A 930,810-nucleotide genomic window follows, 5' to 3' on the forward strand; every position below is an offset into this window, starting at 1 on the left:
GCATAATTTAGATATTTAGATATTTTGCATATTTTTGCAGATTACACTATGTACATTTTTTAATTTCGCATGAATCCATAAAAATTTGCTATCTACATATTACTGTCGATGTTCTCTTGACAAATTATTGAAAAATTTTTAAAAGAAATCATTCGACGCGTTTCTGCAGTGAAGAAATATTTTTTGAGATGAACGACAGGTGCGTATAAATCGAGAAACGATAAGTGCTGAAATGATCGATCGATTTATACTTAGGAAAAGATATTTTATTATATGAAATGAAAAGTCGTGAACGATGTTGGCAATGCAAACGGGAAGAAAGCAATAAGAAAAAGAAGCAAGAAATTAAGTACGCGTTAAGTACTTTGATAATATTTCTCGATGTTGTGAATTTAAGAAAAAAAGAACAAATCGAATTTGAGTGATATTTGGCGTCAACTAGACACGATGCACACATCGTTCTGCTGTTTCTTCGCTAACTTCACGATATTTCGTACTCGCGAAGTCGATATTTGTACGAAACGATTTGTTCTATTGAATTTTATTCTTCTTATTCTCTTTTCTTGTCTTTTTTTTTATGATATATTCGAGGACTCCACCGACATTGCAACACGATTAAATGGAAATACCGAAATTAAAAAAAAGAAGAGCAAAAGAAATGCGAAAGTATATCATTTGCTCGCTTCAAATCGTTTCGAACGTTTTCACGATTGCGAATCGAAATAAATCCTCGTTGATGATACAATCGACGACTACGGTTAACTACGAAAACGTGTTCACATTTTTTTTACACGATTTTATATCTGCGTCAAATAATCGCGCCTTTCTCAAATCGAGTGAATTCGTGTTGTCGCGATTGAAACGCACAAATCATAACCCGGCGGAAAATGCCGAACACGGATGCGAGTCTTAAACGATATAGAAATTTTTTCACTTTTCATACTTAAACTTACCGCCAATCGTAAAAGAGCGGTAAATATATCTACCGATTCGCAAACCGTGAAACCACACAATCACAATTCGTTTATTTCATGAAAATGCATTGCTATTTATTTGGAAGAAAAATAAGAAAACAGATAAAAAATACTACTTATGTAGTAGTTACTTATTTTCTAAATTCCAATTTATCGTTTTAAATATAAAAAGAAGAACTTTTGTCCTTCTTAGACTTATCTTAGAAAGAATAATCAGGATAAGCCGATCGAATTTCCGGTCGATTTTTACATGTATTTCCGATCCGATTTCTTTTTGTTTTTCTTTTCTTTCTTTTTTTCGCAGCAATTTTCGACACTATATTCGATCTTCGATTTCGAACTTTCCTTTTTATCGAGGATCGAATGTATCGAAACCGATGTCGATGTGACGCGAAAGCAATCCTACACGTATACATATAATATATATATACATATATGTATGTATATATTATATATTATATATATATTATATATATTATATATATATAAAGAACAAAATACGAATAAATAAACGACGATGTGACACTTTGTGGCGTATGCAATGACATCTTTTGAAAATTCGATACACACATCATTACGAACATTATGTTATTTAAACGAATATTAACACACGTTAATACTATCATGATAACCTTTGTTTATTTGATTCTAATGTAATAGTTATTATTAGTTCGCCATCCTTTGTATATATTCGCAACTCTCAATAAAAAAAGTATCAAAAAAAAAAAAAAATAAAATGCATTATATATAGAATTATTCCTTTCGCCATAATTGATTTCCTTATACCAAATTTCAAATATCAGGATATATTTTTATTTGATTTGTTTTGGTTATGTTGCCGCTAATTTTTGAATTTAGATTAAATGGTAGCGTTGTTTGATGTTTAATGCGATTGGCAATTAAACTGCACGTTTCGGCTAACCTGCTACGCGCAGGAGTACTGGCACGGGAGAGGATCAAAGTTGATGAAAATAAATGTTCGCTTAATTCTATTATATTATTAGACAAATATCTTCACAACAAATGTTTATTCTAATTCTAATTGGGTATTGACAGGATTGTCGTTGAGATTTCGAATGCTCGAAGTTACGCTCTTATTAATTACAAGATTTTAATTTAATTGATTTTCAATAATTGTTCGATCACTCGCGGAGAGACGCGATCGCGAGGAAGCACGCCAACGGGAGTCGTAGATTCCCGTTACGATTAGATAATCGACGCCACGAAATGATCGATCCCCTATTTCGATTAGGATAATTGTTTCGACCACTCGCGGAGAGACGCGATCGCGAAGAAGCACGTCAACGGGAGTCGTAAATTCCCGTTACGATTAGATAATCGACGCCACGAAATGATCGATTCCCTATTTCGATTAGGATAATAGAGGTGGTTTAATTGAATATGACACTGATATAATAAGTTAGAAATCACAGTTTATTCCAACAACCTTGTAAAGAAGATAGTTACACTGATGCGTATGTATAAGATACGTGAATGACTGATCTACGGTGTGAACCCGGTTAACAAGATGTTGACTGTTTGAAGTAGAGAAAATCAGTGCCGTTCGGTGACGATGCTGCGGCGGAGGAAAGCTAAGGATAGGTGTGTCCAACACACGGGACCATCGGATTTGTTGGTGACGATTTTGGCTAATAGAGTAAGGGAAATAGGCTTTGTTGTTAATTGGTTATTTGCTATGGTGGTGGGTGAGGAAGGATGCTCACCACCCTCGAGATAAAGTCGTTAGTGGGAGGCCTCATACGTGAGAAACGGAAACTTTCCCGTGTCAACCCGTGGTGGGCAATAAACTTCGGGAAACAATGCAGCGGAAGAATATTTGTTAGTTTCCAAGGACCTCGACTAGGAAATTGCTGAGATTTATGGAGGGTACTTGAGAATATTGAGGGTACGCAGTGAGGACGAGCGGACATCTGGTTGCCATCTTGCCCGCGATGTGTGGCCAGGTCTAGGCAGAGTGTCGCCCGGCGTAACAATAATAGAGGTGGTTTAATTGAATATGACACTGATATAATAAGTTAGAAATCACAGTTTATTCCAACAATTTTGTGAAGAAGATAGTTACGCTGGTGCGTATGTATAAGATAAGTAAGTGACTGATCTACGGGTGTAAACCCGGTCAAAGGATGTTGACTGCTTGAAAGCTGGAAGATCAGCGAAGTTCGGTGACGATGCTGTGGCGGAGGAAAGTTAAGGATGGGTGTGTCTAGCGCACGGGACCATCGGATTTGTTGGTGACGATTTTGGCTAAGAGCGTGAAGGAAATAGACTTCGTTGATAATTGGTTATTTGCTATGGTGGTGGGTGAGGAAGGATACTAACCGGCCTCGAGATAAAGTCGCTAGTGGGAGGCCTCATACGTGAGAAAAGGCCACTTTCTCGTGTCAACCCGTGGTGGACAATAAACTTTAGGAAACAATTCAACGAAAGGACCTCGACTAGGAAATTCCCGAGATTTATGGAGGGTACTTGAGGCTATTGAGGGTACGCAATAAGGATCCGACGACATCTGGCTACCATCTTGCCCGCGGTGTGTGGCCTGGTTTAGGTAGAGTGTTGCCCCACGCAACAATAATTTACAAATTGACAAATACAAACACGTCGATTAACAAACTGACAAGAACTGGGAACTAATGAAACAAAGAACTAAAAGCTAAAAACTAAAGGACTAAAGACCTTAAGAACTAAGAGCTAAAGGAACTAAGAGTTGAAAACTAAGGAACTAGAGAATTGAAAGGCAAAGGAACTGAGAAATTAAGAGCTAAAGGAACTAAGAACTAATCGCTATGAACAAAGAAATTACTTGCCAAGAATTATGGAACTGATCGCCAAGAACCAAGGAATTAATCACCAAGAACTGAGGAACTAATCACAACAGAAGCGAGGAATTAACTACTCTGAACTAAGGAATTATCTCTCCGTCTATCTCAGTGTCTTCTATGTCGCTACGCTTATTTATAATTAGGTCTACCATGGAGGGGTCGTCATGTAGCGGGTTATTCCGTGGGGGTTGTGAGGCTCGAATTTGGTTTCTATGCAAATTGTTAAATTTTATTTGAATCTCAAATTGAAACGCTCACTCATGCTATTGGTAGTTTTAGTCTACGTTACGGCGCGTGCGCAGCGCGGAACGTGACATATTAATATACTAGGGATTATAACTGATATAACCAAAATTTAAAATGTTGCAACGTAAGAATTACTTAGTAGCTTAGTTTAAATATTTTTGGTTATTGATAATACCTGAGACCTCCCTACTCTCCACTGATCTCCATCAAACTTCTTAAAATATTTATAATCTTATTTTCTTCGTACCTTTCGTATCCTATACAAATCATGCATTTATTTTAATAAAGTCTTTTTTAAAGAACCCTTTACAGAAGTAATTTAATGTCTTTAACTATTATTTAGAACTAAACGCTATGTAGAATATAGGATTAGACTAAAATGTGAAATTCAATTTAGCCTTACTAAAGTCTATTAATATTAGTAAATAAATATTAATAAATAAAGATTGATATGTGTAGAAAAAGGAACCATTTGAATGAATTTTTTCAAAATCGTGAGCCCTTCATGTTGACTTGCGTAGACAGATAATGGAGCAATCAGAATCATCCAATCGCTACCGAATATTAACGACGTCGTACGAAGTTGGTCGAAAGCCGGCGCTTAATGGCAATTTAAAAACGAGCGGCAAAACGTGGTGTGTAAAGCCTTTGATTTTGAAATTAAAGGGAGAGGAGTAAAGGAAAGCTGACAAGATATTATATTTCTGCAGTTTATTTGCAATTTGTTCATATAATTGGTAACTGATCTTGAATAACTAGTACTAAAAACCTAAACAACGTATGAAATTTTATACATAGTTATTTTAAGGGTGCTAATGTGACTATTTACAGTGTGAACGCGTCAAACCACGAATCGAGATGGTCCTTCTTCGACGCGATAATACGACTCACGTCGAGAAATTTCCCTCGAAAGGCGGTTTAGACGTTCGAAAGGAAGATTGGATTTCTCTTTGCATCGCTTTTCACGCTTTCGTCATTGTTTCTATTTCCTCTTACCGGGTTTACAGAACGGTACAAATGTTTATATGTACAATGATTCAATCATCGATTACGTAATATGTAGTTTCGCGGCTACCCTCACAGATTACGGCACGAATCGTAAAGCAACACCGCGACGCTCAGAGGATTCAAATGCATCTGTTATCATCCTGTACAAAAAGATCAGGGGGTATTCCTGTGAATGATTCGTTAAATTTATAATATGTGCAAAACGTATAAAAGTGGTCAGTTTAAACAAAATGTAGAAAAAATGATTGCACGCGTGACATTGATCGTCCAATTCCTTTTTAGCACTTTTGTGAATGGGGACAGAAACAGATTAAGACGGTATATTTCCAAATCAGCTTAAAAATGGCATAGTCAAGGAATTCACCTAGACTGCACTGATTATGAGTTTATAGAAGAATCATGGCGACACTGTTACGAATTAATCAACGCAGAGATGGTCAAGTGTCGCAGATCGATTTCGAGTATTCACGTATCTGTGTAGTAATAATATATTCGATGTTCGAAAACGACTTGCGACATGTTCCGGTATTCTTCTGTGAGAAGAAAGAAGGGACAAACTATTGCACTGCACAGTGTCCGCAGAATCCATGCTAACGTACATCTTACAAATCCGAACTTATTACATACCTTTTTTAAAAACAATGATTATAAACAGTATGCATACAACGTGTATATAAATCGTACGATTGCGTATTTCGACGTAACAAAATTCGTCGTTATACAAATTGATACTAACTAATGAGTTTCATCATTAGGAATAAGAAGGAAAAAAAGTGTTAACAAAAGAAAATGCCACGCGAGAAACACAAACGTTCAACGATTATCACTCCGAACAAGAATATCGCAAAAAAGAAAAAAAAAAACGCAAAAAAGGAATAAAATAGTTTAGCAAAGAAATATATTTTTTACAACCAACGATTTTTCGCCATCCGACGACACATTATCTGTTTGTGATTTACGAAAAAAAATCACACATTGGATAATGGTAATCTGTCGATGTTCTAAAATTCACTTTTTATTATCTGTAGAATCACAAGGGAAACCATGAAAAAAAATTAAGGAAAGAGAAAGGAACGATAAAATATCGTTAACAAAAATCGAAGGCCCATTGTGGCATAATCGCGCGATAGTGAAATTTATTCGATATCGGGCGCACTTCACGTTTACATCGATTTACAACTACCCTAAAGGCATTTATACACAACAGACGCACGCGTCTCATTTTTCTCTTGTGTGTCGGCGCTTATTCACTTTCTCCGGAAATATTTCCACTATAAATTCGTCTATAATATAATCGTTAACGTGCTCTTAGAAACGTACTCGAATATATACAAATTATATATGTAATGCGTGTTTCAGAATATTTTGGTACCGATGCACGTACAACCAACAACGTTTATATCAACTATTGGTGACGTACACATCGACAACACTCAATTGAAACCAGACTTTCATCGAACCCAGAACTGTTGAAAACGCATTTCATCCACGAAAAGTACTTTACTTATCCCCCACGCAGTCTTAAATCGTTGACGGCTGCTGAACGACCGAAAAAAAACTCAAGGACGATGAAAATAAGCCTTACGCAAGCCTACATATATCTTTCTCTTACTGGTACTGCTCGGTATCAAAAGTTCGTCCTTTGTGCTTTCCCAAATATCAAAGAGAGACCCTCTGATAGGTCGTCCAGCCGTGTCGACGATGCTCGTGTCATCAAGTTAAAGCCCCATAGAGGGCGCCATATTCTAGACAAAAAGTTCACCCCCCAGATCTCAGGTTCATCCACGCCGTGGTTCCTCGTATGTGCCGCGAAGCCGTCTACCCGCATCATCGTCGTTATCGTGTTCGTGGTCATCTTTTTCTGTCGAGCCAGACACGACGAGAGGAGGGTGCTCGAGGCACGAGGCTCCCTTCTAGGTTTCCAGTCCAGGTACTAAACTGTGGAAGGTCTGGATATCGTGGAACGCTCTGCCACAACTCTGATTGTTGTTCCTCTCGAATTTCGCCAGGTCAAAATGTTCGTCCAGCGATTGTAACTCGACTAAACGTTCTTCTAGACTCTTGGCAGAGTCTGCGAACCTTGCAAAATCGCAGATCCTGTCAGGGTCGACCACGTCCGAAGCCTCCATTATGCTGCCTACATCGGTAGATCTAGCAACACTGGTTAGTTGACTGCTAGTGTCATCTAGTTCTGTAGGGAACATGACGGAGTTACAGCAACTACTCGCGGACGTGCTAGTGCTGCTGGTGGTGGTTGTGTTTGCGGTGCTACTGCTGATGATCGTTGTTGTCGACCGAACATCTACGGAGCCCAGACGGTCCTCAGAGTACACCAGATGGTGATGATGCGGAGATTCGGGTTCCTGGACTTCGTCTATATGAGACAGTAATCGCGGAGTCGGAGGCAGAATGTAAAAGTCGCTGAACACATCGTCCTGAAGGTCAAGATCATCGTGCCTCTGTCGCTTGGGGCTGATTCCATCGTTCCGCGTGTCATCGCTTAATCTGAAAAAACGAAAATGATATGGGTTGTTTTGGAAATTATTAAGAGACGGCAGCGAGAGTAGACACCATGCCCGAAGGTATTGCGCAACCGACACGCGAGCTGTCGCTACTTGCGCAATCTATATTATGTAAAACAAATCTTTAACAACGGCGAGCAAGATCTGCCACTCTTCTTCCTCTAGAACGGGAAAGTTCAACTACGAATTAGTTATTCTGAGCATCCTCTGACCTCTTTCGAAGCTATTTCCAAGAAAACGCAACCGTTCACATAGGTTATGTATAAAATACAAAAAATATATCTATAATTAATTATAATCGAATGTTCAGCTAAAACTTCGTTTTGGGACGTACTATATTTGTGACATTTTTTGCAACATATGATATCTTCTGTCAAGTAGAATCCAAAAATGCTAATTTTAAGTAGAGTTTTATGCATATTGCGCTGCTATAGTTTTATAACTGATATCAGCAAGGATCCTTGATATTTGAAAACTTTGATTAAATAGTTTCTCTTACCTCTTCCTGGAGGACGTTTCATCGTCTGTTACTCCGACGATAAGGTTGCTGGAAACGTTATTCTCTTTCGTGGAATCATTTAGATACGTGACCACCGGAAGCCCGTAATTCCTCGTCTTTTCGTCTCGGTTTTCACGTTGCAGTCGCCTGACGGCGTTGTTTATGAGAACCGATCTGCACAGGCTAGCCTCTGGATCCTCGATCCTCCTTAGCTTACCGGCTGAAATTTTAAGCAAGCGACGACGTTCCTCCCTCGCACGGTACTTGGCCGAAATCATCGTTGGTCTGCTCCTACGAATCACAAGGTCTTCCTCCAATCTCATCTTAGCGTCTGAAAAATAAGGAACAAAAAATTATTCATTTTCGAAATTACAGCTCATATTTTAACCCTGTTTCTTAGATTTATCTGATCCAAATATGTATTTCTAATTTTATTATCATTTCTGTATTCTATTGCTTTCTGTGAATAAAGTAGTTCGAGAAAAAGAAGATACTAGGAAACATACAAACGAGAAGACAAGAAGAACAATAAAGTTAATAAAAAAATCTACTGATAAAATACAATATATTTCATTTCGAAGGAATAGGTAAGCAAATGAAAAAGTAAAATAGTAACAAGTTTATATATTTGAAATACGCGTTTTTCTGGTATTGTATTGTTATCAGTTCATTGTCTTTAAATCTAGAAATCTGAACATGTAATAGACAAGAGAAAAAATGTAGACATAACGGTATTACCGAGAGGCGGTAAAAACGACGACCATAGAGGGCAGTCTAGCGGTACGTAAGTATTTACGTGTTTACGTAGTGCGCGCTCTATACCAATAATTGACCAAATTTTCTCATTTTTTCCGCTATACAACGATCTGCATCTACTGAGTATGTATTCCTGTTGAGCCATAATACAGTAAACACGAGAAGAAATTTCATTAATATGTGTTTTGTGATTAATTCCATAATATATGGCGAGTTTAATAATAACTATAAACAATAAAAATATTAAAAAGTTAAAAATCAGTTTTATTTCTATATCAAACATATAACGATATACTTGCTGGGAATTTAGTTGCTTATATAAATTATAACCAGTGTTTTATGTGGTTTGACTAATTAGCAAGAATGATATCCTTGTAACTCTATCGCATGAAATTAGAGCACTCTCGACAGAAAGAAACAGAGATAGCAATTGGTTAGTGATATCGATAGTCAACACTGTTCGTTATGAATAATTCGCTTGCAAATTTCTCGTCGATGACGTTCTAACACACTTCACTCCGGTTGCACGGTTGCCATGAAAATGGGACGTAATAAGTAGCTGCAACTTGAGCAAATAAGCGTTCGTGATCGATGTTGCACTTTTCGTAATTCATTTCGCAAAACGAGAACAAATTCCTCGCTTCGTAACGTACGGATCTGCCCGACCAACTGATGATACACAGTTGCATTTACACACATTTCGTTTACTGCCTAATAAACCAATAAAACGTACTCTGTTGATAAAAAGTTGTTAAAATAATTATTTAAGTTTAAGTGGAGATTGTATACGAATTGATACGGTGTCAATGATCCTATAAGCACCGAGCATGCGTGAACGATTAAGAGATGCGTAATATACTATTTATAGGGCATATACTTTTTATATGTATCATGGCAACGGGATTCTCCACTGCAATAAGTTTCACAGAAAAAAATATCTTAAAATAGCTTCTAACACTTCAATAAGGTCCTGGAAAATTTTCATTTGCAACAGGCACTTGCAATATTTAAATATTCGACTTTTTAAACGTACCGCGCTTTCCTTTCGAAAGAGGAAGTAACTTCTAAGTTGATTGAAACTTTCGTTGCATGCTATACGCATGACAGAGCTCTTAAATTTTGCAAAGTGACTTTGACTTTAGTTTTCTTTCTCCAATAATTGTACAGTTCCGTATGACAGACGTGTAGGTTAGGTTATACAAAGTTGACTATAGGAATTACACAGAATCAGATCGTTCGTTACAGTAATGGATCAAAGAAACTACGTAGAAAGCAAATAACTAAATCCGTGGTCTACGAAATGCATCGTTAACCTCCATCGATATATTCGCGTGATTAATTGGCAGTTATACATTCTTCCTACAAAGTGAGTCACATTCGCGTTTCCCAATCTAATAATCAACATTTAGTAGGAAGATGAATCTCTATTTCTATGATTTCCGCGAATGACCGTCTGAGTCACACGTAAACGGAAATAATTCCGAAAATAAATTGTTCAATTAGCCGACAGATGGCACCTCCAATACCTTTACAAGCCAACAAGATGGCGGTCATGTACATTAAACAAGTTGAAAAAATATATAATTCGCGCTGACACTTGTTAAATAACTTTATCTCGTTATGAAACGCTAATTAATGGAAAATCTTATTATGATGTGATCGATTGATTGATTGTGGTGCCTCAAAAAATTGAATACTGATTTTGAAAATGCGTGATCCTAACAAATAGACTCTTTGACAAGTGTCAATAGTGTCTAGTACGGTTACGGGAATTAGATGCGGAACTGTCATCAAAAGGTTATTTAATTAAGTCGGGACGGAAAATAAAGAAGACTGATGCTACACGAAGAGACGATTTTACGCTCGAAATGCATCTAAGCTAACTTTCTCCGCAGGGAAAAAACCACCATGGATACACGTTACCTAACCTGTAAAGTCTGCTATGGAGTCGCTGACTCGTGCGCGTCGTCCTCTCCCTTCTCCCACCGGTAAGTTTACTTGCACGTATACATATATACATACATACATACATACATACATACATATATAATGCCCCCCGTTTTCTCGTACATTGTACCTTCTCTCTCTGCTCCTTCGTCATTTTTATACGGTACAGTTATTTGAAACAACATAACTGTCAATACGATCGACATTATTTATGCGAGCGAGCAAATTCAAGTGGAAAAAGGAAGTTCATTGATCATGTGCGGATTATTAAATTAAATTAATATCGAATCTGTTAAAATATAATATGAATCCGATTTAGACGAAAATTAAAACCGTCGAATTTTTATATCTGAATCTTACTCTCAATGTAGCAATAAAAAAGAATTTATGTTTCAAGAAGATTTAATATAAAATTGAAACGGGAGATCATGCATACCAATAAGATTTTCTTCATACTTTGTCTAAAATGAAGATATTTAGAAAAATTTAATTAGATTAAAAATCAGAAATGGCCGGAGAAACGTAAAAAGATTAACGAAGTAAAAGGAAAAATGTAAATGTCTACAATTAGGCTGCTGCAAATTTTTATGCAAGTTCATATTTCTGGGAATGTAATTAAAAGAATGGAAGTTCGGTAGAAAATTGTTTTATCTACCAAATATTATAAAGAGCATTATATATTGGATGTTTTATATATTTTTTCATATTATGTGCATATGCTATAAGTGCATAAAATCCACAGTCTATCTAATAATTCTAACCTATATCGTTTGGATTTTAATTATCATGGATTTCGTCCGGAATAAATCTAGATCGATCATAATGATCGAACAATAATTTCTAGGCCCCAATTTCACTGGATACCATCCAATCCTTACGAGAATTATTTTAAAAACTACGTCACTTCGATGCCGTTACATCTAATCTTACATCACAGTAACATAGTGTTTGGCAATTAAACGAAGCTTTGACCTCGGTCGGAATTAGATCCATTTAAACGCGTCATTCTAAAAAGTTTCTATAAGTGTTGAAATACTTTCGTGAGCCACTGTATGAAGCGTGAATAAGGAAAGGGGCATCGAGGAGCTCCATATTGAACCGTTCAAAGTAGAAAGCGGTCGGTGCACGGGGACGGCCGGGTCAGACACCATTGCTGTCCGCGACTGTTCCCTGCAGGGGCCTTGAAAGGAATGCGCAACTAAAAAGAAATCACCGAGGCACTTTTGCATGCTTATAAATAAATGCGGACGCTGAACCTAAGTATGTACACTACCGTACATAAGTATTTGTATACTTACAAATCATTGCAAATGTATAAAATATATTTTAAATAAAACTATTTAGTCGAATTTTTGCCTCTGATCTTATCTCAAGCATATCACCATATACAATATTAGTAGATATGTATCGATAAACACAATAGTTGATACTAATTAATATAAATAGATAGGTAATAATTGAACGTGTATCAAAATTACTTTTACTGGAACACCTAAATTAAATACTTTAAGTACATATGTCTACTCAATGTCGAAATCTAAGGATGATTGGAATGTGTTTCCAACCATATTCTAAAAGTTTATATAAATTTGTTGCAGTGTCAGCTATTTAATCAAGATAAATATGAAATTTGATTGATACAGATATATACTTCCTTTCGGCTTCAATTTAGCAGGACATTTGATCCCAGTTGTAAGAATGTAATAGTAGAAAAATATTCTTCTATCATAACGTAGAAAATATAACAACAAACATTAATGTTTTAATTGGATTGTATCAAGTATCCAAATACGCATATGCAGAGTAGTGTACATTTCTGGTAGAAAGGCAAAAGAGTATAAGTAAAATTTTTGTCAATCGAATAAGTACACTAATATTTTCTACATTGCTATCTTTTGCTTGTTTTAGTAGTACAAGTAAATTTTCCATGTTTCCTGCTCTTTCAGTTGAAATTTTGATAATGTTTCAAAAACCTAATATCTGATCTCATATTGCACTTTATTATAACGAATAATTATCATACTAATTTATACTGGTATTAAATATTATAATTATTATATTAATAATTCTGATTTATACTCTTGTGCTCGCTAATCAGAGATATATCAGTGATACTTTCTGTCATTTCACCCGTGATACTTATCACTCGCTCCGGCTCGTTTGCGCGTATTGTTCATATTATCACCGCTCACTTTATTTTTTTCACAATGGATCGCGTCTCTGTTCTCTCCGTCGAGACAAAAAATTACGAAATATCGTCCTCGGTACTTTTCCACTTCCTTCGAGATAACGTGATGCAATGTTTGATGAATTGCAGAGATAATAATTAGTCAATAACCATCTTTAATGAATAATCTAAAAATTTTGGTCACTCTGTTTTATCGACAGAGAATATGTTTTATCGGGCCTATTTTTCGCGTTTATGGAGAGCGCGTGATGCATTCATTAAACGTTGATAAATATATTTATAATCGAAATAGGACTTCATTACAGATTACGCTTTCCTCTTAACATTTTGATGCACAAAGTTTCACTTTATTGCTATATAACTGGAAATATTACATTCGTTGCGAATATCTATAACAAGATTTACAAGGAAGTATGTATGTAACTAGTAATTCGACGTAACAGAATTTGATTCGATAGATTTTGTTGAATCACCATATCGTCACATTTAACTCGTTTAATAATAACAAACGACTAACTAAAACGATTGTAGAATGATAAAAAAGAAAGCGATACACCATTTAACAATGTTATAAGTGGACGATGTTGAAACTCACTTTCGAGCTATGTAAAACTGTAACGTCGGCCATGCACTCACTACACTTTCCTACATTCACTACATTCCTTCGAATGACACGGCCAAAGAAAATGGAAAGAAATCCGATAGATTAACGACGTGATTGGTAACAATATGTTCTTAAAACATTTGATAAGTTTAAACAACAAGTTACGATTATCACTAAGAAAATTTGTTTTATGTAAAAATCTACGTGATGTAAAATTGCGAAATTAATCGAACAAAATCCGCAGTTCACATGAGACTTAGTCGATGTCTGGGACTGAACTGTGCATCACGCGTAATCGCGGCATACGTACGACGACAGACCGACGACAACAAAAGTGTTTATCGGGCGTCGCGTGACGTCACGATTGGCCGTGTGTACTACGCGCGGCTCGCGCATGCGCGCACCAACGAACACAGCTTACACACATCTACATACAACGCGCCGTTTGTTCTTGCAGTCGAAGCGTGCACATTTAGCGACGAGAAAGATGCTATCACTTTCTCTTTTTGCGCAAAGGAATCGTATGGAATACATATTTACAAAAGACAAACAAATCGATGATTCCACGAACAAATTCGTTTAACATTTACTTTTTCTTATGCTCTAATATCCGTGTATTTGAAACTCTGTCCTCACTGAAGCAACAACGAGGACCATTTTGACGCCTCTTGTTGCTGCATATCCAACAAAGAGCAAGTTATAAAAATACTTTGTCCACATTGGAGCAACATAATCTGAGGAATAGTTAGGTTTTGTTTCGGCCTCAAGGCTATTTGTTGCCAGCAACATGAATGCATTTGTTACTGACAACAGAAATACCCAGAAACTTGAAAAACATTCGATAACAAGTTGCAACTTTTTCGAGAAACATGGAACAGTAAGAAAAAAGTTTTATTGTTGTTGTTTCAGTGGAGACAGGACTTAAGGTTATGAAATTACGGACGTTGAATTTCAGGCGTTTAAACGGTCATTCGTTCGATGTAATTTTGCACATTTACCGGTAGAGGGTTATTAGCAACGTTGTTCCGGAATACTAGTCGTTTTGTTTTTGTTCGAACACATCGGCAAGCACTTAACTGAAGATACCCTGTACGATAGTGAACAGGTAGCGGTGCGAGTGCATACATAAACACGTATGCGCGCGAATCACGAGTAAAAGATTCCTGGCGGAGCTCGTTAATTGCGCCAACGCAAGTACTTTTACTCGGCTCGAATAATGAAACAAGCGAGTTTCTTTTTTCGAGGCATCCACACCGTCGTGCACGTCACCCGTCAGCGCCCCTTTGAATTTCATTCGAATTAATGCGTTTCTTTTAAATCGGACCTTGTGCTTTATCTCACCGCGTGCGCGTATCTTTGATAATACCACGGAAAAAGAGAGATAACCACCACTCGGGAGCCATAGATTTTACATTCGACATTCTCATGACTTAATAATACATCATAAAAATATCGAATGATGAAATTTAATATGACCGTCACAGTGGTCATCGGTGGTCTACGTTTTACTAAATTTTCTTAGAATGAGTAAAATAAAATAAATTATATGGACTATGACTAAAATGAGTTAAGTAACATTGTCAGAAAAAATGCACAATTGCAACAGAATATTTTATATTTTATAATACTCTTGAAAAAATTAAAGCGATAAAATTAAAAAATATATAAAATTTGCATGATAGACAATGTGCTAATTATTCGAACAGGTTGAAATATTGTCCGATTGGATCTAAACAGTGTTTGAGGAAAATAAAGATTATTTTAGTTTTGTGTAAACGTAGTTAGCGATTCCGAGAGGAGTTGAACATCAAGGAAGTGGATGTCACGATACTCTTTGTGAGGAAAGATATGTTCTCGAGATAACGTTGCTCGAGAAACAAAGATTCTTTAAGATTCAAGCTGATAGAGCCACGACTCGTAGAAGGCTCGTTTCCATGAAGGACGCGGTACCGTTTCCTCAAGCCCGTTAGACCTTTTTCAACCATTTCTCTGCACTCTTTTCCTGTAGTTACTGTCTTTCCTTTTTTCTTTTTTTTTTTTTTTTCTTAAGCAAAAAACATCTTTTATACGACAAAATCATGCAAAACGTAATTTTTGTGGTTAACAAATTCATGTAAAAATATCATCGTTAAGGTTATGTGAATTTTTCGTAATTTAACAAATTTCTTCGAAAGTTCTACGGATTTAAATTATATAAAAAGATGGCGTTGAAATTGCACCAGCCAATTGTTAAATAGGCCGTGACCATTCGGACGACTTTCTCTCGTAGCCACAATGAGCGAAGACATCGGAGAAAAAAAACTGCTAGTATTTAGAATAGTCCCTGTTAGTAACCGTAAACGAAAGTGTTGCGACCTATCGTAATGATGTCCCGACTAGAGCGACATCACCGAGAAACCTAACACAAAACCGAGATTTCTGAAAAAAAGTAATGTCACTTAAGATAACCTCATAATAGTCCATTTATTCGTTTAGGATTCTATGCTACTCAGCCATGATCGATTAGTTTCGATCGTTTCGAATTTATTCGAACATATATTTACAATTGAACCGGAGACGTTTTAATATATCGATAGCGTAACGACGATTTTCATATTTATGGGGAGTTCATAAAGGTAAACGGAAGTAGAGAACGTGATTTCATATTTAATGCGATTGGATCAACTGGTTATAAAGAATTATTTTAAGTAGACTAGTATAAATTCATGTAATTCCTATAAATCGTAAAAGAAAGTCTAACAGCGACCAATTAGGTTGCTAGTTTGCTAGAGGAGGACCCACTTTCTCGTGAACTAGATATACATACCAAGGACTCGGCGATGACACAAATTTAAAAAATGCGCATATTGATGCTTTTCGATGATTACGAAACTAAATTAAAGTAACGGATGCAGAAAATGAAATATGGAGAGCTTGAAACGTATTATTACAATTATTACATATTGTAGAATATATGAGATAGAGCAAGCTAGTCTTACGTAAAATCAAATCGACCCAGTGACGTGTTTGTTAAGTTTAAGAGCCATGAGCGGCGATTAAACGACCTTGGTTTCTTCCAAGTCTTCGTTGTGTATCGTTCCACGAATGTCGCTTGAAACAAATATTTCTATATTTCTCTTCCTTTTTTCTTTTTTTTTTTTTTTTTGTGGTAGAGAAATATGCACACACTTTTGTTAATCGTTCGCACGAGTGAAATAAAGCGATATAAAAATCTCGATAATTCACTTGCAAGTAAATTGTTTCCATATTTACGCTGTTTTTCTGTTTTTCGTGTATTTTTTTCACGCACAGTTTCGTCGGAACAGCCACAACAAAAACCGCATTCACTTTCGATATTACAAGAACACGTTCCGGCATATTATCCCAATAGTATTTAAAAAATAAAACGAGAAAAAAGAGCACGACGCAACAGGTTGAAAAATTCAACGGATGGAAAAAAGCTCCGACGCGAAATTTTGGCGAATTTTCTATCCGACGTGCACGAACACGCAAGCATCTGGAAACGAATCGGTAACACGGAAGCGAGGAATGCACGAAAAGAATGTCACCCTTCACTTTCTCCGAATCACTGATTTCACACAACACACCCTGGATTCGGCGAATACGAGAGCGAGGACAAATCGACAGGCAAAATACGCTGTCTGGAGCTCCCTCTAATCGATCACCTCCCTTTCGTTATTACTTCAACAAGTCATACATAGATATCGCATTATCAATGACAGACCGATCGCTACGGAGGTTTGCGTCACTGTTTTAAATTTAACTCTTTGCGGTCGGCATATCTTTTTGGTGGCATTATCAATTGGTTAAAGCAGTAAATATTTATAATTTGCAGGCAAATTTTAAATGCCACCATTGTAGTGACATCTGATCGCAAAAAGGCTGATTTTTATATCGTCGTTATTTACTTTTGTTAAAATGACGGCAGAATTATCGCCGTTTATATATTGTTATGTTATGTATGAATAAAACCTCGCGTAATAATAAATTCATTTATATCGAGGGGAAAAATAATTGCACAACTATTATGTAATGTACAAAAGAGTATTATGATGGCTATTACACGCGCTTATTGCGACATCACGCGGAATGTCGTTTCTGCGAGCGATTCGTCCCTATACTAATCTTAACCCTATCTACTTGTCTATGTACACTGTATACACTACATATATATTGATGCTACGCAGATACGCTAACCCTTTAACCTAACATCTTTAGGTCCGATCAAACTATCAAACCGATCCTCCGAACGGTCTTAGCATTTCTTGCCCGCCGAAGCCGGCCTGTGCCGTAACTTTGCGAATCTCGCTTGGAACGCGGTGAAGCACGTCGACTTGTACGCGGCGCAATATTCAGGCGGCCTCGAATTTCACGTAGTAGGGAACATTAACGACCGTAAGCTTACTTTGTTGCCCGCAGCCTGCCGCGCGCCATAAAGCCACATCAATACACGGCAATCACGCTAAGAGCAGATGTTATCCCCACCACCGCCACCCTACCACTTTTCTAGACTCGAGCCAGAGATCGGTCGGTAAAGTGGTGGGGACGGATCGGCTCGTGTCGCCGATACTCGGCTATCACACAAGCCTCCTTGTGTATCCACTACGATTCAGGATCGTGTCAGTAAACGCGTGCTTCCTATACGATTGTTGTTTATTTTATCCTTCTCTATCGATGACGATCGATTTTATCGATCGTGTCATTTTATATAGCGAAAATGATACACTTAAATAAAGAATGAATTCTATTATGTGTTCTAATATTACCATCGTATTGATCAAGATCGATATCTAATTCCAATTGAAGGATATAACTATTAAATGATTAAATCAAATCAACTGATATTAAATACATTCGCATTCGACGTATAACAATAGTTGTATTAGTCAAATTTTGCTGAAAATCTCATCTTAGTATAAAATACTGTTCACCTTACTCATGTCAGGAAAGTGCAAATCCAAAAATAGGCACGTCTGAATGTATCACAATCAATCAATTTACGTTAGCAATAAATATAACCACAAATAGGTTTAACTACCCTTCCACGTCACGATTATCAATAAGTATAGCAGGACGATTTAATGAGTCTCTCATGGGAGGTGCACCAACGAGAGCTACGGCCCTGACACGTGCCTCGTGCCACATACGACAATATGCACGTATACGCCGACTGTGTGTTAGTTTCTGACAGCCTCTCGTTGGTGGGAGAGATGTGATATCGGTAGTGGGGAGAGAATCGAGTGTGTATTGATAGAGGGTGAGGACAGCCGTAGCTTCGGTGTAGGTAGACGCGTGACGTCACGCGTTCCACCAGCTGGTTAGGAGACGCGCCACTCTCCTTGTTGCCATGCCCGTGTTTTTGCTGTGATAACACAAGAAGAGGGGAAGGGGCCCGTGTGTACTTGCGGGACCTATGAACTTTTGAAGCACGAAGCGGCGTCATTCGAAGGTGCAAGTGTATACTGAAACTTTGCGTTTATCCCAAGAATCTTTACTCATTATTTTAAATTACCGATGGATTATTAACTGAATAAGAGTCTTTATAATTAAGAATTATCGATAATAAAAATTGGAGAATATATCTGATATTCTTCTAAATTGATTTGTCAGACTTCAATTTGATCGATTATCCATTGGTAGCTTCTTGTAAACGAGACGTATCTATAATTAAGTGCACTCAAGCCGATTAAAGCGCTTCTGTTGCGTTTAATTAATACGTGACTCGCTGTTCGATCTTTATGTATCCCAGTAGATTATCATATTATTCGACACGACGATATCGAAGACCAGAATTTGTCTTAATTTTAACTATGGACGGAGAAAATGTTTGTCACTATTGAGATTACTCCGGGCATAATCATTCTCTATTTCTAGCTGAGCGTCCTCGCGGATGCGTCAGAGAAACCCATCTGGTTCGCTTATTCTCGATCACGATTATTCCAATCTCGAGAGTCGCACTTTTCGGATATTATTCATCATCCTTGACAATTTTCTTCCCATCACTCCTTGTAGTGATACCATATATACTGTATCTTATGACGATATTCGAATTATTCGTTCATTAAATACATACGTAAAATCACTATTAAAGATATAGACATTGAGATCTAACTTAACAAATAACGCTTGAAATTGTCGTACAACTTGCAGGCCTTTACGCGAGCCCCTCGTAACCTGAGGAAATAGAAAACACCTGGTAGATATCCGATCCCGACGCTCTTCGTTGCAGATGAGGGCCGTTTTCGATCAGCGTAAATCGATTTAGTCGTCTCCATGAAAACAATGCTTCCTAATCTTTCGTTGATTCTTGGCTCGACAAAATAAGTTGACGCGATTACCATGTAAAAATTTTAGGTTATGTGTTTCGAGCTAGTATATATTTTTATGTTATGTGTATGATAACAATTTCAACACGGTTAATATAAATATATATAATACGAAATTGTAGTAGAAATTTTTATAATACTTATATTACATATATTAAATCATATAACATATATTAAATCCTAGAACATAGAGACAGATATCTATGAAAATTATTTGCTCGTATGTAGGAATCCAGTAAATGTGTTAATAAATAAATTTACGTTCCCATTTCGAATTGTGAAATTTTGTGATACGTCAGTGTAAGATACAAATAAAATTCTTGATAAAACGATTTTCAGAAAAAGAATTGACCTGTTTTAATGTGAAACGCTTGGAAGACACACACGACATTAATGACGTTAACGCGCGTAGGATTTCCCTGAAGGCGCGTATCGCGTATATAAGCGTGACGTAATGCAGACATTAATAATTATTGTGGCATAATGATTGTGACGCGCGTGACCGCCACCAACGGCAGTGGTATTTATGCCCACGCCGATGGAAAGTAACGCGTGCCTAAGGGAATTCATAAAATCGAGCGAAGCGACACAGCGGCCGATCTTTGAATGCCTACACTTTTGGATTCCTTTGAATTTCTACCATTGTGAGCGATGCTTAGCATTCTAAAGATGTCACATGGTTCGGTGATCCCCGAGACTCGGAATCATCAATAGCTCAAGTATGTTACTTGTTTCTTCGCTCGTATGCATCTGCGGCTTTAAGCCGAATATATACACCACAAATATAGCTTTGCAAACTATTGGCATGTTTGAGATGTTATCGTATAAAAGAAAACCATACAGCGCCCTCTAGTTATTATAATGAAGTATTTTTAAAGAAATTGTACAAAGAAATATTTGTAGTAAATTAGTCTTCTTCGTAACCTAACCTAAATTAAATTCTAATTCATCGTTTTAATCGAGCTCCTGACGATGCATATATGTTGAAAATCTTAGTGGTGTAAGTATAAGAATATCTATTATTCCTGGTTTACAATTCCTTAAAAGGTACTACTCTTTTAGTTGATAAACAATCAAGATGTTATCTCATTGTGTGCACAACATGTTTTTCTCATACACAAAGGATATATATTAAGCTTTTTGCAGTAATGAAATATGAAAAATATCAGGCGACTGATTTATATAATGATTGTACAATATTCATAGTTTCAAAATAACGATCACCACGTCTTAGTAACTAGCATCTTTTTATTCTTGTCAAAAACTATGATACATTATAAAAAAGGGTGACAAATTGATAACGAAGTTCAGGTAGTGTATTATATGATTGGTTAATTGACAGAAATTACGCGCGACAATGATTGTGTGTGGACCAGCGGCTCGCGGAAGGTCAGTGACAGAAAAACGAGATCACAGTTTCTGGGGGCGAAGCCCAGTCATCGCCCTCCCGAAATTTCGATTGGCGTCGCGCCCGCAGCGCCACCTGGGCGCTAGTCCGCTACTCGTCTCGGCTCGAAACTCATTCCAGAAGTGAACGAACGGATGCGCGTACGCACGGTTCCTCTATTATACATTTCCATCGTAAAGGTGCGTTTAGGTACCGGCTATTAACCCCTTTTTACAGGCCAATGCGATTACAAGCGGTTCGAATAAAAGGAAAAATCTCACATACGTTTTCGCTAATTCGTTAAAACACCGTTACCATAATATAAATAATCTCCTTTTTTTTCGAGTAGTATAACATATAGAGGCTACAAAAAGCATTGACACGCTATAGTATATTTATTATATCATTCGCATACTAATTAATTAAATTCAAATATATTAAACTTTATATCATTTAATAATATATACTTTCATATGACTACGAAAAAATATTATGAAAACGAAATGTAGAATCTGATATGTAGCAATACTTATTCTAGTCATTATACGATAGAGAGAACGATAATTACTTCAAGTTCATAAAAATCCACGTTACAAGCGGAGAGAAATCGAGAAGTAAACGTTAATTATACCTAAAGTTCACGGAAAGATTAAGTTGCCATTACACCCTTTAATAAGCTTTGTCACGCACCAAGCTGCGAAAGCCACAACCTACGGCGATATCTGACCAGTATACACTTGAAAACGAAACATTCTTGCTATGAATACTTTGTACAGGGCGCTATTAAAAAACGAATTGATGGTATAATACTTACCGAGAGAACAGTGAAAGATATTTAATTAATGGTAAATATGTTGATTCTTCCAATATTATATCAAGTTTTGTATTTCCCATATTTTTCACTTAAGACAATATTTAGATCAAACTTTCGATACGAAATAGATAAAGGTTAAGTCCTCAACTACCTGACTTGAATCCTCTAGATTTCTTTTTATAGCGTCACTTAAAGACTGTAATCGATTCATTGCTGATAAATTTACTATAAAAATCTAAACAAAACTTGACATAACTAGCATTTACATTGATTAGACATCTTTCTTTTTACTTCTCTCAGTGAGTACTGTCAGTTCACAAAGTCTGGCTCCATTTTTTATAACACTTTGTATATTGACGACTATTCAATATGAAATTCGTACTTTCTTCTGAAACATATATTTTTATCTTTTTTGTTTCCCAATTAAAATTAACCTATACATATAATAAGTCTCCATATTTATATGATACGTGTATTGTTGAACGAAGATGCGGTTCAATTTACACACAAGACCGATAAGTGAGGCGGCACGCGTTCAACGTCTTATTGAATCGAATTCAAGCTGCGCGGTGCGTGACTGTCGGCCACCGATTACGCGCACATGTCGGTCCGACCTAAACGCACCTTAATAACACATTCACCGCTCCGCTATTTTCGTCCACGGATTCACCATAGAATGAGATCAGTGCGCTAAATTTACTACGGATCCCTCTCTTTGCGCGCTGGAATGTTATCCTCCCCCCCCTCTCTCTCTCTCTCTCTCTCCCTCTCTCTCTCTCTCTCTCTCTCTCTCTCTCTCTCTCTCTCTCTCTCTCTGTGCTATGCTCGCTGGATGTTGCGCGGCTTTCATAGACTCGTTTTAAATCGCTGTAACCGTCCTCACTGCCGTGGAAACCAACCCATCAGGGCTGTATCCAGTATAGCATATGTATAGTATATGTAGTATACGATCACCCTTCAGTTCGTAAAAGGAACTTTATGAGAAGGATCCTTTTTCATCGTGTATCGTTTCCGACGTGTTTGAAGATAAATTGTAATTTTAACTCATATTTGCAAGCATATATGTATACACGAAACGACTGGTTCATCGCGTATTATGTATATCGCGTGCAACGAGTTATGGGAAACGCGTTTGCTTGCCAACAACGTATTTATTAGCGGGTCGCGCTGTCTAGTGACATTTCGATGATACAATTGATCGAACTGATTTCACAATTCGCGATGGTCTTCGCGAAAACTCGTATGTTATATAAAACAGTTTTAAATTCCAGTAACATTATAATGTGACACGACATGACTGTCACCATTATGTTGGTCAAATTTGGGACCAGTTTGAAAATGTATATAGAAGTTACGAAACACTTGTTACATCACGTATGTAGTTAAAAATCACTATACAATACGAAGAGCCATTTTAAACATATATGTAACAGTTATTAAAGATGATTCCACTGAATATTAAAGTTTATTAATATAATGAGCAATTTTGATTGTTTAAATATATACACCAAATATCTTGTGGTTTCTGTATACATTTTTCGACTTATCTTAATTTTTAGCGACATAACTATAATTGTGTCTCATTATAACGCTACCAAAATGTTTAAATATTCATAACTTTCCGCCATATTAAATTTTAAGTTCATTACCGACTTTATCGACTATGCACTGGTAAATGTCTAAACGCCGAAAAGCATGGATGATTTTAAACGAAGGCGTCTAAAAATGAGAGGCAACTTCCTCGGGGGAAAAGAGTCTGTATATACACGCGTATGTGTTTACTAGTTGCCTGAAAAAGATGCTCGTCCGCGGTGCGTTAAATACGCGCACGTGCGGGTCTAACGAATTCAGTGTGCGTGCGGTTAAGTGTGTATCGCCAGTGCGTTTGCATGGATAAGGCTCGGTAACTGCGCTTACAAAAACAAGACAGGATCTACGACACGTTCCATCCAAGACACGAGACCTAAGAAGAAAGACACGTATAGGGTTATTTTTACTCTTTTCCACTAAGAACAGACGAGAGCTACCGGTTGGTTATTTTTCAAGAGGAGAATTTATATTATCGACTGACTGCTTAGACGAGCATGACTGAATCGCTAACTATTTACATGGAATTCACGTTGAAAAGTGCTACATGATATGACGAAACGCAACGTAGAGAGTATAGGGACTTTTTCAAAGATCATAAAGGGGGTTATATGTACTATATGTATGTACATGTGAGAAGCGTGCCTTGAGTAATCGAATTGGCCGGTAAAAAGAAATAAAGCTTCCTCTTTTTCTCGTGCACGTCTGTTTTGTAGCAGGCTGTGTACGTGCGCCTCGTTCTATTATACGTTTCGCTTGTGTACGTGAGTTCGAAATAACTGGACGGATTGTATGTTGCAACCGCATCGTGTTCAAATAACAAAGGAAGAAACGCGCGAGAAAGTGCGTACCTTTTTTTACAACGATAGAAAGAAAAATAACCATCGAAGTATAAAACGTTCAATCGCCGCCATGTTTCTTTTTCGCGCTTTTTCTTTTCGTAAAGAGTATACACCTAAAGATGGTGTATCTACTTGAAAAATATTTCGACGGGATTCAATGAATCGAAAAATCGCGTGAAATATTCTGTTAAAAAAGGGGGAAAGAAAAGTTAGGAATAATATTCCGAGAAAATTGTTTGAACCTTGATAAAATGGTTAGCTGCAAACGATCGTTTCGGTTGATCTGTTGCATTTCGAAGGCCTCTCGCGAATATACCTTCGTCGAATGTAATTTCCTGCGAATTCGATTGCGAATTAACCGATATTGCTTTTCGACTGTAACTTACGGTCGCGGATGCACATTCGAAGAATCGATTAATCTTCACGAATGTTTCATAGCAGTGAATTCTACCGTGTTTTAACGACGACCACTCTTTTGTTTAATTAAAATCATTAAAAATATACGATAAAAAATCAATAAGAATAAAAATATAAAATCAAATAAAAAAAAATTAACTTGGCGTAGTGAAGAAAACATTTGATTGCAATCGGCCCAAGATGATCAGTTCAAATCTTCGTTAAATCAAACATTGCTTTTTTAGAATTATTTTAATAAATTTTGTGATGTTAAGATATTAAATTACCTGCTTGTAATTTACAGAATAATGTTAGAATAGGGGTGTATATTATTTCTTCGTAGAATGGGTTCAGGGAATAAAATGTTCTTTGCAACAATCGTGCGGAGTACCGGGAAGCCAGTCGATGGTGGAATCGTGCCAACTAATCCACTCCTTGACGATTTTATTCAAAGGGGTTAGAAACAATGACGGCAAAACGTTTCACGCAATCGCGATACCTTTACCAACCAGTTGTTTTTTCGTCATTCCACCTGATTACAACCATTATTCACGTTGATGATTGAATTCCTAAACAGAAAATTGTTGCTTCTCATTATTCCCTAATTTAAATTTTCATTTTTAGTTACTACTAATTTAAGAATTTCTACCTCTTATTACTACTAATTTAGATTTCCCAAAGAATTCATGATTTAAAAAAGTCAAATAATTTAGAAATATTAATTTTAAATTTAAATTAAGATCAATTAGAGGATAATTATTCGTGTCATACCTATTGTAGGCAATGTTTCTTTTTCACGTCATTAACTGAAATTTGCCAAACATTTACCAAAAATATACAATAAAAGCAAGATTAAAAAGTCAAACTAACCATGCCTTTAAATCAATATGGCGTATAGAATATCGACTCAACAACAATTACTCGTGTCATCTGCATTTTATGTAATTTTATGTAAACACTACATAATATGTTTTGTCTTAAGTTAGAATCACAGTAGCGACATATGAAAATGGGGGGGGGGGGGGGGCGACAAAGATCCGCGGAGGGAATTTCGGCGTTGTTATCTTTGACAAGAGTCGCGGAAGTGCACGTTTCGCCTCGCGTTACGACAATTATGGTTAATTGGATTATTTTTCACGCGACCCTGGGAAGCTTTGCCCGATGTTCGAACTTGGTTGCCACTCAAAGAGATTCAGTACCGAGAAAACCCGATACTGACATAAAAAAGGGAAAACGTCACCTCAATTTTATATACTATTAGTAAGAAGTTTACCTAACCTCACCAACGTCCGTTGACAAAGCAACGAACTTCGAACATCGTAGAAAACATTCGTTTCAATTTTCAACGTTACAAGAGGAGATTCGTAAAAATGGAATTAACTTTAAGGAGACAGCTTGTACACACATAAATACAAGTCGTATTATGTTTTAAACGCACATTATTACTTGCAAGTATGTAATAAGGCTGGAAGCAAAGTTTCTAATAATAAGCCTTGTATAAATAAGTATACGTAATGTACTTTTCATCTTCTTTACTATAGAATACTCTTATATTTATATTAAGTAGCTATCAATGATAATAGGTGCAGTTGCTTATTTCCTACTAGGAAAGTTATGGCGTTATGTTATATTGGTTTAATAAGTAAAAAGCGGATATATATATATATACATATTATTATGTCACATATGTAGGCCTCGAGTGCTAACTTAAGAAAAGACTCAAAAAAATTCCTCCACTTATAGACCTATCTTAATCTTATTTTTATGTTCTAATTTTATACATTTGTTAACATTTCTAGGTTTGCACGTTGTCATACACATTCTTTATTTTTATACCGTACTTTGTATAGCATATCTTATAAATATTTGCTTATGAACCGATTATGTTTCATGCGTTCAATAAAAAAAGGTACTTATATGCAACTAGGTACTATGGTTATGTATACGTCTAATAGATAACAAATCACGCGATAATCTCGCGTCGAGTGATTTTCAGCGTGACAGTAGTGAAGCTACGTTGATACTGGCTAGCGTCCAGCTTCGTAACAATCGCCTTGACGACAACTTTCTAGAATCTCTGACGGGACACAATTAATTTGTATTTCAGAGCGTTACGAATGGTAATAGAGATGCTATTTGGTAAAAGTAACCGAACGGTACGGGCGGAATCGTGCGCGCGGGCTCCACAGCCTCGCCGCGTCGAGACCCGATCGGTAATCGATAATCTCTTAAGAAATTAGCACGGATTTGTTTTGTTCGTGTTGCGTTGTAAACCGGAGATGGAATACGAGTTAGAATTAAAAGAAACTCTTACTAACTTGTGCCCGTCGAATTCCTGATTAGAACAATCTCCTTCTTCAACCACCCGCCAAATGAGTTTACCTTATCGACAAAATCGTTGAAACTTTTTTCGAAAATAATATGTTTAAAACGTTTCATTCAAACATACAAACTCTAACTTTAATTAAAATCAAAGTATGTACATAATTTTGAACAAAACACCTTAAATTTTTAACAAATAATCATAAATTTGATATGATTAGACGATCCTGGAAGAATCAAAAGGAAGAATCGTGGCCTGCGAAAAGAGGAGGGTAGGTATGTAAGTATGTACTAGGTTGAACGATACTTGAAGCGGCCCACTTTCTTTACTTTCACGCTGCCGATGTTCTTCTTTCGACGCGCTCGCTACTCGGCCTTCGTAACTTGACGATGAGAAAGGGCCTATGGCGGACGCGCATACTTGCTGCTGTTGCACACGCACCATGAGTAACCACTACCGCTACACGAAGCCTCTGTGGCAAGCGTGTACGCCCGCCGTTCGCGACATGCAAGAGTAGCATCGAACAATTTCTAACGGGTTTTTCTCCGCATCCGAGAGTCGAAAGAATACGATGAGTTTCTACGCACCGTGACAATTTCAACCATTCCTTCGATATCCTATCGATATTCGATATAATAGAGAGTTCTAGGATTTAACATCCAAACTTCGTCGATATGTTTTATGGATATAATCAAGTAAGAAATGTTATTACAGATATGAGTTATTTAAAGCTTTATAAAACCGTTATAATAATATATAATACAAAGAGAACAATAATGAACTTGCGGTTATGCGCTACAAGACATTGATCATTAGCTGTCGGTACTTTCAAAATGTTTACCGTTCCTGTCGATACGAAAGTGACAGCGATAAAAAAGCTTGTTACCTTATGAACCACATTTTGATTTCATTTCATCTTAATATATCAATTTAATACTTGTTCGATATATCTACTTTTTTTTTAAATTATCCACACATAAAAGTCTAATGGCGCAAAATTGAAGGCGACATTCGAGGATAAACTACTGCTTTCTTTGTATTTTGTATAATATACAATAAAGCTTTAAACGATCCATGTTTATAAATTTTATGTTTACACATTTTGTTTGAATTTTAGATTTCAAATCTTTATGCTGCTGGAATATCATAATATTGGTTTTTCAGGAACAGTCACGTAGCTATTGTATTTGCACTTTGAGTCTTACAAGTGCAAAGTGCAAAGTTTAAATGCTACAACTATACAATTGCTTTCGAAAAGCATATGTCATGACATTTTATGTTTGATCATGACACATCACACATTTACAATGTTTGGCTGTTAAATCCTGAGACACCCTACATGCAGAAAAGGGGATATTTAATTAGTTGATAATTTTTCCGATATACCTACAGAGTACAAGATGGCCGCGGCAAGAAACGGAAATTGTATCGAAACTGATCAAAGTGCACACTCTGTTTTTACGCATATGAGAAAGACAATCGTCACTTTTTTATCGACCGGGCGATTATTTCGTAACGCGATAGCATTAACGGTCAAAGTGTCACGAGTTCCCAGCTTATGAACGCTTTCGCGCGGTTATAAATATTTTCATCGTTACAATAGTGTCCACGACAATATATAGTTTATGGCATAACTGGTACGACCACCAGTTCAAGCGTCCTATGTCGATGTCTAAGTTACAACCACAGAAAGAAATCGATAACTATCCGGGAAACGTCGCGGGAAAAAGAAGAAATCACCGGTATGCAAACAAAAGAAGCTGTACTCGGTTAAAAAACAATCGCGGCGCCGCTCATTAATCATACACCTACCTAATAAATGTAGGGAGTCGCTAATCGTTATTCAGCGTCCTTGTCGGATGCAAAATAAGCTCGGTCGGATGATCAAAAGACGCGATCTGTCTGGCATTACTCTTATCGTGAACGATATAATAATATCACGTAAGAAATTTATCTCTGCATATTCGCGAATATACGAATATTTAAGTACATCGTAATAAAAGGAGATTTATGAAATGTCCAGTAGCAAACAAAAATATTATATGGCAAATCAGTATATCTCTTGTAAAATCCTGCGTAGATTTGTAACACGATCTTTTATTTAATTCTTTTACAAAGATATCACTTTTTAACTAATACTATATTAATTCTAGAAATATTATTTCTTTTGGTTCTATATTGGTTCGAAATCGAGTCCAATATCTTGTATCGATTTTACATATAATCAAATAAATGATATGCTTCACCAATCGATTGTGTATCTTTTACTATCTATTTTTATTGTAAGGCTGATTAACAGTACTAAATTGCGGTATATTTAAACTTCAGATCCAGAAGCTTTTATTATCTATGAGATATCCTGACGTTGAAACAGGATTTTTGATATCATTAATTGAGCGACCTGGCCATTGTTCTTTGGGTTCTTTTGCAAGTGGTTACAAGAGATACCAAGTGGATGCCCTTTCGCAAGTTACTTTGTAATTCAACGCAGATCTGGTATGCGCGATAATACCTTTGTTTAAAGTCTAGATCGTCGTCTCGATGCGCGCACAGAAAGAGAAACGGGGCCTTGCATGTGTGTTCGCTAGTCAAACAGATGCGTCGCGTAGCCCTATGAAAGTGGCTATATGCTCTCGGCCAGGACGTAAATAGTTACGAGCCTCGTGCCGTAGAATTTTAAAACGGAGTTAACGTCTGCCTCTGATACGTTTCACCCGATATTCGACGCGTGCACCGAATTTCCGCGCCGATTTTTTTCTCTGTTTAGTCGCCCTTTATTATCCGTGATTCGAGTTTCATCCGCTAGTCAAACATATAAATCGCCGTTAAGTGAGCAGCGATTCCTTGGATCGATGATTAACTTGTGATCGCAACCTGCGCGCCCTCTACTAACTGAGAAAATTCAAAATGGTGAAAGCATCACGTCGACGTTCTTAACATTGAAAATATTTTCAGTATGCTTTGATCTAAGATATAATTCGTAACTAGAATTACACTTTTCGCCATGTGTAATTTCACGAAGATAGTTTTTCTCGAAAAATTGCACTTTTCTGATAACGAATGTCATTCGAATAGCTCCTACAGGCTTTTGCAATATTTCATTTCTTGTCTACGTCTTTCGAATAAAATTTGCAAAGACCACGATGAATAATAAGAAGGTTATACCATATTCGGTGAATAAGATGCATGAAGTTGAATGCATATTCCACTTACGGTTTAAAATTGCTTGGGATAGAAGGCTCGACATTGTTTTATTGAAAAAAAAACAGAAACCTGTTTTATGAACGAATTTTCGTGTGTTTCTTCTTAATTGTTTGTAATATCTAAATAAAAATAGTATTCGTTCGAATATTTTATTATTTGAAAGAAATTTATAATAAAAATGCTAAGAACTTTTCCAACAACTCGATAATTCGATTTTGGTTGGAGAAGGTATAATATGCGGTATTAAATCTTGGTGGAATTGCGATTACGATAGTTGGACTATATACCGAACGCTCGATGACCGATACATTATCTAAACGGTAGGTTATGTATGTGAGGCTCTATCTATTGTTGACCGAGTGTGGGATGTCGCGAGGGACCGTCTCGACAAAGTCGTAGATAGTTACGTCGATGCCGTTGTTGAATTTTAAGTCAAGAGAACACGCACGTTCGACCAGATGATACATAACACGTAGAATAATGCAGATTAGCCGCGGCAGAAGGAGGCCACTAACGTAACTTTAATCCGTCTGTTACGCAGTTAAAACGAACGTCTACTCTTTACGTAAACTTTTTCTGTCTACTTAATGCAGCTACAAAAAGCATTTACCACTTATCTTTATTTTCCAATGAAGCGCTTTTTAATAGTTTCTACATTGAGGTTTTAGTATTCATAATATTTGGCATTCATTCTAGTCAGAAATTCTTGTAGTTGTATGAAAGTATTGCTAAATGATACGAAATTTAGTATACTCGAATCAATTAATTAGTATGTAAATGCTATTGGATAAATACAATGGCGTGTCAATATTTCTTACAAATATATTTGAATAATATTTGTATAATATATCTCTCTTCGCATTCGTCAACTACAAAGATTTCTTATTCGAGATATCAAATACAACATATATGATTTCAAGAAACATTGCCAAACAATTATCAATTCTACATTATATGAGAAGTCCCCATCTTACGTTATAAGAATGTCATTCTATATTTCTCTGTTCACGGACTTTTCCTTTCTGTCATTTCAAAGTTAAAACCGTGTAAAGAATATATACGGTGCGCGCGCGCGAGAGAGAGCAGTTACGTCTGAATCGTCCTTGAATGTAAGTGGAGACAAGGCGCGAACCAGTAAGAAGAATGCGGCGCACGCGGTATAAAGGGACCTTAAAGGCTTCGATACGCGAATGGTCGCGCTCTGGTGAGCGAATCGCGCAACAATTATCGGACAATGACATTTTATCCACATATTACGGTAAATCTATAAAATTCATTACTAAATTCATTAATTCACCAATTGAATGGACTGCACCAATAAGAAGGCAGTTTCACTTTCTAATAATTTCAATATACTAACAAAAATCAATTAAATATCAAGTACTTTATTAAACGTGTAAAATTATAAAAGAATTCTATAACCTACAATTCGCCATTTGCCGATTCACCAATTTTAAAACAGTCCAGTTATCATATCTTAGATATTTGGTTAGGCATCAATTTTCCATAGAACTTTATGGCTCTGTTAATTATTTCTATACTAAAAGGCTTTGAACCAAGTAGGTTGTTCCTCATTTTATTACGTTGTATTAAAATACACTTTCTTAACCATTAAATGATATGAAAATTTTAAAAAGGTCAACTAAGTTATACTTATTTTCCTTTGTAATCTTCAGACATATAAATTTATTAGTAAGTGTACTTAAAGTAGTAATTTTATGGCTTTATCCGAAATAGATTCGGACAGGCGGTGGTATCGGTGGCCCTTGTTACCGGTCGAGTAGTCGGGGGTTAATGCGGTTGCCGTGATAATAACTCGATACGTGCTCTGTTCGTAAATCTGCGCGCATATGTTACATCGTTTAGGAGAGCAATGGGGATTGAGGGAGGGAGGAGCGCGAGAAAACCGCAGCAGCGCGACGAAAATCGTATCGAAACGACTTTGGTCTATGAAATTCTATTAGCGATTCCCGATTTAATTGTCTATATGGTACTGTGGCCGATACACGAAAAGATTTCGTGTGGAGACTAGTTACAACTATGTACAGTTACAATTGCAGGGGACGAAACTCTCCCGATTCATCGACCTCTAAAAACGCTTGGGAAAATATTATCGCATCGCTATTCATCCCTTGACCTAGCCCAGCTCACGTTGAATGAGTTTGCGTTGAGAAATTCTCTGTCGCCCTTTCTACTCTGCCATATTTATATTTTTCGCTCGTTTTCTTAGTTTTTTTTTTAGTTCGTGCGTAATTGTTTATTTTAAGTTGTACCTATTATTAAATGTTATTAAGGATTCGAGATAATAGCTTGCCTTTTTATGATCGTTAATTTTGAATCAAATTAGTAACCGTTTTTAATTATAGTTGGAAACGAGCGTATATCGAAAAATGGAGTGAGATATACAGATTGGCTAACATCACACGTTACGACTCTAAAGTATACAAAATCGATAGCGACTAAGCAATCCACTTAATGGCATTCCCTAAGCAGCCGCTGAACGTGATAAATCGAAGGCTGTGGACTATTTAGATACGCCGTAACGATATATCGAACCGTTGCTACAACACTAGATAGAAGGCAGATTAAACAGTAACGAATAGCGTCTCGTTCTTACCTGCAAAAAACTAGACGCTCTCTGTATAATCTACTTAAATCTTCAAAAAATATATGTACTTTAAATAAAATGTTGAACCCTCGTAAAACATAAAGCTCGTAAGGTGTTGAATCAACAAAATACTTCATCTCCATAAGGAAATCAATTGTACACATATATTCCGCTTTGATATACGATGAGGAAAAAATAGATTCTCGTTGCGCAGTCCTAGTCTTAAGTTCGCATCGTTCTCGTCGTTTCATTCGGACAATACCGCAACAGCGCGAACAAAAAGTACAGCCCCGTGTTTTCGAGCGATTATCTGGACGAGCTACTCGAAGAAAAGGAAGTCAGTTCATCTGTCGTTGAGAGTAACGCCCACATAAAAAACCCAGGGTACTAAGAGGTTTTCCCCCGAATTACGTTATCCATTGATAACAGATGCTGTGTCATACGCATAAGCGCATAATATCGGTACTTGTTCGTCGCAAGATCATCACGCGCGGTACTTAACGCGACGCGGGGGGAAAAGAAATCAACAGAGTCCGGGTTGCAAGAGGTGAGGGGTGGAGTGAGTAGCGGAGTGAGTAGAAGATGGAGGGGGTAGAGAGTCATAAGAGTACGGGAACAAATAGGTGACGTACGTTGGATGGAGGTTGCTCAACTTGACATCGCTTTCGCGACGTCATACAAAATCACTTTACCTCAAGACGAAACCAACTTCTCGTTGCTGTGTGCACACGATGTCGATGGCGAAGAAATGAAGAAAGCGAAGAGACAGAGACAGAGCCCAGAGAAGGAGAACACCCGATGAGATGAAGATCCACAGAGAAAGGGGTGAAGATCCAGAGAGAAGAGAGACTTCAGAAGGGGACAGTCTTCGCAAGCCCCGCTCTGCTTCCACCGACTGGCAGAGGACGTCGCTTCTTTGTTCTTCCTTCCTGCTCTCGCAGGCACTCTCAGCTTTACCACACACTCGGCTGACTAACGGAACGAAGTTAATCGGAGCACGTTAGACTCGACGTCCCTTCGTCACTGCTGTCGCTGCACTATCAGTATATGTATAGATATAATATATCAATATCAGTCACAAGATAACGTTTCGATACAGCACTGTCGTATTGTTACTCCCGGTGTACTCGCACGCGACACCTTAAGTCCCTTCTAAGTACGTGTGACTTTTACGCGAAAAGACGAGATAGAGATGATCAAAGAACAAAGTGGGAAAGAGAAATGAGCGTATTAGATATACGTATATATACGAACGTGTATTATATTTGCCACAGGTCTGTGTATATGTAAGCACTCTCGCGGGCACACGTATGTACGACGACAGAAGAAGAAAACACTGTGTACGTATGCTGTTATCCTATCAAATGGCTCCCGCCTGACATTTGTACGCAAGCGAGGCCGGAGCACGACTGAGCGCGTATGCGAGCCGACACCGGCCGAGCGTGTGGCCCACGATGCGGAGATACCCGACCGAACGTCGTACCGCTACGACACGAGTTCCGAGTCCCTTTTCTCCCCACCGAGCACCATCGCTCTCATCCTCACCCCTCCGTCCTCTCGTCTACCGGTCCATCTACCCCGTAGTCCTCTACGATTCCTCGTTTCCCCTCCGTCACTGGTCCCCTCTATATCTCCTGCTTAAACCCGTACACGTCCTTCGGTATACGAGATACATATACTGCGATTTTTCCCCGACGATGAGCTCTCGTACAAACTTCACCACCGAAAAAGCAATCCACACATACGCGTTCGTATAATCGCTACCTTTTTCTCACGGGATCGAATAGGTCTAGGTTTTGATCGACACGGAACAGGTGTGGACTCGTGGGACAGGGACTGCTGCTACTGGTAGGATTAAACAAATCGGGTGAATGTTAAGTGACTCGCGTCCGATTTATGATTCTTGATATAGATATATATCTCCTAATCAATTTGTTTTCACACCGTATCCATACCTGTCGTAATTAGCACGGAATGGTTCTCCTGTATAACAATACCGATCTATATTTAATTGCAACGTCGTTGCCAAGTTCACGAGGGATTGCCCGTGATTATCCACGGTCGAAAAATGATTACCATTGTTTTCGTCGGAGGTCGCGGAACGAAAGCTACGATTTCCGTAGTGAATACGGTGGCGGCGCGCGCGCGCGCGCGCTGCCTCGACTGGCGAAACCAAATGAACTGTCCGACCGGCTAGGTGGTTTGCGTTTGATTTAATGGTAGATAGGAAGGGTACATTATACCCGATGGCATACGTGGAATTTAGTAGATGTACGCGCGTGTAAGTACCGTAATGCGATATGATAATGCGCCGTGCGCTTTTGTGCGAACGTCCACGTGAAATATTGTAGTGCGCGCGCACGCGCACGCGCTCATACATACGCCCGTATACCACGGTAGCGCTACACGCGAATACAGAGGAAAAAAAAACACCACTCGCGTATCAAAACGTTAAACTTGTCCCTTAACCCTTTGTTTGGTAATGTCGCCTGGCCGAAGCTTAACATGTTTCTTTACACCGGCTTTTCACGCGGATCCTTGTTTCCGTTTCTGCGATTACGTTGTTAATTCGGTCTATGCATATTCATTCGTTCCTCGGTTCTAATTCGATGACCTGTTTTCAGACTCGTTCAACCGTTCCGACTTTCTTGAACGCCATCAACCTTACTTGTAGTATGTATCACTTCGTTCAAACAACATTTTACTTAACACAATAGGATTGGTAGAATAACGTTTTAAATCTCGATCGATTTGCAATTGATCCGGAACGAAGGCGTCAGCAACATCTGTGACGGCCGGTTAGACGAAAACGAAAGCGATCCGGCAGCACTTAATCCTACGATTAAGATAGATATTAGTCCAACCCTGGTGTCTTTTCATCTCTTCTTTTCACCGTATAAGAAAAAAACAATCTTAACCGAACGGAGATCCGCGTTCTGCTTTTTAGTTATATACGTGCGCACGCGTTCGAATATAATGGAACACAGATCTTTCCGCTTTCCTCCGTTTTGATGTAATCTAATGAGAGTATCCAGCAGGAACTTGGCGACCGCCACCAACCGGCACCGGAGCCTACAGAACAGCGGAGGAGGGAGGAACGATGGCGAAGGGGAGAGGGGGGAGGGCAAAGCACGAGAGGGTTAAGAGCACTTTTGCGGCGAGCGGAGATGCCCCGTGTGTTTTCTTGCTAGGTCTTAAAGGGGCCGTTGCGTGAAAGCAGCGAGGAAAAGGTTGACTCCTGTAGGACCGTTTTTTCTTCTCTTTTCACTTTTTTTTTCATCGAGAAAATAAGCCGCCTCTTACTTCCACTGAAAAATTGATAGTTTCAAGTTACTTTCGGTCCTCCATTTGCCCCGAGTGCTCTCTCGTGAAACATTTATTGAGAAATTAGTAGATGGAGACAAATTAACGAAAGATATGTAATACGTACTGCGGAACCGCCATTTTGTAAAATCACGTTTGATTCGAAGATGTTGCGTAGAGGAGAGGTTAGGTGAAAAGTAGGCGCGTGCAGAAATAGCCGATATGCAACTAAGGAGCTTATCGATCGTTAATTACGTAACGAACTGACGACGAAGGAAAGACGCTTCATAGGCGACCTCGTAATTCACCGGTTCGGGGTTACGGTTTTCTGCTTCTGGTCGCGCGCGCCCGCCCACTCCTATGTAAATTGCACGCGATTATGCACAATATGCGATACACGCCGCTGTATGGAAACAATTACGGGACAGCGAACGGGACACATCGAATCACGAAACTCCGCAGCCGCTAATCGATATTTGGCTTAAAATCTGAGACCGAATTTTATAGTTCCGTGATGCAAAACACACACGGCGACTGTAAATCATTCTAAGCTTTATCACGAATCATCTAACTTGTCAGATTACCGAAAATTCCAAATATGATATTTTTTAAAAAACAAAGAGATTAGGAATTTCCCCTAATAATAATTGCCGTTAAGTATTAGTCAGGTCAAGGATACTAACAATGGTACAAGTAAGGGTTCCTTTAGCGATGTGAATTATTCTAAACTCGCAAAGGATACCTGTACCGAACCGGTGTAACCACCACCTCCTCGAGGATGCATTATTAAGGAACTCTATTTCGAATGAAACGGTTACGGGACCAAGTTTCAGTACGCCCTTTGTCTCAAGTTATGCCGTAACGTTTTAGCCTGTTCGAATGAAAGTTATCCTGTGTAGGACGAGCAAGGGTCGATCGGGGTAGAGAGGTAGCTGTCGAAGGGGATAGGAGGTGGAGGTTAAGGGAGGGGGAGCAAGGAGGTGGAACGATGCGCAGTACGGCGCAAACTAGACGCACCGAGTCCGTACTTGTTTGTACCTAGCGGTATTCGTTTGCTTCGGTCCGACATACTTTGCGATATCGACTTTGCCCGCTTTTCTTTCGTTCATCCATTTTCACTTTATTCCTAGTCTTGAAAATCCTAGACTGAAACTTTCTTTTTATACATCAATTGTGTTTTGTTTGTGGAATAATTGTTTTTTAAATAAACTATATAATAAGGTTATTTGTTATTGTATTTGTTACGTTACATTGATCGAAATAGATATCGTAAGTCTAACTGGATGGTTTGTATGCACATATTTGGTTTTCGTGAAAAGATACTTATAACAGCTCTACAGCTCTTCGTAAACCTGCGCGCCTGGTACACACTCGACCAAGTCGTCCCTTGTAATTTGTTGGCGCCTATAGAACATGGAGTCTCGGCTCCGGCGATGCTAAGACCGTAGAACCAGAATGCACGAAGCGCGACTACAGTCGTTAACCGTGCCTTCACCTGCTAAATCTAGCCCCTCATGAATATATTTATATTCTTATAGATAGAAATATTAAATATGTATTTAGATAGATCACACGCATTCTAATATCAATAATATCATAGAAGTCATACATGGATGATATAAGATTATGCATTATCGTTACTCGTTGTGTTCGAGCACCAGATTATATGTCATACTGACGTAAGCGTCTATAAATCAGAACACTGACGAACGATCGATACAATGGATCGAATCTAACCTTGATAATGCGTTTATAGTACTGCGCAGTTATAATCTATTGTGCAATTCTTCTGTATAATTCTATGATGTCTTATTACATTGTAGAATATAGTAGATCACGTTGTAAATAATGACAATATCAAAGCAGAAGCAATATATATCGGTATGATAGATTCAACCCGCTACATTGAACGGTCAACGACGTTCTGACTGGTGCGCACTCGCATCGCGCAACACGTGACCAAGCACCTAACCAGCCAGCCGGTCGAGTGGGGAAAGCCTTTTCCCTTGAGTTTCGTGTACTGTACAAGTAATGACAGGCGAGGGTGTGGGAGAAGGTGTATGATCGTAACGTGATGCGAATCGGGACTGAAAATGAACTGCGTTAAATATTTGTGTATTCTTAAATTGTTTATTTGTCGCTTCCCAAAGATTCTTCATTTGGAAAAAGAAGAAAAACAATATCTAGGATCTAATTGACAACATTAATCAATACGCTTTCCAAAATTGTCGAAATTTTATTAACGAACACGAACTATAATATAAAAAGAAAGAAAACAATTTTAAGACGTACGTATATAAAATATTAATAAGACAAAAACATTCATTAAATTCTCACAAAGTGAAATCGCTACTTTAGGCATAGATGAAGCTGAAGGGACTCTTTAGATCTGCTCTCGGTTTTTCAAAAACAAGACGTTCCTTTGCAATCACGTTGAATTCGAGGTCGAGAAATTCGAGCTTGAACAAGTGTAACTTTGTGCGCTGGCCACGGTATATCGCGGTTATTCAATTTCGTGGCAACGAGATACGCGGTGCCGAGGAGAAAACGAGTACCGCTACGACACGAGTTCCGAGTTGAGTCGTTTTCCCCTTCGCGCGGTTTCCTCCCTTCCTCCTTGGCCCCTGTCCCCCTCTTCCTATCCGTGAACGCATGCCATCCTCTTCTATCGTGTATGCTCGTTCGTTCGTTCTCTCTTTTCACCGTTAGCGTTGCTCTGCCATTACTATATACCTTCTCCACTTCCTCGACCGTCCTTCGTGAGTACGCTGCAATTTTTGTCGGTTAGCAGCCAGGTCGGTGAGGCCAAACATGAAAATCAAACTTCAAGGAAATTCCTGATTCCAGCTGTGTATCTCTTTCGAATCCCGAAACAGAGGCAAAAACCGTATTTTGTTGTTACAAGATTATCACGTGTTTTATCTTACTTTGGAAATTCCTCAAACGAACACAGCCATTTGAAATTTCAAACGTGGGCCACTTTTAACTGAATGGTGGCCATTTTATCACGTAGACAAAAATGTTCGCTAGCAATCGCGAAATACCGCAAAAGTAAAAATACCTAGGATTTCATAGAACCAGCAATATCAGTTATGGGTTAACCTACAGTATCAATTTAAAATGTCTAAAATTATCAATTTAAAAAACTTAAAAATATCCCATTATTATAATTAATTATATAATCTTCAGTTTCTTTAAATATTCAATAAAATATAGATTTGGATTTGAGAATGAAGATTATTGAGTGCGAAAGACAAGGAATCTGAAATAGTTTGATATATACACGACAGGATGCGCTCAGTTACAAGACGAATGGCGTGTTCAGCTACTTTCGAGACGTTTTCTACGATAAACTTCCTTTCTCTGCTACTGGCCACGTCCTCCTCCAGATATTAAATCTCAGCGTTTCCCACCAAGTCTTCGGAGTTCAGTTGCAAAGAAAGGGAGAGATCTATCCATGGCTGGGTACTATCGGGCCCCTCGAATTCGAAAGGTCTTGGCTGCTTAACCCCTTTAACCCTTCGGTAATCCCGCCACGATCCCACGGAGACACAGTCAAAGCTTGTACTTACTTTCAGTCCACTATCTCTATCTCTCTCCTTCTCACGCTTTAGAATCGATCCAATAGGAGAGACTTTTCGACATTTTGAATAGACGATTTCCCAACTTTTCGATTTCTTATCAATAACAATTTATGAATCCCCTGATATGAGCGACTGTTATTATATTTCTTTTCAAGATTTATAAAATTTAACAAAGCATTTAAATACTTATATATTATAGCGATAAAACATTTTGTACAGCGAGAAGAAATATTGCAATTAGCCCGTTCAACTGGTCACGAAAGCTAAGCATCATCACATGAATATCTCTGAATAAATTAGTACGAGCAGTCCCTAACCTTGAAAGCAACCGATGTCACACATATGAACGTTTATTACATTTGACTTTCGTCAGAAAAATTCCTCGATTCTATATTTAGTCCACTCTGTCTCCAAACATCAATATTTTCTTAAAAGTATTCCTATAAGTAGAATAACGTCTTAGAAATAAAAATCAGATCTTGAAGAAATTTCTTGAAGCGAGCAAATTTCAAAGTTTCAAAATTCAACGGAAATTTCTACGTAGACACGAAGCGTAGATCCGTTGTGTAGGGGCTCAGTAGTCGAAAATGACAGGCGTGACATTGAATAAAAATAGGGATACCTAAGGAAATGGTTAGCCAAAACCCGAGGATGCACAGCGAGGACAAACAAGCATCTAATCCTGGGCCGGTGTGGCGAGCTTGTAGAATCGGGCCTGAAACTGAGACCAGAAATAGGGATCCTTCTCTCCCTCAGGCTGAAACGGACTCAGGAAGTTCGGTGGCTCGTGTCTGTTCAATTACAAGACAGCCAGAGTACAACGCTCCCACCAGCGCGGCAACGTTTCACTACGAACGAATCCTAACTCGCGTTTTTCCACACATATATAGTAGCTCGCCAAAGTATTTTGACCATTTACAATAGAAAACTTTTATATGTATATCGTGTGTACTATATGAACGTTTTAAAATTTCATTATAACTGTGTATAAAGAAACACGACTGTTATGAATATACTGATAAAATTTGAAACTAATCTGAAAATGTTTATGTTGTACGTATTATATGAAACTGTATTTACCTCTGCCTTTTTTTTGTTTCGTTTCTTCTCGCCTTTATCCTATTTTTTGTTTCGTGATTTCGCTCCCTTATGTATTTCATAGGATTTTGAAAATTTAATATATCAGATGAATTAGGTCAGCTGATAAAATTCATGAATAAAGAGTCTTGGTTCAACATGGAGGACGAGAATATCTCTAGTACGACCTCCAACTGGTACCGGACGTGCAAAATTGTTCCGAAGAGATCCGGGCTTCCCAACGAAGGATTGCAGGTTGCTTTCGCGTTATTCTTTTGCTCGTAATCCGTGGTACAAGATAATATTTAAATCAAATTTTTAATGCATATTTCAGTGTTAGAGTAATTTTTAATATCTTTAGGTAACTAATTCCAGTAATTTTAGACATATGAAATGAGCCCAAATTTTATAATAGTAACTACTAATCTGGAGTAACATCTGTCAAATCAGAAGCGACGAAGGTTATAGGAAAGGATCATCTGTCGATTGGCATTCGATAATATTACCTGAAGACATCGACTAAAATCGTTTGGACAAGGATTATTCAGTTCCAGGACAAAAAGGAGTTCTATCTTTCTTTCGGTGGCCGGTGAGTAGAGAAGGAAAGCGAGGGACGAAGAGAGGATTCGACGTAGTCTAAAGAGTGAGAAGGACAGAGTAAGCCAGGACTACTCGACTCTTCTATCCTTGTTGTTGGTTTATCCGTCTCTGTCTCTCTGCTCTCGTCTCGCTCGATGCCCGAACGCGCTCCTCTATTCGAGACGCTCGATATTTTAATTCCTGCCGATCGACCAGCTCTCCTGCAAGCCACCTTCTCCAGTGAATATCGTTCCCGCTCGAAAGATGCGTCGGAAATACGGAATATCGATGACACTTCGAGGCAAATAATTTGCAAAAATCAGAGGAATGTCGAGGAACCGCGACAATCGTTTTTTCCTCGGTATTGTTAGCCCAATGAATAAACAATTAGATCTTTCTTCCTTTAAAAATGAAAAGGAAGACGCGGCTGAAGCTACGTTATCCACCAGCGAAGATCGTTAACGATCATACCGTCAATGTTATAGTTAACCTCTGCTATTTTAAAGTATGAAAATCGAAATCTAACAAAGAATCAAAGTACATAGATGACACGTAAGATAGGAATTTGAAACTCGTCACGGTATCGTGCCATCAGGGTTAGCCATTACGCTGGAGGCGAACCGTAGTCGAGTCGAATGTTTGTAATAATTGTAACGAACGCGATGTACCGTTAACGGTGTGCCGTTTGCAACGAATACGCGAAGCTCGAATACACGGGCGGACGTAGAGCGCGAATACAGTAGATTCTCTCGCTTCGTAGAGGTGGAGGTTCGTCGCGAGAACGGAGAGGGGAGAGCGTGCGAGGAACGGAGAAGGGAAAGACGAATACGTGTGGTTGAATGTTACTCTACTTCGTTCCTCGAACTTCACCATCGCTTTTCTCACTCCTCTTTTCTCTGGCCCTCTCTTCTAAAGGGAAAAACAGAGAAAGAAAGTTTTTTGTTCTGGTTCGTTTACCGTTCTTCCTTGTACGATTGTCACGTGGTTCCTTTTTCCCCTCTTTTTCTCTCTTGCTCGCGTTACTTTTTCTAGAAGTGTCCTTTTGTCTCACTCGTTAACTCATATGATTTTGTTCCTCTTTAACGCGCACACTTTTGTTCCTCTCATTAAGTCTCATTTTCTGTTACTCTCCTCTGCTCCTTTTCATCGCACGCGTCCACTCTTTTTCTTTCACTTGATTCGCCGTCTCGCTTTCTCTTCGGGTAATGCATCCCTTTTCCACCCTTTTCATTTCGCTCGCTCGATCGGCAACTCACTCCTTTTTCTTCCGCTGAGTGATGAGCTTACACACTCCTCTCGTTCACTTTGTTTCCTTCTCTTTCCTTCCCCCGGTTATATTATATTTACTCCGTTCTCTCGCTCGCTCCATCGTCAGACATTCCTCTCCTTCTGTTTCTCTGTCTCGTTCGTTCTAGCTTATTCATCGATTCAGTTTGTCCCTCCGCCACACTGACTCTGCCATCTCTCTCGTCACCTTTCTCGCTCCCACTCGGGCTCATATCCTCTCTTCGCTTATAGATTCTCTTCCTCCTTCTTTGTTCGGCCTTTATTCGTCTGTTTTTTTCTTCACTGCCGCCAGAGTACGAGCACACGGGCAACGCAGTTGCTGCGTTCTCGGCGTGTCAGTGTGGACCGGCAATCTGTGAACAGCCGGTTTAACCGAGGAGGAGGTGGCCCGATCGATTTTTATGATGTTTCAAAATTCTCTATGCGCATTCTGCACAGAAACTAACCACTTACACCGGCACCCATCATTTTTATCCGATTGACACGCCCGAATTTACCCTTTATTTGGCCCTGTGTCTTTGGTTAACCTCTATCGATTTGGCACTCGACTTTATTCGATTAACATGTTGCATTAGGTCATTCGAAAAATTCGTAGAAACGGTTAAGAAAGACTGAACTAGAATTAGACTTTGCGTCATCTATAACGAATAAGTTTTCAAATAAGTTTTGTTTAGACTAGATCACGATGTATGTACGATGGCGAGACCACATTATACGCGGTATTTATTCGAACGTTTCGTGATTTGATAAACATCCACAATAAAAACGCTATGAACTTTACTTTTTTTGTTTTACGATGTAGTCCTTGCTTCTATATTAATCGAAGTTTTCAGACGATAACAGAGAGAAGATTAACGCAAAAAATAGTAAGAGTTAAATGCTTTGGCTTCTGGAAATTAATTAATGACGCGCGATCATCTTATTCCCTGAATAACAAGTCGTACGGTCGATTTCCATCGGACCTCAGGGGGATCGTTAAGCTCTCGACTAATCTGCGAGCCGACTAACGCCGGGTAATTCCAGTAACACGCTCTATAGAGTGTTTATTGAACTAAGATTTAGTAGAAGGCTTCTCGAGCTCCCAACGAGGAGTTCGCATCTTTTACCGAGCCACTAAACGTTATAGGTTAAGTCGCTGTGATTCTTTCGCCGATTATCTCGCCAGCTTATCGATCCTTCCTTTCAGCCACCACTTCTATCTAATCAGATTACCGTGCACCAAATCTTCATGATTTTTCTGTCTCTGTTTACTGACTTTGTGAAATGTGTTTAAAAACATGGGGGAAAATATGATAGGTCCACTATTGTTAATTTTCTGAATATTATGTCACTTGGTGACTAAATATAAGTTTAGATAATATCAGTTGAATTTTACTTGATTAATTCTAGACTGCATAACTCATATTATTAATCTATTTTAGACGCTTAGGATGATAAGATATATATACATATATATGTCGAGTTAAGGTTGGAATTTTGGGCGTTCGATGAACCTTCACTCAAATTTTCTATCGCGGTTATAGCTGATATTTATTGGTACAAATATGGTCACTACAAGAGGCTACAAGTAATAGCGGCGATCGGATGGTCGAGATGTCGATGACAACGAATTCAGGTTCGATAACGAATCCACGGTCAACGGGATGACGAATGCGATGTGATACACGTATGACTCCACGTGCAAGTGAAACTTATCCGAATGAACTGACTTGCAGTCCAAGTGGAACTACCATTATATATGTCTCTCTCCACCTCTCTTTGTTTTTAAGGAGAGCTATATAATTATTCCATACCTCTGTCAGGTACACGTCCCTCCCGTGTCCGTGGCTACGTTCAGTGACCCGCTATGTCACTTCGAGCCCAAAGCCCATCGTCATAAAATCAGATTAGAACATTAAAACTATTTCTTAGTTTTATTACTTAAGTGTAGTTATAGTAAAGGTCTGGCTAGGGTATTGGGGTTTTTCATAACATTCCAAAAGGGAAGCCTCGATGTCCTTTCATCTCCGACATATATATATATATATATATTTCTTTGACATAAATGTGTAGAAATAAAAAGGTACATGGTTAATTTAGACGCGGTTTATTTAATATAATACGTTAAACGAAAGGTTAGCAATTACATTTTATTCTTGACTATGATTGCTGGGCCACTTTGTAATTCACTGGCCTCCGTTACATTAAGCGTGTATAGCGGTTCGGGGGTCAATTCGCCCCCTCCAGGCAGTGGTTCAAACACTCGTTCGCTTTCGGCTTTCCAGTTAATCGGGTGCGGTTATTCGTAAATATTGGAAAGCGTGTTTAGTTCCTTCCTGCTACCATTTCTCTATTTCTCCCGTCCTTTTTGCATTTCCCTTGCGTTATTAAACTTTCAGAGACCGACGACGAATCATTGATTTTTATGAGTGACAATTTTCTATATAGTTCGTTACACAGCGACTTAGTAATGGAATTTCAAAATGTTTTCTACGACACACATAATGCATTCGCAAAAAAACATATATTTTTATGTAAATGCCTTACATAAGATAAACGATATAATAAGTAACCGCACTTCAGTGGTAAAGAAGGAAAGAAGACCGCAATTTTATCGCGTTGAACGGCAATGGACGTAAACAGTTGAAATTAAATCAACACGAGGTATCGAAGATTTTGTTTGCTGGCGAGCGAAGCGTACAATGGATTAATAACACGTGGGAAATTATTATTTCGAATAGCGTATATACGGGGTTAACCGAGGTGCACCCTCGACCTGCCTCCACCAGTGATTGTAGGGGCTGCTTTGACGGTTCTCAATGGAACCTCGGCTCCATTGCTCTCTATGTGCCAACCCCTATTTTCTACCACGGCTACTAACCTCTTTTACTGATAGAGGGCCTGGGACTTTCGAGAACTGTAAACTCTCCAAGGCCTGCAATCTGTTTTATTGCTAATTGATCACTAAATCCTCTCTCGCCATCTTCTTCTTTGTTTTTTTTCCCTTAATATATTTTTCAAGTATTAATATTACATCATTTATCAACTTGGACAATCCTTGGCCGCCTTGGACAATCGAGTTAATATGATTGGGGAAATTTTACAAGTCACAAGTTACAAGGACTTGTAGCTTTTCCGAGAAATCGTTTCATTATATCATATTTTGTTATGTACTTTTACAAAAAAAACTGCTTAACACCTTCAATGCGGTAGACATGAACTTACGCGTCATCGGGATTTCCTATTTTCTTACGTATGACGCGTGGATAAATGAATACATGTTATAGAAAAATCGATTTCTGCCACCAGGAACCCCTCTTCGATTTTATGTGCCGTATGTTCAATGTGCTAACAAATACTGCTTGCAGTCGAACGTAGAAGTGTAGCGATTAAGGAATAAAATCTGGCATTGGCTAATAGAAAGTGTTCGAGAAGAAAGGAGAACCTTCCTACGAAAATATAATACTTTTAAACTTTTCCTAAATTTCATCGTCAATTTTCCGGGCAGTCCTTGCATAGCATTAACAAATTTGATAATAAAAAAAAATAAGATTTTAAAAATAATAAATCATCTGATTCCTATTTGATAAAAAATCGCAAAATCGTAAGGAAGAAATCTATAACCTAAATCTTGTAGAAGAGCTCAGATATCCCTAATATGAATCTTACAGTTTTTATAATCTCCTGTCACAAGTGTCACATAATCTCTACAGCGACCACTAAATAATATTCGTCTTTGGCGTGGTTAAAATTTGTTTATATTCGATTGAAAATTCAACACTTTAATTTAATAACATTAAACAGATGCGTGAAAGATGTAATTAAAAGGAGACAGAAAATGACAGTTAGTCAATGCTTATTTTTAAGTAGCGTCCGAGTAAACAAGTCACGATCTTTCGAAATCTGATCACAGTGCGAAACACAGGTTGTGTAGTAAGAGGTATTGTACACGGTCGTCTGGCAAATCGATAAACAGGCGTTCCGAAGATATCGGTCGTGGTCGTTTTTTCGCGCGCACCTGCCACTTGCCACTTCCTCTATTCTCCTGATCGTTCAGGCGCGCGCTTCATTTAAAAATGATGTCCGACCAACGTCAAATCACCGTCCATTTCATTAACCGTTGCTTATAATTCTCTATAAGAATCTTAAAGAAGATAAAACAATATTTCATCATCTCTAAATTTCTTAATTAACTTAGACATCAATAACTTAAGTATTAATAAGCGTTTTTTTTTTAATAAAACATAATTACAATATTTGTATTTATAATTTAATTAAAAACAAAAACAAGTATAATTCTGTTGATCTTTTTTATTTCAATATCACCTTACAGTTGTTTCGACATAAAATAGATAAAAGAGGAAATTAAAAGGATGTTAAATTAAAAGCTATCATCGACGAAGTTTTGAAGAAGACAAAGATATCAAAATATTGAGACACGCAATGTCTTCCAGCCATATTAATATTCTGGCAAGAGCAGTATTTTTAAAGTCATGACAGAGTGGAGAAATATATATATGGTTAGCCTAAAAATGAAATAAAAGGATACGTAAGTACTGAGTTTCTAAATTGTTTTGCTGCAGACGACGGGAAACGTGATTTATCGTGTCTTTCCCTCTGTAGTTTTCTATTTGCAATATTAGAAAGTATTAGTAGACATAAAAGTACATTTAAAATCGTGAACTTTCTGGAGAAATATGGTAACGTAAAGAAATTGGAAATTGAAGATCTCGTTCATCGCTAAGCTCACTGAACAATGAATGTATTAAAAAGAGAAAAAAAAGAAGGAACGTCACATTCCAGAGGAGAAGCTTCGATCTCGCTACAGATCGCGTTAAAAGTGATCCTTACCTTACCAGTTCGACATTTACCTAGCGTTATGTAAATTAACTGAAAATTCGTGCAGCGGAAGACACTATAAATCCAGAGGCTTTTTAGAGGACACAATGGCAATTATTTCGAATATCCGATATCGAATAGCGACTCGTTAATTTCAGCGAGCAGGGTCGATAAATAATTGAAACGTTTTATTAACTCGACCGCGTCGTTGTGAATTCCGCGGGGGCCATCGATTAAAACACAAATTCCTGACTCTTATCGTGTGAACAAACCGGAAACGGTGTTCAGGTAGACCAAGAAATTCTACGGTGGTGGAGAATTCCCGGAATGCATCGGAATCTGTTGAAATTCTTTCAATACCGGACAAAAGATGAATTTTGAAAGAAAAATAAAAAAGTAAAAATAATACACTATTACATTGAAATATCATTATTTACGCAAAATAAAATATCTTTTTCTCGGATACAATCTCTTTATTTAGAGATCTAGCTTCTAATGCAATGTCTATCAAAATCTCCACGAAAATTAAATTATATTTTTATTTGATAATTTCTATAATTGTAGAAATTTGTGATTTAAGAAATAAGTAATCGGTTATTGGATTAAGGGAATCCAGTTCGCGCTTCTGATTTCACAGATTGACGAATCGGGAGAGGAGATGAATTTAAAAAAATAAGTAATAATAAATTAATACACTAGAACGTCATGGGAATTTAGTTCAATTTGGCGATTTTTCAAATTGAGGAATCTGATTAGGCGAAGCTGGCTAGGACGAGTTCATTAAAACTTGACGGGGAATCGGAGGTAAAACAGGCAAAGCGAGTCAAAGAGGTTAAAGACCTCCCTTTTTCCCGCCCTTTTCCCGTTTTGAAGGCGCCTTTTAAAGGCCAGCTTGGCCCGGTAATCGGATTATTTTGGTGTGGTGCGTAAAACACGTTCGTTATCGGAGGAGGTCGCGAGAAGGAGGGATACGATACGACTACACACCGCACACTGTGTTTACACGAACGAAACGACACCAACTACACCGAAAACCGATGAAGACAGAACGAGGACGACGACGGCGGCGCTGTCGGCGCCACCAGCTTTTCACAGTTAGTCGCGCCATGCCGGAAGATCGATCAGCATGGATGGTCTCATGCTCGATATGCTATTGCGCTCGTATTACCTGAATCACGCTATCAAAAACGCCTGATTCTTTTCTTTTTCTTTTTTCTTTTTCTTCATTTTTTTAAAGTCGCGTTCGACTGAAACATTCGCGTGCCTTCATGACTGACGAAACTTAAAAGTACTTGAGATACGTTGAGAATGAATTTATTAAATATTTTTAGAGATTCGGATCAAACGTAGAATTTGTAACACCTTTCACTTTTATCGATATAGAGTGACTCATGAAGGTGTTGAAACATCTAACATAGGAAAATTTTACGAATGTATCGTATGCGTTATTTAAAACATTTTAAAATTTCATTAACGTTGTAGTGCGACTTGATTATTATTATTATTATATTGATAAAGTTTGAAACCGAGTTGAAAATGTATATGGAAATTAGAAGACACTTCGTAAAAAATTAGTATATGTGTATTATGTACACCTATCTTAAATACATAATGAGTCTTAAAAATGGTTCCACTAAATATCGAGAGCTTTCGCTATATAGGTAATACGGATAATTGACCTTAAAATGTTTAGATACATTTGGGTATCTCTAGATTTATTTTAAACTTCAATAATATAATGATGATAAATATGATAATGATAACAACGTAATTTCAAAATAGTTCGTATAATACTTTCGGGAGCTACTGCATATTGAAAAAGAAAATACATATACTGGATGGAAATACAATTCTTTTGGATGATCAACTAAAGCCTGATATTAATTACGATCTGTGTAAGTGATGAATGCGTTTCCAACGAAGAAGTTAATCTTGACAGAGTACACATAAATGGTAGTGGTTGACTGACAATAAATCATGATCGCTGGCACACGTTCTTCGACATGTATTAATAACGAGGGAGCAGTGGTAGCGTTACGCATTAATACACATACGGGCTTATCCGCAAGAAAGATGCAAACCACTCCGACGCTCGACGCGAGTCAATTACGTAACCGCAACTTTAATGATAGTTTGATGGCATCTATCATTCCGTTCAAAACAATGATCGCCCGATTGGCTAACTGTGCAATTATGCTTTTGTAACGGCCGGTTAAAAATTAACTTTCACTTCTTTCCGTCTGCGCTGGACGAAACTGGATCCTAACCTCTCCGCTTTGTAAAATCGACCATTTTAATTTGTACTCTTAATCGATTCCCTGATTTATCGACGGTTATCGAGTGAAATTTTGTTGATATTCTTACAACCGTTTCTCTTTTCGTAGCATCTTCTTCTCATAAAACCATTTTTTGTACAGCAGCTCGGTAAAGTATTTAAAAAATTGTATATTTTTTATCAATATATTACGTATGTTATATAAAACGTCTTAGAAGTTTATTATTGTAAGGAGATTCGATCATGATTGTCTTGGTAAAATTCGAAACGAATCTAAAAATGTATATAGAAGTTATAAGATATTTATTGCAAGCATACACTTCACAGAAATAATCAAAATATTTAAACAGTGAATTATTCATTACATTAATAAACCACTACATTGTGTCACTATCTTTAGCGGTAGTTGTATGTTTAAGATCACTGTTCACGCTGTATACTAATTTTTTAGTATAAGCGTATGTTTGCAATAATTATCTTTTTAACTTCTATATATGTAAGTATATTTGCCGAATTGATGCAAAATTTTAATCACAATAATCGAGTCTAATTACTAGACTGCAGATTTTTATGTATATAGGGAAAATTTAAAAATGCAAAAAAAGCACAGAACGAGTATAATATGCAAAAATATATAAAAACAAATTTCTCTTTAGTTGCTACTCTCTTTATGTAACATTATAAAAAATAAACTTCTGTATATTTCTCTATAGATATTCGCAGTCTATTTATTACAGTACTACTAAGATTTCAAAATATTTCATACAACATACACCATATGTTCATGGAAATGTTCCACTATAAGTGTTCCAATACTTTCGCACGTCATTGTATTTTCAAACAACTTTTGCATGTTTTGTCGTAATTTTAAACTCGCATAATATCTCCTCGGTTTCATTTACAAATTCAGAAGGAAAGAAAGAAATGACGGGGAGGAAGAAAAATGCAAATGTTCCACGCAACTACTGCAAACCAAAGTTATTGTTTATTAGAACTTACGAGTCGGCGGGAACATGGGTTGTATGGTTTAGGAATGAAAGCTATACATTATCCGTGAGATCCCTAGAAAAGTCGATGGAGCCAGAAGGAGAATGAGGGAGAATGTCGAGTGAGGGTGGGTGGGGAAACGAGCGAGGGGAAAAAAGAGAAGAAAAGCCGGAGAGGCGACACGGAGGACGGCTTTCCACTTGCGTTCGACCGTTTTCATTAGAGACTCAGCGTCATGTTTATATCGTGTTATAACGATCGACGAATATCTTACAAAATACTTTGCTATTTTACGCTCCTTTTTTAAAATATCACAGCCCCCCCCTGCGCAATAATTTAACAACAATAATAGTGAATTCAGACAAGTTGCGATATTGAGTTTTCAATCGAATAAAAACGAATATTAATCGCGCTACAGAGCAACAGTATTAATCGTCAATGTAGAGGTTATGTAACCATCATGATAAGAGATAATGAATCCAATTAGCGATATGATCATTGCACAGTAATTTACCAACTAGCAATATTACTGAGAATTGACAAGTTACAAATTTTAGGTTATAAACTGATCTTTTATCATTTTTCAGACTTTACGTCAGATAGTAAAGATTGCTTTTAAAACATCATCTGCTTCTTCTTACTAAATTCGTTCATGTTACCCAAAGATATTTAGTAATACTGGTTGTAGCTTGTGATATACAAAATGTAAAGTATTGCTGAAAGTGTAAGATAACCCCGGTGCAAGAATATTTTATGTTTAATGTTTAAAATGTTATCGAATAATTAAATGTGAATGTAATAAATCATAAAATAATCGATAAAATTTGTTGTCTATAAAAGCACGTTTCAGGAAGCGTGTACAGTATTTTGATATTTTATAAACAAAATATCTGTCGAAGAAAACAAAAGTATCCTCATCCCGTGGCAATGAACACTAAATGAAAACAGAAAAAAGATCGTATAGATAGATACATATCGAGATTCGAAAGGTTGTCTCTAGTCTCTACTCTGGTCCCTGACCTAACCTATCGGAAAACGTGGAGTTATCAGAGCGTATATTGGTTGTTTTGCGAGCGCTTATTCGCGTTTCAATTTTGTAGCAACGACCAGTGCATGCGTCGAATCGAATTTTTCCTTCACGAGATTACCTTTGATCATATCTGGACTGTTCAAATTTCAAACCTCCCTTCAACTGCCGGTATATAACCTTAAAAGTAAAACGCTAAAGGGTAATTAAACTTCATAAATCATATCGCGATCAAATTTTATGCCATGCGTAAAAACTTTAGGCATTTATTCGATCAACGAATTATTCAAGCAATTCTGAAATTCTTTATTATAACATCATCTTTGTGCAAGGATAATAGTTTTGACTTACGCACAATGGGTCACGAAAGAATTTGAGGATTTGTAAAAACCTTTTACGAATATGTATATCGTGCGTTTTGAAACTACTACTGTAACTAGACTCGACTATCCACCATCGACTATCGATTGTATCGATAAAGTTTAAAACAGATTTAGAAATGAACATAAAAGCTACAAGTTGTTTTGTACATGTTTAAGAGATAAATGGTACGAAAAGGCACCATAATTTTGCAAAATGGCATTATATTTGACAACAGCGATGAATAAACGCAACTATACCCCAAATATATTATTATCGCGAAAACAGTAGAAATTATTTAATGCAAAAGCTATTAACATTCACAGAGTTAAACTTTCCAGTTTGTAACTTTCTTTTGACCACCACCGTATATAGGATATTCACAGAAACACGACAAATAACCATCGAGTAACTTCAAAAAATCTACGCGTACGTGGTAATGGTGCGGATGTCGTTACTCGTCGTAAAGGTTAAAATAGAGGTTAGCCAAGGAAAATCTCGCTAATCTGTGTCAAGCAACGTAAATGGAAGGTTAACAAATTCCGCGTGAGTTTATGAAAGAAGCACGGACGTTGCGGAAGCTGGCGAAGATAACGCCAGGCCAGATTCTGTAAACACTGTTATCAGTACCGCCGATCGTACGTCCCTGCATTGTAATCACGGGAAAAGGATACGAGAGAGCCGCGCGAGACTCTGTGCTATGTCTATACCACCTTATAGTTACGTTTGCCAGCGCAACCGCACGCTAATGAAAGAATGAATTCATTTCTTTGACGTACACGCAAGATTTACTAAGTCTGTTCCACTGATTTCCTCTAAATTGAATATACACGTAGGTGACGCATAGATGCAATCACAGAGGACATACTTTGATGAGTATAAATCATGTGTAATTATTACATGTATTTATCATGTGTATTTATTAAATATAGGGTTACCTAAGGCTATCCGATGGGTCAATACAAAAATAGATGCTTATGGTGGTTCACGAAAACATTTGTATATACTTACTATAGAAAATTTTGATGAGTATATTATATTAGTTATACGAAACTTTTTGAAATTTCATTAGCACTTTAACAAGACAGGGCTTGTCATGGTTATTTATATTGATCAAATTTCAAATCAATTCGAAAACGTATATAGAAGCTACAATATATTTATTGCAAACATATATGTATTTATTTAATAAGGAATTAATATACAACATGAATAATAGTCACAAACATAGAATTAGTTCTAAAATTGGTCTCGCTAAAGATACTACGGCTGATTAATGTGTAATGAGTAATAGATTGTTCAAATACTATAGGTGATCTTCGTGAAATGTATGCTCGTAATAATATCTTCTAACTTCTATATCATGATAATCCTGCTTAATTATCATGCAAATGAAATTTCATAAGGTTTTGTGTAACGCACATAATCTATTAACACAAGATTTCTATCAGTGTTCAAATATTTTCGTAAGCCAGTATATGTTCGTTTGCGTTTTGTTATGGAATGGAAGTCGTAAACATTCTTTTATTTGAGTGAAAAATACAAGTTAATAACATTGCACGGTCTATAGTAAGAGGTTAGAGTATCGATACATCGAATTCAATGTTCGATGAGGAGGCGCTTTCGAAGGTGGCCAAAGCCAGTTAAAAATAGACACCGGTGTCACTGAAAATAAAGACTGCAGTATACCACTCTATGACACCGATTGCTTTGCTTTGATGCGTTCAACCATCTTGGAACGTTACTTTTCGAACCGCCATCGAACCTAACCCAAACTACTAATGGGAAACTTCTACCTTAGAAATTGACTGCGGAATTTTTTGCGTTCACATGAAACTGGAAAGTGCAGAATGGCATAGAACGTACATAATATGAAAAAATATATAAAATATTGAAAATATAGTAGTTTCCATAATACTTGATGGATAAAACGACTTTCTATCGAATCTGTACTTTTTTAATTATATCCTCAAAAATATGAATTTGTATAAACATCTGCAGTATATTTATAAGTTTACATATTGGATCGCACAGTTGCAATGAAATATTTCTAATTCGTACATCAATGCTTTCAACTGATCGATAACTACTATGGAATTGTGAAAATTCAGTTCATAACATTTACAAACGTGCACGTTTAGCTAGTATATTGGGCATATTTGACTAGCATTTTAGATAGTACTGCAACAACTCATTCAACATTTACAATAAAAAAAACTTTTTTGTACGTATTGTGTTTTTAATAAAATATTTTGAAATTTCATTAGTACTGTAATGAGACTCGATTAACATTGTTATATTGGTAAAATCTGAAATCAGTCTGAAAATATATACAGCAATAACAAGATACTTAGGTACTGGAACAGGTTCAATTAAAAATTCGTATGTATATAGAACGAACAGCCATCTTCAACGTATAATAAGCATTAAAGATGGATCCAGCAAATATTGTAGCTTATTAATATAATCAATAATTGACTGTGTAATTCATTTGCTGATTTCTATATACTGACACTAAATATTTTCTAACTTCGAGGTTGTATTCGTACTTTTGGAAGTACTGAGCACAACATTATTATGCGGCCTAATTAAGGTTTAAAGTTAAGTTTCAAAATGTAACGCGATGAAGGGTGAGGTTCCCTACTTGAGGCTAATGCGCCTTATGGTAATTGCGGCCCTGTGTAACTTCTATATATTTTAGACTTTCAAACTTTACCAATACGTATAATCATAATAGTCATATTTTGCTACAGTACTAATATAATTTCTAAGTCTATTGTATAACACATATAGTATATATATCAAATATAATAATATATATCATATATATAAAAAATGTCTGTAAGCGTTCAAATACTTTCAGCTATGTGATAATAACGTAATACTTTCTCAGTAAGTCATTGGGGATAAAATAAACAATACTACAGCCTGCACGGAATTGCAGTATTAAAGTTGACAGGGTTATTACTGTTTTGTTCGGTTCATTAAGAATCAAAGAGTTAGTCAGCTAGCGGTTAGAGCGAATTGACGCTGGCGAATAGTTAATCATGTTATGATAGACACTGCCAAGCCGGACGAAAATAAATCGTCCCCCTCGCTCGTTAAGCGTATCTTAACGATGCGAAATATTTGATTAGAAAGAGCGCGAGGGTTCTGCGGTCTCGCACGCGCGTACAATACGATCCGTTTTCCTCCATCTCCATCGAATTCCTCTATCTAGAGATGAATCCTTGGAAACGATAAGAAAGTTACTACAAATCCAAGGGCTCGCAACAGAAGCGGTCTCTGTACATGTTTGTCTGTCTCCAGGAGAGCTAAAGAATAATCTAACCTCTTAAATTTCTGTTCGATATATTTTATATTTTTTAAACAAAATATTCATTGCATTATATAATTTTTATAGACGAAGAACATGATAAGTTACATTTTCCATCTTGCATAGAGAAGCGATTTTTAAGTTTGATACATTGTTAACCAATCTTACATTAAAACTATCTTTTTATTTGATTTTCGAATGAAAAATGTGTTTTTGATATCGAAGATTTAAAAAATATTTAAAAAATATTGCTAATGTTAGTTATGTTCAGATTAATATTATGTTAATAATATGTGTTAATGAACAATGTTAATGACATTTGTGAATGTTTTATAGAACATATATAAGACAAATTAATAAAATGAATCACTGAATATACACAGACACCGAAGCGCGGTATTTTCACAGTGTTGTAAATTCTAAGAGTACTGCCCGGCCAGCAAACATCAGGCCCAATTTCGTCAAGTCCCTCCGCCATTTCCAATTTACGAGGAACGTTCGTTTATTCCCGGAAGTAGAGTTTTTTGATGAAACTGGACCGAGTCTAGTAAACGCGTATTTCACGAGAAGAGAAAAATTTCGAGGAAAAATTCGATCACTCCTCGGTTCCATCTGTGACCTTCCGAGTGCGCAATTTTCGAAGAAACTCTCGAGAACACACGAAGAGTGAAATCGGCGTGCGGCGAAAAATAGCGCATTTAATTATAGGTCAAATGCGAGATTCCGCGGGGCAGCTGTTTAAATAGCTACGCATTCGATGGCCGACAACACTTTTGCAAAAGACTTGGTGTTTGATGAAAACACGCCTCAACCCTTCGTGGTTCTACATATGTCTAAATACATTCCATTACATTCTACGTCATTCTGTTTTATTCCATTTTATTCTATTCCGTTCGATTCTTCTCAACTTTAATACAACAAATGTATTCTTTATGTTCCAAATGAATCTAATAGAGACGATACCGAATGAATGAATATATGAAAATATAAAAATTCATTTAAATTATGAATAGATTTTCAAAATAGATAATCGAGTATGAACTGATTGAGATAAAACGTCAAATGGTGCTTGGACTGCGAAGGGTTAAAAGATTATGCACACCAATTTCGTCAATATGTACAGCAAATTCACAAATTCAACGTGCCGTTAAAAATCAAAAGTATCGGTGATATTTAAGGATATCCTATAGATCATCTCAAAGTCACTCCGAATTATTGAAATTTTAATAGCTTCAATTCGTTGAAATATACCTAATAAAGATATCGATCGCATCAAATTAAACAAAGAATCTTTTAGTACAAGATGTAACTAATCACATTTTCAAAGAGAAGTTATAGATGCCCATAAACTTAAACGTCCTTTCCTCGTTTTTGTTTTCGATCCTATAGATTCCGAGATCACGGGACAATGAAAACAATGTGCTTGGGTGAGTAATCCTTCCTATACTTCCGACAGCTAATTGTAAGGGAGAGCGTGAGTGTGAGAGAGATAGAGTTATAGGCGACGACAGGCATTAAACAAGGACAGAGAGAGCCGCACGCCTGCTCGCTGAGACACTGTTAGTTAGTCATACGCATACCTGCCTACTTAGGGAATTCGAAGCCAAGTATGGCAAGACCTTGCGTTATCCAAATTGATGGTTTTGTAGTTACGCGGCGCTTTCATCGCTCCTGAATCCTTTGTTGCGACAACTGTTTGCTAACCGCAATTTAGATATTAAGTATGTTTTATAAATGTCCATTGCGTTAATGGTAATTTTTAAGATTTACTATTGGAAAAAAGCACATCAAATTTTAGTTTGGAACGAATTTGTAGCGGCCTGTTATGGTTACGTTATCACTGAATCGTAATGTTATCGTGTTGTGATAACTCTACATTTTGTTGTTGGCAAACGACGAACATTTTATAAATGAATAATTGAATTGAGTTTAGTAGTAATCAATATGTATTTGAATTTAGTATAGAAAAGACAAATAGTTCTATGAGATAATAAGTCTCTTATTAAGTCTTGTTAATTCGCCAACTGAGAAACGAATAGATCCATCGAATAAAATACAACTGACAAGAACAAGGAAATGGGTATGGAGAATATTAAAAATACTTTTTCAATTTGAACAATTTTAAATATAAGAAACTTAATTATAAGCCTAAAACGCGAATGTTTAAATTACTTGATGAAATAAACGGGCCTAATGCAAAGTGGAACAACGCTTTTCTGCATTATTGGTGGATCGAGCCTGATGTTCCGTACGATGTTGCACAATCTTGCAATAGCGGAGGATTGCTTGCGACGCATCGTTGATAGGAGCATTCAACTCGCGATAAGATAATGTTCGTGATTAATCGCTTCAGGCCCAATCTGCGGAGTCGTTCGCGGAGACGAACATGTCAATCTGCGAACTACGCGATATAGTCGTCTCTTGACTATTAAAATACGAGCGTGGCCTAACGTCTTCGAACGGAGACGTTTTTGGAAATATTACTGTCGGACGTCAACAGTCACAAACAACCATATTTATGAACCGAAACAAGGGTCATACACGGTCGATAAATCTGTACACAAAGGCTACTCTTGGACAAACCTTCCAACAATTACGAGATGAAAGTTAAAAATATATCTTAAACAATTATTTTTGGGAAGTTGTTTTTAAATTCTGTAACATTTAATATAAAAGAGATCATCTGTAAAATTCGAATGCTACGAACTTTTAAGAATGGATATAGACTTGCAGAAGAAAGAAAAATGGATCGTCACCAAGTAAATTCGGAAGAAAGAATTCCTAACCAGCAATCTTAAAGAATTATGTATGTATCTTTTAAAGAAGTTTATCCTTCCAACTAAACTCTACAACGCTTACTTGAACGTGGATGATCTTATTTATGTCGGTTTATCGGAAGATCTCGTGAGACATCAGCCGCGGTATTAGTTCGCTGGTAGTTCGGTCGATTCTTCGACGAAATATGTAGGTTGTATTTCCCCTCTAGGGGCGCGTGTCAGTGTGCACGACGGCACGTGCGTGAATGCGTGTGTGCATAGCCACAAAGAACACGCATGCGTGCAGACACAGTGGGATGGATGCCATTGGACGATGGCTGCATCGGATCTCCCAACGGCTTCTCCCTTCAGGACTTGGAGTCACGGTTTTACGCGTTTCCTCGACTAATCAAAGAAACGACCTTTTCCCAGGATTAATAGTTCGTCTCGAGTTCCTTTTGCCACGCTACATCGTCCTGCTTCTTCGTAAGCAGTATTTAACCATGAAACGATGCTACGCTCATTTCCATGACAGAGTGTGCATTGTAATATATTGTTAAGCGAAACGAAAGCAACAGTTCCATAAAGTCGTTAGTATATATTTTGTTGAAACACAGACAATGTGACATTTCCAAAGCACACGAGGTTGAAACGTCAAATACCAAACGAATTTTAGTTTGATTCGTTCGAACGAACCCTTATCAACGCTTCCATAATGTTGGACTAAACGCGTAAAAGTTGAAGTTAAGTTAACGACATAGACATAAGAGACATAGATCGTGGATGCTTTGTGAAGAGTGTGGCCTTCGTTGATAGGGGGACCCCGTTATTTATCTCTATCTCTTTTTTAATTAATCTTTTTAATTAATCATTTTCTTAATGTGGCATCCGCAGTTTATACTTCGTATATCTATGATTAACGTTTCTTTCTAATGTCGCAATAATCGGAAGATCAAAAGACCAAAAGAGAATACGATTAAAAAAATGGCTAAATACGAAACGACGGTGGAAAACAGGATACAGATACCAGTAGAGGGTTAGGAGCATTGTCCACCTGTCCACCTTCATTCCCCCAACCGGCCGTGAGGCACCTGCGTGACGTCACACAAGGAAACAGCTGGTCGCTCCCTTCTTACCTGCTTCTCGCCGATTCGCTTCTCGGCAACCTTCCTCTGTCTCTCTTTCTCCTCGTGTACACGTTCTCCTCCTCCCTGATCTTTGTTCCTTCTTCCGTTTATACCGTTTCTTGCTTGCGCGTTGTTTACTTTTTCCTCCTCTCTCTTGCCACGCCATTTCGATCGAGCGTCCTCTTCCATCTCGGCCGCCATCTTGCTCTCGCTCAAGCACCGTAGCTCTCTTTCGCTCACTTTCTTACACACACCCGTTTCATCTCCAGGATCTTTCACTTGCTCATTCGTCTGCTCGCTCACTCGCTCTTTAGTTTCAAGGACCTCTCACTTAGATTTCTCACTTGCTCGTCTGGTTCATCCTTCCGTCTACGTAGTCTGTCCCATTCTGACATATGGCAGAGGCGTCTCTATACTGTTTTGAGTCGCGACTCTTCTCACCGTGACTAGATCTACTACAAGCCCTTTTAACCTCGACGTCTGTGATACATAGAGGAGCACGTGAACAGTTTTTAAGTACTCATGTGTAAAAGAGTGCTATTCTTTGTACCGCTATCGTGATTCGAGTATAACATAGATTTATTAAACGTTTAAATGAAAACAGAACTTCTATTATTATTATTATTATTATTATTATTATTATTATTATTATTATTGTACTTAGAAACCGTTTTCTTTTCTATGCGGAGTTCTTTCGTTACATAAAAATTTACTGCGATATCTCAGCTGATATTTATGCACCGAGCATACTTTCTAAAGAAAGTGGTCGCTTTAACCTCTAACTAGGTAACAAAGCATATTTCTTTCGAAATCGAACGAAATGAAAATTTCATTCCTCCATAAGTTTATTTATAACAAAAAAATAATATACAGAAATACTAATAAATTTCAAAGTAAATAACAAAAAATAATGCTTATAATGTTATCACATTTCCTTACTTTCCAATTTTGTAATTTATTGATGCAATTTCTGTGTAACTCAATTATCGTTATCTCGTACAGTCATAATATTTAGAAGATCAAGTCCTTTGTCGAATTTAGTAATCGTTTAGCCCTTACAAGATCACGAATCTTTCTGAAACGTATTTTTCGAAAGCAGTGGCGATGTCTACCTGGCTACTCGAAGGTCGATGTCTCGAGCCTGATACGCGTCTATTGTGTGTCTGGCTTGTCCCGCCACTTAATGCACACAGAAATATCCGTGTCCCGGTGGCGATGCGCGCGCGTTTCCATCGTAACGTTGCCGCCACGCTGCTGCGAACGACATCGAGAGAGTGTGCGTTCGGGAACGTGTCGAGCAGGATTTCAGAACACGAAAGTGGTGTGCTCTCTCGATAGATTCCGCGTCGCCGCCTTGCTCTTCTATTTTGTCCTTCTTACGTGCGTTATAACTCCGAGTAATCCTCTGCGATCCATGGATTTCGCAAACACGCTGGGGAAAGTGCCGATCCATTCCATCACATATTTTGCTATTTCATTTCTCTTTTCCGAAACTTAAACGATGTTGTATTATCCTTTTTATATGATCGTTTAAAAATAAATAGTTCTAACGGTAATTACGAATGAGATTTAGAATCGTTAGATTCGAGGTTAGAATCGACAGAAAGGAATTATTTAACCCTGATGAAGTCTCCAGACTTGTGTAATTTAATACTATTCTTTCCTTAACATATGAAGATCACAGTTAATCAATTTCAATAATGATAATCAATTTTGATGATATATCAAAACCAATAAAATACCAAAAATTTCCTTCTATATGTTATGAGAGTAAATACTATTATTTTTACAGCCCAACCCTATTGGACATTCCAAATATAATCCTTCACTTGGTTGTTAATAAAATTTTATAGACTTATTAGAAAAGTGAAATGAAAAATCACACATACATATCAACGACAACACACAACGAAAATAATCTATTCGTTACCCTCTATGGTTAAGAGCATTCTTTGTCGAAAACATAGGTTTGGGCTTTTATGAGAGCCTTCAAAATGTTCTATCTCGACCGGCCTTGAGACTACCAAAAAACCAATCGATAGTCTCGACGGAAGAAGCTCGTAAATTTACGTGGTTATCGGGTAGGTCGAAACGGGACGAATTTTAAGCCGTGTCAAGAACTCGCCGAAGTTGTGCTTCTTTGAAGCGTTGCGATGCGGAAAGAACAGTAAAGATTTCCAAGAAACGGCGTATTTAATATCGTTTTCTATCGGCGATCATTGATTCACGTCCAAGTTCGAACATCTGTCTCGTAAACGATTTAAACTACAATATATGTATAGCTACTATTCTTATCGTATGAAGTTACTATCGTCACAATTGATACGGCTGTAAAAAATCTTATTAATATTTCGCCATGTTTGGATCGGTGGAATAACTCAGTTGCTAGAGTGCGCTTCGTAGAAACGATAAGCAAATTCGTTATCCACACGTATCGCGTTAAAAAAACAATTTTTAACTCCGTAACAATTCTTTTAATTCTAACATCTCTTCGTGTTCTTCGAAAATCACTTCTTCGATATGATAAAATACATATATATATCAGTCTTTCAGAAGCTAAGCTGACTAACTTCACGTTTTATTAATTTCTTAATTTCTTAACACTTATTTACTTCTTGATAAATAAGTAATATTAGTGTGCTGTAGGCCACAGACACAAAATATCACAAAATAGTAAAATTTTACATTAAGCAAATAAGCGAACAACTTCTAATTTGTAAAATTTACTTGTAAAAGTTCATTTGTTTCATTATTAAAGTACTTCTAATCATGGAAAAGAATCTACTGATATATATAATTTGTTATTTACAACACGTAAAACTTCGTTAATAATATTGCATTGTACAAGAGAAACCTATAAATTATTTCTAAATAGAAAACAATTGGTCAGAAGTCAGAGTATAAAAACTAGGGAGCAGCTCGTTTAACTCGAAAATGTGGCACATGTTATTCGAGTCGTGCATCTTCGTTCAACTTTTATGTCACTGTCCTGGTCGATGTTCCTCTTCTCCTGCAGGGTTCTCGCGTTAGATAAACAAAGAGAAGTCGTGCTGACGGTAGTAGAGAGAGACAGAGGCAATAGAGGAGAGGGCAAAGAATCGTAGCTTCATTTTCGTTCCGCTCGTGCGGCACTCGTTCCTCCTTCCCGTACCTTTCGACCCGCAGCGCCTCCTTTTCCATTCGTTCGTCCGTCTCTGTTTTCTGTGTGCATGCCCGAGGTTTCTCCCCTCGAACGAATAGTGCGACTGCACACAGGGTGTCTCGAAAATGTATCCCGCCCTTCGAATCTTCCTGTCGTCGAACCAAGAGAACGACGTTCCAATGTTTCTGGTTCGTTGATGGAAAAATTTCGTGCAAGGGTTCATCGAGTTTCTTTCTGTTTTAACAGATTTTCCTTGTGTCACGTTCGTAAGGGATTCCTCGAACACAAAGAATTTTCGCTACGGCAGGTTGTAATTGAATATTTTGAGGAAATGAATTTCTTAAGCTACATGTACTATAAATAGCTTAACCTCCACGTGCATGTTAAGTTTAAGAATCCTATTTAATCGTTTAGTAGTTTCACTAATACTTAGTAATTGTCATGCAATTAATACTTCAATTTAGAACTTTGTATATTTTCAAAGAGAAAGAAAAGAAGATGTAACTGTAACTCAGTCGCTATATTCATAAAATATTCTCATTGACTGGTAACCTAATTTCGTACGCGTACGAAGAAGGAACGAATTTTACGAGCGGCCTGTCAGAAATAAACGTGGAAAGGGTATTCGAAAGGGTTCGAAAGCAATTGCAACGCTATCTTTGGAGCTCCCTACTTCCCGAACGCCTCTTGTGCATCCGAGTAGAAGAGAGCCGCGTGTATGCGTGTAAACGTCACGTGTACACGCATACACGCTTGTATCCTTTTGCATCGCGTCGTCGTCGTCGACGTCGTCATCGAGGGACGTGGACCGCCTCGTTTCTGAGTCGGAGCCACGTTAAAACTACAGTTAATTCTCCCGATAGGCGCGTGGCGCTGCTGAACACCGTCTCTATGTAGCGTAAACGCGACATACATGACGAGTCTGCTTTGATAAAAGCATCGCTGCTCCCTAAGTGATTTTCAATGCGCGATACAGTGACTCTCAATCTTGTTATTTTTTTCTTCGAAACGATATTACGACTTTTTCTTAAAATTAATGTAGAAGTACGTGTCTCTATTCGATCATTGCCAACGATAAGAAGTTTCTTAAGAATCGTAATTATAACCTTTCGAAGAATCTTATTTACATTATGATAAATTTATCGGTACTCGATAAAAAGTATTTTCCAGAAAAAACGTCTTGATTTACCTCGGTCTTTCCCGTAAACATTCCTCGAATAACCTACCATATTAATCTCCCTATGTAATCTGTTAATCGGATTATTCTGCCTAGAAACTTCTATAATCGTAAAATTAAGAATCCATACAGACAAATTGGTTAGTTCGCTTTTATTTCTTGAAAATTTGAACATAATATACATACTTTACTTTTAATACAGATAAAATGACATGTAAAGAATTAAAGGACTTCTAAATAATGAAATTGCTGTAAGCTCGACTTCTGCAGTTAATAGGTTAACTGAAAAGTACAAAGAATATTGAAGATAGTTAGAACGTTGATTACAGCTTGTCATTCGCTTGGTAAGCGGTATTGGCCAAACAATTCCCGGGAAATAGTTAAACAATACCGTTTAACTGCGTGTTTGGGTTGCAACACACGGTGGATCGCGATAAGAAGCACGTCCTTCGTATACTCGAAGCGACGAAACAGAATGGATCTCCGGTCCTCGGAACGGATCACGATACACGCTCGATTCACATCTGTGTTCGTACGAATCCCACTTTGAGGCCGAAGTGTAATCGCGATCGCTTCAATTCCCCACTACATATTTGTTTTAACTAAATAACGTCTGGAGAATCGCTTCGGCCAACTCCGTCGCGCCACACGCGCGTGCACGCTGACTTATGGAATAATTCGTTCGAATAAAAAAGCTCCATCGGTCAAGTACCGAACGGAAAAATTAAGAAGGATATTCGGAAGCTATTTATCTTGTATTAAAAATCGATCGAACATCGTAAATAGAAATATCGTATCCTTAACGCTAAACCTAACCTAGTGTGTGTTTGAATACACTATATATAAACAATTGTAACTATAGCGGTATATAATCATATTCATTCTTATACATATATTTTTAGTAATCATCCAATTGAAATACATCATTTTGGTAGATTCGATAGTCCAAAATCGACCCTAGGACGACAAGCTGTTAGAAGATTCGACGTCAATCCATCGTCAACCTATTGACGTCAACAATTAAATACAATTATTTCCTGATACAAGACCAGAACACTGGCCTTCCTCAAAAGTATTTTCTTGAAAAGAACAACTTTAAGAACGTTTAAAACTTCCTGACTATTTCTTGGCTCTTTCTTGAAACCCCTAAGAGGCCGATATTTATAAATAAAAAATAAGATAATCGGTAGATGGTAGGTCACCATAATTAGAATACAGATTATTCTATGCACGATGTCCTTATTAGATACAGACGTAAGAAAGGGAGTCGCGGTCGAGATTGATGATGCGACTAAACACTGTTACAACGGCTAAAGTCAACTAAAGCGAAGTTCGAGCAGGAGTGGGGAGGTTAGTTTGCTGGTTCGCGTGCCACAGAGACATACGTAAAGCACGGTTGTGACGCAGTCAGGTGGGCCTCACCCGTGTGTCGCAAAACACAGCCGGGACACGATACACTCTTGTAATCTACATCTGTCAAGCTGCCAGGTTAATTGAATGAAACTGTTAAGCGGCTCTAAACCTATGAATGTTCCTCGGAATAATCGTGACCACGAACAACAATTCTTATAAGAAAATTATAAGTAACCATAAACCATAGACAATTTATACGTAAGTAGATAGGAATCTCTAAGTGAAAAATCGATCCACACATTTCTTTGTTCGTTTCGAAAAGTCTATCTAAACTTTCCATTTTTTTATTCCTTTATCTTTTTCTATTTTTACAAGTTACGCCATTTATAAGGAAAATTAATTAGGCAAATGAAATGGCCGTTAAATGGCAGGATATCGATAGACATGATTATTCCAGAATTAAGCAAAGTCGTCCGAGCAGTTTTTAACTACTGCACGACTGATAAGCGTAATTGAAATTGAAACTCGAACGGAAATCTGTTTGCCGAGAGTTTCTGCCAGTGTAGACCGACGCCGGCGACTCGAAATCGCGCGTATAAAGCCTCCCGGCCCTTTTTGATCTTACGCAATCGAGACACAAAGACAACCCCTTTTAAGCGGAGCAAGCCGGATTTTTCTCTGGTCGGGGTGTGCCAATCTCAATGCCGTCCTATAATAGAAGGGTGCAGAATTACTTACGTTCGATAATGGTTCTTTCTATGGCCGTCTACCACCGTCATACGCGATCGATATTGTTTTATTTCGTGAAACTTCTTATTTTCCCTATTTTCCATCTATCTCGTTTATTACGTAAAATTTTCTTTCCTCATTTTTTTTTCTATCGCTTTTCGATTCAAATTAACCCAACGAAACGAATCGCGAAGGATCAATCCTTGAACAATTAATTAACGCATGGACGTAACGATCGAATGTGAAAGGGAGGGGCGAAAAGTGATTTCCCGGAAAGATCGAGCGTCCTAGCACAAACAAACCGTAGAACCATTGCCGGGATCCTTCACAAATTTACTGGCCCTTTTGTAGCCACAGATGTCGGAGGGGAGAACTGTACATCAATCTGTCCACGACCGGTATAACCGAGTTTATTCACGTGCTACGACCATTCTGACGACTGTGATCCTATACTAGAGAATAACACAATCCCTATGCACATAACCTAGAAAAGCTAGGGAAAAAATAAATGAACAAGCAAGGCAAAGTTTAGAGAAATTTTTCAAAAAACAAGAAATCCAACGAGCAGGATTGGGACTTTTCGAAATGAAAAATGTACGAGCGATCGGTCGTTAGGTTAGGTTGGGTAAATACCGATTAGATTAACCCGGAACTACTTCCAAGGTCTATGTATACACAATCGCAAACAAGACAAAGTTCAGGGAAATTTTTCGGCAAGAGGCAGAGAAGGAGTCATTTGAAATAAATAAACAATAAGTTTGCAGGACGTTATTCATCCTCGGGTCTATCAGTAACGCAAGGATAAGAAAGATAAAAGGTATAAAAATAGCTAGATAAAAATAAATACGTGATAAAAATTTGTCGATAAAGCAAAGAAGAAAGAGGTAACCTTTCGCCGAAACAAATAAATAATAGAGCAAGTTAGGTTAATTCGGTTCGCCTTTTGGGGTGTACAAGTGACGCAACCCCTTTTAGTCGACCCTCAAAATTCACCAGCCTCGCTATAACAAAGCGATCATGCTCGATTTAATACGGACGCTAGAGTTCGCCTCGTTCCGCGTTCAAAATTGTCCAAACAACCACGCAGATTCGTTAAAAACGGAACCAGATAGACGTAATCCCGAGTAATATCGTATCTAGAAGCGATTTTAAATGTGTGCAACGTTACGCGTATGTGTACGATCGAACAAGATATTTCCTGGTCTCTACAAATTTCCCGTCGCTTTCCCAAACACCGAAAATAGTCGGCCACTTATTTCTGGAAGGATTACCGCGACCAAGGACTGGCGCAAGTAACTGGAAACCAAAGAGACCTCCGTTACTGAGGGACCAGTTTATCAATGAGCCCAATTTAGACCACAAATCAAAACGTCTATAGCATACCCAAACTATATAGATATACCTGTACGTTGGGATCCCAACCTTTTTGGGAAGGTTAGCTGCTTCCAGCTGGGCGGATGTTTCTTTCTGTGTAATCTCGAAATTCTGAATGACAACGACGGAAAGATGAATGTTAGAAATTTTTGTGAACTTTCACAGTTAGTTAGATGGTAATTCGTCACAACGTACTGTTGGATTTGTTGAAGTGGTCACCACTTATAAGAAAACTCTACATCTGGTCTTTTTAGTTTCTCAAGCACTGAAGCCATCGACAGCGCGTAGACAAAAGACTGCAACGAAGTCAGACCATAAACAGAAGACAAGCGATGTTGGCTTCGGGGTTTTTTCAGTTATTGGGTAACACAGCTAGCGTGTGGATCTGGACCAGCTCAAATTGTATTCTTACTTATAATTACACTTATATTTAAATATATTTTCTGCCTTACAATTTATCCACTAGTTTTCTCTGATTATACATCGAATAACCTCAACAGGATTTTTGTACTGTATCGAGCTCATTTTACTTTGTTACGATGTTAATATTGCCTCTATCGCGCAGAATATAAACTAATGTGTTCTAAAATTAAGTAACTAGACTAGGACTAACGATATAGACATTTCCCCTATACCTGCACTCTCTTGCATAATTAATAATAATTTATCAATTAATCAGCAAATTGACAAACTACTTCTCCCAACTTCTCTTTTACAACATAATACCTTTTTACCAGATGAAATAGCAATTTCTAAAAAATTACTTGTTTACTATTGTACATTTTTACCGACGGATTACCAACATGGCCGACCCCTCATTTTCAGTTCGTTAATGAAATCCTACGTAGGGTGGCCCCAAATCCTTACCGGCCCACTGGGAATTTGCCTCGATCGTGCCTGAAATTACTGTTACGCAACTTGTGACTTGTGATTTGTGACTTGTAACTTGTGACTTATAAAATTCCACTAATATTACTACAACTATACAACAAGCAATTTCCCAATTCTCAACTCTAGTAAGGCTTCCTAACCATTTCATTGTTATAACGGTGAAGGGTCTGAAGACAAAATACTTTCTACAGACTATAGACACAGATACTGGATGAATAGAATACAACTACCAGGTCAAAATATTCCTGAACGTGCTCAAAGCGAGAAGAGCCAGGTGTTGCGAGGGTGAACAGTGACGTTTCCTTCGGTTGATTTATGGTCCTGTTTAATCTGCGTCTCTTTCCAGACGAAAAAGCCCCTCGAACCTCGTTCAAATGAACAACGGTCGCCGGTGGATCGCATCTAACATGGCTACTTTGTCAACTATGATACAATCCACGATTACTAGGCAGTTTCTGGCTCGTTCTTCGTATATCAATTAATATATAGAGCCTTTAACGGAGCTAAACAGCAAAGAGAATATCATTATCGCGAAAGAAAAACCGCACATCTGGGACGTTCGCGCTCTAAACTTTCACGTTCCCCGCATTTTCAAGCTTTCCGTGCTTGCTCTATGATTTCAGGACATCGCCCCTTTTGCAAATTCCTTGCCACGTTCACCGTAGTCTTTGAGGTTTTAAGAATCGAGGATTTCGAAATTTGGGGATTTCAACGTTGAAAGGTTCGGAATTTTGGATATTTGAATTGATTTGAAAGAGAGACTTTCTGAACATTTGAAAATTTGAAAGCCAGGAGCTTATTATCCAAAAGCTTGAAATATCGAACATTTGGAAATTCAGGAGTTTGGGATTTGGAAAGCTTGAAAAGCCTTGGAAATTCGAGTTGAAAGTTTGGAAAATTCGGAACATGGAAAGTTCGAAGCTTCGAGAATTTGGAACGTAAAAGTTGGACATTTTAAAAATTCGGTCGTTCGGAACTTTGAAAGTTTGACGCTTTGGAAATTCGAAATTTCAGCGACGCAAAAATTTGAAGATTCCGGGATATGAAGAATACATTTAGAAATTACAAAAACAGGTGACGTAAAAGCGGGTCGAAATTACGTGACAGAGATACTCCGGGTGCCGTGACCGGCGGAAATAAGAGCAGGTAAATCCCCGAGGGAGGCGAGGGCGGCCGCGCGACCCACTTACGTTGTTGATAGACAATAAAACACGGCACTAACGTGGCAGCTTGCTCCCTGGAAGGTTAATCGGTAATTAAAACTCTATTACCATTCGCGTTTCCGCGGAATATCGATAAACCGCTTTCCATCATTTCTTAGATCCTTCGCTTCCACTCTTTCCATTTACTTTTTCACTAACCTTTTGACACAGGTGCAACAACCTTCGCATATCTGTTGAAAATTCCCTATTCTCGATCGTGTTACGTAAACTATCTTCAATGAACGTTTTATTAAAAATATTTTAGACAACTAATCATCGATAAACCAGGTTTCGTACCAAGTGTATGCATCATTTGTTTATTTATTTAACCCTATTTAACTTAACCTACTTTTACCATTACCACAGATGTGCAATCTTCAACATAAATTATTTGTTGATTGAATTTATTAATTCTCTATGTTAAAAAAATTCATTTAATAGAACTACCTATTAATATAATTACTTGATGATGTACATCGGTTTTTTAATAATCGAAGCCAGTCAAATACTGGAGTTTCCAAAATTCTCTAATCCAGTTCGAAGCTTCGTCCGCAAACCGAATACGGAACGGAAGCGTTCGAGGAGTGTCATCGCGTTTCCAACGAGCTTGGTTAAGTTTGAGAAATCAGGTCGCACGAGAAATTAGACAAGGCGATCGTGGACGAGCTCGGTTGTCCGTGCATACACGCGTGTCTCTTTCAATGCCAGGCCACGTCACAATTCATTTCCCAACCGGTGTGTTGCCCGACATTCTTATCCTACCTGGCTATCCCCTCTTTGTTCTCGCTCTACGACCGCGGCTTGTGTACAGTTAGACCTTGCTGTTGCTTCTTTAACCGTGCCTGTTCGTTTCCGATTGCTTCATATTTTTCAACCAATTATATTTACCACGTTTCACATCTTACGTTTTATATTTTCAATGCCTTATACTTTCAATTGACAGATTTTATTTATATTATTATTCATATTATTATTCATATATTATTTTTATTTATCGGTAGATCGTTGGATTTTTAATAAGATTTTATTCATATTATTATTCATATTATTATTCATATATTATTTTTATTTATCGGTAGATCGTGGATTTTTAGTAAGATATAAGAAATTTGGAAACGCAAAACGTACAAAATATCCAGAGTACAGTAATCCCTGTAAGATTTAATAGGCAAAACGGTTTTCTATCGACGTTTCATCTCTCTAATTATATTGAAAGAAAAGGGGGAATTTGTATAAAAATACGCAGTCGAATTATCAATATTAGCGTATATTCGACACGTTCCGACACGTTCTACGAACCGAGAGTCAGTCGATGGAATTGGCCTGCTCGGTTTATTCCGGTGGTCGTTTAAATGTTTAAAACGATCCTGATCAACACAGTCGCCAGAATTAATTTAGTCGTGTGTGACGTAATTTACGGATATTCGAACGCTAATCGGTTGGGAGTAGCAAGTTTGAACGCGCAAGGTCTCGTGACACGGCGTTTCTCGTGACACAGCGTTTTATAAGCAAGAGGCGTTCAACGAAACGGCGCGCGTGCTCGATCTAAAACATATCACGTCGAACGTTCGTGTTATTACTAAAAACCAACTCATTGGAAATTGATAATCGATATATGGAAAATTGACGATCAAAAATATCCAAAATGCATAATCGCAATTTAAAATTAACATGGCGAAGATCGTGTGTATATATGTGAAAAATTGAGATTACAAACAAATGAAGAATAGATATATCGAAAAATGAACAATCGAGAGTTCATGACCGATATATCGAAAATTATTGTGTCAGAAGATCGAAGTCAACGATAAAAATCGCTATATAAACGAATCGCTATATTATCGAAAAATAAACAATCGATAACCAAAGATTGATATATCGGACATTGAAGATCGAAAATATGTGAGAAATTCAAAATCGAGGGGAAAATCAAGATCCAACAGTCAATAACTCACGTATGGATAAAAAATCGATATACTGAAAATCTAGAATCGAAGTATCGAAAGCTGTCGGTGACACTTGCGAGAGAAAGGATCGCGACATGCGCATCCCCTATCGGATCATTCATCGGTTGCTGTATTTGGCGCGTGTTGCAGTTAATGTACTTTAACCCAGACGCGAGACAGGAGTCCTACATAATAACATTGCGTCGAATTTACGTAAGGCTAAACCGGGCGCCGAGAGTGCCTTAGAACGGCCGATCGACGTGTACATTCCACGACAGAGAACGTAAAAGTTAACGTTGCCCCATCGAGACCTACGGACTTTCACTCTCGACAAAAATGTCCCTGCCGCTCCGTGTGTTTCTCCGAAACGGCTGGAACGTAACGTAATACGGTCCCGCCGATCTCCTGTCATCTTCGTTCTTCTACAGTTCTCGCTTTCGTTATGCAGTCGAAATACGTAAACAACTCATCACATATCCTTTTGAATTTTTATGTGTGAATTAGATTTGGAAATTCGAGCCGTCATTTTTTTGTCGATGATGTTACATAGTTCGCGAACGTCATTCGTTTATCACGTGTACAAGCGACCAGTTTCCTACATTGTTACATAGTTATTAGGCTGAGAATATTTATGAACATTCATATTTCTATGAATATCACTAAACTATTGAATGTTATAACGAATGAAGTACGCTTTAGATATTTCTATACGCTTTGTGTTCTACGCTTTGTTGTACCTTTAAATTTCTCATAAATACCTAAAATCCCTAGACTAATGGTTATCGTTCGATATAAAGAGAAATAGTTTGAATCGTACCCAAATATAATTAAGCATAAAAACATTCTATTTGGAATTAATTTCAAAGATCTGGATGATATTAACAATTATGATCTTAGATTATAATTTAATTACTTAACACATCTGTTCTACTACGTGAATAGCTAGCTAACATTTCTAATTAAAAAATTCAAGGATAAGTGCATAATATATATCTGTTTTATACGGTCACAGTAACGTCTCAGATTAACGATTCTCCTCGTGTAAGGGTGAGTCATTCGAATATGACGAATGTTTACAATCTCAATACCAAATATATAAATAATTGATATGCGTAGTGTGAAAAAGTAAGATGTAAGCGTAAAATATGGAGAGTGGGCGCGAATGTATAGATGCAAGGTTGTCGCGAAAGATACGGCACTGGTCCGAAGAAAGTCGTTTCCCCGAGAGTCATGTGAAGCCGTTTGCCAGTGGTGCTCGTCGGCTGCTCCGTGTATCACGGCTCTCTGACCCAGAAACCCAGTTTCTTACCGAATTAAAAGCGACATCGCCGAGCGTACCATGGCTTCGGTTAGATACCAACGGCCAAATAGATAGCTGCCGTGTTACCAACGGCCAACTGGAAAATAAACTTCTTCGTGACCGATCCCCCCGTTCCTCTGTACGAGCAGCCTCCATTCTCATCGCCATTTTTCTACCTCGTCCATTTTTTTGTCCTTTATCCGACATTTAACCCTTATACATTTTATATTGCTTGAATTTCAGTAAGTAATTAATTAGTTAAACGATAAACGTGTGTATTTTTGATAAAACTGGACGTAACATCATTTTCCTAAACTTAAAAAATATTTCAAGCTTAAACACAATATGAAAACGTTCTTACTGGTATATATGATTTTTGTTCTTTAATTCTTCAAATATTACAAACTCTCTTTGTTTGTCAAAATGAGAACAAGATTGAAGTATATGTTATAGAAATTCTAGGGGAATTTCTAGGGGAAGTTTTGGTCGAAGAGAATGACAAGAGAAGAGAAAATTAGCAAACAACCGGTAAGGAGATAATTATGCACTATGCACATAATGCTGGCGCGGCTTTCTCACGCAGTGTTTCTAACGACGCGACGCGACGCGCCAACAAGATTGAAAGTTTACTTTTTACGCGTTCCCCGTGACTTGTTATCCGATATCCCAGCGCACGTTCGGGATATAGACGATCGAACGAAGAAAGAGAAGCCGAAAGAGCATGACAGCAGTAACAACGCGGCAGAAGATATAGAAGAAACGAGGTTAAATAGTAGACGCGCGCAAGTTGAGCGGAAATACGCGGCCCCGATCTACTAATTGTAAGCGAGATCATTTCCGAGCTTACATTCGCGCGCGCCACCGCTCGACTAATCTACGCTTTAATCCTCCATTTATCGCTTTCGATATGTATCATTTAAAACTTTCTAACCCATAAATAAATGTAACGTAATTCTAACACGAATGAAGTATTAAATTTTAGCATTTAAATATTAAAAAAGTTTAACCTCTAAATAAACTAAACTTTAGTTTACGTCTTACGTCATTCTATATATCCACGCTTCAATGTTTGTCTATTTAAACTTTCCAACCTATAAATAAGAATTATATAAAAACATATTTCTAATTTAAATCAAATACTAATTTTTAGTGCGTAGGATATGCGATTTATGTTTTAAGATGTTACTTGCTATTTATAAAAATTTGGAAAGCAACGAATTGTATAAACATCTAGAGTCTAATAAACAAACGGTCCATAACGGTAGCGTGAAATGTTAGAGAAATATGTTTCCTAACACTTGGATCGATTAGGACGGAGGCGGGGTCTGAAAGGTTAGAAGAGGAAAACACAGTAGTGGCGACGACCTTGACTCCTTTCGGTTGTTGTTCTTAAGAGGAGCGTGAGCGGCGATGGTGTCGGCGGGGTTGCGGAGGATACGTGGAGGGTGACGGTGACACGGCGTATCGGTGTCTCCATTGAAATGTCTTTCAGCTCGGATTTAAATAATCTTCGCTCCGGAAAATCCTCTTTATGCCCGATTCTTCCTCTGTGTAATAGCGAGCGGATCTTTTTAACACCGATAACCGATACATCTATGCCGCCATTGTCTCGAAATCGCGCCGACATTTTCGATTAATCGATTTTCACCGGATTCCCTACTCGCGTGCTCATAGATAAAAGTGGCGGGATTTTTTGAATGTTTAAATTTCTTTTTTAAATTTAGGGTTCATATCAATAACTTTTTTTTCAATTTGTTGAAATATTTATATATTACGATAGTATTGCAAGAGGTTTCTTCTCGCCTAGATGGCAGTTAGTTTGTAGCCAACGCGATTCTACGGCCGGCTATCTTAAGTTAATTGTCAATGACGCACGGACATGACGAAACGTCGGTCCATCTAATTATGACGGGACTATAGCTTGGTGAAAGGCGCGCAGTTACGACTAAAAGTTTACGGTGTGTAATGTTGTGTCGCTAAATAAGTCCTGATCAGAAGGACTTCTCGCGTTGCACCACCAGTCAACGTTTTTGCGACGCGTTATTCTATGGCGTCTTCATTGTTTCAAAAATTAATAATAATCTTTATTGGTATAAACACTAATAACTCTTTACAAAAGTAAACTTAATAAAACAGGTTGTTACGACGTGAAACAATTCTCTATAAGAATTTCGAATCTTAACTTAGCTCTTCATACATACATTATTCTTATATATTTTATACGATGAAGAGAAAAAGCAGGAATAATTTTTATTTCGCAAAAATAATTTAGATAAAAGACTATTGTAATGTCGAACGACATGTTATAGAAATTTCGAATCTTTGAACTTAGTTCTTTACGTGTTATGCCTATGTACTTTGCGTAATGAAGAGAGGATAATAATAACCTTCTCTTTATCTCTCAATGTCTGAAGATACCTTCGGATGTAATTACACAAGGCGTAACATGTAGTATAGATAAGATAGGTGTAATTAACGAAGACGATATAGTTTGGAAGGTAACCGTGACACCATTTCACGGACCTTGTCCGTGAATCGCAGTTAGACCGGGCCCCTGACCCCATCCTACGCACCTGCTAGTGGCCCGTGAGCGACGGAGGCTGCGATCATCTCCGAAGTTTTACGACGACACACGAGGGCGCAATCGATACCGCGGAAGGGAGAGGGGGGCTGTCTCCCCGTGCAGTTACGGTATCTGTCGTACTCCGGCTCGAAAATTAAAGATCCGCCTGTGTTACGTGCGCAAAAAGATGTTGCCCGTAACAGGAAAACGAGTTTCTTCATGAATATTGCATCTAATTTTAGAACCTTTTTTTTCAGATTTCTATACTTTCTATTCGAAGCTGTTTGAAAAGAGCGCGCCACTTTTAATACTTCACAGATAACGAGGAGAATAGAAGAAATAGGAATATCTTTAATAGATATACTAATGGTTCAAGCATCAAGGAAGAAGGAATACTTTTTCAAAGCGTTAATAAGAGTTTGGATTAGTTATTCTTTTATTTTACCGAATATCCTCTATTCTTTTTATTTTTATTTTGAAATTCAACATTGTGGACGAATATGCTATAATCCTTACATTTTATTCTGAAAGCATTGAATTTCAAACGTAAAGAACGAAGCCAATAAATTCGCAATAGGTGTTTTATCCTTTAATTGAACGAATGACCCGGCAGAGGAAACCCGGGAGATTTGAATTCAATTATCGTAAACCTCTGTTTAATTTTAATATTCCTAGAGTTTCCCATTTTCTGTAAATGCTTGTTAATCGAATTATTACTATCGCAGGTAAAATAATGAAAAACAATTTGCGGGCTACGTTGCAGAGCTGTGGTTACACTCTTTTCTTTAATTTCCCAACAAGGTAGTTTTCTTTTGGTTAAAAAGACCCTGGTACTGCCACGATGATCAAAAGGGGAGAGAAGGTGAGTACAAAAAGGAGAACGAAGGCGTCATAGGGGAGAGTCAAAGAATTTTACTGGCGGCGCGCTCGCGCGCGCGCCTGCCCGCTCGCACATGCACAGCAACGGTGTTGGTTTGTTTTCCAGCTCGCATTGTGCGCGTCGTTCGTTACGTCTGGCAATTATCTGGCCGCAAGCTCGCGCTGCTTTTAACATTTTTAATCCGCGAAACTTGAGGCTGAACCGCGCAAAGTAACTTTGCCACCATTTCATCTTTCTTTTTTTGTTCTACGCTCGAGGAAATATTCTACAAAAAAAAAAAAAAAAAAAAATACAAAACCAAAATGATCCACCGATACGAAGCACTCAATTGATCCATATGAAATATGGCTGTTCGAAAGTTGGATTCTAACGAAGCAGTATACACGCAGTTTCGTTCTATTCATAACAATCAATCACATTAAAGAAGAAGATATTTCGTGTAAAATAGGTATTGAAAGTTATTACAAAGATTTTTTATTTACAAACAGTAAAAATATGAAAATATTATTGGTCATTATAAATAGTGAGAATATTCGAACAATTTTCTCGGATGAAGAAGTTTGAAAAAATTGACACAGCAATTACTGGAAACTTATCTTTGGTATAGAAAAATTTTTAAAGCATGGATTACTTTAAGAGAGACTGTAAATAAAGAAACTCTAACAGTCTCATTCCGAAAATTGTTGAATTCAAATTAATTTATCTACCATACCATTTTTGGAAACTTCATTGAACCATATGAAAATTCATTTGAATATATAATCTAACATCCTGTTTGAAAAATTGACATTTCACGTGCGCCAAACTAATATTGACTATCGGCGAAGCAAACTGAATAATCGATTTACTTTTATTTATATTTGTATTTGTATAATAAGTTTTATTTAGGGTTTGGTTAGGTTAGTAGGTTTGGTATTGTCGAGAGTTGTAGAATAATGGTCGAAACGATTCGAGATGTTGCATGACACCATTGGAAGCAATTCGAGGCATTCGCAGAGGCCATCGGCAACCACTGTCGAAAGGACGGAATTTCGAGGCGCCTCCTGCCGGTGAATCCGATCGATCAGCCGGCCCTGTTTGGCCTCCGACAACGCTGAAATCTCCTCGACACTGTTCCCTGATGGATTCGACTGATCACGGCTCGCGATAAACGACCTCCCTGGCTTGTCGTCTTTTTACCCTCGAACGACTCCAAAAGTAAACATTATGCTCAACGAATACGTGAAAAGCCAACATTTCTTGTTACAATTATAACCTAATTATACATATACTTAGTATTATATCATAGCTAGAGCCATGGACCAAATTGAAATACTAGAATCACTAATGAATAAAGATATAAAACTTGTACATTCTAGTTTGATACTTTAAAAACTTATTTTTTTTCGTTACTATCCAAAAAAGATCAATTAAACATTTACATTACATAATAATTTCAAGAAAGAAATCAAAATGAATGGCACGTGAAATGGGCACTTCTATATAGGTACCTTACTAAAAATTACTCAAATCATTCAAAAATTATGTATCGTTGTGTATCCATAAGGTCCCTATAAAAAAATGGGTTGATCCCTTTGACTACTCCGATAGTTGAAATATTAAGTTTCTGAAATTTTACTTTTCCAACTTTAAAGTTTGTCAAAATTTGTCTTAAATCATTTAGATAGAAGGATACTTAGTACATTGAGCCGTCTTGCATGGAAGAAAGATGTCGCGGGAAACTCAAGAAGATGGCGAAGAAACAGTTCCGATCGAGATGCGTGCCTCTTTCTTTCAACTATGAAACGTGTAATAACGAGGCATTAAAAACGGGCCCGTTTCAAGTGAAACTTTCCAGAGACACGGATGGAGAAGGATGAGCGAGTATACAGCAAGAAAACGGACCGCGGGACCAAGCGGAGGAAAGAGTAAAAGCAGGTTAGAACGGTAATATAATATGCGAGCGTGTATTTACGCTCGTAGACGCGTGTAGAAAGCGCTGGTGCTCGATTTCGTTCAATTCTGCTTCGTTGCGTTGCCATGCCGCTGCAGCTTTTAACCGTAACTCCCAATAATACCATATTTCTTTGGATTCGTTTCGAGATCTAACGATGAAAATAGCACTCGAAAGGTTAATAAAATCTTTACTTTACAAACAATCATTTTTCTAAGATCAATCATAAAATGTATTATAAATTTACATATTTTGAAATAGAAGATAACCCTGTCTTTCTTGGTTAATATTAAAAAGTCCTATTTTGGGATATCGCGCCGACTTTCTCTTCCTCCGTCAATTAAAAATATTTCGTGAAAGATATTCACTTTTTTTATAACTCAAATTTAAATATATATATGTGTGTCTCATGTGTATTTTAACTTTTTTTAGTACTTTTCTGCGAATTTCTGAATTCTTTACAATTTTTGGTATATAATACTTAAGACCACATTACTACAATCTAGTATAACCTGTTGTTATCTAATAATATTTCTTAATTCTCTTGTAATTTGATTTTCAACTACATATCTAGGTTAAAATCATGGGGAACTTGAAATATCATAATACGTCATCAAAAAGCAGCACTGGGTAAGATATTTCAGCCAAAGAGAGCGGAAACAATGAAAGATGCAATTCGGTGATCGAATTATCGAATGAATAGGCGATGACGTTCTATGACAAACGTTTGCTGAGAGAACCCTCTGGCGGACAGGGATGACAAGATGTTTTACGCAATCGACTTTATCGGTAGATCGCGGCGTAACGATGTTACGACACTCTGATTAACCTTCTCTGTGTTTTATGCATCGAAAACACGCGTAATCACGCGCTAATCCCTTGCATTCCTATATGCCAGTTCTCTAACTTGTTGGACTTTCTAGTTCACCTGTCCATGCGAAAAGCATACCTGCGTCTATGCCTTGAAGAAGACCTACATTAGCTCCATTATTTCTTGAGTATGGGGTGAACCGATCTACGCTATACCGATCCCTAAAGACTTCAAACATAAATTAACTACATACAAGATTTCCTGCTACATGCACAATTTTGAGCTATTCGAGGATTGAAATTTTTATGACTATTTCCAGTTACTTTACTAAGTCAGTTACAGAAAGTACACATTTTTAGAATATTATCAATTATAGGAAGTATTTAAAAAGATACGAATTAGAGATACTACTTCTACATAAGATGCTCATAATTGTAAATTAAACGTACTATTTGTACATAAGGTATCGTCAAGCGTTCTGAATTAAGCTTTGAATTAAAACTTCAGAACAATCAACTGCATTTGGGAAGAAATATATCTCTGTAAAGAGGAATTTGTACATGTTATATAGCATATATATATATATATATATGGCCCATAAATAGGACTTCTTTCTAATTCATGAATATATTCCATATAATTCATGAAATTTGATACTTGAAAAGTATGTTTCTCATATCTATAGAAAACCAATTATATGAAATATCTGTATTACACAATAATTTCAGGGAAAAGATTGAAAGTTAATGAATTAATGTACGCATATCCATAACCTTTCTGTTCGAGATCTGTATATACAATTCAATATACTTATAGTTGGAACCTAAGAAGATAATAAGTACATTGTAAAATTATGTAACCTGATGCAAGATTCAAAAATAAAGATTATATCCTATGAATTAAATAACCTGCATGATGATTGATTGTAAGTAAATGAAAGTAGATCTTTTGGAAATTGTGTACAATGTGGAAAAGTGAAGTTAATTACAATAATTACTTAAAGATCATAGATATACGAATAAAGGGGAGAGAAATATTAATAGGCATAAGAAGATGATTATCCGGTGTAATAAAATCGAATGAAAGTTGCGGTTTGGCCGAGGGAATATGGTATCGTCGTCGCGGTAGAACTACGTCGAGCGATCGATATTACACGCGCTTCTCTCTCTTTCGAGGACCGATAATAATTCGGTGTTTTACGATGTTGATCGACCGTCGACATAATTACGCGGCAGAGCTGGCAGCGTTACGTATGCCTGACGCCCAATTAATGCCGCGACACCGGCAAATTATCGGCCATCGCGTATTTTTCTCTCGACTTATTCCCTTCCTTCCAGTTCGTCGACTCGCTCTACTCCCAAGACAAACTGAAAACATCGTTCCCTTCGCCAGTCCAACCAATTCCACCATATTCCTCCTAGAGCATACCTTACCCGTAAATTGCCAAATTTATCAGAAATATCAGAAATTCTAGGATAAAATTCTGAAGAAAAAGTTTACCAAAAATAGTCATATTTTGAGTCTTTTTTTTTTTTTAGTTTCTTTTACATCCAAGTAATTCCACTATATTCATGCTCGAATATATTCTAATCATAAATTCAAATAAAATTTATTTTTTTTTTTTATTTTATTTAATTCTCATTGAGAATTATAAGTAAATTATTCTGGCGTGGTACTATAACTTGAATAATAAGTGTTTATCGTATATTTGATTCTAGTTTAAATCTAAAATCAAATTAATCAAACATATAAGAAATTTGAGGGGAAAATTCGTTCGCTAAAAATTATCATATTTTGTAAATTTTCTCTTCGAGTGCATTCTTATGGATTCTAGCTCCAGCTCAATTAGATGAATATTAAATAGCAACATTTTATAAATTATTAATTATCAAGCTAATATATTCTCTTGGATAAGAAGTACAAGTTTGGTAATAAGTAAAGTTCTGCAACAGTATTTTACTAATTACAAGCCAATTGATCGTTGTACCCGAATTTTGTCGTAAAGTAAAATTGTAGACGACAAGCTTACAATAAGTCTATAACCTGTATCTTGCTATTTTTCAATTTACTGATGTTATTAGGTAATAGACGATTCTGACTTGTACTTGTAGTGGCAACGCGTCTTCGTGATGGCAGATAGCCTATTTGACCTTACCATAATTTATGACTGTGCCGAGGACCGAAGAAAGACATCGGTAGGGTGCTTGAGTGAATGTTTGGAAAGTCGATAGCCGGCGACTCGACTCGGCATCGAGCTATGAGGTGTCGATGATATATATGACCGTTTACAAAATGCGTGAGATAGTTTTACCGTTGGCAAGCAATTCGACATTGCATTGTCAAGGAACAGAGGATAGAGACGTAGTCAGGAGACAGTATCATCTTTTTGGTAAGCAGACTCTGAGAGACTTGGGAATGTTCGATTCTCGAATCGGTTCTGAATCGAATCATGGTAATCGATCCTTTCAAAAAATCGATATCAAAGAATGGACTCTCTCTCTCTCTCTCTTTCATAGATATAGGTAATCCTCTTATGCCAGCCATAGATGTGCAACTTCATAGAATTTGAAAACTCTATAAATCGAATACAAATACCAGAAAAAACTCACAGTTTAGCTATTGTCTATTGCAATTAAAAAACTAGCCGAATGAAGCTGTTTGATTGGTCTTTCAGTTGGTGACAATTTAACCTCCCATCGGAAAGACCAATCGAACGGAATCATTTCTTCGACTGTTAAGCTCGACAAGCCTAGAATCGATGAATTTATTTTTAGGTTAAAGAATAAATGAATCGATCCTTGGAAAAATCGAACGCCAGAGAATTGATTCGAGAGATCGTTTTTTTAACAAAAAAGAAATCGAACAGTTCTCGAAGGGACTGCGCGACGCTTAAAAATTCTTAATATACACAGATTCTAACATACGTTTCTACCCGTTCACCAGAGATATAACGCGCACAATCTCTCAAGCTATCGTTGCGATATACTTTCGATGCTCGTTACGATAAACGAAAGAATCGGAGGAAGTTAGAATGGCTGCTTCGTTTGGTGGCTTTCTCCTCGGTGCTATGATCGATATAGGCAAGCATTTGAGTGCGGTGTAAACTCGTATATTAACTGGCTACAGAGGTAATAAGACACGTAGCTATGACGGCGGTGAGCGTTTTACGGCGTCAAAGCGAATCTATAATTACATCTGCATCGACAGGGCGTTCACGTGCGTTCACGTGCGTACCGCGGGGGGCCGTGTGCGCCACGTTTCTGCTCGCTAATCAATCGTGACGACAGACTGCTGCGCGAATCGCTTTCCTACGTATCGCCCACCTCCATATTCCAATTTCCCAACTCTTCCCCCCCCCCATTTTTCCTTTCAAAAAACCAATTTCCAAAATACATGAGGGAAATTAGGATTTGTTAAGCGATATACTATTAACTTTGCTAATTCTCGAGCCTTTAAACTTTCATATCTTGCAACCTTGTTAGGACACGCTCAGAGTATACATCCGCTACCTGCAACATTGTTTTTCCTCGGTTCGAGACATGTACATTGGATCACAGTACGGATATCTGTTGCTGGCCATGATTACAGCTCGATATATTATTATTACATATATATAATAGTAATAAATGAAATAAATATATATATAAGGACATCGGGGCTTCCCTTTTGGGATGTTGTGAAAAGCCCCGATACCCTAGCCAGACTTTTACTATAGCTACACATAAGTAATAAAACTAAGAAATAGTTTTAATGTTCTAATCCGAATTTATGACGATGGGCTTGGGCTCGAAGTGACATAGCAGGTCAGTGAACGTAGCCATTATATAGCTCTCCTTAAAAACAAAGAGTGGTGGGGAGAAGAATATATAATGGCGTTCCACTTTGACTGCAGGACAGTTCACGCAGATAAGTTTTACTTGTATGTGGAGTCATACGTGTATCACATCGCATTCGTCATCCCGTTGACCGTGGATTCGTTATCGAACCTGAATTCGTTGTCATCGACATCTCGACCATCCGATCGCCGCTATTACTTGTAGCCTCTTGTAGTGACCACATTTGTACCAATAAATATCAGCTATAACCGCGATGGTAAATTTTGAGTGAAGATTCATCGAACGCCCAAAATTCCAACCTTAACCCGACATATATATATGAATTACATAAACGAAGAAAATTATTCTCGTTTCCTTGCTTAAAACGCACCTTTGGTCGATGAAAAATTTTCTTAGATTTTTGTGCACCATATGATGATAATATGATTATGATTGATTTGCGTAAATAAAGACAGCGAAAAGCGAAACGGTTCTATAGATGTATATACGTAGGTGAATTGGAAGCAAGTTACACGCCCTCGGGTTACGCCATTGACCCAACTTCGGAACCCTCGTTTTCATTAATCCTTTCAACAGAGCCTCTCTCTGCCGCCACGGTTGCTCGTCAACCTTTGTAGACGACTCATTTATCCATCGATTCGGCACGCCGCGGTATATAAATAAATCATCATCCATCCCTCGCAATTTTCATTTGACTCAACTGTTTCGCTTCTTTTTTTCTTTTTTTTTTTTTTTCGATAACCACTTTCCTCGTCTATATCTTAATATAATGTTTAAAAAATTTCAAAATCGAAAGTTTCGAAATTTGCAAAGCTCCAAATAGATTCGAAGAGAAATTTCCAAATGTAGAAAATTCGAAACATGACGAAGTTCCAACGGTTGGAAATTTGGGGAATTTCTGAATTTTTGAAATTCAACGTTATAAAATCAGAATTTGGAAATGGCCGTAGAGAAAGTTCCAAGGTTAAACCACATGTATCGGCCGCATTGTCCGACGGCAGGACGTCGTAAAAGAACAAACCCTGGGACTTTCTCTTTTTTTTTTTTATTTATCAATATTGACAATCAATTCTCCAACTGAGAATTTTCAGTGAAAACCCTGGGACTTACTAAAATACCCATGGGCCTTCAAAAAAAAAATTATTGTCTTATTGTCTACGGATTTTTCCATCCCCATCTGGAAAGGAAACTTTCTCTTCCGAGTACCTCGGTACCCTACAAAAAAGGAAACAGAGAAAAACTCGAAATGGTAGTTGATGGTAATCAATGATAATCGCTGGTAGTCGCACGGTTAGTTGTATCGAGTTTGTATGAATTCTGTATCATGTCGGTATCAAGCCTGTATCAAGGCAGTTTAGTTCAGTAAGCTTCAGAACTGTATCGTCATCGCTTGAGCTCGACGTGCGTCACGTTACGATCTAAAAACGACGCGCACTCGACATCGAAATAAACACTGTTGAAGTTAAACACCGTAGTATTTCAATAACACCCAACAAGTCCTCCGCCCCTGGTTCTATATCTAAAGAATTCCAAATAACTCGGAAAAGTAGAACCTTAAATTAAATAGAACCTCAGCGAAGGAAATTCGATAAGCATTTAAAAATTTTCTCCACAATGTCGATTTCGACGATTTTTTAATATGTTTAAAACATCATATTCGGAACAACTTTTTCTCCCTACGAAAATGTTAGACTATTGACACTAACCTTAGCTATTTTACTTGCCAATTTTTGTTAATATAAGAATTCACATAAAGTTCGATGAACAAAAGAAATAACGACGAATGTGCAATTTTTAATTAAATTTTGAAACCGGTCATTTGACCGGGTAACATTATCGTCAATTTCCGAGATATTCGCGAAAAACTGCCGGTACTGCAGTCTTCTACATATCGGTTACCTTTTAACGCTATTAGTAGTTATTTACAAATTTACACTTCTCTTAGATTCTATACTATTGCATTTCCATTAGCGTGTAGGACATTATTAAAAAAAGCACTTTTTAACTTTTTGCACTTACAGTATCGCATACAAAAAATCTTCAATTAAAGATTTCCAAGTACGTATATCATTGTCAGAATCCCCATATTGAAACTGAATTTTTACGAACAGATATATCGAAACCAAATTCAACTTTGGACACGTATTTTAATTAGTTGGGAACTATGGGATTCGTTCCGAATCACAGTGTGCCAAAGACGCGTGTAATGAAGACACATCAACATATACTGTACCATAAAAGATAAATCTAAGATATGTTTACCTTTATGTATATGTTTACGTTGAATATGTTTAAGCTGAAGTTAAGTTGAAGTTAAGGTTAGCTTTGTTATCTGTTACCCCGAACTTATGTTAGGTTTAGTTTTAGTTTTGATTCCAATTTAGTAAGATCCCACAGGCAGAAAAAGAAGGTCCTCTGTGGTAAGAATAGCGTATAAGATGTACCCGTAAGACATCCAAATAAATCATCAAAATATTAAAACCAAATTGAGATATGTGTGTTTGCAATGAGATTACGGGTGGGTGTATCACTTTAGATGTGATGGGTGGTCTAAATAAAGTATAGGATTGAGTGGAAGTTAGAAGCAGAATAGAGAGTTAAAGTAAAGCTGAAAAATAAACCAGATGTATATATGTATATACCTGATTTATCTTTCAGCTTTATATATTTAATAATATATATATAGTAAATTAAAAGCAATGCAAGCATACATCAAATTAGAAGCATCATTCGACAAACGCCTGCATAGTAATATGTAATTCTAGTCACTTATCAAATTATAAATATATAAAGCTTAACATCGTTCGCTGGTTGTATTCTTTACGAATAATCTCACGATCGACCAAACTCGAACGTTCATCCTAATTTACCAGCAAAATCAAGTTCTGGCTTACGCGTGGCCATCGTCTTTGGACAGCTCTCGTGTGACGACCACGCTACATAATCGATATTCTCGGTATGCCCAAATGCCTTATAACACGGGTTATTGATTTGCAACTCCGCCTCTCTGTCGGTGTATACGCGCGCATAGCACCGGCATAATAAACGCTGACCGTCCTCTCGACACCTTCTCAAACCATTCGCCACGCGTTCCCCGCATCGCGTCGCGTCCCGTCGATCTAAGAAAGATAACCCATAGTATACATACGGTATACGCGGACAGTTATCGCCTCGTTGACCTTGGAATCACCGATGCATCGTCGTCCCGGAACTACAATACGTCTACGCTTCTCCGCTTATTTCGCCTAGTCGCGTGCTCGTTTACTTATGTCAAGCTAGATACGAAAAAATGCACTGGTCTAAGTTCGGTTGAAATAGAATTTTGGAGATATTGGTAGATACGTATATATATATATGGACATATGGTTTGCGATATGGATAATTGTAGATCATAATTATTGTAATACTAGATATTCATGCAAATTCGTATTTTCATAAAGACAAACAGAATGTTTTATCTATTAAATATTATAATTATTAATATTATAATAATTGTGATATTAGAATACGTATTATAATAGGAGTTAAACTTCGTATATTTCATACAGCTTTGAATATTATGCGCGTTCTGTGGGTTTCTGTACTTTTAGATCTCACGTAAACCTACAGAAACCCGTGATTTATTTATCAAATATTTTTTCCTGTTTATGTATTCGCCAATATATATACGTATAGAGTACAGTATATATATGTAATTATATTATCAATTAGACACTAGATGGCAGTAAACGTAGTCTATTTTCTTTACATACTTTTTCTGTTTACATATTCGCCACTGTATACATATATGTAATCGTACTATTAAAAAGACCCTACAATGTAGTAAATTAGATCTGTGTGATCAGATAGCACATAGAACAGATATCCAGACGAAGTGAACATTGGAACTACCATACAAGCTTACATACATGTACCATACTACCATACATGTTTAGCCGAAACAGGCAATAAAATATTTAACGAATGGCAAAGTGCTAATCGAGATTCCAATATTTGCACGCGTTCGGAATAAAGAATGTGTTAACAGACTGGCACCTCCTATAGGATAGCATTAAACGGGTCATTGACTAAATAAAATAGAAAAAAGGTTAGGGAATGGTTCTGCGCTGTACCGTGTTAACCTAGGGGAATAAGGACAATTTACTGGTGAATTGAGAATGAAAGATACCAGTGGAACGAGATTAGCAGATACTAGTCAAATACAAAGAAATAATACTAAATTGGTATTTTGCTAAATAAGGGGACTAATAATGGTTTCTGGTAAATTGAGAGCAAAATCTAGCAGAATAAAATGGATGGATATATATTAACTAAATACAGAGAAACATTAGTATCATGTTGGTACTTGTGGCGAATCAAACGAATAAGAATAGCTTTTGATAGATTAATTGTAATACTGTGAATACTTACTAACGTGAAACTGCCGCTAGTATATTAAATACAAAAAATATTAAATACAGGACGAACAAAGCAGATGGAAAATAAAAACGATAAATAAGATACAGGAAAATAATAATTGATAAAAATAATCGAGAATAGCTATTACAAGTAACAAGTAACTGTCGATGATGGCCCGTTTGAAGACTGTTTCCAAGACTGTTACAAACTTGTGAAAAATATCAATTTTGTTATCACGCTTGTTGACCGACATACGCATTCGGTTAATAGGGTTAAATTTACCGTTAGAGGTACCGTGTTGTTGTACGAAAAGCGTAAATGAGAATGTGGAAGCTCTACAAGGAGCATAGATTTTAAACAATTGGAGAATACTATTGGATAATTTATGCCACTAATTAAGATATTACGAAGAAACAAGATGTCGCATATGGTACGTCTCTGCTCAAGCGTTAACATATTTAAACTAGGAAGGATAGGTGTATAATTTTTACAATAAAAAACGAATTCTATTAGGGCAGCATTAATAGATATTAGTCAAATACGTTACATATGAAAACGATCACTATCGATTTAGGAATGTATACCAATAGAGCAATTTCATGATTCTTGCGAAATGAGATAAATGTTAATTGAACAAATATAAGTATTATCGAAATAATGTGTATGAAAATAAAAATAGTGCTTGACTGAAACGTGTATTTAGTAAAACGGGACCTGTGAATACCAGTTGAACAAGAGTCGATACTAGTTAAGATATCAAATGCAGATTAAAAAAGAAGTTTGACAAGAGTCTTACATAATAGAGTTAATCCTATCGTGACTTTTTAATTTTTATTTTGCAATCTTGTTTTTATTCCTACAAATAAGGAGGCTCTTAATGTCTTAACACTTCGAGGACCGTGTATTGCGTATAATTTAACCTTTAATTCCCGCGTATTTTTCCAGTGACTGAAAAGACGGTTCACACGGTCGCTCAGAAACTTTGTTCCCGTCTCCAATCCACAAAATGTTAAGATATTCAACATAAAATCGAAGCAAGAAATCAATATGAAATTCTTTCATATTTCGCTCAAACTTGAAACATTTTTCGATGTGAAAAAGATACAATGAGCGGAAGTGGACCAAAAGCAGCAAGGTTAGAGATTAAAGCTTATTCCTCGTACGGATGGAATATATTATATGATATTATAACGAAATAGTTTGAGAAGGTAGCGTTTCACGGGGAAGAAGAAGTGGGTGATAAAGCTGAAACGAGGTAAAAAAAAGTGGTAGAGTTGAGACTAGCGACCTACGGTAGCATGTCATTCCGGAAGTCCGGTTAAAGTAGCGGTTGCGTACACGAGCGCCTGCTTGATAGGTGGCACGAGCAGGGAAGCACTTTCGCCCGTGCGTAAACCTTCCTTAAAGGCCGCCACCTTCTCGCAACTCCCCCCTCCCCCTCATTGCTTAATTACACGTTGCTCGTTAATCGGTCTATCGAACGTTCTCGTAACTCCACGTTTATCGCGAGAAAACTTGTCGTACGTTGAAATTTTCGGAAAAGAAAATATCGATCAAATATCAATTTAATTATTAATTAATTTGGAGATAAAAAATTTGTAATTCAAGATTTCGTACATTTAAACGATTGTTAGCCTCTTGTTTCATAATATTGAAAGTCGAGTTACATACATGGTGTTGAGGTTATTCGATGTGTAATCAGAGAAAACTCGTGGATAAATTGTATAGCAGAAAATATATTTAAATATAAGTGTAATTATAAATACGAATACAATTTGAGTTGGTCCAGATCCGCACGCTAGCTGTGTTACCCAATAACTGAACACCCCAAAGCCAACATCGCCTGTCTACTGTTTATGGTCTGATTTCGTCGCAGTCTTTTGTCTATGCGCTGTCGATGGCTTCAGTGCTTGAGAAAACTAAAAAGACCAGATGTAGAGTTTTCTTATAAGTGGTGACCACTTCAACACATGGCAAAGACTACAGCTTCGATCTAATAAACATAGGTTATATCCATGACAAAGCGTAGTTCGAATTCTAACCTCAATTTCAAAGGTTATTTAAATATACGTTATATAGAATATTTCAATATTACGTTTGCCGCGGTGTTACGCCAGTAAATAACTAGCATCGCCCTAGTATAGTAGCTACTAAAAAAATCACGAGTCAAGAGGTTAAACCTTTCACGAAACTCTTTAACCTATGAGTTACTACTCAAGCAAGCGATAAACATGTATGTTTTCGTTGAAACTGATGTGTTTCTATTATTCACGATGACTGAAAAACAACCTTTTTTTACAAAATAAAGAAAAAAGGAGATTTTGAAAGACTTAATGATTCCAGTGTTTCGACAAAGAATATTTCGAATGGCGGCTGTTTGCTAATTTGCAGTGTGATTTCGAACAACGGCCACGAAGGCGATAGGATAATAATAAAGCTGCAAGGAGTATTGCGCGTGTTATTCGCGCAGTGGAAACAGCCTTGCGGCTCCCACTTTCCATTGCGTCACCGCAGGATGAGACCTTCGCAAGCCTCGTTACATTTCGGCCTCCGTTCTTTTTCTTTCTCGTCAACAATCTTCTCGTCCAATTCGATGATTAGTCTCTCGTAAAGACATTTCGATAAAAATGACAACGTATTGGAAAACTTAAAAAGGATTGTCTTACGTATATCTTGTGCATTCTCGTTTATCTTTCATAGTACATTTGAATAGCATGGATTTTATAGTAGTTGCATAGTACATTTAAAAACAAGGAATACGTAATTGTTCGTTATAATAATTATAGGTTTCAATCTGTATTTTTCTGCCGTTTGACATATGAAGAGCAAAATGGCCTCAATATTCGGCGGAATTATATTTAACGCTTACTAGATTCTTTATATAACTAATTCGTGCTGTATACTAATTTTTTATGAAATACATACAACGACGTTTAACCTAACCCCCAAAAAAATTGAAGTCTAAAGAGTAAAACGGGAAGAGACGCTGTAGTTTTACAAAACTGAATTACATTATTATTGTTTATTTTATGTAAGGTCGCGTCAAACATCTTTTATAAAATACCATAAGACATGTTACAAACCTAAGTAATAGTATTTGTATATTCTGAACACGTATGTATCATATACAGTACAATTACAGTAGAATACAGAACTGAATTATAATTCACAAGAGAATCGAATGTATAATATAATTGTATGTCTCAGAATGGACGAGTGTTTAACACAGAAAGAATGTTTAATACATATTTTGCTTCTACTTGTATATGCATGTATCAATTTTTAATTTTCTTTTGTCTGCCACTATATCTGTTCACGGTAAATATCTCGTAGCTCCTATACATATGCATACACAGGCATAAAGAGATAAAGGCGTTGTACGTTAGATAAGTGCTCAAATATCTTCGTGAAGCAGTGTGAGTCGTGAATCGAATCGTAAGTTATTAGTAGTGGCCGATACGAACACATTGGTTCGAAATCGACGAGTGTTTACGCGTTGGACGCGTTGGACGCGCAGGAGACGCGTATCGATCGCGCCGCGACGATAAGTCGATCGTGAACGGCCTCGTAATTTATTATTCGTAATTAATGGTAATCATGGCCGATCGCGTTCGATTACGAGCCAAGTCGAATTACTTGCAACACGTTCCTATCCTGACGCCATATTTTATTCACTGTTTCCCTCGGTTAATGTGCAAAACTATGATTCTAATCATTTCGACATAATAAAATTATCGTGTACAACCGTAAAACGATATAATACTAGAGAACGATCCTTCTAGCTGTTATTTCAGTTATTATAATTTTCGTAATAGTTAATAACAATCTCGCAATAATTTAATCAACAATACTTGGTTTAAAATTCAGATTCCTTAACATTTCCAGGAAAGATATGCTAATATCTGATTATACCACTGATATATACCAATTTCAAAAAAAGATGTTTATCAAAGAAGGAACTTATGATGCAATAAAGTTGTAATAATGACCTTCTAATTATTTTCAGTAGTGTACGATATAGGTGATTTCGTTTCCTGAAATTGTAATAATAACATTCATCTTCATATATTATACGTCTAATTGTAATTGGTATATACGTTATTTTATATCCTTTGATTTATATAATCATCAGGATTTTTCTGGAATTATTTGGAATTTTTCTATAGTGGAATTTCGAAGATCTTCTTTCTAGAGAAAGAGAAACGTAGATAATCGAAGGTCGTTGGTACACGAGCCGCCAGCTCGCTCTTACGCGGTCCGATTTCAATGTCATCGACATTCTTAATATGGACTTGCCCATATTTCGTTTCGTATCCTCATAGGAGAAAGACTCGGACGCGCCGAATTCGGAACCTTGGGAAAGGTCAGCGCTCGAGGGACCTCGCTGGAAACACCGAACAAACCTCCGAACGACAATTATCCGTGTTTCAGCTAAACAAGTCTAATTTCTTGCCATTCGAATCGCATACACGATGAACACCTTTCGAAGGCTCTTCGCGATTCAACTATATCTCACCATTCTTGTACTATATTTTCTACTATATTTTTTCCACTTTTTACTTCCTTAACATAATTCGTACCTTTGTGGAAAAGATACGTGATAATAGAAATATGTACATAATGGAAAGGATCATAGCAAATATATACGTTACTAGCGCCACATGCAGATGTGTAACAATTTAAGGTTAAGAAAGAGGAAAACAAATTTCGTACACTTATTGTTTCTAATGATATACAAAAGTACATTATATTACTAAATACGTCGCACTATGGTAGATACGTTGCTTCAATCCACCATGCAGGCTCTCATTTAAGATTCCAAATTCTTTTACGGAAAATATGAAAAATGAGATTGCCTGTAACATACATATTACACTGATATATTGTTTTTTTACATATATCACAGAGCAATGCATTATTATATTTATAATCAAATTATCAGAAATAACAAGTAAAGTTCGAAACTGTGAATATAGACACTGAAAGAGGCGAAACGAAATAAGGAGTACAAAATATTCCTCGAAAAATCCCTAGAAGATTCCTAAAGAACTTCAAAGAAACAATAACGAATTTATAAAAAAACGTCGAAAGATCTATCAACGAGATTGAACGATCGAATAGTAACTGGCATCTAAAACGTGGAAACATGAAATTTAAGGGAATAGAAGGTGAAAGACGAGGGGAAAGGCGACGAAACGCGAAAAGTACCGTTGCGTGGGGAGCAGAATGACGCGGTTTTGCAGCGGGATAAGGAATTCTACACCGGCGAATATTCAACGCGAATCACGCTCTCTGGGAGTATCGAGCTTGCACCTGGACCAGTTTTCTGCCGCAATGCTGCCGTGTCGAAGCTGTCTCTCCCTCTCTCCCTCTCGCTTCTCCTATACACGCCACTACTCTCCTCCGCTACGCTCTTCCCTCCATACTTCCCAGCTTCCCTTGCTCTCACTTTCTCTCTCTCTCTCTCTCTCTCTCTCTCTCTCTCTTTCACTTTCTGTGTCTCTCACCCTACGCGTTTGCATTTTTTTCATCAAAACGTTTCGGTCGTCGGACGAGTATAGTTCCGTCGGTGAAACGGATGCATTTTAAATCTTGCCGCACGATGAAAATTCAACGCCGTCAATGGTATAAACAGTTTCTATCATCGAAATTGAGAAAAGCTAATCTTTCTTTTGTCCGTCGTTAGGTTCTGTGACTCCAGAGATGAAAAACTTCTTAATAAATTGATAGGTTACGTGAGAGATTATGGAAACACATGGAATTAACTTTTAAGCGTATGGTGTTGGTATATGACAACATAACCTATACTATCTGATACGAACCTCTCTGATCAACTCCACTTTTTATAAATTTAGTAAATAAAAACTACGTAGAAAAATGCACAAATATGAAATAAGTTTTTTAATTTTGCTATCTTATGAATCATAAACCGACGATTTCAAACTATTTTGTCGTATTTGAAGAAACCACGCATTTAACGATTCGAATGTTTTCGGCGCGATGTCGGAATAAAACGCGCTATATGTATACTTACATAGAAGATACAGTGTAGGAAAGGAGTGAACGAACTCCCGGTGGAGGTCCTTCAGACGGGCGAGCACTGCGATCGAAACGCGTATACACCTGTAAATGTTGGCGTGTCCCTGACTCGGCAATTAGGCCAATGCCTTTGCGAATCGATGACCCGACGAAAAATTGTTCTTATTCGCCACTATCTCTACGCTACTGCTGACCGCGGAGACACGCAGATATATTTCGATTTACTAGTTACTTTTAAATCAATCGATAATCTTAACTAATATATATATACATAGAACTCGATCATTCGTTAACGTACACTAAGTTAACCTAAATTTAATTTTGAAAAACTAATCGGTCTCCTAATGTACAAATTTCGTGAAAATGATAAAAGTGAGAAAAATTATAGATGGTAAAAAAAATCTAGTGATCAGGTAACTAGCAATTGAGAATGTAAATACGCGCGATATTGTTCCAATCTAGGAAGAAAAGCCGAAACTCGACATGCGAGTTCACGAAGGTTATATAGGGAAGAAGTTTCGCATAGTTAGAGAGATGTGCGCGGAGAAGGGACGAATTTCTCGATCCCTTCGCGGCAAAACCTTCGCCTGATGAGAAGCTTTAGCTGTAGGGGACCTTAGATATTCATGAAAATGGAGTTCCCTAGCGCACCGACGAGATACAACCGTGAAAATTCAGACGACAGGTTGCTGGCTCCTCCATTCTCACCAGAATTACCACCATTACCTATTCACATTATTTAAAATCGGCAAGTTCAAATTATTCCATTCGATCATTCCGAATTGGATATCGAAAAATTAAATTAAAAAATGTATGATACAATCTTAAAAGGTCGTCCATAGAATTACCACCATTACCTAACCTATTCGCAATATTACTTAACATTAATAAATTCATCATTTTCTATTTCTATTATATTGATTGAATATCAAAAGATAAGATTGAAAAATATAATTCGAAAAAGTTGAAAAAGGCAAGCAATTATGTTCAGGTTGGTAAGAATGAAGGAATAATTTACTTACACCTTTTTTAACGCAAACTGCCTGTTTAAACAGATATAGCGAGCGACAGATGTTACAAATTGACGCCCACTACTTCAACAGGTGTAAATCTGACGTAAACGTGAAATTTTCTAGTCGCTCTAGAATCGTTCTCTTACCAGTCGTTCCCCCTACTCTCTATCGGTATATTTTACGCTTGTAGGAAATGAGCATCGCAGGTCGATGTTTGTTTGTGATAACGATAATCGTAATTCATACTCAACGTGTTCGTATATTAAACGATAATAAATACGAAATAAACGACGAGGATAATCACAATAGAAGTTGAATGGTATATTAAAAGTTTAAGTTGACGATTTGTCAACAACGATTTACGCGTCTGTTGCAAAAATACGCGTCTGATAGAAACGGCCAGGTGAGGTTGGCATTGCCAAACACGATATTGCTCCCGCAAACATTTATGTGCTGTGAAACAGGTGCGAGTCGTGCTTCCCGTGGCACGATACGTGCCAGTCGATGTGCCGTGTCCGTACGCTACGGATAACGGACAAGTGCTTTGAAAATATTACTAGCGAAACATGCCCGTAAAGATCCCCACGATAAACCACCGGTTTCTTTCGAATTTACTGCTATATTTTACTTACTTCTTTCGTTAATCATCTAGTTATGTTAATTACAATCAAAATTGATATAGAGAATTTTATATTCTATACGTATGTATGTATATTGAAAAAAATTTCAAATATTCAAATGTTTGAAAATTCATTTCCAGCTTCAATGATGTGAAAGAAAAAAGAACGAAATTTCATCAGTTTCAGATTCTTGAAACAACACGATTAAAATTTTTGAAAATATTGCTATCAAAATATGACCATAAAGAATCCTGCAATAATATTTAAAATTATCTAACTACATTAATTGCATGTGGAATTAAATAGAGAATTTCACACATTCTATACATTTAAGAATTTTTCAGATATTAATATGTTTGAAAATTCATTCGAATTAGTACCAGATGATTAACGATGTAAAATAAAAAGACCAAAATTTCACTAATTTGAAATTCTTGGAGTGATACGATTAAAAATGTTGAAAATAGCAAACAGAAATACGAGCTGTATATTAAATAAAGTTCCTACTGTGTTTTTCCGAGCCGACGTAACTGCGAATCTCAATTTTCCGAAACAAATTTAAAAGTCAATTAACCAGACTATCCCACACGACGCGTTCAAAGCGCGCAAGGAATATTTGTAACTGTAACTACAGTTTCCTGGTGCAAAATGCGAACGCGATTAATTTCTTGTCGATAAACGTAACGAGTCAGTAATATCAATTGATGCCGATCGATTTTCCCCTTATTAAACCAATCATTCTTCTTTTCGATTTTCTTCGCCAAAGTGTTTCTTCCGTACCAACCATGTATACACGTTATTAATCTTAGTGCTTCACGAAATATAATTTTCGAATAAATTACATTAGATCACGTCGTATATGCTCACGCTCCCACCTTTCACTTTTCTTTCCTTTCAACTTTCTGACTTTCTTCGACTGTATTAATTACACTATGTCTACGCCTCTAAAGTTATATACGCATGCACATGCAGAAAACAATGTTACAAGCAGAACGGAATATAATACGTTAGTATTACTTATCGTTAAAATTTAAACTGGACAGTGGCGTCGATCTGCTTATCTGGTGTATTTTTGTATATAACACAAAATTCACGTTACTTCTCTTGCGGTGGGTATTAAGAAATCACAATAAAAGCCGTGAATGCGGCGCCAGACGTTCGTGCGGCCAGTAAAAGGGACAAGAAAGTGGAGAGGCCGGTCCGGAAAGCAGCTGTTCAATAAAAGGATGTTCAAACCCTATACGGCCAAATGTCACATGGTTCGCATCTCACTATATTTACGTACTAACACATTCAGTCTCCATTTTTACAATCTTCGTTGTAAAGGAATTTTATCACTTCGAAAAACATTGCTTATTCGTCACGATGACGTTGTCCAAAGATAATAAAAATTACGGTAGGAATATGTCGCATTTGTCGAACGGTTGATAAGTACAAGATATTTATTATTGAAGATCGCACTGATAAAATTTGCGCACGTTATTAATGATCGAACGTCACCGTGACATTGTTTTACGAATTACGTGTAAACGTTATGTAAAGAGACAACGACAATGAAAGTCGTATACCTAATGAAACTAGCCACAAATCAAACGGTCCTCCATAATCTCGACTCGGATGGTAAAGCGGTGACGCGTTTCAAACGATCGTAAAAACGCGTGAAACCGCGCGCAAGAAAACGAATGTCGGTAACGCGCGGTTCATGGGGTGTTACGGGTCAGGCTTTATCCTTCGTAAAACACTCGGTCGATGTCGATGCGTCCTCGAACAATATGTTCCTTCGCAGTTTATTTTGTTCGAAGCTCGATTCGATAAGATACGCGACCCTTTAAGAAACACCGTAGCCTCGATATATAGAACGGATATAGAACGTTTTCTTTCTCATCGAAACGTTATCGATATCGTCGTTTTGAAGCTTAATTATTTCTCCATTACCTTCTATACGATCGTCGACGAATACGAACAGTCAACGGTGCTTTGTGTACCGTGTGTTACGTGACACATCGATGCGAACGCGCACACGTATGCCGATGAACGTCTTAGAAATCAAACCTGACCTAGAAACAGCTGTTGGCGACAAAAGCGAATTAAGAAAAAGCGAACGCCATCGAGAAATCGATCTCTCCAGCAAAAATCTAATACCTCATTGGACCGATGTTATTCGACATTTTTCAGGTTCGATTAACCCCTAACAATATCCGGTCGAGCGACGCATTCAAGGATTATCGTTCGTGACACTGTCCAATGTACTCGAGCAACGAGCATGGAAGCAACATGCCCCAAAGGGTCAACCAGGCATCCACCTCGATACAGGTTTTCACCAGGTGCACATCGATTTAGCATCGACGCCACTGTTCATGTACCTACATATATAGGTGTACATCTGTACATATGTATATATATATGCGTATATGTATATGTGTGTACGCGCGCGTGTCGAAAACGCAAAGGACAGAGGTTCGAGAAGAAAAATTGCGAAGGTCGTGCGCTCACCCTCGAGCAGGTGCCAGTCCTCGTCGAGCGAAGCCAGAGCCTGTGCCTGATTCGCCTGTTGTTCGAAGTCGAGCATCTTGGCTCTTCGTTCCAGTCTGGCCTGCCTTTTTATGGCCCTTCGGCTTCTGTAGTCTCTCCGTTAGCACCGACTAAATATCTTGTATCACTCCACCTCCCACAGTAACCGACCACGTTGCCAATACGTAAGTCGAATCGTACCGGACGGCCACAGAAGCGAGAATAATGATATCGTTCGTATTTAAAGAGAACGTGGAGACCGCGCGGAATCTTCTGTCGAACGGCAATTGAAAACTGGTATGTATATCAAAGTCAGACTTTCCCCTCGAAGAAACGTCCGCTCGGATTATCTCGAACGTCCTTTCGTCACGAGACTAAGAGCGAAGAAGACGGTTAGAGAAAGAGGAGACCGGGAGTGGGAGGGAAAAAGTTAGAAAGAGAGTGAATGAGCGAAGAGCGAGAGAAAAATAGAGAGCTGTGGTGGAAAGGACGAGATAGCGCTTCTGGAACGCGAGCGTCTCGAGAGCCACGAAACTCTTTTTCCGTTTAAAACTCTACTCTCTGTTTACATCGATGTTTCTGATTGGCCTGGTGTCGGTGATTCCCCGTCTTCGACTGGGGAAGAACGGCGCGCAAGCGTCCCTCAATTCTTTCGAAAGATCTAATGTAAAATTCTTTCGAACAACCAGTTGGGAGAAATTTCCTTTTCAGAAGAGAAAAAATTCCAAAGAACGCGGCTATTGTATTTATTTGACGGAATCCTCTGTGTAGGACGGAAAGAAAAGAGAAGGAAGGACGACTACGGTGCGTCGTAAAGGGACAGTGAGAGAGAGAAGCTCACCGAGGAGACGAGCACACCCGCTCACGTGCATACGTGGCGGTACTCGAACCGCGACTGATTTCCCCTATCACTCCGTCCTCAGCTGCCACCCACTAACCGCCCCCCACCACCCATCGGTTGAACCCCATCCCCCCACTCTCTCACTCTCTCTCGCCCCGCGTTCACGAACCAAGCTTGCTCGTTCCAAGCAACGGTAGAACGTCTGTCGTTCCCACTTCACCCCACGCCGTCCCTTACCAACTTTTCGCACCCCTTTCTCTCTATCGCTGCTTTCTCCGTCTCTATCTCCCTTTGCCGCACTTTGCACGCTCACTCTTTCCCTTCTCCTCTCCCTTCGAATATATAGGGTGCGGTAAAAATCGTAATATAACTTCTGGAACGAAGTGATTGTAGTAGAAAAGATGAGTCGGAAAACCGTAATCGAGTTTCTCCGCGCAACTGTTCGATTTTCAGAGAAATTACTAAAAAAATGGGTCGAGTGTAGACGCACCTTGTTAAAGTTAGGGTAAAGGAGTTACTTAACTACTTTTGGAGTTACATACTTAACCTATAACGTCATCGATTTATTGGGCTTGAAAGCATATATAAAATGTTAGATAGAATATTGTAAATATTAATTGACAAAGGAATTTTACCAGAAACTGTAACGACACGTTTGCATTGAACAAGCAATGGCTAGTGCGACGCATCGAGCACTCTGCTCGAGTCCACAAACTGTATAGTGTATAGGTCTCATCGTTGAGCGTGTACGCGTTTCTTCGTCTCTCATTTCTCTCTCGTACTTTGTAGTCTGAGACCGTTAATGCAGAGGAGAAGTCCGCGAGGCACTCATGAATTCTCTTCTACTCTCTATTTCAGTTCCTCCCTTGGCCCCTAACTTCTTTGCCGTTCTATTTCAACGGCCGTCTCGCTCTCTGTCCATATCCTCTCCCACTCTATCGACAAGCCCGATTCTCCATCTCGCTTCGACGTTACGATTCTTGAGCTCTGTCTTTCACGGAGGTTCCATCACCGCTCTCCAGGTTATAGCTAGTCCGGGTTACCGGTAACCGGCCGGTAAACGCAAAGTTATGCGTCTCCAGGTTTTAACCCGCTACTTTTTAGCGATGGTTCCCGGGAAACGAGACAGATGTAGCCGATTCTGTCGTCTACCCATATTATGGACGCGGCAGGTAGTTGACAAAGTCGAGTTATCGATTTTATCGTCAATTAAATAATCTTCAAAGCGAATATTTCGAATTTTGATTCGCGAAAATGCGTCCAATATCTCACAAAAAATCACGATGGAAAGTATGGTTATAAAAAATTGAGGTAAGAAACGTAGACCGCGGTATCTCGGGTAAACATGTTTCGGCTGAATTACGATGTTTCGTGGCGAATCATCGCGAACAGCTTGCAGAGACTTATGAATCGAGTAGGCGGTATGAAATCTCGTCACAAGTGCCTCGTGAACTGCTTTACGCAATCTCACCGCGGTAAGATATAAAAGCGATTTCAGTATAGATACAATGGGCAACTTATCAAATATTAAATTATTTCATACAAATTATCATTCATAACTTAAATTGTGATCATGATCCTTCATAAAAATTTTCATAAAATAATGTTACTCCAGCTCTTCATATATCATTACAATATTACAATACAAAACTTATTAGGCCTATTCCTTAATATATATCCTTATTCGTACCTACTCCAAATCAGACATTGTGTTTTCTCATATGCTTCTTGACTTTTATTAACCACACTATTTAAGGGTTAAGGTCGCGCGCGACTCATGGCTCCCGGAACGCGTGTCGCGTGTTCTCTAGCATACGGCCCTGATGGCTCGCGCGCCTCGTCATTTGTCCTCTCCCCCTTTACCGCACTTTCCTCTTTCGCAGGATACCATCCGCCGCTCGCCAAGCCACTCGATTTACTAACCCCACTCCTTTCGCGCCAACCGCCTCTCTCTCTTACGCTGCCTAACGCGTCGCGTGGCACTCTCTCCCTTCCACTCTCACTTCCTCCCTTCCACTCTTCCTCGTACCCTATCTCCATCTCTTTCTAACCACCAACCAGTTCGTTCGTCCTTCTCTCACGCGTTATTCGATTACGTTTCTTTCTCTTTCGGACGAAGTCGAATCGTTGCTCTGTCTCTCCGATTGTTTTCTCCGATTCCATCTGCCAGTCGTTTTTACTTTTTTCTAATGGCTTTATCATCGATTTTTGATCGTTCTACACGAGCATGAAATTGATTTTGTTGTAATCGCAGTAACGTTTGATTCACAATAAAGGGTAGCAATTTAAACGTTTGTATACCTCTAATAACCGTTGATACCGCGAATCGATAAAAAGCAGGAAAGGAATATGGTAAAATGTTAATCGTTTAACATCGAGGAACGACATAAACACGTTTATATTCGAGCACGTCTTAAATCGCGTATAACGTCAACTGTGTCCGGTTGTTGTTTTAAGTAACGTTCTCCAGTCGCGTATAAAAAGCGCTCGTCATGGCTCGCAAACGTCTTTATCATTCTTATCACGAATTCGATATACGGGCCACAATATACGTGCGCATGATAATCTTTTCTCATTTCTGGCTGACGTGCATCGTGTTCGTTGCGTATGCGCCAGAACGACCGGCGGACCGGTCTCTGTCTTTTTCTGTTTCGTTCCCGTGTTCGACCTCGAGAGGAATCGGCGTAAGGTTTCTCCCTCCTCGTCGCACGTGCCACGATACGTTCGCGTTCCTCGTTCACGAATCGTTTTCTCCTCGTTGTTCTGGCTAGCATGTTCCTTTTCGCTCTGGCGTTTTGTTCTCCGTCGCAGATGCTCGCCACTCGCCAGTGCCGACAACCTCCCCCACCCGAGTCGCTGCGCGAGAATGATCGAGACAAGCTGACGAACACCGAAGTCTTGTGTGCTTACCAAAACCATTTTCCTATTACTGACGCCGATTACTCATTTCTATTCCATTTTACTAACGTCTTGTAAACATTCTCGTGATATTTTTCATCTTTTTTTCATGTTATAAGCAGAAGTGCTTCCTCAAGCTGTTCCTTTAACGATTTGGGGGCTTGTGAGTTAGAAAATTGGTAAAATAGTCATTCTGTACAGCGATTGAGCGGTTGATTTGATACGATTGTATTACTACACGTAACAAAATACGCTACAAGCTTCGGTTGCAAATAGTACAGAGGGGATTCGTAATTTTTGCGCGAAGGTTATATTTTCGCTTATCAAATAAAGCTGCACATAGAGTTTTGGTATACTACCTTGTATCGTGGGTAGTTTCGAGTTTCTCGTGAACAGGAAACCGTATCATTTAGCGTCACCGTCCCACCAGTGAAAATGCATTAACTGGCAGTAGCTGCCAACATTGCGGCAAAGTGAAACCCCTCGTCACGGTGTAGTCACGTTAAAGCGAGCCGCGTTAAAATAGTGCAACAATCGCCTGGCTCCGAATAAGGTATGGTATAATCCCACCACTGTTTCTCTTCGTTTTGTCCCTTATTTCTTACTTCTTCTCCCTAACCTACGTAAACAATTCTTTCCGCTTATTAGGTGAAACGTTGCTTTCTCGACTCTCTCTATAGAACATTTACGTAAGTTACACAGAGAAAAGTAACCAAATGTAAGCATGCGTTACAAGATCCTATATACGCAATTGTTGCGTGTATCCGTAAAGTACTTCGCGTAACTCTACTTTACCCAAAGAGTTGTAAGCGTATGTAAATTCGTGTATTAAGCTCGGTCTTCTATCCGTGTTTCTACAGTTTATACGTATACTCTACTCTTAATACATATTCATCTGCGCCTTGAATTCCACTGCTACGTCACATTTAGCCCGGTTTCGTCGGGCATCGTTAGGAATGTCGCGAGAAGAAGAAACTGTTTCTAAAAAAGGAAAGAAAGAAGAATTATTCGAACTTCATTGGCTGTACGATTGTAACAGAGACACGTAGAAGGTGGACAATAAGTAGGCCTGTCGCGTCTTACGCAATGGCAAAAAAAAAAGTGTCTATTACATCCGCTAGAAGGACGCGCTTCTGTTAGGTTAGGTTAGATGGACACGTGTGAGAATTCTACGAGGCATGTATAGTATATATAATAAATTCCGATATTTTGAAACAATTTGTAACCACACTGCGAATAAATTAAAATATAATGTCAATATTCATGTCGATTGTGAAAAATCGTTTTTTTTTTTTTATTGAATTGTTTCATTTTTGTCGAATTAAAAAAAATTAGCCGTTATTTGTTCGGACGCGTTCGGATTCCAATGAATTTCAGTCTGACGGCTGACGATGAAAACGTTTTCATACGATTTCATGCGATCCGCTCGCAGTCGAAAGATTTTTTAACATTTTTACCTGTTGCTATTTTCGTGCTTTCATCCCCGACCTATCGCAAGGATCTCATCCGTGAAGCTGTATACACAGGACGCTCTCCCGTCAGGCTAACTCGAACTTTAAAATCCTCGTGGGCGTTCTCACGTCGGTATACTAGCTCCGAGCACAGTTTCCATGGTGATCGGTCACGGTGACCATGATTTCAATCTGACGTCATTGCTTCGGAAAGGACAACCACGTGCTGCGGACGTGTTATCGGTTAACGAGTTTTCCCTGTAACGATTTTTCACTGTTACGTCACGAGGAAAATACAGTTGCGTGGGTTATGTGTATAACGCTACTTCAATGGAAAAAAGGATATACGTATGAAGATACGAAAGATATTTGTCTTATGACACGTTTAAACAACTTGTACGACAACAAGTAACAAACAGAAAATAGGAAAACACTAATTGTGTCTTGTAAACAATACTTAATAATAGTATGTACATTGACCAAGATCAACGAAAACAAACGTCGTTAAGTTCTGGTAATAACTTTAATGGAAAAATACATATATGCAAATATTGTAATTTTACTGTGATATATTTTTAGACATAGCTGTTCAAACGAAATTTTAAAGACTATGAATGGAAAAGAAAATATATATATAACATATTTTTTCAATAAATAATAATTACATAGAACGAGCACGCAATCAACTTAAAAAAATATGTATAGTGCCTTATTTAAATATATTAAATTACACGAAATGTTAGTAATTTATACTTTCTAAAATCATGGACGAAGTCATTCGTATATTTTTCTAATTCGTTCATGCTAGGTAGCTCATGCACTCTGTTACAGATTATTTTTGAAAAAAATCGATATTTTTCGCATCAATGAGTCCTTTTGAAAGAAAGATAGTGATATTCTGGCTAACGAATTGCGCTGTTGTATTGTTACGTCGAAATTGATGACGATACAGATTGATCATCTGGAAAATAAACAATTCTAAGAAATTCTCTCGGGACAAATGTTTCGTCACAAAATTGTTGACGACAGACTAAAAATTTATTCACGATTAAAATTTAATTTAACCTTTATTTTTAATTCGACAATCCTGGGACCTTGAGGTTGCTATGAGGAATCTTTTTTCATTGTTCTGGGTTCGAATAAATCAGCCGTACGTGATTCATTGAGATGACGTTTAATATTTACCGAGAGAAGAATATTTAATGATCTGAAAAGTATCGTAGACAGGATTCCTTGCGTTACGAGCGTAGACCTCGGAAGTAGGCCATGAACGTAGATCGAATTTGAAGTGGCTACGGTAAAACGGGGTTACACGACGCTATCCTTTACGAATCCACCGAAACATCACCGTATTTCTCAAAAAATTGTCATATCTCTTAAAAATGTTCATAAGATTTTATTTTGGTCGTTAGTAAATATTACGAGGTTAAAATTAATCTCGATACACGATATCGGTGTGATAAAGTAGAATTTGAAACAGATACATTGAATTGATATTGTAAAGTGGCAATATCATTTTGTCAATGAACATGAAATAATTTTAGTGTAATATTTAGATGAAAGTGGCTCGATATAATCTAGTGCAACGTCAGATCATGTAATATAAGCGTAATGTAATAGTTACATAAATGCACGCATACGAATTTTGTATTAGAATTTAATGCATGTAATATTAGAAATGTAATAAAAAATCTAAAGAATGGTGGAGACATCTAACGTAAGTGGTATTAATAAAGAAAACATGGTTGCTTGCTGTGCTGATTATGTAGAGATCTAATTTATTTCATGTTTGAGGATCACCTGATAACAGATCACTCACAAACGAGATATCTGTCACTACACTACAAATGCCTATAAATGAGACGAATTATGTATGTATGTATGTACATATAATTTCTGCGTTTGCTTTAACAAATCGCAGAGGGCGTAAGAAGCATGCTGATCTTTCTTGCAGGTCGATACTTCAGAACCTAACATATAAAGTTCCATTTAATGTTACATCTATCTCGTTCCTAGTAATGTTACTATATTATAAATAATTTTATGAAATTTATAATTATACACTTGAAAACAGATACTATAAAAAATCATGTCGATTAAAATTAGTCTATGTGTTTCTTGTGCCTGCCTGCAGAGAGCGACACTAGTTGCTTTAAGTAAAAAAAGAAAATTAACATGGCGCAATCCATTCTTGATTAATGTGTTGACCGGGTAATCTATTGTGCTGTTTTTCTATTAAAAAATTCGAGTTTTGATTATCTGATTTTCAGCAATAGTATCTAAACATGATTCCATTTAGGTTGTATAATTCTATCAGAAGTTTTTCAACGACCGCTGATAAGATTGCTAACCTCGTCAAGGTGCGTCTACATCTGTCAACTATTTTGCTATTAAATGAATGGAATTTACCATGATTTGTATTATTTATGGTGCATCTTCCATCATACGTTGTCGACTATGTCAATATTTAATATATGTCAAACTTGTAAACCAAAGCTGTAGCCAATTGGAAGTATACATAGTGTTGACGTTGTTTAAATTACTAGATAATTATAAGTGAGTGTCAACTACATTTTACAGAAAAACAAAGTTGTGGTGTTCATGAAAGGTGTCCCAGACAGTCCCAAATGTGGCTTTAGCAACGCTGTTGTACAAATATTGAAGATGCATGATGTCAAGTACGATGCTCATGATGTTCTTGAAGATGAATTGCTTAGACAAGGTTAATATTCTTTGGAAAATCAATAGCGCATTTCATAGAAATAAACTGAACCTGACAAGTATGACTAAACCCCGAACCATTACAGAAATTCTTTGAGACAATAAAAACAACCAAAAGAAAATTATACAAAGAGTAATAGAGGATTAGTCCAAGAACAATTAAAATAAATAAATATATGTAACGATAAAATAATATATAATTTTCATAACTATGTTTAGGTATCAAGGATTTCTCAAACTGGCCAACCATACCCCAAGTCTTCATAAATGGAGAATTTGTAGGAGGATGTGACATTCTTTTAGAAATGCACAGAAATGGCGAACTGGTGGCTGAATTAAAAAAAGTAGGTATTACAAGCGCACTTTTAGAGAAGCAAGAATCTCAAGAAAAGGAAGGCAAAGATTAAGGATGTTTAACTATTTAGCGTGTTTGTAATTTGTAAATAAAACGATTGTTTGATTGATTATTGATTTTTGTTACAATAAAATTGTTTTCATTTACATGACATGACGTAGAAGAATGACAGTTTTTTTAATATATCATCATCGGAAATCTGATGTCAGGAATCTCGAAAAGTCACGATGTTTTGCAGCGTATTACAAAATATAATGCCGGTTCTCGCGTGCTTTCTTTGAACCAAAAGAAATGGTAGTACACAGGGGAGAAAAAGTGGATCAAGGTCGGTCGCATGTCGCGATACGAGTGTTTATGTTCTGCGTGTGCGTGCACGCGTGACAACATATTCTTCCGCATTGCGTTTGCCACGATTTAAATACCTCATGTAAAATCCTTATATTCTTAGACTTATTTATATTCATAGGAGATCGTTTCATGATTTTACTAGGTGGAAAAGTTTTATTCTTTCTTTTCCTCTCACATCACTTTTCCATAGTATAACGTCAGTGTATTCAAAATCATCCATATGGAAATCGAAGCTTTAATAGTAACAGAAGTTACTAGTACAAATCAAATAAAACTTTACAAATAAATTTACAAGTTAAAAATCATTTGATTATCTGTTCCAAGATATTCGATGTAAAATTATAAAATTATAAAAGAGAAATCCACAACCTATAACTTGACAATTCAATAATATTAATTGGTAAAGATCGTAAAAGAGTTCAGTTAACACCTAAGACCATCATCAAAAGGAAATCCATAAGTAGAGTGCGGATATTTATGTAAATTCATACCATGGATATAAATAAAATGATAGAATCTAATTAAAAAATTGTTTCACTTAGTAAATATTATAGAGTGCCACATTTTGTATATAATATCTATTTTTGCATATTATGTTACATTTTCAACTTTCCCATAAATGTGTAACAATCGTGTCTATATTTTCAAATGCCCTACAAATGCATAACAAAAGAAATCAATGTTTTCGACAGATCTATGCTAAACGATGAATCAATCGTGAACTCTTTCCCCGATTTTGAGTAGTACTGCGTAAGCGGAGCGTATGTAAAAGTCCATTTGGCCAGTGGCCAATTGACTCTTTGAGTGTATCTTCCTCTCTGAAGTGCTTGAAGATGGCGCGTAATTAATTTCGTTGGAGCGTTCTTTTTGATTTCGCTCGGATACACTCGATTCTGCGAATTCATGATCGAACCACGAATGAAATACTCAAAAGTGGGGGAATAATACTCTTTTTTCGACTATCTCATAATCCGAGCGACGTTGTTTCATAAAAGTTTTACGAGCTGCAGAATGTGAAATTAAGCAAGATCTTTATTGTTAAACACTTTTACGACGCAGAGGAATTGCGGCGGAAGCTTTCTTCGAATTGAGTCGAAGGTTTAGTACAGAGGTTAGATGGTAGATGTATTAAATTAATTCACTTGATTATCTGATAATATGATATATTAATATGCAATGGTAACTCAGTTTATATTAATATAAATTAATAGGGTAATCCATATTTATCTGGTATTATAATTTGTTTATAACTGAATGGTACTAACTCATTAAAATTATTCAATTAACGTATTCGCTACTGACAAAATACGGCTACTTCTTTTCTGTCAGAAAGATCTGGTAATTTATTTTTATCTTTTTAAATATCATTCTTTTCGGTGTATAGATTCAAAAACATAATTAGATTCAAATAATAAGTAACATATGCGTAGCAATATTTCAACTCATAACAATAATGAAAGAGCTCTCATGATTCGTACAGAAAATTGATGACTGTACTGAAAGGATAACGAATGCAAAAATGGATCGTCTATACTCACACTACTAAAATATCGGATATCAATTGTCGGTTGCCATTTTCGTCGTAACGAAGCGAAATGGATTAGTATGTCGCGGTTTGCAAAAAAGTGGCTCGGGTTTGAAGCGTGGATTAAAGCGATTATTTCGACGGTTAAATACACACCGGCTGTGAAATTGCAACGAACGCACACACACACACATACACACTCAAACGGTTTGTCCTGCATCTCGACTGTGAAAAAAAGACAAAAAGAGAAGAAGAAAAACGAATAAACAGGAGGAAGATAGAAAGTGAAAAAAGAAGAGGAGCTACAGAACGATCCTATAATATAGGATGGTACATCATTAACGAGCACGAGTCTCCGCTTCTTGATGACAACGAAGGAAGCATTGATATTCGCGGCACGATCGTACGCCGTATTATTTCGCTTTTCCCAGCGCAACGAGAGCTCAGCGAGCGAATCTCCGAGCGACTCGTCATTTGCTATGCCATTAATTAATTTGAGACCGAGAAGAGCTAGCCAGACGCGGTTCGCAATTAGTGTCAGCGAATCAAAGCGTGCACCTGTGTGTCGCAGCTACTCGTGTAAATATTCCGTCGGCAAACGCGAGATCCGTAGCCGACAGGCAGCTTTTTCCTTTTCGGTGTCACCAAAAGATTTTCCTTCTCGTCCTTTCGTAAGATATCTGCTTTATGGAGAATGGAAATTGTCTGGTCACGTTAGGGATTTAGTTCGTTGAATTTCTACATTGTCTTTTTGTTGACATAGATGCACTTTATGAATATACATATTATTCAGTTGAGGACAAAAATAAATGGACAGGTAGTAGATATCAATGAAGTTTAATCGAACTATTTAGTATTAGTATTATATACCTAAATTCTGTTTATTGCATGTTTTTACGGTATGCAAAATTATTTAGTAAGTAATAGAAATTAAGATTTATAATTTTGTGTAATTTCCACTATTATTTGTATTTCCACTATTACTACTTATTAGTTCACTTACTTTTTCCCCCACTGCATCTGTCACACGAAACATTTTGAAATTTCATTAGCACTGTAATAAAGTATGGTATGAGCATCATGTCACGTTATGATTATATCGATAAAATTTGAAACAAATATGGAAATATTATAGAAGCTACAAAATAAGTATCTAATGCAAATATACAGTAGTTTGTGCAAGTTCATGGGACTTATTGTTTCTATTTCTGGCTTCTGGTGTTTTTATAGGACTTTTTTATTGCTAGATCTTTTTTCCCCTTTTTTTATCGACATAACGTTCATCTCGTCGGTATTATCTTTATGGTATATTTTTAGTACTTTAGTCCGTAGTGTTTTGTTTAAAGACATTTTATTTCCTTTTCATGGTAGTATTTGCCATTTCTACAACTGATTTCTGGTGTTCTTGTAGGGATTTTTTACCTCAGGTTTCTTGTTTCTTTAAGTGGTTTCACAATCCTTTCGTTCCAATTCTTTTTTAAATAATTTTTTACTACTTTTCTGTTGCCGTAACTCTTTCGCATCATCCTTGCGTTCTCTTGTTTATTACTGGATGTTTCTTTAGTCCTTGTATTCGTATTTATATTTGTTTCCTTATTTGGTACTTATTATTTTAAAAAATATGACACCTCTCTTGTTAAAATTTCTTATAAAATTTCTCTTTCCTTTAAAAAATTTGTCACCTTTCTTGGATTTTGTGGAGGCATGTTATGTCAAATGTTATGAAGACTATTGTAAAGATAATCTGATAAGTGTATGATCCGTAGGAGCTAATGAAAATGGGGTGGCCGGCAAAGTGGCGCCCTCCCTTCGACAACTTCGATCGAACCAACATTCTCTTCTCCCTCTTTCCCTCTCTATTCTTCCTCCTTCGTCTTTCTTCTATCGTCATGTTTTCCTTCTTCTTCCAAGAACGTACCAATTACGTTTATTACTCCATTTAATGTCTCACATCGAATTATTTTTTAAATTCGATCGCTAATAGCACTTAAATTTTTAATTCTAAAAAAGAAAACAAAGAAAAAGAAAGAATTTCCAAGATTTTACAGAGGATTTGTTCTTCGTGTTTTTTCTCGTGAATTTTCTCGACAGAAGTACAGTTCCTCATACAGATCCTACTGGAAACTCAAGCGACATTGCCAGCCAGGATTGAATCTTCCAAACATCACTTCCAAGTCTCCATTCGTCGGATTAGGTATCTTTGAAACTTTCAAGCCACCTACACAGACGTCCAAAAATATGTGGACATTCACTTATTTTTGATGGAATATAAATTAGTTACGAAACTTAAGAATAGAAGGCCTTAAAACGATTTTCTCCATTATCAGAATTATCGCAGAATGTCGCACGATAAAATCTGTTTTTGTAAGTTAGTATACAATAAAAAGATTGACATCTATAAGCGTCAAGCAGTTGCATTCTGTAGCAGCTTTTTGGTTAACGCGTTCATTATACTCTGCTCATCATGATGATTGTCAAGCTATAAATAGAAAAGCATATCTCAAATTGCACGAGGAACTATTGTACTTGATTGCAACGACAATATTTAAAACCTTTTGATACTTTGACAAGTCATGTACTTAATTTTAATATACTATTGATAGGATCTTAAACAATTTAAATTTTATATGATGCGCAACACCTGATTCCACAAGAAGATACTGAGTATTGTTGATTGTTAATAAAAATGCACCAGTGTCCACATACTTGTGAGCGACAGTGTATGTACACACTTACGTTCTCCTTAAACTTTAGCATCTTTTTGTATCTTCTTTATCGATTATCCGTTTCTCGATCGGTAGGGAAGTCTTGGTGACTCCGCAAACGAATGTGACAAACTTCATTAACATGACACGCTCGACAGGAGTAGCTCTTAGAGTCGGTCAAGTTCGTGGCTGTAGGTTGTTGAAGTAATTAAAGGGTCGTTGGTTAAAGCGGTAAACAACTCGGCCGGAAATTCGCGGATAACAAGATGCCTCTGGCGCTGGCTCGTCTCGCTTCTACGAGCGGACTCCAGCGTTTTATCGCGTGTATAGTAGAGAAGTTGAAAAGGTGATTAGGCAAAAGAATGACAGGTCTGATCAATTCTTTCTGATAGACCCAACGCAATCATAAAGATAAGTGTACGTATATTGGCCGAAAGTGTCGCGTACGCAGCCGGTAATAACTACTAGGATACCCTATGATATTTAAGAAAATATGAGTGGTTTTCGTTGCTTTCATTTACTAATTGTTTTATCACGAGTCTGTTATTTTATTCGCATCATATATACCGCATAATGCAAAATACTCATTAAAATAAAATTTATTGCAGGTTTTCAGTAAATGCAAGAGATAAGTGACCTAATAGTAGTTGTGGCCTGCAGTGTATGAGCACTCTAGATGGTCCGGGAACGGCTCTTGGTCGTGGTCCATATTTTTCACGGATCTTACATACATACATAGCGACGCGTGATTGATAGAGAACAGTACTACTATTGTCCACTGTACATGTACCGCTAATCATCTTCCCAGCTCTTCACACACACGCACATACGGTCCCTCATAGTGAAATAGCAGGTCGTAAAGATTTGTAGCCGTAAGAAAGAATCGTATATCAGAATTCATACTTTTATGGACGCGGGTAAAGGAATGGAAGCTAAATAGAGATTTGTTCCATCTATTAATTATTACAACGAGTGAATTATTTTAGATATTGTAGATATCAAGTCATCCTATAAGTAATGTTTTCTGAACTGAATTTAAAACAACGAAAGTTACTATCGGAATGTATATGATCGAGATAAAAAACTTAGTATTTTTTTCTATTTTACAATTTCATCACTGTAACCATGTACTGTTGGCGTTTTAAAGTCTTATGATTCATTACCACAACTTTAGTAATAAGCACACGAAAAGCATTCTTCCAACTTTTTCTATCCTTCTTTTTCTTTTTCGCTTTAATTACGGTCTTATACGTGCGCCGCGTTTCCATTAATTCAATAAGCTCGATAAATCCGTTCGCATTCAGTTAGAAACGTCGAAAATTCCAGCTCAAGATTTTCTTCCACTCTGCGATGGAATAGCAGATGTTTCGACGCGTTTCAACTGCGGAAATTTAAAATTCAAACAAAAGTAATCGTGGTCTTGCAGTACGTATTCGTTTGTAGGGTTTCGTCCCGATTTTACTATTGTTTGTTTCACGGAAGTAAGTTTCCTCGCGACTCAGGAAAATGTGGGTCACTGGTGATCCACGTGGCACGGAACGTGATACGGGTTAACTAAAGAACTTTTTCTTTGTCACGTATTTTTACCTCCTAATCGCTTTGGTATGATAATTTTTTATATCACATATCAACATAGATATACGTGTATCGATCATAAGCAGAAAACAGTTCTAAAATTCAGTATATTGTCAATTAATCTCACGTTACTAAAATTGTCCTTTTATTTGATTTTCAGATTGAACATTTTTCCGTGCTCAGTTAATAATTTATAACGATATTTATTGCCCGAATACGTTCTTCAATAACGCAAAAAACAATTTTTTCTCCAAGAAAACGACCACAATTGACCAAACAAGCCCTATATACATACATTCCCGCTCATAAGTATTATTACTGCGTTTCTTGCCATTTGGCACAATGTATTCTATACCATATAGATTGAGTAGGATTCTTGAAGCGTCCTATCCAATTTACCTTAAATTTTGCTCGATAGAATACAGATTACAAAGCTGCATGGATGAACAAATAATTATACAAATATGCTACTATATGATTCATTCAAATATTTATAACAAATTTCTGCTTTCTACGTATATCGCAACGCAACTTTGCATGAATATAAAATTCTGCCCGATCAATCGTCTCCTTGATACTTTAGATTAATTTCCATATTTCCAATGAAACTGATAGATATTCTAATACTTATAAACGGGGCTATACGTATTCATAAACCAATACAACACGTACGTTCTACTGAACGCATACAGTGATGCATAAATTTAAAGTCAACTGAAATTTCAAGCTCGAAATCATCATTCACTGGATGGAAGCTTGCTAACCACGTTATCGAGTTAAACACCTTCGAACCGGTTCCCTTTAAGCCAACGATTAATTATAACGATATGTATCCGAATGAAAAAAAGGCGAGGAAAAAAAAAGAGCAAGCTCTTTTTCGCAGGAAAGAGAGGGAAACCCGAAGGAATCGCGAGACGAAATCACGCGCGAGCGCGAACGACACGGGGATTAGAAGGATATATGATGGTGGGGGAAAGGTTGAGTGGTGGGGGGCCGCTATTGGTGGCGCGCTGTCGATGAGTGGGGGTGAGTTAGGGGTAGTCAGCGCCTCCACAGAGGGTGAGTCTCAGTCGCCAATCGGTCAGCCTGTCGCACGGCTGGGTCTCGGAATCCCTGTGTGCGAGTAACGCTGATCAGCGCGCGCGCGCGCGCCTCGCCACACACGTACGCGCGATCAGACAAGGACGACGGGGCAGCAGCGGTGCGTGGAGATCGGAATTTGCATTTTCTCAGGACGAGAACCGTGTGATAAAAAAAAAAAAAAAAGAAACAGAACAAGAATATAATCGAAATCGGTGGAAGAGTTACGAAAAAGAAGAAACATAGGAGGAATCGTGGATGGAAGTTGTATATAGCCGATTAACAGCGATCGTCCTCTGTCTAGTCGAACTATAGGCGAAACGTGTCCGGGACGCGTTTCCCGAACGCGTACCGCAACCGGTCAGCGCGTGTGCACCCGACTACGATCGATCCTTAGGGCGATACGATCCAGAAACGCGATGGACGGAACCACCCTGCTTAACCAGCGAAGATAACGCCTTCCGAGAAGATCAACCTGCTTGGAATACGTATTCACATCGGTACGATCGACACACCAGATTCGATTCGTCCATTTTTAGCCATATACACGATGTCCACAATGTCTGCTCTTGGAATGATCGTTGCGGTCGCGTGGTGCGCCACCAAACTCTCCCTTTCTCTTTTTCCCTCCCTTTAGGTCCTCTTCTCGCTGCTCGTCTACTCCTTACAGTTCTCTTCCTTTCCTCTCTTCCACGTTTTTCCAATATACGAATACCTTCTTTTGGTATTGGCTGTTGGTTCCGCGCGATGATATTCGTGGAAGGGTTCGAAGGTATTTCGTTGGAATTGTTTGATTGGTAGATGGAAGAGTTCGAGTCGTATTTACGTCGGTTGTTTGGTAAGAGGGATTCCTGCGAGTGGACCGCTCCAGTACGTTCGACCGATTGATGAACGGAGACGCGTAGATTGAGTTATACCAAGGGATGAAACAAGCGGTGTGGGAGGTTGCGGAGCAAGGTCAGGAGAGACGCGGTGACGGTGGTAGAGTCGTGGCGGTTTCTATCGCAATCGTAGGGTCCCTTTCGAATCGTGGATACGACGGAGTTGCGTTGAGTAGAGGAGTAGAGAAGTGGAGCGCGTGGATCAATCGGTGGGCTAACCTCTAGAGACGCTGTTGGAAAACGTTCGTTGGATAGGTCAGGATGCAGCTACCTGTCAGAAATCAGAAATCGTGACTCCTCTGCATAGTGATCTTTTATGCTCTATATGATATAATCTGGTATAATTAAATAGAGTTTGCCTCTCTCCCTTTCCATCGTTTGGCCTCTTCCATTAATTTGAATTCTTCGCTCCTTTAATCATACTATTCGTTTGAGAACGATTTCATCAAAGATAGAACAGAGAATATCCTCTGTGGTCTATCGGATGTAAGAAACTTTTGACGAATTAAAGACACGTCGGCGACGATTTGTCATTCTATCGCGAGATAGAATGATCCTTTTGAAGGTGATGCGGACAAAAGGGAACGACCGAACGTTTCCACGGGTCTGCCGCAATTCTGCATCAGCCTCTGTCAGGAGCGAAAATATTTGGGTCAGCGAGGGTCAAGGAGGTTGGAAATTCCCGTCGGTTTCACGAATTCCTCTTTCATTCCGGATCTTCGAATTCATCTCAAAAATCCCCAGAGAAGAAAGGGTTGCTATTACACAATTTCAAGCATAGAATCTAGAAAATTAGGATTTTCCAATGATCAGAGTCGATCGAATTTCAGTTGCTCTATAAGTATCTTAATATCGAAATACCTTCAGTTGAGTTTCACTGTGGCTCGTCGTTTTCAGTTTCAAGCATGCAATCTATAAAATTCGAAATTCTCCAAAGATCAGCTTACACCAAATTTCGACTCCGTGTTATCGTCAATTTGTTCATCTTAATAGCAAAATCCCATTAGCACGTTGACTGTCGCGATGGTCACCGGTGCTTACTCACACAACGTCTACAACATGATAAATTTCATGGACAAAAAGATCTTCAACAATGCTAATGACTTAGCAACATTCGGCAAAGTGTGCGCAAATACGATATAATATTTTACAAAAACTGAACGTTACGATGTAGCATATTTCAAAATGTCGTGGTCCTCAGGACAAAATATATAAAATTCGCGTGCTAGTCAACGTGTTAAACACATTGCTCTCTACGAAGCCTCGTCGTTCGTGTACCAAAGACTGGATCGATCTACGAGCAGGACGTGCTACGGGACAATGCGTACTCGTCAGGGTGCACAGCCTGCGTACGGAATCAACGTGATCAACCTCACAACCTCTAATACGTGTCTACCCAGACGAATCGTTGTTCTGTCATTAGAAAATTCGTACATGCGTGTAAATTGGCTGAACGACTCGTTAATTAACGAATTACTCGTTCTTCGAAAATTATTCCTCGTATGACACGTTACGTATTCGAACGTTGAAAACCACTGTAGTTCCTTGACGTCAGAGAAGCGTCGAGCTTTGCTTCTCGATTCATTCGAGGTTTCGTCGACAAAAGAGGACAATTTCGACAACGTTTACGATGATTATCGCCCTTGTCGCGGGCTTTCTTTCACCGCACCGGTGCAGTGACGCGGGTTCTGGATTTCTGCCAGGTTCACAGGTCGCCAGATTCGCCAACCCGATACCGATGTTCTCGTGCGTTTCCGATACGGGACGGGTATCTCCTTTTATCTTCTAGTCCAGTATAGTCGTCTATACTATTCTTTGATGTATCGTCTGTCACAGCTTTTTCAACGAAGACGCTCGTTTCGTCTGAAATTTATATTTTACTTATATTTCCACCCATAACTATCTTCGAATATTTAGTGCAAATTTCTGCATAAATATCTTTACTTGAGTTTCTTCTATAGATTTATTGTGTCGCCTTGCAATGTTGATGTTATTTGTTATGCTGTTTATTAGATGATAAAAAAGAGGTTTCAGATGATCTTGCCTGCCATCTGTTTCTTTTTCACCGTGCAGTCTGTTTAATACGTTTATTTCTTGTAGAGTCCGGTGTTTCTATATCTTTGGGTGGGAATTAACCACTTAAGATTGATAAACAGGAGAGCAAAGCTGCGTACGTTTTCGTTTACCAATATTTGTAATAAATTTATCAATATGTTTCTTAATCGATATTTCCCACATCTTCCAAGAACTGCATCAAGACAGCATAGCTTTATCGATATTAGTTGTTAATAAATATTGCTCACATTGTCCAAGAGCAACATCAGGACTGTAGGGCAACATAATAAACTCATAGAAGAAACTAAATTCGTAAGACGTTTATGTGAAATCCGGAAATTCTTTAGTATCCAGATACTTACGGACGGATGTAGTTCTCTGTACTATTATTATTTATTCCTGATCCAGTGCCTTTCAGCTTTGGATGATTTCCGGTTACATCTTCATTTACATTTTACATCGCTTTGCATATCCTTTGTTTAAATAATTCTATCTGACAGTTTTACCTAATTATCTGAGAATTAACTTGCTCTGTTAACATTGCACGCCTCTTTGACGTTAGACATCTCTATACTATTCTTCGATACATTCTCTGTGGAACCTTTTTTAACGAAGAAACACATTTTCCCGTTTGGAATTCGTTTCTTGTTTATTCGTAACACCGCATCGTGAATAACGTTAAGCGAGGCAGAGAGTTTATCTTCTTACGGTGGCACAGAGATCGTTCATCCAATTATGTAAAGTGGCGACAGGGGACGAGTGACGAGATTATTACTGGAACCAGCTAGCAGCCACTGGATTCTTCTTGAGATACAATAACGTTATAAGAATAATACAAACTCTGGATTCTCCAAATTACATTGTAAGCAGGGTTGGGTCTGAGTCAAAGGATTTTTGGAGAATTTCTTTTTTGAAATAATGTAATATGATTTACGTAGCTTTCTTCTCATATGGATTGCATTATGTCAGAATATTGGCAAAGTATTGTGATATATCGTGTGATTGTCCTTTCTAATATTAGGTTAGTACTGGATCAGGGTCTTCTCCTTAAAATTGTTTGGTTTAAAGGATTCTTCTTTTATTTTGAGAATCTTTCTCTTCGCATCTTTCCATTTAGATCAGTACTTTCATTTTACAGTACTATAACATAATTCGTGTATTCTTTTTCTCATACAAGATTAAATCTAAGATTAGCAGATTCTTCTTAAAATATTGAATATATCTTCTTTGCATTCTTCTTCCTACGTTCAATGCTCAGTCTTAGATCAGAACTCTCATTTTGAGATCTCTCAAACTCTCATTTGATCGGAACTCTCAATTCCAATTATAATTTGCAGATATTCTTCCTCTTTGTTTTCAAACAAGCCTCGCAGTAGATGATTCTGTTTATAAGATATAATTCAGTATATCTTCTTTTCTATGCTTTCCTGGATGGTGTATTTGGGTGGATCGTTAGTAATCGCAATCAGAGTGAAAAAGTATCGATTAAAAATAATAAACACAAGACGGAGATCGCGTTGCATCACCGAATTCATCGGCGTCCCGCTGTTCCTCTCGGTTTGCGGATAGATTGGGTTATGAATTTGCTTGACCTCTCGTGGGAAATTGAAAACCGTATACGTTCCCTGTTACCTCATGGCCCGAATACTATTTCGCACGTTCCACATCACCGATCTATGCGCTGGCTTCTTCACCCTGCTCTTTATGCTATTCTTCATCCTTCTTCCGAGAGTTTAGCCTTTCCTTTCAACCGTTCAAAGCCTCTACGATCTTCCACGCTACGAGTTCATCCGCCTTTCTCTCAATTCTTCTTCTATTTCTCTCTTTTTGTCCCCAGCATCAGTTTCTTGATCCTGCTTACCCCTAGAGCGTGGATCGTTTAACTTTGCGTCTTTCCATCCTTATCATCGTGGACAATTTCTTTCATTTTTTGTTCTGAAATTATAAGAAATAGGAATTAGCGATATCTATTAGCGATATTTGATATTCATGCTACTAAATAATTTTATGAATGTAATTAAAAAAATGGAACCTAGATTGAAAATTGTTTTTTCTATTAAATATTGCAAGGAGAATTGTACTTTGAATATTTTATATATAGTTGCTTATTACGTACATTTTTTACATTTTTACAGCTTCAAATTTCACGTAAATCCATAAAAATCCGCAGTCTAGTGGTATCTAACTTATTTGCTACACTACTGTCTCTCTCCTCTCATTCCCAGCATTAATTACTTGATCCTGCTTGCTTTTAGAGGGTGAATCCTTTAACTTTATTTCATTCTACTCTTGTTATCCTGGACAATTTCTTTCATTTTTTGTTCTGAAATTATAAGAAATAGGAATTAGCGATATCTATTAGCGATATTTGATATTCATGCTACTAAATAATTTTATGAATGTAATTAAAAAAATGGGACCTAGATTGAAAATGGTTTTTTGTATTAAATATTGCAAGGAGAATTGTACTTTGAATATTTTATATATAGTTGCTTATTACGTACAGTTTTTACATTTTTACAGCTTCAAATTTCACGTAAATCCATAAAAATCCGCAGTCTAGTGGTATCTAACTTATTTGCTACACTACTGTCTCTCTCCTCTCATTCCCAGCATTAATTACTTGATCCTGCTTGCTTTTAGAGGGTGAATCCTTTAACTTTATTTCATTCCATTCTTGTTATCGTGGATAATTTCTCCCATTTTTTGCTCTGACATTACGGGAAATTGGAATTAGTGATATGAAACTTATCTGGGAAATCATAATTTGCCCTTGCGAGCGAATAAAAAAGTAAATGAAATTTGCTTTGTTTGAAGTTATATTGAAGAAAAAGATCGAAAAGGACCATCACTTCTTCTGATAAAGAGAAATCTACTTCAATTACGACCAAGTATAATCTGAAGTTCTTTTGAATATATTACACCGTGTCTCCAATATTTAGATGATCTTTCTATTCGTTTCTTCAAACTCTGTAATTGCAAATTACCGTTATAACATCTAGAACTACAGCAAAGTCGCAGAAGTACTATAACGTACAAGTGGAAAACTTGTAGTCAAAGAATTCCAAACGAATATAAATATGAAATATATGTAAGACAGTGCATAATACAAGGGAAGAAGTCTTCATCCATATATCTACCAGAAATCGGAAAAATCTCCAGAGATGCACCCTTGTGAATTTATAAAATTTCTCTGAAAAGTCGTGAATTATTCGTTCTAACTACTCAAATAATTCTGCTATTAAAAGAAGCAGAGAAAGTGCTGCACTCCATACCAAGCAAAAACCGCTTTATCTTTCAACAATATCAGACTCCAATCTACCACATCCTCCGCTTAATCTCCAAAGATTATCTACAATTCTCAGTGTTCCATTCTATTTAACGTACTTTCATCGACGATTATCTCGATCAACCGGAGGGTCCCCACTAAGAAGGAAAATGTAGTAAATTATTTTCGCCAGTTCTCGACCGAGGAACGTTCCAGAGTCCATTATCAATCGAGTCGAAATAAATCCCAGTCCGATGGACCTAGAATGTAACGCGGTGGTAGGGCAAGTGGTAGGGGAAATGAAGGCAGTATCCGATGTCTCGATTCTCGAACGGATTTCTCCGCGTCGTCCTACATGCCGGCCATTGCACAGACGATCTGGCGTCGGTCGATTTTATAATTTATGTCGCGAGATCGCCGAAATGGCTTTACGAGCGGTGCCCCCGTGGCACGAATCGCGGAAAACGACGTTTGCGGATTGCGAAACAGGGGCATTTGCGCGCGCTCACCACTGACGTCATTCCGCGTTACGAATTTACCAAGGGGCTGCGAACTTTTCAATCCTATATACGATATACGTACGTGTATACGACGTACATGTATCATGCCAACCTCCTGTTTCTCTTTTTCCTCTGTGTTTCGCCTCTTCCCCTTTCCCCTTTTTTTCTCTCGCTTTTTATAGACGCTTTCATGTAAAACACCTGTCGGTGATCATTCGATTGGATGAAAGACCGATTGACAATAGAAACACGATCCTCCCTCGATGCGTTTTAGATATTGATATTGGGTTTGACTGGTTTTTTCCTGTTTGGAAGTATTCGTTTCCTCAGATATCGGAATCTGTTTTTTGTTGCGGCGATATTTTCTTTTTAATTATTCCTTTACAATTTATCTCCTGTATTTTTACCTTTACGTGGTTTCTTCTCTTCTGTTTAGTTGGGTCGTAAATGCGTCTTTTTGTCTGTGTACTTTTGATCCGTTAAATGAGGGAAATAAGTTAAGTCGCTGACCAAAGTGCCTTCAATTACTCGGTTGCTCTTCAGGAACTCTGTCGGTAACTTGTTTAAGCCGAGTGTCTCAGTTCCTCCAGTGTATCGTTTATATTTCTGTTAAAAATACATAATTCGTTTTGTTAAGTCTTGATTTTATTTCTGGAAAAGGTTTGTGATTAAATAACGATTCAGTTAATACTTACGCTACTAGCGAGATTACATCCTTCTCGAGGAAAGATACGTTTCTTTTTATCAGAAGCGTTTTTGCATTGAGTTTTACTTATCGACTCTAATTTATTGGATTCGATCGATAAGTAATGAAACTAGGATCCTGTTGCATAGAAATTTACCAATTAATGATATTAGAGAATTGACAAGTTACAGGTTGTAACTCGCATTTCGTAAAATTTACTTCTGAATACATCATTTGTTTTAGTAACAAACTTGCTACCGTAATGCAGGAGAATTTATAGCTTACTCTATATATAGCGAGCAAGAGAAAGTTTAAATAGGCACAAGTGCGGGTACAAAACATATGATAATTTTAAAACACAGTATTGCACTTGTCAAGAGTAGTGAATAAATATATATATATATACCCTATACATATAACCTATGTGACTGCCAGCAACATAGTGGAAAATATTTAATATAAAAGTTATTAATAAGTGCGTATACACAAATAAATTATTTAACAGCTTTAAACTTTCTTTTATCTGCTACTATATCTGTACGCTGCACCACAGTTTCTTCTCTTTTTTTCTTAATAGAAATCTAATGAATATTTAACATGCAACAGCAAACATGCACCACTAGCATCGCTAACATCGTTGAAATAATTACTATAATTAGCAAAACGCAACTGACGCGTTCATATCAATAGTCTTCACCTTATATTTCTGTTCAGAAATATTCTGAAATATTTCCATTCATTACCACCGCTTCTATCCCAATTCTCCACCCTATCCTCACCCATCTATCGATCTATCAATCTCCCTTGCCCTTTGCCTTCTCGCAGGTGCAAGGTGAGCCCGAAAACGCGTTCCTGTTTCAAGGAAGGTAGGAAGGTCGATCGATCGGCGTGCGACGCCTTTGAAACGAAACGCCTGCTTTCTTCGAACGCGTCGAACATCTCCTATTTCGGCGAGAACTTTCACGGTCCTTCTCGAACGTTGTACTGGAAATGGCTAGTCCATGACTAACGTGATCGAAGTCAAAGCAATTCCTTTGCTCGAGCTTTTACAACGTTGAGCCAGCCATCTGGCTCTCTTCCGTTTGTCTTTTGGCCTTTCTGTGCTTTCAGTGCGATTTCTTTGAGGAAGGTGAACATTTTCAGAGAGCCTCCCTGTCCACTTTGTCGTCCCTTTAATTGCTCTTCACATTGTACTCATAGGGTGCGAATTCAATTAGGTTGGATGGTTTTTTTTATATCATTGTAACCTGCTGAAACGAAGAATCGATAGAGTAGCAATTTGAAGTTAGGTTGATGAGGAGATCGTGTATGATTAAGAAATTGGAAGATTAGTAAGAGTTCTTGGGGTGTACGAGAACAAAGTTTCTCATGGAAGATTGTTTGATGAGAATAGTTAATTTTATAGGAGAATGGCAGCAGGTATAATTTTCTATAGGACAGAGTATTCTTTACACTCATTGTCAAAAGAGATTAAAAGCGGTCGATGAACTCGAAGATAAGACTGGCGTAATGCTTTCTAGCTCTTCAAATTACTAACGAGGAAGGTTCTCGAGTTAAAGTCTGGGAAACCTATTTGGGAAGTAATTTCAGTGGTTAACCTCAAATATTCGCGTCACAACTACTTACATATATACAATGGTTACAAATGCGCTTGTATCGCATTGTATTTACTATAGTATTTATATATTGATTGATTAAGTCCAAGTATATTTAATTCTATTTAATAATGCTTTCATATGACTACAAAAATTTAATACTATGAAAATGAAATACGGAGTCTGAGTCTAAAAAAAGACACTTTGTTAGAAAATAAGAATACATACAAGTACTTTTTGTAGCCACTGTATTATAGATACGTTTTGTGGTATCTCATACGGCGAACAGGAGAAAGCTTAACAGTGGTACTTGTGCGTAAGAGTGTAAGAAAGTTTCTATTGAACATTTCTTTGTACTAAAAACTCGTCTTATTTAGAACGAACAATTATATTATACGTTCAATTTTCTCGCCAATCATAATTCAATTTCGTAAAATCACAGTGTTTCTTCTATTCCACACTTTAAACTTTCTTTTGATCGTCACTGTAGACTACATATGTAGTCGCTTTAAAATTGTACGTGAATAAGAAATTCACATACTGTATTCCACTATCAAATGCAAATTCATATTATCATTTCTGGCTTCAACCAATCTGGAATACAGTTTTGGTAGTGGAATAATATCGTTGAAAGCTACGCAGAGATCAGCGAGCTGGAAGGTTTTTAGAGAAGCGAAAAGCGATCGGAGTAATCGCGCGTTTTTCTTGATGGCGTCTATCGAGAAGGTGGTAAAAGCATAGTCTTGGCGGATCGATCGATTACTCGGTGGAACTCGGGAGGGAAAAGGGGTGGCAGCCGTGCCAAAAACTCCTCCCACGAAAAATGATGGGCTACCTTGAGATACGGTTCGCTTTCTGGTGAGTAGAGAGAAGACCGCTCGAAATCCGGGTGACCTCTTTCTCGACACGGTCTTTGCCCTCCTTCTTCGTCTTTTCTCTCATCCCTTCAAGCTCGTACTGGCACTCCTCCCAGTGACAAGCTGATCTCCCGGAAGTGTCGCCTCCGGTTCGGTCCCCGTGTCGGTGACGACTCAGGGAAATACAGATCGGAAAATGGAAAATCGTTGTCTCGACTCTTGATAGTTTGTTTCGAGACTTCCGGGAATACTTCGGTTTTTCCTACGGTATACTGTGTTTATTATCTTAAGATATTCAGGATGTTGGACAGACTTCTGTCGCTCTGTTTGCTCGAGAATGTCGGTGTTACATATAAATAACGAGTACTTACGAATAATTTAGTTTGAAAGGTTCTTTGGTCAACGATGTTTGAGATTTATTTTCGAAATTTAGGATTTTCCTGATACTCTCCTGGAGATTAGATTCTTTGAGTTAAGAATTGAATAATTTAGATCTCCCTTAGAACATATTAGAAGCCTAGAAAATATTCGATTATTCATTAAGCATGATTTACTAAACAGGATTTTAGAATTATATTCTGTATATGCCGATTAAGATTTGCTGAATGAAAGTCGTAATCTTCGAGGCATTAAAGATTCAAAAATACCTTGGTATTCTTGATGATCGTTAAAAAATAAACAATTGATGATCTATGAAAGACAATAGCAACCATCTTGTGTGAGTAAACGACGGATCGTCCGTTCGTTGTCTTTTTATCGGGAAAGCTCGGCATCGATCGTTAGGCGAACTACTTTTCCGCTTTCGGTCGACCTTCGAACGCTATTAGAATTCTTGCGAATCGGACTCGTTGCCCGATTTCGTTGCTTCCAATATTACTACTCGCTTTCTTCACGTGCCACTCTAAAATAGCATAGACCTAGGGATATAAGTTGAAAATAAAGAAACAGCCAGGTCAATAGATTCTTTCACATCCTCATTTGAATCGTTAAATCGTTTTGAAATGTAATTAATCCACAAAATATACGTTTACAGAAAAATCTGAAAATCCAAGGATCACTTGAGCCTTTCAGAAACAAAATTGGCTAGCTTCACTTCTTATAAACTTATCAATTTCACATAAATCAGATGTGCGTAATTGGTATTCAATATCTCAAAAAAGGAATCTTATGTTCATACAGTTCCATATGAAATTATATGATATGGCTCCAAGAAGTATTTGTACATACCTTTTATTTTCTAATAAAGCGTTTTTTTGTCAGGTTTTATATTTTTCATTTTCATAGTGTCTTCTTTAATTATGTGTAGTCACTGCAAAATGATAGGAAACTCTATATACTTGGGCTTAATTAATTAGTACATAAGTATTATAATAATTACTATGATGTACAAATATTATACTTTTTGTAGCCACTCTAAATTTATTTGTCATAAGCAGAACTATCTGCTTATACTAATAAATGATCGTAAATTCCAATGAGAATTTTATAAAATAATGTTTGTAATTGTTTAGTAAAAAAATGTTTCTGAGCGATGCGTTTGTCATAAAGGAAAAGTTTTCTTGGGGAATCGTAGTTTCGTCAATTCTCTAGGCGATTCTTGCTCTCACCTCCGGTTACTTCCAGACAAATCGGATAAGTCGCTCCTGCAGGGTAGGGTATCATCGATTCTCCTTACCCCGATGCTTCCTTTGCCAGTTGTTCGCGAACAAAACCCACGAGAATGACGGAGTATTCATGAAAATTGTATGGAATAGATGGTTTTAGGCCGTTCGACTCACATTTGAGATTCCCTGTCTTCTCATTTGTCGCTTCCTCACTATCCGTCGTATAATAGACGCACTTTGTCGCGTTCTCGATTTACTCGCTTAATGGTGGATTAACAAAACTTCTACTCGTTCAGCCAGCGTTGAGATATTGAGTTTGAGTAACTTTTCGCCTGGAGAATATGCTGAAATGAAGATAAATTACTCTTTTGTAAGATACTGAATATTAATTTATAAGAAATTATTAGTAAAGATTTTGTATATATTATACATACATATACATTTGTAGGAAAATTGATGGGGCAAAAATACACATAATATGAAGGAATATATAAAATATCGAAAGTATAATACGTGTCATAATTGTTAGTAGATAAATAATCCTCTAATTAGATTCCATTTTTGGAAATATATTTACAAATATATGAATTTTCATAAATATCCATGGTCTGATTTATCATTAATTATTGATTGGCGTTGGTAATATTGATTTCTTAATTGACTAACTAGATAGCTGATATTTTACACTCGATTGTATTTGTACGGGGATTCTCAATCTTTTTACCACCTTATCTTGTTGTAAAATTACATTTGCTAGATTGCTGATATTTTGGACTCGATTATTTAATTTATGCAGGAATTCACAATCTTCTTATGACATCATTCTGGAAGTTCCTTTCGCATTAAAGATACATCTTGATATCTGCATTAACGAAAGTTAAAAAGGCGAGACGACCCAGTTTATGCGTTAAGAAATTTGATACGCTACCAAGTTTCGTTAATCTTCTCTTATGAGTAATAACTTTCGTATTCATGTTAACTATAGCGCGAAATTCTCGAAAATTTCTTCGATTTTACATTCTACAGGAAGTCGAGCTTGTGATACATTCAAAGAGCCTGTAATTCCAGAATCACAATTTCAATCCCAAAACGAATCGAGTCCATGAAAATTCTCGGTGGTTTTCGTGGACGTTGGCGATCCAATTTTCTGCTAGTGCGGATGCCCTTGCGACTTCCGGTCCGCATGAACTGTTCCGTCCTGATTTTATTCAGTGTCCTTCATTTCACTTGCAGATTTTGTGGTTCTCTTTCGACCCGTCTTATCTATACGCTTTAATTCAATTGTCATGCCTCGAAACTTTCTGTGTTGGTCCATCTTTGAACCATCGGAAGCCCTCATAGCAAACAATATGCCTGAAAGGAAGAAAAATTGGCTTGTAATATAAATTCGTCCTGTTTTTATATTTGTTACGACACTTGTATGTATTATATGTACAAAAATAATATTTTATAATTATATAAATTCATTTTGTTTTTATATTTGTTACAATATATGTATCCAATACATTACATACACAGAAACAGAATGAATTTATGTTACAATCCAATATAATGACATATGAAAGTGTTTGAACACTACCATAGAAATCTTTCATGGATATATTGTACGTATTATACAAAAGATTTTGAAATTTCATTGGTGCTGTAATGAAGCACAAGCGTCATAATTACAATGGTAACATTTGAAGTAAATTTGAAGATGTATATAAAAGTTAGGAAATATTTATTTCAAACATATATTTAATTAAAAATAACATTTTAAACATATGGTTAATGTTAAAGACGGCTCAACTGTATATTGTTGTTTACTAATATAATTAATGATTGACTGTTCACATATTTTGGCCATTTCTATGAAGTGTATGTCTATAATAAATATCTTGAAATTTCTATATACATCTTCAAATTTTACCAATATAATTTCGATATTCATATCTCATTACAGTGCTTCTTTGTCAATGGCTTGTTTATTGAATTTTTTCTCAGTCACTGAATTCTATTGTAACTAAAAATAAATCTATTTTCTTAACTACAAATAATTCCATTTTTTTTTCTAAATTTACATGTAACTTTTTTTTAGGAAAATATCATCGATTTTTTTTCTCGAATTTAAATTCGAAAATTGAATTATAAAAAAGCAGGATTTTTGAAGTTTTGCAAAATTAAAGCTCGTTCATGCGTAAAATTGTATGGTGTCTATAGATATTTTAACCAGTAATTGGTGCATCCTGTTAACGAGTTCGTTTTTTGTACAATATTCCAGTGGCACTGCTCACGAAAAATTAAATTCCATGTGGTTAATTAGCCCTTTGATGCGGCGTATTTTCAACAAGCACGCAAACATCGATGCTCCTTGACAGTGTAAGTTTGGTTTGTTCTAATTGCATCTGAATTTTATCCGTGTGAAAGAATCCAAAAGCGCTCGAACGTTGTTGGTACTTTGCTCAGGGCCAGCTTTTATATTCATTTTAAACTGTAACTAAAAACAAATGAATTACGACACATTTCCAAGTGAGCAGTTTCTCATAAAATTCATAGCATTCATATACATAATTCGTATAATTTATATCTCATATAATTTTTGTATATCATATGAAAAGAACATGACGAATAATTTAAAAATTTTATTCTATTTGGTTGTGAAATTATATCTCTGTTTTTGTACCACAGTAAACTCTTCAAAAATGCCCATTATCACAATATTAGATATACTTTCGGTTGATCATGCTTTACCTATTCTTGAACTTAAAAAGTTTTATCTTTCTAACCACTTTAGTCATTAATTGTAAATAAGTGACATGAAAATCAAAAAGTCAAAATTTCTTTAGTCGGTCTGTGGAATCTATCTAACCTTTTAACAAAAATAGTTATAGAAAGAACATCTTCAAGATACTGATATAAAAACATTATTTATTTCTAAGATATCATTAAAGAATTTTCCTTGTTTTGAAAAAATATATCGTGAATTGCTTTTGACATATGGTATAAAAAAAACATGGTAGAAATGAAAGTGTACGAAAAGTTACCATAGGAGTAATTTTAAGACGACACTAGACAACGAGTTCTATCGATATCAAGAGCAATCCCCAGTGACAGCTAGGCTAGAGAAACAAAGGACGGTGAGAGAACGAGCCAGGATCTGGCACTGGTGCAACGCTAAGAGAAGAAAAATAATCTTCCCCTTGAGTGAACTGAACGCTTTTCTGCTCGAATTCTTATCCCCAGATACTAAGCTTCATTCGATACGTCTTTTAGTTGTTCATAAAATATTTAAAGGAAACGTTCGAGCACAGATTCGTTTTTGAGAAAAATCGCCTCCATCAAATGTCGTAATATCGATAGTATCGACAAGCATCCCGGCTTTTGCAGACGTGTGAGATGCGATTAAACGATATCTATAGCGCGGAGGGAGAAATGTTTCAGGAAACTTTGTAGTTGTTCCTCTTTTGTTTGAAATTCAGTGACAATGCACAGAAATAGAGTTTTTTTCAAAACACAAGTCCAACTGGTCGTGGTCGTTTATTCTCGTTCTGGGTGAATGTTCTTTTTAACCTCAAACTTTAGTGCAGACTGAATGATCGAAATCGACTTTCTTAAAAATTTCTTTCTATTCTTTCAACTGTTCGTTTAACTTGATTATCTGGATCTTCTCCTACAATTAATTATTAATTAATAGTATCAGTGAATTGACAAGTGACAATTATAGGTTATAGGCTTCTATATATTTCACAAAAAATCACAAATTTATGTCGAACAAGACATGTCAAATTAAAATTTATGTATTATATAATTAGTAAAATTCATTTGTGAGTTTTTGATTCATTATCAAACTTACAACTTTTATGGAAACAAAATTTATTAATGCCAGTAACTTTTAACTCGCGACTTATTTTTGTGAACAGTATTTTACTGTTTGTAGAATTCTTTCGACTGCACCCTGTAATTTAAATCAGTCATAATAATAGGTTGTTTAAGATGGTCGATATAATGGTCGATAGGTAATCGATAAACGGTTGTGACGTCACAGTATATCAAGCTCGACTATATAATTATGGCAGACAGGATACGTGGATAAGCTGACGCCGCAGATATCATATAAACCCATTTCCGTGTGAAAACAAAGGAAATTAGCTGCTACCAAGCGACTCGATTCCACGTAATTGAAGAGTTTAAATGGCAAATGATGTAAGTCTTGAAGAAGAAAGCTATTGTAAATACCATACTCGATACTAGACTTAATTATGTTGGAACTATTGACGAGTAAAATACAAATGCTGTAAGTGATATATGGAATAATTCATTTTAATTTCTAAATTATTGCAAGACACAGTTAAAATCGTAAGTGTCAGTTTATTTATCTAGTTATTTATTTATTGAATTTCGAAAGTTCATAACTTCTTTCATTACATACATCAATATTAGAATTAATATTTGCACTCTTAAACATAATTTGTAGAATGATTTATAATTTCATGCGTTTCTCTTGCAATTAATATGAGGGACCTAAAATTTTACATAATGTGATCAATATGAGGGATCTATAATTTATAATAAATCGAACAAACGTCAATTTTATATCAACACAGTTTTCATTTACCGAAAATCACCACTCGTGGCGTTTATATCGTTTATCGATTACAAAGAGTAAATCGAGTTCAATTGAATTCACCAATTGGCATTTAGGAAGAGAAGAACAACACTTCTAAGATTGGATATAATTCGAAGATATCGCCGCAATTTTCAGCGATTCGACTGATTTAACTTTATCTAACCTGGAAACAGTGGCATTTCGGAAGTTGGATCGATTTGAAAGAGGTTGTATTCGAAAGACGCTTTAGCCTTGGGAATCAATGGCAAACAAACGTTGCGTTATTGGAACCTACGGATCGGAAGACCGATGAAGCTTGCAACGTGATTGGCGTTGTTTTGAATCCGTTGTTGAGTTTTCGAGTGCAATCGACGGCCGATCTTCCCGAGATCCAGAGTATCGAACCGTACGGTACGTATCGTAGCTTTTTTCCGATTGGAAACACTGTATTTTCCCTATATTTTGTTACCACGTGATGTGGAATGGTAGGATTCGTCGTCTGATATGGTAAAATTGGAATTTGTGAGGTTAGGAATTAGAATTTTTTCATCGAAAGAATCATACTGTTTGATAAAGTTTAATTTCGACTTTAGTTTCTGTTTTTTAAACTGAACATACAAATAAAATTTGTATTTTTTTAATTATATTTAGGCAATACAATTTTTATTATGTTGAATACAATTTTATCACTTATATACAAATTATATATGTATGTGTATATATGTTTCAATAGTTACTGAAATAATTGTAAGATAAGGAATTGAAACTTAATAAAAACTTTGTTTTCTCTTTTTCTCCTAGTAACATCTATGAAGTCTAGGACTCTACATACAGATTCTATACATTGCAATAGTTACTAGAAAAAGCATAAATCAAGACTGCAAATACTTTTTCTTCTTTTGTTATTCTAGTAATATTTTCTTTCAAGTCTACAGATTTTGGTTACTTTTACATCACTCTGTGTTACTATCATTTTCAAATTATTCGCATGATCTACCCATATTCCCAGGGTCTGATCGATGGAGAATAAAGGACAGGAGCCGGGAATCTTCGTTTTTCGTTTGTCCCACGCATGACAAGCGTTAAAACACGACACAACATCGTAGCATGTGCGCAGGATTTCATTGTCAATCAAATGCTTCCAACCCAATTATTCTCATCTTTCGAAAAGCTCAAGGATCCCGAGGACATCCGCGGGCACTGTTACGCGACCAATCGCGTCATGGCAACGATCTCCTCTCGTGGGCCGCTGTTTCGAGTAAATACGACTCCATGGATCCATAAAGATAACTCGCAGCGATTTATTGCCAGCGACATGAAAACGCAATTTTATCTTTCACTGTTGGCAGCTCCACGTCCGCGTCCCCGTTCGACCAGAAAAATAGCTTGTGCTTTAATATTAATACGCTCAGGCATCAAGATATTTTTCACGATTTATCGTTTTATACTTGTTTATTCATGTACCTCGACTCGTATTTTTCGACAAAATTATAACATTTCAACTCTTTCACGCGTATACGCAATACTATCTTTTCATAAGTTATTAATAGACTGCGGATATTTATGCAAATTTGTATCATAAACTACTAGGGCTAAAGAAATGTAACCTACGCAATGATTTCTTTAAATATTGTACTTTGAATATTCTATCTATTTTTGCGTGTCACGTGTATTTCATGAACCTTTAAAGTTTCTACAAACTTATATCTGTCCAATTTGGTTGTCAATTAATTATGAACGCGTTTGTTTTCGATGTTAAAATCTTACTGCATTATGTCCCCCTTGCATAAGCATCTCAATCCAAAAAGCAATTTTCTTCTAATTAGAAAATAATTCGATTCTGAAAGAGTTAGATGTTGGAAGAAAATCAACTTTACAAAAATACTATTTTCAATTTTCTTTCATTGCAGCACTTAAGGAGTATACCCTCGACCTTCACCAAGACTGCACGCGTCTCCTCTCAAATCACATCCAGCACAGAATCTAACCAATCATCGAGCTTCACCTGCCATCGAGAACCAACAACCGCGATAAAAGAAAGAACGCGAGGACGCCAGAATCGGCCGACGAAGATGTGATCGTGAATTCCTCTTGTACTACGTCCCCCTGTCTAAGGGATGTCCTCCTCCGCGGGCACCAGCTGCACCGACGCCGAGGAGGACGCCGAGGATGTGGAGAACGAGGTGGCAGGTAGCGCGCAGTCGTCTAATTACTTGCCGTCGGGTTTCCGTGATAGCGCGCGCGATCACCTGGAAGGACTGCGGTTAGATGGGTCATCGATCGCGCGTCCACCAGCCGGGGACAGTTCCGCGAGCCCATCGACGTTGTCGTGGTCGGTGCCTCGATAAATCCGGATCATCGTCCTCCACCACCATCTTCTCCCCCATCTTCCTGTCTTCTTTACGGTCGTCGATCGACGTTCGTTCATCGACGACGAAGAGTCAAAGGTCTCCAGTTCCTCCGTCGCGAGTCGTATCCACGGTGGATGCGGAGCTGGAGCACGTACCAAGCTGGAGGAGGTATAGGAACGCTGATCGTTGGAGCAACGGAGGACCGTTCGCGTTCAGGTGACGACAGAGACGTCTAGGTTACTGCCAGGTGGATCCTGAAATCGTCCAAGATCTGTCCTGGATAATTCGCGTTATTATTTTTAGTTTCTTACATATTTTTCTTTTAGTTTCTCGTAGTCCGGTTTGGCCCGAGTGTTCTGTATTATATACACGTAGAGAGAAACTGTTGGGTGTTGTGTTGAAGAATCGGGAAGCTTCTATCGGTCTGGCCGGTCCCAGCTGTGGAAGGTCAGAGAACTGCGAGATCGGAAGTTCAGACGAACGTTTCCGGCCACTGTCACGCTATAGAACGTGCGAACTATCTCGCTCGAGGATTTACACGGACGTGTACGGGACAATTGGTCGAGCGTGTTGCTACAGCGTGTTTGGAAAGGCGTATACCAGGTCGCGGCGGTTGTGCTCGTTTGGACCGGTTCCAGGCGGACGTGAAACCGTCGACAGGTGATTCGGGCGATACCACAATGGTGAACTACCCTCGAGTCATGACATTCAGTTAGTGAACGTACAGCTTGTTGTCGCGCGTGTGCATCTGTGCAGCTGTAAGAAAGTATTAAGAGAGAATAGAAGAGAAGAGGAAGGATCGAGAGAAGAAGGCTGGACATGCGGCGAGGAAGACAGCACGTAATCGTCGTAGCTAGAGGCTGGACGAGGTCCTGATAGCCGCAGCGACCAGGATCCGGGATTATCCAAGGAAGAAAGGATGCCAGGGGGGCGTAGGGGCCTGGTCGCCCCGCAAAACACATTCCTCGAGAACATCATTAGACGGAGTAGCAGTCAACGTGAGTACGACACACGACTTTAATTGGTTTCCTTTTCCTATTAATCGTTTTGTAGAATATACGTATGTATACGTAACTAGAATGTGTATAATATGCGAATGAATATAAAATACACAGGGTGAAGAATTCGTTCTATTACATTGGTTGGAAAAATTAAAGAATACCTACTATGAATGGTTCTATTGCATCGATTAGAAGAAAGAGAACAAAGAAGCGCTATATTTGATCGATTATTCTTACAAGTAGCGGATCAAATCGAATGAAACTGATATAAAAAACGATGCTCCAATTGTTTCGAGAAAACTCCACATTTTCACGCTTCTAGCGAATAGATAATAGCTGCAAGAAAGTGTAAAATGAGTTTCTTTGTACCATTATCGTAGCTGTAAACATTCGAGTCTCTTTTTAGTAGCACTGCAGTAAAGTGCGATATTTCGCTTAAGAAAACATAGCAAACAAGAAACGCAGTAACTGTATCATAAAGTATTCTCTTAAGCTGTAAAAGCCTTTGTTTCGTGGCATTTATTTGCCACGAATTGTTCCTTTGAGACATACTTTTCTCCTCATAATTGGCCAGCAATATACATTTAAATTAAATTTTTTGATAATGTCTGGAAAGATATGAAGCCGTATGGATATCATCGCCGGTTTGCATATGACCTTTCATTCTTTTCATAAATTTCTCATATTGGTCAAGTGCAGAAATACGAAAGAGGAACAGAAAAAAAAGGGATAAATTGATTCTTAAGACCAATTTCCCGACTATTCGCGGGATTTTAGTGCGTGCTCTTTCGCATCCCCTTCGCCCTCTTCCCTCTGTTTCACCGTCGTGGAAATATAGGTCAAGCTAATAACTTTACGTAACCGCGGCAAGTGTGCAGAGATAAAAGTTGCCCCCTCGTATAACGAGATTACTCGCGATGACCATGATAGATTCTACTTCGTTACACGATTTAACCCTTTCGCTATACCTATAGCAGTCGAAGAGCGGACACGCTAGAGGCTAACGTTACTTGAATCGCACCTTGTTGTTTACAGATACAACGTACACGAGTTACACGCAGAAAAGGATTTTAAGCTTGCACGGCTCGGGTTTATATCGTTGATGCAATTTGAGGCTTCCTGATCTAAGCCTCTGTGTTCAATAGAAATTACGTTCTGACGTTTTGCTACTGCAGGAGAATTGGTCTGTCGCTGCAGTAAATAGTAGGTCTGTTACTACGGTAGTGTAAGTCTGCCTGCACGGTAGAATACTGGCCGTGCTTTACTCGTAATATATGTTATTCGTTCGTTTAAATGGACTTCACCAATTTTCCTCCCAACGTATTACTTTTCGCTCACACAATAGTTCACGCCCAAATAAACGAATTCAATCGGTAGAAGTTCAATTAAACGGGTATCAATTAAAATTTCGTTCCAATAAATGGATTTTACTATATTCTACTATATAGTACAGTCTTATACTATATAGATATATATATCGAGTAATGGAATTTTATCTCTGTTAGATACCAGTGTACCATTCTGTTAGCGAAGATGCGCTAGTCGCAGCGACGATGAAATGTTCCAGTATTCTAATTTCTCTTGGACACGTCTGGCGGTTTCAAATTGTAAGAACGATGGTTCCTTGGATTCGAAGATATCGGAAATTCCACTGCCTTGCGCCATAAGTACTACTGCTTGTGAAAAGAAACTCGATGAATGATAGACCGAGGATATTTATGGATGTATAAGAAGGTCGAGTAACAAGCATGTTACCAGAAATTAGAATATAGCGACAGTATTAAATATTAACGCGAACGCGAAGAAGCATAAAAGTAGAATAGCAGTTTTTTGATGAATGATAATAGTTATTGCTATAGGGAAAGGGTTGAATTCAAGTAACGTGTTCGATTCAAGGGTTGAATTATAGTAACGTATACCTGTAGGAAAAAAATTCCTCCTTCACGCGATGAAAAAATGTCATTCTCGTGCGATTCATTTACAAATGGTCGGCGTTATCGGCCGTGTTGCCCTCTTTACCATCTCGCCGACAGATATTTAATTAATATAATTGGATGAGCGAGCGTGTATTTCACGATATCGTCCCCCCGCGTCTTTTATCGCGTTTGTCTGGATTCGCGGCGCACGTGCGAAGTAACGCGGCCGAGCAGCTTGGTAACGAGCTGAGCTTTAATTGGCCTTCCCCGTTTCTGGCTTAAGTGCGCTAAAACGAACGTTGTTTGACGCACTGAGATACACGGTCGCGCAAAAGTAACGTCTGTAAACCTGCGCGTCCTTCGGAGTTTCTTCGAAGCTTGGAAAATTGCTTGTTAGGTAAAATAGCAAAGAGCGTAAGGAGCGTAAGCGGGCTAATTATTTTCGTTAACGAATATTTTATTAAAGATCCTACGACAGCGTCGAATCTCACATCGTTGTATAATACTTTTGTGCGCTCCTGTATTTTCGAACTCAAAGCGATTAAATTCGATTACACGGTAAACCGAGCCGGGCGGAAGTTACCGAAAATAGGGTGAGATTAAAAGCCATCAGAGACGAGTTGAGAAAATAGGAAATTATCAGAGAAGAGGAATCGATAGAGAAATTATTTCGGAAAGAGAAATCAATCCGTAGGTTACATTTATACTGTTGACGTTTTTAATGTGTACATGGATTCGGTTGTATCATAGTTATCGAAAGCCGAAATAGAGGCAAAAGTGGAATGGAAAAAATAGGAAAATTATAGAGAAAGAGAGATATGTACATGTGTATCTTGTACTTGTACAAGAATCGAACATTTTAGGTAGCTTCTCATTATAGGTTCTCTGCCGTACAGAGAAACAGTGCCGCACAAAATTCAACTGTACCTAAGAGGTTAAAACCAGACACCCTGTATATCGTACGAACATCGTGAAAACGTAAAATTGAAGATTCTATTATACCGGCAAAATTAGTATCATTTCAAACAGCGAAACGATATCAGGTAATATTGGTCCAACACGCGAGACCAGTACAGCACAATTTCTGTGTGTGTGTGTAATATTTGAATACGAATTCATGCACGTTATACGGTCGAATAAATTATACCATCCGGTCGTGAACAATTATTCCATCTCAGAACGTGTTCTCTAGTTATACATACTGTATCTTGTTATACATAATTTGATTGAGGTTGCAGGATAGGCGCGCCTCTATCCCCCCGTGAATCTTGGGAATCCGACGTACTCTAGTTAATGGGTCAATGCCGCCCACACTTGGTTTCACCCTTTTGCAACAGCCTATTCATCGTCAGTGACCTTTGACCAACGCCAACAGTCCGTGGCCGACCGTTTTTCGTTGTTATCGCGGCTCGAGCACACTCTCGATCAGAGATTCTCTCGAGACGATGCCTTTTCCACTAATATTCGATGAATACGAGGAAACGGTTGCCCGTAGTCGATCATTCGAATGTATTCGAAGGATCGATCCGTCAACACGTTGACTACGCTACGCGAAATTTATATACAGTGACTGCTATTAATAGACGGTGGATTTTTATAGAAACTCATATTTTTTGAGGATATGATTGGAAGAGTAGAGTCACGATAGAAAATTATTTTATCTGTCAAGCGTTAGAGCAAACGCTATACTTTGGATATTTTGTATATTCTTTCGTATTAGAGACGTTATGTATTTTGTAAAATATTGCATGTATAATAAATGCATAAAAATTCACCATCTACTTATTATAGCTGTTGAGAATTGTGGATCTTTGAAGCCGAAATAATGTTATAGGAACACTAAATTTACACTAACGATTCATATTAAAATAGTAATATATTTGTTTCATGGAGGATTCCTTATTTATTCATCGATACATACTTGCACGCGTCTCAGCACTTTCTTCCATACCCGACTCTTAACCGTCTCTTAACCGATTGACTAGTTTACAGTCATCTGTTTTTAGGGACGCCGTGCACACACATACCTCCACACACCGACACTCGCATACAAGTATCTCTACTACGCATTTAACTGAGTGCAGCACAGAAAATTACACATATCTCAACAATAGCAATATGGGGACAGCCAGATGTTCCATATACTTGTTTATGATAACGTTATTGAATTAATCGAATCATCATCAAAATGTGACCGAACAAAAATGGCTGTAACACATAAAATAATTGAAATTTTGAAAAATCCTTTCAAGGGCATATTCTTGAATGTCTAAACTTTGGAAATATGAAAAAAAAAATTTTTCGATTTTTTCAAATTTCTAGACCAGAATACCCCCTTAATAAAAGCAATCTTCTTACACGGCGTACAATAACTTTCGCCACTATCTACCATTCGAACAAATTTACATTTCTTTCATAAAACTTCGTCTTACTAAAAGCAATCTTCTTACACGGCGTACAAACACTTTCGTCGCTATCTACCCATTCGCCATATCTACATTTCATTGCTAGAACATTGTCTTAATAAAAATAATCTTCCAACATATCCACGGGCTCTACCGAACAGTTGTAGCAATCTTCTCTGTAAACGACTATTATAAGTTGCCTTTAGGGTCTACCTTTGCAACTCTTCCTCGTTTAAGGAACAACGAGAGCAAACATAACGCGACTTCGCCTGATCAGGAACCTCAACGGCAACTGTAACCCTCTGAAATCGCGCCACCAGGCGTCAGAGAACTTGAAACGCTCGAAATTCAACGCAGATTGCAAGTACTCTCCGAGTCCGCTGACAAATTGTCTGATTACTTTCGGCAGCGTAGAGAAGATAGGGAACACGAGCATTTATAACGAAGGAGCCCCAGAGGCTCGTTTCAGAGACCGTGCTGTTCTAAACGACTTTCGGTTACCGGAATTACAGTGGAACCGGTGTCCTGCTTTGGGAATTTTTGCCAGCTGGCTGCTGCAGTAGATTCCATATAGCATTCCGAACTTTCGATCTGGTATCGCGTTTCCTTTATTAGGTCGGTGCATACGACACGTCGTTTCTTCTGATGAAATTTTAACCGTGGCTTGCTCCTACGAATTACCGCGCCCTCCATCGAAATTGCTTCTGCACGATCCAATGCATTTTTCATCATTTCGTCTCGTTAGCTTCGTCGTCTGATGTGTCGACTCCTTGCACAAGTTGCGATACGTAGCTTTATTCCGCGTAAAATTCTGTTCGCAGTTATTTATTACGAGTACGAAGCACACCGATGCAAAAGGATAAAAAAGGAAAGAGAAAGAAACGGTTTTTCCTTGGAGAGCGAACGGAGGATTTATGAAGTTGCTGGCCAATGATGTTGGCAGCTACGGAGACGAACGTTGGAACTACTCGATTAGCAGAAATCACGGATTTTGGATTCCTACTTGTGGGATTATTCAAGACACGATGGTAGTTTTAGTAAAATCAATGGGACGTAATTATATTTTCGTCGTACAGCTTTGTACCAAATCCTGCGACTATTGCGATTCCTCGTAGACGTTCGCTGATTCTTGCGCGTGTTACGCAGTATGTGGAGCAACTGTTTACCTTGTTATTAATTTTGTTACGATTAATATAAGTATACACTAAGGCTGTGAACCTACAAAAAGGAAAGAAACGAAATTAGAAGAAATTCTCGTTTCTTCGCGTTTTAATTGCAGTCGTAATTTTAGTTATAGTCATTATCTAATGGGTCTGTCTGTGCGGTAGAATAGGTTCGTCAGTGGAACAAGTCTGTTCCTACAGTAGAATAGGTCTATTGCTATTCAATTCTTATCTTGCTGCGATACATGTAACTCGTTCTTGCAATAGCAGTTCGTTAATTGTCCTCGTTATTCCACGAAGAAGACATTGTTAACAATAATTATTATCGTTTTATAAGTTACTAAATGGTTCTAATATTCCAGAACGTAAAAGGTATCTCTGAAAGAATTTTCTTCTCTCGAAGGGATCAATTTTTCTTAAAATACAATTGTCTAGAATACTATAATCTTCGAAAGATCGGATGGCCAGCAATTTATATAAAATCCCCGAGTTCAACGCTAAAAATATTTATTTCACTTCGGTGATCTCTGGCGAGAACTGCGAAAGTCGAAGTCTGTCCAACTTGAAGATTCGATATCCGATTCAGCTTCTCGCAAGCCATCGTGCAGCGTTTCGAGTCTTCCGGAAAACTTCCGAATATTCCCTAGAGCTGCAAAGGCATCATCCTGACTTCCAACCTAACCTATCGGTCGCTCGTGGCCCCGACGACTATCCTGAAATTAGAGACCGTGACCCGTCAACGCGTTCGTCCTGAGCAGATGGGAAATCCGTCTCGAGAAACTGCTGACAAATCTGATCAGGAAACCGAATGACGACACGTAACGGGATCTTTCTGCTGTTTTATATATCACAGAGGTCGAGAAACTTTAGGAACACGGTAGACAGTCTCTTGATTGGACTTTCTGATATTTCGGAACTAGAGAATCAGATTTACGGTAATCAGTCGGACTTTTATTAGGAAGCGTAAAAATGCACGAAGTACGAATGTGCAAAATATACAGCGTGTTCTGATTAAGGGGGTATTCTGGTCTAGAGGCATGAATTTCGGGCGATTTTTGAAGCTCTGTACAAGCGAAACAAAAAATATTTTTGCTATCCTTCTTTTTAGCATTTGTTTATTGATATTTCGAGATTGCGTAAAAAATTCACTGAAAACAAGAACTCAATATTTAAAGAGTTATGAGCTGGCAAAGTGAGTGCTGCAGAAAAAATGGGGTGTCGTGGCGTGCATGATATCAACCCTTCTGGTCATCCGAGACAAAAAATGCAAACGGATTCTTAATTAGTATGGATGCCGCTATCGTTTGAACCTGGGAAAAGTCAATACAACATTTTTTCACAAAATGACGGCCGTTTAAAAAAAATTTCTTATTTCGTACGTTTTTTTGACAATTCCGAACGTTTAAAAAATAGTAATATTAAAGATTTTGAGCTGAACGTGGTCCGGACGATAGAGGAGTATACAAGGAATATTCAGACCAAATTTAAAATAAATCGGTTCGTTAGAACTTGAGATATCGTGCACGCCAACTCGAAAAAAGTAGTTTCGAGAAAAACGCGTTTAAAGTTTTGAGACGTAGGTACTCGGGCAGCGTCTACCGTTTATTGCACATTGGTCCCGGTCGGACCGGAGCAAATGCTGCGTCACAAAAATGGCTGTAACGCATAAAATAATTGAAATTTTGAAAAATCCTTTTAAGGGCATATTCTTGAATGTCTAAACTTTGGAAATATGAAAAAAAAAAAATTTTCGATTTTTTCAAATTTCTAGACCGGAATACGAGGCTGAAATATCTGGAAAGATTCGGACGCGAAGAAATGTTTCAGAGAAAAGTTATATGATATCCTGTGGGACGTTCTGTACGTTTTTACGTCTGTAAAGGAAAACTTACGAAAGTCGGTGGGAGAGAATATGCGATCGAAAATGAAGCTATCTATCGAAAGATTCTAACCTCTTCTTTGTAGACTGTTTCAAAGTTATCGCAGGATAAAATGAATCAAATAGATAGAAGTACAACGTATCTCCCTCCCATACCACACGACTTTTGTCTGAAACATTTTTTCACATCGTTCGTATTTGTTCAGACATTTGGGCGTTTCCAGTTAACACTAACCTTACCAGACCTGGTCGAATTACCTGGTTCAAAATTTTTGTTAAAGTTGTATATTCATCGTTATTTCCTTTGTTCGTTTAATTTTATGTAGATTCTTATATTATTCGATTAACAATTTTTGGTAATGTAAGGATTTACATAAAGTTAGACAAACAAAAGAAATAACGATGAATGTACAGTTTTTAATTAAATTTTCAAACCGGTCATTTGACTGGGCTTGGTAAGGTTACCGTTAAACAGGATATATCGTATATTTTTGGTAATTATGTACAAAAGAGAACTTGAAAGCTCGAATGATCTTTATCTTGAAATATGTTGTAGAGGGGAAGTTACTTATTTGAGTAACACGCACTTTGTTCAAGGCGTGGGACGATCGTGTTGAAAAGTTAGGTTAGGTTAGATCTTTCGGGGGATCTGGAGGGCTCGGTCCGCAATAACCTGACTCGGCCTAACCATACCGCTATTAGGATCGCAATCCTATGCAAATACATATGGAATTTCATTTCTACCCACTTGTATTGGAGTAAATGTAATCTAACAAAGCATGTACCAATTTCTTTTCGCCATAACCTTCGAACCTTCGAAATCGTTCCACGTCCTTGGACAAAGTGCATATTACTCAGGATCCTCCTCTCCACGACATATCTGAAATTCAATAAAATTGGAGTTGAGCTCCTCCGTGCATAATCAGCGTATCTTTATTTATTATTCGTATCCTTTTGCCTTGCGGCTTAACCAGTTAGCCGTTTCCGACGAGTATACTCGTCACGAAGAAATGGCAGTATTTCGTGTTACGACGAGTCATAATAAAATTCAGCAATAAAATTAAAAAATAAAACAGCCATTTCGTTACAACTTCATTCTATATCATAGCAGCCACAAATACTCCGTGTTTGACGAGTATACTCGTCATCGCTTACTTTTTGCCACGCATATCAGGTACACGCTTTTCAAAGAGCTACCTGGTTAAAAATGATTTCCTCCTACCTCTTACAGTCAGTGGTTAATCCAATTGTCGTATACGGTAAAAGACCTTTCTTTCAGGCTTTTCTTTTCATTTTCTTTTTATTTTCTTACCATCAGAACCCCGTCCCCACTCTTCTTCGCTTTCCCTCTTCTTTTTAGTCCGTCTCCTCCATGACCTTCCCCATTGCCTTAAGACTGGTTCCCTTCGACACTCAGAAATTCTTCAATCGCCAATACCCCACTGCTATCCTGACGTTCCCTCAAAACGTTGGAGACGAGGGTCGTGCAGAAAGTAATACGCGTATAAAGCGACGAACGCGCTCATAGAAGGTCACCAAGCCTCGTTCGTACGTTGACATAAAGCGTATGAAACTTCGTGTTTATATAACCCGCACCGTGGCAGTTTCATTCGTTTAACACGTTCACAACGAGCTGAACCACCGGTGGTACATTCGTATCTTCCCCAAGGGACGTCATGCGCCACCGGTGGTACACGAACTATCGCGGCGGCATAGCGATTCAAAGACCGATTACTGTAATTAACAAATTTATTCGCGTCCTTATTCATTGGGTAATTTTTAAGTAATTTGGGCGACACGAAAGATCATATCGGGAAGTTTTTCGCAGAAAAACCTGAGAGGTTATGAAAGGATAGGACATTCGAGTTGCGTGAAAGATATAGAAAGGTTATGAAACAAAATGGCGCCCATATAATTCGAGAAATGTATATCGAATCGAAATGTAAATCGGAACTTACTTTCCGAACGACTCAATAGTTATTGCAACATTTAGTATGTTCTGTTCTTTTATTTGATTTCATAGGAATATAAATATCCTTATAGGACTTTCATTGTAGCGTCAAATGCAGAGAACGCGCATAATATGCAAAATTACACAAAATATACAATGTTCAGTATTTATTATCGTATCTGGTAGCTAAAACAAATGCTTAGACTCAACTTGCCTATTTTCCTTTATAAAAAAAATATAAAATAGTCCTGGATAAATGAGATAAGACTATCGTAATTCGTATCTTTAGCGAGACTAACTCCTTGTAAGGGGGTTGTTTAGCGTTTAATAAGCTATGAGGCGGTGAAAAAATATTTATGTCAAAGTGGCGTTAGATCGATCTCGTAACATTAGCTCGGTGCATTATCCCAATGGATTTTTGATGAACCACTGCAATAGCGTGACATGATTCGATTCAGGAATACGCGTCGTGATTCGTCGAATCATTGGCTGTAGCGTTTCAAGAACTTCGAATAGGCTGATAAAGTGGTCGAATCTATTACATTCGTTCGATCGGTTATCTGTTAGGAGACTTTCAACAACTTTTGTTATCTTTTATTAATTAGCGTCGAAGCTATTAATATCGATATTGCTAATTGTTTATTGATATCGTTAATTGTAATATCAGTGTCAGAAACACTGGAACAAAGCCCGATACGTTAATAATTTAATTCGTAACTAGGTCTCGATCGAACATAGAAATAATATATAAATAAATACATAATACATGAATGATAATATAATTAAAGCGATAGAAATGATATAATTGAAATAAAAAATTGTAAGAATAATAACTTGTTAATCCACAAGTGTAAGTAGTTAGTTTCGTAATTTATGCGAAGCGAATGAAAAAAGTTTGGATCATATTTGCGTAGATACACCGAAGAACGTTTAGGTTAGGTTGATCTATGTAGAAAGTGCAACTTCAATATCCAGTTTGTTTAGAGTTTGTTCAATATAGCGAAAGTTATGTTACAGTTCGACTATATACATAGGTCATTATTATCTTATCATCAAAAAATCTTCTCTGCCACTCAGCATACCTACACAATAGAGGAATTCAATTTAATAGCGAAAGATGAAGATTCAGTAGATAAAATCTTCACAGTATCGACGCTTGTGGCTCTTGAGTTTCGTCGTTGTTCCAACAAATCAGCGAGATATCCAACTCTAAAGACCTCATCTGCTGAATCTTCCTCTTTTGCTCTTACAAATTCCTAGTGTTACGACTGTTCGCGAAGAGACGCGGTCGCTAGGAAAACGCGTCAGCGAGAGGCGTAAATTCTTGCTACGATTCTGTTAATCGACGCCGCGAAATAGTCGTACCCCTGTTTCGATTAAGATAACAGAGGTGGTTCAATGAATTTAACACTGTATTAACAGGTTAACATAAAATAATATATTTGATAATAATATGATGAACACGCCACAAATTGTTTAACAATGAATAAAGTAATATACTATAGAAAGTTGACTCGACTTTACAATATCTTTCAATGAATTCGTTAGACTTTGTGATTTTGATTTTGCTCGTCAGACGTCTCGATGTATAACGTTTGGCTCGTCAGAAGGGACTGATCGCCTCTCGATCGTTTCTTTGTCTTGTTTGGAAGACGACCCCCACTATGTTCGGGTCGCGTCACCGTTCGCGCCTATGATCACGTATGCCGCCTTCTCGTGTGGAAAACGTAACGGACAAAAATCGACGTTTCTAGAGCTCGCTGCTTGACGACAACTATGCGCTCGTCGATACATTGTATATGATCCGCCGGGCAGATAAGACGATCTGCCTGCGACACTGTAGGACCGCGAGCGACGGTTAGAAAATACAGCCTGTGGTAAACCTCGTGGCGTAACACCTAGTTTCTGAGTCATCATCGGTACAGAATAAACAATTGTTCCTTGTATTTTCTATCGATACAGTTCTCATGTACGGTTCAGATGAATCACAAAAATTCACTGCACGAAAGCACCTTTGTAACAGTTGAGATCGTTGAAGCTAGTTTTCTCTGAAATCCTGATATTTTGAATTATGTTGTTGTTGTAGAAAATTAACGTTTCGCGACGTACTCGCTATTACTTCATCGTAACAAATAAAAAGTTTGTCCACAATTCGGCATCTCCGAATGGTAAATTCAAGTTAATGGGAAGACACGAAGATTGATTGTGGTTGGGCTAACACCGCGTCAGCGTTTCAATATTTTCTGCCGTAGCAAAGGAGCGAAGCGTAAACTCCTCTCTTCCGCTCCTTATGCACAGGTTGTTACGTTCTCAATTCAAACGCGCCGAGAATGAATTAACCAGCGGCGAGGGTTCGTGAAGAGGACCGGCAGTCACGTACGCTCGCTCGCCTGTTTTTCGTCCTCCTGAAAAATGCCTGACGAACCAAATTCGCCGACACGCCAGCACGTGTTACCTGGTGCTGACTTCTTCAGGCAATTGCCTGTTAACCCTTTAACAATGTCGTTAAACAACGGCCAACCATCGAGAAGAGAGCTCTTTCAGGAAAAGAAAAATCAAGTTATACAATAGCGGTGGCTAAACTGCGGCTCTTTTTCAATTTTACTCAGACTTTTTGTAATTTTCCTAGTACTCGCAGAATTATTTTCTCCTGTAAAGATCCACAGTTAGTCAACTTATTCAGAAGATAAGTTATAAGGTGTAAGGTATAAGGAAAACCTAGTTTAGGGTAAACCCAATTGAAGATGTTTTGCAGGAGGCATTGCAAATGCAAGAATGAAAGAGTTTTGTGTTATTATCTAAATAAAGATCCACAGTTAGTTAACTTATTTATAAGATAAGCTATAAGGTGTAAGGTATAAGGAAAACCTAGTTTATGGTAAACCCAAGTGAAGATGTTTTGCAGGAGGCATTGCAAATGCAAGAATGAAAGAGTTTTGTGTTATTATCTAAATAAAGATCCACAGTTAGTGAACTTATTTATAAAACAAGCTATAAGGTGTAAAGTATAAGGAAAACCTAGTTTATGGTAAACCCAAGTGAAGATGTTTTGCAGGTGACATTGCAAATGCAAGAATGAAATAGTTTTGTGTTTTTATCTAAATAAAGATTCACAGTTAGTTAACTTATTTATAAGATAAGGTATAAGGTAAACCTAGTTTAGGGTAAACCCAGTTTAGGGTAAACCCAATTGAAGATGTTTTGCAGGCAACATTGCAAATGCAAAAATGAAATAGTTTTGTGTTTTGTCTAAATAAAGATCTACAGTTAGTTAACTTATTTATAAGATAAGCTATAAGGTGTGAGGTATAAGGATAACCTAGTTTAGGGTAAACCCAATTGAAGATGTTTTGCAGGAGGCATTGCAAATGCAAGAATGAAATAGTTTTGTGTTTTTATCTAAATAAAGATTCACAGTTAGTTAACTTATTTATAAGATAAGCTATAAGGTATAAGGTATAAGGTAAACCTAATTCATGGTAAAAACACATTTGAGGATGTTTTGCAGGAGGCATTGCAAGTGCAAAAATGAAAGAGTTTTGTGTTTTTATCTAAATGAAGATCCACAGTTAGTCAACTTATTTATAAAATAAGCTATAAGGTGTAAAGTATAAGGATAACCTAGTTTAGGGTAAACCCAATTGAAGATGTTTTGCAGGAGGCATAGCAAGTGCAAAAATGAAAGGGTGTTGTATTTTTATCTAATGATATTCTATGTGTCAATGGGAATACCGCAGTGTAGAATTGAAGAGCAATTTCCATTTGTGAATAATTATGAATATTGTTAGAAGATGACATCAAAAGATGGTATTTTGAGCGTCGCCTCCGTATGAAGCAATGTGAGTAGCGTTAAGCGATAGCTATTTTTCACTCTTTTATCACTAATTTTGCGGCAATTTTTGCCTGGAACATTGTAAAATATACTTTTGTAATGAAAGTAAAAAGAACATCTGGGAAGAATATATTTTGTACTTTTTCTACAAGTTGTTTTAGGGGACAAACGGTATTGGTACTTGCAGTGCTTCCAAATTTAGATGACTGGCGCATTCAGTTTTCTCTGCGACTGAGAGAGGGCACGTACATTTCCTACAATACGAATCCAATCCCTTTTCAGATGACTTTCCACTACATTGGCGAGAGAAATAGAAAATTCCGCGTTGCATTAGGATTTTATATACGTTTCAGATCTTGCGAAAACGAAAACAACTGGAATTTAGAAAATAATTTGAAATCGAGGATTTTTTCTCTCTTCTAAAAAGTTCGACGTATGACACCTACAGTGTCGTCTACGGAGATGACTATAAATATTAGGTTGTTCGAAAAGTTTCTTTCGTTTTATAAGATGATAATAAATAAACAACAATTTCTGTTTTATCTTATTTCATTCAATTAGGTATGATCCATTTCGTTCTATTTCTATTATTACGTTCGTGCATAATTCAATAAACTAATATAAAAGAAAAAACATTGCGCGTCTATTATTTCCATATAAAACGAAAGAAACTTCTCGGACAAGCTAATAGCTAGCAGATAACTATAATCTATTTCGATTATAGTTATCTATTTATAGTAAACTTAATTTCTCAGAAGATAAAGATATTCTCTGAATTATCTTTTTATTTGCAGCTATTCCAATTGGTAAACTTATTTATGGCGAACCTAATTTCTTATATTCTAAATTTTTCTTTTTCTTTTATTTAATTTGTATTTTACAATTTGTCCACCTGGACATTCGGTAAATTTTTCTAGTTTCTTTGCTAATTAACATATGGATGACTATCCCCAGCGGGATACCATCTTCCAGTTTGTCTATTTTATTTCTTTGATGTTATTTTCTAAATATTTCTTTCAGAAATATTTTTACGTTCTTCACCCAATGGAACGATGATATTTTCTGTCCCATATTTTCATGAAAGCGCACACTAAGCTTACTTATGACAAACCTAATTTCTAGTTATCTATTTATAGCGAACTTAGCTCCTCAGGAAGATTTGTATAGCACCTATCATACAGTAATTTTACCATATACGATATAAATAACTATACATGGCAATAAACTATACATACGTATACGTATGATGTATAAATAAGAAACAAAAAATAAGAACTCTCACACAGTCTCTGACACGCAATATATTTGCTGCCATTGTATAACAAAGTTTGCCCATCACTGTACTATATCACTGTACTATATGTGCGCGTTGTTTCACTCTTTTGCTTCTTTTCTCTACTTTCTTCTATTTCCCTTGCTTTTTCTTTTTTATTCGCCGTTCCTTTTTTTTCTCGCTTTTCGTTTTCCTTCGTTGGCAAAGTCAAAAGTCAAGGTGGAGACACCGAATGGAACGCGTTAATCCAGCACTGAAGGAAAATCAGGCTTACGGAACGAGTGGAGAACAATTAATTGGCCGGATATTTCATCGAAGAACGATCCGGTTCGATCGTTGAAAGGAAATTTCCTGTCAACCTGAACGACGTTAATTTTCAACGAGAATTAAACACGTTTGAGGTTCTTCGGCTGTTGAGCATCTTTCTCTTTCCCGTAGCTGCAATTCTATCGTTTAATCGTTCAGATTCTGTCAGAAGATTCTCGAGGTCAGAGAAGATTCTCAAAATTGGAATTAACATAATTAAAATTAGAATAGTAATCTGTCGTTACTAATTTTTCGTTTAAAAAATATATGTTGTTATTTAAAAATCAGGAATAATTAAGATATGCGAAAAAATAATTAAAAGATAAAATAATTGCAAGATTTTGATAATCTGAATTTACATATTTAACAAATATTTGAAAAATATTTAATAAACGTAAATTCCAAATATCAAAAAATATTCATATTCTAAAAATGGAAAGTTGATGAAAACGTATCAATTTTATAGATACAATTGATTTCTAATTGATTCTTCGAAGTATCAACATCCTTTTGTATTTATTTTCACCGAATTTTTTTTTTTTTTTTTTTAGAAATAGCTTCAGCACGTCTGAAAAATAAAAAAAGTTTCATATAAATTATCTATACATATAAAGCAGCTAGAAAAATTTACCGAATATCCAGACAAATTGTAAAGTACAAATTAAATAATAAAAAAAAAATAAACATATAAAGTATATATTGTCTTACGGATTTGGTTTCGCAGTTCGATAGACGTATGTTGTGTTTCTCGATTCTTCTTGCCGAACTGTTTACAAACAAAACTTGATATCCTTCGCCCAATATTGTAGTCGAATTTTACAAACGCTATCTCTTACCGTCAGTATCTATGTACGTACGAGTCACGAGAATAGTGCGGATTGAAATTATTGAAATACGTCGCGTTGTGTATGAATAGCGTGAATTATTCCAATATGCGTTATTCCAATGAAGAAATAGCAGACATGCGCCTGATGTATGAGCTTGGCCAGCCTGTATTGAAATCCAAGGGAACCATTTCGAACATCTGTCATGAAAGGTAGCGCATAAAGTTAATTAAAAATCCGCTATAACTTGAAAATAAAGTCAAACAGGACGTATGTTTATATCAGAGCTGGGTATTATTCTAATCATTTGAATAAATATTCATCTAAGATAATTTATTGCAATAAATTCATACTGGTCGAATATTTTTGTTATTATTATTATTATTATTATTATTACTATTATTATGTGGAATAATTGTTTGTTATAACGTAACCATTTTCTATATTTATCCGAATAACAATGATCGTAGATTTTTCGATTAATAATACGAATAATCGTTTGTTTCCACTCAATTTCTTCCGAGTATTGTGTGTACAGATATCGATACAGTTTATGCTGTTAATTTACCAGGTGAATAATTCACCAACGAACAACAAATATTCTAATGTACCATTTGGCAGAATAAATATCTGCGTATAATATTTATATATAATTTTATCCAAATAAGTTACGCGATTCAATTTTTAGTCGGACAAATTCTTATTCGGATAAATATTTGTCCGATTGGATATTTCTTCATCGGTTGGCGAATAAAGTTTCATTCTTTACCTTCGTTTGTTATTCGAGTGAAACTTTGTCCAACGCTGGTTTATACGAGCTTGGAATATTTCCTACTTATCCTGTGAGTCATCTACGATATACAGAGTGTCCCAGCATTCTGTTCTTCATTATTATTATTTAATTTGTCCAGCTGGACATTCGGTAAATTTTTCTAGCTTAATTGCTAAATGACATGTGGATGTTTACCCCCAGCGAGATACCATCTTCGAGTTTGCCTATCTTATTTCTTTAGTGCGGTCAGTGGGGTATTTTCTCTTTAGTTTTCTTTTTATGAGAGTTTTGCTCGCTTCAGCAGCCAACTGCTTTGGATGTGTTGCCGTTCTTTCCTTATATTTTTTTGCGTCCCTACTGATTTCTTCTCTGACAGTTGGCATTTTTAAGTCTTTGCGTATATCCTCGTTTCTGACATGGGACGTTGACTATTGTTCTGAGTATGTTCGATTGTGGCGCCTCTAGTTTATTTATGTGACTCATTGCTGCTGTGCCTCATAGTGGTATTTCGTACGTGCAAATTAGTTCTATTATCGTTTTGTAGATTTTTAGTTTATTTTCCATGCTGAGTTTAGAGTTGCGACTAGTTAGCCAGTACATCTGTTTTCTTTTTATCCGTATTTTGTCTATAACAGATTTAGTATATTGCTTCCATGTAAGTTGTGTGTCTAAGTGAGACCTAGCATTGATGGCGCAACTTGGACGAGATGATCGTACGCGAGAAGACAAGTCGAAAATATGGAAAAAATGTTGTTCGTTGCCGTAGGTTTACGAGCAATAACAAAGCACGTAATTCTTAAAATTTGTTTTATTAATGCAAAAATTGTTAAAGATGCTGGTCCCCGTACCACATACACACAGATGTGCTCACCGAATTAAATTTTCGAACGGCAAAATGATCCTCGCTTTTAATTGCGGAAGACTTGCGTTGTCTTCGGAATAAACTTTTCATTTTATAAGTAGATTTCTAAATACATAAATGAATAAAGTAAATAGGTACAGGTTTGTGTCGAGATCCGCTGAACCACGACATAGTGAAGTGCACGCGTGCAAGAGAAAATGAAATGAAAGAAAGAAATTCAATGTCGATTTTCTCAAAAACAAAGCCTCGAACGAACAAAATTTATTCCATAGAAATTTCCGATTTATTTTCTCATGTACAGTCACCATCTCCAGCTTGACCGTCAATACTGGGACACCCTATATGTGAAACGTCGAAGAAATAAAAAGTCGTCGCGTTAAAGTTATCAAGTTAATATTTAATCGGTTGGCGATTTTTGTCATCTTTATCGTCTCTACTTCCCTTCAAATTCTCTACAGTTCTTCGCTTGTGCCACTTTCACACGTCATTTCACCGCTCGATGACCCGATGGTTTAACGAAACCGCGAACTTTAAACGTAACAGCAGAGGAAACGTTTTTGCAGTGGAAAGATTTGTAGATACAATGGCTGGTACGAATCTTCCTGGCAATTTTGGGCTTCGAAGCACGATCAACCGATAAAAGCATTTGCTCTGACGTTATCTTTCTTTTTTGTTTAATATCAGGTCGACGAAATAAAATATTAGCACGCGGAAACCTCGCTTGAAATTCTAGCCGATATCCGATATTTATCAAATTGTTAGAACTTTGTTGTTTGACGTCACGACCTAATAATATATTCCGCTAACTTTTTCTATCAGTTCAGAAACGTAATCCTGGTAAAAATGCACGAAACCTAAAAAAAAAAAATACCTGCCGAAACTACATTAGCGTTTCGAAGGGGCTTACGTAAACGTTAGGACAGTTGTTCTCTGGAAATGAACGCTGATTTTAGCAGATTTTTCTGCCGTTGAAAGGTTCCTCCAGCTACATTCAGACCGATAATTCTTTAACGCAGCAACTTCGCACAATTTCCACGTATTTTAAACGTCTAGGTATTTTTGTTCTCGATAGGGGAAAGTTTTTTGGGGAAAAAGTTGGAACGAAATTCCCTTAGTCCTGCGACATTAATCACGTTATTTGTACTGCAAAGTTTACGGCTATTAATCTTTTCTCCAGACCTCGTCCGAACGTTTCTTAGTATATCTAATGACTTTAAACTTCCGATTCGCAACCGTCGTTCATTTTATTCTTTGACAAACACTATGACTAATTTTCTTTTTATTATTTAATTTGTACTTTGCAATTTGTCCAGTTGGACATTCGGTAAATAATGTGACTAATTGACACGAATAACACATCGATATATAACCTAAAAAACTTAGAAGCTAGCAAGTCGAGTCTCGTTAATGTAATGAATAATAATGTAATGTAATGTAATATCTCAGCCACAGTATTTTTTGTACGTCGTTTGTAATAGAATATTTCCAAAAGTAATAATTTAAATACTTTGAAAATTGCGTTTATCTGTAATTTAGTATTTAGTTATAATTTGTAGTTGTAATTTGTGGAAAATTAAGTTTATCGTTCGAAACACTAACACATTCCTTATTACTAATATTATTATATGTACATGTACGATATTATTATTTTTCAATACTCCACATTTGCAGTTACAGTTTCTTCTCTCAGAAATGTTTCTATTTTTTTTTTATTATTTAATTTGTACTTTACAATTTGTCCAACTGGACATTTGGTAAATGTGTTTCTATTTTGACAATATTTGTCGCAACGCAGTTACTTGCATGGAAGATTATTACATATTATCGCTATTATTATTATTATTATTAGACGAGTAAAAAGTAGCTCGTTTTACACATTAAATTACATCGTACACGGAGAAGACACAAAGAACACAAAGACGCAAAGACGTAAAGCCGAATATATTTAATTATCTGTTATATTAGGATAGTGTGCATTAACTAATTAAAAATAAAAAAAGAGAAACCTAAAAAGAACCATCGTGGTTCTTTATTAACGAAGCGGAAAAATAACGAGTCGCCAACTAGCGGAGAATGTAAAACTTCTAAAAAGCCTAGAAGCTAAAAATATTTCCTGAAACCAACCAGAGTGGCAGATCTACTCGTGGAAAGGTCAGACAGCAGAGATAAAATATTGCAGATGGAATCCGATTGCAGCGGCGATCTCGATCGAAAGATCATCTTTCACGATGGACAAACGCGTTTTGCGAGTGCCATTAGACGAATTATACGATGACGACGCTCTATAGATAAAGAAGGTTCAAAAACCGAAAGAAGGAAACCGGGTGCGCGTTGCGCATACAACGGCTCATCGGAATATTCAAACATTTACCACCATTCTACGACTACCACGTACGCCGTACGAAACTTATTGAAGGTTTCTGACCATCGTAACGAGACAGGATTATCGAGATTGTGGTAGTCAAATTGGTATAAAACTGTGTGAGCTTACAAAGCAACGCAACTGACGCAACTGAGTAAGGTACCTTAGTAATAAATAACAAATTACTGCTCAAATAATGAGGAAGATTGTTGGCGACAAAAAACTGATTAATAGACTATCGGTCGGTAAGGGTCGGTGACAAGAAGCCGATTAATTGGATATCGGTCGGTAAAGTGTTAATACAGCTGACAGTCGTCTTATATTTTATCGTTAGAGCTTCACATTTTATGTCTATTTACCAAATGTCCAGGTAGACTAATTGTAAAGTACAGATTAAAAAATAAAAAAAAAATTTTGTTTTTCTCTCGATTTATTCTGGTTCGTTTTTGAAGTTTCCGCGCTGCGAGATTATGTAAGTGGAAAAGCATAGAGTGTAAGGATACAAGTGGCACGTTCTAAGGTCAAGTTTAAGTTGTAGATTTTGAATGCAAATGTTAAGTACGAGAGACGCTGAGCTCGATGGTCGGAAAAGTAGATCGTAAGCGTAAACTAAGGAGAAATGTAACTGGAAGACACAAGCCTTAACACAGATTGCCCAATAATCGTTCAAATATTTTGATAATCTTTCGCCAAGTGCACGCTTCTAATAAATATATTGTGTCTTCTATATATGTATTTTCAGATACGTTCCAAATTTGACTTTATTTATTTTTTTTTCGTTACTTAGCCGTGTTACTTTACCAACCCAATAATAACAGGCACGTTTGTCAGCGACAAAGACGTATTTTCGTTTAGGTTGCAACTTGGCCGAACATTCGACCCCACTTACGTCACGAAGCAAACACTTACAAGTAGAGAAACCTTGCTCCATCGAAATGTAAAAGGCGTAATAAAAATATGGGCAAGAAATGACGAAAGGGCTAAGGGAATGGGCCAATGAAAATCGAGAGACAAATCCGATATGACGAGATAGAAAGTGCAAAGTAGAATGTAGAATGCAGATAGAGACAAAAGAGACTACGGGCAGTGCAGAATTTGAAAGGAACTACGAATGGAAATGGTGAAAAGCTAATAGCGAGGGAGAGATGTGATGATACAAAAAGACGGAACAAGTACTGGGAGGAGGAGGAGGAAAGGAAGTGTGAGGTTTGGGATCGGAAAGAACAGGAGAACCACGTTGCAGCTTATGCTTTCAGAATGCAAAAAACTGAAAAGATGAAAGTTGGGCGTGAAGGATATAGCCGATGGTAGAGATAGAGAAGATGTAGCAAAATGGTAATTAGATTAACCTGTGGACATCCTCGTCGCTTCTTAATCGCCATAAAGATATAACAAACGTTTCGGTCGAATTGCACCGGCTACATTAAGGCTCGTGCACAGTAGCGTACTCGCTGCTAGGAACAAAGTTCGCTTTAAAATCGAAACGGAAGCCAAATATTCCTGGCATTGCGTTACTCCGGTAAGAAGCAAATGTTTCAACAAGTTGATATCTGTTGGACGCTATTTGGAACAGTCACAACAGATAAGAAGTGTTGGTCGTCGTGGCTTCGGTGAAAAAGACGTTCGCCTACAGAACGAAGCAAATTAGCGAGCGATTTATTAAACGCAGCTGGTTTATCGAGAAAAGAACACGCATGGAACAAAGGGATGCCTGGAAGATTGATCGCTCGACGCTCACGTTAATTATCATCGGGGCGTGATTAACGTTGCAGAGTAGCTCGGCGAGAGCACGTTAATGGGAAAATGAATTAATAAGCTGCCTGGGAGGACAAGAATCTCTCGGCGAACTCGCACAGCCGCGTTAAGCGACTGCAAAGATACCCTCGTGGTCTCGTATAATCATAGTAATAATAATAATTTCCCACTTCTTGTCACTTTATTATCTCCTTACACATCGTCCAATTTTTTAACTTCGTACAGTTGTTCGCCAATGTTGAAGTGGATGCCACTTTCAAGGAAAACTCCACATTTTTTCTAAAATTTAATTTTCTTAGTCGTCGAAGCCACTGAATATTGTTTAGCGCTAAATCAATTTAGTTAGTTTTCTAGGAACATGGCTTGCACAGATAATGCAGTGAGCTACGGACAGGCCAGTTTTCGTAATTGTATAAATACCCATAGACCCATAGACATATTTATACTTAACCCTTGGCACTCGAGGATTTTTTAGGTCGAACGTAGCAGCTACTCCGGATGATTTAGCATATACGTGACTCGTGTCTTACAGCTAGCGTAAAATGGTTTTATATAAAAATTAACTTGCAAAAACATTATATTCTAATAATTTATCTATATTTACATCTTTGAAAATATGATTTTGTAATATTAATTTCTGTATTTTTTTTTTTTGAATGATAATTTATAAAGCATTCAACGAGATTCAACATTCTTCAATATAATTAATCTTATTTTTCAACAGTTCAAAATCAAGTTCATCTTCGTTTCATCTAATTTCACAATTTTCACGAAAACCATTTTTTAGGGTTTTTAAATTATAATACTTTTGCCATAATCATCGAACCCGAACTAACGTTGAAGACGTTGTCAGAACCATAGTTTCGCAGAGATATGGTATTAAATATTTTATCTCCATTTTAAAGTCTAACACTTTATGCTTCCTAACAAATAACACAAAGAGCTAAGGAACCAATTTACGAACCAATATTGCACTCTCATTAATTGGAGATCAATTGGATCAATAGAAGATGTTGAAATGTAGCATAAACAGGAACTGTCGCCTTTCGCTCGCCACTGGAGTTGCAGCACGGAATGCCGTGGTGACGGAGAGCGCCTCTCGTGTGCAAAGAGTTAATCATTTTTTGACGTTTCGTGTCAACAAATTCTTCGTTGTGGAAAGAGAACAACATACACACTGCCAACTTGTCACACCATTTTATTGTTAATAAAAGGCTTGAGGATGTACAATACTCGTCGTATGTACAATACGCGGCATCTTACGCACAGCGACTATAGTCGCCCGTAGTACATCAGTGGCATCTTACGCAGAGCGACTGTAGTCGCCCGTGGTATGTCAGTGGCATTTTACGGAGAACGACTGTAGTCGCCCGTAGTAGCGAAAGGATCAAAGGAGAGAGACGAATTAATCGACAGTCGTTAACTAAGAGTCGAGTTGTGAGGAGTGGAAAGTTGAGTTGGCCAGTTGTTATGAGTTATAAACTATTATTTGGTTGGCAATTAAATGATTGCGGATTTTGTCATTAGGTGGTATTGGCAAAATCCGCAATCACTTAGTTGCCAACCCAATAATAGTTTACAACAATATTTAATCACTTTCGTAATCGATCATGAAAATGGTGTAAGCGAAGAATCTAAGAAATACGATCGCTTATCCTCGGTCGCTCGGTCTATTTACGTTACAGTAATCCGAAACCATGTTCACAAGGTGGCAGAAATGTAGATTTCCTGTCGTTTAAACAGGATTCAGTGCACGCGTCAAACGCAGAGCTTCAAGTGTTTCGAAACGAAAAATATCAAAAATATTAGTCAAAAATATTAATAATAAAATATTAGACTAGAAGTTTCTTTCGTTTTATCAGAAAGCTACTGTCTACATTAGAAGTTAGTTAAAGGTTGCTTTTACACTTATTAAGGACCCAATTTTTGGTTTCTTGTTTGTCTCTACGTTGTTACTGTTTTTCTCAATTTTCAACTACCTGTATATGTTTCAACTATTGTTATCCTTGTCTAAGATTAAACACGAAAATCAGATTAAACTGTTTCGTTTCAAGCGTATTTTATACACTCGCAGTAATTTCTAAACGTCGAAATACTTATGCACATATACACAGAAGAAACGTTTGTTTCTGTCGCTATGCGTTGCTTGCTACGTGTTTCTTGTTTCTCTTCGACGTTTACCGCTGCAAACGGAAACAGTAACAACAAGCAGCAAGTTTCGTTAGCGACAACAGAAACTTGGAAGGAACACTGGCGGAATATCGGACAACAGAAAGCAGCAGCTTCGAACGTGAAACATCGGTAGAAAGTTGCTCGCCGTTGCTTCAGTGAGGATGCGCCTTAACTCTGACTGCCACGGTTTCTCCTGCGACGCCACGGTAGTCATTGGTGACAGGAGCGCTTCAACTTCTTACAATTGTAAAAATTGTATAAAAATTGACAGTTAGGGCATTTTGAATATAACTGATAAATAGAAGATACTTTGAAATAAAAAGTGCCACATTGAACAATTAAACATTTTTATTAGAATATCAATAAAAAAGAAAAATGAAAACAAATCTTGCATCTAACGATGCACAGTGTTTGCATCCATATCTTTGAGGGGTAATCTACAAATATTATCATAAACACAGCTTAGAAAATAATCGTAAATGCTGCTTTATAATCATATACAGGGTGGTTGGTAACTGGTGGTACAAGCGGAAAGGGGGTGATTCTACGCGAAAAAAGAAGTCAAAAATATAGAATAAAATTTCTTTTTTAATTTTCTTTTTTTCTTTTTTTAAATTTTTTCATCGAGACAACGATCTACAGTGAGATCCGTTATAACGAGACGCGATAAAGTGCACGCGTACCGAGCGAAAATTCAAAGTCGATTTTCTCGAAAACAAAGCCTCGAACGAAAAATTTTTATTCTATATTTTCGACTTCTTTTTTCGCGTAGAATCACCCCCTTTCCGCTTGTACCACCAGTTACCAACCACCCTGTATATAAAATCACATTTATACTCGAAAACCATGTTTATTTACACGCGAAAGGAAAGTCTAGTCTCATACGACCAATAGTTAGCCCGAAACAAAATTCGTTAATATCACTTGTTCTTTTTCTTGTTACGCGTCCCTCTCATTTTTCCTTTCTTTCTAACTTTTTTCTAGCTGATATGGTAATATTGCTGAGACATTGAGAAAGAGGTAGAATGTTCGACACGGCGCGTATGATAATACGATAATGGGCTTTTAGGAGCTGCACGTGGATCAATATTATTAATGGTAAAGTAAATACGCGAATTAGCAATTAATTGTACTCGTAGGATTACGGGGAAACCGCGCCTTAAAGTACATAGATTGGGGAAATAATTTGATGCAGCGACAGTGTTGTCGTCATTGATTGCACGGGAAATACAGGAAATAGGTGTGTGATCGTTGTCGAAGGTTGTTGTACAGTTTGCGCAGACGATGGCTCGATTGATCGATGGCTGCGACGGTTTTCAGGTATCCGATCGAAACGCAACATCGGTGACCTTTCCGCGGCACCGGATGCCGCGCGTATTCACCCTTTTCATCTCTTTGTGAGGCTCGCAGGAAATTTTCAATAGAGCCACATAATGCTTTATCGGCTCGATAGACTCGCAGGTATTTCTGGAATCCGTGGACAATTCTTTCCCCGTGGTTTAGACTCGTTTAACTCTTTCGTGATTAACCAATCGACTGCGGGATCTAGTTTTAGAAATCTGTCGTGCGATTAGGTCGTGGAGTGCGTGATATATATATTGAGATGTGTGTAATTTTGTGTGCTAGACTAGATTAATTTACCAAATGGCCAGCTGGACAAATTGTAAAGTACAAATTAAATAATAAAAAAAAAAAGACTTGATTAGCCGCGCAGTAGTAACACACATATATGAGTATGAGTGTGCGCGAGTATGTGCGTGCGCAGCGTCTGGTAAAACAGATGAATGCAACTGTTCCGTTAGTAGTGTGGTAAAGAAGATGGTGAGACAAGAAGAGAGCTGAGACGCGTGCAATGTGTATCTATGAATATCTTGTCAATCGCATATTAAATAAATATGAAACTATTTTGATATCAATTCTAAGTATAATCTAAGTATTCCTTTACATTTATTTCGGCGATTAAGATCCACAATTCTCAACAATATGTATACAAGTGACGACGAGTGTACTCGTCAGGCATACCAAAACAAAGTTTTCGTTTGACGTGTATATTCGTCAAATGCGGTTAACGAATCTGATTAATGAAACGATACGTAAGCGAAGGTAACTGTTAGACAGGTTACTGGATTGTATAATCTTTTGCTACATCGCTGGCTTGCTGCACAAACGCCGCGTAAAGAAACACTTACGCTGCATAGAAGCGGAATTTTGTTTATGACGAAACTGTTGTTTCTTCGCTATATAAACACCTTCTTCATAATTCCAATACTACATCGCATTTTTCTAAATACGAAAAGATTCAACACGCGAGATAAGAAGCGAAGGAAAACGAGCAAATGTTTTCGTAATGATCAGGATCTGTTGTTTTTTTTTTTATTATTATTTGATTTCTACTTTACGATTTGCCCAACTGGACATAAGGTCTGTTGTATTCGAGCACTTTCGAATTAATTTTTCACGCACTGTGCCGACATTGCGTCCCTCGTAAATTATTACGAGGTTTCTCGCTGGGAAATGTGCAAACACTGACTCGCTTGTTGACAGTAGACAGCAGTTATCGGCGAGAAGGGAGAAGAAACGGAGGGATGAAAGGGATGGAAAGGAGTACCATGAGATTTCGCGATACGCACGCGGTTGGTTCTCTCGTCGTAGTAATTCTCCGCGATTTTTCTACGAGTTTCAGCTCTTTCACCTCCTTCTTCCACTTTTCACTCGTTTCAAGTCGCTTTATACGCCGATACGAGACACACGTACGTACACACGTGTCCCGTGTACAGACTCGTACATAAGTCACCAGACACTTGCTAATTTTAGACATAACCTTTAATCATAGATTCCTTGTGTTACGAAGGCATGATTATGAGAATAACCGAACAATGGTTGCAGAAAACGCTGTAGGTTGAAGCCAAACACCATGAAAATTTTTTTTTTATTATTTAACTTGTACTTTACAATTTGTCCAGCTGGACATTTGGTAATTTTTTCTAGCTTAACACTTTACCGACCGATAGCTTATTAATCGGTTTTTGTCGCCGACGCTTACCGACCGACAGCCTATTAATCGGCTTTTTGTCGCCAACGATTTTTCTCATTATTTGAGCAGTAATTTGTTATTTAGTACTAAAGTACCTTGCTCAGTTGCGTCAGTTGCGTTGCTTTGTAAGCTCCCACAGTTTTATACCAATTTGAAAAACTTACCGTTCGCGATGAACGAAAAGAATGGTATTGGAGAGTCTAAACCGAAACAGAGCCAGCGCCAGGGAGAATCTGCGCCTGAACTGCCGGTCGGACGTGCGTATGCTGTTGAATCGCTAGCGGTCGATAAAGTGTTAATTGCTAAATAACATGTGCATGGCTACCCCCAGTGGGATACCATCTTCGAGTTTGACTATTTTATTTCTTTAGTGAAATCAGTGGGTGTTTTCTTTTTAGTCTTCTTTGTATGAAAGTTTTGCTCGCTTCAACAGCCAGCTGGTTTCGATTTGTTGCCGTTCTTTCCTTGTATTTTTCTGCGTACCTGCCGATTCCGCGAAAATTGACCAATTTTGTTCTTCTATTGGAAAACGCTCTGTGTACCAATGAGAATACCGTAGAATTTTATAGCGTGGAATTTAAGCGTGAGCTCCCTTTCTATCGGTGGTAATAAACGATATTATCGATAATAATGCCAGAAGACGCAGATAAAGATGCAAGTGCCGATAAACGTCAGTTGATTGCTTCTTCTTTATCGATGCCATTTGTCTAAACGAATGGAGCGTTGGATGTTCTTTGCAATTAAAGAAATGACATGTACAGGATTTTTGAATGGACATACTTTTCTTCTCCGTGCAATTGGACTACATTAACCAGTTAGCAGTTTTCGACGAGTATACTCGTCACGAAGAAATGGCGATATTTCGCGTTATAACGAGCCCTGTCGGTAATAACACTCAAAGATAAAACAGTCATTTCGCTACAACTTAATGTTATATTGTAACAGCCACGCATAGTTCGTGTTTGACGAGTATACTCGTCATCGCTTGCCTTTGCCCAGTTCTCAAAGTTTCCAAAGAGGTCGCAACAGCTAACCGGTTAATGCGTAAGTTTCCTGACTTCTTTACAACGTTTTCTACGACCACTTTTCTATTATGATTAGAGATGTAATTACGATACTTGCAGATATAACTAAAATATCGAAACTTGATACAGGCAAAAGTTCGCCATAACGGATCACTTCAAAAAGGTATCGCCATAAATTGCAAACGTGATCATAATTTCGAGCAGAAAAATTTCAGAAAAATTTTACTATCGTTATCGATACGTAAATCTAAACAAAACTGGAAGATTTCCAAAAATCTAGTCAAAGTACCCAGCAATATCCAGTGACAATTTTGTTAAACAATATTTGAATAATTTATTACTTATCCGATATTGGTATGTGTATAGAACGCGTGATATATAGCAGTTGGGAAAATGAAATTTTCGCACGTGGAAGTGTCGTGAAAGGGGAACGTGGTAGGCCGGTGCACAGGAATTTACATTTTCGAGCTGAACGGAGAAACTGAATTCGCTCTCATGTTAAAGGGTAGCGAGCCTCGTTTTTCGTAACGGTTGTTTGTTAGAGCGGAGAATGTCGATTTTCGATAAAACCGAACGACCGGCTATCTGTTTTCCCTGTCGAATGTTTGCTACGCTTTCCACGTCGATAAGAAGAACATGCAGCTTTTCTCCGCTCCTTTTTACCTCTCTGACTCATCTCACTTCTCTAGCGATAGCGTTTCGTTTCTTTCTGTAAATGAGCTTGACACGTGGCGCTAAGTATTTTCTGGCATTCTTCTTCCATCGTACTTGGTCCAGTTGATTTCGTTTTTAAAGGACCAGTCGAAAGTTGCGTGAGAAATGCAGCGCTAGTAACAATGTTAGTAGACTGGATCGACAATGCTAGTAGGCTGGTATTAATGTCAATGGTATTGACATCATTCGTAGTATCATAGCTATGTCATTGGTAGGGCTGTTGACTAGAAAATTAAGAGCACCGATTGTATATACAGGGTGCGACCGAACAACGTGTACAAACGGGCATCAGGTGATTCCTTATGAAAAAATAAGAACGAAATACAGGGTGGTTGGTAACTGGTGGTGCAAGCGGAAAGGGAAGTCGAAAATATAGAATAAAAATTTTTTTTTTAATTTTTCCATCGAGACAACGATGTACAGTGAGATCCGTTATAACGTACCGCACGCGTACCGAGCGAAAATTCAAAGTCGATTTTCTCGAAAACAAAGCCCCAAACGAAAAATTTTTATTCTACATTTTCGATTTCTTTTTTCGCGTAGAATCACCCCCTTTCCGCTTGTACCCCCAGTTACCAACCACCCTGTATAATATTGACAAGTAAGTGATTGCGGCTTTTGTCAATACTACCTAATGACAAAATCCGCAATCACTTAGTTTCCCAATAGATAAGAAAAGAATTAAATGGAATAAAATTTGTTCATTTGAGGCTTAGTTTACGAGAAAATCGAGTTTGATAATTTATCAAGTATAGTGGAACATGACTGTATTCCGAATAATAGTGGACTATACATTGAAAAACCAAGGTAACTATAACACCGATAATCTACAAACGTCACTGACCACAAAATAGATTCAACACGTTTTTTCGCGGTCGCGTAACAATCGTCAACGGGTTAATCGATGACATCTATGGGCAAGGACGGACTAGTCGATTCGCGTGTGTTTAGAAGGACGTGCACGCAGCGTACAGGTCGGTGTACAATGCGGTAACAATAGTAACACTGACAGCAACAGTAAAAGACAATAACTACCTCGTTACCTACGAAGGCGACTAACTATGAATACGAGTGAACTATGAATACGATGAAGGCGAGTAACTATGAACAACTTGAAAGAATTTTACCCCCTAACCTGCTGATAACTATATTCAAGGCTTCGTAAATGCTCGAGCAAAATCCACGTTGCACATGCAAATCGGTTTGAGTTAGGTTAGGTTAAGTTAGACTGAGATTCAACGCGACGTTTTCGCTATTGACTACACTGTTTCTAAAGTTAGCGTAATTTGGATACTAGAGTGGTATTTGAATCGTATTAAACAAGACGTCATGGATACGCGAATAGCTTTTCGAACGATGTTGAATGCCAGTCGTGGTGTTCCTGTAAGCTTGCAAAGTTGTAACAGGTATTCGAATGTTCTGTCGAATTCGTCCGGATTATTTTTGGATTACTCGTTTGGATTATAGGAATTGTATTATTAACAGAAGGATGCCACGGGTGAATGGCTTCTGGAACGACGTTAGATACGAGTCATGGTGTTTCTGCAAGCTCGCAGATTCGTAACAGGTATTCGAATGTTCGGCAGAATTCGTCTGGATTATTTTTGGATTATTCGGCTGGATTATTTTTGGATTACTCGTTTGGATTATAGAAGTTGTATTATTAACCAGAGGAAGCTATGGGTGAATAGCATCTGGGATGACGTTAGATGCGAGTCATAGTGTTTCTGCAGGCTCGCAAAATCGTAACAGGTATTCGAATATTGTTCAAAATTCGTCTGGATTATTTTTGGATTATTCGGCTGGATTATTTTTGGATTACTCGTTTGGATTATAGGAATTGTATTATTAACAGAAGGAAGCTACGGGTGAATGGCTTCTGGGACAACGTTAGATGCGAGTCATAGTGTTTCTGCAAGCTTGCAAAATTGTAACAGGTATTCGAATGTTCTGCAGAATTCGTCTGGATTATTTTTGGATTACTCGTTTGGATTATAGGAATTGTATTATTAACAGAAGGATGCCACGGGTGAATGGCTTCTGGAACGACGTTAGATACGAGTCATGGTGTTTCTGCAGGCTTGCAAAGTTGCAACAGGTATTCGAATATTCTGTCGAATTCGTCTGGATTATTTTTGGATTACTCGTTTGGATTATAGGAATTGTATTATTAACCAGAGGAAGCTATGGGTGAATAGCTTCTGGGATGACGTTAGATGCGAGTCATAGTGTTTCTGCAGGCTCGCAAAATCGTAACAGGTATTCGAATATTCTTCAAAATTCGTCTGGATTATTTTTGGATTATTCGTCTGGATTATTTTTGGATTACTCGTTTGGATTATAGGAATTGTATTATTAACAGGAGGAAGCCACGGGTGAATGGCTTCTGGAACGACGTTAGATACGATTCATAGTGTTTCTGCAAGCTCGCAGATTCGTAACAGGTATTCGAATGTTCTGCAGAATTCGTCAGGATTATTTTTGGATTACTCGTTTGGATTATAGGAATTGTATTATTAACAGAAGGATGCCACGGGTGAATGGCTTCTGGAACGACATTAGAACGAGTCGTGGTGTTTCTGCAGGCTTGCAAGCTCGTAACAGGTGTGCCAAGATCTTTTAGGATTTGTCGCGAGAAATAATGCACCGATAGGAGAGAGGTTGAAGAGAAGCGCGAAGAAAGGTGTTAAATCGTGGTCGCGACTAATTGCTACGCTGCTGCTCCAGTTAATGTAACGTTCGGATTAGAAGTTGTATCATCAACAAGCGGAAACCGCGACCAATTAGCTTCTGGAACGACGTTCAACGCAATTTGTAGCGCTTGTACAGAATTCTCCAAGTATCCTAGAATTTGTCCAAGGAATTAATACACAGAGAAGGAGCGATGGCACGAAATAAGTCGCAAAGTCTCGAAAGACCAGGTGCGTGACTATCGACTACACTGTTTCTAGAATTGGCGTAACTACGTTTGGATTACAGAGTTTTACAACACCGTTTTCATTGGTATCCTACAACTTTTTACAATTTACCCTGAAAATTAACGCACCGAAAGAAGATGACTCCGTGGAAAGACGCAGGGACCAACGTGAAACTATTTTTTCTTTTTATTATTTAATTTGTATCTTACAATTCGTCCAGCTGGACATTCGGTAAATTTTTCTAGTTTCAACGTGAAACTATGAAATACCAATGAAAAAAATAAAAGAAGCGGGAAAAAAGAGAGGAAAAGGATGAACGCGAGCGGCTGATGAAAAGACAGAGAGACGATGGGAGTCGGTGAATGAGGATCGGGTGTTTCCGGCCGGTTTCGACTCCGTCCGTTGGGTCATTGGGTCAAATCTTCGGTTACATGGGGGTAGAGCCATATACAGAGCAGACTGTACGCGTTCACAATGCAAACTTCAACCCTTAGCGGCGCGCGGCCGGCTCGTTATTCGATGCGCGACTATTTTTAGAATATACCGACCGCCCGGAGTTAGAGAAGCCGGAGTGGCCCGTGCCGCGACCAGGTCGAGCCCAAATAAAAGATGAATAACACAGGGTGCCCCGTGACCATCCTAACCTCTCTTTTCCTCACCTCAGCGCCCTTTTTTCCTTCTATCTTCTCTTTTCTTCGCTTTTGTTTCTTCTTTCTTTTTTTCTCTCTCTCTCTCTCTTTTTTTTTTTTTGATAACACCACTACGTGACATTTGACGGTCTACCGGTATACTTTTATCGGTTTTAAGGGCTGGTGCAGACCTTTACCGTGATTTTTGCCGATGTGTCATTGCGGTGGATGCGTGGCATCGTCTCTTTTTTAACACCACTTTCACTTTAGTCTCTAAGAAGCTAGAAAAATTTATCGAAAGTCCAGTTGGGCAAATTGTAAAGTAGAATTTAAATAAAAAAAAAGAAAAGAAGAAGTTTATTCGCTAAGAAGCTTCGATCTCGTCGATCTTTCCGGAGATTTTCATTTAACGTATTTGAAAATGTGTCTCCTTGAGGAGGTATTTTTAATTAAGAAACAAACGATTGATGCGCGGATATATTAGTTATTATCTGGTTTTTAACCGTAGCTTTATTCAATAATTAAAAAGAGGAGGTTTCAATCTCACGGATTTATCCAGAGAAGATTCTCATTGCGTTTAAAATACGTTTTACGAAGGGTGGTATTTTTAATTAAGAAACAAGCTATTGATATACAGATACTAAGCGTCATCCCCTTTTTTAACAGTATTTTTATTTAACAGTTAAAACAGCGAAGCTTCGATATCGTTCATTCTTCAGAAAACTTTCATTTAACGTGTTTAAAATACGTTTTATGAAAGAAGCTATTTCTAATTAAAAAGTAAGCGATTAATACACAGATATTAGACGAGTATCGTGTTGTACGAATATCTTATTATATTTTCATTTCGAATATTCGTCCCATACGCATATCACTTTTGAAAGAGATTTAATGGAACAGACAGCATTTCACGAAACAACGATCATCGCCACATACGTAACAATCGCGCATACAAATATACAAATACCAGCTGGTTGCTGAAGCGAGCAAAACTCTCATAGAAAGAAGACTAAAAAGGGAACACCCCACTGACCTCACTGAAGAAATAAAATAGTCAAACTGGAAGATGGTATCCCGCTGGGGTTAGCCATCCACATATTACTCAGCAATTATGTTAGAAAAATTTACCAAATGTCCAGCTGGACAAATTGTAAAATACAAATTAAATAAGAAAAAAAAAATGAAAAGAAAATAAAGAGAAAACACCCCACTGACCTCACTGAAGAAATAAAATAGTCGAACTGGAAGATGGTATCCCGCTGGGGTTAGCCATCCACATATTACTCAGCAATTATGTTAGAAAAATTTACCAAATATCCAGCTGGACAAATTGTAAAATACAAATTAAATAAGAAAACAAAATAAAAAGAAGATAAAGAGAAAACACCCCACTGACCTCACTGAAGAAATAAAATAGTAACACATGGAAGATGGTATCCCGCTGGGGTTAGCCATCCGCATATTACTCAGCAATTATGTTAGAAAAATTTACCAAATGTCCAGCTGGACAAATTGTAAAGTACAAATTAAATAATAAAAAAAAAATGAAAAGAAAATAAAGAGAAAACACCCACTGACCTCACTGAAGAAATAAAATAGTCAAACTGGAAGATGGTATCCCGCTGGGGTTAGCCATCCACATATTACTCAGCAATTATGTTAGAAAAATTTACCAAATATCCAGCTGGACAAATTGTAAAATACAAATTAAATAAGAAAACAAAATAAAAAGAAGATAAAGAGAAAACACCCACTGACCTCACTAAAGAAATAAAATAGTCAAACTGGAAGATGGTATCCCGCTGGGGTTAGCCATCCACATATTACTCAGCAATTATGTTAGAAAAATTTACCAAATGTCCAGCTGGACAAATTGTAAAATACAAATTAAATAATAATAAAAAATAAAAAGAAGATAAAGAGAAAACACCCACTGACCTCACTGAAGAAATAAAATAGTCAAACTGGAAGATGGTATCCCGCTGGGGTTAGCCATCCACATATTACTCAGCAATTATGTTAGAAAAATTTACCAAATGTCCAGCTGGACAAATTATAAAATACAAATTAAATAATAATAAAAAATAAAAAGAAGATAAAGAGAAAACACCCCACTGACCTCACTGAAGAAATAAAATAGTCAAACTGGAAGATGGTATCCCGCTGGGGTTAGCCATCCACATATTACTCAGCAATTATGTTAGAAAAATTTACCAAATGTCCAGCTGGACAAATTATAAAATACAAATTAAATAATAATAAAAAATAAAAAGAAGATAAAGAGAAAACACCCACTGACCTCACTGAAGAAATAAAATAGTCAAACTGGAAGATGGTATCCCGCTGGGGTTAGCCATCCACATATTACTCAGCAATTATGTTAGAAAAATTTACCAAATATCCAGCTGGACAAATTGTAAAATACAAATTAAATAAGAAAACAAAATAAAAAGAAGATAAAGAGAAAACACCCCACTGACCTCACTGAAGAAATAAAATAGTCAAACTGGAAGATGGTATCTCGCTGGGGTTAGCCATTCACATATTACTCAGCAATTATGTTAGAAAAATTTACCAAATGTCCAGCTGGACAAATTGTAAAATACAAGTTAAATAATAATAATAAAAAAAATATACAAATACTTATATACCAGAGAAATAACAAAAATTCGTTCCAAGTATATGGAAAAGTGACATAATTTGCCTGCAAAGTGTACCCAAGTTGAAACGCGACTAACGAAGAGGAGAATGCAAAATTCATTTTTTCCCCATTAATTTCACATACATATGTCTGCCTATCTATTCATCACAGGTTTTCAATTTATCGTTCTATCGCGCAGATTTTCGATCGTCTCGTTACAAAAGCAAACCTCGTGCCTGCAAATTTCTGTAAATTCGTTGATTCGTCATCCAGCGTCAATTCTCATTGAGAATTTTCTATTATCATGCGTATTCGCCCGTACAACGAATCATCGACAGAGTTATAAAATTCGAGCAATAAATAAAACTCTGTCATCTGTGTCGAACATAAGAAAAAGAAAGAAGAAGAAAATAACAAAAAAAAGGGAGAAGGAGAAGTAGCGTAATTTCGTGGCAGCTACGAGACTCCGCATCGTTACTGGAGGGTTGTTAACCCTTGGGATGTCGATGGCAGCCGCTCGATTGGCTGTCGCCTCGATACGAAACCCGATCGAGGTCACACGCGAATGTTTATCGGTTGGTTCGATGGGGATGTTAACCTGCACCCTGCCACGAAATTATGTCCATTATTTATAGGGATTTATAGGGATATTTTCGGAACGTTTCACGTGTCTGTTCCCCGTTTACGTACACGTGATATTTAAAGGCGAATTTATCGCTTACAAGAGGAACGTTTCTAGTCGACCGAGAGAAAGGATGTTCGTCGAGGATTCCCAAGTTCCAACGAAACGAGCGTGCTTCCATGCAAACTAAGAAGGCGAAGTCCAATAAAGAGGAAATTTACTGGACCGAGAAAGGTGGAGGGAACGGAGAAGAAAAAAAGGAAACGTAGAAAGAGAAACAGGAGAAACGGGGAGGAAAAAAAGGGCGGAGAAGTTTAGGTAGACGGAGAGAGATGGAGAAATAAATCGTCAACCTATATCAGGATGAGATCTCGTTATTCGTCGACGACAGTAAAAGCATGCTAAGTAAGCCGATGAGCTGGATTTTTTAGCAAATTGAATAACTTAATTCCGCCTCTTGCAGCTCGTCTATCGTTTAACGATACTAACTTAACGGTAATACGAAATTCGTTTTATCGACAGAGATGATAAACCAAATTTCTTTTATTTAGAGTCTCCGACGAGTCGATAAATTTCTCGCTCACGTTACGTAAACGGGGGGTCATTTACTTTCGACACGTTTTTCTTTGGTCGAACGTCTTGGAAAAAATTTCGAGAAAATACGAGCATAGAAATGGTACGAAGTTAACTTTATGGAACAGGATGATACACTTCTCTACCAGCGTTTTTATTCGATTCTTCGACAACTCGATAAATTTTCCACTCCTATTCCGTAAACGTTTTTACGGTTACCGCGAGCCGCAAACGTGGGTCATTTATGCCCCACACGTTTTTCATCGGACAAAAGTCCTCGGAAAAATTGAAGAAAATTCATACACCATCTTTCAACCTTACAAATTCAGATGCTCAAAGTTGTTCGTCCTGTAACATCTTTCTTACAGATAGGTTCAAAGGTTTGTTACTTGTTTCTGCTTGCGAGAAAGTCAGGAAATTTTCAAATTTACTCGAACGCGAGAGTAAAGTTTAATTCAGTTTCAAAATATTTATGAATATTCATAAGAAGATGATCGCACGTCTTTGACAACATCAATCTGAAACATACGTTTTCGTTCGTCGTTGATGAAAGCGTCTGTTCCTTACGACCACTCGCTGGCCATTCTTTCAGCTGCATCGTTAAAACCAAATTACACCTCGAATTTGCATTCTCACGGAGAGGTAAAGCCACGTGTAACACAGTACGGTTGAGAAAGCGTAGCCGTGAGCCAGGCTTATTGCGAGGAAATCCGGAAAACGACCGGAAATACGCGAAGCGTATTGCTTTTCAGCTCGTTAATTCGCTGGACGTTTATTAGTCTCTCCTTTGGATCGGCTGTGAACGAGAAGGTCGCTTCGCGTCGCCAATCACCGTTAAAATTCTTCAGTGACTTTTATCGGTGTTTTTGGATTTTCATTCGACGATAACTTCCCTTCTCGAGGCCTACGTAAACGAGGATTCTACGTGGACAAACCTGGCCAATCGCGTCTCAATTTAGAATCAACTCTCATAGAAAGAAGACTAAAATGAAAACACCTCACTGACCTCACTAAAGAAATAAAATAGTCAAATTGGAAGATGGTATCCCGCTGGGGGTAGCCATTCACATGTTATTTAGCAATTAAGCTAGAAAAATTTACCAAATGTCCAGCTGGACAAATTGTAAAGTACAAATTAAATAATAAAAAAAAAAAATGTAGAATCAACGACAAAGTTTACGGAACGCTGATGTCGATCCTTTTTTTAATTTTCATCTGATGGTAACTTTTTATTTCTGACCTCGGTAGATAAACGAAAATTTTGTTTTCGCTAAATGTTGATAATTCGAGTGGGCAAAGGAATGTTGTTTATTCGTTGTTTCTGTGAAAGATCGCATTTCGAAACGTCAACTTCGATTAGCTAACTTTCGTTTGATCAAGAAATCACACACAGTAATAATAGTTTTACAGAGCAGCTAATTCGGCATAGTTGCAATTTACCTTCGCTTTATAAAATATGTAAATATATTATACAGGGTGGTTGATAACTGGTGGTACAAGCGGAAAGGAGGTGATTCTACGCGAAAAAAGAAATCGAAAATATAGAATAAAAATTTTTCGTTCGAGGCTTTGTTTTCGAAAAAATCGACTTTGAATTTTAGCTCGGTACGCGTGCACTTTATCGCGTCTCGTTATAACGGATCTCACTGTAGATCGTTGTCTCGATGGAAAAATTAAAAAAAAAAAAATTAAAACAAAAAATTTTTATTCTATGTTTTCGACTTCTTTTTTCGCGTATCACCCTCTATATTAATATTATTATTAATGTTAGAATATTATGTATATACATAGAGATGTAATAAAGTAAATCCTTGGGGTAAATAAGACGATCGATTCTGGAAAATCGAGTTTATTTTAGAAAAAGATTAAATTATACACAGTAACAGTTAATAACAAATCAACTACAAATTTTAGCTGTAAAGTCGATTCTCGATTTTCTAAGTCCGAATTTCTTCTCCCGTGATCTAATCTATTCAGTGAAATGGCTGCCGGTAAAACAAAGCATTCCTCGCGTCAAAATTGCCACTTCTGAATTTTTTAAACCACTCAAAGCACTGTGATTTACCAAGAGCAGCCGATTCTGCAGCAGTTTTCTTCAAATGGTAACAGAAAATCAATGCTGTCCGCAAATCGTAGTTTCCAGGCACAAAATTTGACACGTTCAACGCTATTACAAACTATGCTGTTGTATGAAACTTGTATTGTTCTGAGTCGAAAATGTTTGTGAGATGTCAACAAAGACTTTTGGCATCAATGACGTAGTTTAATGATAACTACATTATCAGCTAGGGCCACCTATAGGCAAATTCCGGTTTCATACTTACAGACCTGATATATCGCGGACCGTCAATGCTATCAATTTCACGAGATGCTCGAGAGTAAAATGTTGAAGTAATTACTTTTAGGAAAACTCTACATCTTGTTCTTTTGTATACTCGTGGCCTGGATACTGCCGTTACGAAAAGAATAGAATTTACTGAAGCAAAAAAAAATGAAAAAAGACAGAGGTCTTATCATATTATTGTGTCATCGAATATGAATCGAGTATGTTGTTTTTTGTGTTATAAGCTCTAGAAACTAAAAAGAGCTATAGGTAGATTTTTATTGCTGTTTCTTGTAACTTCCAACTAATTCAATTACACGCTAAGGTTAATTTTTTGATAATGTCCTTTGCTATAAATGTATCAACGTGCTCCCTGTCATTTCTTATTGTAATGTAACACTGCTAGAGTGAGGTTAGGATCTGGATCAGCATACACTGGATCAGCGTACCTGTACCTGTACTTATACTTACTTCAATATATATTTCAAGAGACAATATATATTACAATTTCATCCACGCATTTCTCTATCAGATAACCAGAGCAAAAGATCATTTGCATAGTTGTGTAACGTTATGGAATGATAGAACCGGGAGTTAAGTAGGGACGATCGTTTATTAGGTTTATTTACGAGCATGCTCGAATTTCCAATTAACGCTGGTCCCGGCCGGATTTCCCCTCTGCGCCGGCAATTTCTCCAATTAACCGCGTTGCGAAATACCGTTACATAATAGATCAATTAGCAAACGACGTCTGATTCGTGTAATAACCCTGTCCACGTGTCTCTGGAGAACGTGCTGCTTTCGTTCTCGCACTTCTCCGCGGTACGTTCGAGATTTGGTCGATTTCACCACCGACAAAATGTACAAAATTTTGTCTCCTCCGGTAGCAGAGACGTTCGAAGTACAATTTTCATAAACTTGCATATTGAGATATATATAATTTTGTGTGCTACACCGAATTAGCCGCGCGGTAATAATACACATATATGAGTATGATTGTGTGTGGGGGTACGTGCGTGCGCAGCGTCTCGTAGAACAGAAGAATGTTTTTTTTCTGTTTTATTGTTTAATTTGTACTTTACAATTTGTCCAACTGGACATTCGATACATTCTTCTAGCTAGAAGAATGTAACTGTTCCGTACGCATTGTGGTGGAAAGATGGCGAGACAAAGGGAGTGCTGAGACACGTGCAATGGGTATCTACGAATATCTTGTCAATCACATATTAAATAAATATGAAACTATTTTAATATCATTTCTACGTGTAACGTAAGTGTTCCTACATATATATTTCGGCGACTAAGATCCACAATTCTCAGCATTGCAAACTTGATTTTCGCGATAACGAGGCGGAAATAATTTATTCGGATCTGTGCCAGTCAGCGGTTCGTTCTTTTCGCTCGTAGATTCCGCCGTCTCGTTGATTGCACTACGTTTGCCGTGACACGTAGGAGACACAAGAAATCACGAAATTAACACATCACTGGTGATCTCGCGTTGTTCGAACGTTTTGTAAGTAAGTTAAAGAATTCGCACTTTAAATATGATAGTAAAATTTATTGTACGAATCCAACAGAGTAAGTGTTATAACAGAGTGTTAACGATTCGGAATCTTGCAATAGAGTGTCGAGTGTGGATTCTGGGTAGGCTTGTATGCTATATAGGCTTTGGGCCCTCTGGAGGGATTGTCGCCAGTCACATGTGGCTATCTTGTTACTGTCATCTGAGCCTGGGACACTAGCTGATAATCGTCTCGATGGTGTCACGTCGAAAACACTGGTCGTTTCCTCGCGTCGTTCGAATAATTTCGCGCAGGTTTAAACGTTTCACGAGCAAAGCAAGAAAAATTTAGACTTTGGATATGCTGGCAAAGTTTATTAAGTGAATCCAACAGAGTGACGGTTAAAAATGTTAGAACAGAGTGCGTCGAGAGCTGATTTTGACAAGGTTATGTACCATGGGTTTGGCTCCTATAGAGAGGGGATAAGGCCCAGGTCAGAGGTGGCCATGCTGTTACTGTCTTCTGACCCTGGGACACTGTTTATTGCTAATTTATGGCTCTGTGACAATGGCTGTGGTCTGCAGGATGTTTGTCAGGCGTAATTATCCTATTATTGTTTTATGAGCCTGTAACAACCTCGACACCTTGTATTTAGTAACAGACAGAGCATGTTTATGGGAATTCGTTGTTTCGCAAATTTTTATGCGACTTATTCGTCGTATGTACGGAACTTAAGGTAAATGGTTCTTAAGTAAACGTGGAAATTCAAGACACTGAAGTTTCGAGGGAAACTAGTTCGTGGTGGATGAAACCCTCGTGCAACATTCGGAATCGATTTGTCATAATTATCGTAATTATGGAGAAATTGTTATTACAGGTTGATGCACTTTAACGCGGCTGCCATATGGCAGATCTGAAAAAAGAAGCTTTCGGTTTCACTTTTTTCCCGGAAACAGTAAAAAGCCGTATCGAAGTATATATCGTGTCAAAATTGGAGAAAAATTATGTCGGAATATCGCGAAGCGAATTCGTTAATTTTTGTAAAACCGTTTCTTAAAATGCTCAGAAAAAAGTAGGTCTACGTGCAGAAGCTACGCAGAGCAGCGAACGCGACAGCGTATAGAGATACGTGTGTAAACGTTTGAATAGCGAGCGACGATTCATTGCAATATACGTCGCTTTCTATAGCTGGAACTAATTTGAATAGCGTTTGTGGACGACGCTGCAAATGCCAAAATTAAAGACTTTTGTTCTTGCGTAGGAAAATATTTTCTACGTAACAACGAGAGTACCGTAGCTTAGAATTTAAGTGCAATTACACCTTCCTAAATATTACAGTTACTAATAACGCTAAAATACGTAGAAAGAAATATAAGTTAATTATTTCTTTGCTTTTGTCTATTGCAATCTATCTAAATTCTAGTTGAACATTCAGCTTTCTTCACGTTCAACCAGTTAGCTGTTGCGTTGTTGTTGTTGATAAAAATTATTTAATTTGTACTTTACAATTTGTCCAGCTGGATATTCGGTAAATTTTTCTAGTTTTTTTGAAAAGTGCCTGCCTAAAACGTGTGGTGTAAGAAGCAAGCGATGACGAATATACTCGTCAAACACAAAGCACGCTTGGCTGTTATACAGGGTGGTTGGTAACTGGTGGTACAAGCGGAAAGGGGACGATTCTACGCAAAAAAAGAAGTCGAAAATATAGAATAAAAGTTTTTCGTTTGAGGCTTCGTTTTCGAGAAAATCGACTTTGAATTTTCGCTCGGTACGCGTGCAATTTATCACGCCTCGTTATAACGGATCTCACTGTAGATCGTTGTCTCGATGGAAAAATTAAAAAAAAAAAATTGTTATTCTATATTTTCGACATCTTTTTTCGCGTAGAATCACCCCCTTTCCGCTTGTACCACCAGTTACCAACCACCCTGTATATTACAATATAGAATCAAGTTGTAACGAAATAACTGTTTTATTCTTTCGTTTCATCACTGCAATTTATTGCAACCGGCAAATTGCAATTTAAACGGCACATTGTGACCACCTTTTACGCACGACGAGTAAACTCGTCAATCACGGAATATGTACTATGTACAAACAAGAGCAATCAGATCGTTTATACTTCGAAGTCTACCTTCACTTTTGGCCGCGATACCTTCGACGTAACGATATTCGTCGCCGCGACGACGATATTCATTTTGGGAGACACTTTTTCGTCACGTTTCTTCGGAAGGGAGAATAGCAGAGGCGAGAACTTGAAAATATCGGATCGGGACGACTGGAGAATCTCTGTCGCAATCGGCTCCGGTTTTCCATCAAAATATCTCGTAATTTGAGATTCTCAGGACACCGGAGACTTTCGAGATTCTGATGAATTTTCATGTTATATGTACGAATGCACGAAGATGGTACCCCGCTGGGGGTAGCCACCCACAGGTTATATTATTACACTACTAAGATATAACATTTTACCAAATGTCCTACTGGACAAATTGTAAAATTTAAATAAATAAATAAAAAGAAAATATGTAGGAATGAAAGAAAGATAACAACGAAAGATGTGTAATAGATTATAAATTATACGTCGTAAATTAGATTCTAATGTTTCGTTATAAGACGTTATCGTTTATTATGTAATTTTATAATTCTCGAGAATCCCGCGGAAGTCTGGAGAATCCCGACAACATCGGATTACCAGATACTTTCGAAACTCGAGCCGAGCCGGCCCGAGTATCCGGTTCCCGATATTTCCAGGTTCTCGCAAACTCACAGAAAATAAGCTCGCGTTCTAAAATTTCAAGCGAGACGTCCATCGAAACTTAATTATACTGGACGAAGAAAATTCGTATTGGCAAGAAACACATCGAAAGAGTAAAGCTCGAGAATAAAGTTTAGAACGGTCTGTATAAAAATCCAGCCGTCCATACGCCAGAACAGATTATATTGGCACAAAATTCAATCGAAGCTGTTCGCGAGTATCTGGGGGAAATTAGGGTGGATCGGCGGTAACACGTACAGGGGAAAGTTATCGAGAACGATGACTTTGACAAGGTCAGAGATATTTCAGGGTAGTTATTTATAGATAGATATTTCAGGATATCTCAAGGTCATGGAAATTGACGACATTTGCTCCTCTCCGGACGATTGCTGAAAATCCTACCGAAAGGTGTATCAATGAATAGAAATCTTATTTAAAACACTAACCTTATCAGACAAGTCAAGTGACCGGTTTCAAAATTTAATTTAATATTGTACATTCGTCTTATTTATTTCTTTATAGTTACTTAATCTATTATACTTACATTATACTTGTTTTATATTATACATTTATATATATTATATTATATATACATTATATGTTACATTATATATTTACATTGTACTTATGTATATTATCTTTGTTAAAGTAATAATATAATGTTTTATTAAATACAAAATTTATATATAACAGAATAACTATTTTAAATTAATAAATAGTTTATATGTAACATAAACTATTCTCTTATACATCTCAAACAGGAATGAATTTATATTGAACAGTCGATGCGCTTGTCTCATGGCGTTTTCTTTTTGTTTTCCTCTCTTTCATTCCTCGCTCATACAATACAGATTTTCTTTTTTATTATTTAATTTTACTTTACAATTTGTCCAGCTGGACATTAAGTAAATAATACACATGTACGCACATGTATTTTCTAACAATATTATACATTATATTACACATATATTGTACGTTATAAGTTAGTATACTTGAATTATTTCCTTCGTTCGTCTAACATTACGTAAATTCTTATATTAACCGATTGGTCGATTTCTCAATTTTTGTTGCTAAAAGGATTTACATAAAGTTCGACGAACAAGGGAAATCACGATGAATGTACGACTGTAAATTAGATTTTCAAACCGGTCGTTTGGCGCTGCTAGAGCTTAGTGCCAACGCGATATCTCTCGCTAGAATCGCGACTGCTCCCTCTTAAAGCGATATTCGAGATCTCGAACTCATACTTGTGGTATTCTTCGCGACGATGAAAAGCTGGTGACACGTCGTGGATAAAGTAATTTCGCGGCCAGCGACGTTCTCTTCCAAGTTTTAAATAACGTGACAGGCATTCGCGCTGCTTTGCATCGAACGAACTGACGGCTGCGCTGAAATTGGAAAAGTTCACTCGCGATTCTTGCCGAACGTGCCCGAAGTCTCATCGGCAGTCGAAAAATCGCGACCAATAACAGTTTTTATGTCTTCGGCGTAGAATTTAAGTAGAAACGTCGCGGTAAATCGAAGGCTGAGAGATTAGGGTAGAAACGAGGGATTGAAACGCGTTATAAAAATTGCACGAGCTAATGGGTACAGGTGGACTTTGCAATTGTATGGAGACGTCGACTAAACGCCTATAGCGCCTCTTCTGGTCAAAGTTGAATTAACAGCCAAGTACGGTTCTATAGCCTTTGTCGATCGTTGTAGCGCATATACGGCTGGAAAATAATTCGTCAAAAGCATAAGTAACGCTGTTCGACCGGTAGATCGCGTCAACGAGAGTCGTAAATTCTCGTTACGATTAGATAATCGACGCCACGAATTGATCGATCCCCTATTTCGATTAGGATAATAGAGGTAGTTGACTGATTATAACGCTGAAGTAACAGGTTATAATATATACTCTATTCCAACAACTTTGTAGATATAAATAGCTACGCGTCGTGCGTATAGACATATTCTCAGAGACGTGTAAATAGTAATTTTTTTTTTTTAATACTTAATTTGTACTTTACAATTCGTCCAGCTGGACATTCGGTAAATTTTTCTAGCTTAATTGCTAAATAACATGTGGATGGCTACCCCCAGTGGGATACCATCTTCCAATTTGTCTATTTTATTTCTTTAGCGAGGTCAGTGGGGTGTTTTCTCTTTAGTCTTCTTTTTATGAGAGTTTTGCTCGCTTCAGCAACCAGCTGGTTTCGATGTGTTGCCGTTCTTTCCTTGTATTTTTTTGCGTCCCCGCCGATTTCTTCTTTGACCGTTGGTATTTTTAAGTCTTCGCGTATATCCTTGCTTCTGATATATCATGGGGCGTTGACTATTGTTATGAGTATCTTCGATTGTAGCGACTTTAGTTTATTTATGTGGCTCATTGCTGCTGTCCTCCATAGTAGTATTCCGTACATGCAAATTAGATTTATAATCGTTTCGTAAAGTTTTAGTTCATTTTCCATGCTGAATTTAGAGTTTCGACTAGTTAGCCAGTACATCTATCTTCTTTTTATCCGTATTTTGCCTACAATTAGTAAGTTAACTGATGACTGATCTAAGGACAACAAACTGTCGCAGAGGAAAACTATTGCTGGAGGTTGGTCGATTGCTGGTGGAAATGATCGTCGAACATGGGAAAATCCTGACCTTCCAATTTTTTACTCGATCGAATAATAACCATAAGCAACGTTTCGGCTTGAAAATATTTTATAACAATTAAGGGCCTTGACAATAAAATCAAAATGCTTAGTTTTAAGACAGTTCCTTATTATTGCGGTTCGACTAATTATATTTGCACAGCTAGTGGCCGTCTTGATCGAAGGATGGATCCTGGTTTATGCAAAGGGTCACCGGACGTAACAAACGCTGAACACGTGTAATAATAAACGTAGATATAACAACAAAGATATAAATAAACGCAGTAATAGGTATACACTAAATAGTCGCTCAGGGGAGAAATGCTCGTTCCACGGTAGTGGAAAAAAATCGAGAACGAACAAGAGAATATACGGAGGTGAGGAAAAGAAGGGGGCGAAAATTATCGTTCGTTTGTTCAACTCTTTCTTCACGCTTGGTAAAGATGGTAGGGGAAGAGAATTTCTTGGACCTCGTACAATTCGCCTACGCTACTTATCTCGTTACAGTGCTAATGAAATTTCGAAATGTTTCGTCAAACAAATACCGTAGAGTTTTCTCCTAATATCGCCCCTATTATGCCAAAATCGAGAATATGTAAATTTTCATTTTTTCATTAAAGAAACGAGTCGGGCGCCTTTTTCTCGTTTTTAGCTATGTGGATTCTTAGACTTTTTCCATCCGCGATCTCGTCTTATATATTATATATGTATATATGATTAGACTGCGAAGTTTAAAAGTTGGGAAAATGCAAAGAACGCGCGTAATATGGAAAAATGAAAAAGAAGAAAACACACGAAGTGAAGTGGTACTTGTCATAACATTTAGTGGAAAAAATAAACCTTTGTTGCATTATTTGCTATTATATCGATAACAATACTATATATACTACTATATATACTATATACACTATAAAACTAAATATAAATATATTTGATTGGGCTGCGAACTTTAAAAGTTGGGAAAATGCAAAGAATGCACATAATATGGTAAAATGAAAAAGAAGAAAAATATTGAAAGTGAAGTGGTACTTGTCATAACATTTAATGGGAAAAATAAACCTTTGTTCTATTACTTTCTGTTATATCAATAATAATACTATATGTACTATATATACTATTATATAATATACTATTATAATATACACGGTGGTTGGTAACTGGCGGTACAAGCGGAAAGGGGGTGATTCTACGCGAAAAAAGAGGTCGAAAATATAGAATAAAAATTTTTCGTTTGAGGCTTTGTTTTCGAGAAAATCGTCTTTGAATTTTCGCTCGGTACGCGTGCACTTTATCGCGTCTCGTTATAACGGATCTCACTATAGATCGTTGTCTCGATGGAAAAATTAAAAAAAAGAAATTAAGACAAAAAATTTTTATTCTATATTTTCGACTTCCTTTTTCGCGTAGTATCACCCCCTTTCCGCTTGTACCACCAGTTACCAACCAACCTGTATACTAATATATAGTACTATATAATATACTATATATACTATATTTATATATGATCAGAATGCGAATTTTAAAAGTTGGAAAAATGCAAAGAACGCACGTAATATGGAAAAATGAAAAAGAAGAAAACACACAAAGTGAAGTGGCACTTGTCATAACATTTAGTGGAAAAAATAAATCTTAGGTCCATTACTTGCTATTATATCAATAACAATATATATACTATATATATATACATGATTGGACTGCCAATTTTAAAAGTTGGAAAAATGCAAAGAGCGAACGTAATATGGAGAAATGAAAAAGAAGAAAACACACAAAGTGAAGTGGTACTTGTCATAACATTTAATGGGAAAAATAAACCTTTGTTCTATTACTTGCTACTACATCGATAACAATATGAAATTGCATAAAAATCTGCAAACGGTTGTATTCTATAGTTAGAACAACGTATTAAGAGCGAAGAAGAGACAACTGCTAAATCCAACCGAGGAAACGTGAAAGGATTACAAACTCTTGCTCCGAGAAAAATATTAAGCGCTCGTTGGGGAGTTAGAATTGATGTCATGGAATTTGCACATGGTCTCTAGATTCAGTCGACTCCGAAATCATTAGCCACCGTGTGTAGCTTACTGAGCGAGAGACTTTAGAGACACATCCTCCGCATTACGCTGTAACCGAGTGTTTTCAAAAACAGTTAGAAGAAAAGAGATATCCATTGAACGTACGGTATTCTACGTTTTCGTGAACACGAAACGACGGATAGACGATAAACGCGCAAACAAACAAAAAAAAAATACAAAAAAAAAAATAGAATATTTAACAATATTTAACAACGTGGCAAATCTCCAAATATTATATTATACCTAATATCACGAGTGTAAAAATTTCCATGGAAGTTACACGCGATAGTAAACGATACTTCAAACAAAAAAAAACAAGAAAAAAGAAAAGGAGAGAAGAGTCTGCATGGGAATCGAAACGATTGCCCTCCGGTTTCCTTCGTCGAGTATCAACGTCAATCCACACCTGTCTCCTTTCTTCCCTTTTCAGCTTTAATTCGGAACGTATAAGGGTTGAAGAACGTGGGTTAAAGTGGTTGCGAGGAAGAAACGCGTCGAACGTCGGATTAAAACGAAACAGAAGCCACTGTACCTGCAGCTATTTTCTTTCTCTCTGTTCATTCTTATTCTGTTTCATGTTACGTACCGTAAATTAATTTATGAAAACGAAAGGAACGTGGAGAAATATTGTTTCAACCTTGACGCGTCCTTGACACTCTCGCCTCGAAATAAATCATTTTGTGGCACGCAATGCTCGTATCAAGCGTTTTCTTCGTGCTCGTTTCCTCGTGTCTCGTAAAACGATTTTCTGCTCAGTATGTTTATCGCGGTATTGTCGAGAGACATAAGATTTTTCGTTTATGCTACTTGTTGTCGACTGTGAATATTACGACACCGACTCGTTATATTCGCGAAGAAAGTCGAACGAATTCTGTTCTACTTAGAATTTTATCGTTAACGGTTCATCTAATGTTTTATTTAACATTTCACTTGGTACTTCGTTCGCTATTTTACGTTAAAATACACGAGGAACGAAGTAACAATTATTAGTTAATCAACAATTGTTACGAGATATAGTTAATTTAGTTATGTTAATAGTTTAGAATAGTTAGTAATATTTGTCGTAATAATTATTTCCTTTTAGTTACGTGGTCTCTCCGTGTTTTTAATAACTCGTTAATATGTAATTAATAATTAATTGGAAAATAAGAAAAGCGAGAAGTATTCGATCTTCACTAAATAACATTGTTAATAAATATCGTATTATTTATGGCTGACAGTGTATGTCGATAATTATACGTAGATCGTCATGCAACGAATATGTTAATACTGAAGTCATTAAGAATATTCGAGAGATTATTAACATACTTAATTGTTCGTGGTACGTGTGCATACGTAATACGTATATTATAATTGTAAAAGTTTGTGACACGCATATTTGCCATATCTAGACTTTGCGAGCGAACGAACTTTCTAACTAGTTATGATTACGTTTGTGTAGACTTGCTTATGCTAGCCGAAAGTTAGGTTATGTTAGGTAAAAGTGAGGTTAGGTTAGGCAAAAGTTAGGTTACGTTAGGTTGCCTTGAAATAACGCCAAGTTAGCGACGCTGGCCATTTGTCATGGAAGAATAATCGATGTCCGTGCATGGCTCCTTCGTCATTTCGAATGCATCTTTCTCCGGATGCAGTTTGTCAGCGTCCCCGGACTTCGTTCTAAAGAACTTCCGGTTTTTTGACAAGCAGACCTTATTTTTAGACGTTGTTTAGTTCGAGTTGCTGTAAAATTGAGTTATGAGTATGCTACACAGTATGAGTATACATATGAAAAAATGTACAGAAAACTATAGGAAAATACATGTACAGAGGAACGTAATTTCTAATGTTGAGAATTTCTCGTAATTAAGGTTTTAATCTGTCTCGAATTTTCTGCATTTAAAAAAACTACAGTTTATCATAATTCTACAAACTCTAAGTAAAGATAATTCTACAAATCCCTCAACCTAACCTCAATCATAGTTCTGTAAACTCTAAGTAAAGATAATTCTACAAATATTTGTTGTTAATTTGTTCGGGAGATTTCTACAATTTAAGAAGAGAACGAGTTACCATATTGCGAATCGTATTAACAGAATATAAGTGTACAGGGTGTTTCATTTTTTCTCGCGAGTCGGTGTCGGTATATTCTACGATTGAAGATAAGAGAAAAGTGTTATTTAAACACAGAGTCGTAAATGTTATTACAACGTAACAACGCTGATGAAAATTTTATAAACGACCGGTTTTTTTGTCTGTTTCTGCGTGGAAACGAGGTCGATTTAGTATTTGCAAGAACGGACGACACTTTGAACAAGAACTTCGTTGAACACGACCGATCGATCGAACGAGTATCCAGTTGGTTTATAATTTTGGTATTTTGTTCCAACGTTGTAATAAAGCATTTGCCACCCTATGTTTGTATAACATCTTTCTCATATTTTTAATCGTAGAATACGCTGACACGGTTTCGCGGACTAAAAGTGAAACACCCGTATAGTGTATCATAGTATCGTAGTATACCAGCTATGTAAATATGAAACCGGAATTTTTGTATAGAAAATACACGTTTATCGTATGAAAATGATTAAAAATATTTTATTCGAAGTATTGCCCATCGCTGGCTATACATTTTTCCCACCTGTCTGGCAATTGGTGGATGCCACGTCAAAAAAACTGTCGCTCTTTTGAGGCAAACCAGTCATCGAGCCATTTTCGTACATTTTCGTAAGAAGCGAAGTGCTGGTCAGAAAGTGCGTGTCCCATCGATGCAAATAAATAGTAATTGGATGGAGCCAAGTCTGGCGAGTAAGCCGCGTGCGAAAGTATTTCCCAACTGAACGCTTCGATCGTTTCCTTCACCGGTTTTGCTGTATGCGATGGTGCATTATCACGAAGCAAAATTACTTTGTGTTGCCTTTTTTGATATTCTGGTCGTTTTTCACGCAAAGCTTGATTCAAATCGATCATTTGTCGTCGGTAGCGCTCGGTATTAACGGTTTCGCCAGGTTTTAACAGCTCGGTGGTCTTTTTCGGTGGTCTTCCAAGTTCATCGTTCCTCGCGTCAAAATTGCCACTTCTGAATTTTTTAAACCACTGAAAGCACTGTGATTTACCAAGAGCATGCTCACCGTAAGCTTCGACAAGTATTCGATGCGATTCTGCAGCAGTTTTCTTCAAATGGTAACAGAAAATCAACGCTGTCCGCAAATCGTAGTTTCCAGGCACAAAATTTGACACGTTCAACGCTATTACAAACTATGCTGTTGTACGAAACTTGTATTATTCTGAGTCGAAAATGTTTGTAAGATGTCAACAAAGACTTTTGGCATTAATGACGCAGTTTAATGATAACTACGTTATCAGCTAGGGCCATCTATAGGCAAATTCCGGTTTCATATTTACAGACCTGATAAATACCTGGATCTCTTCGAACCTTATAAAATCGTCGAATGTAAATGAAGAATTCTAATATGAAAAATAGAGCGCAGCATTGTGTAAAGATGATCGTTGATAAAATGAGAAATACATCGAACAGAATAGTTGGAACAGAAGGTTGATCGTGTAATCTGAAGCCTGAAAGGAACTAAAATCAACAAAATTGCGAGTCGACGATTCTAAAGACGGTACAGTGTGCAGTGAAGGGAGCTGAAAATAAACAGAAAGGATGGAAAGAGCATGGGACAGGTTGTCTTCTGTCGCGATCGACCCTCTACTTGACGTGAATTTTCTCCAAAGCCACGACTATTTGTGACCGTGACTATGGGTGCGATCGAGGCAGCAAGTGAAAAAGACCAGCAGAGATCAGGCAAGAGGAAGAGGAAACGGTGAATGTTTGCCGTCTGCTCGCCTCTGTCAACCGATCACCCGTAAAACACGAAACTCCGTGATATCGAAACGAGTTGCGCCACTATGCTCTCCCCATTCGTCTTTTATTTCCCTCTGATGCTGCGAAGATTCTCTTTTTTATCATTTTTTTCTCTCTTTTTTTTTTTGTTATATTTGCATTGCACGAAGAATTCTAAACGTTCGGAAAGGGGAGATTAGAAAGGTTTAAAAAAGATTATCGATGTTTGCTCCTCCATGATGCAGAGTGGAATCGTACGAGCTTTTAGTTTAAATCCGCTGTCATTTAAGCAGCGACGTTTATCCCCGAATTTGTATCGTTGATAATTTAAACAACGATACACGCGATACCGCAATCCTTCTCTTTCTCCTTACCCCATCGAGCAACATTTACATCGCCGATTCTTTCGCCGCGTTCTCCTTGAACTTTCCAGTATTTCTCAGCCGATAAGAACAGCTTCTCCAGAGCAGACGTTATTTATATATATTTCTTGAATTTCTTGTTCCAATAATCTACACGTGCTATTATTCTTCATTCTTATTGTTATATTCTTTTATATCCCGGTTTCACAACCTGGAAAAGGGGCTTGGCACACGTATTTCTAACTGTCAATCATTTCCATGCGACTATTAGATCATCCATCATGTCCAAAGATACACACCCATCCATACTTCTATAATGCTACGAATTAAACATGTACCATATATACCATATATACAGGGTGGATGGTAGCTGGCGATACAAGCGGAAAGGGGGTGGTTCTACGCGAAAAAAGAAGTCGAAAATATAGAATAAAAATTTTTTTTTTTTTTTAATTTTTCCATCGAGACAACGATCTACAGTGAGATCCGTTATAACGAGACGCGATAAAGTGCACGCGTACCGAGCGAAAATTCAAAGTCGATTTTCTCGAAAACAAAGCCTCGAACGAAAAATTTTTATTCTATATTTTCGACTTCTTTTTTCGCGTAGAATCACTCCCTTTCCGCTTGTACCACCAGTTACCAACCACCCTGTATATGTCGAGTTCTCATTGGGGTTAGGGCGTTTAACGAATCTTCGTTTGGATTAGCCATTGTTGTTATAGGATATCGATGATATTTAATGGTACAAATATGATTATTACAGAATTTGACAAGTAACCGTGGTAATTAGATACTCGAGAAGCTAATGACAATGATCTTAGGTTCAATAACGAATACACGGACAACGGGATAGCCAATGCGCTTTCTTCCAAAGTCTAAGTCTGAACTTACTTGTCCACGGTACAAGCGTAACTCAACTTACTCCTCAGTCCAAGTGGAACTGCACTTATATACTCTTCTTTGTATATTCTTGCCCTATTCTAAAGGCCTCGATGTTCTTTCATGTTCGACATATATATGTCGCCTTTCTTTTGGAATTTTTAGGAAGATCACCAATACTTTAGTCTAGACTTTTCAGTATAGCTATACCTAAATAATAAAACTTAGAAGTAGTTGTTTATGATTTAATCCGATTATGTTTGCCCGAGATTTATGACAGTAAGCTTGGGCTCGAAGTGACACATCGGGTCGCTAAACGTAGCCACGGTCACGGGATGGACGTTTTTACCTAACAGAGGTATAGAGTAATCGTATAGCTCTCCTTAAAGATATAGTTGACCCGAGGAGTACAGAGAGGTACGAAGAAGAGCATATAAGTGCAGTTCCACTTGGACCGGGGAGTCACTTGAGTTCTACTTGTACTGTGGACAAGTACGTTGAGTTATACTTGAATTGTGCACCAGTAAGTTGAGTTCGACTTAGACTTTGGAAGAAAACGCATTTGCTACCCCTTTGACCGTGATTGTTATTGAACCTAAGATCATTGTCATTAGCTTCTCGAGTATCTAATTACCATGGTTATTTGTCAAATTCTGTAATAATCATATTTGTACTAGTAAATATCTTCTCTATTGCATACCAACAATGTCTAATCCAAAGGAAGATTCGTTACACGCCCCTAACCCTAATGACAACTCGACGTATATATAGGGTGGTTGGTAACTGGTGGTACAAGCGGAAAGGGGGTGATTCTACGCGAAAAAAGAAGTCGAAAATATAGAATAAAAAACTTTTTTTAAATTCTCTTCTTTTAATTTTTCCATCGAGACAACGATCTACAGTGAGATCCGTTATAACGTACCGCACGCGTACCGAACGAAAATTCAAAGTCGATTTTCTCGAAAACAAAGCCTCAAACGAAAAATTTTTATTCTACATTTTCGACTTCTTTTTTCGCGTAGAATCACCCCCTTTCCGCTTGTACCACCAGTTACCAACCACCCTGTATATGTCTAAAGAGTAACGAGACTGGTTCTGTAAAAATGTTTGTACGTCGATTAACCAAGAACGTACATTGTCCTCTTCAACACCATATGTACTATATACAGCACCGGAGGCGGTGTTCCCACTGCTACAAACAGCGTTGGAATTCTTCCACTGAAACTGCTTTCAGTCGGTCGGTCGTAATTTTCTCGATGTTGTGCACAGCTGCGAAATGATGTCCCTTAACGCTTGAAGCATGCGAGCCACGCGAGTAACGTCGCTCGTACGTGTGGTCGAGCAGAATCCTTTATTTCAATTCTTAGTCACGATGTTTTAAAAGAATAAAAAGTTCTCGGTTCGTGGAATAATTAGGGGAGGAAAAAATGATTTGTAGTTATAGCATAGTAGAACGTTGGTTATTCGAAGTGACGTGGAGCTCTGTCGGATGATCGAAAAGTCGGATAATACCAGAAGTGTTCATAAATGGCAGAATAAAACGATAGAAAATATTTTGACAATGAATATCGTACGTGTATTTGGTCGATTTTATTTAACCCATCGTTTAATCGGCTGAAAGTTTCGTATCGGACTATTTACGCTTTCGTATTCTTCGCGTACAAAATTTCGAAGAAGTTGAAGTTAGCGTAAAGTTCGAAGCACCTCGGTTAATACGGAACTTCGGATAAACGGGTCTCGACTAACCGAGACTCCGCTGTACTTCATATTTCCGACTCTTTACTTCAACATATTACTTCATGTTGCTTCAACTTCATCAGTTTCACTGTCATAAGGAATTTCATTCATAGAAGCGAGGCGAGCAATATCCACCGAAGATTTTCGTTTTCTACTGGTTTTACAAGAAGACTCTGCTTTTGACGGTTAACATGATTTTCGCGACAATCGTCAGATACTTACTCTGACTGAGGTTGATCATTCTTGATTACATACACATGTCCGTGGCTGCGGCCGCCGATGATACAAAGCCGATAGAAGCCTCTAATACGACGGTGAACACAGATCAAACATGCTAATACGAAAGCATCGCCGTTTAACCGCATCCATAATCCGGAAATTCGTGGTCCCGTATACTCTACGTGTTGTATAGGCTGTACGACAAAACTGATGCTATGGTGTATACAGGGTGTTCGGCTACATGTGTCAGGTAATTTAAGGGCTGATTCTAGAAGTCGAAAGAAGACGAAAATGAAGAATAAAAAAATTGCGTTTTCGCCTTTGTTTCTTAGTTATCGACGATTAAAGCTCGGACAAAATACGCCTGCACGCGAGCAAACCTCCTTACACGAACGAAAGGAGGTCGGCCTGTGCAACGGGGCGCGTGCAAGTTTTCCCTCGTACGAGTCGTAGGGAAGAAAACCAAGGTATTTAGAGACGTAAACAACCCCGCGCGATGTTTTTCGAAAAGAATGGCGAATTGAAGATCAAACCTGCTTACTCGTGGAAATCCGTAAGAGCGTATTGAAAAAACCGCGCTATGAAATTTCAGAGTAGAGAAGATTAACGTTTCCTCTAATACTTCGTCTCTGCGAGTATCCACAAAATTACAATAAATTACAATAAATGTTCGATTAAAATTTTAAAAAAAGGGAGGATTTAAACCTGAGGACCACGCAGGCCAAAGCACAGGTTTCTTCGACCGATCCACCTGTTTCGAAAACAGCTGGTCAAGTGCTCTCAAACTGTCTGTATGAATAAGTACCTGGCAAAGCAGCTGGGTACACCACTTACTTTTACTATAAATCAGTGATCTTGCGAGAATCATAGGTGCTCTTAGCGTAAAGTAGCGAACAAAGTAAAATTTGTTGGAATTTTCCAACGACTGTAACGTGTTGTGTAAGTAGAATGTCGTCCCTCGCAGTTCTTTTTCCGCTGACTCGTGCAAAGACTAAAACACAGATAATTTTCAAAATGGACGATTAAAGTGCTGGTGGGCGGTTAGATTAACGTCGATTGGAAAGCGGTTTTAGCGGGTAATCCACATAAGAATCTCACGCCGTCATGCCGTACGAGGCTCGTAGCGAGCATAAAGCGTTTTCCAATACTTGAAACAGCAGGATGAACGTATGAGTCAGAGACTATGGTTTTTAGAAAAGGGGTAGGTTGGGCTTGGGAAACGATAGCAAATATGCAAGAGAGGCAGAAGAGATAGAGATGGAATTTGTGTATTTAGGCGTGTGTTCTCGAAGGATTGTGGATATGGGTAACCATATTTCAGATCTGTAAAGACAGTGAAAATGTAGCGGTGAGGCAAGTGTGAAGAACAGAGGTAAGAAACTTTAAGAACTGCTCTAAGGGAGATTCACACGTGACAATAGAAGCACGTGATTTTTATGACTTTCTCCTCGACCCACTATTTATTGTATACTATAGTTAGTACTAAGTATTATACAGGGTGGTTGGTAACTGGTGGTACAAGCGGAATGGGGGTGATTCTACGCGAAAAAAGAAGTCGAAAATATAGAATAACAATTTTTCGTTTGAGGCTTTGTTTTCGAGAAAATCGACTTTGAATTTTCGCTCGGTACGCGTGCACTTTATCACGTCTCGTCATAACGGATCTCACTGTAGATCGTTTTCTCGATGGAAAAATTAAAAAAAAAAAATTTTTATTCTATATTTTCGACTATCACACGACTATCACACGAGCCAACTATTGTAGTTCTGCAACAGTTTCACATTAGGTTGTCCGGAAAGTGTCTTTCCTTTACAGACACGTCTTTTACAACAACGCATCTTTATACAAACATGAAACTTAATCTGTCGAACGTTGTGATCTTTATTTTGATAGAACAAAATGGATCATACGTAATTCGATTAAATAAATAATAATATTGCGCATCCATTATTTCCTTCTAAAACGAAAGAAACTTTTCGGACGACCTAATATAAACAGAGTTCCATCGTATTCTGATCGTAACATTTTGGTGATAAATACGCGACAGAAAGATAGAAAAAAATTGCAAAGCAATCGAACGATTCAGACTCGAATCCCAGTTCAGAAATTCCATCGATCGAACGTTTTTCTGTCTACGGTATCTTTGGTCCAATGACCTTTGAACTGGACGAATTCTTAGCTCGATAAGGTTACCGGAACAGAACGAACACCGAACACTAACGAACATTAGTCGGTGACGAAACAATGCAAAACGAGTTTGGCGTTAACGAGAAATCGTGCGCATCGATTGTATTGGCGCGTTTCCTAATTAGTTGCTTCACAATCGTTTCCTTCGTACTCGCGGCGCTCGTTCCTTCGCGGAAACAAATAGCCGAGACGCGAGCTAAAACCTCGAGAGGTGGAAGAAAAGGTGATTTGAAGAAAGGGAAAGTTAGGTGGCGCAGCTCTCTTTTTTTTTCTTTCTTTCGTCATTCAACGAATCTGCAAATCGACCGGCAAACGTTCGTACCGTGCATTCTTTCGCTCGTTGCATTCCTCGCGACTAATTAATTTTCATCGCCACCTCTCTCTCTCTCTCTCTCTCTGTCTTTTTTTGTAGGTCTTGTTCTCTCGCCCTTAATTCCGTTTTTCTCTTTTTCCATAGCTTCGCTGATGGAACATTTCGATTACCATAGCTCGTTTCGAGTTTGAGTCTCCTATGTGTTACGCCATGCAGCTTACCATAGGCCATATTCTTAAGCGTCGATCGTGACACTACAATGTCGCAGACGGATCGTCGCGTCTGCCCGGCAAATAAACATTGTAGTGGCAAGCGCATGGTTCATTAAGCAGGGCGACTTCCAGAAACGTCGACTCGTGGCCGTTATTTTATCTCGCGTACAAGAATGTGGCGTGATCCGAACGTAGTGGGGGGTCGTCTTCCAGAAAAGACGAAAGAGATCGAAGGGCGATCAGAACTTTTCGAGAAGTCGAACCGTCAACACGTATCATACGTCGCGCATTACTCATCAAACAAAACGCAATTTTATTTTTGTAGTTAATAAGTTGTTGAATTAAACAGTAATTTATTTGTGTTAATCTGTGCAATTTTATTGAACTACCCTTATTATCATAATAGAAATAAGGGGATCGATCAGTTCGTGGCGTCGATTATTTAATCGTAACGGGAACACAACTCTCGTTGACGTGCTAAGTGATTGCGGATTTTGCCAATACCACCTAATGACCCAATCCAATAACACGGCGTTTCTTCTTTTTTTTTTTTTATTTTTTCGAGGAACAGTTGGTATAACATACAGGAGGATCGAAGTGGAGATTGTTAAACTTTTTAACATATTTGTAGTCGGTGGTTCTGTTACGAGAGTCCTAAGTGGATGTCGTCTGCAATTTTCAAGAGTTCATAGCTGCATGCCGCAGAGCTTTGCTATTGAAATTCGAGTGATTATGACAAATAAAATATAGAAATGAAAAATATGTTGGGTATGAAAAATCTAGGTGACTTGGAGTTTTTATCGAAAGACAGTTTCTTCGGAAATTCTTCATATCCAAACGTGCAGTGCACCGAAGACTAATTCCTCTTCTTTCGAAACATTTCTTTCTCACGTTGTTGGAAATGTCCTGAAAACGGCGATTGATTTTACGAAGGGACGACAGGAATTACGAAATCTCGAAAGAGTGAGTTGTATCTGTATTGGATCCCTTGGATCGATGCTAAAACAGCCCCGAAAGAATTTAATCGCATCTTGTCCACGTGAAATTAACTTCTTTAAATTAATTTCTTATATTTTAAAATGTTTTCGTTACAATCTCCACCCAGTGAATCGTAACAATATGCAAGAGTACTATAATAAATTAAAACGATCGAAAGTTCAACAAAATAAATTATAGAAATGTAATAAAATAAAAATAAGATAACTTGTTAATTTCTCGAAAACAAAGGACCCTTGAATCCTTACACTCGAATCCTTTCACAGCTGTTTTTCTCGTCAACCTAAAACATCAGACTAAAAAGGAAACACCCAACAGATCTCACAAAGGACATAACCTAACAAACACGAAGATGGTACCCCGCTGGGGGTAACCACCCACATGTTATATTATTACAATACCAAGATATAACATTTTACCAAATGTCCTACTGGACAAATTGTAAAATTTAAATAAATAAATAGAAAAAAAACCTAAAACATCCAATACAGATACAGCCAATTCATTCGACACCTCGTGATTCTTATCATCTTCTTGCTAAAAGATACACACTGTATACTTTCAGGCAGGATTCGAATTACAATATTTGCTTGCTTACTAGAAATACCTAAAATATCTGAATACGTCAGGCAATCGGCAAAGAACGGCAACAATAATCGAGACAAGATTTGACTTGTCGTCCGCGGCGCGGAATCGAGCGGAATTTAATAGACTTTGGTGGGTATTGTGCGTTCCGGTGGAACGATCATTGAAAATTGCCGATATTCCGGGACGAGCCTGGAATACGGAACGATCTCGTTGAATGACAACGAGATAACGGAATCAACGACGGTATCTCCGTTATTAGGAGGCCGACGATTCCCTCGAATAATGGCCGTACCCATACTACGTGCCTGTACATACTCGATGTGTTTCCCTCGAAAACATCAACCGCTCTCGCCAATCCATCTGAATTTTACCACTAACGAAAGCTTGTTGCAAGAAAAACCTGTTTTCAAACGTATCGATTAGGTTTGCTTGCCTGGTTGTGAATTCAGGATAGGTGAAAAAAAACTGACGAACTGAAATTGGAAAGCTTTGGAAAGTTTAGAGAGACGAATGTCGAGGACGTATTTGTTCTTTCTCCTGTTTACTCGCGTACTCGTTTGATCAAATGGGAAATAAATAGGGAAAAGTAGTACAACGGTTCTCTTCTACCGCACGCGCGCTATGCGATGTCTCTTTAAATAAATTCGAGCTTTTAAGGATAAATAGTGAGTTGTTGAGAAGTAACGTCGAATTTCTACGGTAGATAAGATTCTTTTGTTCCTTGTCGATAAAACAGTTTCTAACCTACAATGTATTATTGTATCTTCGTTGTTGATATTTCAATAGACAATTTGGAAGAAGATCAGGTTTCAGCTTTTAAGAATAAATATCGGATTGGTCAAGATATAATTTCCACAGCAAATAGTTCGCGTTTCTTGACAATAAGCTTCGTTTCTAACTTACAATATATCATTGTATCTTCATTGTTGTTATTTCAATACACAATTTGGAAGAAGATTAGATTTCAGCTTTTAAGAATAAATATCGGGTTGGTCAAGATATAATTTCCATAGCAGATAGTCTGTGTTTCTTGATAATAAGCATCGTTTCTAACCTATAATATATTATTGTATTTTTATCGTTGATATTTTGATACACAATAGAAATAAATATTGATTTGCTGAAGAAGTAATTACTGCAGCGAATAGTCTGTTTGTGTTTGTTGACAATAAGCATCGTTTCTAACCTACAATATATTGACATATTTTCATTACTGTTGATTCAATTACTGGTAATTGGAATGGAGAAGTTTCGTCATGGTGATTATCAGCTTACCAGCAGTTTGTCATAAATATAAAATGTATCGACAAGCATCGTTGTAAAAGTAGAGGAGAAGTAGAGGATTCGAAGTTTACCAATGCCGCCGTCAGTGAGGGGATTACAGATTTGAAAGTCGAACTGATTGCTTCGTAACTTTATATGAAAATCGTAAAAATCTAGGATAACGCGTTTCGAAGAGTTTCTACGACTTCCTTAGAAAGATACGAATGCGACGTCAGAATTGAAGTAAATTTAACCCAGAGCAGATGTATATTCCGTTTCATTTTTATGACATGAAGTTCAACGAAACTGAATTACCAAACTTCAACTAAATGAAAGAGTAAACTAGTATTCGCGTTTATATAACGCGTTTCGATGTAAATTTATATTTTTGCAAAGATAAATCAAGGAATAGGATCTAAAATCAAATTCCATCAAAAAATAAGAAAAAAGAACAGTTTCAAGATTGCTCAATGTGGATTTTTCATTTTGCTTCTTGTGGCTATTTCCACAAACATTGAAAACTTACTTACTACACTATATATATTTACTAGATGGTGCGTTTTAATGCAAATTAAATAAACAAACAATAATAAATAAACAAACGAAGAGTCCGATTCGGTTATTCGTTGAAAGCAAATTTTCCCGATCGAAACGTCCGAGAGAAAGCAGTTTCGATGTTGGAACTCCGCTCGAGATGGTCGAGATTGTCACGAAAATGAGACGAACGTATTTCGAGAGGTGTCGCAAGCTTGGTACCGTACTTTATAGGACGACACGCGACATGGCGAAGAAATTTTTCCCGAAGGTTCCTCGACGGATTTTATCGAGCATGGCACGCACCTTCCTTCCTCAGGCATTCGTAACGAAAAGCGAAACTGCAACGATTAGAAGCACGACCAGCTGAATATCGCGTGTACCGTGCCACCGCTTGTTTCGTTGGGAACCCGGCCCAAGGCTGATTTTGCTAGAACTCCGACCACAATCGACGACTTAGTTTGCTCACTCGAGGATCGACTCGTACCAGCCTCATGCACAATGGCAGGCAAATGGACAAAAGAGTAACATAGAAGAATAAGATAGTAGACATATATATATATATACGTAAATTCATTTTGTAAAATTATGGTGCCTCTTTAACACTGCCTATTTTATAATTTATTCTTTGATATTTTTCGCTATATTGCTCATCTCTCTCTCTCTCTCTCTCTCTCTCTCTTTCTCTCTTTATATATATGTAATAACGCAAATCCTTGGAGTAAATAAGACAATCCATATATACAATGTTATATACAATAACAATTAATAAGAAATTTACTACAAATTTTACTTGGAAAATCGAGAATCGATTTTCTAAGTCCTAAATTACCGTTCTTCTTTTGTGATCTAATCTATCCAGTAAAATGGCTGCCGGTAAAACAAAGCAAAAGTAAATATGTCGGTTGGCGGGTAATTTAAATTCTATAGAATTCACATATATAATATCAAAGAATAAATTATAAAGTAGGAAATATTAAAAAGGTACCATAATTTTGCAAAATGAATTTACGCATGGTAAATATTATATGATGTATAAATTTTATATAATAAGAGCAATGTATAAGTATTATAGTATATATATACTATAATGTAACAGGAAACTACATAACTACATAAACTACATAAACTTACTAATATAACTTAATTTACCGATTAAATTATACATATACAGGGTGTTAACTCCATTTAACTCTGTCACTTGGAATATCTCGCTTGTTCTTGATAATATTAAAAAATGTTTCAGGAACAGGTTGAATGGATTCGAGGCGGGCATAATTCGACGCGATTAGTTCTTTCCTAGGTGGACGCGTAGACGACATACGACGGTCAGCGATGTTTTTTAGACGGAATCATATATCTTTTAATACATTAGCCAATGCAGCTGGACATTCTCTACAAGAAGTATCAATCTACAATATATATCTCATATATCGTTTCCTCGATAAAATTACAAGAGTTTCGGTTCTCTTTTACACGCCGCATCAATAGCACAAAACTTCCTTACGTTAACTTAGATATGCTTTGATCTGTCTTATTCTAACTTAACGATCAACTGACAGCTACGGTATTTACCTAGCGATAGTAATCCGTAATATAATATGATAACGAATAAATATCATACATACCACGATATAATAAATATAACACTATAGTATACGCGAGAATAGATAACAGTTACCGATATGGAAGGAAAAAGAAACGTTTTGTACAACAGTTGGTAAAATTTATAGCGTACTTATCAATATTATAGTTTCCTTTATCCGCCACTGAATACACGTGGCTATACTTTCGATGGCGTTTCTGGATGGCGATAAATCTTTTTTATCTTCTTTATGCTATCGCTGATTCGTTTGAGTTTACAATTAGAAGACGATTCAATTTATGGTGGATTTGATATTTGTCGAACGATTTCCACTTTTTTCGCAACGTACGTCACGCGAAGGAATTTGCGTTATCGTTGTCAGTCAGCGTTGGAAAAAGCAGTTGGAGAAATACGATCGCGTAGGAGTATCCTAGGGAACATTATGTGGTATTGGCTTCAAGATGAAGAAAAACACGAGTAGTTCGTAACGCGAGTATCAGAGCCTTGGAACGTCGGCTCCCAAGTAGTAAAAACCACTTTAGTCAGTTAGTCGTTTCACAATAGGAAATTTCTTAGAAGAAATAAAAGAAGTCACGTCGCTGCTTATTTATTAAACAAATAGACAAGTAGTAAACAAGTAGTACGAACAAATAGTTGTTCATTTTCGTTCGATATATCGTGCTTGAGAGACGACCAATTGCCATAAAAGTTCTTGTGAACGAAGCGACGAAACAAATATCAAGTAACAAATATCAGTTCTTTTTCAGTCGCAATGATAAAAATACGAAACTCAGATAATGTAAATTAATTAAAAAAATTGCGACTTGAAATGTTGCACTAACACAGCGATTTTCAAACAAGCGCCAAATTCACGAATGTACGGGTGTACAAAATGCAAAAATTCTTCAGACGATTTGTAATAATTCAGTCACCAGTCATCGTAGTTGCATTATCAAATGAGAAACACGACGACAGCCGATATAACGATAGCTGTTCGGTGTAAGTGTCCTATCTTACCTGTCTTAAGAAGATTCAAAATCCCTACTTTTAAATTACAACATTTTTTTCAAATACCGAAAGACCGTCTAAAGAGACATACACACGTGTAACGTAACGCTGCTTGGCATTGATAATGACACAATTGGGAAAACGTGTAATTTCAAAAAAGAGGCTCTTTAAAATTTACGAAGAAATCTTGTAGCGTCAGAAAATCACCGAAGATGAGCCAGTGTCGTTAGAAAACTAAGTGCAAGTTGATAGCAGCTTGAGTAATAATTGTGATCCTCCGGGCGCAAAACTCATGGAATTATATGCCATTATTATCATATATCGCATCTTACGGGATTTTAACGCTGACGACATTACCGATATCGCATCTTTCACGTTGTTTCTATTCGAAAATGATAAAGTCAGAGATGAATTTAAAAAAAGAGTTCCTCTTTCAGCGATTTCACACTATGTGTTGATAGTTTTTCAACGACTTTGTAAGAATGGATTTCCCGTAATTAATCAAAAAATCATTAGCGCAGCGGTTTGCTACAGGGGATTACGTGTTAGGGTTTCTAACTTTGAAGGTGAATATTTCCATGTCGGTAAGGTCGGGCTCCCTAAAAATTGAATCGTCTATAGATAACATGTTAAATAATGTATCGTCCACGTTTTAAAGGAACCGAAGAAAATCCGATCCGCGCTACAAATACGCGTACGTGGTACATCGATGAAGCCGCAGTTAAACCGGTTCGCTCGTGTGGATCTCGGATCACAGGGAAACAACGAGGACATCCTTCGTCCGATTGAAGTCTATACAGATTACGTTCGACCCAGAAATTAACCGCGACACGCGTTTCTTTGTTTTTTCATGAACGTGGCACGATGGGCAAACGGTTATCGCGAAGGAGGTTACGTAACCACTCCTAGTAGTCGTGTTTAGCCGCATCGTCCGTCGAAACGGCTATACGTCCATCGAGATTATCCACGGAACGATCGAGAGATAACCTCACGAAACTCGTTCAAACTTCTTACACGAAGGCGAAGGTCAGATTGTCAATTAGTTGTGATAATCCCAGGGAAGGTGATTCCAGATAAAGTAAAACCAAATTGTTTCGCTAGGTAACTTTGACGATCTTTTGATGTATACTTACTCCAACGATCTTCAGCTCATTTTCTTCACACGTAAACCAATGATTGAAATTTTGCAAAACACCAAAGACTCTTGTTATGATATATTCGATTCGACACAGGACATCTGCGCTGAATGTCACTTTCATTCGACAATCCAAGAGAAAAGAGGCTAGTGGTCCTGGCTAAATAATCTGATATAACATAACCTCGTTTATCCGAACAATTCTGCGGACAAGGCGATTCGGATAATCGAATAGTTTGGATAATGAAGGTTACCCCTAGCTGTCACCACCTGTTATATTATAAGTTCGGATACGAGAGACAGGTGTTCGGATAACCGAGTTTGTTCAATTCGTTGCCATACTTACATGATCTTTGGTTCCATCACGATTTTTATTGTGATTAAGAATTAAATATTTTTTACTTTCTAACTGAATGTTATACCATGTATATATGTATGTATGTATTACACAGTAAATATTCCGGAAAAATTACATAGTAACAAAATATATCAGCCATCCTTGTAGAATACACGTTCGTATAATCGAGAGTACTCTCGACCTCGGTTCGGATAATAGAGGCTCACTTAGGAATTCGTATATCCGAGGTTAGGTCTGAATTTGTTTATATAAACGAGGCGCGGATGAGCGAGGTTCTACTGTAATGTTAATTATTTTTTTATTTTAATTTTAATTTATTATTAATTTGTCATTTAATGTATGTTAAAATGCATCATTAATAAATTGAAAATCGCGTACTTATTCGACAAACTCGGAGATTTTCAAGTTTCACTCCCAAGTTTCAGGTAGAAATGTATAGGACAAATAAATGAGATCACCTGAAATGTCTGCAAAAATATCGACGAACCCTGAAAAACATCGAAGATGCTCTGTTGTATCACATTTGATCAGCCAAGACTTAATTCTTTACGCAAAAATAAACAACCATCTATCTATCTATCTCATCAATACGCAAATTTAGCTTAATCCTAATATGGTAGGCAATAGATGATAAAATTCTAAATTTAACAAAAAATTGTTTAAAATTTCTTCGACTAGTTATCCGTTGAAGTTTCGTTTATTTATATATTTATTTTCTCCACCTCTTCACGTACGTAATCGCGCAAAATTTTCCCGCAGAAAATGGGATCGCGAATAGGAAAGCTTTCACAAACGCCAGAATCATCCTCTCAAGTAGAGACGTGCACTTATGAATCACCCTGTACACGTAAAATCTTTCCACGACAAGCGTTTGAATCAGCGTGATTTTGCGAATCACTGCGAAACAAAAAAGTGAAAAGACACGACGTATTACGCACTGTAGGCGATCGTGTTTACCGACTAAGGTCGGTCAGGCTGATTAGCTGCTTAATCTCGATTCGCACGCGAATGCAAGCCGCCACCGAAGCCGGATCCGCTGGGTCAAGGTGCACCTTGTGCAGTTGCACGCATCGTCGAGTGATCGTGACAACTGTACTCGCACCTGCCGCAGTTCTGCCGCTCAAATCTTCGTATCTTTCAACGTAGAACTCGCCTTTCGATCTCTCAGGCTTGTAGGTGAATCGGTCATTTTGAAATTTGATGTCTCGTAGTATTTTTCGGATCTTTCCGAATTTTGCGAACGCAAGGACGTAAGATTGTGAATAGCAAATTTTCAAAACTGTCGAACACGTGTTATATTTTAATCGATGGTATCAAGTTGGCAACTAAGTGAAACTTTATTTTCCCGGATTGATATCTCGAAACTTTGTACCTTGGAAATCTCGTGAAAAACGATTTTCTTGGAAATTAACACATTGACGGCGGCAGACGCCAATTAGCGTGTTTTATTTCTCAACTGCTGGCTACTGGAGACGCTAATTCGCGTCTTACGTATTTCATGCGGAAACTTATAAGAACGTTAACTACTCTTAAATAAAACAGTAGAAAAAGCAATCGATGCTATAAACATATAATACAATTGATGCTATAAAAATGTTCAGAAAGTGTTTTTACACTACATCGAGCTTGAATAATAAGAAACTGTTATCGGTATTAAACAAAATTTTGGAGATAATTTATTTAGTAATGAGGAGGCAGACAAAAATAGATCAGAGTGTTAAATGAAATGAAAATTTATCTTACTTTCTATATGTTACTATTTATAGTATATATAGACTTATATTATTATTATTATTAAATATTACACTTGGTAAATGCCACACACTCTTTGGAATCTTTCCGATCATTTATTAAATAATTCCAAAAATACGTGGCAATTCAAGCTATATACTTATCATCATCAACGTGTTAAGGAAGTTGTAAAAATAAAATCTCAAATTTCGGTACTGTCGAACATGTATATCGATAGACATATCTCGTGATATTACGCTTTTGATCGCGATCAAATTTCGCAGATATAAGAAATTAAGCCACCGTAAGAGATTCGAAGTTTGCAAGCTTGAAAGTTCAAAAGGAGATGTAAAAGTTTGTAAAAGAAGATGTTGCGTGAATGCAACGTTGCCTTTTAATAGGTTAACGAGAGCGGACACAAAGGCAGTAGAATAGTCCGGTCACGTTGAGCCGCGCGCCAGTAGAAGTGGTCAATCTTCAGCCGCCCTTTCTATAGAATCCACTACAAGGAAACTGAATTTTCTCCGGAACATTGTGTTTTCAAATGCACTCGCGTTTCCTTCAACGTATTTTTAACGCGACGATATCCGTCAGAAGTAAAATACGCTGACACTCGAAAGTCATATTCTTAACACTGACCCTATCAGGCCCGGTGAAACGACCGGTTTCAAAATTTAATTAAAAATTCTACGTTCCTTGTTATTTCTTTTTTTCATCTAATTTTATGTAGGTTTTATGCGGTGTTTATTTTGAAAAATTCATTGTTACAATATACGTAATATAATTATTTAATTAGTTACATACGTATTTTTAATAAAATTAAAATAATTAAAGTAATTATGTATTCTGTGTATTTTTCCAGCACTTAAATTTTTCCGAAATACGATCATCAATTGCAATGAAAACTTGTCATTATTTGTTCCTACAATTTTGTGGTTCGCCGATTCAGGAAGTGCCGATTAAAGAAGCGATCGTTTCGACGTTGCCGATTCGCTTGATTTGCGACCTACTTCGCTTTGTTTATTCAGATTGATCGACTACTTGAGATTTGCTTGTCTGTCAAGTAAATTGTATTTTTACCACTTGAGCGACTTTGCGACCGCCTGAAATGCAAGAGCCAGCTCGAGCATCGTTGCTCGTTAGAAACTTCTTGGCAAGAGACGATACGGTTATGACTTATCAACCATCGTATTCGTCACACACAACAACCGCGCAATTTCTTTCCGTCTCCAAGTACGAAAATAACTACGAAAGAGCAAGTTCGAAGCGAGTCGAAGACGTAAGACGAGAAACGCTGAGCGAACAAGGAGGCAGAGATGAATTCAAAAAATGTTTTCAGACGAGGAAAAAACGTTGGAGAATTGTTATATATATAGTTATAATAAAATAGTGAAATTCTATTAAACTGCCATAGATTGAAGTTCGTTCTCTGCGAATATCGCGATCCTTTGTAGATCTCAAGCGTTTTATTCATATCATTTTGTACGGTCCACATTGTATAATCAGTAGCAGTAAAGGAAGAGTTAAACACACGGGTGTTCGACTGGGAATAAACTGATAAGTTTCATGAGTCGGTAAAGTTGCTAATTACTAATTAAGGGTGTTCATTAGTCGTGGTTCGTCGGTGTAAGTATGAAACGAGGAATAGCGCGACTTTGTCGCTCGAGGGAAATTAAATCGAAACATTTTCGGCTATCTGTTACTGCTATTTCACAGGAACTTTCTTCAATAACTTCGGCGACCAGAAGTTGCCGCAAAACCAGAACGTGTTAATGTTGGATCGTGTCTCGAATTTTCCTCACAACGTTTCATCCTCTCTCGCTTCGCTCCACGATATTTCGATCTCTCGCGCGGTAATGTATCGACTGAAAATATCGATAAATTGACAAATTGCAAATTGTAGGATACAGATCTTTCTTTTAGAATTTCGTACGCTTCATTGCCAATTATCGTCGTAAGAGAATTTATTTGCTAGTAATTACTCTAGGGATTTTTATGAGCCCTAGTGAGAAATTTGAGAAAATGCATTAAGTGTATAGAAATTTTAATATAATTTTGAAAATTATAACACTCCACGATTATTTCAATATTATAACTAGAACAATTTACAATGAAATTTGTACGTGGATAAATAAATAATTTGTAACACATATAATTTTGATATTACAATAACCCACAATAATCTTAAAATCACAACTATACATCAATCGAAATGTGTAACTTAGGAATAAGTTTCCTACATTATCAACAATCACACGCAGTGTATATACAGCGAAATAAATCTGTCTATCAAATCTATCTACATGTTATTCCACAAAATATTCAAAGTATAGCGTTAACAATTCCATTCCTTCAAGCGCGTTCATAAAAATATCAATTCTCACACGTGATTCGCCATCCACCCAACAACTTACGACTAGACTACAGATTTTTATACAAATTATTATATACATTTCCGGGAACATAATCGAAGGTGTCGCTAGTCTCGCTAGGAAATCGTTTCGCTTATCAAACATTATAGAAAACACTATACCTCGGATACTTCAAATATTTCTTCGTATTACGTGCATTATCTACGAGTTTCCACTTTCCAACTTGGTCGAAACGCAGAAAAGTGCGCAGTCTATTTATGGCTCGTAAAATTTCATTTACCATATTAATCACTGTGAATTCGATTATGCAACAGATACCAGACAATGTTGCAGGTGGAGTATTTACAGCGACGACGCAGGTGACTGAGTCGCGGGTCGATATTTCCGCTCGAACCTTCCTTTCACAGCTTTTAACCACGTTTCCAAAGTCCCTGCATCTTCGATGTTGGCCTGTTTGCGTTCCTTGGTTGCGCTTCACCGAGTCGAGAAGCATGATTCCGTCCAAGGGTAGATTAGAGCTTTCACGTGAAAGGGGAAAGATGTTCGCCACGGTTCAGAGCACTTGATTGGCCTCTAAGTAGAAAAGTCCATTAAACATCGGGCCGTGCGTGCGCGCTCCTGCACGCGCCACTCTGCCACGATCGCCTATTGAATCGACTAACTCGATCGATGGTATTGAAACTTGCGTTTTGTTTAACTAATGACTTCGAGAAAAACTCTACATCTTTACTTTTGTATATCCATGACCTGGACACCGCTGTTACGAAGAGAATAGAATTTAGTGAAACAACAAATTCGAAATAAAAAGAGGTCCATATTATCGTGTTCTTGGATATAAATTATGTTTTGGGTTACAAGGTCTAGAAGCAAAAGAGCTATAAGTAGATTTCTATTGCTGTTTCTTGGAGCCTTCAGCTAGAGCTAAAAGGTTAACTTCTTGGTAATATCCTTTGCTATAAATATTGGGTTGACAACTAAGTGATTGCGGATTTTGTCATTAGATGGTATTGACAAAATCTGCAATCACTTAGTTACCAACCCAACATATGAACGTGCTCCCTATCAAAGCTTCTTCTATTGTATCGTAATACTGTAAGAGGGAGGATCTGGATCAGCATACACTATACTTATACTTATACCTATACTTATTTCAATGTATTTTTCTATTACAAATTCATCCACTCGTTTTTCTATCAGTCAACTTCAACGCGTTTGTACTTATCTCGTCGTTTAGACTGCGGATTTCTGAATTTGTGCGTCGTTTGCGAAGAAATTTGAAAATTCTATTATAGAGTCTATTATTTTTCGGCCGATACGTATTTCGGTTTAAGTTTCGTCTCTTCAGTTACGTCCACGAAAATATACAGAACATATCAAATTTCCCGGTCTCTGCTCTCTATCGCGTTGTTCATCGCGCTATTTACCGTGCTACTCGGAGTATCTGCGCACCATCGTATTTATTAAAAGCTGACAACTAAGTGACTACGGATTTTGTCATTAGGTGGTATTGACAAATTGCGCAATCACTTAGTTGCCAACCCAATATTTGTATCCTAATTAATTAGGTGCAAGTGCAGGACGAACTACCATGACATATATATACCGCAGTATAATACGTACGATATATAGCAGGATAGGTAAATGTTACGGCTTAAATTATACACATAAAGGGTGTACCATGTAAATTTATCACCTGGAACATCTCATTTGTTTTTGGTAATATTAAACAATTATTTCTGGTACAGATTGAATGGTTTCGAGGAGAACATCATAATCTGAAGGGACTAGTTTCTTCGTAGGTAAACGCGTAGACGACGTACCAAGGTCACCGGCGTTTTTTTCTTTTTTTATAGAGGATCATATATCTTCGAATACAACGATCGATCCATCTCGGTATCGTTTCTGAAAAAACTATTAACCTACTTATATCAGAAAGCTGTTACTTTGGCACTGGTTTAGCGATTCCCTCAGAATTTTTTTTTTATATCACCAGATTTAAATTACTCATTTATACCACCAGTTTCATAGTCTAACCAACTCCGTTTCCTTCGAGATTTAGTGACTATTGCAATATTCGTTACTTTTTTCATTCTTTATACGTCGCTGTGACATACTTTTTCGTATAACCCGAAGGCTAAAACCGACCACTCTATACATACGTACGGGAAAATGTTGTCAAAAACGATGATCTTGACGACGTACTTCTATGGGACCGAAACCCATGGGACGAGGCAATTCTAATGGGTTGGCAACTAAGTGATTGCGGATTTTGTCAGTGCCACCTAATGGCAAAATCCGCAATTATTTTCTATTAGTAGCGAAGACTTGTTACATGTCGTTACTGTCGCGTGAACATTACAATAACCAAAAAAAAAAAAAAAGAAAGAGAAAAATACGGTTCATTTAGACGGAATAACGTTCATTCACATGCACACGTACACGTGTACGACAAAGACATTATTTACTTGAATGCAATAAAATAAATTAAACCTCGATACGCTGCTTTTAAACTGCTACTCTAGAGTAGAGCGATCGGAGACGGTTGGTGAATGTTAGCGCGAAAGAATGCTGGCGAAAGGATGTTCGGCCGAGTGACGCGCGAAGCCCTGGGCTTAATCGCGTTTAGAATTGAAGGAAAGGCCGAAAGTGGTTCAAGTACGGGGCCATGCGGCGACATGCTCTTCTCCCCGAAATAACGATTGCTCCTACACTGTTTACCTGAGAGACGAACTATCGATTACGCGCAGCGATAAATATAACGCCAACTAAAGCTGGCCGACCTTCTTCCGCGAGGCATAGTCAATGGTCGTTTTCAAGGTGCCGTTTTTACAGCTCTGTTACGTGGCCGTAACTACGTTAACCTAAGAAGATAGCAATCTCTGCTTAACCCAATTGATCATTCTTTTCCATCTATCCCTTTCATCTCTCTCTCTCTCTCTCTCTCTTTTCTTATTTCTCTGTTTCTATCGAGTAGATCCTCGCATCGATTTCCATCGATTTGATTAACACTTTACTGACCGCTAGCGGTTCAACAGCATACGCACGTCTGACCGGTAACTCAGGCGCAGATTCTCCCTAGCACTAGCTCTGTTTCGGTTTAGACCCTCCAATACCATTCTTTTCGTTCATCGCGAACGGTAAGTTTTAAGACCGATTAATTGGCTATCGGTCGGTAAAGCGTTAATATAAAACGAGATATATTGGGTTGATAACTAAGTGATTGCAGATTTTGTCAATACCATCTAATGACAAAATCCGCAATCACTTAGTTGCCAATCCAATAATAAACGGAGGATAATTTAATCGATGTGTTTAATTAAGGTTTCAAGAGGGCGTTTAATACGTTCGAGATTATTGACGTATGTATGTGACGTGCGTATACGTATGTGCCGGTCGTTTAAGCAACGCTGCTGACGCAGTTATCGATACACTGCGATGGAAAATGATGAAATCGAAGTTAATACTACGCTGAGGCACTAATGCTTAAAATAAAGACATCTCTGACTAAAAGAAAAAAAAGAGAGAGAAAGAAAAGAATGCAAGTTTAGAGGTTTGCGTAGTTTGATTTAACACTTAACCAACCGCACGCGCAATTTACTACACGCATATGCGAAGAAAAATTGATCATTTCTATGCATCTAATGTAATTTTAGATAAATAATTGAAATAAATAATTCTTAAGAAGAAGCTGTAGAATTAGAAAAGAAAAATACGTTTGTTTGAAAAAAAAAAAATCACGAGAAACGTTTATAATTATTTGTTGCAATGTACGTAAATACCTTTATGAATACAGTTAATTTAACTAATTAACTGTTGCGACCTCTTTGAAAAGCTTGTGCAGCTGAAATGCGTCGCAGAGAACAAAGGAAGTGACAGCTACTTTGTTCACATTATATACAATTTTTTCACAATAATTATTTATATTTTTTCATTTTTGTTTGTTTTATTTCTTCGCCTCGAAATATTCGAAACATCCTGAAATTTACCAATATATTTTAGTTGTCGCTAAAATTGCAATTTAAACAACAAATTCTAACTACTTTTACTACTTAACTACTCATGACGAGTATACTCGTCGTGACGAAAAATATTTCCATTTCTTCGTGACGAGTGTGCTCGTTAAGAACACGGTTAACAGTTGACTGGTTAAAACGAATAAATCAAAAGTAGGCGAATATTCTATAAACATCTGTGGTCAATGCAGCAAATAAAAAGACTGGAGAAATCAACGATACCGGACTGTTCGCCGCTTATTTTTCGCGTTAAAAACGAGAAGCAGGTACGAATTGCAAAGGCTTCGAGGTTGATTAGCGAACGTAAACCGAGCTTTAGCCATCAGAAGCCCCGATTATGATTCTCGAAAGTAGTTTAACCGGCGCATAAATCAGCCTGTTGGAGGGACGTGTGGGTGGTGGTGGGTGCACGTCCGTAAGCCGATGTCCAATCTTATCGGGCTTATTGCTCGTTTGCCCCGCAGCCAGGAAGGAAATATTTGCCTGTCGACGATAAAACATCGTCAACGTTTATAACGAGCCTGCAAGGAATTAATAGCCGACCTGCGGGACACACGTAAAAAATTAGAATAAACGCGAAGTTGATCGAGAAAGTACATACTTGAGCATTCGTAGTGTGGCGACACTTGGCAACAATGTATATCGCCGAAGCGAAGTGCCTAATGAGCCATCAATATCCCAACGGTCCTTCCGCCGAATGTTCGAGAAGAAGGCGTGCATGGCAACGGTTGCGAACGCCTAACAAACGCGTGGATAGTGGGGATGTTGAGGAGCGATAAAAAGAAAAGAATCGAATCCGATCGACAGTTAGGTTCAAACCATGAAGCGATAAAGTCGAGTTGTAGCCGGACAACGAGATTGACTAGCGAAACCGAGAGCGATATGCGACGCGATGAAAAGAAGACACTTGTTAATAAATACATTGTTGACCTAAACATCGAGTGTTTATTTAACACACTACACCCAATATCATCTCAGTTGAAATCAGAAGCAAACGTACTGTTGCTCGTGACGGTACGTGTTCGAACATTCGTAGATGTTGGAATACACGCACGTACAGTTGCTCGTGAAAGTATATACTCGAAGATCTATAGAAGTTAGAATAAACCGTGAAAATTCCGTGAAAATTAAAAAATTAGAAATTCCGCGAAAATTAGAAAATTAGAAATTCCGTGAGCTCGCTCACGGAAATATTCGAGCGCTTCTATAGAAATTGAAATAAACGTGCGACACGACGCAGCGATTAGAACACGAACGTGGGCTCGCTCGTGGAAATATTCGAGCGTGTTTATAGAAATTTAAATAAACGTAGAATACACGTGAGAATTTAGAATAAACGTACAATTGCTCATGGAAGTATTGGGACACTCGTAGATGATTTTTACGAGTATAGCAGGTGCGTTAGACGAAATATTTTACAATTTGATTAGCGCTGACATCATAAGTCGAGACTCGATTATCGTAATTATATTGGTAAAGTATGAAGCAAATGTGAAAATGTGTAAAGTAAACTGCACGATATCTAGTGCAATTATTGTATATGTATAGTATTTTGCAGAGAGTAAGCTGGAAGCCATTCTAAGTTAAAGGCAAGGATTATAATAAATAATAATAATAATAATATATTTCGCAGAGGTCGTACCAATATTTTAACAATTATATCAAATAGTTATTATTATTATTATTATTATTTTAATTATTATTATTATTAAAAGTTATATCAAATAGTTACAATTATATTAAATTATATCAATAGAACAAATATATCAAGTATAGTTGGTTCTTATTAAATACATGTTTGCAGTAGATATTTGGTAACTTTAATGTACATTTTTAGTTCGCGTTGAAATTTAACCAATATAATTATAACAGACTTGTGTCGTTCCAAATAATGATGAAATTTCAAAATGTTTTATATAACGCGTACAATATGTACATAATATTAAATACATTTTAATACGTCAATATATAATGTGTTTTATATTATACGTACCATATGTACAGTTTCAGATTGACTTAAATTTTGTCAATGTAATCAGGAGAATTTTACGTAACACGTACAATATGTACATGATATTTAACACATTTTAATATGTCAATATATAATCCGTTTTATGTTATACATACGATATGTACAGTTTCAGATTGACTTAAATTTTGTCAATGTAATCAGGACAATTTTACGTAACACGTACAATATTTACATGCTATTTAACACATTTTAATATGTCAATATATAATCCGTTTTATGTTGTACATACGATATGTACAGTTCCAGATCGACTTAAATTTTATGAATGTAATCAGGACAATTTTACGTAACACATACAATATGTACATAACGTTCTACATTTTAATACGTCAATATATAATGTGTTTTATATTATACGTACCATATGTACAGTTTCAGATTGACTTGGAATTTTATGAATATAATCATGATAGTTTTACATAACAGTTTTCCATAATAACAATTTTAATATGTCAATACATAATTCACTCTATGTAATATATACAGAATGAACATAAAAATGTTCTATCATAAAATGTTGAATTACATATCGCCTAACCAAGTTACTATTCTTCTTACACGATTTACGAATAATGTTAACGTACAAATATTTGCTCGATGTTCCTTACAACGCACGGAACATGTTCATAAAAATTGCCTAATTCTAATAATTGTCTAATTGGTAAGCGTTCGTATACTTTTGCTATACTATCGTTCGTATAGTAGCAAGTTTCTAACAGATGAACCAATGTTGCGGAATCAGAATATTTCTTCTTTCGAAATAGCATTTCGCCGAAACGTTAGATAAATCCGGTCTAAATCGTTCTAGTTGACAATAATAGAACGTGTTCGAAACAGCACACATATCGGTTGATCGAGAAATACCGCGTTGCTCGCGACCAGGATTTTCACGAAGATGTTATCGAACCGGTGGTCGGGGAAAACTCGGGCGAGCTCTAAGGAAAATTACGCGGTCACAGCGTTTCTTTCGCTTGGAATAGAACAACGTAGATCGTACGCGATAAAACGAATTTCACATCGAGTTTCTTTCCGCCTTTATTCCCCTTTTTCCCCAACCTTCGCCAACTAATATCTCCCATCGTTCTAACTTTATTCCATTTCTAAATTTTCCTCTCTCTCTCTCTCTCTCTCTCTCTCTCTCTCTCTCTCTCTCGCTCGCTCGCTCCCTCCCTCGCTCCCTCCCTCCCTCCCTCACTCCCCCCCTCTCTCTCTCTCGATACAAGCAAGTCCTTTTTTTCTATTTGATATATACAAGCCACCGCCCAAACGAAATAACAACAAAACACACAATAAAATTTCTTCGTTGAAGGTTTCATTTCCCAGAAAATCGAGTTCCAAAATTTATATTATTTATGTTTATATATTTATATTTATATACAAACGAAATAAGAACAAAATATGCAATAAAATTTCTTCTTTCAAGGTTTCATTTTCCAGAAAATCGAGTTCTAAAATTTATATTATTTATATTTACCATAAATTTGAGATATTAATAAAATTAATAAAGTCGAGGATGCTGTCTTTGTATTCGTTGACTGGATGTTCGCTTATCGAAATTTTCTAATATGCTTCCGGTAATAGAACGAAGGAGAAAGACTCGCTAGAGTGGATAAACGTTAGAAAGTATACTATATCGAAAAGTTTATGGTATAAGAGGGCTGTTTATCGCAGTGGAGGCAGGCGGAGGGTTTCAAATGTTCTCTTACATCGGGCCGTTAATCTCATCCATATTCAAGAGGCACTTCGCTTTGCTGAATCGGATTTGCCATAGCTTGCCTCGGTAAACGCATTAAAAACTCGCGAATCGGATCACCCGCTGAAACACGAGACGCCGAACAGCTGAGAAACTTTGCTTGCAGCCGATCATTTTTACTCGAGTCGACAAGATACGCTCCATCGATCCTGCCCATTTCAACCGTACCGACACCTTCGAGCCGACAATCTTTTTCGTCCAGTTTCTAACGAAATAAGTCCGGGCGATTTAACGAACAAATAATCTTCGAACGCTGTTCGATCCCAACTCTTCAATTCGCAACAGTGGAAACTTTCGTCAATTAATTCTCTCACCGTTTCTATGCACAAAATTGTCTCGTTTGGATCGAACTGGACAAATATTTTCCAAGCTCTGATAAAAACGTCATTGGAGAAAACATTTCGTATGAAAGTTGGTCTGTTTCTGGTTATAAAACTCGTTGTTACTGGTAATTTTGTGACGATGACGAATCTTATCGTAGGTGGACGTGCCTTCGACATTTCGAGGTGATCGTCTTTCTAAATGGAACCACGCGTTCCTTTATACGCGATCTTTATATTTTTGTTCTCTGCAAAAAAGTGTTTGGGCATTTGGGTTGAAAAATGATCGGTTTGTGAAAGATATTTTTGTTGAGAATTGTGAATCTTAATCGCCGAAATAAAAGTAAAGGAACATTAAGATTACACTTAGAATTTATATTATAATAGTTTTAGATTTATTTAATAAATGATTTATAGGATCTTCGTCGATATACATTTGCACGCGTCTTAGTACTCTCTTTGTCTCACCATCTTTTGTGCCACACTGCTAACGGAACAGTTGCATTCATGTGTTTTTCGAGATGCTGTGCACACACATACATCCATACACTCATACTCGCATACGTATGTCACTACTACACGGATAATCTAGTCTAGCACACAAAATTATATATATCTCAATAATTTTAACTTTAATCTCGGGAAAATGATCGCGAGGGACGAGGAAACATAGCGCAGTGCCTCCATGTCGCTACGTTCTCCTAATCCAGGTACTTGGGTGGAGCAATGATTACCTAAAAAAACAAATACGTGACTTTTTGCAGGGCCTGAATACACATTCAAATCCTATTATTATTTATTTATAATTATTTATTTACAAATGCTGTTACATATTATATATCTTTTATAAGATGAATATTAAATAATAATATAATCCAATAATAATATTAAATAATTTTTTTCGCTTTTTTCGACGCCAAATCTTTGATAAAATCATTAAAATCGATTGAATTTGCTACTTCACTTTCTATTGACAGAATAGTCAGAGAAGAAAATCTCTCTTGGCTTATCGATGATCGTAGATAATTTTCGTAGACCGCGGGGCCTCTTAAAACGCGGGGCTAGGTTCCGGAGAACGCGCTGAACCTGCCTTGCCCCAGCCCTGAACGAAGAAATACAACTTCTGCAACGGTACAGTTAAAATATCTTGACCAAAGTATCTCGTGCATTTTTTGTAGACAATGAAAAACTGCATGAAATGGAGTACCGAGAAACATACAGTTGCGTGTAAATAAGTCAAATTCAGCTTGAAATCTCGAAAGCATCTCCACATAAATAAATCTGTTGATCATCGTAGGACGCTCCTCTTGAAACAGAACGAGTTCTATTGGAAACATTTTCTCGAAAAACCTATCGTTTACGAGATATGACTCGCGTGAGTCGCGACTAACACGAGACACCCTGTATATCATCAAGTTATCGATCAGATAAATAAATAGAAATTTTTCCATCGTTTATCCAGCTGCGTTCTTCCTCATTTTTATTATTCCACGATATACAACAATTTATAACGCTGATATCTCAACTGGAACAAAGAAACGTTCGTAAATAATCACTCGATCGATCCATCGTCAAATTACAGAATCGTAACAATTTTCTTGCAACACTTCGTTTCCGCCCTGTTTCACTTTGCCCAATTATTCCTCGTCGTCGTGTCGATTTGGCACAGCAACCGCATCTCGACGTTCGCCTCTCGCCGTTCTTATCCACATCGTTGCTTGACGATCCAGCTGGCAACGATCAACATCCATCCTCGAACAGCAGTAGCAAGAAGAAACGACGAAGCTACGTTGCTGCTCGACTCGATCCAACTCGCGAAACAATTTCTTCTTTGAAACAAATTTATCAGCGAAGCTATCGAAACGCTGTCTCGTTCGTTTTCGTCGAATCGCTACTTACTCTGCGATATTTTGAGCCGCAGAAATACAGAAAGCGCGTAAGATCCAACGATTGAAATATGCAAGCAAATGCAGAGATTTTGAGTGTACAGCTTCCTATCGAGCAACACGTGGAAGCGGGCGAAACGCGAATTCTCGTGGGAAAGTAAGAAAAAGATACAGAGTAAAATCTTTTTTCGAAATCGAGAGGAAATCGAGTTTAAAGATTGTACGTTGGAACATGGCCAATTTTTAAACTGGACAGGACTAAATTATCCATAGGAGACTGTGCGGAAAGTAAGTGGAGAACGTAGCTTTTTCCCCGCTAAGTTTAAAACGCGTTTAGTTCGGAATGTCTCTAGCACGCGCGTACGATAAATTTCGAAATTTATTTTCCTCGGAAACGAAGCGTCCTATGAACAAATTTTATTCCACGTTTTCCACTTATTTTCACACGTAGAACCACCTTCTGTCGATCATCTGGTTCTATCCAGTCCGCAATTAGCCGTGTTTAACGAGTTATTTGGCCGAGTATAAATATCTGGCAATTCTTGCAGTTAGCCGTTCGCAAAAGTTGGCTGCCTTTTCTTTCTTTTATTAATTAAAACAAACAAACATTAATTATAACAAAATTAATAGCGTCCTTGGTAATCTGGGTCGATCCTAGAGTTTTATAGGCGCGATACCTGTATCAAGCGTCCCGATACCTTGCAACTGGGCTGTACGTTCAACGAAAGTTTACATGGAACAGATAATAAAATGCACTGTTACGTAGAGTGTAACTCCGCCTGTACGAAATCTATTAGGTTGGCCGAAAAGTTTCTTTCGTTTCATAAGTGAAATAATAGATACACAATATTTTTTATTTTATATTATTTTATAGATTTATGTATGATCCATTTTGTGGTAATAGAATAAAATGGATCAAACATAATTCAATAAAATAATATTGTAGGATCTTACTACAATTAGTGTATTTACAATAGATTAAACAGATGTTGGTTAAATAGGAAACGATGGAACTAAATACAATAACGTACTATAATTAAGACAACTAAATAGTTAATTTGCAATTCTCGTCACCACGGTTCCAACGCTTTTTCTCACACGGACCACACTCTCTCGATAACGCAATTCGCGCTCTCTGACTTCTCAACTAACACTGATCGTTAATTCGTCTTTCTCCCTTAGCGTCCCTTTGTCCTTTGTCTTAGCCCCACCACGCACGTGATCCGCAACCGCTCATGGCCAGAGTCACGTAGGCCTTTTCGGCGTAACTATTCGATTGAAGGATCGACGATACATTGTTGGGCCTGTCGCCACTTCGACTTTCTCGCGACATTGTTTATATCGCCCGATATCTCTTAGGCCTTTCGTCCACGATACTACAATATAAAACAAAAAATGTTGTGCATCTACTATTTCCTTATAAAACGAAAGGAACTTTTCGGATTAACTGAACTTTATTAGCCGACCTCCTATTATCGTCTGAACTAACCTCCAGCCTACCTTGTACGAGTGTCTAACAATAAGGTGGAAACAGTAGAGACACGCGTTATATGTTGCCAATCCAATACAAGTTTGCAACGTATTTAAGAGAAAATGTTTCGTGGAATCCTCTTGCACGAACGCGAACTGCGATTAACCGACCGAAATAGATGGACAGGAAATTACGTAGAGCCTTGACTATCCGAGATGATGTGTCGTCTATTTATTTAGTGAAAAACTGAGATACTAGTGAGATCTGTTAGTTGGTTCATAAAATCGTAGGATTTTATTTTGAAATTTTATTTTCACAATGTAACATGGCGCGTGTGTTTAGGTTTGATTCATCGTTTGATCTATCGGCAATTTGATCAACTGCTTTCGCAGTATCCGACTATTCCAGCGCTCTTACGTACTGTTCACGTTAAAATGTCCAGAAAGACGAAGTTACGCTCAAGTTTAAGGCGTCTCGGACTGCACGGAACTTAGGTCGAACTCGCATAAACGAGACTCCGCTGTATACGAACCACCTGGTTGTATGTGGATCAATTGATCTATCCAGGGTATTCTTGTCGTATTTTTGGCTATTTTGCATTTTCACTTTGTAATTAATAATTGTAGTTAATAAATAAAATCTTTAATTTTATAAGTTAATAACTACTTTGCTCCCTACGATACTTTTAGCCAACTAACCTTTCGATTCTTAGCCAGATCTACCGTATAGTTTGTACTAAAGCAAAATAGAGAATGTGGAGAAAATTGCTCACTTACAAATAGGTTCAATGGCCTTTGAAGTCTCAGCGTATAGTTTGCACAAAATTCTGCCCTATAATTTTCACAAAATTCTAGTTTGCACAAAACCAAACCGGAGAATCCTTGAAAATAGTTCACTTTTAAATGATTTTTCGTGATCCTTTCCTTAGCACGTTTCCTCAAACACTATATCGCTTCCACGTAGATTTTCGAATGTTCCGAGCGAGAAATATTTCCATTTCGAGGAACGTGTTTCTGCCAACGTTGTTCATCTTTGCAGCTACACTTGTCAACGCGCACATATAAGCCATAACCGATTCAATTCGCAGAACAGTTTCCTTCTTGCGTTAAGCGTATTATTCATCACGTAAACTCCTGAAACGCTGTCTCATTCGTTTGATTCGTGGTCGGGCCAATGGTTTGCCAAGCCATTCGAGGATCATTTGCTTGCATGGTGTTCCTGTTGCATAGGCCTGGACGGGAAAGCACACGCTGGTCGAGGATCCATCGTTCAGAAGCTTTCAAGACGCTGGGCTACGATTCGAGAGGACACTCGATGGAAAGTGGCTGCTCGTCGTCGACTTCTTCGCCGTCTTCTTTCACCCATCCTCCTCGTCAACCGTTCCAGCACGCGAGACATTGTTCTCGTTGTCTTGTGATCGACTCGCGGCAAGATAGACGAGATGATTGAAACGTTATCGTAACTCCGAGGAGTGTCGTTCCATGTGTCTCGCTGCTAAAAACGTGGAAATAGAAATGTATTTTTCTTCCTTTTTTTTTTTTTTTTATTTAATTTGTACTTCACGATTTGTTCAGCTGGACATTTGGTAAAGAAATGTATTTGCATTTGAAATGATTAGACGATGCGTTTCTTCTGTTAGTAATTTCTTTGTTTTGTCTGTGGCGCGGTTGATTTTTTGTGTTTTAATTCTTCTTCTTTCTCTTCTCCTTTTTTTATTTTTTTCCTTCTTCTCCTCTTCTTCTTTTTCTTTTTTATCTTCTTCTTCTCCTTTTTTCTTATCTTTTTCCTTCTCCTTTTTCTTCTTCGCCCTCTTCTCTTTTTTTTCTTACGTTTCTCCTTCTTTTTTTTCTTTTGTCCTTGTTTAATGTATAATGTACAAAATAGTAGTATGAAGAAGAATAGTATAAAACAATATAGATGGTACAGAAACGAATAGCGTAAACAAAATTTTGAAAAAATTGCAATTGGTCGGAATCGCGAAGAAAACAAGAGAATATCATTCTTTTCGATTTTTTTTTTATCTGGTTCTTTTAACAAAAATTTAAACGACATATTTTGAAGATTTATGGCAGTTATACACACGCTGACAATTTCACCGAAATCGATGAACGTTACTACGAGTTACAAAACGAATTAAAAATGGCGAAGATCACAGTTTTGAGATTCGCTGTAGTACATGAGTCTGCGATTTTACCGCAAGTCACCGATCATAGCCGAAGTTTGCCGAATGCACATTTAAATTGGTCGCATCGTTTCGTCTCTATTTAGAAGTGGTTTCTTTGTGAGGAGCGTCGCCTCTTGTTGCATCCCTGCTCTTTGTTCTGCGAACAATTTAAGAGATGAAAATGCTCTTTCCACGCTGGATTGCGTGGCAGGTACCGCGTGAAAATTGTAGCCAATTTTGCTACACGTGATATCGCCGCATACTTCTTCTCTTTCCAATAGACCATTAAATTCGGTGTCGATGTCGACATCTCTCTTCCTTATAATTCTCGATTTCCTATACTGATTGAAGTACTTGTGAATTATCATGCAATTTATCGTCGGATGGAGAGTCCACTTGGTTTCTCTCTCACTCTCACTCTCATTTCTCTCGCTGATTCTTTTATAAGAGATAAAAAAATTTTTTTCTTTTTTCTCTCGCTCTGACAGTAACGAACGTTCAAGTTTGAAATACAAAAAAGGAAGCTGCTACTCAATGAATACGACTCGTCAGTAATGTTAACGACAATTGACAATAATTGAATGTGACCAGAACAACATTTTTCGTTGTTGATAATAATTATCGGTAACGGAAAGAAAATTTCGATCATCGACGATGGTTATTGGTAATCAGAATTAAATTTCCATCGTCTGTAATGATTATTCGTAACCAAAATAAAATTTCCATCGTTGATAATGGTTACTGGTAATCTAAAAAATTTTGATACAATTTTGCAATGGTTATCGGTAAAGAAAACATTCTTTACGTCTCCCGTAATGGTTATCGGTAACCAAAACAAAATTCTGCTGTTCGATAACGATCATTGGTAACCAGAAAAAATTCCGCTCATTTATATCGGTTACCGGTAGCTAGAATGGAATTCCCATCATTAGTAATGCTTATCGTTGACCAAAACAATTTTTTCGCCGTCGATAAAGATTACCGCTAAACAAAATAAAATTCTCATCGTCGATAATGTCTATTGGTAACCAAAAAAAAAAAAAACAAATGCAAGAAAAGAAAAATTCCAATCATTTATATTGGTTAGTGACGAGCGAAATTAAACTTCTATCGTCGACGATGGTTACTCGTAATCGTAGCAATTAAAGGCTAAATATCTCTTGATCGTTTGATTTTCTGAGAAATTTTCTTCAGATTTCTCGATAGCTGGCCTCCGTCCGAATAAGAATGAACATTCTCACCATGACTATCCGCGAAGCGATGTTTGGCATAACTGTTACTTCGAATCTGTGGCATTATTTTGCGTCTTAAGGAGGATAGAAATTCTCCCATCAGGTGCATGAATGAGTACTTCCAACCAGATGGTCGAGAGGATAATAGGTGGGTGGGTTAGCCGCGTAGAAAGTTGCATAGGGTCGGTGCACGTAGCCTTGACCCGTTTTCATCGAACGAGCCAGGTCAGGAGAGTGCGTCGGTACCAACGTTATAGAATCGAGCTTTTGCTCGCGTTGCGTGCAGTATTGGTGCACGGGTACTCGTGCACGCCTACGATTATCGTTATCGTCTTTTCGCCTGTAAACGCGCGAGAAAATGGCAAATGTCGAGGAAAATGAAAGAAAATTGCAAGAGCGCGTGGACTCGTTTCGTGTTTTGTTCAATGGCCGCGTGAAACTATGCGTAACGCGTGCGAATTTGTACACGCAAAAACGTAGGAAACGCTTTTTGCAAATAGGTGTTTTTGAAGAGTAAAATTTTTCTTTTCCCTTCGCTGCTTCGTGTTCGTTAAAATATCGAATTTATACGATCGGTTTAATAGAATCGTATAAGCTTTTATAATAAATTGCATCGTGACCCAGCATCAATTTAATAACATCGTATAACGTTTAATAATAAATTACGTCATAAACATCGTCGCATTTAATAACATCATAGAACGTTTAATAATAAATTACGTCATCGAACATTGTCCATTTAATAAGATCGTATAAGCTGTTCATTCACCAAATCTGTCGCTAGATGCACAAAGCAGAATGTAGGGAAAATTAGCCGAATTATATACAGAGTGTCCCCTGGTTTTATTCGACCCATGCAGATATCTCGTGAACTATAGGTTACTCTAAAACGTATGACGTTTCCAATAAAACTTGTTCCGTTTCAAGGGAGATGTGTTACGATGATCAGCAGATTTGTTTAGGTGGGGGCGCCTTCGAGGTCTCAGGATGACCCCCCTTTTCTTAAATGGAACTATACACCATGTTTCCATACACCGTTTTACGACACGCTGTGTTCCATTCTCCGCAGAAAAGTATCCAACTGCAGAGTATCTGCAAAATTAAACTAAAGTTTAAGAAATGTTTCAATGTTAATTTCATCGAATCCAGTGTACAAAGGATAAGGAAAACATAACGACGAAAACACTGCATTATCTTTCCTTATCTTCCATACGATAATTTCTATAAGATTAAAGTTAAAATAACTTTTGAACCGATTATTTATCGATCCAAATACCCTAACACCTTTTTGTAGAGAATTAAAAAGTGCATCGAACGGTGTATAAAAAATATATAGTTCCACTTAAAAAGACAAAGATCACCTCTAATCTCCAAGGTACGTCCACCTACATGAGATTTGTTACCTTCACAGGATTACCAACAGCAACAAGTTTTATAACCAGAAACAGTTTTATTTGAAACAAATAACATTTTTTTCCTTTTCTCGAATTATGTATAGTATATGGAAATAGAGTGAAAATACTATCGAGTGATATCCACACCGTCGAATTTGCTAGTTGGCACAACAGAGCCAGCAGTCGTTAGTCCAATATAGATATTTAACAAAAATGTATAATTTAGGAGATATTTACGTGGCTGGATTAGAATGGGACACCCTGTATAGGATGAGCATCGATCAAGCGTTTTGACAGTCAATTTTGAAGAATTTCACGAAAGTGGGACGAACCAAATGTGAACGGTTCACTATTAATATGCAATCATGAATTATCCGCATCGTAAACATCATCAATTTAATGATATCGTATAACGTTTAACGGCAAATTACATGATAAACGTCATCGGTTTAACCAGTTAGCTATTGCGGCCTCTTTGAAAACTTTGAAAATTGCGTACATAAAATGTGTGGCAAAAAGTAAACGATGACGAGTATAGTCGTCAAGCACGGAGTACATGTGGCTGTTGTAACAGAATTAAGTTGCAATGAAACGATTATTTTATTTTTGAATTTTATTACCGACAGAACTCGCGATAATTGAAAATATTACCATTTTTACATGACGAGTATACTCGTCAGAAACAGCTAATTGGTTAGTAATCTTGCTGGCCAGTTAATACAATGATCTAAAAGTTGGTAAAAACAGTGGAGGAATTTGCAATCGAAGGATGTACGGAGTCGAGAATTCCCTGGCGATTCGTAATGGTGGCCGGTGGAGAAATGGTGAAAAAACCAAAAAAGACTTTAATTAAGGCAGAGTCGGTGAAAGGAGCGACCCGCTTAAATGGGAATTCACCACGGGCGAATCTCCGGTAGAACTACGTTGACCAGCGCGCCTCTATAGTACACGAGAGCGAACTCGAGAATTTCATAATTTCTTGCCCATTCACAGCTCGTTGATGGAATCAGCCGTTTCCGCGAAACGAGGATGAAATTATCAGGTAGTCGAGAGATTTTCCCTACCTTCGTTTTCTATCGCGATTATTTATCACCGATAAATATTTCTCGCTTGATAAGAACGCGTACGTTTTATTCTCGCTCTATCGTCTCACTATTGTTCTAGAATGATTTCGTTCAAACTATAAGCAATTCTATTTTTTTAAATAAATTTTAATTTTAATTGTGTGTAAATGTTAAATCATAAATATATATACATATATGTAAAATTCATCTGAAATTAGAACCGAACGGGTTACTTTTCCTTTGGCAAAAAAAAATAGGGGAAAATTGATCACGTGATTCTGTTTCTATACACCGTTAACCAATTAGGTATTTCTGACGAGTATACTCGTTACAAGGAAATAGCAATACCTTGTGTTACGACGAATACATTCGTCATGTTAAAAAAAAAAGATAAAACTTGACGAGTATACTCGTCGTCGCTTACTTTTTGCCACACAGTTTAGGTTTTTCAAAGAGGTTGCAACAGCTAACTGGTTAAAGTGGATGTGGCAGTTGCAGCACAGATGCAACATTCCGACCAATCAACGCTTCGCAAAGAAAAAGTCTGTCTGCTTCGTGTCTTCTGCCAAACTTTCGCTTTCCAGATTCCTTTAGACACTTTCGGTTTCTCGCTCTTTTGTCTGCCCACGTTCAAGGACCTTTTCTTCGGCCTCGCTCAGCCTGCAAACCATACGCGAATGAATCTTCTCTCAGTTTGCCTTCCGTTGCACATTCTTCGACCGCACTTTTATTCCTTTCAAACGTATTTCAGTGTCAGCGACTTTCTACCTATGAAATATCTCTATCTTTCCGTTACACGGTTTTCCTTGGATCGAATTTTCCCCTTAATTAATATCATCAGCAGCAGCGGCTTTATTTATTGCTTGTTCCCCAGCATCGTGACAGGAACAATGTGTTTTACTGTTCGTGTTTTCACCGACACAAAATTTGCTCCACACGCCAGACTTCACCGACGACAGCTTTTACCGACTGACAGTATTAGCAGAGGGACGTGAGAAAGGATTTTTATTTGTGTAGATTTATTACTGTAATTAATGAGGGATGAAAGTTACTAGCTCAAACCTGACACACTGACCGTCACTGTGGTGTGTCACAGATTTGGTATTGTTTCGAGCGTTGAAATTACACGGAAACTTAATGTTGATTAATTGACATTGAAGGGAAACTTATTTCATCGCTAGCCAGCTTGTGCTCTGTATTGGCTTTGGGTTGGCTTTCCTGATCAGGCCGACCATCAACTATCCGCAGCAATAAAACTACAGGAAGAAAAATCCCCTAGCATTTCGCTGCGCTAATACCAGCAGCCAGTTGACGCTATTGTTAGTCAAAGCTATTGTCGGTGAAGCTTGCGCAGGTAATTTGAATGGAACCCGTGTTTTACACACGTCTTACGTGTTTTCCTCTCTATTATACAGGGTGTCTCGGTATCAACGGTTCTTCGTAAACTTGAACAATGTAGTTTAAGTGTAAAAAGAAAGAGAGACACTATGAGGAAAGAAAGACAGGAAAATAGCAACGAATAACAAAACGCGAAGAAAATTAACCACAAGACGAGTATAAATATAGTGGATAGGTGTTATCAAAATATGTACAGGGTGGCTTGGTGTTAAACGACCAAACTTTACCAGTTTGTTCTACGAATGGGAACAAGGAGGAAACGTTATATAAACATAATTCTGCGAACGCTTTATGAGAAAATTGTAACAAAAAGAGGGAACCTAAAGGTAGTAGACTAATATTATCGTGAGAGATGAATCGGTCAGGGAGGACGCATTGTTCGGTTGACGAGGTCGCCAGCTCTTACGCTGTTGGACTTTTATCTACGGGCAAATGATAAAAGTGATAATGTGTCGCGCAAGAATTGATTCGAGATACGAACCGATACAAAGGATCTACGTGACGCATTCAGTGAGTCGAAGCAAAATAAGCATCAAATTCGAAAAGTGAGAAACTTAATCTTCGAAAGATACTGTATACTCGAAACGAAATAATACTTTTAAAATAGTAACACAAAAGTCTGATTCATTTGACTTTTCATGTTTCTTGCGTAATTTTCCTATAAAGCGCTTGCAAACAATATTTTGTGTTACGGCGAGTATACTCGTCATGCGTAAAACGTAGTCATAATTTGCCGTTTAAATTACAATTTAGCAATCGCAGTGACTCGCACTAATAAAATTAAGAAATAGAACAGTCTTCTCGTTACAACTTCGACGTTATAACAGCCACGCGTAACCCGTGTTCCACGAGTATATTCGTCGTCGCTTACTGTTTTATCGACGATACTGTCGATATTTCAAGGTTCTAAACGAAAACACGGTATCGACGATACGTTCCGATCCTTTTAATTGAGAATCTTGAAATATTCACAATATACAGGCTGTCCAATTTAAATCGACGTCTATGAACACATCTGTAAAAGTAATCGTAATTGATACCGGGAAACGTTTCAAACAAAAGTTAGATGGCTTCGAGGGAGCCGTAATTTCATGCAAGTGTCTTTCCCTAGATAAAAACACTAGATAGAAACAACAATGTCGATCGTGTTGGAGCGATCCTCACTTCTAGCAAAACTTTTAGCTCTAAATCAATTTAAAGAGCCTCTCAGCTTCACAGCCTTTTTCTAGGAACATGCGTTGCACAAATGGTGCAGCTTATACTTACACTTACCTAGATATATTTCTATTATACATTCATCCGCGCATTCCACATTCTATTCCAAGAGAACCTCAACAGGTCGGACACTGATCCAGCCCAACCCATATTCTTTTCCCTGTCTTCTACGCGATATCAAGGACAATTTACCGAATGTCCAGCTCTACAAATTAAATAAAAAAGAAAAGATATCGCCTCAAATGATCTCTCGTCGATGAGTTAAAATGAATTATCTCAATTAATTATCAGGAAATCAAAATTATCTCCTTCGTCGATGACTTGAAATTAAATGGAACTCTGTATGAAAAGGCAGCCATCTGCTCGAAAATGAATCGTATACGTGAGAATATAATCGTAACACGAATCGTATCAAAGATTCTTGCCAGCATCCGAGAAACTAAGCTCGAGCTGCGGTTACTTGTAGAGGAAAAAATAGCGCGGGACATTGTTCGCTTGGCAAGTTGTTTTCTTCGATTTGGTTGAAATCGACGAGGTACGCCTTTCTCGGTGTAACTATGAAAAGTAAGCGAGACACGAAAAATTCGATAAGCGTTTGTATGCAAACTTCAGTAACTGTCCGCATAAAAAGGTTTTCTACGCAAGGAGCGTCCGACTACTCTGGCGAGTTAACGTAGTCGTAGACTCGCGATATCAAAGGAATTTCAAATGAACTTGAAGCGGGAATTGGATCAAGGAGCGAGGGGACGCGTGAATGACGATTTCCACGATTTTTCTTCGGTAGACGCGGCTCGAATAAAGGTATAAAGCTCGTTAATGCGGTACGTGCGCCGCTAGCGAATAAGTGGATGAGGAAACCTGACCGAGCGGGCTGGCTGAAGAGGTTGGAATTTCCACGGAAAATGCACGCCGGCTATGCGGAAAATCGTCGTCGTTATTATTATTCCAGCTTTATTACGTGCCAAAAACGTCACCGGCTAAATAAATACGGATTAGGATATCATGGTGTTATTTTAATATCTAAGTAAATAAGAAAGTAAAAAAAGGAGAGAAAAAATGAATTTAATTTCATATCACTCTCATAGAAAGAAGATTAAAAAGAAAACACCCCACTGACCTCGCTAAAGACATAAAATAGACAAACTCGAAAATGGTACCATGCTGGGGGTAGTCATCCACATGTTAAATAGCAATAAAGCTAGAAAAATTTACCGAATGTGCAGCTGGACAAATTGTAAAATACAAATTAAATAAGAAAAAAAAATTTGATATCGTCGGTGGAAATCTCCCTACGGCAACTATGTGCAAGGTTTTGTTTTTAAATATTTTTAAGGCACACGTGTATTAAAGTTGTAGAGGAGCAAATCAGTGGGATCAGTTTTAATATACAGAAGAGAAAACGTGTCTTGTTCAAATTTTGGATACATTTTTAATGTTGGAAATATTATCCGACGATACTCTTTTCTTTCTCCTTTTTTTTCTTTCAAAAATACATTGCTACTCATAAATATACGAACAAAGATACGAGAGTTGCCCATTGTTCTTATTTTCTACTCGTCTTATTTTTAAGTACTAATTAATGTAACAAGGTTAGAGGTTCAAGCGTAAACAATAAACGTAATGAATAGATGTTGCAATATTTATGACCAGCACTCGATAAAGTAACTTGTTTTCTACCATTTTTCTTTTTCTACTGTGCCTGTAAAAAGTATCGACACGCCATCCTATTTATTGTAGGTTATACACCGATTAACGAGGTGCAGGTATATTAAACTTCGTTCAATAGCAATTTAATAGAATTAGTATTTATTAGTACTTTCATATTTCTTTTTGTAATATCTTTTATATCCTATTCGAAAATTATCTGAAATTAGTCTAAATGAATTTATTTGAGAATACTGTTAGGTTGGCGACTAAGTGATTGCGGATTTTGTCAATACCACCTAACGACAAAATCCGTAATCACTTAGTTGCTAACCTAATATGAAAATGAAACATAGAAGAAACGTCGTGAATTGTCGTTGTTTTTCGTTAACATTATACGAATAAAAAACAAAATATCGATCGAAGAAACATGGATCCGATGTATATTTAAACGATTGTAATTCATTTTATGGAAAAGTCAGGGATTTATACTGACAAGGAAATAAATAAAGGAAGAAGAATTTAATTAAAAATTATTCGCCCGATTTATGTTGAATTTCATTTAGAAATTTTGATTAGAACTCAGAACGATTTTTCTCTTTTAAATAACTCCTCTTCTCGAATATAATTTTTTAATCAAATTCTTCTTTCAATTCTAATTGTACGAAAGAATGGGAAAAACACGAGCTAATCTTTCCGTTTGTTCTTTTTTTCTGTTCACAGCTGACAGCAGTTTTCTCCTGGCGAACGCTCAGATCGTCGACTTCCCTATTGTCTATTGCAACGAAAGCTTTTGCAAAATCTCTGGCTATAATCGTGCCGAGGTAAATAGCCTGTTCTCCGCTTTCCTTAAGCCTCTTTCGTCCCACGGCGAACGTTTCGCGACCGGACTTACCTTTTCAATTTACCCCTTCCACTCTTTTTCAAACTTGTTCCATCGACCAAACCTACGATAATCGAGTTTCCACGGAGAAATAATTGTTCGGGATATTTTTTATTTTTTTTTTTTTTTAGTGATATTTTTATATTAAAATATTGACAATTATATTTTTATAATTATAATACAAACGTAATTTTTCTTTTATTTTATTTTATTTGGTAGAATTTTGCAATCAATTCTCATTGAGAATGCGAACGTAATGAGAAGAGGAAATACGGGAAGATACGTTTCGGAACGTTTGTTTGGAGTGTCGTTTGGTAAAATCTTAATATACTGGGTGGCTCGCAATTTAGTATACAAACTTAGTCGGTGTATCGTACGGATGAAAATACGAGTAGAATTTCGCATAGCAATGCGTAAATATTTGGTTGGAAAGTTCTAAGGAAAATATAAAGTGCAACAAATACGCTTGTCGATACACTTTTCCTCTTCAACGGAGAATAGAACAAGATACATAGTGTTTGTGGTACACGTTGTGTTACGACCGTTCGTGGAGAGACGCGGTCGCTAGGAAAACGCGTCAGCGAGAGGCGTAAATTCTTGCTACGATTCTGTTAATCGACGCCGCGAAATAGTCGTTCCCCTGTTTCGATTAAGATAACAGAGGTGGTTCAATGAATTTAACACTGTATTCACAGGTTAACATAAAATAATATATTTGATAATAATATGATGAACACGCCACAAATTGTTTAACAATGAATAAAGCAATATACTATAGAAAGTTGACTCAACTTTACAATATCTTTCAATGAATTCGTTAGACTTTGTGATTTTGATTTTGCTCGTCAGACGTCTCGATGTATAACGTTTGGCTCGTCAGAAGGGACTGATCGCCTCTCGATCGTTTCTTTGTCTTGTTTGGAAGACGACCCCCACTATGCTCGGGTCGCGTCACCGTTCGCGCCTATGATCACGTATGCCGCCTTCTTGTGTGGAAAACGTAACGGACAAAAATCGACGTTTCTGGAGCTCGCTGCTTGGCAACTATGCGCTCGTCGATACATTGTATATGATCCGCCGGGCAGATAAGACGATCTGCCTGCGACACTGTAGGACCGCGAGCGACGGTTAGAAAATACAGCCTGTGGTAAGCCTCGTGGCGTAACACGTTGATATCAATTTATATACCGGCACATTTATATAGTATAATAATTTCGATGTGTGTTTGCTATTCTCGTGCGTGAGATTCAATCTCGAAACGATAAATTCTAATATTTCTTTGAACTTTCTAACACTTTGCACCGATAGAGATGGAAGATGCTTCCACACACAAACATAAATGTCTATAGCTTTACGTTCGTGTATTTTTCTTGCGAGACACCCTGTATAGTAAGGAAAAAGCACTTCGATTTATCTAATTTTTTATTGAAAACTAATAAGCTAATTTGATTTTTTAATTCGAAACGATATCTGAAGCGCGTTATGATAATCGAAGGTTGCACTATCCGATGAAAATTCATCAAAGTAATCGGAGATAACAGAGAGTTGCAAAATTTATACGAAACGATGATGTGGATAAGCTCGTAGCGCGCTAAAAAAAAGTAAGAAACGCCAAAAAGTCTCGGAGGTTAAACATTTTCTAACCCGCCTCACGAATTCATCACCGTATCGGAATACCTCGGTGAAACTCCCATATACCAGCCATTTTCTCAGCAACTTTGCACGTTAGTTCGGCGCTTCTTAAACTTTCTTCGTCCGCCAATCAAATTTGTCTAGAAAAATTTTACGCAACCCCGGTTTTTACAACATAGAAACGTACGGTACACGGAATCGACATGCAAAAGAAGACGATGATCGATAATAAATGAAATTATTGTATTACTATTATTATTATTATTGTTATTGCTATTCGATTTTAAACCATAGCTTGTTATGTTTATAATTTAGATTCGCATATTTGCTAGATTCGCGTATTGACCAGATGAAAAAGTTGAAGATTCGTAGGTTATCGACGTAGTACAGCATCTTCGACGTTTCTCGGTCTTAGCGATATTTCGATTTTGACAATCGTCGATGACGAGTACGTCGTTTCACCACAGATATTTCGTATGAAATGTTACGCGCGTGTCTAAGACCATTTTAGAAATCGTTGAAACTTCTACGCTAATTCCAAGCAGAAATCTACAATAGTTGAACGATTTTTTGAAAAGCTGTCGTCATCCACCTGTATCGATTAATAATTTCACGAATTCTTGTTCGTCGTTCATTGACAGATGATTGACATTCTTCGTTTCGCCGATCTTTGACGGTTGTAACAAATTTTCACCGCCCCATGAAGCTGAGTTTGCATTGATCCAGTGGCGTACCAGTCCAGTCCAGTGGTCCAATCCAGCACTGGTTCGTAACTGGTATAATGCGATCGGTGTTTTCGTTGCAGTGAGCGTTTCAGACCAACGACTGAATCGAAAGTTCTCTTTTCAATCTACATTCGAGTAACGTTCCAGCGTTGCTGGAATCGTGTAGACTCGATATCCAGTGCTGGCTGAATGTGTCATTCCAGTAAGCAATCCAGTGCAACGACTGGATGGAAGATCCTCTTTCCAATTCAATTTTTACCTGCACAGTGTCACTGGAATCGTGTAGCTCGACGTCCAATGCTGGCTAAAGAATAGTACGATTTATCCAATGCCATTAACCAGCTAACTGCGTTCGACGTATATATACGTCAATGCAAAACTTTGCTTCGACGTATATATACGTCAATGTAAAACTTTGCTTCGACGTATATATACGTCAATGTAAAACTTCGCTTCGACGTATATATACGTCAATGTAAAACTTTGTTTCGACGTATATATACGTCAATGGAAAACTTTGTATACTCGTATACTTGTATACTTTGTATACTTTGTGTATACTCGTCGTGTATAATAGAAAATTAGCATTTACTATAAAAGGTCAAAATTTTAGCAAAAGGTAATATAAATTACATTTAGTTTTCTTTGTTCTTTCAGTAAAACTATGATGTATTTTACACAAAAAAAAGTTTGATTATTTGATTATTCTCTTTGGTATATCGTTTATACTCCGTATAATGTACTGCCTTTTATAAATTCAGTTGATTATCTTCCCTAACGCATTGGCCGATTTCCCGAATTGTTTTCTTCACTTTACTTTATTACTTCTCGGCAGTTTCTAAGTTTTTAATAACAACACCTTTCTCTCCAACGAATTGTTGATTTTTTTATCGAATAAAACTGTAGTCTTCCCTCGTCTAGCTTTACTTTTCTCGTGAAATTTATAATAGGACTTAGGAATGTTTGCCCAGGGTTCGACGTATATACTCGTCGTTGCTCGATTTCAATCCTGTAAGTGATTTTTAAAGCTAATTCCCGCGATTAGTCGCTTAAAGTCTACGAAATTTCACGTGTGTTCGACAAACACTGCGATAACGTAGACATGGAACAGTTTCTGGTCGAACAACTGGAACGTAGTCGCCCGATCCAGCTACAGGACCAATGCAAACGCAGCTTAACTCTGTTAATTCTGATGCCGTACGAGCGATTCATAGCTTGAGGAAGCGCTGCGCTAGCTCAACTTTTAAACTAATTTCATTCGCGAAAATCACGCCCGATAATCGGATTATCCTGGCCGTTTAGCGCGGACGTAACCGGTTTAACGCGATTGTAGTTCGTCGCACCTGGCCCGGGCCGGTTTCCATCTAATTTCCCGATAACACACGTCGCGAAAAAACATTCATCGTGTACCTAATCTCACGACGATTCCCTCATTTCGCTTAATTACCAATTCTCTTCCTTAGTTCGTTCTCTCGTGAATTAAATTCACCAGGTTACGTTGGATTTATCGTAGCTAGAAACGTCCCGAAGCACAATGAATCGAATTTAGAGTTTAGCCACCGTACGATTTCCATTATACGCGTGAAAGCGTAATGGGAATGTTTATGGCATTCGTTCTTGGAAAGATGCGATGGTTGTAGCGTAATTGAGAGACGAAATTGAATTCCTTTTGCTTTTTTTCGGTTTTCTTGGTCGAAATATGGTAGAAAATGCTATTATATGATGATGCTATGTATGATGATTCGATGGTAGGAGAATTGGTAGATGTAAGGTCAGACGTTGGGATATCAAGTCGTTGCGTATAAAGTTGCTCTCTAATCTTTTAGACACCCTTTTTCTTCATAAACATAATGTTTTTTAATAAAAATGTATATCTCAGTTTCGTTCACTTTTCGTTGGAATATTTTTAAATAAAAATACGGTACATTGTTCGCTTATATCTCGAGCAAATGAATATAATGCAATCCGAGACGTTGAAAGTTCACAGTTTTCTAATAAATTTCTTCGTATTCGCGGTAACTTTTTTTAAACGGAAAGCGATAAAAAGATAATTCGAGTTGGAGTAGTGGGGGAATTTGTAGTTTGAAATATCTGGTGAATTCTTACTTCCAAACGTTTACTAATCTCTAATTCAACATTTTCGCCAATTGTTTGCTTAAAACTCATGCCAATCTTCAATGTGAAACTTTCGCCAATTGTGTCAAATTTTTGCCAATTTCTATTTCAACGTTCTTGATAATTATCACTCGCAGAATCTCGTGATTTCTGACTCGCGAATTTTCACCAATTTCTAATTCGCCATTTTCGCAACGAATTTTCACCAATTTCCAATTCGCCATTTTCGCAACGAATTTTCACCAATTTCCAATTCGCCATTTTCGCAACGAATTTTCACCAATTTCCAATTCGCCATTTTCGCAACGAATTTTCACTTCGCAACTTTCGTCAATTTCTAGCATGAAGTTGTCGCGAATTCCTCGCCTCAAATTTATCTCAATTTCTCATTTAAACTTCTTGCCAATTTTGACTCCCAATTTTTTGCCACCTCGTACTTGGACATTTTTGCCAATTTTTATACATTCGTCCTTTCTTTATTTTGGCCAAATTCCAACATCCAACCATGAAAACTGGTATACGCTAAAACTTTGGTCGTCTTCAACGACGAATAGATTAGATAGCGATGTAAATGGATTAATCTGCCGTCAGGTTATGCAAAAGTCCTGCCGCTGCGGATTCATGTACGGGGAGTTGACGGACAAAGATACGATCGCCAGGATCGAGGAATGCCTCGAGGGCCAGATTCACGATCAATTCGAGATCCTGCTGTACAAGAAGAACAGTAAGTACCCCTACGATATTTACTTCGCATGGGAGAAGCTTAAGTGTGGTGTTCGTGGCTTCTTTCATCGCTGGAATCGACGACTTCCATTTTAAAGGCAAACAAAAATCAAATCCACGTTTCGGACAGATTAAAGATCCTGGTCGGTTAAGATCGTTGAAAATTGTTCGTTCGTAAGATTAATAAAAAAAGAGGAAACAGTTGTATTTTCTTCAATTGCTAACCAATCTCTCTTTAATGGAATTTTTACTAGAAATTTCCAAATTGCTAACCAGTTAGTCGTTGCGATCTTTTTGAGAAGCGCGTAGCTAAAATGTGTGACAAGAAACAAGCGATGACGAGTATACTCGTCAAACATAGAGTATGTGTGGTTGCTCTAATACAGGATTAAGCTGTAGTAAAGTGACTGTTTTATTTTTGAATTTTGTTACCGACAGAGCTCTCGATAACAGAAAATATTGCCGTTTCTTCGCGACGAGTATACTCGTCAATCACAGAGTATGTGTGGCTGTGCTAATACAGGATTAAGGTGTAGTAAAATGACTGTTTTATTTTTGAATTTTGTTACCGACAGAGCTCTCGATAACAGAAAATATTGCCGTTTCTTCGTGACGAGTATATTCGTCGAATACAGCTAACTGATCAAGGAGAGACTCGTTTCGACAAAGATGTTCTTACGAATCTTCTAACCTCCAAAATGAGTTTCCCAATTGTATCTTCTTACGATATATAAGAAGATACGCGTATAAAGAGGAAGATATAAGAAGATTCCTTTTTTCTTGAAACGTTTCAAAGTAAAAAAACTGCCAAAAAGATCGAGACAAAGAATTCATAAAATTCTTGAAATAAAAATAATCGAAGTTTTCAAGCTACAAATTTGCTACAATTGTAACGTAAAATTAAGCTCAAGGAAGATAAAAACCAATTATCGTCCGCCGTAAAATTTTTCGAATATTTTTACGAAACTTTCTACTATCGCGCTATGCTTAATAGCCAACTATACGTATAACTATATTTATTTAGAAAACTGAATATACGAAGAGTGTAATAACAATAGATGACGGTATTGGTACGTGCGCTACGAAGAACGTGGAGGCGATTTGAGGCGGAACGCCTTTGGAACCTATAGACGGCCGGAAGTCGTCGATTGCCGGCGAAATGATTCTGACAGAACGCCTCGAGGCACGAAAACGACGTATCATTGTGCATGCTCGACGCTGGTCGACCACCGAATACCGAACTCTGTCTGCATTCATCTGTATAATCGTGGACTGTCGGCTTCGAGAGTTTCCCGTGTGTTTTCACGTGTTGTTGGTTGTCGTCACTGTCGCCTGGTTCACGCAGACTCGCCTCGTGTATCAGTACGAGTACCTATATATATTACTACCACAACACGAGTATATCAGAAATCGAAAGAGAGAGAGAGAGAGAGAGAAACTCTCCCTTTTGTCTTCATTGACCATTCTACTGTTCATTTCTGAATAGTCATTTCTTTTTCTATTTTCGTTAGGTTGGTGCGTATGAAACCGTCGTCTTCTCTAATGATTTCCTTTCTTTCTTCCATCTTTCTTTTATCTCACTAACTATTAACTAACGTTTATTAGCTACGCTAATCATCCGTGTTAATCTCATATTTGGATACTTAAATACTTAATTTATTAAATACGAGGCGTATCCAGAAAGTAAGTTCCGATCAACTGTTCGAAGAACGTGTGAAGAACCAAGATTTGTTTCGATTTTATTCGATCTATTCGATGTTATTTGAGTACCTAGGTATCTTTCGATACAACCGTCGTTCCTGTCTCAACGTTTATCGTAACGTAGCAGGGGTTCTCCGCCGCGTATTCGCATAACCGTCGTTCCACCGGGGGTCCTTTGAATCATCGTTTCCTGCGAAATGTTATCCATTCAAGACCTTTCTCGATCTTACAAAGAAAGAAATGACAATTTGGAACGACGCGTCGGTCGCTCGTAACGGAATCGCAGACGCGTTTCTTCAGATCCGCCGTAATGGAAGACGAGCGATCAAAACGTTTACGATCGAGTATCTGGTTTCTCAGCCAGTATAATCTTATTACCGTGAAGTGATGCGATTCGACCGTAAATTCCTTTTGTGGACGAACGTTTCCAGCGTTCAACGAGCGTAAAAGTGCGACAAACGGCACCTCGTCGTCGCTCAAACTTTCAGTTCTTATCACCGTCTTAAACTAAATGGAACTTCAACGATTGAAGAGCCTGCCGCGATGAGGAGGCTGCTCCACTCTCGGGTAATTTGAGCAAATCGATCAAATTAACGTCTTTGAGTAAATTTGTGTAAATTAGAGCTGGTTTGAGCAAATCTGAAGAAATTCGCGTGAATTTGAGCAAGTTTGAACAAAATCGAGTGGTCTCGAGTAAAATTGCGTAAATTTGAGCAATTTTGAATAAATTCGTCTGAATTTGAGCGAGTTTGAACAAAAATTGAGTAAGTTTGAGCAAGTTTGAACAAATTTGAGTAAACTTGTGAAAAATTTCGCGAGTTTGAGCAAATTTGAATAAATCCGCGCGAATTCGAGCAAGTTTGAACAAAAATTGAGTAAGTTTGAGCGAGTTTGGGCTAGTTTGAACAAATTTGAATAAACTTGTGAAAAATTTCGCGAGTTTGAGCAAATTTGAATAAGTCCGCGCGAATTCGAGCAAGTTTGAACAAAAATTGAGTAAGTTTGAGCGAGTTTGGGCTAGTTTGAACAAATTTGAGTAAACTTGTGAAAAATTTCGCGAGTTTGAGCAAATTTGAATAAATCCGCGCGAATTCGAGCAAGTTTGAATAAAAATTGAGCAAGTTTGAGCGAGTTTGAGCGAGTTTGAGTAGGCTTGCGTAAATTTGATTTACTTTGAATTGAGCAAATTTGGATAAATTCGGCTGGATTTGAGCATGTTTGAAGAAAATTGAACGAGTTTGGGTAAATTTGAGCGAGTGTGCCATATCGAGCCTTTTTCGAATCGTGTCTAGTTACTCGAAACTTACTGCTTCCTTATTCTTACCATATCCAAGCGAAAGATTTTTAATTTTTTTTTAAATAAAACAGAATGTGTGCTTCTAAGAAAAAACGCACAAAGAGCGGGGCTGCCTCTTACAAAACGAAATTTGTAATTCGTAATTTATAATTTATGCCAACATACGAACGAAGTTGGTTGACCTTCTGCAAGCACATCGCGTCGCTTCTTATGGCTTCTATACGTAAACGCCTGTTACTTTCTGGACGACCCTCGTATTATCGACGTACGTCTGTATTAATATTTATCTGCCTATAACGATATTCAACATACTCGTATCAAGTTTCTCTTCTGATTATTATATTTAATACTTCCGTATCAAATTTCTACGTTAAATATCACGTGCGACGTTTCTTTTCTCTCATTTGTGACGGGGTGGAAATGAAATATACGTGGAAAAAGGCAAGAGGAAATATAGACAGGCAGAGGAAAATTAGATTGGCGTAATAAGATACACAGTACAGTAGCTTAAGAGTAACAGAGCTTGTACGGACATGTGTACGTATCTGATGGAAATAATTTGCAGGATGTTCTCGAGTTTGCAATTCCCAAGGATTACGTAAAGAATTCGTAGAATTTGAAAATTCTTCGAACGCTACATTCTTCCACGAATCTCTCGTTTCGAAATGGTATGAGATTCGTTCCAAGATATTTGGACATCGTCCAGAGTTCTCTTGCGCGATGATATTCGAACCAATAGTATTGCTACAATAAATTGGCAATTATTAATAAATTGCTCGTTGCGACTTTCAACTTTACCACGTTGTCGATCTGTAACACTAAGCTCACCAGACTCGGTCAAATGACAGATTTCAATATTTTATTTAAAATTCTACGTTCGTCGTTATATTTTTCTTCGAATTGTTAGTTCGTCCATTTCACTTTATGCAAATTCCTGTATCAACAAAAGTCGGGAGATCGATTAATCGGATAATACGAGGATTTACATAAAGTTAGAGAAACAAGAAAAATAACGACGAAATTAAATGAAATAAAATTTTGAAATCGATCGTTTCACCGGACCTGGTAAGATTAGCGTTAAAATTTTCATTGTATAAAATTGTTCATAGGAATCGTAATATTGCATTTACGTATAGTTGTATCAACGTTCGATAAACGTACGTTACGATAATAGCAGGATAAGAAGCTGAAAGCAGTAGCAGGAGCCCGTGAAATTGAAATTTCACGGAAACGATATTTCATACGCACCAGCCTGACGTCTCATTCACGATTGACGACATTCTCAGTCACGACTCTTCTAATTTCTCTATTTTCCTTTATTTTCCATTTGTTACTTTTTTCTGATTCTCCGAGCTTTGTACGCCACTTTCGCGATCTGATATATCGGCCATTGAGATCGAAGCTTTCGGACAAGTTGCGACCGTCGCCAACGAAATATCCTAAAACTTTCAAAGTAACTTCGAAATCGAATGACCGACGCTGTATCGAAATTTGGAATATTTCCGAAGGACGCAAATTACGCGAAAGTTTCAACTTTGGCACGGTGACGCGCGAAAGTCTCCGGATGGATCCTTTGTTTTACATTGCACAAGCGTTGCTTCCAACTATTTTAACGCTAGAACCACCGATGGCAAAAGTGTGAAGTTTGTACAAAAGCAGTGAAAAAGGACAGAAAAAGAAGAATATATTGGGTTGGCAATTAAGTGGTTGTGGATTTTGTCATTAGATGGCATTGACAAAATCCGCAGTCACTTAATTGCCAACCCAATAACAAGAAAATACATAACGATGTATGTAATGTATTTTACAAAAAAAGATCATAGCAGTCCTACAAATGGACAAATGCAGGGGCAAGCGTGGAATTTCTACGAGAAATGAAGAATTTTTTTTATAGTCGATTATCTAACTATCGTTGATTAATGTTATATTGGGTTGGCAACTAAGTGATTGCGGATTTTGTCATTAGGTGGCGTTGACAAAATCCGTAATCACTTAGTTGCCAACTACGTAACAACAAACTTTAACGATACTATATTTGGTTATAGCGTTATCGACGCACGATAGAATTTGTAAAGTGTCTAAATTTGCCAAAATGGATATATTCAGGTTCAAAATTGACGGTCGATCGCTGGAATAAAAGCGGGAAAAATCGCTTCTTGGTGATTATTTGCCAATAAAAGCTACTTGTGCAAAGTCGTGTAAAATGTTGTATGAACAAAAATCCAGCTGCAACTTCACCGTTTCGTGCTACGATTTTCAAACCGAATTTCGTGCCTGTCGTAACACGACTACAACAGCCACCGGTTAGAACACCAGTTTCCCCATCAACGTTAATATTCTGCCACCGATCCTCGTCCGGTTTTAACTTTATCCAGATAATCGGAAAAATATGGTAACGCTTTCCACCTGCATCGAAGTTTCACGTACGCCTCGAATGGTACAGGATTTTCCACTGAAATTTCTCGTATTTTCCATAATCCAAAGCTGCTGCTATACCATGTTTGACGAATTTACGAATTTATTCTTACGAATGGCATGTTCGAATAATAACCAGTTACGAGATAGACGTTGTTTTTCTTTTTAGAAAGAAATTCTCAATTTATGGTAGGAAATAACACACAACATAAGTTTCAAATAACATGAGACAGAAAGAATCTCGGACACGAGCGAGGAATATTCTTCGCCTTTTACCGTTTACTTTCGAGGGACGTCGTTGCACTGCAAATACCTCGATACATCGCTTTTGCAATGTAAAGCAAAAGATCTGTGGAGCAGCTTTAGCTATCGATGGTCCAGTTACGATTCGATTGAAATTCGCTTGCAACTCGCGAAAACGGATTTATCGGCGGTCGGTGCGATTGCTCGTTGAGCAAAAAAAAAAGAAAGAAATTCGACAGCGACCAGTAACGAGCTGAGATCGTGTCGAAAGGAATCCCAGACAGATTGAAACTCCAACGAATAATCCAACAAATGTAAAAGAAAAAAGAGAAAAATATAAACCCGCCCTCCTACGTTCTAGAGACGATCCTAGCGATCTCGTAGCGATCCTAGCGATCTTCTAGCGATCTCCTGACGATCCAGCCGTGCGAAATAACGAGAGTGATCGTGTTCTGTTTAAAGGTGCCCCACGAGGTATGTCTAGCTCAGGTTCGCAAAAGAGTGCTCGAAAAACCCACCAGTAAGTCACCCTCGAATCTAACTATAACAAAAACTATAACAAAACACCTAATTTATTATATATATATATCTATAATTTATATATATTTATACATAGATATATACGTAAATATAAGTATACAGTTAGACATATTAATATTCGGTAGAGTCTCCGTATTCGTTGCTTCGTACAGAAGACGATGATTTGGATATCGTGTTGCTTGTTGTACAAGAATATCAGATGTTTGTCGTAGCTTGAAAATACGTGTGAAAAATGTTTTCTTCTTAACGATAACGTTTAACCGTACGGATAGATTTATCACGAAAATGAAATTGCCCTGTTCGTTTCGTAAATTGGGTAGAAAATGCTTGTGATGGAAGCATTTTCCTCTTTGAATCCTCCTCGAAATATGTGCTGCGATTGAGACTGATAATCGTGCAATTTCTCAATAACTTTTGTTTTAATTTATTTTTGATTTGGTATATTTATTTGAACTTATTTATTACGATGTATTAGGTTGTCCGAAAAGTCTCTTTCGTTTTATAAGATGATAATAAATGAACAACAATTTCTGTTTTATATTATTTTATTGAATTAGATATGACCCATTTCGTTATATTTCTATTATTATGTTCGTGCATAATTCAATAAACTAATATAAAAAAAATATTGTGCTATTATTTTCTTATAAAACGAAAGAAACGTCGGACAACCCAATATCGTAAGTTGTTTCTTTGTCAAAATTGTTTTCCCCTTTCGTGTCACGTTAGACGCTCGGTGTGTCGTTAGTCGTACGAGATAAATCTATTTCGCAATTCTAGCCATTTGCAAAGATTACTATGTGGATTATGTTACGCAGCGTAAATAAGCTTCCATATATTTCAGTAACGTAGAAATAAGACAATTTTTTCTCCAAAATCTATGGTTCGATCGATCTTATCGATTTTAGGAAGAAATTGTTTATTGTACTTTGAAGTTGCTGTGAATGGTTCGTATTCTCGTAAAATAAGCGATATTGTGTTTAACGCTAACCATACCAGACCCGGTGAAATAATTGCTTCCAAAATTTAATTTAAAGTGTCTCTTTTGTTCGTCTAACTTTACGTAAATTCTGACATTAACGAAAATTGAAAAATTATTAATGAGATAACAACGACCAGTTTTAAAATTTAATTCCAAATTACACTTTCACTTTTTTACGTAAATTCCTACATTAATAAAAATTGAGAAATTGATTAACTAGATAACAACGACCGGTTTGAGAATTTAATTTCAAATTGCACCTTCGTCGTTATTTCTTCCGCTCGTCTAACTTTACGTAAATTCTGACATTAACGAAAATTGAAAAATTGATTAAGTAGACAACCAATGACCAGTTTCAAAATTTCATTTAATATTGCGCCTTTGCCGTTATTTCTTCCGCTCGTCTAACTTTACGTAAATTCTGACATTAAAAAAACAGAAAAAATGACGATGAATGTACAACTTGAAATGAAATTTTCAAACCTGTCATTCGACTGGACCTGCTAACGTTAGTGTTAAATCATCTTCTCTTGTACGAAATTACCAATACAGAGAAAACACCATAACCGAATATCAATCGATGTGAGATAACTGTGTATCTACAGATATTGTATTAATGTACATTTCGAGGTATATTGTATACGATTGTTATACACCCATCTTTAGCCTGAACAAGAGACGACACACGTACAAGGATCGTCGAACGATCCCGGGACCAAGGGGCGGCCATAATGAGAGGACGCTATTCGACCTCCCACCTACTCTTGATTTCAGTTAATTCCCCCCTGAAATCTTTGTCCTAAGTACTAGACACACGTATTACAACACGTATATATCGGCATTTTTGCCAGATTTTGTCCTTTTGCCAGCCAGGCGAACGACACGCCATTCTTTACGACGATTTATCTCCACGATTTATCATTTATGTTTCTCTTTTCTCTACGATTTTTTTTTCTATGAATACTACTGTTTCGGATTTTAGTCGTTATTGCTTGGGTACAGTCTTTTTCCGTAGTAACGATTTTTGGGAATGTTCAAGCTATTTTTCACGCGGAGATGGTATCTGCACAGTATTGAAGAAATTTCTGTATTTTATTTTTGACGTTGTTCTTTTCGTCAACTGCGTCGGTTCTTTTTACGAATGGTAGTTTCGATACGTTTTTAAAGGAATTGAAAATTTGGTTACTTCGAGACGAACGTCTGGGAAATCTTATTCCCGTGGAAATCGCAAATTTTGGAAAGGGGAAATTTTGGAAGCGAAAGTCTGGACATTACGAATTTCGCAAGTCATTTTGGAAAATCAAAGTTCCGCAGGAGTGAAATTTTAAGATGCTCGAATTTGGGATATTGCGAATTTTGGAAAATTCGGGTTTCGCGAACCGCAAATTTTAAAGAATCCAAATTTTCCGGTTGTAGGTTTGAAATTTTTGGAAGATCGAATTTTGGAAAACCCGTGTTTCGAGAATCGCAAATTTAAAAAAATCAATTTTTCCGGTAGTGGGTCTGAAATTTTGGAAAGCTCGAATTTTGGACATTGCGAAATTTTGAAAATCCGGGTTTCGAGAACCGAAAATTTAAAAAAACCCAAATTTTCCGGTAGTGGGTCTGAAATTTTGGGAAGCTCGAATTTTGTAAAAATTTTGGAAAATTCCAATTTCGGGAAACCCAGATTTTGCAAATACCGAATTTCGAGAATCCCAAATTTGTTGTCGACACGGATTTTTAAAACATGCAAATTTTGAAAATCCAAAGTTTCGAAGAATCCCAAACTTTGAGAGTCCGGTAATTAGCAAACTCTGAATACCGAAAGACCGGAATCTAAAAAATCCCAAATTTCGTCAATTTGAAACATACGATATGTTCTCGAAATGCTCGAAAAAATACTCGAAAATTTAGTGGCGAGTATCGACGCAAAGAAACATATTCCCACTGTTCGTTTAACTTCTAACAATTCTACTCTTCGTTGCTACAAAAAAAAAAGATTTTCATTGATTGCCGAAACGATCGTTTCAATTTTCACAAAAATCGTGGCGGTGTCGTCGTGCAGAAAACAAGATCGTTGAACAATTATGGCGTTCACTTCTCTATAATCGATCGGGCAAAGTTCGCCAGGCACGTAGGCAAGCAGAGAGTAAGTTGGCCGTGTGTTTCGTCTTAATCGAGGCTATTGCGAGGTCGTTGTGATTAACGTTGACTATCTAAAAGATGGCGAGCTCCAGTTCGTCACAATCGAAAACACTCGTAATTACCATTATTTAGCCGTAATATATAGGTGGCCCTTCGTAGACAAATGATATTTCCCTTTTGTTCAAAGAAATCATCCCGTGCGGGGTTTGTAATCGATTGGAAATTTATTCGAACATCCGCGAAGATGAAATTCAACTGGACAAAATATCTGAAAATAATTCTACGACTGAGAATAACTCACTATCGTTGCTTGGCGGCGTCAATCGTGGCACTGCGCTTGAAACACGTACGTTTCAGAGGAGAGGCTCTAAATTTTCAAAATGTACTTTCAAATGTATTTTCAAAATGTAAATTTCTCTAAATATGTAATTTGTCAATTTCTAACATAATGTAGCTGCCCTCTGACGCCAAACTCATGTAATTACATATATATATATATGTTGGCAACTAAGTGATTGCGGATTTTGTCATTAGGTGGTATTCACAAAATCTGCAATCACTTAGTTAGCAACCCAATATATATTTGAAATATATAAATAATAAATTAAAAATGTATATACTTATATAAAGAAATAAAATAAAAATAATATATATAATATTATGTAATACAAAGAAATATGCTATTATACCTATAATATTAGGTTATCCGGAAAGTGTCTTTCTTTCGCAAACTTTACAACAGTGCACCTTCATACAAACGTGAAACCACGTCTGTGAAATGTCATGGTGTTTATCTCAACAGAACAAAATGGATCGTACGTAATTCGACAAAATAATATAAAACAAAAAACGTTGTGCGTCTATTATTTCCTCATAACAGGAAAGAAACTTTTCGGGTAACCTAACATAATATTAGGTTATCCGGAAAGTGTCTTTCTTTCGCAAACTTGTTTTTTACAACAGTGCACCTTCATACAAACGTGAAACCAAGTCTGTGAAATGTCATGGTGTTTATCTCAACAAAACAAAATGGATCGTACGTAATTCGACAAAATAACATAAAACAAAAAACGTTGTGCGTCTATTATTTCCTCATAACAGGGAAGAAACTTTTCGGGTAACCTAACATAATATTAGGTTATCCAGAAAGTGTCTTTCTTTTGCAAACGTGTTTTTTCCAACAATTCACCTTCATAGAAACGCGAAACCAAGTCTGTGAAATGTCACGGTGTTTATCTCAACAGAACAAAATGGATCGTACGTAATTTGACAAAATAATATAAAACAAAAACGTTGTACGTCTATTATTTCTTCATAAAAGAAAAGAAATTTTTCGGACAACCTAATATATATATGGCGTGTCATGTGACGAAGACAGAGACAGGCAAAGCAGTTGGCTAAAATTCGATAAAGGCAGATGTGAAATTTTCTCAGCTGTGACATTAACGACGTCTAGCAGCGATCGTACGGAATGTTTAACGAATCGATGGTCACCGGAAGAATGAAATAAACGCCGGGTTTATTACGAAGCGTGGAAAGTGGAGATCGGTGTGCGATTAATTTCAATACGTGTTTCAATAACATCGAAATATCGTGGAAACGAAGATTCGATGGAAATTATCGGAGAATGTACGACGTTTAAAACGATTGGTTATCGAAGTTCGGTTCGGTAAATTAAGTAACTGCGAAAATGATAAATCGTCGATGGCGAGCAGATCGATGAATGGAATATGCAAACGCGTTTAAACAACACGCAGATGTCAAAGTGATAAGAATTTGATGGAAATCGTTGATTCGCGTGTCCCAAATTAAAAAAAAAGAAAAAAAGTACTCTTTGAAGGCGCGTGAAATTCTTTTATTTTTTCTTTTTTTTCTTCTTTTTCCCGAATGTCGATCAGCAAACCGAGTATATTTGGAAATATTAAAAAATCAGAAGCGAAGAAACTCGCGATGGAAAATTACAAATTTAAGGGGACGATAGGGATGACGGAGCACAAAAGAGGGAAAAAATTGATAAAAGTTCGCCAGACTGAAGGAAATTTATCATTGCACGTCCTTGCCGTGGTAAAGACACGCATCGGCGTAGGATTAAAATTCGCAAATATAAGAAATCGCATTTTTTCCTTTCGTTACGATTTCGTACAATTTATCTTCTTCTCTTCATAGTCATCTTTTAATCGACTTAAAAACAGTGCTTAAAAATACTAACAAATCCGCACGAATACACTCGGAAATATCCATCGACTCTTGTGCAGTGTTTCTCTTAAAATGTTCTTTTTTTAATCTTCTTTTTTTCATTTTATTTCTTTCTTCTGTTTTTTTCGTGAATAATCTTTTAACGTTTTTAACATCTGCCGATGACCATCGATTTTCATCATTGCCAGGAATTATTAATCATTGAACGAATATGTCTGTGACGTACAGACGTGCAGACGTAAATTTTCGTATTTTATGAGACTATTTATCGGTGGAGATCCTTACGGATCAATGAACCACGATATTTGATGTACAGAAGCGTCCATGCGTCTTGTAAAAAAATATATGAAACTTCGACTTGTATTGGAAATTGCTTTATTGAGAAGAATTGCTACATTGAGAGTCGTTCAAGTCGTTTCAAAGAAACTATTGGGTTGGTAACTAAGTGATTGCGAATTTTGTCACTAGATGGTATTGACAAAATTCGCAGTCGCTTAGTTGCCAAGTCAATATTACGTTGAGAAATTGAATCGAATTTTATTTTTATTAGACGCGGACGTTTATCTGAGTTAGTTTACCGAATCGTAAGAAATTGAAAGGAAGATCGAGTAATTGGCTCGTGAAAGAGAAAAGCTCGCGGACTGACCAAAGTTCCAATTGCGTTGAACAATCGTAAAGGAAATGGAATTTAAGGTTGGATTACAAACCCTGTGCGGCCTACTCGCACTAAAGCACCGCCGATTAGCCCCGAGCCAGCACTCAGTATCGCCAGGGACAGCCAAGTAGTGGTGGAACGAAAAATTCGAGCCATCAAAGACGAGGAAACAAATATTTTTGCTTTTATAGTTGCAAATTGCACGTGTTGTGTAGAATAAAAAGAAAAAAAAAAAAAAAGAAGAAAATACATTCCTCTGGTCTTGGATGACTCGTTAGCTGCTTATTCTCGAGAAACTCAACTACCAGGATGCGAATTACTCAAAGTTGGATGGTATACGATCGTTAAAGAAAATATCAACAAGGTATACATTTGCTCTACCAAAAGGAAAATTGACATAGGCTCGCCAATGTAAAGACAAACTGTTGTAGCATTTCCGGTTTCCAATATTCGTTTCTCCCTTTGTACCTGGCACTAAAAGAAGTGTAATTATTTGTTTAATGGTGAAACGTACACAAGGAATTGTAATTAAGACGAATATTAGGCACGAATTATTAGAAAATTTATATCAGAATTTCTGCAACTAATGTTCCTTCTTTTTTCTTTCACTTTCAGTTTAGTTTCTTCTTTGAACTGCATCGCCAATTTCTCTGATCAAACTACTCACACACCACCAAACGATCGAGCACTGCTTGAAACAATGACGAATTTTGAAACGGATGTTTTGGATGTTTTGGATATTTTGGATGTTCTGGATGTTTTGGATGTGCGTGGCGGATGATTCATTCACAGTGGTTCAACTCGCTTTTGCATGTACAATATTCGGGCTGCTGGATGTTTGAAATTCGCTGGATATGAAATTCGCGAAACGCGGCATTTATCGGAATTTTCAACGTTTGCGATTGACAAAATTTAAGATTTCCAAAATCTGGGATCTTCGTAACTGGAGATATCCAAAACGTGAATTTTCGGAAAACAAGAATTTGTACAGCGCTTGGAATTTTTGAAATTTCAGATTTTTGAAGTTTAAACTCGTTGAGATCCGTTTTCGAAATTTTGGATTTCTAAAATTTCGATATTTTCAACATGTGAAACTTCCAAGATTTGTGATTTCTAAAATTAAAACTTCTCAACATCTGGAATTTTCAACATTTGGTATTTCCAACATTTGAAATTGCCAAAACGAAAGATTTCTGAAATTTGGAATTCCAAAAATTGGAAATTTCCAAGAGTTTTCAGATTTAAAGATTGCCAACATCTGGAATTTTCAAAGTTTGAAACTTCCAGAGCTTGGGATTTTCGAAATTTGGATTTCCAAACATTGGAATTTCAAAAATTGGAAATTTCCAAGACTTGAAGTTTTCAGATTTAAAGATTGCCAATGTCTAGAATTCTCAAAATTTGAAACTTCCAGAATTTGGGATTTCCAAAATTTGGATTTTCAAATATTAGAATTTCAAAAATTGGAAATTTCCAAGACTTGAAGTTCCCAAAATTAAAAATTCCCAACATCTGGAATTCTCGAATTTTGTAATATTCAAGATGATGCTCTTGAGATCTCCAAAATTTAATATTTCCTACTAATTGAGTAGCTGCAAAAATTTGCAATTTCCAACACATTTGAAATTACCAGAATTTGAAATTTCGCTGACATTTTCAAACCTAGTCGAATGAATTCAACCCTAAATTTCGTATATTTCTGCAGCTGTAATTCTTTCCCTAATCACTGTGGCTAAATCATGCGCAGTGCACATACAATGTGCAAAAGTATAAATTCACCTTAATGACACACGAATGAACGCACTCCACACACACGACATTCGAATGGTGGCATGAGTTCACATTTATTACAATGGATTAGTTATACAGCACACTCTGATCATTTTATTGATGCTTTGTTCCAGCTATTTAGTACTTCAAACATTTAATTTCCAATTAGTTATAATTAAACTACGATAATCATTGTATTCGAAATATCTAAGTAGTATAGTAATGGCCATATATTCACCAATTCAAATGAATCGTATTCACTAATTGTAAATCGCATTGTATGTGTTTGTTAGTATTTAAATGATTGCTTCTTGAATGCTCGTAGCATGATGGATAATGAATAATAAACGTGTCTTGCAGGAAGGATTATTTGATTTGTGTACAATGTTCCTATTTTTCAAAGAAGCAGAAGGAAAGGAAATAGTTATATATTTTTTCTTCTTCCTTCTTTTCTCCTTTTTCTTTTTTTTTTTTTTTACTGTTATAAAGGACTTGAGTGAGTTTGGCTATAAAAATATAAAATTTTGTGTCACATTACATAGATTTCATTCTTGTTAAAGGAAGACAAGAGAAAAAGGAAGGGAAAGGAAGAAAGGAGTGAGAAAATGAAAAGCAGAGCGAAGAAATAGAAGGGGAGGAAGAGAAGAGAAAGAAGAGAAAAATGGGGAAGAAAAGAAAGAAGAAAAAAGAGGGAAAGAAAAGAAGGAAAGAGGGAAAGAAAAGAAGCCTCATTCGGATTAGTCAAATTACTTGAATTCAAGCAACTAGGAATAATTGGATTTGATGAGAACGATTTTCAAGTTAAGTATTATGAATATGAACCCGTTATTTAGGTTTCCATTGTTAGGATACTACAGGCTGTTTGAATTCAAGCAATCTGTCTAATCCCAACAAAGTTAAAGGAAAGGAACAGAGAAAGAAACGAAAAGAAAGAAGGTAAAAGTAAAAGAAGCGTAGCCAGAGAAGAAAAGAAGAAAAGAAGAAAGACAGGCAAAAGAAAGGAAGGGTGGGAGATACGCAATGAAAGAAAGAAAGAAAGAAAGAAAGAAAGAAAAAAAGAAAATGGATAAAAATGAAGACATTGCAAAACTCGTATTAAAAATAATATTTAATGTCTCTCTAATAAAAGGAAAAAATAAGAAAGAAATATTTAATATGTCCGATAGAAAAGAGCCTTCCTGCAAGGTAGCCAATTATATCTTAATATCCACTGTACAAAAGGCAAATACTTAGCTAATTAGGTTGACCACAATGTACCAATTAGTCAAGGATAGAAACAGATACATAGAATGTAATTATCGAATCGCAATTAGCCAACGAATGACGCTTTTCTCCATTCTGTTGTTGCGGACATATAGAAACACCACTATGGCTGCTTCTACAAATAGCGCCAATAAAAAACGAACGGGACCTGGTGGTCCTGTTCCTGTTGACCTTCCGGGACATCACTGCCCTGAAGCAGCCAATCGAGGCGGACGACAGCAAGGGTGGCCTCTCCAAGTTCGCCAAACTCGCCAGATCGGTCACCAGGTCGAGATCTGTTCTTGTATCACAATTCAGCTCCCATCTGCCCGCCCTCAAGGATACCGCGTTGCCAACCACCGCGAAGCAATCACACTTAGCTCATGTAAGATATCTTACTGATTCCTTAGTAGGAGTTTTACTAAATTAGTTGATCGATTATCTAATTTACAAGTTTCTCGTTTTCGATGGAAGGCAGACCTTCAGAGTCGTTAACAGATTGTAAATCTTTGTGGAAATCCACATTTTCACGAATAATACTCTATCTGCTTTATCATTCCTTAATTGATCCTTGTAATTTACCTAATTATTTTTTAAGTCACTGAACTGTGGATCTTTATGGAAATTCAGATTTTTATGAGCAATGTGCCTCTGCTTTTTCATTTCTTAATTATTCCTTATTCTTTTTAATTTACCTAGTCGTTTTTCAAGTCACTGAAGTGTGTGGATCTTTGTGGAAATTCACATTCTTATGAGTAATATTCCCTTTTTCTTTTTTAATCTGTTAATTAATCCTTGTAATTTACCTAATTATTGTTTAAGTCACTGAACTGTGGATCTTTATGGAAATTGAGATTTTTATGAGCAATATTCCTCTGCTTTTCCATTTGTTAATTATTCCTTATTCTTTTTAATTTACCTAGTCATTTTTCAAGTCACTGAACTGTGTGGATCTTTGTGAAAATTCACATTTTTATGAGCAATATTTCTCCCCTTTTTAATTCATTAATTGTTCCTTATTCTTCCTAATTTACCTAGTCGTTTGTCAAGTCACTGAACTGTGTGGATCTTTGTGGAAATTCACATTCTTATGAGTAATATTCCCTTTTTCTTTTTTAATCTGTTAATTAATCCTTGTAATTTACCTAATTATTTTCTAAGTCACTGAACTGTGGATCTTCATGGAAATTCACACTTTTATGAGTAATATTCCCTTTTCTTTTTTAATTTGTTAATTAATCCTTGTAACTTGCCTAGTCATTTTTAAAGTCATCCAACTGTGAATCTTTACAGAAATTCACATTTTTATGAGTAACGTTTCACTCCTTTTCAATCAATCAATTAATCCTTGTTACTTACCTAATCATTTTCAAAGTTACTGAGTCCTATTTCTTTATAGAAATTCATATTCTTATAAATACAAATTAACCTTTGAAGACTATCACAAGGGTTATCATTGACCCTGTACATTTTTACTTTTTTAAACTTCCCATAAATGCATAAGCACAGTCATAGTCTTTGTTCAGTACAATCAACAAAATATCTAAGTTACTGAATATACATTAAAATGATGAAACTCTATACAACAGTTTTAATTGTCAGAGAGTTTGGACTTTGAAATTTGAAATTTGTACAACTAATTGCAAGTCGATTAATCAATCCCAGAACAACTAATTAATTAACTCAATCGCATGCAATTCTTTCTGAACTTTTAACTTGGGTCATCCTGCATTCTATCCAAGTCTGCGGATATAAAAATAAATAAAGTAAATAACAATCATAATAACATTGCATCTAATCATTTTAGCTAAAAAGTCCTGCCACTTTATTCGGTAAGCTGTTTTGATTTTGATTTTGTCACTCCCACCAACTACCATTTGTATCCGAACGTGTCTGATGAAGATTTACTCGCGTTGGAGATTCGTTCCCGTTTCGAAGAGATTTGCATGGAAATGTTAACGGGTTCGCAGACCATTTGTACGTGTTCGAGATTGCTGGATTATTGTAATCGTCAATATTTAAATGCATGAGCTGTGCTGCGTTTATCGCCTGATTTCAAGCCCCTGAAACGTTTATCAAAATTTCAAAGCCTGTCTGTAAGCAACAGCAGGAGATAGAGCAAGAAGAGAAATAAAACTCGTTGTTAAATTCACAAGTAAAAGAAGGAGACAATTTTAACTCGAAAATCGAAAGGTAGTAAAATGAATCATTAAATTTTTCGTAAAAATGTTCTTTCATTTCTCTGAAACAATCACGTCGATGCATAACGCTAATATAATTTTCATTTTTCAGATGATGTCCTTAAGCGGCGACGTGATGCCGCAGTACAGACAAGAGGCACCAAAGACCCCGCCGCACATTTTGTTACATTACTGCGCGTTCAAGGCGATCTGGGACTGGATCATTTTATGTTTGACCTTTTACACGGCCATCATGGTACCCTACAACGTCGCGTTCAAAAACAAGACCAGCGAGGACGTGTCCCTGCTGGTCGTCGACAGCATCGTCGACGTCATATTCTTCATCGACATTGTCCTCAATTTTCACACCACGTTCGTTGGACCTGGTGGCGAGGTGGTGTCTGACCCCAAGGTACAAATATCCTCGCAAAACCAAACACCATGAAAAACCGGTTTGGTTTGGCTTGACAATTGATCATTAGCCCAAGGTACATATCTGCAGTTTAACCGCGACTTTTATAGAAAATAGGGTTTCTATAGAGAAAAGTAGAGGTCATGTAAGTACGGATATGCGTGCAGAACGAATAAATGTATTAAATACAATGTTATACTGCGACCGATAAACGTTACCTTTCAAATAGATAATTCGATAATTGTAGACAAAAGTGCGTTAACTGTTATACTCGTCAAAGGTTTGTTTGTCGATCTCGTTGTGTAAAAGGTTCCTGTGATTCTTAGCCAGATTCTATTTTTCATTGTTTTAGCGTAAAATCAGAGAAGTGAGAATCCTCCGGCCGCTTTCAGGTTCCATCGTTGCACACGAAAGCTCATACATTAGCAACATTATTCACTTTTATGTAAAAGTTCGCTTTGAAATTATCCCTCTTCTTGTTCTCTTTTTCCCTGACAGCTAGCTGTTGAAAAATCTATGGATGCTGAAATACATTGCAACGTTATCTTTAATTTCAAACTATGAAATTTTCCAATTCTGAGGAATTTTAAATTGTAGGATTTGCCAAGTTGGAAAAATGTCAAATTTCCATGTACCGCAATCTATTTTAACAATGTCGTCGTATCAGAGGATAGTTATCATCGAAGAATTCTCTAGATATTCTCAGGGATTCATCCGGACAAAGTTAAAACTGGGAATCTAGAGCATTGGTGAAAATTATGTCAAGTCATTTTTCTTTACCATTGTTTTCTGTCACGTGGCAAAAATATCTTTTACAACTGTTCTCGCCTCTGTGTACTTCACTTGCTCTCAGAACAACTCGTTATAAGACTTTGTCTAATGTAATTTTCCATTAAAACGACAGGTGATCAGAATGAACTACCTAAAGTCGTGGTTCATCATCGATCTTCTGAGCTGCCTGCCGTACGACGTGTTCAACGCGTTCGACCACGACGAGGACGGCATAGGGAGCCTGTTTTCAGCTCTCAAGGTGGTCAGATTGCTTCGTCTTGGTCGAGTGGTTCGGAAACTAGACCGGTATCTGGAGTATGGAGCCGCGATGCTCATTCTACTGCTCTGTTTCTACATGTTGGTTGCTCACTGGCTGGCCTGTGTCTGGTACGTCACTTTAAGGTGATTTTACCCTGCCCACACACAAAAAGGTAACACGGCTGCGGCAGGATTGACGGCTAAATCAAACCTTAGACGTCGTTATCCCCTCCCCCCGATTTTCTTAACCTAACATTTTCCATCAAGTGCTACCTAGACACAAATAGAGATATACATACATAGACATACACACATATACAGAACATGTACACGTGCACACAGGATATGCCGTGCCGCTTTTACAAAACAGCATAGCACTCTCGTTCCGCTGGGAATTGTGCAAAAGATACCATAATCTCGATCTACTTTTATTTTGTCTAAAAAAAATGGAACATTCCCGAAAGGAATCAGTTTGCCATGGCTTCTAGAATAGTAACAAGAGCTAACTGGGTCATCCTGAAGATTTGTGTTAAAAGAATATATTTTTTCTGACATTTAATATAGTTTTATTTATTTATTTATTTATTTTTTAGTAATCGTCGTTATGTTCTGTACAATGTATTCCAACGTGATATACAAGATACATCCGAGGAGCGTTTCAAGACTATAGTTACTTCAAAGGCACTTAAAGACTGTATGAAGATCATCCAAAGATATCAAGATGGTATTAGAATAGAAGATACTCATTGAAGATCGACAAGATAATTTGAATTTGATATTACAATCCTTATGCTAATGTTCAAAATGTATCAAAAATAGTACCATTAATATTAGTAAATGAAGATACCGAATTTCAAGGCAGAAGTATTTTTGTTCTAAAAGCTTATATTATTCAGAAGAATTATATTATTGGTATTGGTAAACGAAGATACTGAATTTCAGCACAGAAGTATTTTTGTTCTAAAAGCTTATATTATTCAGAAGTATTATAGTACTGGTATTGGTAAACGAAGATACTGAATTTTAAGATAGAAGTACTTTTATGCTAAAAGCTTGTATTATTCAAAAATAATGAAAAGGTTCAGGATGACCCGATATCAGCGATATGCAGCGAATACAGGGCAGAGATCGATCAGCCACACAATCGAAAAAGAAAAAGAACGCGAAGAAACGTCGCATTAAAACTGCTGCTGCCTAGTTCCTTCACCTCGCTTCTTAATTATTTTCGCTTCTTCCCCGCTCGAAGCGGCATAAACGAAGTAGCGCTTCAAACTAACGTTGCCTCCTCTTTGAAGATGACGAGGATAGAAGAGAAAGAGAGAGAGAAAGAGAGAGTACGAAAGAGCGAGTGAAAGAGAAAGAGAGTACAGAAGAGAAAAATATGGAGAAAAAAGGAGGCTTGTTCTCGAGTGCAAGAGAATAAAGTCGACGACGATGCTAACCTTCCGCTCGTTTCCTCGACAAAGAGCCTCCGTGTCCTTTAGACGTTCTCCATCGTCGAATCGACGATCACGGGAAACCACGAACGTAACAGGAGCTCTTTCGCTCGAAACGCTATTATCTTCTGTTGGCGAACCGTCCTCGTTTCCAAAAGAAGCTTCGAGTGTTTGACCGTGATCCTTCTTGCCAGATATTTTTTCGTTCCAAAGAATAGCCAAAAGAGAAAAAAGAAAGACAGGAAGCAGAGAAAGAAAAGTGGAAGAACAGTTACGAAATGGAAGCAAGGATAACGGTCAAGACTAAAGAGGAACGTGGAGAGAGAACGCTTTTCAACACGAATCTTAGCCAACCAAAAAGCATGCGTGCTTCTTTCACGCGTCCTCAGAGAACCCTATTCGCCTTTTATTTGTACAGGGTGGTTCCAATTTTTCTGAGAAAACTGCAACAGTATAATGGGATAAAAGATAAAAACGTTAATTGAAGAAAATAGTTACATATTACTAGTTAAAATACTTTATCTTACATTTTTCGTTTTTCAAGGTAGTATCGAGGTACTTGCAGATCCCCATGTGTTTTACTAGCGAGTAAAGTTATACTGTACAGGCTGTATTATAAAATGATGAGCAAATATTTTGAATATTTATTCTTATTAATTGTCATATAATTTTGATTTAATATATGTTAAAAATGATATTATTTATTATAGTATTTTGAACAAGTGACAACAATAAATCTTCAATTTTCTTCACTTTTAATTATGAAAAATGTCATATATGAAGTTGTGCTGTAAATTCTTTACTACTATTTTGAAAATGCGCTTATGCTATTGTAGGAGATTTAGAGATAGGACAATGCAGAGAATGGGTGTTAAAAATGTATGGAATACTTAAAGTATTGCTTATAGTATTATATCTACTAGAGGATACAAATTTCTATCCAAGTTTTATTCCCTTAATTGTTCCTTCACGAAAATATAAATTCGCAACTACATTTGTGCTCATATTTGCGAAGATAAGATTTCTTTCTTGATTCATCGAATACTAATTATGTATTAGGATAATATAAGATTGACAACTTCGTCGAAAGTACGGTTGAATTAATTTGCCTTCTGAGAGGCTCATTTGTAAATCCTGTCTCAGCAATTTATCCAGGAAAATTGAAAACACTCTGTATATTTCTATTATATTTTATAGCGTGTATTAGAGAATGTAAAATGGTAGAAAGATGAATATGACGAGAATAATAAGAAGGGTTGTTGGGTTAAAGGTACTCGATAGGAAGGTCGGACGCGGACAACGGAGTCCAGTATTCCTGGCTGTGGAAGCTGGCGAACGTCACCCAGTCACCGTACAGCTATCTGTGGACCAATACCAGCACCGCACCGGAACTAATCGCAGGACCGTCCAGGAGAACCATGTATGTCACTGCATTGTACTTCACGATGACCTGCATGACCTCCGTGGGCTTTGGCAACGTCGCCGCCGAGACCGACAACGAGAAGATTTTTACCATCTGCATGATGATCATTGCCGGTATGATTTCTCAATTTTTTCTTTTTATTCCTTAATTGAAGTTTGCGATACTACCTTTACTAAAGTCAGATTATCTTTTTAAGGTATCCAATTGGTAATGAAATTTTTGTATCCTCAAGAGCGAATGTTGGGATTGTAAAGAACCTAACCTCAATTTAAATGGAGATTTCTTTTACTTACTAAATATTATATAAGGAATGTTAGATATTTTGGATAGTTCACATATTTTTGCCTTTTTATCTCTATGACTTCTTAATTTTAAAATGCCTTCGCGTTTCTCATAAATATATCAGTATTCATAATCTGATTACCACTTTCAGACTTTTAGAGGAAGGAGATTGTGCAAAATTTAATTCCACAAATTTTCACGAGTTTGCACAGAGTGTATCGGATATAATTTGCAATACCTACGTCGTGCGGTTCTCTCACAAACAGTTTTAGACGTAATATCCGTTTTAACATACTTATCTCTCGGGTCACGACAAACACGAATTTGCAACTACTCTCTACTGGACTAGTTTGTGAACTTTCGAGCACCTTACAATTTTATTTGAAACTCAAAGAGTTTAAATCGGTGTCTTCCTGACTGACAATCAGGCGTTATCGTTTTAGCTAATTTATCGTTATCAAATTCTATTTGAATTGATCTATAAACCTGTAAAATTGTTTGCAGCCCTGTTGTATGCCACGATCTTCGGTCACGTGACTACGATCATCCAACAGATGACATCGGCCACGGCCAAATATCACGACATGCTGAACAACGTGAGGGAGTTCATGAAGCTGCACGAGGTGCCGAAGGCGCTTAGCGAACGCGTGATGGATTACGTGGTGAGCACCTGGGCGATGACCAAGGGCCTAGACACCGACAAGGTACTTAACTATTGCCCCAAGGATATGAAGGCGGATATCTGCGTTCATCTGAACAGGAAGGTCTTCAACGAACACCCTGCATTTAGGCAAGCTTCGTCACTTTTCTTAGATTTTAGTGTATTCTTGTATAGAGATGTTCTTATGTGGCGCGTATAATCTAACAAAATTTGTCCTGCAGTTTACAATTAATTATATACCTAAGCCATTCGTTTTTGAGAAATTGTACAGTACTCATGTATCTTTTATCGATATGTCTTGATTTTTGTAATCCTTATATCATGACTTGTAATTATAATGACTTATAATTAATATGTACAATCATATTTATACACTTTTGTCTTCAGATTGGCCTCCGATGGCTGCCTCCGTGCTCTGGCGATGCATTTCACGATGTCCCACAGCGCGCCAGGCGATCTATTGTATCACACAGGCGAGTCTATCGATTCGTTGTGCTTCATCGTGACCGGAAGTCTCGAGGTGATACAGGATGACGAGGTCGTGGCGATCCTCGGCAAGGGTGACGTGTTCGGCGACAGCTTCTGGACAAACCCGTCCGTAGGACAAAGCGCTGCCAATGTTCGAGCTCTTACTTACTGTGATCTCCACACGATCAAGAGGGATCGGTTGCTGGAGGTGTTGGATTTTTATCAGGCTTTCGCCAATTCTTTTGCCAGGAACCTCGTTCTAACCTACAACCTTAGCCATCGGGTGAGTGTTTCTTAAATTTTGCTTTTATTTTTATTTTTGTTTTGTTTTATTGATTATTTCAGATGTACTTAATTTACAGATTAAGTGCTGCTGTTTGTTTATTTTAGATGTTAAATTCGTTTGAAATTTTAAATATCTTTCCATATTGTTTTAAATAACTTCTTTACAGAATTTGTAATTTTCCTGAGTTTATAAATTGCCAATTTGAAGCATTGATGATATCGTAAGTTGCCAATTTGGAATTTTGGTCCTCTTTCTCTCAAAAATTTCTTATTTTAACTTTTGATGGCTTAGAATTTAACTTTGATTATTTTAAGGATCGTTAATTTTTTATTTTGGGGATTTCAAAGCCAATAAGTGGAATTAGTGATTCCAAAAATCACGAATTGGAAATTTCAGTCACTAATTTGAAGTTCCGAGTATCTTCAAAATAGTTAATTTGAAATTCTATCTTCGAAGATTGCTATTTTGAAATTTGCCAAATTGAAATATTAGATGATTAAAAAAAATTCAAATTGATTTGCAATAAAGAAAGGCAAAAAGTGAAGGGTAAAGAAAAGATTTGAAATCTCGAGGTTTCAATTCTTTATTGAACTCTTAGCATTATACTGAACAGCAGTGCAATGTTTGCTCTTTGGCTTTGTTCTCTCAACAGAACAGAGGGAACATTGACCGCCAGCCGACTCATATACGAATAACACACACAGTCTTATGTAACAATAGTAATGAACATGTGTTGTACAAGTTTCTCCTCGTCGATAGACTTTATTCAGCATATCAAGAAGTCCGATTAAAAATGATTGATGACTCACCAGGCACTAGATAATAGGCATTCGAAAAACACAGCAACTCGTACGGTATAATATTTTTTTTCATTTCTTTTTTCTCTGTATATATATATATATATATATATATATTTGTTTTAATATTGCTCCATCGATGGTAGAGTCAATTTGAAATGACATTAGTACGAGAGATCAGGCCGTTACAGGGACATGAAATTTTTTTTCAAAAAGATCAGCTAGCAAACAACCAGAAGAAAATGCTTGAAGAACGCGATTGTTGATCATCTTTTTTAGTAACTATTAATATTATTCTGTTGAAACAATTCCACAAAAACTAGAGAATCATCTTTTTCTTCTATTTTTTCATTTACAGGTATTGCATTATACAATGACCTCCTTTTGTTTCTACAAAGCTGATACAGTTTTGAATAGCCTGATATGTTTTCCTTTTTTCCTCTTTTCCATACTATCTCAACAAATGTCTAATATCACAATTACTCCTTCTTTTCTCTCAATCCGTCACTGTGCATCTTGCGACCAGACATCTCTAATATGACTCTTGAGGTAGAATCTTGATCCAAAACTGACCTTGCTTCTTGTTCTTCTTCTTCGACTTCTGGAATAGGACCAACACCCCAAACCTCACAGTGTTTAATCCTAAAATTCTCCTTGCCACTGAGTTGCACATAATTCTGAAAGGTTGTGCAGGACAAGCTTGATTTTCCAGTTCCATATTCACAGTCCAGCCATAAGCCTGGATAATTCAACTGTCCTCCCATGAGCAGCCCATTAGGCATAGTTTGTTGATGAAGATTTAAGTACTGGAAATGGTTGTTGTAACCAGTGCAAGGAAATGTAAGTATATCTGGTTCAAGTTTGAATAAGAAGGAAGATTGGTTTCCAATGAAATTTGGTCCAATTCTCCAACTATCAGAGGCAAAACCTCCAAACACATGGTCATCAGTGTCCTGAAGAATTAAAATAGTCGATCCTTGCATGGTGATTCTTCCAAGCATAGTGGAAAATGATTCTCCATGCACTTGACTGGAAAATAAAAATCTCCATTCGTTGCGAAGCTCATGAGGCAAACTGAGATTTAAGAACAGAACATCGCCCAATCCCAGAATGCTTGGAAAATGTGGTATATTCTCCAAACCCTTGCAACCTGGCAAGAGGTTCAAATCATTTATTCTACTGCTTGCATTCTTGTCTCCCTTTTTCTGAGAAACCAAGAAAAGGCACTGAAAAACGTGCGATTGTATGATATTGAAAGTAGTTGTTGTAGAGAACCAGTTCTCTACTTGTTCGGTGGTCAGTGTCTCACCATGTTTGACTAGATCTACGCACAAACTTCTGGATCTCATCCCTATTCTCCTAGTGTTTACTGTGCAGCCAATGCTGCTCCATGTTAAGTAGTGTGCATTCCCAGAGTTTTTTTGTAGTCTCAAGTAGGAATTAATGGTGGCTTGAAGATATTGAAGGAACGTTGTAGTGGGTATTTCATGTTTCTGCTCCTCTTCCGAGAAGCCATTGAAAATCAGGCTAGTCCTCTCCTCCGGACTGCCACGTATGGCAAATACATACAATCTCCCAAAATTCTCTCCGTTTATGGCTGACACTCTCTTTCCTGGTTCATGACAGAGGAACCTTACTACAAATTGCAGTAGTACATCATCCAAATGACTGGACCAGTGCTTGAATATATCTTCGCGTTTTATAGAGCCTGAACTCCGGGACATGGACTTGAACAGATTCTCCACCAAGGTCAGCTCCTCCGCGGAGAGGATATTCGCGGATGAAGCAGAACGGCTCGAACCATGACCCATCTGAAACAAATCGATTACTTTCAGAAAAATCGTTCCATACAACTGTCAAAAAATAAAGAAAACATTCTTGTATAAACATATGACTATCAAACAATCGATCTACTTTGCATATTTTCCAATTCATTGCTATTTACGATAATATACGTCGCTAGATTTAGAAATCACTGGTAATCGTAAGAAATTGGAAAAAAATAAGGATTTACAAACCTTTCGAACGCGAGGAGTACTTTCCACATCAATCCATATACCTCAGTTTTCCCAGTGAAAACTTCGATTCGACACGAATCACGTTAATAGAAGTACGCAAGTACGCGTACTTTCTTTCAGAATGGATCACCAAGCATCTGAAACAAAGTTCCGAAACGGAACTCGTGCGGTTCGGGAGCTTCCCCGAGCCGACACAATAAATAAGATATTTTGAGGTTAGTCGCAAGTGCAAGTAACCTGCTACTAGTGCGCTCACGGTGCGCCTATCGACTGCTCTACTCGCGCATGTGCAGAGTAAAGTTAAACGAAACCTCCCACCCTTAACCTGCAACTTTCTATCCGGAAAAAAGGAAATAGCAGGGGAGCGTCGCTTTCCCGGCATTAGAAACTGGATTACCTGAAAAAATTCAATTACCCGAGTTATCTACGTTTTATTCCAGTAAAGGAATATTAAAACATAGAGAGTTATTACATACTGAAATTACCTACGTTGATTTCGTTTCTTAATAAGCTTAACGAACGAAGATCATCTCGCATCTCCGGAAACGTTAGTTGTGTTCAAAGAATCTGAGAATCGAAGCATCCTTGTAGGAAACACTGTAAGTGCTAAAAATCAAATTTCTTTAGGACAAAGAGAAAAAGTTAGCTGACTTTAGTATTTCGAAATTTCATTTATTTATAGATAGAGATATACATTTACAGAAGCCAAACTAATCAACTCCACTTTTTATTAATTTCTTCAATCTGTTATATGAGTATACGAATAATATCTGATTCCCATGCTTCGGTCAGTTTACTTATCGCAAGAAATTCACGCGAATAATGATAAATCTCAAGGTAAATTTTAAAAATGGCGTTTTTAATATCGTCACTATCCTGTACTTTTCAATTGATAGAGTTGATTAATGTGACTTCTGAACTGCTCAATCATAAGAAATGTATTAAAAGATCTTTTTATTTTTTTACATTTATTCACCATCATTCATGAAAAAGAAAATTATATTTGTAGAGAACTCTGTATTTACCACCTTTTAGTTGTAAAGAAAACTAAATATGCCATTCATTTTTAAATTTACAAATCCTATAAGTATAGTAAATTAAAAATATATTTATTTAATACGTTCTTTTCATTTTTGAGTAGAATGCATTACAAAAGCGTATTTTAAAATATTCCAAGTGATATTTGATGTACATATATTTTAACATCGTTTGAAGTAGCACTTAAGTGTTCTTTACTCGTTCGTGCTACCTATTAGCATTACTGTTAACTGTAATACTTGAAAAGTAAGGTTATTTAAGTGAAATGAATTCGTAAAATTCGTTTATAAACAATTTTTAAACGATTTATATTTAAAAACAGATTAATTATCATAATTCAGTAGTGTGTGTGTATTATTTTATTCCTACAAGTTATTTTGCTATTTATTTTATTGATACTTATGTAATATATCGCTACTGACTCAAATAACCCTACCATAACGTTATTCGAAGCATTTTCTCGTTTTTCATAGTTTTCTTGCTGGACCTAAAGTAAGTATATACATGACATTCTTTCGTTATTATATTGAAGATTAATGGTGTTTCTTAATATACAAGTTTGATTACTCTGTGCAGAGATTTACTTACTATACTGCAGTATGTATTCCCATTGGCAAGTAAAACATTTTTTATTAGAAAAGAGGCAAAAATTTTTTAATTTTGACACTTGTGTTTTGTATAAGGATGCTTCGATTATTTCGATAGTTTTATATATATGATGTGGAAGCGTAAGGACGATTATTAACACTCGAATAATGGTCACCTACATAGCAAGGGGTGTAAAAAAGCCGATAAAGGGTCCAACGCGTTCTAGACCATTAATAATAGCAAAGGAGCGACTCGAGAGCATAAATAATTGTTCCGGGCCCCATAAATAATCGCTCGTCGTTCCAACTGCGCCGTGTCGTTCATCCTGATTAATTACGCCGAGCATACTGCGTTCCATAACGAATTCCATACTCTGCAAATGTTGCAGAAAATGCAAGAAAATACAAGATGTAAGAAAATATTAGAAAGTATAAGATGATTCGCAAGCTAATTGATATACACTGGATCATGAATGTATTTGAACACATACCATGAAAAACATTTATGTCCATATTGTATATACTATACATATATCTTGAGATTTCATTATTATTATTATTATTATTATGAGATACAAATATCATATTGATAAAATTTCAAACCAATCTGAAATTGTATACATTTGATTACATAAAACAGATTATATATGGATATATCAAGATATATATCATATGTTATGTATATATCGTATGTGTTATGTAAAACATTTTGAAATTTCATTAACGCAGTAATGAGATAGCATTGTCGTGATTATATTGATACAATTTCAAGACAATTTGAACTTGTATATCTTGTATGTATTAGATAAAACGGATTATATACTACACGCGTTATGTAAAACATTTTGAGGTTATATAATCATCGTAATGAGACGAGACTGTTACGATTATATCTGTCAAATCTGCAATCAATATGAAAATGTATGTAAAAGTTAATTAATAAAAAAAGATATTTGTTGCGAACATACATTAGTAAAGAGAAACTTGTATATAATATGAATAATATATTAACAATAGTCTTAAATATACAATTAGTACTAAAGACCGTTTCATTGTTATATCGTAGTTTATTAACATAGCGAATAATCGATTGTTTAAATACTTTTGTGACTCCTGCAGAATATGTATTTCTATCAAATATTTTTTTAATTTTCTGCATATATTTTCAGATTTGTTTCAAACTTTACCAATACAGTCGTAATAGTCGAGTCTGGAATTTTCAAATGTTTCATGTAACACATATAATATGTTCCATGGATATTGAAATACTTTCGTGAGCTAGTGTACTTGTTATTATGCTTATTTAAGCGCATAAAATGGAATCGAATCGTTTTGTGCAGCTGATCTTCCGGAAGGTAGCGGATGTCCGTCGAGAAAAGGAGCTGGCTGAAAGGAGGAAAAACGAGCCGCAGTTAGATCAAGCTCAGGATCACCTGGTGCGCAAAATTTTCTCGAGGTAGGGACAGATTTGTTGCCTGTCAAGCTCGAATGGATAACATCCGATCCATTCTATTTAAATAACTAACGCCTCTCTTAGTGTTCTCTCTCTCATTCTCCAATGAAAAAATCAAATTTTATATTAGTAAAAAAATACCTTTGTTTTCTTTACTTAAAAAAAATCTTTTTTAATTTACAGGTTTCGTTGTGATTTTTTTGTTGTCGAATGAAGAAGCATTGCGAGAGGTTACGATGTTACAATTAGAATTAATTTTGGTGGATACGAATTCGTTCGTAAATAAATCAAGGCATCAATCATATGGACTTACGAACTTACGTCTGACTATGGAGTTCTGTTATTACTTAAAGCATATCTTAACGAACGTTCAAACAGACCTTCTTTAAACTGGATAGCTATTAAGGTAGCTTATTTAAAAAACGAATACGTATTCACGAGATAATTAACGTTAGCCTCGATTCTCTGTGATCACGTGAAAGGCCGTGCAGAGTGGACAGCTGGTCTGTATTCGCAAATCCAACAGGCTGACGAATATATGTATCTTTTTTTTAAAGCGCAATCTCGCTAGGAATATCGAATGAGAGAACAAGGAGCGAGAATGGGATCGTGTGAACGATATTTTCCCTCTTATACGTGTGTATTTCAAGCCTTATAAGATTCATTGCTCAAAAATTAAACACAGAAAAGAATATAAAGAACAAGAAAGTCCTAAAATCTATGAAATACACGCGCATAAAGATACGAGAAGAAACATTCGGGCGCCAATTACAGACTATTGAATCAATAATACTCTTAACTAACATTACAAAAAGCGAAAGCACGAGCGTGAAAGAGCGTGTGCGAGAGGGAGAGAGAGAAAGAGATTATGTTAGCACACATGATTGATGATTATATCAATGCAAAGAATATGAGAAAAAAAGTAAAGAATTAGAAAATTTTCGTATCGTATGCTGTGGTAAATTATTGTTGATTGTTGATCGTTGCTTGGCTGGCCTGTTGTCCGTAAAGGTTCAAGACCGACGGGGATGCCCAGATCGGCGTGAGCAGGGCCGCAAATGGACGGTCCCAGCAGGATTCCGACGAGGAGCTCACCGTGAACGTCCTGCCGCCCTGGCCCAGTTTTAGGCAATTTCATTTCTTACGTATTTATTTATCTTTCTTCATTCTTTTTATTGCCATCTTTGCTACTTCTTACGTACACTCTTATATTATTGATTATTATTACTCTATATTTATATTGATTCGATTAATTATTCTTCTCATTATGATTATATTTAACCATCGTTATTATAATTGTATATCGTTATATATATACACACATATATATATATATATATATAATTATTATTATTGTTCGCAACTGTGATTTTTCTCTACATACATATTATATATACATGTATATATGTATATATACATATGTACATACATTTATCCCTAGATATATTTATATTTTTAGAAATGAAGATCACACACACAAGGGAAAAACATGATAACTATAGTTTTTAGTAGTATCTGGATTTTAAAGTCACTTTATGTGACTTAAGCAGAAAAATTTCTGATATGACTAGAAATAGAAATAACTTGGTAAGTTAAAGGTGCACGTCTTTTAAAACTGGCTAATTAATCTAAAAGTTAAATTTAAAAAAATAAGTCTAAAATTAAAATGATATTTTAGAAATTATAAAAGGCATAAAAATAGCACATATCATAGATTTTTAACATAGATTTTTAAAGCTGTTTCCCTGTGAAAGTGTATAATATACAGTTAATCAAAATAATTAATATATGTACGTAAAAATATTCAATTATCGTGTTCTTCCCCTGTAGTCGTCAACTATACGACTATAACTATCGTTACTATATATATGTATATATACATATTTATACGGGTCGATCTTGTACATGTATACCTGCCTAAATTATTTATATATCACGGATGAGCAATTGTTGAGAGAGCGTGAACGTTTTTTACGTGGAGATTCGAGAAACAGAAAACTTTTTTTTAGATCGACACGATCCACCTCGGGACGAGCGGCTTACCGGCAACGATGGACCGTGCAGAATTTTTCTATATTCCGATCGCGTGTATTTGCACGTAACCGTGAAACCAAAAAACACGTCGAACCAAAAAAAAAAAAAAAAAAAAAAATTTCGTATCTAAAAGAAAATTGAATCGAACGAATGCGATCCGCGAAACCGATCTTTTTTTATTTGCTCTTCTTCTTCTTCTTCTTCTTCTTCTTCTTCTTCTTCTTTTTCTTCTTCCTTCTTCTTATTCTTCTTCCTCTTCTGGTCGTGTCGTACCTATTTTATGCAATTCGCGCGAACGTCTCCTCCGGGGGCGACCGATACGCATTTTTCTCGAGAAAAAGGTTTCGAAGGGTATCACGGATGTGCAATCGCTGTACACACGCTTGAAAGAGAAACTGATATGTATTCTCACTCAGCACGTCTACGAAGTAACCTGGGTAAATCGAATTGCCATGTCTTTTAACCGGAACCCTTTTACGCCATCTTTTTACCATATACCTTTTTCCATTTATTATTTTTCAAACATTCTTCTGTTTATATATATTTCTTTTGTTTATATTGTGCAGGATGTCAATAAGACCCGGGCGATTTTACATGTTGTGAGCCTAGATATTGAGACAGTGAAGAGGGTTCCTGTGCAAAAATATCATTTGAGGATTATTTTTCAAGTTAGAAACAATTTGGTTTTACGTTGGTAATACATGGATTACTGCGTAGATCACATATTTGTCGCTCTGAGACAGGGCAAACTACGTGAGGAAAATGTGGTGAGGTTAGATAAGATGGATACAAAAATTTGCTTTCTGAAAATAGATAATACGTGGGCGATGTTTTGTAAGAAATAAATATAATTTAGTTGTTATGTTAATTTAACTTCATTAATATTAGACTGTATAACTTATACCATTGGTATTTTTTAGATGTTCGAGAAGGTGACGTATATTTAATAAATATACATATATTTCATTCGAGAATTAAATGAAGAGATAGTTTTAATGTGGAAATTGACTAACAATATATCCAACTTTAAAATTACTCTTCCATAAAGCACAGGAAATATGACTCGTCAATTTCAAGATGTTTTTAATCCCGAAACTAAAAGGGAGGACAATTTTGAGAAGTTAAAAGGATAGACTGAGAAGGATAAATCTACGCAGCTAACGGTGTATTTCTAGCAGAGAATTAAATTATTTATAACTTCAAACATAAGGTTCAAGCAACATTCTTGTGCCTGAACTTTCTTCGTTGATTTGTTATTCAAAAATTACACCATGTAAACATTTCTCGACATTCTTATCACTCTATATGTATCATTTTTTTCTTTTTCTTTCTTTTGTCCTAATATTGTCGTACCGTTCTTTTTGTCTTCGTTGTCGTCCTTTAATAATTTTGGTATAATGATATTTAAATGATGAAATCGATTTACCCAGGAGTCGCATCGTTTATAGATGCGTACACATCACCCGATGCCATTATATTCAATATTTGTCATTTTTAACGATCACTGCAGTTCTGACGAATGCTAGAGTGCTGTAAGATATACGGCTTTAGAGGGTTATGCGCATTTTTCTCCCACCATAAATATATATACGTATATTATATATTCTTAGTGGAACCAGGATTTGTATAGAGCAAACTCGAGGGCTCTCTGTTTCGTTCAATTTCGAATCTCTTCTATTATTTAAGAGCAATTTTACTGTTTTATTGCTTGTTCTTGATGAAACGGCACAGTCGCTAACGTTAACAGAGCGATATGACCTATTGAGAGCAAAAATGGACCAAGTCACATTTTTTCTGAACGTGAATTTATTACATTGGAATTTATTACATTAATACTAGAATCACTAAATCAGTCAAAATGACTAGTATTTTTTTGCTTTTTACGATTACCAAAAGCATGCAACTGTTTTTCATAGTATTAACTTTCAGTAGTATTTACTTTTATTGTAACAAATATGATCTATTTTCATCACACTACCTTAGTTCCAATTAATTGCGTATACCATATCAAAGATCGGTAGTTATATGTGTTAATTTATTGCACTGAGCTGTTTTAACTCTTAAAAACTGTTATTGGGTGAAATTTCTTTCAAGGTTACTTCGCCTAATATTGAATAGTAATAAAACATTTAACTCTGAATTCATTGATTTCTAAAATGGAAACAGAATAAAGTGGTGCAAAATGTCATGATACTACAGACGTGACTCTTTTTTTATAGTAGCTTTAAAGGATGAATCGTGGAAAAGTGTAAGAAATAATTCATTGTTTCCAAATCAAACCAGATAATACAATGAAATCAGTTGTTGCATTGAATTATTTGCATATATATTTTAGATAGAGAATTATCCAATTTGTGAAGTGTTAGGACTAGTCCACTTTTTCTCTCAGTACCTCGCATTTTTTTTTTCTTTTTTATAAAAACTAAGAAGTCTACGAATCCGTTTGAAAGAAATACCAGAGTCCTCCATCGCGCCTCGAGCATCCGATCCTTTTACGATTTTATGCAACGCCGAATGCATGTGACGTACACACTCTAGGATTCAAGTTTCTCTTTGTCACCTGTATTTATATATATACATATATATGTAATATGTATACGTATATTTTAATACATATATATATGTACATATATATAACGATGCCAAGTAGCTGCTTGAAAAACTGCCAGACTGCCAACGATCCTCTAACAATTATTCGAATTTTTGTCTAACTTTTAATCGACCGTTTTTTAGAAACCTCGACCGTGGCATGTTATCGTGCATGATAGATTCGTAGAGTACGTTTTTAATAATGATACTGAATTTAGAACGAAGAGGTTAGGACGAACGTGGCGGTATACTTTTTCATTTTCTTTTCTATCTTTTTTTTTTTATTTTTTTCTCTCTTCTCTGGCCTTATTCCGATCGAGTGGTGCGAGTTGATCGCTCGATGGCATTCCCACAGTTAATCAGGCAGCTCGTTTACCATTTATACTACTGTATCATCTAACGTTGCGTCGATGAACCACGATTGGGGCCGAATAGAAATTCCATCGTGCGAAATCTTATCATTTACCTGGTTACTGCGATTTAGAATTGAGAATATTTGGTTGCTTATGATTTTTTGCTGTTTTAGAGGAATATTGAAAGAATCGTGGATAACAAGAAAATATTTTGCCAGCTATATTTTAGAAAATCTGTGGAATAAATTATCACAATCTGATTATAAATTGGTCACCAGCATATTGGAATTGTCAGTATTTTACTCGGTACTTTTTTTTTCTAAGATTAACAAATTTTTACATTACTTTCTAAATTAGGAAAATAATCTTGCAAGATCCTATTTTAAATTTCTTAATGTTTCCAGGAAGCTTTGGAACATCGTGGACAAAATAGAAAGAAAGACGTGTCTGATCACAGATTGGCCATCATTGTTGGAATTTTCAGTGTTCTGCTCGACACGATCTTTAAAAATGTCCCTTTCGTGAGATTAGAAAATTGTTACTAATAGAAAAATTGTCTTAGAATATTGTACATTTCGTAATATCTCTAGAAGAACCTTGAAAGATTCATGAATAATAAGTAGAAAAAATATCTTGGAGCCCAGGAGAGGCAAATCATATCCGACCATAAACCGACCACTTTCACCGAAATTCTCTGCTTCTCACTTGGTATAATAAACGAATTAGATTTTCGTGGAATTTGGAAATTAAGAAATACATTCTTCCTTAATTTTCCAGCAAATTTTGGAAGATTTACATTTTGAAAATTCATATTAACCACGGATCGGTATTAATTACATAAATTAAGAAATTCTTGTTAATAGAGAAATTATGTAAAAAAAATTCTATTCTATATTTTCTTAATCCACGATCTTTCATTTTCTTTAGCATTCTTCTAGAAAATCCCGCGGGAAGAATCCGCTTATTTTCCCAGGACAATGAAACGACGAAGGGAACAGACTGATACGCATGCCGAAGACTACTTTCCTATTTACGTACTCTGATTTGTTATTCTTCGCTCGTATCCCATCAGAGTACGTCGGTGGATAACCAGTAATTTGAACTTTGATGCTCTCAACGGGCAAACGGTATAATTACGGATCAAGCACGAAATTTCTGAGTCGGCCAATTCAGCCTAAAAATTACCGTGACAACGTGTCCCGACTTTTCATGACAGAAAATCAGACATCACGATTTCGACCAACAAGAATGTCGTCCTGTGTCTTTCACCACGAAACTTTCGTTCAAAATTTCGTCAATCAAATACAACAGTAAATAATCGAATTATTATGATCAGATAAAAAAAATGACAAATTTCATTTCTTCGATTTTTCACTAATTTTGTACAAGTTCCAAATCGTTATTGAAACTGAAACAAGTAATATCTTTCTTTTGGTCGAACAAAGTGTTAGAGAAAAAAGATGAATGATTCAATATTTTGTGTAAGAAAACTTACAAATTTTCCAAACATATTTATTCAAGTTTCAAACAATTTCAAAATTTCCGAATAGATCGTACTAATTTGATGGATCATTGTGCACAGCCTTTGTCCTCTCATAGTTCCAAAATTATTTTTGCTTTCGTACCTTCGTTGTAAATTGTAACATGTGCAACATTATTTTTCTTTTCATTCCCGTATCTACTTATGGCCTTTTCTTTATTTCTTTTCTCAATGTACGTATTCCTAAGTGTATGTTTCAGTAAGAGCTTTATTTTATACTTACCTTTTTCTTTTTTTTTTTTTTTCTTTTTTTGATAGGTACGAGGCCACAATCGGTTCATCGACGCTGCCAGGTTTTCCCGTATGTCTTAATGGCATCTTATCACCACCGAGAATATTTTCTTTCGAATCCCGTAGGCACATCAAAGTAGGTTGCTCGTGAACACCGCTGGAGCTGTCTCCCTTTTTCTAGCCTCAGTAGAACGAACTTGTCTCATTTGCCACCAATAACAAAAGCGGCACCAGTAGCAGAGCAAAGAAAGAAAGGACGACTGTTCTTCGTCTAACCAAAAATAATATCAAGACTATATATGTAAAATGTATATAAATACCTATGTATATATCAATTTATATATATTTTGCATATATACGTATCTATCCTTCCCAAAAATCTGCCGCTGAATGATGATTATCGATCACACACGATCGAGGGACAGAAAAGTTTCACAAAAGTTCAACCTAACCTAAAAAAGAAAAAAAAAACGAAAAGAAGAAATACGTACATATGTGAAACTTTTGGATGTAAAAAAAAAAAAGAACAAATTTAAATATGTACTATATTATTCTCCTACCCATGATTTGTATACACCATGTAATCTTATTATTCCCCCCTTTATTTAATTGATCGCCTAGTGAAACTGGCCTCTTAATCCCAGTAATGTAAATAGACAAAAGCGAATCACGTCGACACGACTAAACACGGGCGTTCTCGCTCTCTACTTTTTTCTATCCAGGTTCCGCAGGGAGAGACACAATGCTGACGTGGAGAAAGGAGACGGAAAAGACGGGAAGGATGGGAAGGAGGGTGAATCCTCGCACGCCAGGAAACTCTCCACAGCGGACGAGAACACTGCTGTTAAAGGACGGGCCGGGAAGTGGGGACGACTCTTAGGTAATTGAAAACTACCATTTCATATACTTCCATTCTACATATTACACGATGAATATCATTAATAGTATCAAACCTAAGCAATAATGTTAGTAATAAACCTAACCTATAAACTAAATATATCCAAGATCCAATGATACCAATTGAGGCTAGAATAGCTATTTACAATGTTGTAGAATATTGAAATAAAATATTTTAGCGAAGTAAATCATCACAAAAAAGCCTGAATTTCACAGGAAGCTCCAGCCTGGACTCCGGAAGCGAGACGGGAACCGGGGTAGATACGTTCAAACGATCCTTAAGCGCCAGGGACACCCGTCCCAGTTCTAGTGCCGGTAGCAACAAGGTGTTCCCAAAATTCGGTAAGCTGACCGGTACCATCGAAGAATCAGGTGATGCTGAAAACGTGAAAGAGACGCAGCAACAGCAGCAGAATGCGGCAGATTCGAAGCAGCTCCAGCTTCGCCGACTGGAGAGCTATGACGATGGACTAATTACCACTCAGCCGAGTCACGATCGTGAAATCCTAGCTGCCGTGCTCGAGGTGAAGGTTGATCTGAAACTGGAAGTGCAACGAGTCAATCAAAGATTAGCAAAGATTGAGGACATGCTGCAGACGCTAATGACAAGGCTTCCTGCGGCTACTCCACCGCAGCAAAAGGGCTCGAACAATTTTTCAACGGGTGGTAGCGGCGGTTCCTCGCAGATTCAGCCAACCAGTCAACCACAAAGTGCTTCTAGCTGTCAACAGGGTTCCCAGGCTACGCAAACACCTGGGGGAAGCACAGAGCAGAAAATTTCTATAGCGACTGCATCCACGTCGACGACCGAAGGTTACAGAGAGCAGGGTACAACCACAGAGAGAAGCTCCAAATCCCAAGAGCATCATCATCATCACCATCACCATCATCAATCGCAACAGTCTGACAGATTGAAGGACAGTAGTAGTGATTATAAGACTTCCTCGAGGGAAATGAGTAAAGAGTTGTTAGAAAGACTGGCCCAGGCGTCCACTTCCAGAGGGGACGATGGTACATCCCTTGGACCGTTGATTTTGAGGAAGAGAAGAAGCAAATCAAGGAACAAGGGAGCTGCACCGTTGGCACCGTTAGCTAGTCAGCCTATTAGTCCTTCGGAGGCGACAGAGACCACGCAGATGCTCGAGTGCACGGATGACAGGGAACAGAACATCACCGTGACGGACAGAAGCGATAGGTCCGACAGAAAACGGCCTCCGCCCAGACCTAGGGAATACTTGTGAAAGTTCTTAAGGCTCCGGACGATCGTCTCGAGGCTGATATTCTGGCGAGAATCGCTGGAACGAACTGCCGTTCTCTGGAATAATTTTGTTAAGGTTAGGGTCAAGTATGGTGCAATTAGATGTGACTTAAGAAAGTTTTATGTGATTGGTTAGGATCGTCGGAGCTGGTCCTATTCTAATCGATGGAAAAAGGAAAATAGCTATTTGGAAGTTATCATAATCGGAAAGAAATGGAAGTTGTGTCGAGGTTAAGATTTCTAGTTTCTTTAAAGAAGAGAAGGACGGCTGTTTCAGCGAACTCTTTTCAACGAAATGAGACGAGTGTACCGGTAGAGTAAGCTACCTGTAAAATTTCACCGCGTACGTTTTAAGGACATGCTGCATTTTCGCTACTCGCTTCGCGTCTGGTCTTTAGCGAGCATTCGTCGGTACGCGTGAAGAACGAATCCGACACGGGGAAAAAGATATTGATTTTTGAGGTTATGGATCGGGGATTGTCGTTCGAATTTAATACGAAAGAAAAAAAAACAAAGAAATTCTATAAAAGAGATTAAAAAAACACAAGAGAGCAAAAATAAAAGAGGGATGTGCCGACGAAACGATCCCGCTACTATAATGCAACTTGGCATATTTTTGCATGGCCAAACACGCGATTAAAAAGCAAAAAAGTAAACCAAAGAAAAAATACATAAAAAAGTATATCGAATTATATACTGCTTGCGACGGCTTCTTCGAGACATCGAACGTTTAAACGAGAGGAGGATGGAAACTAACAAAATTCAGAATACTCGCGTTCTAATACGTAAGGTAACACACACTGTAATCGTAGGTTTACACGCATCTTTAGGAGATATCAGCTAGACTCGTGGTTGCGCGCGATAGATTTTAAGTAACTACAACAACCAACAACAACAAAAGAAAAGAAAAGGAAAGAAACGATAAGGAAGAGAATGAGAATAAAGTATATGAAACGAAACGAATAAAAAAGAATAAAGTGAAGAGAAGACGAAGAACAATATATACATACATATATGTATATGTACTCTTGAAGCAATTAGAGAATCGTCGTTCACGTTCTTCATTCATTTTTAATCATTCCTTAATTAATTCTATATAACTTGAATGAAAAAATTGTTAATAAACGGTCCAACTATAAAATGAACAATGCTACACGATTCTTTAATTGCTTGGAACGGTTCAGGCTCGACGACTAATTATTATAAGAGCGTTGAAAATTTTGAGAAAGTAAGAGTTAGTATAGGTAGAGTATCATGATGTTCTTTGCATTTGAGTTTTCGGACAGTCGAGCTCTGTGATTAGAGGCGAAAGGCGTCGAGACACGTTGCCAAGTCGTTTATCGTTGCATCGCTATCGCTGCACCATGGTGCCGTGTTCTTCTTTTTTACCGTTTCCCCTTTTTTGTTTCTCTCCTCTATTTCAGTCAATAGCTTTGAAAAAGCGGGATTCGCGAACGTTGATCGATGGCTTTTCGATAGTTTCGTCTCAATGAACCGTGTGTGTATGCTTTATGTACGTATGTATGCGTGTACATGATTAAAAATCGATTACAAGTGCGTGAATTTGTGTGAAAATTAATCGTGACGATGTTGCGAGGACATTCATTGAATATTTTAAATCTCAGAGCTAAATTTGTTTCACCAGGTTTGAAATTAGGTTATTTGTTTTTAACTTTAAGTTTAGTCACTTAGATTTTGCTTATTGTGGTATGTTCACTATATTTTTTTCAGTTTGGTATTATCACATCTTGTTTCTTTATCTTTCTAAAAAAAAACATAGAAATCCTACAATAGATTTAGATGAAAATGATTTGAAAATTAATACCGGAAGTGCTCTCATGGTCACCCTTGCATTTTTCTAAGCTTCCCATCAGAAAGTATTCTCACTACCCTCTTCAGGAGACCTTGCCCGTAAAGCGATTCGTGATCCATCAACCTCTTAAACGTCTCAAGACAGATAATAAGAATTGAGGTTATGAAGCTATTCAACGAGAAAGAATTCAAGGTACACCAAGAAACCAGTTCTCGTAGGTGCCTAGATGCTACCGACAAAGGTCATTCTTATTTTTTTAAACGTGTTAAACAACATACTTCTCCTCGTTCCTCCAGTTTTTCTATTCGATTCTTAGAAAAAAAGAAATATAAAATAAAATTCAATGAAGACGTTTAATTCGATAATGGTTCCCGAAACCCACCATGACGCGACGATAATGAATAATTATAAATTGTTAAAAGTCAATTCGACCACGCCTCGAATGGCTGCATTTCCAGTGCAGCGGTCGCGCGAGATTTAAATATTAGCAAAGCAAAATATAAAAAAGAACGAATAAAGTATAGGAAAGGAAAAGAGCATGAAAGAAAAAAAAAAGATAGATAAGTAAATAAAACTCTCCATTTTGACCGAACTTGAAGTGCTGCAACTTACGGTCGCGATATTTCAATAATGACAAATGTCAAACGCCATTACGGAAACTCAAAGATTCCGTGTACTTTGTTACATTGCAGAACATGACCTAATCCCGCGTTCACATGGCATTCACAGAAGCCAAACAGCAATATTAGGTGTATATATATCTTGTAACTACGACACGTGTATATATATTCATACATACATATACATATACATATATATAATATACATAGAAAAAACAAGAAACTGATAAAGTGACGCGTGGTTCGTGTCAACGCGTTTGCAACAAGAAAAGGTTAAAAAAAAAAGCAGGAAGAAAATATCATATCGCGATTATTCTTTCCTTTTCCTCTAATTCTTTCTCGGTTTCCGGCGCAGCTTTCTGTTTCGAGAAAAACTTCGATTCGACAACGAGAATATTCATATATATCACCCACGTATGCATACATCCGTATATATATACACACACACAGAAATAGAGACACACATATGCATATGTATGTTGTATTTCTGTTGCTGCCGCCTCGAGAAAGAACTTTGAATAACACAATTCTGAAGGACAATCAAAGATGGAAAGTACTGATCTCACGAATAGAGAATTGCGATTAATCGAATAAGCCTCTGATAGATATATACATATATATATATTTCGTTAGCTTAAGCCGACATATATAGATGAAACGATGCGAACGAAGGAGCTTTTGAGGTTACATATACATGTATATCATTTTTCCACGCCGCGATTCCCCTCATGTATCTATATTGCATATGGCGGAACATATGGTTGCTTATGGTTTACTTTTCTTTATTTACGGTCACTATAGTAGTATATATATAGAAAGTTAAATCGTTAAAATGTTAAATTCTGTGAACTAACGAACCAAGCATTGCTTTTTGGCGTTATTAATTAACGAATATCGATCATTCGCGTAATATTATCCGGATTTGAACGCAATTCAGATTAAAGGGGAACCACGGATCGTCGAGACCCGAACATACCACTGAACGTTGATCCACGACGATTCAAAATGAACAAATGAAAAAAAAACGAAGGGAACACGGGCAAACGCGCTGACAGGGATATCTACGCGTGTAAATACTATAAATATTAAATAGAAGAGAAAAATATGGAAGAAAGAATGCGAGAATGTCTGTTTGTGTGTGTATGGGGCATGAAGACGAAGAGCGTACAAGAGTAATGCAGAAATAGTTCTAATTTCACGATGTTACCGAGAACGAGATGAAGAAAATGAAGAGAAAGATGTTGAATTATCGAGCAGTTACGAGGACTTTGTTAATTAGGTTTTAGCGGCGGTGACGATATAGCTGGCTCTATCGTAGTTTCTATACACTTTAAAACGAACGCGAAAGTTTAACATGCCGTTGAAACGTTTACAGCAGCTGACGCGCGTCGATCGAGAATTATTGTCGGGAACGGTGCGCCTTGCTCCTTTTTAACGCTGCATATCCAGTCTATCGGCCCGACGTTCCAAATCGATTTACCATTTTCATACTAACCTTAAAAATTAACCCTTGCCTTAACATCGGATCATACTCGTGGCAAACATTATAGTTGTAATTCAATAAGGGATATTGTACTCGTAATGAAGTTTGAATACTTTAACAATGTTTAATCAAACTGCAAATTATATATAACATATCCATAACACATCATCTGACATGGTGCTACAAAAATATTCATTTGAGTATCTACTGAAAAGATCATAAGGCAAGGAGTTAATTTACAAAATCCTTTTTTTCAATCTTATAAAAATTTCGACGAAAATATTTGAAATTCTGCAAGAAATATTCACTCACGCAATTTCAATTTCAGTTTCGAATTGGCATTTTAAAATTTGCTAATACTGGCGATATTGGAATGGCGGGGAAGTGGACTCGCTCTGTTCGCTATCCGAGAGCTTCTCTTCTCGCGCACGTATCCTCGTCTCCGTCGGGCGGTTCCATTGGTGACCGGTAAGTCGACCACCAAACGTATCCGTAAACCGTTGCATCGAAAATATCGAAGACTGACGACGCGTTTCATCTCCTCGATAAGCCCAGCGCCATATTGGTTTCATAAAATCCCCGATTTACATTCTATTCGGACTCGCCACTCGTGATGTTCGACAAAATCGAAACATTCTAGCACCAGTTCGCAACGAGCCAATTTTCAACGCGACGAAGCTCGAACGAAGCTGATAACGAAGTCACGAATGATCGAGGTGGACGACATATGATCGACTTATTGGTCCGTCATGTTGGAATCGTTGACAACGCGGTCTTTTTGAGTGTTTCGCCAGTGTGGATCGATCCGCGTCTCTGGTAATTGCAACGACGAACCTCCATCACGTATTTTTCCCGTGGAACAGTGTGTGTATGTGCAATGCACATTGTGCACGGAACGATTTCTCGAAGAAAATCGAAGATGACGGAGGTGAAGGAGCGCAATTGGTGTCCGCGTCGAAGCTAAATGCCGACAAGGCGGGTTGTTGTCGAATATGGTGCCGCGAAAACAGGCAACACGACGAAAGAAGATATGGTAAACATGTGATATTACAATTTTTTATATATCAGCTACTTTGCAATAACGGATTATCGACGTACTCGAGTGGAGAGCGTCGCGACACGGGTCGTCGTCGTCGTCGTCATCGTCGTCGTCATCGTCATCATCGTCGTCGTCATCGATTTGTCAACGACGAGTTTACGAACGAACGAAAGTTTGTCTTTATTTCTTTGTGAAACTCCCGCTCGTTCGTTTCGAAAGAAAGGAGACGAGCGGATGCCTTGTTCTTGTTTGAATCTGATATCTTAATCTTTTTTTTCTCTAAAATAAAAATCACAAAAACAATATGAAAGAATGACAGATTCTTTTTGTTGCAAAGAAAAAAAAGGAAGTTATACGACGACGACTGTGATCGCCGCGACGATCGAAGAAGCCGTGATCGTATCGAATTTTTTGTGAAAATGATTAAGAGAATCTATATAGTAGCTATCCGGCGGAATAACAAAGAAATAAAGAAAAAAATATATATATATTATTATGGTTATTATTATGATCATTATTATGATTACTACTAAAACAAAAGAAAAGGGGGGTAAACAAATTTTTGCTATAACTAACACTTCGTCCATTTTTCTATATGGGCAATTCGTTGCACTGTAATCAAGTCCTCGGCCTTGTAAATTCTGTCCTTGTCATTTCCGGAAACTGCTCTTCGGTAATCGAACGCCACGAAAAATCGATCAATCTCCAGTTACCATCGCTCAGCTTATTCGCCAATCTTTTTTTCATCCTCCGGAAGAAAATTCGTTTCTCAATCAACGATTTTCAATACCTTAGATTAATATAATGCTTTTCTAATCGATAGAAAGTGACTGTCTAATAAACAATTAGCAAACATAACCTCTCTTGGTTACCGCAAAACAAAGCTTCACGCTCCTATATATGACGATATGTTTCTTTTATAAATCGAAACGCCGTTGTTTTACAAAAAAAAAAAAAGCACGTCGTATTTGCAATTCTGTAACGAACAACAGCGTATCACAATGTTGTACGTAAACCAAGAGAGTGGTTGTAAACATAAACTTTCCATTTTTCTATCAAAGTCAAAATGGAACGAAACGAAATAAAAGAAATCTGTATCGTGAAACGATCAGATGATCGATTGATCTTCATGGCGTTGGAAAATCGACAGGAGCCGAGCTGTTTGCGAACTCTTGTGAGAATCCGATCGTGCGATCTCGACGCGACTCAGAGAAGACGAAACGCGACGAACGAATGGTCCTACGCGAACGCTCCTCGCCGCGTTCATGTTCTTGTTGTTGTTTTCAATTCGAGCGATCGTCGACGATTGATAACAACGACGAAAGCTCTCCTTGAAAGGATCTAAATCGATAAAATCTCTAGCTTCGATCGAAAATAAAAAGCTGCACTTTCTAAGAGCAAAATGCTTACGATCGTGATCATCCTTCGAGCTCAATCGTCTTTATTTAAGATAACCTTGAAATCTTCTCTCAAAGGATCGATTTACTACAGAATTCTGTAAATATTGAATCTTTTAAATCAGTAATGCCCGATTCTGATTGAGATTGCTTAGACTTAGACGATATTGATCCTTAAGAAATTGTATTGATTGCAAGGTTATTGCAATTGTATTGCATGGTTCTTCCCTATAAAAGGCGTAGACAACGTGAAATTAAGGTTAGAATGTGATGAAGGACTTTTAAAGGATCATTTAAGATGAAATATTAATTTAGGAAAATGGTATTTGAACAGCGCCACTGACGATTGAATCGAAGTATCGATGATGAGGTTAAAACTTGAGGAGCTCTTTTGTTTTATGCAGATACATCGTAAAATGAAACATCAACCGTGAAGACTAACCAAAATTTCGAATCTACCGTGGTCTAATGTTCACTGGTCTTCCTGATCTTATTTTGCGAAGCGTGGAACGTTCGAACGACGGTCGGAAGCGAAGGGTCGATCAAGGAGTTCAGAATCGGCGTCAACGATCGCTCAAAAAACCACCGAGACGAATATACTTAAAGAAAAAACAAAAAAAAAAGACATAAGATAAAAGATGAAAAATCGTATCGTCGAGAGATCAAATTGTAGCATCGAACGAAGCCTGGCTAGAATACTCAAAAGAAAGCTGCTTTCGAACTTATAATAAAAAAAGATTAAAACTTGACCGAGCTCCGCTGTTCTATTTGCGAATCGATCCTTGAATCAATCACAATTTTTCCTTCTACTTCTTTTTATTGCTCATCTTTTTTCAGTGTGAACTTACAACTAATATTATATAATATAAGTTTTTCCTTTCTCCCTCTCTCTCTCTCTCTCTCTCTCTCTCTATATATATATATATATATATATATATATATATATATATATATATAAAACGAACACAGCAAAAGTTTCTTACAATGTACAAAAAAGTATATAAATTATAAAAATCATGATACAGAGCAAGAGTTCCCAATAGGATAAACTAAATCAGACTGAGCTGCTCAAAATAAATGTAAATAGCATTTCCAGGAATGTACGAAATAAATAGAAAATAAATAAAACACGTTGAAAATTAGAACTCCACGACGAAGTTGTGTTCGTTGAAATGATTATAGTTTTATTAAATTTGCATATTCTGGTTTCTCCATTACATGGATATAGAAACCAGGATTCTTTATTTCTTCCAAAGGTTTAAAATCGCCGTAAATAGTATGCTTGGCCCTGTAATGGAACGCTTCGTCCAACATGTCCTTGAACACATTTAACCTGTGTGGATAATAGGACAGTCTGAATTCGCTGACTTGCTCTTCTTGCTCTTCCTCCCCTTCATCCAAGGTTATCATATAATCCAAGGTGACGATCGCTGGTTTTCCCGAAACGAATAGTACCGATGATTTAATGTTTGTTGTGCGTTGACTCTAAAATTCCATAAAAAATGGTTCTAAAATTGGCGCCAAAATTGAATCGTTTAAATTCGAGGGCTCAAATTTTAATACTTTCAATTTGAATATTTTTAATTTGAATGCTTTGCATTAGAGTATTTAAGACGCATCTATAGATGGAATTTTGTATATAATTTTTGAAAAAGATCGAAAATTTATTTGTTTATAGACTCGAAGTTTCTGAAGTATACTTACATTGTAATATATGCATTTTGCCGGTACGTTTCCAGTATCAATTATATCATCGTAATTTCTGTGATCAATCAGCAGCAAGCCACCGGGTTTCACGCAGTGTTCAAAATTCAATAATGCTTGCCTACATTCGATAACGAAGTTGAAAAGAAAACACTTGCAATCTACTAATACATTAATACGGAGTAAAATATATCAATATTACCTTTGTTCTCTTTGATCTCCAAAAGTGTCAGGCATGTGAGCAAAACTATTCCCCAAGCAAATTACTGCATCAAATCCATCTCCTATTAAATGACGAATATCCTTTGGTAAAGTCAACCAGTTCGCCTCTTCAATCTCTGCAGAACGCCATTAAACAAAGAATTAATACATTGCCAAGATATTCAATTTTATTACTCTTCTCTCAAATTAAAAGAAACACTCAAAATCTTAATTTTACATTAATAAAAAGCAAATACTCTCGATATAATTCGTCAATTGGATCCTCAATCTTTTGGATACAACAATTCCTTTATTTATAAACATGTCGTATCACTTCTATTATATATTAATTGTATCACATCTATATCTGCAAAAAATGAAGAATGACTTGTTTTGCAAGATATAAGATATGACAGCCAACATGTTAATATAAACTTGACTCTTAACTTATAACTTATAGTGTAAAAAGGTTGGGTCAACAATAATTCAGTATAATCTTTAGCAAAAAAATTAAAAATAAAAACAGTTAAACAATAAAAACAGCTATGTGAAAGAATTGACCTTCGATAAGGTATTAATCTTTTGCACTTTGTTGTGATAAGCAATAACGGTTTACAGTACACATAAACGTTCGAACAAGGAGAGGAATATATCGGGTTAATGATTTCATCATATAGTTGCCTTTCTGTATTTCTCTTGACGATGGAAAACTATGAAATGTCGCGTTATATAAATTATAAGTCGCAGTTCTGATCTGCTTCTGACGCGACGTATGCAGCGAATACACATAGGGAATTTCACCTCAATAACCGCTAATCGCATACGCACTAGGTCGAACTATGAACTTTGCGAAACTAACAACAATTCAATATTGATATTTCAGTTAATTAGCTAATTTCATAATAGTAACAAATTTCATAATCTACTAGAAAAGAGTAATATCATTTGCGATATAAATTATTAGCTAATATTAGTATACATACATACATATATATACCTTATGGTATTGAGGATTATAATCGAATTTATTAATTTATCCAGTTACCGTTAAAAACGATTTGCGTTTCAAATAAAAACATTAATATTAATCTCAAGCTGAGGTAATCTTTAGGAATCAATTTTCATCTATTTTCACTTATTCAAAAAATAAAAAACGTTTCCATTCATAATATGTTATTTAGTGTGCGTTCGATTTATTTTGCATTCATTAATATTTTAAATTACTTTCGAATAACTATATTCGTTGTTCTAAATCAATTTATCTGAATCTAAAGGATTTTTTATACCAACAAAAATAAATAAGATATTAATGAATCCAAGACGAATAATATTCTATATTATTCATTTGAAATAAATGGAACACTCCGTATATGCATATATTCTACGGTAAAACAGTATTTACCCCAATTGTCAAACGCTTCCTCCTTCCTGCGTTCCCATCGTGCCTTCAAAGCATATTTTAACATCTTATCCGAAGCGTCTACACTGAGCACTTCGAAACCCTCCTCGAGTAGCATCACCGAGTCCACACCAGTCCCGCACGCTACATCCAAAATTTTCTTGCATCCCTTGTCTCTCAGCATACCGACCAAAAAGTCACGATAATTCTGAGTTCTTTGATTTTTATCGCCTATAAACACTTCCCATACTTTAGCTGCTCTCCCGTCAGCATACTGATCTCGAACACCTTCGGCAGCTGTACCTAACGACCTCGTGCGAAATATGGAATCCATCTCTTCTCGATTTTTTCAATCAAAGGCACTGAAAATGTTTTCATATAAAACATAGTAGAGTGAACTTGGTTATTGGATTACGTCATTGACTCGCGGTTGTGAAACATACATAAAAGTTGTTGATTGATAGATAGACGTTTTATCTACAGACGGATACATTACTTTTATCTATTATCTATTAATCTATTATTGTTTTTAAAGGATTTTATGAAGGTACAGTGGAAGACGAAAGAAAGTTTGAAGGATATGAAGTAGACAAATATTACAATCTAAAGAAACAAGCTATAATTGATAAAAAGAATAAAGTTATGAAAAGATATATTATAGATGACAGTTATCAGCATGGTAAAAAATATTTAGTACATCGAAGTTACTATTAATGTAATGTAGTTATCGTACACAAATATGAATCTGGAATTTTCTTCCGTCCCCTCCTGTATACAGTAGGAAATTATTATTATTATTATTATTAGTGGATTTAGAATTATCAGAAATAATGTAGAGATATGAAATGACTTTTATACATTTATGGAAAATTTAAAGATGTAAAATATATGATACATATATATATATATATATATATATATATATGTATCCTATATATTTTTACATCTTTAAATAAATGTATATATATATATATATATCTTTTTCGATATAAAAGACGTCCCAGAAGTAACGTACTTACATCGCACAATAACCTTATCTAGGATTTAGATAATTCGACTATTATTAATGATTAAATTAGGGCAAATCTATTACGAAAATGTGACGAATTAATGGTTCACCGTAACTGTAATACGTGATTTAAATATAAATCATTCAGAATTGCTATAACTTCTCCATTTATTAAACAAAATTTTAATATTTACAATCTTATTTTATAGTTTTATACATATCTCTCTTTACATTTTTTCTAAATATTTTACCAAGTTATGTATTAATACGATTCCTATTATTATTTTCAACAATTACATTGCTTGATCTATCATCTATTGCTCGACTATATTATAGAACATTTCGCAAATTACCTTCACTATAATGCAATAAAGAAAGAACATGCAATATATTATTTAAATTTATGAAATTAAAACATATTGTACCTTCTGAATAAATAAACTGCAATTTGTTGCTGCCTAGACGATGATGGGATTAAGATAAAAATATTGTGATCACCACGAAAGATATTCAAGCGTGAAAAAATAAGTGAAGATGAAAAAGTAACAACAAAACGAGTTGGAAATTAGCATTAATGATATGAACGCTGTGATAGAAGCACACAGAACAACTGAGCGATGATAATGGATGCGTACAATATATATGATCCTGTGTTCACGAGCTTGCATGATGCAATATTTTTCCCGCTTTCACTTGAAACGGTTGATAAATCATTATGACATATCGTGATACGACAAAATGTTCATAGAAAAGTAAAAAATAGAAGTTTCTATTTACGCTTTCATGTCATTGTTACATGATATCATATCATCATTTTATCAAATTTTCACGCGTTTCTTTTTATTTATTGATACCTCATCAAAGAAACAGCACCTCAAAATATGGTGCAGCAACATTATTTTGAGAACAATTTTGTTGTTTATTTATAATTATTTCTTTAACTAAAACGATAAATAATTAACATTATTTAAAGATAAATCTTTTTTACAGGTGAGGATGATCGTAGATTGTTTTGAACAAAATAACAATTTGTGGTGTAAAATTCTATAATTATTTTGTCAGAACAAATTACATATAATTCGCATACTTATTTCTATATTAAACACATGTTAGAAGTTTCCGTTAACCTCATCAGTACCGAAAAACGAATATGTAATCTTCAATAGGGATTCTGGTAGAAATTTTTAAAAGCATACTTCAAAGGTATAATATATTATATTTGGAAGTTCTCGAGAATAACAGATTCTTTGCTAAATACTAGATGATTGTGCAGTGCTTTGCCGTGTTTTTTTTTTTTAGTGCATAATAGCAAATATACAGTGCCAGACAGAAACATTTACAAAACAAAAAACAAATCCTACAATGTAGAGAGGAGAGTCCATTGAATCAATTATTCTCAGTATGAAACAGTAAAGAATTTAAGTACTAAATGCTAAAATTTAGTCTTGTAAAAAAACTAATATTTAGTAAATTCCATCTTATTATTATCTGCGTAAAACATAATTTATGTTTTTAATGAAAATTAGGCTTGAATGTATGAGAACTTAATGATCATTCATAGAAAAAGTTATGTGCCAAACATATTACAGATACAATACTTTTATTGGTAGACTAATTGGCAGAAACACTGTAAAATGGCAGTTTCTTGTTTCTCGCAGATAAAATCTTCCCTTTTACATTTAATTCTTTGATTCTATTCTATTCTGAATGCAAGACATACACGTTAATTTTTTTTAAGTTAAAGAAGCCAATGCAACAAATAATCTTTCACTGCTTGTAAGATTAAAGTATGCATGAACATTCGTAATCATTCTGCTAAATCGATTAACTTTATTTATTAGCAATATACATATTTCAATCAAGTGAAAACTTAGCAATCACGTGTTTGATAAACATTACTGAATATCATTGAAAGAAAACTAGAAGATTTAGTTTTGCAAGTGAATACCAATTATGGTACAATTTTGGGCTGTGCACAAAAATTCAATTGTTAACTGTGCAATAGTTCATTTTAAACACTAACAAGGTTTAATTTATTTTTTTGTATGAGACTATTTAATGATTAGTTGAACGTCGAACTATATCACTTTGTCATTTATAGTAATTTTTTTGTTGCTCTTGCTCCATCCCAACCTGTATCCTTACGCAACATCTCACTCTCATATATTCTTTAAGTCTTCTGGTAAGTCATTCTTAGGATGTTTGTTTTCAAAGTGTTGTTTGTATGTCTTTGGATCTGGCATTTGTGCCTACAAACAGATTGTTATTTTTTAATTTTAAATACACTAAAGTCTATAATATAGGTTATTAAAAATAGATAACATACTAACCTTACAAACTATGCACACGTGTACTAAAGCTTTCTGTGCAGCCTTTTTTTGTTCATTAGCACTATGTCCTTGTTGCTTTTTCACTTTTGCAGCCTTCTCAGCTGCCTTAGCTTGTGACTGAATCTTTTGTTGTCCACGAGCCATTCTGAAATAATGTTATAATTGTTATATTATTGTAAATGTGTTCATACTTCCAAATCTACAAAAATTACATAAAAATTTACACCGAAATGATCATTTGTTAAATCTCTCAACGCATGAGATGGGACTTAAATTCCACAAAATTAAAGATTTCGCCATCAATTTTGTTAAATATCTTTAAGCAAAACGAGCACATAAGGTGTTCAATGATAATGAAAAATAAGGTTCATATAAACTCCTGGCTGCAATGAACATCATAAAAAAACGTGGACATCGTGCATCTTAGCTCAACTGCACAGTCTTCGATCCTTTCTCTTTAATAGATCATTATAACATACTTTCTCTTCATCGAGATTACTCTGATATATACCCAACCTATAAAATAGGTGACTGATGTGCCAAAGATTACCTGCGATGTGATCTAATTCGCGTAATCAAGCGTATCCCAAGAGAAAAAACAGCAATACGAAAGGCATAGGTTAAATTTGCGGAGAAATTTACAACAGGTGAAGAAGATGAAATTTTCGATGGAATGGTGTTGCGAAAAGTAGATCGCTCACCTGTCCGAGGATGAACGTGTATTTATAAGCAAGATACTCTTGCTAGGTTCGATGATCCGGGGCTCGATTATCCGTAACAGAAACAAATTAATTTTGTTTCCGTGTTTTGTTGTAGAATCGAGGCTGACCAGAGGTAAAATTTGCAATGAAAACCAAGAAGTCAAGAACTATGCTCGGAACACATCTGTTGGGATGAGCAAGCTTCGAACATCCGCACGTGAAGTACTGCCTTTCAAACAAGAATTGTGTGCAAAACGAAGAAAAAAAAAATAAAATTGAAATTAAATATTTGAGAGTTGGTACGAGTACGATCGGATACTTGTTAAGTTTTCTTTATTTTGCTTTTTATTCGATTGCTCAGAATACACCTTGAGGTTGAAATTGTTTTTAATCGATATTTAAATATTAAAGCCTACAAGTTCAGTGACCGCATTCTTGATACGCGAGATATATGTGTGCATATTATGTCGAAATATTTTCTTCCAATGAGAATGCTAGCTTCCTATGATACTTGCTTCCTATTGGTCGAAATTTTCGTCACATTTTTTGAAGGTTATTATAATTTTCGAATCATAGTAGATTGTTATGTTCTTCTGATCTTAAAACCTATTTTCTAATTAATTTTTGGTAGTTATTATTAAGGTTTGAAATATTTTGAAAATATTTGTTTAGAATATCAATTTTCATAAGAATCAATCGTATTACGTGCTAAACATGTTAAGGGCTACTACATTTGTTCTCGAAAATATTTGAATACTTGTATATGAAATATTTTGAATATGTATTAGTAACAGTGACTTCGCTATCATCATCATATTGGTCAAATTTGACCAATATGTATAATTATAAGTCTTATCTTATCGTAGTAATGAAATTTCAAACTGTTTTATATAACATATAGAATATATATACATCTAAGTCTTTTATAATAAATATTCAAATATGTACTTTCACGAGTCACTATATGTTCTATTTAATATCCGACTTTAATTATTACATTTCGCTTTTAAAAGGAACTTCGGTACTTTTAATTTGTTTTATTGTAACTTATAAAGTGAAGATACAACAATTCATGATACAGATAGCAACTACGAACTTGTATTCAATTATTTTTATTTACAAAGTAAATCTATCGTAGTATGCGATCAACTATATGTAATACAATATGAAGACAAACTACAACTTTATTTGCTCACTGATATTCGCTACGCACTTTGCAAATTTTTATATAAAAAGAAATCTACACATGCTTCGAACAGTTTATTTCGTGGAATTTTCTGAATGACATATAGAACGCTATTATATTGTCTATTACTAACATTCCGCCTGCCGTTAAAGTTGCATATAATGCTCGATCATTTTATGGAATATTGTTTAAGACACTTAAAAAATGGTATTTGATTACTACATATTTTTTTTGTAGGGTATGATATCGTTTTTTTATTATTTGTTACGGGGTTATAACTTCTCAAGCATGTTAATATTGCCACTAAAAAATTCTATCATGTGGTGCTGTTAATATAATTGTTATTAGGTCTTTAACAATGCGGTCATCAGTTTACAAACGCAATAATGTAAATCAAATTACGAGAAGAGCTTCGATTATCGTAACATAATTCCATTTTAATCATCAATACATAAACTAAATATACAATAACGGACGTACGTATATGTATATATAAATAAATTTCTACATGCACGACAAAAACTTAATTTCTGTTTTTTTCAAAAGGGGTATACGTATTCAGAGTACTCACACCATACATACGTACACGCTAATTCTTTCCGCTATACGACTTAAGTAAATTAACTAAAGTAAATTTTTAATGATATTTCGCGAACAAAAAGATAAAGAACGCATAAACATACTTTTTCTCATCACCGTGTCAATCACGCATAGCTGTAATTAAATTTTATAAATTTTTTACGAACACATTCGATGAAATGACTTGCTTAAGTTTAGTTGTATTTACTTTTAGAGTTTTCAAACGAACGCATCTGATATACGCAGTTTAATATTACAATACGTAGAATATAATAGAAAATCTGGGCGCCATTGATTAACTCTCAGATTTTAGAGAAACATATCATGATCATATGAATAAGTTATTCATTATCTATCGATTAATAATTACAACTGTTAAACTAATATATATATATATATATATATGTATGTATATATAGATAAATGTGTACAAAGAATAAATAAATTTTTTTTTATTTAATGAATTTTCTTATACAATTCGAAAAAGATAATGTAGCATTAATTACGTGCATCGAAAGTTGCATTTCTTTTTTTAATAATACTTATGAAGTGCACGCTCCGTTACTTTCTGTGCATGCAGAAGTATTTATTTTCTATTCCTACTTAACAATAGAATATTTATATATGTAACTTGTTTTAAATATGAAATGCTGTAGTAAATTCCCAACGTACAATTGATTAAATAACAATAAATTAATGGTGAAATAAATTAAAAATTTTTACAATGATAATCGCTTTTTTTAATCACTAGTACCAGCTATTTCGAATCTACATATCTCTAAGTACAAATATACATTGACAAAATCAGTTTTCAATGATAAGAAAGTACCAACAAATATCGATCTTAACCAAAAAGGAAGAAAAGAAAAAAGAGAAGAAACAACTATATTTACACTTAAATGCATGTCATGATCATTTTCCAACATTATGAATTATATGTTCCATCCATTTTAAAAATTATTAAAATATCATAACCATACTATATACATACACTTAAAGTTTCAGATTAAATAAAATTCTGTGAAAATCAAGGTTTAAGAAAGAAAAAGAAAATTTGATACTAACGTAAAATACATTAAATCCATAAGAAGATAATATGCACACCATATTCATTATTCTGACACTCTGGCAGTGTAAAGATAACAACTGACAATCTATCGTTTTGTTTTAACAATTCCAGGCGAAACATAAGTTATAACTTTTTTTTGTAACTACAAAATCTTATTTGTTATTGTTAATAATTATTCCAAATTACTAATAATAAATATCAATAACCGCTCAAAAATATTATATATATATATAAAACTGCACCACATTATTCTACTAAAACGACTAAACTCATGGAAAACCATTGTTTTCGTCCTAATAATTCATCGCAATCGCAGGCGGTAAAATGAAGTTGTACAAGCTGTGGCTTTTTGGCAAGCTATTTATGTATTTATAGGTATGATAATGCCAACAAAGTTCCGATACTATGTATTTATATATTTAATTGTATGCCTTGTATATCGGCATCGTAAATGAACTATTAATGTCCATAGAATATTTGAAATTCACTTTCTCTTTTTCGTTTATACTCTTTTCATGACAATATTCTATTAGTAACGTGATAACTTAAGTGATGAAACATGTAACAGTTGCCAAGAGAGCAAGGAGATGTTATGAAAAATATATTTGGATATAAAAACGAAACTACTTTACAAGTTCCACTGAAAGCAGGATATGATTTAAAAAAGAATACATATAGAGTTGGATTAATAATATCATCGACAGGAAATAGCGTAAAGTAGGAACAACCGATCAGCGTAGATTTGGATTAACGTCAACTTGCTTTTTAATACGTAATAATACTGTCGTGTACCATTGATCCAATCGCGAAATTGAATCGTATTCCTTTACCGCTTCTGTAAAACCTTCGAGGTTTTCGTCTTCGATGTGTTCTATTAATGTCTGAAATAAAGATTAAAACATCTACCATATCAGAGTATAATATCGAGTTTCTTTTAAACAAGGAAGATTTTATGATATTTGCTTAACAGAGTATAAATAACAGTATATTTCGTACCTTTATCAATTTGTATTCTCTGGAATCTTGGAATGCAGGATATTGTTCCTGATAACGTTCAATCGCGTGTTGCGCGTTCAATGTATCAACGCACAAGTGACACAGCGCCGCCCGGAAAAAGTATTCCTTCGCGCTGTATTTTAACAGAGAACTTTCTAAAGATGCAGATGCAACCTGTAGAATAAAATAAAACAAAGCTTTATAATCCCTTCTTTTTTTATCACAATTCCTATTATTATTAGAGGAACATTACCTGTTCATAAATTTGTATAGCCTTTTCATAATTTTCAAGCTGAGCAGCATACTGTGCAACTTTCAAAAGACATTTATTGGCAGAGGAATTGCTCTCCTCTCCACGAAAGTAGTCAGCAGCTTGCTCATAATGATGAACTGCTCTCTCAAGATCCATGGCTTCGCTTTCATACATCTCAGCTATACTTTGATGATGCTTGGCTGCCATTGTGAACCGACCCATGTCGGTGTAAATTTCAATAGCCTTTAACAGGCAACTAATTGCCTCTATAAATATATGCAATCAATTTATTATTGGATTTCATACTCCTTGGTTACAGATGCAAGCGTTGAAAGTTATTATCACTGTACCATTTATATCAGATTTCTTGAAAGAATTAGCAGCATCTACATAATTGGTAGCTGCATCGTGACGACTACCAGCCTTAGCATGCAATTCTGCTGCTTCATAGAATGTACTCCCTGCTGAACTCCAATTCTTTGCCATCTTGAACAAGTTTGCAGCACGTTGGTAACATTCTACAGCTTCTTCAACCTTCGATGAACCACTATAATGAGAATATTAAACGTCTCAACAATTAAAATTTAATATCAACGAAATTTATTTGTATCTCAAAATTTCACCTCGTATACAAGACATAATTATTGCACCATGAGTCATCTAGTAACAAATATTGTTACATATTAAAAGTACACAGACAATAAAAAATAAAATAAAAGATAAAAATAAAGAAAATAGATACATCAGAATAAAACAACGTGCAAAAATTACATACTTTCATGATTTTGATATTTCTTATGCTGCACCATAATTTAGTTTTGACACACTATATCGGCAGTGAAATAGCTACGCATAGAGATATACACATGCAAATGCATAGAAATGAACGATTTATTGAACAATCGAAAGAAATGTATCATAAAAGAACAATGTTTTTGCAAAGAAGAAAGGCATAATGTTCATCTTTATTGTAAATCGAAGTAAATAAATAATGCGAATCGAGATTGGAAATTTAGTGGCGGACGAGTTCAAGTAAATCGATGTAGTAAACGTACCCAAATAGGGAACCCAGGAAGCTCTTGGAAGATGCTAGCTTCTTCTCGGCCTCGGCTATTAATTGTAACGCTTTCTGTTCGTTGTCAGCCATGGTTTTCGATGAATCCTGACACGTAACAGTTTCGAAAATGTCTTAAATCATGAACTTCGCAGGAAAAATCACCTCCCACTCTGCCGATTCGACGTCACTAAAGTCAATGAAAGTGAATCAAGTATCATCGCCAACAGGATTGCCAACGTTCGAACATAATCTATTTTAAGCCTAGTTCATAATGATGTTTCGAAATCTGCCTTGTTGTAATTGGCTAATAATTTTTCTTCTAATAAATAATATTTAAATATTATAATTTATGTTAATAATTCTAATAAAAAATATTTTGTCTTCTAAAATAGATAATTATACACTAGAGAGATAAATAACTAGATTAAGCAGATAATAATTAGGTTAGATTCGATTTTCAATTAATTGATATTTTGAATTTAAATATAGTTGGTAACAACAGCGCCAAAAATTATTTTACGTTTGTTTCAGAAGCAAAGTGTTAAGGACAGAGAAAGGTTCCAATTTAATAAAGTTATTATCACAATTAAAAACATCAATAATGTCGAGCGTGTGTAAACATGCATTAAAATCTTTGCGTCCTGGAATGCAAAATGCGTTTGTAATCGGCATAATTGTAAACAGTTTTAACATGAAAACGATCGATGCTACACGTACGAGATGTATGAATTTTATTTTTTACTTAAATTGAGTTTAGAAAAACAAACTCAACAAATTTGCGTGGAGAATACTTTTGCGATTTATGTATGGATAGATTAATAAAATTTTAATTTTAGTTAACAACGGTGATCGAGGTGTATGGACGTTTACGTTACGCGATTCAAAAGAAGATTCTATAAATGTAACTGTATGGGGCAGTACCCTATTTGTTAGAAGATTAACTTCCACTTTTCATATTGGGAGCGTAGGTTTGTGAAGAATTAATGATTAATGATACATTATTTACACAATATTTGTATTTGAAATTTTACTTGAGCTTGAGCTTGAGCTTGAGCTTGAGCTTGAGCTTGAGCTTGTACTTATACTTGAATTTGCACTTATCTTGTATTTGTTCTTGAACTTGAATTTGAATATTTGAATTTGAATGTAAAGAATATTTGGATTTTTTAAGTTTAAATATTCGAATTTGAATCTAACTTTGAATATTTGAGTTTGAATTTAAATTTGAGCTAAGTAAATCCTTATGCCACAAAATAACTGTTTCCTCCCCTATCTATTTCTATTTTTATAATCTTCGACCACTCTCTTTTTTCTAGTTAGTCAATTTATGTATATTCAATTAAGTTATACATATTTAAATCTAACTTACAGTGGAAGTTATAAATCCAAAAGTGTTGGAGCGGCGTTCAGAGGACAGGAACGAGGCGTTTGTACCGTGGGTGTCCAGCTCGTGCAGTCTAACGGTGAACGAGGGCAACTCGCTAGTGCAAATTCATGACGCACCAACACGCGCAGAATATGAACCTTTGCTGATGCTCCCGATTAAGAAGCTGACTGGCCTGCGAACTCTGAAAAGCATTTTTGAAAACTTGGAAGCGCTACGCGATCAATATGTCGACACCATAGTAGCTGTTACTTTTGTATGCTTTAAATTTAGAAATCATCGGAGGATATCGATGAAATTTTCATTTTATATTTATATCTGCTACAAAGAAATTTCCTTTCCTTTGCATAATTTTTGCAACACAAATATATTTAATTCTAATATTCCAGATAGAAAATATATTTTGAGATTTAAATTTCTATATTATTTTCTTAATTGAAAGATAATGTAAATTTCATGTTTGATAGGTCAGTGATATTCGAAACGCAATAACACGTGACGGAAAGAGTATAAAGTTTCGTAACTTTGAGGTAGTAGACGGATCAACGGACAAAGTAGCGTCCTTAGTACTTTGGGAAAATGAATGGATCGAAAGAGCTGCGTTATGGGAACCAAAACATATTGTGCTTCTCCTCGTGGATGCTCGTATCGCGTACGATAATTTCAAGAAAAAAACTCTTTTATCTATAGGTTGTAATTCAAAAAGTCAAAGTAGCAGGGAAAGTTTCCATATGATATCATCTATATGTATGTATATTCACAGCTAGAAAAACAATGATCACCGAGAATCCTGATATACCGCAATGCACAGCCATAAGAAACACGGTGCAGTGTTATGATAATGATATTATGTCTGGAAATTTCGCGACACCAAATCGTAAGAACAATTATTCACATTCTATAAATTTGTTCATTTACATGTGATTTGTATCGTTTCATGCACTTGTAATTGTATACAAAGCTTGAATTAATATTACCCAAAATCCATTTCCACAGCTGATACAATTACAAATGTAATGACCATAAGAGAAATTTCTGAAAAACTGAATAAAAAACCGAAACAAGGAGAAAGGATTCAATTCGCTACGATTTTAAAGGCATATGTAATGGATATAAATGTGGAGACCTTAAGCCCTGGAATACTATCGATTAGATGGTTAATTTATTTTCTTTTCCCTCAATAATCAATATTTTTTAACATAGTAGCTTTACAATTCCTCGTCTCTCTTAGCGCCTTATGTAAGAAAGTCATTGATGATAATCGGGATTCGTGTATGAATCTCGAATGTCCATCAGGCAATGGAACTCGCGTGCCTCTAAACACGATAAGCCTCAATTTAAAAGTCAATTTAAAAGACAACACAGGTTATCTTATTGGCTGTCGATTGTCCGGAGATGCGGCTGAACGTGTTCTTGGTTGCACAGCTAATGAGTTTCAGGTTTTTAAAATTATATTTAAAATTATAAAATTATATTATTATACGATAATTAGATTTCAATATAACTATCCTTTTGTATATCTTTTTAGGGAATGATACTTCCTCAACGTACCGAATTAAAGTGGAAATATACGCTGGAAAAGTGTGACATACGTTTACACGTACTTGGTCCTGCAGCCACGTTTCCGAATGCTATATATAATATTCTATCGATTTATCGAATTCAAGAAGACGAAGATGAGGATGAAGATACTGGGCTGGTTAACGACCTTGTCTCGAACGACTTTTAAACTTCATTCCTTAACATTCTTAAATATAAATAAAGCATCATTCTTAAATATTATGAAATATTATAGAATTGAAATTAGCCATTTGTAGTTTTCTTAATAATTGCATTATCTATCAGACATTCCAAACATAACATTGTTATATATGTCGGGTTATCATTAGAGTTAGGGGCGTATAATGAATCTTCCCGTGAATTGGCCATCGTTGTAATGTACCATAGATGATATCTTACTGATACAAATGTAATTACTACAGTTTAACAAGTAATAGCGGTGATGAGATAATCGAGATGTTGATGAAAATGAATTTAAGTTCGATAACGAATCCACGGTCAACGGGATAACGAATGCGATTTCTGCCACAGCCTAAGTCGAACTCAACTTACCGATCCACGATTCGGGTGTGTCTCAACGTACTTCGTGTTCCCAGTACAAATAGAACTTATTTGACTGAAACTCAGTCCAAGTGGAACTGCCCTTATATACTCCTTTCCGTACCTCACTGTATCCCTCGAGTCAATCTTTGTTTTTAAGGAGAGCTATTTAATTACCCCATATCTCTGTTAGGTACACGTCCTTCCCGTGATCGTGGCTACGTTCAGCGACCCGTTATGTTACTTCGAGCCCAAGCCCACTGTCATAAATCTTGGACACCCATACTCGGATTAAATCATAAACAACTATTTCTCTGTTTTATTATTTAAGTACAGCTATAATAAAAAGTCTGGACTAAAGTATTGGGGACCTTCCCAAACATTCTAAAAGAAAGGCCCCAATGTCCTTTTGTCTCCGGCATATATATATATATATATGACTTCGATCAGCTGACTGCAATTTTCTGATTGGTCACATTTAAATATCAACACTTTATAAACACCGTACAATGAGGCATCACTGTTAAAACCGGTTCTCTGTAAAATAATTTTTATAATTATTGTTCGCATAATTTTTTATAGTTATTCAAATAATTATAAAGAAGATGGAGATAGAAGAATCAACTAAAGAAAATACTGTCGAGGTTATTAGGGAAAGTGTGAGAGAATTGGTTCACACGGAAAGGGGGCAAAATCGTACGAAAACATGGAACAAAAATCGTGTGGCTTTAGGAAACCTTATGACAAATTCGTCATTTACAACAGAGTTCGTCGTTGAAAAGGCAAAAGCTCTTAAAAAGAGAACATTATCTATCGAAGATTATGGTCAACTTCAAAACGCTCTCATTCAGGTTATAATTTAAAGATACATATATATCAAATGCATTGTAGTTAATAAGTATATTAACATGACTTTTCATTCTTTGTTAGAGCGAGGACAATGTTAATTCTTTTTTAAAAGTGAACAATATCTTATTTGCCTTGGTACGTGATTTATCTAGTAATAACAATGCATTGCAGTTATGTGCTGCTAGCTGTTCTTGTAATATAGCACTTGGAAATTCTAAGGCATGTATTGCATTAACTAAAAGCATTGGACCATATCTTGTTACAGAATTAGATACCTTAAACTATCCTCTATTGGTAAGTTATAAAATGATCATAATGCTATCACATATACTAATAAAGCTAATGATATGTTTTCTCATTAGGAAGTTTGTATATGGACGATGGGAAATCTGATTTCGGGAAGCAGTAAAGCATTTGAAATTTTCCATGCCCAAGATTGCTTAAAATATATTATATCCCTGATGCATAACTGTGATAATATGATCGTGCCTTCAGTAGCTTATACAGCCATGCATTATGTTCATATTGGTTCTAAATACATCCAGTAATAACTATTCTTCTTACTTAATTATTTTAAAACTATTTAAATATATTTCACTAATTGTACAAATGCTTTTAGAGATAACGAGATGATTGAACTTGCTAATGCTACTATAAGAAGAACTCTTTCGTTTGAAGATCCATACCTTATTTGGTTGCTAGCATTATTATCTTCACAACAATCTTGTAACTCCTCTTTATATAATGTAGTACCTTTGATAGTGGATTATTTATATGAAAATAATACAAACAACTTCCTATTTGTGAGCACACGACTCCATTAATATTAACATATATTTATACTCGACTTATGATATTAAAGTTCTTCTTTATTTTAGATTACAGCATGTATAAGAATATTGGCCAATACTGTGCAAGAGACATCCGGACAATTGGCAAAATTTCTATTAGAAAATCCAAAATATTCCCAATCAGATTTAGAGATATTGATCAATAAATTGCTTTCATGCCAATATATACACATCAGAAAAGAAACATTATGGTTAATAGGTAATGAGAAATACTTTATTGTTACATTACAAAGATAATAATTTTGTAAATACAGACAAAAATAAATACTTTTTACAGGTAATCTTTATAATCACAATTCTTTTGACATTAAGGAAATGATACAAAACATCGTTCCTCGATTGTCATTTTTGAAACAAGCAATTTTATCTACAACTCAGCAGTATCAATAGGTACTGATTCAACTAATCGAGCCGGAATCGCGTAAGCTTTATAATTATTATATTTACATATGTATAATATTTATACGACAGTAAATCTTCCTTCCCAATTTCACTCTTTATATTAGCGACGGTATAAAAATATGAAAATTGTTGGTAACATTTTGCAATGTTGCATTCGTTTTAATAACTCATTTGAACAGGAATAAATCGTCGTCCCATTCTTATCGATGTATGTTTCTCCAAAGTATCCTCCGATACATCCTCGATGCAAGGTACTTTTATTACATTAAAGTATATACGACCCATTACTTGCGCTGTCGGATTCGTTGTAGCTTTCAAACAATGATACAGCGCCTCGTCACACACACAGTGCGATCTACAAAGGTAAGAACAAAATTCATGTCAAGCACCAATAATCATAAACAGTTCTACGAATTATAACGATTAGTATACGATTATTATTACACAAAACAATTATACGAATACATAAATAAAAACTTATAATATTTTCTTACTTGGTATATATAGAATAATTGGTGAGATTGTATCGCGTTTGTTGAGCTCGGATTTTTACAGGGCAAAGATCATGACTGCGACAACATCTAGAAAAATAAAATATGTTAAAATCTTTGTCGTTTAATCAACCGTAATCTTTTCGTAGCTCTGATAACTATAATATATTCGCACTGACCTATCAATTTGAGCTTCATGACCTAAATCGTGGTAGTTCTCAGCGATGTCTCCGGTGCCGCACCATTTTGTACCTACCAACGGCGACACCGTTAAAGTTTACCTCAGCAGATGTGAATTATAAATACCATACAAAATAACTAGTAATTATAAAAATTTACCTGGCAAGATGCCTGAGAGAAGAGACAACACGCTACCCACACCATGACTACCTTTGTTCTCAGTGTTGGACATCTCAGTGGATAACGTATCGTGCTGGATTTTGTCCAATAACTCGCACTGTTGCATGAGCTTCGTCATTTGTTCGAAGGATACCAGCTGTGGGACTGCAGTTGACGTCAGATTTCTTAAAACTTCATTAGCCTCTTCTTGCTCACTAAAGATACCGATCTAATTTCTTATTCATGCATAAACATAGCTCTAAAACTAATTGAAGACACTTACTATACTTCGATCAGGTTGCAATTATGTAGTTCGTTGTTTGTTCCGAGATCGACCACCGCAACAGTTTGATCATAGTAATAAACGGCTCTAATCTCGTTCCTGTTGTACGCGTTAGTCCTCGGAACAATACCATTCAGTCCTTTGAAAGGATTTTTGAAGAATATCGGCTGCTGAACACTGTTAGAGCTTATGGTCACAACCAAGAAGAATATCCAACTCGTGGAGATCATGTCTATTCTTTGATCCGTGCTGCACTAAGAATATTAATCTTTCCGCATGATCTTTTTAATCACATCCTCGAGATTTTCATGCCGGAAATTGTTATTATCCGTGTGACAAACGGAGGAAAGAAAAATTGCAAAATCGGTGCAGGGAAAATACGCATTGCATCGTCAATTCGATGGAAGTGTACCTCGCTTATAAATGGAATCGATCCTCGTTGCCTTGAATTCTGAATAAGAAATGTTTCTGTGCTTTTAATTTATTCAAATGATTATTTTAATCGTGGTCGCCTTCGAGGATTTCCCTTTCTAATCACGGCTGCTGCAAAACAGTACCAATTATTATTAGAGGACTAGCATTAATGTTTCTTCACCCCATTATTAGAAACAGATATGGGAATACCTATGATCATTTGCTTTATCGTTTCACGGAAACATTTCATTGTCAAAGCGTGGTATTTAAACGGAAAAAGTATAGGGAAAAGAAACATTCGAGTAAACTAACTAAAGACACTGAACTCATCAAAGAAAGGGGACAAACCTATTAAATATTACGTGGCAGTCTACTATGAAAACTCAATACCAAGAATTACATAACTTCTATACAAAGTTTAGCGTGGAAAAGAGTAAAAGTGAATATTAAACTAGTTTCAAAGCATATATACCTCCAAATAGCATAACTTAAAATTCAGCAAGATTTTTCGTACACACATTTGCTTACATATTATGGTAACATATTATATATTTCTTTAATTATATACTTTCTATTGCAATGTTACAATACGTATTTTATCTGCTTTCTAAAATCTAAAAGTTGTCAACCCTAAAGTGACCATACCTGACCGGTCTTTTCCATCCTTTTCATTCTTGAGGTTTCAATTGCATGGTGGTTACACTCAACGAGAAGCACACTATAAGTTTGAATTTTCCTTAACACAACTATGAAGACATAAGATCCAGATATATAAAGATTCAATGTGCCGTCGCTCTGAACTATGCGTTTAACATATCTATAATGCACGCAGGTAAAATCTGGAAGTCGAGTGTTGTCGCCGGTGGAATCGGGATTCGTGTAGAACTCAATAAGTTTCTGAAAATCTCCTGAGCGGCCCCAAGCTGAGCTGGTGGAACGGCGTGTGGTGAGAATCGCGCCCTCCCCACCTCGACTTATCGATCTAGAGAATTCGCAGGTATATACCTGCTGAGGCCCCTCCATTCTCATTCTTTTATCAACACGAACTGTATAAAGTACTCACTAACTGACCGATGAACAACGATATATCTGAATCCCACCTGGGGGGAACCCAGATTCGAAAAGACTAGGACGAAGAAAGTGGGACGAAGAGTAGAGAATTGTCTGACTACTAAACATGGCTAATTTCAACGGAATGTCTCCGTGGATCTCGAAAATCTCTATGTAATTTCTATTCGTACATTGAAACAAATTGAAGGCCACATGTGAAACACATGATAAGTCACATTTATCGTATATGTTGTCAAACATCAAAACTGTCTTCAAAATGTCATTAAAACTGTCATTAAAAATGTGGTTTTATTATTCTCTCGGACATTTAAAAGGTATTAATAACATTAGTCATATATAGACTAATATTAATTAAGTTAAACTAACATAACAACTAAATTAATATTATTCTTTATAAAATATTGTAGACTTATCACGTATTTTTAAAAGGTTTATATCATCGAATTTGATTGTAAGATAAACAAAAATGGACTTATCATATTTTTCCCGTGTGATCTTCAATTAGAAAGTTGCTATTTTTCTAATGGATTTATTATCTTCAATTTAAATGATTCCACGAGAGTAATTATACGACGATTAAAAGTTATAAAAAAATCGTTAAAAATACATGTAAAAGAGATAGAAAAGAATGTTCATTGGTACGTTAGTTTCTTTGTTTCATTTAAGAATTGAACGCGAGCTTAGAAACTCTGTAGCTGACCGTAGCACACCTATAAATATCGATAAACGTGCAATTTACGAGAGCCTAAGGTCAATGTATGGACAGAATTGATACATTGATATGCGGTAATTTCTCGTTAAGATTGACTCGATTTCAAGGGCTGCTGCTCGTGAGCGGACGCGTTCGTCTTGGAAGCCGCGTTCACTGGGTACTGGTTTCCAATCCGGGTAGTGCTCAGCGTGATACTAATAGGCGTAGCGTTTGAAAGTTGCTGCCGAACCGGACATTGTCGGTAGCCTGGAATTGGAAATGTATGAATACATTGAACAGATATATGATCAGCAGTGTAATGTTAATAAACTCATTAACTCCTCGACGATCTGACTGACTTGCATAGATTGCATATTTTATATCTATTGTCAAAGTTAATAACAAATAGCGCCAATATATACATAAAGCAGGATATTGAACAGTAAATTAAAAAACGTTACGACAAAGACAAAAAGAGAAGGAAATGTATGCACATATGTACATCTTAGACTTCGACCAGGCGTAATTTTCCCGTCTAATGTTTACAATAAGGATGTTTATGCATTTATGAAAAGTTCAAAAGTGTCAAAATTTATGCAATATGTAAAAATATACAAAATGTTCAAGATACTCGTTACAATGTTTAGCATCTTAAATTTCTTTTCTCTAAATTCTATTTGGAATTCTCCATTTTATCCAATTATATTCATAAAAATATTAAATTGTATAAACATCCACAGTCCATTTATGTCTCTCAAAATTATTTTTTTAAAGATAGGAAATGTGTTTTTCATCTGTAGCCTTCATATATCAGTTCCAAATATTTATTGGATAAAGTGATCATCGAGTAGCCTCGTTTAACACACAAGGAAATATGTCTACCGGCATGATGAGGGCCGGAACAATGACAGCAGATAGGATTGTTTCGAGGCCTGGGACAAAACTCAACGCTGTGAGGCTCTCCGCATCGAACGCAACGTGGCAGATGTCTACAGTTGGCAGCCATGTGCCAGAAACCCTGGCACCGATAACACTGAAGAACACCATCTCCCGTTTGGAAGTTGGATGTCTCAAGAAAGTTGCTGACTATTCCCGGTCCTGCCTGCAGCGGTCCACCAGCATTTCCGGTTCCTCCGCGCCACCAACGTTCTGGAATGGCACTGAATCGAGCCGCACCGAAGAAGTCCAGTCCTTGACGCAACAATAGCTCGTAATGCCCGGCGTCCAGCACCTGAGAAGAATATTTTAATCAGTCCCGATTTTATCTTGCTAATGACTAGACGATACAACTTCCTGCCTGTCTCTCTTAGATATTTATGAAAGGAATTGTTGAGGTATTACTTCTGTGTGATTTATTTATTGCAATAAACAAAATTATATATATGTATATATACTTTATATGTGAAGTTATATAATGTTGTCTATAAAAATCTATATTTTCTCATTAAATATCTATTCGATGATCATTTCAATTATTGCAATAAATAGCTTTAAAATATAATCAAAATTGCTTTAAAATATTTCTACTGAAAGTTATTTAATGATCATTTCACAGATCATCGTGGTATGGAACTAACGTTTAATGTTTAAATTTAGCGAATTATCGTACGACGTGGCTGATTAAGATTACGGGGCTTTTAACGAAAATCTATGTATTTTCTCTTCCTTTTTCGTGTCAACATTTTGCCAGCGGTAATTACCTCGACGCGTATATATTGTCGCCAACGTTCAACGCTTCCTGTCGTGATTCCCTGTTTCGTCAGCGCGGAGTTAATATCTTGCAGTGGAATGGCCCAGGGTACATCACGAAGAAGAACCGCCTGTCTATAACGAGAGTCCTTTGCTGAGAATCGAGCCACCTGATTGAAAAAGAAAACATTATAATTAATTGAAAAGAATGCAAAAGACAGGAATGAAAGAGGAGAAAGGAATAAATATGCAAATAAAATATTCATAACATCGCCTATGATCATAAGCGATCAGAGATTTAGTGAGACAAGCCTACGTTGTGTAAGCTCGGTTATCTCATTTTCTTGCATAAGAGAAAGCGAAGAGGAAAGCGGCCGATTACAACGTGAAGTAACATTTATATGGTAATGTCATACGCAATTTACTGTTAAATTTGTACATTTGCATAGTTACTCTTCAGTACGGAGAGAAAAATATGATATCAAAATTTTACACCTGGATAATTATTAAGGAAATTAGAAAAATGACAAGCTTACGTATTGTATATGTACATATTTCTTTATATTTTTAAATATAACACGTTCACTTCGCGTTAAATTCAATAAAAGAGCACATAGTTTCACGATATATACACGATGTCGAATATTTTATTAAATTTTCATCAATTATGTAAGAAATATGACCTGGTCATTTCTTTATATTTTTGTATACTATCTGTATCCTGTACATTTCATTATATTTTTGTATACTATCTGTATTCTGTACATTTCATTAAATTTTCTATAAATGTATAAACGAATTCATAATCTATTTATAAGAAATAAAATAATAAATTCGAGCAGTAATGAACACGTTAACTATACTTTTGCATTACCCATCGATTTTTGTTATCATAGAGTAGAGTATCGCTAACTAGGAACATATTTACATCTACTACATCTATTGTATCTACTTGTACGGGTCCTTCGAAAATACGCGCCAAATCGCCACGCTGCAACAGTTTCTCTGCGTCAGCTTCGCGTGTGAACGCCGCAATCAGGCCACACGGTGTTTCAGACACGTGCCAGGCTGCCAATGGATCGGACGCGCGGATCTCATCTTCTAGATTGGAACGTAGCAGCTCGCCACCTGGCATAACTTATTCGTCAACTCTAACAAGATCTAAACATCTACCGTCAAGGGGAACTAATATCGTAAAACTATTTCTTTGTCGCAGCATGCTTTGAGAAGCATTTCTCAAACACGAGGTAGAACTGACACACTCTGACGTAACAGCATACCGATTGCATAATTTCAGTTATCGTATCGAAGAAAAAAAAACATACAATACCTGCAAAAAGTATTTGCACGTATTCTTATTTATCAATAAATATCATTTTTACAGTATTAAATTTTTGCAGTCATATGACGGTACAATCAAACGATATGAAATTTAATTATTTAGATATAATTAATTAGTATATGTGCAGGCAAAGTTGTAGACATCTTTTATAAATATATAATGCGTGTTATGTGAAACATTGAAAATTCACTATATTGGTCAAGTTTGAAATAAATCTGAAAATGTATATAAAAATTACAAGATATTTAGTCTAAGCATTTATTTTACAGGGACCACAAAAGTATTTAAACGATCCGTTATATTAATAAATCTCAGTGTTCAATAGGACCATTTTTAACATTTATTCTATACTTAAGATAAAAATTACAAGATATTTATTGCAAATATCTTGTAATTTTTAGGTACATTTTCAGATTGGTCTGAAATTTGACCAATATAATCATGATAGTCTCGTTGCAGTGCTAATAAAATTTCAAAATGTATAACACATACAATATGAACATAGAATGCTTAAATACTTTGGTAAGCCAAAGTAAATTCTGTAGTAAATATAATGGTGTCTAAATACTTCTTGCAACTACTGTGCAAATTTTAGGCACATTGTATATTATAAATGTACGTATGGCCACTTATGCAAGTGGAGGATACGCTAAATAAAGAAGTAGGCAATTTGCCACCTGGTATTCCTTGCACTTGACCTTGCGGTCCGACGGCACGCGAGATATACAAAGAACACGTGAACTCTTCTTGACAGGAAACACGTGCTCCATTGTCGCAAACGTTATCCGATGAGGTATTCGGTCCCGTGACCGTAGTCTGCATCATTGTCTCGTCTCTTCTATTCTCCTGGGGGCATTCCTCTTCCATTCTGTGCACCTTGTGCACTATCGAAAATACCTCTAAAAATAAAATCAATATAGGTCTCTGTCTCTCAATAGTTAATACATAATTGGACTGCAAATGTTTATGCAATTTTATATTTTTGTGAGTTTAACTAAAGGAATATAACCTATACAAAAATTTGTTCCAGTCATTAAATATTATAATGAGAAATTTATTTTGAATATTTTATATATTTTTACATGTTATATACATTTTTACAATTCTAAATTTTCCATAAATGCATAAACATCCGCGATCTACTAATAATAAATAGTGTTCGACCGAAATGATCGATCCCCTATTTCGTTTAGAATAATAGAAGTGGTTGAACTGATTATAACACTGAAGTAACAGGTTACAATATACACTTTATTCCAACAATTTTGTAGACATAGACAGTTACGCTCAGTGCGTATAAATATGAGTTAAACAAATGACTAAGGCAACAAGTTAGCAAAAAGTTAAACAAATGACTAAGGCAACAAGTTAACAATAAGTTAAACAAATGACAAATGGTCTAAGGCTGAAAAACTAGTCAAGAGATGTTGATTGATCTAAAGATGGAAAGTGAAGTTCGGTGACAATGCTGTCGCAAAGGAAAATTATTGCTGGGTATTGGTCGCCCCAATACCGGTCGCTTACAGATGAAAATGACCATTCAACATGAGGAAACCTGACCAGACCCTTTTTTTTATCTGATGGAACAATACGTCTCGACTGAGGAACGTCTCGACCTGAATGTATCTTATAACAATGGAGGGCCCTAATAGTAAAATACAAATGGTTAGTTCTATGACAGTTCCTTAAGATTACTGGTTTACGTAGAGTCACCGGACGTAACAAATAGAATTTTTATTTATTATTTCAATAAAACGTTTTAAAATTTGTATCGTATCTCTTATTAAAAATATTCTCTTCTATAAAAGTTTGCTTTTTAAAAACGTAGTTTGAAACGCGTGTCTTGAAAAGATAGTAGCTCATACTAATTATTAGACTGCGGATTTTCATGCATTTGTGGGTAATTTGAAGGTACATAAATGTACAAAATGTACATAATATGCAAAAATGTAAAAAGTGAAATGTAAAAAATATTCAAAGCGAGGCATTATAACATTTAATGGGACAAAGAAATTCTCATGTAGGTTCTTTACTTCTTTAGTTATGTTGAAATATAAAATTGCATAAAAATTAGGAGTCTACTGATTATATATGCTAATTATACTGATCAAATTTGATATCAATCTGAAAATGTATATAGAAATCTCATTATATACAATGCCAATGAAATTTCAAAATGTTCCGTACAACACGAATGATATATTCACGAAATATTTCTGCAAGTGTCCGAATGTTTTCGTGAACCGTATATCGCAGTGTTTTGACGAATATAAATTTCTTTTCAAGGCATACGAACTTTTCCAGATACATATGTACATACATGGTACAATAAATGAATACACGTGCATATACATATGTGTATAAATGCACACGCATAGAATTAGTACGGAAACGTGTGCACGATAGCCACGTGTATAGAAACGATTTTACCGGCAGATTTGCGCGCGATTGCCAACTAATAGGAGCAACATGTTAATTGTTGGTAATGAAATCACTCGTACAAGCATTCGATGGAATGCAAGGTTATAATTACATATTTCGCAATACGTGCGCGCGCGTCTAAATATACGAATGCACAAAATTGTAAAAAACAATTTAATATTGAGTAAAGGTTCCGATTTGTTTGGTTATTCGCTATAACTCGAAATAATTGTAAAAAACAATTTAATATTGAGTAAAGGTTCCGATTTGTTTGGTTATTCGCTATAACTCGAAATATTCGTCGAATGCGAGATATCCGATTTTTAATGCAATTAAAAGCATACGATTTGACATTGAAGCTTTCACAATCGGTGGCAGTACGCGTGCCAATTTCCTTTCACTTGCTCGTTTAACCGATTACCGTTTTTTAGCCACTTTACACCGTGCCAAAGATTACGACGACGTTGAATCACCTTAGACGTTTATCCTGCAGCTCGTATTTTTGGAAAAGGAAGTCCGGGCCAAAGAAGACATGGCCCAATGCTGGCGCCATTAATTAGCCTCTTTCACGATCACAACAATATCGACTCTCTTTTTTCTGAACTATATATGTATGTTTACTATCGCTTTTTCATCGACGTTTAATCTTTTCGATCATTCTTCTTCAAAAAGTTAATCCTCCAAAATTCATCGTGTTTTCTTCTCTATTAATGTGTACTATCATATATTGCATATACATCCTTATAAAAAAGAAATATCGATTTGTAACATTGATTCAATTCTAATGCGAATATAGCGTAAGGTAGGATTATTTGAGTGCTAGAATATTTTGGTTAAATTAAGCAATTTGCCTTTTAATTTGCAAAATTCCGTTGCGAACAAATTTTTAAGCGACTTACGTTTGAGAACAGACTACTTAATTTGTTATGAATGGCGTGATAAACGGTGAAATATATTGTACAAATTGACAGCTTGATAGCCATAACTTTCCATGAGGATATTTCCATTACACATTAAAAGGTAACAAGTTCGTACAGTTAATATTAGTATCTCAATTACAATTATTATAATTCAATAGAATGTATATACTTAATTTCTGTTATTTTATTTATTTCGTTGTCATATTCGAACAATACTAGAATCCTTTTTATATATGTATATATTATACAAAACATTTTGAAATCTCATTAGCATATCTCATTAATGATTATATTGGCGAACTTTCGTCGCAAAAATCACCAAAGTATTTAAATAGACAATTATTCACTATATTAATTTCCTGCTATATATAGTAGAACCATCACTTTAGCACTAATTGCATATTTAAGACTACTATTCATAATGTATACTAATTTTTCACTAAGTTTATATTTGTAATAAGTGTCTTACAAAGACTTTCATATACATTTTCAGATTGGTTTCAAATTATAATACTAAGGAAATTTCAAAAAATTCCATATAATCTATATAATATATTCATCAAAAAAATTCCATGACAAGTGTTCGAATACTTTCGTGAGTCTTCTTGTTCTTTCAAATAAGATGCATAAATACCCGCAATCTACCTATAATATACAATGAGTTTAATTATTCTATACAAGATACAGTGTCGAATTTTAAAATACTGAAATTCAAATAACCCAAACCGAATCAAATAACCCAAACCTTACCCTATACATACGATCGTAGTATGAGCAAATTGGCTCAGAAAATCTTTGCAATTCTTGAGTCGAGCATCTTAACTGATAACGCGCCTGGCACAAAAAATAAGCTCGATTGCTGTGTAACGGTTTAGGAATTGATCCGTGGAGAATATCGCGAAATCACTGTAAGCAACAAGTATAAAAAGGAAAAAAAGGAATTAGCGCGATCTCGCTATCTGGTGCGCGCTAGACACTTACTTTTACCATCGTTTCTAAGTGGGGGTTGTCGCTGATGGTTGGATGGCGGAGCATCGCGGCAGCATATGCGCACGGAGACGACGTGACAACAATTATTACGGCTGTGTGCGCGTTCGTGATTATCGAAGGCCTCTAGGAAAATGGCCGAAACACACAATCCACCGGTCTTTTCCCCGAAAACTCTTTACCAATCGAGCGTGTTGGCAATCGCGAATAAATTTCTAAGGCTGAGGAAGTATCTTCCTGATCTACCGAACGATGTCCTGTTTGATGTTTATTATCAGGTAAACGTCAAAACATTTTCTCCATTTAAACGCCTCACAAACCACTGATAAAACGTCCACTTTTTTTCACCAACTTAACCATAAACTTTTTTATTTATCTAACGTTATTTTGTTATTCTATTTGAAAAAAACAATACATTCTGTTTATGATTTTAATTTTTGATTTAGATATGTAAAACGATGTTACGTGTTCGATTGAACGATCATAACACTGTTTATTATGACAGCTATATGTAGATGATAAAAATGTATTTTGGCATTGGGTATGACGATAAGGTTTTGTGGAATTAGCTGGCATTTGTGGGGAATGACGGCAAATAAGTTACGATGATTTAACAGAAAGGGGGTTACAGGAATTGTACTTGTCATATGTTTAACCTCTACGGCTAATGCTTAGCTTTTATATTTTGCATATATTTACAATGCAATGTAATGATTCCTGGAACAGTAGAACGATTCGTTAAATATGAGATATTCTTTGATTGTATGTGCTTCTTCGCTACAGCAAATCAATTTTTTTGCAATCAATTTTTTGCGTTTATTTCGCGTTGGATATCGAATCGCATATGAATCATGCAAAATTGCATTTTTGACAAGTACGTAAAAGTAAATATATTCATTTGTCCATTTCGTTGTAGAATTTTGTTAATAATACAATAGAAATTTTATTCCTATATATTAATTTTGATTAGATATTCATAGTGCGAATCGTCACTATTATTTCATCGCAAAATAGATCTGTTATAAATTTTCTAAAATTCGTTCATCATCCTTTTTAAGTTAGGAATGAATGCAATTATATGAAAAAAATAATCTATGAGATTTTTTTGCTTTACAGTTGTACAAAGAAAAAAGATTATGTTTACTGGGGTGTGACTTCAACAATCTGGAAATTTTCTCCAAGATGTTAACAGTCACTAGCCGTCGTGTACATTTACTACAGAGCTTTCAGGTAATTTTTCATTCTTATTGAGAAAATGGATTAAAAGTTGTGTGTACGTTTACTTTTCTTTTCCATTAATTTTTCAGAGCCTTATAGATCATAAAATACGAGTTGAAGAAGAGTTGAGTATGAGTTACACAGTATGCTATCTCCATGTTAGTGAAAATCCAGCTGCAGATGAGAAATTAATAAACCTAGGCTTAAGAATTGGTGGATTTTTCAGTGATGGTGGTTGGTATGCTAAAAGCGAACAAGTGTTGCTAGCATGCAAACAATTATGTCTTGCGAATAATTCTACGCCTCAGAATTGGTGTAGAACATTAGAATGTTGCAGAAAGTAAGATATGTTTGGTAACTAAACATTTAATTTGTGTTTACATAGATTTATATAAATTTGTAATAAGCATTTAAAAATTTAGATTGTTACACGTACAAGCAGCGTATTGCGAATTTTTACAAGCCGCAAAAACACATCAGCTTGCTATAGAGTTAATAGAACGATTAAAAGAGGCCGGGTACAATGATTACAATTATGCAGCTATATATACTGAGTTTAGTATACTTTTTTATATGAAAAGCGAGTATGATGAGGCCTACAGGTACGTATTGCATTTTTCTTTTATAAACTTCGTCGTGTTTATTACTAATTATACAATTGATGGTGATTTAGATGGAGTATAGAAGCACTTGAAGAGTTGAAACCAGCGTTGTCTGCGCGTATTACTGTTGATGTGTTAAGGCAGGCGGCAAAATCGTGTGTATTAAAACGCGAATTTCAGAGAGCTGGTCTTTTAATCAGGCAGGCTGTATATCTTGCTAAAGAAGTATTTGGTGTTGATCATCCAGTGTACAGTAACGTTCTTATAGATTATGGATTTTACTGGTTAAACTTTGATAACATAATCAACAGTGTAAACCTTTATAGGGTTCGTACGTTCGTAATGTGAATCGATACGATTCTATATACGATATAACTTTCATCGCGATTTTCTAACATTTTATTTGTTGTAGGACGCTTTAGCTATTAGAACAGAAATATTTGGTAAAATGAATTTACACGTTGCGTTAGCGCACGAGGATTTAGCTTATGCCCTTTACGTATTTGAGTATAGGTCTGGCGAATTTCCAGAAGCAAGGTAAATGATTCCGTTACTTATCACTCTTAACAATTTTAAAATAGTCATACAATTTTATTTCACTTTAAATGAACAGTGTTCACATTGAGAAAGCAATAGACATAATGTTAAACCTTTTACATGGGGATCATTTGTTGTTAGCAAGCGCAAAAAGAATAAATGCATTAATTCTCGAAGAAATAGCGTTAGATAATACATCGTCGCCATTGTCGAAACAAAATCTACTATTCAAGGCTGAATGCCTTCATTTATCCGCTTTACAATCGGCAAAAGAGGCATTCGGCGAAAGAAACGTACAAACAGCAAAACATTATGGAAATTTGGGACGTGTGTATCAAAGCATGAGGAAATGTAAGGTACATATTCCACGTAAATGTACTTAATTAAACGTTTATGACATTACTACCATATTTTCGTCGTTAATTTTAGGAAGCCGAAGCAATGCATCTTAAAGCTATACGTATTAAAGAAGAATTATTAGGACCAGATGATCACGAAGTTGGATTGAGTATAGGACACTTAGCTTCGTTATATAATTACCACATGAACCGATACAGAGACGCTGAAAAACTTTATTATAGGAGTATCGAAATTAGTATGTGCACTGCGTTATATAATTTTTTCATACTTAGTCATTCGTTCTAATTAACTTTTATCATATCAGGTTTAAAATTGTTCGGTAAAAGCTATAGTGGCCTAGAATATGATTATCATGGACTTTTAAACGTTTACACAAAGCTGAACGAATACCCCAAGGTTCTAAAATATGCAACAATATTAAATAATTGGAAAATGTTAAGAGATAAACACTTGGAATCGGAAGAACCAACGATTGATCCTAAAAGACGGCCACAACCAATCAAAGAAATAATCGAAACATTCTTTTCTATGTAATATAGCTGTATATTAATGTTTTAATAATCACTGTCTCGCCGATTGACGTTTAATTGATTCCAACTTTGTTGGAGTAACTCGGGCCAAAGTATGAATGAAATCACGAGTTACGTTATATGACCCAGGATACCGTAAATCATATATTTGGGGCAGTATCGTTAAGATTCTTCAAACATAGTCACATGAACTTCGTGTTTCTTCTTTGTACCTCACCATTTTGTACGTATTAACTACATTTACGACTAGTTTTAGCAAAAAAAATCGAGAATGTTTAGAGCTGAATGTTTTTGCGTCGAGATCAATTGTCAGCAGCATTTAGAACATGTTTATCATTATAAGATTTACACACATTTCAGATGACATACAAGATATTAAACAAAAATTCTCAGATACTACTTGGTTTATCGGATAACTATAACTGTAATTATTTTTATAAAATCTAATTGTATTTTTTATTCACAAATTTTGTGAAATCAAATATGTGATATGTGATGTACTGTTACTTTTTATTGATATTTTGTTCCTATACAAACATTGTAATAAATGACGAATCTAGATAAATTTTTTGGATTTCAGAATAATAAATTAAAAAAAAATAATATAACAGGAATATATGTACAGATTTGTGCTTTTAAAATAAACGTAAAAATGAATTCTCTTTTCTCCCTAAACACCTTGTCGTCCGCATAAATTTGCTAGTCATTTTAACCAATAACCGGCAATTTTTAGTAAAAAAATTTCAAATTCGTAAACTTTACGTAAATGGTCGATTTGCGCTTCACCAACATGATGTCACCGGACACTAACATTTAGTCTGCATTTGATATATTAGGATGTGAAAGTATTAATACAGAAAAACAAAGCTAGTAACCTGACGAATGGCAATGAATTAAATGTATAACATAATTCTATGTGAAGACTTATTTTAATAATGTCAATAACAAGATAGATAAATATTCACAAATTTTTGAATAACTCACATACATTCAAAAGCTTTAATCTTTTAAATTACAATAAACATTAAGTAGTACATAATTTGTATTTACACGATATTTATTTTATCACTCCAGTTGTCAGGTAATAGGAATCATATCTAGCCCCGGTGAACTAATATCATCTCTATATCTTCCTAAAAGTTGTTAAAACAGAATGTCTTAACCAAATCAATGATATTGTAAAGTACAACCCTTGATATTCTAAAATTCACAGGCATATTAAATTACCAAATTGATATTGCACATCTTGTTGGACTGATTTTCTTTAGAATATTTAGTCAGGTGTATGTGGTGGTTCTTGGCTAAAATATGGTGCTGTATCTTGTACCAATAACGTATGGCAAACATCACAGACTCTGGATGGTCTTTGTTTCGGTCCACTTTTCACAATATGTGAAAGGCAAGACTGACAAAATATATGGCCACAATGGCGGCAATGCACCTATAACAAGAGATTTTTATTAGCATACACAGGCTTTAGATATGAGTTTAGATATTTACAAATATTACCTTCTTCTTTGTAACCGTGAATGTAGTATGACAACTAGGACATTCTTCTATGTCCTCTTCGTGTTGCCATCGTACTTCGCTACCAGCTTGCCTAATTCTTTCTAGTTGTACCTATAATCCATGACGATGTAAATATCTTTTATCCGTTAAGATTGTTCATTTTTACTCTTTATTGTACCTGTAAAGATTGTGACAACCTAACAAAGTCTTTCTGCACTGCTTCACTAGTATCTAGCTCTTGTTGAAGACTGGTAACTCTTTGTCGTAATTCAGCCACTTTTAACTCGGCTTGTTTGTTTTCTTTTAAAACAGTATCTAATTGTTTTTCTAATCGTTCCAGCTTCTCTTCCCTCTCGGCAAGGGATCGATGATCACGTACATATTTATCTAACTGCGTTCTATAGAATATTGTTATTGAAATTACGAAGAACTTATAATTATAAAAAATTAGGATATTAAAAAATTAAGTAGTATTACCTTAAACCACTAATTTCATTTTTTAATACCAATATTTCTTGTTCCTTTACTCTACTTTCCTGTTCCATTTGTTCATGAAGCAAGGTCACTTCGTATCGTAGTGTCTCTTCTTTCTCTTGCGCGACTTCTTGAGCAACTTTAGCCGTGATCAAATCTTCTCGCATTTTTAAAAGGCTAACGTGCAATTCCTCGACATTGTTCGGCATATTAATACTCTCACTCTGTAGTTGCTGGGAATGCTTGCTATGTTTACCAACCAAGTTTTCATTTTCCTTTTGCAGTCTGCAAAGATTCGACTAGATTTTCAATAAAATTTTGTCAGAAATGTCACGATAAAAGACATTACTTTATCTACGTTGAAAATCGGGAAGAACAATGAGATAAAAGTAACAGTATTATTAAAAATGTTCTTACGCGATAAGGTGTCTTTGTACTTCTTCTCGGCCACGTGTTAATTTCACAAGTTCGTCTTTTACGCTTCTCTGAACTTGTTCAAAAGTTTTTTTCGCTTCGGTTAAAGTCTGCTGCAACGTTTGCGAGGTAACAGTAAGTTCTGCCACTTTGATTTTATGCTCCTCTTTCTTTTCGTTCCATTTTTCTTCCATTTCTTTTCTAAATTCTACTTCCTTAGCTAAATCTTCTTTCTGTACTTGTAACATTCGCTCAGAATCTAATTGCTGCTTCTCTAATTCTTTAGCAGCTGCCTGCATCTTAACTAATTGTGCTTCGTAATTTGCACACATATCACATACTGACTCAGAAGAACCAGGTTCCTGTTGTTTCTTCTGCAACTGTATCTCTTTACACTTCTGGAGTTCGTCATCCGTCGCTCTTAATTTTTCCTTTAAGGCTTTAATCTCTTCCTCGAGCGGCACTACCAGCGAGCGTAAAACTTCCGCATCTTCCTGCGCCTATAAAGCAACAATTTCTAATATTTGCATTATGTGAAGTTGAGTAAAAAGAAAAAGAAAAAACAAGTGATAAAATAAACATCTTATAATGATATCATTCAAATGATTTATGAACACTTTCCGGAATGCAGTGCCATAAAAACTCATTGCAGAAAAGTTCAAAAACCATACATTTTTATGCTTACGTACATATCTTTTTACCTTCCTCATGCTTTCCTCAAGATTATCAGGACCTAAAGATAGAGCATCTGCACCTAGTTGGGAAACTACTTTTCGAGCTATTGTTTTCGTTACTGTGGAGAGTGATATCTGTGGACCATCTATAGGTGGATCTCGTGGTAATTGTGACTTTATCAATGCATTCTCCTCTTGTAATTTGGAGAGAGTAATTTTTAATTTAGCCAATTCTGTATCTAGCTGCTTGCGCGAACAAGAAGATTCTTCCATTGTTTCATGTATAACCCTCTGTAAAGATGCTATTTCTTCTTGTGCCTTTCTCTTCTCAATAAGTATATCATTTTGAACTTTCAAGTCTGCTACAACCAATTGGCTCTTTGCTTCGTCCAATTCATTTTTCAACTTAGCATTCTCCTTTTGCAAACATGTGTTATCTTGCAATCTTCTTTTCAATTCCTCTGCAAATGAAATACTTACACTATTTAACGTACAATTTATTGTTGTTGTCATCATTAAGCTTATTAACATCAACTAGATTTACCTTCTTTTTGAAGAAACAGTTCCTTCATCTTGGCTCTTTGAACATTGAATTCCTCCCGCATTTTCACGGTCTCTGACTCCAATCTATTTACCTTTTCTTGCAAATCCTCTAAATTGCAACAAACATTTTGTTGGTAAAATTTTTATACAAAAAACAAAATTATAGTAATAAATATGAACAAGAATACTAATTTTGTACTACATATATGCATTTATAATAAATGTCTTGTAAACATTATATACATTTTCAAATTAGTTTCAAATGTTACCAATATAATCATAATATGTGCCTCATTATACTGCTAATAATATTTCAAAATGTTTTATATAACGCATACAATATACACATAAAAGATTTTTGTGGTGTATTGAAATAAATGTTGAAATACTTTGATATGTCACTAGTAGATATCATTAAATGCGAATCACAGGGAAGTATTTTTATGAATGCACTATCATGTCTATGTATACTAAAGCAGTAAATATGTTGTAAATTTTATACACGTTTTCAAATTAGTTTCAAAGATTATCAATATAATCATGACAGTTTTGTTCCGTTATAGTGCTAATGATGTTTCAAAATATTTTACATAATACATACAATATATACATAAATGTTTTCTATGTTAAATGTTCAAACACTTTGATGAACCACTGTAAATATCATTAAATATGAATCAAAGCAAGATATTTTTGTGAAAGTGCTGTTGTATCGAACGTACCACTTTCGTTCATGTTGATCGCATTATCCTGTGTATGGTTTTCCATCGTTCGGTGATTTCGCTTGACAAAACCGAATTTTGTTGGGGTGGGTCACTGTCGTTCGTACAAGATTGAAAAGTGTAACGTTAAATGCTCCTCGACCGAATCTTTCGGTGACATTATGACACATGTGCCGACACCAGTTTTTAGGTTTCACCGACATTCATTCTATCGGGATGGCCAGAATCGAAGTGACGCATCAACCACGTAAAACCAATGTTTTGTCGAATGAAACAGAAAAATCAACCTCAACGATTTAGCGGTCTACTAAGCGGTGTATTATCAGCACTTCCTCATCAATCCGTATCGATATTTTAAACGGTATGGACTCGATAATCGAACGTACAGAATCGATTATCTAAAAATCTCGTTCAACTCTGCCTATTTTAAAAGTGAACGGCGTCACCTTAATGAACAATACCAAAGTGTAATTTACCGTAAATCAATAATATTTTCGATCAGTACACATTGACATAGCAGTACATCAACTTCAAAGATTTGTTTAAATTATATAACGTAAGAAGATATTGCATTTTACGTTATCTAAATTCAATCCATAATGCATTCAATAAATATAAATATTTTTTACTTTTATATATGTTAATTTTTTAAAGTATTTATATCGTTACATTGTTCTTTTTTCTGTAAATTATGTGTATGTCATTCTTAAATATATTTGAGGAAGATGAAATATAAAACTTGCTTCTTATTTATAATTTTTTGAAATCAATTTCTTGCATTTTTTTACATGTTACTCTTAAGATTTTATTATATATATAGTAAGGTTAATACAATCCAATATCTATACACAATTTTATAAGATTAAACATAGATTCTGTTAAAAATTACATTTTAAACCACAATAAGTCCGCCTACATAATGTCGGAGATAAGAATTTTCTTCGGTATAAGAATTTGTATATTTTTTATTTACAAACGTATTTTGGAGTGTTATTTCTTCAATAAGCATTGTATTTTACTTTCATTGCCTTTTTTCAAATAATAGTAATTTTTTTATTGCGTTATAATAATCGCGTATTCTAATAAAACTAAAATTTTCAGATTACCAAAGTTAAACATTCTCATATCAATGCGAAGAAGAAGACTTTGTTATTGGCCATGAGTCACGAAACGCGACTCGTATGTGAGTGAGTGTGTAACTAACACGGAGGAAAAACATTTCCCACCACTAACCATCACTAAGTATACATCCCCTCTCCTTTATAAAGGAGAAGGCACGATGACATTGTTTGCAGTTCATGGAATTGATAAATCTGTATCAGTAAGTTTTACGAATTCAATTAAAAAAGTACATTATATCATGAAAATTGAAACAGAATAAATATTCCCTAGCATGACGAGCGGTTTTACAAGTTAATCCGAAAAATCATTTTAAGGTAACGAATGTCGCCATCCATTCATTTATTGACGTTTCGTAATTTTCACAATGGAGCAAGGAAAAAGCTGAAATATACATTTCTAGATAGAAGAGAAAACGCAGAACGTTAGCCTTGAAGTCACTTTCAATTACAGGTCAAACGATTTTTTTAGAGAATTGCCTATTGCAGTTGGTATTGAGAGTCAAGATTGAGTCCTGTTGCAGTCAAATTGCACAAAATGGAGGTATCAACAACTGATTAATTTCTGAAATTATTCAAAATTTGTCTTCAGTTGTGTATACCAAAAAATTATGACCATTATACCGATAGATCGTTGAATTTTTGAAAGGTAAGATCGCCATTGCGTCTTCTGTTAATTTGCGCAGTTAACTGATCATAGAATTACATTGAATGTACACATTCTTTTATTCTTTTCTCAACACATCATTGTACGGTAACGTGTTATATTTATATATCAAGTCATTTATATGTTTACATTTGTAATAGTTTACAATTTGCCGTTTTATTCGTCGTGTATACTGTAGTTATTGTATTTTTCATTCCACTAAATTGTAGCGGCCCATGGCCGTAGAGAAAGTTCCAGGGTTGAAGCCCATCTGTTGGCCACATGACCTGCGAAACGACGTCCGAGGACAGGTCATTGTAAAAGAATAAATCCTGGGACTTACTAAAAGACCCATGGACCTTCGAAAGGAAAATTTATTGTTCTATTGTCTACGGGTCTTTCCATCCCCACCTCGGAAGAAAACTCTCTCCCCCGAGGACCTCGGCACCCTATAGAAAGGGAACCGAGGAAAAGTTCGGGGTAGTCGATCTTAGTCCATCGTAGTCAATTGCCAATAGCAGTGCACGTATATAGTATTCAGTGTATAGTCATCGTTTGAGCTCCACGCGCGTGCATCTGATACGACGCACAGTCAGTATCGAAGTAAACGTTATTAAAGTTCTACGTCGGGGTAATTTGATAATATCACCCAACACGTCCTTATCACCTCAAAATATTGATCTTAAACCAATCCTGATCATTTTTAATTTTTAATAATAACAAGTATTTGCAATATTGTAGGACTAACATTGTTGAATCGCATCATGAGTAAATTTTGGAAAGAACATAAATTGGAAACAACTGGACCTGCTATCATGAAAAGCCTCGATATCATGTGTATTTGTAACAGAGATATATACCATTCCGCCCATGATTCCATAGATAGAAAAGAAATATATAAGAGATGTCATTGCAATCAACCCAGAAGTTTCTTGTTGATAGACGGGCAAGAATACCTCAGAGTTAACAGTGCGGAACACTTCATGGAAGAATTAAATTGCAGTAAAGATCTCGAAGTAAAAGTGGTGTCGATTTTTGGAAACACCGGTGATGGCAAGAGTCACACATTGAATCAAACATTCTTCAAAGGAAAGGAAGTATTTCAGACTTCGAATGATCAAAATTCATGTACATTAGGTGTTTGGGCTGCATTTGATCCAGTTCTTAAGGTGATATGTTTGGACACAGAAGGCTTGTTAGGTATTATATTTATACAATATTTATATATGCACAGTGCATGATAAAAATTAATTTTGCACATAATGGATTTTGTTATCCTTACTAGGAATTACTTCTCATGAGAATGAAAGGATAAGGCTATTACTTAAAGTCCTTGCTGTATCTGACATTGTTGTATATAGAACACAATCCGAAAAACTGAATAGAGATTTATTTACATTTCTTGGTACTGCTTCAAGAGCATACAGCCATTATTTTCAAGCTGCCTTGCAAGCAGTAGGACAGAGGAAAGGAGTTCAAGGCTCTTTGAGTACCCTGGGACCAAGCATTATAGTATTACATGAGACTAAATACACCAAACCTCTGACCAACAGTACATATTGCCACATTCTCAGATTAACAGTAATTTCAAAATTAGAGTTTATCCGCAACACAAAACAAAAAGATTAAAGCATTTATTCCATAACAAATATATATATATATTTTTTTTTCTGTGGCAGATGATATAGACAACGCAGAAGACATTCTTCGAACACGGTTTGCTCAAATGAAGCTCGAAGTAGAAGCATTTAGTTCCATCAAATACGTTGGTATACAAACAACAAATTTCATGACTGATTATGAACTTTTGCAGACTGCTATTAAGAAAGAATTGTCTAATAGTACTGTGCGGTCTGCCAGAAAACCGTATTTAGTTTATAATACATTAAAAATTTTAAACGAGAAATTTTCAGAAGAAGTTGAGAATTTTTCTATTTTGTTTCCCGATCAATATTTCACTTGTCCTACTAAATGTCTTAGCTGTGGATCTAGGTGCAGCAATAGTATGGGACATCTTTTTGAAGGAAGACCTCATAGTAGCAATAACAGGTCTGTCTTATATGTAAATATCATTTGCAATTTAATGTGTATGTATTAAGAGAAATACTACTGATGTGCATTCTATTAGGTGTCGATATCAGCATCAATATGAAAACATAGTATATATATGTAAAAAATGTTATAGTAATGGAAATGAAGTACAAGTTATGAAACGAATTCAAACTCAAAATGATAATAGTTGGTATGGATTAGTTAAATATGCATGGTCAGGAGATGTGATAGAATGTCCAAATTGTGGAGAAATATATCGGAGTCGTCAGTATTGGTATGGTAACAAAAGCCCTGAAGATTCTGCTATTCGTACAGAGATTATGCACGTGTGGAACATGGTATATAAATAACAAGAATTATTCATAAGTAATTCCAGCTTCATGTCCAATTTGTGTTTCTTTAAAGTATGAATTATTTTTTTCAGCCAAATAATTCAGTTGCATCTCAAAACACAGCACAAAGAGTAATCGACAGTGTATCGTACCTTACTGAAGCTGTAACCAATGTTTCGTTGCAACCGACAAAAGTTCTTTCGGCGTGGGTTGCAGATCAGGTAGCTCCGACTTATTGGAGACCTAATAATGAAATTAAAAACTGCCATAAGTGTAAAACGGCATTCGGCCTGACTGATACGAAACACCATTGTCGAGCATGTGGTGAAGGTTTCTGTGATCAGTGTTCGTCTAAAACGAAGTGTGTCCCATCTAGAAATTGGCATACACCAGTGCGAGTCTGTGATATCTGTTATGATAAGGATGAACCTACTGAATTTTCGGAAGATGTTAACGCTAGGAAAGTAACTGAACAAGTGGTGTCTACTCTCAGTGCAGTTGGTTCTGTTCTGAACTATTCAAAAAGTAAAAAAAAATATCCTCGAAAAAAGAATGATAAATATTTATATTAATGTTGGTACTTTTAATTTTTTCAGCGTTTATCAAGGATACAGTTCGACCGTCTTATTGGGTCCCCGACTCGGATGTCGTTAATTGTTGTGTATGCCACCAAAAATTTTCCGTGTCTCTTACTTTACATCATTGTAGGGACTGTGGACGTGGAGTATGTCAAGATTGCTCGCAGCATCGTAAACCCGTACCGCATAGGGGATGGGATAATCCAGTTCGGGTTTGCGATTCGTGCATAAAAATAGCCTAAGAAACATTGACGAAACATTGATAGAACATTAATCTGTTTGAAATATCGATCCATCTACACAATATACGTTGATGAATAAATACCTCAACGATGAAGATATATTTTTTCTCAGATTTTGTACAAGTTGCTTGCAATTCATAAACGTTTATGTAAATTTTACTTTATCTTTAGTATATTGAAATTCTTTGCCATTGTAAAAGCGGAAGAAAGAAGAAAAAAAATCAATATTTTAATACACTACTGTAAAAAAGCGTTTCCTATGAATTGTGCCATGAGTGTACCTGTCTCTTTTATAAAATGTGTTTTCAGAGAATGACAGTAATATAATATTAGAAAGATAACCCTGTATGATAAATGAAACAATCCATTACAAAAAATTATAATATATTAATAGGGTAGGTGGTCCAGTACAATGTAGCAGTATATGCAGAAGCATAATGTAATAACGCAAGCGACTTTGTTGACGAAATGAATTGAGATTGTTGTCCTTATTGCAGTTTACTGGGCTGCGACTGTTTTTAGATTCCAAAACAAGCATTTATCCTTTTATTATATGCCCCGTACCTGTTACAGTCTTTTATAATTTACAAATAAACATGCTTTCTGACGACAATGTAACAAAAGGCGAAATAAATTCTTTAGATTTAATTAAAATGTTTATTTTCATCATATCACTTCTAATTTATAATATGAAACAAACACCATATTTGCGATGTATTTATGGTAGCAATGAAGATTATATTTTCGCGGGAAATTAATTAAATACGATTAATCGATGTTGAAGATGCGATATAAGATGTTTCGGTAACCACGTGATGACGTCAAAATATGGCGTCTCAATCAGCTGGGTGTTGTGTAGAGTGTGCTTGAGATGCCCGTCTTTAGAAAACCAACGAAGACTGCCGTCTGTCTACTCCGATACGTGAGTTTTTAAAAAACCTCGTAATGTTCAGTTTCTTGTGTTTATTCACCGCTCAACGAAATTTAAACGCGGTCCCATAATCGAATGGCAGATTAAAAACAGAAAGACGCAAAACGCTGTTTCATTTCTTAAATATTTTAATTTAGTTTTCGCCGTGGAATTTGAAGAAAATTCGGGAGTCACTGGGAACATTATGCAGAGTGATTATTAATTCAAGAAGTTTCGTGAAGAGCACTTGGTCCTGTTCAAATTTAACGACCTGAAAAATGACGCGTATGTAAAAATACATAAAATATGGTTAGCAGAGGAACTTTCTGAGCGCGTTTAAATCTCGTCTCCCTAATACGTATAACAATTTTTCTATTGTAATAGTAAACGCTTGAGGAGTGCATCATTTACGAAACGCGATGTTGATACCGTGTGCAACCAATGCCGTAGCCATTTTCATGTTTGCTCCAGTTTCGTAATCATTATCAACTCCATATTTGAATTCAACAAGTAACGCAGTGACATGTCTCGCTTGTTCTCGAATTTTTACTGTCACCTTCCGTTTCATCGATTCACCGACGACTTGTCTACCTTCGTCTCGTTTCTCTTTAATATTTTCCACTTCAAAACTATGATCAGGTGCGAGCTTGATATCTGAAAACGAATACGTCTGTGACAAAATCTGTTTATCGCGTACCACGTATCGATAGACAAATTTTCTGTATCAAATTTTCTTCCATCAATTACACATAACATAAAAATACATATTTTAAGAAATCTTCTCAAAGTATCCTTTAATTAATCTTGGTATCCTGTTAACAAGAAGAAAAAAAAACATTTTGAGAAAAGGAGAAGGAGAGAGAGCGCCGAATAGACGCCATTTTTTTTAAAAATGATTTAAATGTATACTATCGTCGTAAAAAGTTCTGTGAAATGATATATGTTGAAAATGATAGAAAAACTATCGATAACTCGGTGGATAGTGCGACGAGTGTCTTAGGATTCTTTGGTTATGACAAAGTTTATTTTCGATTGCAATGTGTTCTTAATAGCGCGGCCATTTTGTCGCTTATTAGTGGATAAACAAATGACGATGTTGGTACTTTGGATTCGAGGCTACAGGCGCGTCACATGCGCGGAAATTCAATTTCACTGCCTACGCATCCCTTCCGTAATTATAGTATTCCTATATGATACCAAAAATAGAAAATGAACCGACATTTATTTAAAACAAACCCTCTCTATACACTCTGTAGGGTTGTCATTTATATCTTCATTATTTCGTACATTTTTACCTAGAAAATCATGATTCGAAACATTATACGTGTTCCGTGTATATGGTTTCGAAATTGGATTTTGTTTCGTGCAGATGCACGTGATTGGTATTTTCACACTACATACTTGATACTACACAGTTATTCATTAACATAACAATATACAATGCTTTACGAATGTTTTTATTATAATTTCTAGTTCCTGTAATAAATAGAAAGGAAAATTTATATTTCCTTTTGTACAAAAAATTCGTGATAGTTTTGTTTTCGATTAGAGATAAGATTGGTTTTTGCGACGCTTAATCGAGGAAATTTGGTTTTTACCTCACAACTATCAATAGTGCCGTGCAAACGTTTCTGGCCAAATAGATTTTTCATTTTGAAGTACAAATACAATATTTAAAAAAATGTTAAGGAGAATTATATAATTACGTGATAATGTTTATGTACTATATTATTTTCTTTCGCTTATCATATCTTTATACCCAATATTATTTAAAATTCTTTTGGACATCGCTTTCTGAATATAAAGTGAAAAATTTATCTGGCCGATAATTTTTGCATACCATTGTATCTAGGAGCACGTTGCTAGGGTTACGAGAAGCTGTTGCTTAGTAACAGTATTCTTCTGCTTCGTTGCCGAAGCATCGACGCTTATCAATTCTTCCCCGCTTCACAAATTAAATATCCTTTCTCCCCTCCCCCCCAAAATATTAATAAGCTAATTAGTTACAAAAAAGGTAAAAAAAATAATTTTAAAAAATGTAATGCATAGGTGTAGATAATAGTTCTCAAAGTAACTAATTCAGATATATAGATTTTTCTCTGAGAATTTCATAATTTGATTTTGTTTTACAGTGACGAAAAAAGCACTTGACCCAATATGCCACCAGATAGACCAGATGCATCAGGTGTGGAAACTGGCATAGGACTAAGTAGCACGAAAGTTTTCAATTTTGGAGAAACAGTATACACAATGAAAGAAAAAGAAAATGCAAGTGCTTTCGTTGAAACAAATTCAACTGATGAACTTTCCATGTCTGATAAGTCCATTGAGAAAAATAGTCAGTCGGATGATGATCTGACTTCCTTAAGCTGGCTTCATCAGCAGAATCTGTTGAAAGGTTTGGATATTTCAAACCCCACTAAAGACATGAAGAATGAGAATGTTTTAAATAACAATGTTTGTGATGATATGGCAGACTTTTCTGAAAACACCAATTCTGTATCCAGTTTGGATGAAGGCTATTGTCCAGGTAACTTTCAATATGTTTTAATTTTCAATTGATAATCGTAATAATATTAATGAAATATAATATTTTTTCTTTTTTTTGCTTTTTCATAGCAGATAATAATAGCAAGATAAATAATACGACGTCGCATGGTAATAGTCAAAACTATCAACACTCGAATAAAAATAGTCAAAAATCAATGCAAATCTTTCAGGAGTCGGTAAAAAATCATTATAGTACCTCGCAAAACAATCAGACGAAGATATCATTGAACAACAATAATCTGCCAGTTTCAAATCGCAACAAACACCCAACTCATATACCATATGATCCTCACTTACATAGAAACAGTAAACCACCATATTCATTTTCTTGTTTAATTTTCATGGCTATTGAAGATAGTCCTGTAAAAGCTCTACCAGTCAAGGAAGTATATGCTTGGATTTTGGATCACTTTCCATATTTTAGGAATGCTCCAACTGGATGGAAAAATTCTGTTAGACATAATCTAAGCCTAAATAAGTGCTTTCGTAAAGTAGAGAAAGCACCAGTAAGTGTTACATTATAATATGCACGAAAAAAGATCGTTTCCCTTCTAGAAGTAAAAACTTAGAAAAACTTCTTCTCTTTTAGAATTTGGGCAAAGGTTCGCTATGGATGGTAGACGCCCAGTATCGTCCAAACCTGATACAAGCATTATCTCGTGCTCCTTTTCCTCCTCCGACTGCTCAAACTTTGTCTTCCCCTGAAAAACCACAAAAAAAGAACACTAGTACACGTCTACCTGATCCTATCCTCTTCCCATATCTCTCCAAAAGACTGGCATCGAGCAACATTACCGACAACACAGACACTGAAGTAGATAGCGATGTAGACGCAGCTGCAGCTGCTATGCTTTCTTTTAAACACGGACCTATTATTTTAAATCATAATAAAGGCAAAGTATCTGATAAAGAAGATATCAACTTATTAAACAAACATAATATTTTATAACTTATTCAATCTTATTGCAGATCGTAAGCGGAAAGTACCGGAATCCGAGGTTCTGGTTCCTGTAATTACCAGGAGCTCCAGCGAAGATCATACTTACAGTTGTATTACCTCAGTCAAGCAAGAAAGGTAATCATTAACAGTTTTTGTTTATTAATATAATATTATAAATGATAAATTGCTCATGTTTATTTTTCAAGTAAATATCCAAGAAAGGAAACAAATCCCGATTTCGATGAGCAACGGAAGATAGCGGAAGGCGCGGACGCGCTTTTAAATTTAGCAGGTGTTACCACACCACTCAATCACAATAGGACACATCACATACAAGGTATTAACTCGACGCCAAAGTCCGATGGTACGTCAAAGCTGAAAAAACGTTCAGCTTCGAATGATTATTCGAACACACCTGAAAAAAGACGTAAGCATTGGCCAAAGTGGAGTGAAGGGAAGCGGTATTTAAAGCAAATTATATAAGAATACTTTGGTTGTATGTACGTATATAGCATCACAAGTTTCCTATTTTTCTTTTCCATATTCAAACGTGAACTTTTCAAAATTCTATCTTTGGTATGGATTTCGAGACTGTGGATTTAAAATCTTGCGTTGCTGATAATTAATCTGTTGTCTTTTGGATAAGATTAACGTTAATGAAGATTTGCATCGAAGTTATCGCCATTGTTAGGCATCTAAGATGAAAAGGTGAGAAGAACACGATATGTTCTGTCATATTAGAAGAAAAACATCTATCAGGTGCATTTCTATTTAAAAGAAAAAAAAGTGTTGAGGCAAAGGGAGGGGAGTAAAAGAAAAGAAAACAAATTGGCGGTCGCTCAGGGTTCAGAACTCGCTATATGCCAAAATGAATTCAGTAGCACTAAGCAACAAGCAATACTAGAAGAATAGTGTTAAAAGAAAGAAAAAAATTACTTCCTCAACGTTAAGGCATGAATACAACTATAAGTGGTTCATGGAACATCAATGACAAAAAAGGAGAACAATATCGCGTACTAAAACTAAAATAACGATAAACTTTTTAGACCTGTTGTGACAATTATACATATTAATTCATAGAGAGTTTAATTAATGATAATAGAGTTCTATATTAGGTTTTTTGTAGATATGTATAGAAATATAATTGATATCTATTCGATAGAGAAATTGATAATATATTTAAAAAAAGATTATATATATACACACACATATATATATATATACATATATATATATGCGCACGCGCGCGTACCCACACATGTATACAAACATACACCCACTCACTCTCACGCACATATATACATGTACACATGTTCATGCTCACATGCTCATTAATTTACACTCAAAATACATCTGGTCATGTACGCAGCTGTATGTGTGCAAAATGTGTGCCGCGGAAAACTATATAACAAAAAGAACTCTAAAAAAAGAAGTCAAGGTACACTGAATACGGATTTGAAATGAATAATATTATCATTTCATGCCTTTTTCTACTCTCTTTGTGGCTTTTGAGATGATTTTGAACAGTGCTGTATATATGTAGATCCTGTAATGTATGCAGAGACCAGTTTTAAAAAAAATTTGTTAAGGCATCGATATATATACGTATATATATATATATATGTATATATATACGTATATATAGCGTCGAATTGATAAATATCAATTGGAAGAAATGTATAAAGGTATAAACCAAGAGTGTCATCCTATTTTTATAAAAAAATGAAATAAAAAACAAATATATGTATAATATTAAGGAATCTTGTGAATACCTGATAAATAATGAAGATGTATATGGCGGTGAAAGAAAAATATTGAATATGGATGAACTGGTCTTGTATACATTGATATCGTAGTTCTGTATAGAGAGAACGTATATTTTTACAGGGCACTGCCCGCGTGATAAAAGCTCTTCCTAATAATTGCTAAAAAAGGATATGAAAGAAATACAGTTCATTAGCTTAAACCATTTATTAATTATATCTTGCGTGACACTACAAACACAGCATGGTAGCGCAGCCTGAGTATTTCCATATGTTTATATGCCATATATAATGTAAAGCCTTCGTTAAAAATGGTAAAATATGAAATGCATAGTCTTGATTTTAAATAATAAAAAAAGACAAGACAATAGCAAGCAAAAACAAGCTCATAGAGAAATAAATGATCTTGGTTACCAATTAAAAAGTGGCGAAATTTTGTTCCATCGAAGACGTTTCTAGTCTTACGATTATACTATGTAAAAATGGAATGATATCAGTTATTAGGTTGATAATGATATTTAAGCGTCATAATTGCGATTAACAGTAAATTGTTATTTGTAATATATGTTACTGCTGGCTCAGATACATTTCAGACGCGAGACTCATTATTATCGCTTCTTAAGAAGGTGCAATTTAGTTTAACTTATTAACGATATATTGTTTATTCTCTAACGTTTACTGTCTAGTTACTCTCCAAGTCGATGGGGTAATGATAATAATTTTCAGTCAGTAAAGTTATTGCACTTAAAAATATTACGCTAAACTGTTAGATGTTATTAATGTAAAGAACAGACAGCGGTGGGAAGGAAACTAATTAATTTTAGCATCACAAAAGCGGATTAAAGATACTATAAACTTAAAAAGAAAAAACAAATGGGCAAATATCGAATATAAGGCGCGCTGCCAAAACGTTTTGTGTGATTGTAGCTGGTCAGCTACAAAGGGGAAAAAATCCACGATTAAAAGATGGGTGCAAGGAAGAATGCCATGTTTATACGCAATCGGGGAAACCAGTTTTGAGAGAGATATTATATATATTTCACGTGAATGTAAAATTGTTCTATTTAGCACATACGTATTTATACACTACACATATTACATAAATATATGTAATATAAATACTTTTAAATTAATTATGCTTTAAAAGCAAAAAGCAGGTACGTGATCGGTAGCGGGGACCTTTTTTCGAAATTTGTATATGCACGAGCAAGACCAGTTTTTTGTAGACTTTACGTTTTCTATTGTCTGTGATATTATTGCAAAAGTGGACACACCTTGTTGTTGTTGTTGTTAATTATATTTTGGTGAAACAGAAGTTTTAGAGCTTTATAAGTTTTATTCTTTAGGGGGAGAGGGGAAGAGAGAAAGAGAGGAAATAAGAAACGAAAGAGTAAGTGTTCTTGACGCTTCTCTGATATTATTAATTGGCATTCTTGCTGACACCTAAACATTCTGATCTAGATAGACGAAACTGGCATCTTTAAAATTAGCAATATATTATAGATATTCTATTATATATATATTGAAAGTAATATCACAAGTTTTCACACTATTTGTTGAAATTTTTAGTCCTAGCTTTTGTTTGCTATGACTGAAGATCTGTTCTTCCATGTAGTTTATTCTAATCTAAATAAATTAGGGGGTGGGATGCCATTTATAATAATAGTAACGTAGCTAATCGATCACCGTTACAAATTAGAATAATCGATTAGCAAAGTGAACATAAAGCAATATATACCAGTTGATCCTGACATTGGACAGAATACTCGTTAGTCAGCCGGTCCGTACAAAATAAAAACGATATACCTTTATCTACTATGATACAAGTCAATGTTACATCGCGCGTTTGTATAGAGAGAAATAAGTATAAAAAAATTGTAAAACTCTAATCGTACAAGATGGTTAACTTATAGAGTATTTTTTATGAAGTATTATTGTAGCGTATATTGCGATATAAAATCATCATTTTCGTGAGCCAGCGTAATTCTTAAAGGCATACAAATTATTATTTAACGTAACATTAAAATCGTCGTTGTTTCCTATATCAAATGGGGCCGGCTGATATACATAAAATTAAAACACCATCGACAACACCAAAAAATAAAAAAGAGAAAAAGGAAAAGAAACATCAAATATAAGAAGCAAATCATAATAATTCATTGCATCGCGACTAGCCACGGACAATCAAAATGTAACATGGTGTTTAATTTGCTTCCATTACATGACATCGTGCCAAACGCAAAAATCATTTATTTTGAGGAACAGATGTTTATTTATATGTATATCTACAAGTTGTATATTGTACGAATTTTGTTGGCGTAATATGTAATATTATTATTATTATTATTATTATTATTATTATTATTATTATTATTATTATTATTATTATTATTATTATTAATATTAATATTAATATTAATATAATTATTACTCATTTTAAAACGGAATACATTGTAAAATGTTTGTTAAGTTTTTGACCTTGCTTACATAATTGAGTAAAGAATATTTAATATTTTAGATTGTAACCAAAACAGACCTTTATTAATGAAAAGAATGTGAAAAAATCAAACGTGCGCAGAATTGGTTATTTAAATTTGCATCCTTTTCAATGACATGCTACGACATGCAACTACCTATATATATATATTATATATATAATCATGAAAGAAATTATTAATCGTAAAAAAAGTGTAAGAAAGAAGAAGACAAAGATCAATTGTTGTTAATTAATGTTACTTTGAATACAATATATTAATATATATTTCTATATTTCAACTCTTAAATTATTTACGTCTATCATATTAATAATTAATAATTCTTTCTGCTGATTAAAAATGACATACAGTTTTTATTTATAAAATCGTAGTTGGCGCGTTTCGAATTTCGAAGGTGGCGCTATGTACAGAAGCGTACCGCGCAGGATATCTGAACCTACAGTGAAAAATTCCTCCTTCATGATCACCCTGAAGTTAACCAAATCATATATAAACTCATAATATAAACTAAATTTTAACTTTTTCTTTACATTCGATCATTTTTAGGATGTTTAATTTTTGATAAAACGCATCCACTTTATTGTCAGATTTGAAATGGCAGTGAGTCACGTGATAGCACCGCAATGTACCAACCTGCACGTGAGTACCTAGATCGAAGCACACGTCGTTACTATACTTTATCGCGGTTCAAAACCTGTCGGTCTGCATTCCAGTGTGCTGGTGGACGCCAAGCGTCGTGTTCTATAGGAGGTCGAACTTGGTGAGCTTAGTAGCGATCGCTCTGAAAAAAATGAAGTGATTTATCGGTGAAAATTATTAACACGGACACTTCGTTTTCTTCCGACGAGGAAAATTGTGATCGATTTAGCGAAAAATCAAAAGGATCTGATAAACGTATAGATCGTACGGCTGGATCGAAGGAAAAAGGGTGAGTGTGCCAAGCATGATTATTACTTTTGTTTTCTTCTTCTTCCGTCGCTGATCTTTTGCCTTTCTTTTATTTCTTTTGCTCACGTTTCTGATTCACCATCCCGTAAAACCATAAATATAATGGGACCTGTATATACTGTTCGTCATGGAAAACTTTTGTCGCGATGTCGCTGTGAGAGATCACCTGCCGGAAGGGGTGAGCCACCAGTATTTTTCGTGAAATTTGAATGCAGTGGATAATGCAGTGAATAAATCGGATACATGGTATTATTAATAATACCAATTGTTAGAACTATTGACAATTCGGAAAACGCTCATTCAGATGATACCGCGCTACTTAATGCGCCTGCGTTGTAATAAGATACATATGCATTATTGTTGAGTAAGATATAGCAAGATCGTAAAGTCGGAGATATTCAAGTTTATATGTATTAAAAACAGAGATAATAATTTGAGACATATAAAAAAAAGATAAGGAGCTGAATACCTCGTTCAGAATCGTATGGTGTTAATTTTGAGTTTTCTTCCTTTGTAGTTTTGTGTATTTAAAAAGAATTATATGTATACAACCTGAGAAGAAGATTTTAGACGTATACAATTTGCTATTTTTCAGACAATACATGTATTATAAAAGAATTTGGTAGGTTGATTGAGTAATAACTTTTATGGTCAAAGTACTTCTATGAAATGCATGGAATCATTATCGATGTCGCTAATATATATTAATACTTTAATTTACAATCTCATTGCATGTCTTCCACCAAGTATACGTTGCATACCTTCTGATTAAAGTTTCGTACGCATTTTGATACGCGTAGTCATGCGAATGAATTGTCAACTTCCCGGTAAAGCTCATCAAATTGAACCACTTATAATTGGTACAATAGCAATGACTATTAGGGGAAAACATTACTATTTCTTAAATATTGTTATCGTTTAATCAATAAAGATAAAATGACATAAAGTATTTATTTAGTTAAAAGTTATAGCGTTAATGGTCGAACAAGTAGCGGTTATGGGAAGTAGATTAAAATAGCGTATGACACATATACGGCCAAATATTCGTCGCTCGTTTTACTAAGCAATCGCCATGCATGCCGAGCAGGGAAGTTAAGTTAGTCATGTGTCTTGTATCGGGATGAAACACGACGAAGTGAAGAGAATAAAAGTTCACGTGATTAATCGACGATCAACAAAAGGAAGGATCCACTTGTCAAATGCGTTCGATCAACGGGAACTTGATCTTCCTGGTTCCTGTTTGTTACACATAACGGAATACCATGGAGTTTGCTCGTGGAAAAGTAATGTCAATCACAACCCTATTCTACAATTATGACACAACTTCAAAACTGTTCGAGAGGATTTATTAAACCATTACCAGAAGAATGTTTATATTAAACCAAAGGTTCATTATCATTAATAAATGGATATATAATGCAATATCAAAGGAAGGAAGTTAAAAAAATTTACAAAGATCGTAGTATAGATCAATATATTTTTCGATACAATCTTGTTCTCTGTGACAGAAAATCTCACTATCTTTTCATTCAGTTAGAAAAATTTTTTGACGATTTGTATAACACTAAATTAAAGGAAAAGATGTGTTCTGTAAAATATCTAAAAATATTATTAACATTTTAGTGAAACAAAAAGCTATCATTGATCATAGAAGTTATAGATCTATGTAAAAGTCTATATAAAATATTTTGTATAATAAGTCTAATAAATATTTAAAAAATGATAAAAAGTTTCTATAAGTGTCCGAATACTTTTTTAAGCCACTGCAATTGTGTAAGAGGATTCAAATCTTTCTGTATTTTGGCCAACGGGAGAAGAGTCGCGAGTTCGTGAAAGTGGAACTCAATTCCACTGATACATCGTGATCTTTGATCAAGCGAGAGGATCACGAGTGCAAAAAGGATTTCGGGGATTGAGTTTGTTCTCTGATCAACGACAGGTTGTAGAACAGAGTCTAATTCTCGTTTGGCTATATGCTTGTGCGCGTGTGTGTTGTATGCGTGTGCGTAACTCGGGTGGCATTGGCCCGTCCGTAAGGTTAGGTTGGTTGGAGGTGCGCGCGGGGCACAGGGGCTTGACAACCACTGCTTTGGAATTCGAGTTCTTTATTTTTATGAGAGCCAGCGTCGGAAACCAGCCTCTTTCGAACCCTTCTCACCTGTTACATACCACCGGCATTTATGCTACCATTTAACCAGAAGTTAAGAGTCCTCCCGTGCATAAAACACGTTCAACTATCTTGCCAATGGGTCGAACGCGTGCTTTTTGTCCCTGTGATTTCAGCTTCGATGAAAAATCCCTCCTCTCTCGACCGTCAATCCTTCGAACCACTCCTCTGGTAAATTCATTTCTTCGTAACAAACAGTGAGTTCTCGTGAGAAATCTTTCGTACAGTTGCATTCCTTTACTTTGATAACAGTATTCTATTTGTTGGAATGAAATGTCAGTTTGTATTCAATTAAATGAATTATCAATTGAATTTATTTGGCTGAAGTATAAATTTGTATTGTACAAGTGAAAAGAGGTTGTGAAAAGAATCAGTGAACTTCTAATATAAATGAAGTTTTATTATATTTACTGTTTGTTGTTATTGGGTTGTAATATAAATTCGTTCTATTTTTGTATTTGTCACAACATACGTAATACACAGTCGGTGACAAAAATAAGTGGACGTATAGTAGAGGTAGGTATCAATGAAGTTTAATCGAACTAGTACCAGTGTTATATATTTAAGTTTTATTTATATTCTTATAATACATAGATTATTTAGTAAACAATTGAAGTTAATATTTACATTTTTGTGTAAACAGACCGTATTTGACGAAACGTCATTGATACCTACCTAAATATGACATCTACGCGTTACATTCATTGAAGGACCGTAAACAAATTTTATTTTATTTACTATTTTACATTATGAAACACGCATAATACGAATGAAATAACAAATTTATGATAAAATATAAACAGAATGTAGAAAGAGTAAAAAGAAATTTGTACTAAATATCAACTAGTATCCTAATATTTACGGTCAGCACTGTATTTCCAATTTTCATTACATGTCCACTTGTTTTTGTCTCCGATAAAATGTATAGGTATGTATATACGAAAACAGGACAGATTTATGTTATAACTCAATAGATTAGTACTAATTTAAGTAACAAAGATATTGAAAGTGAAGTTTTTCTCTTAGTGCACCCATATACGTATAATATCTATTAAGAACGTTTGAGGAAACATGTAAGCTTTCTGTGGAATAGAAAATTTTCTGTATTAATTTCAAGCGTTAAATTATCATGTAAGCGAACGGTACAGCGTAATACATGAATGAATCTACCTACATTCGACGCGTATGTTAGCCAACAAATAATTTCTATTAGTATTGGACGTGTCAGCGCGGTTTTCTGATCGTCACTCAAGACGGTCAACCGCTCGCACGTGGGTGGAAAGCGGTGCGCGCAATGAACGACGGTTTTCGACACCGTATATGGTCAATTTCATGTTGTCATTGTGGCACCTCTGTCGGCTTCGTTTCTCACGATGCAAATGGATTCTGCATTTCTGCTTCCTTTAATATCCTTTTTCGTAATTTTTTCAATATTCAATCGAGCGAATTCTAAAAATAATTGAAGATTACGAAAAAAGAACATGATAAGAAGATTACGAATATTTATGCAAATTCATATTTTTATAAATAGAGCTAATAAAAGAAGAACTTATATAGAGATTTGTTTTATCCTTTAAATATTTAATGAGTATTTTACATATTTTGTGTAATTGTACATAAACTACGGATTTTTGTGCATTTATAAGAAATTTTAATACATTTACATTTTCCATAAATGCATAAAAATCTCTAATAGGCCATTTTATTTCTACTTATATCCTATTAAAATTCTTCTGTTTAATTATAAAGCGATACAGAGTGACATAAAATCAACAGAAATGTTTTACTCGTGTGATCTTCAATTTGGAATTTCTTCCATTATTTGTCGATTTATCTTCATAAGTAGAAGCAGCAATAATGCCTTTCGCGTATCCATATTTGTTTTATATAGATAGCAGTCAGTTAAAAACAGTATTTTACTAAAAGACTACTTATAGAGAAAGCTATAATTATATTTCTAAGAAATACGGAATATCTCCTTTCATTGATGAGTACGATTTTACAAATGAGATACGGATACTTACCTGAGACTGACACGTTTTGTTATCTTACATATTAACATACGAGACTCGCTCTAAGAAATCTGTTCCAAGAATTGGTAAAGATAGCGGCGGCCAGTTAGTGCAGCGCAATTGTATACTGCGAATATTCTACATTGAAAAAATGAAACTTAAATAGAAATTTATTTCACCATCTAAAACAGGCATTGTACTTTAAAATGTGCATATTGTACAATTTAAATTCTCTAAGTGAATAAATATCCATAGAGCAATAATGACACAACTGCGAGATACTGACAGCTTATAATCACAATCACAAAAAATTGCCATCAAAATGTTTACAAATATTTTATATTTTATACTAAAATTGTGTAACTGCTATTTATTATAAATAAAAATTGATACTAATTAAGAAGCAATCTAAGCCATAATTACAAAGAAAGAAGAGGCGTTAAGATCGGTACAAAATAAAATACAATAATATTTTTTCTTAGATTAAGAATAAACAAATGATATAAATCCAAATCCATTTTGTAGCTAATAAGGCAGAAATTAATAAATTATATGTACAGTCATATTAAATAAACAGAAAGTGGCTATATAACTGGGAAGCATTAATACTAACTAGGGTTAGGTTATTCTCTGTTGTCATAAAAATCAAGATTTCATGCACAATCTCATTTCCACCACTGTTCTCTGAGAATCCTCTTAATTGCTGAGAGCTTTAGCGCGACAGAAGCTTTTAAAATGAACCGCATTTGGAAACGAATATAAATCGTGTTATACTGTATCCCTTTGGGACTGGAATGCGCGACCCATTTGGTGGAGCGGGGATCGTTCGTGCCGAAATGACGAGCCATGATCAAAACTAGAATGAATGCGTTCTATTTCCACGTGAACTCGCCATGTTCTATACTTAAACGTGGTGGTTGGCCGGCATTAATTTTAGTGGACCCTCTCTCTTTCTCTTTCGAGACCGGCGCCTCGCATTTTTAACCGACAAAACTAAGACTAAAAAACGAATAATAAGAATGAGAGAAACATATGTGACTAACTTGTACTAATTTTTGTTTTCTTTGATTGCAGAATGAGTCAAGATGCGACCTGTGCTTTTTCTATATGCCGTTATCACGGTCCTACTTCATGTCCTAGCCAGCCTTGCACATGGTCAGTTTTGTCTTACATATTTTTTATTTATCATATGCATTACATTTTAATATACAGTGGTTAAAGAAAGTATTTACACACCATTTTATTTATGCTGATTAATTACGTTCAAGTATATTACAATTTGTATCATTTTTAATAGTATTTTCATGCGACTACAAAAATTGATGAATACTATGAAAATTAAATTATTCGTATAAATTATAGGACAGAAGCAAGAACTAGGCATGATCTTCACTAAACATCCGCAACCTTTGGCCGCGCCAATAGGAGATGATGTGAATTTTGAATGTAATTTGAATCTCGGAGCAGAACGTTTCTCCTGGCGCCATAGACCATTAGGTTCGGATAGGTGGTTGCAGGTTTTCCACATGTCTAGTAACGGTGGCAAAACGTCCAGGCACGTAGTGAACTTTGACAATGAATCCAAAGCCGGAGATTACCGTTGTATAGCATTTTATGGTAAATATTTTTGTATTTCATTTTATTTAACATCTTTCACAATGTTTAAATTACAATTTGGTAATTTGATTTTACGTTGTTAGGTTCGAGTGGTTTAGCTTCTGACCCGGCAAGATTGACGCTTGCTACGCTAGAGAAGTTTACCGATAAGAGCGAAGTCATTATAAACGTTCCAGCAGGGAATACCGTGCCTATCACTTGTCCTGTGCCTTACTCAGCCCCAGAGGCGATAGTCGAGTTCTACAAAGATAATAATCCTGTAAAAAATGTTAACGTAGTTGGTAGCAAGACCATGGTCATTGAAAATGCTAAAGTATCGGACAGTGGATCTTATCACTGCACTGCTGAAAATTACATAACTACTCAGATATATCGGAGTAACCATAAGACGATCCTAAACGTAAACACAAATACCAGTCTTCGAGCACCATACTTTGTTAAACAACCACAAACGGAGTACAAGGTTTTGAGGGGTAAAAACGTAACTTTGGAATGCTTTGCCGCTGGTTACCCAATCCCTTCTGTCACGTGGACTAGATTAGGTAGTTCGTTACCACTGAACTCCATTAAAACTGCGATGGGCCTAACGATAATTAACGTTCAATCAGCGGACAGGGGAGAATATGATTGTATATGGAGTAGTCATGGAGTAAACATCAAGTCTGTGATCATACTAAAAGTTATGGAAGCTCCAAAGGTGATTAAGCCACCGAAGGCAGCAACGTTCTCCGAAGGTGGAGAATTGGACCTCTCTTGCACGGTAACGGGCGAACCACAACCGAAATTTGAGTGGCTAATTAATGGGGAATCTTTGACGCCTGGTGGTAATGTGGAAATCGAAGGTTCGAGTCTTTCTATCTCCGAGGTTGAAAAAAAACACGCTGGAATTGTCCAGTGTGTCGCGAGTAACGAATATGGGTCTCATTCTGGTTGCAATTTGCTAAGAGTGAACCCTAAACAACATATTGGGACGACTGAAGCCAAACAGGATTATGGAATCTCTAATTCAAGACACAAACATACAAGGGGAGGAGGAAGAAGAAGGAGTAAGGAAGGGAAGCGTAAAGGCACTGGTAATTTGTTGCACCGTACATAATGCTTAAATACTTCATGTTGATTTTATCGGGTTTTTTATATTTGTAGCTGTGCTAGTACCACCGAATCTACCGAATGTCACCAGACTCTCAGACGTGTCCGTGATGGTTAGGTGGTCTGTACCTGAGAACACAGGACTGCCGATTCAATTCTTCAAAGTTCAATATCGCGAACTTGGACAGAAGATGAATGGCAGACAAGCAAAATGGATGACCGCGAACTCGGAGATACCGAATCACGTGCGGTCGTTCGAAGTAACCGATTTACAGCCTAATCATACTTATCGGTTTCGAATTGCTGCAGTTTACTCGAACAATGATAATAAACTTAGTCCAAACTCCGTACGTTTTCATCTGAATAAAGATGGCGGAATCGAAAGCAATAGGATGCCAATACCTTTGTTAACGAACACCGAGGCTTTGAGTCCACACGAAGTATTACTCATTTGGCAGAATTCGGATAATTCGGCGAACATCGATGGTTTCTATGTGTATCACCGAGCTTCTACCACAGTTAGCGATTATATAAAAACTACGGTTGAAGGAAAAGACTCTTTCAACATAACTATTTCCCATTTGCAACCGGATACAACGTATGAGTTTAAAGTTCAGAGTTTTTCCGTAGACGCAGCTTCGGAATTTTCTAAGATCCTTCGACAAAAGACGAAAAGAGCTATAAATACGAACGAACATGCTAATCATGATAATAAAAATGATCATGGCAGCAATTTAACATTAGATAGCCGAGTAAGGCCTGCAGATGATAAAAACGTAAATATGTATGCCATAATTGGCGGAGTTCTCGGAGGATCGACTCTGTTAGGCAGCTTAATTGCAATCGCAGTAGTATATAAGAGGACGAAGCACAAACAAAGCCGGGAATCATCGCAAAGCGAAGGTAAATTTAATTTGTAATATCATCGTATTTTGAAAAAAGACAGTGTACGCCTTATAATAGATTATACATTAAATTTTTATTTTAGGAAAACCGATAACAAACGGAAGAGTAATGAATGGCGGAGTAACTGACTCGAAAATAAACATAACATCAAATCCACTTGCTGGTCTCGATACATCTGAAGATATAATACAGCCTAAGGTCGGTATTTGTAAGTAACAATATCAATACTTTCGCCTTGTCAAAGGAAAAGAATGACTGAGGGCTATTTCAATTTGAGAAATGGACAAAGATGTCATACCAATATTTTCTATTTCTGAATTAAATATCAATTGTCTACGGTCATTCAATTTCCTAATTCTACTAAACGAACAGAAATATAATCTTAACTGCGTACATAGTTATCTCTATACGCCTTGTCGATATTTTTATCGCAACTATTCGTACTGTCGTGTGTGTGTTCTGTCGGCTTGTAACTCTGAGGAGCTCGATCCTAAAGTAGTCAAAAAATGAAAAAAAGGCTTCTATATTATTTTTTTAATTTAAATTATATCGTTGATATTTTTACAAGATAATTCCAATGTAGGAAGTAAACAAATCACACCCTAATGGTACGCAATAAAATCTAATCATATAGTGTCTATATACATAAATGCTTCACTGCCACTAAAGGAGACTTCATATTTAACTTTCCATTAATGCTTTTATTTTTCTGCACACTCGATAGATTGACACATAAGACCCTGGGCGCTAAATCACTATGTCCATCCATATCCTCAATGTCATTGCACGAACATAGCACATTGATTCGATCATTATTACCATCAAGCCTGATTAAGTCCCATTTCGATGGCCTATACTCGATAATCGAGTCGAATCACGGGCTCCACTGGGTTACAGCTGTACGCCACTTTTTCTTTTTTTAATTTTTCTTTTTTTTTTTTACAAGCGACTACCATTTATTTTCCTCCCTCCGCACTCTCGCGCGCGACTGTATCTATATTTACATTCAACTAACGTATTTCTGCTTTCAGACTATTCGATATTAAGAAGACTAGTCTTTTCTAGCTTTAGCAATTGGTCGCGTGCTGTTCTTTAAAATTCTACTTGCACACTCTCTGCATTCTCTCTGGAAGCCGCTTTTCTTTCGTATTTTCCGAACACCACACACATACGTTATATATTACCTACATGCCTGTGCCTCTCTGTGAGTGAGATCTGAAAGAAGCGAAACGAACACGCATGTTTCTAAACAGACCGGGCAACAGTCGCCGATGGAAATGGCATCGTTTCTTAACGGACAAAACAACAGCAACAACAACCATAACAACAGTGACACAGCTGGGACTGACCAGTGAAACGCATCAATAGACTGAGAGTCCCTTCTGCTCCAGGAATCACTGCCTATCGAACAGTCTCTCTGCGACCAACCATTTTCCTCTATGCTTTAAAAAGACTTTTATAGTGCTCAGACCGTATTTCCAGTTGTCAATTTTATCAAACTTTTATCAACTACGTTGTGACGGGAATATGCGAAGAAAACGATATACGAATGTTGTCGCTTCCAATGATGCTTCTTTTAATAGTGAGAAACTTTAGAAACTTTAGTCATTCATTAGGTTTACAATGAGTGAACCGTTTTAAGACATTTACAGGGTGTCATAATAGGTATGCTCAAGTGTTTCAATCAAGATTGTTAGATATGTATTCATTTAACGATCGTATCCTATGTAATCAGTTTTAGGTTTTCTTCTTTTCTCTTTGACGGTAAACTGCAACTTTTTTCAAGCTCAAAATAGAATTAGAAATTCACGATTGATCATGAAGTGGGTAAAATATGCAAAGTACCTGTCCGCTGTCTTCTTCGACCTCTTCGTTCTTTTATCTCTTTGTTGCTCTCTTATATCTTTGTCTCTTTTTGTATCCACTTGATGGTCGACAATTAGCGAGTTTCATTTGTAATTAGACACGCAAGAACGAAAAATTTATGAGCTCGTAATTTAAACTATATTCGTTTTTGTAACATTTAGCTTTTACCGTATACTCGCCTAATTTTATACTAATTTTAATCCAGGCAGCTTTTACGAGTTATGTTTGTTTCCTCGTTTAAATTAATTAGCGTCCATTATTTTATGTTGTAAATACGCGAAATATTAGTGATTATGTCGAATTTAGAGGCGAATGATTTTGTGCCTGATGAAAAAGACAGCTGTGCTATGTATTTTATATAATACTACATGTTTTAGGAAATATCATCGGTGATGCTGGAATTTTCTTTGGAAATTCTTGAATCGTGATAGAATGGAACTTTGTTCAAATTTTTTCTCTTTTTTTTAATGATCATTGTATCATTATCTTATATATTATGATTATTCATACATTATCATCGTTGATACTGGTAAAATAATGACTTTAACGGAATAATTTTTACGTTAGAGAGCGAACAAACCTCATACGAATTGCTACTAGAATAATAGAAATAATTCAGTCACACATTGCTAACAGTATTTGTTACGTAATATCAAGAACTTCTAATAACAGTATTTTCCTAGCTTCGAGTTAGATGCAATTTCTTTTAGTGACCGATATTAGATTCCAGACGGTAATCAAGCTTTACGATAAATCATGCGTTAAAAAGAATCCGAGAATTATATTTAAACATGCTAGAATTTTTAGTCAAAATTTCGATATCAAAAAAAGGAAACAAAAATGTGTAAATAAGTATTTATACAATTTTTTCGATTTTACGTCGTTCTATATATAACATATCTTTTAATGTAGTGTTAATTATTTAAATTGTCTATTTTAAAAGAAAACAAAGTCAGAAGATCAGTTTGCAAGCGGAACAAGAACAAATTTTTGTACATATATACTAAAATAAGTCAAATTTTATGAAGGAGCATATTGTGCCTTAAATCTTGCCTATACAAACTAGTATTAAGACTAATTATTTATGTATCTATGTATGCATATCGACATTTTGTGTACTTAATTTTTTTTTAATAAATATGCTGAGAAAAAGATTCGACTTCATGTTGAATGTTATGCGTTAAAGAACTTTAAATTTGAATTTTAGTGATATTTCTAGTAAATTATTCCTAACGTATAATTCAAATATGGAATTCAATCCGACATAACCTATAACTGATACACATGCATGATAACACATACGAGTAAAAAATTAAATGATTTTTATTTTTATTAAAAAATTGAACGGACCTATATAATGGATGCGAATGTTAGTATGACTGTAGAAAGTGCTATAGAAATGTTCACATCTATCATGTGTTCTTTAAACGAAATTGGTAAACAAACATTTTTATCGTTCATTGCTGATAATTGGAAACCACAAAATGTAAGGATAGAATCTCTTTCAAAGAATGCATATGGCATGGCAGATGATTATCACAACAAACGTAGTTCACAGGAAGAAAAGTTAAACACTATAAAAGATATTATTCTCAATATCAGAAATAAAGTACCAAGTAGTGGAATATTTCCATCAGAGGACATTGTATCACCAACGATTGGACAGGTCTGCTATTTTCTAAATAAGTAAAACTATATATTAATTTTTCAACCTATATGTTACAAAGAAAAAATATCATAAGTTTTATAACTCTGCAGAACTCAGACTGTGATCCTCGTTCAACAAAACATGTTGATGCATTTCTTTATGATGAGAAGGAAGTAGATGAACTTATAGAAAGTGGGGAGCTGAATACTTTGTATTGTGCTGACTGTGGGTCCAGCAATATGAAACAATACAGTAAGAAACACTCAACATTTTTCTTGGATTATGTGATTTCCTTAAATCATATTTTATGAAAACAAAATGTATTTGTTTTTAGATATCATTTCACACTCCTTATCAGTGGCTGCTATATTGTATATATTTCACAGTGTTTTACCAAGTCTAAGTGAAAAAGTTGTACTTGACATAGGATCCCGATTGGGTGCTGTTTTATATGGAGTAATGATTTTTCTTCTTTTCTAAATAACAGTTCAATAATTAAAAGATGTATGTCATTATTTAAAACTCTGTCCTTCAGGCATATACATTCACATCTGCCAAGAAGATTATTGGTGTTGAAATGAACAAAGAACTTTGCTCACTCCAAAATGACATAGTAAATAAATACAAAATGAATGATCGTATTGAGATTGTGAACAGGAGGATTGAGGAATGTCCTGAAATCATTCAGAAGAGTAATATCATCATTATACACAACCCATTTGAATTTTATGTTTCACACTCAGTACATAGAGACATTTGGACTTTTTTAAAAGCCACTATCCAAAGTGGAACAATTCTAGTTACCAAACCATCCATTGAAACTACTTTTAAAAATCTAAAAATTAAAGAAGTAAATAAATGGGTAAAGCCTTATGAACAAGAGAAGACTATATCAGAACCTTACATATTTGCATCATTATTTTTGGACCCTACTGAATATGCAGATATTAGATTCTATGAAGTTATCTAAATTTAAGGAAACTATTAAAATCGAAAAATGACTGAAAATTTATATAAAGCGTGATACATAATCTGATTTCGCAATCCATTAAAAAGAAGTTTGTTTAAGTTCTTGATTTGTTTTGCATAAAGAGTTAATAAAAGTTGAATTTGTTAATCGTACATTTCATAATCTTTTCGTTTTTTGCGAGATTAGAGGAAGGAAAATAAATCGTTTAGGAATCGTACGAAAGCTAACGATTTACGATACAGATGCAATCGCGACAATAACTCTTGCGTCAATTGTAGGTGGAAAGCTTCCCTTCTAGGAGATTGATTTCAATGCAATGGATCCCCTCCTTTTACACAGGAACTCGAGTATAGGTGGTCTCCGCGGTATGGTCAAGTTCAAATCTCGAGTTCAGTCGGCCATCAGCTACGATTGACGTACAATCATTGCATACATGGCTTTTCTCAATTATTACAATCAGAAATTATTATCCGTGGATAGCGAGCAACAATGAACATAAAGAATGTTTGGTCAAATTTCTCAGACTTTAGTTTAAAAGTTAGGTTGTTTCGTGACGTAAACGTGTCCAAAATTAAATACAATAAATTTCCTTTTTTGTTTTCTTGTAAAAAAAATTCTTTGCTGCATTTACAAATTTTTTATAATAATTGTTTATAAAATTATTTTATATTACCAATCTGGAATAAAATGCAGAACACGACATCAATATGGACAGGTAAGAATTGTACAATGAAATAAAAAATTTAGAATGATAAATATCTCTCTCTATCTCAATTCTACGCATGTTTGTAACAATATGCATTTTGCATGAATATTTTCTAATAATTCTTATTGCCACTCCATTGTTAGAGTAAAACATTTTCGATTCAATTGTAAATTCCTCAAATTGTTTTCTAAACATTATTCATCTGGAAATTAATGCGGGCACATGATATATGTTATTACCTATTTAGAACGTACGAGTCATTAGCCTTGGACCGACACTGACCTGATTTCGTCACAAATATGAGCCCGGCTAGTAGGCTTGGCTATAACCTTCCATCAGTCGTGTCATCTTCGACTTCCTAAATAGAAATTATGCAATTTCTTTCTACATCACCGACTTCTCCTTTGTCCCAATAAAATATGAAAATCAAACAAAAATTATTAAAACGACATCCCCCTTCTTTCAGTAATGACATGCATCGAAAACGATGTTTACAAATATTTTCTCTATCTCTCTATTTATTAAACACCATCCGTCCTAATATAATGTCAAATCGATGAACATGAATTAAGAAAAACAAACTGGGAAAATATTACTCGATACTTTTAAACTTGATATTTTTCCAGACCTTGTAATTATGTTTACGTATTTTACGTCTCATTTCCTCTGATGGAGAAAAAAAATAATACCGAGGATCCTGTGTCGTAATCTTATCTTCCCCTGGACATACTGCCGCCTGTGTGCAATTAGCGGGCACTCCCGACCGATAGAAAACAACGCGTGGGCGATATTAAAAAAACAAGACAGAGACAATAGAAAAGAGAAAAAATGTATATTATATTACGCTCGTTGCAGTGTGCACGGTTATTTCGCACAATGAACAAGAGAGTCGAACGAAACGGTCGCAGCACAGATAGGCTCAAGTGGCCAAGGGGCACTTGAACTGACGAGATAATGGACCGTTTGTCGAGAAAGAGAAAGAATCAAACGATACCGAGCGGTACGCGCGACGGTTGCTGCAACCGCGATCATTCAATCGCACTTTCTTGTTTCTTTGCTTCCAATGACGCACTTATGACGTCAATCGGAGAAGCAAGAAGCAACCCTGGCATACCTTCCACGCATCTTTCCCTCCGCATTTCTTCGACCCGGATATACGATCCTTGACTCATCTTTTTCAGCAATTCTTCGTTTTGCAAAAAATCACTTTCACATAGAAACAAATATATCATTGATGTTTTGGCCCTTTTTTTGGAAAATTTCGAATTTATTTTAATATTTGAACATTCATCATAGAAAACTTGTATGTATATATTGTATCTGTTATAGATTACAAAATTATTTAAACAGTCGATTATGTATTAATAAACGATGATATTCAGCAAGATTGCCTTTAATATTTGTTACATAGTTTAAGACAATTTTTTTATTAAATGTTTGCTTGCAATAAATACATTTTCAGATTAATTTCAAATTTCAAGATGTTCTATATAATACATGCAATATATACATAACTGTTTTCCATGGCAAGTATTCAAATAGTAATACACATGTATTTATAATATCGTCACTCGTTTGTGGCTCTGTATGGCTCATAATATGTATATGTACATAGTATATCAGAATAGAATCACAGTTACCGTCCCATATGGGGAATAGCACTATGTGTAACTATAATTCCAAGATTAGATAAGAGCTTGTAGTGACAGTGTTAGTATAACAAAAATTTATGTCGTTTGTAATATACTGTCATAAAGGTGGTTTATAGTGATATTTCTTCATGGACGCCGACGTGTAGGATGAAATGATACCCATTGAATAAATAATTCAAATGCCATCTTTCATATTTGAAAATCTATTAAATTCTTACAAACAATTGTTACTTATGAGATTGTTTTTCCGTTAATCCATTAAGGATCAGTTTCATAACAAATTTAAGTGGAAGACACAGAATCAGGAATAGAAATATGAATTGAAATAGGAATAGAAATAGAAATATTTCATAGCTAGAACGTTAAAAAATAAACGACGATGAGGTAAATTGATTACAAAAAAAAATTACGAATAAAATATTACCGCAATATTGGGCTTTAATGTGTTACTATCTTTAACGATTGAATTATCATACTTTACAAACACTCACCATTTAAATTGTGGATGTTTATGCGTTTTTAGGAAATTTAAAATTCCAAAGATCTATAGAACACATATAATATGCAAAAATATATTCAATGTAGAGCACTTATTGTGATTTGTGATATTGTGTATCTACTTAAATTCCAATCCTTTGATTAAGCTCATAAAAATATGAAATTGCATGAATATGTGCAGTCTAGGTCATCGTAAGAATTCAGATCGTTCCATGAATTTCCCTGCATTCCAATTTCGAATCATATGTTCTTTCATTCATGTTCTAGTCAGGCGATCTCGTCGAACGATGTCGTCATCGCAGGCCGATTGCGAAGCAGCGTCGGGAGCAATTTGATAAACCATCCACCAAAGAAAAGGGTGAATTTTCCGAAGATCATGAACTTAACCTACATATCGAACATCGACGAAGATCAAATCTTCTCAATTCATAATGATCTACTTAAAAATGGAAAAAAAAGTGAAAGGAAGAATGAAAAGAAAGACAATTCGGAAGATCATAACAGGAGTTCTTTTAAATCGAATTGCAGCCGATTATTCAAACCGGGTCAGTTGATCAAGCTACGTTTCCCATCTATCTCTCACGTGGTTCACGGAAACGAACATGGCGACCTCTACTATCGTCGGCGCCGTGGCCGCGATTGGTTTAGAATCAGTGCGCGATGCGTCTCCTGTATTTCAAATCGAACATCAAGCAACCGAGAGCCTTTGAGACAATGCACGTATCCTCGGCGAAGTAGTCGATGTGAGGTTCAATCTTCCTTAACTCCTGAAGCGACACAATTAAAACAGCTGCTACGAGGACGAGACTACACCGAAGCGAAGAACAAGGTATATTCCTATATAGCAAAGCCACGTTTCACCAAATACATACAACATATACATACAGGGTGGCCCGTAATTCATGGTACAAATGGCGTCAGGTAGATTCTATGGTGCAAAATAAAATGAAAATCAAGGATAAGGAAATTGTTTTGACGGCTTTGTTTTCGAGAAAATTGAAATTAAAAGTTTGTTTGGTATATGTGAAGTTGACCAATTTCCGGCTAGACAGGAATAAACAAATGACAGAAGGTTATTCTGCATACGCAAATAAAAATGAAAATATAGAGTAAAATTTTGTCATTTAATGCTTCTTTTTGGAGAAAGTAGAATTGGAAAGTGTTAGTAAAGAATTAAGACGGTATTTGTGTTAAGGGAAATTTTCAAATTTGATTTTCAATTTTAATTTTATTATTTTTGATTTTAAGCTATAGAATCCCACTGACCCAATTTATACCATGAATTACGGACCGTCCTGTATATTATACAGGGTGTCCCAGTATTCATGGCACAATCGGCAAGGAGATGAATAAGTAACTCGAACATATAGAATACAATTTGTTCATACGATAGTTCGTTTTGGAGTAAATTGAGTTTGAAAATTTGTCACTATACTTGAATTTAATTAATTTCGAGCTGGACAGAACTAAATAAGCGGCAGGAGGTTATCTAGGTGTGAAAATTAATCGAAAATGTAGAATAAAATTTGTCTACAGGACGCTCAGTTTTCGAGAAAACAAAATTTGAAAGTTTATCAAGAACGCAGTGCCTCAGGCTAATCCTTAACTAAACACGTTCAAACACTATCTTCTTGAAAATGAGATCTTAAACATAACAGCTTTATTCTACATTTTTCACTTATTTTCGCATGTACAATCATTTCTTGTCTTTTCAAATTTTCAAACAACTTTTCAAATTTTCAAACAACTTTTCAAATTTAATTTTATTAAAGACGAAGCGTGGTATGAACAAATGTTATTCTATATTTCCGATGTGTTTTTCATATATGATTCCTGAGACAACTTATATATCAATTGATTCGTTTAAAGAAGTAAATCATAGAAACCAAAATTATTTCGCCGTAATAATCTTCGTATTGTATACACTCGAGTTACTTTGTTAACTAATTTTTTACATTTTCAGATTGGTTCCAAATTTTACCAATATAATCATAGTAGTCGTTCGTAGTAATCATTGTAGAGCCAATGAAATATCAAAATGTCTTAAATTGCATACATAAAATTTTTTATGGTGAATGTTCGTTCATGAGCCACTATATATAATATGTTGTATTTCACGAAATGTGGCTTTACGAGAAATGCTCTAAAATATTAGTCATAAATAGAACGGAGAGTTCATTTATTTTCTTCATATATTTATTTATTTAATGTATATATTATATATCTTTTTTATCTTAAAAAGTTTATTGTGTATCAAACATTTGTCCAATACTTCGATAAGAATATTCAATTTTATATTCTTGATAACTAAGACTATCTAATTTATATTCTTGATAACAACTTTCCGCAAAATAATTTTGTTTCCATAATCTACGTGTGCATTAAAACGAATCAATCGATATATAATATATTGTAATTTATTAAACGTGGCTTTTCTAGGAATATTCCGATATATCAATTATGTACATACACATATATAATATATACGTATATGTATATATTTATTTACTTTGTCAGGGATGTTGGAAGAATAATTTCCTCAGCGGTGAGAAATCGGAAGTGGAGCGTCGATCTTCGAAGCAGAACGTGGATTTATCGTCCTCGAACGCGGTACAGACGTCGCGAAAACGACGCGTAGGCATCGTGGAGAATCAGTACGTCGCCGAGAGTGACGCCGGCTCGTCGGTATGCGACTTGGTTCAAAGCTTGGAACGAGTGCTCGGTGAGAAGAACAAGGGGGTCACGATGAAGTCAAAAAAGCAACAGAACGCCCTGGAGGGTATCGTCGACCCTATAGAAGAGAATGAAACCTATGACGAGTTCGACACGGTGAGAATGCCAGTTGTTAGATCCCTGAGCAAGAGTCCACAGAGCGACGAAGGTATTGAAACGGACACGGATCGAAGAAGAGGATCGATGGCCCGATGCTGGAGCCTCGATTCGGCCGCAGCCAGTGACGAGGACACATCTCTGACTACTCACCAACAGAAACGACACAAACTACGGGTTACTAGATGCTGCAGCTCCGATAGTGCGGTGCTCAGCGACGAGGACCAAATAAAAGGTGAGGGGGATGGAATCATGCCACCAGTTGCTCTCTCACGAAGACAATGGGGAGGGGAGAATCAGTTGAAAACACGATCCTGACCACGCGTGCTGTGTCAATGACATCATCGTTCCTTTCCTTCTTTTTTCTCGCATTGTCTTACGTGTTATTCGTTCTGTTCTATTGACCCGTTGTGTTTCTTTCCTAATGGCGGTATAATTAAAATTTTTTGAAAGTTCTGTCTTTTGAAAATTGGTGATAAATCTATGATGTTTTATAAGAATAATAGCCGTTTGATTGTTATGTTAATTTAACTTAACTTATCGAGGAGTAAAACTGTGTTAACATTTGTAATATTTCATTTGTGATTTTTTGTTTTTAGTCAGTTTATGTTATTGAATTCTATTAATCCATTAAACTTCAACATTGTGTTAACATTTACAACAGTTTATTTATAACTTCTTTTTAGCCAATTCACACGATTGAATCATATAGAATTCATATTGTGATTATGAAAAGGAATTCTAAGAATTTATTTGATATTTTTTTCATGACTATCCTTTCTTCCATCTAGATTTTCTAGATTCCATTATATGAAATTTGAAGAAATTGAAGTATTTAATATAAAGTTTAGAATTCTGAGTATTTTACAAATGAAATTTACTTTATTTTTTAATAAATAATTTTTTGTAAGATAGGATGGGGAATTGTTTTCAAAAATTAAAGTAATTATGAAACATTTTTTGCAGGATGGGATAGTACAAATATGGTGGAGGGAAGCGAGACTGAGCATAATGAGGGAAGACCTAGATATTGGAGAACACCCAGCGTAGTTGTTAGTGATTACTCTGATTATTCTTATTTAGATGAAAAACTAGAGAGAAATGATCTTGATCTTGAAAAATATGAAGGGATTAGTGGCACTCCTAGCCAAGCAAGCAGCTGCTCTTGCTTGGATTGTGATGAAATACGTGAATCTTTAGATACTCAGTTCCTACAAGTCTGCCGTAGTAGACGACATTCGGACTCTTGCTGTTTGTGTCTTGACTCTATAAATGCTGTTGCTGTAAGGTATTTATTTCTTAAATTCTTCATTCTTCTTTAACATAATCGGTGCTTTACTAATGAATATTCTGTTTAGAAATCTCAATGAGACTGGAAATAGAAGAAATTCTTGCCTGGATTCCACTGACTCCTACTATTCCAAGCTCAACACACAGTTTACACAGTACATGCCACGGAACTCTTCAGAGTTGCAAGAAGATATAAAAGTTGGCTTATTGAACATTCCACCAGCACGAAAAATCTCAGACTGTTCCACTACATCTAGCCTTAGTGGAGACGAATCTGACGTCGCTGAATTACAACCAATCAAGTCCTCCAAGGTGAGTGCTAGTATTTAAAAATTATTTTTCATCTCAATGTTTCGATAAACATTATTGTATATATACTGTATATATATTGTACATACATTGTACTACTTCAAGAAACAAAATGATGCCCGATTTTAAATTTGTTTCTACACCATAACTGATTTTTAAAGAAGGTTGTATGTTATATACCAATAGTTGGAGCTGTTTTGAGAAAAATATAAATTGCAGAAGAGAAAAAGTGAAAAATCAATAAATAGAATTTATGGAAACCTATTGTTCTATCTTCGTCATTTTGACATACTTCCATTCCAGGTGTATAAATATTTCAATGTTAGACCGAAGGAAAAAGACTATGTTTTGCGCGACACATCATCACTACCAATACATTGTCGTTTCTGTGAACAAACACGTAATTTATCTTACGCAACGCCATGCTTCTTGTGCTCCAGTTTGCGAACAAACGGACTATTCATTCGTCGAGAGGAATGGAATTCGTCTCAGTATGTAGGAAACTTTAATGAACTGACAATGTGCCTGCACAGACATCAACTTTTTCCATTTGTTTATACCTCTTCAACAATATTTCATTCTCTTGTTTTTAATCTGCATTTGTCTCCTTTTTCTTCCTTTTTTTGAAGTTTGTTGAAAGGATTGATTGTTCTGCCGTAAGATAGATAAAGAATTTGAAATATTTTTAGGAAATCGATATATTTTCGAAGATAAGTAAAACGTGGGATCTTCGATGATTACAAATTGTTATTCCTGTCGACGAAGGACGCAAGAATGTGGCAGTCGGAGAAACGTTCTTTTACGCGTTCTTTTCTCTTGGAATCTGTTATGCATGCCTTTCCTTTGTACGTACAAATGTGCATACTTATCTTTATCTACCTACTCATTCAACATACGGATCATCGTGTTTACAAACCGTGTTATGCACGTGTACGCTCGCTTTGTGCATTCTTTGCGTAGGTTCAATCGACGTTCGCTCTATGCCAAGACATAGTCGAATGGAATGCAACTCTTATAGTCACTATTTTCCTCATTCCCTGTTTATAAAATTGTAGACATATAAAATTCTTACGATTTCTAGGAAAGTAAAATTATCTGCAAGGCATTCAATGTAATTAAATACTTTACTAAATTTATCTTGAAGAATTCATATTGGACAAAGTTACTGGGTCAATCCAAGAACATTCGTAGATGTTCTATCGAGATGTTTTTCATGATTCAACTGGTGTTTAAAAAAAACGATGTTCTAAAAACACCAACATTGATGTAAAAAGCCACGGTTCATAAACACCGCTGTAAATTTTATAGTTCTCCGCCGATATCTTTTCTCTCGAGCACGTGCAAGATTCATCGTTTAGACAAGAAACTGGATCTGTTTATTACATAAATTTACACCCCCGATTGAAATCAAACATTCTAAACAATCATACAGTTCTTCGAAGATATTTCTTCTAAACTCTCATGTTACACCTGCGATCTCCTCGGTAATTTTATTTTCCACTAAACGCACCTTCAATTTCCTTCACAAGATCTTCATCATCGAGAATCACAAAGAAGACAACGCATCCTGAAGGTGTTCAAAGAACCGGCACGGAACTTTTACTTTTAAATATCGTTCTATTCTGTGCTGGCGTGCATTCAGCTGTAAAAGTGCAAGATATCTCTCCAGGCAGCCAGCATTCGACTGGCCGCGGTAACAGGGATCAGACAGTCAGTCAGCTCAGTTGGAATCAGTGATAGCGGTTAGTCAGTCGGTAGCGTCGGTTTCCAAGGGTTCTATCGGCCAGTGTTAGTCGCGGTATACTTGCTATACTGATTATCATTGTCAGAGTGTGAGGCGCGCGATTTCATCTACGAGATTCGAAACAGAGTCGTAATCGCTAATGGCTCATAAAAGTTGCTTTGTCTTTGTTCTATTTTCTGAAAAGTTTGTAATTACAGAAAGAAGCGTCCACCGAGTTTCTGAGGTCACAAAGTGACACAAGAGAAGCAGGAAAAATAGAATTCCAGTGAAAGTGAAGGAGCAGTTTATTGTTTCGATGAGTACATAGGAGAGGATGCGTTTCAAGCAGGAGGAGTTTAAATAAACCTAAGATATCGTGTGTGTATATGTGAGCCTGATGAAATCAAGTAGGAGGCATTTTGGATATTTTTAACGCGCCACATGGTACAGTATACTTCTACGGGTGGGAGACGAAGATCATTTTCTGTCTGCGCTATTCATCGTTTTTAAGAACTTTATTGGATTGTTGAGACTCTAGAGGTCTTTTCTGTAAGAATGTATTTTGTAGACGTAAACCTCTTTAATTACAATCTCCAATTTCTGACAGCTACTAAAATCGTTCTTCGTTTATATAACAAGAACTTTTCTTTACAAGTTGTACGTTTTCCAGCGATTAGAAGCGAGGAACAACAAAGTTGTCCAATTACTCGTTGTGTTATCTTATACTTCAGAGCAGCACGATTGTTTTTAAGACAAGTGGTTCTCAGGAAAAAGAAACAACAAAGATAAAGGTTTATTTGTATAGGTTTTTCATTCAGTTGTCACTCAACAAAGCTTAGTAATTTATATTGTTCGCGGTAGACACCGCGATCTCTTGTCATCTGATAAGAATCTAATTCCCAGAAGGTGTTTCACGAGTCAAAAAAATTATCGAAAAATTGCCACGCGATAAAACCATGCAACGTGTTCACAGTCTTGCAATCGATGTCAAGCAATCAGTCAGTTTCTTATTTACGAGCTACGGAACCAGTTATGCGATCCAGCGTATTTCTTGTTTACAATGAAGATTTTATGCGGCAGTAGTTGTATTCGTATATTTTCACACGTGAGGAAACTTTTTCGACGTTGTGGAAACGTGAAGTGTGGAAAATATTCTGTAAATTCGCTGAGAGTCAATCCTGGAGATGAGATAAACATCAGCTTTAAGGAAATTCTTCCTAGGAATATCGATCACGATTATCACAAGGTATTTGTGAAAAGCCTTTTATAATTTGTATGATTTATATCGTGTGAAATTCAGAAAAGTATCTTCGACCATATATAATTGAAAGATATACTAAAATTTATCGAATGTTTTTGTTAAAATATAGGAATTGTATATTTATCGAGTACCGAGACTAATTCTAATGCGGCACCTGTATCTGTCACACTTTCTACGTGGAAGGTGACCCAGAAAAACGAGTAGAAGAATTCAGTGATATTTAACTGTTACGGAATAGACGAGTATTGTCCAGTCATGTAAATCCATGAATTGATCCAGAAGGAGATAAGAACAGATAAAGGCTAATGTTTATTTTAAGTCTTGGTTCTTATTTCAGTTGTCTATGATATGGCCAAGCTCTGGCTATAATTAATAATTCAATGTCTGAGAAATCTCTTGAACCATCTCTTCCTCAAGAAGATTTTTTAAAGAAACAACTAGGACTTCAAAAATTTGTAAACTGAATCTAGCGAATATTATTTTTATCTTTAAATTTCCACAAAAACTTATTTCTATATCCTTCGAAATTACTCCATTTCCAAGCTATTAGACAATAGTTTTTAAATTTTGCAATTTTAATTCCTTGCAGAATCCTCCGGAATCTCATTGGAATCCTATATTATTGATTAATGGAGCCAGTTGTCAAATCTCCTGAATGATCACCGATGAGAACGTTATCAGATTGTTGTTTTATCGACGTGGATATCAAAAATGTATTGAAGATAGGGAAGACGGCCACGAGAGATCCGTCCGATAAAAAAAGAAAAAATCCGCGCGGGCGCAGAGACTGTGTCAAACGCGTTATGAATAAAACATCGATAGCCGTGACTGAAAATAATATCGCGAGCGCTTGAAAATTCTGCTGCCGCCTGTCGCTTTCGAAACATTCACTGCTTCTCGCGAGCTGACCCGAAAAAGGCGATAGTTCGTCCTGCCTCCGGTCGCGAAACCGTAGCTTGACCTTTCCACGAGGGAAAGTAAATCATATACGCTCACAACTCACCTGTCTTCATCCTTTTTTCATTTCTCTTCTCTTCTTTTTTTTCGAATTCATTCATCTGCTTTGATTGGTAACTTACTATTTGTTGAAGATCAATTTCATTTCTTTCCTCTTTTCTGTTACATCTTCCTTTTTTTGATTAATAACTTACTACACCAATTATAGATTTTGTACATTTGAAATTTGATTTTTATAATTTGGTTTCAATAGCTGCAGACATTGAGGATCTCCTGGTTTGATTTTCATTTTCTTTTGTTCAAACAAAGTTTTTTTATTGCTGGAATTTCCCTTTATTTGAAGAATTCCCCTTGGAATTTCATATGGAATAGGATTGTCCCTATAAATGTAGCTAAATAATTACTCTTCTTTTGACTTTTTATTCTTCATGCAGAAATGTATTCTACAAGAAGAAAAGAAGACTGGCATTATTAGTATAAATGGAAGATATCGTAAAAGTTGTGAAATTCATGTAAGAATCATTATATCTCTATCTATCCAAACCCAAACCATGAATGATCTTTTCTCATTATATTTTCCTTCCCCAGAAATAGGAACGCGCGTGATCCTTGTTGACAACAACAAACTCCAAATATTGCCTCTTAGAAAATGATAACAGGGACAAAATCAAGTTATTTGTTGTTCTTATCATTATGAAGATATCAACAAAGAAAGTCATCATCATTTGGATAATAGAAGATTCGTACAGATCTAAACTAGTGCGTTCAAGTGAAACGCCATTTTGCATGTATCAAATGGCCATCGAATTCCTTTAATGGTAACTCACGGTTTTGAATAGTTTTCTCTTTGATAGTTATCCGTTCGTCGACGTGAGTGGATATTTATTGAACAGCTGTTCTACGCTGCTCCCTATCCATCTTTATGTTAGATTAGAAATCACCAGACAAACCTTAATCGTTTATTCGATCGAATTATTATCAGTTGGTTTGATAGGAGAATCGCCAATTGCGACGTTTCCATATCAAGGCACGCGATAATACTTATCTTCTATTTCTATTTTTCTTTTTTTACTTTCGTATATGGCATTTAAATTTTTATTTGTAGGTTTAGCGATTATTCATCTTATTCAACGAACGAAGAGATGACAGTTTGTCTAATATTTTAAAGTATAATTCGCGACGAAGTTTTATGGCCATCAAATGACGTTGTTTGGCAGAAACCAATATTATAATAGTTCAACATCGTGCAATCGGTTTCTAAGCACACAAAAAAGCGTAACGAAACAATCAAGCGAATGATTAATATTATCGACAACATCGGGAAAGTCTAAGAGTTCGGATCAGAGAGATCACATCCTATATTCTTGATTTGTTCCACGATAATATTATAGTAGCTGTTTCTGTGTTTTTATTGTAGTATACAAAATGTCTTTTAATCAAGTCAAATTATCATTTGTAATTTAGCTTTCATATCTTCGGTTTTTTTACTATTAAAGATTAATATTGAAGCGGAAGAAAATTTGATGGATCTCTATCTCAGTTCATCTTACAAATTCTAGAATGTCCTATATTCTTGATTTGTTTCACGATAATATTATAGTAGCTGTTTCTGTGTTTTTATTGTAGTATACAAAATGTCTTTTAATCAAGTCAAATTATCATTTGTAATTTAGCTTTCATATCTTCGGTTTTTTTACTATTAAAGATTAATATTGAAGCGGAAGAAAATTTGATGGATCTCTATCTCAGTTCATCTTACAAATTCTAGAATGTCCTATATTCTTGATTTGTTTCACGATAATATTATAGTAGCTGTTTCTGTGTTTTTATTGTAGTATGCAAAATGTCTTTTAATCAAGTCAAATTATCATTTGTAAGTTAGCTTTCATATCTTCGGTTTTTTTACTATTAAAGATTAATATTGAAGCGGAAGAAAATTTGATGGATCTCTATCTCAGTTCATCTTACAAATTCTAGAATGTCCTATATTCTTGATTTGTTTCACGATAATATTATAGTAGCTGTTTCTGTGTTTTTATTGTAGTATGCAAAATGTCTTTTAATCAAGTCAAATTATCATTTGTAATTTAGCTTTCATATCTTCGGTTTTTTTACTATTAAAGATTAATATTGAAGCGGAAGAAAATTTGATGGATCTCTATCTCAGTTCATCTTACAAATTCTAGAATGTCCTATATTCTTGATTTGTTTCACGATAATATTATAGTAGCTGTTTCTGTGTTTTTATTGTAGTATACAAAATGTCTTTTAATCAAGTCAAATTATCATTTGTAAGTTAGCTTTCATATCTTCGGTTTTTTTACTATTAAAGATTAATATTGAAGCGGAAGAAAATTTGATGGATCTCCATCTCAGTTCATCTTACAAATTCTAGAATGTTGATCAATTGATCGAATTCCTTTGTATCCGTTCGTTTCTTGAAATCCTCGTACATCAGTGTCTCAAGTGATTTCAAGTATCATCTATGATCACACGTGCCGAGAATTCGAAAAATCAAGTCTTTTCCATTCGAAGCAAGATAGAAAGATATTTGCGGTGTCGAGGAGCTAGACAAACACATTATTACGTCAATCAGCGAATCGAATACTGGCTCATTACGCAAGAGGACGGTAACGAGAGGATGTAACCATACACCTTTCGTTTCCTGTCCAGCCGATTCACCTAGTCGATTCATCTGAACACTGGCGACGAAAACAAGCGTAATTTTCTTCGAAACGAAGAGGAAGTTAAACATTATTTGTAACTCTTGCAAATTATCTTTCTTATGGCGTTTGTTTTCTCTACTACTGATGTTGCTTCTGATGCCATTATTCTGTACTTTTTTCTTCACTGAAATTTTCTCTTTAATGTTCTTTTATTGAATTCTTCTATCCCTAGAATGTTTCTATTGATTTAATTGCTAGAAATTCTATTTTATGCCTTTGTATCATTTTTTAATTGATAGGGAGGGGAGACTTCTGTTAGGATTTCATGACCTGTACCTTAGCCTTGATTCGGTCCCCACTAAAAAGAGCAGAATACTGTGAGCGGCCGTGAGTGATACTGCATCAATCGGAGCTTCAATTTAGAACCACGCTATATCATGGAGACTACTGTAACAGGAAGCGGTCAATTCGGGTCAGTAGAGGAAAACTGTGCAACCGGGGCTGCCTCGAGCACGCTGTTCCCGATCCTCCATGTCCTCGTGCTTTTCTTTTATTCTTCTAATTCATTATTAAGTCAAGTCGTCATTGATATCAATAGTAGTTATCGATATTCTTCTATCAATAACTTGAAAACAATTCCCAGAGAATTCTCAGGAGGAACAGAAATCTTAAAGTAAAATAGCACTTAACGAAGCAAGGTTTTCAACATTGAACTTTACTTATTTCGTAAGGAGGATTGTTTCTGTAATAATTATCAATAATGGAAACACGTGTGTTCGGATGAAGACACAAGGCATTGAAATCAAAGCCAGTTTTACCGAAGACAAATGAAGACTTCTGGGAAGAAATATGATAAGTCACATCTTCTGTTTTTTATAGAAAGACAATTTTTCAATTCAATATACTGTGATGAATATTTTATAATACAGATTGTCAGAACACTAGTCACTCCACAATATTAATTTTATAGAAAACTTCTTGCATTTGCTACTTATTTTTCAAAAGTAATATATCTTTGCACATAGTAGAGTAAATCGATTTCCTTTTCAACAATAAGTCCTATTGAAACATAAAGTGATATAAAAATCAGAAAACCGACAAATGTATATTTATCTTGCTTTTGCTGTATCGTCTTCATATACATTTGTCGCTCGGTTAGCCAATAATTTACTAAAGTTATGCGTAGCAAATTTGCTCAAGCGTGAAAGGATTAAATTCAGTCTTCTCTGGAGGCCTTTTCTTCTTTGGAACTTTTGAAGTTTCTTTTTTCTCGAATATTTCTCTTAATTGTGTCTAATTGAGTCATGTTATGTAAAAGACGTATCGAGTTACGGCGACATTTTGTAATTCAATAGTTGTCCAGAGTTGTTTGGTTGTACAGAGTTTAGTAGAGTCTCGATTGCGATGAAGAACAGTCTGGTAGAAACTGATCTTCGTAGTGACTCTCACGTGGCACTAATCAAAGCCTTGGTCGCGTCAAGGTCGACGATGAGATGTATCATTAGAGAGAAGAAATACTATAACAGGTCGGTGACAAAAGCTCGCAGGTGGTCGTGAATGGCAGAATGGTGAAAGGGATCGGACTAGTCATTGTTCACCTGAGATGTGAACTGGTTCGTGGTGTGGATTAATGAGACGTTTAACTGTGACTAAGGCTGCTGTCTCACAGGATAAATGGTGCGGTACTGTGATTAGATCAATAACTCTACCAAGCGTCTGTTACCAGTGTCCTGAAGTATATTTATATATTCTTATCCTTTCTTCTCAACTATCAAGAAGTAGAGAATTATAGATGTAAGGAGACCCTGAAGTTAGAAGGAGATTGGATTTTTAATTCTTTGGAGAAGGATCAGGAAGATCTACAGTATGGAAGATGCAGAGAATGAAAAGAATTAAAGATCCGAGGAATTTGTAATTTAAGAGAGCAAAGGAATTCCAAGTACAAAAGGACCTAAAGTCTGGAAGATTTATTCATTTGTTTCAAAGGTATCAGCAAGCTATGGGATTTAAAATTCAACGATATCTAGGATCCAGATAATCTTGGATTTAAGAGAATGTAGAATCCAAATGAGAATTTGGAATTAGGGAAGATCCAAATTCCAAACGATATAGGACTACAAAAGACTCAGGATCCAAATAATTTAGAATTAAAGAGAATCCAGTGTACTTCGAATCTACTGAATGTTTGCTTTACAAAGATTTAGTATCTAAGAAACTTATAGTTCTATAGAATTCAGAGTTCAACTTCGAAACTTGAAACTAAGAGATATAATCTCTCTCTTCAACCGGCGTGCATGTGTGCGATAAAAAAGCAAGAGAAATCTGAATTGTGAAGATATTTGGAGGCCCGCGGATTAGTCTGAGCGAAGTGAACTTATGAGCAACATAAATCACCGCGAGACATTAATATGGATCAAGAAAAGAAGAACGAAGCCGAGAATTTGAAAGAAGAGGCTTCGATGACGCCGGTATCGCCTACGTTATTCACACCACCGACTCTGAACTTGATGGAACAGATTCTTCTGGCGAAAATCGAGAAGCAAAATTTTCACGAAGATGATCGTGAGACTGATGCCCGACTAGGAGGGAAGAAGAAGAATTTTCTTCTAAGAAGGACAGATTCGATGGACAGTCAAAATAGTGCCAGCACCTATAATTCATTTCTATCTAGTGATTCAGCCTCCAGTGGGAATCTTTATTGCAGATGCGACGACTGCTTGTTGGGAATCGTGGATGATTATCAAAGGAGTCCTTTAGTGGTTGATAGGAAAAAGGTATGTCTTTTAGGAACAGGTGTTTTTGAGATCCTTAAGATAAAAATTATAATTAGAAGTTGGTTTATAAGGAGCAAGAATATTGTACAACTTTTTGCAGCAACATGCAACTTTCAGAGATTTATGGAAATTCTTTTAACATAAAGATTTATGTTAAATACTATAGTCATGTGTATACTGGTGAGAAGACTAAGATTGAAGGAAATTTATGTTAACTACTATTATAAACAAATTTATATTAATATGTTGTACGTATTACCTTTATTGTTATTGCTGTGATACGTAGTTGTAAAAGTGCTTCAAATACTTTTCTATAACCGTAACTTCAGCTGACACAGTCGACTTCTTCTTCATCAATTCTTCCCTCCAGGCTCGTCTCCACTCCTTTTTTAATTACCGCCTATTCACTGCCATTCTGGAGCTCTCAATCATACCATAACCAGAAGGACTGATATACAAGTCATCCAATAATTAACTGGGAGCAATTTACTATAAGCGTGCAGTGGACTAAACTGACCCAAGGAACAATTCTCATATCTCTTAATCTTATAAGATTGAATTTTATAAAATTGAATTTTGCCTCGTTTATCGATAATATTTCTCCTTAAATAAATAATAGTCGCCTCGAGGTATCTTTGATCTATAGATCGAAAAGTAATTTCGTAATCAATCGATATCGGTTTCACTCTCATTTCGTATGCCTAGGGACAATTCGGCGGGTAATTAAATGCAGGCCCATGGACAGCCGGATGATCGATTAGAAAACCGATTGACCAATCCTGTTTGGTTCGACGAACACTAAGTCCTCGTTAAGATGAATCCAGTTACCTAAATTCAAGCCACTCGAAAACTTGCAATCCCATCATTGGTGTGATACTGTACATTTATTTGACTTGAAGTATCCTATCAGTCTCTAAATTCTCTATTCAATCTTCTTACTGTATTGTAGCTACTTGATTTCAAGCAACTTGAAACGTTTTATTAATATAAATTTATTATGTCGTTTGACTAGAAATGTGCCTCCAAGTTTCAAACAAAGTCGAGATTCTTCCAATTTCCTGCCTTGAAACAAAATACTGATATTGGATTGATCTTGTCGTTTTGAAGCAATCGAATCTCCTTTGAACTTTATATTCACTCACACTTTGTATGTATAACATTTCTGTCATGTTCATAAGCATAATTCGTATTATAATCAACATTTTTACATACATCTGACATAACTATAACTTACTTCCTTTCTATTTTCTATTAGGTATACTATCGAAGTCGGCTCAAACAACTTGAACAGAAGTCATTCGACTAATTTGAACGAGGCTTAAGGCCTAAATTCTTGCAAGTCCCTGGTTGGACCTCTGTCGGCTGACTTTTTCTCCGAAGTTCACCGAGTTTCTGCAATTCCAGAAGGTGCATGCCTGGTGGTCCCAACGAGGCGGTGCAGCCTCAATTAACAGCCGTTCCCTTTTCGATCTTACGTTACCTAATCGATCGCCATTCGATCGCGTTCTAGTTTTCTTCAAAAGAGGAATGCCGACATAGTCGAGTCGAATTCTCTCGCGTTCTGGCCAATTAAGCTGGAAAAATTTTCCATCTGCAGGTGGAAGTAAATGTTGCTGGATCACCTAGCTGACATAAAAGTAGGGATCTACTGTTATTTTTAGTATAATTCTGAGTAGAATGTTTGTAGGCTGAATTCAAGCCTAAATGAGAAATTCTCTATAGTCGAGATAATAATTCTATTTACGATATGATACGTGAGAAAGCGTTGGTGTATGTGGCGATTAAAAGCATAATTCACCTTCTGAATGCAAAGTTTGAGAGGGCTGAATCTAGTTCGTGACGCAAATCAGCGTTACTGACGCGAAAGTTTTTTTTAAGGCTTAGAATAGATATAATGTCCATATGTAGCATGTTCTTATAGTATTTTAGTACAGATAATTTTTTTTTAACTTCTGAACACGGCTTTCAGTAGTGACACAATATACGGAGTTTCTTATATGGTTGGTTATTTAGGTCGAACTTATCTTAAATTAGTTTTCGTCTGCAAGTAAAATTTATTATCCAGACATCGTCGTATAGCCATTTAATTGTCCATTTTTACCAATCCAAGTGGTTTTCACCACGTACGAGCCTTGGACCGCGTTATCGAGTATTTTTTTAAATGTATAGCATCTGGGTCAAGGGTTTCTCGCTTTCGTTTCTTCGCCTTTTTATTTCTTCTTCGATCCAGCTTTTCCTCAGTTCCGTTTCTTTCAAAACTCCTGAAGAAGTCCTTCCAAATCGTGATTCCAAATATTCTTCTTTCTTTCTTTTAGATATACTACGTATTCTTCTTTATTTCGTTTCTTCTAGAAGAATATCTTCCTTCTTACAGTTAGTCTCTTATTTTTATTCCTTCAGCAGAAGTAGCTTAATCTTTTCAATGACCGAATGTTTTTTAAACTTTCAGAAACAGTTACTTTGACCAATTCATTATCATAACCAACGCATCAATAATGGAAACTGTTCTTATCTATGACTATAATCTACTTTAAAAGCAAGTCCTTTACTACGTAAGTCTCTTACTTTTGGATGAAATTCACCCAACTTATTTCTTCTTAAAATCTTGATCCTGCATTCTTCTTTGATTTCTGTCCTTCTATTATTTTCCTTACTGCTATTTAATCGTGAAAAATTCCTATTACAAATTCCAAAATTCCAGATCCCATTCAAGCTCATCTTCATCAATGAATTTGACTTCCAAGAAGTTGGAGGATTAGTGGATGCTTTGCCTGAAAGAGAAGCGATGAAGTTGGTGAATCGAAAAAAGAAATGAAGAAACAAAGGTCTTGGAACTTAGAAAAGGGGAAAACTATAATCAAAGGTTCTTCTTCTAATTTTCATTTTCATTTATCCATGAAAAATTCCTATTACAAGTATAATCATACAAAAATTCCAGATCCCATTCCAACTCACCTTCATCGATGAATGTGAATTCCAAAAACTTAGAGGATTAGTCGATGCTTCTTTTATAACAGAGATGACAAAGCAGATTAGTTTTCGATGAGATGACGAAGCGGAGAGGTTGAAAGACAGAAAAAGCGAATGCGTGTTTAACCCTGATAATAAAGCGCGTATGAATTTATGAATATCGTAAAATTTCCATAAACGTTACGCGTGCTCGAACGCGAGACCCAATTTCTACGCGATCATTACGCAATCGTACGAGACACGCCGAGTACGCGAATTCATCGTTCGAACGTTTATCGTTGAACACGTGAAATTGAATAATTAAACGTCTCGTTTAAAATTAATTGCACTCGTTTAATGCGTCACTTATGTGGAAGAAGCTTTTCGCGAGAAAACGAAGAGAATCGATGGAAATGGAAAGGATACGAATATATGCAAATATTTCACGATTATGTTCATTATCATTCAATCTCGTTTCTTTCTCCAGACATCGTAGATATTTCTCCTCTGATAACTGGATTTTTCAAGTTTTTCAAAAGAAGAAGAATTTAGGCACTGTTCTCTCTTAAAAGGATACGTATTAAGTATTTTAAACTTCCTCCAAATAATTGATCTCTTTTCTAATTAAGTATTTATTCTCTAGATAATTATAAATAATTGTAGAATTACCCAAAGGATCTTTAAAAAGAGAGAGTTTCCGATTGTTATTCAATATCCACAATGCTTTTGAGAGACACCCTCTTAATATAAATATAATTCTAAAATTCGAATCTCGAATCAAGAACACTTTGAAACAAAATTAAAGAAGTCTATTGATCTTCAGATAGGAGAGTTTCGACAGCAGTGATCAAAAGTCTTTTCAGGACCGAATTATTCCTTAGATTGTGAAAAAATATCTTTTTTATTAGTTTTGAATAATAAAAGAATATTTTTTCAGATGTTTTTGCAGAGGAGATATAATACGCTAAATTTAGTACCATCTGACGTATTTATGGCTTGGTTAATTAATGACTTATTAAAATACAATATTGAATATACAAGGTAGCACGTAACTGATGGTACAATTGTGAGCAGAGTGATTCTACGAAGAATAATAATATGAAGATATAAAATAGAATTCTTTCATATGACGTTTCATTAACGAGAAGGTCGAGTTTGAAAATTTGACAAATATGCTTGAACTTGGCTATATCCCGAACTGCGGGAGTAAATAACCGACAGGAGATGAACAGAATGTGAAAATAAATTAAAAACGTAGAATACAATTTTTCTTGTATGAGAAAGATAAATTTGAAAATGTAGCACGTACGCATACCAAACCAGTTCCTAACAGAATACGTTGAAATTTTATTTTCTGGAAAATGAGGGCTCAAACGGAAAGATCTCATTTCACAATTTTGACTTATTTTCGCGCGTGTAATGATCTCCTGCTGATTGTTTATTCATATCCAGTCTGTATCTGGCCAAGTTCGAGTATACTTCATAAATTTTGCAAACTCGATTTTCTCAGAAACGAAACGTCATATGCAAACATTTTATCCTATACTTTCGACTTCATCCTTCACGTACAATCAGCCAGTTGTATTCAAATCCTATCGCCAGTTTACAGGCCATCCTGTATATAACGTTGATCGTGAAAGGATTAAAATTATCCATAGAAATGATAAAAACGCAAAGCAAACGGTAGAGAACGTTGACTTCCGGCGAACCGTGTAGGCCCACCGACCTCTGGATCGCCCCAGCGTTTCGTCCACTCCTGATAATTACGCTAATGACGCTCGCGAACGTCAGTTAATTAGTCGATGACGCATTTCGATCGTCGTCGAGTCGGCTGTACTCTCCTCGAGTCGCCGCCGTGCTGAATTTGCGCCTCGAAACAAGAAAAAGTTGCTTGACTCGTCCAGTAACCGCTTACATCAACGAATTAAAAATCTACCCGTCTCTATCGTTCGCGAATATTGTTCCTGGTCTCAGGAAACAGATTGTAATACCTTGACTCGAGATCGAGACGCTTTTACACTGTTGATTGTTTTTCGTGATTTACGATGATTCAACGTGCAGTGGTCAAGTATACGTAGGAGAAGAATTGTTATTTGTTGTTCATCACTGGATCAGTAGATCGAAGTCTTAATCAACAAATATTTAACAACGATGATGATGCTCGTGGAAGCGGTGTAATCTGGAAGAAGCAATTAAAGGAAAAAATTCTACATGTTCTTTACTTGTATACTTGTATACATATACTTACATATTCGTATACGTGTACTCAATAATAGATTATTAAAATCTATAAATAGAGTATAATTATGCTGTTCGGAAGAACTTGCAGACTCATCTGTTGTTCATCGTTCGTTGGATTGAAATTTGAATCGACAAATAGTGAAGCATTTGCAAGTGGAGGAACAGAGGAGGAAATTTAAGATTCTCGCCTACGATCGTGTGATGGATTACGTCATCCTGATTTACACTGTTAAGAAAGTGAAAACGCCGCAAACTTACCTGTTGTTCATTCATCATTCGACGAGTACGTACGTTGGAATTTCCATGGACGAAGGGAAGAGTTAGTTAGTAGACGTTGATGCTCTTGAAAGTGGAGGAATCTGAAAGAAGTTAAGCGAAGAGATTTATTCTAAGAGAGATATTTTCACACGCATGTATAATTATCAAAGGTATCTTTGTAATACGGTTTTAAGAAGTTGAAGAAACTATAGAAGCTATCTATGGATTTGGTGAACTGAAATACTTGAAGATTATTAAAAATCTTCTACATTTTTTTTATAGATCCTAAAACACTTTTTTACTGAATTAACTTTAAACAGATACTTTGTAAGTTTGTAACATTCCTCGTGAAGATCTACGAATGAGTAGAACGTTTTTGGATAAATAGAGAAGAAGAATTGGAGAACGATTGTTGCATCACGTATCCGTGAGAAAATAAGACCAATTATCGGACTAACAATCGGAGGTTTCATAGATTTGCGACCGGATGCGCCTTGAGGTTCGTGTGGATAATTTTCACCAGGTAATACGGTCCAGAGAAACGTCACTATAATTCCTCTTATGTAAGAGCTGATAGAGACGAAGCACGTGCTCTCAATCCACTATCCTGTCTCGACGTTTCAAGTAATCAACCAAGAAAGATGATCTCCTAATGAGTGATCTTCTTCCACATTAATTCACATGAATCTTAAAGAAATAGATAATAAATAAATCTCTGGTATTATTCAGATTGATTATAAGTCAACTTTCATTGAATTTTTCAGGATTTCGTGTCTAATTTGAAAGAATAGCTTGCGAGTATTTCTTTGGAGTGTCTAGAATTTGATGAATGCCGAAGAATTAATAAGAGAAAAGATCTTCGGATTTCGAAGAATTCTATATTCATTTTGGAAAAGGAGCTTGTTACAAATATTTTACAGAATTTCAAAGATTTTCAAGAAATCTTTGGTTTTTAAAAAACTACAGATTCAATTTGGAAGCAACGTATTGCAAATATTTGAATTTTTTTAAATGCCAAGAATTCTAAAAGATTAATAAAGAGGAGAAATATCTTTAATCTTCAAACTATTGCACCTACGATACCTACGATACTTTGAAAGAGGAAACCTCCAGATATAGCTGTGGATTTCAAAGAATTTCCTATACAATCAATGCAAAAGAAAAATATCCGGATGTATCTTCGTAAATACTGTCATGAATGAATAGATCAATGAGAGAAAGAGGATGCTCATCCATAATAAATTATCCGCGATTCTACAATAATTTCTTCCTCTGAGGGAACAGAAGCATGTGAGTAACGCGAGGAATCCGAAGCGGCACGGCGTTCCGCTTGCGTGAATGTATCACGACTGGAAAGCGTCACGTTTGCTTACAGTGATATTACATAATCGGTTGATTGTGGAACGTAAACGGCGACGATTACTCGTGAGATGCGTTGAAATTCGACAAACGTAGCCGTACGGTTATTTATCCAAAGTGACTAGACTGTAAATCCTCTGTAAACAACTGTTTTCTTCGTTTAATAATTCTGCCTCCTCAGACACTGCCCTGTCACCTGATTGAATTAATTATGTGATTTATTTGCGTCATTAATTAATTACGTAGACTGCGTCATATGATCGGTCGATGAAAAGTATTCTTAGAACTCGAAGGAGTCTCAGTTATATACGAAAGAGCAAGACGACAAGTATTGAAGCATAGATGTGAAGGATAAGAAGTTGGTGCAAAGGATATCGAAGAAACATAATTTTATAGAAAATTTATAGACACGTTAAAGCGTAACAGAAAACAATAGAAAATTGCAACTATAATTTTCATTCTCTTTTTGATTATAAACATAATTATAATTAGTAGAAGTATAAAATTACAAATAGACCTTATTCGATTGATTCAAGTGAAGGACGAATTGTTTCTGAAAGACTGAGGTGATTATTGAAGAAATATACAGAAGATAAATCTGTGTGTTTATAAATAACAATTGCTATGAAAAAATCTTCTTGAAGTTTATTATTATTGTAAACAATAAAGATTATTTCCTTGGAATCATTCCAGGAATATATGATACATCTATAAAATTGGAAACAAGTAGTCTCAGCTTGTTGCACTTCCTCGTGAGAATCAACGAAATAGAGGTAGAAATCTATTAACAAAATCCTATTAAAAATCGATCAAAGAAATAGAGATTACTGAGAAGGACTAATTGAAACGAAGAAGAGCTGGAAATCTCGTTTAAAATTCATCTAGCATTGAATTGAAGAATAATTAGTGCATCGAACAGACGAAGAATTTCGTGTAACGGACAAGCAGTGGTATAAAAAAGTGGCACACGCATCGGCTCGCTTTCCAGCTCGCCTTCGTCTCGAGGAAGAGGCCACAACGTGGGTGGACGACGGGGCTACCAGTCGATCCAGGTGTTTCGATTCGACCGCAGCTCGTGATTAAGATAATTACCGTTATCGAAGCGCTTGCCAATTAACCGAGGACCGCGTGGCACGATTCGATCACCCTGAGGAACGATGATCATGAGAGCGTTCGTCATCGTCGTGACGCGCGGAATAGAGACTGGCTAAAAAAGAGAGAAAGTGTCTCGATGATTACCAGTTATATCGGGGATAATCACTGACCGTCGAAACGTTTTTTATTTCAGTGAATTCTACAGACTCGAAGACAATCACTAAGACACTGGCAAATATATCATCTTTTTTCCAGGTTCCTTTAAATTAGACGAGAATTTGCAGAGAATTTTGAATTAAAGGATTCGAATAAAATTCTTAATTAAGGGAAGATTCGAAGGAAGTTGTTGAGGACAACTTTTCAGAATTTTTGCATTTTCTTGCAGGAATTTTTTAAAAGAAGAGTATTACACTTTTTAAGGTTGGAGAAAAAATTTCCAACTAAAAAGACCCTTGAGAAAGAACCTTGTAGAAAGAGTTGCTATATCTTTGAGGAATTCAAAGAAAAATTCTAAGCAGAATTAGAAAATTCGCCCGAAAGATTTTAGATTTCTCAAAAAGAGTTATCCTTGAAAGTCGTTGAAAAGAAGCTTCGAGTTAATGAAATATTTAAAAAGACGACGTTCAAAAGCAAAAAAGAAGAAAGGTATGACGAGGTAAAAGGTTCCTTGAATGAAGGCGTGAAAGCCTCCTCCGAGAATTTCCATTGACGCGCGACTCATTAGCATCCAATTCGGGATTCGAAGAACTGGGACACGTCGCTGTTTACGTCCAAGCATTGCTCCGCTGCGGAATTGTCCCTCTGACAATACGACAGAACCATGAATCTCTTCAAAGTCAGTATCCACCGTACACCTCTATCACGTTACACCTTCGAAACAATTTATTTCGGTGAGGCATCAACTATTTCTACATAGAAAGATTTAGAAGATATCGCAGGAAGATTTCTTACATTAAATAAATTCTTCGTCATCGTTGATAATTGATTTAATTAAAGATGCAAAAGACTTACGACAGAATAACGATACCAAAGATAGTGATCTGCTCAAAATCGACACTGGAAGATTGCATAGAACCTGAAGAATGCGACAGGAAGTCCTTAATTCAGAGGAAGATGATGAGGTCAAGGAGTAGAAGACATTCGAGGCGATTCTCTTCAAGCATCGCCGAGCGTCGCTCACCTTCCTCTTCTAGAAGTCCATCACCTTCGTACTTACTTTCTCAGTCTCAAGAACAGACTCATAACGAAGAGAAATCCGAGGATAATTATGATAACCAGGATTTTGAGAAGGATAAGTTGGGACAGCTGGAAGTTAAGACTGATAGTTACAAGGAAGTTGATAAAAGTGATGAAAGGAAAGAAAACTGTATAGTTGAGAGACTACAAAATGGTAGCCTTGTTGAATGTGAAGATAACGGGAAAAGTGATTTGAAGTTGGAAGGAAATAAACGAGATAAATCCTTGAGAAGCAATGGGGTTGAGGATAATAAAAGGAGTTCCAAGTGCAACAAGTGTATTAAAGGTCAGGGTAATAGGGAAGAGACTTGTTTGGAGAATTGTTCAGGATACCAGCAGTATTTGAGGCTGCTAGAGGTGCCTCAGATTAACTTGGAATGGGGAGAAGGCAGTGGTGACGATTTGAGCTCTGAATGGGATTCTGATCACACGGATAGGTCAAATGAGAAAAAGACGTCGAAGGTAACGACGGGAAACTGTGTTCTTCCAGATATACTAAATGTTTCTTTCTATTACTGAACAATAAAGTTCCCTGAGAATCGATATTTGGGTTAAAGTTGAAACTTAATTTTAATATTAGTGATGATGGAAGAGATAAGAGAGCTTTTTGATGAGATTTTCGTTTAATCTTGTTTCAGTCGTCAGGATGGAGAAAACTTAGGAATATAGTTCACTGGACACCTTTTTTCCAAACCTACAAGAAACAACGGTATCCATGGGTAAGTAAGTTATTTCTATTTTTTAAGTTCTTCGAAAAACATTAAAATACTTCAAAATTGGTATCAAATATTGATTGAAACATGAAAATTATCAGTTAATATTAAAAAATTAAAACTAAAATTTACTCAATTCATCAATTTATCTTATGGCCTTTTGCCAGAAAAGAAACTCATAAATTAATATTTTAAATAACAATTTTGATATGAAATTCTACTAGTAAATAGTACAATTAGTGTTAAAAAGTTTATAATAAAAAATTCTGCTATTAATTTTAGGTCCAACTAGCGGGTCATCAAGGAAACTTCAGAGCGGGGCCCACTCCAGGGACGATTCTAAAGAAACTCTGCCCTCAGGAAGAAGCTTGCTTTCGTCTGTTAATGAACGACGTATTGAGGCCGTACGTTCCAGAGTTCAAAGGTGTTTTAGATGTAAACGATACAGAAGAAGGGAATGTCGAGGAGCATGATGCAGGCGAAACACATCAAAAGGATGGTAATGGTGACAATGTGACTAAGAGGATCGTAGTGTCCTCTTACTTGCAGCTGCAAGATCTTCTCGGAGACTTTGAACATCCTTGTGTGATGGATTGCAAAGTTGGAGTCAGGACGTATTTGGAATCAGAACTTGCGAAAGCCAAAGAAAGACCTAAGGTATGATATTAATTTAATATGAATTAATATCGAATAATATTGTAAATAAAGTTTCAAAGTTCGATCGATAAGATAAAACTTTCCCTGAATTACCTAATTTTTTATACTTTACATACTTCTTCTTAACTTTGCTATTCTTCTCGGGTTTATGACCCGAAATAGATATTGTACTATAATAGATATTATTAAAATACAGATGTAGTTTTTAAATATTTGGTTTAAATATTCAATATAATTTTTCTATCTTTTGTTTATTCCACAACTTTTATAAATAAAGCACTTGAAAAACAAGGAAGATATCTGAATGATCAATGAAAATGTGAAGAAGCGAGGAAAATAGCAGGATCAGGGTTCTTCAATTCTTGAAACTCAATTTCAATTTTTCAAATCTTTAATTTCTCAATGTAGTTACGAAAAGACATGTACGAGAAAATGATACAAGTGGACCCATCTGCACCAAGTGCTGAGGAACGTCGAGTGCAAGGAGTCACAAAACCAAGATACATGGTCTGGCGTGAAACGATTTCCAGTACAGCTACGTTAGGCTTCCGTGTAGAAGGTATTAAACTTGCTCATGGAGGTTCGTCGAAAGACTTCAAAACAACGAGGACTCGGGAACAGGTTTGTTGATAGCGTACCAATGAATTAAGTCGATAGATCATAATAGTAATCTGATTTTAAAATCGGCTTTTTAATTAATTAGGTTACGGAGGCGCTGAGACGTTTCGTGGAAGGCTATCAGCACGCTGTACCCAAGTATATCCAACGTCTAAAGGCGATTAGAACTACGCTGAAAGCATCGCCGTTCTTTGCCTCGCATGAAGTTGTCGGGTCTAGCTTGTTGTTCGTTCACGATGCCAAAAATGCTGGCATTTGGATGATTGATTTTGCTAAAACGTTACCTCTACCACAACATTTGCCAAGGATTTGTCACGATGCCGAGTGGAAAGTCGGAAATCACGAAGATGGATACTTGATAGGTGTAAACAATCTAATAGACATATTCCAAGATATATGGAACTCCGAGGGAACATAATTATATGGATCATTTCTTTTGGAAATAAGTTGACGCTACAACGAAGAGGATATTGAGTTAAACGAACATTATGCACTCTTAACTTTATGAACATAAATGCACCTTTTGTTCAGGTGCTTTTTCTTCTGTATCTTTTTCTATGAATCTATACTTCGTATTTCGTGAAATTTTGTACATAGATCAGTGACTTTTGTTATGATGTCTTTCGTATGATATCCTCTTACCAGAAAACGGACCAAAGACGCGGTGGCTATTGCTGCCTAGGTATTTCATAATTAAACTTTCCTACAACGTAGAGACGATGCACAAAGAGAACTTGTAAAATATAATTTAAATGATACCGTTATGTAATAAGTTTTATTTATGCATTACATGCAACGCTGCAAGAATCTTCTTGATACAAGAGAACGAAGAAACGGTGGTTTTGTATTTAAAATCGTACCATGCATTTGTAAATAATTCGACACTTAATATAAAAAAATCTTCACGACCGCGTGTGTTTTCATTTTAAATGTCCTGATGTAGTATTGTGCCTTGATCCCGATCAACCTGTCGAAAAAACTGCACGATTTTCTTTTTTTCATTTTACCGGACCTAAAATATAGTACATAACATAACGCAATTCTATGTATAAGCTTTACTGACCTATTACGCTTTTCGTTTCTTCATTTTTTACGTTTTCTTTTTATACATATAAATCGTGTGTTCGTCAGAAAATTCAGAATTACAAGAGATTAAAATAAGTTGGAACGAGAATAAATGAAAAAATACAGCGACATCAATTTTGTCAAGGTGTACTGTAGGTGTTATTTCTCGGTGGTTGCGTCTGAATAGTCTGCTGTTGATTTCCCGTCGATTGAGACGAAGTTATGGTGGTTGGAGCAATAACTCGCGCGTAGACTGCTGCACCCGTAGTTTTCAATCCGGCAGGAGTCGGTATCACCTTCAAACCGTGCAACGTTTTGATGTTGAGTAACTGACTCGGTAAAATGATAGGTTGTTGCTGTGTCTGTTGCGATGATTGTTGCTTTCCAAGTACTACGCTTCCACCGCTGCTCACTCCAACTCCTACGTTTTTGTTACCACTTGCTAAAACTATTGGCTTGCCAGCCAACTGAGCTGTCACCATTCGAACGGTTTGTGCTTGCTGTGTCTGTTGTTGTTGCTGCGTACTGGCTATGATCTTCGACTGACCTGAAGAAGTCTGCGCTTGCGATACTACCTAAACACCACATTGAAAATGTTCCATAAAAATTTAATTTAGAATTAAAATTAGAAATTATAAAAATTTAGATTGGGAGTATACCTGATACTGAGTTTGTATAACCTGCTTCCCTTGTCTATTGAGTTGATTAGCATGGCCAGTTGTGGTCGCCAACTTCAATCCTTTCTGAGCAAGGAGATTTTCTACCGAGATAAGCTGGCCACTACCAGAACTGGTTAGAACCTTCGCCAATATCTTCTGCTGTTGTTGCTGATGCGGTGACTGTTGAATCTGTACTGCGATTGGTTTCCCTCCTATCTGCGCAATTATGCGTTGCATACCAGATGTTTGTATCGATTGTTGTTGATTGGTAACAACTCTTTGTTGGATTTGTTGTTGCTGTTGTTGTTGCTGCTAAAGTTACATGAATATATTAGATCGTTAAAGCTATTAATAGTCATTAAAATAAAAAATGATGACCTACTCGAACAATTCGTACCTTTAATTGTTGCTGTTGTATTTGTTGTGATTGATTACTGGATGGCGATGATTGTTTAATAAATATTGTCTGACCCTGAAGTCCATGACTCGTAAGAAGTGACTTGATCTGTCCAGAACTGACCAATTTTATTTGAGAAGCTAACAATGTCTTTCCAGGTAGTACATGTTGTTGTTGAGATTGTTGCTGTTTTATATTAGCAGTTTGCAAGATACTTTTTCCCGCTTGATTAGTCACTATTGTTTGTTGTTGTTGTTGTGTTTGTTGCGATTGTTGTTGTTGTTGTTGACTTGGTACTTTAGTAGGAGGCAATATAGTGGTTAAATTGGTGGTTACATTTGGTACATTAGAAGCACTGCTGGCTACTACAGACTGAGCAGAATGTAGCACAGAATGTCCAGATAATCTAATAGTTTGTAGACCAGCGGATGTTGATACTTGAATTTGATGATGCGGAAAATGCTGCTGATTCGATTGTAGTAAACTTTGAGCACTTGTTTTTACAACAGCGACCGGTTTTCCACCGATGTTCGCTGCCTTCTTCGCCGGAACGTTTGTAGTGATTTGTGGTTTTACGTCACTAGTTGTTACATCCTTTTCTACGGTAATGGTACTAATAGAGGTAGAAGACGTAGGTAGAGACGTAACCGGAACGGTGGTACCTGACATAGAAATTACTGAAGTCGCAGGCGTACTAATTGTTGTCACTACGTTTGTGACCACAGCCGATTGTTCTGTTGTAGCGGAATGATCATTGATATTTTTCTCCTCGGTTTTCTTCTGCTCTTTTCTGTAAAAAGAAAAGCGTACAATCGATATGCTGTTCAAAACATTTTTCACACGATAAAATTTGATATTTACCTCGAAATAACAGGTTGAGTAGTGGATGTGGCCTTTCTTTCTTTTTTAGGTGTAGTTTCTTTACTGTTATTAGGAGATTGTTCTTTGTTAACATTAGCCGGTTTTATGACTGGAGGAAGTGCCTTTCGAGACATACTGCCACCATTCTTCTTATTCTTTGCAACACCTTGTAGTTGTTGATGATACATTTCTATAAGAGAAGAAAATGTATGACGTCATCTATAAAATATATAACATAAGAATAATACATTTCAATACGGTACAAACCAAATTCTGATTCTGAACGAGCTCGATGAAGGTATAGCCATTCCTTGCGTCGTGGGTAATATCGTACACAGGGATCTGTTTCATAGTGCAATCTGTCCAAAGCTCCAGATACCACAGAATGTAAGTATCCTTCCTTATCATCACTTTCTGTCTGTTCCCTAATGTACTGAGAATCTTTCAGTAGCTGACAGATGTCAGCCCGAGTTCCTTCACCATTGGGAAGCCTTGCAGTAGCGTCTCTGACTAAGGCTAAGATAGTCACAAAGTTTGGCCGATCTGCTACCAACAACGAATGTCCACGAGCTTTGGTCAAACCAGAAGCTGTTATACGAATTAAATATAATATAAATAATAATTTCTTTAATTATACACATATATCTTTTTTATAAAAGATTGTATAATCAAACATACCAACATTGTGTTGATAAATGCCTTTCACCGGACCTACGACAGAGGCATAACCGTGCATTCTATATGTAAATGCTTTATGAGGAGCAGCATAACGCATACGCTCTTGCCTCCTAAATTCTTCTCGTTCTTCCACCGTGGATGGTCGAACCTTCCATTCTGTGGGCCACAGAGCACGAGGTGGCTCCCATTCTGCGACAGTATTGATAGATCCACCATCGACACTGATCGATTCTATCGCTGGACTACTATCTCTGCCGCTCGAATTTACATTTCCACTTCCAGAATTACTGTTAACGTTGCTGCTACTAGCTTGAGGCACTTGATTTTGTTGCTTCACAGCTACTGGAGAGCAAGTGGATATTGCAGACGGTAGACCTAGTGAATCTTTGTGCATTAAGAACTTCGCACATAAGTCCGACAGACGAGAGTCTGAGTCTCGTCCAGCTCCGATCCATGCGTAGACTCCATTTCCCTTGTTTTCTAAATAGGGAACAAGTTCTGATTCTCTTTCTTGTCGGTCACCGATCTCTTGAGAGTAAGTGAGTTCCCCAGCAAGAAATCCTAAAGCCAATGGAACCAACGCTGGCCAAGAAGATGCCAGAGAATACCAATCATTTAATGGTGAAATGGGGTTTCCTTGCCACTGAGTAATAGCATCCCTCATTTCTCCTGTGCTCATCCTGTATTCACCTTTTGAGGTAAATGCATCTCTTAACAGCGAGAAGAAACAAGCATGTGTCTCCTGCATTAATTCTGCCCCATTGTTAATGTCGATAGCGTCTTCATTAGATGGAACAGCGATTTCTTTATCTGGTATCGATATAACTCCTTCATCTTCGCACTTCACATCATCCAATATATCAATTCCATCGTCGAGTTGTATTGGAAGCTGCATCATGTCGATGCTATCCAAATCAAGCTCTTTCTTATCGTTTTCCTCTTCTTCTTCTGTTTCTAACGGTGCGTCTTCGTTCACTCCCGTACTTAGTTCCGTTTTTATGTCATCGTACTCCATGTCTTCCACCTCTTTCTTTATTTCTGGCGTAACTATCATAGAAGATTTGCTAACCTTCGGTGTAATGGGACTTAACTTCTTTTTGGACATCTGATGCATCTCGTATGCATCTATGGGTTCTGACTTAATTGGCGTTAACATTCTATGATCTATATCCAATGTATTGGAATGTCTGTTTTCATCCGTCGTATGAGAATAATCACTGTTATCACTCTCGTGTTTTATTGAATTAGAATTCGTTAATCTTGGCGCCGGTGGACAAAGTGGTGATTGCTCCAATTTCATACGTTTCTTTGCTGGTGTGATACGTATGGAAGGGCCAACTGATAATTTGTGCTTCTGTCCAATTTGTGCTCTTTGAGTTAAGTCAGCAAGAGCGATACCTTGTGTATTTAATTCCGGATGAACCTAAAAAAATATGATGAACATTAGTACTCTAATATGATTGAATTTCTTATTCACACAACTTAATTTCTTAAAAAATTATTTCACGTACATCACGCCGAGCTCTTCTCTTTTTATGTTCAAGTAACATTTCGCGATACGTCTCCTCGGTCTGTTCGCGAATAAATAGGGACCTATTCGTGGCATATTCCGCTCGTTGCAGCGTGGAGAAAACAGGTCGAATAGTCTCATCCTCGTGATTTATTTGCAAACCCCGAATGGATAATCCTTGAACTCCCACCAAAGTGCGTCTCTTCTTCTTCTGCTTAGCGCCGGACATTTGATAGTGCGGATAGTTCTCTTCATTCTCGGACGTTGTGTCGGCCGCTAACTTTGCACTCGCTCCGAGCTCTGTCCTCAGTGCATTCAGTTCCTCCAAATAGCGCAGTTGCGTTTTCTCTTCAACTGTCGGTTCATTGCTTGTTAGTATTGTCCCTCGGAAGTTACTACATACTTCTCTGCCAAACGGCTGGAGTGTGGGGGAAGTATAAACAGCCAGAAAATTTTTTACAATCAATCACAGCAGAAGCTTAACTTACCCATGGCAGGTTTTGGTTTCCTCCATTGGACCTTTGACACCGTGCGTTGCGCTGGTTGACAAAAACCTTGCTTATACGCGTTAGACAGCAAACTTTCTCTAGATTTCAATAATTGACTGGCTAGTTCATAAGATCTTTTCCGTTCCTCGAATAGTAATCTTCTCTGCTGTGCCTTACGGACTAAGCTACACATTCTTCTAATATCTGGGCGGTAATGACCAGCAGATAGATGACTGTGAAATGCATCCAAAGGTGCTACACCAAATCTGATGAAGATAAATATAAAAACAATATTATAAAAAAGATAGATTTCTTTCAATAATTTACTGGAAATAATTAGTTGCATCTAACCTGTGATTTTCGCGTTCGAATAACATACGCAATGTTTTCTCTGTTTCAGCTTCTACATCGCAGTCTTTTGGGAAAGCTGGTAAAAGGTTGCAAAGAGCTTCTCTTTGATTTTCAGTAAGACATTCGTTCCAAATATAAGGATAATCCAGAAACTCCTTGAAAATAGCTACATGTTCGCAAAGATCTTGTGGTAATTTTATCTTAGTGTTTACAGCAATACATGTTTCCCATTTCTAGAAACGAAATTTTTGTTAACAAAAATGTATTTCCACAAAATATGAAATTTCAGACAGCACCAAAGTATCTGGACTCTCCGCTTTGACAGAGTATTCTGTGTTCTCATTTTCATCTTCATCTTCTTCGCCAGAACTATGACTTTCACTGCCACTTGTGCCATGTTCTTCTCCACTATCATCTCCGCTATCAGTTGAAGTGCTACTTCCACTTATACTGCTACTACTACTATTACTTCTAGATCCATGAGAAGATGCATCATCTTCATCTTCTTCGGCTCCACTATCACCACCAGCTGAACATTCATCCACCTATAATCACAATATATGTACAAAAATACATAGCAGAATAAACATCAGAGTGTGCCAAGAAGAAACCACATAATTTTACTACTATATTTGGTAGCTTAATCTGGACTAAACAGATCATATTATTCTGTAAATATAAATTTATTTGATATTTTGATGATTCTTGCCATTTCTTTCTAGAAATTTCATTTCTGATGCTATCACTTGTAATACATGTTATTTGTATTAGTCATGTACATGTGTCTAAAATCAGACCAAGCATCATAAACACTCCGCTGTTTATCTTTAGTTTGCATTTTATATGGTACTTGGTAGAATAAACGATTATTTGGAAAACGAATGAAACAATATAGCATGTAAAACTTTTTTGATTGACAATGATCTACTAAACATATTAGTAAAGTTATTCATTAAAGTTCTCCCAAGACCTTCTGTGTCCTTTATAAAATTAAATGATTTTCAAAGACAATTATGAAAAATCTAATTTATCGCGCTACATTCTATGTCACAATGAATACACCAAAATTAAAAAATACAATATGAACGTGATTATTATTTAATCAAAGATAAGAAAACAATCACCATATAATAGCAAATAACACGTCAGGCGAACATGCGTATATTCGACGATTAATTATTTAATTTACTAATTATCTAATTAGAAGAACTGAAATAACGAATATACCAGGAACAACAATGAATGTTTTCTTTTTCAGGAGTAACATGACACAGGGTATGTACATTGCGTTTCCAGAGGATACAGTGTTATCGATCATACGGACATAAATTTCGAAATAATTAATCGTAACCAACCTCCATTCTTTTCAGTTTCTGCGCTTGCTCTCCTCTTGTCTTCCAAGTTCTGCAGTTCCTACGAAAATAGCAAATCCTCGCGGCTAACGATAATTCACGAAACAGAAATAACGAACCGAGGATAAATCTGTCAACGTTGTTACGATACGAGAAATCCTTCGAACGAGTGAATATTAAGTAATTTCGCTATTCACCGTTTGACCTGTCACAGCTACTGCACTCCTACTCTTCCAACAAATTTTAGTCATGGCGTGGAATACAGCGAACAGAACCACGGTGTTTGTATATTGAAAGATCTCGAGCGCGCACCTTCTTCACCGGTTTAGAACTGTGCCCATTCGATGGTAGAGATTTTAAGACTGATACGAAAGCAATTAACTCTTACAAATAATAATAAAAGGACCAAGAAAAAGAGAGATTATAAATCTTTTTTATTAAATCAATTACAAATATTTATTATATTTCTTCTACGTTAAACATAAAATTGAGTATTCGAAGTGAAACAAAAGCACTTCTAGGAACATTTGTTCGTTACGCATGAGTAGTTGGCAGCAACGCAGGAGGACGAAATTTAATTCAAATTTAATAACGATCGAATAACAATTAGAATTTTATTTCACGGAAATGGAAAGATAAATATTCATTTTTTATTGTATTGCTTTTTATTAGGGAAAAATATTGTTTTAACAAATGAAGTATAGAAGTATAAACAGCCAAATATATTAATGAACTAGAACGTCACCTACATAAAATTTCAGAAACTATTATTTGAGCGGCTTATGTACCGTAACAAGGCTATACCAAATGAAGAATATAATGAATGTTATTATACATGTATTGCAACTACCAATATCGAAGATAAATAATTTATACTATCATTCTTTAATGATATAATCTATCACGAAAGTTACATCGAAATTAAACTTGTACTGTAATTTGTAATACTATATACGTACTATATTTCTTAATAGTTCGTAAAACTCTTTTTATAATATATCTTTATGTACCTAAACGTGTTAATGATATTGATCATACAGTTAACAATGACTTATTAAGATTATGCAGTTAGGTCTTATCTTCGCGTTTAATCCTAGCTTAATTTAGAACTATCTAAAACTATAAGTTATATAGAAATAATAAGAACTTTTTTACATATATACCTTCACAGAATCTGATGAATCGTTTCATATGCAAGAACACTGGTTAACGAAAACCTCGTTGTATGATATATGTAGTAATTGCAAAATACTTTTAAGAAGGAACGTTTTGATTAGCATTTTGTACTACCCCGGTGCAAGTTGTTTCCGCTGGTACAGATAAAACTGGTGCGTACTGCATATAATGTGGTTGACCAGCAACAGCATACCAGTGTTCAGGTATACTTTGTGGAGGTATATTATATGGGGTTGGCGGAGGGCATAAGTACGGCGGGCATAGGCCAGAATAAGCTTGTGCGTAATCCATTCCAGGACACAGATGCGGCGAGAACGGCTGCACATTGTTGTTGTCATGTATATCAGAATGTGATAAGCACGGGATTGGTATAAAACTTGGATTAAGGGAATAGTAAGGATTTGCGAATGCTTCCGCTTCATTGCCATAATACGGCAGTCCGGAATACATGCCTTGTTGCATGTAAGACGCTTGATAAGTATTCATTGCATTTGCAGGAGTGTGTAGCTGCTGATGTATTGATTGTGAAGGTTGAACATTCATACTATCTTCTTTTGCATCTCTATCCAATTTGGAAAGTTTAGAGTTTGATCCGTTGCTTGAATACTGATTAGAAAAATGCGAAGCAGATCGATGTCGATCTATATAAAAGACAAGTATTTATTAAAATTGTGCATACGGATATAATATTCAAACTGTCTATTACTTACTCTCTGAATTTTTCTTATATCGTGGACCTAATCCATTTCTATTTAAACGAGAAGATTCCTTATTTGCATATTCTAATTTATTATCGCGAGATGAATACGATGTTTCTTTCCCATCATTTCCTCTTTGAACTTCAGTCTTCTGAATCTGTGTATTTTTGATATCACTTACGTATCTATTTTCGTTTTCTTGGTACAGTGATTGAGTGCCAATTTCTTTCTGATCATTGTTAGGCTCTTTCTTTTGTTGCGTAAGTGTACAATCTTGGATCATATTCGTGATATTTGTAATTTCTTCTTCATTCGGAGATGCACCTTAAATATAAATATAAGGTTAATATAATAAGTAAGATTAATATAATATAAAAAATATAAAAATAACACACCTTGATACCACTGTCCAAAATCAGGCGACTGCACATTTGTTAAATAATTCCAATTAGCACCACCACGAAAATACTACAAAATAGTTTGAAATAAATAAATACATAGCTGCGAATTAGTTTGTAACAATTGATCCTTACCTCTAATCCTAAATTGTAAAAAAATCTCAATGTGAATGGATCTACAGGAATGCAAAAAAGGTTATTTATGAAATTCATTATCAAGTTATGTATATAAAAGTAATTTGCACAATTACCTGATAGCGGCAAATCACTACCATTTACATCAATACTTTTTTGTACAGAACAATTAATAGAACGTAGCATATGATCTATTTGAGCATTAGAATCTCCTGAAATATTAAAAAAAAAACATAAACAATTCACGACACAGAAATAGCAATGATAATTTAAGTGAGTTTTGTCTTTAATTACATACCAGTATATGGTGCGTAATATATATCTTTCTGCATCTTCTGTTTAGAATACGAGTTAAAACTGACATTATTATCATTATTCGTTGCACTCTCAGATTTTGAATTTCTTATACAATTATTTTCGGAGTTTTTATGTGAGAATGAATCTTTTTCTTTACGTTCTTTATTATTTTCTTGCCTTCCAATATCTATTGTAGAAGACTGAGTGTTATCCAGAACCATTTTTGTAGGAAACATTTCAACAGAATTCTATAAAAGAAAATATTTTGTTATAATAATTTACATGCATTTGGGTTTTACAATAATTAATCAATTTTTTATAGCTTACATCAATTGAGTAATTAGCACACTTATCCATTGAATAATTCTCATATTCTTGATGATCCACTTTTCTACAATAAAATAGAGACTTGTAATACAGAAGAAAAAGATAGATTTATTAAATAATTATCATGATAAGATACTTACAATGATCCTTCCTTCCACTGAAAATTATTCTCATTAATATCATTGACAATATTATCATTATTTTCATTTTTATCAATATTATTTGATAAAATGTTCATATTAGAATCTTTAGTTTTACGTGATGATGCACTACATGCTTTTCTCCATTTTTGATCTATTACAATACAGAACAAATATTTACAAAAAATATAAAAATTCGTTTCTAATACATTTAATTCATTTCTAAGTACTAACTTGAATCTAAGAGTAGATTCTTTTTGCAAACTGGTAGCCAATTGGCCTGTTTATTTTTCTTTAGGGGTAATGGTTTAAGAGCTGAATATGGCACAATCCTTTTTTCTCCTAACTCTTCAATAAAGACTAATACAGGTCCCTGACTTTTACCCATTTCTTGAATATGTCCATAGTAAAATATGGGATCACTGCTTTTCTTTTGCAATATTTTTGTATCATTATCATTAATATCCTTTCCAAGAGAAGACACATAAATGCTATTATTATTGGTTTTGTCAAAATCTTCCTCATTAAAGTCCACTTGTACCAAACATTTGCCACCAATTTGGAGTTCATGACTATTGTGCCTAGTCCATCCTGCATTTTTCACTTCTAAAATATGATTTATTTTCTTCTTTTAATGAAGTTATGATACTTTTAGTACAAATCAATTTTTGTTACCTCTTCTAATTTCATGCCATATATCAAAGTCAGTATTACGATAGATATTGGGATCAAGAGCTTTAGCAATTCTATAAGGAAAAGGTGGTATATTTTTTATTACGGCTCGTGCATCATCAACCTCATCAGTTCCATTGTCAATTTTATTATATATCTCTGCAGCTAATTGGCTAAACATAAATAAATTGAATCTACAATAACATTTTGAACCATGTATTAATGATATAATTATTATTTGACTTACTCTCGGATCTCTAGATTGCCTTTAAGGAAAAACTTATCATGTCTAAATGTAGCTGTTCTATCATGTAACATTTTATGAACAGTACCCTCTATATTAGCCATTTGAAAAACATCTTTATATAACACTTGATAGACAATAGCTACAAATAATTTTTAAAATGTTTATAATTTATATTTATATTATAAATAAAAAAATATTAAAAATCTAATAGAACACGTACATTGACAAAAAGCAGCGTTTGCAACAAAGTCCTTTGTATAAATACTTTCATACTGTTTTTGTGGTGTATGGCATAAATATATTATATCCTTAAAACCATTATTTGTAACATTATGATTTGCTTGCTTTTGACTACTAAATATAATGAATTCTCTTTTGTAAAGTAATGACATAGCTTGGATTTCAGTCATGCCACCCCATTCCGTAAAACATATCATTTGTTCTAAATAATCTTCAAATGGAATCGATATACCCTACAAAAGAATATGTATTAACTAAAATGTTTATATAGATATTAATTAAGAATTAACCAAATACAGCATATCCACCTCCGAAAATAAATGTTTTGTTTTTCTCATGAACTCTACACATTCTTTTCTCACTCTTATATGATAGTGTTGTGTCAAGTAAACTTGTTCGCTAACTGCCCTGAACAAGCAAGTTGGATCTCTAGGTGCATGTTTCCTGAAATATCCTTCATTTTGTAACCATTCATCGATAGGTTCTTGCGTACGTTTCAATGGTTTTCTAGGAGATATTTCCATCTTATATCACTAAAAGAAATAATGAAACTATTTTTTTTCTTTTTTTAAAAAGACGAATTACGCATATTTTCGTTAAACATAACAAAGTAATAGTCGTAAGTAGCCGTCTAAATATTGCGAAATTCTAAAGATTTTTTTTTTTATCAACTCATGATAATAACTTCCATTATTGGTAAAGTACGAAAAGATGTTTTTGTCTATCGTTAATCATGAATACTTACTGTGGAAATAAAAGACAAAAAAGTTAGTTGTAAACAGAATTGTACCTGTTTGAAGAGAAATAATTAATAGGTCGAGGAATTTCTTCGATTCGAGATTATCGAGCCACACAAAAATTTTTTAAATCGTACAACGTAACTGTTACTTTGCAATTATCGTCGTAGCATGGCTAACAAAGGACTAGCAACAGGTCCTCTTCATTAGCTTCCTATTAAGATAGATTTCTCTAAGACTATTGGACGAAAAGATCTTTTCAACCAATCATAATCTTTCATTTGGCACTTTTGGTTGTGTTTATATTACAAAAGGACCTTTAGTGTACTAATATACACATTTCCTTTGTTTGTATTTTCGCGCGACGGTTCGAAAGTCGTATTTTCCAAGATACATTATATAAATAATAATTCTTATACATTAGTCTTTTATATATAAATTTAATTAATACTAAACTCTAAAAAAAAAAAAAAATTCAAAAGAGGTTCAAATATTACAAGACACCTTCTTACAAATTACTTTTTTATTCGTCATAATTTTCATCGGAATGACAATGCGATGTGTACGAAATATTAAAAAAGTACAATAGCCCCTTATATAAAATATGATTTTTACAGAAATATAAGATCAACCGCTGTACCATTGCGATATTCTGTAACGCATGCAATGCTACCAATTTTGTTGCTATCGAAAATAACGTTTTGCCTGCGTGCAGCTTTCTTAGTATAAAAAGTACATCCTTTGGCGAGTTAGTATTAAAGACGGATGTCGATGCAAGCCCAAAGTTATTTAAGGCTGGTAACTTTAGGAATCAGATCAATGGCTTGTGAAGTTTTATCGCATATTTTTTTCTTTTTTCTTGTCTTTTAAATTAAATTTGGACCTGAACCTTCATCGTCGTTCCGTTGTTAATAGTTTTGTGTAAAAATCGACTTGTGCGTCTCGCCGAAAGGGACGCTCATGGCGGTAGGATAAGTATAATCATAAGATTACATTAACACAGTGTTTCGCATTCTCCTTTTTTCTTGTCGACAATGTATGAATAATTGTTATAAAATGTCACGATATAGAAAATGGAAGAAATGACGAGTCGCTGCTTCCTTTCTTTTCCGTTCTTTTCGTTTTAAAAGCTTCCTTTAAGCAGCTATCTTTTCTGCGTCGATTGCTAAAACAAAAAGAAACATCATCTTGATAAGAAAAATATTGTCTTTTATTAATAATATATTTACTTCGAATTCTAGCTTACCTTCTTTGGTAGGCAAGGGATTTTTCTCAAGCGTTTCCGCGTGTTTCAATTTTGCGGGATTGAAATTCTCAATGTCAGAGATTAGCTCTTGCTTTTCTTTCTCCTGCTGGATCACTGCACAGAAAAATTTGATTTGTTAACATTTTCCTTGGATCAAATTAATAATTTCTCTCAAAAATTATGAAAGGTAAACAAAATATATGAAAGTCATGAAATACAATACTGACCATCCATATCAGGTAGGAAAATCTTTTCTTGAGTTTCGGTGTGCTTCAGACTGCTTGGGTCGAATGTCTCGATGCCTGACATAAGCGTTTGTTGAGTCTTCTCCGCAGCTACATCTGTAAGGCGTAAATCGAGATTAAAGAACGGAATATAAAACATGTAAGAGAAAACTATGAAAAGTAAGGTCACCGTGGAAACCAGTGAAATTACACCAACTATATATTTATGTAACAATTTCACTGTGTCGTTATACCATGAAATTATTTTAAAACCATTGTAGTTGCCCAATTTTATCAAAATTACGAATAAATATAAATTTTTTACAGAGAACTTATTTATTAATGCAAAGAAAGTATATATATTATTTTTAAATAGTTTCCTCTAGCAAGGAACATTAAAGCCTTATTGTTATTGGGATATTTAAAAAAAATGTTTATCGCGATAGTGGACGTAACATCGTGTTGTTATCGTGGACGCAGTACAGAGTACAAGACTACCGACAACTGACAACCTAATTGGACATGCAAAACAATTCCTTCTAAGCGGCTGAAAGCGAAAGTGAATAAGCTTGTTTTGGTCACGTATATTTTGGTCACCTCGAAGCACCAAAAGCAACAGCATACCCTCCTTTTGATCCCGTCCAAAGTAGAAGCAGGGAATCTGAGAATCAAGTATTCCCCTAAAAATCAGATAAGTTTCTATGATACCTTTGGCATTGGGTAATATGATCTTCTCTTTCGTATCGGCATGTTTCAATTGATCTGGTTTAAACGTCTCCACATCGTGGATTAATTCAGAATGTTGTCGTTCTTGTCGCACGTCTACATATTACAGTATTACATGCATTATAATCGATAATTTTGAGAAACAAAATTATTAATATTAGAGCTCTATGTGTCTATAAAGTTACGGGATATTGAATTGTAAGAATTACATTCAAATAATTCTGTAATACAATGATTTTGGGAGAGAGAAGTAACAAATATTTGCGTTGTACCTTCAGCGGAAGGTAGAACGTTCTTTTCAGCGGTCGCGGCTTTCTTCATACAGCCATGATTGAAACCTTCTAACTCGCTTTTCAAGTCTAAGGCTACTTTTGGCAGGTCTTTCAACGACGGATTCGACATGGTGATGTGTTGTACTCTTCAATCTGAAACAAGCAAACATTTCTTTCTGTTAACAAAAATATTTCATAACATCAATTGTGTATCATTACATATATTTTAATTACAAAAATGATTTGTATAATATAACCTCGATAGATTACTTGTTAATATCCAAAAACGTCACAAATAAATTTATAACTATTTAGGAAATTATAAGATTTTATAACACAAATTTTCCGTCCTTAATCTAAAAGTAACAATCTCTTTTATTTGTACTTTGCTACCCGCAAGAGTTTCGTTTGAATATCGATGTCCAGAAGAATTTCCAATTATAAAACTGACATCAACAACTAGAATTACAATCTGAAATGACCTGTCGGGTTTTGTCCGTGAACGCGATATGTTTTTGTTTACCGTCCAGTTGAACAAAAGCTGCCCAGAAAACGAACAAGTTATATTCATAACAAAACAGAATCCAATTATTCTTGAACTATCTCTAACGAAATTTCAAGATATTTTATATAATATACACAATATATATGTACAAGTTTCCTATGGTAAGTATTCAAATATTAAGGTTGCTCGAAAAATTCGTAGCGAAAGTTAAGAAAGATTTAACTAGAGTTAGAGTTTTTGCCATCTACATACATGTAAGTTACCGAATCTTTTCTTAAAAAATTGTTTATCTTCTTCACACTAACAGAATGCAGCTTTTTATATATTTGAACTCAAAAAATATGAAAAATTTGAACTCAATCTGAAAAAATATATAGAAGTTGTAAGATATTCAATATAAAGTTATATTTAGTAAAAAATTAATGTACTTTACTAAATAAAATATATCAAATATAAAATGTATTTATTACCTTATTTATCATCTTAAACATGTACTGTGTATTAATAATTGAAAATGATCTCATTGAATACTGAGACTTACTAATGTTGCTGACGATTACTTGTTTATACTTTTGTGATCCCTGCAAAATATATACTTGTCTTAAGTATTTGGAACTATTGTATACATTTCCAAAACCATTTATGGTTCTATCAATATAATCATGATAGTTGGATGTCATTTCGACATTAATAAAATTTTTAAATGTTTCGTATAACACACGTAATATGTTCATAAAAAGTGTAAGAATAATTTCGTGACATATGTAAACGATATACAGCTGTATATCGCTCCGAATCGCGATACTTGCTGCAACTTTTAGCCCATTTTCTTTATTCTCGGTTGAACAATGATTGAGCGTCGGATATATCGGAAACAAGAAGAAGCGAGAATCTGCAAGTGTCAGCGAACGAGTCGGTTCATTGTCATCGTGTTACCGAGAATCGAACGAAGCCTGTGTACACAAACGTGATACGCGCACTCGAGTGTGCGCGTCTATCGACCAAACATATCGATATCGAATGCTCCTCGCGACGCTTTCAATGCATATTGGCAGAAACGTCGGAATTTAAACGTTGAAAATTCTTTCATATAATGCATATAATGCATGGAAAATTTCAAATTGGATTTGATTTACTCTATACTACAGTACGTTACGTTTACTCTGCCACCTCACAACCTACCATTTTTCTACCATTCTTTGTTATTTCTTTTCAAACGTATAAATTTGTAATTTTAACATTTTTGCATTATTATATATTATTATTACATATTATACATTATTTTATTTTTTAGATTCATAAATATTAAATATAAAAGATCAAGAAGACACAGAAGGATTATAAAACAAAAGATTTGATTCACTCTACACATTAGATTACACTGCATTTACTCTACTACTACATAATCTGCAATTTTTCTACCATTTTTTGTAGTTTCTTTCCAAACGTACAATTTGAAATTTTACTATTTTTGCGTCACTGTATATTATTACAAAACTGTGCATTTTTATGCAATTATGGAAAATTTGAAGATACAAAAATGCATATAATATATATTATATGTAAAGATATGTGAAAATATTCAAAGTAGAGTACCTATTTTATTAATTATATTTATAAAAGTATGAATTTTTATAAACATAATTAAGTCTAATTATTTTTATTGTGCATTATACATGGTTAGTATATTATACATTACTCTATTTTCTAGATTTGTACATATTAAATATGAAGAATTGAGAAAATGCAGAAGGATTGTAAAGCAAGAGATTTTTCAATTGATGGAAGATGTAGACAGATGCAAGTACTATAAATTCCGGACGAATAACGGCACCGTTTCTAGTGAATGCAAAGGTAGGCAAGTATTCCTTGTCTAGTATTTTACAGTCTCCTCTTGTTCGTGTTTCTTTTTTCCTTTTTATAAGTGAAAATAACGGATTGGCCATAATTATGTCGGAACATAATCGGACACGTAACATCTTAAAATGCAACGTGTTACGTTAATTGCAATTAGTGGACTCGTTTAATCGTATCTAGTCGGACTTGGTTTGTGTAAAAAATGTTATTAGAGATACGATACGATATCTCTCATTAATAAAATCTGTCTGGAGATTCTTTGTTGTCTAAATTTCGTATTACACGCCAGTAACTAATGCGTTACGAAGCGGAAGCTAAAGCTTGCTACTTCCGGTTCGCGTTTCTTTCCATTTCCTTTCTGGTCACATATCCTCCTCTGTGAATTCTTACTGAAACGTCGGCATTTTTATGAACCAGGATTCTCATTCACTCAGTTTAATCTCCTAAATTATATTTGCTTTAATCAAACAAATTTATAAATTTACGAATTTATAAAATCCTTTTACTATACTACACTATATTTATGTATTTTACCAAATTTTAAGAATTACAAAAATTCATAAATAACAAATAAATTCATAATAAAAGTACTTCGTCATAAACTGTTTTGCAAAGCATTTGTATGTATTACGTATATATATTCATGAAACGTAAATAATAAAATGGTTTTAATGTATGTCGAAATATAATTAATAATCCAGGCACGTTCCGTCGTAAGGAACTTGACAGAAAGACTCGTCATATGTTCATACATCGAATCCGGCACTCACGGTTCTTTTACATTTTACAGTTGTTGGAGCAGTGATGCACAATCGACAATGCTTCGCATTCACGGTACCTAAGCGATCTCAAAATCTTAAAAATCGTATGATAATTTCCGTGTACAAGATTTGTCCTGTTCACTATGTGCAATATTATAGCAAAATGAAGTATATTCGCAAATGAATACAGTTTCACACGTTTGACCGGCAGGAGTGTACAATTAAAAAAGCTTGTGCACCACTGAAGCTAGAATGACTCATATTCGTCGGACTCTCCCTACCATTTCTTTCTGTGTTTTCGCTTCCACTTCGTTTTTTCCTTATTTACGTCGCTTATATTCGTTACTTTTAGGCATTTCAACGACTGTTTTGAACAGAAGAAAATATCACTAGCCAAGAAGATTGTACATTGTACTTTTACATTGAAACTTATACTTCAGAAGAAACTTGTACATTTCATGAAGCGGACTCACTGGTTCAAAGTCGCAAAACCTTTATCAGTATTTGAAACTGTTATGACTATGACACAATGCTTCTTGGAGTTCCATTATCGTTTCAGAGAAATCAACATTATTTATATTTCAAAGAGCAAGTTGCTTTAAATGTGTTACATAAAAGTTCTGCACCTACGATATTTTTTACAAGCATATTTTTAAAAAATCAAGAGACAAATTTCACTCTCTGGAAAAATCTAACATTGAAATACTTTCTAATGAAGAACAGTATTCAATTTATCTTGAGAAGCTATTTCTTTCAAAATTTCTTATGATCATATTTGTTCTAAAATTAGTTGAATATAGACTAATCCTGCAACAGGCAATAAGAAATATACACAAGTGCGATAAGACAAAAAGAACAGAATGGAAGAAATTACAGATTCAAGAAGGATGAGAAGGTACAGATATAGCGTACATCAGTGGCTCCAAGAGAACGTTTCAAGGGATACGTTCCAACGGTGGGTCAGCATCGACAAGGCTGTGTATAGGTCCTTATATGGTAGCCAGCCGTATTGCTGTATATAGAGAGAGCTCGAAAGAGGCTGAATACGCAACTGTGAAACACATTCGTGTCCTTTACGTATCCGCTTGTTGAATATTTCTTCTCTCCCTATCGTCGGTACACGTGTAGGAGTCTTGCATCGAGTGCACGCATACGAAAGCACCCACTGGTCTGCGTTATGCGTAACGGTAACAAAAGAAGAGGAGATTGCTTTAGTTGTACGGTTAGCACGTTTGAGTATGTCCAATACATACGAATTAATCTTCTCAAGGCTAGTTTCATTTTTCAAAATTGTATATAACTTTATGAAAAAAACAAGCCTTTATACATAATAAAGAATCTCATAGTAATGCCAAAATTAATGTAGTCTTATTCAAATGCTTGATATCGTACGATTTCGCGGCATGTTACAACGTTAAGTCGGTCGATTTCACAAAAGTCAAGAAAGCAACGGTAGTCCTCGATGATTCTAAAAGATGTATCTCATTGGATTATCATGATACAACGAGGGGAAAGAGGAGGGCTAAAAACAGCTTCAGTACGCCAGTGTCCGAAGAGAAATCACGATAAATCCTACTTGATCTCGCGAGGAGAAAAGAGGTCTGCAAGTTAATAAGGAAACTAGGTTGCTCGCACCGACGCGCTAGCCGGTTTGCAGGACGCGTCGGTGTACGCTACGCTTCGACGAGCCATGCTCATCGCGAGATTGAACATATCATATGAGACTCACGTTTAACTGGGTATCTTGAAATCTCTGTACTATAATTATCATGAAGAACGTTTAGTATTTTGTCATAAACAACAGTAATTATTCGAATTTTGACGTCATTCATACATATCTTGTACATTGAACGTTTATAATATATATTTTTAGCTGAAGAAGATATGAACAGCTGCAAAGGGATCGCGCGCATTATTCATAACTTCTACGTAAGTCTGGTGAACGGACCGGCGTGTGTCTGGAACCGATCGACTGTAAACGCATCCGGTGGAATCGATAAGATCAGTTAATCGTCCAAAGGTTTCTGGGCAGACATTGTCGTGGGTTCGTGGTAAAGAGAGATCTTACGGCTGACGGCTAACGAGTTCGCGCGGCCTGCCAATTAACTTGGGTAATCGCGTTTAATGGAGGACCCTCAGTGGCGTATGCAGCGGTTCGTTTCTGAGCGGACTCGTGTGGCGTTTGGCTATTGCATTGACCAGTTAATGGTGCTAGTGGACTGCGCACACGCTTGGCCACCTACGTATACCGTCAAATACCCACGTAAAAGCGTGCAGCATGGCTAGAAAATGCGTTTGCTTGCGATGATTCCGTGTTGCGCTCGCGCTCCGAGCAAACGCGATACAAACGCCCTCTTTTTCTCTCTTTCTTCTTCTCTTCCTCTCTCTTTCGTGCAACCGTGACGGCTAACGAACCCTGGACGCGCGCGTATCGTATCGAGCGGTGGCGCGTACGTTCAGGGACGTATTACGTGTTACCAAGCGGCTTGTCCTGCTCGCAGACTTGAAAATACACTTCTTTTTGTCCCTATCGTATAAAATGAATTTTTCAGGCTCCAAAAGTATCATAAAAATTTCTATTGAAGAGCCCTAATTTAATTTTGTTAATCTCGTTAATCTCATTAACCTTATCAATATTAAGGTATAGATTTCGATATATCTTCGTAATTAACAAATATTTAGCTGTGTTTATAGTTGTGAGAAAAGCAAGAATTCACCGCGAACGATGAAAGCCACGTCATACATTAAATTATACCGCTATTTCGACGCAGTAACCGATGCGGAAGGAATTCTCTTCAGCGGTCAAGATTTCGTGAACGAGTACCAAGGTATACACCGTGAATGAATAAAGAACTCTGAAGAGAACCCTCTGACCCAATCTTGATTGCAGATTGCTTTCGTCATTACGCTTCTGCATGACAAGCGACATCCCGATTGTGATACTTGACAAATAAGGGCTGATACAGTCGTGTTCAGAAGGCACTGTTTTCGTCAGGAACGTACGATAAATCTTCTACCATTTGTTTAATAAACTAACGATATATTACAAAAATTTTTTTTAAAGAAAATCATAATATTTTATATATGTTCTAACATCAAGCTCTTTAATATTTTCTTTTTATTAATCATCCCATTATATTCTACATTCAACTGTAGATTGTGTTCTAGGTTCTAGTCCAGAATCGACCTTGAGTGTGCTCGAAAAAGTCTTAGGATATTTCTCTTCCGGAACGTGAATGAAATAGCGGTGCGCGCGCGCCCCTTTGGGGCTGTCGTGTAAATATATACGTGTCGGTTTTATACATGTAGGGTTGCATCGGGGGAGCGGTCGACTGGTGGCAGACGGTTTCATCGATTGGCAATGCGGGGGTCGAAGAGTGGGGTATCTGAACTCTTCACAGCTATCTATGCGTACTACATAACGTATCGACGACCTCGGCTTTCATGGTCAATGGTAAAAAGGTGATTTTTTAATACATCGCGTGGGATTTACCTCGATCCTCGTTCTTTTTCCATTAACACGCAAGCATTTGTAGATAACAGAAGTATATATCAGAATTATTAAAAGGCATAAATATAAAATACGTGCTATTAGAATAGATTATAAAAATGTATTTATTTTCAGGTAAATGACTGAATCTTATTTAAAGAAAACTTCTAGTGGAAGTATGGATTTGTCATCAGATATTTATCTAGTTTGGACGCACTAAATTGCAAATACATAGATACAAGTTATCATACTCGTTATGTTCAAGAGTAAACCGATGTGTTATACGTATGAGACATCGCAAATAAAAATTGTGTCTGCTATACAAATCGATAAACAGAATTTCTAGAGTGTTTTACTTATTCGAAATATCTGCTCGTTTGCCTTGAAACGAGCCAACTTGTCCGAGACATGATAAGATGCAAATACCGCTGGATTCTCCCTTATGAAGATACCACGCATGAATATGTGTAGATTTAATTAGAGAAAAATGCAATTTGTATTGCATGTACTGCAATGTAACGAGTCCACCAAGGCAACTATTTATTAAAAAGAATATTTGTTTCATTATTGTTTTACTTAAAATAATTACTTAATTACTATTATTTGTATCCAAATATTTTCAAGGGAAAAATTAATTTTTCCAGAAATCTAGCTCCTGACGAAAGGCAGTAAATACTTGCGATTACAAGGATAAAAGCGTGCTTGCCAGTCGGCAACCAGAAGCGCATTTGTGTGCCTGATGCGCGGCGAAGTGCATCTGTCAAAACCACGCCCTTGTCCCATCCTATCATCCTAACGGACTCACAAGAGCCCAGCGATAAGTACTTACTTACTTAATGGTCAATGCTTCCAAAATTCGTATGACTCATTTATTCCAAGCTTAATTATTATTTCAAATGTTTACCGGCATATACAAAAATATATTTCTACGGATTATAAAGTGTGTAAAACACGAAGGGTGGTAATAATAATATTTCTTATTTTAGAGATTCAAATATCGCAAAAGTATAATAGTAATTTATACAAGACGCTACGATAAAATATTTTAAACGCCTGCTATATAAAAGAAGAAAAAATGAAAAATTTATTGTTTCGTATCAACGATTCAGATTCGTAGGTGTACAGAATGCGTATGGAGATTTGACCACACCCCTCCATTTTCGATCGGCGAATAATGAAGACGATCGATATCCTCAAAAGTATATTATCCTTATGGCGATTTCCAAGTTCAGGCGCAGGAAGAATGATTCGAGTGACTAACCGATACCGATCGTCTTCGACCAGTTTTCGTCTTCTTAAAAAACATGCAAGTATACACACACGATACACGATACCGCCTTTCTTCGAACGGCAACGAAGAAAGCCGGTTCGCTTTGATACGTCAACGAAAATATCACCGTATGCTTTTTTATACACTTGAAAGCGCATGCAATTTAGATGATCGTAGATAGAATGCATCGGCGGCAAAGAGCACTGACCTGTCAGTTGTCACTTAGAGAGATAGGCAAGCGCAACACCGTCCAGCCAAACGTTCAAGGGCAGGATGGAGGCAGTACACTGACTGACCGGCTAGTGATTCCACGGCACGTAACACCAGGTAACACCGGCGAACCACTCTTCCACTCTTCCTTCTGCCGATCCTACGCTCGCACCGTTCAACCCCACCACAAATTCAGACCCCGAACGTTGGCCAATCACGCACCATCGTTTCACTCCCGCTCACTACCAAATTCCTCCTTCCATCCATCGAACACTTCCTCCAATGGTCTCCTTGACCGTCATCGGGAGGGTAGCTGACTCACCCTTCGCGACAAGTATGATTTTGCATTCGATGCACGAAAAAGTTTCATGTTTTTTAAGCGTAAACTCGCTTTCAATACTTTTATTTCGGTATTAGATTATGTTCTTTTTCTTCGTTTAGCAATCATTTATACGACGAATATTATTCCTGGATAAATTGGAATAGCAGTCGCAAGCAAAAGTACCGAAGAAATGCACCGTTGCTATTTTTGGCACAATGGAAAGGGAGCAGGACCGAAGGACGTTCTAGGGGTTGACGAGAACTGGAATGACTCATCTTATAGTTATTCCCAGCTGCGCGTCATATGGCAGTCCCGTTGGGTGTTTCTAACACTTCGAAATAGCCCGGTATATTCGGAAAAATTGACTTATTTAAAGGAAGAGCAATACCGTCCATTACGGCGCTTTTCAATAAATGTTTCGTCTTCTAGTTGGATCAAATAAGTATTAATTATAAAAATGTATTGAAGGAAAGGAAGTATTCCTATAAACTGAAAAATATCATATATCATATTTTTTATGAATTGAATTTCTTAATTGATAATTCGAAACTGTTTTAACTATAGAGTAAAATAAGCCATAGACAATATGCAGAATAGCATTATGAATTACTAGTCACACTAAGCATAATAAAATACATATGTACTTTAAAAACATTCAAAACGAAAATGATTTTGAATCTTTTGGTTATTTAAATTAAATTAAAAGTACATATATATATAAATTTCAAAGGATTTTACAAGATATAGGATGTTATTTATTCTATTGTTATAATTAATAGTTAATTTTTAAAAAATAGATATATACAATATTCTAAATTACTTAATTAATTATATTGGAATCGGTAAATCTTTTGCAACTAATACTAAAATTTGATCAGTATTCAAACACCAGTTCGCTATATTCTTTGACACTTTACACCAATTTTCACCATGATGGGGTTCTGCAGCAATGCATCTTTTCTTTACATCTTCTTGTTGCTCTTCTGTACCGTTTAGAAGCTCAAATTTGTAGAAATATGCCCACGCGTCTCCCAAATCTGGATCTATCTTCACTGTTCGATTGAACCAGTCACGACACTTCGAAATTTTATGTTCACACCAAAATAATCTATGAAATAATTATTAGAATGATAAAAGATTATTCGAATAATCCATGTGTCATTATATAAAAATATCGTAATAAACAGTCACTCACTTAGATACTGCAAGAAGCACGTATGGATCATGCTCGCACTTTTTCAAAGCATCAACGCTTTTAGTTTTCCTCTGTGGTCGAGGTTCCATAAAAATTGCCTCTGCCCAAAGTAAACCAGACGTTGGACATTCTTGAAGTGCTTTTGCCATAAGCGTATTTGCCATATCTCTAACACCACCAGTTTTTAATTCATTTCTGATAGCTTCTAACCAAAGCTCTGGGTTCTTCGGATTTTTTAGGCGAGCCTTCTCCAGAACTGACCTAGCTTTAGTAACTTGACCCTTTCTGTGCTCTAATTGTGCTAATAAACGCCATAGTGGAATAGAAGTGGGACATTTTTTTATCTATAAAATAAATAAAACTAAAAGATTACTTCCTAACTAAAAATGAATTAATAGAAAGAAAAAAGAGAATGCTTACAGCTTGATTGTATGTTTCCAAAGCTTTGTCCAAGTTTCCTTGCTGTTCTTCGATCTGCCCTTTCATTAGCCATAGTTTCGGGAAATCATCGAATGCTTCTAGAGCTTCTTTCAGAAGCAGTAAGGCTGCGTCGAGATTATTCAAAGCCCATTCTAATTTTGCACTTTTCATCATAACTCTAGGAGTTGGTGCAGACGCTCTTGCTTTTGCGAGCAACCGTCTAGCTCTTTCGTATTCAGAATTTTCTGATTCTAGCTTCACGGCTGCTAACCAAATCTCCTCCGAATTTGGATTTGCTTGAAACGCAAGTGATAAAATACCTCTTGCTGCTGGAACATCACCCTTAAAATAGAATATAACATTACTCATAGATTATAAAAGCACTTTCGTGAAATTTCATTTTTCATGAATTTTACTTACAGCCAACCACTTCGATTTTGCGCCCATAAGCCAAAGTACTTCACTCTTTGGACAGTGAGCAACTGCTCTTTGAAGCAAAGATTCTAAAGACTCTCGCGTTCCATAAGTTTTCTCAAAGTAAGCTGCACGTAACCAAATAGACTTCTTACTAGGGAATGTCGATAACGCATAAGCGTAGACTGCTCTAGCACATTCTAGTGCCCCTTGTTGAGCGCACTAAAACAATAAATGCAATAAGTAATTGCTCATATGATTATAAATACAAATATAAAATATTACGGTTTCTGCGTCTTCCATCCAAGTATGTTTCCTGTCTTCTTCTTCCACTCCGAAACCAATAATTGCTTTAACTATAACTTGACATGTATGTACTGCTCCAGCTTTTTCAGCCTCCATAGCTTCTTTAAACCAGTGTTCTCTATTAATTTCCACTCCGTTCGCGCTCAAAGAAGATATTGCACGATCGATAATTTTCTCTACCATATGTTTATTCCCGTTTGCTTCTTCCAATTTTGCGGCTGTTGTCCAGATTTGTCTATCTGTTGGAATATTTTCTCTTGCTTTGTTAAGAACTTTTCTAGCATTATCATAAGTTTCCAATCGAGCGAGAGCAAGCCATAGATCTACACTGGTTGGACAGCACTCGACTGCTCGACTGAGCAAAATTCGTGCGTCTTCTGGTTCTTCTAATTCCACTGCAGCTTTCCATAATCTCACTGAATTTGGAATATGCTCTAATGCTTTGCGATATACTCTTCTTTTCGCTTTTGTTTCTGTTTCTAAATCCGCCGCTTTTATCCAAATTCTAACAGACGTTGGTATGTGCCGTACAGATTGTGCAATTACAGCTTTAGCTGTATCTGGTGGCTGCAGCCTAGCCGCTTCTAACCATAAATCTTCCGACGTAGGGTTCACTTCACAACCTTTCATTATTAAATTCCGTGCAGCTTGCACTTTCCCGGTAACTTCCTCTAAACGAGCAGAAGCGATCCATGCTGGTGGATGATTAGGATTTGTCTCCCTTACAGATTTTAGTAACAACCTAGCTTTCTTGATATCACTGAAATTAAGAATAAATATTAACTTCATTGAATTATAATTACCATTAAAATACATTTGATGTTTCTTTAACTCACTTGATATCACCACCATATGTTGGTATCATACTTTGCAAATCTGTGAGATAACCCTTTGGATCAACAACAGTTTGCCCTTCTACAGAATCAGAAACCTGATTCAACTTGACATTCATTAAAGTATTTCTAGCCTGACCAATTTTTCTTAAATCTAAATCTCCTGTTGGTGTTAACATTCCGGGTGTTGCTACACCAGGCATCATTGATGCCAAACCACTTGATGGATCTATACTGGTAGATGTTTCTCCTCCTAAATTTCGTGCAAGGACGGAATCCGGTAATGGTGTAAATTTTTCCGCCCGTGGGTTTCGTTGCTTTCGATTTCTAGCGTCACCGACTTCTGGAACATTTTTCCATTCTTCCTCGGCTACATTTACTAATTCCCTTTTCAAGTCAGAAAACTGTTGTTGTATTTTAGGACGTTCTTGACGATACCTTTCTAACTCTTCTCTAAGCCTTTTTTCTCTGTATTCTTTACGCTTTTCATCCATTCGTTTGTCAATTGCCTCATAAATAGCATCAGCTTCTTCATCGTCTTTATCATATGGATCCTGCAAGATACTTAATCATTTAATAAATTGAATCATATAATTATAAATATTTAATAAAGTGTTCTTTCATTGTCCTACTTTACTAAACAAAGATCCTCCATATCCAGAAAATTCATCATAATTAGAATCATTCAAATCTTCTTCATCTTCTTCTTCTTCTTCTTTTTTCTTTGTTCTTTTTGTTGGTGGAGCATGTCTATCATCCCTACAAACAAGATATGAAACATTGATACGAAATACTTCAATTAAAGGGAAAAAGCTGGAATGTAATACAGTACTCACGAAACATCGTTAGCATCACGAGCTGGACCGATATCAGATCTAGTTGTAAATCCAGTAGCTCTAAAAAACAAGGTGTTAAAGCCATATATTAATATTTTATTTCATTAAAAGGGGTTAGGTTAGCTAGATAACATTGCTTCTTATATATTACCCTCTCCCAACACCAGCAACATATCCTAGAGGTGCCGGAACACCCAAAAAATGTTTTTTATTCCTCGTTGATAACGAAACCGATGGACCTGCCATTCTAACTTTTTGTTGATCCACTTATGTAAACACAAACAAAATTCTTTTGTACACCTAACCTCTAAATGATACAAACGTCTGCTTCAAAAGGTTGAATGGTGACTTCTTAAAGCTAGATGGCACTTTGAAGAAATTGACATTTAATAGGGCTAAATCTATCATTAGTCCATAAAAAAATAAACTGTAGATAAATAATTTTTAATAATTTGATTACTTTATGTTACAGTAGTAAAGTTGATTTACGCCAAAACAATACATAATAAAATAAAAATCCAGTACAATATTAAATGTTCTCTCACAATTTTGCTAACCGTTAGACATATAACAGAAATTTACAAAATGTACATAATCAAAACTTCTTTGGGCCTTGTAATTCTATGGCACAAATATAGTTACAAGAAAGATTTAATAGACTGAAATATCTTACATTAGTCGACAAATTATTGAAAGATTCAGCATTAATTTATTAACCGTTTGAGTTCCAAGCAGCGCGATCGCGCTGTTTCGATTTTGTGTCGATAAGTCCCAGTACATTTCAACGCTACGGACGACTGACGGTATTTTGTATTTCATCGTTACCTCCCAATAATTTTTATTGAACAAAACTTGAAATATTTATAAACTAACGCTAGTTAACGCTAGACGAGCACTATTGCGCTGTTTGTTGATTTTTCGACTCAGTTTTTTCAATGACCCCTGGGACTCAAACGATTAAACTAGAATTAAAAATATAATCTAGGTTTATGATGGGAATTACAAGTCATTGCAAACATACAGTTTAATATGTACATAATTTCGTTCACAATTGTTGAGCAGTCATGTAAAATATTACTATACCTATTGTACATATTAAAATGCCTAAAATCCAATATTTTCTATAATTATTACATGTCTCATTTTGTAATTGTTTTTTATCAAATTTATCCTTTCCCTTGCGACGGGGTTTAAATTTTCGTTCAAATTTCTCTATTTCTTGTTGATTACGTATTTCTTCAGCTTGCCGCTTTTGTTCTAATAAAGCAGCTTCGGCTTGACGTTTTTCGTTTATTAGTTTGGCACAAATATCATCGCATTTTATACAAATTTCCTCTTTCTGTACCACAGAACAGATAAAATCTTTCTTAATACGTCTGCACACGCAAAACAGCTTCACCTTCTTGTTGCATTCCTTTTCATTCTTGCATGGACCAGGATGACAATCATTTATACATCGATGTCCACAAGGATACTGAAATGGAACATAATTAGCACATTTAACATTATAGTACATTTACTAGTAATATATATATAGACTGATTATTAATCTATGGTAATACATAATTTAATTACATTTTTGGGGCATTGATTCCCGCATTTAAGCAATTCATTACGTCTTTCAGCTTTAGCCGATGTTAATTCAGAACATCTATGATATAAAGTGCTTATACCACAATGGCATGAAATTTTAACTAATTGTTTGCAAGGGTTACATGGTGCAGGATGACAAGGTTCTGAGCATAAATGTGTGCATCCTTGTGGTCGTGGAAGTAAACATGGTTTTTCACACTCCATACACGGGGTACTATTCTTATTTTCTTCAGATGATGGTATTTTATGACAGATCAATTCGCACGTATGATTCGTACATAATAACGTTTTCCCGCACAATCTTCCGCAAGACGTAGGTCTAGCCATGTGACAAGGCCATGGACGCGTTTCATGTCCTCCTAAACATGTAACTTGCACAGAAACTTCACATGGTGGACATGGTAATGTTTTTAACTGATAAGTTTCCTTTTGTATGTCCCATGGTCCTGCTGGTTGCGTCTTTATGTCATTTTTGCTCACCTTTAGCCACACTTTTGTGTGGCAAACAGCTACACAAGAATGACCACATCGTTTATATACCATGCCGCAAATCTTTTTGCAAGGTGGACAGTGACCTTGATGGCATTTGTGGGTTTCTCGTTTGGGATGATGGCAAATCGGAGGTATTTTACATGGCTTATTGCAAGATGGTGGCTTGATCTTTTTTACCATACCACATGGTACTGTTATCTTATTATATCCGCATCTACATTGAATAACGTCAGTTCGTGCGCACGGATAACAAGGGCCGCTATGACAAGGAGCAGCACATTTGTGTTTGCGGCAGTTTAAAGCATTATCACATACTTTTTCGCACACGTTATACGTGTTTTTAATCAAGCAGTCGCAGCATTTCTTATTACACAAATGTCTTCCGCACAACCGCATTTGCATGCACTTTTTATTGCAATGGAATTCTTTGCCACATGCAATTTCTTTTTGATAGCTGCCACATCTACACGATTTTGTGACTACCTCTAAACACTGCCCGCAACGATCTGTATGACATCTCATATTACAATAATGCGAACCACAATTTAATAATTTTCCACATGTATCTCCACATGTGGGTAGCTGTTCTTGTTTGCAAGAAATGGCATAACGTTTTTTCCCACACGGACAGGTTCTATTCTTCTCCAATGGACAGGGTCCACAGTCGCCAATTAAATGACATTTACTTTGACATATGTGAACATTACAAGAAAGAGGTCTGCCACAAAGTTTATTACAAGTCCATAGACCTTCAGAGCACTGCTTTAATTCTTTGTTACTCTTACAGTGGCATTCTAGTAATAATATTTCTGGACAAGGAGGACATTCCCCTGAGTGACACACTTCTTTGCAAGTGTGTGAACATAACTTATACTCTTTGTTACATTCAGTACCACAACTCCATTCTTTGGCATTGCATCGTCGTTGTTGAGGCATCTGTTTGCCACAGTAGCATTTAATAGATACCGTCTTTGCACAAGGAGGACATGGTCCAGGATGGCAAAGCAAAACACATTTGTGACCACATTCTGGTTGCAGCAGTTTGTCGCATGTTTCTCCACAGGAATGTGGAATATTCCATGGACTATATGGGGGATCTATGGTTTTTTTACAAAAGCATTTATAGTTACGAGGAATGTCATCTTGATTATATTCCATACGACATTTTGGACTAGAATAATATTCATATATAATATTTAAATGAATGTATTATCAATATACATATCTGCAGAACATTTTAAATTATTTCTTACCATGCCCATATTGATGTGATACCTTTCTCGCGTTTAACATTCAAACTATCCTGTATCCAATGCAAAATGCAAGATAGATGTAGGAAAGCAAAACACTTGTTACAATTCCAAATCTAGAACATTAACATATATTGTAATGCAAAATGTATAACAAAGTTTATATACCATAAATTTATATAGTTTTAAAAAAACATACTGGATCTGCTCTTTTTACAGTTGAAATACATATTAAACAAACAGCATTGCCAGATTGAAAAATATTAATTAAATACGATAAAATTTTTTCTGCATCTGCCTCTTTGCCTTGGTAGGCAGATATTACTTTTCCAACTATATTTTGTATATCCTCTTCATTTCTATCATCTTCATCCTCACTGGAAGATTCTAGATAAGCATTTGCTTCTAAATGTTTATTAATCGCTATTTTATTTTCTGCTTGAGCTTGTCTAAATTTCTGCATCTTTATTTAGAATTTTATCTTACTCATGAAATATGTAATAACTTTGTCCTGTAATGATGAAACATAAAACTGTATACAGAGATATAATCAATGATGTTAATAATATTACAAAAATGAAAAAAAGAACATATTTTTCATATATAAAATAATAATTTACCTACACTTACATTTAAGTGAAGAAATATTTAACATGTAAGTAGCTTACTGTAGCATATTAATCCCGCGTGAACTATATATTTGAGGAAACAAATAAAATATTTTCTTTGAAATGAATTACATTCGAGTTATTCAAAATATCTGCCATATTCTTGCCACGCACTTCTTTATTACACAGTTAAAATATACAAACAATTCGACAATACATTTATCGGTTATTTTATGGAAAATAATAGCATAGATAGGAATCAATCATTAACGATGCGATCACTGATATCGTAAATTACATTTGATTGGTTAATTCAGACAAGATAAATGAATCTATCATTCAAAGAGATATGTTTTATGATTTAACGAATTCAGAAGGATTCGCACAGCAGTGTCTTCCAATAACCTCTTTTTACTAAAGTGTATGGTTTGATAGTCATAATGCTAAACAATTTACTCAATTTACCCAATTTACTCAGAATTACAACCACATATGATTTAAAATTAATTCAAATCATATTTACTTCTTTTGTAGTAAGTTATATGCAAAGCAAAAATCCAGCGAATGAGTTACGAAGGATATATGAAAATTTTAATCATCATATCATGATAGCACCAGACTCATGATATTTAATTAATGGAAATCAAATTTCATATTCTACGCGATTAAAATTCTGATAAAAATAAAGAGCAACATACATTATGACAGTAAAGCTACAATGGCAGAAGAATTTATATGAAAATTATGGTCTACCGGATAATTATACGAATAGCTCATTCTTAGAACAATTACGCAAAATAAAACCAAATAATGTAACATTAATCGAAGCAATAACTTTCGGTGCCAGCATATGCATTCAGCTAAATATTGTCATTCTTTTTGTTATTATATTTATTTGGTTATACAATGAATGGGCCAGCCCTGATATCATATTTGTATTTGGGGTAATATTCACAATATTGGGTTATTTTATATATTGTTTGAAACAGGCAAGTACTTTGATAGAGTTCACAAAACATGTTAGAACTGTATTAATTTTTCTTACATTTGGATATATTTTGTCACCTGTTTTGAAAACTTTAACGGATACCATCAGTACAGATACAATTTATGCCATGACAATATTAATGTTCTTGGTACATTTAATATTTAGTAAGTACGGTCCTTTACAGATCTCTTTGTCCGATTCTTTGTCCATAACATCTTCAATATTTGGTTCCTTAATGCTAGCATCCAGATTGGCATCTCCTTTACATGCCTTTTCTCTTCTCACTGTATCTGTTCAGTGTTTTGTTTTATTACCATTTTTAATGCATAAATTAACTAGCAAAATACTGATCTCAAGTCTTTTAACATTAAATGCATTATATTTTCTTCTACTAGTTTCACAAACTCTTTCTTATGTATTTATTGCAACTATAATATTTTTACATTTTATTTGCCCTTATTGGTATGCAAGATGCCAGAAGTACAAAGATAATATTTATGGGCCATGGGATGAAGCTGTTATTACTTCTTAGAAAATATTTAATATATTTTCTTCCACTTATTGTAATATATGGAATTGTAAATTTAAAAAAAAGGCATATTATAAATATTTATTATTAAACACAACATAATTTTAATATAGCAACAAAACATAACTATGAAAATGTATTTTACATATATATTATTGTGCTTAACAAAATTGTATTTCAAAATGATATACATCAACAATTTTCTAAATGTTCAATTATAATTCGAGAATGTTAATTAATAAAAACATGAAGGTACTTTTTTAAAGTAAATTGTACTTCTATATAAATCATTTATTGAAAATTTGTATCTGTCGAATTATTATAATAAATACTGTCTAAGAGAGTTTTGGCAGATGTTCGTAAATACACAGATATGTAAAAAAATATGTTATAAATTCGAATTATAGACGGGATGTTATTGTACAATTATAAACTGTAATAGCCTTTTAATTCTTCTAACAAGGGCTTCAACAAAGCTGTGATCCACCGTATTTTTTGCATATTCGTTATGTGTATCTAATAATTGTGTAATAAAGTTATCTGTAAATGTAGAAACAAGACCTTGTTTTAATTCCATTAGAGTTTCTGAAGATGCTTTCCATGCTACCATATCTTCATCTATACCTGCTGGAGATACTAAAACAGAAAAATTTTTAATATTTCACTTAATATTTACTTAATATTTGAAGAATCGTTAATTATATTGTACCATTAATAGATGTCATATTACCTTGCATTCGGCTGTACCGTGACATTACTTGTATCATATAGAAATCCAAATGGCTCCACAGAATATATAATGCGTGTTCTATTATTAAAGAACAATACTTTATAGTTTGACGTTTTTCTTTCACCCACCGATTCAATCGCTGTTCCACTATTATTCGTTGCTTTTGCACATCGAGTTCCGCTTCCTCTTCGGACATATATTCTTTCAATTCGGTTGTACTCATTTCTCCTATCATTGCCGACTTGCTAATGAGAGTATCAATGTGAGGTAATTCGGTGTGCAATAAATTCGTAACAGATACAAGTTGATCAACGATCGTTCCTAAATGTACTCCGCCAGAAGTGTCTTTCATTCTGTTTTCCCTTCCTCCTGGTTTCAGTGTTAAATGAGGCTCAAACAGCACATTCCTTATTTTTTGATCCATTCTACTATGTTGCATTTGATTACGAGTGTATAGCATAATATTTGCAACTATTTGTACGCAAGAAATATGTTGCTGGTTTGCTTCTGTTTTTTCATGGCATAATCGAACAGGAGCAGGCTGCAATTGAAATTTATACAACAGTGACAGCATTAATCTTTGTAATTCATACAAATGAGCACGAAGTTCTCTCATGCCACTAATGTCTCCTAATTTACAGTCGTCGAATTCAGATCTAGCCAATTCGTCATCTACCAGTTTGTACATATCAATATTCGCAGATCGGGATATTACTCCTGTAAGACAGGCGATCTCTTTCAAGAAAAGTGTATTCGCTTTTGAAAAGGCATTTTGTAGTATTATTTTAACAATATCTCCGTGACTCTGTAGAAAGCCACAAACTTGTATGGCACACGACTGGTTTTCTGTTCCCAGAGTAGTAAGTAGAGCATCGCAAAGGTACAAAGCTGGCAAGAAGATTTGCTGATAACGTTGACCAATGGAGGGTATGAAAGAATAGTCACCTCCTTCAAATCCTATGTGAACATCGGGATGTCGATCAAATACAATCATATTTGACATACATGATAAGATCCTATTTTCTAAAAGACTCTCAGCACCCAATCTTGTGGAGGCCATTCTACAAAATGTTGCCATTTTTGCTTCATACAAGTATAGTGGTCTTAACGTCTCAGGTTCGGGTTGTAGCATACACCGTAACATATTATCAGATTCTAAAAGACCATCTATCATGTGCTTTAAATATCCTCTACTAGCTAAATAAATGATCCAGGCATTGTCGTAATCCAATTCCAAGATTTTGTCTAGACAGGACAATGCTAACATTTTACAAACGTCATGACCACCTGAACAATTATGGCATAAAATGTCCATCAATTTATTTCCAAAGCTATTTATCACTTGTATCGTCGCGTAACGATGAGAACGTTCTTGAACAGGCATTACTCTGTTCACTGAACTATCTAATTGACTAACATACATTAAATCAATGATGTTCGTACTTTCTGATTTTTCTAAACCGACCACACAGAGGAAATTTAGCAATGCTGCATATAAATGGGTTATTACTTTCTGTGAGGAAGCTCCTGCATTCAAGATCCATTGCAGGATATGACTCAAAATGATCTTCATCATCGTTGTATTCGAGGGCGACGAAGGAAATGATTCGTTATCTATTTGCGTGAGGAAACTGTTTCGCAAATGTACAAGTAACATCAGAACTGTTCCAGATACTAAGGTCTTTATCTCGCTTAAAGCTTCGCAAGACGTCATTTTCTGTAACAAATCGTGGGATAGATTTAACAGCAGATTCTGTTTTTGTGGTATAGGAAGTTGTTGATTCGTTGCAACACAGAACAGTATTTCTGTTGTTTGACACCAGCCCTCTACGAATTTGACAGTGGCATAAGATAAAAGCTTTGTTTGATTCTTTTTCAAAGCGTATGTCAAAATTTTCTGTACTTCTTGTTGCATGAGATTGCGCTGAGTCGCGGTTGCACTACTTTGAGTAACAGCCAATTCTTCTGTGATAAGAGAATGTAGCTTTCTTATGTCTATAAGTCGAGGGCCCCCTATCAATGTAACTGGAACGCTACATCGTCCTAAAACCATCTCTACTTGTGATGGATCGAAGAAATCTAGAGATAATGGCGATTCCAATTGAAGCTGAAATTCGATATAATGCAGAAGGTCCATCAGAAGTTTCTGTGATGGCACAATTTGCCCTTTTTCTTGACCAAAGTTTCCAACTAATCGTTGAACCAGAGAATTTTGTAAGCTACCACCAGCGACACGTAATTCAATTGCGGCTATCTTTAATAACCACGACATACAACCAAGCTCTGTTGCTTTGTTCTGTCCCTCAAATGGTAATTTCGTGAGATGTCTTTGTACGAAGTCTTGGTTTACGCTAGTTCGCAAAAATCTCAATACAGGAACAGATGTCTTGTTATTTACAGCTAACGTATGAAGGAAACAATAGCAAGCTTCTGTTATTTTGTCACGGCCACGTTCAAGAGATTGCTCTAAAATTCCTAATATTGAATGCAGACATGTTCGTGGGAAGCCCAGAATACCAGGTTGCTGTAGAACGGTTTTTCTAATATCTTTGGTAATCTCAAATCCTAACAGGTAGTGAGAAAGATTTGGTGTAGGTCGTATAATACTTTGCATCATCAAAAGCAAAATACGTTCTTTGCAGCTACCAGTGTACTGCTTTTCGTTTTCCGTATCTTCATCGAAAGTTGTATCTGCATCTAAGCATTCCACAAAACCGTGCCTGATATTTGTGGCTAAAGTAGGAGTAGCTGTAAACGTAGAAAGCAATTCAGAATCTGCTCCTGGTTCATTGGTCACTTCATGAATAACTCCGACAGCATAAAACGCGTGTTGTGGAAGCCAAGAACTATACGAAACATATTTAGCAACATTGATCATATAATCAGGCTTTTTTGACTGTGGATCCACCTCTAAAAGTAATCTTGATAGTCCGGTCAAAATTTTGTTTATCGATTTCGCAGCGGCTAATTGAGCCATGTAGTTGTGCTGCGTTTTTAATCCTCTTTCCAATATTTCCAAACAATACAATGTGCCGTTTTCAAGATTCTTTTTAGCAGGAAACTGTTCATAAGTATCGAAATGAGTACAACCTTTATCAAGAATATATAGTATAACATGAAGTAATTCGGATTTGGAATGTAATTGGGTCATTATATGATAACCAGGAGCAGAATTAACTATTGTAACTTCTCCATTCTGGAGCTCCATCTTGCATCCAATGAAATCTTCTACAGCTGGTTCATATTGTTTAATAAGCTTTGAAAATATTTTTAAACAAGCTTCTGCAACTTCCCATTTTTCTCCTGGGTTCTTGTAGGACCGTGTATGAAACTTTAAAAAGACAGTATTAATAATAAAATGTAAATACGGATCAAAGCCCGGATTACGCTGGCCCATTCCTAATAGTCGTAATACAGGAAAATCAGTAAGAACGTCTAAAAGTTCTAACATTGCTCGTGTTAATGGATATCTTTCATTCTTTGATTCAACCTCCTCTAATTCACTTTGAACTCCTCTTGGTTGATAGCTGCTTATCGTTGGTATAGTTGAAAGTATTTGTGCAGCCTCCAAACTTTGCCATACGGTGGATGAACTTTCGGGTGATCTAGCTAACGCAGCGAGTGTCCGTATCAAAACACTCTTCAGCGGAATCGGTATTCCACAACTGACTAAACCGATTAAAGATGGTAATACTTTCCACCCTGGATGATCGCATATTGCTATTCTTGATATTTCGTCATTTTTCGCAATCACTTGAACGACCAACAGCACTGCTTCAAGACCTTTACTTTCTTCGGGTGTAATGCCTTTGGGATGGCTCCTTTGTCGGTAAACAGTGTCTTGACTAGGAGGTAGTTCTTTCCTAAGATTATCATAGTACTGGCTTAGAGATTTAAAAAAGTGATCCCACGAAATTGTTGTTGATCCTGAAGATCCTATGAATTTTTTTTACTTTTCAATATTCCTTTATTCATTCAATAAAAACAATAATATATTTTTAAAACACGAATTACTTACCATTTGGTTTAAGAAAATTGAACGCTTGCCGTGCTGCTTGTGTAGAAGATGCAAGAGATGCGATCATTTTAAGATATGGAACAAATAATCCCGCCGGTAATATTTCACCAGCAAGGCGTACAAATTTAAAAAGAGCAACTTGTCTAGATGGCAAGCGATTAATGTATGTAGTAGCAGATGCGTGCGTAGAATCATGACTGGAATGATGACACCAATAGTCCATAACTAATTCCAGTTTCAAAGGGTCTTCTTTATACAATTCCGCCACAGTTAACATTAGATATTCAAAATGATTATCTAGATTCAAGGGTGGTTTGATACCCTCTTGCTGGTATGCCTGAATCAAACGCATAGATTCGTCCACTCGACTCCGTAGATCCTTAACTTTTAAGGGCATCAATAATATAAAATCGGAAATAAGAGAGTGGAAATAGCGGATATAAAATTCTTCATAATATATGCTCTTGTTTCTAAATAATAATTCAGCCATAAAATGAAAACATTTATTTGTTAATGCTGCTTCCAGTAGTCTCTCGTCTTCAATAGTAATATTCAAGACCTGTACATTAGCTGTAGTTTTTATCGTTGTGAGAGCAACTGCAAAAGCAAATTGTATAAGTCCGCGTAATTTAGCACATTCCCAATTGATGTTCATTAATATTAATTTTTGATATAGTTCGTCGTGTGCTCCTCTTTCTGCAATTAATGGCATAGAATTGATCAATTCTGAAATAAAAAACTCTATATAATATGACAAATCACAACACAAAATTTATATTTATAGTCAACTAAAGAATATACCTTCGCCATTTTCATGACTATGTAATGAGCTAAAATTGATGGCATTTAATACACTCATTATAATAGCAAGCGTAACTTTATCCATACCACCTTCATACGTTTCATCAATTTGTTTCGTTTGTAATAAAGATAGTAAACGAAATAAGATTGGATTTGGTAGTGAAGATTGTGCAGACCATAAATATAATATATCTGCTAAATCCTGTCTAGAATCATTGTAAAGTTTCATGACCATGTACCGATGTTTTGATCCACCTAATGCTCGATTTTTTTCTAGTAGGTCTTGCTCCTTCACAGGATCCATTTTTTCTAACAATGATAAAATCCTATCTAATAAACCATCTTCTTGTAATTTATTTGTATACTCCGTAATATGTCTCAGAAGAGCTATTGGGGCATCAATATTCCAACTATGTCCCATTCTTGCTTGTATAAGCATTCTTAAAGTTGATGTAAGCGCTTTCTTTCCATCATAATATAATAAAATAGCTGTTAATCCTCTAGGTAAACCAGGGTGATGAGGCATTTGTAGTTGAGCAGTACATAGAAGATCTAATGCCATGAACTCATTAAGTTCATACATGTCTGATATAATAAGGGTTTCATCGACCAATTCTTTTGACAACAACTGATGTCCTAAGCCAGGAAGTGTAATACCATCTGTTGCTCCCTTTGTTATTTCTTCTCTGCTGTTCACATTCTGCGGCTGCAATAGAATATATCTTAAATCATATATTATGCAAATTTGTAATATTTTTGTTGTCTCACATAATCTTAAATACATGATATCATATAATCACTTACAGGATTTTTTAAAAGAGTTAAAAAATTTTGCCTATGGTTACGTAAAGCTTCTGTAAATTCAGGATATTGAAGGTCATAAGTTGTTGGAGAAGAAGTAATATACCGTTCCACAAGACTCTGTAGTTCCTTGTAAGGAGTCCACATATCCTGTGTAATTTCCTTTTCTATAAAATTCATAAAATAACATTTTGTTAACAATTTATATGATTAATCAGAATAATATCAAAAATAAAATAGGATATATATATATATAATTGATTAAAAATATTTTTCTACGGCTATATAATACTATAATAAAATGCTAAAATATAGGAATTGTTGCATTATGTTAAAAGAAATACAGTTCAAATATCTATTAATCATTTATATGATGCAGGTTAGATTTTTCATGTGACGTTAAAGATATAGATCAATCATATAAATTAAAAATTACCTTCGGTCATTTTGTTACGGTAAATAAAATGTTATAAAAACACAAATCTGGCGGAACAAAATATAGTACTTAAATATAATGAAAGGAAAGAAATCTCGTACAACATAATACAAATACCGGTCCTCTGGCGGGAACGATAGATTTATTGATAATCATAAACCATTGAACAACTATACACGAGATGCAATTGCTATAAGCATATCTTATTTTTAAAAATTACACCAGAGGACGTATTCACATTAAAATTTTTTTGTATTTTTAACTTGAGAGTTTAATTTATCGCTTAGTATTTAACCTATAATAACCTATAATCAATGTTTATTTGAACAAAGAATAGTTTTAATTCTTTCTTTCTATAACGTACTTATATGCACGAATACCAAATAATTTGCTTGGTCTTATTTCGATTGTAGGTAGCGCAACTAGCAGCTAACTTTAATCTATGCTTTTTTCTTTCGAGTCGCGATGTTTCTCAGTTAGTAATTTAAATGACGTTGTTATTTTATTACTTTTCTTGTATTGTAAAATTCGTAAATACGTAAGTTCACATCACGGTTTACGTAACATATATAAAACTACATAAATATACGATGCGGAATGATTAGATATGTGATGTAAAATATACATATGTCACCGGCCGGTAATTTTGTGTACGTGGTCAGTTAACGAGGAAAACTATCATCTGAATTCATGTAGTTCATTTAGCATGTAATTACTATTTTTTTGTTGAGGCAATATGTTTATTAATTCATTCATTTATCTCTTAATCGCGTACGTTCGATATTTTCTATTCTACTATCTCTTTTCTATGGAGTATCATAACCTATTGCTGACAATGACAAACGCCATGTGTTTTTCGTTATAGCTTTTATTGATATGATAACTAGGGTGCCTCAGGATTTAACAGCCGAGCTTCGTCAGTGTAATCTATGGCTATATTCAAGCAAAAAATGTTATATAAGCATAACTCATTTAAAACTTTATTAAAAAGTTGTAATAAAAATACTTAATATAATATATGTTATTTTATCACATGTGTCAATATTACTTGTTAAATATATTCTTTTTCCTGAAGTTGTTTTTTGTTTCAATATAAAAATATGTTGACAAAATTTGGCTGTTGAACATTGAGACATCCTGTATAATAATGCATTGAAGATTTTAACATATAATTTTTTTTAGTATTTACCTGCTTTCCGCATGTGATACAAGTGTAGTTTTTATCACAAATAAATAAATATAATATCAGTATAAATGATAGTACATTTTTTATAGGTAAATTTTATAAACGTGGTGTTTTAATTATTTAAGAGAGTAACACCTCATAGCCTCATCAATATGGTTACATTGATGAAGACAAGAGGTTTGCGTATGTCTGCACAGAAGCAGGAGACTCTTTTGAAATTGACTGTGTTATCTCTTGCAGCAATTTTATGTAAGTTTCCTAAATTAAAATAAGAAGAATTCTTGTAATATACTAAGTAAATGTAATCTTTTTTTATAGCTTTTGCAACAAGATTGTTCTCTGTCTTAAGATTTGAGAGTGTTATTCATGAATTTGATCCATATTTTAATTATCGCACAACAAAGTATTTAGCAGAAAATGGGTTTTATAGTTTTCATAATTGGTTTGATGATCGTGTTTGGTATCCTCTTGGGAGGATAATTGGAGGTATGTTCCTTTGTATTAATTTTTAATCGTAATATACTTTAATCATTAATTATTTCAGGAACAATATATCCGGGATTAATGATAACATCAGCAGCATTATATCGCCTTTCATGGTTATTAAATATTACCTTAGATATACGTACTATTTGTGTCTTCCTAGCTCCATTATTTTCTAGTTTGACAACAATTATTACTTACTTACTTACCAAAGAACTGAAGGTAAAAATATATTCAATATATATGTAGTATTTTTAGTATAATAAACCAAAATATATTACTTCATGTATGATTTTAAGGATTCTGCATCAGGATTGTTTGCTGCAGCTATGATAGCAATTGTACCTGGTTATATATCGCGATCAGTGGCAGGATCTTATGATAATGAAGGCATAGCTATTTTTTGTATGTTATTTACATATTACATGTGGATCAAAGCAGTTAAAACTGGAGCAATTTGTTGGGCAACATGTGCTGCTCTTGCATATTTTTATATGGTGTCTTCTTGGGGTGGCTATGTATTCCTAATTAATCTAATTCCTTTACATGTATTAACTTTAATGGTGACTGGCAGATTTTCTCATAGAATATACATTGCATACAGTATTGTATATTGTTTAGGAACAATTTTATCTATGCAAATATCTTTTGTTGGTTTTCAACCTGTTCAGAGCTCTGAACACATGCTTGTAAGTATAAAATATAGTATCTCTGTTTTGTAGAAAATACTCTCTACACAAAATTAATTTATATTTTGTACAGGCATTGGGAGTTTTTGGACTTTGCCAGATTCATGCTCTAGTTGATTATCTGCGTAGTAAAATGTCACAAGATGACTTCGAAGTATTATTCCGTGGTCTTGTTATTTCTGTAGTTACTATTTCATTTGTATTAGGTGTTATCTTAACTATTACAGGTATATACAATAATGATATTATATTTCTTTAGATTATAAAGAACATTTATTAATTTTTTAATCATCCTAAATTGCAAGGAAAAATATCTCCATGGACTGGTCGCTTTTATTCTCTTTTGGACCCGTCCTATGCAAAGAATCACATACCGATAATTGCGTCTGTTTCGGAACATCAACCAACATCATGGAGCTCTTTTTACTTCGATCTTCAGATTTTAGTATTTCTATTTCCCTCGGGTCTATACTTCTGTTTTTCTAAGTTAACAGATTCAAATATTTTCCTCATCTTGTATGGAGTTACAAGTCTATACTTCGCTGTGAGTAAAAAGTTTTCATTAAAAATTCGTTAAAAATTGATGTCGAAAATTCGAACAAGCACTTAAATTTTAAACTATACAGGGTGTAATGGTTCGATTAATGTTGGTTTTGGCTCCAGTAATGTGTATTTTGGGTGGCATCGGAGCTTCCTCTTTACTCGTTACTTATATGAAACAAGTAGAAAGAGGAAAAGTTACAGATAAAAAGTCGAAAAAGTTTGAAAGTAATTATATACTCAGAAGTGAGGTAATTACAATGAACATCTTTTCTTAACTTTCATTTTTTACGAAATTTTATATTGACATATTGATTTGCAGATTGCCACGCTCTTTATAACAGTAATGTGTATTCTCTTCTTTTCGTATACCATCCACTGTACGTGGGTTACAGCAGAAGCTTATAGTTCGCCTAGTATCGTGTTATCGGCGCGTTCTCCAGATGGTGGTCGCATGATCTTTGATGATTTTAGAGAAGCGTATTATTGGTTACGAATGAATACGCCAGAAGTAATTTTATAAGTCTACTTAGACAATTTCCTGTTAATTTGCAACATTTAAAATTACGTTTCTTATCTGCAGAATGCCAAAGTAATGTCTTGGTGGGATTATGGATACCAGATCACGGCGATGGCAAATCGTACCATTTTAGTAGACAACAATACATGGAACAATACTCACATATCAAGAGTCGGCCAAGCAATGGCAAGCTCTGAGGAAAAAGCTTATGAAATAATGAGAGAACTAGATGTTAATTATGTTCTTGTTATTTTTGGAGGACTTACAGGCTACTCGTCGGATGGTATTACAATTAACATATAAACCTAAATGAAGCTATAACTTAAAATTGTCTAAGAACTTGTTCAATTATGATTTCAGACATTAATAAGTTCCTATGGATGGTGCGTATCGGCGGAAGCACTGAAAAAGGAAAATCTATAACAGAGTGGGATTATTATAACTCTGCAGGAGAATTCCGAGTTGACAAAGAAGGTTCTCCAATTTTGCTCAATTGTCTTATGTATAAAATGTGTTATTACAGATTCGGTCAAGTTTATACAGAAGGGGGTAAGTTTTTTATTATGACATGAATATAATTTATACTAGTTTAAAATAAATATAATTTGAATAATTTTATGATTAAACAGGCAAACCCTCTGGATATGACAGAGTTAGGAACATGGAAATTGGTAATAAAGACTTTGAGCTAGACATGTTAGAAGAAGCTTACACTACAGAACATTGGCTTGTACGAATTTATAAAGTGAAAGATTTAAGAAACAGAGGAATTTAAAAAAGATATGGACTAATAAGAAAAAAGTAATATTATCACATCTCTGTAAACTTTCATAATTTCACTTGCTTATAAGTTTTATAATTGTCTATAAGATATCAACATGGCACTAAATACAGAATTACAATTTCCATTAAATAGTGTAATTGAAACTTTTATAAAAAATATACTCAGGCCTCATTATATACATACATTATTTTAGTAAATATAGTTATATCGATTTACGAAATAATTTTGGAAGTAATCTTTATAATAATCGAAAAGAATCCAGCAGCATATTTATTTTAATAGCGTTTATAAGAACGTACTATTATCCGTAACTTAAAGAATATATATATTCAGGGTACAGTTTATCAAGTTGAATATTCTTAGAAAAGCATTTATTTTAAACGTTAAATTATTAAACGATCCCTGTGTTCAAAGATAATGATCATCTTCGTAATTGCTTCCTACATACACATAAGTAATTTACCATTTAGTAAAATGACTAAATTTAATAAAAAATGTAATTTTATTACTTATACTTACTGAGAATTAATAGGGTAAAGATTTATTATGCCATTAATCATGTGTTCATATGGAGAATAAATTTGCATTAAAGAAGATTTCTTTTGTAACCAAGGTATATATATATATATATATATATATCATAAACTCGAAACCTGTCAGAAACATCAGTAGTAGTATACGATGTAAAATAGTACTAATTGATTATAAAGTGATTTTAAATTGTGGTGCATGTATATATATATGTATGAACATATGTATATTAGGAATACGTACCAATCTATTATCCATATGCTTTAGAAACGCATGCCTTATATCGTATGTTTTCTGAATGTGTATGGAAATATGTGATTTTCTGGTGAAGATGGAAATAAATGTAAACAGACAGCATTTGTTTTTTATACATACATTTTATTCGATATATTTTACAGATTGTAAAACCATTAAAACTTAAAGATTACGAAACTCCTGAACGATAATTTTGTTTCAGAAATATCATGTCACCTATGTGAATTAATACGAATTGCAATGTTTATACAATTACCATAATTATTTTACTCTTAGCAATATCGTTAATTTAAAAAACGTAGGAATGCAAACGTTCATTTAAATAATAAATTTATTGGTTGGTGCATAATAAAGTTTTACTTGCAAATTTATTTGATTATCTTCTAATAGACCATAGAGGATCCAGTTGACTTAGCGGATCAATTATTCCTTCTTTAGGTTTCTCTTGAATCGACGTCGTAGTTGAATGTACTGAATTAGCAGTAGAAGCTTTTTGTCGACCTAAAGTTTAAACAATATGATTAAACTATACTTTGTAAAAAATATTACTTTACAATACCTTGGTCAACATCTGATCGTTGGGTATTTATGCCAAGAGTTTGAAGGAAATCATCAGAAGGATGCATCTTCCTTGATGTTTTGTCCTTATTTCCCTTTAATCCTTCGAAATTTTCAAATGTTGAGCGAGTAGACGATAAAATTCCACCTAAATATCCGATAAGAAAATTTTATTTTGAATTAATTCGATTAAATCATATAAACAATTAGAGGAGAAATAGTTCTTACGTTTCATTAAAATGTCTTGAGCGTGGTATAATACCAACTGATACGCGAATAACAAGGACTCCTTATTTACAATTTGTTTACGGCACTTCAGAAGACCCTTGAATACAAGAGGTACATTGACTATTCCACAACCTGCACGTATATGGCATACTGTTGCTGCTGCTACTAGGAATAAGCTGCTTAGTGCTCCACCATCCAAACAATGCACCACCACTGGTTTTGTACAACGTCTCAGTGCTTGTTCTGTCATTACATCAGTTGAAAAAGTAAGCAGTGCACCTGGACTACTAGGAAAACCGCTGAAAAGTAAAAAAAAATTATATACATAAAATGATTGAATATTATTTATTTTGAAGACATACTTGGAAGGCCATGTGAGAAATTGCATGTGCACGACAGTCTTTTCTGAGTTCTTTTTAGTATTATGCACAGAAATAACTCTTTGGACGTAGGATACATGGTTTACTCTCTTTTTTAATGATATTGTAAAGCTACCAATGTTCAGAATATCTTCTTCGTTTATAGGCCAGTATATCTCTCCATTTAATTGTGCATCGGATACTAAACATGCAATTATTTCACTTTCTTGTTCCCATATCATCATCCAAAATACTTCTAATTTGTCCGGCAATGGTGCTTGAGTAATAATAAATGCTGTCGGTATCCATTGTGTAATTTCCATTATATGAGAAGCATTAATATAATTTGGAATATCTGTCGACGATATTTGTACCTTTGTTGTGTCATATGGGATACATTCCATTACTCTATTTTCCGAAGAATGAGCTAGCGCTACTGTACACGATTGTTTTCCACTTTCCCTTTCCTAAAATTCAAGTATATTATTTTGTAGTGCGATTAACAGAATAATATTTTACACTATACAAGTAATTTGGAATTCACATGATCCTACTTCAAATTCTTGGACTTCCTTCCATTTTATATCAAGATTAGTTGCTCCACTTAATGTTTTAACAAGTAAGCTATCTACAAATTTCTCATATTTTTCAACTTCATTTATAAACTTCTGCAATGCTACTGGATCCCCTAAAGGATCCTTTTTAGGTTGCACGTCATTATACCACGTATCCCATACAATCTGCAAATTCTCGTTTTCTGTCTTATCTTCGACAGTAGTAGTGTCATTCGACTTTACTTTATCATCTTCACTAGCAGTATCTTCCGTTTCATCTTTTGTCGTATCTTTCATTACAGCTTCGTCTTGTGCATTGCTTTTATTGACAGGACGTACTTCTGGCACTAAAGGTGCATGATTTATGGTGACATCAAGGTCAGCAAGCAAGTCCACATTAGATTTCTCTGACATTGTAGCGGGTTTAGTAGGATTCGCGCTTGTCGTTGTATTAGTTCCATTGTTCGCAGCTTGCATGTATGTTTGATTGTAATTAGTGTAATTTTCATTTCTGTTAGAGGATGCTAGAAAAGTTAAACATAAAATTTAAATAATTGCAATGTTAATACAAGAAAATAGTTTGATATTTACCTTGAGTACTTTGCATTTGGAGACCATATGGTGTAGTGTAATAAATGTCAGCTACACCTTGAGGCTGATAAGTCTGTTCTGAATATTGAGAAGATGGAGTTTGACTAACCATAGAATTATTACTAGCATTTGTGTATCTTGCACTACTTTCTTGTTGTTGGCATACATTGTTAATGCCGGTATTTATTTGCAGTGTTGATTCAGAAGGTTGCTGTGATACTTGAATTGATTGTGAAGTTTGAACATTACTAGGATTGTATTCATAACATTGATTGGTGGAATTATAAGTGTATCCCATTTGGCCTTTATAAGATTCTGTCACTGGCATAGTTATTTGATTTCCTTGGATATAATTGTATCCTTGGTTGTATACATGAGAATAACCACCATACCCAGGGTACTGTTGTGGGTATTGATATGCTTGTGTGTAATTTTGCATACTTGCCAAAGGCTTTGTATGACTTTGAATTATTTCTGTATTAGTAGAACAATTTGAGTATGCATATGTATTAGAAGTATCTGTAGGTAATATAGTTTGTGTATATGAAACACTGGCATGTTGTAAACCATGATAAGTATTAGGGTAAGTTAAAGTGGTGTCACTAGCTGATACTTGTGATCCATATTGGTATACTTTATCTGTATAAATTTGTTTAGTTTGTTCTGTACTACTCTGCTGTGGATATTGTACAGCATTGGAGCTGTTCAAGTTAGAAGAATATGAAGTCCCCATATTATTTACTGGAACAGTTAAAGAACTAGTAGAATAAACAGGTTGAGGAATGCTTGTATTTATATATTGTGTTTGCATATAGTGGCTAGAGGCAGGAATATTAGTCGTTTCGGATGTACTTGGATTTGATGTGGATGTTGGATTATAATACATCGTACCAATGTAACTTTGAGTACATGAAACTTCACTTTGACTAATTTGAGGGAGGATATAGTTTTGCATTTGAGTATTATCCACTGGTAATACATGTTGACTGATAGTTGAAACAGATTCTTGAGAAACAAATTTTTGTTGTGATTCAGGTATATATTGTTGCCCTTGTTGAGCTAGAGTAGTATAAAGCTGTGCTTGTACATCTGTTGTTTTATTAACTGTACTTGCTAGAGGCGCAGACATTTGTGTCATCGATGTTTGAGGTATCTCAGCTTTAGTAACACTAGTACTAGCAGTTTTATCAAAATTAGGAGGATATTGCTGTGCAATATTATATCCAGCATAATCAGCAGAAGGTTGGTAATTTTCATATTGTAATGTATTGGTAGGATAGTTATAAAGTGTTTGAGGATTAGCAGAATACTTATGCTGTCCATCTAAAGCTGTAGAAAATTGTCCATTGGATACAAAAGAATTTACTGGATACTGCACTGCAGTGTTTGCTGTCGTCCCAATTACTTGTGGATAAGTATTTACAGTATCTGAACTATTTACTTGCATATAGTTTTGGCTTAAAGCAGTATTTTCGTTATATGTTGAAATTTCATGTGTATAGGGTACATTCGTTTTGTAATCCGTATATGGTGTAGAATAATACTGCTGCATAGATTTCGTAGACGACATTGCATCCAACGTAGTCACTCCACTAGAATGCATTGCATTTTTATTCACTGTGTCATTCAAGTATGACTTTGTTGCTGCATCTATCTGAACTTGTTTACCTTGCTCTTTATATACATTATAATATTGATTTTGAATATTTTCCTGCCTGCTATTTAAATAATCCTTTAACTTAAGTCCACTTCCAGTTCGATTTCGACTCTGATCATAAATAGCGGCTGTTGTTGTATCAATCCTTTCTTGAGAATTTTTATTGCTATCCTGTGCAAGTATTTGTTCACGTTCTTCTTCTTGCACCTTACAAGTGCTTTTCACTCTTTGAAGTAATTTTGAGACATTTATTTCTAATTTCCTATAAAATTCGAGACCTTTGCTAGACTTTGCTAATAGGTCTTCATAAGCATCGTAAGACGCAATCAAAGAAGAAATAGTATGTTCTCGGCGTTTTAATATTTCTTCGACCCCTTTTCGTACATTAGCAGTTTGGGCATATGCATCTGTTAAAGCTGCTAAGATGTTATCTTGTGCAGCAAGATTTTGGTCTATTAATGTTACTAGAGTTTGATGTTTACTTAGCTGATCTGCAAATAAACGATCCAAGGGTCCAGAATCGGACGTGGCAGTAACTAGTAAGCGTGTTAGATCATCTTGTGAAATTGAATCTCGTAACTTTGCATGCAATTCGTTCCTTTGTCTACGCATTTCGTCAACCTTATTTAAAATGCGCCTTAGTTCCTTAGTATGCATTCGTTCTAATTCGATTGCGCTATGTGATTTTTCAGTATTTTGTTCTGATAGGTACGCACTTGGCGAAGGTATATGGGCCATAAGGTCAGCAAGCGGTTGAGAAAGTACTTTCAAATTTTTTACATGCATCGTTACTGCTTTATGAAGAGCATGATTACTTTCTGAAGCTTTATTATGAGCTTCTTCATATTTCTTAGCTTCTCTGGTTAAATCAGTGGCGACTATCGACGGAGGTCTCTTTCCAACCGTATCTTGATATTCTTTTTCTTTTTGTTCTTCATCAAGAAGAAGTTTCTTAATTTCTTTCAATATTTTTTCAACATCTTGGCTAGTATCCGATAATTTTCCCATTATATCGAGTAACTCTTGAATAATGTGTTGCTTTGCATTTAGTGCTGCGCATCTTTCAACCAATTCATCAGGAAGAGGTAACCGCTCCCATTCCGTTGTTTGAGCATCGGGATCCCATAAACTCATATGTTCCAATTTTAAGGACGTTAAGTAGGTATTGAGTTGCTGATCTCTCTCTTCAATTTTGCTACCGACGGAACGTAATATTTTCGCTTTTTCTTCCGAATATAAAGAACTTGCTTCGTGCACTTTCATTGGTATTAACCTGGCAAATATATCAGGACCTGAAACTTCAGGATCATTGATGCTAAAAGATATTCCTTTAACTAAAGGAGCTCCCTTTACTGTAGGTAATGTTTCTTTTTCTGGTACTTCCTCGTGATATATGTACTCATTTTCATTTTTAGCTGCTTTACGTTTCCCTTCTATCACGTCATTTGTAAATGTAAGTGCTTCTTCTATAGTTGCTTTTTCTCCAGGAATATTTGAATAAATTAATTGTGCTTCATTTAAAGAAGCTAATGCAGCATTATAAAATGCTACCCTTTCTCCCATCTTTCTTTGCTCCTCAGCAGCTAATCCTTGATATAAATATGTAACTGCTAAATGATAAGCTTTCTTGAATTTCAGGTAATGCTTCCAGCTCTGAAAAAGAATATTTTTAGAACAATGTTTCATTAATAACAGTAAGCAATATTTTTTAATTTTACCTTATAAATTTTAGTTCCAACGGTATCTGATATGGTTCCATCCTCACTTCCACCTTGTTCAAGTGTAGTTAATGCCAGATTGAAATAGTCCACTATCTGTTTCGCAACTTTTGCTACATGATACATATATCTTGTAGAATGATGTACAAGAGTAGACAATTAAAGCCACAAAAGATGTAATATATTTATGCAAATCTTATTTCTTTTATACTTACCTACGATTGTGGGTTTACGATTATCAAGCATACTTTTTTCTAATATACATTCTTGAGCTTGGGCTAAGCAAAGCTGGTGCATAAATGTCATAAGTTCTGGAGCTAAATCTACACCAGATGGCTGTGGGTAACTATTTTTTAAATGCTCAAACGCCCATGCTGCGCATTGAAAATGAGCACAAGCCATCTTCATCCCATCAGCTGATGTCCTTTCTGTAAGTGCTCCCAACTGAGTATGCATTGCACCAATATTATACAAGATAGAAATTATTTCAAAGCGAATATTTGCCAATGAGCAAACCATGTTTGCATATGTATCTCTCCTATTTGAAATAAAATACATTAAATTTTTTAATTCTAATGATAACTATTCATCACTATCTCAATTATTTTACCATGTGAATGTGACCGCTGCTATACCATCTTTTCCCATAGGAAATCTACTATGAAGAAAATGCAATTGACAATAATATCTTTTCAACAATGAACAACCAGCTACATCAATGGGTGGTCGTACAGCCACTGCACGTAAGCTTTCTAATTGATGTATTTCGTGTGTAAATGTTGCTGGATCTTTATTATAAAAATCACATATATACTAAAACAAAAAATGATTATAGCTCTAATTAGATTAATTGACAAACTGAAATAAATTGACGAATGATCATGCGGTTCATTTGCAAAATGGAAATATGGAACGACAATTTAAATTTGTAAATAATAAAAACAAATATCGAGTATTAATTTATGATAAAAAAAAAGTTGCAGTGTGATTTATTTATCCATACCTGCTTTAACTTTGGTCCAAACGTAGTAGGCTCTGGGCTAACTTTTAATTGAAACGATATCATCGGCAACCTCGGTACTGCTTCCATTGTAAATTACTCAATAATATGTTATCTTTCCGAGGTTTCTAAAAACTGACAGTTGATCATCTGTCAAACTTGTAGAAAATGGATTTAATCATGGAACATATTTTTCTTTATCACGTATATACTTACTTATGACGACTGAAGCGCCGTTTATGGGTAAATATTCATGTGTAAGAGTAATTCCATTTACAATATATAAAATATTTTTCTACAACTTACACATTATTTCAGGTAATATTTTATATTCGTTGCATCAGTAATTACGATATAAAATATGAGATAGAATTAATTAAACTATGATGCACATAGGGAAATCATTCGTCAAATAAAAATGCCTCTTGACGATAAGGCACATTGGAATTTGCTAACGGTTTGTGTGTGTCTATAGAAAAAACTAAATATTGGATGTGATGCATTAAATCTATTCTCGAGATACTATTTGTTTATTTTTCCGATTAATATTACAGTGATTAATAATTACAGTGACAAAATTCGTTGCATTTTTGCGCTGCGGTTGTTGAAATAATGTGTTACGTATGTAATTAAATACATAGTGGTAAATCTAGTGAATTTTCGTATTTCATGGTTGTTTTGTTCGTAACTATATACATGATAATTACGTATGGCGAAGTGAACCTGTTCAGTTGTAGTATGTAGCCGCTTGTAATTGCTTGTAATTGCTTGTAATGTGTCAAAAAATAGGTTACTTTTGAACCGTTGGATTTCTAAAGTTAACACATTACATACATTTTTGGATTATACGTGTCGAAAACTATCATAGTATACAAAAGAAGTCGACCATTTTATGTCCTCTAAAGTAAAGTACAGCTTTGACATGGATATTGATAATCAAAGTGAAGACGGAGAAATAAAGAAAAGCCCTTTGAAGGATATGGACGATTTTAGGTATAAAATTACATGATGCTTTGTTAATTAACTAACCTCTATTCTCAAATTGCATTTTTAAAATAATAAGATCTTTTCTTAAAAGGTTGTTTCAGAAAGTTAGTGCCAAACTTCAACTCAGGAATATGCAGTGCTCCTCAAAACAAACAAAAATATTTTAATAAACGTGGATCCAAATATCATTAGTTTTGGAGTTACAAAACATTTTTAATTATGAGCTTGTAACAACGTAAGAGATTTTATTGCATATGTATCTACAACTTATGGAGTAAATTATGAAATCAAGCATACTGATATCATCTAACGACAATGGTAGAAGAATGTACTTTATCGTTTTATTGTTTGTATACCATTTATGTGATTATAGAGTTATTCTACAGTTTAGTTTACATTATTTAATAGTCCTATGAAGAAATATACTGAATCGTGTGTTGAAATGAAAGGAAATTTTATGGAACATATGCTGTAGACAGAGGTAGATAATGCTTTATTGATTAAAACATTTTATAACTCTAAAATTAATATTTGGACTCATGTTTATGCTCTTGAGGTTTGACATCAACTTTCTGGAACACTCTATATATGCATTTGTACTGCTAGAAAGAAGTCTTATAGGGGAAGTATGGGTTTCATCGGTTATTTCTAACACATTTAGCGCAGTTATAAAGATAAGCACATGTATTGACAGAAAGTGTCATATATATAAATAAAACAATATAGCAACATGTAATGGAAAGTAATGGAGAACAGTACCTCCTTTGCCTTTGTCCTGCTCTAGACTTCTTTTCAGTAGTGCATATATGTACATATTGTTTTCTTTTACTTTTTGAATAAAGAAAAATAAGGTAATAGTGACCAGTTTGGTGTGTATCTACGATTGTTTTCAAACTTTAATATATTATAAAGGACTGTTTAGAGAAGCAAAGTATTACAAAAAACAGACTTGTGAACAAGTATAAATACTTTCAATTTGACTATAAAATTAAACCTAAACCTAATCTCTAACTATATGAGAGAAATTGAATCGGAACTAAACATTAAACAGGTAAAAGAGCAGTTTAATTTAATATTTATTAATAAAATAGTCACAAGAAAGAAAATAACAATACATGTAACAAATATACAAAACATGAAACTTAATAATCATCTTTGTTGCTATCAGTATCTAGCTATTTCAGCTGATCTGTGTTTGACGACCACTGTATAACGTTTCGACAACTGTTCAATTTTAATTTAGCTCTAGTGAACGAATCGCGAAATACAAATGACAAAATTTAATACGGTTTGGACTAGATTCAGGTTAGTTTAGGGTTAGGTTTAAAGTAAAATTAAAAATATTTATAATTGTTCGCGACACTTTTTTCGTAATATTTTGCTTCCTTAAGTAGTCCCTTTTAATATACTAAAGTTTGAAAACAATCGAACCTACCAAATTGCTCACTATTAGCGAAAATAAGATTCGATATGTATTTAATAATATCTAATATGTCGTTAAGTTCTAATAATAATGTTTTTCATTATTGACCTTTTTTTTCTTTAAGTTAGATATGTTGTACATGCATTGCACGTATATATCAAATGACAAAAAAACATACATATTCTACCAAATCAGTTTTGTATGCTTAAGTATTAGTTGTTTTGAGAAAAGTATACTTAAAGTTTTTCAGAGGAGGATGGGGGAGATACAGCAGACTCTTTGGATATAAAACCACCACAGGCTGTAGTCCGACATCACAAATCTAATTCATCACGAAGAAGAGACAAACACAGTGATAGAAGAGATCGTAGAGAAGAAAAGGAAAGAAAGTCTAGACATCATGATCGTGGGGAGGATAGACATAGAGATAAACATAGACACCGTAGGCATGGTGTTGATATTTTGGAAAGATCAGAGCGTTCAGAAGGTTCCAAAAGAGATAGGGAAAGGCTTGAAAGGCTAGAAAGAATGGAAAATCATAGAGATAGAGAGTCTAGACATGATAGGAAAGAGAGAAGTACAGGGGACCGTGTTTTGGAGGATCTGAGAGAAAGGTATGCAATATCTCACATTTACTTTGACAAATAAAACTATATTTTCTATTAATATGTCTAACTTACAGATTATTGGATAAGAGAAGGGAAAGACGAGAAGATTCGCGAGACATTCGGGATTATAAAGTGGAAACTCGTCGCGAGATTCGTTTGGACGATACTCGGGAATTACGCGAATCGCGTGAGCGTAGAGATATACGGTTGGAAGATATGCGAGAACGTCGCGAGACTCGTACTATCGATGATATTAGAGAACGACGTGAAATTCGAATGGAGGAACATAGGCATATGAGAGTATTGGAAGAGCAGTACTCTGAAACGGAGTTAATGGAACGGCCCGAAAGAAGTGAGAAACGTCATAAAAGATCACACAAACATGATCGACTTCGTGAAAGAGACAGAGAAAAAGCAGAACGCGAAAAAGAACATAGAGAAAAGCAATTGCGTGAGGCGATGGAAATTGTCACGGAAGAGACAGATGACATGGAAATTAATGAAATACCGATACAGCCGAAGGACCCGAAAGAAATGACCGAACAGGAACTTAGGAAAGAAAGGTTACTGGAAGCGGATAGAGAAATGGCGAGGAGAAAAGAAGTCTCCAGATTAGAGTTGGAAGCGCGACGAATGAAAAGAGGGGAAAAACGACCTCTAAGCCCAGACAACAATCAAGATCCATCTATCGTGGAATTATCGGACGAGAGTCCGAGTCCTGCTCGTTCGGATGAAATTCGTTCTAAATCTATCGAGTAAGGATTAAGGCAGAATATTTGTTGTAATCGATATCATGATATTCCATTTTTGATTTCTAAAACACCTTGGTTATTTGTTTACAGATCTAGACATTCATCCGACGGAGAAAGAAGTATGCGCGAGAGGTCCTCCGATAGACATTCTTCCGACTCATCCGAATCTAGCAGCGATGATGACGATGAATCTAATGATTCAAATAAAGGTTCTAACGCTGATTCTAATGATGGTTCCGATTACAATAATCCAAGCCCCTTATCTGTTGATCGGTTGGCTAAGTCTGATCACTCTGACGGAGAATCGCCTGGACACGTAGATTCAAACGGCGCGTCTAAAAATGTAGAAGAAGAAGAAAAAAAGGAAGACGAAGAGCCTGAATTACCTCCATATTTGCCAGCAATTCAAGGTGCGTAATTGAATTTGTTTATTTCCTTTGATTTTCGTGTTGTGCAATAAACTTTTTGGCGTTTCAGGTTGTAGGAGCGTAGAAGAATTTCAGTGTTTAAATCGTATTGAGGAAGGTACATACGGTGTAGTGTACAGAGCACGTGATAAACGCACAGATGAAATCGTTGCTTTGAAACGTTTAAAAATGGAGAAAGAAAAGGAAGGTTTTCCGATTACCAGTCTCAGAGAAATAAATACTCTGCTGAAAGCTCAGCATCCAAATATCGTTACTGTTCGAGAAATAGTTGTTGGTAGCAATATGGATAAGATATTTATTGTAATGGATTATGTTGAGCATGATTTAAAATCGTTAATGGAAACGATGAAACAAAAGAAACAAGTTTTCATACCAGGTAAATATGACGAAATAATTGTATTATTGATAAAAGAAATAAAACGAATATTTTGTCCACAGGAGAAGTCAAATGTCTTATGCAACAATTATTACGAGCAGTAGCTCATTTACACGATAATTGGATACTTCATCGAGATTTGAAAACATCGAATTTGTTACTAAGTCATCGAGGTATTTTGAAAGTTGGTGATTTTGGCTTAGCACGAGAATACGGTTCTCCTTTAAGACAATATACTCCGATTGTAGTAACACTTTGGTACAGAGCGCCTGAATTGCTACTAAGTGGAAAGGAATATAGCACTCCTATCGATATGTGGTCGGTGGGGTAAGAAAAAATATTACAGAATCAGTATTTTTTTCATTTAAATATGTTTGCGTTATCAATGAAATTATATGTTTTTTCCAGATGCATTTTTGCAGAACTATTAAGAATGGAGGCACTGTTTCCGGGTAAATCCGAAATTGATCAATTAAACAGGATATTCAAGGAATTAGGTACACCAAATGATCGGATATGGCCTGGATATAGCAAACTGCCGATGGTGCAGAAAATTCCATTCGCTCATTATCCCGTAAACAATCTGAGACAACGTTTCAGCTTATCTTTATCAGATTTAGGCATCGAGTTATTAAATAAGTATGATTCTTTAAGTAATGTTTTTTAAATCTAACGTCGTTTTTCTTTTTTTTTTTTGTTAACTTAAAACAAATTTTTCTTTTTAGGTTTCTCACGTACGATCCTCAACAGCGAATTTCAGCAGAGGATGCTTTAAAACATGGCTACTTCACAGAAGCACCGTTACCAATAGATCCACAAATGTTTCCTACATGGCCAGCCAAGTCAGAACTTGGTGTACGAACAGCGAATGCTTCACCAAAACCACCAAGCGGTGGGAGAGAGTACAAACAATTAGGAGACGGAGACGATGCTGATTTAAGCAACTCCGGTTTTCACATGGGTCTTACCGAAGGCGGTAGACAACCACCAATTGGTGGTGGATTCCATTTAAAATTTTGAACATATGTGAAGAATTCATAATTGGACTAGAATTATTGTTTTTCTACAGAATGAAGTTTGTACATCAATTTTGAAATATTTTTGTTTTGCATTTGAAATTATATCAAATGAATAAAAAATTAAATAATTTAACATTGTTCATGTTTTTTGTTTCGCGGCTAACTAAACCTTATCTTTCATACGGGCTTTATTTTATGTAACAGTTGATACCTTTTGTTGCCAGGAAGAGATAGTTGGTTAGAAGACCTCCAACAAGAACTTAATTCTATCGAGTTTATTCAGTTTAATACATTATAGACTTAAAAGATTCTTTGAAACGTATACATTCGATAAAGCGTAGCTTCATTATCAAAGAATTTCAGCAATTTTACTTTCCAGCGTTGTTCATGTTTTTCGGTAGACCTAGCAGCGAGTTTATGAGTTCAGAGTTGCGCTTAGAATGACAGAGGCAGGGTGGCAACATCAGCAGTCTTGCAAATTGTAAATCATTCTAGAAACACATTTCACATATTTATTAGGATCATTAAAACTAAACAGAAGTCGTATTTTATATTTTCTTACCATTCCTCTGCCGTATGGAAGATTCAATCCCAATAGATTCCTATAAGAATCTTCAGTTGCTCCCAATATTTGGTACGTGATTCCCAGCATCACAAGTAAGATCAGCACGTATTTTACCGGTGTCATACTTCGTATACAAAAACATGTGAAAATTATTAATTACCCTCCTTAGTTTAGTTTCCAATTTAAACAATTTTATACAATTACCTGTTTATCGTACTGTAGCAATTGATGCAAGTGCAAGTACTGTTTCTGTTAGCCGGGTAAAGCGGAATTGCCCTGAGAGCTCCAAGCTACGGTACTTTTATACGGGTGATGCTCGTGGGGGTTGAAATCTGGTCACGACAGACGGATCTGTGAATGACAGTTATCTCCTTAAGGAAATATTGAAGAAATTCATCCATTTTCTTTTTTAATTATTATATAAGCTCTAGCATTGTTTATGACAGAGTTTTTAATCCACCTGGTCGGGAGAAGATATATTTCCTCTCCTTCTTACTTTAGAAATAACTTTGTGATGACATATCATTTCATCATAATATTTCTTCACAGCATCACGACGAATCGAAATTTCTGAAGATTATTATTTTTTCATCCAAAGATGTTGGCCATGGATTTCTTGGACACCTTGATCCTTCTCCTTAATTTTCCATGATGGTTCACCATTCTCCCAAAACTTCCTAAAAGGTTCCCCTTTTTGCTTTTTTCGCAACAACATCCTCTTCGAGAATTTTATTTTTTATGTATAATAAATTTAACACACAGGTGTGACGAAAGTAATGACAATTGTAGCGGATATAAAGGAAGCGATAGGACTAACAAAAGTACCAACATGCTCCGATTGATATGCATTATTTTCATCATTACTATTATTCTGGGTCATTGACGCTCCTCCTAAGTTGCCTTACATATTGAAAGAGCAGATCAAAGTCGAATAAGAATCTTACCGAAGGTATTGGCGCTCACAAACACGCAGTGCATGAACGTCTTATCTACATTTACGACGCACTGCTTTCCAGTTAACGATACGATAACGCAAACATATGGAATTTATGTATACATTTACGTTGTAGAAGAATATTGGAGCTCTCAGGTGTTCAACTTTACGATTATTTACAATGTCTTTTGCTTTTGGCTCATTAACGACGCCTCGCGCGATTTCTCCCTTGGCCTCCCTTTGCAGACGAACACGAGAAAAATTTCCTTAATTCTTAAAGGATAAGGCTTCAAGAGAATGTCTTATTTGGACGAATTTAAAAATGCGAATCGTATATTGTAATTTCAAGATATATGGTAATATCTTTTGTGTTTGTCTCGTTAACGGCGTTTCGTGTGATTTCTCGTATTCTCGCTTCCCTTTGCGGAAGAACAAGAGGAAACTTTCGTTAATTCCTAAAAGACGAAACTTCAGAAGGATGTTCTATTTGAACGAATTGAACAATTACGTTGTAATTTCGTACATGAAACATATAAAGATCGAAACGAAATACGTAATAAATCAGAATCGTAAAGTAATGCAATCTTATTATACAGTTCCAATAATTAAGGAATTGTATTTATTCATGAGACGCCTACACGAAGATGAAGAGCGATAAATAACGAAGATAGGTTCGATATCCTTCGCAGTTGGGCAGTTACGAATAGAGGGGAAGAATGTGAGGACAAAGGAAAACGAAAAAGTAAAAGAAAGAGAAGGAAAGAGGAAGGAGAGGAAGAGAGCCTAGAGTTCCAAGAGTCCATACACGATAATCGAAATCTTTGTAACCTGGGATAGGTGTGGGTCACTAACCAGCAACCGGCAGAAAGCTGGCTTGAGACTGGTACCGTGGCCTTGATTCTTTCTTAAGACCCTTCAATCCAAACTTGAAGGCATGTGTCGCGTGTCGATCATGTTACAATTCAGTTTTCCTCATACGTGAGACTTGCCTTATACGTTGCGTCGGTTCTTTGAAAATCACCAAGCAATCTTCTTTAGCTATTTATCCCTATCCCTAGAAATCTCTTTTGTAGAACTCTGTCTTTTCTTTCACTTCGCGTCTGTAACTCGAATTCGTCGAATAATCATGAAATTAACACCACTGATGATGTAATTAAAAGCTGTTTGATTTCTTCGCTACAAGTATCGTAACTTTAATTGACGAATGGATTCTCGTGGCTTTCCCAAGGATTCCACTCCTTTCCAACACGTGTTGTGTAAATCACATAGGCGATGTAATTAGAAACATCGGGACACGGTCCAAACGAAACAGACGTTTTGGCCTCCCGAATTATCTATTGGCCTCCTGTTAATAGCTTTCTCGTGTACATATCCGTGGCAAAATATTAAACGATCGTCCAAGATGAGATTTCTAGGAGGAAAGATGCATTAATGGTTTCTATTAGTTAGATGAGACAATGTATTATTCTATTGGGTCAAGGCTCCCGAAGAATCATGGAATCACGTCAAATTTCGTTGGTCATCCTCGATACTTTCCCTTTCTCAAGTTTTCAATTTCTATTATTTTTTTCGTGAAACCAGCGCTCTATCGATCGTATCTCGCGGCTAGATAGAAGATAAGAATCCTTGTAAGAGGGACGACGGCACGTCTGTGTCGAATTTTGTATCTATCATATATACAGTTTTGTCATACGACGTTTCTTGCCGTGTGACTTAATTATGCATTCCGTTTAGCCGTTAAAGCGCTTTAACAGGTTTTACGTACGAAAAACTCATACAACCTGTATCGAAACACATTTGACTTCCCGATGCCAATGAACTTCAAAGACTACGTCAATAATCCGTTCCCGTCGTTCTGGCCCCTGGTCCTCGAACGCAAACTGGATCTTTCACGCCGAATTCGTTTGGGGAACGAAGAACAATTAATCGATTGGCATTCTGAAATTTGAATACTTGTCCCGTCTAACTCCTCGTAGCTACGCATCTGTCTCCGTTCTTCCACTTTTGTTCTCTCGTTTCATCAAGAAACGTCACCTTCTCTCGTCTTTCACCGAATCTAATCGCGGATCGACGAGCTGGAAGCCCGTACGTTCGTTACTTGAATTTTGGTTTTAGCGTAAATGATCTTCGACTCTTTTTCTCTTCTTTTCGCCATTAGAAAGCAAACAAGCCGATAAAACAACCGGTTGCAAGTTCAAGGCGAATCGGCTATTCCATAAAGTGCCTTATTTTTAGGATTCTTGGGGATACCTGTGCCTCTACAATCAATTCCCAAATTCTCCAATGGGACGAGTCTCTTCTTTGCTTGGCTTCCAACTCGCTACTTTTTCTTTGTTCGCCACTAAACTCGACACAAAGGTTTGGAAGCCTTCATTTCTTAACGATCCTATCGACGTTATCCTTTTTTTCCTGCCGTTCTGCCGTTTTATCGCCCGGACTTTTATCTAACACGCGAAACCTATAACAACGAGAAATTCATCGATTCGTGGAATTAATAAAATTTGTTTTTCTCAACTTACATACCAGGAGGTCGCGACTGAAGGATTGTAACGTAACGAAGACATATTTCTCGCTACCAGGTTATTAAAAGAAATATTTTGTGTTATTCAAAAACTCGTGTCTAGCTTAATTAAAAAGAAGAAAAGAAAAAAAAAAGAATTGCAAAGAGAGTCGAGTTGAATTTTTTCCCGGGTATATGTAGGTATTTCGATATCTGGCACACGCTGTCCCGTCGATAATAAATTTGCAAATTACGATCGTAAGCTTCGTGGCGGAAGCATTCACGGCAACGGGTTTCCAGTATCATTGAAACCAAGGTGTACTAAACAGAGAACGAGTATGGCATTCGTAACGGATCGCACTATCCTAGAGACACAGTATCATACTAATCAGCCCTAGCGCAAACCAAAACACTACTGCATGGGATATTGTTGCGCGGACACGATACGATAACACTTCCACTTGTACTCGAACTGATAATGCACTTGTTTATCACAATGCACTAATTTAGTGATCTACTGGGAATCGTCGTACTTTTTTTGCAGCAGTTAACGCGTCGCAATGGAGCGGAACGGACGCAGTTATAAATTGTAAGTTCATTCAATTCCAATTTCCGGCATAAGCAATTCTATCGCAGTCGTAAAGCGATATGCGAATTGTGAAGAGTAGGATGTATATCGCATATCTACTTCGGAAGTGTCAGAACCCAAAATAATTTAGTTAAAAGAATACCAAAGGAGTATTTCCAGGACCAAGCATGGAAAATTACAAAAATAATACTTGTAGACTATCGTTTGTTAACGTCGATTCTTTTTATGCAATATTATGTATTTAGCAAATAATTTTTTAAACGAAATGATTTCTCCTTGATCGAGTCGTGTTACTTCCAAAATACATGTACATCGTAACATTATCATTAAATTTCCCTTATATACGACGAATAATAATTAAATAGAAAAAGAAAACAGTAAATTACGTATACGCGCGTATCTTTTTAAAACAACCTATATCCGAGTTCTAATGAGAGACTTAAAGCATTCGTTTCATTCGATAAAGCATCATCGAAAAAGGCTTTACTGCTAATCGGATTCATTTCACGAAACTATTGCACGAGATAAGGGTTAAAAGAGGAACGAAAATGGCTATACGTATGTGGCGGGGAAAGATAAAGTCATATATATCGAGATTAGAAGCTACGAAACCGTCGAGATGCAAGTTAAGGTGCAGGATCACGCACACAAAATCGCTGGACGGTGTGTCGTTGCTTCGAGACAAGGCGTATCGCGCCGCGTTGAGAATTGGTGTACGTACACTGTCATGTTCTTCGTGGTCAAGGACGTCGGAGACAGGGTCTCCGCGTAGGGTGCGGGAGCCGCGGGGTCCCTAGGCGATGGAGTAGGTATATATGGGCGTCCCCGCGCGTTCAGAATACCAGATTCATGCAAGTTAGCCCTCCCCGCGAAGCGGGTGGTGCGCTTTGAAAAATTCATCGCGAACGACCTGACGGAGTAGTTGTCCGGAGGGGCCCGGTCACGGCTTCTCAATCATCATCGGTCAGTGCAGTAGAATCGGCTGCCATTCACGCGTCTTCGGATCGGCCAGTTCGTAGAGCGCCCGCAACCTGGACACCTTCTGCTGCACAACGTCCCTTTGTTACTCGCTTACGCCAAGGTTCGTCCGTTTTCTTAATTAAATTTGTTTGATTCTTATTAGATATATGTTATAACGAGATTACCCGATGTATATTTTTTATCAGATAAAAATATAGTTGTTTTCTCGCGACGAAGAAAATTATTGATGTTCTAGGTCGCAGTTGTTGAGTTTTCGAGACACGTTGCTTTCAGAATGTAAATTTCAACTTTTTCACGAGTTTGCGTCTTCCCTGTAATTTACACGGGTCCGTTATTATCCGCAGAAAATTACATCTCTATATGCGTGCGACCATAATTTACTACCACTGGAACGCGTTTCTCGGTGATAAACTAAAAAAAAAAAAAGAAGACGATGTAATATTCAGTCTATTAAGTAGTCGTTAAAGCAGTTTGATTCTCGTTAAACATCGATCGATTGACTTATATATATATATATTTTTTTAGTATCGTTCGATATTTTACAATTTTTATCTCGTCTAAACCCGTATTAGAAACTAATGAATTCTTGAAAATGTTGCGAATCTGTTCGAATTCAGTTGTAAAGTTGTTTAGTTGTAAAGTACGTAAAAGAATACGAGACCGCTGAAATGTATGATAAATGGCTTGTCATCGAAGGTATTGTCATTGATATTTGTTGTATCGGAAGAGTGGTAGTTGAAGACTGGCTAGCAAACATTGTCCTCCTTGCGGTCGCTTCCACCTACGAGCGTCGCATTTTTAATGACTAAACACCATCGCGAAGATTCACGTAGCGGCGCGTGTCTTTGTCCTCGAGTGAATCAGCTCACGGTGTTCGCATAAATTTCGATTTTGCGGTTCATATTGTTATACGCATGTCCCCCATGTCCGACGATTCGTCATGCAGTTATCAAGCAAGCTGGTTTAAGTAAAAGTACATGAATATCAAGGTTACTGTCTAGATTAAATTCCATGAAAAATCTCACGTTTATTTGTTTTCTTCCTTACGATCGTTCCTTCTTCTGCAAAAGGATTCTTCTGCAAAAGAAATATTAAATTTACTTGGCGACGAAGATAAAGTGGACTCGTGTGAAATTTACTAATAGAAAAGTATACTTCTCATTACGTTTCTCCGTGGCGATTTTAAACGTTAAATGTGCGAACCACAGAAAAGCACGATAAATCATATTTCTTGTCTTTGATAGAAGAGAGATTCCATAAACGTTTTCGCATCACAACTATCTTTGCATTCGATCTAGAACTAAATATGTGTTTTTATCTTGAATATATCGATAACATTAATTATACAGGCCGATATTAATTAAGTTCAACTAACGTTATTCGTTTCTCACAAGATATTGTAAGTCCACCACGTATTTTGAAAAAGCTTATATCTTCGAATCTATGGGATTATTCCTTTCTTCAACTATTTCATATTAAAGTACTTCTTTTCTAGCCACTAAAATGACATAAAAGTAAAAAAATCAAGAGAAATGGACTTTTTCATATTCTTATGGAATCTTCAAGACTTACAATATATACTTCGCTATTAATTATCAGATATCTAAGTATGTATGATTATATATAGTTTTATATAAAAACTTCCATTCCGAGCTCGTTAGCATTCCAGAAAGCCAAGAAAGATGCCCTTTAAGGATATCGTATATATTAGCGCTTGAAGAATGGTCGTTTTTCAACGTACCGTGATCGACTGAGCTCGCCGAAGAGCAATTATCGCAGCAGTCAGAGCCCTTATAATGCGGAGCACATTTCGTTCTATATTATTTTTCAGTGTCTTGAGCGCAGGACAGGTTTACCGATCAACATGTAGATACGTACGTTGTAAAACTGCGTCTGGATAAATCGCCTAGCCTGCATTTAGCACCCGATAATTCACGCGTAAAGTATCTGTACTCGTTAATTACCACGTTTTGTACTTGTCAGATACGTTGTCAAGTTTAATCGATGTCGTTGCTAATTTATCCGTCGATCATTCAAACTAAGCTTGTACCTCTCCACGCGAATACTTTTACAATTGATGGTTGTCTTCTGTTAAAAAGAAACTAGAGTTGCTTGATACAAACGTACATGGTTAACGACTAAGTCACTAAGATAGAAATTCGAAAATTAATAATATCATATCTATAACTACCGGTTGCAGCAGAATTCCATTTATCTGAATTTGTTGGAAGACAGTTTATATAATAATCGGAGTTCATGTGTTAGGAGCTTCTCTAATTTTACTTATTATTTTTCAGAAAAGATTCAGTTAATCGGACAACAACTACAATTTCGTTCCAGCATATGCAATTCTACTGTATAGTTTTAAAAGCTACGATTTTATGTCAGCAGCTAGGAAGATATCGTATTCATCACTTTTTTCCTTTCAGCGATGATTCCTTGGCTGATCCTGCTCCTCGTGGTCTCAGCGGCCGCAGGACCATCCTATTTAAAATCTATTCCTGACATATTACAACCACCCCCATTGGATCCTATCGAAAGAGAAGCAGATGCAGAAATCATCAGTCTGCCTTCGTTTCAACGAGGCGCCGTCGAAGGTCCTCCGATGATCGAGAACCCGTTGATGGATCCTTCCATCACCCATGCTGAATACGGATCGGAGAGATTTCCTCTGCGTGACGCGGTCGAAGCGTTGCCCGCAAACAAGATCGGCTTTCAAGTCGTCAGTCTACCTCTACAAGATTCCTCGCAGTTAGTATTGCCATAAAAAATACATATTACATATCTTGTTTCATAAGCGCGTTCTTCTTCGATATGGAATTTCATTTGCAAAGAATCGGCATTCACCTTGTACTTGCCATTCCACGATTAATTTATTGACGATTGCTCGTCGAAGTTGCAAACTCGATGTTTCTGGTTAACTGTTTGTCCATTGGATAATTAACAAAGGATGATTAATATTGGTTTAGGGGCCGAGTACCTTTAAGGGACGCCGTGGAACATCGGGAAGCTCCTTTCTTCGGTAATTTCGACCACGAGTCCATCTGGATCGAGCCATTAGCACCACCGACTTTAACAAGGACCGAGCAAATCATTAATCCAAAAGTGGTATGCCATTTGGACTCCAGCGCGGTTCACAGGATAGAGCCGTTCTCTTTGTTTCCCCAATCCGTGCCGGACCATCGATGTAGCCATCTGATTTATATTGCTGCCACTTTGGGTATTTCGTCTTTTGACTAAGATAATTAATAAAGCAATTGATAATACTATTCACTTGTAAATTGTAGTAATGATGTATACATATATTTATTCATAATACATTGTATAATATAATATATTATTATAATATTATGTATAATATATTTATACATAATATCTATTTATTATAGCATTTACACGCTAATTAATTAGGTCTAAATATATTAAATTTCGTATCATTCGGTAATACTTTCGTATGACTACAAAAACATAATGATGATAAAAATGGAATATAGATCCTGATAAAGGAAACGCTTTTTGTAGCTATTATAGATATATAATATTACTATTTAGTAATCAATGCATATTTATAACTAATTAACACAGCGCTATTAATGGTAGAACAAGTAAATAGCGAATAATTTTCCTATTTTCAGATCCAGAAGAGCTGGTTGTCGTCTCAAGGGACCGCGAATATGACGAGATCAAGGGTAAAGTGATCAAACTCCGTTAATTCGCTAGTAAAGAATGAATATATAGTTGAAATCGCGAGTCCCGTTAATTTATTCCATCAATTCGAATAGGTGGATATAAGGCAGTAACGGGACATCGATCGAGGGATCCAGCATTGCGAGTGCTCGTCTCGATCACGGCCCCAAATCGGGGGAAACTGTTTTCTGAAGTGACTAAGAACCATTGCACCCTGCACTGTGAAAAATTTGGAAAATCCATCTTAAGTTTTCTCGAAGCGCATGACTTCGACGGCGTTGAAATCGATTGGGATGGTTCGCCAGATCGCTTCAATGATTTGAAACTCTTGTTGAGAACGATTAAGAAACTTTTCGCTGATCGAGAATATATTCTCGCGGTCGTTCAAAAGCCAGACGATCCGGTGGATCAGGAAATCACTTCTGCAGCCGATTTAGTTCTTCTGAAAGCTTGGAGAGACAATCCTGTGTTCAGAAGAGAAAAATTGGCTCTTCATCCCGCACCATTGAAGTATGTTGCTCGAGTGACGAATAAATGGATCGATCAAATCCCGACAGAGCACAGATCGAAAATTGTTCTTGGCTTACCTGTATTTGGACAAGGATATACTTTAAAATTTGGAAATTTTACGGACACTGGTGCACCTATTATCGGGCCGGGGATTGAAGATGTTTATACCAAGCAGAAAAATGGAAGAATGGCTTACTATGAAGTAATTATTAATAGATGTATCTTACCTAAAAAAGACTACTATAAGCTATATCTCTTTGCACTTTCTTATTATTATCTATAGATCTGTGAGAAATTGGAAGATGGATTGTGGACCTCTGGGAGAGACGAGGAAGGGCCATACATAAAACGTGGTGACCAGTGGGTTGGTTACGAGGATCCATTGTCGGTGAAAATCAAAGTGGCTTACGTTAGATCAGTCAGACTCGGTGGAGTTTCTTTATGGTCTCTTGATTTGGACGATTTTCAAGTTAATATCATGCTATTTTTATTACACAATTAAAACACACGAATATTATTATACGATACATTTAATATATATTTTCAGGGCATTTGCGGTAATTCGTGGCCTATGTTGAACGCTGCAACCGAATCGATAGGCTTGTATGATGAGGTAGAACTGAACGAATGTTCTACTGATGGTCTATCTAGTGATCCAGAAAATTGCTCAGGATTCTATTCCTGTCACAATGGTAAACGAATCCATTCATTTTATAATTCTTTTCTCAGAAAATTTTTTGTTAATTTTAAAATCAGTTTGATAATTATATTATTCATATCTTCGTATGGACATAGGAGTGCGATATCGAGGTCAGTGCGGACCAGGAAGATTCTTCGATTCCATTAATGGCCGTTGCGTAAAAGCGAATTCGAACATTTGTAAACCAGTACAATTCGATAAAATGCAAGGAAATCATTACCAGACTGAGATAAGGGAAACGCAAGCTTTTCAAAATTTAGAGATTTCCCCGAAGAAAGGTCCCCGTGTAGTCTGCTACATAACTTCGTGGTCGCTCTATCGTAAAGGAGATGGACTGTTCGCTCCAGAACGATTAGACTCCCGCCTATGCACCGATATAATCTATGCGTTCGCTGGATTGAATCCAGACACATTGCTCATCCAACCGTTAGATCCTTGGATCGACATAGAACACAGTAATTATATTAAATCATATTAATATCAATATTAAAAGAAATCAGAATGATAAGGTTTTATGTAAGAAATTCTAGTAAAGAATTGTTTTATATTTATATATATAATTTAAAAAAAAAATTGCAAATCAAACATTTTGCTTGCTTTGAGTAAGACGAATTCAATTCTTTATCTTTCTTAAATAAAAAATAAATATTTTCAGATTTATATGAGCGAGTGACGAAGACCAAAGGATCAAAAGTGCTCTTAGCCATCGGAGGCTGGACAGACAGCACTGGTGACAAATATTCTCGTTTGATAAGTAGTAGCGTTGCACGTCGCAAATTCGTCGCAGCTACGATAAACTTCTTGAAGAAGCACAACTTCGACGGCCTATCCTTCGAATGGAACTATCCAAAATGTTGGCAAAGTAATTGCAGAAAGGGACCCGATTCCGACAAGCCCAATTTCACCAAATTAATCCAGGAACTGAGAAAAGGGTTCGATCAACAGGAACCGAGACTTACGTTAGCCGTAGCATTCTCAGGTTATAAAGAAGTGATCGACAGAGCCTATGAAGTCCGTGAAATTTCGGAAATGGTGGATTTCATATCAGTGATGACGTATGATTATCACGGTGCTTGGGAGGCAAAAACGGGTCACTTGTCTCCCTTATTTGGAAATACTGACGACATCAATCCATACTATAATGTCGTAAGTTTTGCAACAAAATACATTCTGTGGAACAAGAAGAATTTATTATCAAATTTTTTTTAGAATTCCACGATGGAGTACTTGATAAATCTTGGAGCGGACAAATCGAAACTTTTGGTAGGCATACCTTTATATGGACAAGCTTATCGACTGTCTAGTGAGAATTTAACAAATCTTGGAGATCCTGCCACTGGACCTGGAACTGCTGGAGAATTTACCAAACAACCTGGGATGCTGGCCTATTACGAAGTTTGCGACAGAATCAAGAACAAGGGCTGGGAGACAGGATTAGGTAAAAAGCCAAAAGAAGAACGAAAATATCTATCTTTTGACCCAAAATGTTCTATTTTAGGGCCAAGTGCGTACCGCAGAGACCAGTGGGTAGGCTACGACAATCAGGAGAGCGTTTTCGCGAAAGGAGAATACATTTTAAAACGTGGTTATGGGGGTGCAACACTGTGGACAGTGGACTTGGACGACTTTTTAAATCGCTGTTGTTCGGAATCCTTCCCACTATTGAAGAGCATAAATCGTGCACTAGGTGAATTGGTTGATTCACGAATCATCTTGAAATCGAAATATAAACCTCGAGTACCAGAAAAGTAGACATGTGTATGTTAAATTGTAGGTCGTTTAAAGAATAAAGCTTCCGAAGGATGCGGACGGCCACCAGAACCAGTTACACCACAACCTCCAACGTTGACGACTCACAGTGACGCAGTGGGAGACACTCATCGACCAACGACGCCAATGGCAAAGCCAACCACGTGGCCAATGTGGACTGAAAAACCGAGTACAGACAATCATCACACAACTACTACTTGGCCCACTTGGACTTGGAAACCAAGCAAACGACCAGAGTCAACGACTAAAAGTAGTACCACGGTCTGGTGGACTCAGTCAACTAGCACTGCTTCTTCAACATGGACTTCAACCAAGTACTATATACTAAATATATTATTTATAATTAATAAGTATGTATTTTTTATTATACCTTTTACCATAAAATAATTGTAGAGCACCGGAGCAATTAACAACAGAAGCTACGCAAGGCATAGAGAAACCAACAGACTCCTCAAAACCAGAACAGCCGTGTATGGTAGGAGAATACGTGCCAGATCCTGATAACTGCAACAGCTACTTTAGATGCGTGCTTGGTGAATTGCAACGCGAACAATGCGCACCAGGATTGCACTGGGACGCGAGACGACGCATTTGCGATTGGCCAGCTGCGGCGAAATGTCAAGCAGAGACAGGTAAGTTTTCCCATTCTTATCATATGCATTTATTCATCAAAGAAAACTATTCAATTTAATAAAGCGAAAGAAGCTTAGCTACCAGAATAACTTCTTGCGTAAAGGTATCCCTAATGACATTAAAATTTTCTGATATTTGAACGATGAATATATTTCTTGTTAATCAAATACTTTATTCCTTGGTCAATTGGTTTCTATTTTTTAAAGCTGACAATATTGACTCTTTAAGAAATGTATATTATGTTACATATAAAAGATTCAACTTACTCTATTATCAATGTTCTCTGATAATTATACAATGTATCTTTCTACGTAACTTCTTGAGACGTTGTCATCGACAGACGCATCGGTTCATTAGGAATAACGCAAACCTGTTTATTCCCGTGCAATATCAGTAAACATTTTCATTTCTGCATACATCTTTCTACTAGTTTTGCAATCGCCGCCTCCAGGCAAGTATCTTCCCTTTGTAATCAATTCGATTCGTATGCGATGCTCAGTGTCAGCGAGAGTTCTGCACTGTTCGTGTCTTTCTTCTCGTTGTCTGGTCAAAAGATGATTTACGTTAATCACATAATTCTCATTCTAATCTCAGTAAATCCCACTTTGATGCAAGTGTACAAAATTTCGCGACCGTTCGGTATAAATACGTTCATAAACATAGAACAAAGAAATTGCTAATTCTAAAAGTACTTTGTGGTAAATTTTAACATCTCGTACTTCTGTTTGAAATAGGTTCTGTGACTCAAAAACCATCATGGACCACCATGAGAACCACCACTACGAAAAAACCAACTACGTCATTCATACCTTCTTCACCCAAACCTATCACCCAAAAACCAATTATGGAAGCTTCGACCGGAAAGCCGCCAAAAAATTGTGTACACGGCGAATATTACTCTTATCCAGATTCCTGCACAGGTTTCCATATCTGCGTGAATGGAAATTTAATTTCTCAACAATGTGGACCAGGATTGAACTGGAACAAGGAGAAGGGCATGTGCGACTGGGCTTTCAAGAATCCTTGCATCGAGAAGCCGAAGAAAACAGCCTCGTTGGTCGCAGGAGGTACCAAGTCAAATGTAAGTAAACTATTATTAAAATTATTAATATCATTAAAATTACAAGTCGCAAAGTTATCGAAGTAACTCGGAATATTTTTTACTGTTTTCTTTTAGTCGTGTACGCCTGATAGTTACACTGGCGTTCCAGGAGATTGCGAAAGCTTCCAAGCATGTTTATGGGGTCGCTACGAAGTATTCCGTTGCGCTCCAGGATTGCACTTTAATGAGAGAACTCGAATATGCGACTGGCCATCTAGAGCTAATTGTCAAGATAACTCTGTATCAACAGATAATCAAGATTCCAACACACCTAGCGATAAGCCAATTAATCATCCAACGAGTACTGAAAAGCCTTGGGTAGCAAGCACCACTCAAGCTACGACCACTTTGCCATCAGCCGTGATAGATGCTGACAAAGTTTCTCCATTGTCTGGCCATTACAAAGTAAAATCATTATCGTAATTAAACTGCTGACAGTTATGCAAATTCATTTTTTTATAAATACGACTAAAAGAATAGGACCTAGGCAGAAATTTCTTTCCCCTTATTAATAATAATAACAATAATAATAACTAATATTATATTAATAATATTAATATTAATAATAATAACTAGTATTATAACAAGTACTGTACTTTGGATATTTTGTGTCTGATCACTTATTTCTTCATTGTTAGATCGTGTGTTACTTCACGAATTGGGCCTGGTATCGAAGAGGGGTCGGTCGTTATCTTCCTGAACATATCGATCACACCCTCTGTACCCATATCGTTTACGGATTTGCTGTTTTGGATTATTCAGACCTAATCATCAAGGCTCACGACTCCTGGGCGGATTACGACAATCGTAAGTTATTTGTTAAAAACATATTGACATTCTCAAACGCAGAGTGTAAATATAAATGTAAATCTATGTCGAACAGATTTTTACGAACGCGTAGTCGCGTACAAGAAACGTGGGTTGAAAGTATCTCTCGCTCTGGGAGGTTGGAACGATTCAGCTGGAGATAAATACAGTCGTCTAGTGAATAATCCTACTGCTAGGAAAAGGTTCATTGAACAAGCAATCCAATTCCTGGAAAAATACGATTTCGATGGGCTTGACTTGGATTGGGAATACCCAGTTTGCTGGCAAGTACGTGCATATCAACATTAATAGATATACATGAACATGCATAATGTATATCGTATAAAATATACATAAATATTCTAACTCCTTACATAAGTATATAAAAATTACTGAACATTACATATATCTTAGGTTGACTGCAATAAAGGTCCATCTTCAGATAAACAAGGCTTCGCAGATTTGCTTAAAGAACTGAGCAACGAATTGAGACCCAGAGGATTATTACTCAGTTCGGCGGTTTCGCCGAGCAAGCAAGTGATCGACAAAGGCTACGATGTTCCAGCACTCGCTAAATATTTGGACTGGATTGCAGTGATGACTTACGATTTCCATGGTCAATGGGACAAGAAAACTGGCCACGTAGCGCCGCTCTACTACCATCCTGACGATGACTATTATTACTTCAACGCAAATTATTCCATCAATTATTGGATCGCTAAGGGAGCTCCTCGTAGAAACATCGTTATGGGTATTTATTTCTTATTTTATAATATTATATTATAAGTAGACTGCGGATTTTTATACAATTTTATATTTTTGTTTATATTAATCGTATTATATTTCAACTATTAAATATTATAAAGAGTACTTTACTTTTGATATTTTTTATATCTTTGTATATTATGTGCAATCTCGCACTTTTAAATTTCTTATAAATGCCATAAAAATTCGCAGCTTAATTATAAAAATACGAATTAAATATTCATCTAACTGACTTATCCCAATAACAGGAATGCCATTGTACGGACAGTCGTTCTCCATAAACGACCGTAACGCAGGTACAGGATTAAATGTGCCAGCTAGTGCTGGTCAAGCAGGTGAATTTACTAGAGCTGCAGGATTCTTGTCTTATTACGAGATTTGCGATAGGATTCGGAACCGTGGATGGAACGTCGTTCAAGATTCAGGACACAGAATGGGTCCCTATGCATATAAGGGCACTCAGTGGGTGAGCTTCGACGACGCTGACATGATTCGACGGAAAGCTGAGTATGTTAGGGACATGGGTCTTGGTGGTGGAATGGTGTGGGCGTTGGATCTCGATGATTTCCGGGGACGCTGCGGCGAAGGACCGCATCCGTTGATGCATACTCTTCAAAAAGTTTTAGCTAGTCCTCCCAACAAAGATGAAGAACGTAATTAATTTTTATTCAATTAATGTCTAGCTGTTCATTTTTGTCTTCAGTTTTAGGTTTATATATATATATTTTTTTTTATTTTGGGTTACTTTCATAGTTGAGAAGCCACCGATTACAGTGGATGATTTAGATCAAGGTCCGATGGCGCCCACGGTAGCATCCACCACTGTTAAGACACCAGTGCCATCTTCAACGTCGAGGGATCAACTGCAACCTGACGATAAATTCAAAATGATTTGTTATTTTACAAATTGGGCCTGGTATCGTCAAGAAGGAGGAAAGTTCTTGCCAGAAGATATAGACCCTGATCTGTGTACTCATGTTCTATATGGTTTCGCAGTACTCGATGGATCGCAGTTGACGATTAAACCACATGATTCATGGGCTGATATAGATAACAGTAAATATCGAGATACATTCCATACAATTTTTCCTTTTTCTCCATGTATCATTGTATTATCATTTCTAGAGTTCTACGAAAGGGTCGCGGCTTTAAAATCGAAGGGAATAAAGGTATTAATGGCTATTGGAGGATGGAATGATTCAGCAGGTAACAAATACAGTCGTTTGGTGAATTCACCATCAGCTAGACAAAGATTCGTCACGAATGTGATCCAATTTATCGAAAAATACGAGTTTGAAGGCTTGGATTTAGATTGGGAGTATCCAGTATGCTGGCAGGTAATAGACTCGCGTTTATTCATTTATAATCTTCGATCTGATTGTTCGATTAGTAAAAAGTGATATGTCGATAAATAAATTTTAGGTCGATTGTAAAAAAGGTCCAGCTACAGATAAAGAAGGATTCGCTAGTTTAGTGAAGGAGTTGAGCGAACAATTCAAACCAAGAAATTTACTGTTATCCGCCGCGGTTTCTCCGAGCAAACGAGTCATTGACACAGGCTATGACGTACCAAGCTTGGCGAAATACTTAGACTGGATATCTGTAATGACGTATGACTACCATGGTCAATGGGACAAGAAAACCGGTCACGTGGCGCCACTGTATCGACTGCCCAATGATTGGGAGCCAACTTTTAACGCGGTAAGTGCACGTCAGAACTTAAAACCATTAACGATGGATACGTATCTGTTTACATCTGAATCTTATTAATTTTTTAAGAAACGAACTGTAATAAAAACGAAAAATTCTTATCCATGTTTTTCATACAAAAAATTACATATAATTTTTATAAAATATTCTGAACGTCTGCATATAATTTTTTTAAATATTATTTTAATAATTGTATAGAACTTTTCAATTCATTATTGGATGGAGAAAGGTGCACCAGCGAAAAAGCTTGTAATGGGAGCACCACTGTACGGTCAGTCTTTCTCCTTGGCAGAAAGAAGTGAGAGAGGATTAAATGCACCGACTTATGGCGGCGGTGAAGCCGGCGAAGCAACAAGAGCCAGAGGTTTCCTGTCTTATTACGAAGTAAGTATTCTACTTTCCTAATTTCTTATTTTTCTCTCTCCCTCTCTCTTTCTTTTAATAAATATTGATATAATATCATGGTCTTAAATAATTATAGATATGCGAAAGGACATTAAAGAAGGGTTGGACCGTGATCCAAGACAAACAACGACGTATCGGTCCCTACGCATATAAAGGTGATCAGTGGGTCAGCTTTGACGATACCAGGCAAATTAAACTGAAGGCGGAATTAATAAAGGATCTTGATTTGGGCGGCGGCATGGTGTGGGCTCTCGATTTGGACGATTTCAAGAACAGATGTGGCTGTGAGCCTAGCCCGCTTCTAAGAACCATGAACAGGGTTCTAAGAAATTATCCCAAAGGTCCATTGTGTCCAGTAACGAATGGTAAATATTCTAGAAGATGAAGATTCATTTATAGATATATTCAAAAGATCGAAATAAATTTAATAATATTTTAAAAACAGAATTTCTGACGATTGACGCTGGAGAATCCACCATGGAATCTACGACTACTGAACGACCAAGTTGGGAACCTACTACTTCTACTAAACCAACGTACTTGCCACCAACGTCTACAACCGCGGATCCGGATTCTGATATTGATGATACTATTGAAATAGAAGCCGAGCCGCCAATAATAGGTGGTTCACCAGACGACTGCGGCGGTCGTGTATTTGTTCCCCATAAGAAAGATTGCTCTAAATACTTTTTATGTAATTTTGGAAGGCTTACTGAACACTCTTGTCCTCCTGGTCTGTATTGGAACGAGAATCGTTGCGACTGGCCTGAGAACACCAAATGCCAGGATTCTCAGCGACAAGTAAGAGTTTTACAATCTTAAAGGGCCTTGGTGAATCAATGTTTCATTAAGGTCGTGTTTTGCACGAAACTCTCCTCTTTCTTCCAAAATTAAGCTGCATAATGACATAATTTCGCTTTTTAATTTGCAGTCGAACGAGTTATTGCCATTAATCTCTGACCAGGAGAATAACAAGAAAAAAATGATTTGTTATGTGATGAACTGGGCGCGAAAGCGGCCTGGGGTAGGACAATTCCTACCAGAAGACATTGATCTAGATTTGTGTACTCATATAGTTTACGGCCTCGCGAAGTTGGATCCGGAACGATTAACTATACAAAATCCACAGGCTGCTAGACAGAAGGAATTTCTTAGTAAAATAGCGGATATTAAAAGCAAAACTGGACTGAAGGTTTTGCTTGGTTTGGGTGGCTGGGATGAATCTACAGATAATAAGTACAGCGAATTGGCGCACAATTCGATGGAACGGAAAAAATTTGCGCGCCACGCTGCTCTTTATATTCAGAGTCGCGGATTTGATGGTCTTGACCTCCTTTGGGAGTATCCAGTATGCTGGCAGGTACGAAAAAGTACATAGAAGTGCAAAAATAAATTAAACATTTCAAATTCACATAAAAAAATAAAAAAATAAAAAGCTATAAATAAATAAGTAGCTACGCTTATATTACGTTTTATATTATCGTGAGTCGTTCATGATTCACTCGTATTCTTATAGATTATAAAATTCTTCTGCCATTATTAATCATATTTTGCTTTATCTTTATCTGTATATAAATTAATGAACCATTTTCTAGGTTGATTGCAATCGTGGACCATCAAGTGATAGGGAAGCTTTTGCAGCCTTGCTAAAGGAACTAAGCATAACTTTCAAACCTAAAGGATTGCTCCTTTCCACTGGTGTTTCTGCTAGCAAAGAAGTCATCGACGTAGCTTACGACGTTCCAGCGTTAATCAAATACCTCGATTGGATAAATGTTATGACTTATGACTATCATGGCTATTGGGAGGACAAAACTGGTCACGTAGCCCCGCTTTATCGTAATCTGGATGAGCAGACCAAATACTTGAACGTGAACTTTACAATAATCCATTGGCTGGAACAAGGTGTGCCATCAAATAAACTGATAATGGGAATACCAGCATATGGGCAAAGCTTTACGTTATCGAGAAAATTGCAAGGAAAAGGAACACCAGGCCTTAACTCACAAGTTTCCGGGCCCGGGCATCCAGGAGACTTCACCAAATCAGCCGGAATGCTCGCTTATTACGAGGTATGTATGAATTTATTATTCGATAGATTAATTAATTTATTTAGATAGATCAGATAGATTCGATAGATTATCATATTTGCATGATAAATAGTTAAATAACATACGCGGTAAGTGTTTAGTTTAAATTGCTATTGCAATCGAATTAGATTTATCTATGGAAAACTTTTCTATTTTCTCATGTTTACATAGATTGCAACATTAATTTATTTTTATATCCGGAGGTTAAGCCGAATGTTTTCTCCTTTAATAAACATTTTCTCAGATATGTAACAACGCAAAAAACAGAGATTGGTCCGTGATCAAGGATTCGAAGAATCTGAGTGGACCGTATGCTACCAGAGGTGACCAATGGGTCAGCTATGAAGATGTATCCAGTATAATGCAAAAGGTAACTAACGTCTATGAATCATTGACGCAAGAATGATGCATGAGAATGTTTGCGTTGTAACGTTGTACTCTTATCGTCTAAATACATAGATGTTCACTTCTCTTCTTCCAGACGAAATTCATAAGAGATTTAAATCTTGGTGGCGCCTTGATATGGTCATTAGATGTAGATGACTTCACAAATCTTTGTGGCTGTGGAAAATATCCTTTAACAACAGCGCTTAGTCAAGGACTTAGAGGAGAACGAAATCTCAGAATGGATTGTACTTGAGATACACGTACTTTAGACAAACACGCGAGTAATTCACGGATGACAATTCATTGACGTTGCGTTCCACTTTCACGGATGACCATAAATCTCGGATCGACCGTATCAGCCAGCATAAGTACTGTACGGCAAGAATTCACAAACGTAATGTCTCAGGAAGAACAATACAATTTAGAGAAAAAAGAAGAGAACAGCGTTTACCTTGATTCTTGTATCGCGTTACAATTGCCAACAATGTGATTGTATAGGATCAAACAGGATTCTATCATAACACTTTCTGATTCGCCTTATTCTCCGTTTCATGGTATAATAGTACATATCTCTGTAACGAGTGATAGTGATTAGATCATCTGCTTTAAATCTATCTACGGATAAAAACATTACATTGATAAAAAAAAAGAATAATTTTTCTATCCAACGTTTGTACTCTTTTTTTTCTTTAGTGAATTAACTAACTCGTTATTGATGTAATGGGGCATTACATACGATGAATCGGGAGATAAATATCATATACTAATCCAATTCATTGTAATTAAAAAATCGATTACGTATGTTGCGTTTAAAGCTTGAACTTTATGTTTGGAATAAAATAAGAAACATTAACGAAATGATAGATAAGTAATCGCATATAAACAAACAAAAATTGTTAGTCTTATTTCATACGGCGATATACGTATATAATACGTGTACGATAGATACCGATTATACAGCATTCATTATAGAATCGTGTGAACGCTTCCATAATGAATATATCCATCATACATGTATCGTCGTATGAAAGAGACGTAAATTATCTGAAGAACTCTTCCGAGTGACGTGCATAGAATTTTCTTTCGCGCGCAAACGTAGAGAACATGAAATTGCCAGTACGTTCCTCGGGAAGACAATTTTAATCAAACTCGGAACTGCATGTATGCACTATGTATTATACATACATATGTATTATACATTATATATACATGTATGTATAATAAATACACGCAATTTTCATAAAATTTGTATAAGTTATCAGTATAAGTTTCAGTATAAGATAAAGAACAAAGTGGATTATACGAATGAATTATTTATCCCGAAAGATGAGAGAAATGAGTAATTAACGAGTTTCATTCTGGCAAAGATTTTTATAGCTTGACTCTGATTTGACTTCGATTCAGATTCTGTAGAAAAGTTTATTTTATATGGAATATTGGCTTGTTAACTGGCTGAGACTTAGTCTAGTCAGTTAGCGAGAAATAATTTGCAGCGATAATCCTATCTTAATGTGGAATGAATAAAGACATAGAATGAAACAGTAGTATTCTATACCCAACCCGAGATAACGAAGTTCTAAATTCATCTATATAAAAAGAAATGGCTTTCTTGACTCAGGACAATAGAAATGAAAGAAATACATTGTAACACTGAAATTTTGCTTCATAAAGATACTACTTCCTCAAATGATAGATAGCAACGGCCAATTATCAAGGCAAAATTCTGACCAATTAGCTCGTTGAAAGTGAAGTTTTTCTCGCAGAATTTCTCACAGGATCGATTGTTCAAGACTGGAATTAATTACATGAATAAATAAGAAGTACGTAACATAAACTCGGTAGGAGAGGATAGAAAAATGGTGGGGATTCCCACTTCGGAAATCATTTACAGCATTTCAGCTAGTCCCCCGTGAACAGTGTAACGAAGTAGACAAGCAGTTGTGCATACTAGGATCCGGGTTCATCGAAAATAACTTTACTGTAAGAAAAGGCTAGTAAGTCATTTAAACTATGTACATTATGCCTCTACATTATATGCAATCACATATGAAATTATCTACAACTGACTAGAATTACTAGAATGATCAAAATAACCAATTTAGTTGAAACTTTTCATAGAAACTTCATAGATTTACAACAATATATTTTGATGAATTTCAGAGATTTCTTTTTTGTAAAGTAAGAATGTTTTTTCGAAATAAGAATTTAATTTGAAAGTAAGAAAGTTTGTCAAAATTTTCTTTTTATCTTGCATTAATTACCTTCTCATGTATCTTTCATTTCAATTTCTTTGGTACAAAATATTATAATTTAATCGTTGATGGGTGTAGTTAAACATTGCGATGTCATCGTGACACTGAAAATATGCAATTGACAAAAATATTGAAATAGAAATAAATGAAAACTTTCTATAAAAATAAATTATAAACGTGTAAAAATTTCATTATTACCGAGAAAGTAGAGTGACATTGCTTCTGCACAAGCAGCGATCGGCGAGTAATTTAAGAAGTATTCTGGTCGTTATCACGTTGGTGAAAGAAAAACAAAAACGTTTACTTTACGAATTGGGAACTTCCAACTTGTTTTGTTTCAAATGAGAGAAGACACTCTTTGATATCTGTTGATGTTCGAAAATTTATTTAAACTGTCGAGAATTCGATTGGCGAAATCGATAAATTTCGATAATTGAGTGATATCGACGCGACACTTACTAAACCTATAAAAAGGCGAAACGGAAACCATTGATACGTACATAGATACTAAATAGATTTAGACAAAAACGTGTAGAAAGTGACTAATGCAGCGATGGTATTCGATTCTGAACGGTCTGTGATCTATTTCTTAAATTATTTGAATATGCAAGTTGTGACATGTTATTTTAAGAATTGTTTTTCTTTACGCAGATCATCATATATGCGTTGTGATTCCGAAGTGGGAGACATGCTTGATTATAGAGGTATGTAAAAGCTAATGAATTATATTTATTTATTTAATTTATTTATTCTCTATTCATACACCGTATGTGTTTGTGGACATATATGAATCAGGTAATGAATCATTTATCATTAAAAACATAAAACGTTGGTTAATTTAAAATCATTTATTGAAATCTGGCATGCATTGTAATGATGAATTATTCATTCTTATTAGTTACGCGTTGGACATTTTGGTTTAGTTTTCATTTCATTGTCCGATTGAAATTAATATATGTCTGAAATTAAATAATGATGAAGTGGTTGTGAAAGTATTGTCAATCTGCATGTAGCAGTAATGTATAATCACTAAACTGAAGATGTTCATGCATATTCGTATTTTTACAAACCTAATGAAAGGAATGGAATTGAAATGGAAATTTCTTTCTTTCACTAAATATGATAACAAGCATTATACCACGTACATTTTATATGTATACCTTTTTGCAGCTTTAAGCCTATCAATGCATAATCATCCGCAGTCTAGTAATAACAAATTATTTATGCCAAATTCATATGTATTAACAAATTTAATATGTATTAACTACAAGACGGAGTAAAAGAGGATTCCAAAAATTTATTCAATACTTTTTTCTTATTTTACAAATTCGTGAAATTCTGTTACTGAAAGACAAATTGTAAATTCTAGCGTATGAGTACATGTAATACTGAAACATATTTTAGTCGCGATTTTGCGTTTAATACACTTCATTCGTTGACATTGGATCTTTTCATGTGAGATAATGTATGCACGTGCTTGAATATCGTCGACCGTCTCTCAATTCAATATTTACATTTGTAATTCCGCCTTCTTTGTATGATGCAATTAGGTAAATGATATCTTCATCCAGAAAGCAAACTTTCAGGAAGGACGACATTCCTCTTTTAAAAATAGAAGACACAAACCGCGCTCCATACCATTCATATTTATCGTGAATAAGGATCGTGTCATAGAAGAATCGATGATCATTCGTTCAAATCGTACGATCTACAATTTATGGATTGATTGGATATTATTTAAAGAAATAGACTATTTCTGAAGAATATTTTGAGAAGAATTATAATTACAATTGAATATCATTGCAGATAAATCGATTGACTTTATTCTACGCAAATATTGGAACTCAATTGTTATTAAATAATATAAAGCAAATTATATTTGCAATGTATATATATGCATACAGTGGTTCATGAAAGTTTGTCAAAAGACATAGACAAGAAATAAAATACTCTAGAAGCCTGTATTGAAAGGATATTCGTTACCGAAAAAGGCAAACTATCTTTGAAGGAAAGGTTCTTGAAAATACAGATGGTAAAAAGTCTAATTTTAGTAAAATTTTTCTTACACTACGAATTTTCCGTACGCCTAATATTCAGAAGAAGTTTCCTATGTATACATATAAAACATTTTGAAACTTCATTAACATTATAACGAGACATGATTACCACAATTATATTGGTACAATTTAAAACCAATCGGAAAATGTATATAGAAGTTACAAGATATTTACTGCAAACAAACATACTTAATAAAAAATTAGTATACAGCACAATAACTATAGATATTTGTAGTAATATGTTATGTGCAATATTGAAAAGTTTATAAAATTTGTAAACCAACTGCTATTCAAGGCCATCATCATCATCATCAGTATAAAATAAAACTCTATTTATTTAGTATACAGCATTAATAACTACTTATACATATAATAAGCGTAATAGTGATATGACTAGTAATACTGAATATTAAGGCTTATTAAATAATAGAAAATTGACTGTCTGAATACTTTACCAATATAATCATGATAATCATATTTCATTATAGTACTAATAAAATGTCAAAATGTTTCGTATAACATACATAATATATTCATAAAAGATTTCTTTTATTGTTCAAATACTTTCGTGAACTTTATATATTAAATAATTATTCCAAATCAATAGTTTATTTAATATTCGTGGGATTGTAGAATGCGCATTTACCAGCTACGTAATACTTTTCAAGGAAAAACTGATTCAATTAAACATCTGAAAGTGCACATTTGCGTATTTCAAACATTTTTTGAACATTGTTCTACCGCTCTAAGGTTGATGCATCTACCTTAGAAAATGTATACGTTCTCACCAATAATTGCTTAAGTAAAATAAAAAGTTTCTTCATTCTGTTTTTATATACAATAGCATTTACGTACATATTGATACATATGTATACAAAATCGAAGCCAAAGTTCCGTGTTGTCAATCCATTTTTAAGTTTCTAGTATTATTTGCCATTTTGACATCGTGTGAAGTCGTGTCAGTGACACAGTGACACGTGTTATACAAAGTATGGCATTAGGGTTAGGTAATATTTTTCAAAATTTTTCGATAGTTGCTCTAATTTCATTACCTATTCTCTTCATAAAATATTATTTCTACAAAATTTTTGCTTTAGACAGCAAGGTATTTACTTAAATTTATGTTTCTATTTGTTTCTAGATTTATTTAGATTGATCGTTTATTCGTTAACGTAGCATGTTCATAGTGAAAGTATATCTAACTTTATTTTAACATGATAAATATAATAACTAATCATAATTATAGATAGTCATGCCGCAGTACTCACGGACCCTGACCGATCTAATCGTCCATCTAATTCGGATAATCTAAACGAAAGATCAGTAAGTATAATTCATTAAATGAAATTCGAAATAGAAGCATGCATCATTTAACGATTTTGTATGTATAGATGAATTTCAAGCTATATCCTTAATTTGTATATTGATGAAACAGATTATTTAAGATCTCAATCACAGATAGTGTAATGAACATGTGAGACTCGAGCATTTCATAATATTTGATTAAAACATTTGAGTTCTATGTATGTTATCCTTGTATATAGCCCCCTTGTTTATCTTAAGTACGAATGATATGAAAGTGTGTAAAAAATAAAGAACAAGATATACAAGCACCTTTCTCAATTATGTGTTGGAATCAGTCTATATATTACTTCAGTTATCATTGCTTTATCATTAAAATACATAAGCAGAGATTTACTTTTATTTAAAGGTCAAATTGTTTTCTGTTATCATATACCTCATTTGAATTTGTTTTTATTCCTTTTGATATTGTTTCATTTAATGTGATTTCATAATAATAATATTTCATAAGTATTCAGTTCATTAATTTTATAACAGCCACTATGTAAAAACTAATGACATGAAAATCATTCAAGAGAGAGAAAGTAGAATATTATTTAAAAATAATTTATAAGCAATCTATTCATATTTTGTGATCCATTTTTTAAGTCCACATTTGATTATTAATTCCATTCTTGATATTTCTCCATCAAAAGATTCTCTATAAGAGATATTTTTGTATATACACATTTGTGTAATTGAAAAACTGAGACTAGATCTAGATCTACTTTTTATAAAGTTTTAGTAATGCATGGTTGGTTGTCTACATAGTTTCCAGGTTTGCCAGTGATGTGTGGTTTTATTGAGTTTTATTCCATCATTCCATCCAGGCTTTTCCATTATATCACTGATTGGTCTCCCAAGGTGCAACACATTATTGCTTATGATGCTTAATTGTTTCAGTGGTATGGTTTTCTGGTTTTATATATATATTTTTTATTTTCCTTCTTTTAAGAGAAATGCAAACTTACCAGTGTATCTTATATTGTATTACTCATAACGTTGGTCACATAAATTATATCATATGATTTATTGTGCTGCACCATCACATATCCTATGGTACATGCTAAAGTGCCTTAATATGTGTTGCTGGTATTTCACGGATTTTTATGTTTCACAAATATATTTTTGGCTATGTGTTGTTATCATTACATACCATTTTTTTGTATTTTCGTTTAAATTCCATTATTTTATTACATTCACATATTAATGTGATACAACTATGAATAAATCACCAGTGACATTAACATGATCACACTGTTTTGTAATTTGCATTTTCTTTAATTTCTAATGAACAGGACACATAGGAATTGCTATTTTGTTTTAAAATATCTATGAATATGTAATACTTTCTACTTTGCACTTTAAAAGCAAACAAGACAATATTTATTTTTCTTAGGTACCAGGAGGATGGACCATCACATTAGCTTTAGCAGCTGTTACCTGCTGCTTAGGTTCAGCTGTACCAACAGGATTTAATATAGGAGTACTAAATAATGCAGCCCATGTGAGTGTCTCAACTTGTGTTTTATAGAAACTTGTAAGTATATTTATTTATTAAATATATTTATGTTAATTGTAGCTGGTGGATGCATTTTGTAATGAAAGTATTAGAGAAAGATATGGTATGGATGTATCCAAAAATGGCCTGAAGATAGTTTGGTCTAGTGTTGTCTCAATTTTTCTCATTGGAGGGGCAGCTGGTTCATTCCTCTCAAGCTGGGTAGCAGATAGATATGGAAGAAAAGGAGCACTGTTTGTTGGAAACATATTTGGCATTATAGGAGCTGCAATGTTTTTTCTAATACGCAAATTAAATTCAATCGAAATTTTGTTAGCAGGCAGATTACTTGTTGGTAAGTTTTAGGATACCAAATTCAAAAATGTGAAATTATTTGTTACATGAAAATTTTATATCTTTCCAGGACTATCTGGAGGTTTCGCAACAAGCATAGTACCAATGTACATGTCAGAAATTGCACCGCTTAGACTAAGAGGTGCAGTTGGAGTAATATGTCAACTAGGAATTACATGTGGAGTATTTTTAGGGCAAATTGCAGGGCTTGATACAGTTTTAGGAACTGAAAATTCTTGGCATTATATGCTAGGAGCATTTGTTCCATTATGTATATATGCCTTGGTTTTTACAAGCATTATTTTACCAGAAAGTCCTAAATATTTATATATAATCAAGGAACAGAAGCAGAAAGCTTTGGATGGTTAGTAAAAACACTAGTGTTGTAGTAATTGGTATATTCACAATAACATTCAAGACTATTTTAATATTTCAGAACTCAGTAGAATACGTAAAATGGATATAATGTTACTAGAAGTAGAAATTTCTAGTCTACAGCAAGAAATAGAAACAAAAACAACAGCGGAACCTTGGACTATCAAGCGCATTTTTAAAGATCCAAATCTAAGGCTTCCTGTATTTTTAGTTTGTATAATACAATTCGGTCAACAGATGAGTGGTATAAACGTTGTATTTTACTATTCTAACTCCATATTTATCAATGCTGGACTTGGCATTACTGGAGCACAATATGCTACTCTTGGTACTGGCGTGGCTAACATTGGTATGGCTCTTGCTTCGGTACCAGTGATGTCAACTTTGAATAGGAGAGGTGTCCTCCTTACTAGTATATATTTGTGCTTAGGATGTTTGGTAGTTTTATGTATTTCGATTTTGTTAACTGTAAGTAAAATTATTTTGAATAGAATAATTTTTATTAGAAGTTGAAAGTTTAGCTTGTAAAATAATTATTTGTATCCTTACAGCATCTGTCATCGCATATGCCAATAATATGTACGATAGCCGTTCTGGCTTATGTGATATTTTATGGAATTGGTCTTGGACCAATACCATACTTCATTGGATCTGAATTATTCGACGTTGGTCCTAGACCAGCAGCTATGGCACTTGGTAGTGTTTTTAATTGGGGTGGAAATTTTATAGTAGGCATGACGTTCCCAACAATAGAAAGTATTATGGGACCATATACTTTTTTAATATTTGCCGTATTTCTTTTATTATTAGGACAAATTGTTAGGTATGTAGTAAAAAATCAAATTTATAAATGATACAATCATTTGTAATTACTTACGATATATACTGTAATAATATAATATTATTCTATATAGGATATACTTACCTGAGACTAGAGGAAAGAATACGATGGACATAGCAGCATTAATAAGTCAAGGATTTAACTCTAGACCAAATTCCATCCGTCATGGTTAAATTTAAAAACTGGTACTTTATATGGTCTAATACTTCTTTCTAGTGAATAGATAGGTTTACAATTTTTTCGTTGTAAGGTTTATGTAAATATTTAATTAATAAGGGTTATTTTTTTACAATTTAGATAAGAAATTTATTATACTTTTATTTTTTATTTTGTTAATACTACATTTATCTAAACATCTGTATCTAAATAATTACAAATTTTGAAATATTCGATTTACTAATATAATTACATCATTTAATTATTTTCGAATACATGAAAAGATAAATTGTTAGATTTTACATTTGTTAACGAAAATTACAGTCAGATCACATTGACACTAAGTATCCGGTAAACGAACCAATGTTTTTAAATATGTAATTGTTATTCAAGTATAAAACATTTCACTGCCTATGTAAGAAATTTTATTTTTTTATTCTATAGCATACTTAATACGATAGTTTAAAAATTATAAAATTCTTTGCTACATATTTTACAAATTTAAACAATTGTTAATTTTGTAATATGTTATATAATTGGTCTAATTTTTCATAAAATACTAAACAAAGCACTGTGTGCGGTGCTATTCTCATCCACGTTGGAAAAATTCCTTTATATAAACCAGAGAGTCCTTCTGTTCGTAATATTTTAATGATCGCATCCAATAGTCCGTTATACAACGTACCTTTTCCGCTTACGTCCGTCTCTATGTTTAATTATAAAATTATCAGTCCTACAAGTCTATCAACAAAAGTTACTTTCGAAATATTTTTGTTAAATTACACTCACGTTGATTGTAGAGCCTTGTTGCTAAGACATCAAATGGTTGCATAGTGAGAGCTACACAACTTCCACCGATTATGGAAGCCAGAAAAGTCAGAAATATCGGTTGATCTGTAAACACCTTAAAAAGAAATATGAAATATTGTAATTTTCATTTATACTATTCTGAACGTGATATCTATTCAAATATTCACTTGTAATGAGCGTAACCAATCCGCAGCTAAACCGAAGGTAGTTAACTGCGTTGCGGATCCTACAAAAACACGTGGTATATTCGCATACCAGCCGCGATACAAAGCCACTATCCCACCTTCTTTCCAGAGAGATTTGAATGCACTCCAGGTTCCTGAATAATTATGCTGATAACCAACGGCTATGGTTTGTGCTGATTGCGCTTGTAATTGTGTTTTTACCTATTGCGATGAGAAAGACGAATGTAATATAAAATTGCTCATTGTTAATTAAAATACTGCAACGATGTGTCTTGATAAATTAACATATCAATTTTAATATAGATTACTCATGATATTATTGATACTTAAGGATCATCTTTCATACAAAATAATTAACAACGTAGTAAAGAAGAATTACCATATAGAACGGACTACCAAGAACAGCTCCAACAGAGCCAGAAGTTCCAGTTAGTACAACAGTCTTTAAAATATCAGTATCCCCTTTGTCATTAGTGATTAGGTCGTACTTTTTTGCTGTATTGTAGATGCCTAACCGTATTCCATTGAGCACAACTTGAAAATATAGGGCCGGTACGATACCGGCTTGTAAAGCAGTTATACCCTCGTGTTTTGCAATTAAATAACCCGCGTGTAAGGTGTTTTTATATATTTTTTTGTATGTGTTTCTTGCTTCTAGCTCTCCTTGTAATTGTAATCGTACTTTTATCACATCAACTGGGTTCGTAAAAAATCCAGCTCCTACCGCTGCTAATGCACCAATTGCAAACTCTATACCTGGACTAATAAAAGTTAACAATTAATAAGTATAATTATAGTTTTCTTACTATAACCCATTAACCCTTATTAACCCATTAAGGATCGAGAAATAGTTTATCATAATATTATAGATATTTCAATATTTTTTAATTTCATAAAGTCGTTTAGGTGAGAGATATAATGATGAATAAATATTTAACGAATGCTTGGAATTCCATTTTCTGACTAAAATGTTAAAATACAAAATTTGATAATGTAAATTGGTTAAGAGATGACTGCGAATAAAATATTGACCCTTAATAAACTAATTAAAATATAATTCATTTAAAATTTCGTACGAAATATACTTATATAATTATACTTCAGCGGAAGTAATATATAACGCTATTCAGCTTTAAGTTAACTCTTATTAGTTTTGAAGTAATTCACAGAGTAACCTTTGAGAGAATGTTTAACTAGATGTAAAAATAATGCAATAACGATAATTTTATAAACTTTATTATATTGCAGTATTATACGAAATGACTAATATGATGAATTACATGAATAATTGAAGTTCAAATAAGTACAAAGAAAATATTAGTAATACTATTTCACTACTGCACACATCTTAGTAAATTATTAGTGAGAAAAATGCTCTTTATTTTCTAATCTAAGTTACAATAAACACTAAACAAATTCAATTAATTTCTAATATGGAGTTTTACTTGCAGTATCAACGTGGCTAACATTCACATCAAAAAAGGTCCCAGTTACAAAATTAGAAATAATTCTATTTAAATAGAATAACAGTTATTAGTATTAAAAATTCTTACCAAAGTAAATGTTACATTACATTCATTGAACCAAACAAACAATAAAACACTGAATGAAAAACTGATCAAATCAATGAAATAGTTAAGTCATCACTGACCAAGGAATCGAATTCATAATTATGATATAAAATAATCATGATCAATTGTTACAAATTTTATATCATTAAAAAGCATGGGAGTAAAAAGACTATAATAGACGTGAAAATTTGACTTTCAAATACATATTTAGGAATGTGCAATAGTGATATTAATCGACCGGCCGATTTTAGACACAAAAAAATTCTTGCATAACTATCATCCACCATGCATATACATACATATGTAGGAATGATATTGGAGTTAGCTTAAACTTAAACTACATATCATCGGTTAGAAATGCGTAATCAGTATTAAAAGCTCACGGTCTGCTGATGCTTGTATTCGGCGCTGCGGTCATTTCCTATATATAATAGTAAAACGTTTCTGTGCGCGCGATGCTAATTTAAATCGAACTTAATTACTTCAGCGAGTAACGATACTGTCTCTGTTTTTATCATGACTGATCATATTTTCTCTCAGAATTGTATAATCACTTGATTGCGTGAGGTTTATATTTTTTTAAAAATGACTAGTGTCAAGGTCAAGATTTAGAAGGCAGGATATTTTGTTGAGACTAAAGAATTTCTAGTTGGTATCATTATGCAATAGTATATATTAGAAACATATAAAAATTATATTTATATAAACTAATGATTAATAATATGAATAATATCTGAAAAATTTACCAAGTTGTAACATGTTCAGAAATTTTTGCGCATGCGTTGATAGGTATAGTAATCGCAATTAGAATTTGATGAAACTAAGAATCGTTTATTGTACATTTATTTAATAGAATTAGAATAACTAGTTCATAGAATTTGGTGATTATATCTAGTGAAAATTTTTGAAGATATAGTTTGGTGTTAAATAAAGTAAAATACACAATGGTTTGCAGCTATAAGAGCTAGTAATAATACAGCGTTATTCGAACTTCGAACTTGTAAATTATTATGTAGTTTCATCAAAATTGTGAGACTACCTTGAGATCGATTGTTCTATAATAGTTTCTTTTAAAGCTTGAATTCATTAGTTTATAGTCTTTTTTTTCTTTTGACAAAATTGTCTTACGCTTAAATAATTATTAGTAGTAGATTGAAAAAGATTATTATTATCATGATCGAAACAAAATTTATACTGTCACATATACTATGTATACAAAATGTATACATAGAGCATTATTGTTTAATGCATGATCAATGTACATTTATGTTATGCAAATATTATTATTATTAATCCCTAAATGTTAATTGCAATATGTACATTTATTTTACATTTTTTACTTGTTTTATAATTGTCTGTTATACTAAAACTACTTCTTTTATTTTATAATAATCTTAGAAAATTCTTTAAATGCTTAGATTATGCAACAGATAAACTTCCACCAGCTTTAGAAATTTTAGCAATCTCTTCTTTAAATTTAGCAATTGTCTCCTTTGCTAAGGTTAATTTTTCCTTAAATTCTATGACTTCCAATCTTATTTTGTTTCTTGCTTCTATTATTGCTTTCATTGTAGACTCCTTTTTGGCTTCAACTGCATAATAGAATAAAAATAATTTTCATATATGTATATTAAATCATTAATTTAAATAAAATGACTATATACAATCTGTATTATGGCGCCAAACACCAAAAGTTGTAGGTTTACTGGAGTTCAGTAAATGTTGCATTAAAGCTGTTGGATCTTGGAAAACTATTTCTTCATAAAACTCGGACACCAAGCTCTTTTTCCCTAGTTGTATCTCAGGTGTTGTTTGGAACAGTTTTAATATGTGATATATAGTTACCTATTTAGAATATAAATAATTTCAATAAATTTGCATGATTGATATGCTTAGAATTATGAAGAATCTACTTACAGGACGTTCATTAGGGTCATGAAAATAAATTTTAATTACAATTTCAAATTCTCCCCAACCAGTTTCACTGAGTTCATAGGGAGCTTTGGTCATAATACGATTTGGATTGTTGTAACTTTCATGTAATTTAAAGTGAACTTTTTTAACGTATGTAGACATGTCTTCATTATGATATGGTTTAACATAAACTGTCCATTGATGTGTATGGCCATCTTCTTCCCTTTTTTTACCAAAATAACGGGCTATATTGCCATACACAATTGGTTTCACTATTGTAACACCCTGGTTCAATAAAATTTAAATAATTATTTTTCATTCTTCTTCAACTGTACAATAAATACTCGAATAATTGTTATTTTAATTACTATTATGTTACATTTGTTTGTTGCTTTTTTCTACATGTATAGGTTAGGAACACAAAAGTGCATCGAACTTTTCATACTATTTAAAGGAAATATACCTTAACTCTACCACCAGAGTCAGGGCCAAATTCGTTAGTTGTTGCCATCATCCTGATTAGTTGTCCTGTTCATTACATAAAGACAAAATATTGGAAAATATCAACTAAGTGACATTACTGCCGATAATTTCAGCGCTACCTAGTTTACACTAGCGCTATCTGGCATGACGCTAAATATTCGACACGCTTTTATTATAAAAAAGAACATATTTTTGCGCATTTTTTATAATGCAATAAAAATATAAGGACGCAATTAAATGTTTAACATTTATATTAATCTTAGACGCAAAGATGGGTTGAAATTAAAAAACAGAGTATATTGTTCTCAAGTAAATGTATTTTTTCTCATCGTGAAGGGTATTAAAAAAATATGTACACTTCTCTTAAAATAAATTACACTTCGAAAAGTTCTTGATTTTCCACACAGCATAATCTTCTTGACAAAAATATTTTGGAATCTATTTCCTAATACCAGTAACTAGATTATCATATGAGATAAATTTTTGAAATATAACATGATTCTCGCTCGGCACGATAGTTTCCGTATAAGATTAAAGACAGCTGTTTCCTAATCGATAATATATGCAACTTGATAAGTTCATAATCGCCAGAATATGTTAGTATTAATAAAACATTTCTATAAAATACATAAACGTCATTATATAACCACTATGTATGTTAGAAATACCTGCGGGGATTGATTTTTTTTTCTTTCCTATCGACGATTTACAAACAACACGAAATATATAACAAATCGAGAAGTTAAACATGTTTAACGCGATATCATTTTTTAAATATAATACTCAAAATATAGATATAGGATTTTAGATATCAGGAAACTCAGTATCGGAACAAATTTACGTATGTGGTTACATATGCATTTAAGTTTCATAGGATTCTCTCCGTGATTTCGATTACATACAAACATCTGTATTTCGTCACAAGTCAAAATTTGTCACATTTTAACGCTACACTAGCATACGGCACATATTAGAAAATCGACAGAATAGAAAGGAACCCTTTGATCACGTAATTCGTATAGAAATAATGTCGGATGGTATCAGACATATTTCGTGTATATTTGATTAAAATAAGGAGTTAAATGGATGCACGTTGCATCGGACGTATAAAGGCAGCCAGCTGCCAAAAGAATGCATCTTCAGCACCTCGTAACGACGATTAGAATTAGCTCTGTCGTGCTACAATGTTGTCGTTATCAGGTGCGAGGCAATTTTTCTTTCCTTCGGAATTGTTCCTCTAGATATCCCGGGATCTGAAAAGAGTTTATACAACGACCGTTATATCGTTTAGACAATGGTTTGTAGCCATATACTAAGCATTAGCTACTACATTTCTACTCCATCTAGATGAACAAAGATGTAAAAAGTAATTCGCACATAAATAATTAAGCAGGTTTTAATAATAACTCTTATAGTCACGTCGTACCGTTAAAACATATATATACATATACTTTATTTCCAGAGCACTTATTCACTACGACGATCAACGTTTAAATATACGTATAAATAAAATATACGATTTATTAAACAAACTGGACCATAAATGCAATCCTTCTGTGTGCTTTACGGTGACGATAATTACAAATATATGCAGGCTACTGTGACAACAAGTTTAACACTAAAATTGACACCTACGTGCGTGATACTACGTCTCACATTGTTTATTACCCATACTATTCTAACAGAAAAGTACATGCGACGCACTGTTTAATATACAAAGATTAGAATTGGATGACATTTAGGACACATTAAATCAAGATTAGATACGAGGAAGTAGTCCCAATCCACTAATGGTCAGGCATTCTGAGAACATTAAAACATAAGAAACTTAAGGAATCGAGGTATTTTATTATGAGTAAGCAAAATAAGAGTGTGTCAATTTTTTCTTATTCTTTCTCTTTTGTTTCTGCTCGGCATAAGGATGTATTTACAAGGAAGGAAAAAGAAACAATTGCTACTAGTCAATTGTGATCATTTTTACCTTTGGTTTTGGTCGATGAGTGTTCACTGCGTCAATTGGTAATCGAATATGTTCCACTTTACAACCATAGGCAACTGGCGTTAATTTAATAATAGTATGTAGTGGCACTTGTAAATATGGCAATTCATCTGGAAGGAGACAAATATGATCAAAATTATTTTGTAAAGTGGAAAAAGAATAGAATCTTTGAATCACATGAATTACAGTAAGAAAAATAATGTCATGAGAAAAGATAAATATTATTTACTCATCAAATAATGGTTTGAAGTATAAGATAGATTACGTATGTATTCGACGCGTATGAAATTGAGTAAACTACTCGCAATTTATGGAAATAAAATTATGTAAACAAGAACGACGGGTATCTTGGACTTCCGTCATACGTATAATTTCGTCACTCCCGGTATCTCGCTTTTTGCATACATATCTATTTTGTTCAGTTCATTTCGATACGTCGAAGGTCCAAAGTTATACAACTTCAATATTCCCTGTTCAAGTATACATACGTTTATGTCGTATAACTATGATTTCTGTATTTACGATGTGGATGCATCTTATTCATCCTTTATTAATTTGATTAAGCAGTCGTTCTGATAAAGATATCTTCTCTCAATTATTTATATACTAATATCAACCATATAAATAAAATATTTGTAAATAAAGATATTTACCCGCACTTTTGTCTAGGAAGTAAGCAAATAGACATCGCAAAACTGCTTGGTGGCTAACAACCAAAACATTACCCTGTCGTTCTAATTCCATTATCACTGGTTCCAATCGCGCGACCAGATCTTCGTAACTTTCCCCTCTCGGATAACGATATGAGAATTTATTTTGATCTCTCGCGGCAAAGTCTGTCGGATACTTTTCTGCGATTTCTTCATAAGTCATTTCTTCACAAATACCCTGTGCATAAATATGGTTTAATTATTATCATAAATAATTTTATATGCAAATATTTTTTTTGTCATTCAATAACTTTTATTACATATAAAGTAAATGTTTTATTGACCCTAATGCAATTACTGTTTACAGGGTACAAAGAAGGCCATCTTTTATTAGTCCAACGTTAATCAAACATTTAAAAAGGAATTTTGAACGATAAAGTGTAAGAAACAATACTTTTTAATTCTATTCAAAATCATCTGATAAATTTTCATTGAAAACGAAAGTAATTAATTATTTCTCAGTTTACCGCGTCAATCTCATTTAACGCTTTCCATCTTTCTTGGGGCACATTCACGTCACTTGCCGTTTGAATGGTCCTCTTCAGCCAGCTAGTCCACACTCGCAATCCCTACAATTATGAAAAATGTTATAGTTTGCTAAAATACAAAACCAAGATTTTTATCTGCCCCATGCCTGTGCTCATACCTGAATATCCTGACCAGTGATGTAGTTAGCCAATGCTTTGGCATATTCCCAGCCCCTAACGCTCAACTCCGAGTCTCCGCCTATCTTACCTTCGAGGTTCATCACGCTCTCGCCGTGCCTAGTTAAATAGATCGTACGTGGCACTATGTGGATGTTCATAAGGTAATAAACTATCCTACTTTGTATGTGACCCTCGTGCTTATGGACCAGCACTTTCTCGCCAGTGTTGTAAATTTTCATAAAGGATAAATCGCTTTCTTGATTCTCGTCCAATGGCTGATACTTTTCTCGATAGTGCTCGATTCGCAGCATGAAATCAGCCAGTACTTCCTCCTTGTTCATATTCGTATAATCTGGACTACTCACTTTTACCTACACGTTAAAAAGTTTTATGTTATTAATTGTTAATCTTTCTTAATTAAAATGTTAATAACTTTGTCGCAAGGAATCAAAACTAATTTATGAATTGATTAAAAAGGAAAAGCTCTTTCATTTCCTGTGTATTTGATACATTATCCGATAAGAAATTGAAACAATATTTAAAAATAAAACATTTGAATCTATGTAGATCAATACTTTAAGAATTATTACGAGTTTCAAATGGACTTAGAAGAGCAATTTCCTTACTTCCATGATATTCTGTTCAACGATCTCAGGATCGTTGCAAACAGATTCGACAAAGAAGAGCTTGAAGCCCATTTTCTCGACCACGATGTCCCTGATTAGTTGTCGTCTCTCGATGGTCGAGTTGGTGGCGTCGAACACAGCCACTTCGCCGTCCCCGCTCTCCAACCATTGGCAGACGTCCTTAAGGGCGTCCATCGCGCACTGGGTACGTATTGCCATTGCTTTAATATTATCAGGACGGAAAAATTCGTGGCATTGATAAGCAGTGGTTGCATGTCGCCTGTATTCTCCCAAGTTGAACACTTTTGTATTTATACCAATCCAATTGAGGTATCTACACAGCTTCTTTGAGATGTACGTTTTACCACGAGCAGGCAACCCCACCATAGCAATCACATGCGGCTTGTTTACACAATTCGCTCGTTCGCCTGCAATTATCAAACATATTACATAAAAGAAAGTTTCAGAATTATTTTTTATCGTATGCTGGTCATTTTCAAGAAAATATTTTTGATTAGATCTAATTTTATCGGATTAGGATCCAAATATCGTTATACATACACATCAACCAGTTATTGGGTTTCATTTAGATAGTCTACCTAACATGAAACGGAAATTAATTTTTTCAAGTGCAATTGTCACTGTGCGATATCGTTCAATTTTCACGCAGTAGTAAATGGCAACTGTTGATTTCTAGTAATATTAGTCTGGTATTTCGTTCGATACGTGCACAATGCGTGCTTTATTTATCTATATATTTTTATACATATGTATACATATGTACATAGATATATTTTTTATTTGTCTTTGTTAGTTTTCCTGGTATATTAATAGCGTACTGTCCTTCAAATGCGAGAAAATTATCGTATTAATTTGTTGTTATTATTACTCAGTCGCATGTTCCGTTAAAATATCTGATAATTGAAGATACATAATCGTACGAAGTCTGGTCTCTGAATCTGCGTAGATCGCTCATGCTCTTAACATGCCTTAGATTTATAACGAGAACGAAATCAACTAGCTGTCCAAAGAAATTTACGCAATTTCGGGTCAGTGCTATTAATGACTACTTGCCTATTTTCACTGGCTTAAAATACGGGAATAATCGATCCGGAATTGTAACCAAAATAACGGAAATTGAGTTGTGAGATCAACGCATTTTTTACGATTCGATGATCTTCGCGAGATAAAAATTAGATCGCATTGTGATGATATGAACCGTGTTTGGTTCCGATACAGCTTTTCAAACGTAAACATTTTGTTATCTGACACTCTTTGCGAAATAACCTTATGACTCGACAAACATGTAAACGCGTGCCATCATTTTTCATCTTTCGTCCAATATTCTCAGATTAACTTTATCGTTCAACTATTTTTAGTAATCGAGCAAAGACCAAGGTACAATTGCAGGAAAGATATAACCACAAAAAATACCTTCTTTGCAAATTTTCATGAGATAAAGAAACGCATCAAATCGGCGATTCTTCCATCTACTTAAAAAATCAATTACCTTTGCAACTCTTACAACCAGCGCTGAAACAGTATTTACGGTACTTCATTGTTTATATAACAAATATTCTTTTGAGTTCTAATAAGTGTTTTTCATATTATGATTATTTGGGATTGTTCTCGTAAGTTTATTGAAATAATACTTATACAATAGAAATTTTCTAATGTAGAATTTTCATTGACTTTTGAGATACTGATGATCGAATGTTTGTATGAACACGCGTAAACTAGAAATTCTGAAAATAAGGTGGATTGATCGTAGCAATGAATCTTTGCAATCAAGGTCAAAATTAAAGTCGTTCCTATGGTGTCAAATACAGCTTCGTACCGGTTTCAATCAGTTTCACGTTACCATAGATTTCAGTCAATTAATACGATCTCTTGTCACATACATATGCATCCTACGTAATCGTGTCATTCGTGTGAATGCGGCTCACGCGGTTCAACATGGAATATCTTTTCAGGTTATGTTCTCGTAGGATAATGATAGAATACAGTAACAGTAACCCATGTGATAAATAGCATATATTTATAGAGAAACTAATATTTCTAAGAATATAATAAATATCAAAAAGGCGAAAACAAATGACAAGTACTTTAATAAAAAGATTCACTTTGCAATCAAATGAGTCTCGCTTCTCAATTGTTTCTTCAAAAAACTTCAATACAACAGTTTCTATTACTTAAAAAAGCAAAAAATAAGCATTAGAAATATTTAAATTTAATTATTTATATTTAGGTTTCAATATTTATGGGGGAAATAATAATATTATTTTTCAGTATATCTTACCACGAATAGGAAAAGGCTTTGTTTGAATGGTGTCCGAGCTCGGTGGTGTGTAATGCATTTTGATTTTTGGATCAGTCATCCTACGACACCATGTAGATCTTCTTTCAGCCTCAGTAGACTTGTACAGATGTTTCAGTAACTTCTGTTTATTAAGAAAAGGAACACTGAAATCTCAATTTCACTAAACCAAAACACTCCACGTATGTGTCACTTATTAAACACGCATTAGAAGTTCGTCGTGTTAAGTTCACTGTCACTGCGGCCTCATCCTATAATTCATATTTACAGAATGTCATCGTACGTTAAATTTAGTATATGATGTTATATAGTTATTATCGCAGAACTACTGAAACGATGAGATTTGACGAAAGTGCTGCAACAGGGAGTCGCGACCGCGAGCTATCTCACCAATGTGGGAGAGAGAGAGAGAGAGAGAGAGAGAGAGAGAGAGAGAGAGAGAAGACTCTTCTTCAGGAGAACTATGCGCATCTACTGTTCACCGGAGAAGTCCAGACTTTAGTACGCACCGCGCAACGCAATGCATATCCCTTGAATTTTACAGCGATTATTATTACGTACAGATCGTGGTGCGGGGAAATCTTGTCAGCAGTAACTCTCATCGTGTGGCTCCGTTTTCTTTTATAAAACGAATATCAAATGACGTTTCACTGTGTTAAAAAATACTCTCGTTTTATACATAAGACATATCATTTTGAAAAAGAATTGATATGCTGAAAGAACGATATTTATTTTAAGATGAAAACGAATCATAGATATATATTGGATTTTTGACAAACACCACTGTTATATGAGATACTTCTGGCCAGTCCGTAGCCTCGAGAATGATCACGCGACTTCTTTTGACGTCATTTATTGTTTTCCAACCAATTCTTCCTGGTTTGATATAGAAAAATATGAGACCATTGAAACGAAGGTGTCCCCTATACTTTGTCGTACTTACTGCAAATACTTGTTTACCAAATATGAAAATCTGTGGTCTTCCGTAAAAATGATAAGTTTGACCGAATCCCCGCTTATTTTATCACTTGTTTCGGTAACCAATAAGAAACATTCGCAACTAAAAATGTAGCGAATAGGAGTATGTGATTCTGCAGAAGGTACCAGTTATGCCGTGTCTCTTATAGATACATTAAATATATTTTAAAGGAGGAAAAGATTCTGTTCTTTAAAAAGCTAGTTATTGTATTGTGTGCCGTGTGGGGAGGGAGAGTTCTAACAAAAAAGACTAGATTATCATGCTAGGGATCACTAGTGTCCAGATTTTGTTCCTTTGTTAAATTCTTTACCTTGAATAAGATTTCTTATTTGTAAATGGACAGGTATAAAACCTTTATATTGATCAGAATAACTTACTAATATTACTAGATTTTTATAAGAGTAATATAAGATATACATTACCGTCTTTTTTAAGTTACAAGATTTCTCTTTAACACTAAAATTGAACGGAGAACTGTTGAACTACTTTGAGCGCCGGTATTACAGTATGGAAAGGTGCCGGTAGGGTGCATGGGTACCTCTATGGTTAATTATCGGTACTATCAATTGCGATCCAGTAAAGCAAAACGCGACGGCAGTGCTCTTAGAAAAAAACAGGAAGAATTATCCGATACCAGGAGTTTAAAAAACCTACCAATTCGAGATTGTCATCGATTAAGGTAGGAGATATTTTAAGATGTACAGTGGTACATACAGGATGAGATTTCGGGAATTTAGAATGAAATAGACATTCTTAAAATTGGGCGTGTGGCACCGCCTTTTTCACTATTCGTCACTCTGATACATTTACAATTTTTTTTTTTTAATTATTTTATTGTTTTTTCCTCACAACTAAGTATAAAAATGTAAATGATACTTTAATTTTCCTGAAAAGATATATACCTTTTTAATTAATTTTTCTTATGCCCATATCCACAGGCTTAATGTATTAATATAAAAATATTAAATGCTACTGTATATATCAAAATACTTCTTAGACTGGTTGGTCTTGCATTTTATAACTGTAACTATAAAAAAAACATAAATTAATTTGGTAATTTATGAACGTTACAATAACCTTTTTGTATAATATTTTTTTAATACATTGGTTCTAAGAAAAGATGATTAGTGTGATATTTTTGAAGAAGGAAATTATTGGTTGCCCAGTTCTTATTGTTTAAGATATCTTTTAGGGTACTATCGGTCTTACAAATATATATATGTTTATGTATACATTATTAATTATATGAAAGTGTTTATCATGATAAAAGCTATTTTGATGTTATAGATATGATATCAAATCAATAGATATAATTAATGTATATCTCATAAACAAGTGTGAAATAAACAAAATATAGGTAAATGTATACTGTTGACCCTATTCTTGGATTTCCCACATGCACAGTAGTTTCACATCCTGTCTTTGTTTAATGTAATATCTTTTAATAGTGATCATTTGTTAAAAAATCTTTAATTTAATTAAAACATGCCAGTATTTATATAAAATAAAGTTTTAAGGTTTTTTTATCTTTAATATTAAACTTTGTATATATGATTTCAGAAAAATAAACCAAAATGTCCAAAAAGCCAGGTACCACTCAAGCAATGCATAAGGTTATAATGGTTGGAAGTGGAGGTGTAGGCAAATCTGCTCTTACGTTACAATTTATGTATGATGAGGTACATTGATTTCATAAAAGTATATAAAAAAAATCGTGTTATATTATTGATTGATTGTTTTCTGTTTATATACAAATTAGTTTGTTGAAGATTATGAACCTACAAAAGCAGATTCCTACAGAAAGAAAGTCGTATTGGATGCAGAAGAAGTACAAATAGACATATTAGATACTGCAGGACAAGAAGATTATGCAGCAATTCGGGATAATTATTTCCGAAGTGGAGAAGGATTTCTTTGTGTATTTTCTATAACTGAGGATGATAGTTTTCAAGCTACTCAAGAATTTAGGTGAGTAACTAATTATTTAATCTGTGGGAGCTATATGTATTTGATTTTCAAGGCAAAATTATTTAATTTTATATATTTAGAGAACAGATTCTTAGGGTAAAAAACGATGAAAACATTCCATTTTTATTAGTGGGGAATAAATGTGATTTACAAGAAAAGAGAAAAGTTAGTTTAGCTGAAGCTCAAGCCAGGTCACAACAATGGGGTGTACCATATGTAGAAACAAGTGCAAAGACAAAAGAAAATGTTGATAAGGTAATGATTAAATTATACGTTTCAACTTTTATAGACATTATATGGAAATAAATGTCTCTTAGAAAATTAACGTTATTAACAATTTTATGTTAATAATGACAAAATTTATATATTTATAATTGTATGTAAAAAAATGCACATGCATCATTGACATTTTGTTATCGTCTCAAATTTATTAGAGTTTTTAGAACACAAAAATTGCATGAAATATATTTAATTAGCTTTACATATAATTTACTGTATGTTTTATTACCTATGCTACACATACATCTTATAGCTTTTGCACACATAATTCTGCAATAAAAACATACTGATATAAATATAATACAATATATAAATGTATATTGCATTTTTCTTTTTAAATTTATAAAGCACTTTCTCAAGCCTTGAAGCTTTGAGATGGCATCAATTGCACATTTGCAGGTATTTTTCGACTTGATGCGTGAAATAAGATCGCGCAAGATTGAAGATAAATCAGCAAGCAACGGTCGCGGAAAGGACCGTGCCAAGAGGAAGAAAAAGAAGTGCAAAATTCTATAGGTTTGCTTTTTTTGCACTGTTTTTGATCTTTCCTAAATGGACAACTGGATGATGATTCATAAATTTTGTACATTGCAGTATTCTTTTCATTTTTTTCTGAAATTTAAATAAGTATTTATATGTGCAATTATCAGCAGGTAACAATTATACCAAAAGTATCAACCTTCTGCAAGAGTGTCTCTCAGGCATGTACAAAAGAAAATTACTTATATAAATTTCGCTTGTTATGTTGTTTCCAGCTTATGCCTGAAACACTGCATATGCATGTACAACTTCAATTCAATATCACAAATTACAAAGGCACAGACTGACTTTTTCGTTAATTTTTGAGACGTTTATTATAAAAGCAAAAAGAATGGGAATGAATTTATAAATTTTTACGTGAAAATAGTAAATATAGCTCATTGATATGCATGTTTATTTTAGAGATGCAGATACCATACATTGTCGTACTGTATTTCTATTTATTCAACGCGTTTTATACTATATCTTAGTTCCACCAATTTAATAAATAAAACTTAAGCGACAGATACGGACAGAAAATAGATTTTATTTTTGGTCCTAATATTGATAATATATAGTAAAATTACTATAACCATGGTTTTTAAATGTTAAATAGAGATATAAAATGGAAATTGACAGTTTCTTTGTATTCTATTGCAGGTATTCTTTGACTTAATGCGTGCAATAGCTGCACGTAAAGCACAGGAAAACCAAGGAGACGGAAATGAACAGAAAAAAAGAAGTTGCTGTATTTTGCTCTAACAAACATAAAACAACGCGTATAGCTGCTATAATGGACCGTTCGACTTCTAATTGCGAAAACCTGAGTAAGAGAAGTGTATTTATATACATACATACATCCATATATACATATAAGTGCGTGACATACACATACATATGCAGAAGGAAGTTTTCTGACACTTTACAGTGAATTGACAGTAAAAATAAATATGAAGCAATTGTATTGAGAACGCATAATTTAAATGTTATTTAATAATTATCATATTAATAGGTGTAAACTTTGTACTCTTTTCCACTAAACCACTAAATAATTAATTTGTAATGTACTGGTGCATATAATTATAATTCGTGGATACTACTACTAATTTATGTCGCAATATTTATTATAATGCAACAACAGTAACAAAGTTTTTAACAATGCACAAAATTACATTATATATATAGATGAACCCATTTCAAAATTTTTCATTACCACTAGAGTGCTGAAATATATATAGTTATTTAATTAAATGCTATAAAAATGAAAGGAAGAACCAGAAAAGGTGAAGGAGAAAGATTAATGTGTATGTATATGTACATGTTCATGCAGTGTATGTTCATGTATACATACATTATACATGTATACTAAGCACAATATTTCATGATGATTTAATGATGGTTAACAAAAAGAAAATGTTGCAAATATTTATTATAGGAACACTGTAACTGATTTTATTTGCAAATAAAATTATTATATATTCATTGGTGTATTTTGTATGTTTCTTTGAATCCTTGGATGATTTCAGCACTCTTGCTTTATGTTATCATTTATCAATAAAATCTTAATATTTTCGACTTGCTTAAATTTGTTCTAGAATGAGACAGTCACGGCACTGTAAAGTACAGAAGACATACATGTGGTAATTAATCCACAGTTTATTTATCATTTGTAATATGTTATAAGACTAGTTTGCAATATACAGCTATGTACAAATGTAATACAATTTATTATTTTCATATTAAAATAGCTTTGTATCTCTTCTGAACAAACAAATATAAATAGAATAATTATATTTACATCTTAGAAAACAACAAAAACGTTGATTCCGATTTTCAGAGAAAGTAGTTCTATTTTGAAAAAAATAATATAACTTTTTTTTCACCTTTAACCTTTTTAACCTTTGGTTAAAAAGATCATTAAATATATGTATTTTATAGCACAGGTCATTATTCAAAAATAAACATTCTTATTATTAAGCAAGTAATTAAAATGTATACAAAATATTGTGTCTATAAATTAATGTATTTCAATAGACTGAGAACATTATTAATGCTAATCTAAAAGACTTGAACCTCTATGAGGTGCATTTATTTGTGGAAAAATAAGAAAATCTTGATATTATATTTACATTTTACACCTCTATATATATATATATATATTTCTCAAGCCTTGAAGCTATATATATATATATATATATATATAGAGGTGTAAAATGTGTGTGTGTATGTACATATATATATATATATATATATATATATATATATATATATATATATATATATACACGCGCGCGCGCGCACACACACACGCATGTAGGTACTATTAAGTACTGAAATTTTACAAAATGGTTATGATTTGAAACATATTTATTAAATAACATTTTAGAGGATAAGTAATATTTTTTCTGCACTTTCCTTTTGATATTTTTGTACTATTGAAATTAATTGTGCCTTTTTAAGTGTTCACTATTAAGAAATTGAAATTAATAATATAATAAAGTTTTTTAATATAGCTTACCAGTGTGTATAAATTAAAAAAAATTTCATCTCATGAATATCTGTATAGGAGATATATTACATATTATAATTATTCATAAAAGTATGTTATGCATATAAATATAAAATTGTCGCTTTATCATAAATCAAATCATTCTTTATGTAATTATCATGTACTATCATCACTATAATTTAACTATTTGTCTATAGCTTTTGATAGAATCTATTTTGTGCAAGTTAGAAGAACAATGTTGTATATGATTTGTACACACACACATACACATACATTATGCGTCTTAAGATAATGAAAATTATCAAATTAATCAAATTGTATGAAGTAAGTACATATATATGTAATGTGAGTGCAATGTTACATACATTATTTTCTCTGCACAAAGCTAAATAAATAAATATAAATATAAAATAATGTAACAAAAATAGCCCTGAATTTTTATTTCTTAATAATTTAGTGATCGTCAAATTACAATAAAATTTTAACTATCAAATAATATTTGATTAAATATCGAGTAATTTTTGTAACAAATTATGATTATAGTTATCTGTACTTTTTGAGTACCCGTTATATGGAAGTACAAGTATTGGACAAATTTCACAAATATCCAATCAGAAGTATAAACGTATAGAAATTTTTTGTTGTCACTGCAATTTACTATTAACACCTAAAGTTACCATGAATCATTCGTAAAACAGTCGAAAAAAATGAATATTGAAGTGTCAGATTTAAATGAAAATGTTTGTTAAAAAAATATGTTCGAGGTTAAGGAACATTTTTTAAGATCAGAAAATAGGATCATAATGCATAGCTGCAAAACGCATCATCCTTTTTTTATTATTTTAAGCAAAAAGTTAGAGTAATGTATTTTATTTTTGTTGACAAAATTTCATAAAACTACTACAAAATGAGTAGTATTAAACTTGATATACAGTGGTCTCCAGTTCATGCCAATAAATTTATTACATGGGGTACAGAAATCTGTTTGTATGAAGTAATACAAGTAAAAGACAATAATAGACAATTATGTGAGTAAATGTCTCTTATAAAATATAGTTGTATTCCATACATAGTTTAATAGAAATAGAATGTTATTCCATATCTTATATTTTCGTTACAGATACAAAGATTTCTGATTGTACAGTTGCTCATTTACTTGCAACAAATACTAATCATCATTATGTCAAATGTATTGATATATATCCACAATTAGAACCAGATATTCTATTAGCTGTTGGACAAGCAAATGGAAAAGTTGTTTTAACTACTTTTGGTCCAACAATTTTTGATTCCCAAGGTCTTAGTGGGAAGGAACTAGGTAAATTATTTCGATAAATAAAATCTATTACACATTTATATTTTATTACATTTACAAATTATTATAGTCCCAAAGCATGCAAGACAATGCAATACAGTTGCTTGGAATCCCATAGACACAAATTTAATTGTGTCTGGTTTAGATAAACATAGTAAAGATCATTCCATTTTATTATGGGATATAAATAAAGGTTTGCAAACCTCTGAAAGAGTGCATCACCACAATACAGTGCAGACAGATTCTATGAGACCTATTGCAGAAGTTGGTGTTTCAGAAACTATACATTCTATTGCTTGGTTCAAACATGAACAAAAATGTATGGTAGTTGGCACTAATAACAAACAATTAAAAATCATTGATTTCAGAGGTATTATAATAAAACAGTGTCATTGCATATTTTTTATACGTAATGTAACTTGCCATATATACATTATATTATTTTATATTAGATTCTGCAAAAGTGGTCAACACAACAGCCACTAAAGCTGTTTATAATGTATCAGTAAATCCGCATAATAATTATCATTTACTTTCAAGTGTTGATAATCAGATAACAATTTGGGATACAAGATGCTTTGAAAAACCTGTTTTAACATTATCACAAACTAGACAAATTACGAAAGTATTATGGTGCCCAACTAGGCACAATCTTTTGGGTGCTTTACAAAAAGACTCAGGTAGAGTATCAATTTAATTTTCTCTTAATTTAATCATAAATTGTATTAATAAGCATTGATATCATCTTTAATAAAGCAACACTGCATTTGTATGACATTCAACATTGTGGAATTGGAGGAGGAGAAGATACAGAACCTGGAGCATTAGAAAGAACAGTTGCACCACCTTGGTATAGTCCTGTAAGTTTTTCATGGCATCCAACACACGTGAACAGATTATTGGCAATATCTCAACAAGGTTTGACAATATTATATTATAAACTTATACAAATTATAGAATAAAGTGTTTCTGATTTTATTTTATCCTTTTAAAGGACTTACAGATTATACAGTTTGTGAAAGAATTACAGTAAACTGGTCAACACGATCTCATCTTGCCTGGAATCATGCTTCAAAATCATTTAAATATATATGCAGTAATGATAATATTTACAAAGCCCTGAATGATATTTCTATCTTAACTAAAACACGTGCTGCTTCAGAATATGGCTTACTTGTAAGTTAAGGAAATTCACAATTTATATTTTTTATGTAACATCTTTAATATATATATCTGTAGCCAGAGCTGGCTCAGAATGGGGAATTGGCTGAAAATGAAACTCTGAAAAACTTATGGCAGTGGTTGTACTTAAGTCGCTATTTAGTAGAGGATGGCACTATACCATCTGCAGATAATAAACATCCAGGTGTCAGGTAAATTAATGATTTTCTAATCATATATCTGAAAATTCACAAAATAATGTCTATTAATGTTACATAGAACAGTTTTAAAACTAGATGGCCAACAAGGATCTACCAATGGTTCCTTAAAGTCGGAACTAATTCATCGTCCTTGGTCGGATATAGGATCTAATCATACCGCAAAAATTTACAGGTATAAAATACATGCAATGTATCATACTAGAGCTTTGTAACATAATTTAATATTTATATAATAGATCTGCAGATAGAGATAAAGGATTGCTTTTATGTGGTTGGAGATTTGATAAAGATACCAATACCCTTTATGATAACTTATTCTTAGAAAGATTAGAAAGAGAAGGAGCATATCCAAGAGCAGCAGCAATTGCAGTTTTTAATTTGTGTTTACGGCAAGCTATCGAAATTTTAAATCGAGGAGCTACTAAAATGTCGATGTCTACAAATTTAAATATCGTTGCTATGGCTTTATCAGGATTTTCCGAAGACCGGAATAGTATGTGGAGAGAATCATGTTTAAAATGTAGATCTCAACTTTCAGACCCTTATTTGAGAGCAACTTTTGCTTTTCTAACAGCAGATGATTCTTATGAAAATGTTCTCGTAAGTACACATTGATCTTTGTTCCTTATGAAACATAATATTCATATATGAAATGAGAAAAATAAATATTTTTAGAATGAAAACGGTATGGCAGTTGAAGACAGAGTAGCCTTTGCACTTATGTTTTTATCGGATAATAAGTTAAGCGAATATTTAAAAAAATTAACTCAAAAGTTAACTGATGAAGGAAATTTAGCGGGTTTTCTTTTGACAGGTTTGCATAATTTAATAAACACATGCTAATTATAATATTTACTTATTATGTATTGCGTCTTAGGTACTAGTTTAGAAGGTATACAATTATTAAATCGGTACTTAGAAATTACTGGTGATGTTCAAAGTTGTAGTTTAATAGCCATTAGAGCATTTACACCAACATTACTTCAAGAAAATCAAGTCCAAGTTTGGATTACAAGGTACTACAATAAACAATATTTACTTAAAAGATTATGAGAAATAAATATAACTTCAAAAATTGCAATAAAGTTATAGAAATCTTTTGAATGCTTGGAAAATGTGGACCCAAAGGGCTCACTTTGATATCGCGATGAGGTCTTCAACGAATGAAAAGCCTCCGCAACAAATATATGTTTCTTGTAATTTTTGTGGTAAAAGTATATCAGCCTTTATGCAAGGTTTAAGTAGAGCAAGAGGACCTTTTGGCAGGTTAGGAAGTACACCCAATAAACTGAAGGTAATATGTCCCTATTTGAATATTTGATAGAGCAATAATTAAAGTTTCAAGTAAAATAATATTTTATATTTATAAAATAATGTCTTCTTACCTTTTTGTAGATGTCTTCGTGTCCAAATTGTAGAAAACCATTACCGCGATGCGCAATATGCTTGATGCATATGGGCACAGTAAGTGGATTGCAAATGACAACATCTAGTGTTAGTAGAAGCGAAGAATGTGATAATAAATTGACAGAATTTAGTAATTGGTTTACATGGTGTCAAACATGTAGACATGGTGGTCATGCTGACCATATTACACATTGGTTTCGGTAATATATTTTAAGGTCATACGTATTAATTTCCTCTAATTCATATACTTTCTCTTTTAAGCAATTTATTGTCTTATTTAAACAGGCAACATTCAGAATGTCCAGTAACCTCATGTACATGTAGATGCTTCTCTTTAGATGCATCATGTAAAATAGCAGTGGGTATAACATAAATAGAAATCTAAGATTCTAAAAGTTTTAAATAATACTGATGATGCTCATTAAAGTTTTAGGATTTCATTTTGTACATTTCTTGGAACAACATGAATGTTATAAATGAAGGATAATGAGTCTTGTGAACAAGATACTATTTAAATTTATTATAAAAGAATAATTTACACTTCGACATATATATTAAAATAATCGTATTCTTATAAAAAGTTTTTAAACATTTTTATAGGTTATACAATTATAAATTTAAAACCCTGTTTCATCTTCAGACATTTTCCATTTTCCTGGTCCTAATACATTCAAGATAACCATGAGTTGTTTATATCGATCGACATCTATAATTAATATTTTCCTTATTTTTATACACCTTACGATATATACGTATATAAAATAAGATCGAAATTTACCAAAATTCTCTGTCATACTAAGTGGGAATACTATATAATTACTGCAATTCATTGTAGATGCGGATTGTAATGTGCCATGTATTTCTATATAACCTTCAGCATCGTTATCAATTGGTACTGGTAAAGTTACATTAACTTGTACACCATCGGTTGTTTTTAATTCTATATTTTTACCGTTTGAACCTTTCTAGAAATTAAAAAATGTTTCAATAAATTAATATAACTAATTGTAGCGGAATAAATACTATAAGTCAAGAACAACTATTGACATCAAGTAATGGTATTTATGTATATTCTTACATTAATATCAAATAAATCTCTTACTTTTCCAATAGTGCCAAGTATAATTACTTGTTCTCCAACATTTTGTGCCAATTGACGACCTTCAATACGCTTTTTTATCATTTTCTTCTTTGTTAATAATACCTCTACTTCTAAAAACTGTTTTGAAAATTATACATTATATGTCGAAGCACTATAGTGACATGACAGTGATTTAAATATGGTGTTTTCGGACAATCAACTTTTAGATCTAAAATACTAGATCTAACATAAGCTATGAATTGGTGAATAAAATGATAGAACTTAAATTCTTATTTTCTGGCCAATTATTAAAACATTCAAGACATTATAATGAACTATATTTATATATTAAATATATCTCCGTATTAGATTTAATCACTACAGTGTAGTGAATTCTTGCAAAGAGTTGGTCAGTATATTTATTGGATATATATAAGTAGCTACGTAGCATTTTGAGTTCTACCATCTAAGGTTTTTTGCTTCTATGTGCTGCACCTACAATCAGTGCGGCTTCTTCCGTTCGTTTTTGGTTCTACGTTACGTCGTGTTCTGCGAATGATTCTCAAAGGGATCAAACCATATTATTTTCATTATTTTGCGCTAGTACTTATCGAGAATAGAGTACTAAAGTTGCAAATAAACTATTGAGAAAGGTAAATATCTCTAATAACGTGTAACACATCGAGAAATATCGTCGATGTTTTATCGAGGATAACAATGGCTGCAATGCGACATTTAAAATGATTTCTTTCCTTTACTAATGCGTATGGAGTATGGAATTCTAGAATTAAATTTTATAATGAATTGGAAGCATCGAAATTTACTAAACGTTTAAAGTTATCATGATTCCTAAAATTAGATCATGCATGATTGTATGATCTACATATTTTTCGTCATATATTGGCAAATAAAAAGATCTTATAACATAACCTGATATATTGATTATATAGGTATGATGTGCTTTTTACAGATTGAGGTTATAGAGAAATGGAGCAAGAATCGAGACGTAAAGGGCCAAGAAGCCCTAGTGCAGACTCAGAAGACTCATCTCATAGAAGAAGATCAAGGAAATATGATCGATCTCCATCTCCAAGAAGAAGCAGATATCGAAGATCTCGTTCCAGAGATAGAAGATCACGTTCCAGTTCCAGAGATAGAAGAAGGAAAGACTCTAGTCGTTCACAACAAGAATGGAAACAGCAAGCTGCATCTCAATCTCAATCTTCTACTCCTAATCCAGCTAATCCTGGTGGTTATGTTCCAGCAGTTCACAATCAATACCAGGTAAATCAAATATGTCTAGGAAAAAGGAAAGAATATAAAAGAAAGAAATAAATAATATATATTTATTTTTCAGGCACCACCACCTCCAAACACCAGTCAACCACCACCACCTTTGCCAGCTTATAACCAAGGCTACAATAATTACAATTACAACTATGGACAAGGCTATGACTACAGCTACCAGCAACCCACTGGTTATCGCAGTGTAAGTTTTTTGAAAGAGTACATTAGTTCAAAGGAGTATGTTATATAATAATGATTAGCTGATATCGTAATAATTAAAATAATATTGCGTTTAAGGCAATATAATTAAATTTCAATACTTTTGGAACATTACCTATTCGTAGGTTTGATTGTATTGTATAAGTTTGTAAAAGTAATTATGAAATTATTACACAAACTACCAAAATGTTTTTAATAATATTTGGTAGTACTGTCCATTTTTTGGGGGATGAACATTACGTTCTTTTGTATCGCGAAGTATTGTGAATCCCCTCGTAAGTATAACGTTCGCGTTGTTTATTTTATTGGCATCGACATTGGAAACCAGTATTATTGACCAGATGATTTGTCTTCAAGAATCTTCCGTGTATTATCCAAAGTTCTGATTTGAGTATGGACAAATAAAGGTAAGGTTTGATAGAAGCATTGTTTGAGTATTTGACATCAAATGTATATTTATTTTGTTAGGATTATCCACCACCAAATTGGCAAGGGAATCAGGTAGCTTATAACAATCAACAACCACCACCTCCTCCCTCACTAACATCCCAGCAAGAATCATCAAGACCAGTGGATAGTGGTTCCTCTGGATTAGTGTCATCCTTAGCAAGACCGGAAGATGCCAAGAAGGAAGGTGAGTCTTTTATTTTATTTTGATTTAAATTTATTAGCTGATATTATTTTAATACATTTTTATGTTCTATGCCCAGCAGCAATCGCAGCTGAGGTAAAACAGCAAAAAGCAACTCTGGCTAAACAGCGTGAAGAATACGTTAAGAAATCTACTACATTACAACGCGAATTGGAGATTCTGCGACAGCAGTGCGATGAAATTGGTAAAGAAGGTGGAAGAGAGAATAATCGTATTATAAAAGAGAATCAGAAATTGCAGGTACGCAATTATTACATAAAATGATCAACAATATATTTCAACAGCTTTTCATTGTATGTTAATTCTTAATTTACAGATTGAGATACAAAATAAAATGAAATCGATACATAATGTAATCGATATGCTTACCGGAATTATAGGAGATAAAGCTACTGTTGATGATCTGAAAAGCAAGTTTAAGTTAGAAATTAGCAAATGTTCAAGAAGTCCCAAAGAAGACTTTCCGAAAGGAAAATCATTGTCGCCCGACCGATCATCGGCATCCGACTCCGACAAGGAATCCAAAATTGAAAGGGACATGAAAGAACGAAGGTCTCCCGAAGATTCTAAACCTATGTACAATTTTGTACATTATGACCCAGAAATGCACTGGTGTAAAGTCTGCGATATATTTCCTAAAACGGCAAAGGAATATTTGAATCATCTGCATAGCAATGAGCACAAAGAAGCTTGCTTAGTAAGTTGCCTGTTATTCTAATAATAGAGTCTTAGTGAAACTCATTCAGCTCTGGTATAGGTACTTTCAATAACTGAATGTAGAAATTTCTAACTGAAGATCGTTTTCATAAATAACTTTTATAATCATTAGAACAGGATGCAGAAAAATCTAACTGATAATTGATTTACATTGTGAGAGAACAAATGGATTCGATTAAAACTATGTATTTCTAATTTGAACTATATTTGTATAAGGATGATATATTACAGTAACAGTCAACCTGCAGGTACTTGGTACATAGTCTGATTGATGTATCATAACAATGTCTCATTAAGAAGTACCACCGAATATTTATATAGTATTGTAGGAAACATTCTCATTAACATTTAATTCCCTGCAACAGGAACGCAAGATAGTTGACATGCCGTGGCATGAGCGGAATGGAGAGGGAACGGAAAAGGAAGTGCCCTATTATCCTGGACTGCCAACGAAAAGAACACCTATTAAAGGTATGGTTCATTTCAGTGGATAATTACTAATAGCATACAATTCCGTAGCTTGTGCACAGACACTGTGTCCGGTATGTATTGAAGAGATCTACGACTATGATTTGCTCAAAAATTTGCTTGCATTAACATATGTATTATCGATTTACATAGTCGAATTATGTACGCGAAAAGAAAGATAATTAGACTTCAAACATTTCTTGCTTTTTCCTTTCTCCAAATTATTCAAAATAATATACATTAGAGATGTCCGTTGTGGAAATGAATCGTTTTATAAATTTGTACGCAGAATAATTTTTATTTTTTCCGTGAAGTGTCTTTTACACATCACAATGTTAGCAGCAAATTTTGTAGCAATGATATAAACACCATAAAGATGCACTGGATTTTAAATGGACTCGAGGAGCACACTTTCGGGCGATTTCAGATATTTCAGCTTCTATAATCGAACCATTTAAAATTATTCCTCGCAAGTGTACTGTTCGTCGATTCATCATATATAGGTCCATTTACAGTCAAGAATGAACAAAGGAAGATCTTATCAATGTGAAATATATATTAATATGAATCAATGTTATCATAATGCTAGTGCGTGTATAAATACAAATAACGTATATAGTTATATGAAAATGTGTAAATTGTGATATTCGCTCGTGTCACTTATTTTATTTAGCATATATATTATATTATTAAATAGGTTTATGATATATATTATAAATCGAAATATTTTTGTGAAACGTACTGTAAATGCCGATTAATTTTTTTGAGATATATATATAGAAGTTAAAACAATTATTAATTTTTAGCTTTTATATGATTAATAAAAGTTAAGAAAAAAGATCAAAAAATACATGAGGTAGTTGCAGTACGTGTAAAAATTCTATGTTATGTTGCTTTATGTAATTTCTTATTTTCATTTTACTTGTAATATCTTTGTGGTATATTTGTATGAATAAAACATGATTTCTTCCCATCCTTTTTTTCTTCTAGAATTCAACGTGGGAGACTACGGAAGAATATTTAATGTTATCAACCATTTATTGAGCATCTTTTAATATATATTGTTTTTGTTTTCAGTGACATGAATGTGTCGTGGCAGAATATAAGGTCATTCTTTATGAACTTAAATTGTTTACCATTTTCAAAGCTTAAGTAATGCTAAGTGTTAAAATATTTGCTTATAGGTTTACAGTTCTTCAGCGCTGCAACGGCATGGTACTGCAAGCTTTGCGATTCCTGGATCGGGGATCTCCATTGTGCAAGTTTGCACCTGAAATCTAAACAGCATTCAGAAAATTATTCTGTATGTTCTTTATTTTCTAAATTTTGTATTTCAAAAAAAGGGGCAATATAAAATTAATTAGTTAACATCTTTATTTAGCGTTTTGTCGAGCAAAATCCACATTGGGAAACCGATTGGATGGCAGATCGTGAGAAAGCATTCTCAGAGGAGAAACACAAACAGATCCAAATGGAATTGCAGAAACACAAAGACGACGACCCGCCACCAAAGTCAAAGAAATCAAAGAAGTCGAAGAAGAGTAAGAAGAAATCTAAGAAGCGAAGAAACAGAAGCAGTGGTAGCGACAGTTCCAGCGAATCAGAAAATTCTGACACAGATTCTGATCAGGATATGTCCAAGAGCATTCGTGTCGCTATGCGAAATAAAATGAAGGCGTCGACGCAAGCCATTCTGAATGAGGAGATAGATTATCATCGGATAAAATTGAAAGGACACTGGTCAAAAATGGCACAACACTTAAATCAGTCACTGACTCCAGAACCTCAACCTGTCGAAACTGATGAAAGACAACTGTTGAATTCGATCAGAGACAAATTAAAAGCGAAGCAGGAAGAAGAAATGAAGTCTATTAGTAATCGAAGACTGAGCCAAGAAAAAGCGATTGAAGAAGAGGACGAAGAACAAGAACAGGCTTCTTTTTCGAACAAATCAAAGCCGGAGAATTTGGAAGCTTGGGGACCAAAAGAACCTCCTAAACCCTTCTGGATAAAGAAGGAAGAGGAAAAACCGCAACCCATAGCCAACAAACCAATCGAATTACCCAAACCAGAAGAAATGCCTAAACCGCATATGGGATTCTGGACAAAACAGCAAGTCAACATGACCGTAAAACCACCTGAAAATAAATCTGTAGAGAAAGAGGATGAGAGACAACGAGAAAGCGATAGATACAAAGACGATCGGGATAGAAAGTATGACAGACGGGAGGATAAGTACGACCGTTATAGCAGCAGGTACGAAAGAAGGCGCGGGCGAGACAGAGATCGTGATCGTGACAGAGATAGGGATAGGGACCGTGATAGGGACAGGGACAGGGATAGAGATCGAGACAGGGACTATTACGATGATCGAAGGAAACGAGATAGTAATGAATCTCCTCGACGTGAAAGAAGTTGGCGCGACAGCCCAAAAAGAGGTTACGATAAATATGGTAAGGACAGAAGAGACGATAATTCATCTAACGATGAGTCCAAATTTGAGAAGAAAACAAATGAATCTGCATCTAAATCTAAGAAGGGTAGTATACAGACTAAAAAGTCAACGCCTCAGGTATCGAAAGGTAAATTACCTTTCATTGGTAGATTACCGCTATTTAAGAAGAAAGCTGAAGAACCAAAGTTGCCTGAGAAAGATATTACTCCTCTTCCCTATCAGCAGAGTAAATTCGAAGATACACCGAAAGTTCCCAATGAGATCATAAACCCACCTGGTGTTGTACATATCACCAAGCTTGCAACTCCAATAAATCTGGGTAATAATAATAATAACACTACCAGCAGCAGTAACAATAATAGTAGTACCATTACTACCACAGCTAATAGTACAAGCACTCTACCTCCTCAAACCAACAAAAGTCAACCGATGAAAATATTGGTAGCTCCACCACCTCCGGTATTGAATGAAACGAAACCTACACAGCAGGTGGTCGATATGGAGATTGAAGATCAATCCGAGGAAACAGTAATAGAGGAACCAATAATAGAGCAGCAAAAACAAACGCACAGTATATCGAAATTACCTCTGCCTCCACATCCTCCTCCTCCTCTGAATAGACCACCACCACCTTTCTCGACTACGTCGCAGCAGCAACAGCAGCAACAGCAACAGGCAACAGTGCAAAGTAGACCGCAATTCCCTACGAATCGACCTCCACCGCCATTTATGACAACTCCACCACCGTTCGTTCAGAGTCAACCACGATTTCCGCCTCATCAACCAGTACGGCCACCGGTGCAAAGTCATCCTCCTTTCATGGCAAATCCACCGCCACAAATGCCCACTGTACCTCCTTTCGTTCAAAATCATCAAAATCCACCACCACCTCCGCTACCAACTGTTGAGAATACTACACAAGATATTTCCGACATCCCGGAACCCACTGAAAAACGAACTGACCCAAGCATACCTCTGCCTGATGATTTGCAAGAGGCTCTAAATATCATCTTCCCAAAAGAGGAAACAGAAACGAAACAACAAAGCCAACAAGAAAGTAACATTATGTATTCGTCTATGTATAGTATGTTAGGGTGTGTTGGGTATGGGCCAGAATATATGGATCAACCACCACCTGAAATTACTCAAGCGGAGACAGAAGTAGATACTCAACCTGGACCAGATGATTTGAAGATGTTAGGCATTGACGAAGGAGATACAATCCTATAAAACTTTTTATAAACTCACAATGTTTTCTGGTTCGAATGTTTTTTTGATAAGGATCTAGCGTTAAACTCTAAGTCACGTTGACTGTCTATCCCTTCTACTTTGAAACAATTGTTATTTGTATTGTAATTTTTTGACTTAAAATTTATACGTTATGTATGTTAACATCGAATATTATGTAATTATGTAAACTAGTATTTTAAGTAAGAAATAGTAAATGTTTCTTTCTCATGTGCTAATGGCGAATTAGTTAATACTAAAGCGTTGCCTTAGCGAAATAACTGAGTGAAATGAGCTTGCGAAAGATTTACTATTTTTTATTAACTATACTGTTTTCATTTAATTCTGATTGAAAAAGATATCTCCAGGTTTTTATGAGTTTGCTAAAAAAAACTAAGCAGTTAAGCTAAACGTTACAGTGTCATATAATTACTTTTACTTAAGGCGTATATATATATACACCTTAGGCACATGTCAAAACTTAAATTTCCATATGTGTATAAGAGTATTAAAAACACTTCTTTAGAGATGTAAGCAATCAGCCTATTTACTTTTCCAGAACACATTTGAATACTAGTAAGAACAGCATAAACACTGTTTGGAAAACAAATTCAAAATGTACATTTGATTTATGAATAATATTCCATTAATAAATAACGAAATTACATGAAACGAGACGTGATGTTATAAAACTAAGGGATTCAAAGAAAAATGGACGCATTTTTCATTGCATTATTCAACTATGCTTTGTTTATTCTTTTTCTTGGAATTTTGTTTTTTCATTTGAAAATTATTTTATAGGGTTTTTTAAATGCTATATCACATAACTTCATCCTGAAACGCACAACCTTCCATACAATACAATATAATTCAATGCCTTGTTTTCGTCAGTAATGCCAGGTAATGCTAAATAAGAAATACAGTTATTGCATGGCACATAACATAAATTATACAGCGTGTCCCGTAATCGATGATACAATCATGTACGGTGTGATTTTACATAAAAGAATAAGTCGAAAATATACAATAAATTTTTTTCATATGACGTTTTGTTTTCGAGAAAATGAATTTGAAAATTCATTAAGTATATTGGGCATAAATAACATGCCTAATGGTGCTATATAGTATTGCCATATTGTAATTTCTCAAATGTCACTTAATTACTTAATAATTATTTTGAGACTCAACGATATTTTTACTACATTACGATGGAACGAACGGTAACAAACTTTAAACTGTATGTACAGGGCACGCAAATTGGAACAATAATTAATTAACTCCAATTTTAAAGCTAGTGTTGAAACGTCCCATGCATGAAATAAAATGACATTTAATTTTTATAATATTTATTATACTTTGTTCTTTTTTAAAAATGTCATTCGATATTATGCATAGTTTCAAACGCGTTTTTTATTATGTATAAGGAGATAAAATGCTTATATACTTTTTATATGTGAAAATCAGTATCTAAAGTTAGATACTTGAATAGCTCAAATCATTACCATATTATTTAATACTATTTTTAAGCCCTGTAATTTTTAACATACATAAGTACAACACGGAATAAAATATCAAAAGATTGCTGTTCTTTAACCTATGAACAACATCTGCATATCAGAAAACAACAACGAACGTGTTGTATATGTTGGAATGATAGCCCATGGAATGAATTATAATCTAAGTTTCCAAAGCTGCTGTGCACTAAAATCTAATTTGACTTCGTGAGTATCGTAGTAAAGTAGTACGAAAATTCAATATCGCTCAACTATCTTGAAAAGTACAAACAGTATATTAAATCTGTAGTACAAGGCCCGCGCTTGAAATGTTATCTCCGCCGCCAGCAGTTTGCGCTGCTTCAGTGCAAACTAATACTGGTGCCACACAAACTTGAATAATAACATCTTTGCTTTCTATTTTTAATGTTTCGTCCCAACAGGACACTGGTTTCTCAATATCTAGTGCTATCCGGGTGCCATCAACGATAGACGTCGAAAAGCTATCGTCTAAAATCAACGCAGCTTTACTAATGTCAACCTAAAATTTCATAAGTTCATATATATACATATACAGAATAGGTCAACTAAAAGGTATCATCTAAATATCTTTACTATTGTATGAAAAATCTTCTCAGAATGAAGTTACATTATTTCAAAGGGCACAAATGACTAATGCTATGCTCAATATGGTGGTCGTTTGCTGCAATGCATAATTCAAATTTTCTAATTAGTTTTTCGTACATAGTTTCTATTTCATCCAATGTTATAGATACACCTACAGCTGCAATTCTCTCCTTCATATCTTCCGACGTTATAAGTTTGTCACAATAAACTACATTTTGTAATCTTATAAAATAATGACATTAAAAATGTCTGTCCATTAATATATGTTCCCCTTGAAACAGTGCAATTTCGTCCTAAAAAGATTTTTCACACAATAGTAAGTAAAGGAGATATTTAGATCATCCCATTTAGCTGATTCACCCATATATTCATATAATTATAAGCTTATAATTAACAAAATATAATCATATTTACTTACATGGCTCGTCGCGCATACGTGTCTATGAGCTGTTAGTGATGCTTTGGCTGCTGCAGCCATCGTATTTTTCCATATAGAGCCTTTTACAGTAAATATAGCTTGATAGGCTAACGTGTGTACATGAATTCTAGTTAATTCTCGAGAATGCTCAATAGTTTTACTTTTCATACGTATCAATTTGAATAACGTTCGCATTTGATCTAAGACTGTCGCTATACGTGGCGTTGAATTTGCCACTAATGAAATATTTCCGTAATACATCGCGTTATGCAAGTTGGCTATTTCTTGCTCATTCATCCCTAAACTATCGACAAATGGAATAATCGAGTCGCAAAGCTCAAAAAGTAATTTATCTTCCGCAAACGAGGCCATTTCAAAATGAATCTTAGTCGATGAAGATCGATCCGTCATTTGTTTCTTTACTTTACGTAAAAGTTTCTGTCTATCACCTGCATTTCAATAAACGTTTTTCTAAACAGATCACAAAACTTATACAACTAAGAATAGTGTTTCAATTACCATTAGGAAATGGATAATTATCCATCATTTGTAGACCACTGATAACAAGTAAGTTAGGCTCGTATGTTAACAGTAGTTTATCAAATGCATCAAGAGAACTAATTTTAGGATTATTGGCATCATTGTGAACTATGTACCTAAAAAATAGTTATAGTGATTTAGGAGAATCTATTACAATTATATATGTCTACAATATTTTCTGAAGCTTTTTAGATATTATACCTATTAGCTCTAGCACTGGAATATGGACCCCAAATATCTCCATGCTTGTATTCAATTACTAAATGAATGTCATCCCTTTTCACTTCACCCCCTACAATATTAATAACCTGTGGTATCATTTGATGCAAGGATCTAGTCAGTTTTGCAGCAAGTGTAACATCACACCCTTCTCTTGCAAATCTTAAGGCCATAACTGCTGCGTTACCACCAATGGTAGAATATGAAGATTGATATGAACGAGCTTTAGCAACAAGATTGTCAAATAGTGTTCTATTTGCCATATATCTCCTGATAAAAAAATGAAATGTTAATAAAATGTGAAATAGGAAAAATGTATTTCTCAATGAGAAATACAAAAATTCGATTAAAGGTGACATGGCAAAAGTAAGACTTACTCTGCAGCAGCTCCATGGCGAAAATAATAAGCGAAGCTTTTTAAAAGTTCTAACTCTGTGTTGATTTCATCAAAATGTTGTGGTTGTCCGACTTCATCGGAATAGTTGAGTAAATCTTTAGCATTGACGTATACATCGGTACACACGCCATAACCTATCGCAACTTTCGGTCGTGATGACATCACGTGTTTATTTTCAAGTCTTTCCAAGCCATGGATTAAAGTTTGCAAACGTTTCTGAAGAATATTCTCTGAATTTCTATAATAAATTGCGACTAGAACTATTAGTACAGTGAACGCTGTACCAAATTTTAATCCCCTGTTGTACCCCATTTTGAGTTCCAATAACAATGAACTAAGCGCTGTAATCACTGGGCTCTTTAAAAATCTAATCAATGCAGAGTTGATACATAATTTTATTAGATTATGATTAATAATGACAAATAACTGACATGAGCGCCATGCTATATCAATTTAAAACAATTCTTTACTTTTTAAAGAGAAATTTTAAAATTTATGTTGCATTATACTAGTTTGACTATATTATATGTATGGTAACTCAGCTAAAAGGGATCACATAAATATTTACCTTATTTGTTATTGTATGAAGAAACTTTATACAACAAAGTTACAATATTTCAAGGGCCACACAATAATTTTTTTGGAATAAGAGATGAATAAACTTATAGGGCAACATATTGATCTACTTGAAGTATACAAATGCTCTTCGTAGAATAAAAGTACTTCTTATATATGTTTTTAAATAATATTTATTTAAAAAAACAACACAATTTATCTCATTGAACATAGAACTTCTTAGAATACGTACATATGTAAATTTTAAAAATTTGATCTTGATTTAGGAATTCATCTTCTATATTTGTACAATTATAATTTTTAGATTGCAATATGATAGAAAAAGTAAAAAAAGAACTTATGATACTGATTAGTAAAAATACAGAGGGCATACATTAAAATATGTAGCTGTATTCTTTTGAAACTCTGATTGTTGGTACCAGTCCAAATTTATTTAGGACAAGGGGCATCTTTTTTTTCAAAAGAATAAAGCTGTTAAGCATTTGAAGCTCTTTACGAGATATAAAAATATTTGAAGTCTATAAGTATACACCAATCACATATATGATTACAAAAACAATTTTTTCGAAGTTAATCAAAAAGAAGTAGAGTTATCATAGATTAAAAATGGAAGCTTCTAATGTCAACTTCTTTTTACTAACGATATACGTAAGATTCAGTTTGGTTAGTTTCATATTGAAACAATTCTATTCTATCTTTTACAAAACAATTACTTTACACTGTTTACTCTTTATTTTTCGTATGAAGACGCATATGTTTCTTTAGATTATCGAGTCTATTACATCGTCGATCACAGAAATCGCATTGATAAGGCATTAAATTGCTATGCACTACTACATGACCGTTTAAGTGACTAATCTGTTTGAACCGTTTTCCACAAATAGTACAAACGTATGGTCTTTCGTTCATATGAGCTGATGCAATGTGAGTTTGTAAATTTGTTTTCCTTACAAACGTAGCTTTGCATACATCGCATTCAAATGGTCTTACATTTGCATGAATGGCCAAGTGAGATTTAAGCACATTTTTATGTTTAAAATTTTTCTCGCATAAATGACACTGAAATGGGCGTTCGTCGTTGTGTACCTTTTTATGAACGGACAGATGAGCGAGCTGCTTGAACATCTTCGCACAGATCTCGCACTGATAAGTGCGTCCATCTTCATGTGCAGCACTTATATGCCGACGCAAAGTATCGGCTAAAGTATATCTTTTTCCGCAAATTTTACAGCGGAACGGACGCTCGTTCGTATGAGTCATTAGATGCCCGTTTAGATTTCTTTTTTCAAGAAACCGTGCACCACATACATCGCATTGATAAGGTTTTTCTCCATTGTGAACATACATGTGTTTCTTCAAAGAATTCGAAAGGCTAAATCTCTTTTTGCAGACAGAACATTCGAATTTTCGTTCTCCCGTGTGTACCAACATATGAGATTTCACGTGTCCCGCTTGTTTGAATCTTTTCCCACAAATGATGCATGGGAATTGACGTTCATGAGAATGAGTAAGTATGTGTCGTTCCAAAACGCTTTTGGTGGTAAACACCTTTTTACAGTTATCACATTCGAACAAACGGAGAGTCTCTTTAGTTTTTGAAATGTAATGTCCTTTATGCGATTGAGCATGGATCTTCAGCGAACCTAAAGAGTCGAATTTCACCCCGCAAACCGCACAATGGAAAGATCGATAATCTTTATGCGTTAATGAATGTTGGCTAAGATGGCCCAATTGCTTAAAACTCTTATTACAAATTAAACAAATGTAGGGTCTTTCGTTCGTGTGAGATCGCATATGCCTTTTTAATACACTAGGAAAGTTGAACTTTTGATTACAATATGAACATTCCAAAGTTGGATCTCCATTTATTTTCATTGGACGATTGTCTGCAGCAATTTTCTTCCTTTCTTTGAGGAGACTTAAACTCTTTGTTGCCTTTGTATAATCATTTGCTTCATTTGATTGTGTTTCATTGGCATTTAATTGTGAGAAATTTCTTAATTTAGATGCTTTCGTGTCTAATGTTGTTTCATCTTGAGAGTCTTTACTTCTTCTACTTCTGGTCAGACTGGATAATTTACTTTGTCTATGAGATTGCCTCATATGTTTTTCATACAAACTTAGAACGTGAAACGTTTTGTTGCATAGTTTACATTCAAACTTTTTCCCCTTTATATGTGTTCTCATATGATTTCTTAAGTGGCCGGGTTTCATGTATTGTTTCTTGCAGATTTTACATTTTAAATTGATTTGATTCTCTGTATTTGATGCCTTGTCATCTATTCCCGATTCATCCTCAAATACTGAATCTTCTGTATGCATGTTCAAAGGTTCACTCTTAACATTCACAAAATTAAAACCAGGAGTGCTTCTTTGAAATTCACCCCTGACTTCATTGCAAGAATCTTCACTCTCACAATCATTTAACTAACGAATTAAAATAATGATCAATAACATATATATGAATAACTATATTATTAATAATATACTTACGCTATCTATATCTCTATTTGCAAAGGCAGGCTCATCTATAAGCTGCTGCATATCTTCTTCCTTAACTTCATCTTCTTTGTCGGGTAAGAGGCTAATCCATTCTTCTTCTGTCCATACATTATCTCTTAAATTTATTAGATTAGTTTGTTTTTGGAATTCTTCATGTACATTTTTCCCAAATAATATATCATATGGAATTTTTCCATTTTCACAACGAAATGTTGAATTTTGAAAAATTTGTATATGTTTCAAAGCTTCGTACCATGTTTTCGTTGGATTTTCTTCTACCCAACATTCAAGTAAGGTTTTAAAATCTCTACTCTGTTCACTGTTCTCAGTGATTTCTCCATGAAGTATCATGAAATCTTTCCACAAAAGACGTATCTCTTGCACAACTTCTTCAGCAAATTTGCGTCCATTGCTGCTTTGTAAGACCTGTGGTGCTCCGATAATAGCCAGTATGTCTAACAGTTTCACAGCTACTTCATTTGCTGTGTTTCCATGCAAACCTTTCAACACAACAAATCTGGATATTTGATCCTCGTAGACAAGGAAATACTTGTAATTACAAGTTAATTGTATTGGCATATCTATTACATCAATTTGTCCTCTATGATACAACTTTTTGTCTGTGGTATTATAAAGTGAATTCATGTTTTCAATTTCCAAATAATTTATGATTCTTTCAGAGAGATTTAAGAACTATGAGATTTTATACCTTGTTATTTAAAAGAAAAAGATTTATTTATCGGGAATAATATCTATAAACAATTTATCACAACTTATAAATATATGCTTTCTTCAGAGGTAAAAAGTTAAGTACCTCTTGGTAAATATTCATTTTATGTTTTAGAGATTTAATACTGATTCTTTCCAATGACAAATTAAATGTTTTCCTTGGTACATTTTTTGCTTTCAGTGTGTCCATTGTTCACTTTCTTAACTCATTGGTATCTGTTAAAAAAGAAAAAAATGTAATACTTTTAAAAATAAAATATTACAAATGCATATATGTACTGTACTTTCTCAGAAAAGAAAGGAAATAGTTATAGTCTTTATTAAATATAAAACATACCACATAATAATTCATTATCATTTGCGTACGGAGAACAAATTTCTTCTTGTACATGCGAATAAAGTTAATATATAATCAAACAAAATTTACATTTTCTTTTAAGTGTAAAATGATACAGACTTTTAACCTATATAATTCTTTATGAGATTCAATTCATTTTAAAATTATGGAACTTTATGTCCATTTTCCATTGGAAGCTGCTAACATTGTATTATTTTTACGTGACGACGGAGAAAAATACACGTTTTTCTGTTTGTCCATTTAATAATTAATGTTCACTACACGATCGTAAACTCTTGTTTGTCATTTTCATAGCGAGTTCTCATCGCCTCATTAAACCAAGAGTTGACGGTACCAGTGAAGGCACGGCTGTATTGGAGATAATGGTTATTTGTCCACGTGTCAGGATACCTAAAGGTTGGTTTTTAATCATATATTCTGTCGTAAACAAAACACAATTAATCTATCATAATATTGTCATTACTAATCAAATTGAACATTTCGCTTGAAGAATTAAAAAACTTATAAGAAATATAAAAAATTTTTACTCGGTAGATAATTATCATCTATCATTACATATATAAATACATAATAGATCACAAAAAAATAAAAACGAACTATTTTGCTGTATTATTATCAATTAATTACTTAAGTTGTAAGTTTCTTTATTACATAAACGTAATTTTCTTATTTGTTCAGTAGCTTACTGAGTTTAATGATAACATGATATGAAGTTTATCCATCTTTGAATTATTTTTTCGAAGATTTTTTTTGGAGTCGTGTCACAAATTGGAACTACACATTACACATACAGTCGAATTAATAAGTCCAAGATGGCAAGCGAGGTAAACGAAATTGCTGTTCAAGCGAGTGAAAATATAACAGAGAATAATGAGGCGATTACTGGAAGAATACCATCGACATCTGAGGGAATGGTTCTTGCTTATGGAAGCTTGATAATTATGGCCATATTACCTATCTTCTTTGGTAGTTACCGAGCTGTTAGACACCATAAGGAGCAGCAGGTTAGCCACGCGTTTGACATATGTTTTATACGCGTATGTCGGATGAATTCTTCGAACTTTCTAATAATTAACTGTTTAATTTTCATTAATTCATAATATTCAAATGATAATCTTATATTGCATAGAATATCTTTTTTATTATCATTGGATGATATTTAATGCGTTTGCAGCTTGATAACTGTAAAGTATTTAATTGGAGACCAGAAAATCATAGTAATGTAAATCAGTTCATTGCTGCTATTTTTTATAAAATAGTCTTCAATTATTATTATAAAAAATTTATTATACTTTCTCAAGTCATGAAGACATATTGTAACACAGAATAAAGTTGTGCTTATAACCTAATTATAACTTTACTACTATAATTTATAGCTTAATTAATTATGAAACTAGAGGGACTATACTGTTTAAAAGTTGAAATATGTGACTAAATTCAAATTTTCAAAATGTTGACATATACCACTATAATTTTTAAATTAATTAGCATTAAGATATAGCATTTTAAAATTGTTATTAAATGTTCTGTAGCATGTAGTGCTTTTGTATTTTTTATAGCAACAATGTAAAAAAAGTGGAGAACAACCAGACACAATGTCACGCAAGGAAGCAGCAATATTTCCTTTCATTTCTAGTATTACATTAGTTGGACTATATGTATTATATAAGGTAACAAGTGTTAAATGAATGATCCTTGTATAAGAAGTTTATTTATTCCACATTAGAGTTATGTCAATGTTTTTCAGATATTTGCCAAGGAGTTTGTTAATCAAATTTTGGCTGCCTATTTTTTTTTCTTAGGAATCTTAGCCTTGTGTCACCTTACGAGGTATACATAGTTTCTGATTTATTGGAATATATGTAGTTAGCGTTCTTGAAATTACATATTATGATTTTGATTACAGTCCATTAATTTCATCATTGGTACCTGCTGCAATACCAAAAACTCAGTATCATATATCATTCACTAAAGGAGAAGGTGATAAGTCAGAACATATTATTAATTACAAATTTAATCTTCATGATATTGTTTGTCTAATATGCTGTTCACTTGTTGGAACTTGGTATCTTTTAAAAAAGGTAATAGACATTAAACAAAATTTTCTTTGGTAAAAGTGTACCTCAAGTCAAAATAATTTTTTTAAATTTTACAGCATTGGATTGCCAATAATTTATTTGGAATCGCGTTTGCGATTAATGGAGTTGAATTACTACATGTGAACAATGTTCCAACAGGATGTATTTTGCTTTGTGGACTCTTGTTTTATGATGCATTTTGGGTGTTTGGTACAGATGTAATGGTAACAGTCGCGAGATCGTTCGAAGTACCAATTAAATTAGTGTTCCCTCAAGATATATTAGAGAAAGGACTTACAGCCAGCAATTTTGCTATGCTGGGTTTAGGTGACATTGTTTTACCAGGGATTTTCATTGCCCTTCTATTGCGGTTCGACAATAGTTTAAGTAGGAAGACAAATGTGTATTTCTACTCAACATTCTTCGCATATTTCATGGGATTACTAGCAACGATGCTGATTATGCATTTATTTAATCATGCACAACCGGCTCTGCTATATCTAGTACCTGCTTGTTTGGGTACTCCTGTACTTTTGGCATTGGCTAAGGGAGACTTAAAAGCATTATTTTCGTATGTATCTATAAGTGTTTCACTTATATGCTTCTACTTGAAATTGTTTTAAACAATAGATTATAATTTACTAATCTTTTTCAGTTACGAAGATCATCCAGTTATTCCAAAACAAACAGAACAAACTGCACAAACGCAAGTAGAAACGAAGAAGGACACATAATATTCGTATTTAAGGTGATCAATGTAATAAAACTGTCAGCATTGTCATTATGCTGTTATCGTTTCAAATTTATCGTTTATAGGGAAAGAAATGATAGTTTCTCTTATGCTCAAGCTGTACAATCATGAAATTTAAAAGTATCAACAACATATGTAATTATATCTTACATAAACATTGTGAGATATAATTTTATGCTTGGTTCAAATTTAGTTGACATTCATACATTCAAATTCGACTGAATTGATGATTCGTAACTAACTCATTTTGTATTTATATCCTTTTTCATAAATGCCAATATACATATATAGAAAGATTAATATCAATAATTTATAGATAAATCATTCAAGAGTGAAAGCAAAAAGAAAAAGTAGTATTTTTTTTAGATAAATTGTTCCTTTGTAAGCAAAATTTTAAATAAGAATTTATATTAATATGCATATTACAAGTGTGAATTAGTTTTTATTGGATCAGAGGACCTGAAAGAAGGAAATAATTAGAATAGAAAATTAGGTTGGAATTTTCTATTTCTGTATAAAATACGACTTTTACCATATTATGAATGACTAGATTGAATTCCTATTCCAATAGATTTATAGTCTACAACATATGTTGTATTTTATTAGAGGTGTGGATTACTTAAATGAATTATAAATTATAATACAATTTTTCACATGCACAGTTCGAAAAAATGATTACAAAAATTGAAATAATTTTTTGATTTGTTGTTAGTAACTTCTTTTTCCATTTCTAATTTTGTTAAATATATACAATTTTTCTATAATATAACAATATTTTAATTGATAAAATTTATTTAAAAAGTGGATTTTATAAAGCGTGTTTAGTTAAATGTGTAAACATCGAAAACATAATAAAACTACATTTTTTTTCATTTATTCATTCTATCTTTTTTATGTGATCACCTATAGGTTTTCTATTCAAAAAGTAGTGATTAGCGATATTACCTCATTTTAAAACATTTATTCTTTGAATTGCGAATAATATTACAAATAGTATGAATAAAAATAGATACTTTATGCCTTATCAGCATCTTCAATAGCCAAGTTCTTTGCTGTGATAGGTTCCAATTCTTTTATACCTTCCTTAGATACCTTTTGTACCTTAAAATTTGGAAGATTAACTATTAATCGCTTGTGTATTTCCCTGACACATTTTTTCAATAGTATGTATGCTTCTTCTTCCGTTGAATCTGTAATATAGAGTAGTGTATGCAGCATATTTTGATAAAAAATTTGTATTAATAATACCATATACAAAATAAACATTAATGTAAATCTGATCTTAATAGTCTTTCTTACCATATTTGTGATATCTATCTAAAATGGAAAGGGAGAAAAAGCCTCCATAGCCATGCGCTGCATAGGGCACTTTAACACATGATGCTAGATAATCAATGAAGTACAATTCTGGTCCACTATTTACATCATAGCCAGCCATTAATAAATTGACAAAATATGGTGTTCTGCTTCGAAGATAATCTGCTAAGTTTCTTCTGGTGAAAGAGGCAGCTGCTTTTGGAGATAATTCATAGCCATTTCTCATTTTGTAAAGCTGTATATTTTTTCCTATATATTCTGAAAATTGTGTAGTATCCCCAGATTCTCCAGATACTGCCATAATAAGCTTATCAGACATTTTGTGAATTTTTTCTTCATCTGAAGTAACAGAATCAACGAAATATATAAAGTGACTTGCATTTACTACGTAAATATCTTATAATTATAAATAGATATGTATCAATATTTCAAATTACAAATACAGATAAATTTGATACTTCAATAATACTTGTAACAGGAAATTAATAATAAAACAAATAATTTATCTGGAAGTATTTTTTAGGTTGTAATCAACCGTTTAATTTCTTACCGTTTTTCATAACCATAATAGATTGAGCTGTAGTCATATCAGCCGCAACTAAAACAAAATCTTTAAATTGTATTCCGATTAAACATTCCATTTTTAGGAATAATTCTTTCTACTGTCTTGAGTGCAATTGCAATACGACTAAACAACACCAAAATCTGCCTGTCACGAACTATGAGGTTAGGATCGCAACTGTTAAAGTAAAGTAACGCGGCGGTCATCAATGTCTTATATGTTCAATGACAAATAAGTTGGTAACCGCAAGCAGGTTCCTTTCTACTAGCTGAGAAGAATTCTGTCATCCTTAATGGTTATCTAGATTTGCTAGATTTTACCTGGTTTCACATTTTATTTTTATTTTCACCTATCTCTACTTCATGACTTCAATCTTCTTAAAATATTTATGATCTTATATATATATAATATGTACAATCTTTTCTACTTTAAAACTTTCGTTTTCTATATAAAGCATGCATTTATTTTAATAAAGTTAATTTATTTCCTTTTTTATAGAACTCTTTAAAAGAGTAACTTAGTCTACGGTTTAGAACCAAAGGCAGAGCTAGATCAAAATCTGTAATTCAATTTACACTTTCTAAAATCCAATATTGATTTCATTATCATCTCGTGACGGGAACTTATAAGTTTTTGGTTCATTTTCGCATGAGAAGAGTTGTTTTAGCTTCATCGGTCGTACAACGGAATTAAGTTATTATAAAATTACACAATTACACAAATTATTAAACGGAAAATTATGAATTCATTACAAAATTACACATTTATTGTAAAATTGCTAATTGAATTGAATAAAACAATCTTATTTTGCAAATGAACGAAGCGTTTAATTATTTAAAATCTTCACATTCATCAATAGCTTTCTTATTAATAGCGGAAGTAGATTGCCATTATCTTTATCTGAATCATCATTCATTGTTAAAGATATTAGGCATCTGTTAAAGGTTAAGGATATGAATTTTAATAAATATAATCTCGCGAACTTGAATAAAAGCTCTATATATATTTAGTATATTAGCAAGGGAATATAATATTACAAAAGTATTTTTATAAAAGTAGCTACATGTATATGTTAAAATATCACTCTAATTATTATATTTTTTAAAGAGAAGGATATCTTTAAACATCCAATAAAACAATACCCCATTATTTCTAATATGAAATTCATAGATCATTTTTCATTAGAATGAATTGCAAAGTAACAATTATTATGCACCGTGCAAGAAAAGGGAGGCAGAATACAAATGATAGAATACATTCAACGATTCCCGCTATCCTGACACTTTGTATGTCAAGTAGCTGTAATAGATATTCTACCAGTATGTAATACAAAATGAAATTCGTTTGCCACTAAGTACCCATAAAAATGAATTTCTGAGTTAGGTTCCTGAAATTATATTATCTAATCTATATTTTCCGCTTACCTTACCTGTTTTACTTTTCACCCTGTATATTATTTCTTTTTCCTCTAATTATGTTTTTTAAGTTGTCTTTCACCTAACTGTACCTTTTTTTGTTCTTAACATTTTTTCAAATCTCAGAAAGTTATGAATGAATCGTTAGTGATATTAATTATGTATATCTTTTTATTTCAAACTTATACTAAAATTTTTTTGAAAAAATTTAAAGTTATTTTATTAAAATGAGAGCCAGACCGTCATCCAAAAGTTTCATTCATACTGTGAAGATCGTTTGCAGCGAAAGTTTATTTCGAAATAAAATATAAAGATAGTACATGCATTATAAATAAATATTATACGTAAGTAAAAGGTATATTGAATTCTCGATGTAGTAGGATTGAATTTATTAAAGGATAATTATAATCTTGGCGAGGCAAACGGTCACGAAGGAAACTGACAGAGAGGCAAACAGAAATGACTGGTTCACGCTCGTTAATGTACCATTGCATTTCTGTGTCAGTGGTAAAGGTCTAATAGCGGACTGGATCTCCTATTCTTTTCAGCTTTATTATAGATGCCGGAACACCGATAATTTTCCCAGGTTCGTTCGGGAGGAACGAGCGTGATGCCATTCATGCACGGGACACGGCATTTCAGACAGAAGCGAAGCTTAGCCTACAAAAATTTGAAAAGCTATATCGAAGCGAAGCGTGCACATTATGAATTACCGTTTCTTTGTATCTAAAACACGCTAACGAACGTTCAAACAGTTCCCGTTACTAGAAACATCGGATTTTTTCCTGAGATTCCAATTTATCGAAAAAGTGCGCCTTTAGGTATACAGGCTTTCTACTTTTCAGCGGAATCTACCTTACCGATGGTACTGGTACTAATATTGAACAGATAAAGAATATAGTGTTTTTAAGTTATTCAGAAAGTGAACAAATGTTTAGAAAGTAAAAAAATTCTAGTAGAAAACGTTAATGATGCTTCATAAATACAGGCAATATTTCATTTCTAATGACATGGACTTATGAGAAAAATTGGGACCGTAGGAGTTGCAACGGATTCTTGCATGACACTAAACCTATGTGGATTATTGAACAAATTGGAATTTGCGTATTGTGCTTTTCTGTAGATAATCTTCGTATTTAATATCTTTCTTTGATTCTATATCTTCCTAAGTGTTTTATTTTTCCTTTTTTTATACAAAATTCATGGTAAACATATCCCTTTGTCAAAATATTAAACTGAAGACGTTCTTTTTATTCGCTCCAATTGACACACGAAGTAGGAAGAAAGGAAAGAAGGAATTACTACTTCCGATGGATCTTTTACTTCTACGGAAGAATTAGTTCACCTTGTTGAAGGTCGTTCGTTAGTCCCGTTACATTACTATCCATCTATGACGTATATACATATAATGTACACCGTGTTCAACGAACAACGTTTTAAGTATCTAATAATACTTCAATCTTGAAATTGATTAACAATTCCTACTTTATGAGACATATTATATAACTACATGAGACACGATCATCGTCATTGTATCGATAAAGTTTGGAACGAATCTAAAAATATTTAGTAGCTACAAGATATTTAATACAAATGTGTACTTCGTAGAGCCCGTAAAAGTAGTTTAATCATCCATGCTCGAGATATCTATCCAAGCTGTATACTAATTTTTATAATATATATATATATGTTAAATTCTATAGAATTCAAACTACCCGCCAACCGACATTTTTACTTTTGCTTTGTTGTACCGGCAGCCATCTTACTGAATAGATTAGATCACGAGAGAAGAACGGTAATTTAGGGCTTAGAAAATCGATTCTCGATTGGTAACATTTGTACGACAGGTAAAATCTATAGTAGATTTATTATTAACTGTTATTGTATATAATTTAATTTATTCCCAAAATAAACTTGATTTTCCAGAATCGATCGTCTTATTTACCCCAAGGATTTATATTATATAAATATCTCCTAACTTCTATACTCATTTCCAGATCAATTTCAAATTTGAACTGTGCTCAGTGGCAGATTTAACCCTTCAGGGACTCTGAGGTAAACCAAATTTAAAAGAAGTTTATCTTGACCAAATGGATGTCTGTTAAACCAATAGGAAATTGATATTTATGTCTCCAAACGATCTCTTTAATCTCAGTTTCTAAATGATATTTATCCTCCGGGTAATCTGTCACAAGATACGCACGATACGATGGTCAGTGTAGAATCGTCTTCAAAACTGCCATGGTAAGCGAGTCCCGTTCGATTCAATTGTTTTTCACGTATTCTAGTAAACGCAAGGATCCTCCACAATACTTCAGTATTCAACATGGAGCGCTCGATGGCCATCTCGAACATTCTATACGTGTTGATTCAACAGACATCGTACCAGCCAAACTAAAATCATTGTCCCAGTCTTCGCCTACCAACAAACGTATTTTATGTAATTCCGAAGATCGTTCATCAAACTTTTCGACAGCCACCTCCCGCCCCCCATAGCTTTCCGGGGTTTACAACGTCATTAGCGCCGAGGTAAATGCGCCTCCGATTGTTCTAATGAAATTCTTCTATCGAATTTCTTTCATAGACCGTTTGAAAATTGTACACCGGTAGACCACTGATCAAAAGCATCAAAGAACGATGAAACGTAGAAAATCGAATACACGTACGCAAGTACGTTCACCGAAGGTCCGACTTATTTTTTTCGCGAATTGCAGGTCGCTCTTATACGCGGTGATTAGCGAGATGCTCCTAATAAGAAGACACGACTCCAGCATCCCGCTACTGAAACAGTTATGATGAATCGCGACCGCCTAGTCTAGGGTGCACGCAACGCGAAATGGGCCTTCAAGAAGAAAAGGAAAGCCTCCGGCCGTGGACGAGCGAATGGGTCAATCCAACGATCGATCGATGCATCGTCGTTTTATTTCGCGTCCAAATCGTTTGGTTGATATCGGTGCGAGCAGGATATTCTAATATTCACCGACACCTTCGACTACATCGACCTTCTTTAGATAATTAAACGATAAAGTTTCCAACATCTTTTATACGTTTGTTTTAGAAATCCTTCGTGTGGTTCTTATTGGAAAGAACTAATGACACGATATAGTCGGAGAACGGTTGAAAAGTTTATCTCATTCACGATACGTTTGCATTCTAACTGGCCTGTGTTAACCGTCTTGATAAACTCGACGGAATCGAGGAAAACAAGAAAGCTCGGAACGATGCCGTAAGTGGGTAGAAAAATTATTCCATTGGAAAGAAAAAACCGCTAGCGTCAATGATTACAGATTTTTGCGGTCTCGTGGAATTTGCATTTTCGAGTAAACAGTCGTGACTGGACACTCTCATCACTCTACTTTGTATTTGTACTTCTATAAATGCTATTGGAGAAATGTAACGCGACCAGAGATCTGTTTCACGTATTGAACGTCATGATGCTACACTTTGCATATTTTATATATTTCTATTTGTTTCTTCTACTGTAGGCTCAGAGCCTATTACAAGCAGATCGATTGGATTTTTACTTCCAGTTTCTTATAGTACAGCAGATTCTTCTACCGGATTCCTAATTCTTATATAATGTTGCTATTCTGTTTTATTTCTCTTAACGGTTAATTAGTAGCTAGTATCTTGTACATCTATGCGCTATAATCTTGCTCTTTGAAATTTCTCATAGATACATAAGTATCCACGTTCTAGCCATGGCAGAGCTACGCTTGAGAATGATATAGCACGAGCTCAGTTCCGGACAGACGCGAATTATAATTAAACTACGAGATGCATCCTTTGAACTTTGTCAGAAATAATTTCAGTAATCAACGTAGCAAAACATAGGGAAGGAGGGAAAACTCGGTAACCGAACGTTCGTTCGTACATTGTTTTGTGCGAGAGTATTCGATCGCGATAAAAGGCTGGTGGAATGTTGAAACCGTAAAATCTGGACGAAAAGTATTCGAAAAGTAGACCTTCAGGATCGACAGCGAACAGAAGCGGCAGAGGATTGGTCCGTTCCATTGAAAATAGTGCCAAAGGTGTGTGGTCATTGGCCGTGCGGCTTACCCCCACGTGAATCCGCAAGCTATATAGAACACCTCGCGTGGAATTTCATCTTCAGAACTGAGAGTCAGTGTCAAGGAAGTCTACCTGGAAGTAACGAAGTAAGTACCTTACAGTTTGTCCAGATACATCGACACTCGCGAATCACACGTTACTTTCCTCCGATTACTGCGATTTAACGTTCAAATTATCGAAATTCTCTCGTATGATCGTTCAACGAACTCTTCCATTTTTTTCCAGTTCCAATTCTGACAGATCATTTTGCATTCGTACTTACATAGTTCGGAGCCGTGGGAATATAATTTCAAAAGCTCGGTTCGATCGCTCTTTCAATGAAAATAATTTTAAGCTCGATTTATAACACTTGTTCCATGATCGAGAGTATCAACGTTCGATGTAAGATTCTTTCTGTCGTGTTAGAAATCGACGATACGCGAACGAATTCGACGAGCTAGGAACGGGTAGCAAATGCCTTTTACAGATGCCGGCAACAGTTAGAAATCGTTCGCGATTTTTCCGCCGCGGCAGGTACCGTTTTCGAGAGGCGTGGCTTCACGCTACGTCTTTTCTATTTGCTTTCGAAAACCATTCCTTGGAATTCCTCTATTCACTTACGTTCTATCATTGAATCCAAGAAACGAACGAAACGTTTTTTTTACATTCTTTCTTTACCTATGAATAATCATCGCCAAAACACAAAAGTGTTCCTTAATTCTTTCTTTTATTTGTATCGTATATTGTTATATGTCGATCGTACTCAATCTTCCACTTTAATTTTCTCGAACATTTATCAGAAACTTGTTCAACTCCCTTTTTAATTACCCAGGGAGATCGGATTTCTATGATTTCCTTTTGCTGGGCAACGTTCTTCCTTTCATTTTTTTATTTATTTATCTTTCTTCCTCAACTAACCAACCGGTGCAGCCGAGAACGAGGAAGACGTCAGTAGGTCGCGACCGCGTTTTCAGGTAACGGTACCTGCCGGGTTCAACAAACCGGTAGCTTCGATCGAGAAGTGGGCTACTTGGTGCTACCAAGATGACCTTAACCGCTTTGACACACTTTCCTGTCGCTCGATGCGTCGTTCCTCCGCTTTACGCCAGTACCATTCCGCTTTATTCGTTTCGCGTGCGCGCGATCGCTTCGCTTTTTCCTCACCAACGCTCCGAGGCTCAAGATCAAGGTTATCGATACCGGACTACCTAGATGAACGTAGCCTTCCATCGAGATCACGGAACCGTCTAGATCCCACGATCCTCTTTTTGTATTAATTAAGAATATGTAGAATTTTCTCTGGTCACTATGTCTCTACATTATACGGTATATCAAAGAAAAAAGAAAAAGAAAAAAAATAAATAAGGAAAAATTATTTCCCGCTCCGGTTACCAGGTACTTCTGGTTGAATATTTGTAATCGATAGACTGGTAAAGTGCAGTTGCATTTATGGGAAGTTTAAAAGCAAGAATATAGAAAATTTCCAAAGTGCGATTGTATGATTACTTTCATTCATATTGAATTCTCATTCACCAGATTTAGATACAAAAATGTAAAGAGTATCCAAAGTACGATACTCGTTGCAGTATTCAGAAGATGGGTAAGATCTTTATTTAAATTTCATTCCCTTTAATCATGTCTCTAAGGGTATGAATTTGTATGATTACTTTCATTCATATTGAATTCTCATTCACCAGATTTAGATACAAAAATGTAAAAAGTATCCAAACTATTATATTTCTTCGTAGTACGTAAAAGATGAAAGAAATCTCTATTTAAATTTCATTTTTGGTAATTGTATTCATAAGAGCGTGAATCTGTATAAACATTCGCGATTTAGTAATCGACGTCGAAGATTATTTTCATCTGTTTGTAAGTTTGATTCTAGAAATTTTGAGAGAGTTCGTAGTTATTATAGTATTCATTCAATCATTCAAAGGAAAGCAGATAGATGAATAAGTTGAAGACCGGAAGCTGCAACATATTTGGAGCGTGAATCGATATAGTGAATTCGAATTCCTCTTGATTCGATTCTACGTTCTTGTTTTCTCTTTTGAGTCATTCGATGCTGGAGAGAGCGTGGCGTCAGTTATATTTACGCGTAATTAAGGACTCTCTTCCTTGAGAGAGCATATAATTGTTTAAAGGAAAGGAGGTAGAAAAATAAATTCAGCTCTGCTGTTGCCTCCTTTCATCGTCAAAAGTCTCTTGTTGGTGTGTACAACTTCAACTTTATTTTAAATATTATTTCATATTAAACATTCTGTTAAAATACTAAAAACCTTTTCGTTTGCAACAGTGAGAGCAAGATTGAAACATACAAATCCGAGGATCGTAGCAGCGTTAAGAACGGAAGTTGCGATATTTTTTTCATTCTATATAAAGAGTTTGAATTCTTCTTGAACTTCGGCCCTCCATCCGTGTTTTCTCTTTTGAGTCATTCGATGTTAGAGAGAGAGAGAGAGGGAGAGAGAGCGAGAGTGTTGCATCAGACTTACTACATTTACTTGCGATTAAGGACTCCTTTTTTTAATTAATCATCGAATCGATCGCTCTTTTGGTATTGATCGACGATGATGGAGAAGGTTGAATTTTCTTTTCAGAATGAAATACAATCAGTACGTGTCGCTATGCTTGGTGGCGCTTGTTCTTGGACAAGCAGCATCACTGCCACAGCATCCTCAATATCCGCAACAGTTTCAACAGCAGGTGAGGGACGAGAGGAAATTCGCGGAGAAGCCAAACGCCATGAAGAAGGTCGCCCTCGATGACCTGGACGACATCAGCACCAATCAGATTCAAGTAAACTATTAGAAACATTTTTTAATTTTTTTTTAAATCGATACACTATGTATTTTAGTAACTCTTTAGTACAAAACATTTTTTACCATATTGCTAACAGTCTTCTATCCCACGGCGTATACATACATATGTTATTAGTCTGCGAATTTTTATGCAGATTTATATTTTCCAGAATATAGTACTTAAAAAAAAGGAAGAAAAATTGGAATTTTCTTGGTAGAAAATTACGTTGGCTTACTCTCACACCTCTTATTTTATAAATCTTCTTTTGTCCATCACTATACATATGTAGTATACAATACAATATGTAGTATACAATATGTAGTTATACAATAATAATAATTAACATCATCAGTTATAGTCGTATTAGGTTGTCTATGAAAGTTTTTTTCGTTTTACAAGAAAGTAATAGATGCAGAACATTCTCTTTCTTTTTATATTATTTTATTGAATTATGTATAATTCATTTTGTAGTAATAAAAAAGAAAATACATAATTCAATATGATCCAATGTAATTTGCCATAAGTCAATGTATGATCCATTTTGTAGTAATAGTACAAAACAAATAATTCAATGAAATAATATAAAATAAAAAATGTTGTGCATCTGTTATTTCCTTGTAAAACGAAAGGAACTTTTGGGACAACCTGATATTTATTTCTTCTCATGCAAATTGATTCATTTCGAACTTCCATTTTCTCGATTTTAGACTAAACGTTTCTCCGTTTTGTTCCACCAGGAAGGTAGCAGTACCGGGTTTTCGTGGTCGAACATGCTGAGCATGCTGATGCAGATGCTCTTAGGGCAAACAGGCGGTGTAGCCGGTCCAAGCAAAAACGAGATCGACGATGGAGCACCAGCCAGTCCTTGGGCAAATTTACTGTCAGTAGGACTCAGGGTGCTCACCGCTCTTCTAGGAGGTCCTCAACAACCTGTCGATGGTATCGACAAGGTTGACAATCAGAGCAGCCCCATGCAGGTACTCTCGCAACAACATCACACATTTCTTCCCTTTGATTACGGTCATTTCCGCTTCCACGTCAAATTTCGTAGAATCTTTAGTCCATCTATTACCTAAAAATCAAACGTATCATTTTTTAGGTATGTTCATGCTGCGATATGTTTCTTGATAACATACAGCGTGTTCTATTAGTCACGGCACGTTCTATTAATCGGCAGGGTTGTACGTGAAAAATAAGTCGAAAATATAGAATATAATTTATTCAGGCAGTGCTTTATTTTTGAGAAAATCGAATTTGAAAATTTGCTTGGTGTCGGGAAATAATCTACTAATCGTTTTAAAGCCTCGTTTTCACAGAATTAGAGCTTGATTATCTCTAGTTAAGAATTTAGCGTCGCACAGGCGTGTGACGAATTTCCAAAATTATTTTTCTTCAAAACAAAATTTTATTCTACATTTTCGACTAATTCTCGCGCGTAGAATAAATTTCCTGCTGATTACTCGCTATCGTTCGGTCCGCAATTGGCGAAGTTCGGGTATAGCTGGCGACTTTTGAAACTCGATTTTCTCGAAAACAAAACGACGTACGAACAAAGTTTGCTCTATGTCTTCGACTTGCTTTTTCACGCAGAATCATTTCCCTTTGTACCGTGATTATTAGAGAACTTTGTATACTTGATCGGAATTAATATTGGACATGTTCGCGACTAAGAAACAGAGTTAGAAAGCAATCGGAGGGTTACTTGAAACGGTTTCGCGCAACAGGAACAGCGAGTTTCCGAGACTTTCATCTTGATTCGGGTCGCGTAACGAAAGCAAGCACAAGCTGAACTGACTGTACCGCGAGAACCGATCTGGGTCAAACGCATTGTAGGCTCAACTGAATTATTCCATGGTAATAGCCACTCATATAGCTTTATAGAACTTCTTTTTTTCAAATTCTAGTAGAATTTTGTCTACGATTCGATGTATTTACCATGGAATCGTTCGATCGACCCCTCCTTTCGTAGCATTTTGTCTAGATTCCAATAACGCTGTACATTTGAATAGCTAAGGTCCGCTATCCACGAAGCGTCGCTTCATAGACGCGTATTAGCGCGTTGATACCAACAGTGAAATGAAACTTTACGCGTCGAAACATATTACCATGCATCGGTAAGCAGCTTTCGTCAGACACGTTACAGTGTACACAGATCGGTATCGGCGGATTTGTATCGAAACTATCTCGTAGGAAACGATTTCGTAGGAAATAAATTTCCTCTCGAGGAGAATCTTTAATTTTGTATTCTTTTATAATCGACACATCGATCAATTTATGATCTGCGATAGTCCGACTGATGACGACAATACTGGAGTTGGTAAATAATCGGACATTTTGAAACATGTGTTTCAACGTAGGTTAAAACTGATGCAGATTTCGTGAAAGCTGAGTGTCGATGCATCATGACATGTTTTTTCGATGTGCAGACCGAGCTTCAGTACGGTCGTCGTAAAGCAACATGCGCCTGAACATCGGCAAACCGTTTTCGTTGCTGCGCGTTCTTGTCATGACGACAAGTGTTTAACATTTTCAGTAGCGTACGTTGCAGCAGTAAATGGATGTAATGACATAGGACGAAATCGCGTTTCTCGACATTTGAGGCGTATCGTTATGTCTAATAGATTACGCTTACGTTTCTATGAAACGACACTTCGTGGACAGCGGGCCTAAATTAGAATTAGTAGCACGTCTACGCTGTAAACTGTACATCGCTGAGCATGAAACGGAACACGGAGAGACGTTCGTCTTTCTCCTAAAAAAATATTCGTTTAGAATTCGAGAAGAAGAGATCGCTGTTTTTCTATCTATGATGGAACGTGTCGTTCGTGCACGCATTGTAAAATAATATCGTCGCTTCTACGTCCTCTTTCTTTTGTACGCAATTCTTTTTAAAAGAGAAATCACAACGACGTACGAGTCGTTTGTCGACACGAGCTGTTACTTCCCTTAACGAGCTCCACTGTCTCCTGTTGCAATTAAGGGGACCCTGGACACGTTAACGATCTTCACGTTTTCTAAACGACTTAATTTCCCTTTCGATCCGGTTTCAATCCAACTTCGTTCTCTTTCGTTCGACACTTTTTTAAAATATTCTATGAATTATAAAATCCTAGAATAATGTCTTTTAGTATCATCAATGGGTAAAGAAAATACCTTTTTGATTTAACTTCGGTCTAACTTCCTTCCTTACCGTTCGACGAAATATTTGTTTAATTCTAAAATTGTAATGTATTATAGAATAGTTTCTTAATTGAAGATCGTACGTTACTGTGATTTCGTGTAAATTATAGAATATAATCTGTTGCTTGGGGCAACGTTACAGACTCGATCTCCTTTGTAAATATATCATCAGAGAATGTTAACTTAGAGCACATGGCTGGTGTCGGTTGTTTAGGGCATTTTGACTGCGGTGCTGGGCGCGTTTCTAGGACAGGGCAGAGACCCCGATCAGGTTGCTGTCATGGCTAAAAACGCTTCCGAGGTTAGTACCTGATCGAACACATTGTACATGAATGATTTCACTCCTTCTGTCTCTTTTTCTAATTGACGTTTCGTCAAAAGATACACTAGAATATAGACTATGGATATTTATACGAAATACATATTTTTCTAAATAACTAAAGAATCGGAGTATTCTACTTTGGATATTTTATATATCTTCGTATATGCGTTTTATATGCATTTAATATGCATTCTATACATTTCATTTTATTTTTTGTCTTTCGTGACACACCCTGCTAAGATATTAACAAGTAACCACAATTACATGTATTCCATAAATATGAATAAATAACTAATTAGTTATTAGCTAGCGAATTAGTACAGTTTTATATACTTCTATAGGCGGTGCAAAAGATTTATCTCCTTTAGGAAACTTAGAGCATTTTTCACATTGTCTTCTTCTATTGGTTAGAAGCGATTGCATATCGTTGGGTATTTTTAAATTGCATCCTGTATCTTTGAATTTGATGCAGTAGCAAAGTAGACGTACGCTGGTGCTGTTGGTGTTGCAATACTCAGGGGGTTCAGCATTCTGTTCTAAGTATTTTATGTATCTTCGAATTCCCCACAGATGCATAAAAATCCACAGTCTATTTATCACATCTAAATTTTACAATGAAGTTTTTGTGAAAAATTTTATTAAGATCAACGACAGAGGAATTGACGAAGCGTCGATAAGCTAAAATAAAATAAAAAGTACGCTTTCCACGAGTAGAATAATGCTTTTGCTCTGTTGATTTCGCCTAATATTATAATTCTTACACGCATTTAATGGATCAATTTCTCCGAAACAGTTCATTAGCATAGTGATCAATCTTCTGGACGCGTTGAAGACCTCGTTCTCTCATCGTTCCCTGGCAGCTAGGTCTATGGGAAGACGAGACACGGTTTCAGAAGCTGCAGTCGCCTCCATTTCCATGCTCAAGGTACTTGAAAATATAATTTTTTGTATAAACCTACTCTGTTTTTATCCGTTCTGAGATTAACGCGATTTTTATTTTAGGGCTACATGAGGTCAGTGAAGTCATTTAATAACGTTGGTCGTGCGGAAGATGAAGGTCAACGAGGCTGCGCCGAAAGAGCCCTCTGCGAGGCCAGTGCAGAGTGTGTTGCAGATGCTCAGGGGACGTCTTCTATCTTCTGTCAACTTGGATCGTAAGTGCCTTTATTTTTCTTGTAGTGTTCTTCCAATTGAGAAGATTTCTGGGAAGAACATATATAGTAAGTATATATATAGGCGATGAATGTTTTTCTAGTTAAATATTTGAATTATTCTATAAACGTATAAAAGAACAAAGTTCTTCAATTCGTCGCACTGACACATTTCATTTCCAAATTTTCAAATATCCAATGTTTAAAATTCTCAAATTTCTAAACTTACGAGTCTTCTAATTCTCGAAATTCAAGTTTTCGAACTTTTAAATCCTGTAATCCTTATATTCTTACATTCTTAGATTTCCAGAGTTGAAAAGTTTCAGATTTTCAAATTAACAGTTGACACAAAGCAATTAAAACTCAGGTATCACAGTAATTAGAAAATGTACAAAATATTAAAAGTATTTTCGACACAATCCACCTAACTCGTCATTTTGTCTTATGGACTGGATTCCCAGAAAGCTCCTCGATTGTGAATCTACATAACATTAACAAAGAAAACAATGATTGACCGACGCTGACAATCAACATAATACTTGCAATAATAAACGAATAATAAATAAAATTTCTTACATTTTCAAGGTACGCGACAAGTTACCTGCTCCAAAGGCAGAGCGGAGTAGGTTTCGAAGCACTGTACGAAGCAGGTCGACGCGGACGCACCGGTGAAGATTGCAGAACCCTGTTCATGGACTGCAACGCCGTATGAAAACCCTTTTCGATTCCTTCAAGTACGATTTATACTCTCTGCGACGCGACTAACACCGCACTCGGTTATTTCTAACTTCTCTAAATTAAACTCAACGAGGAATTCCGTTTAAAATGATCATTTCTTCGTTAAAAGTTTTTCTATTAACTTTTGGAGTGTCTTGGCCGGGTGTGTCGTGTGCCGAAGTTTAAATCGCACCGATGGAAGAGTAGCTTTATACGCGAGAACCGTGTCGAGACCAAACCAGAATGGTGATCCTCTTCTCGAAGCTCTCGTTCGACGAACTCGCCTCATCGATCGACCAATTTTAAATTGGAACATTTAGAACCGAGACTTAGTCGAAGCGAAATTATAACGAAAGTAAGATCCGATCTGAATTGACGAAATCATAGGTTTTATTGATCGATTAACGATCAATTTTTAATACATTGTTGACCAGTCACGAGTAAACTCGTGTTTAGACGCATGGACGTTGTGGCTGGTGATACAAGCGTTCATCTTTCGATAAAATATCAAGCAGTATGCATCAGTGTTTGCATGAAATAGCTAGTGAACAGTGTGTTAATTTATTGGTCGATCAACGTGTCCGATAGCGTTGCTATTAATTGGTCGATAATCCGTAACGATTGATAAAACTCTCCGAGTTCTCTGGGATGTGGAAACGTTCCTGGCGGATCCTGCGAGTTCATTTACTTAAAAGGAGTTCGCGACAGAGAAGAATACGCGTGAGAAGAGGCCGTGCACGAAAGAATGGCGAGAGTATAATACACTTTAAAGTAGACGTAGACTGAATGAGATTCCAGGGCCTGGACGAACTGTGTACCGTTTGGACAGGTCTCTACAACAATCACGATATTTATTTCTATTTATTGAACTTAGTGGACATAGAGTTAGCCCGTAGTCGAGACTCGAACAGCTACCACGCAAAGGGAGGACCCGTTCTTTTCCTTGAAAATCAATTATCGAACGTTAATTGTAACATCTGCATTGTTAATCCCTGTTTGAATTGAATCTGCGTTTTCTTTTTGCCACGATCCGAGTCGACATCTTCAATATTTAATCTCTAGCTTGTTCGCATTTAGCGAGACAGTTTCTTCGTTTCTGGGAGGAAGACGAGCTTTGAGTTGTCGGATGTTTTACGTTTGGTAAATCAGATTGACGAGTTTCTTCGAATCTTTTTTTCTGGCTTGTTCCAATGGGATTCGAGGAAATTCGTATGTTGGAATGCCCCTCCCTAGTTTTCTTTTTTACGAGTTAACGTCTCAGGATATTGTGTTTGTTTTATCACCCGCTCAAAATTATCTATTGTATATAGGTATTATATATGTATACATATAAACACACACACAAACAAACAAACACACGGGTGGAGTTTTTTTCACAATAGCCACGTTCTGTTCTATTTAGCTCAGTTAGCGTATCTCTTAGACGTAAGTTGTATGTATGATGTGCGGTACGATGATATCTCAATTGAAATTAATAAACGGTCTTATTGATAAATCTTAGTCCTCAAACACCTTCAAAATCCTTAGTCCTTCAATTATAAATCTTCTCCTTTAACGAATTTTCCCGTCAAATCTTTTGTACAAATTTGTAATTCTCGCTTTCGTTATTTTTGCACACATCCTCTACATAAAATTCTTTAATAACAATTAAGGCAATTAATACGCCGATTATTGGACCAAAGTCGCGTGGCTTCTCGCTGTGACAACTTTTTTTTTCATATTTCCAAAGTTTAGACATTCAAGAATATGCCTTTAAAAGGATTTTTCAAAATTTCAATTATTTTATGAGTTACAGCCATTTTTGTGACGCGGCATCTGCTCCGGTCCGACCAGGACCAATGTGCAATAAACGGTAGACGCTGCCCGAGTACCTACGTCTCAAAACTTTAAACGCGTTTTTCTCGAAACTACTTTTTTCGAGTTGGCGTGCACGATATCTCAAGTTCTAACGAACCGATTTATTTTAAATTTGGTCTGAATATTCCTTATATACTCCTCTATCGTCCGGACCACGTTCAGCTCAAAATCTTTAATATTACTATTTTTTAAACGTTCGGAATTGTCAAAAAAACGTGCGAAATAAGAAATTTTTTTTCAAACGGCCGTCATTTTGTGAAAAAATGTTGTATTGACTTTTCCAAATTTCAGACGATAGCGGCATTCATACTTATTAAGAATCCGTTCGCATTTTTTGTTTCGGATGACCAGAAGGGTTGATATCATGCACGTCACGACACCCCATTTTTTGGCAGCACCAACTTTGCCAGCTCGTAACTCTTTAAATATTGAGTTTTTTTTTTCAGTGAATTTTTTACGCAATCTCGAAATATCAATAAACAAATGCTAAAAAGAAGGATAGCAAAAATATTTCTTGTTTCGCTTGTACAGAGCTTCAAAAATCGCCCGAAATTCATGCCTCTAGACCAGAATATCCTCTTAAAAGTCCTCGAGCTAACCGACGCTCTTCGAAAATCGTTGCTGGCGTCATCAGCGTTAAATCTTCATCAAAATACTCATGAACATTCAGTCTTCGAACCCAACCAGGACAGTCGTCTCAGCAATCCTTTAAATTAAACGCAACGACAAATTTCGTTAAAAATTTCACTTAGCTTCATACGCGAGAACCGTGTCGAAACCAAACGAGAACGGTGATCCTCTTTCCGAAGCTGTCGTTCAACGAACCCAGTACATCGATCAACCGATTAAATCGGTCGCCTTTTACAACATTTAGAAACACGATTAAGTCGAATTTTCATGTAAAATGTAACGCTACTTTTGTCTAATCTCTTTGATTTGGAATAGAAATCAACATAAGACAGGCGAATAGTGTAAATTTTCTTACCACGATCTTTTTTATTAACAAAGATCATTAAACCGTGTAATATCTGAATGACGTTTTCTTTTATCCCTCGATATTAAAAAATGAAGAAATCGAAAGATCCAAAGATTTGAAGATTCAAAGAATCGAAGTTAAATGTTGAATCTTCGTGAAAATCCTACTTGTTCCTCGAACCCAACTAGGTCAGCTGTCTCAGCAATTACTCGGTTTAAAGACATTCTGTTGCTGAGATAGGGAACAATGTGTCTGGAGATCTTCATGATAACAAAAATTATCCTCGCTTCTGCGACAACGAGGACATTGTGCGTTTAACCGGTGCAACCAGCGGACAGGCGCCAACAACGTCAAGAGATTCACAGTCCGTGACAAAAAGCAAGAAGAATAAACTGTTGGTTGCTTGCACGAAACAGTGTGAATTAACGCGCAAAGACGGAAGGTTGCGAAAGACGGAAGCTTCTTTGCGCGTTTGTCGGTGATTCGTTGAAGGTGAGACACCTGTGACTCGAAAGTGTTTCCTATCAAGAAAATTCGAGTTCTCCTGCATAATTACAATTCCTTTGAAAATCGATTATACCGATACATTATTAATTAATTAATTTTTTAATTTTTTTAAACGATGTTCGAATCTTCGATGAATTTCTTCTAAATTTACAATTTTTCTATTACAATTTATTTTCCTTCAGAATTAAATACGTTACCACTTGGCAAAGTACCGAAAGCAGTAGCACAGATAGAAATTTTTACGAACCGTTGAAATTATTTCTTTCAAAATTTATGACTTTTTCGAAGTACCAAACGTGGTAGGTACTTTTTTTTTTAAGAAGACGTTAAAAATGGTAACTGTGGATGCATTTCTGTAAACTGTCGATAAACCTTCTTACAGATGACGTTTAAATCCTTGATGAACTTTGGAGGCTACAAGGATTCTTATTATCCTAATGTTGATAGGTACCATAGTGGCCCTGCTGGTGGCTACCACCACAGCGGATCTGGAGGATACCATCATAGCGAATCTGGAGGATATCATCATAGTTCGCGAGGGTGAAGAACGCTAATATCGATTAGAATTCTCGTGTTGCATAACTGGCAAAATCGTGGCATCTTGATACAAATGACAAAGAAATAGTTCTTTTACAAAAATATACAGCTTGTGTTACGAACTTACTTACTTCTTGATCGTTGTTACTAAATTATTGAGATAATCAATTGTTAGTTAGATTGTCGTTAAATTATTATCATCATTATAATTATTATATTTATATTATAATTATTCAGATAATTATCGTGGTATTACGAATATTTTCAGTGGCAAAGGTAAAGGAGGCGACAAGGGAGCTGCGCTTAGTGCTCTAACGTTGCTTGCTTTTCTCTTCTTACTGAACATCATGCAGGTAACTTTTCTTCCTATCGAACTATCTGCGAATCTTCTTCGAAAAATTTCCATCTAATTAATTCAGAACACCTAAAATGAACAAACATTCCTTTGGTGACTAATTACAGTACAGACAGGACCATTATCTTTCTTTCTCCTACTTTTTCCTTAAATATTCAATTTATCATATTGAAGAAAATGTACTTTTACGCTCGACTTACTGATCAATGCCGTATTTTCAGCAATCGATGCAGGACCAGAATTCGATAATAACGACGACAGCGGCAACGATTGTTCTGCTTGACAATGATCAGCCAGTGGCGGTGGACTCGAAGGAGGAAAAGGAGAATGCTAAGAGGGAGGAGACGAAGCGCGTTAGTAGTTACAGGACGCCAGCAAAATCCAAGATCCAAAGGCTTAACAGTCAATATATTAAATGAAATCAGATTAGTACACAATGATTCAGTACAGAGTTAGTTGAAAGTAGATGAATTAAAATGAAGAACTTTGCACCGAGACCAGAATCGCAAGCTGTTCTCGTACACGTTTAACAATGTCATCGTTAAAAGATCGCCAGCATTGAAATCGTATTAAGATAATATTTATTGAATTCATTCTGTAACAATTCCATAAACAGACGTGCTTCGAAATATCGTATAAGTAGCATCATACGTTATTCTCATAATTCACACTCCGCCATTATTTTTCCTCTTTTCCCTCTTCGTCTTTCGTAATTCCAATTTTTCTTCTCTTTCTATATATACATATATATATATATATACATATTTATTTATTTATTTATATCTTGTTCGTAATGTAATTCTTTCATTTGTATGTGTGTATATATATATATATGTATATAATAATAGCCGTATAATTTCTTTGAGAATAAACATACATATATACAGCGAAAAATGTCCATCTCTTTCTTACGTTCTTTTCTTCTCTCTTCTTTTTCTTTCTTTTTCTTTTTGTTCATCCTCGAAATTTCTTATAATCGTTTTACGCGCGAACGAATTTGCGGATACGAACACGTTACTTCCGGTAAGTCGACGCGGAACTCAGTCGAAAGTTATTATATTTATAAGAATAGACTCTATAGGAATAAATAATTTGCTGTTTCTCAGAAAATAACAGGCTTAGAGCCGTCCGCGACGAAGCTTCTTGCTTTTATCTTCTTTCCTACGGATTTCTTTTTTGTTTTTTACGCCACTTTTCTCCTATTTTTTTTTCTTTCTCCCTCCTTTCTTTTCTCTTCCCTCTTTCTTTTCTTCTTTCCATCTCTTTCTTTTCCTCGCGCCTAAAGAAAAAGATTCTTATTACAGTTAACACCGAGCGGAGTTGTTTCTTCAATTTCCCTATTACTTTAATTAACAACGCGAGTCGATCGTTTCCCATTGTCGAACCTATAAATATTTATTTCTTCGGTCTGTTCCTCGAATATTCCTTGCTTTTCTCTTCGTCACCTCGACGCTCCTTTCACCGCGATACAACCGCTTTGCGTGCAACTTCCGGCTCGTCAATAAGACGACTCGACCAGCGACGAGCTCCGAACAACCCACCAGAGGATCATCAAGATCGAATCAGAAGCGATTCAACCCAGATACGCCTAATTTTCTTTAATTTTAATTAAATTAATTAAACTTAATTAAACTTAATTTTAACGAAGATCACCGTGTTACATTTTTTCTTCGAATAGTTTAAATAACAGCGAACGTACAATAATTTGTCATTAATTGTTGAAAGCTATTATGGGTTAAACTCCATCTTATGCGAATTTTGTTTGAAGAGTATGTCACTCTAATCTTATTCGTAACCAACGCGAGAATAACATTTTTATTTTTATCTTTCATTTTCAACGTCGAATAATAATCATTATCGAATAATACCAAAAAATTGACTTGCACTCTTTTTCGATTCGATTGGTTTCTAAACTAAAAAGAACATCGTTTCATCCGTGGTACAGTATTAACGTGAATTTTTTAAATTTTAACGACGAATAACGTATTAATATATGGTGGTAAATTAATAAAGAACGTTAACGTAACAATTTCATTAAATGGCAGAAGCGAAAGGGAAATTCAGACATATCTGCGTCAACGCATAATAGTAATAGCAGATAATAATAATAAAATCTTCTGAGATTACTACGAGGCCTACGAACACGTTCCAGTCAAACTTAAGCGACGTCGGAAGATTTTTTCAGAGAAAAAAGAAGAAGCTCGTCGCTGTGTCGAACGATCTCACATCGAGAACCATCTGCCTTGGATTAACATTGCAAAACCTGTGTATTTCCATCGATAGTTAACATTCCTGAACATTCGCGATATTTTCTAACAAACTGTTTCTTCCTTTCCTTCTTTTCTCGTCTTTTTCATAAATTTCTCGCCTCGTGGACGATTCCTTGACCACGGAATTCCACAACTTCCGGTACACGCTGCTGCCTCCGGTCTCACAACTTGCTGACGGCGAGAGAGCATTCTACAGTCTAGTGTCTAGAGGAACGCGATGTTTGAAATGATTGAGCCAGCCGTCAAAACACAAACACCATTTTTATTCTCTTTCTCCGTCCGGTTGCTTCCCTTCTTTCTTATCGTTTCCTTTTTCTCTCACACTCACTCTCTTCTTTTTTCTTTTTCTTCGTTTCTCCTTAATCTCTCTCCTCTCTTGTCTCTTTCTCTCCCACTCTCTCATACCACGATTCTCTGCAGCGTCACCGCGACATGCGCCCTGCGATTCTTTTTTATTTACACAACATATTTTTTTTTTCTTTAGAAACATCGAAATATCTCGGTAGACGTCCGCTAGTCGTCAAGTAGCTTAAAAAGTAACCGTGTAACGACGTGTATTGCTAAGGGAGGCTGGAAGGGTGGTTGTAATCGGGCTGCGACGCCCCAGTGAGTTTTGGGAGTTTCCCTCGAGGCTCCTGTACGCGTTCCAACACGTCGCGATGCGCGTTTTCGCTTCTTCGTGCGATTTAGCTTTCGCCACGCGTGTTACAGGCCATGTAGTTCGATTACGGAAGCAATTTGTATCGATGCAGCAGTCAGAATCGTGTCTTGGTCGATGAACAAGGCCCGATCGGACGCATTTTTCGACATATCGCGGAGGGTGGCAACGATACCGAACGTAATTTACGCTAGACTCTGATCGTTGTGCTTTGTTTCTCGATGCTTGGCCGAACTTTATCCGATAGACGTTGAAAAGCAGAATCACGTAGACGCGAATAATTTCTATGATCGCTCGGTTCGTTCGTTGCTGGTTGCTTCGATAACGCGCGATTAGAAAAACCGTCGCTCTCGGTTAACCGTGTTTCTGGCTATTTCGTTTGAGTCTTCGATTTCGTATTCTTCGCGATCAACCTCCTAGTACCGATAACCACACTGGAATTGGGAAATGCTGAGACATTTTGAAATACGCGTTTCAAGTTCGGTATCGCGCCACGAAATGAAAGGAATCGATAACGCGGAGGTAAACCGAAGCAGATTACGTGAAACTTAGGTGTCGATGCGTTGCAACGTGTTTCAACGCGCGTAGGAGCCTTTACAACTTTTATATTCTTCCCGGTTTTTTTTCGTTTTCTTCTTTATTTGCTTCCCACCGTTTGTCGGATCGGAAAAGCCTTTCTTCAATGTATTTTTGTGCAGATAATCTATACAGCAGAGGTTCGTTCGTTCGAACTCGTCTCCATACTTATTTCGAATTATTGAAAGTTATTCGGAAAATGTTGGAACAATCGGAGAAGCTTTCGCTGTTCTCGAAACGAGACAGAATTAAAACACGTTCGTCGAACGCGCGAATCAAACGGCAGCAGATCGTGAAAAGAACGTCTGGCGATAATTCGGACAGACTATGGACGTTGATGCGTTTGTAGAAAATTGAAAAATGGAAGAACGCACGTACGTTGAACGATTTATCATAGACAGACTTGTAGAAAATATACATACCGCCTATGTGGAGTGCATATTGTATGCAAAAATATGAAAAAATATTCAAAATATAGTACTCGTTGGCAATATAAAATTTCCATTACGTTGCTTGTGCTGACGAGGATAAAAATTTGCATCAACACCCACAGTCTAAATATCAAACGCGCATGCTTAAATATTGATACGATCGAACAATTTAATTAATATCGTAGAGTTGAAATATTCAAAGTGAAATATTTGCGAAACATCGAAAGCTTCGCGTTACTCGTCATTAGGCTGCGGATTTTTACGCGTTTACGAGAGATTGAAAAATCCAAAAAGTAAAAAAAGTAAAAAATGTAAGGAATATTGAAACGGAAGTAGTCGTTAATTTCTTTAATTCTCCATTTGTTTGCGTCGATAGAACCGCAAAACTGCACAAAAATCCTCAGTCTAATCGTTGTTGTAATCGACGAATATCGCAGCGAAAGTGTTGAAAATTCGATCGATTCGATCAATGCGTACGGCGAATAATTTAAATTACGCTCGAAGATTGTCTGCAGAGCAGAAGTTTCGTCTGCGTAGAGCAGACGATCTCCAGAATTTCTCATTTCTCTTTTCCTCGGTTCCATCGTTTCGACCGGGAAAACGCAAACGAATTGCGAAGCAAGAGTAGGAATATGAAAAGTTGCGGAAAACGGTGGTTGCGGCGTCAAATCGCTAAGATTAAATCGCCGACGAAGGGTCCCAAGCTAAACATCAACATCTAAGAAAAGACTCGTTGATCGAGCGTCCTTCCGTAGACCTCGACGAACTAGCTGCTAACTGGCTAACTCGTTTAGCGACTCGTTTTAAGACGCGTCAGTCACGCCTCTCCTCGTTCGAAGATAAAAGCGGAACGATTTGCTCAATTCCTACATGCGTATCGGAGAACTCGAAACGAACTCGTGTCATTTTGTGCACCGACTAACGCTTTGACTGCCACGGTGATCATCGGTGACCTGAGCGCTTCAACTTCTTACAATTGTAAAGATTGAATGAAAATTGACAGTTAGGGCATTTTCGATATAACCGATAAACACAAGATACTTTGAAACAAACACACACTTTTTGTTTCAAAGTGCCCCATTCAACGATTAAACATTTTTATTAAAACATCAATAAAAAAAAAAAAAAAATGAAAACAAATCTTGCATCTAACAGTGCACTGTGTTTGCGTCCATATGTTTGAGGGCTAATCTACGAATATTATTATAAACACAGCTTAGAAAATAATCGTGAATGCTGCTTTGTAATCATATAATTGAAGTTAGAAGTGTGCACGTACCTTACCATTATATACAGAACGAGCAAATACCGTTTACTAATATCTTGTACACGTTTCAAGGATATATCCTGCACGTTTTGCTTGCGACGAAATAACGAAGAGCGATTGGTTTGTTGAAATAAACGAAGTCTTGTTATAATACGTCGCTATCGACTGTTACCAAGGCGCCACGGTGGTCACCCGTGACCACCAATAAGATAAACGATGCATCGAGGAAGAATGTTGTCTTACATCATCGATTTATTGTTATTTTGCCATTATATGCTTTGAATAATAAAAATACTCCCGTGGCGTCCTGAGCGAAACATGTGATTTCAGCGTGGCAGTCAAAGTGTTAACCAGATTCTGTCACACCGACGGCGAAGTAATAAAATTGTGGAAATCTCTTTCTCTTTCCTCCGATTTTCTTCTATTTCTCGTATTAAATGCAAGCTGAGATGCGTACATCTTGTTGCATTTCTCGTACTAAATGCAAGAAGAGAATGCAACATTTCTCGTACTAAATGCAAGAAGAGACGCGCACATCTTCCACTTGCGTTTATCGCTTATGGGAAAACTTATGTTAAAATTCGAGACACTGAGAGGAAAAATGGACTACGTGGTTAGGGAAGACAGAGAAAGAAGACAGAAAAAATAATCGCGTTACGTATGACAAATACGAATGATGACGACTTGCTGGAAAAATATCGCGTGTCCATTTTTAGCGTTTCGTAGGGAAACGGTTTGAACGATTCACCGGTACTTTGTAATTAAATAAATACCTTCTACTTTGTAATTAAATAAATATCTTCTACATTGTTTTTGTCATCGCTTCATACTGCTGTAGAATTAGTTTGCAAGTTGCGGTATCGTTTTTAGGAACATGAAATGGCAAGGGTAAATTATGATTGTTGAAGATAGCTGGATGTAGGAAAATTATATGTAAATATATATTAATAGTATTACATGTAAGTTTACTATATGTAATATTATAAATATATATTGTATCGATATAAAGAAAAATATTACTTCTGACGAATTTACGAAGCAATTATACGTTTGATAAGTTTACGCAACACGAAGAAACCAGCGAAGAAATATTTGTTCCTTGTAAAGATTCGAATTTCGCGAAACGTGGACGCGTCATGTTTCTACAGCAAGTCATTGATTTAACAAGCTCGAGACATTGACGACAAAAATGGACTAAATGGTTGAAGAAAAAAAGAAGATATCCATAACGATCTACGTGGAGAAATGTACAATCTCGTTGCAGATTGTCCAAAGAAACGCACAAAGATCGATCGACGACCACTTTTAAATAAAATTGTACGAATTTGAATTTTACGAATAGCGGACACGAGAGATGACGAGATGGAGCTGCGAAGAAAATATACGAGACACGTTTCTCAACTTCTTCGTGTACTCGAACGAACATTGTTCCGCAATTGAACACAGCCTACTAGCATAATCGTACACGGCTAATGGGAACGTATCTTACGCGGTGAAAAATTCGACGACGAGCCGAGGAATCTTCGTTTCTTTTGATCCCTCTTCGAAGAAACTTGACACAATCTTTCAGGGTTCTCCGATCAGAGTACGCTACGTTATCGCTAAATTGCGATCGGTACAGCTAATTGGTTCCTGCTAACTGGTTTGGTTAATCGTCGATTAACAAGGCAAAGGAAAGGTACGAAAGAGCCGAGCGATCAATTTCAGCGGAAACCTTTCTTCTTCTTCTTCTTCTTCTCTCCTTCAATTATCGTCTCGCGGGAATCGCTACTTACCCTAAAACCTGATTTACAATGGTTCACGAAAGTATTTGAACGTTTATAGAGATCTTCTATGAATATATCGTCCTTCTTATGCCAACAACATCATAAATACGCGATTCAACAGATCGTGAAAAATCGCGATCAAATGTAAAATTATTGGACACGTCTGAGAATAATAAATCGAGTTTACGATATAATAAATTACGTTGTTGTATCACTTTCGTTACAATTACACCGTGGACCAGAATCTTTATGCAAATCTTCATGTTTACGAACATGATCGAAAATGTAGAAAGGAGATTCCTTTAAAGGAGATTTGTCGTACTTGTTAGAAATTACAAGACGTAGCGTAATATACTTTGGATATCTTATATATTTTTGTATAATATCGTATGAATTCCACGCGCTTCTGCGTCTTTAGATTTCGCATAAATGCGCAGGAAAATCCGCGATTTAGTTATGACGCTCGTCTCTTTACATCTGCGTAGCTAAGGGCAAGAAGAAAGACCATGAACGACAAAATGAAAGCATGCACGGTATTTTTGGTTTTGGCATAAACGGGACGATATTAAGCGCGTCATGTGAAAAACATCTTGAAATTTCATTAGCATCGACCTGGCTATAGCGCGATTACGCTGCTCAAAGTTGATAAACACCAAGAGTTTTATATTTGCGCGTGACAACGACCGGAGAGACGCTTGGTAAAAATTGTAAAAGTTATTTGCAAGAGTTTTAGATTCAGATATAACACACACATATAATATGTACATAAGAGCGTTTTATAATATGTGTTCAAATACATTCGCGACTCACTATATCCGACGCGATCCATTCCATTAAATAAGACTCTTTCGATTAACGAGGATCGAACAATTTTACAATTACTTCTATTACCTTGTACTCTTCAATTCGACATCCACAGAACAGAATCTTTCTGCAATGTTGCGCTCTTTCTAACTCGATGAATCATCCGACTCGAAACTTAGTCGTAGCGAACAATTTGGACGAGCGAAAAAGCGCTCGCTGAAACAACGAAAATGTCGATGCTTTAGGAAGCTTGGATGATCGAGATCCGTCGTCCGAAAGTTACGAAATAATTTGACTGACTTTCATAAATATCGGGACAGTCGTCGATCTCACGCGAAATAATTGGGGTACGTCATTCTGCAAACGATTGATCAGTCAGAATGTGAGTTACAGATTCGCAATGATCAGAAACAATTTGTTAAAGTTACTCGTGGAGAGGGAAATGACGGTAATTGACGATTATACCTATCGATTGTTTGATTTAAATCTCGTTGAGACAGTTTCAACTAAATCTAATGCTTAACACTAGAACTACCACGAACTACCACAGCAATGAAATTGACTGGTTTTACAATTTCATTTTAAAATTCCTACGTCGTGTTATATTTTTTCCGCAATGATGTAATGACTTTCGCAATGATAACTAAAAGAATAATATAATGAATTTTATTTTCTCTTTTATGTATTCAAATTGAAAATAATTTTGTATCAGGGTTACTTATACTAATATCAGTCAAAATGATACTTGTCGAAGTGTAAAAGGATCCTGTAATCTGTTTACAGAACCCCAATTAAACAGTTTTCTCGTTTTGTACAACTTGCCACACGTTTTTCAAATTTTTACTGCGTATCGTTCGACATGACGATATCGGTTATCAGGAAAATTCCGAATCGATCGCTAGATCGCTAGATGCTAACACTAGCAATACCACACCAGTGAAAATAACCGGTTCTACAATTTTATAAATGTGTGAATCCTCGTTTACGGATCAGGTGGATTAATAATATCAAAAATGTACTACATAACATGGAATTCCTTCTGTAAGAAAGTAATAAATCAATAAATATAAAAATATTCTATTATTATGTATTTTTTAAAGACCAGTCATTTTCACTGGCTTTGGTAGAAATAATTTTGTGTTAACTATCGGTAGTTCTAGCGTTAAGAAAAAAAGTTCCATTTAATATTCGAGAAATTCGTGGAAATCCGCTAAACGAATTTGAATCGTTAAAGGAATATATAAAATAAAAAAAAAAGAAAAAACCCAGGAAATGCAATGGACAATATAATAGTACAAACGTGAAGTTTCATCAGTGTATCGCTTGTCAATGATGAGATTCTTATTGCAACGTAGCTGAATGTTCAGCGAATTAGCAATCGCTTTATCTTACTCTTCCAGTGTCCAAATTAAGCAAAATTTTTAACACGTTGAAAACAACGTTGCGACGATTTTTCCCACAGTTAAATTTTATAATAAACGTGTCCCGATATTTAGGAACGGGCTTGTATCTATTGTAGCCAACATGAATCTCGAAAAGAAGTTACGACGTTACTCGAGTGACGAAGCAACCGAAAGAAACACTGTAACATCAACGAAAACGCAATCAGATCGATTCTGTGGTTCGTGGTCGGTTTGATTTCGTCGTGCTTAAGCTCCTAAACACTTATACGTTCGCTTCTCACTATTCAGCAGCCATAGGAGATCGTCGTATTCCTCTGTCAAACTCGCTGACTTGGAAGAGTTTCATTTCTGATATTCGAAGCTCGAAGGTGAATTCTTTCCGAGGAATGAGACTTTTTCAAATGGATATGGAAATGATATGCACCACAGGGTGCATCGATGCGAATGCACACGCGTTTATCACACACGCACACGCATAAATGCGATCACAATCACGTTCATCTTAATACTGATAGAACGATCTATCGATAATGGACGCATCATATGCGTCCGATGAAATTGTCCGAACGTTCGTTTCTTTCGATTCTCGTGTACGATTGATCACCGCGGATCTTTACGCGGAGATTCACATTTCCGAGAATATAATTAGGAAAATAGAATCCAGGTAGAAAATTGTTTCATCCAGCAAGTAACATACGGAGCACCGTACTTTTGCATATTCTGTGTATGTTTCCACGTTACGCGTACACTGTGCAACGTTGCGCTTTCGAATTTCCTACAAACGCGTGAAAATCCGCAGACTGTCAGTCGCATTCAGTTTCAATAGAATACGTCGTGTACACGAAAGTCGAGAGAATCGCGATAAGAACAATTGCTCGCTGTTCGAACGTTTGACGATATTCTTGTAATTCTCTACACCTGCGGAGGTACTTACAGACTTAGGTCTATCTACATGATATGATGAAGCATCGAAGTAAGCTTGCTTCGTGACACGAGATCCCCACTGTCAACGCCACGCAATCGACAAAATAATACTCTTCCGACTATCTCTGTTCGGTGTACAAAACGTTGCGGGGCTCGTTACGACGAAGTTGGCCGATGATATTCGAGAACACGCGTTGGTGATTCGAGCTTCGAGGTCCCCTGTGCTTTCACAGTGATCTAAACGCGATCGTGAAACTAGCTTCCAGCCGGAGATCCATCGAAAAACGGGCTTAAGCCGCGCTATGTTAAACTCAAAAGTATTTGCTTCGATACGTATATTACTGTCCAAGAGTATAATATTTGCTAGACACTTTCACGTTACTGCACGTGGATATACAATACTTATACAGATTTCGAATAAAACTCTTTGATCTAATTTTGGCTGATCTTATCTGCAGCGATAATATACGATATACATTATAGTACACATATAGTACATATTAACAAAGGCAGTTAATATTGATTGTTCCCCGTTAAATAAATAAATAAAAGAGCCGTGTAACTGTAGTTGAATAAAAATTAGTTTCGTACAGCGACTTTAAATGTTTCAATCTGTCTGCATAAGCCCAATATTGTGTACTCTATCGTTTCAGAGTAATCGATCGATGATGTTTCTACAATTTTGGACAGATCTTACGAAATGTTATTCATCGAAAATACGTTCCGCTATTAGAGCTTTGCGGGAATACTCTTTGCTTTAGTTTAAATGTAATCATCGCAAGAAGCAACGAATAAACCATACAGGGTAGTTATTTTATCTTAGCTTCGAAAGTACAAATTACAAATAGAAATCTTTCGATCACGTTGCAGTTTCGGTAGTATACGTATCGAAGGAAATATCTTAAAACTGAACGTAACATGACGTAGCTTAGTTTAGCTTTCAGGCAGATCTGCAGCCTGCTAATTATTTCTCCAGCGTCTAAGCTGGTAGATATCGACTACTTTCAATTTCGAGCGCGACGAAGGACCTCGAGGAGCTTCGACGATCAAAAATGCCTTTTCAAAGTCACTGTTCGCGAATAGATCTCCAAGAACCACGTTCTTGTCTGTCGTGAGGAAGCATTTGGTCAACACGCGCGCATCAGCAAGCATGCCTTTGCCCTCGTTTCCAAGGTATAATACGCGAATCTAGTAACGAAGGAACGAACGAGTTCTCGTGGAAGGTACGCAATTAGACTAAAAACGTTTCTCGAACGAATGACCGTTACAAGGTATGTACAAGTGTGTATATGTATTCTCGTGTATATGTATGTGTGTATGTTAAACGATATAGCGAGAAATGCGGCAGAGCGTTTCCGTGACGCGTTTTTCGTAAAATCGACTACGAAGCGCCGTTAAACAGCAATGACGTTCGATGTTCGACCGTGTTCAACCTCGAAGAAACAAGTACAGGATAGCCTTGACTCGTAGCCAACGACGAGAAAAGTCGAGGGAAATTTCAACGATATACACTCCCAATCTTAAGTCAGTATCGGAACTCATAGAAAAATTCCAACCGATTTCATCGTTTTCTTAACAATATAGATTAATCGTCGTTAACTGATCCGTTTCGCATAAAACCAGCAGGCGTCCGAACACTTATGAACGGGAGTGTACATGTACATATCGATCTTCGCTTACATCCTTTGTAAAATCACGCGTTACGAAACGTACAGACACTTTGAAACGCGTTACACGCGACGTCTATCGTACAACGAACGACTCTGTCGCTTGGAATCCGATTCGTATCTTCTCTTGATCTCATTCTCAGTGAGTACGCGTAGCTTCAAAGTCGATACACGCGTGTAACTTATACAAGATGTTGCCGCAATGAAACGAGCATAGAACTCCGTTATTGAAATTGACACATACCAGAGAATTGTGAGACGTTTGCGATCTTGCGAGGAGAATGAGTTCGATAAAAAAGCGTTCCACAGAAGGAAAGAAAGAGAGAGAGAGAGAGAGAGAGAGAGAGAGAGAGAGCGAGCAGAGTTGATTCGTTATAAAGATAAACGACGCGATTCTTTTCAAGTGGATCGGCGAAAGGAGGAACGAGAACTCGGCTCGAGAACAGTTCCAACAAGGAGATAATTTCACTTTTTTTTTTGTTTGAACAGGAGGATAATAAGGCGAGGCGTGCCGTGAAAAAAACTATTATTGGTGCAGGGTCTCGTCAGTCTCGTCCTGGGATACGATACTGGACCGATTCGACCTAACGTCCAGATCCATGCTGAACGGCTTCGTCAAGCACGTGAACAACGGTTGCGTCGTGTTCTCCTCGATGCTCAGGCTACACTCCAGCGAGCTGTCACTGAAAATACAGAAACAGACCTCTACTCATCACTAACGTCTTCGACGATTGTTCTACGAGAGCAATACGACTTTGATCGACGATCGTACCCGGGCGCATTTACCTGACGATACTGGCACGGTCCATGGACGTCGACGTAGGCACCGTACAATTGTCACCGTTACAAGGACGTTCTCCGTTGCTGCTGCAAGAGGAAGAAGTCCTTGTCGTGGACGCTTCCTTCATCGACGCCCTTCGAGATTCTTCATGGCACTCGCACCTGTTTCGTAACACAATTCACAGTTAATAGCGTTTCTTCGTTGGCGATACTTTGAGATTATTCGTATGTCATATAATTATTTAATTTAGAAATTTGATTTGTCAAGTCGATTACGTCGTTCGGTTGTTTAATCTTGGCCGTTTAATTTATTATTATCTGAAGATTGTTCAAGAACATACATACGAAGACCGATCAAAGACATTTTCGAGGCTGTCCTAGCAATTCACTGGTGAATTTTACAAGCAACGAATGAACATGATCGACGTTGATACATAAATCTGGTACAAGTAACGAGTAACAAATTAACATTCATTGATAACGATTCATATAAAATGACAAAGACAAAAATACTGAAATTAATTACGAATATACCTAACAAATATTTTCATGACTTGTTGTAACGTCCAGTGGATGACAAAATTCTACCTACAACCAAGTTCCATCTGTTAGGTTATCCCAAGAGTTTCTTTTGCTTCGTATGGAAATAATAGATGCACATTTTCTGTTTTATATCATTTTACCGAATCATGAACGATCCACTTTGTCCCAATAAAACGACAAATCTTCTGCATCTATTATTTCCCTATAAAACTTTCATAAGAAACTTTTCGGACAACCTAATATTTAATTAGGTTTATAAAAACACGAATTTGCGTAAAAATCTACCAGTGTGTTTTCCATCATCCACTCAACAAGAAGGAACGCACCTGCATTCCTCCGGTTGAACGTAGCTATATCCACCCGATTTCACCTCGTCCTCAGGTCGAGGAATCGTCTGGATCCTTTTCGGCGCTTTCCTCTTCTCGGGTATCTCCTCGAAGTTGATCCAGTTGCTCGGCCTAGCAGTGGCCCTCGGTGGCAGTGGAGGAGGACTCGGCGATTTACCTGCGCTCTTCCGTCCCCCGTCAGGCACTTTGCCTGCGAATTCCATAAACGTGTTGGCCGCGTGCTTCCGCGGACTTTTCAATTTAAAGCTATCTTCTCGCGGCAATGATATCTTCATCTTCTCAACACGACGCTCGTCGAGGGACGTCTGCATCACAAACTCGTCGAGCAGCGTCGGGTTTATCGGCGTCGTTGAACGCGGCCTCTCGATTGGTATCGTTCTGGGCGTAAATAACGTTATTAATTTGGTATTGTTGTTGAAGATAAGACTCGTGGTCGCGATACAGTTCTGTTTAAAAGTCTTTGGACATTTTTTCTGCGTAAAAGATTTTCCTACGAAAACGTTTGGAGAAGATCGTGAATTTCACTTATTATGATATTCGTAGAACTTCGAATTTCTTTTAAAGATACAGAATCTGGAATTCTATTTGAGAGTTTAGAATTTTATTAAAAGATCTTAAATTTAGAACTCTATTTTAGAATCTTAAATTTTGTTGAAAAATGTATTGGGTTGTGGTAATTAAGTGATTGCGGATTTTGTCAATACCATCTAATGACAAAATCCGCAATCACTTAGTTGCCAACCCAATAGAACTTGGAAATGTATTTCCAAGTGTAGAATTTAGAGGTTTGTTTAAAAATGTAGAGCTTGGAAATTTACTCTTAGAATCTAGAATTACATTTCGTTAATATCGTTGATACATTAGTGGCGTATACTTTCTGAATCATTAAATATCATTTCCTCGTTGTCTTTATGATATACTTGACTCCTTTTTATTATATATTTAGCTTCTCGCCGTTTTTAAGCAAACCTTCCAATACTTTACGAACGTAATTGTCTCAGGACTTCTGAACAGGGCTGTGAATAAACGGATAGTGAATCGCAACATTGCAGACATCGTGTGAAACAAAAGAGAAAGAAAAGTACGCTCCAATCAGCGAGCAATAACAGCACAATTTTAAATAACACTTACCTTACTTCCTGAAGTCGTTGTTTCACAGGCAGGATCGGCACAGCCACGCTTTTCTCCAGGGGTAGGGTGGTGGGTACATAAGGAAGATCCTCTTCGAAGCTCTCCTCGTAGAACAGTCCCTTCCTCTCGTCAGGCAATTCCTCGGCAAGTTTCTCCACCTTGTTCCTAACAAACTCGATCTCCGAGTCTCTCTCTGACTCCGAACTATTATGATCCAGATCAGAGATCACGCTTGGTGTCTTCACCAGTCCATCCGCAGTTTTCGTTCCGTCATCTAACAAGTCTGGCCTCTTTTCCACCGTTTTAACCGGCGCGTGTTCCCTCGTTTCAACTTGTTTCTGTTTCTGCCTTGAAACATCTTCCTCGACTACCTCAGCTGGTTCGACAGGTTGTTGCAGCTCTTTGCTTTTCCTTTTCGGCTTCGTAGCTTCCTTCTTTCCTATCGAGTCCTTCGACGAACTGCTGGATATTCGATGGTCCGCAGGAGGTTTGCTATCGATGGACGACGACGATCTCACAACGGTTTCGCTGATTTTCCCGTGATTACTCAGCTTCGAGTCCTTCGAGGAGCTCCTCGAGATCTCAGAATCCTTCGAACTGCTCTGCGGTATGATCTGGCTGGTCTGGCTGTCCCGCGAGTACGGCCTCGACGTAGTTTCGATCATAGCTTCGGTCTTTATCCTCGTCGTGGGTGGATAATGCTCTATCGACACTTCCGTTACGATGCTTCCAGTTCGAGGCTCCGATTCGTACTCGTCCAGCAGCTTGGTAGGCGTTTCCAGTGGTATCGACACGCTTTCCGAAGGCAGAGCCTCCTCGTAGTTCCTGTCATCCGCGTGCAGGCTTATGAAGATCGAGTCGTCCTTGCGACTCTCCTTTTCAGCGTTAAAACGAAACTCCACATGGCCTATGCTTTCTAAGGACGGGTGTCCTCCGGAACTATCCAACTCCGTGCCACAGGATGCCGCTATCGCCTCGTCATAACTCTTCTTTCTCTCGCGTTTCTTGAACAGACTCAACGTCGAGGAGAACACGCCCTTGTTTTTCGAGTCCTTTTTCAAACTGCCAGACCCTTTGTCCAAGGTTACTCGCTCGCGCGATTTCGATCTGCTACGCAGACTCTCCGTGGTGTCCTTGATCTTCGAGGTGAGGCTACGACGTGGTTTCGTGCTCGGAGATGGCGATTCTGGGCTCAACACACTGCTGTCTGTACGGGCCTTAAAAGTTGAACACGCGGTGGTCAAGTACATGCAGTGTCTTTTGTTCGAGATTCTTCTCGATTAAGCTAGCGGATCTTCTACAAAGACAAAGCCAGGAATCCAGGTGTGGACGATGTGTGAAGCGTACAAGCCTAATTTCTACTGTACGCGATCTGTGCCAAAAGGTAACCGAACTACTTCAGCGAATAACGTCTCTGTTTAACGAGACTGCTGCTATCGAGATACACGCGGATTCTTCTCTCTTACTTTGCCAACAAATGCAAAATGCAAGTATTTGGATATATATATACCGGAGCAATTGCTCCAAAACATCGATATCTTTGCTATATTCTCGACGTTACGACGCAAGAATATTCTTTCTCTACTCTTCGTTCTTCGTCTCTTTGTCGTGACTAGGATCAAACGCCACTACAAACTAAAACATCTACTGTATCTAGTAGAACGTTCAAGTTCCATGTTTATCTGCAACGAACAACCGACGCTTCATAAAATCCATACAAACTTGCAAAGATATATACTTCCTGTCCCTAAAAACATATATTTCTATTAGTCTACCGTTACTTAATTGGTAGCTACCCGAAGTAAGCAATGTGATTCGAATAAAGTAAAAAATTTCTTGCCAAAAGCGTTGCCCGTGTCTCGTTACTTTTCCAAAGTTCGGTCATCTTTTAGACAGATCGTGTGTATCAAATACATAATAAGCATTCGCTGTTAATACGAACTACGAACATGGAAGCACGAGGGTACCTTAAACAGAGAGGCGAAACTGCTCTTCCTGGAAACGGAAGAGGGACTGGGTGTACGCGAACCTTCCAGATCGCGAACTTTCTGATGCCTTGGTAGCTTCGGACTACCGGTCACGCTGCTCGTTGTTGGAGTGGTCTGTACGATTTCTTTGAAGTTCTGCGCTTTTTTCCTCTTGTCGTTGAAGTCTAAGGTCGCTGGCTTTTGTACCTCTTGCGCTTGACTTCTCGCCGACTGCTGCTGCGACGTCGTTGTACTTGGCGATTCACCTGACTTCTTCACCACTGGTACCTTCAATATCCACGTACAAAACGTATGTATAATATTGCAGAACTAATATTGTAAATTAATTTTTCGTTCATATGTGAAAAATTATCGATGAAACATTTTTTGGCAAAAAAAAAAAAAAAAAAAAAAAAAAGAAAAGAGGAAAGGGAACGGTACGAGTTTGTTCGAAAAACCAGTCCTTGTTGTCGATTAGATTTTACCTGTATGTTAACCTTCTCCAAGAATCTTTTTGTGATCTCCACTTCTCTCTTGAAGATCTCCTTCCTCTCTTCTCGTCCTCGTCTCCTAGGTTTATCCAGAGGATCTGGTTTTAAGTTTCCATCTACCATCGATACTTTTATGCTGTCTGGAATCAGTGCTTTCGTCGTGTCTGCTTCACGTTTCAGCAGGATCTTCTCCAGGTCGTCGGTCTCTGGTTTCGACGGTTCTATCAAGTTGTCTGCCAGTGTAGGTTTGCTTCCGCAGAACGACGTTTCCAGTAAACATTTGTGCGGACTCGGCGACCTGACAATTAATTACGATATCGATTAATTTTCGTTATCGTCCGTACGCACATACAAATTACGGAAATTCCCTCTCATCCCTCAACTACCACAACGCCACTCGATAGTCTTAGAACAGTTGTTACATCTGTTTAAAAATCGAAGAAAAGTGAAGCAACGCAATATTACAATATACTAGTATTTAACAAATTTCAACGCGTTTAAATTTCAGCAAATACATAACCTTCGATATGGAAATATTCAAAAAATGGACGTTCTTGGAGCAGTTTTTCGTGTCGCTTTCAATGCAAAGTAAAGTAACGCCTATTCTGCAGTTGGTAGTTCAATAAGTCAAAATTAACTATATGTTCTTACGTGTGTACGACAAAAGATACAAAGATGCACTTTGAACGAACATAACACGAACAATTTTCTCAATTATACAAGATAAATCAAATAAATACACATTATAACGCATTTAGTGGCTGAAAGAAAATTTTCTTTATAAAAGTAGGAATTTGCATAAACGTGGGCGGTCGTTGCAAGAACGAGCAACTGATTAATCTACCTGGACGACGTGGCAGAGACAACGGAAAGTTTGCCAGAGGCTCCTGAACCTTGGCTACCCACGGAGGAGAGTCTAGACGTTCTTCCACTGATGTTCAGCAGGACGATTTCCGAGCAATTGCTGTCCTTCCTTTCTCTGTCTAATTGTTTGCCGCTATAATCGGACATGGAACCATCCTCCTTTCGCCTTTTCGCCAGTTTCTTCGATTCTCTTTTCAGATCTTGCTCGTGAATGGGATCTTGCAAGTCGAGCTCCTCCGTCGACGATCTTAGATCCTGGGCGTCCTCTTTGTAGCCTAGAGTCAGCTTGCACCCAGGTGGAGGTTCTCCGCCTAGTAATTCGACATTTATGTTATTAATAATCTTTTCGTGAAAGTGGATACAGTTTCTACCATAGAACAATTTTCTAACATCTAAATTTTAACTTATCTAGCATTTAACATTAACGAGTATAAATAAATTACGACGTATAAATTCTAACGATCAGTTCTACCAGAATCGAAAACTACCATACAGGGACCGATAGGATAACACGTGTAAACGGGCATAAGGCAACTCCTAGCGAAAAAGTAGGAAGAAAATATTGGGTTGGCAACTAAGTAATTGGGGATTTTGTCAATACCACCTAATGGCAAAATCCGCAATCATTTAGTTGCCAACCCAATATATAGAATTGGTATCGATAAACTCTTTAAAAAGAAACGAGTTTGTAGATGATAAAATAAATGAAATTTTACAAGCTATAAATTATCCAATAAGTTCTACTAGAATCGAAATCTACTATACGGGATCTGATAGAATAACACGTGTAAACAGGCATCCTTATGAAAAAATAGGAACTTTAGGGAAAAAGTAGGAATTTTCTTAACAGGAACGAGTTTATGAATGATAAAATAGATGAAATTTAAGAAACTACGAGTCACCCAATTATCCCGTCTGAACTAAAATTGTAAAATTATTGATACTGGTATTACCAGCTATCGATAAATCATCTCATATATTTAATATGCACAAATGAAATTTTACGAATCATAAACCATCCGATAATCCTATTTAATACAAAGTTCTACACTCGTAAACGTTCTACCAACTAGAAATCATCTACCAACTTATAGCTCGACAATTCGTTAATATCGTCAGGGCCCTGTTGCACAATCGAAGCAACATTATTTATAAACACAATAAGTTTTACAAGTCGCAGTTTCCAAATTGCCAACACCAGCTGCCCTCTTTACCCGATTTATAGAAACCTTAAAAATACAAATTTTGCAAGTTGCACTTTGCAAATTACCAATAGCAGCTGCCCTTCTTACCAGACTCATAAAACAGTTGAAATTTGATAATGCAATTTTTCAAATTATGAATCGTCCGATCATCCTGTTTCGTGTAAGATGGTGAAATGATAAGACTATGTGAATAATCCACTAACCTATAACTTGTCGAATATGCTAATATTATTAGCGGATTAACACATGCACGAGGAGCCAGTTAAACAGATCGCACGGTACAAGTGGACGTTGAAGCTTGTCTTCCGTGTTTGCATCGATTCAAAAGAGTGAAAGGAGAAAAGAAAAAAGAAAAGGGAAGAAAAATCAATGAGAAGAAACGATTAACCATTGTGTTTCGTGAAAAGGTCGAGTCGTCATTCAGAGACACGTTATCGCGTCACCGCGTTGCGAATCAGCGATAAAAACGAAACGAGCTTGTTGGAAGAGAAATCGTGTCGCTTCTTCGCCTACCTACTTGTATATGTGTGCGTCGGTTGTAACAAAGCAACTGGAATATAGGACAAAGTTGCAGCTAGGCCTCGTTCCCCTTGAATTCTCCCATAACATCGCGACCACTATTAATTCGTGGCACACGAGCAGAAACAGGGCTTGGCGTTATCTCGAGGGAGCATTTAGAGACACCGGTGAACAACACACTAGGCCTGTTCTCGATCGATCACGACCCGGCCTCGTGGCAACCTTCTTCTTCGCGTCCGGAGAATCGTCCTCCGCGACCACCTTTTGTCGAATCGATACACCACCCGTTTACCCGTTTATTAAACTAATATCGTTCGAACGTCGTCTTTTAGTCGAACAGCCATTTTGCTACAAAAATCGGGCGAGTCCATCTGTTTATTTTTTTTTTTAGGAAACCATGGAACACGAAAGAAGGTCGAGGAAGGATAAAATCGTGAAAAGATATTTCATATGGAGAAAAACGTAAAAACGTTCGTTTCGAAAACGTAAAAAATGTACCGTTTCTTATACCATTTGTCACATTATATGCCTCTGTAAATCCAAAATATTCGCGCGATTGCTCGAACAAGTCGCATTCAATTTGGTTTCGTTCAATTATTTCTCACTACTTTTAAAGATCTGAAAAGTTGCACGGTCTTCGCGCTGATCGAGGTCTTCGACTAATTCTTAGCGCGCCGTGACGCGTGGAAGTAATAAAGTGTAAGGAAAGTTTTCCTTTGAAGGGAGAATTAAATAGCGATGACGGTGGAAGAATTTAAAATTTTACCGTGCGTCGGTATATAACGACGATTTATAAAGGACCAACTTCTTACGTTTTTTCAAACGTCGATTTAACTCTTTGACGATGTAATAAAACAACGAAGAATTTTTATCGGAGGATTGAAAAAAAGTTCGTGTTTGGAAAGTACATAAAGGCGTTTCATAAAGGATAAACTACGACGACGTGCGTTTTCGTTAGGTTCGCGTCTTCGATAGCGCAGCGAGATAACGCAGGGAGAATTCGGAATAAATGAAAATTTAGAGCAGAAGTTATTAAATTTTATATGAAATCGCGTAACAGAATTACGAGGTTGTAATAATTTTTGCAATTGTCACAGTGAAATAAGAAATATCGATAATCTGTCATCGAAGGATCAAGAAGGATTTGTCGAGTTATCGATCGAGATATAGAGCGCCAGATTTAAAAAAATCGTTTGATCGGATTTCTGCTTGGAATTAGGACAGAACCTCCAACAATTTCTGAGAAGGTTTTAGACACGCTCGTAACATTTTGTACTAAATAACTGTCGCAAAACGAAACGTAAAATCGAAATGTGGATTGTCTTTGAAAAACATGGAAGATGCTCTGTTATGTTAAATACTTGGCCAAGATATAATGCTCTATGCGAAGACAAACAAGCACGTTTGTCTCATCGATATGCAAGTTTAGTTTCGTCCCGATACGTGATAATAAGCGATACAATTATAAATGCAACAAAGAATTACAATTCTTATATTTCAATTCGATACATCAAATTGAATTTGCCTAATTTATTATCGATTAATGTTCCATTCGTATATTTACTTTATGTACCATTTTACGTATATGACTGGAATTGTGTAAAACTTTTCCAGGGCAAAATGGGGTCGCGAATAAAAAAAGTTCAAGAAGCGTCTATTTCGACAATGATTTTTCTTCATCCCTATGATTAATTTTTATGTATCTTTGAAATTCGTCAGAAATTTTGCAATGCTACATTTAACCGTAAAACGGTTAATATTTAACAGGTAGTAGATCTTATCACAGATGGCTACCGTTCCCAATGTGATCAGCAAATCTTACTAATGATTAATTTGACTATTAAATTATTTGATTTGTTATTAAATAACACTCGTTTGGTGGTACAAAAATCCTCGAGTCATTACTCGTATAATTCCTACAATTCGTAAAATTCGTTTACGAATCCTAGTTTCGTTCACAAGCTCGTTGCTTCTACAAATGAAAATCTATCAACGTTAATAACTGACAAATTATTAACTATTACTCTACAGTTTCTAAACAATATCGGTTCAATGATGCAACAGGGTCCCAGGCAGCTACTTGAATTTTTCCTCTACGCTAAGTCGTCTAATAATATCCTCAGCTACACGGTATACAGACATAAAACTGCGTCAGTTATTTTTCTCAAACAAACACGTACGAGTTACATCGATATCTTCCACGTAACGCATCTAGAGGTTCATCGTCCCCAAAAGGAAAGAGGCATCGTTACAGTTGCCTACTTTACCGCCTCCATCCTCGACGACTTAATTCTAAAGGAAACGGCGCTTCTCTATACCCATAGGAAAGACACAGGGATCGACGACCAAACGAAAGAGTCTCGAAAGTCTCGTTAGCTGCGAAATTGAAGAGGGGACCTATCGCCTACGACGGATTATACTGAATAACGAAACGACCCTTACTGAATAACGAAATTCACAGAGGAGAGACAACAAACTCGTACAGGGTATTTTCAATTTTCCCGAGAAAACTACAGCAGCGTAATCTACGAGCAAAAAATAAGAAGAAAATGTTGCGCGAAGTTTGGCTCTGTAAACGCTTCTGTTATAAAGTTAGAGAGTAACGTAGAAACATAGAACGCAGTCTGAATATGCTTACGTAGCAGAGGATTCTACGTTACAGTATTTCCACTGTAAGTAGAAGCTGCTTGGACACAACTGGATGTTTAAACTCTGATCGCAACACGGTACGTTGATACAATGCAAACTCGACATCGAGGTGGCTTGGAATTTCTTACGTTTCGAATTAAGAAATTTCCAAAAGAGGATTTGTCGAGATATTGGAATCGCGTTACCAATTCACTGTGTTAATTCTTTCCGTGTGCTACGATTTTCTGTATTCCGTGATAACAAATTTGTTGCTATGCGCATATTTCTCACTGCGTTCCATCTCGGTTTAGAACTTCGCCACGAAGCGTTTACGACAGAAAACTTCGTGCTAAGCTTTACTCTTATTTTCAATTTTAAATTACGTTATTTATACTATTTGACCGGAAAGGTAGGAAACATCCTATACACAATGTATACACTGGGATATTTCGGCTAATTTTTAATTGTCAATAGCCACAGGCAATTTTCAATTGTCAAAAAATTTTGTAATGGATCGCGAGCGAGCGATTCTCACTTATTCTGTTACCCACCGAGGAATTAACGAAGATATACTCGTACCACTTCCGCACAAAATACAACGAAGCTTACGCTTTCGAGATGAGACGTTTAACCAAATAGGCAAAAAATCGACTTACATCACTTCTGCGTCAAACGGCATATTTGACGAGCGAAACGTATTCCTGACCAGGTCCTAACTCTTTTACGTATGTTCGACGAAATGTGAATTTGCAAACAAATCTCCTTAATACTCTTAATACTCTTAATACTCTTAATACTCCTGAGTATACTCTTAATAATCTTCTGTAGAGGATGAAAAACTGCATCGAATGGCGTGTACAAAAATGTACCTATAGTTCCATTTAAGGAAACAAAGGTCACCTCGAAAGACTTCGAAAACGCCTTCACATAGGCAAACCGGGTGGTCGTCGTGTACCCCTCGAAACAGAACAAATTTTATTTGAAACGCTTTTTCTCGAATAACGTATATCTTGAGAGATATTCTATATTCTGTTCCTATTTTCTTTTTTTTTTCAAGTGGAATCACCTGATGCTCGCTTGTGCATGTTACTTGACGGAAATTCGCGCGATCGAAGAAACAAGCTGTCGCTGTTTGCCACTCGAAATTTTCACGTGATACAGAGAAACTGCAGAGCACTAACGAGCACTCTCCAGCTGAAGATATAATTGAATCTCGTCGCACGTTCTCGCGACCGTGGAAAATCCAATTTTCTCGCAGCAACGATTTAACTTCCAATTTCCCTCTACGCGAAAACTTCTTTCCTCTTCACGTTGACCGAATTTCGTTTCTAACGAGGGCTTGGTATCCCTTTGGCGAAAGTCACTGTGTTCTTAGATCGAACTCTTAACTCGAATAAACGGAAGTTATCGTCGATGAGTCATTCGCGATTTTATCGGACCTCGCTTGTTTCCCTAGTGGGGCTACAAAGTACACGCAGGGGAGGAGAATCGAGGGATACATTCGTGCGACCCCTTCACCTTTGTGAAACACAGCTTGTAAACATAAATTTAGACGCAGTGGGAACATAGAAACTACCGGCGATCACATTTGTAATTTTCTTTTTAGACTTAGTCGAGGTCTTTCTTCGTGTGTTATTTTACAATGACGATTCTGAAATTTGTATATTTCGATTTTGACCTCATTTTAGCAAACAGAAGGTAGATGTAACGTTTCAAGAAGAATTTTAATAGGAAATTCTATCGATAAGTCACCAACAATATCTTTCTTCGTATTTTGTTTAAGCTGAAGCGTTTCTTCGATGTCAGAGAAAAATAATTGGATCAGAAACGATCTAAAGAACGTAGTAGAGTTAAGTAGTAAACAATGTACGTATAGTGACAAAATAACGATCATCGAATGTGTTCACTTTTAGCTGCATTTTCGTTCACACAGTCGATCAGCTCCTGCGATTATATGTCCGTCTGTACATACGCGATGGGCTTTGGCTAGAAGATCCGAAGCCACGCGGCGGTGCAGCCATGGTTCGCTACTTTAAGGGGTGCGTGTACCCGAGATTTCCGGACTGTTGTTTCCCGTATTAACGTTTATACTCGTACAAACACGTTCAGTAATCTAGTCGGTAATCTAATAGAGTGGCGAGCAATTAAATAACTTACCGTGTATGGGTACTAAAATCTAGTGGACTTGTTTAATAAAACGATTTAGTCGAGTAGATCCATTTGATTAGATTTTTCTGGCGGGGTAGGGTTCCCACACCACTACCATCCAATTAAACCTGTAACTCAACTCTACTAATTCCGGACGCTCTCTATCCGTTAAACCATCTCGTAGTCAGCAGCTACTCGTCAATAGACTAAATTGCTGGACGTGTCTGTACGAGCCTTAAGGCCATGGCTAAAGTGGATGAAGTCGGCGCTGGTTAGACACGCGAGCGTTCTTTCGTTGGATATTAGGCCACGGTTATACCGGTCGAGTATCCGGACAAACTAGCGTTCCGATGAATTTTCATTCACAGGCTGCGAAGCATACTTTCAGAAATATCTGTACAATTATCCGAAGCCCGGTGCCAGAATCTAAGCCATACTTTTCCAACCTTAAAGGAGAACGAATCGAAGGTCGCGAACATATGGCAATAAGATACGATCTTAATATGATGTTTGCACTACCGCGTCAAAAGCTAAATGACTTAGAAACACGTAAACCGTGAATTTTCTTGAAAAAGTAGACTCAATACAGAGGCGCAACATGCTACTTGTTCTGTCGCCCAGATATTCGATTACGTCGACGCATCGACTTCGCCAAAACGACCGTACTTCTGCGAATACGTATCCGCTGTAACCACAGCCTGATCTTTAGCATCAGTCGATCATCCAGAAACCTCGGTTTACAATTTTGATTTTACTGTCACTTATCGACACTGTACTACGTTAAAAGAAAAAGAACGTAATACCTGCAAGGAGTTCCCTCTCGGGCGTAGAGTCCCTGGAGTTACTGTCCTCATGGTGGGAGGAACTGCTCGCCCTGCTGATGTCAATTCTCGGCGTGCTGGGTGTCTTAAGCGAACTACCAGGCGTTGCCGGCGTGGTGACCTCGACGATGCCTGGCATTCGCGCAGCCGGTTCCCCCTGCATTCAAATTCGTAAGGCTGGTTTTGTCGTCGAGTCACAGTCACTGGGGTGTGGTTGAGTGGTTGGTTGGTTGGCTGATTGGTAGATGGTTGGTGGACACGACACGCACAGATGTGTCGCACACCTACGGGCTCCCGGGGACAAACGGAGCTTCGGACTTTCTTTCGACGGGGGAGACGCGCACGCACGTTAATCCCGCGATCGACGAGATCTTCCACGATTTTACACACACGGACCTTCGAGCGGTATCCCCGCTCGAATAAGAGCCGACTTAGAGAGGAGACTCAGGGAGGACACAGGGAAGGACTCACGTTTTCCACCTCGTCGGACAGGTCTTCGAAGGATGCTATCGGCGCTGGTCCAAGCTTCCTCTGATGTACGCTCGGTATTCCTGACGCCATATTTTTCGATAGCTCAGCCCTCGATGATGCTGCAAAACACCCTTTATTTTAGTCTATCTGCTCGCATCCCATTTCTCCCGCTTCCGAGTTTGCCAACCTTCTCCTGAAAAATCAGTCGTCGTAATTCATCGACTCTACGATCATTTCTATGCACATTCTATGCAGCGTGCACTGTTCCGCTGCTACAGATCGAACGTAGCAAATCGTGCTAAATTATTCTCAATTAGCTGAGGAGCCGATAAACACTCGGAAAGCCGATCAGCGGGGCTCAGTACCCAGTTCGAACCCCAACGTATATCCATGTATTACGTTGTCCCAAAAGTTTCTTTAGTTTTGTAAGAAAATAACAGACGCGCGATAATTTGTTGTCTTGCAAATGCAAAACGAAACAGTTGCAAACGAAACGTATCGTACGACAGCTAGAGGACGACTGAAGATAAAGAGCACAACATTTGACAGATTAGAAATATTTTACTTGAAATATTTTATATCAGAGTAGAAACGTTTCATTGTACGAACATTTTTGCGTAAATATTGTGTATAAACATTTGCATAAACATTGCTAGATAAAGCAGCTACATGCGATAACGAAAGATACTTTTGGGACAATCTAATGCAACATTTTCCCATAAACAACGTTACGAATGAAAATGATCCATTTTTGGAGAAAGGCAAACTAACGTATGGAAACATTGTTTCTTCCTGTACACAACGTTTTGAAAAATATCGCATTTCAACCTATGCTTAATAATATTTCTTATGCGCGGGAAAAATTATTTCCTTCTTCCATGCGACGTTGTTGTTTGTTTTATTATTTTAACGTGTGTTACATTCAGAGCAGACACAGACATCTCTGTCCGACTGTTAACACTTTACCGACAGATAGCCGATTAATCGGTTTCTTGTCGTCGATGCTTACCGACCGATAGCTTATTAATCGACTTTTTGCCGCCGACAATTTTTCTCATTATTTGAGCAGTAATTTGTTATTTATTACCAAGGTATCTTGCTCAATTGCGTCAGTTGCGTTGCTTTGTAAGCTCCCACAGTTTTATATCAATTTGAAAAACTTACCGTTTGCGATGAACGAAAAGAATGGTATTGGAGAGTCTAAACCGAAACAGAGCCGGCGCCAGGGAGAATCTGCGCCTGAGATGCCGGTCGGACGTGCGTATGGCGTTGAATCGTTAGCGGTCGGTAAAGTGGTAAAATGATTCGCGACTGTTCGATTATCGATCAAGTTTCTAAAGCAAACACGTGCAAGGAAGATCATCCTTCTCGCGCATTTTTGATCGTTTTTAAAAATTGATAGCGAGAGTAGTCGAGTTTTCGAGGAGGAAATTCCTCGAAATTTCCTGCCTCCGCACTACTCTCGCTTCCAGTGGTCGTTTCAAACGTTGACATTTACAAATACCAACCGAAAAGAATTGAGAATGGCAGTTCTGTATCTACAAATAGCGTGGATTTTCGAAAATAGAAAAATCGAACGAACGAACATCGTGAAATAGACATAGAAGCTTTGAAAGCATTGTATAATTACGACTAACAACGTGGCAAGATTAACACGTTGACTGTGGAAGCAAAGTTGCGTGGCCCATTGTTGGCACTGGAATTTCATTGTTTAAACTCGTCGATCCTCTCGACATAGTACGAAAAGCATTTACGCGACACGTCAACGTGGCATCGGTTGTCACCAGCAACACCAGCGATCAACGTGTTAATTTCGTATAACGATTCGATAAAAATCAGACATTTACCACTTACGTGCGTCAGAATAATAAAGCTCGATCAAAAACGATATTATCTTCGCTAAAATGTTCGCTAAATAATCTCTTCGTAAAGGCAGTGCTTCCAAAACAGTTGTTCGATTTTACGAATGAAAAAAAAGGAGAAAGTGTGAAATAGAACGTAAAACACCAAAAGGTACGAGAATAGAAGCATAAGATTCACCAACAATTCACTGAGTTACGAATCAGTGGCGGATCACTGATTTTACAGAAACTTTGATTATTATCATGCAAAGAATATTCTCGCAAAAATGGTTTGTCACTTTCTACGCGAGAATCTGAAAAACGAAGAACGCAAAATGGCAGATTGTGTGACTAGAAACGGCAGGAACATTGTAGGACGTAAAATTCACTGGCAATTTTCCTAGTCACGAACGTTGGGAGGGATCAGCAGCGTTGAAGAAGTTAATCAGAACCGACGTTAGAACGTTTAAGCGAAGGACGAATCGATTAACCAAAGCTCGCAGCGTGCAGGATGTGCTGACATTGAGGGCCACTTGTCATACGTCACCGGTGTTCGAGCACCGCAGCTCCAATTTTCCATCGAACGATCTCTAAATGTTTTTCAGGCGACCTTATTACCTCGTTCTCTGCGGTGTCGTGAAAGCCACGGAAAAGCGTCGTCCTTCGAATATTTTACAAGCTTTATATAGGTTTATGAGAGGATGGACCAAAGTGAATCTCCGCGAGAGAGAGAGAGAGAGAGAGAGAGAGAGAGAGAGAGAGAGAGAAATAGGAGACAATCAAGTCACGAAAATCGAGCAATCTGCGAACCTTGCGGAGAACCAGGTTTCCCCTTGAAACGATCAAGCGTCAACAAGTTGTCGGGCGCGAAAATGTACACCAACTAGCAGCGACTACGAACAAACCAGCACTGGAATTTTCCTCGATATGCCGGGGCCCGAGTCGAAATTTCGTGACTCGGGTTCTTAAACACCGAAAGTAATTATTGAACATAATTTACTGGCGCGATAGTGAACTTTGGTGCGTTGAAAGTAATTAGAAAAATAGGAACTGAATTATCGTAGTCAGATAAGATACGCTGATCGATGATTAAGAAAGTATTAGCTTAAGTTAGATACGTATTTGTGAAATATATTTTGTTTCGAGATAATTGAAGTTTCACGTTTGATGTACGAACTGAATTCCGTTTAGCGAGGCGACAACTGGCACAACTGGATCCAACGGTTCGATTTCCACTTCTTTGCGAAGATGCTTTTGCATTGTCGCGATGTAAATAAACGCAGTGCAAGATAAGCGATAAACTCGTGTTTCTTGAAATGTTTCACTCGGATTATTTCCACGAATATCCTATTTCTCGTGTTTCTTCATGTTCAAGTGGTCACCACTTATAAGAAAACTCTACATCTGGTCTTTTTAGTTTTCTCAAGCACTGAAGCCATCGACAGAGCATAGACAAAAGACTGCGACGAAGTCAGACCATAAACAGTAGACGGGCGACGTTGGTGTGACATCAATCACATCTCAACCTACATCCGACTTTCGGACACCAAGGGGCTGCGACGCATCTTAGTCCCCATCAGAGAAAAGATCTCAACCCCCGACTTTCGGACCCCTTTGGAACCCACACCGAACCCCTCGACATCCCCAAGGCAGGCTGTATATAAGCTGAGACTTCACCCAGCTCGGGCAGTTCTTGTTCTTATTCTAGTTGCTGTACTCGTACTACCTCTTTTCTCCGGTTCAGTGTCATTTCTCTAAGTGTTAAGATTTACAATAAAGTTTTATAAAGGAAAACTAGTAGTTGGGTTACGACTCAACCTCCTTACTATAATCCAAGTACCAATTTTACGTGACATTGGCTTCGAGGTTTTCAGTTATTGGGTAACACAGCCAGCGTGCGGATCTGGACCAGCTCAAATTGTATTCTTACTTATAATTACACTTCTATTTAAATATATTTTCTGCCTTACAATTTATCCACGAGTTTTCTCTGTTTACACATCGAATAGTCTCAACACTTCATTTTCGAAACTACAGCACGCGTATTTCGAAAATAACAGTGGGAACAAGATTTTCGCGAGAAGTAAAAAGCTATAATATTTCGAAGTATTGTTTCTACGTAAAGGATTATTTTCTAAGCACACAATGTTAGCGGAAAGAACAGACAAAGGTCAAATGTTGGTTTTGCAATTGTTCGTTTCTGCACCTTGCGAGCAGCTTGAAAAAATAATGGAACTTGGAAACGTTCCGTTTCAAACTCGTACGATGTCACTCGAAGTACGTAAATTGAGTAGAAAATTAATTCACGTTATACATTTATCTTGGTATTTAAAAAACTAATAATTCGCTAGTAATATTTAATCTGCGAACAAATAAAAACGAAGAACCTAAAAGTAACGGATTATTCGAAGAAGATAACGAATCGTTGTTTTCGTTCAATTATCGAATATCTTTTCTAAATAATTCTACTGATACCGAATTTCGTCTGTGGGCTACCGTGTTCTCGTTTCTCCAACTTTAATTAAAACGCACGACTTCGCTGAAACGCGTTTCACCGTTGGCAACTTTGGTTTATTCGACCCTTTGTTCCACCTTTCGATAAACTTTGAATTCGAGCAGGTCGAATAGACGAGCCGAAGATATCGGTAGAAGTTAGCGAATAGTCGAAGGTATTTTAAGGCTGAAGTATGGAAATGGACAATCCAATCGAAGACGGTATGTAATTTCTTTCCTGTTCTTCCCTTTGAAATGGAATGCTAGTCCTCTCAATGAACTTCAGCGGTTGTCTGTCAAAGGAAGGAACTTTGTTCGAACTCGTGTAATTCGAGATGTTAAGAACAAGCAGACTACTACGATAATTAATTATACTGCGAATATTTTCTGCAAAGTTACATTTTTACATTACTAGAGATTAAAACAGCAAAAGTTAAACGAATATCCGTTTTACCCTGAAGATATTATTAACAAGTATATTGCTTTTAATATTTTCTATATCTTTGCAATCTGTACGTTTTAATACAAGTCAATTTTCCATAAACGCATAAACATTTGCAACCTAATGCGAGTGTAATGAGTTATCTATTCTTTTAATTAATATTTCACGTGCTTATTGATATAAGCAAAGTACCATTACAATACGCAGTACAAACGAAACGGAGGATAATGTAACAAGAAGTGGCAACTTTCCGCACCTACTTACGAACGAAAAGCTCGTCACAGAATATTTAAAAGTGTCTCTGAAAGAGCGAGAGAAATGTTATCAGCATTTATGCGAAACGTGATGAAAAGTGACACCGGTCAAACTTACCAATGTGTAACCACTTAATCTTCGTTCTTCTCAGCTACTGATCCATCTACGAAATAATTCTTTGGAAATTCTGCTGATAAATCAATGGAAGTTGCGAATGGAGCAAACGCGAAGCACCGCAAGATCGTTGCTACATGCGCACAGTAACCCAAAACACGTTCATCAACTTTGCACCTGCATGCATATGCTATAAAGGTTGCCAACCCGGTTTTACTTTCGTCAATTAATACGCAGACAAACACCGAGTGCAATTCGTGACACTCAGCATATATATATATACGAATACAAACTTGGTGGGCGTATTATTGGCCGTTGTTCTCACGTAGCAACAATCTGGTGGTACTTCGGATTTGCTCGATTTGAAACTTCAATTGATTTATCAGCAAAATTTCCGAGGAATTACTCGGTCGATATGGATGAATAATTATTGTACCATAGGTGGATGAGAATTTGAAGAAAACGAAAATTAACGTTAGAATTACCACACCAGTCAAATTCAACTTCAATTGATTTATCAGCAAAATTTCCGAAGAATTACTCGGTCGATATGGATGAATAATTATTGTACCATAGGTGGATGAGAATTTGAAGAAAACGAAGATTAACGTTAGAACTACCACATCGGTCAAATTTACTGGTTGTAAAATTTTATTTTAAAATTCCTATTTCGTGTTATATTTTTTCCGTAATGATGTAATTACTTCTGCAACGATAACTAAAAGAATAATATAACGAGTTTCATTTTGTTTTTTATGTATTCAAATTGAAAATAATTTTATATCGAGCCTACTTATAGCAATAGCAGTCAAAATGACTGGCACTTGTCGAAGTGTAAAAGGGCCCTGTAATCTGTTTATCGAACCCCAATTAATCAGTTTCCTCGTTTTGTACAAATTGCCACACGTTTTTAAAATTCTAACTGCGTATCGTTCGATATGACGATATCGGTTATCAGGAAAATTCCGGATCGATCGTTAGATCGCTAGATGCTATCACTGGAAATACCACACCAGTGAAAATAACCGGTTCTACAATTTTATAAATATGTCGATCCTCATTTAGGAATCATGGTCTTAGATGGATTAATAATATCAAAAACGTACTACATAACATGGAATTCCTTCTGTAAGAATGTAATAAATCGGATAATATAAAAACATTCTATTATCACGTATTTTTTAAAGACCAGTCATTTTGACTGGTCGTGATAGAAATAGCTTCGTGTTAACTGTCGATAACTGCAGTGTTCGTCTAGTGCCATTTGTTCGTCTTTGCACTAGTTCCTTCCAACTTTCCCATCACGTTTCCGATAAATACTGATAACGTGTTTCGCTGCTTGAGAGACGCTGTGAAACGTGCCGCAAGAATTTTTCGTTCGCCAGCAGACGGAGAAGTGGCCATTTGTTAACATCCTCCTTTTCATTTGTACTCCATTTCCTCAGTTACGTGAAACTATTAATTAGCAGCAACATTCGCAAGCTAATCATCGTATACGCAGTTTCGCTGTAATCTTCCGATCGACACGATGCAATTTCGTACGACTCTGTAATTTTCATAGAAAATTCGCTCGAAACATCGAACTTTTGAACTTTCATTCGAACTTTGAACTTTCGCTAACATTTCCATCAACCGAATTCTACGTGCTTTATAAATCGTAGGAATGTGTCGTGTACTTTGTTTCGTCTCTGTTTCCTTAATCGCGTGCAGTTATGTTAAGCGTCGATTCGTCGAATAACGAGGAAGCGTTAACGAACGTTCTATAAAAACGATAGAAAAGGCAATTAGGCGTTTCTCAGCTGATAATTAATTAACAAAGTCGTAGGGTCGGTGGAACGAACCGCAGCTTTGTAGAGAGTTAATCCATTAAAAAGTTGGCCCGCTTCAAGCTTATTCTTTCCTCGTACCTACGCTAGGGACAAGAAGAAGTTCGCGATGTAAGAAAGGTCGTTGATACGCTGAGCCAATTAGCAACGAAGTCTCGAGGGGCTCAGACTGAATCTTATGCTTCAACGTGTTAAATACATACCGCACGACCCTGTACTACGTCGCTCCAATAATTTTCCAACCATCGTTCTTCCGCCTCGATATACAGAACGATCCTTGGAATGATTTCGCAACTTACAGCAGTTGTAGAGTTCATCGAGAGGACTAGAAACTCGTCTAATCAACGTAGGTCATGAAATCAGTCATTAGGGCTGATCACCTCCGCGTCATCACTGGCTAGGTCGTATTAATTTGAAAAAATTCGTTTGAGAATTAAGAAATTTCAATTAAAATTTCCTGAGTTTCGCAGTTGTTCTAAAACGTTGAGACACAGCGTAAAAGAGGTACAATGTACCCTTTCTTTTCTACAGTTCAGTGCGTTATATGTTATTTAAAATTAGAAGTAAAAATTTGAAAATTACGTGGAATAAAGCGTATCATTTTGATATAATATCTATGAGAAAATGAATAATCGTGACATTGTACATCGACAAATAAATCCTTCAAATTCGTACATAACTTGAGACAGTATTGGTTTATGTTTGTAAATTCGATGTTCGATACGATTGGAAGCGACCAGCTTAGGATATCGAACGCCAATAAAAAGTAAAAGTTGCTTTTTCATCGAAAGGTTTGATTTTAGGACCTATGTTTATTTAGACGTTTTTTACTCCTCCTGGCGTGTACTATAACCCTTTAAGTTATGGATCTTTTTTCACGACCCTATATACACAGGCTCACGAAAGTATTCCAACGCTCGTAGACATTTTCCCCGAATAAGTTATCTATGTCATGTCGCATGTACGCTTATAGCAGTTCTTACGTTTTTATTAACATACTTAAAAAGGAAAAATGGAACCCAGACAGAGATTTGTTTAGCTTATTAAATATTATAATACGTGCTTCGATATTTTATACATTTTTCCATACTATGTTGTATTCTTTACATTTTTATATTTATAGATTTCTCGCAAACGCGTGAACATCCGCAGTCTAACATTTTAAAGTTTCATTAACGCTATCATGGAACTCTATTGTCATGCTAGTCAAGTTCCAATAACGATAGAACATCTCGCGCCACTATTTCCATTGCAGTAAATTAAATTAATTGAGAGAAAAATGTCAACCTTGCAGGAATGACCTCGTGTTCGATAAGGAATATATTTAATGATCCATAAATAATTGGTAAGCAATCTTAATTCATCGATAGTCGCTATGAAATCGAGAATAAAATATTCGAAGAATACGCGTAAGCCAAATGTCAAGATCTTTCCTCTTTACTCGCGACTACGAATAACGACTGGCAAATGTATGTACATATATATCGTCTAACGAGATCGAAAGGAGAAAACTCATTTTATAGAACATTGTCGGAGAACGAGTGGAAAATTAGCTCGGCGGAGTATCACGATGAAATGGATGGAAAAGTCGAAGAGCGAGAAAGAGTTCGCTGGTGGATGCTCTCTTTCACGGTGTCTTGTTTTGCGTCTTCCAATCTCCTGGTAAATTAATCGTTCGGTCGTATCCAGAGGTCGTCCTCTTTATACCAACTGCGTCATCTTCGCGCCAATGTAAGATTCTCTTTTTTAAGATTCTCTCTTCTCCCTTATGTGTTATGATTTCATTAGTAACTTTTGTATTACAGCATGTTTTATTCGCTAGAATATACTTATACTCACAGCCGAGACTTGCACTTGATTTACAGACACCTACTATATCCACTATTATACTATATTTACGAAGTTATATTATTCATGCGCTTCGAACCATTTATTCTCTTTCTCTCTCTGTCTCTCCTATTCAGACTCCGACTGACTATACCGATTAATTATCCTACTTAATGCATCCTTTCCTGTTCGCTAAATTTCCCTTTGGTCTGCTTATTTCCTATGTTTTTCTTTTCTCTCCTTTTACAGCTTCTCGAGTCAAATTACCATCACTCTATCCTGTCTTCCGCTCGTTACGCGTTCCTAGTATCTATTATACTTAAGTGGGAAGTTTAGATCCTTCAAGCTTTCACGATGATGAGGTGACGTATTCTCCGAGTTTCGATCGCCTTTTGAACCCTGTTACCGACCTCGTTTTTTGTGTCACAGTTTTAGTCCTTTTAACAGGCAGCAAGATCTTGGTAATTATACGAAAGAGGTCGCGCTTCATTGATTTCAACGATCTTGAAATATGTTGTCGAGGTCGACGTTCTTTACAACTTTTTCCTATTCACGTAACTGTCACTCGGTTTTAGTTTCCAAGATCTTCGCGAAACGTCACAACGCAATTTATGTTACCATTACGGGGATCACTTTGCAGTAGACGAGCGTCTTTATCCAGTTAGCTGTTTTTGACGAGTATACACGAAGAAATGACAATATTTTGCGTTACGATGAGCCCTGTCGGTAATAAAATTAAAAAATGAAGCAATTGTTCGTTACAACGAGCATACTCGTCATCGTTTACTTTTTCCCGTACATTTTAGGTACGCGCTTTTCAAAGTTTTCAAAGGGGTCGCAACAGCTAACTGATTATATGGTCCCCAGCCTCGACCTAACTTATCGACGAGGGATATAATCGTTCTCAATATCGCATAAATGAAGAAGAAAAACGAATAAATCGTGGAACAGCAGACAATACTCGTGAGATGATTTTCAATCAATCTATCGATAATGAAACGTTGTACTGTGTTTTATCTGTCTATCCGTCACGTACATACTAATAATTAGAGTCGATAGATACGTACAGATACAGTCTTAGTTTTTCAATTATACATAAAGATACGTTTGGCAGTATATATGTATAAATAATGATGAATGGTAGCAATGGAATCTACGATGCACTTAAAAAATCGCATAAAATAAAAATGAAGTGATGCCAGCGTTATTGGCCGGATATTAATCTAACATCTAACCCCAACCTATAATCCATTCATTTATCGCCTTTTATTTATAGCACAGATGATTAGCACCGATGAGTTAAGTTTAGATTGGGCTATATAAAAATCCGGTCATTTATGTGCAATGGAATGAAGCGTAACGGGAACTAAATTTAATCGAAGATTTTTTGTGAATATCTCGGCAACGAAAACCGATCGCCGGTTACACGTATAGGAGAAAGTTATTCCGAATCTTGATCTTGGCGACATATTTCAAGATCGTTGAAATCTTTGAGGCGTGCTTTTTTTATGCATAGCTACTAGAATTTTTAAGCTTTCAAGAGAAATCCCAATGTGCTATACCGTGCACTAAACCTGTATATTAAGATCGAAAATCATTCGTATCGACAACGATTCTTTTGTATCTGCCTCGAACTTAAGAAAATTGCTAACAATAAAAAAAAAGGCAGAATTGAGTGTAAAATGGTACAAAGAACGCAGCAGAGATGACACGTTGATCGCCGTGTAAATTAAATTTGGGTAGCGATTGCGTTACCGTAGGAGCCACGATACTATCACAATATACAAATCGATCAGAGTGACTGCATATTTCTGCCAATTATAAAAGAAAACACAACTATATCGTTCATAAAAGACAGATATTAAAAAACGATCCTAACGTAGGTACAAAGAAAGAATAAGCTTGAGACGAGTACAAATTCTCATCCGTGTACGGAATAATTATTCATCCATATCGACCGAGTAATTCCTCGGAAATTCTGCTGATAAATCAATTGAAGTTTCAAATCGAGCAAATCCGAAGTACCACCAGATTGTTGCCACGTGAGAACAATGGCCAACAATACGCCCACCAAGTTTGTATCCGTATATGTATATGCTGAGTGTTACGAATTGCATTCAGTGTTTGTCTATGTATTAATTGACGAAAGTGAAACCGGGTTGGCAACCTTTATAGCATATGCATGCAGGTGTAAAGTTGATGAACGTGTTTTGGGTTACTGTGCGCATGTAACAACGATCTTGCGGTGCTTCGCGTTTGCTCCATTCGCAACTTCCATTGATTTATCAGCAGAATTTCCAAAGAATTATTTCGTAGATGGATCAGTAGCTGAGAAAAACGAAGATTAAGTGGTTACACATTGGTAAGTTCGACCGGTGCCACTTGTCATCACGTTTCGCATAAATGCTGATAACATTTCTCGCTCTTTCAGAGACACTTTTAAATATTCTGTGACGAGCTTTTCGTTCGTAAGCAGGTGCGAACAATGGCCATCTTTTTAACATTCTCCTCTCGTGGTCAGTGTCGACTCTTGTATAGACGATAAAGAACGAATCTTTTTTGAAACGTTAAACTTGAAATATTGGATTTTGGCTAGGAAATACGGCTTTTCAGGCAACTGTGCACTGGGAATTTTCGTTTAAGTTGCTCAAACCTCTGGTCTGTCTTCCACTGGTCGAATATGATCGATTTCTCGTCTCCTCTCGAGTCAATCTTCACCGGTGGAAATTCGACGACGTTCGAGAGGGAAAACAGAGAGGAAAATTGGTGTGGAAGGGATCTCGAAATAAGGAAGAAAAGTTGGAAAGGGTGAACGACGATCCGGCTATCGGGCTAGTAATATCCTTAAAGTTGGAGAATTTGGCCGGAAGCCGAACGGAACTACGATAGATTTCGTCTGGATTCCAGCGAAGGCGGGCCATTTTACCAAAGTTTTCATTCGTTCTTCCATTCTATCTTTCCGAGCCGTCCATAATTTATCGTTGCCTCTGCTATAATCACCGCTTGAATTATAAACGACTACTACAATAATTCATTCCCGATTGAATTTTGATAATTAAACGAGTTTGTTTGTTACTCGAGCAAATACGAGTTTGGAATTATATAACTGAGAGCAATAAAATTTTACGATACGAGTGAATTATGTGCAAATTCAATACATTTATACGTGTAATTAATTATTGACACAACGTCCACTTTGTCACTATTTTCCCTATTCTTCCAAATTTTCCAAAATTACATATATCAATGACTATATATGCCCTGAAACTTTGCAAAGTAATAACAGAAAGCTTTTAAGTCATCTAAAGTCTAGACGTATATAAAATTTCTGTCAACATTCAGTAAAACAGACCACGCTCAGACACGCATATAATATTATTTTCTTCGTCACATTTTCCAAATGTCATATACCAATAGCTAAACATGATACAAAACTTTCCAAAGTGGCGAAAGAAACTTTTTAAATCACCTAGAGTCTAGACTTATATGAAATTTCTTTCAACACGCAGTGAAACAAACGACGTTATATCAAATAATCGTAACTTCAACAAAGCACTAAAGGAAACTTTTTAAATCATCAAAAGTCTAAACCTATGCTACTGTTTTTCCAAGATCCAGTGAAACGAATGATGTTATGGCAAATAAACGTGCCTCGAACAAGGTAGTAACAGAAGCTTTTTAAGTCATCCAAAGCTTAAACAAGGGTAAAATATTTATCTCGCTATCGCGCAAACCTGCATCTAATTTTCCTCAGTTTTCGTTAAATTTTCCAAGTACGTATACTTACATATCAATAATTAAACACCTTGGAACCTTGCAAAATAATAACGCAAGCTTTTAGATTAAAATTTCTTTCAGCATTCACTGAAACAAACGATACTCGAACCTTCTCCAATTTTCCTTATTTTTCCACAAATATTTCACATACCACGTATGCATAACAAGTAAATATGCCTTGAAACCTTCCAAAATAATAACAGAAGCTTTTCGAATGATTTAAATTCTAAAGCTACGTACAATTTCTTTCAATATCCAGTCAAGCAAACCCAAAAGGAAAGACTAATTTTTCCTATTCTTTCCTAATCGTTCAACTACCGCGTGTTTAACATCTAAACAGACCTTAGAATCTTCCTTTAAACCTTAGAAAATAGTAACAGAAACTGGTCAAATCGTCTAAAAGTCTGAAGCTATATCAAATTTCTCTGCCTATTCGCCTTCGTTTCCACATTTCACATTCCAATAACCAAACATCGCTCTAAGATATTAATGGAAACTTTTTAAATCAGCTAGGTCCTGAACTTATAGTAAAATTTCTTTCAGCATGGAATGAAACAAGTGAATCATCAGACGCGTGTCTAACCAGCGCCGACCTCTACTACTGAAACGAGTGTCAGCTCGTTCAGCCTATCCTTTGGACCTCTCGAACGCAATTTCGTGCTCCGTTTGTCTCGGAGACGGGAGTACACACACCGATCTGGGATCGAGTTCGAAAACGTGACCGAGCCGACCGTGTTTGCGGAGGCTGTTTTTTTGACGGACAAGTTCAAAGGAATTACCTCACGGTCTGTGGCGTTCGTTTTTCAGTTACATTTGTCTAGACCAGGTAGAACTCCCTTTGTGTTCCCTATTCAGCTCTAGTTCTACGTTTCTCTTCTTTTTTTACAGGGAAATTATCCAGTCTATCGTACTTCGACAGGGACACTGTGATTTTTCGTTGCGTTTGAAGCTAGCACGAGACTTAATTTTTTAAATTCTTAAGGAGCGTGCGGATGATCGGTATTATAAGAGACCCTCTAGAATCTAGAATACAGATAAAATATATTGTCAGTATTTTTTAGATACCGAAACTGCGAAGTCTTTGAAGACTTAAACCATTATGAAAAAAGTATTGTTAAAGATACTGTATATATGTTTTTTAAATAATTTACCTTCTAAAAGTAAATACAAATACTATTATGTTACATCACTTTAGAATACTAAAGTAATAATATAATGATTTTGCTTTACTTCCAACGTATCGTATTATATACAAATTATTTCAGAAATATTCAAATATTTTAATACTTTCTCAAATACAATATTTTAATATTTCACTTTTACCGAACTATCACATCTTCAACACCAGAGACACAGAAAACTTTGAAGTCGGAAAGATAATTATTTTCTGAGAGTAGTTCATTCTACATTCTTTATTTACCTTGCCATATTGTCAAAAGGTCAACGACACTGAGAAAAGTACATACAGGAAGAATAGTTAATGTGTATGGAGTGGTTGCAAGATCATGGAATAGTGCCAATAGTTGAAAAGTCCTATCTATCTTAAAGGAAGATCAAGCTTGATGAGGAGTGAGAGAAGAGAAGGAACTAAGATAGGTCTAATAGCCATTCAGACGAACATCGAGACGATTTTGTTGGTGCTTCGGTCTGCATTTCCTGATAACGCCGGTTTCAAGCAATAGCTCACCACTATTGGCCGGATCTGTACTAAAACTGCACTCGATTCGAGTGTAAAGTGGAACTACTCGGGTTTATAGCTCGAACAACAACGTCAAAGTTACATTCTACGTTAGATCTTGAACCATCGATATCCAGTGGAATACTTCCAATTATAGTTTCCATTTTCGAAAGTAAAGACATAAATTCTGATATACTGCATTAAACGTGAAGTCGAGTATCACAGCGATATCTTATGCAACTGTAAAATATTAAACGAAGTAAAATTTGTCAGAATTTTCTAAGAAATGTTAACCACGAATTAGGTCACAAATTTTCATGAAATTTCATGTTTTTATTAACTTTACTAGAATTTAACCAATTAAAGAAAATAATACGATACTTCACCGATAACTACCTTACTTATTCTTTGTATTCTTGCATTTTATGTGCATTATCCACATTGTTGCACTTTTACATTTCCCATGCAAGTGCATAAAAATACGCAATCAAGTTCCAATGCTTAATACACCGAATGAGGAGTCAATCTATGACTAGTTACTGAAATACTACCATAGCTTCACGAAGAATCTTTCTTTGAAAAGGACCAAAGGACGTCGTCGTTAACATTCTATACATTCCTCGCGACACATCCTCTAACGAATCTCCTCTATAACCGTCTCTGCGGTTGTCCGTATGACGAATAGGGGATGATAAGTAGACGGCAAGAAGGGACACAGCAGCGGTGTTATCAGACCAGATTCGTTCCATCTAGAGAGACTAGACGGCTCTATTCTCGGATCTACGGACGTGTGCAGTTCCAGCGAGGTCGTGGCTGCGGAGAAAATCGGAAAACAGAGAGCTCGAGCCGCTCTCGAAGCGACGTTACACCGTGGCTATAAATAGAAGAGCCTTGTTAGCGGTTACACACGGCGTTAGTTAGGTGCACGTAGCTATATCGTGGACAGACACACGATTTCCTTCCTTCTTTTATAAAGTGGAAAGGAGCAGTCCAGCCGCCGATAACCGATAATCGTTCCACCTAGCCAAACGAACAACCGCGCCCGATGAATAATGAAACGGCGAACGCTGGGGTCTTCGTCGTTTCGCCGCCCGTTAGCTTCCTCACCTTTAACCCCGGTATATTGTACAAGAACGTCTCCGTTCTCCCATTCCGTCCTACTTCCCATCGATTTTTCTCCTATCGGTTATTACACCAACTCTTCCTCCCTCATTTTCTTCGAAACGCATCAACAACAGTAGTATAACCCTATAACTAGAGAGATTCACTCCGGTTACATTACAGCACATACATTATGATACGCAGGCTCGCGACAATATCGAAACTCTTGTGGATACCTTTTACGAATATGTTACGCGTGTTACAGGAAACATTTGGAAATTTCATTGGCATTGTTCGGAGTAGATGGTGGATTTCTATGGCTGGCAAAAAGGTGTTTGGACGTACCCTTATATTTCTTTCTAATTATAAGTCGATCATAACTCCTTTCTTTAATATTGTGGCGTTTATTTCTACTGCTCGGCCTCTAAAACTTCCTTTCGTCATCCACTGTAAATAAGCGCAAAATATAGCATTCGTTATAATATTTAATAAATATAGAATAACTTTCTATTTTGGTTGAATCTTTTAGACTGTAGATTAGTAAAAATGCCAAGTCTAACAATAACTCTTAAACAGTGTACTAATTATTCAAGAAGATACTCTCACTTTCTGCAAGTGCTCTGACACTTATGAACGAAGATGCACCGCATTGTACGGGACCCTACTGTAAATTCTCCGATTTCTATCATCCACCCGATCGTTAATAGCGTGTTTAAACATTCAACAGCCCAGTTATACGACGACAGAGAGAACAGAAAATGCCACGTTGAGGATTACGATCCTAGATCATGGATCAGAAGAGAAATGCACCTTTGACAAAGAGAAAGTAGAGTCTTGTTTAATCTGATCTTTCAAGGGAACGTGATTTGCCGTGTGATTTAGTCAGACAAAATTTTGGTTACAGTAGGAATGGTATTTGAGATAAGTTTCCGTCGCAATGATTAGACTGCAATTGTTTAGACTGCGAACACATATTCTCATGAATGCAATTAAAAATACGAAACCTGGGGTTAGAATTTATTTTACGTTTGAAATATTATTATAAACTCTATTTGGATATTTTGACTCATCGCTGTACATTTTGTGAATTCTTGCAAATTTAAATTCTCTCTAAACGTTTAAATATCTACAGTTTAATAAAAGTAAGAATCACCGTCGTTGCATTTATTTGCATTTTTCACGCATTTATGAGGAATTTAAAGTTGCAAAAATATGCTAAACTATGTAAACTATCCAAGACATAGTACTCTTTATAATATACAGCGTGTAAAACGAATCTGTACTTATGTTCCATTTGTTCAATTGCATTCATAAAATATAAAATAGATCCATCTATTGCAGTACTCCTAGAAAGAGTAATCAGCCTGATTATCAAGTTATGGATTGCTGCTTTGCATTTATGGAAAATTTAATGCTATAAAAATGCGTATACCTGCTGCTTCTCATAATTTTTATAATATTTAACTAGCGAAAGGAGTTTCCACTTATGTTCCATCTCGTCAATTGCATTCATGAAAAATGAAATAAAAAAACAAAAATAAGGCCATCCATTTCAGCACTTCTGGAAAGAGTAATCGGTCCGACTATCAAATTATGAATTGCCATGCATTTATGGGAAATTTAATGCTATAAAAATGCATATACCTGCTTCTTCTTACAACTCTTCTAATATTTAATGAGTGAAAGGAGTTTCCACTTATGTTCCATTTCCTCAATTGCACTCATGAAAAATGAAATAAAAAAAACAAAAATAAGGCCATGTATATCAGCACTGCCGGAAACAGTAATCAGTCTGACTATCAAATTATGAATTGCTATGCATTTATGGGAAATTTAATGCTATAAAAATGCATATACCTGCTTCTTCTTCTTTTTATAATCCTTATGATATTTAGTGAATGAAACGAGTTTCTATTTATATTGCACTTCTTCAATTGCATTCAATTGAACGATAAATGATTAGAAAATAAAGAATCACTCGGTATAGAAGTAATCAGGCTGACTCATATCCGTGCAGCGTTTTGCCTCGTCACTCGTGAAGCGTAAATTGGAGGTATCTTCTGCTCGTAGGAACAGGCGCAGAGCAACGATACGCGTTAATGGACGGTGAATTGGAAGCGTGTCGTCGCGAAACAGGACAATCTATATTAGTATCTCCTTATTGGTATCCCTTCCTCGTTCCACACGTACGTATGTAGATGTATGCATATATTATTCAAGCATATTTCCTAGATGCCAAGAAATGACCAGCCACGTTTGATAGATTTTATAGGAAAGCGACGTTGGAACGCGAAGTTCCTCACGGTTTGCGCAGCAAAACCGACGCGTTCCGTTTATTTATAAACGTCCTCCTGCTCGGACGGCTTTCAAAATTCCGATCCCATCCGGATATTTTTTCGCACGCTCCGGGGGAATCGATTTTATCGCGACGCAGCTTCGTAACACCGCGATCAACCGTGACGATCCTCCGCAACCAATGCTCTCTCTCTCTCTCTCTCTCTCTCTCTCTGTCTATCTACGAAAAAAAAAAAAAAAAAAAATACAGAATCAATGAAAAGAACTGGAAGAGAAAAAAGGAAAAGAACGAACGAATATGAAGAACCTTTGTTCGATCTTGATTCAATTTCCTCTGGCCTCGGCGCGACGAAAGATTAATTATCAGTCATTCGGCGAGAAACGATCCACCGTGTGAAAACGATTCGCTGTCGAGGAAAAAGAAAGAAAAAGGAAGAAATAGGAGAAACGAAGGATGACCAGGATGACCAATTTTCTCGTTGTTTCGATGAAGTTCTTACTTGTCGCGATGGTAACTTCCAATCGATTCCACCGACGAAGATGAAAATCGTCCGACTAACTGGTTCGTCATAGATCCACCTCACGGATGACGGATGAACGAATTCATTGTTCTTGCTGTCGAGTGTCACCAGAAACACGCACTGATGCGGATTCCGGGTCGCGTGGAATCTCGCTGATGCGAGCGAGACGCGTGTTAGCGTGACGTTGGCTCGTCAAATTCGTTCGCGCAATGTACACGGGACCAAGTCTTTCTTTTTTCTTCTTTTTCTTTTCTTTGTTTCCACCGTTATACGAGTCGTACATTTAACAAGATAGAAATAACGAAATAGAGATACTACAGATCATTGGATGCACTTTTCGACGACGCGGCCACTACTCTGAATGTCTCTGATTCGCTTCCACCTCTTAAACGGCTCTTACGATGCGATTGCCTCTTTGGATACTCGGTTACTACGCTTGTTTATTTTCGTCGAATCGCGGGAATCGTTTGAATGCGAGCGGATGGGAACTTAATCCAGGTCAGGAATGCGTCGATGGTTGAAAATCCGTCGATAGAGCGTAATATCGGGAAAAGTCGGGTTAATTCCGTCGCAGTTCTCGAACGCCGATCCCTTTAAACGGATCGAAGCGGTCCGTGCGTTTACACGCTAGATCGTTTTCACTTGGAATTTCAATTTCTTTCTCTCATGATAGATGCGGTTTAAAATGATACGATCGCGTAGCAGCTGTTTCGTGAAATTTATCACCGTCGACGGTGGCCGTTATTGGAGAAAATCCGAGCATTCTTCGTGGCGTTTGCCCTCGAGATATTTCAATCGAGACCAACCTCATCGAGATTTCATTTGCCAGTCGCGGTTTAAAGAATGCGCAGAGCGAAAGTATCGCCACTGCTAATTCTTTCGTAGCTTAATTTACACCTTAATTTACGTATAGATCTGGTTGCTCGATCTGACGACAGAAAGTTCTCCAAAATAGCTCTTAATATCCTGCAGGAATTTAAGTTTCTTCAAACGTTCTTCCTGCGTTCCAGTTTCTTAATATCCTTGTCGTTGGAAATAGTTGATCCTGTTTCTAGCCAACTTCCTTTCACGGCTTCTGTTTTAATGCTAAGTTGTACTTCAACAATTAGTTATCCACTAATTAAACGATAAACGTATTTGCCTTGGGTGAGAGCTGGCTTTAAATTTCATATTATAACGCAGGAACGCGAAAGAATATGTGTTTCAATAATAAATAATTAATAAGAGGATATTTTCCTCGCAATCTAAATTGAGATTGAGTCTTGAAAGAGTTAAGAGGCCTTAACTCTCTCTCTCTCTCTCTCTTCATTCGCATTTGATCACCTGCACATGTTGTCCATGTCGTCATACTCCGTCTCACTGATATAACATCTCAAGCAGACAGTGAAATCGATCAGATATATCAAACATAAAAGCGTGTCCTGGCTATTTTCAAAACTGCAACTCGTTTTCTTTCTTGCTTCGCAGTTCCATGCGATCAATCAGCGCTGATTAGTCGAATCGAACTGGGCGGCAGCAACCTCTTTTCGAATCGACGCCTATTAATATTGTAGCCGCACCCAATTCTCGCGGCAATGCATCCTCTTCTCTTTCATATCTCAAGAAGACTCGACCACTGTTCAAGGAACGCTTCGTTTCACCCGTGTTCCGTGACCTTTCGCCGACTCACAGTCTTAAATAACGACCGTCTTTCCCTCCACCTTTGACTTCTTTGCACGGCCACTCGTTCCTCTGTGCAAATCCTTGTCTTTGCGTGCACTCAAACGAGTGGAACAGGTGCACTCGTCGATTCGTCGAATGTTTCTCTTTGACTGGAATAAGAATTACGATGAAAAGACGCGTCGGAGCGTTGGTTGGTTATTCCTCGAAGCAGAAGGGTTGCTTTAAGTTCCTCCTTAACCCATTGACGTACTTCGACGAGCCCCGTCATTCGATAGCCTCGTGAAACCCCATCGACTATTCACGCGGAGAGGTGAGCAAGCTTTCAGGACACGCGACGAACAGACAACGTTTCGCGTCTCCCGACGAATGACGAACGATTTTCGAGGGGTCGAGAGAGCCAGAGCGCTGGATATTAACGAGAAAGCTTTCGTTTCGAGCAGAAACGACCAAGGGGAAAGGGGCAGAACGGCAAGAAGAAAGAGAACGACCAAGACGAAGACCTTTTTTTTCAAACGACCCGCTTTTCGCGTGTTTGAAACGCGAAATAAAAGAGAGAAAAAGGGGGAACGGGTGTTTCTTGCGAAGATAAAGAAGGACCCGATCGGCGAAGAGGAAGCCTCTCTCGCTTCGAGCAGTCCTTTCTCTCCCTCGTCTAAAAAGGCCTTACGAATGAAGCACGAACGACCATCACGATCACAAGGACGCGGAGTCTCGTGAAAGAGGAAACGAAGGCGCGAACGAGACCAGCACGCGTTCAAGCCTTCTACGGAGCGGCGACGATCTCGAAAACTGTAGGGGTCGGTTAGAGCCCTCAGGTAAATAGCTGCTAACAACTTTTCTTTTGCTTTTTTTTTCTTTCTTGCGCTGCGAGGGAAAGCCGTGACGGCTTTATTAACGCAACCGTGTTGGCTTCCCAGCGTTTACCACGACGTCCCGTATTCGTCCCTCTTGCAAGAGAACTCGCTGTTCATCATCATCGTCGTTGATAGTACATCCTCGTCGATGCGAATACTCCCAGTCTCCAGGCACGTACTCGAACGCCAACGATCATTAGATTTGAAACGGAAAATCTGCCGTGAGAGAGGAATGAAACGGGAGCAGAATGAACTGGCAACGATCGAGCAATGGTATCCTGGCTCAGTTTGGGGGCAACGATGACCTCGAGCGTGTCTAAGGGGGTGGGTTGGAGCGGTGGTGCGAGCAACGAATCGCTGCCTCGACGTCGAAGCCAGCCGACGCTAGCCACAGAAAGATAGATCGCTGGGATCTGTGGTAGGTCGCATCGATCGTCGAATCCTGGCCTCTACGATGAACACAACCCAATATGAATAACTAGATGCTATCGATAAACACAGTGAAATACGAATACCGACGAACGACACGGAATTGCTAATAGGATTTCGACGAGTAATGAATTTTTCGTGGAAACCAAACGCACCCCTTTAAGCAGAGAACAGATAGCCATCAGGCTTAACCCAGCTCTGTGTCTTACTACTTACCCCAGTGTCGTGTCCTCCATGCCAACAATCGGGAAGCAATCGATCCCTGGTTCCCGCTCTACTTCATCCTCCCGGATCGGCCCGTTTCAGATCGTATCTCTCCCTGTTCTTCTTCTTCTTCTTCTTCCTCGTGGCACGTTCTCTCGGCCTGGGCCAGCGGCGTACCGTCACACACGCGTTCTCTGCCCGTCAGCTTACATCTTGACGGTCCGTGCCAACTGTGTTCCGCAGGAGACACGCTCTCTCGGCCCTCTGCAGCGACACACGACGACCCACGTCCTACTCATGCTCGCACTCCATCCACCGCGCACACGCTCCTCGCTCTGCCCTTACCTACTGCCTACTTCCAGCCAGGGATGCAGTCTCGCCAGCTTCGGGCCACCGGCACAATCTTTCTTCGCACTTTGACCGCCAAGTTTGAAATTTTACCTGAAAACAGCGTCCCAGTTATACGCTGAAGTAACTACCGAAGGCTACAACTTAGTCTATTGTTCTTTTACTTTGTAAATACAGGGTTCGTTGATTTTTTCCATCACCAGTTCTGAGATTTGAAACTTGAAAGTTGCACTTGATCGTTGAGACGAGGTTTCTCTTAGTGGGTAAATCTGCTTTCTGTAACTTTTATTTGGCGGATATAGGGTTCTTTGATTCTTCCCACGACAATTTTGAACATTTACTTGAAACCATCGCTTCGCTGAATCGAAATTAAATTCGCTCTCGCCTTTTAGTTTGCAAGTATAGCGCTCTTTTATCAAAACTTCGAACCTTCTGTTACAATATTATCTTCGTAGATATAGGAAAGCAAAGAAAAGTGCATAGAATGTTACAATTTCTTAAAAGCTTCTTCTTATGAATTCCTCTTAATACGCTTCCTCTTAATTTACAAATATTTATGCCATTTTCTTGCAATGAACATACAAACACGTAAATACTACGTATAAATAATAATCATCTACTTGGATAATAATAATTGAGACGTTTATAAAAAGTCGTGTTGGTCAATTTCACTTCTCAGATACTCGTTTGATACTGCTAATTATTCTACCGTTATAAGAACAAAGCTGGTCGTCGTCATCTTTCGCAGCTTCCCCAAATTTCTACGTTCCTCGTGCAAAAATTCCTGGTGAAAAATTGCAAAATGCTTTCGTCGGCTCGCTGGCGTATAAAAAACTAAAAACAAGAAACGTGGAAAGATAGAATCGAACGGCAAATAAAATAAAATAGAAAGCGAATAAAAGAAATACGAACGATGAGTAAAGGGTGGAAAATCGAGAGAGAGACAGGGCGCCAGAATCGATGCAGTCCTCTCTGTGGATTTAGTGCATAGTAGGGGCGCACGCTCCCCCAGGGTAGGATTAGTCACGATCCCACTCGGTCGTAAAGTTTCAAAGGTAAAAGGAAAAAAGGTGGAACCTCGTAACGAGCTGTCACCTCGTGCCATTCTATTATTCCGGTTCGGATCATGTACCATGTAACTGAAGAGAATTTCTCGGTGACGTTAATTGTCGAGTCGTAGATAGGCATCGTAGGTAGGTAGAATCGATCGTGACGAAAGGCTCGATCTGAAATTGATAGAAAACGAGAAAGAACCCTAGGGAAATGAAATCTTGGGGCACGATTGTACTTTTCTCTTTTTCTCGGTAAAAATTGATGAATTTATTCGTCGATTTGACGGAATAAAGGGAACATCAGACGATTTAATTACAGGAAAATAAAAGAATATTAGATATGAATAGAAATTTAATACGTAAAATTGTACCTAACGCGCGTAGCATTTCTTCCCGTTACATTTGAAAGCTGGGTAAACATTTAACACCGTGTTCACCATTTTCTACGTTATTACCTTGTTAATTGAGAGAAACGAAGATAGCGTACAAAGCTTCGTTTACTAACGACATGCAGTTATCGTACAAAATTGTTTAATGGGCCCCGTGGCTATGTTTGCGATTAACGAGCTTACAGGGTACTCGAGTTTATGTATCCACCTCTGTATCACCGCTATCGGATAGAACTACGCTCCCCAGCAAACAGGGCTGGCGCTACTCGCTGGCGTTACCCCTGGAAAATGTCCATCAACTTGTATCAGAATCGATATTTTAACGTTAGAATTATTTCTTCTTTACTTATATGTAATTTAACGTCTATTTGCCTTTTACTGAATTATAAGAGATAGCTTGGAATTTCAGAATTTGACACTGACTTCTTTGCTTCGATGATAAAGTTACCCATGCGTCGTCCAATTAACATGGCGTCGCCCTTTAGGGCCGTCGCGGCGCCAAGCGTCTCTCGCGATCGATGCGCTCGCAGTCCTTGCATGCTCTCGTCAAAATAGTGTACCCTATGCAACCAATAACGTATCAAATAACAAACTTTTCACTCGTAACAACAAAGATTTAACGCCAATATCTCATACCTCTCTAATCACTTTCCTTCGATCGCGAAACATAATTTGCTTTAATCCTGAGGCACGCTCCTCGCAGATCGAACTTTTTCACCAAGACAACGACTTGATCTGTGCGCTTAACCGTTGCCAGTGGCACGTGCGTGTAACCATTTTATCCTTCGATAATGGTTCTAAGAATAATGGTTCTAGCTAAAGCTAATATAAGTTGAATTTCTAACGTTAATGATCCATGATTCGTGATCGATGATCGACATCGAGCAGGGAAACACGAGGCGTCTCATATAAAGTTTTTATTTCGTTAGTACGTACACATTTGCGCCAGCACAAAAAAGGATCGTATTATATAAAGTGAGAACAATGCAGAGTTTCCTTTTCCGAGACTAGACACATTATAGGGCGTGGAGATCTCAGGGCCATCGTGTTTTTGCCCATTGTTTGCTCGTGATTACTTGCATCGATCAAACGACGCTTCATACGATTCGTTCAATTTGAGAAATTGCCGATGACCCTGAGATCCAACATCAAGAACGTACGCGATACCGCAGTTGATGTTTCAGAGAAGCGTCGACCGACTCTTCTTTAACCCTTATTTAGACAACAAAAATACAAAAGTTTATCTAACGAGTCAATAAGCAAATTCGAAGCTTCAATATCCTAAATTTTTACATAAATTTCGACATCGAATTTAAGTTGCGATATTCTCATTAGAAAATAATAAATTGGTGCAGGAAATGTAGAAACGAATAACTGTGTACTTGGTTGCCTACAGTAGGGTTAATCATGCAGTTCTATCTCATTCTTTCATAACCATTACAACCCCTGCACTGAAATATCTAGATTATTACTGTTAAATCCACCCATTTCTTAAAAAAACTCTTGAAGAATTTTTTTACTTCTCAGAACTAAGAAATATTCCAATGCAGAAGGTTGCTCACAGTAAAAAACACAGACTGGTCAACGCACTACCATGAAGAGTCGACGAAGTTACATCGCAGTTCACATGTTCATGGTATTTACAAGGGCAGTGTTAGAAATATTCGAGTTATGCTAATAAAAGGCAGGCACTAAGTGACTCTTCAAGGTTCTTTCCTTGTAAACGGAATAAGCCAAAACGCGCAATATCGTTGCTTTCTTCCTAGTCTGACCACGAGTTAATCATAAGCTTCCTCGTGTTTCATTCTTTTTTAGATATTTTATGAATTCCACACAATAAGGGATACACTGAAGGACAACCGTAAATTATCTAAAATTATTGAAACTTAGACACGTATGTTGTTAGTTGCGCTTAAATTCACAGTTATCACCTATCGATGACTGTCAAGCTTAAGTACATGTCGAAAATGCAAAAATTATATTAAATGGCTTTATATTCCATCTGTAACGAAGCGGCGGTGTTTGTTTCTTTATATCGATACATAAACGTAAAAGTATAAGAAAGAAACAATCACAGCGGTTATCACTCTTTCTTTGCTTTTTTATAGTTTATATAAAAATGTATATTGCAATTTAAGTTGATATTATACTGCTTCAGCGTGAAATAAGAATTCTTTTATGAGTCAGCACGAAACTTTGATCCTTGGAGCCAAGATATAACTGCGTAAACTTTTATTATCGCCCATGATTTTCTGTTTATTCTTATGGCGCCGTCATCGTGTCTAGCTGCGATCTACAAAAATAGTTTTCATTCTCCTCGGCAATTCTGACGTTCGTTTTTCATGTTTCCATCATACTCATTGCATTGTCCCGAAGTATGCGAATTATTTCATAGTTTAAAAATTCATTTACGAGCCTAATTCGGCTAATTCTGCTCTTTGTCGAACTCTCTTATTGTTACAAAACGTTGATAAATCAAATTTAACAGTTCACTAGATAACATTTCTAACATGGTAAATTTGGCTGAGGAATTAAAAGTATCATGACTGATCGATTAATGTATTCGTCTCTAATCGATACCAATACGCGATTGCGACATTTAGCTCTACGATATTTTTTTTATTGATATATCTCATGCGAATTTTACAATCGAGTCACTAATAAGACTTTTTCTGTACAATATGGCCAACGTACAAACTTTCACGTCCTTAAGCAACAAGTAACTTTCACTACACGAAAAACAATCGGATACTATTCAACTAAGTACTTTACGTCTTTTTCTCCGATAGGCTCGATTGCAATCTACGCTAACAATTAACGCAAAGCTTCGAAAAAGAGTCGCAAACTTCATTGCAGACGCCATCCTCTGAATCTTTTTCATAAAAACATGATACAGAATATACGTGTGTCTATGTGAGTGAAAATTTCGTCTCCCTCTCTTCAAATATGTCTAGTGTGTCCGCGTATTGTAAAAATTCAAACTTCTCTTTCTCGTGAGGCCATTCACCACGCACAAACTCGCCTCTTCATTCAGTCCTTAATGTATTTGTTATGCTTCTCAACCCTGAAGAATCGATAAATATAATTTCTAGAACAATTACTCGGCGTGTATATATAAAAAATCCCGAGTCTTTCTGATCTATAATCGAGACCTATGAGACCTTCGACTCGTAGATCCGTTAGTGGAGATCAGATCCTGACAACTGTCAGGTAAGTTTCGCGTCGTCCGACGATTCGCTGAAGAACCTTCTTCATGAACGTATGGAAGACGTAGTCGAAGACGTCGACACAAACCGATTCAGTTTGCTGTCGATTATGATCTCGTCGCCGTTCCGAATGTTGTATCGGTATAACTGCTTGTTCGGATACAGCATCTCTTCTGGTCCATATTGCGCCTTCATCACCTTGAACACAACGAAATTTTAAGATAAAGCAGAGTTCAGAAGAATATCTGAAATTAATTTACCTCTGATTACTATATGTATAGAGCTTATATTGGAAATTTAATGCGATACCCAGGACAGGATGCGAGGGGAAGGATGAGGAATTCTTATATTGCGATTTCGTGCTTTTTATAGGGTCTTTCAAGGAACCAAACGTTCTGTAAAGCATAAAAAAGGTAGCTGGTAAGACAATAGTTGACAGGGCAGCTAACCTGATCCACGTAAAACAGTCTCATCCTATTTGCTGGGATTTTCACCATCGTCTCCAGTTTGGTTTTCAATTCAAAAACCGTTCTGTATACGTCTATGGAGCGAACCTATAAGCATCATCGATATTTATAGCAGTTTAAGTGATCGATGCAAAAGAAGAAGAAGAAGCCACGCCTTTCTTTGCTCGACTTCGCGAACTTCTTCAAAACTCTTTGTTAAATTTAAGCTCTTCTCTTTCATCGAGTAAATAAAACAAGCCGAATAAATTAGCAATCACAGATAAGACATAGGACGAACGGAAAGGTCGATATTCTCGAAATTCAATTATGCTACTTATGATCGGTTTTCGAGCAAAACGTAAATTCATACCTCGACCAGGTCTCCGTAAGTGAATGTGACCTTGACCCTTTTCTCAGGCGTCAGGTCAACGTGTACCAGAGGATCCAGCTTTCCGTGAATAGCCACCAGCTCGGAGTACCTGAAAACGAAGACGGAACAGGGTCAGACGGATATTCGTTTCACTGGCGACAACTATGGCCGTGAAACTAGAATAGCTTTATGTGGTTCTAGTTCAGACTTAGAATAGAAACGGTCAAAGCAGTAACCGAAATGGAAATGGAAATTGGTCGCGAGAATAAAGGTGAGGCAGGGTTATTTGAGTCAGAAGGGTGTTTGAGCTAAGTAATTTGCCTCGCGATTCACCAAATAGATTCTCCGCATAAATTCATCAAAATTATGTACAATTGTTAAGCGATCTACATTTGGAAACAGACTGCTTAACTTATTATTAGCGGCGTGATAAATAGTGAAATATATCAAGTACATTGACAACTCAACGCCTATACTTTTTTACCACAATATAAGTTCTACTGATCAAAAGGAAAGAAGTCTGACCAACTGATATTAATATCCTCATCAAAATATACTCATCAAAAGGAAAGAAGTCTGATCAACTGATATTAATATCCTCAGTTGGAATGATCATAATTCAGTAGCACGTGTATATTACTTTATTTCTAGAAATTGTTTTGTTGTTTATTGTATTCATTCTTATGTAATACGTTCACGTTGACTGAAATAACCGTTACCATAGGCTTATTCGATTCATTTCTTCGTTTCCAATATATTTCCTCGTTGGACCTAAAGCATATGAAATTTTCTTATTTTTTTGTTACTATAATAAGGATTACCAATGCCCCATAATGTACAAATTCGATTATTCTCTGCAAAGTTCAAGATAGAATTTTGAGATGTTGAAGTTTAGGTGATTCAAATGTCTCTATCTTGCTGTATCATTAACATTCAAACGAAAATAGAATAAAGGCCGCACAGCGTAAAAGGCGATGACTAAGGACGTGAGATGGAAATTGGATAAAAAAAGAATAGAAATGGAAAAACAGGAATCGAATGTAAACAAAGGAATAAAAACCGGGGCGTCATCGTAGAGAATCGCGTGAAATAATTTACCTTTCGGGTCTGTCTGCTTCCGGTTTGTCCATGTAGTAACGAATGAAGGCTCTCTCGGCGTCCTCGCGTTCCTGGGAGGATATCACGCCGCCGCCGTTCAAAGTCTCGACATTTGGAAGTCTGGCGATCAAAAGCTGCCGCCTCTCATGTTCCGTGTATTCTCGAGGACTCTGCAATTATTCAGTAGTTTTTAATCTTGCACATTTACCATAGAAGACCTTCATGTCCATATTGTATGTGTTATACAAAACATTCTGATCTTTCATTGACACTATAACGAGACACGACTGTAATTATTATATTGGTAAAATTTGCAAATATATATCGTTTCAGTAAAAAAATTAATATGTAACATAAATAGTCATCCTGAGCATATAATAATAAATATCAAGGTTTATCGATATAACGAATAATTAACTGCTTAAATATTTTTGCCATGTAAACATAGCGAAATACATATACATGTACTTGTACTAAATTGTAATTAATATTTATAAATTGTAATTGTAATAAATCTTGTAACTTCTATACCCAGATACTTTTAAATTCGTTTTTAACTTTACCAATATGACCGTGATCAAGTCTCATAACATGTAGCGCTAATAAAATTTCAAAATATTTTATATGACATACATAACATGTTCATGAAGAGTATCTATAAATGTTCATTCGCGATTATTATAAAGAAGATGGTCTTACTTCATTCCGCTGAATTCATTGTAATCATTAAAAGAATTTTCAAAGTAAACGCAGCAGATATGCGTTACGAATTGAGAATACTGCGTTGACTGTAACTCTTTCGATTAAGAAAACTCGACAAGCCTGGTTAATTCTCAACTTTTGCTTTCAAAAATTGTAAAGGGTGATCTAACAGAGCGGAAAGCTTGTTTTCAAAAGCTATATACGTTTAAACTGGTTGGTTTCGTGCCAACGTTTACTTCGATACAGCTAAAACGGACTGGTCCGAAGTGGCGCATACTAGATCAAGCTGTCTTAACGGTTTTACATCTTAGCGGCTTCTTCTCTGCTCTCTCTTTTTCTACTTCCTTCGCACGGTCATTTTATCCGGTCGATTCGCCTGATTCGAGGTTGTTCTAGATTCTAGATATATGTACACCACCGTTCAGCAGTTATTAGGACGCTCACCGAAAATAAAATAAACCGAAAGAATCAGTAAAATCTTGTTACAGTCTCTTTTTCTTTAATTCCGTTTTATCTAAACAAAAATAATACAATAATAGAATCAAATCTTTTTCTCATCTATATTTTCCCTCTATGTTATCGATGAATTTTAACATTTGTGTTATTAGATTTTCCACTGTATCTGTCCATGACCCACATTCAGATTCTTAGCAAAATCTTTTGAATTTTCTAATATTCGATTCGTCTAAAATTTCCTCCGTAAGATTTCATTCTATTGCACGAATATTTTTGATAATAATCAATACGCAGTTATTGATAATCCTATTGCGTTTAGTATGAAATCAGCAAGTGTCCCAATTCTTATGAACAGTAGCGTATTTCAGCAACAACGAGGAAAAGGGGAGGATCTCTACCTCGAAAAGAGGACAGCCCTGAATCCTCAAAGACTTAAGCGCTGGGAACCTGGCCAGTCGTTCCACGTCGTCCCACGTGGACAACAGCGTGCCGTTTAAGTTTAGGAACCTGAGCTTCCTGAAAGGATCGTGAGAGGACCTAATGGTCGTCCCACTGGACTCCGATTCCGACTCAGACCTGTCGTAATTCACCTTTCCCTCGCTGAATATCCTGTTCCCTTTTTCATCCACCGATGTGTTCTCCTCGGTATCCAGACTGTTCATATTCTCACTGTCTTCGCTCAGATTTTCCGACTCTTTCTTAGAACACGGCTCGACGTTCGAGTTCCTATTGTCTGCGAGAGCCAACGACCTTATCGGACACTCTGCCAGCACGAGGCTCTCCAGATTCGGAAAGACATATCCCAATTTGGAAATTTCGTTCCATATTTCAACGGGATTGCCAGTAAAATGAAGCTTTCTCACCGATACATTCTTATTCTCTGGCATCTGATAGTCTAGATCTACCGTTTTATACTCGTTCAAGGAAAGATGCAGCTCCTCCAGGTTACGAAGTAAACGAATCAATCCCTGAACGGTTGACCAGGTCACTCTGGTCCCGTTTAACACTAGGTTCTTTAGTAGATCGTAACTACCGTGTTTAATCTCGAAAACCTCGGCCAAACAGTTAAAACTGAGATTGACGAACTTGATCTTCGGCATGTGCTGTAAGATGCCGAATACTTCGGTCCATTGGGACAGTTTGTTTTGCGCGAGATCCAGTTCCTCGACGTTCTTGCATTTATTTCGAAGCTTTTCTGCGTCATTTCCAGCCGACTCGATGTCGCAATCTTGTAAGACGAGCAACGCAGGCACCGTATGACGGGGTGATTTCTTCGGAATGAAAATGCTGACCGAGAGGGCGGCCTTCGGCGAGCTCGATTCCATCTCCTCGTCCGTGAGGGAGCAGTCGGTCGTTGAACTGCCGTACTTCAGCTCCAGCGCTTCCAGCAACGACGGCATGTTTACTGCATTCTGAAACCGATCAACATGCATCATTAGATTATTAGATTATTCAATATGTTTCCATTTTGTTTATAGTTTATCAACGTTTAGTTGTTTATCAAGTAACAATCACGTTTTGCAACGGTAAAAGAGAACTGGTAAAACCCTCATGACATACATAAGCAACCATAAGATTAAGTACAACAAGAATTATTTACAGTGTCTATAAAGAGTATCGGTACATCATTGTCTTTATCATAGCATTTACATACTAATTAATTAGGTTCAAATATTTTTTATACGATTCAGTAATACTTTCATGAATACATACATTTGATGCTATGAAATTGTAATGCAGGGCACGATTGAAAAACGGTACACTGGAAAATAAGGATCTGTGCCAATACTTTTTGTGATTACTGTGGAATAAATCGAACGTTTTTATGTCCTAGCTGTTTTACTATAAACATCATATGTGTCTCGTAACGTAAAACACCGAATAAAGAAGAAGTTGTGAAAATTTTTGAAAAAACGCATATTCTAATATTTATGGCCAACGGCGTAAGTACGTGAATTAATTTTGCCAAATATATTTCAACTACAATAGTATGTTACTCTTAGAATTTTCTCATACTTTATCGCATTTCTCCTTCGTTCACCATCCTGAAAAACTCTCAAGTACAGTATCGTGCCGAGTACACGTACTCTGATCTCCCTACTCTACCGTAACACCATTGACCCGATCGTCATCTCCGAGGATAGAACCGAATAGTCGACAAAGAGGAGACAAAGAGTCGTCTCTGGCGGCAACGTACAAGACAGCTTTTGTTATCCAGAAAAGGAAGAAAAAAGAAAAGACGAAAAAATAAGAACGAAAAGGGGCAAAAGCTGAGACAAGGAAAAAACCCGTGGACCGAATGGATCCCCGAGGTCGACGTCGGACACGCGGAATATCTGGTCTGACCATATCCGTTAAGGTCGCGATATTGTCTTTTTGCGCAACGGAAAACCGGTACTGGTTCCCTTGTCGTCGTTGGAAAACGATTCTGTGATCGAACAAGCTTCACCCACGCGATTCTCCTATCCGCGACGCAGTTCAGATTCGATGCACTCCCACCTCCCTGGACAAAGATCATTCCCAAGCATTTCTCGACTTTGTTCCCGTCGATCGGTCCTTTCTATCAATTTTACGACCAATACAAAGTGTGGGAAGGTGAAGCGAGCAACCTGTAGGAGCATGGGAGTTCCGACAGTCCTATTTTATACTATAGCATGTTTCGTATAGTAGTATGAAGATAATGTATAGAGGAACAGAACTTACAAATTGCTCGTTACACGTACATTAATATCCATAAGTATTTAAGTGCAAATTATTGCGCATGTATATAAGGTAAGACATACTTGAAATGAAATTCTTCGATCTAGCTCTAGGTTCTAATCTTATCACATGTTAGTATAAATATAATTGGTTGTTATAAATAAAGAAGCAATAATGAAACGTCTGTTCAATGTCGAGATCTTAGAGCTATTGATATATGATGTTTTCCTAACTACATTCTAAAAGTAGGATTGATTTTGTGAAGTATCAGCTATTCGTTACGAATAAACATGGAACTCGAGTGACGCAGATATATTCCTTGTTTAAATTTGACTGAACATCTGATCGCAGTTACAGCTGGTGGTAAAGAACTAACAGTAGAATTGCAGCAGGTGTTCAAGTACTTATAGACGCTAGCGTATACATGTACTATGATTACGTAGAATCGAATCTACAGTCTGTGCTGCGCATTTGACGAAATCGCTTTAAAACGGTAGTCGATTTGAACGCGTACGACTTTCACCGAACATTAAATCATATCGGTCATTATAAATAATAGCAAATAGCAATACAGTGTCGTGATTGTTCGTATCGATGGCTTCGTAAAATTGCCTAAGGTACATATATATCATCTAGCATTCTAACTACAGTTAAATCAATTGTATAAAATAGCGTGACGGAGGTTAATGCGCGCAATGACAGGGAACGAGTACGGAGAAGAAGCAGGAATCGCGTAGAATGGAATGCGGCAGTTTCTACTCGAAAAATCCGAGAGAAGGAAAAACTAAAAGCGTACAAGTGCAACGAACTGCGACGAGGACGATTACGGAATATCGCGAGAGCCGACGGCGGCAGGAGGAAAACGTTGCGTCAATTTGGCGGAGATCCGACGTGCCAACGGCCGAAAGAAAAACGCATCCACGAGGCGAGCTTGGAGACAAGCCAACTCGTGTCGTTTCCATTTACGCGAAACTTTTCAGCCGTGGTTCGCTACTCTCTGTGTCTAGATGCTATACGTTGTGTCCGTTGCACCAGGCTCGCGCTTTCTAACGGCGAATTTACCTCGTTAAATCGTGAGCAACGTACCGGACTCGAGAAAAACTAGCGTCCCCGTCTGTCCGCGTTGCTCACGAGGGGCAGAGAGGACGCACGCAACAGTTTCAACCCTGTGGAAAATCGTCGGACAGAGAGCGAAGAGACAAAGGTCCGCGCGATCCGCTCGACGCATGGCAGTGGACCGACATAATAGTCGTTGTTGCATTATACTCCCCGGCTTCCCCTACGTAATCGCGATATCGGTTCAACGGCCATGCGAAATTAACTTTCTCCGGCGCGGGTCTGCCAACGAGAAGCCCACTAGAAGCAGCATGGTTACTACATATACATTAGATTGCCAGCGATGTGCTCGAACCGCTTTCAAACCGATTCCATCACTTTTAATATCGAGCATAAAGTAAATTCGATTAACCGGTTTCTCTTTAGTGGGCTATTTGATTAATAACTCGGTGAATGGTTAACGTAGATCGGATACAATGGTACTTAATCGGCATGGCGAAACTGCATAGATATTGATATAATTAACCTGCGGTTGAGGATAATCGAGACTGATTTTATGTCTTCGGTCCATGCTGATAGGATATTTCAATGTGTTACGTTGTGAGGATCAGTTGTAGAGGACGAGTAGAGGTTGCTCTTCAAGTACATTATTTCTGCAATACTACGTTGATTCTATAATTGGATGTTGCTTTGTAATTAACTGTTAAAACGCTATATATTTGTAATTTTAAGTGTATCTAACGTGTTAATCGAGAAAGTTCAGCTAACGGCTTATTTATTTAGAAATCCCCTATCTTTTTATGCCACAAATACCGTTGCAAATCAATTACATTTACAAGGATTAAAACTGTCCTAACCAAAATTCGTCTATCTTCGCTACCAATCTTTTATTTCGTAATTACAGAAGTGGCAGAATCAAGGAATAATTTCTTTAACAAGGATAAAATTGAATATGAAAGTTACCGTTTAATTTTAAAGTTTTCAAGACCTCGAGTGTATCAGTGAATCGTAAAGCATTCGAGTGGTTCTAAAAGCGAACGTGGCTCGTAAGATTTCGAGTTGCCATTGCTGGCGTTGCACAGGAATCGGAACAACAGGTCGATGCAATTAGTCACTGGATACCCTGATTCCCACACGGTGATTCCTTTTCGAATGGGGTTAGGGAACATAGGTCAGGAACGATTCATTTGTCCAATCGAAGTCTGAAAATATTTCATTATATGTTAGAAAAATTTCAAAAGACTGTTCACATCAAAATCTTGATAATACGCATAACGAAACGGGCATAAAAGATTTTCCAATTGTAATATACAAACTGATTTAATGAGGTTATACAATGCATCGGGTTGCATCACATAGTCGCAATGTTTGTTAACTGGTCTAACATCGAAACACAGTAACAATGCTAAACGCGAACATGTTACTTTCTCCTCGACCGATTATTTTACATACGAACTATTCGCGCTTGTAAAATTAACCGTATGAATCGCAACAAGCGTCCGTTGAGGAAACCAATTTAACTAAAAGCTGCTCGAGCAGAGAGAAACGGTAACTTCATAATACTTGAAATTTTTATACTGACGCTTTATGGGTAATTCGTCCCTCTGGCGGTGAATATGAGAACTACGAATGTAGTGAATATGAACATTTGAAAATTAAAAAATTCTAAACTACTAAAATTCTTCGATTCGAAAATTTCAGAAGCTCAGAAATAACAAAACTCTGAGATTCGAAAGATTTGAAAAGTTGAGAATTCCAAAACTTTTATGTTCGAAAATTTTAAAATTCATCTAATATGCCACAGATACTAAAAGTAGATTACAGAGTTAACAGGTTGAATTTAAGCGAGCACGCAAATGCCTCTAACAGCTGATGATTGCTCTCTTTCCGGTGGTTCAACGATATTAGAGAAATTCGCACGTTGTCTCCACACGTGGTAACGCACAGCTAAATATACGCGACTAATGACTGTTACGAAATGTCAAGCAGAAGCTGCCGAGTAGTGGGTCAGTCGTAAAGTCAGATTCTGTTTCGCGTGTGTTCCCTAACAAGCGATTAGTTTCGAGGAGAAAGGTGTCGATTTTCAATGGGTATCGATTTTCAATGAGTATCGATGATCGAGTCTGTACGCAACAAAATGGTTGTACTCACTACATTTTAACTTTATTTAAGTAAATACTTACGTTACAAAATAAACTAGACATAAAATAAATTGCCCGCCAATAACAATTCTTTACAATGTGAAGACTTAGAAAGTTCTATCGCGAGATATGTGAAGCGGAAAAACTTAGAATTGACCCTCTCAAGTAAGAGAAACATTTCTACTATAATTTCCTCCTAATGTTTTTCATGGGAGCGATAGGAAATAATAAAAACTGATAAACGATACTTTCTAGCTGGAGGCGAGACAAAAACAGTGTACAGATCTTTAAGATGAAATATACAGTGGCTTATTTCTAGCCACATTTTACGAACACATTATGTGCGTTATACAAAACATTTTTAAATTGCATTAACACTGTTATGAGACTTGGCTATCATGATTATGTTAATCAAATATGAAACAAGTCTGAAAATACATGTAGAAATTACAAGATATTTAGCATCTACAAGTATATAATTCACAGAGATGACAAAAATATTTAAACAGTCAATTATCCATTACATTAATAAAACTCGATATTCAGTTGGTCTATCTTTAACAAATATTGTATATGCTTAAGACTATTTATGATATATACTAATTTCTTACTAAATATAAGTTTACAGTAAATATCTTGTAACTTATATATACAAATTGTACCGATATAATCATATGTTATTATAATACCAATGGAAAATGTTTTACGTAACAGATACAATACGGACATAAAATTTTTCTATGGTAAGTGTTCAAATACTTTCGTGAACTCTATTATTACACTATATGATTTCTTTCTTCGTAATGAAGACAAAGAAAAGATCGTATTCAGTTCTGCTTAGGGGGTTATTGAGGAAATCGATGATGGAGATCTATTCTTTGCCGGAGGAACAAGCTAGTAGAAGGAAATATCGACGAAAGTTCGCTGGCGGCTGGTATATACTGCGCAAATGCTCTCCCGCCTCTCGGAATATTACTTGGTTGCCCAAGGTTGCCGTTCGTTCTGCTCACGACTCGAGCATTATGCACGTGTATAGATATATCAGCTACGCACTTACAGCAATATACCTCTACACCAACGTATTTACGATACACGCTTAGAAGATCTATCTCTTTATCGTGTACATACACCAGGAGAGTACATATCAGCGTTTCCCAACCATTTTTCTATTCCGTTAAAACGTTTACTTATCACGTGCAATACGAGTTTTCTTCATCGTTAACTATAGTATAATGAGACATTCGATGAAGCTAGTGAATAATTCAAGGTTAATTGAATTACTTAGCCAATAAAAAAATGATAAAGAATATTAATTATTTGAGAATACATATATATTACTAGAATATTATAATATATCATACGTATATCATCATAATATATTACATAATATTATAAAAATATTAAATAATAATAATTAAGATGATAAAGAATATTAGAAATGAAAACGATATTGAATATCAACTAAGTTCACCATGTTGTTTTCTTTTTAGATGACTCTAACAGGTTGAACCGAGACAAAGTCGAGCTGAAAAACGAGATTGGGAAACTCTGTAAGCGCAATGCACCTATTCTTTGTTCATTTCTCGGCTTTTAAGAGCGTGCCTCGCATCGGTGCACGGCAATTATTGACGTGTGTGTGAAAACCAAGAGATACATCAAGCACCGTATGTTCTATGTATGTATATACGAGAGTATATGCGCGTCTGATTGGTACCAGGACTACCAGGGCCTCTCCCTTCCGAACAAACGACGATGGTTCAAGTTGGTCGCTTGCATGACACGGATCAACGATTTAACGTGAACAGAAAACAGAACAGTCTCTCTCGATCTTTGCGGTCGGATCGTTCCAAATCGATCGATCGCTTCCCCGATACGCGGAATCTCACTTTCTCTGAAACTCTGTTTTCTTTTCCCTTTGTCTTGCTGCTCACCGTGAAGCATGTTTTGAGAATTAATCGAGATATAAAAACAATATCAGGCAAATCTTAATTCGAAAATGGAAGAATAATTACTTATCCACTTGGAGAAATCATTTTCCATGAAGAAGAAAAATACGGGTAGTTCCTGTTTCTTTTAGAATGTTCGTTGGTAAGAAACGGTAATACAAAAAACCATTCGTAATTTTTATGTTAACGAATGAGTAAATTAATTACTTCCCGTTTCATAGCGTTTTAAATATGAAGACATATTCTCGTTCATATGTGTATGTAATATGTTATACTGATATGACTGAGATGTCGTTTGATGATATTGATATCTTATATATTATTTTCGTTCATATACATCTATATATAACATATAAATGTGTATATTATTATACACATATGAACGATACGTTATACATAACAAATCATTGTCTTTCTATAGTTGAAAATCGATTGAAAGTTTGTCCATTTATACTCTGATTAAATAATGCACGACCGCGCACGTTGCTTTCTAATCATTTATTTACGCGAATATTTTCGACGTGGAAACGCATCTACTATAATCGTAAACTTTATAGAAGCATTATTCGTGGAGTTGAATCGCTTTCGTTTACATAATCTACGTCTTCCGTAAGCACAGCGTGTAAAATGACCGATAGAATTCCTGTAAATGGAAATTTTTATTGAATAATCTCCACGAAGAGATTGATTTTTTACAAAGAACACGATAATAATGACGTATTTCGCTGATGTTTCATTTCATTGATTTTACAATCCAGAACAATTACGAAGCATCGAACATTTGTATTTTGTCATGAATGATCATGAAAAATTAAGTATTAAAATATGTTAATTCAAATAAAAGAGATACTCATTTTTTGAAATAATTATCGAAAGTGGAGAGTATAGCAGTAAATAAGTTAATCAAAGAGAATTAAGAATCGAGAAATTAATGACATAAAATCTGTATTCGAAACGCTGCTGTTTAATGCTGCATAAATTCGCGCTACCTTATGTCCGAACGTGTTAAAGTACTGTTCCTTTCAATTGCGTTGGCCTTGAGGTTAGTAGACAAGGAACGACGCAATTCTCACGATTAATGCTTCTTTGTCCGATCTTCTTTCACGCTCTATTATCGTTCGACTTTATGTTGTAACGTACTCTGAAGGTTAATAAAAGAAACTTCTAATTTGTTCTTCTATTACAATTTAATTACTTCCATCATCTACACATATTGTATATACGTTTTTATTTGTGGAAGACGAATTTACGAACTATACCTAACGACACCTATAATCTACGACCAATGAACCGTCGCCTCCACTGTCGATAAATCAGACAATCTTTCAACGCATTACAAACCAGCCCTTAAAAAATGTCAACATATAAAATATTAGCTTTAAATCTAATCTGATACATTTATGATCGAAGTAAACGGCGTAAGTAAAACAGTGACGTAAAAATAACGAAACCATAATAAAAATAATGAAAATAATGAAAATGCGACGCTAACAGCTGTCAAGACACGCTGTTTAGAAGCGTAGATTGCGCGCGTACAGCTGATAATGATTATGTAAGGTTCGAGCGCATAAGTCAGCAAAATATTATCTATCTATATTCAACTGTATGCTATTTATTTCAGAATCTTGAAAGAAAAGGGATAACCTTAAAAAATAACAATCACTACATACGTATTGTGACTATTACTATATCTGAATCATATCTTTGACATATTGTCATACATGAGTCTTCCGATACGCAACACGTTCGAATCTTATAACAGGGACTTAAGCTTACAACTTGTTACTAAAACGAATGAAATATTTGTGTCGGTGATATAACCAAAACAACGTTATATTAAACGCATGTTACTTAGGTGGATCGATCGAACACGAGTTTGGAAAGATTGAATGAGAGCGGAACGAAGACGCAGTACAAGAATACCATGAAGGAATCGGGTCAAGGATCCTACAACTAAGCTTATGACAAACAGATTATTATTTTATACGAGATGATAAACTCACTGTTTCCTCTTCTTGCTACGTGCTTTGGCCCTCTGATATCGCTCGGGTATCCGGTGGTTTAGCGATTGATGAGGCTCCGAGCAATATCCTGGTTAGATGCACTCGCGATTTTTGTCTGCGATCATGAAGCGAGATCGGTCTGTTGGGTGGTCAAAAAGGGTTAGAAAAGAGATGTGGTGTCGCTGACGGACACACGAACGTGTCCCGCTCGCTGTCCACCGTTGAACTGATTTCTGGCTCCTTTGTTTAGTAAACAGAAACAGCTGAGCCACACTACTAGTTACGACGGTAGAGGTGGCGGGAGCTCGATCTACTCTTCCCGCACAGCGCTCGCTACATTGCACATGCGTATCTCTTCGCCACGGTCACGTGGCTTCGTGAATTCCGCCAATGAGAAAATAGCATCATACAGTATTGTATTGTAATGTTGAATTAAGATAATGTGCTAAATAGGAAATAGGATTTGAAGAATATGTGATGATTATTTATTTATACGAAATGTTTAATAATGATATGTTAATATTCATGAAGTTTATGATAGTAATATATATCCCCTTTTCTTATAATTATACATATTGAATAGTATTGCAACATTGTACTGTTGAATTAAAATAACATGGCAAATAAAAAATATTCGATTGATGAATAACTAACATTATTCGTAGAATTTATGAGATTTTATGCTGTCTGTTTATGATTGCAGGTGTTTAATGCTAATGTATTCTCAATGAAACAATTCAATTAGAACGCGTTAAGAATTTCAGTGTCAAGGGAAAAGGAAATTGATTAACGCAATAGAAAGAGAATTTTTAACACACATTGCGAAATGCGTATCTATAATTCAATGATATTATAAATACTTATATACCAACATATTGAATAATCACGATGACACCATAAAAAGACGCCTCATTTTCAATCGAGATATAGTGAGAAATTACTAACAAATGGATAAAAATTTAACGAGGATGGATCAAATTTAATGATGAATAGACATTTCTTGACGAAAAATTTATGGTGATACTAAATTTAAAAAAAGGCTTAAAAAAATTGAGTGTTGTCGGTATTAGTATAATTTCAGTCGGTAAATGTAGACTCAATAATGAGATTCTTATAAAATAATCGACTTGTAGTTAACCCAATTTCGTCCCTTAAACAATGTTATATTATTTATTGATACATAGAATTTATCAATAATACCATTAGCTAACAGTATTACACTTGTTTCTATTTCCTCGAAAATTTTCATTTTCTCGTTCCTTGCGTGTGTGTGTGTGTGTGTGTGTGTGTGTGTGTGTTTGCGAAATTATAATACATATATATCAAAGAGCAAACTTGCCCTAATCATCTTTTCCTTTGTTCTTTGTCACTTGTCTACACCGCAATTGGTTACTATTAGATTACAATTACAATTCATACGTACACGTATAATTACACATTACGACATTACATACATGTGTACCTGTATATATATATATGTATATATTTATATTTATATGTATATTTATATATTTATAAATTACAGATCGGAGATTAGAGGTACTTTATATCTCAATATCTTTAGGGAATGTTTTCGCACTCTCGATCTTTTCTTTCTCCTTATATCTACTTCGAGATTTGATGCCAATCAAAATTATTCGTAACAATCGTTAAATCATTCGCAACAATCGTAACGAAACACTTTTTTCTTTATACTCGTTTCATGTGCTTTTCGAGATCAAACTTCGTACATACACCACACTAACCATTAACGGAATCTCTAAAATGTTAATTAAGCTACATACCTACATAAGTAAACACGAATATAAACTAAAACAGTCATGCTTTTGCTTTTATAGGGTATTCAAAATGCTAAGGTATTTTATTTTTTGTAAATCATCGACGTTATTTTCGACTCCGTTCTTCGTTGATATTGCAGGTTATTGCGCTTGGTGAAGAGGTTGAAATGTTTAAATTTTATTGATCATAAATTTGCAAGAAACGATACAAATAAAATGAAATAAATATGGTATGTATGATTGATAACATTAATAGTTCTCAGCTGTTATAAAAGATTTACTCCTTAACGTTCGATAAAAAGCTCGACGGACGAAATCATCGGTCGATCTATCGTGGCCAAAAAATGGCGTGGGAAGGTAAAAATGCAGTTAAGGGGTTTCTGTTCCTTCATTGCTCGTTTCATACTACAACGGACGTTCTTTCTAAATTCTATTAATTACCGATCCTAGCACGACTCAATTAACTGTAATCTTTACAGACTCTCTTTACCTGTACAGAACATTTTGTTTCATTTTTTTCACTTAGTAATAATTGTAAGAACAACAACGACGTTACTAATTTCTCCTTTACAATTAATCATTAGAGAGCCGAGTTAACAGGATTATATCTAAAATCTACATAGTTTAATAATTATATGTATGTAAATGCGCGAATAAGTTTGACCTGGGATAGTGATATTCTTTTGGAGCAACAACGAATGGAGGTCGTACAGATTAAATTGAGATCTACCTTATCGACGCATTTTATCCCCAGTGATAATTTCAAAAAAAAACTAATTAAAAGTCGAACACAATTATAGAACTCAAACATTTCAAAATGGTAAACGTTAATTCCTTTTTGAATCAACATTGGCAACAGAATTCATTTTCTTTCGCAAGACGCATAACTATCTTTTATGAACTTAGGCACTCTTTCTGACGTGTATTATAATTAATTAATCGTTCTTCAGCGAGAGGTCTTTCGGTGATACAGGATGATTTATTCGATAAAATCGAACATTTTTGTAACATTGGATTAATAACTGATAAAGGATGATTCTTTTTAAAATAATACCTAAATAGCTACAAGGAAAATAAAATAAATTTCGGCTTTGTCCAAGATTAAAATTTTACTTACGACCTCCTCACAGGGACGAAAAATTTGCATGCTTCCCCTTGCTTTCATCCATTCATTCATTCACAGTCACGCTTATCAAACATCAATAGACTTGCCGATATCACACATAACCTCTAATTTGAATATCTTTCCTAAGATATCTATACATGCATCAGGTGTTTAAATGAACCTTTCCCTTTAAATACATAAATTGGATATCGCCTTCTTGGATATCACACTAGAGTACGATATTACACGCCGTTGAGATCACGAGCTGGAAACGTCAAGTCCCGAGACGAATTTTTCTCGAAAAAAATCCTCTCGGGATCCATTTAATGTACCAACGCAAACAGACCGTCACGCCGCAAGTGGAAAAGCTTTGCACTGTTTCAAAGTACGCAATGTAACATTTTTACCTATGCAGTCTTGTAGATCAATTAATTGCTTAGTTATATTAATAGTTTAGTTTTAAGAGAACATTATTTGCTGGCACTATTAAGCGGTATTGTCTGATTGATGTACTTGATTGGATACATTGAAGAAAGTTTGAGACATAGTATAAATATAAGGCATAATATTGGGTTGTTCGAAAAGTTTACAGCGTTTTTATTTGGTAAATTTACAATAAACAACGAAACGTTTGAACAATTGCTGGTTCAAGTTGGATACTAAATAGAATCAAAGAGAAATATAAAAGATTCGTTAATAGAACAAGTTTTTTTAGTGTAATCCTTACGAATCTTATTCGAAATACATAAACAATAAATGAAAAACTTTAAAAACCCGCAAAAGCTATTTGATGGAATTCACCAGCAAAAGAAGAAATATTTTTTACAAATGACGAAACGCCTAACTCTAGTTAAATCTTTTTTAACTTTCGCTACGAATTTTTCGAACAACCTAATACGTTCATATTCGCATTGACACGGATCAGAGCGACAATCTATATATAACCGACGATATTAATTAGTAGCACTAATTGTTTATACGTTACTTGGCATGTCGGCAGACATTTTTCTACGCGTAATTGATTAGGATTATCATTAACCTAAATAGACTTAACATAACGTATGACGGGTGAATCAACACCTGACATGTCATACGATCGTCTTATGAGCTAAGGACTAGAATAGACTCTTCCGATTTCCTTTGCAGGATGAAAAATTTCTAACGAAAAATCGACAAAATCTCAACGGAAACTTACGTGTCTAGATCTTCGTTCATCTTATGTAAAATTATTAATAACATCTTTCGCATTGTTTATCCTATCTTATACATAGTTAAATAGATTTTTTTGTTCATTTAGCCTTATCAGCTTTACGCAGAATACTTTGACGAGCCACCGTCTCGCGTCAACGGTGAAATTTTTGGGGGAAAAATAGGAAAGAAAAAAAGCGTCGAACAAAAACTTACACACTAAGACTTATGTATATATGATTTGCAAAGCGTTTGAACATATTCTTGCAGCTCGCGTCGCGTACAAGAACAAAATGTTATTAAAGACTAGATTAATGAACTGCAATCTCCCATGCGTCGCGTTTACTATTGTAATTACAAATAATATACGTTTCTCTCCTAGCCTCTCTTGGCAAAAATTGTCGATACCATCTTTTTTATTGTTATTTACTTACGTGTCTAATAACCGACGATTAATCTGAATAAACTACCTTTCGGTAAACGACTAGATAACATTTGATATAGATCATCTGCAAGCTCAAACGATGAGATATGCACCGCACGGTTCTTCCAAGTTATAACGACTTTCTTAATTAACAATTATTGTCCTCTGATCGTCGTGTTGATACGATAAAATCGTTAAATAAGCAAAACACTTCGGAGATATCGACTGCTGCAATTAGAATAAACAAAATTAATATAAAATATTCCAAATAAAATATATATTTTGATATTTTTATATTGGATAAATCCATGGAATGAAATAAAAAAAATACTGTTTAACCAATTTTACATACCCAATTTACTAAATTTCTTCAATAACTAATAATCCGCTAATCCGACTTTGAAATAGTTTAAGCAGAGCAAAGCCTTTCACCGCGAGTGCGCATTACTACTTAGCAAGCTAAACTGAACGTAAAATCGGTATTGTCCTCCCTTACAAATTACTCCTTTCATACGTACATTTCGTTAACTGTTATGCGTTATATTTAACACGCGTCGACGTTTAGCGTTTCACGGATCGCAGCGACCACTAACGATTTAACCCACGCGAACCATTTATCCTGATTATATCCTCTTAGTATCGATGTGCGTTCGAAGTTATCAAGGTTCATGTGTGACTTGCTTTGGTAAAAAGAAATTAAAGTATAGAAACGAGTTTTTAAGATAAACGCGTTTAAAGATATGCACTCTGCAGTGCGATATTACTAAGTACAATCACTTCATCATGCGTGCAAAAGATTTGATTAAAACTCAAAACTTTGCTGATAGTGGAGAAATACAAGAGAATAACTTATTATTAAAATTACTTGGTGATAATTTGTAACTTTTATTCATGTAATAAATAATTGCCAACTTTCATTGCTTCGTTATTAAAACCACTTGAAAATTTGCAATTTTTATTAACATAAAATAAAAAAATAGAGCACACTTCTGACTGTGAAAGAATATGAAAAGGTCAAGATCGACTTTTTCGAATCTTAACTTTTTATCAGAGCACGTCACATACACTATTGCTTTTTATTAGGTTACACGATTACTCCAATAACGTGTTGCGCTTGCTCGCGTGGAAATTGTCCATTCATTCCGAGCTGCAGATCGTGAAACGTCACGCGTCCAGTCACAGGCATCGTTTCGCTTTCTGTATATACCTTAGCATTAACAAGTAATTCTCCTTAAGTTCCGTACGTGTTACAGGTTACCTTATGCAAGACTGATTTGGATTTAATCGGAGGAATCGGAATCTGATTCCGCGCCAGCGTCTGAAGCTTCTCCTTGTGTCTCCGGCGTCGTTTCCGGAATTTTTCGTGTGTAGGTCGCAGATAAGTATGCGCCTGGACCTTCTCCTTGCGTATGCTCGATTCCAACTCTGATATACGACGAGTAATAATAAGTTTTTTATTTATATATTATATTTGTATAGCTGTATGTTGTAAATTTTTGTCACGTACTATATGTAGAGCATAGAGGAAAAGCACGATAAGTCTGCGTCTTACCTCTTACAATTTTAAAATTAAAATACCAGCGCGATATTCTAATAAAAATACGATTGAAACCCGAAGTAAATACGAAAATTTAACATGTAAAATATTTATTATTGTCGGAGGATCGTACCTGTACTCGTGTCGCGACAAATTCCTGACGTATTTCTCTGGTGGAGTGTCGCTGTCGTGATTTTGAAAACTAACACTTCTCGCTGTCGTGTGAGACACTTGGGTCGCTGGCATCGTGAATTCCACGTAACAGTACTCGGCTAGGTTCTCGGGGATCTGATCATAGGAAGTTAGGGCCATTCGACAGATCAATTGGTGTGTCGTGTATGATCCTGTCAATGATATCATCGATATTATTCTACATTCGTATTTTATAGGATAAAGTAGCTCTTAAGTTAAGACAACCAAAATGCAAACAATTATTATTTAAGACGTATATGAGTCAGATTGAAGCTCGTAATTCGCTAGAAAGGATTGTAGAAAAAAATATAAAAATAACCGGCTGCCTACATTAAGGTTGAACATCTATAACAAAGAAGGTACCTTGGCCTTCTTTCGGTAACCTAGGCATTCTCCAAACGATAGCGCGATGTTGATGCTCGTATTTTGCCTGACCGGACGTCACCTCCATCAGCTGAGGTTCCAAAGTATCAACCGCACCGAGAAATCTTTCGATACCCTTGATCTTTCCTGTTCTCCTATGAGCTGACTTAACGGATCCGTATCTGAAGTGTTTCTCCACCCTGAACAGGTAGATCCAGCACTCTGGAATAGGAAAACGTACCATCACATCCTCGCAGGGCACTTGGCCCAGTTTTCTTGACGCGAATCCCGGCACCAGAATGTCCGCCCTCAGTTCTACCTGTTGATAATGAAAGAACGAGGTCAAAGAGGGTAAGCGTCGAACCAGAGGCGTAAAACTGCCAAAGCAGAAACGAGTATTGATATTCGACAAGAAAAAGCAGCGTACGCAGTGTCGAGGTGCGCGCATATTTTCTGAATGAAAAGTGACATTACCTTATTACCGGTAACGCACATTACGGCTTTAAGCTGGAGAGGAAGCTCTCTGTTTTTAGGAGGCCTTACTCGGAACCTCATAAGTTCGATATAGCATGCATCCGGTGGCTTGAACCTTCAAAAGGGTTAGTCAGGTGTTAATTGCAATTAGTCGTTAGTTAGCAGCATTGTAGCTGTTGTTATTATCGTTTCAAGATAAAGTCTTATAAGTGGTTATCAAGAAGCTATTTTCAAAAATCGTTTGTTGCTTGTTGAAGACGTACTTTATAATTCTAGATTTTTCATATTCATCCTGTTGAACGCAGGAGTGGAACTCAACGTTCTCCAGACGGATCCATTCTTCGGTTACCACTGGAATTATATCATGTCTGCCTACTACCTCTTTCCCTTGGCGCCACATGTCGTTTATTCCCAATTCAACGTCAGGCATTCCTGAGATAATGAAATTTTAATGAAAGTACTTTTATGGTAAAATAATTCCGAGAACAGATAAACGAGATCCTGGTGTCTATAGACTATAAATTACAATTTTATTGGAAATTTCTATGGTAATATGATGATAATTGTCAACAGTTGGCCAAATCTTACCAGAGAGGAAGCCCAAGAAGAACAATCGAACACGCGCTATTTGCTTCTCGACATGACCCTGCGCGTTCTGTTCCACGTACAATTCATCCACGACCGTAATCTGCACGTCTTCTGTCTTATAACTAAGCGCCCGATCTCGATGAGCCGGCAATCTGAACAGAGCTTCCTCGATCGCGCAAGAAAACTGCTTCATATCTTCGTAGAGTTGAGAACCCAGTTTGAATAACTGAGAAATCTGTGCAGAAAAGATCGAAGTCATTCAATGATAATAATTCTATGGTTTATTTTAATAATTGAAATTTTTCAATATTAGCTCATTAAGGATTACCATTAAGGAACCACTAAAGAACAAGCAACGAAGTAATGTACAAAAAATACGTAATTTATATATGCGTATATAAAACACATCATTGCATAATAGAAAATTTGAAAATCTGACAATTCGAAAATTTAAAACTTTAACAGTTCGAAAGTTTAGAGATGCGAATCTTCGAATGTTTGGAAACTTGAACATTTGAAAATGAGACATTGCATCTAAGATCGAGCCTTAGTGAGCATTTTATATTTACGTTACTTGTCTACGTTATAAACTCTATTTCCAAAAAGCTGTACAATTCCGATATAAAAAGAAATTGCACCTGTGGCGCGTGTTCCACGGGAAGACCGAGCTTCCTTAGATCGCTTCCAAATTCTTTCACCCCCTGATAATCACCCTGAATGGCATACGCAGCAAATTGACTGAGTTTATTCGTTATCCTTTCCGCCTTTGTCACCTGGCCAGGTCGTACTCCAGGTCGTTCCTTGTAGAAAATGTATTGCAGCTTCACCGTGAATATTTTCCCGTATTGGTCAAATTGCTGTGCTCCGATATCGGATATCGAGTAAGAAGGAACTAGAGGTAATTCTTGGAAGGGATCCTTGTCTTCTCTGCTGTTAAACAACTGGAGTACAGGATTGTCACCTTGGTAGACCAGTTTTATGAAGATCTTCTTCCAGAATCGTTGACCGGTTATCTTTTTCTTGTTAGGTTGGCGCAGGTGCATGTCCCAGCCGTCACCGGTGTACGTCACTCTTGGGAAGTCTTCCAAAGGTTGGCTAATGTCTTCGTCAAATAGGGGAGTCGGAGGAGTTTCCTAGTATCAGATAAAAGCAAATAACAATATACAATATACTATACAATGTATACGTACAACGTAATACATATAATAAACAACTAGTTTTATTAATTTTATCAGAAACATAGACATAGTTATAGAGTATTTTAATAACAAAAATTTTTCAATTTAGTTTATATTTAAAAAGGCATGTATAATGTCGAATGAAGATTATAAGATTCAATTTGCAAAAACGAATACGTCGATGTTTATAATACCTGAGAATCTGTCCTGGTCAGTTCAGCAGGTTGAGCAGTTTCCGTAGTGGGAATAGCGTCCTGTGCGAATCCTGACTTGTCGAAGGGATTGAATCGTGGTGAGGTATCTGTGTAAGCTGTGTTTTGCGGACTCTTTGGTGGTGGCGCTAGCACGGGGACAGCTCCTCCTTCGATTGCTCCGCCTTGATCATCCTCTTTTGGTCTATGGGTACAAACTACATTAGCCAAACGATGATACTTATATTTATTAATATTTATTTGATATTTATTATATATTCATTAATTGATTATTTGATATATCGGTGCTTACTTAATGAATACACTGAAATCTGGTCCCGCATCCGAATCTACAGAGTCGGTTCTCTTTATATTTGTCTCTGGTGGTGGTGCTGTCATACTCAGGAACGAGTCAAACCCATCAGCTTCTCCAAATCCAGTCACTGCTGTCTCTGACCCGGTCGCAGACGAATCACCCCAAACTAAATACACAGTAAACAGTCAAATAAATGTAAATCTAAATATATAATAAATAAAAGAAAATATGTGTAATTTCTATGCATAAAAACTTATTGTTTAATCAGTATGCTTACAAAAAATTACAAGAAAATTCTTTTACCATCGCTAGACGTGTCCATGGCGGTAGGCCCGCCACCAAAGGCATCCAAGAAAGGATCTCCAGCGTTGGTTTCCTGCTCCGCAGCTTTATCAAACTTCGAAGCAAAAATATCAAACGCATCGCCAGTACCCTCGATAACTTTCGTAGTTGCTGCAAAGTTATCCAATTGCTCTTCAGGCTTATACGCTTCGCTGATGGGAAATTCAGCTCCCGGAGTCGGACTGGTCGATGTCATGCCACTGATATCTTTCGTAGGTTCTTCGAAATCACCAAGTAAATCAGAAGCAAATGGTCCATTGGACTGAGCGGATGACGCATTCATTTCCGTGCTTGCGAACAAAGGTTGTGTGCCGGGCGTTTGCATGGATGTCGTGAAATGCGAGGCTGTGGTATCTATGGTACCAAATGGTCCAGAAGACATCGTATCGGCAACAGAAAAGAACGCAGATTCGGTAGTCATGGTGGACAATTGCTCAGTGCCGCTGGTAGCGAATAATTCAGCCCCAGCTGTCGATGATTGCATAGTTTCTGAGACAACAGGGGATTCCGCAGCGAAATCTAAATCAATACCAGTTTTCTCCGTGTCACTTCCAACAACTCCGGTCGTGGAAGCTATAGATGGTCTCTTTTCACTTGTTACAGAAGCAGTTTCCGGGAAATCTGACTTAAAGGCATCCTCAGCCTGAATAGGAGATGCCTCTTGCTCTGTAATGCTGATGAATGGATTGTCCTGGCCAGTGGCACTGATCAAGGATACTCCTGTTACCAAACTGGTGGCGCCTTCCGTGTTTATCGACGTGGAGAAGATGGTAGTGGTTGTCGTCTCTGTATTAGGTGCGTCAAGGAGATCCAGGATGTCATGATTCTTTGATGGCTCTGCTACTTTGCTGTCGTCGGACATTAGATCTGGCACGTTCGAATCCACGTCCAGGAAGTCGGCGAAACTGTGCTCCGGAGTTGGCGATGGAGAGTGCATTAACGTTGGACTGGGTGTTCTTGTTGCCTGTAATTAACGATCAAGATGAAACGAACCAAAGTTTGACAGATAACAATTTTGATTTTGATTTATCCGGTAATGATTTATATACAAGATGGTACACATCATTTTTATCTAACAATTGCATAAGAAAATGCATGTAGAAAATGGTCTCCTCGCTGATATATCTATGTTGTCAAGGTCAATGTCCTCAGTAACTACGCTTCTACTTGAAAGATACGTATTGTATGAAAATATTCTTAACACGCATCTTTTAAGAATTTGACTAGCTCTTTCATAATTTTAGCGAATCGATGGAAACCAACTCTACATGTTCGTTAATTTGAAAAATGATCACGCAGAATAGTACGTGTCATATCCAATGACCCTGATACTCATTAGTCAGGGGAATATCCTGACAATGTTGAAGTTCTCCAGGCATCCTGTATATAATTATCATTTATCTCACTATAACGAACCTGTAATCGATCCAGGAGGTGATTAGAAGTAGCATCCATAGCTCCAGTAACCGACAAGATCAAATCTTTGGTGTTTTTAGGAGGCGCCGGTGGTTGAGGTCTCGGTGGAGGCGGCCTCGACGGTGCAGTTTTGCCATTCTTGGGTTGAACTGGTGTCACAGGCACCACTGGAGACGGCGGAGGTGCAGACTGCAACTCTTGACCGAAAAGTTCGTCAGTCGCTTGAGTAGAGATCGGCGCGTCGAACAGATTCGTACTCGACTCGCTGACAGTCGTCTGAAAAATGTTCGCGGATTGACCAGAGAATATGTTAGATGCCGTAGTGTCGGTAGTAGTAGCTTCGAAACCAGTGCTAGGTGCAGTGGTCTCCGTGGCGAAAGAAGCGAAAGGGTTCGTCGAGTCGACTGTAATGGCTGATTGATAAGATTGGTCTGCTGCAAAATTCAGGAAAGGATTCTCTCCTCCTCCGGCTGTTTCCGTGTCCGCGAAGTCCTGGAGGAAAGGATTCGACGGTTGGCTAGCTTTCCTGTCGTTGGTCTCGACACTGTAGTCGTCCATTAAGAAAGGGTTTCCACCTTTGGAATCCATGTTGCTCGATTGAAAGGTTAATGGACCAGCTTAAACGTTGCTTAAAATATTCTTTGGTATAGTACTTTCTAGTATATAATTGCGCAGATCGCTTAGCAGAGAGTCTTTTACTGGGAAGAGAAGGAGGATAGATTAGATCTTCTTCTATTTCTGCATTAATTCGGATTCCAGTATCTTCAGTTCAGTTTTTCCTGGCCCTAAGGTAGCGAAACTGGTGTCGAAAGGATCCACGTCCTCTCCTAAACCGAAGTCGTCGTTCTGCAAAGGAGTAAGTACTTTGGCTCCAGGATCTTGGTCGTCGATGCACAAATAATCTGCTGTTTCCTTCTTTTCCTCGGCTCTGGGATCAAAGTCAGGATCAACCTCCGGAATGCTAGTTTTAATGATCGCTGTGAATGCGATAGGAACAGGACGAACGGGCAGCTCTCCAGGAATTTGCTGCAGTTCGCTTTCGAGAATCTTCAGCTCCGCCTTACCAGGAAGAATATTAGTGGCGATAGAAGTGTCGAAAGGATCGTTGTAGGAAATCTCTTCTTCTTCTTCGATGGGCTTCGACTCGATTCTTGGCGTCAGAGGCTTCGCGTCCACCTCGATCTTCTCGTCCAGCAAACTCTCCTGCCTCTGCTGCAATTTCGGTTTCCTCTGTTCCTCGAACTTCTTCAACACAGAGTCCTGAAGCTCGGCGATTTTCAAGTTGCTCGGCCTGATAGAACTAGCTGTGAAATCGCTCTGTCTTCTTACAGGTTCCCCTTCGGCTCGTGGATCAAAATCGTGGTCGCTCAGGCTATGAGGTAACTTTGACTCCTGTTTCAACAATTCTGACTCGATTAACTTCAATTCTGTCTTTCCGGGAGCTACCTTGGCCACGAAACTGGTATCGAAAGGATCCACATCAGCTTCCTCCTCCTGTATAGGTAACAAGTCGTCGATAGATTTCTGAGAATAATAAGGTGTCAGAGGTTTCGAAGGTAGAGCTTTCTCTTCTTCGGTGGTTGTCAGTAGGTCTGGACGTTTGGATGGTGTAGGCAGTTCGAAAGCAACGGTCTTCGAAGGTGCTAGTTCTAGCACCTCTGGCCTCGAAGATCTTCGTCCACGGTCGCCAACCTCACCAGTATCTTCTTCTTCTTCGAATTCAACCTGAAAGATTGGTTTAACAGGTGCTGTTGGAAGAGGAGGCCTTGGCGGTAGCTTGGATACAGCAATGTCAACCGGAACAGCTGGCTGCTCGTCCTTTCTTGGATCGAAATCGTCGTCGTCCAGAGAATTAGAAAGATTAGGTTGTTCGCCAAGCAACTCTTTCTCGAGGAACTTCAACTCTGTCTTTCCAGGAGGAATTTCTTTGATAGCAGAGGTGTCGAAAGGGTCTACGTAGCTGAGATCTTCTACTGGAGCTATAGGTTCGTCCGCAAGTTGACTTAGATCGGTTGTAGATCCTCCTAGAAGATCCTTCTTAGCTTGCAAATTACTGACCTTTGCTCTGAGCTCTTCTTTCAGCAAACCTGTCTCATAGTCTCTGTTCAATCCAGCTGGATCGGTCAAGGATATCGTCACCTCTGAAACCGGAAGCTCTTCTAGTTCTTTCTCGATGAACTTTAACTCTGTCTTACCAGGAAGGATATTCTCAGCGAAAGTAGTGTCGAACGGATCTTCTTCGTCGACGAAAGTAGCTGCCTCGAAGCTTGCTTCTATTATCTCGGCTTGGAAGTCTACAGCCGCCGGTTCCTTAGTTTTGAAAGGATCGTCAGCCTCCTCGAGACGTACCGGCTCATCTGGCGCTGCGTCTAAATCGAACTCTGCGTCGTCCAAGTCAGGAATCTCCTCTAAGATCGTTTTCTCTTTCAATATTTCGAACTCAGAAATATCCAAAGGTCCGTTAGACGGTTTGTTGTCCGCAACGTTCTCTTGATTCACAGCTGGGCTGACTGGTCTTGGTAGAACCGGAGGAAGCTTCGTAAGATCGACAGGAATATCAGGAAGGTCGCTGTCGTCGTCCAGCAAAGTCTTAGTCACGTCCACAGGCTCCGCAACTACGCTGCTACTCTCCGCGAGTTGCTCAGATTCCTCGAAGTCATCCAATAATAAATCTTGTTGCAGTCTAGGTCGCCTGCCTCTCGTGATCTTGCACGAACTCACGTAATCGACTCTCCCGGAGAGGACCTCTACCGCGTTCCCTAAACTGACCAATCTGTTCCCCTTCTTATCTACTGTTTTTAGTACTTTGTCCGCGTTTGTAGTGTCGAACGGATCGTCGCCGGTCTCCTCCTCGGTTGGACTGTCGGGAATGTAAGCTAGTTGAACGTCGATATTCTGGAGAACGTCAACGTAGGTTGTATCGAATACGTCTTCGTCGGCGGAGTCTTCGTGTTCATCCTCGTCGTCGGGAAGTTCGACGAGACCGTCCTCGTTAACCAGAGGCTTGTCTTCTTTCTTTTTTCCCTTTCCCTCGAAGTCCGGTGGTTCACCTTCGATCGGATTACCTTCCTCGTCGAAACCTACCCACTTCTTCGAAGAAGACTTTTTACCAGGATCTTCCTGGTCCTCCTCTTCTTCCTCTTTCTTCTCGTTTTCTAGCGGCGGCTTCCGTTGGAAGAAGGAAGTGGATTTTATACGATCGAGATCTCCTTGTGTCTTCTTGAGGATCGAGTCGACTCCGGCCGTCAACGCCTCGAATTTCTTCCACTCGTCGGAGCTGGCGTTGCTGGCCTGCTCACCGGATTGCTCGGCTTTCTGCTGGGCTTCCGCCCGCTCGCGCCTGTAACGCTCGAGCTCCTCCGGGTCGAACTCGTCCTCCTCTGCCCCCTTCTTGCCCTTCTTCGGCTTTTTCTTCTTCTTCAGGCCCTTGGCTAGCTTGTGCATCCTCTAAGAGCTACCGTGGAACAAGCGAGGCCTCTGCAATCGGTATTCATACTTTTCGTTAATCTGCCTCGAAGGTTCAAGCTTTAACCCATTGGCACACCGTGTTTTTCGAACGTCTTAAACGTCGTTATCGCCTTCGGCTTCCTTTTTCTTCTCTATCTGTACGAAAGGTGCTAAGCAATAGTAACACGAATTTTTATGAATTACGCCAGACCAAACGTTATACGCGTCATGCAAGAACCACGCTGATCAACTCCATGGAGAAGGATGACGATACCACAGGGATATTATTTCTCAAGCTCGGCTCAGAATTTTGAATTATCTATCTGTCAGTTGTGCTACGATACAACTTATCGTTTCACACGAATCGAGTTGATTAGTTTGGCTTCTGAGGGGATCATACGTATAGTCTTCCTCAGGCTGCTTAATAACTGTGCATGCCAATGGGTTATTAGCACGTTCGCTACCAACGTATACAGTCATTCAGAAAAATCTTGCTCGTTGACTCGATAAACGTATAGAATACTCGTTTGTACTAAAACAGATTCTAGCTTCATACGTTATTTTAAACTGTAAATTATATTAATATTCCGCGAGTATCTTATCTTCCCTTCAATCTCATTTCCTTGGTGGAGAATATATACGCTATATACTGAAATATCGAAATGAAATTTCACGTTTGTTTTACCAACTATATAAATAAAAATAGTCTTGTCATAAGATGTACGAAGACTTTCGTAACTCGCTTCTTGAAAATCGACCAATACAAATGTAAGCTTCGCTGTATCTGGTTATCTGGTAATGTATTACATTGTACAGAAATACAAGAAACAAAACGCGATCGATAACAGTAGCGAACGTGTTCAAACCTTTTTCCCACGAGAAACCTCTTTCATATTTTTTCTTTACAGGAGAAGGTCTTAGGTTTCGTAACAATAGCGATACCAAATCATAGGAGAACGATATTTTCAATTAGTAAAGATTTAGATTCACGCGATTATTACAGGTGCTTTCATGCAGATTTCGCCATTATGTGCAATTCTAAACGATCCACAGTGACCAAGGGTAGTCGCAGCAAGACTATAATAATACTCTATACGCGTTCTATGCAATCGTCGAGTATCATCGACGATCGATCGATCGGTGCAGGAAGAGGGCAACGCGAACAGCAAGCTGCAAGTGCGAAACGTGCGATGCGAGTGACATGCGTGTGCTCACGAATGAAACGACAACACCCACGCGACGTTTCAGGCTACTTTGCCGAATCCTCGAATACTTGTTGCACACTACCGATCTTTATTTAGTCGGTCGCTCTTTATAACCGTGCTAAATTCGTCCACTTCTTTTTTAACGCGTGCACGCCGCGAAACACGTCGCTCTATGCGCTCGTTCATCTTTCCGCGTCGAACTCTCGAAACGATGTCGTACACGTATCGATGTATACGACACGAGCAACGTTATTATTAACTGAAAAGTCAGTCGTACGAAAATCTACATACTCCTGATGAATTCTGTGCGTTCGACTTAATGCAAAGAAATGGAAAACGCATTTGGTCACAAAATGATTTGTACTCTAACTATTAACTATAACAATTTATATCTAAGGGATGTACGTAGACTTCTGCAAGTGACTGTAGGTCGTTTAAATTCCACATATCGGTGGGACAACTCTTTCTTCGTAGTAACTCTTTCTCTTCTTCCTCTTCGTTGCATGTAAATAACGGATTTCAAGCAAGAGCAGCGTGTCACCGTTGAATTCTTGACGTGCAGACTGTCCACAGAAGGCTATAGAATGTTTGCGGAGATGACATGGTTCACAAGAGCAATGTGCACAAATGCACGAAGAAGTTTAAAGAAGAGAAAACCAACATTGCAGACAAACCAGCGCCTGTCTTTACGAGCCTTATGGTCCTTGATACGTTTCTAATTGCTTGGTACAGTTACCATTAGCTTGCTTAACGATAAGCTTCGACTATTAACCGATTTTACCACTTCGCTACGTCGCTTTCATCTACTGCATCCTCTGATTTAGTCTAATTACACTCAGACCTGGAATAAAATCGATTCGAATAGATCAGTTATGGGATCGCTACGAGAAAGACGAAGGACAAAGGCCGTCGAGTTTCACGGAGGACAAAGCTGTCGTTATCTGCAATTTTTCTATCTGTCTGATAAAAATGAAACGTTTGATTTGGACGGTCGTGTACGCGTAATGGGATCGTTGCCAGAACAATCCGATCGATCAGCAGTACCGTACAACCGTGACCATTTTACCCTTCCTGTTGGCCTTTCACAACGCTCCTCCGTAGCGGTATTGCTGAGAAAATGCCAGAAATCTTGTCTCTTTGCTTGTGTATTTTATCAGCGCTTGGTTTTAGGTCAATGAGTTTGTATCATCACACAATAGAAACCGCATTCGTGTCTCGTCTTTTCTGCGTCTGATGTTGCTTACACGTAACATTGTACTTCTATAAAATACTAATTGACTAAACGATAAATGTATATGGTTTCTGTGGTCTCAAATCTTGCCACATAATTACGTCTACTTGATAAAGCCAACCAAGAACATGTGTTGCTTTAATAATTAATAAAAAGCACTAAATACCTAAAAGAATCTTAACTAATAGCGACTACAAGGACATAACAACGCATAATTGTATAATATCGGCTAAAACTTTTTAAAATATCGCTTTTGGAAGATAACATGAAGAATCTATCCGCTTTGTAACTTGAAATTAACTATCTGATCTGAGATTATCTGAAATTAATCTCAAATCTTAGTACATTGTGTCTTCTTCATAAAACCACTCCAAAAAATATATTTCTATTGCTAATAGTTAATGAACAGAAAGCATAAAACTATTCTCACATACTAAACGAACGTTGTGGGTTGAAAAGATCATATATTTTTACGCGATACTACGTATCTTCTAAACAGATAGAACAAAGTTGTGCAACACGCGAATATCCCTTGCTAGTCGAGCGTACACCACGATCTATATCATTGATAAGAGGCTTAAAGTCTTACGCGACAGTCATAGTTAGCATATTAATCCGTTACGAATGGGGAATTTAATTAACATCAGTGTAAGCTATATATCTTTCGACAACAATGTCCATCTGCGCCATAGTTTTAATTGCTAACGATGCATTGGGATTATCCTTCCAGAAATATAGAAACAGTTGTTTGCTACAGCTATTTAAATAATTGAATAATTGGACTAAGTGTCTGTAGATTCTTACATATGTTTGGTAGAATTTGAGTTTTATTTGGACTTTAACTCTGTCGAGGGCCTCAAATTTAGGAAATACTTTAGAATACATCTAACGTTCTTTAATAAAACCCTTCATGTCCTCCATTATATCATATCTAATTTTAATTGCTATCTCTGTACTAGGTACTTCAAGAATTGTTCACACGTATAAAGTATAAATATGATTATAAATATAAAGTAAAGCAACATACTTTACAATTACTAGGACACAAATGCACAAATAGAACTGCACAGAGGTAGAATTTTAATCTAATATCTCATCCTCCTATATTTTCGTTTCTTCATCTCGAAAATTATTGGAATAGTATTTTTCGATCCTAATATCTTCCAATCTTTCTTATTACGATTTTCACCATATTTGGTTCAACATCTTAATATCTTGATGAATTATTAATACTTGAAATGGCAAAATCAGAGAGTAAATTACTTTCTTCGAACTGAAGAAATTTGCAAACAACTGAGAACCACAATTGACGAACAACATGGCAATTAAATCGACACCGTCGGAAGTCGACGAGTTACCAGTGAGCAAAAGGGACCGACATAGTGTACGAAACAGAATTTCATCGATAATTGGGGGAGCAGGAGAGAGCACGTGCTCCAGATTACTGCAGGGTGGTCGTGTCGAGGCTGATGTGCTAACAAACTCAACGACTATCGCAGCTCACCCCAACTAAAACCGATATCATCGTCAGAGTACACCTGCATGCAACCCAGGAAACTGTAATCGATAACGGTTGAGAAATCGGCAATCTCACCTACGACCACTGTTCTAGTTCTACGACTCTACGGAGACGAGAATTCTGTTCTCTTTAATTCTATCGAACGAAGGATATCAGGTCATTCCACAAATAATGCCGCTCCTCTATTTTGCATCTGATTTCTCGACTTCGAATTTCTAAGATAGGAAAGTTTGGTACGGTAATTCCTGAAATTTACGATTAACAATTAGAAAGATTGTGAACAGCGTTAATAGCATTAAATGTGATAAGAAAGATGATTATAAATTGAAGAATTTTAATAAGTTTATAATATTTTCTTCTTCTTTCTTTTGCATTTATCTATGAACATATCTTGTTACCTAGTATTCTTATTTTTTATCCTAACTCCATCTTTTACTATAGTCTGTAATATGTAAATACATGTACAAAATTTGTTGTTAATTACAAATAAATATCATTATTGTTAATATATAAAATATCCAAGATATAGTACGTATTGCAACAATCGATAAATCAAATAAATGCCCATATCTGAAATATTTTTAGTCGTCTTCATTAAAATATAAATTTGTATATCTGTAGTTTAATCGACAGAATGATCAGCCATACACATTAAACAAAATTTGACAAAGCATTTAATATAATATAATTGAAATGCGTCACTTTGCTCAGGTAGTATAAACAATTAAAAAATATAGAAGAAAATTGAATCTCAAGGAGGCAACCGAATATTTTCCATCGCAATTTAACAATTTCTGAAAGCAAAAATTAAAAATGATAAATGAGGTAAATTGTAAAAATAGCTTCAGAAAAGATCAGATAAGGTATTATCTGCTGATAAGTACGACAAACTTTTTTTACGTCTTAATATAAACGTTGATATTTGATACTATTAATAAATATTGAACGCTATCTAATTGCAATCGGATATAAAATACTTTTATATTTTGAAGTTGCACATGTGAGTACAAAATTACTTATGGTACGATCTAGCGTAACTTAAATTAAATGAAAGTCCAGCTTAGCCAACGAAAGTTTCACGAAAGAATAAAAAGTTGAGATGAAATCTTAGGAATTGCAAGGGACCTTCGTAAAGTTTCGTTCTGCTGCAAATAAGCTTTTCAAACTTTCAGCGTTTCCCAGTGGAACTTGATCGTGACGATTGATTGTATTCTTTGCTTTTCATATATCTATAGCTTTTCAATTTTCTATCAACGAAGATCTGGTCGATGAAGTTAACGTTAAATTTAAGAAACGATCGATGATAATATCGCGAGATGATCTCAATGCCTGACACGATAAGGTATATTCTTATCTCCGGCATCTAGATAATTAAATTTGGTCCGAACAGCGTCACCAGGTGAACAGAAATTATCGACCAGTACCGCTCGTGCCTTTGCACACAGAATCGACAGCAACACTTGTTACCAGAGTTAATTACCAGCTACTATCAAACCTATGTATCAATCATTTATTTAAACGAAGTTTCTTCTGTGACCCCTAACCTCAAAATGTAGGAAGAGATTTAGCAAAAATTCTATTTCTGTTTTAGAAACTCTAGCTTACAGAATGGAGAACAATCGAACCTCAATTTAACCTCAAACTATAGATAGAGACACGTGATAAATCTTATTACTGTTTCGGAGATTCTAGCTTACAGCATAGAAAATGATTTAATTTCAAAATTTAGAAAGAGATTCGTTAAAAATTGTATTACCGTTTTGGAGATTCTAGCTTATGGGATAGAGGACGATTTAACTTCAAAACTTAGGTAGAGATTTATCAAAGATTCTATTTGTGTTTCAGAAGTTCTAACTTACGGGATGGTAAACAACTGAATCTCAATTTAACCTCAAAATTTAGGAACAGACTTATCAAAAATTCTATTTCTGTGCCAGAGGTTCTAGCTTACAGGATGATGAACGATTTAACCTCAAAATTTAGGAAGAAACTTATCAAAAATTCTATTTGTTTCAAAGGTTCTAGCTTACAGGATGGGAAACAACTCAACCTGAAAATTTTAGAAATATTATCAAAAATATACAAAGAGATTTACCAGAATCTGTCTTAGAAATTTTCATTGCAAGGTGGAGAACAATTTAACCTGAATTTAATTCCAAAATCTGACATGTTTTTTCTATGACTCTTAACCTCACAATTTAGAAAGAGATATAGCTAACATTTTGTTTTTCGTAGATTCTAGGTTACAGGATGGAGAACAGTGTCACGGTATATGGTTGAGTTGTCGACTGAAAAATTTAAGGAAGGGGTCTAGCGGAGTGAAATCCAATAGAGGAGAAAAATGGTGCGCGTGCCGATTTATATTTAGAAAATCCAAACCCCATATGAAATCCAGCGTCGCTCCAATGCTCGAACACTGTACGTGGTCTTCACACATTCGCTGGCATTGATTCATTAATTTAATTAATGCTGCTAATACAATTATTACATTTTCATTCTTGTTAATTCGGATAAAACCACAATTAATATTCTTTTCACAGAACATACTGAAACAAACATTATTTTGATTGTTCTTATTTTAGCAGAGAACACAATTGCGTAACGTCAAAGATTATAATACACTCGAGTTTGGGAAGATATACATTAATCATGATTTTTTAAATAGAATATACAGTTTCATTTATAACGAGATTCTATGTTCAAATAAGCTTCACTGATATAAAAAATTAAGCGGTGAAACAAATTTCTATGCAGATTCCATTTCATAAGGTTTATAAAAAAAACACGAAATTGCATAAACATTCACAGTCTATTCATAAGGATTAGGAAAAGTAAAAGAAGAAATGGCAAATTCATGGATGGGTAATCATATTTCACTAGCAACAAATATGTTAAATAGATATTCTACTATTCCTCAGTTGTACAATAATATTCTACCCAACAACATTCCGCCACATAACGTTTCCAATAATAAGAAAATAAAGATCTATATAAAACAAGAAATTCCGTTCCATAAAATCTACTCTACAAGGCAATTGCGCATATCTAGAATCTTATTTGATACAACGTAGAAGAGTCAAGTCGACGAGCACCGATACATATTGCAAGTCGTTGAAGAACAATAGAGCACGATATCTGTTCTTCGTAGGAGAGTAGCTTGAGTTTCTGACGTAATTGAATAAAAGTTTCGGCGAAGAACATTGCTGCAATATGCCGAACATTTGTCCACCGGATTTACCAAGGCGCACGCGTAATACCGGCACGGACGATGCTCTATACTCGACCAGTTTTATCACCTGTCTTACAACGATATAATTCGACAACCGTTCGATTTCAAATCGTTACTCCATTCTATTCCAGGCGTCCACCATCGAGACTCCAGGCTGAAACGGAGAATTCGATTACAAAGAGGAAAGCGAAAGGTGAACATCGAATGGATGTCAGAACGTAATAAGCCCGATGCATAATCGAAACACGAAGCACGTATCCGATGGTAAATTCACGAGGGATGACAGAAAGGAGGAAACGCGAGGCGTATCGACCAAGTCAGTTCTCAATGGTTCATTATCGTCTTAGCAACTATCATTGCTGCGTCAGCGTTATGTACGAAGCCACAATCGGTCTAGAATATTTCTACGTATTATAGTACACGAAATGCTTCTTTTTAGTTCACGTATCTTTCATTAAATCGGCCTGGAACGTACCAAAGCCGTCGTAGATATACCAAGACACTCTGTTTCCCTAGACATTGCTACCTCTAACACTATGACACAGTCTTCGCGTTCAATCGATTCTACTATATTCTAGAGATTATAGGATAGACAAGACATCTACGAGACATTCAAGATCATCCGTCTATGGTTAGATCAATTCTATCTAAGGTGTTTTCTTCGAGAGGCGCAACCGGAAATCTTCTCGAGGAAACTCTGAAAGCGGCCGGACGAATCCTGCAAACGATATAGCCAGGATGCAAAGGAACAAGTGGAGAGGCCATAACGTCTCTCTGTCACTGCGACAAAGCAGAGGAACGTGTTAAAAATTCAGAGTGCAGATCGTTCAGGCGAGCGAAGCGAAACGTATTAGAACGCGGATCAATCGGAGGAAGCGTAGGTGTCGTGTCACGGCGGCCACGTTTCGCTCTGGTTTTCGCGGCGCTATACACCTACGTTTAAGAAAAATCTTTCGGCTAGTTGTACTTACGATTCCAGCCTCGTCAGCCACATCTGTACGACGCACATTTTTTTCGAGTCATCCCGCGGTCGAGATTTCTCTGTGTTTCTTTTGCTCGCCGGTGGGATGAATCGTCGAAGCACACACTCGGAGGAACGAGCACCGGAAGAAGGAAGAAGAGTGATACAGAAGATGACGGAGGATGAAATTGAACTGATACCAGTGTGGCAGATATCGAATATGATCGAAGAAGAGAAGAGTGTCCAGTTAGAGAGAGACTCTCTGAGGAGGGGGAGAGAGGAAGAACGACGTCGAAGAGGAAATCAGCGAATAACGTTCGCCGGGTGACGAGGGAAGCTCGCGGGAACGTAAAGAAGACGGACCGTGGGCTCTAGCTACGAGTTACGTTTTCCCTTTGGTCTGGAAAACAGGAAACAGCGGGCGTGGAGAGCTGCGAAGGCCCTGCCGAAAGCGAAGCCGACTCACCTCGTACTCTCCTGCGGGTCGAGCTATTTCCAGCATCGATCCGTTTCGCGGAGAAGAAACATGCGCGTAGAAACGACGACGACCACCGCCCCCGACGCCCCTTAACGTAGCCCTCCCCACTTCCATAACGTGCCCCTTCTCCCTCTCCTAGCCACCCTTCGCTAGCGATGGCCTCAAAACGCGAACACGTTCGCGGATACCAAATTCTTCACCATCGATCTGTCCCTACTAACTTTCCACCTTCTTTACAGCTTCTTGCGAAATATCGAACGATGCGCAACTGGTCCGCTGGATCTTTAGAATTTTTACTCGAACACGGTTGTGGTTCCCTTGGTGATTTCGTTACGTGGTGTGTCTATAAGGTTCCATATACAGTGGTGTACATTAAAAAGTTCATCAAATAAGAAGTATAAAGGGGCACTATAATTTTACAAAATGGATTTATATTAAATGAGAGCAATGCATAGGTTATCTCATAAGTAGTGCGTCGTCGTCGGCTTTCATATTGCTAGATGAAAATAAACAATTACCTTCGAGCAATCGATCAGTGATGAATTTTCTCGTACGTTTTATAATTCACTATCTTTTTCCACGATGCTTTCTATTCCAGTTCTTTAAAACGATAGTAACTAATCCTATTGTTTTGAACTTAACTCTCAGAAAAACCACATTGCTTATGGAATTGACCAATACGATATACAATAGAATGAATTTTTGGGAAAAGAGGTACTAAAATTCGTAAGTAGCATATGAATTTTAAACTGTCTTTCATCCGCCACTGTCTATTCTTATTACTCGTGACTGTTGTCTTATATTTCTATATACTTCAATCTATATAGGAATTTTGCTATTGTGATCTTTCCTAGATGTAATCTTTCCTAGTTTCATTTCCTCCATTTTAAGTAAGTTTGCTTTTTACCTATCATTTGATCTGATAGATCCATCAAGAAACGTATAATATAGCGACTGAAGCTTGGAAACTTGCGCAGAGAATGATTTCACTTATTGATTCTCCAATCTTGGTTTATTAATTGAAAAGATCCAAAGCGTGCCGAGGCCACCGTTAGCCACCATCCGCTTCGCGTCGTCGTGCTATTCTTTTGTGTTAATAAGCTGCTTTTTTCCAGTACACTAATCAGTATAAGAATAGTGGACTAATTTACATACTAAAAAATGGGGAATATGTATGATCTGTAATAGACTTACAGCGTATGCAGGTAACTTTGAAGGTTATGTGTTTCACGTGTATGTGCTCAAAAAGATGTCATGCAATTTTGTGGATTGAGATAGGAGTTCCTATGAATGGTGATTTTTTTCAAGGAGATTGAAAATAGAAAAAACGCGTTCGTGGTGCACAGGGGTGAATATATCTCCTGAGTAGTCAGTTTTATTGCTGGAATCGAGCCGAATTTCCGCAATTCGTGTGGATTTTTCTGAAAAAGATTGCAAGCATTCGTCGTCGATATACAAGGTTCATCGGATTTAACCCTGCTATGATCATTCTCGACTAATTATATTTTTCTAACCTTAAAAACTATCTTCGGTTTGAACAAAATATGAAAGAAGTCTTATTGGTATGTACGAATTTTATATTAACCTTACTGTTTCCTTTACTCCTTCAGACATCTTCTTTCTTGAAACACTTCATTCATAAAAAGCATAGAATATACTAGAGCATAGAAATACTATTGAATACTAAAATCAAATATTCGAAAACTATTTATGTTTTAATCAATTCTATTGAAACAGAGCATCCATTACAGGTATAAATCCAAAGAAAGCAACAGAATTAAATATTTTCTCAAAAGATTACGTATTGTCTCTGTTTGGTAAAACGAGAGCAAAATTGAAGTATAGAAACTCTAGGATCGTAGCAAGGTTAATTGTCTACGCTCCCTTGTGCGTTGAAATTTCAAATAACTTACTAACATTCCTAATGCTATTTTCTTCTGCTTGCTATTTTACCTTCGTCTTCTTTCAAGATTAAAATCCCAACGAATTTCTCCATCGAGTTTCTTCTTAATTAAATTCTTAAAATACGCGTATATCTCGCCTTCTTTCTCTCTCTTTCTCTGTAGTCGATTTCTTGAAGAAAATTAGTCGACTTTTGGCAGCAAGCTGCGAGGAAAGTACGATCGAGGCTATAAAGGGCGATGATCGATCAATCGAGCTCTGTATGTGTGTGTGCATACGTGCATGCGTGTGTGTGTGTGAAGTTGACAAGCGACCTTAGAAATATTACAGTAACTTTTATTTAATACGTAACAGAATGTGTGGAGGATATTCAGGGGCTGAAACGATGGTGATACTTCCTATTGATCTTTTGCAATATCGAGGAACATCTCGTTTTACCTTAGGATTGAAGTCTCACGTTTGTGTACATACATATACATCCGAAGATTACAGGAGAGAAATATCATAAGTACAATTTTGTTCTGGTTCTGACATTAATTCGTGGTTAAAAAAAGAAATAAGGAGGTTTACTTTAGTATAACGTAGTTAAAAAGAGGAACAACCTATTTTTCTGTCCAAAGATATATGCGTTTTAACGATAGATGACACATCCAATGAAATTTTGTGAAAAAAATAAAATATGATAACCATAGTACTCTCGAGATCAATAGTTCTGATATAAATATTTTACAGAAGGACGACCTCATAATCAAATTCAATACAAAGGTAGTTTTGATAGTATGTGATTGACTAACAAAACAAGGTACTGGATTTTAAAACTGCTTTCATATGAAAAATGTGACTTATCATGTCTTTTCTCTGTGGTCTTCACATACGTATACACTGCCGTTCATAATTATTCGAATGACTTTAAAAATCGATGAGTGGAATGATTGAAATTTAATAACTATAATTCATTCGAGATAGTGTTCATTGTTTCACCAAGAAATCGTACATGCTAGCTTAGTTTTTATACTAAAAATGAAATAATTATAGAAATAAATATAAAATAATTATGAGCGGTACTGTATGTATATGTGACTGTTTATATATATATCTATATGTATATTTATATGACGATAATTTTCCAGTTTATCGTCTATCTACATAATATCTTTGAGAAACAGCAATAATCGTGAATATTCAATCTCAAGGTGAATTCTACTCCAAATGAAACGCATTTTTCGTTCGGTTTAATGTTTCGTGCGTCTCAAATAAATAGCTTTCTTCATTTTTTTTTCTCCCTCCTCTCCACGAACGATCGGTCCATTGGATCTCCTACCCGCGGTCTATTTAAACGATAGACAACATATAGTTAACGCGTAAGCTAATTTTAATCTTTCCCTTTTCTTTTTCTTTCCTTTAGAATCTTTTATCGCGGCTGTGCGCTGTTAGCTTCGCGCCTCGTTATTGCTAATTATAGTACCGCACGCCATCTGGCACTTCGTGCTTTATTTTCATTTAAGACGGATATACGAGCCGATCTCATCGAAGTAGGCTGCGGATATTTATGCAAGTTCACATTTTTATGAATGTAATCAAAAACTCGGATAGAAAACTGTTTTATCGACTACGTGTTACAGAGATATTTTACATTACCTCTATGTATTACGCGCACCTTGGAATTTCTCAAAAATGCATAAAACTCCGCGGTCTACGCCGAGCAATGCTATCAATTCGCCACTTTTGTTGGCGTGTTCTCGTGATTCTTTACGGTCCCATAATAATAATGGAATTAAATTCGGTCCCGCACCATGCTCAACGATCTACACAGCGACTCGATTAACCTAACACATCACAGACTTCTAAACGACGTTACAACTCTACGATATCGCTCTGCTAGACACAGTTTCCGTCAGGAAAAATTTTCAAAAAATTTCGCATTTCTCCAAGGACAGGGAGACGTTAAAAAAAAAAGGTTAGAAAAAGGATAAGAATAAGGCAACGCTTCGTATATTCAGACTATTTCAGACTTCCGGTTTTACGTTTGTTTCATACGTGTTTGACGGGCTCGAGAAGGAAGAACAGCTGGATGAAACGAAAAGGCATAAAAATAGCTGACTCGAGATTAACAACAATGGTCGGTTTTTTTGATATTCGGTTCTCGTTCGATTCTCCCCATACATGTGTGCGTATATACCGTACGTATATACAAAACGTATGCACCTATACATACAGATTTCCTCCTTGATGTTGTACGTTTATTTTACACATAAAATGAAGTTGGATTGTCGAGAAAAATACTCGGGAGCAACGATAATTAATGTACACACACTTCGAACAGAGACCATTCCAAACTCACACATTCTCTCTCTCTCTCTCTCTCTCTTTCTCTCTCTCTCTCTCTCTCTCTCTGTACATTACGCGCGCACTGTTAACGCATTACCTACGGAAATCCTAATTGATTTGTCGGGCATAACGCATTAACGACGCCGCATACTCGAGCACGGATCCAGCTAAAAAAAAAAAAGACGAAAAAAAAGACAGAAATAAAGGCTGTCGTCGGGGATTTTTGATTAGCACTTAAAAAATACAATCGTGTTACTGACCTTCGTTCGCGTGATTTAAAACGAGCTGTGTCTCAAAATGGCTCGAGAAAATAGAATACGGGTGATACGATGACAATTAACAAGAATAAAGTCGAAGCAATTAATGGTAATAATAATAATAATAATTAATATAATTATAATATTTAATAATAATAACGATAATAACTTCTTATTCATCTTCTCTTTCTTTTTTTCTATACAAGTGCACAAATATTTACAGAATCAATATAATGACAGATACGAAAGTGCCGTTGAGCGTGTTTCTCCTAAGTCCTTTCTTCCTTCTCTGTCTCTCTTTGTATTTCTTTGCCTCTCACATTTTCCTCCTTCTTTCTCTTTTAATAATACGTCATTCCTGAACAAAACTCCCTCTCCCTCTCTCAGTCTCTTCTAAAGAGACTCAAATATTTTGGCACATTTCAGTTCTCGTGTCCTCCTTAACACGCGGCCCAATCACTTGGCACAATTACTCCGACCATCGTGCGTGATTTCTTAACATAATTTTCTTTTGTTTAAATAGTGAGCTAAAAAGGTAGCAATTAGTATCTCTTTTTTTTCGCGTTTCTCTCATTTGGAAACATTGTTTTTTCGCTGCTAGCTGGGTTTACGACATCGAAATTAAACTACCCTCGGAAAATCTCTCCTCTCTGAACTAAAAACGATCGATCGTCGATGCGATTCCTATTAATTTCTTCTCGCTTAACTCTTTTGGGTCTTTTTTTATTTTATTTTCTTTTTTTTCTTTTGGAGCCACGAAACCATGTTTCATTTTCAGCGATGATCTTCGACTCGAAAAACATCTTGCGTTATTGCTAGTCGAGGATAAAGAGGATGCACGTGGGTGGTAAATATAACAGTGGCTGACATGGAGTATCGATGTCGGATTAGAAAACAAAAAGAAGAAAGGTCTAATGGTCGCTCGAGGACGAAAACGAAAGGAGTACCCTAGAAGTTTCTGTTTCATTTCAAAGTGTCTTAAAAATTTGTTTATGCTGGTTCACACACGAGCCTATGTCTATACTCGCATTAACGATGTCTACTTGGATTAAAAGTTATGATTCTTTTCTCTAAACAAACACGAGAGAGTGCCTAGGGCGAACGATGAAACGTTTATGAGTTCCGCCTTCTCCGAATTACTAGTTCACACGAAATTACAAATACGAGGAAACGTGTTTTTTTTTTTTTTTTGTTTTTCTTGTCTTTACGTTAATCGTTTAACAACTCGCAAAGTTCTGCGAAATATTTCTTTTTGACTTAAAAAACTCCGCGGTAGAGACCGCGCCTCCCTGCTATAGGATCGCCGTGAAAATTCCTGACAGCGCAAAATACGAACGAGTGTGAAAGTCTTTCGATTCTTTCGCGGAGTGAAAAGGCTGCTGCCGTCCAAGATTTTCGCGGTTCCGGTTCGCTTTTTTTTTTTCTTCGCGGCTCGGTGTTATCCTGGGGAATTATCTGGTGACTTTTGAAAGAAGTAGGACGATCTCTTTCAAGATTCACACATCTTTGGAAAACGTTATTATATAATATCTTATGCGGAGTAGTAGCGATTTTTCCCTCGGGGCATCTCGCGGTACAAATTACGCTGAGGAAAACTAGAGTGTTTGCCGGTTACGATGAAAAACAAGCGCCACGCCAGTCGATCGCAGGATTCTTCGACATTCAAAGTCGAGGATCTCGATGTTCTCGTTGCCTGTTTCCTGGGTGGACGCCAGACCTCGAGGCTCGAGGAACGATAAATTACAACAAGACGGGGATTTTCCACGCCCTCTAAAATGCTTGCTGACGCGACGATCTTCGAATATCAGATGGCACCATATACGACACGGAAGACTACACCAAACCAGCGGTACTTGAAGTACGATAGCCTGGCAAGGAGTTTAATTACGCGCGTGTACGAAACGTAAAATTGTATAACAGGCACCAGTAAAAGAACCAGTCCTTGGAAGTATCTCCAGTCAGACTTTAAAGCCGCCTCTCTCAATTGCCTAGCCTTTCGCTACACGTTTCAGCGAAAATATATCTGGCTCGATGATATCCCGAAAGCCTGCGTTCATTTATTGAACCCAAGACGCAGGCACCCATTGAGGCTCCCGTTCCAACGAATTGATCTCCGTCAGCAGCTGATTGTACGCTCGATCCGTGTCCGTATTTATAATGATCATATCGAACAGATGACCGTATTTGTCCTCCATTTCCCGCGCTTTCTCTATAATGTCCTTTAACTCCTCCTCCTTGAAGCTCTCGTTATTCTTGATCCTCTTTTGTCGTAGCTTCTCCAAACTCGGCGGCGCCACGAACACCACGTACGGTTTCAAGTCCGAATTTCGAAGGATCTTCAGGCTTTGCGGATGGAGATTAAGAACACAAATTTTACCGGAATTTACAACGGATCGTATAGCTTCCACGGAGGTACCGTAATAAGCTTTCTCGTATTCGCCGTGCTCGACGAACTTTCGACAGAGAATATCGGACTCGAATTGAGAACGAGAAATAAAGTGGTAGTCCTGGCCGTCCACTTCCGAATCCTTCCTAGGACGACTCGTGTCTGAAACAATGAGTATCTTCCTGTAGAACGGTTGTCCTTGAATGAAGAACAAGTGATTTATACGTATTACACGCGTATTTCAAAGATGATGCGAATCGAACAAGTTTCTTCAAGAAAAACAAAGAACTGTTTAAAAGCTTATGACAAAGAAAAAATCATTTGCTAAACGCTTGACATTAGCGACGAGGATAGACTGTAGAAAACGATAAAGCAATATTACTTGTGTAATTTTCTAGTCTTAGCCCTTGAACGTTTCTCTTTTGTAGCGATTATTTGAATGACGAATAAAGGAGCGCGTGAAAGAGAGACTGTGATTGGCTGGCCGAGAAGCGGAAGAAAGAAAGGAAATGAAAGACTATGCGAAAACATGTGCCGAAATAAATGAGAGATTAATTACAAATCGGAATGGTAAACGTGTACGAGCGTCTCGACACTTTGATGATTTGGTTGTTCTAACACAGGACTGAATTATTTTGAATCGCGACATTTTCGAAATACGCGTGCAACACGAATCTCTTGCTCACGAGGAATTGCTGCTGCGAAACGCTCGCTGTCTTGCATCAGCCTCTGTCTCAGCTCGTGTCGTCCAATATTTGGTGGCCCTATTAGGACTACCGGTCTTTTGTGATTCGCCCTTGGATAATACAACGCAACTTCCTCGTACGTAAGCACCTCCTCGCTGTCATAATCTAGAAAATGTAAATGTTTGATGAGTAAACGAAGGGTGAACGTACTGAAACGTCTTCCATGATGCTTTTCGTATCTACCGTCGATGGCTGTCGTTGCGTAATGCGGATACCCGTCGTCATTGTAGTTTGCCCCGAACTTGTTTCGTTTCTTCTTCTTTGGATTCTTTCTGGCGCACAACAACGTACTGGATTTCTTGGAGCCGCGTACGGTCGATTTGTCTCCGGCGATAGTCTGTTTCATGGATTCTCGCCTAGATGAAATTCGGATTATCAGTCGGACAATGTTTAAAAAAGTTTGATAAGCAAGAAATAGAATATATATAGAAAAGATTATATATATATATATATATATAGACATACTGGTGCTGGAAGGCTTTGCTAGGTACCAGACCAGCCAAAGTCTGATCCTCTTCACCCTCTCTATACGCCTGCCACCAGTTAGGATCCTCTTGAGAGATCACGTGTAACACGTCACCCTTTTGGAAACTGACACCCAATTCTCGGCACGGTATATAAGGATCTTCTTCGGGATCATAGTCGAAGTGGGCTCGTATGTGTTGTATCTGAGAAGATGATATTAAAGGGTTAAGTCAATATCAAATATTACAGTTAATGTACAGGGACTTTTATTAATATCAGGATGAACAACGGTGTTCTATAAAATTAATGTTTCCATTAACTACAATAACTATTTTCATACGTCAGAAATATTTATTCATAAACGCTGTTATTTGACTAATCATTTTTCTGAATCATTTTGTGAATAGAACAAGGTGTCGATCACCGTGGTTCCCGAATATTAATAAAAATCACTATATCCTGATAACACATTAAACATCGTCGATACCTGATTTGTGTCTTCCCTTCTACTTGACAGATTGTTCCTGTGACTCGTGGGTGCCGGGAGCACGAGGAAAGTCAGACTACCCTGCATACCGGCTAGAATATCGCACACCTCGTTCACGCTCTTGCCACGCATTTCCACGCCATTTACTTCCAGAACTTCATCGCCTTCGTGTAGGAGTCCAGACTTGTCTGCCGCTCCTCCGCGTACAACACGACCTTCGTAAACGTTATTATGGTTATTCAACGTACAATCCAACAATAATAACTTTTGCATAGTTCAACAGAAACTTGTGTGAAACACGTTTAGGCGGAGTTTAAGAAAAATTTTAGAGCCAAATTACACTGTGTTCATAAGCTTAGCTAACGTGTTTCTCACATCAACATTTAACGTTACATCGCATCGTCTTCTTAGAAAATATCCGCAAACTGTGCTATTGACCTTTGTTCGAGGTTTTCGTACAATTTTGTCAGAAAAAGAAACCAAAATACCTATTATAACAGCGTCACCCTCGTTCCTAACCGTAGCACCTAAAGGTTCGTTAGTTTTCTCGATTCTGATAATTTTAATGTTGTCCACGACTCGGGAGCCTCTCCAGCTAGAGGTAGGGCTCGGAGGACCGCTCGGTGACGAGGACGAAGGACTCTGTTTCCTCTGTAATCCGTCGACGTAAGAGATGATAGAGTCGTGAGCGAGTAGAAGAGCTTCCATATCGTAGCTCGTCAAAATTCCGGTCAGCTCCTCCACAGCGGCGATCGTTTCCGCTCCGCCGACACCTGTTACCGTCGACGACGACTGCCATTTCTCCAGTATGTCTACACACTGAAATATTCACCAATGACAAAAGCCATACGCTTAAAGGGCCGATTGAACAGAAGAACGCACAAGATACATCGTATTTCCTTATTTTCCTATTTTCTACAAAACTCGGCACACCGTTAGATAATTGGAAAATTATTCTTTTACTTGGTTTTGCATCTGAACGCGTGTTTCTCGCGCGATATTACAACATCGATATTCAAATATTATTTTTCACGGTAATTGGACAAAAGTCACATGGATCAACTCAGCAAAGTAAAAGAAGATGACGATATTCTTTTAAATGTTCCTTGCATTTTACCCTCATGAGCCAATTACGAAATTGAGGACTCGACGAAAAGACGGAGTTGATCATTTTGGCTTTGAGAGGTTCGACTTTGACTTCTACAGAAACTTCGCCACCTTGTCAAATTCTTTTCATCTTCGATCGTGTCATATCATTTTTCTCTCAATTTCCTGCCTGCTTAAAAAACTAACGTAACAAACTTGATAAATCAACGACAGCGCATTCTTATCGTTTTGTATTTTTCTTTTGCGATCTTCGACCAGAGTCGTCAAAATTTCAGTGACAGTGGGTACATACGTCGCGAGCCAAACTGGAAGCGTCTTCAGCGTGATGTTTCAGAACTTTGTTGGATCTTAAGCGATTTCTGAGGGCGTGATGAGTGGCGAGGGCAGATGCGAATCGACTTTGCACCAGAAGCGTCCGCACCGCTTCGAGTTCCGCTTCCACGCCGGGTCCCGAAATGCCTAGAGCGCCGGAAATATTGCGCAATTGAAGCTGTAGCCTCTCCAACGTCGCGACGACCTCTCCGTACGCTGAAATATGCAACGAATGCCTGTTACAAAGATTCTACAAACGTCTCTCGTCCGCAGAAGCACCGTTGCTTTCTACCGTTCCACTATTCTTCCGTGAAAGGGTAAACGACCGGCTAATGTCTTCCTTAACCCTTATGCCAATACTCCAAATTTTCCGCGTACTTGAAGAGAACTTACAATATTGTGCTAAATTCTTGCGTTAAATATACACGCTTCCCGTATGGAAATTCTTTTCTCTCCGTTTACACTTGCCAACTACAGTGTCTACCGTAAAAGGTATCTGCACGTACTCTGGTTTCTCAAAGAATCTTCCCGATTCTACGTTTCATTTTCATAGTATTTGTACGGTTTTCGTAGTCATACGAAGGTGCTAGTAAATCCTACGGAATTCAATGTACTTGCAGCTAATCAATTAGTGTGGTAAATGTGGTAACTTGCTATTAGAAAAAAGCTTCCTGCGACTCGTTAATGGCGTGCGCATACTTCTCGTAGGCACTGTACGATCCACTAGGTAGCTTATACTTATTAATTAGGGTATTTAATTAATTGAGGTATTTCATACTTAATAATTTTTTAAGTTTAACTTGATTAAAAAATCATACTATCGAAAGTATTTGAACTTTAACTGCAATTAAATTTCCATCATTAAAAATTGTATATTATATTGATGAAATTATAATATCCTTATTTTTCTATTAAAGCTATTGGACATCAATGATACCGATCTTACGAATACCCAGAATTCAATAATTATGAATTTGCAACAGGAAATTTAAGCGTCTTTAGTCTACTCTATACTCGTCATAGTGTCACGCTAGAATATCATTTTCTGACAAGTTCTCCTACGCGATTACTATTACTTACCCAAGCTATGCCAGCTATTGGAACAGAGAGACAACGTACAATCAACTTCAACTTGCTCTGTGTCAATTATTTTCTACTAACGAGATTTCCAATTGTAGGCAGACGTTATTAACAGTAGACTTTGTTCGAGTACAGAAATACGCAGGAGGATGGCAGATCATTGGCATAAGGGTCACGGCAACAAATATCACGGCAAGTTGATTAAACGAAGGAAACGCAATTACGATACACCAATGGGATAAAGTCTCGGCGAAGTCTGAAAAACGTCTGAATTAAAAAGGGAATGGAGGAGTTATCGGAGCATAAATAGGAGGCCTAATGGGCCACGACGAGTGTCATTAGTGCGTCATCGAGCGAAGTGGTCCTTGAACTGCTGGCGTATATCTGGAGGGAAAATACGACTTACTGAGGGGCCTGGGAGGCTCCTCGACTTCTAGCGTGGCGCTCGCGGTGACATGCGGTGCGCGGCTGACGGTGGTGGTGGTCACCTCGTCCTGGGCGTACGCGAGATTTTCCTGACCCGAGAGACTGGTCGCGTGGCTTTCCAACGCGTGTAACTTGGTAGAGCCGCGTAGCGACCGATTGAGTATCTCCTGTCTCTCCTCTTCATCTTTTCGTTTCCGCAGCTGTTCCTACAATCAAACCGTTCGTTTACACCCGTTTCATTGATTCCAGGTACATCCAATTATCCGCTGAAAACACTGGAAAATTCAACAGGTTGAATTATACGCAGGTACGTTTTCACGCGACAGTGAATTATTTATTGATTACGTTCGCGTAATTAAAAGGTGAAAAGGTTTTTTCTATTTTATTGAACATCTCTGTTAATTCTGTTGCTATGAAAATTTATAATTTCGACACCGATGATGGATAGATGATTTCATCGTCGGTCAATTCCGATTTAATTCGAGAAATCCTGCAATGCTTATCGAGGTATTTTACTATATTAGGTTGCTGCAAAAGTGTCTTTCTTTTACAAACAAGTCCTTTACAACAAATCTTTGTACAAATATGAAACATAATTTGTGAAATATCGTGGTCTTCATCTGAATGGATCATACGCGATTCAATGAAATAATATAAAACAAAGAATGTTTAAAAGAATCTTCGGGAAGAGTAAAAATTCGCTAAGAGTTAGCTAGAGAAGTTTATCTTGCGTCACAAATGACCCAGATTGTCTACGAAAAATTAAGAGTAACTAGATGTCAGGACATTAAATTGTATGAAGATAACAGCGAAAAGTATGTTGTGCTGTGACGATGGCAAAAACCGGACGCTCTTCTCGAAGAAGAAATTTCCGATAGCGACGATCTTGAATATCTCGTTCGTTCTGTAATCTTGAGATTTGTCGTAGAATCGACTGAACACGAAGATCGTGTCACAGTGTTTGAAATGAAAATATCTATGGAAACAAAGTCAGCAATATCAGGATGGCAAAAACCGGACGCTCTTCTCGAAGAAGAAATTTCCGATAGCGACGATCTTGAATATCTCGTTCGTTCTGTAATCTTGAGATTTGTCGTAGAATCGACTGAACACGAAGATCGTGTCACAGTGTTTGAAATGAAAATGTCTATGGAAACAAAGTCAGCAATGTCACGATAGCAAAAGCTGATCTTCTTGAAAGAGAAACTTCAGATAGCGATGATCTTGAACACCTTGTTCGTCCTGCGATCTTTAGAATTGTCGTAGAATCGACTGAACACGAAGATCGTGTCACAGTGTTTGAAATGAAAATGTCTATGGAAACAAAGTCAACAATGCCAGGATGGAAAAACCGGACGCTCTTCTCGAAGAAGAAATTTCCGATAGCGACGATCTTGAACATCTCGTTCGTTCTGTAATCTTGAGATTTGTCGTAGAATCGACTGAACACGAAGATCATGTCACAGTGTTTGAAATGAAAATGTCTATGGAAACAAAGTCAGCAATGCCAGGATGGAAAAACCGGACGCTCTTCTCGAAGAAGAAACTTCAGATAGCGATGATCTTGAACATCTCGTTCGTTCTGTAATCTCTAGAATTGTAGAATCGACTGAACACGAAGATCATGTCACAGTGTTTGAAATGAAAATATCTATGGAAACAAAGTCAGCAATATCAGGATGGCAAAAACCGGACGCTCTTCTCGAAGAAGAAACTTCAGATAGCGATGATCTTGAACATATTGTTCGCTCTGTAATCTTAAGATTTGTCGTAGAATCGACTGAACACGAAGATCGTGTCACAGTGTTTGAAATAATAATGTTTAACATTAAACAAAGCAAGCAAAGTCTATGGTATCACGATAGCTGAAACTGATTGTACTTCTCGAAGAAATGCTGTTTAAACGGCGATTGGATAGAGTTGCAAATATTATGACTATTCTGTAACGTTTGGAATCGTTACAGAGTCGATGAAACGCTAAGATCGTGTCATAGCGATGCAGATAGAACAATGTCTATAGAAGAAAAGCGTACGGTGTCGGTATAGCAGAAATCATGACTTTTAATGTCACGCGGAGACGTACCTTGCATATCGAAGATATACAACGTTTGTTATTTGCCTTCACAATGACGTTGAACATAGCGAAGATGCTGATACGAATAGGAACACTGTTATTTTACCGACCGGTTCCATTCGATCGCAATTCATCCGCAGACAAATTTAATTGCCTTACCTTGTTCGTCACACGACGTGGCCTTGTGCAATTTTAGCAAACGTCGTCCGTAAACAGTACGTACATTTGACAGCCATTGAACGTCGAGATAGAATAAGGAAAAAGGGACGATTTAATATAGAATATTTATTTCAGGAATCCGGGCACGATATCGGACACGTTGCTTTGCGCGGTTGATTTATTAATTATTCATCGACTCGTTCGGTTTCCGTTTGAACGTATTTCAGCTGGAATAAACGACGACTCATGCAAAACCTACCTCGTGTAGACAAAATTCCTGGCGATTTTTCCTAACGATAAAACGTTTAACAAGCAAACATCGTAACACATTGATGTAAGAAACACCTGAACGTGTGACAATAAACGATCCAGTGAATAAGAGACATTGGAGCTATCGTGACATCGAGCAAGCATTTGACATTTAAAATAAAAATTCACCTGATTCGACTATCCTCAGTCGAGATGATGCCGCGTCTCGTTTAGGTTAGACGAGTTATTTGGCTTGGCAACTAAGTGATTGCGGATTTTGTCGCTAGGTGGTATTGACAAAATCCGCAATCACTTAGTTGTAATGTTATACTCCACTCGACCGATCTAACGCTGGAATCGTCGACGTACGAAACGCAAAACGAAAGGAAAAGGTACTTATAGTGTTGCGTTGTTGGGTCATTTTGGATATTCGTCAGCTCTAAACACGCGGTATAACGAAACCGATTCTTTCCACCGAACTTTCCACGACGCAGCTAATAAAACATCGACTTTGTTTTCTAATTACCACGTCCATGTAAATACGTCGTAAATAGAGCGTAATAGCAGCTTCAATAGAGGAAACTTTAGGACGAGAAATTGTCATAGCGCGTGTTTGTTTTACCAAAAACGATGGGATCGTTGCGAATTACAAGTCGATTGTTTAAACTTTCTTTTCTTTTTTTTTAATTCAAGTAACTCGTAGCAAATAAGAAAGCTTGAGTTTAGATAATTCGGCTACCCTCAACGAAATACGAAAGAGCTAAGCAACACGCAAAAAAAAAAAAAACGAACAACGAAATTGTGCAAACGAACGCGCGTATTGCAACGAGCGTCTCGTAAGCGCAGCTAAATTTGCTCTCGTTAAGTCCTATATCTTGCTTGGCAACTAAGTGATTGCGGATTATGCCAATGCCACCTAATGACAAAATCCGCAATCACTCAGTTGCCAACCCGATAGAAAAGAAACTCTCTGGAAGGTTAAATCGCACGTTGCCGAGCGTCGAATTACAATCGTCGCGATATCAGCAAGAGACCCGTTCGGCGATCGACGCCCACCGAGCGATAAAGCGCATCGCTGACGCAAAAATCATGGCAAAAGCGATTCGCGGCCATTTATGTAACGGCCATGGCGATTAAGCACTGGCAGGACAGAAATACTTGCACGAAGCCCCGTTTACTCTCGTGGTGCGCGCGTATGGCTTCGCCAACGTCAGCTCGATGGATTTCCTATAATTCTGGCAGCGAAAGTTCGCGTACAAAATCGAGTGCATAAACATCGCCGTGTATGTCGATCAGGCAATGTAAAAATTTGTCAGAAGTTGAAATCCTGATCACGGAAAAACGCTCGCGCGAATAACAACGCGGATAACAACGTACAAGTACATCGTTTCATAGAAAGAAGACCAAAAAGAAAACAGCCCTCTAACCTCATTAAAGAAACAAAATAGTCAAACTCGAAGATGGTATCCAACCTAATCCGCTGGGGTTAGCCATCCACATGTTATTTAACAATTAAGTTCGACAAATTTACCAAATTTCCAGCTGGACAAATTTTAAAGTACAAATTAAATAATAAAAAAAAAGTTTTGTGTGCTACACTAGATTAGCCGCGTAGTAGTGACACACATATATGAGTATCAGTGTGTGGGAGTATGTGCGTGCACAGCGTCTCGTAAAACAGACGAATGCAACTGTTCCGTTGGTAATGTGATATAGAAGATGGTGTGACAAAGAGAGCGCTGAGACGCGTACAAATGTATATCGACGAATATCTTGTACATCGCATATTAAATAAATCTGAAACTATTTTCATATCAATTCTAAGCGTAACCTAAGTATCCCTATACGTTTATTTCGGCGATTAAAACGCTTTGACTGCCACGTCGAAATCACATGTTTCGCCCAGGACGCCACGGAAGTATTTTTATTATTCAAAGCGTATAATGGCGAAATAATAATAAATTGATGATGTAAGACAACATCCTTCCCCAATAGACCGTTTATGTTATTGGTAGTCACGGACGACCATACTCGAAGGTGGTATCCCGCTAAGGGTAGCCATCCGCATGTTATTTAGAGAAAGAAAAATTTACCAAATGTTCAGCTGGACAAATTGTAAAGTACAAATTAAATAATAATAAAAAAAAACGTACATCGTGTCTCGTCCATAACATTTTCCTCGATTTTTATCAGCCGCTTTTCGTAAGAAGATCGCGTGTTGATTTTCTAACGTCGATGCTAATTCCAAGTGAAGAGTACTTTAATGCGACACGGAGAAAGAGAACAAGTTTGTAGGTTTAAGATCATCAGGTTTAAACTAGAAACAGATAGGAAATTTCATTCTGATTCCACTTAATTCTACGGCTATCGATATAATCTGAAGTATTGAAGAAAGCGACGGACGTTCGCGTTTAATCGCCGAAAGCAAGTGAAAGCAGCCAGCGGTTTAAATATTTAAAATTCTCAATTACACCATGGATATTTTTACGCAAATTCCTCTCTCTACGAACGTGATTGAAAGAATGGAAGCTACGTAGAGACGATAGTTTAACTTATTTTAAGCAGTTAACTGTTTCTTGTCGAATATACTCGTCACGAAGAAATGGCAATATCTCGCGTTACGACCAGCAACTGTCGCTAATAAAATTCAAAAATAAAGCAATCGTTTCGATACTCTGCGTTTCACCAGATGTCGCTTACTTCTCGCCACGCTTTTCAGGTACACGTTTCAAAGTTTTTTCAAAGTTCATAATACTTTACCGACCGCTAGCTCCGACCGGCATCTCAGGCGCAGATTCTCCCTGGCGCCGGCTCTGTTTCGGTTTAGACTCTCCAATACCATTCTTTTCGTTCATAGCGAACGAAAGTTTTTCAAATTTGGTATAAAACTGTGAAAGCTTACAAAGCGATGCAACTGACGCAACTGAGCAAGGTACCTTAGTACTAAATAACAAATTACTGTTCAAATAATGAGAAAAATTGTCGACGACAAAAACCCGATTAATAGGCTATCGGTCGGTAAAGTGTTAAGGACGTCGCACCAGTTCACTGGCTAAACGCCCCATTTCTCTATACTATTGGTTGGCAACTAAGTGATTGCGGATTTTGTCATTAGATGGTAATGACAATCACATAGTTGCCCACCCAATACATTTCCAATATTTTGTTCATTTTCGAATATCATGCCATTTAAAATCCACGCTTCTGCTCGTTCTATTTTTCTCTCGTGTTCTTCGCATGAGATCGTAATGCGGCGATCTCGCGTCGCTCTGGATTTTTCATAGAAAAATGAAGAGACGATTGGAAGAGCGGAGAGTCGATCTGGAAGCTGGAAGAGGGTTTCTTCTGAGAAAAAAAGAGGGAGAGAAAGAGAGAAAGAAATAGCTGAAATTCTTCCTCGTATAATATCGTGGAAATTACGAGAAGGATAGCTCGTTATCGTTCAGCAGGCACGGCGTGTTCCTGGTTTGGTGCGGTGGCGTTCGAGTATCTGGTTTTTAACGAGCAGAAGTGGAAGGGGGAAGAAAAAAATCCGGCTTCTCCGTAAAGTGATAGGGAAGCAAAGACCGAGGTCATGGTAGGGAAAAAGGGCGGCGGAGAGAAAGAGAAAGAGGGAGGAGGAACCGAAGTCTGACTCAAACCGTACGTAAGCTATGTGTTCCACCTATCGAAACTTACTCGTAACGTTACACTCGAACCGTGTAATCTTAGACTATTGTGAGCGGGGTTCTTTTACATTCCAGACCACACTTGACTCAGCGTGACGAGACGTCCCGGCAAGGCGCGGGAATTTTAGAAGGCAAACGTAGCGTGGCGCGGAGACGCAACCGTCCTCTGGTATTTCTCACTCGAATTTGTCGTCTTTCGACGGTGAATTCATAAGTGTCGTTATACAAGTGCACTGCTACGCCACGAGTACTAGTTTATATTTTTAGTTTCTAATTATTTTCTTTTTCTCTTTCTTTTCTTTTCTTTCTTCGTGTCTTAGTTTTAGTCGCATCAACCGCTTACGATTATCAGGTAGAAAAATTTACCGAATGTCCAGCTGGACAAATTGTAAAGTATAAATAATTAAAAAAAAAGAAAAGAGAAAGAATTCTTCAAGTATCAAGCTGCCCCAAAAGAGTCTTTCGCTATCCCCACGCAGCTGCTTTATCTGGCAAAGTTTGTACAAACGTTCTTTTTTCTTCTTTTTTTTTTTGTTATTTAATTTGTACTTTGCAATTTGTCCAGCTGGGCATTTGCTAAATTTTTCTAACTTAATTGCTAAATAGCATGTGGATGGCTACCCCAGCAGGATGCCATCTTCGAGTTTGACTATTTTGTTTCTTTAGTGAGGTCAGTGGGGTGTTTCCTTTTTAGTCTTCTTTCTATGAGAGTTTTGTACAAACGTGAATCCTAATTTGTCCAACATAAATAGAACAGCGTGATAGAACAAAACGGATCGTTATAATTCGATAAAATAACGTGAAACAAAACATGTTCTTTCTTATAAAGTGTATTTTTTTTTTTTATATAAAACGAGAGAAACTTTTGGCACAATCTAACGTGAAAAATGTTGTTTGCGAGACTCGTTAGTCGAGAAATTAAATCGCGTTGGTCGATTATTACAAATCTACCGATCTATTCGTATCGTACGTGCCTTGTAACGAAGAAACGTTACATAAAATAAGATTTGTCGGAGTTTCGCAATAATCGTAAGCTAATACGTATCCCACCTTATTCGATGTACACGCTGAAATTAATACGGATACTATGGAATACAACTCTGGAGATCAACGATCAGTATCGCGATATCAGGGACATTTCGATCCAAAATTCTATCTACAACGAACGTATCATAGTGTGATGAAAAATGATTCCTGATAAAGTAAGAGAATCTTCGAGTAACGACTGTAAAAAAGAAGAAGAATAATTACCAACGTTGCATCTTTAAATTGTTCTTGGAGTTTGGAATTATCGACGAGACCTCCTTGTGTTTAAAAATAAATTTATAAAAATAAGATTTTCTTCGTGAGATATTGAATTCTAATTATATTCGGTTGGCAACTATGTGATTGCGGATTTTGCCAACACCACCTAGCGACAAAATCCGCAATCTCCTAGTTGCCAACCTAATATAAATGTACGAACATCTGCGGCTCGAGCAATGAAACGTTTCGTCGTTTTTGTTTCATTTGATCGATTTCTAAAAGGAAAAATATACCATACACTATATCTGTGTTGTTTTCTCCGTGTCTCTGATTTGTTGCGACAATTAACCGATAAACGATGCGCAGTTCGGTTCAGCTGAATCGCGAGTTTATTGTTCGTGTGTTTATTTGAAAGTAGAATTAGACGAAAGGATGGAAGATGGACGCTTTGCAATTGTTGACAGTAGTGCCGGACGAGTTCAGCTCTGGTCTGGTGCAAGAAGCTTAGGTCATCGCCATCGAAAGGTAATTAATTACTTTGTTACTTGCTATTAGGTTGGCAACTAAGTGATTGCGGATTTTGTCATTAGGTGGTAATGAGAAAACCCGCAATCACTTAGTTGCCAACCCAGTATATCCTAATTGTAACGAAAATAGCGTTTACGTTCAAATATTTTCCCGCGAATTTTTCCACGAATATAGTTCATATTTACGAAGAATAATTACAAGCATTCATTTCCTTCGATTTTTCCCCGTTTTCTCCCACGTTCTTCTTTTTTTCACTTTTTTTTTAGCTGGGTTCTATCGCCGATTAACGCGAACAATCGGAAAACTGTTAGCCAAACACAATGGCGCAAGGTTATAGGTAGGAAGAGAGGAGGAACGAACCGATGACACGAAATAGGAAATTCGACAAGTATAGAAGCTATGGAAGCGGCTCTCTGTTCGATAACCATTGTGCCCAGGTCTCGTAATTTCCTGTTGGAACGTGGACAGCCCGTGGCTGGTACACGTACTCTTAAACAACGATCGTCGATTGCTGCCTTTACATCGTTACATAACGCTAAATTATTCATGCGGAATACCACGCGTTTCCCGCGGCCGATACTTTTCACACACCCACCGAAATTCCTCGGCCAACGTTTCAATTATTCACGGCATTGATATGTGAAATTATACGTATCCTTAACCTACAATCAGTCGAACGATTTCAGATGAAAGTGATTCTTATTGAAGAATATCGAGGATTATTTGTTTAATACGAGGATTGTCCTGATAAAAATTCTATTAGTTTCGAAGAAACTTCCAATACCAAGCGACTTAACGAAAATTCTTTTATTTTTGAAGAACCTCTTGGTGTTAAACAACCAGTGACATAATGAGAATTCTTATTTTTTTTTTTTTTTTTTTTTTTTTTTTTGGAGCCTTCTAAGTGATCTAATGAAAATTTTCTTAATTTTTCAGGATTTTCTAACACCAAGTCAACCAGTGACCTAATAAAAACACTATTTTTCCATAAGCTTCTAATCCCAAGTGACCAAACATAAAAATTTTTATTTTTTCAGAATATTAACAACATTAAACAACCAGTGTAAGGTAATGAAAATTCCTTTATTTTTCCAGAATCTTCCAAGCGATCTAATGAAAACTTTTAATTTTTCAGAACCTTTTAATAGGTGATCAGTGACCCAACGAAAATTCCATTATTTTCCCAGAATCTTCTAACACCGACTGACATAATGGAAATTCTTGTATTTTTCCATAACCTTCACTAAATGATCTGATGAAAATTCTATTAATTATCCAGAAGCTTCTAACCACAAGAGACCTAATGAAAATTCTATTATTTTCCCAAATTTTTCTAACACCGACTGACATAATGGAAATTCTTGTATTTTTCCATAACCTCCACTAAATGATCTAATGAAAATACTATTATTTTTCTAGGAGCTTCTAACCCCAAGTGACCAAACATAAAAATTCTTCTATTTTTTCATAATATCTCAACACTAAACAACCAGCAACCTAATGAAAATTCCTTTATTTTTCCAGAACCTTCCAAGCGATCCGATGAGAACTCTACTATTTCTCCAAAATGTTCAAACTCCAAGCAACCTATTGAAAATTCTGTTATTTCTTCAAAATACCTCAACACCAAACAACAAGTATGTCTCTCATCTTTTCGGAATCGTTTATCCTTTAACACCAATTTTCTTGTATTTCCTAAACAACCAACGACCCAATGAAAATTCCTTTATCCTTTCAGAAGCTTTTAACGCGACTAGTGGTATCTCAAGAGCTTCAACTACCGGTACACCATACACAACCATTTACAATGAAACTCGTACGATATATTTCGTACTCGAATATTCGTCGATACACCTTCTTCTCATAAAATGCCACTAATCTCTTTCTAAACGTTAAATTCCCCACGATTATCTCCATCATCGTCGCTCTTCTGACTCGGTGGTTAGCAAGTAACGAGCGTTACTTTCCATCGGCTACGCATAACCGAGAAAACGTAGTGCAATTACGCTCGCGTGTCTGCGAATGCACGAAGACTCGTTGAGGAAGAACGTAGAATTGAAAGCTAAACACCCACCGCTAATTCCGCGTTGAATTATTCACCGATCTCTATCGCGCGAAACGTCCAGGTATTCGAAACAGAAACTGAAGAAAACGTACAAACGCGTTATCGTTTCTTCTTTTCGAAACGGTCAAACCTGACGTTATTTTTCGTAGCTGATATTATTTCCTACCTGATATTTCCTGATGGAATGCAGTTGCTGTTGCGTGGGCTCGGCATTCGCGTTATCGGTGCTCTCCACATTATTGTTCTGCGTGGACAAACGTAGATTATCTTTCGGCGGTCTGGCAGGTGCCCTCTTTTGATCTCTCGGGGGGATGGCAGGTTTCACCCCGTTCAAACCGGTCTAAAAATTCGTTTCAAAGAAAACACAGCTGGCATTAAAGCACCCTGAGGCCACATGCCGTCATCGCGACTACCCAAAAGTTGCCTCTTCCCCTATACGTTTTCTAGAAATTCGTTCTTTTTTCCTTCACGTTCTCCTCTACTTTGTCGCGCGCTCACTAAATCATCTATTTTTCCATCTTCTTCCCTCTACTTTGTACGCTTCTTTATATTTACATTTATATGTTTCTTTTTCTTTTTTCTTCTTTTCTTTCTGTTTTTTCTCCATATTCTTCGCTACACTTTGTCACACGATTTTATCTAACCAGTTCGGTTTCGTTTGCAACTGTTCGAAGAGTCGAACAAGTCCGACGCTCGTTTTCTTTTCGCTGTTGATTACGTTGAAAGCGAAGAGCGAAGATCGTATAAAGGAAACAGAAAGAGTACGCAGCAAGCGAGAATAAAGAAGAAGAAGAAGAAGAAGAAGAAGAAGAAGAAGCAAAGCACGTGCATTAAGAGGTTTATACGTTTGCTATGGCTAGCAGGTGTTCACAATGGGTTTTGTCTACTTTCGCATGCTTGTCAACTATAAGCGTGCGTCGAGCATGCGTTGCAATCGCGAACACGGTCGATGCTCTCGCCGTTTTTACTCGATGCCATTGAAACCCGAGGCAGAGATCGCGTGAACATTGGCAATCGTTAGACTTCCCATGTGCCTGCAATCTCACATTCTTAACAATATAAACGGAAACATATATATTAAATCGTAACATACGAAATGCATTTCTTCGGTTAAAACGTATTTTCAATTCTCGTTCTACTCGGTTTATCGTTGCAAATACCACGTGAACGTTAGAATCCACGCGACGTCTCTTCTTTTCAGAAACGTCGCGTCTCTTCGCGTTCACGTTGTTTCTAGCGTCGTATCCAAAGCCGATTAGAAGAAAACTTTCAAATTTCTTTCATAAATAACATCGATGTTACGAATTTCTATTATACCTGCCGATGTAAAGTTGGAAGAATTCGCGCATTTCGTATGCTAATAATCCAAACGACGATAATACGTATGCGTGGATACGTTCCAGGTGAAAAGTCCGAACAATCGGAAGGTAGATTTCGTACGTAAAATTAAAGAATATTTATGTACCTGGTGATGGTCAAGATCGTCGAAGTGCTGGTACGTGTACGTACGTTTCTTCCTGACATCCAATTGCCTTTTCGTGTCGCTAGAGTCGCGTAGCTTGCCCCGATCTTCGTTCCACCGCGCGAACAAATTCGATTCCGATCGCCAGCATTGAACACCGACAGGACGATTCACGCCCAAGCGAACAGTCGGTAATTCAGTTTCGCTTTTCCACGCGCCCTGGCTCGCTCCCAATCCGTACGAGTTACGATTATCGACATCGAGAACTTTGCATCTTTTATATTCGAGAGACAGTCGCGAATTCGTGAAATTCTGCGCATTCGGCGATTCCTGTAACGCGCGGTCGCTTCCGTTTCTTCGACACTCGGAGGCCTTCGCATCCGACGAACAATTTTTACCGCGAGATAATTCGCGCAACGAGTTGCTACAATTTTGATCAGCTTCTTTAACGAACGACGAACGTACGGGAGTACGTTGAATCGACGATCGTTCAGCGAATGGATCGTCGTTAAAGGAACCTACGTCGTTCGGTGGACAGCTATTTTTGCCTCGCGTAGCTTCGTCCTCGAACCGGTCAGCCGAGAAAGTCACAGTGCAGACGCCTGTACGCGAAAAATCGCCGGTCGGTTCGTAAGAGAAACGAACCTGCGGATTGCTGCGAGCCACCGGCTTCTCGCGTCGTCGTGTCTCTGCTCTTTCTCTGAGATCGGAGAATACGGAAGATCGCGAGACACCGTTGGATCCTCGTGCAGACTGAAGACGATCGTCGCACCACGACGCGTTACAGCGATCGTCGAAGATGGCTTCGGTCGGCGTGAGATCGTCCGAGCGATTATCGGAAGTTTGTAAAACACGACGCGAGCTGCTGTCGGAGTCGCAGACATGGTCCGAGCACCTGTCAGCGGTTTTAGTGCTACTGTCTGAGCGATTAGAGGTGCTGGTAGCAGAAGCGTGAAGCAACGTACTTTTGCGTGTTTCGTGGTGCACGATAGAGAAGAAGCTATCGAAAAACAGACTCTTGACTTTGGACCTTACCTTCTTCTCGTGCTTTCTGTCTAACGTACAGGGCGACCTAGTAACTACGTTCTCCGTGGCAGCTATACTCTGATCGCCAGCGGTCGGTAGCGTGACGAAGCTACCAAGGTCGTTCGAGCGAACGCAGGGCGAGGCCACGATGCTCGTAGAGCACGAGTCGCGACTCCCGTCGTCCCCGTGCACCGTCAAACCACCGTTATCCCTGCCGATAGTGCCGTTACGTTCGCGTTTCGGCTCGAGGGTGTTGTGCTTGCTGCTTCCGGGCGTCTTGTTCGGCGGAGGATAGACAGGGTGGCACTTGGTCACGGGGACGAAATCGGGCGGACAGTCGACGGCCACCTCGCGGTAGGTTTTGCCGCCGACCACCAGAAAGCTACGATCGACGTGCTCGAGATCGGTGGACGCGTCGCTCCTCAGGGTAGAGTAGCCACTGGAGATCTGTTGGTGCCTCTTCTTCTTGGGCCGCTGCCTCGAGGACGAGGAGAGGCTGCTGCCAGATTCGATTCCCAACAGATCGTCGCTCGATCCTGCTCGTATCAGCTCCTCCACGTCCAGGCTCCTCGTCTTTGCCTTCAGCTTCCCTCTGTCCTCTTGACGTCTCGGTTTCGACGATTTCACCGATTTGCCGGATGGAACGTTCGGTTCCGACGACTTGGCCAATTCGTTGCCACGTTGGTGCTGATGTTGATCCTTGCTACGACCAGGGGACGACACTCTGTCCTGCGGATCGCGCGGAATCCTCGGAATCGCGCATTGTTCGTCTATGAGCCTGGTCAGGTCGGACACTTCGTCGGATCTCATCAGAAGGCCCTGTAGATCCTGCAGATCGGCCAGACCGTAGGCAGGATTGTCGAAGGACGTGGCGTCCCTGGCTCGGCCGAACAGAGGCGCTACTTTGATCTCCGGCACCACGGGTCTACACGGCGAGCCGAGATCTATCCTTCTAGCGTCGTAGGTGGGCGAATCTTTGCCACGATTTTTCGCGTGTCTCAACACCAGGCTACTGTCCAGCGGAGCGGTGCTGTCCGACCTTCCCGAGGAGCTTCTCGGGCTGGCCGAGTCGTCGCTGCACGTCTTCAACATGGTCGGATAGTCCTCCTTGGCGAATGGATAATCCTCTTCCACGTCCACGTCAACGCTCGACTCCTTCTGTCCGCTGCTATCCTCGTTCACTCCTTCGTCCTCCTCGTCCTCCTCGAAATCCTTCAGATTCTTCTTCAAGTTCTTCAAATCCGGCGAACTCAACGCCGACGGACTCCTGTTCCTATATTTGTCCGTGTCCAAGGCTTCCTTCGAAGCTTCTCTCTTCTTCTCTTTGCCGCACTCGTCCTCGTCCTCGAGGTTCTCCGACTCGATCTTCAACTCGATCTTCAGCATCGGCGGCTGACCGTTCGTTCGAACGCACTGCCTACCGCAGGTCGCATCCGTCACGTCCGTGCAATCCACGGCCGACACTATTCTAGCGCGTTCGTCGACTTGGTTGGTGCGTGGTGGCGATTTAAGGGTGTCGTTTTTAAGGTTTAGGGAGAGGTCGAGGTCGCTAGCGCTACGGGGACCACGAATCTCGTTCCGATAATCGGACGAGCGGTTCTTTACCTTGTTGGGATAGGCCTTCTGTAGAAGGGTGTCGGGTACGTCGACTGGTAGCTCCCGGTGAGGCCCTAGCCCGCCAGGAGCCCACATCTCATCGGGACCCAGCCCTTCCTGCGGCTTCTGCTGCTGCTGCTGTTGCTGCTGCGAGTCCGTCACGCCACTGCCGCTACGCCTTCGGGACCTGTCCGCAACAAAACGATCACAGCTTGTTAACGATTTTCGATGCGATCAAACCCTTCCAACGCCTTTTCTTCGGCCTCTCGCTTTTCTTTTTTCTCCTCTTTTATTTTTCACGCCACACACGCGCCGCAGACTCTCGTCTCGACCTCGCGCGAGTTCGGCCACGCTGTTGTGTCGTGAATAGAAACGACATATTCAGCGAACCCACTCGCGCCAGTTTCGTGGAACAAAGTGGCACAGCAGCAGCTTGAAGACCCGAGGGTGGTTGACACCGATTTCCAAACGATAGCGATCTTTGTTGTACTAATTTTAGACCTTCGAGCGGCGTACCAGCACGTTGAAAAACGAATGACAACTACGAATATCATTGGCGAATTATCGATCGTTGTGTTTTAACACTTTACCCACCGATAGCCGATTAATCGGCTTTTTGTCGCCCACTCATACCGACCGGTATAGCCTATTAATCGGCTTTTTTGTCGTCGACAATCTTTCTCGTTATTTGAGAAGTAATTTGTTATTTAGTACTAAGGCACCTTGCTCAGTCGCGTCAGTCGCGTTGCTTTGTAAGCTCCCACGGCTTTACACCAATTTGAGAAACTTAGAATTCGCGATGAACGAAAAGAATGGTTTTGGAAAGTCTAAACCGAAACAGAGCCGGCGCTAGGGAGAATCTGCGCCTGAGATGCCGGTCGGACGTGCGTATGCTGTTTAACCGGTAGCGGTCGGTAAAGTGATAAAGCGTCTCTCTGTCCGATGAACTCGGACGCGCGTGGACCATGTTATTTCCAAGCGAAGGATAAATCGCGATGTATGTTCTTCTTGCGGAAATTTTGACAAACAATTAAATAAATCGAAATATCTTCTTCTCTTTACGCGTCACAATTTTGTTCGCGCCTATGGCTCGTTGTAATCGAGCTTCCACGTCCTAAAGGCCTCGTCACGCTTATTTTCTTCTTTAGGATTTACCGTCGTGGAAGATAATTTCACCTAACGAGGCGTTTGTTGTCTGAAATTGAAGAGCTTCGTACACGCGTAAATATTTGAATACGTCTAGCGCGAAGCAAACGTCCAATTTTCTATTTTCGTTCCTTCAACCACTAAAGTGTCCCAAGCTGCGCCGCCGCTTGTAAAAACGCTGCAAGAAACCAGCTAGTAAAAGTAATTTATTTCGAACAAGGTAGAAAAAAAAATCAAACGAGAAAGATGAAAACAGGGCGTGGATAAAGAAAGAAAAGGTAGAGCAAACAGCGAGCGGGGTAACACCTAAGTAAATATGTTTAGCAACAGCGAAACATTTGCTGGAACAACGAATTACCGAAGGTTTAGCATACGGTGTCTACACGCGATCAAATTACTGGAAAAGCGGTGCATCGATGAACTTTTATGGGAACGCCTGGACGATGTATGGGACAGGGTTATACGTAAACTACGGAAGAAAGGAATTAACCGACTGAAGATAACGAGTTATCCGAACGTGTTTCTTACGTGTAATCGAGGTCAACTGAAATTACAGCCACTTACCGACGTATAACGATAATTTAAACCTAAGATCCGCACCTTCTCTCCTGCACGCATTCTCCTTAACGATCGAGAAAAACTTTCTTTCGTCGTAATTAATCATCGTTCCGTTTAGATCGTTCAAGCTCGCGTTCTCCCCAACGAATTTTCTTTCTAATCTCCGTCGATACACGTATCGACGGATTCGCCATCGTAAAAGCTTACAAAATTTCTGCTAAGAATTACAAATTGGTCACTTTGATCGTCCTAGTAATCCCACTATGGTTCAGTTATCTCGATTAGCCCGGTTAATTGTCAAACAAAGAAGATTAGGTCAATGCTAATGCACACACACACAGATATTTCAGAAGCACTACTTTCTAATCTATATTCACGTGTTATTATCCTATGAAATCATTTTCTTTCATTTGCAAGCAAATTCTATTCGACAAACGGCCAACTGGCGCGTACGCTCGAATTTGCTTCGAACGACATCTCGGTGAAACATTAGACGCTCCTTAGAGCAACGACAGCAAGTCTATCGTGGGAATATTAAGCAAATAGATGGCAAAGATTAAGCTACTTGAATATCCGTGGAGAATACGAGCAATTAACACGTTACACGTCCCAGGCATAACGTTCACTCGATTAAACTTCACAGCGGATCGTTGCAAGTTCGGAGAATGGACGAGCGACGCTTTCTCGTGCGGCGATCCTTTTCCACGCGCAAACATACGTCAGGAATGGCGTTAAAAGGAGGCGTGCACACCTTTGGAAAAAAGGACGTAACGCGTCGTTATAAAAAGATGAAAACTTGCGGCAGCGCGTGTCGAACCTGCGCCAACAGAATCTCCGTAAAAGTGGAAATTTACGCGACACTGGCCATCAGGCAAGGGGAAATCCCCGCTCCTTTTAATTTCACCCCTTATAGTGTACGCGATACCATGATAATTACAAAGTGCACTCGACAAAGTCTACGCGTGTTCCTCGAGTTTCTCGGCCAACCTTTAGACGTATTGACATTTAAAACGGCTGACGCTTCACCCTGACGTCGGAACGCTGCTCGTCCGATTCCAAGCGACGATTACACACACGCCACGACGTGTACGTAGCGTCGCGAACCGTGGAATTTCTGTCGCAGCTTTCGCTCCAATCTCCATTCACCGTTTGTCTCATCTAACTTGCTCTGTTCACTTCCAAGTTTTTATGGAGGCGCGCGAGCTAAGCGCCACGCAATTCGTGACACAGCGATACGAAAGCGAGCGGATAATTTCTCGTACCACGTGCAAACGATCGTTGTAGATCTGCGGTGAAAAGCAGGCGACCCATCGTGAGCCACCGGTGGCTCACGAAAGTAGCTACGGCGGTCCGAGTTTACGCAAACTTCTTTTTTCTTCGATAACGTGTTTCTCGGCCACTAGGCTTTTAAAATATCTGATTATTTTCCAATTCCCCGTATTTATTCTCTGGTGCGTTGATTATAAAAAATGAAAAATCCAGGAGCAACTATAATGGGTTGGCAACTAAGTGATTGCGGATATTGTGAATACCGCCTAATGACAAAATCCGCAGTCACTTAGTTGCCAACCCAATAGAAGGAGGAGACGAAAGATGAGAAAAGTTTGAGAGAAAGGATGTGGTTAAATCGCGGGACACAGATTTTCTAATTCCGCGATTTATCGAGGAGAATACGAAGTACGGACGAAGCCAGTGATCGTGGAAAATATTTCTCTACGGATTCTGCCTTTTAGCACATTGTTCACCGCCCACGAGTTAACACTTTGACTGCCACGCCGAAATCACATGTTTTCGTTGAGGGCGCCACGAGAGTATTTTTACAATTCAAAGCATATAATGACGAAATAATAATAAATTGATGATGTAAGACAGCATTCTTCCCCAATGGAATGTTCATCTTATCGATGGTCACGGGTGACCACACTCGAAGATGGTATTCCGCTGGGAAAGCCATCCACGTGTTATTTAACAATTAAGTTAGACAAATTTACCAAATGTCCAGCTGGACAATTTGTAAAGTACAAATTAAATAATAAAAAAAAAAAAAATTTGTGTGCTACACTAGATTAGCCGCGTAGTAGTGACACACATATATGAGTATCAGGGTGTGAGAGTATGTGCGTGCACAGCGTCTCGTAAAACAGACGAATGCAACTGTTCCGTTGGTAATGTGGTATAGGAGATGGTGAGACAAAGAGAGCGCTGAGACGCGTGCAAATTTATATCGACGAATATCTTGTGCATCGCATATTAAATAAATCTGAAACTATTTTCATATCAATTCTAAGTGTAACCTAAGTATCCCTATACGTTTATTTCGGCGATTAAAACGCTTTGACTGTCACGTCGAAATCACATGTTTCGCCCAGGACGCCACGGGAGTATTTTTATTATTCAAAGCGTATAATGGCGAAATAATAATAAATTGATGATGTAAGACAACATTCTTCCCCAATGGTCCGTTTATATTATTGGTAGTCAGGGACCATACTCGGAGATGATATCCCGCTGGGGGTAGCCATCCACACGTTATTTAACAATTAAGTTAGACAAATTTACCAAATGTCCAGCTGGACAATTTGTAAAGTACAAATTAAATAATAAAAACAAAAATTTGTGTGCTACACTAGATTAGCCGCGTAGTAGTGACACACATATATGAGTATCAGGGTGTGAGAGTATATGCGTGCACACCGTCTCGTAAAACAGACGAATGCAACTGTTCCGTTGGTAATGTGGTATAGGAGATGGTGAGACAAAGAGAGCGCTGAGACGCGTGAAAATTTATATCGACGAATATCTTGTGCATCGCATATTAAATAAATCTGAAACTATTTTCATATCAATTCTAAGCGTAACCTAAGTGTCCATATACGTTTATTTCGGCGATTAAAACGCTTTGACTGCCACGTCGAAATCACATGTTTCGCCCAGGACGCCACGGGAGTATTTTTATTATTCAAAGCGTATAATGGCGAAATAATAATAAATTGATGATGTAAGACAACATTCTTCCCCAATGGTCCGTTTATATTATTGGTAGTCAGGGACCATACTCGGAGATGATATCCCGCTGGGGGTAGCCATCCACACGTTATTTAGCAATTAAGTTAGACAAATTTACCAAATGTCCAGCTGGACAATTTGTAAAGTACAAATTAAATAATAAAAAAAAAACTTAGTTGTCAACCCAATACATTTTATACAGTGCAAATAATACGTTTAAATATTCTCAGATTCGTTTCACGTTTCACGTTTCACGAATGTAGTCATGATCATCGTGTCCCCTCGTGATGTAAATACAATTTCGAAAAGTTTCTCGTGACGCAGCTATTGAATATCCGTGGGAATTTTCTAAAGTCAAGGAAAGACGATCTGTGCGATTATTCGCGAAGAGAATCGAAAGGGAGGAAAAACAAACTGTTCGGTAAAAAATACGGTCTGCAGTGTCTAGAGGAGGAATTTGAAAGCGACGTTAGAAAATTCACAAGAATGTTCTCCCACCGGTAGCCTGGCATTCATACCTCGGCTATTACCGGTCGAACGAGAACGGCGTGAATAACGCGTTAGAAATTTCTGCCGAATATCAAGGCGCGAGGTCATTCGATCGGATTCTCGATTGTCCGCCAGTTGCAATTACAACTATCGTGCTTCGACGTCTTTGATTCCTAGTACGCTGCAATTTTCTCTTATTCGACGAACAAAGGGTCCACAGACCTGAACAGCCACTTTTCACCCGTGAACAACCGAGAAATGGTTCGCCTAAACGCGCGTTGGTCGCAACGACGATCATCGATCGCGACTCACGTTTCTTTTTTTTTTTTTTTTTTTTTTGTTTAATTTGTACTTTATAATTTGTCCAGCTGGACATTTGGTAAATTTGTCTAACTTAATTGCTAAATAACATGTGGATTATTCGATGGATGTGACTATTTTATTTCTTTAGTGAGATCAGTGGGGTGTTTTCTTGTTAGTCTTCGCGACTCACGTTGCCAAATTTTCCACGAGAGGATCGAAACGAGACAAATTTTATAAACTATCAAATTTTCAACGATCCTAATGAATTGGTTAATAATTCATAGCGGGAGAAATGTTCGGGGTTGTAATACGACAGTTTGTAAAAATGAAACTATACCACGGTGTGGTGCATTACATGGTACACGGTGTGGTACATTACATGGTACACGGTGTGGAAATTATTTAAAATACATCAAATTGCTGGCTGCGAACGTGTTCGTGTGTTATGGATTCTGCAATTTCTATCTCAACTATCTTATCGGCTCTGCAATTACGCGTGCCACGTACGGTGACAAAACTGACGCTTTTATATTTCGCACAGCGTATTACGCGTTTGTCAGTTTAATCGCAAGCTTGAATTTCGTAAAATTGCAGAATCTACACGGAAGAGTCAACGGCGGAGAAAACGTCGAGCGAATCCTTGGAATTTCCTTTCGTAGCTACGATGCAAAAGAACGGAATTCGACGATGTAAGTTGATCGGAGAAGACGGCGAATAAAACGTTGCGTTGACACAACGTGCCACCTTAATGGATCAAGCTGCGTTCACACTGAAACAACGAGAAACTTTCTATCGACGTTGCGCGTTTCTCGAAAAAATTGCCGATTCTTCGCCGATGTTTCTCCGTGTTTCTTCGCGTTTCTGTTGCCAGTGACAAACGTCTCTTCTGTTGTCTGTTCTCCTACAAATGAAAGAGAACGCGAAGAAACGCGCGGCATCGCGTCGCGACAGAAACAAACGTTTCTTCGCTGTGCACGGAGTTTGTCGATCGTTTCACAACGCATTTGAGTATGGACAACTCGATGACAGGAACAAACGTCGCTTCGAAACCGAGACGAATAGCAAACGTTCCTTCGATTAAGTCGCTTCAGCGTGGACTAAACGTTCCCGCGAGTTGATATTTGTTGGGTAGCGTTAGGAACATGCGGTGATAGCAGGAAGATCCCCTCGTCGTTGCTGGAGCGAAGACGTATCGTTAAAAGCACAGGGTGCTTTTTTCAATTCGGACGCTGTATTTGATCGCTTTGCTTCTTTCCAGAGCACCTTGTCGTTTATTAGCGACTTTTCCTGTTTTCACGGCCCGAGACCGATAAAATTTCGCGTCTGCTCGCGGAACTTTGCTCGTTTATTTTCGACGAGAAAGAAAACGAGCGGAGTACGTAGTTTGTTCAACGTCCTCCAATTTCCTGCCTTTGAAGAAACTCCGTGAAACCTCTGCGATCCGTATCGCATCTTCCACGAGGAATAAAATTCTTTCTTTTCTTTTAGTTTACCATTTAAATCTCGTTATCCTCCGTGCAATTTTACAAGCTTCGACTTCTAGGCTTGTTGACCTTTCGCGCTTAGATATCAAGCGAAGCGCTCGACGACGTAAGCTGCGATTATTACGTCGACTACAAAAGAATATCGTTTAACTATCAAAGTGGAAAAACGCGGACGTTGTATCGTTTGACGTTTCTCGTTTCCTGCAACCACTTGCGAGCAAACTGCAACGATCGAACCTATCGCAAACCAAACGAATCGCATTCCACTTTGCCAATTTCATCTTTTATTAATCTCTGGATTGCGTGGAATCTGTCAAGGCCGCGCCTAACGTAGGGCGCGTTAGACGCGTTAGGCGCAAGCCAGGTTGCGCTTTTTACGGGGCCACATCCTATTGGGTTGGTAACTAAGTGATTGCGGATTTGTCAATGCCACCTAATGACAAAATCCGCAACCACTTAGTTACCAACTTAACTGCAAAATTTAATCAAGCTTCGTAAACGATTACGCCCAGGGCCACCAAAAGTATAAACGTATTGCTGACTCGGTTACACGTAGAACAATTATCTGAGGGCAAATTGCAAAGTTTCCGGAATTGCCATTGCGACCTGCTTTATTCGTAACTGTTATTGTCGTTCGACAAACTTTTCAGTCTGCCCTCGTGTATGAAAAAAGGTTTTCTACGTGGCGGAAGTGTTCGAGTACTTTCGTGAACCGTCGTACCAACGAATTCGAGGAACACGATATCGCGAGCCGTACGATTGAACGCGAACGTCTTTTTGTATTTTTCTTTTTTCTTTTTCTTTCCTTTAGCGTGGATCCAGTTACAAGGGCAAAGGAAGGGAGCGAAGAACAAGAGGTGCGACGATATTATGTACCGCGGCTCGTACCTAAGTGGCGACCACGTGAATTCACAGGCTGTACCGAGGTTGAACCGAGACAATACCAGCAGGACAAAAGCGACAGAAAACGCGCACGCAATACCGCGGTGAGCCATGTGCGTGGCCGTCGAACGTAAACGAGTTCACGTGCTTTCTCTGTGCCTCTTTTCAAACGATCGTTTCAGGGAACGCCCGCGACGTTGTTCTCCTTCCTCCTTAAGACCATTCTATATAGATTTGATGTTCCGATGCATCGAACCGACGAATCCATTCAGTTCACACAATTAACCTTCGTATGGATGACTAGGTATTTATCGCTAGTTGCTGTAAAAAGTATCGCAGAATCACCGATCCGAGCATCGTCTCGCTCCTTCTTAACCATTTTACGTCTAATCTTCGTCTATTCGTTCCAATGAACAATCGTTCAAATAGGAACGAATAGACAAAAAGATTTTAGCTCGTTCAAATAACCTTTTTTGGGTAATTACATATTTACTCGTAGTTCCTATAGTAATTTTTTATTTCCTTGTTAACATATTGCAAAATCATCGACCCAAGCGACGCTTGTTCCTCAATTTCGCTCCTTCTTAACTATTTTAGATCTAGTCGTTCGTTAGATCAAGTAGATAAAGGTTCAGTTCGTGTAGTTAATCTTCGTTTGGAGAACTAGGTATTTATTTCTAGTTCCTTTAGTAATTTTTTTGTATTCTTGTATAAATATTGCGGAATCATCGGTCCGAGAATCATCTTGTTCCTTCTTAACTATTCTGGACCTTAATTTTCATGAAATCAAAAGTAGATAAAAATCTAGTTCATGCACTTGGCCCCTGGTCGACTAACTAGCTATCTATTTCTAATTTCTTTACTAATTAATTTAATTCTAATTGATTTCGATTTGGTTTTTGTTAGATCACCCCGACTGAAAAGTGGAGCTACTTTCCATATAAAATATAGTCGATTGACAAGCCACAATGGCGATAGATGTCGCCACCATTGCAAACATAACCTACAAAACAAGACCAAAAGCGAATAAAAATAAGAAGGCAAATGAGAAACATTCGCTCGACTCAAGACTTTTCCTGCATCGCGATTCATCGCGTTGCATCGTAGTGTATCGTGTTACGATCGACCAAGGACGCTATAAGGAGCAAGGAACAACGCTTGAAGGACTATGATCGAACGTGGTACACAGAACGACAAAAAGATAAAACGTATTGAGTGACACATAACGTGGTGTATGTACAGAGAACGTGTATTACGTGCATCTATCTCTACGTGACTACTCCGACGATAGGAAACTCGACCAGCCTCTCTCTCTCTCTCTCTTTCTCGTTCTCTCTCTCTCTCTCTCTCTCCAGTCCCGTCTAAAGCAAGAAAACACGATATCTAGGCTAGTAGTCGGTGGACTACGCTTTTAATAGGGATTTACTCTTAAAAGGGAACACAACGAGCACAGTCTAGTCGATTTGACGGGGTACTTCTAGGAAAAATGGCCGAGACCGGCAAAACGACCTCCAACACGGCGTTCCTCTTTTATTTTTCCTAGTCGTCAACGCCATTTTCGTTTCGCGCCTTTTCCACGAGCTGCTTTTTCCCCTCTTCGTTCAGAGAAACTGCCCCTCTTTCCTTAACCCGTTTATTTCGTTCCGAAAACAGAAGTACACGCGCATTCGTACTCTCTGAGTGCTATTCCTTTTCTCGCTTTCCATCTGTATACGTACGTGTATATATAGGTATATATGGTGTATACAGGGTGACCTATAATTATCAAGCGTGATTTTGTTCGGAGAAACTTTTGTTGGAGTTGTTGGTTCGATGAGCTTGACAAGTTCGTGCCGATTTTGAGTTGGACAGTAGTTTGGGAAGTAGGCTTATTTTTAACGTAACAGGTATATTATATTAAAATTTCGAATTTTAAATTCTACGATAGCGTAGTTTGAAAAATAGGTATTACTTTTAACGTAATGTTTACGTAATTTACAATTACCACTCTGCCATTAGTATAATCTGCAGCGCACCGCAAGATAGCGTGCCTCTATGAATATTCAAATTTCTTGAATATTCAAATAAAGAAAGCTACGTGTTTTGGAGAATTAAATGAGCGCAATGTGTGCGTCACTTTACGAGCCATTCGGAAGACATATTGACAATCAACTACATAAATTGAAAATTTTAAAAAGATGATGGCGTTTATAAACATTTTTTAATTTGCTAGAAAAGACATAAATCCTATCATCTCGTAATTTGTTTTTGGATAATTGACTCCTCGATCATCTGACTTGCGAGAGACGAATATAGCAACGAATTAACCTAATGTTCATCTCATAAGACATAAACACGGTCATCTCGCAAGTCTCGCAGGAATACAGAAATTCTACAAGCGATTTCAACGAAAATCGGCACGATCTTGTCGAAAGTTTCCGTTGGGAAAGCTCGAAAAAAATGGTTCATCCTTGGAATGTTAAGCGACCTTTCGATGATTCTCAAAAGCGGCAGGTTCGTCTTGGAAAATACCCGGCAGACCTTTTATCCCAAAAGGGATACGATTCTCGTCTAGGACCGTTCCACGAAGTACCCCGTTGTCTGAGAGGTTCAGAAAGCTGGACAGACCTAATCGCATTGCGCCTCTTGAGCACTCGAACTCTCTTCGGCCGTCTTCTTCTTGCTAGGAATTCGCTAAAATCGTTCCATCTTGCTTTACGACTCCGCTGCGACACTTCTGACCTAACTTCTACGGGAATGCTAGACGACTCCATTCCACTTGGAACCAGATACTCTGCTCTTGGAATTCTACGCCTCGAAATCGCTTTCGTTCAACGAAATCCCCTAAAATCCTCTAAAATCGATAAGACGCCGATTATTAACGCCATGACGCGACCTGTCACGCTATACTAGCGCCACGTCGATTAAACCGCTAACTATTAGCTTGTTCGTTAATCGTACTTTCTTCTCAAATAAAACGTTATTGAATTTTCGGTAGAGACGCGCATGGCAAAAATCGTATTTCCTTGATTTTTCACGTGAAAGTTACGTTTGAAGCTAACCGATTTTCATAAACGCATAACGAGATATCTGCAGTGTAATCGACAGTATTTTATTGTTATATCGTTATATTCCCATTAGCATTATTTTCACGTTATGATAAAGAAATATATATCTTTCATTTACGATTATCATTCATGTGATTCTATACGTATTATCATCTTGGTTTACGCGAGCATTATCATATTTAACGTTCAAAGCCAAACTTATTTTTCTGAACGTGATGTATATCTTTTACTATAGCTTATAATTTCGGAATAACGCAACCTTTCTTCATTCAAGAAAATAACACAAAATGATGATATATCATTTATAATATAAGTCATTCGGAAGTTACATCGATCATCTTCAAAATTCCCAGGTAGAGAAAATCGATAGCGTAATAAACGTTGTTTTTTTAAATATATTTTGGAATTTCTCCTAACTTTACCTTACCTATGTCGTTAAGTCTGTGACGAATGAATTTATGGAAGCAGACTGCTTCTCGAGAATTGGATATCAATCGTGCATCCGGATAATGAAACTCAGAAAAACGAAACCGATCGGTTCGACCTTCTGAAAGACTGGCGATAATAAATACGATACTCGAATATTCTCAAACGTATCTTCGCGTAAGACGACTTCGGTCTCGTTCTAACAATTTCAATTGAAACTACCATCATGGTAAACTGTTGTTATTTGTTTATTTAGAGGTAGGATCACAACAGCTATTAGTTTATTCTTCGGTTAAATCTATCACACCGTTCTGAGCTGAACAACCTTTATCTTCACTTTCTTACATGGACTGGGTAAAAGAAAAAGAATATCTTAAACCTATCGATTAAACCTATCGATTATATCTAGAACTATCTTCTAGTTACTATTTATTGTAACTAGCGTATCTGCATATAGATGGCGAGCGCGAACTCACTTTGTCATTTTCAACATAAACAGTAACTCATCGTCCGCAAACAACGAACGTTATTTTCCACAGATCACGCGTAACGAAGAAAATAAACGGAATTACCGGTCGTCGTAGCGTTAACTCGACGTAGAATTTATTTAATCTCGGCATCGAAACCACTTAAAGATCGGAAGAAACCCGACGAAGGGATAACAGTGGCGAGCCAATCTTCTGCGAAATCTTCCATACACGTAACCACGCTGTTACGATGTTTGCAACGCTTTTCCTGTTTACGAGTATGCTTGTTCCATAACCAGACAGAGAAACGAGCGGCATTCGATCCTCGAAGAAACGAACCGAGCTGTTCGCGTGCATCGAAACGCGGTGGGGAAGTTTGCTCGACGTGGGAAGCTTCGCAGCGAGGAATTCCAACCGCCATTGAAAAATCAGAATGGCAAACGTCATCGGTCGAACGCGTTGCATTCAGCCACGTTTCCACACGATCGGTGAATTGCAGCCCTGGCTTCCATCATGAAGACAGCCAGGTAAGAAACTGCGAACACAGCCAGGTAAAACTAGGGCTCTGGAAAGCGAAATGCAGCGTCCAAAATTTCCACCAAGCGACTGTATCTTTTAGAAGAAAATCTTACGATCGCGTCATTCGAACGACAAAAGCTTATTTACGATACTATTTTTAAGAAAATCGAATCGAAAAGAATTAAAGTAAACCGAAAGAAACGTATACTTCGGGTCTAACAACGGAAGCAATTTATTTAAACAGTTTATTTGAAAAGGCGAAAAAATGTAATTTAGCAGAGGACTAATAATTTAATAATAATAATTTCTTCGCTGCTTTCGTATCGACAGTTTCGTACAATCGCCATTTTTTTTTTTCAAGTTACGCCAAACATTCGTCTTGGCGTTGACAAATTTCCTAACGTTTTCTCGTCGACAGACCGTCGTTTATCGCGTATGATAATTCACTGATGTAATTATATCGCTCGCAACTGACCTACGCTGTTCTTCCAATCGTTGGCTGATGTTTTTCTACGAGATTCGAATCCAGACAACGATTTTAGTCGCGTTAAAATCAATTGATCATCTTTCTCGTTGCAAATGGTATTAAAACTGTCTTTAGATATATGTTGCTTGCCTGGCTTTGCCAAAATGGTATTCGTACGCGAACTTGTCATCAGATCGAGACTGAACATTGAACTTGGCAAATGATCGTAAGATTTTACGAAGAGATACAGTGGCTTTGTGGAAATTTCGTGGCGATTCTCCTGTCGATTCCTTTGCCATTTGCGAGAACGAGCCTGCGTTTTCCTGTGCAAGGCTTTCCTGTCCGGTCAAACGATTATGCAAAACGTCGTCCACCTTAATCCGTATTAAATATTAATATTATTAATTAAAGCTTAATTAAATATCCGTTCTATTCAATTTCTTATGTTACTTTAACTGTATCGAATTTACCAAAGGTCCAGCTGGACAAATTTTAGAGTACAAATTAAATAATAATAATAATAAAAAAATTGTATCGATGAAATTCGAGTTTCTTGATAAAAGATAAAAAAGGTAAGAAATTAATTTTTAATGTTCGTCCTTTGTATTTAGATGAAATAGACGTTTTTTAATGAAAATTTAAACGTTAACGTAGCGTAAATAATTGCAACAGGAGAGTGGAATAAAATTGACCGGCGTCAGAGCAACTGACTCGACAACGTCGTTCGTAACGTTTTCGTTAACAAATTTTTCTCGTAAATTATAAAATATCACGAAAGAAGAAAATGCAAGAGCGCGCACGTCGCGAAGGAAAATTTATTGGAAAGATAAAGATATCGGACAGGTAAGAAAAACGCGCAGCCAGAGTTTCTGGAAAGAGAATAGAAAACTTAAATTATGAAAGAAGATTCGTGAAAGACGAGGAAATTGTTTAACGATAATAAGCAAAGTTAAGGTTAACATTATATCGAATTTTAACAGTTTTCAAGCTTCGGATTGAATTCGGACAATTCAATTGAACAATTTCCAGTGATATTTCGTGTGAAGATAGCTACGTTTCTTCGCAAAATTAGCTTCGATTAAAGCAATTATTGAGTTTCGAAGAATCGTTGCACGCTATTTAAATGTCTCAATATATCGCACTATATCAATATGTCGCAATATATCGAAAAATTTTCACGATAATCTGTTTTCTCATTGGCATTTGAGAGAAAAGTAGGCGGACGATTGCACGATAATTGATAAATTTGTTTCATATGATTCTATATAATTTTGCTGCAATTTTCCCATGAAAATTGTTACTCGAATACAGTTTCCCTCTTTCGTAAAAGCACAGAACTAAACTAAAACCTAACCTCGAAGTTTCCTCGAATAACAATAACCTTACTTGGTCAAACGACCGCTTCCAAAATTTAATCTAAAGTCGTATTTCTAACGTTCAATTGCTTGTTATCTCTTTTGTTCGTCTAACTCTATGTAAATTGTTGCATTAACAAAAATTGAAAAATTGATCAATCAAATAATAATGGTTGGTTGAAAAATTTAATCTAAAATTCAATTGCTTGTTATCCCTCTTGTTTGTCTAACTCTATGTAAATTCTTATATCAACAAAAATTGAGAATGTGATCAATCAGATGAGACGTTCCACGTTATCCTTTTTGTTCGTCCAACTCTATGTAAATTCTTGCATTAACAAAAATTGAGAAACTGATCAATCAAATAATAATAATTGGTTCCAAAATTTAATCTAAAATCGTACGTTCCTTGGCATCTCTTTTGTTCATCCAACTCTATGTAAATTTTTGCATTAACAAAAATTGAGAAACTGACCAATTAAATAATAATAGTTGGTTCCAAAATTTAATCTAAAATCGTACGTTCCTTGGCATCTCTTTTGTTCATCCAACTCTATGTAAAGTTTTGCATTAACAAAAATTGAGAAACTGATCAATCAAATGATAATGACCGGTTCCAAAATTTATTCTAAAATTCAATTGCTTGTTATCTCTTTTGTTCGTCTAACTTTATGTAAATTCTTGCATTAACAAAAATTGAGAAACTGACCAATCAAATAATAATAGTTGGTTCCAAAATTTAATCTAAAGTCGTACGTTTCTTGTTATCCTTTTTGTTCGTCCAACTCTATGTAAATTCTTGCATTAACAAAAATTGAGAAACTGACCAATCAAATAATAATAGTTGGTTCCAAAATTTAATCTAAAATCGTACGTTCCTTGGCATCTCTTTTGTTCATCCAACTCTATGTAAATTCTTGCATTAACAAAAATTGAGAAACTGATCAATCAAATAATAATAGTTGGTTCCAAAATTTAATCTAAAATCGTACGTTCCTTGGCATCTCTTTTGTTCATCCAACTCTATGTAAATTTTTGCATTAACAAAAATTGAGAAACTGACCAATCAAATAATAATAGTTGGTTCCAAAATTTAATCTAAAATCGTATTTCTAAAATTCAATTCCTCGTTATCCCTTTTGTCCGTCCAACTCTATGTAAATTCTTGCATTAACAAAAATTGAGAAACTGATCAATCAAATGATAATGGCCGGTTCCAAAATGTATTCTAAAATTCAATTGCTTGTTATCTCTTTTGTTCCTCTAGTTCTATGCAAATTCTTACATTAACAAAAATTGAGAAACTGATCAATCAAATAATAATAATTGGTTCCAAAATTTAATTTAAAATCGTACGTTCCTTGTTATCCTTTTTGCTCATCCAATTCTATGTAAATTCTTAAATCAACAAAGATTGAGAAACTGATTAATTAAAACGCATTAAAACATTAACCGACTACTGTTACAAATTTCCCCACACTTCTACGCTGTATATCGATTTCAGATTATACGCAAGTCTATGCTTACTTGCATTACAATTTCACTAGAATTTCGAGGTTCATCCAAGAACTGCCTTAAGCCATACGCCATCCTCCAGATCTTACGCGCGAGATACGGACGAACCTGTACGAGCAAATAAATAAAATAACGCAGAACGCTCGTTCTCACGTTACTTCACCCTAAAAGTAGATATGCTGCACCATGCTCTGGGTCAGCGTGTCGAAATCGTAAAAAAGATTGAGGTATGCGATAATGCCGATTCGTACGACTAGCCATTCCAGCGAAAATAGCGAGTACTAGGTATTTGCCAAGAGCGGCGTTAACGAGCATGAATAGGCGAGCAACGGTACTTACGGACAGGTAGACATAATTCCCTGTTCCACCTAAACCTACATCTTAGCAGCCTCGACCGTTTTCAACGTTGTGTTCAAACTTTGACAAACTCGGTGGCGATTTGAAAATTCACCGAAAATTCCTACTTGCAATTTCTAACGCGATATAACCGCGTAATACGTCCGTAGTAACGTAATATCCGTCGTGCTTTTAATTTTTCGGCATCGATCGAAAAATAGCCGTAGAAAATACAACGAGACACAGCACGCGTCAGGAAACAAATTGCTCAGGAGGAAAGGAAATTATTCGATTTTTCGATTTGGCGTGTATTATATCGACTATTTGTCGAATTTGTGTTTTCTATTAGGTCGTCCGGAAAGTTTCTTTCGTTTTATGAAGAAATACTCGTTTTTTGATAAGTAAATAAAAATTCGTTTTTTCTTCTATATTATTTCATCGAATTACGTACGATACATTTTCTTTCGTTGAGATAAACACCGTGACATTTCACAGACTTGGTTTCACGTTTCTATGAAGCTGCACTATTTTAAAAAAACACGTTTGAGGGAGAAAGACACTTTGCCGACAACCTAATACATCGTCGAAAGTCGATTCACTTGGAAGATGTGCCGACTGCTGAAAAAATGGAATTGTTCGATGTTCCACAGAAATCAACCGAATTTTTTAGATCTGTTTCTTCGATTTCCTTCGTTTATGAATTTTATTGTTTCTTTTCTAATTTTTTAACGCCGAGTTTTTAATAACGATACCCTTTTCAACGATGAATTGTTGATTTTTTATCGAATAAAAATGCAATTTTTGCTCGTGTTGCTTCGCGTTTTTCATGAAATTGATGACAGGAGCATTTGCTCTAAGTTCCACGCGTATACTCGTCGTTGCTTGATTTTACCTGCGCACCTCGTACGGGACTTTTGGAAGGAAACTCCGCAGATAACAGATTAACAGGCTGTGCATGTTCATTTGTGCAAAAATACACAAGAAACATACAATACGCAAAACTACAGGGTGGTTGGTAACTGGTGGTACAAGCGGAAAGGGGGTGATTCTACGCGAAAAAAGAAGTCGAAAATATAGAATACAAATTTTTCGTTCGAGGCTTCGTTTTCGAGAAAATCGACTTTGAATTTTAGCTCGGTACGCGTGCACTTTATCGCGTCTCGTTATAACGGATCTCACTGTAGATCGTTGTCTCGATGGAAAAATTAAAAAAAAGAATGTTTATTCTATATTTTCGACTTCTTTTTTCGCGTAGAATCACCCCCTTTCCGCTTGTACCACCAGTTACAAACCACCCTGTATATATATAAATATATTATAATCGAGTAAGATTTAAATAAATCGTTGTATATTGATAATTTATTTCGAACAACTTTAATCCTCTGCCGTGCCAGTATACCCGCAGATAGCAGGTTAGCCGAAAAGTGGAATTTATTGCCAGTTGCATTAAACGCTAGTTAACGCTACCCGTGTGCATGCAATTTGTTGATTTAATCGTATCATCACGTTCAAGAAAACGGGGCAATTCAATAAAACGTAACAATAGTACCACGCCAGAATAATTTACTCATAATTCTCAATGAGAATTGATTGTAAAGTTCTTCCAAATAAAAAAAAAAATAGTACCACGCCAGAATAATTTACTTATAATTCTCAATGAAAATTGATTGTAAAATTCTTCCAAATAAAGAAAAAAAAGAAAAAATAGTACTACGTCGGAATAATTTACTTATGAGAATTGATTGTAAAATTCTTCCAAATAAAAAAAAATAGTATCACGCCAGAATAATTTATTTATAATTCTCAATGAGAATTGATTGTAAAGTTCTTTAAAATAAAAAAAAAAATAGTACCACGCCAGAATAATTTACTTATAATTCTCAATGAAAATTGATTGTAAAATTCTTCCAAATAAAAAAAAAATAGTACCACGCTAAAATAAATTACTTATAATTTTCAACGAGAATTGATTGTAAAATTCTTCGAATTAAAAAAAAAATAGTACCACGCCAGAATAATTTACTTATAATTCTCAATGAAAATTGATTGTAAAATTCTTCCAAATAAAGAAAAAAAATAGTACCACGCCAGAATAATTTACTTATAATTCTTAATGAAAATTGATTGTAAAGTTCTTCAAAATAAAAAAAAAATTATTCGCACTACGATAAGAATCTCTGGTCGCAGCTATCGCTTCTTTAATTAATCGATCCTTTAATATTTCGTGAAATTAAGGGAATCCTATGTTTCGATGATCACTTGGCTACCAGTTACGTGACACCGCCGAATATGTTGGCAACTAACTCATTACCACCTAATGACAAAATTCGCAATCACTTAGTTGCCAAGCCAATACACGACGAGTGCGTGCATGCGGATCAACGATTAAGATACAAGCGAAAACACGATTGGAGCGGACTGTGTTACACGTGCTTGAACAGCAACGTGATAAGAAAGAGCGGAGGGAAGATTTTTATTAATAGAATCGCTGTCCTGACAAATTGTTCCGTGTGGAAATCGCTGCGATATCGCTGTATAAAAACACGCCACACCGCGTTCCTCCTATTCCCGTTCGACTTTCTACTCTCAATTACACAGGATGCTTCGTAGACACCTTTTTAATTTCCGCCAAGCGGACCAAGTGTCTCCGCAAGAAGAGGGCAAACTATCGGATTCTCCAGCCCCCTCGTTCTTTCCTCCGATTAATTTCCATACAAAGACCGATCTCCACTATTCTCGTAAGTAGAATTTACCAGACCACTTTACCGGCTAACGTTAAATTGGCCAAATAAGACATTTCTATGGCGACGATAGCAGAGAGCAGAGGCGGAAGTGGAAAGACCGCTGGAACAGCAGTTGAAGTTCGTTTCAGGACACGCGAAACGTTTCGCTGTTTCACTGTGTGCTTCGATGTTGTTCGACCAGCGAACATCGAAATACGTAAAATTATCCAAACGTCAAGAATGCAAGAACGTTAGCTTTAAATGTAAATGGTGATTCAGCGGTGAACGACAACATCTAGCGATTAGAACGCGCATATTTATGCAAATTCCTGTTCTATCGAACTTTTGAAAAATGCTACTTCGATAGAAATAGGTTTCGCTCACGAAATATCGTAAGAAACGCTACGCTTTCGATTCGCCTGCATTTCGAGCGTTTTAAAAATCTTCCAATCTGCCATAAACGCGTGAAAATCTGTACTTTAATCAGATTTGCTGAATTAATTAAGAAATTAATTTCAAATAATTAACCGTTTTTCTGTTTTCTGCTTACTCCTTATTGCGTGAACACGATAAGCGTAAAGAAGGAACAATACAAACAACAAACTTATTGCAATTTTTCTATTACGTTTTCAACAGAATACCGCGTTTCACTGCGATTTTTCATCCCTGAAAATTACAAGATTGAACGTATATTTCACGGCTTATTCCGATGCAGTACGTCGCTTACAATTGTTCGACAATTTCCTGCTATCCTGATAAATAGTAGTATTGGCAAACCTAAATTTATCCGATTGGATTTATCCGAATAGCAATGAAAATATGAACACGAATGGTAGAAGCTGAAATTTCATAAAAGTCTGACTGCAGACGATCGTTCTTCGATTTTGATCCCATGATTTAAATTAAACCTGGCATTTTTCCACTCTACCACAGTCAAATAATATGGAAAAGAAAAGAAACGTTGTATGGTAGCTCCCTTCTATATAATAAGATTAATTTCATTTGAACACTTTTCATAGAAAACTTGTATTTCTATATATCGTGCGTGTTGTACAAAAAAAAAAACTGACTGTCGTCAATAAAACTTCAAACGAATTTTAAGATCCTACACAATACGTTTTATACAATACACACAGTATATATATATTTTTTCAAAATTGGTCTCGATCAAGATTCGTGTCACGTTACAGCTGATGAAAATTTAAAATGCTTTCTACGATACGTACAACGTTACACAACGCGTGACATAATTTAATCACATAATTCAAAAAAATGAAGAAATCTGGTACATCTGTTATTTGCTTTTAAAACGAAAGAAACATTGGAGACGAGCTAATATTACATTTGCAGACTTAATGGGACGAGATAATCGCCACAGTGTCAGTTACAGTTAACGAAATTTCAAATTGTTTCCAACAACACAACCAAGCCATCGATCAAAAATTGTCCATGGTAAATTCAAGGACAGCGAGGCACCGTAACGCGCGCCAAATGTGTTTACAAAAGTCGTATTATCGTAACGTGAGACACGTTTGCATACGCTCGAATAGGTTCGCGAGGCGAAAGATTTCGGTCCGAAACGAAACTTAATCCGAAGAAGAGTGAACGTGGTTTGAGACCTACCAGTGTAGCGTTTTGAGGATTCTCATGGCGTGGCTTCTCAACAATTCGTCCTTCGCTCAAACCTCATGGACGGACTCTCTCTCGAACGATCGAGCTAAGAATCTCAATGGTTCGCTATATGTGCAGACCTTCCATCTTCCTCCTTTCCTCTCCCTATACACTCGTCTTCGCTCATTCGCGCACTCTCATATCTCTTCTTCCGATGAGAATTCTTCCTCTTCTTTCCTTTTATCCTTTTCGTCGTGCTCTTCGTCCCGTTCGTAGGACCGTCGTATTAAACGACGGAAAACAACTTCCAGGATGAGATTCCTCTCCTACGCTGTTCCTCCTGTATCACCTCGCTGTTCCCGCCCTTTCCAACATTCCCGCCGCCCTCCAGTCGCACCACACGCACAGGTATTCCACCTCGAAGATCAGCTTGCCTCCTCCCCTCCACATCGACCCGCACTCTCGCTCCGGTTACGCACTGCCAGCGAAACACCAATGGATAATCAGAGAACACTCGATCGTTTGCTGGCGTATCGACCACGTTCCTTCGTTTATCACTTTTACGATCCCTTTCCCGAAAATCAGTTTCCCAAAAATTCTCGCTCGTCGGAGAAACGACACGTCGCTAAGAATCTCGATGCTGTCCGATGGAGACGTTCGCGTTGCTGCTCGGTCGCTATCACCTTTTTCATTGATAATTCTGTGCAAGATCGGCGCTGATTGGATCCTCGAAGAACGAGCGGATGTATAGCTCGGCCACGAGATACGGAAGACTGTCAGTGGCTCGTGCAGTCGTCCATCTTCTCGGCTTTTGGTTTTCGTAATCGATGGATTTGGACGCTCTTGGATATTCGGAGAAAGAGTGAATCGTTGGATGACGAGATACGCAAGAATCTGAACGGCTGCTGCGAACGTTCGTACTGGCGGCTGTCGCGATGAATTCTCTGCGAGATTGACACTCGGATCGCTAGAGAAAGGATACGTCGCTGGACGACGTGGAAGAATCTCGATGGCCGTTCCTCGACAGGTTGCTACCTGGCTTTTCTAACGCAATGATTGTTACGCAGACTGAAATTATTCCAGAGAGGATATATCGTTCGGTAGACGCTGCGAGACGTCCATGTTCCTTGGTCGTAAGCCGAGAGACAGAGAGAGAGAGAGAGAGAGAGGCAGCGAGAGAGTCGGTTAAGAAAGAAACGAAAGAGACGCGGAACGAAGAACGGGGCGAAGAAGGAAAGAAAGAAAGGAGGGACACGAAGAAGCGCAGACTCGGCGTGCTGGCGAAGGTGTATGCACCTTTTGAAGGCTGCATGCAGCGGCCACGAGGAAAGAGGAGAAGGAGGAGGAGGAGGAGGAGGAAGAGGAGGCGGCCGGAGACCTCGCTATATCGTATGGAGAACGCTCGTACCGGTTTTGGCCCGCCGACGGACAGGTATTCCCGACTCCGTTAACCGCCTTAATTGCGCCCGGCTCATATCACCCGAGGGGGAAAACTCAAGCTTTTCGTTACCCTCTCTCCTATATTCTCGCGCGCCGCCCTTCTTCCCTTCGAGCAACGATTAAGGTTCTCGCGATGATAGTACGCGGCCGCGAATTCGCATTCGCCAGTCGCGTCCCCGATCCTCCACTTTCTCCGTGCGCTCCTCTTCGACCGCAGGTCTTCCACCGTTTTTCCTTCCAACTACGAGACTCCTTCCCCCCGACTATATATCGAATTTCATCCACTGGGTATATCAAAGTCCCGCAGTTTTCTTCCAGAATCCGTTCGTCGACGTTCCACTTGCGACGAATCTGCAAACTTTTTTACCGAAAACCTGGTGCGCGTGTATGTGTGTACGCGTGCACGTATATGTATGTATTTAACACCAACTATATCGTCCACTCGTTTTCTTCCGAAGAACTTTCGACTGCAAGCGCGTTCAACAGCGACGATATGGAATTTCGTGAAGGGACTCGTGGACGTTGACGAGTTGGCGGAAGAACCGGAATCGATGGTTTTTCGATGGAAGACGGTGCCAGGAGCCGTGCACTCCTCTTCTTCTTCTTCTTCTTCCTCCTCTTCTTGTCCGTGGAATCCGGCGAGTGGCACTCTGTGGTTGTTGGACGCACACGATTCTCCTACCACTCGACGATCCAGCACCCAAGTATCTCGGTGTTAGCGTTGAATCAGCGCGGAAAACGATAGTTTTCACTTTCAAGGCCAACGTTTCCTTCTCGATGTTTCAAATGTGTCGACCGATGGTCGAAAGGGCCGCTAAGTATCGGCGTGTACGACGCGATACGATCATGGAACGCACGAGGAACGCTGGCATCCCTCCAGCTTCGAACTGACGTGAGTTTGTTGGCTTCGCTTTACTCCGACCGAGGCAAGCCGGTGTCCCCTTCTCTCTTTCTCTCTCCCCCTCTCGTTCTTGTCTCTCTTCCTCGTTCTCTCTCCGTGTGTTTCTCTTCGTCTTTCCTTCCCCGCCTCCCTCAACCTCTTTACCTTTCCCTCAACGTCAATCTCTCTCTCTCTCTCTCTCTATCTTTCTCTCTCTCTTTCTCTTCGTCCGGTCGCCACCACTTTTCAGCTGCGCGTTCCTACCTTACCTCCCTCCAATCGTGCCTGTTTCATACCCCTCCAACGGTCTCCACGCATCGTCAGGTTTCCTCTCTTTTTCTATCGTACTCGTGTTATAGGTATTCTTCCTCTCTTTTCTTCCTTCTACAGCGTAGTCTCTTCTTTATACCGTATTACTATACTCTTCCTCTCCTCTTTCTATTCGTGAGTCGATGCCAAGTTCTCTTCTTCTTCTTCTTCGTCTTCTTCGTCTCCTTCTACCCTTTGCTTGCCGTAAAGGAGCTGGCTTTGTTCGAACCACGAAATTCCGGCTCGCCTTTTGTTTTTTCCGATGTGCTTTCGCTCTTTTCGGAGTTTCGATCGCGCGCAGTTCTTCGGGCCGAGAGAAGTGACAGATTTCGTGTCTCAGCGGTGGCTCATCTGCTGGAATCTTCGGTCAGTGTTCCGTATAAGATGGTTTGTACTCCTGGCTTTTATCTTCTTTTTTTTTTTCTAATTTACTTATAATGTTCAATGAGAATTGATTGTAAAATTCTTCCGAATAAAAAAGAAATTCTTTTTTTAATCTTCCGTAGCGATTTCTTTCTCGTCGACACAGTCTTCGTTGAGTTTTCCACGTTTGTTCGTTAGAATCGCGTCTCGAGTCTGCCTCTTTCAACGTTTCCATCTCGTCACGCGAACGAAAAGTACCAGGTAGCGTGGGCAATTGGCGAATCATCGTACGAACTGCGATTACGCGAGCTGTTGAGATTTCCAACCGAGTTCCTACGTCGGAACAAACAAATCATCGTCGATCGCCTTTCCAACGCGCTGTGCGCGGATCTTCCAAGTTGCCCGCCTTCGTCCCAATTTCTTCCTTGCGAACGTCCTTCCCAACGTCCGATCGTACAATTTTATTTATCCGAGTCTCGTTCGTTACAGCGAAATTTTAGTTTCTTCGGGCTGAGTTAATCGACCTTCCGACTCGATCCGATCTGAGCGTCAATTACGCGAACATGAGACTTCTATCGCGTAAACGAAGGACAATGTAACCGAGAAAAATCGACGAATCCCTCGTTTCTTCAACACGTCGGACGAATTCTTTTGCTTCTTTTCTCTTCTTTCCTCGTTCCTAACGTATTTCGCTCTTCTCCCTCGTCAGAAGATAAAACCGAAAGACACCCACGACACGAGAATCCTTTTCTTCCTTCGGCCGAGTGAACTGAACGTATCGACTTTCCAAAAATGTCACATCCTTTGCATCTGCTTGCCGCGAACTTTCCCCTGTAAATTTCGTTTTGCTCCAAGAATTCTCCGCTGTTTCCATTCTTCTGATTTTCCATTTACCGCGTTATCAGAGCGCGCGCGTTTTTCGAGCACCGTTCGAAACTCGCGGACCTCTCTTTTCTCTTCCTCTCGTCGCCGATGGCCTTTTCCCCTCTTTCTCTCTTTCTCTCTCGCTCTCTCAGCCAGCTATCTCGCTCTCGGTCCTCCCTCTCGCTCGGTGTCGTCGCTCCTGCGTTCCGAAGATCACGTAGCCTAGCGTTGAAGTCTCTCGGTCCTCGCGTACGTACACTGGATATCGCGAAAGTATTCCAACGCTCGTACAATCTTTCTACGTGTACACTTTACGTAAAACATCGCGCAATTTCATCGACGGTGCAACGAGACACACTTCGTCGTGTTTACATTGGGAAAATTCGAATGCAAAGCTGAAAATTTATGTATAATAGAAGATATGCGGCGCGTTTAGTGGAAGTACGCGTGTACGTGTTGGTGAAAATTATCGAAATGTTCGAACAATTATTCGCTGTATGGACAAGATACGGTACTCGGTGAGACTATCTTTGGCATTGGCAGCAGCCATTCACGCGGTGTATCAATTTTTCGCCGAGTGTATATTTTCCGACAAATGTCTCGTACCTCGTGCGTACGTTTTTGGACCGTTTTCAACTTTTGCTATTTCAATCGCGACAGTCGTGTCACGTTAGAACGTTCACAACATTTTCTAGAGTATAATATGTACGTAACATGTTCATGAAATGCTTCGTGGCGAGTGTTCGAATATTTCTCCCAGTCACTGTGTTTTCGTATTGTACGAAACGTTATGGAATCCGACTAGCACTGTAACGAGACACGGCTAATACGTTAGGATATTTTAAAACAATCTTTCGTTTTGTAAGCAAATTACAGATGCACATTTTTCGTTTCGTATTATTTTATTGAATTATTTATCATCCATTTGGTTCCAATAGAACGTAATTTGGTAAAATAATATCAAACGAAAAACTTCTTTTTTTTATTGTTATTTAACTATTGTTATTTTCTAGCTAAACCAAAAACCTGCGTCTATTTGGTTGGCAACTAAATAATTGCGGATTTTGTCATTAGGTGGTATTGACAAAATCCGCAGTCACGTAGTTGCCAATCCAATATTATTTCCTTGGAAGACGATAGAAACTTGTAGCTAACCTAATACGCATTGGTAAAATTTGAAACGGATCTGAAAATGTGTACAAAAGATACGCCAGATATTTAGCGGAAACGCATAGTTGGCAGAAATGGTCAAAATGTTTGAACAATTATTCACTGTATTAACAGGTCACGATATTTACCATGCCTTTTCTATCGCGTTATACGGGTAACTGATGGTACAAGCGGAAAGGAAAGGGGGTGATTCTACGCGAAAAAAGAAGTCGAAAATATAGAATAACAATTTTTCGTTCGAGGCTTTGTTTTCGAGAAAATCGACTTTGAATTTTCGCTCGGTACGCGTGCACTTCTTCTTTCTTTTTTCGCGTAGAATCACCCCCTTTCCGCTTGTACCACCAGTTACCAACCACCCTGTATAATGTAAGGTTATGTGCACACTTCTAACTTCAATTATATACATGATTATAAAGCAGCATTCACGATTATTTTCTAAGCTGTGTTTATAACAATATTCGTAGATTAGCCCTCAAACATATGGACGCAAACACAGTGCACCGTTAGATGCAAGATTTGTTCTCATTTTCTTTTTATTGATGTTCTAATAAAAACGTTTAATTGTTCAATGGGGCACTTTTTCTTTCAAAGCATCTTCTATTTATCGGTTATATTCAAAATGTCCTAACTGTCAATTTTCATACGATTTTTACAATTGTAAAAAGTTCAAGCGCTCCAGTCACCAATGAGCGTTGAGAAAAATTTATAGAGTTCCGTATAAACAAAATATATTCGTAAAAAAAAAATAACATTTCTATACGTTGTTTCGCGAAAAATGATCCAGGTTCGCTGCGAAGCTGAAATCCGCTCGGAAAATTTTTTCCTCCGCTGCCCCAATTTTCTACGCTGATTTCGCGATTCTCTTACTATTGCTCGTGTTATTTACTGGAAAATGTTGGCCCGGTGCAACGTCGAGGATTGGGAAAATTCTGAGACTCGATGGCGCTCGAGTGGCTATTCAGAGCGAAGACAGAAAGTGATTCTGTTGCTTCTTATCCACTAGGGATATCGACTGCCAGACACGGTTTTCAGAACTTCTATCAGACGTTCTGTGGGCGAAAATTCGTGTGAACGATGGACGACGAAGGATCCAGTGAATTTGTATTTAAATATCGACAGGGAATTAAATAAAGCATTAATTATTCAAATATATCTGTTCAAGTATTAGTCGGACAAAGCACGTGGATACACAACAACGCGTAGTTTGGTTGCACGTGACGACCTTTCCGGAGAAGATTGGATTTTTCAAGGGAAATTGAAGTTTTACGATCAAAGTTCGCGTACGACTTTGGATTCGAAGAAAATCCAAGTTTCACTTGGCAAGCCAAGTTTTCTTCGTACGCATCGATAAATATCACATCTATAACTTAAATATACTTCTTTTCTTTTATTATTTAATTTGTACTTTACAATTTGCCCAGCTGGACATTGGTAAATTTTTCTAACTTAATTGCTAAATGACATGTAGATGGCTACCTCCAGTGGGATACCATCTTCGAGTAACTTAAATATACTTGTCGTAAATATTTATTTTTATCATTGTCCAAAATAATATCCCAATAATAATATCCTAAGGAATAAACGCAAATCGAGACGAACGCAGGTTGCAATTCTACAAAATAACTAATTGCAGATGTATCTGATATAGATCGATAGAACTCGCTGATAGATATAGTTTCCTCAATGGAGAAATCGTGTACGCGTTGTTCAAGCCAATACGAGACTACGAGTTGAAACTTGGCAATACAGCAAACGTGACAAGACGCGAAGAAGTACGCGTATGCTGTTAGCGAAAGGACAACAGGAAAATGATTGAAACGATGAAAGAAACGAAACGAATGGTCTATCTGTCGTCGAAAAGTGAGAAATTGGAACAGAAATATATGCGTAGAAACTGGCGAAAAATACCAGTCCAGTCGTGGAATTAAATGGCAATTGTTTCTTAGAATAAAATCACCTTTTAGAAAAGATACCGCTTTCTTAAATAGAACGGATATTGGAATTTTGTTCTAAAAACGTGCGCACGATATTTTTCCCATACCTGATACCTGTTGTTCTTTTTTATTCCTTTAGTTTCCCATAGTCCGATATCGTCTTCTTTCTTTAACGTTCGTCGCATCTTTCTATAACGTTGGTAATTTTAATCTCTATTTTATCGACGAAATCTACAAGAATCATTTTTATCTCGTAGAATAAAGGAAAGTAGTAGATCTGGTGCAGAAAGGTGGCGATTTAGCAGGCCGTCCCTGTTGTCAAAGTGCAACATCGGTAAAACGAAAACAGCGAACCACTGCAGTCTGTCCATTCATCGAGCGTCATTTGCGGTAACAAAGACGATAGAGAATAGGATCGGGACAACCGGATCGTAGCGCTCGACTCTTTGGTCTTCGTCTCGTTTGCTTTTTTCTTCGTTGCCGGGTTACAGCGCCGGAAGGAGCCTGTTGTTTTCGATTTTCACAGGAAACCGACAACGAGCATATCGATTAGGCGAGAACGCCAACAACCAGCTCACAATAGAAACTACCAGGATAGAGCGTTGTAACATCGTTGAAATTCATACACGATCCTACCTTCCAATAGAATTTCACCGACAATAAGGGAATATCGACCTCGTCAACAAACGTACGATCTGTTGCGCTATGGAATTATTGGATTGGTAACTAAGTGATTGCGGGTTTTGTCAATACTACCTAATGCCAACATTCGCAATCACTTAGTTGCCAACCTAATATAATAATATTCCGGTAACGTTCAGTTTTCCTAAAAAGATTCTTCCCCTCCACGCATGCGCTCATGCTTACTTTATACTTTATCAGCCATTTTACGCTAATTTGCCAAATGTCCAGCTGGATAAATTGTAAAGTACAAATTAAATAAATAAAGGAAAAATTTTACGCTATTTTTGCGAGCGATTGTAATACAGAGAAATACCATAAATGAGACAAAAAGAAAGAAGATGAGAATGGTATAGAAAATTGTTAAAAATTGCCAGAGAACAGGGAAATAAACGATAAGAGTTCATCGGTGGCTTGCAGGTGATGGAAATATGCAGTTCGTCCAAGTTTAGGGCATTGGAGACGCATGGAGGGCGGACAGGAATTTCGCGTTAATTTCGCAAATAATTACGCGCGGCTATGTATCGCTCATCCCGATTAGAGCCTCGTAACTGCGTTTTTTCTCCGCTGTTGGTTACGTAATCGTTTCGTAATGATGCGGTCGAGTTAATTCGCGCGCACGCTCACCTGCAAACCCATCGATCGTACGAAACAGCTGGAATATGTTCGTTCGGAATTCACGTAACAATAGAAAAGCGACGCGGAACGGGATGAGAAGTGGTTGGTTTGTCAAATAACACGGCGATTGCGTAAAGGCCCCTATAAACGTTGAAACTCGTCGCGACGCATCGACACCTATACGTTTCATCTCGAATCTGTCTCGGTTTACCTTCGCGTTGCCGATTCTTTTCAGTTTACCGCGCGTCTTTCAAAATATCTGATTATTTTCCAATTCCCCGTATTTATTCTCTGGTGTGTTGATTATAAAAAATAAAAAATCGAGGAGCAACTATAATGTCTACTAATTTCTAAATTATTGTCAATGACACCTAATGACAAAATCCGCAATCACTTAGTTGCCAACCCAATAGAAAGAGGAGAAGAGAGACGAGAAAAGTTTGAGAGAAAAGATGTGGTCAAATCGAGGGAGATTTTCTAATTCCATTCGGGAACAATCGGAGAAGCTTTCGCTGTTCTCGAAACGAGACAGGATTAAAACACGTTCATCGAACGCGCGAATCAAACGGCGGCAGATCGCGAAAAGAACGTCTGGCGATAATTCGAACAGACTGTGGGCGTTGATGCGTTTGTAGAAAATTGAGAAATGGAAGAACGCACGTACGTTAAACGATTTATCTTAGACAGACTTGTAGGAAATATAACCGTCTATGTGGAGTACTGTATTGTATGCAAAAATATAAAAAAGATATTCAAAATATAGTACTCGTTGGCAACATAAAATTATCACTTCTCTGCTTGCGTTGACAAAGATGTAAATTTCGTATGGAACGATCGGTCAACGTATCAATACGTATCGATCGATGCATGCGCCGCGACACGTTTCAGCCGAAGCTTCTACGACGTACACGTGCTTCGAAGATCGCCGATGGGATAACGCGAGAAAAATCGCATAGTCACATGGCCTCGCTGTTGTATAATCGAGTAAAATGGTCCGCGTATGCGCGCGGGAAAACCTCCGTTGAATAATTGTACGAATTGGCCGGATGCTCGGTGAAGATGGTAGATGTTTGAAACGGTTGGACGAAGTGGCACAGTCTGCGAACGTTGACAATGCCTGTAATTTTCTACCGCCAAGACTGAGATTTTTGTAGAATACCGGCGGTTAAAAGGACGAAAAGATTGCCTGCGAAATTGGTACGGCAAGTGAAACGTCGAACCAGAGCGTACGATAGTCGACGAGCAGGACAATAGCTCGTGATATTAAATTCTTAGAAAGCAAAGTTAGATGGAAAGCGTCGTTAGAACGGTCTAAGCAAATTTTCGGCTAGTTTAGCGCTTAACTGTAGTCCTTGGCGCTTCAAAATAAATGAAAATAAATCCAGTCGTATAACCTTCACGTTGCGAGAACAATTCTGCCCATAAGTGACAATAAAAAATATTCCAATTCCAAACAAAGATTCAGTCAGATATCTGGCCATGATTCTGGACAGAAGAATGACATGGAAACGACACGTCGTAGATAAATCCAAACAACTTAAATCGAAATTTAAAAAATTTTACTGACTCATTGGCAGACGTTCCAACTTAAGCCTGCAGAGTGAAATAATGCTATTGTTGAGATATGCATAATTTTGTGTGCTGGACTAGATTAGCCGCGTAGTAGTGACACGCGTACGTGAATAGGAGTGTGTGGAAGTATGTGTGTGCGCGGTGTATCGAAAAACACATGAATGTAATTGTTTCGTTGGCAGTCTGGTATGGAAGATGGTGAAGAAAGAAAGCGCTGAGACGCGTGCAAGTGAGTATCGATGAATATCTTTGGAATCGTTTATCAAATAAGTATATAACTATTTTAATATAAATTCTAAGTGTATACTTAGTGTTCCTATACCATTATTTCGGCAAGATCCAAAATTCTCAACAGCTATATAAAGCCATATTAAAACCTGTTTGGACGTATGAGATCCAACTATGGGGAACAGCGAATAATTCAACACAGAAATTCTTCAACGATTCCAATCGAGAACTCTAAGATCCTTAATAGATGCACCTTGGCACGTTACCAACGAAACGATACATCGCGACCTTAAGATACCTACAGTTGTAGAAGAAATATCCAAATTCAGCAATAGATATGTTGAGATATGCGTAATTTTATGTGCTAGACTAGATTGACCGCGTAGTAGTGATACATGTACGTGAATACGAGTGTGTGGAAGTATGTGTGTGCGCGGCGTCTCGAAAACAGAGGAACGTAAACTGTTCGGTTAACAGTGTGGTATGGAAGAAGGTGAGACGCGTGCAAGTGAGTATCGATGAATATCTTTGGAATCGTTGATCAAATAAATATATAACTATTCTAATATAAATTCTAAGTATAAATTTAGTCTTTCTATACCATTATTTCGGTAATTAAGATGCAAAATTCTCAACGAGATATAACATAAGAATTAACAACCACCAAAACCCATTAGTTACCCAACTACTTGACACGACGTATCAGATCCGCAGACTAAAAGGACAATACCCTTTAGATTTAAGCATTAGATTCAACTAGAATCAAACATACTATAAACACTTATAGTCCAAGTTACAGTACCACGCTAAAATAATTTACTTATAATTCTTAATGAGAATTGATTGTAGAAAGTCTACCAAATAAAAAAAAAACTAGTTTCGTGGTCGAATGTTCGCAATTTTTATATGTTGCGTTTGTAGGAGTTGAGGGGCAAGGAGAGTGGAATTTTTTTTTTTATTTGGAAGAATTTTACAATCAATTCTCATTGAGAATTATAAGTAAATTATTCTGGCGTGGTTCTATGTCATGTTTAATAACTGTTTATCGTTTGTTTGATTCTAGTTGAATCTAACGCTTAAATCTAAAGGGTAATGTCTTTTTAGCCTGCGGATCTGATCCGTCGTGTCTAGTAATTGGGTAACTAGTGGGTTTTGGGTAGTGTTGAATGACGTGGATTTGGTTATGGTCGTTGTCATACTAGCGTTGTCGAGAGAGAGTTGGATCCGCGGTGACGAGAGTTGCGAATTAATTATCCAGTGGTCTTAATTACAACACGTTATTATAATTAGTTCACGTTAAACAACCATCGTTTCCTGTTTAATCAACATTTGTTTAATCCATTTATTGTAAATAAATTAATTGTAGTAAAAATTATTTTTGTTTTACTTGGAAGAATTTTATAATCAATTCTCATTGAGAATTATAAATAAATTATTCTAGCGTGATACTATAACGTGAATAATAAGTAATTATCGTATGTTTGATTCTAGCTGAATCTAATGATTGTAGTAAAGATCCTACAGTATTGGTATTATTATAATTATTAATTGAATCCACCCGTCGTTTCTTCTCAATTTCAATTTTCTTTTCTTTTCTCCTTATCCCACGGCAAATATCATCCGATCCGTTGACAAGCGAACATTCTTCTTTTCATCGTGCTATTAAATGGCTGGTAATTTCGGCTCGATCCATCGTCATATCGACGTTGACTCAATAGCATTCAGCCGTGCTACCGTTAAACGTCCAGCTCAAAGCTCGTGTCTCGCTCTGAATTCGTCTGAAATTCGACCCCGTTCTATTCATTGCCATAGGAAACCTAGCGTCTATGGCGCCACGATTCCCAAGTTTACAAGTTCTCGATATCCCGCAAGCAGAACCACCGACGCGACATTCAACCGACAGAGTATCCTCCAGACGCCGAAACCAACACGTAAACACTTGCTGCTCTTAGAAATTTGTCTCACAAGTGGTTTCCAAAAGCCGACTCTCTCACACGAAAGTCTGATTGCCTTTGGCGACGCTTGTCGAAAACGATAGGAAACAGAGAGCGAGGTGGTCGCGGCTGCACAATGCACGAGACTTTACGAACGACGTGCACGTTGCTGCACACATTGCGAGCCTCCGATGAAGAGAAACACGCACAGCCGCGGACAATCGGAGAATTTCCAGCGACCATCGACTGTAACACGTGTACTCGAGCACCGAGATTTCGGCTGTCGAGTATTTTATGGAGAAGCAACAGCGAGAACAATGCCTGGCCAGCGAATGTCCCGCGGGGAGGTTTCCAGCAAAACCAGATTCGAGTCGCGGAAATTGCCAGCCAAAAGTCTTTCGAGGCCACCGACTCTCTTCTTCTTTATTCTCGTGGCCGAGAACAGCCACGGAACAGAGTTCTGCTAGTCGCGTTACTTCGTCTTCTTCGTTGTATTAGGCAACTTTTTTTTTTATTTTTATTTGGAAGAATTTTACAATCAATTCTCATTGAGAATTAAAGTAAATTATTCTAGCGTTACTATAACGTGAGTAATAAATGATTAGTATGTTTGATTCTAGCTGAATCTAATGTGTATTAGGCAACTAAGGTTAGGTTAGGTAGGTAAGTTGAGGTTAGGTAGGCAACTAAGTGATTGCGGATTTTGCCATTAGACGGTATCGACAAACTCCGCAACCACTTAGTTGCCAAGCCAATATTACACATACGCGTCGTATTCAACGATTCTTACGGAACAACGAGAGCGAAAAAGATGAAGAATTAAAAGAATGTTTTAATTGCAGCTGCTCGACGAGTTATTTCGGATGCTGTGGATCTGAGAGGCGGGTAATCGCTAGGCTCGTCAGAGCTGTCGTTTGTTTCTTTCAATAGCGAATTTTTTGTTTATTATTTAATTTGTATTTTACAATTTGTCCAGCTGGACATTCGGTAAATTTTTCTAGCTTTATTGTTAATTAACGAGATTTCTCTTTAGTCTTGAAAATAGCGAATTTGGAGGAGGAAAAGAAGAAGAGAGAAACGAATGGCAAGATACAGCGGATATATCGAAAATATGGTGTTTTGTGATATTTAGTATAAGAAATCTGTCGTTCAGACTTCGTTTCGTTTTCCTTGTATTCGTAAGAATATGAATTTTCTAATTTTCTTCTGACGATCGATCGTTGTGTTCGTAACAAGCACGGGACAGCAATATTCGTGGACTGCAGATTTTTCGAACGTGTTACACGCGACGACTATTTAGTCACAGGGGCACTGAACTCTTTTCCCTTAAGACTGGTTCGGACAGGGCCACTAGTTTAGTCGAGCAACGAGTAAAGCCGAATTTACACCGTTGATTCGTTGAAAAACGTCGCTTTCATGCTCGTTTCATCCGTACCGGACCTCCGTAGCAAACTCGTTTAGCAAATTCGTTTTACTCGACTAAATTACTCGCCGTGTCCGAACCAACTACTACGACTTGTAGTCGTTTAAACGGCACGCGTGCTAATTCGAAAGATGTAATTTTCCTATTCCACTGGAAAATTCTAGCGAAATCTCCTCCGCTAAATCGTTCTACCAAACTACTCGACGAAAATTTTGCCACCTGTCCACACACGACAAGCTGCTAAATTACTCGCTGTCTGACTAAATTACTGCACGTGTCCCAGCGAATTGTCTGTAAATTGTTAGGTAAGAAAATTAATAAGACGCGTTAATTAATAAATTGTTGGATGGAAGAGTATCCGGTGAGAATGGGCAAGCGTAATATCGCACAATATACAATTGCACGAAGTACATTTTAACAATTATCTTTATTAAGATGTGTATAATTTTGTGTGCTAGACTAGGTTAGTTACGTAGTAGTGTTACTTGTATGGGAATATCAGTGTGTGCGCGGCGTCTCGAAAACAAAGGAATGTAAACTGTTCAGTCGGTAAACGGTATGGTTTAGAAGAAAGTGCTGAGACGCGTGCAAATGTGTATCGATGAATATCTTTGGAATCGTTTATCAAATAAGTATATAACTATTCTAATATAAATTCTAAGTATAAATTTAGTGTTCCTATACTATTATTTCGGTTATTAAGATCCAAAATTCTCAACAATCTTATATGTGCTATTGGATGAAAAGGAGCGAAAATTGCTGATGTAGACACTCACTGGCGTCGGACACTTACAGAGAAACTGGCGTTAAGAGTACTTTGGTCTTTCGAAAGTCTAATAGAATTGTTCGTGTCGCCGTCGTCGACTAATAACATCGAGAACGTTACGAGCCTTTATTAAACCGATCCACCCTTTGACGTTGCCTAGCGTAACACGCGGTGCAATAACGCGGTCGTTTGAGACAGATTACACCCGAGCGTTCTGGTTTCATATCCGCGAGTTGCAGCGCAGAGGGTGAGCCACCTAAAAGGGAACGTCTATTTCTGGTGCTGCTGCTAATAACGTAAATCGTGTCAAGGGCAAAGCCGCATCATCTCGGGTCATTTCAATTTTCTCTTTTGCCTGTGTTCATCTGCTATCGTCGCGAGTTTGATGACCACGATAAGGACAGATTTAAGTATGTATGGGCTCGTTTCCACGTAACTAACATCGAGCAACTTTTTCTTGATGTTACTGTTTTTCTTGAGAAAGTCACAGCTCGACACCGAATGTTGCCTCAGCGTGCGCATAAAAATGTTCCCGTATATTTGTACGAGTTTCTATATATCTTTATACGTTCCTGTTTGTTAAGTTTCTCGTAAGTTTCTATAGGTTTCTATAAGTTTGTATATGTTGCTGTTTGTTGCCCGTTAAGTTTCTGTAAGTTGCTATAAGTTTCTATAATTTTTTTATAAGTTCCTATAAATCTTTGTTGTACGTTGCTGTTTGCTAAGTTTCTCGTAAGTTTCTATAGGTTTCTATAAGTTTGTACGTGTTGCTGTTTGTTACTCGTTAAGTTTTTGTAAGTTTTTATAAGTTCCTAAAAACCTTTATACGTTGCTGTTTGCTAAGTTTCTCGTAAGTTTCTATAGGTTTCTATAAGTTTGTACGTGTTGCTGTTTGTTGCTCGTTAAGTTTCTCTAAATTTTTACAAGTTTACATAAAGCTGCTGTTAGTTGGAAATGTTTTTTTGGAACATGCAGCAACAAAAGGCGGCAAAAAGTTGTTTCACTCTGCCCCAGTGGAGCCTCAACGTTAAGCTGCGTCCTCGCTGAAGCAACAACGAGGAACATTTCACGACGGAAACAAACGTCTGTTTGAAAGCGAAACTAAAGCCAAACGTTCCTCCAACTATGTCGTTTCAGTGCAAATAAAATGTTTCTACAAGTTGATGCTCGTTGGATACTGTTTGAAACATGCGACAACTGAAACATTCTACTCATTGGCTTCGGCGAGAACGTAACTTTAAATCGTGGGTTTCGATGCGACGATCGAAAGTACGTTAGAATCACGGAAGCTTCGACTAGAAGTCTTTAAGATTGGGTCAGTTGGCGAGCAATCTCGATTCTCGAGTGAAGCGACTGCAATTCACCTGTGAACGAAGAGCGGTGGTTATCTATGATCGATGAAGCGTGCTTTGCTCTTTCCCAAGGAGATAGCCTCGATACGAAGAAAACGAGGAAGTCGCGTCCCGAAAACTTCGTTCCTTCTTCTTTTCCAGCTTTTGCCTCGAACGATGTTTCCGCGAGGAAATTCGATCAACCGGACTATTTTCCCTCGCTTTATGCCACCGACGTTCGTTTATTTCGGGTCAAGGGAAGGAAAATGTGCCTCCCTGATTTCATTAAATACCTTTCCTCTCCACGCAACGTGTAACGTTATATACGAGTAGATATTTTTCCTGTCTTTGAAAGAAAAACAGATCTATTCTATTATCGTATTTCGAGATCTAATTTCGGATAATACTTATATATATTATTATCCGATTATTACCTTTTAAGTTGGTATATGTTGCTGTTTGTTACTCGTTATGTTTCTGTAAGTTTTTATATGTTTCTATAAATCTTTATACGTTGCTGTTTGTTAAGTTTCTTCTAAGTTTTTATAGGTTTCTATAAGTTTGTACATGTTGCTGCTTGTTACTCGTTAAGATTCTGTAAGTTTTTATAAGTTTCTATAAATCTTTATACATTGTTGTTTGTTAAGCTTCTTTTAAGTTTCTATAAGTTTGTATATGTTGCTGCTTGTTACTCGTTAGATTTCTATAAGTTTTTATAAGTTTCTATAAGTCTGTAAACGTTGCTCTTTGTTAAGTTTCTCGTAAGTTTCTATAGGTTTCTATAAGTTTGTACATGTTGCTGTTTGTTACTCGTTACGTTTCTATAAGTCTTTATACGTTGCTGTTTGTTAAGTTTCTCGTAAGTTTCTATAAGTTTCTATAAGTAATATATATGTAACAATATATATATATATATATATATAGTATCTGAACACTTGACATAAACAATTTTTACATATTATTTCACGTATCATCTAAAACATTTTACAATCTCATAGTGATTAGATACGGTTGTCACGATCATGTTGATCGAATTTAACACCAATTTTCCAAACGTATATTTTTGTATGTATTATATTAAACGTAATATACAGGGTGTGGCGGAATAAAGTGTACAAGCGGCTACGAGGTGATTCTTACGAAAATTGTAGAACGAGATGCGCAGTAAAGTTTTCTCATTCTAAGGTATAGTTTTTGAAAAAATCGAGTTTCACGATTTATCAAGTATACTGAAACATGACTAGATGTGCGCAAACGATCGATAGGATGTTATCGTAGAAACGAAAGTAAGTAAAAGATATAAAGTAACATTTTACAAATTTATCCTTTCGGAAACGAAGTTTCTCAAGAAACAACTTTTTTCCGCGTTTTCCACTCATTTTCACTCGTACAACGACCGATATTCATATCCGTCCGATTTCCTATCTCACCAACGTAATCGCGATAGTCGAGTTTGTAAATGTTTTGCGCGATACGCGCAATATATATACACACAATGTTATAAAATACAATTTAACACGCCTACGTATAACGCATACAATAACTAAATTTGCAAGTTGATTTCATATCTTTTTTTTTTTTTATTATTATTTAATTTATACTTTACAATTTGTCCAGCTGGACATTCGGTAAATTTGTCTAACTTAATTGCTAAATGACACGTGGATGGCTACCATCTTCGAGTTTGACTATTTTATTTCTTTATTGAGGTCAGTGGAGTGTGATTTCATATTTGACCAACATAATCGTGACAGTGGCGTCTCATTGGAGCTAATGAAATTTCAAAACGATTAATACAACACACGCGATATATTCCTAGAAGATTTTTACGATAAGCTGTTACGATAATGAAATACCTCGATGAGTCAGTGTGCATCGCATCTACGAGAAACCTTGGTTTACCTGCAGAAAAGAGTCAGGATGGCAAGTCTGTGAGCGACACAGAGCCAACAGGCCCTGCAAGAGTCGCAAGAGATCCAGCTGACGTCGGTCATCGTCGATTTGGCAGCATAACCGTAGTCCTCTGGATGAACGAGGGATAAAGCAGCCCCTCTGATAAGTAGAAGAGTGGCAACAGGTGAACGAACCGCGTGAAAAAACACCGATGAACACACGGGCACGAAAAATTGTTGACACGACACACGGTCGGCGTGCAGCATGAGAACTGTGGCCTGGAATGTGCTTTATCGGGTCTCGGCACCTGATATCGAAAACTTATCTCTCTACTCGTTCCTTCTGTGTGCATGCGAGTAACGTTCCTATCTTTCGCTTAAGCCTGTGTTTGTAGCTTTTTTCAAATTCTTCGAAAGAACAGAGCGTGTGGCTTGGTGATATGGCGCACGATGGTCCACGAACGAAATTTCAAAGCTACTTGAAGCTTTCACAAAGTAGTATTTTACGCGGATAACGATTTACTATATCGCCAGACCTTGACGGTTATTGTCCGTGTTAATTTTACCTCGTTATGATTACTTCGATAATTTAAATGGCTATGTGACGTGAGCGTGCGAATTGGAAATTGAACGCTTCGAAGTTACATTGCTTTTCGAATTACACGTTGCCTTCTTCTTCTTCTTCTCTTTTTGTATCGTCGAAATGTGTATTATCGGATTGCGAGTTTTTCGCCGGAAACTCGACAATTTCATTTCGTAATCGCAAAGTCCATTAACGTTTATCGTATGCTTCAATTGTACGTATCTCGTGACGTACAAGTTGCGAGAGTAACGTGTTATACAGTGATACGCTGTACACGCGTGACAGTAACGTATATACAATGTGAGTTGAAAGTGAGTGTATCTGGCATACCACGAAGCCAGGAAATTCTTTCAACGACTCTCGTATAAATTAAGCTGTGAAGATACCAAGTACGTGGGAAGACGAATTACGATGCTATAAAGTATGAAACGTAACTAGGTGCGTAGTAAGTCGATATTATGCGAACCTATTTCTGCTTCTTTTTTTTTTTCTTAAGTATATTCACCAGGTGACCATAAATAATATTCCAATTCCAAACAAAGATTCAGTCAGATATCTGGATATTGATCTTGGACAGAAGAATGACATGGAAACGACACATCGTAGATAAATGCAAGCAACTTAAATGAAAATTAAAGAAATTCTACTGGCTCATTGGCAGACTTAAAGTTCCAACTTAAGCGTGCAGATTAAGTCTGCATTGAAATGCATTAACGTTAACAAACTTACTTACCTTAGTACAAACGAACCCACTTACTGGCCCACTGACACTAACAAACTACCTGACTTGTTAGATTTCTTTATAACTAAAAACATCTCGTCAAGATATATCCAAATCAACTGTTCTGTGCAACAATTAACTCAACAATTATCGAAAATCGACCTAATGGCTTTATTCACTCGTTATGGAAGTATTCAATCGTTCAACATTAGCCTCGATATCCTTAAAAACAAATGAAGATATAGAAGCAGCCACGGAATATTTAAACACCAACATAATAAACGCGATCCGTTCTTCCACCCCCACTAAGTGTTTTGTCAATAAACATGAATACCCCATTACATAATAATAAAAATCGCAGAAAAACGCAGACTTAGAAGAGTATGGAAAAGTTATAGAACACCCGAAGACAAGCGTAAGCTAAATAACGCAACAAGAAAACTAACCAAAATGCTAAAAAGTTACAAAAATGACTGTTTTCAAAAATATCTTGCTAATCTGTTTCCCACAGCTGACTTCGTTGGCAGTCTAGTATGGAAGATGGTGAGGAAAGAAAGCGCTGAGACGCGTGTGAGTATCGATGAATATCTTTGCAATCGTTTATCAGATAAATATATAACTATTCTAATATAAATTCTAAGTATAAATTTAGTGTTGCTATACCATTATTTCGGTAATTAAGATGCAAAATTCTCAACAGCTATATAAAGCCATATTAAAACCTGTTTGGACCTACGAGATCCAACTATGGGGAACAGCGAATAAATCAACATAGAAATTCTCCAACGATTCCAATCGAAAACTCTAAGATCCTTAATAGATGCACCCTGGCATGTTACCAATGAAACGATACATCGCGACCTTAAGATACCCACAGTTAAAGAAGAAATATCCAAATTCAGTAATAGATATGTTGAGATATGCGTAATTTTATGTGCTGGACTAGATTGACCGCGTAGTAGTGATACATGTACGTGAATAGGAGTGTGTGGAAGTATGTGTGTGCGCAGCGTCTCGAAAACAATAGAATGTAAACTGTTCGGTTAACAGTCTGGTGTGGTAGAAGGTGAGATGCGTGCAAATGTGTATCGATGAATATCTTTGCAATCGTTGATCAAATAAATATACAACTATTTTAATATAAATTCTAAGTATAAATTTAGTGTTGCTATACCATTATTTCGGTAATTAAGATGCAAAATTCTCAACAGCTATATAAGGCCATATTAAAACCTGTTTGGACCTACGAGATCCAACTATGGGGAACAGCGAGTAATTCAACATTGAAATTCTCCAACGATTCCAATCGAAAACTCTAAGATCCTTAATAGATGCACCCTGGCATGTTACCAACGAAACGATACATCGCGACCTTAAGATACCCACAGTTAAAGAAGAAATATCCAAATTCAGTAATAAATATGTTGAGATATGCGTAATTTTATATGCTAGACTAGATTGACCGCGTAGTAGTGATACATGTACGTGAATACGAGTGTGAGGAAGTCTGTGTGTGCGCAGCGTCTCGAAAACAGAGGAATGTAAACTGTTCGGTTAACAGTGTGGTATGGAAGAAGGTGAGATGCGTGCAAATGTGTATCGATGAATATCTTTGGAATCGTTGATTAAATAAATATATAACTATTGTAATATAAATTCTAAGTATAAATTCAGTCTTCCTATAGCATTATTTCGGTAATTAAGATGCAAAATTCTCAACAAGATGTAACATAAGAATTAACAACCACCAAAACCCATTAGTTACCCAATTACTTAAAACGATGAATTAGATCCGCAGACTAAACAGACAATACCTTTTAAATTTAAGCATTAGATTCAACTAGAATCAAACATACGATAAACACTTATTATTCACGTTGTAGTACCAAGCCAGAATAATTTACTTATAATTCTCAATGAGAATTGATTGTAAAATACTTCGAAATAAAAAGAAATATATATTCACTTTTGACTGTCGATGTATCTACTCCTGGGAAAGACCGATGGGTCACCATGAATTTTTATTTGTCACCGGTGACTCACCGATAGGGTTGCGCGTCTATCGCGTGCTCGATTGATCAGGCTGTTTGTTCTGTCAGGTGCGGACGCACACCGCGTGTTCCCTGCAAACAGACTGTCGATTGGCCACGTGCGTGCGCTAAGCGTCGCTCGATCCACGGGGGAGTTGTTTATTTTACTGTTAGCGCTTGAAAAAGGCAACTACCTGATGCAGAAAATTTATCTTTCCTCTATGTTTCTCTGTCTATGCGGACGAGTAGCTTGAAACATTAAACAGGACCGGCATCGTTCGGTTTCTCGTGCAGTTCTTCATAAAGAAACGAGTGTTGAAATACGATACGTTGAAAATGATACTACGATCAACGTACCACACCGAAATCCGAATTTTCAGGCTCGAGGAGACTTCGACCAGTTGGCTGTTGCCCCACCTCTTTCAACAGCGTATACGTAAAACGTATGGCGGATGGCAAGCAACGACGACTATACTCGTCAAACACGGAATACGCTCGGCTGTTGTAAAATAGAATTAAGTTGTAACGAAACGACCGTTTTATGTTTTAGGTTTATTACTCGTCGTAACGCGAAATACAGCCATTTCTTCGCGACGAGTATACTCGTGCAAAACAGCTGACTGGTTAAAGTTGCTAAGAATTCTATAGCCACGAATCGTAAGGTATCTTTCTTTCTTTTTTTTTTTTGGAGAGCAATTTTGAAATTCACTGGATCGTTAATCAATCGCATATGAAAATTATCCTACGGTTATTTTCTTTATTAATTATTGCCGTTCCATTTGCTTTATCACCTCCTTGAATATTTCAGAAATGTTAATGATATTAGATAAGCAGCCGGAGATTTCGTTAAATTAAGCTACGTGAAAACTAAAGTAGATACTCGTCTTTTAGAAAATATCTACCATTTATGGATTTACCATTTATCCTGACAATAAAGTGTGTTCGAATGTAACCGATTATTCTTCAATTATTGGCTTGGCAACTAAGTGATTGCTGATTTTGTCATTAGATGGTAGTGAGAAAATCCGCAATCGAATAGTTCGTTCTATCCGCCAAAACGTAAAAATTGAACAACGAAATGGAAGCGTATCCTTTCCACAGAGTCTGCACGCGATTAAGTATTTAATTACTCATTTTATTAGACGCTAAGTCGAAAGTTTGCAAGTGATTCGTCACTTACAGAGTGCGAATTACGCGGAAACGAGTTTACAAACGGAAAGGGGACGCGTTGCTATCTGAACGTGAGGAATCTTCGTGGAAGGTGACGTCAAGTTTCTTAGAAAGTGAAATTGATCGCGTGACGTGTTGCTATCGACGTGATTTCGATGTACGACTGGTCGAGAAATATCGTCTATTTAATATTTTCTTACATTTGCCGTTGATATTTATCGTTTCACGAAACACAGATTGGGAAATTCGTGTTTCGTTGTGGTCAAAAAACGAGAGTGAATTGGCTGTTGTAGGGGGACGATGGACTTCCGGTCGTCAGGTGACAGGAAACGCAGGTGTACACGAGGTTGATCCACCCTACCTGAAGCTTCGTCTAACGCAAACTGTCCGTAACCGTGTCCTTAAGTCTGTTTCATACTGTTCAAAGCGATCGTTTCGTCTTTTGTCGACGATTTCGACCGAATTTCACGTTCGTATTATCTACGACACGAATTTCGTGCCACCTTAAGCTCCGTTCGTCTCGTACAAATTTCTATTTACAGGCTGACTAGCACGAAAACAAGAATTTAACTTAAAGTTGGATTTTTTAAGTTCTTTGTCCGTGCTATAATAACAGTTCAATTTTTCGATTATTTTCGTGATTCTTGTGTTTGAACTTTGAGCTCGATTCGTCCTAAACAAATTTTTATTTTCATTACTTTTATGTATGTAAAGACGAAAGTACTTAACCTAACTTAAGTTTTCTGTTCCTGCTGGGAGTTTGATTTACCAGTTCAATGTTTTCCAGCTACAGTCGTGAATTTCACACTCTCATCATCTTATCTGGAACTTCTGTTTCATGATTTTTGTGTCTGAACCTTAAGTTTGATTCACCCCGAACAAACCTATTTTTCCACAGAATTATTAACGCAAAGGAAAACACTTAACTCAACTTAAGTTTTCGTTCGTGCTGGGAGTTTGATTTTCCAGCTACAGTCGTGAGTTTCACATTTCCATGATCTTATCTGGAACATTAGTTTCGTGAATTGGTGTCTGAACCTTAAGTTTGCTTTGCCCCAAACAAATTTTTATTTTCATTGTTTTTATTTATTTAAAGACGAAAGCACTTAAACCAACGTAAGTTTTTTGTTCGTGCTGGGAGTTTGATTTTCCAGCTACAGTCGTGAATTTTACATTCCCATGATCTTATCTGGAACATTAGTTCCGCGAATTTTGTGTCTGAACCTTAAGTTTGATTTGCCCCAAACAAATTTTTATTTTCATTGCTTTTATTTATGTAAAGACAAAAGCACTTAACCCAACTTAAGTTTTCGTTCATACTGAGAGTTTGATTTTCCAGTTTAATGTTTTCCAGCTACAGTCGTAAATTTCACATTCCCATGATCTTATCTTAAACTTGATTCACCTCGTACAAGTTTCTATTTACAAAATAACCAATACAGAGAAACAAGAATTTAACCCTACTACAGGTCGTATCCAGTTAATTTTTTCAGCTCTATCATTCAACCAAGTTGCTTTATTCGCGTGAACTGCGTGAATTTTTCAGCTCGACTAACGAGACACGCGTTCGTCTTAGAATAAAGTTAAAAAATAAGGTCAGATAATTCGTGAGATAATTGTCAAGTGCGAAGCAGGCTGAAGCTTAAGTTTCGCTGCACGTCCGACGTTCAAAAATTCGGGGGACTCTGGGTTAAGAGGGAACAAACATCACAACGACGTCAGCTATGAGTAAACAGTCGCAGGTAAACCGGCTCGCCGGTTACCTTTCCTCCTAACAATTCCATTGAATAGCTTGAGACGAACGCCATACTCGACGTGTAATAGGCTCATCCGAATCGCCTTGAATCGCTTTAAAACAACGTGACCAAGGCTTCGCTTCGCTTTTAGGATCACCCGTTATACACTCGCTATGAAAAGTATTTGCATACAGCCTTATTTTCCGATAAAACCCTTTATTTATTTATTTATTTATTTATTTATTTATTTATTTATTTATATACAGGACCCATCCCATCAGCGTACATTAAGCATTTTACAACGATAAACAGTTACTGGACACTTAGAAAAGAAACGAAAAAAAATAGAAATTTTTGCAAAACGTAGAATATAAAAAGCACAGTTAGTTTGCAGTAAATTCAAGACAGAGATAACGTCTCGTAGATGACTCGCTCGAACGACGCGTCTCACCGGACTGGGGAAAAGATTTATGCGGCCAGAAGAACTGTCAGCTACAGAGCAAACACGATTTAGGGTATCTAGATGGAAATATTTAGACTCGCAAACGTGAAACTGGAAGAGTAACGGTTCGCCTAAAGACTAGCGAGAAGTCTAAGCGCATAAATGTCGATGGATGAAAAAATACGCGGACCGCTCGTAAGGTCACCGATTGTTTCGTGCAGCGAAGAAAAATCAGCGACGAGCGTACGTTCCTCGAGGGACCTTAGATCAAGTAAGGCCATTACCGGTGAATAATCATGACACGTTGTGCTCGTAGCGCGGTGCAAACCACGATGCATACGAAACACAGAAAATCTATGTTGAATTGTTTCGAGAAGCAGCGTGTGTTTGATCGGATGAGACCGGAGATGAGAGACGCGTGTTAATTGTCGAAGGCTGGCTGGAATCAGAGGAATGACGCGTGTTAATTGACCAAGGCTGGCTGGAATCAGAGGAATGACGCGTAACAAGTCCTAAGGCTCTTGCGGATCTACGTTTCGGATATTTTCCAAGCGAAGAGAGAAGATTAGGTCAGGGCCACGAAGGTGCTCCAACGTCGCGAATGATCTCAGCTGCGGAGATAGCTGAAAGACGATAACGAAAAGTAGCAGAGAAGAATAAGCATTGGCTTGGCAATTAAATGATTGCGGATTTTGTCATTACCACTTAATGACAAAATCATTATATAAATATATTGTAGTATCGTGAATAATTATGATTAGTTTATTAATGATAAATGGATTAAACGGATGTTAATTAAACAGATGACCATGGTTATTACGTTGTTATGATTACTTTATTAATGATAAATGGATTAAACAGATGTTAATTAAACAGAAAACAATGATTATTAAACAATGAACTAATCGTAACAACGTATTATAATTAAGACAAGAAGATAATTAATTAACAAGTCTCGTCAACACAGATTCAACTCTCTCCCAACAACGCTAACAACACTATCACGACAACGCAATCAGCACTCTCTGGCTTCTCAACTCGTACTGCTGTTAATTCGTTTATTGTCCCCTAGCAACCCCTTGTCTTTTGTCTTAGCCTCACTACGTACATGCTCAGCAACCGCTTGTTTATAATCCGCACGACATCCCCCAGGCTCTTCGACCATGATACTACGATATGTTGATATAATAACAAATGACAACGTTGACAACACACAGCAGATATCTGCCAGATAATCCGTCCACGATACTACGCTACATCTCTAGATATCTGCAACTTCGAACTGAGAATTTCCAGCTAAAAATATAAATAACGAGCGAAGAGTAAAGATTGCCAGTCGAATCACTCGTTCGGACGTGCTACAAATTCGTAGTCAACTGAGATTCCATCGTAGATAGATCCAAACAATTGACATCAAAACTAAAAAACTTCTACTGGCTCATTGGCAGACGCTGCAACTTAAACGTGCAGAGTAAAATAATGTTATATAAAACCATGTTAAAACCTCTTTGGACCTATGGGATCCGACTATGGGGAACAGCGAATAATTCAACATAGAAATTCTCCAACGATTCCAATCGAAAACTCTAAGATCCTTAGTAGATGCACCTTGGCACGTTACCAACGAAACGATACATCGCGACCTTAAGATACCTACAGTTGTAGAAGAAATATCCAAATTCAGTAATAGATATGTTGAGATATGCGTAATTTTATGTGCTAGACTAGATTGACCGCGTAGTAGTGATACATGTACGTGAATACGAGTGTGTGGAAGTATGTGTGTGCGCGGTGTATCGAAAAACAGTGAATGTAATTGTTTCGTTGGCAGTCTGGTATGAAAGATGGTGAGGAAAGAAAGCGCTGAGACGCGTGCAAGTGAGTATCGATGAATATCTTTGGAATCGTTTATCAAATATGTATATAACTATTCTAATATAAATTCTAAGTATAAATTTAGTCTTCCTATACCATTATTTCGGTAATTAAGATGCAAAATTCTCAACAGCTATATAAAGCCATATTAAAATCTGTTTGGACCTATGGGATCCGACTATGGGGAACAGCGAATAATTCAACATAGATATTCTCCAACGATTCCAATCGAAAACTCTAAGATCCTTAGTAGATGCACCTTGGCACGTTACCAACGAAACGATACATCGCGACCTTAAGATACCTACAGTTGTAGAAGAAATATCCAAATTCAGCAATAGATATGTTGAGATATGCGTAATTTTATGTGCTAGACTAGATTGACCGCGTAGTAGTGATACATGTACGTGAATACGAGTGTGTGGAAGTATGTGTGTGCGCAGCGTCTCGAAAACAGAGGAACGTAAACTGTTCGGTTAACAGTGTGGTATGGAAGAAGGTTAAACGCGTGCAAGTGAGTATCGATGAATATCTTTGGAATCGTTGATCAAATAAATATATAACTATTCTAATATAAATTCTAAGTATAAATTTAGTCTTCCTATACCATTATTTCGGTAATTAAGATGCAAAATTCTCAACGAGGTATAACATAAGAATTAACAACTACCAATACCCACTAGTTATTCAATTACTTGACACGACGGATGAAATCCGCAGACTAAACAGACAGTATCCTTTAGATTTAAGCATTAGATTCAACTAGAATCAAACATACTATACACACTTATAATCCAAGTAACAGTACCACGCCAAAATAACTTACTTATAATTCTCAATGAAAATTGATTGTAAATAGTCTACCAAATAAAAAAAAATGAGTTTTCTTACTTTTTTAAGTATGAAATTTAATAAAGCTTCCCTTCTTTCTCGATAAATACGATTGGAATATTGCGGCGATATCGCTGCGAGATTCTTAGAAAGAAATACGTACACATAGAGCGTACGATAGAACAACAGCTATAGAAGATGTAAAAAGATATAGAAGATACAAGAAATATAGAAAATATGGAAATACGAACATTCAAATAGAAAATACACAGATACACAAATTACGTGTTTAATTTTGATAATTTCGTCGAATCGTTGCACAACTAACGATTTACCATTTTATCCTGCCAGTTCCGTAACGCGAAACCTTCCCCTCGAGATTCATCCATTCCCTGGAAAATTAACTTTCCACTTAAGAAACAGGGCCACGTCTATCCGCGAACGTTCTCAGTTTCCCTTAATTTTCGGTAAACTGATGGCCCGAGGGATTTAACGTGGCGCCGATTCAACATCGTATAACGAACTTTCAATTAGCACGACCATTGCAACCTTGACAATAGGTCAGTGGCTCTGACTTGAACGTGAGTAGCATCGAATCGTCGCTGGATTACGTTCGCTGCAAGTAGAATCGACGCGAATCGAATTGAAAAAAGCAAGAAGAAGGCTTTGAACGCGCTCGACCTATTTTTCTCCACAACGAGATTCCTTTCGCAATCGGAAGATCGATCGCTCGAGAATCATCGCCGAAACGAGCTTCCGACAGGCGAAAGCCGAATGTGGATCCGCGTGATCGCTGGATCTCTGCCGTTGGATCCTCCGCATCAACGTTTCTCAATATTTTAAATCTAGGCGAGGCCAATCTAGTACAGTGGAACTCCGTTCGTCTGAACTTGTCGCAGGGCAAACACTTTATACAGGGTAGTCCGTAAAATCGAGTTCCAATAGTCCAACTAGAATCAAACATACTATAGACACTTATAATTCAAGTTACAGTACCACGCCAAAATAATTTACTCATAATTCTCAATGAGAATTGATTGTAAAAATTCTACCAAATAAAAAGAAAAAGATAAGAAAAATAGTCCAAGTATAATAGAACCAATCGTAGTCGAACTAGTTGGCTAGGTACGAGCAAGCAATTGGTTGGAGACCTGTACACGTGCGAAGATAAATGGAAATTGTGAAAAAATTGTAGAATAACATTTGTCCGTTTAAGCTGTCGTTTTGAGGAAGATGAAGATGACATTAACAAATTTATCTGGCTCAGAGAACAGATATCTTACGAAAGAATGTTACTTTACTTTTGTCGCTTGTCTTCACGCGTAGCTCAACCACCTGTCGATTATTCGCTCTCGTTCAATTCGGAATAAGCCAGGTTTAACGATAGAACTACCACAATAGTCAAATTGACTGGTTTTACAATTTTATTTTAAAATTCCTATTTCATGTGACATTTTCGCAACGATAACTAAAAGAATAATATAATGAATTTTATTTTCTTTTTTACGTATTCAAATTGAAAATAATCTTGTATCAAGGCTACTTATACCAATATCAGTGAAAATGACTGGTACTTGTCGAAGTGTAAAAGGGTCTTGCAATCCGTTTATCGAACTCAATTAACCAGTTTCCTCGTTTTGTACAACTTGCCACACGTTTTTAAAATTTGTACTGCGTATCGTTCGATATGACGATATCAGTTATCAGGAAAATTGCGGGTCGATCGCTAGATCGCTAGATGCTAACGCTAGAAATACCACACCGGCGAAAACGATTGGTTCTACAATTTTATAAATGTGTCAATCCTCGTTTAGGGATTATTTTAGTGATCATCGTTAATAATACCAAAAATGTACTACATAACGTGGAATTTCTTCTGAAAGAAAGTAATAAATCAATAAATTAAAAAATATTCTATCATTACGTACTTTTTACAGACCAATTATTTTGACTGTTTTTGATAAAAATAGCCTCGTGTTAACTATCGATAGTTCCAGCGTTAAGTATACTTGGCAAATTCTCAAACTCGATTATCTTCCCAACGAATTTCATTCCACGTTTACGTCCAATTTTTTCTCCTACAGTCACCCTGTATAATGCAATTGTAGCACCATTTACGGACCACTCTGTATAATTGGAGTTCGTATAATAGGAGCTTTCCAATTTTTCCCATTTATCTATTTATTATATTTCGTACAATTGCAGCTCACGTTCGAATTCAGACAATTCGACCAACAACGAGTTCAATTGATCGGCTATTAACCGAAGTATCTTTCCGATAAATGCAGTTGAAACAACGTAGCTGTGAAGAAAAAAATGTGAACAGGTAACAGGTAGAGTAAGTATGTGAACGAAATTGAATTAAATACATAAAAATGTAAATATTCATTTCAATTATTCAGTAGATAAGCTATGTACGATAAAGATACAGAATATCGATAAAACTTACGCGTGTAACGACACTACTAATTAGATTAAATTTCATCGATAGCTGCTTCTACTATCTGTTCGTTTATTTTTCAGCTCAACTGCGAGTGTTCCATTGGCTTGGTAACTAAGTGATTTTGTCAGTATCATCTAATGACAAAATCCGCAATCACTTAGTTGCCAAATCAATACGCTGTAAAGTACACTACGTTCGAACGAAACGAAACGACGAAAACGGAGGAAATGGAATGACGTTGATGGTGAATGGAGTTCGCTGATATCTTCGTGCCACGATTTCCATAACAGTCTGTGTTGGTGAAAAATGTCGCATCAAAGTGTACCTTATATTCTGTTCACGATTCTCGTCGTAATGTGTATTACGTTTTTTCATGGCCAAGCTATCACCAGATAGCAGATTGATGGAGCTTCTCAGAAATCAGACCGATTCACTCCACCTTTTCTATGTTTCTTGATTTCGTCTGGAAAAACTTACGATTAACGATCTTCCAACGATTTACGATAATATAGAGTATACGGTGGAATAATAAATTACGAAAGAATAACAGCAAAATATGCAATAAAATTGTTTCATTTGAGGTTAGGTTCTCGAGAAAATCGAGTTTGAAAATTTATCAAGCACACTGGAACCTGCGTATTCAAATTCTTATTGGCAACTAAGTGATTGCCACCTAACTGACAAAAAACACCTAACTCACAAGTGTCAAAATATCTGATTATTTACCAATTGCCCGTATTTGTTCTCTGGTGTGTTGATTATAAAAAATGAACAATAGACGAGGAAATATAATAGGTTGGCAACTAAGTAATTGCGGATTTTGTCATTACTACCTAATGTAAAAACCCGCAATCACTTAGTTGCCAAGTCAATATAAAATCATTTTTCTTCCTCTGCATTTCCAAAGCGATTGTTTCGAACGAGATCACGGAAATAAAATGGCGAACCGTGGACGTGTTCGATTAATATTACAACACGGCAGACACTCGAATAAATGCTCGATCGATTTCGCGTGCAAACGTAATTACGTGCGTTCTTTCGGTTTTTAATCGATACGAGGCTGAACCTTGAGTCATGCAGACGCGGCCATAGTCTAAAGGAATATACAGAGGACACCGGATTGCCGTCACGATTCAGTTGTAGGAAGAAAAGAGGAGAGGAAACGCGGATAAAATGCTCCATTTCGCAGGTGGCGCGTTGTTGCGGCTCATTATGGCCGAAGATTGGAAAGTATTGTGCAATGTACAGGCCGTTCAAGTACCGTTCTCTAAGCCGTGGAATTCAGCGACGGACGTGTTCCGTGACATTCGATTAATCGCTTTGATTAACGACCGTTCTGTCAACCTTCCACGCTCCATTATTCGATTCTGTCTCACGATCCGTCGCTCTTCCGTTGATCCACTTATTCCTCGTTCGCCTCTCGTTCCTTCTTTTCCTCTTTTTTTCCTATAAAATCACGTCGCAAACAATCGGTAATCGTCGATAGGAAATCAAGCTTCTGTCATCTCTGTAAAATAATCGTCTTTACCTGTGGCTAGTCTCGTACGAAGGTACGTTGCATACATACAGAGTATCCGACAGTCTCAACATTTGCCATGAAAAATGTTAATTTTTATCCATTGACTGTGTTTCTCTCAATAATCAGAACAAATTTTATTCCGCGTTTCATGCCTTTTTTCGCGTGTAGCGCGACCTCCCATTGCCAATTCATCGTCGATCTATTGGGTTGGCAACTACGTGATTGCGGATTTTGTCACTAGGTGGTATTGACACACCTAACTCACAAGTGTCAAAATATCTGATTATTTTCCACTTCCCCGTACTTGTTCTCTGGTGTGTTGATTATAAAAAATGAAAAATAAAGGAGCAAATATAGTGGGTTGGCAACTATGTAATTACGGATTTTGTCAATACCACTTAATGATAAAATCCGCAATCACTTAGTTGCCAACCTAATAGCTCTCGACTGATCCAACTATTTTAACCCTTTCGCTTCGGCAGTCCAATCCGCCGAAGTACTGTCATTGAACGGAAGCGTGCGCCAGAAATGCGCACAGTGTGCGTGGTTGTTGCATATACGTTTTCCTAAGTCTTAAATAACAATAATTCTTGCAGAACCGTATATGAAGTATCGTTTCACTGTCAATGGATTTAACAGATTTTTTAGCACGAAACAGTACACGATCGTTTGGATGTTTGAAATATATTACTGACTACAGATGGCACTGGTGTGTGTCCGATATATGGGGTACCGAAATCAGAATTCGTCGCGTGATCGCCGCCTATAAGCGGCGTTTGTACCCACAGGTCATCTCGCGGGCGCCGCCTATAAGCGACATTCGAAGCAAGAGGGTTAAGGAAAAGAATATTATTAATCGACGCACGTATGTACGTCTCGTTGGTGATAATACGGTGGAAGTTGTACGCTCGGATAGCGAGAAATGTTCGGTTGTTTTAAGTGCAAACTCCGCGCGATAATATTCGACTTCATAAACTTTATTCTATCGGGACTCGATTTCCTCAGTTTACGTACTAATGCAAGTAGAACAGTGGAGAACTGCAACGACGAATTATCCATTCCTATCTAATCGAGAATTAGTTAGGTACAAGAGTTTTCAAGCTGCAGTCTCTCGAGAATAAAGCGTAGTTTTGTTATTCTCGAAGCTCGTATCGTTTTCAATCAGACAAGCTGCCTGAGATTCGCTCGTACCGTGAATTTAGGCGCACGATGTATATCACGTACTATACGAAGCGTTTCTAGTAACTGGGACAGGTTATGACCCTGTTGCAAGTGAAATTGGGAAAAGATCGTAGAGGAAAATTTTGCAAATCGGCGTTCTGCTGCGTCGATTTTTCTGGACCGTGAAAAATGAAAAGAAAATGAGATTGCCGTGGAAATGATAAGTAGCATTTAAGTTTATTTAAAGATAATGTAAGAGTAGATGTATATAAAATAATCGCAAAGATCCTTGTATCGCGGTTAAACACGAAATATAATGAATATAACAAAATAAAGAGGAAAGGAAAAATTTTCACTGTTTAACAGCCTCTATCGTAGTAATTTTCTCGCAGATGCTCCGGCGAAACTGTATTCTTTTCTCAAATGAAACTTTATAATTATTTATAAAGCAATCGATGCAAGTTTTTATCGTTTACAGAAAGATATTAAGTTACTTGAGCCAAAACGCTAAAACCACTTTAAAAGTTATTTCGATTTCAACAGCGCTAAATCTAGCGCATGGAAGGCAGAAGAATCAGAGGTACAAGTACTGCAGGTTGATTTTCTCCTTCTTTCTCATTTTTTACAAAAGTTTTACAAAAAAGTTTTACAAAATTACAACATCTTTCAAAGTAATTACTTTTTCCAACTATTTACCTTGATACATTTTTATATCACGTTGGAACGGTAAAGTACATCGAATGCTTTACAAGCGAATTATATAGTTTCGTTTAAGTGAAAAAGTGTATCTGCACTCTGCAACTGCAGTGTACTGATGCATCCGCGCGAGTACGGTAATACGATAAATCGCGTTAAACAGTGGGAAGTTTTCCTCTACGATTTTTCTCTAACTTTGCTTCCAACTATATAGCCTGTCCCAGATATTAGAGACACCCCATATAATATAATACAATATATCTTAACTTCTCTTGCAACAGAGTTCTATAGCCTGTCCCAGTTACTAGAGACACCCTGTATAATATAATATATCTATAACATAGTATAATATATATGATATAATATAATATATCTTAACTTCCCTTGCAACAAAGAGCTATAGCCTGTCCCAGTTATTAGAGACACCCTGTATAATATAATATATCTATAACATAGTATAATATACATGATATAATAGAATATATCTACAGTATGATACAATATATCTTAACTTCACTTGTAACAGAGTTTTATAACCTGTACCAGTTACTAGAAACACCCTGTATAATATAATACAATATATCTTAGCTTCACTTGCAACAAAGTCCTATAGCCTGTCCCAGTTATTATAGACACCCTATATAATGTAATATATCTTGTATAATATATCCATACCGTAGTATAATATATATGATATAATATAATACATCTATAGTATAATATATCTTCATTTCATTTGCGACAGAATTCTATATCCTATGCCAGTTACTAGAAACACCCTGTATAATATAATACAATATATCTTAACTTCACTTGCAACAAAGTCCTATAGCCTGTCCCAGTTATTATAGACACCCTATATAATGTAACACCCTGTATAATATAATACAATATATCTTAACTTCACTTGCAACAAAGTCCTATAGCCTGTCCCAGTTATTATAGACACCCTATATAATGTAATATATCTTGTATAATATATCCATACCGTAGTATAATATATATGATATGATATAATACATCTATAGTATAATATATCTTCATTTCATTTGCGACAGAATTCTATATCCTATGCCAGTTACTAGAAACACCCTGTATAATATAATACAATATATCTTAACTTCATTTGCAACAGAGTTTTATAGCCTGTCCCAGTTACTAAAGACACCCTGTATAATATAATACATCTATAGTATCACATAATGTATCTTAAAGCTCGGCGCTAATCTTGTGAAGCAGCCTGTAGGCGTATAGCGTACGGTTGATAAGAATGGAAGCGGAATCGCGATCCATTTGCGTTGTCCTCGGCGTGGCCCAACACTGCGTAGACAATTCCGTAAATAGACGGTGTACAGAGTGTTTCTACCGTATCTGTCGCGGTTCTGTCGTGCTCTGTGAATATGCGTTGATCGATACGCAGCCACAGCACGTGCGCCATGTGCGTCACGTGCGCCTATAACCAGCCTGGCTAATTGAATCTCCAAGAACGCTGAAAGTTGTTGCATACATATAACTCGTCTCTCGTTAATCGCATTACGCCAAGTTTCAAACACTCGCCGACAGGATCATCCCAGCTTTTAGTTTACCCACCAGGGTTTGCTTTAGGCTAGTTAGACACCAAGATACGCGTACGCGATACGAATTCAAGTGGAAAATACAAGAAGATACGTGGCGCGTTATTCGCCTAATACGATAGTCTCCCGTCCGTCGTTTCTTTCTTATTTGATACACATAAAACACTCTGATGAAAAGAAGACTAAAGAGAAAACACCCTACTGACCTCGCTAAAGAAATAAAATAGACGAACTCGAAGATTGTATCTCGCTGGGGGTAGTCATCCACGTGTTAATTTAGCAATCAAGCTTCTAACTCAGCTAATTGTAAAGTACAAACTAAATAATAAAAAAAACAAATTTATATGTCGGAAATGAAAGAACATCGGGACCTATCTTTTGGAATTTTTTAGAAGATCACCAATACTTTAGTCTGGACTTTTTATTATAGCTGTACTTAAATAATAAAACTTAGAAGTAGTTGTTTATGATTTAATCCGATTATGTTTGCCCGAGATTTATAACAGTAGGCTTGGACTCGTTTTTACCTAACACAGGTATACAGTAGTTGTATAGCTCTCGTTAAAAAAATATATTTGTACAGAGAAGAGAATATAAGTGTAGTTCCATTTGGACTGATACGAGTAAATTGACTTCTACTTGTACCGTGGGCAAGTAAGTTCAGTTACACTTGAATTGTGCACAAGTAAGTTGAGTTCGACTTAAACTTTACAAGAAAGCGCATTTCTTATCCCGTTCACCGTGTATTCGTTTGTCGAACCTAAGATCATTGCCATTAGCATCTCGACTATCTAATCGCCACGGTTACTTGTCAAATTCTATAATAATCATATTTGTTCCAGCAAATATCATCTATATCGCATAACAAGAATGGCTAATCCAAATGAAGATTGCAAATGAGAACTCGACGTATATAAAACTGTACCATGCGCGAGTATCTGGACAGTGAAATACGGGTAAATCTCTTCAATCTGCGATTTTCATCTCTGATCTTATCTCTCGTTACGTAGTTAGTAGACACCGATAAAAACGATAGTTGAAAATTAATTGATACAAACAGTTATTTAGCACAATAATAGTTAAAACAATAGTTATATGTATCCAATCAAATAACACGTAAAAGTGTGTGTGCAATTCGATAATACGATCTCACATTCCTTCGTAGATTATGCGATTTCTTCTCAGACGCAGAGAAGGACGCGAGGAAGATCAAGCAACGAAGATTGCTCGTAGCAAGGAGAGATGGTGACAAACGGGCGAGATTAAGTTTTTGGAAGAGGAAAAGTACGAAAACACTGGATTGGAAGTTTCGTAGTTGGCCAGGCGCGGTGACTGGAGAGGCGCGGAACGAAAGCGCCGCTTTAACGGTTCAAAGCCGGCGAGAGAGTGCAGTGAACGAGCACTCGTGCACTCTCGAGCACGAGTACTCGCCGCGTATAGGCGCAGGCCGGCTCGCGCGCGCATCAAAATACGCCGCTTTTTCTCCTTTCGCCGACGTTTAGCCCCTAAAATCGGCCCCTGACGAGCGCAACTACGCGGACGCCCGCGGCTTCGCTGCCAAAAGTCTCTCGTTCGCCACTCTTTACGCTCGACCATCGTTTTCCAACGTGTTTCAAAGTTTCCAGAGTGAGAGAGTTTCGATCGGAGAAGACGAGATACAACGAGCGAAATGACGTACCTCGGATCGTCGAATCAGCTACGTCGGCATCCTCGAGCTGCGACAATTTTCTCTTCGAACCACGTGGTTCGATGGTAAACTGTACTTGAAATTCTTTTTCGGTATTTTATTTCGCTCGTACAGCACGTGAAATCGTTGGCCGGACTCTGCCAGGTCGAGCGATAAGTTCGTTCGCGTTTTCTCGATTAACTGTTAGACAGTGGACTTTCCTGCATTTCTTTCTAAAAGCGAGAAAATGTACAGAATTCGCGTGACGCGTAAGAACGTAAGAAATGTGGGAAAGAAGCATCTGTAACGTTTTAACCAGTTAACTGCGTTCGACGAGTTAGTATACAGTCAAAAGTAAAAAGAAAGTGTATTTCGGTGCGTTTCAAAATAAAAATTACCATTTACCATAAAGAATTGAAATTTTAGTAAGAAGCAATAGAAATTTGGCTATGTATTTTGTATGAGGAAAAATTTGATTATTCTTTGTGGTATATCGGTTATTCCCCGTGCAATGTTTAATTAACAATTTTTACAAACTGAGTCGATTATTTTCACGTTATATCGAGAATGTTGGAATTGTTTGCGTAATCTTGTCTCTCTACAAAATGGATGGATATTTTCACGTGTATGTCGGTGCATTCTCGATAACAATTGAAATATAATATAACACATACAATACGATTAAATTTTTTGGTCGGACGTGTCGGACAAATTACGAGAAACGTGCAATTCCACAAACACGAACTTGGAAAGTTGGTCGATCAACTACGAGTTGCAAATGGAAAACTATGTCGTTGCACAGCAACCGCTGCAAATCCTACGCCTCTCGTGGAGAACATTTGCCCAAATTTATATCGTGAGAAGGAAATTCATTTCGAAAATGTGCCGCCTGTTGGAAAAATGAAATTCTAAGGAGTTCTGTTTCGTACCCTGTTTCGAAGAATTCCACACTGAAAAGACCCACTGAATCTCTTACATCGTTTGTCCATTTTTCTCGTTTATGAATTTTGTAATTTTGCTGCAATTTTGAAATTTTGTGTAACCATAAAAATGTAAGCCATCGCCGTTTCGCTTTAATTTCGTTGCAAAATTTATAACACGAGCATTTCCCCCGTGTTTGACGCGTAAACTCATCATCGCCTGTTTTATTCGCGCAGCCCACGAGAGATTTGCAAAACTAAATTCCGTAGTTAACCAACTGGTTAATAGGAGAAATAACTTTCTACGTAGGTCGCATCACGCCAATTACGAAGTTGCGAAATTGCATAAAAATCCGCGGTCTATTTATTCGTTCGACGTACTTCGTACGAGTGGAAAATCATGGCGTTTCACAATCACCGAAGATTGGAATTTGGTCTCAGGGTCGTAGCCATAGACCCATGATTCATCGCCTATAACGACTTGTTTGAACGTTTTAGCTTCGCTTCTAATCGATTTCAAATTGTCCTGCACGACTTCCATATCTCTTCATCCACGTTCTTTGCTTCTCGGTCATCGTCAGATGTAACTTGCGATATTCCTGATTTTCCACTCGTACAAATTGAGGTATCGTTGTTGGCTAACCATCCGGAGAGTCATACGCTTTGTAGGGTCGCTCATTAAGGTGCTCCATAAATGACGAAGCCATATTTTGTACATCGGCTCTAATTACTGTATAATTGCTAATAACTAATTACTCTACAGCACTCAGTTAGAGAGACAAACATATTTGGATCGTTTATGGGTCGGTTTCTTTGTGCACAGATCTCGTACAAACGATTCTTAAGATATTTTGCGTACGTAACACGCAGATACGATGTCCAAGCTGAGTTACCTGAGACGAGCTACCTTGATGATTCTCTCAATTTTCTAGATAACGAAAAACGTTTAAGGAACGAGCTTTTAGATTTCAGATCAGAGGAGTCAACAGTTTTGTTAATAAAAGGAGAACAGAGTATTTTGTTTCAGAAACGTTAGCATGATTTCTCATGCATTATTATATATATAAAGTCTGTGACTTTCAGTGACCTCGAATGATTATTGGGATTCTCTTGAGAACCGTAGATGTTGGAAAAATACATGGTTCCATTAAAAAAAGAAAAATGTACGTAATCTGCAAATCTTTTAAGTGCGTCCATCTGATAAAAAGTTTGGACCTCCATGTAACGACTCGTTGTCGGAAACAAACAATTTCTGTTTCAAACACTTTTTCTTGTCTCCAAAATTAAAAGAGATATTTCAGTGGCTCATCCTGCATGACTCATCCTCTGTATACGTAATTATACAGGATATATAATACATTTTAATACAACAATACACACGATACGACCTAGGAGTTTACAATGTTACAATAGAATTGCTGATAGTAAGGATTCTTTAACCAATTACCTGGTTGCGACCTCTTTAAAAAGCGTGTACCTACAACGTATCGCAAAAAGTAAGCTACGATGTATACTTGTCAAACACAGAGCATGTGTGTTTGTTATAACACGGAATTAAGTTGTAATGAAATGATCGTTTTCCTTCTTTTTCCTTTTTCTTTACTCACGACGAGTATACTCGACATAACAGAAAACAATGGCATTTCTTCACGACGAGTATACTCGTCAAACACAACAGAGTATGTATGTTTGTTATAACACGGAATTAAGTTGTAATGAAATGATCGTTTTCCTTCTTTTTCATTTTTCTTTACTCACGACGAGTATACTCGACATAACAGAGTATGTGTGTTTGTTGTAACACGGAATTAAGTTGTAATGAAATGACCGTTTTCCTTCTTTTTCCTTTTTCTTTACTCACGACGAGTATACTCGACATAACAGAAAACATTGGCATTTCTTCACGACGAGTATACTCGTCAAACACAACAGAGTATGTGTGTTTGTTGTAACACGGAATTAAGTTGTAATGAAATGACCGTTTTCCTTCTTTTTCCTTTTTCTTTACTCACGACGAGTATACTCGACATAACAGAAAACATTGGCATTTCTTCACGACGAGTATACTCGTCAAACACAACAGAGTATGTGTGTTTGTTATAACACGGAATTAAGTTGTAATGAAATGACCGTTTTCCTTCTTTTTCATTTTTTCTTTACTCACGACGAGTATACTCGACATAACAGAGAACATTGGCATTTATTCACGACGAGTATACTCGTCAAACACAACAGAGTATGTGTGTTTGTTATAACACGGAATTAAGTTGTAATGAAATGACCGTTTTCCTTCTTTTTCATTTTTTCTTTACTCACGACGAGTATACTCGACATAACAGAGAACATTGGCATTTCTTCACGACGAGTATACTCGTCGAAAATAGCTAACTGGTTAACGATATCCACCTTTGCCGTGGATGTAACGTGTCGGGCGTACGTTCGTATGATCTTCTACGTGCCGTGAATCGTCGGGAGAAGCCGAGGACGGGTTTTCCCGCCTCGTACCTCGATTTTCTCTGCCCTCGCCGAGAGGCAATCGCTGCATCCGATAGCAGACACAGTGATTCTCGTCTGGCGCCAAGCGGATCGTGTGCCCACCGGTATACACACCCTTCGTAACAGGAAGAGAACGAGTTTTTACGTTAAATTTTAACGAAATTATCGGCTCGTCCCGCGAGCAACGCCGCGAGCCAGCCATAAAGATAACGAGGTTTCTTATCGTCGCGCTACGTCTCGAGAGCTGCATCGCTTCAGAATTTTCTCTCGCGTCTATATATACGCACATTGTGCGTAAGCACATTCGTTCGCCATTGACACTATTACGATAACACGCGACAAGAATGTAATTGGAAAAACATCTTGTTAACAAGTTCACTACGCGTTCGATTTTCATTTTCTATAATGGTTTACTTTAACTGTCTCGCATTAGCTTGTACTTAAGGCATAGCCTTGTTAGACTGTACGTTCAGCTACATCGTTGAAACGCAATAGTTTCGAAGAACCGACACAATCATAGACATTATGCTTCTCTAATTTCCTTGGAATTTACAATTCTTTATCGCTATCTTCTTACGACTGATAAATTTAGGAAAACAGGTATTTTTCATTCTAATTTTAACGCCTTTCACTATTTTTATTTTATTCTACCAATGTGACGCGACGAAACGGAGAGATAAATAATTAATTTCGAAAATTGATAAAACAATCCCGCATTCTTCGCGAAGAATAAAAAACAGAGATAAATATAAAGTCTATATGTTTCGGTAAGATTGTTCTATAAACGAACGAATAATAGAATCTTCTTTCGAAAGCGTGTCAAATTGACACAAGTGGCGGTTGAGGGTTCGGAAATTCAATGCTAATTACAGTAGCTACAACAAATATTTGTACACCATTCTACGATATTTACTTCGACGTTTACGTACTAATTAATCAAGTGCAAATATTACATTGACTTTTATATCGTTACACGGTGCCTCTCCTACGACTACGAAACTTTGTTCTTATGAGAATAAATTATGCAACCTGATGAAAAGGCTGGTTCGTTACAGGCTAGCAGTATGTACAAAAACTTTTCGTAGCTGTACGTGTAGCTTTACGTTTCTCGATAATGTGAAATCAAACGCTTTATAAAAAATGAAGTGGGTCAATTTGGCTTCTCAGAGCATCGTATTCGTATAAACGGGAAAATCTATAGAACTATCGTTATAAAAAGTATTTCAAGAACGTACTTGTACATATGACAAAAAAAGAAAAAAAGAAAGGAGCACCGTTACATAAAGAGACGAGCGAATTGTGGGAGCGAGTGGGTGGTGAAAACGCGTTTCGTACGTTTCAAGGGGAAGCTCTTTTTATCGGCCAGCACAACTGCATATCGCGACCAGTAAAGGTCAACGAGTGCAAGGAATTAATCGAGCTTTCCAGAGCTGTGCAGGTCGGCCGAGTAATCCCACGCGGGCCGACGACAACGATGATTTAAAAACGAATATCCTGGATCGGTATTTGGCGAGTAAATGCGGATCTTCGCGCGGCGATGAACACAGACGAATAAAAGGCGTGGAATGACGCGCATAATACGCCTGAGAACAATAGTCGCCCATTTCTCCTCCTTTCTTTCTTTCCTCCATTTTAGCGTCTTTGCTTCTTCTTCGTTTTTAGCGTAGGATTATACGTCTTTGTTCTTCGGTAATTTCGTGGAAAAATGGTGTTGCGAAATTTCGACACGCAGTGACACACACAGTCACTGTGGTCAGGATGATACGACTTAGCATAAAAATAACTCTGCTTTGTTCGATTTTTTTCACTCAACTCTTGATTGTTCGCTATGGGATCCTGAAGTGTCTCGGACGTTACAGACATTGTCGTAATTTCGATCTAAAATGATAATAAACGAATGAAATAATAATCAAATTTCTTAGTACGATCTTTAATTCTGCTCAGACTCTGTGTCTTATAAATTGAGACTTTTCATTGACGCAACACGTAGAATCCTCAGAGTACCTCTTCAACGTTGATTTCATTTTCCTTCGTCTTTCGTGTTTCATAGCTGAGTCGATGCACAAAACGTGTTCTTCTGTTACCACTTGTATTACGTTGGCTTGATAGAAACACGTCGATGTAGATATTATCGGTTACGAAGATATAAAGCTTCAGGAAATGGATGGTAGAATAGGAACAAACTGGAAATTGAACAATTGCAGATGAGTATCGAATACCATGCGAGCCACGAAAGCCTGGACAAAGAAGGAATTATATGCTTTGCTTAATCAACTTACTTTGCAGATTAAAATTGGACACCCTGTGTGTGTGCTGTCGAAACACTCCACAAGTTGAGATAAATTTCAGCAGCTTTTTTGTATTGAACGCGAAGAACTGAGATTTCATAAATGTCATCTCGATGCTGCTCGAGCAAAATGAAGTTGTAATTAAAAGACGGTGAGTATAAAAGTTGCTGACTAAATTTAAATTACAAAATAAATCCAGGAAATAGAAGCCAACCCCAGTGATCATTTTGTCTCTCCTCTTTCATATTCTTTCATTCTCTTTCGTTCTCTGTGTGGCTGGTATTTTGAAAGCGAGATACGTGGTCGGAACAGGAAACGCCATGGGAGAGTGAGCAATCGGTATTCCATGGCTGTGTCACGGAGAGCCTCCACGAGAACCGGACCTAGACTCACTCTGCACTCGTCCCTTCTAGCTTTTGATTTTTCCTTCGATACGACTCTTTTCCTACGCCTATTTTATGCAACACGACTAATGACCACGTACACTGCGGATGATTATGCAATTTCGCGCGTTCATCAAAGTAACTGACTCGTAAGAGTCAAAGGAACAGCGAAATAATACGTTCGTTAACGCGTACAAGCTGACAGATTTTCTACCATTTTCTACGATTTTTCAGTCGCTTTTAGTTGAAAAATGTGTAGAACGCTGTACACGCTTTTACTTGAAGAATGTGCAGAAACGAGAAATGAAAACGTTGTATCAACATAATTTCATTCTTCGAGGAAGAAATGCAACACGAATAAAAACTCCGCCCACGAGTTATTAATACAACGAACGCGTTATTTCGCATATTCTCTACGTTTTCGCGGATCACGCTTGTGCTTCTATATGTCGCATAAATGCACAAACGTTCGCGATCAATCGAACGACTAATTTCCTCAACTCCGATCGACGAGCTTCGTCCCTTGACACTAGAACTACCGATAGTTAACACGAAGCTATTTCTACCAAAGCCAGTGAAAATGACTGGTCTTTAGAAAATACGTAATAATAGAACATTTTTATATTTATTGATTTGTTACTTTCTTTCAGAAGGAATTCCACGTTATGTAGTACATTTCTAGTATTGTTAACGATGATCCCTAAAATGATGCCTAAACGAGGGTTGGCACATTTATAAAATTGTAGAACCAGTCGTTTTCACCGCTGTGGTATTTCTAGCGTTAGCATCTAGCGATCTAGCGATCGATCCGCAAGTTTCCTGATAACTGATATATCGTCATATCGAACGATACGCAGTACAAATTTGAAAAACGTGTGGCAAGTTGTACAAAACGAGGAAACTGGTTAATTGAGTTCGATAAACGGATCGCAGGACCCTTTTACACTTCGACAAGTACCAGTCATTTTCACTGATATTGGTATAAGCAGCCTTGATACAAGATTATTTTCAATTTGAATACGTAAAAAAGAAAATAAAATTCATTATATTATTCTTTTAGTTATCGTTGCGAAAATGTCACATGAAATAGGAATTTTAAAATAAAATTGTAAAACCAGTCAATTTGACTATTGTGGTAGTTGTATCGTTAAACCTGGCTTATTCCGAATTGAACGAGAGCGAATAATCGACAGGTGGTTGAGCTACGCGTGAAGACAAGCGACAAAAGTAAAGTAACATTCTTTCGTAAGATATCTGTTCTCTGAGCCAGATAAATTTGTTAATGTCATTTTCATCTTCCTCAAAACGACAGCTTAAACGGACATTTTCACTGGCATTGGTATAAGCAGCCTTGATACAAAATTATTTTCAGTTTGAATACATAAAAAGCAAAATAAAATTCATTATTCTTTTAGTTATCGTTGCGAAACGTTATTTATCGTTAGTTATCGTTAGTTAGTTATTACATCATTGTGGAAAAAGATATAACACGAAGTAGGAATTTTAAAATAAAATTGTAGAACCAGTCGATTTGATTGATGTGGTAGTTCTAGTGTTGAAGCAAGAACTTTCAACGAAATTCTTCTTCCAATTCACTTTGCCGATTTTAATGAATTTAAATGAGATTCTCGCTGATCTCTGGCAATCTCGGATATTCAGGGAAACGAAGGAAATCCATTTCGCAGAAGAATATTGATAAGCAGAGAAGAGAATAGCGATAAAAGTAACAGACGATCCTCTTAAGGCGACTGGAGAATTTACGTCAAATGCAAATCCGGCGAGGACTGGAGACGTGAAAAAATGTTGTACGAGGTGGGACGTGGACGTCGCTGTGTCGGACGTGGCACGATATCGATTTCGTGATCGCAAAACGATATCCGTGGCTCGGTTAACGGATACCAGACCGCGGATCGAAGACTCGGTCACGGGGTACTTGTCATCGAGAAAGTCTTTCTTCCTCTTCCTCTGGTATAAACGAGATTAGCACAGAATGAAAGCAGCATCCATGTGTTTTTCGCGTTGCCATCACGGTGAAAGACGTTGTTGCGTGTCGAAAGTTCTTCTAACGATGCTTTCCGATCGAATTAAACTCGAGCAAATGGAAGAGACAGGAGGAGGGGAATGACAGAGTCAACTCTTTCGAGGATTTTTCTTCTCACGGCGAAGACAATGGTACGGTTGATATTTGGATATCTGGAACGAAGAGTGTATGAAATAATATTCCTCTTTAAGGAGAAACTATAAGCTATGATTGGAATACAGAGGATAAATAGAAGAAGAGAAGATACGGAGATGAAAGAAGAGATAGGGAGAGTGTAAGAGAAAAGATACTCCCTTTAAAGGAGAAAATGCAGTTGATATTTGAATATAAATGATATTTAAGTACTTGAGACGAAGAATATACGGAAAAATATTCCTCCTCCTTCCAGGCTTCTTACAGTTACCTTAGATTTAGATTCTTAGATCTCTTCCTTAGTTTCTTCGTTTATCCCTCACATTCGAGTATCAATTATATCTTCTATGTTTAATATTTGAATGTAAGACACTTGAACATAAAAAGCATCGACGAAAAAATATAATTTATATTTCATTATAAGCGATATCGAGGTACTTGAAAAGGATAATCTACGGAAAAGTATTCCTTTCCAAGGAGCAAGTATATTTCATATTTAAATATAATTGATATTTTGGTATTCCGAGCGAAGAATCTACGAAAAATATTCCACTAAAGAATATAAGAGTATATATAGAGAAAATATTCCTTCTAGGAAAGACTTCTTTTTGTTTAGGCACGATTATATATGAATACCAAAATTCCCTCGTGTCTCTCAATTTTTTCCAATTATCCAAAATGGATAAAGAAGATCTCGAGAATTTCGAGCGATTCCATTTCGATGATCGGAGACAGTACATTACATTAATTATTAGGTAAATTCTTACGGATATCTTGGTCTTCGGATGCTTCATTTTTTTTATTCCAATTAAACATATACCTACATTTTTTACGAATACGTATATGCATTTTGGTCTTCAGATGTTTCGATCGTCGTTGCAATTAACTATTATATTAGGTTAGCAACTAAATGATTGCAGGTTTTGTCAATACCATCTATTGACAAAGTTCGCAATCACTTAGTTGCCAACCTAATATTTAGATTCTTATGGGTATACGCATGGCGATACTCGAGCAAGCGGCAGCTTATAACGAACAATGTAACAAGATACGAACAATCGTCCGAACGCTGTAGCAACACAATGGAACAGCTTAGAGAATTGTAACAGTTCACGGAGGGAAGTTCTGCTCGCGAATGAAAATTATTATTTTTCGTGCTAGTGGTCTTGCTCGCAAGGTCGAAAGGAAGAGGAAGATCGCGTTCTCCTCGAAGCAAATTACCTTCCAGTTATTCATAGACTTTATACGATACAGGTACAGGTGCGAATGAATGCGCCCATTGACATCACGGGCCACTTTTACACGAGAATACAGCGTGAATGGCTGGAAACCAGTGATTTCGTCTCTCTGGCTGAACGTGTCGACACGAGCCATCGGTTTTAAAGGTCGTCCCCGAGGACTGAGCTACTGGATCACAATTTTTTCTCTCCTCTCCCCTAGTCCGTGTTATATAAGCCCGATTTTCGATATAGATCACGCCATTTAACCTGCTCCTGTTCCAGTTCTTCTGTCGCGGACGGAAACTGGCTCGCTCGCTCGTTTTCTCGGCTAAAACCCTTTGAAAGCCCTACAGATGGCGGCCCTTGTTTCCGCGCGACGAATTTCCTGTTTCGAAATCTCTCATTTATCAACCGGACGGATGTTGACGTCTCGCCGATCGAATACGGCCCACCTTTTTCCTCGTTTGTTCGCAATAACCGACAGAGCCACTCGATTTTTTCATTATCGCTTTAAGCTTCGAGCTTCTGCTGCCCTCCTTGGATCAGACGACGTATCATAGCATCTCTTGCTATTATTCGACTTTTGAGTTGCCCGTGCGTTTTACCTTTTGAGTGGAACGAACGTTTTACGGACTGTTACGGATCGACGATTGAACACCTTACATCGGATAGCACATAATGGGACCCGCTGACGCAATTACGAAGCGACGTAATCCAACGTTTTTGGTATTTTTCAAATTTCAAGTTTCTTGCGTCTTCTTTTCTTTCTTTCTTTGCCGTTTCGAGCAAACTTACGTTACACAGTGGTTGATAAGGGATAACAACTAGGCAGATTAAATCGAATTGCGCGAGATGGAGACTGTCATGTAATTTCGTTATTCATGAGTCGAAAAGAAAGAATAAATTACAAACCAGTCGATAATGGAAAAGAAAACAGCGCCGTGCTACACCTTCCTAGCATTTTTGTCCACCTTTCAAGATATAGCGAAACGTGACAAATTGCTCGTGTTTCTGTATCTCGCAGATTTATTAGTTTCGTTTCAGCCTGGCGGATTTGAAACAAATTCGACGAATTTTTAACTTAGAAATTTATAAAAATTGATTTATTAATTTTTGAACATTGCGCGAATTGCAATTATTACCACAAATATCCGCGGTTATCGTCAACGACAGTGTCCCGAGATTCCGTTTGCGTTCTTACTTCTTGTCTCTTCGGTTTCCTCTTTATCGCGGCTATCTGGCTGTTATCGACTGTAAATAAACGCGTGAATGGAAACGATGAAAATTCGTGAATTAAGGAATCGTTCGTTATCTCGACCGTTATCTCGACCTCCTAATGGGAACTGTACTTGTGACATCATACTTTGCCGAGTACAACATGGTCATAAGCAAAGAGCGGGGCGAACAGTTTCTTCGTGTTTGCGATGATGTGCCATTCGTTTCTACCGTTCGGTCGCAAGAAGACAACGACAGGAAGAAAAGGCGAGGGAAGAGACGACGTAGGGAAGAGAAAAGGAACGAAGAAGGGAGGAATCCAAAGCCAACGAAGCAGCGTTTCCCAACGTTGAGCTTCTCAGTCGCCACTTAGTAAACTTCTCGAAGAAAAACTCGACCTACCGTTTGAAATATTATCAACCATCGTACGATAAAACGGTATACGAACGTCGAAACGTTAAACAGAAATTAGATAGAAAAAATGGAAAAAATTCGACGACTATTCAAATCTAAACAAATCTAAACGTTCTACGAGACGACGCTACTTCTTCACCAAACTCGTTCAAACTTCTTCGAAACAATACCTTCAGCGCAAAAATCTCATTTTACTCAACTTATTTTTGCACGTAGAATAACCTTCTGCCAGTTGTCCATTCCAGTCCAATCGAGTATTGGTGGAACGAGCAGACGTGTAATCGACAACTTCTCAACGTCGATTTTCACCGAGCCAAGTCTCCAACGTGGTTTTGTTACACTCGAGTCACAGAATCTGCCTGACCTCCGTCCGTGCAACGAATTACGGCTCGCCCTTGTATTTGCAAAAGATAACGCAGGATTACGTCTCGAAAATGACAAAGATTCCATGGCGCTACGTGGACAGGTTGGGCAACGCTGGGATAGAACGGGGCGCTTGCATCGCGAGGTCTGGAAAACGCATTGTTTAGGCTGCACTTACACCAACCTAGCGGTGGGTGTGTCACGAGCGTGAAATACCGGCGAAGTGACTACGAGAAGAGAAAGAGAGAAAGAGAGAGGGAAAGAGAGAGGGAAAGAGAGATAGGAATCCACTTGGCCGATGCTCGAGCCACGTCGGAGATTACAGTGGACCTCGTCTATTCCGCTCAACGTGTGCTGCCTAGCCTCTACTCGGCTCCATTGGCCCCGCTTTCTACAAATTAATTACCTCCGTGCTCTACGGACCACAAAGTCGCAGAGATACGCGTTCAATTAAAAGTTGCGAGCTCGTTTTCGAAAAAGCAACCCAGAAACGGACGTGCCACCTAAGTACAAACTCCCTGCAGCCATCTCTCTCTTTAATCGGCGGAAATCGATTCTAAATTCGGTGGAGGCAACTGTTCCACAGTGAAATTGCAGGTTAAACCATTTAGGATCTGAATTGTCTTGATATTTCGATTTAGTAATGTGCCTTTCTTTTTTTTTTTTTTTTTTTTTTTTTTGTCAATTTATATCATTGAATTCTATTGAACAGGCACTGCAAAAGGTGAAATTTCGAGAACGAAAGGATCGATATCATTTTCGTGCTCTGTACCATTTACCTGCTCTTTCATCTAGATCTTAGGATTTTTATGAAATTCGGAGAAAGTTAAGCGCTTTGTATAGATACGACGAACTATCTTCTTGAAATTGTAGAAATTCTTCTTGTATCTCTGATCTATGCAAGAAACTTGTACAACGTACTTACCATTATAATAAATTCTTTGCATTGCAATTACCAAGAGGGATATCAAGAATTTGCACGGTATCTCTTCTTTTTTTTTTTTCTTTTTTTTTTACTATCTCTTCTCTCATCTAAATCTTACGGTTTTATGAAATTCGGAGAAAGTTAAGTGCATTGTATAGATACGATGAACTAGCTTTTTGGAATCATAGAAATTCCTCTTGTATCTCTGATTTATGTAAACAGCTTCTATAACGTACTTATTACTCTGATATATTCTTTACATTACAATTACGAGAAGAGATTTCAAGAATTTGATCAGCATTCTGTTCTTGTTACTATCTCTTCTTTCATCTGGATCGTATGAAATTTAAGGAAAGTCAAATACTCTGCACCAACGGACAAACTACATTTTTCTTTTACATTATAAAAATTGTTCTCGCGCCACTGACTGTCACGACCAGAGCAAAATATATAAAATTCGCGCGATGCTCAACGTGTGTCAATGGATTGAACTGAATATTCATTCGTTCAACTATATAAGAACGTAGCGGGTTCTTTGATCTTTCAGAGCTTCGTAAAGTCAACGCCAGTGAAATGGGCGTCGATGTTGCATTATACGTTATTCCGCTAGCACTATTAACTTTTACTGCATTATAATTGCAGAGTCGCTGAATGATTTGCACGGGTCAGAAAATGAATTCGTGTCTCCCTGAGAGCATTCGCCTCTACTTGTGATTCCACGCTTTCAAGATTCCATTAAAGCGAGCAGGATCACGGTAGAACGGCTCTACATTCTGCCTCATGCAACTGGCGTCTGGTTTCTTCCGATAACGGAGATTCCTGGTGCTACGTTGCTCACGAACACGTTCATCGCGACATCTAACAGTCACCTGGTGAATAACCGTGTGCTGGCAGGGTAACAGCTGCGTAGGTGCATTCGATTTCATGCGACTTGCAGGGAACTGCGAGAGACACTTTCGCTAGAATATCATTTTATGCGATAAAACTTTGACGTATGTACACTGGCTCGCGAAGTATATATATATATAATATATTGTATTTACATGTTCAACATATGTACAATTATATTATTATATATAATTCTATACGAGTATTCGTTGTATTATATTATACAGATACGATCGTTGTTATCAAATAAATAATTCAATGTAGTAATTCCATATAGTTATATCTATATATACACATCAAATACTTCAATTTCTACAAACTTCGTAACATTGTTTTTGCTCCAAAATTGAAGTACGATGATTTTGTGATAATTTGTTTCACTTCTTACCGTATACGATAAGAGAAATATATACTAAAGATGTATTAACGATTTTATTAAAGAGCGGATGCAGTTTAAAGTGTACGTTATAGATCAGATATCAAAGTGATATTAAAAATAGGACTGAGACTTTTGAACGGTATTGTATACGCCCACCAACGATTATTTCTTGCTGGCGCGAAACGTTCGCGGAAACTAAGGTGACCTATAAAATTAAAGGGCACCGAGAAACTCTGCACCAAATTCAATGGAGTCCGCTGACTGCAAATGTGTACGTATGTACTTGTTGTTGGCAGAATACGAACGGCATATTTAAGTACGTATCACGTTGTTAGATAGACATGAATCGCTATTGTAGTAACTGTGAATCGTGCATCTTCATAAACTTAGTCGAGCTCGTAGTTGCCTCATCCACCATTATACGACGTACATATATTTTTGACCTGCATAAGAGCGATAGTCCATGAACAGTACAAAACAATTATATCAACAATTATAAAAATTGACTATAGATTGGTCAGGCGACCAGATATTTCTGTAACGAACTGTACATATTCGGTTTTCAATATTCTGATTAATTTATTATTTGTCGGAATTCGAGTGTACCAGAGCCTACGACGTTACATCAACGCTTGTTGTTGCAGCTAATCGTTAGCATAGCAGAGATTACCGACTTCTGTGTAAATGTTACCCTGTTCAAATAATTGTGTATCGTAGAATATACAATTATAGCTACATCAACGAATACGCCATCTAGGAGCGCAAGGCTGATACGAAGACATTTTAGAAGAAGACTGGTGCGATATCTCTGGGTCACTGATTTCGGTTTTGCACACTGACAGATCCCTTCGTCGTGCTTCTACACACACCTTGTTAATAGCATCAGATGCTCTTAATGTTTTAACATTTTGTTCGAATTTTAAATTGAAAGAGGACGATTATTCATAGAAACTGATCTCTCTTTTGATAATTCGTAGAAAAATATAATATCCTTTAGAGTGTCATTTCTTCTACATGTTTCATTTTACACGTATACGGTGTCGCTTTGTAAGTACGCTACGCTTCTGGTGTTTCCAGGGTTTGAGATATTTACTGTTGGAATACGGATGTTCATGCGAATTTACACGGGTATAATTAATTACATTATGGATATAATTAAAAAAAACGGAATCATACATACACAGAGATTCATTTCCAATTAAAATACATATTCAGATAGCTACTCTTATCTTTAGTCTCTTATCTTTTATCTTATAAATGGAACCGTTTTTATATTCTACAATTAATGACTCTTACCAACATGATAGAAGATCTTTAATGTAAAAGTTACTAATACTCACATATGCAAACAATTACCAATTGTAAGTAATTTTTTAAGTAAGTATTATACTCTCAGCATCTTATATACATATATATTTCTGTATATTATGCATATTCTGTATTCTGTACAGTTTACAATTTTTCATAAAAGCACAAACATCCGCAGTCCATTCGTTATTAACGATGCATCGGTTAATTACGCAGGAACGACTTATTAAAAATGAGTCAGCGTTTAAACATCTTGCTCGATGCGATGTTTCGCTAACCAGCTGTGTAACAACGTACGACAGGCGTGAATATCTTTGACGTTACACGATCGTTCAGGCTACGGATTCGATATAAACGAAAATATATGGACTAGGGGGATGGCACACAGAGGATATATTTAAAAAGAAGCAAAACCATGCACGGATCGATGCTCAATTTTAGTACTCGCCTGTAAATGGGCTTCTGATCGTCACGTTCATCCGGTGTATTGAGGAAATTGGCGTCGTTCACCGCCGAAGACGTGGATCCCCTCGGCGACCTTGGGCCGCCCTCCAGCTCCCCGATCAGGACTTCTGTCTGACCATTTTGGAAAGGACTGCTGGCACGTCGTTCACCGACTCTTCCGCCTTGCACCGGTGTCTGAAAATATGAATCATCGTCTCACCATGTCGAAATAACTCGTCGATGTGTTTAAACATTTATTACGCGAAGCTTCTATGTCCACGTTGTACGCGTTATATGGAAAACTTGGGAACATTACGAGAAACTCTATCGTATTACTTTTTACATTCGTATCGTACGTTTCATATAAAATGAATTTTGGTACATAAGTGAGCAACTGTACCGTATTACATTGTATGCGTTATATGGAAGATTTTTAAACATTTTATTGGTAGCTCGACCGTGTTACCTTGTAATTTTATATTTAACAATTTCGTTCGATCCAATACGCGTCACCATGCGCATTTCCCAAATTTTCGATACACGTTTTGTCGTAATTAGCTCGTCACCAGCGACTCAAATTATAATTACGTTTATCGTACACAAATTCCTGATATATTCCCTATAAAAGGAAATAGTTAGAATAATTTCAATAATTTATATATAATTCATATAATTTCATATAATAATATATAATTTGAATAAGAATGGAGAGCAGGAAAGCTTGCGTTCCATAGCAAAGAAACAAGGATATTTTGGTTAATTTTCACGGAATTCTTCAACAACGTTGCCCACGATTAATTATGCAGAAACGAATGGCGGATGGTGAATTACAATTCCGGGAAATGTTTACCTCACACTTAACCAATCGCACGGACGTCGTGTTTACATAAGCATCATGAAGGAGAAATCATTTTTACCCGCGAGTTATAAAAATAGAAGCTAACTACCAGTTACTTTCAAGAATATTAAAAACATCGATCCTGTCGCAGCTGTTCTCCGTCACTTGCTATTTCCTGATAATCGCGACGATATTTCCTTCAATTTTCATTTTGCTCTACTCGCTAAAACTTTAATTTCTGTAAATGCGTGAGATTGCATCTATGTGATCCTAATACAAAATTTCTATTTCAAAAAGAAACGCGTATCTTCCACTCGCTGGGACTTTGATTTCTTCCCAGCAAAAGCATCTACAAGCAGATCTGCATCTAGTAATCCTGTCTCAACTCTACCTAGAAAATTTCTCTTCAAAAACATTTTTGTTTCTACTTCTAGAAGAGACTGAAAAGAAAGTTGCAGTCGCCAAAAGTTTGGTTTCTCCCAAATAGAAATATGTCTTGCACTAGCTGAAAGTTTGATTTCTTCCCAGCAAGAGCATCTACAAGCAGATCTGCATCTAGTAATCCTGGCTCAACTCTACCTAGAAAATTTCTCTTCAAAAACATTTTTGTTTCTACTTCTAGAAGAGACTGAAAAGGAAGTTGCCGTTGCCAAAAATTTGGTTTCTCCCAAATAGAAATATGTCTTGCACTAGCTGAAAGTTTGATTTCTTCCCAGCAAGAGCATCTACAAGCAGATCTGCATCTAGTAATCCTGGCTCAACTCTACCTAGAAAATTTCTCTTCAAAAACATTTTTGTTTCTACTTCTAGAAGAGACTGAAAAGGAAGTTGCCGTTGCCAAAAATTTGGTTTCTCCCAAATAGAAATATGTCTTGCACTAGCTGAAAGTTTGATTTCTTCCCAGCAAGAGCATCTACAAGCAGATCTGCATCTAGTAATCCTGGATCAACTCTACCTAGAAAATTTCTCTTCTAAAACATTTTTGTTTCTACTTCTAGAAGAGACTGAGAAGGAAGTTGCAGTCGCCAAAAGTTTGGTTTCTCCCAGATAGGAATATATTTTCCACTAGCTGGAAGTTTGATTTCTTCCCAGCAAGAGCATCTACAAGCAGATTTGCATCTAGTAATCCTGGATCAACTCTACCTAGAAAATTTCTCTTCAAAAACATTTTTGTTTCTACTTCTAGAAGAGACTGAGAAGGAAGTTGCAGTTGCCAAAAGTTTGGTTTCTCCCAAATAAGACAAACCGTGTTTAATAACTCATCCATTCTAACTGTATCTAAAAACTTGCTATTCTAAAAGATTTCTATTTTTCTATATCCAGTAGAAATTGGAAAGAAGAACGTATCTTGTTCCACTCGTTAAAAGTTTGTTTTCTTCCAAATAAGAGTTAAATATCCACGAATCCACCTGTAGATATCCGTGTACATCTGTAGATCCCTTTAACAAGTTTACTTTGACTCTACGCAAAAAAACTTCCGATTACAAAAACTTTCCCTTTCCACTTATAAAAAAGGATCGGCCGAAGAAACCTTTTCTCGCCACAAAGTTTGATTTCTTCCGAATAACAGCGAACGTCTACAAGTAGAATTACGTTTAGTAAACCCTAGCTTAACTCCGTCTAGAAAATTCCTATCCTAAAGCATTTCTATCTTTTCGTTTGCCACAGAAATTGAAAGAAAAGAACGTATTTCATTGCACTCACTAAAAGCTTCGTTTCTTCTGGACAGGTCTGCTGTTTCTCGGCCGCGTCCTTCCCTTCCTTCGCTTCTTTCGTCTCTTTCACTATGCCCTTAGGTATGGTACCGTTGCTTAGCTTAGGAGTGAAGACGTTCGTGATCTGTTCCCTATGACAGAAACACCAAGACACATCAGATCGCGCGAGGAATCAACTTCCGACACACTAATGCCCCACGCTAGGAGAACAGCGATGGTACGCGCGGTTGCATCGCAATGGGATATCAATCACGCCAATCGCAATTTCACGTATCCGGCTTGTAATTGTACTTCCCATCGCGGTGTGCCGCGAGTTTTCACATTTCGCGTTACATTGCACGTCGCCACGGTCGAGCGTATCTGCTGATAAAAAAGTTGAGCGTCTTTTTCGACCATCTGCTCGGTTATTTTAAGGGGGTATTCTGATCTAGAGGCATGAATTTCGGGCGATTTTTGAAGCTCCGTATAAGCGAAACAACAAATATTTTTGCTATCCTTCTTTTTAGCATTTGTTTATTGATATTTCGAGATTACGTAAAAATTTCACTGAAAAAAAACTCAATATTTAAAGAGTTACGAGCTGGCAAAGTGGGTGCTGCCAAAAAAATGGGGTGTCGTGGCGTGCATGATATCAACCTTTCTGGTCATCCGAGACAAAAAATGCGAACGGATTCTTAATTAGTACGGATGCCGCTATCGCCTGAACCTTGGAAAAGTCAATGCAACATTTTTTCACAAAATGACGGCCGTTTGAAAAAAAATTTCTTATTTCGCACGTTTTTTTGACAATTCCGAACGTTTAAAAAATAGTAATATTAAAGATTTTGAGCTGAGCGTGGTCCGGACGATAGAGGAGTATACAAGGAATATTCAGACCAAATTTAAAATAAATCGGTTCGTTAGAACTTGAGATATCGTGCACGCCAACTCGAAAAAAAGTAGTTTCGAGAAAAACGCGTTTAAAGTTTTGAGACGTAGGTACTCGGGCAGCGTCTACCGTTTATTGCACATTGGTCCCGGTCCGACCGGAGCAGATGCCGCGTCACAAAAATGGCTGTAACTCATAAAATAATTGAAATTTTGAAAAATCCTTTTAAGGGCATATTCCTGAATGTCTAAACTTTGGAAATATGAAAAAACAAATTTTTCGATTTTTTCAGATTTCTAGACCAGAATACCCCCTTAACAAATCAAAGCACTCGAACACGGCTAACACGTTGACACCGTGACGGTCGTCATCGGTGAACCGCGTCGATGAATTTAATTTAACACGATTAAGAGAAGATTAAGAAGAAGAAGAGGAAAGAAGCGCGCAAATACGATACGGTACCTTGCGGAAGTTAAACGTTGTACCGTAGCGTGTTTCCATCTATCGCGGCTCGCGCGATATACAAAATTCACGTGGACGCGTATTCGGGCGAACTGACGTTCTGACGAACGAGATATCCCGGAGAACTGTAATGCACAGACTGATAAAAATTCGTACGTGTACATATTTGATTATACTGAGTTGGCAACTAAGTGACTGCGGATTTTGCCATTAGGTGGTAATGACGAAATCCGCAATCACTTAGTTACCACCCAATATAAGAAATATATTGTACATATTCGCTTCAAGGCAAGTCGCTTATGGCTATCGTTTTGGCTATTGTCAATTCCTTGTTTGCCGATCTAAAGGAAAAGAGATCGGTACATCTGATCAAATAGTTGGGTATTTTACATTTCAATTTTCAAATTCCTAGACAAATGGTACATTGTTGGGTCACGAATGACTACAGCCACCTGTGCTCGATTACTCAAATCTAGGATGTTCAGTTTTATCGTGTGTTCTATGTTCCCTGACAGAGATTTGACAGAGATCAGTAATAAAATTAAACGAAAAATTCTGCTTGGAAACTTCGAGAAGCGTGTACTTAAAATGTGTGGCGAAAAGTAAGCGACGACGAGTATACTCGTGAAACGCAGAGTACGCGTAACTGTTATAACGTAGAATTAAATTGTAACGAAACGACTGTTCCAGTTTTTGAATTTCACTAGCGACAGGGCTCGTCGTAACGCAAAATATCGCCATTTCTTCGCGACGAGTATACTCGTCAGAAACAGCTAACAGGTCGAATAACTTGATCGTAGATCGTCGTGGTTCCTGGTGATCCAACGATACCAGTTGAGAGTCACAAATTTTTCCAGCACACCTGTGACCTCGTGCAGGACGCTGAGTGAAAATCGCTGCGCCGATACGTGTGGTTCTTCGCTGAGTTCGTCGGAACGTCGATATCGTTCGTTCGTTCGTTAAACGGCCGAATACGCGTTCACAGAAATCACAGACTAACACGTTGACTGGACGAAGTAGCGCGATCGTTGGTCGAAAGTTACACGGCCAAGCGAAAAGTTGCGTGGACAACTGAAATTATCTTCTTCTTAGCGCGTTGAGAAGGTCGATAGCGCCAGCCTGGCGACACCTATCTCCAGAAACAATCAGGATAACATCACCGTGGTGACATCCGCGCTAAACGAGTCGAACAAGCTGGAAAATTAGTATTTTTGGCAAACTTTCAGGTTTAACACTCGACCGTGCGTCCGCGGACTGTCGACCTCGTCGATTTCTCGTCCGATCGAAACCGTTAAGCTTCCGTCCCGAATAAAAACGCCGTTGTACGCTATTACGTCTCGATTGTCTACGCTGAGCGATGTTTTAGATGCTCGTGAAATCCACGCGTGCAAGAAAGAGAAAGAAAAAACGGAGAAGACGTTACAAGAGGCAGGTAGAAGGATAGAAACGGGGAACAAAGAATGGAAACGATTAACGATGGAATAACGGATGGAAGAGAAACGGCAAGAATGAAATGCCACTTACTTGTCGACAAGCGTCACGGTAATTTGGTTGCCCGTCACATTTTTGCTCGCGCTGTCCCCGCTCGTGGACGCGACTGCCTCGTTGATCTGCACACACAGCAAACATCGAACAATCAGCTGGTTTGCCTCTACCGGACGACCGCTGTTCCTCGTGAAAACAAAAGAATTCCCAACGACACTTCCCTATCGACGCATTCATTTTCCTCTACTCCCCCATTTCTCTCTCTCTCTCTCTCTCTCTCTCTCTCTCTCTCTCTCTCTCTTTCTCTCTCGTCACGCTTTTATTGGAACCAGAAACGATCCATTCGATGACCAGATTTTGTACAAATGTACAAGTGGAGCATTTTGTAGGACGTTTGTGCAATTTTGAATTTTTGTACGAATGTTTATAAATAAGCAAATATATAAGTAAATAAATAAACAAGTATATAAGTAAATAAAGAAACATAAAATAAATAAGTTAAATATAGAAATATTGCGTCTATAAGAACATCGCTTTTAATATTCTACGCAACTTGACGTATCGCGCGAACAACTGACGAGGTTAGGTAAAATCTATGTACCGTCGTGTTGATTCAAATAAGCGTAATCTGGTGAAACGATGGCTTTGAGAGAAACGACTTTTTAGTATTCGACAACCTCGACATACGTTTAATATACCATCCGAGATATCAACTATCACGTGTATCTTCAGTTTCCATGCAGACACGGTCTTCTCATTTAATATGCATAAAGATGAACAGCTAACTCTTGTGCCAACTGGCAGTAATGACTCGATTTAAGCGAAAGTTGCAGATACGCTGTTCCGGCTTGAACACGGCGGTACGAGCCTTTGGTTGCGGCTACAAACGCACAAACGTCCCAACATCGAACAGACCTACCGAATGCCAGGTAATTCATCGTGTCTTCGACCAGAACCAATTTTCATCCACCTGCGATTATTACTCTTTTATACCACTCATTTATACCAAAGGATCCTAACTTAATTATTCCTATTATTCCTTTCGTTTTATAAGAAAGTGATAGATGCGCAACATTTTTTCTCGTTACTTTATTGAATTACCTACGACCCATTTTATTCTATTTCTACAAAATGCATTCATAAAATTGTTGAGATATGTATAATTTTCTGTGCTGGACTGGCTTAAACGCGTAGTAGAGATACTTGTATGCGAGTGTCGGTGTGTTGAGGTGTGTGTGCGCGGCGTTCCAAAAGACAGATGAGGGTAAACTAGTCAGTCGGTTAAGAGTCTGGTATGGAAGAAAGTGCTGAGACGCGTGCAAGTATGTATCGATGAATATGTAAGGAATCGTCGATGAAACAAATATATTACTATTTTAATATGAATCCTCGGTGTAAATTTAGCGTTCCTATAACATTATTTCGGCTTCGAAGATTCACAATTCTCAACAAAAGTAATCCATAAAATAACATAAAATATCAGGTCTGTAACTATGAAACCGGAATTTGCCTATAGACGACCCTAGCCGATAACGTAGTTATCACTAAACTGCGTCATTGATGCCAAAAGTCTTTGTTGACATCTGACAAACATTTTCGACTCGGAACGATACAAGTTTCATACAACAGCATAGTTTGTAATAGCGTTGAACGTGTTAAATTTCGTGCCTGGAAACTACGATTTGCGGACAGCGTTGATTTTCTGTTACCATTCGAAGAAAACTGCTGCGGAATCGCATCGAATGCTTGTCGAAGCTTACGGTGAGCATGCTCCTGGTAAATCACAGTGCTTTCAGTGGTTTAAAAAATTCAGAAGTGGCAATTTTGACGCGAGGAACGATGAACTTGGAAGACCATCGAAAAAGACCACCGAGCTGTTAAAACCTGGCGAAACCGTTAATACCGAGCGCTACCGACGACAAACGATCGATTTGAATCGAGCTTTGCGTGAAAACGACCAGAATATCAAAAAAGGCGACACAAAGCAATTTTGCTTCGTGATAATGCACCATCGCATACAGCAAAACTGGTCAAGGAAACGATCGAAGCGTTCAGTTGGGAAATACTTTCGCACACGGCTTACTCACCAGACTTGGCTCCGTCCGATTACTATTTATTCGCATCGATGGGACACGCACTTTCTGACCAGCACTTCGCTTCTTACGAAAATGTACGAAAATGGCTCGATGACTGGTTTGCTTCAAAAGAGCGACAGTTTTTTTGACGTGGCATCCACCAATTGCCAGACAGGTGGGAAAAATGTATAGCTAGCGATGGGCAATACTTCGAATAAAATATTTTTAATCGTTTTCATACGATAAACGTGTATTTTCCGGTTTCATATTTACATAGCTGGTAAAAAATGTCGTGCATCTATTACGAAACAAAAGAAACTTTTGGGACATTTAACCATATCTGCTGATTGAATATGGTTGCCCGAGACAAGGACCAGGGGCGTCAACTGAATCAAAGAATCTCATTCGAAAGCCTTACATTCACACAAGGTCTCTCTGCAAGTATTCGAATAGTTTCGTCAGCTTGTGCAGATAATTTAGAAACGATGGAAAAAGAAGGAAAACTCTGACAACGGTTTCGGGGTCGCAACCTGTGGAACACACGCGGCTACAGCAACGTACATACACGAGCTGCATCGAACCAAGGACGCGCATGATCGTGTGGCCACCGCTCACTGCGCTCGTTTACTTTTGCATTCCGCATATTACGAGCAACCGCCGTGACGATTTTCCCTGTCAATCGGCCCGTTCGTTTCAGAGTTATTTCAATGGATTATTTAAATCATAGTGAACGTCGTTGGTTGACGAATACGTCCCTGATTAGAATGTCCGATAGATGCCAAAGGAACACGCGAATGGAATAGGAACTAATTGTTTGAATACAATGGAGACAACCAAGCGATCGGCCACTTTATCTCGGCGATGCTCATCGTGCATGGGCACAGGAATTGGCTCTAATCGAGCCGCCATCGATTAACCATTTATCCACGCGATCGCTTCTCCAACCCAACCCCCCATTATCTTTCGACCTATTTCTTTTGGTTTTATTGCGGGAAACAGGAGAGAAAGAGAGAGAGAGAGAGAAGATGATTAATCCGTTAACCAGGATGGACGAATTAACTCGTCACTGGGCTTCACGATCTCTCTAAATGTGGCTGACGAAAATATTCGAATATTCGTATTTACAAATATAATGTTAGACGCAGACTGCGGGCATTTAAACGCGTTTATGTTCTCAATATAATTACGAGAATGAAATATATGTACAGACAGATTTTTCTAATTTCCTTACGTGTAACAATGAATATGTCGGAGACGTAGGGATTACGGGTCTTTCTTTTGGAATTTTGAGAAGATTCCCAATACTTTGGTCTAAACTGTTTGTTATAACTGTTCATTATAGCATTATAACAGTGGGCTTGGGGTCGAGGTGACACAACTGGTCAGCGAACGTAGCCACGGTCACGGGATGAACGTTTTACTTAACAGTAGAAGTACCAATATCGAGGGACCCACGTTGTATTAACAAACAAGCCCCGAGGCGGGAGCGATGACGGCTCTGCGCGAGTCTGCCTAGAAACGGCGCCTGGAATTTTGTCGATAACCCCGATCAATATGCAATTGACAAGTGCGATCGTGTCAGTCTTTTATTCTTACGATCACCTTGGAGAGTTTACTCACAACGTCAGTCTGTCAGTCTGAAAGATACCGTACGTCACGGCTAACGTCATTTGAGTATCAAGACATATCCAATTGTACAAAGAGTTATTCCGTTGACCGTGGGTTCGTTAAAACCCAAGAACATTGTCTTTACTTTAAGAGTGTCATATAATCACGTTTAATTGTCAAGTCCTGTAAAATCAGCACTTGTACATAACACTGTAAATATAAACCTCTTTGAACAACTACAATGGCTTGTCCTAATGAAGATACGCAACGCGCCCCAAAAACCAGCGCCAACCCGACAAACCTGACAAATATTATTAATTCTATCTATCTGTACATCTGTGTCTATGTAGATGTATCTAGATATACATCAGACTTGTCGCATTTCCGCAAACGTAATTAAAGAAGAATATTGTAAGCTAATCGAGACGCTTTACTACGAATATATTCTTACGTTAGGCGGATGTTGAGTAATGAGCTTTTGCGCGCTAAAAATAAAGTAAACATCCACAGTCTACTCTTCTAAATAAACTGCTTATTCTCCATTCATAATCGCGTTCATCCTTCGCTCTTTTTAATCCGCCTTCTTATTGGAACTTGTAGTCTCTATGCAAGCTCACGCTGGTTCCAAACTTTTCGCCGCTCATCTACGTCCTGGAAGATCTAGAGATCGACGTGGAGTTTAATTTAAGAGCTAACGCATCGACCGCGGAGCCAAAGTGTCGTGGCCGTTCAGTGTGAGCGGAACGTGGTCGAACGTCGACGACGGCCAACGTTGCGTCAACCACATCCGGAAGAACCACCACCGACCAAGCTACGATATCACCGTGGACTCGTCCGCACTCAAAGTTCTATTAATACGTTAAAATGAGACAAGTTGCTGTACCTCTTTGTCCAGAATATCGCACGGCTGGAACCTCCAGTGAGACGTGAGCCGCTTGAATCGTTCCTTTGCACGCCTGCAACAAAATCATGCACGTTCCATTATCGTCATCGAATACGTCATCTTTGTGAGCGCACGAACATTAAAGAACACATCGCAGATGAATAGCCTAAAATTAGAAGGTTGCAGGAAGTGCCACTGAACTTCGGTTAGGAGTAACGCCAACATTCCGCTCTTCAAACAATGAACGTCAACCGTGCGTTGTACGACGATGCAGAAGAGTATTTTAAACTCGAACGTTAAGTCAAAGATTAGCGTTAAAGGTATTCGGTTGGGAAACGTCTAATTACATTGGCAGAGAAGAAAATCGCGTGATCCACACAAGCTAGTTCTTCCACGCTGAATGAAGCTTCATCGAGAAGCTTCACCAATATGTAAATGAAGTTATGATTAAAAAAAGAAGCATCGACTAATCGATGATATAGCAGCACCTTTCTTTGGCAAATTTCTCTTAGTCGTTTCATACTGTGAACTAATGCTGGCAACTAAGTGATTGTGGATTTTGTCATTAGGTGGTAATGACCGCAATCACTTAGTTTCCAACCCAATACCAAGTAGCAAAGTAATTATAGCAAAGTAATATAGCAGCACCTTCCCTTGGCAAATTTCTCTTAGTCGTTTCATACTGTGAACTAATGCTGGCAACTAAGTGATTGTGGATTTTGTCATTAGGTGGTAATGACCGCAATCACTTAGTTTCCAACCCAATACCAAGTAGCAAAGTAATTATAGCAAAGTAATATAGCAGCACCTTCCCTTGGCAAATTTCTCTTAGTCGTTTCATACTGTGAACTAATGCTGGCAACTAAGTGATTGTGGATTTTGTCATTAGGTGATAATGACCGCAATCACTTAGTTTCCAACCCAATACCAAGTAGCAAAGTAATTATAGCAAAGTAATATAGCAGCACCTTCCCTTGGCAAATTTCTCTTAGTCGTTTCATATTGTGAACTAATGCTGGCAACTAAGTGATTGTGGATTTTGTCATTAGGTGATAATGACCGCAATCACTTAGTTTCCAACTCAATAACAAGTAGCAAAGTAATTATAGCAAAGTAATATAGCAGCACCTTCCCTTGGCAAATTTCTCTTAGTCGTTTCATACTGTGAACTAATGCTGGCAACTAAGTGATTGTGGATTTTGTCATTAGGTGATAATGACCGCAATCACTTAGTTTCCAACCCAATACCAAGTAGCAAAGTAATATAGCAGCACCTTCCCTTGGCAAATTTCTCTTTGTCGCTTCATTCTCTGAACTCATGCTGGCAACTAAGTAATTGCGGATTTTGTCATTAGATGGTATTGACAAAATCCGCAACCACTTAGTTGCAAATCCAATAGTAAGTAGCAAAGTAATATAGCAGCACCTTCTTTTGGCAAATTTCTCTTAGTCGTTTCATACTGTGAACTAATGCTGGCAACTAAGTGATTGTGGATTTTGTCATTAGGTGGTAATGACCGCAATCACTTAGTTTCCAACCCAATACCAAGTAGCAAAGTAATTATAGCAAAGTAATATAGCACCACCTTCCCTTGGCAAATTTCCTTAGTCGTTTCATACTGTGAACTAATGCTGGCAAGTAAGTGATTGTGGATTTTGTCATTAGGTGATAATGACCGCAATCACTTAGTTTCCAACCCAATACCAAGTAGCAAAGTAATATAGCAGCACCTTCCCTTGGCAAATTTCTCTTAGTCGCTTCATTCTCTGAACTCATGCTGGCAAGTAAGTAATTGCGGATTTTGTCATTAGATGGTATTGACAAAATCCGCAACCACTTAGTTGCAAATCCAATAGTAAGTAGCAAAGTAATATAGCAGCACCTTCTTTTGGCAAATTTCTCTTAGCCGTTTCATACTGTGAACTAATGCTGGCAACTAAGTGATTGTGGATTTTGTCATTAGGTGATAATGACCGCAATCATTTAGTTGCCAACCCAATACCAAGTAGCAAAGTAATATAGCACCACCTTCCCTTGGCAAATTTCTCTTAGTCGTTTCATACTGTGAACTAATGCTGGCAAGTAAGTGATTGTGGATTTTGTCATTAGGTGATAATGACCGCAATCATTTAGTTACCAACCCAATACCAAGTAGCAAAGTAATATAGCACCACCTTCCCTTGGCAAATTTCTCTTAGTCGCTTCATTCTCTGAACTAATGTTGGCAACTAAGTGATTGCGGATTTTGTCATTACCACCTAATGACATTAGGTCACTAATCACTTAGTTGCCAAGCCAATAGTAAGTAACAAAGTAATTAATTACCTTTCGATGGCGATGACCCAAGCTTCTTGCACCAGACCAGAGCTGAACTCGTCCGGCACTACTGTCAACAATTTCAAAGCAATTAGTCCATCTTCCTTCCTTTCGTCCAATTCTACTTTCAAATAAACACACGAACAATAAACACGCGATTCAGCTGAACCGAATTGCGCATCGTTTATCGGACGACGATTAATTGTCGCAACAAATCAGAGACACGGAGAAAACAACACAGATATAGTGTATGGTATATTTTTCCTTTTAGAAATCGATCAAATGAAACAAAAACGATGAAACGTTTCATTGCTCGAACCGCAGATGTTCGTACATTTATATCGAGTTGGCAACTAAGAGATTACAAATTTTGTCATTAGGTGGTACTGACAAAACGCGCGATCACTTAATTGCCAACCCAATAGAAAATATGCAAATGCAAGCGCGCATATAACCCGTGTAATATTCTTCGCAATGTTACACTAACAGAGAAATACGAATTTGCATAAACATACACAGTTTGTTTATTAACAATCCTAGGATGCATCTGATACGCGAAAATATATAAAACATCCAAAGTATAATATCTAATATAATTTGTAACAGCAAAAAGAAATATTTTCTTAGGTTCCATGTCGTTTGTCGCGATCATAAGAATATGAATTTGCGTAAACATGCACAGTCTATTTATTACTAATGGCATCGTCGCAATAACGTCACGATAATATCGAAATAATATTAAAACAGTATAAAAATACGATAAATATTAAAATAAAATTATCACACGGCGCTGAAATTTCATTAGCCATAATCTTTAAAGATTAACAACCATTGCAAAACTAAACCAACGAATTCCTATTTTCGCGAACCACGCAAGTACCATTTTCAAAATCCACGTCGTCGTCTGTCTCCTCGTCGTCTATGAACTTGATGGTAGACAGGTCAAAGTGCGTCGCGATGTCCTCCGGTTGTTCGTCGCTCGTCGCAAACTCGATGGACTTGGGTACATCGTCGACTATGGATTCGTCGACGATGAACGTTTGTCCATCGGCTCCCGAACGAGACGAGCATCCGCACAGGAGCATCCTGCGGAAGAACTTGGACATGTTCCTCAAGGGTCTACTCTGGAGGAATCGAAGCTACTTGCAGTCGATGTGCTCATATTTCTGCAGCTTCGAATAGAACGATTTTCGGTGACGTCAAAGCGCGAACAAAGTTTCAGGATCGTCTATAGCAAACTGTGGAATTTCTCCGAGCTTGGCGAATTTTCACATTTTTATCTTCGAATTTGTACGAAGGCGCGGCATTTTACGAAGACTCCTCGCAATCGCCAAATGTTGCTGGATTGGCGAATTTTTCTACGGTCGTTGTATCTCCAGGAAAACACAGGATACCACGAGAGCTTTAAATTTTACGAAATCGTCTTTTCCATGTCTCTGTCGAGTTCCTCGAAAGTCGCCACGTTTTTACAGAAGCGCAAAACCTCGCGAACACTGCGGATCTCCTGAAATTTCTAAACTTCCAAATATCCGGAAATCGGCGAATTTGTCAAAATTTTCCGCGTTTCTCCGCACACTGGCAAAGTCACCGAAACTTTACGAAATCTCCGACATTTTCGAAATTGCTCGCCATCGACGAATTTACCGAGATCACGAAATTTTTCCCACAGCAAGAAAATTTCACGAGATCTCTGTACTTGCGCGAGATCGCTCGATATTTCGGTGTCACCGTAATTTTCCAACATCGGCACCGGCTTCTTCTCTTCGAATCCCGGGAATTTGTTATCGCGAAATTGGATGGAACTGCAGGACGCGACCAGACAGACGGAAAGGAAAAGCGACGTGTGCCGAGCCGCACGTGTCGCCGAACCATAGAAAATAAACGCTCGGTCCAGGGCTGAGAATGGATGGCACCGCGAGCTTACCAACCAAGAGGTTTATATTTGGAGTCGTACATTGGCATCGGCGGTAAAAATGAAGCGGCAGAGCCGGCTTCTAGGCGCTTTACGCCAATGCCAATGAATCCATTAACGTGTAATAAATCATCGGCAAATTAATCAGTTGGACGTAGCCTGTCGAATATTTCGCACGAAATTACCGAATAATGTGGAACGACGCGGATCAAACGACGCGCGCAAATGAAATACCGCGTTAATCTCTCCGGCGATAACGAGATGATTTGATCAACGTGTTTGATACGTTACTTCTTTAATCGCATTAGTAAGTCGAATAACGGTACGAGTAATTTAGAAATGACGTTATTAATAATTTAAATGGAAGAAACGAGCGTTCTCAGCAGCGAAAGAAAAATTCGATTTTCGTAGAATTTTAATAGTCATTTTTTATTACATAATTTTTACTTCGCTTATCTAGTAAAATAAATATCGTTAATTGTTAAGCTTGCTGATTAAAAAGTAAGTCGATGTGGAAAGTAAGTGAATTATTAATAATAATATTTGATTAAATTGAATTTTTATATTAATACCTATCGTTATATTTCCTAATTTATATTGATTAATTCCATCACGAATTATAGTAATTTTTAAATTATTTATTTAATGAATTTAAGATAATCATAATAAATAAATATATTTCAAATATTTATATATTTTTAAGAATTATAATTTATATTATAAATTATTCAATATTATATTAAATATAAATATTCAACTGGACATTTATTATTTAATCTATCAATAGCATTTCCTATATGATTGAAATTTATTATTTATACAGCTATTAATTTTCCTGTAAAAATCCTTAGTCATTTAGTTCCACTTAATTCGCCAAAATTTTTAATAAATTTTATTGTAATTATTGAATTAATTAGATTTATTATTCGTATTTAAACTTTATTTATTCGTTTATCAGCAAATTTAATTTCATATAATACGAGTCCAATGCGTTTCATTCTACGCGTTGGGAGTGTACGAACAAGGCTGAGCCATAACTATATCTATATATATATGAAATATGTACCATCTGTGTTGTTATATCGTCGTTAAATCAATGGTGTTGATAATACGCGAAAACAACAGCTCGTTCTTCGAACGTTTGAAAACGTAATTCTTCCTAGTCTTGTGTTCTTGCTCGTCGATTTGATTCTCTTTAGCATTTAACACTTTGACCGGCCATGGTTTCTCCTGTGACGCCACGGTGCTCGTTGGTGACCAGAGCGCTTCAACCTCTTACAATTGTAAAAATCGTATGAAAATTGACAGTTAGGGCATTTTGAATATAACCGATAAATAGAAGATGCTTTGAAAGAAAAAGTGCCCCATTGAACAATTAAACGTTTTTATTAGAACATCAATAAAAAAAAATGAGAACAAATCTTGCATCTAACGGTGCACTGTGTTTGCGTCCATATGTTTGAGGGCCAATCTACGAATATTATTATAAACACAGCTTAGAAAATAATCGTAAATGCTGCTTTATAATCATATATATAATTGAAGTTAGAAGTGTGCACATAACCTTACTATTATACAGGGTGGTTGGTAACTGGTGGTACAAGCGGAAAGGGGCTGATTCTACGCGAAAAAAGAAGTCGAAAATATAGAATAAAATTTTTTTTTTAATTTTTCCATCGAGACAACGATCTACAGTGAGATCCGTTATAACGTACCGCACGCGTACCGAGCGAAAATTCAAAGTCGATTTTCTCGAAAACAAAGCCTCAGACGAAAAATTTTTATTCTATATTTTCGACTTCTTTTTTCGCATAGAATCTCCCCCTTTTCGCTTGTACCACCAGTTACCAACCACCCTGTATATAATTGAAGTTAGAAGTGTGCACATAACCTTACTATTATATATAGAATGAGCAAATACTGTTTACTAATATGTGGTGGCCCTCGACCACGGAATTTTCCAACGGCTTCGTTACACAAAGCGCTATACCTTCAAAGCGTAAGGCCGACATGCCTAATGTATCTGTAACGTGAATTCACATCAGAGACCAGGCCACACACCGCGAGCAAGATGGCGCCCAGATGTCTGCACATCCTTGGCGCGTACCCTCAATAGTTCTAAGTACCCACCAGGGGTCTTGGAATTTTCATAGTTAAGGTCCTTCGGACCAAACGAGTATCTCTTGTCTTAGGTTTCCTTTTACGTTTATTGTTTACTACGGGTTAACACGGAGAGTTAATTTTCCTCACGTCTGGTACGTTCCGTTAGCAACTTTCTCACGAGGGCGGCTAAATCCTTCCTGGTCCACCAATCGTCTTATTATCCAATCGGAGACGGTGTCTACTGCCCTCGCTTCCCTAACCAAAATTGTCATCGACAAATCCGATAGTCCCGTGTCCTTGGACACACCCACCCCTAGCTTTCCTCAGACACAGTATCGTCAGTAAAACTTGGCTTATTCTGTATCCTTAGAATAGTCAACATATCTTCACCGGTCTCTACCCTTATAACAGTCGCGTACTTAACGTATCAGTGTAACTAAGTTTTACATCACGTGGTTGAAGTGAATTGTGCTTTATGTTAATTCAGTGTGTATTCCATTTTGATTGCTGAATTCATAATAAAGTTTAATTAAAACAAAATTAATAGTTGCGTTACGACTCAGCTATTTTATTTCATCATCCAACCCTCAAGTTTACGTGACATATACATCGATATCCATACGATTCTTTCTCCGAATATTCGGAAGAACGCATACGTGGCAACCGTCGCAGACATCTAATAAACGCGCGCGTAGTGGGGATATCGAGGGGCAACAAAGAAAAGAATCCGTTTGGTTTCGAACCAAAGATTCATTCTGCCCCGAGCTGCGAAGTGCGGAAGGTTTAGTGTCATAGAGAAGCAAACACAATTAGAGACACGTGATTATTAACTCTTGATAGTTAATCGTTAATCGTTAATTGTCGTTGATAGTTAATTGTTAAATCGTTAATTGTTGATCGTAACTTGTTGACTGTTAATAGTGTAATAAACTTCTCAGTTGAACATCAAGAGTATTTCTTGTGGGCATCAACAAACGCCTCAAATATCTTGTACACGTTTCAACGATATATTCTGCACGTTTTGCTTGCGACGAAATAACGAATGCGAATGGTTTGTTGAAATAAACAAAGCCTTGTTATAATACGTCGCTATCGACTGTTACCAAGCTGCCACAGAGGTCACCCGTAGCCACCGAGAAGATAAACTGTGCATTGGGGAAGAATGTTGTCTTACATCATCGATTTGTTATTATTTTGCCATTATATGCTTTGAATAATAAAAATACTGCCGTGGCGTCCAGAGCGAAACATGTGATTTCGGTGTGGCAGTCAAAGTGTTAACTACTTATTTCAAAAGAATGAACTATAATCCGGTCTCCTTTTTATTTCGTTTGGCATCGTGAACAAAATTTAGTTTCCGAAGACTAAGGACGTTTGAAAAGATTTTACGCGTGACGTAAGGTTGTAAGCAGTCACCGTGTTAACTTTTATTACAAAAAGACAACATTGTAATTATTTTGTTCGCGAGACTAAAGATTTTATCGTAGCGCGACCCTTCGCGTTTTTAGATGTTGTATAGTTTCGCCTTTGGTGCTAGCTTATCGCGTCGTAGAAACTAGTTTCAGAGGAACAGCCGCTGACCCGGAAACAAATTCCAGTCAGCAGAATTTTCATTACTTTCCTGGGATACGATGTTCACGAGCCAACGAGCCTGCCCTGGAATAATGGAATCGCTAGTATTAAATTCGCCACGATACACCGGCCAAATTACGTCCACCGTGTCTTATCTTGCAAACGATCGAGTTATACTTGCTATAGTTTCAAGATAAACTGAGAAACTAAATCCGCTTTCGATAATTAATTCAACCCTAGAATTAATCCACGTCGCCAGAAATACATCGCTATAGTCGTGCTATTATCATCTTTCGTCGGTTCTTCAACTTCAATCTTCCCATAATCTTGATGATCGTGACAAAAGATGACAAAATTAAAACACCTATAATTCCTTTCTTTATCTTGTCTTACGTCTAATCTTTTAAAAACGAAGAAACACGCGCGATCTATAATATCGTTTGACATCATATTGTTTTATCGAATTATGATCCATTTTGTTCGCATAGAACATGTATCATATTATTTTATTAAATTATGATCTATTTTGTTCGCATAAAAATTGCATCATATTATTTTATAGAATTATGTATGACCCATTATGTTCCAACAGAACATGCATCATATTATCTTATTGAATTATGATCCATTTTGTTCGCATAGAACATGCATCATATTATTTTATTAAATTATGATCCATTTTGTTCGCATAGAATATGCATCATATTACTTTATCGAATTATGTATGATCTATTTTGTTCCCATAGAACATGCATCATATTACTTTATCGAATTATGATCCATTTTGTTCGCATAAAATATAAATCATATTATTTTATCGAATTATGATCCATTTTGTTCGCATAGAACGTGCATCGTATTATTTTATTGAATTATGATCCATTTTGTTCGCATAGAACATGCATCATATTATTTTATTAAATTATGATCCATTTTGTTCGCATAGAATATGTATCATATTACTTTATCGAATTATGTATGATCTATTTTGTTCCCATAGAACATGCATCATATTATTTTATTAAATTATGATCCATTTTGTTCCCATAGAATATACATCATTATTGTATCGAATTATGTATGATCCATTATGTTCCAACAGAACTTGCATCATATTATCTTATTGAATTATGATCCATTTTATTCGCATAGCACATACATCATATTATCTTATCGAATTATGTATGAACCATTTCCTTCCAATAGAACATGCATCATATTATCTCATTAAATTATGATGCATTATGTTCCAACATAACATACATCATACATAATTCGGCAAAATAATATAAAACAAAAAATGGCGTGCAGTATAATTTCCTTATGAAACGAATGAAACCTTTGCGACAAGTGTGTGAGACACACAAAGTGCTCAAAGTAACGGAATATCGCTAAGGTATGATATATGAAAATACAATATACGAATCAATGTATCAAATAACGTTCTTCGTAAGAGTTACCAAGAAGAAATATATAGCCTAACCGGTACCAATGTAACTCGAGCTCGATGAAGTTGCCACGCCAAAATGCGAGTTTGTAGAAAAAACAAACACAACAGTATTGCTTGACCCGCGATTCGTCCACGTTTGTTCAAACAGAATTTTCGACTGTCTACCGTTCGAAGGCAAGTTATCGACAAAGGAGAATTAACAAAAATTTCCCATCGGCTTCCATTATTTTCCCATTAACTTTTCCATTAATTCTTAAGTGGAATATGATTGTCCACGATTTGTACACGTTCGTTCACCTAGAATTTTCGTTTGTCTACGCTTCAAAAAAAATTAAAGGAAAGAAATTAAATTTTCATTTAGTCATAACGTTGTTTCAAAAGATGGACGAACGAGAAAATTTATCCATCCGGTTGAACGAACTTGAACGAACGAATACAGTTTGTTTTTTGCAAAAATTCGCATTTGGAGATACTAATTTCACCCGGCTTGCTACTGATACTTCCTTATCACCAGGAAACAGTATTCAATTACGCTAATAGTATCGACAAATACGATCCTATCTACTTACTACGCATAAAACGAAGAAAGTCATATCAAATTTTGCAAGCTCTCTCGCCTAAACTTTTGAACTGGAAGATTGCTAAATTTAAAGGTAACGTTGTTCAACTGTATTCTACAAATATACTACTCTCAGTAAATACAAGATTCGTTCAAAATAATTGCCTTCCCAGAGATAAAATTCACGTAGGAATGTAATTAAGTATTTTCATTAATTATTATTCTAATTATTATCGTTCAAATCGTAATAATTCATTATACAGGGTGGTTGGTAACTAGTGGTACAAGCGGAAAGGGGGTGATTCTACGCGAAAAAAGAAGTCGAAAATATAGAATAAAAATTTTTCGTTTGAGGCTTTGTTTTGGAGGAAATCGACTTTGAATTTTCGCTCGGTACGCGTGCTCTTTATCGCGTCTCGTTATAACGGATCTCGCTGTAGATCGTTGTTTCGATGGAAAAATTAAAAAAAAATTAAAAAAAAATTTTATTCTATATTTTCGACTTCTTTTTTCGCGTAGAATCACTCCCTTTCCGCTTGTACCACCAGTTACCAACCACCCTGTATATTGAATATCTACGTACTTATCGTAAATAGGCAATTCTAGTGTAAAATCTGCTATTTAATTTGTGGCGGGCAGATGAGCACGCTATTTTCAGGAACGAGTGCCTTCCAACAAGGCGGATGTTCCTGCACACACGGAATCCACGTGCAATTTACACGTGAAGATTTGCAGGCGCGTTCATTTAGAACAAAGAATGATGTCATCATTCGCGCGTCCAGAGACAAAGCAGTGCATACCACTGTCAACGTCGTAAATACACCATGAAATCGTGGAAAGAACAGCAGTTTTGTCAGAGTCGTTTACTCGTTACTATACAGACGCTTTTATCGTGCCATTTGATCGATAAAATAGAACATCTGTCACGATATCCGGAAAAATCAATCTTCGAAGACGTTGTGCAGTTTGCATAAAAGTCAATCTTAACGATTTACCGACCGCTAGCGATTCAACAGCATACGCACGTCCGACCGGCATCTCAGGCGCAGATTCTCCCTGGCACCGGCTCTGTTTTGGTTTAGATTCTGCAATACCATTCTTTTCGTTTATTGCGAACGGTAAGTTTTTCAAATTGGTGTAAAACAGTGGGAGCTTACAAAGCAAGGCAACTGACGCGACTGAGCAAGGTACTTTAGTACTAAATAACAAATTACTGCTCAAATAATGAGAAAGATTAATAGGCTATCGGTCGGTAGGCATCGGCGATAAAAACCAATTAATAAGCTATCGGTCGGTAAAGTGTTAAGTTGATAAGATGCTACGCTTTGACGTTAGCCATTAGGCCGAGAAGCGACGTTATTCGCAATTTTATGAAAACCTTTCTTTAAAAAGCTGCTTTTCTTATGTTGATACTAATATTTGACCTATTATCAGTCTATTAGGTCGTCCGAAAAGTTTCTTTCGTTTTATATGGAAATAGTGGATGCACAACATTTTATGTTTTATATTATTTTATCGAATTACGTATGATCCATTTTGTTCTATCAAGATAAAGATTACAACGTTCGACAGATTAGGTTATATGTTTGTATAAAGATGCGTTGTTGTAAAAGACGGGTCTGTAAAAGAAAGACACTTTTCGGACAACCTAATATTATTATCGCTAATTGATAAAATAAATTTCCCGCTGCTACCCCAAACATCAGTCTCGGGAGACTCGATATTTCTAAATTCCCATAAATGCCATTTGCCAAATTTTCTCGTAGATATCGTTCGTGGAATTTGCAGAAACGTGAAATTTTACAAAAAAACTTTCTTTCCTATACCGATGCTACTTGAACCATTACTATTCCATCATTTCTGTTGATCGATAAAATGGAATATTTGCTATCGCAAAATACAGTCTTGAAAGGGTTTTAACGCTGCGAAAGCTGCATAAATTTATCCGCCGAGAAACTTCAATATCCCGTGAAATTTCGCTATCAAAGTTTCAGTCAATGTATAAAGCGAAAAACAGAGTATCCTAGAATAGTCGCCATCTGTTTATGAATATCTTGCATCAACGTTGCTAGCGAACACGCGACTTAATAGCAGGCAGATACATTTCAGGAAAATTCTGGAGAATAGTTGCAAGTGTATACGTGTATACGTATGCATTATCAGTAGCCGCGTAGATGGCGCGACTCGCCCTTGAAAAATAGTCTCGACGAGACACGAGGCGAGAAGAGGTTGCACTTTCTCCGAATCGTGGACCGCCGTTCGAGCACGTTCTGGCCCGGCGCCAACTTCACTCGAAAAGTGGAGGAGACACACCGCGGTAGCGATGAGCTCAAGTAAGTTATCCAATACGTCGCAACTAAGTTCGAAGATCAACCGACTAAATTCCAACTTTCTATGCGTATTTCGAGGAAAAGAAACGCTACTTTCCAGTAGATTCTTCGGTTAAACGCGACAGAATCGAACCGTCTGTGAATATTTTGAGAAGTGGAGAAGTTAGTCGCGAATAACCATGGAATTCTGGTCGAATAAGTTCGACTAAATCGTTTCTTTTTTTTTTTCTTTTGTCATTGAAATCCAACTGCTTTATTGCAATTTTCATGCATAATCTGGTTCTACGCTGATAACAATCGATCACTCTGTCTCGCAAACATACAAATAGAATGTATAGTGTTTATGTCACCGATTTATTCTAAAATCGAGGTACCTGTTAGTTGATTTTTGAAACTCGCGAGTACGTTTATTCCGATGCTGGAAAACAGCTTGACAAGGCCGATGATTTCTCTAGTGGGTTGGCAACTAAGTGATTACGGATTTTGTCAATGCCACCTAACGACAAAATGCGCAATCACTTAGTTGTCAACCCAATACAATGAACGAAACGCATTAGACAGGGAGCGATCGAATAACACGCACGCGAGATGATTTACGAAAAAATAAATACAGGAAAATTCTTTCGTTGGGGGTTTAGTTCTCGAGTTTGAAAATTTATCAACTGTACTTGAGCGTGACTAACTGCAGATTGGGCAACGGTAAATGAGCGACGGCAAGTTACCGTACGTCCAAAGAGAAGCGACAAACGTAAAATGAAATGTTTTCGCAAGACTAGGCTGATGTTTGAAATTTGGAAAATCCAGCGTACTATTTTCGATTTTTGAACACGTTCAAACTTCATTTTCTCGAAAATGAAAATAAATTCTCGCACGCGTAAAATTTTACCGTAGAATTTTTAACTTAACGCAAAATTGTGGCGCGTAGAATTGCCAGCTGCTGACCGTTTACTCGTAAACCTAAATCAGCCATGTTGCAGTATACTTGAGAAATTTGCAAACTCAGTTTCCCTGAAATTCGAAACTCGGAACAAATTTTATTCCAAATCTTCTTCGTGTTTCTGCATAGGAAATTACCTCGCACCCACTTGTACGAGCAGTCTTCGAATTTTATGAAGTTAACCATCGCCACTGCATTTGATTCGGATTTATAGGCACGCGTTGAACTTGATCCCATCGCTACACGTTCAACGAAGCTGGGGAGCAACTGTGGCGAATTTTCTTGGCGAATGCATCGGCCTTGGGACGAGGGTTCGTGTGCACCGAGCGGATAAATTCGCGCGTTAACTCCACGAGCTTCTGTATCGTGAGCATGCGACCGCGATCTTCAGCTACTCAACTTGATTGCCTTCTGCCGCATAGAAAAGGATAATAGATTTTTCCATCGAGCTTCGTCGATGCTTCTTCCCGGATTATTCGACATTGGAATACGTATACATACGCTCTTCTTTCTCCACGATAAACTATGCTGCTCCGTGTCGCCTTAGATTACGAACATAATAGACCCGTTTGCTGACAAACGCAACGTTCTGAATACCTCGGAACAGTCAAACATACAGAGCAGATTTTTAATATCAATGGGTTATACGTTGGATTCTAGACAACGAAATAACGAAGAAATAATCGCGTACAAAAGTATCGACCGAGGCTTATTTTTCAATTTACATGGAAGAAATTCGTTGATCGAAAATGTAGATGAATTTGAAGGAGCAAATGTTTAGGAATATCACGGTCAAATTGTTCATCGTGAAATATAAAAGAAAAGGAATAAAATTATATTTAACGCTAGAATTACCACACCGGTCAAATCGACTGGCTCTACAATTTTATTTTAAAATTCCTACTTCGTGTTATATTTTTTACTTTCACAATGATGTAATGACTTTCGCGGCGATAACTAAAAGAATAATATAATGAATTTTATTTTGTTTCTTACGTATTCAAATTCAAAATAATTTTGTATCAAGGCTACTTATACCAATACCAATCAAAATGACTGATATTTGTTAAAATGTAAAAGGGTCCTGCAATCTGTTTATCGAACCCCAATTAACCAGTTTCCTCGTTTCGTACAGCTTGCCACACGTTTTTCAAATTTGTACTGCGTATCGTTCGATATGACGATATCAGTTATCAGGAACCCTCGTTTAGGGATCATTTTAGGGATCATAGTTAATAATACTAAAAATGTACTGCATAACATGGAATTGCTTCTGTAAGAAAGTAATAAATCAATAAATATAAAAATATTCTATTATTACGTATTTTTTAAAGACCAGCCATTTTCACTGCTTTTGGTTGAAATAGCTTCGTGTTAACTGCCGGTAGTTCTAGTGTTAAGATTACGAAAGATCAAGAGCAGATTTATTAGAAGTAATACTCGGTGTATCGAGCGTGAAAAAGTTGAACTATTTCTTCGTTCAATTACGTGTTCTTATTAGCGGTAATTCATTAAGCATTGCAAGACACGTCGAACGAGGTAACTCGAGCGTGTGTTTGAACTATAATTTATCATTTGACGAACATCAACAATAGTCTCAGGCGAAGCTTTGAAGCAAGCACCTACGCTTGTCTATGTGTGTCACCGTGTTTGCAGGAACTTTGCCTCAGAGAACTACGTTTCACGAACATGTTCGCGAACATGCAAATAAATGGCAAACAGGCGACGAACAGTTCGCAAACACCGCGGTAGAGGCGCATCGTGAAAACAACTTTCGAAACGTTGCTGATAAAGATCGTTTTCTTGGAAAATCCAGTTAACGATCCTTTCATTATCGTCGATCAACGAGGAATTTGAAACGATGGAAAGTTATTCCCCCGGCTCTTACAGACTATCGAGTAAATGAAATTTCATAATTGCATGAATTTTGTTTCTAATATTCCCATCGAGTAAAAGTGCTAGGTTAGTTCAAGGTGGCTCAAGGTTCGTTTTTTCGTACGCTCCTGCGTTCTTGCGAATTTCAAAAATCATTGAATCAATTTCCGAGTGTTACGATGGTTACAAGAAATTGTAGTGTACAACGAAAAATGAATATTTTTCGTTCTTTTTTTTTTGAAGCTTAACGCATTGCATGTTTTATTTTGATATATGAGAAGATACGAAGTCGCGACGTTACAGCATAGAATGAAACTAAGAAAGATTAATTTTCGTCTTCTAAGAATTGCTGAAACTCGATATTCCCTCCTTTTCCCATGGGTCCTTCGTTTCCGATCATCGCGAACATAATTGTTGTTATATCTATATTTAGAGGTAGGATCGCGTTAGTTATTACTTTATTATTCGGATGATAAACACCACACTTCTCGGAGCCGAAAAACCTTTATTGCACACACTTGGAAGGGACACGAACGAATGAACGAAAATGAAGTCTTAAACTATCGATCTGGTCTATCGACCGTGTCTAGTAATATCTTCTAGTTACTCCTTTTTGTAACTAGCCGTCAGCATATAGATGGCGGGCGAAAACTCGCGTTGTCATTTTCAACAATAATAAACAATTTCATACTTCGTTTAATAATCGTAATAGCGAATGGTGGCAAAACATTTCAGTAATAGTACAGTACCTAATATCATTGCGGTAATGTTCAGCTGTGAATGGATAATTGCAGCGCGGATTGTTACGCAATTTCCTATTTTTATGACGAGAGCTAAGAGAGATGGAACCTACGTAATTGGTTTTGCCCAGTAAAACTTATGACAGGTATTGCACTTTGGAATATTTTACTGTACATTTACATGATCCTGTACATTGCGTGTATTCTATGCATTTTTGCATTTTTAAATCTGTACGTTGTAACAATACCGTAATACGCATTAGTATCGTAGATGAGTAAGAATCCGCGGTCCAACGATAATGAAACGATTAACCGCGTCTGTTTCGCGTCACTCGTATCTGAAACAAAAACGAACGTATTAAACCGAAACGCCAGCCAGGACAGCAGAAATTTTCTAGTAATAACAGGCTTTAAAAGGTTAACGCGAAACAAACGAAGGGAACGAAATAAACGCGTAATTTTGCGCCGAGATCGTTTGCACGCTGTTCAACGCTACGTCTCCGTGCGCTTGAGCTGGCATAATCAAAAAATTCGCTAAATCTGGGTCAAATAACACGCAACCTTTGCCATGTCGCGCTCGCCATGTTTGACAAAGCACCGTGGAAACGAGGGAAACGCGAAATTCTCAAGAGAAATTGTTGGAAGAGAGCCGCAAGTCCAACCACGAAGGGACGAGTCACAAGTTCGCTGTGGACTTTGAAAACTCCTGCCCGTTAGAGGAGATTAGAAAATGCAGATAACACGACGAGAGTAACCTGCTTAACGAGTGAAACGATTAACATTTTCTCCCACGATGAAGGCTCTCTAAAGTAAATCTCGCGGAAAATTACGTGCAGTCACGCTCGAACGTGCGTCGATGCCGATTTCGTCGAATTCGGGTCGAGCAAAACGGTGCCGTGACGAGCACGTTCTAATCGTAGCTACGATGATCGAAACAGTTCACCGGTATCCTTCGTTAATAGATTGGTATTAGATATTACAGGTATTACTATTGCTTTAGATATTGCAGCTATTAATATTAATACTTTGTATCTGTAATATCTAGAATATTAATGTTTCAAATAAATAGATAAATATTAGTCTTGTAGATATTGTAGGTATTGGTACTTTAGGTATTACAGCTATTAATATTTTAGGTATTGTAGCTATTAATATTAATACTTTGTATCTTTGTATCTGTAATATCTAGAATATTAATGTTCCAAAAAAAAAAAAAGATAAATATTAGTATTGTAGATATTGTAGGTATTGGTACTTTAGGTATTACAGCTATTAATATTTTAGATATTGTAGCTGTTGATATTAATACTTTGTATCTTTGTATCTGTAATATCTAGAATATTAATGTTCCAAAAAAAAAAAGATAAATATTAGTATTGTAGATATTGTAGGTATTGGTACTTTAGGTATTACAGCTATTAATATTTTAGATATTGTAGCTGTTGATATTAATACTTTGTATCTTTGTATCTGTAATATCTAGAATATTAATGTTCCAAAAAAAAAAAGATAAATATTAGTATTGTAGATATTGTAGGTATTGGGTACTTTAGGTATTACAGCTATTAATATTTTAGATATTGTAGCTGTTGATATTAATACTTTGTATCTTTGTATCTGTAATATCTAGAATATTAATGTTTCAAAAAAAAAAAAAGAAAGATAAATATTAGTATTATAGATATTGTAGGTATTGGTACTTTACAGCTATTAATATTTTAGGTATTGTAGCTGTTGATATTAATACTTTGTATCTGTAATATCTGTAATATCTAGAATATTAATGTTTCAAAAAAAAAAAAAAAAGAAAGATAAATATTAGTATTGTAGATATTGTAGGTATTGGTACTTTACAGCTATTAATATTTTAGGTATTGTAGCTGTAATATTAATACTCTGTATCTGCAATACCTAGAATATTAATATTTCAAATATATAGATAAATATTAGTCTTGTAGATATTGTAGGTATTGATACTTTACGTGTTACAGCTATTAATATTTTAGATATTGTAGCTGTTGATATTAATACTTTGTATCTGTAATATTTAGAATATTAATGTTTCAAATAAATAGATAAATATTAATATTTTAGAAGCTATGGATATTAGCATTTTAGATATCATAGGTATTAGTAATTTTAGTAGTTAGGTTCTTCGCTAATTTGAGGTATAGAAAAATTTTAGATGGAAAAGGCTAGTAGTTGGCGAGAAAACGGATTAAAAGTAAACGTAATCGAAGGAGTACGTTGATTTCTTCGCCGATTCTATGGAAATGTAATTACAGGGCGATTCGAAAATCCAACGAAAGTAAATATAAAGCAAAAATGATGGAAAGAGTTCGTTAATTTTGTGTTCCTTACATATAAATTGTAACGGATCATTAGCCAATTCTGTAATTCTACTAGAGAAGAATTCGAGCTACAGAAATTCGAAACGACCGACAAACGAAAGAATTCGTTACTTTTGTTTTCTTCGTCGATAATAAAATGCGATAATGAAGAATTTTACATTTTTTTCCTACAATCCTCGTATTCTATCAAATACAAAATATTCATATCATATACATCCTGCGGCTTCGAATCGCGCATAAATACACAGAAACCCGCGATTTAAAGAAAAGCCATGGTACGCCCATTAATATCGCAACGATATCGATATCGTAACACGATGTGAGAAAATAACTAACGCGTAATGTGGGTGTCACGCGAATGCTTACGAGATTGTCATGCAATGAGTGATTTGTGCTATTTGATTGTAAACGCTATACACACATACACACACACATATACAATGACTATGGGATCGCGTATACAGTTAGAAAACTGGTTTTCGCCTAACCGTGCGTCAAGCACGGTATATGAATCGACCATCATCGAAGCCTCGCCATTCTCGTGTACCGTACAGCATCTGCTGCATTCACGCGAGATACGCGCGTGTGTCAGCATCGTGACGACCCTCGGACTTCTGCTTACGTGGCTCGATGTCTTGAGCAATAGATTTTACGAAAGTCTTGAACCGCCACGCGAATTTTATACACTTTGCCTTGGGAGCCGCAACGAATTGAAATATACTAAACCGTAATTCGCAAATTTACTTAATTTCTGCAAAGTATCGTATGGTATTTTGCGCTCTTTTCTCCGATAATGTTACCCGAGTTGTTCGTATCTTTCCAGTCCGTCAAATCGATATTATTTTAGTCATTCTGAGAAACTTGATGGATCGTAGTAAACGACAGTGATTAGCATGACAATCTACGCGACAAAGAAAAATATCTACTACGACCTTTTATTCTTAGGATAAGGAAAAGAAGCAAGCGTTTGAGAATGTTGAAGCTCGACGTTCATCGAAACTCGAAAGGCCTTGCAATTTCCAATGTAACTTTAGCCCAATATTTTTGCGAGACAAATATATTTTAATTTCGTAGATTCCTTTTAAGAACGCGTTAATAATACTTGCGTCATTTTAGAAAGTATAAGTAAGTGAGATACAGAAGCTTCGATAGATGCAGACTACTGCCACTGACTGCGTGTATTTTTCAATTGGTTTCAAATCAACTTGATGGTTATAATAGTTTGATGAACAAGTAAAATTGACTGTTCAGATATCGTAACGACCTCTGGACATGCTTGCGATAAATAATATCTTGCAGCTTCTACATACATTTTCGAGTTGGTTTCAAATACAACCATTATGATCATAGCAGTCGGTGTCTGGTTAGAAAGCCGATGAAATTTTGGAATGTTTTACGTAACGTGTACAACAGATGAATAATTGACTGTTTAAATACAGAGATGATCTTTGGCTCTGGTATACTTTCAATAAATATCCTCCAACTACTATTACAATTTCTGTCAAATTTAACCATTATAATCATGGCAATCCTGTCTCATTGTAACGCCAAAATTCCAAAATGTTTTGTATACCGCGTACGATATATATACATGATACACAATTCATTTTAATGCATCAATAGATTCTAATACATTTTATGTAATACATAGAATATATCCATGATCAGATGGGTATTCAATTTTATCATTATAATCACGTCGATCCCATCTCGTTACAACGCCAATGCAACTTCAAAATGTTTTGTATAGAACGTATAATAAATGAATAATTGACCGTTCAAATTTTGCGATGATCTCTGGCAACAATATACTTTCGATAAATTCTTTTGCAACTTCTACATGCATTTTCGAATCGCTTTCAAAGTTTGCCATTGCCATCACGCCAGTACCATTCCGTTACAACGCCTATACAATTTCAAAACGTTTTACATAACCCGTACAATAGACGAATAATTGATCGTTCAGATATTACGATGATCTCTGACAAGAATATACTTCCAATAAATATGCTGCAACTCTATATGCATTTTCGAATCGGTTTCAAAGTTTACCATTATAATCACGCCAGTACTATCTTGTTACAACGCCAATGCAACTTCAAAATGTTTTGTATAGCTTGTATAATAAATGAATAATTGATCGTTCAGATATTACGATGATCCCTGGCAACAATATATTTCCAATAAATATGCTGCAACTTCTATATGCATTTTCGAATCGCTTTCAAAGTTTGCCATTATAATCACGCCAGTACCATTCCGTTACAACGCCTATACAATTTCAAAATGTTTTATATAACCCATACAATAGACGAATAATTGATCGTTCAGATATTACGATGATCTCTGACAAGAATATACTTCCAATAAATATGCTGCAACTCTATATGCATTTTCGAATCGGTTTCAAAGTTTGCCATTATAATCACGTCGATCCCATCTCGTTACAACGCCAATGCAACTTCAAAATGTTTTGTATAGAACGTATAATAAATGAATAATTGACCGTTCAAATTTTGCGATGATCCCTGGCAACAATATACTTCCGATAAATTCTTTTGCAACTTCTACATGCATTTTCGAATCGGTTTCAAAGTTTGCCATTACCATCACGCCAGTACCATTCCGTTACAACGCCTATACAATTTCAAAACGTTTTACATAACCCGTACAATAGACGAATAATTGATCGTTCAGATATTACGATGATCTCTGACAAGAGTATGCTTCCAATAAATTCTTTTGCAACATGTATATACATTTTCGAATCAGTTTCAAATTTTACCGTTACAACCATAGTCAGCCCTATCTCGTTAAAATGTTTTATATAACGTGTACAATACATGCACGAAAGTATTCTATAGTAAATGTTTGGAATACTTTGCTACTGTTACTGGGAAAAATACAAAAATCTCGCGCAAATATCCCCGGCTTGCTTCTCTCGAATGCCTCTGACCTACCCCCAAGCGAACGGGCTAGAAATAGGGCATTAACTATAGGCGGATTTTGCTAAGAGAAAAGAATTCCCTAGGAACGCGTTTCACTAGAAATTGCTCGTTTGAAATATAGAACGGTGCGCGGTTTTATTAAGCAGAACGCTTACTAGTCCGCGCGGAACGTGCGGCTCGGTCTTTCACGCGGTTACGTGAAATTCCTGGAATCGTTCCGTTTCCTCCGCTGCAGTGTGGAACGCGGCGTTCCTCTTCCTCACGGTGTGAAAGTAAATTCGATTAACGGCGGCCACTTTCCACTCTGTTACGGGGCCAAATTCGATTCACACCGCTATAAGATCGAACCATTAGCACCGGAAAGCGCGTAGCCTAAATTGCACCGCGCTAATATGTACGGAGCACTTAGGAGAACGGCCGTAATTCACCGGAGAACCTCGTACAACATCGACTCGACCTTCGGCCCTGTTAGCTATCTTGTCGCGCGAAGTTCGTAAATCTTTCGACCGCTAGAAACTTTCCAAGTTTTTACTATGACTGCAATTAATGCTATGACGATCGATGAGACGATATTGGCGTCATGGGAATGTTAATTATCGTACTAACGCGTAATGTAGGTAGATTATATAGGTAATGTAGGTGATTTATCTATTTATACGTTAATTATTTATTACCTAATATAATACTCTAATTATTTATTACCTTTAGCTGTCTGCTTTCCAGGTATACGAAGTTATTGAACTTTGCAAATACAGCAGAATTCGGTAATGCGTAACGTGAAAATCGAGTACGTTGCAGTAATTAATCGGTCAATCGGTAAAGTATTCTTTTTTTTGTATTTCTTAAACTTTCTCAACGCCCGAGCCGCTTTTACAATAGTCAAATAATAATATTTTCTCTGCATTTAAAAGGGTATTTGCAATAAAATAAAAGGAGAATAAAAATTGAATATATATGTCTCAAACTATAACTCTAACACGTGTATAATCTTAATTTATACATTCTTAACATTTATATAATTAAGCATCCGCAGTGTGTAGTTCTACACTTGTGTTTTCTAGTCTTTCTTCAGTCGCAAACCCCTTTCGCGATAGCCAAAATGTCTTACAATCCTGCCACCCTATATAAAAGGACATCTCTAACGAAGCAAAGAAGAGAGATTGATATATACATATTTCAAAATATATGCTAACTTAATATTCATATAGTCAGCGCTAAAAACTTTCCAGAAGAAACTTCGCGGTTCGCAGATTCAGCCAGAACGCACATTAAAAGAGGAAATGTTGTAGCGTAAACGTGAAATCGAAAGAATCGACCGAAGACATGCACGAGCGTACGTCCGGCGTTGAAAGAAGAAACGCCATCTTTAACCGCGTCCCATAAGCCGGCGAAAGAAAGCTGCGGTGCCTAGTTTTCTAAAAATACAGGGGAAAATTCGTATCACTTACGGGGATGACCTGATAATCAAACGAGCTAGGCCGATGCGCACGACAGGCATAAATATTTTCCGCCGATCTATTTTTTTCTCTCTTACCCTTCTCCGTCACGGCCGTACGTAACACACCTACACATGCGTGTATCGCACATGTACAGCCCCGTTCATAAGTATTAGACAACTTGTGGAAAGTGTTTGATACAATTGAAAATGATTGATACAGTTTCACATCTAACACGAAGAAGCGAAGCGTTTCATGTTGCTGAAACTTCAGACCAAAATCTATTATTATTATTACAATTATTTGAAACTGTTTCACAGTTAGACCCGAATCTGATCTAGTACCGAAAAAGTGAACTGCAACGTTCGCGAAACTTTGGAGAGAAACGCGCTATAGTCATTGCTATTTGAAACCGTCTCAGATTACAATCGAAAATGATCTTCTACGCAAAACTGAACCGGGATGTTTACAAAACTTGCCATCGAGACGTATTATCGCTATAGTTCTTTGAAACTGTTTCGGGTTAGACCTAACCTAGTCTGCACCGAAAGAATGTGAACTGGAATACGTTAACGAACTTTCGACCAAAACCTGCTGTTATTATGATTATTATTATTTGAAACTGTTTCGGGTTAGACTTGAACCCGATCCGCTTCGCAACTGGTGAACTACGATGTTCACGAAACGCCGGAACAAAACGTGCTGTTGTTATTATCGTTTGAAACCATTTATGGTTATATCTGAACTCGATCCGCCCCTGAACTGGTGATCTGGAACGTTCACGAAACGCCGGAACAAAGTCGGTAGTATCAAAAACACGATCGAAACCAGAAGAACAACGAATATGTCAGCCGATAACCATCGTGAAGATTTAAAATCTAAACTCGCCACATTTCATATGAAACGAGGAGGTGTCGTAACGGTTATGAGCGCCAGTGTATACACAACACAGCTGTGTTCCTCCACCGGTACTATCGGCTCTTTTTCTACTTCCTCTCTGCCGACCGTTCGCAACGCTATGCAGTAATTGTCCCGTGCTCGCGATGCGTGCAACTCTTCCCTGTTTTCTACGCAACCACTCGCTCGAGGCCAAACACACTACCAACGAATGACGTACCCTCGAATTCGCTATACCCTCTCTTACCAACGCTATATTAATCGTTTCTCAATGATTTCCTACTGCCACGTATGCCCTGCTTCCGTCGTATCGATCACACGCTAGCGAAAAAGAGGAAGAAACTCGGGGAAAGTCGACGCGTACCGGACGCGCATTCCCATTGACAATCGTCAATTCTCGTGTGTAGGGGCTTTAAAGCGGAAGAAGACTCCGGTTGCACGGAAATTTGATTTCAAGTTACGACTAAACGTAACGTGACTATTACGAACAAGTACCCTGGCGTTTATATGACGACGATACTATGTTGTTTAGCGGTATTATTGGCAGTACCGTGTCTTTTTAGCGCGCGTGTTAATCGTACAAACTGAAAATCGCCGGGATAATTGCACGGAAATTTTATTTCCATTTACAACCGCTCTAAATGAGTTACGAACTCGTACTTACGGGCCAAATTGTAACGATAAGTATTCTTTTACCGTGCGTCACGTTGAATATGTATTAGCTATACCTGCGACAGGCCGAAATCGCTAACTCTGTTCCGAGTTGTCCTAATATTTTTATATTTACAGAAATGTAAAGCACGAGAAACATCCCACTGTGCATATATGCATAGACGTACTTATACGTAAGTACCGAAGGGATGGGACACTTTTTATCTCACTATGCCCCGAGGAGCTACGTCCAAAGATGGCACGATCTTTCGCTAGAACGCCGCTTCTTACGTTGATTCTCTCTCTCTCTCTCTCTCTCTCTCTCTCTCTCTCTCTCTCTATCTATCTATCTGTCTATCTATCTATCTATCTATCTATCTATCTATCTATCTATCTATCTATCTATCTATCTATCTATATATATATACATAACAAGAAAGTGTATATATATATATATACTTTCCTGTCATGGAATTTCGCAACATTTCACTCGGGAATACATGGAAAAGTGGGTCATAATTTATGTTCTATTAAATGTACATCGTTTCAGCGAAACTACAATGTATTAAGATGGATCCGTATTGCAATCGGCGACCAAACCAGTAAACCGGTTTAGCCGCTCGTGATTTACGCCGTCTGTCAGGAGTATAGAAATTAATTCGGTGCTTTCTTCCTAGATAAGTTTGTCATTTATCCGCTAACTTTGGGTAAATAAATCGTAAAGTTATCCGAGACGCTGAGTATTGTGCTATCTTTTGCATCACGCGTAGAAAGCCACTGAAATGGGCATCGTGTCGCGTCGTTCGAATAATATTACGAGAAAACTTTTTGTTTCGCAGCCCTTCGAACGTTCAGTTTGTACGTGATACGGACAACACGCCAAGTATAGGAAAATGCACTTTTAGTTTGTTGCATTCTGCTTTTAACGGAAAGACATTGAAATTTTACGTTAATTTCCAGACTATCAACATCATCGTCGATATTTAACATTCTCGACATTACAATGTACGTAGGCGATCGATATACAGGGTGTGCAAAGAATCGGGCAAAAGCTTTACGAACATACAGTACTCGTCAAACACAGACAAACAAAGTCTCTAATAAACACGAGTTGAAATACCACTGTACAACGTAGTTCCCGAGTTACGAGGTATTTTTGTCAATAAGACATTACCTTTCCAACGTATGTATATTGCCGACCAAATGTTGAGACACTAAATATTGACCGTAATATCGATCGTCCGAACGCCGTACAGAATTGCTTAAATGTACAGAAACCAAACTACAGAAGAAACAAGATATTAAGCAGATCGTGATGTAGACTTGAGTATTCTTCGTTTGAAATTGCGTCGCGTAACAGTCAATTGCTTAGCCTTTTCAAAGGAGGCTGAGAAATTTCTAAAAGAGTAAAAGAAGAGGAAACTTAAAATACGCGTAAAACAGGCATATTTAAGGTCGTAGATAACAAAAAAGTTAAACATCTCTTCTTCCCATCAAGTTTCTACTGTTTACATGTTACATTCGATTGCACGTTACACGCAATTAGCGCCAAGCTTAGCAGACCTGGTCAAACGAGCGGTTTCAAAATTTCTGCAAATTTTTAACTTTAACTAACTTTATGCAAATTCTTATATTAAGAGAAATCGAGAAACCGATTAATCGGATAACGTAAGAACTTACATAAAGTTGGACGAACAAGAGAAGTAACGATAAATATACAATTTTAAATGAAATTTTAACACCGAACGTTTGACCGGACCTGGTAAGATTAGCAGTTAGCATCGTAACGTTGAAACGAGTTTGAAAATTGGAATTTTCTCAGTATAATGGACTCTCATACCTGTGACACACAAGTGCATAGAGTCCGAAGAGAAATTTGACAAACGTAAGAAACCGAAGAAGCAAGAGAAACGGGAAAGCCGCTCGCGTGAAAGTCTCGTGGAAAAAATAAAGAAGGAGGAAACGTCGGAGGAATTCGCGGAAACGCTGGAACAAAGTAGCCGAGGTAGCCATTCAGCAAAAGAGAAAAAAAGGTTGAAACGCACGGCAATGCTGACACGCGTGCTGCACCCTGACCGATTGTTGCTTCTCGTCGGCAAAACATTCGCGTTATTCGCGATAGGCAAATACGAGGAAGCGCGGGAGCGCGTGCGCGCGCACTTTTATCGGGCTGGCAACGAGCGCGCGTTACCGCTACGGCAGCGCTTAGCGATTTTTCCTGTGAAACGCGCGTTAACATCGGCGACACGGATCGCTTGTCCGTTTATGTTATCGATTTCCAGCCTGGAGAAATTCAGGCCTGACGATTAAAAGCTTCATCGAAATCCACTCTCCGGTGCCATCCGCGCTTGCTAATGGACGCACTTTTCGATCCTTTGCGAAACTCTCTCCACCATTAAATATTATTCGCTTTAAAGATACTCGGTTTAATTATCGTGTCAAAGGAAATACCGCCTCTCCATTTGACGATTGTAAATTTATCGATCAAGCGATGCAATCGAACTTCGTATATATATGTATGTGTGTGGGTAAAAAGTTTCTCTGTAAAGAAAAAAAAAATAGCAAATATATTTGGACAATGCGTTATAATGAGATTTTTTTTAGAATTAAATATTTAATAAATTTAACATCATTTATACTCTCTTCTGGCAAACGCAATACTCGTGTAGATTGGTGGATAAATTTAATCCAACTTGAGGTATCTCTCCTTGCGCCACATTTATATACGTTTGTATACATAGATCTAATAGATAAATTTAAAGCTTTCTTTCTGCAAATACAATTACGTACATAAGTAATACATTCATAAGAGTAGTTGTCGAATGCATAGGTAGAATTTTAGATTTTAGATTGGTTCGGGATTTGACCGATATAATCGTGACAGTAGTGTCTGATCACAGATAATGAAATTCCAAAATGTTTTGTATACTGCGTACAATGTATACATGATAGGCAATTCATTTTAATACGTTGACATGCGATATGTTCTATGTACTACATACAACGTAACCATTCACGAGACGAGTTAAAAATTGTAGCATTGCGATCATGACAGTCGTGTCTCGTGGCAACTAAAACTGCAAACTTCAAAATGTATCAACCGATATTCAGTAAGGTAAGCGATCGAATGGTTTAGCGAGCCGCTGTAAGTTAGCTGTCTAACCCAGAAACTGCAACCGCGACGGATTCTTAGTCTCGGTTTTCGCGACAGAAAACGGTATTAGCGTGTCACGTAACTGATGACACATAACTCGTGCGAACGAATCGAAACGAGCAATCAAATGAAAACTCATTTCTGCTCGGGTCCCGGGAGATAGAGCCCATATAACGGCCGAAGAATAAAAGCGTGATTGCGCAACAATCGAACGGAGAGGACGAGCGAAAGATGGCTTTAAAAAGCAACGTCACCGTGGTTCGAGGAAGAAAAAAAGGATGGTTAAGAAAAGAAGAAAAGAAAAGAGTATAAGAGAGGAGCAATCACCTTCCGTATCGACAGATCCAGCGACGAGCGATCGACGATTAACGGTAACCAGCTTACTGCGATTTCGGGACTCGATAATCGAATATCCTCGAGATTCTGGACGATTCGAGGACAAACCCAGCTGCCATCTGGCTCCTCTTTGTCTCGATTTCCCTCCACCGGTAAGAGAACCGGGAACGAGAATCACAACAGGCACATACACAAAAACAGAGAGGAAGAACACGAGTGCACAGAGACACCAATGATAATCATCGAACGAATAAACACAAAGTCGAACGTATTCGCGCGAAGATGAGGTAAAAGTAGATAGATAGTAGGTGTTCGGGACAAACCACGACGTCTAAGCACGCAAACGTGAGAAATTAAACGAAATCACGGGACGAAGTGTACGCGAAACTAGAAATGGAAGGTTAGGAGGACGATAAGAGCGCGCGGAATACCGCGGAACCGCTGGCACGTATGTACGGTTCCGTACTAGCGAGGACCTGAACGTGACAGCGGATACTACATTCGAAGGTTAGATTCCCTCCGTTCGTGTGCACTGTTTGTGCCTCTCGCCGAGTTCTCCTCGCTGTCTCTCTTCTCCCCTCTATTCGTCTCCGTTACACGCTGGCGGCGACCTGAACATTTACCTGGCGAACGCCGGAATCGCACGAAGGAACACGAAATCGGCCGACGATTTTACGTAAGGCCCGAGGTTTGAATCTTTCATATTCACGGGAGGTTAATCTTGGAAAATTGTTTCTGGCAAACGATTTGAAGGGATTGAAGGGAGGAGATGATAACGCGAAGAAACTTGTCGAAGTTGTCGATAATGTTACCGATATCTATCGTATGAGATTTTCTATTAGTATCCACTTTCTCGTAATTAAAGAACTTATCCAAAAAATTAAGATTCTTGCTACTTTTTGCCTATTTTTCATATTGTTGTCTTGTTGAAAAACGAAAACTTCGTAACTAGTGCTTTGTTTGATTATACTTTTCCCATATCCATTAAATATAAGATATAATAATTGCATCGACTACCAAACATGTTACAAACTTCTTTAATTATCTGATGTTTGCATAAAAATGTTGGAGTATTCAACGATACTAATAAAATAAATAGACAAAATGCTCCTTACCGAGGACGAACGTTCTGAAGAAATATATCTTTCCAAGAAGGAATAGAATTCACTTCGACGTGAAGACACAATTCGTCTTTCAGAAACGCGAAAAGACTAACGAATTTTTTAAACAATTCCGATGATCGCAATATGTATCGAAAATCGATATGATGCGTTAAACAATCGATTGACAATCTACGTCATAGATTCTACGGTATCGCACTGTTCAAATTCAGTCTCGATATTTCACAATAAAATCATTTAATCTCCTTATTTTTTATCTATAAATTCTTTTATTCATTAATCCATTTATTAAAATGTATAATAAGTAATTTTTCTGTCAAACGATTTGCGAGGAGGGGATTACATCTTTTGTTGATAATGATGGACATTTCTACTTTGTAAAAGTACTGGAGTTTACGTTGATCTAATAACAGCAGTAAAATAAACAGATAAAATAATCCTTACCGTAGATAAATGTTCACAAGATATATGTTTTTCCAAAAGAACAGAACTCACTTTGATGCGAACCATTTCATCTTTCAGACACGAGAAGACTAACGAACTTTTGAAACAATTGCGATAATCGCAATATTGAAATACGACATGATGTACTAAATAGTCGATCGATAATCTGCGACATTTACCCCATAGATTCTATGGTACCGCACTGTTGTTCAAAATATTCAAATTCAAATATTTTTCTGAACATGACTAGAGAAATCAAATAAAAACAGATATTTGTTTTACTAAATACCGTAATGAGTAATTTACTTTGGATATTTTATGTATCTTTACATATTATACGGGTTCTGTATATTTTTACATCTTTAACCTATAAATGTATGAAAATCTGCCATCTAATCATTACACGATAAAATCATTTAACCTCCTCATATTTTATTTATAAATTTTGTTACCTATTAAAATCCCCACAAATTAAAATTACAATAAATATTCTTAAAACGTACTCACCCTTGTCCTTTCCTCTTTTCTTCCGCACTCGCAGACATATCGTTCGTGAGCTGACGCACTAGGGAAATAAATAGATCGATTAATCGATAAGCAAATTGATATTTACTTTACGTATCCTTAACTATCGAAACATACTTGAAAAATTATAAAACTTATGATAAGTACGTAATTTTTAATATTTGTAGTAAAAGGTATACAGTATTAGGTATAATTTATATATAGTGTATAATACATAAGATATAGTATTCATAGGGATATTCGAAAAATTTCTAGAGAACTTTTTATTTTTTACTTTTGCAAAGTACTGCTTGACAAATACTACTTGCAATGAAACGTCGAATCGATCTAATGCCGCGATTAAAAAGAAAAATCTAGATCCGATTAATAGAAAGAACGTTGTTTCCCAGTAAGAAACAGAGATTATACATATTTCGATAAAAAATAGGTTATAAATCTTCAACATTCATGTATCAATAATTTATTTCATTGCACTTATATTCTGATTTTACAGAATATTATTTTCTCATAATAGGAAATTAAGTACTCTCCAGAAGCTTAAAAAATTAACTCAGAAAATAGAAGGAAGGTACGAAAAGTAACAGTGAATGTGTATATTGTTTAATGATACGCTAACTCTGGAGAGATACAGTATTCTCGAGTATTTCCTACATTTTACTACAAATTATCCGAACAATCTTATAAATGAACATTAAATACCTGACATATGTATTGAATGATTTCTGATTGACTGGAATTTTCCAGCCTGCTACCGTTAACTTCTAAAATTTCGTCGACCGCTTCCAACGTGTCCCTGTTGTTGGCCGGAGAACCTGCAATACATTTGGAACAATTCCCATTACTAAAAAAATACAAGTAAGTACTCGAAGAAATAATAATCAGAATAATCTAATCATCGAACATTAACGAATTGGATATGTGTATAATGTGTTACAGTGCATATGTGTATACTAGAACTATAATGTATCAGAATTTGAATCCAAGTAGAGAGAGAGAGAGAGAGAGAAGTATGATATAAAAGAACGAGTTTAAGTAGAAAAAGATGATACACGAACAGACAGTAGATACAAACTATACAGGACGAACGGACTAGCCAATTCGTTTGTATGTCAATGATTACACATGATAGCATCCTCGAGGAAAAGACACGAGAAACAAAAGAGAGAAAGGGTTTCACAGTTCACGCCTACGTGCTTGACAAGCAGCTTTGCTGACGCTCATTAAACTGCATGTAGCTGGTGCTAATTAAAAAAGGAAGAGAGAGAGAGAGAGAGAAAAAAAGGAAAAGAAAATAAAAGAAAAAGAAAATGTTTTTTAACTTTATGACGATAAATAAACAGCAGAAGTTTGTTAATGACGCTGCTTATCGATGCTCACCGTACAGTTTGATCTTGTCATTCTCGTTGATCAATATGATAATATATCCCCCTAGATCGATCATTTCTCCTGGCTTCAACGATAGACACTGGTCTACACCATTACCAGGAGAGAACGATGCTTCAGGCGAATCTTGACGCGACATGCTTGATTAAAGTCGATGATAGGCGCAGCCGCCCTATCATCACCGAAAAAACGATTCGCCGATATTAACGTCGTTACCGCGTCCCATTCTTTTCGTTTCCTCTTGCATCTTCGCATCTCATTTTATATATCCATCGATATATCACGATCTACATATACTACTAACAACATCCACATTTTTCTAGACGTAAACGCATTCTATCTTTCTTCTTCCTCTCTTTCGATTCTATTCCTTTTTTTTTTTTTTTGCTTCTCTATTTTTCTCTGTTTTTCAGGTTTTAAGACTGGAGCCAAAATTTTTCGACGACGGGTTTGACACAGTTTTCGCTCGGCTGATTCGAACCGATGGAATTGTCGAGCCACCCCGGGAACTTTCAACTTCACTAACAATTACCTAAGGTTGTTATATTTACGTACACCGATTAAATGACTAAAACGACAAGAGAACTAGCGACGGATATTCCTTAAAAAAACGTTGCTAACGAACACGTAGCGTTATCCGATCGTTCCTCTTGATTAAGTACGTTGGTGATATACTTTCGGTAGGGTCTGCTGCAAACTCGAAAAATCACAGGAGGAATAATATCGTTCCTTTTTATATATTTCTCTTTATATATTTTAATACGAGTACGAGGGATTCGTAATGAAGCTTCTTTTAACGTTCGTTTTAGTTTTGGTTAATACGAGCGATTCGGAAGAGTCCTTGGAGGAAACCCTCGCTGGGGCCCCGAGTATGGGCCCCCCTACATCCTTGCAACGAAGACTCGCTTCTCGAACGATCAACAAATTCAGAATCCCTCGAGTCCTAGCTTATTGATTAGAGCTTTCACTGAACGCGACTCCTCGCTTGCTTCGGTCATCCTGACTGCTCGCATCCTTAACTGCATGGGTCTGTTCGGGTGGCATTCGGGAACCGCGAAGGAGCCTCGATTCGTCGAGACCGGACTAACACGGGCTATCCTCATGCTAACTTCCCCTCGCTTTCGTCGACGGTAGGTCCCAATCAAATGCACGTCCTACGATGGAATTTCATTACACAAGAGAGCACTGTTGCTTTACAGGCCGTCGTTTCTACGTGATTCTGCCTCTCGCCTCTCGTTTGTTGTCTACATCATCTTCATTCTATGCCTCCCTCGGCGGAGGATACTTGCGACATCTCGATCAGGCAGGATCAAAAGAGGATTTCACCGTGAAACGATTAACCTGTATTCCCGATGAACGTTCGCAAATCTTTATCGTGCTGTAATGATTAACGTATCTTCTGTTCTTTAGGTTTGACTGTACGATCTCGCGAATTAGAAACAAATTCGGCAGCCTATTTAGTTCCAGAAGCACATCACTTTTCGTTCTATTCGATTATTTCCAAAGATTCTGAGACACGAGCCATTCGCATCGATTCACTACACTATGGAACTGACTCCTGAAGAAGATCGTCCTATCAGTTTCCCGCGACACCGGAGCTCTAAAGTGTATTGTCGAGGATGGGTGTGAACCTGTGCGTGTTAACCGACGGCGGCAGCAGCCCTGACATCGCTTGTCGTCCGCTGATCTCCATCCCTCGCCGCGAAGCGGCGGCAGTAGCGGCCGCCACGGCGCCGTCGTCATTCTCGTGGCGGCAACCCCTCCATCTTCGACTTACCCTACCAATTCGTCGATTTTACCTTTCACTCTATCAATTTTCATAAAAGATTCTTCCCGTTTTTATTCAAATTGCACCTCCGTGTCAGCAACGTAAGTGCATTTTACTGTATCAAATTCACTATTACAGGGTAATGCTCGCAGTATAACGTATGGATTGATTCCCCCACCAATTCGACTCTTAAAAATGTGTGTTCAAATACTAACAAAACACGTATATTTTTTACACATTTTTTGTATTGTTTATAGGACTATATAAATGGGAGATTATTTAATTATGTATATGTATTGAGTCTTGCAATTCAATTGTTCATTCTAAAGAATTGATGAAAGATAAGGAGCTATTAATGTTGAAGATGGGAGAAATTCTGTTAAAAAAGGCAGTTATTGATACGAGTTTATATCTAGATAGTAAAAAGTGATAAATAATATGTAAGAGAGATATCACAAATGTAATTTAGGTTAAAACTTGCGTTTCAGATAATGTTCGATGAGTTCATTTATACACGGCCGTTCTTGTATACTGGACGTGTAAAAACGTACCCGCGCAAGAGCAATAGAATAGGAGAGCTCTTTGGGAAGAAAAGAGAAGACGAACTGACAGAGCGCGTGATCAATATAAGGGATGCTAACTTCATAATTACACTCTCTACTTCTAGCATTACTTTCTGCCAACTTCTATCATGTACGACTAACATTAACTCAATTAATTTAGGAATACATATCACTTATCAATATTTAGGAAGAAATGAAAAATATTGATTGTGATCCCAAATTTTTCCTTTCAGTTGCATATGAATGATTATAGTACTTCTTCAGATGTGATATTTGAATTCAATGAATGGTAATTTGTAGTTGAATATAAGCTACTATTAATTATCATATCTTTTGGATACTTCGACGTAAGTGCATTGTGCAATATGGATAATAATACATTAGAGTCATACTTATAGCCGAGATGGCGCTATCACGTGAATTCTGATCTTGAACATTTCAGGTAATTTGTCAGAGTGTTAATTTGAATCTTGTTTTCGACTGAAATAATGCTGGAATTCAATAAAACCTTGCAATTAGGAGTATGTTTAACATTCTATAATTTAGAGTGTTGGTAGAAGCTAAGCAGCTGATAGGAGTTTTGTTGATAATGCTTGACTCATTGCTGATACACGATCTTAGGCGATTGAAGTTTAACTGAATGCTTGTTACACAGCCTATAAATGCAGTATTTCTTTGTATTCGATTGAACACAATTCAAAACCTTATTGTCTGAATTTTAAAGTTTCCACAAACGTCAGCATTTTCACATATTCATAAGTGAAGAAATAAATTGATCGAATATCATCGTGACTGATATACATCAACGTGACTTCAGTCCTTGGTGAATTAATGAGAAATGGATTTGACAATTGGATTGGTTATTTTATCTTTGTTTTCTGTCGCAATAGGCAATGTTATTTACTACCAACCTGAAGCTGTACATTTATCCTATGGAGGTAAAACATATTCCAAATTACTTATATTCTTACTACACTACTTCCTTAAAGGACTTCTGTAATTAATTACTAACAAATATCTTATAATTTCTAGATACTATTCATGACATTGTTGTAACATGGACCACAAGAAACAATACTGATGAATCAGTCGTTGAATATGGAATAGGAGGATTAATCCTTACAGCTCAAGGAAATTCTACTTTATTTATTGATGGTGGAAATGAAAAACAAAAACAATATATTCATAGAGTATGGTTAAAAAATTTAGAACCTAATTCTAATTACCGTAAGTAAACTAACTTTCTATTTATTTCTTGGATCTTAAATCAGCTATATACATATGTATATAAATTTTTCAAATAGTTTATCACTGTGGTAGCAAATATGGATGGTCCAATATATTTTATCTAAAAACTGCTCCCGAGGTATCAGCAAAATGGTCACCTCACATTGTTATTTTTGGCGATATGGGTAATGAAAATGCTCAAAGTTTACCTAGATTGCAAGAAGAAGCACAACGTGGACTATATGATGCAGCAATTCATATTGGAGATTTTGCATATGACATGAATACAGATAATGCACGTGTTGGAGATGAATTTATGAAACAAATACAAGAAGTGGCTGCATATTTACCATATATGACAGTACCTGGTAATCATGAAGAGAAATATAACTTCAGTAATTACAGGTCAGGATATATTTTATGCTTAAGATTATCAATTTATTGATTTATAATTTCTTCATTGTTAAAATAAATAAATATGCTATTAGGTCACGTTTTACAATGCCTGGTGATTCTGAAGGTTTATGGTATAGCTTTAATGTAGGACCAGTTCACTTCATAGGAATTGAAACAGAAGCTTATTACTTTATGAATTATGGTATAAAGCAACTTGTTAAACAGTATAACTGGTTAGAAAAAGATTTAACAGAAGCAAACATGCCAAAGAATAGGTAAGTTTGTATGTTGTTTTTCTATCAGAATACAACATAAATTAATAACAATATTTTATAGGGCACAAAGACCATGGATAGTTGTATTTGGTCACAGACCAATGTATTGCAGCAATGCTAATGCCGATGACTGCACCAATCATCAAAGTTTGATAAGAGTTGGATTGCCAATTATAAATTGGTTTGGTCTCGAGGATCTTTTCTTTAAGTACAAAGTAGATTTATTATTATGGGCTCATGAACATAGTTATGAACGTTTGTGGCCCATATACAATTTTAAGGTAATCTATCATCATGAAAATATCGCCTTAAATTCGTTCAAAATAAATAAAGTGAAATAATTTTTAGGTACAAAATGGTAGTTATGAAAATCCGTACAAAAACTACAAGGCACCTGTGCATGTAGTAACTGGATCAGCAGGATGTAAAGAAGGTCGCGAAAAATTCATTCCACATAAACCAGAATGGTCTGCGTACCGTAGTTCTGATTATGGATATACCAGGATGAAAGCATATAATCAGACTCATCTTTATCTCGAACAGGTATTATATACTATGGGAAAAACAAATAGGAAACGAATATTTGTTACTATTCATTTAACGATATATCGGTAATAGGTATCCGATGACAAAGAAGGAGCAGTTTTGGATCATGTTTGGCTCATAAAGGATAATGTCTTACCATCGTACAATGTGGATCTTCTTGCAAATAAAATATAAAACATGGAACATAAGATATAATTTAGGACAAAGTAATTAAAACGATATACAGACATAACTTTTATCGTTTATCTTTTTCGACAATGTATCATGCTCTTTTGTGGTAAATAGCAAAACTGCGTATCTACCAACTTCAAACAATTGATTTTTAATTCTATTGTAAAAAATTTCTCCCATTCCTTCTTGCGTAAAAACGGATAAACTACAAAAATTTGCTAATTACAAATGAGATGGAAATTATTAATAATGCATACATACAATATAATCCTTTAATTGTTAAAATATAAATATATGTATATATATAATCATTGTAGCATATAATATTAATAATATAATATTAGGATAGCATTTCATATTTCCATCTGATTCTCACAGTAAATCAATATTTGTCAATGATACATGATGAATAGTGTAATTCGTACTAAGAAAAAAAGAACACTTCCAAATTCAGTAGTAGTAGTAGTATAACAAAGAGACGCTTTCTTTTGATGTTAGAAATTGATTTCAGATTTATATACTAATTCAATTAAAGCTATTAATGTTTCTATGCTGCTACTTTTAAAATGGAAAATCCATTTGCCCATTGACTGGCTCTTTGCCAAGTGTAATTTGCTATTTTGGCTTCTGCTATAATATTTGACTAATGAATTTAAAAAAATAACCAGGAACTGCTCTTCTATAAATTATTGCGATAGAATTGACAACGAAGCCAGAAAATATTGAACACCATCTTCATTAAAAAAAGAAACTGTAGCTACGATTATCAAATATCGTTCTTCCATATAGAAGAAGCATGCCACTCTTTATAACGTAACACAGTTTACAGGATAAGCTTCTTATCTTTCTTATTCTGCCTTCGGTTTAACAAAACATTCAATCCCCGTTATATCACCGCGAACCTACTCAGCAGGTATAAATATTAATTTAATTGGATCCTATAGTACATAACTTTTTCATGTACAATTTCAATGAGTATGTGTATGTATGCGTATATACTTACACGCATACACACGAATCTGCCATTGGAGATATGTGTTAAAACCTTATAAAGATGCATAAAAAAGCATCATAAATTAGCGAAAATAACTGATATTTCGATTTATCTGCGTTAAAAAAATTCTTCCAAATTGGTAGACAAACTGCAAATATTCGTCGTAATCGAATGACTTTCTCATGCATGTAGCCATACATCTCAATATGTAAACAAAGGAAAAGCTTGATACTGTCAGTGATTAATGGAAACAATGGAAGATGTTGCTGCTGAGTGACTTTCCTGATAGGAAAATTGGGGGAAATGCTCTTGTTCTTCGGCTATCGAATTCAAACCACCTCCACTACCTAAAAATCCTTGATCAGGCGGCGTAAGTTCGACGCTTTCACCCGTAAATTCACTATCAAAATATCGGGTGTCTGTGTCAGACGTAACTTGAGGTTTAAAAGGAGGAGGAATTTTTTTCTGTACAAGATCCGACCAATCTATTGACGAAAAAAATGCATGATCCATAATTTCCTTCGCATCGTTAGGTCCACCACCTAATCTTTTACTCGGATCTTTTATAAGTAATCCTGAAAACAAATTAAAAGCTTAACAAAATCCATCAATTTCATAAGATGAATTTTCGCCCGAGATTTAGAGTTTCCAATTCAATTTACCACCTACTTACCACCAAGCATGTCTTTTGCTTCATTGCTAATCGTTCTAGGAAATCTTACTTCTTCCATTACAATAAGCGTGAAAAGCTTCTCATGGTCCTTATTATAAAAAGGTAATCGACCACAAATCATTTCATACATAACGACACCGACTCCCCACCAATCTACGGCTCGTCCGTAATCGTTATCTTCTAACACTTCTGGTGCAAGATATTCAGGAGTTCCACAGAATGTTTTCGTCGTTCTCCCTGAATATTTGAAATGTTATCGGTATTTTTTACCATTTTCAAATTTACAAATTCATATTTGAGTATGCACCAGCTATTTACCGTACGTTATATCTTCTTTACATAATCCAAAGTCAGCTATTTTAATATGTCCATCCTTGTCTAAGAGAAGATTTTCCAATTTGAGATCACGATAAATGATACCCTGCGAATGAAGGTAACCTAATGCTGAAATTATTTCAGCACCGTAAAACCGAGTACGATCCTCGCCAAACACACGAGAACGTCTTAAATGAAAGAACAACTCTCCGCCATTTACATATTCCATTACAAAGCACAGCCTGTCCGCTGTTTGAAAGCTATACTTTAGAGACTGCAAATTAAAAAAACATTAATTATCCTTATATGTGCAAGGACGATATAACAATATATAAACTACATACAATTAGGAACGGATGATTCGTAGTTCGCAGTACTCTATTTTCAGTAAGTGTATGCGCGACTTCGTCTTTACGAATAATAACTTCTTTTCGTAATATTTTAATAGCATATAAATGGCCTGTTGCCTTTTCTCTGCAAAGGATTACTTTCCCAAATGTGCCCTTTCCCAGAACTTTCAAAAATTCGAAATTTTCAAGAGTCTGAAATGGAAGATCAGAAAATGTATTATTAAATGCAAAATATCTAGATTTAGAATGATATGTGTAGAGAACAACACCAATTATATACATACTACTTTTTTTTTCCCTGTACTTTTACTATTCGATGTTCCTTGAACACTAAATTTTGCAGATAGTTCATCAATACTGCCACCATCTACATCCGAAGACACTACTCCGACAGATCCACACGAGTCTGACCTACCACCTCCCGAAGATTCCATATCAACATCTTCAGACGAGGATGAATGTTGCATCTGCGTAGGCTGTTGTTGACTTTGTTTCTCGCTTGCTAACCTAGCAGCTACATATCTATAAAAGAAAATAAAAGATGACAGAAATATTTATATATTTTCAGAAATCTATAGGCTTGCAAAGTATGTTATTCTGTCTAATTCAAAACCTTATTGCTGCAACCCAATCTTCTCTTTCTTGTTCTGTTTCTACATGAAACGTCCTCTCAATTACAGCAGCCCATTGCAAACCTCTTATGACAAAAGTATAAGGCTTAGGTCTATCTACAGACATGATTTGACAACCACGAACAGTAAAATTGTTCAGTGGCTGTGCCGCAGCTGCCATTTGTTGATCCGGCTTAGCTTTGAACCCAACTAAAGTACCATCGTCCCGCAAAACAAAATACCTTGACCTCCAATTTTTTATATGCTCTCCTACACATAACAAATAAAAAGTCATCTTTAATTTATCACCTCTATAAATATCAAGCATTTTATTTATCCTTTACAAAATATGTAAATAATATCTATTTAGTTCAAGATAATGACCAAAGTTCAAACGAACAGTCTAATACTTTAATATTATAGTAATTCTGCTTTCTAAAATTCTCATGAAAAAATTACTTTTAATCTTGACGTTTAATTATTAAAAGGAGGGATACGATAAAAAAGGAGAAGATTTGAGAAAATGAGAAGAGGTTATTTCAATTTGGACTCGGCCCGATCGAAATGAAGGAAAGAAGTAAACATAAATATTATGAAACTGCTCTGTAGTACCGCGTTTTTGCAGCCAGCCTTCCTTAACGACACGCTGACCGCCGCCACCGGACGCTGCGACGTTCATCGCTGCGTCTCCCATAACTCCTTTAATGCGCACTTGCACACACTATGCGGATACTCGGTGTCCCTGTCTAGCCGGAATATTCCAGGAAAATTGTCGAAATACAACACCGAGAATGGCACGAGTATACAAACTTGAGCAATCATAGATACACGTTTGGCAGGTAAACTCAACTTATACTCTGTGATCGACAGACACACTAATGCGCACTAACTAAAACTAGCATTGCTTCCTCGTATACCGGAGATGGCGCAGCAATCGATTACAAATAAAGAAGAATTTTCATTGAACGATGCCTGTCTACTTTGAGTCAACCTAGGGTTATCGATACGGATATTGATGACGCTTACACCTTTCTATATATATTCTATCCTTTCGGACAAGCATGCGCAAAACCCTTTGTTTATTATGATTTATTATATATATATATATATATATGTATGTGTATTTTAGACCTACATTATTATGTATGATTATACGAATTTTAATAAAAAATAAACGTATTTTCTCAAATATTGTGCATTATTACATTACGTTCCGATTACTATATTTTAATTATGATCTCTAGAAATTATTAGTTGCTTATAATATTTTTGAGCTTACGTAACAATTTTCTATTAATTCTATTTAAAATATAGACACAAATTCCAGAGTCGTATACTATTCTAATAGAATTAAATATAAAAATCTATAGATATATATAATATAATAACAGCTCTAGTGATGATATAGATGCCTATCGACAGCTATAGATAACTAATCAAAAGGCGTAGCACGGCCGTAATTTACATGGAAATGAATATCTTTTATCGATAAAGTTAATTCAAAGTTATTTTAAATCATTTTCAATATCGTTGTGGTATAATGACTTTATCGTGAATATGTATTCAGTTTCGATGTGTTTTATAAAATTTGTCTACCTTCCACTCTATCGCATCGACAATCACGTTTGTCACTGGGTTATCGGCCGTCACTCGCTTTGACAGTGATTTTTCTTCCCTCTAACTTACTTGTCTCTTCATGAATTAGTATAGAAGATAAGATTTGAGAAAAGTTTATAAAAAAATGGTAATCGTTGTCTATCGGACTGAAGGCAGGATTTCAAACCTGTTTGATTATTAAAATTAGAATTATGTGTAATCAATATTTGTTTACTCGAAGATAGTAGAATTTTGGATTAAAATATTAAATTAATGAGATGGGTCCACCGCCAGTGGTAACGGGAGTATCTCCTAAGGAAGGACCTCCAGGTACCCGTGTGATTGTTCGCGGTGAATTTCTGGGTAACAAAGCTCAAGATCTCATAGGTTAATTTCACTTTTCAAGTTACTCACTTATATTGTTAATGGTAAAGAAACTTTTTCATCAATGGAAATTTTAATGTATTTAGGTCTAACAATATGCGGATGTGATTGCTTCTTATCAGCAGAATGGAAATCTTCAAATAAGATCATTGCCAGATCAGGACCTTGTAAAGGTCGGGGTGATATTATAGTAACTACACGCAGTGGAGGACCAGGAACATCAACCGTACAATTCCGTGGTTATCATGAAACGATAGGTCCTATGAAAGAATCCGCAGTATGGGTGGAGGAAGCTCCGATGCAGAGTTTTGTCTGGGGGAGAAGAACACTCTCTCCAACGAATTATCAACAAGAAGACCCTTTAGGTTTAAGCGTAGAAGGCAATGAGTATGTTTATATAACATCTTTGAGTTTACAGAAATTCTTTAATGTATCACTTTGTAGTAAGAAGTTCCCTGAAGATGAATTAATGGAACTTTTTGGGGAAGGTAGTGGAGATCTTACTAGTGAAAAATTTCACCCTGGTTGGTTCTTATTGCAACATCACCATGCTACTACTTTTGAAGATTTAAGGGCTGGATTGGCTTTTCTCAAAAGAAAAGTGAATTCCCAAAAAGAGGGTCAACTATCATTTTTAAAGGTGATTGTTAAATTAAGGAGACAAGTTAATATTTATATCCTTACTTAGTATCTCGTTTATATTTTTGTAGGCTAATGTAGGGTCTGTAATGGAACAATTAGATACAATAACATTATTAAAAGAACAATTTGAAACAGATATAAAAACATATGGCAGTGATCCCACTGAAAAGTTAGAAAAAGCTATTAAACAGTCCATGTCAGAGGCTAATAAATTATTTGACGATGTGCTAGCAAGAAGGGACAGAGCAGATGCAACGAGAAATGCATTGTCTGTAATGCAGAGATATAAGTTTCTTTTTTGTATGCCAATTAATATAGAAAAGAACATAAAACGGGGCAATTATGATCTTGTAATTAACGATTACACGAGAGTAAAAAATTTATTTAAAAATACAGAAGTCGAAGTTTTTAAAAAAGTACTGAATGAAATTGATAACAGAATTGTCATGTTAAAAGCACATTTAAGAAATAAACTTGAAGAAATGCCCTTCAGTCTGGAGGAACATAAGAAAATAATTAGAAATCTTGTTAATTTGGAAGCTGAAGGAGATCCAGCTTGGGATGCTATAGGTATTTATCTATAATATTGTATATTACATGTTTGCTAAAGCTAATAATTACCTTTTCCAGTTTCACATTCGAATTACTTGAAAAAAAGTATTACCAATTGTATACAAGAACATTTGGAAGTGGATAATTCAAATGGAGAGGATTGGAACAAAGCAAAGTCAATACAGAACAGTAAACAATCAAAATCGAACAAAAATGATGAGACTAATATTCCCCCAGAAATATCATGTATTGAAACAATTTGTGATATAATTGTCGAACAACTACCAGACTTATGGAGATTGGGTCAGAGCTACTTTACAGGACAGTTACATGTTGCAGTGGATGCAGAAAAACAGACACCTTTCAAGGTACATTAAATTATTTATCAAGTGAACATCGTAAAAAAATTTAACCCTGTCACAAAAAATTAATTATTTCGACACAGAACCTAGTACTGTCAAGCATGGAGCATGCAATGGAAGGTTTGAAAAATACATGTGGCGATGATTTGGATGCTGTATGGCTTTTACATATCTTGCGTAGGATTAGACAAATGTACGCTTCATTGATTCATTTGGATTTACCAAATGAGGCATTAGATATTTTCGGAAAATTTATACTTAACTTGAGGTACAAAATATTGTTACTATTTTGTTAATATTTTTTAGTTTCGTCATATAATGAATTCAAATTTTTCAAATTAGGCTGGAGTGTTTTCATACTCTATTTAAACAAACAAAAGGAAACATAGCAACATTATATAAAAAAGAAACGTGGCAAATTGAATATTTAAATGAAGACGGTGGCGTTACGAAAGTGGTAACAATTGGATCTTGTTTATAAAAATGCTATATGTACATATATTGTTTTGTTAAATTTGTTCATTTTTGTCTTTATAGCCATATCTGTTTGAAGAAATGGTTATAGAAGTCGCAAAGCGGGCGCGCGATACAGTAGTTGCTTGTGGCCCTCGAGAAGAACCTTTATTTGCTAATCCTGCTCATCATCTTCTATACTATCATTCTATCCAGGCACTGTTTACAACGTTCACACGATATTGCCTACAGCGATTGGCATTCAGTGGCTGCGAGGCAGCTCTAGATGTTGACGAATCGTCTGTATCTCAATTAGTTGGTTCTCCTTCTGGCTATAAAAGCAAGAATAACAAGCATCAAGGCCCAGTAAGTTTTACAGCATACTTGCAGCGTGGTATGTTTATAGAGAAGACCATTTATTTCAGGAAAGATAGTCTATATATTAATTGTCGTTAGAAAAAAGTACAAAAATTTGTAGCATCTTTTGAAGTCAGTGCTATATTTTAGCATTACTTCTGAATTTTTTATCAGACGTGGGAACAATACCTCTTAATCTCATTAAGTAATATTCGTTATACACTGAACACCATCCTACCAAGAATTCGAGACGCATTGAAGGATCAGGGTTATCCAAGTTTGTCAGATGCGGATGGATGGGGTTCCGATTGGACGCAACTGGGTACACTGGACGCGGCTGTACTGGATGCATATTTGGAACGTCGTTGTGACCCATTAGTTGGCACAATTGAACCAAGTATGTATCTGGGTGGACTAGAATGGGATTTTGAGACTGAACCTACTCACGTGAGACCATATGCGCAAGAAATCCTAGCAAATTTAATTGCAGTTCACGCAGAGGTATCTATCGTTTTACATTCTTAAGCAATTTTTAATCGTTTAATGCAATTTTTGTGATTGCAATTTGATTTTTTTTATAGGTGCGCCGTGTCGCACCAGCTTTACTATATCGAGTACTCTCTCACATAGTTGAGACAGTAGCGGAAGAACTTGCAAGACTCATGTCGTGTGTTACTCAATTCGGACCGGCCGGAATTGTACAAGCACGTACAGATATTACACTCCTGCGGAGTGCCTTACAGTCTTACAGTACACCGAGAGCAAAGTAATAATCTATTTGGTATTTCCTTTTTTTAGTTACACAAATAAAGGAGATACTAATATTTTAATTTTTGATCTGTAGAGATTTCTTTGAAGAAGCACTAGTTGCAATACCGAAACCAGTTCACAAAGACGACTATGCGCGAATCGACATGTTGTTCGTAAAAGTAAAAACGTCTATGCATTTGCAACTATCGTGTCTTGCCAATGATGCAACCAATAATACTCCTACATTGATTGCCGATCCTAATCGCGTCACTACTGTATAGCTTTAATAATAACTTAAGAATCTAAGTAAGTATTTATTGTAATTGTTATTGTCATCTTTTTAAATATTATTACAATAGATTCCTTTATTGCAGTTTGCACATTCATCACTATTAATGTGAATAAATGAAACAAATTTCACCTTGAATTGTTAAATTATATAAACACATATGATACAAGAGAAAATAAAAATTGTAACCTTTTTAATCATGTTTCTTCACCAACTGCAAAACACCAGTATCCGCGGTTAATAGCACAGTGTCTCCTACAAATTTATTTATATTTTAGCGTTTGTTTTTAATTCTCTTTAGAAACAACAATATGTTACCTGTTTGAAATATTTGTGTAGCTTTCTTAGCTCCAATTATGCATGGAAGGCCGTATTCTCTAGCTACTACAGCTCCATGACTTATAAGTCCTCCTAATTCTGTAACTATACCGCTCAATAATGGGAAGTATGGGCTCCAAGCAATATCGGTAGCATGAGTAATTAAAATATCACCCTGTTGTATCGTATGTGCTTCTGATACATCCGTGATTACACATGCTCTGTTAAGAACAGAGCCTCCGCATACCGACATTCCTTGAATTTTTTCAGATTTTTCATCTACTACTATATCTACATTACTCTGCAATATAGAAACAATTTTACAATTTTTATATATAAATAGTACTCATACAAAAAATAATATATCAATCTACCTTCATAGGAATTGGCATTCCAGTATTAACTTCTGGATATTCCATTTTTTTTAATTGAGGAAATATTCTTTTCCTACGTGAAGCTCTAAAAAATCGTAAAAGTATATCAATATAATAATTCAAAAGAAAAATAAAATTTTATTTAATGATTTTATTACTTTTGTACTAATGCTGTATCGTGATGACTTAATAATTTCCTTATTTCTTCGTTCGTTAAAAAGAATATTAAGTCTTCGCTAGGTAGATATCCTTCCAAAACCATCAATTTTCCTAGTCTTCTATAAGCTAGCCTAAATATATGTATAACATATACAAATATTGATTTCGTCATTTCTCGACGAACGACAGCTTGTCTACATAGGGGTACAAGTTTTTTCAAAATCCATTTAATACGTTTCGACTTTGGTGACTTCAATTGCGCCACTGTCTCCTCTGGATTAAGTGATTTGCTTGAACTATTCTGTTTTACAGCCGTCATCATGACCTAGCAAAATAATTAATTTTTTTATAATATATTCGTTATATATTCCAATGATATTGCATATTCCAATAATGATGGATATTCCAATGATTCAGCTTACCTGAAGTGTACTAATAAGATCTTGAGGTCTAAGAGACCATGGTTCTGATATAAAATCCATTTCTTGAATGCATCTATATCCATGCTCTTTAAGAAAATTATCCAATTCCTTTGCAGCTTGTGGGCAATTAATTTTTAACCAATCGATACCCTTACTAGGATCAACTTTTTTAAATTCTTCGCCTTTTTCATTCATCTTAATATAATGCACTATTTTATTAAGTCCTGTTACCACTTCACCACTAACAATATCGCTACAAGAACCTAACAAAATTGAGATATCTGAAAAGTGCTCTTGCACGAGGTCCTTGTAGCCACTTGTTAGTAAACCCATTGCAAAAATTTGATAAATAACACTAACTCTTGATGCATGCATATGACATTCTGCTGCCTAAAAGTTTTGTGAAATTACATAATCCATTGAAAATTTTCAAATATCTGAATATACCCACCATTAAAAATTCATCTTTATGTTGATTAATTTCATTATATAAACTATATGCGGTATGAAAATCTTCTGCATTTAAATTTAAATTTTGACGAATCTTCTGTGCAGTTTTTACTTTTGCGCTATTTTTCATTGCATCCTTTACCATGTCATATAGGATCAAAATTCGATCTAGGCGACTAGATATGCCGTTTCTATCACAAGCAACTTTCAACGTTTCTGGTGTGACTAAAACAGCTCCGCAAATAGCTATATCTGTGACTTTGTTCAAAAGTGTTATAGTTTTACTAGGATTTCGTAAAAACATCTGCGATAATAATGAATGTCTTTTAGAGGTATGTTTTTTTATTAAATTCATAATACTACTTACATTATAATAGTTTATGCAGCATTTCATAGCAACGATATGAAAGAAAATACGATCTGAAGATTGAAATGCGGTAGCCATTGACGAATTAAGTGCTCTGTTCTGTATAGAAATCGATAAAGGTGATATTGGATATGGAAATACTTCGCCTACATTAGCAAATGTAAGTGTATCAATATCGCTTGGGACGCATGAATCCAATTCGTGCATTAACTCAAAATCTGTCCACGTATATAAAGTGGTGATAGGTCGTGCTTGAAGTAAATAAATATTTTCATTGACTACTGCCCATTCTATATCTCTGGCACTACCAAATAACATTTCCAAATCTACCCCTATAGTAGCTAAACGCAGAGCAATTTTTTCTGACAAACAAATTGTTTTATTTTCTTGGTCATTGAGTTCAATTGTAATAACTCCATTTTCACTTGCTAGCATCTTTTGATGTTTATTCCCTGCTACTGAACTTGTTACAGTCAATTCATTATTCCAACTTTTATGAACAATTATTGTATCTGGTTCAACTGTTGCTGAAACAACAGACTAAGAAGATAGAAAGTCCATTAGTTGCTTTTTTTATATATTATTTTTATGATTTATATTGTAATTGTTACTTTAATCTTACCTCTCCCAATCCATAATTAGCTGTAATAAGAATATTTGACGGGTCTCCAGTAGTCGGATGTCTGGTGAACATAACACCTGCAGCACTAGCATTTACCATCTTTTGTACACATACGCCCATAGATGTCTTTACAAACATCCCATGTTGTTTTCTAATATATAAGTTATTTAATACATAAGTATTAAAAATATTATGAAAGTTAATTATATTATCATGTTACCTGTATTTGACACTTTGATACGAAAACAAACTCGCCCAACACTTAGCTACGCTCTTGATGATATTATCTTCACCCTGGATACTTAAATAAGTTGAATTTTGGCCAGCAGCCGAAGTTTCTTCGCTATCTTCACCTACAGCACTAGATCTTATCGCATACCTATATGATTTATCATCATTGTCTTCTGACTCTATGTTCTCTATTGCTTTTAAAATTGCATCTTTTACTTCGTCAATAATAGGAGTCGATTCGATGATACGCATAGCTCTAAAAATAAAAAATAATTAATACTATTTATTTAGTAACAAAATATTCAATATTCTATAATAGCATTAAGCAAGGTAATTTACTCATCACAATATTTTTGGAGATCACCATCTTTTTTCCCAACACTAACATTCTCGATATCATTAATTATTTCTTGCAATTCTTTATGTCTATGTAATTGCAATTCAAGGGCAAAAACAGTCACACAAAATCCTTTTGGCACAACAAACTATAAAAGTTGCAGCATGTTAGAATATTTTAAGAACTTAGAATAAAACAATAAAATCTGTATCACGACTCACATCAGTATCTATAACAGAAGTTAACATTGCAAGAGAAAATCCTTTTCCTCCGACAATATTTTCATTTTGACATTTTCCATCATTAAAATATACAACATAATCGTTTCTTTGCACAGAAATACTAGGTTGTTTTAACAGTTGTAAAGGTGGATTCACTTTTGCTTTATATGATCCACTGTAGAGAGACCATAATTGCATTAATCCAACACCTAATTTTCCATTCATTTCTAACTTCACAGTAAAAATTTTGTTTAGCGAATTCCATGGTTGGCCATAATATAAAGTTATTGCCTTATTAGGTTTTATGATAATATCGTACTTTTTATTTTCAGCTGAAATTAAATGTACAACAATTATCTACAAGTTTTATAAGAAATATATTCAATCAATTTCAATTTACCTATGAACCATGTTTTATATTCCAAATTATTATTAAGCTTTCTTTGTTTAAAATCGGATAATTTGAGTCCTATCTTGCTAATCTCTGCTATACTTTCATTATTAGTTCTATATTGACCAAACTGTATTCTGAAATTAAGAATTTTCATTCAATATAGCAATTTTAATCATAATATGTTATTCAACTTACTGTGGAAAACTACATCTTGTACTACTCATATTAAGATAATACATAGCGCCATATAACATTACTCCAAATAAAGTAACTGATTCATAAAATTCATAAGATTCATGCTTCCCCCAACGATATTGACGAAGTCCGCGCAAATACAGTGAAGAGACAGATCCATCTTTATATGTTATTTGACCTAGTATAGATCCCCATTGATCAAAACCTGTATACTCAAGTAACTTTCTGTAAAAATCAGAGGTGAATTATTTAAGTGAATAGAACAATAATATACAATAGCATTTTTATAATTATTGAATACATTTTATTTATCCAGTCAGGATTCTTCCAAGGTTCACAAGCTAATGCTTCTGCATGTAATTTTGAACTCCAATCTTCTGGCCATCTTAATGGTTGGGAATTCGCAATAAATCTAATTAAAAAAAATTATTAATATAGTTCCCAAAACTTAACTAACCTAATTATTAATTAATTGACGCTATTTATTACATAAAATTGAAGCGAACATGTTCAACATTATCATCATTGCATTCATCACCCTGAGTTAAGTTTCTAAGCATTCCATTGTAAATTATCCTGCAACGTTTTTGAAAATCTAAAAATTCAATTTTTAGACCACCTGCTGTCCATTCCTGAGTTAGGCTACTTGTTAAAGTTGTATCAGGATATTCTGCCAAAAGAATTTTTAAATTATTTTGTACTCTTAGTTACTAAAGAAAAAAGAAATTCATGATACATCATGAACATTTTCATACCAGGCAAGACATATAGATGACCATCAGATGTAACAAGTTGCAATGATATTTCTGCTATTTTGAATGCTCTACGAGTAAATTTAATTACTAAAGAATTCCCTTTTTGATCTGCACCATAAAAAAATATGCTGTTGGCACTCTAAACAAATAAAAGTCATTCTGGATAAATTTAATAACACTTCCTAACTTAATAAAAAAAAATACTTACATTTTTATCTTTAATTTTCGAATTTTCTAAGTGACTTTTTTCATAATCTGAATGTCCTTCTTTCTTTCCTATCCTATTAATACAATATTCTGCCCACCAATATTTTATTAAGAAATAAATACCTAAAAGTAATTTTTAGTAATGTATATGCATACCTATTTTATCTATGCGAATTAATAAAAGATACTTACTTGGAATATTTTGTTTCAAGTCTAAACATGATGTATTATATTTTTTAACTGTTCTACTAATCCAAACATATAGCCACAATGGTAAAAAGATAGAAAGTAAAATTTTAAAAACAAATGGGACACTTATCATTGTGAATTAGTTGTTTTTTAATGGACTGTTTCCTGATTAGTGAGAATGTTATTTTATTACACACTTCTGCCGTTAAAATAAGTAGTAGCAATGAAATTTGATAAAAAGTTTATCTGTATTGTTTTCTTCACGATATTGCTGGTTTCTATAATCTTGATTGATTATCAATCACTTATCATTACTTGATAGATAAATGCTGATTGCATGTGTAAAAACGCACATTTTAGCAATCATTATTAAACTTCTATAAATTTTTCAATTTAAATATTTTCCGCGCAGGTACGCAATCTTATCTTGCGACCATATAAATAACATTTCAATCAATTGCAAACATGCAATGTAACTGAACACAAGTATATATGTGTATATATATATATATATATATATATATATATACACACACATATATATGTAAGTATATGTAATGACAGCAAATTGCTATCCGCGAATAGCTTGAATGACACATTCCAAAGGCGACCTTGAAAAATAATTATATAACACCAATATACTTCAAAACACAGAGTATCTTTTAGAGTATCTTAAATCTAATGCTATCAATCATACAAATATATGTCTAATAATTTCAATTAAAAAATATATGATAATAGCTGGCTATAGATAATTTGAAAGAAAATCAATTTAATTCTCACGAATTAAATTTAATTAAATCAATTAAAATCAACTAAATTCTCATCTGCACCGTTTTAGACTTTGTCTGGAGATTATATTATTGCTTACAATCTTGTTATATTATATAATCATTTAAAATTATAAAAAATTCGTAAAATATTTAAATCAATTTAAACGTCTTCAAATGATACACATGATACTATTTATAAAATTTCGTTGTAAAAATCATATAAAAATCATACAAAGTGAAAGAAATATTCTTCATTATATTTTCACGCTTTAACAATCTTTTTCTAATATATCACAATGAAAGATCGGTATATATCAGTTCTGTCGTTTAGCGATGTAAATGCGTATATAACAAGAGGTTACTTCTAAAATATTATGAAAGTCATACCATTTAGGCATTCATATCGGTATGCAATAGTGAAACATCATTCAATGTCATAGTAATTTCAAATGCACATATTTAAAGAGATACTAGAAATTGAGTATTCATCTTAGTCGGTCTTTTTATTTAAATTTTCAGAATTAACAGTTTCCTCGCCAATAACATCAACATCTGGACGAGATTTGTCTACCGGATACAACCTATAAATGATGACATTTGTCAGAGTAAAATCTACATACAGTTACATAAAACATAAAAGTTCCTGACTCACCATCGTTGATAAAGGTAAATGAGAAAAACTGCGTCATCTCTAAAACACGCTATTCTATGCGCGGTTGGTGTTGAAATGATAAATGCGAAGACGTCATCTATAAATGTATTGAATGCTTTATACATGAACGTTCTCCATGGTAGATGTGCCACGGATTTTAGTTTGTAGTTTACAAAAAGTTGCGGAAGCATGAACAAAAACCCGAATGCATAAACACCGTTTACTAAGGAGTTTATGCTCCACGAGTACCAACTGAAATTCAAAACATTATATGCATAGATATTTACATACATCAATTTCTAGTTACATACAGTTGTATACCTTTTGTGTGGTTGATAAAGTAAAGAATAGATTGCACCGCCGATAACAAGAGGATACAATAAATAACTTAAGTAATGCATACTTTCAGCATCGAATTCTCTTGTTCTTACTTCAGCTATATCGTTGTTATTATTGTTTTTAAGCCTAAGTCTCAACACTTTTTTTAATTTCCACATCTATTGAGAAAAAAGAACATAAAAAAGAAAAAGAGTATGTAAAATACTAACAGCTACATGTATACAGTTTACCATTACCTCGATAATAGATCCAATTCCAATAGGGATTAGGACAAGTAGAGACGAACCTTCGTCTAGTAAGTAAAGGAAAATAACAGTCTGACTAAATCCTCGCCATACAACAGTCCATTTACTAAGGCCCACAAGATTATCTTTCCTTCTCCAATAACTCACATCATTTTTAAAAGCAAGGAAGTCAAATAGCAGCTACAGAAATATAAAATGTTGTATTAAATTATATTTCAGACTATGTTGTAGTTATGTTTTAGTTTACATACATGAATGGCTGCGATAAGAAAAGTTCCTCCTAGAATATATATGTTGGTATCTGCAAAAATTCCTTTTACTTCATCTACATCCTTATCAGAAAATCCAAGAGTTTTTAAATTTTGCATAGTAGCTTCCACATGCAACAGCAACCTTAACTTCCCAATAGAAATTGGAGAATATTGCAACGTGATATTAACTGTATTATTCTGAGGCATGATTTTCACTAAGTCACGATGTCTGGTTTGTAAAAAGTCACAGTTAATTATAGGTAAAAATGTTCTGCCTTGTATGATTCTGAAATAATGAAAATTCTAATGTTTTTTTTTAAATAATGAAAATACTAATGTTATATAATATCAATGCTTAAAATATATGTAAATAATGCTAATATACTTTAAGTGATTCACAAGTTCCACAGGTACATTATGCACAGGTAGCTTCACATCATCAGTCATTATTGTAAATGTTACGCGACTCTTAATATGTGTCACTGGATTTACAAAATTTTGCTTCTTCTTGGGATTTGAATTTCTCTCACCTAATAGATTGAAAGCTTCTGCTTCAGGAATGGTATATTGGGTCATTTTAATAGGAATGTAAGATACATATGGATCCTACAATAGTTACATTGTTAAATGTATACATAAAAAGCTTATATATAAAAATAAAATTCATATTATCTTTCATACCTTCTGTATATTGGTAATACCTTTTGCATACTTCCTAGAAGGAAGCATCGGTGCAACGATAATATGCAAAAACAATGTTCCATTATTTCGTGTCTTGCGTGGAACATTCAAAGTTAATGGACTGAAAGAAAAATATAACGTTTGCATATAAAGAGAGGCGCATGCATATAAAATTTAATGTTTATAGATAAACGGTAAAGGATATTTATGCAAATTCGTACTTTTATCTCAAGAAATGTAATGTAACCAAAGCATTTATTTTGTTCACAAAATATTATAACGAGTGTTATATTTTGAATATTTTATATATTTACTTTTACTGTATTTATATTACATGTATTCTGCAGTTTTTAATTTTCTCACAAGTGCATAAATAGAGAATATCTACTCACAGACTATTTGTGTGTGTATAATTGAAATTTTCACTAGCGTATACGAAATCGATCTGCTGTTCGGTAGGATATTTGTCGGCGGAACTGTAAATTCGCAATTGCAGTTGTTGTTTTTGACTTAAATACGACGTCAGGCATGGTTTGCCTTCTTCACAAGCCGGTGCCACGAACAACAGAGACAAATTATAAATCGAATAAACGATATAAGCCAGAAATAGTTTCGTTAATATAAGGGTAAAGGATGGCCACTGCATTTTTACAAATTCTTCCTTAAAATATTTTTGACATCATTCGTCTTCAACTAAGCGAATCGAAAAACTCAGTTGATATCGCGTTCCATACGATACATAACCGTGAATATTTGTATGTTATTTCGTTTCACTTCAGTATACACTTAACACATTCAAGTTCATTAACATGTTATTGATACCAGTATATTAGTATGTAATGTATTTTAATACATTATCGGTTCAAAAACGTATAGAATATGATCAAAAAAATTGTAACGGGACAATCAGCGGTGACGGCGGTACGTGCATAATCCATCGTGAAAGCAGGATACGAACGCCATCTGATGACGACTAAATGAACCAAAAAGAGCGCAAACGATATTTTAATAATGGAATTTATTTATTTTGGAATTTATCTGTTTTATAACAAAAATAGGAAGAAAAAGTTAATTTATCATAATAGTAATAATAATAATAATAATAATAATAATAATGATAATAATAATAATAATATACGTGTAGATTTATTCACAATCATCAGCATAAAACGAATTAATAATAATTTTACATTTATTAAACGCTACAATCTATCACAATAAATCTTCCTCTTCGTTCACCGTTCACGGTTTAAGGTTTGTATAGAAATATATTCGAACAAACAAATGCTAACTTCTACTAGAACGTAAACTGTATTTCGAAGGCTCCGAGGAACCGTCATAAATTCGCACATCTATACATAGACATACTTAATAACATAATTAATTGTATAGTACATGTAGATGTACATATGTACAAGCTAGAAGTTAAGTGGAAAACACGAGAATGAAATCTCCTTACTTCCTCTTGCTGGATATGTTATAAAGGCATAAAGCTATAAACTACGGTATGTATTTGGTCCGATCTTTTATTAGCCCGATTCTACATCTTGAAAATATTCGAAGCTGACCATGTATGCAAGCGAGAAGGTATTCAGATCCCGTTATTCTATTTAGAACCGCGTTAATCTTTCAATAAAAGTTCGAAGACTGTAAGAAACGTCGAAGTTGGATCTTAAATTAAGAGACGATATACGTGAGTACAGTTTGTAGAAATCGAAATCCAAGATAGTACAAGTAGTACGGAAGTAGTTCTTATCGTGATACAATTAGTTCTCCGACGATTCGTAGGAATTCAGTTTTATTAAATTACGTTTCGCGCCTTTAATATAATAATATTTAGCTAAACGTTAATCGTTTTATTTGTACTTACCGCTCTAAAAAGTTTATCTCGTTATAATTATCGCATCAATGAAGTACATTTTATTGCACTGTTCGATCACTGCAGTCCGACGAAAGTGACGGTATCGCTGTCTTTCTTTAATAATACCTCGACCATTGCCAATTGTTATCATGGTAGAAAAATAGAGGGAACGAGTGACAAAATCAAAATTCAGGCATGTGCGTGATACACGTATATACCACGTTATACATCGCACGCGATATATTCACAAATTCGCAAGCGATATAGTCACAAATTCGCACGCGTGTTCCATGTATAACGCGAATACAGGAATGCGCGCAGACCATGCAATTTTGATGTATCGTCAAGCTTTCTTTAAGAAATCGTAAGACCGACGGAGTTTTCTTTTTACCTAAAAAGTCTTTGAAAATCTTCGACTTAAAATATTTTATTCGCTCATATTTTTATCGGAATCGCTAACCAGCCATTGCGTTCAAACATTCGGAGGAAAACAACGTTCCTGCGTGTCTATACAATTATACTACGGCAAATATTCACTTTCTTCCGGGCACTCATCGAGTAAGTACATGTTATTGTTCCAACAACGATATTTGTTCGTGCGCCTCGCCATCAGAAATACTGAACGTTTCGATCCTCTTTCCGGGTTGAATTATCTTCTTTTGTCATAGTTTCGTATGCTTCACACTATCCGTCCAATAATTTTGTATTGTCATCGCTTCTAGCGAATTTAAAAACGAATCATTATCCAAGCTGTACATTTCTTCGGAATTATCCTGTAAACGAACGTTTATTTTAATACATTACGTATTACCATTAAGGATCATTTGACGAGCCGAGTATCATAGTGGTCAACGTTTAAAAAATATTGATCATTCGTGTTTTACAATACTTAACAGAATTATTCGTTTAATCGGTAGTCAACCAAATTGCAATCTTATTTATACGTGCGTGTATTTGCAACACGTTTTCTTAATTTTAAGCAATACCTTCGGTACTTTCAATAACAACAAAATAGTTCATTACTATCGTCTTTTCACCACTATGATCTCATGCCACATAAAAGCGGTTAGGTGAGTTATCACGCTTGTTGTGGAATCATTCGACGTTATTTGGAAGATGATTTTGGCAATTTGCACAAATGAAATTGAAACATATTAGGATCACGATGTAAATATAAATATACAATATTTAACGCAATGTTGCGAATTTCAAATAAGAACTCCACCATCGAATTCTTCCAAAATGAACACTCCTACAATTGTACAACCATGATAAGCTCCAATATGCTTTTTAATATTCGTACTTACGCGAATCGTGGAATCATCGATATAACCGGAACTATCCGGGTTACTGCATTTGTCGCTGTTAAGCGTTTGTGGCGGATTCAGGTACCTACGTCTGCAACGAAATAATTTTTCTATGCAATGCTGAAAGTCGTTTCGTCTTCTACGCAACAAGATTCGGTTCGTAACGCGTTAATTACCTGTACATAATGAATCCAAGGCTACCCATTGTGCTGAGTAAAACTACAGTCGCTACGCAGCTTCCGGTAATAGCGGCGATGTCTAACGTTGATGTCGAACCGCTTTCCTGCTTCTTGTTATTGCTTTCATTGTAATCAGCAAGATGGTCTCCCTGTACCTGATCCCTTTGGAACTCTTTGGGAAATGTGTTCCGCGCTCTGCTCAATCGTGTTGATTCGCTCACTCCGACTGTAACGCATTAACACCAGATCATTATCGACACAACACGATTCCAAAGAAGATTTCGCTTGCTATTTAAATTCTGTTACGATTCTGCAACCTTTACGCCCCGATCTCAATCTCCCTTTAACAGGCAAATCGAATTTCAATATTTTACAAAAATCTTTACCAGGTATGTAAATATGAAACCGGAATTTTTGTATAGAAGGTACACGTTTATAGTATGAAAACGATTAAAAATATTTTATTCGAAGTATTGCCCATCGCTAGCTAAACATTTTTCCCACCTGTCTGGCAATTGGTGGATGCCACGCCAAAAAAACTGTCGCTCTTTTGAGGCAAACCAGTCATCGAGCCATTTTCGTACATTTTCGTAAGAAGCGAAGTGCTGGTCAGAAAGTGCGTGGTCCCATCGATGCGAATAAATAGTAATCGGACGGAGCCAAGTCTGGTGAGTAAGCCGCGTGCGAAAGTATTTCCCAACTGAACGCTTCGATCGTTTCCTTGATCGGTTTTGCTGTATGCGATGGTGCATTATCACGAAGCAAAATTACTCTGTGTCGCCTTTTCTGATATTCTGGTCGTTTTTCACGCAAAGCTCGATTCAAATCGATCGTTTGTCGTCGGTAGCGCTCGGTATTAACGGTTTCGCCAGGTTTTAACAGCTCGGTGGTCTTTTTCGGTGGTCTTCCAAGTTCATCGTTCCTCGCGTCAAAATTGCCACTTCTGAATTTTTTAAACCACTGAAAGCACTGTGATTTACCAGGAGCATGCTCACCGTAAGCTTCGACAAGCATTCGATGCGATTCCGCAGCAGTTTTCTTCGAATGGTAACAGAAAATCAACGCTGTCCGCAAATCGTAGTTTCCAGGCACAAAATTTGACACGTTCAACGCTATTACAAACTATGCTGTTGTATGAAACTTGTATCGTTCCGAGTCGAAAATGTTTGTCAGATGTCAACAAAGACTTTTGGCATCAATGACGCAGTTTAGTGATAACTACGTTATTGGCTAGGGTCGTCTATAGGCAAATTCCGGTTTCATACTTACAGACCTAGTATATGCACGTAACGCATACAATGGCGCAACAAAATTTCCAACTAGATACATTTTTCACTTCATATTACAAAAATGACGTTTTAAGGGGGTTTTCTGGTCTAGAAATTTGAAAAAATCGAAAAATTTTTTTGTTCATATTACAAAGGTTAGACATTCAAGAATATGCCCTTAAAAGGATTTTTCAAAATTTCAATTATTTTATGTGTTACAGCCACTTTTGTGACGCGGCATCTGCTCCGGTCGGACCGGGACCAATGTGCAATAAACGGTAGACGCTGCCCGAGTACCTACGTCTCAAAACTTTAAACGCGTTTTTCTCGAAACTACTTTTTTCGAGTTGGCGTGCACGATATCTCAAGTTCTAACGAACAGATTTACTTTAAATTTGGTCTGAATATTCCTTGTATACTCCTCTATCGTCCGGACCACGCTCAGCTCAAAATCTTTAATATTACTATTTTTTTAAACGTTCGGAATTGTCAAAAAAACGTGCGAAATAAGAAATTTTTTTTCAAACGGCCGTCATTTTGTGAAAAAATGTTGTATTGACTTTTCCAAGGTTCAGACGATAGCGGCATCCGTACTAATTAAGAATCCGTTCGCACTTTTTGTTTCGGATGACCAGAAGGGTTGATATCATGCACGCCACGACACCCCATTTTTTTGGCAGCACCCACTTTGCCAGCTCGTAACTGTTTAAATATTGAGTTTTTTTCAGTGAATTTTTCACGTAATCTCGAAATATCAATAAACAAATGCTAAAAAGAAGGATAGTAAAAATATTTGTTGTTTCGCTTGTACGGAGCTTCAAAAATCGCCCGAAATTCATGCCTCTAGACCAGAATACCCCCTTAAACGATTCTAACTGATATCGTAACAGTTACGCAACAGTGTTTATTCGTTCTACTATTTTACTCATCGTGTCGTTATAGCCAATACTCAAATTTCGTTAACAAGTAAAAAATCTATCCAAGCGGAAAACTCTGTAAAAAAGAAAAAAAGCGCTACCTTCTAGAATGGAGGCAGCAGTGGCGAACACACGTGGCTCCTCTATCAACTCTCCGTTGATTTCGATGTCATCCGATCGATTGAACGTCTTGATGCCGGAACTACCAGCGGACGACGAGAAAGAGGAGGACGAGGAAGATAAAAGCGAGGAGGGTTTCGTTTTATTCAGTACCAGCCTGATTCTAGACACCTCTTCCTGAAGAGGTAGCACCGTGAGATCCTCCACTTGGTCCGTGCTGACGTTCCGATTCCCATTTTCATCGACTTTCTCTTCCTGTTCGTACTTCGATCTACCGCCTGTTTTGTTCGTTGTTAGGATCCACGTGATTTTACTATCCTTCTTCGTTGCAGTATTTCGAATCCTTTCTACGCCAGTTACGTCGCTGATTAACTGCGGCGTGAAACTTTTCACGGTGTCCAGATTGACGACAGCGTTGCTCGCGTTTCCTCCGTGATACTCGTCTATGGGATCGGTACTGCTTTCGATAACACTCGGACCGACCTCCATGGGAGTGGAGATCGTGCTCGACTGTCTCTCCAAGATCACCGCTGTATTTGTAGGAGGATGAAGACCGATTGCTTTGGCTACACGGAAGCTCTGTCGAAGCTCGGATGATCTCTCCGCTTCTATAGAAGCGATTTCGGATGTCGGTTCTGAGCTCAGGTGATCCTGCACCTGGCCACGCGGCTCCGCCGTGCTCGACGGCACTGGGTTCCCTAAGATCACTGAAAATGACAAATTTCCATGTTATATGCTGAGTACAGGTCTGTTTGTACGCGTTTAATTTAGCCACACGTGGCATATATTTTACTATCCAGTTACTCGTCGTACTTTGAACATATCAGATGCAAAGTAATTCTTTTAGTACGTGTACGTTTTAATTAAACACAATGTAGCAAGGAGCGTTCAAACGATCGATATCGTTGTCAATATTTAAGGCTCTCAACGTTCTACTGACAATATAATATTGACCGTCTAGAGGGTCTTTTATGTACGATAATATTGAGAACCTTAAATATTGACAATAATATTGATCGCTTGAGCGCTCCTTTAGCGTTCCATTTATCAGGATTCATCGAGGGGCAAGTACGTGTTTCGTACGTATATTATACATACAGTGTGTCCGATTTATCTGGGATCTTCAACTTCAAATATTTCGAAAAGCATGAACGACAGGAAAAAATGTGTCAGACAAAAATTGCACGTTACTTGTGTATTTGATCTTGCGACGAGCTAAGAACCTCCTGCGAATGGCGTCTTAACATTTTTTAACGTATATCTCCATCCTTCATCGCGTATTATTCTCGTAGCTGGTATCCAGACATTTGCAGAACGCTACGAGCTCGTTGTCTGTTGCATAATCCGCTATGCCACGGGAACACTTTTAAAGATGTTTCTCGTAATGTTGCTACTGGCATTGCCAAAGCTCAAGATCGTGGCTTTTCACTGTTTCCAAAACAGTCGGTCCATTGCCAGCATCGCTTTTAAACTCGAGCTATTTAAAAGTTTGTATCGCGATAGCGAAGCTAACGATCGAGCAGATTTAAAATTACGGATTAAGAAGACATGCTGCTAAATCTGGTAACCAGACTCAGTAAATGATATGTGGTTTTGTATAAAAAAAAAAGAATAAAAATAAATTCTTCATGTTCCGAGGTCGCTAGAGAATAACGATCTTACGTCTGTCGTATGCATTGTATGCAATATATAATACAACATACGGTGCAACTAATAAGGTTGCTTTCACGTCATTAAACAAAGCCATCAAACATACTTCTAATTTCCAATGTGGAATTGATTGTAAGCAATTTAAGAAGAACGAAAGAAAGTGTCACGATAGCGGATGGTGCGAGAGGCACAAGTTTCTAGCGTTTTGAAAACGTCTGGATGTTAGCTAGAAGAGTGTGTAATAAAAGACGGAGGTGTTCGTTTAATAATCGTAACGTCGCGTTCGGAGAAGATTTCAAGGTCGCTGCAATTTAAAAAAAAATGTCAACTTTTGCATTCTGACAGTTACGATACCATACTGCACGCCAGCGATGATTACATCGTCAAAGATGGTCTCACGAGACTAGGATGATATACAATGAACAATAAGAAGAACTGAAATAAAGAAATTACAATCGAAGAAGGTCTAGTGCCACGTAATCGGTAAATAGTTAGTCTAAAAAGAAACAAAAATTAACAAAGATCACTTGCTTTTATCCTCGTTACACGAGAATCGCTTCTTTAATTTAACTATTTGAACGCGAATTTCAACTACAGAACGAAAGATTATATTATTATTATCTCTACTGGTATTTTCGTTATTACTAACATTATTTATACTGCTATTACTGTTAAAACTCCGTTACATAATACGAAGGCTTTTTGTTCGCGAAAAATTATCGCCACGTTCGGACAATTTCTGAACGATGGAGAGAAGCAAGTGAATATGTAGTTGCGAGAATCCTTGGCAAGATTTTCCTCTCTCGATATAAACGTCTATTGTAATTGCATGCGTACGGCGTTTCACGCCACTTCTATTTAGATCGTAAATGCTGGAACATGAACTAGAATTCGTAGACGAATTTGAATTTCGGCTCAGTTGCTGAACGAGTTGAACTAAATGTCTGGGAACGCGTGAAAGAAGTAAGAAAACCAAGTAGCCAGATGTCCTTGATTTTAAAGATTATTCAGAACGTACCGAGAAATTGAGCGGTAACCCAGAACCAGTGCATCCACCAATGCAGCGTCATCGCGTCATCTGCGTGTGCCTGAAACAGAGTTGGAAAAATCAGTCGATCAAAGCAGCAACAACCATTGCAATAACCATCGCGAAACAGAGGCGTGTGCCAACAATTCATTAAACCAATCGTCGTCCCTGTACACAGTTGGCGAATACTTTTGTGAAAAATTACTTGGATACAACGATGGACACCGTAATAATTCTAGAAATTCGTGAAATCCTTCGCTCAAGCGCAAAAGTCCAGTGCAAGATAAGATTATTGGGTTGGCAACTAAGTGACTGCGGATTTTGCTATTAAGTGGTAGTGACAAGATGCGCAATCACTTAGTTGCCAACTTGATCGTTGCCCAAATGTTAACAATAATATCGATCTAACGATAAATTCCATAGCACATCGATAGCATCTTGGTATCGATAAACGAAGCTCTACGTTCCGTACTTCTTTTTTAGTTTTATTTCTACTTATAGAATACAATGGCAAAATTTGAGCGCTAAACTTCTGCACACCTGGTATATCGTCGATAAAACGTTGAAAATTTCGACGATATTATTATTGGGTTGGCAACTAAGTGACTGCGGATTTTGTCATTAGGTGGTATTGACAAGATCCGCAATCATTTAGTTGCCAATACTTGCATGCTCTACTAATGCTGATTCACTATCTAACAACGCGTAAAGAAAATACACTAATGTTGGAACGCTTTGGTTATTTTGTCTTACGTGCCACGAGCTATCCTACGCGTATTAAGCGAATAACCGAAAATGTAACTTTAAACGTAATAAACGCGAAACATTCGCATCCTGAACATTAATTCGGTTCTTCGCTATTAAAGTATCCATAAGCTTTTTGTCAGTTGATAAATTTGAAACAGGCTTGCGTTACATCAGCATCGTTATTACTAACAATACCACGTCCTAATTACCTTACTATTAATATTAATACAATAATGTGTTATTTTACATTTATATTAATCGATATAACAACACTGTGTACTGATTAAATTAGTACTGTTATTAATAATAATGCTGATGCAATGTAAACCGGTATAGTAATATTATCGTTAATCCTCTTAATCCGAGAAATTTCGTCAAACAATTTCCGTAAACGATTCTTTCGTCTATTAATTTTAATCAACATCTATTCATTCTGATAGAATTTAGAAGCCGCCACTCAGCGTGCAGCTTCGAGAGCAACGCCGAGTTCCTCCATCGCGTTTCATACATAAATAACTAAAACAAATAATTACGCAGCAAAATCGCGAACAAACCTGCCCCGGATTCGATCGAACTAGATAGAACGTACATATACGTCGCTCGGACTCGATGCAAACGTACAGGACGTATATACAGGGTGGTTGGTAACTGGTGGTACAAGCGGAAAGGGGATGATTCTACGCGAAAAAAGAAGTCAAAAATATAAAATAAAAATTCTTTTTTTATTTTTTACATTTTTCCATCGAGACAACGATCTACAGTGAGATCCGTTATAACGAGACGCGATAAAGTGCACGCGTACCGAGCGAAAATTCAAAGTCGATTTTCTCGAAAACGAAGCCTCGAACGAAAAATTTTTATTCTATATTTTCGACTTCTTTTTTCGCGTAGAATCACCCCCTTTCCGCTTGAACCATCAGTTACCAACCACCCTGTAGAATACAGTGGCAAAGTTTGAACGCTAAACTTCTGCACACCTGGTATATCGTCGATAAAACGTTGAAAATTTCGACGATATTATTGGGTTGGTAACTAAGTGACTGCGGATTTTGTCATTAGGTGGTAATGCCAAAATCCGCAATCACTTAGTTGCCAAGCACACTGCTATTGCATTACAGGATACTCGGTGAAAAGTAATCTTCAGGAAACGCCAGTCCTGTTTTCCAAGATTACAGGGCAGTCTTACGACCAGTCTGTCGACGTATACGTACGAAATAAGTTCGTAGAGCTCCTGAACTGTTCGTCGAGTTGCGACGAGCACCGTTCGCGAGATGATCGTAGAATAATTATAAGGCGTCATGTGGATAAGGCGATAATTATAAACACGTTTGGTAACGAGTACGCGGCTTAAGATATCGGTAATCATCGCGGAATATCCGCTCGACTGCTTCCGTGAATCGCGACGATGACCATTAAGCTTGGAAACCGGAAAGGACGAAGGTGGGAGGTGAAACAACTTGCGCAGATCTTTTATTCTCTCAGTATAATCTCAGTATAAGTTAACGACGCGAAACGATTATGTTTAACAGGTATAGGGCACACGGAAGAGCTCGTTGAAAATTCTATTTGTCCTGGTCGATTGTTTAAATTGTCCGCCACGTTTTGTGGATCTCTGTCGGTGAATTTTGACTCGGTGTCCTGTCGTTGTACTTGTCAGGACAATGGTCCATTAGTCACGTGGATACGCGGAAATATCAGGCGTCGACGTGGATTGAGTGCCGCTCGAACGTTCGCACTCGACCAACGTGCTCCAGCGATTGATTTAGAGCTGATGTTAACGCGTACCGAGTACCAGCAGCTTTTTTAATCGACCACAAACTGAAAACTCCGCTGATGACGATCAAACGTTCTCTGACTGCCGGAGATGATCATCGGAGTTACCATGACCCGTGATAACACACTTTTCTAAATGATTAAAACGAGATAAGTTTCGTGGACTAAGACGATTATCAACCGTACGAATGGTTTAGATAACATCGTCAGAAAAACGTGCACGAATCGATGTAATGTTTCGCGAGAGATACAGAGAATTTATACAGGGTAGTTGGTAACTGGTGGTACAAGCGGAAAGAGGGTGATTCTACGCGAAAGAAGAATTCGAAAATATAGAATAAAAATTTTTTTTTTTAATTTTTCCATCGAGACAACGATCTACAGTGAGATCCGTTATAACGAGACGCGATAAAGTGCACGCGTACCGTGCGAAAATTCAAAGTCGATTTTCTCGAAAACGAAGCCTCGAACGAAAAATTTTTATTCTATATTTTCGACTTCTTTTTTCGCGTAGAATCACCCCCTTTCCGCTTGTACCACCAGTTACTAACCATACCGTATATTTGACAATATTTTTCAAAATACATAAAATACGTGCAAGTATCAAGCTATTTGATCGCTCTGCAAGTTCTATCTCCGTAGAAACAGATAGTCGTGCGGTGAAATACGATGGTACATGCGTGCAACGATTTGTAACGAGTTCAGGTTTGTGCGGGTTTGTATCGTCGACGTTAAAGAACTATCCCAAAATGAGCTTTATATCGGCGTTTTCTTTACTTCTACTTCATTTTCACCTTAACTGTACGCGTATCTTCGCCAGTTTCTCGAATATTCTAAAAATACCGATCGTCGTAACACTGTGCGTACCATCGATTTGTTATGAAACTCGGTAGAGATTTATCAGCTATTTCCAAATAATCTTTGTATCTTTCGATCTAACAGTTGGAAATTATGTAAGTACGCTGCTGGTCGTCGAACGATGGGATTTACGAAGCGCAAAGATTAGAAGATCAAGGAAAATCGATTTATCGCGGTTTTCCCTCTCGCCTGGCTCTTCATTGGAATTTTAATTGCGCTTCGGGTGTTTACGTGTAAAAAATTGAATCTTTGGAAGATGTATTTACTCGAGTGGGAAGAACACGTGCAGCAATCTAATAGTATCACATTCTTCGCTGTGATAAACAGAATCGATCAGATCGAAAAATAAACTTCGATCGACGGGAAAGTCGATGCGTTATCTGGCTGTGGAAGGAGATTCGCGGTCGGCTGAACAACCGCGGCTACCTCGTCATCCAGAAAATCGGATACTTAAGTGAGTAATCGGTTGCTCAATCCGCCGCGGCGTGACTCACCGTCAGAAACACGAAGCAAAGAATTTTAAGAACCGGGGAGATCGCTGAATCACGAATGCTCGGCCATGGAAGATAGAATTTTTAAATGGCAAAATATAATTTTCATATCACGTACTTTTCTATATCGAATTCTCTTTCTATATCGTTTTTCAATTATTGCGTTACATAATTCGTCTCGATATTAAATTCGAAACTAACTATGCTTCTCGACGTATGTTCAGAGAACCAATTAAGAGAGGACACAGCTTCGTGAAAGAATGCGCTTCTCTTAGGAATTTATTCCGGCGAAATTCCATCGACTGATTTCGTTCTTCTTTCTAACAAAGATCGCGCATCGTTTCTAAAAGATTATCAAACTTATGTAAGCGAATATGTCAGACAAGATTAACTCCTACGTAGAAGCGCAAGAGTTAATTCTCGTTCTAGCAAACGAAAAAAATGACTCAGCCATATAATTCGTGAAAAATTGTTAATTGGCAAAATTGAAAAGACGCTTATCAAGAAAGAATCACGGAGAAACTGGAAACCTTCGCTGTGAAATTTGATTACTTTCTAACAAAAGGTATCCCGAAATACCTTTGTACCATTTACATTTAAATAAATCAATGAAAAAAAGAAGAAGTGATTTTCTAACAACTCACAAAGGGATGTCCTATCCTCCGTTAAAACCAGCAAGCTCTCGCAGAAAGTTGGCAGACCGGAGAGATGTACACGAGGCGGGAAAGTTTAGCACGGCTCGATTAAATCTTCTGACAAAGTGAGAAGTCCAGATACACAAAAAATCTGATACAGTTATTCGCACTGGCCGGTCATGCTCTCCTGACTGTAACCAGTTGCACCTGGATGCACGACGGCGCGCCGCGACGCGACGCCCGGTCTCAGCCTCTGCGAACGATGTCGCAATTTTCCAAGCTCTAGACCAACCTTAATCGAGATGCCGGAACAAACGTCACGTAACCGCTCCCTTTCCGCCTGCAAAACTCTCGCACTCGTTCATATCGAAATTGCAACTGGTGACGTCAGAGACCAGGAACGGCCGAAAGAGAGAAAAAATGTCAGATTGCGAAATTGAAACGGTATATGCTACGGTATCGGTTTAATATCGTGATTCGTTGATAAACGTGCTAAGGCGCGGTATTACTATTCGCGATAACGATAATTACCGATTCTTTATTATCGATCGTCTGCGACGTATATACAAGGTGGTTGGTAACTGGTGGTACAAGTGGAAAGGGAGCGATTCTACGCGAAAAAAGAAGTCGAAAATATAGAATAAAAATTTTTCGTTCGAGGCTTCGTTTTCGAGAAAATCGACTTTGAATTTTCGCTCGGTACGCGTGCACTTTATCGCGTCTCGTTATAACGGATCTCACTGTAGATCGCTGTCTCGATGGAAAAATGTAAAAAATAAAAAAAGAATTTTTATTTTATATTTTTGACTTCTTTTTTCGCGTAGAATCATCCCCTTTCCGCTTGTACCACCAGTTACCAACCACCCTGTATATACGTCCTGTACGTTTGCATCGAGTCCGAGCGACGTATATGTACGTTCTATCTAGTTCGATCGAATCCGGGGCAGGTTTGTTCGCGATTTTGCTGCGTAATTATTTGTTTTAGTTATTTATGTATGAAACGCGATGGAGGAACTCGGCGTTGATCTCGAAGCTGCACGCTGAGTGGCGACTTCTAAATTCTATCAGAATGAATAGATTTTGATTAAAATTAATAGACGAAAGAATCGTTTACGGAAATTGTTTGACGAAATTTCTCGGATTAAGAGGATTAACGATAATATTACTATACCGGTTTACATTACATCAGCATTATTATTAATAACAGTACTAATGTAATCAGTACACAGTGTTGTTATATCGATTAATATAAATGTAAAATAACACATTAATTGTATTAATATTAATAGTAAGGTAATTAGGACGTGGTATTGTTAGTAATAACGATGCTGATGTAACGTAAGCCTGTTTCAAATTTATCAACTGACAAAAAGCTTATGGATACTTTAATAGCGAAGAACCGAATTAATGTTCACGATGCGAATGTTTCGCGTTTATTACGTTTAAAATTACATTTTCGGTTATTCGCTTAATACGCGTAGGATAGCTCGTGACACGTAAGACAAAATAACCAAAGCGTTCCAACATTAGTGTATTTTCTTTACGCGTTGTTAGATAGTGAATCAGCATTAGTAGAGCATGCAAGTATTGGCAACTAAGTGATCGCGGATCTTGTCAATACCACCTAATGACAAAATCCGCAATCACATAGTTGCCAACTCCATATTATAATAAGCCTTGTCCTGTTACGATGATTCATGAGAAGGCATAAAGACAGGATTCTTTCGCTTGGTCCCTTTCCTTCTACGAAAGAGTGCACCTTCTCTTTCCTTCTTCTCTCTATCTTTTTTTTTTCTTTTAAGAAATGTAAGAATCGTCGAATTTATTTATACGAAAAGAAAAGGCAGAGGATAAAGACCTTTTTTGATACGGCGTACCGTTAACTCAGCAAGGTCCGTCAGCATCGATGATCTTACCAAAAAATACCTCTTCTATGTGTCATGGTCGCGAAATAGTGGATTTTCTTGGTCCACGCGAAGCATCGAGCCAGGATACAAAAGTGACTCAGTGTTTTGCGTAGCTAAAGTAACAGAAACTTTCGTATTAATGAATTCAGTTATGTTAAAACCGAACCAAAGAGTAAGAAATTAATTGCTTCCATTCGTTATAAATACGTGGTAATAAATTTGAGCAACAAAAATAATAAATAAATTAACGTTTACCGTAATAAATTTCAACAATGAAATAACGATTAGAAATATTCAATGCTCAAAGGAAGAGTGATAAGATCATCAAACTTTAAAGCGTGCAATTTTATAACTTGTTCGTCGCGTCATATTGCTACTTAAAATGTGTACAATCGAAATCATCGAAATAACATTGAAATTCTTCGAAAAATAACTCTAAACGAGCGTTCAGCCGATCGATATCATCGTCAATATTATCATTAATATTTAACGTTCTCAACGTTATCGTGCGTAGAACACCCTCCAGAGGATCAATATACAGGATATCCGGAGGTTTAACGTTGAAACTTTGCCAGTGTGTTCTATAAGTATAAATAAGACTGAAATGTCACGCGGCAGAAAGTGCATAAGCGTTTGATTAATAAGTTACAACGAAATTATGAACTGCGAGAAATGTACGATGTACACTCTTCCTCTAAATTTAATAAAAGATAAAACAAGATAAACGTTCGTAGTAGATGCTGATACGAGGCACATATGTTCGCTGTATGTGCACGATCATACAGCGACAAACGCACGATGTATCGTTTCACTTTCGTTCTGTTCGCTTCGTTCGTAAATTAAACACTCGAATGAAAATCGCATATGAAGAAATAAGAGAAAATTGATCCAACGATAAATTCCATAGCACATCGATACCATCTTTGTATCGATAAACGAAGCTTTACGTTCCGTACTTCTTTTCTAGTTTTATTTCTACTTATAGAATACAGTGGCAAAATTTGAGCGCTAAACTTCTGCACACCTGGTATATCGTCGATAAAACGTTGAAAATTTCGACGATATTATTATTGGGTTGGCAACTAAGTGACTGCGGATTTTGTCATTAGGTGGTATTGACAAGATCCGCGATCACTTAGTTGCCAATACTTGCATGCTCTACTAATGCTGATTCACTATCTAACAACGCGTAAAGAAAATACACTCATGTTGGAACGCTTTGGTTATTTTGTCTTACGTGCCACGAGCTATCCTACGCGTATTAAGCGAATAACCGAAAATGTAACTTTAAACGTAATAAACGCGAAACATTCGCATCCTGAACATTAATTCGGTTCTTCGCTATTAAAGTATCCATAAGCTTTTTGTCAGTTAATAAATTTGAAACAGGTTTACGTTACATCAGCATCGTTATTACTAACAATACCACGTCCTAATTACCTTACTATTAATATTAATACAATTAATGTGTTATTTTACATTTATATTAATCGATATAACAACACTGTGTACTGATTACATTAGTACTGTTATTAATAATAATGCTGATGCAATGTAAACCGGTATAGTAATATTATCGTTAATCCTCTTAATCCGAGAAATTTCGTCAAACAATTTCCGTAAACGATTCTTTCGTCTATTAATTTTAATCAACATCTATTCATTCTGATAGAATTTAGAAGCCGCCACTCAGCGTGCAGCTTCGAGATCAACGCCGAGTTCCTCCATCGCGTTTCATACATAAATAACTAAAACAAATAATTACGCAGCAAAATCGCGAACAAACCTGCCCCGGATTCGATCGAACTAGATAGAACGTACATATACGTCGCTCGGACTCGATGCAAACGTACAGGACGTATATACAGGGTGGTTGGTAACTGGTGGTACAAGCGGAAAGGGGATGATTCTACGATAAAAAAAGAAGTCAAAAATATAAAATAAAAATTCTTTTTTTATTTTTTACATTTTTCCATCGAGACAACGATCTACAGTGAAATCCGTTATAACGAGACGCGATAAAGTGCACGCGTACCGAGCGAAAATTCAAAGTCGATTTTCTCGAAAACAAAGCCTCGAACGAAAAATTTTTATTCTATATTTTCGACTTCTTTTTTCGCGTAGAATCATCCCCTTTCCGCTTGTACCACCAGTTACCAACCACCCTGTAGAATACAGTGGCAAAGTTTGAACGCTAAAGTTCTGCACACCTTGTATATCGTCGATAAAACGTTGAAAATTTCGACGATATTATTGGGTTGGCAACTAAATGGTTGCGGATCTTGTTAATACCACCTAATGGAAAAATCCGCAATCACTTAGTTGCCAACTTGATCGTTGCCCAAATGTTAACAATAATATGGATCGTCCGTGAACGCTCCTAAAGAAATCTACAAAGCGATAAATCGTTATCTTTGCAAACTTTCATCCCCAACTTTCTATTCGAAGCTGGTCAACTTCTTTTTCTTTCGAATTGCGATATTGAAAAAGGACTAATTTATGTCACCCTCGACTGCCTGCCGCTCTCTCCTCCTAAATTGAACGATCAAACGTTCCTTTTCGAATGCACAAAGCCTTCTGGGGCTTTCTTACATTAGAGTTGACGAGGATGACGATTAAATGCCGTGTCACGTACTACTCCTTATTGTCGCTATTGTGTAATCTTGTTACTGCGTAACAATGTAGCGATTGAGACGTATGTAGTACAATGATATCTGGCTGGTCGGAGTAATTCCACTGTAATTCATTATGACAGATGTTTAAGAAGGACCGAGATTCCGGATCGTGTCAAACAGCACGACCTTGTCAAGTGGCACGATTGAATGAATGATACCGCGTGTACAAGTTCCTGAACCGAGACACTGCGAGAAACTGGCAATCGTCGTTGGTTGTGTATTTAGCTACGTACGTATATGACACGTCCTCTTGCAAATTAACTCAAAGACGATATAATCAAGTTCAATAGCTCGATGATAATTCGATATAAAAGTAGCTTGGATATCGATTACAAGGTTAATATTAATCTAAATTGATATTAATTTATAAGCTGTTTATAGACGGAATTGAATAGCTCGATGGTTCGAGAAAAGATAATTCGATATAAAAATAGCTTCAACATTGATCCGAAAGTTATAAAATAAACTAAATTTAATAGCTTCACGGTTCCAGAAGAGATAATTCGACTTAAATCTGACTCATAGATGAAATTTCATAGCTCAATGATTTAAAGAAAGACAATCCGATTTAAAAGTGTTTTTAATATTAACATAAATTTATATTTATGGACGAGAAACAGCTGCACGGCTTAAGAGAAAAATAATTCGATCGTAAACAAGCATACAATAAAGTTAGCACAGATTTAACAAATTTAACATTGCCGGTACGCTTGCACGATATTTGACAAAATATCTTCACAGTTTCCGTGCAGCTATTTTTTAGCCATAGAGCATCCGTATCGAAGTATACCATTAATTATACTTATTACACACAACAACACGAATAAACTGCGGATGTTTACGCAAATTGAAATTTTTACGAATACGATGAAAGAAATAGAACTCGACTATAAACTTGTTTCCTTATCTAAGCTCGTCGTAACTTTCATCGTCACTTTCAATAATTTGTATATTTTTCTACGCCACAAATACGCATGTATTTTTTTTTTTTTTTTTAATTTAAATTTCGGAAAAGCGCAGAAAAATCCGCAGTCTACTTATCAACAACAGTACGTACGTGTACGTAAGATGAAAACGAGAGTATACGATCCTCGACGTGATTGCCAGTACTGCGTTTGAGTTAACTACACACAGCCAGTGGATCACCGTGTATATATATATGAATGAATCATCAGAGATATAGTGGAACACGAGAAACACGAAACGTGTTGTAACTAGGAACGTTATCGATATGGAGAAGGTGGATGATAATGAGAGGCGCAACGATGGAGAAACGAGAGAACGCTTCCGCAAACGGTCCGTGCCACTTCGTTTCTAGACCAAAAAACCCGGCCGTTAATCGCATTCTACGTACTCTCGTTCACGGTACACGGCTCTGTGGGCGTTTATTAATTCGAGCGCGATTAAATTTGATTTTCGAACGTCAATTACTGGAAACGAGCTCAGCGGTCCGTTCTACTTCGTTTATAGAGTGAACGCAAACAATCAGCTGATCAGAGCGTCTCTAGTCGGTAGTTGTACGTTTCTCCTATACATATTTCACAGGAAAAATACTGGATCCAGCGGGATCGTGTTATGCAACGTGATTCCAACTTTTCTGTGCCTCAACTGCGGCAGCGTAATCTACAAGTAGAATTAAGGAAAAAGCGTTGTACGTATTTAATTAGATCGTTGGAAACATTCGTAGCGTTTTTGATCGCGTTTGGTAGCATTCAAAGAGGATTACTCATCATGAAACTTCTGCTAAATATTTAGACGCTAAATTTAGGATAAATATCGTTGCTAGTTGAAAAGAGAAAGCGAAATTGATTAATTGTTATCGTATCGTATTTATATTCGTTTATTTGTATTATGACACTTATGCCTATTGCAATGTACATTATGCCAATGTACATTTTCTTTTTATCTTGGTTTATATCCTGAAGCTAAATCTTAATCCATCGTTCAATTATGTTTATCCGATTATGTGATACGTGTGTTATGAAAGTTTCTTTTACAAGGAAATAATAGTTTTATATTATTCTATTGGATTATGTACGATCCATTTTCTTCCTATTTATCATATTCTATTTATAATATTCTATTTATTATATTTGTTACATTTCGTCTTTTGTGATTCTATTTGTCAGAAAATAGACGTATGTACATGTGTATTGTACGAGCGAGGAACGAAAGAGAAGAAGACAAAAGGAAAACGCCATGAAACGAGCGCATCGCGTATGTGTCGAATGAACGAATGTGCAATAAAACAAATTCATTCCTGTTTGAGAAGTACAAGAGAATAGGGCGCTGTTCGTTGATATTTCAAGTTATTATATGATACATAAAATAGTTACTCTGTTCTAAATAAATTTTGTATCTAATAAAACGTTATGTAATATTACTTTAACGCTATTGTTCCGATAGAACAAAATCGATCATGCAAATCAAAATAAATTTTCTTCTATTGGAACGAAAAATGGATCATACATGATTCGATAAAATAATACAAAACAAAAAATGTCCTGCGTCTATTATTATAAAACAAAAGAAACTTTTGAGGCAACCTAACATAATTTTTATCTGGTATACACATCGCATAGATTAGTAGGAAACAGTCAATTCTCTGTATCTGATATTCGAAAGCGCGAAAGTTTATTAATAGGAATATGGATGAGCCTGTCGATCTGTGACTCCCTCGTGGATTTTCCTCAAACTTTCCTTAATTATCTCGTTGCGACGCGCATACGACGAGAAAATCAAGGAAAACGGATGATCAGATCGCAATGACTTTAAAGAAGATAAAATACTCTGCAAGATTAAACTTCGTATCGGGGCAGCATTTTTTTGGAAAAACTGCTCTCCGAATTTTCTGACAGTAGTCGGTGAATAACTGACTCACTGTATATATCTTGTACGTGTGAGTGTTTGGTATCTCGTTTCTGCTCGTTCTTCTTTGTTCTCTCTATTTGTTGAAAGCTCTCAATTCCGCTTCACGCTTCCCTTTATGAAGTTTGCCAGTTGCCATATTTGTTGCTCGGTCGTTATTGTTACTATTTTGAAATTGATTAATTAACAAGCTCTCGTTTCCCAACAAGACGACATTGGCCGTTAATTAGAATGTGCAATTTCATTCGTCCCATCCATTGGATATCGGTACGTGCATGGTTATCACGGGTTGTTTGTTCTTATTTTAATCCAATTTTTCCAGTGGTGGAAAATCGGATAGTCGTACAAATACTAATAACTCGCTGAAAAAGCTACCTTCTCGATGATGAAAAATTGGATGGTCGTGCGGATATTAATAATTACTCGAAGAAATTTATTGTTAAAAAAGAGACTTGGCGCTATAGAATACGAAAGGTCAACTATATTTGCTCCAGCTATATTTACGTGACGTTCATCGAGATAATTTATCGTGAAAGATAATTTTAATGTCACTTGTAACGAACAGACACCACCAAACATCCTACTGAACCGCAAACAAGGCAAGTCAAATACCTAGGACTCCACCTAGAAATACAACTCACATGGAAACAGCATACTAAATCGATAATAGACAAAATACAGACAACAAGGAGACAAATGCATTGGCTAACAAGTCGAAAATCCAAATTAAGGGGGTATTCTGGTCTAGAAATTTGAAAAAATCGAAAAATTTTTTTCTTCATATTTCCAAAGTTTAGACATTCAAGAATATGCCCTTAAAAGGATTTTTCAAAATTTCAATTATTTTAGGAGTTACAGCCATTTTTGTGACGCGGCATCTGCTCCGGTCGGACCGCAACAAATGAATAGTAGACGGTAGACGTTGTACGAGTAAACTTGTCTCAAAACTTTAAACGCGTTTTTCTCGAAACTACTTTTTTCGAGTTGGCGTGCACGATATCTCAAGTTCTAACGAACCGATTTATTTTAAATTTGGTCTGAATATTCCTTGTATACTCCTCTATCGTCCTGACCACGCTCAGCTCAAAATCTTTAATATTACTATTTTTTAAACGTTCGGAATTGTCAAAAAAACGTGCGAAATAAGAAATTTTTTTTCAAACGGCCGTCATTTTGTGAAAAAATGTTGTATTGACTTTTCCAAGGTTCAGACGATAGCGGCATCCGTACTAATTAAGAATCCGTTCGCACTTTTTGTTTCGGATGACCAGAAGGGTTGATATCATGCACGCCACGACACCCCATTTTTTTGGCAGCACCCACTTTGCCAGCTCGTAACTGTTTAAATATTGAGTTTTTTTCAGTGAATTTTTCACGTAATCTCGAAATATCAATAAACAAATGCTAAAAAGAAGGATAGCAAAAATATTTGTTGTTTCGCTTGTACGGAGCTTCAAAAATCGCCCGAAATTCATGCCTCTAGACCAGAATACCCCCTTAAGCATAGAAAATAAATTAAAAATATACAAAACGATCATAAAACCAATCTGGACGTACGGAATATCACTATAGGGGACAACAGCAATCAGACATATAAACAAAATAGAGACAGTACAAGCTAAAATTCTTAGAACAATAGTAAACGCCCCATGGTACGTTAGAAACGAGGATATACGGAAGGACCTGGGAATACCAATGCTGAAAGAGGAAATTGGAAGACACGCAGGAAAATATAAAGAAAGAATAGAAACACACCCAAACCGGCTAGCCTGTGGAAACGATCGACACCTCAAACATGGATAGAAGACCGAAAAGGAAACACCCAGCAGACCTCACAAAGGACACAACCTAACAAACACGAAGATGGTATCCCACTGGGAGTAGCCACCCACATGATAATCTAACAGCTAAAAAATTCTACCAAATGTCAAAACTGGACAAATTGTGAATGTAAACAATTAAATAAAAAAGAAAAATTATAACAATAGCTTAATCCTTCTACGTTTTTTCAATCTTCTCCTCCGGATTCGTACTTAACTAAACGTAAACGTTGACGAATTTAAATTAAATAAATAAAATTTCTTCTTCCTTGAAATGTAGTTTGATGGGAAACATTGAAAACGCCTTGTATAAGAATCTGTTATCTGAAACGTGGTTAAACTCGAGGGAAATTGGTTCCCTGAACGATGCACACAACGTCGAGCTGGCTGGCAATAATTTGTGTTACGTAAGCGCATCTCGCCAACTCGTTTCCTCCAGCCGTACTTGATTCACTTTCCATATTTCGCCTGGAAGGTTGACCTTCCACTGGGCTTTACGCGAATGGCTCGAATTTAAGCTCGAGCATCGAAGGTTGCCACGTAATAACTTCCAGATACATACATGCATACGTAAACATATACTTACATACATACATATACACGTGACCTGAAAGATCGTCCTTCGTGTCCAAATTCTCAAATTTCACAGCAAAGTTTTATTTTCCTCGTGCTACTTTATGATTGTTTACGTAGAGAGACGCAGGAACGTGTAGAATATATTTCTACGCTATAATTTATATATTCATAATCTACCTGTATAATTTATTCCACGCTATATTTGTAATTCATATTAACTTTCATATCTTAACATTAATTTTAAGAATAATTGTGTGTATATCTTCTTTGAATATAAATGTATTCTCATTTTTTGTATAAATGTCCGTCATTTTCTATGTATTTATAATATAAGCAATATATAATATTCGATAATTATTTATTATGTATATATATATATACATATATATGTAAATCTATTTATTAAAATATATATCGCTGTTTTAAGTTAATAACAAAATATTAAAAATCTGTGAAAGATAAGGTATGAAAAGAACGAAAAAAGAGGTTCTAGACTATTCTAGAGTGGCTAGAGTGTCAGTCGAAGACCGCAGAGGCGTGCATTATCGAACAGCCGCGTTGCTTCCACTTCTCAGGCTAATGGCCATGAACTGATTAGGCTGACGAGATCGAGTCTTTCTTTCTATCGTTCGTTAACAGGTAACTACGTATGTATATAGCCCGCTTCAATCGAGGCAAAGGTTAATTTTAGCGATTGACACTACGCTCTCTAATTGCTCGTTAATCACGTTTCTCGATAGAGCAATCGCCCTTGAATAACCTTTCCGTAGTTCTGTCCACGTTTGTACTATCTTCATCATCGGCAACTCTCAATGCCTAGGTAAATTATGATTTATGGCAATAATTTACAAGGATATTGCAACGATACGAATTTCTTTTTTTTTTTTTTTTTTCTTAATTTATTTCAACGTCGATTGCTAGGGTAATTTTTTGTCTAGAATTTATCTTCATTCGACAAATTACAACGTATAATTTGATCGTAATTCAAGTCGATCTAATCGATAGGATCGCGAGAATTTCTTACGATCGTTTACGACGACAAAGAAATAATTTGATTTTCAAGAAACAGGTTTATTAAAATTTCGATTCGTCGCAAGGTAGATATTTGGTGAAAAAAGAAGAGGAGAAAAAGGTAAGCATTCCTTCGTGAGTTTCGAGATCGTACAAAGTTTCAGATTCAAGTTTCGCGAATGTAAAAACCAGGTCTCATCCTTGCTTTTATTATCCGCTAATTTGAAATTTCAAATTTCCTTCGTCGATGACTTTCGAGTGCTCTTTTAAAACGGAATATTAGGTCGGTGCATATCAAACAGCGCCTTCTACGATAAAAGTTTAATTCCTTTTCCAACATATCGTATATTTAATCGAAATTGTCGAATCATATGCAAGTTATTCTTATTTTTCATTTTTTCAGGGACCATCTTGTTTCATTATTCCAGACTCGTAAGGATGACTTTTGAAGCATAATTTTGCAACTCAAAAATCTCTTACAGCGGAATTCTTACAATTTCTTCGTTTATAAACCTCGTTAATATGATTTACGCGCTAAAAAATTTCTCGGATGAAGTAGGAGACGTCAAGCTTCCTCAAATGCTAATTTTACTGGAAACCTTCGTGGTATTTTTTCCAAATTTTCGCCCAAGAAAATCGCACGAATAATAGAGCGTCATATTTTTATCATAAATCTTGCCAACATCGAATCTTTCGATTTCTACAATAGGAAATTTCTTCTTCTCTGATATAATTGAAAATCAACGATGGGACAAGATCGAAGGCGCGATATCGGCGCGGCAAATTTAAACTTCGAGCGAACCACAAGCGCCAATCTAATAAATGCAAGGAAGATAAAGATGGAAGAGCGGTCTATGCTCCGTATTACAGGCACGAACGTTCCGACTTCTCTTCCGCGTTTTCGCCGCGAAGAAAAGATTAGTTCCGTTCGCAACAAGTGATCGTTAACACGTTCGCGGTCATGTAGGTCACGATAGTTGTTGCGCAGGAGTTCACGTACCACATGTAGGTCGACATCGACACAGTGTGAACCGGACAATCTACTTATCGTTGCTTCTGAACAAACAACGTCGCCCACCTGAGAACCTACTCGTCTCGAGCAATTCTCGTAATTGCCCAACGAACGCGAGCGAGTTTATACGTTCACCGCCACACACGGTCATCGCTTACTAAATATTTGTAATTGTTATATATTTTGTAATTTATAGTTATTATAATAAAAAATAAACTAAATATTTTGGAACTATTAAAATAAGACGAGATTTTATCAAATCTCTTAAATTTCTTCAATTTCTTATTATTATTTAATTATAATTATACAGGGTGGTTGGTGACTGGTGGTACAAGCGGAAAGGGGGTGATTCTACGCGAAAAAAGAAGTCGAAAATATAGAATAAACATTCTTTTTTTAATTTTTCTATCGAGACAACGATCTACAGTGAGATCCGTTATAACGTACCGCACGCGTACCGAGCGAAAATTCAAAGTCGATTTTCTCGAAAACGAAGCCTCAAACGAAAAATTTCTATTCTATATTTTCGACTTCTTTTTTCGCGTAGAATCACCCCCTTTCCGCTTGTACCACCAGTTACCAACCACCCTGTATAATATATAATTTCTTGGACTAATAGATTTTCGGCGATGTTAACGACGTACAAGGGAGGATGCGCAAATTCAGAAAATTATGCAGCTTCGAGGATACGCAAAGGATATAACTTCGCTCTGCCGGGGTGAAATTGACCCACGGGGGTCCCTTTATTTTCCGATCTCGCGTTAAAAAGAATCTTCCGATAAAAGTTACTTCTTTCAGTTAGGACTAACAGTTGGTAAAAGATCGACGTTACAGCGAGTTGTAAGGGAAAATCGGAAAATAATCGGATTCTTGTAGCTCAATTTAAACCCGGATCGGCAAGCAAAAATTGCGTGATACAAACATATGTACATTTTTTACCTCTGCACCGAGTTTCATAATTTTTTACTGATCAGGGATCTATCGCCGGAGCAAAAGTGCACAGGTACAATATTTTAAGACGACAACCAAAAAATAGAGAAAAAGGAATTACGCGTATTGTGCAAGAGGTAGAAAGAAGACAACACAGAACACATATTACTGGAACGTGTTTTATATGAAAGAAAATGAGCAGCGCGTTTGAAGAGAAGAGAAACAGTGGAAGAGACGGTGGCAGTATAAACTGAAGACGATGCAAGAAGACTACTTCATTACGTACAAGAAACAGTGAAAATATGAGCATTGTGCAGAAACGAATAAGAGAAGCTCAGGGACACAGGACTACACCGAACAGTCATTTGCTTAAGTACACATTTGCTTAAGAACACATACAGTATTAAGTAGCTGCGAATCTAAGCGACAGATTATAGCAACTATTACAAATGGGTATTATTTTATAACATTTTCGATTAATGCAAGAAGCTTTAATGGGTTGTATAGTGTAGGTTTACTTAATTATAGCGTACTTGCTTAATTATAACAATAACAAAATAATATTTAAGCAAATGTTATAACGTGAGTGTTAAGTATTTAAGTGTTAAGTAATTTATCTGATTAAGTAAATTAAGTAAAATTGAAAGACAAATAGAAATAAGTAGAAAGTAAAGATAAATAGAGACACTTAGCTACGTGAACTTAAGCTAAGCAACGTTTAACGATAAGAAACGACGAAAAGTGAGATTAAAGTGAATGTAAACGATCCAACAATATACAGCGTATAATTGAAAAATTGTAACATGTACTACGATAAAGAATACGATGTAATATTTTGCGAAAATGAAATTTTATGGTGCAGTATGTATACTACAAGAAAACGAACTTACACAAAATATGCTCTTACGCGTGAACAAAACAAACAGAAAATAAACCAGAACAACGATCATAAATTAATCTAAACTCTATCAGCTGTTCGTACAATTAACCACGTCTATCCTTATAATTTATATTATTATCTATCTACATAAATCTACATCTTACATATTGCCCCATATCTTCTTTGTTATCGTATTTCCTCAACTGATTTCTCAGTCCAACTTTCCTCTATACATTCCCCTTGCTCCTTCCTCCTTCCTTGCCCTAATTGCTTTGCCCACTCCAATTTATAGCGCAATATATTTCAATCTATCGCAGCTCCCACAGTAAAATATATAAGAACGCGTTATTACGAATATCACTATGCTATTTATCATAGTACTGGTCGGAGGATGATAATTAATTATCGTTCGTATCTGTTGTTTATCGTGTCAATTTGCCCCGGTTCGATAATGCTATTCTTTTCTGCTTCTGTCACAACGCAATATCATTGTGCAAAGATTGGATTTCTTACTAACATCGGACGTATTTTGTTATTGATATTTATATAGAAAATATAAAATAACAATCTTTTTTAATTTTTTTTTTTAATTTTTCCATCGAGACAACGATCTACAGTGAGATCCGTTATAACGAGACGCGATAAAGTGCACGCGTACCGAGCGAAAATTCAAAGTCGATTTTCTCGAAAACAAAGCCTCAGACGAAAAATTTGTATTCTATATTTTCGACTTCTTTTTTCGCGTAGAATCACCCCCTTTCCGCTTGTACCACCAGTTACCAACCATCCGGTATATACTTTCATTTACGATTTTATATATTTTATGTAATTCTGAATTACTGCTTATTTATATATTTTGTATATATTTTTCATTAATTTTGTATATTTTCGTTTACGATTAACAGCGAAACTCGACACATTTGCAGGAAATTAAAAAGCGCGCAGAGGTAGGAGAACGCGCGTAGCACGCAAAACTCTGTAAACTATGGAAAAGCGGGGAATAATATTTCGTAAGCGAAACTTCGATTCTACTTCGCGTTTCTTTCTATCGTCCGACGATTCATTCCGATTGAACACGGCGTTCACGCGCACCGATTTCCTATTTGTATCGCGGTAAATGAAATTAAAGAAGTTGTACACCCGAATTCCATTTACTGGAACGAAATCTCCGTTAATTCGGTTGCACGTGTTTCTGTCTTCAGAATTCAACTTCTGTTAAATGAATAACAAATCATAAATAGGCGGACAGAGCCTATGAATTTGCGTTATACGGAACCGATGAATCCAGACGAACGAGCAAGCTCTACCGTACGTTCAAGCGATTCTCAACTGTCCCTCACACGAGATTTGTTTTACAACGACAGCGAAGAAAAAACGACGATCGTGAATTGTTTGCTCTAGCAGATTGCATAATATCACAGCCAGGCATCCTACTGGTCGATCAAGTAGAACAGGTTTCAAATCCTATACCGTCCACTCAAGCATCTGTCGATCGATATCGAATCGAATGGCTAAGGTCGTCCGGTAAGAAGTTGTTAAAAAGTCCGACAGGGAAAAGAAACGGTGCGATTTACGTGGTTAAAAAAGCGTGCACGTAGAAAGGTTGTCTCGATAGCGGAACGATTTTATTTACTACCTCGAGAGACGTTCACTCGGAGGGGCCGCCGAGTTGTTTCAACGTGAAAGAAGTGCTTTGCCATTCACTCGATTCAATGAACATCCTTCCGTAACGAATAATCGACCGATGATAATTGCATACATATTTATCTGTAGCCAAGCGGAATCGTGAGAATCTCGTGGAATCTCGTCTGAAATCGTATAACATGCAGTTGGTCGTGCGAAAATACCTGCGCCAATGTTTTATATTCAATTACATTCGCCTTGTTAATAATTGCTCGTTACACATTCCGTTTTATTTCCAAACGATTATAGGATAGCATAATAAATATTCATTGACATTATCTGGCCGAATGTTTTACGCTTGATTTTCAAGGTACACGTACAGTCGTTCTACATGCACGTTCTATATTTTATTTTCCGGTTAACCAGAGACGCGAGGAAAAATTGGGTCGCATAGCTGAGAAGCGAATTACTTCGATCGCGTAGGATCATAAGGTAAACGTCATTACAGGATAGAATAGTAAATATTAATTGGCGAATATCTGGCTGAACGTTCGGTGCTTAACTTTCAAAGTATAAATCGTTCGCTATGCATATGTCGTATTTTATTTTCAAATTAGCCAGCCGTCAGGAGAAATTGCCTCTCACAAGTGAGAAGCAAATTACATCACCGCGATCACGAAATCAACGATACGCTGCGAAGAATAGAACGGGAAGAAACCCGGTGGGGAATATTAGGGAAGAAATTACTGAAAAATTAATTTAACAGGATAAAATTAAAATCTACGTATAGCGAAGCTCACAGAGATATTAAAAATTAAATGAATTAGAAACTAAGGGCATTCTGTCCGGAGGAGTACTATATCAGAAAGAATATCAAGTCGAATTAGAAGCAGAGAAACGTCAGGAAACGGATAAGATTGACAGTTATAGAAACTAGAACGCTGAAGTAAAATTTGAAACACGCTGTACCTACGCTACGATATATTGTATCGTGTTATCTATGCTACGTATCACGTTACATTATGTTGTTCCATGCTATGTTAGCTAGCTATACATCGTGTTATGTTCTGCTATAATTTATTATATTACGCCGAAAATTATACCTTTACGCGTACTGCTAACAGATATTGCACCAGGCTTTAAGCCGGACTACGATAAACAGAAAATAATAATAATAGTAATATTTCTTTTATAAATCTAACATTACAGAATCGAATAATAAACGTTTATTGAGCATTTCTGAAATTTCCAATTCCATACCCAGAATATAATCGTTCGTTGTCGTATCCTATTTCATTTTTTTTTTTTATCGACTATTCCCACGAATATGATCGTCGAATGGAACGTAGAAAAAATATCAATTTCGACGAGAACAAATTTCAACTTCTTATCTTATTATATCGCTTTAAACTAACATGAAATACACACGCGCCTCTAATACGTCCGAATAGTTCCGTGACCAGCCGTGCATAGACACTGTTGCTCATGATTATTCGTACGACTTGAAAGGTCGTTGGACATCGCTTGAATAATTGAAATTTGAGACACGTAAACACACACAATTTCTAACCAGCGATACAATCAGAGGACGATATTCTTTGTTCGAAGAAAGGTTCGTATATAGGTTTTAACAGTGGCAACGAACCATTATTTAACTTCTATGGCACGAGCCAAGTATTAAAGCTGTATTGTTCGAATAATTATGGCTGGTAATACAGTGGGACATAAGCATGTAATTTGAAGAGAGCGAGCGAATCGGCGGCACGCCTCAGAATGAAAATACATAGGACATCTGTGTGTGTGTGTGTGTGTGTGTGTGTGTGTGTTTCGTAACGAGCCACGCAATCGGATGCAACAATAATAAATTAAATAATTAATAGTAATCAGAGTTTGGATATAGGTACATTTATTAATAGTAATAGCAGGGGATAGGCTAATTGATAGTAATAACAATAAGTGTATGACATTCGTGTCGTACATTCCAATTAAAGATTAACAGAAACTTCCTCGCGCAAGGAGTAGTTGGTATGATAATTTTAAAGCGTATTTTCTTTAGGAAAAAGTACTTTACGCTGTTGAAAAGTCGCGTTGTTCGTTATATACAGGGTGTTCCCGTTGTTACTACCATTTTTCTGGTAAAGTATAAGGAAAAAATATTATCAATGATTCAAAGTGAACTACATATTCACGAAAATATCTTCTCGACGAATGCAAAAGTGCATGTGCATTTTGCGGTTCTATTATCTTTTTTTTTTTTATTTTAGTGGCAACCTTCTTTTTCTTTTGGGGCGCGTTAAATCCTCTCGACATTCTACCTATTGGTTGGCAACTAAGTGATTGCGGATTTTGTCAATACCACCTAATGGACAAATCCGCAATCACTTAGTTGCCAACCCAAAGCCATCAGTATAACATGGTCGAAGACCGATTAATTCTAAAAGCTGTCCTAACCTTAATTTCATGGAATTCGTCATATCAAAGAAGAAGGAAATATTCTCGAGAATTAGAGTTAAAATTATTCACAACGATGATTTTCAATTGTTTATTTCTACTACCTTTTGCCCCGGTTTTCTCTACCATATAATAATAACAAAGATAACTATAATAATAAGAAGAATAACACTTTATATCACATCGTTGCTCACATTTTGCGCTATTTACCACGTTCACTGCTCGTGTATGAAAATTTCAAAGATATTGCGAACTTATATACAGGGTGGTTGGTAACTGGTGGTGTAAGCGGAAAGGGGGTGATTCTACGCGAAAAAAGAAGTCGAAAATATAGAATAAAATTTTTTTTTTAATTTTTCCATCGAGACAACGATCTACAGTGAGATCCGTTATAACGAGACGCGATAAAGTGCACGCGTACCCAGCGAAAATTCAAAGTCGATTTTCTCGAAAACAAAGCCTCGAACGAAAAATTGTTATTCTATATTTTCGACTTCTTTTTTCGCGTAGAATCACCCCCTTTCAGCTTGTACCACCAGTTACCAACCACCCTGTATAATTCGAGAAACGATTTTCTTAAGTCATCCTGTTACTCTGTCCTCTACAGGATAAGAATTCAAGACACGGATTCATTCGACTTCAAATCAATTAAATCTAGATGTACGTGCGTGATAAATATTTCTTTTCACTTTCGCGCCATTCGTTTCGTCTCTCTCGCTAGTACTACTGAAATTCGTTTTGGTTCACTAACCGACCGTTTTCTTTCCTGGAGTCGGCCAGTACGCGCCACGTGTTTCGTGCTTTCACTCGTTAAGCGATCGCATTTTTCCTTCTTCCTTTTCCTTTATTTCTTTTTTTTTTTCTTTCTCTTTTACTTTTTTACTTGTTATGACGTAAGATGTTTTATGGAAAAAGTTTTCAATCGCGATCGTTCGTTTGCCAATCGAACTACCATAATTATCTATCCATCGAACTATAATCGCTCAGATTTGTATGGCTTTACAAGAGATTCGAATGCACATTATATGAAAAAGATATCCAAAGTAAATAAAGTATTCTTTATTATTATCATTTATTCTCTTCGTCCATTTCTTTTTGGATTTCAATAATAACGCTCGTTGCAGAACATCGAGCTTACGAATGTCAACCGTGTAAATCGAAGTTTACTACCTGAAACCTAAATCCTTGGAACTTAGTTACCTAATCTGTGGCGACATTCCTCTGATAATATCCAAATTATAGCGCTTGCTATAGCACCTGGTAGGCAAAACAATTTTCAATGTAATTTCAATTCTCTTAATTGTTATTCTCAGAACAATAAAGTTGCACAAAAATTCGCAGTAAAAGTACAAATAGTAGAACAGAAGATGAAAATAGTAGGACAACCGTATGGGACACCGTAATATCTCGACAAGTTTTTTTTTTTTTTTATTTAATATTTCACATTTACAATTTGTCCAATTTGGATATTTGGTAGAATTTTTTAGCTGTTTGATTATCATGTGGGTGGTTACCCCCAGCGGGGTACCATCTGTCTTGACAAGTAACTAACATAATTAATAGGCAACGGCGTAAAACACTTAACAGCGTGTAAGGAAAAATCGTGCAAGCTCGAGCTTCGCTCGCAAACCTGTCGTTGTCGTATAAAGCGTATAAAAGTTTTTCGAAGACAAACAGCGAATTCTTTTAACCAAGACAAATTGAGAAATATTACTTCTGCATGATTTATCATCGAATTTTCTCTGCGACTGAGAGATGATATTTTCTTTTTTACGAATTTCGACTGCGTCGATGCATAAGCTTCCTTTTCCTCCTGAAAAGCTCGTTTCTCAGCACTCGCAGTCTTTTCTACGCTCTTCGACCGTGCCCCCGAAGACAGGACAGTCAACAGGTATTTAAACCTACCCGAAATATTCCATGCAATGATACCAATACTATAGAGATCAGAATTACAGCGATCTTTATTTAGCTCGTTTCGATTTACATTTCGATTCGGTACACTTTTATCGAATTATGTAGATGCCACGACCTTTCGCCCTCTTTCGCGCAACTTGAACATTCGACTCCTTGCAGAACCTGTCGGGTATCTCGGCGAGAAACTTTTCCATAGGATTTTCTAATCAGCCAAAGACTTAAAAATCCGAACGAACTTGCCTAGCAGCATTTAACAAGCGCGTAATATTTCGTTAAAAATATTGGCGAAAGGGCCAAGAAGGGAAAAGAGCAAGGAAAAGAAAGATGAGGTTAGAGGGGGCGAGAGAGGGAAGGACACAAGTGGAGGCAGGAAATAGACAAGAAAGGATAACAGCGAACCAAATCATGGAAGAAAGAGGGAAAAGAGAAACAGAGGAGAGGGAGAAAAGGATAAGGGAATCCAACAGATATTACAGGAACATAGCGAAAGAAGGGCTACCAAAGTATCCGGAAGGAAAGATGAAATTGAAGGACAAAAGTATGGTAGCGTGATTCAGATGTGGCAACGAAACCAGGGCAAGGGAACGCTGGAAAGAGGAGGAAGAAAGAAGATGCAGATTATGCAAGAAAGGAGAGGAAGACTTAAAGCATATAATAGAGGAATGCGAAATAACAGGAGGAGCGAGGAGCATAGCAGAGGTGCTAGAGGAGACTGGAGAAGGACGGGCAGAACTGAAGGTGATAATAGGGAAGAGAAGGGTAGCAGAAGAGGAGAAGGAACGACAGGAAGGAAAGGCAAAGACAGAATGAGTGCTAGAATAAGAATACATATGTTGTAAGGCATTAAATGTAAAAAGGAAGTGGACCAAAGCCGAAAGGCACGGACTAAAAATAAATAAATAAAAAATAAAAATAATATTTCGTTAAAAATGAACGAGCATATTTAAAGACACTTTGAGTGACATTTCTTAGCCTGATACGTTCGAAGACAATTTGCGCGGTTCAGAGGTAACAAAATTTCTAATTTTATTAAATTCCTTCGAAATCCGAACGAACATTCCAACCGATCGATGTTACATCTAATACATCGATAAAAATACTACTCGAGCGTGCAACGTAAAAACACCTTCATCGCGTTTCGTTTACAGCATCCGTTACTTTTTCTATCGTTTCATTTATCGGTAGTCAATATTTTGATGGGATACCGCGGCAAGTACGTAAGAGCGAATTCGTCAATGTTCTCTCGTCGCCAACAGTTGCAAGATGAGAGCAAAGCGTCGATATATCGGATGGCAACCAAGTGATTGCGGATTTTATCATTAGGTGGTAATGACGAAACCCGCGATCACTTAGTTGCCGAACACAACACAACAACATCGAATATTTACGAAAGAATAGAGAAACGAGGATGTTGAACGATTGAAAGTTTCCACGGAGGAAGATTGTTCGGACAGGTGCACGCATATAACCCGATAAACTGTAACTGCAAATTAGAGCGGCGAACGCATAGTCGAATTAATCCAATTTGCCAGAGTCTGTAACGAGATTTGCACGTGCTGGAGGGACGGGCGATAATATAAACTCGATCGTCGGAAACCGGTCTGAAGGGGATTAAAACTTACGCCCTGCTTCGTCGTGGTCTTCGCAGAGGAATCTCCGGCTGACAAATAATTCCACTTCTTACGAATAAATTCCTTCTTTTCGAAGTTTGTCCGCGGCTCGACGACCAGCAACCGTTGAAATAATTGCGTCTGGCGTTGAAACGCCGAAGGAGAATGAGACGTTCGGTCGGACGGAAACTGCCGCTCGTTTCTACTCCGCGGCATTGATAATCCTAGCATAATCTACTGCTTATACGTACGACGTGATTTCGACATCACGCGAACCACAAATACCACGCGACACTCGCTAGGTTCTTCGAACTAATGGGTTGGCAACTAACTGATCGCGGGTTTTGTCATTAGGTGGTAATAACAAATACCGCGATCGCTTAGTTGCCAACCTAATAGATTTTTATAATTCCATGTTTACGTGAAGTTTGCTATTTACGATATACAGGGTGGTTGGTAAGTGGTGGTACAAGCTGAAGGGGGATGATTCTACGCGAAAAAAGAAGTCGAAAATACAGAATAAAATTTTTCTTTTGTTTTTAATCTGTTTGTTTTTGTTTTCCATCGAGACAACGATCTACAGTGAGATCCGTTATAACGAGACGCGATAAAGTGCACGCGTACCGAGCTAAAATTCAAAGTCGATTTTCTCGAAAACAAAGCCTCGAACGAAAAATTGTTATTCTACATTTTCGACTTCTTTTTTCGCGTAGAATCACCCGCTTTCCGCTTGTACCACCAGTTACCAACCACCCTGTATACGAGCAGAGAAACGAAACTTGTGTAAGCTGAAATTATTTCAGTCGTTGAACGCCGTAAGGAACATACCACACTCATGTTTGTTGTTTATTAAACGTTCAGACTTGCAAAAATGTACGAATATCGACAAAGATCTTATGCATTAACAGGCAAAAATAGAGGAAATGCTTCCTATCTAAAAGTCTATGTTTCTTAATTTATAGTACGCATACTTCGTTTGGATACTTTCATTTTGCATACTTTTGCACGAAAGTTTTACACGTTCGATGCACGCGTTGCATAGCGAGCGTAAGTTTTTACGTATCCCGCGAACTTTTATTTTGTCTTAACTATTATATCGTTATATTTATATTATATTATATTATTTTGTACCTGTAAATAATTTCTTTAAAATAGTCGAGCAGGAGAACTCGCGCAGGACAATTCCATGAAATAGAAACTTATATTGGCTTGGCAACTAAGTGACTGCGGGTTCTGTCATTACTACCTAATGACAAAATCCGCAATCACTTAGTTGCCAATAGAAAAGTTCAAGAAGTTTCAAGGTAAGCGAAGAAGACTCGTACGGCCACTGATTAACAACGAATATCGACAGGATGTTATTTTAGAAGATGAAAATGATATCCCCGAAAGAACCTAAACCCACTCTTTGCACGTAATGCCAGACTTTCTCTGATCATTTGTTCCCAACTGAACTTACACGTTACACAAGAATTACCTAAATAAATGGTCCGCGATTGCGCCACTTTCTCCACTTTGAAAAGAACTTTGCTGGTGATTCGATCGACTATCTAACGTTATTTGTCACCGTAACTTCTACCTAATCTGATCGACGTCACTGGCGAGAAACTTTAGGCCAGTTGGCTGTACGTACAGTCAGACGTACGAGTCTTCCTTTAAAATAAAATAACTTTGTCGGAATCGGACCAAACGATTTTTTGGGCAAGTTAGAAGGATCAGCTTACCGGACGACGCGTCTGGAAAGAGTTTGGAGAAAATTAGAAATCGATGGAAATCGCGATGGACGAAGACCACTTTTTGCAACTTCTTTGTTCGAGCTTGTAACGAAAACTTCAAAAATACGTTTTGAAGATTTATGCTCATGCTGAAAATATTTCATTGGGATCGGTGAACGCTGCTGATCATCTACCTAGCCGTTGATTTCGACAAACGATTAAAACTGATGGAAATCGAGGTTCAGCCACGTTTCCGACTTATTTCCACTGGTAGAACAAGCTCTGGTCGATTATTTACTCCAGCCCGGACTATAGCCACGTTCAAGCATAGTTGATAAATTGCGCAACTAGATTTTCTAATTAATTTTCTGACTAAGCGGACGAGCGAAGAAATTGCTTTAGATTCCTATGTTTGCACGAGCAATCGCCTTACGCCTGCTTGAACGTGTTATCAGGTCGCACTCGGTATATCGCGACACGAATCTTCGAAATTTTCCGTGTCATCCTCTGTACAGTTAGCTATGGAACGCTGGTTTAATGTAGGTACGGATAAAAATCCAAAGGAGTGGCCAGCTGAAAGTCCCGCAACGTTAACGGGAGCTTCATCCTTGCGATAACCAAGCAATTAAAAACAAATTTAACTTCGTTCCGTGCGACACAAAGCGAATAGGAGGACAGTCTGGTAATAATTGGTTGTCACAATAACGAATCGTCTGGCCGTTACTAACGAGACGCCACGTTTGTTAATTGTTTCCTCCGTGCATCCGTTCTCCGTACTTTTGCTCGTTTTGTCAAACGTTCTGTGCTGTCCCCCCCTCCCTACACGAATGTATTTTTATCTGCCACTTGATCACAAGACTCGCAAACACTCTACGATGAAATACTAATTGATCGTGCTGATGATGTTCCCTTTCGTGGGTAGCAATATTTTATACGAGTCTCTTAAATGTTAAGGAACCCAACTGCATATTCTTATCTGCTAACGAATAACGAAAGGAAATTAATTTGTGGCAGTTTGGCCACAAATTGGCCAGGTCAATTAAGATCAAACCAATGTTATTTGTAAGTGACGAATCAATTAATAAGCTCAGATCAAATAAGGTCAAATCTATCAATTTATGACTACAAAATCAATTCGTCAGCTGAAACAAATCAATTTGCAAGTGGCGAATCGATTGATAAGCTCAAATCAATAAATTTATAGGCGCCGAATCAATTATTATACTGAAATCTACCAATTCAAAAGTACCAAATGGATTAACGAGCTCAAAAGAATTAATAAGCTCAAATCAATAAATTTACGAATCCCGAATCAATTAATAAGCTTAAATAGATCAATTTGTAGGTGTCGTATCAATTAATAAACTCAAATCAATCAATTCACGACCCACAAAACAATTAATAAGCTTAAATAGATCAATTTGTATGTGGCCAATCAATTAACAAGCTCGAATCAATCGATTTATAAATGCCGAGTCAATTATTATACTCAAATCTATCAATTCAAAAGTACCAAACGAATTAACGAGCTCAAACGAATTAATAAGCTCAAATCAATCAATTAGCTTAAATAGATCAATTTATAGGTGTCGAATCAATTAATAAGCTCGAATCAATCAGTTTATAGGCGCCGAATCAATTATTGTACTCAAATCTATCAATTCAAAAGTACCAAATGGATTAACAAGCTCAAACGAATTAATAAGCTCAAATCAATCAACTCACGACTCACAAATCAATTAATAAGCTTAAATAGATCAACTTATAGGTGCCGAATCAATTATTATATTCAAATCTATCAATTCAAAAGTACCAAATGGATTAACAAGCTCAAACAAATTAATAAGCCGCAATCAATAAATTTACGACTGCCAAATCAATTACTCAACTCAAATCAATCAATCTAGAACTCCCAAATTAATTACTAAGCTCAAATCCATCAATTTGCAAGTTCCAAATCAATTACTACACTCAAATCAATCAATTTAGAAGTGACAAATCAATTACCATGCTCAAATCGATCAATTTCCACGTGCAAAGTCAACGTTTCAGACAAACCTTTTTTTTTTTTTCCTTAGATAGGCTTCGTTTTTTCACACATCTGTCCAAACATACGTACTCCTAATCGTACTCCTAACGTACTCCTAAAATGACGCGATTATACAACACGTGTATAAATAAATTTGATGCTTCCATATTGGGAATTTTTGATATATACAGGATGGGTCACGTAATAGTTTCCGGTTGCAACTCCGTTGCCAGTGCAGTCACGAAAAAATATCACAGAGAAAAGTCGAATGGTTCAAAGAGTACTATGTCCGCACGACCACGCTTCTGTAGCCGTACAATGCACGTGCAATCAACTAGTGCATTACTTTTTTAAATGAATATGCATATTTTTTTTACACAGGTAGATTTTCCTCTAGTCGATCCACGACGTAAAAAAGCATCAAGGATGCAATGGTAAAAAAAATTACTAGTCGACGAGATATTAAAAAGAAGATAAATACGCCTTTATAAAGGAAGATGCTTAAATTAAAAAAAAAGACGCTCGTGGGATTTTCGTAACTGTCGTCTTTGATCTGTCCGCTCATGACAAAAAAGTCTATGTATTTATTCGTTACTTAAAAAATAGGATTTATTTAGATCCTTTAAATTCTATTGGAAAATTAAAACAATGGATAATACTGATTAACCCGGTTACGAGAACAATCGTACAGCGTTGTTTGAGATGCTTACGATATAACGGAGAAGCTTTTGAGCATCTTCTTTAATAAGGACATATCTTTTGAAATACCTCGACGACTAATCATTTTTTTGCCACCGTATATCTTTTATAGCCCGATATCTTTTTGCGTATAATGACGGCAGGAATCTATCTACGTGTAAAAAAAATATGCATTTGCATTTAAGAGAAATGATACAATCGTCCATCTCATATGCACCACATTATACTTCTTAAAAAATCACGCTCCTACGGACGTCCTACGTACTCTTCGAAGCGTTCGTCTTTCTCCTTTGACACTCTTTTGTAACTGCACTGGTAACGGAGTTATAACCTCAAACTATTGGTCCATACATCGACGTAACACCGTCCAAAGAATGTCATTAAAAATACAAAATTATTGCGAGAAATATAGAAACAGCAATCGATCATCCGGACTACGTTTAACCTAACCCAACAATAGGATTAACCTAACCTGACTTAGCACGATGATTGATGTAACTGTGCATACACAGATATAAATCCATTTGCAAATAATAACAATGTCTTTGAACGATGTCTAATCGAATCGATACGCGTTTCCTCTTCTCGTTACAAAGTTTGACGATCCTTTAGATTTAACCTAGCCCAACAATACGGTTAACCTAACCTGACTTAGCACGACGATTGATGTAACTGTGCATACACAGATATAAATCCATTTGCAAATAATAACAATGTCTCTGAACGATGTCTAATCGAATCGATACGCGTTTCCTCTTCTCGTTACAAAGTTTGACGATCCTTTAGATTTAACCTAACCCAACAATACGGTTAACCTAACCTGACTTAGCACGACGATTGATGTAAATATGCATACACAGATACAAATACATCTGCAAGTAAAAACAATGTCTCTGAACGATGTCTAATCGAATCGATACGCGTTTCCTCTTCTCGTTACAAAGTTTGACGATCCTTTAGATTTAACCTAGCCCAACAATACGGTTAACCTAACCTGACTTAGCACGACGATTGATGTAACTGTGCATACACAGATACAAATCCATTTACAAATAAAAACAATGTCTCTGAACGATGTCTAATCGAATCGATACGCGTTTCCTCTTCTCGTTACAAAGTTTGACGACCCTTTAGATTTAACCTAGCCCAACAATACGGTTAACCTAACCTGACTTAGCACGACGATTGATGTAAATATGCATACACAGATACAAATACATCTGCAAGTAAAAACAATGTCTCTGAACGATGTCTAATCGAATCGATACGCGTCTCCTCTTCTCGTTACAAAGTTTGGCGATCGATCCTTTACAGGAAACAAATGACAAGAATACCGATACAAAGATAGAAAGTAGTAAGGTCTTCTTAGAAACGTAAAGGTGACTTTTAGACATTGATCTGAACAACACTGGTGCTAACAATATTAAAAGAAACTATTATTGGTGTATCATTGACTATCAGCTGCGACTATAAATAGAATATGTTCATCCGTTAATGTCATGTGGCTTTCTATTACAGGCGATCGATGGATCTATGAAAGAGGCAGCGTTCGCAAAAATCGCTCCAACATCTGGCAAGACCCAACACCGGAGAGAAACGCATAAAAGCCTAAAGCAAAAGTATATAATTTGCCGCGTCTCGACACACACGGTTCTTGCTATAGTCGTGTCTCTATAATAACTCGTAATGTATATGTTTCTGAAAGCGAAAGCTTCTAATGCAAAACGGCCGGTCACGCTTGCGTTCGTGCAAAACCGGTGAGAAAGCAAGGACTCGCTTTCCTCGCTGTTTATTAAAGCGCCACACTATGCTCGATAAATCCTGATTTTTGCAGCTTGGTCAAATAATTAATCCTATCCACGCCTATCCAAGCCGATCTAAGTGAAACAGCAGATTCGAAAGAGAAAACCTATAGAAAACGATCGTTCTCCAACGCTACAATTATTATCGTCTTTCAACCAGTTAATTGCGTTTCGCGAGTATACGCGTCGGACAAAAACTTTATCTCGCCGTGTTTCACTCGTCGCCATTTGTATCTGTTTACCCACTCAACCTAACCTAACAATAGGGTTAACCTAATCTGACATAGCAGGACGATTTATTTAACTGTGCATACACAGATGCATGGTCTAAGCCCATGAGAAATGTCTAAAACTAAATTCCGCGGCTAACTGGTTAATATTGGGTTGGCAACTAAGTGATTGCGGATTTTGTCAATAGATGGTATCGACAAAATCCGCAATCACTTAGTTGCCAACCCAACAGGTGTAATGTTATGGATGTATGATGATAATATATACAGGGTGCGACAGAACATTAGAACAAAATATGGAGTAAAATTTTGTCGGTGAAGGTTCATTTTTCGAGAAAATCGACCTTGAAAATTTATCAAGTATACAGGGTGGTTGGTGACTGGTGGTACAAGCGGAAAGGGGGTGATTCTACGCGCAAAAAGAAGTCGAAAATATAGAATAAAATTTTTTTTTTAATTTTTCCATCGAGACAACGATCTACAGTGAGATCCGTTATAACGTACCGCACGCGTACCGAGCGAAAATTCAAAGTCGATTTTCTCGAAAACTAAGCCTCAAACGAAAAATTTTTATTCTATATTTTCGACTTCTTTTTTCACGTAGAATCACCCCCTTTCCGCTTGTACCACCAGTTACCAACCACCCTATATATAGAATAGCAGACGAAAGAACAATGAAAGGACAAGCGATGGAACAGAAGTACAATTTTACAAAATAGAATTGTAACTGACAAAAGCAGCGACGTAATCGAAAAAAGCTGCACGACTGTTATCAATATAGTACGAAAAAATTAACTTTCGACATTTTCGTCCACTAGGAAAAGAATAACATTCGATGAATTCAACCGTATAAAATGAAGTTCACGCGTTACGTATTGTTGGACGTCCTAGAAAGAATAATTAATGAAATGTCGATCATTTTCATTTGTCTTTCGTTGCAGTGTGCAGAGCGAGCTAGGTGAAGTTGTCAACCCCCAAGTGTAAATTTGTACAAAAGCCAAACAGTACTTTACTACTACTACTACTACTACTATTACTCTACGATACTGCTTTGTCCAATCGTAATCTTTGTTTGTCCACTCTTCAAAAAAAAAAAAAAAAAAAATCACCAAGTGAAAGTTGAAAAAAGTTTCATATCGGTGCCCTATGAACTTCTCCGTTGACTTTTAAATGCCACACGACCGGCCACGATTTAACCACATTTGTCTACGAAGAATTTTCGTTCTGCTACTCTGCAAATAAAAATTGTCAGCTCTTTTATTAATTTTCATCTGACAAACGAAAATTCGACAAAAGAAAATTCGTACAAACCTGGACAAATCTTAACCCACTTAAAAATCAAAGAGAAGCTTCATGGGGTAACACCCGGGTCAAATATTTTTCATTTTCGTTTGGTGACAACTTTTTCTCTTTTTAAAGATAAACAAAGGAAAATGTTAATTCGACAAATGTGGTCAAATCGTGGACAAACGACCACCGCTTCACCCAGCGTTCGACTTAGCAACTTCGTCCAACTGACAGAGTGGGCATTTCCCGTTTTAACAACCAATACACCTTTCTGTCTTTAAAATCTTTAATTCTCGTCTTATGGAGACATTTTGAACGTTATAATCGTCGTGCTTTGATCATTTCGCAGTTGCACTTTCCATTAAATGGAAAATCACCAGCAATGCCCATTACTCCTTCTTTCCCAACCTTTACCCTCCAATTTCAAACTTCCTTTTGTCTGTCGTCGGGTATTTGACGCCGAAAGCGTTGCGACCGCATCGAGCGTACAAGGTTCTGTATCGAAAGTAACTTGTGTCAGCAATAACGTTCGAGGCAATCTCGATCTATTTTTGTCATGTTCGAAATGATCGGCTACACGTGAAAATCACGCACGCGTCAGGGCCACCTGCGCCTTTATCGCCGATTAAAGCGAATTCGTAAACCCTCGTTTCCTTTCTTTATTGGAAACTGGATCAAGCACGACTTATCTCGCTGATCGATTTCACGAGTTAAAACGCCAACGACCCATAAGAGGACGACTATACTGTGAACGTTTATGCATGGGAAATTTATTTATTTGTAGGAAATTCTGAAAGTACAAAATCGTAGTCGATGTGTGTATAATGTGAAGAGATACGTATGTCAGTTATTTATTAATTATTATTGTGATATTATGATTAGATATTATACAGGGTGGTTGGTAACTGATGGTACAAGCGGAAAGAGGGTGATTCTACGCGAAAAAAGAAGTCGAAAATATAGAATAAAATTTTTTTTTTAATTTTTCCATCGAGACAACGATCTACAGTGAGATCCGTTATAACGAGACGCGATAAAGTGCACGCGTACCGAGCTAAAATTCAGAGTCGATTTTCTCGAAAACAAAGCCTCGAACGAAAAATTGTTATTCTATATTTTCGACTTCTTTTTTCGCGTAGAATCACCCTCTTTCCGCTTGTACCACCAGTTACCAACCACCCTGTATATTATATATTATAATTACGATTATTTATTGTTATTATGTCAGTTATTTACCAATGATCTAAAAACTGAACTTGGTTCTTCGTAAATTAAAAAAGATAAATCACGACTAGAACATAGCTAAAGACACGAAACATGAACTTGCAAATAAATACGATGAGAGGAAAATCTCTGGTTTCTCAAACTCTTTGATCGTCTCTGTTCTGTCTCTAGATACTTCCATATGGAAAGTATATACGTGTAAAGTATATATGTGTAAGTAAATATGTGTAAAGTATATATGTGTAAGTAAATATGTGTAAAGTATATATGTGTAAGTAAATATGTGTAAAGTATTCAAAGTATTAGATTGTCCCGAAAGTTTCTTTCGTTTTATAAGAAACAACAGATGTCGCACATTTTTTGTTTCATACTATTTTATCGAACTATGTATGATCGTAATAATATTGGCTTGGCAAGTAAGTGATTGCGGATTTTGTCATTAGGTGGTATCGACAAAATCCGCAATCACTTAGTTGCCATGCCAATAGAAACAGGAGAAAATGCATCGTACGTAATTCAGTAAAATAATATAAAACGAAAAATGTCATGTATCTATCGTTTCTTTATAAAACGAAAGAAACTTTCGCGACAACCTAATAGAATTCTCGTAATATTTGAAAGTTGAAACCAATTGCTGTTCCAGTACCCCGTTACACGTTCCCATAACAATAATCCTCCCTTAGTCGTATTTATTTACAAAAATATAAGTAACCATCTTCCATCTAGTTGCTAATTGCAAAAATTCGTGAGAAACTCGTCTGACGACGAGTAGAGACCACGCTCGAGTTAAAATATCGAACGTTACCGGCTCTACAAAGCTGAATTACGTAACGAAACAAGGAAACTGAGAATTTTGGAGCCGACCGTACTTTGTCCGACTTGGCGAACGAAACGAATCGCGAACCAACGATCATTGCGAAACAAAGTGGAAATCTGTGGCGAGATTTCGCGATTCTGCAAGCTCGGGTCATCGGATCGATACAAACGATCATCGAGGTTGGCTGCTGGAGGATGCATTAATTACCAGTTTCCTGTTTTCGTTCGCTGAACCATCCGATCTTTAACGTGGCGCGATGGCCTTGTTGCCGCGGCGCGGCTAGAAAACGCGTCGCTTTTCAACTGGTATCGATGTAACGCGATCCGTAAATGCGATTTTCAATGGGATTACGCTTTCATGGCGCACGGTAACGCGACTATCTTTCAATCAGCGAGCGGCAATTTCTACGCGGAATACGGCGACAGAGGAGAGACTGTTGATTAGGTAGTTCCGGCGGAGATCGAATCAAACGTTCGAATTGAAGAGTGTAACGCGAATTGGAAAAAAGAAGCAGAATTGGAAGTAATCCGGTTGATATAGATTAGAGAGGGAAACTTCAGAAAGAGCGAAATTCGGCGTATGATACGCGAAACAGACGGTTAGCTATGTCCGCTGGAATTCTGTTTATCCGAACTTTGTTCGTTGGATCAACTCACATCATTCGATTAATATTTTACTACGCAAGTTTTACAAGTTGCTAGTACGTGTTTAATATCTACTGGAATATCTAGCGAAATTTATTGATTTTTAATTAATTTCTTGTCCTCGTGATTAACCTTCTCTGTGGTCAACTGTTTAGTACGTATATTTGTATGTAGGGATTTTCGAGAAAAATCAATGATGAATTTTATTATAGAAATATGGTTTTATAATAATAAATAAAGATAATAAAAGAAATGTATTCTTTGCAGAATTATTCGAATAATAGTACGAAGAATTTTTCGTTAATCGCGTAATCGTTTACGAGTGTACAGGGTGGTTGGTAACTGGTGGTACAAACGGAAAGGGGGTGATTCTACGCGAAAAAAGAAGTCGAAAATATAGAATAAAAATTTTTCGTTCGAGGCTTTGTTTTCGAAAAAATCGACTTTGAATTTTAGCTCGGTACGCGTGCACTTTATCGCGTCTCGTTATAACGGATCTCACTGTAGATCGTTGTCTCGATGGAAAAATTAAAAGAAAAATTTTTATTTTATATTTTCGACTTCTTTTTTCGCGTAGAATCACCCCCTTTCCGCTTGTATCACCAGTTACCAACCACCCTGTATACTTGATAAATTTTCAAGGTCGATTTTCTCGAAAAATGAACCTTCACCGACAAAATTTTACTCCATATTTTGTTCTAATGTTCTGTCGCACCCTGTATATATTATCATCATACATCCATACAGATACAATTCTTAGTATTAATTTATCAGACGAATAATCTAGCAAGTAACGATAAACTTTCTAATCTGCCGTTTCGAGAAAAGTTAATTATAAAAGTCAATATTACAATAAATGGATAACATAATTCTACCGCGGTTATTCGATTAAATTTTTATTCAGATGAATTTTGAACGCGAATAATTGCTTGCTCGAATAAATACTTGTTCGACTGAATATTTATATTTGTTCATCGGTGGTGAATAAAATTTCATTCTCTATCTTTATTCGTTATAAAATTCTGCCCAACACCGTTTCAGGATACGCGTTCGTGTAACTGAATATACGGCCGAGCGTAGTTCGAATAATTCGATCATTTACAAGTTCGTATATCAACCGACGGTAAACAAAAACTGGTTTGTAGAAACGAAGTTCTACCGTATATTCTACTGCCATATTATGGTTCTCTCTATATCGAGCAACTTCTGTTAATAAAGTTTTTTTATATCTTCAAAAACAACGGAGATAGTCAAGCGTTAATTCTTACCACCCTGTATACAGGGTGTCCACGCTATCGCCAGCTAACGTTCTTCTCGCAAACGATAAATACGAGGAAAAAATGAAAAAGGAACGAAATAAATGGTTCAAAGTGAACTGCATGCTCGCTCTCGTCGCTCTACGAAAAAAAGGATTAGGGTAACACGGTCGAAAATTGATTATTCGAAAGGTACTTCAATTTCAATTTTATAAAATTTGTCGGACAAGGTCGGTAAGGCAAAGAAGACATAGATATAAATGATATCTACAAAATTAAGGTTAGGATACCTTTTAAGGGGGTATTCTGGTCTAGAAATTTGAAAAAATCGAAAAATTCTTTTTTTCATATTTCCAAAGTTTAGACATTCAAGAATGTGCTCTTAAAAGGATTTTTCAAAATTTCAATTATTTTATGTGTTACAGCCATTTTTGTGACGCGGCATCTGGTCCGGTCTGACCGGAACAAATGAATAGTAGACGGTAGACGTTGTACGAGTAAACTTGTCTCAAAACTTTAAACGCGTTTTTCTCGAAACTACTTTTTTCGAGTTGGCGTGCACGATATCTCAAGTTCTAACGAACCGATTTATTTTAAATTTGGTCTGAATATTCCTTGTATACTCCTCTATCGTCCTGACCACGCTCAGCTCAAAATCTTTAATATTACTATTTTTTAAACGTTCGGAATTGTCAAAAAAACGTGCGAAATAAGAAATTTTTTTCAAACGGCCGTCATTTTGTGAAAAAATGTTGTATTGACTTTTCCAAGGTTCAGACGATAGCGGCATCCGTACTAATTGAGAATCCGTTCGCATTTTTTGTTTCGGATGACCAGAAGGATTGATATCATGCACGCCACGACACCCCATTTTTTTGGCAGCACCCACTTTGCCAGCTCGTAACTTTTTAAATATTGAGTTTTTTTTCAGTGAATTTTTTACGTAATCTCGAAATATCAATAAACAAATGCTAAAAAGAAGGATAGCAAAAATATTTGTTGTTTCGCTTGTACGGAGCTTCAAAAATCGCCCGAAATTCATGCCTCTAGACCGGAATACCCCCTTAAATTAATCTAAGTTGTTAATTAAGTTTAAACTAATTTTTCGACAATGTTATCCTTTTCTCGTAGAACGACGAGAGGGTTCGATGATACGCAAGAAGAACGGGAAGATCACATCGTTTAAAAAGAACGTTCATTTTTGCACTTGTGAAAAAGATATTATCGTTATTGTCGAATTTCCTCTTTCGTTTTTTCCTCGTACTTATCGTTGGCGAAAAAACGCTAACTACTAATAACGTGAACACCCTGTATACGAAAGTGAAATTCTATCCATTGGAACGAAAAAGCCACGAAACAGAGGTGGAAGAAGCGAAGAATTTGTTCAATTAGCGCGTAACTTACGATAGCTTCGGCATCAAGAAAAAAAGAATATAAACAAACGGCAGAGACACGTGACAGCGTAACGCGATTTTGCGATAATTGGCGAGGTACATAAATTACTGTGATTAAGTAAGTACCGCGTCTTTCTCATAGCCAGCCGATGTTTCGTGTCGATAAGAAAAGAAAGCAAAGGAATAAGTATACGATAGAGAGATCTCGCGATGCGCTGCTGCCGTGCGCTATTGTTTATTGTCCACGCTGGAGAGATAGCCGAAAGAAGAGTCTTGTTCCCTTTCACTTGCACTCGCGTCATGGATAAAGAAACACCAATCGTGACTAGCGAATACGATAGACTCTGCATTGACCGTGTGTCGCGGAAACGGGATAAAAACCTGCTTATTCAAATAAGGTCTGAATGGATAACGTCGCGATCTTCGTGCGAAATAAAACGCGAATACAGGGTGTCTCGGTAATCTTAGTGATGCTACGTGTGAAAATAAATTGAAGATAGATAGAATAGAATTCTCTTCTCACGCGGCGCTTGCTTTTCGATAAAATCGAATTTGAAACTTTATCATTTGTTTATCGTTGAACATTTGAAAATTTCGCTAGCACTTGACAACGAGACAGCATCGTGATTTCGTATATTGGTAAAATTTGAGAACAATCGGAGAATATATATAGAAATTGCAAGACATTTTTATTGCAAACGTGTATTTAATAAAGAATTAGTATACAGCGTGAATAGCAATGTTAAGCGTACAATGAGCGTTAAGTTAGGTTAGGTTAAATGTAATCCCACTGAATATCGAAGCTTATTATTCTTCTTCCTGTAACCGCGTTTGTTTACCGGACAAAATGCGTGACAAAATTTCTTATACGATATTCGTAATGATTATAAACTTAAACGGGTATCGATATTCTTAAAGCTGATGACTCTCATAGGAACACTCGTGGCTCACAAAAAAGACTATTTTAGTTGTTCTTAAGTTAATCGAGCCTTACCTGCTAATATCCGTAGATGTCAACAATGGTTGATTTATATGGCTGATAAAGTTTACTGATGCAACAGATAACTGTCTCTTTAAACGCTTTTGCGATCTCCGTGAAATATTATATACTTTCACTAAATCAAAATTCACTAAACGAGTCTCGTTAATTTCTACATACATTTCCAGATCTGTTCGAAACTCTACCAACAAGATCATGATAGCGACGCCGACAGCGCTAATAGAAATTTCCAAATGTTTCGTACAACACGCACAATACAATCAAGATTAAAGGTGTCTACGACCGTATATACTAATACCGTCGCAGGCATGTCCAAATATCGAACAAAGAACCAAACGATTGACAAACTTACAGAAACTCATAGAGGGCGTTGTTCTCTGATCCGGACGAACTTTCCTCTTCTGATCTAACAGGTTATGAAAACGAAATCTTAAGAAGATAACTGTGCCTCTGTAATATGTATACACAAGTGTCGAATTACCGCGAGCGGCTAAGAAAAGTGAACGTCAGAGGAAACGAACGTGTACACTAGCTGTGGAGAGGGAGAGACTAGAATGAGAAAAATAGAAAAAGGGAGAGAGGGAGAGAAGAATCGCGATCCGTTCCACTAGTTTGCACCGCGACGAGCAACAGAGCCAGAGAGAGAATAGGGGAACATCCTGTCATGGAAATTCACGTCTCCGGACGGAAGTTCGAGGGAGACCACGAACGAGATACGTCGTCGAACCGACAGTTGCACGGATTGTTCGCGCGACGCGTACGCGATAATTCGAACTGGCAGGCACAGAACCAGATCTGCGCAATTTGTTGGACGCGGCGCGCCTCACAACCATCATCCATAGAGTATATAACCGATAAGCGAAAGACAATTAGTCGGATCGAATACACGTTCGTCAATGCGTAATCGCGCGTAACCAACGCACGGGGAACCAGGAAATTATTCGAACTGATTCCAAGCATACGGGAACAGTATACGTAACTAGATTTTTATGCGTTTATAGAAAATCTGGAGATGCAAGGGGTGTACAGAATAATATGCACATAAGATGCAGAAATATATGAAATATTCAAAGTATGGTACAGTTTGCCAGTGGCGGACTTAATCCTTCGGGGGCCTGAAACTAATCGATTATTTTTTACACATTTTGCACGCATTCTAGAAAACGTAAAAATCCTCCGGAATGTTTCGTAATGGGCCTATCGAGTGTTCGATGGGCGTCCCGAATATTCGTAGGACGTACTGTTTCAACGAATATCGTTCTAACCAAGCTAACATTTTCTTCGCGTACCAACAAATGTATTTTGCGTTGAAAAGAAGTTCTGATAATTGTTTACTAATCTTTTCGACAAGTACGTTTGGGCCCCCATAACCTTCCGGTGTTTGTCGCTTATATAGCGTCATTAACGTCAAGATAAATCCACTTCTGTACTTTATAATATTTAACAGATGACAATTTCTGGTTTTAGATTTTATTTCGGGCAATGTGCAGCATTTCCCGCGGGAACGAAATTGATTCTAACCAATCGTGCTGATGAACATCTAGCCGACAAAGGTCTTAACTTTAGAAATCGGCGAAAGATTGTGATCATACAGAGCGGTGAGCGGTAAGCGGTGAAACAAGTGATGGCACGCAGCCATTGCCCAGCGCTTCAAATATCAATTTTGCCGTTTACCGCTTACCGCTCTTCGTATAATTACCGTCTTACCGGCGGCGTAATAAAAAATAACTCAAACCTAATCGAATACTCGCGATTCAAATGCATAGAGAACAAACCATACAGTAGGTTGAGTAGGAAATTTTAAAAAAGGTATCGTCAAAATCCACGTGGACGTCACACGTCAACAGGTTGACGGAAATTTATTACATCTTATTTTCGTGACAAAGGACCCGAAATTTTTACAAAATCTCATTCTAGCCGAATATTTTGTAATCCAGATACTATTCTAGAGCAGAATTTTTCATCCAAATTACAGTTTTTTTTAATTATGTATATTGGTGAAAATATGAGTTTGCATAAATATCCGCGGTCTAGTTATATCATGAAATAAAAGACTTATTTGATTTTAGCGAGAAAATCAAATCCACCGTAAATGGTGAAAATTTCGTTGGTTATCGTTAACCATCATCGATGGGCCGAAATTGATTTTGGTTACGAATTACGAATAATTTACCCATTATGGGTAACGCAAATATTTTTCCACTACTGTATGATAACTGTAATAACCAGTATTGGTGATTAACCATTTATAAGCGATGGAATTGTTTTTGGTTTTTAATATTATTATCGTATTATCGGTGATGAAAATACGTATCGATCAACAGTAAGCATTATTCATAACAGGAAATATTTCTCATTATTTAGGGATGGTTGTTGGTAACCGAATAATTGTTCTCTTCGCCGATAATTATTCACGAAGAAAAAAATATTCGCAAAGAAAAGCAATTTGATTTGCAATTTGAATACAATCAACGTATGATAGAAATGAGGAAGCGGAGAGAATGTGCAATTACTTTTAGTATGATTTTCTAGTTTTCTAGAAGCTAGTCGAATTTGGATGGCGAGCGAAGATTTAGCTTTTTTAATTAAATATTTTCAATTTTCTCCATTTGAATTAGCGTGTTTCAATTTCAAACTTGGAACGTAGGTTGAGTAGTCGATTAAGAGTAGATTTCTAGAAACTCGATGCTCTGTGTTTATCTTCCGGGTGAACTTTCGAGGCAAAGAATGCAAAGGGAGGAATAAAGTGCACCAGCATCGTTCTGGCCTGTTTGGAATGCGTACTATTCCTGGAGATTCTTGAGCAACTCGTTGCACCAACTCGTTGACTAAAGAAAAATCCCCTTGCACTGTATCTTAATGTGCATTTCGATATTTCCAATAGTAGCTCTCGTATAATAAATCCTATAGCCCTTTAACTGCTTAATATTAAACCATAAAGAGGCAATGTTCCATTAACGCAACATTACCTTCGCAATTTTTTTTTCTCATTTAATTTAGAATAAAGAAACTGAAGTATTTGTAACATTATGGAAACTATATATATATATATATATATATATATATATATATATATATATATATATAGTACTAGGTCCTTAATGAGTTAAAATACTTTTTTTACAAAAATAAACTTATCATATCTTTCCCGTGTAGTCTTCATATGTCAAATGCTTTATAATACGAAGTAGCCATAAAAAATCCTTAAATATCTGTATACTTTTTGTGAAGACTAAAAATGGAAAATACATATAAAGTGATAAAAAATAAAAAAAAAACGACTTTCGATCCTGCCAGGATTCGAACCTGGAATCTTCTGATCCGTAGTCAGACGCGTTATCCGTTGCGCCACAGGACCAACTTTTTACCTTACCTTTAAATTTAATAGAAGCAGTACACATATAAACCTTATATCGAAAAAACTGTGAATATAAAACTTAAATACTAACAGACATCTTCAAATTTTACATGATTTACTTAAAGTATAGTAAAAAACGGACAAAAGAAAAGAAGGAAAAAAGAAAAGGAAGAGCATATTTATACCCGTTACGCTACAAAACAGTTTTGCTCGTCTAATTGCCAGTTTACGATCTTTTAAAAGAGAGCAAAACAGATTGTAGAAGAGAGCATATATTTATAAAATCTCAGGCATGACAGTCAACCCCTGACATTTAACGTGAACTAACATTTAAACAACGTACGTAAACACCGGGAGAAATTGTTAACGAGTCAACGATCCAGATATCGAAATCGCGTTGTATGTATTATTATATGACATTAAATGTCATCGTGATGGAATATCGACTCACCGTGGCCAAACGGAACAGAGCGTTAGAATGAAAAAATAAGGCACGCACAACGAGATTGGGAACGCGGGCGATACACGTTCGAACGTGCACGGCACACAACTCCGACTTTCGAAACAATACACACCTCGTGACACTTCCGCGAAACAATAATAATCAACACTATCAAACGATCTTTCTAACGTTGGTTCATTTTTCGAACGATCGACGATACACACCCAATAAAAAGATTTTCCAGAATTATTCGTGTTCGACACGAATAGTAAATTGTTCGTTGGTTAAAAGAGAAAAAAAAATTCAGACGTACGAGTTACTTAAAAAGCACGTAATTCAACGAGTAACGTCAATGTCACCCCGCCACTGTCCATGGAATAACAGGAGGGTGTCGATCCAGTCGAAGAAATTGGGAAAAATCGCGTTTCGATGTTTGCCACGAATAATTGATCATTCTTCACTCACCCTTCAGAGTTAGATCAGTCACGTGAACAACATAACTACGCGCGTCCCGTTCAAATACTCGAAAACACGAGCGAAACAGGCCGAGAGCTGTCACAAACCGTCGTTACACTCGCCATTTTGATTTACACTGACACTCAGAAACGACCAGCGAGGTGTTTTACCGCCAGTACGCATGCGCGCGACAGGTGGCTGCCCGGGAGTTGAACAGTGTCTGTATACAACGCGTCGTTGATATTCTAACCGAAAATTTCTAATAAATGGTTATTTGTTTAATGCAACATTAAAATATTTTAGAATCATAAAATTATATAAGAATAATAAATTGTTGTGCGTATGTGTGTGTATATAGGAATTATTGAAATGTACGGTGTTCTACCACCAATATATTTTCATATAAAGTTCCTACGTCTTGCGAGGAACTTACAGCTGCTTTACCGGTTTAGTATCATTTCATATGTTATCGACTCAGCATAGAATACTACTACAACGCCAATAGTAGATGGAATACTTGAAGCTACTTGCATATGGTACACAATGTTCTAATGTCGATCAAGTCGCATACTTTCTGTTCATTTCATTCCCAATTTTTTATTAATAAGTTATCTTCTGTTTCCAACATTCCAAACATTGATTAATCAAATATGTATATATATGTATATGTATATGCAACTGATGTCTTGATGCCAAAGTAAAGACTACGTAGTAAATGTAAGAGAATTTAAATGTTCGATATGTATCAGTGAATATTAAATTGATAAATTAGAAATTACAAATATTTTTAGATGACATCGATTACTGTTCTAATAATATTAGGAATCATACGAAGTGTTATGCTTTCTGTATCATATATTGCAATTCAAATTACACATATTTACAAATTTGGTCGTAATATATTTACAATAATACTTTAACTAAGAACGGTTTGAAAACTGGATAAATTTTCTATATATTTTGTGAACATTGACATTTACATAGATTTTAAAAATTGACAGAAATTGATCAACAAGAATAGACGAATTTTATTAATGGACAAAAATGTACTTATTCTATATCTATACGGTACATACACCAAACGGTAGGATTATGTCTTAAATTAGTCTCAAAGTTAACAGGTTATTCCTATGTACAGAATATTTTCATACAAAGTACAATATCATTGACTATTTCCTTCGACACCATGAAAAATAAGTTCAAAATTATTTTGTTCGTATATTAATGTACATACATATGTACATAATCGATAATACATGTTTTTATTATTTTTCATACTATTGCTGTAAATACTAGAAAATATCATTTCTTCAACGTTTTTTAAAATATCGATAGAAAACCGTTTACTGTCGCAGTTATCAAGAATGCAATAAACTAACTTTGCATATTACAGTCTTACCACATTTCAAAACCGCGAGAACTCTATTCCATTGAACATATATCAATGTATATACTATACATGTATCAATACATGTATAGTATAAATAGAAATTATAAGACATTTATGTTAATGGAAGTTCGTGCTATTTATTCACACGGAAGCACAGTGTTCTCTTTATCACTAATCTTTTTAAAAAAATATAGCTATTTTCGCTTTATACTCAGTTCAAACAATATCTATATCATCTTACATTATAACATTTCACAATCCTAATTTCTTTACAACAGAATCCTTCTCCTAACTTCAATTACCGGAAATAAAATATATCTATAAAATATATGTAAACTTGTTTAAACAAAATGTTCGTTCATCTAAAAGCTTTATAAAAATCTGTAACTGCAAATTCATATAATAACAATCCTAGTTTTATAGTGATACTATATATCTTACAACAGCACGAATTATTATGCAAACGGTATAAAAAAGATGTCGCATTGGCTAGGGTTATTTCATACCTATTTCATATTTTCTGCATCTTAATCGCAAACATAGATTAAATATATTTTCTTTCCCTAATATAACCGTGAAATTCTTAATTACTCTTTCTACCATCATAATCCTTTTCTATAATTATGATAATATTCACTATTAAAAATAGACTTACAAATAACAAGATTCATAAAAAAAATAAATTTATCTTTAATATATATATATATATATAGATAAAGAGATGTGATGCTGTTTCGAAAATGTCACGAACTTCCAGAATCTAGTAGAATTACTTGGAATTATTTTACAAGTGCAAAATTACTATTCGACGGTAGTAACAAAATATACAACAAAAATGTATAATCTATTTCGTTTCAATGTTTCTTAGTTGGTAACTATTATAAAATAATTAATAGAAACGCAGTCTTTTACGAAATGGTACTGAAACATTGGAATTGCACGATTCGTCAATATTCTTATCTCGCTATTCATTTTTGTTTAAGGCTTAACACATTCGCTGCTACAAAAATATAGTTTCTCTACCTCTGAAATTACACAGTTGTCGTCAGAAATGTCTTTACTTTAGGTGATATCTGTTAACACACTGTTCATTATTGTTTTTGTCTTTCTAAGTCTTTCGTTAAAGCTCATAAAAACAAAAACGCAACAGTTAAATGAACAGCGTTATTTAAATATGTAGTTAAAGCGACGCAATGTTGCATCAGTAGCAGCAAAAATTGTTTACGTTGGATTAATGCATATTAAATGCCGTTTTATACAATAAAGCTTTAGTTGTACGTAGTTTCTTCATATGTGTGTCGTATTTGATCGTAGTAATTTCAGTATCGTTTGATATGCTTTTTAAAAACTAACTATTTTTTGTCATTACTTCTGATTCATAACAATTTTGGAATTAGTCAATTATAGAATTCAAAAAGTCTACAAATAGAGGTGATATAATTTCTTCGTTTATAAATTCCTTTGAAATAATTTACGCATTAAAAAATTGCTTACGTGGAATTGGAATTCTATATTTAGATTTCCAGAAATCTTTATGCTTCCAACACCACTACTTTTCCCAAATTTAAATTTCGCAAAAAAATCTTTACATCGAATACACGTGACTTATATAATAAATTCCTTCTTTAACGTGATTGATAATTAACAATGGGACAGAATCGAATGCGTGGTATTAGCGCGCGAAATTCAAACTTGAAAAAAACGACATTCATACGCTCCAATCTAATACATATGTATGTTTATATATATGTAACAAAATCTTTAGTCTTAATTATCTATTTTTATAAAACAATATATCATTGTTACCACTCTTCTCATAACAATAAAATAAATTCATTTGCTTGAGCATTTTTTAAGCCTCCACCATTCTATTTTTTCTCGATTTATAATCCATTCAGAACCAAACAATGAGATAACGCGTAAAAGTTGCGTAAACGCAACATTATTAGAAAAAAGGCACACCAAACAAGTTCTATAATGTTCAAAAGTTCAACTTTTTTCAAATTGTGATATTTAGCATATTTTGTGGTATTTAGGTGAAAGAAGAAATGCTAAAGATAAAAGCATGCAATAAATTTTTAGAATTTCATAATCACAATGTAAATTCGATAAGATTGGATAATGTGAATTAACAAAAGCAAGATAAGATTATAAATGAAATGTTACGTTAACGCAACGTTCGTCCTCAAATAGGTTACTCGCTCGACACGTCGCTCTCTGATTGATTACTCTCTCTTTCCCTTCTTGTGCTATACTCAACGAAACAGAAAGTAGTAGTACCAATAACGATCGTTATCGTTAAGATTAGGAGCTGTATATGGAGGTAAACGACACTACTGTAAGCGAAACTTACCGCAGCCGCGACCGATTGGCAAAATTTAAACAGTGCAAAAGCTGGTGCACTTCGTTGTGGAAATAATATGCCTAATAACGAATAGACCTGGGTATTGAAACAGGCATCTCCAAAACCCAGAGCGAGACTTCCAGCCATTGCCAAAACTGGCGAGGGAGTGATATATCCTATGCCGTCGGTATCTGCGAATGGCGAGTCGTTCGGTAGATTCAAGAAAATGGAAACGAAAGCGAATAAATGTGCGCAGAACCCGGTAAGCACCACCGACCACACGCCACAGACACGAGATACCTTCGAGCCAAAGATGCCAAAGAGAGCTCCGCCAACCACTTCTCCGATTCCAATGAAAATTCCAGAAAGACCAATCAGACTCTTACGCGAATCACCCATTGCTTTGGTGAATCCGATACTGGACGAGTAAACTCCCGAATAAAACGTCAACACCAGTCCAGTATATACAAACATGGAAGATAACAAAAGTATCTTTTTTGTAATAAAAAGATCGATCGCATCGGTTAAAGCATGCCAGGCAGCTAACAACGGTTTCTTCCTTGCAGGTTCTGGTATGCGAAGTTCTTTGTCAGCGCTCGAGACACCTTCTGCTTCGCCTAAAACTAGGCTATTCGATATCCTTCTCAAGGTAGCCAGTAAACATGTGCCGAGAATCGCTAATCCGGTGAGCACACCGAAAACGAGTCTCCTGGTCGTCGCATTAATCTTAGAATCGGTAAACATGAAGTAGACGAAAAGGTTGCCAGCAAACATGGAGCACTGAAAAATCGCCCAGAATATACCAGCGTTTCTGGACATCGTGTCCGAGTCGCTATTCTCCGTTAGGTATTGTCCGTGCCCAGTCCATATCAAAGCAGCTCCCAGACCTAGGATACAGGAAGCAGCATAAAGCAGAACGTTTTGAGGCCAGAGGAAAGATCCTATGAAAAGGACGTAGCAACAAGCGCCGGTCAATATAGCGATCCTCGGCCCTGTCATCGAAATGTACGACGGCGCTAACCAATTGCACGTGGCAAACACGGCATAGATTATCGCTAAGCTAGTGTAGGCCTCGCCGGTGAAATTCGGATCATCCTCGTTAATACTTTGTAGCACTGTTTTCTGCACAGAAAATAAGCCTAATATAATAGGATATAACATGTTTATATTTTTAGTAAGTTGGACTTTCGTTATCTTTGTTACTTTTTATATACTTCGACATACTTAGTTACAATATGGTCGATAGGTTATTTTAAGTAGAACTATAAGGACCATGATTGTTAGAATGCGATTTTAAAAAATTGTGCAATAAGAATATATATTAGCTTAAATGATTTTGATTACGAACGACTACTATAAATGATTAACATTCTTTTTTATTCTAACGTGAAAGAAGTAATTGGTCATTTGCATGAATCGTATTAATATTTGAAAGTTTTTGCATTTCAGCAACGATGAACAAAGTATACATAGATATACCGATGCCCATGATTAGAATCTAACACATCTAATTCTAGACCGAGACCTTTTAATCTTGTTCTTTCAATAAAAGTGAAAGGTTTCTTTTTATGTAGTATAAAATATAGCTTAGAAAGAGATAAACTTTATTGCGTTGAAAATCAATTTAGCGCGTCATGTAATACCAGAAACTATGGAATAACTAAGAAAGTAGAGTGTTAAGTCAAGTAATCAATCAAGATTACTTAGCTTTAACTAATCACCAATATCCTTTTTCCATTGCATACTACTTAGGTCTTTAGTTCACTGTTTATAAAACAGGTCAACATGATTTCGTACGTTAATAAATGCCATTTTTAGAATAAATTATATGATGACGATCAAACGATTTTAAAAAATATAAAATGCACTAATAATTTATTAATAGTATTATTATAATATTTTTAATATTAATTTCAAAATAGGCAATAAATTATAATAAAAAAATATTGCAAGAATGTATTCTAAAAACAAATTAATTTCAATTATTGTAAATTGTTGTTATACTAACAAATTTGATTACAGATGCCAATATCATCATTGATATTTTTATACATAAATGTAGAAAACAACATACAGAACCTCACGATGATCCCAAATTAAAAATATTATTTTTATGAGGTAGATATTTCGATTACACACCGACCTTATTTCAATAAATATTTTTATTTGTACAGTCATTATCTGCTTGATTTTATACTCGTGATTTTATACTCATACACGGCTTTCTTGCTTTCATCTTCATTGCGGGATAAAATTGATAGGAGTTATCAGGGCTTGACAATTAAATGATATCTCTTTCTTGCTGTGCATTGAATCATTCATTAAACACGTTCTATACGATATGTACATATCGATGTGCCATATTCAATGTAATATGTATTTGTATTCTGTATTTATAACATTATATGTACGTCTTTATAAAGATGAAAGAAATAATATTATCTTATCGAGATATATGTCATATTGTGGCTTTTAGTTTATACTTTAATACAAAGTGGAATAACATTTTTATTGTATCGTTACAACAATTGCAATGACGACCATTAAAGATATAAAATTATATGTTATTGTTAAAAGAAAATAATACTTTAATCTACAATTTTTACGCATCATACATACTTATAGGATATAATAATAATAAGAAAAATTCCTACTTTTATCTTAGATCCGATAAATGACTGATAGTGATATTATCAGCTTAAATTTCAGCTAAGAGTAATGTTATGTTTATCGCATATTAAGAATGTAACAAAGAATAATAATTTTACATTTGGATTCGAACCAGACCGACGCGGTTCGACTGAACTGTTTCTCTTCTCGCAGCTCATTCGTTTTATCTAACAGATGCTAACGGAATGTGACAATTGTCACTAATTTTTTATAACGATACTCGAGAAATTATCATTTAAATATACTTGTTATAAACATCCTTAAATGATAAAAATATGTGTACAATTCCATTTAAAGAAATTACATTGATATTGAAATCTTCGTAGATAAAAATTAAAAAGAAAAAATGAATCTGGATATTTTGTTAAGTTTCTCCTATATAAACAACTGACTCTTTCATGAAAACATTCTTTTCAACATTGTATGTATAAAATTTCAAAGTCACATGTTTATATTTGTTTAAATGAATGCTATGATAATAATGATGCGTGCTTTTATTCTAACGAAACATAAATGAATCACTTTAATGAATTACACTATTGTGAAAAACATTTTACATATTCTTACGTAAAAAGTACTGCGCATATAAAAATGACAAGAAATGCTATCTGTTAATCATATGTCAACAATATATATATAATAATATTATTATTCTAGTTAATCTATATTAGATTACATTATAATCAATATTATTATATTTATCACTAATTTATGTTTCCAAATTATTAAATGTATTGTTAGATATGTTAATATAATAACCATGTGATTTTAAAACTTCAACAAAGAACCATTATGGGTATGGAATACATAAAAAGAGTTCTATATTTCTTAACATAATAGTATATAAGTGAAGATATATAGTTAAAGAAGGAAAATATTAATGGTCAATTTAATTATTGATTTTTAATGATTCCAAAATTATTACATTTGCAGTACTTAATACTAAATAACTTTCACTTAAAATAATGGCTCCACAACTTAAACCATGCGTAATAACGAACACAATATGTTTTAAGCATACAATAAAAAATACGTAAATAAAGTGTTTAAGGTAATTTCAATTGATTATGATAAATATTGCAACTAAATGTTCCACTTACAATACTATTTATTACTATACATATAACAAAGCTATAAGAATAATGAAAGTTTCTTTTAAGTTTGACATATGCTAACCTTATGTAGTTAAAAAAGACAAACAGTTTCATACATTGTCCATTTAAATGGTTCCATTGAACCTTATCTTAACATTAATTTATGTTTAGCTACATAGTGACAATATTTCCGCAAAATATTAAAAATTTTATTCATTTTCAGTTTATTCACTAATTACATTTCAAATTTTTCGTATAACGAATGAATAATTATGAAACCAGAGAGAGAAGCATTTCCTCTGTGATAAAATTAAATATAACTCATGCATATACAAAACCTATTCAATTTATGTATATGTTGTATCAAATGTTACCCATATAAACCACATTGAATAGTGATTTATATAAAATAAAATGTATATGTATATTTCGTACAAAACTGCAAAATATATGTAATAAAGAAAGATAAAAAAATTCAGATCAACATTAAAATATTGCGATGATCTTATTTTCAAACTTACCTCGATATTTCCCATTGTCTGAAACGCGGTAAATACCAGCATAAATCCCCAACTTAGTATCAACACATTTAAAAAGCCTCTATCTATTGTCATGATGATCACTTTGAATAAAATTTACCAAAAATAGAGGAAAAGAATGGGAAAAAGTCGAGACAAATCTTCCGCGCGAACACTTCAAGTGTCGTTAACCGATATTGTGTATTAAGAGTCAACAGATGGTCACGATTAGTTGAGAAATAAAGGCCAACGTGTGACAACTAACAATACATAATTCCCTTCTTCCCTTTCTCAATTGACATGATTTGAAGTCATCGTCAAAATATGGTTGAATAGTTATCGATTACATGATACGTTACAATGAATATCGATATATCGATACCTTACACACTACGAATAGGTTATGATTGCTATACTTATTTAACGCTTATATTGTATAATAACGTTTTTTCGAAAAACATTTCGTAGTACGAAAAATATATCAAAACTTATATACAATTTTGCTAATATTTATTTTATTTCAATATCATTGATTCGAACATCTATAAAAACTTTTTACGAAAAAGGTTTTGTATTAAAATGTAATTTATACAAACAAGTTTGAAAATATACATATATATTTATTTCTTATATTTTGCAGAGATCACAAAAGTATTCATTGATAAATCTTGATATTCAGTGGGATCATATTTAATATTTATTCTATAGTTAAGATAGCTATTCATGCTGTATACTAAGTTTTTACTAAATATAGGTTTGCAATAAATATCTTGTAACTAAATAAGTTATAAATTTAAGCAATATTTTATTTTATTTTCTCCATCTACATATTATGGTTTTTGGATAAAATCATTGCTTGTTTTACACCTTAAGCTTACAAATAAACCTTCAATTTAAAACTTGAAATATATATTCTTAAAACCTAGCTAGGTAGTAGTCTATGGTAACAGAATTTCTTTCATAAATTTGAATAATACAATCATGATAGTCGTATCTCATTGCAGCGCTAATAAAATTTCAAATTGTTATATATGAAATGCACAGAATGCATACAATATAAAAAAACGTAATAAAATAATATCGTTATAATTTTTAATAGATAGAACGAAATTCTACTTTAGTTTTATTGCTTTTGTTGTATGCATAAAAATATAAATTTGCATAAAAATCCGCAGTTTATATATAATAGACACAATAAATACATAAAATTATTTTATAATAAATGTTGAAATACTTTCGTGAGTTACTGTAGGTCACATCGTTACGATTACTTAACGTGTTTCGCGAATTTTATATTTCAAATTTCGCGCGGTTGAAACGATTTCTCGTTCTAAACGAAATCTGAATCACAGTGAGAAACAAGAATGGCCGACCTAGAACAGTAAAAAGTTGTTGGTTGTCCCGTTATCGAATCTTTTGATAGAAATTTAATGCCTGTTTAAAAAGGAAAGCAAAATTGACACGTGATCCAAGTTTTGTCAAATAATGAACAACGTGAAAATCTTTGCTCGGTTTCGCGGTTTCATTAAACAACCAATGGTGAACAAGGAAATAAAATGCCGCGATTAAAATTTCTATGATTTTGACACGTTTACAAAATTTAAGATCCAAGAAGTGAATCTTGAAACTTTTTTGAGAGTGGAAACTTATCGATATTGTGGAAGGATATATCGATCGGGACATTCTATTTGTTCATAGAGGGTGTGGGATCATTATACAAACATTATGACGAATTGCTGCCTTTCGAATGATACGAAGGATTCTCTCTATTTTTTTTATCGTTTGCATTTCTTTAATGTCCTTTAATTATACTAAACATGTGTGCCCGTGAACGTCGTTACAGTTAACAAGTGATAAGTGATCATAATTTAGTAGATTATCGTGTAATTTTATTTATATAATAAGCGTTAGGTGTTTATCAATCATGAAGAAACAATTCTTCAGAGTTAAACAGCTTGCTGATCAAACATTTTCTAGGTAATTGTGATTTAATTTCATTTAAAAGTCTACGAAAATTATACATTTTCTAAATGTTACGATTGGCAGATAAAATATTAAACATTTTTAAATAAAGCATATAATAATATAATATTTTGATATATCTATCATAACAAAGGATAAGAATCTCTGTTTTTCTGTATAATTTGTAAACAATGTAATTTTGAGCAATGTCAAAACACCATAAGATTCAATAGAAGCAGACATGATATACCAAAATAGCTTATGAATCAGACTATCTCAAAATGGATTGATTTTAAAGACCGTTATGTTAATTTGAATTTGTCAGTCTTCAAAAATTAACAAACTAAATATTTGTTTTTATAGAGCTGGCAAAACAGAAGTGCTTACAGATGATTTACAAGCTGCAGATAAACATGTAGATCAAATCAGAATGGCTCTCATTGGATTGAACAAAAGACTTGGTAATCCACCAAATCAGGCTATGACACAAGATGTTGCACTGAAGGAAAAGCGTTTGGTAATACATGATGGTGAAATTTATGTTTAAATTTTGATGATAGCTTCTTTTTACCTTTTTAAAATGTATATCTTTTCAGAAAAAGTGTCCAGAATATATATTAGGTCAAACAATGTTGGAGAATGCTCCTGAAGATGGTCTCATGGGTTTTACTTTGTCAGAGTGTGGACGTGCACAGATGTATTTAGCAAATGAGGCAATTGAACATGAAGCAAAAGTTGAACAATATGTTGCAATGCCTCTTCAACATATTTTAGATACGGATGTACCAAACATAATAAAACATAAAAGAAATTTAGCCCGATTAACTTTAGATATGGATAGTGTGAGGACAAGATATCAACAAGCCAGTAAACATAGTGCTAGTAAGAAGAAATTTTAATCTGATTTTTAAATTGTATTACAAGAATTATGTTTATGTTTTGAAATTAATATTGTGCAATAGGTGCAGGTGCAGCAAAGGTAGATAATTTAAGAGAAGAATTGGAAGAAGCAGAAACTAAAGTTGAGCAATGTAGGGATCAACTAGCTGCAGAAATGTTTCAACTTATGTCACGAGAAACTGAATTAGCACATACTATTATACAATACGTAAAACTTCAAAGAGCTTATCATGAAAGTGCGCTACACTGCCTTGAAGACCTTATTCCTGGATTAGAAAGCTATATTAGTACGTATTTAATCGTATTTATGAACCAAAAACATTTGGCGTGTTTGACGAATTTTATCATGCAATACTTCCAAGACTTACCAAAAAATTTCATTTAATATGTAACCCTGTTTCATAATTGTAGATGATAACGAAATGAAACCAGTTTATGGTTATCCTTTGGAAGAACATCTCAGAGTAACTAACAGAAAAATTGCATTACCCGTTCAATTGTGTGTATCTGCGTTGCTAAGATTAGGCATGGAAGAAGAGGGCCTTTTTAGAATAGCTGGCGCTGCGTCAAAATCACGTCGAATTAAATTGAGTTTAGATGCATGCTGCCTTACATTACCAACTGCTCTTGAGTATAAAGATCCACATGTCATTGCTGGTGCATTAAAATCTTATCTTCGAGAACTACCTGAACCTCTCCTAACTTACAAGTAAATATAAAAATAATATTTAATATCTATAATGATGACGAAGAAAATTATAACATTATATTCGTTATTTTTATCTTATTTCAAAGGTTGTATCCTGAATGGATGGCGGCTGCAAAAATAACTCAGAATGAAACAAGATTGAGGGCTCTATGGGAGGTATTACATAAGTTACCAGCTGTAAATTTAGAAAATCTGCGGTTCCTAATCAAATTTCTAGCTGTTCTCACTAAAAACCAAGATGTGAACAAAATGTCGCCACAAAATATTGCAATTGTAATCGCGCCCAATTTAATATGGAGTCCACAAGAGGATGCAAATACAATGGTGTAAGAATATTATCCATTTACATAATTTTTATCATTGATCATCATAGAAAAAGTTATATGATAATCTCTACTAATGTAATATTTATTATTTCAGAATGAACATGAGTACAGCTAATAACTCTAGTCTTATAGTTGATCAGTTGATCACGTATGCAGATTGGTTTTTTCCTGGTGAAATAGATTTTGATCGCGATTTAGAAGTTGGTATTATAATTGGTTCGGAAAATCAAACTACGAGTATGCGTCGTTGCATTTCTAACAGTAGTCTTAGTGATCATGGGGAAAGTCCTCCACAAGGCAGTCCTAAACCAGCAGCTCGTAGGAAAAACAAACCAGCTCCAACACCACCAAGTAGCACTACTCCGGATAAACATGATAAGAAACCTGATGATAAACCACCACCCACACCTGATAAACCACCTAGACCTTTAACATCAGGGACTCTTAATCGCATAAAAAAACATGAAACAACAAATACCGAATCAATTACAAAACATGACACTAGTACAGATAAGCAGGATGGAAGCACAGAAACAGAAACTAAACAACACAATACTGAAGCAAATGCACTTATTGATTCTTCGTTAGTTAATTGTTCAGAACGCGTTGACGAGGTACAGGAAGATTTACATAATGCAAACATAGAAACTGAAAAGATTAATCAAGAAACTCAAAAGGCTGAAAAGAAATTAAATGCTCCTATTGCTCTTGAAAGGAACACTATGGAGAATATATCGTGCAATAAGTCTCTTATGGAACTTGAAAATTCAGAAAATTCTACACAAAAATTAAAGGTAATACCAACCGAAAGACCGCCTCCCACTACATTAGAAAGACGTAGACCAGTAGCTGCCCCAAGAAGTATAACCAACATAGTACATAATGCGGGTAAATGTTTTTATAATTTTTTTATCAAGAAGCATAATACGAAATGTTTAATATGTGTCTTAATCTTAAAGAAGAAACGGTTGAATTACGTAAGAAGGCGGACAATAATCCTGTATGTACAAGCACACTTGATAGAAGTAGTAAACCGGCGATTCCAGAACGACCAGCCGGATTAATACGACCTTCGAGCCTTATTAAACAACAACCACGGCACAGTAACGAAAACTTAGACAGCGAAGCAGGAGTGAGTATTAAGAATTTCTAAACGTCACGTTTAGTCCCAGTATATGCAAGATAATTCTTTAAAATAAATGTAGTTACTGCCAATGGACTCGACAAATATCACTGCCTGGATATTGCAATTTTGAAATACAATAACGTAAGCTATAAATAAAGATGAAGAATAAACGTGTTAAAAGCTATTTTCATGAAAAAAATGTCGAATCGCATAATAATTTTTCAGAGCTATTAATATCTTTTTCCTTTTTAATAACCTATAGCCTTTAACTTTGGAAAGAGCTCATGTATATTCAGTGGACAAACAACAGGTCAGTATAATACAAGTGCGTGGCAATGGCAATGCGTTCTGCACCTCGGGCAACAACAATGGCAACGCGGCTTCGAACTTACAGAGAAGCCCCAGTGTAGGTAGTCGACCTTCGTCTATGTCCTTGTACGGCGAACGACCGGAAAAGCCAGCCAAATTGAACGCTCCGGAACAAACGAAAGCTCACGTGCGAACCAGATCAGAAGGGAATATTATCGATGTGCAGACTCAGACTGAGACGGTGGTAGTTGTTAAATCACCGCAACAACCTGTTCCGGCTTCTCCAAGATTTCATCAAAGACCTCCGCGACCACAACCGCCACCACCACCTCCACCCACCGCGCGTGTTAAATCGGAACACGAAAGTACTAATCTCTAGAATCAACTGTATAAAAAGTGATTATTACATTTATAAGAGAACTTTATAGAAATGAATATTTTTAAAAAATGAAGGCTATATTTCTTATAAAATAATATGGAACTGTAGAACACTCTTAACAAGATAATGAATGTAAATTTTCCTATTTTTGATGTTAAATAATGAACGTTCCAATTTCGATAATTACATTGAAATTGATAGCACAGTTAAATAAAATTTCATTTTAACTTTTTGAAATTATGCAGAAGGCGAAAAAATATGTTTTCTCCTGTATTTTAAAAATGGTAATAAACAGCAGAAAACGAGAACTAAATTTGCAATTGTAAAATTAAACGTTTTTAAGTTTTTATAGTTATATACTAAAGATAATTAAAAAAAGTTATACATCTTATTTTCATATTTAACTCTAATATTTTTGCAATTTATTGACTTTTATACTTGTTATCAGAATAATGAAAACATATAAATGTATAAAAAGACGTGGCATTTAATGTCTCTAGATTGACATACCTTTTAAGCACACAACTTTCAGTATGGTTATTATGTAATACAAAATGGTATATATTTGGCATTAATTATAACACATTTGTATGTTATTTATTTATACTTGCAGAGTATATGCTAGATTGTAATGCATTTAATAAGGTGATTACTTATAAAAAAAAAAACACAGAAAAGGGATGAATTTTTCGAATTAGCTTTAAGTTGTTGCAAAGAATTTTGGATGAACTAATATCAATTGACTTTAATGTAAATAAATAGGCATCCTTTGCGTGTATTTGTTTTACAAAATAACAATACTGTGATAATATAGAGTTTATAATATTGCCAAAAATTCTAAAATTTTCAGTTATTTAGCTCAAATAAAAAAGTGTTTAATAACATTATCTAATTATTCAAAATTTATTTTATTGTATTACAAAATTGCTTTATTTTTGTTTAATAATGCAATACTTATTTTGTGATTTACAAAAATGTTACAAAAATGTAATGTTAAATATATTAACAAATTGTACCTTCTGAAAATGGAGTATTTTTTAAATGTAAAGGAAAATGTACGTATTGATAAACATATTGTATATAACACGTAATAATTTCATATATAAAAAATTCTTTTTGTTTTTACAAGTATGCAATAATAAAAAACAAATCTAATTTTATATTTGTTTTTTTATATGAAATCACCTGCATGTTGAAAATACGATTTAGCGAACTCTCTTTAAACAACATTATTAAGGAAAATGTTATAAATTTGTTTGATTATTTCTCATTTCAATAATTCACATTTGTAACTGATTGTTTGATGATATAGATATAAAATTTCAATATATTTTATTAAAAAACTACTTGATAAAATTTTTAGCTGCTGAAAACAATATTTGAATACATCATAAACATACTTTTATCCATTCCATCAAATAATCAGGATTTATATTAGATGAAATTTACATATTAAACATTGTTATATTAGTTAAGTAAAAAAAAAACAAAAAATGGCAGAATATTTTATGAATTTTTTTAAACTTCTTGGTTTCTACATTCTTTATTTGTAGTAATATGTATACTTGACTGATATATTAATTATAATAAGGATACAACTAATACAACAACATTTACATCTTATTTGAAATAATGATTTTAAGTATGTAATTTCTTGAATATCTCTTATTGTTATAAGTTATACATTTTTTCCTCATTAACTAATTTAAAAATATTTGTAAAGTGAGTACATTAGTCCCTGTGTACTCGATTAATGTTAAAATACTATTTATGTTTTGTGCCTAAAAATGTATTACTATGTAAAAGCGTTTTAACATTGTCTCTGATAAATTATACATTTACCTAAGAAGTGCTTAGGCTGTGAATATAGTTAAAAAAGCTAATGGAAGATTTATTTGTATATAAATAAAGAGTTTCTAAAAACAATTAAACTATAATATAAAATACTATGAGAAAATCATTAATTCAATTTATTAACATTCATCGTTAAATTTAGTTATTACATGATGATTACATATATTAATATTTAATCACAATATATGTTTTAAATGTTCATCAGCAATGTCTTTGGGTGTCATACCATTATTATCTTTTACGGATTCAGCTCCGATAGACAGTAAATACTTTACAACATCAAGATGCCCACATGAAGCTGCATAATGCAATGGTGTTTGCCCATCTTCATCTTGTGAATCTACACTTGCTCCTTTTTTAATTAATTGTTCTATAATTCTCAAATGACCTCGATCTGCAGCCCAGTGTATAGGTAACAAACCTTCTGAATCTGTTAAATTTGCATGTTTTGGTTCTTTGTTTAGTAGTTCTTGTACTTTTTCATCATGTCCTTCTTTCACCCAATCCAAAAAAGTTTTGTCCATATCACTTATTTCATCTTCCATATTTATTAATCGACTAATAGCAACCCAGTTATTAGATTCAGATTGCGCATCTTGTTCCCAGTTTGGATTAAGTTTAGATAGTTCAAGTACATAATTATTCATAGCATCATCACAACTCATATCATTAAGACTTTTCCATGCTTCCCATTTCTGTCTTGCTTGCATTTGATACCAATTGGGTTTTGAAATATTACATGGTCCAATTGTAGCCTGCTTATATAAAGCATAGAATTTTAGGAGTTGTGTGGAATTTAATTCCGATGCCACTGACTGTAAATAGATTGTTGCTTTATTGAACGTTTTTTCAAGATTCATTTTGATCAAAGGGTTTGTTAATAATAGGATTTATATTAATTGTGATTATTTTTTTATTGTCTGTATTTTGTGTATATTCACTGTGCATATACTTTCATTTGCTAGATGTATCAGCATCTAATATGTGCTGCTCTACAAACTGTCTAACATGATATTTATGCAAGTATTGAAGACCATTAATAACAAATAATTTTTCACCTTCCAAAACATGATCTTTATTAAGTACAGAGGTTACTACTTTTTGGTCATAAAATTCTACAAATCCATGACCTGTGCTCATACCATATTTGTTAAATATAACTTTTGCAGTTCTCACACTACCAAATGTTGAGAAGTATTCTTTAAGCTGGGAGTGACAAACAGTCCATGGAATATTACGTATAGAAATTAAATATCTTGGTATCATGGCAAAAGACACTTAAGCTGCACGCTGTATACTTAATAAGTGAATTGTATGATCTTGCATTAATTCATGTATGTTTATATCAGAATCTGTTCCGAGTCCAGCCAATGATATATGAGTGCAGGTAAGATTCCATTTATTTAATAGATGTTCTATAGACCAATCTGCACTTCTTTCATGATAGGTACACAAGAATTTTGCATTTGGATTTCTTTCTAATAAAAATGCTACTGTAACAACTATATCTTCGAATAACGCTGGTTCATAAAAACAATCAGAACCAAGAATTAAATCTAATGGCCCAATTGAAAATAAACTAGACAAAAATAGACCCCATGTAATTCCAACAATTTGAACTTTAGATAAGATACCATTTAATTCGCAACTTCTTCTTATATGCTGTAGACTTCTAGGAAAACTAGCAGAATCGCTTAAAGTTACAATAGCACCACATTTACTAGCTAAAATTCCAGGAAGAGCTGTACCTGAACCAAGTTCTAAAACTCTCTTCCCAATAAGTTCTTCTTTATGTTCCCAAAGAAACCAAGCTAACACAGGTGCAGAAGGCCATGTATAAAAACTATAATTAGCTTGAAGTAACTGTAACAAAAAATAAGTTGACAATAATACATGAGGCAAAAAATACTTAAATAAGATCATAAATTTTAACTTATTCACAATATACTTTAAAGAATCAAATTATCTTTTAAAACTTATTAATATTTAATGTTTTATGATTAATTAAAATATGAATTCAAATATTAAACGCTTTATCTACGTTACTCCATTTAAAAAACATGAATTACTAACACAATTATTTTACAAATAATAATATTGGGTTGGCAACTAAGTGATTGCGGATTTTGTCAATACTACCCAATGATAAAATTCGCAATCACTTAGTTGCCAACCCAATATACAAAAAAATACATAACCAAAAAGAGCACATGTAATATACATACAATAAAAGAATGAATCAATAATGTATCAGTTACTGAAAAATTGTAGTACCTCAAGGATATAAATCTCTAAACTTTCGTTGCACTGTATGTTGTCCTGAGTCTTACGAGAAGTAAACAAAAATTTTTTCACTTGCTCAGAGACGATTCCATCGGACATTAGGCTGTGCGTAGGTGGACTGGTATCGCGTGAAATACTTTCTTCTAAACCTGGCATGACTAATTATCAAACCGTTTCCACTAGTACCTATTCATTCTGACTGTAATTATTTAGTTGCAAATAGAAATCATAAACTTCGAATTTTCTTTGTCAACAAATAAAATCAAAGTCGAAAATATAATCGCTATTTTGTCCAGAGTTGTCGATTCACGCCACAATAGAAAATACAAACGTGTAGATAATATTTAAATTTTCAAATGGCGGGAACAAGTTTCCAAAGAATTTCAATTGTATATTTAATAACCTTCTTGTTATCACTAATACAAATTATTTTTACTATTGCCACATTTTACTCGTTTTTTCTCTGTATGAAACTTAAAAAAAAAATGTTTGGATTTGTATAATGCTATAAATGTATATGAATAGTTTACATGGATAACATACATCTATATGTAATTCAAAAATCTAGAAAAAGTTAATATTCTTTAACGACACTATTAATTGTTTATGGGATTAAATGTAAGAAGTATTAATTAAATCTTAAATTGTAAAATAAGTATTCAGCAATATCAAATTTTGTTATGTATAATTTTTGCTTTAATATTGTTAAATATATGCATCCGTGATTTCATTGATTACATTGATTCTATTAATATTAAGTTTAGGAATATTTTCGTACAGAATGTCATATAGAATAGTCGCCTTCTACGTACAGAATTTCTTGGCAAAATAAATGACAAATTTTGTGTTATATAAATTAATTTAAGTCTACAAATTCGTGTTAAAAAACATGTTCCTTAATATGTTCCCTTACTTTTTTTGTTAGCAATAAAACTGGTTACAATGGTTTATGTGTATTCGACAAAATTGGAGTATTCGTAATGTAGGATGTATTTTTGCCATTTTAATATTGTCATTCTATGTCATGAAGTATTCATAGTTTAAAACGATAACATTTATAACTTTGTCATAGTTATAAATTTAATTGTAAAAGATTGTAATATGCACATGTACATCTTCACAACGTATTTTTAATCATATTTTAAGTGAAAAATGTACGTTATTAATAACAATAATAGATGATATATTACTGATATACTAGAAATATTAATTTTAAGCGATCATGACATTTCTATCATTTTAGATACTTGATACAGTGCCGTGCTGGTCGTTTTGATTAAAGATGGAGGAGGCTGGTAATGAGAAGTTTCTGTCAAGGAGGCGTTCCGCAGCTCTTAAAGCTTTCAAAGTTAAAGACGAACGAGTAGCAACTTTTAAAAAGGTACGTGCATAATTTTTAATACTACTTATTCTATTATAGTTAGTCAGTCGTAAATTTTATCCAAAATTTCAATGTATCTCCCGGCATTGTTTTCGATACATCGTAAACAACAATGGGAATGTTACATTTTTACGTCTTTTTAGGTAGCTGCGATTTTGCAAAAATCTGAAAGAGACAGAACTGCAGAAGAAACAGGGATACTGGTATCTTGTAGTGATGTAGTAAAAGAGGTTAATTTAAGGTATAGCCATTTTGGAAATCATTGATTGTACACTTACGAACATGTCAAATTATTTTGTTATTGCTAACATAATATGGAAAATTGTCATAATATATGAATCTTCTTATCGTTTTTATGAACAAATAAATATTTAGAAAATGTAGTTTAGTAATAAATATGCTGACAATTATGTTAACAAAAAATTTACCAATTTCTTAGACAAGAGAAAAGGCATAGAGTAAAAGCAAGACTTGAAGAGGTAGAAGATGCACCAGAAATTTTAGAAGAAAAGTGTATGAGGTTGGCTGCAGCTATCAGCAGAGCAACATCGCTTGCTGTTTATACTGGTGCTGGTATTAGTACAGCTGCTTCTATCCCTGATTATAGAGGAACAAATGGTGTTTGGACTCGTTTACAACAAGGAAAAGATATCGGGTAATGTTAAAACTAATCAAATAGTGTTAAAGGATAATTAATCAGATTTAGTTCTCTTTTACTATTTATATTACTAGGTATTTTGATTAATTTATTATATATTTCAGAAATCATGATCTTAGCCAAGCAGAACCAACGTTGACACATATGGCTCTTTATGCCTTATATAAAGCAAGGGTTTTAAAACATATAGTTTCTCAAAATTGTGATGGACTTCATTTGCGTAGTGGAATACCTCGTACACTTCTATCTGAAGTTCATGGCAATATGTATGTAGAAGTTTGTAGAATGTGTAAACCATATAGAGAATATTGGAGATTGTTCGATGTTACTGAAAAAACAGCTCGATATTCTCATGGTACTGGAAGATTATGCCATAGATGTAACTCTGGTTTGCAAGATTCCATTGTTCATTTTGGTGAAAGAGGCAATCTTCCTTGGCCAATTAATTGGAATGGTGCAACAAGAGCAGCAAAACAAGCAGATGTTATATTGTGTTTAGGTTCTAGCTTAAAAGTTCTGAAGAAATACCCATGGTTGTGGCAGATGGATAGGCCGATACACAAACGTCCGTCACTGTACATTGTAAATTTACAATGGACACCAAAGGACGAAAATGCAGTTTTGAAAATAAATGGAAAATGCGACGAAGTTATGAAAAGAATTATGGCTCATCTTGGGTTGGAAATACCACAGTATAATCGTGCCAAGGATCCTATTTTTTTCCACGCTGTACGACTTAGAAATAATGAACAGCACACAACAAGTCAACCTTGCTTGGAAGAGCCATCCAATATTGTTCATAAGGAATTAAATCAAATTAATGACAATTTTCACGAAGATGTTTCATCCGAAACCAAAGAGGAAGAATGTGTTTCACCCAAAAGAGTAACCGAATCAATGTCTGCTTATTCAGCTCCATTTTTTACTGCATTACCATTTTTGTCCATGGGCTTACCATTTCCACCAATGTATATGTGCCCTCAACTAACACCACTTTTTTATTATCCATTCATGCAAGTACCGAATATGACCTCAGACGTGCCAAAACCTAAACCTACGTGTATTTTTTGCATGGAAAACGAAGGCTCTCTTACTTGCCTTTATTACCAACGAGACGCAGATAATTCTAATTTAATAGGATCTGAAAGTAAGCAGATAAAAGATACAAAAACATTGGTAATCCATGCAGATCCTCCAATAGCTGCTAAAAATCCTGGGTGGTTTGGTAAAGGATATCGCAAAGGCATGAAAAAGAAACGGTAGCATTTACTCTTTCTCATATACGACCTTTCTTTCATTTCTGTTATAATGTGAACGTATATATGACATATGATATATGATAATGTATGTAAATGTTTGATTTCTCCATATCATGATGAGATCTGTATACACAATTTAGATATGTGTAGGAACTTAATTCCAGTACCCAAAATTTTAGCAATTAATTAAATTAAAGTATTTAAAATTAAAAAACTTAAATCTCCATACTCTGAAGTATTCTATTATTCCTGTTTAGTAGTTGTGTGATTATTTAATTTTAAAGTTTCAGTTACAGAATGAAACAATTAATACATATTTAAAAACATCTACAAATATCTAACCTGAAAATTGTTAATTTCATTGTTAAGTGCTTATTATGAAATTTGCTCGATTTAATGTTTTTACTATTGTACAGGCTAATTATATTGTGATTTTTAGTTGTAAGATTCGTAAAGTGTTATTCAAATCATGAAAAGTTATAGTGACCAAAGTGATATATCTTTTATTACAATTTTTTACTTTGTATTTGTACAGTTGAATGTAACATAATTTAAAAAAAAAAGAATGTAAGCATAAGTAGTATACATGTAAAGCTTTTTGTATCTTTTTATATTGATTTACCATTCCAGTTTTATGAACTAGGAGTTAGAACAAAATTAATCCTATGAATATTAAAGGACTATTTGTAATAAGTATCGAAGTATATTAGCTCCTTTTTTTTACTAAACGATGCAATAAACAATACAACATTTTATATAAAAATATAAACATCCATCTTTTATTTATTTATTTATTTTTTTATATAGCCATTTTAAAATGAAGCAGATATAAACAAGGTATATCTGAAATTATTTATTAACTATGAAATCAAACGTAACGCGATATATAAACATGCGCGTGCCTATACACACAGTGCATTTTTTTATATCATTAAAAAGTTTACTATTTTGTATTATACATATAACTATATGGTGATTTTTAATAATACAGACTACATGTAATGTATGAAAAACATAAAATTTTTTAAAAATATGCAATAATATATTTTTTTTAAAATGATGCAGCTATAAAAATAACATTAAGTAAGTCACGGTATTTCGGATAAAATAGACTGTTACTTATAAGCTTATTAATTAATTATATACTGATAGACAAATCAATATGTAATAACTATATAGTTCTAAAATTCCTTATCCATTTGATAATTTTTATTGCATGATATTTACCAAGCTCAAATTTAACAATAAAACAAGATATGTATATATTTTATAATGTGATGCGTATATATATAGGTCATGAGACAATATAGTCATTACTATTTCTAAGATTAATTATTAACATTATTAAAACGATAATAGACAGAAGAAAATAAAAAATCTTTATAAATAAAAGAGAAAATCATTGAATATTTAAAGTTAACTGCGTTTCACGTTACATTTTTTATCTGTGTGGAACAATATTCGTAAGTAAATTTTTTCATTTTTATTATTAAGTACCTAATTTTTTTAAATGAAATAAATTTGTAATGTTTTAAGTTTATGATTTTTGATAACGTAGGTTTCGAAAATATAATCTAATAAATTAGAAATAAATAAATACATAGATGTCAACATAAATAAAGATCATATTATATAAAATTAGGAAGAAATCTTTTATATGAAAGATATATTGAAATGGGCGAGAGATATCAAGGGATAGGCTTTCGATAGAAATAAACGCAACTTACATGGCGGTGAGTGAACGTTATCGAAGATATGTATATAGTATGATATGTGTAGGTAGAATAAGAGTTACAGCATCAAGGTGAGGTAAAGAAAAGGAAAGGAGATAGAAATGAGAACGAAAGGAATATAAAGAGGGAGAGAAGTATAAGGGCTAATGCTGGCAGAAGGGAAGAGATTGAAAAAGCCTACAGTCTGTTGTCATGGTAACCCCGTACAGCGTCACCCTTTTACCAGCTTCGACAGTACTTATTGTAAAGCCTACCGTAGTACTTTACCGATACTACGATAGTGTACGTCGACCGCTCATTGACTTCTTGACTTTGTACAACGGGATCTCGTTGCGAAGCATGTGGTTCTACTCCTTTTACGCTGTTCTTCTAGAAATGACATCGGAATACTTTCCTAGCCAATAAAGAACCATACATAAAGGAATAGGAGAAATATCATTTACTAATTTCTTACAGCTTAATTTTAAGTTCTTAGAAATACAAAACATCTTAAATATTTTCTATCTTTTCAATTTTTTGAACCTATCATCTTCTGTATTTTTAATTAAACGTAGCAGTCGAGTATGCTATTTAAAATGGTATAAACAATATTTTTATAGTTCAATTTTCAAATTGCTGAAATGTGCAAATTTTACAATTATCATCTTAGGTGAACGAAATTGTTAGGTTTGAAAAAAATACTATAAGACTATACAGAATTAATAATTGTTTAATGTTATACATTTATGTTAAATCATCTGCTTCGTTGTAATTCGTGAATCAATTAAAAAGAATATGTTTAACTTGCGTTTACATTGAGTTATAACGAAAGAGGAATATACTATTAACATTAAGTAGATCGTAGAATACTTTTGACTTAAATAAGATGCGAGACCAAAACTATTAGTACAATTACTTTCGATTGAGCCAGTATACAAATGTTGGTAATATGGTTATATCATCACATTATATCTGTGCATGCACGCGCATATGTGCTCATAAACTCAAGTCGATGGTACAAGGTAATTAAGTATAATTAGTTCTATTGTACTGTGTTGTTCTTACATCATCTTTTATGTAGTACAAGAACGTAATTGCTACCTTTCAAACATTTATTTATTTGAAGTCTATATATAAATTATTTATGACATGTATTTTATTCCTTTTTACAAAAAAATTTTAGTAACGAAATTATTGCTATAATTATAATACATATAGGCCTCGAGGATTAAATAAATCAATTTATATATATTCTGAAATTAATATATTTAAATTTGTATTCATGTAAATAATTTCTAATACATGATATACATTCAATGCTTACATTCATCGACTTTATTTTCGACTTTAACCATGATTTTTTCCTTTTCACGTTCGTATTTCTTCAGATATCTTCTTTTTTTAAAATACTTTATTCATAGAAGGTGTAGAATATATAAATATTGAATACCAAAACAAATATTTAAAAACTATTTATATTTTAATAACATATATTGAGATACAACATTCATCTCGGGTCATATATAGACCCGAGGAAAACAGGAGGGTTAATTAGTAGAAAGTTGAAACGTAAAAGTGTTCTAGAGTTGTTTCAGAAATCGTTATTTAAATTATGCGTTAATTATTGTACTGCATAGACTTATAAATGTGTATCTTTTGCAGGATTAATATTGTTAATAATGATAAAGAAATTTTAATTTCAGTTGATTAACTTGCCTTTTGTATGGCTTACATACAAAGCGAATATACTATCCTATATGTCACACTGTAAATCTTTCTATATAACGCTTTACATTTATAGTTTAATGTAACGATATTATATCAACCAGAAATACAGGAAAACAATGTACAGAAAACGCGATAGAATGAATGGATTTAAAAAGCCAACAGTGCGGCTCGGGGACCTAAATCCATACAAGGAGGAGATTTATCATTACCGGTTGGTCGAGCGCTCTGGCGGTGGCATTGGATACTAGAGGACGACAGTGCTACGTGAGAAATCGTGATGGAGTAGTTTATACCCTGTTTGGTCGCCGTTTCTCACCCGCGTTCAAGTACGTTTAAAATTACCACACATTCGGTCAGTGCATCCGTCGGTCGCCGCGTAGAGAGAATCACTCTGATCGCGGTTAACAGTATGTCAGTCATTCTCGAGGCGACTGGTTACTTATTCGCGTTAACGTAACAGGGAAAAGTACGGTGTCGGAGGAGGCAGGTTATCTTCTTTGTTCGAGAAAAGCCTCATCAGTGGGCAATGGCGCGGGAACCTTACGTTCCAGAATCGGTGTGTGCATGGCGTAGGTGATGATCGGTGTTTGTACATGTGGCATGGTGTTTATAGCGAACGGGAAGATTTACATACCTCGCTGGATTGACCACCTCGTCGGTTTTTGGATACGAGCCGTGTCGTGAGCCGCCATGAGGCGCATTAGCGGTAAGCCAAATACGTTCTTAAGCCATCTTAAGCGATATTTTTTCGATACGAATCGACTATCCACGTCTAATCTTATAGAAAAGCATTGTTTACGTTTGTTAATCGAGTGGCATCACGAAGAATTCCTCGAAGAAAGGATATGTATATTAGAACGTGATTTTCAACTTCTTTGCAAGGTTGCGCACGCGCTCATTTCGCTGTGTTTGCCAATTATTTCACATTCTCTCTTTGAAACGTACTGATTTTTAAATTTATTATAAATCGAATGTAATATCGGATGAATTTCTATATTTGAATACTGGGAAAGAGTCGAAGTTATTGAAGTGACGTTATGATCTATTGGATGGATTAACTCGGTGGTCAAACTATACTCACTGCTACATTTTGCATTAAATCGTTAAGCTTTACGTAACTATTTACAATACGTTTAATGTTTCACACGTTTTCGAGCTACGTATCGTCGTTTGGTTAACTTTGGCCTTTAGAATGAGATATATGTATCAAAGATGGTAAAAGAAAAATTACAACCGGTTAATAAGTTTCCTATTTGATTACTAGATTTGACAATATTAAGACTCATCTAGCATTGAGAATTACTCATATAATTTCACGAGTCACAATTAATACAGAAAGCGGCAAACAAATTCAAAAATGTTGTATAGAATGGAAGATAATAAATCCTCAGGTGTTTTTAATCTATGCTCTACAGAATTGGCGTAGGGAATAATAAAGCTAGAAAGTGGAGTTGCTTGTAACCAGCAAACGTATTTGAACCTTTCCCCTTCTACTTGAAAGAAGCTGCTTGAATATTTTCGCATTCGTAACATTGAGCGAAATACAAGGTTCGTTCTCCGGAGCAAATCAGGCAAATGGAAACATAAAAATGTATTTCCGTGACTTCTGCTTTGTGACAGTTCTTTTGGTGTATGTGCGATTTGAAAATTGTCATTAACTATTTGGTCAACGTTCGAACGTATAACATAATAAATGCGGGAATTTTGAATGCTTAAAAACTACTTGATTCTATTTATTTTTTTATTTTGATATTTTAATTAATATTCGGTATTAATTAATAAAATAAATTGTGCGTGATATATATACTGTTCATAAGAGAATCTTTATGTGCTTCACATTTTATACATTGAATGCAGTATAATAGTAGATTAAACGTAGAATAACAGTATTTCTTGAAACTATCAGGAAGGTGTGTCTTCACTGTGAAAAAATTTCATTGAGAAATTTCCTTCAAAGATTCCGTTTATCTTTTTATTTCCTATACATTATTTATCAGAAAAAGAGTTTTTATTTATAATGTGCACATACTTGTACATGCACGAGGTATATATTACAACCTTTTTTTTTTTAATATATAAGAAGCAGTAAAGAAATGTTCAGAAAAATATACATAAAAATAAACATACAGAAAAGAGTTGTTCTTTTAATTAATACCGCGAAATCTCGACGAGTGATTCATAATTAATTTCTTATTATTTCATATTCGTCTTGCATAACACTAAATATACGCTTTGTTCGGTTAATTTATGTTCCTATGCGCGTGCCTGAATTATCATTTGCGATTAAACGAGCCCCCTTTGATTGTATTACATCGCCTTTGCATATAACGGAACGTCCAATTTATTCTCTCGTTGCGATGTCTTAAAAAAATATCCAGGCATGTACATAGAACGTTACAAGAAGTTAACAAAATTAAGTTTCAACGAATCGATGCACTTTCAAACATCAGCGAAAACGTAAAAAGATGTTAGCTATTTTTCTGTACGTCCTTTCCTCTGTACTTTCTCCTCCATATAAAAACAAATTTACACAGAGAAATAAGAGTTTCTAGTGTGCAATTATCCAACAGCTATCTCGAATATGTGATTTCTTCGATTCGGAAGAAACGAACGTAGTTATCGATTCGTTATAGTTCGATATTAGCCGTTTGACGAAAGAATTGCGCGATTGGAGGGGAGGATGAAAGATGATCGGGAAGGTGGGACTAAGGCGAGGAAGTGTAGAACAGAGTAGGAGGGACGAAAGTATATAGGAAGAGACGGAGGTGAAAAAAAAGCAAAGAAAGATGGAAAGAAACGTGGGACTGCGTTTATCAGACTTTTTCCATCCACGCTGTCGAATGTCACTTTCGGAATATCCAGATCTGCCGATATAAGCAAATAAGTAATTTGTTAATCGTGTAAATGAAGTTCGTAACCGGGTTATTCGTTTTGACTGAAAATTTGTATAATTATGGAATTGATTAACGATGACAAATCGATTTTAAATCGGGTCAGTTTTGGTTTTCGTGAAGGATGTAATTTGTTTATAAGAAAATAGGAACTATGTAACGCAGTAGGAAATGGGAAATTTGTAAGTTTGAAGAGATGTTCGCGTCTGGAGGAGTAGTTAATTTCCATTCTCCGGATACCAGACGAACCGATCAGATTAATTGGAAAATTTTATGGCAGCGAAATTAATAATGAGAAAATAACAAGATTTTATAGAAACTCGTGCTTCGACGCTAGGATCCTGTATAAGGTCAATTCGATATAGTTTGATACAATTCTTCGTGTTATTTTTATAATATATTCGATTATTTACTCGATAAACTGTACATAAATTGTATATAGATTGTATATAAATTGTACATAGAGTATTTCTGTATCATTCCCATCATTGTTGTAAAGATGCACTCTAATTTAATTATTTCATCGATGGCTGTACTTTCTTTTTCTTTTTTTTATGATGTTCTTTCTTTTTTTTTTTTTTTTGTGTGTGTGTGAACATTTGTTGATATATTTGGCGAATTTACAAAATTTATTCGAGGACGGGAAAAATCGTGTATTTCAAACGTTTTTTTACATAATAAATATTCCTTCTACTAAAATATATTTCTTTGCTGCACTCCGAGTGAAGGGACGTTATCTTATAAATAAAATGTTAAACAACATGCGCCGAATGTAAAATTGCGAAAATGGTCAAGTTATTGAACTTATTTCGTGCTTCGAAAATACATCCTTTAACTCTTCTTATGTTTTAACTAAAAGTAGGTTACAGTGACATCCTGTTCGAGAAGCGCACTTTTTCTCTCTCGCATGCAAGAGCACATTAAGCAAAGAAAAAAGAAAAAGAAAAGAAATATATATTAAGTTACCGTATAAGAAGTCGAGTCGCTAACCCTTCAACTCTTAGGATATATTTTCCTTTATCATTTCCTGCAACGATTATTTACAAGAGTTTCATCAGAGTTAGCACGATGTTTGATTGGAAAACTAAATATTATAGAACCGTATTATAGACGCTACGTGCTTCATAAAACTCGATTTGGACCGAATAGCTTATGTATATAATGCGCTACGTGTCGTATTCATACATTTAAAAAAGTAAAACCAGTCCTTTATTTTCCTTACAGCTTGCACTTCTTGGTCTTCTTTGAAGACCGTGAATTATTCATGAAAGTCTCTTTTTTTTTCTCCCCCCTCCCCCCTTATACCCCTTCTGTTGAAATATTTCATTTTAAATTCTCGTTGAAATATTTCTAACCGGTCTTATATTATAAATTATTAAAAACACTTTACGTCGTCCTCACTGAAAATTATTCAAAGTTCAATTTCCGCAATTATGTAGTTATTAAAACGTTATCATTCTCGAGATGAAAGTACACAGGTATACGCATACAGGTATAGGCTGTATAAAGTGCTATGTATAAAGTGAACGTTCGAAGATTGATTCACGGATGAAAGTTACAGTAACGTAGTGTACATTTAGACGTTAGCGTGTATTTAAGTGTAATACACGAGATAGAAGCACCTCGTTCGAAAGTCGAATTCGCACATAGAGGAAGAAAGTATATGCTCAATTTATTCAGGCATAGGTGGCATATGTACGATATCTGCGTGTACGACGAAGCAGGTACGTTTGCAGTAGCAAACATCAGCGTCGAATTTTTTCCGATGGGCTATCCATCCGCATTTACGCCGATGCTTGTCAGCAAATTATTATAAATACGAGTGGCGATTGAACTTCTTTCGATAATCTTTTTCCTAAGAAGCATCTACTATTTCATTTGTATCGTATGGTAGGCCTTAACCCTTTCGTTATGGCAACTTTCAGATTGAGAAGGTTCTTGGTACACGCGCACGCAGGTAAGTTTCTTTCAACGCTGTGAAAACTTCTATTATACGATCAACTTGTAACTCCATCGCGATCTTACGACGAAACTTCGTGAAACTGAGGAGGAACCTACGGTGTAATTTGAACCAAGGACCAAGGTTGTGGAACGTTTTGCTTTAGAAAGAAAACAGTTACGAATATATGTGTATATTCGTAAATTCGTTGAAACTCTAGCTTTCTTCTTTGTTTCTACGTTCTCACTGGTTTACGAACAACAGAAGAGACGTTCTCTCCGCCAATGAATAATTGCGTTGATGTACGCGCGCGTGTTTCATTAACGAAAGGGTTAAAGTTGCATAAATATCTTTACTCGACACGATCCAAGTCAATCGAACGAGTGCCTTCGAGATATTCCTAGTTTCTCTTCTATAATGCCAAGTCGTTTTTGTAGCGTTAATTATATATAGGTGAAAGAACAATGTTTTCCACTATTTCAGGATAATAAGCAGTCACCTGATCTGATCTGTTCATCCCTGCTTTGTGAATGTTGTAATCAAGAACGACGTCTGGTTTTGTCTCTTTGTAACTGGCTCTTCTTGTGACCGCACAACAACGTAAGTTGTAGAAGCTGTGTGGCATGCTAACAGCATCAAACACATCTCTCGCGTCTCTCCATTTTAGGCAGCGCAGGTGCTTTCTTCTTGCAGACAGATTTTTTTTTATCTTTTTTTTTTCTTTCTCTCTTTCTTTCTTTTTTTTTTTTAATATTCCATCTTTAACACGGTTGCTTGTGGGAAGTATTTTTTGTAACCTACTCGTTCAGATAACGAGATACATGTCAAAATAGTTATCCGAGCGTTGTAATGTCTTACAATTGGCATTCTTTCTTTCTTTTTTTTTTCTTTTTTTTATCTCACTTTCACTTTAAACGCGTTACATCGGTTATGATATCGTATAACAGTTTTATATTCTACGTTTATCTTCTTTCATGTATATATATATATATATATAATATTGATATAATATCGTAATATTTACATAATATATATCGTAGTGTGTAGAAATTTCCGGTCAGATGGATTTTTCACTTTATATCGTGAAAGCGATATTTTAAAGACTTTCAACTCTGCTACGGTCCTCGAACCTTTTACGTTCCTACTTTGCTTTGCTTTCAACTGCAGAAGAATACCTTCAAATGACGTTCAATGTTTTAAATACAATTGAAGATCACAGGGAAAGAACATGATAAGTAGATTTTTATTGCCCTTTTTATTTTAACTACGACAGCGAAGTATATGCTTTTTTAATAGCAGCCAACAAAGAACAGAAAGAGCGTGTTAATTTCAAAGACTCGATTAACGAAGTTTCGTAGAAGTGGAACGTACGTATAAAGTTTTAACATTATGAAAACATATTTCGCCGTAGAATCGAACAAAGGAACAGCTCTAGTAACCTCGCTTCCCTGTAGTCTTCGGTTCAAACGAAAGATCAATAACAATTCTCTCGTATCTTCCGCAAACTTAGAAATTTTCTATCGCCGAAATAATACGATTCGGTCGAAAATGTGCCGAAGGATACAACGGAATTAATTAACGTTATACGATTGTACGACAGTGTTTTCTTTTACTTGTACCCAATGTCAATCTTTCAAGATTTTTTAAATATCGCTTCTGGCATATAAGTGAAAAATCTAAATCTGACCAGAAACTTTTCCGCGTTATTGTGTATACGTATGTATATACAGGATGGTTGGTAATTGGTGGTACAAGCGAAAAGGGGGTGATTCTACGCGAAAAAAGAAGTCGAAAATATAGAATAAAAAATAAAAAAAAATTTTTTTTTTTCAATTTTTTCATCGGGATACGATCTACAGTGAGATTCGTTACAACGAGACGCGATAAAGCGCACGCGTACCGAGCGAAAATTCAAAGTCGATTTTCTCGAAAACAAAGCCTCAGACGAAAAATTTTTATTCTATATTTTCGACTTCTTTTTTCGCCTAGAATCACCCCCTTTCGGCTTGTACCACCAGTTACCAACCACCCTGTATATGTATATATACACACACACATATATATATATATATATGTATTGGGAATTTGCGCAGTTTCCGTTATTCTTAAGATCGAAGTTTGATAGCACTGCTTTGAAGCGACCACGCCTCATAATCGATGCAAGCCAGAGAATGCGAAGGAACATATAGAGGAATGCGGAATTTTTAGACCGTAATCACCGAGTTTAAGTTTCTTCACCAGGCACTTGTATATTATTAAATGTAAAAATTCGTAGATCCTTTACATCGTACGTATACACTTTCGTATTTAATAGAAAGTGTTATTTGATTTCAGTTACTTTTCATTTTTGAATGGTCTCGCTGTTTCACTTGATGTTAAGACGTTGATTAATCGATAGCGATGCAACGATGTATTGTTTTCTTTTAATGCTCTCAGTGCACAGAATTCATCTGCACCCCGTACATTTTTAGCGTTTGATGTCTTTAGGTTTGCTCGTTTCGCTCGTTTTTCTTTTTTTTTTTTTTTTAGAATATAATTGTGAAATTTGTTGTTCGTTAGATGCGTTTATCGTTAAACTGGTATCATCGAGTTCGTTTGCAATTTGCATTTTGCATTTTACGCGATAAAGGCGATCGGTCGCGATTTATCCCGTAAGATGCGAAACATAAATTGAAATTATGAAACGAAGCGACGATTGAAACGTGTCGTCGAGGTATTGTGAGGTAATGGCGAAAGAACAAATTACGAGTTATGTTAAGTAGTTAAACATTTTATACGGAACATGAAAAGAACGGGTAGGCAGCGCGAAATTCAGGCCTCGTCCTTTTAAAACCAGTGAAAGTGAGAACGGTTGCTTCCGGTTCGATTGACACGCAACTCCGAAATTGAATGAAGCGGTGATGAAATTTGTTCGATAACTTAAAACCTACGAAATCCAGCTTCAAGATGCTTCTTTCAATGGACAAAGTTGGTGGATGGATTCTCCTTATATAATTAGTATAACTTTAGTACCATTGGTGATATAATGTTGCAGAATGTGTGGTACACTTAAGCGGAAAGTTACTGTGCGTGCAAAAATAAACCAAAGAGGAAAGAAAACAGATTCCTTTGCTTTGACGCTTCGTTTTCGAGAGAATCGAGTTTAAAAGTTTAGCTACTACACGCACATATATTTGCTTGACTCTAAATAAAGTAAGAATCGTATTGGATTGGCAACTAAGTGATTGCGGATTTTGTCAATACCACCTAATGACAAAATCCGCAATCACTTAGTTGCCAACCCAATGCAACTGGACGAAAGACTGTTTTAGCAACAAAGATAAGCGACAAAAATGTAGAGTAAAGTTTTCTCGTTTAAAGTTTCGTTCTCGAGAAAATCGACTTTGAAATACACAATAGATGTCATCGGCACTTGGTCGATAGCCACATTGGACACGTTCTTCATCGATAGTTCCCTAATAGAACCGATATTCGATCAGTTTTCAGATTGCATTTTCTACAAAACGAGGCGTCGAAGAAAGGAAACATAATTTTTTTCTTTTCCTCTTCTTCGATTTCTTTTTAGTCGCGGTGTACCGTCAATTCTGGGACACTCTGTATACAACTACATGGTTCGAATGCTGACACTGGATAAAGGATGTGCATTGAACGAAAGGTGTATCACATTCCATTGTGTATCGGATTGTACAAAGACGAATACTATCCGTGTCATTGAACAATATGAATCCATTAGCGTCTACTGTTCTTTGTTAACCCGCGCTATTTCCTTTTTACGTAAGGCTATAAGAGATAAAACTATGTAGAACATTCTTTTACAATAAAAATGAGAATATTTTTAGCGTTCGTATGTTAAATATATTTAAAAGCATGAAAGTGGAAGTAATGCGTGGTTTCAACACGCGAGGAATTATTAAGGTCAGTGCAAGAATAAATTATGTGAAATGTATTCGAACCTGTACTACCAACGATATAGGGTGTCCCAGGTATTTTCCGTAGAACGATATAAATTAGCAGATTCTGTCAGAATGAGAAAAAAGTGTATACGTATAGGTTTAGAAATGTTCTATTAAAAGTTTCTAACAAAAATGTGGAATAACAACGAGCCGGTGTTTTTGTTAGATAAAGCGTAGAAACAGACTAGGGATATTTACTCTATATCCATGTCAAAATATTATTTAATGTACGAACACTATTTTCACGTTATGAATTAACATTCGTGAGAAATTGGTTATATTACATTTAAGAATTGCTTGTTCATTTTCTTTAATTTCAAGCAATGCGTCACGGACTTTCTTATATTAATCCTTGATTAATAAATTTTTTTCCATCAAAATTCCCTACGTGTAAAAATTCGGTAGCGTGATATTCTTTGAGGAGCAAAGAATCGGTTCTCGACCTGTCCATCATTGAGGTTAATGTTCGGTCGACCATTGCGCGAACGAGGAACCAGTTGGTTATTTCGTATTTTTGTTATAATTTCCTCATAAAGGATTTACAGGCCCACATTTATATGACTTTTTCTCTTATTCTTATTTATATACTCATACACGCAATATATATTAATGACAAGTATTTTGCAGTAAAAACTTGCGACACCGTGTATATAGTTTGTATCTACACGATTTATCTGTCATTTGAAGCGTGTATGCGTAACGCTTCTCACTAAACGCTACCTGGGATTTAATAACATGCAGCGGAAGTTGAAACACTTTTTACTCGTTCGTGTTTCAGAAAGGAATCGGCAAAATTTCTCAATTCTTTTTAGCTGGGTGATTCTAACATCGTGACAGTTTGCTTTATTCTTTTAATGACATCATATAAGTGACTTTACTTCTTTCGAACAAAATTGTGCGAGGTTATCTCGTAAATGAGAAAGGTATATCGCGTAAGTTGCTCGAAGCTTTATTAGAAAGTTGTAATATAACATCTTTTCTCCCTTTTTTGTTATATATAAAATATTACATGTAATTAGACTGCAGATACTTATGTAAATTTATATTTTCATAAAGGTAACTAAAAGAGTAGAGAGAGAAATTTGTTTCGCTTATTAGATATTATAACGGGTGCTGTATTTGGAAGATTTTATATATTTTTCCATGTTATGGATGTTCCATGCATTCCTGCATCTTTAAATTTACCATAAATGCATAGAAATTCCCAGCCTATATATAACGTATCATAACCTATAATTCATTGAATACAGTTATCAGAAAGCGATACAAGCAAGAGTGATAGATACGTAAAATTGATATCTGCATTTCTAGAATGTTTAACAGATTGTAAAATTTATAAAATCGTCTAACCTCCAAAAATATTTTACATCGTACAAATAGTTAACGCTCAAACAAGTGGAACATTTAGTATGTTCGAAGCGTCGACACTCTAGCATATGAAATGACAGTAAAGGACCGCAGTTATTTGCAGCATGATTGCTTTCGCGGATTTTTTCAGTCTAAAGGTTCTATGGGTTCGAAACACCAGGTAACACGAGATGATGCCACGTTACCCGAAACGTGGCACAATGTTGCCGCAATATGTCTTGTTTACACGAAAGCCGGTTGGGAAGCGTGGCAACACTGCAAGCCCTCTAGACCTTGCTCTCGTCCACAGCCTTATCGAGCAACACCTGCATAGAATATTTTGCTAAAATCACTTTTTTCTTTTCTATATTTTCTATTTATCCATCTGTGTATTTAATATACAGATATTTATGTATATATGTATATTTTTAGATTAGTTACAGTATACCAAATTATACAAATATCTTTGAAAATATTTCTTGGTATTAAGCAATTGTACAAGTTAAGTTCGTTTAACGATTTTTGAAAGGCGTATACGTTGGTAGAATTTGGTTATTTTTATTCCTAGACTTCGTAAAGGTAATTTTTAAATTACTTCTTTCTCACGGAATAATAAGTTCTTTCGCGTTATTGAAATGAGTTCAATGACCACGGTTACTCAAGGTTAGTCAAGGTCGTTGCAGTAGACAAAGTGGTCGTAGCGTCTTAATCAATTATTCCTAAATCTGTTTACTTTCGCCTAGACAAATATTCTAACTGTTGGCTAACTTGTAACTGTTGTATAATTTGGTGGAAAATAGTTCCATTTTTTAAATTGATTCTTTGTGTGTATTACCTAGCAAAAATTTCAATGATTGAAAAAGGAATCTTTCGTGACAAATATGAATTTCTTTATAAAAATCTTTATCGAAGCGTTCGTTACGTGGAACGTCGTAATATTGCGTCCCAAGTCATTTGTAATACTATCGACTAAAATATGCAAGTAACAACGTTTTAAAATAATTATTGTCTGTACAACATTAAAATCAAATCGTTCGTTAATTATTAAATTTGGAAACTTCAATTACGTAATGTACATATTCCGATTTTTTGTCTGCTTCATAAAATCAATCGTATAAAATAGAATCGGGGAAGTAATAACATAATTGGTCTGATCGTCTCATTACGTATGATTCGTAAGCTATAACGTGAAACGTTGCAGACTAAGTACTTACCAACATGAGCTGGCGAGATGCGTATCTGTTAAGGTCCATTGACTCGTGTTAAATTTACAACATGTCAATTGCTATTAAGAATGAAAGAATAAGACGTCAGTGGCCAGAGAAGCGGAAGTCTGGCAGAGACGAAAAAACTTGCGGCAGCTTGACATTTCGTTTAGCCTTGAATTGTTGTCTTAAAAAATACTTCTCGGATACTTCATTATATAATTAATTACGTACGAGTAAAAATTATCTTTAAGCTTTCAGTAACATTACGCAACATAAAGGTATGTGGAAAAAAAAGCATTAAAATTATTGTTTTACTTCAAAATTAAATCAGAGGATTACTAAAACTGAAATTGGAAAATCAGTTTGAATTAAATTCCCATTTAGATAGGTATTTTATATTAAATAAATAAATAAAAATAAAAGAAATAAAATAATAAATAATTAAAGGTAAATTTGTATTGAATTTGATTAAATTAGCGAGGCAAATATATTTTACGATGCTTATATTTTTAAACAAAAATTTCACGCAAGAATAAAGTAAAATTTCTGTTTGGATGCAGCCTATTTCTCTTAACATTCTTACTTAAGCTTTTTTAAGCTCGTGGTTCTTCCCTGCTACTCATTATATCCCCATGCAATTCCGTCTCCTCTCTTTACCGCTTGTTTTTCGCTCTCCCGTCTCGTGTTCTTTCCTGCACTTGTCGCATTCAAACTCGTACGTCAATAACCCAGTCACTTCACAAAGCTTGCCTTTCTTCAATCTCGATTACTACGTTTTCAAGTGTTACAAAAAGTATTACATTTGTTTTTCTTATTCTTTGTTTACATGTACAATACCTTCTTCCTTTAATCGTATTTCTGTAGAAAGAAATTTTTCTTCCATTTACGTTCTTTAACATGTTTCCCCGTTTTAATATTTCCCAATTTATATAAAATATTTCGTCTAGACGATCGATAGATTATCTAGAAAATTATGCTAATTGTCAATATTAATTATATCGTTATGTCTGTGTTAACTTATTGGTATACTAATTCTATCGCACTAACTACTACTACTAATTACTATTAATTATCACTTTTTCCCTGCGTATACAATTTTCCTTATCCTCGTTTAGGCTTTTGTCATGTCAAAAAGCGCGCGATTTAATCGCTTAATTATGTTCTTTCGCTATTTGTGGTTCATTCATTGTCAATTGCAGTTCTTCGTTCAACAAGAAACGAAGAACATAAATTACTTATCAAGATAAAACATGATAAAACATGATAAAACATGACGTTCTATTCAGAATTTAAAGTGAATGCTCGTATCATGCTCCATTCTTCGATAAGATATCTCATTGAAAACAAAAAATTATAAAAGATTTTCAATGAAAAATATTACATATATATTACATATATTACATATTTTTAAGATTCGCGATTTGAATACAGGTATAGCTTGCACGTAACAAAAAAGAAATTTATCGATCGTAATTGCCGTTCAGTTCAACCCGTTCACGTCCGTCCTTGACAGGATGTATCTGGATGAACGTCCATCCTGATATCTTATGCAAATTACTCGATCCAGTCATGAGATTGGATTTTATCTTCTTCTGCGCTTGCCTTTCAGTCATGTTGCATCCTTAAGGCTGCTTTAAACATTGATTTATCTTTTAAACGCGTTAACCTCGTACTGTTATTGTCTACGAAGAAAATTCCAAAAGAGATGATCACAAATCGCATAAAATGTTACAAGTCAATTTATCTGAAACACGCGGCAGAATCTGTTTCTTTTCTTTTCCTTTTTTTTTCCTTCTTCTTTTAACGTTGAAAAATTCACCGACAAGACTTTATATGATAGAGGATACTATCATCTAGTTTCCACTAGCAGATAACAGGAACGATTTTATCATTTTTTCTACACCTCTATCTAATGTACAGTTTATTGTGCATCGGTGCTATTTGCTTTCTTTATACTCCACATAGTATCGTAAATTGTATGTAAAATGCAAGATAAACTTCTTTTTAACTCTTATACCTTGGTTTTTCTACATGTACAAATATTCAGATTGTGTACCAAAGGAAATTTCGTTATATACATATTATATATATTTTGGTATATATACCAAATTATACAAGGTGGTCCACTTCAATTTATCACCAGGAATATCTCGCTCGTTTTTGATAACATAAAAAGTGTTTCGTGTACAAGTTAAGCAGTATCGAGAGGCACATCATTTGGCATGATCAGTCTTTTCGTGGGAGAACAAGTAGAGCACATACGAAGGTCACCGATATTTTTTTTAATGCAATTTTCTCTGTAAAAAAGTATTAACCTATTTCTATCGAAAATCTACTTTACTTAAATATATATTTACTTAAATGTACTTTAATCTTAATTTTTGAAATTTAACGAATGAAAACCAAAGGCAAAACACGAGAATATCGCCTCGCGTCTCTCCTTGTCCTTCTATACTTTAAATTTAACAAATTAGTGAAATTCTGCTAAAGTAAAATAGGTTGACATTTGTTAAAATAATATAAGTCCAGAATATCTGCCGAGCTAATAATTTTTTGACATAAATAGCTTAATACCTTCTTGTAGAGAATGTAACAAGATAAGAATGTATAAGATAGCGTATTAAAAAACGTGTGATCCCACTTACAAAAACATCGCTCTACGCCTAACGACCTTCACGTGTCCTCTGCGCGTTCACATACGGAAACACTAATCATGTTAAATTATGTCCCCCACGAAAACATTCGACTCGTATACATTTTTTTAACACGTGAAACATTTTTTAATATTATCTATATTTAACATTTTATAATATTAAACATATTTGAAATAATTTAAAATAATATCAAGACGTTCCAGTTAATTGATAAGACGAAGTGGACCATCCTGTACGATAAAATACACTGGAAGAATGATCGCAAAAAATTTAGCGAGTTATCTGGTGAAATTTCAGTGAATAGAGCCAGCATTGAACCGTGTTAACACGTAACACGTATTACAATAGACAAATGGCTGGGAATCGAGTAATTCTTGACTAGAGTCATGACGCAAAATATACAAATATCATTTAACGTAGTAAACTACGATGCGGGTTTATCGTTCAGATAAAAAGTCTAGTTATCTTTCATAAAAGTTAGTACTCCTCCAGTTTCGTGCATTAAGCGTGCATGAGATATTAGATATCTCTTTTTCTGTACGTAACTATGAAACAAAAAAAAGAAAAAAAAAAAATGAAACTCAATTCAAGTTTCTTAGCGAGACAACGGCAAACAGCGCCACGCGTAAGACAACACAGTCCACTTATATTCATTGTACTATTTAGGTCAATTGAATATAGTGTCACGTGCTCCTATACAATTCCGCGTTCATCTTAAGGTTTTTCCTTTCTTTTTCTTTTTTCCTTTACAATGAAAGCGCGATACGAACGTTATATTACATCGAATACATCTACAGAAGTTGCGATGTTTTACGCTTGCTCGAGCCTATTAGGAAAGATAATAAAATTATAGCAACAAATCGAAATTGCTAAATAAACACGTTGAGAGAAGAAAGAAATTCTCTAGCCTCTTGATATATTCCATCCATCCAATTGTATCATATTACAGAATATTGAATTTCTATAGATAGTATTAGAATAGTAAATGGTGGGCAAATATTATTGTTACATGTTCGCACGAATGTTGGAAAATCGAAGTATAAACTTTTAGTACGATATACGATTTATTCTTCGATCCGTATGATTAATGCCTTGAAAAAGGATATTAGAGGTATTTCCTGTTTTTCAAGTAAATAACGCAATAAGAATGAATCGAAGGATACACGCAAGATCATTATGACTTCTCTTCTTTCCTTTTTTTTCCCCTCTCGCCTCCTCCCCCCCCACCCTCGTTCTTCGCTCCTTTTCATCTTTCTTGCTTTGTCATTTGCACATTCTTGAATTCTAAAAGTCGAGGAATTCCAACGTACGGTAACTACGTCGTCTTACAAACGACTTTTGGAAGGCGAGCACGGAGGCTGCTTCGTTTATTTACAACGAATAATATTATTACAAATATCGATTAATAAGATGTTAAAATTCTAGTTACGAAGCATTGGTTACCGTTAATACGATAATTATCCGCGTCCATAAAGGAAATTCAATTATACCGTCGTCCTTCTACTTAAATCGGATTAACAACCTACCTCAATGAACATCGTGTTCGAAACTAATAACTGTTCGCCGTGATTTACAGGTATATATCTTCAATACGGAGTATAATATCGTGAAATTCCATTCTCCTGAGTAGAGAATCCCCCCGACGTCTTATCTTCTTTCGATTAAGATTCTTATCTCGGCCTGTTGCCTCGGTAGCTCTTTAACTTGACTGTAATCATTTGTCGGTGTCCGTGTATTTTTCCTCTCACTTTTCTTCCACCTTTTAGGACTGATTTTAAGATAATGAGCCCAAGTAGCGTCGTCTTCCCTGTTCTTCTCCTACTGTGTTGTTACCATCCTAATCTCTCCTTCTCCTAACGAGGGTCCATCTTTTCATTCTCTTAGGCTTCTGTTATCCAGTGCAGGCGTATTTCATCTCTCGGTTATCGCAATTCATTTAGAGTCACTCTAGAACGCTTTGCGTTAAACGCAAGTCGCGGTAGAATTGACATTTTTTTGTGTAAAACTAATTTTACGTTAAACCGAGTAGAAAGGGAGGAGGATCTCATTGGAACCAACTTGTACATCGGAAGGCTTAGACTGAATTTAAATTGTAATTAGATGGTAATTTCTCGGCAGGATACACATAGCGTTTTTTCCCATCAAAGTTTATCAGAGTTTAATTTCCATGCGTTTATCTATTTTGCGTAGTGTCGTAGTTGACAGCATTAATATCTTGCGTTATTATAGTTATACTATAATTTTCTGTATTTAATACATTATTGCGTCTATTTAAAGCGTGTATTTAAATGGTTTTATTTCTTTTTTTCTCCGTAATCCACGATGTCTGTTCAATGTTTGAAGAGATAAATTATATTTGCAAGGATATTTATCTCTCAAGGCTTCTTCGATCTTCTTCAAATATTCCTTCTACTTAAATCGTAAACGAAGAAATAGAAATTATAGTCAATTAACGCTATACTCTATTTTTCATACAAGTTTCGTGAATATAGAGTTATAATATTAAGTACAATATAAGATATCCAATATATCTTTTTTGTACAATAGTTTTGCAATATTATTCTCATTGTCCTTTTTATATTCAAACGATATGAAGGCGAGGGTGTTGTTCGTGGTGATTGTAGCTGCTGGGGTACTGCTTGTTTTTCTTCTAATTTAGATGCGTGGAAGAAAAATCGGGAACTCCGGTCGCCGGGATTCGAACCCGGGTCCCGAACGTTCGTAATCTAAGGCGCTAACCACTGCACTATTGTTTTTTTCTTTTTTTTAATGATGTTTATTTAACCCAAGATACAATTTTTAATACATATTGGGTATTCACAATAAACTACGAATTTCAATAAGATGTGTTAGGCAAAAGTACCGATACGCGACGGTACGACGTAGCCATACTATATTATGTGTCGGCGTTTTACATTTTTTGTGTTTTAAATCTATTCTTTGGATTTAAGCCGCTGGGGAGCGGAGCTTTTATGTAATTTTGTTTTTGGTTGATCTTTTTGTCCTGAAAACTTGGTCGCAAAACAGGACGCTTCGGTAGTCTACATTTTGTGCGCTGTATGACTTTGGGGGGAGGTGGGATAATAGGGAGGGGGCGGGGGAGGGGGATGTCAAATAGGTTTATTTACAATAGTTACAGATATTTGCAATTACACCTGTGTTATACGGTGTCAGAGTTGTGTTCTGTCGGTTTACTGGTTTGCTCTCTTGTTTTATTATGGATTTGGAATCCACCAATATTTCTTTGTGTTTGTCTTTAGTGTCTTTCAGAGGGAGGGCCATGTTGTATCTCCACCTAGTGTCTGCAGTTTGTCCGTTTAAGTTTTCTTCGTAGAGTATAGTTTTGGTTCCTATTTTTCTGTTTATGTGATAAATTATTGTTTCTTTTTATGTGACAAATTATTGGTAACCTAAGGCGCTAACCACTGCTCTGCCGTCGTCCAACGCTAGTTAGTGTCGAGTGGTGGTATTTGCTGTTGAGTGCCGCCACAGATATACAAGCTTTCGAATTCCCATAATTTCGGCTCGAAAATCCTCCAATCGCCTGGATATCTGATAAATCTTCGACTTTTTGTTTAATCCACGAGACAATGGATATTGGCACAACCGAGGAAGAAGTTAATGGTTAATTGGCTTATCTTCGCGTATAATTTTATTTGAAAAGTTCTGGTTTAACTTCGATGATGTTTACTAATTCAGAACGTGTTTGCTATCTTTTTTCGAGTTGCTGTTAAACCGGTGAACACTCTTTTTAATAGCGCTTATGGCTTACGATTATAATCTTAAATGCTTTCGTTCATTTCCTGCAGATTTTGAGTTAGCAATTTCTATTCACCTTTCTCTCTTCTTTATTTCAAGTTTCTCCGAGTTTCTCATCTTTTCTTCTCTTTGCATCCTTATACGCCTCTACAACCATTTCTTACCTACTTTCCAAACATACTCTGCGTACTTACATACGTAGCTTTATTCCGAAATGTAGCACAACTTCTCTATTCTCTGGTCGTTTAACTGTACATCTTTTGAAACGCTTCGCAACGATAATTATCACGCATGTTACTTTATTTATCGGATAAACTGAAACCTATGTCTAGTTAGGTCTGGTTTTGGCGCATAATTAATCTACGAAACAGACGTTACACATTATTTTCATGTGGACCATTATTTTCAACAATGAACAGGCTACTAAAAAACACTGCAAATGTTATACGATTATATTTCTGTTTGTTGTTGTTATTATTATTATTATTATTATTATTATTATTATTATTGTTACTTAGTCCGTGCCTTTTGGCTTTGAACGAACTTTCGGTTTTACATCTCTTATGTCTGTTTCTCTTCTTATATGTCTACCTCCCCTCTTTTCCACTCTATTCTATTGCACTATCTTACTTATTCTACCTCTAAAAGCTAAAAATTAGGAACTATAAATTAGCAACTAACGACTAAAAACTATTGCAACTTTGGTCTTTAGCCTCCTTGCTGTGCCTCCTTCTTGTCGTTTGCCCTTCTCTTCTCCATTATTGCTTTCAGTTCTGCTAAACCTTCTCCAGTCTCGTTTAGCGTTTTTCCTATGTCCTTTGGTCCTCCCGTTATTTCACATTCTTCTGTTACGTGTCTCAGGTCTTCTTCTTTCCTTCTGCATAGTCTGCATCTTTTTTCCCCTTCTTCTTTCCAGTATTCCCTCGCTTTGGTCTCATTTCCGCATCTGAATCTTGCCAGTATTCTTCTGTCCTTCCGCTTCATCCTCCCTTCTAAGTACTTTGGCAATTTTTCTTTGACTATGTTTCTGTAGTACGATTATACAGGGTGGTTGGTAACTGGCGGTACAAGCGGAAAGGGGGTGATTCTACGCGAAAAAAGAAGTCGAAAATATAGAATAAAAATTTTTCCTCTGAGGCTTTGTTTTCGAGAAAATCGACTTTGAATTTTAGCTCGGTACGCGTGCACTTTATCGCGTCTCGTTATAACGGATCTCACTGTAGATCGTTGTCTCGATGGAAAAATAAAAAAAATTTTTATTCTACATTTTCGACTTCTTTTTTCGCGTAGAATTTCACCCCCTTTCCGCTTGTACCACCAGTTACCAACCACCCTGTATTTCTGTTTGTTAAACGCGTTTTTCTCGAAACTACTTTTTTCGAGTTGGCGTGCACGATATCTCAAGTTCTAACGAACCGATTTATTTTAAATTTGGTCCGAATATTCCTTGTATACTCCTCTATCGTCCTGACCACGCTCAGCTCAAAATCTTTAATATTACTATTTTTTAAACGTTCGGAATTGTCAAAAAAACGTGCGAAATAAGAAATTTTTTTTCAAACGGCCGTCATTTTGTGAAAAAATGTTGTATTGACTTTTCCGAGGTTCAGACGATAGCGGCATCCGTACTAATTAAGAATCCGTTCGCATTTTTTGTTTCGGATGACCAGAAGGGTTGATATCATGCACGCCACGACATCCCATTTTTTTGGCAGCTCCCACTTTGCCAGCTCGTAACTCTTTAAATATTGAGTTTTTTTTTCAGTGAATTTTTTACGTAATCTCGAAATATCAATAAACAAATGCTAAAAAGAAGTGTAGCAAAAATATTTGTTGTTTCGCTTGTACGGAGCTTCAAAAATCGGCCGAAATTCATGCCTCTAGACCAGAATACCCCATTAAATGTCATTATTATTATTATTATTATTATTATTCTTTCGGCTTAGGATGGCTTCCGGTTCACGCCATATTTACATCTACATTGTAAATTCAATTTCTCTTCGTTGAGTTCATAAAACCTTGACGAAAGCTTATCCAAAAGAATAATACAAAAATCTTCCTATTATGAGAGTTTTTCTCCCTTCAGCAGTCAGCTTGATCAAAAATGTATGAGATCTCCGAATAAAAAATCTTATCTTCGATATACCAAACATAGAAGATAAAGTACAGTAGTATCCTCTGTTAATGTATGCAACTGAATTAATATCGATGTTGTTACTGATATCTGAACAATAATAATAATAATTCGTTGAGTAAATGTAACGTCAATCTCATTTCCATATCGGCAAGTATCCAACTTTCCCCACCTTTTCGTTCGTCGATACGTATCTTTTCTAAATTTCTAATGAAACACTGGCTCGCTTCTATCAACGTCGTTGGCCGTGTTTGAATTTCGATAAAACCAGCTTATTACGATTGTGCACGTACGACGGTTCAGCCGTATCGGTGTGCTTGGAGCCAGCATTTTCTACCTAACATTTGCATTTATTTTTATCAAGAACGCAAGCAATATCCCTTATCTCGATGTGAATCGAGCGTTCCTTTGTATTTACGACGTGGATGCTGAATCGGCGGATTTGCGAGACGCAAGGGAAGCCACTAATGATTTCCATCGTTTCTTTACGTGCATTCGTTGTAAGTAAGCTATAATAATACCGCCGCGAGAGACTCCTCGTCGCTAAGGTGCTGGAGAAAAGCGGTGGGGTCCAGACCTTTCCTTAACAGTACACACGCTCTTCAGTCTCTGTTTCTCTTCGCGGCAATTATTTGTCCGGCCATGTTCAACCGGCGGATGACTCTCCCTGTATAATCTCGCGTCTTTCTATGAATACGTAGTCTGTCTTCGTGCATCGAATATGTAACGTCATGATTTCTAAGATCTTCGAGTATTTGCAAAGTAGAAAAAAGTTTGAAGATCAGCGAGACCGATCGAAATCTTGTTATCGAAATTTCTTCCACGCGACGCTTAACTAAATGTTGAAGTGGTCACCACTTATAAGAAAACTCTACATCTGGTCTTTTTAGTTTCTCAAGCACTGAAGCCATCGACAGCGCGTAGACGAAAGACTGCGACGAAGTCAGACCATAAACAGAAGACAAGCGATGTTGGCTTCGGGGTTTTCTGTTATTGGGTAACACAGCTAGCGTGCGGATCTGGACCAGCTCAAATTGTATTCTTACTTATAATTACACTTATATTTAAATATATTTTCTGCCTTACAATTTATCCACTAGTTTTTCTCTGATTACACATCGAATAATCTCAACGCTAAATATTCGTGGAAAGCTGAAATAATGGTAGAACGAAGGTATAAAAGAGAAGAGAAATCGACGGACAGGTTTTCATTGAAAAATAATTCCACCATACTTTGATACGTTATCAAAATGTTTGGCACGTCTGCTATTGAAAATTCCGCGCGTTTCAGCCTTAATACATCTATTTCCGTGTGATTTGATGAAAATTGCAGCAACGTACACCCACTCGATTACCAACACGCTGCTTACAAGTAATTGCTTATCTCATATTCTTTAACTCGCTATAATACCACACTGTCCGCTTCGCTCTCTCTGACCCATTTCACATATCATCGTATAGTACATTATTGGAATCGTCATATTATTATAACGCATTACCGCAACATTCTCGACACATCGACCCTTCCTCTTCATCTTTTCCACGTTTAAAATATTTCTCGGCGAATATTCGAATTCCGAGTCTCGGTCTTGGTATTCGTCGCTTCTGAGAGATTCGTCGAACTCTCTCGTTAATACGCTTAGCACGTTCGACGCGCAAGAATCTCTACGATTCGTACGATCCCCCGAGGAAAAATATCGACGATTATTTTTTTACTTTCAAGCTTGAGCTTTTCAAAAATTCTAAGAGTCCTAGATCGACGGAACACGCGTTAGATCGTTGAGAAATATTAAAGAAAATTCCCTTCTCTTCGAGATATGTTCGACTCCGTGTTGAACGCGTACGTATTTTGTAACGCTGTAACAACCCTTCAAAGTAAAACACGAGCGCCGAAAATCACGTTCTCTCCTCTAGCAGAAGATTCCCTGGCTGTCTGTACTTTCTACGCGCGCACGCTACCAGACAATTCGCAAATGGACATAATGGCAATTTCACGTTATAATGTACGGCATTTTGCACGCCGAAATTACCAATATTACATACTTCGCGTTACTTCCATTCGAAAACAGCGTGGTGAGAGTTAAACGAAGAAAAAAGAAAAGAAAAAAGTAAGCGATTCTTCTAATCATTTTACACAACGTATTAGTTTCTCTAACAACATTGTAAGCTCTTCTCTGTAATAAATTTCTTCTTTCATTTCGATGAATTTTGCAATCAATTCTCATTGAGAATTATAAGTAAATTTGTATTAAATGAAAAAGTCATTTTCCCAGCGACTTGTACGCGATGAGTATCCTGTTGCCTCCATACAAATTTCCAAGATCGAAAAATCTTCAAAATGACCATTTTTCGACCTCGTTCGGTTCGTTGAAGAGCATCTCTCTAGGAATAAAAAGATACGTTACTGGTATTTATGCGAGAAACGGTGAGAAATTTAGGATGAAGAAGCGCAAAGATGAAAAGGTGTCTTCTCATCTTCTTCGGATATGGATGGATCCATCCGCGAAATAATTCTTTGCAAACTCTGCCGATGTATCGGTCGATGTTTTCGACTCGAGCAGATCCAAAGTACCAGGAGATCTCGTTGCCACGCGAGAACAGCAACCAGCAACGCGTTCTCCTACTTCGCACCCGCATACGTGTGCTATAATAGCTTGCAATCCGGTTTTACTTTCGTCAATTAATACGTAAACAAAATATTTGGAATTATTCGACCGACCGGAGAGTAATTTTATTTCAATGAAAACGCCATTGTCAGCTTGTGTTTGAATTTGATACTTTTTGGTAGTCGACGATGTGGAGCAGCGCAGTTTGCTATTCCAAGTCTCCATTTTCGTCGATACAGTCTGCGTAATATCCAGGTGGCTGTTTCATTTGATACGCGCCATATGCATGCAAACGAAGATCTTGATGACTTGGCGTTGAGAAAAATTCCAATGGAGCAACCTCTGTGCGCTGAAATTGAACTCTCGCCTTGTATCATACTTCGCGTTTTCTTCGCGTGTCAATCGAGATAAATAATTAACTCCGTTCCAATAGCGTACAATAGAACTCCATTTGTAATATCGTGGTCAACAGGGGATGTAGATAGCGATTTAAACGTGTTACTCGGTATATCGGTCATAAACTATCTTAAAATCCTATGAAACTAAAATAGACAACGTGCTAATTTCGATACTTCTATGCAAACACTCGAATCGATTTTTATATTCCCATGACGATTATTACCTCGACGATGCATTTTAACAATAAATTGTTCATCCGAAGAAGACGAAGATTAAGTGCAACGCGTGGGTAGCTTCGACCTACCCAGCAGTCGCTGGTTTTTTCTTTTGTTCTTTTTTACAAACGTTGCTAACGTTTTCTGTCTACCCAGAGAGAGATTCAGCAAGAATTTTTCCTCAGCAAGGAGGAGCCGAGAAATGGTCACTTTTTAACATCCTCTCTCGGCTAATGTAGTAACAACATATTGTTACAGCGCCAATGAAATTTCAAAATGCTTTATATAACGCGCACGGTATGGGCATACGAGTTTCCTATGGTAAGTGTTGGAATACTTCGGCGAGCCAGGGTATTTTCACGTGGAAAGTTGTTTCACGTGTCGCGTTTTTGGAAACCTACGCGCGGAGGCATTACCGGGGGCGGCCTACACCGTTCTCCGGAAACTTGTCCACCCACCTTCGACCTCGCCTCTTTGCATTCGCCACACCAACGACTCCGCTGGTGTCGCCAACTGAAACCTGTACCTAACACGGAACGTTTCTGACAGTCTTATCCGGTTATCTCCGCCGTTTCCTTCGTTGTATTCCGCGACCGTACACTTTGAGAATCCGTAGGAAAATTTGTGCTTCGTTACAATCGTGCGTCTTCTCTTCGATAGAAAGTGGCTGTAATCTAATTTATATCGGGATACGTTCATAGACGCGTTAACGTAGACTAACGTAGCTGTAGGATTAATTTGACGAAGTGGTGTTGCAATTGGTAGCTACCGTATAATTTGGAAAAGGACGTTGTTAGCTTCTGCTTTTTCTTCTTCTCTTCTTTCTTTCTTTCTTTTTTTTCAACATCACGATAGTAGCGCAAAGTATCTAGAAATTATATCTATATACAATGTTCAAGTTACTGAAAGCTGTAGGAGAAATTATAGACAATTTGAAACAGCTTTAACGATATTTTTCAAGCTCGTGATTATAGACGTTGGTGAGCGTGTTTCCTTTGAAATTGACGAGGTTAACGAAAATGTGAAATTTCACGCGTTTCTGGTCACTTCAATCGTATAATTAGTTTTCCTACGTAGATATTACCACATCGAAGTTGAAGCAGCTTCAACTGTATCTTTGTACAGTTATCAACTATATTCGTGACTATTCGATTATGTTTCTCTTAACGTTTAATCTTTCTCGCCTTTTCGTTTAAGCTACTCCGTTACAAACGATATATTTAAAAACCGTAATTGTAAATATCTAACAGAGATAGAAATTGAATAGAATGTTCATTTCCAGAGCAACAGAGTCAGTTTTGTAGTCGCTGCGTAAACGTACGGATACGAAATATAAAACGCACGCGTAATAATACCAATGCGATAGAAAAGCAAATAGGGAAAGCTATTGTTGAAATAATCGGTTGTAAAAGATCGATAGACTCAAAGTCGTTGGAATAAAAGTGAGTTCGGCCATAAATGGCGATCACTGCCGTCACGAGCTGCTTGGGTCCCCCGCCCTTACCACCTGGCAAGCGGTTTCTGCAGAAGTCCTCGAAAAAATTGTCCTCCACTTATAGAAGCTTTCGCGATCCAGCCGTCGAATCCTGGATCCCTGGCGGTGTCCTCGACATGTCGAAGACGAAACTTCATCCACGACGAGAACGTAGCCCGGTGATTTGCCAGATAAGCAACGGCAATTTGTTCAGAAGCTGCTCCGAGGGCAACTTAAGTGCACGTAAAACCAGTGCGCTATTATCCGCTACTCCTCTTGATAAGTGCATCCAGGCGATTTATGGCAGCTGGAAGAATCTCATGCATCGTAAGTGTGACGCTCTGTTCGCGAGACGTTGGTCCACTAGTCGCCATTCAAAATAGATCGAATAAATTACGCGATAAGCTGATCGCTCGCAACGTTATAACTGGAGCACCGGTTTTTATGGAAATTCATATTTTTACAGATATAATATAAGGTTAACACTAGAATAGTTAACACAAAGCTATTTCTACCAAAACCAGTGAAAATGACTGGTATTTAAAAAATACATGATAATAGAATATTTTTATATTTATTGATTTATTACTTTCTTACAGAAGAAACTCCATGTTACGCAATACATTTTTAGTATTATTAACGATGATCCCTAAAATGATGCCTAAACGAGGGTTGACACATTTACAAAATTGTAGAACCAGTCATTTTCATCGGTGTGGTATTTCTAGCGTCAGCATCTAGCGATCTAGCGATCGATCCGCAATTTTCCTGATAATTGATATAGTCATATCGAACGATACGCAGTATAAATTTGAAAAACGTGTGGCAAGTTGTACGAAACGAGAAAACTGGTTAATTGTGGTTCGATAAACACATTGCAGGACCCTTTTGCACTTTGACAAATACCAGTCATTTTCACTGGTATTGGTATAAGTAGCCTTGATACAAAATTATTTTCAGTTTGAATACATAAAAACAAAATAAAATTCATTATATTATTCTTTTAGTTATCGTTGCGAAAGTCATTACATCATTGCGGAAAAGAGATATAACAGAAGTAGGAATTTTATAATAAAATTGTAAAACCCAGTCACTGGTGTGGTAGTTCTAATGTTAACATTAAAATTTAAACTTAATTAAATTTAATTAAACATTGTACATTCATTGCTATCTCGTTGAATCAATTTTTCAATCTTTGTTCAATTTGAATATCTTTAGAATTAAAGATAGTGAATGCGAATGCATAGGTGAAACTTGTTGCCTGTCTTTCGAATCGGAAGTTAGGCCAGCTATTTATAGCGTAGCAGACCTGCGAACAGAGAACACGTTATGTATTTAATTATATTGCTTATCCGTGCATTGGAGAAAATAAAAAGTCGATAATTTCTTATGCAGTAAGCATTGCCCTTAGAATATCGCGCAGGTACTTAGCTATCGAGTTTCCTAACCTAACTTTAATGGGCCACTCGAACTTCTTTCAGATCCATATGTTCGATATTTTCCGATCGTAAAGCGAGATGGGTCGCCCTTTGCTTAATTGTATGGACGAGAGATTGCGTCATTGATGGAAAGCGTGGAAATCAATTTGTTCCGCTCGATTGTATTGTAATTGTGGAATTTCAAATTACAACGTGTTGCACCATTTCTAAGCACATTCATGCGAGTTCGATGGTATAAATCGAACCATGCGAATATCGATATTTAACGTAAAACACACGATCGTATAAGAATATAGTCGATATAATCGTGTATATATATATATATATATATATATATATATATATATATATATATATATATATTTTGTTTTTTATTTGGCAGACTTTTTACAATCAATTCTCATTGAGAATTATAAGTAAATTATTTTGGCGTGGTACTGCAACTTGGATTATAAGAGTTTATAGTATGTTTCATTCTAGTTGAATCTAATGCTTCAATCTAAAGGGTATTCTCCTTTTAGTATGCGGATCTGATCCGTCGTGTCAAGTAGTTGGGTAACTAATGGGTTTTGGTGATTGTTAACTCTTGTATTATATCTGTTACTGAATTTGGATATTTCTTCTTCAACTGTGGGTATCTTAAGGTCGCGATGTATTGTTAACCCCTTAACCTACAACTACGGGTATAGCCCGTAGTACGATGATCGGGCCAAACGTAAATATTACGGCCATAGCTCGTAGTAGATGATCGGACCAAATATAATATACAGGGTGGTTGGTAACTAGTGGTACAAGCGGAAAGGGGGTGATTCTACGCGAAAAAAGAAGTCGAAAATATAGAATAAAATTTTTTTTTTTTTTAATTTTTCCATCGAGACAACGATCTACAGTGAGATCCGTTATAACGAGACGCGATAAAGTGCACGCGTACCGAGCTAAAATTCAAAGTCGATTTTTTCGAAAACAAAGCCTCGAACGAAAAATTTTTATTCTATATTTTCGACTTCTTTTTTCGCGTAGAATCACCCCCTTTCCGCTTGTACCACCAGTTACCAACCACCCTGTATAATAGCTTGTTTACGTTTTCGGGCCAAAATTCTCGAACGTAAATCGTAGGCTAAGGGGTTAATCGTATATTTGAAATAATATTTGAAACGATTTTGAAATCAGTCCGTTTGTACAACAAAAATCATATTTCATGTTGTACGGTATTCGTACTCATATTTTTATAAAATTCATATTTCGTTTCGTATTAAAATTTATATTTTTAGTCAGTTACAGAGGTTGTTTTGTAAAGTTCATTTTTACCCTGCTCATATTGCAACATACAGTTTCGCTTCGCGGATATTAAGACATTTATTAATTTGTCGGTATAAAACTTTCGGAATAATCCTACGGAATAATTTATTAGTTATAATGTTAGTAATATTTGCAAGTGAACAAGTTACAAGTTACGGACCTCCTTATTTTTAGTATTATCGTATATGACTTTATCTGTTTTACTATCGAACTTCTTGTTGCCGTGCAAGATAGTTTATTCACCAGTTAGCTGTTTCTGACGAGTATACTCGTCACGAAAAATTGGCGATATTTTGTGGTTACGACGGCAATAAAATTCAAAAATAAAACAGTCGTTTCGTTACAGCTTAATTCTATGTTACAACAGCCACGTATACTCTGTGTCTGACGAATATACTCGTCGTCGCTTACTTTTTGCGACGCATTTTAGGTACACGCTTTTCAAAGTTTCCAAACAGTTCGCAACAGCTAATTGGTTAATACTCGAGTCGTAATTTGTGATTCGTAAAGCTTCGCTAATAATATCAATTTAGCTGTGCAAAATGGCCAAAGTATTTCCATATTTATGAACAGATAAATATAGAATCTAAAGAAAAAAAAAAAAAAAAAATGGTTTCTACTGGGGACAAAAATTGTCGTTAAAAAATGAATCGAGTTGTGTTATACACGAAGAGGTTCTATTATCAAACGTTACGACTATCTAGTGTTTTATTTACAACTTTATGTAGAAAATGAAACGTTGGAATGATGTCATTAAACCTGTGAATAATTCCATCAAGGGCAGAATAATGGTTTACGTATATGTATATCGATGCTGAAGATGCAAATGGCATATAAATTGCATCGGGAATACAATCTGTTGTAATTAATTCCAGAAACCTGTTCCGTTTCTTTGCCAGCGGTTTCTATGGTTTTATCCTTTTAATGGTATTCAACGTTCAGCCGTCTCGTTTGTACCTATCTAGCCACGCTTCTCTAAAAATAACGACACGATGCAGACAAGAACAAATGGCTCGGAATAACAGAGAAACGAATTTAGTTCTCGAAACAGTAACGTACTACACCTGTTGGATATTTTCGTCACGGTTGATATTTGCGCTTACAGAACCAGACGGATTCAAGTGGTATTTTTGAAACTTTTCAATTCGGAACAAAGATGATCAAATTAGAATTGGTTAAATCGTTAAATATAACGTTTGTGAATAATTCGAATGATCCAACGTTGTGTAAAAGTATCATTTGAAGGCTAGAGAAATTGACCGTGGTCAATTAAGCAAGGAATATTGAAAGTAGTGCCATTGTAACGTTATCACGATGTTATCTTTCGTACATTTGATAATTCATAAATAAAAAAAGAAAACGAATTAATTTCGTTAGAGATTTTCGTATACGCTCCTTACCATATGTCGACCATGAAATATAAGTTCGTTTTCATGGAGACATTACATGGAATTCTTTTAACTCATTTGAATTCCAAACTCGATATCAGAAAAATGCCACTGAGTCCTTTTGCTTCTAAGTGCCTCGTTTGTCAGTTTATCTTCAACATATTTCACTCTGTTATATTGGATCTATATTTTATCTTTCATTTATTTTATACGACATTTTCAGTCTACGATATGTACGTACGTACGTAATATACGATATTAACCGAGATATGGCTATTGTTCTTCGAAAAAACGCGATCCGAAGGTTTGTTATATTCTACAATTTCTGTAGTTATCACTCAGGCTGTTCGATGCCTTTGGAATTTGTTGAAAACCACGAACACCTACCAGTACAAAAATTAACAAATGCCTTCGATCTAAATCCGAAACGTAGAAAGAGATCTGGAAATGGTCTTGGAAATGAAGGGAAATTGATATTCTTCTAGAAAACGTTAAACGAAAATTAGGACGTATATGAATCAGGGATGATAGTTCACATTGATGATAATAATCCAAGAGATGTTTCAAGAATCACATACTCAAACGCTGTTTAGAAAAGTTGGTTAAATAATATAATTTTCTATCGATAATTCAATCTTCCCCAAAAATTATAAAACTTAATCCTACTTATAGTGGCTGATATATCCGTAAACAATTTTAAAATTAATTTAAAAACCCAATTTACTACTATTCTATTTGGCTGTGCATACAGCTTAAATTAATAAATCCATACATTATAAATATATATATATTTTTTTATCGGGTAGAATATTACAATTCTCACAGAAAATAATATTTTATCGTACATATTTACAAAATTTCTGAACGTGAAGCGTAAAGAAATAATAAAGAAGGGCACGAGGATGATACTCGAGTGTGAATGGCCCGTTGCTGTAAAAACATGGCAACGAGCGTGCCATCTACCCGCACTAATGCCCTCTTAACACACTTATCACCCCGATACCTATTTTGGGTCCACCTGAGGGTCTTTCGAGACGAACAGGTTAAGGCTTTGATCGAACGCAGGGTTACGCAGCAATGCTTTAAGGCTTAAGTAAAGCAAGCGCAAAGAGACCATCTCGCTTAACAGGCATGGGGGTCCCACAGTATTATAACCTAACTTTCGAGACCACTCAACATGGCGACTATAACGGTTGAGCTTAACGAGCGGGATTAGAACAATAGTCACAGCCGACAGTTTACGGGCCCATAAACCACTATGAAGACGATATTACGTTGAATAATTGATTTTCCTATATAAATGTCTCTATTGTCTTCTATGGAAGGAATGCTCAGTGCTTTTATATTCCTACAAATACCCAGATATTTTGTTTCTTTTTCTTTGCCGTTTGTAATTTCAGTCAATGATCGGACCGTGGATACTCGTGCATTTTTATGTTTTTACGAGCACAGCTAAACAATGTGAAACATAAACGGTGTTTTGTTTCATCCACCATATTATAACGAATATTCTACTCTGGATATTTTATATGCTTTTATGTATTATGCGTATCCTGTGCATTTTGGAATCTTTAAATTTCCTATAAAAATCACGATCTATTATATAATAAACTGTTATAGTGGTTGGAAACAATTGAGCAATTAATTAGGAAATTAAGAAAAAGATATAATGCTTTTTAAATATTTAAATTATTTTATAAGTATTTCAGCCGTTACGTTAGCGTCTCGAAATTTGTTACCTCGTTGGAAGAATTTTAGCCATTTTGCTGGTGGATTAAAATTTTTGCAATTATTCTTCGTAAAAGGGGTATTATCGAAATAGGATTTAGCGGCAGAAAATTTATTTCCAAAATAGATTTTACAGCTTTAACGCGTCGCTTTAATAGATTCTACATATATTTTGATATCAGTCGCCTTTGTATATTTTATTTTGTTATGTCGTATTGGATTTGTGAGAAAAATGGAAAAGTGTTTAATCTTAAACTTCTGCACAGTAGTGTACACAACTAACCAGTTGCCAAGCCACGAGTTAGGACAACAGGCCAAGTCCAACCTAGTTCCACAGGTCTGTCGACAACGATTACCACCGGATAGGTGGTTTTCTACTACGATTTCATCGGTCGATGTCGACTCTACTGACGCCATCGCATTGCTTCATTCGAACTGGTTTTATGCAATAAGTTACGATTGTTCCCATGTTTAGCTACGGAACATACTTTGAATATCTGTGAAACGGTTAGTTCCAATGAAACAGGGAGGAGTCTATTTAGGTTTTTTCTCGCGTAACAGATCGAAGATCTTCGCGCTACTTCGATCCACCTTTGAATCCGTTCTTCCATCCACGATCGATAAAAAGATCGAGTCATCGTTGCGTTTATCATTTTACAAAGTTTTTGAAATATACATATTTGTTTAAATATCTCAGTTGTAATGTCCTGTAGAAAGATGAGTATACAGGGTGGTTGGTAACTGGTGGTACAAGCGGAAAGGGGGTGCTTCTACGCGTAAAAAGAAGTCGAAAATATAGAATAAAAATTTTTCGTTCGAGGCTTTGTTTTCGAGAAAATCGACTTTGAATTTTCGCTCGGTACGCGTGCACTTTATCGCGTCTCGTTATAACGGATCTCACTGTAAATTGTTGTCTCGATGGAAAAATTAAAAAAAAAAGAAAATTTTTTATTCTATATTTTCGACTTCTTTTTTCGCGTAGAATCACCCCCTTTCCGCTTGTACCACCAGTTACCAACCACCCTGTATAACAATATACAATTAAATGAAACACAGGTATTGTAATATTGCGTTAAGATGATGTTAAAAAGAAAAAAAGTAGGGGAAGGTATCGATAAAAAAGACAATTTTGTTTAAGATGGAAAGAAATGTCTTTTACAGAAAATTAGAATTTTTCTTCGAGAATCGATGTAGATGCGTGGAATTCTTGTTTTTCAAATTTAGACACCTTCTCCGAATTTCCTCGTTCGATAAACCTAAAAATAAAACTGCACAATGTTCAGTGAATCGTTCGAGGAGAGATCGATATTTTATACTTTACAATTTGTCCAGCTGGACATTCGGTAAATTTTTCTAGCTATTCATACACGAATGTAGAATTTATCAAAACTCATGTGTTGAAAAATAATTATACAGAGTATTCTCAGCCAAATGAGATCGCTTAAATATCTGTCGTATGTACTGTTGCACGAAACAGCTTCTCAAAAGAAAGTTGCACCGTCTCAAAAGCCACGCGTCCTTTTCAATTTTTTCTCAAGTTAAAGTCATCGGTATTTTTTAAAATAGATAAACACAGACAAACACGAAAGCATCACTTTGCGTCTTTCCTTGTCTTTTGTACGCCAACTTTCACTGAATTAAGATTAAAATATATTTTAAACCAATCATCTCTTCCAGCCACAAATACCTCGGTACTTTTGTATATAGAAGAAAAATACACGTTATTTGATGGATGAAAAGAATATAGGATTCCATTTAAAAACATACAGACGACGTTGGAATCTCGTGAAAAAGAAAGGATCTTGGAAAAAGATTCTTTTTACTATGTACTAACTTGAGATAACGTAACTCTGCTAAAGAAGCTTTCTTATACAGTCGTAAATCAGTCAGATATCTAGGTGATTCCATTTAGCTGAGATATCCTGTGTAGTATCATATTTCCAATCTCCAAGAATAAAAACATACAATATCGTTAGAAAGGACGAATCGATTACATAAAACATTCTGCACATCTATGATCTAAGAGGAAGAGGAGAAAAATCATCGGGCGACTTGTCACTATCGTTGTCATATCGTGCTGCGTGTGAATCCTTTGAGATTGGTCGGACATTGTTGTACAGAATGTGAAAGAAACTCGCGCACGCTGAAAATAAACACGTGTTTTTATGTCGAGGGGCTGTTCCGAATGGCGCACTTGCGAGAGCTGTTTGTTTTAAAAGAGAGCAAGGATCTATTTCTGGTTTCTTCTTTCATTCCACGTTTTTTTCACCTCGGCACTTGCCTTCGTTTGTTTAACTCTCTTCTACGTACTTCCATACACGAATTTACCTTCCACCAACATCAAGCGTATATATATCAAATAGTAATATTTCTTGCTTCATACGTAATTTATCGTTTTATTTAACGGCGTGAATCGTACGTGCATGCGTATGAAACAGTTACCAAACTAGGCAAACACGTGGCAACGAGTCGTCGTTTTTCCCAGGCGCTGCACGGGCATATTCGGTGTTTGTGTACGTTATCAGTGATAGCAAGTTTATCAATGACAAGATGTGCGAGAGTTTACTTTACAATGCAGATGTTGCGATGCACACGCGGTCAGAAAGTTTTCATATAACGCGCTATCTATCCATCCAACTTACTCGATACTGCGATTTTCCACGTGTTATAAAACTATTTATTATACGAGCAATTATTATTACAGTGGTATCTAGGTACGAAATGTACGAATACTATAGTAATACTTTATGAGACTCGTAATATCCTTCTCATTTTTTATCTCCTTTATTAAATGTCCTCTTTTGAGAAGTTAAAGCGAATCTTGTGGATTTCGATACAATTATTGGGCAATCACTGAATGAAGCGTGAGAATGAGCAAGTCGGAGCAGCGTTTTATCTTGAGTCTTCTTGGTAAGTTCGTGCAGCAGCTTTTAGCTAGTAGGTTCGTGTGGCTGTTTATTGTTATTTATGCTTTGGTGTGCCTAACTCCTTCGACTGTGGGAGTTTTTAAGGTTTTCTTTGTACAGTAGTTTCTGATAAAAACCACGACGTGTTGGAGATATTCCAATATTTTGATGTTTGATTTTTGACCCACATTTCTCAATCCATTCATATATGTTGAATAATGATTTCATATTTCAATAATTTGTTATTTCCGCAAATGAAATTTACATTTTCTCGTTCTAAGCCGATACGTCGAGATTCCGGTAATTTTTATTTCTTTCATTTTCTCTTGGACGTGTTTCTTGCAGTTTAATTCGTCGCCTAAACGAAGTCCGTGCTACCTAAACGAGTAAAGCGATTTTCTATCTAGATCCCATCTTTTCTTAGATGCACCTAAATCTTAATGCAATTGTTTTACTAAAATTTCCCTACAGTTCTTCTTATTTTTATCTTTTTCTATTTTCTTCTTTTTATAAATTATTATTCGTCGAAGAATTAATTGTTCCTCGTATCCAGACTGTTTTATTATTGTTTAAACCTCGTTCCTTCCTGGGTTACTTGATTCTTGAGGTTTTTAAAGTACTCTTGTATCTAATTCCTCAAGACTTTGCGACACCACCACGCGCCTCAATACTCCAACGCTATTTGTACTGTGCTTGCCACGTTTAATCGTTTGCTGATTATTGGAAATAGATTTTTACGCTCTACTAGCCATCTTCCGTACTTGTTTCCCCATTGTCCTCATTTACTGTCATGCAACCACCTTGTGTCTTAGCTCTTTCCTGTCCCTCCGTGTTGTAAATACATCGATAATTTACATGCTATTATAAATTAGAAAATTATGTAACAATTATCCGAATAATTAATATTTATTTTATTTTAGATTCATTAGTCTCTTATATATGAAATAATGTAACAGTGGCATCTGTATTGTTTGCATATCATTAGTGAAATTCATTCCAGTAATAATTAAACCAATTAATACACATATTCCTTCTTCGCTTACGATGTTGCTTATACGCGTCTTGTGTACTCAATTAACTATTAACGATATTTAATCAAGATATGAGTTTCTCGTAATCCTATTATCACATATTTCGACAGTTATACAAAGCGTGTGAGTGGTACATTCGAGATCTAAATAAATAGACTTCTAACCGAACGTTACAGCTAAGCTAACACTCGAAATACTTCTTCTTCGTTCTGCTTTTCCTTTGGTAAATTCCAGCAAAATTTACAGCTTTGTAGGAACTAGTTGCATCTTCGTTTCATCAGATTTTTCTATTTTAAACTGATCCTTCGATGATCTTACTTTCCTTACAACTCGACTCGACTTTCTAAACCTGTACGTATTATCGTTGAAAAAATTCTCGTCTCTTTGTGGTAAATTTTCTGAAATTTTTAAATCGCGTACCACCTTTCTTCATCTGAAAATTTCCTGATTTCTGTCAGAGTTTTATTTCTATGAGATACAATAGCTCTTTTTAAAAGCCGCAGTACCGTTGCGAATGCAGCCAATTCTTATCTGCTACGTGTCCATATAACCTTCCTCGCTATCTCTCCTCGTGTGCATATGAATTCAACCTCCGCTTCGCATATTTCTACACAGAAACATATCTCTATGTAGCATAGAAAAAAAAGAAGAAAAATCTATGACTAATATTAACAAGAATATTTTCATTGATATTAATAAGAATATTTACCGTCGTTCGATTTACGCGAATATTGTATTATTATATTACATTATATTTGTATTTTTAATTTCGTCATTGGTCCTATATGTCTCGATGATTCGTTCCCAGTACACCTTAATCTCCAGTCATTTTCAATTCGATAGCGTTTCTTCTTTATTCGAAAATTTCTCGAGTTTGAGAAAAGTAAAAATACAATATACGCGATTTTCTCGTCCAACTTTTACTGTATTACGTTATATTCTATTTCTATGTGTTTTTCTCATTCTATCTCTTAAAACGTTAAAAGTAAGTTTTTCGATCGAAACGAAAGCTATCTTGAGGCATAAAGAACTGAATAATCACAGCAGGCTAAACACGTATTTATTTGCGTACATTAAAATGTAATTTAGATTAGAATAACTTGAGCAGCGTGACTTATCGCTGAAGCAACGTTGCTGACAATACGAAGTCGATTCGAACTTTGATCGAGCAGAATAGAACGTTTTAAACAAATGAATCGTTCGATTTGGAGTCACCCGATATGCAGTATCAGCGTGTACCATACAGTGTCGGTAACAAAACATTTCAAGATTAATTGAACTTCCTACGCCGGCTGTGCGCACAGTATTACGCTCGATTCAGCTTTCGATCGATCGTCGAGGGTAATTAGCGAAATTAATTAAGAAGTTGGATAAGATCAGCGTGATGAGCATTAGCTTTATAACGCGGAATAACATCTTACGTATCAAATGACACGTGTTGAATGCGACTCACGAAAACGCCCACACTCTCTCTAGCTCTTTAATAGATTCAATTCCGCACAGATCTCCCACAATTTATCCGCATGCTTTATCAACTTACGAAACTTACGTCCAGCTATTGTACCAGCAATTTTATTAGCGTTAGATGTTTCCACAAAAGGCGCCTGCTCGGCCATCTATTCGCAGTTGATTATAATTTTATTTATGAATTAGCGTTGTCTCTTCGAATCCGTACGTGTCTTACAGCTTGTGCAACTTGCGAAGCTTCGCAAGAATAGCACTAGAGAGATAAATCTGTATCGATTTGAGCGTCTGTGCTTGAGAATGGATCTGGTTTAGACCAATGTTTTAACAGTCAATTACTCTGATTACATAGTTATCCATTGCATTGTGTTGCGACAATTATAATATCAATTTTTTCTCTTTATGTTACATAAAGAAACTATTTTTTATTTATGTAATAATTTGTATCTATTGTATTTATATATACTTTGTAGCAGGTTTTAATTATATAGGTAATTATTCACGTTTGAACATGTACAATAATCTTGACACAGATCGCACTAATTTTGCAGTGAAGTTTTGTAGCATCTTTCATTTCGATAGAAATGACCTTTTTTATAAGATGTAATTGGAAATGTAATTATTCATATAGTAAAGCGGAAGAATATTCTCGGCTTTTAAAAACGTAACGTGTTCTTCGTTCTCAGAAACTGAGATACATTTCCAATTACCAAAGAATTCTCCGTCTCTCGCTGCTCGATCATTTTGATTCAATAATTCTTCCGCAATTGCTCTTGAGAAGCCAATAAATTTGTAATATCAGTTCTATTACCAGCGACTTCATTGTTTTATTTCCTATGTAAATTATTAGTTGCCTCGATAATATTATTTTGCAGCTAGCTTTCCTCAATTCTTCCTCGCGTTCGCGTCTCTTCAGATATCTTCTTTTTGTTTTCTGAAATACTCGATTCATAAAAAGCGTGGAATACACAAAGGACGATAACATTAAAGTTAAATATTAAACAACTATCTAATATTTACCTGACTGTGCTAAGTGCAGGGTATGTATTGTGTTTGGCTTTATTGTATGTATGTATGTTTGTTTATTAGTTTGTTTGTGTCCCATAACTTATGAACTGCTTAATTGATTCGTGTCTGTCGCGAGAGTCTATTGTAAGCTACGTGTCCTATTGGAAGAAACAAAATGATGGAAGATATAGGATTCAAAAAAAGGTTGATGTGCCTGAATCGCTAAATTCAGCAAAGGAATGTGTCTCCTTATCTTTTTCTTTTATTACAGCGAATTTACCTATAAAATATTTTTAATTGTTAATAGTGATTGAGATAATGAGATAATTTTTTGAACGTTACATTTATCTGGAAATTCGATATTCAAAAATAAAAAATATCTCAACGTGTACCTCATATTTCCGAGTCAAACGCGTACATCTTGTCGTTCTTTTTATTCTCTTCTTTTTTGGTATCGCGTAGTAGAGTATCATTTCTTCAATATTTATTTTATTAATAACATCTATCGAAATATAACATTCGTTTTCTGTCGTGCGGATCCAGCAGGGTTTTTTTTGTTAATATAATTTCTTTTCGGAAAATAATTGCGCATCTTCTTAATACAAACTGAAGCTTATAACATAGCAGGAAGATTCACGTAATAGATTTTGCATTCTATAGGTGTATCGCGTACCTGATCTTATTCGTCGTGGAATAATATTCTGCATCATTGGGCTCGCTGTATGAATTGACGCTTGTGTCATCTAAGTTCAGATTACCGTCATGAATTATAAGTAGGAATCATAGCAGGAAGCATTCGCGCAGTAAGCATCCGTTGTGTAAGCTATGTGCACCGTAAGAAAGACCTTGGTGGAACTTATCTTCAAGCTGGCACATTCGCTTTGTATCTTTATCCTGGACAAACACTTTGCATATATGTATGTTTCTGCAGATGTTTGTGCAAAATTACTTTCAGAAAATATACCTAGCAATTATTATTCTGAGAAATACCAAAGTCAACTTATATTTCTCATATATAATATCTTCGATATTCTAGTATTGCCATTTCTTGAGGAATTTACTGAAAAATTCGTACATAATCTTCCTTTGCTTTGTAATAAAATATAATTAATATTATTATCTTATAGTGTTAATTCAATAATAATAATAATAATGATATTTTTCTATATCTTCCATGGGTATACAATACTTACTGACCTCTTTACGTTTAATATTTGTACTACTTCCAGTGTTTCAAAAGATTTCTATTCTCTGATGTTTTAAGACAAATGTGGAGAAGGTTTAGAAATGCATAGAAATCACGTGCTTCTGAAACCCCATCGATGGTAAACTTCGTTAGAATTTTTCTCCACGGAAGAAAAGAAGAAGAGCACCAGAAAGTAGATTCTTTGGTCTCCTTGCGCTTTCAGGTTTCTGTATTTACAGAAACGCTAACGAATTTACACAGCTAGTTGACTTTGACCTCCTCTTCTTTTTCACTCGGCTTTTTATCTTCGTTCTTCTCGCCCTCTGTATTTTCCGTGTTACGGCTTCCATCACGCCTACACGTGTCTCCTCTGTACACCTAAATTCCTAGAACGATTCAACGGAATGACATTAATTACTTCACCAAACACCTATTTCCTTTTAAGGCGTACGTACCATCGAGCCGTTACTTTTTGCCTTGCTCGTTTCGCGTTTTCACAGCTTTTAATCTTCTTGGGACGTGCTAAGTTTGCCAAGAAATTAGCTAGTTGTTTTACTTTAATAAAAATGACCTTCCTTCAGGAGTTAAGAAGATTTTTGCGAATAACTGTTTTCAGTAGCAAGTGCATGAGTTACGAATGGACTGCGGATGTTCATAATCTTCAAGTAGTTTTTCCTTTTTCTATTTACAAACTAAATAAAAATTTCATAATAGCTATCTTCACGATGGTGTCGTTGATTCTATTAGAAAGGAAACAAATTGAAGTTACGTACTTCATTGTTCAAGTTATTAAATTTTTTTATCAGTTGGCACCCTGTTGGCTACCCTGTAAATAGGGAAAATCCCTATATCAGATTCGATCTTGTACGCTCCACATTGTACGTGAAAATTCGTGTAACACTATACATGAAACAGAAAAGTACAGTAATAGAGGAGAATAACAGAGGAGATAGCAACTATAGTTGCACGCAAAAGTATTTGTACGTTTACCATAGAAAACTTTTACGTCCATATTGTACATGTTATATAAAACGTTTTGAAATTTCATTAGCGCTGTAACGAAGGTCGACCGCCATGATCGTATTGGTAAAGTTTAAACAGATCTGGAAATATACGTTAGAAACTACAAAATATTTAATGCAGGTATATATTTCACAGACAACAGAGAAGTATTTGAGCAGTCAATTATTCATTGTATAAATAGTCCTAAACATTCTGTGTGGCCATCTTTAACACGTATTATATGTTTAAAATGGCTATTCGTACAATGTATTAATTCCTTACTAAGTATATATTTGTAGTAAATTGCTCAGAGCAAATTTCTTCCCAATTTATTAGAAGGTAACCTAAATCATATTAATCCCTAGACCAGGAAGACCAACAGGGGAAATAACTTCGTACATGCCAATAAGCTTACTGTAACTTCTATATGAATTTTGCGATTGATCTCAAATCTGACCGATATAATGGAAACAATCATGTCTGATTACGGTACTGAAGAAATTCAAGATGTTCTGTATAACACGTGCAATATAAATGTACAAGTTTTCTATGGTAAGCGTTTAAATATTTTCATTAGCCACTGCATAGAGACGGAAGTACGTGCGTGTAGGAATAGATACTAAATATAGGAATGCAGAAAGAACGTTAGACGGAAGGAATATACAGACACAGAAGCAGAAAGAGGCAGAGATCGCGTTTCAGTGACTAACACCGTTGAAAGTTCGAACGTGGCCAGCCTTGTATCCGCGATGCGTACGTGACAAGAGGCCAGGCACGTGGCAAAACCGTAAAAAGTGGGGATCGTGGTTGGTATAATTCGCAGTCGAATACCGACCTTGAGCAGACAAAACTTTTTAGCCTCTACCCGTAATAAATCCACCGCTTTCTGCGATAAGTGTTTTCGCGTTTAAACTACTAATGAACTCCAGACCGAACGGAGCAACAGCAAAAAAAGAAAAGAAAGGAGAAAAAAACTGTAGCGAAGTAATTTCGGAAACTTTTTCTTCTCTAGAAAGCGAGGACGTTTATATAGGAATCAATTCCGATACGCTGTTTTATCGACCGATAAAATAGTCGTGATATTAATGGCTTCGCGTAGATATCTCTTTACATAGCCTTTACCGAGAGTCGATCGATGTTTCTGTCTTATTATGATACGATTTTATGTAGAGCATAAAAGTTATATAGATTTTATCGTGAATAGAAATGGCCACTCAAAGTTTCGGCTAATCACGAGCTGACGTAATCGTCATTTACGCATGGTTATATGGACCTAACCTATAAAAACCTTGTAAAGGGATTTCACAGTACACGTTGTCTCGATGAAATTTTACACTTATTTATTTACTTGTTTATGACTTGAAACAGCTTTTAACATCTAGTACAATTACATAGATCTCACAACTTTAATACCTTTAATATGACAAAAAGATTGAACACTGAATTATTAGGTGATCTTGTAAGTAATGCAATTTCTTGGTATATTAGCTGCAAATATACGACTATCCATCAGTGAATTAATTGTCAGTGATATTCTGAAATTGTTCGTCATTTTTCTAGTGACTCTTCCACTCCCCGTTAAGCTCCTATCCTGTAAATTAAGTTCCTAAGGAAATCATGTATTATGAGGATCGTATAAAAGTAGTCGTATCACACGTATGCTTTAATGTAAAGCAATTATACTGAATATTCCAAATGAATACAAACATTTACGAAATCGGTATGTATGTTTGCTAAATTTGAATACATACATCATATACATAACCTATTAATTCAGTCTAGTTCCGCTATAGTTGGTTGAGATGCAGTAGTAATACAGAGAAGGGATTTAGAATTATTTATCAGGATATTTCCATATCTCATTTTTTTTTTCGCAAAATGTTACAGTCCAGTATCCGCATACAGATTAATGTTCCAGAATTGATCCCCATTTTCCTTGGGCCAGCAACAGTCAGTACAAAGAGTAGTCTGTGTTGCAATTCGCTCGACGTAGTTCTTGCTGTAATTTATGGTGCCTCAACATTGCCTTATAGTCCAACTTTAGAATGTCTTGCCTTTAATATGTACCGTTTCTTTCACCAACAGCATCTCATTTCCTCGCGATACAAATTATAGGAACAGTATTGTTTTTTGTAAGAAGAACTTTTTGATTTTTTCTCCTTGAAATAATTTACAATTTGTTTGTATAGTTAGCTTCTTTTACAGAGTATTAGAAGACAAATAAGAAAAATAAAAAATATATCGTATTACAATTTCTTTCCGTAATTTTCTTTCCGACTGATTAGAATGTTTTTCTGCATTTATACACTTTACACGTACATACTTAAATTTCTTTAATTTTCAGCGGCTATTAGAATGCAAATTCGCTTATTCATTAAACGTAAAGAATTTATCGTTCATTAAAGCTTTTGATGTTTTACAGAATGCAACGTGACGAACGTATAAATGTATTTAAATACAACTAACGAAATATCTTCTTTTGGTACTCCGTGATATCTAACGATAAGTATCCATACATCTATAATTCATCTTCTCAACGTTGTTTATATCGTGTATAAATGTTATACGTAATAAAATATACCAGGCGTTTAACATCGATATTCATTTTATTTCTGCACAGGCTTAGCTTTCTAGTTTCGATGATCGTCGACCGTACCAGCAGACAAAATACGCCGGATAGATTGATTTTACGATCGGCTTGATGATTATATGTTATTTGTTGTCGCCTTTGCTGCATCTTTCAGTATCTTCGACATGCATCCGGTTGTTTAGCATCGCATTAATGGTCGTTTCTATGCTATGTTCGCTGCAGTCTTCAAAGTGTTCCGGCACTCTTCATTCAACTTTCAGTACACGTGTGTATCTCCGGGATTTTTATTTATTTTTCCCATCGTTTAGATACGAGAAGTAGTAGACGCAAGGGACGTTAATCTCTTGCCGTGTTCCCGATTCTTTGCCCAAGGCTTTTGATATTATTTGACAAACAAGGCGGTGAATTTTATAGCGAACATCACGATCTCTACACGAATTTTCTGTACCTTTTCTAACACTTGTCCTGGATTCATCATTATTATTACTATTATTACTAATAACGTGCGATAGAAACTCTAGTTTACGGTAACACAAAGGTATGATACATCTATGAAAGATTGAAAGTTACAGATTAGATCAAGAATCAATGTGGTATGAATATGGACTTTCTCATAAAAGATTCTATAAAAGGAAAATCAAGTAATAATGTAATGGCAGATGTTTACATTATCGATCAGGATCATGAGTTTCTAAAATACTATGTATACCATATACTTTATGGAGAGAACATTTTCTAACCGAATAAAAATTTTACGTACAAACATAATAATTATGTATATATATATATATATAATTAATTGAAAATTCTCATACGATTATTGATGAGGAACAGAGTATACGTATACAGTGCTTTTCAAACAATTAGTGGACTAACGTGAATGGTTCTATTGCATCAATTAAGGGAATGAAAGCAGAGAAGTTATATAGGCCTGATAAATTGAAACGTTACTCAGAGTATGATACTATCATAAAGGTTCACTTTAAGATAATCGTTAGAGAAAGAACGAATAGAAGCAATGAGCGAGTATAAAAAAGAAGCCAAAACGATACAAAAAATAACCCTGTAGTTATCTTAAATATTTTGGGAATAAAATAAAATATAATTGGCGTTGTATAGTATTATTTTTGTATCACTTTTTTATTTAATTCTTTCAACAGCTTAGGTTACAAACTTTCCACGTGTTACACATTATGACATATATAATAATAAAAAATGATAAGTAGATAATCCAGGCGGCTTTTAGAATGCGTCACGTATGCGTGACGCATGGTAGCGAAAGGATTAAATATATAATTATCGGTATACCATAAATTTGTATGCGTTTGTAGCAAATGTAAAGATACAGAGCTGCACAGAATGCATATAATATTCAAAAGCATATGAAATATCCAAACTGTAATATCTGTTATAATTCTTACTATCAGTAGACGAAACAAATCTCCATTTATATTCTACTCCTCTATTTGACTTCTACAAGTATAGGTTTGCACAAAAATTCACAATCTAATAATTTAACTCCAAGAAGATACTGAATGTACAATTCTCAATGTGAGAATTCTTAATGTACATAGGTTTACAGAAACATATAAATTATTGAAACCGCAGTACCTGTTATAATTTTTATTATCAGTAGATGGAACAAATCTCCATCTATATTCTACTTCTCTATTTGAGTTCTACAATTATAGGTTTGCACAAAGATTCACAATCTAATAATTTAACTCCAAGAAGATACTGAATGTACAATTCTCAATGTGAGAATTCTTAATGTACATAGGTTTACAGAAACATATAAAATATTGAAAGTGCAGTACCTGTTATAATTGTTATTATCAGTAGATGGAACAAATCTCCATCTATATTCTACTTCTCTATTTGAGTTCTACAATTATAGGTTTGCACAAAGATTCACAATCTAATAATTTAACTCCAAGAAGATACTGAATGTACAATTCTCATTGTGAAAATTTTTAATGTACAGAATTCTTAATGTAATGAATTCTTAATTTACAGAAACATATAAAATATTGGAACTGCAGTACCTGTTATAATTGTTATTATCAGTAGATGGAACAAATCTCCATCTATATTCTACTTCTCTATTTGAGTCCTACAAGTATAGATTTGTACAAAAATTCACAATCTAATAATTGAACTCCAAGAAGATACTGAATGTACAATTCTCAATGTGAGAATTCTTAATGTACATAGGTTTACAGAAACATATAAAATATTGAAACTGCGGTACCTGTTATAATTGTTATTATCAGTAGATGGAACAAATCTCCATCTATATTCTACTTCTCTATTTGAGTCCTACAAGTATAGATTTGTACAAAAATTCACAATCTAATAATTGAACTCCAAGAAGATACTGAATGTACAGTTCTCATTGTGAAAATTCTTAATGTACAGAATTCTTAATGTAATGAATTCTTAATTTACAGAAACATATAAAATATTGGAACTGCAGTACCTGTTATAATTGTTATTATCAGTAGATGGAACAAATCTCCATCTATATTCTACTTCTCTATTTGAGTCCTACAAGTATAGATTTGTACAAAAATTCACAATCTAATAATTGAACTCCAAGAAGATACTGAATGTACAATTCTCAATGTGAGAATTCTTAATGTACATAGGTTTACAGAAACATATAAATTATTGAAACTGCAGTACCTGTTATAATTGTTATTATCAGTAGATGGAACAAATCTCCATCTATATTCTACTTCTCTATTTGAGTTCTACAAGTATAGGTATGCACAAAAATTCACAATCTAGTAATTGAACTCCAAGAAGATACTGAATGTACAATTCTCAATGTGAGAATTCTTAATGTACATAGATTTACAGAAACATATAAAATATTGAAACTGCAGTACCTGTTATAATTGTTATTATCAGTAGCTGGAACATATCTCCATTTATATCCTACTTCTCTATTTGCGTTATAAAAGTATACGTTTGCTTAAAAACGAATAATCTAGTGATTCAGTATCAGAAAGATATTGACTGTACAGTTGTCAATGTGAGAATTTCTAATGTACATAAGTTTACAGAAACGTATAAAATATCCAAGCTGTGGTAGCTTAGTTGGAATTCTTATTATTAGCAGATGAAACAAATCTCCATTTACATTCTAGTTCTCTACTTGCATTGCAGGTTAGCGTTGCATAAGGATTCTCAATCTAGCGATTTAGCACGAAAAAAATACCGAGTATGTAATTCTCAACGCGAGAAAAAAATGAACGTTCTCTCGCTTGAACATCCATGTCTCCCTATTAATTTTGATATCGAACGTACTATCATAGTACCAAGAAGCAACTTTCAAAGGAAACGATAATAGGTGCATCTGGCGCTTCACGTAACGTCCCGTTTGCTTTGACACCAACAATCTCGCTGATAAAATAATCTCTGTGCTTACTCCAGACCACTGCTCTACATACCTTAGTATGTCTTGGCCTACTTTAATTGTATGTACTTAATGTAGAACGCCTCTGTTCGTGGCTCTCGATACCTGTTACTCCTACAGCATCAAAGGTTTTGTAATTTTGCCCCGGGCTGATTAAGACGTTTTCCTACATTCATACATTTCCTAGTCATTCATCGATCATTTAAATGCAAAGTCCGGCAGGCTCGTTAAACCTAAAAAGCATTTCAACTTCTGATATTTTACACGATACAATTTCATGAATATGGATGTGGCTAATATAATCATAAAAAAGTACATCGATTAGTCAAATTAAGTTTTTACTTTAGGTGAAACTAACTAGAAGGAAAGTACGTTCGAGATAGTTTCCATTAGAATATCGATTTTTACAATATATAAGTATCGGCGGATTTTACCGTGCACATTTAATCTTTCTAAATGAAAAATGTAGCTCTATTAACAGCAAGTATATCGATAAACATTTATCTATGTTGAATACTTTTCCTTTAATTTAATTGTAGATGGCTATTAACATTAACGAAATCTTTGCCGCGCCTGCTTTTTCTATCAGCGTTGCGGCACGATGGCATTTCCTTTATCGCTTTCGAATTTCGCAAATTTATTAGTCAGATATTCTATAAATTATCTTCAATAAATCTCGGAGTTCTGTTCGTTTGCCGAGGCGTGGAAATTATACCCTGTAACACGTAGATATATTTAAATCAAGCAATAAATCTCTGCTACCTAACCAAAGGCTAAACCAGAGCAAACTTGAAATATTTAAAAACGTTATAATATGCGGAATACCTGCAAAAACTTTCCACACAGAAATGTAACGTGTAATTCTTGATCCCGGAAATTTCAAAACCTCTGGAATTCTGTTAATTATTAAAGGAAGCCTTCATATTCTTGCGGTTTTCTATATTCTACTGTACGAAGATAGGAAAAATATTTATAATTTGATTGTATGAAGAGATTACAAACATTTATAATATACCTACGATTTCACAAATTTCCTTCTATTTTCTTATGCATATAGGATATAAAGTCCTCTCGAAATCACATTCCTTTCTTATTTAACCCTCTTAACATATTTAACATAGTCGTTAAACGAAGATCTACAATTTCATCGAAGATAATTGATCAAAAGTTACATGTTAATTTATAAAGTGTTATCTATAATACACGTCTCGATTAAAAGCGCAACAGAAATTTCTGAACGCGTTCTCGATCGAACGAGACCACGTAGCAAAGCTTATCTTCTTGCTCGAGTAACCTACATCGAAACGCTTTCTCTGAGGTGCAAGTTTCAAGAATTGCAACTCGAAAAGAAATCATTCGTAAGATCTGCACTACCATCTTCACTATGACGCGACACTAGCGCCACGCACGCACTTAACTAATAGCGCACGATATACGCATCTGTTCGTTCCTTTAAAATGATTACTCCCACCTTTCTATTTGCCACATATTCCAAGCTGTTGACAATTTTCGAACATCGAACTACTATTTCCTAAGTATTCGAAGTTACAAACGTAGCAAAAATAATATTTGATGCGAATTAAAGCCGGTTGTCAAAGCGTTAAGCTTCGATTATAAAAGCCAAGAAATGAAAAAAGATGGATTTATTAACATATAATATATAAGTTACGAATTTGTAGTCTTGAGAAACACTATTGATTCTCATGATTTGGGACGGTGTCTGTCAGATACGTTTCTCATGATGCATATCAAATATCATTTTGAACCAAGAAAATAAATCAAAATGTATTTTCCTCGTTACATATTTAGATTTTTATTTGCGCTCGTAATTCACCATAGTTAAGCTTCAATGTTTTTGCTTTTTTTTTTGCAGTTGGCGGCATGAACCGGCCGTCCAAAGCTGTGACCCAGGCGAAGAAAGTGGCACCACCGGCTGTACCCGATGTATTTCGACATTCTGGCTCCTCGTTTGGTTCCGCTGGATATGCGAGCAGCGAAGATAGCTGTTTCCTGCCCGGAAGTGGACCAGGCGGAACAACGGACGAGGGTTCTTACGGTGTGCCATCTGGAAAGAGTCCGGGGCCTATTTTTACCCACCCTGGCTTTGCCTTTCCACCAGTCGTCGGCAAATATGCCCACGCCGAGGATCAAGGTGCGATCCTTATCGAATTACTGCCTTACGAAATTCGATAATATCGCTACACGCTCGCGATAATGTTATTTCCTTTACCATTCTTTATCCACCCCTTCTATCAGACTATATCTCCGCTGTGTTTATGTTAAACATAAAGTGGTTTCTCCTCGTATTTATTTATGATTATCGTATAAATAATAATTTGTAATTGTTTCTTGATCAGAGTGTAAGGTGATGATAGATAAATTTTGAGTCATGAAATATATAACATTATTTTGAATATTACACACATTACCATTGAAGAGGATCAAACATGGGATTGTTACCAAGTGCGTGAATTTATAGAATTTTGATTAGCACAGAAATACATATATACAAATGATTACAATTTATTTAATAGAAAATTAATAATTAGTACTTGATAGTTTGAAGCCACTGTAAATCTATATAAGTTCCCAAAGGAAAGAAATGTACGGTATTAAATTTAGTTAAAGAATTAAATCTTCAAATATTGTTATAGTATCGTAGTGTCCGCTTAGGGTGTAGATGTCGCTGCTGGGTATACATATTTTGTATTTTGGAAGAAAAATCGGAATCCGATCGCCGGGATTCGAACCCGGGTTCCGAATGTTTGTAACCTAAGGCACTAACCACTGCGCCATCGTCGTTCAACATTACTTAGTGTCGAGTGGTGGTATTTGCTGTCAAGTGCCGCCACAGGCCCTTTTTCCACGATACTACATTGTTGTAAATTATGATATGACTGATATAACTGATATCAATGTTTTGTTTAATTGAAAGGAGAAAGTAATTTTTATATATTCTTTCTAGGAATCGATATGACTCAAAGTCCTGGAAGAGATAGCCCAGGTAGTTCAGGATCAGGTTCGGGTTCCAGGCATTCTACCGCTTCATTAGATTCTGGAAGAGCCTCCGGATATCATTTGGGCCCTAGAGGACCTGGTGCTCTTGCTTCATCTCCCAGGTGTTCTATAAGCTCACTTGGCAGCCATCCGGACAGACCGGCGGATCTCGACGTCGTTCACGCTTGGTTGACTGAACTCCAATTCGAGGAATACTTTCCATTGTTTGCTTCCGCTGGTTATGATCTAGCTACTATAACGCGTATGACGCCAGAAGATTTGACAGGGATAGGTAAATCTATATTCGATATAATCAATTCAGTTATATACCTTAAACGTGTATTAGAAATTGAGAACTCAAATTTAAATGCATTCAACAAATAAAAAAAAATTTGATGTTTTAATATTTTCATATCTGAATTCCGTATATTTTTGAAAAGTATTCATGATAAAAATAAATCTGAACTTTTATTTCTTTTAATATTACTATTTTCCAAGTTTTTTAAATAATTTTTTAATATTTCTTTAAATAAATTTAAAATACAATTTTAAATAATACTACTTTAAGAGATTTGCATTGTGATATGTACATGAGTCACAATGATGCACTGAGATATTACAAAATTTATGGCTTTGTTAATTATGTAAGTTCTAAATATTCCTTTATATTTTATGCTTACCGATTAATTTATCTATGTCTATGATTAAAAGACTATATTTAAGACTCTATGGACTTGCAGGAATTAAGCAGCCTAATCATCGGAAACGCTTGAAGGCGGAAATAGATAATTTAAACATAGGAGATGGCTTGCCAGAACATATTCCTGGTTCGTTAGAAGAGTGGCTCAGGCTTCTGCGACTCGAAGAATATCTTGGTGCTCTTCATCAACAGGGTATGCGTTCAGTTGAAGATGTGACGACTCTCACTTGGGAAGATCTTGAAGATATTGGTATCGTACGTCTTGGCCATCAGAAAAAATTATTATTGGCAATTAAGAGAGTTAAGGATATTCGTGCTGGAAAACGTATACAGCCGCTCGATCTTGCTCGGCTACCGCCGCATCCTGGACAAACACAGGTAAAGAAATATTTTAATAATATCTTATTAGTTGCTAAAATATAACGTCTAATCGTCTTCTGTGTTTTCATTCGGATGATGATGATATAACATGTACTATTGCTCTACCCTACAACCCTCTTTAATATATGTGAGTCGTGATAGCATTTATGACCCATAATTCCAACAATACTAGTCTTGGCACACGAGTCGACTATTAGATGTTTATTTTCTTTAGCAAATGCTATGTACCCTCAGCGTTTATAATTCTTTCCTTCATATCTATTATTATGTTTTTATATTTGGTTCTCCTTAATTATATTTTCAGGACGTAGTTATTCAACGAGGAGGTCCTGACTTGCCATCTCCTGATGAGGATTGTTCCTCTCCTGTTCTGAGGTCTTTTCAGAGAGGCGGAAGTGATACTACATCTGGAGCTGCGTGGAGAAGTATGTACGCTGCTTTACCAGCCGATTATAACATTGTTGGTCGGTCTGGTTCACGAGGAAAATCATTAGAAAGCTTGGAAGACGCACCCCTTGGGTATCCTCCGTCACCAGCACCATCCACGCATCCACAGCCAATCGAATGGCGTCCACGCAGCTTCGAAGACGGTGATGTGACTCCTACAAATGATACTTCCGTAGTGGATGCAGGTGGCGGAACTCTTCCGCGACCTAGACATTGTCTTGTTCGTCCACGACCTGTAGCTAAGGTAATATAATTTTAAATGTACAAAGAATTTTTAATATAATCAGAGCAAGAGTGATACCAGTTAAGGGATATTCATAAAGACGTGAATTTGCGTAAATATCCGCAGTTCAGTGATTATTTATATATAAAGATAAGCGAAAGAAGCGGGGAAAAATGTTTAGTATTAGCCTAAAAGACACAAGGAATCGCATAATTGCAACTTATATTAGTATTCATAAATATGATCATGTTGGTTCTTCATTATAGGTCACTGCAACTCCAGGCCAATTTAAGTCACTACCAAGAGACTTCGATAATAAATATCAATTAACTTACGGACTCGAGAGTAGTCCACATCTTCCGAAACGTTGCCCTCCGTCTCCTCCAAGGCGTCAAAGCTCTAGAGACAATAGCGGTTCTGGAGTAGGGGTCGGAGGATCGGGAGTTGGCGATGTTGTGATAGATTGCAGCGGACCAGTTCCAACTGCCTCTTGCGAGGAACATCACATACATCATCATCAACATCATCATTTGATCCATCATCCTTCTCCACCGCCACCAGCACCTGCGCCAGTGCCATCGACTCCTCCACAAATAAATCGACCACCCTCTTCTATGTCTCGTTCTTGGGGTAGTGTCAGTGTCAATGTTAACGAAGAACATGAATTAATAGCTTCTCTTGCTCTGCAGCACCGTAATGGTTCTGATGCCAGTTTTAAGGTAGTTTTATTTCATTTATATTTCATACGATAATAATATAATATTGTTACTGTGGATATTCATGAAATTATTTGCTCAAATTTTATATGTTTCATAAACGTAACTTGATAAGTCCACTGATATTGGATATCTGAGAAACGAAGTATATAAACACAAGATTAAATACATCTGACTTTCAGACAACTTATTTTCCAATAACCCTTAAATTTTTGGGTATATGTACCCTGGCTGTTAAATTGAGCATAAACATTTCTCAAGCTTAACACTAATAGTAGATTGTATATTAATATTAACTGTATTTTTTCAGTCAAGTTCCAGTACAGAATCCGACTCACTACCGTTTGCAAATGAAAATGCCGGAACAATAAAACAAAGAGCTGCACGCGCACAAGAATACGCAAGTGGTAATACTGGTAGCAACATGTCAGGTCATGGAATAAGTCATCACACCGGTGGCAGTGAACCAGCGGATGTATTGAACGATATTGGGAATATGCTTGCAAATCTTACTGACGAACTTGACGCTATGCTCGAGGAAGAAAAACGTCAAGGCTTGAATTCATAATTATCGCTACCTTTGTTTGCGTCTGTTCTCATTTTTCTTTGTTCTTTCTTTCTTTTTTTTATTTACTAGTACTACCACGAAGAACACAACTTTAGCAACAAAAGTCGATGACGAAAACATAGATATCTTACGCTATGACGTATAATATTGTAGACCATGAACGCATACAGTTCGCAAGATTAAATAGACAAACGTCATATATGAACTCGATAAATTTTAGCTTGATACATTGCAATGATCGTATTGAGAGGAAAGAATGTTCGGTGTTGGACGAATGTTAAGCCACGTTCCATTGTGTTGGCTTACAACATAAGTTACATTACACAAATAATAATATCCTGTTATAATTGTATAAGTTAACGTAGTGGATAGTATTCCACGCCATAATTTTGATTTTTATCAGTTTCTTCATTCCTTCTTTCTCTCTTTATAGGACAAAGCTTCTTATTTTTCTATCAAAATATTATGAGCTTTCTATGGAGTTTCCAGAGACACTTGAATGTTGCACAATTTTTGCGATTTTTATATTTCTCTAAAGTATTTTTATTCAGTATATTTAAAGAATAATTTTTTTCAGTACATTATTCTGAATAATACTAATGTTACACACAAACGTTTTCTATTACAGATTTTTGAACTTGCACTTTTAAATAAAATTTATATAAGGAAAAGAAAATAAAATTGTAGGAGGATAAACTTAACAAGGATAGATAGACGAGGAAAATTATGCTAAAAGAGAATTGCACTTAATAAATAAGTATGTATGGAAGTATGGACTTATGCCTTATGATAAAAAGACTGCAGAATACATCGGTGTAGTCTAATTCTTAATGCACATTTCACGTCACTTGTATTTTATATTCATATAGCATAAAGACTGATTCGCTTTCTCTGGAAACTTCATTGCTACCGATATATGTACATTCCAGCTAGTATATTTCCTTTTCCACTTCCGTCCTTTGCTAAAACGATAGCATGTTAGATTGGGACCTTCATAACTGTTGGAGCTGTTAGACATTTTGAGATTAGTATGATACAAAGAAGTAAACTTCTGTATCCTTTTTCCAGAGTAAAATAATTCTTCCAGTAACGTCAAAGAAAAATATTATTGAGTCATGTTGTTTTGATGATGAAGCATAATTATATCTTTGACTATATTATGGTACAATTTCTATAAGAGTTTACGATAGTTTGTATGAAAAAACTTACATCTTCCATTATTTGAACTTGAAAAATAGTTCTCATAAGACTGAGAACAAAATCAACATAAACATTTGACTGCCAATTAAATTTCAAGATTATACAGTTTAAATACAGAATCATATGCACTGTATGCCAATTAACATTTTATATTTATTATCCGTACTAATATAGTGATGTATGTAACTCACTATTGTTATATGGTGCACAAAAACATGTGGGGTGCAAAGTATCCACATGTATCAAATCAAAGTAATCGTCGTAGTAGAATCTTGTCGATAAAAGGTGTTCAGGTTTACTCCAAATTTAAGTATTATACTGATATGTACTGAGACTTGTGCATAGAATTGTATGTAGCAGTCCTCACACACAAGGTGGATCATGCGATTGAGCTAACAATAAGTTGTATCTTGTATCCGATTGTATGAATTATCCTGTATATGCATGTACACATGTACATTTATATATGATAATTCCAGATTCTTTATGAATCATAAGAGTTCATATACATATATGGCTTATTTTTAAAATTTTAAGTATTTTAAAGTCTGTGATCTACTTTAAAACTTATGTACAATTTAAGTCATTGTTAACATATCAGTTATCTTTGGTACATTCAAGTAAATAGTACATACTTCGTACTTGGATTAAAATTTTAAAGGTTTTTCGATTTATATGTGTAAATGGACGTAGAATTCTCATACATAAATGTATATAAGGTTTCAGTATGACGTTATTACTAATAAAACACTCCTTATTTTACATTCTTTAAGGAGTATAAATTGCTGTCTCTGTACAAATCAGTTTCGCAAGTAAATCATAAATTAATTGCAATGAATTCAATTACACTATCATGATTCTAATGTATTTTATTTTTAACTATATGATTCGTTATAAATATTCAAATCCAGTTACGCTCTATCATTACAAGAAAAGAAAATGTGGTAGGATATATACAAGATTTTGAAACACACTTAAAACCTAGGTTAATCAACTGAATATTGGGGCTACATTATTGTAGCCTGCAGACTTGTTAACTACTGTAGGTATATATAGTAGGTATACATATATCAGTTTAAGCAGTGTACTTAGGGAAACTGTTTTGCGGTGCTGCAAATTTATGAATTTATTATTATTTACTTTTACTCTTTATTATTATTATTGTATATTATTATATTTCAAGAGAACAAACTGATTTTAAGTCATATATATGAATAATCAAAGGTGGCACAAGCTCTTAATACATTTACATACGTATAAATGTGGCATTTATTTTTATTGCATTTAAATGCAAATTTTTTATTTACTATTTAGTTGGCTTGTAACGTTTAGATATTTTATTAATTACTAGAAATGTTTTTACATGAAGTTATTTTTACAAGTATAATCATTTGTGCTGCCCTATATATTTGAACACAGAACATTTTTAAATCTTCCAAAGATTAATCAAGATTCACTAAGTTTTCATATTTATGATTAATTATTTAAGTTTTAGGCTTGACCTTTTACACTAAAGTTATGAATTGACCACAAAATCATGAATATTCTAAAACAATTTAAAATAAGAAGCATACTATTTTATTTAAACAATTGTTTTTACAATAATAATTAACGTAAGAAGATAAAAGCTTTAGGGTAATATCATGATGCAGGTGTTTAACTAAAATAAATGTTAATTTGAGAAAAAATGAAGTAACTAGTAAATGTTGGTAGGAAATGAAACATTTTATACTAATTGTGAGATCGTGTGATCAATTTACAATAATTGCTTTTTTATGATACACATTGAAAAATACAATAGAGGGTAATAATGCACACACTGCCGACTTTTATACTGTAATTCAGAGATTTCATGAGATCAAGAAGTGAATAAATAAAGTTTCTAGATATTGCATATAGTAATTCGTGCATAAAATGCACTTAAAACATTAAATTTATTTAATATTTATTTATTTTTAAATTGAAAATTATTAAATGTTTTAAAAATATTATGAATAATTTCATTGATGCTTTGAAAGTATTATTTTAAGTGAAACTTTACAAAAGTTTAATTGATATAGTATCAACAAGCTATGATGAGAAAATTATGTATAAAAAGATGTACAAATACTTTATTTAACTAAAAGTATTATTTTAATTATCAGTATCAATGTAAGTAAAAAATGTAGACCAGATGCATAAAATATGTTACTGAGATGTTTACTTAAAATAATACAATCGAGTAATAAAATTGAGAAACTATGTATTAGACTAAATGCTTTAAAGCAGTTCATGGCATTCCTAAAGTAGTTAAAACGTATATTATCTACTATTCTTAAGCGATTGCCTCTTCATTTCTACAGATAGCTGATAATGATCAATAATATTGAAAAGAATTCAATTATTGGCTGATTTTTAGGCAGCTAATTCAGAATTCCTGAAGACATTGCTTCTACATGGTGTATACATATTATACATATATAAATATTATATAAATATAAATGATAAGTACAAATATAAATATAGATATATATATATAAATTATATTTATATTTATATTTATATTTATATTTGTATTAAATTAGTCATAGTTTTTGTACAAACGTATGCGCCGCTGCAGTTTTGTTCAGCGAATTTAATACCCGCCTAATTGCATTTTACGAGTCCTTGAGACCTTCTCCTACTTTCTGTATTTGTTTAAATGCACGTTAAATACATTACTTGATTTATCGACTATGATGAAAGAGATAATTAAATAAAACTAATTGACAGACTCCATTCTCATTGTTTTTTGGTATATACCCGAAATAAGTTGTTAATTATCCTGTTATATGAGATTCTCATTATGTAAGGAAACAGAGATTCTCATATTTTTATTATAACATAAGCAGGATGCAACATCATATGTATATGTCATCTCTGTCGTATATTATTTCGCAAGAGACGATTGGAGTAGGGAAAAAAGAAGTAGGCTATATAGGAAATAATAAATATTATTTGATTTCGTTTACTATAAAATATAATTTTTATTTCTTCTATAGAATATAAGTTTATTTTTTAATTCAAGATTTATTTTTTAATTAGTAAAGGAAATATCATTTCATTGTGATGCTATGGAAAATCAAATATTTTCTGCTGTGGAAAATTTGATTTTAAGCGAGATAGGTAGTAATATAATTTTTATGAACTAAGTAATGTTACTTGTAAGAGAAAGAGTAAAGAAGTCCATGAAACACAGATACACTGAACTTCCTCACTCTTAGATGTTAAGTTTCCTTAAAAATTTAGGTGCAAATTGTATATGCCATATTTGAGCAGTCATATGTTTGTGTAACTGTAGCATCTTCAATATAAAAATCATTGAGCAATAGCTACTGTCAGTTTATATTTATTTCCCAAATTATTAAATTTTTAACTTTTTTAAAGTTAACTGTTTAACGTGACAGTTTTATATAAAGTCCCTAACAAATAATTACATTTCATACTCTGTTTCAGTTCTAACTTGTTATTAGATTGCGGATATTTATACATTTTTGGAAATTAAATATGCAAAATTCTACAAAAATATATAAAATATTCAAAGTAGATTGCCTATAAGATTTAATAGATGAAACATTTCTATTGGCATTCTATAGGTTCAATCATATTTACAACAATCTAAAATTACATAGACATCCGCACTCTACTTGTTATTCAATATTCAATAAAAAAAATGCTACAAAAAAATATGTAACTATATTAATGGGTTTGAGATATTAAAAGACATAATAAAAGTGAAAAAATGTTGATAGAAAAATCCATCTATTAAAGAGAGGATTAAGAAAAGCGAAAGAAATATTTCCATTTTGCTTAATCCTTCTCATTCCCACTCTTTCTCTATTACATTTATCTCAATCTAATGCTCAATGTAAAAGTTTTCTGACGTTCAAATGGATCTGAGAGACGATTGGTGTTCTCAGTCGACAAGTTCAACTCTCAGCTGTATGAGCGCGCTGGTAGAGGTTTCGCACTTTGTTACAGGACATGTTGTACAGCCTGTGCACCAGTGGAGCCGCTATCGCGGTTCGAGATGCGTCGTTTTTAGTGTTGCCCTTTTCGAAATCATGATATCACGTTTCGACCTATTTTTTGTTTACAGACATTAATGTAAATCGCGTGTAAATATGTGGAAAACAATAATTATTGACTTTATCAGACGTGACCAGGTTATCTGAAAGGTAAATTAACTAGTGCAAGGTGTGACCGCGCGTGATTTCGAGGTAGAGGATAGCTTCTTTCTACTCGACTGCCTTCCATAGCTACTACTGGTTGCCACGAGATCGTTTCGTGTAGATGCGTCTTTTTTCTTTCAAGCAGATCGTCAAGGCTTCCCCAGTGACTTACAGTGATTTAAGAATCAGGTTAAAGGATTACTGATCCTCCCATTGTCTTCGCTGTGAAAGTGTTCGACGCACATCCGAATGTAATCTGTTGTTTGAAAACTATGTATACGTGCGTGCGTACCATCCACTTTTCTGTCAATAATTTTCCCTGCTGAATGTAATCAATCGTTTATTTGTCCACAAATACTGCATCTTTCTCATTGATTTTAAAACAGAAAAAATAATTTCATGAAAAAATTTCTATTTCGAAATATTATAGTCGATAATCAAAACAGTTCGAGAGATAAATTTGAGCAATTGTCAAATAGTAGTTTGTTAAAAACTTTTTATTTTTGTTCTTTTGTCAAATTTGACTCTTCTTCGATAATAAAGATCCAAAACCATTTCATGTTCATATTATAGGCTGTTTCCACATGCCTGTAACGAAATTAACGCGAACGATCTTTTATTGATATCGAAGTCTTAAATGATTTTTAAATATATCTCTTGAATAAATGATTTTACAAATGATCATTCCTAGATGAGTGAAACATTTGAAATATTCCATGAATACCATTTCGTAAATAAACAAAAGTTTGAAAATGGCGCGCGAAGGCGCGGGCTCGTAAATATTTGTAATTTTGTTCGACGATGTCCAAATTTTCGGGCTACGGGTTGTCGTACTATCAGATCACGTGAATCATCGTGTGAAGATGTAGAAACACACCAGCGCGAGAAGTACCGTTTCTCAAAACGGTCGCGAGCGAGCGCGATGATAATTTGCAACGTAAACGTTCCCATACAGTTAGTTTCAGGTCAGTTACGAGTTTCATCGTCGACGCTCATCACGGAGAAAATACCAAATTATATTACGGAAATTTTATGCTCATGTAGCGTTAACGATATCGAGGTCGATTCGTTCTTCGCTCTACTCGCGAGGAACAAGTAGAAAATGAGAACAAAGCAATCTTGTCGCAACTTAGATTCGGTCTTACGTTCGGATCAAATAAACATCGTCCTCGATTTCTATAGATCATTCTTTTTAATGGCACATACTTCGAGATATGATAATGTTGGTATTAATGTATATTGACGCTAAATATGTATTTGCATGATTACTTTGAATAGAATGTAGTTTAGATATAAAATTATAAATAGGAAAGGTTAGGATGAGTATACAATTTACTAGAGTTTGTTTGCGATATCATAGCACGATACAATTTATTTTTAGAAGTCAACATGCAATACGATTATCGCATAGGTCAGTATCAAACGTTATTTGACAAGTTCATTGTCTTCAGCACGTTTGGTTGTCTAATTAATAAAATAAAGGAGATTTCCTCAAATCGATAGAGAAATTGTCATATTTAATGGAAGTATTAATGTTTAAAATTGGATAGTGCCTTGACAAATAGTGTATTCCATTTTAAAAGCTACAGTAATACTCTAAAAGCATAAAAGTATTGAATTGTATCTAAATTCCTTCAAGAATTCTAGGTTAGACAAGTTTCCGTTACAATACACAATTTTGCGTTTACAATAAAGTTTCATCGTGGTATAATTTTCAAATAGGTCTTCGTTATCCCTTTGGATTAGATCAATAGGTATTGGAATTATTAGAAATTGACATAGAAATTCCAAATATCTCAATTCATTGCATATTCTTGTACGCGAATCGATCTCGTGGAGGAACAATTTTCAAATAAATTAAATAGCAGAATAATTTTCGATATTTACAGTAAAGATCATGTAAAAAAGCAGAGACGATGAAACTCAGAAAGAAAAACATATATCACCGCGCGTTTCCTATTTACAGGTTTGAAACGCGTGACACGGAGGAGAAACAAAATCGAATATCGCGATTTCTTATTTAATGAAAAGGAACAAGAATCATCGTTCTATCGCTTTCTCTCCGAACATTTACCATGAAAAAGTTCTTTTAACATTATCTTGTCGAATAATCTTACTCGAGAAACCTTATTTCGTGACAAATATCTGAAGAAGAATGGAAGAACAGGTGTCTATACATTCTATATAAGTTGAGTGGTAACGTGAATGGACTGTAATACTCATTTCTATCGTCGATGGATTACGAAACTCAGACAATTGAAAAAGAGGAAGGTATCATTGACACGAATTCATTTTCTCTTTCTAAATCCGTGACATCCACGGTGTAGGGAAAAAGGAGAGCAGAAGCAAAAAGAATCTTAATCAAAGCCGCGCGTTCAAGTCGAAACACGTTCGAGGGAAATAAAAGACGACATCTAGGGGGAAGAAGATCGAAACACGTTAGAGGAGGACAAAAGCACGCGGTTGTGGTTTTTTAGATACTGTCAGCGAGCGTTGCAAGCGGTGGGAAAAAGTATAGCACGAATGGGGAACGAGAGGCAGGCGAGGACACGAATAGTTGAAGTTGAAAGCCAGAGGACAGGAGAAATGTCTGTAAGGCAAAAATAAAGGTAGAATTATAAAGAACACGTTTAAACCTGTACTAGCGGGTAGCATTACTAGGTGGTAGGGTGAGAAGGGGTGGTGGGGAAAAATTGGTGAATCAGTGGTGGGGTTAGATTGAAGAGTACGAAACAGAACTCTGAAAGAGTATGAAAGACATAAAGGAAAAGCGATAAATGGAGGATGAAAGAGGAAAAGAGTACACGTAGAATGAACGGAAAGAGAGATACGTAGTACGTAAAAGAGTACTCGATCGAAACAGAGGAAAGAGAAAGGTGTGCAGTGAAAAAGGCACGTATAGGTGTATTATATACATATGTGGTGGTAAGCGAGAGGCGGGAACGTGGATGGAAAAAAAAGGAAGAAGAGGAGGAACAGAAAGAAAAGAAGCGTGAACTGTGAAGTTTTGGATGAAGTGTATGAGATAGTAAGGGAGGTTGAAGAAGAAAGAAGGAAGGTGCGTTACATCCTGGAGTCCGATGTTCAGAGTCGTACGATGGCCGGGGCTCTGTCCGAGAATGCCCCAAGGCCTGTCAGTGTCGTCGCGGTAGGCGGTGCAACCGTTGACAATGCAAGGAGTAACCAGCTTAGCAGACCGCAGGTTTGTATCGTTATTTTTATATTTTTATTTGTAACGTTGTTATGTGTTAAACTTGGAATGCGATTTGTCGATCTTTCTATGATAATATTTCGTTTTCTTCCATTACTGGTCTATTAAACGCTTTGGTACTAGGTATGAATATACAAGAATTTTATTATTTTTTATATTTTAATGCCTCTATTGTTTAAATCGTACTCCTTTTGCATACAAAATATCATTAATTAGATCTCCACGATAATTTTCTTCGCGTTTGATGAATGTAGATAAAATTCAAAGCTTTTATATTTTTAAGAGAAAGATAGTTTTAGACGGACTTAGGTTATGTTTTTCGGAATCAGTTCGACACATGTATGTGTGTACTCGTATTTCACTTGAGAATTCGAACTGTGTGCGATGTGCTAAATTGCATTTATCCACGTATAAAACGGTAGAATTCCATGTATGGGTAATATGTATATCTTTAAATTTCTTTTCGTTCTCTACTGGAAATACTATGGATACATGTAAAAAATTTATTTAAATGCTACTTACTTTTTTGCCGATTGTATTACAATTCCAATTTCCGCGATCTTCTTTTATTGAAAGTCTGCCGATCTTCGTTATTTTCTCCGGCATGTATTATTTTTACAGTGTTGAATATTTATTTCCTGTCATAACGTGCATATTCGTAAACAACTCAATAGAATTCCACTATGGCGCCAATGCGTCTTGGAGGACAAGGATAATACCATTATTCCCTTTTCCAAGAAAAGCGTCTGAGAGTGACGTTATATTGATTTTTTTACGTTTTTCCAGCAAAATAGTCTTAAGTTTTAGACTCGAAATTTTATTCCAAATTATTTTTTAATTCTCAGCGGTTATAAAATCCATAAATTGTGTTAATATAATAATATTTAATAGATAATAATCAGTTTTTTTATTTATCGAACATATAATAATAATATTCCTTGTCAATACTGGTTATAGTACTAATAATAGTTGACACGATTTTACATTTAGAAGCAAGAGAAACTGTTTGGTAGAAAGTATTGGAGATTTCAAAAGCCTTGGAAGAACTAGGATCGAGGATGATAAGGATAGTCAAATTCAGAAAGTTTTAAAGGATATGTAGGACATGGTGACTCGCTGTCAGAGATCGTAGAGCAAGAATAAAGGTCATTAAGAATGAGATAAGGATGGTGAGCCAATTGTTTTGAAGATAATGAACGAAAATATTTGAAGATTACAGTCATTCGATAGCGAATACGATAAGCTGATAGTACTATGTGGTAGACCAACAAATAATAAGCGTTAACACGTGTATTATCATATTAAATACATGTATTCTATATTTAAGAAGCGTATAACTAGAATTACTCGACTAGTCGAGAATTATGTAAGAATCGAAGGGACGTAATGCGGTTAAGATATAATTCCTAAAAATATGTCGACTCAGGAAATCGAAACCGAAGAAATAATTACAGTTACGGGTACGGTTATGGCTGCGGTTACGGTTACGGTTTTCGATACGCCAAACACTTCGTTTTGTTTCTTCCAACCTAATTAGAGAAACGCCGTAAAGCATTATTACCAAAGGCTATTGGTAAAAAGATTCGTAACTTGACATAATCTTTTTGCAAAATATTCCATTACGATAATGACACTTGTTTAATACATGTAATAAAACCGAAGTTTATGTCTATGATTTACCATAAAGGTACATTTTTTAAGATACGTATCGGTCATAAGTATTTATTAGTATTATAGTATATCATTAGTATACATTAGTTTATATGTATAAGTATTTAAATCCATTGAAACCTCGTTACACGTTAAACTTCTTACGTTTATTAAAAATTTTAACAAATTTTATTCGATTTAGTATTCTACGGCACAAATACTGTGGCTGCAAATAATATTTATACACCATTGTATTTGCTATATTATTCACGTACAAATTAGATTTAATAGTACTTTCATATGACTAAAAATTTGACACCAAAAAAATTATATGCAGACGCTGATTAAAAAACGCTTCGTTGGAAGATATGATTTCCAATAGAATAACTAGAAAATAAAAATAGCGAAAAGCGTTCAATTTATATTAAGTATCAGCAGATGTTCTAATACTTGCGAATGACAGTGTATGTGTACCTAAAAACTTTTAGTCGAACGAAACTTCTTTTGAAACGCGTTTCTCGTCAATGCACGTTTGCAGGAGAAAACGATGATCTAGCTCACGGGTTTCAGCAACCCGACCTCGAACGTACATATTCGAAAGAGGATTTATGCAACATTTCAAACGCTAGAATACTATTAGGGTCGGAATGCGATTAATTATATTCTCGTACTATGAATGCAGGCTAAAGAAGTTTTTATGTAATCGATCGTCGCGACCTGGATTATAAATTAATCTAAAAGAAAATGATATTGTTTGGGAAGTGTAAATGTATATTTATATTTATTTCTCCATCCATGTATTGCTGATTTTGGATACGATCGATTGTCTTGAACCTAAATTATTCTTAAACCGTGAACGTAAAACCTAGGACCTATAAATAAATTGTTAATCTGTGGTAGCAACGTTTCAAGAAGTGTTAATGTAATATAATGCATTAGTATTATAGTAAACGTTAATACATACATGTATGTAGTCCTGATATATATATATACTGAGGTCAAAAATTAAAGGAGTAAATGTACTTAAATAAGTAGACATCAATTGATTCAACCATTTCAAGCACAATTAGAGTCATATGCATACCGGACGCGTGTAGGCTCCTTTATTAATCTGAATGGATCCTAAAGTGAAAAGGTCTTGAATTTCAGGTTGCAAACGTCATCTGTGGATGGATTTTGTGTCATTTTATTTAAAACTACTACAACTTCCAACCTCCCATCGAGATTACCTTAGATTATTCTTTGTAATCTCATCAATCATTACAACTCACATTATAATATTCACCCGATTCTTCTCAATTTTAATATACACTTTTCTATTTATTTGTGATCCATATCACCTGCCTTTGGATGGCTTTCGGTTACATTTCTGTTTATAATACCTTATACTACGTTTTATAATCTATCTAATGTCTAATAGTCTGATAATCTAATCTATAGTTATCTAATCTGTATAATAATCTCACTGAATTAGAATTAATTTGAATTAATCATTTTTCATTATTTATTAACTATTTGGAATTAGAATGAAAGCAAACTTAACCAAAGACTCGAACTCAACTCAATTTGAGCTTAAACATATTGAACACAAACATATACGTGAACATAAACAATCTTAGGACTATTCTAGTTTTAATATACATAAAACATGTTTTTTCTCTGTGTTATAAATGAATTTAGTAACAATATGTTATTGATTGAAATATGGAAATTCATCAGCAAATTGTGAGAAGATTTTAGAATTTCTAGAGCTTTGCATCATTTTTTATAAACCATATATATGGATGGAGACTTGTTCTTTCCCTTTAAATTATGTATTTTCTCATACGTCATTCGTTTCAATTTCTCCGATACAAGTTAGCAATTGCGATATTAAATATCGGTAATTAATAAACAGATTTTTAACTTTGTTATTCGTCACGTTCATCTTATTTTGGCTCGTGAAAACATCCCTTAAATTGTTATTTTTATCAGCTTCCTCCGTGTAAATTCTCGATACGGTGGAATTTTTTATTTAAACCATTTTTCGGACCCCATAGTCTCCAGTAAAGATATTTTATGAGATATATATTTCCATCCCTTTATTTCCAATAATACGAACCATTGCCGATACGTATCGAATATTTCCCTGAATATTACTTTCCATGCCAGTTTTATGGCGTTCGACGACTATAGTTTCCACGTGTTCCCGTGTTAATCGCGTTGATATTTTTCCGTATTTCTATTTTTCATTCGCACGAAGCGTCACCATAACGTATATTTATTCAAATTATTCCATCGTTTGCGTGCGAGCTTGACGCGTCGAAGACGCATAACGTGATAGACTCTAATGTACTTTTGCCCGTATAGCGTCGCCAGTTCTTGAAAAGCGAAAAGAAGGAAGAGAAAAAACCAGATACGTGATCTCATTAACTCTCATTAACTTCACATATACAGCGACTTTACTGAAAACTTCACTGATTAATGAACAAGAAATTTATTCAGAAATGGATAAACAGTTTGTAATAACGAGTTAATTTGTACGGCGTTGGGTAAAATGTTAATCAGTAAGATACAAGTTGGATAAAATATTCAAGTTATCAATTCTTAAGTTATAAAGTTATACAGTTACCAAGTTATAAATTCATATTTTTATAAACACTAAAAGAGTAGCATCTAGTTAGATATTTGCTTCGATTATCAAATATAATAATAATAATAATAATTTTGTTGAAAGTGACAACGTGAGTTCGTGCTCGCCATCCATACGCAGATGCGTTAGTTATAAGAAATAGTAACTAGACGATAATCCTAGTTACAATCGATAGATTTAATCGATAGGCTTAAGATGCTTTCTCGTTTTTATCCCTAGTTTCTGTAAGCGCGTGCAATAAAGGTTTCTTTGGCTCAGAACGGTGTGATAGATTTATCCATTCAATAAAATAATAACTATCGTGATCCTACCTCTGAGTATAGAAATAACAACAAATTTATTTATACTTTGGATCCATAACCTATTACAAGGAGATCGTTGCATTTTTATTCTTCGTTTCTTACACTATATTGCATTCTTACATCGAGTTCTTAGTTACTGTATTATATTGCTATTTTATTGTGTTATATTATATTACTTTACTCTTTCTTTGTACATAATTAGTACGTATCTATCCTAACGTATGCGATATAGTGGTATATTATATACGTAACTATATCTGCATCTATATGTATCTCTATATGAAAGTATGTTTCCCATACACATATCAAGGTTTATCATTCATCTGTTAGGTTGGCAACTAAGTGATTGCGGATACTGTCAATACCACCTAGTGACAAAATTCGCAATCACTTAGTTGCCAAGCCAATAATTGTAAGTACAGATGCTTGTGGTTTTTACGCTTGACTACCAAATATAACAATAGCTGCTATATTTTTGCATATTACATGCATTCCGCGAATTAAATTTCCCACAAGTGCATAAAAATACGCGGACTAATAATTTCGCTGTTCATTACTCTTCTAGAATTACTTTTGCTATTTATATTTGTTGTATAACCGCTTATATTCGTAATCGAATAAAAGATCGATTAATAATCCGAGAGACATTTCGAAAGTGTTTAGAGTCGAAAGAAATCTAGAAATTGTAATTTTTTAATATTCTTACAATATTTCATCACGGATAAAAAGAAAATACTTTACATGAGGAAAAAGATCTTTTTATCGTTATACTCTCTCTCTCTCTCTCTCTTTCTATTAATTTATCATCTTTAAGAGACTGATTACCTCTATGAGCAGACTTTTTGATATTTTAATGTAACAAGATCGTTCGACCACCTATTTCGTTGTCACCCCGTATACGTGTGTATTTTAAAGGTTAAAAGTGAGTGATTACGTAGTAAGTAATAAGGAACGGAAATCACGAAATCGTGATTAGAATGGGAGAGAACGCGCGAAAGTGCAGTAGATATAGAATAGCAAAAGGAACAATTTCGAGTGCGCCGGCTGTCACAAATGCAGGATGCCGTATTATGTGCACAGGTGAAAATTCAGATTATTATCGCGAATTCGCACAGCTAGTCGTATTTTCCTCTAATTAGCGGAGAAAAATGGATAATGGGCTAGAAAAATCTTTTTTTTTTTTTAATAGAAAGCCACGTCTTTGAAGTTACTGGAAACGTGAAAGATAGTAAATACCACGCATTGAATAGCGAAAGACAGTATATAATAGATTTTACTTTCATGCCAACAAATATAGATAAATTACAAAGCAAAACACACGAATAAACTCATTGGTAGGTCAGAACGTTATTATAACTAGATCGTGAATATTTAATACGCAAATGGATATCTTCATTGACGCAACTAAGAAATAAAACCAAATAGCAAACCGTCTGTTTCGCTAAATATCATAACGTCCATTCTACTTTGGATGCTTCACATATTTATATACTTTTGCCATTATGCGATGTATTACGTTCATTTGTAGATTTTTGAATTTTCCTTTAAACGCCTGAACACTCGCAATCTAAGCGCAACCGATAATTCTCTAATTTTCGTCTCGCCATTGATAATCCCTGTCTTCTCCATAAGCAAAATCATATATTCTGTTAAAAATCCTGAAAGTAACATTGCATACTTGGAATAATGGAAGAGTAGAATTCGCAAGGAGAATAAAGAAGATGAATAATTTGAATGTTTCCGTGAACTTTGCAGGAGTCGCGGGACAATGCGCGGTCTTTCACTTCAACGGAGGCACAAACGGAGCTACCGCTGCAAAATGGTCCAGAGGCGTTGGAGGATCTCGACGGCGTTCGCGGTGCTCGTCGAAGAGAGAGGCGATTGCGAAGGCAACATCGTCGAGCCTTGAGATCATGCTCGATGCCACCATCTTATCCTGGGACATCGACGGGATGTCAGGCTGCCTCTACAGCACCGGGTGTACCTTTGGTCGCTCCTACCAGAGGATTTTTACATCTTCCACCGCCTCATTTGGGCCTTAGGGGTCTTAGTCTTGGACTACCGTTTCCGGTCTCTACCAGCGTCTCTGCTTTTGGACGGTAAATATACAAATGTATATTCGTTTCGTATTATATTGCTCAGAATTATTCGAACAACTTTGAAAGTTGATAAATGCCGATGAATATTTGTGGTTCCTCAGGTTCCGATCGCATTTTTATTAGTACGTTGCGCACTGTCCAGATCACTCCTACAAGGCAGACGTGAAAATATTTTCCTTCTTTTGGAAAACGATCTTCCCCCATGTCTATCATATCCTCAGGAAAGCAAAGGAATATCGCAGCATCTTCAATTTCTATTCAACACATTTCATTTTTTAAAATTCAACATTCATTGTTACTCGAAGGTTCTTGAAAGTTGACGGATATTGTTTGAATAATTGAATTTTAACACGCATAATGAGACACATTATTTTGATTTTGATTTTCTATAATTTTGTATATTTTCACCGTAATGTTACATAGATATACAATTCTTCATAATAGTATCGTGTATAATACACCAATATCTCGTAAGAACATTTTTAACTATTTGTTTTAAAAACGTTGCAGGCTTTCTAAATTCTGGACAAATCAATGCTGATATTTCATAATTGTGTGTATATAGAATAAATCTTATAGAAAGATTAAAGTATATAAGCATAGAAAATGAGTTTGGAAAAGCAATCAGATTCGTGCATTAGTGAAACAGACGATGGTTTGTCTACCGTCTGCCACTCGTGTATTCTTCTCGTGGTTGCTTTTGACAATGTGCGAACGCTTCTGATACACGACTTTGTGCACTTTGCTGCTCCATTACGAACGTTTCTTTTTGAAACGTTTTCAAGTATGTTCTTCGATGCTTGTCGCACGAGTCTCGCCCCGTTTTTACATTCCTATATATATTACAACGTCCCTTTGAACTCTGGACGTTCGTTCAACCATCGTATAAAATTATACTTGCTTATTTATTTGTTGACGTCAAAGAAATCATAAAAATATGTTATTCATTTCCGCAATCGAATGTTATGTAGTTGCATCTGAAAACTAACGTTTCATCTTTTTCCTGATGTTACGTAAACATCGTTTGTCAATTATTGTTAGAGTCGTTCTAAAGTTACGTTCGCATATATGTAAATACAAATACATATTTCATAAGCTTCAAACATATGTATACAGCTTGTACATATTATTATTTTCCAGTATATTTTTTGTAAATGGTAAATTTGTGAGAAACATATGAAAGGGAAAAATTTTACTACCATTTTAAATGCAATGGATTGAATAGATTTTTTTTTAATTTGTTATGGTTTTGTATATTCTTGATTGGTGACAAATTATTAGCATCGTCATGGATTAAAAAAACTATTTAAGTTTGTCATGGTTTTTACCTTATAGCGAGGGCATAAATATTTATAAATCATGTAATGAATATTGTTTCTTTTTACATTAATAGTAACTTGTTGCTAAACTTGAAATTAAAAATAACTTGATGAGTGAACTCTAATCAAAGCGGATCTTAACTGAAAGGAAAAACAATTATGCAAAGTTATTCATAGAAGAAGAAAAATGAAAATATTTATTTCAATAATCGTACTCTAATGCCAATTACTATCTCAAAGAATTCCTCTATGGTGAATATTGCATTGATGTTTTGTCTTTGTATTATACATACAAACCGGGTATGTAACTGTTTGTAAAGAATATATTTATCATTCAGTTTTACTTTTGAATATTTGTGGCGTGTTTTTCATTGAACAGGAGATCGTATAGATTATATCAGCATCTTCTAAATATATATGTTACTGGTATCGTAAAATTATCCTAGCAAACCCGATTTAACTTGATTCATAGCAATCAATGTATTCATCTCCCACTATGCGATTAACCAGTTCTTACGACTGGAAAAAAAAGAGTAAAATAGAGTTTAGATCTTGAAATTGATTGCTTTCACTATCGTTTGGCAATTTTTGATACTGTAGCTTTTAAAATTAGTAACAAAACCGCCGCTTCTAACCGGTTGCGGAAGACAACCTGTATAACTTGTACAACTTGTGTAATGTTAGATTGCTATGTACGTTTTCACTATATGTAGAACGTTTTCTACGATTCTACCAGAATAGTTTATATAGATATTTACATTATTACGCATTGATATTCATATAGATAAATAAACCATGTACATATGGCTTATTTATATTTTTTTACACACATTTCTGTCATTATCTTTGATAGTTTGTTAATACATTGATGAATTGTGAATTTCACATTGCCGGCCATGGATATTGCACCATTTATTATAATTCTCGCTATTTTATTATAAACCTGATATTTCATCATTTTACATATACACAGCATAAAGTAAAATTTGTTAGAGTTTTCGCAATAAATAAAATAAATGGCTAGTAAAATGTCCTGTCGTAATACTTGTGGTCGGTAGTGCGAGTCTACATCCAATGTTACAAATAATTAGTTGTATGTTTCTCGCCTATATACTTTAAGCCTGTCACGGCAGACAACTTTGCAATCCATTGATAACAAGTACGAACAGTCGCAGCACTTTCGCCAAGTGTGAAACGAATGTTTTTTGCTGTGTCCGTTGCACTATGACGAAGTTAAAACACGTAAAGTGTTAAGTAAATGTCTTACATTTTACATGGACAGTAGCCATTTTAGACGCAAAAAACCTTTCTAGAGACTAGCTACTAGGGTAACAAGTATCTTCTGCAGTCTTCTTTAGGCTATAGCGTCACTGTTCATATCGACAGTTTCAGGATCTGTTCTCTTCTTCTGACTTGGTCCTTTATTAATAATTTCCTTGTACCATATGCTATTCTTATTGTTGTTATTTCTATACTCAGAGGTAAGATCAGAATAGTTATTATTTTATTGAACGGATAAATCTATCACACCGTTCTGAGCCAAAAAACCTTTATTGCACGCGCTTACAAAAACTAGGGATAAAAACGAGAAAGCATCTTAAGCCTATCGATTAAATCTATCGATTGTAACTAGGATCATCCTCTAGTTACTATTTCTTATAACTAACGCATGTGCAGATGGATGGCGAGCACGAACTCACGTTGTCATTTTCAACACTTATATATATACAGGGTGGTTGGTAACTGGTGGTACAAGCGGAAAGGGGGTGATTCTACGCGAAAAAAGAAGTCGAAAATATAGAATAAAATTTCTTTTTTTTTAATTTTTTTAAAAATCTACAGTGAGATCCGTTATAACGAGACGTGATAAGTGCACGCGTACCGAGCGAAAATTCAAAGTCGATTTCCTCGAAAACAAAGCCTCGAACGAAAAATTTTTATTCTATATTTTCGACTTCTTTTTTCGCCTAGAATCACCCCCTTTCCGCTTGTACCGCCAGTTACCAACCACCCTGTATATTATATTATACAGAAGAAAGTCGAAAATATAGAATAAAAATTTTTTTTTTTTAATTTTTCCATCGAGACAACGATCTACAGTGAGATCCGTTATAACGAGACGCGATAAAGTGCACGCGTACCGAGCTAAAATTCAAAGTCGATTTTCTCGAAAACAAAGCCTCAAACGAAAAATTTTTATTCTATATTTTCGACTTCTTTTTTCGCCTAGAATCACCCCCTTTCCGCTTGTACCGCCAGTTACCAACCACCCTGTATATTATATTATAGAGAAGAAAGAAGTCGAAAATATAGAATAAAAATTTCTTTTTTTTTTAATTTTTCCATCGAGACAACGATCTACAGTGAGATCCGTTATAACGAGACGCGATAAAGTGCACGCGTACCGAGCTAAAATTCAAAGTCGATTTTCTCGAAAACAAAGCCTCAAACGAAAAATTTTTATTCTATATTTTCGACTTCTTTTTTCGCCTAGAATCACCCCCTTTCCGCTTGTACCACCAGTTACCAACCACCCTGTATATAAAATAAAATGTAACGTATAGCATACATTGTGTTATAAAATTAACAATTTGTACAATCTCACGTAATAATTTCATTATAAAGTTTGATGTAATTTACATATATCTAATTCGGCAAAATCTTACATAGGTATTGGAATTTCAATAAATTTGTTTCATGTAATAAATTTTACACTTTCATAAAGTTACACAGCGATCTGATAAGCACATGTGTATACGCATATTCAAATTTCACTTGCTTTTACGGATATAAGATCTCGTCACTGTCATCCAATGTATTTACATAATTGTTAATTGGAACATTCGCGCTTTATTCATAAAACTGTCAGCCGTTGCGGCCTCTCTGGAAATTGTGTACCTAAAATGCGTCGCAAAAAGTAAGCGACGACGACGACTATACTCGTCAAACATAGCATATGCGTGGCTGTTATAATATAGGATTAAGTTGTAACGAAATGACTGTCTTATTTTTTAATTTTATTACTGACAGAGCTCGTCATAACGCAAAATATTGTCATTTCTTCACGACGAATTATTTCGTCATTTACTCGTCAAAAACAGCTAGCTGGTCAAATAACAGATAAAAATTAGTTTGGTAGATGAGAAGATGGACATAGCTGGCTGTATGACGATCGTAGCGGAGCGTAAGCCAAGCATAGTAGAGGACAAGCGTGTCGAGCGACTTGCCAACTTACCAGGAGTAAACTTACGTGTCAGTGGGTCAATCCAACGGTTGGTTCTTGTCTTGCAGGGATGCAGTACCGAAGCAGTGTTGTGGCCTCGGTTCCCCTCCTGTGCGTTGGTCCATACTGGGTGTCGGAGTAGTTGGCCTGGTGTGCGCGGGTGCTGGTGCTCTGCTGGGAGCCCTCAGGGCTTCTGGTCGCGATCACATCGCTGTCGCGCTGCTTATGATCGGTAACGAATCATACTTTTCTCATGTCACTTGATTTATTAGCTGACGATCAATTTTTACGTTTGTATATTTGTATACGGTGACAACAGAAGATATCGGAACTCTATTGCACTTATTATAGTATTTACAGGATTAATTAATTAGGTTCAAGTGTATTACATTTCGTAGGATCTAATAGCACTTGCATATGACTACAAAAATTTGATACTGTGAAAGTGGAACGTATAGAATCTGATAAGAAGGCACTTTTTGTAGCTACTGTATTCTTCTGAAAGATGCTTGAATTTAGGATAATCTTTCCGCATCTGTTTGATCTGTATAGGCATTTAAATTTATACACACGTATATTTTTATATAATGTATAAATTTATGCATTATATATGTTATATTTTTATATGTACTGTCATCTATGAGCATTTGTATATCTAGTCCTTACATTTATTTATTGGTACGTTCTAACAAAGTTTACTCTGTTTTGTATTTTATGTTACAAAGAATATTTGATAGGTATTTTTAGAAGGTAAATCTTGTATGTGTAAGAAAAGGACTTAGGTAGAGTTGTTTATTAAATAAAAATAACACTGTTACTAAGGAGAATTCACTTATGTAGAAAGCGTTTAATTACAACTAGATTATTTTAGATAATTCTGACAATTTACTTGGGAAATTTACTTAAAAGATCCGAGAGGAATTAGAAAATAATTTTAATATTAAAGACGTTAAATAAATATTTAAGCTTCCCGTTACTTTTCATTATTTTTATCATTGGTGGCTAGGGAATACTGGAAGCTATATTCACAATGCTTTATATCTTTTGGGCCTCAGTCGACCGATAATATCTAGCGGTTTTAAATATCGCATATTTTAGTACAAAAGAATCCTTCACTCTTTGTCTGCTCCAACTAGTCTTTTCACAAAGTACATTCCGTTTCGGTAAAGAATTGAATAATAGCCAAAGTGAACATGCATACATTACCGTACAAAAGTTTAGTACTATCTAATCTTCCATTCTACGTTTATTCTACAGTACAGTACAGTGTTATCATCAGGATAATCAAATAATATTTATCTTGTATGTTAGTAAAATCTTTTTGTTGATACATTAGATAGACTGCAAAGTACTCCAGATTAGGTTTGATAAATGTTTAAGTATGGATGATACTGTGTCATTATCTCTTGAGATTATTTAAATACTACTTTTAAGAGCGTTATTGTTCACAAATTCCCTTGAAACTATTTAAATATTATACCTTTAGGAATTATATACAGTCATAGTTGAAAGATAGAAAAGAATCGCACAAGACTGCGATGAAATAACAAGCATATAATTTATTAGAATAATAGGCACGAAGGTTTGTCTTCGTTCCTAAGAAACATCGTAGTTTGTACTTGTTCACAAATTTAATGTTATTATTATCAAACAATTGCTTCGACAGGTGTATTTCGTGTATTCGTGTCACGTTGTTCTAAGCCTGGTGTAACGATACCGAAGAAGGACATCTGTTTCGGAGAATACATGGTCAAATAAGACTTGGAAAATCTTTCATCATTTTCCCAACTCTAATCTTCAAATCTCTTTTCAAGTATAAAGATTGAATGGGATATACAGAGATATTTCCCAATAAAAAAAATTGTTTACAATAGAGAAAAGTTTTCTTAGGGAATGAAGTGTATGGAAAGAAGCGAGTATTATTCTCTTATTACGGAATATTCTCAATGCTTTGCATAACACATCTGCGAGGAAGTTCATTTTATGTTAAAAGTAAAAGTGCATAATCTCGTGGAAGATATATAAACAAATTTAATAAAAATATTTGTTAGGTCGTGAAGTACGCGATAATATTTGTTAAAAATACGATTCACAAGACTTATTGAATATGATTGGACGCATCATGAAGCTATAAACTTTTATTCATACACAGCGAATTTTTTAATTTGTCAAATAATTAACAAGCTACTTGCTGTATAAGAAGATATTTGAAATAAAAATTGAACAGTGCCGTAAGATCAAATACTATACTTTATAATGCATTGACGAATACATTCACTATTAAAAAGGCTAGCATTAGCATTAGGATATTTATTATTAGGTCGTTTCCTATATTTATCTCATTTGTGGAACAGTTTTTTAGTAATCTGGCCCAATTATATTTTGTATGGGACTAAATTATTTGAGCCTTAATATTTACATAAGGAAATGTATTTATCTAAGTCCTGTCTTACCATTTTATTTTCTACAATAACAAAGTTTCGAATTCCATTGCGTTTTCGCGTAACACGAAATTCAGCTCGGCTCAATACCCACTTAATAAACCCATTGGATTTAACGGTTCGTTAATGCCATTGAATCGAAGAAAGTAAGCAATCTCTATCCTCATAGCCCGGGTACTATCGTGTGAAATTGGTTCAACACTTTCACAACGGGAAATCTAGAGATATCCAGAATATCTACTCTTACTAAATTTTGGACGGATTAAATTACTGAAATATTATATTTATAAGTTTTGATGTTCTTTTAACAGCGAGCTGAATTATTCTGTGTTGTAACACGCTTGAAATACGTGCGAGATGTATTAAAAAATAAACAAAATACTAGATAGAATATTTTAACTAATTAATGGTATCAATGGTATGAAAATCATTAATAGCAACAATTCATTGATTTCTAATTTTTAACGTATACCATAAACGTTTCCTACTGATTTCCTATGAATATTGCTTTTCTATGAATTACAAAAAAGAAATATTTTTAAAACACGAAACATTTGTACGTATATGTTTCGCGAGTTAAAAAGAATCTTCAGATCTCGATATTCTATGTATATTGGTACTCTATAAATTTAAAAAAATATACTGCTTTTAATATACGCTGGTAAAGAAGAATCTCCACTCGAGAATATTGATAGTTTTTTCATAAATCGTTTTCATAAATGGTTTTCCATAAATCGAGATTCTATGAAAAAAAAAAAAGACTTTAGAAACACGAAATATCGTACATCATATATTTTTTGAGTTAAAAAGATTCTCCGCTCGATTTCGTGAAATTCGTACAAATTCGATCTTATGGTCCCGTAAATGGGTAGCGTGGTAGCTGACGGGTTAAGAACATTTTACGAGACCATCGCATCGCATCGATCCGTTTCCCTGGAGATTTCTCAATTTTATGTTCCGCGAATCTCACGGTCCCTCCACGTGTAGTGTAGGCGTACGATCCCTGTAGGTTAGCGCGTTCTCCCATTGTGAGAGGCATTCTATGCGGGTCGCAGGTTACATGCCCACGTTTAGAAAGTAACCAGTTGCCAGCACGGTTCTCCCTTCTTTCGTATAGCGCCACGATCGGTCGATCTGGTCGACCAACGGCCCCTTGCGGTTTCTCGTTGCCGCTGCTCCGTATTTCATAATTTCTTTCTTCGATCCTCCGTGTTCCTCTAACATCTGTTTTTTCTGGTCCCTTGTGCTTTCTTTTTTCACCTTCAACGCGCTTACTATCGCGCAAATTTTATATACTTTACATATTCTTTGTATATTTTTATATTTTGACTTCGTATTTCGCAACTTCCTCCCTAGATCCTCTGTGTGCCTTTAACATATCTTTCTTATTTCCTGGTACTTTCCTTCTGACTTCTCCGCGAATGTTTCATATATAATATATTTTGTATAATATATTACCTAATATATTAGGTTGTCCGAAAAGTTTCTTTCGTTTTATAAGGAAATAATAGATGCACAACATTTTTGTTTTATATTATTTTATTGAATTATGTATAATCCATTTTGTTCTATTACACTGCACTATGTACATTTGACAGGTTAGGTTTCACGTTTGTAGAAACATTGCCAGGTAAAGCAACTGCGTGCAGATAGTGAAATACGCTTTTGGGACAATCTAGTACATGTAATAATATGATAAATAACACAATAATATAATTGTTGTTATTTCTATACTCAGAGGTAAGATCAGAATAGTTATTATTTTATTGAATGGATAAATCTATCACACCGTTCTGAGCCAAAGAAACCTTTATTGCACGCGCTTACAAAAACTAGGGATAAAAACAAGAAAGCATCTTAAGCCTATCGATTAAATCTATCGATTGTAACTAGGATCATCCTCTAGTTACTATTTCTTATAACTAACGCATGTGCATATGGATGGCGAGCACGAACTCACGTTGTCATTTTCAACAATAATACGTACAAAAAACGTATATTTTTTATACATTTATACAGAGCGTCACATTTTTACCTTGCCAATCCTGTGTCAGAACATTCTACGATTAAAAGCAAAACGAAAACGTTATACAAATGCAGGGTCGTAAATGCTTCATTAGTAGAAAGTCACGATAAAAATAACAACACGATAAATGACTGGATTCTCGATCGATCGATCGCTCATGTTTACCGAAGTTCTTCTTCAAAGTGTCGACCATGCTCGTAAATTGCCATCGTTGATAAATCGACTCTACTGCCATCTGAATTTCGTTTTGATTTTCTCGTATTTCACCGAAGGCAGCATAAATCAAATAAGAAACCAGTCGTCTATAATTTTAATTCTATGTATATGTAACCTTCTTTCCTCATTCTTAATCGTGAAATATGCCGAAACCGTTTGGCGGGATAAAAATGAAACGTGCTGTATATTTTTCTTTATATTTTTGTCCCCTGTTTCACAACATCTTCCCTCAATTTTCTATGCGCCATTAACATTCTTTCTTTATTACCTCGTTTCCTCTCCTTTGCTTTCTCATCTTTAACACGCCGACTGCTACCCGAATTTTACATCGATAACTAGCAGACACTAGGAGCCTGAATACGTAGATCGAAACATACTACGCCATAAAATTTAATTTTCGCGAAGTACTATATATCGTATTCACGTACTTTATCCAAATCCCGTACGTTGATGAAAATTCGCTAGACCGTGAAATTTATCTTAATCTAATCATGCTAATTTAGCAACGTGGCTCACCACCGTGGCTCACCAGCGTGGGAATCGATTTGTTAACTGTTTCAACGAAATTACGATTATTATTCGTTACGCTTCCGTGGAATTTTTTCGCTCAGCCACTAAATGAATTTGATATCGGAAAGTGGAGCAATATGGATTTTTTGTTCGGTTATTTAGTTAGACGCATAGTTTCGTTCATAACGGATACGTAGGTGTACAATGTAGTATACAGTTTTGAAAGTTTGTTTGGTTGAATATTGTCATTCGACGAGGTCGTCGATCAATTGATATTGGAATTAATATATTTCCCGGACTAATGGATTTTCGGAGTGACAGCAGTAATTACAGGTATATTCGGACGCTTGACATTTGCTATGAATTGATGAATATTAAAAAATGTTTAATATCGGTGATATTGAAAAAAGTCTGATATCGATGATGTTGAGGAATGTCGGATATCGATGATATTGAAAAATGTCTGATATCGATGATATTAAAAAATGTCGAAAAATATCTCAAATGTTAAAAAGTATATACAAGTTGAGTGGCCTCGTAAGGAACGTAATTTGTCACGTTTAATTTTTTCGTAGAATTCATAGAGAACATACGATGGTCACAGACGTTTCTTTTATCGAACGAAATCATACAATTTTTAATACTTTAATCTTAATACTTTTAATACTCTGCAAAAAGATATTAATTTATGTCGAAAATCTATTACTTTGCTGGATATTTTAATTTTAATTTGTTAAATTCCACGAACTAAAGTCAGCAATATCTACGAAACTTTATGTTTCTTCGACATAATAAGTAGTCTGATACTATCTTTTTATAGGGAATGCCAAGATGGATCTATTAAAAAATATATAATTCCATTTAGGAACACATCGGTGACTATGTAACGCTATTATAATGCCATTTAAAAAATCTAATCACACGCGAAATTATGTCCATCTCGAAACCATTCGACCTGTATCCGATTTTTAAACGATATTTTTTAACGTTATTAAAAACACACGAGATATTCCAAGTGATAAAGTTAGATAGAGCCACCCTATATATGCATTTATGAACACTATAGGGTAGCGTATCTAATTAAAAAAGTAAATGCCTGGAAGCCACGTATCGAAGAGAAAATAAAATTTTAAATGCAAATGGTAGGAAATGCGAGTAGTATAGTGCTGTATAAGTCGAGCGAGACGAAAGAAGATTGCAGGGTCGAGTTAAGAAATTACAAGGATTAAGACGAAAAGAGTGGAAAAGATATTTCGATGGCCGCGAGGGAAGCGCGGCTGGGTGTGGAACCGCGAAAGCTTGAATCATTCGTTTCCTCCAAGGATGTTTTCTTAGCTCTCACTATTTTCACATGCCACGACTCGTGAGAACACGCGACAATGTTTAACGACCAACGTCATCTTTGCTTTTCCTGCCCGTTGCATTTCACTCGACTTTTCACTCGTTCGTATGCTCGTAACTTGGCTAAACCCCCGCTTCTGACCCTCGTTCTTTTTTTGTTGTCATCCTTCGTGTTCGTCCATTGCCCAATTCTTTGCGATTCGAGCCACGTTTCATATTTCGATATTTTTTCGATATTTCGATATTTCGATATTTCGATTTTATCGCATGTCATTTATATCCAGCGAGATAAATTATTAGAGACTGTTCACACTTCTATTGTAGTTATACTTTTTCGTAGCTACCAGCAGCGAGTCTGCGTCGTTATATTTTTACTAAATTGATTTTTGATGTAAGAGGAATCTATTTTACACACTGAAAATGAGCGCTCTTTTTTTGTAAAGCGCATCCATTTCCGAGTGCTTCTACAATACATCGATCAGTGTTCGGGATTAATAATTTATGTTCTGCGATACACATAGAAATATATTATGTTAAACAAACCGGTTTCAACGAAGCTCGATATAAAAAAATTACGTTAATCTAAAGACACGATCGATCATGTTCATTACATATGTATGTATAACTGAATTCAATAACTGGATTAAATTCTTCGTTGCTTAATTACTAAAAAGACTGTCATGTTTATAATAAAATAATTTATTCAATTGTGATTTTAATCAAGCCTTTAGTTAACCAATGCTTCCTTGCTAATGTTATACAAAAATAACCTACATCGATGTCGTTATATATGTTTAAATGATTTATAAAATAAAGTCATTTAACAAACTTTTAGTATTCGAAATAATTAGACAAACATTTAGTTTCGGTAAGAAGAGTATATTTTGAGACGATATATGTATTCTGTTCCAGGTATAGGAGTGATTCTGGTAACTGTGAGCGCTGTAGCGTGGCGAGTGACCAGTCAAGAAAATTGTGGCAGTTTCTTTGGTTTCACTGGGATCTCGAGCAGGATCCCGCCGGCGAGGCCAATTCATCCGTACGCTGCCATGATTTATCCGGAATTCCAATTTAGAACGCCACCTCCGAGTTATCAGGTGACACCCTAAAATTGTCTTCTACTACTTGCGCGCTTGATCGATTTCCAACAGATGTTCCCTATCTTCTTTCCAAATTAGATTTATGTTACCCATTTATGAAACGTCCTCATTTCCCATCTTCTTTGTATTTCTTTTTCACTGAGCGAAGAAATATTATGAACTTTTTATAATAATAAACGCAAAATTGTATTTTATGAACTAGTATAGTGATTTATCATCACTATGATATCATCACAGATCACTATGATTCTGAAACGTTCAACTGTTAACTAATTATTATTCTGCAACATTTGATTTTTGCTATTATGTTTTTCCTATAACATTTACTATATGTTTTAAATTGTTATTTTTCACATTAATCAATCGTTTCCCTAATAATACATTATAGATTGGATACTATCGTTTTACATGAAACCCAAAAATCTATTACGGATAACTATACTGCAGATTTTTATGAAATTTCATATATTTGGAACTGGAACCTACATAGAAATTTGTTTCATGCATTAAAAATTATAGGGTATACCATTTTGGATATTTTGAATATTTTTATGTATTCTACGAAATTTGTAGATTTTTATATCTTTAAATTTATTATAAACATATAAAAATCCGCAGTCTACAAACACCATAGAAAATAGAGAACTTAAACATGATGTGTTTAATTCCAGGCGAGTATGCAAGAGTACAGGCTTCGACTGCTCCTTCTGGATCGACTGCAGCCAACGTCCTCACCTCCGCCGACCTACAGATCCAACGCTGGAAGCATTGTGACTCCCGGCACGACTAGAGAAAGCAGACCACCGAGCTATTGCACTAGATCGAACATTGCATCGAACACGAATGTCACGCCATCGAAGAAGGATGCGAATCTGGTCAGGATCGTTCAGACAGAATCAGAACCAGTCATTTTGAGTGGTGATCAAACACCTCCAGTAGCAGCTGTCGAAGTTCTTGCGCATCTTTGATTCATTCCCATCCTTTTCCTGTAATTACGTTATTTATCGTTACTGTCGGGATGATATTGTTGCAATTAGTTTAAACAATAGCGTTATACCGGACGATTTAATAAAAAGAACAATGTCTGTCGTGCAATACAACTATTAGATTGTTCCATAAGCAATGAACATTTTGGAAGATGATTTTTAATATCAATTATCGTGATTGCAACCTTCTTTCCTAACTATTAGCTTCTAAAAGTCTTTTACATTCTAACAAAACAGAAACCTTCTCTTTTATGAAATCTAAATGTAGTGAATATTTTGGAACATGATCTTTAATGCTAATTATCGTGATTGTAAGCTTTTTTTTAATTATTGATTCCCAATGATTCTTAATGTTCTGTTACGATACAAGTCTTCCCTTTTATGGCCAAAATGTTCTAAGAATATTTTACTATTCAGGAAATTTGAAGCAAATATAAACGAATAGCAAATATAAACGAATATCAGCTGTTCTCCTAAAAATTAATTTAGTGACAATACAACTTATGGAATGATCTGACACATCACTTGTGTTCATCTTCTCTAAATACTATTATCGCACAAATAATTCGAGTTATTTTAAATAATGGTAGATATCTGTGAATATTAAAGAAGTGTTAGACGGTGTAGAGTTGCCGATGGAGGAGCAACGGACTTTCTCTGAGAATGGGGTTTGCTTAAATATGTAACGGAACGGTAAATAGAAGCGCTTTTGCGTTGCGCGGCTGCTGAAAGAGTCGTGCCATTTGCAGTCGCTGGTAAATTAGCGTTGCTTCCGGTCAAAATGTATTATTAACCATCACATAGGACTATTATTATTAGGTAGGTGGTAAATAGGGGAGAAGAAAGCAGCACTAATGACAAGAAACATAAGTATAAGCGTTTAATTGTAAGGAAATATTTTTGCAAACAGTGATGAGGTGGGATAATACCTGAAATCGAAGGATTTTGAAGTATTGTATTATCGATATGAATATTTCGTTGCATAAATATTTTGGAAGCTTTGAGATGCGAAATCATGTTACTTTGATACCTGTTTTAACGTGTTTCGCCAAAAGCTATGAACCTAGAAGATATACGGCTTTTGTTCATTCGAAATGATTAAGAAACCATAATCGTCTTAGAGATATATTTATTCCGTGCAAGGGGAGCCAATATTTCTTGGATTATCACTCTGTATATAACAACGTTGAAATTTACTACTGTATCGTATTTTCGATTTTAGATTTGTAAAATATTCGCGTAAATATAGATTATGTATATTCCGAAAGGATGCGTGAGATAAAACATGTTAATAATTTGTATCCTTAATGTGCCGGTAAAAACTTTTAAGGTCTTCCTCTTGTTACAATTATTCATGTCAGATTTATGAAAAATGAAAATTCGAAAATTCGATGAAGTTATGAATTAGTGTATACATAATAGGCTTGTAATGTACTTGGAAATATCGACATTGTTCAAAAAATTGTGACATACTATAGAATGGTCTTGAAGCAATTACAAATTTCATTAAGATTGTTCGATAGTATGTCTCTGTCAGTTTTATCTTTTCTATCGGATTTTGAAATTATTTTAATACGTGTATTGGCCAAACCTGTTTATATAAATGATAATATTGACAAAAATTTTAAATCTACATGAATTTGTCGAATTAGCAGGAAACATGATGTATGAGTGACAAATAAATAAAGTAGCTTTAAAGATAAGTGCTGCCGCTAGCTTTAACGCCATACAGTTATATTTACTACTCGCTTAATTATTGTGACTTCTTTCGACAACGTATCGTCGAAAGAAATAAAAGAATCTTGTGAGTTGCATACAACAATATATACATATTTTTGTAACTATAATTTGATGGTTAAAAACAAGTATTATACGCGTTACGATACTGTTGGTTTTGATATACAGTAATAAAATTACTGTTGTTTCGATCCATAATATTGTAGCTCTTTGATATATTTTTTAAAGTGAAAATTATTTCAATTTAAACTTTAACAATTCATTTAATACAACTGGATAGACCTCACACATTCTTTCAAATATTGTACAGTCTAAGGTAAACGGAAAAGAAAGATTCTTTTGTTATTAAAAAAGTTAATATCGTGAAATATTTATAAATTATTATTATACTTATATATTATATTAGTTTGATTTATATTTTCTTGTTAATTCTGTCTTTAATTCTTCAAACTTATAGTAGCATTTATTGTCATCGATGTTAGCATCGATGTCGAAAATATTTTTAACATATTTTGGGGAACATTTTATATAAACTTAACATTTGTTTCTCGATGAGCTATCTTATATTATGTGGTTGTAAATCTTTTACTGTATGTACAATACCGACGGAATTAATAGTAAATAGGATTATAAGAGTGGTAAATACGAAGGCAGGAATTTCGAAAGGCGGCCTTAACCAAACTCGCAATGATTCGTGATATGAGAATAGATCAACTAAAAATCATTAATTGAATGAGTATATTGTTCCTTGATATTATTGTAGAACAATTTGTATATATACGAGAACAAATATATTTATCTGACTTATTTGATCCTCCTCGTGATACTGTATTTCCATATTTTTACAAAAATCGTAAAAATTTTGTATTTGGCGTTTTTACAAAATGAAATGTTTGGCTGTCACATATATAAAAGCTGATAAAAATGAATGTTCATTACTTGTAACCCCTTACTAATAAATAATATAAAGCATAATTTATCCTACATAGATTCGTTGCATAATAAATAGTACTTTTAAATTAACTTTACTTACAACTACACTTATACAAGATATTGTAACTAAAATAGGAAATTTAATAGACTACATTGAGCATATGTAAATTGCAGATATCATAGTTTCATTAAGCTATGAACATCAATCCTTTTCTAAATGCTATTTGTTTGTTGCTTGACCGATAAAGTTGAAACGATTAACTTGCGCGAAGATGATTACCAAAAAATTGTACAAAAAGCTCGTTGTACAGCGCAGCATTTTGCCGCGCATTTTTGAATAGCCGCTAAGTAGTTGCTTTCAGCGGACTCTGTATGGCGACGCCACTATCCGGCATTTGTGCGGTATCATAAGGCGGCTGGCGTGCATAAAATATTAACTAATTATAACAATAATAACAAATGTACAAAAATAACTAAAAATGTATACTATATCACTGATGAGTTACAGAATAGACGTAACATTCAATCCTCATTCGTGTCCCACGTTTTGGAAGTTACTTGAGCCCTCATATCATCTCCATGTCCCATGCGAGGTTATCGATTCAGTGTACCAATGATTTGAATTAAAATTAAGTTTCCCTATGAAATTATGAGGTATAAAATAAGACAGCTTGCAAAGAAGGTATAAAACTTTATACTTCTGCGACTGATTGGAATGATGATTTCGTGCAGAACTTATTATATCCTTAATATTTTCAAATTTTTAGTTTGTTCAGTTTTTAAATTATTAAGAGTAACTATAAACTAACTAAAACTAATTTTCTCCAACCTTTCACACACCTTCTCCTTCATTCTTTTTTTCTAGAACTGCTTGTTGCATGAAAATGGAATAAGAGAACACAAAAGATGCGTCTTGTTTAGACGAGAATGTCAAGATCGTAATTCATTATATTCCGTGTTTTGTAATTATGTCTAAGATTTACAAATGTATTTATGTGGTAACGAGTGTTATAAATAATTTACCCTCAACTCTGTCCACCTCCCATCCTTCTTTCTTGTCATTTTATTTTATATCAATAGTTTCTATCTTATATACTTAATGACGAAAGTATTGCTATACTTTTATAATAAAATTCTTATAAATAACGTTTATAAATCAGTTTATAATCTGTCTTAAAAGTATGTATTTATATGTATAGATATTTAAATGAGCGTGGCGGGGTAAAAATGTAGGGTGGGTAAAGAGTTGCCTAGTAATAGGCGCGTAGCATAACTTGGTGCCATCAAAGATTTACGTCGTATGCTGGATCGTCCATGCAAAAATCTTCGAAGTCCAAATTCGTGATAAACGAATTACTGTTAATATCGTGCGGTTGTCTTCACTGCTGCATCGTTTAAGAGTTGCAGAAGGTGATCGTCTCTGTAAGACAAACTCGCGAGCACTGAATCAATAATTTAGCTTTGTCTCTACTTGCTTAATAACAAAAAGAAATTTAAATATTGTCAAGAACTTGTATTCAAAAGCTTATATTCAATAACAAGGTACATACGACTGCCAATTTTGTACTATTTGAAAGAAAATTCACACAGTGATTTGAAGCGTGTGAGGATAGATGGCACTACATGGTTTGTCCAGAAACAAAGAACGCGAGGTTATGCGACAAGGATATATTATATGAACGGTACTAGACGGAGAAGGCAGTAATGTTCAACAAGGACAGATACGTATCTTATCTAGATAGTACACAGATTGTAGAACTTTGTTTTAAAGTTCCTTCAAGCCACTTCTCGTTAAAGGGATTTGGTCATTTTAGGAACGCCGGGCAGATTTAGAAATGATTAAACAGTTGAATAAATCTAATTAAAGGTTTACTGAAATCTTTTAAAAATATACAAATACATAAATTATATAAATTGCATAATTATATTACTAATAATATAATAATTATTAATAATATAATTATAACGGAAGACGTAAGAAATATTCTGGTTTTTTGGCAGATATAAAGTGTATATCATAGGTGCATTCTCTGGATGAATTGCTCGTTTGCTCATTTTCTAGTTCATGAATAAAACATATGTCTTTTATTTAAATTGAATCGTCTCATATAGGTATGGAGGATTTTTTAACTAACTATCTAATGAAGAGAAATACTGCCTTTACCTCGACCAAAAGGACTCTCCGCGTTTGTTGTTAGAAAATATTTACCTGTCCTAAAAGAACAAAAACGATTAATTACAAAATAGAAAAAATAATACAATCGAAAGGAGGAACAGCTAAAGAGACTTTGTTTTCTTTTCCAAAATGTTTTCCTAAGAAACAAGATAGAAATTTTTTTATTGCCGAATCATGAATAATTTATAAAAAAAATAGCTTTCATTGAGCCATTGCGAAAGATATATAAATATAATATTATTGCGTAGTAAATTTGTTTAAGGAAAGTTCAAAGTCTTGGAAATTTGGATATTTCATACCTTACAAATAAATGAAAATTTAAGGCTCTGAAAATTTTACAATTTCACAACAAAGTTGAAACGTTGAATTAGCGTTGGTCCTGAATAAATTAAACGCTATCATAAATTTAAAAAATGATACTAACGTATTACTTGGTGTAGCAATACCCATTGGAATAAGATCGCTGCTGCTGCAGTCGACTTCACATTTACCAATGAAAGCGTTAGGGTTTTTAACTGATTCTGCGTAAAATCTCCACGACCTGTGATGACTGCAGAGATCTGTAGCAGACAAAAGTAAATACTATCTTTTTGATTGCGGCCACACGAGCGTTGGAACGATGTTCGTTGCCTAACCTGCGTTTTAGAAATACACACATGAGCGGGGTGCGTCAATGTTGACGCTATGTTGCAACCTACATTTTGTGCTGTGTTGGAACCTTTCTCTTCGACATATCTGCGCTGAACGTGCACATTTTGTATTGTAAATATGCCTCTAAGTACAATAAGCCAGATGAACGTTTAGAGGACGGCCGTCACGTGCACATGCAGTTTGTACATTGTACGGAATGTTTTCCTGACGATTTCGTTCACAAACAGTTTTTGATTTCTTTATTGTGAGCTGTTGTTAATGCAAAGGTCCTCTCTTTATGTACTTCTCTTTACATATTTTGCATTTTGTAGAGAATATTTCCCCGATAGAGTCGTTAGAAAAAATTGTTGATTTTATTTATTGTTAGTGCAAAAGAGCTTCTTTGTTGCAAATTTCGACAATTAAAGTCAATTCACATTTAAAAAAATTTTTTTATTGTTTTATGACGCGACAAGAATCAACACTCGTGCGATATACCCAGTGATGGATTAAGGGGGAGGAGATCGGCCCCCCAAAAGTAACAAAATATAAAAATATCAATATTATCACATTCTAAAAAAACTTGTACATAATTAATGTGAATTTAATTATGTAAGCTATAGTATGACATAGAGATACTGTAATATAAATTACAAACAAATTTTAAATCTTGTAAAAGGAAGTTCAACAATGTACTTTCACACATTTCGTCCCCCGTTCTAAGACTCGTAGATCCGTCACTGGCTATATTTCCTACATCCGTACGAAATAAACATTACATTTCCATGCAACGCTTGAGTGCGTTGTACACATGCGACCGTACGAAACGACGTCTGTTGTAACAACTCTCGTTCCAAGCTTATCGCTCCGGTTTTATCTGGTCATGCAATATTGTTTTCTATTTGTTATCATCGGACAAACAGCTGACAATATTCTCAATTAACCAAGAGATATTTTGTACAAGATTCTTGGCATTTTCGAGAATAGCTGCAATAATACTGCATTTTTAACATTATTAACGGATCTATTATACCATATATGTGGCTATTATCACACAGAAAAGTGAACCAGGAATTTTATATAAAAATATATTCCTCGAATATTAATCATTTGATGCTTCGAATGTACAACGTTGAAAAACACTTACAATTTTTACGATATCAAATACATCTATATAATCATTTAATGCACGTAGTATACGTTTCTAGTCATAATCTCTTTTCTTAACTTACATTATTTTGAATTTAAATTCGATAAATAAAGACTTCCAAATTGATATTCTTTAATTTCCAAATGTCTTTGAACTGAATTCTTTTTTTTTTTGTAAATTTAATCTTTTTTTTTAATCATGATTACAAAATAAATAATCGTAGTAGATCAACACGTAAAATCTAATAACTAAACTTCAGGACATTGCTTCAGGACATATGCGCGTAATTACATTTTATACTTGTTTTCCAAAATTACCATCTTAAAAATAGAAAATTTCAAAATAAAGGAATCCAAACCTGTTACGGATAAAAGTGGACCGAATAGCATGCAACCAGGTTGCGGTCTGTGGCCACCGTTCGGATAGAAATCCACATGGCCACTATACAAAGCTATTCCGTAAAAGCCCGCGTCGGTATGGATGACATCTACGAAGTCAGCATCGTTACGAGTCAATCGACTATTGAGAATGTAGAATAAGGGTCCAGCGGGATCCAATCCTGCAAACAAACAGAATTTTGTGGTATTTCGTCAAAAGTTAATCTCAAAGAATCTCAAAGAAAAATCTCAAAAGTTAGTCTCATAAAATATTGAATGAAATAGAAGATTTCTAAATGGTACCTGTTATCCTGGGAAGTCTGAAGTTCGTATTACGTCCAGTGAATGCAGCTACCTGCGCGCCCATTGAATGTCCAATTAGATGTATTTTTTTCGGATTCACACCGGAACTCACAAAAAAGTTTAAAGTTTCGCCAAAATGTTTGCCGACTACCTTGAGCAATGAAGCACCGATTACGTAATTGACCATAGCAATTTCTCGATAATCGATCGCAAGAACGTTGTCATCCGTGGCCTCTAAATACGCTGCAATAATTTATGAAGGAAGATTAATTTTTCATTCAAAGTTATCTTCTACAGTCGCGCGAAATTTCGAATCGTAACATACCACGTGTTACAAGTTGCACATCTTCAGTAGTTACATTATCTAGATAGCCATGAATGTAGATTGCTATGCTCTTATCATTTCGCAAATGATCTGCCATTCTTTCCAATTCATTTATATTTAATACGTGCGCATCAAAATGAGAGCCATCCCTGAAAAAAAGCAATTTTTTGATCACATGAATGATATATAATGAATAATTTAGAAAAAAAAAACGAACTAGTGAAATTACATTAAAATATGTATGTAGATTACAGTAAATAAAATGAGCATATTTTTAAACAATAAATTATAGTTATGAAATACACAAATAGGAATTACATTGATTTTGCGTATATATGATTACCTTTCGAATAAACGCAAGAAAATTGTAGCATTTTTAGTAGCATCTATGAACAAACAATTAAAAATATGTATTATTGTATGTTTCTATTAATGATAAATTTGTAACCTAGTCTATAGTTGTTCTTAATATCAAAAAGTATATGTAAAAACATTTACGTATGTACTCTCAATAATAATAACATGAAAAATACTTTTATCGGTTGGAAATAATATTTTTAAAGAATTAACGTTCTTTATGTTAAAATAAAACATCGAATAGGAAAATTTGACTAAACATCAACAGCTATTGGTAATACTATTGTAGTGGTATTAGATTCACTAAAATTAGTTATGGAATGTTTACTAAACAATGAAAGTTCATCTCATTTTTAGCTCTTAATGTTGCCGCCGTTTACAATTAAAGTCTTTGTCTACAACTAAAGCTAGGATACTCGCCTGCTAGCAAAAGGTTGAGTAAAACGAAGAATATATATAAAAAAAGGTTCACCATCATGGAAAACGAATCCTCAATGTTTACTACTTTTTGGTCTCTTATAAAGCTGAAAATTAATTTTAAAAAGTTGTAATTGTTTTGTTCATAAGTTATATAATATATGATCACCTATATAATTTTTTATCTTGTATATTATTGATATTTTGAGTGCTAAGAGAACCCTTAATGCAGAGAAGTGCATTATTTTTTTTTTTGTATTATTGCTACTATTTTATTATTGCTACTTCTTAGGGATTTTGAAAAAAATATATTTCTAAAATTTCTAATAAGACTAAGTAATATTATAATCTGACTTTTAAATATATTTTCTTAATTTTCAGATGTTCGATGATTAAATATCGTCATTCATAATCAAATTGGAAAAATAGCAGAAATACTGAGAGAAATTGCAATCACCTTTGAATAGAAGGGTACACGAAGTGAACAGTAGTCGAGAAAGGAAAGCAGACGAAACTGTACGCGTAGAAAGCAATTGAAAAACTACCTGATTTGCAATATGACAGAAAATACTAATATCACTTAACAAGGAAAACGACGCGGTAATGAATCATTCTTAACTTTCGTAATTATATATCAGTGTGCTACAGCAGACACACAACTACAAGTGTAATTCATTTCAATGCTACCGACAGTTCTCTGCGAATATCTCGGAAACTAATATGTATAGGAAAAAGTTGTTCGCAATCATGCCCCCCTACCACATATTAAAAAATCATCGATGTAGGAGAGGTCGAGTTTTTTCTATACATCTATTTTTTTAAAATATACATATATTAATTTTAAAGATATTATATAAAATAGTTGATATTAAATTATGGTTAATTTATACAAATTACGATTTAAACATTCATTTATTTCGTTATGTCTTTTTCTTAAATTAGCTACGCGAAGAGGTTCTTAAGTAAAAATTGATATGAAATAAGTAAGATTGGATAGGTTTAACTCTGTTTGTGACTGAAAAATGGGACATACATTTCCAAACAAAAAATATATGTATTGAGTGTCCAAAAATTAAGTTTTCCTTTAACAGAAAGTTTGGAGAAATTATAGAAATAGATATGATAGAAATGATAGAAATAGATAATCAATATTATTATATATATAATAATATATATGATATACGATGTAGTATACATGATATACATAATATATATTACATGTATTATTATAAGTCAAGTAGAAAGTTAAAGTAATTTCAAAGCAATTTTTGTTACAGAGAGTAAATATTATATATTGAATGCTGAGAAAAGTTATCATTAGGGATATTAAATATTAGAGAAAATGGAAGTAATAGCAGGGATATTGTTTCCTCTAGTGCTTATTCATTATATGATGTATTGTGACATGCAGCACAAGTATTATCTGTTATCCATAGTACTATGTCATTAAGAAAATTAATTCTTTTCATATGTCAAGATAATCCACCAACAACAGACAACAATGAAAAGCATAGGACAACAGTATCAGCAACAAGTTATAGTGACATAGGTCTTCAATTATTTGTTGTTGGTTGTGTGAAGATTGAAATCGTGGTTTATTTTATAAATATTTAGAATTAAGAGATGATTACAGAAGAATATCTTTGAAAGATAAAGTGAAACAAGTAAAATTGCCATCTAGAAATATGGCAAAGAGCTGCCTTGGAGATTTCTTCCTAATCTGTTCATATAAGAAATAAGGTTTTTCACTTTTGTTATTATAGTAGTTTCATTCTTTCAATTCATTTAAAATTTAATAAAATTGTAATAAACTCAAAAAACCACTTTGTTTTCAGCACAATTTCAGATTTGAAAATACAAGCGAAGGAAACAATATTCCTTTGAGTTCACATAAGTACTATATTATAATGAATGAAAATGATAATACAGTACATATTATAATAACTTGTTGCTGTTCTATATGATTTGATAATTTTCAGTCTTCTCCTGTTGATGTTATAGGAAAACGTAGAGAATGAAGAAAGTGAACAAATGTTATTATCTGTTACACATGCATCTTTGGAAAGTATTAAACATTTAGTAATGAAAAAATATATTTTACATCAGTAGAAGTGAAATCTTTGTATGCAAAATGAGACGTAGGTATTTATTTAATTTGTATAAAATATATTTCTTATCATCTTTTATATTATTTTGAAATACTATACTTTGTCATACCAGGCAAAAATTATCATAAAGGTAACTCTAATCTGACGTTAAAAAAATGAACATATATAAATATGTAATAAAATTATTACACATCTTTCATTGTAGATAACAAATTATTATTCAGTGTGCTGCTCAATAAATGTGGTGCAAAAAGTTTAATGATGTTACAATGCATAACCCCGTTATGCATACCCCGACATGCATAAACCCGTAGGTGGTTTAGTAGGCAAATATGATAAAGTATTCATTGCATAAATAGACAATGTAAGTATTGTAAGTACTGAAGTACTGGAAGAGCGAACAAAGAAGACAAAAAGGTTAAAAAATAATAGAAGCAAGTGAATTCATGTAAAGGGATCAGGTACAGTTTAAATAATATTTAAACACAATGCATAATATGTTCATTTTCTTCTTAACAGATAAAAAATTATACTGTGTCACAGTTAAAAAACATTTAAAGAACATTAAGTTTAAAAATATTTGATGAAAGAGATGAATTGATAAATAGTATTAAAGTACATTTTCAATGCAATGTTAAAAACTTTTATTAAAAGAATATAATTTACTTGCAAATCATATTTATATTCGTTATGCAATTTTATTAAAAAATATACTACAAAGATTGCTTTAATTAACAAAATTATAATATATTTTATATAAAATAGGGCAAAATTTTAATTCAAGAAAAATAACTTTTGAATCACGTTTCTTTTGTACAATTTTTACATTTATGTAGAATAAATGTATTATATTATATATGTATGTATAAATATGTATGTATAAACAGAAATATTTGCTTTGATCCAGTGTTACATTCTTTATTGATGTAGAAAGAATTTATAATTCATCTTTTTGGGGAGCAATTTGTATATCCCGTATATTTCCGATAAAAAGAGGTATGTTTTTCGGTTTATATTCAATTATAAACATGAAAGGCCGATCGACTATAAATTGTTCGGGTTCCTTGAAATATGCCATACGTCGAAGTCTCATCTGAACATCTAACAGAAAATAAATTACATTTTATTAAAAATGTATGTAAAATGTATTTAGATTTTTTCAAAATTAAGCTCACCTGTTGCAGCCGCAGCTTCAGTACCTGCTTCATTAACTTCTATAATTGCTTTATGCAAAATTTTATCAACTATAAGTGGCGTATTGGAAATACGACTGAAATTTGCACTACGTTTGAACATTGTGCTTAACCCAAGCTAAAATTCGAAAGTTAATAAATAAAGCTAATAGATATAATATAAACTTTTTAATTATGTAACATATAAAATTTGTTATTCATACCTTACTTAATATATTTTTCAAGTCTACTGTAAATTCAATTTTGAATTTTGGTAGATATAACTCAACTTCACTGTATGATCGAGGTGCATTTGCAAGTATTTCCCATGAAAAATTAGTTTGCAAATTTGAAAGCCCATCTATTTCATTTGGTAATATTATTATCATTACTATGTCTGTATTCTGCAAAATATTTCTTTTAGAATTTGATATATCAAGTTTATATATATAAACCTACCATATATGGAACTTCAATAAATTTTGCTTGCAGTGTTGGTATGTTACCATTACTGTATTGAGACTTATTGAACATTGTTGGTATAAGTCTTGTTTGAGTTTTTGTCGCATGAAATATTTTATCCTTTGTATTCTTTGTATCAAATGTTTTAAGCCAACTACCATTAAAATAGATTGCATTTATTAGTACTAACTTTGTATCCTCACCAAAATCATCTACGCAAAACATACTGATTATTATATGTAATTATTTTATTATTATAATTAATAATAATAAATATAATTCACCTGAAGATACAAGATCAGATATTTTATTATTCGTTTTCTCTTTAACCCAACTATTAACTTTCTCAGCTGCATCAACATTACTTCTAAAATCTATTTTTGAAATCTCAGATTGATAAAATTCCTTTCCTATTGTTAAAAATTCCTCCAGTAATTCAAATCCATCTTGAACGTACATTGAGTTTGCAATGTACAATTTAATATTTCCCAAGTCCTTATAAATATACAAGATATTAATTGCGTTTGTAATTACTTTTTTTTTTTAAATTATGATCATCTTACATTTAACTGAATTATTAAAGATTTATACCCTTCTTGTATCAAATCTTTATTATAGTGACAAAGACTCTTAGTCAATTCATTTAAGGTTGTAGATTCTGCGCCGTGAGAAAGATGAGACAATATCATATGTATACTTAATGGTGAATTAATTATATTTCCTACACTGGTAGAAGATAATTCCTAAAATAAATTCAATAATTATAATATCAACAAAATATGTTTAATATAAAATCCTTACTCACCTTATAAAAATCTCTTGTGAAATCATTACAAGATGTAGACAGATCTTTATTTGTATTATCTTTGCTATCTGCAGGCGATTGTGCCATTGTAGTTATGATGTAAATATTTAATACTAAAAGGTAAAAATGATTTTTATTAAAATTTTAAAATATTTTGAATAGATCAATAATTACATATACACAAATATAATAATATTTTGTAACATGTAATAAATGATCACCTGAATATATTATAAAGAATGACATTATTTTTGTACAATATTAATACTGTAAAGAGTTTAATATTATTTAAAAATAATAATTGTTATTATAAAGATTCAGTGATAACGTCAACATGTTTAATATTGTTCTGATTATTTTCTTTTTCCTGCAGTTTCCACTGCATAATACTGGGATTAATGCTTCAAAAACAAAACTTTCAAACACATAAAGCGAATAAAGATGTTTTTATTTCTGATACGTAGAAATACCAGAAACAAAATGACTACTAAAAGGGGTTAAGTCTAATCAGCGTCAAGTGTAAAAAAAGATATGGTGTAACTACCTGTCAAAAAATAAAACAGCTGTTTGTTATGCTATGGAAGAGAACAGCGCGCGATTTTACTTGATTTTAAAACAAATTTTTTAAATGAACAAGTTGTTCACGTCAGCTTTACGGTATGGCGACTGCAAATTACCTTAAACACTAAATCTACGTTAGCGAACGAAGTGGTAATCAATTTATTCTCAAAAATATTATATAAAAAATTGATGTATCAGAACGCGAATATACAATACTTTTTATGCAAAATTACTTTTATGACTTATTATGTACATAATATAAAAGAACATACTGTAAATGTTTTCAGAGATTATTTAAATGCAAGTATATTTAAGGTAATGCTTAGGAAGCTATATAATTTGAGCACCACCAAGAGAAATAATTGCTTTCGATGAGTCATAAAGATATCAGAAGAAAAAATGATGTTTCTTTCAACGAAGTAAATTCATATATTACGCGTAAATAATAATTTTTAAAGGTCACGTTTCGTGTAATACAATTGATCTCATATAAAACGTGACAGTTGGCTCAGATTAATAGTAGAATAAAATCAATCAGAATTTTCAACTCGTGCAAAATTGTGATTCAAAACACATAGAAAAAGATTTATTCAATTGAAAATGGATTTATGAATAGGAAACATTACTGAGTTTGTCCATAATCTGAATTTGTAAAATCATTTATAGCATCCACGGATGTAAATAATATAAAAAATTTAATAATATAAATACCAAACTTGGATAATTAAGTTACTAAAATTTAAAAACTAAAGCTTTTAAGAACTATATAAGAACTAATATTTTAAAAGTAAATTAATTAAAGCAGTGATCAAAATATCAGTATAGATGGGAGAGGAAGAAAAATATTCATAATATTTATAAATTCAATTCTAATAAACATAATAAATATATGTATAACGGGTAAGAGTTTTATATGCATTCTTTACTTTTTAAGATTATTAAAAACATAAATAATATTTATTTTAAAAGTTTTGATATCTTTTTAATAACTTTCCGGATTTACAATTTTTTATAAGCGTTTTAATATTTATCAATTTTATATTTTAAAAACCAATGCTTATAACAGAGTATACATACTAATTTATTAATTATTCCTCCCACAGGTGCACTGATGTTTTTACACTTTTAGGGTTAGATATCTTGCACAAATTCATAGTAATCTTTACCTAGAATTATATGCATAATTAGAGTTAATGGTCATAATACACGTATGTACATATGTATATTTCTATATAACATCAACAGTATACCTCTGAAATCGTGTGTAGAGTATGAACTTGAATTTTTGGCGAAGCAATTCGGGGACAGTATACGTCCTCGCTCATTCGATGAATAATGAATTACAATTCCGGGGCGAATGACACAGAGAAGAATGCCAGTGTGAACCTTATATCGTGAAACGATTCACGCATATTGGTTTTTACCGTCTCCCCCTTCTTTTTCTCTGCTTTTACACCTTCTTCAGTTTTAGCTTTCTTCGTCATACTTCTTTCTTTCTGTGTTTCTCCTCTCTCTGTGTACATATATCTCTGGCATACAAATTCTAAAATTTATTTCTTATTTTATCGCACACCCCTTTTATGATTATATTTATTAGTTATATATATGATTCATGACAGTTCATTTACGTTAACTATCAATGAGAAACCGAGAAAGTTGCATTAGGTTTAGCTTTAACTTTTTAGTATTAGCTGTTCCAGTTGACAATTGCAGTGGCTGTTAAAGAGCTTTATTCTTATTCTATTTATTCCTATTGTATTATAAATTTCGTAATAATCCGGCAATTTAAACTAACTAATTTAGACTAAAATAAATTTAACATTTTTCCATATACCTATGAATCCCTTTTTCAGGAAATTCATCTTGTAACTGTGTATCCCTAAAAATAAGATTTCAATAGCTTAAATGGGCAATGGTACAGTAGCAATAGATAGAAGATATGGATATTAATCATTTATCAATTCTAATCTCGAGTACATAGTTTTATTTTAAAGAGATTTGTTGATTGCTCTAGTTACACGTATACTACATTCGGATCTCTTATTTTCGATACATTATTGTGAAATCTCTAATACATTATTCCAACATTTTATATAATAACAATGCTATTGGCAAATTAAATAATATCCCGCAATATAGTTTTTTAGAAAACCCTTTATTTATATTTAACATAAATGAACAGCCATGAATTTTCTACTAATTAACCAAATTCTCATAACTTCTCTCATCTCTGCTTTTCCTTCTAAATCTTGATCTTTCTACGTGTCTCTATTTTACGAGGACCACAGCACTATCTGCTCTCTCTCTCTCTCTCTGTTTCTCCTTTTTACTTTCTCTTTCAATTTTTCATCTTGTCATCGTCTTTCTCGTATCAATTCCTCCTCTCCCCTCTCTCTCTCTCTCTCTCTCCTTCTTTCCGTTCTCCTTTCCCCCTTTATCCCCCTCACATCGTACCCCTCTTCGATCAACCGATCGTCTCGTTTCTCTCACACTCTCTCATTCTTTCGTTTCAGCTCGCTCGAACAGACACCTGTGGCTATACTGTATACACGAAAATGTGTTCGTCAGTCGCAGACACACATCCTGATTACTAATTCACGAAGCCGCGGACTACTTCCTTGCCGCGTTGTGTGACACCAAATCCCATATTCCGGCCGAATGGAGAGTCGAGACGGACACGGTGATCCTTAAAAACTAGCACGACAACCAGCAGGGAACTTGAACACCAGCGATTCTATGATAATCTCTGATCGATCGGATCAAACAATGATTTAGGGTAATTCAGAAGTCGTCCGAGCTGTTGAAAGTTTCAATGACTTTGCGGACTGCACGGATGATATGGTTTCGCGGGCTTTACAAAATATTTGCAGGGGAGACTTAGTTACTAACGGTAAGAACGTAATGCCTAAAATACTTTATATAGGATATTTTCCCTATTTCTTTTCTTTTTTTATTCTTTGAGTTCCTTCGTATCTTATTGTTGGAGCTACGTCGTTGAAAGTTTGAATAATTTTGCAGGTTGCGCGGGTGATTTGATTTCGTTGGTGTTTAGAAATGTTTATAGAGCAGATGTGGCTCCTAAAACCGTAAAGCGTAAGACGATTTATTATGGATATTTTTACGAGCATTTGAGGTCTTACTTTGGTTTGCAGTTTCTTTTATTTTCTATTTGCTATTTGTACTCCTTTATTTTGCTGTTGGAATTTTTATACCTGAAAGTTTGACCAATTGTGCGATCCTGTTAATTTTTGCAAACATTTATGGGACGAAGGTAATTATACTAAGGTATTAATACTAAGTCGTCTAGCAGAATTGTATCGTTTATGATACTTTATGTCTTAATTGCCTTTCGTTACTCGCTAATTTGTGTAGATAATCGTGCAGTTGAGTTAACTTTAATATGGATGGTGTAACGTATTTGGACTGATCCTGGCACACTGCATAAGTAGTATAATTGGACTAAGATATTCATGAATATTTACAGAGAAGTACCAGAGAAGTACTTTCTTCATTATCGTTATATATTTCCTTATTTAATATTTATTTATCTAAATTTTCAAAACACTTCCACT

The 930,810-nt window shown here is 36.1% G+C and overlaps 63 protein-coding genes, 18 long non-coding RNA genes and 1 other non-coding gene across 215 annotated transcripts; 32 read left to right on the forward strand and 50 right to left on the reverse strand.

Annotated features, from left to right (window-relative positions):
- Positions 1 to 4,756: 4,756 nt before the first annotated feature.
- On the reverse strand, positions 4,757 to 98,172 carry LOC138178560 (uncharacterized). 7 transcript variants are annotated; one of them, XM_069110538.1, is made up of 4 exons: positions 33,764 to 34,590; positions 25,436 to 25,505; positions 8,090 to 8,420; positions 4,757 to 7,573 (listed from the first exon to the last, which is right to left on the reverse strand). In XM_069110538.1, the coding sequence occupies exons 2-4, from the start codon at positions 25,461 to 25,463 to the stop codon at positions 6,982 to 6,984; spliced, it is 951 nt and encodes a 316-aa protein (XP_068966639.1). In that variant the 5' UTR covers positions 25,464 to 25,505; positions 33,764 to 34,590; the 3' UTR covers positions 4,757 to 6,981. The 7 variants fall into 7 exon arrangements, with proteins under 7 accessions (XP_068966639.1, XP_068966638.1, XP_068966637.1 ...); XM_069110537.1 differs by lacking the exons at positions 25,436 to 25,505; positions 33,764 to 34,590 and adding an exon at positions 97,268 to 98,172; XM_069110536.1 differs by lacking the exons at positions 25,436 to 25,505; positions 33,764 to 34,590 and adding an exon at positions 59,577 to 59,748.
- Positions 21,139 to 25,429, reverse strand: LOC138178563 (uncharacterized). Its single transcript, XR_011172743.1, has 2 exons — positions 22,263 to 25,429; positions 21,139 to 22,222 (listed from the first exon to the last, which is right to left on the reverse strand). It is a non-coding gene; the product is annotated as an uncharacterized LOC138178563 (long non-coding RNA).
- A 3,603-nt stretch (positions 98,173 to 101,775) lies between the features above and the next one.
- On the reverse strand, positions 101,776 to 108,082 carry LOC138178562 (uncharacterized). 2 transcript variants are annotated; one of them, XR_011172742.1, is made up of 3 exons: positions 107,438 to 108,082; positions 102,482 to 102,733; positions 101,776 to 102,005 (listed from the first exon to the last, which is right to left on the reverse strand). It is a non-coding gene; the product is annotated as an uncharacterized LOC138178562 (long non-coding RNA). The 2 variants fall into 2 exon arrangements; XR_011172741.1 differs by lacking the exon at positions 107,438 to 108,082 and adding an exon at positions 102,802 to 102,879.
- Positions 104,550 to 105,697, forward strand: Grx5 (Glutaredoxin 5). Its single transcript, XM_069110542.1, has 4 exons — positions 104,550 to 104,686; positions 104,775 to 104,835; positions 105,056 to 105,197; positions 105,416 to 105,697. Exons 1-4 carry the CDS (start codon positions 104,565 to 104,567, stop codon positions 105,601 to 105,603), a joined length of 513 nt encoding a protein of 170 aa, XP_068966643.1. The 5' UTR covers positions 104,550 to 104,564; the 3' UTR covers positions 105,604 to 105,697.
- Positions 108,083 to 118,226: 10,144 nt separating the features above from the next.
- Positions 118,227 to 128,175, reverse strand: LOC138178271 (uncharacterized). 10 transcript variants are annotated; one of them, XR_011172658.1, is made up of 13 exons: positions 128,065 to 128,175; positions 127,256 to 127,881; positions 126,442 to 126,708; positions 125,158 to 125,582; positions 124,954 to 125,053; positions 124,233 to 124,573; positions 123,273 to 123,542; positions 122,604 to 123,142; positions 120,871 to 121,420; positions 120,184 to 120,311; positions 119,896 to 120,094; positions 119,601 to 119,792; positions 118,227 to 118,690 (listed from the first exon to the last, which is right to left on the reverse strand). It is a non-coding gene; the product is annotated as an uncharacterized LOC138178271 (long non-coding RNA). The 10 variants fall into 10 exon arrangements; XR_011172654.1 differs by having other exon boundaries at positions 122,604 to 122,887; positions 122,997 to 123,142; positions 124,954 to 125,582; XR_011172655.1 differs by having other exon boundaries at positions 122,604 to 122,887; positions 122,993 to 123,142; positions 124,954 to 125,582.
- Positions 128,170 to 273,464, forward strand: eag (potassium voltage-gated channel protein ether a go-go). 13 transcript variants are annotated; one of them, XM_069109933.1, is made up of 20 exons: positions 128,170 to 128,414; positions 128,913 to 129,228; positions 129,827 to 130,075; positions 130,728 to 131,384; positions 131,495 to 132,166; positions 222,695 to 222,795; positions 227,918 to 228,050; positions 234,168 to 234,225; positions 235,894 to 236,000; positions 243,334 to 243,602; positions 245,510 to 245,809; positions 246,714 to 246,982; positions 249,545 to 249,810; positions 250,484 to 250,769; positions 251,028 to 251,391; positions 257,175 to 257,290; positions 258,299 to 258,432; positions 264,062 to 264,170; positions 264,757 to 264,914; positions 265,148 to 273,464. In XM_069109933.1, the coding sequence occupies exons 5-20, from the start codon at positions 132,088 to 132,090 to the stop codon at positions 266,170 to 266,172; spliced, it is 3,774 nt and encodes a 1,257-aa protein (XP_068966034.1). In that variant the 5' UTR covers positions 128,170 to 128,414; positions 128,913 to 129,228; positions 129,827 to 130,075; positions 130,728 to 131,384; positions 131,495 to 132,087; the 3' UTR covers positions 266,173 to 273,464. The 13 variants fall into 13 exon arrangements, with proteins under 13 accessions (XP_068966034.1, XP_068966038.1, XP_068966040.1 ...); XM_069109937.1 differs by lacking the exons at positions 234,168 to 234,225; positions 235,894 to 236,000 and having other exon boundaries at positions 128,176 to 128,414; positions 130,728 to 132,166; XM_069109939.1 differs by lacking the exons at positions 234,168 to 234,225; positions 235,894 to 236,000 and having other exon boundaries at positions 128,179 to 128,414; positions 130,728 to 132,166; positions 246,714 to 246,967.
- Positions 170,163 to 174,967, forward strand: LOC138178141 (uncharacterized). Of its 2 annotated transcripts, none has more exons than XR_011172609.1 (3): positions 170,163 to 172,358; positions 172,500 to 174,004; positions 174,144 to 174,967. It is a non-coding gene; the product is annotated as an uncharacterized LOC138178141 (long non-coding RNA). The 2 variants fall into 2 exon arrangements; XR_011172608.1 differs by having other exon boundaries at positions 170,163 to 171,637; positions 171,744 to 174,004.
- LOC138178116 (uncharacterized) lies at positions 200,062 to 203,947 on the reverse strand. Its single transcript, XR_011172601.1, has 3 exons — positions 202,851 to 203,947; positions 202,549 to 202,667; positions 200,062 to 200,958 (listed from the first exon to the last, which is right to left on the reverse strand). It is a non-coding gene; the product is annotated as an uncharacterized LOC138178116 (long non-coding RNA).
- LOC138178268 (MTOR-associated protein MEAK7) lies at positions 251,962 to 255,047 on the reverse strand. Of its 2 annotated transcripts, none has more exons than XM_069109947.1 (3): positions 254,699 to 255,047; positions 254,210 to 254,606; positions 251,962 to 254,002 (listed from the first exon to the last, which is right to left on the reverse strand). In XM_069109947.1, the coding sequence occupies exon 3, from the start codon at positions 254,000 to 254,002 to the stop codon at positions 252,671 to 252,673; it is 1,332 nt and encodes a 443-aa protein (XP_068966048.1). In that variant the 5' UTR covers positions 254,210 to 254,606; positions 254,699 to 255,047; the 3' UTR covers positions 251,962 to 252,670. The 2 variants fall into 2 exon arrangements, with proteins under 2 accessions (XP_068966048.1, XP_068966049.1); XM_069109948.1 differs by having other exon boundaries at positions 254,695 to 255,047.
- On the reverse strand, positions 264,163 to 264,757 carry LOC138178272 (uncharacterized). Its single transcript, XR_011172660.1, has 3 exons — positions 264,595 to 264,757; positions 264,394 to 264,486; positions 264,163 to 264,305 (listed from the first exon to the last, which is right to left on the reverse strand). It is a non-coding gene; the product is annotated as an uncharacterized LOC138178272 (long non-coding RNA).
- A 216-nt stretch (positions 273,465 to 273,680) lies between the features above and the next one.
- Gnmt (Glycine N-methyltransferase) lies at positions 273,681 to 277,743 on the reverse strand. 2 transcript variants are annotated; one of them, XM_069109950.1, is made up of 6 exons: positions 277,280 to 277,743; positions 276,289 to 276,322; positions 275,849 to 276,207; positions 274,448 to 274,583; positions 274,246 to 274,366; positions 273,681 to 274,026 (listed from the first exon to the last, which is right to left on the reverse strand). In XM_069109950.1, exons 3-6 carry the CDS (start codon positions 276,177 to 276,179, stop codon positions 273,718 to 273,720), a joined length of 897 nt encoding a protein of 298 aa, XP_068966051.1. In that variant the 5' UTR covers positions 276,180 to 276,207; positions 276,289 to 276,322; positions 277,280 to 277,743; the 3' UTR covers positions 273,681 to 273,717. The 2 variants fall into 2 exon arrangements, with proteins under 2 accessions (XP_068966051.1, XP_068966050.1); XM_069109949.1 differs by lacking the exon at positions 276,289 to 276,322.
- Positions 277,744 to 278,664: 921 nt separating this feature from the next.
- On the reverse strand, positions 278,665 to 280,183 carry LOC138178270 (zinc finger protein 706). Of its 2 annotated transcripts, none has more exons than XM_069109951.1 (3): positions 279,886 to 280,183; positions 279,185 to 279,329; positions 278,665 to 279,103 (listed from the first exon to the last, which is right to left on the reverse strand). In XM_069109951.1, exons 2-3 carry the CDS (start codon positions 279,326 to 279,328, stop codon positions 279,014 to 279,016), a joined length of 234 nt encoding a protein of 77 aa, XP_068966052.1. In that variant the 5' UTR covers position 279,329; positions 279,886 to 280,183; the 3' UTR covers positions 278,665 to 279,013. The 2 variants fall into 2 exon arrangements, with proteins under 2 accessions (XP_068966052.1, XP_068966053.1); XM_069109952.1 differs by lacking the exon at positions 279,886 to 280,183 and adding an exon at positions 279,735 to 279,865.
- Positions 280,184 to 282,366: 2,183 nt separating this feature from the next.
- On the reverse strand, positions 282,367 to 286,411 carry alphaSnap (Alpha-soluble NSF attachment protein). Its single transcript, XM_069110437.1, has 6 exons — positions 286,395 to 286,411; positions 285,024 to 285,212; positions 284,319 to 284,515; positions 283,969 to 284,234; positions 283,716 to 283,889; positions 282,367 to 283,600 (listed from the first exon to the last, which is right to left on the reverse strand). Exons 2-6 carry the CDS (start codon positions 285,113 to 285,115, stop codon positions 283,451 to 283,453), a joined length of 879 nt encoding a protein of 292 aa, XP_068966538.1. The 5' UTR covers positions 285,116 to 285,212; positions 286,395 to 286,411; the 3' UTR covers positions 282,367 to 283,450.
- Positions 285,537 to 288,267, forward strand: hdm (meiosis specific with OB domains hold'em). Its single transcript, XM_069110433.1, has 8 exons — positions 285,537 to 285,747; positions 285,862 to 285,993; positions 286,397 to 286,665; positions 286,877 to 287,099; positions 287,173 to 287,286; positions 287,406 to 287,565; positions 287,641 to 287,848; positions 287,938 to 288,267. Exons 1-8 carry the CDS (start codon positions 285,627 to 285,629, stop codon positions 288,136 to 288,138), a joined length of 1,428 nt encoding a protein of 475 aa, XP_068966534.1. The 5' UTR covers positions 285,537 to 285,626; the 3' UTR covers positions 288,139 to 288,267.
- Positions 288,268 to 288,928: 661 nt separating this feature from the next.
- LOC138178501 (uncharacterized) lies at positions 288,929 to 296,269 on the forward strand. Its single transcript, XM_069110434.1, has 7 exons — positions 288,929 to 289,360; positions 289,440 to 289,652; positions 289,721 to 289,902; positions 289,978 to 290,161; positions 290,237 to 290,408; positions 290,487 to 295,234; positions 295,456 to 296,269. The coding sequence occupies exons 1-6, from the start codon at positions 289,115 to 289,117 to the stop codon at positions 290,597 to 290,599; spliced, it is 1,110 nt and encodes a 369-aa protein (XP_068966535.1). The 5' UTR covers positions 288,929 to 289,114; the 3' UTR covers positions 290,600 to 295,234; positions 295,456 to 296,269.
- On the reverse strand, positions 290,571 to 291,954 carry LOC138178507 (uncharacterized). The gene is made up of 5 exons (XM_069110439.1): positions 291,725 to 291,954; positions 291,442 to 291,656; positions 291,282 to 291,354; positions 291,106 to 291,192; positions 290,571 to 290,966 (listed from the first exon to the last, which is right to left on the reverse strand). The coding sequence occupies exons 1-5, from the start codon at positions 291,952 to 291,954 to the stop codon at positions 290,771 to 290,773; spliced, it is 801 nt and encodes a 266-aa protein (XP_068966540.1). The 3' UTR covers positions 290,571 to 290,770.
- On the reverse strand, positions 294,007 to 299,821 carry LOC138178502 (uncharacterized). Its single transcript, XM_069110435.1, has 6 exons — positions 299,774 to 299,821; positions 297,609 to 297,830; positions 296,542 to 296,717; positions 295,601 to 295,759; positions 294,783 to 295,131; positions 294,007 to 294,167 (listed from the first exon to the last, which is right to left on the reverse strand). The coding sequence occupies exons 2-6, from the start codon at positions 297,796 to 297,798 to the stop codon at positions 294,007 to 294,009; spliced, it is 1,035 nt and encodes a 344-aa protein (XP_068966536.1). The 5' UTR covers positions 297,799 to 297,830; positions 299,774 to 299,821.
- Positions 299,822 to 301,326: 1,505 nt separating this feature from the next.
- Pat1 (Protein interacting with APP tail-1) lies at positions 301,327 to 305,163 on the forward strand. Of its 2 annotated transcripts, none has more exons than XM_069110426.1 (9): positions 301,327 to 301,537; positions 302,376 to 302,489; positions 302,567 to 302,817; positions 302,900 to 303,079; positions 303,151 to 303,406; positions 303,492 to 303,616; positions 303,693 to 303,972; positions 304,046 to 304,211; positions 304,281 to 305,163. In XM_069110426.1, the coding sequence occupies exons 1-9, from the start codon at positions 301,394 to 301,396 to the stop codon at positions 304,508 to 304,510; spliced, it is 1,746 nt and encodes a 581-aa protein (XP_068966527.1). In that variant the 5' UTR covers positions 301,327 to 301,393; the 3' UTR covers positions 304,511 to 305,163. The 2 variants fall into 2 exon arrangements, with proteins under 2 accessions (XP_068966527.1, XP_068966528.1); XM_069110427.1 differs by lacking the exon at positions 301,327 to 301,537 and adding an exon at positions 301,994 to 302,133.
- Positions 305,164 to 305,460: 297 nt separating this feature from the next.
- On the reverse strand, positions 305,461 to 309,267 carry Rbpn-5 (Rab GTPase-binding effector protein rabaptin-5). Of its 3 annotated transcripts, XM_069110424.1 has the most exons (9): positions 308,843 to 309,267; positions 308,122 to 308,229; positions 307,593 to 308,038; positions 306,907 to 307,403; positions 306,493 to 306,774; positions 306,194 to 306,413; positions 306,016 to 306,126; positions 305,734 to 305,947; positions 305,461 to 305,639 (listed from the first exon to the last, which is right to left on the reverse strand). In XM_069110424.1, the coding sequence occupies exons 1-8, from the start codon at positions 308,886 to 308,888 to the stop codon at positions 305,780 to 305,782; spliced, it is 1,878 nt and encodes a 625-aa protein (XP_068966525.1). In that variant the 5' UTR covers positions 308,889 to 309,267; the 3' UTR covers positions 305,461 to 305,639; positions 305,734 to 305,779. The 3 variants fall into 3 exon arrangements, with proteins under 3 accessions (XP_068966525.1, XP_068966524.1, XP_068966526.1); XM_069110423.1 differs by having other exon boundaries at positions 305,461 to 305,947; XM_069110425.1 differs by having other exon boundaries at positions 305,461 to 305,947; positions 307,605 to 308,038; positions 308,843 to 309,266.
- A 703-nt stretch (positions 309,268 to 309,970) lies between these two features.
- Positions 309,971 to 314,464, forward strand: LOC138178495 (zinc finger FYVE domain-containing protein 1). Of its 9 annotated transcripts, none has more exons than XM_069110414.1 (9): positions 309,980 to 310,254; positions 310,339 to 310,609; positions 310,837 to 311,237; positions 311,348 to 311,806; positions 311,892 to 312,158; positions 312,286 to 312,655; positions 312,735 to 312,996; positions 313,083 to 313,515; positions 313,587 to 314,464. In XM_069110414.1, the coding sequence occupies exons 4-9, from the start codon at positions 311,371 to 311,373 to the stop codon at positions 313,808 to 313,810; spliced, it is 1,992 nt and encodes a 663-aa protein (XP_068966515.1). In that variant the 5' UTR covers positions 309,980 to 310,254; positions 310,339 to 310,609; positions 310,837 to 311,237; positions 311,348 to 311,370; the 3' UTR covers positions 313,811 to 314,464. The 9 variants fall into 9 exon arrangements, with proteins under 9 accessions (XP_068966523.1, XP_068966520.1, XP_068966522.1 ...); XM_069110416.1 differs by having other exon boundaries at positions 309,980 to 310,163; positions 310,279 to 310,609; XM_069110420.1 differs by having other exon boundaries at positions 309,980 to 310,163; positions 310,415 to 310,609.
- Positions 314,465 to 314,613: 149 nt separating this feature from the next.
- LOC138178499 (forkhead box protein N3) lies at positions 314,614 to 322,420 on the forward strand. Of its 4 annotated transcripts, none has more exons than XM_069110428.1 (6): positions 314,614 to 314,732; positions 316,853 to 317,250; positions 317,340 to 317,776; positions 317,860 to 318,163; positions 318,240 to 318,345; positions 318,417 to 322,420. In XM_069110428.1, exons 2-6 carry the CDS (start codon positions 316,878 to 316,880, stop codon positions 318,691 to 318,693), a joined length of 1,497 nt encoding a protein of 498 aa, XP_068966529.1. In that variant the 5' UTR covers positions 314,614 to 314,732; positions 316,853 to 316,877; the 3' UTR covers positions 318,694 to 322,420. The 4 variants fall into 4 exon arrangements, with proteins under 4 accessions (XP_068966529.1, XP_068966533.1, XP_068966530.1 ...); XM_069110432.1 differs by having other exon boundaries at positions 317,343 to 317,776; XM_069110429.1 differs by lacking the exon at positions 314,614 to 314,732 and adding an exon at positions 314,879 to 315,005.
- Positions 322,421 to 322,574: 154 nt separating this feature from the next.
- LOC138178494 (interference hedgehog) lies at positions 322,575 to 332,599 on the forward strand. 6 transcript variants are annotated; one of them, XM_069110408.1, is made up of 8 exons: positions 322,575 to 323,107; positions 323,182 to 323,396; positions 328,670 to 328,750; positions 328,958 to 329,212; positions 329,296 to 330,285; positions 330,356 to 331,204; positions 331,290 to 331,405; positions 332,461 to 332,599. In XM_069110408.1, exons 3-8 carry the CDS (start codon positions 328,681 to 328,683, stop codon positions 332,560 to 332,562), a joined length of 2,382 nt encoding a protein of 793 aa, XP_068966509.1. In that variant the 5' UTR covers positions 322,575 to 323,107; positions 323,182 to 323,396; positions 328,670 to 328,680; the 3' UTR covers positions 332,563 to 332,599. The 6 variants fall into 6 exon arrangements, with proteins under 6 accessions (XP_068966509.1, XP_068966510.1, XP_068966511.1 ...); XM_069110409.1 differs by lacking the exons at positions 322,575 to 323,107; positions 332,461 to 332,599 and adding an exon at positions 332,239 to 332,368 and having other exon boundaries at positions 323,148 to 323,396; positions 331,290 to 331,415; XM_069110410.1 differs by lacking the exon at positions 322,575 to 323,107 and having other exon boundaries at positions 323,149 to 323,396; positions 331,290 to 331,415; positions 332,461 to 332,598.
- On the reverse strand, positions 324,970 to 329,379 carry LOC138178512 (uncharacterized). Its single transcript, XR_011172729.1, has 3 exons — positions 329,288 to 329,379; positions 326,758 to 329,162; positions 324,970 to 326,665 (listed from the first exon to the last, which is right to left on the reverse strand). It is a non-coding gene; the product is annotated as an uncharacterized LOC138178512 (long non-coding RNA).
- A 1,720-nt stretch (positions 332,600 to 334,319) lies between the features above and the next one.
- On the forward strand, positions 334,320 to 335,841 carry LOC138178503 (uncharacterized). Its single transcript, XM_069110436.1, has 4 exons — positions 334,320 to 334,739; positions 334,832 to 334,973; positions 335,056 to 335,177; positions 335,257 to 335,841. The coding sequence occupies exons 1-4, from the start codon at positions 334,431 to 334,433 to the stop codon at positions 335,689 to 335,691; spliced, it is 1,008 nt and encodes a 335-aa protein (XP_068966537.1). The 5' UTR covers positions 334,320 to 334,430; the 3' UTR covers positions 335,692 to 335,841.
- Positions 335,842 to 335,876: 35 nt separating this feature from the next.
- Positions 335,877 to 364,391, forward strand: IP3K2 (Inositol 1,4,5-triphosphate kinase 2). Its single transcript, XM_069110402.1, has 9 exons — positions 335,877 to 336,406; positions 338,815 to 339,376; positions 341,065 to 341,611; positions 342,343 to 342,664; positions 342,735 to 342,978; positions 362,133 to 362,213; positions 362,490 to 362,864; positions 363,273 to 363,485; positions 363,568 to 364,391. The coding sequence occupies exons 1-9, from the start codon at positions 336,399 to 336,401 to the stop codon at positions 363,898 to 363,900; spliced, it is 2,685 nt and encodes an 894-aa protein (XP_068966503.1). The 5' UTR covers positions 335,877 to 336,398; the 3' UTR covers positions 363,901 to 364,391.
- LOC138178511 (uncharacterized) lies at positions 336,389 to 337,543 on the reverse strand. Its single transcript, XR_011172728.1, has 3 exons — positions 337,026 to 337,543; positions 336,680 to 336,934; positions 336,389 to 336,599 (listed from the first exon to the last, which is right to left on the reverse strand). It is a non-coding gene; the product is annotated as an uncharacterized LOC138178511 (long non-coding RNA).
- NFRKB (nuclear factor related to kappaB binding protein) lies at positions 364,239 to 371,215 on the reverse strand. 2 transcript variants are annotated; one of them, XM_069110399.1, is made up of 11 exons: positions 370,847 to 371,215; positions 369,788 to 370,036; positions 369,492 to 369,724; positions 369,141 to 369,406; positions 368,654 to 369,006; positions 367,143 to 368,565; positions 366,732 to 367,052; positions 366,465 to 366,654; positions 365,604 to 366,393; positions 365,207 to 365,515; positions 364,239 to 365,122 (listed from the first exon to the last, which is right to left on the reverse strand). In XM_069110399.1, exons 1-11 carry the CDS (start codon positions 370,850 to 370,852, stop codon positions 364,688 to 364,690), a joined length of 4,575 nt encoding a protein of 1,524 aa, XP_068966500.1. In that variant the 5' UTR covers positions 370,853 to 371,215; the 3' UTR covers positions 364,239 to 364,687. The 2 variants fall into 2 exon arrangements, with proteins under 2 accessions (XP_068966500.1, XP_068966499.1); XM_069110398.1 differs by having other exon boundaries at positions 365,207 to 365,518; positions 370,847 to 371,213.
- A 274-nt stretch (positions 371,216 to 371,489) lies between these two features.
- LOC138178491 (uncharacterized) lies at positions 371,490 to 376,123 on the reverse strand. Of its 2 annotated transcripts, none has more exons than XM_069110401.1 (14): positions 375,964 to 376,123; positions 375,482 to 375,706; positions 375,154 to 375,406; positions 374,934 to 375,072; positions 374,690 to 374,859; positions 374,249 to 374,620; positions 374,015 to 374,168; positions 373,875 to 373,938; positions 373,549 to 373,795; positions 373,367 to 373,462; positions 373,251 to 373,291; positions 373,113 to 373,185; positions 372,730 to 373,041; positions 371,490 to 372,660 (listed from the first exon to the last, which is right to left on the reverse strand). In XM_069110401.1, the coding sequence occupies exons 2-14, from the start codon at positions 375,695 to 375,697 to the stop codon at positions 372,098 to 372,100; spliced, it is 2,700 nt and encodes an 899-aa protein (XP_068966502.1). In that variant the 5' UTR covers positions 375,698 to 375,706; positions 375,964 to 376,123; the 3' UTR covers positions 371,490 to 372,097. The 2 variants fall into 2 exon arrangements, with proteins under 2 accessions (XP_068966502.1, XP_068966501.1); XM_069110400.1 differs by having other exon boundaries at positions 374,690 to 374,880.
- Positions 376,124 to 376,415: 292 nt separating this feature from the next.
- On the reverse strand, positions 376,416 to 386,629 carry cib (thymosin beta cib). Of its 8 annotated transcripts, none has more exons than XM_069110440.1 (6): positions 386,470 to 386,629; positions 378,379 to 378,531; positions 378,089 to 378,202; positions 377,384 to 377,497; positions 377,157 to 377,270; positions 376,416 to 377,075 (listed from the first exon to the last, which is right to left on the reverse strand). In XM_069110440.1, the coding sequence occupies exons 2-6, from the start codon at positions 378,506 to 378,508 to the stop codon at positions 377,047 to 377,049; spliced, it is 501 nt and encodes a 166-aa protein (XP_068966541.1). In that variant the 5' UTR covers positions 378,509 to 378,531; positions 386,470 to 386,629; the 3' UTR covers positions 376,416 to 377,046. The 8 variants fall into 8 exon arrangements, with proteins under 8 accessions (XP_068966541.1, XP_068966548.1, XP_068966546.1 ...); XM_069110447.1 differs by lacking the exon at positions 386,470 to 386,629 and adding an exon at positions 379,354 to 379,496; XM_069110445.1 differs by lacking the exon at positions 386,470 to 386,629 and adding an exon at positions 379,136 to 379,201.
- On the forward strand, positions 378,963 to 386,476 carry LOC138178509 (uncharacterized). Of its 7 annotated transcripts, none has more exons than XR_011172725.1 (8): positions 379,695 to 380,030; positions 380,178 to 380,505; positions 380,595 to 380,737; positions 381,854 to 383,240; positions 383,375 to 384,329; positions 384,392 to 384,500; positions 384,670 to 384,963; positions 385,038 to 386,476. It is a non-coding gene; the product is annotated as an uncharacterized LOC138178509 (long non-coding RNA). The 7 variants fall into 7 exon arrangements; XR_011172724.1 differs by having other exon boundaries at positions 385,127 to 386,476; XR_011172723.1 differs by having other exon boundaries at positions 381,531 to 383,240; positions 384,670 to 386,476.
- A 924-nt stretch (positions 386,630 to 387,553) lies between the features above and the next one.
- On the reverse strand, positions 387,554 to 391,663 carry Prp6 (pre-mRNA processing factor 6). Its single transcript, XM_069109299.1, has 9 exons — positions 390,949 to 391,663; positions 390,798 to 390,857; positions 390,594 to 390,720; positions 389,965 to 390,515; positions 389,108 to 389,888; positions 388,829 to 389,044; positions 388,409 to 388,750; positions 387,989 to 388,332; positions 387,554 to 387,901 (listed from the first exon to the last, which is right to left on the reverse strand). Exons 1-9 carry the CDS (start codon positions 391,041 to 391,043, stop codon positions 387,622 to 387,624), a joined length of 2,796 nt encoding a protein of 931 aa, XP_068965400.1. The 5' UTR covers positions 391,044 to 391,663; the 3' UTR covers positions 387,554 to 387,621.
- A 35-nt stretch (positions 391,664 to 391,698) lies between these two features.
- On the reverse strand, positions 391,699 to 394,940 carry LOC138178493 (NF-X1-type zinc finger protein NFXL1). 3 transcript variants are annotated; one of them, XM_069110403.1, is made up of 5 exons: positions 394,801 to 394,940; positions 394,332 to 394,643; positions 394,136 to 394,248; positions 392,373 to 394,053; positions 391,699 to 392,271 (listed from the first exon to the last, which is right to left on the reverse strand). In XM_069110403.1, exons 2-5 carry the CDS (start codon positions 394,593 to 394,595, stop codon positions 391,843 to 391,845), a joined length of 2,487 nt encoding a protein of 828 aa, XP_068966504.1. In that variant the 5' UTR covers positions 394,596 to 394,643; positions 394,801 to 394,940; the 3' UTR covers positions 391,699 to 391,842. The 3 variants fall into 3 exon arrangements, with proteins under 3 accessions (XP_068966504.1, XP_068966505.1, XP_068966507.1); XM_069110404.1 differs by having other exon boundaries at positions 394,763 to 394,902; XM_069110406.1 differs by having other exon boundaries at positions 394,753 to 394,886.
- An 81-nt stretch (positions 394,941 to 395,021) lies between these two features.
- Positions 395,022 to 396,260, forward strand: PIG-C (phosphatidylinositol glycan anchor biosynthesis class C). The gene is made up of 2 exons (XM_069110438.1): positions 395,022 to 395,161; positions 395,275 to 396,260. The coding sequence occupies exon 2, from the start codon at positions 395,442 to 395,444 to the stop codon at positions 396,258 to 396,260; it is 819 nt and encodes a 272-aa protein (XP_068966539.1). The 5' UTR covers positions 395,022 to 395,161; positions 395,275 to 395,441.
- Positions 396,261 to 396,672: 412 nt separating this feature from the next.
- On the reverse strand, positions 396,673 to 403,197 carry Nup205 (nuclear pore complex protein Nup205). The gene is made up of 6 exons (XM_069110397.1): positions 403,044 to 403,197; positions 402,611 to 402,774; positions 401,807 to 402,512; positions 401,006 to 401,731; positions 396,988 to 400,923; positions 396,673 to 396,893 (listed from the first exon to the last, which is right to left on the reverse strand). Exons 1-6 carry the CDS (start codon positions 403,051 to 403,053, stop codon positions 396,673 to 396,675), a joined length of 5,763 nt encoding a protein of 1,920 aa, XP_068966498.1. The 5' UTR covers positions 403,054 to 403,197.
- Positions 403,198 to 403,442: 245 nt separating this feature from the next.
- Positions 403,443 to 408,133, forward strand: Stt3A (catalytic subunit 3A of the oligosaccharyltransferase complex). Of its 3 annotated transcripts, none has more exons than XM_069110453.1 (12): positions 403,443 to 403,581; positions 404,319 to 404,478; positions 404,548 to 404,715; positions 404,774 to 404,934; positions 405,012 to 405,401; positions 405,475 to 405,628; positions 405,707 to 405,945; positions 406,028 to 406,192; positions 406,264 to 406,452; positions 406,525 to 406,744; positions 406,822 to 407,010; positions 407,091 to 408,133. In XM_069110453.1, exons 2-12 carry the CDS (start codon positions 404,382 to 404,384, stop codon positions 407,234 to 407,236), a joined length of 2,118 nt encoding a protein of 705 aa, XP_068966554.1. In that variant the 5' UTR covers positions 403,443 to 403,581; positions 404,319 to 404,381; the 3' UTR covers positions 407,237 to 408,133. The 3 variants fall into 3 exon arrangements, with proteins under 3 accessions (XP_068966554.1, XP_068966556.1, XP_068966555.1); XM_069110455.1 differs by having other exon boundaries at positions 403,487 to 403,700; XM_069110454.1 differs by having other exon boundaries at positions 403,487 to 403,693.
- On the reverse strand, positions 408,134 to 415,054 carry mop (tyrosine-protein phosphatase non-receptor type protein myopic). 2 transcript variants are annotated; one of them, XM_069110450.1, is made up of 11 exons: positions 414,913 to 415,054; positions 414,700 to 414,831; positions 414,307 to 414,509; positions 413,912 to 414,234; positions 413,697 to 413,809; positions 410,322 to 413,631; positions 409,731 to 410,254; positions 409,180 to 409,643; positions 408,818 to 409,116; positions 408,591 to 408,737; positions 408,134 to 408,532 (listed from the first exon to the last, which is right to left on the reverse strand). In XM_069110450.1, exons 2-11 carry the CDS (start codon positions 414,784 to 414,786, stop codon positions 408,408 to 408,410), a joined length of 5,595 nt encoding a protein of 1,864 aa, XP_068966551.1. In that variant the 5' UTR covers positions 414,787 to 414,831; positions 414,913 to 415,054; the 3' UTR covers positions 408,134 to 408,407. The 2 variants fall into 2 exon arrangements, with proteins under 2 accessions (XP_068966551.1, XP_068966552.1); XM_069110451.1 differs by having other exon boundaries at positions 414,700 to 414,824; positions 414,913 to 415,025.
- A 378-nt stretch (positions 415,055 to 415,432) lies between these two features.
- Positions 415,433 to 420,381, forward strand: Pitslre (cyclin dependent kinase 11B pitslre). 2 transcript variants are annotated; one of them, XM_069109223.1, is made up of 8 exons: positions 415,433 to 415,689; positions 417,349 to 417,720; positions 417,789 to 418,469; positions 418,557 to 418,876; positions 418,944 to 419,270; positions 419,333 to 419,597; positions 419,679 to 419,909; positions 419,996 to 420,381. In XM_069109223.1, exons 1-8 carry the CDS (start codon positions 415,589 to 415,591, stop codon positions 420,288 to 420,290), a joined length of 2,592 nt encoding a protein of 863 aa, XP_068965324.1. In that variant the 5' UTR covers positions 415,433 to 415,588; the 3' UTR covers positions 420,291 to 420,381. The 2 variants fall into 2 exon arrangements, with proteins under 2 accessions (XP_068965324.1, XP_068965325.1); XM_069109224.1 differs by lacking the exon at positions 415,433 to 415,689 and adding an exon at positions 416,893 to 416,988.
- A 168-nt stretch (positions 420,382 to 420,549) lies between these two features.
- On the reverse strand, positions 420,550 to 420,977 carry Pdf (Pigment-dispersing factor). Its single transcript, XM_069109646.1, has 2 exons — positions 420,852 to 420,977; positions 420,550 to 420,780 (listed from the first exon to the last, which is right to left on the reverse strand). Exons 1-2 carry the CDS (start codon positions 420,975 to 420,977, stop codon positions 420,658 to 420,660), a joined length of 249 nt encoding a protein of 82 aa, XP_068965747.1. The 3' UTR covers positions 420,550 to 420,657.
- A 4,297-nt stretch (positions 420,978 to 425,274) lies between these two features.
- Positions 425,275 to 442,490, forward strand: LOC138178542 (probable chitinase 10). Of its 2 annotated transcripts, XM_069110502.1 has the most exons (29): positions 425,275 to 425,958; positions 428,288 to 428,609; positions 428,828 to 429,078; positions 429,494 to 429,547; positions 429,641 to 430,257; positions 430,339 to 430,524; positions 430,603 to 430,747; positions 430,851 to 431,210; positions 431,411 to 431,901; positions 431,965 to 432,193; positions 432,254 to 432,442; positions 432,530 to 432,839; positions 432,919 to 433,157; positions 433,893 to 434,239; positions 434,336 to 434,665; positions 434,899 to 435,067; positions 435,144 to 435,355; positions 435,482 to 435,818; positions 436,081 to 436,485; positions 436,586 to 436,888; positions 436,958 to 437,169; positions 437,255 to 437,533; positions 437,741 to 437,926; positions 438,024 to 438,312; positions 438,393 to 438,748; positions 438,879 to 439,307; positions 439,543 to 440,019; positions 440,282 to 440,407; positions 440,519 to 442,489. In XM_069110502.1, the coding sequence occupies exons 2-29, from the start codon at positions 428,290 to 428,292 to the stop codon at positions 440,675 to 440,677; spliced, it is 8,007 nt and encodes a 2,668-aa protein (XP_068966603.1). In that variant the 5' UTR covers positions 425,275 to 425,958; positions 428,288 to 428,289; the 3' UTR covers positions 440,678 to 442,489. The 2 variants fall into 2 exon arrangements, with proteins under 2 accessions (XP_068966603.1, XP_068966604.1); XM_069110503.1 differs by having other exon boundaries at positions 425,792 to 425,958; positions 431,965 to 432,442; positions 440,519 to 442,490.
- Positions 428,381 to 433,603, reverse strand: LOC138178547 (uncharacterized). Its single transcript, XR_011172739.1, has 4 exons — positions 433,425 to 433,603; positions 430,976 to 431,189; positions 428,839 to 429,094; positions 428,381 to 428,592 (listed from the first exon to the last, which is right to left on the reverse strand). It is a non-coding gene; the product is annotated as an uncharacterized LOC138178547 (long non-coding RNA).
- Positions 442,491 to 443,130: 640 nt separating the features above from the next.
- Positions 443,131 to 449,724, forward strand: LOC138178543 (solute carrier family 2, facilitated glucose transporter member 3). 5 transcript variants are annotated; one of them, XM_069110504.1, is made up of 9 exons: positions 443,132 to 443,249; positions 443,328 to 443,380; positions 445,980 to 446,056; positions 447,474 to 447,581; positions 447,657 to 447,930; positions 448,000 to 448,293; positions 448,366 to 448,772; positions 448,856 to 449,127; positions 449,219 to 449,724. In XM_069110504.1, exons 1-9 carry the CDS (start codon positions 443,230 to 443,232, stop codon positions 449,316 to 449,318), a joined length of 1,605 nt encoding a protein of 534 aa, XP_068966605.1. In that variant the 5' UTR covers positions 443,132 to 443,229; the 3' UTR covers positions 449,319 to 449,724. The 5 variants fall into 5 exon arrangements, with proteins under 5 accessions (XP_068966607.1, XP_068966605.1, XP_068966608.1 ...); XM_069110507.1 differs by lacking the exon at positions 443,132 to 443,249 and adding an exon at positions 446,846 to 446,979 and having other exon boundaries at positions 443,326 to 443,380; XM_069110508.1 differs by lacking the exons at positions 443,132 to 443,249; positions 443,328 to 443,380 and adding exons at positions 445,689 to 445,838; positions 446,846 to 446,979.
- Positions 449,523 to 452,407, reverse strand: LOC138178545 (solute carrier family 25 member 35). Of its 2 annotated transcripts, none has more exons than XM_069110510.1 (5): positions 452,251 to 452,407; positions 450,676 to 451,057; positions 450,279 to 450,497; positions 450,091 to 450,205; positions 449,523 to 450,007 (listed from the first exon to the last, which is right to left on the reverse strand). In XM_069110510.1, the coding sequence occupies exons 1-5, from the start codon at positions 452,283 to 452,285 to the stop codon at positions 449,814 to 449,816; spliced, it is 945 nt and encodes a 314-aa protein (XP_068966611.1). In that variant the 5' UTR covers positions 452,286 to 452,407; the 3' UTR covers positions 449,523 to 449,813. The 2 variants fall into 2 exon arrangements, with proteins under 2 accessions (XP_068966611.1, XP_068966612.1); XM_069110511.1 differs by lacking the exon at positions 452,251 to 452,407 and adding an exon at positions 451,948 to 452,160.
- Positions 452,408 to 453,130: 723 nt separating this feature from the next.
- Gas41 (YEATS domain-containing protein 4 Gas41) lies at positions 453,131 to 454,409 on the reverse strand. Its single transcript, XM_069110512.1, has 4 exons — positions 454,245 to 454,409; positions 453,785 to 454,066; positions 453,532 to 453,712; positions 453,131 to 453,459 (listed from the first exon to the last, which is right to left on the reverse strand). Exons 1-4 carry the CDS (start codon positions 454,293 to 454,295, stop codon positions 453,287 to 453,289), a joined length of 687 nt encoding a protein of 228 aa, XP_068966613.1. The 5' UTR covers positions 454,296 to 454,409; the 3' UTR covers positions 453,131 to 453,286.
- A 152-nt stretch (positions 454,410 to 454,561) lies between these two features.
- Positions 454,562 to 460,956, reverse strand: Pfrx (6-phosphofructo-2-kinase/fructose-2,6-biphosphatase). 4 transcript variants are annotated; one of them, XM_069132816.1, is made up of 7 exons: positions 460,546 to 460,956; positions 458,247 to 458,674; positions 457,620 to 457,991; positions 457,441 to 457,542; positions 456,917 to 457,151; positions 456,246 to 456,373; positions 454,562 to 455,517 (listed from the first exon to the last, which is right to left on the reverse strand). In XM_069132816.1, the coding sequence occupies exons 1-7, from the start codon at positions 460,622 to 460,624 to the stop codon at positions 455,461 to 455,463; spliced, it is 1,401 nt and encodes a 466-aa protein (XP_068988917.1). In that variant the 5' UTR covers positions 460,625 to 460,956; the 3' UTR covers positions 454,562 to 455,460. The 4 variants fall into 4 exon arrangements, 3 of the variants coding, with proteins under 3 accessions (XP_068988917.1, XP_068988919.1, XP_068988918.1); XM_069132818.1 differs by lacking the exon at positions 460,546 to 460,956 and adding an exon at positions 458,808 to 458,975; XM_069132817.1 differs by lacking the exon at positions 454,562 to 455,517 and adding an exon at positions 455,889 to 456,067.
- A 1,054-nt stretch (positions 460,957 to 462,010) lies between these two features.
- Positions 462,011 to 466,105, forward strand: Rala (Ras-like protein A). Of its 5 annotated transcripts, none has more exons than XM_069132821.1 (7): positions 462,013 to 462,221; positions 462,830 to 462,899; positions 463,103 to 463,221; positions 463,302 to 463,510; positions 463,591 to 463,765; positions 464,189 to 464,305; positions 464,969 to 466,105. In XM_069132821.1, exons 3-6 carry the CDS (start codon positions 463,117 to 463,119, stop codon positions 464,303 to 464,305), a joined length of 606 nt encoding a protein of 201 aa, XP_068988922.1. In that variant the 5' UTR covers positions 462,013 to 462,221; positions 462,830 to 462,899; positions 463,103 to 463,116; the 3' UTR covers positions 464,969 to 466,105. The 5 variants fall into 5 exon arrangements, 4 of the variants coding, with proteins under 4 accessions (XP_068988923.1, XP_068988922.1, XP_068988921.1 ...); XR_011176218.1 differs by lacking the exon at positions 462,830 to 462,899 and adding an exon at positions 464,440 to 464,490 and having other exon boundaries at positions 462,014 to 462,221; XM_069132820.1 differs by lacking the exon at positions 462,830 to 462,899 and adding an exon at positions 464,443 to 464,490 and having other exon boundaries at positions 462,014 to 462,221.
- Positions 466,106 to 467,466: 1,361 nt separating this feature from the next.
- Positions 467,467 to 471,489, forward strand: mio (GATOR complex protein mio). The gene is made up of 15 exons (XM_069110196.1): positions 467,467 to 467,845; positions 467,938 to 468,135; positions 468,203 to 468,502; positions 468,585 to 468,812; positions 468,889 to 469,050; positions 469,127 to 469,308; positions 469,372 to 469,505; positions 469,573 to 469,686; positions 469,751 to 470,114; positions 470,190 to 470,328; positions 470,392 to 470,530; positions 470,601 to 470,808; positions 470,910 to 471,121; positions 471,207 to 471,279; positions 471,349 to 471,489. Exons 1-15 carry the CDS (start codon positions 467,725 to 467,727, stop codon positions 471,352 to 471,354), a joined length of 2,580 nt encoding a protein of 859 aa, XP_068966297.1. The 5' UTR covers positions 467,467 to 467,724; the 3' UTR covers positions 471,355 to 471,489.
- LOC138178398 (replication protein A 14 kDa subunit) lies at positions 471,413 to 472,184 on the reverse strand. Its single transcript, XM_069110204.1, has 3 exons — positions 472,024 to 472,184; positions 471,700 to 471,886; positions 471,413 to 471,627 (listed from the first exon to the last, which is right to left on the reverse strand). Exons 1-3 carry the CDS (start codon positions 472,102 to 472,104, stop codon positions 471,539 to 471,541), a joined length of 357 nt encoding a protein of 118 aa, XP_068966305.1. The 5' UTR covers positions 472,105 to 472,184; the 3' UTR covers positions 471,413 to 471,538.
- A 286-nt stretch (positions 472,185 to 472,470) lies between these two features.
- Positions 472,471 to 479,561, forward strand: LOC138178392 (zinc finger matrin-type protein CG9776). Of its 2 annotated transcripts, none has more exons than XM_069110193.1 (9): positions 472,471 to 472,655; positions 472,973 to 473,286; positions 473,360 to 473,491; positions 473,977 to 474,142; positions 474,219 to 474,400; positions 474,477 to 474,857; positions 475,243 to 475,348; positions 476,530 to 476,648; positions 476,727 to 479,561. In XM_069110193.1, the coding sequence occupies exons 2-9, from the start codon at positions 472,990 to 472,992 to the stop codon at positions 479,028 to 479,030; spliced, it is 3,687 nt and encodes a 1,228-aa protein (XP_068966294.1). In that variant the 5' UTR covers positions 472,471 to 472,655; positions 472,973 to 472,989; the 3' UTR covers positions 479,031 to 479,561. The 2 variants fall into 2 exon arrangements, with proteins under 2 accessions (XP_068966294.1, XP_068966296.1); XM_069110195.1 differs by having other exon boundaries at positions 472,472 to 472,655; positions 474,222 to 474,400.
- A 186-nt stretch (positions 479,562 to 479,747) lies between these two features.
- On the reverse strand, positions 479,748 to 483,081 carry LOC138178396 (ADP-dependent glucokinase). The gene is made up of 5 exons (XM_069110201.1): positions 482,702 to 483,081; positions 482,307 to 482,594; positions 482,085 to 482,221; positions 481,566 to 482,014; positions 479,748 to 481,061 (listed from the first exon to the last, which is right to left on the reverse strand). Exons 1-5 carry the CDS (start codon positions 483,031 to 483,033, stop codon positions 480,819 to 480,821), a joined length of 1,449 nt encoding a protein of 482 aa, XP_068966302.1. The 5' UTR covers positions 483,034 to 483,081; the 3' UTR covers positions 479,748 to 480,818.
- A 371-nt stretch (positions 483,082 to 483,452) lies between these two features.
- LOC138178394 (zinc finger protein 493) lies at positions 483,453 to 487,683 on the reverse strand. 2 transcript variants are annotated; one of them, XM_069110198.1, is made up of 5 exons: positions 487,573 to 487,683; positions 486,866 to 487,276; positions 486,509 to 486,744; positions 485,791 to 486,419; positions 483,453 to 485,724 (listed from the first exon to the last, which is right to left on the reverse strand). In XM_069110198.1, exons 4-5 carry the CDS (start codon positions 486,376 to 486,378, stop codon positions 484,021 to 484,023), a joined length of 2,292 nt encoding a protein of 763 aa, XP_068966299.1. In that variant the 5' UTR covers positions 486,379 to 486,419; positions 486,509 to 486,744; positions 486,866 to 487,276; positions 487,573 to 487,683; the 3' UTR covers positions 483,453 to 484,020. The 2 variants fall into 2 exon arrangements, with proteins under 2 accessions (XP_068966299.1, XP_068966298.1); XM_069110197.1 differs by having other exon boundaries at positions 485,791 to 486,744.
- A 15-nt stretch (positions 487,684 to 487,698) lies between these two features.
- Positions 487,699 to 490,995, forward strand: LOC138178395 (minor histocompatibility antigen H13). Of its 2 annotated transcripts, none has more exons than XM_069110199.1 (6): positions 487,699 to 487,890; positions 488,446 to 488,556; positions 488,613 to 488,716; positions 488,793 to 488,967; positions 489,042 to 489,535; positions 489,620 to 490,995. In XM_069110199.1, the coding sequence occupies exons 1-6, from the start codon at positions 487,699 to 487,701 to the stop codon at positions 489,696 to 489,698; spliced, it is 1,155 nt and encodes a 384-aa protein (XP_068966300.1). In that variant the 3' UTR covers positions 489,699 to 490,995. The 2 variants fall into 2 exon arrangements, with proteins under 2 accessions (XP_068966300.1, XP_068966301.1); XM_069110200.1 differs by having other exon boundaries at positions 488,634 to 488,716.
- Positions 490,657 to 491,941, reverse strand: LOC138178397 (proteasome subunit beta type-2). Its single transcript, XM_069110203.1, has 3 exons — positions 491,583 to 491,941; positions 491,015 to 491,371; positions 490,657 to 490,905 (listed from the first exon to the last, which is right to left on the reverse strand). The coding sequence occupies exons 1-3, from the start codon at positions 491,671 to 491,673 to the stop codon at positions 490,730 to 490,732; spliced, it is 624 nt and encodes a 207-aa protein (XP_068966304.1). The 5' UTR covers positions 491,674 to 491,941; the 3' UTR covers positions 490,657 to 490,729.
- A 3,090-nt stretch (positions 491,942 to 495,031) lies between these two features.
- LOC138178044 (uncharacterized) lies at positions 495,032 to 506,712 on the forward strand. 4 transcript variants are annotated; one of them, XM_069109447.1, is made up of 11 exons: positions 495,032 to 495,221; positions 495,298 to 495,538; positions 495,724 to 495,962; positions 496,068 to 496,235; positions 496,297 to 497,166; positions 499,663 to 499,861; positions 500,602 to 500,841; positions 503,259 to 503,345; positions 504,160 to 504,291; positions 504,369 to 504,520; positions 505,103 to 506,712. In XM_069109447.1, exons 6-11 carry the CDS (start codon positions 499,664 to 499,666, stop codon positions 505,227 to 505,229), a joined length of 936 nt encoding a protein of 311 aa, XP_068965548.1. In that variant the 5' UTR covers positions 495,032 to 495,221; positions 495,298 to 495,538; positions 495,724 to 495,962; positions 496,068 to 496,235; positions 496,297 to 497,166; position 499,663; the 3' UTR covers positions 505,230 to 506,712. The 4 variants fall into 4 exon arrangements, with proteins under 4 accessions (XP_068965548.1, XP_068965547.1, XP_068965549.1 ...); XM_069109446.1 differs by having other exon boundaries at positions 495,724 to 496,235; XM_069109448.1 differs by having other exon boundaries at positions 495,724 to 496,235; positions 496,686 to 497,166.
- LOC138178045 (uncharacterized) lies at positions 499,693 to 501,719 on the reverse strand. The gene is made up of 3 exons (XR_011172585.1): positions 501,567 to 501,719; positions 500,616 to 500,936; positions 499,693 to 499,831 (listed from the first exon to the last, which is right to left on the reverse strand). It is a non-coding gene; the product is annotated as an uncharacterized LOC138178045 (long non-coding RNA).
- A 2,244-nt stretch (positions 506,713 to 508,956) lies between the features above and the next one.
- Positions 508,957 to 509,885, forward strand: LOC138178035 (uncharacterized). Its single transcript, XM_069109438.1, has 3 exons — positions 508,957 to 509,114; positions 509,380 to 509,464; positions 509,688 to 509,885. The coding sequence occupies exons 1-3, from the start codon at positions 508,957 to 508,959 to the stop codon at positions 509,883 to 509,885; spliced, it is 441 nt and encodes a 146-aa protein (XP_068965539.1).
- A 6,901-nt stretch (positions 509,886 to 516,786) lies between these two features.
- On the reverse strand, positions 516,787 to 556,891 carry LOC138178226 (uncharacterized). 7 transcript variants are annotated; one of them, XM_069109847.1, is made up of 10 exons: positions 556,479 to 556,891; positions 535,148 to 535,266; positions 534,659 to 534,833; positions 527,336 to 527,666; positions 526,486 to 526,789; positions 526,001 to 526,288; positions 524,034 to 525,250; positions 522,882 to 523,280; positions 522,019 to 522,174; positions 516,787 to 521,915 (listed from the first exon to the last, which is right to left on the reverse strand). In XM_069109847.1, the coding sequence occupies exons 2-10, from the start codon at positions 535,235 to 535,237 to the stop codon at positions 521,759 to 521,761; spliced, it is 3,117 nt and encodes a 1,038-aa protein (XP_068965948.1). In that variant the 5' UTR covers positions 535,238 to 535,266; positions 556,479 to 556,891; the 3' UTR covers positions 516,787 to 521,758. The 7 variants fall into 7 exon arrangements, with proteins under 7 accessions (XP_068965948.1, XP_068965950.1, XP_068965949.1 ...); XM_069109849.1 differs by having other exon boundaries at positions 535,148 to 535,340; XM_069109848.1 differs by lacking the exon at positions 556,479 to 556,891 and adding an exon at positions 553,297 to 554,538.
- Positions 556,892 to 559,157: 2,266 nt separating this feature from the next.
- On the reverse strand, positions 559,158 to 574,730 carry mlt (tubulin folding cofactor E like protein mlt). Of its 4 annotated transcripts, none has more exons than XM_069109859.1 (7): positions 574,380 to 574,721; positions 569,253 to 569,491; positions 564,932 to 565,945; positions 563,376 to 563,545; positions 562,278 to 562,386; positions 561,911 to 562,015; positions 559,158 to 561,659 (listed from the first exon to the last, which is right to left on the reverse strand). In XM_069109859.1, the coding sequence occupies exons 3-7, from the start codon at positions 565,931 to 565,933 to the stop codon at positions 561,507 to 561,509; spliced, it is 1,539 nt and encodes a 512-aa protein (XP_068965960.1). In that variant the 5' UTR covers positions 565,934 to 565,945; positions 569,253 to 569,491; positions 574,380 to 574,721; the 3' UTR covers positions 559,158 to 561,506. The 4 variants fall into 4 exon arrangements, with proteins under 4 accessions (XP_068965960.1, XP_068965959.1, XP_068965958.1 ...); XM_069109858.1 differs by lacking the exon at positions 574,380 to 574,721 and adding an exon at positions 569,606 to 569,809; XM_069109857.1 differs by lacking the exon at positions 569,253 to 569,491 and having other exon boundaries at positions 574,380 to 574,718.
- Positions 570,305 to 574,540, forward strand: LOC138178228 (uncharacterized). 2 transcript variants are annotated; one of them, XR_011172637.1, is made up of 5 exons: positions 570,305 to 570,595; positions 570,686 to 571,173; positions 571,262 to 571,697; positions 571,921 to 573,928; positions 573,998 to 574,540. It is a non-coding gene; the product is annotated as an uncharacterized LOC138178228 (long non-coding RNA). The 2 variants fall into 2 exon arrangements; XR_011172636.1 differs by having other exon boundaries at positions 571,921 to 574,540.
- A 3,897-nt stretch (positions 574,731 to 578,627) lies between the features above and the next one.
- Positions 578,628 to 586,059, reverse strand: LOC138178231 (protein stoned-B). The gene is made up of 11 exons (XM_069109872.1): positions 585,472 to 586,059; positions 584,017 to 585,019; positions 583,711 to 583,879; positions 583,401 to 583,602; positions 582,667 to 583,161; positions 582,029 to 582,263; positions 581,704 to 581,872; positions 581,441 to 581,555; positions 580,967 to 581,285; positions 580,545 to 580,755; positions 578,628 to 580,299 (listed from the first exon to the last, which is right to left on the reverse strand). The coding sequence occupies exons 1-11, from the start codon at positions 586,057 to 586,059 to the stop codon at positions 580,155 to 580,157; spliced, it is 3,651 nt and encodes a 1,216-aa protein (XP_068965973.1). The 3' UTR covers positions 578,628 to 580,154.
- Positions 586,060 to 586,195: 136 nt separating this feature from the next.
- LOC138178232 (protein stoned-A) lies at positions 586,196 to 597,548 on the reverse strand. Of its 7 annotated transcripts, XM_069109877.1 has the most exons (3): positions 597,074 to 597,522; positions 592,949 to 593,118; positions 586,196 to 588,948 (listed from the first exon to the last, which is right to left on the reverse strand). In XM_069109877.1, exon 3 carries the CDS (start codon positions 588,913 to 588,915, stop codon positions 586,204 to 586,206), a length of 2,712 nt encoding a protein of 903 aa, XP_068965978.1. In that variant the 5' UTR covers positions 588,916 to 588,948; positions 592,949 to 593,118; positions 597,074 to 597,522; the 3' UTR covers positions 586,196 to 586,203. The 7 variants fall into 7 exon arrangements, 6 of the variants coding, with proteins under 6 accessions (XP_068965978.1, XP_068965980.1, XP_068965979.1 ...); XM_069109879.1 differs by lacking the exons at positions 592,949 to 593,118; positions 597,074 to 597,522 and adding an exon at positions 597,530 to 597,548; XM_069109878.1 differs by lacking the exon at positions 592,949 to 593,118 and having other exon boundaries at positions 597,427 to 597,522.
- Positions 594,866 to 596,488, forward strand: LOC138178242 (uncharacterized). Its single transcript, XR_011172642.1, has 3 exons — positions 594,866 to 594,999; positions 595,109 to 595,291; positions 596,234 to 596,488. It is a non-coding gene; the product is annotated as an uncharacterized LOC138178242 (long non-coding RNA).
- Positions 597,549 to 601,550: 4,002 nt separating the features above from the next.
- Positions 601,551 to 736,514, reverse strand: LOC138178229 (uncharacterized). Of its 9 annotated transcripts, none has more exons than XM_069109862.1 (19): positions 735,680 to 736,514; positions 735,002 to 735,114; positions 734,285 to 734,342; positions 720,688 to 720,777; positions 706,971 to 707,028; positions 704,645 to 704,717; positions 700,118 to 700,203; positions 697,253 to 697,394; positions 694,715 to 694,905; positions 620,491 to 623,296; positions 619,192 to 619,365; positions 609,018 to 609,243; positions 607,512 to 607,747; positions 606,601 to 606,931; positions 606,113 to 606,327; positions 605,626 to 605,828; positions 605,344 to 605,516; positions 605,101 to 605,265; positions 601,551 to 604,576 (listed from the first exon to the last, which is right to left on the reverse strand). In XM_069109862.1, the coding sequence occupies exons 1-19, from the start codon at positions 735,822 to 735,824 to the stop codon at positions 604,086 to 604,088; spliced, it is 5,976 nt and encodes a 1,991-aa protein (XP_068965963.1). In that variant the 5' UTR covers positions 735,825 to 736,514; the 3' UTR covers positions 601,551 to 604,085. The 9 variants fall into 9 exon arrangements, with proteins under 9 accessions (XP_068965963.1, XP_068965971.1, XP_068965962.1 ...); XM_069109870.1 differs by having other exon boundaries at positions 621,523 to 623,296; positions 706,971 to 707,031; XM_069109861.1 differs by having other exon boundaries at positions 706,971 to 707,031.
- LOC138178240 (uncharacterized) lies at positions 720,072 to 722,942 on the forward strand. Its single transcript, XR_011172641.1, has 2 exons — positions 720,072 to 720,585; positions 722,725 to 722,942. It is a non-coding gene; the product is annotated as an uncharacterized LOC138178240 (long non-coding RNA).
- A 1,822-nt stretch (positions 736,515 to 738,336) lies between the features above and the next one.
- Positions 738,337 to 740,775, forward strand: LOC138178238 (acid phosphatase type 7). The gene is made up of 8 exons (XM_069109888.1): positions 738,337 to 738,458; positions 738,536 to 738,954; positions 739,049 to 739,243; positions 739,321 to 739,648; positions 739,732 to 739,914; positions 739,976 to 740,195; positions 740,263 to 740,457; positions 740,533 to 740,775. The coding sequence occupies exons 2-8, from the start codon at positions 738,855 to 738,857 to the stop codon at positions 740,632 to 740,634; spliced, it is 1,323 nt and encodes a 440-aa protein (XP_068965989.1). The 5' UTR covers positions 738,337 to 738,458; positions 738,536 to 738,854; the 3' UTR covers positions 740,635 to 740,775.
- Akt (AKT serine/threonine protein kinase) lies at positions 740,682 to 744,486 on the reverse strand. Its single transcript, XM_069109886.1, has 7 exons — positions 744,187 to 744,486; positions 743,577 to 743,844; positions 743,248 to 743,485; positions 742,958 to 743,155; positions 742,617 to 742,887; positions 742,299 to 742,535; positions 740,682 to 742,200 (listed from the first exon to the last, which is right to left on the reverse strand). Exons 1-7 carry the CDS (start codon positions 744,266 to 744,268, stop codon positions 741,860 to 741,862), a joined length of 1,635 nt encoding a protein of 544 aa, XP_068965987.1. The 5' UTR covers positions 744,269 to 744,486; the 3' UTR covers positions 740,682 to 741,859.
- A 363-nt stretch (positions 744,487 to 744,849) lies between these two features.
- Sec5 (exocyst complex component secretory 5) lies at positions 744,850 to 749,156 on the forward strand. 2 transcript variants are annotated; one of them, XM_069109881.1, is made up of 12 exons: positions 744,850 to 745,557; positions 745,641 to 745,941; positions 745,999 to 746,194; positions 746,265 to 746,766; positions 746,827 to 747,116; positions 747,194 to 747,378; positions 747,453 to 747,567; positions 747,648 to 747,929; positions 748,188 to 748,421; positions 748,502 to 748,686; positions 748,765 to 748,976; positions 749,045 to 749,156. In XM_069109881.1, exons 1-11 carry the CDS (start codon positions 745,449 to 745,451, stop codon positions 748,949 to 748,951), a joined length of 2,586 nt encoding a protein of 861 aa, XP_068965982.1. In that variant the 5' UTR covers positions 744,850 to 745,448; the 3' UTR covers positions 748,952 to 748,976; positions 749,045 to 749,156. The 2 variants fall into 2 exon arrangements, with proteins under 2 accessions (XP_068965982.1, XP_068965981.1); XM_069109880.1 differs by having other exon boundaries at positions 744,851 to 745,557; positions 748,095 to 748,421.
- Positions 748,972 to 754,879, reverse strand: LOC138178230 (rifampicin phosphotransferase-like). Its single transcript, XM_069109871.1, has 18 exons — positions 754,204 to 754,879; positions 754,013 to 754,134; positions 753,805 to 753,943; positions 753,539 to 753,719; positions 753,351 to 753,461; positions 753,050 to 753,274; positions 752,861 to 752,988; positions 752,461 to 752,792; positions 752,242 to 752,387; positions 751,892 to 752,158; positions 751,672 to 751,822; positions 751,050 to 751,589; positions 750,684 to 750,986; positions 750,233 to 750,622; positions 749,810 to 750,135; positions 749,652 to 749,736; positions 749,278 to 749,578; positions 748,972 to 749,214 (listed from the first exon to the last, which is right to left on the reverse strand). Exons 1-18 carry the CDS (start codon positions 754,331 to 754,333, stop codon positions 749,153 to 749,155), a joined length of 3,939 nt encoding a protein of 1,312 aa, XP_068965972.1. The 5' UTR covers positions 754,334 to 754,879; the 3' UTR covers positions 748,972 to 749,152.
- Positions 754,880 to 754,951: 72 nt separating this feature from the next.
- Positions 754,952 to 758,110, reverse strand: LOC138178237 (lipid scramblase CLPTM1L). The gene is made up of 8 exons (XM_069109887.1): positions 757,534 to 758,110; positions 757,142 to 757,262; positions 756,846 to 757,066; positions 756,461 to 756,746; positions 756,201 to 756,389; positions 755,947 to 756,122; positions 755,626 to 755,877; positions 754,952 to 755,554 (listed from the first exon to the last, which is right to left on the reverse strand). Exons 1-8 carry the CDS (start codon positions 757,785 to 757,787, stop codon positions 755,464 to 755,466), a joined length of 1,590 nt encoding a protein of 529 aa, XP_068965988.1. The 5' UTR covers positions 757,788 to 758,110; the 3' UTR covers positions 754,952 to 755,463.
- Positions 758,111 to 758,267: 157 nt separating this feature from the next.
- LOC138178234 (uncharacterized) lies at positions 758,268 to 817,917 on the reverse strand. The gene is made up of 7 exons (XM_069109883.1): positions 817,624 to 817,917; positions 813,348 to 814,460; positions 765,462 to 765,531; positions 762,775 to 763,500; positions 760,486 to 760,714; positions 760,310 to 760,400; positions 758,268 to 759,775 (listed from the first exon to the last, which is right to left on the reverse strand). The coding sequence occupies exons 1-7, from the start codon at positions 817,714 to 817,716 to the stop codon at positions 759,665 to 759,667; spliced, it is 2,433 nt and encodes an 810-aa protein (XP_068965984.1). The 5' UTR covers positions 817,717 to 817,917; the 3' UTR covers positions 758,268 to 759,664.
- On the reverse strand, positions 770,098 to 776,318 carry LOC138178239 (uncharacterized). 2 transcript variants are annotated; one of them, XR_011172639.1, is made up of 4 exons: positions 775,614 to 776,318; positions 774,388 to 774,617; positions 771,833 to 771,994; positions 770,098 to 770,352 (listed from the first exon to the last, which is right to left on the reverse strand). It is a non-coding gene; the product is annotated as an uncharacterized LOC138178239 (long non-coding RNA). The 2 variants fall into 2 exon arrangements; XR_011172640.1 differs by lacking the exon at positions 770,098 to 770,352 and adding an exon at positions 771,279 to 771,757 and having other exon boundaries at positions 771,845 to 771,994; positions 775,614 to 776,317.
- Positions 808,634 to 808,706, reverse strand: TRNAR-ACG (transfer RNA arginine (anticodon ACG)). The gene has a single exon. It is a non-coding gene; the product is annotated as a tRNA-Arg (tRNA).
- Positions 817,918 to 818,961: 1,044 nt separating the features above from the next.
- On the forward strand, positions 818,962 to 823,606 carry LOC138177918 (rho GTPase-activating protein 44). 7 transcript variants are annotated; one of them, XR_011172567.1, is made up of 10 exons: positions 818,962 to 819,597; positions 819,946 to 820,099; positions 820,179 to 820,464; positions 820,545 to 820,769; positions 820,894 to 821,191; positions 821,278 to 821,517; positions 821,612 to 822,405; positions 822,477 to 822,649; positions 822,723 to 822,953; positions 823,038 to 823,121. XR_011172567.1 is itself a non-coding variant. In XM_069109243.1 (10 exons), exons 1-10 carry the CDS (start codon positions 819,545 to 819,547, stop codon positions 823,329 to 823,331), a joined length of 2,565 nt encoding a protein of 854 aa, XP_068965344.1. In that variant the 5' UTR covers positions 818,962 to 819,544; the 3' UTR covers positions 823,332 to 823,606. The 7 variants fall into 7 exon arrangements, 6 of the variants coding, with proteins under 6 accessions (XP_068965344.1, XP_068965347.1, XP_068965341.1 ...); XM_069109243.1 differs by having other exon boundaries at positions 822,906 to 822,953; positions 823,038 to 823,606; XM_069109246.1 differs by having other exon boundaries at positions 822,723 to 822,784; positions 822,906 to 823,046.
- A 1,672-nt stretch (positions 823,607 to 825,278) lies between these two features.
- On the reverse strand, positions 825,279 to 826,046 carry LOC138177825 (acyl-CoA-binding domain-containing protein 6). Its single transcript, XM_069109036.1, has one exon. The coding sequence runs from the start codon at positions 826,043 to 826,045 to the stop codon at positions 825,362 to 825,364; it is 684 nt and encodes a 227-aa protein (XP_068965137.1). The 5' UTR covers position 826,046; the 3' UTR covers positions 825,279 to 825,361.
- Positions 826,047 to 826,110: 64 nt separating this feature from the next.
- Positions 826,111 to 827,791, reverse strand: LOC138177824 (histone-arginine methyltransferase METTL23). The gene is made up of 2 exons (XM_069109035.1): positions 827,460 to 827,791; positions 826,111 to 827,048 (listed from the first exon to the last, which is right to left on the reverse strand). The coding sequence occupies exons 1-2, from the start codon at positions 827,622 to 827,624 to the stop codon at positions 826,464 to 826,466; spliced, it is 750 nt and encodes a 249-aa protein (XP_068965136.1). The 5' UTR covers positions 827,625 to 827,791; the 3' UTR covers positions 826,111 to 826,463.
- A 677-nt stretch (positions 827,792 to 828,468) lies between these two features.
- On the forward strand, positions 828,469 to 832,010 carry Sirt7 (sirtuin 7). The gene is made up of 5 exons (XM_069109034.1): positions 828,469 to 828,622; positions 828,712 to 828,849; positions 828,993 to 829,090; positions 829,289 to 829,504; positions 829,612 to 832,010. Exons 2-5 carry the CDS (start codon positions 828,751 to 828,753, stop codon positions 830,768 to 830,770), a joined length of 1,572 nt encoding a protein of 523 aa, XP_068965135.1. The 5' UTR covers positions 828,469 to 828,622; positions 828,712 to 828,750; the 3' UTR covers positions 830,771 to 832,010.
- Positions 832,011 to 834,469: 2,459 nt separating this feature from the next.
- Positions 834,470 to 889,828, forward strand: ckn (CRK like proto-oncogene, adaptor protein). Of its 2 annotated transcripts, XM_069109885.1 has the most exons (8): positions 834,470 to 834,912; positions 839,520 to 839,636; positions 881,121 to 881,399; positions 882,213 to 882,536; positions 882,985 to 883,322; positions 883,630 to 884,016; positions 884,262 to 884,714; positions 885,022 to 889,828. In XM_069109885.1, the coding sequence occupies exons 3-8, from the start codon at positions 881,129 to 881,131 to the stop codon at positions 885,277 to 885,279; spliced, it is 2,031 nt and encodes a 676-aa protein (XP_068965986.1). In that variant the 5' UTR covers positions 834,470 to 834,912; positions 839,520 to 839,636; positions 881,121 to 881,128; the 3' UTR covers positions 885,280 to 889,828. The 2 variants fall into 2 exon arrangements, with proteins under 2 accessions (XP_068965986.1, XP_068965985.1); XM_069109884.1 differs by lacking the exon at positions 839,520 to 839,636.
- On the reverse strand, positions 868,451 to 870,556 carry LOC138177936 (uncharacterized). 2 transcript variants are annotated; one of them, XR_011172576.1, is made up of 2 exons: positions 869,286 to 870,556; positions 868,451 to 869,183 (listed from the first exon to the last, which is right to left on the reverse strand). It is a non-coding gene; the product is annotated as an uncharacterized LOC138177936 (long non-coding RNA). The 2 variants fall into 2 exon arrangements; XR_011172575.1 differs by having other exon boundaries at positions 868,451 to 869,199.
- On the reverse strand, positions 871,446 to 872,818 carry LOC138178273 (uncharacterized). Of its 2 annotated transcripts, XR_011172662.1 has the most exons (4): positions 872,690 to 872,818; positions 872,246 to 872,620; positions 872,013 to 872,137; positions 871,446 to 871,942 (listed from the first exon to the last, which is right to left on the reverse strand). It is a non-coding gene; the product is annotated as an uncharacterized LOC138178273 (long non-coding RNA). The 2 variants fall into 2 exon arrangements; XR_011172661.1 differs by having other exon boundaries at positions 871,446 to 872,137.
- On the reverse strand, positions 878,723 to 880,390 carry LOC138178192 (uncharacterized). Its single transcript, XR_011172622.1, has 3 exons — positions 880,267 to 880,390; positions 880,073 to 880,194; positions 878,723 to 879,963 (listed from the first exon to the last, which is right to left on the reverse strand). It is a non-coding gene; the product is annotated as an uncharacterized LOC138178192 (long non-coding RNA).
- Positions 889,829 to 890,444: 616 nt separating the features above from the next.
- Positions 890,445 to 916,391, forward strand: LOC138178598 (uncharacterized). Of its 4 annotated transcripts, XM_069110615.1 has the most exons (7): positions 890,445 to 890,675; positions 890,815 to 890,953; positions 892,636 to 893,871; positions 900,220 to 900,563; positions 905,174 to 905,337; positions 912,552 to 912,736; positions 913,411 to 916,391. In XM_069110615.1, exons 3-7 carry the CDS (start codon positions 893,767 to 893,769, stop codon positions 913,705 to 913,707), a joined length of 1,095 nt encoding a protein of 364 aa, XP_068966716.1. In that variant the 5' UTR covers positions 890,445 to 890,675; positions 890,815 to 890,953; positions 892,636 to 893,766; the 3' UTR covers positions 913,708 to 916,391. The 4 variants fall into 4 exon arrangements, with proteins under 4 accessions (XP_068966716.1, XP_068966714.1, XP_068966718.1 ...); XM_069110613.1 differs by having other exon boundaries at positions 890,445 to 890,858; XM_069110617.1 differs by lacking the exon at positions 890,815 to 890,953 and having other exon boundaries at positions 890,445 to 890,717.
- Positions 916,392 to 918,247: 1,856 nt separating this feature from the next.
- On the reverse strand, positions 918,248 to 921,851 carry LOC138178042 (pancreatic triacylglycerol lipase). Its single transcript, XM_069109444.1, has 6 exons — positions 921,700 to 921,851; positions 921,357 to 921,505; positions 921,032 to 921,274; positions 920,710 to 920,910; positions 918,996 to 919,131; positions 918,248 to 918,609 (listed from the first exon to the last, which is right to left on the reverse strand). The coding sequence occupies exons 2-6, from the start codon at positions 921,451 to 921,453 to the stop codon at positions 918,534 to 918,536; spliced, it is 753 nt and encodes a 250-aa protein (XP_068965545.1). The 5' UTR covers positions 921,454 to 921,505; positions 921,700 to 921,851; the 3' UTR covers positions 918,248 to 918,533.
- Positions 921,852 to 924,919: 3,068 nt separating this feature from the next.
- LOC138178597 (leukocyte elastase inhibitor) lies at positions 924,920 to 927,683 on the reverse strand. 5 transcript variants are annotated; one of them, XM_069110609.1, is made up of 9 exons: positions 927,222 to 927,419; positions 926,899 to 926,944; positions 926,678 to 926,790; positions 926,436 to 926,615; positions 926,157 to 926,367; positions 925,870 to 926,084; positions 925,635 to 925,814; positions 925,414 to 925,549; positions 924,920 to 925,339 (listed from the first exon to the last, which is right to left on the reverse strand). In XM_069110609.1, the coding sequence occupies exons 2-9, from the start codon at positions 926,921 to 926,923 to the stop codon at positions 925,176 to 925,178; spliced, it is 1,224 nt and encodes a 407-aa protein (XP_068966710.1). In that variant the 5' UTR covers positions 926,924 to 926,944; positions 927,222 to 927,419; the 3' UTR covers positions 924,920 to 925,175. The 5 variants fall into 5 exon arrangements, with proteins under 5 accessions (XP_068966710.1, XP_068966708.1, XP_068966709.1 ...); XM_069110607.1 differs by lacking the exon at positions 927,222 to 927,419 and adding an exon at positions 927,455 to 927,683 and having other exon boundaries at positions 924,922 to 925,339; positions 926,899 to 927,221; XM_069110608.1 differs by having other exon boundaries at positions 924,922 to 925,339; positions 926,899 to 927,078; positions 927,222 to 927,418.
- Positions 927,684 to 930,810: the final 3,127 nt, after the last annotated feature.

Source organism: Bombus flavifrons, chromosome 3, assembly GCF_040668555.2.
Source record: "Bombus flavifrons isolate JBK064 chromosome 3, iyBomFlav1_principal, whole genome shotgun sequence".
Classification (NCBI taxonomy): Eukaryota; Metazoa; Arthropoda; class Insecta; order Hymenoptera; family Apidae; genus Bombus; species Bombus flavifrons.

Excerpts from the sequence above, each read along its gene's own strand:
- LOC138178499 (XM_069110428.1), top strand. The coding sequence starts at position 316,878 with ATGCCACCAGATAGACCAGATGCATCAGGTGTGGAAACTGGCATAGGA. Across the intron at positions 317,777-317,859 it reads GTAAAGTAGAGAAAGCACCA|AATTTGGGCAAAGGTTCGCT; the intron begins GTAAGTGTTACA and ends CTTCTCTTTTAG. Across the intron at positions 318,346-318,416 it reads ACCTCAGTCAAGCAAGAAAG|TAAATATCCAAGAAAGGAAA; the intron begins GTAATCATTAAC and ends TTATTTTTCAAG.
- LOC138177825 (XM_069109036.1), bottom strand. The coding sequence starts at position 826,045 with ATGAATCTTGAAAAAACGTTCAATAAAGCAACAATCTATTTACAGTCA.
- Pat1 (XM_069110426.1), top strand. The coding sequence starts at position 301,394 with ATGGCCGAAACACACAATCCACCGGTCTTTTCCCCGAAAACTCTTTAC. Across the intron at positions 303,080-303,150 it reads GAGTATGATGAGGCCTACAG|ATGGAGTATAGAAGCACTTG; the intron begins GTACGTATTGCA and ends ATGGTGATTTAG. Across the intron at positions 304,212-304,280 it reads TTATAGGAGTATCGAAATTA|GTTTAAAATTGTTCGGTAAA; the intron begins GTATGTGCACTG and ends TTATCATATCAG.
- LOC138178396 (XM_069110201.1), bottom strand. The coding sequence starts at position 483,033 with ATGGGGTACAACAGGGGATTAAAATTTGGTACAGCGTTCACTGTACTA. Across the intron at positions 482,595-482,701 it reads CGCCATGGAGCTGCTGCAGA|GAGATATATGGCAAATAGAA; the intron begins GTAAGTCTTACT and ends TTTTTTTATCAG. Across the intron at positions 481,062-481,565 it reads ACGTATGCGCGACGAGCCAT|GTTGACATTAGTAAAGCTGC; the intron begins GTAAGTAAATAT and ends ATGAAATTTTAG.
- ckn (XM_069109884.1), top strand. Across the intron at positions 883,323-883,629 it reads CGCATCCTGGACAAACACAG|GACGTAGTTATTCAACGAGG; the intron begins GTAAAGAAATAT and ends TTATATTTTCAG. Across the intron at positions 884,715-885,021 it reads GTTCTGATGCCAGTTTTAAG|TCAAGTTCCAGTACAGAATC; the intron begins GTAGTTTTATTT and ends GTATTTTTTCAG.
- LOC138178502 (XM_069110435.1), bottom strand. The coding sequence starts at position 297,798 with ATGGAAGAGGAATGCCCCCAGGAGAATAGAAGAGACGAGACAATGATG. Across the intron at positions 295,760-296,541 it reads TTTTCGAAGGACCCGTACAA|GTGGCTCGATTCTCAGCAAA; the intron begins GTAGATACAATA and ends TTTTTCAATCAG. Across the intron at positions 294,168-294,782 it reads TTCCGGCCCTCATCATGCCG|GCTACCGACAATGTCCGGTT; the intron begins GTAGACATATTT and ends TTCCAATTCCAG.
- LOC138178543 (XM_069110504.1), top strand. The coding sequence starts at position 443,230 with ATGGTATTCGATTCTGAACG. Across the intron at positions 447,582-447,656 it reads TACTAAATAATGCAGCCCAT|CTGGTGGATGCATTTTGTAA; the intron begins GTGAGTGTCTCA and ends TGTTAATTGTAG. Across the intron at positions 449,128-449,218 it reads TTATTAGGACAAATTGTTAG|GATATACTTACCTGAGACTA; the intron begins GTATGTAGTAAA and ends TATTCTATATAG.
- LOC138178238 (XM_069109888.1), top strand. The coding sequence starts at position 738,855 with ATGGATTTGACAATTGGATTGGTTATTTTATCTTTGTTTTCTGTCGCA. Across the intron at positions 739,649-739,731 it reads TATAACTTCAGTAATTACAG|GTCACGTTTTACAATGCCTG; the intron begins GTCAGGATATAT and ends ATATGCTATTAG. Across the intron at positions 740,458-740,532 it reads CTCATCTTTATCTCGAACAG|GTATCCGATGACAAAGAAGG; the intron begins GTATTATATACT and ends TATCGGTAATAG.
- Rala (XM_069132821.1), top strand. The coding sequence starts at position 463,117 with ATGTCCAAAAAGCCAGGTACCACTCAAGCAATGCATAAGGTTATAATG. Across the intron at positions 463,511-463,590 it reads CAAGCTACTCAAGAATTTAG|AGAACAGATTCTTAGGGTAA; the intron begins GTGAGTAACTAA and ends TTATATATTTAG. Across the intron at positions 463,766-464,188 it reads CAAAAGAAAATGTTGATAAG|GTATTTTTCGACTTGATGCG; the intron begins GTAATGATTAAA and ends GCACATTTGCAG.
- LOC138178395 (XM_069110199.1), top strand. The coding sequence starts at position 487,699 with ATGGCAAGCGAGGTAAACGAAATTGCTGTTCAAGCGAGTGAAAATATA. Across the intron at positions 488,557-488,612 it reads GACTATATGTATTATATAAG|AGTTATGTCAATGTTTTTCA; the intron begins GTAACAAGTGTT and ends ATTCCACATTAG. Across the intron at positions 488,968-489,041 it reads CTTGGTATCTTTTAAAAAAG|CATTGGATTGCCAATAATTT; the intron begins GTAATAGACATT and ends TAAATTTTACAG.
- Sirt7 (XM_069109034.1), top strand. The coding sequence starts at position 828,751 with ATGGAGGAGGCTGGTAATGAGAAGTTTCTGTCAAGGAGGCGTTCCGCA. Across the intron at positions 828,850-828,992 it reads GAGTAGCAACTTTTAAAAAG|GTAGCTGCGATTTTGCAAAA; the intron begins GTACGTGCATAA and ends ACGTCTTTTTAG. Across the intron at positions 829,091-829,288 it reads GTAAAAGAGGTTAATTTAAG|ACAAGAGAAAAGGCATAGAG; the intron begins GTATAGCCATTT and ends CCAATTTCTTAG.
- LOC138178232 (XM_069109879.1), bottom strand. The coding sequence starts at position 588,915 with ATGCACAAGCTAGCCAAGGGCCTGAAGAAGAAGAAAAAGCCGAAGAAG.
- LOC138177824 (XM_069109035.1), bottom strand. The coding sequence starts at position 827,624 with ATGCCAGGTTTAGAAGAAAGTATTTCACGCGATACCAGTCCACCTACG. Across the intron at positions 827,049-827,459 it reads TAGAGATTTATATCCTTGAG|TTACTTCAAGCTAATTATAG; the intron begins GTACTACAATTT and ends TTTTTGTTACAG.
- LOC138178270 (XM_069109951.1), bottom strand. The coding sequence starts at position 279,328 with ATGGCTCGTGGACAACAAAAGATTCAGTCACAAGCTAAGGCAGCTGAG. Across the intron at positions 279,104-279,184 it reads ACGTGTGCATAGTTTGTAAG|GCACAAATGCCAGATCCAAA; the intron begins GTTAGTATGTTA and ends ATCTGTTTGTAG.
- LOC138178495 (XM_069110419.1), top strand. The coding sequence starts at position 311,371 with ATGAGTAAATTTTGGAAAGAACATAAATTGGAAACAACTGGACCTGCT. Across the intron at positions 312,159-312,285 it reads CACCAAACCTCTGACCAACA|ATGATATAGACAACGCAGAA; the intron begins GTACATATTGCC and ends TTTCTGTGGCAG. Across the intron at positions 312,656-312,734 it reads CCTCATAGTAGCAATAACAG|GTGTCGATATCAGCATCAAT; the intron begins GTCTGTCTTATA and ends GCATTCTATTAG.
- LOC138178237 (XM_069109887.1), bottom strand. The coding sequence starts at position 757,787 with ATGCAGTGGCCATCCTTTACCCTTATATTAACGAAACTATTTCTGGCT. Across the intron at positions 757,263-757,533 it reads TATACACACACAAATAGTCT|TCCATTAACTTTGAATGTTC; the intron begins GTGAGTAGATAT and ends TTTTTCTTTCAG. Across the intron at positions 755,878-755,946 it reads CTTTATCAACCACACAAAAG|TTGGTACTCGTGGAGCATAA; the intron begins GTATACAACTGT and ends TTTGAATTTCAG.
- LOC138178231 (XM_069109872.1), bottom strand. The coding sequence starts at position 586,059 with ATGGATTCCAAAGGTGGAAACCCTTTCTTAATGGACGACTACAGTGTC. Across the intron at positions 581,556-581,703 it reads GAAAAATCTAGAATTATAAA|GTTCAAGCCACCGGATGCAT; the intron begins GTACGTCTTCAA and ends ACCCTTTTGAAG. Across the intron at positions 581,286-581,440 it reads TGTGCGTTACCGGTAATAAG|GTAGAACTGAGGGCGGACAT; the intron begins GTAATGTCACTT and ends CATTATCAACAG.
- mop (XM_069110450.1), bottom strand. The coding sequence starts at position 414,786 with ATGGAAGCAGTACCGAGGTTGCCGATGATATCGTTTCAATTAAAAGTT. Across the intron at positions 409,117-409,179 it reads TTTCTCACATGGCCTTCCAA|CGGTTTTCCTAGTAGTCCAG; the intron begins GTATGTCTTCAA and ends TTTACTTTTCAG. Across the intron at positions 408,533-408,590 it reads ACGATCAGATGTTGACCAAG|GTCGACAAAAAGCTTCTACT; the intron begins GTATTGTAAAGT and ends TTTAAACTTTAG.
- LOC138178394 (XM_069110197.1), bottom strand. The coding sequence starts at position 486,444 with ATGAATTCACTTTATAATACCACAGACAAAAAGTTGTATCATAGAGGA. Across the intron at positions 485,725-485,790 it reads CAAATAGAGATATAGATAGC|TTAAATGATTGTGAGAGTGA; the intron begins GTAAGTATATTA and ends TTAATTCGTTAG.
- LOC138178398 (XM_069110204.1), bottom strand. The coding sequence starts at position 472,104 with ATGATAAAAAAGCGTATTGAAGGTCGTCAATTGGCACAAAATGTTGGA. Across the intron at positions 471,887-472,023 it reads TACTTGGCACTATTGGAAAA|AAAGGTTCAAACGGTAAAAA; the intron begins GTAAGAGATTTA and ends TTTAATTTCTAG. Across the intron at positions 471,628-471,699 it reads TAGTATGACAGAGAATTTTG|ATGTCGATCGATATAAACAA; the intron begins GTAAATTTCGAT and ends TATTAATTATAG.
- LOC138178501 (XM_069110434.1), top strand. The coding sequence starts at position 289,115 with ATGGAGATAGAAGAATCAACTAAAGAAAATACTGTCGAGGTTATTAGG. Across the intron at positions 289,361-289,439 it reads TTCAAAACGCTCTCATTCAG|AGCGAGGACAATGTTAATTC; the intron begins GTTATAATTTAA and ends ATTCTTTGTTAG. Across the intron at positions 290,162-290,236 it reads ATACAAACAACTTCCTATTT|ATTACAGCATGTATAAGAAT; the intron begins GTGAGCACACGA and ends TCTTTATTTTAG.
- LOC138178560 (XM_069110535.1), bottom strand. The coding sequence starts at position 8,990 with ATGGCTCAACAGGAATACATACTCAGTAGATGCAGATCGTTGTATAGC. Across the intron at positions 8,421-8,827 it reads GTCGTTTTTACCGCCTCTCG|ACGCTAAGATGAGATTGGAG; the intron begins GTAATACCGTTA and ends CTTATTTTTCAG. Across the intron at positions 7,574-8,089 it reads GAAACGTCCTCCAGGAAGAG|ATTAAGCGATGACACGCGGA; the intron begins GTAAGAGAAACT and ends TCGTTTTTTCAG.
- Pfrx (XM_069132816.1), bottom strand. The coding sequence starts at position 460,624 with ATGACTGATCCAAAAATCAAAATGCATTACACACCACCGAGCTCGGAC. Across the intron at positions 457,543-457,619 it reads TCACTGGTCAGGATATTCAG|GGATTGCGAGTGTGGACTAG; the intron begins GTATGAGCACAG and ends TCATAATTGTAG. Across the intron at positions 455,518-456,245 it reads CTCATCGACCAAAACCAAAG|ATCCCGGGATATCTAGAGGA; the intron begins GTAAAAATGATC and ends AACTCTTTTCAG.
- LOC138178044 (XM_069109446.1), top strand. The coding sequence starts at position 499,664 with ATGAAATACAATCAGTACGTGTCGCTATGCTTGGTGGCGCTTGTTCTT. Across the intron at positions 499,862-500,601 it reads TCAGCACCAATCAGATTCAA|GAAGGTAGCAGTACCGGGTT; the intron begins GTAAACTATTAG and ends TTGTTCCACCAG. Across the intron at positions 504,521-505,102 it reads ATCTTCTGTCAACTTGGATC|GTACGCGACAAGTTACCTGC; the intron begins GTAAGTGCCTTT and ends TACATTTTCAAG.
- LOC138178493 (XM_069110403.1), bottom strand. The coding sequence starts at position 394,595 with ATGCAGAAATTTAGACAAGCTCAAGCAGAAAATAAAATAGCGATTAAT. Across the intron at positions 394,249-394,331 it reads CTGTAAAAAGAGCAGATCCA|ATTTGGAATTGTAACAAGTG; the intron begins GTATGTTTTTTT and ends TTAATGTTCTAG. Across the intron at positions 394,054-394,135 it reads ATCACATCAATATGGGCATG|TCCAAAATGTCGTATGGAAT; the intron begins GTAAGAAATAAT and ends ATATTATTCTAG.
- Rbpn-5 (XM_069110424.1), bottom strand. The coding sequence starts at position 308,888 with ATGGAAAACCATACACAGGATAATGCGATCAACATGAACGAAAGTG. Across the intron at positions 307,404-307,592 it reads TGAGGAAGGTAAAAAGATAT|GCGCAGGAAGATGCGGAAGT; the intron begins GTACGTAAGCAT and ends GTTGCTTTATAG. Across the intron at positions 306,127-306,193 it reads GGTTGTCACAATCTTTACAG|GTACAACTAGAAAGAATTAG; the intron begins GTACAATAAAGA and ends CATGGATTATAG.
- LOC138178226 (XM_069109847.1), bottom strand. The coding sequence starts at position 535,237 with ATGGCGTCAGGAATACCGAGCGTACATCAGAGGAAGCTTGGACCAGCG. Across the intron at positions 523,281-524,033 it reads CAACGACTTCAGGAAGTAAG|AACGATACCAATCGAGAGGC; the intron begins GTAAGTGTTATT and ends ATTTACGCCCAG. Across the intron at positions 522,175-522,881 it reads GTTCAACCGGAGGAATGCAG|GTGCGAGTGCCATGAAGAAT; the intron begins GTGCGTTCCTTC and ends GTTACGAAACAG.
- NFRKB (XM_069110398.1), bottom strand. Across the intron at positions 369,407-369,491 it reads TTCGAACGCGAAAATCACAG|ATTTGGTGTAGCACCTTTGG; the intron begins GTTAGATGCAAC and ends TATCTTCATCAG. Across the intron at positions 365,123-365,206 it reads TTATACAAACTCAGTATCAG|GTAGTATCGCAAGCGCAGAC; the intron begins GTATACTCCCAA and ends TGTGGTGTTTAG.
- LOC138178229 (XM_069109861.1), bottom strand. The coding sequence starts at position 735,824 with ATGTCGCGTCAAGATTCGCCTGAAGCATCGTTCTCTCCTGGTAATGGT. Across the intron at positions 606,932-607,511 it reads CTTCCAGTTTGGCTCGCGAC|TGTGTAGACATACTGGAGAA; the intron begins GTATGTACCCAC and ends TGAATATTTCAG. Across the intron at positions 605,517-605,625 it reads AGCAAAGCCTTCCAGCACCA|GCGAGAATCCATGAAACAGA; the intron begins GTATGTCTATAT and ends AATTTCATCTAG.
- mlt (XM_069109859.1), bottom strand. The coding sequence starts at position 565,933 with ATGCCGTCGTTGCTGGAAGCGCTGGAGCTGAAGTACGGCAGTTCAACG. Across the intron at positions 562,387-563,375 it reads GAAGCAGACAGACCCGAAAG|GTACTCCGAGCTGGTGGCTA; the intron begins GTAAATTATTTC and ends CTTCGTTTTCAG. Across the intron at positions 561,660-561,910 it reads GACTGTTTTACGTGGATCAG|GTGATGAAGGCGCAATATGG; the intron begins GTTAGCTGCCCT and ends GTTGTGTTCAAG.
- cib (XM_069110440.1), bottom strand. The coding sequence starts at position 378,508 with ATGTCGAATCCGTCGTTGAAAGACCTGCCAAAAGTAGCCTTAGACTTG. Across the intron at positions 377,498-378,088 it reads CATATTACCCAATGCCAAAG|ATGTAGCTGCGGAGAAGACT; the intron begins GTATCATAGAAA and ends TACGCCTTACAG. Across the intron at positions 377,076-377,156 it reads TCCCTTGCCTACCAAAGAAG|CAATCGACGCAGAAAAGATA; the intron begins GTAAGCTAGAAT and ends TTTTTGTTTTAG.
- LOC138178542 (XM_069110503.1), top strand. The coding sequence starts at position 428,290 with ATGATTCCTTGGCTGATCCTGCTCCTCGTGGTCTCAGCGGCCGCAGGA. Across the intron at positions 432,443-432,529 it reads GAGCATAAATCGTGCACTAG|GTCGTTTAAAGAATAAAGCT; the intron begins GTGAATTGGTTG and ends GTTAAATTGTAG. Across the intron at positions 436,486-436,585 it reads TCCCAACAAAGATGAAGAAC|TTGAGAAGCCACCGATTACA; the intron begins GTAATTAATTTT and ends TTACTTTCATAG.
- Grx5 (XM_069110542.1), top strand. The coding sequence starts at position 104,565 with ATGTCGATTAAAATTAGTCTATGTGTTTCTTGTGCCTGCCTGCAGAGA. Across the intron at positions 104,687-104,774 it reads TTGATTAATGTGTTGACCGG|GTTGTATAATTCTATCAGAA; the intron begins GTAATCTATTGT and ends GATTCCATTTAG. Across the intron at positions 104,836-105,055 it reads AGATTGCTAACCTCGTCAAG|AAAAACAAAGTTGTGGTGTT; the intron begins GTGCGTCTACAT and ends TACATTTTACAG.
- LOC138178035 (XM_069109438.1), top strand. The coding sequence starts at position 508,957 with ATGACGTTTAAATCCTTGATGAACTTTGGAGGCTACAAGGATTCTTAT. Across the intron at positions 509,115-509,379 it reads TATCATCATAGTTCGCGAGG|TGGCAAAGGTAAAGGAGGCG; the intron begins GTGAAGAACGCT and ends GAATATTTTCAG. Across the intron at positions 509,465-509,687 it reads TCTTACTGAACATCATGCAG|CAATCGATGCAGGACCAGAA; the intron begins GTAACTTTTCTT and ends CCGTATTTTCAG.
- Pdf (XM_069109646.1), bottom strand. The coding sequence starts at position 420,977 with ATGACACCGGTAAAATACGTGCTGATCTTACTTGTGATGCTGGGAATC. Across the intron at positions 420,781-420,851 it reads TTCCATACGGCAGAGGAATG|AATGATTTACAATTTGCAAG; the intron begins GTAAGAAAATAT and ends ATGTGTTTCTAG.
- Pitslre (XM_069109223.1), top strand. The coding sequence starts at position 415,589 with ATGTCCTCTAAAGTAAAGTACAGCTTTGACATGGATATTGATAATCAA. Across the intron at positions 417,721-417,788 it reads TTGGAGGATCTGAGAGAAAG|ATTATTGGATAAGAGAAGGG; the intron begins GTATGCAATATC and ends TCTAACTTACAG. Across the intron at positions 419,271-419,332 it reads GAAACAAGTTTTCATACCAG|GAGAAGTCAAATGTCTTATG; the intron begins GTAAATATGACG and ends TTTTGTCCACAG.
- Prp6 (XM_069109299.1), bottom strand. The coding sequence starts at position 391,043 with ATGGCAGGTCCATCGGTTTCGTTATCAACGAGGAATAAAAAACATTTT. Across the intron at positions 390,516-390,593 it reads GAGGATCTTTGTTTAGTAAA|GATCCATATGATAAAGACGA; the intron begins GTAGGACAATGA and ends AGTATCTTGCAG. Across the intron at positions 389,889-389,964 it reads ACATATGGTGGTGATATCAA|TGATATCAAGAAAGCTAGGT; the intron begins GTGAGTTAAAGA and ends TCTTAATTTCAG.
- LOC138178268 (XM_069109947.1), bottom strand. The coding sequence starts at position 254,002 with ATGGGTCATGGTTCGAGCCGTTCTGCTTCATCCGCGAATATCCTCTCC.
- LOC138178397 (XM_069110203.1), bottom strand. The coding sequence starts at position 491,673 with ATGGAATGTTTAATCGGAATACAATTTAAAGATTTTGTTTTAGTTGCG. Across the intron at positions 491,372-491,582 it reads TATTATGGTTATGAAAAACG|ATGAAGAAAAAATTCACAAA; the intron begins GTAAGAAATTAA and ends CTGTTACTTCAG. Across the intron at positions 490,906-491,014 it reads AGATAGATATCACAAATATG|ATTCAACGGAAGAAGAAGCA; the intron begins GTAAGAAAGACT and ends TCTATATTACAG.
- LOC138178392 (XM_069110193.1), top strand. The coding sequence starts at position 472,990 with ATGGAGCAAGAATCGAGACGTAAAGGGCCAAGAAGCCCTAGTGCAGAC. Across the intron at positions 474,143-474,218 it reads GGAAGATGCCAAGAAGGAAG|CAGCAATCGCAGCTGAGGTA; the intron begins GTGAGTCTTTTA and ends TTCTATGCCCAG. Across the intron at positions 475,349-476,529 it reads GAAAAGAACACCTATTAAAG|GTTTACAGTTCTTCAGCGCT; the intron begins GTATGGTTCATT and ends ATTTGCTTATAG.
- LOC138178545 (XM_069110510.1), bottom strand. The coding sequence starts at position 452,285 with ATGACCGCAGCGCCGAATACAAGCATCAGCAGACC. Across the intron at positions 451,058-452,250 it reads AATACAAGCATCAGCAGACC|TCCAGGTATAGAGTTTGCAA; the intron begins GTGAGCTTTTAA and ends AACTTTTATTAG. Across the intron at positions 450,206-450,278 it reads ATTGGTTACGCTCATTACAA|GTGTTTACAGATCAACCGAT; the intron begins GTGAATATTTGA and ends TTTCTTTTTAAG.
- Akt (XM_069109886.1), bottom strand. The coding sequence starts at position 744,268 with ATGGGAGACGCAGCGATGAACGTCGCAGCGTCCGGTGGCGGCGGTCAG. Across the intron at positions 743,156-743,247 it reads GTACAGGGAAAAAAAAAGTA|ACTCTTGAAAATTTCGAATT; the intron begins GTATGTATATAA and ends CTTCCATTTCAG. Across the intron at positions 742,201-742,298 it reads AGCAAAAGACATGCTTGGTG|GATTACTTATAAAAGATCCG; the intron begins GTAAGTAGGTGG and ends ATTTGTTTTCAG.
- mio (XM_069110196.1), top strand. The coding sequence starts at position 467,725 with ATGAGTAGTATTAAACTTGATATACAGTGGTCTCCAGTTCATGCCAAT. Across the intron at positions 470,115-470,189 it reads ATTCTTATGAAAATGTTCTC|AATGAAAACGGTATGGCAGT; the intron begins GTAAGTACACAT and ends AAATATTTTTAG. Across the intron at positions 470,329-470,391 it reads AGCGGGTTTTCTTTTGACAG|GTACTAGTTTAGAAGGTATA; the intron begins GTTTGCATAATT and ends ATTGCGTCTTAG.
- Sec5 (XM_069109880.1), top strand. The coding sequence starts at position 745,449 with ATGGGTCCACCGCCAGTGGTAACGGGAGTATCTCCTAAGGAAGGACCT. Across the intron at positions 745,942-745,998 it reads TTAAGCGTAGAAGGCAATGA|TAAGAAGTTCCCTGAAGATG; the intron begins GTATGTTTATAT and ends ATCACTTTGTAG. Across the intron at positions 747,930-748,094 it reads ATAACAAGCATCAAGGCCCA|ACGTGGGAACAATACCTCTT; the intron begins GTAAGTTTTACA and ends ATTTTTTATCAG.
- LOC138177918 (XM_069109240.1), top strand. The coding sequence starts at position 819,545 with ATGAAGAAACAATTCTTCAGAGTTAAACAGCTTGCTGATCAAACATTT. Across the intron at positions 820,100-820,178 it reads CACTGAAGGAAAAGCGTTTG|AAAAAGTGTCCAGAATATAT; the intron begins GTAATACATGAT and ends ATATCTTTTCAG. Across the intron at positions 822,650-822,905 it reads ACTTAGACAGCGAAGCAGGA|CCTTTAACTTTGGAAAGAGC; the intron begins GTGAGTATTAAG and ends AATAACCTATAG.
- LOC138178234 (XM_069109883.1), bottom strand. The coding sequence starts at position 817,716 with ATGACAATAGATAGAGGCTTTTTAAATGTGTTGATACTAAGTTGGGGA. Across the intron at positions 765,532-813,347 it reads GCCAATCGGTCGCGGCTGCG|GCACACGCAGATGACGCGAT; the intron begins GTAAGTTTCGCT and ends ACTCTGTTTCAG. Across the intron at positions 763,501-765,461 it reads GGTTACCGCTCAATTTCTCG|TGATCTTAGGGAACCCAGTG; the intron begins GTACGTTCTGAA and ends TGTCATTTTCAG.
- LOC138178491 (XM_069110400.1), bottom strand. The coding sequence starts at position 375,697 with ATGGAAATATCTCCTAGAAAACCATTGAAACGTACGCAAGAACCTATC. Across the intron at positions 374,169-374,248 it reads GAATCTACTCTTAGATTCAA|ATCAAAAATGGAGAAAAGCA; the intron begins GTTAGTACTTAG and ends GTATTGTAATAG. Across the intron at positions 373,042-373,112 it reads TTTTGGACAGTGGTATCAAG|GTGCATCTCCGAATGAAGAA; the intron begins GTGTGTTATTTT and ends TTTATATTTAAG.
- LOC138178230 (XM_069109871.1), bottom strand. The coding sequence starts at position 754,333 with ATGATAAGTGTCCCATTTGTTTTTAAAATTTTACTTTCTATCTTTTTA. Across the intron at positions 751,823-751,891 it reads TATCAAAGTGTCAAATACAG|AAAACAACATGGGATGTTTG; the intron begins GTAACATGATAA and ends CTTATATATTAG. Across the intron at positions 750,623-750,683 it reads ATAAAGATGAATTTTTAATG|GCAGCAGAATGTCATATGCA; the intron begins GTGGGTATATTC and ends CAAAACTTTTAG.
- Gas41 (XM_069110512.1), bottom strand. The coding sequence starts at position 454,295 with ATGATGGCAACAACTAACGAATTTGGCCCTGACTCTGGTGGTAGAGTT. Across the intron at positions 454,067-454,244 it reads ACTCTGGTGGTAGAGTTAAG|GGTGTTACAATAGTGAAACC; the intron begins GTATATTTCCTT and ends TTATTGAACCAG. Across the intron at positions 453,460-453,531 it reads TTGGCGCCATAATACAGATT|TTGAAGCCAAAAAGGAGTCT; the intron begins GTATATAGTCAT and ends TCTATTATGCAG.
- LOC138178503 (XM_069110436.1), top strand. The coding sequence starts at position 334,431 with ATGGATGCGAATGTTAGTATGACTGTAGAAAGTGCTATAGAAATGTTC. Across the intron at positions 334,740-334,831 it reads TATCACCAACGATTGGACAG|AACTCAGACTGTGATCCTCG; the intron begins GTCTGCTATTTT and ends ATAACTCTGCAG. Across the intron at positions 334,974-335,055 it reads CAGCAATATGAAACAATACA|ATATCATTTCACACTCCTTA; the intron begins GTAAGAAACACT and ends ATTTGTTTTTAG.
- LOC138178597 (XM_069110609.1), bottom strand. The coding sequence starts at position 926,923 with ATGTCATTCTTTATAATATATTCAG. Across the intron at positions 926,368-926,435 it reads CTTTAATAATTCAGTTAAAT|GACTTGGGAAATATTAAATT; the intron begins GTAAGATGATCA and ends TATATTTATAAG. Across the intron at positions 925,340-925,413 it reads TGAAGCTGCGGCTGCAACAG|ATGTTCAGATGAGACTTCGA; the intron begins GTGAGCTTAATT and ends ATTTTCTGTTAG.
- Nup205 (XM_069110397.1), bottom strand. Across the intron at positions 401,732-401,806 it reads TAGTCATGAAAATGGCGAAG|AATTGATCAATTCTATGCCA; the intron begins GTATATTCTTTA and ends TTTTTATTTCAG. Across the intron at positions 400,924-401,005 it reads CAATTTTCTTAAACCAAATG|GATCTTCAGGATCAACAACA; the intron begins GTAAGTAATTCG and ends AAAAATTCATAG.
- eag (XM_069109933.1), top strand. The coding sequence starts at position 132,088 with ATGCCAGGGGGGCGTAGGGGCCTGGTCGCCCCGCAAAACACATTCCTC. Across the intron at positions 243,603-245,509 it reads AGCAATCACACTTAGCTCAT|ATGATGTCCTTAAGCGGCGA; the intron begins GTAAGATATCTT and ends TTCATTTTTCAG. Across the intron at positions 250,770-251,027 it reads AACGAACACCCTGCATTTAG|ATTGGCCTCCGATGGCTGCC; the intron begins GCAAGCTTCGTC and ends TTTTGTCTTCAG.
- LOC138178494 (XM_069110408.1), top strand. The coding sequence starts at position 328,681 with ATGCGACCTGTGCTTTTTCTATATGCCGTTATCACGGTCCTACTTCAT. Across the intron at positions 328,751-328,957 it reads CCTAGCCAGCCTTGCACATG|GACAGAAGCAAGAACTAGGC; the intron begins GTCAGTTTTGTC and ends TATAAATTATAG. Across the intron at positions 330,286-330,355 it reads AGGGAAGCGTAAAGGCACTG|CTGTGCTAGTACCACCGAAT; the intron begins GTAATTTGTTGC and ends TTATATTTGTAG.
- LOC138178507 (XM_069110439.1), bottom strand. The coding sequence starts at position 291,954 with ATGATCTCCACGAGTTGGATATTCTTCTTGGTTGTGACCATAAGCTCT. Across the intron at positions 291,657-291,724 it reads TGCAACCTGATCGAAGTATA|TGAGCAAGAAGAGGCTAATG; the intron begins GTAAGTGTCTTC and ends CGGTATCTTTAG. Across the intron at positions 291,193-291,281 it reads CATGAAGCTCAAATTGATAG|ATGTTGTCGCAGTCATGATC; the intron begins GTCAGTGCGAAT and ends TTATTTTTCTAG.
- Stt3A (XM_069110453.1), top strand. The coding sequence starts at position 404,382 with ATGGTTACATTGATGAAGACAAGAGGTTTGCGTATGTCTGCACAGAAG. Across the intron at positions 406,193-406,263 it reads ATTATATACTCAGAAGTGAG|ATTGCCACGCTCTTTATAAC; the intron begins GTAATTACAATG and ends ATTGATTTGCAG. Across the intron at positions 406,745-406,821 it reads TACAGGCTACTCGTCGGATG|ACATTAATAAGTTCCTATGG; the intron begins GTATTACAATTA and ends TTATGATTTCAG.
- LOC138178598 (XM_069110613.1), top strand. The coding sequence starts at position 893,767 with ATGGCCGGGGCTCTGTCCGAGAATGCCCCAAGGCCTGTCAGTGTCGTC. Across the intron at positions 905,338-912,551 it reads TGTCGCGCTGCTTATGATCG|GTATAGGAGTGATTCTGGTA; the intron begins GTAACGAATCAT and ends ATTCTGTTCCAG. Across the intron at positions 912,737-913,410 it reads CGCCACCTCCGAGTTATCAG|GCGAGTATGCAAGAGTACAG; the intron begins GTGACACCCTAA and ends GTTTAATTCCAG.
- PIG-C (XM_069110438.1), top strand. The coding sequence starts at position 395,442 with ATGACAGTAAAGCTACAATGGCAGAAGAATTTATATGAAAATTATGGT.
- LOC138178042 (XM_069109444.1), bottom strand. The coding sequence starts at position 921,453 with ATGGCAGATCATTTGCGAAATGATAAGAGCATAGCAATCTACATTCAT. Across the intron at positions 920,911-921,031 it reads CAGACTTCCCAGGATAACAG|GATTGGATCCCGCTGGACCC; the intron begins GTACCATTTAGA and ends GTTTGTTTGCAG. Across the intron at positions 918,610-918,995 it reads ATTGCTACACCAAGTAATAC|GACAGGTAAATATTTTCTAA; the intron begins GTTAGTATCATT and ends TTGTTCTTTTAG.
- hdm (XM_069110433.1), top strand. The coding sequence starts at position 285,627 with ATGTCGAGCGTGTGTAAACATGCATTAAAATCTTTGCGTCCTGGAATG. Across the intron at positions 285,748-285,861 it reads CGATGCTACACGTACGAGAT|TTAACAACGGTGATCGAGGT; the intron begins GTATGAATTTTA and ends TTTTAATTTTAG. Across the intron at positions 287,287-287,405 it reads AAATTTCGCGACACCAAATC|CTGATACAATTACAAATGTA; the intron begins GTAAGAACAATT and ends CCATTTCCACAG.
- Gnmt (XM_069109949.1), bottom strand. The coding sequence starts at position 276,179 with ATGGATTCCATATTTCGCACGAGGTCGTTAGGTACAGCTGCCGAAGGT. Across the intron at positions 274,584-275,848 it reads GGAAGCGTTTGACAATTGGG|AGATTGAAGAGGCGAACTGG; the intron begins GTAAATACTGTT and ends GGCGTTCTGCAG. Across the intron at positions 274,027-274,245 it reads CAAAATGCATATATTACAAT|AGTCAACGCACAACAAACAT; the intron begins GTAAGTATACTT and ends ATGGAATTTTAG.
- alphaSnap (XM_069110437.1), bottom strand. The coding sequence starts at position 285,115 with ATGGCTGACAACGAACAGAAAGCGTTACAATTAATAGCCGAGGCCGAG. Across the intron at positions 284,516-285,023 it reads TTCCTGGGTTCCCTATTTGG|TGGTTCATCGAAGGTTGAAG; the intron begins GTACGTTTACTA and ends TTCTCATTATAG. Across the intron at positions 284,235-284,318 it reads CAAGAAATCTGATATAAATG|AGGCAATTAGTTGCCTGTTA; the intron begins GTACAGTGATAA and ends ATATATTTATAG.
- IP3K2 (XM_069110402.1), top strand. Across the intron at positions 341,612-342,342 it reads CGACGAGGACCAAATAAAAG|GATGGGATAGTACAAATATG; the intron begins GTGAGGGGGATG and ends CATTTTTTGCAG. Across the intron at positions 362,865-363,272 it reads AAGCCAAAGAAAGACCTAAG|TTACGAAAAGACATGTACGA; the intron begins GTATGATATTAA and ends TTCTCAATGTAG.